This window comes from Phyllostomus discolor, chromosome 2 (assembly GCF_004126475.2).
Source record: "Phyllostomus discolor isolate MPI-MPIP mPhyDis1 chromosome 2, mPhyDis1.pri.v3, whole genome shotgun sequence".
NCBI classification, from domain to species: Eukaryota; Metazoa; Chordata; class Mammalia; order Chiroptera; family Phyllostomidae; genus Phyllostomus; species Phyllostomus discolor.
The window spans coordinates 47,427,602-48,314,544 of record NC_040904.2 but is presented as its reverse complement, the minus strand read 5'-3'; the positions used below and the strand labels follow the sequence as shown (position 1 = coordinate 48,314,544).

Here is an 886,943-nt window from a genome sequence, read left to right as displayed (position 1 = left end):
TTCAACTAAACTTAAACTCTACTTACCATTCCCAAAACATGGTTTTGACTTTCCTCTGTCCATGGTTTTATCCACATGGCATGGAAAACCCTCCCCAAATTCAAGGTTGATATAAACCTGACCTGCTTTCCATAGTGCAAAAATCACATGCTCTCTTTATCTCCCCAAAATTTATATATTGAAGCCCTAATTCCCATCACTGTATTTGGAGATAGGGCTTTTAAGGAGGTAATTAAAAGTTAAATGAGGTCATAAGGGCGACTTAATACAATGTAACAGATGCGCCTGTCAGGGGAGGAAGAGACATCAAGAAGCATAAACAGAGGAGAATACATGTGGAGATACAGCAGTGTGAAAATTAATGACAAAACCTCATTTAAAATGGGATCAGAAGGCTAGTAGAGGAAACTTTCACACACACATGTGTCACTCAGTGTACACTACTGACCCCAAAGGAAGAGATGGGACTTATCTGACAGGAAGTAATGTTACAGTACTACCATAGCTGGAAGAAGGAAAGGTTTCTTCTGTCTCAGAAATAGTTCAACCAATGGGAGACCATAACCCAATCAATGCAAAGTCACTATACTTCAAACTTTCAGTTTCCTCCAACAGAACCTTCCATTTCAACAGCTTCTCTTAAATCTACAAAAAAAGTGTCCCTCTCTTTTGTTGCTCTAGCCTTGCATGTGGTTTGCCATTAGACTCATGTCCAAAATTGCAATTCTTTGTTGTTCACAAAAAAAACACATTTTGCTGGAGAAATACCTGGCTGATTATTTGGTTAAGGTCAATAGTTAGAAGGCAGCCAGTTGCAAGCCAGGAAGAGAGTTCTCAGCAGAAACTGCCCTTGCTGGCACCTTAATCTTGGACCTCTGGCCTCCACAACTATGAGAAAATATGTCTGTTGGTTAGGCCACATACTCTGTAGTTTTTTTGTGGCAACCCAAACTGACTAATATGCTTTCTCTCTTATTCCTTGGAGTGAGGATTCTCAATCTTGGGTTCAATGACTGTTTCTGAGCCCTCTAAATTTTGATAATGTGCTAGGAAGGGACTAAAAAATCAAAAGAAAAACCTCTAAAAATTACTTGTAATGACAAAACAATTACTTCTGTGGAATAACAATGTCTCTTACTGTTTAAAATTTACCCATAGCTATTGCAATTTTCTGGGTCATTGACCAGCACTGTGTTATTATATTTTTATTATAGACATGCTGATGATCTGGTAGTGCCTTCTTAAATATTTGAAAGGCAACAATCTCAAGTATTCTAGAGAATATTTGAGAAAGCAAACTAGCTTGATCATGGTATTTCTCTTCCCTGCCAGTAAGTTACTCATTGTTCTCCCCCTTATTTCAGGAGAAATGTCAATCATCAAAGTGTGTTCACTCAGTTATTCTACAATTTAGATAACATATCCTTCACATTTCATCAGCAACCCTGACAGGACACATCAGCAAACCAGTTGAGAATTATTGTACTTGAGTGTTAACTTTTTGAGAGTAATAGGATAATACTATAGCTAAACATTAGAAATAAAGATGAAATTTATTTCTGTTGGCAAAGATTTTTGCATTAATGAATGAATAGAAACAGGGACTAGAAAGTGTTGTTAGGAGGAAAGATTACAGAATGACTTCAGTTTTATTTTTTAAATTTTTCTCTGCATCTCCTTTTTTTTTCTGATGATCAGCTATTACTTTTAGAATCAGGGGAGAAAAGGAAGAAATTATCACTGAATACACTCCCTAGCTATCCAGTTTCATAGGTCCCTCCTTGAAGGGTAGAGCTGCCTTCTCCATTTAGCACCATTCTTACCCTGATCCTTAGTCTAGCATCCACCCTCTTCTTAAACATCATTTACATTCACCAAGCTTATGTACTTCCTTCAGGTCAGTCAAATAAATTAACCACATTAATGGGAGGTAATGAGTTAATAGAGTTCTGTGCTTCACAATCCTAATTAATAGATTTGAATTTTGACCATGCTTTCAGAAAATATCTTTGAAACTTGGATTCTCTAATCCTAGCATTAGACAGTGGTCCATAAAAGTGTGGGTGAAGCTAGACTAGCTCTCCAGCCATGAACTAGAATGTGGTCACTGATTCAGTAGCCCTACTCTGTGCTAGAGAAAATAATTAGTCCCATATTGTCAAACAAACATCCATAGTACCATGCCAAATTGTGAAGGCCTGATTTACTTCCACATGTCTCTCAACCACCTTTACTGACTCACTCTCAATCTGAAAGAGTAAAGAGACTATAGAAAGAAAAAAAGAACATAAATATGGAGAAGCCCATGTCTTACTCAGCTGGGAGTAAATACGAGTACAGAGTAATGCTTAAGAACCCTATTCAAACACACAGACTTTTATTTTGTTTTGTTTTTCTTAGCCTATCTTAAATTCAAAATGGACTTGCTCCATGACCATTTCCTTTTCCATACCCATTTGGTGCTTTCCAGAGTCCATAAACTCTGCAACCCATTGTGCATGGAACAAGAACAGTCTGAAAGCAAACAGCAAACCTCAAATAAGAATGTCATTACTTTAGAGCCTCCCAGGCATTCTCCCAGCCCAAGAAAGACTGTAAAAATTCCTGTTTTAGAAAGAAGAAATCATAGAGTACCAATTTCTTTCTCATTGAAACATTCCACTATTTAATTAAAATAATGTCAGAGCTTGGGTTAAAACTACATTTTAGAAGCACAGGCCAAGGTTATTTCCACTGCATTAATGGCTCTCAGTCTTGACTGAACATTGGAATCACCTATAAAACTTCAATAACCAATGTCCAGTCATACCCCAAGAGATTCTGATTTAATTGCTCTGGAGCATGGCTTGAGCATCAAGAGTTTTTAAAGATCCCCAGGTGATTCTAACATGCAGCCAAGCTTTCAAACCACAGATCACAGTATGCTACCTCTCCTAGTGACTAACAGTCAACCAGCTGGGACCCATGGATAGTGAACAAAAAAATAGATGGCACCCACATTGTTCAACCCTCTCTGCCCCTCTCCCTACTAACATAACACAGATGCATAGTTAGCAAATAAGTTGTTTATTGAACCAATGACTGCTGTCTTCTTTTAGAGCAGGATTCTCTGAACATTTTCTTAAAGGGCCAGTCTGTATGTGTGTGTGTACAAACAACTTAACTGTGCCATTGTAGCAAGAAAGGAGCCATAAAAAATATGTAAGTAATGGGAATGGCCAAAGTCCAATAAAACTTTATTTATAAAAACAGGTACTCCAACCCACAGGCTGTGGTTTGCTGACTTTCAATTCAGTCTCTCAAGTGTATAAAACAATCATTATATATTTTTTGAATTGGGATTGCAATGATTCTGAGCCAGTGGTGTTTAGAATTCCATTACAATTGTTAGACATTTGTCTTTCAGAAGGAAAAGATTTGGTTCAGAATAGTTTATCTCAGCTTATTTCTGCTGTTGAAGAGAGCCATTTTTTAGAGCAGAGGCCATTGCAACTCCCTGAGAACCCACACCCACATATATTCAGTACCTCCCTGATGCCCCAACAGGGAGATCTCTCCCTTGGTACACCTCCAGCTCCTCCTCTGTACCTGTATTGCATCACTTGTCATTTTCCACACTATTATTTTACATGTGCTATTTACCATTCTAGATCATAAGCAAATAGAAATAGTTACTACTACCACCATTAAGTGTATTTATTGTTATTTGCAGTACCACTATTAATTATATTTATTGTTATTTATTAATCATATTCATCATGCTTTACATCTCTCATTTATTCTCATATCTACTGGTCCCTTAGATTGGGATATCCCCCTGGAAGAAAGGTAGAGCAATGATCATCACCTAGATGTTAAGATGAGAAAACTGAGTCTCAACAAGATTATTAAGCATTAAGAGGCAGAATCTAAACTTGAATCCAGATCTTGTGATTATAAGAAAGTGTATTTAGTCGGGGCAGGGAAACTGTGTGTGGATTCTGAGAGGGCTCTATTCAAATTTACTTGGCATGGGACATGAAGAGGATAGAGGACAACATCCTTGCATTCACTGTGGATGTCAAAACCAATGAACGCCATATTGGACAGGCTGTGAAGAAACTCAATGGCATGGACATGGACAAAATCATCACCCCCCAGATTAGGCCTGATAGAGGAAAAGGCATATATATGACTGATTCCTGACTATGTTGCTTTGGATATTACCAACAAAGTTCAGGTCATTTAAACTGAATCCAGATGGCTAATTATAAATATAAATATTTTTATCATAAAACAAGAAACACAATTGATAGTGTCATAATCTTGAGAAAATCATTCAAATTTGGAATTTTTGTTCCTTCAACTGTAAAAATACAAATACCAGTTAATACCTTTCAAGATTTTGAGAATTATAGACAATCTGATTAATGTTTGTCATATTAAGAAATGCTCAATAGTAGCAGCTACCATTACTAGTATAATTACACTGTTGCTGTGCTGATTAACTAGGGTTCTTTTCATTTTGGGTATGTTTCCATTTGCTGTTACATGCTTCATTGTTTTTGGTGCAGTGCCTTTAATTTAATAGGTGTTCAATTAATGCTAAATGAACTCATTAATTAGTTACTTTACTAATGACTTGGTTCTATAGGCCTATATTTAAAAGTTTCTTCAAGCATAAGCCTTTTAAAAGTAATGAAAATATCCCCAAAGGTAGAAGAAATTAGATGATTCCTTTTTAAAAAGACAACACATAAAGTGAGTTCCCTTCCCATATCAAAGTAAATCTCTTTAGCCAAGTGCACGTGCCTGACAACACTTTTGTTAACCACTTAAAATAAGGAAACATAGGCCCCAACTGATTTTCTATTCCTTATGGAATCATTAATGCTTAACAGTCAACGAAAGCAAAGCTGTCAGCAGGATTTTCTGGATTAGTAAATGCTTAAATTTAGCTGAGTAATCAGTAATAATGATAAATTCCTCTTGATTTAGAATTTTTCTTGGAAGATACTCCAAAATACCCCCAGAGAGCTCTGAAGAGAGTCAAAAGTTCAGCCTGAGAGCTTGATTTAGAGATACCTCATTCAAGCTTTCCAAGTACCTCTAATTCGATCCACTGGGAAGTCAATGAATTGATTGCTTAAGACATACTAGCACCCACTATGTATCGAACACTTTTCCTGGGCACTGAGGTGATGAAAGAAGCAAAAGATGTGGTCTGTGAGTTCAAGCAGTTTATGATCTGCTGAGTAAGAACAGATGTAAAATTCTGAAACAGACTAAAGTACACTGTGGGGTGTTGACCTCAAATCCAGAGGGGGAGTGGAGAGAGAGAGGGAGAACAGTATTGGCCAGGGTAAGTGAAGAAAGGTTCTAAGGGCAAATTCCCAGCTTCAGACTTGCAGTGGTGTATGCATTAGTATTGAATACTGACATCTGGGCAGGCATTCACAGAAGTAAAGTCTAGAAAAAGATGAAGACACTTTACCAGTTAGCTCAAAAGGAGGTCTGGAAAGCAAGTTCATGAAGAGTTCTGCTCCATGTAGCTATTGAGGGTTCACACTGTGTTGTGACTCTCCCCTTTTCTAAGTCAGGGTTCTTACCATTCAGTCAGAGGGCCAGTTCTAAGAGAGAAAGAATCACATGAGGAAGGTTTTTATGAACTCACCTTGAAAGTGGGCACATCACTTTTCTTATTCTATTGGTCAGAACTCAGTCATGTGGTCACCATGAACCATAAGGAAGATGAGAAAAATTTATCTGCATGCTCAAGAAGAAGAGAATCAAATAATACTAAAGAGCACCAGCACCTTCCAGCACAGTGTGCTGTTCTGGTCACCAAACTTCTGGTTGACTCTCTTTTCAATATATCGATCACACTTACTTCCTCCCCAAAATACACAAGAAAAAGTCCCATCTGGTCACTGAAACAAACTCAAGGTCCAGTATGTCTGAATGCTTTCCCTCTGTCTAATTGGGATATGTCTCTTTTATGATTCAGTGGCCTATAACCTACACGAAATATGTAATGGTGGAATAAAGAAGAATTAGCAAAATAGAAACACTTATTCAGAAAAGAGAAGAACAAGAGACGCACAGAAGTGACTAGATGTTGATGCTGCCCTTGAGAGGAGCTTCCTCTCCATTTGTTCCTGTGGCCAATGGCCATCTTTCTGGAAAGTTTGTTCTCATCTACTATCTTCTGGCCACATCTAAAGTGAATATCCGTGCCCTTTTTTGAGCACACAACATCTCACAGCCCATTTCCTGCTGGTAAAAATATGAGGAGCTGAAAAAAATAGAGCAGCATACCCAAACCTGGATCATAGTATTTTGACATTACAGCGCACTAGAAAATTTGGTAGGTTTATGATCTACTTACTTCTTGTCAGTCCCATCAAATATACACACTTAAAGTCTTTCCCAGATAGAAGAGAACATAAATATTAGTGAACATTACTGGTTCCTGCTATAACTACCCACTGTGTAATAAGGGGGAGAATTAAGAATATGTATTTGTGTTTGCTTCTCATTTTTAAAAATAAACAGTAGAATGATAAATACAGTGAAAAAGGAAGAACAGTGAATAGAGACAAGGTGGGAGGCATATTTTCAATTTGTATCTGTTAACAATATTTAGATTTTTAAACCACATAACTGTATTATTACCACTTCCAAAAATGTATGACCATTTCCAAAAATGTATGACCATTTCCAAAAATAGCAACTTTTAAAATGAACATAAAGAAAACCTAGTGCTGTCTTCCTTCGGCTCTTCTGCAGCATCAGTTTTCTGTGTGGGCTTCACATAATGCCTATTTCACCAAATTTTACTTTGGACAAAATTGTGAGTAGATCAAATCAGGGGCAAGAGCCACATGGTAAGATTAACTCTTAAATCTTCAGTTCAATAATGTAACTCCTTCCTGCTCCCTTAAGGAGGGATGACAAGAACTAGGCATATAGTCACATGTGTGTTACATGCCATTGAGTTGGCTCCAACTCCTGGTGATTCTATGAGACATGTCTTCAAAGTCTCATCCTCAACAGTCCTGCTCATACACTATAAATTCATATCAATGTAGGTTTTTTTAGTAAAATCATTCCATTTCATATTTGGTCTTCCTCTTCTCCTGCTCCCTTCTATTTTTCTTATCATTATTGTCTTTTTCAAAAAACTCTGTTTTCTCATGATGTGCCCCAAGGAGGACAGCTTCAGTTTTGTAACTTTTGCCTTCAGCAATGTTTCAGGCTTAATTTGCTCTAGGGCCTACTTGTCTGTCCATCTGGAAATCCAGGTGATCTTTAGAACTCTCTTCTAATACCATATTTCAAATGAATCAATTTTTCCCCATCATCCTCCTTCACTAACATTCACATCCACACTATAGTATTTGGGAATACAAGAGTGTAGATGATCTTAGCCTTGGTCTTAATGACACCTCTTTGGTTTTGGTGATCTCTAACTCTACCATTGCTGCCCTTCTGAGTCTCAGCCTTCTCTTGATTTCTTGGTTGCACTCTCCATTTGAAGTGATGAGTAAACCAAGATAAGCAAAATCTTTATCAATTTCAATGTCTTTATTGTCTATGTCAAATCTGTGTATTTTTTCTATAGTCATGGTTTTATAGATACCCCTAAAAGAAGATTTACAGCAAAGACAACTCAAGAAAAAAATAAATATAAATATTAAGCCAGTGCATCCATTAGCATTCAAGAAGGATCTTTTAAAAGAGTCACATTGGGATATGTAGAAGGATGAACAAGGACTTCCCAGGCCAGTCTGCAAGAGGCAAAAGAGAGCTGTGTGTTGGGGGTAGGGGATGAGTGAGAAATGTTTAACCAACCATGCAAGGACCAAACAATCTCTAGTTAATACCCAGCCACCAAAATTTAAGCAGAGGACAAATTGGCTTTTGATGTCAGCCATTATAGAGGGTACAGCATTATAACTGAATGCTTAAAGAAAAAAGAAGATGCTTGGTCTGTAAGGTACAACAGGAGAGACCAAAGAACCTGGATGAAAGTTTCAGTGTTAAATTTTGTCTCCAATTAAGAAAAATTATAAACAGTTCAGAGATGGAATGAACTGCTCTGTCATTTTGAGGAAGGAGTAGTGCAGAGGTGGGGGACAGGGTGCACTGGTTAGAGGAGTTGGAGGAGCTAGACAGCCTCCCCATCCATTCCAGCTCTGAAGTCCTGTGACTCAATGTGTTAAGGATAGCTTTGACACTCTCTCTCTCTCTGTCATTTTTTCCTTCTCTGTTTCCTTCTCCGTGCCACTGTTTGAACAATATGCATGGGACACATGTGGAGAAAATAGTAAGTAGTACACAAACACAATCATTGTCTCTGAAACCACAACTTCAGGTGAAAATGGCATGTGGGAAAAATGGGCTTGTTTTGACCTTAACACCCAAGGTGTAAGCTGTAGGGTGCAAATTATAAAACTTCATTTGGAAAATTCAAAAGCCATTCAAAATATAATAATAATAATAATAGCTAATATTTATTGAATTTTAACACATACCTACTAGCTGAGGTTAAGTTTTTTTCATGTATTGAGTGATTTAATCCTCTTGGAGGAGGTGGCCTTTGAGCAATTAAAAAATAAACAAGATATGGACATGTTAATATAGTGGGCAAGTAGAATGTAATAATTGAGTTCAAGTTCTGGGTAAAGATTGTTGGTTCAGATAAATGTCCCAATAATGTCCTCAAATCCTCTAAATACTAAAAAATTCTAGTTCAATATCCATTAGATGAAGGGTGATGTCTGTAGATACAAATGATAGTGATTCTGAAAATTCATTAGGGTAATCATTTATCAACATGTACCTTCAGGGAAAATAAAGTAATCATATTTTTTGAAGTTATGAAGTTTGGAGAGACATTTAGAGAACTTAGTATTAAGTATTCTGTTCTATAGCTGCAGCTGTTAAATCTTCAGGGATAGACAAGTAATATTGTTGTGTTAGTTGAGCGTGAAGATAAATAGATTGAGCCAACCAAATTGGCAAGACTCTTCACATTTTAATAGCTCATCTCTGAGAACCAGAGATACTACAACTCACAAACTCCTAAGGGTTTGAATTCTGAGAGAAAATAAGATTGGTAAATACAGGGGGCTAGAAGCAAGAAAATCCTAATTTCAAGTCCATGTTTCACTGCAAGTGTCACTAGACACAGAGACACAGACACAGTCTCCAGAACACTGGACACAGTCTCCATGGATCGCATTCTTCAAGGCTGTTGCAATGGACATGAAAAGGCACAGCATTCATCCCCCTCAAGGAAGGTCTTCTTGCCCAAAGTCTGGGATTTCTGTCGCAGACACCCATCAGCTGTCACCCCTTCAGAAACTGCCTCATGCAGAGCTGCCTTGGCCAAGGTGACTCCCTTCCTGCTGTGGCATATATCCAAGAAGTGATGGAGGTTGGCCGGTAAAGGCCTGGCCAATACAGTCAAAGCAGGACAGCTCTAATAGGCTGTTTTAGCTTCAGAGCTCTTTGTGGTGCTGGTTGAAGAAGCTGCCAGGCAGCTGAGTTCCTCGATGGCAGGTCCACTTCTCCCCACTCCTGCACTTGACCCCTGCTTCCCACAGGCATGGATCCCAACGACAATTTCTAGTAAACATCCTACACACTAATCTCTTTATCTGCATCTGCTTCCCAGAGAACTGAATCTTTCACAGATTGCTAGTTACTGAGCTAGAGGTTACTTACCTTTCAATAAAACAAAGGTCAACTACATGGAATGGCCTTGAAAAATGAGTTTACCTCTTTGTGTCTCAGTTCCCCACTTATAAAATGGGGGTACTGCACGTAAGTGTTCCTTTACATTATATGCAATCTGCCCAGTAGCAGGCAGGACAGGAAAGCCCTACTTATACAATGTGAATCCAGAAACTAAAAAATTCATCCTAATTAAAATGTTACATTTCCAACTTAGTTCTCTAGTGCCTACAGTGTTTCTGCTCCATGATTTACACTTCGGACCTGCCCATACCTGAAACACAAGGAAGTACCTGGAAAATTTACACATATATCTGTTCTTTTCACAAGAATGGGATATGGAAGAGGCAAGTAACAAGGGGGAAAAAACATAAGAACTCTGGCACTGGCAGGCAAGAAAAAGGTTTAAAATGTGAAAAACAAATTTCCCTGAAATAAGGAGATGCATAAGAGGATCTGAGAACATGAGGCAGGGTACTGCATGTTTAATTCTTTTTGATCTAAATCCATCCTTTTCTTCATAACCAGAACCCGCTAGACTGAGGAACACTGTGGAGCAAGCACTAGAATTCAAATGATCTACTTTTGAGCTGAGAGTTGCATGAGCTAGCTGTGCCACCCAGGCCAACCTGGGCTCTCTGAGGTAAGTTTCTCTATATGAACATTTCAGCAATTACACTGCCTTTTTAAGGGATACTGAGAGGACAAAGTGATGCATGGCTGTAAAAAAACACTTTAATAAGTAAAATAGCAACACGTTCATGTAACAGACTTTTGTTCATTCATGTATGTCCAATCCTCACAGTCAGAAAGGATCTCTATAGTCATCCAGCTTATCTTATCTTCAACAACTTTCAGTGAAACAAAGGTCTAATTTCCTAAGGAAAGAGAGGATTTGGGAAGTTTTTCTCCCAACTTAGACAACAATTGCATTGACAGAATCTGCTTGATATAACCCTTTTGGAACTCTGCAGGCTTGTGGCTTCCAAGGGAAATCTTAGAAGATAAAGTAAGTCAATTGCAGTCAATTTTGACTGTTAGCATAGCAGCAGCCACCACCCTGCCCCCTCAGCCTTGTGGCATGCAGCTATAGCTCTGTTCCTAGAGCAGCTTGCTCACAACTTAACTCCACTGGAAGCCAGCACAGGCAAAAAGGGCTCTATCCTTTGGAATAGAGAATAGATATGGAATCTGTGCTCTGATCACGTATTACTATTTCTGTCACAGCTGCACAGGGAAAGAGGTGAGTGACCATTGCTGCGGCATCTCCTCCCATTGTTGCATGCTCCTCCAGTTGAAGTGACTTTCAGAAGATTTAATGGACCAGTGCCTTTTTTCGTTCCCTTATTTTTCCTCTTGCCTTTTGGGGTGGAGGTGGAGAGCAAACATAAAGCCTAGGACATTTAAAAACAACTGAATATACTGGGAAAATTAAAAAATGACTGTGCATGCCCAAGGAAAGACATAGACTAAGATTCAGAAAAGACCTGAGAAGACCTTAAATTTACAGTTCAGGCTGATCCTTCCCATAGAGACAATTTGCAGCAATCAGAAAACAATAATAAAAAAAAAATAATGGCAAATATAAAACAAAGCCAGGGGAAGGATATAATCTGATTTTCAGAGTTATCACATTCTTAGATTTGAATGTCTAGTTAACAAAAAAATCCTAGAAAACAGGAAAGTATGGCAACTTAAAGAATAAATAAATAAAAGAAGCTGTCCCTGACAAATAGTTGATGGCAGATATACTAGACAAAGACTTATTTAAAACAATTATTTAAAAATGATCAAAGAACTAAATGATGATGTGGAGAAATCAAGAAAATGATGTATAAATACCATAAAAATATCAATAAAGAGAAAAAACTTTAAAAGAAACAAAAATATTCTGGAGCTGAAAAGTATAGTAATTCAAAAAAATTCACTGAAGGGATTAACAGGAGATTTAAGCAGGCAGGAGGAAGACTCAGCAAACTTGAAGATAAAACAATGGAAATTACTGAATCTAAGGACTGAAAGAAACAAGATTAAAGAAAAATGAAAAGAGCCTTGGCTGGTGTGGCTCAGTGGATTGAGTGCTGTCCTGTGAACCAAAAGGTCGCTGGTTCTATTCCCAGTCAGGGCACATGCCTGGGTTGCAGGCCAGGTCCCCAGTAGGGGGCGTGTGAGAAGCAACCACACATTGATGTTTCTCTCCCACTCGTTCTCCCTCCCTTCCCCTCTCTCTAAAAATAAATAAATAAAAATGTTAAAAAAATAAAAATGAAAAGAGCCCAAGGGATGCACATGTCAGACACCACCAAGTGAACAATATACACGTGGTGGAACTCTAAGAATGAGAAAAGGCAAAGGGAGTATTTGAAAAATAATGATTAAAAACATTCCAAATTTGATGAAAATATGAATATAAACATCCAAGAAGTTCAACAAACTCAGAGTAAGATGAACTTAAAGAGATCCACATGGAAAACATTATAATTAAAATCTTGAAGGACAAAGACAAAAAGAATTTTCAAAGCAGCAACAGAAAAGAGAGTTGTCAGATACCAAAGATTCTCAATAAGGTAATACAAACTTCTCAGAAACTCTGGAGGCCAGAAGGCAATGGGCAGCCTATATACAGCCCATCCCCAACTTCTAATGGTTCAACTTAAGATTCTTCAACTTTACAATGCTGCAAAATTGATACACATTCATAATGAAATATAATTTTTCCTGAGCCATCAATATACAATATGACACTTTTCCTGTGATACTAGGCATTATAAAATAGGCTTTCTGTTAGATGATTTTGCCCAACTGTAGGATAATATAAGTGTCCTGAGTATATGTTTAAGGTAGGCTAGGATAAGCTATAATATTCAGTTAATTTTATGCACTAAATCCAATTTTTACTTATAATATTTTGAACTTATGATGATTTTATCTGGACATATCCCCACTGTAAGTCAAGAAACATGTATTCAAACTGTTAAAAGAAAAATGTATAAGTGAAAATCCCATATCTGGCAAAACGCCTTCAAAAGTAAGGGAGAAATTAAGCCATTCCCATGTAAACAAGAGCTTAGGGAGTTCATTACCACTTGACCTGCACTGCAAAATATTTTCATGGAAGCCCTGCATGGTGTAATAAAAGGACACTAGACAGAAACTCTAAGCCATCTGAAGAAATAAAGATCTCAATAAAGGTAAATATAGTGGGTAATTATAAAATTAGCATTATTGTAGAGATAGCTTATAACTTCTATTTTTGTTTTCTACATAATTCATGAAACTAACACATGAAAAATCATTAGTTTCAAAGGTAATGTTATTGTAACTTTGGGGTTTATTTCCATACTTTGCTTTCTACACAATTTAGAAGTCTAATACATTTTTAGAAGAGATTATTTTATGTTTTGGGCCATATAATGTATAAGGATGTAAGTTTGCAACATAAGGAGCCAAGAGGTAGAAACAGAGCTATATAGGAGCAGAATTTTTTGGGTTTTTTTTGTTTTTTTAATTACTGAAGTTAAACTGGATAAACTCAAATAAGAATATTATAACTTTAGGATGCTGCATGTAATTTCCATGGTAACAACAAATAAAATAGCTACAGAATATACACAAAAGAAATGAGAAATTTAAATATTTTGTTACCAAAAAAAACCCCCAAAACATAATGCAAAAACTGAGGGACAAAAATGCAGAAGGCATATAGAAAACAAATAGCAGTGTTATAGAAGCAAGTTCTTACTTACCAATGATTAAATAAAAATACATTGAATTCTCCAAGTGAAAGGATGAAAAATGTTATTCCATGCAAATACTAACCAAAAGAGATCAGGGGTGATTACATTATATAAGACATAATAAACTTAAAATCAATAAAATTTACAAGAGACAAAGAAGAACTTCCTATATTAATAGAAAGTTTAATATAGCAAGAAGATTTAACAATGGTAAACATTTGTGTATTGACATGACCACCGGCCTGCAGTGACTACAAAATGCTGCAGATGGCTCATCGAAACATGAGAAAAACATACACAGGGACAACCGAGTCCTATGGGGAAATAGGGATGAAATGGCCACTCTCTCTAATGGAGAGTGGCATGGTCACCCTCTCTAGTGGAGAAAACCCTGAGCCCCCACCTAAGTAGGCTTTTATTAAGAATACGGACACAGTTTGTGGATTCCAGTCTGGCAGGGAAGATCAAAAGGGATAGGTGATTTTCAAAGGTGCTAACAGAACTCCCGCTGGGGTTCTAGGCAGAGTTTGTGTTTTATCACTTAAATAGACTATAGGACCTAAAAGGCTAGTCTCATTTCCTGCCCGTGCCTTCATATTCTAGTTCAACAGCATCCTCCAGCAAGCAGATCTCACAGGATCTTGCATATTCTATGGCCCAGGCCTGATTACCCTGGGGGTCCGCCGATTCTGGTCTGGGCTGCACCACCCCTGTTATTTCTGCAGGCCTGAGTTGGGCAGAGGAGACAAAGGCAGCCAGGAGACTTGGATTTCTCACAACTAAGAACAAGGACTCAGGCTTTGACAAAGCCGAGGGGGCAGGGGTCGATGTCCATTACCCCTTCATTCCCACAGCCCTGAATCTCTTCCCTGAGACCTCTTCATAATCATGCCTGTCTTAGGCGATTCCCCTCATGGGAAATCTTACCTGTCATTGGCTAACTGATCAAGCATAGGAGGCCAAGCACAGAACAGGCAGTGTTCAAGCCAGGGAAATAAGTTTTGTCTCCTTAGTGGCTCCTGGTTCAGAGGTCTCTCACTCAGCCTAAGTCACGGGGGGTTACAGCTTCCTGAGACCAGGCATGGCAGGCCCCAACAGTGTACCTATGACAGACCATAAAAAATACAAATCATGACAGATAGAATTGAAGGGAGAAATAGACGGTTACAGTTGGAGGTTTCAATTGCCTGCTTTCTATAATATATAGAACAATCTGAAGATAAGAAATAGAGGACTCAATAAAATAAACCAACTAAATCAAACAGATATATACAGGACACTCAATGACAATAGTCTATATATTCTTATCAAGGACACAAAGAACATTTTCCAGATAGACTATATGTTAACACAAATTGTTTTAATAGATTTTAAAAGATAAACATCATAAAAATTACCCACTTACACCATAGCAGGATGAAGATAAAATTAGAAATCAATAGCAGAAGTAAAATGGAAAATTTTACAAATTTGTGGACATGAAACAACAAACTCTAAAAAGAATCAAAGGAGAAATAACAAGGAAATACTTTAGAAAATACTTTAAAATAAATTACAAACACATTAAAATAAATGAAACACAACATATGGAAATGTATAGGACACAGTGAGAGTAATGCTGAAGGGAAATTTTATAGTTTTACCACTTACATTAGAAAATAAGGAAATCTCAAATCAACAATCTAACTTTACAACTTGAGGAACAAGAAAATAAGAATAAACTAAACCAAAAACTATCAGAAGAAAGGAGATAATGAAGATTAGGATGAAGAAAAGAAATAATGAAGATTAGAATGAAGATAAATGAAATAGAAAATTTTTTAAAAATTAAAATCAATGTAACCAAAAGTTGATTTTTTAGTAAGGCCAAAATAATTGACAAACCTTTAGCTAGCTGAACTAAAATAAAAACAACAAGAACAAAAAAAAAAAAACCCAGAAGAATCAAATGACTAAAAACATGAAAGTGGGGACATCACTGTCTACGGAAATAAAGAGATTATAAAAGAGTACTATGAACAATTGTACACTAATAAATTTGTTAACCTAGATGAAATGGAGAAATTCTAGACACAAAATCTATCAAGATTAAATCATGAAAACAATAGAAAATCTGAATAGATCTTCTGTTTTAGACAAGTGATGAGAATTAATGAAATTGAATTTAAAAATCACTGTACAAATGAAAGCCCCAGATTGAGAGTTTCACTAATAAATTCTGTCAAACATTTAAACAACTAATACTAATTCTTCTCAAAATTTTCAAATAAAAATGAGGAGAGAACACTTTCTGATTTTATGAGTCCAGTGTTATCATGATACCAAAACAAAACAAAGACAATACAAGAAAATAAAATTACAGATTAATAACTCTTAATAACACTGACACAAAATCTTCAACAAAATACTAGCAAGTCATATTCATCAACATATTGAAAGGATTATATACCACAACTAGATGGAGTTTATTATTAGAATTCAAGGATGGCTCAATAGGTGAAAATTGATTAATATAATACAGTATATTTAAAATGAAGGAAGAAGTGTGATTATTTCACTTGATGCAGGAAAAGTATTTACAAAATTTAGCACCATTTTAATAGTAAAAATAGCAAAAAAAAAAAAAAGCTAGGAATAGAAGGATACTGTCTCAACATAATAAAGCCATAAATAAAAAAAAACAAAAGTGAACATCATACTCAATGATGAAACATTGAAAGCTTTTCCTGTAAGATCAGAAACAAAGCAAAATCTCTATTTTTACCACTTCTATTTAACACAGAACTGGAAGTTCTAGCAAGAGCAATGAGACAAGAGAGAGAAATCAAATGCAATCAAATTGGAAGAGAAGTAAAATTATTACTGAGAAGTAAAATTCTCAGATCATATAATCTTATATGCAGAAAACCCTAAAGATTACACACACACACACACACACACACACACAATAAAACTATTAGGACTAATAAATGAAATTAATGGTTTTGGGATACAAAGTCAACTACAAAAAGCATTACATTTTTCACACCAGCAATGACAAGTCCATTTACAATAGCATAATAAAAATAATAACCAAGGAAGTAGAAGACTTGTACAATGGAAACTACAAACCATTGCTAAAAGGAAGGGACTATATCTTTAACAGGAAACAAAATTTCCCCCAAATTCCCAATAGGCATCTATTTATATCTCCTTGGGCAGACTGTTTGTGGACAATATTTGTTTCAAGAAAGACTAGTAAATAAAATTTTAAAGCTACATGTTACTGCCCTGAATAAATACCAGGCTTCCATTAAAAAAAGAGAAAGGAAGAAAGGATTATGGCTACAGAACTAAAAATGCTGGGTATTAAATCATTACATTTGCACTTTATGGGTGACCTAGTACGTTTGACTATGTATAAAATAATAATGCAGATTATTTTATAAAACTCTTAGGGCACCTGGGGACTATATGTACTTAAAAATAAAGAAAATTAATAAACATGGCAATCATTTACTCCAGGTAAAACAAAAAAGTTTACAAAAACTCTAGCAATCATGATTTACTATTTATCTCAATAAAAAAACTTACTTTTATAAAAATCATAATAATGTAAACTCTGATTTCAAAAAGACTTCAGTGTTTTTAGAGTTCCCATTTTTCTTTTTTTTTTCTTTTTTACCCTTACTTTTGTCCAGTGGGTGATTATTTTTTAATATATTTTATTGATTATGCTATTACAGTTGTGCCATCCCCCCCTTCACTCCCCTCCCCCTGCACACACCCTCCCACCCACATTCCCTCCATTTAGTTCATGTCCATGTATCATAAGTTCTTTAGCTTCTACATTTCCCATACTATTCTTACCCTCCCCCTGTCTATTTTCTACCTACTGTCTATGGTACTTATTCTCTGTACCTTTTCCCCCTCTCTCCTCCTCCCACTCCCCTGTTGCTATCCCTCCATGTGATCTCCATATCTGTGGTTCTGTTCCTGTTCTAGTTGTTTGCTTAGTTTGATTTTGTTTTAGATGTGGTTGTTAATAATTGTGAGTTTGCTGCCTTTTTACTGTTCATATTTTTATCTTCTTTTTCTTAGATAAGTCCTTTTAACATTTCATATAATAAGGTAATGATGAACTCCTTTAACTTGACCTTATCTGGGAAGCACTTTATCTGACCTTCCATTCTAAATGAAAGCTTTGCTGTATAGAGCAATCTTGGATGTAGGTCCTTGCCTTTCATGACTTGGAATACTTCTTTCCAGCTCCTTCTTGCCTGCAAGGTCTCTTTTGAGAAATCAGCTGACAGTCTGATGGGAACTCCTCTGTAGGTAACTACCTCCTTTTCTCTGGCTGATTCTAGGATTCTCTCCTTCATTTTAATCTTGGGTAATGTAATTATGATGTGCCTTGGTGTGTTCCTTCATGGGTCCAACTTCTTTGGGACTTTCTGAGCTTCCTGGACTTCCTGGAAGTCGATTTCCTTTGCCAGATTAGGGAAGTTCTCCTTTATTATTTGTTCAAATAAGTTTTCCACTTGTTTCTCTTCCTCTTCTCCTTCTGGTACCCCTATAATTCAGATGTTGGAACGTTTAAAGATGTCCTGGAGGTTCCTAAGCCTCTCCTCATTTTTTTTTTGAATTCTTATTTCTTCATTCTTTTCTGATTGTATGTTTTTTTCTTCCTTCTGGTACACTCCATTGATTTGAGACCCAGTTTCCTTTCCATCACTATTGGTTCCCTGTGCATTTTTCTTCATTCTACTTAGTGTAGCCTTCATTTTTTTCATCAAATTTGGGACCAAAATCAACCAATTCTGTGGGCATCCTGATCACCAGTGCTTTGAACTGTGCATCTGATAGGTTGGCTATCTCTTGGTCACTTAAAAGTATTGGCTCTGGAGCTTTGATTTGTTCTTCCATGTGAGACTTTTTTTTTTGTCTGGTTGTGCCTGCTATGTATGAGGGGCAGAGCCTTAGGTGTTCACCTGGGCGGGGCAACCCAGTCACTGGGTTGTGACTCTGTATATGGGGGCGGGGTCAGAGAGGGAACAATGGTGTTTGCTTTGCTCTCTGTCAGATTTTAGTCCCCTCTGCCACTTCCCACAAGCAAATTGGGCCCTTCTGGTGCTAGTTCCTGGGTGGGTGGGCTTCTCTACCTTCTATGACCCTGTGGGTCTCTCTAACGAACTCTCCTGTGAGGTTGGGCGTCTCTCTTAGCACCTCAACCTCCACAAGTGTTTTCAATCAGTGTTTCTAGGCTTTATTTCCTGGCATTGGGACCCTGGGTTGCACAGTCTGCCCATTTTCACCTGGTTTATCTGCGTGCAAATGTGTGATTGTGGACAGCCAGCTGCCCTGTGAGCCTCACTGGGTCTGCTCGTTGCCTCCCCACTCCTGGGATCTGCCACCAGGATCTGCTAGCCACCACCTGTGCCCTGCATGCCCAGGTCTTCCAGCCCCACTTTTTCCTGCCATGACCCTTCTCCGCAGCCGCCAACTCCGCCCCTCTTACCAGTCTGGATGAATGGTTGTCGGGACTTCTGTACAGTTCAATTTTCTGTCTGTTCTGGTTGCTTTTTTGTTTCTAAATTTTTGTTGTCCTCATTTTCGGTTGTGGGAGGAGGCACAGTGTGTCCACCTACACCTCCATCTTGGCCAGAAGTAGAGTTCCCATTTTTCTACTCTTGCTCACTTTCTGGGATCCAGATTACAGTGTATAAAGAACTTCCCTGAAGAAAATAATAACAAGAGTAAGATCACAGACCCTCTGGGTTCAAATGGACTTCACATCAGTCAGACAGCTTTCCAGTTCAACCTTCTCTACATTATCCCCTTACAAGTGGTTACTTGGCTTCTGCTTAAATATATCCACTAACAGGGAGCTCACTACTCCTCCACACAGTCCATTCTATTCCTGGACATCTATAATCATTGCCAAATCATTCCTTAAAGTAAGGTTAAGGTCAACCTACTATAACATTACTCTGTTCATTCTTTCCTACTCCCTAAAGTCCTGAAGATCACATCCAATTCCTCTTTCACTAGAAAGTAATCCATTATTTGAATACTGTTGTCAAACTAACCATTCAAAATTCTCCCCATTTCAAATTCTTCTTCAGGCCCTCCAACCACTTGTAAATAATATTGTTGCACATTTCAGTGACATTTTTGACACCTCCTTTTGGATGTACTTCATCTGGTCAATGTCCCTTTTAAAATGTGGCACCTGAACAGAACATAGGATTAGCAGATGGAGTAGAAAAAATACCAAAAACAAATTTCTGAATTTTACATTACATTAGGAGGTATCTTGTAATATATTTCTTTTTTAGATTTTTTGGGGATGTTATAAGAAAAAATAAAATAATTATTTTTATAAAACCTATGGAAAATTATGTATCCAATCCCCCAGATCTTTACAAAACACATGTGTCCCTGTTCACTGTGCATGATGACAAACATGAGCCAAATTTGGGGCATGGAGTAAGAAAGGATGAGGTCTGGGTGAGCCATCCTCTCTTTTGGGAATTAAAGAAGAATTGTAAACTAAGATTCTTTTAATATCCTGAATATCAGATAACTCCAGGATGAGGTCTATTTCCAATACCCTGCTAGACCCACAAGGAAAGAATGTCCCATTTTGCTGGATTCAAACAGCCAGTCTGTGTTTCTGATCTGCAGTCCCCGTCAGATTCTTTTACTTCATATCTATCTGCTTATTCCTCTTCTTTATACTCATTTAGAATACACTAATGGAAGTAGTCTGCCACATGGCTTTCCTTTGCCACTTTTTCTCAGGAAATGTAATTAAAGAACTTGGAGTGGGCTGTTTTATGCACAAATATTCAGACAGTCTCTTAGCAATAAATGGCTGTCGCTTCTATTATCTGTCTGGCTTTCAATTCTATTATCTCTTGTGAATTGGTACAGGGCTCTATGAAACAGTTTTTAGGCAGCCTCATTACTCCCTTCCACACCTTCTGCTCCATCTGAGAGTGTTGCTGCTGTGATTGCTGGATAATGTTTGCCATTAGACAAGGCATATAAAAGAATCAAGCTATGACTAATTCACTTGATGGCTGTGTGCCCTGTGTCATGCTCATTAACACTGCTCGACTCCGTTATTAGAGAATCACAGAGCAGACCTCAGCAGGCTCACATTTATACTATGGGATGCTTTATTTTCCCATCTGAGCCACATTCGGCTCACCAGCTTGTCCTACTCACCCTCACCTTCTACCCCAGGCCCATTCCACCCTGCCTCACCTAACTAGGCCTTTCAGTGAATAAATAAGGGCTTATTAGAGTTTGTTGCCAAGATAGGCCTTCAGACTATCTGGAAATGGGGGTTTATACCTTCTGAAGAGTTAAATATTCATACTGTTTTCAGTTGAAAAGTCATCTAGAGATGATCCTGGTGGAAGTCCAAAGAAAACAGTAATAACACCTTTTGTAACCATTATTTCACCTAAGATTTACAACAACCCTGTGTGGTAGGCTGCAGAAATAGTACTCTAGCATTACTTTGAACACTAGATTTCCAACTCAGAAGAGATACACAAAAGACAAGTTGGTTATCTCCAATGTTGGGCAAAAAGAGAGAAAGAGAGAGAATATTCCTTAGTACTGGTTCACAATGTTCTTTTTTTTATTACAGTTGTCCCAATTTTTCCCCTGTTGCTCTCCTCTGCTCCACCCCCACCCCCACTCCCACTCCCTCAGTCAGTCCCCACCCTGTTTCCTGATTCAGAGTGTTCTGACATGAGACTATAGTGGCATCATAGTTAGCTATCTATAGCCTTAATCATTAACTCACACTGATCAGCGATAAATCCACATGATAACCATTACTATTGTTCCCCAATATCTAGGTTTCCTCTACTTCTGAGTACATGGATGATTGCACTAATCTAACTCTTGAAGGTGGTCATGGCCATGTGATTTGATTTGACCATTAAATGTGAGTGATAGCGATGTGTAGATTCCATGTGGAAGCATTTAATTGTAGCTACTTAAAACTATATCTTGGTTCTTTTCTTGTCACAGGAATTGTCAAAGCATGTATTTATATAGATGTATCTTAAGATCTAAGTAGCCTAAGATACCAAGTTACTACATGGAAGACAGTTGCCATGGAGAAATGCCCAAACTTCGAGTACAATTTCAATGAGCACTCAATAAAATTTGATTACACTAAATTACTAAAATTTTGGAGTTGTTTGTTGTCATAGCACAACCCAATCTATACTGACTGATGTAGTCTTCACTTTATGATATATCTCACTAGATATATCATAAAATTAAGCCATTAGTGGAAATCAAAAACATGCAGAATGGCTGAATGAGAAAATAAATAACTGAACTTGAAGTAAAAAGTTCAAATCCAATCTAAGACATGAACTCTGCCAGGTACTATGTGATGGTTGCCAAGGTAGGTTTTTCACTGCATCTGGTAAAGACAAGGGAATTCTGAAATGTATTCCATATTCTGTACTCCGCACTATGCATCCTAGTTGAGAGATGTACCAAACTGCATTCTTTAATTCACACAGATGTCCTTTATGTGAGAGAGAAATCCCTGAGCTCAAATCTTACTTACTTTTTGGATGACCCATGAAACATCACTTACCTTGTCTAAAACTGCCATTTTTATTTCTAAAATTTTTTTACCACTTTGGTTGTTAAAAGATTTAAATTGAATAAAGTACATAAAAGTGCATATATAGTATCTACAACATAGACAAATAGCACTTAAACCTGAAGCATCAACTTTGATTGTTGAAAGACATCAGCAAATGTACAGGTAATATTTGTGAGTAGGACAAATGAACACTTTCCAAAACAAGTGGTTTGGGAAGCTTCACAAATGTGAGTCACATTGCACTTGTTCCCATCTTATGAGAATACATGTTTTGAAGTGACAGAAATCTGGTATGAACTAGTTTAGTGAAAGAGAGAGCTGTTATTGTGTCACATAAATAAAACAATATTGAGTAAACAAGCCATGATAAAATAAAGCACCTTTTGGAACAATTAGAATCAGAGACTTACACATGACCACACCCCTCTCTCTTTCTTTGCCTTTTTCTTTTTCTCTCTCTATATCATTTCCCTTTTATCTCACTGCAAATGTTTTGTTCCCAGATAATAGGAAACATAGCATCCAATAGTTTCTTAAATTTCCACCAAAAGACAAAGACTACCTCTTTTTCTCAATTACATTTCAAGAAATTCTGGAGATAATTTTTATTAACTAGTCTGATCAGGGAGCCATCTTTAGACCAATAAACTGTTTACAGGGAACAAAACACACCGACTGGTCCAACTTGAGTAATATGCCACCCATAGACCAACCAACTCTGGCCAAAGATGAGTCAGGGTCATGGGAAATCATGGTAGCCCCAAATGAACCCAATTGCTTGGAGTAGGAGAACAGTTTCCAAAAGAAATGAATGATATAGGTTAGACAATACTATAGATGTCTTCTTTAGATAGTAACTTAGGATGCATCAGTTGAAAAGTGATGGTAACAAAAATAAATTCATCATTCTTTTAAGAAAGAGAAACCAATTATCTCTATCATGGGTCCTGTGGCCAAATTTAGTAATATATTTCTATTTGAGTAACTTTCCAGAAAGACCAATTGCCTGGGCCAGATGGATGTTTTCCCATTCACTCTCTCCTACCATAGGACACAATCCACTCATCAGGGAGACTTAGATAAGCCATCTAACAACATTTCCTTGAATCCCCTTTGTCTAGGTTAGAGTTTGCCAAAAAGAAGAACTCACATGAGATTGTGAAAGGCAGAAGTGATTTGGGAGATTAAAGTGGCCACATGGGTGGCCAGAGGCAAATCACATAGGTGACCAGAGGAGTTGATTGGCACTTTCCCTAAAACTAAAGAGATGCAGTAGTTTCCTGGTGAAATTTTTGTAACTACTCACTATAGGGTTTCAAGCCATCTGTCTGATATTTGTACTGTACCCCTCTTGGCCTTCCTTCCCAGATGACCCTTAATTTTTCTAAATATTAAAATATTATTCTATATTTTATATAAAAATATTGTTCCTACATTAGAATGACTCTGTTTTCATATTCTAACAAAGGCTGATACAGGTAGAGATCTAGTTAGGCACAAATAAAAAGATTCCAGGCTTGTTGACTATAAAGCACCTACAATCAATTTGGTAAAGAAAAAGAACAAGAGAGAAAAAGAATCAAGAGGTTCATTGCCTGGTAAAATAATACAACCAATCTCTGAATCCAACATGAGAGGACATACTTTTCTATAAAATGTTTCTTTCTTTCTCTTGTGCTATGAAGGATCTAAGTGGAACAGATGGTTACTATAAGATTAAGTAATATACAATGTCAGTTTCCTAATTTTGATAATTGTACTATGGTTATTAAAAGAATTGTCTTGTTTTTAGGAGATATACACTGAAGTTGTTGGATTTTGCAACTTATTCTCAAATGGTTCAAATAAATTGTATGGAAATAAAGAGAAGAAAAGAAAATTGGAACTTCAACTTTATCCTATAGTAATCAGTAGACCACCCCATTTTGTGTCGATAAAGGCCAAGTTTATACTCCTACCTGGTAGTAATAATGCAGTGCCCCCCTCTCCCTGTGCCCCAGTGAAGTCAGAAAAAGCTAGCTAAAACAGAGATTGGAATAAGATTTTGTGTCTCATAACACAGAACCCAAAATGTTCAGTTTCAATTAAAAAAACACTTATGCCAATTACCTGAAATATCTTAAACTGAACAAAGAAGACATCAGTAAATGCTAACACTGAGATAACAGTGATGTTGGAATTATCTGACACATATTGTAAAGAAGTCACCATAAAATGTTTGAATCAACAATTATGAACACAGTTGAGGCAAATTAAAAAATAGAAAATTTCAACAAAGAAACAGAAGATCTCAGCAAAAAATAGAAAGTATAAAAAAATTGAGATTTTAGAAGTTAAAAATATAATACCTAAAATAAAAAAACTCAATGGTAGGTTCAACAGTGAAATGAGAGGGAAAGACCATTTAATATACTTCTAGAGCAATAGAAATTACCCAATGTACACAACAAAGGAGACTGAGCAAAGCCTCAAAAACCTTTGGGAACATAACAAAATAACTAAAATTTGTGTCATTGGAGTAATAGAAAAAAATGGGATGAGGTTGAAGAAGTTCTTGAAGAAATAATAACTAAAAACTCCCCAGATTTCAAAAAACAAACAAAAAAGCAAAACAACATGTAAACTTAAAAACTCAAAAAGCTGAGAAAATCCAAACAAGGAAAAACCAAAAGAAATTTACACCAAGATGTACTGCAGTCAAAGTTCTAAAAATTGAAGACAAATTAAAAAAAATTTTGAAAGAAGCAAAAGGAAAATAAAACCATATTTATATGAAAAACTCCACTCAAATTAGAGTAAATTTTGCTTCAGAAATTACAGAGGGTAGAGCAAAGTGGCACTATACACCTATCACTATACACCTATCAGAATGGCTAGAATACAAAACATTCACAACACCAAATGCTGGTGAGGCTGCAGGGAAACTGAATCACTCATATGTGGCTGGTGAGAATGTAAAATGGAATAGCCACCCTAAAAAACAGTTGGTTATTTCTTTAAAAACTAAACATGCAATTACCTTAAGAACCAGTGATTGTACATGTGGGCATTTATTCCAAAGAAATGAAGACCTGCATTCATTTGAAAACTTACACAAGAATGTTGATGTCACTCTATTAGTTCTCTAGTGCTGCTACCACAGTACCACAGACTGGGTAGTTTAAGCAACAAAATTTAATGTCTCACAGTTTTGGAGCCTTGAAGTCCAAGATCAAAGTTAGCAGGGCTGTTTTCTTCTGTAGGTTGAGAGACAGACTCAGCCCCATGCCTCTTGCCTAGTTTTCTGACGGTTCGCTGGCAATTTTTGGTGTTCTTCTTGAAGCATCACCCCAATCTGATTTCATTTTCATATAGTGTTTTCCCTGTGTGCATGTCTGTCTCCAAAATTTACCCATTTTATAAGAACACCAGTCATTTTGGGCCAGGGCCCATCCTAATGACCTCATGTTAACTTGATTACCTTTGTAAAGACCTTCTCTACATATACAGTCATATTTTGTGTATCAGAAGTTAGACTTCAACATAAGAATTCTGGGGGGAGGGACACAATTCAATTCATAACAAGAACCTTTAATTGTAATATCCCAAAACTGGAAACAACCCAGAGGTCTTTTAATAGGTACATATTTCATCAAACTGTGGTATATACATACCATAGAACATTACTCAGCAATAAAAAGGAAAAAACTTTTGATATACACAACTACCTGGATGATGCCACATGAAATTATGCTAAGTGAAAAAAGCCAACCCAAAAATGTTACATGTTGTATAATTCCATTCATACAATGTTCTCAAAATGACAAATTATAGAAATAGAGAACAGACTGATGACTGCCAAGGTTAAGGGGGCATGGGTCAAGAGGGAAGTAGGTATAGCTAAAAGGGCAACAAAAGGGATCCTTAGGATGATGGAATGTGCTGAATCTTGATGTGTAAAACTCAATATCCTGACTGTGATATTGTACTATAGTTTTGTAAGTTGTTAACATAGGCAGAAACTCGGTAAAGGATAACTGGATCTCTCCATATTTTTTCTACAACTGCATGCCAATTTAAAATTATCTCAAAATAAACTTTTAAAATAAATAAATAAAATGCTTTTAAAAGTGTTTGCTAGTTTCCCAGATTAAAATAATCATATATGATAAAAACATTTTAAAATCATTCATAATCCAAAATTTGATTTGACTGTCGTTTCCAAAGAGGTAATGATGTTATCATACATAAGCAACCTAGATGACATCTGGGATCACCCTACCTCTTAAAATATAGATAAGGTTGAATTAAGCTCATCCTTACTCTCATTTCCTTTTTTTGGTTTTCTATAAAAAATAGTCAAGAGGATATAAAGTACAGTATAAGGAATATAGTCAATGATACTGTAATAACTGTCAGCCTGTTCTCAATTTCAGTGTCTTTGGTTATATTTTGCTTGTTTGCTTGTTTTGTTGATGGGAGGGCTGGTGGGGGTAGGCAGGGATGGAGAGTAAAGGCAGAAAACTGTACTTGAACAACAATTAAAATATAAAATAATACTGTAACAATTATGCATGGCATCAGATGGGTACTAGACTCATTTCATAAGTTATATAAATATCTAATCACTATACTGTACTAATATAATATTGTTTCTCAACTGCAATTTAAAAACAAATATTTTTTTAATGGAAACAGTCTCCGCAGATTTTTGTTTTTGCCTAAAGATAGAAATAGGAAGTAATTACAGGTACCTATATTTCTGAAATCCTGCTTTGGTTAAATCAGTTTCATGTCTAAATTATCTGCCAATTCTGCTCATGACATATCCAGTGCTCTTTCAGCCCAGTTCCTTCCCTAAAACTCCATTCTCCTGAGATAAGTACATGCTTAGTACGTCTTACTGATCATCACAGGAAGGTAGCTGAGGAGAAGATGACATCGTACTAACAAAAATATATTTAAACTGAACACAGGACTCCTTTGTTCTAGGAAGCCATTGATTTACCTGCAACTAGGTGATCACTGTCCACTTTTCACCCAAGGTCTTCAGCCTTGTGTTACCTTGTAATATCTCATATCTCATCTTTTCCCTCTTATCCCCTTCACTCTTCTTCCCAATTTCTACTTCCAAATTCCTGTTTATCATTCATTCAAAGAAGTTTAGCCTTCTTTGTATTAACTTGACTCCTGGTAGACCATGACCTTTGAGTGCCACTTTCCTACTTAGCAGCTTGTCAAGCATTTTTCCAAACCAAGATATTGTCTTCCTTAGGGGAATTTTTGTGCCATTTGTTAAGCAAATCTACTTATTTTTCTTACCACAGAGTTGCTAAAGAATATGATCCCAGTGGATACAAGCTGGCCATATACTGAAGAACATAGCTAAAGGCAAAGGTGATCAAGTAATCCTGATCTTTTCTCTGAATCATTTCTAACATTGGTCTCTTCAAAACTGATGACACTTAGGGAAGCAAAGGCATTTCAACAATCATTACATTAAAGATAATAATGCTAATGAGTAAAAATATCTGTGCATTCCTCCTTCTTTCTTGTTTACCAAACTCCAATGTTGCCTGAGCAGTAATATGCTCAGTAATATCCTAGAGGACCAATAAGATGGCTATTATGGGCTGAATTGTGTCTCCCCAGAACATATCTGATAAAGTCCTAAGCCCCAGTACCTCAGAATGTGACTGTATTTGGAGATACAGTCTTTAAAGAAGTAGTCAAATAAAATGAGGTCATTAAAGTGAGACTTAATCCATATAGCCAGTGTCTGACAAGAAGCGGAGACCAAGGTACAGACATAAATAGAGAAATGATCATGTGGAGACACAGGTAGAAGACAATCATCTACAAGCCAAGAAGAGAGGCTTCAGAAAAGAAAAACACATTCTAATAACACCTTGATCTTTTATGTCTAGCCTCCAGAATCAGGAGAAAATAAATTTCTATCATTTGAGCCACCCAGGGTGGTATTTTGTAATAACAGCCTTAGGAAACTAATACAATGGGTCTAAGTCAATCACGAAAATTTGTTTTTACTTTATATTTGGCATAGTTATAAAAAATTAGATATAATGGGAAGTCTTTTAGGTCTTTCAAAAATGTCTCTTACATTGTACTTTGGACATTACTCTATGAAGAGATGATGCTTGATAATGTAACAGCCTTCCTGAAAGCATGAAAGAAAGAAAAATTCAGGGACATTGATCTTAACCTTTGAAATTGGTGAGTTGCTGATCCAACTTGAGACTGCTAATCTCTGGACATCTTGTTTTGTAAGTTTTATTAATAAATTTGAATTGTTTGAATTAGTTTCATAAACACTTTCTTATTCCCAGGCAAAAACATCAAAACTCTTACATTTACAAGCATTTCGTTAACTGTTTTCATATGAAGTCAATCCAATTTGTCTGAAATCTAGAAGACTCACTGTTAGAGGTGATATTAGTATGGCAATCACAAGAATGGATTTCATTGCATAAGGAAGTGGAAGAAAGTAAATGGAGAGACACTAGGAGGTTATTAAAATATATCTAACATCACTTGGTAGAAATTAGTGTCTCTCTAACATTGGCATATTAATTTCTTCATTCAAGAAACTTACTGAGCATCGCCCATTTTTACTGGGTTTTGTGCCATCTCCATTGCGAGCGATATTGGGCTTATTTATACTTTTTCCTGACTCCCATTCAAAAGTGTTTATTGTGTATATGGAGATGAAATGTTTTCGTAAGACCCATTTAGCTGACAGAACCAAATGAGTGAAGTAAAACTTGACCTGTTGCCTTTGGCTCCAAAACCAGCTGGACCCTGTCTTTTCCACTTTCTGCTCCACGCCGTGAGAGAGAGTCCACCTATAATAGGAAAACCACGGCTCATAGTAGACAATACCTAAGGCAACAACATCAAATGGCACAGATAGTTGTTCGCCACAGGGGGACAGTGCAGCTGCAAGTCCCTGCCCCGGAAAGCAGCCTGCTGGCACAGGCCGCGGTCCGAGGGGCAGTGCAGCTTGTGGAAGCACGCTGGCGCCACGAAGACACGCTCAACTGCCACGCTCCCTCAAGCCTCGCTGCTCCAGAGGTGAGAGAACAGCTAGCACAATTGGTGGCAAGTTAAGTCATCTTTCTGAACCAAGCAATTCATAACTGGGGTGAGGAGGGAAAGGTTTTTTTTAAGCCTTGGGTTTTTGTTTTTGTGTGGCTGTGTGTGATGACAGCCAAGGGCTCATTACTCTCCTGCCAGGTGCCCAATAACTGAAAAGCCACTTGTGAGGCGCCAACGCTGCCATCTCAGTATTGTTGTTGCCCCACTGCAGGGTGGGTAGGGGCTGGCAGTGAGATGGGCTGTGTTTTCATTGGACTCCTTCTAGAAGGGAAAGAGCCAAAAGTTTGCGGGATGCTTATTGGAGCCAGTTTCAGAGTAATAAAAGTGCATCTTTGATACACAGAGAGTTTATGTTCTTCATAAAAATGCTAATTGCAATCTTTGCAGAAAGGAGTGGTGAGAATGCTTTCCCCTTTGGGCTTTTAATATGAATATGGTTGTACTATGTGCATGACCTTGTGTACACTAAAGGGGGGCAAAGCTTACGTCCTCTCTACAGCCTTTCAAAACCCACTTTAAGGATTCTACCACCGTGAATCTGAGAGCATTCAAGCTCTTTTCATGGAAAACTGGAAAGCAGTCTATTTGTTTCTTTTTAAAAAATCTCTTAATACAAATACACAGGGGGAGCTTAGAATATTTTTTCCTTCAGTGAGTATGTTTTTCCAAGGTCAACTTGGAGGTTCTTCCTATTTGGCTGAGAAAAACTGGAGCCCTGGTAAGTGCGTTCACAGCCCTCTCTGTGGCTTGGAAACCTTCCCCACCTACAGATGCTACAAGAAGTTGCTGATGTTTTTCCAAGGCCCCACTGTTTGCTTCTCTAGCTACAGAGAAGGAAGACAGGGTGATGAGTGAGGTTTTATTTGTCCTGCGGGATGACTCATTTAGCAAGAGTTTCCGACCCAGAATTCTTGTGTTGCTTTGCTCTACTCATTCCACTCCCTCATCCCTATGCCCCAGCCCCTTTTATTTTTTGGTCCTTGGGCAGGTTTTCATTCACCATCTCCTATAGTCCCCTCCCTCAAATCTCAAAAAAAAGAGACTTTTTAAAAGATAAATTTCTGACAATTGCTCTCAGTTGACTCTAGGAACTTGTTTAAAGCACAGGGGTTTTGAAACATGATCAACAAAGTAATCAGTTCTGGGCTACATTAAACAGCATCCTTCCAGACTGAGCCAGGCCTTAAGAAGGAAAACAGCTCCTTTCAATCCCTCCCACCATGAATGAGACTCTGTCTCAAACACTTTTTATTAAATATTTCCCAAAACGATGTCTGTCTTTCCAATAGGGAGAATTTGCAGCCTTTCTCAGAACCCAGTCCCATCTTTGGTCCAGTGGCAGCAGGTGCCACTCACAACGTGCTTGCAATGTCTCCGTGGCAGATGCTTTGTGTTCTCAGAAAGGCACATCATTATTTGAAAAGGAATGGGGTGAGGGGGCGCTAAATATGAAGAATTCAAAACATAGTAGACTAACTTGACAAAACATCATACCGTTGAACCATTTATCATTGTAGCCATCCAAATCCAGGAGAACAAATACTGAAGTTTGTGTTCATAAAATCTGTTTTCTAACCTCTCTATCATTTCTTCTAATTCATTATAACACTACACCATACCACTCTTTAAACCTTGTCTTTCCCCATCTGCAAATCAAACAAAGAGAAAGAAGAAACACAGAAAAGTAACATTTTTTTCACAAAGATGCTGCTGCCCAGCTATGTAATGCATTGCAATTTTATTCTATTTCACATAATAGTCACATGGAAACAATCTCTTCTGCATGCACTAAATCTGGCACAGTCCAATAGTAACAAGGAGCCCAAGGTAACAGTAGCTTCGGTGGACTTCAGATTACAAGAGGCAGGCTCTACCCCAGGCTACAGTGACCAAGATTGGGAGGGACCAGCCAGATCAAAAACTATGTGTTAGTGAAACAGGGTTTTGACTCATAGAAGACTTGCTACAAACACAGAGTTTAGGTCAAAGGTAGTGTCACAGAATTAAGAGTTCACAACCAGATTAATCAGCGTGAAATGTTATGATGCTCTCCTAAATGTATAAAGAGTGAACAAGAGTGAATGGGTGGGATGAAGGAACGGGGAAGAAGCTGGTAAGTGTGTCACACTTCTGGGAGAAGTGGAGACGTCTTCCTAGAAGTGTTCGTATCTGCATCAATAATGGTATCTCTTCAATGAACCAAGTGAAGAATGGCTGGGTGTAGTGAGGTGAAAAGAAAGTACCACAAGAAGGAGGAACAACATTAGTGAGGGCCTGGAGACAATAAACAGCAAGGTGTGCCAAAGAAGCACAAGAAAATGTGAATGATGAATGAATGAATACATGGCATGAAATTAGTGGGTAACAGTGAAGGCTACTGATGACATTTGAGAAGGCAAGTGACACAATCAGATAAGTGAACATGGCAACAGTATGTTGCAGGATCTCGGGAGAGTCAGAAGACTGAGAGATGTGTGACCTCCTCTCTTTTCCCCCTAGGTCACACTAAAAATTGCCATTTAATAATTAAATTTTTAATGTGTATTTTCCCTACAGGAGCAGGCACAGATTCTTTTTTTTTTTTTTGTCTTGCCCATATCTGTATCCCCAGAATCAGCTAGATGTCTAACATATAAAAAGTATCCATCAGTTTCCATCAGTATGGTGTTGATGAATGAGCATATGGATAAATGAATATATAAAGTATAAGGAAGCCTAGGGCATTGATCACTGGGATAGAAACAGAGATAGACCCATGCAAGTGTTTATGAGATTTAAATATCAATAGAAGTTGGTAATTGATTATATTTGGGCCAAGAGAAAAGAGGAGTCAAAAGTGGCATATTTAGGACATAAGAGTCTGAGAGAATGATGCTGGTTTGGGTCTGGAGTGGGAGGCTACATTCATAGGAGCCAGAGTAGGACCAAATTCAAATGAAGATGAGGTTGGCTTTGGTCCTGCAGAATTAGGGCAGTGATGGTTATCTTGCTGAAATGTCTGGAAAAGCAGAAAATCCAGAGCTGGGACACAGAAAAGAGGTCAAAGCTAAAGACAGGTTTGATTTTACCTGCTGAGACATGTCAGTTAAAGCTGCAGGCAAAGATGAACTTGTCCAGAAGAGAGGACAGAGAAGAGAAAGCAAACAAGGGCAGAGCCTTAGGGATGGTGACAAGATGGTATCTGAAGTTTGGGAACCACTTCTCTATCTCCTGATCCAGTTGTCTGATCTCTTATCCATGCAGCAACCCAGGAAACACTGCAGATCCCTGTCCCACCCAGAGAGATGAGGGCTTTAAATACATGCTGCATTCCAGTCATTAACTACAATCACCAGTTCTTTCCTCGAACATTAAGAGCTACAGTGCAGCTCAGAGATTGCTTCTAGAGGCTGTACATAGCAAACTTATTTTTCCCTCTGATACTATTTAGTTTTTGATGGTGTTATTAAAATAAAAGAATTTTTTCTAAGGAGCTGGGAGGGAATCCACTTAACCAAATTGTTCATAAAAAAAGTAAAAACCCATCAAGACTCTTTGCTTTGCGTTAATCCACAAATACAGGATCCTATATAGAGAACCTTCTTATGTAAATATTTACAAGGAGAATAAAAAGGGAAAGTGGTCTGGGGAACCACCAGATAAAATAATACAAGAACAAGCTTAAATACAGTCAAAATAGGCTCCACCTACTACAGGGCACCCTCTCAGAAATCTATTATTGCCTGGGGTGAGGAAAGAAGCATATAGAGTAAAGGAAAAAGAAGCTTCTGGCAGAGTGTCTCTGGAGCCCCATTTCAGCTCTGAAAACTGAGTTTTTTGTTTTCATTAAAATCGTGAAAAACTAATTATAATAAACTCCTTAATAATGATTATGGATTAATTCATCATTCATCATTCCTCTATAATCAACCTCTACTCTTTCCCAAAGTCTTTCAGAAAAATGCCATCTGGGTGCCTGGGAGTCTGTAAGCGCAGCAGAACTTGTTCCTGGGTTGTTCTCCCGAAGTCCCCAGGCGGGCCCCTCTGCATTCACTTCTGGGATTGCAGGCTCATTCCTGCTGCTACGCATGGGTCTATGATGCTTTCTCAGATTCCTTCTCTCCATCTGCCTTGGGTAGCTTGACTACAGAGAAATGATCATTGACAGACACATCAATTACAGAATGTTTTTGTAACTGCTCGCCTGCCTTCCCCTCCCCTATCTCTGGGCTCTCCTATGCAATCCTCTTCCAACTCAGCCCATTCAAAGCAAACTTGGCTCACAATGCATTTTACAACTAAACCACAAAATAACATGATTGTAAAAATGTTAGCTGCAAAAGTAATAAATAAGGAAATAAATAAGTATGTAACCACAGAGGCTCGTCTGGCTCCTTGACCCTATGACCACAGGGGCCCTCTGCTCTCTGTCCTCACCAGTGGGAAGGTCAGGAAAATGGAAAGACACCTTGTCTTTGCCGAAGCATCTCATAGGTAAAAGTCACACAGAAGTAGACTTTTAAAAAAAATCTCATTGTGACATAGACAGTTCTATGTCAGAGTTGTCCAACGATGAAAACCCGTTCAGAGGGTGGGAGAAGTGGGCTGCTTGTCACACCATCTTAAGAGTACATAATAAGGGTCCAACTCTGTGCCAAGATGCATGCATGTGGCTACTCTTTAGTAGCCCTGGGAAGTTGATGTGATTAGTTTTAAAATGCCTGAGGAAACTGAAGCCCATCAAGAAACACATAGAGCTTAGACTACAAGCTCTCACAGATGCTATGAAGTCTCCTTAACAACTGAAGTGCTATGGATAGGGGTGGGCATGGAAGAGATATATGTGATTTTTTTCCCACTTACTCTCAAGCCTGGCTGTTGAGATGTCCCCATTTTCAAAGATTTGCAGATTAAAGCACCAAAGTCTGAACAGCAGGCTTGTCAAGTTTTTTACTTACCATCATTCACTTTGAAATCCTGACAGCCCCAAATCTCTATCAGAAACCTCTGTGGCTGATGAATGCTGCTAAGGGTATGACCAGTTACAATTCAATCCAAGATGAAATGAGATGCTGAAAGCTAGGCCTGGAGCTGAATAATCAAGTTCAAAAATTTTTAGTTCTGGGCCCAGAATCTAGTATTCAACGATATTTTGTGCCCCAGGAGAGGGTTTAAATGTTAAGAATAGAAGAGAGAACCCCTGATGATCAATATCTGTAGAAACAGCAGCATGGTGAGCACCTTGGTCACGGCCCCTGCCTCACACAGGTTTCAAGGACCCTGTTCTCACCACAGCCATGTGAACAGTGCCCCTCCCCAGTGTGTGCACAGGAGCTGCAGAGCCAAGGAATACAGCCTTTTCCAGGGAGGTACAAGAAAGACCCAAACAAGACAAAACAAAAGCAGAAAAAAAATACCATGGGAAATACATAGCCTTAAATCAAAGTTAACAGTCAAATGGAGACAGATGAGCATGCAAGTGATTACCCCTTGGGGGCGGGACTAGTTCAACGCACAGTGTATAGACTGGTAACAAAACCGCTGGTCAGTGTGCCAGCCTCACATCCTTTAGCATCTTTGGTTTTCCCCACTCCCTAAATAAGAGTTAGTATTCCCATTTTTCCAAGGAGGGAACCAGAGGTTCAAATAAGGAGAATGATTTTTTCCTAAAATCTCCAGCTCTTAAGTAGGAAGCCCACAGTGTGGGGACCCGCCTCAAGGCTTCTGCTCTTGACCTCCACCACCACATTGGAAAAGCTGCAGAAGACAGTCGGCAGCAGCTAGGTGAGCCCTCCTCAGAAGGAGAGCTGCTAAAAGACACGGTCAGGGAAGAAAAAGAGAAAAAAACACCTTAGGAATGAGGCATAGAAATGATAAGAAGAAAACTAGAAAAGGGGTGTATGACATAAAATGACCCACAGCACTTTTGGACTGATTAAAAGTCAAACCAAAACATTCCTTCTCTAAGATGTAGCATTCCAAATGCTGAGGATCTGTGATTTTTTAAAATATTTTATTTATTTACTTTTAGAGAGGGAAGGGAGGGAGATAGAGAGAAACATCAATATGCAGTTGCTGGGGGTTATAGCCTGCAACCCAGGCATGTACCCTGACTGGGAATCGAACCTGCGACACTTTGGTTCGCAGCCTGTGCTCAATCCACTGAGCTACGCCAGCCAGGGCCTGGGTCTATGATTTTAATACAATTTTTTGTAACTCATTCAAGATGGAGCTATTTCTAAAATCAATTATGCATTTGTTTATATTCTAAAACAAAGCATGTGCAATATAATCTAGCCTTTGGGGGTGGGGAGCAATAATCTGCCACTGTCTTCATGAATAATAATGTACAGTAACATCCTAGAGGACGCTCTAAATTTAACAGACTGTTTGAATTCCATACTCAACCCAGACAGCTGTGATTTTTTTTTTGTTCTTGAGGATTTGTGGTAGGGTTTAGTTTTATTTTTCCATCCCCTCTCTTTTTACCACACCATCAACTTTGTACTTTGCTCCATTTTCAATAGCCTGCCTATGGCAGCCCCTTCTCCACCTCAGATTTTCTGGTTCTGGTCTCATATAGATTTGTAGGTAACCAAGTTTATTGGCAGTTTGTGTAAACTAAGAATAATCATGCTCTGAGTGAAGGACTATAGTCCATCAGCAAACTGTGTAATGTTGGGCACTAAGCATGACCCTTTCCTGTGGCCGTGCTCATTTCCTTTCCTTATTTTCTAGATTGACTTGTGTTTTTTCAGTGAGTGGTCTTCAAAATCTAATGCAAGTAAAACATCCTTCAGAAAATAATTCATGAATTCCCCAGCACAAATTACATCTGCTTCTAAACTCCAAAACTACTGGATGTGCCTTTCAGGGAGGGGAGTGGGATACAACTGTCTTCCTTGGGTTTGTTGTCAGTGGGGGTGCTCCCCCTATTACAAAGAAGGACAAGATTTGCATTCTATTTGTCTCCATATCTCTCCCCAACAAGAACTTTGTCCAGAATTCAAACATAAAGGTTGTCCTAGAGGGGATTTCATCCTTGCAGATGGGGTAGATGTAAGGAAGGAGACGGAAGAAAAAGCTGGCAGGAAAAGACGATAGAGAGGGTGGTAGGGAAGGGGAGCAGAAGGAGACGTGGAAGAACTTTAGTCCCATAGCTTCCAGCATTTCCCGAGTCTCTTGCTGGCTTCCATCTAGTGACTGCCAGCAAATCTAAACAACTATCTCCAGAGCTAAGACTGAGGAACCCAGGCACCCAAATGAGGCCCCAACCATGCTCACCAGAAAGGACACCAAAGTCCGGGAGGCCCTGCTGCGTGGAGGCTGTGGGAGGAGGGAGCAGCCCAGCTGGCAGGGGACAATGCACTGCTGTGGCTGTGGGCTCTGCCCTTTCCTGCCTCCCGGCAGCCTGGCTCCACGGCTGAGCTTGTCCTGGGCTGAACTCTGCAGAGGCCCTCCTCCTCTCAGACAGGTATTCAAATGAGCAAATGTTTTATTTTAAAAGATTTTGTTTAAAAAAATAATCTCAGAACTTCCTCTGTTCCTCTTGCTCTCATGCTCACCAATGCCAGTGTAAGAAAACCAGGCAAGCTCGAAATCAACAATATCACAGCAATTAAGCATTGGTTAGACTCCCAATATATGCCCTGTGAATATCCCAGCTTTGGGACTTTCCACAACCTGTCTTCCTTTAGATTTGCTGTTGAGTGAGTTGATATACCTAATGTAACATGGATTCTGATTCATCATAGTGTTGTCCCAAGGTGTCCAGCATGGTGCAGCCACAGAGGCAGTTGCCCTTTTAAGATCTCAGAGCTTGTGTCCCTTTTATTGAGTTTATTGGGGTAGCACTGGTTAACAAATTATACAGGTTCAGGTGCACAATTTCACAACACATCACCTGTACATTGTATTGTGAGCTCACCACCCCAAGTCAAGTTTCCTTCCAGCTCCCTCTACCCACCTCCCCCCCGCAATCACCACACTGTAGTCTATGTCTATGATTTTTCTGTCTCTCTCTCTCTCTTTTTTTGCTCAACCCTGCAACCTTCCATTTCCCCCAGCACAGCAACCCCAACAACCTGGCTATTATAAATAATGCTGTAATGAACATAAGGGTCCATACATTCTTTCAAATTAGTGTGTCAGGTTTCTTTGGATAAATTCCCAGGAGTGGAATTGCTAGGTCATAAAGCAATTCCATTTTTATTTATTTAAGGAAACTCCATATTGCTTTCCACAGTGGCTGCACCAATACTCATTCCCACCAACAATGCATAAAGATTCCCCTTTCTCCACATCCTCACCAGCACTTGTAGCTTATTGATTTATTGATGATAGTCATTCTGACAGGAGTGAGGTGATACTCATTGTGATTTTGGTTTGCACTTCCCTGATGGTTAGTGACATTGGACATCTGTATGTCCTCTTTGGAGAAGTGTCTATTCAGGTCATTTGCCCATTTTTAAATTGGATTATTTGGAAGCAACTCAAATGCCCATCAGTAGATGAGTGGATAAAAAAAGCTGTGGTACATTTCCACAATGGAATACTATTTGGCCATAAAAAAGGAAGAAATCTTACCCTTTGCAACAGCATGGATGGCCCTGGAGAATATTATGCTAAGTGAAATAAGCCGGTCAGAGAAAGACAAGTATCACATGATCTCACTCCTGTGTGGAACCTAATGAAGAAAATGAATAAGCAAGCAGGATGAGGATCACACAGCTTTGGCTGATGAGGCTGCTGTGGTCGGTACTGCTGAGCATCTCTGTCATCTTGGCCTTCCCAGCACCTACTTCCTCCTATTCTGGCAGTAGCACTTCCCTTTTCCTTTAGAGGATCACCCCTTTCACCTTCCATCTGTGTAGTTTATGAAGAACTGACCTTACTCCTCTAGGCTCACTTGTAGAACAAATCAGTGCAGCTAACCTCCCTGAGTTAGAGATGGGCACATTCTTGTGTAGTCCACTGAATCTGTTGTGGAATTTCCACCAGAATTATTTGGGGGAAAGAAAAAACTTTTGGTTAACATTTTTAAACTAATATTAACATACGGTGGCTGAAAAACACAAAGAAAAAGAAATGTCTGATAGAGAAACCAACAGAGAAAAGCATAGCTGATAGAAGAGAAGCATAGTTCTGACTTTCTTGCTTGATATTTGTTGTAATTATTCAGTTACGCACCCAAAGTGTGATTTTTTTAAACCTACTTTGAATTGGGTTTTGTTACTTGCAACCAAAAGAGTCCTGGTTAATACAGGTGCAGAGACAAATGTAATATAAAATTCCTATCTTAAAATGCTTAATAGTTTACAAAGAACCATCATATACATTATCTCATGTAACTATCATAAAAATTCCAAACATTGGTCCTTACCATGCTCCCTATTTAATACATGAGAACATGGTGGCTAATTTACCCAAGCTCTGGTGGCCAGAACTGGACTCTTTTATTTCTGTTCTAAATCCAGTGGTACCCACCCTTGTTTCAAGGAGTTTACAATCAAGTTCAGGAGACAAGCTGAGCCCATGTGTAAAGCTAAACAATGCAAAACCAGACAGTCCATGCAGTGGTGAAATAAACTTAATGAGGCAGCCTTTGCTTGTCAGTAAGCCTGATGACGCTTAGAGTAAATGATCTGTGTGTTCAGAGAGGACGTAGTGCTGAGGTCCAGCCAGCATTAAGAGCATCTATGAAGGAAAAGAGATCGTTCTGTTTTTTAAATTTCCCTAGAGAATTTTAAGGCATCTTGGAGTATCAGATCCAGAAAGGCCTTTACGAATTTTCTAGTCTGATACCATCTTTGAGAAGGAAAGAGAAAAAGAACGGTAAAAAAAAAATGTCTTATTATTATTGACTGTTCACTGACTTTTAAGTTCCAGGCTCTACTTTATGTTCATTACTGTCAATGTTCACATAAATATTGCAAGATAAATATTATTTAGATGTTTCAGATTTGGAAAACAAAAGGCAAAGTTTCTTCCTTTGGTTTCTTTGTACAAACTGAGCACTTATCTCAAAGGCCCCTCTTTGCCTTATCCAAAAGCAAAGCACTTACTTGTCCTCTAAGACATCTCTGAAGACCTCGTCCATAGAGACTTTCCTTCCCCTTCACTGTACTTTTCCTCCATTCAAGCTACAACCAGCCCTATCAAAGCACAAATAGTTCATTAGACTTAGAAGCCTTTGTTCCCATACCCAGCTAGCTCCCCTCTACCCAACTGGGGGTTTCTTGAGGTCAGATACCATGTTTTATTTGTCTTTCTATACCCAGCGCTTACCATAGGAGCTGGCATCAGAGCTGATGAGAGGAGATAAAGAAAACAGAAGACACAGGCTTAGACTTAGGGAAATGTCTAAAGTTAGGAGGCTGAGAAAGAACTGGAGAAGGCCAAGATAGGAGGTGTCAAGGAACCAGAGTAATACTGGGTCTCAAGAAACATGAGAGAAAAGATTGTTGAAAGTATGCAATGGTGTAGAGAGAGGTAGAAGGATGGGACTGGAGAAAAGGTCAGGACGTGAGTAGCTACGCTGGTTTTGCAATTTACTGGTAATTCCTTGGAGAAAATTATCAGGGGGTTCAGATTTATCAAGAGAACTGTTTTTCTCTGCCAGCAATCTAGAGGATCTATGAGGTTGAGCAATAGTGTAATTACACTTTTATGTCTGGCTTGCCTAAATGACCTAGGTTGAAAGACCTCCAGGGCATAAGGTTTAAATCTTTTGAGCAAGGACAGGTTGTATCAGCTTAGCTCTCATGGGGAAAACCCAGCACAAACATGGTGAAGCACACTGTGCCAAGGAAATTAGGTTTTAAAACTAAAGTTCAAACAGAACAGATAGTAAGCTTCACTGGGTTTAATTAAACTCATAAGTGAGAGATTCTTATTGGATTACTATAAGAAATCTAGAAATCTAGGAATCTAGGGACTGCTCTCTTAATTTGGGTTGTTGTAGTCAAGAAGGCAAACCAGGCTCCTCTCCAGAATGGTCTCTGCAGCCACTACCTTGGGTCCATTCCCAGGAGGAGGGAAAAACGATGAGCCAGAAAATATCTAACTAATGTTTCTACATACAGATGTGTGATGGGTAGGCAAGACATTTCCCCTCTCTAAATTTCAGTGGTTCTAACTGTAAAGTAGGTAGTATATGATACCTTCCCCACAAGGCTGGTGTAGAAATCCAATAAGATACTGGCCTTAAAAATTATTCGTAAACTCAAAAGGGCTATACCAATATTACAAATTTCCAACATGATAGAAATGCTTTTGTTATCAGTAGAAATAAAGATAGAAATAGCCCCAATGTTTGAAAACTCAGCCCACACAAAGCAATCTCTTTCCATTTTTTCCTAATTATTAAGATTCATTAATCTTCATAGAAGTATCTGCTGATAGGGGTTTTCTTTTGTGTCCTGTCATTAACCTATTCACTGACTAACTGTTATATGCTAAACATTGTTGTAGGCACTGAAGATATGAAAGAGAGAACAACAGCAATAATGATAATAAATACCCAGTTTTCCTCGAGCACTTTCTATGTTTCAGAGTTTATATTAAGCATTTCACTTGTACAGCCACCCACCACTTTTATCCACAAGAGATACATTCTAAGACTCCCCATGAATGCCTGAAACTGCAGATAGATAATACTGAACCTTATATACGAGGTCTGTCCAGAAGGTATCCAGCCATGTAATAGGAAAAATAGAGACTTCTACTGAAAAAGATAAAAGATACAAGAAACTTTGTACATAGGACAATGATGCCTCAGTCTGCTTCAAAGGAGGCACCTTGGGACTTCACACAGCTCTCCCCATCACCATTAGTTGCCCTGTTGTATTTTCCTGAATCTTATTGACACTCTGAGCTCTCTTCCCTTTCATAGGTGATCTTAGTTTTGGGAAAAGGCAGAAGTCACAGGGCACCAAATCTGGGCTGTAAGACAGCTAAGTCACCTGTGTGATTTGATGTTTTCCCCAAAAATTCTTCATGAGACGTGATACATGAATGGGTGAGTTGTCATGATGAAGCTGCCAATTGCCAGTGTCCCATAGGTGCAGCCTTCTGATTCAGTCAAATTGTTTCCATGAAGGAATGTTTAAGCTTAACATAAACTTTGATGCAGATTAGTTTCTCTGCTCATTCAGTCACTTTGAATGCAATGGCCACATAGTACACAGGCTCATTCAACAGCATCTACTGCCCCCACTAACTAGTACAGTGAAATCATTGTTCGCACATGCTCACTCCAGTCCATTTTCCTTGTCTACCTGGTTACATCGATGTCAAATGAACCATTCTCATTGTATTAACAATGGCTGAGCTTTTTTTTGGACAAACCTTATATACCATTTTGTCCTATACATACATACTTTTTCACTTAAAGGAAGAACTTTGTGGCTATTTTCAGGCATATTCAAATTTCCAGTATCACTGCTCTTGTGCTTTGGGTCCATTATTAAGTAAAATAAGAGTTACCTGAACACAAGTACTGTGGCACCTCGACAGTCAATCTAATCACCAAGAGGACTACTAAGTGGCAGGCAAGCAACATATATAGCATGGACGCACTGGATAAAGTGATGATTCATGTCCCAGGTGGGACAGAGAGAGATTTCACCACACCACTCAGAATGACACACGATTTGAAACATGAAATATTTATTTCTGAAATCTTCCACTTAATATTTTCAGACAGTGGTTGACCCTAGGTAACTTAAACCACAGGAAAAAAAACTGCGGATAAATGGAGACTATTATACTGACTCATTTCATCTTTTTAAGGTCACTATGATGCAGGCATATTTATTTACTTCATATTATAGAAGAGAAAACTAAGACTTGAAGAGGTTCAGTAATTTGCCCTAAGTCACATAGTAAGTGGCAAAACCAGGACTAGAACTAGGACTGGCCCTGGTTGCCTATCCCTAAAGCCTGTACATTTACTATCATGCTAGACTGTCCCAAAGGGCAGGGTCCTTACTCTCACAGAACTTACAGACACACCAGACAGGTCAACAGACAAGTAGAGAAACCACATCCACGGGAGAGCTCCTTGGAAGAATAATTAATTCCTCTCAGAGAATGAGAATACGTAAGCCTTTTCATCAGAGCCTGGGAGCCAGGTCTGATACATAATGCAGCACCTAAGTTTAACCATATCCTTTGAACACTGAATATTTTCCTCTGAAATATTTACAACCTTTTAGATTTACTTATAATACTACTCCTCACATTTTTGAAGGGTTTTATGACCTGCTCCCAAGGTTGTAAGTACAAGGTTACTTATGATCTCATTTGGTCTTTCCAACAGTGATGTGAGATGGAAGGGTCTAGGGCAATTATCCATGTTTTTTCGAACCATAAGACACACCTAGGATTTAGAGGAAGAAAATAGGGAAAAATTTTTGAAGCAAAAAATCTGGTAAAATATTTAATAACACAAATAACATAACATTCCACCAATGTAAATGTAAACAGAACTCAACAGCAGCATTAACAACCATTATTCCTCCCAAATAGGGAGGAATAAATTGATCCAAAAAATACAGTATCTCCATTTTACATATGAGGAAACTGAGTCCTGAGAGAGAAGGCTACTGGTCTCAAGTCATCTACTTACTAAGTGGCAGAACAGAGACTTTAAAGCAGATCACCAGACTCCAGTCCAGGCCTCTCTGACATCTAGCTTCAAGAAAACATCACCCAGCATCTTGATCCAGAAGATTTGACAAACTGAATTACCTCTCTGGTCAAACCTGCAAATGCACTAAAAGAGATTTCAGAGTAGGGTTTTAAAGTTCTACTTTCCATAAACATATAATTTTTCTTTTTAAGTAAAGCTACTTTATAGTTATGATAAAGCGGCTATATCAGTGAATTCTGTCACTTACTTCTAAACACTCTCAGGCTCAGAGTTCAGAGAATTTTGTACCCTCAGGATTACTTAGCCATTGACTTTGATTGCTCCTGACCTTGTCAAATGTTAGCGTCTAATGTAATCATTTTTGGTCACATTTAAAACATTGCTGGTACAGCACATATCACATAGGAAGGCCTGGCATACAGAGCAAATTGGTATCAGAAATGAACCATACTTCCCTGGAGTAAGGAGAGCCCTCCAAGGGCCAGAGCTTAAAGATAGTATTAGAATATGAATTGATTTCCAAACATCATGAAAAAGGGAATTCAGAGGTTTTGAACATGTGTTCTACCTGCTGAGTATAGCCTATATAGTTTTAAATGCCAGAATAAGTTTTTGTAAACTAATTTTTGTGGTTGTTACTCTTTTAATGGAGATATGCACAAAATGCATCAATGCAAAAGTCTGTTTTACATACTCATTAGCATAGTGATGAATGTAAATTGAGGAGTAAACTGTGTTAAACCTCAAAAACTATAAAGTTTTCTGAAATGTAAGATAATGGAAAGGCTCCTTAAGTTTTTGCCCACCACCTTTATTGAAGTTCTAAATGGTGTCTGAGGCGGGGGAACTAAATATAGTGGAAGGCTTTTCTCAGCTGTGGTCCAAGAATTCCAACGAAGCTCTAGGGCAAACGACACTGTTGGACTGTGAAATTTCCCCACAAGGGCTTTCAAAATGACAACATCACAAACTTTAAAAGTATTTCCAATACCATATACCAAGGCAAGTTGAGTAGCTTAATGGTTTATAGGCCTGGAAAGCAGCTATATCAGAGAATTTATAGCCATTATAAATCCCATTTCTCTCCTACAGAGAAACTTTTTAAAGAATAGACATGATTTTAAGGATATTGAGAAAACATCAGTTTTCATAAAGCTTTAATAAACACCCCAAGGCACAAGTGTTCAAAATGGCCCGTTCACTAAAATGTCACTGCATTATACTCTTCAGGGGATCAGTATACTGTGCTCATGGTAAGAGGACATTTGATTTATCCCCAGTTAAAAGCACCAGGTGTCAAGCTGAACAGAATGAGTTTGTTCTCTCTCTCTCTTCCCCTGTTTTCCTTCTTCACCAAAATGTACCTAGCCATATAGCCAGTAGAAAGTTCACATAGGCAGTTAATTTGGTAGTAATTAACACTTGGTAAGGGACCAAAACTATTAAAACTGACTCTTGTGTGTTATTTCAGTGGTTATGAAGGATAAGAAGGTTATGAAAGGGTTCTAAGGAAATAATAGAACTTAACACTTATAATTTAAATTGTAAGTTTATAATTTAAATTTAATAACTTTAAAAAGTATCAACTTAAATTTAAGGCCCATCTCCTTCTACATTTTATCATTGAGTTTGATCTCTGTTGTTCCTGGGTATGTAGGCAAGTTTCTGGAAATAACCTCAGTGAACTATGAATTCCTTGCTTTAAGGAGTCCAGGCTGAAATATATTGTGATCTTACTTATCAAGCTCAACATTTGGCTATGTGATCTAAAAAGTATGAATATCTTTACAGTGACAACAGAGCAGAAATCCAATGCAACCTGTAAAACCCTAGCATATGAAGATCCCTAGGAGGAGAGGGTGTGAAAGGGAAGGACCAGCCAGACTGCAATTTTAATGCTTATTGTGAGGACTCAAGGATATCGAGGCAAGCCACCAAATGTACCTGTGTAAAGGAGAGCTATTGAAATCCCTACCCTAACCTCCAACATTATCCTTTGAAAAACACAGCTCTGACCATGAAACTCAACAGTTTAAAATTAGATCTTTTCCGTCTAACTCCTGAGTGGCATATGTTCCTCCCTGTCTCCAAGTCATTGTACATGCTCTTCTGTCTAGCTGACTTTTTCCTCCCTGAAAAACTCCCTACATCCTGATCCCTGGTAAGCTCAAATGTTACCTTTTCTGAGAAATTTTCCCTATCAGTACAGTTAGTTTCTCCCTCCGTGTCCCCTTAACACTGGGTACATACCTCTACGATAGCATTAAACATGTTGTATTGCAATTTTTTACAGATCTTGCTCCTTTACTACATTAGATTAGAAAGCAAATTTTATATATTCTTACTGTCTCACATAAGGACTGGTACATAGCAGGCACTTAAATGTTTGATGCAAAGAGAAACAAGGAAGAGAGAGAAGGAGGAGGGAGGGAGGGAGAAGGAAGGAAGGAAGGAAGGAAGGAAGGAAGGAAGGAAGGAAGGAAGGAAGGAAGAAAGGAAGGAGAAAGGAAGATAGAAGGAAAAGGGAAGGTAGAAGGGAGGGAAAGAAAGAAGGATGTAGGAGGAAATGAAAGAAGGAATGAAAAGGGCTTTCGTTTCCCAACTGATAATCCTACAATGAAATAATAATTTCTCCCGCTCCCCAGATATGGAGAATCTGTATTTATTTCACAGTCTCTCAATTAAGTTGCTCTTCTGGATTTAATAAGACATTTATTAACTCTTGATTTTCTATTGATACTGAAGAGGCCCCTAGGAAGATTTAATAAGTGTAGAAAAGATAAATAAGTGTACAGGTAATAAACTCTAGATTACATAAGCAAAACGTTACTTAATTACATTCCTATTAATATACTGACTCTGTAATGAATTTTTGAGACATTTAATTATCAATTTGACAAGATAATCTAGGGGTAGTTAATGATTATACCAGTAAATTGTTTTTAAAAATCACTGACAATTATTAAGTTTCGTAACAGACATCAAATTGACTTGCTAAACTGTCTGGTTAAATAGACAGCAGTTAATTATGAGGTACTTACACATGCCTCAAATTTTAATACTCAAGTCTTTTCATAGGGGGTAATGTCAACAGTGTTGTGTAAGGTAACAGCTTGCCCATGGGGAATGTTTGTAGTTATGTAGTGTGACCCCCCCGGACAAGCAGGAACATGATCAGTGATGCTTAGCCTGGTTTGTCTCACTTTTTATCTTGGGCCGGAAAAGATGGAACCCCCCAAAAGAGACCAGTAACGCTCACATACATTCGGACCTGTGGGGCTATTCAAGCTCTCTCTCAGAGGGGACTGTGGAAAAATGGTCAGATTACAAAGGTTTAGGATGATGATGGTAATATTGCTACCATACAAGCACCAGCTATGGACCACACACTGTGCAAAGTGCTTTCTATAGGCTATTTCTTGTGATGGTCAAAAGATAGAAAATTCCATCAAGATGCAGGCTTCCCAACCAAGATGCCCATCACTAAATGAATGGATCAAAAAACTATGGTAATGGAATTCTATGCAGCAGAAAGAAAGAAGGAGCTCCTACCCTATGCAACAGCGTGGATGGAGCTGGAAAACATTATGCTAAGCGAAACAAGCCAGGCAGTGAAAGACAAATACCATATGATCTCACCTTTAACAGGAACCTAAATAACAAAACAAAGAAACAAGCAAAATGTAACCAAAGACACTGAAATAGACGCCAGGCTGACAGTGCCCACAGAAGAGAGTAGAGGGAATTTAAGGGGACAGTGAGAAGGGTTCACAGGAACAAACTTAAAGGACACATGGTCATAAACTAAGGGGAGGGTGGTAATGGGAGGGAAGTGGGGAGGGGTGGGAAGGGGGACTGGATTGGGAGTAAAAAGGAGAAAACTGTATTTGAACAATGATTAAAAAAATAAAAAATATTTTAAAAAAAGATGCAGGCTTCCCTTGGAATGCTTAGTGGCAGAGTATGAATAAGAAAGCACACAAAACAGACAACTGAAATGGCTTTATCATAGCTTCAGATGGCAGCCCAAGGCTTCTGGCCACATGAACTGAAACCAGACAGAGGCAATGGCCCTGGTGTTGACGACATAAACCCAGTCAAAGACCATTTATTTATCAGGAGTCTAGAGTACCTGTTTTTCTTCTTCTTTCTTTTCTTTATTTTTTGCTTTTATTTTAGTTTTTTAATTTTCATTGAATTTATTGGGCTGACATTGATTAATAAAATTATATAGGTTTCAGGTTTACAATTCTACAATACATCATCTGTATATTATATTGTGTGTTCACCACTCAAAGTCAAGTCTTCATTTATCACCATATATCCCCCCTTTACCCTCTTCTATCTCCCCTGACCCCTCTTTCCCTCCAGTAATCACTATACTATTGCCTGTGTCTATGAGTTGTTTTCTTTGCTGAATCTTTTCACCTTTTTCAGCCAGCCCCCTAACCCCCTCCCCTCTGACTGCTTTTCAATTCTCTCCCCACCCAAACTCGGTGGTTCCAGAAGACCTCTACAAGAAAACATTTCTTGGGTCTAACTCCCCTCTGTTAGCTCTCACAGTGCTCAGTGCAGTGCCCATTGGCACAAACTACACATTGAAAAGAATATTTCTTGAGTTGAACTGAATTAAACTGAATAGGGTTGGATGGGAAGGGATTGGATAATGGCATGGCATGAGATGGGATGTGAGGGAATGGGATGGGATTCCATTGGATTCCATTGTGGTGGATTGAACTATACTGAATCAAACTTTGTACAGAAGGAAAACAGAATCCAGAACTTCATGTTAGTTTACTTTTAGGTCAAGGCACATTCGGTAATAATAAAGTAGCATGAGAGTGATACAGAGCCCTATGTTCAAACTTCAGCCCCATCACTTAGCAGTTCTATGATGCAGAGTAAATTCCTTAACCTCCTTGTGCCTCCCAACTAAAGCTAAGATAATAGGAATAACTGCTTCAGAGAATGACTATCAAAATTAAATTGCTTCATTTGTATAAAGTCCTTGGAATAATGCCTGGCACATACAACTCACTATATAAGTTTTTTAATAAAAATAATTTTAAAAAACACTATCACCACTGAGTTGTATTCCACTTTAGGTTTTACCCAGCCCTCTCATATATGCCAAATCACAACACATATACACAGGAAGGATTATTCCAACTAATCCCCATCTGGCCAATAAGAAAACTGAAGCTCACAAAGGCAAGGGCAAATCAAGAAGTCAAGCAGGACATAAATGGTCAGAGAACTTGAGCCTAGTTCTGTCTTACTTAAGGCTATTTTCAGTTTGGTCGATACCATCTTAGGAAGCCCCAATATGTATGCCATTGGTCACCCAATAGGCAAGAGTTAGGAGAAATCACAGTAACCTCAGTATTGTTGGAATAGCCTTTTTGTTGCCCAGTGTTCAGCAAGGGAAAGGACTCCCGCCTGGATTGCGGTAAAAGGTCTGTGATGTGGTACGATAGAAGCAGCCCCAGTGAGGAAGTCAGGAAATCTGAATTGTGGCCCTGGCTCAGCTAGTCAATTTTGTGATGTTAATAACAAACATTTGTTGAGAGTTTACTATGTACCATGTCCTGCATTTATATAATTTAAACCTCACAACAAACTGTGGGCATAGATACTTTTATTATTTCATTTTGCAGATGAAGAAACTGAGGTATAGCATACATAAGTAACTTGCTCAGGTCAAGTTGCTGGTAAGAGTCATAATAAATGTTATTTGTAGAATGAGGAGACTGGGCCAGTGTGACCTCAAAGGTACTTTTCAACCCATTCCACTTATAATTGAGTGAGCTCTTACCTAATCCTCACTCCTCTGGGGGGTAATTCTGTGGTTCTGGGAAGCTCTAAATCAAAACACAGACATCGCAAGGCCTCCCAGGATACCAAGGTTGAAAGACTAGTGAATCGTTGCACAATGTGGGATTTTCTAATCATTGAGAGACTGAGACATAAGAGAAATTGGCAAAAGATGAAAACATCAAATCTTCCCCAGCCTACCAATTCCATGTATACATTTATTGTGCTTGTAATCATGAGGTTCATTCCATTTTGTATTTTTCTTCACTTAATATACTATCATAAACATTTTTCCAATAATTGTTGCTGAAATTCTTCATAATTATCACTTCATGACTATGTAAATAGCCAGCCACAACTGCCAAATGATAATGGGTCAAAATAACATAATGAAATGACCCTGTTACTAAATATTTACATAGCTGTTGGTGTATTTACTATTACATATAATGCTGCATGAACATCTTTGCCCAGCTCATTCTTTTATCAGTCAGATTGTTTCTACAACATGAACTCCCCAGTAAAAGCTAAGGCAAGGAGCTTGTCCATGTTCATGGCTCATGCACTCTGAAAAGGGAGCATATAATATTGATAGACCACAAATGACCCAGCACGGTTGAAATCTTAAGGCATTGAACAATGAATCTTGTTCCAGATTTTGAGTGAATGTGACTGATTTGCTAAGGTGAACAAACATTAATTTAACTAAGGTTTTGGATACTGAATTCTCGGCACATGGATCTAAGGCAAAGCTTGCTTACTGTCAAAGAGAAAAGTGTTTGTGAGAAGTGCCTGTAAGAAACAGACTTCCAGCAATTAAATGAGATGTTAGGAGAATTTTTAAAAGATCAAACCCTCAAGAAATTAGTGCTCAGGAGACACAAGTAATCCAGTTTTCTTGGACCTCACTTTGATAGTTTAATCTTTTTAAGATTTTTTCATTGTTATTCTATCACAGTTGTCCCAATTTTTCCCCCTTTGCCCTCCTCTGCCCATCCCACCCCCCACTCCCACAGTCAATTCCCACACTGTTGTTCATGTCCATGGCTCATTCATATACATGTTTTAATCTTAACCCTAAAGAAATGCTGTGACCAGTGTCAGCTAATCAGAACAGTTGGTTCAAGCTGGGAACCATATGAATGTATATTATTAACTTATGACATTCATTTGCCAGTCAGCAGGTTTTTTTCTTAAGCCCACATTTTTCAATTCCAGGGTTCTTTCTTATTTTTCTCAATGAAACCACTCCTATAATGTGTCCTCCATTATTTACAGTTTCAGGTATTTTTGCTTTTATCTGTCTGCTTTTGTTTTGTTTGTCTTCATGGAGGAAACTTTGAAAAAGTGCAAATTTTTCTAGATTTTAACTTTTTGCAAATTTTTTTACAGATACCTCACCAACAAACTAATTTTAGAGTATTTTTTAGCAACTCATCCTTTTTGAGCCTTTCCAAAGCAAATAACTTAGTTTTCATTGAAGCAACTCTTTATTTTTATATTCATAATTTATCTGTTTGCATAATAAATTATATGATTATATTAAGCAATACAAGTGACTTAAATAAGTTTTGGGGAGACATCAAATGACCCCTGGTAAGTATTCAGTTCAACTGGTGGGAGGGATAGGCACCAGGACACTAGGGAGCAGCCTATCATCCATGAGTATTTACTTTGCTAAGGTCATCTGTCAGAATATTCCTCAAAGAGCATGGAGGGTTTCTGTCAGCTAAGTGAAAGCTATGTCTACTGAGTATCTGTATTCCTGAACACAAAAGAGGAGAGAATGAGAATTGGGTATATGTCTGCTGTCTCTATGTCAACAAGAGGCTAAAGATACTTAGTCTAGCTCTATGGAATTGGAGCTAAGTGTCAGAGCTTGTGTCCTTCATTTTTTGAAAATCTGGTTTCACTGCCTATTTTAACGCAGTGATTTTATAAATTCTGATGTGGTACTAGACCCTTCTAATGAAATCTATAGAGGTTTCCCTCCAAGAAAAACACTCAGATGCATTAGCAACTACGTGCCAATTCAGAGAGCTCATACCTTTCCTCATGGATCCTGATCCTGCAGGATTCCAGGGATCCCAAGTTCAGGATCCCTATTCTAAAAGGGAGGAGTGCTTTGTAATGGTAACAGTTTCATCATTTGCTATGAATTCTGAGCCAAGATACAATGTGTGCTTGAAAGCCTTAACATTTGAGCTAGACAAGCCCTTAGAGGTCTTGCCATTTCCCTCTAGTTTACTGAGGCTCTTAGAGGCCAGCAGTTTGTTTGAGGTGGTCTGTCCAAGACACAATGCTCAAAGTGGAACAGATTATTTTCCCATGTTCCATTAGCTTAAGAAAATAACTTCTTTGTAATGGCTAGTGAACTGATCTATAGGTATATTTGAAGTCTGAATATCTGACCAAGCTCCAGCTTCCCATGCACTGAAGGGGAGAGACTCTGGGAGATGTTGGATCTTGAAACTAGAGCACCAGCAAAAGGTTCTGGGTTCCAATTCAAGTTTTACTACAAAGTCACTGATACTGGGACATTATTTCTATTCATTTGGTGTGTGTCCTCTTGTTTGTGAAATTAAATCCTATGACTAGGAAATTTCTAAGGTTCATTTCCAATTCCAGAAACAAAGTTTAGTTGTCCTCATTTTCTTGGCCTTTTTTCCCTTCAGCATGAACCCAGAGATGGTGACCACTAGGGGTCAGACTTGCCAGAAGAAACCTAAGTCAGATTTTTTTTTTTTTTTTTTTTTTTTACTGGGAGAAAACAAATCTTCTAGCCTGGCGAGTAGTGCCACATTTAAACTCTTGCAACATGTGAAGTTATTATGTTTTTAACTATTTCTAAGAAATGGATGTTTCACAACATTCTTTTCTAAGAAAATCTTCCTTGTGTTTAACCTAGATTGCTCAAATATAATATTAATCTATGTCTTATTGTGGTATCTCAGTGGAGACTGATAATCAGTGGCTATTATCCCCTGGGTAAGGTAGGCCTTCTTCTGAGCAAGAGTCAGTTCTTGTCTTAGTTTTCAAACAGTAAAATGCCGGGCCGGGATTAGATTTACTCTTTCAATACTAGCATCTTACTTCTTGCCACTGCTCACAGGAAACAGACAGGGGCCAGCCTTCAAGGAGCTTTGATGATCTCTGACACCTCTGGTGTCAGTTCCAAAACTCAATTGTCAAGTGAGATTATTTGTCATTTTCTTAAGTAGGGTCTCATTTTGCAGTTTTCAAAATAAGGGTGTCACAATAAATGTCTCTTAAAATGTCTTACAGACCTATGGCTGTAGGAATCTATGACTCTACCTTTTGAGCTATTCTAACTCTATTAGTTTTATTTCAGAATTCTTTCTTTTATCCATTTTAATTATCCTTTATACTTTTTCCCCCTTAAAACCTGCCCATATTTTAAACCTCTGATGGACTTTTAATCTGAGTATTCCTCTCATCCGGAGCCACTCATTTTTCAGGCTTTGTTTATCCGGTGGCAGGGAGGGTGCTGGGGCACAGGGGGCCCCAGGAGACACGTGTCTGCCCTTGGCCCAGGCAGCACAAGACCCTCGGCCCTCTTTTTGTCCTACAAAGAGTTTAGTTTTGTTGTTTTGTTTTGAAAATATTTTTATTTGTTTTCTATGTTTTTATATTTTTATATATGTATAATACTTCAAACAATATAAAAGTGTATATTCAAGAATAATCCCCCATTTCTTCCTCTTGCCTTCATTGCAGATTTCAGAGGTAAAGGTCATAGACATTTTGGTAACTGTCCTTCAAGATTTTTTTTTCTGTTTGTACTCACACACAAGTTTTTTGTTTTTACCAATTCAGTACTTTCTGTGGGGTATGTGCAGCACTCACTAAAGACAGCTTTCTAGTGGGGACAAACAAACTGTCAGGACATACAGTTACAAGAATGAGTATCAAAAACGTGTGAGTAAAAGAGACTAATACAGACAGCACATACTACGTTATTCCATTCATATGATGCTCTAAAATAGGTCAAACTAATCTATGGTGGAAAAAAAATAAAAACAGGGTTTTCCTCTAGTTGGGGAAGACAGGAATTGACTGGAAGGAGATGTAAAAGAACTTTACAAGGTGATAGCAATATGCTACTATATATACCCTAATAGAGTTTTGGGATACACAGATATATACATTTGTCCAAACTCAGTGAATATATAATTAAGGCTATGCATTTCAGTGTATACAAATGTATATTAAAAGAAAAAAACAGTAAACAGTGTTGAACTCTAGCTAATGGTATTCATGCTGAAGAATTTAAAGGAAAGTACACTGATGGCTGCAAATTACTTGGAAATACATACAAATATGGATTGATAAATGAACAAAGGAATGGATTAATTGGTATATATAAATGATAATGCATGTTCAGTAAATGTTAATGGCAGAATCTAAAAAGTGGGTAAATGGGTATTATAAAATTATCTTTGTAGTTTTCACAACAAAATAAGAAAAAAAGTGCTTTGAAACATTTTAAATACATATAAATAGAATAGATTATTGTTGACCGTAAAAATAAAAGCTCACATTTCTGAGCCCTTAAACAGTGTGAGGACAAGAGACCTAATGTTTTCTCTTATAACTTCACAAATTTGTAGCTACATCATCTATATAGGCTCCGGGAAAAAGAAAAGGCCCTTAAGAAATAATAATAATAGCTACAATTTATTGGACACTCATGCATACTATAAACTTCAAATACATTATGGCATTAAATCCTTTTTGTTTGAAAAAATAAGTATTCCCCTGGCTGGCGTAGCTCAGTGGATGGAGCACGGGCTGGGAACCAAAGTGTCCCAGGTTCGATTCCCAGCCAGGGTACATGCCTGGGTTGCAGGCCATAACCCGCAGCAACCACACATTGATGTTTCTCTCTCTCTCTATCTCCCTTCCCTCTCTAAAAATAAATAAATAAATAAAATCTTTAAAAAAAAAAAAAAAAGATCATTCTCCAAAAAAAAAAAAAAAGAAAGAAAGAAAAAATAAGTATTCCCATCCCTAATTTTTTTTAAAGGAAGGATAAGAAGGCTCAGAGTTAAGCAACTAATTAAAAAATCACATGACCAGTGAGTAGCTGGGCCAGGATTAAAACTGGGTCTTACAAAACCCATGTTCTACTCACTAGGATACACTGACTGTCACATCATGCCCTTCTTGGCCTCTGCCAGCTAGGGAGAACCCTGGACCCTGCATCCAGGAACACAGGGGATGAGGAGAGAGGAGCCCCTAAAATTATAATGGAGCAGTCTGTGGAGCAGGTACCTTGGTTACCTTCACCACTGTGGCGATCAGTCTTAGCTCCAGACGCCCTTGGCTTCTCTCAGTGCAGGCTTCAATGTGAAGTGACAAATGTCAGGTTTTGCAGAGGGAGCTACAGCAGTCAGAGTCAAATGTGTTCTGATGTGTTGGATCAAAACCTGGGAACATCATCATGAGCTCTACCCTACAACCCCCCCACCCCCATCATAACAGCTGCAACTGTTTATTTCTCTAACATCTGGCCAGCCCATGTGTAAACAGAGTGAAGGGTCAGCATGCGGAAAGCATCTGAATGCCCCATTTCTCAGCCTCTTAAGGATTACTGAAATGGGACAGAGCCTGCTTTAGGAAACTCTTTTTAATTTCATTGGGATTTAGGCCACAGTTCTGAAGCCACTTTAGAATCTCTTCTTACCCTTGAGTCCTTTTCCGTGCCATTGCAGAGGGGCAATGCTGGGAGTGGTGAGAACTCTGGACAGAGAATAGATGACCCAGATTCCAGTTCAAGCTCCTCCAATAACTGCCCATGAACTTTTGGGAAAATATTTCTTTCTGGGTGTCAGTTTACCATTCGGGTTATATGAGGGTAAAGTCCTCTCTAAGGTTGCATCCAGCTTTAATCTTCAATTTTTGGCATAATTTTAGCAGCTACCAGATTACTGTCCCATTTATCCAATCAGCATATTCCCAGCCACTGCCCCTCTTGGTGTTCACATGACACTTCAAAGACTATCAGCACCCCACCTTTTCATGTCAAGCATCTCACCATGTTTCCCTCCTAAAGAGCATGTTCGAACCAGCCTTAGTGCTGAAGATAGGATTTGATTAACCAGTTATTGCTTCTGTTTCAAAAGCTAATTATTTAAGCAGAGTCTGCTGCCTTCTTCAACATTGTAAGCAGATTAAATATTTGCTGAGTCTAATTTTTAATATGAAATGTATGACTTGATATTCAAACATACTTAAACATTTTAATACATTTGTATTTCTTGAAAACTAAATCGAAGTAAAAATCTTGCTTAAAATAAACATTCCATTAGCTTTGATAAATGAAATGCAAACAAAATAACGTACTATGAATTTATAAATATACCTTGAATGCTAAGGTAAAGAATGTTGACACAATTTAGTAAGCAATGCATAGCTGCTGAAAGTTTCTAACCTAAGGAGTAATACAATCTGAGTTATTCCAAAAAATTGCTCTTTGTGACCCAGCCATGAGGTCTCAAGAAGAAAGTAGAATTCAGAATTTTGTGCCCATTTCACTAGATCCCATTTCTCTTCTGTCAATCCTAATTTTTATCTCAAAATGATCTTCTAGGTCGGATTACCACAGTGAAATCTTTCCCCCAACTATTAATCAGCAAGATGAGACCAAAGAAAGAAACTGAAATGGAGGGGATGGTAAATGGAGAGGCAACAGGACCTGGTGGAATGGATCCATCTTATTTTGTGTTTGTGCTTAAGTAGAAGCAGCTTGGCGCTCCCCTGAGTGGGAACCCATCTCTCCAGGAAAGCCTGTCTTCCTTTCCATCCTTTCAGATTTCCTGCTGGCCCCACTTCCAGTATGTTCGAGCCGGCTGGGTCAGGCTCCATTCCAGCAGAGGGCGCACTTGGAGCAGAATTGAGGACAGTGGTAGGAACTTGGGAGGATCATCTCAACCTCCTTCACCAGAGGGCTGGCTGGCTTGGTGTTCTCTGAGGCTTCCTGCTGAACTGAAAGACAGATCATTGGTTCTTCTTGACTTGTCATATAGAATTCTGCTCATTAGTCCAGTTAAACTCTGCTGAAGACCCTGTTTTCCAGCTCTACTTTTCTTCCCACTACCAAAAGAAAAAAAAAAAAGACTAACTGGTCTTCAAGAAATAGGAAATGAGTTTCAGAAAGGCAACATCCAGGCAATTGCACAGAAGTGCTGCTGCAAACTGAGAAATCAGGATAAGGTTAATCAGAATAGGTGTGTGTGTGAGAAATAGTCAAATCAGTTTAAGCAAGATCACCTGTCTACCTCTCTCTACGTCACCATCTAAAAAGGAATTCATAAATTATTCTTTTAAAGTGGTAGCAGATATCATAGCCTGAGCCCAAATAATGGCATAAAATGAACCTTGAACTAGGAATGGGTAGCAGAGATCCACAAAGGTTTTTGAGACCAAGAATGATGTAATCAAAGCTTAGCAACTGGGTCTCCTAGCAAAAGCTTTATCCATTGCAACCCAGAGACTGAGCTCCAGCTAGTAGCAAAAAATGAGCATCAAGAAACCATGCAGGTCTGGCCTCTAGCCCTGACTCTGAGACTTGGCTTTGTATCTTGGGCCAATTCCCTTGGGAAAGTCTCTTTAAGCCTCAGTTTCCTCATCTATCAAGTGAGGGAGTTTAACCACACAATCTGTTAGATTCATTTAACATTTTATATTGAGTGTATAGGTTTCTAGTATCTCAGAATTACAACTTAAATTTTCTTTAAGAAATCCACGTAAAACACTTTAAGGATGGCTGTACATTCTTTCAGTCACCATTTAGTGTGTGCACATGTCCTTCAGGGGGTGGAAGAGCTTGTATCAGAAACCTCCAGCCACATCCCCTTGCCCCTCCAGGCCCGCCCTTCAGCCATCAGCAGTGAGGGTGTGGTACGGGGGCCGCAGGAGAGGGAGAGCGCATTAGGGTCTGAGCTGGTTCATGGACTCAAAAGCAGATTGGTGGAGTTTAATCAGTCAACTCAGGTAGATTCTGACTTTTAGACAAATAGAATACAGGCTCTAAAAGTTTTCAGAGCTCAACTGCTCTCCCCTATCATTTAGTAAATGCTGAGACACAGATCTTGAGGCCACTCAACAACTAGTCAAGTAAACTGGATGACGGTGTCCTTATAGACTAAATGTAACTTCCACCATATAACCTCCTCAATTACCAAGCCCATAACCCTACCAAGACTACTTAGATTTTCTTCTGCCAATTATCATTGGGTCCTTGCACTGCTTAGAGATGATCACAATCCCTTCAAACCTTCTCACACGAAACCACAGCTCAGATGTAGGAGCACAGAGTGAGCAGTTTGAGTGAAAGCTGCTTTTACCAGCGGCTATCTAAAATTTGGATCTTTCCCTTCAACTGAAGTTAGGAGGGCTTCAGTCAGTTCACTATTCATTAAGGACTTGTTTCTCCACTTCACACACTAATTCGGCCCAACATAACCCTTATTCATTTATTTAATTATGTAAACCTATTTGAAAAAATATTTGAGGAAGCTTACAGGAGCATAAATGCAATTATCCCTGAACCTAAGGGAAAAATTGCCAACACCAAAATAACCAAAAAATATTTTAATTATATATAATTAAAAAATTATTATATATAACAATATATATTTTAATTATATATATGAGAGATATATATATGAGTTCACTGGGGAATTTTCTGTGTGAGTCTTTGCATAAGAGCCATTCAATAACTTAACAGATAGGATCCCAATAGCAACTTCATAATAAAGAAACTTCTACATGTCTATCTTACAGCAGACCTTGGTAAATGTCTTCTAAGGCAGAGTCCTGAAGCCCCAAGTCATACAGTCCTGGCTGGTAGAAGACTCCCTGAGAACTTAATAGAGGATAGTAGAGATCTGAAGTATCTTGAGGAACAGCTGGTTAGCATGAAGCTCAATGCAGTCTCCTCAAATATCAGCTGTCTCAGCCAGGCTAGGAAGTAGAGAGCAGACCAGTCTAGACAGAGATGGCTGAGCAGGCCTCAAAGGTCAGATGTACTGTTTTGGGATCTGTAGAAAGCTTTTTGGTCTCTGGATACACAGCTTGTCCTTCCGACCTGGCTGAGATCATGAGACTAGTCAGGATTCCTCCCTAAAAAACAAAGCTTTGTGTCTAACGAACCAGTTTCTTTATTCCCACCTCTTCCCCTCACCCAAACACACACACACACACACACACACACACACACACGATGCAAGCTGTTTCCTCAAAGTCTTTACTATCCAATCACAGCACATTGAAACTTTGAAGGTCATCTTACCCATTTATTTCAGAGATGGAAACTGAGGCTCAGATGATGGTGAGCCACCACTTACTTAAGGCCAAACCGGGAGGTGACAGACGCCAGCTCCAGAGTCTGCCTCTCCCTCTCATAGCCGTGTCTCACTGAAACACTGCCGATGACACTGTGAAGCCACCTCCTTTAACATCCCATGGCCCCCAGGAGAGAATCAAACGCCCCAGGCTGGGATGGAAGCCCTCCATAGAATAGCCCATTTGCTCTTTATTCCTGTCTTCCTCTTCCTTCCCTGATTGCTTCTAGGACCCTTGCTCCCACTCAAACAGGCCAGACTCATTCCTACTTGTCTTAAGACTGATTCTCCTGCCCATTTCCAGTTTCTGAGAGGCTGTTCTCAGTGAATTGAGGTATCTCAGAAACTAAGGCAACCACATAAAACGGTTTCACATACCCTCTGTGTGTGCCTCTCCAGAGAGTGAAAAACACACAACACATTTTGACTTTTAATGATATTATTTTGTGTAATTCCCAAGGCCTCTTTAAAGTCTCAGCCCCCTCCTGTGTGGTAGAAATGGCAAATACACCCATTTTATAGGGGAGATGAAGGAAGTGAGACCCAATGCCGAGAAAGGGCGTATGATTCATCCTCCAGAAAGCAGTGAGTCAGAGGAGGAGAAAGAAGACCTAGGCTTCCTGACACTTTGCTCTGTTCACAAGGCCAGGCATCTTGCCTGCTGTTATTTCCAAATGCTTGATATCTTCAAAAATAAGTCAACAAACACTCACCCCAAATGGCTTACTTTGGGGAAAACTTTTTATTATGATGCAAACGGGCAAAGGATGTTGTCTTACAACTGCTGAGCTGTACCTAAAATGTTAACATAATTTATTATAAACTAGCTCTTAGCTTTCCAAGCTGTGACCTTCTCTTGAGGCTACTCTATAAATGAAGGTAATTCTGAAGAGTTAGGCTGTCAAAGAAATTAGGCAAAGCCAGAAAATCCCGCTGAGGTTGGACACATGGGCTTTATCCCACAGACCAGGTGGCCTTCTCTGGTGTTTGATACCTATTTCCAACATCTAGCTGCTGTCCTGCTGGGCAGGGACTGAGAAGGATGGAAAGAGTTGCGGTAAGCAGCTTCATGCTGGCTCAGAGCATTTTGAAATCCTGGAAAGGCCTGTCAAAAAGAAAGTGGTCATAGGTCCTGCTGTTCTTCCCCAGGGAAGAGGAAGAGGAACAAAGGGTAGCATGCCCCCAGGATGATGAAAAGGGAAGGGGAAAAGAGCCCTAGGGGCCCCAGGGAACTGGATAAGGAACAGTTCTGACCTGTTTTTCAAAACAGACCATCACGTTTACCAAGTCCCTACCAGTGTACTTATATAGAGAACCTCAGTAAAGTAACCATGTATGTTATCATCCAAGCCAGAACACTTCAGGGTGAGAGAGAGCTACTAATGATGATGCCAGGACAACGGGCATAAACTGGGAAGGCAAAACAAGATGTGCAGTTGCCTTACTTTCAGGATTGACATCAGTAACAAAGGGTCCCCTATCCACAGAGGAACCTCCAATCCACAAGGACATAAGAAGCATAAAGGTGGCATAATCCAAGGCTGGCTGGTTATACTGAGACATTATAAAAAACCCAAGGAAGGGTTGAAGGAGACGTGGCATCCAGAAAGAGGAGTTGGCATTTGAACTGAGTTTTGAGGATTTCAATATGTGGCGATGAGATTTTTTTTTTAATCCATGTGATATTTCTTTAAGGCCTCAGCCAAGGCCCGATGGCAGGGGGCATCTGTGGGGCATGATGAGGAGGCAGAGTAGATCTGATGCGGCTGCAGTAGAAGGTGTAGCGAGACCAGGAAGGGAGGGTACAGGAAGGGTACCGATATCCCAGTTGGACTTGGCTCTGATTTAGTGAACACCACGAGGGATGAGCTGTCCTTTCATAAGCAGGGTTGCACAAATCAGCTTTCCCTGTCTTGCAGTTCAGCTGAGACTCCTGAGATGTCTAGACTCATGTTGCACAGGCTGCTGCTGGTCAAACCAGGCAACCAGCTTCCCTCTAACAAGTAAAGGAGTCTCATTATTTGAGGAACCAACTACATGACATCTTCTGGTTTTAGTATGAAGCACTTTCTCTCTCCATCTAGCCACTGGAGAAGGAGGAAGTGTCTGTGTAGCAATCCAGCATGGCTAGACAGCTTGAGGGAGGTGGATTTTAGGGGCTATCCCTTTTGAATAATCAAACTTTGGAGACTTCATGGGAAGATGACCACTTGTATTCTTATTTTCCAGGAGTACAAAGCTCTAAGCAGAGTTTTGTAGTTCGTAAGTGACTTTCGTATGTGGGCCTCACAATTTTTTGTAGTGTAGATCAGGAAAGTGTTATTACTGCAAACAATTGACATATAAGAGAAATAAAGAGCCGACAAATGGGTGACGCATCCAAGGTCACACAGCAAGTGACAGAGCTCAAGTGTCCTGAAGCCAGGACATGTCCTCATGTAACAGCCATGCAGCCAGCTCTCAGAAAGAAGGAAACCAGGGAGAGGAAGAGAAAGAGGAGGAAGAGCAGGCAGAGCCAGCGGAGGGCAAGAAGAAGGGGAGAAGGGTCCAGGATGGACCTAGAAACTGCTCCCTCAATCCTTTCTCCCCGGCTCCCGGTTTTCCTTCAGGACACAAGCAAATGGGCCCTAGGCTGTGCAGGAGGGAACGGCTGCCTGGTAATCTCTCCCCAGAGGTACGAGCGTGGCCCTGAGGGGTTGCTGGGCTTTCAAAGGCCACTTGTACTTTGGGACACAGAGCAGGGGTGGAAGAGGGCCCGTCCGGGAGGAGGGGCCGGGCCTGCCTTTGGTGCCTAGAAATCAAAGCAGCCAACCTTGGGCTTTTTCTTCCTCTCACACTGAGGCACTTTTATTGGCGAGATGAAGGGAGGCAGAGCGGGCCTACAGTCCTCGCTTTGCTTTTGGAGGTTAATGACCCAGTTAGCAGCTCTTGGCTGCGTTTCCGACATTTTGCAGACATCAAGCTCCGCGTCTCTGCCAAGTACATTCTGTTCCCTGGAGCTCGTCCAATGCATCTCAGATTACTATGTAATGCGACAAAGAGAGAGAGAGGTGGCTGGGAGGGGTGGTGGGGAGCGGGCGGAGCGAGCCAGCGGGGGAAGGAAGAGGGCGGGATGCCGGAGCTGTGGGGCGGGGTTAGGGGGGACGCCACTCTTAATACAGCTGCCTCCTGGAAACGCCTCCACCAGGTTCTTATTTACTGCGCTGCAGTGATCCCAAAGTGAGGATGCAGAGGGCTCTGGCGTCCTGGCAATATTACTTGCAGAAATCCTTCGGCCGAGGGCCAAGCCCCGTGTCCCGGGCCAGGCCACCGCTGACTCTGAGCAAGGTGGGCGGGGAAGCGGAATGACAAGGAGGAGGGGCTAGGGAACTAGGCCCCGCCCGAGGGCCCTACCCTTGAACCGCCAGAGGCTGCTGCAGCCTACGCGCTAATTATAGACGTGAATGGAAAGCCGCAGCTTTTGAATGATCGTGTTGCTCGCACTGCCTTTGGAGGCTGAGGAGCAGGTGCTGCCCTGCTAGATGCGAAGTGATTCATTTAAAAGCCCTCTGACAAGCACACACACTCGGGGATGTATAGGATTGCTCTAGCTCACCCCTAGCACCGTCTGTTGGTGGATTCCAGAATTGGTTCAAGACGCCAGGGCCAGGGGACCCAGGACAGAGAGTGGGGCAGGTGGTGGTCCTTTTCCTATCTTTTTCACACCACCCTTAGAAAATTCTCCGTGAATGAGAAGAGCACCATGCCTTTTTAAACTGTTGGGAAATATGTAGTATCATGTTTTACAAATGGAGAAACTGAGGCTAAGGAGGAAAGCTGGGATGTGCCCTGGGGGTACATGGTAAACCCATGCACAACTGAGAGAGCCTGGTGTCCTGGCAGCCTGTTTGCCTTACCAGATTGGCACCCAAAGCAAGTTTTACTTCAATGACATTAATTCACAGGAGTGGATCCTCTGAATAGGAGCAGCGCCCTTATTCCCTGGTTCAGCTCCTCCCATATCCTACCTTGCACCTAACTGCTACGAGAATGGAAAGCCACGGCTTTTGAATGATCCCACACAGTAAACTTGCCAACGCCAGCTGATTCTCATTGGTCGGTAGTTCCAGGCCCAGAACTAGGTAACATGAAAACTATGCCCATTTCTCTGACAGTTATGTGTGAGTCAACCTCATATGTCCTCGTAAGCATAATATGGTGAGGAGGCAGAAGCCAGACTTTTCTTCTTCCTCAGCATCTTACATGCACCAAGCACTCGCAGCCAGCCAAGTGTTCTAATCAATGTCATGACTACTCTAGACCACACAAGCACAGTAAAGAGTTTTATACTCATTTTGACAAATCCCTACAGGAAATGGAGGGGGGAGAGGTGACTTGCTCACAATCATCTGATGATGAGTGGCCAAGTCGGAAGCCAAACCATGAACTCCCACCTCATCCTGGTCTGTGTCCAATACTCACACTGCGGTCTGCAAGGTGGGAAGGGGACAGGGGTGTGTAAGGATCCACCTCACCATAGAGAGGGGTTGCTGTAAGTGGCCAGGACTCCCTCTCTTTTTGGGATTTGGGTCACCACTCTGACACCTCCATCCATCCCAGTCCACAGTATGGAACTGCGCATGAACAGCTGCTATCTTCCCCAAGGCCAGAAAGAAGTCTCCAGTCACTGCCCCTGACTCCAAGTAACTGGGCCAGTGCCACTCACCTCCTGGACCTAGCCACATGCCCCGGCCTTTGGTGACCACTCAGGACCTAATTCTCCCATTCCCTTACCCTGGAAGATGGAGAAAGAAGCAACATCAAGTACAATGCTGAAAAAAGAAGAGAGAGAAAAGAATAATAGATGGGAAGAATATTTTAATTGTTTTTGTTTGCCTCTTGGAAGTAAGGGTTGTATCTCAGTCTTTGTAAGTCCCCACTCTACCTAACACATATACTAAGCATAGCAGACACACAGAAATGTTAAGGAATCATAAAACTTTTATGTGGCTGAGGAAGTGTGTATATACCCAGGCTGGCCATGGTCAGATCTCTCTGATAACATGGATGAGTGGTTCAGAACATGGGCTTTGCAGGTGTAAGTCCAGGCTCTGCCCTCAGTTGTACAAGATTGGTGAATTGCTTAATCTCACTAGGTTTTAGTTTTCTCGTCTGTAAAATGGGCATAAGTGTACCTCACAGAGGCAATACTGAGCAATGCTGGCAGTGCTGAGCCAGGAAAGGAGGAAAATGCTCATATGTGAGTGGTTGTCTCTATAGTCACAACCTAGTCTGGGAGCCAGATCCAGCTATGGGACTTAGGAAAGTTTTTTAACTTCCACATGCCTTAATTTCCTCAGGTATAAGCTGAGGGTAATAAGGGTACCTCCCTTATAGAGTTGTGTGAGTTAATTGAGTTAATAGATGTAGAGGGCTAGAAATAGTGCCTGGCACAGAGTAAGTACAGATGACTCTTGTTTTTAATTGGAAGTGGATAAAGCTGGAATGATGTAACATGCAAAAAGTTCTAAGAATAATGCCTACTAGAGAGTCAGCACTCAGTAAATAAGTATTACTTTTTTTCTCATCTGTAAAATGGGATTATAATAGTTTTTCTCACACAGGTTTGTTCTGAGGATTAATTTAGATGATGTATGTGAATATTCTTTGTAAATGTATAGAGGACTGTTCAGATTTTTTTTGTTAACTTTATTATTGGGGCACTGATTCCACAAGCATTGTGTGTTAACTGTGCCTGGTCCTATTTGAGATACAATAATAAATAATATCCGTGTTTTCAAGGTGGGGATAAGTAGGTAAGGTCTAGGGTGGCTACACAAATAACTATGACACCAGGCAGAGCATGGCGAGCACTCTGAATAGCACAATAAACCAAATGTTATGAGACATCAAGGAAGGGCAAGCTGATATCCATAGGCAGGGAGAGGAGTTCAGAAGTGGCTGCAGCGAGGGTAAAGGAACTTGAACAGAGCATGAGAAAAGGAGCAGGATTTGAACACATGGGGATCGAGGTGAGAGAAAGACATTCCCTGGTAAAGGGAGGTAAGCTAGGATGCCAGGCAGCAGAGTCCCGGGGGCCTTCACTGATGACATGAAGGTCAGATGAGCTGGCGGTAGTCTTGAGATGGTGATTCATGGTCCAACTGTAGAATCTCATGTAGCAGAAGTGGAAACGGAGTGGAGGAATGTTGCTCCAGAGCCAGACCCGAAGTGGCGGAAACTGGGGTGTTTTTATAACTCCTTCATAGCACCTCTCAGATTTCATAATTGCGTGTTTACTTTTGTGTTTCTTTCTTTACATTGACATGTAAGATCATGACAGATGGGAATGGGAGTCTTTTCCTTCTTATTTATCCCTAGGGCCTGCCAGAGAATTGGCACATAGTAGGAACTTGATAAAAACTTGTGCAGTAAATGAATGCTTCCTCGATCCCAGGCCTAAAGGACCACCCAAGTGGCCAAAGGTGGTCAAACAAATCTCCAAGAAAGTTTTTTCTGCCTTTAACTTCAGAAACACATGTGGTCTCAAGGTGATGGAAAAGAGTTTAAAATTCACTAAACAGGAGTACAAACTTATTTTTATGATTCCTCAAATATATCTATTTTTAGAAAATAAAGTCAGAAAGAACTGAGAAGAAAGGGAAAAGGAGAAACCTACAGCAGAAATAAAATGCTTTTCTAACTTGCCATCTCTTATTTAATTAATTTAATCAGCCACCTTCTATTTCTAGTCTACTTTTTCTTTTAAAAGAAAAAGAAAAGAAGAAAGGAAAGGAAAAATAAGAGAAGAAAAGAAATTACCCAAGAAAGCTATGCGTGGGGACAACTGGTTTTATTGTTTTCTAAAACTCGCTGTGACCTGGATGCCTCCTCAGCTCAAGCTGGAAAGTAGAAAAGAAATCCGACTCGTTTAGGTTGTTAAGGATTTGAGACAGGAGGCTCAGCCTCAGCCTCAGACAACAGGCACGGAAGAGGGGTTCCAGAACCCTGCAGGATGCTAGAGCCCTGTTTCTGCCCCCTTTGCTAGATACTGGACAGCAGAGGCACACCCTGCTCACCACTGTGGTTGGCAGAAACGTAGGCATTGCATTTAGATACCTGAAAATTGCCGTTCTGCAATTTGAAGGTCCTTGAATTTGGAGGTCCAATTTGGAGGTCCTTGAAGACCTCCTTGACTCTCTCTCGTGCTGTGCACTTCTAACTGGTGCATGTAGCCTGCCCAACCCTCTCCCATCCCGCACTCCTCCAAGCAGCCACGGCTAAAACCCCCCTGGGCCAGGCCATGTAGGAAACCCTGTGTCCTCATCCAGAAAATGATGAACTTGGGAGAAAAAAGATTCCACACAGAGCTAGATAAAATTCTCTTCATAGTAGAAAGTTAGCTTTGACTGACAGAAAGATTACACTCCTAAGTGTTTCCAAACTCAAATAATAAAGAAACCCAGCCAAGTGCCAGCCCGGTGTGAAGAAATTTCCCAAAATGAGGGGTAGCACACAGTTATGTAGTTGGTCATGACAATGGACAGCATTGTTCCTCACCAGTCATCCAGGGTCAGGCCCGGGGAAGGGTGCAGGCATGCGTAGCTCTCAAGGAGTTTTTCCTTGAAAGAGAAAAAACAAAGGCAGGATGAGAACTCAACCAGCTGCTTCCTTCAGGAGACCTGCTGAGGCAGAATAGCCCCTCACAGGTCTGCCAAGAACAAAGCTTTTAAATTACTATTGAGAAGGACACAGGGTCAGAAGTTCCTAGAATTACTTCCTGCTTGAGTCAAAGAAGCAAGGGGGAGGAGGGAGGTCTGCTGTCAGTCAGGTGGGCATGATTTTGAATCCTGACTCACACTCTGACCCTTCAAGAACTTGACTGGGTGGGTTGGGATGAGAGTAAATGATAGAAAATTGTACTGCAACAACAATTAAAATAAAAAATAAAAAATAAAATAAATAAAAAGAACTAGACTGCCTCTGGAGGGAAAGGGGGATACTGCCTTTCATGATGACTGTCAATCAACATGAGTCATTTGTTCTTTTTAATGCCCCACAGTATTTAGCTTGAGCTTTTCCATGGAAGCAAGAATGTCCCTGTAAGGTCAACAGCCCCGGGACTGGACCACAGTACCCTCCTCTGCTTCTTTTGAGGATGCCCATCATTTTTGTCTTAGTTTCCAAACTCTTTCACCTTAGATGTTGATGCTCTTCCTCCTATCATGGGAGACAGCAAAAGTGGTAGGAAACAGACCAAGTTCAAAACCCACTCTGCCACTTTCAGGCCTCTTGGTTTCCCTGGGCTTCAGTTTCATTAGTCCAAAACGAGGGGAAAGCCTTGCCTGAGGGGTCTCAGGTTGTTATGCGGAATAGATAATACACGTATATAGGGAAGGGCTGCATACTCCTAAGCTCTCCGCACACCAGAGGTTGTAATCCGGCAATGACTACACCTGTCAGGTGAATTTTCTTCTGCCCCAATTGCTTCTCCATTTTCCCTGAGGGCCCCTTGCCTTTTGCGGCTGCTCTCTGTTTCTTTCCACAGCAGAACTGACGCGTCTATGGCACACAAGGCTGCTTGACTCCTCAGTCTGTGAGGGCTGCTTGCACGGCTTCTGCTGGAGCATGTAAGACTGGAAAAGAATGCTAACTTATTCCCACCATTAATAATCCATAACAACACGTAGCCAACCTGATCAGAGAACACCGATGAACCAACCCTGCCTAGAACATTCTCAAAATAAGGGAGTTCCTTCTGATGGGTGGGAACTTGGGGTCAGTTTGTCCTGGGTTCTAGTCTCAGTGGACCACTTCCTGGCTGGGAGACCTCAAGAAGTTCACCTAACTCCTCGAAAATTCTTTATTGATATAATGCAGCTAATTATAACAACCTATGAAAAGAGTTACCAATATTAAACTAAATGAGGTAATAACTACAAAAGGGTCTGTCACACAGCAAGGCCCCCAACAAATGGATTCCCTTCCCTCCTCATAGGAACAGAGAGAAGAAGTTATAATAATAACAATAGCAGTAGCTAGCGTTTATATAGCACTTATGAGGAAGAAGGCACTGTTCTAGGAGCTTCACTTATATTGACTCAGCCCTCTCAACAACTGTTTTCACGTTCAGGTCATAGGTGGGTGAGCTGAAGCTCAGTGAGATTAAGTACTTATGTGAGGTCACGTAGGTCACGGGGGCAGAACTGCCATTTAATCCAGACTGTCTGACACTCAAAGCATCGCACTTCCATCCATGCTCTAGTGCTTCGCATGATCATGGATATTAACCCATGAGGATTGTATCTTCAGCTTTATTACGAGATCTGATACTCAGGGGTTTTTTTCCTCTTATTTATATGAAATGGCTTTCTAGAAAATGCATACATTAATTCATTTCTAATATTGCAAATGTGCTTTCCTGTCATTTATAATGACTCAGCTTCTGACAAGCTGGTTAATTGAATGTTATTTTTTCCCTGCCTAAACTACCTTTGCAAAGTTCACACACATCATGCAGTTATTTATGGTCTGCAGAAGAACATCATATATGTAAAACCAAAGAATGTTTATGAAAGATGGAATTAACAGTGATTGATTGGATTTCACTGATGAGATAATTGGGGAAATGAACAGGTAATTGCGTATTTACAGAAGAAGGTCAGGAGCAGTTTCTGGGAGGGGCCAGTTAGATTCATTCCAGAAACCTTAGCTCAGCCTTTTCCTCCCCCAGAACTACCCCACTGTGAAGCAGGAAGGAAATCACCTTGTCTCATTTTCTTATGGCTGATTCACTTTTCTCACAAAAGCTGTGCTCTGATCTGATTTACTCTGGCCCCTCCAAAGGCTCAGAATAAACCAAACCTCAGCTGAGCCTCAAGGGTACTGCACCCTTGCCAGGCTCCAGACCACTTCTCCAATACCCTTTCAGACCCTGCTCTTCCCCCAATCACTTTCTGAGCTCTTCCTCCCCTGGGACTTTGCATAGACAAGCCCCACCCCTGTTCACTCTGCCAATGTTCTAGTATGTTTTCAGGACTGTTTAAACTGTGTTTCCTCACATGTATGCTCCGGGTACCTCCAATTCAGAATTAACCTTTCTTTGCTCTAGTTTCCCACTGCATAGAATTATATCTCTATTTTAGTGTTAATCACCGATCAGCTTGCATTAAATTTTGTGCATATGTCTGCTTCTTCCACCAGAGTAAGCCCTTAATGGTCAGGGTGAAAGTCACATTTATCTCTGAACACCACACAGTCCTTGAAAAACACAATTTCTGGTAGGAGGAAGCTTTCAGTAAATTTCAGTTCACTCAAGTTGAGCTTCTCATGCAGCAGAGTGGAATCACTCCGTGACAGCCCATCCCCGAAAGCTAAACCAGCCAATAACCAGCTCCCACAGTGATTCTAGGACATCACACGCTACCAGTCTGAGAGCCAGAGGGAAAACTCAGCTTTAAGTATCTAGAGATTGACTTAACCGCAGGAGTCATACCAGCAGAAAGTGTGATTGTGATTTCTCTTATTATCCAGAGTATATATAACAATCATTACAGTGATAAATTAGTGGCAGGAGCCATTGATTTTTAGAGAGGAAAATTGATAATGTACAATGAAATTTTATGTATAGACTCTTATCCAGGTATTCTTTGCATGTGCTTCTTAATAATAAAAATTCACTCTATAGCAATTTATAGTTGGTACAACAACATATGATTTCATCTTCATACCAACAAAAAGAAGCTCCACGCATCACCAATTCATAGATAAGAAAACAGAGGACCAGGCAGACAAAGAGACAAAGAATTGCTTCGTGCTGAAATTGGATCTCAAACCCATGACCCCTGTCTATATCCTGGGTCTCTTCTCCCAGGCATTGTGCTCTAGACTGAATGTTTGTGTCCCCCCAAATTCCTATGTTGAAATCTAATCTACAATTTCATGGTATTGGGAGGGGGGCCTTTGGGAGGCAAATAGGTCATGAGGGTGGCACCCTCATGAATGGGACTAGTACCTCAGAAAAGAGACCCCAGAGAGCTCCCTCACCCCTTCTACGTGTGAGGTCAGAGCTCTCTGAACCAGGAAGCAAGCCTCACCAGACAGTGGATCTGTCAATGCCTGGCCTTGGACTTCCCAGCCTCTAGAACTGGGAGGAACAAATGTTTGTTGTTTAAGCCACCCATACCCCCTGTCTATGGCATGTTTGTTATAGCAGCTTAAACAGACTAACACATTGACAGGGATCCCAGGACCCTCCTTGGGGCAAGGTTTTCAGGTGAGCAGCTCTCTCTCCAGGCCTGGGGGTTCTTGTCGAAGGTCTGTGTGTGGGTTTATGCCACCTCAGCCATGCTGGTCGAGCACGCTTTAGGTGTGTCGGTGCTCTGGAACTGTTTGTTCTGGTGCTGTTTAGTATCCATAGTTCTCTGACAACATTTCAGGGACTTGCGTGTTTTTATCCAAGTCCCCTGTTTTCAAGAAATAACCTGTGACCTCACTCTCTACCTTAACCCCACATGAAAAATACCTTCTTACTCTCTCAGATCTTCTTGCAAAGTGAAATTGGTGACATAATTGTAGTCAAAGGAGGAGCTGTTCTAAGTGAGCTAAATATTTGTCTATTCTAGTAAGACATTAAATCCCAGTACAGGCTGTGGTTGCCTAAAGCAGAGCTTGGCGCTCACACAGAAGGTGTTCAATGCCTATTTATTGTTGGATAAAGTGAATAAAACAAAAATAATATTAATGAGCATATCACTTAGAGTTGTGGAGGTAATCGCAGTAAAAACTAGAGTAAATATGGTTAGATGTTATTGCCTGTGAGTAAAATGATAGCTGGTGAGAAGGGTATGTATCAGGGGACTGTTGCTTCTATTATATGCCTTTTGGAGTGTTTGAATTATGGGAGGAGTCTGCTTCATCCAAATGGAAGCCTCTTCTTGGCCTTTTTACCTGCAAACTGCACTCCGCCACACACCCCTGAAAACTGAAATGTGCCCACCGGGGAACACAGAAGCCTGGGGGCTGCACATGTTTTAACCATGTGGCTTTATGATGTTAATAAAAATTCAAATATTATATGTTTCACAAATCAGGCAATTTAGATTCTTTGTGACTTGTGGTTTCTGAGTTGCATAAACAGAGGATCTAAAGCCTCCAGTGAGAGTCCTGTGTCCCATTCTCCTTCCTGCAGCCTGGAGCAACAAGGCCAAATGGAAGAAATAAACAAATGCCAGCAGGGGACCACACAGCCCTTTCTACATGTGTCACGCCCTTTCTTTCAGTATGGTTTGCTGAATGCTGTCCCATCAATTCTCTCAATGAGCCTATCCCCTACCCCCCACCCCTCAGCCCCTGCTGTCCATGTTGAGTCTCAGGCCTCCTTAACCCAGGGCAGCACAGCTCAGTAGAGGGCAGCGGGAGAATCCCCCTGCTGGTCTAACAGAAAGGGCCTGGGACATGGCCACCTGTGTCTGATTAGCTGGACATTGAGACTGAGTGAGGATGGCATCCCATACTGGAAATGACACAACTGAAGCCAAAGTTCAAAATAAATGTTTAAGCCTGAAATTACAGAAGAGGGACAAAGGGAGGAGATTTGCGCGCTGGGAGGGCATCTGCTGCCAGGTGGCAGTGGGTCCCTGAACAAGTCACTTCTCTGAACTACAGGCGGCTTCCACAGAGATGAGGACACAATCCAAACCTCATGGGGTGGATGTGATAGTCGGAGGAGATCCTGGGCTTTAAAAAGCTGCAATACAACGCCCTGTATATTTTGAAAGATTTTTGTTGTACATTGAGCTGGAAGGTGGAAGAGAAATTGGTTTTTTCCCTGGTCTAAAACTTTGAGTCACAGAGCAGCTAACTCAGCGGCTTTGGGGCAGACATCGGGGGAGGGATTCTGGCCTGCTGCCTCCTGTCCCAGTTGTTAAATCCCAGCACATTGTACCAGAATAGAAGATATCCTATAGATGTAATCTCTAAAGCAAACTCAGAGGAGTCTGCATGCTGCTCTCCAAGCCCTCCCGAGGACCCAGGGGAGTCGTGCTGATTTTCTCAACTGTGCTTTCTCCCCAAGGCTTAACCTTACAGAACCAAATTTACAAAATATGCATCAAGGGTCTATTGTTTCTGGGAAAGATCCCTGGCATTTAGCTGAATCCCAACAACCCTGTGAGGCAAATGCTATCATCACCCCATTTTCAAGATGAGGACTGAGGTTGAGAAAGATAAAGTGAGTTACTCAAGCCTACACTGATTTCAAGGCCAGATCTCCTCTGTCTGAGCTCCTTGCTGTGCTGATCAGATGTGGGGCCAGAATGCCAGCCTGTCTGGCGTCAGAAGCCAAGCCTCAGGCTAGGTTAGGCCAAAGGTAGGCAGACACAACACCATCCTCCCTCCCTTCCTGTAAATTATGACCTCTCTTAGGGAGGTTCTAGAGGCTTCCAGGGGCCTTCTCTAACCCTGCTGCCAGCTAGGAGGAAAAAATGACAGGCTTTGCCTTCTCAAGTCTGTTCCTGGCTTCTCTGCTCCAATGGGACTTTGCAAGGTGCTTTCATAACCACAGTAAATCTTTAAGGGTGTGGCAGGGCACCCTATTCAGGTGGCATACCCACCTCAGACTTACTCAGGGCTGAGTAGGCACAGCCTGTGCAGTTTCCCAGTCAGCATGGCTGATTTGAGAGCATCCTGGTTCCCCTACAGGTGACTGGGGACACCTACTATAGGTTCCAAAAAGGGTTGGCTCTTGCTCTCTGGTCAGGGCAGGACTCAGAACATGCGGCTGTCATCCTGGAGGTGGGGTAATCATCATATCCTCTCAGGATCTCGGGAGGTCCTGTGATCTTAGCCTCAGGGTATATCCTATCTACCTCATCCCTTGACGATATAGAGTTTATTTCAAGATTAGAGGACACCTGTAAGGCAGAAATGTCACTGACTCATTGGATCAGGAGAAAGCTGTGGAGCCAAGGTTGCATGGAACACATTCCTCCATTGGTGGTGGGCATGGGAGCCCCCAGAGGCCTACCAGGTAGTTCTGCCCCTTATTTCCCAAGGCAGCTTCACCTGTTATGGTTATACTTCAGGGCAGCATAGGTGTCTCTAGTTCCCACTCTGAGCCACGAGGAGAAATATAGGCCTCAGGGGACTTCCCAGCCATAGCCTCATCCTGCCTCTGTGCCCATGCCCTGGAGCTTCCCAGTCTGGGTTTGGGAGAGTGAGGGGCCTGGGTCTATTGCTGTAGGGGCCTTAGGCCCACAGGCCAGGCTGAATCTGTGTCTGGTCATGGGCTGCAGAAAAGGACCTGATCATTGCCTGGGGCCAAGCACAGATGGGAAGGAGCTTCTGGAAGGGCTGAGGGCATGAGTTAGCCAGCTCAGGGCTGCTGTGGGGGAAGATGGGCAGAAACCACAGCTTAGGCTCCTCTGACCTCAGCCTCTTATCATTCAGATAAGAAGCAGGTTGGCTTTTGCAGCCCCGGGCAGTGAGTTGGTAGGGATCTAATTCTGAAAGGGCAGTTAAATGCAGCTGAGGCAGACAGGGATCCTCGCTGGGCCTGTGTATGCAGCCAGGAAAGGGATTTCTGGGGCTGGAAATGGGCAGGATCTCCCCCTCAGCAGAGTGAAGGCTTCAGGGTTCGTGCAGTCACAGAACTTTTAGATGCTCCAAAATCTGAGGGTTCTCACCACCAAACTGAACTGGAGGTAGTTCAGAATGTGCAAATCTTCCAGCACTCAATGGAAGGAAAAGGACTTGGTATTGCATAGAACATGGTTGGGCTTGGTTGGGGGCTGCAGGAGCCATTTCCTTCCCTTGAAGCCTCTGGACTCTTGTCCCGGGCTCACCTGGGTCAAGCAGGAGAGGCCACTGATGGGTTTCTATTTTACAGGTGGAAGGACTAAGTTGTGAGAGTGTGGTTTAGTGTAGCTGTCCTGGCCAGACTGACAGGGAATGAACATTTGAGTTCAGTCAACCCCTTCCTCCTCCACATCTCTAACCCGAAGACTACAAAAATCCCAGACCTGTGGACACAAGAAACTTGTCAGGAGAACATAAGTGTAGGCAAAGGGAGAACATTACCTGCTAGGTGCTAAGTTGGGAAGGTCTCAGCAGGCTCCTTGGTGGCAAGAAGGGCAAGGGAGCATGGTTGTAGATAAGCAGTGATCAGAGATTCAGGCAGTTATTGAGGTTGGGGGACCCAGGAGCAGCTATACATTCCCTCACCTGGGCCAAGCTCAGGGCTAGGCTAGGTCCTTTTAGGGTAGGGAACAGGAAGAGAAAGGATGTTGGCAAAAGATAGGATCCATTTCAAGAGTTTCTAATGGCAGGGCCTCAGGCAGAGGAGGAAGAGGATTGAACTCAGGATCTAAGCGCCTGCAGAGGATGGCAGCCCCAGGGCCCAGCAGGACAAGCAGCCAGGCTGACATGGTGCTAATTTCCCAGAGCTACTGACCCACGGCTTCTTAAATTCTAACTTACTTTTTTCTTAGTAAAAATAACATTTACCCAACACAGAACCTAGTGCCAGGCTGAGACTTTCCCAGGCCTGCGTGGAATCTGGTACAGGTTACTGAAAGGAGCCTAGGAAGCCAGGAGAGGCTCTGTAGAGCTCAACTCCACTGTAAAATCCATGTTTGACTCCGAAATCCCATCATCTCCTTGGGTCTTAGGACCCCCAGTGAGAAATGAGGGTGTGGGGTTATGGCAGAAGCTTCCACACTGCTTCTGGGAAGCCCAGTGATCTGAGGAGGGGCCTCACTGGCCTCTAAGGGGTCAGATGAGGGAAGCTCAGAAAGCGAGACAAGCAACCCTATACTCCAATTGCCTAGAGCAGTTCCATTTTTAAATTGAGTATGTTGAATGTTTATATAAGATTTTAGGTGGAAGGCACAACAAGAGGAGTAAAAACGGAAGGACAGGGTAAAGAAAGAACAAAAAGAAAGAAAAAAGACAAATGAGAGTGCTGAGCTAGATGATCTCTGAGCTGTCTCAGTCCTGTGGTTCTCTGAATCACCACAGCGTTCTTCTGCTCACATTTCAAGGACCACTTCTATTCCTTTCTGCACTCCTCGCTTGGAAGGATTCATACATATGCCTAGAAAAAGCCCCTGGTTAGATCTCATTGCCCAGCCCGGAGGAGCGCTGGCTCACAGAAAAGGAAACTGGGGTGGGTAGATGTGGGCTGGGAGAAAGGAGATCTGAGGCCTCAGCTGTAAATCAGGCTCGGAGGTTTGGGCTCCCTGCTGTGTGGCTGCAGATGCCCCTCTCCACTCCAGAAACCTGCACGCTCACACCCAGGCCAAGGAAGCGTGCCCAGCTCCCTGGCTGCCCCTGGACACTGGGCCCACTCTGAGGAGTTGTTTTGATTTTCCAGGAAAAAGTATTCAAAGCCAAACTTTCCCTCCCCAAGAACAACATAGGCAGGGATTTTCGATGTGCCTGGGAGATGATGGTTCTGGGAGGCTCTTTGCCATCGCCTGGCCACGGAGACCTACAGATGACATCCACACTCGAATCAGTATGTGAGGTTCATAAATGCTCTTTCTTTTTATTCTAAATACTCCCCACTCTTGCCAAGTCCCCGGGCTTACTGATTTATTTTTAATGGTTTCATTCTACCATTTCCCATTCTGACTGTGTTGTGTACCTGTCAGTAACCAGTTCACATGTCCAGGAATTCCACAGGGTCTTGGAGATGTGGCAAATCCAGACTGAAGTAAGGATTCCCTTTATGTGCGCACACACCATCCCTTGAGAGCTTTCTGCTGCTCTCCCACGCAAGAGGAGGATTACTTGAAACCAGCTGAGAGTGAAGGAGAGTGGAACGAGCAGTAGTCTGGGAGTGCAGAGAGGAATTCCCTAGAGCCAGCACTGTTGACCCTCCCTCTGGGTGAGCAAGTGAGTCACTTCTTCTTTCCAGGCCTGCCTCCTTCTCTGTGAAATGAAGGGGATCCTTCACTCACTCAGCTGACATTTACCACATGCCCGTTCTCTGGTGAAGTGGTTCTCCTTGACCAAGGTCACAGCTAAAGTAATGGCACGGAAAAAAGGCATATCAGACAAATTAACTCTGGAGATCACTAGGGTGCAGGATGTCAAAGCCACTTTTGCCTCTGGAAAGGAAATGGATTGGACATATTCTCATCCCTCTGAAAGCTTGCAGTGCAATGAAGGAGAGTGTCGTGTTGAAGGACAGTCACTTAGTGAGGTAAATGTTTCCATAGCCGTTACCCAGCTATTGTGGTGATACAGAGGGGCGGTCCTACAGTGTGTCCCAGAAGAGGTGACAGCTAAGTAGAATTTTAAAGACTGAGCCCCAGACAAAAAAAGGGAAGGAAGGCAGATGGAAGAATATGGAAAGGAGAGAGTTGGGTAGGTTGGAGAATTTCAAGTAATTGCCTGATGAGGAACCCTTGTGGGGAGAAGGGAGGATGGGAAGAGGAAGTAAGACATTAAGTAAATCACACCTCCAGAATCCTGTGTATGTCCAGTTATGGGGCCTAGATTTTGTTTTTGTTTTGTTATTCCCCTCCTCAAATTCCATAAGAAAACACTGAAATGCAGGAAAATAGCCTATGACGTCTGTCTTTTAGCCATCTCACACTGGCTGTCTGGAAGGGGATGATGAGGACAGGAAAAGAAATGGAAGGAAGGGAGATCACTCAAGAAGCGAAGGCAGAGGCGATGGTGACGCAAGCAGGGTCGGGCACCATGGAAATGAAGAAGAGGAAGTGAAATCAAAGTGTATTTATTGTAAGGTCCGTGACTAGATGAGCATGTTCCATTTCTAACTTTCTAGGACTCCACAGCTAAAGAAATCTCCGGGCGCGTATTTCACCTCCCATTTTACCCACCCCTCCTGCCACCTCCCACACGCTCCAGTCTGGCTGGCCCCTCCCCCTCAGAGGCTTGATAATAGGTGTGGCAGCGGGCCCAGGCGGTCCCACCATCTTCTCCACCAGCATGTTCTGCTGCCTGAGCAGTTGGCCGCCAACGTGAGTGTTAATTGGGGAGACATCTGAAGTGACCAGACTGGTTACGCCGCCGCCATGATAGACACGCTCCATCTGCTCCAACAAGTCGCATCCCACTGCACACATGAGGCCAGCCTGGTTCGCTGCGCCCAGGGCTTGTTAGAAGTGAGACTCAGAGAAGTTGGATTCACAGGCTTTTAAACTGAAAACTGCCTCAGAGAGTGTTGAGTCCACACCCTTTGGTTTGATGAGGAGAAAAATAAGGCCCAGTCTTGCCCAGGGTTACACTCAGAGCTCATGGCCAAGTTTCAGGACCTGTCTGTCCTCTGCCCTATGTAGGTGGGTAAGGAACAAAGCTGGGAATTGAGCTTCTAAAATCATAAGCTGGCAAATATAGTTCCCTGCAGAGATCTGCTCAAACTATCTAGTAACTAGTAAGTGGCAGAACAATTTCATGATGGAGTTTTGTATGGAATCAATCAATTTCTTAGAAATTTTTAATTCAAACAATTCTATTATTTAGCTAGAGGAGACTTTACAAATAGTATGTTCAGTGGTTTTCTCACTGGTATTTGCTTATTTGTTTTTGTTTTGTTTTAGTAGCTGAGCCTTTCTCAGGTGATGAAATTGAGTCTTAGAAAAGGGAGCACTTGGGCAAGATGACATAATAAATAAGTGACAGAGTATAATTAGAACCAAGCTCTTGGAACCCCAAGCACACATTTCATGCCCATTATTTTATTTCGTCTTCACAACCACCTCATGGCCACCCACGCCCCATCCAGTCTTGGTAGGATCAGGGAGGAGGAGCGTTCCATGATGGATAAGTATCTGTCTTATTTCAAGCCCTACAGTCAGTCTTCCAAGATAGATTCCGTTCATGTGACCTGATTATTGTATGGCATTTTCTGATTATTTATTCACATTCACATGTATATAATCCCATGTTCACTGAGAAGAAGGTTGTATATGCTCACTTCACAGAAGACAGAGAGAAATGAACTGCCACACAATCAGTAAGTGAGAGGGCCAAGATCTAGCTGTCTCTGTTTCTACCCCATCCAGGGACCCCCGCGTCCTGTGCAGTTACCGCTTGTCTGGAGACTACTCACACTAGTCAGTTGCCTTTGTGGACTGAATTCCAGTGGTGAACAAACAGAGAGCCCTGTTGCTAAGCTGCCGGATTACAAACAACACTGCAACTTCCTGAATTGTAGTTCATCAACAAGGGAGACGGAAGTCATTAAAGAGACCAATCTGGGACTTGTAATTAACTAGGAGCAAAAGCATGTTGAGGAGCCAGCAACAATTGGAGGTCTCAATAAAGAAAAGAGGGAACTCTCCCTTCTGAAAGTCCCCCACCATGCAGCCCCATCTTGGCCTTCTCTGCTGCCTGGTGTGCTGAGAAGCTATACATGTCTGAACCAGCCCTGCCAGAAGGACAAAGGGAAATCTATATCCTTTGTCCAAAGGTGTTAATGTCAGCTCCTGGAAGACCCTGGTCATCTGTGGGCCCAAAGCACAGCCTCCATCTGGATGGGAGGGAGAGGACAGGCCTATAGGAAGCTCAGAACTGGGTCAACCCTACCCCCACAAGCACTTTCATAAGAGGTAAAATCTGGCTGGAGTGATCCTGAGAGGGAAAGAAAAGCAGTGGAAAATGCAGTGGTAGCAGGGCCATGGCTTTTTATGGAAGGGGGTTTCGAGTGCATTCTCATTTAGCCTATTTTTGATTGTATAGTGATTGAGTCCCTTGGTAATGACAGCTGCCTGATTCTTGGAAGCTGTCCCATGATAATAATAGTGATAAAAATAAAAAGAATAGTAGCAATAATAATTAGTATAAATATTATATTAAAATAACTACTGTTACTTTAAGGACAGCTAACAGACACAACCAGTTTTTAGTCTGCCATAGTCTTTACTTCATATGGCATTAGCTTTTCACAAAACCCGTAGGAGCTAAGTAAGGCAGGAATGGCAACCACACTCATTTTACAGAAGAAGAAACTGAGGCCCAAGACTAGGGGTGGGCTGCCCAAATTACAGGGTAAATTAGTGGCAGAGTAGCCAGGATTTGGAGGTGAGAGAATGGAGGAAGAAAGGACTTTGCACCTGCTAAGTCCCAGTAAAGCAGGTCCTGATTTCTCTTGGGAAAGTATGCATGTTGCTCATCCCTCTAGGCAGGTGACATTGAAAGGCTGCCCTGTTGAATGGGGGAGTCAAGACTCCCAGGGATCCAGCTGTGGATGTGGAGTGTAACTTAAGAGAGATACTTTAAAAGGGGAGATTCTGGTCCCTGCGCCCAGCAGAGTGGACAACATCCACTGATGCCTTGGCCCCCCTTACACGACAGAAGCCACAGAGTTGATGGAAAGAATTAATAAGTAGTTGCATATACACACATCTCTAAGCATTGCTCTTAAAGGTCACACTTACATCTTACCCTGTTCATACCTGCCCTGTGCCCATGTGAGCTCCTCATTGTCTAGGGCTTATCTTTTTCTTCTCTGGATCACTGGTGCCCATTCCATTGCTGGGCACATAGTTCACTGCATGTTGAGTTCATGAACCCATAAAGGAATAAACAAATGTGGCAAGAGCCAACTGACTTCGGGGTGGAGACATGTTGAGCACAACTTTTAACTGAAATAACCCGCTCCTTCCTGCCGAGAACTTGGTCTCCGTGTGTTTTCACCTGTTAGACCACTAATATTTACTCCACTGGCAAGTTCAGTAAGAACAAAACCATGTAGAGTCTGAATGACAAAAGGTTGAGTAGCAGCAAAAGCACCAGTGCCACTGAAAGGGGCTGCTCAATAAATGCCACACAGATTTACCTGTCACATTCAGCCTGGCAGCATCACTAACCTGGAAAAACCAAACGCCTAAAGCGATGCCCAGGTATTAATTCCAGCCCACCTAGATTCACATATACAACAATTCCAGTCTGGTCCTGGGATTTCACCCAGAAGACCATTTGATTTAAATTCAAATACCCCAAAGAAGGCTTTTGATTTCAATGAAAAAGGCTTATTATCCACTGACATGTGCAAAGAAAGCCCTGTGTTAGGCACCCAGGGGATAAGACAATCTGATTCTTTTCAAGGTCTTTATGACAGTGTGCAAGACAAGATAGTACCAGGCAAAAACAAATAAATGCTAAGTTGAGAGCATTAGTTTCCTATTGCAACTTTAACAAATTTAGTGGCTTAAAATGTCACAAACTTGTTATACAGTTCTGGAGGACAAAAGTTTAAAATGAGTTCACAGGATTCCTTCTGAAGGCTCCAGGGGAGAATCTCTTTCCTCACCTTCCCCAGCTTCCAGAGGCCTCCTGCAGCACTTGGGTCCTGCCCCACCCTGCCTTCAAACCAGCAGCATAGCATCCTCTCTCCTCTCCAACCTCCCGCCTCCCTTTTAAGGGACCCTTGAGATTAGACTGGGCCCACCTGGATAGTCCAGGAAAATTTTCACATTTCAAGATCCTTAAATTAACCACATCTGCAAAGTTTCTTTTGTCGTGTTAGATAACATAGGTCACAGGTTCTGGGGATTAAGACATGAGCGTTATTGGCACCACTATTTTTTTGACCACATGAAGCATTAATCAGATGCTTCAGAGGACAAAGAAAGCCATGGTGAATTTCAAGAGGATTAGGAAAGATGTGACAAGGGAAGTGACATTTGGATAGCTCTTAGAGAATAGTTAGGATTCTCCAGGACAAGAAGTCAGAGAAAAGGATGACAAATAATGCGGTGAGAGTGGAATATTATATATATGTAGGAGGGAAGCTAATGATATCGTCCAGGCCAAAGTGAACTGGACTATGAATGCCACCTGAAACCATGTGTGTTCCTTATGCAGAGAGAGACCTCAGACATTTTTGAGAAATGCTCTGTCCTTCTGAAAATGATCCTAGCAATAGCGTGGAGGGTGTACAGGAGAGACAGGAGGCTAAAGGCAAGGTAACCAATTTGAATTTGTTTCAATAGCCAAACCAAGTGACCATTAGTCATAGGGCTGGAAAGGGGGAAGATTTAGAGACACTGAAGAAGCAAATTTGTCAGGATTTGGTAACTAATTATATATAAAAAGTAAGAAACCTGGAAGAGACAGAGCTATAAATACAATAACTTGAATTGATACCCTTGTGTTGATCGTTAGTTAGATGATCCATTAGCCAAAGCGTGCATGGGAAAAGGAGCAGGTCTGGGAAAGAAGGGGGATGAGCTCAGTTCAGGACAGGCTGTTGAGTCCAAGGTGCCTGTGGGGCTCCCAGGTAGAGGTGGCAGCAGAAGTTTCACAACTGGACCTTAACTGAGAAATCAGGGCCCCGTTACATCTGTTTGTCTGGTATAAGGTCATAGCCGACATAAGTTTTTAAAATGACTCACTGGAAATTGTCATCAATCACATGGCAGAAATTTCAGTTCTTTAAATTGCAGAAAGCATGACAAGAAGACATACCACTACCCCCAAGCTAGCGTTTCCAGACATGACATTTTGACATGACACAATGAAAGAGCTATTATGGGTGCTTTTTTTCTGAGAAACAAGAGTAGTGCCCTCTGTGCTTGTGATCATAGGCAGCCTGTGTGGGGCTCAGGCCTGTGAGCAGAGGCAGAAAAGAGTGGGTAAGAAGACAGAATTCTTTAGGGGGTGGACTTACCCCCATCCATACATATATGTACGTGTTCTAACCAAACCCTCCTTCTGCTTTTCTGCCTCCATTACTTATTACCACTCCTTCTACTTAGATTGCTCTTTCCTCTTTTCCATTAAGGCTCACCTCAAACGCCACCTCCTCTGGGAAGCCTTCCATGGTTCACATTAAAGGAATAATGCTCTCTCCCTACTATTGGTTACATTTCTGTTATGATTCTCTGCCCATAGTATCTATTACTTTGTATTATAATCTTCTGGATATTTAAGACTGTCTTCCTCACCCAACTCAGAATTTCTTGAAAGTGCAGATTCTGCCTGATCTATTTCTGTGAGCATGTTAGCACCTTACATAATGCCTTGCACTCTGTCAGTGGTCCACAAATGCAGGACGAATGGATAAAATGGTCACTTGTGCACTTATATTATCCCCCCCCACTCTCTCCCACTCTTTAATAAATAGACTTTGTGTGGACTTGTATGCAAGGGTCAGTTCTTATTAAACATCCAAACTACTTCCCATGAATACCTTTCATTTGACTGGAGCTCAGTCAATCATTGTTGAACTCATTTGTCATGATGGTATGTGATTTACAGCAGAGAGACTTAGATATGATTGAGTAGGAGACTATTCTCCGTGGCGTGGGCCCAGCTCCCACTGGGAGATGCACAGGACCCATGCCCACGGATAGGTTCTCCCATGGGGAATCAGGCCTGCAATGTGCCTAGGCTGCTTTGAGTCTTGCTTTTTGCTAAAAACTCCCTCACCCTGAATTGAGGACATTTACTGCAAAGTAACTTCCTAAAATCCATGCTAAACCTTCCAAGGATGAGTGTAACTGGTTCAACCACTTTTGCCTTTTCATTTGCAAATATCCCTCTTCTGTGATGTGATCATCGGCATTGGCTCCTTTGTTTTTCTGTAAGAGGTAACCACCTAAAGCGAACTGGTGCATAGTAAATGGGGACCGTCATGTAATGTGCAGAGAGATAGAAATAAAGGCCTGTCATGGTGGAGGCTGTGGCTTTTGCTCCCCTCAAGAGAAAAGCCATGCTGTCCCTTTGCCTCCGCTGGACTCAGTAGTCCATGTGAATGTCTCATTTCACCCATAATGACGTGGACACTGTGGGTCAGTGTCTGCATCATGATTGTGTTGAACCAGTGTGCTATGAAAACTTCAGAATGGTCCAATCTTAACCTAGGCTTGGGGGAAGCAAGGCATCTGGGACCCTGGATAGAAGATCTGGGCAAGAAGCAGGTAGATCTTGGTTGACTGGGCAGACATATGGACTAAGGAGGAAAACCAGCACGCATCAGTGAGTACAGCAAAGGAAGGCTCAAGTCCCAGCTTCTAGGCCAGGATTGATTTCTGATTAACCCTGTGAGCTTGAGCAAACTTTTCCCTGACTAACTTCTTCCCATTACTCAAGTTGCTACCTACATGTTGTTTTCTCATAGAGGCGTTCACTGATCATTCAAGCTATCAAAGCACTGCCCCCACACACATTACCTTATTTTTGATTTGTTATAATACCAGAACAGTACAAGATATCATTGTATTTATTTGTTTATGTGCCTACTTCCTGCTTTCCCTACTAGAATACAAACAGATTGAAGGTAGGAATTCTGCCGGTCTAGTTCATATCTGTGGCCTCATATTTGTGTTTGCCATATTCTAGGTACTCAATATTTGTTGAGCATTTGACTATTCTATAAGATAGAGGTTGGAGAGCCAAAAGAAATAATTTCTTTAGAAGTTCTGTCTCTCCTAATTGTACAACTATACATATCATTCTGTATACCTCTCATGCCCTTAGAAATTCTGAAATATAATGCAAAATTAAGTCCCCATCATTACCATAATGGCTTTTTGTTTGCTATATAGTTGGTGGCCTTTCTCTAATCCTTTTGCAAGCCTCTTAACCAATGTGTCAATAATATCCCTTGTTTTTGTTGAGGACTGTACTTTAAAATGCATTCTCTTACTTGATCTTATAACCGTCTATGGGGGAAGATATTGTTATCTTATTTTACAAGTAAGAAAACTCAAAGCTCAGGGGGGGTAAAGTGATGTGCCCAGGATCACACAGCTGGACTGTGCCAGAGACTCCAGGTGTCTTGATCTCAGGTCCTCTGCTTTCCTACTAGACCTCACAGCATCTTACCCAACCTGTAAAGTAAATTTCTGTACTGTATGAACAACAGTTGTTTGTAAACAGTTGAAAAACAGTTGCTGACTCCTCTGTGCTGGCCATATGCAGGTGGGTTCACTGAGCCAGTTAATCCTTTTCGCCAATGAAAGACAGGTTCAACTGCCGAAACACTGGGCAGCAAGGCCCAGGGGGAAAGGGACTGTTACAGTGGAGGGTGCAACAGTACCTAGGTAATCACCCACTTTTTAGCTTTTTTGCGAAGAAATGGAGAAACTGAGGCCCAGAGCAGCAAGTGACTTCCCAGTTCTCTTGAATTTGGGTCTTTAACTCATTGTGCCTTAAATACTCAGTGTTTCACGAAGACACAGAGTCAGTCAAAACTGGAGTTTGTGCTTTAGAAAGGGGTGGTCCTGGTCTGCATTTTCCCGGACATTGTGGGGAAAGTCTGAGTTGAAGAGGCAACAAGAAACAGGAGCCTCTTCTCTCAGGAAGTTGAACAGAGGGCAAACCTAGGCCCCTCGGAGAAAATCCCACAGCAAAGATGCTCTCGGGAGTTCTGGGGGACCTGAAACCGCTGTCCCTTGAGGAGTGAGTGTAATGGGAGCCAGAGGGTCTCTGATCCTAGCTATACTGCTGCCTTTACCTGCACAGGAGGGCGGGATACTGGCCAGGCCCAGGTAAACCGAAGTGGTGCCCTCAGTGGGGTGAGGACCCACCCCAACAGTCCCAGACCTAGACGGCCTCCAGAGACACAGGTGCAGGATTGGATTCTCCCTACACTCACTGAAAAAGACGAGCTCAAGCCCACCATTTTCTCCTCAGTAGACTCAGTAGTGGCAGGACAGCCAGGCGAATTAAAGGGATTTCTTCTGGGATAGGTGCAGAGCACAGTGGAACATTATCATGGTAGTTTACTGTTAAAGAAATGGACCACTTTACCAAAAAACAAGGCAAGAAAAAGATGTTCTCTGATTTTTGGTGATGAACCGTATTTTCTCAGTGCTTAAAGCACAGTATATACAATCAGCATTTTGCACTTTATTAAATGTTTTCATATTATCATATTGCTTCATCCTGAGAATTACCCTGTGAGGGAGTCAAACCAGTACACATTCATTCACCAGGTGGGTTACCAGGTAATTATGAAGACTTTATTCTGTGCCAGGAGCTGCACCAGATGTAGGGAACACATGTGCAAAAATGTGACAGAAGGGGAAACTGAGGCTCAAGAAGATAAGGTGATTTTGCCAGAGAGCACAGAGCTATTCATTGGAGGAACTGGAACTCACACCCAGATCCGCCATGTGGCTCGGGGCTGTCCCTTGTCGACACAACCCCACTGCCCATTTCTGCAGGCGGCAAGAATTCAAAGTGATGATCATCCCTCTCCTGCCACTCTCTCCCTGTTCCTTTCTTCTCCTGATTTACATATTGCAAAATGATGAAATTATACAGTACATAATTCCAAAGCAACTCTGCTGCTTAAAAAAAATGGGGAATGGAGTAATTAGGCAGAAAGGATTCTCAATTAGGCAGCGGATTCTGTTTCTAAAGCAGTAAATGGGGAAGAGATATTTTTTTAACTGTCTCTTGAATATATTGCCACAAAATGACTGCTGCCTCCGAGAGCTGCAGAGTGGCTCTGAACTGTAACCTTCTGAGATGTCTTCAAAGCGATATTTCGTGCCTGTGTTTCCTGCCTAGTTCTAGATTTTCAGATTTCAGAGATAACCTCACACTTTAGGATCTCTGGCACCATGCTAGGTAGTCAAGACCACCACCTAGTTCCAGGTGTCTTCTCTAGTTTTCTTTGTTTTAAGGTGGGAAATGTGAGCACGAACATCCAGAGGTTTTGCCAGGACCCTTTGAGCTGGGCAATAGCAGAAAATGATGGAAAGTACTGGGCTCTCCAGGGCTGGCCCTGAATACCTGATAAGCCATCTTCATGTTGGGGGGCTCTGCAGAATTCCACACCTTGAGCTTTATAGAGCTAATGAACATTGCGTAATCCAGCACATACAATAAAAGTGAGGATGATGGGAGGTAATGAAGGGTGCTAGCATAAGGTACAAGCTAAGGGAATGTTCACTATGTTCAAATCAAGGAAGGGTTACCATTGGGAAAAGAGGCAGATTGTTAAACTGACTTCTCTGTGGCATCAGAGAATGTAATAGGAATCGGTAGGTAGAAATTCAAGTCAATTAGAGCTCAGCATAAAAAATGATGAATTTTTGTAGAGTTGTTCAACAGTAGAGCTCATTAGAAGGCGAGTTTCTCATCACTGGAGATAATCAAGAAATGGTTCAACAATTATTTCAAAGAGATGCTTCAAAAAGAATTCCAGTTGCCAGTAAAAATTGAATAATTTGACCTCTTCGGTCTTCTCCAAAGCTGAGTTGCATAATTCTGACTGTGGTCACTTGCCTTTTGTAGCATGAGGGAAAGACCAACACTTTTCATTTGCAAGGGCTTGTCTCTGCCCCCAGGAGGATCAACCCAGATGTACAAACTTTCTGGCCTCGCTCCTTTAGCATTACTGCTCTGCATTGGGTTATCATCAATGGCATCGCATCCTGTCCCTAGGCCGTAATTTCCAGGAGACTGTTAAAGGAACCGAATCTAGACTGAAGGCAAAGGAGTGGGCCTTATGGCCTCCTGTGTCTTCACATGCAATATAAAGTCTGAAGGGCCCCTATAACTATGCACAATGGGGCACTGGCTCTGCTGATATTTTATTTACTTGGTTATTTTCTGGAAGCCAAGTCATTTCTTGGGTGTGGACACCGACATAGAGGCCACTACTCATGATCACAAACACTGCTGTTCTGGGTCGGATGGTGTCTTTGCCATGGAGCCCAGAAAAATCTTCCAAGTGTCTTTAATGGGTAAGCCTCACGAAGCAAAATGGGTTTGATGCCAGACTTTGAGTGAAACAGAAAGCTTCACCAACCCTCTGAAATCGACACATCTTAATATTTGCATGAAAAGCAGAACTTTTCCTATGAGTTTCTTGGCAAGGTTCAGTCAGACTTAAGCACATGATGGGAGAACCACTGACAAGAATAATCCCTCATGTGGGCCGTTATTTCAAAACTACGTTAATTAAAAATGTATGAGTACCCCGATTTTATGGTTGTTTACAAGACTTCCTCAGGAAGGGATTATGGAATTCACATACGTAAGAACCAAGAGAATCAGAGGTTATCTGTGGTATTAGTCCAAATGGTTTAGAGAAATTAGCAATGCGTCTGTTTTTGGTGAAGTCTTATGTAAAGCCATCTCTGTGTAAAAAGAGGAAGAGGTGGAGCTGCTCTGTTGCGTAGGTAGAAGGCCCTGTATTTGTACTGGAGGAAACTGAGTTAGGAAGTGACTCATTTAGGGTCATACAATAGCAGGATTGAAACTGAGACCTTTGCCTCCTGAGAAAGCATGAAGGAACTGGGGGAAATGAAAGCCAAGAAGAAAAACCTAGTGTTTAGACTCCCTAGACACACTGGGCTCTCCAAGTGTGTGAGAATGTATCGCACATTACAAAACAGCGGGACCAGATTTAAAATATCTGCCTTTGCAGAGAATGTAGAAATGGATCCTCCATCTCTAGATGTTAAATGTTGACTTGGCCACACTAATGAGAAGATCTAGACAACCAGGAAAGAGCACCTCCCACAGGGAAGGAAGACGCAGTCCCCTTAAAGCCAGACAATCAACACATGTTCTTTAAGTATCTTCTATAACAGCAGTAATGATACCTTACTTTTGCATTGATTTGCAGTTTTCAAAGGACTTTCACATTTGCTGTTTGGTTTGATCTTCACAACAATCCTGTAAATTAGTCTGTAAATTAGTGGGGGCTAGAGTCATTATCCTCGTTTTACAGGAGAAGAAACTGAAGCTTGGAGAGACTAAGTGACGAGACTCTGGCCAAAGTTAGTAAACAGTGGTTCTTGAGTGATAACTCAGCTTTTAAGCTCCCTGTGTAGTTCTCTTTCGCCATAGTCTCCTGCTGTTTTGGCGATATGTGGGAAAGAGTAGGAAGATGTTAGGATGCTAAACATGACCAGAGGCTATCTCGGGTGCACTGGGCAGGTCTACACCTCTCTTTGTTCCTCCACACCAGATGCCAGAGTTGTTCGAACCGAGTGGTAGCAAACATGGCTGTCATGAAAACTTTTTTTGTTTTTTTGCTTTTCCCCCTAAATATTATTAAGGAGAGACAAGTAGAAGGATGTATGGCAGGCATCCTGGCAGGTATTTGGGAGCAAGGTTTCTGTGAGGCTCATCAGTTTTTAAAGTTTATGAGCTTCAGTCACATTCTTCCAAAGGGAATACAAGGCGACATGTCTCATCTTCCCACGAGATATCCACAGAGCCATGATTCTTGCTTTAGTTGGAGGATACACAGTATGCAATCCAGAAGCAATTAGAGAACAGATATATGGAAAAATGTGTACGTGAATATAGATGTTAAAAAATACATATGAAAATATCACATGGAAACAAAGCAAATTGTTCTTAAATGAAGGTAATATCCTAACTTTTGAGCAAAGTAATTAATTTACAGTGTTTATGTGTCAGTGTTATAAATTTTGTAATGTTATATAACATTTATGACTAATTATTATACACTAGGCACTGTACTGAAGGTTTGAAGATATTTATAATAATCATAACAAATCCCACATTTTCCACATACCACACTAGGCATATCTGGGAGAGAAAAGACTAGAATTCAGATGTCAGAGGAGCACAAGTCAGCTCCAGCAGGAGCTGAAATACAGAGGGAAGTGCCCAAACAGGAACTTGGATGCAATATGGACAAATAAGGGCCCGAAAACTGAGTGGAGAAGTAGATGGCTAAGTAGGACCACACATTAGGCAAGATCACCAAATGATGTGTATTTGGGTGGAAATTGAACCAACTCAGGAGGAAAGAGTGTACACAGGCATCTGAAAATCTGCAGCACAGATAGGCACGTGGAGAAAGTTGCGCACTGACATAGCCAATAAAGCAGAATGGGCAGCTCAGACCACTTGCTGTGCCTGACAACCCTGCAGGGCCCTTTGCTGACTGGGATTTGTTGTGTGATTTAAGTGTCATGATGCTCCAATTTGGGGGGCATCTGTGAGTAACTTGATCAAGGTCATATTAAAGAAGATTTAGGGCTATAAATAGAGCCCTAGACTCCACAGATTGTTCCTGTCATCTGAGGACTCCCAACTCTGCAGAAGACAAGGCACAGAGAGCTCCACTCAGATCCACAGACGTGGTGGGGAAGTGGAAACCAAGCCATTCGGTGTGTTGTAGCATTCCCAGCTCTGGTTTAACACAGGGGATGTGTTTCCGCTCACAAACTGGCACCGAGAGCTCATTTACATTTAAATAAGAGGCTTGTTAATGCCAGCAGGAGGACGCTGTCAATGCCAAGCCTGGCTCAGGATTCCTGCCAAGGAGTTTCTAAGAGCATTGCTCTAGGAAACTCCCCCAGAAGAGAAGCAAGCATGCCTTCTCATTAAGACAACTCCACCACAGTGACATTTGCTCAGAGCGGTAAGCCTTTGGCTGGGCTGGAAGCAAGTTGTGGAGTCTTAGAAAGTTATCTGTTGCCAAGACAGTTGTTTAGTTTGATTTGGCTCCACACACACTCAGAGTCCACCTGGCACATGTCTGGTGGCCTGGTCAGGAGGACAGCAGGCTCATTCTTGACCTCTGGGCTCTCCAGTCATTTGTGGAGGAATGAGTGTGACTTAGAAGCACGTGCAGAAGACCATCTTACAATGTAAAGAAAGAAAGGCCTTACTCCATTGTCAGACACCTCTTAATATTAGAAGACTCTCCCTGGCATTAACAAGAAATTTATTTGTCGGTTGCAAGGATGGTGTACTCAAATGCCTACAGATGCCAAGTAGTGCACTTAGAGGAGTGAGGCAGGTGGTTTATAAACCCTCAAAAGTTGTTGGCATTCTGGTAACATAGAGTGTACCTGTCCAGTCTAATGAGGAATGTGCTCTTTAGCAAGAACTGATCTCCAGTTTTATAGACATGGGTCTAGTCCTATGTAGCTTAAAGACTAGTGTGGGGAAGTTAAACAATTAGATGAAAAGTTATAACACAGTTAATAGGCACTATCACAGGAAATAAAAAGTGTTGTAAGAGCACATGGGAATGATAGGGGTATATAACACAGAATTTAAAAGTCACAAAAGAGTTTAAGTTTAAGTTTAAAGTGAAGGTTGAGAAGAAGTTACCCAGGCAAAGGTGGGTGGGAGAGAGGAAAGAGCAGGTGCAAAGGTCTTGAGAAGAGAGACAGAGAGAGAGAGCGACCACAAAGGGTCCTTGAGGATGCAAAGAAATTTTACACGGTGAGAGCTAAAAACTCAGGATAGGGAAAGGATGGAGAGGTGAGTAGAGACTAGATTATGAAGGGCTTTCCAGGTCACTGAAAGAGTTTGGATTTTAACTTAAAAGCAAGAAGAGTTAAAGGATCAGGTTTCATGTTGGCTGCATCTTCTAAAGGTTAAATACCCCCAGTTCTGATGAAGGAGGAATCATGGTGGATAGAGAAGAGCTTGGGACTTGGAGCCAGAAAGCTGTGGGTTCTAGTTTTAGCTTTATTATTCTGTGAACACTGGCAAATCTCATTAATCTCTTCCATAAAATGGAAAGGACATAAAGCAATATTGGTGAAATAATGGAGAAACGGGTACTGTCATATTCTGTTGGGTGGTATGGTAAAATCACAAATTATTATTAAAACCTTGTCAGAGCTGTTTGACAATATGTATCAGAAGCCTTAAGAACATGCATTCTTGCCCTGACTGGTGTGGCTAAGTGGATTGAGTGCCAGCCTGGGAACCAAAGTGTCACTGGTTTGGTTCCCTGTTGGGGCACATGGCTGGGTGGTGTGCCAGGCCACCGGTAGGGGGCGCTTAAGAGGCAACCACACATTGATGTTTCCCTCTCTTTCTCTTTCCCTCCCCTCTCTGAAAATAAACAAATAAAATCTTTTAAAAAGAAAAAGAATGTGCATTCTTTTGGACGCAGCAATTCCATTTCTAACATTTAGCCTTAAGAAAAATTAAACATTGTTTGCAAATGTTAAACCACAATGATAGTCTATATAGTGGTGTTTGTGAGAGCCAAAAAAAAAAAAAGTGTAATTTAAGTCTCTGACGACTGGATTTGTCTTAGATCCTTTATCCTGCTGAGGTCCTTTTAGCCTGTAATATTTCAACAAGATTGGCTCAGGTGCTCATCTCATGTGCAGGGAAACCCTGTGGCCCCAACCCCAGTATCTCTGGTGGTCCTTCTTTGACCTAATTGCCTCTGCCTCCCAAATCTGTTTCATTCTCCATCTTCACTTTGTGTTTTGCACCTGCCCTGCTGTCCCTTTTCTGCAATGGACCACTCTGCATAACACAGTTCTTTACTCCCCTAGTGTCTTGGTCACAGGCAGGGATTGTGGTAGAACTTTGTTAAGGATTTAACAGTAAATGGTTTGACATTTGGCAGACAACTACTTCTCTCAACCCATTCTCCCCCCCACTCTAAGCCTCTTTCCATCTACTCTGTTCTTTGTTTTTCAGGATTCCTCATTCTTGGCCTCCTTGGCTAGGCACCCATAAGCTATTTCCTTTTCCTTATATTTCTCAAATTCATTTGACGCACTACCCATCAATTCCTGTGTCATCCTAACCGGAGACACAAGAATGGATTCCACTTGGTATTTTCCCCATGAACAGCCCAGAAGCATCCTAAGATTTCTCTTCTTTTCTTGCTCTCCCAACAGTCCCCTTAAGTGAAAGGAGGCAGCATGAGGACTCATTTTCACATGTATGCATTATACCAACCTCTTTCCATTTAGAAGGCGAAAGAGGCACAATCATTTTGTTTGAACATGCTGTCTGTGCTTGGAAATAATCTCTGTGTCACCAAATTGAAGATGAAATAAGCCATGGTACAACTGTGCTTTGGAGCACAATGGAGAGGTTAAGATGACATATAATAGGTAGCACATAGGAAAATGTTCAGGATCTATGGTTAAGCAAAAATGGAAAATAAGAAAAAACAGTAAACTACAACTCATTTAAAAATATGTGTTTACTTGTATGTATGTAGGAATGAAGACTGGAAAATGGCATCACTGGTAACCTCTAGAGCAGCAGTTCTCACTGGGGCACATGGCAGTGTCTAGTCACACTTTGTGTTGCTCCAGGTGCAGGGACAGTGTGCTAAAGGTATCTGGTGTGTAGAGGCCAGAGGTGATGCTAAACATTCTACAATGCACAGGACAGTCCTCACAACAAAAGATTTTCCAGCTCAAAGTATCAGTAGTGCTGAAGTTGAGAAATTCCTCTCTAGATACTAAACTTTTCTTTTGCTTGTTTGTATTTTCTACTTTTTCTACAATAAGCATACAGTTCATGTGTAGTTATTTTTTAAAAAACACATTAAGTGAAGATTTCTGAAAATGATCTGGAGCAAATGCCTGCATCTTTGCTATGAGTTAATATATGTGCCCATACTTAGCACTGTACCTCAGGTTTCCTCACCACCACAGTGCCTTTCCCTAACATCATCTCCTTAAATTGGGATGAGGAGCAGGGGATCCAAAATCCCAGAAGTAGTAGATGACTCTCTCCAAATGGCTGTGCTTCTAATCATTCTCTCTACTTGGCCCCCGAGCCTTTGGCCAGTGTCATCTCATAGTTGTTCTAGTGAACTTGCTCTATAACTTCGTCACATACGTGGTCCTCCAAGGTGTCTTGACAGAACCAGAGGTGGAGTAGGGGTCTGGCCAAAAGAGACAGGGTGCCTGTGCACACCCAGAGTTCCAGGTGCTCATCCTTCACTCACGGCTTGGGGATGCTATTGCCCTGCAGACCCTCTGCCAGGGAATGGTTTCTGTGGTAATCGAAGTGTGTTCTCTTGGAAGTTTAATCGCTTGAAGAAGTGTTTTATTGCCCCCACAGACTCCAGTGCTGTGAACATTACACCTAATTAGTAACTGAAATAGTGATGATTTAGCACAGCCTCTGCATTTGATGGCTGTGGTTTCTGGGCTGCGATTCACCATTCCCAGTTGAAAAGGAAAAGGCAATCATCTCTGCCAGGTAATGAAGCCTTCCTCCCGATTCCCAGGGAGCTGAAAGGCCCTGTGGGGGCTGCCTTTTCCTTTGACCCTAAAACTGGTGGAAACTCAGGTTATAGAAATGACTCACACCCTAAGAAAAGTGAATTCTGCAGTTGCAAGAGGCTTTCCTTGGTGTTTGGAGAAACACTGTGCCTTCCTATGAACTCATCTAGTATCATGCAATGAGAGAAGCAAAATCTCAGGGAAGGCAGATTCTCCTGTTTGTCCAAGGATAGCAGGTTTTGTCTGAATGTAGCCTGAGACAATAAAACCTCTGTCACCCGATTGGTTAGAGAAGAGGAGAAGCTGAGGCTGCTAACTCTCCGGAACAAAGTCTAAAGGTGAAAACTAACTAGGACTACAGTAGGGAGGACTTGGGTGAAGCAGGGGCTGACATATCCCCAGGTTTAGAAGGAGGGGAAAAAAGTGGAGGAAATATTGGTACCAAAAGGTTTGAATTAGACAATTTCATCTCTCTATCACCTGTCACTGATGTGGGAGAAGGGACCCTCCTGACCTTCCAAAGGCACATTTGATAGGTGTCTTTCCTCTCTGTTTCTGCTCTTTGAAGACATTCCTAGAGCTTTGGTTCCACTCATTTCTTTATTTGCTCTCTGAAAGAAGTCATTACCAATCTGTCTCTAGAGATCTAGTCCACATGGAACAGCCTCTGAATCTCTTGACATCTCTGCAAACAGCACTTGTTTCCCAGACAGCAGAACTGCAAGAAATAGTCTACAGGGAGGCAGTAGAAACTGCTGGCAGCCCAAAGGTGTGAGGGCTTGTTTTGGAGGAAACAGAGTTCCCTAAGAAAGAGTGTTTACATCTAGCCTGCCTGGCTTGGTGGGGATGTCATTGTGACATAGCGAATCTCAGGATGAGCAGGGGAAGTGTTGGCTCCTCATTAGGCAACCTGGGCAAGGTCCTTCCCAACCTGGAGGTCGATGTTCTTTGTTACTTTAGTGACCAACCCAGGACAAAAAAAAAAAGAGAAATCAATCAAGTGCATGACCAAAAAGCATTGCTAAACTTAAGGGAACTCTTGGGAGCTTTTTTCTCCCCTTTCATTTTTTTCCCCTCTCTCAAGTGGTTATGATATGCAGGAAGTCATTCTGTCCAGACAGCAAAGTGTAACAACAGCCTGGAATTTTTCCATTCTACTGAGTCAAAAAAAAAAAAAAAAAGCGCCAGAGGAAGTAATATTAGTCAGTACTTAGTCACATTTGAAAACAATGGGATAGTTTAGGTTGGCTTGACATCACACATTTGCATCTGGTTAGGGCCAAGACGAAGCCCTTTCAGTCGGCAAATTTTTGTCCTGCGTTTGAAGGGGTTTGGGTCCTCCTTCACTCTCTCATTACACTACAGAATACAAAATGGTTCTTCACAGCCCTTGAAGGGAAAAGGTATTGAATACAAACTTAGAAAGACTTGGGAAGGGAAAAAGTGGAGTGGAAAATATCTCAGTGGTGAGAAAGGACAAGTCTGTACTGGTCAATCTCCCTCCCCTGGAGGAATGTAATTGCCTCCCTCCTACTCTGCAACCACACCTCTTGGGCTCCATTTCCTTTGGGGGACAACTCTAGAAAGAGAGCACATCTTAACCCTTACCCTCCCACACAGGGGCTCTAACTCCTTCATTTCATCCTCCATCTATCACACACTTATTCAAGGCCTGGCTCAGTGCATACAGAAGCGAGGAAAACACAATTTCCAACCTTGTCAGAGTTTGATACAGGTGGAAGTTAAGCTAGAAGAATGGTACATTTTAGTTTAATATAATAAATATCTTACTATATATCTGTTCAAAGTTGTACGAGCTTACATATAAGAGCAACAAATGCCATCTTGGGAGTCAAGGAAGAAAATTTCCTGGAGGAGGTAACAGGGAGGTTGGGCACTGGAATGTGAATAGTGTCAAAGGTAAACAAAACCAGACATTAGTTAAAGCGGCTAAACATTTTATTCTGTGACTATGGACAGAGCAAGAGCTGAGCTCTCTTCCCATTTGTGCAAGGCCAATTGGGGATTTTAAAAGGAGAATGAGGTAATAAGGAGGGGGAGTAGACAGGGGCTCAACTAGGGTTAGGGAAGTGAAAACTAACAAAGATCGAGGAAGAAGTTGGCCAGTGAGTGGGAATAGGCCAGATGTGTCTGTCAGTCATGAAGATAGGGCTCTGTCCTCCCACAGAGACCAGGCAACAGAGGCCCCATCCTTTCAGATGATTACATTGCAAAGGAATGGATTTCAGGTCCTTAAGAAAGACTCTCCTGGGCTGCGGGAGAGGCATGCGTACATAGCTCAAAGGGACAGAGGCAAGCTTTAAAATTCTAAGACCTTAGTAAATGCTCTAAGAAAGGGAGTCAGGGGCCTATCATCAAGGCTTGGTCAGAAGAAACAGTAAATTCTTTTGACAGTTTGAGCTTTTTCAGACAGAAACTCAAAGGGGGCCTGGGTCCCAAGGATGTGACCTTAGGCTGCCAGCAGCCATGCTCGGGTTAGTCAAACCTCTTCTTAATGCATGGGTTTGCATGGAGTTAACTGCCAGGGTTCTTTTGCAGGGCTCAGTGGGTGCCAGACAGGAAGGAGAAGGGACAGACTAAACACAAGGAAGTGAGGACAAAGGCAGGAGAAGTGAGAAGGCATGGTGTGTTTGGGAGTGTTGCTGGTTTAATGGCAGGATGTTGGGGGAAGAGTGGGAGTACATAAGTCCGGAAAGATAACCTAGAAACTTGAAGGTCATGCTAAGAAATTTGAATACAATTTAGGAGGAGGTGGAGAGATAGTCAAATTTAGGATCAGGGAGCAGTGTGGTTCAATTTGTGCCTTGGAAATAGGTGGCTACAGTGAAGGTTTAGAGGTAATGTTGAGGTGGTGAGTTTAGAAAGACTGAGATGGGAAGGTAAGTGTGGCTTCTGTAGAAAGCTTCTCTGAAGAAATGAAAGCCTAGGCTATGGCAGGATAGACAAAGTGAGGGAGAGGTGGATTAAAGACATGGAAAAGACAGAATATGGGGAGCCATTTGTTGAGAAAATGAGAGGGAAGAATTTGGAACAAAATTGAGGTTTGGACCCTGGGTGACCCAAAGGGCATGGTAGACTTTGTTGACAGGACTGTCTGGTGTTTTCATCCTCTTTCTCCCTATCTACCTGGATCATCCCCTTTATAGGAGAGCTGGGAGGGAGATGGTTCTCTGACCTGAACTTAGGGATCTTGATTGTGGTTATTTCATGCAAAATTCTCTATCATTGCTAGTTTCACATTGTCATGGGTAAGTAAAGTGTGTCATTTAACTTCTGTGCATAATAGCCAAGGCAGAAAGGTAAAATGCTTTGTTTTAAACTAGAATCTAGGGTGAAGTTGAAAGTATTGATTTAATTTCATGGGATAAAGATGTTTTAATAGGTTTAAAGTTTTGCCCACATGACATAGACACTGGATGTCATTTTATCCACATGAAAATCCGATTGTCTCATCATCTACCCTTCCACAGTGAGCTGCACTAGCATCCATATCCAATGTTAAGTTACCATCAATTAATGAGTTTTTCCTTTGTCTTATTTATAAAAATACTAATCTGTCTTAATTACTATAGCTTTATAGAAGCCTCACCTAGTAAATTATCTTTCCTTGTTCTTCAAAAATGTCTTGGGTATTTTAGCATTTGCTTTTCCAAGTAAATTTTCAAATCGGCTTGTCAAAATCCATAAAAAATTCTAGTGGGATTTAGGTTATAATTCTATTAAATTTACGGATCAACTTAGGGAGAATTTACATTTTAATCATATTATTTCCCTACTTTAGAATATGGTATATCTTCCTACTTATTCAGATGTACTTTAATGTTCAGTAAAGTTTTATAATTTTCTTTACTAAGATCTTTTACATTTTAAAAAAGACATTCTTAGGTACTTTCCATTTTTATTAATATTATATATGGTTTATTCAAAAATTTATTATAAAAGCTTTTGTGGCTCTTACACAGAAATAAAATGGATTTTTGGTATGTTAATGTTATAGCTTACATACTTGCTAAACTTTTTAAATATTAATTATTTGCTTATTGTCTCAGGTTTCTATGTAAAGTTTTCAATAGTTATAGCATCTATCATTAATGGCAGAGTGGTTACTTATATCCATTCTTTTTCTGTTATAACTACTGGTTAGGGAGTCTTCAATACAAAGTTGAACAGAAGTGATAATATTGAGAATCATTGTTGTTTATGATTTAAAATAATTACTTCTGATGTTTTGCCATTTGCGGTGATTTTTGCAGTCTTTACTCAATGAAGCAAGTTTCTTTCTATTCCTAGTCTTTTAAGGAGTTACTTTTTTACTATGTTTTTATTCATTATTCTTTTTCTGCACCTTTGAGGTAAGACTTTTGTATTTTGATCTGTGAAAGTGGTGAATTACATTAACAGACTTTTTAATGTCCAGCTACTCTCACATTCCTGAGATAAACCCACGCTACTTGAGGTTGAACTATATCGTTGCCATTTTCTTTGCTCATTATCCCTTACTGCATCATTTATATTTCTTCTTGGTCTATTTTCATTCTTCCTGAAATATATCTTCTAGAATTTCTTCATTAGGGTCTATGGACATTAAGACCTCTCAGTTCCTGTTCATTTTGAATCTCTTTGTTTTTCCTAGAAATGGAAATTATTGATGGAACTCTATTCCACTTTCTTCTATGTTATTGTAGTCATCACTGTGGTGATGCTGGACTGAGATCAGGACACCTGGACTCAAGATCCATCTTTTTGTTTGTTTGTTTTTGTTTTAATTTTATTTTAATCATTGTTCAAGTACAGTTTTCTCCCTTTTACTCCCAATCCAGCCCACCCACGATCCTTCTTTTTATTCAGTTATTGTGTGGCCTTGGGTAAATCCCTTCCTATCTCTAGTACCTACTATTCCCCCACAAAATCAGGTGAATGTTGTCTAAGTCTTTTGTAGGTCACACATTCTATGAATAAGAACAAATGAATGAGTAGTTAGAATACAGAAAGCAGAGGGCCAAAGGACATAAAGTGAGTAATCTGAGAAAAATGGGAAAAGAGAAGGCAAGGTTACATGTTATATGCCCTTCTTTGTGTACAACTTTCTGTCAAGAAGCTATGAATACTCCGAGTCCCAGTGATTTATCCATCATTGGTGTATTCATAGATGTATCTTGTATCTGGCACTTTTTAAAATGGGGGCTTCTCCCAGAGTTCTCATGTCTGTAGTTCTCAGATCCCTCAGCATTAGTAGGCTGAAATTGATGCCGGAGAGCTAAAACCCAAGGCTTAAGTAGAGAAGAGAAGAGATAGTCTTTTCTGAATTTCATGGAAGGAGTTTCATGTACCCTGTAGCTCGTTTCCTGTAAGGTTTAGTGGATAGACCACTGGACTGGGTGTCAGAAGTGCTGGGTTCTACTGCACACATTACTTTGAACAAGTGTTTAATGAATGGTGATCTTGGATTAACTTTAGTTCTCACATTCTCCGAATTTTAATCTATGAGGGTAAAATAATTCCAGATCACAGGGCTATTAAAAATAATATAATGAACGGTGATAGCATTGAAAATGCCAAGTCACTCTCCCATACGTTTGAGTCTTTCTTTCCTTTTCCCAGTTATTTGTGTCCATATTTACCTGCTCTCTTGGACTATAGGAAGCAGGAACTGTATGTCTGATTTATACCTGTATCTGTTAAGGTACCTAGTACAGAGCAGATTCTCAATGTTTGAAAAGTATGTACAGTATTGTTGGAATAAAAGTGTAAAAAATGTCAGCCAGATGTTGGTGATGAGAGTAGAGAACCAACTGTGACCCCTGCCTACCTCCATCCCTAGGGACCCATTTACTTAGATCCAGCTTTAAAAGAGAAACATGCTTTACCTGTAAGATTAAGACACAGAGTCATCGGGTAATTTCAGAACACATCCAACCTTACGATCTTCTGTGCCAACAGTAGATAGAGGTGAGTGGGTACCTTCCTACTCTTGTTGGCTTCATACTTGCTCTGAGAGACATTGTTTCTCAGAGGACTGCACAGAAAGCAAATGATACAAAGGCAAGTAGATGTAATAAGAAGTTTATTGAATTTCTAAATATAATAAAGTAGTAGTTCTTTTACAGAAAAAAGAATGATTTTCATAATTATTCTTACAGAGCATTGGAAAATATAATTGAAGGAAAAAACTGATAGAAGGCACATAGAAACATTTTAATATAATTTGATAATACATAAATACAAAAGAATACCCAAATCATTTGCTTATAACAGGTTTGATTCTCTTATTTTCATAAGGAACCACATGGGTTATTTGGGATATGTCAGTGGTGGTTCACGACGTAGTAGAGAAATGCAATTTGCTAAGAGTAAAATTACAAATGGAAACCTACATTTTGGGAATACCTTGTCTCTGTCAGTGTCACATGTGTGAAACTAGGCATAACCCCTATACGTTTTTGGTGTGGTTTCCCCTAAGGCAGGGAACATCATTTTGACTAGCAGCCAATCATAGTGGAGTTATGACTGTACCTAGTGTGAAGTTCTTGCTCTTGGTAGACACACTCAGCACAGAGAAAACCCAGCTTCTCCCTGTCTCCCTTTTGCCTAGATCTGTTAAATTGTAAATGCCATTTACCATTTACATAAAATTCTCTCTCACAGTCAGTATCATCAGACTGAAACCTGGAGTAAAGTCATGCTCCTTTCCAGTCCATCTTGTTTCCAGGTGGAACACCTCTCTATCCCAATACCCCCTCTGACATTGCACAGAGATTTGGGAACTCTTAGCTAGCACTAAAATAGGGTTCTCTAGAATAGGCAAAATGACTAGTGTTCAAATTGGGTAAGGTAAAACAAGAAAAAGAACATTACCGGGAAAGGTAGACATTTTTAGTGAAAAAGCAGCACTCTTTCTCCAAGAAGTCAACTGGTTTCATAAGAGAATGACGACTACAGCAGGTGAACCAGTAACCTCTTTCCCCCTCATCCCCAGTTTTTATAGTGGGCTCCTTGGATGGGAAGCAGAATGTGACTGCAATGGCATGGAAGGCATCTTGCAGAGCTTGGGCCCCTTTACTACGATTGGGTGAGACCAGGTAGTGTAGGAGATGATTTTGTGATTAAGATGTCAGGAGTTCCTTGGAGAAAGGCTAACTGGAGGTGTCTCACTTTCCCAAAGCAGAGACATATTTGAGTGAACCTGGAGCCAACTGACTTAGAAGGAAAGAGAGCGACTTGGCAAGTGCAATTTGCCAGCTGGTTGAGTCAGACGACACATTGAGAAAGATCTTTTTTGGAAGCACGTCCTCCCTTCAACCCTTTTCCAAATATCATGCACTGTCTACCTTGTCCTATGTACCTGGACCCTGGCCTATTGCCACACCTGGGCAAGAACCCATCTTTCCGGGCTATGCTGCTGCTCCCTCAGAAATGTCTGTGGTTACAATGTCAGTGACAGAATGAGGAAAACAAAAGCCATTAAGTAACACATGCTAGTATTTTTAGGAGTCAAAGTAAAGATGCTCTAAAGATCTGGCAAGGACATTTGGCACCCTGAGCCTCCAGTCCTCACAGCCAACACATTTTCTTTCGTTTTTACTGATGTTAGCCTGAGAGATAGAAGGAGAAGAAATGTGCTGACATTCTAAACCCACCAATGCTTAGTTTATAAAACATGCAGATGACACATATCCTAATACGGGCCCTAGCTCTATTCTCTTGAACAAGTTTTTTCCTGACTAATTGTTCCAATTGCATAAAGCATATATTCCCTTGAAGCAGAGTACAAGAAACCTCAGCAATATGCCGCCATCCAGTAGGATATAAATATAAAGTGGCTGTATCAGCAAGGAATGCTCAGGGAATGTGTTTGTAGCCCATTTCACGGTGCCTCTTGAGAGGGGATATTGGAAATGAGTGACTTTCTTCCATTTGGCAAGGTTTCCTTATCTCAGCACCTACTCCTGTAGACAGTATGTTTTTGAAGGCTGCACCGCAGGGCTCTGGGTACTGTGTGTACATACATAAGGGGGAATAACGTTTGTGTTTCTCAGAATAGGCACTTTTTGAAGGCAGTAAATCTAAAAGTAAAGTTAATAGAGCCTATTTTTAGGGCTCATCTTCTCACTTTGCTGATGTGTACGCTGAGCAGAAGATCACAGATTCAAGTCAGTCTCGCAGAGGCCAGAGTCGGCAAATGGCTATATTCAGAGCTGGGGACATCTTGCCAACTCAACTGAAGCTGTTAAAAAGGCAGATTTGGAGAAGGTGCAATCGTTTTTCTCAAAGGTGACGGCACAGAAGGAGAAAAGCCTGCAACAAAGCCGTGAAATAAAAGCGTGCATGTGTGGCTCTGAGAAAATGACTATCCTCAGGCTTGGCATCTCCATGTCACAGCCGCTTCATGGCGCAGCTTTGCTACAAAGCAAGTTCTTTCCTTCCTTTTTTTTTGGGTGCATCTCATAAGTGTACATATTCCCACCAGAGAGAGAGCCCCAAATCTGTTACACTAATGATAAAGATGAACTTGGAAAACCAAAACGAAACAAAAAGCCAGAGTAAATCATTGCATAGATGGCATGGTAAACGTTCAATGCTACACACTCAGCTGTAAAGTTTTGCATCTGAGTTTACAGTTTCATTTAAGGCACGTTAAATCACATGATAATCTCATACATGCTAAGGAATCAGACAAGCCCATGTCATCTTTAATTCTATTTGCTCTCTGATATGTTTCCTGAAAAAGAAGGAGGGCGTAATTCAGATTCTAGGTAGGAAATATTGACTTCATTTAATAAGAAAATAATTCTTGGATAATTTGTCCATCAGCTTTCCCAAGAGAATAAGTGGGTAGTAAAAGAAAGCAGTTTAAAACTGATTTTGTAACCACTTCATTATAAACTGCCGGTGACAAGATCTAGTTTCCAGGCATCTAAATCTCTTTCATCAAGGATACACTTCAGCCAAGCTAGATGGCTGGCACTGTCTACATCAGTTCCAAATTGCTGCCTGGTGAGGGAGGTGTTAAGGCATTGTAACTCTTTTTGGCAATTTCACCTCATATGCTGATGTACTTTATATTCACATAAAAACTAAGCAGAAGGTATATGGAATTAATGTAAAATGCAGCCACTGCCCACATATCAAGTCACCTTTTACTATCTGAAAGTTAAAATATGAGGCCATTCCTATTGCTGGTACTTCAATGATAAAAATCTCTTTTCCTCTCAGTCTGTGTTTGAAGGAATGAAACACATTGGCAGACTCACCATCGTCTGGCTAGGCTATTCTCCTACTCCTGGCTTATCGTTATTACTAAAGGATCATCAACTACACCAAAAGAGAAAAAGAAATAAGAAAAAACTGGATATTTTCTCCTTTATACATAAGTCTTCCAAGGGGGGAGGAAAAAAAAAAAAAGAAGAATGTATCCAAGAAAATCTAGCTCTCCTTACTTTACATTTTCTAAACTAGTTCAAAGTGGAGTTAAATAATTTCATGAGGAAAGACATTCAGGCCCAATATTTGCTCTCTCTTGCTGAGGAAATGGAGTTGAGAAAGAGACTATTAATCCTACGCCTCAGTGTGAACAAAAGTGGCAACACAATACATCAACAACGGCCTAAGAATAGTTCTTTACCCTTCTCCCAACAGATAAAAATATAAAAAGGGAATCAAGCAGGAGAAAACTACCTTAGTTTCCAACTCCATCTCAAATAGCTTTGGAATATTTTAAGAGATAATTGGATCCATACAAAATTTAAATAACTTTTCCTTTTTGGCAGCCACAAAAAATGGGTCAGGTCTAGGAATTATTAATTTTCTGGCCTGAAAACCCCTGTGTTTGAAAAATAAGATTTCTTCTTTGAAGGATAAGGTTTCTTGGAAGATGTTTGTGTGTGCATGTGGATGAGTGTGGGTGTGTGTGCATACACACACAAGGGTGTGTGTTTTAAAGACAACACAATTATATTTCCCCTAAATATGGGGGATTGTATTGTGTAGAATGAAAGGACAGTTGTTTTAATAGTTTTCTTTATATTATGTAAAGATAAACCAGGGTGTGTGGCTCCTTTTATTTATTTTTTTGAAGGGCTGCTTTTTTTGTGTTTACTGCCTCATTGCCCTGCTACACCCTCCACTAAGATGTCACAGGTTCCACCCAAGTGAGTCTCTGCTCGGGTGTACTCACTTAGATAATTTTGCAAAGTCCTTAAAATGCTTCTTCTATTAATCCACTCCTGGGTGGGGGTACCCCACCTGCTCTGCAAGAACTGTTTTCTAATCCATCAGCCATAACATTTATCAAACCTCACAGAAAATGAGGCACCTTTCCAGACTTTTACTGTTGCCATCTTGGCCAAGGTTACTACTCTCCTGGCTGGGCCGGCCCCTCCTGCATTTCCCAGGTGTGAAGATTGGACAGAGGTGAGAGGCTGTTTGTTATTTAGTTTGGCCCTTACTAATCCCTGGGAATATAAGCAAATAGATGATGAGACTGGCTTGATGGATAATAAACTCTAGGGAGGAAAAATGCCTAGAAAGCATATTAGAGAAGATAATTTTAAAGGTTTCCTGCAGTAGATTTAACTCAGATGAAGAAAGAATTATTTTTCAATCAGAGTCACAGATTTTTACCAGAAACCAAACAACTGTAAGAAAGAAATGGGATGAAATAAAAAGCCAAGAGCACACACCAAAAGGCAGAGCTTCCTGAGGGATGCAGGTCAAGAGAAAGAATGGCCAGTTGTTGATTTGCTGTGTAGAGCAGCTTCTAGAGTAACAGAGAGGCTTCCCAGTGAGTGTCCTTGAAACGCACAGTACCAAAGTCCTGTGGTAGGTACAAATCATAAAGTTACAACAGCTCAGGGAGCCCAGTCTATCCAATGGCAAAGGCCAAATCTCAGAATGGTAATCAGTCCCACAGTATTTGTTCATGGACATTCAAAGGTCATGGGTTGTTTGGCTGGTTGTGAAATGCCTGATGCAGTGACACACACTTGGTGAGCCTCAATCAATGAGAACTGAGAGAGGCAGTAATATGCATTGTTTACCTACAGCAGTTTCTCCCTCTGTGGGGCTTACACTGCAGTCCACAGAAGAGACACCTGTCATAAGGATAAAGTCACCCATGCACTCCACTGAATTCTAAATGATAGGATCTCCATTGATATTCTGAAACTCACAGTTCCAGAGAGTTTTTCAGTTGATGTAAAGTAAACCAACGGTCTCTGGGGAAATTTGCTGCAGTGTGCCTCAGTGACACAGTTGTTTGCTCCTCACTGTGACCCTTCTTTGCTGACTTCATCACAGCACTGATCAGACAGAATACCTAGTCCTTTCCCACAAGCTGTCACATTGTGCATTCCAGCTCTGTGGTCTCCAACAGTGCACATGTGGGTTTGCCCCCTGACAGCTAAATGGCCTATGTGATTTCCTTGGATGCCATAGAATGGGGGGTACTTCAGTCTGTGAGAAGCGTACATTGTGCTCTGGTATTTTGTGCCGAGAGTGACCACAGAAGGGACCACTGGACTTGCAAGACCGAGTATGTCCCCAAATATGCCACTTACCAGCTTCTCGCTCTTGGCAAGTCACTTAATAATTCTGAGCCTCAGCTTTTTCTTCTAGGATACAGCTATTAATAACCATTCTCCCAGGGCTGCTTTATGTGTGAAAGAAGTTTGTAAGTCTCTTAGGAATTATTATTTTAGACCTCAGAAAGCCACCCCCAGGTCCTGCCCAGGAGACTGATGACACGTTCTGCCAATAGGGCTCTCTGATTCGAGACTGGGCTGGAAGAAGCCGCAAGCCTTGTCCTCCCAGAGGCCAGACAGTACTATGGAAACTAAATAGTAACTCAGGGCAGTAAGAAAAGAATTTATACCTTTCTGCATAAAACCATAACATATTATGTCTTCTTTCTCCAAGAATGATTTCCTTTTGCACAACCAGAAGTAATGAGTTGTAACAGAACCACTGTCTTTTGCTTTTGACTTTTGCCTTGTTAGAAATGGAGATCACACACTGACATTTACCAGTATTTTAAGATCACTATCAGCAGGCCAGATAACTAGGTGTACGGTTCCTGGGATAGTTACTGGGGAAAGGCATACAGCTATATAACAACTGACAGAACCATTTGTCTTTTGAATAAAGAAGGAAAGAAAACAACAAAAAAACTCATAAACTCTAAAGCCGACCTTCATAAGAGACTTCACTAGTTTTAGGAATTTTTAAAGAAGATTTTTTATAATTTTTAGCTAAAATTCAAAGATATCATTTTAAAAGCAACATGCTGCCAAAAGCAAAAGATATATTTTAAGTAACAATGGAGGGATGAAGCAACATTTAATTTTGTACTAAAGACGAGTTTTGTGTGGCATCAAGGAGAACATCAGCCACAAAGGCAGGTGCTGTGATGGTCTGGGGGGAACTCAGAACCAAGTGTCACAGCGGAAATGGAAGACCTTAAGAAGTAATGAGCTCATTGGTGCAGGTGATGCTTAAGCAGAGTCTGTATTATCACTTAGCCATTGATCTGTAAGGGAGTTTCAACACAATGGAATAGGTGACTGAGGAGTCCTTTCTAATTGTAGACCTAGAAGCAACAGGAAAATAGAGGTGCCTTGCTCATTCTCTTGTGGGACTCCAAAAGACAAAGTGTTTTTGCTGCAAGAGTGAAGTATGTAGCTATGAGCCATTCAGACTGTACATTGAGAATGTTATAAATAAGGCTTCCTTTTCATACTGTATGCATTGCATTCCATTTTGGCCATTCATCCCATTTTTCAATTATGAAGAAAGGAAAAAGCAAATAAAAATTGAATTAGGCTTCCTCTATGCCTTTTCCTTCCCACCAAACATGCCTGTCTGGAAGATCTTTCTCCTGGTAAGGAAGGTCCAGAATCTGTGGTACTTAAAGCAAAGGGTCTTATCTAAACACAGCCTCTGCTTTTCTGTTGTTTCTGGTGCCCTGACTAGTCTTCCCTCAATTCTAAGTCAGTCAGTGCATCAATTCAAGATTTCTTACCAGATTTTACTACTTCATGAAGCTTTACTGATGTCACTGGGAAGAATCATTCTTTCTTACACTATAATCCTTCCTATGGAGCACCAGTGGAACCTGTTTGACCTTATTGCAGTTGGCCTGAATCAAAGTTACTTAGGGGCTGATTCTCTTACAGTGATTATTAAAATAAAGAAATGAGAAAGGTATAAAGATGTTAGAAAGACAAATGTAAAGAGAAAATATGGACCTCTAAGGATAGTTCCTAATCGATCATGTACAAAAGCTGTTCACTTGGTCTAAATTGCAACATCTCTGCATATAAACATTTGAACAGAGAAGAATGAAAGTGAATCTCAAAACGAATCAGCCAGTAAATGTTTATGTTGAATCTATAAAGAATCCAGGAAAAAAAGGGTTGAAGAGACTTTATGAACATTTACCAGAAGTGGGAGTGTCATGCATAGCATATGTATTGACTCACTTCTTTTCAGAATGACTTTGATGTTGGCAACATCAAAACAAGTATGAGACATAAAGTTGTGTACACATCTGTCCTCATCTAGCATTCTCTCTCCTGGGTTTGAGTCCCTGAGGGAAATTTCTACATTTAATATCAGTTTCCTTTGGGTGATTCAAATTCAATTTACTTTCAACCCTGAAAAAAAATATTTTAACCTAGCTTGAACCAAAGCTATTGCTACATTTCACCGAGTAGACTGAAATAATATTAGAAAATATTTTGGGGTCCATCAGTTCAAAGAAAAAGCAGAAAGTTAGTTGGCCTTGACATCCTGTCAATAAATGAAGGAAAATTGAAAGAATGATTGATATCTGACCAACAGGCAAATATTTAGATGTTAGACTTGTTTTGCCTAGCTCTAGAGCCAGATTTATTAGTGTTGTCAGAGACTTCTGTACATTAATCAGAAACAAAGAACAAAGATTTTAGTAATTTTTGATAACATCAAGGGGGAAATGTCACTGAGTTTAGTAAAAATGCGTGTTCCACACAATTTCCCCCAAAATAAGCCACTTGCATGTTGGATAACTAAAATAAAGTCACAACTTTTTGGAACAAGAGCTAGGAAAGTAAAATAGAGAAAGGAATAAGTGTCTGTCCTTTTAGTATTGAAGGGAAAATATGCCATTTCATATTTAATTTTCTGTGTTTGCAACTAAAAAGAGAAAAGAGATACAAATCCTTGATAGCGTAGTTATTAGGCATGACACAGAAAAGAGATTTGAACGGAAGAACCACAGATCAAAGAACTACTACTTGCGCTCACCAGGTAAGTACATTGGAAAGGAATAAAACACTGTATGAATAGAGAAATCTCTAACCTGCAGAGATGCTTAGGGTGTAGTGTAATTTATCTAAAACTATGTCAGAATATGCATCATCATCTCTCAGAAAGAGGCGAGCTATGCCCTGCTCTCTGAGCAGATAAGAGGTCAGGCATCATCAAATTTCTAGTGTAGTTGTGGCCAGGCACGGAACCCGGCAGCAGCTGTCATTGCACTCTTTTCTGACTGAGGAAAAATAGATTGTTAGCCATAGTGCCTTTTAAATAGCTCATCAACTTGGAAATACATATATATATATATTATCCCCTTAAATAACTGTGATTGCTGCTCCCTAAAGCCCTTACGAAAATTCTCAGTCACACTATACAAGAACTGTGTGTTGCCATAGTTTTAGTTGTAGACTGTCTCTCCTCCAAAATTTCTCATTCTGCTCCTGAATCCCACACTTCTTGGAGACAGGTTAACAAACAAACAAACAAAAAATACTCTGCCTATATATCAAAATGAAATAGTCACTGGGACTTTTCATTAATTCTTGGCAATTTCATTTATGTATTGAATTAAGTATTATATATTGTTATTATGTTTTATTGTCCACCTATGTGATCCCTCTCCAAAAGGAAAATCAGTGTCACCCTGTGAAAACGTGTAGAAGATGAAAATGAGGATAAAGAACAAAAATGGAAATGTAGTCCTAGAATTATAAGCTTAATTCCAACAAACAAACAAAAGGACACAGAGGGCACATGCATATTTTCATCAGTATTAGCCAGAGTTCAAAAGAATCTCAGACCCAAGTTTTAACAAAATACTTCAATGAAAGACCCAGAATTGTTCTTAGGTTGCTTTTTATAAAATATTAAGATTTAATATCACTGTCATGGCCAAAATGTTGATATGTATAAAAGTTCCAGATAGGCAATAGTTTTTCCTTGCCATAATAAAAATTATCAAGTTTCAGTGGAGTAAAATAACATGCCAACACTAAAAAATATCATTGTTTTGTTAGTCAAAACTGCTTTGGATTAAAAAAAAACAACAACAAAACCCTGAGTCTCAGAAAGATCATTTGCTATTTAGCTGAGAAAACGAGGGCAGTCATAAATGAATTTACCAAGAACTCTATGATCTGAATCCCTGGTGAACTGTCATTAAAACAAAACCCAAAGACTCTATTATCTCATATCATTTTAGAAATAAACACAATCTGGGAAATATACCCTGGAAAGGAAGGCTTTATGGATGCCACATATACATTGTTGTAGCCTTCTTCCCTTATTATGATCATAATACCCTAAGGACCATAATGCATTGATTTGCTTATGAAAAGCTGAAGCAGGATAGCATTAATAGGTATGATGGAAAGGAGGGAGGAAAGAAAGCAAGAAAGAAGGAAGGAGAAAAGAGGAGGGAGAAAAAGAGGAAGAGAGAGAGATTAAGAATTCTCACCAAGTTGCCTAGCTTTAATCAGATAATCTTTTAAAGGTTTGAAATTGTATGCTAAACCAAACAATAGCCTTATGAGAAAAAATTCAGTCTAGTTATCTGTTGAGTAGATAACTTGACCTCAAATGTTCATGGTTGCCCTGTAACAACTCAGAACTAGGATTCTGAACTTGTTCTGTCCACTATTAAATTAAAAAACAACAACAACAGCACACAAACCAAAAAACTATGGCAATTTTAAAAAGTAGATATGATGAATGGCTGTTATAGGTTCAAGGTGAAGTCCTGTCTTCATTATCTGACTAAAAACAGAGTAAGATGAAACATAATCACTAACAACATCCAATACATCACTTTGTGGCCATTAAGAATGTTTCCTCAATTTAAGAATTCATAAGGTACTTCCAAGACATAATGGAGAAAAGAAATACTATTAGAATAGCTTAAGATGAAGAGTTCAGACCTCCCTGGATTTTGCTGGTGAGTATACCTTTGAGCTTTGGGGATTAGTATTTAGGCTTTAGCTGCTTCAGTGAGGACTCCTAGTAGTGTAAAGATTCTTTGAAAATAAGGCACACATGTATATTGCTCTCTGATTGTCTCCCATGAAAGTGCACTAAAAGAGCAATCTCAGGAAAGGGACTCGAGGAACATTTCACAGAGGTATATCTTTTTCAGTCTCCTGGTTTTCTACAGATGGCTAAAGCAGGGTATGGAACATGCTGTCATATTTCATAACACACATGTACTGTAGCTTGAGGCAACAGATGGACAATCGCTTGTTTAAACTACAAATGTGAAATCCTAAGGTAGTATAGCAATATTTCTAGAAATGTATATGGAAAAAAAGCCTTTCCAAACCAAGAGGAATGGTGAGAGGCTGTGAGGTTACATCAGTTCTTCCCTGATCTCTCTAGTAGCTGCCGGAATTTCCCCAACACCCTTCAAAACTTGATAATGGAGGCATCAAGGGGCAGCTGACACAGATTTGACAAGAGACACCCAAACCGTATCAAATAGAAATAACACTGTTATTCCTGGCTGGTTCACATTAATAGGATTTTTACTAACTAGGAAAACTGTTAGAAGATGTGTTTTCAGAGTCCTTTCTGTATTCCATAAAACCCTCTACAACAGCCCCACAGAAGTGTTCTCTTCCTTCCTCTGAACCCAGATAAAAATACTTGTTTAAATGTAGAGTTGTATAGACTTTAAACGTCACCACAAGCATCTCTAAAGGATCTTTCACAGTGAGAAAACAATTACAGTGTTGGGAATTCCACTACATCAATCAGCATATGCCCAATGAGGGAATTTTGATCAGGGAAGTTGCTCCTATAGAAATAATTTGTCAACAGGAAGAAAAAGAACCCACATGTTTGAGCTGCAGAGATTTCCAGCATCTCAAAGCCCTTGATGCCTTATGCTGGAACGCAGGATTTATTTTTAAATTTTAAAGGCAATTTTGTTTGCACATTAGACTCCACATTGAGTCAGCAGGAGCTGGGGATCCAGGCAACAACAGCCCTGGTATCGACATGATGTGCAGAGCCCATGGCAGAGTGGGTTACTTCCCCTTTCCTGTGTCTCTCATGTTACACAGAATTACCAAGTATTCGTGTTCTTGACAATTTTTAAAACCAGTATATTTTTACTAACTTTCTCTAATAGACTGTATGATTTTTTCTGTGATTTATGAATTTAAATGTCATCAATTAAGACAATATATCAAAAGATAATAGAATTATAAACCATTAAGGCAATATGATCTTTAAATCTCTATGATAGGCAACATTTCATGTAAATAAAACAGCAAAGAGTGATTTGGCATTGTTTAAACCAAATGATTAATAGAAAAGACAAGAAAGCAATATAAATCATATACTTAAGAAATCCTGAAATAAAATATTGTAGGATCCTTTCCTTATTATACCTTGTGAAAGAAAAAAAATCTAAATCTAAATATTTCTGCATATGTATGTGTGCACATTCATTATTATATAAAAGTATAGTAAGTCTATATTTAAAAAGATTTACTTTAAAAATCTTTGGTAAAGATACTCTGAGGTTGTGATAAAAATGCACTATAAAGACTGTAAGCAAGTAGTATTCTGGCAATGCCACAGTGATGGGCCTGTGACAGTATTTTCTTATAACTTGCTTTTTTCTGGCTTGTAAACATTCAGTTACATAAGGACTTAAATGTAACAAACAAGTAGAATGTCATTGCATTTCATAGTATAAATATTTCATAAATTCTTCCTTTTTCAGCAAAATTTATAATAATATGACTGCTATTCACGAGATAAAATTCACTTCTCAATAAATTGGGCTCTTTGCTTTTGGCCTAAAAACAGTTTTTCCCAAGCATTTCATACAGAACAAAGTTACTGAAACAATTCAAACAGATTATATTCTCTCCCCTATTGTCTCACAGTCAGTGCTTTCTGAGGTGATCGGCATGGTCTGGCCTTTAATTTAGAAGACAGAAATTCAGAGACACGATCGCCCTTGTACCCTATGATCCACATGCTGCCCGAAGTGAATCCCATTGTGTTTCACATTATGAGAAACTTAAGATTGAAGATAAGAGTACTAAGGTAAGAAGAGGACAGCGGTAAAAACAGCAACAACAACCCTTTAAAAACTACAACTTTGCTGGTTCTAAAACAAAACTGTTTGGTGACCAAAGCAAATGAGCCACAGATTAACTCAGATGAGCAATAGTGACCACAGACTTAAGAATTTCTTATTGAAAAAATAGAACCATTTTTGTGATTATTTTTACTAAAGTGAAATAAATTTAATTGGAATTCCTGAGGCAAGGGTTGCAATTCAAAACATGCCCAAATATTTTTCTCATTTCTGTTCTGGGTGTTAAAAAAAATAAAAATAATTAGTCTAAAAAACTGACTTTATCATTTTATAATGATGAAAAATATATTTGTGGAACCAAGGAAAGGTATGTAGAGGAATGTAACTATATTTGTTATATTGGATTTTTTTAAACTAGGTGTTACATAGATAGGAATTCATTATATTATCATTTATACTTTTGTGCATATTTAAAATATTTCATAATTTAAAAGCATATATGTGTGGAAGATTTGAAGAAAGGTTTAAGAAATCTCAATCCAAAATAATTAATTAGTTTAAAAAAAACGCCATTATTAAGGCAGGTGTCTCTCCTTAAAAGAAAGATGTTAGAACCTAATGAATTATGGTTCTGCAGTTGGCAAACATTCATTTCACTGCCCAACACAGTTTGAATAAAGACTCCAGGCAGAAACTCTGTATATTTTTAACTCAGAAAAAGGATGTTCTCCCATGATTGTCTTTGAAAGTGTGGCATAAATGTCACATCAATGACATGACAATGTCTCCTGTAATATGTATTTTAAGTTGCAGAAAGAGTAAGAGACTAATGAAACTGTGGTTTCACAATCTTTTCAAGATTTTTTGTCTTTTTAAAGTAAACTAAACAAAACTCTACAATTCTACTTTATGTGCCCTGATTTGCAATTATCAAGCGAAAAAGACCTGGGCCAGGGGCAGGGGAATTTGCTGTTCTTTAAGGCTACCCCTCACCAGAGAAAAAGTCAGTTTTGGTACTCATGTTTGAATATTAGAAAAAAAATCAATATTTCTGATATGAAAGCTGGGCAATATAGAACAATTTTATGTTCTAGGGACAACCAAGTTTGTACTGTGTCCAGTAGTGTGGAAAAGGGAAATCTTAAGGTAATATTGTGGGATAATAATGGGCTTTTCAAACACACCCCAATGCTTTCTCAGCACATCCCACCTGTCATTTCTTTTAAAAAAATGATTGAAGTTTGGATCTCTCTCACTGACATCTGTTTTCAAAATGAGCCCTTTTCCACTGGTCACTATAGATTTTGCATTTGGGTGTTACAAATTTGGGCTTGTTTTAAACTATGTAATTTACAGCTTAAATTCTTTATAGCCTAACATATAAATTGTGCATTTTTCCAAGGAACATGACCAGTTTAGAAGCACAGAAAGATATACTTTTTAATACACAAAGAAAGAATGGCTATCCTGTGTGATCATAGGCAATGTGGACGTGATAGGATAGAGGGTCGTCAAGCCTAAAAGCACCTGTGAATTGGCTGATTCACTCAGGAAAATCTGCGTGACAGCAAATACCACACTGAACAAGCCATTCAACCAGATGAAAAGTGAGACAAACAGGGATTAAAAGTTACAGGAATGCAGAAGTGAATGGGATGGAGCATAATCCGTGCAAAAATGTGGAAGTCCTTGGGAACAAAGGACCATCGACGTCCTACATAATTAAATGTGAAATGTGTAGTTGGTTAAGAACTTAAAAAGAAATCTCATAATCTATGTGTTTCTACAGAAAGGTTACTACTACATGAAGAATAGAGATCATTCCATAGCTTGATTGCCTTTCTTCTATTTTTCTATTGCTTTTCTTCTTCTTTTGTGTGTGTGTTTCATTCTTCTCAGCACCATCCACTAACCAGCTGAACGGGCCACTGACCTCAAAGGTCAGTGCTAGCCTTGGCGGTCAACACTCGGATGCGGGCGGAGTTGCAGGTCTTGCAGAGGATGTGCCCATCCAAAGGGTAGCAGCCTTGGTTGTCTCCTTCAGACAGGAGACCGCCACAATCCTAGCAAAATAAAGACAGATGGAGACGATGTAAGTGAAAATGGAAACTACATATGTAAAGATTAAAGTCTTTAGCTTTCCATTCAAGGCCTCCAAAATGTGGCCACTTACCTTTTTACTTCATATAGCATCGGGTCCCTCCAATCCATCCCCAGTGTTTAACATAGTAAGTGTTGAATAAAATTGAACCCAGAGTGCTGGGCTGGGAGGTAGCCCCCGTTGTGCTGGCACTGCCATGTCCCTGCAGGTAAGGCAGGTTCCCACTCTGAAAATACTTCCTGCATTTCCTGCCTTACCAAGCTGTTGGGAGGATCAAAGAGGGTAACGGATGTGAAATGTACTTTTAAAAAAATGTGAAGAGGATATAACTGTAAGGAATTATATTGTTGTTGGTAGCACCTCTGTGAGTTCATTTTGGAAAATATTAAATAATTCAATGTTGGCCCTTACTTTCAGAGAAAACAGAAGTTTCTTTAGGAAAAAATGTAGTGCTTCCTCTAAGTGTGTGTACACTTGCTAATTTTCAGTAGACACTCTTTTAAAAGGCCGCGATTGCTGCATACCTCACCTCTGCCGTCTAGCATGACAGAACTGTCATTGGGGCTCATGTCTGAATTTGACAAAGAATGAAATTTAAATTCAAAAAGGATGTTGCCTGAGATGCAATGGCAACCGCAACAGAAGCCCAAGTTGGACTTTCCGGCAAGGTTGGCTTCACCAAAATGAATGAGCAGATATTTTGTAGCTCTGGAAGCACTCAAGAAACTGAGTAGTGAAACCAAACTAAGTCTTTTAACCACAACAGAAAGGAAGAACAATTCATAAATGACATGGTTTTAAGGATTTAATGAGGTAACTTCTACTGCTGCTCGGGCATGCTGAAGAGCCCAGAGTCGACCACAGTGTTGGGACCACGAAGGCCTTGAATCTTAGAGCCCAAATGAGCCGTATGGAGCGTCCTGTATGATCTCACTTTAGAGAGGGGGAGTGAGGAGCAGAGAGGGAAGTGATATTTCCAGTGTGATGCAGCGACTAGAACAATGGCCTCCCCTCTTCTAATTCAGTGTTTTCTCCATTCTACAGTATTGTTTCTACAGAAATTCTCAGCATTTTAAAGCAAACTAATTTGTACAGCTATCATTTAATCTGGAAGGAGAAAAGGTATTAGCAAGAAAACAAAACCATTTAAAACACAAAGCCTACTGGTATGTGTGTGAAGAATGTCAGGAAGCCTTTCTTCTTTGAGCCTCGGTTTCTCCATCTGTAAAATGATCTCTAAAGTATCCATGAGCTCTTATAGACGTATGATTCAGGTCAATTTTAAACATGATGACTGGCCATTATTGTTCCTTTTTAGTCATAAAACCTCGTATAAAACTTAGTAGTTTTTATTATCTTTTCTCACGTTAAGGCAACTTAGGCTCTAGGGAAAAATGAAGCTCAGTGCATAAAACAGGTGGCTGGTTATGGCCAAGGCAGCAAATGGGATGAATGTAGTTGCAGGGAGCTAGTCTGGGTCTTGGGGAGATCTTCCTGGTGGGACTAGGTGAGCCAGTCTCATGAAGGTGCGGTAATGAGGAAGTCCATAGTATCCCTCAGATGTGAGAGGGGGCTGACACTGCTGCACTCAGGAGACCTGACAGAAAATATAACAACTGCTTCGATAGAGAAGGTCTGGGTAACTTACAGAACCAGGATGAGAAAGCATTTTAAAGTCGCTTTCTGAAAGCGATGCCCTTTTAGGACCCGGACTATAGGGGAAAGCCTTGCTGACCTTTGCTGTATAAATGACTACATGTTCCTTGGGCAAGAAGCATTCCTTGTCACTTCCAGCTGGGATTACAGCATGTATATATATATATTCCCACGGCATCTCATGCATAACTCTCCTATAGCTCTTAGTTACCTGACCTCTTGTGAGAAGTGCTCAGTCAGTGCTGGCAAACTTAATGAATCTCCATGACTTTGAACATAAAGTTGCAATCCCTTGGAAAGGAATAAATTCTCATCCTTCTAAATGCGAGACAATGGTACCTTTGCCCTACAGGAATATCAGAGCCAAAGTTGAAGATTCAGTACAGTAATAACAATAACAAAATGTTAACAGCAATAACTTTCCTCACTAACTTAGTTCTTTACGATTTACAATGTCCTTTAATATGCAATTCTGCATTTTGGTCATACAGCCATATTTGGAAAAGATAAGAATGACTTCTTGTTGGAAATCGGGAGTGACAGAGGTAAAGTGACATCCAAGATCACTAGCATTAAATGCCCATGTCAGATCTAAAACCTAAGACCCATGAATGCAGGCACCAGGGGCTATCCCAAATTTAGTAATTGCTGCGTTTATGAAAACTGGGCTCTAATGGGCTATTCAATGCCTGCCATGTAGCGTTTAGGGGTGCAGACCACTGACCTCACAGCGGTAGCAGTGAACATGGAAATCACGATCCAGAGCCACAATCCGGACAGTCTCCTCCTGGCCTGGGGCTGGCATGATGGGCTCCTTGCACACAGAACACCGGGGGGCAAATTTCCTGAAGACAAAGAGATAGTTTTGGTTCAATACTGAGCATAGACAATGACAAAGAGGTGAGACACAAAGATTAAAATAAAAGGATAACAGGTATAAACCGAGAGGACATCTGATCTACCATTCTGTGACCTTGAGCCAGTCATTTTCCTTCTCTGGGTCTGCTTCCTCAACCCTAAAATAAGAAACAGACTCAATGATTGTTGAGGTCCCTGTAGATCATAAATGATGTTGAGAGAGGCAGGGCAGTGTGTGAACTGCTTGTGCATGAGAGCACCTTGGAACTACTGGCCATGCGATACTTCGTGTGGAATTCACCTGTGCATAGATTTCAAACCCAAACTGTGGGATCACCAGAAGGGAGAACAAAAGTCCCGGAGGCCCCTGCTTGTCTCTGCCATTTCTTTCTAGACTTTTGTATGCGTTCCCCAGGCCTGACCTCACTGTTCTGAGCCTGGTAACTTTGCCTCATTTCTACTTATGAAGAGTGTCTTTCTTTGAAATGTGTCTCAGATTCTGGGAAATAGGCCTCAAACGACTATTTTTTCGAAACAGCAGAAGATAGTGAATTTAAATATCCTTTACACCAAACTTACCATGTCCAAACCTGAACTTCTTACATTTTGGTTGTGTTAAACTTTTGTTTGAAAAAAAGGTCAAAAAGTTGTCAAGTTCTTTATTCTTTAAAGGATTACAACATGTCTGAACACGTATATACTTACATCTATACACAGATATATGTATCATTTTGAGGTTAACTGTTGGTGAGGAATTTTAATATTTATTAATATCTTCATATTCTTTATTGTGACTGTTAGTCCTAACCTTTTTTCCTCATAACAAATTAATAGGATGCAAAAATAGGCCATGTATCCATCTACATATTCTGGAGGTTAGGGGTGGTAATTGTGAAGTGTGAAATGAGACATGATTTGAAATGGACTTAGATAAGAAATGAAAAAATTCAAAAAAAGAAAAATGAACTGTGCAACTCCATTTATCCACAGTAATTTTTTTAAGGTTGATGATATTAAAATTTATTTATTTGTGAGACTTAAAAAGAAATAATGATAGTAATCTAATGCTTTACAGAGTACTTTATGGTTGTCAAAGCATTTTTACATATATTATGCTCTATAAGTAATACATATTAATTTTCCTGGCAGCACCCAAAAGGCATCTGTATGGCTGCAACCTAAATAAATATGAATTAAGCAGCAGATCAATTGATTGCTATGAAAGAAAAATTAAAAGGACCATGGTACAACTACAGCAGTAATCAGAGTTATTATAATTGGTATTTTGTGCAAGAAGTTTATACTCAGTGACGAAAAAATTGCTTTGAACTATCTGATTATTTTTGAATCTGGGTCACCAGTAGTGAAATGAGCAGACTTCTAGAATCAACTGCAAAATCTCCTTTCCCCATTGTGACTGTACATTCTGTAAGGTCAGAAGTATGTCTTGCCTATCCCTGTATCCATGAGCCTTACCTAATTTCCCCAGGTAGGATTACTTACTGTAGGAGATGTCATTGCATATGCTTATTATAGTAGGAATTATTTGCATATCTTTGGGGACTACCAAACTGTAACCTTCCAGAATACAGGATTTGCTCCATCTCTGAGTCTCCCCAAACAATCTCTGTGACTCGGCATAGAGCAGAAATTCAGGTTATATCTAATGAAATGAAGCATCTGCCACATTTCTCTCTCTAAAAAAAAGCTACTTGGGCCTTTATGTTCAATCTCAAGGTTCTCCCTCTTTGGAAAGCTATAAACTGTGTTCTTGCTGAGTAAGGATTTCTTCCTTCCTAACAATTGGCCTCATTTCCATGATGAAAAGAAGACACAGGAAGCGGTTTCTGCAGTCCCACAGCATTCTTTGGTCGGCATTTCAAGGATTGTTCCAGATCTCAGGTGGTCTATTTCAAGGCTCAGTTTACTGAGCAGATGATGATAATAATAATAATAATAATAATAATAATAATAAATTGAATAACACTTTTGATAGCTAAAATAGCTACCATTTATTGAGTGCTTATTATGTGCCAAGCCCTGTTAAGCACCTGACCTTATTTTCTACTGACAGCATTGTTATGAGGAACTACTTTTATCATTTCTACTTTACAGCCACAGGAGCCAAGGCTCAGAGAGGGATGGTCTTAATCATCTTGTGTCCTGGTACATTCCTGGCAATCAACAAATGGATGCTTACGAAACAAATAAATGGATGAGTGTAACATGCCTGATAAGAAAGCATAAGATAGAGGAGTAAAAGCTCCATACAATGAGAGGGTCAGTTAAATAAGCCTGCTTTTCTGGGCTCACTGTGCTGGCACTAGGAATACAGACATAAACTATGACTTAGCAATCAGACCAGTGAGGGAGTGTTATCTATTTCTGTATTTGTTCTATTGATTTATATATACATACATATCTTATTACCTTGCAAAAATGATTTAAGGTGGTTACTGTAAAGTTTTATGGGTGTGTGTGTGTGCATGCGTATTTTTTATTAATAGTGAGACTATGTGAGTGCTATCTATAGTCAATTTACAAAACTGCAGAACAAAGGGATGTAAATTGAAACATGGGGATAGGGAGGGACTGAAATCAGAGAACGCTTCTTGGGGGGATGGCAGTTGGGTTGCACCTTGAAAGATGGTCATTTAGGGGAAATGGGAAAGCATGCATGTGTGTGGGTCTGCCTGGGACTGAGTTTGAGCAGTCCTCTGAAATGATATACGGGAAAGTGTTCGTGCCTTACAGGCTGGAGGGCTAGAGCCAGCTTTGATGGAAGGTAGTTATGCAAGGAGCGACCCATTCACAAGGCTTCAGAAATAGTATTTCAGAAGCTCATTACTCAAAGTGCAACTCAAGACCACCTGGGGGCTTGTCAGAAATGCAGAACTTTAGGGCCCACCGCAGACCTATGCAATTAGAATCTGAAGTTTAATAAGTTCCCCAAGTGACTTGCAAGCACACTGAAGTCTGGGAAGCACTGGTTTAAAAGACAGGATTGTAAGCAGGTGAGAGAGAATCCTTTCGTGGTTCTCCTCTATCTCATGGTAGCTTCCACTCCCAGGATGCTCTGGTAACAGCCAAGCAAATCATCCTTGAATGTGGAGAAGCATTTCCTAACTCTACACCCTTATTTATTGCCCGAGTTATTCTTCCTGTTAGGAATCTCCTTGTTTCCAACTTAAAACACTGGAAATTCTACTTCCAGGAGCCTGCTCAGAGCCCAGGGCCAAGTAATCTCCTCTGACTCTGGCACGAGCCTTTGCAGGTGCCCACCTCTTGGCTTTGAGCCCTTCTTGCCTGATGGCGCACATACTCTGCACCCTCCTCCCTACAAGCTCCTTGCTGACAGGCTTCTCTCTACAAATCAGTGCAATTTCAGCCCTACGTGATTTCTCTCCTCATCTCTCTCTCCATTAGTAGTTAGTGTGGTAATGGGTACACAGAAACCTCTTTGTAGAGAGGTTGAATTGAATTAAAATACATTTCTTAAAAGCTCACAAAGGAGACCTATTCAGAATGGCCAAGAACAAGTAACTCCCCAAAACTGCAGGAGATTGTACTCCTCTTATACTCCTCTCTCCTTAGCCTTGTAGCGTCACTGTGGGTTGGACTTTTTAGCTACTTTTTGTTCTAGTACTTTCTAGGCTTAAAAACAGGGTTCTGTAAAATGTTCTCATATTTTTCTTTAAAAAGTGGGGAAAAGGTAAAAAGAAGCTTTTCCCCCCAATACTTGCTAATCATACAGACAATGTTATTTTTAAAAAACAATTTGTGTTTTAACATGCCACTGAATTAGTGGTGGTGGTGGGGAGACAGTTGAAGGCTAGAGATTATTTTCCTCTTCAATTGCTCAAGTCTGCTTTTCTGGGGCATTCAGAATCACACATTATGTCACCAGCCGCAAGTCTCTAATTATGCTCCCCACTTTTAGAAATGGAAGATAAATGCATAGATATAAGTTTACATTTGTCAGAATTGAGTTCCTGTTTTAATTGAGGGTGCAATATATCATTCTTTATCAGCAACAGAAACATGTGTGCTCTGATTATATCTGTCAATCTTTCTTGGATTAGGGTGAGTCTAAGAAAGGAGAGACGCAGTGACAGAAACATTCTCCCCGTTGGTATCTTTTCAGTTCTCTTAAATAGATGCAGGTTTTCTTTCTTCATGTGTAATTACAAGCTAAAAATATCGATAACGTGAAGTACAATTTATGCTGTGACTGCCCTTTCAAAGTGAGCCGTTCCTTGTCTAATTCAGGTGGAGAATTTCCGCCTCTGGGGCTTTTTAATTCATTCAGCCTCACGTCTTTTGGTGAAGTTTTCACTTTCTTTGCTACTTGGAAAGTGGTCAGGAAATTCGTTTTTAAACCATGAGTCTCAGGTCCCCAAACTGCTTGTGGCAAGTACCTCCTGGTTGTTGACAGTCAACAGAGCGGTGAAAACTAACCCACAAGACCGCACGCCTGGAGGCCCCAGAATGGGTGCCACACTGGTGAGCCATGCAAGCTTCATGTCCTTGAGGGCCTCGGTCTGTCTGGAAGGGCACTGCCCAGCAAACAGTCTAGAAAGCCTCTATGTTTCTTGTTTGCAAATCATACCTAAGCTTTCATATAGTTCCTAAAAATGTTTAAAAATGTGACCAACCAATTAACCAACTAAGTGGCCAAATAAAAGTAAGCAAAACATAAAACCATACAATTTTCATGAAAAACCCATGATAGAGGGACCAGCAAGTGAAAGAATTGAGGAAGTGGGGACATATTTTTCCAGGCCCATGAGTAAGTGGTCTTGACCTTGAGGCTGTATTTTCTAATCCTCCTCAAAAGACTGCACAGTACTGGATTCACTAAGTTCATTAGAAAATATCCTGTGAAAGAGAAGACCTGGGTGGGAGAAGAGTTGAGGGGAGGGTATGAATGTGATGACAATGGCATTAAGCTGCCTCTGAGCATGTGAGAGGCTTGCATTAGTAAGGACTGAATCATTCCCTGGGTCTGTCTTCCCATAACTTCCTATCTGTAGAGTGGCAGGATGGAGAGAGAATCCTGGGCTGTTATAGCTTGAGCACTTTAAAACAGGTCTGGTCTAAGGACCAAACTGAAGAGCTCAGAGAAATTGAGCAACTTGTTCAAAGTCACACATCTTGTTCACGTTTAGGCCAGGGAGGGCTGGCCCAGGATCCTGCCTCTTTCCAGTATAAATACTCTGTGGCTGAGTGAATTTTCTTACAATTAAAGCCACCCAAAGATGCCAGGAACTAGCCCCAGGGAAGCTGTGCAGCAGAGGCCAGCCTGGCAAGGCCACATGGACAACCTGATAGCAATTCCCACATTGCATGGTGGGGAATCAATCAATTCTTTTTAAGGCCCCATCAAATTCTGAGATTCCATGCCTCTGAGAAAGGAGACCAAGTAGCCCAGGTGCCAGGCAGTGAGAACAGGCTGCAACAGACTGGCAGGCTGGAGGCAGGAGAGTAGATTGCCTACTTGTGGAAGTCCTCGATGCAGTGGATGAGGCCGCCAGCATCCACGGTGAATGGGATCCCATCCAGGCTGCGGTGGCACATCACACAGGTAAAGCAGTGAGGATGATAGGCCTTGCCGGTGGCTCGGAGAATCCGCTCCATAATGGGCTTGGAGCACACACTGCACTGCTCCAGGGTATTCTAGAGAGGAAAAGAAAAATGCCAATGATGGGCTGAAACTAGAGATGCTCCACTTCCACAGCAGCTTATAGCACGACAAGCACTGTCACAGAACACACTGGCTCAGGTGCTTGTCACAGTCAGTACTTTTACAATCTTTATTGTAGGGAGAAGAAAATGCAATCAGATGGATCAAGTGGTTTTTCTTAGGTTACCCAGGTAATAGGCAGCGAATGTTGAATTTAAAACATGTCTTCTGACTCTTACCCTTGTCCCTTTCCACTACAGCAGGGGTGATGGCAAACTTTTCTGTAAAGGCTCATAGAGTAAATATTTCTGGCTTTCTTGCAACCATGCAATTATACCACTGTAGCGTGAAGGCAGCTATGGACAGTACATAAGCAAATGGGCATGGTTGCATTTTAATGAAACTTTATATACAAAAACAGGTGGCCCACTGGATTTGGTCTATCCAACCCAGGTTCTCTGCTAGAAGAACGCTTCACTACTACTTCTAAAATGTGCTTCATCATCAAAGACCTGGTGGGGTCATCAAGGACCCTAGCATTTTAGAGAGTTGTCTGATAACTGAGACTCACAGAGCATGCTAGCTGTAGATCCCCATCAGAGCCCAGCACAATCAGTGAGGCTTTTGATCACATAAGGCCTTGAAATCAAATGCTATCTCCAAGTTTAGTGTTATAAACTCTTAATGGAAACGTTGAGCCCAAAGGAGGGGTTCTGGTTTGAGATGTCAATTAAGAAAGTTAATTTATCTGGCTTTAAAGGTATGCTCAGTTTTAAAAAGGGCATATCCCCCTTAAAGAGGATACCATTTGTTGAGTCAGGACTCAGAAATATTGATGAAATTAGTTAATTTTTCATTCTTTCCTAGAATCTCATGCTGTCTTACCAAACAACCGTGTTTCACATGTAATATGCTATGTTCCTACTGAGATGTTTGGACTGACTCACTGAGTTTACAACCTAGAATAAACCTGAAATGAGGACCTGGTTAGAAAGATGGAGAACTGGAATAGATGTGGAAATTGAAGGTTAATTGCTCTCTTATCACAAGAACCTTAGTTTAAATGGTCATGAGGCAAGAAGTACCTGTGGGTAGGTAACAAGGGTGTTAGCGTCTCTACTACAGCAATGGTCTCTGCTGGGCTCCCTTATTTGCATCTCTCTTCTGTAATACTTCCCCATCACCAAAGTGACTTCCAGTTTCCTTTCCAAACCACAAATGTGGCCAAATAATTTTCCTGTTAGCAAAAACTTATACAGTTCCACAATGTAAAAAAGAGCTGGTTCCATATCTGGCATTCAACCTCCCTTTCTAGGCTGATGATTCCCTTCGGACCTCAGACTGCCCACACACGTTCAAACCATGAGGAGCTTCCACAGTCCTGTGCATTGGCTAATGCCTGCAGTGAATTGCAATGTGCCATTTTGACCTTTTGAGGTATAGGTCAGAAGGCAACCTCACAGTGAATCTTTCCTTGATGTCCTCATTTGGAATACACGGCTTCTTTCTCTCCCCTTCCCGAGCGCTTTATGTTGCTTATGAAACTTAACAGCATTCACTGTATTAACATTATTTGTACATACATCTATTTCCTCTATCAGACTGCATTTTCTTTAAGGGCTGGGACTATGTCTTTAAGGACGTATTTCTTTGTCCCATAGTAAACCTAGTATACTACCTGGAATATCATAAGCCCGGGATGAGTGCGTGCTGAAAGAATGAATGAAGGAATATTGTTCACATCCCATCCCAGCAGTACACAGCTGGCCTGCCTCCCCTGACTTGGGAAACGATGCCAAGATGAATTGGTAAATCCATCACCATCCTCTCCTCAAAGCTGTGGTTGCTGCGGGTTCTGAAATTGCTTAGTACGCCTCTGGTCACAGTCTAAACTCATGGAAACTATTAACCGATTTTCACTCTATTTTGAAGTGGTGAAATTAAAATAGCAGAAAAACCTAAGATGACAGTCCGGAGACTACAACGGTCCGGACCATGAGGACCCTGCTACTTTTCTCCTCTGGTGACCTGAGCTAATGTGGCTGGAAACTGTCTCCTCAGGGCTGGTGTTTTGTTCCTCTGTGGGTTTTAACTTTTCTTCCTTTAAGGCAGCCCTGTAATAGAGTTGAACAAACCAGAAAATGCTTGACCAGAAAATGTTTTTTGTTTGCACTGAGGCTTGGCTGCAAGCTTCAGCCCATTTACTTGAAACCATCAGCAGCATATAAGGTTGAGTCAGTTTCTAAGGAAATTCTTCATGGTCTGTGGAAGCACTGTTTAAAGAACAGGTAATCTGAACATTTCTTTTACAAAGACAAAAGAGTGTAAAATATGTTTAAAGTGAGACTACTGTGAAATGCCCACAAATCAGAAAATAAAGGTTCCAAGAATGCAGCTGACTGTTAGCTTGGTCTAGCAAATGATGGAGGGAAACACCTTGTCTAGCTGACTCTCTTAACTGTACTCGTCTTCTTTCAACCTTTGACTCGTCCACTAGGACCCTTAGACTTCTCTTCTATTTGAGAAAGGATAAAGACTCTTACAATGCCAGAGAGGAGGGAACTGAGCATTCCTCTAGCCCAAGCCTCTGATTTCACAGGGTGAGAAAACAGACCTAGAGCACTGATACAGTTGGCCCTGGGTCATAGAGTTCAACAAGGGCAGAAGTGTGACTGTATCATAATTTTCTGACTCCCAATAATTCAGAAAGGGATCTGATGAATTCATTACATAGCCATAGAGAGGGGAAGTTGCTAGTTAAAAAAAAGAAAAAAAATATCCTGGCTTTGTCAACCTGTAGTGTATGATCCTGGGTAAGTCATTTCTTCTCTCTAGACCCCAGTTTTCTTGCCTGTAAAGCACTAACTCTAACTCTGCAATTTCATGACTCTTTGGTACAGCAGCACTAAAAACAATAGACAATGGCCAATGGTGCCATTACTAGATATACTCATACACTACAGACAACTGGATAACCTCTCATCTGAGGTTTTAAAGGAGGCTTCATGTGTTAGAAACCTAAACTAAGTAAACTTTACTATGTCTTTTCACTTGGAATTCCAGAAATTGCTATTGGTAGAATTTTAAGCACCACAGATAATCTTTATGTCTCCTTATAGAAGGTTACTTTAAAGCCAGATGAAAATATGCAGTTTTTGTATTTTCTAAAGTAGGTTAAAATTTTAAGAATATGAAGCAAAAAAAAAGTCCTCAAGCAAAAGAGTTGAAGAAAGATGTCTCTAAGTGTATCTACTCAAATCACACTTGTATGTGGAGTAGGGGTACCATGAGTGATCAGTGGGAGGTGGGAGGGAAGAGCACACTCCAGCATAAGAACATTCAAACTCTCGAGAGTAACTCACAAGCTGGCTCTGGATCAACCTCTACTGAGCTTTCTGCTACCACTGTAATAAGATATGTTCTTCCACAAGCCCAGACTACTTCACATCCTTTTTTTGCCTAGAGAGTAAGTAGTCATTCTTCAAAGTTAAGCTCAGATATTACCTCTTCTGCAAAACCTTTTCTAATTTTCCCTTTGCTATACTCCAAGCAAAATAAGTCACCTCTTTCACTCCCATAAGACTGTATTATGCTTCTCCTATGACACTGAATATAATGTATTTGACTTAATGGTTTATGTCAACATCCACTGATCAAACCAAGTCCATACCTCTCTCCCCCCATTGGAGCCACAGTCTTAGGTTAACTTTCCTAGGAAACAGATTCTTAGACAGAAATTTTCACATGGGAAGTTACCGGAGAGTGTCTTTGAGATCAAGACCTATGGGAAAGTACAGAAGTTCCTGAGTAGAGGAATTCAACTGTGATGTAGTCAAAACAAAAGCTTCTGATGGTTCTGTGGATTAGTCGGTCTGGAGCTGGAATGGCCTTGCCCAGTTGTTTTTCTTTGAAACCAGGGCATAAGGCCTTTACATCCCTGCATCTACTAGTCAATGGATACGCACGGCTCGCAAAAGCAGGAGTGATATTGGGCGAAGAGTTTCCCCTCAGTTGAGGGTGATTACCAGAGAGGGACTCGGCTATGCACCCTCAGTAGCCAACAGTCCCTGCAGCTGGAGGAATGAGAGCCTTGCTCCTGAAGAGGGAGCTGGGCAGCGTCCACAATAGTAACCATCCTTGCCCAGGGCCTGATAGTCCATGGCACACAGCAGGCAACTGGTAACCAGCTGTGAAATACCTGATAGTTTACCCTGAATAAAGAGTCTACATTTTATACTTTTTTTAAAAATACAGGCATTATTTGAAAAATTTTACAGGATTTTCAAAATTGTTTTGGGTAGCTATACTAATGAACATACAGTTAAAAGGAAGAGATGTCACAGATAAGCAGAAAAAAGCCAAAAAAGAAACTAGCTGCTAAAAGGCACAATTTACAAACTTTTCTGAAATGATGATAATACAATTGTAATTAAAAACAGAAAAAGTTAAGCAAAAATAAAAATAAAATCACATACAAAAAACCAATCTTGTACACAAAACTCCCCAAGGCAACTGTTTTTAGATATACAATCTGCTTGTATTTTTTCTATCCTCAGATATTGTATAAATAACTTCTCTAATTCACAGTCAGAAGAACTAGAAAAATCATCTGAATATAAATGATTATAAGCATAAGCAATAACTACTAGTTAGATTATAAAGAAAATAACATCTCTATAATTGGTATATTGCATAGGTTATATGTGTTCAATGTTAAGTATTTTATATAAAAAGACATAAGTGTTTGAAGATTCAGAAAACTATAAAGTGTTGCCATTTAGAAATGTTAAAATTTTCATTTCATAAAATTAAAATGTAATCTTATATATTTCATCTTTACTTTTTTAAGGTATGAAAGCAACATTGAAACAGGAAAGAGTCTTGGAAAGATAAGGGTGACATCTCATGTTCTAGGTAAGTAAAGTTGTTTTTGGGGGGATAAGAATAAAAAGGAAAAAAGCAGAGTCAGAATATATTTAAACCTTTAAAAGTCTTCAGTGCACTGTTGGTGGGAATACAGACTGGTGTAGCCACTGTGGAAAACAGCATGGAATTTCCTAAAAATACTAAAAATGGAAATGTCTTTTGACCCAATGATTCCACTGCTGGGAATATACACTAAGAATCCCAAATCACCAATTTAAAACAACTTCTGCACCCCCATGTTTCTAGCAGCACTATTTACAATAGCCAAGTGCTGGAAACAGCCTAAGTGCCCATCAGTAAATGAGTAGATCAAAAAACTGTAGTACATTTATGCAATGGAATATTATGCAGCAGAAAGAAAAAAGGAATTCCTAACTTTTGGGACAGGATGGATGGAACTGGAAAATATTATGCTAAGTGAAATAAGTCAGTGAAAGACAAATATCATATGATCTCACCTATAATCTGATGAACAAAATAAACTAATGAGCACATTAGAACCAGAGGCATGGATACATGGAACAGACTGACAGTGACCAGAGGGGACAAGGGAGGGGGATAATGGTGGAAAGAAGGGGAAGGCACTAGTCAAAGAACATGTATGAATGACCCATGGACATAGACAACGGTGTGGGGATGGACAGTGGGAGTGGAGCTGGGCTGGGCAGAGGAGGGCAAAGGGGGAAAACTGGGACAACTGTAATAGAGTAACAATAATTTAAAAAATGTCTTTAGTGATTATTCTACTCCAGGAATTTTCAACTTCCCTCACTTGCTTCTTTTTTCTGTAATCCTTTGTTCAAGGAAATAATTTGTCAAGACAACAAACACATCCAAAAGAGCCTCAAATCACTTCTGGATGAAGAATGTGAAAGGATGGAGTCTACATGGGATCCATATTTTATAGTTTATAAACCATGATTCTAGTCTAACCATAAGATTTAAGAAACAAAGAGACAGAGAGGGAAAAGAACTAGTGATAGAGTTTGAGTTAGAATATAGATCTCCTCACAGATAGAAAGGAATATGGTGGTTACCAGAGGGAAGGGGGTGTGGGATTGTAGAGGGTAAAGGGAGCAAAATGTATGGTGACAAAGGATTACCTGACTACGGGGTGGTGGGTACACAATGCAATATATATAGATCATGTATCATAGTAAGGTACACTTGAAACTTATATGACCTTCTTAACCAATGTTACCTCAGTACATTTAATAATAATAATAATAATAATGAAAGAATATAGGTCTCCTAATTCTTCATACAGTGGAAAATCCCTCTCCTACATCATGCTATACAGAATTCATATTTCAGTAGATATACTCCATATTGTAAATATAAGGCATTCAAATTGACTACCTGCAAGTTACATGCACATAAAGGAAGGAAATGTGTACAGATTTCAAGACAGTTTGTCTACTGTCAATTTCAATGGTTCTTACAGGATGACGCAGAAAACTCATCATTGGATCCCCAGCATCTACAACAGTATCCTCACAAAAACAGATGTTCCACACATATGGGTTTGACAGTGAATTAATAAACTCTGGTTAAGTACTTTATATAAAGTAAAGTTAATCTATTTCCCCATGCAAAACAATTCTCTAATCCAGATCTGGGCTCTCAACCGATAGGCTAAGAAACAGTGACTCAAGTGGGTTGTAGGCGTGCCACATTTAGGAGGGTTAAAGCAGAGCTTTCCATAGCTCCTGGGTGGTCACCTGGGGCCAGGTGAAGCCTCATTCACCTACTCCAGTGTGCTGAATGAACGCCAACGCTTTCCACATGAACTACGATGTAAAAAGGGTTGGGAAGCACAGCTTACACGCAAGTGTTCCCAACAGAACAGCAGTGTGGTACAACAAAAGGAGAACAAGGCTGTGTATGACTCAACACACCTCCACTGAATTGCCAGTGCCATTATTCAAACTCAAATAATTATATCAACTAACTTAATTTTGGAAGACAAATTTATTCCTCATTCTGGTCACCAAGAAGGCTTCCCCAATGATGAAAGTATTTGGGGGTTTTCTTTTCAGATGAAGATATTATTTTACTTTGATAGTTCTTCTGATGAGCTACGGTACAAAACCTCCCAACAGCTCTGTCCCTCAGAGAGTCATGCATTTCTTATTAGAAGTTTTCTTGTACTTTCTAAGTGTCCTTCACCTAAATCTAAACCCTAACCTTAATCTACATCTTTATGTGTCTCTGCGTTTTAAAGCAGACAGAAAATAATAATGGTAATCGCAGTGTCACCCGTCCCTCTGACTGTTACGTTCAAAATTTTTTAGTCAATTTATTAGATGGCATCAAACCCTTAAAATGTATTTTTTTTGATGTCACGAACCCCACAAAAAAATGACAGTTATGAAACATGGGACTAAAAGTTCAGTAAAAATTCAACTTTGTTTTTTGTTCATTTCCACTGTTTTTGAACACATCTCTTTGCATCCAATGCCTATATTGCCTCAGCTTTTTCTTGAATCCCCTTGAAAGAAACTTTTTACAGGGTTTTCTGCTGAGCAGAGCTGCCTCCCCACTATATTTAGCCTTGCAGAAAGCCTAAGGAGTGGAACAAAGTGTTCGACATCCTGGCAGGTATCGGGGAAGAAAGAAAAGACAAAGACACTGTCCTGGCCCTTAGAGGTTCCCGGTGTAGTGGGAGAAGTAGACACTGCTAGAAATAGCTGATCAGAGGCAAAGGGCACAACAAATTGCTGTTGGAGAGGCATGAGTAATGTGTGATGGGAACAGAGAGGAGAGAGTAATTACTTTTGAACGGTGAGGAGCAGACAATGTGCTGGTGGCGTATGATTCTGGGAACCTCTTCTAGGTGGGATTACAATTAGCTCTTGAAAAAAAAATACATAACACTCTTTGGAATTAATGTTGTGTTATAAGAAGAGTCCTCATTACCTAAGTCCCAGAAACGCCTACATTGAAACAAAATTCATTTCACAGGAAGAAGAATGTTTTAACAAAATTAGTATATTGGATCACACTGGTGAAGGGCAACTCAGTATTGCCAGAGATAAATATCTATGTGTCAAAGTAACACAAACAAAAACACACGTATGACTACTAAGATGGAATTTAGAAAAAAATCCTTACAAAATTGTGCTTATATTTGGATTAAATAAACTGAAATTAAAATTAAGAAGTATGTCCTAAAACCACAAGGAAAAAAGCCAACAAAAAGGACAAGAACATCAGGACAATTAGGTCATTTTATTTAATTTTGCCATGAACTGCAAATTACGTTCTTCACAAAGTAAATAATGCCCTGTTGTTTATTCTGAAACACTTGGGCCGGGATTATGAGCTGTGCTTTAGTAAATTTAAAAAAAATACTCATTACAGAACATTTAGTTTATGTTCTAAAGGCCCAGAGAGATGCTCTTTTACCTTAAAAAATGTAGTACTTGTAGTATGCTAATTCTTCCAACACATCTCTTGAATGTCTCCTAACCCTGAGAAATATGATGGGAATAGGAGGCTGGGACTTGATGAGTGTGTCAGACCTTCATGCCAGGAGCAAAATCACAAGATCACAGCACTCCACTGAGACTATTGTGAGAGGAAAAAGAAGAATAAAATTCCTTTCCTATAAGCCAAGTCAAATCATAGATTTGGCTTTACAATAACTTCAATGTATGGTCTGTTGGGACTTGTTAAGTCAGGAACCAGAGCAGAGTCTATCAGATATGGTAAAAGAATTAGTGATAGATTCAAAAGACCTGGGTTTGAAAGCCTAGGCAATTTTCTTGACTTCTCTGGCCTTTATTTTCTTCATCTACTAAAACAAGATTGAAAATGTCTACACTGCAGTGTCATGAAGACTAAATAAGATCACAAACATAAAATCAAAAACCCAGTGTTTGGCTGTATAATAAATGTTAGTTTTGGGTAATTCTTCTTACAGATTCTAAGGGGGCTAAAACATACATTTAATTGTCATTTTGATCATTGAATGAATTACCATATTTAAGCATTATTTTTCTATTTTTTTCATTCACCATGTATTTCCCTATATTTTACATCTCTACTTTTTAAGATATAGATTATTTAAGGAATGTTGTTATGATACTCTGGGACAACTGGATAATGTCATAACATAAAATGAGCTAATGAATTCCTAAGAGATTCCCTCCTGTTTCCCTGGGAATTCTGTGGGAAAGCTATTCTTACTTCTGTGTAAACATTATTATACCTCAGACCCTTAACGTTTTTAGCCCTTCATGAAAGTAATTTACATTATTTTATACTCTCAAAACAAAAATTGACAGCTTGCTCTGTTAGAGTCTAAAGTACAAACAGGAGCTCATTTAATCTCCACAATGATGTTATGGTAGGTAGAAAGGTAGAATTCTTATATGCCACATGACTACAGACATGGTCAGGATTTAAACCTGTACACTTTAACTCCAAAGACTCGTCCTTGGGCTTAGAAGATGTAGGTTAATTCTACTTCACACTGTCCTTCAATTAATACGTTTCTCCTATATCTTTCTATACAGTTCTATATAATGGTGATGACAATGGACATAGTTCTTGACCTTTAGCAAATTGCTGTGCCATAACTTTTCACAAATGCATAGTTTGCTTGAACTTGAAAAAAATTATTAAAATCATCTTGTCTGACTCTCTCACCTTATATTCTGGGATATTGCACTCAGGGAAGCTGATTACCTAATGTTAGACATAGTCTAAGAGCTGAGTTTGGGATTCAGATGCTCTGGTTTCTGTATAGTGCTTTTTTCCAAATTCCACACTAGATTCTTTCTGGAATACCAAAACATCTCTGATATTTTGTCCATTGTTAGTAATAGGAACAAGACAACTAAGGTTGATTAGTTATTAATATAATTATTTATGTCACCAGTGAGAAATCATTGGTCTGAGTATATTATATTAGTTGGGTTTTTACTACTGTTGAAACAAGACTGTCACAAACTGGTAAGTGTGGAGGCCCTCTAGCCAATAATTCAGTGGAGCTAATCCTATTCTAAGCTTCATGGCCTGATGTCTTTGGGCCCAGCTTCAATAATTCCTGCCACTAGCAACTTGTATAGAAAACATAGACACTCATACCAGTGCACTGAGGGTCACTTTCTGGAGTAGCTGTATCCTCATCTACTGAATGGGATACTAATGATTCTGCTTTGTCTATCTCTCAGAATTGCGAAAATTACATAAAATAAATATAAAATGTAATCTTTAAAAATGTAAAGAGATTAAAGATATTGTTATAAAGCCTTTTTCTCTGGGAAAATTTGATGTTCCTTCCATATGAGGACTGACCTTAAGTCTTGGTTCTTGAGTCTCTTACTAATCAGCTGAGCCTACTTTCCATTACTCTTGTTATTGGAGAGAAACAGACAATATGAGATGTCCACACAGACATCCACAAGCCAATGCATAGTGAGTTTGGGAACATTGTTTTTTTCCTTTCATTTTGGATGTTTTCAACTCTTTTTCTTATTATATTTTTCTTTAGTTTATGTACTTGGAACATCTAATAAGTGATAGAGTGGCCACAGATCATTCACTTAGCGTGTACAGAGAAATCTCATGGAATATATAACTTGTTGCAGAAATATTTGGCACAATCCATTTTCTTGACTTATCTATAAATAAGGCTCAACTAAGCTCCTGATGCCAGTGCCTGTGACGCACCATCTTGACAGTGTTCAATCACGTTATCCTCAATTTGGAGTATACAAGAAGCTCCAGTGTGAAAACAGCTTACCTTTGGGTCACAATGCTAACCCAAGTACTATTTTAAACTAAGATTGTTGAAGCAGATGTTTATGGAGACCCTGCATGATATAGTGACAAGCAGAAACAACCTTAAGCCAAGAGGTATTCTCTTGTCTTGTGAGGACAAGCCACTGGCAATGATGCCTGTTCAAAGACTTTCTTTTCCGGACCTAAATTCATTCACCTATACAATAAGAGACTTAGGTTAATAGACTTCTCTGTCCCTTGAAGCTCTGTGATTGACTTGAGGATTGAAGAGAAGTTTCAACAGGGTGAGGCTCTTGGTCTTGTTCACTATTTCACCCCCCCAGAGTATACTCAACAATGTCTGGTACATAGAAGGAGCTCAGTGAAAATTTTATTAAGCAAATAAATGAATGACTGAAAATGAATGGTCCAAAGAGTCACTCATTAGCACCTACTCCCATACACATATCCTAAATTTCATCACCATCCTCAGATGGCCTTCTGTCACCACCCTATTTAAGCAGTGCCCTCTTCTGAGCCAGACTCTATCTCATTACCGTGTTATTTTCTTCATATTCCTTATCATTATTTGATATCACTTCACACACTCAGTTGTTGACATGCTTATTGCTTATCTCCCCACCAGTCTGTTTGAGACACCACTGCAGTCGCAACCTCTAGAAGCAGTGCTTAACACAAAACAGGTATTTAATAAGTATTTGTTGAATGAAAAATGTAAATTCCATTCAATTACCTAACATCTAAATTCTCTTCCAACTCTTCAATTCTATCTTAGCAAGAGAATATTTGTCAAAAAAATTAGTGCTGCAGATTTTGCTAAGGATATAAATGAAGTTAATCACATAGCAAAGGTAGGGCAACACTTTTTTTTTTTACTTATAGTATTTGTCTACTATGGGTAACTGACCCATTCACGAGCAAAATCTAAAACCAGGGTTTAAGCAGTGATGTTCTCTGCTATGTGTATACTGCCTGCTTATACATTTCAGATCACAATTAAATCCACTGTGAATCATCCATTAGAATAAAGATCTGCAAGCAGAGACTAGAAATGTTCCCAATACTATTTTGCTCACATGTCAGTTCCCTTCAGAGTTGCCTGAAACTCAGGCTCTGCCAAGATGTTTATTTCTACCTGGCTTTATGAATTGCAATAATTTCCTAAATTATAGCAAGCCACAAGTGGTCTGAGCCAAACAACTAGGGTCACAGAAGGTCTTTCTTTGTACTCCTAGGGATGACAGAAAAGCTTGTTTGAACCAGACTTGATCCTCTTTCAAAAGAAAAGGGAAAACTTTAAGCCTCTAACTCTTGGGAGTGGCAAAGTGAACAGCCAGAGGGCCATGAGCTAACTTCAATTTTCTACAGATCAGTTGAACAGATTTGGCAATGATTTGGCTTCTGTTGAAAACAAGCCCTTCTAATTATACTTATGCCAGAAGAAGACAAAAGACAGCACCAAAGCTTAGAAAGGCCATAAAGACATGCCAGCATCATGAATGCAACTGTGGGGCTTCCTCCTAAGCACAGTGCTGCTGATGTGTACAAACACCTGGCTCTGGATCCCACTCACAAGACCGTAACCTTCTGAAGAGCACGAAGAGAAGTTGGAGATATGATTTGTTTCCCTTAAACTGTGTCTTGGCTGTAAAATAATTTCTGACACTAGAAATAAAATAATTCCATATTTTAGTTTCTCTCACTACCCCCACCACACCAAAGTGGTTTACATTAAATAGGTTTGAAAGGCATAGACAACCAGTACAGAGTTTTCCATCCTGTAGCTGCTGAAAGACAAAGGGGACAGAAAATCCAGATGTTTTCTCTTTGCTGCTGCAAAAGGGTGGTTGGACTCCCTCTTTCAGTGTATCTGGAATACAAATTTTCTGTCACAGTTTAGCAGTCTTTTTTGGATTTCAGCACAGTGAACTAACACTTTCCTGGATTCCAACATCTCCAGAGAACCAGATGGATGAGAGAAATTGGGAAAAAAGAACCCACACTACTTGAAAAAGGTATGAATTTCTCACTCTGCATCTAGCCAAAAGCTCTGAAAATGATTAGAGTAAAATCACTTTTGGTTTGTTCAAATGCATGCCATCGTAGTGTTGTTTGTGGTGGGTAAAAAAGAAAAAAAATCTAAAGTGATTTGATGCGTTAGAGTGTGCATTCAGTTTAAGCTAGGAAGCAAACTTTCACAGAGCTGATATGTTTACTATCAAAGGCAGAAAGGAATGTAGATGGAATGGATTACTCCAGAAGAGCATTCTATCTACTACGTGCCTGTGCTCTAAAGCCAGTGACTGCTCCCCAATGCCAGACTTTTTAACTTGACCCTCAAGGCTCTGCAGGATATCACCTTACTTCTCATTTCCAGGCACCTATCCCATCATTCCCCCAACAGAGTCTTCATTCCTGTCAACCCAAACTATTTAGCACTTCATGCTTGTTCTTGCAGGCCTTTACTTCCACTGTTGTCTTGGCTTGGAACATTTTTCTAAACACTGCGATGGCTCAGCTTTTTCAGGGCCTAGGGCAAGTGAATGTTACCTCCTTTATTAATCATTCCCTACTCTTCTGTCCTTTGTCAGCACTGTTCATACCTTCCTTGTAGCAGGGAGCCTGTTTGTAGTGTTACCTGTTTATATACCATGGGGAATGCTATAACGAAGTATACTTTCCAAGATGATGATATCATTGCATATCCTGTCCCACATTTTCTTCTTTCAACATGGATCCTGATGGTCCACCAGGGAGTAGTGGGGGCTAAAAGGACATGTGGAACTGCTGGCCAATGGAATATGGTAGAGGTGATATTATATAACTCCTAATGTTATTCATACAATATGATAGGGTTTTCGTGAGACACGTACCTTTGAAACTCTGAGTTGCCATGTTTGAAGTTGGGTTACCCTGAAGCTGCCATGATAGAGGAAAATGCTTGAAGAACCCCATTCAGTTCAGAACAGCTGCTCAAGTGTGCCCAGCCCTAGTACCAGATTTGTAGGTGAAGAAGTGTTTGAGAGACCTTAGACACAGAAATCTCACAATAGACCCTAAGCCAGGATTGTTCAATTAGATGCTATCAAATTCCTGACCTACCAAATTGTAATAAATAGTAAATGATGATCTTTTCAGTCACCAAATTCTGGAGTAGTTAGGCATATAGCTAAGTAAATGAAACACAGATACATCTTCTATACTTGATACCTTCAAAGACATGGAATTAAAAAAATATATTTTAGAATGGAACTGGATACATAAAATCTGAAAGAGATTGTTGAATTAATACTTGCAAAAATAAATACTAACTTTTGGACACAAGACACATAAAATTAATGCATTCTAACTTCATGGAACTAGTTAGGTTAATGCACCTAGGGTATTTTGAGCAACATTAATACCCAAACTGTATGGTTGCAAAATCCATCTTCTTCCTTCATATAGATGACAATGTTTTCAAACTCCAAAAGCTACTGTTTATGCCCGTAACAGCATGAGAATACATTGGTATAGGAATATATGTATAGAATTCCTTTTTTCTTCAAAAGTATCCAGCATTATTTTTAATAACTAAGACAATAGCTTTCTTTTAGTGTGGGCATCAAGTAATAAAGGCAAATTATCTATTTAATTGTATAGTCAAAGAAATTAAGGAGCTAGAATTGTGTGTAGAATCTTGGAGTGACATCAGAGTGAAGATGCCCTTAGTGGTCTTCTGACCCCATCCACCTGACCCATAAATTCCCTCCATGGCAACCCGAGTCAGTCATCAGCACCTGGACAGCCCCTGGAACTGCGTGCATCATGTCTAGTCAGAGCAGACTTTTTGGAAGGTCTGTATTTTCTCAACAGGTCTAATTGTAGAACTCTATTATATTGATTTAAATGCCTTCTACCTCATTAGCCCTACTTCTACCCTCTAAGGACAAGTCTGTTGCTTTTTTTTTATGTAACAACCCCAGAGAGTATTGAAAATATTGCCCCTCCTTCTCTTTTTTGGGAAAAACAGCCAGATTCCTTCAGCAATTTTGTATGGGACATGATTTCTGTCCTCTTACCTCCTGATCAGCTTTCTTTGCAGAAGTGCAGGTTTGCCAGGCTCCCTTCCATATGTGGTGCTCACGAAGGAACACATCATTTTCAGAACTACTGCTTCCCTTGTTATGCACACTTCTCTTCCTAATGCAGCCAAAGAGTGAATTTACTTTTCCAGGGTCCTATATATTATTATTGATCTTGAGGTCAAATTGTCTCCCCTACAGGTATCTTTTATTTTTATTTTTTAACATAAACACCTGTCCAATGGCCCTCGTATGTACTTGTGTAGTTAATTTTTGTCTCTCTTAGATTTTTTCTTGTTGGATTTGGGTCACTGTTTCAGGTAATTGAGACTTTTCATAACAATCACGACCATATTTTATAAATTATAATTCCTCACACCCTTTACCTCAAACCAGCAAGTTCCAGTTAGACAAACTTCTAGAACTATAGTCTTGCTTCTGTTGAAAAATATTTGACATCAGATTCAGCATCAACTTCCCTCCTTATATTCTCTATAAGTGAATGAGGCATGCCATAAAGAAAAGATTCTGAATTGAAATTAGGATCTTGAAGAGATGTCTGCACTACCATATTCATTGTAGCACTGGCCACAATAGCGAAGATATGGAAACAACTTGAGTGTCCATAGACAGATGAATGAATAAAAAAATGTGTTTATCTACAACGGAATATAATTTAGTCTTAAAAAAAGAAGGAAATCCTGCCATTCATAAAAACATGGATGAACTTAGAGGACATTATGCTAAATGAAATATGAGTGTATCAGTCAGAGGACAACTCTGTGATTCCACTTGCATGAGATATGTAAGATAGTCAAACTCATATAAGTAGAGACTATAAGAGCAGTTGCCAGGAGCACAGGGAACAGGGAAGTGGGGAGCTGCTACTCAATGGATGTAGAGCTTTGGTTATGCTCAATGAGTAAGTTCTAGAGAACTGCTATGCAATAAAACAACTATAGTTAACAATATGGTATTGTGCACTTTGAGATTTCTTAATGGGTGGATCTCATGTTGTATTCTTACCACAGAAAAATATATAAAATAAAACACAAATCAAAGGACACAAGGAAACTCTGGGAGTTGTGGGATATGTTTAGTACCTTGGGGGTGGTAATGGTATCATGGGTGTTTGCATAGGTCCAAATTCATCAAATTATACACATTAAATATATGTAGTTCCTTGTTTATCAATTATATCTCAATAAAACTGTTAAAGTAAATAAATAAATAATCCAGCACTAACATTAAAAAAATAAAAATGAAAACAAAAACTCCCCCCCTTCATCCATTTGGCATGCTGATGTGCTAGTGATTGTCCCTTTAAAATCCAAGTGCTACATCAATACCAATGGGTGCTACTCCAGAGAGGGATACCTCGATGCATAATGCCAGTGTAAATAGTTATCAATCAACTGCCTATCATTGGATATTTCAGTGATATTCCAGGTAGCTCAGCCCCACCTGGAAACTCATGAGACAAGCTTGAGGCTTTGATAGTCTCAATGGAGAGCTTGTTCTACCTGTATTACCCCACAGTAGGGATCTACATAAGAATGAGATAAGATTATACACCACAGATAATTAGTTATAATCACGTCCATGGAATTTCATGGGATGGAGGATACATTTTATGATGTATGATCACAAACATTTATGATTTGTTGATTTGCAAAAACTCCACGTTAGACTCAGGACTAGGGTAAGGCAAGTGAGGCCCCTAGAAAGCAAAATGTAAGGAGGTGCCCATGTTCAGAGTCCTGGAAGAGCCTGAGGATATCTTTCAATTTGGTTCTTTGAAGCCTCACTTATCTTAGTCCTGGCTCTGCATCTCGTTTTGTATTGACTTTTTTTTCCTCCTAACAGATTCTACCAAATGGCTATAGCTCGTTTAAAACCTACATTTGAACATGACCCATTCATTCACATCAGCTGAACTAAGGACTGCTTCTACAGTTTCCACTGTAAAATATCACTCAGAGTTATGAGCCCACTCTAGGCATTTTATGCATCCCCTTTTCCTTACATGTTTTCTTGGTTTCAAGAACTGGTATTTGCCTGATAACTTGTCAGAGTTCAAGATAAAGTGTATAAGACACACAATGGCAAAAAAAGTATATGAATGAGCTTTCATTCCTTAGCACAGTACTTTCTAACCAACTAGGCTATTAGCCTACCAGTATATTTTCAACAGTCTTATCAATATTTTCCAGATCCTTGAACTACAAAGGGCCACACTGAATACACTGACATCTTCCAAAGCCTTTTCTTCCTCCTGTGTTTCTGACTGTATGGGAATCTGACTCACTTATTAAGCAAAATAAAAACACCAAAGTCTTCTTTGACTTTCCATCTCATTCTTTACACATATAAGCAATCAGCCAGCCCATCCTTACCCTTCTGTCTATCCCTGTGGCTCGCAGCCTGGTTCAAGTTTTCATCATTTCTGGGAGTACAACTGCAACACCATTCATCAATGATCTTTCTTTTCTTTTTTTTTTTTAAGATTTTATTTATTTATTTTTAGAGAGGGAAGGGAGGGAAAAAGAGAGAGAGAGAGAGAGAAAGAAACATCAATGCGTGGTTGCTGGGCGTCATGGCCTGCAACCCAGGCATATACCCTGACTGGGAATCGAACCTATGACACTTTGGTTTGCAGCCCATACTCAATCCACTGAGCTACGCCAGCCAGGGCTCATCAATGATCCTTCTGATACCGTGTTCCACGTTTGCTTTACTCCAGAGGTCACTCTTGTATACAAGGTCTGGAAAGGCAAGATGAATTAGTGGCATGCTTTTTGTGCATAAGCACAAACAGTCAGGGGCACTGTGGCAAGTTGTAGAATACATGACTGACTGAAGTGGAAGGTACTTCTCATTTCTAGCTGCTTCTTTTCAGGCAGAATTTGTGAACTCCATTTTTTTTAGCAGAAACTGAAAATCTAGGGTTTTATATGCATTCTCTGAAATTTAAAAAGTTTGTAGCCAGTTTAAATTTTTTTAAAAAATCTTTTGAATATAAAACAAAATGTATATGCAGGTATCTGGTCTGAGAGCAGCCCATGTGTGACCTCTTCCTTCATTTACTTTATCACCTATGCCACACTGTCAGACCATATTTCTAAAGCACAGCCAGCACCGTATCTTCTTGCCTAGAAGCCATAGAAAACACCCCCTACGCCTGTGAGAGAAATACAACTCCTTGGCAGCATGATAAGAACTTCTGTAACTTTGATCCACTGAACACTCAGCCATTCCTGTTATGTACAGTGTACGTTCCAGCCAAATCAGATTGATTGCCTGAACATATCCTACTCCTCTCCCCCTTGGAACCTCTTTTCATATTACTCTTCTCACTTTATCTCTGACTGGACTGCTCAGACTCTAGTCACACGTGCCCTCTGACCCCTTACTGAGTTGGTTCCTCTCCAGCAAAATTGGTTGCTACCTCTTTCTTCATCCATACAATATTGTAGGTATACTCTTGTGGCACTTTTACATTATATTCTGGTTTCATGTACATGTTTGTCTCTCCTGCCCTACTTTGAGCAGCTTGAGGTGGGACCAAGTTTCACCCACCCTTTGCTTCCCTTAGTACAGTGTCTGGTGCAGAATGTAGGTGTGCAGTAAGTATTCCTTGACTAATGAACAACTAAATAAAAGCATGGATGCAAGAAAGCCTTTAAGAAGACTTTGTTGAGGTGAACAGCAGGAGTCCTCACTGACTTTGGCTAAGACTAGAATTCACAAAGCAAAACTGGCTTTAGAAGACAAAGGGAATAGCTTGGAAGTTTTGGCAACAGTTATAACCACTCTCCTTATCTGAGGTGAGCAATAATAACAAATACTTAGTTGTGCAGCATCTCTTTTAGAGGAGCCCTCCACTCATTGCAGATCTCCATCACCTTGTGAGTGAGTCAACTTGCTTCAGAGGGGAGAGAGAGTCAGTCTTTGGCCCAAACAACAGATGTAGAACTCCCAATTCCCATGTCAGAGCTCTGAGTTCCAGAGCCTGTCCCCTGCATGAGCTGTCTTTTCCATGTCAAGGGTACATGGCGCATTCGCCAGAGGAAATTTTTGAAGGAAGTTAGCTGTGAGACCTGGTTAACTGTGCTTCTCATTCATGTTCCATCAGGAGAGCAAATCACAGACACTCCAAACAACTACCTGAAGAGAGGACTAGTCCAAAATTCTGGATAGTATATCTTGCAGGTGAAAATGCACTTTATGGTAGCTCATCATAGTGGTAGCTCACCAATTTTCCCTCAAACCCATTGATTGAATTTTAAATCTCTGTTAAGCTTTTTACCATGTTCCCCCATACTTTCTAGTTATGGGGGATGGTTTCCAGATTCTGGGGCTGTCTGAGCTTTGGCTGCAGACTCAGGAGACATGCCCCCTGTACAGAGAGGCCTTATCTCTGCAATGCAGCACAGAGTACAACCACTTCATAAAATCCTGATTATGCCCCTCTGGGTCTTTCACTGGAAAACAGCATGCACCAGGGCTTTCTAATACAATTTTCTGGATCTAATCACAATTTGGGAAGATATAAGGTAATAGTGAAAGTTCTCAGATGCTGTGAGTGTGAAAATGAAGTTTTATACTTCATTTAGAAGTACTAAAGTTAGAGTTTGAAACTTGGTGCTTTACTTTTGATGTTATGAGACCTAACAGAAATGATGTCTCCAAACTAATTGCATTACCACCATTATTGTGTTTATACTTTATGTGTCATAAATCTTTTTTATTCCTTTTTAAAACCTTTATTGTTATTCTATTAAAGTTATCCCAGTTTTCCCCCTTTGCCCTCCTTTGCCCATCCCACCCCTGCTCCCACAGTCCATCCCCACACTGTTGTCCATATCTGTGGGTCATTCATACATGTTCTTTGACTAGTCCTATAAGTTTTATATGTATTATCTAAAATCTTCAAAACAGTCTTGAAAAATAGACCTTATTATTCCTAAGTTACAAAGATCTCTAAGACAGGTTATGTGATTTTCCCAAGTTGTTCAATTGGAGCATAGCTGGGACAAGATAAAAAAATTAGTCTTTCTGATTCTCTAAGTCCATGCTCTTTCCTATTCACAGTGCTGCAAAGAATATATCCAAGAAGATGGGTAATAAAAATGATAGATATTCCCCAAATCTATTTTTGTTTAGAGTTAGAATTTGCCACTATATATGGGCAAATATATTAAGCTCTAAATTCCCCCGGTATCCAAAATAATTCTACCATTGTCTTAGAGAAGCTGAAAAAATACCCTCCTTCACTGTTCAACTCCTCCTAGTTTATTTCATGCTAAGGACAGATACCATTTCGTATAGTGAAGCAAAGTTTGTCTTTAAAATAAAAAATTCATAGAAAGAATTTCCCGCAGAGAGAGGGATCATATTTCAAAAGCTTTTTCTTCTAAGAACTGTGAGGAAAAGGAAAGGAGGCATTAATGAGTTGAATGCTAAGGTAAAATAGACATTGTGAACGAACAATGTTAGCCTAGGACTACCTGAAATACAAATCGGCCAGCACTTTGACCATCTGGTGCTTAAACTCAGATCGCACAAGTACAATGACCAAGTTCTTTCAGGAGGAAAGAATTCAAGTCAATAGTTTAGAAGCTACTACAGAGACAATGATTAAAGATGGGAGGGAGACAGAACAAATCCATAACATACTTTGAAGCATAATAAAAAGTATGATAAAGTGAGATACCCCTAATTAACTTTGAAATTTAATAATATTCTAAGAATTTCACAAATAGGTGAAAATTTAAGACCCAGTGCTTTTTAGGGAAATCCTTCTTGCAGCAAGCTCACTGGACAACATTTCTTCTCAATGCTCCAAGTCTATAAAAGGGAAGTGTGGGGCTTGGGAGAGGAAGAGGGACCAGATATATTTTCTTGAATAACCTGATGCTTTGGATACTTTACCACAAAGATGAAGAAGAGAGAAATTCCAGGACTGACTGAGAAGAATGGGGTGCCCAGGGGCTATGGGAGGGATTTTCAAAGGACCCTAGGATGTCTGCAATAAAAGAGCAGAGGGATTCTCTAGTCCAACCAGACCATTGCACTGATGGAGAAATTGAAGCCTGGTGCTAAAGTGGCCACATACACTGCTGAGTGGGGGCAGAGCTGCCCTTGGGACCCAGGTCCCTTGACTCTCAGGCTAGTGTTCCTCCCACATCCACTTGACACTCATGGAAAGGACAGGATTCATGGTGACTAGAATAAGCAAAGGTATATGTCTAATGCTTCAGATTGGTGTCAGGGTCCCAGTGGCAAATAGCTGAGGCTCTCAAGACTGAACAGAAGAGGGATTTTACCCAAAGATTCAATACTTATATCCTCATGTTTCCACTTATATAAATTCATGATACAATTTAAAAAAAGAGGAGAATGAATAAACTACTTGGGGGTATATTCATGCAATAGTACACTGCTCGATAACAAAAAGGAACAGATCTGTGATACAAGAGCTTGCGTGAATGGACGGATATCAAAAACCTGCATGTTGAAATTCAAAAGAAGTCAGATACAAAAAATAAATATGGTATGGTTCCACTGATCTGAATGAAAAGAACAGACAGAAAGAATCTATAGTGACAGAAGTCAGGAAGGAGTTTCCTTTAAGGGTGGCCAGTGGGAATGGGTAGGAAAGAGTCATGAGGGACCTTTCTGGAGTGACATACACAATTGTCAGATCTCATCGATAGTTCAGAGGCCACCACCAGAGAGGCTCATGGTCTGAGTATTTCCTTGCATGCAAATTGTGCCTCCGTTAAATGAGAAAAAGGCAAGAAGGAAATAATTTTAACAAAGTGATATTATAAATAAACATATTATTGTAATATATAAAATACAGGTAAATAAATAAAAGTAGGAAAAGATGAGTTTTTAGCCTATGTAATGGAGTGAATGTCCTAGATAGGCCAGGGTTTAACTGTCGAAGTGCAAACAAACTAAAATTCTGCTTTTCCTTTTCTTAAAGAAGGACATCATTGAAAGTGATGCTATTTTTTTTTTGCTGCCTTAAATAGCCCCTATTCATAACTTAACCTTTTTTCATAATAAGATCTGTAGCTCCTTCCATCAGCTCTTTCAATCAACTCCTTACATAGAAAAAGTTAAGGAACAATTTCAGAGGAGGAAGGGATATTTAAAACCATGTGGTCCAAACACATCGCTTAGTGGAGAAAACATTCAGAAAGGGCAGGTGACTTTACCAGAAGAGGCAGGACTACAGCTGGTTTTCTAAGTTTTCAGGATGATCTCTTTTCATTATATTACAGGTCACATGGCCTTGAGAGATGTCTTAAAGGTAGCCTGCCTTCAGCCATCAACTTTATAAAGCACTATCCTCAAGTATACTAAAAGCATAAAGGTACAAATTACAGAGGTTGTTTTTCTAATGTGTCTTCTATGTGGCTGACAAAAAGGAGTTCACAGAGGTTGTGACTTATCAACACATTATTGGTAGGCCAGTCTTAATGCAGCATCTACAATATAAACACAGACCTATGCTCTTCTAATTCTCCTGACAGGTTAGGGACAGTCTGATGACCCCACAGCCCACAGCAACCCCTGTGTTGAGACCTGAGAGGAAGAAAAGCAACTCAAACAGAGGACCATTTTCCCAAATGTGGATGTTTGCCACACCAGATTGTTTCACTGTTGCTAGAGACTGGGCCCAAAGCTGCTCTGGGGGCCTCAAGAAGTCAGAAACAAGGCTGGAGGTGAAAAAGAATGATACTGAATTTTGGATCAGGCCAGAATACTGGCTCATGAAATTCATATCATCAAGTAACTTCACTGTAGTTTCCTCATCTGTAAAAGGAGGAGAGTAATGTTCTTTTATGAAGTTGAGAGAACTAAAGGGCATCATGGAAGTCAAAATCCAGACCTCTACAAATGCAGGGATATACCTCAAGCTGTACCTGTTCAAGGAGCTGAGTTAAAAGGGGTGACATTAATTTTTTTTAAAGATTTTACTTATTTATTTTTAGAGAAAGGGGAAAGGAGGGAGAAAGAGAGGGAGAGAAATATCAATGTGTGGTTGCCCCTCTCGTGCCCCCTACTGGGGACCTGGCCCACAACCCAGGCTTGTGCCCTGACTGGGAATGGAACTGGAGACCCTGTGCTTCTCAGGTCAGTAATCAATCCCCTGAGTCACACCAGCCAGGGCATAATTTCTTTTCCTAGCCTTGAGAAAAGCAATAGTGCTTCCTTCCCTATTTTCAATATCTGATCCTCTAGGTCAGAGAGGAAGATGTGGTTATATGTGGGTAAAACACAGTGTCCACTGACCCCCAAGCCCCCTTGAATTCACAGGTACTGGTTCTCAAATACACAAGAGGTACAACAAAGATTTGAACATAATACTCCCTGTCCCCACCAACAGCTAGAAAGAGTTTGAAGAGAATCTTGAGTTGTCTACAATATGAGAAACTAGGAAAACACAGGGCTGGACAAAAGTGCCTCCATCTAGAGATAAATCTTTATGTCTCTGGTATTCTAAGAACTGGGACTGGAATAACACCAAGTGCCCTCAATTAACTTGATTGGTGAATTTTTCTCATATCTTACATGTAAAGCTACAATTTATAATTTACTATTTGTGAGTGGTAAAACTGAAGTTCAGAAAAGTTAAGTACTCATCCTTGATGGGTGTATATCATTTAAGTGGTAAAGCTGGGGTTTGTTATTCAGGCCTGCCTGATTCAGTGCTGTGGCTTTCTGCCACAATCCTCCTCCCCCTTTGCTGTTTTCTCAAACAACCCTTTCGGAAGATGTGTTAGCCCAGTCTTGGTAATAATTACCAAATTTATTGCTAGTCCTAGAAATGATGTGTAAAATGTTTGTTGGAGCCTTGGGGGCTCTAACCATACAATAAACATGACTTATTCCATTGACCTCATAAGGGAGCTGCGGACCTTGAAATCTAACCTAGAGTAACAACTGACACTTGCAGAGAGCATTTAGATATTTAGATAAGACTCTATTAAAAGCACCAATAAAACTGTTTCTCTATTTATACACCAGACTGTCAGCCCATGTCAGAGCTTAACGCAGCTTTGTGTAGCCCAAATGTATTTCCCTACTTGTCGGTGCCATCAGGGTTCTTTCCATGAGAATTTTAGGTAAAGAGAGAAACCCTCTTTGGTGATTCTTATTGAATTGTGAGAAGAAAGAAGTATGGAAGATACCACTGCTGATTGTGACTCCTCTCCTCAGTTTCAATGTCCTATATCTTATAAGACATAGCATTTCAGATTTTCAAATGGAGAGTGAAAACCGCTCATGTGAAATACACCTGCTTCTAACCTCAAGCTGTACCTGTTCAAGGAGCCAAGTACTTTCTTGAGAGAAAGAGGATACAGTGAGGGGATCAGGTAGCACAGGCCAGGCTTTCCTCTTGATTACATCCGATGTTTATGATCACTATAACCTTAGGGAAGGCCAATGGGTTTAGGAGTTTCAAAATGTGGGTTGGAATCTCCCCCATTATTTAGAAGTAAACTTATGTCACAAGGCTCTCAATCCTCCTAAAATCTCTCTTTTTTCATCTATCAAATACAGATCACAATGCAAAAAGAATACTAAAATAAAACAGAACATTTATTTTAATACTAGACCAATATTATATAATATTAGCAAAAAGAGAATAATAAAATAATTAAGTACAGGATATGCCATAAACTGCCAAATAAATACTGGCCATCATTTGAGATACTTATTTATTTATCTATCAGAAGCTACATGATTAGATAAGACTCAGAATAGGAACCAATAAAGATAACAGTTTTTAATAATAAGAATTTGTACATATTAATCTCTGGGCCAAAGCTGTTCCACACTCTCCTATACAAGACAGATAAAAAAGCAAGGTCTCCAGAGTTCCTGGAAATCAGAAAGTTTACTAAAATCAGAAAGTTAAAAGGATGCAGTGCTCAGGCCTGGATCTTATAAAACCAAGGCAAGGCTCTCCTTATTTCATTGTCATTCTACCTCCCTTTCTTGACACTTGAGCAACGATCCCTTTATGTTTCCAACTCATTTGTGCTAAGTATATTTTTTCTCAAAGTAATGACAGTATTTAGAATGACTTCAAAGGTGTATTAGATTCCAAAACACAGGGTTTCTGGCATAGAAAAAGCAAAGAATGGCTTTGATACTCAGTCCCTGGCCATCAAAGTTGGAATAGGGGCAATTTCAAGATTTATCACAAAATACAAATATGGAAAACAGAATAGACTCAATTTCTGAATTAGTTATGTGGGTGACTGCTTACTGCCCTTCCTTTGACCAAATGCAACATATTCAGCTGTGAATATAATGGTTTTCCTATCAGTAAGAGTAGCACAGCTGGTAATTAAGCAGGTAGTCCACAGTCCTTCTCAGCACTTCTCTACCTCTAGTGAGACAACAGTCACAAAACAGAGTGATAATACATTTTTACTGAAAAAATACTTTAAATCATGCAAACTTCCAATTCATTCACTAACCATGAAGAATGTAAATATGTCAGCTCCCTCATCTGTAAGTGATGAGGATATAGGAAGCTTGAGCAGCTCTGAGAGTTTAGGTTTTTATGCCACACAAACACACAGTTAGGCAACCAAGCTGACTGTCAAACCCAGGGATTGAGTCTTATGGACCCAGCACCATGTTGTGGAAAGGTATTAAACAGATTAACTGTGTAACTGGAAGTATTTCATTTTCTATTCATTTGGGCTCTACTAAAAGTAACATGAACCACTCATTGAGTATTAAAAAGTAATGAGAAATATGTACCAATAAAATATCTTATGAAAACCTAGGTGGTGCATGTAATAGAATTAAGCAGCTCATGGAATCTAACTGGAAAAACCATCCATGCATTCATTCATGCATTGAGTCTCTGTTGTGTGCAAAGCTTAATTATAAACCCTACAGGGACAGAGCAAGGACTCAGATCATGGATGCCCCCCTCATCAAGTTGTTCACGCAGACACAAAAGGGACTCCATACAGGATCAGAAAGTTGGTAAAACTGAAGACTCATGGAACACCAGATGCTTACTGTATGAGGCTGGGGCAAACAGGACAGCGCTAAGACCAGCATCAATTATTGCTATGGAAATATGAACACACAGGAATGTTTTGTGTTTGCCCTCCTCCAAGCCTATAGACCAAAGAGAATAATCTTTTATTTTATGCTTAAAGAGGCAACATCAAAGGGTTTAGGGCTCAAGATGTGGGAAAGCCAAAACTCACACAAAGAGAAATCATAACAGTAGTTCTGCACAAAAAGCTTTTGATACATTTTTCTTTATTCTCCCCTTTCTTTAAAGAAAATTAAAATAAATATTTCCTGGAGTTTTGGAAAACTGAACATGATCCTACAGTGGTGGACAGAAGTAATATAGGAAATTTTACTGAAATAAAAGGTATATTGCCTGAAAGCATTTGTTCTAAATCCTGGCAGACAGGTCTTCACATGATATGTAACAAAGCCCTTGTTTTCTTATCAAAGAGGCAAAGACATACACAGGATAAGATGCACACATGAGACAATTATTATGTTTTCCCTACAACATAAACTATTGTCCTTGCCTGTGAAGACAGAGTGAAGGCTGGACCTCGATTCAAGAACTGCTACCTACTCTAACGAGAACATTTCTGAAAAAGAAATAAATTGGTCCTATTTACAATAACATCAACAGCAATATAATAGGCAAAAATTTAACTGAGGAGGTTAAAACCTCTACATGGAAAAGTATAAGACTGTTTGAAGAAGATACAAATAAATCAAAAAGTATCCACATTCATGTATTAGAAGAAATAATATTGTTAAAATCTAAGTACTACCAACATCATGTATAGATTCAATGCAATCCTTATCAAGATTCCAATGGCATTTTTTACAGAAGTAGAAAAAAATACTCCTAAAATTTATATGGAATCAATAAAGGTTTGAATAGCCAAAGAAATCCTGGGAAAGAAGAACAAAATAGGTGACATTACAATTCCTGATTTCAAGCTATACTGTAGAGTTATATTCATCAAAACATTATGCATATGGGATCAGAAACAGACAAATAGACCAATGGGATAGCATGAAGATCCCAGAAATAAGCTCAACTAATATTTGACAAGGCAAGCAACACTACTCAATGCAGAAAAGAAAGTTTCTTCAATAAATGATGCTAGGATAATTGGATATTCACATGTAAAAGAAGGAAACAAGACCCCTTACACCACTCAGAAAAGTTAATTCAAAATGGATTAAATATTAAATGTAAGATCTGAAACCTTGAACCTCCTAGAAGAAAAAATAGAAACAAAGCTCCTTGACACAGGAATTGGTAGTGATTTTTTAGATATAATGCCTACAGCACAAACCACAAAATAAAAAACAAACAAGTGGAGCTCCATCCAATCAAAAAGTTTCTGCACAGCTAAAGAAAGCATCAACAAAATGAAAAGACAACTTATGAAATGGGCAAAAATATTTGCAAACCATACATCTTATAAAGAGTTAATATTACAAATATAAAAATTCATACAACTCAATAGCAAAACAAGTAACCCAATTTAAAAGCTAGATAGAGGACCTGAATGGACATTTCTTCAAAGAAAATATACAAAAGACCAACAGGTACATGAAAAGATGCTCACCATCACTAGTCATTAGAAAGATGCAAATTTGAACCACAATGAGCTATCACCACACACCCATCAGAACAACTACCATCAAAGAGTTAAGAGGCAAAAAATGCTTGCAGAGATGTGGAGGAAAGGGAACCCTTGTGCACTATTGGTGGGAATGTAAATGAGTGCAATCACTATGGAAAACAGTACGGAGGTTCCTCAAAAAATCAGAAATGGAACTACCATGTGATCCAGCAATCCTATTTCTGGGTATACATCCAAAGGACAGAAAGACAGAATGTCAAAGAGATATATCTGCACTTCCATGTCCATTGCAGCATTATTTACAATAGCCAAGACATGAAAACAACCTAAGTTTTCATCAATGGATGAATAAAGAAGTTCCATTGTATATATACAACACAGTATTATTCAGCCATATACAATGAGGAAATCCTACCATTTGCGACAACATGGATGGACTTGGATGGTATTATGCCATGTGAGATGAGTCAGACAGAGAAAGACAAATATTGTACGGTCTCACTTACAGGTGGACTCTCAAAACAAAAGAAAAGCCAAACTCACAGAAAAAGAGATTAGATTTATGATAACCAGCGATGGAGGGTGGGGGAAAGAGGGAATTGAAAAAAGATCATCCAAAGGTACAAACTTCCACTAATATGACAAATAAATAGTAGGGATGTAACATACAATATTATGACTATAGCTAATACCACTGTATGGTATATAGGAAAGGTGCCAAAAGGGTGAATCCTAAGAGTTTTCATCAACAGAATTTTTTCCTTCTTTCTTTTCTTTTTTCTGTATTAGACAAAAAGATGGATATTGGCTGAAGCTATTGTAGTATCATTTCACAATATACGTAAATTAAACCACCATGCCGTATGCCTTAAACTTGCATAGTGATCTGTTGATTATTTATTAATAAACTGGAAAAAATGAAAAAAAAAAAACCCCACCAAAAACCAACAACCCCTGCTACCTTCTTACCAACACCTCTCCCTTTAGGTAAGACTGGCCACAGCTAGTCTGCCGACACAACACCTCTGTTGACAGCCCGGTAGATACAGGTTTTCTTTATAGAGGTGGATGGCCCTTCTTGCTGCCACTCCTGATAGCTGTTGGAGCTATGTCTCATTTGCCTTTAGATTACCCTCTAGTAGTACCAGGACCCCACAAATAATTATTTTATCAAATGCTGGATTAAATATATCTTCTTGTGGGCTAAAGGAGGCAACTACTTGGTGTGATGTGTCTGTGATGAAATGAGAACAGGCAGTAAGGAAAACACACTGAACTAGATAGGAGTTCATTCTTCCACAAACTCTACTCAGGACTTCAATAAGACAGTGCCCCTCTCAGGGCTAAATGGCCTCCTCCATAAAATGGGAAAGCTAAAATGAATTCTGTTCAGCTTTATGAATGGTGATACTCATTCATCTCTGAACTGGTGGGATATAATTGATCTGGAATTTGGGAGCTCCCACATGAATTTTCACTCATCATTGAAAACCTCTCAAGTGGTATCCTAGGGTGATATGGCAAGATCTAAAATTGTGTTCTCTGGTCCATGGGAAAAATGTAACAGTAATATTCATTCATTTAATAAATAAGGAGCTATGAAATATCAGCTTCCTGCAAGCCTCATGCTAGACATGGGGGTTATAATAAACAAAACAAAACAAACAGTCCTCTGCACTGTGAAAACTCACCACCTGGTGGGGGAAACTGAGGAATTAAACAGGTGGATTAAAATTTCAATGGTAGCTTTTATAGTTGGCTGATAAAAAGTCTCTAAGATTAGAGATGAGGGAGCAGGTAACTTTCCTCATACAGAAGGCTGGTAGCATGACATCAAAACCACTGAGACAATTGGTCAGAGGAACTCCAAGGAACCAGGCTCAACTATTTAAAACTAGCATTGAAATTAGCAGTAGACCAGCCCTGGGTGGCGTAGCTCAGTGGATTGAGCGCGGGCCGCAAACCAAAGCATCGCAGGTTCAATTCCCAGTCAGGGTACATGCCTGGGTTGCAGGCCATTACCCCCAGCAACCGCACATTGATGTTTCTCTCTCTCTCTCTCTATCTCCCTCCATTCCTGCTCTAAAAATAAATAAATAAAATCTTAAAAAAGAAATTAGCAGTAGACCTCAGGCCTAGACTGGAAATCAAACACAGGAAAAAAATTCAAGAACCCCCAAACAAACAAGAAAAGCTAACCCCAAAATTTAAAACAGAAATACTGGACAGAAACTAGACTTGCTGAAGGACGAAGGTACAGAATGCAGCCCTGGCAGCACATTTCTCCAGGTCCCTGCCCCTTGAACATGGCATGTATCGTCACGCTGACAGACAGCAGGGCGTGTACAGGCATCACAATTCAGACCACAGGTAAGGAACATTTTGGTGGGACTGAAGATAAAAGACATTTGGTTGGCGGAACTATTTTTAATCTAAGTTTTTAAAAGGAGGGGATTGTGGAGGACTTTCGGTTTGGGTAATGATATCTTGGTCTTGTTCTTCTTTATGTGGGCAAAACAAAGATACAATAAAATAGCAATAATTTTTAAGTCATGTGAACAGTGTAGCAGAATCATAGACATAAACTATGACATGAAAAATACATATATAAACATGTTTTTCTCTCCCAAATGAGGCAAATCCCAATACGTCAGATGTCTCTACAAAAGGAATTAACAGAGTTTGCTGGGACATCCTTGAACAGACAGATTAAAACATCCTCATAATTCCTTGAGCCCTTGAGGATTAATTTATTTCTTTGTGGCTTTTGGCTGTAGGAAGATCTCTAACAAAAATAAATGAATTGGGGGCTGCCCAAGAGTGTAACGTGGCTGGATTCGTAAGTGAAGACATTTTGTTTAGTGAAATCTTTCATCAGATAAACTGCCAAGGCTCCAACAGCCCTTTAAGAACACAAAAACATGTTCAAGCTAGTTTTGCCTGCAGACAGAGGGACGCTTATTTCTTTACCCAGATTCTCTTGAACCTTCTTGCATGCAAGCAGCATAAAAATAGCCAAGCTGTACACAATGCCTGCAGGATCCAGCGCCCACCGCCCCCACCTGTGGAAAGGAATTCAAGTTTCAACTGTGTCTTGCTGCCACAGGTTTGCTTTGGAGCCTAATTACCAACTAAGTTTGATGACAAGGTAACTGGCTCCAGGGGCTTCTTGTTCTTCCCAAGCAAAACAAAAACAAATTCCTGAAGCAAGACCTGAAACGTACTAGAGTGAGTGATGCAATTCCAAACAGGCTAGTTTCCTCCTTATCTTCCCATCCGCAGCTTCCCTGGAGAGCCCGTCTCTGTCAGTGTGGCCCAGCTTTGACAATATTTACTGACAAGTGACAATTACTTTAATAATCATCATTTGCAATCATTTCCTGATTTACAGCCAACAACACTCTCCTAGACGAGATCTCATTCATGACCAGGAAGAACTCTATGAGGAAAGTATGCGGAGCAGGGCTTCTCAACTTACTGAACTGAGTGTACACTGCTTCAGAGTAGTAAAACCAGAAACAAAAGGTACAGTGTCACCCACCTGTGACACAAGTTCCTCTCCAGTGCCATTTTGTATGAAGGAGGAAGATTCTGGACTGCTCACCACTTGGGGACAGTCCATGGCTGAGAGATCCAGGACCTGTCACACCTACTTGGGAATCCACAGCACATTCCAGGCTGCTTCTGCAGGGCGTATTACCTGCAGATGTCACTGACGATGTTTAAGCAGAAACTTGATCATCACCAACTTGGAAACTGTAGAGGAGATTCCTTCATTGGGTGAGGTTTTTCTAAACAGATCTGTTTAGAAAGTGGTGAAGAGTCTTGTTATGAACTTCCAGTTGCTGCCTAACAATCACAGTGGCTTAACATAACACATATTTATTATCTTATATTTCAGAGGTCCACACATAGCTTTGCCTGGCCTTCTGCTCAGAGCTCACAGGTCACAATCAGGGTGCTAGCTAAGATGCATTCTCATCTGGAGGTGCTGGGGAGGAAGCTCTTTCTGAACGTACTCCAGTTCTTGGCAGAATTTGTTTCCTTTCAGCTGTATGACCTAGGATGCTGGCTGGCTTTTTGTTGGCTGTTAGCTGGGGGCCACCATTAGGTCCTAGAAGTAGCCCACAGTTCCTAGGGGCCTTGTTTTGTGGGCTTCTCCAACACCATCTCATACTTCCTCAGGCCTAAAAGAAGAGTTTCTCATTCCAGTCTGCTTAAATGAACTCTGATGTAACGTACTATTGTTAAGGAAGTTATATCTCAATGCCTTTGCTGTCTTCTATTAATTACAAGCAAGGTACAGGCCCCACCCATACTTGAGAAGAGGGAATTACACACATAAACAAACCCCAGAGGTGTCACACTGGAGGCCATCTCCATAGGTACCTATGTAGGAAATCCAAGATTCTTTGTAACGTGCCTTCTAGTGTCTCAGAATAAATACGACACCTTTCCATCCACTGCAACCTCATCGCAACCTAAGAGACACAGAATTTAACACCATCTTTAGGAGACCCTCCTGTGCTCATCCGAGGGGTGGCAGTCGTAGCACATACCTAGTATGTCTCAGCAGCTCTCTGATGGAGACTGAGCAGAAGACCCAGCACAGCCACGCATGGACCTTCTGAAACTATAAGATAATAAGTGGATGCTGGTTTAAGCTACTGCTTGTTAGGCAGCAAGTGAAGGGCTTACACACATGGCCTGTGAGAAGAATGCTTCATGAAGAATATTAAGGGCCATATAGCTTGATACATTATCATAATACAGGGAGGGGCTGCTTTACCACAGAGAGTGAGAGAGATTGAGAGTCAAGGCTTGGGTTCTCATAGGTCTCCCATGGACTCACTGTGTGATCGTGGGCAAGCCACGTCCAAAATGTCAAGATGCCAAAATGAAGTTGATGAAAAACCAGTAAGTGCTGATAGATCTCTCTGACCTGGGTGCCCATTCAGTCTGTGCAGTGAATACCTAATCCCATGAAGGAGGAGGTTGGGGTGGGCCAGGTCCACAGGGTTCCCTGCCTGCTCTCCAGGCTTCCTGCTTAGAAAGCTTATTCTCGTCAGATGGTACAGACAGGGAATGTGCCTGGCTAAAGACCAAATATATTTTAAATCCAGGCAGGTGGAACTGGGATGAGGTCTGCCTGCTCAGTCCTAAAAGAATCAGGAATCTTTAGCAGCTGTTGGGACAACAGCTCCCCCCTGATGTTGGGCCTGAACCCCTTGAGCTCTCATCCCTAATTTTGCTTTCCAGATAGATGTCTAGATGACCTTATCCATTGTTCTCCAGGACCCTTTTAGTCTTTTCCCTGTCTCTGGTTTCAAAGCTGTAGGGGTGTTGCCATGTCTGTGAAGATACACTGTGCATTTCACCTCCTCTCCATCTTTGCCAACTTTGATGATTTGGACAAAAATCCACTGAAATATGGTGCTTTCCCCAGCACCATCTTTTAGTAGTCCCTGGTGCATTATGGGGAGCACAACAGAATGATAATAGAGAAATCTAAGCATTCACACACAGGTTCTTTTCACATCCATACCACAGATACTTGCTGTAAATACTACTCAGTTTATTTTTACATAAATCTATTGAGCATCTATTATAAAATAAAAACAGTATGGGTTTGAAATTGTACAAAAATCTCTATACAACTTCAGTACTTCCAAGTCCCAAAGCATAGCTGATTTGTGACACAACTGTCAGTCGGTTCACAACAATATAGAATAACCACAGAATTTGAACAGTTTCCTGGACTCTGTAATGAACTTGGCCCACGATATTGAGCCTTTTACTATACCAGGAGAGATCAACCTGTCACTTAGTATCAATGAATTTTATAGGGTGACATAGAGACCTCTGAGGTTTGCTCAATGCAGTGAAAGAAACAACCTACTTCACTGCTTATCAAGTGTGTGTGTTCCTTGGGAGGGGACTTATTTTAAAATAATATTTAGACTCTGGGGGTTGTGCATGCTTTAAAAAAGTTTTCATGAATTCTATATATTTTTTGCAGATGATGTAATCTTATGTAGTAGTTTATATTTTATTGCAGTTTTTGTCCAGTACCATTTATCCCTGTTATACCCTCTTCCACCTCCACCCACCCCAGCCCTCTTGCTGTTGTCTGTGTCAATGAGTCCTTTTTCTTGTTTACGCGATCCCTCAACCCTCCAGAATTCCACACTCTCTACCAGCAGTGCCAATGCTTAGATATGCGCCAAAATTCTGAAGAGCTCTTGTTTTTCTGGTGTGTGTGGAAATTGCAAGAAGTGCTCATTTCTTTCCTTTGCATACATCAATCATTATATTTTTACAGAGCTTATTCATACCTGACATTTACGCATGACAATTTATACTTTCTGAAATTTCTTAACATATCTTTTAATCTTCAAAATATTGTGAGTCAGGGAGTGCAAGAGTTACTTTTATCTTACAGAAGTGAAAACTGAGGCTTCAAGGCATTTTCCAGGGTCACGTGGCAAGTAAATAGCAAGCTGAAGTGAGAATTCAGGTCATCCAAGGGTCAAGCATGAATTTTTTCAGCTCAGTATTTTTTCAACTCAGAATTTTTTCAACTCAGATAACAGGAATTCAGGTGTTGTCTCTGCCATTTTTAGCCACGAGTACTTGGGGTTTCACTTCACCTATCTGAGCTTCTGTTTCCTTATTAGAAACATGCAGCTGATAATATCTGAAGTGTGTACCCCACACAGTTCTTCTAAAGACCAAATGAGAAAATGCATAAAATTGGGTTTCCTGCTAGAAAATGTTACATATTTGTTGAAGAGCATTATTACTGGAAGGTTAGGGCACATATACAGGATTTGGGAGGGCAATGGGTGACTCCCACTGGACAGACAATGTTCAGATTCCATGAAGGTGGAATGAGGCTACAGAAATTGGCTGGATCCACACAGTAAGATCACGCTCCTTTTGTGAAGGAGCAGAGGGGTGGGTGAATCGGTGAGACAAGAACCATGAGTCCCGAGTTCCATCAGGGGTGGGAAAGAGTGGTGGTTAGTAGGTATGTACAGGAGGTAGATAGAATACAGCTATTGTTCAGATGCGACACAAAATAATGAGGGTTAGAGAAGGGTTCTAAAAGCAAGCTTCAACAGAAGATTACCCCTGTGCCTAGCAAGGGGGTGTCCTAGTTGTTACTGATGTAGCATGCAGACAGAATCCCCCATGTGCCAGGTGCTCTGGAGAATATAGAGATTAACAAGATATGGTTCTTGCCTTCAAAAGTTCACAGTCTAATGGGAAAAGAGTCACGGATGAAAATACAGGTATTTTGAAAAAAATGGAATATTGCATGTAGATAATAATATTATACACATAACATATACACACATACAAAAATATATATGTAATATATACAATACTATATATAACATCATATAAATAATAATACAAACTAACAAGTGTTTGTAGGAAACAAAACCCTGTTTTAAGCACTTTACATGTATCAGATAAATTAATCCCCACAACCCCCCAAGAAGATACCAGTTTTTCTTATGATTCTTGATACACAGATAAGGGCACTGAGGCCCAGTAAGGTCTATTAACCTGCTCGAATCACATGGCTGAGAAGGATGGATTTAGGATTCCAACCTCAGCTCACGCTGTCTGACTGCACTGAGACTGATGCCCCTTCTGCTCAGCATCCCCTCTTTCCTCCCAGCTCTTACTACCTTTCAACAGTCCATATAACTTATCAGTTCTTTACTGTCTCCTCGTTCAAATGGAAGCTCCACAAAGGCAGGGATTTTTGTCTGTTTACTGTTTTGCCTACTCTTGTATCTTCAACAACTAGGATGGCACCTGGAGCATAGTGTGTGCTCAATAATATTTGTTGAAGAGACATGAATAAATATTATCCTATTCTGCATCTCATACCTAGAGGAAAATGGGGTCAGATGGGAATATTTTAAAGGGGAATGGGATGCATCACAAAAAGGTAGATAGAAAAACTGATAAGATAATGGAAAAAATATGTTGACAAAGAAAGGCTGAAAAGCAGGTGGTAGGGAAGCAGATGCGAGGGACAGGGGTTATTTGCAGGTCAGCAAGGAGAAGGTTGACGAGAGAGATTTACAGTCCACATTCCAGCAGGCACTCAGCTCAGAACACATTCAAAGATCTGAATTCACTCACGTAATGCTCTGTTACATAGTTGGAGAAAGGAATCTTTCCCCCGACCTAACATTTGGCTCCTGCCCTCATTTCTGGCTGAAGTGTAGAACTCCCAATATTTTCTTCCTCTCCTTTCTTCCTACTCCTCTCCCTGCTATGGGAATGTCAGCCAGCTAAACTCCCACTTCCTGTTGTGCTGTCAATGACCTGACAGCCTGAACTTCAGTCATTAAGTTTTTTACCAAGTTCAACATTGAGTAAGACTTACCTCCTTACCGGGGTTTCTGATTCAGCTGTGTAGAACCACCACAGATAATAGAAGTAGTTATGTTTTCCTCTTAAGTTGTTGCCATTTTGTTTTACTTATATCGGCAAAGAAATAAATGTCCAGACAATAGTATGTTTGTGTCACTATTATTTTAGTTTTGTTTCAAAAAACCACGCTGGGTTGGATGCCAGATCTGTGTTACAAGTCCTAGCTCTATTATTCTCTTACTGTGTGATCTGGACCAATCACATATAAATCTTAGTTTCCTCATTTGAAAATGAAGATGGTATGAGAGGGGAGGTAGTGGCTAGACTTAAAGTTCCTGCGAACTCTAGTATTCTATCTCATTAAACTTTCTCAAATCTCCTATATAATCAATCTCTTCAATAGCCTCTTTCAATGGAACCGGGTGCACTGGCATCTATATGTGTTTTTTTTTTCTTTCTATTCGTTCAATAAGAATTGTTTACATAGCTACAGTATATGAGTACATACAGAATATAAGAAAGCCTATCCTCAACCCAATCAGGGAGGGGGCAGAATGAGATGAAATAGAACCTGACCCTCATCACGAAATTTCTTACCTAGTAATAGAGATAAAGCATATTCAACTAAAAAACACAGGTAAAATGTGATTGAGACTATCATAAGAGAAAAATATAGATATGACGACAGCAGTTCAAAGGATAGAACTGTCACTTCTAGGACAATTAGGAAAATATCTTTTCAGAGGAAGAAGTGTTTCAATTGAGTGTTAAAAGATAGAAAACACTGGTGGTGGTGGAGGTGGTAGTGTGAGTGGAGCTGGTAGTGGAGGTGGTAGTGTTGGTGGAGGTGATGGTGATGGTGGAGGTAATGGTGGTGATGGAGCTGGTGGTGGTGGAGGTAGAGGTGGTGGTGGTGGAGGTGATGGTGGTGGTGGAGCTGGTGGTGGTGGAGGTAGAGGTGGTGGTGGTGGAGGTGATGGTGGTGGTGGAGGTGGAGGAGATAGTGGTGGTGGAGGTAGTGGTGGAGGTGATGGTGGTGGTAGAGGTGATGGTGGTGGTAAAAGTGATGATGGAAGTAGTGGTGGAGTTGGTAGTGTTGGTAGAGGTGAGTGTTGATGGAGGTAGTGTTGGTGGAGGTGGTAGTATTGGTGGAAGTGATGATGGAGGTGGTGGAGATGGTAGTGGAGGTGGTAGTGTTGGTAGAGGTGACAGTGTTGGTGGAAGTGATGATGGAGGTGGTGGAGATGATGGTGGAGGTGGTAGTGTTGGTGGAAGTGATGATGGGGGTGGTGGAGGTGGTGGTGGAGGTGGTAGTGGTGGTGGAGGTAGTGTTGGTGGAAGTTTGTTGGTGGAGGTAGTGGTGGCAGTGGTGTAGGTAGAGGTGTTGGTGATGGGAAAACCTATTTCTAATGTGAAGAGATTACAAATGAGTTAGGGTAAATGGAGTTATAAATCATATCATGGAGAACCTAGAATAAAAGATCACATCATGGAGAACTTAGAATACCAGGTGAAGACATCTACATAGTACAAAATAGATACTATCACACTGCACATTAAGCCACACTCCTGTTTGTATTCAGTCTTTGGCCTATTAAAATATCTATCCTTGGACACACTGATCATAGACTAATAGGGCAGAACTTTCCAAATGCGACCTTGAACTAATTACTGATGTAAGTTAATAGGGCAAGAATCTACACTGAGGACTGTAGGATGTCTCCAATAAGTAAATCTGCAGAAACCAGGGAATATTTTGTTAGCCCCTCTTACCCAAACCTAACAACGATTGGATGTATTCACAAATGGCAAAAAAAACACTTAGTGTATAAGAAAGCTGCACTCTCTCAGGGGTAGCCTGTCCACTGGAGAGTCTGTAAGTGCTTGTGAGTGTACTTGTTCTCTCTAGTCAGACCCCTGGCAGCTTCTCTTGAACCAAAATAAATGACAGACTATAGAGTATGAGCTGTACCCCATGTAGAGTGGCCCATAAAGACCCAGGGGAGGGGGGAGGGGGAGGGCAGAGGCTACAGGGGCTGGAGAAAGAAATGAAAGGCTAAGTATGATTATATCACCAAGTATCCTTGGTAACCACAAAACATCTTGTACATTTATTTAGCTTGAGATTTCAGTGGCACATGGAGAAAAAAAACGTGCCCTACTCATTTTAACATCAACAGCATGGGAACAGGACCACCCTGTGCACCAGTAAGGGTGAGAACAGAGATTTCCAAGGCCCTTAAATCTCAAGCATCTGGCAAAAAATAAATACAAAGAGCTGAATGGAGTGTGTGTGCACGCACATGTTTGTGGGATGGGGGGTGGTGGTGGTTTGGAGTATGAGGTTCAGCGGGAGATGCTGCGAAGGTCCCAGAGCATTGGGCTTAATTAGTTCTGAGGGAAGCACCCATCATCTTAGTTGGTAGATATCCTGCAAGGCAAGAGCCCGACCTAAGGGTCTTCTTACACTCTCTACACACAGGACATGAAGACACCTGCCATCATCCTCAGTTTGGTAGACCGCAGGGTTCGGGGGGAGAGAGAGAATAGTAGACGTTTTATGTCCACCAGTGAGCATATTAGTGTTCTAGTTATTACAGCTCACTCATAGCTAATACTTAAATAGCAGTCACATACACACATATATACTCATATATGTATGTATATGCATGCATATGTATGAATGTACACACATGTATATGTATACACACACATTCTTACTTAATCCTTGTACACATCCTGTTATAGGAACTCTTACTATCCTCATTTTAGACAAGAAAACTAAAACACAAATAAAATAACTTTGCAAAGACCACCTGAGTCAGTGTCTGGTAAAACTGGAATTTGAACATAGCTTCAGTCCATGGTGGAAAACAACAGTTGAAATTGCTGTCCATAAACAATGGAAAATGTACTTTCACATGCAGGTGAGCTCCAGTGTGAGTGTGCACACCCACAGATACACATGCTCGAAAAAAGCCAGGCAGCTCTGCGCTGGTAAAGAAATGAACCCCGGACTATAAAAGGAGCATAGACGGTCACCCTCTATGACTTTATCACAATGTAGTAAAAAAGTCATTGATGATATGAATAATCAATCTAATTTTGGTATTTGGTTTTATAGTTCCTAAAGAACTTTCAAAATCAGACTTTACATAGAATGTGGTGGGGCAGCAAACCATGAACAGAAGAGGCACATGTTTTCTGCTTATTATGCAGCTGCTTCTGGTCACTTAAGATGACTTTCCGCCAATCCATAATAGCAACATGATTCTCAGATGTCCCCCCCACTCCTCATTCCCAGCACCACTAGCTCACTCCACTTCAGGCTGCTAAAGCCCAGGATGGCATCATCACCTTGGCCTTTGATGGCTAAATTTATGAAGGAGCCTGGGAGTTTCATTTTGGAACTCATCTGAAGCCAGAGAAATGTACCAAAGACGACACAGGACACATGGTGCTTAAAAATGATTCTGATGGAATCTGGAGTAAGCATGCCCACTGATTCCACTTCTGCGGTGATGCAGCTGACATGCCATTCAGCACGAAGTAACCACTCCCTCGTGCATGCCAGGTTCGTGATCTTGCATGTGGTTCAAGGAGAGGGTGTTCATTGAGGATTATATTCCTCCTAGCAGCTCAGAGAGCAGCTTAAAGAGACACCATTAAAACCCAAACAGCAGCCCCCATCACTCTGGAAGGGACTGCCATTCTAGGTCAGTGCTCTTCCTACAGACTCTCTATGATGAAGAAATAGTCCTTCTGCGTTGTTCAGTATGGTAGCCACTGGCTACATGGGACTATTGAGCATTTGCAATATGGCCATTGGGCCTGAGAAGTTGCACTTTTAATTTAAAAAATTAAATTTTAAATTCCATTTAAATTAATTTGAATAAGCCCCATGTGGCTCCCATATTAGTGCCACTGTGAATTACATAGACCAGCACATTTATTTTACTCCTACCACGAATCACTGCGTATCCCTAAATGAATGCACTTTTCGGAGGACAACACTGAGGATACAGAGTGTAAATTACTTGTTCAAAATCATCTAGCCATCCCATAGCAGAGCCAGGATTGCAAGATAAACCTCCTGATTCCTCTGATTCTCCTCCTACTTAGACACATATTTCTGAGATGAGATTTTGATACACATAAATGGATTACTGTGAGGCAAACTGCAACAGTTAACCTCCTGTTCTTCTCTCTAAAATTAATGACTTTGGTAGTGGTGTGTACTTAAGATCTAATGGTTTTAAAAACCAGCAACAGCAACAACAATACAAAAAGCCAGTCACCAAGACTGGGTAGAAAGACATAGGATAGAATATGAGTTATGACTAACAAATAACAAAACCGGGAACTTGAAGACATAATTTGAGGATGCTACATTAAAAATTCTTATTAATAGCAGAATCTTTTTGGAAATAAAAACCCCCCACTAGAATCTTTGCCAACCAACTACTATAATTCCATATCCTACCTCTGTAAAGTCTAAATACTGACTTTATTTAAGTTTATTTGTTCTTTGTCTTTCTATACTAAAGCAATTATAGATTGTCATCAAATCCAAAAGTATTTTGGAGTCATGGGAATGCAAAAAAGCCTCGTCAAAATAAACTTTTTTAATTTGTTTTACTTGTTCTTTTTTTTATTAACATTTACAACATAGAAATTGTGTTTGTTTTTTCCTCCCCCCACCCAAATCTGTACCCAATAAAAAATGTTTCCAAACTGGGACGCCAAGTTTCCATTCAAATCCCATTTTATTTTATATCCCTGGGTGAACCCTCCTTAAAAAAAAAAAAAAAAAAAAGATTTGCACTGAAGCTTGGATGGGACTTACTGTGTGACACACCCTGTGGCCATCAGAGCCCTCCAGGCCTGGGGGCCACTGGGAGGGGCTCTTCAGGGGACTCGGGCCAGCCTCAGCAAGGGCAGTGATTTTTCTCTCTCTGGCTACTAGGGAAAGCTGTTAGGGCCCTGAAGACATTTATTCTCACGCAACTCTTCCAGAAAGACTTAAAAATTTCACACCTCTTTGCTACATTATCTTAATTATTATCTTGGCTTGCTCCTCTCTGAGCTCACAGATTGGCTGAGATTCCAAACAGGACTCTGGGAAGGAAGTAATTAAATCATAGAAGGTCCAAGTAAGACCTTTACAGAGAAAGATGGGCCATCTAACTTGTGCCCGGGCCTTGTGCAGGACTGTTCTTCTCCAGAAAAGTTATCGTAGCTTCAGGTTTATAGTTTTCTGTATATATATATATATATATATATATATATATATATATATATGGAGGGGGATTTGATTTACTTTGGAGGGATTTCACATTGACATAAGAAAGAATTTCCTGTACATATGGTTCCCAATTTTAGACACAATACATTCCTGGAGATTTTATCATAGAGCAGATCACCAGAAGGGAAAGCTGTGATTGTGCCTGCTTCTTTCATTCAACAAACATGTACTGAATGCCCACTATGTCCCAGGCATAATGACAAACTCTACCCCATTCACATGACCTAAAAAATGATTCATGCATCAGAATGGGTAAGAACAAAAATAAGTGTTAGAACTGAGCATCAGAACTTTAAAATATATGGTTTATTTCAACCATATATTTATTTTAAATATACATGTTCAAAAAAGAATTTAACTTTTACTACAATTAAAAGTCAAATTCATTGGGATTGCTGCAAGTAAAATCTGAAAAAGGGGGAAAAAGAACAACAACAAAGACTACACAGAGGAATTAAGGGGAGACTTGTACCAGAAACCTAAAAAAAAAAAAAAAAGAAAGAAAGAAAGAAAAGAAAAGTTACTATAGCACAGCATTAAATTGAGCCTTGAGTTTTCTGGCAGTCAGGACAAAGGACACTTCAGATGAAATGAAAATAATTAATTTTATTATAAAAGCCTGGAACTAAATTCTAGGAGGAAATTATCTTGTACATGTTAAAAAAGACATTGCCAAAGTGAAAAACATCTGTAACAACAGTTTCACAAAAAGAAAATATAGAAGACACTTTTTCATATAGAAGTTTGTTACACTGACACCTTATAATGACCAGAGGTTAAAAAAATAAAAGAAAAATACGAAGTATTGGATTTTAACTTGGTAAGAACATTTCAGTGGCTATGAGCTAAATGGTTATTCAGATAACACTGAATAAAAAGGATTATTCAAAAACATTGAAAACTAAAATATGTATCTTTTTTCATTGAACTTTATATCTCAGATTTGCATGTTCTGATATGTAAATTGACCAAATTTAGAAAGTTTAAGTTGGAACACGATGTTGTGTGTGTGAAGTGTACTGGGAAGAAGTAAACACAAAAAATGTAATAATTCACATTGGCAAACATAAAAGTAAGTTTTTTGGGGAAGATCATTCAATGTGAACTTTTGCAAACTGCTTTCCAAATTTTACACCCATTGGTGCACACAAATTCACAGAAATGTGAATAAAAAGACACACATTCATACCTTTTGTTGTTTTAGTGATCATTTCCAAAGTATATTTATGAACGTGTAGCTCAAAATAACTTGACACTTTCAACTTGGGTCTATTCTAGTCTTTACTCAACTGAACACACACATGTGCACACTCATATACACAAGTTGGCAGGACGGCAGAGCCACACCAGGGGGGATGGTAAAGGAGTTCTAAGGAGGAAACGTTTTGACCTTTAACACAGAAGCAATGATTTATTTCCAACAGTACTTAATAGGATGACTTCAGAAATGTGCTTACCACACTTCCTTGGGAGAATCTTCTAAAAACAAAACTGCCTATTACACAACAGTGAAAATAACTAAAGTCTTGTGGGAGGATGCATGAGTAGAAGTCACAGATACTATGTAACCTTTTGAAATCTCTAATCTGCTTCAAGTTAGGGCAAAAGCTTCCTTTTCAGATAATATGGCCATATATATTTACAGTTTAAACTCTTTAAGCATCTAAATGGATAATTGGCAGAGTTAGTTGCTTAAAAGACAGGTTTGATCATGCTGCTCCAGGGCTCACAAACCATCCTGGTGACCGCCAGAGGTGAGTTCACCTTTCAGGACCCTTCGAGAATCAGCTCTAGATGATCTTCTATCTTTACCCCACTTCTGTCCCCTACTTCACCGCTACTTTATGTTACCCCTACTGTAAGGTCCCTGCCCACTCCCCATGTATTGATTTATTCCACCTCTAATCTCTGCCTCAGGTTCTTCGACCTTTCTCCTCCTTCCCACCCAACATTATCTGTCCAACATGCTATTCAGTTTTTAAGGCCCAGCTCCTACCTCCTCTACAAAGTATTCCCTGATGGTCTTGTTCGGATATATTCTTTTTTTACCCAATTTTATATTTCTATTATAAAATCCTTCAAATTCGGCCTTTATTTTCTACTTAAGTTTTTTCATTCCTGTTACAAAGTTCCAAAGGGCAGAGCATTGCTGTCTGGATTCCTGCAATCCCTGCAATAGGTAGTTGATGCATATTTTTAAAAATGTATTCGGGTTTTTAAGACCAGACCAATTAAATGGAGTCATACAGAAATAATGGCAATGGCAAAAAAATTCCATAAGTTATACACATACACAAATAACATATGTGTTGCAACTCTTTGGAGATGAGGGAAAACAAGACTTTAAATTATTGTCAACTGAATTCTCAACAATTATCAGGACAATTATCATCACAATAGATTATCTTCTTTTCTTCTTATAATCCAATCTGGGTTGAAAACAGATGCTGATCAAAAAAGGCTGGGAAGGAAGCTGGCACATACTATGTATTTACAAAGGGTCACATGCCTCACCTTTGTAATCCAATAGCAAAACTACAAGGAACAGATTTAACCCCCACCCCCTCCCCCTTTTTAAACTTGAAGACACTGAGCCTCAGAAAAGTCAAAAATTTGTCCAGGGCCACATTGCTAGAAAACAGTATACACCATGATCTGTAGGACTATAAGGTATATACTCTTTCCACCTCACCTTGCTGCCTCTTGCATGTACATAGTTAAGAACTTAGCTGAAGATTAAAAAGAGTGATTCTCATATAACCTTATTTTTGCAAGACTTCGGAGGAACACATGTCCAAATGACTTGGAGCTACAAAACATTGGCAATTGCTTGGACACAAGGGAAGAAATAGCTCAAGAGACTAAACAGCAATAGAAACTATCGTAGCACTCAGAAGAGTTTGAAAATCATACTTTATACAAACAAGCATGCATATTTCTACCACCTATTAGTTAGATTACACATGTTGTATGTCATTATTCACAAAAAGGATAAGTAGATATACTAAAAAAATTAAAAAAGCATTGATTACAAGTCATGAAATTTGGTAATAGCTGGTGTGGCTCAGTGGCTTGAGTGCCAGCCTGAGAACCAAAGGGTCGCTGGTTTGATTCCCAGTCAGGGCACATGCCTGGGTTGCAGGTCAGGTCCCCAGTAGGGGGTGCATGAGAGGCAACCACACGTTGATGTTTCTCTCCCTCTCTTTCTCCCTCCCTCCCCCTCTCTCTAGAAATAAATAAAATTTAAAAGAAACAGAAGCCGTGAAATTTGGAATTCAGTACAGAAAACTGTGGACTTGCTCTGGTATCCTGAGCAAGTCATTTCCTTCACTGGGTGGTTGCTTCTGTCCATTTGTTAAATAAAAAGAATTAATTACATGATTTACAATACACCCTTTAGTTGTGGCATTCTATCGGCCCAGGACTACTAACTGATAGACCTACAAGATCTCACTGACAATGAAGAGGGACTTGCTTATGTCTGCATGCTGAATATTATGTGGTGGGCATTAATTTATGATCCATACCACTTGTCTAAAAATATTTATAGCTCATTGAAGATACTAAGTTAAGAATCAGAAGGAAGAACAAAAATGTAAACGCTTAAAATAGGTGTGTAAGTCAGGTGATTCCCTCCCTGCTTTCCTCTGAAGTGAGCCCAGGCATCTCGCTGCGCTGTAGCATCTGTTTCTTCACTTTTAGTTAAGATTTGGAATTTCAGTTTTGAGACAAACACAGGATCTGGTTTTCCATTTTTGTTCTATGTACAAAGCGAAGTTACAACCTTTTCAAAAGCAAGAACTCCTTTCCATCCCGCAGCCCACAAGAATTCTAACAGGGCTGGGTTTTGTTCTGGGCTGGGGAGTAGCAGTCGCAGCAAAAATACTTGTAAAATCAAGAAGGTGTGATATGCTGCAGAAAAGGGAAGAACTGCCAGAAGCAGCAAGGATGGGAAAACCTGGCATCCTAATTGAGACAGCTGCCGAAGAGGAATCCAGTTTGTTATACTCATTTGTGTATCTCTATACTACAAAGATAAGTGCTTTAGCAGCGCCTTTGAAATCTGAAAATGGGTTTCCCATTCATTCAGAGCTGTATATTGGCTCAAACTAGCTCTTGTTCAGGAAGGTCATCCGGCAGGTCACTGCCCATTGTTCACTGGAGTTTGCATCCAAATTTGATAAAGCTCTGTGGAAACAGGATAAGTGCTGCTGGGAGGATCTGTAGAACTTCCACATCTACTGCAACTGCAACCCAGCCAGTCCGGTAGCCAGTGGCCAGAACACACGCATTCTTACAAACAGTTATAAATAATGAAGAGATGACAGAGAATGGACCTACTTCCCCTAAGTCTATACGTGGGCTTCTGTATTATCTTATTTCAAACTTATTTTAAAACAGTCTTGCCTTTTCAAGGAGCCAAATTTTCCCCTCAATTATTTACAAGCGTCCATTTCCCTGCAAGAATAAAAAAGGCAAAGGAAGAGCAGGGTACTGTTTTCCTCTCATTGCTTAGTATTGAAGGAGGAGAAAGGAGCAAAAGTAGCTTTTCCTATATCAGTGAAGTGGTCATTATCAACGTTTTATAAATAATTCAGATTATTGCAATATTCTGTACTCTGTAATGAATACTAAGCACTATGCTAAGTGTTGGAGATTACATAAGATTTTTACAGTATTTAGGAACACGGGATTACTTGTTTCATATAACTTGATATTAGCTTCCCAAATACATTCAAGTTTTGTTCACTGCCCAGCAAGTAAATACAAAACATTAATTTGCTTGGCACTGATTCCAAATGGCATAGGATTGCAGAGAAGAGTGAACACGGAGGTAGATCTCAGAAAAGGTTTCATTACTGTTGATTGTAATCCATATGGAATGAAGTACTCATATAAGCTCTGCCTGATTTAGGAGGTAGAACTGGGAAAGCTAGTCAGAGAAACTTCCAAGTGGAATAGGAAGCAACCTTTGAGTTCTGGCTTAGAAAAAGAGGAGTAAGAGCATGGACTGAGAGGCACCAAGGAGCTATGGAGCATTTTATAGTTTGTCCGTTATAGTTTCTGATTTCATGTCAATTGTCTCATTTGAAGACAAGGTCAAAAGTGGGCAGGACTTTACTCAGTTTAAAGAAAAAATCTCAATAAACTAAAATTATATGGGTACTGCGTATTTTTTTTCTTGTAAAATTTATTTTTGGATTGTCTGGACAGAATGAAAATGACAAGTACTCTGTTGCTGTAAAGGCCTTTGGTAATGGTGTATGTTTCCCCATAGCCTGTGAGAACCTGCCTGTAGCCCACCACTGGACTGAGGCAGAGAAAGCAGCTCGTCTATCTTGAACAGTTGCTAAGGGAACAGCCAGCATTTTATGACATTATGGTCAGATGAGGAAGAAACAGACTGACCTGTAATAATGCCAGGAGAAGACCAGCTGTTTGGAAAATCACAATGATTACCCAAAGTCTTCTTTCAATATATGCATACAACAACAGAACATTCAAACCAATGCATACGACCGTGAAAACAATTTCTCTAGCAATAAATCCATTGTGGAGTCCTGGCCTAAACATAAAAAGCCAATTACTACTTACTTTTCTTCTTTTATTTTTTTTAAGTAGTTAGAATCCCATTATTTTGTCTTATGCAGAGACATAATCTTAAGCCCAGACTTACATTATTTTAACCAACATCAGCCAGAGAGGAAACAAGTCTGTCAAAGTATTTTAAGAGCAAACCTATGCCCAGCTCTATAGTCCTGGAACATCTTGACTCTCATCACCAAATACTCTTGGGAATAGATGTGAAGTCTAATTATGTCTGCATCACATCAGTGCGTTCATGGCAATACCAGAAATGTTATATGGGTGGCCCCAGACTGGCTTGAGTACAGGGGATGGGCTTGAGTTTAGCACTAAATCTAAATGGCATAATAAAGCTTTGTTATCCATATGGTAGATGTCAGCATGGAGCATTAGGGGCACTAAATTCTAGTCCATTGAAAAAGTATTTATTTAGAGCCTGGATCTTTGTAGATGTTTAACACATGTTGGCTGAGGATAATAATAACTAGTGTTTATTAAGGCTCTTACTATGTGTGAGGCACTGAGTTGGCTGCTTGGCATGTGTTTTCTCATTTAATTATTGCAAATATCCAAAGGAAGGGAGACTCATTATTATTGTCCCTGTTTGACAGATGTGAGCACCAGATCTTGGAGAAGGGTAGAATAACTTGCCCAACACTCCACAGCTTTTCTGAGCCTTGCTTGTCGCCACTTTGTGGGAGACTGGAACAATGCAAGGCCTAGCTGCCCATAGTGGGTGACAGATGGCTGACATGTTCTTTCTGTCACGTAAGGGCTTACAAAATAGTCTGCATTTAAGTGTATACATGTTTTTGCATGACAGCAAAAGAGAGGTCAAAAATACACACAAGTACAGACAACGCTCATCCAAGCCAGGTGAATCTGATACTACAATACAGGAAAGAATAATTTGGGGAACAACACGGAGGAATTCTAATCCCACTTGACCTGGAGGGAGCCATTTAATTTATTCCAAGGGATGTGGAATCCAGGTGAGGAGGCAGCTGAATGGAACTTCAATTACTAGAAATGAGTAGAAAAGCTGAATCTTTTAACCCAGAGTCATTTCCATGAGCGTGGACTTGAATGCTGAGAAGGCATAAAAAGAAAGGGGCAGCGGAAATCATTCGTTTACTCCTGGGGTACTAATGATCCTCACCTCTACTTCTGAAGGGAATCAGTGCCATGTAAAGGATACCGGGGAGCTAAGGTTGTCGAATTGCTCCCAAGCTGACTCCTTATTGTGGCTGGTCTTCTCAGTTCTGTCTCAGTGCATAGTTTTGAGCAGCCTTCTCACCTATTCATGGAGAGAGCTAGACCAGACGATTTCTCAGCTGAAGAACCCTTAGCATTTCCTAAGGTGACACTGGGGTGAAATGCTCACTATGCAGACTCAATGAGTGTTTTTTTAAACAAATTCCCTTGGTTGCCTAATTTATTTAAAATACACTAGATTGTTATGTGTGTGTGAAGCCTGGCGGCTCCAAGGGCTAGAGTGCAGCCGTCAGGTCATATCTAGTGTTATATGGCTGGGAGCTTAAACATGCAGACATAGCTGCTCATTTTTCCATGAACTTGGGAGTCTTCCCTCCATAATGTACACGATGCTGGCCAAGTCTGTGGATGCAGCACTTTGGCCATGGTGTTTTATCAGTTACTTTTGAGAGTTGCTCTCATTGATATTAACTTGTAGCTTTTGAATAGAATAATATTTTAAGTGGTCATAATTCTAGTTAATATAAATACTTAAATGTCTAGATTCACGGAACTTTGCAAAGTATATTCAAATTTAAATTGAAAAGATTCTCTTACGTTTTTTAGACATTAATTTTTAAAAGATTTTATTTATTTATGTGTAGAGAGAGTGAAAGGGAGAGAGAGAGAGAGAAACATAGATAGTTCTCGGTCATATGTACCCGGTCATATGTGCCCGGGCCAGGACCCAAACCTGCAACTCCAGCATGTGCCCTGACAGGCAAGCTTTTACTTTGCAGGATGAGGGCCAACCAACTGAGCCACACCCATCAGCACTAAAATTTAATTTAAAAAAATTCTTTCATTAATTTCTTGAGGAATAAAATGCTGATGTTGGTTCAAAAAAACAAAACAAAACAAAACATGCCACTAGACGAGGGCCTAGAAGTCTGCCTCACACATAGAATTCAAATGCATTCACAAATGAGTGCTGATTAAGAACCCGTGTTCTGGAGGCATTCGTTAGAATTAAATTTTAGCCCTGCCTACTAGCCTTTTAACTCACCAGTAACCTACTTTTTACTTTCACTGTCAGGTAAACAATCGTAATGATACTGATTTAATAGATCACAGGTACAATGAACTAAGATCAAATATGCAAAATGCTCAGCGCTAAAACTAGCGCAGAACAAAGCACACATTGAGTGACACGACCGAAGAACTCAGAAGGACATGCATGATGGAATAAATGAGTGTTGTCATTACTGCAATTAAATTATCAAGGGATTTGTTAATATCACTAAAGGCTAATAAATCTGTGCATGTGAGGCTATATGTAACATATAATTTTTATTATTCAATTTTTAAATCCACTTCATGAATTTTATATATATATATATTGGTGTAGCACAAGTCTGTATGCTCTAAATGTGACATCTGTTACTAGGACTGGCTCTACAAATTGGAGGGAACAATAGAAAACTTTACACTGACTTAAAAGCTGTGTTTTGTACATGATTACCCATTGATTCCCCTCTGTGTTTGGGTTCATTCTCCTCCCCTTATCTTACCCTCACTGATTGGTACTTTAATTTAATAGGAAGAACATAAAGGACATTGAGAGGAGTATAATTTTTTCTCTTGATTCAAACCTGTGCCTTAAACATTAGATGTAGAAAAATTTGATGTAGGTGGAGTAAAATTTATTAGATATAATACATAAAATAGTAAAATATAAATACCTACTGGGGTGAAGGGAATATAGAAAATTACTTATGAATGAGGGAAAAAATGTCACTCTGGGATCAGGCCCCTGAATTACTTAATAATCATATCTACAAAGAACACACTACCCCGTCAATGAACATTTTGGAAACTATTTACTTGGTTTTTAAAACATAATCTTAAAAATTCTTCAATATGCACAAGAGAAAAAGAAAATAAACACAGATGTGAAAGAAACAAACTGAAATGTGCTTTTTAAGGTCCTCCTAGTCATCTTCACAAATTCCTTCAAAGTTTGCATTTAGATCTTTTTATGTTCTGATTACATTCCCCATTAAAAACATTGGGCAAAGTCTCCCACTACCACCATTGTGGAATTGAAAGTTTATGCTAACTGCAAGAAATAAGCTTTCAGAATTCTCTGGTTGCATGAAGATTGCTGTTTGCTCACTGGCGGTGCACACACTGTTAAAAGGAATAGAGAAGCATTATAATGAAGTGTTTCATAATTGAAACACACAGAGGAAAAAGAGTAGCCACTGTTCTCCAGACTTAAATTTATTTCCTGTGGCATATCATCATCTGTCTGAACTACTTTTGATTTTTGCAAACAAGTATTTATAAAAATATTTACAAACATGCTCACCTTTGCCCTTGAAAGGGCTGGGAAGAATGTAAAGGAATAGGAGGAATTCTTTCCTTATTTCCAGAGGGATTCACAAAGGATAATACACAAGGTTTTGTGAAGAATAAAGAGATGAGTAAGACAATGTTCAGCCACTCAGAGCTTTGAAAATAGCAGGAGATTCTGATAGTGCATATCTCAGCAGAGTGCAACCTGAGCATATCCTTGTATCCCTCTGGGCCTCAGTCTTCTCATAGGTGAGAGTCTGGACCCAGTTATCCCCAAGGCTTTGCCGCTCCTTAGTGAAGACATCTACAGTTATTTCTTCCAAGGTAAAAGACCCAGGTATCCTCAGTAAATCCTGAAACAGGCTGTATGTTTCTTTCCTGACACGATGACTCTAAGCTCTGTGAAATCTCAGAAGATGACTCTAAGAAAAAACTGATGTAGGATGTTGATGATGATGGTGGTAGATAACATTCCTTGAGCACTTAAAATGTTCATGGGGGTACATTATTTATGTTAATATTGGTTGGCCAAAAAGTCCGTATGACTTTTTCTGTAAAATAAGAGACATATTTTTCGTTTTCACCAATAGCTGTATGATTTGGCTATTTTGAGTACATTGGCTATTTCCTGCATGGTTTAACATTCATTGTTGTCAGTTATTATTTTGATTTGATCACTATCAACTTCAACTGGTCTACCTGACCTTGGAACATTGTCTGGTGAGAATCTCCAGCATGAAACTTCGAAACCACTTTGACAGACTTGTTCAGTCACAGCACTTTTTCCATACACTGCACAAATCTTTTTTTGTTTTTCAGTAGCATTTTTACCTTTCTTGAAATAATAAAGCATAAAATGCTGAAAATGTTGCATATTTTCTTCCATCTTTTATATTAAGATGGCTCCACAAAAATTCAACAATTTTGATAAGATTTTTTTTAATACATGCTGATATGACAGGTGTCACCATACCATCTAACACAATTATTTCAAATGAAGTTAAAGACAACTAAGCACTACTAGAGCCATCTTACGGAAAAAAAAAACAAATGAACTAATGGGTAACCCAATATTACAATTATTCCCATTTTAGAGAAAGGAAAACTGAGTTTTACAAGCTAGGATGTGCAGAACTGCAATTCAGGCCCAAATCTCAGATTCTAGTCTTTAGCTAATATTTACACTACTATATTTCAAAATGAAAGAGAATTCACTATTTCAGGCAAACAAAAGTTCAGGAGGAATTTGTTTCCAGTAGACATACACTACAAGAAACATTACGGGAAGTTCTTTAGCCAGAAGAAATATACCAGACAGAAACCTGGATTTATGCACACAGAAAATACTCTAGAGGAGCCTAAATAAATAAGTTTTTCTTATTTTTAAGTGCTCTAAATGGTTTAAAGTGAAGTCAGCAGTATGTTTATAGGATATCTACAAGTAAAAAGAACAAGGAGCACAAAGGATGGCCAGGAGACTGAGCATACTCCTGCACAGTCCCGACACTGCACATATAGTGATAACATGGTATTTGAAGGTCGACTCTGGCTAGTTAAAGATGTATATTTCAAACAAAATGTGAACACTAACATTAAAATTGAGTATATATTGTAAACTAATAAAGATAAAATTGTGAAAAATATACAATCTAAAGAAAGGCAGAAAAAATGAAACAAAAAAATTTTAAAGCTAACAAGATAATGAATTTTAATCCAACTATATCAATAAGGTACAGTTATAGTCAGGGGATTTAGGACCCCTCTGTCAGTAACTGAGTAAGTAGATAGAAAAACAGTAAAAATAGACCAAACTGAATACTATTATCAGTGAACTTAACCTAATTGCCACTTATACAACACTCAACAACAGAATACAAATACTTTTGAAATGCATGAAACATTCATTGAGATAGACCACATTCTGGAACATAAAATAGACCTTTACAAACTTAAAGGAACTGGAGTAACACAAAGTATGTTCACAGACCATAAGAAGATAAACTAGAAGCCATTAATAGAAAGGCATAGGAAAATAATCCAAGTAATTGGAAATTAAACAATAAACTTCCAAACAACCCATGGGTCCAAAGGAAACCACAAGGGAAATTAGAAAATACCTGGGATGAAAATCAAAGCATAACATATCAAAATTTGTAGGATGCAGCTGAAGTAGGGCTTATTAATTAAATGCTTATACTAGAAAAGACACAAGACCTCAACTCTATGATTGGAGCTTGAACTTTAAGGAAATAGAGCAAAGCAAAACTCAAGGCAAGAAAGAGGAATAAAATAATAGAGTGGAAATCAATAAAATTGAGAGCAGAAAAACAATAGAGAAATCCGTAGAACCAAAAACTGATTCTTTTGAGAAAACATTGATAAGCCATATCCAGATTGGTCAAGGAAAAAACAGATGAGCCATAAATTATAAATGCAACTGAGAGAGGGGATAAACCCGCAGCATCTACAGACATGATGTAAGAGAATACTGTAAACCACCATTGGGCCTACAAAAGCAGCCACTTACATTTTAAATAGACCAATTTCTTGAGAGATGTAAACTGTTAAAGTTCACTTAAGAATAAATTAAATTTGTAGATTAAAACCCTTCTGACAAAGAAAATTCCAGGTCCAGATGGCTTCTCTAGCAAAGTCTGCCAAATATTTAAAGAATAATACCAATTTCCACAATTTTTCCAGGATATAAGAAAGGAAGGAACAGTTGTCAACACCTTTTATGAGGCTACCATCACCCTGATGCCAAATCCAAACAAAGACATTCCAAAAAAAAACCCTACAGTTGAAAATAGGGACCAGGGGGTCACTGACCCGCTCCTTTCTCTGTGCATTTGAAAATCTGTACATAACTTTTTTTTTAACATAAAAAATTTTAATGAATACGGTAGTCTGGATGCAAGTGGAATACCCCTAGGGAAGCACTGCATTTACCTCAGAAGTCTATGGTAGTATGGACTCAGATAACCAAAGCTGAAGATAGCCACTTCTCTATTCACCTTTTTCATCAGCTTTCCTGCCTTGCCATGTGAAGAATGGGGGCCCACACCTAAGGCAGACCAGCTGAGGACAGCGCATTTATCTGCCTGACGGATGAGAATGAGAATCAGCTCCTCCACTAACAAGACTGTTGACCAGGAGGTTACCACCACTGTGATCAAGATAAGTAATAAGGAGCATTAAAGTTATGTGTTGATTGTATGGTTCATTTTTATATTTATTTAACATCATGTAATGCAAATAGTTTTTAAAAATTTTTATTTATTTACTTTAGGGAGAGAGAGAGGAAGAGAGGGAGGGAGGGAGAGAGAGAGAAAGAGAGAATTTGTTTTCCCACTTATTTATGCTTCCACTCGTTTATTCTTGCATGTGCCCTGACTGCTAAGATCAAACCTGTATGCAACCTTGGAGTATCTGGATGATGCTCTAACCACCTGAGCTATGTGGTCAGGGCCAAAATGATTTTTCAATGTGTATAGAGTTGCAGGCAAAGAAAAAAAAACCCTCACCATAAAACTTGTTAATTTTAGTTGCCAATGGTGTAAAGCAAAACTTTGGACTTAGAGTATGCTAGAATACCTTAAAACTGATGGTCATCTTTAAAATTAAAGGTTTTTCTCCTGAAATGTGTATGCATGGAAGAATTGTCCTATTTTTTTTTACCCCATTGCCATGTATGATCATTCCCTGTGAGATTACTTAGTTACTTGGATTGAAGACTTGCCTAGGAGATTGAAGCTGCTGCCAGGCAACACCACTCACAGTAACTGAAAGAAATTATTTCTGATTAGAGGATCCTCCTCAAAATGGAAGGGATGGCGAGAAACTGTTCTTGTCTATTCAGATTCCTAGCAGAAAATGACTGTGCTTATTTCAGACTATTCTTTACTTGCACATAACTTTTGACTCCCCCGAAACTTCAGCCCCCCTTCAGTATCCATAGGGAGTAGCTCCAGGGCTGTCTCCATACCCAAAGCCTCTTAGGCACAAGTCCTTACGTAAAATGATGAAGGACAATGCATACAGTTGGCTTTCTAAATCTGTGAATTCTCAGTTGCGAATCAAAAAGCCTGTTTTCCACCTGCAATTGGTTGAATATGTAGATGTGAAACCCAGGGATGAAGAGGGCTGACCGTACACTTATTGAAAAAAAATCTGTCTTTAAGTGGTCCTGCGAAGTTCAAAACCATGTTGTTCAAGGGTTAACTGTACACACCTCATGAATCATAGATACAGAAATCCTGAACTACTAGCAAATTAAATATAATAACACAGAGAATGATTAGTACACCATGACCGAGGGGGCTTTATCTTGGGAATGCAAGGCTAATACAACACTATACAAATTAATCAATGTCATTCACCATATTAGTAGCCTATAGAAGAAACAGATCATTGTCATATCAACTGATGCAGAAAGTCATTTGAAAAAATTCAATATACTTTCATGACTAAAACCCTCAGACAACTAGGGGTAGAAAAAGACTTCCTCAACTTTATAAAAAACATCTAAAACAACTCCGCATCTCACATTGTCCTTTAATGGCACAATACTCGATGCTTTCCCCTAAGACCTGGAGCTAGGCAGGAATGTCCATGTTCACTACTTCTATTCAACATCTCACTGAAGTCCGAACCAGTACAATAGGGCAAGAAACAAAAAAGGCATGGATTTAACAGAAATAAATGAAACTGTCTCCATTCACAGAGAATATGACTTTTTCCATGAACCACCCCTTTACATTAAAAAACAAAACAAAAGGCTTCTGGAATTAATAAACTAGTTTAACAAGGCCACAGGCTAGAGGGTCAATATGCAAAAAGCTTATTGGGTTGCTCTATGCATGTCAGTTACACATAGTTAATTCCCTTTTCTGTGATTCAGTTCTTCATATGCAAAATGAAGTTTGACTAGACTATTTTTGTTCCTTGCTTAAAACAATGTGGAAGTTTGATATTTCTTAGGCTGATTTTAGTTGGTTTAATATTTGATAGTTGAGGTTGAGAGAATAAATAATTTGAATTTCCATCACTGATTCTGTAAACTGGAATAAAGAGTTAAACCTCACATAATATAAGTAATATGCTCCTTAAATGGATCCAAAAAGGGCCTCGAAGGGTTTTAAATATCAGTGCTCTTTGCTATAGGTCCTCCTGATATTACCTACTACAACTAACTCCTCAGCTTGCTCCCTTCCTCGAGGTTACTCTGGGCCCTCTGGCGTTCCTCCAACACTGATGGCACTCTCCTTATTTACAGTCTCTAGTACATGACACCTGCCTCACTGTTTTCAACTCAGTGCTCAAAGGTCATCTTCTGGAAAAAGTCTACCCCAGCCCCATCCAATTAAAAATTGCAACCTGTCTGTGCACTGCAGTCTTGCTCCATGTACGGCTTACTCTTCTTTCCACTGTATACATCACCATCAAATATGTTACATGATTTACTTTCATTTAGGTTTATTGTTTGCTGTATGTCTTTTCCTGCTAGAGTATAAGCACCAGAAGGCAGGAATTTCTGCTGTTTTATTTTCAAATGCATCCAAAGACCATAGAATATCTGCTGAAAGAATTGAATGAATAATTGAAATGCCTATAGATACATAGAATTTTTTAAGAATGGAATAAAGGAGATTTTTGAGTGTGTAGGAGTAAATGGTCTTATAGATATCCACCACTTTTCTAATTAAAAAATCTGTTTTAGCCCTGGCTGGCATAGCTCAGTGTATTGAGCACAGGCTGCGAATCAAAGCATTGCAGGTTTGATTCCCAGTCAGGACACATGCCTGGGTTGCAGGCCATGGCCCCCAGCAATTGGACATTGATGTTTCTTTCTCTCTCTCTCTTTCTCCCTCCCTTCCCTCTCTAAACATAAATAAATAAAATCTTTTAAAAAATCTGTTTTGGATAGTTCTTTAATAAATCTGTTAAAGTAAGTCTTTTCAATGATTAAACTGGTACAAAAACATAACTCTTGTAGATTACTGAAGGAATTAGGTCCTTCCTAAAAGAACAAACATGGAAAGAAGCATTTGAAAGAATGGCTCAGGCTGCTACCTTGGTATTTAGAATTATTACTCCATTCTCATTTCAAGGAGAATGAAAGAATGAAAGACGTTGCTACATTTTTTTTTCTTTCAAATCTAAAAAAAAATAATACTGGGGAAAAAAATCAAGCCCATTTTAGACAAGACCAGAGCTAAAATATCAATGCTGGTCTACATGATTGGGAATGTGCTAAAAACAATGTGTTTAATTACCATAGTGACTGTTCAAACTAGCAATTCTACTTTTAACATCAGAATAAAAACAACAGATACTTGGATTGTTCCTCACATTTTTATAAGGTACTATGCCATTCACAAAAGGTAAGAACATTCATTATCCTACCAGCTCTTCCCTCGGGGTGACAAGGCATGCATTAGTGCTCTCATTGAAAGAAAAAAGAAAGAACAGAGGTTCAAAAATGTTAAGATCTGCTCAAGAATAACCAAGAAAGAGCCTTGGCTGGTGTGGCTTAGTGGGTTGAGCACCAGCCTGCAAACCAAAGGGCCACTGGTTTGATTCCTAGTCGAGGCACATGCCTGGGTTGCAGGCCGGGTCCCCAGTAGGGGGCATGTGAGAGGCAACCACACATTGATGTTTCTCTCCCTCTCTTTCTCCCTTTCCTACTCTAAAAATAAATGAATAAAATCTTTAAAAAATTAAACATGTTAACATATATTGAGTATAGTTGACATGATATACATATTTGTAATAAAACAGAAACTTAATATTTCATTTCTCAGTGCTCTTCCTCCTGTAGCAGTGTTGTGGTGACATGTTTTTATCCCCAGGGATCTATATTTGATGAAGCCCAAAGCTCAACATGAAATGCACTTGAAAACTGAGCTACATTGTTGAGTAAGGGTGTGTGTGTGGTTGGAGTAAGGAATAGAGGGTAGTAGGCCGGAGAGTCCTGGCCCTCAGGTCTCTTCCTCACCCTCCCTGGCCCCGGCTCAGGGCCTTCTTCAAGGAACTCACGGGTCTCTGCAGTGCAGCTTCAAAATAACCACTGAGAAAGTGTTAACAATCATATAAAACATGACTAACCCCACCAATGAAATGCACAAAGGATGTAAATAGACAAGTAGCTACTAAGCATATGAAATGAGGCTAAACCCACTAAGAATTATAAATATGTAAAAGAAAACAATGGGATCCTATTTTTAGGTAATCTTTTCATAGAAATTTAAAAGATAAACATGTTTAAGATTAGTGAGAGTAAAAGGAATCTGGTTTCTTACACACCTTTGAGAACAATGAACAGGTACTCCCTCTTGAATGGCTATTTCAGCAGGTATCAAAATGGCTAAGCATATATACTTTTGATTCAGCAAGCTCATTCTAAAAACAGTCTATCCTGCAGAAGTTCTCAAATGGCAAAAATAGAAAAAATGTAAATACCTATTAGTAGAGAAATGCCTACTTAAGGTATGGTCCATGAATACTATGGCATGGATAAACAGACAAAGATAAACTGACACATACTATCATTTTCAGAAAGATGGCAAGCATACCCTGTTATGTGGAAAAAATAGTGAGATATAGAACAATATGTATACTATTGTCTGTGTGCATACATATACACATATACATGCTTATATTGCATAAAAATATTCTAGATTCTGAAAGTAGATACACAGAACTGTTATAATCACCTCCTCTAGGGAGAGCAGTTTTTATTTTAGATATTTTTGTATAATTTGAATTTTTACTAGAAGATAATTACTTTTAGATTAAAAATAAGAACTCTGTATTGTAAAGCATGCTGGCTTTTTTATATATAAGTTGCTTAACTGAGGAAACTTAAGCCTAGGTTAAACCTAAATGCAGGAGAGCATTCTGAACCACACTTACATACCCTTTTGCATAGGAAGCCTATAATATGAAGGTGGAATGCACACTTAAGGAAAGTTCAGCACTTACGCATTCTGAAGACAGAAAACATTAAATATTTCTAATGAGAAGAAAAAGGATTTCAACAACAATAAAAAAGGAGTTAGTGGCATTAATAAAGAACTTCCTTAAAGCAGCAAGTCACTGTTAAAACAATTAATAGAGCGAAGAGGACATGAAAATGGAAAGCATTAAATATTGAAGCTTGGAGGTTTGCAGTGACCGCATATCATGCTTCACAACTCTTGAGAAAATTATCTCTGAGAAAAACTGGATCAGGATACAAGCCCATAAAAAGGGAGGTTTAAATTTTAAGTGGTTTCGTATCTGTCGCAAATATATAAAGGTTAAATGGGTATTAAAAAAACACTGATTCTTTCTGATTAAATTTTTTGTCCAGAGATAAAGTAAAAGGTTCACTATGAAGTAAAGACTTTATTAATAGGAAATGTCGTGAGCGTTAAAAATCTGACTGAGTGGGAGCTTTCATTTTTTACTTCTTTTTAAGCTAAAGGTGACGTAAAATTGGAAACTTCTCGTGTGCCAGACTGAATGAAAACCTGTTAAAAGGCATTTGACTAATTCTGGATTATTTTTATTATTGAGAAGACTTGGCTTACACTGAAGGGAATGGAAGCAAAACAACTACACACATGTAGCTGAACTGGCAATTAAATAATTATTCATCACAAACAGTTAATCACCCTTTTAAGTAAGGAGGGCGGGCCCCAAACTGCAGCTGTATTTTAGGATACTGAGCAAGGAAATTCACCACCAAGTGACAGAGTTCATAAAATCTAAACACGTAGAGGCTCCACAGAGGGGGAAATCTCCCTTCTCTTAGGCATCATTCCCTTATTTCTATTCAGCATCTTCCCAGCCTGGGATTCCCAAGTTATTCTAAGGGCTTGACCTATGTTAACAAATTGGCTTAATATTAAGGTCTCATTGAGGTGTTCCTTGACACTGGGAACTCTATCCTCTCTTTCTACCACTTGGCCGAGTAACATTTCAAAGCAACTGTCTTATACTTTCGGAGGCACATAACAGAACTGGAGCCTGTCTGGGGCAGGGAGACCAAGAGAAACTGAGGGACACAGCTGAAAACCTGAATGGCAAGGAAAGATAGAATGAACTTGGGATATTTACCTTGCAGAGAAGGCAGCTTATTAGGTGAAAACAGATTTATCTTCGAATGTCTTGGAGACTAAACAGATTTTAATATGCCACTGGACAGGGCTAGATTTATGAGTTGTATTGTCTATTAGTGATAATTCAATATGGAGAAAGTATTAAGAAAGCCAGGTCAAGAGTACAGACTTTGGAGTCTGATTGCCTGAGTTCACCTTCCATTTCCCCTGATATCCATGCCACCCTGGACAAATTACTCAACTTCTCTAAGTCTCAGGTTTGTTTGTTTGTTTGTTTTTTTGTATGAAATAGGATGGGTCAGAGTACTCATCTCATGGGATGAACTATATATACCTGTATTCACTGAATATTTAACTGATAATTATTACTGATAGGATATTTTTTGTATTTCAAATAAACATTACATATCAAACAGACAGAAATGTATGCAGGATATAAAGTTCCTTTTCTGATTATGTACTATAAGTAAGGCCCCAGACCAGGAGTTCTAAAATTTTTCTCATTTATTCCTTAGCCATCAGATTTCCCCATTCTCCTAGTGAAGAAATTTGTCCAATGTCATAAATAAATGTTTTACCCTCAAAAGCTCAATTTAAACTTATTTCTTCTTGACCTCAAAACCTGTTTTCCCACTAGAATGAGCTCTAGGACACAAATACAAAAATAAGCTACAGGCTCTTCTCTCAAAAACTGCCCTTTTTAGAGAACATGAGATATATACATATAAATGAATAATACATAAATAAAGATAATCTACATTGTAAAGTGAGCAGAAGAGGGAGTGATCACTTCCAGATGATGAGACAAAGGGAAGCCTCAGGGATGAGATGGTATTGGAGTCTGGACATAAAGATGTGGGGAAAGCCATTTCAATGCATGGCACAGGGAGGCACAGCAGAGGGTCAGAAAGAGTGGGACTGTGGGGGAATACAAAGCAGGTCAGGACAGCTGCTGTGAGAATGTGTGAGATCAGATGAGACTGGATAAACTGGTCACATGCAAGGCTTTGATCTCTCCAACCCTTCTATATCTAGAAGTCTAGAAGGTTCCGTGATTTTAATCTATAAGAATGAATGTTATTAGGCAGCCTGTACTGGATCAACTGGATTAACTGCAAAATGCCTTAGCACAGTTTTAGTCATTACGAACCTCGACTCTCCTGCATGGGATGTATTACTACATATGCATCAATAACACATGGGATGTAGTCAGCCTGTGTATGAACGAATGGAGGATAAGCGCTGAATAGTCTGACCATGGTTTTCTAGCAAATATGCGTCAAAGACAGACTGCATGTCCCATCAGTTTCTGCCTTCCCTTGGTGTGCTAAGTCATCAAGGCCCACAATCAAGAGTCTGAAGCCCAGTGTCACGTTTCCAAGGAAATTAGCCCAAGACAGTTCCTATAAGAAGCTTTTCTATTCAGTGAGAAAAAATTAAAATCAATCCATTTGTTGTCAGGGCAGAGTCTATGGAAATGGAAGCCTTGATTTTCAATTCTGAAGTTAGTTCAAGTTTCAGAAGGGAAAGAGATCATCTCAGTGGGGAGAAAAAGGGATGAAGAATGAGAGACCTAGTTTGGTCAGAGGAGATGTTTTTAAGATTATGGAGAAGGGAGAATGACAAATGGGTCTGTGGGGGAAGTGTACTGAATAAGGAATCAGAAGTCTGTAATCTAGACCCATTGCTGAAAATAACTGCTGGAAAGTTGCTGATAAGATGGAATTGGCCAGCAGAAGAAAGGCCTAGAAATGTGACTCCAAACCCAACGTGTTTTCCTACTGAATCGTGTAGTAGAAAACGCAGACAGAGCCCACATTAACAGGAAAAACCGCTGGCTTTTCAGTTTCTACTCTTCATTAAGCCATGGTTCCTTCAAGTCTGTCTTTCCTGTAGCTTGAGAAAACAACGAGGAGAGCTGGAAAGATGGAGAATACATGGTGTGTGGCTAAAAACCACAATACGCAAGGAAAAGGTTCCACCCCTTGCTTACTCACAATGCTGCTTCCGTATCTTCCCTCTTGTCAGAGACCTTTCGGGAAAAGCCTGTGATGGATGAGTGGGGTGGGAAGTAATGAAATGGCTGGGCCTTCCTTTCCCTCTAGGAGGAAGGCCAACATCCTTAGCATGAGCTAGGTCCTTCATGGTCTATCTCTGAAAACTCGTGTTGCCTCATGCTTCTCCCTCAACCTCTGAGCTCTAATCACACAAGCCTTCTTTCAGTTCCTCAAATCAGCAGGCTCCACCGCCTGAGATGTCTGAACTCCTACTCGCTCCTCACAGCTCAGTGAATTAGCACTTCCTCAGGAATGCTTTCTCCAACCCTCTGTCTAGGCCAGGTTCCTGTGTTTTAATGCCTTTAAGACAATACTCTTCTTTAAAAACACTCTGTCCATCTCCCTTAATAGAACACAAACTTCCTGAGAGCAGGCTGCTTGGCTGACTTTGGTCCCCTCCACTGAATGTCTGGTCACTGATTGTGGTAGGCTCCCAACTGATAATATTTATTGAATAACTGAGTAAACATTTCCTTCTACAAAAAGAAGGTTCATCCCCCAATTGTGGACACAGAGGAGTCAGAGTTTAAATTATCTAGTTGGGGCAAATTGAACATTGTTATTCATTATTTTAAAGCAGATCAAGACAGAAAACACATATAGAAATAAAAAATACATATTGTAGAAAACATATCTTTTATATACTTTGTTAAGCTAAATAACCCAAGAAGTTTGATTCCAAATTCCAGGAAAGTGTACTGATTCAAATTGAGCTGTGATGACAGTGATGGCAATGACGATGAGGATGAGATGATTAAAGCATGACGGAGACTAGCTAGACACCCATAAAAGCATGTCCTTTTTTTTGGAGTGTAGTTCCATTTTCAAGCATTCTCTGAAACTACAGCCAAGTCCACAGAATATGAGTACAGACGGAAAACAATGCCACATATGCCAGTTTGGCCCATAACCTCTCCCTTCCACCTCACGAGATCCTTGATGCTGTTTCCTCATCTGCCAGACAAAGAGAGTCTAGCACAGACTCTGAGGAGTGGTGGAGCCAGTGGATGAAATAAACCAAGGCCCCTGATTCCGCAAGTGGAATGCACTTGTCATATATCCATTTAGATTTTGTCAGACAGAAATAAACTATCGTGTTAAGTCACTGAGATCTGAGGGGGCTGTTTGCTACAGCAGTCAGTATTAAGTGCCCAAGCTATTATACAAGGCAAAACATTAAGAAAATTATATATATATTTTTTACAATATCTTTCTTGATAATACGTGAGGTGAGAATGTCATGTTAGATTTGATGAATCAAATCTACCATGGCTTTTCTACCTAGTTAATGGCTCCTTTGTTTCAGCAGTTGTAGATTCTCAGGGCTAGACATGATCTTAGGGCCACTGCACCTAGTTCCTAGCCAAGGCAGAGGGCTTCTGTCATTGCAGGCCACCGACAGCCTCAGCCCAAGACCTTCTAAGGGAGGTCAGAGGACCCCTTGAAACAGCTCTTCTCAGCCTGTTTCAATTGTTTAAAAAGTTTCCCATCTGCTGACCCCCAAATCTTCTCTATGGCTTTTTCCATGAATTTTCTAACACTAAAAGAAATGAGTTTTAAAAAGGTTACATTCTTCTATTTGCCCTTCCCTGCTTTTGAATGAGTCCTGCTAAATATAAATTGGGAGCACGATATGAATGGTGGGGGACAATCACAGAGCCACAGTTAGAGCTATAATTATAGAACACGCCAGAAAGTTTGAGAAAAAACCTAAATTCACTTGTTATGCAGGTAGAACTTGGGGATTGGGAAATTATACTCCCTACAAATGAGCCATTAAGTGTCAGACTTTTATATGATATTTGATTATTAAATGATTTAAAGTAATATATTGCCAATATCTGGGCCTTACTTTTAAGGATCTTGATTTTATTTTTCTGGAGTGAGACCCTGACCAAAAAATGTTTTTTAAAAATGTCCTGGTGATTCTAATGTGCAGCCAGAATCGAAAAACCATGAACTACTTCTCTACCTAGCAACTATTAATGTAATTATCCATATAGGAAAACTATAGGGAATAAAATGTAATATTGATTATAAAGACATCTGTCTAAAACATCCTCTAAAGTCAAGCTGAATCCATTTCTTTAAGAAACAAAAATTACTTTTCTTGTCATGCATTTCACTCGTTATTATCCTCTTTTGGAGGCTGGTGAGAAATGCAGGCCTGGAGGTCTGCTAGAACAAGGACTTATGTCCTGCACAACACCCCCAAAGAAAACTGCACCATGAAGTCACTTTACTACACAGGAGAAGCCCAAAGCCCCTTTCAGACATGGGAAATGGGAACTTCACGAGGGCAGGGACCAGTGTCCCGTGTTGCAGGTTCTTTCCTAACATCCACAATACTGGACCCAGCCCCTAAGGGTCCAAGTTCTCCTTAAAGGTTCTTTGAAAGAATATGGAAACCAGCTGGGTGGGAGATGGGAAACGCTGCCCACCCACCCATATGGGGAAGGGGACAGCTTCCGAGAGTCCCTGGCTATCCTTTGCTAATTAAGAAGCTCATATGTAGCCCTGGCTTGCGTAGCTCAGTGGATTGAGTACGGCCTGCGAACCAAAGTTTCGCAGGTTTGATTCCCAGTCAGGGACTGGGAAGCAACCATGCCTGGGTTGCGGGCCATGGCCCCCAGCAACCACACATTGATCTCTCTCTCTCTCTCTCTCTCTCTATCTCTATCTCTATCTCTATCTATCTCTTCCCCTTCCCTCTCTAAAAATAAATGAATAAAATCTTAAAAAAAAAAAGAAGCAGCTCATATGTCCCCATAGGAACAGGCTGCAAGGGTTGGGCGGTGATTACTCTGGCTTCATTACGTCAGTGAAATGATTGTGTGGAGCCGTCCACTGGGCGTCCGTTTCAGTCGGCACAATGGGAAAAGGAGACGTGACTCTGTTATCCTTACGATCTTCCTTCTAGATCTCCAAATTAAACAACACCAACACCAACACCAACACTTCTCTGTGCTTCTGACTGCTGCCTGCCAGCCCTGTGAAGCTAACAGCCACCACAGCTGGGCTCCCTGTGATGTGGGCCAGTGCCCACCAGAGGGACTAGAAGCACGCTTGCTTGCCATCCACAGCATTGACTTTTCCCCTCTACGAAGCTTCAAGACGCTGCTACTCTATAAAAATATTCCCTCATGCCAAAAAGTGAGGAAGTTTTAGACTAAATGAGGTCTCTTCCCTATCTCATACTGTCCCGGCAGCTGATGCTTGAATACAGTTGCCTCATGTGTCCCAAAGGTCCTATTAGTAGAATGGAGTGACTGAGCAGAGAAACTTGCTTTGATTTTACTGTATTTCTGATCGTACCACAGGCTATGAGTGTGAAAAGGAGGGACAAATTAATCTAATCTCTTCTCACTTGCCCTTTGCTATTTTTCCTCTGCCTTAGAGTTGGCCGGGTGGGTTGTGGACTCCTAGAAGAAACCTTAAGACTTTTAGATGGTTTCCACAGCCCTGTACTGTGTCAGAAAAGGTGGACCTGCTGGAGGAACAGAAGCTCCTCTGAAGAAGAGGGAAAGAGCAATTCTCAAATTCTGCCAGTGCAAAGAGGAATTCTTGTCTCAAGACTGAGTGAGAGGTTTACCAAAACCCTACACAAAAAAAGTAGGACTCACAGCCCTGCTTCTCCTCAGCGGCAGAACTAGGAATGCCTTGCACAATCTGAGATGGAGGCAGTAAGCCTGTGGTAGGAGGGAGGAAGAAGCTCTACTATATGGTGTGCTCCCAAAAGCCATAAATGTTAAACCCTCCTGACTGGAGATGAAACTAGAAAAGCAATTCCCGAAGTGTGAACCATTCCGGGTATTCTATCCTTTCCCTGTGAAACAACATCTTTAAGGGTGTTAAATTGATAACTCCTTTCTACCTTGTCCTAAAAACTCCAAGAATAGGATATACATGATTAGGCTGCACACAGAGTTTGGCTAAGGGAACAGAGCACAGGAAGGTGATGGGAAGAGAGCCTGGCAAAGAGACAGAAGCAGGGTGCTTGGGCTACGCAGACGTCGGGTCGGGTCTGTCTCATCCACAGCTCATTCGTTCAGTACACACTAACACGACATCCACCATGTGGGAGGCACCAGGTTATGGCTGGGGATATACTAGTGTCTTCAATATAATAAAGGGCAGAAACTTTCAAAAAATGGGATCTAGACAAATGAAACCCAAATCCATACTCAAAAGTAATGGGAGCTATGAAGGGAAACACACAGAGTGCTGTGAGCGGCACGTAAGAGCAGGACAGACAGTGTGGAGAAGCGGGGGGGTTGGGGGGGGTGGGGCGGGCTCCATGGAGCATGAGCAGAATCACCTGAGACCTGAAGCGGGGGAAGGTGTTGGCCAGCTAAAGTCCAACAGAGAGTGTTCTAGGCAGAGAAAGATTATGCATAAAAGGCTGTGGGTAGACCACCCCTGGTGTAACTGGAAAACTGAAAGTAACCCAATGTGATTACTGTGTGGAGTGAAGAGATGAAGCTGCAAAGACCCCAAAGGTCTGTCTTTTCCTTACCACTTAGCTGCAGGAGCTCATGCATTCAGTACATCCATCACTTGCTCAAGGCCAATGACAAAAGGTCATGTAAGCAGGTCATACTAAAATATGTTAAGAAGTTTTGCTTTTATAGATGGATTAATGAGGGACAGGGTGCATTGGGAAGAACACTTTGAAGGGTTTTTAAGTGGGAGAGCAACACAGTGAGTTTTGAACTTCGGAAAGGTGATTCATTCTCCATTTAATCCTGTGTTAAAAGGAGAATAATGTTTGTTATATGAAACCGGGAAGGCATTTTGGCAAGTACCTGACCGTAGGTGGCAAAGAGGCCTGAGGGACGGACATGCACTTCTCCCAGATGTAGGACCCTGGTGTGCAGACTGAGGTCATTGGTGAGAGGCGACCGGTGGCCCCTCAGGGGTCCTCCCACTCTGAGGTCTGCACTCCATGCCTGTGGACAGATCATGAGGTGCAGCAAAGGCCAGTGATTAGTTTACCTGCTACCTGTTAGGTTTGGGGGTTGATGGTGGTAATTCTGAATTATTGAGTGGGATTGTTAAATACTTCGGACTTTAGAAGTCATAGAGATCTAAAGCTGAAATTTTTTTCTTTACAGTTTCTCTATTTGGGTCAATTAAGTTGGGCAAACCAATGAAAAGCACTGTAGGTCACTAGAATAAGAACAACTGTCCATGGTAGATGCTAACTTTTCAAATATATACATCGACTCATTTAAAAATCAAATTGGCGGAGAAGGATATAAAGTGAAAAGTAAAACTCTTCCTCAGAAGTAATCACCCAAAAGTTAGCTTTTCCTACAATTTTTCTCTGCCTATGCACATGTTTCCCTGTGTTTGTGTGTGTGGAGGATGCATGCACATGTATACATACATTCACACGTAAGCACTCATTTTCAAAGTTTACCTTCATGTGCACATGAAATTTTTTATGTACTGTTATGTACCTTGTTTTTTCCTAAACTAATTTTTCTTGGGTAGCTTTTATAACACATATAAATTTACCTTATTTTTCTAGTAGCCTCTATATTAATGGATGAATATGCCACATCTTATTTATTTTGTCATTTTATTTAACTAGTCTCTTTACACTATTCAAACAATGCCACAGTGTGGATTCTTTTTTTTTAAAGATTTTATTTATTTATTTTTAGAGAGAGAAGGGGGGAGAGAGAGAGAGAGAGACATCAATGTGTGGTTGCTGGGGTCCATGGCCTGCAACCTAGGCATGTGCCCTGACTGGGAATCGAACCTGAGATACCTGGTTCACAGCCTGCGCTCAGTCCACTGAGCTACGCCAGCCAGGGCACAGTGTGGATTCTTGAACAGGCATTGTTGTGCCGTTGTATAATTTATCAAAAGGAACATTACTGTTTGAAATTAAATTAGTGTCAAAACATGTGTACAATTAAATTTTTAAAAGATAGTACTAAATTGTGTTTCCAAAGGTTGTGTCAATTTGTACCCCAATCAAAGGCACATGAGAATACTCCATGTCCCCCACACTTCTGTCCAAACCAGGTGTCACAGCCGGCCTGATAAGGGAGAACTGGTATTTTAAACTGCATTTCTTTCAATAAAATTAAGTTGAACATCTTTTCATAGGTTTATTAGCTATTTTCATTGCCTCTTCTAGGAATTCCAGGTTGATGTCTTAACTCTTTTTGTCTAATTGGTTAGCATTTAAAAATTAATTTTCGTGAGATCTTTGTATGTAATGAGAATTTTGGCTCTACTGTTTATTGTTTCTGTTCATGTGAACAAGCCACCAAGCCTGTTTGGGATGTGTAAGGAGTAGGTGCACTGATGGCTCAGAAAGCGCGTTGAAAACTGTGAAGCACCGCATAGACATAAGTCTTATACTTCAAGGAAATGCTACACTGGAGTGTTTCCAATCACCGCACAGGCAAAATCTAGCCACACAGTGGGGCAGGAGAGGTGTTTACTGCTATATAAAAAAAGACCCTTTGAAGGGATCCTGGGTAGCTCTTTGTGAATTAAATGGGCAGGAGCAGCCCCCTAGTCACTGGGGTCAAGTGAACCCTGCTTTCATAATTTCCAGTTCAACGTGTTTTCCACTAAGCCAGACATGTTATAATAACGGTTAAAAAACAAAACAAAAAAAACTCCGACTCACGACAGATGAGGTAACATATTAGGTTGAAATAACAACTGAGGTTACAGGGACCACAGACTGGGAGGATCGGGAAGGTCCTCCTGCCACGAGCCAGCCAGCAGAGGAGCAGCCACACACACTGAGAAGGACTCGCAAGATTGGTGATGCAACACTTACAGTCTGCAAGGGCTAGACCCTGATTCATTCTGGTCTATACAATGCAGCAGACAGTACAAGAAAGCAAGCGAAAAGAGTACTGGCAAGGTTCAGAGGAAATGACTAAAAGGTTGGAAATCAGGGGCTGTGCAGCAGGGTCATAAAAACTGGGATCATTTATCCAGTACATGAGCATTTACCCCAGAGCCACCCCTTCAGTACTTATGCATATGGCTCTGCAGCCAGTGATCTCATCTTGGTTCGATTCAGCATAATCCATCAGTCAAGAAACATTTATTGAGTGCTTTCTATGGCACGCAGTGAGGAACAAGATATCATCCTTGCCCTTAGGGAGAGTTTACAGCTAATGGGGTACATGAGAAATAAATAGGTAATTTAAAAGCAATCTCCTAAGTGGTATGATAGGGGAGAAGCAGAAGATGCTATCACAGAACCCTGGGAGGATAGGTGCAAGACTCACACTCACTCTTGAGGGAAGTGCTGTCTAAATTGAGGCTGGAGGAGGAGAGTTCTTGGCTGCATGAAGGCGGTGGGAGTGAGCAAGTCTCACATCCCAAGAAGGGAAAGTATTTTCCCAGCCCCAGAGGTAAGCGACAACCTCCCCATTTTGGAAGCAGGTGTGTATATATGTGCGCACATGGGCACACACATGTGTGAGTGTGGGCAGAGGCTTTTTATATGTCAGTCTGAGGGCAATATGGTCACCGAGGGATTTCCAAGGACTTGCTATATAAATACAGGTAGATACAAAGGAGGCAAAGGATTACATCAGAGTTTGGTGAGTGAGTGGTAGGAGAAGAGAGGGAAAGAAGGTCAGCACTCCAGGACAACTCCCATGCCTTTGCTCAGGAGGTGCCATTCACTGAGCGGGAACACGGGCAGGAGAAGGTCTGAAAGGAAGAACTGTGGGCTCGGTTTTGGAAGTGTGGAATCTGTGGGCCAATGAGCCCATTTATGAAGACTGGCTGGTAAACAGATAGAGACACAGCCTGAAGCTCAGAGAGAAACCTCAGCCGCAGGTCTCTGCCATGGAGCTTCAGCACACAGATGGTATCTGCAGTCACGGGAGTAGACGAAATCATTCGGGAGAGTGTATGCAGAGTGAGGCCACAAAAGGGATTAGGGTAGAGCTCAGAAAAATACAGGGTGTAAGGAATAAAGAGAAAAAAGGGATTCTGTTTAAGAAAATAAAACAAAACAGTCGGAGTTGTGAGTAAAGAGGCAGGAGGAAAGCCCAGGAGTGCATGGTGTCACAGGAGCCAAATGAAGACACCATTTCGAGAAGACAGTGTCAACAGCTTTAAATGTTGCAGAGGCCTCAAGGAAGATATGGGCTGAAAAGCCCGCAGTGCATTTAGCACCAAAGAGGCCAGAGGTGGTGCTGAGGAGTGCATGTAAGTGGAGAGGCGAGGACAGAAGCAGGACCGCAGGGAGCGAGTTGTGAGCAGGAGGTGAGAGAGCAGAGAGAACAAAGCATATGAGTGTATGCACATGTGTACATGCATGTACAAGCAGGCACACACATACTTAGATCCAGGCAATTTTATTACATGCATAGATCACGTGTCCACTACTATGGCCAAGATACAGAAGAGTTTAAGGGCATCCCTCCTGATGCCCTTTAATAACCACATCCACTCCCACCTGTTCTCAGCCCCTGCCCCCTCCCCTCTGCCCTAACCCCGACAACTACTCATCTGCTCTCCATTTCTATAATGTCATTTCAAGAATGTTATATAAATGGAATGATACCATATGTAAGCTCTTGGGAATGGCTTTTGCCACACAGCATAATTCTTGAGATTCATCCAACTTGTTGTGTGTATCAAACATTCATTCCTTTTTATTGCTGAATACTAGCTGAGGGGAAGAACATACCACAATCTAGTCAGTCACCTGTTTAAGGACATCTGGGTCACTTCTAATTTGGGGCTATATACAAATATACAAGCTATGAACAGATTTTTGAGTGAACGTGTCTTCATTTCTCTGGGATAAATGCCCAGGAGTTAATCGCTGGGTCATATGGTAGCTGCAGGTTGAGTTTTTAAAGACCCTCCCAAACTGCTTTCCAGTCTAGCTGTACCATTTTACATTTCCTCCACCAAAGTACGATCCCGTTTCTCCATACCGTTTCCAGCACTGAGATTCAACATCATTAGCCATTAGGGAGATAAACAATAAAAATATAAAATATCTCTATATGTCTGTCAGAATGGCTAAAATAATAAATAGTAACAACACCTTCAAAGTCCCTATGAGAGACATGTTAGCACATTGATGGTACTTAAATGCTTGGGAGGAAATGAGAGTGAGTAAAGAGAGAACCGAAGGAAAAAAAGTAGCTTAGAAAAACCCAGAAAGTTTCGGGGTCATCAAAGACGGCACAAAACAACAAATGGAAGTGAGAATTAGATTAAATAGAAAATCAGAAGGCTGAAGAGCCCAAGAAATTTGGGGGGGAGCTTTGTAGGATGACATGACCATCCCATGCTGAGATATCAGGTCAAACGAACACTGATATTGACCAAGGGTTTCGGCCACATCGGCGTCACAGGTCGCAGATGCCCTCAGCCAGGGTAGCTGGGGCAGGGGTGGCGTGAGCGGGGCCAGGCAGACGGGACGACAGACAGAATGTGAGGTGAGGAAATGGAGGCAGCACGTGTAATAAACAACTTTCTAGAGTCTAGCAGGACAGAGAAGAGAAAACAACAGCTCGAGAGCTGTGCAGTCCATGGGAGGCAAACGCAGGTCATGCTAGGACACAACGGCTGAGAAGCGGCTAGTCAAGAGGGGAAGTGGGGGAAGGTGCGGGATGAAGAACAATGGGGTCAGCACGCAGCACTCAGGGTTCCCCCTGAGAGGGTGGAGGGATGGGGTCAGCACACAGGTATAGATCAATCAGCATTTGATAATCTGACAAACTTTGCTGCTACTGGAACAGAAGGATCAGAGGGGACAGACAGATTTGATGGCAGAAGCTGGAGAAGTATCTTTTAGTGGCTTCCATTTTTACTATGAAGAATGAGGCAGGCGTCCCTTGAGGAGAAAGGAGGGGGGTTGGGGGACAGTCTGAAATCAGGATAGAGTGGAGAATGGAGGTAACAGTTGAGAGCAGAGTGTAAGAATAGAGGCCATGAGGGGGGTCAGGGCTGGTTACAGTTTATAACGATATTAATATGCTTGGCTGGGTCTTTTCTCCTGCAACATTCAGCTGTTTTGATGAGCAAAAGGCAAATGGTTGGGTTTATTCAGATTGCCATATTGCCAGGAGAGAAAGGGAAAGGACTGAGGGGAGGAATTATAATATAAATTCTCATATTTATAGCTTATTTGTCAGAAAAGGTATGACAGTAAGAGACTTCAGGGTGAATCTCAGTAATATGAGGCAGGCACTGCGATTGGCATTTAACCTACATGAACTCGTCCGATCTTCCCAGTAGTTGCACAAGACAAGTACTATCAACCTCCTTTTATAGAGCACAAACTCTTGTTTTGGAGGACTGAAGAACCTTGACCCCTGTCACAAAGTATAAAGTGGTTCACATCAGTGTTTCTTTGAGTCAAAGCCTCAGTTCTATGCAATGCCTTGCATCCTTCAGGTACACGGAAATGGAGCCAAGTGGCCAGTTTCCTGAATGTCATGAGACACAGTTTAGATTTTTGCATCTTGATATTTCTGGATATGAATTTGCAATTGCAGGTAAAGCTATGTACCCTTTCATTGCAAAATGCATTGACTAGTATTACCGTTATTTCCACCTAGGGCACATGAATAACTACGTTACTCGCGAGGAGATAGTATATAGCATGTGGGCTGTCCATGCAAGCTTGCCAGGGGTTCATGTACAGACTTCAGGTCCTTCTCTTGTGTTCCTCTTCTGGGTTAGAAAGACTAATGGAGGTACTTTCTCCACTCCCTTACCCTTGACAAGAGTCCTGTCCATCACATCTCTGTTGAGTGGTCAGTCTAGCATCTGTCCACTTCCTTTCTCTGGCCGGATGTTCTTGTTTCCCATGATGCATCCAATCTGTTTATATATCTTGTAAGTGTCCACCTTCCCTTTAATGCTGAGAGCTGAGTATGTTTCACAAATGGCACTAGCCACTGTCCCAAAAAGTTTTATTTCCTATTCATAAAACACTTATAAATATTGTTATAGACATTTTACATAATGAAAAAAAAAACTGGAAACCTTGTTTACCTCTCCCAGTGGGTTCTGCCCAATAAATGAATACACACAGGGCCAGTCTGACTGCCCTTTCATCCAAAAGTTACTCAGTGCTGTCATTCTGGGTCCAAGAGGCATGCTTTAAACACTACGTGAAAAGGGGATTGCTCAACTCCTTTGAAAGTGGAACCCATTGCCTAACAGCTGAAAGTGTCTCCTCCATTACTGGAATTGGCTGCCCAGTCCTGGGATTACTGGAAAGGAATGTTTTGACTGAGACATTTAAATAAAATGCAAATTTTTAGGAGCATTCTGAAAGGAACTGTGGGCTTCACTGGGTAAGGACGTAGGTGCAGGAAAAAAAAAGGTGTGATGAGAAAGTGGGGGAGCAATACTGGGGTGGGATGGGTGTGGAGGGATGGTGGTGAGGTCAGAGAGGCAGTGAGGAGGAGGTTTTTTCACTAGAAGGGAGAAACAAATAGAAGCCTTGGACTTTTACTGAAAGTCCAAACTGAGCAGAAGCTTGGGTTTTTGTAGGACTGTTTCCAATTGGCTAGAGAACCTCACTGGAGCCTTGGAGCCCCAAGTCTGAGCCCTTTCCCTGACTCCATAGCTGATTTCACTGGGGAATGTCACTCTGTTCACTGAACATCATTTCTATCACTTGTGTTTATGGGTTTGGATACAAAACAACCCTCCTGCTGGGAACCCTTCAAAAGGTCTTACTTGTTGCCTCAGTCCTGGCCCTCAGCAACCACTCTTTCTCACAATTACTGCAGATTTATTCCGATAGAGAACCTGCCACACTCTAAAGAAAAGCTGCTCTAACAGCTCTAGAAAACCCATAGGATTACTTTCAAATTTACCAGGAGCCCTTGAATTCGAATAACACCTCTGACAAGGGTACAAAACTCAAAGCACTCTCTCCCCCCCGAAAACCATTCACAAACGTACCCTATTCAGGCAGAAACCAAAGAGGCGACAGGAAACTGAGTTACAGATGCTTTAGTCTAAATGACAGGTTAGAACCACAACGCCTTGCTTTCAAAGTCTCTGACCAGCCCTGTGTTCTTGGGCAACTCCCTTAAGCCCTCCTAGCCTTGCTTTCTTCATATTAAAAGCAAAAACAAACAAAAACAAAAACCCTGCACACCAAGCTCAAATTTAGGCTGGAAATGTTTTACAAACTTACAAACTAGAGAGTATTAAAGTTATCATTATTATTATTCCTTAATTCAACAATTAGTGGACATGACCTATACAAAGACAGTGCTAAGAACTAAAGGTACAAAGAAATGAGTAAGTTATTTCTGGATGGCAATGAAATATATAGTTTAATATAAGTGAGAAAATGATAAATGTCATAAATCTCATTTCACTGCTGCTTACAATAGATTGAAGAGAGCTAGATCTAATATGCAAACTTACTAGAATTAGGGATTGTGTTATAAAATTTTCCTTCAACTTTAAAACATGCAACATAATTCAGAATCTTCTTGGGTTTTATTTGTTTGTAATTTGTCTTTTAAATGAAGTTCTACATGTTCCAGAAGGTCAATTTTTTCATTTAAGGCAATCAAAATGCTAAGCGTTACACCAGAAGAATGACAGTAACACACGGGACAGATCCAGAAGAAAGTGGTCAAGAGGGCAGGAGGCCTTGGTGTCAGGACAGGACAAAGGAACTACAGCCAGGACAAGGGAAGATTCAGGTGGGCTGGAGAATTTTCTTTAAGTAACTAGAAGGCTTCGAAGTGGAAGACGTAGTTGCTGTCTTCTCAGTGGACCCTGCTGAGTAGATATTGTAAGGAAACAGACTTCTGTCCAAAATCAGAAGTGACTTTATAACCTTTAGAGAATTCAACAAAGAAAAAAGGCTTCCTTGAGAGCTAGTCAATTTCCCGTCACTAGAACTACCTCACTTAAAAGAATATAATGGCAAATCCATTGTAAAATGATCTTGCAAACCCCATTGCAATAAGACTCCTTTTGAAGTGAGTAAGCACCCCTCTGTTTGTTTCTTTTATAAAGTGGTCACTTGGCTAACTCGCCCAAAATGAAAGTAGATCTCCATATGCCAAGTCCCGCCCATAGACAGAGCACCAAAGGGCACACTTGATGAGTTTGAAGGGGCCTTTCCTGTGACCAGCGAGCCTCTGCCATCACCAGATCGCTGCGCTCCAGCCCACGTCTGATCCACGAGCCTTCCCGATCCTCTGCTGTCAGTCGTGCAAAATGAAGTAATTCACTATCCATCATAAAGTCAGCTTTACAATCCAGTTTCACTTGCCAAGGGACTACGTCTACAATATACATACACTTTCTCCAACATCCTTATTTCTTGAAGACGTTATCACTGGGTACTTTTTCAGAAGGGGAGGTGGCAAATTACTTCAAACTGCATGAATTTCTATTAAGTGCAATAACATTCTTCAGTTTCTAAAGGGCATCTTTTTTTTTTAAGTTGTCATTTGAATTCAAACTCTTTAGAAAACATGCATAATAATCTTAATGATCCCTTTGAGCAGTTTAAATTCAAATTGTGGAGCATTTGAAATGCCATGCTGGCAGCACTTTCCATAAATTGCTCCCAAATTCAATACACCCCTACACACACACACACTCTCTCACACACACATTCATACACACAGCAGCACCACACTCAAAAATCTTTAAATTACTGTTTCTTTTTTTCTTGTTCCACTTAAATTGTTATTTGATTGATAAATTAGTACCAGAGTGTCTACTTATACACTTCCATACTGTTTGTCAAGAGCATAAACTCGTGGTAGACACAGATTATTTTGTGGTACGGATCCTGGCTCTGGCTGTGGGATGAGCCTGTGTTTGAACGCACATGTGGGTGTGTCTTTTGGTGTTTGGTAAGTCAAGTCTGATTTACTCACTTACCTCGCAATTCACTGTGTACACAAGTGTTTTTAGGAAGTTTACTCATTTATGTCCTGACGTGCTCTGCATCCTAGCGTCTCCCGGAGACACTGGGGGCGGAATCCAAAGGGCACTTGGGCTAGAGCAGGGGTGTCGAACTCATTTTCACCGGTGGCCACATCAGCCTCTCAGTTGCCTTCAAAGGGCCGAATGTAATTTTAGTACTGTATACATGTAACTCCTCAACTGTTAAGGAGTTGAAATTACATTCAGCCCTTTGAAGGCAACTGCAAGACTGATGTGGCCCCCGGGGAAAATGAGCTTGACACCCCTGATCTAGAGGGGCTGCTCACCCGAGTCTATCTCTGCAGCTCCTATCTACAGCAGAGCTGGGCTACTTGCATTTGGGGAGTTTCATGATTAGGAAGCTCTCTTACATATATGAGAAAAAAGATCTCATTTTCACTTTATGTGTAGTGTCCTTGAAAATTAAAATTTGTTCACAAAGCTTGTCAATAAGAGCTTGGAAACATTGTAAAAAAATGACCAGATGAAGCAATGCAGAATTCGGGTATTGTGCAGCAGAGTTTCGAGCTTGTGTAATTCACAAATTTAATCTCAACTTTGCTCTGAGGAAAAATTTCCCCATAATTTTGAACATGTGGGTGTTCTTGCCACTGAACTGCACTGAAATCTATCCCCTTCCAATGGAAAACAGTTCGAAAGTTTCATATCACTTACAACATCAATGAAAGAGTAATGATTAGTCACTTGGGGATAATTAGAAAATTTTGTACTGATTAAAGGCTGTTTTGATGTGTTAACAGGCCTTAATGAAAGTTATAATTCAGAGATTTAAGAAGAGAACAGTCAATACCACAAACATTGGGCATCAACTGGTTAAAATACAGTATCATTACTGCGTTGAGTATGGATTTAAAAGCTATCTCACAAAGCTTTATTTTTTCTGGCAGTGATTTTTAAAAAGCTAACTAAAATTTGTGAATTAAACTCTATTATACTCAAGGGACAACAGAATGCCTCTCCAGTGTTCCAGGGATCAGAGGATGAAACATCAGTATTGTTACCAACAAACATTGACTCAATGCTCTAGGAGCGAGAGGGCTGTGTGAGGAGCTTCACGGGAGGCAGGGAGACATGTGACATGGTAGGACACACTGTCTACTTGGAGGCACAGGACTGTGAGATGCTTAGATAATCAGGTACAACATTTGCTCCTCAATCTTGAATGTCTTGCCCTGTCTGACCCTTAAAGACAGTTCCCACATCCACTCTGCATTTTAATATTCTACATGCTGGTCTGTTTGCATGCATATGCCTCTCCAGTGGTGAGCCCCTCAAGGACTGGGGACTGTGCCTCTTCAACCATATACCCCCAGTGCCCACTACACTATTTGAGATGGACAGGTGCTCAGTAAATACTCACTGGATGGATGAATGACTGAAGACCATTGAGGCAGACAACTGAAAAGCAGAGGTAAGAACGCTAGACTCACAGTCAGAAAAGGGATGCCAGAGCCCTGTTTCACTTTGTCGGCTCTATGGGCTACCTTCTCTGTGCCTCCGTTCTCTCATGTTTATCTAGAACAACACCTGCCTGGTGGGATTGTTGGGAACACCAAATGAAAAACAACTATAAAAAAGTACTTTGGGCACATGAATTTAAGTATAAGGTATTATTATGCTAAGTGATTGCTACAGGTGGTAAATGCTGAAGAGATATATAATTAACATAGTTGGAAAACAGGTAGATTATTAAGTGAAGTTGCCTAATACCAATCAACGGTAACTTGGAATTGGGATTCGCTATCCTTTTCTGGAAAGGCCTAATTAATCATTTGCTTCCATGTGAAGGTAATATAAGTATCATAAAACAAAGAGGTTGTTATATGATTTAGGAAATTCACATGACACTCTTTTACCTGGAAAAATCGCATGTTACCAGGCTTCTGTTTACTTGTCTGCAAAAAGAGGGGCCTGGGTTAGAGCATCTCAAGGCCCTTTCCAGATTCAATGGCATCAATATTGACTTCCACTCAACTCTACCAGCAAAAAGGATTTAATCTGTCTAGAAGTAAAGTACTGCTTTTTTTTGTGTGTGTAGCTTTTAAATATCCACCTTCTTCGTAAAGGAAGGACAGCAGTCAGCATGGCTTTTCCTCTGCTTGTTATTTCTTGTGGTCCCCAGACAAAGGAATTTGGCGTTTGTAATAAATTCCATTAAGTTGCCAGAGGAAGGTGATGAGTCCAAGACTATCTGTTGCATGTGCAGGATAACCTATGAACCTCATATTTTTAACCTCTTCCACCCCCAAATTTTCTGCAGAATAATACACACATATAAGAATGCTCAATAAATCCTTCACTACCAGCAGGCTGATTTCTTTTTTTTAATCCTAGAAATTTGTAAAAGAGTTCAACATGGACAATAAATGTTTTTCCTTCTCCTAGCCATGCCCCCAATTCCCCTGTCAAATCCTGCTTCACTTTCAAGGCCTGGCTCAAAGGCTGCATCATCACCCGGGAGTCCTCTGAGGTTGCTGGTCCCTTCCTCTCCCTGGCCTTTCCTCAGTGCTCTCGCCACTGCTGCCTAATCTCTCTCAGGGACAGATTTTGCCTTGTATTACAGTGGTTTGCAATGTGTGGTGCTTCTCATTCATCTAAGGGCTTTGTAAAACCATGGGCTGAGTTTCAATCTGCTCTGTGTCTCTCATAGCCTTGAATTCAGTCCCTTGTACACAGAAGTTACTCACTCAATCACTCTTACACTCAGCAAATGGTTTACTCTCCAGTGAAAAATATTCAAGAGATACAAGTTTAAATGGTCACTTTTCCCAAGGCAATGGAGACAGTAATCACCTCTGCTTCCTGGATCCTCCTCTTTAAGAATTCAGAAACACCCTTGAGCAAAATCTGACAGTGCGTTTCACAAAAACAACCTTCTTCCTTTTATTTTACTTTGAACTTAATTAATTGTACTGCTTAACCTGCCACCTCTTAATTACATTGGCAAGTTGATGAGGCTTATTGATCCGTGCATGAGGAGTTAATTCCAAAAGAGACTTTTGAAAACAAGCACTTTATGGGAGAACACATCGTTATTCCAGCTTTGCTGGAATGACCTGCAGACGCTGCCCGGCCAGACTCAGACCAGTCTGGCTTCCTGCCACTTGTGCCAATTTCCTGATGATCTAATAGGAATGCACAACAACCCTCTAAAGAACCAAGCCGTTCTCTTTTCTCTGGTCTTAAAAATGAGGCAAGACCTAGTGGGTAAACATGTATCCTTAAAGGAAAATGTAGTAGGGCCGTACAATGGTTTTAAACATGAATAGGGCTTTACTGATGAGCAAACTTCTTTAAAACCCACAGGATGATCAATACACACGTGTTAAATACTTAAATGCATAGCTTCTATACCTAGAAACATAGAATATTCTGATCACTGCTTTATCGATCAATGCCAATGATACGTTCACAGACCTATGGCCAAAAGGTGTAATTCATTGCTATGGACTAAATTGTGCTCTCACCTCCCAGATTCATGTCAAAACCCTAAGCCCCAATGTGATGGTATTTGCAGATGGGGTCTTTGGGAGGCAATTAAGTGTATGTGAGTTTGTGATGGTGGGACCCTTGTGATGGGATTAGTGCTCTCATAAGAGAACTACTAAAGAGCCCGCTATCTCCCTTTTCCCCCGTCATGTGAAGACACAGTGAGAAGGTGACCTCTGCAAGTCAGAAAGGGAGCTCTCATCAGAAATCCAGCATGTTGACATCTATATTTTAGACTTTCAGACTCCAGAACTATGAGGAATATTTTTTATTGTTTCAGTCGCTCAACCTATGGTATTTTGCTATAGCAGCTTGAGCTGATGAATACATTCATTTTTAAAAAACAAGGTACTACATACTCTCCAGGGTGAGAGGTATTGCTCTGGGTACTACTTTAAGAGATATGCAGCAAGGTCTGTGGTTGAATAGGGAAAAGACTCACAAAGACCAACAGAAAAAGCGAGCTTGTGCCTAAGGAGCTCCATAGTCCATGTACACAAGGGTGACTGCTTGCCAGTGTAAGGTGGAGAGACTACTGGGTAAAAACAAAGGTGAAAGATGAAACAAAGGTATAGACTAAAGCTCTGGGGACACACAGGATGGCGTGCTTGTTTTCGGTGAGAAGAGTATCCTGAAGGATTCTCAAGAGTGGAAAGGTCTTGCTGATTAAAAAAAAGTCCTATCAGATGACAGGCCATCTGTTAGTTTGAATCTATTTAAGAGAAAGGTAGAGGCTAAGATTTAGAGTGCAAGAGCTCAACATTCTGCTCTAATACTGCACTAATTCCTCATTTTCCAAAGTCCTTGCTTTTCTAAAGCTTGATTTTATTACTCTGTAAAAGGGATAGTGAGAGTTCCCACTCATCTGTCAGGAGTGGGGAAATAATTAATGTGTGGCCTTAGGAGAAAAAAAGACTTACCACGTGACCCACTGGTGCAGGTCACTTCCTCTATGGTGACATTGCTTGTGAAGTTCTCCCTTTCTGCCCAATACCCCTGTTCCTTTCCTCCAGTTCTGTCCTCTGAGGCCCCGACATTTTTAGCAATACCATGTGAAAAACCGTCTGCATATTTATTGTGATTTATAACAAAATTCAAAGTCTTTGCCTAAACTAGATTAAAAATATAAATTTTCACTTTTTATGTATGAAATTTTTAGCTTTATTTTAACTAATGTATCCCAATGGTTTTATTAATATAAATTGCCTGAAATATCTTTTAACATTATTAAAGAGTTCATAAAATAAAAATAACTTCTGTGGAAGGTATTTACTATCTTTTCAAAAATATATTTGATATGACCTAAAACCTCACTACATACGTGTGTTTGTGATTTTCAGATTGCTTAAAGAGTTCTCAGCGCACCCGTTCAACTGTGCATCCCCCTGCCCCACAAGTCTTTTCCCCTCTCTTGGCATCCTATTTACCCATATTGTAAATATAGAAGACTGAATTATCAAATAATATTTTAGTTGAAAACTAAAGAAATATTTTTGAAGACCTACGATGTACCTTGCTTGCCACTATGAAGTGTTCAGAAAGAGCACCACCTCTCTGCGTGATAACGCCAATGCCTGCTGGCCTCCCCAGACTCTGCAGGCAGGTGAGCAAAAGACAGACCCAGGAAGCCTATTTTCTCTTGAAGCCTGGCTGTGGAAGGGAATTACCATGTCCCATTCAAACTCATCAGAACATCAGAGAACTCCTACTCAAACTCCCCAGCAATTTTCATCTCTAAGTCAGATCTCTGTGTTTGACCTTGAATGTTACAGCTCTAAGGATAATTCTACAGCTGGAAGCTAGACAGCTGGCTTCAACCTTTTATATTTACATCTTAGCAATGACTGCTCTTAGCCTCCTGGAGCCAAGTTTTATTTGCTTCCTGTACACACGTAAGAGTCCCAGATCCAAGGTACATCTAAGGGCAAAGAGTCAAAGACTGTTTTAGGAGACACTGGAATCTACAGAGAAATGGGGTTTCCCTCCAACCTTCCCTGCCTCACTCCCCATAAATATCAAAGCAGCAGAGGCTCACCTATTGTGATAAGAACTACAGAAAAATAAAAATGAATAAAATGTGCCACCCTCCTATCCCAACCCAAACCACACACTTTCTAAGAGTTTCAAATTAGTAAGAATAACTCAAACTATAATGCTAGTCGTAGAGGGTTGCATCCTATGAGAGGAGAAACAAAAACTTTGCGTGCTCGAGAAAGGCTACATCTATTTGCTGAAGTTCCAGGAAAGCTTTAGGACTGGCTGATCCATCAAAAGATGGAGAAGGGAAGAAGCACAAAAGATCAAGACGGGGAGGCAGTAACCTAGGGCACAGACAGAGATACCTGAAGGTATTAATGTCTAGGACAAGAGAGTGCCGTCTGGCCAAGTTTGGCAAAATGAATGTGCAGGAGAGAGATGGGAAATAAAAGTGAAGTATTTGGAAACTTCTTCCATAAGCTGAGTTGGAAGGAGAGAGACGTGGATATCAAGCCTGAGCGCGCACAAGAAACCTCCCCAAGAATCTCATGAAAGATATAAATTTCCTGGCTCCTTGTGCCTAAGTTCTGGGAGTGGCCCAGAATTCCACTTTTTAAATGAGGACTTCAGGACCATTCCAAAGCAGGTGACCTCCTATTGGTTTTGGGGAAAGCAAGCCTCCGGAGTCTCATGAATTGCTGCTGCCCCTCAGACTCCAAGCTCTGAAACCAATGTGCAGGTAACATTCCGGAGATGGAAACAATGACTAATAACTACCCTTTGGTGATTCAAGTTCAGCAAAATTCTCCTTTGCAGATTTTGTATGTATGTCCCTGGGGCATGACCCTGTGCAGCTACTTACTGCTTAAAGCCCACGCACTTTGATGTTTTGCTCAGCCCTGTCAGTCTCTTGGAACCCTCATTTAGCCACAAAGGTATGAAATACTACTTTCATTCTATTTGTGGAGAAATTTAAGCTAAAAGAACAGAGATGAATGCGGAATAGTAGCTGGTCAAGCTGGGAGACAACCAGGTCTAATTTTAAGTTCCACATTCTTTTAAAAAAATCATCTGCTGCCTCATAGCAGGCCCTAAATTGAATACCTTAATTAGTACTCTTCAACTTATTTTCAGGTTTATTTTAAAGATCAATTTTAAAGCACAATCATTGACACACACACTCTCTTTCTCTCTCACATACACACACACACACACACATACTCCTCTCTGCTGCCCCAAATCTTTAAATGATGTAAAGCTACAGATGTTTTTTCTTTCTGAGGGTCCAGAGCAGTTCAGAAGACCCCACTAACACAGATTCCATGCTGTAGCTGGAAAATTATCATTCCTTTATCCTTAAAGAGATATAAGATAAATATGAAAGAAAATGAAGAACAGACGTCTTCCCTATTTTCTTTCCGTCCTTTTATCTCCGGAGTAGGAAGTTTACTGAACCACTGCCAACAATTCACTCAGCCTAATGAAGTGTATAAGTGAAGGATTAAATAATCTTAAACCATTATTCCTGTGGCCTGATGCTGACATTCATCCAAACTCTGGCAAACACTGAGTGGTGAGTTCATGCTTGATTTAAAAATAAACAAACTAGGGCAGTGGGAAGGTTCTAGCATAAAGTTTCAGAGGCATTATTAACCTGGAAATCTGAGACTCTCCATCTTGGTTGGGGTTGAAGCAAACACCGTCCTGTTTCTACACTCTCCAAGCAAAAATGTATGAAATCCGACATTTGCTAAGGATGTTTTTCTGGAGCCTGGAGCCACACATGGTTAAACCTCTTCATGTCAATCCCCAAGAAAGCAGTTTGAAGGTATCATCAAGGTTTATGGTTTCTATTCCTGCCTCTGCCATCAATAAACCATAGAACCTCAGGCTAATCAGGCTGCCTTCTTGGGCTTTGGGTTTTCTCAGCTGTGAATGACATTTCTGAATTTCTCAGGTTTCTCTTATACCTTAAAAAAATTCTAATTCTGTGACAACAGAAATTAATGCAGTTTGGGATTGGAACTGGAGGAAAAGATTGTGTTTAGTCAGGTCTCTCTCTTGTTCTGTGTGTGAGTCACCGTCTTCACCGAGGGCCACCTTGGAGCCTGCAGGGGCGGGGTGAGCAGTAACTCAGATCGGCTGGGGGCTATTTGCGGAAAAGGGCGAAATAAAAAACATTAGCCAAGGACAGTGCAGTAGCTATTCTTCCCCCACAGAAAGCCTTGCTGTTGGATAATTATAGGGTGCTAATGTGAATGCCTGTGGAAGTGAAAGGTGCCTTCCAAAGCACATTCAATCCCCAAATCGTTTTGCTCATGAGTTAATCATCCCTGTAAAATTTTATAGCAGTCTTCACTTAGATCACTTACGCTCTTGAAGATTTACCTAAGTATTTTCTACTTTTTGCTAATTCTGCGTGAGGTTTTTTCTCATGTTACATCTTCTAAACCTAAATTTGTATTTTGTCAGCTCACTAAACTTTTGTTATTCTACTACTCTAGAGTTTTTTCCTCAGATATTCAACAGGGATAATTATATCATCTGTATATATTTATATACCTTAATCTTACAGTATTGAGTGAAAATTTTCAGGAAAAAAAGGTATATGCCATTTAAAATAAAAAATTATATGTAAACAGCACTATATATTTTTAGAGATTAGTAGTAAAAATATAATAAAATACATAGATAAAATTTAAACTGTCATAATGGCTACCCCTATACAGAAATTTTGAGAATGATGTTAAGAATAAGAACTTAGAGGATTTCATCTGCATTGTTAATGTTTTATTTCTTAAATAATGGATACATGAATTTAATCCTATTATGTTTTATATTAGGATCTGTGTTAGAAATATTATATAATAAATTACAATGTACATATCAAAGGAAAAGTTTATTATAAAATATATATGACTTTTGTTTCCCAATTTCCAGTAGAAAGGTTAGAATGTTAAGAACAATATTAATATAATTGCAGTGATTCTGTGTATAACTAGGGAGATTTAGGAAGAAGGTTGGCCATTAGTTTATTTTACCCTATTAAACATATATATGTTACCCTCTATTTTACTTACATTTTTTTTTTGCATTATTGCAAATTTTTAAACAAGAATCTGTGATAAATTTCAAATACCCTGTTGGCATCTATCTACCTAGTACTATCTAGTTAAAGATAACTATGTAGTTTTTAAAAGTTTGATAAATCATTACAATCGACTATGTTACAAATTCCTAATATTGTCCTAACATCACATCATGGAATAACCTGGGATGTTTCATTACATGATATGTGATTTGCTAACACTTCCTCTAGATTTCCTGCTTTGGTGAAAGGTTAGCATAGTTATCTTTTGTGGCGACCTTAGATCAGACTACTTTTATGAAATGATTTGGGAAGCTTATCTTTTCTTGGCTAGACCTTGAAAGTGGAAACCACACAGGAATTAGTTCTTTAAAATATGAAAAATCTTGTTAATGAAATTTCTGGGCTCTCTCTCAGTTAGTAGCTCTACATTTCATTCATGCTTTGGAGGTTATTAAAGTTTTCTTCTCCTGTATTTTAGATTTGTACATAAAATACCCTCTGTTATATTAAACTGTAAGTGTAATAATTTTAAAATGTCTTCTATACCTATGCTAAGAACTTACTTTTCATTCCTAATTTTCTCTAATTTCTGTTCCTTTCTTCCTTAACTTCACTGGATGTTTACTTCATTGCTCTTTGCAAAAAATCATCTCCTGTACCTAAAAATTCTAGTGTTTTCCAATTTATCAATAACTGCCTTTATTTAACTACTTCCTATTTCCTTTAAGTTGATTTTGTTGTCCTTTTCATTTTGTGAAATTCATTATGTTTGCACCCTTTATTGTTGTAAGTAACGATCCTAACTTTGCTCAGAATTTGACTTGGGCGGCATTTCCTTCTCACAGTCATTTGGTGTTATCATCATCACTGCTTCTAAGAATTTTTCACCCCAAGAGTGTGTTTACTTGTTTATCCTCTTATAGATTTCTTGTCTTCCTATACTGACTATAATGAGCAATTCTGTTAGCCAAAGGAGCCACTGCCTGTCTACTTTCCCCTTTTAAACTGTGATATGATGTTTTTTCTAAATCATCTGTAGAGATTTAGAAGGAAGATTTAATCTTTTTGGTCATGTAGATCAAATCAATCATATTATTCAACTTCTATAATTGGTTTGTCAAGGACTACAAGAAATATGTTAAAATTTTATAAAGAATCTGGTTTTACCATTTTCATCTCATACTTCATCAGTTTTTTGTATTATAAATTTCAGTGCAATGATATTTAATAAAGAAAAACTCAAGACTGTTCTTCAGGAACTGTGACACTTATAATAAAATAATGTTCCCTGGCCTATTTGATAGTTTTGTCTTGAATTGTACTTGATCTGCTGTTAATACTGTGGTTAGGAGACAGTATTTTCTTTTGGTCTGAATTTACTATTACATCTTTCCCTATCTCTTTATTTTAACTATTAGTTTTATTGGTTCATTGCTTATCACCATTGTATTTGCCCTGGATTCCTTACCCTCAACGCTTATTTTGATGAACTTATTTGTCTGCTGGAATATTTGAGTCACATTTTTCAGAAAGGTAATATACATTCTTTTTGAATCTCTATGGAATATTTAAAAGGCAAAGTTTGACACACTGTTATGTAATAAAAACAAGTTATTGTACTAATTAGTACTGATGGTATGATTCCATTGTGTGTGTATAACCACATCTGCAGACACGTGTGGTTAGAGCTATCAACATATACCCATACACAGACACACTGAAATAGAAAAGGCACATGTGGTAAAGTAGAAACTATTATAATACTGAGATGGGAGAGTTATGAATCTTTCTATATATTTTCTAATTTTTCTCTCCTGGGGGTTTGATATTTAACATTTAAAAAAATCACTACCATATGAAAGAATATTCTGAACTCAGTATTTCTCTAAAAATAAGGCAAAAGCCACATCTATAAAATTCAGAGTCTGAGTTAACTGTGAATATTTTTAACTTAAAATTATAAAAAATGGTAATAGAAAAAATTAATTAGGAAAGAGAAAACTAGTAACAACAAATGAGATTTCCAATGAATGTTGGCATAGGTGGAGAAGCTGGACTTGAAAATCAAAGACCAGGGCCAAGTCTTGGATCTGACACTCAAGCTCTGTAGAACTGAGGGGGCTGACCTCTAAAATTCTCACTACTGGAAATGAAGGCAATTATAATTGTGCCTATTTTTTAGGGTCATTTGAGGATGGCATGAGATAAAAGAAATGTACTTTGTAAGCGTTACAGCATTAAACAAATGTTAGTTGTTATTATGATTATTTTTAACCCTCTTGCCCCATTAAAAAAGAAAATACTTATGCCTTCAAAGCAGAGGCATTTTAGGGAAAGCCACATGTAAATGCTCAAGAAAAGATAGGGGCTTATTGGTTTTCACCGGTGTAAGCTCAGCATTTCAGATTCTGTAATACAGTGAGGCATAATTTGTGAGCTTATGGACTAAAAGTTTGGAAAAAGATGATAATCACAGGGAGCTCTCAGTATGTGCTTGTTTTTAGGAAGCTGAATATTAGTTTCTGGGTGGTACTATGAACCCAGCAATACGTGCAAGTTAGACGATCTGTTCCAAATCTTCATGTCGTCTTTTACTTTGAAAGTATCAGCCCTGGTTGGTGTCGCTCGGTGGATTGAGAGCCAGCCTGTGAACCAAAGTGTTGCGGTTTCAATTCTCAGATCAGGGCACATACCTGGGTTGTGGGCCAGGTCTCCCTGGGCACGTGAGAGACAACCACACATTGATGTTTCCCTCCCTCTTTCTCCCTTGCCTTCCCCTCTGTCTAAAAATAAATAAAATCTTAAAAAAAAGAAAATATCAAAGCTGCGTGTACAATAATAGATGCTGAGAAGTGTTATACAATGTAAGGGTCTATATAAATGGAAGAGAAAACTATTTGTAGTTGTTAGCATAATTAAATCTCTTAAAAATATTTGACATTTTCATCTTTCTTAAACCAGTCTTTTTTTCCTGGGAGAGTACTAGTGGAGTGATAAAGTAATATAAGGAAGAAAATGCCTTTGCACGTGTGCATGTGCATATGTGTGCGAGTGTGTGCTGTGAAAGAGAAATACTCCTTGGAGATGAGAGAGAAGTGGTGTGCTATTTAAGAAAAGAAAAGGAGGGAAGTTCATGAGGGTTTTTCAGATTTAGTCTGAACTCGCAGTTCATTTCCCAATACCCACAGAAAGCCCTGGCCATAACTTCCTTTAAAACATTTTATTAGAAAGAATTGAGCATAGAAAAGAACAACTTTCCTGAAGACGTAGGACACCTACTGCTTAATGGTGGTTGAAAAGTTAGACTGTTTTAACCGTAGCCATTTAGTGACACAAGGTAGCAAAAAACCACGCGCATGTTGGCCACTAATGTGTCAAATTCAGGAGCATCAAAATGTTCAGTCTCCTGTGGAGTTGGCTTCCTACTTCCTGAGGCATTTTAATCACTTGGAACTTAACTCTAATAAAAATGTCTGTACCAACTTCCACCGCTGGAGAGTTAGGAGTAGGATTCCCTCCCTCTGAGTAAGAGCCCTGGTTGAGGGGAAGATCCTTGGCTGCCATTCTGTAAACAGAGTTGCTGAGACTCACTAATGCGCAGTGTTTGTAGACCCAGACTCTTGAGTGATGCTAAGAACACAGAAATTCTTTTGTAAATCGGCACTTATGGGTAAACCTGTCTCATTAAGGGCAGAAGGACACATAAGTAGGAGGCTCTGTGGCTGCTCTTCGTACTCATACCAACATAAAAATCTTCTTAAGCAAAACACAGCAGTGACATCTATTGACATCTATTTATTAGGCATTCCCATAGAAACGCAGCTGTGAATTACCCCAAACTTAAGAGTATTTCTAAATTGTATCAGATTATGCCAAGGGAAAAAGCAATGCCAATAATCTCATTAATCAAAGTAAACCCTAATATTAGTAAACAATTTCATAATATACAAAATATCATACTTGTTCATTCCTTCTCTTCGAAGACAGGAAAGAAGTTAGTGTCTCCCTTTAATAATGTGTATCCTGGTACAAGAAATTAAATGACTTACCCAAAGTCACATGAGGAGAGCAAGTACTAGAGCCAATATATTCTACTTTTATCAATTTACTTCCCAAGGAAGGAAGCTTAGTGTTTTCCACTTTAAGCTGTTCATTTATACAGATCCACAAGGACAATAAAAGTGAAGCTTTTCAGAGGTCTATCACCCAAGTAGAAAAGCATCTCATTGATTTTGCTAATAATTATACAAATTCAAACTAAAATAACTATTATATAATATACTTATTAAATTGATTCCAAATAAATATAAACTTTTCAATAGTGGATAGGTCATAGTTTAACATACTGCTTCATTACTGTGATGGTTCTGTAAACTAAAAAATCTTTCTAAACTGTGTAATATAAATTAAAAAATTTATGCTAATAAAGTAAACCAAAATAAAATTATATGGAAATTTTAGTTACTTATAGGCAAGTTATCTACAATACTGAAAGATTAGAACATGCACAATACCTTTCTAGTGCAAGTGGCTTTAAAACTTAGTGTGTAAACATAATGTAGAAATAAATATATAAAAAGCTAAAAATAATAATTATTAACCATGGAAAACCATATACATATTTATATGAAGTCAATTGATAGGAAAAATAAAAGTATATATAAAATTATTAAAGAGAATTGTAATGCTGTACAGCACCGAATTTGTTTAATTATAGCTATGTGTGTGCAATGATTAAGGATTTAAGAGACTATAAAAATATGACTAATCATTGAAACAAATATGAAGACATTATTGGTACAGTTTCCCTCAAAATTAGGTTCATATTTAACTTAACTATAATTTAAAGTTGGTCAATTTAGGCAAGAATAAATTAAATTTATATTAGATTAGTTTACTTCTTGGCCTCAAACCATCAAACACGGGTGGTCTGTACAGAGAAATAAGTAAATCAACCACTATCTTCAATATACTGATTTAGTGATTAAACTAAAAACCCACTGACGGAAGCCTAGGGCCTGGGTTTTCTCCGCTTTGTACAGGATGCCGTTCAGACATCGGTTTCCACCGGTGGAACACGAGGCAATTTGGATGACACTGCATGTCTGTTCTAAGTGCTTTGGTTCCAGGAGGGACACACACAGCTCTCCCAGTACCCACAAAAGAAAAATCCACATTTCTAATGTGGCGGCTTATTGGACTTAGAAAAATTCAGAAGAAATTAAAATGCTAACACATCCATCTAGGGGCTTGAGGGCTGGGCCAAACTCTAAAATCAATATTGAACAAGGGTCTTTGAGTAAAGCTTAACTGAATTCTGATAAGAATTAAATTACATTTTAGAGTCGCCATGGATAGAGCTCATTAAAGAAAAATCACGATTAAAGGTTCTTCTGAGGGAGAGCATTCGAAAGGATGGTGAGAATTTCCATTACTGGAATTCACCCAGGTCTTCCAAGGGATGTGACCACCTCTCAGATAGTGCTCCTTATCATAATCACAGCATAGTTATTGGACAACCGGAGCGAACAGCTGCAGCCTGGAGAATCACGAGCTCCTGTGCCTGGAATGGAGATAGAAACCTGAGCCCGCACACCACAGAAACACACAATTTAGCAAGATTAGGCCCTCTTTGGTCTCATGACACACTCAGGAGAGGAAGCAAAGCATTTAAAATGGGAGAGCGCTACATTTGACAGGTTAAAACAATCTCCTAAAGTCCAATGAATCTCACTGAACATGCAAGGTCCTTATATTCAGAAATCCTAAATAGGCCAGAAATCTCATCAAAATTAATCTCAGGACAGCATTCATTTCAGTATTCCTCAAGTTAAAAAAAGTGTGCTTTATAAGGATATCCTCATTTCTTTTCTTTATCTTCTACAATTTAGCTATCCATCTATCCATCCATCCTCACCTGAGGACATACTCACTGATTTTAGAGAGAGGGAAGGAAAGAAAAGAGAGAGGGAGAAAAACATTGATATGAGAGAGAAACATGGAGCAGCTGCCTGTCACATGTGCCCCCACCAGAGATCAAACATGCAACCTAGGCATGTACCCTGACCAGGAATCGAACCTGTGACCTTTCGGTTCACAGGACGGGACGAGACTCCAATCAACTGGACCACACTGGCCAGGGCAGGATTGCCCCATTTCTCATTCACAAACCTTTGGAGAAAATCCTGAAAGCACCCCATATAGAAATGGGGCAACTGAGGCTTAGAAAGATCAAGTTAAGTCTCCCAGGGAGACAAGGCATTAAGTGACAGAACCAAATTCAGACCCGTGCTCTTCACATCACATTATATTGTTTCCTCACATTGTTCGTATGATTTCTCATTCATAAAGGATAAAAAAAAAAACTGAAGGAGGTTGCCACAGGAGCTTCATTATAGTAGCAAGAATCAACAGGCAGTCCTAAAAGGGACGGGAAATAGACACAGGAGCTACAAAACACAGCAGTCTGTGGTCAGTATAAGGGCACACAGCCATACATACTTGCTTCTACAGGCTCTGCTGACCCCACTGCCACAGAGCTCACTGCAAGAGCATAACGACTTCACAGTGGTGGTCTGATGTGAATGTCGTTGCTGTGTATGACAGTCTGCACAATCTGTTGACAAAGGCTGGGACTTGGTGATTTTCTCTTTCTGACAAAGACTTCAAAGGGTGATATTTGAAATAGTCTTATTTACTATAGAGGTAAGCTTTTGTTCACTCGATTTCCCCCGATATGCAATTGCTCCTTCCAAATCTGTGTTTATGTTCTGGACAAACTAAAACTACGTGATGTTTGCAAAAAACACTGGACTACAAGTGCCAACAAGTGAATAGAGCCCTGGCTTGGACAGTAATGATAGAAGATAAGCAGTCACTTTCTTCCTCTCTGTCTCTGTGTTCTCACTTCTTAAAGAGAAGAGTTTAGACACATGATCTTAAAAAGTTTTTTTCCAGCTGTAACATTGTGTGGTACTATAATGATACTATGTATGTGTTTAAGTTGCCTTTGGGGAGAAAAAGGAAATAAAATTGAACTCAAGAAATGCAAAGCATCAAATCCTGCAAGATCTTAATCTTAAAGAACTTTCAGATCTGTGCTCACAGATCTCCAGGGCTGCAATGAGTTAGAGCTGTCAGGTTATTGGAAAATGCCAATGAGGCCAGAAACTTCTGCAACAAACTTGAAACTTGGGGATCTACAAAGTTATGTATAACTCCCAATGTCTTACAACGAAAGCTTCTTTTATGTTGAAACACCTGGGCACTGAGGGCCAAACCACAGCTCTTTTGCGGGTTTGCAAAAGAGTACCGCTTTCTCCACTAACAAGTGTTAAACAGGCACATTAATATCACACAGAAGGATAAAGAAATTTACATTAAAAAACATTTCTGTTCATCCATTAAATTGCTCTGTCATACAATAGCTTAATGCATAGACTTAAATAGCTTGGCAAAAACCTAAGATAATGTGACTATGAGCTTTCTTAGGCACCCAGTGACGTTATTAAAGTATAGTTGTTGTGTTCTTAAAAAGAAAACAATTATTAGCTCAGTCAGCATCCCATTTAAGGTGTTTATAATACAGGTTTCCCCATTTGCATCATTGAAAACCTTCTGGGCATGATAAATAAGAAAATTTCTGGATAGAAAAGAGGTGACTGAAAGGGCCCAGGAGTCTGAAAGCACACCGAACACCGAAAGTCCAGAAGCCCTGTAACATTCCTTAACAAGTACTGACGACTTCAAGTACAGGCTGAGACTGATCATGAAGAGGTGTGATGTTGACACTTGGGAAACTCTCTGATGCTTCAGAGGGTAACATGCTCGCTTGTACACTTATGCTTGAAACCCACAGGGCGATGGTCTTCCCCGCAGACTGCTAACTCACCTTGGCAGTCCCATCCCAACACACCTTCCTGACTTCATAGGAACACATGGGAAAAATTAAGCTATGCCAATTGACACGCACACATATTTTGAAGTCTGGAGCAAAGTAAAGAGCTGATGGCTATGTGCTCTGTGGAATGATTGGCCCTTTGCCAAAGAAAATATCTTTGCCAAGCACCTGAGGACCAAATCTGAACTTACAATGTAGCAGGGCTCGCAGTAGGCTTTCTTCTCCACAGCATAGAAGGGCTGCCCTCGGAGCTTGTTGCTGCAGATTATGCACGTGAAACAGTCCACGTGGAAGACCTGGTCCATGGCAGTGCATCCTGTGCCTTCCCCGACCACATTTTCCCCACAGCGAGCACAGCGGCCTGAAAGAAAAAAGGGATTGACTGTTAAGAACACACCAAGGAACACTTTTGGTTCTGCTGTGGAAGACAACATGGGGCAGAGAGCAGATTTGCAATGTCAGCAGCAGCAGCAATAGAACCACTGCTGTCGCCATCACTGCCATGAGCAAGACCACCGGGAGAGTCACCATTATCCCCTGGATGGCCAGCAGATGGGAATTTTATATGACTTGGTTGAGGAGTGGGCCGTCACAGCCCAAGATCCCACAGAAAATGACAGAGCAGGACTCAAGTCTCCTGACATCGCAGCCAGGGCCCTGACTCTGCTCTCACGTGGACATCTAAGGAAGATGGCTCAGCATGGTAGGAGCAGAGGGCCTTGTCTGTGAAAGCCTTTCTCCTTTTTGGAGAGTCTACATGCCCAGTTAGACTGTAAGGGAACAGGGTCCAAACTCAAACTTGAACTCCTTTGACAAAAGCTCTGGTCGTGAAACCTTTGCATCCAGCTCTCTATGACAGGCAGGTCAAAAGGCCGTCCCTTTCATTTCCAGACAGCTCTGACTGCTAGAAGTTCTTTCTCACACTGAGCTGGAATGCTTTCTCACTCTAACTGCTACCCAGTAGTTCTAATTCTGTCTTCCAGGGATGCATAGCACAGCTCTTCTCTCTCATACTCGGCAATCTTTAAATCATTGCAGTTCAGTTGGTGTTGCCTCCATGTCTGTTCTTAGTTTGAACATCCTTACACCCTGCAACAGTTCCACATATTGCAGGGTTTGAGCCCCCCAAGGCCCTGGGTTCTGCAAACTTTCTGTATTCTTACATTGATTCGTGGGGCATGAAGCCCACATATGGATATCAGGTTTTGCTTTTAAAAATTCACATGAAGTTTTAAACAGCAATACAACAGAATTTAAGAAAAAAATTATGTCAGTGAGGGGCATTGTGCTGGTTGCAATCTGTATCTATGCGTGGCTCTGTCATGGGGATGTTGAGTCAGAGGTCAGATCCACGTTCAGTTTCCCTTCCTACGCTTTATTTCTACTATGTAACTACAGGCTGCTGGGAATGGCAGCAAGAATCTGTAGGCTTTTCCACATAAACTAGAGCAAACCTAGTGCTCCACATGTGTCAGACATTTTCTAGGTGCTTTTTATATATTAACTCATTTCATATTCACAACGACTTATATGATAGGTGCTGTTATTATTCCTATTTTACAGATGAGGAAACTGAGTCACAAGAATGGTTAACTAACTTCAAACTCAAACTGTCTTGTTTCAGTGTCTCTAGGCTTAGCCACTATGCAGTCTTGCTTCTGCCTGGCCATGGGCATCAGGATTGAACACAGACCTGGAATTATGGAGAAATTTCTCACGGAAGACTGCTCTCAGTCCTCTGTCACATTGGATTGACAACCATTTCACACGTAAAAATAGGAGGGCTAAACGTTTCAACTTGGGAGAAAAAAGGCAATATATTTCCAGTTCTCTGTAGTTGTATTTGGCCCTGAAAAGTATGTCTTTATATTCTGTTGCAGGATTTGAGTATCTTTATAGTATAGCCCATCATCACCACCCTAAGGAATAAGAAATATCAGGTGTTAGAAAAAGAGCCATTTCCACTATAACTGATATATTGTGAAGTAAATATGTTCTTGACATTTGAACAAAACAGTGTGGCTTAATTTGCAAACATTTATCCAAGAGTTTACTTGTACCTGTTTTTATTATAAGATGTATAACCTTAGAAAGGTATGTTTAACATTTTGGATGTTCATTGTTTTTAGTAACCAAAGTAGATTATTTCATATGGCACTGTTTTTGTGCTTGTTCAGAAACAACAACAACAACAACAACAACAACAACAACACTTAACTAGTTCGCTAGAAAGTTCACTGAGCTATGTTTGAACATGATGTGAAAATTCTGAGAGCTTCATGGTACTATTTAACAACACTCCATTACAAAAAACATACTGGGGACTACAGGCAATCCATGGAGTCTAATTTTTAAAGAGTCGTCATCGTACTTAGTACTTAAACTTTTCTTTTTCAACTGCTTGGGCACAATCATCACACTCATCCCAACATAAACAGATTCATTTTCTATATATAGGAGCCTGTTCATTAAAATTTACATGTGTAATATTAATAGAAGTAGCATTTGTTACTATTTTTCCATTTTCTATGAGTCATATTCAAATCACTGATCTTTTTTGCTTGATATGAATAAATAATGCAACAAAATAGTAATAATGAAAACTGTAGGTTTAAGAACAGAAAAAAAACATACAAACTGCACGGCCATTCTCTGAGCTGAATGGCACTGTTACTGCACATCAAGTAAACACCACTCAACAGAGGTGATGTGGTACATGTGAAATTTTTAAGAATGTGGTGATTATTAAGAGTAAGCTGGATTCCTGAGAAGGTTATACTTCAAATTCAACAAATTTTAAATTTGTTAAGTCCAGATCAACCAAATTATTTTTAATTATTCCTCTTTCCCTTTCCAGATGCCATATGGATTCCTTGATAGTCCACTAGGGACTACCAGTGACCTGTGCACCATACTTTGGGGGGAAAAGTTTTTTTTTAAAAGATTTTATTTATTTATTTTTAGAGAGGGAATGGAGGGAGAAAGAGAGAGAGAGAGAAACATCAATGTGTGGTTGCTGGGGGTCATGGCCTGCAACCCAGGCATGTACCCTGACTGGGAATTGAACCTGCGACACTTTGGTTCGCAGCCCGTGCTCAATCCACTGAGCTACACCAGCCAGGGCTGGGAAAAAAGTTTTGACCAATGTTACCGATTGTTGGTCATGATGGTCTATGAGGCACACAGAGGTGGTAGCAATTATGATCCAGACGACAGCTGCCCAAAGTGTAACATCTGGAATCCAAGGGTCTGAGCGTACATGGCAGAAGGAGAGTTTGAGGACCTGGGGGGATATTTCAATCACTGATTAGATGGAAAGATCAGAGTAGAGCCCTAAAGGTCAAGATGAAAAGACAAACCTTGAATTCATATTCTCTTCAAGACATTCCCAGGTATCTACTCTTTGTCCAGTACTGTATTTGGCTTCTGTGACACACATAAATGATCAGATAAATCAGTACCTTGTACAGTCATTATGAGACCACAACCACATGAGAAAGTGTCACATGACAATATGCAATGGAAATGTGGAAGGAAAATCACATCTAAGGCTCCGGAAAGTTTCTGTGGAGAAAGAGGCATTTGAGCCCAACCTTAAAGGATGGAATTTTGACGGATGGGAATGAAAAACAAACAAACAAACAAACAAATAAACAAAACTAATTTTTCTGAGGCTCACTGAATCCAAAAACACTGCAGTGATTTGGTGCTGGCACAACAAGATTTTGTCTTCTCAGCCATGAAAACAGATAAACTATGTTCATAAGGAACAATCTTCCTTTATATTTTGGAGAATATTCTTCCAGAGTGGGTCAGATTAATATGCTGGACCCAGACATGACCAGCTCTTCTGCCTCCTGTATTTTTCCTATTCTTGGGAGAAATCAGGGACACTGGGCTCGAGGGCAGTCTGGCACCTTCAAAATCACAAGCACAGGAAAAGAGCGAAGAACAAAAATTAAAAATAGCCCTGCACATCAACAGGACAGTAAAGGTGCCCGAATGTTCCCTGTTTTACATTAACAAAAACTTACAAACTATATGCCTTTTAGGTAGGCATTCATAATGGAAAGAAAATTACTCAACCATAGTGCATCTTGCCCTTACAGGGGCTTACACGACACACCACTGAAAGCACACTACATTCTTAATGCTCTTCTTTTAGACAAGTATCACAGCACTTTTAAACGAAGAAAATAAGCGGAATTGTACAGACTCGCAGGCGTCAAAGCATGAGGAAATATAGTTGATTAGGGGCCAGTAGGAATCCTGGGGTCAAGTTCAAATGCAAGGCTGGAATGAGGAGCTTGTTGGCAAGGCTTAGCACAGTAACTTAAAAAATGCAAGGAAAGAGGATCATACAACCTGGGGAGAACTTTGTCAGTGAATTAACACACCTGAACAACAACAACAGCAAAAGAGCTAGTTTATATATGTTCCTGCTTGTTATATATGTTGCTCTTTGTCAACTGTGGAGACAGTCATGAGTCTTTCTCACTCCTTCCTCCCTCTTTTCCTCTCAACTATAGCAACCTCTGCAAGGCCTCTGAAATACTTCCTTCCCACCACATGCCTGCCACCTACATTGGGCTTCATTATCTTTCATGGGTCCTTGCAATGACTTCCCGATTGTTCCATTATCTCCGACCTACTTCCTCTTACAAATGGAAAGGCTTCATGGAAGTCTTAGTACTTGAGCAAGTCTGGGCAGTTACACAGTTTTTGAACAAGTCATTTTTACCAATGGCATATGTAGGGGGTGACATTACAGGCCAATCAACATGTTGAGCCAGGGAGGTGGAGCAGCGGGATACAAGTTGTAAACTTTAATGGCTCCAGCTTTCTTTTTTCATAATGTGAATTTATATATTTCCGTTATAATTGGAAAATAAAACGTTACTTAAAGGTATTTTTCCTAGAATCAGTACACTGATAGGTCATAGACTGTCTTTTGCACAGAATGCTTGTTTTGGAGGTGGGACCAAAAATGCCCATAGCTGTTTGGAGAGCTGGCACCACGGTGATCAGCGGTGATGTACTCCCGAACTTGTACGTTATTCCAAAAGACCTGTTCCAAAAGTTGAGTCACTAAGTTTATAACAGGGTAGTGAAATGATGGTCAAGTATACCTAGAGACAGACAAAGCTTGCCCCAATTTATTGTGTGTGCGCACATATGTGTATGTGTGTGCATCCGTATGTGAGCGTGCGCGTGTGTGTATGTGTGTGTGTATATATATACACGTGCTATATATATATATATATATATATATATATATATAGTCTGTCCAGAAAGTATTCAGCCATGTACTACAAAAAAGAGAGACATTTATTAAAGAAGATACAAAATACAAGAAACATTGTACAAAGCACAATGATACCTCAGTCCCCTTCAAAGTAGGCACCTTGGGACCTCATGCAGTTCTCCCAATCGCCATCGGCTGCTCTGTTGTATTTTTTCTGAATCTCATTAACGTTCTGAAATCTCTTCCCTTTCAAAGGTGATTTTAGTTTTGGGGAATGGCAGAAGTCACAGGGTACCGAATCTTGGCTGTAGCGGGGCTGAATCACCTGGATCCTTGGTCTTTGTTGATTGCAGCCCATACACATTTAACATTCTCAGGTATTCTGCTTGTTGTAGGTCTTCCAGAAGGTAGACTACTATCAACAGATTCTCAACCATCTTTGAAGCAGTTGTGCCACATTTTTATTTGTGCTGCACTCACTGCATCACCCCTGAAAGCCTCCTGAATCATCCGAATAGTCTCCATGAAGGAATGTTTAAGCTTAATTCAAAATTTGATGCAGATTCATTGTTCTAATCACTGAGTCATTTTGAATGCTCATGCAAACCTTTCTCATTATATTAACAATAGTTGGACGTTTTCCAGACAGACCTTGTATATAGCAACTGGAGATATTGTCCTAAAGTACAGCCTCCATTAAGCTGATTCAGAAATTATTTTCCACTGAAGGTCCAAAAATATACTAGAACAAGTTTGTACTCTTTTTCTGACAGGCTCATATAACATTCATTGAAGGTTCTAGTCTGATGGCATTTTCTAATCGCCAGAGCTTTTATTTTATGGAACCCTGCAGCATCAATGCGTATAATGAGGAGGTTTTTAAACTGCTTAAGTTCTGGGACAGTGATTCTCAATCTCACCTGTATGTTGGAATTATCTGGAAAACTATTTAAAAATAATTACTGATCTCCAGGTCCCTGATCCAGAGATTCTGAATTTGTTGGTCCAAACGAGATGTCCTAAGATGGAATTTTTAAAGCTTACAGGTGATTCTACTGTTCAGCCAAGTTGAGCCACTTTCCAAGGGTGCCTATTTCTGTACCGCTTATCAGGAAAACAGCTGACAAGTATCGCCCAAGCAGGTTTCATCTGCATGCAAAACAGTTCTGAGGCAGACGGGTAACAATGGGTTGGCTGGAAAAAAAACAAATTCTGTGGCATTTTAACATATGTTGCTTTTCACCAACAAGAGTACTTTCCCTTATGTCTTAGTCTGAAGAGTTTTCAATGCCTTTCCACCCATTGATAACTACATGAACAGAATCTGCTAAGTTTTCTCAGAAACTGTTTTGCCAGCACCAAACCAGAGAAAGCAGTTCCCTTAATTAGAAGCACTCCTATGGCACAGACTTCTTTTGTGTCACCAATGGCCATAGACAATACGGAATCTATAGAGAAATGTCAATTGACAGCAATTTAAGTAAAGGTGTGGTGTCACAAATTATATCATGCATCAAATTTAGTCATTATTTTCTTGGACTCTGTCTTTAAATAATGTAGCAATATTTAGTCTCTCATGGTTAGTGCTACTGAGCTTTGTGAATATTTGAATCCTTATCAGATTTTAAAAGCTGGGCACTAGGACATATCGAGTTCTGTCACTCTGCTTGTATATACAAGGGGAGACCCCCCAAAACTGGAATTTACTTATAAAAATTGTGTATTTATTCTCATGTGTTTAAACTTCCATTACCTACAAAGTGTTCTCCATTTGATGCAATATACCCATCAAGATGTTTTTTTCACTGCTTAAAACAGTTTTTGAACTTATCGATATTGATGCCTTTTAGTGCTTCTGCTGTTTTTTGTTTCACATCTTTCACATCAGTAAATCGTTTCCCTTTGAGGACATTTTTCATCCGAGGAAACAAAGAAAAAGTTGCTCGGGGCAAGATCAGGTGAATAGGGAGGCTGGGGAATGAGGGTCAGGCCATATTTTTTTGGTCAAAAACTGCTGAACACTCACTGAGGTGTGGGGAGGTGTGTTCATAAATCACATTATCAAATGGGCAAATATGTTGAAAGAGTCTTCAAAAAAAAATCATTGATGCCAAACACAGCCTCTCACAACAATGCCAGCTGGTACACTGATACAGATGGGTTCCGAGAACACTCACCTAGCAGGGCAAGTCTGTAGTACAATACAAGTGGCCCACCCTTCAGATGATAATTCCATTTTGGGGGGGGTTCACCCTCCAGATGATAATTCCATTTTTGGGGGATCCACCCTTGTATATACCTGCATTGTATTATATTACTTCACTATGCTATTGCTTAGGTGGTCCTTGCAGAAATGCTCGCAGAGTCAATGGGCACTTGGATAGCAGGGAGAAGGATGGGACGGATAGCCATTCGCCTCTCCTCTTCCCTATACAGCGCGCGCGCACACACACACACACACACACACACACAACAGGAAAAGGAGCAATGGCAGTTACCTTACTAGAAGCAGTGGTAGACATGAGAAACAGGGTGAATGAGAATTTATCATCTCTTGTTCATTGACAAATGAGAGACAAAAATAAGAAACATTTAAAGTACAAAATAAGAAATCGTGTAAGTACAAAATAAAAAATTGAGCTAGGGTAACATCCAAACAAGAAAAAAAATCCAGATTATCAGAGAGAACAGGTGGACAAGGCCTGGGCAACAAACCAGATGTGAAGGAGTGAAGGCTGAGTGGCCTGTTGGTAAAAGGAAGTCAGTATGAGGTGATTCATTTATAGATATGTGCTTGCTTAGGTTGGACCTTCAGGTAAAGGGGTAAATTGGAGGGGGAGTCCCACATAGGGTTGCCAAAGAAGCATGCTTCACTGACTGAAATATACTGCATTGTGAAGAAGAGTTGCAAATATATAAAAGAAAACCACTGCTTTGTTTCCTGTGCCAGGCAGTGCCCTACACATTCCACATGAATTCTTCCATTTAGCCCCCTCAACACTTATGCACCCTTATTTGATGGATAAGAAACATGAAGTTAACTGACTTGGCCCAAGTCTCTAAGGTAGAATGAAGTGAAGCTGGGATTAGAATCAGGTCAGGCTTCCAAAGCCCATCTTAATCAGCACACATTTTCCTATGAATATATTTATTATTCAATCGTTACTCTGATGCTTTTAGCATTGCCTAGGAGGGGGTCCCATTCCTACTTCCAGGGGAAGAAGAAGAGCCAGTTCAGCACAGGAGGCAAACACAAGGCCTGTGGGCCAAATCTAGCCCTCCACCTTGTTTCTACCCAGCAGCAGCACTAAGCTCTTGCTTAACTGTTAAGGAGTAGTTGCATTTATACAGTCCTAAAATTACACTCAGCCCTTTGAAGGCAACCGCTAGGCTCATGTGGCCGCTGGTGAAATTGAGTTTGAACTCCTGCAGTACAGCATCACTTCTCCCCCCACTTCCCACCCCCAAGTCTCAGGAGCACTCAGTGAGCATCAGGATCTGCTTGAAAGGAGAAATTGTTACAGGTAAAGAAGGTCCTTCAGAGAAAACCTTGAGGTGTTGAACCTCAAACTCTGACTTTCCACTAGGAAAGCTTTTAAAAAATACTGATAGCTATGTTCCACTTGCAGAGATTCCAACTTATTTGGTTTGGGGTAGAGCTCTGAAATGGCGATGTTAACATGCAGTGGGTTTGAGAACAATTGCTCTGAAGGGAACTGTGTGTTTATGTGTTCCACAAAGCCTCATTTGTCCTGGGGTATTCTTAGAAAGCAATGATGGCTATGACCAGAAGCCCTGGCCCTATGAGCTACATTCTAGCAAACTGCACTAGAAAAACCCATGGACCATGACCCTTGTCCCAACCTTCACTAAACAAATTAACACACACACACACACACACACACACACACAGCAGCCAGGACAATAATCTTCTGACAACTTCTGTTCTCAGGAGAAGCAGCATGAACCAAGCCCCAAACCTGACAACAAGTGCAAAATGAAAAATAACATTGCCTTATGGTTTTGGATAATGATACCCTTTAACAAAATTTTATATAACACAGTGTAAACGCAATCAGACAGAACTATGGGTGTTAAGTCATTAGTTATGGGGGCCTGAACAAGTTCCCTAATTTCTGAACCTGAGGTTCCTTGTTTTCAAAACAAGCAACTAAGTAGGTGCCCTTGAGGGACAGGTGGTCTTAATGCCATTCTGTCAACCCTTTAACAAACAGACTGAATATCTATTCTGTACAAAGTGCCCTGTACAGCGGTCACCCTTTCTCAGCTTCTGCAACAAGAAGAGGTGATGATGACTGTCTTGAAGTTCAATTAAGGTAGCAGCTACAAAGTGCCTAGTACAGGCCCTATTTCTTTCTGCCCCTACTGCAGCAGGTGCAGGACAACTTCAAAAGGAAGAGTTCATTATGACTAGGACCAGAGGGGCACACTCTGGACCCTTCTCTACAGATGACGGTCAATGTGGGAGCATAGGGGCAGCTGCATCTGCAAGACAGCAATGCAAGATTTGTATTTACCAATATGGCACTCATAGAATTTAGTGCCAGAAATTCAACCGCAAACCTGAAAAACTTTGTGGATGCCACAGAGATGATAATTATAGATGATAATTATCAATATTTATTCAGCACATATTATTAGCCAAGCATTAAGTATTTCAATGTACTATTTCATGTAATCTTCCTAACAACCCCATGATGTTGGTCCTATTATTATCTCTACTGTAGTTGAAGAAATATCAGCCTTGAGAGATTAAGTAACTTGCTCCAAGGCCACAGAGTTAAATACTGAAGCTGGAATCGGGGCCCAGACAGTCTGCTTCTCCAGCCCTGCCCTCTAACCTGCTTATTGCTTTAGAACTCCCAAATTCCTAAAAACTCCTGTCTGGCAGGAAGCTTGTCTAAACCTTCCAACATCCCTGACAGGAATATCAGTATCCATTTGGGCTAAAGCAAGGTTTCTTTCAAATTCATTTTTATGCATGGGCATTTTCTGATTTCCATTCTTAATTTTTAATCTTTTCTTTTAGATTTAAAATTTATTTCATGATTGATCTGCTGACAGAAAAAAATCAATACCTACAAGTAAAGTTAGAACTGCTGCTGCTGCAATGATTGCTTTTGACTTCTGATGCGAATCTCGTGTGTGGTGTCCCACGTGGGATTTTGTGTTTCCCTCAAGCTCCACTCAAAGATGAGACAATCTTTAAATTTGTGTGGACGCTGTTAGTTTAGTTTAGTTTTCTTTTTGGTGGGGAATTTGCAAACATGTTCTGGTCATTTAAGAGCAAACCCAAAACTTAGGTAACTCAAGGGGGTGTTTCTAAAGCCACTGAATTTCAGTGTCTCACATTAGCCGTGATCTCTCTATGATGTTAACAAACACTCCTCACACTGGCACAGTGCTTTACAATGTTAAATGTACGTTCTCACCGGACACCATCGAAAACAGAAAAATAAAGGTCATAACTAACAACATAACTTCTTTTAAATTTTGCATACAAGTTCACTTAAAACATAATTTCCATGTTCTTATCTGAATCTTACAATAACTAAAAGCTAAAAAAGATAATTACCCTCTTTTGACAAATGAGTTAACCTCAGAATAACCTTGTGTATGACTTGGGAGGTAGGCAGCAGAGCTGGAATTCGAGCTCAGTTCACCTGGCCCCAGATCTAGTGGTCTTTGACCTGTGTGCCTGGCTTTGGACCAAGACATGGCTGATGTTCTCACCTGAGAGCACGTCCCACAGAAGCTAATTAGTCTTACTTGGGTTTTGGTTTTGTACTTCATGCCGATATGCCTATTATACATTGTTAAAAGTATTTAAAAGTCTTAGCATGTAAGAGCAGGTGAAAAACAGCATCCAGCCTAACTTCCTTTACAGACACAAAAACAAAGACTCAGAGGAAGGCAGCGCCTTGGGTTAGATCTTATAGCAAGCGAGAGCAGAGATGAAGCCTGGACTCAAGATTGCAGGCTCTCAGTGTGGTGCTCTTTCAATGGCACAAAACCGTCTCCCAGGCGTGCCACCTAAAGTAGTCATTTCTTCCCACTAGCAGGCGCTGTTGCTTGAGCATGAGGAATTTCTCCTCTCACCTAAAGTAAAATTTCATTGTAAGTGGGGTATTTTGTGGGACACTGTAGTCCACAAGATTAACTCCCACGTGACTCCAGAACAAAATTAACTCCATTACTTTCAGGACCAGCATAACCATTTGATCTCAGTCTGAAACACCCAGCATGTGCTGCATTTGTACATTGTGTGTTCTGAAAATCGCAGGAATAGACACAGAATGCAGGGTGAAGGGTTTTGCAAAAGTTACCTCAGGGCCAGAGAAGGCCGGGCTCTGGTCCCTATTTGACCAAAGGTGGTCTGAACTTATTTGTTTTGTACATTGGAGTTACATATACTATTTTCTTGATAGAAGGTTTCTAATTTTGTTATTTTTTTAAAGAATAAAAACCACTTGAGTAAGTAGTAGATTTGTAGTTAAAAGAACTGGGTTCCAATCCTAGCCCTATTATATATAACCTTTGACTTTGGGCAAGCTACTTAATCTATCTAAGCCAGGTCTAGGTACCTCAATAATAATCCCAGCCCCAAGGGGACTCAAGGTGCTACTGGGATAATAAAATTACATATATACGTAATTGTAAATGTCAATAAAATGCCAGAAATTACTTCAATATGTATCATTGTCAATAAATTTTATTATGTGTATTGTTATAAATCACATGCACAATAGAGCAAAAAAGGTACTTATGAATCTGGTGCTTCCACCCAGAGATCACATTCTAAGCAATGCCTAAGCAAAATCCACAAAGTGGAATGCAGTACTGAAGGTGAGTAGACAGATTTTGAGGACCTAAGCTTCTTGAGAATACTGGCAGTGCCCTTTATCCTCTCAGGAGAGCAGGCAGTTGGATATCATCAATGTTTGACACATGACGCTGCATCAGACCTCAGAGGGAGACCCAGGCATGGAGCCTGAGAGATCAGGCCGTCCCCATCCTTGCATGTCTGTAAAATCCTCCTTGCTAAACTGCAGTCTGCATCGATTCCATTTCTGGCACTTGCATAGCAACACTGAGCTCTCTGAGCGCTGAAGTGACGTCTTGGGAACAGTTATTAATACACGTATGTATGCACACAGTATGTGAAAATAGGCAAGATTGAAAGCGATTAGTGTATTACTTTTAGGCAATGCTTCCCACTGGGAGTATGCTCCTGGAAAATTTTCTCTCTCTCTCAAGAAGCTTACGCAGTCATCTGCTATCACTTACCAGCATGTTTGGGATAAAAATGGTGTCAATTTTAAGGAAACACACTTCTCAATTTTCTTTGTTAACATCTGAATAAAACATGAGAAGCTTCCTACTTTTCCCTTCTCCCCTTTCATTCAGAGAATAAGTCCCTTCACAATCTTGCTTTGTGTGGAGAGGAAATAAATAGTCCCCCTTGTTTGCCACCTCCAAATTAGTAGAATTCACTGGGTTTGAAAGCAGAAAAATTTAATTCAGTTCTAGTAAGCTCCACTAGCTACCATTATTTCTGAGGTGCAGCCCAATGTTTTATAATAAGAGCACAACTAGAAATCATATTTTACCTTGCCAGAGCTTATAGCCTTGTGTGATCATAACAGAGCAGCAAAGGCAGGCACCAGAATGTTCTACAGGCAGGATTTGGTTGAGACTGAAGGAACACTTTCTGGACCATATAAAAGAGTGTGGGAAAATGAAGCATTTCTTTAAGAAGCCACGTGCCCAGGCTGGACATATACTTTCTATCTCCTTCTATTAAAATGAATACACTGAATCAAGGTGTTTTTCTAAGCACCTTCAATCTTTTATTCTAAGATAAGTTTTATAAGATGAGTAGGCAACTTGAAGTTAGATAAAGCCTGCTTGAAGGTAAGGAGAATCTGCTCCATGGTGATCTTTGGACAGCCCTTCAAGACCCAATTCTCTGAAACACTATAAAAGTTAAGAAATAAAAGCCACAAGAAAACCAGGCAATAGGCATGTTCTATTTATGTCAGCAAAGTATTTCTGGGAGATTCCTCTTGTACTGATGTAGTTTCCATGTTTAGATTGTCATATTCAGTAAACACATTTAATTTTTACAGTATGACTAATACCTGAGTGCCTAATGACTTGTGAGATAAGTTAAGGGCTCTCCCTTCCCAAGGCTCACAAGGAGCTCCCAGAAACCATGTAAATCCACAGAAACTACACAAAAACAGGTAAGCTCAGTAATGGGCTCTTGCATCAGCTCCTGCTACGTGCTTATTTGTAGTTTGTCTTGGGCAAGAGATAGCACATAGAGGGATGCAAAGTTGAAGGTCTTTAACAAAAATTTGGACTGTAAACACAGCTTGGCATTATCAGCATTCTGTTAAGTTCAAAGAAGAGATCGTTACAACAAATACAGCTTGCTTTATTTCTGAAACAAAACTGTGCACATATTTGTGGCCATACTACTAATTAACCTGTAGACTGTTCCTTTCATCTATTCAGTGTTTTTCTGTTCCCTGTTCCAACATGTTGGGGTTATTTCTTCCCATCTGGAACGTAATCAAACTATTCTCTTATAGGTACTAGAGAGTAAAACTGTACAAATGGTGAAGAGACGATGGAGACTGACTTGTACAAAAAGATTAAAGAAGCAATCTGTGTCCATAAAATGAGGCTGAAGGATGACTAAGGAGTGCCATGATGATGGTCTATAAATATTCGCAAGGTGTAAATGCCGAGGAATAATTTAGCTCGGTGCAGGTGGTACAACTGGGAGCTATGGTGTATATTCAAGAAAAGGGAGGAAGATTGCTATTAAAGACAAATCTTTGAATGTGTAAGATGTTATTCATGGCCTAAAACAAAATTGGAACAAGAAGGGTAGTTGAGAAAGCAATAGAATGAGAGCCAGAAGTCATGGATTTAGGGGTTGGCTTTACAATAGATATGTGGCTTTGCCTGGCTGGCGTAGCTCAGTGGATTGAGCACGGGCTGGGAACCAAAGTGTCCCAGGTTCGATTCCCAGCCAGGGTACATTCCTGGGTTGCAGACCATAACCCCCAGCAACCACACATTGATGTCTCTCTCTCTCTCTCTCTCTCTCTCTCTCTCTCTCTCTCTGTCTCTCTCTGTCTCTCTCTCCCTCTCTCTCCCTCCCTCCCTTCCCTCTCTAAAAATAAATAAATAAAATATTAAAAAAAAAAAAAAACAATAGATATGTGGCTTTGGAAAGGTCATTTAACCAGCATGGGCCTCAGATCCCTCTTTTGTAAATTAAGAGTGTGAACCAGAATTAAACCTTAAGAGTTCTGAGTATTCAGCTATATTGTATTCTCAAAATAAGAAGAAGAGTGGAGGGGAGTGGTGATGGACAAAAGCCCCTTTATCAGTTTCATTTCTGTACCATTAATTTCCTCAGAATAATTTTTCAGGAACTTACTGTTTTAGAAATGGTTGCACGAGAAATTTGCCACCTTCGAAAGTTTGGAAAAAGTATTGGAGATTAAGTTTAGACCCATTCCTGTTCAAAAGACTCCTGAGAAGGCAGAAGACATTTAAGTTATGCTTTTATGAAATGTTTATTGAGTACATACTATAGGCCAACATAGCAGAAAGAGCAGTAAGACAGATTTGCCCTTTGGAACTCACATTTCAAATACAATGCCAACTATAGAATTGCCAACTTCTATAATGAGTTCACAAATGAACAGAAGAACAACACAAGTAATCCCCTGTAAGATTAAAAATAATTAATTATACCTAACATTTATTGAGAGCACCAAACTACCCATCTTTAAGGTCATGATAAATAATGTAGAAAATCCATATTCAAACAGATATGGAATGCTTACTGTATGTCAGACAGTGTGTGCCAAACTAGGAACCCCAGTGTATGCCCAGAAGCTCCTCAGTCACCTGTCTGTGCATACCCAACCGACGCTGCTGTGAGCCCAGCCTGGCCCTGCTCTGACCTGCTACCACAGCGAGTCTCACTGGACCCCAAACCTACTCATACCGTTCGAACATATTATTGTGATTGTGCTATTTAAAGAACTATTATATAAATTAATAAAAAGGAGCAAAAATGTTTTAATTTTTTAAAAAATAATACATAAATAGAATGCTTTGGGAAAGATCCATAAATATACTTCGCATAGAAAAAAAAGTAAGTTGTTCAATTAGGTGTGGATAAGCAACTTTAAAATATTAGGGGAAAAAGTTTAAAAATTGCAAAGAGTTCTGCATTCACCTTATTTTCCAGGTGTCTTTAAGTTCTTACTCTCCTTTAAAGAAACCCAAACTGGAAATGGCAGAGGTCCCATTATCACATGCAGTGTAACTCAAGTCAGACACAAGGCCAACAGCCCTTACTCAAATGTGCCCTGGACATTTTTTGTAAGTGGTGAAATACGTATTTTATTGTTTATTTATAAATAAACTTTATTAAGGTATAATTTATGTGTAATTAATTAACCCATTTTAAGTATAAATTTTGATAAACTGAGAAATTCATAGGCCCTTGGAACTACCACTGTGATCAAGTTCTACAATGTCTCTTTACTATCTCTGCTCCCCACCCCCAAATTCCCTTATGTCCCTTTAGAGTCAAATCTTGGAGAGTATTATGCAAAGTGAGGTAAGCCAGGCAGTGAAAGACAAATACCATATGATCTCACCTATAAGTGGAATAAGCAACCAAAATATAACCAGAGACATTGAAATAAAGAACAAACTGACAGTAACCAGAGGGGAGGGGGGTGGGGATAATGGAGGAGGGAAGGGCGAAGGGTTCTCAGGAACATCTATAAAGAACACGTGAAGAAAACCAAGGGGGAGTGGCGGGGAGAAAATGGAGACAACTGTATCTGAACGACATAAAAAAAATATGGGGGGAAAAAAAAAAAGAAAAAAATATCTTTCCCCTAGCCTTAGCAATCCACTCATTTCTGTCAACTATAGATTGTTTGCCTTTTCTAAGATTTTATAAGATGTAATTATATAGTGCATAGTATATTTCTTAGGTTGGGAGACTGGTCTGGCTCCTCTTATTCAGCAAAATGTTTGTGAGGGTTTCCAATGTTGCTGTACTTGCTAGCAGTTCATTTCCTTATTGCTGATGGGTAGTATTCCACTGTAAAAGCTCATAGAAGAATAAGCTTTTATTCCATAGTAAGGATTCTGATATTAATTTGTAAGTGATTAGATATTAGAGGAGAATGAAATCATTACATTATTTTTTCTATAGGTGCTCCAATGTTTATTATATATTAATAAACCATATATCTTTCATGTAGCTAGACATATTTTATACTGTTTCTCCCAATTGAATCTATAAGCGTGGTGTCAGTTTTGGAATACCCTTCCTCCACTTTTTCATCTGTCTTGTTAATCATAGATAACCCTAAAGGTGGGATAGAATAAAGAAATATTTTTTTAAAAAGAGCATAGTTTGTCCTTTCATTTGTTGATGGACATTTGAGTTGTTTCCAGTTTTTGGCTATTGCAAATAAAACCGCTACGAACTTGTGGGTATAGATTTTAGTACGAAAAGTGTGTTCATTTCTTTTGGGTCAATATATGAGAGGAGAAATGCTGAGTCATATAATAAATATATGTTTTACTTTTGAAGACACCACCAAACTGTTTTCCAAAGTGGCTGTCCAACTTTACATTTTTACCAGCAGTGTATGAGGATTCCATTTAAACCTTCCTCTAGTTTACAGTAGGTAATGGCATTCTTTTAACTCTTAGCCATTGTAATCAATGTGTATGAGTGCCTCATGGAGTTTTAACTTGTATTTTTCTTAAAACTAAAGATTTAGCGTATTTTTCATTTGCTTACTTGGTCACTTGTGTATTTTATTTCATGAAGTGTCCATTCAATATTTTGCCCATTTTTAAATTGAATTGTTTGCCTTCTTTTTGTGTTCTAAAAGTTCTTTTTGTATTCTGGACACAAGTCCTTTGTCAGATACACATATATTACACTGTTTTCCCCCCAGTATATGTCATTTAATTTTTAAAATGGTGTCTTTTTGAAAAGCAGAAGTTTTAAAATTTTTATGTGATCCAATTTATCATTTTTTTCCTTTTCTTTTTCTTTTCTTTAATCTTCCCTAGGAAATATTTGCTTCTGCCAATGTCATGAGGATTTCCCAGGAAAAATTTTAGTTTAGTTTTTATGTTCATATCTATGATCCAAAATAGATGCAAGACCTTTATAATGAGAACTGCAAAACATAACTGAGACAAATTAAATGAGATCTAAATAAAAGGAGAGATACACCATGTTCATGTATTGGAAGACAACATGTTAAATTGTCATTTCTCCCCAATTTGATTTATTAAGACAGTGAGGGAGTGGCACAAGGGTAGCCATAAACAGAAAAGTATTAAAATTAAATTATGCAATTTTTCTCTCCCTCTAAATTGGGATTCCCCAATTCCAAGTCCATTCTGATGAGTTCATTAGGCCCAAATGCATTAAAGTTCTACTTTGTCATAAAATTTTGACATAAAATTTCAAGGCTTTAGTTTAATTATGTTCGAGAAAACACTATACTTCCTTTACTCATTTTGTCTATTACAGTATTAAAAACTAGTGTTTTTTTATGGTGCATCTTAGTAAAACATACTAATGCCTTTTTATCTACTTTCTCCTCCAGAAGGGCATTTGTATATATCACATCAAATAAATTGATATTTTGTCTGAAATTTGTTTGTTAAAATCTGTAATTGTGCATGGTCATGGAAACTAGGAAGATGCAGAGGATAAGCCAAGAGATTATACATTTTACCAAGAGATCAGAATTAGTACCTGCTTTTTGATGTTAAACAAACAAGAAAACCCACACACTTTTTTCCCCCCTGGTGGGGGGAAGATGACAATCATTTTGCAACTCACAAGAATCGAATTTAAAAGTGTTTCGTTATGATGAAGTCATCCCTCATGGATCACCACAGAAAGACACAAATTTTACAACCTGCTGAGTACATCAGGTAAGTTTAACTGTGCAATCACAATCTGCAAAAAAAAAAAAAAAAAAAAACACCCCACCACTTTTAAATGGTTCTTACCATGTGAATTCAGGCTTCTATTTCATTTCTTAGCATTTATTGTGCCTGGAACATTTAAAGTAAGTTGTGACGTCCTAAAGTATAAAGCACTATAAAGGAGTGTTCTTTACTAATAAGTAAGAGTAATTTTTCTAACTGTGGGATAAAATATTTAAAATAGATTAATATGAAAGGTTGATACACAGTTAAATGTAATTTATCTTATTAAAATTGATGTCAGACATTGAGCTTAGATAGGTATCTTAATAGAAAACATGAATGTAGCAAAGCAGAAAACATACATTTTTCTTGCAGATATAAACTGAAAGAGTATAATCTGAAGTCACAGGTGGATCCATTTACTCATTGTTATTATCACAAGTGAATTAAACTGCAGAGCCCATGAGGCAACATAGTCCCTATTGCAAAAACAACATTTAGTGAACTATAGCAACAGGGTGGTTGGCTTGATGATGCCTCTATTAATGTCCACATCAGCTCTGTATGGGCAACTTGGATAAAATTGCCTTACAGAGTCTGTCAGTACATATGTGGATACATTTTGGGCTTAGGTCAACATGGATACAGCTGCTAATTTCTGTGGACATTCTGCCTGAGAAGCAAGAGGCACATTTTTAATAACATTTTTATATTAACAAACAAGCCAATGATGGACTTTGAAAGATAGCCATTAATCATTTACCTTCATGAAATGTGAGATACAGAAGACCTAAGAAGAAGCTTTCAGATATGATTGTACAAAATGGCAGTGCTGTATTACTATCAAGCAGGCATAGGGATTACTCCAAATTCTGGCCTTTTAGCAAGGGATAAAGATAGGATGACTACCACTCAAAGGGCTATTGCAAATTCTGGTCTTTAGCAGGCTCACAGATAACACTGTTACATCCATGCAGACTGGTTTATCTAGGGTATTTGGTGACTCTAAAATAACTAACTCCCATCTTTAGTTAGAAGATAGCCCATTCTCCTGGATAGTAACTAATTTTCAAGAACTTCTAGATTTGTCTTAACAGCTTCCCCTCCTGAGTTTCCCTAGAATTTCATCTCCTATGGAATCATGCATTGACATGCCATTCAAGATTTAAAGTCCTCCATTATAGGGCCATGAAGTTATATATATCTATATAGACACAGATACAGACATAGATATAGGTATCTATATATCTATCATCTATATATCTCCTAAGAACCAGTACAGATCTTCCAGTCCTAAGGGAATTATATGTTTCCTTTATGACATCTGTTTCTCAAGTACTTCATGTTTTCCAATCTCTTTGTCTTTGCTTATGTTATTCCTACTTTCTTCATTTCAGGCATCCTCTTTTCACCGATTGAAATCATACATTACTATCCAATGCCTATCTCAAATGCTGCCTTCTCCAAAAAACCTGATAAGCAATCAGTCATTTTCTTTCCTGCCCCTTCTCCATCCCTCCCTCCCACCCTCCCTCCCACCCTCCCTCCCCTCCCTCCCTCTCCTTCCTTCCTTCCTTCCTTCCTTCTCTCACTGTTACTAATGAATACTGAAATGTTTCCCCTTTTGTGAATTCTTTGGCCCATTTTTCTATTAAGTTCTTCATGAAGCCCGTCTTTATACCTTCAAAGTATGCATACTGTCTTCTCTTTTCAAATTATTGTAGAGATTTTTAACTCTCTTTAAGCAAACATATGAATTCATTTCGTGCTACATAGGCATGTATATACTTGCCTCATCTTCCTTGCAAGACCTTGAGGAACTTTCATGGCAAAAACTGTGCTCACTTTTTGTGTGCTCCATGTGGATTCCAACTAATGCTAGGTATCTGGCATTACATGCAGTGGCAAGGCATTTTTTTGAAATAACTTTTTAAAACTTAGAGCAGCAGTCTTCACAAAAAAGTCTGATATTTATGCTGGCTAATATTATCATAGTAAGAGTTGAAAGGCACATCACTAATTGGTCTATAGGAATTATGTCTTGCTGATGTCAAATGAAAGAATAAAATGAATGTAACTTTCACAACAGAAGTCAAATATATATGATCAGGGTTCCAATTAAATGTTCAAAATTGGGTTAGGGGACACCAGAAATCTTGGTGCAGCAACTAAGACAGTATCTTCATAATTAAAAGCAACCCACATTCTATTAAGTGACTATTTGGAAATTGTGATTCTTGTATCCCTATACAAGTATTAACACAGTAAAATAAACAGTTTTAAACTTACCACTAGGGTAGACAAAAATTGCCCAGATGGTCTAAGCCCTATTACTGTATTAAAAAGAACAGTTAGAAGCATGATTTTTGAAGTAATTCTTTGACTTGTCCTTGGCTGAGTCACCTAAACTACCTGGACCTAAGTCTTCTCACTGTACAACATGGACATAATTATACCTACTTAATCAGAGTGGCTGTGGGAATTACATAAATTAGTGCATAAGAAGAATTCGCATAGCACCTAGCATATCAATAAATGCCACTTTGATGCTTATTGTTGTTTTATTTTTTTACACAACCAACATAGGACATCTAATATTATTTTGCTTTTGTTTTATCCCTTGGTCACAACCCCACCTTCTTCCCAAAGGCAAACATTACCCTAAATCATTGTTTAGCTTCACATATTTTGAATCTCATATAACTAATGTCACACTGATTTTCACTTAACATTGTGTTTGTAAGATTCCTTCAAGGTGATTTTTTTCAATGCCAATAGTATATATCACAAAAATTGGGATTATTGTTCTTGGTCAAAGATCTGCAGATTCACTGTAGATCTTTATCATTTGGAAATAACACTACTGAGAACTTGTTTGCTATAAAATTTTATTTCCTTATAACAACAGATCAAAATAGTGGACTAAGAGCACAACGACATTCCAAGACTCAGTTGAAATACAAGTACACAAGTACCAAAAGCAGTAACAGCAAAAAGTAGGGAGAGGAAGAGAAAGAGAATGTATATGCAGGAGGGAGGTTACAACAGACAAAACATTTCACTTTATGTCTGGAATGAAAGAAGCAAATGAGAACAGGGTGAGTGAGTAGAACAGGCCACACCTTAGAATAAGGTAGGTAGGGGCTGAGAAAGAGGTAAAAGGAAGGTTAATCTGTAGATCACTCAAATAGAACAAATTTTTCTCAAGGGGTTCCCACACATGCTGACTACAATTTCAGTCAGAATCATAGGGTTGGAAAAGGTGAATAAAGCCTTCCTCAGCCCTGTACCTAGAGGGCACTACCACATTTCCTGAGGCTACTAAACATTTCAAAAGTCCATGATGGGGACATGCAGCAACAAACCCCAGCCAGAACTGGCAAAAATCACTCTTGGTGCTCAAGTAGTATGTGGCTCTAAGACCAAAAACACTGTTGAATATTTGCTTCGCCATTCATAGGGGAGGCCAAGTGGGAAGGAGAGAAATGACATCTCACATCTCTTCCAGAAAAGTAAAAAAAAAGGTGATTAATGGGGAGGAGTTCTGAAATTCGACTACCCGAAATTTAATCTAGGCTGCTTACCTGTCTATTACGGTTGGCAGACTCATGAGTACAGTCCGAAGAGCTCTTTTGTAAAACATTGGCTCATAAAATCTTTGAGCCAGAAAAGATGACTTCACAAGTCTCTCTGGATGCTAGAATCCTGGTTCCCAACCCTCAATCCAGTGATCTCTTCACTCGTTTTAAGTATTTCATGATTATGAAAATAGTACATGTTCATCGTAGATAACTTGAAGATTAAGGAAAAGTATGGAAAAATAATAATCATATAATGATTACTGAAAAAGTCTATATTTTAAACAGTCTTCTTAAAGACTTCCTATGTATATTTTTATATAATTTTGATCACACTGAATGTACAAGTTTAACCTTTCTCCCACAGAAGAGCACTTTCATAAATACATTAAATTCTTCATGTTTTATAGTATTTTAATAATGTCTCATCATTTGAGAGCTATAATATATAATATTGTATAACACAAGTACTTGTATTTGGTCACTTAGACCATGTAGTTGTCATTATAAATTATTTCTCAGTGAGCATTTTTTGCAAATGGATGTTCAAATTTCTATTTCGTTATAATATATCTCTTTATGCATCTATCGGTCTGTTTTCCTGTCTATCAGATTGAAAAACATGAAATATTGAAAGTTCTTACAGAATATTTCCAAATAATTTTCCAAAGGGGTGGGACCAATTTACATTCCCACCAGCTGCAAATAAGTGCAGTTTCTTTTTCTAAATCTTTGCTAATTCCATAGACAAAAATAAATTAGAATTCAGTTGTTTTAATTTCCATTCACTCTTAGTAAGAATAACATTTAAGTTAATTATCCATTTGTATTTACTTGTTTAAGAATTGGTAACATCCACTATATATCCCTATTGGGATTTCTGCAATTGCACAAATTTTTTTTCATATCATATTTACCATACTCATTGCAACTATTTATCATATTAATTAAAAATATAATTCCCATTTATTTTTCTTAATTTTATCTTTAACATTTATATATTTACATCTAAAATTTTTGTTGTGAAATCTATTGATAATTTCTTTTATAATTTGTTCCTTCTTTCTCTATAAGCACAAAGAAAATCCTTCCTCAGTACTAGATCAGAACAAAATTTATATTTTACCCTAGGTTTTAAAAAAGTAGTTTTTAAAGATTAGTCCTTTAACACATCTGGATTGGGTAGATAGTGTGAGTTAAGGAACATATTTCTTTTTTGTTTTCTGAAAGCACTATTCTTTTGATCAGGCATAACCATTCTTTTTAAAGTAGTATAAAATTCCAAGAGAGGTTTGTGGCAGGTCCTGCCTCTTCTCCTAATTAGAGAAGTAATTCCCATTCTGCTCATCCAAACCACCTATTCCATGCAGGGCTACCCTAAATCATAATCCCTCTAACTCTGCTAGGATAACAAAGTGAATCAGTTGCCTATCTCATGTTTACTTTTGCTCTCTGGCCATTTTGACACCTGTGTAGACACACAATAATTTTCCTACTGTTGGTTTGTAACTCCAGTCCTTATATCTGACGTATCATCCTGAAAACCTTTCGGGGCATTTTTCTTTCTCCACGACTTTAGAATAGGTTAGTACATTACAATAGTGTGGGGAGCAGGACCAATAAAATGCCATTGTTCTGGTCAATATAAAATAAAGTATATAAAACAAAATGGAGTCACTCATGTCAACTAAGATGACTGCTGGCCAGCTGTGACAGTTTGGTTCAAGAAGGAAACTACCTAAATCAGGCCAGGCACCCAGCCAAATGCCTGCCAGGGTGGCGTATCCAAGATACCAGTATATAGATAGATGTGTCTGCAGAGAGGGCACACCTACCAAAAGAGTGCTTGGGGCTCTTGGCCCTGAGCCACAGCTCAATCACGTGCCAAGAATTTGGGTATAACTGAGGTCAACTTCAGAGCCACAACCGAGACAGCTAAACTACCACCACAAGCTGCTGCTCCACACTACCCCAGGTCACGTGTTGCTGGAGGGCCTGCCCAACTGAACTTGAACTTCCACACCATCTGAGGCATCACTCCTATCGGACTGAGACACCTGCTTGCTGATGCTGTTTCCTGGGCCTAGGACTGAGACTCGGGTTTGTTAATCCCCCGTTGACTGTTGTGTGTTAACTGTGTGTGATATTATAGAGGAGAGGATATTAATGTAATATTGGTGTTCTATCTCCCGTGAATCCGCACTTAATAAAAGCTGAGTTTGAGCAACAGCTCTTGTGGCTCTCTGCCTCATGCCTTGCCGCTGCTGAGCATAGATTCAGCTGGGCAATCTACTTCCCTTGAGCTGAGGGTGCACTCTGACTTGCAGGAAAGACTATAATGAGACCCTCCGCAAGAGATACGGTCTATAGAGATCATATGGAGGGTACTCGTGTCAAATAAAAATTGGATCACAATAAAAGTGATTTAATTTGGTTAATTCATTTAAGCATTTTGTCTTGTACCTAAAGTACATTTATTGTTGATATGCTTTCTACAACTCCACTGAAAAATTAATCAGGCCATTTAATTGCCTGAAACAAACACAAGATAACCTCTCAAGAACAAGATTAGAAAAGTGAAGGTCAATGGGTCAGGGCATGATGATCTGGCTTAACCAAAAGAATCAGACTCAACAGTATATTTAAATTTCTATGTATAAATCAGATGAGCTATCTTTGAAAAAAGAATTCTGCTTATAATCATATATTTGAACTACATATGCATAAAACTTTCAAGGATGGCAGAACTAATGGCTGGGTCCACATGTGGAAGATGACATTCTTGAATTCAGGGCACAGGGTGACATTGAGTAGCTCCAATTTCAAGAAGGGCTAAAAATCTTCAGGCCCTTGACCATATGCTCCCCAAACCTATCCGTGATCCTCCTGGACTCTTTTCAAATTCAGCAAATGCATCCTTTCCATTGAAGTCATTGGGATGGATAACAATCTTCACAGGTCATCTAATCCGTGCACCTGCCTTTAGGCAAGGCTGGTCATAAAACCACCCCAGACAGATGCTTCTTTGCTGTTCTCAAAATTCCCGGAGGAAGGAGGTTTCACAGGCTGTCACAATAATCCACCCCCATGTTTCCCAGTCACCCCTAGGACACTGAATCCTAAGCATTTAGTTAATAGCAGGTGGCAATGAGACAACTCGTTTTCTCTCCCTGAGGAATTGGAAATTGGCCAAATTAGCCATGGGGCAATTGCCAAAGTGTACAGGAACCCCAATGCTGCTCTGAGCTTTACAAATATCAAGTTAAGTGGAGGTATTTAGTGTTCCCAGCTGACAAAATACCAAATTCAGTAATGAGCTGGGTAAGTTTTATAATGCTCAGTCAGGAATTTATATGTCAGTAATAAAGTTCAATGTTTATTTCTATTTTAAAAAATTGAAAAAATTAAAACCTTGGAAGTAAATTTTTAATAATTCTTGGATTAAAACTGAATTATAAAACATTTATAATACATTTTAAAAGACATATCAAAACCCTTGGGATACAGATGAAGTTAGAGAAACATTTATTATCTAAATGTTTTCATTATTTATAAAAATAGCAAATAAGTAAACTAATATACAGATTAAGCTACTACAAAAATGAATAATTAAGTAAACTAAAACAAAGTAGGAAGTTTAGGTTTAATAAAGCTAAACACTAATAGTAATAAGTTAAAAAAACAATCAAATTCTACACACACACATAAACATACAATAAAACTCCTAGGAAAGTTTAGCTAAAGGAAAAACAGGAAAAACAGCTGAAAAGAGATATAAATGCAGACAAAGATATTTAAAAATTATAAGTGAATAATATGCCTTCATCATGTTAACATAGTTAAAACTCTTGAGAAACTGAGTGATTTTCTAGCAAAATACATAAACTACTAAATGGATTCCAACAGAAATAAAATAAATAGATACATGAATATACTTCAGTATAGCCAAATAATCACAAAGAAATTTATAAGGTTTTTATATGTAAATGTAGGGGCTAGTCTTTACCTAAAATTTTTTATTGTTATTCTATTACGGTTATACCAATTTTTCCCCCTTTGTCCTCCTTTGCCCAGCCCATGCTCTGTTCCACAGCCAATCCCCACTCTGTTGTCCACGTCCATGGGTCATTCATACATGTTCTTTGACTAGTCCCTTCCCCTTCTTTCCACCATTATCCCCCAACCCCCTCCCTTTTGTCTGCTGTCAGTCTGTTCCATGCTTCCACGTTTCTGGTTCTATTTTGCTCATTAGTTTATATTGTTCATTAGATTCCTCTTAACAGTGAGATCACATGGTATTTGTCTTTTACCACCTGGCTTATTTTACTTAGCATAATAGTCTGTAGTTCCATCGATGATGTCATAAAAGGTAGGATTTTCTTCTTTCTTTCTGCTGTGTAGTATTTCATTGTGTAAATGTATCACAGTTTTTCATCCACTCATCTACTGATGGGCACTTAGGCTGTTTCCAGCACTTGGCTATTGTAAATAGTGCTGCTATGAACATAGGGCTGACGAAGTTCTTTTGAACTGGAGTTTTGAGATTCTTAGTATATATTCACAGCAGTAGAATTGTTAGGTCAAAAGGCAGTTCCATTTTTAATTTTTAAATATTCCATATTGTTTTCCACAGTGGCTGTACCAGTCTGTATTTCCAACAGTGTACTAGGGTTCCCTTTTCTCTACATCCTTGTCAACACTTGTTTGTTGATTTGTTTATGATGGCCATTCTGACTGGTGTGAGGTGATATCTCATTGTGTTTTTAATTTGCATCTCTCTGATGGCTAGGGATGCTGAGCATCTTTTCATACACCTATGGGGTATTTTTCTATTACCGTATAATCCCCTTTATATCCTCCTACCCCTGTAATCACCATACTGTTGTCCATGTCCCTGAGTCCTTTTCAAAATTTATAAGTTTGCTAAAGATTTATTAATAAAAAAGACATGTGACTTTAAACCCAGCTTACCCTAATGCTTAAGGAAGACATAATTTCTAAACAAGTCAAACTATTCCAGACCTTATAAAAATAAGATTTCAAACTGCAAGGATGGCCTATGCTTAACATGAAAACATGATATTCTGCCAAAAGTATGGACCAATCCTGACTTATGAATATAGGCATAAGGATTCTAAATAACTAGCATTAACAGCTGGAAGCCATCAGATTATCAAGTAGTATATACTATACAGTTTTATAGGTTTTATACGAATAATGGAAGGATGAATCCTCATTAGTAATTCTATAAACATAACTCACACAAACAAAAGAAAAATATAACTTTAATATTGAGTAAATATACAAATTTAATAAAATTTAATGGCAATTTCTAATTAAAAATCCAAGCAAGAGAGATATGGAATGAAATCTCCCATAAGAAAAAAGTATTTGGCTGATATTGGTAGTAAAGACTATATGAAAATATGAAATACTAAAGGCACTGCTACAAAAAGAAGAGATGTCCAATATCTCTTTCATTCAATAATATATTTCTAAATGTAGGAAAGCCATAAGAAAATTAGATAACTAATACAAAAACTGGGAAAGAAAAGACAAAATTAGTAAATAATAATGCATGCTTGAAAGAATCCAGGTAACTGCAGCAAAAGGGTTACACAACTAATAACATAAATCAGTAAGTTGTCTGGCAAAGTCAAGAGCTTCCTTACATGCAAGCAATAACCACTTAGAAATAAAAACAAACAAAAATATGGCACAGTAGCAAAAAAGTGACTAATCTTGAAGTAAAGTTATTGAGAAAAGGATTATAATTTATATAAAAATTATTTAAGTATATTGAAGGGTATAAAATGCAATTAAAAAATTGAGTTTAGTATAGCTTTATGGGGCAACATGCAAACAGTGAATTATTTTTTAGAAGTATTACAGAATTCCTCAGTTTTCTACAGAGGTTCTGTATCTTAATGGTAGCATATTACCATGCATATCTGTATACACTCACACATTTTTGGTGAAGGAAGACAAAATTTCTAAGATAGACTGAGAACTCTTTTCTGTGAACATAGTTACTCTGCAGCACAGAAACACAGGACTGTTCCCTTTAGACAACTCCTATACACAATCACATGAGACTTGGATTAGAATTAGGACTGTCGCCAAGGTAAGCATCTGTAAAGTAACAGAGTTCAAATCATCGGTGGCCATTAACTATGGCTGAAGCAGCTCAACAACAGCCAATTCGAACTCTTTTTCACCTAGTTTCACTTTCACTTGGGATTTGCCCACTTTGCCATCCATGGCCAAGGTACCAGCAAGTCCAACTTTCCTCTCTGGGCCAACTAAGAGACAATGCATTCCCTCTAAGGGAGATAATAGAATGAAGAGGAGCAGAAAGAAGAGCTTTTTCTTCTCCAATAGTCCAAAAGGCATTTCCACTGACATTTGGTTTGACTGAAATACCATAGAAGATGCATATTTTACCTTCATTTTATGATGAAGAAATATGAATCAGATAACTTAGAAATGTTTACCTTTTCTCTTTTCAGTGGGATACTCCTTTATGATCCATACCGATTAATCTAACTGTCATAATCAGCATTAATATTGCAAGTTATAGTATGCATGGGAGACACCAAAAAAACCCATAATAGTCTTCTGGATGGTGGGCCCCTTATAGCACAGGCTTCACCCGCTAGGTGAGTGTCATAAGAACCCATCTGTATCAGTGTGCCAGATGGTGTTGTTGTGAGAAGCTACATTTGGCTTTAGTTATTTTTTTTAAGATTCTTTCAATGCATTTGCCTATTTTGTGATGGGTGAATTATGAGTGCACCTACCTGCCCGCACCACACTGAGCATTCAGCAGTTTTTCACCCAAAACGGCATGACCCCTGAGCCCCATCCTTCCTATTTTCCTGCTATTGCCACAAGTGGCTTTTTTTTTGTTTCTCCACATGAAAAAAGTTCTCAAAGGGAAACATTTTGCAAATGTGGAAGAGGTAAAACAAACAAAAATGGCAGAAACACTAAAAGGCATCAAAATCGATGAGTTCAAAAACTGTTTTGAGCAGTGGAAGTCTCCATTAGGTGTATTGCATCAAATGGAGAGTAATTTAAGGTTGACTGAAGTTTAAATATGTAAGAATAAATACATACTTTTTATTGTAAACAAATTCTTTTTTGGGGGGTGTCCCCCTTTGTACAGTGGTTCCTAGAAGAGGGGATTTTTGAAATGTAAATGTAAGTGTATCCCTAGGATGACTAGAGCACGTTCCCTCCTGTCCAGATCTTAAAATAACTTTTCTCATTTCTGAATTGTGTCTAACCTGGTTCTTACTGTTGGAAATTAATGTTCCACTTGGGAGCCTGTTGTTGTCTAATTCAGAAAAACCTATGATTTTGTGAACACATTCTTCACCATAGTACGAATCACAAGCTTTCTTAATTCCCCTTCGTGTTTTCTACAGATTTTGCTACTACAACAAATTCTGGAACTCCTGTATTAATTATTTTCAGAAAACAAACTTTCATGATACTGACTGGCATGGGGTTAGGAATGTAAAACCTCTCTTCCTGACCTCTTCTCTTCACCCATATACTCTTTAACACGTATATTCCCCCCTCATCTTTTTTCCCTCACTCTCCTTTCTTCCACTACTTTTCTGTAAATAAAAGGAAGGAAACAAAGGGAGACAGGGAGAAAGGAAGGATAAAATGATGAAGGATACAATGAATGAAGAAAAGAATAAAGAAATAAAGGAGGGAGCCTGTATGCATTAAGTAAAGGATTGGACAAGGACAACTTACATTGAGAAAAACCCAAGCTGGGTTTCTAATAACTTAAGAGCTTAGATGTTCCATCAAAAGGATCAAGCTTACTTGGGAATCAACAAATTTGTTCTAGATACTCCAGGATCTTCATGTGGTTGTTAAGTCAAAATGACCTTTCCCACTGTGTAGCTTTCAGCACCATTAAAGTTTTAGGCAAATCTCAAGCTTTCCTTTACTCCAAGGGTCAAACCAACAGGAAGAGTTGCCTTGCTATCAATCAGGTTTTTGGAGCGCACCTCCACGTGTGTCCCAAGGGCCAGCCTGCCATTGTTATTTCTAGAGAGCCATTGGAAATTTACCAGAAGGGCATTCTGGTAGGCAGCAAAAGGATCTCCCAGAGACCACCATGTCCTAATCTCTGGAGTCTGGAAATACGTATAAGACAAAAGGGCCTTTTCTGATGTGTCTAAATTAAGACTTTTGAGATAGGGTTATTATCTAAGATTAACCAGTTGGGTCTAATCTAATCACTTGGGTGTTTAAAATCAGAGAACATTTCCCAGCTGTGATCAAAGGGAGGCTTGACTAATGAGAAATGGTCACTGATGCTATGCTGTAGGCTTTGAAGTTGAAAGGAGGGGGCCACAAGGTACAAGTGTGGGCAGTGTCTACAAGCTGGAAAAGGAAATGAATTGGGTTCCCTCTTGGTCAATTCAAAAAGAACTGTAGCCCTACTAACACCTTGATTTTAGCCCTCTGAGGCCCATGTTCAATTTCTGACCTACAGAACTATAAAATTATGAATTTGTGTTGTTTCAAGTGACTACCATATTTTTAGGACTATAAGATACACCTAGGTATTAGAGAGGAAAACAAGGAAAAAAATTTTGAAGAAAAAACATGGTAAAATATTTAATAACCTGTGACCCCGCTCCACCACTGCCCCCCACACAGAAAGCCAGGTAAGCTACATTCGAACTATAAGATGCACCTCCCCCTTCCCTCCCAAATTTGGTGAGGAGTGCATCTTATGGTCTGAAAATATGGTAAGTTTTTGGTGATCTGTTACAGCTGCAATGGAAAACTAATACAGGTACCATGCAATTAATAATGACACAATCTTTTATAGCTGACAAAATACCCTCATATCATATCAAACCCATTGGAGAATGAAGAAGAAGGGAAGAGAAGCTTTAAGGTGTTCTCATTTTTTTGCCCACCCATGTCCTACCCTTCTTACCCTTTGAAAAAGGATTTGAAGTAGGGTTACATATGCTAAATCCAATCATACTTCCTTACCAAATTCCCCCAACACACTTTTCTTACTATTTCTACATTTATAAGTAAGTACCAAGATACTTGTTACCTTGGACAATTCATTTAGTTCATAACTACCATATACCTTGCAAATAAATGATGCAAAAAGGAAGTAAGTTTTCCAAGTATTAGCCTGGGCACTACCTGTTGGTAGTTTTGCCTTAGACTTCTGTTTTTCTCCAAATGTCATTTTCTTCATTAAAAACAACAACAACAACAGAATTAGGAAATGACCCAATGGTAATTTCTACTCTAGACACATATAAATTCTTAAATGGGTATTAAGCGCTTGAAAAGTTTTCTCCTTGATGGTGGGACCAGAATAAACTACACACACATACAGTGATTTTCTGAGGAACTAATCTTTAAATGTGTATGCTAGCTTTTAAAATGTGATAGTTCTCCTTCAATTAAAACAGGTGGATTATTCACATAATAGCATTCAGTAGTAGGACTGCTGATGTGCAAAAATTAAAATACATACACAAAAAAACATACCAGAAAGTTCCTTGACTTAACTTGCATTTCTGCATACCCAGGCACTTCCTGTTTTGAACAGTGATAAAAATGACAGCAATACCTTTTTTCTCACCTCATAAGTCCCTCAAATCTGTTCTCATGAAATTTCCAATTCCATTATCCTCTGTGAAGTGGCTTTATAAAATTATCTAGGACTAGGACATTAGTGATGTTATATGACAATAAAAGTGGTTATCTCCTCTATTTTTTATGTCCCTAATCTGAGGCTACCCTCTGCCTAATGATAGCCACCTATTTCTCATTTTTCACAGAAACAAATACCCCTTCTATGATCTCTCACCAGAGCTTTCATCCCTGAACCCCAGGCTCTCCAGCCTCCCATGTGCCGCCACATTTTCTTCAACTCAAGTCTGCTTCTGTCCAAGAGAACTTTTTTATAAAGTCAGCAACATCTTACAAGTTCTCAAATTCACCATATTCTCCTACCTCTGTTCTTTTGCACATGATATTTCTTCTCTATGTAACATTTTCTCCCTTTTTCTCTACTGGGAAAAATTTTCTCCTTTCTTGAAGACTTCACTCAGATATCACCCCTTAAGATTCTCCCTCACCTCAGGGCCCCAAATATTCTTTCTCATAGTCACATGCACAATGCTACTTTATAACATTTATCACATAGTAAAAGAATTATTATGTATTTTTTAAATTTTATTTTAATTGTTGTTGAAGTACAATTTTCTATCTTTTACTCCCATCCCAGCCTACCCATCCAGCCCTCCCTTCCTCCCTCCCATTTCCACCTGCCCCTAGCTTTTGTCCATGTGTCCTTTATACTTGTTCCTGTAAACCCTTTCCCTTTTCCCCTGAAATTATGTATTTTTCAATCATTAACCTTAAGCAGTCTATGAGTTTCTTGGGAATAGAGACATCTGAATTTAATTATTTATAGCACATTTTTTCCCAGAAAGGATTTATAACAACTCTTAATTCATCCCACCTAGAACAGTGACAGAAATACAGTAGGCTGTCAATAAATATTTACTTACCAACAGAACCAAATAACCTTGTCATGTACTGTGTCATTACTAGACATACTGACTCACTAAAAGAGAGAGATCACAGAAAATTTAGGAGATAATTCTCCTGCTGAGTTTTGCCATTTCTGCTATTTGTTATCAAAGAAACAGAAATTGAAAACAGACAAAAAAAGCCATGCAACCCACAAATCTACTATTATGAAAATGTGTATTCCATATCGATGAGCTGTGACTTAACTAGGACCAAGTGAATATGTGTAGAACAGCATAATCTAATGAACTTATCATCTCTTTACCAACTGACTTGTTACGGGATTTCAGGTAAATCAATCACTACCCCTGGAAACTCCCTGTTTTGTTTTGTTGTTGTTTTTTTTTTTTGCCTTCTGTTCTTCTAGAACCACTGAGGAGAACACAGTGTGTTTGCAAAGGCAATTTTGGGAAATAAACAAGAAAATTGCTTAACACTGAAAGTCAGAAGATGCAGATTCTACATGTAGGTATGTCATAAATGAGGCGTGATCTTGGGGAAGTTATTGCTACCCTCTGGTTCTCAGTTTTCATAAAAATTAATTACTAATTCTCAAACTTTCCGACACCCTCAACCACCACTTAGCACCTGGGGAATATGGCACATTCCATCAGCTAAATTTTCTCGTATTGATAGCATTTTCTCAGTGGAGGTGGGTCTGGGTTGTGTCAGAATCACAGTCTACGTATAAACAAGGTAGGTGTACAAGGGTATGTAGGTACAGTGATAAAACTCCCTCCTGTGGTTCTTAGTATTCTAGGTGAGAAACAGGAAATTCCCCCTCTGTACCTCCAGCTCCAAAACACTCATGATTTTATAATTTGATGACTGAGTGTGAGGAATGGCACAAAAAGGACAATAGTATAAAATGCAGACTAATGGCAGAATAAAGTTATTAGTTAAGAATAGTTTCTTCATTAAAAACAGACATATATGCTCAGAAACATGAACTTAGACTTGATTTATAAGAATTAGGCTTTTCCTTTTACTGTTCTATCTATGTGACCTTGAACAAGGCCCTGGACTGCCTTTGGACTAAATTTTCTCATCTATAAAATGCAGACACGAATGCCTCCCCGCAGTGGGGATTAGGTGTGATCAGCTGTACAAAGCATTCAGTGTGGTGCTGAGCATGGAGTCAGTGCTCAGTAATGGCTGTCAACAATTGTGAGGACAAACTACATAAAATGTACTTAAATGAGTAAGACATGCCTCCCCATCTTTATAGGTTAGGGTTCCTCTGCTCATTTAGAATCTCGCATAACTCAGCTCAAAATTGGACTATCAAAAATTTCTGACAATGAAATGAGAATCAAAATTCTGTTAATGTATTTTATATTTATTCATTAACCCCCAAAGAACTATTTAATATTTTAGCATCTTAATTGGAAATTCCAGAAGATCTTATGTGCGACCATCACTAGTGATGGGTTTCAGGGTTTTATTTAAACACACGAAGCCCAAGGAACCTGCATCACGATGCTCTAGTACTCCTGGTATCGTAATCACGAAGTGAACATCTTCCGAAAACTAACTGTGTGTCAGTTAGTTTTACTCACTGTTGTGAGTAATTTATGTGTATTACTATTAACTTATTTAAACCTCAAAAACACTATCATAAATACTGTTGTAATCATCTCTATTTTTCAAAGGAGGTTATTGGTACAAAGAGAAGTGAAACTTGCTCAAGATCACTGTGGCCATGTGGAAATTCGAACCCAGGAATCAGGTCCCAGATCCCAAACTTTGGGCCTCTCTGGTGTGGTGGGGGTAATAACAAGATCCCTGAATGGGCTGTGAGAAAATATGAACTCTAGACCTATCTGAGTGACCTTAAATACATTACTTCCTTGTAGGTCCAAGGTTTCTCTGTCTAAACTGAGGGATTTGAATTAAATCTAAGGTTCCCCAGCATTAAGAATATCAGAATTATCATCCTGGTTCAAATATTGATTATTTCTCTCCTTTCTAGGATTTCCTAACTCAAACCACCCTCCAATTTGAAGGACAAGGATTAGTGTCTGCAGAAACCTCCATCCCCCCCTTTTAAGATTTACTTTTTAGCTGCTTTTTTGTTTGTTTTGTTTTCCTGGCATGTGTTATGTTGGCAACACAAACCACTGTGTATACATCTATGTGTTTGTAAATGTTTATGCTGTTATTGCTGTTTATTTCCTTTGTTTAGAAGAAAAATAATTTGTAAAACAAACACAAATGGAAAGGAAACAAAATTAGGCAGACCAGATCCCACTAACAATAGGAACCACACAGTTGCATTTGTCATCGTATTTGCAGTGCTATTTCTATCCCCACCACCAGTGAAGCACCCACTAGCCCTTCTCCTGCTTAGTTTTCTCTGTAGGACATACCACCATCTGACATACTATATTATTTGACGTATTTATGTGTTATCTCTCCTAGGAGAATGGAAGCCATTAAATAACAGAGGCTTTTTGTCTCTCCTTTTCAAGGCTGTTAGGCCAAGGTCAGTAACAGTGCCTGTGCACAGTAGGTGCTCAAAAAGCATTGATGAAGGGAATTGAATTGCTTCCTGATATGGAGGATCTCTGGGGACTGATGGCACATCACTATTAAAGTTCATCTGTTTTCTCTCCTCACTTAATATCATCACCCACCCATAACAGAGGCCCAGAAATGCATTTAAACTCATCCTTTCTACTCTTGCCTGAAATTTCACAACATAATTGTCTTGGTTCAGGCTCTATTAGCTCCCCTTAAACTAATGCAAATGACACCCCAACTGACTTTCAGTCTCCTAAATTCTCTCCTATTTAACATCCAGCCCCCCAACAGTACCTAGAGTATGTGATCTTTAATCAATACCTATCAGATCATGCTGTTCCCTTGTCTAAATCCTTCATGGATCTTCAGGGCCTTCAAAACAGACTCTAGACTATTCAGCAGGAAACCAAAAACCCTTTTGAACTGACCACTGATCATCCTTTTAGTCTCATTCCCCTCCTATACACTATTCTCTAGTCATATTGCACATTTTGCAATTCCCTCTTTGATCTCTTTGTACCCACTGGATTGTTTGTCTGAAATGCCCTTAAATTCACATGTACCTGGAAAATTCCATTAACATTCAGCCCCAGCATCAGTTATATTTGAAAACCTTTCCCCAATTTGCCAATTATGGAAGCCACCCTCAACTTCTTTCTCCCTCTAATACTTTTCACCTAACTCCGGTAGTACATTTGTCATATTGAAATTGAGATATTTGTAGACACTGCCTCTATTTGGTAGACTAATGTTTAATGGCAATGCCTAGTGCAGTACTTGGTACATAGCAGACCTTTAATAACTACTGAATAAATAAGTGGAGCAAACAAATACATACATGTTTTAATTTAGAGATCCTTATCCTTCTCATTTAAAACATGTTTATAAGTAAAATTGGATTCTAAATATGTCCCAACAAACACAAAATTTAGAATTTTTCTAGTCTTACCAAGAAAAATCTTGTGGCCTGTCTAGGGTATCTCTTGACTTCGCAAGTGACTGTAATGCTGAGGCCATTCCTTCCACAGGTATCTTCTTCTGTGATCTCCAAGAATCCACCTTGGGCCTAAAGTCTCAGTGAGAATGCTGCCATTACCTACAAAGTTGGGATGGCCACTGGATGCACACACCTGGATGGCCACTGGATACAAACACCTATTTCCTCGATCTGCCGGAAGAGAACCGGAAGCGGTAGTATCCCCACGTGCCTGGGACCAGAGACGTAGAGCATGGGAGGTTCCAGGAGAGTAGGATGTGGGGTAGGCTGTTCCCAGGATTGCTTTAGAAGCACAAGAAAAGTTTTCTTTAAAATCAGGGTGTTACAGCAGCTATCTGAAGACACCACATATCCAAAATTAGGAGTGGGAACAAAGTCAAAGGAGCAGTTAATCAGTGTGTGGCTTCCTGAACCACCTTAGTGAAATAAAATGCCAAAATTCACAGATACATTGACACTCCTGCTGATGGCCTAAAATAGCATCAACTTCCGACTTGGCGAGCCAATTGCTAGCTATTGCATTTAACTCTTCTGCATGATGACATGTCAATAGGGTGACCTTATTTGCAAGATGAGTTCTCTTCTCCCTCTCTCATTTCCACTTTGGCACTGAGACTGGACTTTGCTTTCTCCAAGGCTCATTAGACTAGAAGATGCCACTGTGGAAGGATTTGTTTAAATTAAAAGTAACTATTTCCAAGTGTGAAAGAAGGCAGCACTAGATTGGGATGAAGCATTGGGAAAAAGGAATTTCTGGATATAGATATGCTAAAATACCCAGAAACAGGTTTGAAATTCAAGAGGAAACAGGGACAGAGATGTATCTTAAGTGCTGTTAACAAAAGGAGTATTATATTCAGCACTTGTCTTATATCACCTAGACTAAGTGGCTCTGCTGGGCACCATTACCCTTATAGGGGGAGTCAAGAGAATGTTCCTGCAGGCATCTGGTGTAATGCAAATGCAATGATGGATTTCTACCAGCTGCCTGGCCAGTGATGGGACCCTTCTATTAGAGAAAATAAAATTGTATTTTAAAAAATACCTAAGAGAAGCAGAGGAGAAACAGAATGGGATTTGGCAGAAAAGTCAGATGATGAGCACAGGCTCCCTGGGTCCAGTCTTCTGCCAGGCCTAGTTAGCCAACCTGCAACCTGTAATCACAGGCACAGTATATGCAGGGGTTAAGAGCCAGGCTTTGGGTTAAGAGCCAGGCTTTGGGTTCAGATAGCACCTGAAATAATTACTAAACTCTGGGAAAATTATTTGACTTTTCTTTGCTTAAATTCTTCATCTGTAGAAGAATAGTGCTGTCTTCATGAGATTATAGTCAAGAAATATGAGTAATGCCTATCAAACTTGTAACAATATGCTATGTGTTCCATATATGTGAATCTAAAAATAAACCCATGAGTGGAAATAGTTAGGAGTAAGTCAGACTAGATAACCTCTACTGCAAGCAAAAGTTCTAGTGGAGTTTCATAGAGAGACCTAAGACCTCTTCTAGCTCTATCTCTTCATTTGGGGAACAGTAAGATAAGAAAGATATGACCTTTCTTCTCAGTTGACCTTACAGTAAAGTAGGAGGTATAGACATATAGACATATATATTATATAGTGTATATATGTGTATATACCTATATACACATATATAATATATACATATGTTATATGTATAGGTAAGAAATAAAAACCATGTAAGTCATGAATAAAGTATTACAACAACAAGAATTAGAAAGAATCAATTCTGACTTAATTGGAGACCATGTTCTAGGGGTGGCTATAGTGTTTTTCCGTTTGTACAAAATTCTTTTTTTTTTCCAGGTACACCTGCAAGTGAAGTAGATTATACATCATCTGGATCCTGGACCCCAGCAGGACAACATCTTCATTTTTCTTTATCATTCACATGAATAACCCAAATAAGTTCAGTTCCAGGAAGCAGGAGTTCACCCAGCCAGGGTTCTGATGCTTTGCTATCTCCCTGCTTCTTACTGCCTGACAAAGCACACTGGAATCAGATGTAGTCCCAGCTAGTTCTGTCTCTGATTGGTTTCTATAGAGGTCACAGGTACATGTCTGAATAATGTGGGCAACAATTGCTTGATGGGTCCCAAACTTTGCACTGGAATTTTTAATCAAGGCAAAAAAAAAAAAAAAGACAATTCAGCAGACTACAGACAAAGAAAAAATTAACTAGATTTTCTACTACCTACAATTTTCTGCCTAGTAGTGATGTGTTCTTTGTTCCACTGAAAAACCCTCTACGCTGATGGTGCGGACACTGACAGTGAAGCTGTGTGGTGGTTGGCTGTCTCTAATTTTTTTCTTCACTTTTCAGATGAGAAAGTAGGTTATGATTCATTTTGTACAATCTGAGTCAAAATTCATTTTTGTCTTTTTTTTTCAATTAGTTCTCCTGCATTCCACATGAAAAAGCAAGAGTAGTTTGCTCAGCAAATGAGAACACTGTGGTATGTCTTTGTGTGCTGCTTTCTCACACACAATGACTGAAAAACATTTTTGTATTAGCTAATTATATTCCAATAATAAGAAAACATAAAAAAGAGTTAATTCAAATAGAAGCAAACACTAACATCAAAAATTCAGAGGGGTTGGTTGTTATAAGCTATAAATGACGTAAATCAAACAAGATGCTGCTCTAGGAACTGATACTAACATCTCTTAAATTTTTGATCTATTACAGTTTAGAATGCATTATAACTGTTATTTATTTGAAATTGATCATCACAATAAACACATGTAATAAATATGGATGATAATGCTCTTTTTAAATAGATGAAAAACAGAAACTCAGGAAGTTTAAGAGGTTATATATAATTGCTAGAAGAACAGGCAACATAATCCAGAAAACCTAAATTGAGACTTTGGTTTCGTCTCTTAATCTGTCCTTAGATAAAACAATTTCTCTGGCGAAATGCTCCCATTTTACAACTGGTAAAAGAATGTTTTTAAATAATGTATCATATGTTCTAAAGGATATTACAAATGACAACTGTCACAGATGCTACACAAAAAAGATATGAGACTTAGACTTGGATTTCCTGACTCCAAGTCCAGTGCTCTTTCGCCATGCTATGTAACAAAAGACGAAATATTCATTTTATGGTGGTGCTGTATTATCTACACTGAAGACCATGGTCACATTAATGTTTTCCAATATTAATATCACTATACATGCCAAGTGCCAGTAGCAAACATTATTGACTCAAGTAAATCCTTAAGTAGTGATGCAAAGGTATCCAAATAAGGACACAATATTCCTTATATTCTGCAAACCTATTTTATTTTTATTAACTGACACTTAAAGCTACTTTACATGCTGTGAACCTTCTCATAAACACTGAGGAATAAAAAACAGTACTGAGCAGAGTATAAAATGGATTAGAAAACATAATTCTTGAGTTTCTTTTTCAGTTTTTCTGTGGAACTCTGAAACAAGTACTATTGTAATTCTACATGGGGCAGTTATTTTCCTACCCATCTACATCTTAATGGTGAATAGAGGACAATGTATAATAAGTATTTGAGGTAAATAAATTAAGAGGCCAGAGGATCCAAGTAGATCATTAAGTCTAATCTGTTAAGATGAGAGATGAGGACCATGGAAAAAGGGATAGGCTAAGATGTCACAGCAAGTCAGTGGGACAGGGTCAGGCCCTAAATCTGGCCTCTGAATGAATGGTTGCTGCTGGGCTCTTTCCTCTACCACCCTGTCTCATGATAACATGACAACTCTGTGTAAATAATGTTTATTTCAATGGGTAGCTCTGAAGACGTCATTTCACTGAGGAGTTCATCAATTTGTCTTTGTTGAATTACATCCACATTCTTCAATATTTTGAATATTAGAGGGTTCATGGAGGATGACTTTTTAAAGATTTTATTTTTATTTATTTTTAGAGGGAGGGGAGGGAGAAAGAGGAGAGAAATATCAATGTGTGGTTACCTCTCAAGTGCCCCCTACTGGGGACCTGGCTCACAACCCAGGCATGTGCCCTGACTGGGAATCAAACCAGCAACCCTTTGGTTCACAGGCTGCACTCAATCCACTGAGCCACACCAGCCAGGGCAGGATTTTTAAAATTTAAATGATATTTAGTTTAATGTTTTTTAGGGAAAAAAGCAACAAGTACTTCAACCTATAAAATTAAGTTATGGATATCACTGACATGGATGAAGATAAAGTAGGTTAAAAATTGATTGAAACAAAAATGTTAGGCAGATTAGAGTATAGATACTTTATGTATAGGGTGAAATTATGAAGGTGTTCTCCAAAGACCAGAAAGTGGGAAGCTCTCAAACAAGAACATTTCTAAGTGCCCCTTTAACTTTGCCACAATCTTAAAGCTGAATAGGACAGAGAAAGAGAGGCAGTGGAAGTTAATAAATGTTTCCCATTACCTCCTGCCTACTGCATGACCTTTGTCTCCTTCTACAAGTTATGCTTACACAGTGTTTCTGTTCTTTCTTGTTGAATTTTGACAACTGATCTCACTTCCACACAGAAGTGGAGCTGAGCCTAGTGCTCATATATTGAAGGCTTGTTACAGAACCAAATGAGCACAGAGGTCGGAGCTGTGCAGTGCTGTAATGAATCTGGGAGAATTTAACGCAACATGACTGACATCAGAGCCACACTTAGGAAGAGGATCAGGATAAGATTGTTAATTTGGACCCGCTTCTGGGACTTCCCAGTTTATTGGCATTCTATGTATTCAGCTTGTTTTTATTTAAGAGCACTCAACTGTCTTTGCTGAAAATTCAAACCATAGATAGTTCATTGCCAATTGATCTCTACTCTCCAGCAATAGTGTCCCTTCACATGGACCCCTCTGGCATTGTATGTCACACAGGTTAGCTGGTAATAGTGCCAAAAGCCCCTGAACCTGGATGAAAAAGAATGTCTTTTCCAATGCCAGTCATGAAATCTATTTTCCTTTAAAATCTTTGGTTCCAGAGAACTTAACAAATGCTTTCTCTTCTAAGCCATGATGTTAGCTTATTTCTATTTCTCCCATAGTGTACATTATAATGATTGGTGTATAGTAGGCACTCGATAAATATTTGTAGACAAATGAGTCCATTCAATTAAAAATACAACAGATGCCTACCAAGTAGAACTCCACAGATGTTCAAACAATGGCTTTGCTGACAGTCAATTAACTATGCCTTCTGACAATTCTAATGTCACTTCAAAGTCTGGAAGGAGATGATTAGTTGACTGTTTTAGAGAAAGGTATGGGGAAAGTGCTGGTGGGGGTGAAAAAAGTGGTTTGGAAGGGAAAGGGAGTTGAGGTCATGGTTATCTGGATTTGTATGTTTAAGATCAGAACATGCATAATTAGCACTTGTGGGCTCAGGCCGCAGTTCTCACTGCGTCTCGGTGCACGACCATAGATAATCTATGAAATGAGACCTGTTTGGCATACACTATGTGTGCCCCCACCCGCTCTCCTTCTTCTGGAACGTTAAATTTGCTTTCACATTTGTTAGGCAACACAATTTTGATTATAAAGTAGGACTCTCTTTTCTACTTTTCCTTTCATCCTTTGATAAAGAGAATGGTGATCCCAACATAACTGAATGAGTGGATGTCTGCTATTTGTATTAAGTACGAAACACCAATCCCAGGTGGAGTTTCACATCCTTGCAGGAGCCTAGTGATCTTTCAGAACAGGTTGCTATGGAAAACACATTTAACCAGGGAGAAAGGATGTTTCTTTCAATGTGATTCTCTACCAATCTGACCTGATTAGATTAGACCAGAAGAAAACTGAGGAGGTAAGAGATGGTACTAGGAACCGATAAATACAAAGGAAGTCCAGAGTGGGGAAAAGTGGGATCCAGAACTTTAAAATGAAAACTTTAATCAGGTAACTTATCCATTGACCAAATTCAAGCCTGAGTTTTTACAGTAAACACATGCAAAAGAGATCAAGTCCAAAGGTGTCAATCTGATTTTGATTGAAGTTCAATGAATGTATCAAGTATGTATTTACTCTATATATTGTCCAGTACCTTTAAGTAATTAAACAAAGAAATGAGAAAGCTTGACTTATAATTCATGGTTCTGTCATGAACTAGTTTGTGAACCTAAGAATCTCACTCATTTTCACATCTCTAAGAATGAGGTTTTCCCAGATAGTCTCTCAGACTCGCTCCAAATCTTAACACTTTATGATTCCATAAAATGCTACATAAATATTTTAAATCAATGAAATATTTTCCTTGTGTAGTTTACTGTACACCATGGCATTACCCAGAGAATATGGAATGTGTGCTCATAATTTCACTTATAGGTTCATTAATTAATTAAATAAATATTAAACCTCTCCTATAAGCCAGGCATTGTTCTAGGGCCAAAGACATAACAGTGAACTAAACAAAATTATTGCCTTCAATCAAATTTACATCCTAGTGGGGAACACATGGAATAAATATTATAAGTTAGTAACTGGATAAAAATAAGAAGAAAAGATATTGGGAATCTCTTCAGTTATTTTGTATTTGAAAAATAAAAGAACTCAGGACAGTATGTACATGTAGGTCCTAAGAAGCTATTGATTTTGTTCTTTACCTTTATTCTTTGAATAAGGTGTATACAGATCTGGGTTCACCAAAATAGCTGGCCCTCACTTACTTTCTCACCTTTGTGACCTTGAATGAGTCATTTGGACTTCGGTTTCCTGAAAATGAAAGGTTGTTCTTGATAGTTTCTATGATTAAATCTTCTTTATGGTTTTATAAATCTAGGTTCCCAAATCAATGCTTAAAAGCACACTATATAGTCAAATTAATTAAAAATTAACATGTGTTAAGGTAGAACACATTAAAATGCTTAAGATTATTTATTTAGTGCTGTAAACATATATTTCCTTGAGCACACACTTTACCAGAAATCACTACCACAAAAAGAAATATATCTAATATGTCTCATTAACTAGAAAACATTCTATCCCCATGACCCACAGATACCTTAAACGGAGAGCTTGAGATAGACAAAACCAAGAAATCCATTTTTTCCCCAAATCAATACAACCTTTTTTCTAACCACTTCTTTCTAATTTTTCTTCTAGTGTGGTTTTGGGGTTTTTAATTAATTAGGTCATTTTTCTGTAGACAAACAAAAGATTCTTAAGGCCTCAGGTTCCATCTCTACTAAAGGAAGCGCTGTACTTGGAGCCATTTCCCAGTTTGTAATTGGTAGGAGCACTCTGAAAACCATGTTCCCAATACATCATAATAATAACAACAATGACAATGACGATGACAATAATAACACAAATTACCTAGCACCTCTCAGTTGAGACCCTCTAAGCACTTTTCAAAGCAATCACTTTGTTCCTAGTGCTGATAAAAAAGCTTCAGCACAGGCATGTTGACTGATCTTACAGTCCACGGCCATCCAGCAAGATGGTGCTAAGAGAGTGTGACAGGGTGGAAAGAGAACAGGATCTAGAGTCAGTAGACCGGGGTCCCAGAAAGTGGGGAGTCTCTTAATCACTCAGGCTCTTGGTCTTCATATATGAAATGGAAATAAATGTACTGTGTATTTTGCAGACTAAGTACAAAAGCATACGTAAATGTTAATTATAATCATGTAAGAACAATAATAATATTGGAATAGAACTGAAAATTAGATGCTAGAGGGAGTTTCCCAGGCAAGTTTTGTGGCCTAAGTCACTGAATAACAACAATTGGGCAGAACTTCCAAAACTGAATCTTATTGTCCATGGGATGCCTGGATAACCACCATCCCCATCAAGGGGTCATTAGACTTTGGCCTAGAGTCTTCCATGAACTTGCTCCTGTCTGTTAAAAAAAGTTAACTCCTTATACTGAATGAGAATTTGTCAGCTTCCCCTCACTTGCCTTTGGAGCCAACTTTGGATGTACCATTCATTCCTTTTCCACATGCAGTTCTCCAGTAGTGATCAGGGTCCCAGGTTTCCTTTTGTCTATACCTTCAACTGTACCTCAAATGAGTGGTTTTCAAGTTTCCTTTAGCATCTTAGTCTAAGTCCTCTAGACCTCACGTATTGATTGGTCTTTCTATAAAGGAATTATCATCCCTGTTGTCTGGGGCACCCTGCTTCTTATTCACAGACATTCACTGGATGGAGATTCACTGGATCTCCGTTTTGCTCTCAGTTGAGAAGATACATAGTGCCAAATATAGTGAGTTGATTTTATCAATAAAGTAATCATAGCACATACCATTCCATGCCTTTCTTCTTCTGAGGCTTACCACATGCCAGGCCCCTGATGCCTGTATCTTCCACTTCTATCCAATTGTCCTTTTTGAGACAATAAAGCCTAATTTCTCCTGGAACAATCTTCTGGATATATGCAAATTTTCTCAATATACCTCAGTAACAATAATCAGAAACAAACAAAAAAAATTCTTAGATAAATGCCAAGTTCTGTGAAGAGAATCTACCTAGTGCTTCCTGAAGGCATAAGAATTCTTCAAATAGCTTACTGAACAATTTTAGGACTCACATACTTCAGTTTTCTTTCTTAAAAAGGAATAAGACAACACATTGTAAACAATGCCAAGATAATTACAGCTTTCTGCTTAAAAATAAGCTAGTAGATATTTTCATTCCATCCTCAGATGTATTATACTATCTATTCCCAGAGATACAGTTTTCCAATAGTGCTGTTTTTAGTCTTAGGATCTGAATAACCAGAACACCATTATTTCGGAGCAAATCATGTCATGGTCACAGACATAGACTTGTGGAGTCTCTCACATACAAACGTGTTTTCTCTTTCAAAATGTAGGAAAGCACAACATTTAAAGGCTCTAGGTGTATCTATCAATCAACATGGCAAAATCTTGGGTAAACTCAAAGAGATGTGTCAAGAATACCTATGTAACAAATTCACTTTAGTTTACATTTCCTCTTCAAAACAGTCTAAAAACATAAACTCCAATGCTGGCAACTGGCTCTGTAAGCTCCCTAATTTTCTAGACATGATTATTTTTCTCCTATATTCATTTTGATAGCTAATTTAAAAATTCCTTCTCCTATCTTATGTTCTGAAATTTACCCTAACGTATAATAATTCATAGTTCACCATCTTTTGTTCTTTCTGTGACTTATCCCTGGAGCTAAGAGTGTCCTCTTGTATTAACACACTTTTCTAGTTGTCCAGGGAAACAGGCTGCTGCGGGATGCAAGCACTTGAACCAAAGGCAAGCAGTCTTGCTGCAAACGATGTGGCCTAAAGACTGGCTGCCTGGTTAATTGGATTTCGTGAGAATTTTTCTCCTATCTGCACCCTTTTTTTGTTTGCTTTCTTCCTCTTAGAGGGTAGTGTTCTGAGACCCACTCAAGGACCCCATCACCAATGGGAAACTGCTACAGCCAAAACTTAGTGTTGTGCGTGGGTCACCGGCCAGCAGTGACCACGGAACGCTGTGGATGGCTCGCCGAAAAACACGCGAGAAACAAACACACACATGCACAGAGACAAGACTAGTTTCTGTGGGGAAGTAGGGACAGAATGGCCACCCCCCCTAGTGGGGAGGGCCTCGATTTACCGTCCATACATGCTTTTATTGGGCTCATTTTGCATAATAATTCAGGTAAAGTACAGTACTTATCAGGGGGAAGGAAGTAAGGAACTATAGAAAACAAGGAACTCTGCTGGTCTATTGAGTCGGGGTCAAAGAGCTGTAAGACTTTGAGGAACAAACTTCCTCCTTGGACCCCTCTCATTCAACTGAGAGCATCTAAACAAAGGTTTCACAGTAATTTACATGTTCTTTCTTAGGCCTGATCACCCAGGGAATCTGCCCTTTCAGCACAGAGCTGCACCACCCTGTCATTGTTTCAGGCTTAGCACGGGAACTAAGGCAATAAGGAGATTTTCTCCCAGACGATGAGAACTCAGGCTATGTCAAAGCCGAGGAGTGAGGGTCCATCACCCTCTTACGCTGCAGCCCCCAAAGTCCTTCTTTTGGGGGGCCTCCCAAAGTGATCGTGCCTGCCTTAGGTCGTTCCCCCCGTGGGGAATCTTACCTGTCTTTGGCTAACCGACCAAGCTTTTTGGGGTTCAGCAGCAAAAGCAGCATTTCTGCCAGGGAGACAGGCCCTTGTCTCCTTGCTGGCTTACGGTTCCAAGGGTGTTCCCTTAGCCTTAGCCTAGGCGGGGGTTTCAGCTTCTGATACCAGTCAGGGCGGTTCCCAACAATTTAGCAAAAGTAAGTGGGAAATGTTCACAGCACGAGAGACTTTTTCTTCCCTCCAAAGATGCGGGACTTCCCTAGGTGCTGTATTAGGGCCCATTCTTTGTGGCATTAATGTAAGTCTGTAATGGAAGTCAAAATTTTTGATGAAGATAGAAGAGGGAGACCATGGAAACACTAAAACTTGTACCTTTTCAGAAGGAATTATTTAAACAAATGCCTAGCCAAGACTTAGTTAAAGTTTCCTGCTTGTAATATTTTATCAAGTGCTGACTGAGAAAACAGTGATTTGCCTTCTCCCAAGGTCAACAGTGGGGCTACAGCTGGCTGATGTGGTGCACAAGGAGCTATCGGGTGTGCTATTTCCCTAAAGTGTATACTGGGCTGTGGTAAAAAGCCCATGCCTAGGGTCACATCAGTTAATTCGGGAATTATAAGGAGTTAAACTATAATGTCAGTGACATTGAAACCCAGGCTACAAAACTTACAGCCCTGGGCAGAGATGGTTATGACTTTGGGAGGGAAAGGACAACCTGGGGCAAGGACAGCCAATTACTGACCAGCTGCAAGGAAAACACATGCCTTCTATAGTGGTCAAAAATCAGAATGGACTATAAGGTTCAAAAAAAAGTAAGTCCGAATCCTGAAACTTATCAGCTGTGTGCCCATGACAACTCACTGAACCTCTCTGAATCTCTGTTACCTCATGTGAAAAAGTGTCACCAGATCTGTCAGTCAGACCATGGTTGTGAACAGGCCTTTTAAACTTGTAGAGGTTTAGGTAAATATCAGCTTTTGTCATCGTCACCATAATTGTTATCATGTCACCAACAATAGCACAATTACGTGGTCTATAGAGAATAAAAGAAAAAAAAATACACAGGAAAGGGAAATTCCAAAGACCTGCTATACTCATTAAAACAGTCAGGTTTAGAAAGTACAAGAATATGTCTTTCTCTAGTTCTACCACCCAAGAAAGCCGCCTAGGATAATTCATTTGTGACAGACGTCAGTACACTTTTGGGGAAAATAGGGTATCCCGTGAAGCTAAGTACTAATAGCATCTCTAGCTGGTTTAATGTGAAGTGCTTTTCCTGCCCATCCCCAAAATCAGTCTCTCTCTGTCTCTCTCTCTCTCTCCTCTATCTGGACAGTTTCAAAGTTATTTCAGATATCATGACATTTTATCCTAAAACCTTGTATAAGTTGCTTCTAAAAATGATATTATTGTCCTCTCTACTCACAATGTCATTACCATAGTCAAGAAATTGACACATATGCACAATATTATCTAGCATGTAATTCATATTCAAATTTCTCTAACCTTGACTCAAACACTTTATAGTTTTTTTAAAATCCAGAATCCAATAAAAACTCATGGCTTGCATTTGAATGACATGGTACTTCAACTTCCTTTAATCTAGCACAGTCTCTTCTAACATTGACTTTTTTTCAAGAATTCGGGACAACTGTCTTGCAGAATGTTACATCATCTGGATTTGTCTATTTCCTAATGATTGGATAGGTAGGCTGTGTACTTCTTACTATTTTATATCAACTGGCACATGTCAATTTGTTCCATTGTTGGTAATGTAAACTTCATTATTCAAATTCAGAAGGTTCTCTCCAGACCTCTACTTGGTCAAGGAAACTTTTTCGTACTTAAATTACCAGTAAGGTGATTTTTTGTTATCCCTCCTTATACTTTTAAGCATACCATAATAATAGTTATTTAATTATGAAGCAAAACTGTTAAGAGTTTTGAGAATATCCACAAAGAAAACAAACAACCAAACAAAAACCCAAAATATATTCATGAATCATTTCACTTAAGTTAAGAAAAGGGGGAACTTCATGGAAACAAAGCAACATAACTACAGAGGAAACTACTGCATTTACATGATTCATTTATACTTCATTCCCTTTCTCTCCCAGGTGCAGCCTGTAATTTAGTAGAAGATCTTTGACAAGCAAGCACTTAATGACTTTCAGCAAATAGGCTATAGTGTCAATGAAAATATCAGCATTAAACAGGCAGTGATGGAAAAAGAGTAGGTGAAGGGGTTAGGTGCAACTGGGGATGATAATGCATGAACTTTAAGTTCTTTTAGGATGGAGCCTCTGTATCTACATGTCCCTAACACCCAGGACAATGGCACATAGGGACAATGTTCTTCAGAAATGTTTAATGTTTAGAGTGGAGCAATAAATGATAGTTCTTTTAGAGGCAGAGCTGACATTCAAACCAAGGCGTTCTGGCTTTGGAACCCACATTCTTAACCACTACTGATGGAACAGTTTCCATAGCATTTGATCTCAACGTGCAAAGGCTCATTATGTGAGATAAAATCTCTAGCCTTTAGTCAGGCATTAAAAGTCCTCTCCACAGTAAAGAGGTTGCTCAGAAAATTAAAAAAACAAAAAACTACCTCACGGTGTAGCAATTTCACTTCTGGGTGGGTATATATTGGACAAAATCCAAAACATAAATTCAAAATGATATATATACCCCTATGTTCAGTGCAGCGTTATTTAAAATAACCAAGATATGGAAGCAACAACCCAAGTGCCCATCAATGGAAAAATGAATAAAGAAGACATGGTATATATATACACAATGCAATATTACTTGGCCATAAACTATGAGACCTTACCATTTTTGCAACAGCACAGATAAGCCTAGAGGGTTTTATGCTAAGTGAAATAAATCAGACAAAGACAAATACCATATAATTTCACCTACATGTGGAATATAAAGACCAAAATAAACAAACAAAACAGCAATAGAGGCATAAATACAGAGAACAAACTGAGGGTTACCAGATGGGGGTTGGGGGGTGGTGAAAAAAGGTTAAGGGGTTAGAAGTACAAATCTGTAGTTACAAGACAGTCATGGGAATGTAAAGTACAGCACAGGGAATAGAGTCAATAATAATGTAATAATTATATATGGTACCAGGTGGGTATTACAATTATAGGAGGGGATCACTTTGTAAACTATATAATTGCCTAACCCCTAAGCTATACATCTGAAACTACTATAAAATAATATTGAATGTCCACTGTAATTAAAAATAAAACAACAACAACAATATAAATGTCCTCCCTATATTGCTCCCAACCTACTTCTCCAATCTTATTTCCCATTATTTGTTTCTTCCAACATAGGTGATTCTCTCCAATGGTTTTACTCCCTATATGTTAAAAATTCCCCTCATCATTTCTATAATATTGTCCTACTTACAAATTTCTATTAGCATAATTTTAAAGACTTGACTCAAAGGCTAACTATTCCATAAATACTTTCCCGTTCTTGCCTTGGGATGTCTGTTCTCCTTTTCCAAAATTCTCAAAGAAGGATTTGCTGAACTTTAAGTCACTTGTTGCTTTCTATCTTGAGTTATGATTAAACACTATAACTCTGTACACACCCCCTATTAGATAAAGATAAGCATCTTTAAAGTTAAGTCTCATGCTTGCTTGTTTTCATATGCCCCCACGACCTAGAAGACTAACCTGCATGCCATAGGTACTTAATGTTTGTTTTCCACATAAAATACATTTTCCTTGAATAATTCTGGCCTCAACTCATAGTTTGTTCATTCTATATACTTAGAAGAGAATGCCCTTCTGTCATTCCCCATCTGTCCAAAGCTGATCTTCTCCATAAAATCTTTCCAAACACCCATCCCAAACCTTTGCAGGTGCTGGGTGTATTTATAACTTGAGTTGTGGTGATGGTAACAGGAATGTATACATATGTCCAAACCCACCAAATTTCATACATTAATTATGTGCAGTTTTTTTGTATACCTCAATAAAGCTGGGGAAACATCTTTTAAAAGAAAAAAATGTGTAGACCTGGAGTATGCATTCTGATTCAGTTCTGAGATTCATTAGCTGTTAATATTGGCAAATTACTTAACATTTCTGTGCCTCAATTTCTTAATCTGGAAATGATAATAGCATTTACTCCACAGGGATTTTTTTTCAGTAAAGATTAAATGAATTAATGCCAAAATAGTACACAAAATAGTGCTGCCATATCGCAAGTACTCAATAAAAGTTAATCATTATTCTGCATTTTTCTCATGGTTTGTGAATATCATTTGTCAATGATTACTTATTAGTTGGTGATATATGTTCTACTTTTTATAGGAACTTAAAATTAAATCAAGTGCAATATTATTAATTAATTTTAAGGGGCATATCTTATTTTCTTAAAGTATGGGATAACTCTGACTACTGAGCATATGGTATATTGGCTGAGCATTGGCTGAGTACTTTCCAGAAATATTTCATTCAATACTCACAATCACAGTAAAAGATAGCTGCTATTTCCATATTAAAGATAAACCAAAACAAAAACAAATATTTAGAGAGAAAAAGCAATCTGTTAAAGTTGTCTAAGCTAGTGAGTAGTAAAACTAGGACAGTTCTTAAAGGCAAATATAATAGTTAATTTATATCCGTTCCCCAAAGTTCCCCAAGTATATTAAGTAGTTAATATACTTAGGTTCATTAACACAATCTTTCTTATTGCAAAGTATTTTTTGCTTGATATGTCAAGCATATATACTTGGTATATTTACTTTTTATTTTTAATAGACCTTAATACAAAGAACATATTTTTCACTTTTAAGATGATTTTCAAAAAACTTTACCTTAGACTCCAATATAAACCCTTTTCTCACATCAATGATAAGAACATAATACACTTAGAGTATATTTTAATATAACTAAAGACTTTTTTTACTATTCTCCGTGTCTTTGTGCTAATCTCTATCAACTTATATTTAGCTTTTAGCTCTGCTATATCTTTTTGGATTGATGCTATTTCCATACGGTCTTACTAGTGTTGAAAGAAATACTACAGAACATTTGCTCTACACCTTTGATTTATCAAAGTGGGAAATGGGGCTCAGGCAGATGGCGAATATAGCAATACTGCTGAGTCAGTGAGGGCAAGAGAGGGACAGAACCAGCATTCTTTATTCTCACTATTGTGCTCTTTTAGCTAAGCTATGCTGCCTCGTGAATACAAATAAATGCCATGATTTTCACACCCTAATCCACTGCATCTACAATGTGGCTTTGTACCAGTGCTTTTGGCTTACCTTTCAATATAAATTCCCAAGTAAGAAGTAGGTAGGAAGACATGCAAAGAGGAAATACTTGGATAAGTAAAAGCCCTGTGCAATTTCTCATCTCTGTACCTTTCTACCCCAATGCTTCCCAAATATAATATCCTTTCTCTACATGTCCTTAAAGCAGCACTACTCAAAATGAGGTCAACAGATGGGTGTCTGACGAAGAGGTGTTTATCACCCTGTGATGAGACAAGTAGAGAGAGTGAGTATTTAGAAAATATTACAGCAATTTAATAGAGCAATTTATCCTTATTAAATCTAATAATGATAAAAGTTAGTCTTCCACTTTGTGTTTTTAAATTTCATTTTCTTAGTAACTGATTTTAATTGCACTCTATAAAAATATTAACCTCTAACTGATTGGGGAGGAGTATTTCATAACAACAAAAAAGAAACAAACAAACAATGAACTTGAGAGGCACTGCTTTGAGTGCAGATTCAAGTGCCACCAATTCTTGTATACAGCATTCCTGATGTTCTTGATGAACCGGCTATTAAATTTTATAACATTGGATCTAAACAGTCCTCTATCATGCCTCTTGTAACTTTCTACCTAGATTAGTAATTATTTGTATTTTTATCTCTCCTGAATAATTATAACTACCCAGAGGACAAGTTATGTATTCATAACACTTCATGGTTGGCATAGAATTCATAAATTCACATTACACTAATGGACTAGATGGATTAATTGTTCATAATTACTCACAGGTTTGGAGAGGGAAGAAGTTTTAAAAAAGATGTAAATGGAGTACATTTTCTTGAACTTGGATAGGGAAAGAAATGAGAACAAAGGTTTCAGACACTACCCAATTCTACATCTTGTATATTACTACTGAGACCTGAACACACACAAAAGTCCTATTTCTGCCTAAGAAGAAGCTAATAAATTATCAAAAATTAAGTTTTAAATCAAACTTGTGTTTCATGAAATTCTGCTGTACCTCTGAGAATTTAGTCAAAGCCACACAAATATCACACTTACAGTAGACTCTCAAAAAGCAATTTCCAGAACACTTAATTGTGTGCATATGAATTACCAACTCCAATAAATCCATACTGAAATCCTTTATCATTGGAGCTGATAATAATCATACTTACTAATTAAGGAAAATATTAATAGAACAAGGCATTTGCTTCAGAAGACAGCTCTAGAACCCACTCACCAAAGTATTCATCAGCAGGTGGGTTTTCCATGTCATACAGCATCTTCTTGGTCAGGTGCTCCAGCTCATCTTCTGGGCGGAATGAGGGAGGAGCAGCTGGAGGTCCCTTTGACCCTGTTTGTCCACCCTGTAAGGCAAAAACCACGTAGTCCTTTAGATACAATCTAGACATCAACTAAGACAATCAGGAAGTATTTACATTGTAGAGGAAAAAGCACTGGACATGGCTATTAGGAGTCCTGAGTTTTAGAAATGGTTTTATTGGCTATTCAGGGCCTGACCTTGGACACAACACTTGCCTTTTCTATTGAAATCATCTGTCAGGCTTTAGAAATCTATGTTTACAACAGTACGACTCAATTTCATTCAATAATTGCTAGAAGTCATGGTGCACCAGTTGAATATTTATTAAAAAGATAAATAGATTGAGTCTCCCTCTTAAGGAATTCATAGAGAAATGAGAGATAAAGGCACATCAATAATTAAGGATAAAGCAACTATAGAAAGTACACAGTCAAGGTACAAAGGTGACCTCTCCTGTAGCCTGAGAGGAAGAATCCAGAGGACAGGTGGTGACAGAGACCAGGATTTATTCAGCTAAAAGAAGAGTCTCATATTAAGGTGGCATAAGGAGCTCCTAGCAGTTGTATATTTATGGACTATTTATACTGTTTCAGATAGAAACTAAAACACATCTATTGAATATAGGTGTCCAGAAAGTGAAGGGCCTTCCCTGTGCTCTAGCCAAGGTTGAGTAATACTTTTCTAGCACTGGGACCAGCTAGATCTCAGATGGGGAGGGTAAATTGGTAGCACTGACACTGGGCTGGTATTTTAACCAGTGGGTGAGCCAGAATTCCAGCAACGTAAGGGAATCAAGTGACCAGAGAAAGAGCACTTCAGGTGACCAACCAAGAATCCAAAGTAGAGAAAGAAGGAAGTCCAGATGCCCGATGTAAAATCACTCTGTGCTGCATAAATAAAAGGGAATTCACTATATTTTCCTTTGCAAGATTATGACACTGACCACTTCCCATGTCACACCTCAACATCTTTGATCAAAGTGTTAAAAACAGAAAGAATGTTACAAAAGGTTTAGAAATAATGATGATGTCCATCATCACTACTAGGCAGAGATGAGGGTGGGGATGCTTTTCCTTTATGGTTATGCATTACAAGAATTAGTTCAACAAAACTTGCATATTCATTCACCAGTTATCTTCATTGTACTAAATGAGGGTTTGGATGTGAAAATCCAGCAAAGAACAAATCCCTGTATAAATGTTTCACTCTTACTACCAACATTTATTTCAACAACTTCAAGATGGATATTGACTATTTGTGTGATATCTAAGGCATGAAAGGTGTTCTAAATATATGTAAAATTATTGATTGCTACCTATTTGGCCTTTTCTCTAGAACTGTTATCCATTTTTAGGTTTTTAAAATGTACAGAAGGTTGGAGTACAAGTGGTTCGGTGGTTAAGACAGAGGGCTGAAAATGCCAAGAATTTTTTTGTTTGCCACTAACCTCACCTCCAGGATTTGATTTCACTGTTGGATAATTTGGGTTGGAGTTTCAAAGCAGTGAAAATCTATGATATGTGGCAGGAGGCAGAGGCAAAAATTAGAGCTGCCTGCCAGGATCTGAAGAATCATTACCTCCATGTACTCATTGTGAGATAAGAAACCTGACACCCAGAAAATTCAGGGCAGGGCTAATTGTGATGAAGCCAGGATAAGAGCCCATCTTAGACTCACTCAGTAGTGCACTCATTCAATAAACATCATGTTAAATTCAGGGCCTCATCTAAGCTGCAAATAATGCCTGCCTATAGAATTGGTGTGAGAGTTAAAGAAACTATTGGGTCATTCATTTCTTTCACTTAATAGGTATCCACTCCTTCTTACTGTCTGTTTTGTGTACCCTCTGCAAGCATCAAAGCATGGGGAAGGGACACAAAGATATGTTAGACAGCCTTTGTCTTTGAGGGGATTGGAGTCTAGTGGGGGTGAGAAATGTGTACAAATTATTGATTATAAAAAAGCACAGTATACTGGTAGGACTGTATATAGACATGAACAATGGAGGAATGATTTGCTAGTGTTATTAAACTTTACATTGCACACATGCTGCCTACTTCTAGGAAAATTTTATAGAAATACTCATACAAAAACATAGAATTATATGACCAAGGCTGGTCCCAGGAACTATATTTGAGAGAATAAAGAATAATGTAATTGTGTATCTACTGGTAAGAGACCACCTAAATAGACAATGGCAGATACATACAGTGAAACATGAACAAGCTTTAAAAGAAACTTTACAAACTTACACATACAAGTGTGAAAAGATAATCTCAGTATCTTATCAATTAAACAGATCCAATAACAGAATATCTAAATGGAGGTCTCACTTTTGTAAAGGAAGACCAGCTTAATTATCTGCAGATCTATACCCAGGAAATGAAAAGGGCCTGAAAAGACCTATACTCAAGTGTTAAAGAGGATTATCTCGGGTTGGAATACTGGTGGGCTTTCACTTTTTAAGTTTGTTTATTTTATAGTGTGGAACTGTGCTTCTGCAATTCATGAACTGTAACTTTTTAAATGTGATGAATCAAACAATCAAGATATGCTGGATATTAATGAACCTTTTGAACTGGCTTCTAAGTGGGATCAAATGGGGAATTCTGAGAGGAGCGAAAGGTCAGATGTCAGAGGTCAGGAGCAGATTGGTGGGAGAGGGGACAGCGGTGTGGTGTTTAAGACAGAAGAATCAGTTAAGAGCTGCCGTGCCTCACTGAGGGGCTTAGGGCTCCCCGTGGGCTCGGGCTATAGGCCTATGTGAGACCAGGGACAGCTCTGAAATCTGATGAGCTAACCTGTCTTTGGGCAGAGAATGGCATCCATAAAGATACACCTAAAATTCCAATTTACAATTATATACTGTAATTTTTAGTACAATTACTTACAATGTCAGAAATTTCATAGACCACTGGGAATATATCTAAAGACCCACCGGTAGGAGCACCCAGACCTTAGAGACTGCAGTAGGGATTCTCAACAGGGGAGGGAGCTAACCAGATTATAAAGTTCTCTCTGGAGAGGAGGATGACGGAAGCTCGAGGAGACTGGAGTGAGGTGTGAGTCTCCCATGATACATTTGTGGCCAGTGGTAGTGAAGGGATATACTATGTATGCCACACTGCCAATATGGTTAGAGACAGAGACTGAACTATTACTGAGACTAGGTGAGCTTCTGAACCTTTCATAGCTTCAGATTCCCTTCTGGAGAATGGGCTTGATAAAGTTATCTTACAGTCTGCGAGTATTAAAATGAAACAGCTTGCCTTTTACGCTGTATAGAGAATTTAACTGCTCTCAGCCCAGGGTAACAAAGGGACTCTCTTTGGATTCCCCAAACTGCCTTTGAGGGAGGGGATTATCTTAGTTCAGGTGATCAATGAAGATAAGGATGAGAAAATAACCTACATTCTGTTTTCCAGACTTGCAAAAAGAAAGAGCTTGAGCCCAAATATGGTGACACCTGACTCCAAATTCCATGCATTTTTTCCAACCAAATATTGCATCCCATAGAAAAATTGCTAGAAAATATGAAATATTACCTCTAATATTAATGGTGCTGGCTGTTCTAATTTAAATCAACAACTATTAAAGAAAACCTGATAATCTGTGTCTCTAGTCTTAGGGGGGGACTCTCCAGTAACAGACACATTTTGTCATTGTTTGAGCCTAATATCTGCTTCCCTTTCAACCTAAGTAAAGGCAACAAGAAGGCGAAGTCTGTGCTCCACAAATCTAAGCAATTCAAATTCTACGATTAGCACTTGCATTTCAAATACAGCTCTATAATTTCAGAGTACTTTCCTTGTCAGTACTTCACAGATTTTAAGAAAAATATACCATTCATTTTATTCATCAAAAACATCTTCCTATTTGTGTGTGTTACTGTTTCTGAAATAACACATTTGGGAAGACTCTTTTCTTTTAGATTCTAATCTCATATAATGCTGACCTGGGATTTCTGGTATTTTTCATGAGGAGAAATACCAAGAGATCATCTGTTCCAATGTTTCTGAAACTTATTTGGCTAGACAAACCCCAACTCCCACCAAACGCACACACATACACACACGCACACTTCAATGCATAATACATAACATCCATGGAATAATATAGATAAAACACAGGCTCCTCAGTTTCCACTTGTTTCTCACACCGAAGAAGACATAGCCTAGCACTTTCCTCAGGATTCAAGTTTCATTAAGTAGTAGTGCAGCGCTTTTTTCACTGGGATGAAGAGACCCCTTCCTTTTCATTTCTCTCTCTCAGTAGTACTCAGGACTCAACATGTCCTAAAAAAATTAGTAACTGTGTACAACTTATTTTTACCAAGTAGCTTCTAGCATCACAGCTGGTAATAGAACATACATAAAAATTCATGTGGTGAAAGGGGTTGCATTATTTTATTTTTTCAAAAGTAGAAAGGTAAATAGTATCAGCAGTCTATTCACTGCGGTATAACAATTCCTCATACTTATATGCCCCGTTGCAAGGTGCCTGCCTTCACATCCATGTAATCTCAAGTGTTTATAAAACAGCCCCATACGATCTGTGGTCCTATCTTATGAAGAACTGAGGTTTGGAGAAGAGAAGTGAGCGACCCTGTGTGAAGGAGCAGCCCTGAGAAACAGCGAGCCCCGACTGAAACCAGGTGCGCCACGCGGGGCTTGCTCTGCTACACCGCAGGGCCTCTCGGGGCCCCCGACATCACCCTCTCCGGGCCCGTGTAGCTTTGTTACTCTGTAATAACTTGGAGTTTTATCTACCGACCCCTATTCTCTAAGCAAGGATATTTTCAGAGCGGAGGTTTACTGCTAAATAGTGACAGAATGGCACTTTAAAACAAATATAAACAAAGCCTCCAACCTTTTCTAAGAAAAAAATGTTCTTGTAAGTATCAATATTAATCACCAGTATGTGTGTTCTTTGAAATGCTTACAGGCAAGATATGTTGTGTGACCCCCAGGTGAGTTACTGAGAAATAGATTTTAGTGAACTCCTTTAAAATTCTTTTAACATGCCTTTTCTAAGAAATTGCCAAGTGCCAGGCACTATCATTATAAAGTCAAATTATTCAGGATTCCTGCCTCTGACAAGTCACAGTTTAAGAAGGAAGAGACACGAAAATAGATAATTACAATAAAGTGCATGTACTAAAACACAGGTATGAATTCAGTGTTCTGAGGTGGAAGAAAGCTGCCAGAAATCTCATGTCCTCTTAGTTTGATCTTGAAGGATACATTGGATTTCACCAGATGTAAGGGGGGTGAGAGAGGGAGGGAGGGAGGGCAGGAAGGAGGGATGAAGGGAGGGAGAGAAAGAGGAGAGAAGGGGGGGGGAGGGGAGGGGAGGACATTCCAAGAACAGTATATATTAAAAGAATATTTTAGCAAAAAATGTTAAGAAATAGAGGAGGGACAGAGAAATGGGCTATGGTCAATGTCAAGACTGACTTTATTAAAGCCATGCTTCCAAAATACGCATATTAGGAAACATCTCAAACACCAAGGCCAATGATGCCTTAAAAAAGTGCAAACAGACATCATGGTATTTATGGGTAATTTAATGGCTAGTATGTTTTAAAAGGATTGTGATATTTACAAAGTGAGGCAAAGACTGCTAACTGCTCACAAAAAACTGTTGCCTCTTCTTTCTGAGTGCACAACCAGACTACATTAGATGTGGACATATGAAGTACAGGAAGGAAGGTGATGACTCGGTGGAGGAGAGCCATCCACACTGTCCAGGCAGGCCTGTCTCAAGCTGTCACTTACAGAAGGGAGCTTGGACAGAAGTGTGCTCAAAGGTTAATGGTTGAAAGTGATGGGCAGTGGTTTAATACCCTTTTCATATTTTTCTATATTTTCCTTTCTCTACAATGAAGATCTTTTTGCTTAGATATTAAGATCATATAATTTCTTTTTCCTGACACAAAGTTATCAGGAATCAGAAAATGTTCAGGTATCTGCACCTGGTTTTTCTCTGCCAAGGTTCTTTCTTTGGTAGGCACCTAGCGGATGATCATTCCAGGGAAGGCTTAATATGAATACTGCAGCCAAATTTGGATCTAGGTCCCTGGCAAATGTCATGGGTGAGACTGTGCAAAAATGAGGACTGTTTCTGTGAGCAAAGTACACATGGACAGAGTCATCTGTGAACAAGAGAATCACCAGATTAAGAATAATACAAACAACAATATCTATCATATTTATGTAACACTTCAAGGCATTCTTACACAGGGACCCACAAGTGCAGGATACTTATTTATCTCTCTGATCTTAACTCTGCCTTTAATTTGTCCCATAATTTTGATAAAATCATTTCTATTCCCTGAGCCTTAGTTTACTTGTATGGAAAATGATGTTTTCAAAGATTCCTTTGATTCTATCGTATTTTTGTGTCTATAATACTCAGGGCACATGTCATTACAGATTTATATAGTGAAATCACAGATATTCATATTATGTACACTTTATAATCTATAAAAGTGGTCACAATTAGTAAGTGGAAACCTCATTATTACAGAGATTTCCATTTAGAAGAGAATTTGAATCACTTGTCAGCATCCCGTGAAACAATCTAAAACTTCATTCAGCATTCTGAATCTTAGTAAGCAGCCAGCAGGTTACAGGGTTTCTGCAGCCCACTGAACTTTCACTGCACGCAGGACATGAGATCAGAAACATACCAAGGTTAACCGCACTCTCCTACCACCATGCTCCTTGGGTGGAGAGAGAAGAATTCCACCGTCCCACCGAAAGAGAAAAGGAAGCATGGTATATAGCCAGCACTAAGGTACAAACAGGGGATGACACCCCTGAAAGAACAACCATCACCCTGAGTCACTGTTACCAGCAATTTAACTATTTTAATATATGTGGTAAGGATCCATTTAAAAAAATGGCTACCCAATATCTCTTGTGTTACTCTGATATTGACCTCGAAGTGGGTCATTTTTTTTCTCTTGTGAGTCCTTACCTGCTATTGATTTCCTCGTTACATAGTGCTAGATTACTTGAACTCATTGCAAATCTCAGCCTCACCAGAAAAGCATGGCCCAGGCAGATAAAATACTGGGAAAAGGTAGCCAAGATATTCAGAGACATTACATGATAATGAATACTCTATCACTCTGGGTACCAGAGCTGCTCATTTTTCTTGTCCGTTGGTAATGATGTACAAGAGGTTTCTTCTCTCAGAGGGAAAATAACTTCAATTATATGTTCTTGAAAAAGAAACATGGAAATTATCTTCTTTCAAAAGGTAGAATTAGCCCCATTTTGGAGCTGAAAGCCTGCCAGAAAAAAATATATTTCTGATATTTTCATTGTTTTTTCCCCTCCCATTTAACTGTGTCAAGTTTGCAATTTGCAATTTCCTGAGGCTGCTTCTACTTTCTGATTTTCACTGAATTACCCTACTCTGTCCTCAATGTCTCACTGTTTAATGGAAGGAGCAGCTCTTCAAACCAAGGGCAGACAATTTGCTGGACATCCTCTCTGCTTCAGGTTAATAGCAGAGGGCCACAGAGAAGGAGTAGAAAAACAGTTTCATGGGAGTAGAAAAGCATGCTCTTAGTTCTTCTTATCATAACTTCCATTTTCTTGGAGAATAAAATTGTAAATGCCCAATGAAAAAGACCCAGCAACACTTGACTTTAAAACTTCAATTCTAGCTTTGAAATCTATTCCAAATAGTCTCCAACTTTCACAAACCTGGTTTTCTTACAGCCTCTTTTTCATATTCCTTTTCCCATGCTATGCATTGATGCCACTAAATCAACTTTCCTAAGCCAAATTTGGAATCATAGCCAATAAGCACTAATTCTGAATCACAGCGTGGTGAAATTGCTGCATGTTACCAGCAGCCAAGGGAAAGCGCTGGTGTCCATGAAAGGTTCTATGGGGTTTGCACACAAGGGTGATATGATGACAGAGGCTGAGATGAGAGAAAGTGGCCTCTCTCCACACCCGTCACTCTCAGTTTCCATGCATCAAGGCAGCCTCAGGAGTGCTTGGGCCTGGAACATGCATATTTCTAGGTCTAATATCTAGGGAACAATTTTAGGTCCCCCAAGGTTTGATTCTCATTGTTGATTTTCTTATCGCTAAACTAGAAGATAATGACATCCAACTCACGTGAAGAAGCTTTGTAAAACACTAACTATCAAGTAAATGGCAGTTATTATTACCGTGATGAACAACTTACAAACCACTAGCAAAGATTTTCTTCTTGGTAGTGGAATGTTTGCAGAGTGATAACATCTTTTCAATAACATTCCACTTTCTTATTTGTTAATAAAGTACTTCAGTGTAGTATATCTGAATTTCACATTTTTTAGCAAGAGAATTACTCTGCTTTTAACTATAAGCCTTGAAATGCATGGCATTTGGTGACTGTATGCTTTGCTGCCTCTCCAAATTGTCAACCTTTCTACACCCTAGCCTTTGATGACCCACGGTGAATAGTAAAGCAGGGCTCGTGTTTGACTATTCAGAGCAAACCAGCCTCCCCTGATGGTTTTCCAGATGAGCTCCAGGCAGAAAAGGCCCAGTCACGGATGGTCTGGTAGGTAAGAAGTAGGGAAGACGAGTAGCAGTAACCCCAGAATCCCAGTTGCCATTCAACAGTTACTTTATATTAGCTTCATGTTTATAGCTATTGAGACTGTCTCACAATGTTTGTCATTATATTAAAAAAGGCTGTTATTAAAATCTGCTCATTACAAATGCATAGTTATATACAGTGTGGGGCAAAAGTAGGTTTACAGTTGTGAATATGTGAAACACAGTTCATACTTGTATTATTTATTAATTTTTGTGTTATTTGTCCATGTGAATAACTGTAAACCCACTTCCACCCCATGCTGTATGGGCAATAGTGGCAGTGTGTGTTGTCTATATGTGTGTATAAAAACAGATACTAGAAGGAAATATACCAAAAAATAACAGATGAGGTGAACTAATGGGATTATGAGTCATTTAAATTTTTCTTTATAATTTTTATTTTTTAAGATTTTATTTATTTATTTATTTTTCAGAGAGAGAGGGGAAGAAAAGGAGAAAGACAGGGAGAAAAACATCAATGTGCCTGAGAAACACCCATCAGTTGCCTCTCTCAGACCACCAACCAAGCACCTGGCCTACAACCCAGGCATGTACCCTGACCGGGACCTGAACCTGCGACCTTTCGGTTTGTGGGATGATGTCCAATCCACTGAGTAACTCTCTAGTCAGGGCTTTTCTTTATAATTTTTAAATGAAATAAATAAAATATAGTAAACAACAGATGACCCTTAGGAAATAATAAATATTCATCATAAAACATGGGTTTTCAGTCTTTTCATTGGTATTTTCAGGTATGAAGCTGGGAGAAAATGGAGAGCCTGAAGTGAGGAAAAAAAAAATTGTTGAAAAAAATAAAGACACCTAGATTTTCAATCTGATATGCACAGAAACACTTTCCTACTATATAAGCTGTTTCTATCTAGTGGGCTTGGCAGATGCCTGAACGTGACACCAGACACCGAAATAACATGCAAATCAGTTTTCGGTTTTAATATGCAAATATGACGCTTGGTACATCACTTTCCATGGCTGAGGTAAATTTCTGTTTTTGAGTTTTTCGTGGGAAATGCACACCAGCAAACAAATGGTTAACTCCCTGTATTTCACCTGACACAAGGTAGTTTTCATTTGAGTCAGAAAGTTTTTGCTCAGAGATCCAAGTAACTCTGGATACAAAGAAAGGGCATGCTTTTTGTTCAATAGTAATGCCACCTGTGGCAAACAAGTCCCCACTTTGACATGCACACTGATCACATTGGATTTCTGGGCCTTGGAAGGTGGGCAGGCAAAGTGTCTCCATGAGAATAACAGAGGGTTTTTTGCTTGATCTGTGAAAATCAAATCAAAGTGATAACATGGTAGGAAATGATAACAAAGTGATAACTTGGGTCTAACCCAAGAAGAAGAAGAGGAAGGAAGTAAATGTCCTCGCTTCCAGAGTATTCCAACAGTGTAGAAAACTGTGTCCTCTGGTGAACATGAAATTTTCCACCAGTACTAGTAATTAGGCATTAAGCCAGACATCAAGATAAGTGAGATATACCGAATTCAAGGAATACATTGGGTTGGCCATAAAGTTTTTTTTTCCCCCCATAAGATAGCTCTAGTAGCTCTTAGTTGTCTTTAACTTCATTCAAAACAACTTTGTTAGGCTGTATTGTGACAGCTGTCTTATCAATGTGTATTTAAAAAAATACTTATCAAAATTAGTGAACTTTTGTGTAGTCATTTTAATATTGAAGATGGAAGAAAATAAGCAAGATTTTTGGCATATTATGCTTCATTATTTCAAGAAAGGTAAAAACGGAACTGAAATGCAAATAAAAAGATTTGTATAGTATATGGAGAAGGTGCTGCGACTGATCAAACATGTCAAAAGTGGTTTACGAAGTTTTGTGTTAGAGATTTCTTGCTGGATGATGCTCCATGGTCGGGTAGACCAGGTGAAACTGATAGCGGTCAAATCTAGACATTAATTGAGAACAATCAACATTATGCCACGTGGGAGACACCCAACATACTCAAATATCCAAATCAAGACAGTTATCAGAGAAGATGAAAAAACGTGTCTTTCATATTACTAAAAAAACTAAGTGTACTTTTTGGCCAACCTAATATATTTCAGTCAGGAAATCAAGGCACATGAGGGAGAAATAAAGAGCAAAGCAAAACATTGACTTTTCATCAGTATGATGACAACCAGTACTGCTTAGACACTTAAGAGAATAAGCCCCAAGAGCTACCTGCTTGGGTTTAAATCCCACATCCACTACTTACCAATTATGTGACCCAGGGCAAGATGCTTCATTTACTAAATATTAATTGCTTAATCTATAAAATGATCATATAACCCATTTACTGCCTGCACTGATTAACAAATTATTATCTTTAAAGATGTGTATAAAAATACACTGTGTTGTATAAATATCATGTGAACAAATCAATAGATGATATGGATACAGAGGAACAAGGGAATCCAATAGCCTGAAGCTTACCAGAAACATAACAAAATGATAAGGGCCTTGAGTTAGAATTTGAAGGGAAGAGAAAACCTTTCACATTCTGTGTTCCCTTACAGGCAACAAGGAACCCTGGTGCAAGACACACACATACCAGGTGAAATTGAATACTTTCTGCAGTGTAAGAGCATTTTTTTAAAATAAAGAAATAAATCAAGTTACTGGTTTTGTTAAGGGACTGTGTTAAGTGACTTAGCCAAAATCACACCCATAGTAAGTGAGAGCCAGGAGTTGAACATGAGTCTTCTGATCCAAGCTCAGTGTTTTTCCACTAATTTACAGCTGCCTCTATATACTCATTTAGAAATATGAAACTTACATGATCTATCATAAAGGTTAATCAAGACAGTCAACCTCACTGATTAAAGCATGATGCTAATTATACCAGAGGCTGGAGATCAATGTGGCCCCTCTTACTTTCAGAAACATTGATTGTGGTGTAATGGAGAAAGTGTGGGCTTTGGAAGCAGAAAATGCTGGTTCAAGCACCAAGTTATAGCACTTATTTTGCATAAAATTTCACAAGTTTGTAAAAATTTCTCTTAGCAATAGTTTTTTTTTCATCTGTAAAAGGGGTTGGAAGGGGAGAGGGAATGCCTCCATGTCAGGGCCACTGTGAGTAATACCTAAGATGATACATGAAATGTGCTAATATTTTAGAGGGGCTCATAGCTTGTACCGAATGCTCACAGGCTGTCAAAACTAGCTATGACTTCTTTCAAATGTGGCAGGAAGGTAGATGAGGGAATGGGAATGACTCAGTGTCATTCCTTAGCACCGCATCAGAGGGGAAAAGGGTCATGCTCTGAAAGCAAATCTAAAGACCAGCAGCATTTAGTATTTCACACTGATCATCAACCATGACTCAGACAACAGTAATTCTATTGAGGAAACATCCTTTTCCATAAACTCTGAAAGGTAGAAATATGTGTGTTAATTTTGTACATTAATTGATTTATAATTTATGAGACTGAAAATAATTCATGTATATACTGAGTATACAGAGGGGCCAGACAATGGTCGATATAGTTTAACTCATGTAATCACCACAGCAGCCCCACAAGGTGGTTATTACTTTGATTTTACACATGAGAAAACTGAGGCGCAGGATCACCTTGACAGTAAGCAGAGACCTGGGGTTTGAATCCAGTTGCCAACTCCAAAAAGTGCATGCTTAACCACCACACCAACAGCCTCAGCCTCTTAATCCATTTGTATTTTTTTCAGAGGGATTTTATTACCTATCTACTTCTAGGTCATAATATTTAGGGGGGTTTAGTCATATATCACAAAGTCCTGAACTATCAAAGGACCTTTTCTTAGGGACAAGTACGGCTTTTTATGACATTATATCTCCTTTGTGCAGAAAAATGGCAGCTAATAAAGATGTAACTTGCTTTCTGGGTAATTCTGATGGAGGGGGGCTGAGAACAAGACCTTGAGAGACATGGCTGTTTTTGATGTCTTCACTAATGATGCAAAGAGAGGAGAAGAAATGCTGTTCTGAAGGCTACTTCCCTTTATCAATCTCTGATATGAACTGGAGGGTTAATGCTAAATCTCCAAATACTCAAAGGAAATGATAAATAGCACTGTACTTCAAGGTGGGAAAAGGGAAAAATCATGTAAAAGACACCAATATGCTTTCATGTGAAAAGCTAAAAGATAATGCCATTTCCTAGTGACCAACATAATATTTTTTTTCAGCTGGATTATGGTCTACTCAAGCATAAAAGGCTATGAAAATATTCTATTCTGCAAGAACTTGGGCCTCTCCAAAATGTGTCAAGCAGTAGTCTATTGGGGAGTAACTCTAGATCCCCTGTACTAACTGTGAGTTTCAGAAACAGAAGAAACACTGGAGATCATTTAGTGGTAGATTAAATCCCTTCACTAATGAAAAAGAAACAAGCAAACAATCTGAGAGTCAAGGAGGGGAACTGAGTAGTCCAAGGTCAAGGAGAAAATGAGTATAACATCAAGAAAAAAGCTCAAATCAGGAAAGCAGATCTAATTTTGAACAAGTTTAGCCTTTTTCCACATAAAAGATCCTCTCAAAACAGTGATGTATTCTTGATGCCTTATAAAGTATGCCCATTTTTGGCAACAAATTTTGGGAGCCCTAATCTACATTTATGCAGCATTCTGAGATCCCAAGATGGAAGCTGCTGTAAAGTGAAAATCATTGCTGTTATTCTTGGCGAGCCTACACAGACTGACAACAGCTGGCACAAACAGATGTGGTCCACAGAGGATTCTGCCAGGCTGTGCTGGTGCCATCCCTGTGCAAGTTCCTTTTCCCTGACTGACAAAGGGCGTTTTTTCTGTTTCTGCAGCCCCCCTGAGCTTTTTGTAACAGGTGAGTCCACAGTCCTAATCAAGCTGGCCTCAATTTCTCTTTGCTCCTTTTGTATTAGCCACTATTTTCTTTGAAAAAACAAAAAAAATCCAATTAAAAATGGGCGAAGGACCTGAGTAGATACTTCTCCAAAGAGGACTTACAGGTGGCCAAGAGACATAAAAAAGATGCTCAATGTCGCTAATCACCAGAGAATGCAAATCAAAACCACAATGAGATGTCATCTCACACCTGTCAGAATGGCTATCATCAATAAATGAACCAACAACAAGTACTGGTGAGGATGTGGAGAAAGGGAAACCTTCACACACTGTTGGTGGGAATGCAGACTGGTGGAGCCACTGTGGAAAGCAGTATGGAGTACCTAGGAAAATTAAATATGGAACTGCCTTATGACCCAGTGATTCCACTTCTGGGAATTTATCTGAAGAGACCTGAAACACTAATCTGAAAGAATATATGCACCCCTATGTTCACTGCAGCATTATTGACAATTGACAATTGCCAAGATCTGGAAGCAGTCCAAATGTCCATCAGTAGATGAGTGGATAAAAAAGGTGTGGTACATTTACACAATGGTATACTACTCAGCTATAAAAAAGGATGAAAACTTTACCCTTTGTGACAGCATAGACGAATCTGGGGAGCATGATGCTAAGTGAAATAAGCCAGTCAGAGAAAGACAAATGCAGAATCTAATGAACAAACTAAACTAATAGGCAAGAGAGTGACAGACTCATTCATAGATAGAGAGCAGGCTGACAGCTATTGAGGTAGGGAAGATGGGGTGAGGGGAAGGAAAGATAGAGCAAAAAGAAAAAAAAGAGAAAAAACTCATGGACACAGACGATGGTGTGGTGATTGCTGGGGACAGATAGAGGAAGACATACGGGGGATAAAAGGAGATGGATGGAGACTTGACTTAAGGTGGTAAACATAGAATACAGTGTACAGAAGATGTGTTGTAGAATTATGCACCTGAAACTGGCAAAATCTTGTTAACCAGTGTCACCACAGTAAATTCAATAAAAAGGGGAAAAAACATGTAATATAGTGATCAACCTGGGTCATTCAGCAATTCCTCATCCTCTTGACAATGCTTAATGGACAATGCATATGGACACAGCCTCCAACATTTACTCAATATAAAGAGAGTACTTTTGGACAAGAATGAGTAACTAGATGTGAGAGTACATAGAAAATATTAGGATCACCTCGTTTCACTTATGAGATGCAACCTAGCAACTTTGTAATCAACAAAAATCTAAACAACCGAGATGACAGAAAAATAATACATTTATCGAGTATACTTGCTGAGTGTCTACTATTAGTAATAAAGAAATTATTGAGATAAGATCCTGCCCTATAGAAGATGTAGTAGAAAACATTAAGACATCTGGAAATATACAAAAGAAAAATATACAAAAATCCCCTAAGTGAAATCTTTTAATCGCTGCCAGAAGAACAGAGAAAGAAGAAATGGCTCAAGTTAGGGAAATGGACACTCACAAGAAAAAGTGGCCTTTTAATTAGGTCTTGAGGAAAGTGGATTTAGACATCCAGAGATGTGGTAAGAATGACATTCTAGGTGAAGACCCCAAGAAGCACAAAGAGAGTCAAATTGGTAAGCTCTCATATTTCATTTCAGGTAAAAATATTTGTAACTGACCTCCAGCCCTTATGTGTCCCTCTGTGTTTCTGTGTCTGTTTCATTGTCTACACTATGCATGAAAGTGTCAGCAGAGCCAGCCCATACGTGTGGCTGCATGGGGAAGATGCCTGCAGATCAGCTCAGGACCCAGGCATGGCAGGTCAGCTAGTCCAGTGTAGGGCAAACACTCACTGGAATGTGTGTCTTTTGCTGATCTTACAAAATGCTTGTTTTAATGACAGGCTGAAGACATGGAGCACCAAAATGGCTACGATGAATGCTGGTGCTAAAAACTCAATGCTGAGAAGAGGCAAGGGCAGAGAAATCTGAGTGCCCAAAGATTTTGTTTCGAGGGCTATGCTGATACTCAGGCTTGAGGACCATGATGGAAGCCATTTGGGTCTGCTTGTCTGTTCATTTGTTTGTCTTTGCAGGTTCTGCAGAGTCATGTGCCGTCTTTACATAAAATCACGGCGGTAGGTTTCCAGGAGTCCTCTCCATTTGCTCCTCAGGCATCTGGGTCCAGCAGCCATGAGGCTCTGTGACAAAGTCTGCACTGTCATAAAAGCCACATTGAAAAACTCAATGTGTTTACTGTCACTGTCACTTCATCCACCATCTCTGAGGGTCAGTAGGAGGCAAGAATTTCTGTTTCCAGCTTTTATATATGTTTATATACCGTATTTTTCAGACTACAAGACACACTCTCCAAATTTGGGGGGAATGGGGGTGCATCTTATAGTCTGCATGTAGCTTACCTGGCTAGTAAATGTAGTTTACATTTACACTGGTGAAATATTATGTTATTTATGTCATTAAATATTGTACCACCTTTTTTGCTCCAAATTTTTTTTCCCTATTTTCCTCCTCTAAAACCTAGGTGCACATTATGGTCCGAAAAATACGGTATATAATATTATATATATGTATGCATATACCATTTCCTCTCTATGGAAAAAAAACATGGATAGAAATATCTTGAAGTGTAAAAGAAAGGGTCTTAGATGAAGACAAAAACAGTGATAAGAAGTAACCGTAATTACCAACTAAAAATATATAGGCATTTCTTGAATGGATGTTTTACAAATTGCATGTAGTATCACTAAGCCTCCTTCTGCAAATGAATAAACAGAGGCGTAGGAAAAGTAAATAGGTTCCACAATATCTTGCAGGTATATATATATACATATATGTTATATAAAATAAGGTCAGGGAAGCCTGGTTGTTCTGAGTTCTAGGTTCTTCTTTGTCATAAACTTGCTGGATGCCATTTAGTCAGTCATTTCATATCTCACAGCTTGGTTGCCTTAAATGGACATATCTTTAATCTCTTAATATATATGTCTGTAGTGATAGATAAAGGGAGCAGGAGAAGTAAAATTACTCAAGCAATTTGTGAACAGCAACATGCATCTGGAGGACACAAAAATCATCATCATCATCCTTGTCATCATCATCCTCATCCTCATCACAGCTAAAATTTAGTAAGCCAGGCACCTATTTTAAATGCTTCAAATGTACCATATCCTCCCAATGTCCTGTGAGGTAGTTAGTCTTATTGTCCTCATTCAATGATGAAGAGATTACAACAGAGTTGTAAGTAAAGTGCTCAGAGCACTGCAACCAAAATTCAAACACAAATGTATTCCACGGCCTTAACTGCCACATCGTGTAGTGTTGTATGTTGCATTGTGGGCATTTGCTTTTTCTTCTCTCCTCTCTATACTTTTGGGCTGTGTTGGCATGTACTCTCATACCTGAAAATCAAAATGTGTTAATTCAAATTTTATATATTGAGTAGGCACAAGGTGGCAGACACTGCATTAGTCAGCACTTTGATTATAAAGGTAAGGGTAAAATTAGAAATGCCCATGACACAGTAGCTTATATTGACATTAACTATGGCTGATACCATTTCCTCTCTATGGAAAAGATGTAGACAGAAGTATCCTGAAAGGTAAAAGAAAGTTTTAGATGAAGCTAAAAACAGTGATAAGAAGTAACCATAATCACTAACTAAAATGTATAGGCATTGTCCTGAATGGATGTTTTACAAATTGCATGTAGTATCACTAAGCCTCCTTCTACAAATGAGTACAGAGGCCTAGGAAAGTTAAATAGGTTCCCCAAAGGCTCACAGGTAGTACAGGAAGAGCCAAGACTCAAATCCAGGTCCGTTTGGCTCTAGTGTTTGCGTTCTTAACTACCAAACTACCTTTAGAAGAGGGAGAATGACATGAAAGGAGAGAAGAATGCTTTGCCTATTCTCTTATTCCACCTGGGGAATTTGGTGAGTATTAATAGAGCCCATCTATATTTTACTCTGCTATTTATCATTCTTTAAAATGTGTTATCATCACTTGTGCTCAAAGGGAACATAAAAATTAGGCCAACCTCTCACTTCCAATTTGTAGATTAAAGAAAATTCAATAAAGTAAAAAGAAATAAATTTAAAAAATAAGAAATGCTATACACTTACAAAAAAATCTTGGAAAAAATTTTGGAGATTACAAAAATTAAAGGTAAAACTAAGAAATAAATTTCTCTTCAAACAAGTGAAGCAATCCCTTTGGATAAACATATTATTTTTCACTTTAAAGGACAGTCCATACTAGCATTATTATGGCAAACTTAGAAGCTTATAGGTTTAGGTTTACCAAGCTCTAACTTCCAAAGGGAAAGCCTGACCCACCACAAACAGCAAGGAGGTCAGATTGAGACTAGGATATCATATACTGTAATAAATACTGGATTCAGAAGGCAGAAGAGTAGGATTTAAGCCCCAATCTGCCACAGACTAGTCACATGACCTGGTATATGTCATATAATTTCTCTAGACCTCACTTGCTCATTCTGGACCAGATGGGTTCTGTCTTCACGTCACAAGGTAGATTTGAAGATGACTGCTGAGTTTGTCAAATGTAAAAGTTTTGAATAGAAAACATGACCTATGATGGAACAGATTTACCTGTGATCAAACTCAGGGGAAGAGACACAGTGATTTCACAGGTTAGAGAAGCACATCAGTCTTAGAAATCCCAATCTAAATTTCCTCAGCTCACTTACTGAGCCAAAACATGAGCTCAGATCTCCTGATATACCATCATATGCTAACAGGACAGAAAGTACTAATGTCTTTCTTGCAGCTTTTCTCATGTAACAGCAAACCTCTTACAAACAAATGACACAAGAATCTCTATTGCCTTTGGTCAAGTCACTTTATTCTATGGGACTCAATCTCCCCAGTGATTGAATAAATAGAGTGAAGGGTACTAATTCCTACTATGTGGATTTCAGAGAGACTTTACTGGGAAGGAGGGAGACAAAATACTGTGAAAACAGTATTTTCTCTGAAACAATAAAAAGTCCAACAAAGGCCAGAGACACAGCCAACACCACCTCTTCAGGCCCCTGTGAGGGCTCAGTCACTTGCAAATACAATTGATTACACAAGCAAAGGCAAATTAACCTCTCCTGCCAAAAAAGATTTGTTGCCCTTGTTGAAATAATAGCATTTTGGCCAGAGCAGAAATTTTGTCATTTTCTTTTGACTTTGGTTCTGACTTTTGCAAGATGCATGCCTGGCATTCGGGAACTGAGCCTCTAGAACCCAACACAGGCCTGACTCTGATTCATAGCCTAGAGTGAGCAACGTGATCACTAGTCAGCTGAGAAGGGATCTGCTAGCTACAGACCCCAGGCTGAAATCCTCCCAACCCTGAGGCACCAGAGTACACAGGCTCTCTAGCCAACCAGGCAGCAGAAGACTGAATGCCTACTACGTGCCAGGCACTATGATAGAGGAGGCAGGTGCTATGCAGCCTAAGCTACAGATCAGTACCTGAGGTGAATATAGTAAAAATAACAAAGCTAGGACTACAATTCAGTTTTAACTTTGAAATGTACACTGGTTGTCAGTTGAACAAAAGTGCCTGCCCTCCAGGAGCTCACAATCTAGTGGGAAAGTCAGAAAGGCAACTCAATAGACTGTGAGCTCCTTGAGGGCAAGGACCACGTTTTATTCTTTCTCGTATCTTCAGAGCCATGCATGGTGTCTACCATGTAGATGGAGCAAAATTAGTATGTGTTGAATGAGTAAACCATAATCTGATGTTTTCCCACGTAAAATACTAATCTTATCATATTACTCCTCTGTGCTCACAAACCACTGCTCGCTGCCCTGTGCCAGTAACGTCAGCATTGCTTAAAGGATCCTTTGTAGTCCTACCTTTATAAACTCTACTACGATTCATTCCCTTCCATATCCCCTGGGCACCAACTCCAGATCCACCAAATACCATGTCATGCTGTTCAACAGATGTTTACTGAATAAACAAACAGCTATGAGGAGGGAGAGTTCTGCACCATATAAAGCACTATAGATGCCTTGAATATAAGGATGTCGTGTGAATGCCAAGGTTAGATCCATAAGGGAGCTTTACAGAAGATAAGAAAGTAGATTTGGGCCATCTAAATCTAACATCTCAAAGACCAGATGCACTGTGTAAGAAAAATTCAATCACTCTTTTTTTCCCTATTAATTAGACAAATGACATCAGAACAAAACATTTTTCTTTAAATCAGAATAAGAGCTGTGCCAGATTCTATCTTCTCCTACAGGATATGGGTGTAGGCCAAAAGCCCATCATATACATTATTGTTTTTCTTCCCCTAAGTACTTAGGGAAAATTAGGTCTCATTTGGCTTGCATGGCACCCAGCAAGGACATGATTCTTCTGCAGCGGTGCTTGGGGCAGATGAGGTAAGAGCTATGTTTTCAAAAGGAAGAAACTTCAGCTGTCTTTGAAACATAAGACAACTGGTTAGCCAGGACAGCATGGGAACATTCAGGGTTTTGGTGAAGAAGTCAAAAAGTCAGTAAGAAAGTTGGAGACACTGCAGCTCAGTATTGAGTGGACCAAGGTTTCCTTCATGAGGAGGCGAGGAGCTCTGCCTCAGCTGCACGTACTGAGAGACATCGAGCATCACTCAGTTTGCTCATCTGCAAAATGAGGCAGCTGGAATTGAACTAGATAATCTCCTGTAATTTGGGAACTGAAAATGAGAAAGCGTGGAGAAAAGAGATAAGCTGTAACAAAGCATATAAATTCTAAAGAGTGCCACAGAGTTCCTTTACTATCTTGACAGCAAGCAAAGCCAAGAAAATCTCTGTCCTTTCAGAGAGCCTGACATTGACGCTCCTGCATCAGTACGGATATTTCATCTCAGCACACAGACACCAGGTGCTTTTGCTATTGCCCCAGCTCAAGCCTTAAAGCCCCTGCCCAATATCTATTTGAAGATTAGAAGCGCCTTTCACATCTTTGATACCGAGGTCCTCTTTCTTTTTCTGTTCTGCCCGTAAATGCCGCACCGAGATAAGAGCTCGAGCAGAAGCAAAGCTTCCGCTAGATCAGCGATTTCCAACCTTTTTCATCTGATGGCACACATAAACTAATTACTAAAATTCTGCAGCACACCAAAAAATATATGTTTAATGATCTGACAAACAAAAATAGGTATAATTAGATTCTTCCACATGGGACGGCTATTGTTGCGTTACCTGTTGTCATTTTTTTATTTGATATTCTGATGCACAGGTGACCAACACAAGGCCTGCAGGCTGAATCCGGCCCTCCGCCTTGTTTTATCCAGTCTGGTACCTTGTTTCTACCCTGCAGCAGTGCTGAGCTCCTTGTCCCTAGTTAGGGAGTAGTTACGTTTATACAGTCCTAAAGTTACACTCGGCCCTTTGAAGGCACTGTGAGGCTGATGTGGCCCCCAGTGAAAATGAGTTTGACGCCCTTGTAAGGGAAAAGAGGCCAGTGCCCCTGACTAAATGGTCAGGTATTGTATGTTTTAAAATTTTTTGCTGCACATCAGTTGAAAATTGCTGTGCTAGATGGACACTTGCTGAGTCTGTTTTGCACTGATTCTTCCAATGGTGAGAACATTTCCACTTCCTCCCTCAGCAAGCCCGTCTTCTAAGTCTAGGGTTCCTTATCCTCTCTGCCGATGAGGATCACTAGGGGAGCTTAAAAGTTAATAATGCCCACCCTCCCAATCCCAACCCAAGAACAACTCGTCAGTACCTCTGGGGCTGAAGCTCAGAAATTGGTGTGGTTAAATGGCACCCCGGCTAATTCTGATGAGCAGATGGGACAAGAAGAACAAGTGCTAGTTTAAATACTGGAAGTTATATACTATCTTAACTTCTCTATCTTTTTTAACTGGCATATAGCTGGGGAATTGTCTATTTACCCTATATCCATGATGCCAATTAGGTTTCTCCCCAGAGACAGCTCTCAGGGTCAGAGTTGCAAGAGAGGCTGTAGGGACAAGTTGGAGCCACTCACCTTAGTTTAAAGCAGCCTAGAACTTTCTATAACTTCTCTTTGTCATCTCTGCCTTCGGTATAGGCCTATGGCTACATAAAATAAAGTAACTCAGAGGAAAAGTCATGTACCTTCACTAACATGATTCATCCTCAAAGCTTTATGTTATCAATAATAATGCCTGCATTTATTAGACCCTTACTATGTGCAGTGCACCATGCTAAGTAGTTTACATAGACTGTTGCATTTAATAATCCAAAAATCCCTGTGAGGCAAGTACCTTTAATATAAGCATGATACAGATGAGCAAACTGAGGACAATGCATAATATGCTGTGGCCAAGGCTGCCCGACACCAAAGCCTGTAAGACACCTTGACCTCATTGCTACCTTCACAGAGATGGGGGGAGAATGAAGCTCTCTGTATGTGAACATTTGACTCCAAGGGTAAGAAGTCATCCTTTGGTCCGTTTAGGTACCTGATAATACCCCTAACACTGGCCCAAGTAAAAGTCACATTGTGTGGGGGAAAGCAGTGTGGTGGTTGGTGGAGGCAAGAGACTTTGAAAGTCTTTAGAGGAAAATCAGGTGGTAACTTAAGAAACATTTTAAGCATAGGTGACAGGGCTGGCTGCTAAACTCAACACAGGAGGTGAGACCAAACGTTTTCCCAAGAGTTCAAATGGGACCTGAAAAAGTGCATCCTGCAGCTCCCTGACAGTGGGTCTGTCTCGTTGTTGACCAGGCCAGCTCCCTGGAGGAGCAGCCGCTGTGTGAGCGATTTGAAACGGTGCCCAGGAGTGCACGGAGCTTTCCTCAGCAGCTTGCCCTTCGATGGGCTTTTTCTTCCTGGCTCTCTCTTCTCAGTGGAGACTTATCCTCACCCAGGACGAGGCAAACCAGAAATCATTTTCTTTAAGAAGAATAGAGAAGGTTGAGCAAGAGAGCAAGAAACCTGTATATAAGGAAGAAATCCTTCATTCTAACGGGACACAAGTTTGTACCAAAGCAAATCCGTCGAATGTGAAAAGCTTTCACCAACAAAGAGGTGAATACATCTTAGGAAATGGTCCAGCTTGCTTCATGGGGTTTATGTACCTGTGGGGGTTCTCTCTCAAGTTTGCAGGTTTTAGCCAGTTAGCTCCTGGACTTCACACAAAGGCTGCTGTGGACATAAGGCACACTTTTCTTGCCATGCTGGTCTCATACCTATAACTGCCTAGTGGTCCCACTTAGACACGTAAGGTAAGATAGATGGGCTCTTTGTTTGACCTTCAAAGCCCCTCATATTCTGGCACTAAGCTTTGCTTTCCATCTTATCTTCCACTTAGCTATACTTCCTATTCCAGAGAAGTCTACTATATTCCCAACACAACCACAGATGCCCTTCTCCACTCCAAGGCCACTGCCCATATGGTGCCCACTGTTATGAATGCCAAGAGCCAGACATTCCTGACCATCCTCTGAAGGGTCAGTGCAAATCCTGGTTCACATGCCTGGTTCCTTGATCCAGTGAGTCCATAGCAATGTCTTCCTCTTCTTGCCCCTTAGAGCACACCATAGCAGTTAAGAGCACACACACCAGAGCCCATTGCCTAGACCCACTGCTACTGACTGTGTGATCTTGGGCAGATTACTTGGCTTCCCTGTGCCTCAGCTTCCTCGGTGCAAAAGGGAGATAGTCACAGTGCCTGTATTTCCAAGGGCTCTTCTGAAGATGACATGGGTTATAAAGTACATGAAACAGTGCTTGACATATAATAAGTGCAATATAAGTACTTCAAAAAAATAAGCACCTCTTCTGAGGCACCAGTTCCTGTCTAGCCAGTAGTGTAAGTATATACTGTCAGAACATCATGGGGACTCTTAAGTGTGTACTCCATTAACAGCACCCATACTTTCCACAGCGTGGTCCCAGTACCTGACCTAGAGAAGGCACACAGTGGTATTCATTGAACTGAACTGTGCTGAACTACTGGATAACAATATTGCATTTCTGATTCTGCAAGCTGAATACCAAAAAAGGAGGCTTTGGCTAAGTTTGAGCACCCTCATTTTTCTATAGCATGTTCCCAATAGCACACAGAGATAGAGAACTAGCCAAAGAAAATTTTGTTTTCCTTTCAGTGTTGTATAATTTTGGTCTCATATTAACATGCCTCAGGGAATAAAATGTGTATTTACATAAAATTTTCTGGTCATAGCATCTTGTGAAGTAATTAAATGAAACAATAGCTTCGATCTGCCGAGGGGTTTTATTTCCAACAGTAGGTATATGATGATGTCCTGAAGTGAGACAGGCAGCTGCTCCCCCAACAGCCATTGGCCATGAGCCACAGTGAAGGACCTGGCTCACCTGTGACTCTGGGAACACAAATATCTTAGGAATGCGGAAGAATTTAGCAGGCATTAGATTCACGGACATAACAACATGGGCGAGTTAAACATGGGCGTTTCATAATGTAAGAAAGCATACTTCCTTCTGCGCCAGCTTTCTCTCCCCCCAAAAATCTCAGGAGAGATTTTAGCAACTAAGAACCTGGAGAAGATTTTAGAAATTGTTTAGGTTAATGGTTCTAAATGCAGTTGGCCCTGGAGCCTGACATGTCCATAATACACGTCTATTGGAGCTTCAGGGGTTGATTTCTAATTTTAACGAGCCTAAAAATATGCGAGCATTTACTGGGATTGGGTTCTGTACTGTTAGATTAATGTCTCAGTGCAGTGACAGTGGTTATGTCACTCAGCACAGTTCTGATTGGTCCATGTGAATGTGCCTTGGAGTATAAACACTGGGAAAAATGCATATTTAGTTAATAAGTACAGGTTGTTTTGTGGGATCTTTAGCACAAAAGGTCCAAATTCCAAAAACAAAATTAGACCTTCTCGTTGATGAGAAGATCCAGGAAGAGATTCAAATGATGCAGCAACTCAGATTTCCTGACTGCAAGTCTTGTGTTGCTTTAACCACGTCACAGCTAATACTTCTGACAGGAAGGCTTTGCGGGGATGTTACTGTGTCACTGGGTCGTCTTTGTGTTTTACGTGCAGTGTCTTTGCATCTATAGAACACAATTTCTTGACCCTCCCACTTTCACTTACACTGTCTTTCTTATTAGAGTAGACCTAACATATAGCCAATACTAAACGCACAAACACAAACAAAAACCACCCTCCTAACCTCCTCACACAACTATAATTTCCTAACTGACCATTCATTTTCATACACTTATTTTTAACAAATTTCAAGGGGCTTTCCCTCATTTTGGGCTTTTTGCCTTCCTGTCAGATTAAGAAATAATCAGGGTATACACTCAAAAACCCAGACGGGCAAAGCAGATGGACAGAAAGCAGCAGCTTTTACAAACTGTTTCCCTAGGAAACCAGGCAAAAAGCAGAAATAGAACTGGCAGTCAAAATGTGGAAATAGAAACTTTGAGCCGTGGACGGTGGGAAACCCCAACAGCCCATCTCTGCAAACCACACGCAGGAGGTGAAATCAAAGTAGGGTGTGTTTCACTGGGTGAATCCAGTAAGCTTAGAGGGTGTGCACCTCCACAGCGATAATTCCGGGAAGAGAAGCACACACAGTTCTCCAGTGAGTCTCCTGAGTCACTGATGAGAAAGGAATAGGGAAAGAAATGAGCTCTGCTACCACCGAGAAGCCTGAGTCCATGGACTACAGTCTGACTCATGGTCAAATGCAGAATCAGACTCGGGAGTTTGGATACACATCCCTTTTACCTCATTAAGATTTGTCTGAGTGAATATGAAAAGAGGCCTGGGAGAGTTTCTGGGCTACTCACTGCCATTGCCACAGAGTCTGTGACAACACATGACTTAAAATCTTTGTGCAGTTTTTCACTGACTCATCCCCCTACCCACACGGGCTTTAGATAAAAATGAATGCTTGTACTTTAATGTAGGATCCTGTATCACTGGATACCTTATTCCCCTTTGGAGTCATCCTGTTTTAAGATAAAAGAAAACAGAGAGGAGCCTGAGAATAGAAAGTGACTGTTGCTACACCTGAATTTCACTACCACGTATGATATGCATGTCGCAGTTCCTTCCATGCATTAGGTGCTCTTTCCTGGCTGATGTGTATGCAGCCGATCTGTGAGCAATAACAGGGAGAGACTGAATGTGGGGTCTGGCTTCTGTTTCAGTACAAAATGGTATTTCATTTGGATTTCAAGGTCAGTACTGGCACCCTTGGGTCTTCAGTACAACTTAGCAATCTGCATGGGTGTTTACTCTGATTGTCAATGTTAGCTACAATTGGGGTGAATATAAACTTTTTGCAGCAACAACCCAGCCTACTCCTGCTCCTGAAATGCCTGCTGTTTGGCTTCCCTCAAGCCCTTTGCACTTGCCAAAGTAACCATAACAAACCCTGCTGCATGTCTCTTGGCCTTGGCCTGACCAAACAAAAGCCCTGAAAGGCACTGGGCATGGTTGGGGTAGGGAAAGCCTACAAGAGGAATTAACCAGAGACTGGAAAAGTACAAACTAAGAGCTGCATAGTGTGTGTGTGTGTGTGTGCCCTGACACATATGATAATAAAGGCAAGAGGGTTGAAAAGAAAGGCGTTTTCTCCTAAAAGTCACACAGTCTGTGTTTCCATTGGATTGAAAAGTCAACTTCTTGTGAGCACATGACAAATTTAAATTTGGAAACGAATTTTCTTTGTGTGACATTTCTAGCTTTGCTATTAATATAGCAAATTCCCAGAAGACAAAAGAATATAAAAATAGAAAACGTCGCTCTAGGTCTTGGTTTGGCCAATAACTAGAAATGTGACCTTCAGCAGGTTTCAAGGCCTCAGTTTTGCTACCTTTCAGGAGGATGTAGTATGCATACTATTTTCACTTCACAAGGTCATGGTGAAGATCAAATGATGTAACCTTCATTCATTCATCTAAGAACATTTATTTAGGTTTCCCTCCTTGTCAGGCACTGCTCAAGTTGCTCAGGATATAGTTGAACACAACAATGTCCTTGCCCTCACAGAGTGTACATTCATGTATATTTGTGTGCGTGTGTGTGTGTAGAGGGGGATGACAGGGAGAGAAAGCAATGCACACACGCAATGAAAGATACACACGCATACACACACTGCACACCCATACACACAATATCAACAGAGTGATGAATGTTATGGACATAAATGTAAAAAACTGTAAACAGTAAACTGGTCTAAAAGTTAAAAGTATCATTTAATATTGCTGCATTAAGACCTTAGATATAGGTTTTCCATAGTTGGAATCTTTCCTTCTTTCCCTCCCTCCCTCCGTCCTTCCATCTTTTTCTTTCCTTTCCCTTCCTTCGTCCTCCCTTCCCCCTGCCTCCATCACATTGGTTAAGACTACACTTTGAGAAGTGCATTAGGATACAATTAAGAAATGCACTGGTGTGCACATCCATAACGAAGCAAATACATTAGAAGCAGATCCTGCCCTCAGGAGGCTTACAGATGGCACAAATATAGGCCATTATATAAACAACTATGGTCCTAGGTACATCATGATAAAAGCAATAGAGAAGGATAGTCTAAGCCATGGAAATGCCTCTACAGAGAGATCATTTTCCACTTGGGACAGGGAAGGTTCAGGAGGTGCCTCCGGGAGGTAAGTGGAATCGAGAGTCTGGGGTGGGGAGGGCTGTCCCAAGCACGAAGGGAGGAGTGAGCAAGAGGAGAGGGTCCTGACATGGCCTGGTGACACTGAATGGCTCCCAGTGCACAAAAGGGAAATTGACTTGGGAAAATTGAGCAGGGGATCCATCAGCTCCCCCACAGTGGGGAATCAGTCTAATTCATGTTCTCAGCTCTATTTACTCAGTTAATAGAAAGTCCACACTTGTGCTGGGAAACTCAGCTTTTGAGACTCCAAGTTCTGGTCTTATTCAGAGCAAAATAAGATCTGTGTTTCATAATGAGATTTTCCCTAATTTTGAAGTTCCTGGTAACTATACAGGGTAATAATGGCACAATGATCTTTTCAAAATAATTTCTAAGTACAATGATAAGTAAAGGCACCTTTTCTACTGGGTTTGCAGTTCTGCTTACTTCCTAAAGATAGGTGTTCAGGAAATGGAAGGTCTTTTTTACAAATATAAGCAAGTGATTTTTTTTCTTTTTTGCTGTTCAAGTCCAAATGCATCACTGTTATTTTTTGCTGCTGATTTGGGAATAAGGTCGGGTAGTAAGAAAATGTTCTTCTGTTACTGCAGGCATCTGTAATATGAAGTTAGAGAAGTAAGTTATGCTTTTTGGCTTTATTTCAAACACCCTTCTTATTATGAAGGGTGTGAACTGGAAATAAAGATGTCTTCTTTCAATAGAAAGATTGTGAGCATTCTTGCTTGATAGTCCAAATAAATGGATGAGAGCTGCCAAGAGTATGTGGCTTCAGATCAGCTTGTTCTTAAAGCTATAGAGAACTGAGGCAAACTGAAATGATCCAACTTAGAAATACTCCTCTAATTGTTAGGACTTAAGAACAAAATCTGAGCAAAAGGTAAGAAAGCATGTAGTCATAGTCCAATTTACCAACTTCCCTGAGAGTTGAAAAAGGAAAGAAAAAAATGTTGATGATAAAGGAGGAGGAGCCTCAGGTCTGTGTTTGTAAAATAGTGATTTAAAAAAGCTGGATAACATAATTCTTTTCTCTGATGGATGCCCCTGTAATAGTAATAAGCACTCAGTGCTACTGACTCGCATTCACCAGCAATTCTAATGACCATTTTGCTGCTTCCTCCTCATACCAGAGGAGCTTAAAACCAATAAACATTAGAAGATGGTGGGAAAGACTCTGAGAAGGAGTGCAGTGACAGCAGAAATGGCAGCTGACAGCCTGAGGGGACAGCAGAGGACAATTACTGAATTTCAGCAGAGCACAATCATACAAGATCATGATGATGACCTTGAGTCATCAAGAGGTTTTCAATGGCTTCTATGGAAGGAAAGAAGTATGAATTGCATTTTAATAAGGTATTCTTCCAAAGCCATTAAAATTGTTTAATTATTTTATTAATTTTGTCTTTGCTAGAGGAGAAAACTTAAACTTTGTGTAAAAGTCACATGTAAAATACAAAGTGACTATACAGAGCATCATATATAACACATTTTTTAAAGATTTTATTTATTTTGGAGAAAGGGAGGGAGAGAAACATCAATGTCTGGTTGCTTCTCACCTGGCTCCCACTGGGGACTTGGCCCACAACCCAGGCATGTGCCCTGACTGGGAATCGAACTGGTGACCCTTTGGTTTGCAGCCCATGCTCAATCCACTGAGCCACACCAGCCAGGGCCATATATAACACATTTATGTGCACAAAACAATGCACCAGTTCCCCACAGAGGCGAAATGCATACACACACACACACACATACAATTAGAGTATGCAAAGTCTTGGCTAACTAAAGCAAGATAATGACAAAGACTAAAATGCTATTTGCTTAACTAATGTAGACACAGCAATGGCAAAAGGAATTCCATGGTCTTAAAAATAGGTGAAAGGACATAATCTTCAAGAAAGTGGCGCCTATTATACAAGATGGGGCAAATTTTGGTTTACAGTTGCTCATATGGAAAATAATACAATAATTAATAAGTAATAATATAAGAATAAACTCATTGACATACTCCCAACTATAAACCTACTTTTGCCCCACCTTTTATTCTTGACAGTAAAAAAAAAAAAAAGAGTGAAATTTTCCATAGATTTTCAAAATATACACCCATGTCTGTGCAATTATCTGCAGTTTTCCTAACTGCCTTCTAAGGTGGGTCTTCTGTCGATCGCTATTTAACACCAGACCAGTCCGAGGTGTCTTTGCAGTCAGTAATTGGCCCCCAGTCACAGGGTCACTGGGTGATGAATCCAGCTCCACTGATTTGTACCCCTACACACCTTGTGCCCAGCTCTCTCCTTACTCCCTTTGCCAGGGGTTGCTCTGTCCAGAGACACCCAAAAGCTCATGCTGTTTCTCCTTTTTATGAGCTGCCTGTTAAATGTCAGCCACTTTCCATGTTTTCTCATTCAAGCTTCCCAACCAATGTGTAAAGAACAGATGATTAACCCCCATTCTTCACACGAGGAAACAAAGGAAACAATTCCCGGAAACATCAAGTTACCTGTCTACATCAGACTTATAATCTCTTTGTACTCATCTAGTCTGGCCTTAACATTTGTCCATCTTCTTTCTTCCCACAAAACTCACGATTTAGACTAATTATGTTTTTCCTCCTAAGAGTTCATGCTAGGCCTTATTCATTTGCATATCCCTCATCATATCTAACATGGTACGTGGGACAGTAGTGGTACACAGAACATGTTAGCTGAATACGTGTACGTGAATAATGGGAAGGGTATGTATAAAGTTTAAAATTAAAAAGACCAGGATTTCCATCTCTGCCCTGCCATTTCTGAGCTTTGTGTTCTTAAGCAATTCCTCATGCCCTTCAGGTGTTCTCTCTCACCCGTGATGCAGAACTATGACATATTCTCTCCAGAAAATATCCAGTACTTTCCTTGTTAAGATCCAATTGATGTCCCCACATTCTTTTGAGTGACCCAGTCAGAAACATTTTAAGAATAGGTTCACAAAATGCCTGAACTATAAAACGAAACTGAGCTACATATAGCTCAAAGCTAACATCCTTCAAGGAAAAAAGAAATTTGTTTGTTACACTAAAACTTAGGCATCTCGTCTGCTCCTTCATTCACACAGAACTGAGGGGCACCTGCTGTAAGACAGCACTGTCATGGAAACTGAGGCTCCAAAAAGGACAAGCTCTGCTGCCATTGGAATGGAAGCTAGAAAAAGGTGATGGGATGTTGTGCGTGGGTCACCGGCCAGCAGTGACCATGGAACGCTGTGGATGGCTCGCCGAAAAACACGCGAGAAACAAACAAACATGCACAGAGACAAGACTAGTTTCTGTGGGGAAGTAGGGACAGAATGGCCACCCCCCCTAGTGGGGAGGGCCTTGATTTACCGTCATACATGCTTTTATTGGGCTCATTTTGCATAATAATTCAGGTAAAGTACAGTACTTATCAGGGGGAAGTAAGGAACTATAGAAAACAAGGAACTCTGTCAGTCTATTTTGAGTCGGGGTCAAAGAGCTTTGAGACTTTGAGGAACATAACTTCCTCCTTGGACCCCTCTCATTCAACTGAGAGCATTCTAAACAAAGAAGGTTTCACAGTAATTTACATATTCTTTCTTAGGCCTGATCACCTGGGGAATCCGCTCTTTTCAGCACAGAGCTATACCACCCTGTCATTGTTTCAGGCTTAGCACGGGAACTAAGGCAATAAGATTTTCTCCCTGACGAGGAGAATTCAGGCTATGTCAAAGCCAAGGAGCAAGGGTCCGTCACCCTCTTTTGCTGCAGCCCCCCAAGTCCTTCTTTTGGGGGGCCTCCCAAAGTGATTGTGCCTGGCTTAGGTTGTTCCCCCCATGGGGAATCTTACCCGTCTTTGGCTAACCGACCAAGCTTTTTGGGGTTCAGTTATGAATAAAGCAGCAGAAGCAGCATTCCTGCCAGGGAGACAAGCCCTTGTCTCCTTGCTGGCTTATGGTTCCAAGGGCATTCCCTTAGCCTAGGCGGGGGTTTCAGCCTCTGATACCAGTCAGGGCGGTTCCCAACAATGGGAGTTATAAACAGGACGTAGGAAGTGCTTTTTCTGGGAACTTTCCCAATAGCTCTTTAATCGCCAGTTGATTGAGTGAGTAGAGAAATGCTAGAGAGCACAGCAGAGGGATTGGCAAGTTCCCACAGAAGTGGCGTGACTACATGGGGAGTCACATGGGCCACCCCAGGACCAAAACTTGTTTTAGGATATCGGGACTCTGTATCACTGCCAAATGGTCAAGTCTGTGTCTTCCAGCAACTACACCAGGGTCACCCAGGTGAAAGAGACAATCTTAATATAGACAGCTCTAGTATTTAATGATTTTAAAGTTCCTTGTGTGTCTACTGCCCATTGTATTACATAGACAGGCATTAGCTACTTGAACATGGCCAGTTTGGGTCCCTGCTGTGACATTCTTCAGGCTGAAGATTGACCTTGTAAAATGGCTGCTTTATTGTAAGTCTCCTCTGAATGTAATTTGTAACTTAATTTCACTAGTATGCAAATAAGAAAAGCCTGAAAGATGATGTCTCCACCCCATTTCCCAGCAGGGGAAGTTCTGATATACCATTTATGGCAGAGCTACAGGAAGATTTATAATAGCTCTCACAGAAATTCATCTTCATATAATTCACTGGATTCAACAAGTATTTATGAACACTTTTCAAGCTTATCCACCTTCCTTCTAAAGTAGAGTCAAGGGGCATCTCCATCTAGAAGGTACCAGAAACTAGAGGCAAATTTATATCCTACACAAAGGCACAGATAAATCAACTTTTAAAGTACCCATAACAATTTTGAGAAAGGTTAATAAGTTGCAACTACTCTAATAACTAGTATGTAGAGAGTAAAAGATGAAGAAAATGGTGGGTTCTAAAAATAACCTGAGTGTATTAACTATCTATTGCTGCATAACAATGAAAACTTTGTGGCATAAAACAAAATACATTTATTATCTCACAGATTCTGTGGGTTCTAATTATAGTCATGGCTTAACTGGTGCCTCAGCCTCAGGGTCTCACAGGCTGCAAGCAAGGTGTCAGCCTGGGTTGGGGTCACCGTTAGGCTCGACTGGGGAAGGATCTGCTTTCAAGTTTACACGGCTGTCGGCAACACTCAGTCTCTGCAGGCTGCTGGACCGAATGGCTCCAGTTTCTTTCTAGCTGCTGGCTTCCCTGAGCTCCTTGTCACATGGCCATCTCCACGGGGCAGCTCACAACATGCAGGGTGTTTCTTCAAAGCCACTGTGGGAGAGAGGCTCCGCACAGGATATTGTTGTGACTTGAGGTAATGGAATTATGTACAAGAGACCATGTATATCCCTTCATTGTTGCTTTATTCTACTGACTAGAAGGAAGTCATAGATCCTGCCCATACTCAAAGGGAGTTCCATACACAAAGGCATGAATACCAGGAGGTGGGAATGGCCACCTCAGAGTCTGTCTTCATGACACTTTCTGCCTTCTGCCTAAGCATCTTCTATGAGGTCACATCGGTCTCAAATGCAAGAGAGGGGCTTTCATTCTCTGATTGAGAAAGGACTTTGGGTGTTGATGTATATTTTACCCTGTCATAACTTGTTTGAAACAGAATGTGCATTTTCCCCTTTGTCAAGCACAAAGACAAAAAATGAAGAAAATACTTTTGTTGTTGATGTGATTTAAATCTTTTACAATAGAAGTCCTCCACAGTTAGATAACTGTTGTTGTTGTTGTTGTTTTTGTTGTTGTTTGAGATGCCTTAATCCTCTTTTGAAGTTCAACCCTGTACTAAACTTTAGTGCTAATGGCCTGCTGTATACCTACCTTAAATCACCTAAGATGTGGAGATACACAGGGTAGGCAATTGAAAACACTTGAGAGTTGATACAGCCTGTCTTTGCATTAAAGTGTAGCTGTTTCGGCAGTGTGACACATCCTCTCAGAAAGTCTAAGGCCAAGTTTTACCTAAACCATTCCATAAATAGACAAATAGACAAGGATTGGTTCCCACCAGAATATGACAGTGACTGCTACCTACTTTCTCTTCAACAGGTAACCTTTTCTAATACATTCCTCTGAAAAAATGTTATACTTTTATATAATATATTTCAAATTTTTAATTAAAGTGAGAAATTTTTCACTTCTAGTATTCTTTCTCTTAATAAAAAGAGGGATTTCAATCATCAAAATTTAAAACTGGCTTCCAATTTAAAAGGAAGGAACACCACAGCAGAGCTGTTAAAGTGAAAGCAGGAAAACTGCATATTAAGAATTCTGAATACAATGAAGAATTCTGAATATATTCTAGAGTGTTTGCTATAACAAGGTCAACCTTTAGCAATTTTGAGGAGAAACAGCATACCTCTCTTGCTGCATATTACAGTAGTTAATATATGTTCATGCAATGCATTGGGCAATTAGAACACACTAAAAACTTCAAAATCATTACATTTGAGAGTTAAAATAGAACTTTATGATCATCCAGCCCAATCCCTACAATTCTAGGAGGGCCCTGGGGGACCTAAGAGGTTATATGTTATATGACTTGCCTAAGTCTAGATAATAATTCAAGGTAGACCTAGAACTAGAATTATAGTACACTGGCTTCTAAACTTGGCTCGTTTTACCACCATCTCTTTTTGATGTATTGTCTTTCATATGCAAAGATACACACATGATCCAGGATACACAGACTTGAGGCTATTTCTCCAATTTTCCCGAGCAGTCTCTTTTTCTCTCCTCTTCCTAGCCATATCCCCTAACCCCACCACTCTTCTGCCCTTGCTCCTTCCTTCCTGTGATTTTCTACCTAAATTTTGAACAGGTAAGGAAGTACATTAATGAAAATGGAAATTCAGGATACCTGTTCATGTCTTACCCTGATTCAGGACTGGTTAAAACCACCTCACTCCTTCTGACAGGGCTTCTCAGCATGGCTCAGCCCACTCTGACTTGACACACGGCCTCACTTCGATTGGTAAATGCAACCATTACCATAGCCTGAACACTTTACTCATTTTATTGTTTCGATCCTTCCCTCTTTTTATTTACCATCTGGTAGGACTAGCCTTTGCTTTCATGTTATACAAATAACTAAGCCTAATGTTCAGTATGAAGCAATTGCTTAAAATTATTTCTAGATTACTCTTATGAGCTCATAATCACCATTATTCTAAATAACCCAGTATCATTTCTTGGTCTTTTGGCTAAGATCAAGTATACATAACCCAGAATCAGCACGGCACCAAAAGGTCATTTTGCCAATGACTTACACGATTCTAAAGTTTCATCCACATACCTCTAGTTGCTAAAGCAGCATACATGCTCTGGGACTGTAAACTTTGAAGTAATAAATATGTTATAGCCTCTGAAGTTTCCATCTCCTGCTCCACGAGATGGAAAAAGCACAGACTTTGAAGTCAAAGATGCCTAGGTTCAAAGCTCAGCTTCGTCACCTATCCTCAGGCAAGGTATTTCATATCTCTGGGCTTCAGATCCCATATTGCAAAGTGGAATTGTAATCCACACTTAGCAGAGCTATCATGAAAATTAAATGAGAAGTTGTATAAAAAGTAGCCTAGTCCAATGTCTGTTGCAAACTAGATACACATTATGTATTAGTTTTCCTTCCTTCCTGTCACTATGTGCAGTTAACTGAGTTTGGGAACCACAGTGTCAACAAAACAAAGTGAGCTTTCTAAGTGAAAAGTTTCCCTACCTAAATTACACTGCGGTATGCTAAAAGATTTATTAAATACGCTACTGCATACCCAAAGTGGGATGGAAAACAGGGAGGAAAGTTAAGCCATTTCTGCTATGAATAAAAAGTGAGAAGGGAGAAGGGAAAGAAATCAAGCATAAAGTAATGAAAAATTACCCTAAGTGTTCACAGAAAAGAAGTTGAGAAATAAGGAGTTTAAGAATAGTAGGAAGAAAGATTATTCAAAGTTGGGAGCTCCTTTGTCCAAAGTTGAGAATTTGAAAGTTTCTAACTACATTTTTAGAAAACTGTTTTAACCCTAGTGTCCCAGAATACACTATGTGAACACTCATCCAAATATAACTGGTTCACAATAGGGCAGTTCAAGAAGTAGGAGGCCTTTTAGGTAAATTCTGTCAGCTAAGAGTCAATGTATTCCAGGAAGCTGTTGTGTTTGTTATGGCATGCTCATGGCTATAATGGATTGGGAATGTTCTTCCCTACAATATACAGGAATGAGATGCAAATACATCTTACTCAATCTTCTCTGAGGACAAGGAAAACAACAATTACCAAAAACAAAAGCAAAAAAAGTCTCTATTTCTCCTTAAGAGGTTGGCTGTTGGTCCTGACCATATTTCAACTTGCCTCTTTTCAATCACTCAATCAATAGAACTCCCCCTCCAGTTCCAACAGGACATGCTAAACTTTCACTTCCTGTCCTCAATATGGAGAAGCAGCAACTTGGTCCTTCTCCTCTTCTTCAGGAGGGGTAAGGCGGTTAAGAAGGTGTACAGAATCCAGGACCATAGCTTTAGGAACAGAAAGAATGGTCAAGATCAGCAGGATAAAGTAATTCTGCGAAATGGCTCACCTGTGATGTTTCAAAAGACTAAGAAAAACAGAAAGCATGAGTTTAATTATCATTGAAATTGTTGACACTAACTTAAAATGGGGAAATATAATAGAGAAAATACTATGCCCATTAATTATGGAGGCCGTATATTGTCAAGCCATTTTACAAATATTTAATCATTTATACCAATGTTGATGTGGGTGAAACATCTTTGTTTCTTTACTCTGTTCTAAGTTGGGCTTTTTTGCTTGCTTTTTTACATGTAGGGACCTCAGTCATGCAAGATATATTGTAAGCTGACCAAGTTCAGAGGAGCCCTTAGAGTAAAAGTAAGAAAAGAAAGCATGCTTTATTCTGAATTTGCCCAACACAAACTGAACTTCCCCTGACTGGAAATAAGCTTTGTCTCACTTGAACCTTCCACAGGTACTTGTATTTGTACCTTCCTAAGTGAACACATCACCTGTAAAAATATTATTTATATTTTATCTATTTCCTCTACTTAACAGATAAACTATGTTGCATCCATACTAGTGTCCCAAAAGATACTTTCTTTTTTTTTTCTTTTTTTTTGCCAATGGAAGAAGAAAAGTGATTGTCATTTTACCAAACAGAACTTAAGACAGTTTGGGATTCTCAATAAATGAGTGTCAAATACAAGCAAAGCAAAGCAAAGCAAAGCAATAAAATAAAAATTAGCTTTATCCTTGGATATACAAGTGAAAAGTTAAATTTGACATAGTGAAATACACAGTGATCAACTGTATCAACTCATTCCCACCACTTGCTCTTCTTCCAAGGTCTGGACACTAAGAAGTGAAATCATGCTATTTATTTAACAGCTGCTCCAGAAGTATCCCTAAAAATGTTGTCAAAGCAGTAGAGAGAAGGGGACAAACTTTCTCGAGGAAAGAACAAGTAATTCAAGAGCAGTGTAGATGCAAAACTTCAAAGGTGGCGGGGGGTGGGGGTGGGGGTGGGTAGGTGGGAGGGCAGGGGAAGCAAACTGGCTACACCAAACACAAAGAAAATGGTGCATGCAATATCACTCTCGGCACAGACACTACATGTAAGCAAGCAGCAAAGACCAACACCTTTTATACTTTTAACACTGTCTATCTCCATACAATAAAAACAACAACAACACAATTAATCAAAAGAGTTGCATTATGTTAAAACAAAACTAAACAAGAGCCTAGAAGAGAATGTAGCCATATTGAACAGAGTACCCATACTGGGGAGTGCATGGAGATATGGGCGCCCTTCCATTTTTCCTTCATACGCTTTTACATTGGGTTTATTTAACAAGAAAAAGAAACTTGTAACAGTTAAAAAATTTAAGAAAAATAGCCTACTCTAAACAGCATTTGGAAAATGGACTGCCTTTTATTAGTACCATGAAAGATTCTAATAAACCTGAGTTCTGCCTTCCAGGAATGCAAATAGCTTCCTCATTTCTACTCCTTACAGTTCTTACTTAAATTCTTGTACAGTCAGTTCAGACTTGTTCAGTCCCTTGATACCTAATGTGCGAGCAGTCAAAATGCAAAAATGAAGATTAATGGAGGATTTCTAGGCACTTCTGCTTAAACAATGTTTTGCACAGAACATATTCTTGCTCTTTTGTGGCAAGAGACCACTGATGATTATGTATTTTTTTCATAATTAAATGTCCCACAAATGCAGTGAATGGTACAAAGGAGCACAATGTTCAGAACCGTAATTTATGATTAAGTAATGGCAATATTGCATTCGAATGCTACCTCCAATACTACAGCCATTCTGGACCTGAGGAGCTCTGTACTTCCATCGAATGTTGGGGGCAATCACAATTGGTCTAAAACAGACGCTTTGCTTTCAGGAGAGAATGGGTCAACCCCTCCACACCAGTTAAATTTAAAAATGAAAATAAGGAACAGCATGGAATTGTTTTTTTAAATTATATATACACCTGCCTCTTGATTGCTTTTCAATAAGGTACCATTTTTATTTACCCCCCCACACAAGCATATATACACACATTTGTGCACACACATGCTAAATACAAGTGTTACCAGATTATCTCCACTTGAGAAGAACAATGATGTTTGGTATGGGGAAGATCATCAAGCAATTCTTTTGAAAAAGAGCTGATATATGGGTATTGAAATTAATCCACTCATTCATGAAATATTCATTGTACCTGTACATGAAAATCAAACATGCTACTATATATACTGTGTGGGGAATCAAAAGATAGAAGTGACCCAGCACAGGCAGAAGTGTACAAGTACAGGGACAAGACTAGTATATAAGCTTTAACACAGGGTGTCTCTATATCATGGTTACTATTCACTTTCTGGGTTTTCCCAAAACTGCATTACTACTGGTAATACTAGATGTAAAATAGTAACTAGTCTGAAACATCCATAAAAATAGTACAGTCTCAGAATAAGAAGGCACTCTGCCAGTTGCACATAGAAAATGTGACATCTCCCATTCCCCTCTATATATTTTTGAAATAGACCCACTACCTAAGCACTTTAGCTGATACCACTTTAGTCAGAGACACCATCAACTCTTGCTAATTAACCTATTGTAAAAACCTCTAACATTTTCTCCTGCTTCCGATCTATACCTCTACAGTCTATTTTCTACACTATAGCCAGAGTTATCCCTTTACTTAACACTAATTTGAAAAAAAATGCACCCCTATGTTCATTGCAGCATTATTTAAAATAGCCAAGATATGGAAGCAACCAAGGTGTCCATCCAGAGACAGGCGAATGGATATAGATGATGTGAAATATACAGAATAGGGAAAAAGTAGCTTTCTTTTATAATTATTGTATTATGAAAAGTATACACAGTAAACAATAAGTGGTAATACAAGAATAAACTCTGTGTTTTGTGTACTCACAAATGTAAACCTTTTACTTCATCCTGACACACACACTCACACACACACAGGAATATTACTCAGTAATGATAAATAATGAAAACTTGCCATTTACAACATGGATGGACCTAGAGGGTATTATGCTAAGTGAAATACGCCAGACTGAGAAAGACAAATACCATATGGTTTCACTTATATGTGGAATCTAAAAACAAAGCAAAACAAACAAATAAAACAAAATAAAAACAGACTCATAAAAATAGAAATTGAAGTGATGGCTGCCAGAGTGGAGGGAGTAGGGGATGTGTAAACATGATGAAGGGGGTTATAGTCTGGAATGTTCTGATAAGTTTGTATGTGACAGTTGATTACTAGGCTTAGTGAGGTGATCACATGGTAAGGTATACAAGTGTCCAGTCACTATATTGTATACTTGAAACTAATATAATATCGTGTACCAACTGTACTTAAATAAAAATATTAAAAAGAAAATAGTTCTGCTATTAATAAAAGTCAGTCAGCACACGTCATGCCTCAACTTAAAACCTGCCCATGTCTTCTCAACTCATTCAGCATAAAATCAAAGTCCTCAGCATGGCTCATAAAATCCTATAGCATCTGGTTCTTGGCTGTCTCTGATTTCACTGCCTGCCACTCTTCTCCATCACCCTACTCCAGGCACCTGGGCTTTCTGTTCCCGAATATTTCAAATATCTCTGAGCCTTGCACTTCTGTTCCCTTGGCCTGGCATGCTCTTCCACAGATCCTTCACACATGCTACAGTTGGTTCAAGTCTCAATACAAATGGCACCTAATTAAAAACGGCCCTTCCACAATCTAACTCACTATATTCCTACTCCATCTTTTTATTCTTTATTTTCCTTTTTTAGTATTTATAATCATTGAACCTAGTGTGCACATCACTACTTTTTAAACTTACTTTTTAAATTTTATTGTCCTTCTCTACTTTAGAATTTTACATCCATAAAGCAGGGGCTTCGTTCTGCTCTCTGTTGGGGCGAATACCTTGGCACCTAGGATGATGCCTACCACACGGCTGGAGCTGAACAGTTAAAGGATGGAAGGATCCAGAAATGTAAGTTGGAGATGGAATCAGCATCCAAGTCATTCAAACAAGGGACATAAATCGATTTCCAGCACTCTGAGGCCATTCATTCATTCAAACTGTATATTAAATGGCAACAATGTGTGAGGCACCATGATACTCTGTGCATAAAGAGTCCAAAATGGAAAATAAGTCCAAGAGGCTGGGAGCTGTTTGGACATCCCTGAAGGAAGCTGGAATCTAACTAAGCACTGAGGTCTAGAATGTCAGTTTCAGCTAAAAGGAGAAGGCTAGTAGCACCTGATTTATTAATTGATAGTGACAGCAGCCCAAAAACTTCACTATTCTATATCCTTATGACACTTGAGCTGTATAGTGTCTCATTAACCCTCTTGACCAACCTTCATTTCAGCTGGCATGAAAGTTTTCAGAACACATTGCTTTACTTCCACTGCCTAATCCGGCCATTCTAAAGGAGAAGCTGTGAGGTCCACCCAGGTTTTACCTTCACCCAGTTATGAAGAGTATAATCTAGGCCAGATTCTTAGGTTCATGAATTTGTGGGGGAAGGGGACAATGAGACAAACTAGTAACAAAATTGTTTTCTTTTATCATCTCAAGGTGTAATTCTTCCTTTTATTGTGAGGAAAAAAAGAAGGGGAAGACAATAATCAACCTGGTGCTTTTTGTAGAGAAAATGGCTGTTTTTCTTGTACATTTTAATCCAGTAAATACTGAAATGTGATACAGTGAAGGAAATGCTGACAGCTCTGCCAACACATCTAGATGTTGACTTTTATAGTTTTTAACTTTTTGCAAGTAAGTCATGTGAAATTTTTAGGAATAAGGGATATTATGCCAAAATAATTTATTCCTCATATACCTAATTAAGCAAATGAGGCAATGCTAGGTCTTACAGGGTAGTAACTATGAATGCAAACTATTTCTCTTTTCAAGCTTTCCATATCTAGTGTCAATTAAATGAGTATAATTCGAAGTAGACTTTAATCGATGCTGTGAAAGAGGCAGAGCAATTCTAGGCTGGGTGGTACTTGATCTGAGACTTAAACATCAGATGTATTTTAAAAGGCTGAGAGAAAAATCCAGGAAGCACTAAACTGCATAAACTCACATGTGGGGAAGACACAACTTAGATGAAATATGTGGGGGGAATTGAAATTGGTCTACTAGGTTAGAAATCTGTAACTGTTAAGAAGTAGCAACAGGAGCCAAGTCTAAAACGTCAACAAGGGACAATTATGGCAATGAGGATGGCGTGAGTCATGGAACTGACTAAAATAAAAAGCCCGAGGCCTTGAGATGTGACAGGTCAGAATCTCTTGTCTTCATTTGTCTCCCCACCCCTACCCCTTCTAACTACCCAGTTTGGAGGCAAAGGAGGCTGCATCCAAATATAAGTATAATCTGCAAGTATGTTTGTGGTCAAAGTTTTTGCACCAACCACATGTGTTAAATTCAATAGCAAAATTATAAAGGGGATGAGGAAGGAATGCGCGTGCCAACATGGACGTGAGTTTAGTTCAACAGGAGATCCCTGTTTCAAAAAATGCCCTCATCTGGAAACGGTTCAAACCCCACTGGTTGGCCTGAAGTAGCCTCGGGTAACAGTGGACACAAATACAAAACTAAAAATGGAAAGACTATTGGCTTGAATGACAAGAAACCTGGGTTCTCATCCTGCGTTTTTCTATTAAATAATGTTTAAACATCTACGTGACCATTGACAAATCCTTTCCTCACCCAGACTTTCTTTTCTCATCTGTACATGAAGAGCTTCGGCTAGAAGGGTTAGGGCATGTCTTCCAACCCAAATAATCTGAGGGCACATGCCGCGTGCTCGGAGTGGGTGAGACTTGGGGTGGCACAGAATGGGAAATGGCTTCTGCTGAGTCATGACCGCATGGTTTCTGCCCAGTATCAAAAGGCTCCCTCCTACCCTTCTCTAAAAGTATAACTTCACATTCTCCTTCTCTGCTAGTCTGTATTCCCCTTTAATGCTCTGCTGGACTCATGTTTGCATGTGAGAGCTCCTAGTGCTGAGTCTTACAAACAATGACCATTCATTAAATATATATGGAGAAAAGGGATGAATAAAATGAGAGTTTTTGAGTAATGGAGCTGGTTATATTCATTCCAAAGAATTTCCAGAAAAATCTTAAAAGAAGTAGTAACATTAATATCAAGGAACATCACATATTGCTATTCTTCTTCTTTTTATTATTATTTTTACTTTTGGATATGTCTTAGAAAATTCTCACAAAAAGAAAAAGTTACGTCCCACAGAAAAACAGCAAATCGCTCAGTGATGTTTCACTTCTGCCAGGCTGAGATTCCTGGCTAATGGCTTTACCCACAGATTCACGCATCAGAGCGACAACTATGAGCCCTGAGGATTTAACTTCCAGTCTCCCCTCTTATACTCAATGCCTAGTAAGGAGGCTGATTGCGTCGTGTCGTGGCTGTTTCAGTGCAGCAGTGATTCTGGAATTAAGAGTTGTGCAGCACTAAAAATTACTTGTTTGTAAGTGATTACATATACTGCACTTTCTAAGTCACCTAACAACTCTTCCATATCTGAGAAGTGACACAGTCCACAGAGAAACCGCACCACTGAGGGCAGCATGGAACCTAGTGACTGTGTGTGCAGTAAACACCTCCCAACACCCACTCTGAGTATCACATGGTAGGTGCAAACTAAATGACTTCCCATTGTACATTGTTCATGTCACAGGCATAAAATTATAAGAGTTTCCATCTTCAGAGTCAAAAAAAGAGGAAATAGAAAAAAAAACTAATTTAACACATCATCTTTGAAAATAAATGAGGTTACAAATCTACATTTGGAAGAACAGAATCTAGTCCATATGTACAAGATACCATTTTTTTTTTTCAAACTCAAACTCCGGATTCCAAAATGTACACTCCCTCTCTATACCAAGGCAACAGCTTGTCAGAGAAATGTGGCACACAGTAGCAGGACTAGCGCAGCAGATGGGTAGTATTTTTACACTGGTTTTTAAGTGATAATGTGAGTTTACATAGGGTCATCCCAAATATTGTTTAAGTGCAGGGAATGACTCGAGTCACTGTCTAACCTCGAGAAGGCTGTTTTGCTTTCAGATCTTGTCTAAATGTGCTGCTGTCAAGGCTTCATCGAGAGAAGTCTATCTTTTCTTTGAAGTAGGAACTGCACAAATTTCTCCGGAACTCTTTTCAGATTTTTCTCTATATTTTAAATTGACATTGAAAACATGGGCAGAAAGCAGCTAGGAAAACTTCTCTGGTTAACACAGCTGAGTAAACTCAGTCTCTGTTAATAGGCCACAAATGACGCGCGCACCAGGGGAAAAAAAAATACAATGGGTGGTGGTTGGGAGCCCTGCTTTAATTTCAGCTCCCCTCCTAATTGGCCCCATAGCATCCTGGGACTCGATTTCCATATCTGAAAGATGTGCTTATCCGATACCCTGTGTTGTCAGGGTGGGAGGTGTCAAATAAAGAGCCTATCAAGGCTCTCGAGGTTCACACTCTTCCTTTGTGTCAGAGCCTAGTTCACTTCCTGATAAAATGGATGGGACAGTCTTGCTGACCTTCAATTTCAATTTCAGAAGATTTTCTGGATTTTAAAAGAATCCTTATATAACCAAAACAAAATGTTCATTTGGTCCATTCACCAATAATGCACATCAACGTTGAGACAAATCTTCAGAGCACCCAGGGATAATGTTGCTGGTGCTTTTCCTGTGCGGGCATACCTGAGGACATAACATGCAACCACTAGAAACAGTAGCTTCCTTTAAAGCGGGATTCTCAGTTGGGGGTGGGTAGATTGGAAAAGAGTAGAGCGGAAGTTTTACCAAGTTATTAGGCACTATTTCTTTTGAAAAGCTGGGGCCCCAATATAACACAGTCAGAATGTCAGTACCAGGAAGCAGGTGTTTTTGAATACTGTGTTCAACACTGTATCTGGGCAAGTCAGTGCCCAGAAGAGTGACTGGTACATAGTAGGCACTCAAAATGTTAACAGAGTGACTGATGAATAAATGACAGGCCCCTTCAAGCACATCCCTTTTGCTCTTCCCTTAGAAAAATCGTTGTCCTGAAAAAACCTGTGAGGTACGGTCTTCCTCCATCCACTCCCATCCCCTCACCAAACAAAACCAACAGCAAAACACTGTGCTCAGAATCAAGCATCTTATCTAAGTTTACGTATCCAGAGAGTACCTGAGTCAGATGGCACCCTATTCTTTCTACTGAGCCATACTCCCTTCATGGTGAGAGGCTGAGAGGCCTGGATCAATTGATCTGACCATGAACAAGGCTGTGAATCCTCTGACCTTTCAAGTTCCACACCTGTAAGGGCTGATAATGTAATACTTCAGAGATTTGTTGGATCGAAAGAGATCAAGTCACACGGGAGTAAATGGTGACTAAGAATGTGTTCTCAGGTCTCTTGGGTACAAACAGGAATATGTGATTTTGCTTTGTGAGTTTTAAAGCACTGCAGAAACATGGCTAGTTACTAGCATTATGATCCTTAGTTTATAAGTTTTGAGTCAGGGCACTTATTCACCTAGTTATAAATAAATTGACCATCACTTGATAAATCGTGTCTGGGAAAGCAGGTATTTTGAAGGTGAATAACTGGAGAAATGAATAAGAATGACTGAATCTTAGAACGATAAATACAAATGACAGAATTTCTGATAAAACATTAATTGTAGAATTATAAAATGAGTCAGATACTGGCAAATAAGGCAGAGGCTAAGTTAAAATTAATGCATTAAGGACAAAATTCATAATTTCCCATTTACTTCTTTAACTAAACTGATTCACATTACAAGGAAAAGACAACCTGATCTCAAAACATCTATTTTTTAAAATTGTTTTTAGGAACAAAATAATATGTTAGCTATGTTTAGAGAAGAAATCACAATTTTGCAATAGAACAGTAAGTATTCAAACACGAACTGTAGAAACTATGATGAAATAAATTGATTTGTCGACATTTGTTCCCTTTGTCCTAAAATTCTACCCTTTACATTATCTGGAAAGTTTACTTTTTCTAGAAATTAATGACATTCAGTACAGATAAAGGATTGTGTACTATTTGCAACAATCAGACACATTCAGTTCCATGTCAATTAGATTTACATAGGCCACCTAAGGCACAGAGTGGGAAAATTTGAGGTTGAGAGGGGAAAGATAAAAACAGCACAAGATCCTCACGCAACGCTGAATCACAATTAGCCTTAGTGGACCACCAATCTAGACAGTGGCTCTCAAAGGACGTGGGAGGGAGAGGAATCCACTCCTCCAGGGAGCTCGCTGCCCCGGAGGCACCGTTGGTCAGTCCAGTGGGTGTGTGTGCGGTGAGGTCCTGCTGGTATTTAGTGGGTAGGGACCAGGGATGCCAAGTTTGGTCATTGCCAAAAACTGAAGAATTCTCTTACCCTAATTGTGAAGAGAACCAGTTTAAAAACACCAGACTATACTCTAACTTACTGCCCCCTCTCCCCCTCCAGTTTTCCATAACGTTGACCCCTGGTAATTGTTCTATGGCTGCTGTAATTGTTATTTTTGTGTCAATTTGAGCAGGCTAAGGAATGCCCAGATAGCTGGTAAAACATTACTTCAGGGTGTGTCTGTGAGGGCCAAGGCACAGACTAGCAATTGATCAGTAGACTCAGTGAAGACGATCTGCCTCCGCCATGTGGGTGGGCCTGACCCACCCACTGAGGGCTTGTCTGGGACAAAGTGGTGGAGGGAAGGTGAACGTGCTCTCCGCTTAAACGGCGATGCCCATGTTTCCTGCCCTCTGGCATCAGTGCTTCTGGTCCTCAGGCCTCTCAGCTCTGAATCCTACTCCCAGTTGCTTCTCCAGCTTGTACACAGCGGCTGGTAGGACTTCTCACAATCTCTCAGTCTCCACAATCACTCAGATCAATTCCTATTATCTAGCTACCTAGCTAGCTATCAGTTTCCTGGAAAACCCTTATATTCTTCACATGGAAAATTAATCTTGGATAAAAAAATTAATTAATATAGAATGTAAAACAGAAGATATTAACAGTCTCAAAATTATTTAAATATTTCATTGTTTTCTATAAATAGAAGGCTGAGCCAATGGATTAATCAATCTTATTCTCTTATATGTAAGAATCCTCTCTCTTTCTCAAATGATAAGGGTAAACTTTTAGATATGTTTTGATCAGACCACTGAGTAAAAGAAAGTGTTAGAATATATAAAACTTGAACTTCACAGTTATTTTAACAAAGCAGAAGTCTTTCGATAGTCAAAGAAACAGGTCAACTTGAAACACCGTGTGCGAATTTGTTTGTTCATTCATTCAAGCAAGGTTATGAGACACCTTCTAGGTTTTAGGCACATTGCAACATACCAAAATGAGTCAGTAAAAAAACTCGGTTTCACAGAGCTTTACATCTAAGAAGGGTGCTAAGACATTCAATTCAGTATAAAGCAGAAGATTAAAACTCCCACTACAGGTGAATGGTTAAAGGAAATTCAGAGAATGGACATTCATTTTCAGTTCAAGGATATAAAAAGGCTCACGGAGAAGATGCCAACTACAAACAAATTGTTTCAGCTCTGCCCTCCCTGCCTCTCTGAGTGTGGCATGTGGCAACAGGTGGCTTGTAATGGATTTAGTGTGCATAGCAGGTAATATTTAACGGTAAAATTTCTACAGTCAATTCATTACAATACCTTACAGGATCATTTTCCCCAAATGCAGTCTTCAAATAAATCATCGTGAAGATACAAATGACAACTTTTTGATTTTTCCCACTCAGGAGAGCTCTTTTTCTAACATCAGAAAACTGTCATAACCTCGTGTTTGGGATATATGTGTAATATTTCTCCTGTGAACACATACCGCATACAATAGCACTCTACTATCTCCAGTTTTAAGCAGCAATGTGCTTGATATTTAACATGACAAAACAGGGCAAAGAAAGAATAAACTTGTTAGAAAGGGTTTATCTTTAATTTATTGGGTGCACAGAGTTTTAGAAAGCAAAATAATATAACCTCTCTCCCCATGGAAACATTTCATTTACCTAACAGCTTGAAATCTTCACTGAGGATTATCTTGTATATGAAGCTGCCCCAGGCCGTTCTGAATTTGTATATTGCATTTAAGGGAAATATAAGCTTAACTGTCAGAGACACCAGGGCCCCTCCATCATCCAGGCCCGAGATGCATGCACATGGCGCAAGGGCAAGACGTCCACGCACACACAAGTGACTGCACAGCTTCACCAGGCCAGGATGCCTTCCAGTGATTTTCATCCCCCCACCCCTATTCTCCTCCAAAACATGCACAGTCTGCTGTGGTTTTTTTTTTCTCTACTGTTGCTTCTCCTTTACTTTGGCTTTTCAGGGGACTTAAACTGTTTTCTGTTCTGTTTGATGACATCTTGTCATGTAGATGCATTCTGTTCAGTTCAGAAGTTCATTAAATTCAGATAACACATCATTCTTGCAAGGTGACTGATGTTTATTAATGTAACATGTGAAATGGCTAATTCAGCAGGGGATTTGAGCCTTTCTTTGCATTACTCAAGACACCTAGAATAATGCAGTGTGTCTGGAATTCATCAGGGGGCTATAATATTATTTACATATTTAAAGAATTCTTGAAAGTCACATGCCTTTGAGAAATTCAGGAATGTGTGCATTGCGCAAAAATAAATCAGATATAGGCAACATGCTGATTCATACATCCCTAAATAGCTTTGTTTTTTGTGCCTGCATTGTGGGGGATGGAGGAGGAAAGGGACAGGGGAGAGGCAATAAGAAGCTCTTTATGTGATTAAGCTTTGAGTTCTTAACAGCTATATTAACAGCTACACTAATATTAATCTTTAAATTTAAGTAGTAAGTGCAATTTCTAAAGGTTTTCCTCCCCTGTTTGTTATCTCATCAAGTTTGGGTTTTCCACTATGCTTTTCTGTAGAATGAAAACAAAACATGAGTAAAACAAGTGATAATTGACCCATCAGCCTTTAGTCACTTACACGGTGTCATCAGCCAGAAGGACTTCCAAGTGCATGTGGTATGGAAACTCATAGAAATGCACATGGTACCACCACTTACAGGGCTCCCACAGCTCTTTCTATCTTTTGTGCCAGTTGAGCCCATTGAGAAAAAGACACAGACAGGAAGCCCCATGGTGCCATAACAGTTTAGAATAAAAGAATCTGGTCAGTTTAACTCAAGAAACACTGTTTAAATGCCTGCAGGGCACTCTTACATGCTATGAGATGAATCCTTTCCTCTTAGGGAGTTCATACTTTAGGAAGAAATAAACAGGAGAGCCATGTCTGCATAACTGACAGAAATTATTTAAATATTGTTACTGTTTCTGATGAGTAGAGGATTGAGCCAACACTTCTTCCTTCTTTTCCTTTTCCTCACTGTCCCCCCGAGCCTGCCCCGTGCCTCCCCGCTCTCCAGCAACACCAAGAGTAGGTGTTGAAATGTCAACAAGTGTGTATAAGCACGTTGCAACAGTACTGAAAAGTTTTACTTAAGAGTTAAGAAGAAGATGAAGCATTCACTGAGCATCAGAATATTCTTCTATCTCCCAAGTCTGCCTTCTGTTACTTGAAAGAAAAAAAAATGAATGTAATGCTCCCTAAGAGGAACCAGCTACTATCAAATTAATCTTTTAAGCCTATTGCAGGATATGTTATAGATGAAGGAGGGCATATTGGAGCAGATACAGTTGGTCAAAAATATCTTTGTCAAAAGAATGAGAAGACAAGCAACTAATGGAAATAAAATATTTGCAAAATATGCATCTATACAGGACCATTATCCAAAATATGCAAAGAACTTACAAAACTCAACAATCAGAAAATGAACAACTTGATTAAACAATGGGAAAAGATCTGAACAGACAGATACCTCACCAAAGAAGACATATACCATATTTTCGGACCATAAGACGCACCTAGGTTTTATAGGAGGAATATAGGAAAAAAAATTTTGAAGCAAAAAGTGTGGTAAAATATTTAATAACATAAATAACATATTATTTCACCAATGTAAATGTAAACAGCAGCATTAACAACCATTATTCCTCCCAAATGAGGGGGGTGGTGCAACATATAGTCCAAAAAATACAGTAGATCGCCAATAGGCATATGAAAAGTTGATAAACATCTAAGGTTATTAGGGAAATACAATTAAAATAACAAGGAGATACTATCAGGATGACCAAAATCCAAACACTGACAACCCAAATGCTAGCAAGGATGTGGAACAACAGGGACTTTTATTCGCTGCTGTGAAATGTGAAATGGGATGGCCACTGCAGAAAACAGTTTGAGATTTTCTGACAAAAATAAACATACTCCTAGCCTAAGATCCAATGGCCACATTCCTTGGTATTTACCCAAATGACTTGAAAACTTATGTCTACACAAAAACCTGCATGTGGATTTTGTAGCAGATTTATTCATAATTGCCAAAGCTTGTAAGCAACCAAGATTCCCTTCGGTGGGTGGATGGATAAACAAACTGAGATACATACAGATAGTGGAATGCTATTCAATACCAAAAGAAATGAGCTATTAACCCATGAAAAGACATGGAAGAAATTTAAATGCATATCACTAAATGAAAGAAGCCAGTCAGAAGTGACTATGATAATGTACAATTCCAAATACATGACATTGTGGAAAAGACAAAACTATAAACACTAAAAAGACAAGTGCTTGCAAGAGGCTTGTGGGAAGAAGGGATAACTAGGCAGAGTAGAGAAGATATTCAGTGAAGACTTTTACCAGTGAACCTATTCTGCATAACAGTATAATGGTGGGTACATGTCATTCACTATACCTATATCCAGAACTGTGGAATGTGTACCACCACCAAGCATGGACCTTACATGGACTTGGGTGATCGTGATGTGTAACTGTAGGTTCATTGCTTGTAACAAATGTACCACTCTGGTGCAGAGAGGTTGACATTGAGGGAGGCTGTGTGTGTGGAGGCAGAGGGTACATGGGAACTCTCTGAAAGCTTCACGCTCAACTGTGTTGTGAGCTAATACTCTAAAAAGTAATCTTAAAACACATGCACACAGACACACACACACACACACACACACCCTTTGGAAATCTACTTCATGCTGGTAAAAAACAATCTTGTAATGCTTAGTATTGGAGTCTAAAATAATTGAAAGAAAGAGGGATTTAAGACAGAATGAATTTAACATGTAGTTCAAATCTTTATTAGCTGTTGGGCAACTACTACTATATATGTCTACGCATCTGTAAAACGGAAACAAATACCTACCCGTGCAGAGTTTTGTGAGCATGAGAATGAGATAATGAACACACAAATGCTCCACACACTTTGAAGCATGCACACATTATCGAATGGTTTTGCTTGGGGCGGGGGGGGGGCGGGGGGGGGGCGGCAGCAGTAACTTCCTTGAAGCCTCAGCTACCAAGAACTTCTGCTTGTGCCTGCACACAGAAAACAAGCGTCATGCTGTTGTATCCATTGTGGGGCAATAAAATGGGAGTAGTGGTGACAGCCTTGTAATTGTTGGTCTTAGAACAATTTTCACACATCCTGAGGACAGTTGGGACTATAAAATAAAAAACACGCACACAAAAGCAAGAACTACTAGTTGTGTCATTCCAAACTTCCATCTATTCTCACATCTTTGTGCCATAAGAGGCCTAACCAGTGTAGTCCCGAATAAACTCATCTCTTATATGTGAAGTGAAAACATTTCTATAAAAGATAAAGAATGAGGGGGGACAGATTAAGACAATAGAATTTTTGGATTGAAAAGGTTCAATAGATAACAAAATCCTTGCCAGCTCTCAAGTTGTGTGCTGTGTGAGTGTGACTGTGTGGAGTATATGGGTGTAGGATCCAATCCATAAGCAGAACCATAATATAAAATTAAAACTGCATAAACTAATCAGATATTTAGCTCTGCAATGGGTTCCATGCAAGAACCTGATGGTGAGAACCATTGCCAAGCAATGAGAGGGAGCAAAGGTCTGGAGCTATCCGCCGGGAGGGAGGAGCAAGACTGACTGTACTTCTAGGCTCTAGTGGGGCCTAAACTGAAGCTCTCAACTACCTGCCAGCCTACCAGGCTCTTTCTAAGTGTAAATTAAACTTTGCAAAACAGTAAAGAAAACATTTGTTGCATGAATGAATAAATCAACAACAACAAAAGGATGTTATTAAAGGCCACACCAGTGTCCTTCCTTAATGACTTGTGAGCTACACAGATAGCCAAATACACTAGCTCACTTAACTGTTACACAAAAATGATTCCAGGGCAAGGATCCCTAATCTTATTTTATAGATGTGAAACAGAAGCATTGAGAGAAGGTGCAACATATGAAAACTGCCTTGCTAGAAAGCAGCTGAGTCTAGGTCTCTGGACTTTGATATAACATTTTGTCCACAGTCTCATATTGCAGTCAGCTCTTCACAACAGTCAATGAGCCAGAGAAATAAATAAAAACAACCAGCCTAGTGCTGAAGGAAATTATTCTTGATAACTAGGGGGTTATTTTATACCACAAAAATCCATGAAGGTACATTATTATATTTATTAAGCATCTAAACTATATTTGTTAACAAACTTGAGATGTGGATAGGCTACCGTTAGTTGTGTGGTCACTAGGAGCACCTTGTAGTTCCTGAAAGGACAAAAATGTCCAAGTCATTCTATCATTATGTCTATAAATCCAATTTTGCAACTTTCAGGCCTAAGTGTTGTGTGGAAATGGGCTCTAAAGAATCTTCCAGTGACCCTTGGCTCGAAGGCAAACACAGTCAACCTAAAACAGCGGGGTAGCTGTCCAGCGATGAAACCAGCAGCAAGAAAGGGCCTGACATGAACAGTTTCCTGATCTGGGAGAGAGGAGGGCTAATGCCCCCCAAAATAGGAGGCTCTGAAATGTCAAACACACATATGAATAGTATATCCATACCTTTTGTATTGTTAATCCATGAATAATATCTAAAATGCATAGATCCACACACAGAAAACATGCCTTTTTTTTTTGAAATATGGGGCAGTGCAAATGCCAGGGAGAAGCATCTAAGAGTATCTTCTTAAGTAGGACTGGGAGAGTGGAGAGGGGTGGGGCAGAGAAGGGATGTAGTTTGCTCTATATTTATTAGTCCTATTAGACTTGTTAAGCTAAGAGTATGTGCTACTTAAATTGAAAAAAAAAAAACAACTTGAGAAACATGGAACATTTATTCACATGTTTGAAGGACAAGAACATTGGCTGCTTATTCGACATCATTGTCTCAGTTCTGATTAATAAACAAATATATCAGATAATGCCAAGGAAGTCAAGGAGAGCAGAACTTAGCAGAGATATTAAGACTGCAGTCATGGAAGCTGAAGCATTATATATTTTATATGCTACTGTTCACTGTGCATTCATAGGGCTATAAGAGAGGTTCAATAATGTGCTGTGACTATGCAGAGGAAGAAATTATTTGCATCTGAAGTAAGCTTTGATGGTGTCACAGAGGTGGAATCTTTGAGCTTAACTATCTTAGATTTTAGAAAAGGGCCTTCTTCACAGAGGGCCAATGTGATTAAAAGTAGAGGAATGAATGACAGGGGTTGTAGGCACAGGGTTCCACTCTTTGGTCTGAGTAAACTGTGGGGACTGTGAAGGAATACAGGAAGAAGATTGGAGAGGTCAGAAAGAAGCACATAGATATCAGTTGTACAGATTCCATAGTAATAGAAACCTGTTTGATAATAGCAAATTAATGATAGCAAAGTGACTAAAGTAAACTTAAAAGTATATGAAATATAAGGAAAGTAGTATGTAGTGATCAATGATATAAAACATTGAGGAGGGCCAGGTGTAGCAAATAATATAAGGGCAAAAATGTTGTGATGATAGCCACACAATTTTCTTGCTTTCTTATATAGTTTCTTACCCAAATCAAAGTAAGTAACTGTCATGAGTGTCTCATACTCTCTGTTTTGAGTACACGTGTATGTTCCTTGAGAGCTTTGAGAAACTAATGCATTGCTGCAGGATTAAAGAGAATGTGCACCCTGGAGGGGAAGGAGTAAAGAACTGAATTCAGAGATGATGCCCGGGAACAACTTAAACCCCTCACACAATTAGACAATTGATAAAATACCTAAGAACTTGCAACCCACCCCACGGAAATGGGCCAATGTGGACTCTATTTGGAAAGCCCTGTGAGAAAGTAGGGATCTGGTATTACCTTCAAAGGATGTAACAGAATCTCTTTTTCAAGAGCTATTGAATGGGTGGTTAGTTAGAAGCAGGATCATATGGTACTGAGAACAAATGGTATGATATTAGAAAACCTAGGCTTGAATTCTCACTTCATATATTACTGATCCTGTGATCTTGAGCAAGTCTCTTCTCTAATCCTCAGTTTCCTCACCTATTTCATAGGGCTGTAGCAACCCCCCAGTGACATGCTTCCAGTGAATGTACAAGTGCCAGTGTGAGTTCTAATTTGCTGATGTTTCCTCAAGTGGAGAGCTTTCATGGAAGCTTCATTCCAAATGGAGAACATGAGCTTCATTTGCTCTGTATCACAATGTTAACCAGTGAGAAACCCCTCCAGATTTAACTGCTAGAAATAGTTCACCTGTCAGTGGGACATGGTCTGATGTCATCTGGTCTAATCTGGCATAAACAGAAGCTTAGCTGCAGCCCTTGGCAGGTGAGCAAAAAGATTGTAACTGTTTTTTCCCCGACACTTTGTTTTTAAATGTAATTGTTTGTTTGCTTTTTTTATTTGAGTCTACACAATCTGTTCTTTGATTTGGGATCTTAAACAGTTTGCTATTGCTTCATGGCTTTGAAGATCAGTTTTAAGAAATGAAACCAACGAGCTGTCACAGACTGAGTGTGAAAGTAGCTGATGTTTGCAGACATTGCAAGTGGAAGGAGCGCTCAGGTTTGTCTTCAGGACCCTCACCTAGAGGCCTGGCAGTGCCTGTGTACTCCGTGGCATGGGCCCTCTTCTTAAAATCAAAGTGTTTTCTAAATGTGAGATTGTCACTGCTTACTATTTGAACAAGGAAGTATCAACATGGCAGGTTGATGTTTTCCAAAGTTCCAGTTTAAAGCTACCTAGAGTAGGCATTGCCTGAAAAGTTCAGAGCAATGTCAGCATTATCTCATTAAAATCAACTGGCAGATGGACCAATTCTCTCTAACCTCTAGTAGACATGCTTCTCTCTCCTTTGAGAAGAACTCACTTGAAATATTAGAATTTTAGAATCTTTAGGTTCGAAACAACCTCCCCGATGACCCCCTGAGCTCTGCCTCATTCAATGGCTGAAAGCCCTTGCAATCTTCCAGAGTTTCCAGGGATGGCAATCCCACTACTTTCTAAAACAATGGAGTCTTCTTTCAGATAGCTGTATGTTGGTTCTCCAGTCATGGAGCAAATTTACATTTCTTCCATGCACCTCCCACCCATCACTATTATATTGTGACATTTATTAAGCAATTTCCCTAATTCTGTCTACAATTTTGTCTTATTTAATTCTAATACATACCTTAAGCTTTATTCTTCCCTAGAGCTCAGCAAGACTAGTCTGCCCTTTCTCATGTCTCTTCTCTCTTCTTGAACTTCTTAGCACTGAGAACCAAACTCTGGGATTTGTTTCTAAGTGCTTCTGGGGAACTACACCTTCTCTTCTGGGTACCTTATGACCTCGTAGTTAAGAGAGAAATGGGGGTATATTTTAGACCCACACTAATATTAGGTGAATGGACTGTGTAGATGTGTTAAGACTGCAGGAATAGTACATTAGACCCTTTACTACAAAACAAACAAAACAAAACAAAACAAAACATGTGCCTAAGAAAAGTTCATTTCACATCTTCTGTTTATAGTTAGCTTCCCAATGGTATACCTACCTTCCCCCAATTAATAACTACCATTTTATTTTATACATGTCTATGTTTTCCATAAAATTATTTGCACACCCCACTCCAGGGGAATTTTCTCCTTCTTCAGGGTGTGGCCCGACTCCATGAAATGCTTGGATTGAAACTCTTCTGTGGTTCTGTTCTGTGAGTACCTTTAGGATTGTTTCCTCATTGCTGGTGTAACCTACCTTCCTAATTTCTGGCTGACTACAGGGTACAATAGGTTGAAGTGGTCTGGAATGATCCTTGTACTTGTAAGGACAGAATCTCCTATCCCCAAACACTTATGTAGGAAGGCCTGGCTGAGCTATTAGAGACCACACAGAAAATCAGCAGGATGGAGAAATATTGATGGACTACAGCATTTTGCTGAGTGCAGTGCTGAAGCATACAGTTATTTGCAGAAAATTGTAGAAAATTGCTCCATTTAGTATTGTCACTGATTTGCGGAAATATGGAGTTTGTGTGTGTGCATGTGTGTATACACACACAATTCAGAAAGATTTGACTGTCTTCATTTTAAGGGTGTTATTGATTTTCACCCTAATGTATGGAGGAATCTTGAAGTGAAATGTGGCTACATTAATAAAATGCACCATTTTTAAGGCATACTAACAAGCACAAACCGATATAACCTCCCGAATTTCTTACCTGCCTGTTTCCTCATATTATTTCCTCTATCTGGAATGTCACACTCCTAACACTCCCAACCTCAGCTGACAAGACCTGATCAACACCACTTTTCTCCTGAACCTTCTCTCAAGTACCTAAGGTCATTATTCCTTACAGCACTTAATACATTGTGCTTTTTATACTCAGTGTATTGGTGCAAATCAGTTGGATTTATTTTCACATAAGCCATAATACTTTTACTTGTTCAAATATGGGAGGTTCACCAGAATCACTTTTATGACTTTTATTTCCAAAGTATAAGACTGGGGTCTTTGACATTTCACAAAGCAAGCAACGGGATACCGTCACTGAGTCTGAGCTCTCAAGGACAGGGGATGTTGGTATGGTAATCTCTCACCCCACTCTACACCTAGCAATGATTATGACTGAAGCAAATCACTAACTGAACTCAGTTCACAAGTTTGAGAAGAGGTGCGATAGGATGACCAATTACAGATTTGTGAGTTTTACATCTAGACTCATAAGCAGATGCCACCCAACTACTGACTCTCATTTCATACTTAATAAAGAAATAGACAAAGACAAAATGTAAAGAAGCAAAAATCAATGAGGAAAAACTTACTTCGTAAACCCAATGACTGAGGATAATATATATAACCCTGATTGGTTGCATTGGGGGCAGATGGATTAGAAATGCCATGAATACAAATTCAAAAGTGTGATACATTGCCTCAGCCGGTGTGGCATCAGCCTGCAAATCAAAGCGTCACTGTTTTGATTCCCAGTCGGGGCACATGCCTGGGTTGCAGGCCAGGTCCCTAGTAGGGGGTACACAAGAAGCAACCACACATTGATATTTTTCTTCCTCTCTTTCTCCCTCCTTTCCCCTCTCTAAAATAAATAAAAGAAAATCTTTTTAAAAAGTGCCATACATTTAGCAAAAATATTTTTGGAGACTTTCAATTATCTTTTACTATCATGCTACTTCAGGTTGGGCCATCTCTTATAGATGAGTTATTTCATTCCAACAGTTTCTTTGTAAGTCCTCTGTTTGGAATACAGGAATACATCCTCTCATAGTAACAATGTTATAATTAAATATTAGGTTCTACATCTAATCCAAAAATTCCACTAAATACATAATTATGTTAACCATATTTTCTGAACCCAAAATGGAGACATGGTCTGAAAAGCTCAAGTGTGAAAGAAAAATAATGATGATAATGATAACAATAAAGTTTGCATAGTAAGGAACTGTTCTAGAAACTTAACATGTACTCATTTAATCCTTACCACATCCCAATACAGAGTTCAAGTCTAGAGACATTAGGAGAGGTGCTCAAGGTCCAGGGCTCTTAAGTTGAAGAGCAAGACTGGAATAGTGATAGTCTGACCCCAGAGCCCATGCTCTATAATCTATTACTTCTGGCTAAGAGAAAAAAAATGCACTGAGAGCTCCAACTTATTTTTTCAAGACCATTCTTGTTGGGGTAAGAATTGGAAGAAGAATCTGTTCCTCCTCTAGCCATAGAGGGGCAAGTGGGAAAAGAGATATTTCCAACAGACATTTCCAACACAGTGTTAAAGGTTTCCATGGCTTAGTACAAAGAGCTAAGGAGGAAACAGAAGTTTCGAGGGGTGAAGAGCTTGACTATTTGGAGCTAGAAATCTGGAGAGAAGGCTGAGAACATAAATGTAGAAGAGGCTTCTGGAAGTGAACTTGGTTAGAGGGAATGAGCCTCAGGAAGCAGGCCTACGGTTGCCAGTACTGTGAATAATGAAACTTGGGGACTGGCGGAACTTGAGGTTTCTCCCTCTTCTCACACATATTCTCCCTGCTCTGTCCAAATCTCTGTTAATGAAGGAGGAAACTGTGATGAGGGGGCACAACTGGTATAGTCTATGAGATGATATCCACAACAAGAAAGGGTGGGGGGTGGGAAAGAAAATAGAGAAATTTCCAAGGAAAGTTAAGAGTAAAAACGAATCCTATGACAACCTAATTGAGGGCACCCATACGTTTATAAGATGGAAGCACACAGAACCCAGAACACTATTATTTCAATGAGCAGCATGTGTGAGGTCAGGTGCGGAAAACATTTCCTGGCAATGTCTGAGGTAAAGCAGGTTACTCTAGTGCAAGAAAAGTAAAAGGCCATTTTTCTCTTGTCTTTCAGACTAATTACAAGTTCCAGGGAATATTTGTAGACGTAAGCCAGGGAAGTTTGACTCAGGGAGACAGTACTGTGTCTTTGGAGTGAAAAAAATAATAAAGGGTCAAATGAGTTTTATTGTTTATATGCAATGGAACATTTAGCAACTAACTTAACTGTCCTTGGTTCTTAATAAAATGTAGAAAATTATTATAACCAACCTCCATTGTAAAGACCAAAGAGTTTATGGATGAGAGAGTATTTTGTAAACTGTGGTGTGGCTATTAACATACCAAATATTTCAAGGTAAAGTTGAGGCTTCTAGAAATAAAACATTTGTTTCTACCTTTGCTCATCTATGGAGGCTCATCCTTTCAGACATAGGTCAAATTTCAACAAGCCTGTGCTATATCTCTCCCAGAATTCCAAGAAGACAGGCAACTCCTCCTCCATGCCTCCTCTCCGCATCTGAAGTCTGTCTGCTGCATAGCATGTATCACTAGGAGGAGTGTTTGCTGATTTGCATGACCATCTCCACTAACAGACTGAAAGCTCAGATTGTGTTGTATTTGCCTGAATACTCAGCATCTGGCAGAAATTCTTGAAACACACAGTATCCTCCAAATAAGTTGGCTGAAGAATAGTGGGTAGTATATCCTATAGATTTCTTGTCCATCATCTCTTAACTCAGGTTTTTTTTTCTCTCTTTTTAATTGTTCTGAGTTTTATGGATGAAGTTTCAGAGTAAAATGATGAATAGATGAAAACATGATTGGGGATATGAGAGTTTTTTGTTTCTTTTCTTTCAGAGATACATACATTTTCTTCGACTGGCAAACTTCTTCTACAAAAAGCTAAACAGACAAACAGTGAACATTGTAGGGTTCATGGGCCATTTGATCTTTGTTGCAGCTACTCAACTCTGCTGTGCATAGAGAAATCAGCTATAGACAACACATAAACAAGCAAGCATGATGAGTTCTGATAAAGTTTACTTACAAACACAGGTAGAAGACTGGATTTGGTCCATGGACCATAGTTTGCCGACCCCTGTCCTTAATATATAACTCAAACCCCTTTCCTCCTATTTCCAACAGTTCAGATAATGTGAAATACTATGCATCAAATGCCCCATTGCTCTGGAAACCAATTCTAAGTTACACCCAAGTGATTAACACTTGGTTAATCAAGTGAAATGCTTGTGCTTCTGCTGTTTAGTCTCTCACCTCCTTGAAGCATCTGGTATATATTCATTGACATTCAACCACAAGGACAGAAGATAATAGGAAGGACAAACAGTGGAGCTGATATGTACACCTCTTGACTATGATGGGCAGAAGCAGAGGTCCAATCACAATAAGAAGCATGAGCGTTAGAAACAATGTCTACCAAAAGATCACATCCCCTCACTTTATGCTAGTGTGGTGTCTGACATGCAGTGAATGTGCAGTAAACACTCGTGTGATAGACTAGATGGTGAGAAAACATAATGCCAACCCACAGGCCTCATTCTCAGCAGGGACAGTTTATGATTATAATGGAACCACCTTCAAAATACTCTCCATGCCTTATTCTTTAACTTTTATGGATCCATAACATTTCTCAGTTGTTTTTGTTTCCTTACTAAACTGCATATTACTGCCTAACTAAATTGTGACTCTTCTTTAAGATACAACAACACATCTGTCATATAGATAGCATGAGATTTTGTAGAATGGATGGATGGATGGATGCAAGTACCAATCAGTCTGTGTTACTAAGTGAGGAATTTTTCCTAATTTGAAACATGCCATTAGGTGGGAACTTGACAGATGGATTGATAGATAGATAGATAAATAGATATTGAGTGTCAAAAGAGATTCAGAAATGGGACAAGATGGAAGCCAAATTAATAATTATTACCTATGGCTGTGGCAAATTCCTTCAGGAAAAACTCATCAAAGCCTCCCACTTGGTTCCTTGATGACCTCGATCATTACACTTGAAATTAGCTCTTTACATATTTGTCTCCACTTCTCAATTAAGAGCCCCTTGAGGACAGGAATCATAGCTGACTCAGGAACCAGATAATTCATCTCTCTATCTCTCTGTCTCAGGCCCCCTTGTTGCAAGGCCTTATAGAGTGAAGGCCTTCATACTATTTGAGGACTAAAAGATTTTGGATGCCTGACAGAGGAATGTAGGGATTTTGCTATCACCTCAGTACTAATGAGATGGTCTTAATTAGCTCACAATTGCACCTGTGGATATCACTTCTGACAGTGGCTAGATTTTACTGCAAGAGCTCTGTCTTCTCTTAGGTCAAGGCCAGTTTCCTTTGGGGACACTGAGATGAGGGCTGGTTTGTCTGTAACTGCTGAAAGTAGAGAATTAAATGAAAGTGCCTCAACTGTCATCTAAAACCTGGAGACCACTTTGGCAAATAGCACTATCTCTTGCCTGCAAGGATACTTTTTTTTTTTTGCACAAGCAATACAATGTAACAATAGTCTGAGTTAAGCATTATCTTTTACCTATAAATGGTTCTGTCAGAGAGAGCATGGTGCAACTGAATTTTGAGAAATGTAAAACTCATTAGCTTCTGTCATTTTTTCTTTTACATTTGAAAATTTTTGTTGAATTTACTTAAACTATGGAATACCCTCAGTACCAATAAAACATTCCTGCTATTAAGCTTAAAATTACAATGGCGATAGCACTCTGACAATGCAACAGAAAGATAAAGACATTTTGCAGCAAACATTTCATATGCCCAAATTAGAATCAAACCAGTACTCTTTTTCTATACGGAAGCATTTTGGAAAAGAGGAAAGACCTTTTCAAAGAGAAAGAAAACATAATTTTTGACCTGTGCATCTTAGGTTGGTTACAAGAGCTAAGAAACCAACACAACCTAGCAACATGCTGGCCCAAACTGGAAAACAATAAAATGGAAAAGGGAAAAGATAAACCTCCAGTGCCAGATCCACCTCAAGCAGAAATTTTCTTGGTGCTTGAGCACCAGAATCATCAGTAAATTCTGGAGCCATCTGCCAACCTCAGGATTAGTGGAAATAAATACCCAAATAAGGGTATCATTTATTTAAAATTAGGGTACCGTGTAGAAAATTGTTTCAAGAAGTGTAGGGGCTGGAGGGAACAGCAGAAAGAATGGAGAAATGAGAATGAAGCTTTTATTACAACGCACCAAAGCTGATGTTCTCATGAGAACTAAGGCCTTCAAACAATCAACTCACGGTTCCTTCCCAAACTTCCTTTGTGAGTATTCATTACCTGAGAATAAAGACACCAGAATCCGCTCATGAGCAGTAATCAGGATCTAAATTCCCATCCTAATTTGGCATTATGTAAACCCCTGTGAGCTCAATGGATTCTCAAGGGCCTGAGTTTGTCATCTATAGAGTGGAAGTAGGCACAGTCCTTTGGGAGCTTATGCCAGAGATGGAAAGAACTCAACATCCTTTGTGCAGCCTACGAAGTTCACAAAACCACACCGATAGCTCATTTCCTCCAAGTAATTCTGAGGTAAAATTGAATCTGAAGTCAACTACATCAAGTGCTTAGTTCAACTACCACTGTAATGCAGAGTGCTAATTTATTAATGGAACATGAGGGAAGTCCAATAAAATTTTTCCTGCTTACATAATACTCTACACTATAGTCTATAAAGGACTTTCTCATTAAGTCTCATATTTAAACCTCACAAAGGAAGAGTGAAATAGACAAATATAATTAGCCCAGATTTCCCAATCAAAACACCAAGGCCCAGTAAGACCAAATGACTTAATAGAGTCCTATCTTCTGACCACGGGTCCTGCGTGCTGGCCACCAAACCACACAGCTTCCTTCACTGGCGCTGTCTGGTCTTTAATTATCACAAGTAACACGTTTTGAGAAGGGAACACTACGCTAAGGTAGCCAAGGTTGAGCAGAGGCGGATCAGGTCAGGACAGCAGGGAAACACTGGGGAAATGACCGGCAGTAACCCTCCTGTTGAATGAATGTGCTTGAGGTAAGCTCAGGCGTTCATGCGGCCTCTCTTAGGCGCTTTGTGGACAGAGTGGAGGTGGTGCTTGTTCTGAAGCCCCATAATAACCAGGACTCATGTGAACACATGCTGTGCCTCACACCCACACCTCTTTCATTGTTGCTTAGAGATGGCCAAGAGGAAACAGGCAGGATGGCCCAGAAAGGTTTCTCTTAACCTTGGAAGGGCCTCAGTACCTGCTGTGTCTTAAGGTGTAAACACACTAAATTAAACAAAAACTAAGAGAGGGCAAGAGAAAAGGAGTAAGTGAATCAAGTCTCTCTTCTGTTTACAGTTCTTCCAGGCAAATATTTTGTTGCTAATGAAAGACCCATTCATGACGCCCTATCTCCCAATTAGGCAGGCACTTTCGATCACGCTCTGCGGCGGTAGCCCCTTCGTGGGATCAGGCCAGGTCTCCTGTTCCAAGCCGCACTGCACGCTGGCATCCCAAGATAGGCCGTGTCCTGCACAGTACAGGCCCAGAGCCATCATGATAGGGCTTGGGAAGGTGACATAGGAAAATCCAGGGGAGAAATGAAGCATTCAAAATAGCAGTCCTGACAGCATATCAGGAGGAATGAGTGAAAAAAAGGAAACTCATATGGATCTTTCATTATGGACCAGGCATGAGGCCACACACTGATTTATTGTCTTGTTTATAACAGCCAACACCCTGCTTGGCACATATTATTCACACTGAGGCTCAGAGAAGGGAAGCAACCTAGCTAGACAGAAGTAACGAGGTAGTGGTGATGAAACTGGCACTAAAGTCAGTGCTTCCAAAGACTATGTTTGGTCTTTTTATTGTTTCCTGATGATTCCCTGGGTTTTGCGTCCAACGTTCAGCACAAGGTGATGTGAAGAGAATGTGTGTTTGTTTCCAGTTTTTGGACCTTTTCTGCCAAATGGGCACATCTGATGAGATGATATCTAAGGAGCATTTCAGATCTGGAAATGCTCCAATTCTATGGAACTCCAGGGACTTTCTGCACCTAAATGCAGCAAGATAGCAGTGGTTTTAGGTTGTGCACAGAGCACACCAGATTACCCTGAGAAGCCGTATTTGGATTCCTTGCTGTTATGAGCAACCTTGCTTCTATAGGCTTTAGCTGCCTCGTGTGAAAAAAAAAAAAAGACAATAATAACTCTGCCTTGATTAGCTCACAAATTTGCAGAAAGGATCAAATGAGTTTTAGTACTTTGTATACAGAGACTTGTTTTGCAAACAATATCAGCACTCCTGCTTCTCCAGGGGCTAGCTTGTGGGCTTCTTAATCATTTACTGGTAGCCAGAATTGTGTCAATAAGCAGAATGCTGGGTATGGTTTGGTCTGAGGTATTGTTGTTCCAGGTGACCAACTGAGGCTCTGACAGCCATCCTTGGCCACTCCCCTGGGTAAGTCCTGAAGGAAAGTGGAGGGCACGTTGACCCCCGGACAGCAGAGTTAATGACTGAAGCTCTCAGAGCGTATTTCCCCAGTGCGAGGCCTTCTCATCTTGACAGTATCATTCCTTTCTGACAACAGCCCTCTGACATAGGGAAAGAATATTTTCTCCACTTCACAGAGGGGAGAATATCTACAGTACCAAAATCAGAAGACACACAGGGAATAATTAATTTGACTTTTCTGCTTAAATTTAAGAAAATTAAAACCAAAGTTTTGGAAGCTATAGACAGACAGATAAGATATAAAGAGAAGTTCGATACTCAACATTTACCAAATGGCTAGAAGTTTTATTTTCTCTGAAAATTCTGTTTAAATCCACATTCATTCTTCTGATCTAAATTATTTAAAATTTTTTTCAGGAATTTCCTTTTATGTTGTTCAAGGAATGGTATTTGGCATTCAGGGAAAAGTGGACTATAGGATCCTCTCAGGGTAAAGGAAGCATACAACAGATTTCTTCTAAATGTAAGCAATATAAGAAGGGCTTAGCCTATTTCTCCAAAGCTACCCTCAGTGACAAAGGACCACATGACAAGACTGAGGTCAGAGAGAAGGGATTCAGGTGTCTACACAGTAGAACCTATCATTGGGCACCTCTCCTAATAAAAAGTAACTGACAACCTACTCCATGGGTGAGCTCACACTGCAAAGTCAACATCGGGTTTTGAGCCATGTATTTCTTAACAGGGATGAGGGCAATAACCTAAACACAGATGGTGCTCAAAATCATATTAATGAATAATTGTTTAAGGATTAGTGATGGCCGTCTAGAAGAAGAAGGTATTGAAGGCATCTGCAAGTAGTACTGTCTTCAATATACTGATGGAAAGCCAAGTGCACAGGGATGTCTGTTCCTTTCCTCCTCTGTATTATACACCAAGCCACAGCCATGTAGAAATCGATCTTTAAAACAAATACAGGGGTCAGAAGAACTGGTTGCCTTTTGTCGAGTTAATTAATCTAAGTTATAATTAGTTTTATGCCATCCATCGCCCATATGCATGGCATTTCCTCCCAGCTGTTAATTGCTTGAGTTAGAGACACTTACATAAAGCCATATAACGAGTCCCACACACCAAGCCAATAGATCCCGAATCCTTAATGTTAAAAGGCAACCTCCTAAACAGAGACCTTAGCAAACACTGCATGAGGGCATTTATTCCATTTCTTATTCTGGCACTGTGTGTGGCTGTAGGAAAGTTGTTGACTACTAAACGTTAACCAAACATCCCATTTTTAGAAGAATATTTAGCTCCATCTTTATAGTGTCTGGACTTGTAACTACCCATTTCTCGAACATTAAGCCGAGCCACATAAGAAAATTACTACAGTGATAGTATTTCCAGGGCACACTGAGTCACTGTCCAACGTCTAAAATGGGAAATAAGTAACTTGTGCGGATTTGCTGGCACAACGAGAAGGAGGGTACTCTACCGTTGGTGTTCTGAAGCAAGCCTCAGGGTCTAACCTTGGGGGAATGCTCTATTCCCCCCAAAGTGGGCTGTTCTCACACACTCACACACACACACACACACACACTCTCTCTCTCTCTCTCTCTCTCTCTCTCTCTCTCTCTCTCTCTCTCCCCCTCTCTCTCTCTCCAGGCTTGGGAATAAGAACATAAGAGTGGGCTGAGGCCAGTATCACCAGTAATTATCAAGCTCAACTGCTGTAAAAGCAAGGAAGCCATTTCCTTCTGATGGCAATTGGCCTTCTTGGAAGAATGAGCGATCAGAGCCACTCCACCCAGCAGCCCGCCAGGAGAGAGGCCAAGGACCAAAGACCTCTAGATTCAGATCCTAGACCACACAGAAAGAAAGGGGTTTCTATCAGAACAGGCCAAGTGTCACAGTTATTGTGGGAAGTTGTCTAGTGCCCATTTGAATTACCAGAAAACTTGTGTTTGTACTTCATGCCCATCTGAAACCTTCTTTTGCTGCCAATTTTACCTCAGAAAAAAGAGAAGAAAAACAAAACAACCCAAAGTGATTAGAAGCCATGGTAGTGTAACCTGTCTTCACTGTAGCCAACACCATTTTGATCAAGCCTAAGCTTCTTTTAAGATCATTCTCCAATAAATATGTCTCTACAATTTTGATCTTTTCAGAGGTGAAAAGAAAGAAAAGGATAAAAGAAACAAACAGAATTCAAAATAGTATTTATTCTCCCAGCAGAGCAGCATGGTGTAAACAAAAATAATAGTTACACTCCTAGGTTCTGAGCCCTCATAGAATTGCTGCAGAAAATAATTTTAGTGGTGAACCAGAGTCTTGCAAAACGCATCCAAAGCCATAATAAAATGAGATACTTATCCTGCTGCTCTGATTAGTCCGTTTCCATTCAATAGTTGTAACTAATGACTTGTTTTTCCTCTCGTGTTAGGGGCCCTATTACTGTGCTAAACATAACGTGCCTCATTTTGTTTTCCTAGCCATGCTCGTCTCTTTCACTGATGACTGAAATTTGATATTTATGAAATCACATAAAAACAATGTGTAATCCTCTCAATGAACCCCTCCCAAATTGTAGAAAATGATTTGGAGGACAATAGACTAATGTATACTCTATGCATGTGTCCTTCTCTCTAAGCACTTCTAAGTCACAGTCTCTCGCTCTCTCCTGTGTATGCTCTCTCTCTCTCTCTCTCTCTCTCTCTCTCTCTCTCCCTCTCTCTCTCTCTCTCTGGCTAGAGAACACACTGTACTTTGGAGATAATTGACTGTGGAATATGATGATGTTTATTCAAAAACAGGTCACACAGACTGCAATTTGAGAGTCTTCCTTTATCCTCCTTATTTAGTTTCATCCAAAGGAAAAGCATACAAAAACCCTGTTTCCTGTAAATCAGAAATGCGGAGCCTTAATTACTTCTTTAGATTTAACCTACTGAGAAAAACCACTGCAAATGCACCCTCCCCTCCTTGAGATCAGCGACATTTAGAAAAACTAACTTCAGCTTACTCACTGAAAACAAACGGGGACGAGATAGAGTGTGCATTCATATCATCTTAACAGTGTGTTCTCTAGTTGCTAAAAGAACATTAGACTCTGTTTTCCCAGGAGTAATACAAATGGACAGTAATTACTGGGTGAAAAGGTGTGGCTGAAAAAGTAGTCTCTGGCTATCAATAATCTCTGCCGTTCTGTACACATGAGATCTGCTCTCTGATTTGAGCTGGAGCTTTTCCTCCAGACTGTTGCCAGTTACTGTCAGGCTGACTGTTTCTCATTGAGAAAGCGTTGCCCAAAAGAGATACATGGTAAGGCAAAGAGAATCCTGCCACTGGAGTGTGTCCTTGTAAATCATTTATGCTATAAAAGAGATACCATATTGAATGCATTGGATTTTCACCCTTTAAGGTGCCTTATGTGAGACATCTTTAGGGATCTAGGTCAAGTAATACCATTCAACACTCATTTCAAAGATCTGGGCCAGACATCAAAACACTGGATGAAGCACATGACTAGTACATGTTATCTCAGAAAAAAAAAAGCCACTTCTGAACATAGTTTAATATACACCTACGTTTTCAAAATGGGGAATAATTACACTCAGAATGACTTCATTCCATTGTAGTCATTTAATAAATGTTTATTTTATACTAGCTAGGTCCTTGGAAATATGTTAGCTAATGAGATATAAACCTAAGTTTGGCTAAAAGAGGTTAAGACCTGCCTACTAATTTATATTTAACATATCGCTATTGATATTTCTTTCCACGGTATCGTATTTAGAGTAGTTCTTGATTAATATTAAGTGTGTAGATTTCATAGGCTCTTTAGAGCCATTATGAGGAAGAAAGTAGTCCAATTTCCTGTCTTACAAAGCTGAGGGAAAAGAGAGTAGATGACTTGTCTAAAGTCACTTACGGGTTATTAACTGGAACTAGCGCCCAGCACTCCTGACCTGGCAGGTTCTCATTCCTCATCCCACACCACTTCGTTTTTTTCTCAGTGGGGTCACTTAATCTCTCCAACAGTGGACACAAACCAAGTATTAAAACTCACCTGACAAATACCTGTTTAAATGTTTATTGGGCCATTTGACAGATTCTAAGTTATATAATAAATTTTCTTTATTCCAGCTCAGATACATATCATCCTTCCACCCTCCGGGGCATCTTCTCATTCCTCATTGTATCACATTATAAGAAGGAGGACTTCTAGATTCTGCTACATCAGGAATAGTACACAGGATACTGATTTACTGAGGTACTTCCCCTACCCATGGGCCCATGTAAAGTGGCACTCCTTAGATTCAACAGTGTTGTCTGTATTTCCCTCTTAAGCAAATGTTCCGGTCTCACATGATTCAGAACGCCCCTCTGAGCATGCCATAATAATATGATAATGCCCATTCTCACAGTATTTCTGGGGGACTAGAATAAAACATACTGATAACCTCTTGAGAGAAAGCTGTTTTGTAAGATTTATGCTCCACGATTCAAATGAAAGGGCTTTAGAAATACATCCAAACCCAGTGTTTGCCTAGGTAAAACTGCAAATCCCAAAAAGCATGGTCACAAAACAGGACCTTCCCAGCAACCCAGAAAGTGTGATCAGAGGCTTTGAGAGCTTAGAGAATTCTGAAATCTACATTTTCTCCTTCCAGATGTTTATGAAATTAATATGGGACATAAATTGTACAGCTTAAGCACAGGGATTCAACATGAGTCTGTGAAGTTTGTAACAAGGAAGTTGCCCAATCCAGCTGTACATTCCTTGCCTATGTCCTGGGCTAGGGAGATGTAGTTAGCGATCAAGGAGAACCAGAACTGAGTGGTGGGCCAGGAGACATTTTACTTGCCCCTATTCTATCTTTTATGCCTACAGAAACTTCAGCAAATCCCCCTAGTTCTTAGTTTCCTCACCTATTTTTCCCCCACTGAAATCCTGTGAGTAGGAATGATTTTCCATCTCAGTATGTGGAATACCTAGTGCAGGGCCTGGCACATAAGTGCCTAAAAAATATCTGTGGAACAAATGAAAATAATAGGGCTTGAACTAGATGTTATATAAACCCCTCTCATTGCTAATGTTTAGCTTAGCCCAAAAAAATTGGATGAAAGGAAGAAATCCTTGGTTCTAGTGTCCGAGGCACTAAGTACTTCCTGGTACTTTCTTTTTATTTAGATTTATATAACTATACTCAACATGGAACATTTTCATTCGGCCTTTTGTAGATTCCCCTGAACTATATACTATGTGCTGAACTGCCACACTGATGAGGCAGGTAGTGCAATTTTGGTCTAATCAAGCTATGCTGTGTACCTGATAGTTCTATGGCAGACAGAATAAGCCATGTCTGAAACAAAACAAAAATTGAGATCACAAGTTAAAAGCCTCCAAATTAATTTTCATGACCAAAAGCAAAAGAGTAAAAAGGAAGAGCACACTATTATATTACATAATATATTGATGAGGCATCAATGATACACCTGTGATCATTTGAAGAATCACTGTATAAATGATATATAAATATATTTTTCAATTATATACTTGACATTTTACTTCTAAATATTGTTACTGTATTAACTGCCATTTGTCAGAAAAGTGATTGATTCTTGTCATTGGCAGGCTCTCCTCACCTCACCTGATTTTATTTTAATATGCTCGTGCCATTTGAAAAAGTTACCTGGAAAAATCACCATGGGGAACAAAATTATGTAAGATCTAAATGTGATTGAGATAAGTTTATTCACTATATATGGAAGGATAGTCTTTGTATAGCCTTTCCTATTATTATTATTCTTAAAAACTCAGTAAACAGATGGCCATTCCCACCAGAGAGTGGTATTAATAGTACTCACAGGGCTGAGATCTGCTGCCATTGAAACAAAAAACCAGTTATGTCAGTAACTGATTCACCATTACCTTTACTGGTCAAATTACAGTAACAACAGTCATGCAATCCATGGCAAAATCAACACAATGTTTACTAAAAACACGCACTATGCAAAGAATTGCTTTTCAACAGTGAAGTGGGAGGCACTGGGTTCTGTTTGGATTAGTTGATGCCTGTTTACAACCAATCATCTCCATGTTCTGTATTTTACTACACAGTTCCCTGCCCTCAAGTATCTCAAAAAGCAGGATATTGCAGACTAAACACCTCTTTCACAAAGATTAAACTAACCAACAAATCTATGACTTGGTAGAATTATGCAAACATTGACCATTCAAATATCTCTAGTGGTTCTACCACCAGGTCATGCTGAGAGGTGCTGGGCCAACCACTTGCCTCAGACTGCATATGAGAGAGACACTTTGCTGGACTCTTCCCACTCTGGGCCAGGGAAAGTTCAGAAGGGAGGTCACACCCAGGCTGTTCTCTAGGGTAGAAAGAAGAATCACTGGAATAAACAAAACAAAAAAGCATATAGAGGATAGTGGAAAAAGAAGGCAAAAATAAATATTAAATTTCAGAGACAGTTCAGGACTAGGGAGAGAGCAAAGGAGCAAGTCAAAAGTGGAACATCAACTTTGCTACCAACCATCACTGAAGTAGACACACCATTAGTCCCGGGGTGCACATAGTGAAATGTAGGGTATTAGTGAAAGGGTTGTCTGAAGTCGATTTCTGGAGCAGTGGATAAAGCTACTAATAAAAATCCATCAAATGTTGCCACAGAAACTACTTATGTGATTCCCAGAAAAAAGATGTGATCAGATGTCCTGACCATTCAAACTCTGAAGGACATTCCTCAAAAGCAATGACGTAGCCAGCAAATCAGGGATTTCCTTTAGTTAATTTGCTTTGGCCATGTAACCAAAAAAACCTTCAAATGTTATAGGTAAAAAAAAAAATGCCCTGTACAGGTGAAACCATATGCAGTGCCAGCTCTCTGGAACGCCTGTCTCTCTGCCCAGCATCACTGATGCCAATCCTAGCCATCCTGTAGGCCAGATGAAATGACACTCCCTCATAAAGCTTTCCCTGATTGCTAAGATGAATGTGATCCTAAATCATCTGGATATCCAGTAGACTGTATCTTTAACAGAGTTAGTTACTGAAAACTTTATACCCATGCTGTAGATATCACACGTGTCTTAACCCTCCCAATGTAGGTTCTGAAATATGGTATGCATCAAATAAAATATGGTATGATGGGTTTAAGAAAGAGAGAGGGAAGGAGGGGTAGAGAGAAAAAGGAAGGGAATAACTCTTTTCAAGCAAGGACCCAGCACAGTGGAAATACTCCAACATGGATTAACAAGGAAGGGAATGAAGCTTCAGGGATCCTCGCTTGCGTCGACCCCTTTTCTAAGCTCCTGGGAGGGCCCCAAGATGTGTGCTACTGCTCTGTCTTTGCACTCTGACTGACCTCCGTCACACACCCATGGAGCAGTGTTGGAATGGTTGTGGGAATTTTGGGGTTTGGTTACGGGAATGTCAGTAGACAACACAGTTAGCTGAGTATAGAAGGATGCTAAATTTACATGGTTTGCAATCACTATGGCTAGTGCTTAATTAAGCCATCTACAGTTATCATTATGTGAGAAAGACTTTCTGGAAATGCCCCGGGCCCATTACCGTCCTAGCTGTGGGACTCAGAGGTAGGGAGTCAGAAGTCCTGTAACCTGAATATGTCCTCTAACACCCAGAATACAAATTATACTGGTAGAGAAGAGAAGCAGAGCATGAAATGGATGGAGTCAGAGGCTAAGCCGGTTAAATAATCTACTGATTATCAGATGTGTAGAAGTATACGCACAAGGGGGAGGAGTACTCAGTATTCAATAATGCAAAAGGAGATGTTTTCTCTTAGCAGGAATGTGCTCAACAATGTACTAGAAGCAATTAAAAATGCACCACTGGCTTGATTTTGTTTTTGAAGCAAATTTCACAGAATAGAATTTACAAAGAGTAAAAGCATTCTTTTAACAGCTTACAAATGAAAGAAAGTTAACAACAGTTTCCCTAAGTTTGACAATCATCTTGGTTTCACAAAGTTACCTATAAAGTGTTGCACAGATTCAAGAAAGTTTTCCAAACTTAATAATGACAATTTTACAGTGTATCATATTTGCTTTTTCTCATTTGAAATAAATACTTATTTTCTTACAAAATTGTTATGGGATGAATGATGCCACCTCCCAAGATTTGTACATTGAAGTACTAACACCCAGTACCTTAGAAGGTGACTGGGTTTGAAGATGGGTCCTTCAATGAGACAATTAGGCTAAAATGAAATCATTAGGTTGGGCCTAATCCAATATGGCTGATGTTCACAGAAGACGAGGAGAGATTAGGAGACAGTGATGACATAAGAGAAGGTGACCATCTAACAGCTTGGAATGACACCAACCCTGCCAACATCTTGATCTCAGACTTCTAGCCTCCAGAAACATCCCCCCGAAAATTTTCTGATGTTTGAACTACCCTGTCTGTGTCACTTAGTTATGACAGCCCTAGCAAATTAATGCAGTATGTCTTAGGTCATCCTTTTGTATTTTTAAAGAGGTCTCCCCAAAGTTGTACACCTCAAAGCTTTAGGTCTCACAGCCTCTGAACATCTCTCCACACACAAACACACAATATTCTCACTATTGCCTGTTGAGTGTATTAACTATGGTAGCTAAGGGTAATGCATTTTTGCCAGAGACCCTTACTTTTTATACATACTTTTTAAATAACACTTCCCATTGTGAAGTCATTTATATTGTAGTAACTACCAAAACAGATAATAGAATCAAGCCATTCAATCAAAAGGTTTATTTGGCTCCTGAGGTTTTGTAACCTTGTCATCTATAGAGTCATAATCTACAGACTCTTCTCAGATGGACCACTGAGGAACACCTAGATATCACTAGGCATCAGCCCAGGCCTTTTATGCCCTGTCCTGTTTAAGGAACTATCTATTTTTCAATTTAAATATATTGCAACTGCAAGGGGTATTCCACAAACAGAAAAGCTAAGCATTGTGGTATTTTTTAGTTCACATGCTTCATCCTATGTCTGTTATAGACAAGGGATAAAGATTTTAATATTTACATAGTAAGAGAAATTGGGGAAATGCTTGACTTCTCTGAAACTGCGTCATCATCTATAAAAGAGAATAATTATCTATTCCCTGTCCATCTCAATAAACAAAGGTAACGCATTTCTTTCATCTCTGACAGCCTAAAAGTTTATGGCCTCCCCATCACTGAGCAAATTTCTTATGGTGATTATCATATTCCAGAAGGCTCCTGGGAACATTAGTTTTGTTTTTTTTTTTTTTAGATTTTATTTATTTATTTTTAGAGAGAAGGGTGGGAAGGAAAAAGAGAGGGAGAGAAACATCAGTGTGTGTTTGCCTCTTGCACGCTCCCCGCCCTCTCCACTGGGGACCTGGCCCACAACCCAGGCATGTGCCCTGATGGAGAATCAAATCAGCGACACTTTGGTTTGCAGGCTGGCACTCAATCCACTGAGCCACACCATTCAGGGAGAAAAGTTTGTTTTAATTTCTAGGATTTCTTTTTGACTCTATAAGTGGTTAACACTTAAAATAGAAAACCAAGTGTCTGTTAGTGATAGGGAAGGTTAACAGTAAGCATAGATATAAGTATTGAAAAAGAGGATATAAATTGGAAACCCATTACTTCCTCACCTGATAACCTCTTATTAAAAGAGTCTTTATAAATATGATCCATGTAGTGAAGACACACACACACACACACACACACACACACACAAGGCAAGCAGCAACAGTGCATTCCCGCTTGACTCCCTATTAATAGCCTGGTACTAGAACTCATAGAACTGCCACAGAAGGCTGAACACTCTTGGGCTTTTCATGTGAACAAGTTCACACTTCCATGGTTCTCCAAATAAGGCTTTCCAAACACACTTGGCCTAGGCTCACTCATTTGGCATTTCTCCTGAGGGAACGCAACTCAATGTTCTACCCACAGGTTCTAAGAATGACAGTTTTAGACATTTATTAATTTATATAATTTTCTCTCAGTACAGGCTCATTTTGGATCAGTGGCAAATATGATTAGGAATGGAACATTCACTTTGTCTGACTGTAAACTTCGGATATAAATGAGCTGGATTTTACAATATATTTTAAAATTTTCTTCTCCCTTCCCCTTTTCTGACTAGGTCTTCAATGATGCAAATTATTCATGCAAATGTATGAAATAATGTTACACCAGGCATTTGACAAGCAGTTCACATTTTGGGTGAAATTACGTCACTTAAAAAGCCAGTCATCATCGGTTGTGCTACAAATCCTTCCTTTTCACGTAGAGACACTGCACTGACACTGTACTTGGAGAAGGTCTTCAGCTTGTCTTGCATCTCTCAAAGCTCAGTAGTACTTTCCCCTCTGAGGTTCAAGGTTATTGGCTAGACCACATCTCTTCGACATTCTGCTGAGCTCCATTCCACAGCCCACTAATTATACCCCTCACGCTGCCAGTTGTTTCATTAGTGCCTGGCAGGACAGAGTGATAGATGACAAATGAAGAGATGGATGTAAGTCTTCTATTAGAAAAATAATTAGGAAGCTTCTAGTAAATAACCTCCCAATAGCCTCATACCAAGAAGAGGAATACTCAGTAGCTTGGCATATGAAACCTACTCAAGATCAGAAGAGAGTGTGGTTTAAGGTTTAAAGCTGGGTTGTTGCACATCAGTGAGGATTTTGTTAATATCCTTCCATAAAGAGGCAGAGTAGTCCAATGGCTAAGAGCTTGGGCCCTTTCATCTTTGGGAAAGGAACCTCATTCCCCTCTATCTCAGTTTCCCACTCAGTAAATATTGAGGACATTAGTAGTATTTTCTTTGTATGCTTTTTGCGAGGCCTAAAGAAGCCAGAAGGCATCAAAGAGAAATAATAACTTATCTTGGGTGATTTCTAGCATTCATAAATGAGATCAGGTTTTAAAACTTCTGAACACATGGACATTTAACCACCATATATAGCATTTTAAGCATGAAGTTCCCTGAGTGCTTTGAATATGCTTCCTAAAGGACATGGGCTCCCAGTAGTTAAGAATCACTATTACAGAAAACACAGTATTGGGTTAGGTATTACATACCTGCTAACTCTGGCAAGTAACCAAAAGGTTTGGTAAGAACTTCATATGCATACTTGTTTATGCTATCACATGCAGAATTATAAGTGGTGAGCCAGCCTTAAAATGATCTTGTTTTTGGAGGTAGATGGCCAGATGTGTGAAAAATCAGACAGGCAGTCAATTCATATTGAGGTAAGTGTAAGTTAAGAAAGATCTTTAGACTTCCAGCCAAGATGGAGGCATAGGTAGACACACTGTGCCTCCTCACACCACCAAAAAAAGGACAACAACAAATTTAAAAACAAACAACAACCAGAACTGACAGAAAATAGAACTGTATGGAAGTCTGACAACTAAGGAGTTAAAGAAAAAACATTCACCCAGACCAGTAGGAGGGGTGGAGATGGCAGCTGGGTGGAGAGGACTCATAACAAGGCAGTGGCTGGAGGACTAGGGAGGCAGTAGATTGTGGACTAGGCAGTCCCACATTTGCGTGCAGATAAACCGGGGGGAACAACTGGAGAGCAAGACAGACTGCACAACCCAGGGTCCCAGCACAGGGAAATAAAGCCTCAAACCTCTGACTGAAAACACCTGTGGGGGTTGAGGCGGCAGCGGAAGAAACTCCCAGCCACACAGGGGAGTTCATTGGAGAGACTCACAGGGTCCTAGAACGTACACAAACCCACCCACCCAGCAATCAGTACCAGAAAGACCCAATTTGATTGTGGGTAGCAGGGGAAGTGACTGAAAATTGGCTGAGATTGGAGCAAGCAGCATTATTCCCTCTCAGACCCCTTCGCCACATACAGCATCACAATGCAGCCACGTGGGTTGCCCCACCCTGGTGAACACCTAAGGCTCTGCTCCTTATATGTAACAGGGGCACGGAGACAAAAAAAATGGCCCAAATGAAAGAACAGATCAATGCTGCAGAAAAAATACAACTAAGTGATGGAGAGATAGCCAACTTATCAGATGCACAGTTCAAAACACTGGTAATCAGGATGCTCACAGAATTGGTTGAATATGGTGGCAAATTAGAGGAAAAAATGAAGGCTATGTTAAGTGAAATAAAGGAAAATGTACAGGGAACCAACAGTGACGGAAAGGAAACGACTCAAATCAATGGTGTGGACCAGAAGGACAAAATAAACATTCAACCAGAACAGAATGAAGAAACAAGAATTCAAACAAATGAGGAGAGGCTTAGGAACCTCCAGGACCTCTTTAAACGTCCCAATATCCAAATCATAAGGGTACCAGAAGGAGAAGAGGAAGAGCAAGAAATTGAAAACTTATTTGAAAACATAATGAAAGAGAACTTCCCCAATTGGCAAAGGAAATAGACTTCCAGGAAGTCCAGGAAGCTCAGAGAGTCCCAAAGAACTTGGACCCAAGGAAGCACACACCAAGGCACATCATAATTACATTAGCCAAGATTAGAGATAAGGAGAGAATCTTAAAAGCAGCAAGAGAAAAGGAGACAGTTACCTACAAAGGAGTTCCCATCAGACTGTCAGCTGATTTCTCAAAAGAAACCCTGCAGGCAAGAAGGGGCTGGAAAGAAGTATTCCAAAGTCATGAAAGGCAAGGACCTACATTCAAGATTACTCTATCCAGCAAAACTTTCATTTAGAATGGAAAGGCATATAAAGTGCTTCCCAGGTAAGGTCAAGTTAAAGGAGTTTATCATCACCAAGTCCTTATTATATGAAATATTAGAGGGACTTATCTAAGAAAAAGAAGATAAAATAATATGAACAGTAAAATGACAACAAACTCACAGTTATTAACAACCACACCTATAACAAAACAAAAACAAACTCAGCAAACAACTAGAACAGGACCAGAACCACAGAGATGGAGATCACATGGAGGGTTATCAGTGGGAGAGTGGGAGGGGGAGAAAGGGGGAAAAGGTACAGAGAATAAGGAGCATAAATGGTAGATAGAATATAAACAGGGGGAGGTTAAGAATAGTATAGGAAATGTAGAAGCCAAAGAACTTATATATACGACCCACAGACATGAACTAAAGGGGGGGGGGATATGGGTGGGAGGGGGTGTCTAGGGAGGAGGGAAATAAGGGCAGGAAAATGGGACAACTCTAATAGTATAATCAATAAAATATATTTAAAAAATGGAAAAGATCTTTAGATTCCCCAGCCATTAGATGTTCCGGATCATTATACAATCTCATCTTATCTACTTTCCCACCTCCCCCTTTCCACTGGTCGAAGACTAGTGCTGGCTACATCCTACATAAAGCCTTGCAAAATTAATTCACGCTACCTCTTCTGAAGACAACTAGGACTTTTTGGGGGCCTTTCATTTAGCGCTCTTGCAATTCTTGTTCTGTGTGAATAAATTTGTCCTTATTATGTATCTGATCATGGGAAAATGATTTATTGTCTAATATAGTGGGGATGTTAGTTCTATATATTTTTATAATACATCACATTGATGAATAAAAAGGCAGGAGTGGTCAGAGGCCAGTGGCACCAGTAATACATATCTGATCTTCCCTATTGGATTTTAAGCTTTTTGAGAATGAGCTAAGTTCTAGTTGATTTTTGCATATTCTTTTCAATTCTGCAGATAAACTAGAACAAACATCATATTATACGCTAACCCTATATCTAAAAGTTGGGTTCTCCATGTCACAGAAAATCAAAGAGCTAAAATAACAAGTAAAAGTTCATTTCTGGGACAGTGGCACTTTTGGAAAGTCAAGTATTTGACTTTTACTCTGAGACATCTCCTAATACTCTGTGTACAATCTTTCAAAACGTTTATATTGGCCACTGTTCCTGACACATCAACAACGATCAAGCTTCTTCATTTGCTGGGAAAGAGAACAACTCTAGTCTCTCCTTCGAAATAGCAGAGTCTGAGTGTCTGCAGTTGGCTAAGTAGAAATGAGGTTCCTAGAGGGACACACAAATGAGGTGGGTGGTTGTTTTGTTATAGAACTAAGATAAAACAAAAAGCAAAGCACCAATAAATTGATGTTGAGTTCTCTCACTCGGTAAACACAAAAAAATTACATTTTGTTAGAATCATTTGCTAAAATGATTCATTTATTTTTCCAGGAAGGTTAGGGACCTGGGATATTTTTAAACATCAAAATCTATTAAAATGATGAGTAAAATAACTATTCAGAGACCTCTGAGCATCCTAGGACATCCATCTCGATAGTGACCCTTGAAATCACAGGAAGAAGAAATTATGATTTAAGTCAAAATCATACAAACTCTAAGAACTAGTCACAGGAGCAATTGTGAGACAGAACAAGGATCCTTAGAATGTTGGCCATTTTCTGTTATTAAGAGGCCTTAATAAAGCTAAGAGATAAGCTCTTTGTGAGAATAGTTATTATGCCTTGAAAGGTCTAGTATTTCCGATGTCACTGGTCTTAAAGCAATGTAGAGAGGAACTGTGGTATGCAAAGCAGTGTTAGTTTTCTCATCTAATCTGCCGCTTACTAACTGTAACTCTCTAGGCCTCAGTTTTCTTACCTGTAAATCTGAGGGGTTATAACCTAATGATTTTGAAGGTCACTTCTATGTCTGACAGTTTCAATACGCTGGTCTAGAGAAATGAAGAGTAAAGGCTTATTATTTTTCTAATTTACATCCTTCAAATTTGTAGGAAACTGTTTCTTCTTCATTCAAGAAGTAAATCTTCCAAACACAGAAAGTTCATAGACAGACGTTTATCCATGGAGAAATTAAGCAACTAAATCAACAAATTTTTTCAGATGAAATGATCAGGTAGAAAAGTACAAGGAGTCTTAAAAAATATTTAGTAAAACTACTAAGTTTACTAAGTCATAAGATACAAAGTCAAAATAAAAAAATCCACTGTACTTCTACATACTGATGACAAAAAATTGCAAACTGAACTTAGAAACATCATTTACAATGGCACCCAAAACATAAAATGCTTAGGGATAATTTAACAACCTCTATGCAAAGCTACAATACATTTTGAAAGAAATTAATGAAGCCATAAATAAAATGAGAGATATACCATGTTCGTGCTTTGAAAGACTCAATGTTCAGATATCAGTTATTTCAAATTGATTCATAGACTCAACAAAATCTCAGTCAAAATCATAGCAGGTTATTTTGTGGAAACTGGCAAGCTGATGCTAACTAAAATTTATATGGAAATGGAAAGGACTTAGAATAATTAAAATACCTTGGAAGGAACAAATATGGAAAACAAACACTGTCTGATTTCAAAACCTGCTATTGAAGTGAGTGATCAAGATAACAGCATTGGCCTAGGGATGGATACACAAAGTAAGAGAAGAGAACAGAGAGAGTACAGATAGACCGACACACATGTGGTCAATTGCTTTTTGTCAAAGGTGTTTAGGTAATTCATTGGGAACGAAGAGTCTTTTGAACAAATTGTTATGCTGGAAAAACTAGATATCCTAATGAGAAAAAATAAACTTTAACCTTAAACTGAGGTGAATCATAACCCTAGTTTATACCATTAAACATCTAAAAGAAAACACAGAGTAAAATATTTGTGACCATTAGGAGATAAGCATAGTGAAAGAAACAAAAAGCACAAATTATAGATGATAAGACTGATACACTGAACTTCATCAAAATTAAAAACTTATGCTCTTTATAAAACAACATGAAGAAAATGAAAAGTCAAGTCCCAGACAGGAAAAAATACCAGCAATACATAAATCTAAGAAATCTTATTTGGAACATATACCCTTACAACTCAATAAAAAGAGACAATCCAATTAAAAAAATGGCTCACATATTTGATGACACTTCACCAAAAAAGATATACAAATGGCCAATAAGTGGATAAATAAATGCTCCGGATCATTAGTAAGAGAAAAAATGTAAATGCAAGCCACAGCGAGATGTAGCTGCACAGCAAGAAAGAGCTGAAATGGAGAAGAGTGACAACAGCAGGACGGAGGTGCCACTGCGGCTCTCACACACAGTGGGGGACAATGTAAAGGATACATTTAGGCAGTTTCTTACAAAGTTAAATAGTTCCTACCTGACCTAGCAACTTCCCTCCGAGCTATTTATCCCAGAGAAGTAAAAACTCTCTGTATGTACAAAGACATGTACCCGAGTGTTCATGGCAGCTTCATTCCTAACTCAAAATGTAAAAATGAACAAATGCCTCAAAACAAGTGAATGGATAAACAAAGTATAATATATATTCATGTAATGCAACACTGCTTAGCAATAAAATGAATGAACTACTGATACACACAATAACATAAATGAACCTAAAAAACTATAGCTACTCTGAGTAAAAGAAGCCCAGGGATGAGAGTGCATGCTGTATGATTCCATGCATATGAAATCCAAGAAGGGATCACGATGATGGATGTTACAAAGCAGACTGGGGCTAAGAGTAAAGGGCAGTTAGTGCAACAGGGCATGGGGCAGCCCTGTGGCAGGTGCAGTGTTTTCCATCTTCATTGTGGTGGTGATTTCACAGGTAAATACACTTGTCAAAAGTTTCCTGCCTCACACGCTTAAAATGGACACATGTTATTGCATGTAAAGTGAACCTAAAAAAGTTTACTAAAAATATGAATCAACAAATTCCTCAGACATTTGGAAGGTGCACAATATAAAAAAGACTGTGTACATAACGACACGCACATAAACACATGTATGCCCGACGGAAAGTAAAATGTTAGAGCAACAGTGAACTGAGAAACTACCTAGCTGCTCTGCATACTGAGTTGCCGATGTGACAATGCTTTTGTTATTTAGGTCACCTAGACTGATCTGGTAAAGGAGCTTTGGTTTTGGCATTTTGCTGAACAGCCTGCTAAGTTCTAAAGCAGGGCTTTCTCCGTATTTTAGGACATAGGAAGTTTCTTCAAGCACCTTCATTAAACAAGAATGCATTATGTAATGTATTAGTTACTGTGGGGCAAACAAGGTTGTTCAGATACCATCTCTACCCCATAATTCTCCGGGCCTAACAGACACTGGGGCAGAGGCTGGTGGAAGACAGGTATATAACTCATTTTAGTATAGTTCAGAGTGTGAAAACTTCCACAACAGAGGGTGAAATAAGGTACAACTGAATTTTAGGAGAAGGAAAGGATTTCACAAGGGATAACAATTTTAGTTCATTCTTGTTGGATCACATTTGATTGTGAAATATTTTATTTATTTCAGGGAGGCATGAGAAGGCATTCCAGAAAGGGGAAAAAAAACCCTCCATAACCAAAATTAGAGAGATGAGAAATAACTAGGAATATAAGTTCTTAGCTGTGAGCCCAGATGCTTAAAAAAGTAAGATAAGAGTGGAAATCCAGGCAGGAGTTTCAATCCACTCCACAAGTGCCTAAAAACTTCAGAAGGTTTTTTGTTTTGTTTTTTAAAGACAATTAATGACAAGGGTGGAACTGTACGGCAGAAAGATTAATCTGGTAGCCTGTGTAGAAGGAACAGGTGTAGAAAGAGATTAGAGGTGGAGACATCCATTAAGAGGACATTCCAATGGTGCAGATGAGAAATGAGGACAACTGAATTAGGGCCACCTCAAGGGGGATTGAGATAAGAAAGTAGATTTCAGATATTGTGAAATTAGAAAGAAACTTGGGACAAATTATGCATGGGTAATGAGGAAGAGGAAGTATAGCTCCAAGACCTCAGGCCTGGGTGCCAGGGAGGGATTTAATGGGTGCTTCCCCTCCAACTGTTGATCTCATGACACTGCACCACAACTGCCCAAGACCACTCAGACATCTGCTTGTGACGTGGGCCACAGCCAGTGGCTGGTGATGCCAAGATCCACCGTTTCCCATGGGAAAAGCATGAGGACAATCTTCAGAAGACCTGGCTTGGAGCTGTGGCTCTCCCATAAATTTGACATATGCCTGTGAGTAAATGACTCTCATTACTGAGCTTCTGAGCCTCAACATTATGAGAGAGAGAAACGTCTGTGCTTAATCACATGGATTTGGTGAGGTCCACAAAGGACTATGGAAATGGGAAAAGTCCTGCACAAAAAGAATAACTAATCTTACTGTCACCAGCTCTCTCAAGCATTCCTATCTTCACGCACATCTGGGTATTGTCAACAGCCCTGAGGCATATGTCCACATCCATCTTTCTCCTCATCCTAGCATCTCTTCCTCGGTTTCTCTAATCCTGGAATTGAGAGAGCTTTAGCACAGGGATTACATAAAGATAGTTCTCTCCAAAATACCACCAATTCTTTGCAATGCACCCAAAATCAAAATCTATGTCCTTCTGTTTTCCACAATAAAAAAGGAACATTTTGATATTTCTTGAATGTTTGAAATGCTACTATATCAATACTCTCAAATATTTTCTTAATCTTAACAAATTACAGGTTTTAGGGACCCTTCAACACTGGCTCCCAGCATTTCATTACCTTGGCTCTCTTCTCAGCCTACTAAATATCCCTAGTTTCAAAAACTAAATGAAGAGCAGTGATCTGTTCTAACTCTGAAAGAGATAACAACTTTTCTAGGTTTATTGAAAGGTAGTTTGTTGTTCTCCAAGGACTCGTCTTCCTGAAGGATTTTTCAAGGACATTTTTTAATCATAGAAGATTTTAGAATTTAATCTAACCCCCACACTAGGTGGACCTTCATACCTTTCCTGGGATGCAGAGCTTCAGTGCCTTTCACACAGTATGGGGCAAACAGCTGTCTCTTTCCCTGCCCAGAGGCTGACACAGACAGGGTTGACGACAAAGAAGTGAATGCCAGAGCTGCCCTGCCACTCTGGACCTGAGGGTGATGACTGGCTTTATCTGAATATGAGAGAAAACACACATCCCACTGCACGGGGGTATGAAGATAGTGCATAGGACGAGAGTTCAGTGAACTACACAGCAACACGCAGATGTTAGCTTTTGTAAAATAGCAAAGAGGAAAGATCCCACTCTTTCTTTAAGAGGATTTTCAGTAGAAAGGGAACATTTCTCCTTTACAAAGACTTGCTTATAACAATATTTTTCAGGGAACTCAGCTCAGATGGTACAGGAAACACATTATGGCCCACTGTGGCATGCAAATTCACTGCTCAGCACGTTATAGGAACACAAATACAACCACGATCTCCCAGACTTGCAGGGTCTGATTTTATCTCCTTCCTTTCTTCATTCTCTCCTTCTCTTTTTTTCTTTTCCTTCTTTCTTTTCTTTTTCTGCTGCTTCCCTCCTTTTTCATCTTCTTTTAAATTGTACTATGATGTGGGAAAATTGAAGCAATTCATCTCAAATACAGGGGAGATTTACTTCTTTCATTTAAAAACTTTTTTTCCTTAATGGGTTAAATGTCAAATTCCTCAGAATGTCTCAAGGTAACAAAAGATCATTGTTTTAAGGTATGAAGGTAAGTTTTCCATCAGGGACTAAAGTTTGGAAATAAAGGAAAGCCAGTAAAAACAGCCCTCACTTGGCAATTATTCCACCTTTGGAAATTTCCAAGCCATTTGCAATCATTCATTAATTAGAGAAGATGATGTTCCACCTTGCTGAGGCCAGAAGCGTGACATAAAGAGGTCTAGAGTCTTTCCTCAAGTTTTAAGTGAAATGCCACGGGAGGAAGTGGGATTCGACGTAGGAGCTCATTTCTCAAGCCACTAGTCACATCACTAAGCAAAGCAGAGTCAATACTGGGACAATAAGGTCCTCTGTGCACAGGTGCAGTTGAGTACAGCAGTGTTCTGCTGAAAGACTAACTGTGAAAAAGCCAGTCCCTTCATTCGCCAGTGCCCGCGCCACACAGATCATATCTGTAGCTTCATCGGCCACTCTCCCCTTTCCCCAAACACTGACAGATGGCTAAATACCACCCTCGAACCACTCTCCTTAATAATCGCAGAGAGATGTACTGGCTTGATTTTCATTTTTAAAATGTACAATGTGATTTTCAAACACATGATACTGTTGAAGAACAAATATTTCAAAAAAATTTTTTAAATGACATCAAATTCACTGATACCCAGAATCCATAATAATGTAATGGATCATCATGAATAATTACAAAAAGAAGAGAAATGAAGTCTCATGCTTTCTGGAAAGTGGTTAATAAAAGTTTCTTCCATTATACCGAGTAAGGTGGTGAACACCAAATGCTAGTGATGCGGCTGAACCCAGCATGTTAGATTCAGGTCTTGCACTGGGCGCTAACTGTTTTCCTATACCACTGGGTCAGTTCAGTGTTAAATGAGGAGGGATTTTCAATGTGCCCAGTGACACTTGGGAAAAAAAGAAACCCAGTGCCTGGCTCAGTAATTCTCACAAGATTATTCCCTCCACCTAGACATTCTGCTCTGTCTCATGTCTGTTTCCCCAGGTGGGCTGATACAGGGTCCTCACACAGCTCAGGGCCCCTCTTTCCATTAGGATCACCATGCAGCCATTCTAACAGGAGGCTTTGGATGGAGCAAAACTGCACACCTATTTGAGCTAGGTGTTAATGTCAGTTATCCTAACCAAAGCTTGTAACCATCCATGAGGGAAGTTACTGCACTTACACCAAAGTGAAGTAAAGTTGAACAATCCAATTTTTTTTCTGGATTGCTTCTTTGGGGACTGGAAGGACTAATGCAAAAACACTGTAATGTTAACAAAAGGTGAGCATATACAGACTGGGTATTTTGGACAAATGTTATTTAAAACAAGCAAACAAACCTAACATTTATTTTCATAAAGATATTGTCAAAAGAAAGGCTTTCTAAGAGCAATGTTTCAAAAACACAACGTTTAAACCTGGAAACTTTATGTTGGAAAATGATCATGGTTGGCCCAGTTTCCCGTAATGGGTATTCATAAGTGTCCCCACTTTCTGGAAGGCTTTTCCTCTAAAGAGCCCAAAATTCATTTTGGAGCACCGTTAATAGACCAGACACTTTCATCTGAAAATAATGGTTTAATAAACACACTGCCCGCAGAGCAAGGACCTGACAGATTTCTGTTACATTTTGAAAATGTGATTGATTATCTGTACACTGACAATGTCAAACGTGTTAATATATATAGACCTTTTATATATTAAAAATATATACAGTATTAAAAATATATATAGACCTTCAATTCATCTCTCAAAAATACCATATTCTAACTATTTTTGATGTCTGATTCTCACAGCTTTAAATGAAAGGAAGGGAGAGCTTCGTTCCAACCCAAGGGCTGGAAACCAGCGTGGTGTATCTATCTCACCCCTTCCAAATAATTCTCTTTGGTTCCTCTTGTCCTGGTAAAAGGAAACATCGTGCTGGTTCAAATACTCATGGAAAATCAAGTTGTAACTGAGTAGGCATGTGATGTGTAATATCATTAGCCATTGAAAGGGAAGTAATTGAACGCATTGACTTAAAAGACATACATGCTTGCAAGTAAATCAAACAATGAAAAAAACCTCAAAAAACTTTAAAAAATTGTCTAATAGGTTTAAAGACTAGAGAGTAAGATTCTTCTTAGAGGATCAATAATGTGGATTGACAAGGGCAATAAACAAGTTTCATTATACTGCAGCAGCCTCTTCCAAAGGAAACTAGACAAGGTGTTTGCATTACCTTACAGCCCTTTGCCTCACCTGTCTCCTGGACTGTTGGCCACTCATGTCCTGGCAGCCACTGTGGTACCAACTTGGCTTGAGTTCTAACCACCGTCACATACACCCTACCTGACAGCAGCTCGACTCATGGCTGCCCTGTGTTCCTCTCACCTCCAGATGTGATGATGTCCTGTCCCTGTGAGGCATGAGAAGCTACAGATCTATTTAGTGCCCAAGTAAATGCAAAGCCTAGGCGTGAGGAAGTCTCTGACTCACAGAGAACCTTGGTCCAAGAAGAGAAAGAGCTAGAAGATAAATTATCTTCCCTTTTCCCACCACAAAAAGATTATCCTGAGCTGCTACAGTTCATATGCTCTTTTGGAAGACGATCTTTCAAGATTGAACACATAGATGCACTTGGTAATAAACAATAACCATATCCATAGCATGACTCCATATCCCCTGTAGGATCTCCCTCTTTTTCTATGGCACTCAGGCTTCCTCAGGATTCTACTTTCTAATGCAATAAAAGCAGCATATACACTTTTGCCTTAGGCTCTGCTTTCTGGGAAAGGCAAGCTGAACAGGCAGTCCTTTATTCCCACCATTGTATTAATGAGTTTCTTACCTTTGGTTGCAGTGGTGGTGCAGAGGGGGCTGGAACAGGATCTGTGATATATGTCTTCTTGGGACCAGCAACCGGATACATGCCAGCAGGGTGCTGGTTTCCTGACCCAGAGGGAGTGTACCCTTGTTCCCGCTTCCAGGCATTGGGGTGACCTTGTTGACCAAAGGCAGGATCAGAATCATTTTTGCCCCCATATGCAGGCCCCGCTGGGCAATAGGTTTCATAATAGCGCCCTTGGTTAGGACCATACCCATACCCAGGCTCAGGCCGAAGTCCTGGTGGTGGAATATATGTGTAATCCATGGCTCCCCGTGTTGAAGGAGGTGGACACTGCCCAGACACAGGCACTGGTTGAGTGTTATAGCTCTGGTGCCCTGGCCCCGGGCCATAAAACTGTCCTGGTGAAGGGGCAGCCATGTAATGTGAGCTGGGCTGGGCTGACTTCACTTGTACATTGAAGGTAGGCCTCGATGGGGTGGATGCCGTAGTGTAGGAGGCTGGGACAGGCTGAGGCTGGGGTTTCAGTGTTCCGATTGGAGTCACGGGAATGGGCCCAGCCTGAGGGGCAGGCTGTGGTTTCAGGGTCGACTTTTTGGTTGCTGTTAGTGGGGGCTGGTTTGGTATGACCATTCTCTTGTGCCCTGTGACAGGGGTGGAGACTGGAGGAGAGGCTGTAATACCAGTAGAGCCCTAAAATGGAAGAGAGACGGAAAAAAGAAAAGGGACAGAGATTAGTGCTAATGAAATTTTTTTAAATTAAAAATTGCCAACTATTATTTTTGTATTAACTCTACAAAATACAAATGCAGCATGGTTTCTGCCTTCTGAGACTTCAGAGACTAACACGAAGATCAGTAATGTTTGTGTACTACCAATGAACAATCCGTAAAAGAAATCAAGGAAACAATTCCATTTATAATAACATTAGGATAAAAATACTTAGGAATAAATTTAACTGAAGAAGTGAAAGACGTGTACACTGGAAAGTACAAAACGTGGCTGAAATAAATTAAAGAAGACATATAAATAGAAAGATACTTGTGTTTATGGGTTGGAAGACTTCAATACAGTTAAGATGCTAATAATACCTAGAGTGGTCTACAGATTTAATACTATTCTTTTCAAAGTCACTACAGCATCTTTTTTGCAAAAACAGAAAAATCCACCCTAAAATTCATATGCAATTTCAAGAGACTCTGAATAGCAAAAAAAAAAAAAAACCATTGAAAAAGAAAAGGAAAATTGGAGATTTCAAAATGCCCAATCTCAAAACTTATACAACTATAATAATCAAAATAGTGTGATAGTGGCATAAAGACAGAAAAGTAAACCAATGGAATAGAATACAGAATCCAGACATAAACCCTCGAATGCATGTTAAATTAATTTTGACAAAGGTGCCAAGACCATTCAAAGGAGGAAAAACAGCTTAAATATAATAGTGCAAACTACAATAGTGTTAACAAGCATAGGGAGGAAGATTCGTGACATTAGATTTGGCAATTTTTTTTAATGTAAAAAGAAAATAAATGGAATGCCATGCTCTCGGTCAAACTAGCCAAAGGCTTAGCCACCTAGTGCTAAAAGGAGGTGCTAGAGAAAGAAAAATGGAGGACCCGTCAAAGGGAATAAAAAAAGAAAAGAGGGGGGTTGAGAGAAACAAACACAACAGCACAACCAATAGATGCTAAATTTTAGACCAAAGATTCTTGTCAATGAGCAATTTACCAAAAATAACTCAAGTGCAGCCTCCTCCTCCTTTAATATCTTCCTGAGGTTGGTTGCATTCATCAACTCAGAATTACTTACTACACAATGGAATATTACTCGGCCATGAAAAATAATGAAATCTTACCATATGCAAAAACATGAACAGACCTAGTTGGTATACGCTAAGCGAAACAAATCAGAGAAACAAACACAGTCTGTTTCCACTTATAGGTGGAATCTAAAGAACAAAACAGAAATGGACTCATAATACAGAGAGCAGATTGATGGATAGCAGATGGGAGGGAAATTGGGGGTGTCCGTAAAGAAGGTGAAGTACAAATTTTTACTTACAAAAATAGACATGGAGATGTAAAGTACAGCATAAAGAATATATGGGTACTAGACTTATTGGGGGGTCACTTGTAAGTTATATAAATGTTTAACCACTGTGACCACTGTGCTATACACCAATATTGAATGTAAAATGTAATTGAACAAATAAAATGAAATATAACCTTATCTTGGTATCACACACAAAAATATACTTCCTGAATGTCATAGGAATATCTTAATGACACATAGGTGAAAATGCCTTACTTGTGAAGTACAGGAGGCTATAATTATGATGGAAGACAAGTAAGTGCTTAGGGAAAACTTGGAGATCTAAAACTTTGTCCTCAAGCATTAGTCTGTTAGGAATGGGCAAATATGCAAATGGTACAAAATTTTAACCCTGATAAGATTTGTTAATATAACAAATAAGTGACCACAGTCTAATTCTGTTGTTTGATAACTTCCAGGCAAATTATAGTAATGTATAGGAAGATAGGATGTAACACTTTATATTACTCTATTTCATTTACCCACACCAAGCCACAAGTAGACACGTAGAGCTGATGCTAATTGCTTCCTCATCATAACACTCCCCCTTTTTCATTACTCAAAGAACTTCAATTTTGTTTAGGGGAGCAATGTGCCCACTTAAAATACTTCCCAAGACTACTTTGTAAGTAGAAGCTGCTGTGTGGCATGGTTCTGGCCAATGAGATGTGCACTAAACATTTTTGTGAAAAACAGGGCTCGCCTGACATAAGCACCATCCCTTCCTATTTTTCTCTTTTCCCCATCCTGCCTGCTAGGTGGACGTGGGGCTGTGAATGTTGCAGCTCTCTTGCCCCCACCATCACAGATATTTAGCCTTGGTAGCCTTGGCTGGGCTTTCTGGAGATCTAGGTTGATCCAGAGATAAAGATGAAAACATCCCCAGGGACATTAGGTTAACATTTCATTTCCAGTGGTTGTTGCCTAGATAGGAAATCACCACCAACCAGGGAAAACTTAGAAATGAGAAATATATTTTATTGTCACAGTGACTAGGTTATGCTTTTATCATTGAATGGGTGGATGGCCAAATGCATCACTGTCAAAACCAAGATAACAATAATGCCCCTGTTGACACTGAATAGAGCCTTGGGACACATGTTTGCTGGCAAGCTGACTGTGAAGTTTCCAGTTGCCAAGGAGGGTTAGTACTGGTCCTCTCTAGGACTTCCCCACTAGAACACCTTTCCTGGTTCAAATAGCTGCTCTTTCTCCTGGTCCCCTTCAGCCTAGAAGAGATGACAATTCTGACTCTGCCAGTCCCAGATTACTGTTCTGTTCCTAAGGCTTCTCTGTACTCAAATGGGCCTATGTACAGAATTCCTTTATAAATTAACTCCAAGAGAGGAGATAGTTTCAGTGTGCCGTAATTTTCTTATGGGATTTGGACTGTGATAGCTATCTTTCCCATGTGTCATTGGTCACAACTGCAGTTTCCTAGGGACTTTGCAATTCTAGATTCAGTTCTGTTAAGTTATAGGATGCTGTTGAAAAGAATTTCTTTACCCTCCCATTAAAAAAAAGATTTTATTTATTTATTTTTGGAGAGAGGGGAAAGAAAAGAGAAGGAGAGGGAGAGACACATCAATGTGTGGTTGCCTCTCATGTGCCCCTTTCTGGGGACCTGGCCTGCAACCCAGATAGGTGCCCTGACTGGGAATCGAACTGGTGACCCTTTGGTTTACAGGTTGGCACTCAATTCACTGAGGCACACCAGCCAGGGCTCTTTTTCCCCCTTTTTAAATACAAGTCTTTCAGGGGGAAGATTTGCAATTTACTTTTGTAATTTAAGCAACCTGAATATTCTTGTCTTGGTAGGGTGAACTTCTTGTTATACCATAAGGTGGTCCCAATAGCGCCGAATAGGAAGAGATGCAGTGCTCTTATTAATAAACTAATTAAGAAATTGTAAAATAAATACTCAGTTAAGAGGGTCATATTTTTCTAATAAATCATATCAACCTTAAAAAATGTGAGCATAGATGGAACTGAATGAGAGAGAAAGAATAAAGCTTTTATTTGATGACTCAGGATCAGCAGAAGCTCAGAGTTCCTACTTGGAACACTTAAAAAACCCAACTATAAATGGAGACAGTGACTGAGCAACTGGCTAACGGCAAGCATGCTCTCTGCTGCAGCTGTAAAGAAGTCTGCCCCCAAAACAGATGCCTCAAAAGTCACATATTTTGAAAATGAAAATCAATCACCTCCATAAGGTGAAAAACAAGGATTTATGAAGCTCTCACACTTTAGAAGCAACTTTTTCACAAATCTCTTTCTCTTTCTTAGTGAACACATACACACTCACTCACACTGGACTGCATGCACGTGGGCGCGCACACACACAGAGCAAACGTCCCTGTCTTTGAAGGAAGGCATCAGGCACAATTCCAGGAGCCACTGCTTTCTTCTAGGAAATAACTTGCAAGTAGAATCCTCTTCTGGGAATAAGAAGGTTTCTCACAACTTTATTATGAATTCTGCTGTGTATGTGCCGGCATGTTTATACATATTTTCTATATCATAACTATGTGTGTGAAAATAGCACATTTAGCTATATTTTTTCCTTTCAATTTTACATTCTTTATCTCATTGGAGGTGGAAGTGGTAAAGAACAGGAATCATTTTAAAGCATATTTATTTTTGTTCCTCATGGTTAAAGAAAGCTATGGCAACGTTTTCCTGGGCCACATTTTCAAGTAAATGCATAGTGATTTTTTTCTACTTACTGGATTAGTTGGCACTTCCAAGTATGTATTTTTGGTATTTCACTTCTTCTTTTTTTTTTTTTTGCAGGAATCCTTAATGTTTTTATCATGATTTAACATTTTCACTTTGAAAATCAAGTACATTTAAAAGTTAAACTCATACAGCTATGTGTTGTGTGTGTATATATATTTTTTCTGATATTTGAATCTACGTAGCAGTATTTTTATGTGGTTATTTTTTCTATTAATTACTTTTAAACATGTTCAATGTGTAAAGCTCTATGGAGTTAATCAGAGGAGGATAGTGCTATAGGATCAATGGCACATGTCTTCATGTCCCGGCTTTGCATGGCAGAGGGGCCAAAGCATAATTAGTGACAGTTGAATGGCTGTCTCCATTCCTGGGCAGAACTGGTGTGGCCATGAAAGAAAAACATGAAAGGGGCTACGTGAGCACCTCACACTCACTTCTTACAGCAGATCCTCAACTCCCTTTTGGCGAAAGCCTGGAAAACATCTTACATTCATCTGTTTCTCTTACCCCTGCCCACCCATCCCTTGAGTACACTTGCACGTACAAACACAAGCAAACACACACGCCCCTAACCTAATCTATATATAACCCTTGATTACTTCTCACATTCCTGCATTTTATTCCAGTTTTGCTTTCCCTTCCCCGAATAAGGTCCTCTTTACCACTTCCCCAAGCTATTTATTACTATAATCCAACCTCACTTCTCTCTCAATTCTCCTCTTATTAAACACCATGATGATCTCTCTAACATGAACATCTGATTGCGGCTCACTGATGATACAAATTTGGCAATGACTCTGCCTTGAATTGAGCCCCCTGTGTTTTATTTTCCATGTACTTTCTAAAGACTTTTACTATCTAGCCCTTGCCTCACTCATCAGCTCACTTTTCCTTCATCACTCAGAGCTGCACTCCAGCAGTATTAACCTTGTGTAGTGACTGTACACTGATGTCTCTGCTCCTCTTTGTCAGCCAGGATCTCCTTCTAAAGTCTGGGGTCCATTCTACACAAATCCACCCCGTTTCTCCCATGCTGCTCAAGCATAGCCATCTTCTTCCTGACAGCTGCCTGCACATTCATCAAGTCTCATATCAAATGGTGCTTCTTCTGCAGTGTGGTTCTTCGCTCCCCTGGAAGGATGTTGAAGTTCTTTCCATGGTTCTTCACTTATCCTCCCGATGGGTTTTGTGCACACCTCCATTAAAATAATCATATGGTGTTTTAATAATTGACTTGCATGTTTTATAAGCTTGGAAGAAGTCAAACTATAAGCAATAAAAAATCAAATTATCATGCTCTTGAACAGAGATCTTTATATTCTGTAATAGAAAACCCAGGGGGTAGACAGAAAAGAACTACTATGTCTGCTCAAGAGTGGTAGCAGGGACTTAGGCTCTTTATGCTAAAAAGTACTTTTCTAATCTTTCAGTAAAATTGCTATTGATGAAATTAGTCATTATTTTTGCCCAATGGCCACTGAATAATTATCCTCTTCATCTGTCCCAGGACCTCTTCTCTTCTCTCTATTCACTCTTTCCAGAACCATGCCCACAACTAAAAAGCCCTTCGATGACAAGGACTCTGTTGAATTTCTATCTCCAGAATTCATCTGCATTCCAAATGCAAAGCCCAAATATTCAACTGTCTTTCATGTGTCTACTGAATGTCTTATACACTCTTCAGGCTCAATATGTTTAAAACTGTTCATCACCTTACTTGAATCTACTTTTCATGTTTTTGTTCTGGTTTTCTCAGGCAGGTATTGCTCAGATGAGAACACTAGGAGTCCTTCTTGAGCCTCTCCCCCACATCCCTTTCAAATACTAAAACCCTGTTGACCTTATTCTGCAGTCAGAAAATTCTATAACTCTCAAATATGCCCACAGTTCACTATTTTCACTGCTACCACCTTACTCCAAGATACTACCACGTCTTACCAGGAATGCTCCGACATCATCCAAACTAGTGTCCCAGTATCTACTCTTGTTCCCCTTAGTGAATCCTTCATTCTGTAGCTAGAATGAATCTCAAATGAAAATTTGATCACATTACTTTCCTGCTTAAAAGCCTATGCAGGCATAGTGGAATGACTTGGACTCAATCTGTCTCTTCCGCATCTCCTCAAGGGTGACATGACAGGTCACTCTCTGACACTGACTTTCTTTCATACTCAGTGTGTCAGGCTCTCTCCCATCTCAGGGATTATATCCAGATGCTTCCCTGCTTCTCTCTGATTTCTATGTTGAGCTAATACATAAGAATCCCTTAGGTCTCAACATGGGTATCAGGTTCCTCAGTGAACTTTTGCCTGAATCCTCTGGAAGAGTGACCATTCTTTACTCCTCCCCTTCCATACACATCACATTTGTACATATCTGTTTTCATTGGGTTACAGACTGCCCTTTACATTCTGTTTCCTCAGTGAATTTTTCATATCATAGCACATAGTAGGTGTTTAATAAATATTTGAATCAATTAATAAATGATTAATGGTATCCCAAGAAAAATGCATTTCTATGTTCACATTATAATGTACAAAATATAAACGGCCTCACTTCCCTTATTACTTGATAATCAAGAGACTCTGTGAGACATTTAATGCATGCTAAATAAGAGTAATCTCATTAGTCTCTCCCTTTAAGTAGTTTAATGACTTTCCTTTTTGAATTTATTAGTAATACTATATTTCAAAGAAGCATTTGAGACATTTATTTTCCTTTTAATAGTCACATTACATGTATAACTACTACTTGGTGTTGGCTCTAATCTCCTGCAGAAATAGTAAAAAAAAAGACACCTAATGTATTTTAAAAATGTTGACATTTACTGAAAGAAAATACATTTTAAGTTAATTATTAAGTAATCACAATATCCCAATCCTTAAAAATTAAATTAATCCAAATTATTTATCCAATATAAATAAAATTGAAATTCCTCTAGGCAATGAACTAGAGGTTAAAGCCACAATAAGACAAAGGAAGTCAGAGTCACTGCATTCAGAGTCATCTTAGTTTATTCAATTTTTATACAAAATTTGGTTTATTGAGCAAAAATGAATTCTACTTGAAAAGGAAACTGTCTACAGTAACAAAGGGAAAACCATAAAAAAAATAGAACCCTATGTATAAACAGCAATGTAAAACTCTAAGTCCCTTCATCCCATTTGATGTTAGCTATGCAATGATATGGAAAAATGCTTAAGATGTTAAATGTAAATGTTAAATACAGAATGTTAAATGCAAAGTACCGAATGTAAAATCAATCATATGTGTGATACAGATGAAGCTACATAAAATGATATTTCCATATGGACAAGGAATAAACAAAATATGGAAAGGGAGATGGTGATTTGTTAGAAAAAAGGATTATGAGTATTTCATCTTCAATTTTATTTTCATGACCATTGTTTAAAATTATTTAAACAAAACCTGATAAGCTTTTTCCACTTGTAGTTATTCACTCTAGTCTTTGTACCCTTGTGGCAGAAACACAAACTAAAATACCTATTAGTGATGAAAATGTATAAAAATACATATGTAGCATTTACTTTGTGTAAACATTTTGGGTCAAACACAGTTTGCACTTCATGTTCACAAACACCGCTGAGACAGGAATGATAATTATTCCTATTTTCCAGAAGGAGATACTGAAGCATAGAAAATCAACTAAGGTCATATCACTGGCAGTTGGCAAATCCAGGATTCAAATCCAAATAGCTTGGCTCCAACCATTTGGGGTTTTGAAAACCAGCCTATCTCTCTCAGGTAAAGAAAGAGTGAAACAGATCACATTAAAATAAAGAGAGATTTTCTCAGTTTATTTCTGGTTTCCTATGTTTAGGTGACGTGTGGTCAAGATATGGGTATAAAAAATAATTCTCTCCTAGAAGAAATAAAATGAATTTCACAGGATGACAGTACTTCATGTCCCTATGCGGGGAGTAACAGAGTGACATGGAATGTGTAGAACTGAAGAGATCATATACTACCTAAAGGCAGCCCGTACATGGTGCCAGCTGATTGCACCGAAGGAGTATGAACCCAATGTTCCTCTCCTGACTTTTTGTGTGTTTGCAAACACAGGGAAGCTAAATGAAGGATTTCTACAAGCCAAATATAGTGCATGTGGTGCATTTTGCAACTTCCAGCCTAAGTTAAGAACACCAGCAAACAGAAGTATCACAAGGGAGGATGATCAATGAAATTGAAGTGTTGTGCACTAGAAGACAGGAGGAAAAAAAAATTCCGGGTTTGCCACTGTTCAGAGTTATGTGGCATTGAAAAGTCACATTAATTTTCTAGATTGACTCCTCATCTGAGCAACAAAGAAGACTTAAAAATACTGTTATTTTTTTTCCCTGCTTTTGTAATGAGGAGTCTTTTTTTTTCCAAGTCAAAGTGTTTCCATAACCCAGATAAAAGATGAGCTTACTGGATGATGCACAGTGTTGAAAGGAGACCACCCACACATTTTTTGTTCACCTAATGCTATTTCTTTGTAAAAGAAGACATAATGGCATTCAAATTCCAGTGATTTCAAGAGGAAATCCTTAAAATTTGCAATGAGTTTCAATGGCCAATAAGAACTCTGTCTCATCTCTAATGATTCACACCAAGCGGGCACTTAATAATCACTGGAGAAATGAATGGATAGACAGGGATTCTCAGTTTGTACACACTAAGAAAAAATGCAAACACAGCTATCTACTTTAGTTGTAACACCAGGCGCTCCTTTATTTGATACTTGTTCCTTGCTTAATAAAAGATTACTTCATCATTTTCTCCAAGCCTTTAACTGAAAAATAATTTTGTCTTCTTGAGTCCCCTCACTAATTATCTTCCATAATTCAGGGTTTAATACTAATAGCTCCATTCCTCACTTATTCAGGCAACTCACATTATCCACTTGATAGATGACCCGATGTGCTAGAAAACAACCTAACAGATTGCGAGTACAATATATGAACATACTGCTATACGTTTAGAGAAGTACTCATCAAATCTGGCTGTATGACAGAATCATTTAGGGCTTTTTAAAATACAAATTATCTTTCATTTAGGGCATTTAAAATACAAATTATCTTAGACCGATCCACTCAGAGAGTAAAATCTGCAAATCAAAAGAGAAAAGGATAAAGGATTCTTTGTTGGAACCAGAGTTCAGCCCTGACTGGCGTGGCTTCAGTGGGTTGGGCATCATCCCAGAAACCGAAAGGTCGCTGGGCAACCAAATGGTGTTTCTCTGGGACATCAATATTTCGCTCCCTTTCTCCCTCCCTTCCCCTCTGTCTAAAATTAAATAAAATAAATAAAATCTTTAAAAAAACACCAAGTTCAGATATATCTTTGTAGGCTCTATTGTTAAAGCAGAATAAATAATCCTACCTGGACAGCAGCTATGAGTACTAGGAGAGGGTTGCCTCAATTATCTTCAAAGGACAATGTTTAGATGATTTAGACATAGGAACCAAGGTAATGTTTGTGTGTTTCTATAAACTCCTTATGGACAATCTGTCTGTGGGTTATTTCAGTGATATGTACATCAGCACTGAAAAATCCATACATTTTAGTTCTAGAAATTTGGCCAGAGTAAATAACTACAGATGGCATAAATCTTTAGCTTTAAGAAATGTTCATGCCAATGTCATTTGTAAAAATGAAAGGCTATAAGGCATTTAAGTAATCACACAGAAATTGGTTAAATAAATCATGGTATATTCATATAATGGAATACTATACAACAATTAAAAGCTATATAATTAAGCCCTGGCTGGCATAGCTCAGTGGATTGAGCGCGGGCTGCAAACCAAAGTGTCGCAGGTTTGATTCCCAGTCAGGGTACATGCCTGGGTTGCAGGTCATGACCCCCAGTAACTGCACATTGATGTTTCTCTCTCTCTTCCTCCCTTCCCTCTCTAAAAATAAATAAATAAAATCTTTTAAAAAACTATATAATTACATGCTTTAAAACCTATGAACAATCCAGCAATTCCACTACCCAGTATATGCTTTAAAACAAAACTCTGAAAGCAGGAACTTAAGCAAATGTCTGTATATTCATGCTTATAGCAGCATTTTTCACAATAGCCAAAAAAGATAGAAGTGCCCCCAGTGTCCCTTGACAGATGAATGAATAAACAAAATGTGGTGTACTTGTACAACGCTGCATTAATTAGCCTAAAACAAGAAGGAAATTCTGACATATGCTAAAACATGAGTGAACCTTGAAACACTGTGCTAACATGAAACAAGTCGGTTAAAAAAGAAAAGATACTATTCGATTCCAATCATATAAGGTACCTGGCTTAGTCAAACTCATGAGACAGTAGAATGCAGTTCCCAGAAGGGCAGGGAGAGGGAGAAATGGGGAGTGATTATTTGATGGGTATGGAGTTGCAGTTTCAGAAGATAAAAAAGGTTCTGGAGGTAAATGGTGGTGGTTGCTACACACACACCAATGTGAATGTGAGTGTGCCTTAATTCCACTGAACTGCATACTAAGAAATTGGTTAAGATGGTGGATTTTGTTATGTATATTTTACCACGGTAAAGGAAGGCAGAAAATAATTTTAAAATTAAGAATTTTATATATTTTAAAATTGGTTTAGGAAACACTGTTTTATATCTGTTAATATATGCATCTCTCTATATCTTTCATATGCACATATATAAATATATAGCTAGAAGGATTTATTCTCACACTCATAACAGGTTATTTTAAGGAGGTGATTTTTGGATGTTCTGTGTACTTTTCCTATTTTCCAAAGTTTCTAACACAACCACATATTGCTTTTTTAATCAAAGGAAGATAATCTCTTTATATATCTATATTTAGATATATTGATATGCATAGATATAAATATATATTTAAAATAACATATATGAAATATATAATTTTTAAACTAGCACAACACTAAAAATAGCATTATAGTATCCCAACTTGTATATGTGTATATATAGACAAAAAAGAAGAAATATACTAACACATTAAAAATAATTTTAAAATATTTTAAAAAGTTAAAAATTTTATCAGCTGATACAAAAAGAATTTTTGTTTTCATCTTTATATTTTTCCATATTTTCCACATTAAAATATCACCACATAAATGGTAGCAGAAACCTGGTGAATGGTTAAAATGACCTCACAGATTACCCTTAAAATGAAAATCACGGGGTTTTAATTTGTGCCACTGCATTTAAAACACTGTTGTCAATACATGGACCCTGTACTAACACACTAATTTCCCATCACTGGTGGACACCTAAACCACACACACACACAAGCCCCACAAACGCTTCTTGTGAAAGAGATGGAGGCACACATATCTTATACCTGTGCTTTGGATCAGCACCTGCTCACTTCACAGTACGGTGCCCTGCAAACATGTAGTACCTGTACGACAGCTAGCGAGGGGCCATTCTTAACAGCTTTAGAGGCAGAAATAGCAAAGACCACATGGCCTGGAGTGGCACTCCAGAGCAGAGCTGGTCTCAGAAGCTTTTCCATTTTATTAATTTTCACAAGACTTCTGAGCAGGTATAAAATACTTGGAAGACAAGCAGCTCCCATGACTACTGAACACACTCATGCCATTATGTCAAGTTTCAGACAGCCCCCCCCCCCAAATAAAATGAAGTCATCTGGGAGCACCAAGATGTTATCTTGAAAGTCCTTATTTCTTGATCCCTAGCTATTGAACACAGAGGCAATGGTCCAGGTGAGGTCCTGTACTTACATGTCCATAAAACTAGCCTGTCAGCATGTTAAAGCCAAGAACACCAGTATTTTAAAGAGTGTTCCTCCCCACAAAATAACTATTAAATGAGAATGATATGTCAGCAGTCTTGAACTTGAGAGGTCTCTGAGGCTCTGGATTATACGAATACCCATACAGCACAGCACACTTGGTCCCTAGCATGCATGCAGCCAGCACTGGATAAAATGCCATTGTGATGACGGTTCATTCAATCTGAGTATGTTCTATAATCTAGGAATGTAGTGAGTAAAGAGCCTATTTCTACAGCAAGTGACTTCATACACTGAATCATCCCCTCAAGGGCCTTATGCACTTTTGTCCACTCAGGCCAGGGATTTAGTGAAAAACACTGAGAGTTAAACAAAGTAGCCAAGAAATAATAAAACACACAAATCTTGGTGAGACTATGATAGATACTATAGTACATGTGCATTTTACAAGACTGGTAGCACTGATAATTGAAATAATAATTTTGGTGGAAAAACTGGCAAAGAAGAGCCGATAAAATGCCTATAACTTATTATTTTTTTTAAATTAGAGGGTGGTTGAGGAAATCATGGCTCATTGATCTGATGAATGTTACATAGTCAGTAAGCAAAGGAGGATGCATTCAAAATAATAGTCAATTAGGAAAAGTAAAGTAAGAGTACATATGCACATTAACAAAAATTTTGTAAACTAGTAATATTTTAAAGGTTAGTAGGTTTCTTAAAAAGTTACTGTAATGTGACTGAATGTTATAAATCTGGCTATACTATTTTTTCTCTTTGTATTGTAAAGGTTGTTGATCTACATCCTAATTACCTTCAATTTCTTCAGTTTTCACTATCAGCGTATGGATATCTTAGCTCAGTCCACCATCTCAGGTGCTCCAGTTTATTGCAATACATACAAGGTCTGTCTGGAAAAAACTCCAGCCATTATTAATACAACTAGAGCAGTTTGAGTGACATCGATGTAACCTGGCAGCCAGGGAGAGTGAACTGGAATGCACATGCGTGAACCATGACAACTTCAGTGTGGCTGTCCCATTCAAAATGACTGAGCAAATACAGTAACAAATCTGCATCAAATTTTGCATTAAGCTCCAACATTCCTCCACAGAAACTATCTGGATGATCCAGAAGGCCACAGCTATGGGCAACTGGTGATTGGCAGCTTCATCATGACAATGTACCTACTCATGCATCACATCTCACACAGAGTATTTTGGTGAAACATCAAATCACCCAGGTGACTCAGGCTCCTACAGCCCAGATTTGGCACCCTGCAACTCCTGGCTTCCCAAAACTAAAATCACCTTTGAAAGGGAAAAAAATTTCAGACAGTCAATGAGATTCAGGAAAAAAATCAACAAGGCAATTCATGGTGATTGGGAGAACTGTATGAGGCCCCAAGATGCCTCCTTTGAAGGGGACTCAGGTGTCACTGTCCTATGTACAACGCTTCTTGTATCTTGTGTCTTATTCAATAAATGTCTCTATTTTTCCATATTACATTGCTGGATACCTCCTGGACAGACCTCGTATATTGTATACATATACACATATGCCTATGTATGTATTTTTTAAATGGATTTCTTATTGTCCTCTTGCATTTTATCTATGTTGCCACCAGACTGTTTCTAAAAAATCGTTGTCTTTCTTTATTAAATCCTCCCAAAGAACATTGCTCTTAGAGTGAAGTCCAAATTCCTTCCTGACAGAGCTACTGCTTTGCTTTCTAGTCTCCTCTCCTACCTCCTTCCCCTCTGCCCTGGATATTCCAGGTCTCCTGTGGTTACCTCACCAGAATGCTTTCCAACCTGCTCCACCTCCAGCTCCTAAATATCATTCATCCTTCAGGTTTTGACTGAACTGGCACTTCTGCAAAGCCAGTCTTGATTCTGTAAGCCAAGGTGAAGTGTCCATTACTGGTGTCCCTTCAACAGACTGCACTGGGCTTATGATAGCCCTTGTCCATTTTGCAATTCATCCTCTGAAGTTTTCTTTCCCTCTAGCTTCATATGTATGAGGATTTTTGTCTTTCTCGTTCAATGATACCCTTAGTATCTAGCAAACAGATATGCCATTAAGTATTTGTTTAGTGAAATAAAGTTATTTCAATAATGCACTACTGACAAGTCCTATGGGAGATATTTAATAAAACAATAGCAGCAGTAGCTGGCTAAATTATAACTGCCCCATACTCTTCTCCTTCTCACGCCAGTTTGTAAAGCCAAACCCTTAGTCGTCTAAGAAGTATGTAAGTTGAATAGAGGTTTTCGTAACTCAATCTAATTTAACAAAATAGTCTGATTTAGTTTATGCATTTTGGGTTTCTTAGCTGTAGGTAAAAGGAAATGTGGTGAGTGCGGTTCAGTAGTTTTGGGTTGAAATCAACTACTATAGTGAAACCAACCACTGGAGCCTATCACTTATTCAGAGACCATTAATAAAGGGGTGGGATTCTTTCAGGAAAATCCTAAATCCCGTAGGGACTTCTCATTGCTGAAATTTGCTTGTTACTGGGCAAAGTTAAAATGGGTCTGTATCTGAGGTGGCAGACAGAGGTAGACACAAAGGCATATTTGTAAAAGAAGAAATCAAGTTGACTTATTTGTGCACATCTAAAATACACAATATTTTTACGGAATCATGGAGCATGAGAGCTTGAAGGAATCTGAAGGTCAAACTTCCACCTTCTCCTCAAGGAAATGAGGCTTAGGAAAGATTTGCCCAAAGTCGTAAGGTTTTGACAGGGTCAGAATTAGAACCCAGTCTTCCAGACTGTAAGATCAGCACTTCTGCCATTACAGACTTGCTAATAAGCCTCCCCAAAGGCAGCAGAGCAGTTCTGTTTTTTCGGACAAAAGCAAACCTCGTGTACAGACACGAGGCAGCGCTGCATGGAAATCACCAACAAGGCTCAATGGGGACACGTTTGGTTGCTGTGTTTTCATACAGGAGTTTCCAAAATAGTAGTGGAATCCAGCAAGGGAAGCCACCAGTGTGAGCGGGTGGCTATATTTGCTTCAGTGGAAACAAACCGACCTTCGTTCACATATTTCCGAAGGAATTTGGGTGACCGAAAACAAAGTAAAAAAAGGATAGGTGGCATGCTACAGTCCTTAGAGAATTCCATGAACAACATTTGCTAAGACTTATCAAATATCCCAAATAAAACATTGAAAGAACACCATATTTACAGGACAGTAAGCTCGCAGCAAAGTCATTAGATGTTTGCTCAGCGTTTTTTTCTTTTTGCAGAAAGCATGCTCATTTGTTCACATAATCAATGTATTAAGATTTAGATGTATATCACCCACATTATGTATTAGGGGAAAATAAAGTTTCACTTCTCCTTACATATTTGTTCTCAGAAATGGAGGCTGTTTGTCCACTTACTGCAGACAGATAAAGGGGCTAAATCACAGAAGGGTATAATTTCTAAGGACAGTGCACTTTTGCTACAGAGTAGGAGAAGGGTAGAAAATGTTTTCATAAAAAGCGACTATTAGGGACAAATAAGAGCTCTATTCACCAAACCTGTACATATCCCTTTATCCTTGTAAAACAAGCTATGAAAGCACATAATGACTAACTGTAGCAAAATTACTCACATTCTAACTTTGCATAATCGCTAAAATGGTTCTGTTTTTTTAACCCTCCCCCTTCAACAATTCTACGCTCTTGAAATTTTTTTTTCAACCACAGCACAAATGGTTATAGCAAACGAGTGTACCAGGCACATCTGCTGTTCCAGAAAGAATTCACTCTCCTGTGCCAAATCCACGTCTATCGGAAGAAATAAAAATAAATTGTGAGCAGGTTCAGCAAACGCCCAGATAAATCCTGCAATGACCACAGGGGATATATTCATTTCTGGTAGTTGGTGTGCTTTGAAAACAGTGAGGGGATGAAGTCGATCTAAAAGCAAAGGTTTCTCCCACGCCTGTCGTTGTCACTCAATCACAGATTACTGTTTCGATAGCTCCCTTCTCAGTCTCTCTGAGCCACTATTTAGATAATAGGATCGAGATAACCTTAGAGGTGAAGGGAAATTGGCAAAGTGTTTTGCAGTATATGAATAGTATTCTTAAAAACAACAATGGCAAGAACAACAATAGTTCTGGTGTGAATGATCCCCCAAACCACCCCTTGCTATTTTGCCTGGTTTGTGTGTTTGAAAGCTTTGAGGGTATGGTCTATTTGATATCGTAGATCATACAGAGCATTATTTACTGCTAAAATTCAGAGTAGTAAATGGTTTGTTTTCTCTTTGCTAGATAACTACTGTCAGCTGGAAATTTCAGGGTGGCTTGTGAGAGAGACCACCACTATTTTGGCCATGGCACATGCAAGAACAAAGGAATGGTGGGTAGGCAAAAGCTAGGTATCAAGCACCGTTACTATAGCTGAGAGGTACAAATGGCTGACAGAGTTTGGTCATTTGGGGCTCATCTCTCCAGTGGAACTTCCTTCTGAAGGTAAAATGCAGAGTTATTTTACCCTATGTTCTTTTATTTTAAAATTACAACATAGCGAATAATAACAAATTCAAAGGGGCACAATTTAAAATTGGGACAACAAGGTCTGAAAGTCCTGGGTCAAAACAGACCTACTTATGTTGTTTTCTGGCTCTCAATTTCCTCTTGGTAAGATTAGGGGATTCAATTGGAAAAATTCAAAGATCCTTGGTAACTTAAGGTGTCTAAGGAACGCCTTTGATCTCACATACATTCTGATACCTGACGTCCTTTGAATACAATGTGACCCTTCTAATGCTGACACGACTTTCAAGACTACTTTCAAGACTGACTTTGAGAAATCATAAGATTTATATATTATGGAATGCTCAATCCCTTATTCTATTATGTTACATGAACATAACAGGATATAAACTTAAATATGTATTATTAAAGTCCAGTATCTGAATAAGATTAAACACACACACACACACACACACACACACACACACACACCCTGAGCAGTCACGGTTAGGAATAGAGGTATTTTGATAATTTTTCTTCCTTTATTTTTTTAATAAAATGAGTGTGTATATTTATATTTCAAATAAAATAACTTATTTACAGAGAAAAACAATATCCCCACATATCATCTCCTTTCAGAGAACACACTGCATTTTCCAAAACCATTTAAGAGCAAAGAAATATGATATTAGTTGCCTCTAAATATATGACTTTCTTTTTGAAAAATGGTGTCATTCATACAGTCATTGACCATTAACTGACCACCTTCTAAATACCAGGAATTTTGTCAGCTGCTGGGTAACAAGTTACCGTTCCTGGTCTCAATGAATTAACTATAGTTGGGGAAACAAGCAAAAAACCAGTGGAAACTTCTCAGATTCCCAGAAGTCTGACAAATTCTACTTGCAATACAATGCTGTACTGCAACCCATTCATTTTTTAAACACTGAGCTGAGTTCCAGCCAGCCAAAAATTATTGGCTCAAAAGGCCAAGGACCAGGGCCCTTCATTGTGCTCTGTAAGTACTCAGTAAAAGTAGGCAAGTTCCTGTCTCCTCTGTTACTCAGCTCCATTTCCTTTAAAAAGGGTAAAAACGCTTCTTTATACCTAATATGGGTAACCAAACTCAAACATCTTCCCCTAGCCTGTTCTTCGCCTGATAGCCCATGCATCTCAGACAAATGCCATCACCTGGGCAATTTTCATGCACTCTCAAGTTTGAGAATGGTTGTTCTAAACTGTGTAACTCTGGAGTAGGATGGTATTCTAATATTCACCTATTCATTCTTTTACAATACTTAGAATAGGATAAAGATTAAGCCACAGTAAGCAACAAAATATCAGTGAGGAATGAATGCATTACTGAATGAATATATTCAAGTATGAAGTTGTCCCCCATTTTCTTGAAATGAGTGTGTGTGTGTGTGTGTGTGTGTGTGCACACCCTGGTGTGTTTCAGATAAACAGCAGCATCTGTAGCTAGTGAGAAAAGGGAAAATCACAGGGGGGAGAAAAGAGGAAAAATTACCACAAAATAGCCCAGGCATGAGAGATCCAATCTGAGAAGCTACTCACTTCATTGCTAGATTTCTTCACTCCATACCTAGGGATATCATCCAGAAAGGACAGGCGACAAAACTATTCAAGAAGATATTTTGCTATTATAAAAAGAGAATTCAACTTTGACTGTATTTATTCCTGTGCCACTCATGATCTTTTAATGATGTTTGAACCAAATGATATCATTCCCTCTTTCTTAGTGTTGTGAATGAAAGTGCCAGGTGAGCCCTGATGTAAGATACCGTTTTTCTCATTAAAACAGTAATGCTCACTGTAGAAAATATTGGAAATACTAACAAAAGTAACCAAGAAAATGGAAAATACCCACAATTCAAAATCTTAGGGATAATAAGTGTTAAATTTTGGTTAATTTCCAAGTTTTTTTCTATGCCTTTATGTACGTGTACTTTTGTGCACATACTTGTGTGTGATTGGTATGGGTGCTGATGTTTAAATGTTAACTCTTCTGTATGCACTTTTGTATCTTTTTTCTTTTAATGTATCAATTCAAAAAAGCTGTTTTACAGTGTGACAACCAAGTAGCCAATGTGCTTTAACAGTTATATGAACACTCCAACACAGTCACCTACTATTTATCAGACATACTTAATTGCAAGGGCAGGATGCAAAACACTAAGATTTTCCCACTGTCCTGAATTATACTCTGCTCTCCTCACCAAGCAGTTTGCTTCTGATAACAAGATTTGAGGAGGTGCAACGGTATATCAAATGATCAGGCATGCACTTTTAACAAAATGTCAACCCTCCACCTACTCACTTCTCATGTATATCAGATGATCTTTCTATCATAAACATGCAATCCAGACCTGCGCCAAATGCCTCAATGTGAAACCTCTGATACTGGATTCTAAACACCTTGTTGTCTCAAGACATTTGATATCTGAGATGGAGTATCTGAGAGCATTCATTCATTATCACTGTTATTACCAGTATTACCACGATTATTTTCACATTCCTTCTATCTCTGTAACATGTAGGTTGTTAGGAAGCCAAATGTAGAACGAAATGATCAGAACCGTGTGGAAGAAATATTAATGAGCACAACATATGTTTATAAAGGGTCCAAGGGGAGCCAAATAAAGAGCTCTGCAGCAAGCAGGCAAAAAGTGCTAAGGCCCTAACAAGGGACAGAGTTTGAAGGAAAAAGGACCCTAGAGCATTAGCTAGAGAATTTATACCCATACAAATGCCGTCCCAGTCTATTTTTCCCTAGAACCTTTTACTTTGCACAATGATATTTCCAAATATGCATAGGAATGGAGCAAATGCAATCCTCTGGTGTGGCTGATTTACAGGATACAAAGAGAATATGCTAGAAATAATCGCTGTTAAGACAGATACTAAACCAGAGTGTCAAAACAAAGAGAAATGGAATTGAGGAACAAGGCAATGTTAAAGTTAAAGGCTTCAAATTTGGTAGTTAAAATTAAGTGGCATTATTCACATTTGGGAAACTGTGGTTCCTATAAAAGAGAGAGTGATGTGTTTCTTTTGGGAAATCCGAGCAGCACAGTAACCATGCACGTGACTCAGCAGAGGGCTCACAACATACGTGTCCAAGTGACTTAAATAATTTGACTTCTGGCCACAGTTCTAAGATAAAATCTTGCCTCTGGTTCAAAAAGTTATCATCTGGCTGTGGAGATTCCTGTGTGAAACCTCAGGATGAGGGGAAAATAACAACAACAGAACCCCCAAGTTATATAGTATTTATTTTACATGCTTCTTAGCCTTTTTCTAAATACTTTAACTAAAATTGGAATTTGGGCTTAGAAAAGAACTACCAATTTGGCATTATTAAATAAAACACTAAACTGTTTTTTCAGGGTTGCCAAATCTCACAAATTGAAGGACTTAGAGGTCATGGGCCATTTAATAGAACACAGCCCCAGCAACACCGAGTCTGCATTTCCGCATGCATGCTGGGCTAAAGCCACCACTTTCCTCGCCACACCCTCGCCTTCCCCAAGCAGAGGCCAGGTGTCTGTCAACCACTGTCTCCTTGCTTGCACTGAGGCCTGTCTCTAATACAGGGTAGTGTTGAATGTTTCTTTTGTAGTAACTTGTCTGTTTAAAAAGTGAAAAGAATATGCAGCACAATGTAAATTACATTTAGGTGTTCTCTAGGTAAAAAAGAAGCATTTATCAAAGAGAGAACATAACTGAAAATACCATAATGAAACAAACCATACTTTTGGCCTGCCTTGATCACTTACCTACATCTGTGATGTTGTGATGACCACTCTAGGATAAATAAACTGTCGTTCTGCACTAAAGGACCAGAGAGGTTTTCTAAGTCTCCGCACAGAGTGTTGTGCAGAGCAACAGAAACAATTGCAGACATGCCAACAATGATGTGAAAACAAACTGAACACTGAGAACGGAAAGCAAAAACAAAAATGTAATCAAGCAAAAATGCTGCAGACAATAGCAAAACCTTTGCATTTCAGATGGAGTTATACATTTCATGTCTTCAGTTAAAAATCTGTTGTTCTTTTTAAAATAAAGTCTTCAGTCTTTAAAAAGTCCAGTAATAAACTATCCCCAATAGAATTTGTGAAACTATCATATTTTATGATTTCATTATTTCTTTTTAAAATGTGATCAAGTAAGTAAATTCAATGTATAAAAACCATTTAGGGCCTCACACATATTTCAGCCATAAAAAAAAATACTGCAAAATAACTTCTATTGTGGAATCTAGATAGTTAAACTATTTCAGAGTATAATAGTTTTAAAGACACAACAGCATTGCAGTTTCCAGAATATAATGCTGGTTTATAATCCACATAAACTTGACACACAAAAGAATCAAACAGGTACAGAGAGTTTCCTGCACAGTTTTCATAAATACAGTATATGTGTAAATAAAATGTATTTCAATGCCATTCATATGATGGAAGTAACAGATCTGCTTTCATTTTCCTTTACATAAGGAATTTGTCATTCTTTTGCAAAACTACAGAGAGCTGAATGAGGGAAGGAAACACAAGAGGAACTCCCATATTGCTTAAATGGGCCAAATGTATTTATTCTTGTTCCTCTTAACTTTCTGACCTTTGCCAATGATGAGGAGTGATAAGGATTAGTGCAAAAATGAAAGACCACATCATGTGCATTCAAAAATGTGTAAAATAATACATACATAAGGAAAAGCACTCCCCACCAATTAAATGAGCAGCACATCATAAGGAATGCGGGGTGTTTGGTGCAGGGAGAAATGCATCACATAAGTTCCCTGGACCCAAGGACTTCACACAGCAGCAAAAGAGACCCAATAACACTAGTGACTGCTTGCAACACAACGAGTGAGAATACTAAGCAACATGAGATGTGTATTAAGGTTTCATATGGCATATCCCTAGACTGGCAGGCCAAGAGCACTTCTCTGGGCTGTCCTGTGGGATGGACAGAATTAGAACACATGTCCACATTACAGGAGAAGAAGGATGGATTCTGTTTCAAGTACATGGTGCAAGAAGAGGCACTGAAAAAGGGTAGAGCACATAGGGAGCAGAACCAAATTTGGTAGGAATTTAATAATAGCTGAGGACATACTGTGTGCCAGTCCTTACCCACATGCATTCCGCATAACTGAGGAAGGGCCTGTCATTATTCCCATTTCAGAGACACAGAAACTGAGGTAGCTTGAACTGACTGAGCTTCAGCAGCTTGCCCAAGGTCATGGAATAGTCTAATGCTAGTATCTGAATCTAGACTTTGTGCTTTTAAAGCTGTTTCTCAGCTACTTCTACACTGAAAGCCAGCACCCAAACCAAGGCTGTACAATTAGATCAGGACAGATTGTGAACGGTCACATCTGCCTTTAATTTTAGTTGACAACTAATCTGATAGGATTAAAGGACACACATTAGGGCACAAGAAGGGCAGGAGAGGACTCAGTGCTGAGAAAGAAATACATTGCAAGGGAAACAATTACTCTCTGAAGAGAAAGATTGTTCATTATGGGTAAGGACACACACACCCTCCTGATGCAAATTGCTTCTGTTTAGTGGAAGATGACATTTCAGTCCTGAGAAAGGCAGCTTACAAAACATTATTTGATTAAAGCTCTATCGTCATGGTTGTGTCCACTATTCTGTATCAACATATGACTGAAGTTTAAAATACAGTATTATTTTTAAATATTAATTTTTTTTCTCTATGTGTGGTAGCACTTAATGTTTTTTTTTTCCTTATAGGACAACCGAGGGAATTAAATCATCATGTTGACACACTGAGAAAACTCAAAGGACATCAGGGATGGCCACAGAACCAGAAGCATACCCTCCCATTCATCAGGCACCACTACCGTCCAATGCACTACCACATTTGGCTGTGTATAATGTGATCCTGTGCATAGTGCACACCCACATTCGTGGCCCAAACCTTCAGGAGAATACCCTTTTAATTTTTTAATTCAATTATTTATGTCTTTGTATTTAAAACAAAACTGATTATCATATTCCAGGGTATTATTTTGCATACAGATATTGCTATTGTTTTCCAGAGTTATACATTTAATGCATAAGCATAAGCAAAAGACTTAAAAACATTTCTATAGATATGGAATTAGTACTACCCATGTATAATGTGCATCCTTATTTTTCCTTCAAAAATTCAGGCAAAAAAGTGCACATTATACATGGAAAAATATGGTATTTATTTGAAATTGACAATCTTGTAGTACTTGGTGTTTTTAGAAGGAGTTAGAGGAGGCAGGGAGCACAAAGCAAACAGGTGAGTTACTTTCTACACCTGTTCAATAGAAGGTCGTGAAAAAGGAAGAAATCTGTTTTTATTGTAAAGGAAGCAAAATAATACCAGATCCTACAAGATTCCTTGCTAATTTAAACTCCTGAGAACATTTCATCAGATAATTCTGGCCATTGATCTCTTAATCTAAATTCAAATTTAACAGACACAAAGGACATAATCATTTTAGGAAAGGCTGTTTCAAAACACACTGCCTTTTTATTACCCTATTATACCAAAATTATGGTAATTTGTTAATAAAGTTATGGAAACAGGCCACATTATTAATTGTATTGCAAATATAATATTTAATTAAAGATACATTATGTTGATAGCATTTAACATCTGGTGCTGGGGCTTGGCAGACCGTATAGAGTAACCGCATGAAAATAATCACTACAAATGCCCTCTGTGTTCCAGTGCTCGGTAGAGTCAACATTCCTTAGAACAACATTTAAAGTCCGTTATATTTTGGGAAAATATCTAGGATGAGGGGAGAAACTCATCAGCATCTGTCACCTGTTTCGTCACCCAGCATTCTGTGGGTCCATGTCCCCAAGGGTGCATAAATGGCTTTTCTGTGATCACGTTAGTGAAATGAGTGCTGCTTTGCAGACCCCCACATACAACCAGCTATTTTTCATTTTTAAAACAGACTCTCTAATGGCTTATTAGTTTCACACCAAGTTTTTTTACATATACGTTCCAAAGTTTTCCAGCTCCTTTCTAATGTCAATTAAACACAGTCAATGGTGAACTAATGAGACTTATTTAGGAGCAATTCATCATTACTGCACTTGTACTGCTCCCCGCAGGGTTTTTTTTCCCCCACTAAACTACAGTCATATCTCATTACTGGTGCTTCATGACTGCTTTCTGGTCTAAATTTTGTCACTGGCATTTAGTTAAGAAAAAAAAAGGCTTTTCCATAGTATCTATAGAACCGTTTCCTTTCAAAAATGTCAAATCAAAGCATTTCTAACTTCAAAATACCACAGTCAAATTAAGACAGCTAATCTCAACAACAATAGTAAAAACAACAACAACACAAGAGGGTTTTTTCTTCTGGTGTAAGTGGTGTCCCATGTTGCTGTGACAGACCTGTATACAGCCACTTCTGTAAGTACCAGTGGCCTTGTTTTTCTACTTCAAAGAGCAGTGCAAAGGATCGCCATACCTCGTCCTGTCCCAAAGAGACTCCTCAAAAACTGTAATATTTTATTACAAGATGCAGTGCATGACAGCATCTTGCAGATAGATGAAGAACCTATATAATAGTGTTAGCTATTAAGGTGGCACTTTACATAGCTTTACACATGTACAAGGATTTTTGTGTATATGTACATACAGTTCACACACATTTCATTAAGGGACAGAAATGATCTTGGTGAATTAGAAATAGAACAAGTACATTGACATGTTCTCAACTTTTGCCCCATGAAATAGACATATAAATATACAGTAATAGCAGGCTTTTAATTATTTCTGACATTTTTAACTTCAGAATTTTAAAATCTGGATTTTGTGGCCAAGGAACAAAAGTGGTGTGTATCTCTAAACCTGAGGACTCAAAGAAGAATGACAAGTCCCCTAGGCTGGTCTATTCAGCAAGGAGGTATTTCTCTTTTCTCTTCCCTTCCACTCTGGGGGGCAGCACCAGCAGAGCTGTGAGAACCCCCTCTCCACCATAGTCCCATGAATCCCCTAGTTGCCAAGGGAAAGGCTCATGCTCAGAAGTCAGTCCTCAAAAATTAGGAGAGGAAGGAAAACAACAGTCTCGTATCCCAACATACTCTAATGTAAAATGGTAAAGCTAAGAAGTAGAAAATTGGGAATGGAAGAGGGTTACACCAGACATTAGAATGCTAAAGGCAACAAGTTGAGAAACTTCTAACATGTTATTCTACCTTTTAGGGGACTTGGAATTCTCTACGTGAGTCACTGGTCCTCTGTGGAATTATAAAAAAGTTAAGTCATGCCACGTGACCTGTTTATTTATTTGTTCCTTTAGGTTGCCAGCTGAAATGTGAGGTCCCTAGAGAAAAGTTCAAATGACATGTTTATTTGCCACAACTCAGAGGAAAAGCTTTACATCTCAGTCACTTTTAAAATAAAACAAAAGAATTATTTTTCTAAACTGCTTTTTTAAAGCAATGATGTTTCATTTCAAAGTTTTTTAAACTGTTAGAAAATGTTACACGGGTGCAATTTTTCAAAGAAAGAGGAATTTGTATCACAGAAGGAATTAGACCATCTTTGTCAGTTTTAATGATAAAAAAGGAGCTGGTGTTGAGAAATAAGATGACGTGGAAAGTATTAAAAAGTAAGACCCAAGTACAGAAATATGAAAGGGAAAAAAGCAAGAGAATGGGAGGTAAAAGTGAATAATTTAGATACAAAACCTGAGGAATGAACTTTGCCAATAAACAGACATAGTGTAAACAGAAAATGTCCCATGATTGCTTTAAGTCATGACAAAATTCACACAGAGAGAGAGACCAAAAGTAAAAAGCACATAAACCTATTTTTCTCTCCTCTTAACTGGAAATAGAAGCCTTACTTTTTAAAGAAAAAAAAAATCCCTTATTTAATTCTTGCTCTTATCAGAGAACCTCTGTCAGTTTTTCACAGCAGATTAATCACTTTCGCAACCTACGGAAAAAGTTTTCTGGAAAGCATAACAGCCTGCAAGTGTAGATGACAGCATTACTTTTCCTGCAGCTCAGCCGCCTACAAATTCTCTCTCATCCATGACTCAGCATGAGGTAAAAGGAGCTAATGAAAAGGGCCACATTTCCTTTTGAAATTTGTGAACTTTTTTTCAGCGTGCAGAACTGTTAAAAAAAAATCCCCCAAAAGCTCCACAGAAAAGTAAAGCAGCTCTCCATAAATGTTTGTCAGTTATGTACCTAGAAGCTTCCAAGTAATACTAGAATAGGTTTGCTGTTTGTCTCCACATCTGAGGCCTAACGTTACAATCTCTTGGGGATTTAGTGTGTACACATTTCTGTATTCCATTTCTAAGGATTATGGAGGGGGAAACGATAAAAATGCTGCTTTGCTGAAACCAAGATTTCAAAAGGAAAAATAGAAAACATAGAGCTTTGTGGTCAAGAGAAGGGACTTGTCCTGGGGCTTTCCCTCCTCACAAAACACCGCTTGATTTGGTTGTGTGAACTGCTCTCTAGAAGCAGTCAGGTTCCTAGGGAGCCACTGGAGAGGGGGAAGAATTACATGGTGTGGTCTATTTTCTCCTATGGAAGGAAATATGTGCTCACTTTGTTGGAAATGTATGTGAACTAATGAGACAGTCTCATTTTTAAACACTCATCAAATATTCACCTAGTGTCTGGTCTTTGCTAGGCAATGTGCTAAGCACTGGGCAGCAGGGACAGGAAGCTTAATAAGATGGCCAAGGTCAATAGTCAGCATTCCCACGGCACGCTGGTGGCAAGTAGGTGATCAAGTGGGGAAGGAAGCTCTGAGTAAATGAGCATCTGCAGGACAGGGTGGAAAGTGTGGTGATTAGGAAGTTCAAGAAGAAAGATACAGGACCATATAGCAAGGACAGCTAAATAAATAAGGGCAGAGGAGGTTGCTGATCACTTCTCAAGGGAAACTCTGAATAAGTCTACTGGAAGAAAGTCAGTAGTGGGAAAAGGGATCTGAATCATTGAACCATAGAATGTAAGTTGAATAAGAAACAACAGGCAGGGACTGATGGGGAAATAGAAAGGTAACGAAAGGCAAAGATGCTGGAGAACAATGAGAGCTGGAGGATAGGAGGTTAAGTTCAGAAGGAGTTTTTATATTGTTTTGCTTTTTAATTTTATGATTAATGAGCCAAGCAATGATAAGATCCAGGGTATAACCCTGGGAGGGGCAGCTCCAGCTGAGTTATGAGTCACAGAAGGTAAGAGGTTCAGAGACTGAGAGACTAGGGAGTTAAACCCTGAAATCTTGCAACAAGACTGAAAGCTTGGGCAGAGGGGAGGGAGACAGTGAGCCATTGCCAAGGGGTCAATGAGAGACACCCAGAACCAACAGATGAGGGAGTGATAGCAATGAGAGGAGAGGTATTTTAGTCAAACGCTTTTAACCTTATGGGAGCATATGTACGTAATACTAAATTGCAACTTCAGTTAAGAATACAAAAGAAGCCACCATCACCTCTGCTCTTGGTAATTTAGACCCAATATAAAGGAGCTGTCTGACCAAAAATAGTTCTATTCCCAAGCCAACAAGCAAGCCTCTTTCGGTCTCCATATACACCTGAGGTAGAATACCGGTCCATCCACATTTACTGTTCCCTACGGCTGTCATCACTTCCAGCCACCATCCCCAGTGATGACACTGGCATCCTCCTGGTTCCTCCTGCATAGTTTCTCCTTTTCCTGTTTCTTACCTGCAAGTGCCCATGGCTTCTCTGCCACAGATGGATCTTTGAAATATGGCTAGCTGACTATGACGGTCAGCTTTTTATGTCAGTTTTGCTAGGCTACCGTTCCGTTATTCAAACACTAATCCAGTCTTGGCTCTGAAGGTATTTTGAGGATGGGATTAAAGTCCATAATCAATTGATTTCAAGCAAGGGTAATTATATAAATCTTAGTAGGTCTGACTGAACGTTGAAAGTTGAGGTTTCTTCAAAAGAGAAGAGATCCTGCCTGTAGGCAGCAGTGTTAGCTCCTGCAGCAAAGTTCCAGCCTGCCCTTCCTAACAGACCACCTTGTGGACGCTGGGTTGCCTTGCCAGCCCACACAAACACAGAAGCTAATTTCTTATAAGTCTCTTAATATTTATCTCCTACTTTTTCTGGTAAAACACTGACTAATAATACACCTTTGCTGAACACCATCAGTCACACTGGCTGCTCTTTGCTTTTGGTAGAAAACGAGCCATTCATAAGGACTGCCAATACTGTGGCAAGGCTACATGGAGCCCGTGCGTGCTGCATTATGATCCCCCACTAAACAAAACTGTACCGTTCTTCTGAAGAAACATGCCTTCTCACTATACATCAAGAACACTAGGCGTGTATCTCCTCAAGGGCCTTTCAACAGTGTGGGGACTTCCAGGATCCCTTGGAAGGTTTCAGCGGTCCCAAAAGAAGAGGGGAAGCAATGACACTACATAGGAGCCTACCCCCAAATCTTAATGCCCTACATAGAAAATAAAGTAATTAAAACCATGAAGAGGTAGTTGTAGCAAAAGGTAGTAAATAACCGTAGGGGGTAAACATATGATTGAAGAGGTAGAAGTCCTAGATGTTACTGATTCATCAATTCTTTGTGGGTTATATCTGCCTACAACTATAACTAAATATTAAATGCTTTGGGTCCTATTTTTTTAAATTGGGAATAAAAATATCTGTTAAGAGAAACAATTTTAGTAGTATTACTCCCATGGCAAAGATGGCAAAATGATGTTACCTTTCGGTAAATTAGCTCTTAGTGCCATGTCAATTGTATTGCATATAGTATTATAGTTTGCATAAGCCATAGTTCGAACTTGAGCTCTCAACTCAATAATGTCTTTAAAAATATCTTTAAATGCAGAATTGTAAATAAAATTAAGTCTTAACTAACTAGATGTACTATATATATATTTTCATTTTTTTCAAACTGTGATTGCTTTTGTTCTTTACTAGTTCAGTCTGGTTTACTGTTAACACAGACATGATAAGCATGCATGACCTTTCTGTGTTGGAATAATTGGGAATCACAGAATGTCAGTGATGAAAGGTCTTAGTCTATCATCCTTAGTTTACACATGATAACTGAAGTTGCAAGGGAGGTAGATAACTTTCCCAGTGTCACAGAGACCAGCTGGAATTGGGTCTAGAAGGCAGGCTTTCCAGCTTTTTGCCAGTGTTCTTCCCACTACACACTGCTGGATAAGAAAGCTGGAAAACACATTCGCGTGCACACCTCCATACTCCTTGCTTTCCCTAACCCTCTGCAAAACCCAGGGGATGCTTCTGGCAGGATTCAGAGATTGCTTTGGCAACTCTCACCACGTTCCTGGAATCCATTTGCATATGCTGGTCAGCAGAGCCTGCTTCATTCCCTTTTTGGTATTACTCACTCTGTAAAGGTTAAGTGTATGTGAATTATTATAAGTTTATTTTTATTCCCCCACCACCCCCATTTTTTTGGTAAGTGATCACTGACTACCAGGCATAGGAAATACATTTCACTGAATGATTTTCTAAAATCAAAACTTCATCTGGGCTGCAACTGAGACAGACTTAGGGATGATCATTTATAACATTAATGCCCACTTATACCACTTATACTCTGGCATTCAAAGACAATCAGGGTGGGAAAAAGGTCTCTACGTCTTTCTGAAAGTGATTCCTGGGCCGAGCCTTGGCTACCCCACCGTGGACTGTGCTGTGTGCAGCGGCAGCACAGGCAGCTGGTGGTCGCATTGTGACTCAGTGCACCGTGGGGAGGGGGCCAGATGAGGAACTAACTCAGAATTGTAGAACATAAGTCTCAACTAGCAAGTACTAAATGTGGTCTCCTTAGGTGGACAGATCAAATTGAAAAAAGAAAAAAAGTGAGGGGATAGACGGCTCAAGTCAGTCTCCTGTGAAACAGTGAAATAAAAAAGCATTTGGAGAGATACACAAACACTTGCTTCCTTCACTTTGGATTAAAGTAATGTCTAATAGTTAAAATGAGGAGCATCTTATGGACTGATGAGGTACAAGAAGATCAGGGGTGGTCCCAGGAACAGGGAATGCAGTTTACACCTGGAGCAGACATCTGGAGAGAGAAATGAAGCACACAAGCTTGAGCTATTAGGGCCCAAACTCCTGGCTGCTACGAAGCTGACCAAGATCTAACAAACAACTTAGAAAGAAATGACAAGGAATCATAATGGCCACTGGGAACCAGAAAGGCCATTCAAACTGCAAGTGGGTTACTATAACCACCAGACTTGTGTTTAGGTGTTCCATTCTCTCTCTCATCAGGGCGGTTGGGAAGGAGGGTCCCTCTATTAATTAAATGCTGAAATTAGTGTCAGCAATCATAGTTATACTTTTGTTTTGAGACAGGTTCAAGTATCATGCCAATGTGTGAATACAAGAACAAGCCATCTCTTCTTAGTAAATGCAACCTAATTTTCTACATTTTCTGTATTGAAGATGAAGGTTGTTTCTCTTTCTATTCCAAAAGATGTTTTGGGGGGGCAGGGGAGAACAAGGTAGGAAACAAAAGAGGGAAAAAATGTTTTAAAATTTGCCCTTGTAAATATTTATTGCTAAAAGGTACTTTGTTTTTCCAAATACTGTGTGTATATACATACAAACATACATTAATATAAATTTATTAAAAATACACATAATATATAAACATTTATGAAATTTTATATATAAATTACAATATGAATAAAACAAAAGCAAAGTAGGCTCATTATAGAATCTTTAAAAATATGTAGAAAAATATAAGAAAGAAATCTTATGTCCCAAAACCCTAGAAATAATTCATTATCACTGAACAGCCTTGGAAGTGTACCTCTACCTCCTCTATAAAATGGAGCCAATAATAGAGCTGATTAAAATGACAGAGGTTAATAGGTAATGCCTCTGGCACAGTGTGTGATATATGGAAGGAACTAATACAACTACCTACCAGCCCACCAGTTATTGCCTAGGGGAGCGAGCTGACAACCAACTAGAAAAAAGGTCATTTCTTCCAAGCTGGTGCCACTGAACTGAGCACTACCTATATTCTCTCAGTTCTATTTAAATTATATGTATTCAATGAAAACTTTCTCACTGGTTTGAGCCAAAGCTCATTAGAAGTCTATAAAAGGGATGGAGAACATCAAAGAGTTATGAGTTTTCCTGAAGCAAGTCTGAATACAAACCAGTGGCCTGGAGTAGAATGAGAACCAGTCAGACAGAAGAGCATGAGCCTCAGCCATCCAGATCAGGGCCCTAAGTGAAGAGACCACTGCAGGGTGGAGATGCCTTCTCAGAAGCAGGCAGGATTCAGTCTAGCTTCTATCCATCCACTTCACTCATCTCCAGCAACTGCTGGATTCCCGTGGTCCAAAAAGACAATCCCAGTTTAATCCCAAATCCAATCAGCCAGCCCCAGAAGCATTTTTGTTTGGTTGTGTTTGGTAGAGTAGGAGAGCATGATCCCAAATGGTTCTAAGAGGCAAGAATAACAGATGAGAACCCATTTCTCATCATCCTGCAGTCAAGAAGTCCACACCATCAGCAATGCTAATTTAATAAAATTGGAGTTGTGTGCTATAATTGGATTGCCATTCTAGCTAGTGGGTTTCCAGGGTAACTGTATTCTTGCCAGGGATAAAATACACCTAGTAACACAAAGATTAAGGGTTTGGGAAGAGTCAGCATGGAAGCAGAGGTCAAGAATCCAGGCTGAAGACAGCTACACCAAAAGCAACATCGTTACAGTGGGATGGATTCAAAGCCCCAGCCCTGCCAGGTACTAGCTGCATGATTTCAGAAAAACCATTGCATTTCTCTAGGCCTTGTTGCCTCACCTGTAAAATGACAACAACCATGGCATCTTGTCTCAGTGTTATCACCAGAATAAAACAGGGAATTTAAAAGTAATTGGTACATTTTAAAACCCAACTAAACATTAAAAAAAAAAAAAGAAAGAAAAAGCTTTGACAGACGTCCCTACACTTAGATATTCAGAGGTCTGGAAAACTAGAAAAATAATTTTTGTTTTCTTTTTAATTTACTATTTTAGAGGGAAAACACCCTGAAAGTTTCTGAAAGCAGCCAGAAACAGCTGACACAACCACGCTGTCTTGGGGCTGTGCTCGTTATTCCTGCCCGCACAGTCCTGACTTCTGGGAACACACTGCCCTGTTGGAGGTAGTTCGTAAGTCTTCACTGAGCAGGGACCCAGCGTTTCAGGCCGCAAATTCAGGATCGGGAAATCGCCCTTGCTTAGGGTGTAACAGCTAACTGGAATGCTTCATAGCCATGAATACAGCAGGCCTGTTTAGCATGCTTCCCCTCAGGGAAAAGACTCAGCTGCTGCAAAAGTAGCAGTTACGAAGAAAAAGGGGAATTTTCCTTTTCAATGAAAAAAGGGCGGGGGGTTGGGGGGGGAAACAAGCACTTTGGAAGATTCTTTAATGTATGAATTTCAGGGGGGAAGGGGATACCTTTCGTTGTGTCTCTTACTATTAGAACTCATATATAAAGGCGAATACCGAGAATTACCTTCAGCTGTAAAACCCATCAGCCCGCCCCCCCCCCATGGGAAACTGAGCCAGCAACAGAGAAAGAGAACTATACTAATATATGCCTGTGCTCACACTTGCAAAACAACTTCCAGGCAGCAAACAGCAAAGCAGCGAGAAAGATGAAGTTTGAGAAAAAGAACATGCACACACACAAAAAGTTTCTGTCGTCCTAAGATTAAATGCTGAGGCAGGAAGAGATACTATTCTTGAATCAAGTGAGAAAAGATGGTAAAGTGCGATATTAAAATGCAGCACACTGGAATAAGTTTGCCTTTATAAAAACTGTTATGTTCTGTATGTGATTTAAATTAATGCCTATATTTGTTGGAGATAAAATTAAAATGAAGACAAACGGTGCCAACCTATAACGTGTTCGCTGGAGTGATAAATAAGGCAGTGAAAGGTACTTTACATTTCAGTCACATCTATGCAAAAGGGGAGCTTGAAGCATTTGAGGAACATTTGTTAATTAAATGCCATAATAGCTTTGTGAGGCACCCAGACTGTGAGAATACATGTCTGTAAAAAAGAAACAGGGAGGTTAAATAACCTTTGGCCTTCTGCATGCTGCTGATGTGGATGCCAGGGATGAAGGCAGCAAGCCCTCTGCTTCTCTGCCTGGTGCCAGAGCTCGGATCATACAGGTCTCTTTGTGTCCGTCCCATAACAGACCTTAGATGTCTCACTCTCTGTTTATTAACTACCTCAGCGGTGGGCAAGATTCATTTTAGCTGGAGATAAAGGCCACAGTTCCGATATACATTAACAACAAATCTCTCCCCCTTTACCTTGAAAGAATGACCCATGAATGATTAAATACTGTCACATCATTTATCCTGCACTTGAAAACTTGTCTGAAGTATTGATCTCTTCAATCCTGCCCTTCACGTGTCCCCTCTCACCCTCCCCAGCACAAGGCCACCGCTGGTCAGGAGCTTTCTGTTTCGTGAGTCCTGTTCTCTGAACACTGCAAACCAGAGGAACACAGTCTGTGTTCCAAGCTATGTGTGACAGGCAGCCAGGTTAACTTGCAAAAGTGAAATCAGGCAAGACTAGGTGTGCATGGATAATTGTGTACTGACAACTGATAATTTGGTTCCATTCTCCTTTTACATATGCTTGCAATTTCCCAAAACAGCAAGTTCAAATAAGTGAGGAGGAGAGCATTCGTGAAAACCTGGGCAGCACACCTACTGGGACAATAATCCTGTCCAGAGCTTCTAGGGAAGGCGCTGGCTAGGGGAGGGCCCTGGCTTCTGAAGAGGAGGCTGCAAAAGAAAAATAGGAGCTGCCTTTTCTGTGGGGCATTTTTGGTTAATCCAGGTGAAATTTTAAGGAGCCTCTGGGATCACCTAGTCCACTCCCATTTTTTTCTTTCCAGAATTAGAATTCTCAATTACACTCCATCTTCTTTTACAATTTAAAAAAAGCATTCAATTCCATTTGAGTTTGATACATATATCAATGCAATAGATGTAAAATCCCACCTTGCCCCCCCCGGCACCACTCTGTGCACCTCTTTCTTAGTCCATCACTCTGTGCTTTGATTTCCCACTGAATGAATGCAGGCAAGTCATGCTGATACAGCTGCAAGTCAGTTTCTCTAGACTTTTGGTAAATGCAAGGTATTCTTTCAAAGCACTCAGACTCAGTGCACCTGTGACAATGTACCTTACCCACACTAACCCTAATCCAAATGCTAGTTAGAATTGCTAACATTTACTGATTGCTTAATACCTAATATCTAATGAAAAAAGATGCCAAATTATACAATGTATCATCAGTTGCACTACTAAAAACAGAAAATACTGCTATTTAAACAATGACAGTTTTGTTATTACTTATAGCTGTTATTACACACTTATTGAAAGAAATGTTTTTAAATTATTTAGACATAGTTTTATTAATCATACTACCCTACTACATGTGTGCGTGCACACACACACACGCACACGCACAAAACAATAAATGAAACAAATTTAAGCATTGCTAAGGCTTCCTCATAGTTAGAGTTCAACACTTAAACTGATTATCAATGGAAAATCATGGAAGTTCAATATTTTCCTTATAATGCTGTCCTCATGAGTAATCATAAAAGAGGGTTTCACTACATCCTCCATGATTTTCTTCCAAGCAAGATTTAATGTACATTTGCAGCAATGACAACCATGTCATAATCACCATCTCAGTAGCAATAATTAGACAGAAATGTTCCAATGTGAAATATGGGTCTTAAAGCTGACAAAGTATAAGTATGTGAGAGACAGAGCACTTTACTGCCTGAGTATTCCGTATAACAACTGAATGAGGATATGCATTGTATTTTTAAACCATTTTGAAATCAGGACCTGAGGCCTGGAGTGATTTCCCTGCTTATCGTAGGCCACACAGCTAGTAAATGAAGGATCTAGGGTTTTCCAGCCAAGGTGGCTGACATCTGTAGTGTGACTGCCCTCAGCAGCCATGCAGCCCAGCTTCTCACACTAGGGATTAGATCGGCTTTGTTATCCATGTGTTTTGAGAGTGGAGGCACAAGAATTACAAACTCTAAGCAAAGTGCTCACACGCTTAAATCTCTTAAAATTGATATATATTTATTTTGTTAGAAGCAAACCAAAGGGAAATTGACCATGGTGTTATAGCTGACTCCTTTTTGATACAAATGAACAAGTTAGCAGATATCTGGGCCTCTATCTTAAAAAAATAATTGTGAAGCTCTGCACAGAGGCTAACTAACTATTGAAAGTACTGGGATATATGAGTGGTGAACACAGGTAGCATACTGTCTATACTACATGTACATACATGCAATAGATTTTAAAACACAGTTTTATCACATTTAGTTTTATTGGTGTCTATGTTTGTACAAGGACATTATTTTTGGAAAGGCAAAGAAATCATTGCTATTAAATGCTGCAGACCAGTGTGTGCTTGATCATCATGGAGCTTGAAATTGGACTTGATCTATGTCCAGAGCGGAAAGGGGAAAGCCCTATGGAACTAGTAAAGGAATTGCTTTTTTAAATTTTTATCAGCGCTTTATCTCTTCTCCTTTTTTAAGGGAGGTTAGCACAACTGAACAATTACTTAGGAGGAACAATGCAAAGCTTTGAGTACTTCTCCTTATGTACTTATCAAATGAGTATTATAATTTGCTAATTCTCCTACCTGATTACATGCAGTAGCTATTTCATTCTAGAAATAATATCTTATACTTTTTTTAGAAGTTGGTTAAATTGCTTAGGAGGAGAATAGTAGGCTCGGTTTCTTTGAAGGGTGACACAGTGGGCGCGACTGTGTAATTATTTCCACTGGGCCCTCACCCACCACACAGTGTCGTCTACTGTACCTACTGCTTTCCTGTTGAGAGCTCCAGTTAGTCCTACTGACTAGCACACAGGAAAATGAGGCGGGCAGATTTTATTTTTATCTTGGGACTGAGAGAATAAGAGAAAGAAATACGAAGATTGGTCAAATCTGGTGCATTTGTAATTTTTATTTTAAGCTGTTTTAGATATATGTGTTACCAAGTAGGTGGAGTAATTCTGACATTATGGTTACTATATGGTGTTCTCTGCCTGAGACCACTTGTCCTTTAAGCTACTCCATAGCTGGGCTATTTTATGCTTGGCAATTACTAGTCGATTCTAAATGGAGAATTTTATTTCATTTAAAATTGATGTGAATCTTATTTTCAAAATGCCAAGCATTGCAAATGCTTCATATATACTAGATTTAAAAAAAAAAAATCAGTGGTTTCCAACAGAAAGAAGTTTAACACAAGACCTTCAACAAATACATCAAGATTTCTAGAAGAATTTCATTCTCTAAAGTTGTTCAGTAACGTATCTATTTATGTGTCTGCCTCTCCCAAAACCAATGGAGAACTGAAGGGGAGGGGGGTGGGGGCGGGCACAGTTTAGATGAGTTCTCTACTTCAGGGTCTCACCAAGCTGCAGTCAAGGCTTTGGTGGGACTGTGGTTTCAACTGAGACTTAGGAAAGGATCTGCTTCCAAGCTCCCATTATTGTTGGTGGAATTCAATTCTTTGAGGGCTGCCAAACTGAGGGTCTCAGTTTCTTAGTGCTTATGGGCAAAGAGGTCCTTTCTCCTTCTTGATGCCTGACCCTTTATATGTGGCAGCTTACAACATGACTACTGCCTTTTTCAAAACCAGGGGGCAGGGGGGTCCTGGGGCAGTCTTACTAATGTGCATATGACCAGGGACTGACACAGCTCCTGGCACTTTTACCCCCTCTGCCAAAATTATGACTAGAGAATACTAATTGCATGTAGATATTCCAAATTGGAAGTTCAAATTTATCTTTAAAGACTGATTACCACTAAAGTATATTTGAGGTTACCCAAGCTTGGAGGTGAGACTAGAGCAGCTATAAATGAGTTTGAGATTCCTCTCTGGAATTGAAGATATATTCTAAAATTATATTGGGGTAGGGCAGTGGTTGCAAAATCATTGAATCATTCTGGTGTAAAAACAAAACAAAAAACTCTCTGCCCCTATTCCCTCTTCGCTCACACAATTAGTATGTCGTGCTGTGTCATCAGATGTCAATTCATTATTTAGAGTTTGGAGCTAGTCTGTCGTGACTCACATGCCAGCTCTGCTCAGCTCCGAGTTATACCTCTCTGAGCCACAATCTCTTCACCTGCAAAATGGGGAGAAATGGCAGGTGACACCACTGGGTTGCTGTGAGGGTTGCCTGAATTAATACATGAAAGTGATATAGCATGCAATGCATGTCAGATATCATCCCATATATTTTATTTCATTTCTTACTATTGAAAAAGATAGACCATTGTTATAAAGGGTAACTGGCAGGTAGAATTTCATACAAAATATTGGCTAGATAAACATTATCCTAAGCAATATAGATGACAAATCCCTAAGTTTGATTCACCACTCAGGATTCCTCCAATTAAAGTATATCCAGAATTATCTTTTCTAAAACTTCCAATGCTCTAGTCTTCTCCCAAAGTGTGGCCCCTACCACCCCCAGCTGCCTACAGGATAAAGAGTATAATGTATAAAACCATTGCATTGGACAGAATCCACTTGTAAACTGCTCTTCCAACCTTCACCCATGTATCCTTTTAGCTATATTCCTGCTCTGTTTTCACTTATCTCATCCTTCAAAGTCCATACTTAGTTGAAAGCACCATTTTTAAGCACAGTAATTTCTGCAGTTGCAGTTTCTTCTACCTGAACAAACTGTAGTCTGACTCAGAATAACTCCTAGATATCCTTTGTGACCAACTCAAATGTCACTTCTTTAGCTGGTCTCATCCTTCTTTGTGATCTCAGAGTAAGACATACACAGTGCTCGAAATGGACACACTGGCAGACTCTGTCTTCAAGCCAAGGAGAGACTGCCCTTCCCACATTAGCCACCATGCTCTAACCTCATGTGTGGTTTCCTTATATCTCACCTCTGTGCCTCAGCACATTTTCTCTATTCTTCCCCAAAACCTCTTTCCTCTCTATTTTTCCCATGCCAACAACCTAGCAAACTTCCAACAGGTTTCAAAGACCTCTGAGTAGAGCGAGCCACCTTTCACATCTCCGAAAACTGGGTTTTCTTTGTTCCTCCGATGTGTTCCCAGAGTACCCACCCTTCATTGACCTTGAATCTTAACCCACATTTTATAAGAGCCTAGATTTTATAGACCTGTTGTCAATCCCTCTAACCCCAGCACTGAGAAAGTTCCTGGCACATGGTAAATGCTCATAAAATATTTGTTGAATAAAACTATTAATTATCCCTTTAAAAATAATTTGAGTCAATAAATGGTATGGTAAGTGAATTTTATTTTTTAAAAATATCTGAGTTACCAATCCATGTCTCTTTCCTGTAGGTTAACCTCTCAGTTGCTAGACAGAGGTCTTATATGTTTGCATCCTATTATGGAAATATGATTGGGTTGGCCAAAAAGTTCATTTAGTTTTTTCCATACAATGGCTCTAGTAGTGCTTAGTTGTCTTTAACTTCACTCAGAACAATTTAGTTAGATTGTATAGTGACAGCTGTCATATCAGCATGCATTTAAAAAAATTGGTGAATTTTTTGGTACAGCCATTTTAATGTTCGAGATAGAAGAAAATAACATTTTCATCCCATTATACTTTATTATCTCAAGAAAGGTTAAAACATAACTGAAACACACACACATAAAAGATTTGTGCAGTGTAAGGAGAAGGTGCTGTGACTGACCAAAAGTATCAAAAGTAATTTGTGAAATTTCTTGGTCCTATCGATATTTTGGCCAAATAATTCTTTGCTGTGGAGCTGTCTTATGCATTGGAATAAGTTTAGCAGCACCTCTGGCCTCTACCCACTAGAAGCCAATAGGAGCAGGTAACTGATATACTTAAAATGTCTAAATCAATAAAGTTATTGCTGAAAATGAAAAACATTTCTTTTATTTTATGGAAAAACACTAAATAGACTTTTGGCCAACCCAATATGTATAAGATGCTCAGTTACATTAGCTGAGATTTAATAAAAATAGAACATTATGCCAGATTCTAAGCCACTGAACTACTGTCTACAAATGTCCAATGCATATGATGCTCCTCAGTGGGTAAACTGACAGTGATATCACAAAGCTAAGCCAGAAAATTCATTTATTTCAACATCCACATTTTATTAATAAGGTATTGGGCTCAGTAAAAAAAAAAAAAATGTGAACCACTGAAGGCCATGTGACAGATCCCAAAAGAGCGGCTCCTCCCAGATCAGCATCCTTCATGGTTTGCATCCTGTTGTGGATGCCTGAAGAGAGATTCGTGTCATCACTAAAGTGAGGGTTAGTGGATGTAAGCACAGGCTACGCAAGCACCAAATACTGGTGCTGAATGCTGTATTTGGAAATAAATAGATCATCAGTTTGTTTTTTTTTCCAATATGACCAGACTAAGCAGGTGTTGATAATCATGAAAAGAGAAATAAATAAACTCTTAGCTTGACATGAGTCATTATTTGATGGGCTATTTCAAAACAGAATTGATATTTCTAAATAGCTGATACCTAGCAAGACAATACCAAAGGACCACAGAGGGGGAAAAAATCACTACTGATTTCTTTTAAGGAACAATTCCATAGATTATGACAAGTTACCACTTAAGGATTCATAGTATTGGAAATTGGAAGACTTTAAGCTTTTAAGAACCCTCCAAACTTGACCCCTAAAAGTAAGTATATGACTCAACTAGATTATCACTAGCACTGTACAACATTAGAAAAATAAATAGGGAAAATGATTTCATGTCCTTGTTCTCCAAAGTGCTCATCTAGAAAAAAAGGATAAAACCATTCATGTGCTCACATCTTTCTCCAGAGGCACCAGAGAACACAGGCTTATAAGGTGTGGTAAAGAATGCAGAAATCCTTTGCTCCTGAGAGACAAAACTCGCCATCTGTTATCTGAAATTGAAAATCACAGCTATCTATCTCCCTCTCCCAAGACTACAGGCATCTGTTCACCTTGCCCACCCTGGCTCATCCCAGTACTTTAAAAGATCTAAGCTCATTCCTGCCACCAGGCACATGCATTGTTCTGTAAGTACAAATTATGAACTTGACATTGAGGTGTCACTTCTCAGCAAACATCATTCCAGATATTCCCACCTGCACTTTTTGGGGGCTGCTTAACTACATGGATTTGTTTACTGGCTTATTGTTTATATAGTTACATTCCCCTATCCTTTCTTCAGCATTTGAGGGCAATCAAAGAAAGAACCTCACCTGCCTTAGTTATTATCCCTCATCCCCAGTACTCAGAGTTCATACAACATTGTAGGACTCAATAAAAGTGTGATGAATGATGTATAAATAACATAACCTGGGTTCATGACCTAGGTCTCTCATTTACCAGTTGTGTGATCTCTGGCAAGTCTTCCAGGCTATTTCTACTCAAATAAGATCAGAAACCATAAGTATATCTGCAGAACTGTAGAATTCAATGAGATTAGGTGCAAAAGTCTTACAAACTATGTAGAATGACTGTGTACCAGGTGCTGTTCTAACAAGCACCTTACACATGCAATATGATGCCTTTGACTATAAGTGTATTAATTTTTTTACCACTAACAAACATACGGTGTCAGTTAATTTATAACACAATGACTTTTGATCATACCAATTATAGGGTGTACTTCAATATCAAATAAATTAAACCCTGAAGAAAAGGTGCTTCATAAAATAGAAGAAATACAGGGTTATACATTTAATACTCCTAATAATCCTAAAATAGGTCCTATTACCACCTACATTTTACAGATGTGAAAATTGAGGCACAAAGAAGTTAAATAACTTGTTCAAAATTACTCAAGTTTTAGTGATGATGGAAAAAGGTTAAGAGTAACACATGAAGCTGTAGCTTCAACTCTCCATAAAAATATCAAGAGTTAGGTTCGCTCCTTCCTAACCATTACCTCCCCTTTACCCTCTTCTAATCCCCTCACCCCTCCTTTTCCTCTGGTAATCATCATACCATTGTCTGTGTCTATGAGAGTTGTTGTTTTTTGTTTGTTTGTTTGTTTGTTTTGCTTAATCCCTTCATCTTTTTTACCTAGCTCCCCTGAACCCCCTCCTGTCGGAGAGTAGCCAGTCTGTTCTCTATGAGTCTGTTTCTAACATTTTGTTTATTTTATTCATTAGATTCTATATATAAGTTATACCATATGGTATGTATCTTCCTTTGATTGGTTTATTTCACTTAGCATAATACTCTCCAGGTCCAGCCATGCTGTTGCAAAAGGTAAGGTTTTCTTTTTTTTCTTTCTTTCTTTTTTTTTTTGTTAATGACCAAGTAGTACTGTAATGTGTAAATGTACTACAGTTTGTTTATCCACTCCTCTACTCATAGGCACTTGGGCTGCTTCTAAATCGTGACTATTGTAAATAACACTGCAATCAACACAGGGGTGCATATATTCTTTCAAATTTGGGTTTCAGGTTTCTTTAGATGAATTCCCAGAAGTGGAATCACTGGGTGATGAACACAAAAATACAATGTACATATGATGTACTGTAGAACTGTGCACCCCAAATCTATATAATTATATTAACCCCAATAAACTTAATAAAAATACAAAAAAATAAAAAGTAAACAGAAAGTCAGGTTTGCTTATCTAAATGATACGATTAAACCAGGAAACTTCCCTCACTGAAGTGTATAGTGTTCTGAGTTCTAACAATTCACATGGCAAAGTATTATGAAAATAAAAATAGACAGTAGTTTTAAATACTGAACTTCATTTTCTTAATTTGTGTCTTCTTTGCATTTACATACTAAGTTTTTACCCTACCAATTTGCACTCATTTAGACTTTGCTTTTAAGTTTTCTAATCCTTTCATTTATCTGTCTTCTGTATATATAAAGGTATTGGAAGCTATTCTGAGAAAGACAGTCTATCTGTGTTTAGATCTACTTTCTGCCCCTCCCCATTCTCCACTCTCCCTGGTCTGAGCTTAGTAGGCATTAAATGAATGTTCTTGGTTAATTAAAATCACAAAAGAAATCCAATTTGACATCATATCCCACAGCATGACATTAAAAAAATATACAGTATGGTTAGCTTCTCAAATATGATTAGTGGCAATCTTGGTGTGATTTACATAAAGAGAGAGCATGGCTTTTGAGCTAAGCAGAAAAAATCCAGGGGTGTGGTATGTACGCTTAAGTAGGGAGGGGGGGAGTGGTACTCCATAAGCGACACACACATAATTTTCAGAGATGTAGCTGTGATATCAACAAGGCCTGCTCATTGAATAGCATGCGGAGACTGACCATAGTTGGAAACAAAACCAACAAACAAATATCTGTGTTATTTGGTGAGCTTATAAGAAACTGTTAAGGAAGTTACATATGAAATGTGGCACAGATTAAAAAGAGCACAGTCCTCACTGATGCTCATTTTCAAAACAATATCCCTTTACCTATAAAATACGCTGAAGCATGGAAGAGTTATTTGTACAGTCCTGCTTCCACCTCTGAAAGTCAAGACGAGATATTCAAAATCAGCTGTGAAACTCTAACACACTCAACAGAAAAGGTAATCAAGGTATAACTCCTTTTATGTTATCTGATAATATTTTAAGGGAGGATCGAAAGAAATCTAATTGTATCATTTTCTAATTGTTCCTCATCAAAGACCTTAGCTAGTTGAGATGTTATTGTGAATATAAAATTAAATTTTATTTGTCCATTTTATATCGTATGAAAAGTTCTATTAATTGTACTATAAATCTTCCATCCTCACATATAGGTTAAGAGTTAGAGGATGTTCCAAAATCCCTTTGTCTTCGAACCCTAAGCGACAGTATCCAATCCCCCACTCACATCATCTCTCATGGCGGGTAGAGATGACTAGCATACTCTGGCAGAGATATGACGGAGGTCCATATCTGCAAAAGTTTGAAAGTTTATGAGTAAAGGAACTTCTATACACTTTCCAATAATACATGTGTATAAAAATAGCCTCAAAGCATAGTGAAAGTCCCTCTGGGTCATCAAATGTTGAATGCTTTCAATAATTTTAATATTAAGGATGTTTTATTCTATTTGATTTTTTAAAAGACTTTCCTCACAATTTATAAGACGTGATATTCACAGGACAACATATTTATGAACAAATAAAAATCCTATTCAGGATTTTAAAAAACTACTATAAATACTGGCTTTGAAAAGATAGAAATAGAACAAAATATTTTAAAATTTATCAAAATCTTAACTAACATCTTACAATTGCCATTCAATGAACTCATTGCTGTGTTAATTTTGCTTATCAGAATGTTGTAAAGCATGTACATGTGTATCGTTAATTTTTCCTTTTCAAGGTCTGTTCGCACTTTGGAGGAATGTTTACTGGGACAGGCATTCACCTGCCTCATCCTCATAGGTGCATTTGAGTATGAAGGGGCATGCTCTGTGAGGAGCTCAGCATTAGACATGATGCAATTAACAGTGTAGGAGTGTCAACAGAGCCAGTCTCTCCTGCAAGGATTTTACTCTCTGAGCTTTGACTAAACCTTGTTGGCTGCTTGTTTTATCATCTGTAAAAAGGCAAATGCAAAAAGTTGTTCTTGTACATACACCTTAAAGAGTCATTAACAGGTGAACATTACTTGCAACATAAACCGTTAGTAATGACAGTAATTTCCTTTATTATTCTTACTCTTATGGGAGGATTTCCATTTTAGATGTTAACTACACTTCACCAGGACTATACATCAAAAACCTAAGCATTCTTTTTAGTGTCCAGGTCAGCTAAAATAATTATTTTACAAACTCGTTTTAAAAATCTGTCAAAGTAGGTACATCTTGTTACAGAAAAGAGAACTAGGCTATGAAGTGACATGACCATTGGAGACAAGCCCACACGAGCATCTGTATAAATCTGACATTAGGAACAGTCATATGGTCCACACTGCCTTTCAGGGAACATAAAACTGGGGAGAGGACCACCCAACCTAGTTATAGATTAGCAGTTTTGAAACCAGAGTGTGAACGAAGGCCTAGTAGAATGTGGACCCAGAGTCCAAGGTAGAGCCAGTAGAAAAACGAGAGAAGCAGAATTCTACATCACAGAACTTAACTCACAAGCACAGGGGGAGAAACCCCACCTCAGGTACTCAGTTCACCCGGGCTTTAGAACTCCTCACTCTGACCCATCCCAGGAACCGCTCATTTCAGGCCTCACTTCGTGTATCACCACACTGCCTCTGGGACACGTTCCCTTGTTAATCATATCTGCCTTAGCCATGCGGAGTCTCTTCCCCTTCACAGGACATCAAATCACACCATCTTCTTCTGGTCCCTAGAAGCCTGTTTGGTTACAGCAGGCTGGAGGCTACCCTCCTACATCAACACCTGGGATAGCGCCATTAGTAAATGAAAGGGGAAAGTCCATTCTCTACATCTTGAGTTTTCCCTGTGGAAGGACCTTCCTTGGAGAAGTATTCCTGGCATGTCTGTGCCTCACTCATTCTTCTCCTGAGGAGGAGCAGTGATTAATGATTGGTGACTTTGAGGAAAGAACAGGGCAGGTATGGCTCAGCCCCCTTTAGAGTTTCACTCATAACCTCCTGCCTGCAGGATCATGCTTTTCTCTGCTTTTTTCAGAATCTAGTTTGTTTATGGGCAATCCCTAGTTCAGGAAAAGCCTACAGGTGACCAGGGTGCACCACTATCAGGTGAGAAATCTGTCTATTCAAAGGTAAAGCAGTAGTAATTTTCCTTGACCTGAAGCTAATGCCAGTCAACCAAGTGCTTTTTCCAGTCACAAGGCTGACACTGTGGACTCTATCTGTGGGACTCCCCTATTTCTCAGTGGCTTCTGATGTCAGTTGAGAAGACAGGTACTATTTTGTGCCCTTCAAAGTCATGACAATTAATACTCAATTAGCCTTGTTCCCTGTCTTGGTTTTTCTTCAAGCCTTTTCACTAACTTTTAACCAGCAGTCATTCACCATTTTTTTTTTTTTTGGTAGCTGTGGGGTTGTACAGATTCTTCAGAAAGCCAAAAACCAGTACAGACCTGATCATCAGATTTCAAGTGGGCCTCCGTGCTACCCCATGACCTTTCCACAAATTGAATGATGTTTATGCCACACCCCAAAGGGTCCATCTAAATGCCCTTGGCTTCACATACTTCCATGCTTCCTTCACCACTCATAACGTTCCTTCCTACTTTTGAGAAGAGTGACACTACATAGCATAAATGTTCTCCTTTAGATATTCTCTTCTCATCAACCCATTTCTGTTTCTATAAATGTACTCTTCTCTCCTTACAAGGACAAAGGAAGAGGTGTTCATTCTCTGTGCTAAACAAATCTCTGTAATCATGTTCTTGAATCTCGACCCTGCTGTCTTCTCCAGAACCTCGCTCCCTCATCCATTCCCTTCTCACACTGACTAGTGCCATCCACGGCTCCCACTCAGCAAGTGCCTTCACTACAGCATTGGAACACAGGCCTCACTTTTGCTTGGGGGTAGAGAGGATAGGGGGCACTTAACTTCAGTCTTCCGCTTCTCATGAGTCACGTTTTTCCTTTCATATAACAAACTTTCTAAAAAGACAGTAGAACTGAGATGAAATCTGAACTCAAAGAAATTCTACTGCTGGTTAGATAATGGCAGGACTAAGTCTCCTGAATGTTTCTTGAGCACATGGACTTGAATGCTGTATCTTCAGAACCTCCCATTTGGCTGAGTTAAATATGGTAGAGAACCTCCTCACTATGACAGAGGAGTGCATAAACTGTTGAGTCTCTACCACATCCACAGCTCTGTTTCAGGAAAGGGCCTCACAAGAGTCATTTGTTTATTTGTTTGTTTTAATAAATACATTACCCCAGCTTTGTAACAGGTAATTCTGAATTCTGGCCACAACTAATTAGATCAGCAATCGAACAAAAACCAGATCCATGAGAAGTGTTAGAAGAAGAATTGCTTCCCAATTTGTACCAGAGTGGAACTGGCTAAAATAATGGGTCCTATCGCTTTGAGCATTTATGGGCCAGGCATACAGAGAAAGAACTGCTAGCAGCAGAAAAAGAATAGAGCAAAAAAACAAGAGATATACAGAGTAGTGTAAAGAAGCCCTGGAGCAGGAGAGGAGATTTTATAGTGGAAATCTTGTTGTCCAGAAGAGAACTAAATAAAATCATAAAATCACCAGCAGGAGTAGCAATAGGAAGCGGAAAGAAAAGCCGAGAGCAGCTAAGTCACAGGAATGCAGACCCACTGGATGAGGAAACACTGGGTGTTTACTTTTCAGGGGATGACAAAATCAGCTACTGTTGTGTCCCCAATGATATTCCAACTTTCCATGAGGCCGCGTTGTCTGGCTGCTGACATGGTTTCTTGGACTTCTTTCCTTCTCTTTGTGTCCTCACCATAAATTCTCACCATCTCAAGTCACCCCAGGTAACCTGAAGCACATCTTGGCTTCCTGCAACCTGAAAGGGCCTAACTACAACAGACTGGAGAAACAATTTCTTTATCCGAAAAGAAGACAGACACATATACCCATACTGACCCACACTGGTATACCATGGTTTAAAAAATAACTAAGCCTCTTGACAGAATGAAAAAGAAAATAGTAGGATGGGGGAGAGAGTTTATTCTGTGTCTCTCCGCTTGCAACACGTTAGCTGTCATTTGGGCAATAGCTGTGAGAATGCTCTTCTGCAATCTAAATGCCATACAAGCCATTCCAATTAGCTCCATTCTCTTTCATACCCCTATTTTCAGATTTCAGTCCCTAGTAATTACCTTTATATAAATACAAAGCAGCTGGGAAATGTGGAAAGAGGCAAGATGGCTTGGGAGATAGAATTGACCCCCTGGGCCTTCCTATCACATAATCAGTGTGGGAGGTATAATGATCTTTTTTTAAAAGCCTGACTATGTGAAAACACTTACTTTTTAACAGAGAATAAGCTAAAGATATTTTCAGTGCATTGAATCATTTGCATTTTTAATTATGGTAGGCATTTTTATTGCATTAAGTACCTTTTTCTAGCTAAGTGAAGAGCATGGTTATTTCAGGTAAACAAAACTGTCATAAGAATGCTCTACTCTTCTTCCCTGGTGAGTGCCTGTATCCAAGCCACAGAGCCATGGAAAAAACCTCCCCAACATTTACTCTCCTGGCCCCAGTGTCTGTTTAAAAAGGTGTCTGGATTTGTCTGAACAACACATCCCCAAGCAACTCAGTGGACGTTCAGGTCGATAACATGAGCTAATACGAGAATTCTAATATTTGGAATGGCAGTTGAAACTGTCTTCCACAAACCTCAAAAACAAAACAAAAGAAAAACGAAACAAAACAAAAACAAGCTATTTCAATTCCAGACGTTTAATTTTGGATTCACACAGACACAAAGATGCACATGCATGAAGCTCATCTTAACATTGTAATAACAAAAACCTGGAGCACTCTTCTGATACCCATCAGTGTGGAAAAGGCTACGCGGTGATGCACTCACTCTATGGAGTGCTGGACAAGTCATAGAAACAACATGGCATGTTATCCATACTACTGTGATAACTATGGACACTGTATAAATGTTTAATCACTATGTTGTACACATGCAACTAATATAATATTGTAGATCAATTGGAACTGGAAAAAAATTAAAAATTTTAAAAACCATTATGGCAAACCCCTGTTTAGTGACATGAAAAGGTCTACAACAAATTGGAGATAACGGATAATATTTTACCATTTATAGGTACAATAAATATTACCTGTGTGGTCATAGCCTTATATATCTAAGCATTGGTAAAAGATTGGAATGATGCACAACAGAGACAATAGTAATAACTTTATGAAAAATATGGAGTTGGAGTTTGGGGGTGGAGTGAATATAGTGGGTACTGAGGGAGCACTTTTAAGTTCTATTCTATATACTTCTGATACTGGGATATGTTGTGATAAGAATTTATTCACACCCCCATTCTCTCCATATATATATATATATATATATGGAGAGAGAGAGAGTATATAGAGGGTATATAGTATATAGAAGTCTGTCCAGAAAAAGTCAAGCTATTGTTAATATAATAAAAAATGTTTGTGTAACACTGATGTAAGCTGGCAGTCAAGGAGAGTGGACTGGAATGCACATGGGTGAACAATGACGACTTCACCGTACTAGTCAGTAGGGGCAGTGGATGATGAGTGAGCATGTGTACTGCGTGGCTGTCCAATTCAAAATGATAGAGTGAATGGAGCAAAGGATCTGCATTAGATTTTGTGTGAAGTTTGAATATTCCTCCATGGAAACTATTCAAATGATTCAGAAGGCCACAGCTATGGGCAACTGGTGATTAGCAGCTTCATCATAACAATGTGCCTGCTTATGCATCACATCTTGTGCAGGGTTTTTTGGTGAAACATCAAATCACCCAGGTGACTCAGCCCCCTTACAGCCCAGATTTGATGCCCTGGCTTCTCCCAACACTAAAATCACCTTTGAAAGGAAAGAGATTTCAGACTATTGATAAGATTAAGGAAAATATGAAGAGGGAGCTGTTGGAGATTGGGAAAAATGTGTGAGGTCCCAAAGTGCCTACTTTGAAGGGGACTGAGGTGTTATTGTCCTATGTATAATGTCTCTTGTATCTTGTATCTTCTTCAATAAGTGTCTCTATTTTTCTTATTACATGGCTGGTTACTTTCTGGATAGAGTGTGTGTGTGTGTGTGTGTGTGTGTGTGTGTGTGTGTGTGTAAAGTTAAGAAACAGGATACCTCCAATATACTGCACATATATTTGACTGGTGGACCAGCACAGAACAGTGGAAGAACAATGGGATTCAAAATGAATAGGACTGAGCACGAGGCCCAGTGTTGCCACTTTGGAAGTAGGATTTGGGTAAACTCATTCAACGTGCTGTATAATACTGAGATAATAGTTTCTGGCCAGACAACCTCACAGACTTGATGTGATGAGGGTGGAAGGAAATACGGACATCAAATCACTCTGTAAGTCAGCCATCGCTGTTATTATTGTTTGTATTATTTGACCTCCCAAATACCCCTACAGAAAAACAGATGTTGATGATAACAGATAATATGTTTTAAACACCTCCATTTCAGCTGCATTGTTTTATCCTCTCTGCCTCTCTTCACTAAGGCCTGAAATTTACACAAACATCAAATGAGGCCGTAGGATTTTATTTTATCTGTCACATACTGCTGTCATTAAACACTCTTGAAATGAGTGGGTTTAGTTCAAACAAAACTGCTTGTTTCCCAAACTCAACAAACACGAAGTGGGGAAAAGGAAGCCTGCACTTGAATTGTGTTCAGAAGCACCACACGTTACATTTCAAGAAGCCCCATCTGGCAGGCTGACACAGTAATAAGTTCTTTTTAATTGTTAGGTCAGTCAGATTACAGATACAGGCTCTCAATTATTTCACTGTAGTTTTATTTTGTTATTGCTAGCTCATTTAAAAAATCCTCCTTGTTATTCTGTATAAGAAAACCTTCCTTCCTTCCTCCTTCCTTCCCTCCTTCCCTCCCTCCCCCCCCCTCCCTCCCTCCCTCCCTCCCTCCCTCCCTCCCTCCCTTCCTCCTTCCTTCCTTCCTTCCTTCCTTCCTTCCTTCCAAATGTAAGCAGGCAGCAACTCAGTGCAGCCAACATTTGCCCCTGGGCACCAGCTACGATAAAACTATGCTGTTGGAAATTCAAGAAAGAATGTATGAAAAATGCTGTCCTGCAGGAAGTCACAGACAACAGAGGAGGTCAACTCTCACTAACCCAAAATAATACTCATATTGATCAAAGAGACTAGTGTACTTTTTAAAGAAGTTCCTTCTCAAGTGTGCAAATCTACTCCATCTGGACAGTTTATTTGGGTGCTAAAGTAAAAACAGCAACCATCAGGAGACCTTGAAAAGGTGTGTGTGTGTCGTGTGAAGAGTATGTGGACGTCCTCCAAACTCAGGCCGAACCACCCTTCCTTGCAACCATATCTATAACGCTCTCTCCCGTGCCCTATAGATTCTGGGTGATGCCCTAATTTCATCGGAGCCTACGCTTGCAAACTGCCACATCTTGGCTCATGCAGTTTCCACTTCTGGATATCTCCCTCCTCCAAACTTCCACTGCATTTTAAGTATATTTCACCTAGTCAGTGCTCAATAAATAGCTGTGGATTAAGTAAAGACTCCTAATTTTGTATGCAGCAAGCATTTTCTCACACACAAAAAATATGAAGGATATTATTTCATTAAATTACAAAGGAGAAGAACATGCTGGAGAATTTACCAAACATTAGAGTAGAAAAGAACTTTAGAAAGGGCCTAGTTCAATTCTTTATAAAAGATGGACTAGGAACTCAGAGAAGTGAAGTGATTTTCCAAAGTCAAATAATTAGTGGAAGATGAGGGGGTGGAATCTGCTCTTCTGACTAAAATGCCCAGTGCTCTTTCTACACTATGCTCTTCACTTACATTTTTGAATAATGACAGGGCGTGTGCTGACAAGTTCAGTGGATTACTAAGCAGGGGATAGCATTCCACTACAGACAGGAAGGAAAAATCAAGGGTGCTTATTAAAACAAGTGTGCTTTCTCTTACAATGACTGCCACTAAAGATAATACCCAAGATGATATGCATTCAAGTATCAAGTGGACCTGTCTTATGATCACGAAGAAGTGTGTGTGACCAAGCTCTGCAGAACCCAATGGGACAGTGGATTTCAACACTGGAGCACAATGTTCTTTGACATTAACAAGGAATTTAAGGTTAGGAATATATTAGCAAAGGAAGGGAGCCTAAGATACATAGACTTAAGAAAATGCTTAAGAGTTTCATTTTTTTCTCAGTCAGGAAAAGGCAGATTTGGGGGGGGGGGGGGCTAATGAGCACACAGCCTTCCTGCCTTGGGTTGGGAATCCCATTCACACTTGGAACAGAGGCCAGTACAATGGTGTGGGAGGAGAAGGAGGTTGCTTAAAATCTAGCACCACAGGACTTCAGAGCAAATAAATCATCTCATCTCTCAGCCCACTTTCTCATTTCTAAAATCTGGAAAAGACTTCTCATTTTCAGGAGTTATCGTGAAACTGCAATACTAACAAACAAATAAAAATACTTTGTAAACTCTAAGACACCAAGTTGAAAGTGTTGAATTATCATTATCAAGAAGAATGACCAGTCCTTAAGGGACTCTAGATCAGCCAGGCTGAGAAATGGTAGCTGGTGACTATTCCAGAGGTAACTGGGAACATAAAAACTTTGAACCTAAGGAAAGGAAGGAGACACTGAAGACGATGGCTCTCAGTCCTTCAAAATCCAGTACATTAAAGCATAAATGAATGAACCCCCAAAATTTATGTACCTCTAGAGCGACCTAAGAGGCAGGACTGTCATTTAAATATGTAGAAGGAAAGGATTTGGCACAGGCCAAAGAGAAGGTTCACCTGAGGGTTAGGACTACAGTCCAGGTCCTCTGAATCCTATGTGATATTATGTAGGAGACTATGAAGCAAGAGAAACATGAGAAACACATAAGAAAATCTACATCACAGCACTGCAGAGATTGTTGAGGAGTGACGTGAGGCCCCATTAAATGGGATGGGAATCTTGAGGGATGACTGCAGGCCTTTCCCCTCCTTATTAGGGCAGTGGAAGACCCCACAAGAGCAGCATAATGCAAAGGAAAACCAGGTGAAACAATAGAGACCCAGGCCATCTGCAGGAGAGAAAAGTGTCAGATTCTGGCTTGGATGCTCTCTATGCATTGTCTCTTATAATTCTCGCCATGTCAAAAAGGAAATACAATTTATCCTCTCTTCTTGATGAGGAAATTAGGGTTCAGAGTAGTTGAATGCCCTCACAGCACTCACAGAGCTGCTGGGTGCTAAATACAAAGTCTAGGTCTGAAACACCAGGGCTCTCTCTGCTTTGCCAGGTGAACAGTCCTGTCCACGCACATGGCAGCCCAGCAGGTGGGAGGTGCTGCAAGTAGGAGGTCAGGAGAGTTGCCGTGTTGACAGTTGGCATTCAAAGGAGAAAGTGGTTTTGGGAATAGTGTTACATTCACATTTTTCTGCAGTGAGGTTATGTGAAGTGTTTTTATTTTCTCTAATGAGAGATTAAGGGATTCTGGGTACCTTTCTCTCGGTTTCTCTTTGTGGCACTGGCATGGTGAGAAAATAACAAAAGGTGCATAAACATGAATGGAGCTGGTATGGGTGAGGAGTCAGAATGACTCAGGCAAAGGGGTTAATAGAAAACTTTGTGAGTTTTGAGTGAACTGTTGCCTCTGGAAACACAGACATACAAGAGTGAAAACAGCACATCCTCATTGGTTTTCCTTACTACACACAGTACTCCATACTCCAGCTCCAGGCTCTACATAACTGGAACTCTTATTATACCATCACTCCTAACTCATAAAAATCAAATTGTATTACTCCCTTTCCATAATGTTCTAAGTCTTCCTTGCTTGGTACATATTTCATATGTCATTTTACACTCCAATGAAACCCTGAATAGGATACATCACATATACATCTGATAGAATATTTAGGACTCAATTTTCACCATCATTGAACAGCTTTATGCAATTCATATATTCCCACATGTGTGAATAATCAAGTACTTGTGATCATAATGGTGGGCCAGTTACAATCTGAAGGTTGGGCCATATGTCATTGGAAAGAATTACTCCACAACCCCAAGCAGGAGTTCCAGGCTAGTGCACTATGGCTGAAAGAGACACTGACAATCAACTACTTCAGCTGCGTCACATTCCACCTGGGGAGACCAAGGCAGGACAAATTGAAGGCACATAGCTAGATGGAGGCAGAAGTAGAGCATGTACTATTGTAGAATCTCTATTCTATCATACCATCTTGTCTCCCCCTTGAGACAAAAAGCCGAGACCTTTGTTTTCTTAATAACACCCCTCAGCCCCCAGGATCTCAGGCCAGAACAAAAGCACTGCTGCTCTGAGAAAAGCAGAGTCACACACAAGCGCGTGCCTCTCAGAAAGTTAAGCAAATACAATTGGTGTAACCCATCGTCCTTTAAATCGCTTCATTCACTTGTGACCTTCAGAAAACCTGTGGTTTTACTTTGCTTTTATTTAGAACAGCAAGTGGGAGGTAAGAATGGCAAAATAACCATGGCTTGGCAGTCATGGTAACTCCACTCACTGAATTGTTTTCAAGAATGTTGACGGTTTGATTTTTTTCCCCTGTCTTCATCCGTTCAGCAAACATCCTCTGAGTGCCTAACCAGTCCCAAGTACTAATGTGTTGGATGCAGTGGAAAACCCAGAAATGGAAGCACACACAAACACCTTTCATAAGTTTCCAGTCTAGTCAGAGAAGCAGCATGCATAGAGCTCAACAAAACTATGATACAGTACAGAGTGTAACATATTCCCGAAGAAATGTGTACCTCAGGTCAAATGGGACAGAAGGCAAGTCCAAGGTAAAGGGTGAAGAGGAGAGTGACAGGAAGATACTGATTAGTGGCACTACTGGTAGAAAACACTAATAAAGGGGGAAAAGAGCTGGAAAAGAATAGAGCCCATAGGAGAGGTAAGAAGAGGCAAGGAGAAAGAGTATGAACTAAATAAATGACACCACTGTGAGGTCAGAGGATAAGGTATGAGGATACGGAGATTTGCCCTAGTGTGTTCAGTGTATAATAGTTTACTCCAAATTAATTTCAATTTAAAGGAAAGGCTTGCATTTCTGCAGAAGCACAAAAGGACTGAGTGACAAACAAGAGACTTATTGACCAGGACTGGAGATATTTTGTCTTGGTATTTATATGTGGCAATAAACAAACATGTACACACACATGCTGCTCTCCGCTCAAGACTATTGATAATGCCTGTTTTATATTGATTGGTAGGGTCTTACACAAGTCAGGCACTTCTCTGCACCTGTTTGATTTATGACATGAAGTGCTAAAACTGGGCCCCTCCCAACTCCCGTTTCCTCTGATGTTTCACTTATTGTGTAACTGCACAAACAGAAAAGGGAACAACAGGACATGCATAAGCATATTCTAGGGACTCAATAATATATCAAAATTATAGCATTATCAACAATAGAATGTGACATCTACAGCCCATGGCTTTTCTCAAGTGGTCTTGACTCTTGCCCTGACTCGGGAAAACACCTTGCGAGCTGACGGACTGTGGTTGTGCCACAGGCTGCACGGTGTTCGGAGAAAGAATAGGCCAGTAGGAAGAGTGAATACAGAGTCTTCACTAGAAACTTATTGTTCTCACAAAGCAAGCTGAGGCGCTAAAGGTATCACTTTTACCACCTAGATGGCATCTATGTGAGAAAGGCAAGGAACAGCTGTTGCAGGTTTTTGAACTGGTAAATGAAGGCACAGGAATTGGAGCAGATGTGCGCTCACGGTATCTCATTCTACGCACAGGCACCGCTCTTAAAATACAGCACGCACTGCGGGAGTTGGGCCTTAATGTATACCTCCTGTCCTAGTGTGGGTTTAAACTTTGAAACCTGCTTTAAGAACCCAATAAACACAGTTTTCCTATATTTCACAGTTGCCTTTATTCATATCTTTTAAAGAAGAGAAAGGAAATAAATATCAACTCCTCCTTTTTTTTCTAATTCATAAAGATACTTCAAAAACTATTAAAGGTATCATTATCTGAGCTTCTGGAACTATGAATGGAAATAATTCAAAATGAGGGTCTCTTTTAAGTTCCAGGTACAAAAAATTAAAAATATATTCTCCATAGAAATACCCACCATGGGGCAAGACCATTAACCCCCAAGGTCATCTATCTTGGACAATAGCTCAGAACCCCTTAGAAAGGTGGGAAAGTCACCAGGGCTTATTTGTAAAATAATCTGTAGGAGGAGGGGATGGTTGATTTCAAAGATACTAAAGAATTATTTCAGAAATTAAAATCAATGCATAAGAAATGTCAGTAATTAACCATCTTTCCCAGCATTACTACACTGACCCTGCAGATGACACCCTCATCAACCATTAGTGCATTCATGTCATTTTCATTTCAAGCCCAAAGTGCCAGAAGTGTGGAGCCCAGTGTTAAGTTGTGAGATATGAGCATGACGTGACTTCTCGGGAAGTTCACAATGTAAAGGGGAGAGCTATGTGGAAGTAACTAGATTATAATGTGGTTAATTGATGTCATAATGAGAAAACACACACACACAAACAGATATAAAACACAACAGTCAATTCAGGGTCAACTCTAGGGAGGCGCTATGTGATTTTTAGGATAAGAACAAACCATAAGGCAGCCTTTTTTTTTTTTAATTTTACCAATTGCTTTTTATTCTTGATCATTAGAGCTAACGTTTCTTGGCCATTTTCTATGTGACAGTTACTGTGCTGAGTGCCCATCTCATTCATTCTTTCCATTAACCGTAAAATGTGAGTAATATTTCCCTCCAGGCAGTGCAACACTAGGGCCCTCGCATTTAACCATTGTTTGATGTGGGCTCCACCTGGACAGAGGGAAAGTAAAGCAAATGTGAGCCAAAAGCTCAGAAGAATGGTTAGAGCTATTTTTGTCAAGGTATCTTCCACCAAAGATCTAAATCCAGGGGTCTGTTTTTTATCCTCGTGGCATTTGATCCAGCTGTATAGATAACTTGCTCACTCATTCACTCTTGAAGCAGTTTTTTCATTTTACTTCTGGAAAGCACCATCACTTGATTCTCTTCTGGTCCCTGTTCATGACATCCCTACATGGTTCCCCTGTGTTTCTCTAAGACATCAAAATATTGGCTCCAGGGCTTAATTCATTCAGGGGTATCCAACCTCCTGGCATTTCTGTGCCACACTGGAAGAAGAGCTGTCTTGGGCCACACATGAAATATACTGTATGTGTAATCACAAAAAAAAAAATCTCTTAACATTTTAAGTAAATTTACAATTTTCTGTTGGACCACATTCACAGCCATCCTGAGGCACATGTGGCCTCCAGGCAGCAAGTTAGGCACCCCTGCATCATGTCACTCAATCTTCAGATTTTAAATTTATATCTACTGACTCCTAAATCCCTCTCAAGCCAAGACTTTACCATCAAACCCCATACTCAAATATACACCTGTTCATTCAACCACTACTTGGAAATCTAACAGATAGCACAGATTTATCATAATCAAAACCAGGTTCTTGATATTGTTTTTCTCTTTCCCCTCAAAAAAACAAAGAGATAACTCTTTTGTTGTCCTGCTAACATCTCTATGTCCACCATTATCATTCCTCAGGTAAAAAAACCTAGCAGTCATTCTTGGTTTTTCTTTTACTCTCATATTTTATATCTAACTTGTCTAAAAACTTGTTGATGCTACCATTGAAATATATCCAGAAACCTCCTACTTCTTAGCATCTGCCCTACACCTACCAAGCATCATTTCTAGTTTGGATTTTCACTGTAACCCACATTCTATTCTCCACAAAGAATCCAGGTGCTCCTTAACCCAAGTCTGATCACATGACTTCAATTGTTCCCCATCTCCCCCAGAGTAAACACCAAAGGCTTTATAACGGCCTATAAGACCCTATCAGGGTCTCTGTTACTGCCTGACATTGTCTTTTCTCATGCCCCTTTTGATCACTTAGCTCCAGCTACCCTCAGCTGTTTGAGATTTCTGCTCAAATATCACCTTCTTTATACAACTTCCTTATGTAAAGTAGCAACTAGTACTCCACACTATTCAAAGGGCTCTCTCACCTCTTTATCATGCTTTATTTTTTCATAACTATAATTTACCCTCTACAAGAAAGCTTGCCATCCAACAAGTGTTCAATAAACAATTGTCATAATAATGAAAAAATGGCTCCTCTGGTTACTCTCATTTTAGTTCTAGAAATAAAACTGAACTTGGAGAATTGGATAGTGTGGAAAGTAATGCAATAATGTAAGCACTTCTAAAAGTGGTCTGTTGATTTGGAATCAAAGTAAACTATACCACCATAGATTTGGACTATGAGTCATAGCCTATTAAACTCAAGAGGTAGCTGTGCTGGGCTAGAAAGACAGTAACTGGGAGTCAGGTGACGACGGCTTCAGGCCTGGCAGCACCACTGACCTAGTGCATGACCTCAGACAAGCAGCTTCATCCTTATGGGCTCTCCTAGTTCATCTAAACAAAGATCGATTCACCTCAAATCCCTCATGTTCTATGGTTTGGTATGAATATCACCACCACTCATTCAAAAGACACTCTTTCCAAGTTTGTTTAGAAGAAATCATTTCCTATATCAACTCTACTTGCAAGTTAGGAAAGCAATCGCATTTGAAGTTGTATGCCTTTTAAGAAAAATATGTCACCTCCTTAACATCTGAATTGGGAAATAGAAGGCTCTTCTTCCCATAGAACCACTGTGGGTGTTAGATATTATCATCTACAACACAAAAGAAACAAGTATTCAGGATGCTAAACTCTTCCAGGAAAAATTAAAAAATAATAATAATAAATTTCACAATTGAAAACAACTTGCAGTTTCCCCATAAACGTTCTCAGTGCCTGCTCACGATACACAGTCTCATAGATAGATGCATGAGATGTGTTTTCTCATAAGTAGTAGAGGTGACCTTTAAAAGTACATCCCCTCTCTTTATTCCCCAGGTGGCAATCCCATGAAAATCAAAACCAGTTTGCTATTCTGCACTAACATTTCTGTGATCAGATATAGTGTGGGCGCCTTGATTCTACCTGTGTCAAGACATCTTCACACAAGTGACTCACTCTGTAGAAGCTCGGGCGTTCGGGCACTGATCGCTGCTCTGACACCATCTCCTTTGAAGCTGATTCCACCTTGGTGGTGTTACAAGCCAACATCCTGTTTAGCTGCTTTCCCTTGTAACACAACAATGTAATTGGAACTGACTGAAAAATAAATCTCAGTTTCCCTGTTCCGTCGGGAGTATCTTTCAATTTCCAAGGCTCCTTCTATTCACAGCTCTCCTCTGCACTGGGAATCACTCTTGAACAAGCACACCAGTTAACTTCCCACTCTTACATTAAAGGTACGGGGAAACAGTGTCGATTCTTTCATCAGACTGCCTAGATCTGTTCCTTAGGGACCCAGAGAAAATTGGGTGTTGCTCCTGGATTGAATATACGAAGAGGCCATCCACCTCCTCACCCTGGCTATGTCAGCTCCAAGAAGCATGAATTCAATGTGCTGTTGTTTCAAGGAACAGGCATCTCTTTGTCCTCCTAAGTACTCCTTGCTGCTACAAAGTTCCAGTTCCCAAAATCTGAGGCAACTTTGCCCAGCCAAAGCCTTCCTGAACTTTTACCCAACAAGTCATAGGCCCTAAATGTCATTCCCTCAGGCTCCAGGAAAACCAAGTAGGGGGAGAGGGTAGAAAAGAATATGCGTGGTAAAAAGGAACATTCACGATACCCAACATGGCACTGTGATGTACCCCAAGTATACTGAGTCAAAAAGTAAATTTAAAAAATATCCTTAATTTCCTATAGAAAAAAATGTGAAGGGATGTTGGGCGTAGTGCTATTTATTTCAACAGTTGAACTTCATTATAGATTCAATATCCCCCATGCTAAAAAGAATGGCATAGCACCCTAGTGCTATCAGGATAACTTCGGAAGTCTTTTGTTAAAACCTAAAACTCATCCTTTATGATATGGCTACTTCATCTCTCCTCACTTATACCTCAGTCTCTATGAAAAACAACGTGAAATTATTTATATTCCCATAAACAAACTGTAGCAGGGGAATTAATGCCCCTCCAGATAAACTGTGAATATGTTAGTTTACTTAGCAAAAGGGACTTTGCAGGTGTGATTAAGGTTAAATCTTGAAAGCAGAGATTATTCTGGATTATCTAGGTGGAGCTAATGTAATCACAGGACTTCTTAACAGCAGAGAACCTTTGCTAGCTGTGATAACAGGATGGCATGACCATAGAAGAGTGGTCAGAAAGAGGCTATGGTGCTGTCTTTGAATTAAGAGGAAGAGACCACAACCCAAGGAATATGAGTGACCTCTAGAAGTTGGAAAAGACAAGGAAACTGATTCTCACCTAGAGCATCCAGAAAAAAATGCAGCTCTAGTGACACCTTCATTGTAGCTGATAAAACTTGTGCTGGACTTCTCATCAATAGAACCGTAAGATAATAAATTAATGGGTTGTTTTTAAGTCACCAAGGTTGTGGCATTGTGTTACAGCAATACCAAAAACTAATATGTACACCAAGCTCCTACTTACTAGACTTTGCTCATTATGCTTCAGGAGCAGGTAATGGTCCCCACAGCCTCCTCTCTTATCTCTCATACAATTTCCCACATCATATTGAAATCAGCAACACATGGTTGTTTTCCCAACCCGAGTACCCACTGAACTTCACATTCCTTGAGTTTATTCGAAGTCTGTCTCTGATATCTAGCACATAATACTGTATATTTACTGTACAATCCACTGCCATTCTTCTATAAATATGTATTGAATAAATAACTCTCAATAGGAGCTTAATATGTATTAATTCAAGGAATTATAAAGCATCAGAGACCAAAGTCACAACTCTAGAGATTAGAGACTAAAAGCCCTCATTTGACAGATGGAGAAATTGAAGCTCAGAGATGAAAAAGTCTCATGGGCACAATGTAATTTGCCTTCAGTTAATCAATTAATGTTCAAACTTTTTGTGTCAGCTCCTCCACCTGACTTGCAAGGCCCTCCACCATGGTATCACGTCTCTAATTTGGACTTTTTGCCGTGCTTCCCTTATTGCACCCTACTGCCAAGACAACACTCAATTGCACAGGGTTTCCTGAAATGGTTCATGGTAGAGATCTATGCTCTTTCAGTATCACTCCAACCAGTGTTAATCAGCACGCAAAGCTAAACAGTAGAGAAAGCCAGGCTCAGACTTTTTTCAATGGAGAGCAATCTTTGGGTCAGAAAGTGACTGTTCCGCAGCCTCCCCTCCCCCTCCCATTTCCCAACACACATGAAGTGATATATTCCTCTCTTATGGGTCAGAATTCCTCCTCTATTTTCTCTATTAGGGTATATGTTATAGTTTCCCTACTGAAAGGTAAGTTCCTAAAGGGAAGATTTACTTTTTTATAGCCTGGTGACTGACTAACACAGTATCTGCAAATATATACCTATTAGTTTGATGAGAGGACAAATATGAAAAAATGGAAAAATTAGATGCTTTATAGGTAACTAGGTTTATTATTAAGTTTAACAACAGAATATGAATTCTGTCCAAGAATTCAAAGTTTGGATATGACTTGTCTATGTAGAAACTTATGCAATTCTTACTAAAAATATCCTATAACCCAGTTTTTGTTTTTGTAGATACAAAAGCTCCCTGAAGTTCATAAGGACACACTTTGCCAAAAGAGACATGAACACCAACTAAAGTCTGGAGACATGATAAAGCACTTTTCACTGATATCATCTCATTTAAAATGCAAGTTAGGCACGAGCTGGGTAGTACTGCTCACACGGTCTCCCTCCTAGAAATGAGGGCAATCTGTTCATACAATACTTCTCACCATGAACTATATGCTCCATCACCTCAAACCAACAACCTATCCAGTCAACTCACCAGCAGCCTGAAGCTTGTAAATACAATATCAGCAGGTCTGTGCTTTTCCAGGATCTCAAACACCGAAAATAAATGAGTGCTTGTTTTATTTTTCAAAAATTGTTGTGTTGCTAGCTGTTGCTTTATTTATTACTCTGCTCTATCATAAATTACATCTTTTAAAATTTTATATAAATTGCTATTTATAACACAAAGGTTCTTATTCAATTAAAAATTGTAGGAAGTGTTGCTGTTAAGGGGGTTTCTGTTAAGATTTTGATAAGGTAAGATTGCCTATGAAATACCTCAGTCACATTAAAACCAAAACAGCATCCTTTTTCTCTTAAAAGGAAACTAGAAAAGTTTCCTATCAAAATACTGTATCATTTGACACATGAATTTTGGAAAAACTTTATGACCAGTGTACAAACTGATGATATAAATATGGTAACACAGGCCACCAAACAATACTTTCTACAAAGCAGAAATTAATGTTTAGCACTAATGCTTTAATGTACACCAACCCTGAAGCTCTACGTGCCCATAAACTTTCAAGATAGAAATGATGAACTACTGAAAAGAGATCCTGATTAGTAATTATAAGTCCATTTCTGCATTCTCAATCTTCTAAGCATTTACCTGTACTTCTGTAACTATAAGTCAGTCGTATGTCTCAGTGTTCTCATCTACAGTAAGCACAACGTACATGTGACAATGCTTTGGGAAAGGTGATGCTGAGTAAGCCTAAGATACTAGTTCTGGCAGTGAGAGGAATAATACACTTCAACTAGGAGTCGTGGCTTGGTTCTGACTATCCCTGCAGTGAGGTAAGTGTGAAGCCATTCCAACTGTTTGCTATAATAAACAGGAGGCCTCCGATGAGACAGACCTTCAATGGCTTCTGGTGCCTCAGCAAGTGACATAGTAAATGTGTCAAGAGTAGAACATGGCATGAGAGGTAATGGGGCAACAGTAACTGTACCACACATACAGGTCATTCTGCATGTTTTCTAACAGGCCTTTTTTTCAGTATCATCTCAAGAGAGCTTCATTAGAACTCTATGAGGATATGAATTGAATTATTTTCTCCATTTTATGCACCTGTCCTAAAGATCCGGAAAGAAACAGGGAAAGTGATAAGGACCTAGATGCTCTGATTTCTGGTCCAGATCTATATCCAGTGTAACAGGCCATCTTCCTATCCAGAAAAGTCACTCAATATGCATCTTACTGTGCCAAGAATTCTGATTTGGAAGGTTCCTTCTTGTAGGGCCCACATCTTTTCTGAGTGCTATTTCAAAGTACCATGGTGTAGCAGATAGGAACATGGGTATTAGGATCAGACAGCCACAGTTGTAATTCCCATTTAAACAGTTACAAGCTGTGTGCCTTAGGGATACTTACTCCCTTCCCCATGCCTCAGTTTACTAATCTGCTCTATAGGGACATAACTAGTACCACATTTACCAGAGATCCTGACCAAAAGCAGGAACTTAAGCAGTAACAACTATGACTATTAGGTCTTCATACACTAAAGACTGTACCTCTGTCTATTGCTCAGAATGTATGGGTAGCTGCATATATACACATATATATGTATGTACATATATACACACACACACATATAATATAGGTGTAGGAGTGTGTACATGTGTGTGGAATGTGCATTGCACATGAGTGTGTATATATGTGACTATATGTACACAAGCATGTGCGCATAAATGAATTTGTGCAAGTGTGTGAGTATTGAGGATAGGGTGTATGAGTATCCTGGTGTGCAGGTGTGGTCAGGGAGAGTTAGAAAAGGGAAGAAGGAAAATTAGAGAATTCAGGGTCAGGTAGATGGGAAGAAGCTAGTTTATAAATAAAAATAAAAATATTACCCTGGCTGGAGTAGCTCAGTGGATTGAGCTCAGGCTGCGAACCAAAGTGTCTCAGGTTCGATTCCCAGCCAGGGTACATGCCTGGGTTGCAGGCCATGACCCCCAGCAACCGCACATTGATGTTTCTCTCTCTCTTTCTCCCTCCCTTCCCTCTCTAAAAATAAATAAATAAAATCTTTTAAAAAAAAGAAAAAAGATATTAACAGATAACAGCTTTATAAACATGCATCCTGATAAGCAGAAGGGCAATTAGATATCTTGTATCGCAGTAATGACACATCTTCTGAATAAGTTTCCCAATCTAGTCTCCCCGCCTAAGGCCTTCTCTTTCCAAACATTGCTGAACAGGGATCAGGGGCAGACACGTGAGCCTGTGCGTGTTTACTGTTTCTTACCAACTTCAAGGGAGGAAGTGAGGTGGTCATAAGAATGTAAACTCTGTCTTTAAAGAAAAACCTCATTGGGTTTATCAGTCTTTTCTGCATCTCTGTTGTTACACTCTGAAGATAAGGAGATAAAGCACAATGCTGTGGCCTTCAATGGTAAAGTCGGAGTATTATTATAAAGCATTATTTCCTGGTAATCAGGTTCTGAGCTACCAAAAATACACAAACTACATAAAAGTATTCAGAAAAAACATCACTGTTTGCAGATCTCTCAGCTGTCATTCAAGCCAATGCCCTCGGTGTCCACAGCACCAGGAAAAAAAAATTCTGAAAGTAAAAGCACTGTATGAGGCTCCATCGATTTATATATTTATATCTTTCCTGGATTTTTAAAAAAATAATTGGCACCTTTAATAGGTGCCTTTAATAGGGGGGTAATATTTTCTATTTCAGCATTGTAATTATACCTCAATATGTCTCAGGCCAAAAAAAAAAAAAAAAAGAAAGAAAGAAAGGAAAGAAAAGAAATCAATGTGTAAAACAAAGAAAAACAAAGTCAACATCCAACTTACAAGAGCAACTGCTTTGTATTGGAAAACCTCATAATTTATTTTCATAAGTTCAAGGTCTCTAAACTCATTAAGTATATTCCAGGAATGACAGTGGAGCCCATTGATATCAAAATGGCACACCCATGGTTTTCTTTTCCTGTCATTCCTGTGGGAGTCTTGGTTTCTTCTCAACGAGGTCTGACCCTTAGTGCCAACTGACTGCTGAGGACTATTTAAGTGGACCCAGAAAGAAGGCCAAGCCAGTACTGGGGCACCTTAGGACAGCCTGAACCCTGCACTCACTTCTTCCTAACAGAGTCTATTCTCTCTGAAATACCCTGTGAGAGGGAAGGACGGCAACAACGTGAGTCAGTCCCTTGCCCGGGCCTCACTGCCCACCTCTGTAAGATGAGGGACTTGAACCAGAAGACCTCCAAGGGTACTTCTCACACTGAAGTGCTGGAGAAAGGAATATGGAGTCCTGCAGCCTTCCACAAAGGGCTCCACCGTCCCTATCATCTATGCCCCTCCTGCTTTCTGCCTGTCCTTCGTCCTACTTTTCACATTTGAATCAAATCTATCCTGATTCTTCTAAAACTAAAGGCACAGTGGCTGGTAATTTTTATACCACTAGCCTTTCTTTTCTTTCTTTCCCTTTTCTCTTCTTCAACCTAAGACATTCCTCTTTTATTATCCTCATATTCAAGGCAGCAAAATGAAGCAGACATCAGGTCTAATAAAATGTTTGAACCCAGTGAATTCCTGCATGATGATAACTGCCCAACTCACCACACAATCTCCCTCTATCCTTTGATTATAACATTTTCAAAACATCTACCAGAAGAGTTCATGAAAGAGAGTGTGAAACACTAGGGTCAATCCCTTTTTTGAGGTATGAGGTGGGAGAAACTATGCATTTTCCTCAAGGAATGAAGGCCTCATGGAATATTTTGTATCAGTGCCTGAGAGAAACTGAAGTCCAAATTCTTAATTTGTAAGTTGAAATGCAGCACAAGAAAAGGGCAGCAGTTTGCCTGACAAAAATCACATAGCAATTTGGGGGCAGAATTAGGAAAAGCGTTCAAGTGCTCTGTCTGCTGTACCACATTGATTTCATTGTCTTCTGGTTCTTTTATTTTCCCCATTATTCTCTCATGGGTTAGGCTTTGAGCTGCAGAGACTCATAGTAGAACCACTGGGGAATTGGGTGGCTGACACCACACGGGCAGTGGTTTGCTTCCCACACTAGTCCCACCCTGCACAGCAAATGATTATTAAACCATTCCTAAGAGCTTCAAGGTAGGACACAAATAATCAGCACAATGTAACAAGGCTGGTCTTCAGACTAGAAAGGAAGATAACTCAGAGTGGCCTCTGGAGTGAGCAGGATGATGCTCAGCAAGTGTCCAGGGCCCCAGCACCATTTTTCAAGCAAATCTGTTCCACATTAGCCATTTTATATATCAAACTTACAATTAAGAGTTCATGTGACCAGAGTTCCCACCTGTGTAGGTCAACTGATGTACTAGAAATATGCAGACAGAGGATATAAACTTAAGCACCAAATTACTAAGTTTTCTTTTTGTGAACATTAAGGTAAGTCATTTCACATTTCTGGTCCTCAATTTTGTTGTATATCAGGTTGGTTGGAAACTAATTCGTATGTACTAAGTAGTACAAGAGATCAAGTATTGTAAATGTGTTTTGTGTGCAGTAAAGCACTTCCAAATCATGAATGTTAGCACATGATACTGCTATCAGTAGGCCCAGAAGGTTTATACGAATGCTGGAAAAAAGAAGGCTGGCCCTAATGAGTTACTGGCATTGAAGTATCTGTACTGAGGACAGATAGATAGAGAGATCACAGAGAAGTGGAATACCATGTATGTTTGTTGTTTGTTGTCTGAGATTCCTGCTCTGAGTCTTCAGTGTGTTGATAAAGCAGACAGAAAGACAGAAGGAGAGAATGCATTTGCAGAAATGTATCTACCTGACTTCTTTATAGGCTTATTTTACAATGTTTGCCCTACATACACAGAGATCCAACCAGGTGGAATTATTTCAGTCCCTTAATATATCTACTTAAATACCAGCACTAGAAAGTCTCCTTTGACTTCCCCAGAAGGAGAATGAAGCATCTTACTCTCTGAATCCATAACACCTTGTTCAGACATTCATCATTGTGTTTATCATATATTCCTGTCATCTGTTTACACATCTGTACACACAAATTTGTTGTATGATGGAGAAAGTTAGAAACTTCACTCCCCTTCATTTTAATCTACCATGCCTGCATTTGATAGGGTTTAAACAATTGTTGACTGAATAAAGTATATGGTTCAATGAATGAATCAATTTAAAAAATTTGTACAAAACAGCACATAATTAACTGTGATTTGCTTAATGTGTGGGATGAACTCTGATAAAAATTCTCATATAAAACCAGGAAAAGTTAATTCACTGAACAAATCATAAAGTAGCATTCCAGATAGCTGAACTTGTATGGAATGAGAATAGGTGCCCCTCAATTTCTTTAGTTTTCATATATTGGCCCTAATTTCCCATTTTCTCTCTTTGGTCTATCTCTTCTTACTCAGCTCCTCTCCTTGGTTACCCCATATTCCCATATGTCTTTTTAATTTAAAAGCAAAAGCATTATGGCCACCACAGACTCTGCCTGGAGCACTGAGGGATAGGCTCATACCCACCACTTTCAAAGGTAGTACTGTTCCTACCTGTAATTCCTTCCTATTCAGTCTCCTTCTCCATCTATTCACTCTTTCTAAAATAAACAGGTGGGGGTGGGGATGGGAAAGATAGGGGTAAGATCATTATACAGCCCATATTTGAGACAGAGATAAAAATAAAAAACATAGAAGCAATACAGCAAGTGGAGATAAAATTATGGTTTGTAGAAACTGATCATTGCCTGGACTTGAACCTGAACATTGCCACTTATAAGCTGGATTGACCTTAGGCAACTTAACTTAATATTCCTGTGCCTCGGTTTTCTCATGTGTGAGAATGAGAGTAATGTCTACTTCCCAGGGTTGTTGTGTGAAGTGACCTCTAAGAGAATCATAAAACTTATGACATATCTGGCACATAGGAAATACACAACAGTGTAAACCAATATAATATAACATAAACCATTAACATATGATAGACTATGACATAATATAATACAATACAACAAAATACAATGGAAGATTATATTTTTCAAAGACGGCCACAACACACACTCTTCTAGAACCTTGTGACAATCCCATCAAAAAGTAGAGTCTATGTCCCCTGACCTTGAATTTAGGCAAGTCTTTGTTAACTACCTCAACCAACAGTGTGCAGTGAAAATGACACTATACATAACTACTAAAATTAAGTCATAAAAATGCATGTATCTTCATCATATTTGTTTGGGATATTTGCTCTTGGAACTTAGCCACCATATTATAAGAAAGCACAAATAGTCTTTGGAAAAATCCACTTGGAGAGAAACCACAGTCCCTGAGGCACAGATCCAGTCAAGCTCCCGGCACCAACTTCTTGGCCATTAGTTATATATCTCAACAGTGAGCCCTCCAACCCAAGTAAAGCCACTCAGCAGAGATAAGCCATACTCATGGACCACTCCCAAAATTGTCAATTTATGAGCAAAATAATTCTATAATTTGGGCTTGTTTGCCATGTAAAGATGACTAATATATGAAGCTCATTATCAATAGATGACTGATACAGATGTCAATATAGATAAAAATCATCTGTTTTTTTAATGAACTTGAAACTCATCCATTCAGGCAAAAAAGAATGCTTGAAATCCCTCAAAATATGCTTTGTTCAAGTGGATGTTATAGTTTATAAAGAATGTTCACAAACAAGAGCTCATGTGTACATCAGACATGATTATACATGTGTGCATGATAGCTCCATATCATAGACCATTTCTCAGGGAAGTAACTTGATCAAGGTCACACTAGGGGCAAATCCAAAGTTTCAAAGTCAGATCTTTATACTGTGAGTCCAGAGCTGTTTTCATTATATCAAAAAATAAAAACAAAGGAATGTGAGGATTTTGACCCAACTCTTGGCTCAGCTACCATCTCTGTGGCTTGAGAAGGCCCACTATAAGCCTTGGACTTCTTGGGAAAATGAAGCAGTTAGTTAGATCAAAAGACCTCTAAAATCCCATTCGGCCCTACCATTCTCAGCGTGTGCAATTACTCCCACATCTGTTAGAGCCTTTCATCGCTTCTCATTCCTTCCAGTTGTATTCTTATCATGATATCCCACCGCCTCCTCTGCTCCTTGACTTGACACAGCCACCAGATTCCACAGGCAAATTTAGATTTGTGCTAAATCCCTGTGGATGACACATCTAATTTCACTTTCTTCTGTGGTAGGAAGGTTTCTAGGATGGCCCCCAATGACGTCCACCTCCTGGTATTCTTACCCTCGCATACCCCCTCTCCTTGCCCACAATCTGATCCCAGTCAGTTACTTCTAACCAACAGAATCTGGTAAACATGATGGGATGTCACTTCCACAATTAGGTGGCAAATAATTATGACTTACATCTAGTTAGCAGCCTCTCCCTATTGCCTTCTAAGCTTCCATGGTTTTGATGGAATGAGCTGCCATTTTAGAGAGGTCACATGACTGAGAGCTAAGGGCAGTCACGTGCTAATAGCTAACTAGAAACAAAGGCTCTCAGTCCAACAACCCCAGAGAAACTGAACCCCAACAACAACAAACACCTGAGCTTGGAAGCAGATCATTCCCCAATCACGTCTTCAGGTGAGATGATAGATTCTGGACCTGTATCCAGATTGCAGACTTGTGAGAAACTATAAAGTTGATGGTCCAGCTAAGCTCTGCCCAGATTTCTGGCCCACAAAAAAAATATGAGAAAGTGCATTTTTGTACCATACTTTAAAGCTGCTAGGTTTTTAAGGAATATGCTTAGAGCAATAAAGAACTAATATTTCTTACTATGCATCAATAAGGGAGAGTCTCTGAATACCACTAAGGGAGAAACTCACTATAAACAGGAAAGCCTTGCCACTACCTAACATCTCTACCCCAGTGGATCAGAAACAGGACATAGACTTCTTATAGTTCATTCATACCAGCAGAAACACAAGCCCAAAAGAATCCAGAAAGGCCCTGATAGGGGTCAACCATACCCTGCAGAAAAAATGTAGAGGAGTTTTACTGAATCAACATGAAATGCAAACAACAATTATGTCTCAGGCACAAAAGGAAAAATATCTCACTAGAATAGGCCCAGGTCAATGTGGAGTTGCTCAAGAGCATAAGGAACTCTATTTTACAGCTGCCTTGTAACTCCAGTATCATCAACATTGAGGGTGAAGGAAATGAGCAAGAACTAGCCTCCTTTACAAATGGGGACCTGAGGCTTAGAGACAGGAACTGACTGACTTTACACAACCTGTTAATTGCATAACTGGGAGGAAAATCCATTTCTCTCAGCTCAGCTCAGATCTTTCCAATGTAAATGCCAAAAAAAAAAAAATCATTCCAAGCAAAATAGGAAATCACTTATTTCATTCTTAATAAATGTGACTTGCAAGGTCACACTTAAGGATACTATGAATAAATCCTAAAATGCACATACTCATATGTATGACCACATCTAACATATATGTATGCATTTGGGTACATAAATAGCTAAAAGGACACGTTCTAATTGCTTATTTTTAAAAGCAGATTATGAGAGAAATCAATGCAGGAAGGAAATAAAAGGATTCTATGCAAAAGGTGACAAGCTTATAATGCCCTACTTCCTCCTGAAAATAGTTATGAAAGTCAATATTTATCTTAGATGAATGGAGAAAGGATGTACTTATCACAAAACATATTATGTTTTACATGATATGACACTTGATAACTGGGATGAGATTGAAAAAAACTGTACAGTGTTTCAGAATTTACAAAGCAATTTAATGCACAATATGTCACTTACTTTTCATAAAACCATATATGATAAGCAGAGGAGGTAATCATATGACTGAAGAAAATGAGGTATGGAGAAATAAAACAACTAAATTCTACACTTCTGAACATGGCAGAGATGAAGTGAAAGTCTAGTTTTCAACGTCTAAAGGCTCAGTCCAAGTTTTGCAGATGCAAATAATTCTCAATTAAACAAAAATTTTCCAGATTCTGTCAATTACTATGAAACCAGGGGAAGACACTTCTCTAAGTTAAGATTTCCTCCTCCCAAAAATGGAGACATTAGACATATTTGTTGTTGACACTGGCTTGAGCCTTGAGAGATAAGAGGAGGAAGAGGGTGCTGCTGACAAAACAGTTGACAAGAAGCTTTGAAGGATTTTTAAAGTGTGGTCCCAACATCAGAACCATCTGGGAACTTCTTAGAAATACAAGTTCTTGAGGCCCGCTGCAGGCCTACTGAATCAGAAACTCAGGAGGTGGAGTCCACCATTCTCTGCATAATAAGCTGTCCAGGGCATTTTGAACAGTCACTTGAACCAGTTGTGACAAGTTCATAACCTAGGAGTCATCATTTTTTTGTTTTAAAGCCAAGCTAATTCAGTTATCAGAGTGATCGTCTTGTAATCCACAGAAATAGATGTTGATGACTCATGCGTGTGTCAAGACTGGTTATCACTCTAGCTTTGGTTTTAGAGTCCATGCATCAGAAGCCACAGAAAGGACCCAAAGGGTTAGACAAAGGCTGGGGAACAGCTAGACCCACACACATTTGGGTATGGTAAGAATGATGTCCAGTTTATGTGAGATACATCATCTGTTTCGGAGATTTGCAGTGGTGTCATGGACCAAATTTACATTTCAATCTTATTACAAAAAAACAATAACTCTGACAATTTAAGAATAAGCATTCGCCTCCCAATAACAAGATCTGATAGTGCTAACAATATGCCAAACCCTGTTCTAAGTGCTTTACTTTTGGAAACTCATTTACTCACCATTAACAATCTTATGAGGCAGACAGCACAATCATCTTTATTATAAAGATGAAATAACACAAGTATAAAAAGTTTAAGTGACTGATCCCAAGTTACACAACTAGAAAGTAGAATAACTAAAATTTAAATCCAAAGCAATCTGGTTGTAGGATCCATCATTTTAATCACTAATGGTAGTGATTAAAAGGTATATTTCCTTTCAAATAATCTTAAACTTCCTGAGATTGCTTCCAAATCATCCTGAATACCATGAATTTAGGTGAAAATTTTCTTAAAGAACATGGATTTGGTCCTTTAGTGTGCAGATATTTCCCTCTGGTTGCACATCATGACTCCCATCAACTTCAATCCAATCTTAAAGAAAAATCTTCTATGGTGAAATAATAGAAGCACAGAAGGAAAAATCAATGCAGTTTTTCTTTCATACAGGGCCAAAGCCATACCAACTCAACACTCGAATCACCATGAGAGGTCATCTTATTCCTCAAGTTCAATTTGCAGACACTGAAACGGTCCTTGAGAGGTAGTGGCTACCCACTAGATATCTGGGCCAATCATGGAAATTCTGGACTCTTTAAGACATCTTAAACCATTGTCCTCAAAATTCCAATCAAGTTATTTCAGTTGCTTGTTTTTAGGAGCTAACACGTTCTCTGCAAGGCTGAGGAGGCGAAGTGTCCTCCTGCCTGACCCTCACACTGTTTCATGTACAACACAACTCAGTGGTCACCCAGAGGTGTACTAATAGTCATAAAGACCATGTTCTAAAGTCATTAGGGGTTGTCAATAGCAATTTTAATAAATAAAACATTTATATCAGCTATTATGGCAAACGGCACTGAATGGTTCAAGGCTGAGTGGTTTGCCTTAGGAACAGGAATAGTTAATTTGGGGACTTGGAATGGAATTAAGGTCTTTTGTCTTTTTTCCCAAGTTTTATATCAGGGAACAGGAAACTTCAAGCCCTGTAACCAAGAATGAGAGTATCATAAAATCTAGCATCATATTCAAATTGATTTTCCCATCTGTTGCCCAAATTCCTTCCCCAGCATTATTGCCAAAATTCATTTGATAATGATGGTGGCGAAAGCAATAGTAGTAATAATGTTATTCTGTGCAAGATAGTGTATTCACCCATAATACACACACCCATTATTTCATGTGGTACTCATGTCAACTCTGAGATGTGTTACTAACTCAGGTTAATAATTGAGGTTTGGAGAGTTTCAATCCCTCACATGGTAAATGCCAGAGTATAATTTCAAAGGCCTATAATAAAGGCATACTTGCCATCTTCCAAAGCAGCGTACTTTGAACTTCAACTGCCCTTACTGTTAGAAAGATGTTGTTTTTATATTATATTGCTGTCTTTCTCAGCTTCCAAATAGAAGCTTCTAAATAGAAGCTGAGAAAGACTGTATTTTTTCTGCTTTCTGGAGCTGCATAGAAGTCTGATCCTACCTGCAGAGGTTCCTATTGAAGTAAGGATAGGAGGCATAAATGGCCCCTATGGCATCCAAGCAAAGTTCCACCTCTTTCTCTTCAAACAACCTCTTATATGTGCTTCTTCCCTGTGATGTATATTCTGTGCGGTAACTATCAGTTTGTATTCTCCCAGTAGACCGTAAACTTCTATAAGGCAGGAACCATGACAAATTTTTGTGTGTATTTCAGGCACACTTGTCAATAAAAGTGTTTAATTTTCCTGAGATATAACTCACATGCCATAAAATCCACCCTTTAAAAACATATAACCAGTGGTGCTCAGTATACTCAAAAAATTGTGCAATCCATATTTCTAATTCCAGAATATTTTAATTATTTCCAAAGTAACTCCTGTACCCAATGGTAGTCACTCCTTATTCTCCCCTACATCCAGCCACTGGAAACTACTAATCTTCCTGCACCTATGGTTTTGCTTATTCATACAAATGAAATTACACAATATGAAGTCTTCTGTCTAGTTTCTTTCATATGGCATAATGTTTTGAAGGTTCATCCATGTTATAGCATATATTAATATTTCACTCCATTTTATGTCTAAATAATATTCAGTCTTATGGATACATTATACTCTGTCATGCATTCATCAAGTAATATTTATGATGTTTTCACTTTTTGACTACTATGAATAATACTCATATACACATTCATGTACAGGTTTTTGTTTGAACATAATGTTTTAATTCTCTTGGGAATAATAGAAATAGAATTGCTTGGCCATATATTAAATCTATGTCTAATCTTTTGAGGAACTGCTAGAGTTTTTCCAAAGTGGCCACACCATTTTACATCAACCAGCAGTGCATGGCAGTTCCGATTTTACTACATCTTTACCAAGATATTTTTTGTCTTTTTTAGTAAACCATCTTAGTGTGTATGAATTGATACCTCATTGCAGTTTTGATTTGACCATTTTCTAGATGACAAATAGTGCCAAGCATGTTTTCCTATACACATTATTCTCTTGGAAAAATCCACATATAACTTTGGACTCCCCCCAAACTTAACTAGTAATAGCCTACTGTTGACCAGAAGCCTTACTGATAACAGTCAATTAATAGATATTTTGTATATATTAAACTAAAGAAATGCTATTAAAAATCATAAGGAAGAAAAAATACATTTACAGTATTTGTTTAAAAATTTGCATGTAAGTGAACCTGTACAGATCAAACCTGTATTATTCAAGAGTCAACTGTATTATGTCTTCTAAGCAATGAATACAGATTATTTTTCCACTTATTTAAGTTTAATCTTTCCCAAATTCCACAAAGATTTTAATTTCAACTAAGAAAAAATAAAAGAAAATAATAGATATGTGAACAAACCAATCAAAGAATAAGAGAGAGAATCCAACCAGCTCTTGGAAAAACAGACATAATGACCACCTTCTTGAATCCAATGCCCTTCTCAGAAAGCCATCCTTTACCAGTGTTCAAGATACATTTCAGTTTACTTCTCACATCTTCAGCCATAAATTATATCGTTCTTTCTCTTTTGCCCATCTGAGATGATGGACAGTGGTAGAGAGGTCATGCCAGAATGACAATTTCCATTCATACCCTTTCTCCTCCAGGAAATGTGTCCTAACACAACCACAAACAGACCACCCTGATTCTGCCTTTTTTTCCTCTGCTTGCTGGCTGTAAGTTATGATTTACAAGTCACTATAAAAGTAGGCTTCACCATGAACAGAGTTAAACATCATAACTTTTAGCTATAATAGGCTGATGATGAGAAAAGGAGCTCTAAACTTAGAATATATAGAATATTAAGTCATCCAGGATGCTGTTTGTAAGAAGTGTTTCCTGGCTTTGACTGTCTTTGTAAGAATCAATTTAACATGTTGGCCATTTGGGAAATAAAACATTGCTTTGTGTAGGTTGGTAGCTGAGAAAGCCAAGAAGATTCCATATTGCTAAAAAGCTTAGCATCTCTAGCAATACCTGAGCAGTATCATCTTCCAGTATTTTCATGTAAGTGGTACAACATCAAGATGGAATTAGAAAAAAAATCAACATATCAAGTAAGGGCTAATGAGCCTCACCACTCACACTTCAAACTCTCTGAAATACCACATTTCTTAAAAGTAACAAATAAGTATTCTACCTCTTCAGCCACTTTAAATGTTATATTTTATTTATATCACTTAATATGTTACTTTAATGGATCCACTGTTTACCAACAATATAAGCTACGAATCCATTTAGAGTTAAATTTTATTTTTCAAATAGTCTTAAGTTTACATATTTCAAGATGCTCACAGGTAACATATAAAATATATTTCCATTTAAAGAAGCATGAGTTAGAATGAAACAATTAGTTTTGAAATGGCTTATAATTGGCATATCCTTATGATATATCAAATATCAGCTTGGGGGGCATCAGAAACGATGTGGTAGAGGAAGGAGGACATGAATCATAAAAACTCAAGCAGAGGCATACAATAATTCTGCAGATACTTTTTTTCTGAAAAAAGGAAGCATACATCAATTCATCAGTCAGTAAGTACTTGTCTCCTATCATTGAATCTAATAACTTATCACATTGATCTTTGTATTAGAAAACACTGCGTAACATAATGGCCCTCTCTTTTCAGTAGTACTGCAGAGGATACAGAAAAGAACTTGATGTTTATTTTTATATTATCATAATAATGAGAGACTAGATATAGTATTGAATTATAATCCAAGATAACATCTCAACCAAGTGCACTGCTTTCAAGTAATATAAGGCAATGAAGCACAAAGATGAAGCCAGACATTTTAGCTGCCGAATCAGTGGCTCCCATTAAGTTGCCCTTACAAAATTCATTTGCCTCAGCTCCGCTTCTTTTTTATTGGTGCCTATACATGTTAATTATGGAAAAATAAGAAAATAGATATACTTTGTCATTCACTAACTCAATGTCAATGCAGACTGGATTCTCTAGCAGATTTTAAGGTGTGGATACTTATGTCATTACTGGGTTTAATGACAGCAATTATTTATTTATTTAGCAAGTATAAATTTGCATGCTTCTCATATGTCAGGAAACAAAAGATAATCTTGCCTTAAGAACCTCAGTCTGGTATTTATCACAATTATTTCTTCGCTGTTCAAGCTTAAGGCACTATACGCTTTTATATTGTCTCTATGAGGTACGTACTGTGAGGTAAAATAATCAGAATTTTTATATTTGAGTTCTTTGCGACTCAGGACAACAAAACATAATCCAATTCCCTTTGTCCTGAACCCCAGTACGACAGCACAATTTAGGCGCATACTGAAGTTAGAGACCTGGAACCAAAGGGAGACAAGAGCTAAAACACCCCAGTGTCCCTGTCTTCACGTGCCCCTGAGAGCAGCACCTGCTGGGTCAACAGCAGCTCGTGCCCGACGTGTGTCTTTCATTTCAGTAAAACTCCAGTGCACAGTTTTATAAGGAATGTGTAGGCTCAAGTCATGAAACGTGACTACTTAAAGTTTCATATTTGTAATTAATATATTCACTGAAAGGCAACCTATAACCTTCCATGGCGTGAAAAGTACCTTAGCAGTTATACGCCAATGTGATACTTTGTGTGGAGGGCAGACCAGTTACTCACTGTGACAACTGGTGAAATCTAGGATTGGTTATGAACCACCTATGGTGTTCTGTCCACGGAGATCTCTGTCATTCTCATTATGCTTTAATCTAGCTACACGGCATTTACAAGAAGTGGGTGTCAAAACGGACAAAACAACGACATCTTATCTGAGATATGGCTTTTTCTCTTAAAACCTAATACTCATGTGTGCTTGCCATAGCAAAGTCTAATCATCTTGAGTAAACAATATATAGCTGGATTTGTATTTTACTGTTTATTTTCTTCTTAAATTTAAAACAAAAGAAATGTAGAACCATGGGGTTTCAGATGAAGGCTACTACCGAAATAGATAATTAAACAGTGGGAGAGGAAGAAAGAATAGGGAAACCAGTCCTGACAAGAAAACTCTCTAATTTTGCATATGCGATTTGGGTTTCTGCATGGACATAGAACTAATTATTTCCCCTAAGATGTTGTTATAAAATGAAGAAGCTCAACAGGCAGCTTTGCGCGTTTCTTTTAAACCCATGCCTGAATTGAGTGATTCAATGGAATATAACCGAGTCATCTCTGACTCGAGGTCTTGCAAATAAATCAGAGCTAAAGGCTACCACAGGGACCATGACCAGAGTACCAAAGAAGATGTCCCCACCTCTCCCCAGGCTCCAGTAGAGCTGGTTTCTCCAAGGTAGTCAACAGCAGCTGCCTGCTCAGCTCCCTCCCACATTACTGCTGGGAGCTAACCTACACCATATACACTGAGCACACTCTTATGAGTGGAGCACATGATATGGATATTTTTGTAGAAAACTTTTGTAAAGGTGCAATCCAAGGTAGATTTGCAGCATAAATTCCATTCTGGAAATGCTACATTCAAAACAAAGATTTAGTTAATTTTATTATGCTCATCATATATGACAAACACAATCATCATCTTCTAAAAAAGGAGGGGGTATAAATGTTGTGATGCAATTATATATAATCTAAAAATTAATCACCCTTCACCAAACTCATGGCTTGCAACTGAGTCAGCTCACCAGTCCTCCACCTCTACCTCATTGTTATTTAACTGCTGAAGTTTTCTGGCAGGTCCAGACCAATTCAAAATCACCGAGATCTTCTATACATGAGCATTGAAAGAATTAGGTCCTTTTTTCTTAAAACATTACCTTTGCACATTTCATTTTGCTGTTCTTCAGTTGGTCTCCTATATATGAGCTTTCTGCAAGGTGCCAGCTTTTACCATGGCTCTCAGAGAAAGCTATCAGTAAGCAGACGATACAGGTATATTAACAAGCCCATCTTTTCCCAACAAATCACGGTGTGCCCTAAATTTTTCCCAGAAGCATACAAGAAGAGGAAGAAGATGACACTATCCACACCTATTTTCAACAGCGTAAGACCCAGTTCCCATCTCATTGACCAAGAAGCAGACAGAGAACCAGCAAGGTCCCAATCTGCGGGGATAGTTCGCCTCCATCTCACTGCGCAGTGCCAGCATGTCGCAGCTTCCCCTCCCATCAGCCTACATGTTTGGGTTGCACTAAATAATATGAAATATTAAAAATTTAATTACTAATTAATCTCCCCTGCAGCTGCTCGGGACTTTTGCAAGCTAGAACAGGTAGCACAAGGGAACAGAAGATCCACGGCACCACAGACTCCACCCTGATTATGCTGCCTGCGAGCCCTCGGGCCACGCACATTCCTAATGAAAAGCCTCCCATACAACACACACACACACCTGACACAATTTCTCAGGTTGCCTCAGAGGTCGTTTTCCTATGAAAGGAACTCAGTGTGGGAACGTTTGAGATTGTAGTTAAAGACACTGTACATGGTGCCCAAATAGAACTCATGTGCTCAGCTTCCAAAACAGACTAAAAAATCACAATACTTTTTAAATGCTTCAAGTGAGGAAGACAATTTCAGCATTTATAGGGTAACTAGCATTCAGAAAAGATAAGCCCCAAGCTTTCAAAGGCCTGAAGCTTTAAAGCAAGCTCCTGACTCAAGCTAATAATCCCAAAACAAAATGGGAAGTATTGAGTGACCTACCGCTTAAAGCCAACATCTTATTTCTTGTAACACTAGAGCAATATGGTTTTTCTGCAAAGGGGAATAATTGTAGTTACCATGCCCATTTTAGAAATAAATGAAGCTCAGACTGGTGATGTGGACAGGCTACACAAATGGAGCTCTTTATACCTTATTTAAAATTTCCTAAAGTAGTTAGCCCTGAACCCATTGTAACCAGAACACTATCACCTCTAAATTCCTCCTCTTGCTATGATAGTTCTTGGGTATCCAGAGAGCTACATAAGTACTACGTGCACATGATTGCATCTGCCTATCCCCTTTGCATTCCATATACCCTGTATGGCATTTGAACTAACACGTCCTTCAAACAAGATATTCACTTTTGGCCACGACTGGTGCGGCTCAGTGGATTAGGTGTCATCCTGCAAACCTAAAGGTCACAGGTTCAATCCCTGGTCAGAGCACATGCCCAGGCTGCAGGCCAGGCCCTTGGTTGGGGGCATTCAACAGGCAATCAATCTATGTTTCTTTCATACACCGATGTTTCTTTGCCTCTCTTTCCCCCTCCTTTCCCATTTCTCTAAAAATAAGTAAATAAAATCTTTAAAAAAAAAGTAGTTTGCTTTCAATATTTCTTGCCTTTCCCATGACATAGCCAAGTATACTCACAGGCTCTCTGCTCCGTGCGGTCCTCCCTGATACTTTCCTAGAAAAGTATAAAGTGTAATGTCGACATTCCTATTTTTTCCCTACAATTTCGACATCTGGAGAGTCACACGATAACCTAAAGTAGCACAATGAAGCCCTTCTTTTGTGGCCTTTTGAACTGCCTGTGTTTGTCTCCTCTGTCAGAGTAAAAATTACTCTACTGGGATGTCCACACTTTGGTGCCTCTGTGCCACGCTGGAAGAAGAAGAATTGCCTTGGGCCACATGTTAAATGCATTGTGACATATAATCACAAAAAAGTCCCATAATACTCTAAGTAAATTTATAAATTTGTGTTGGGCCACATTCACAGCCATCCTGAGGCCCACAGGCCAGGTTGGACACCCTGCTATAGAGACAGGACATGTTGATACTATTATGTTTCTAATGACTGATCTACAGTGGGATCTCAATAAATGTTAGGTGAATGAATGAAAATGTGAAATTAAGCCACATTTCCCAAGTAAAAAATGTGAATAAGTAAGTGAACAGAACTAAAGTTGGGAAATCTTAAAGTAGAAAAATGCTCCTTTAGAAAAGAGAAGAAAAATGCCCTATAAAATCTATTTTCAAGTACTCAGACATTTTTCAAAGTTGTTACATGAATAAAGCTCCTTTAGACCTCTAGCTGTACAAACATTCCACATATGTTATTATTTTCCCCTAGATCCATTAGTCAAAGCAGCCTTACAAAGGTGATTCAGAGGTAGCTTTGGGAAAGCACACACTTGAATAATGAGAAGTCATAGACCTACTAGCCTACTTGAAGTAGCCAGGTGATTCAAAGGGTTTTGTAATTTGCTTTGGATCAAAAATAAAAACATCAAAGTCAGACATTAACAGTCTACATTTCTAGGACTTTTCAAGTACCTTTTAATTACAACACAACACAATCTACTGCAGACATCATCTTTTTTTGGCACATATTTTTAATATTTTAGGTGTGTGATTATCATTCTCACAGCATATAATTATGTTAACCAATAAATACTAACACATCTAATTCAGTCTACCAGACTGAAGATATGCAGAAGAATGAGTAGCTCCCAATTAACTCTTACTTTTCTAAATTAGAATAAGAAAAAGAACTAGAAAGGCTCACTCTTTCATTTCTGAATGGAACAAGCTCATCAAAAATACATTTTTATCTTAATTCTCAACTTCCTCTATTTAAGGGTTATCATTATTAGTGTTTTAAACATTCTGAATGTTTTTCTTTTTATGTGAAAACCTCAAGGGACACTGTTACTCATTTGACTTTTTCATAGATTTTTGTCATTGGTAAAAACATTTTTAAAATACTGACATCCTCAATATGGTCCTGGAACTTAAAATTAAACACAGGTGTAAATTCAGGGTCCAGCTGTGCTCACATTGCAGTCATATGTCCTAAAACTAATCACTTATCTGCTAAGTTTTAGTTTCCTTATCTACAAAATAAACACATCATTAGTATCTCAGAGTTGAGACAACTATGTCTTACTCAAGTGAGAATATGTGTGAAAGTGCTTTACAATCACTAAAGCACTGTACAGATAGATATCAGTGATTATGAGTTTGTGTGCACAGTAAGATTGTGTAAACAAAAATACAGCTACTAAATAAATGCATTAAAATGCAGAGGTCTGAGCCCTGGCTGGCATAGCTCAGTGGATTAAGCACGGGCTGCGAACCCACGTGTCGCAGGTTCGATTCCCAGTCAGGGCACATGCCTGGGTTGCAGGCCATGGCCCCCAGCAACCGCACACTGATGTTTCTTTCTTTCTATCTCTTTCTCTCTCTCTCTCTCTCTCTCTCTCTCTCTCTCTCTATCTCCCTCTATTCCCTCTCTAAAAATAAAAAAATAAATAAAATCTTAAAAAATAAATAAATAAAATGCAGAGGTTTATGGGAGGTGTATGTAGACATAGCATTAAGGAATGAAGGTTATATTAATCAAAATCCTCTAAGCAAAAGCTTCCCAGTATATATCAAGGTATAAAAATTGAGAAAAAAGATTAATCAAAAACCCTATTTTCCCCATTTTTAAAAAGGCAGAGTCATAGACAAATGATTTCAGTAGTAAACTCCATGGCCTTGCTGTCTGAGAAACTGAGCTTGAGGCACATGCTGGAGTGGAACAGAAAAAATGCCTAACATCACACCGTGGTCAGAAGCTGTGAAGCAACCAAGGCTTGCTGGAGAATTTCTGACCTGGGCCCATCCTCCAGCATCTTTCCAGAGTTCATCTTGCTTACCATTTTCCTTTTTTGGAATGAAATTTAGCTTTCCCCTGCTTGAGAACCTCCCACTATTCCCTATTATCTATCAAAGACAAGCCAAAATCTGAATCTGGCATTCAACTTTCCACCAGCTGTCCATAGGAAACCTCACTCCTATAGCCACTTCACGCCTTCAGTGGCCTCGCCCACAGCCACCTGGCCGCCTGCACATTTCTCCTCTATGGCTCAGGCCATTCTCCATCATTGCATCCATCATAATCCCCATCCTGCAATCTGAATACACAAGTCTTCTGATAAATCCTCTCAAATTCTGTCACCTTCAAAAGCATCCATTATTGTCTTTCTTATGTTTCTGCACTATCTGCCATAGTTGAACTTAAAATATTCTGGGCTCCTAGAAGATGACAATGGGGCCCTATATATTTCCCATTCAACCATCCACTTTTATTCTCCTATCAGTTACCCCAAAAGACCACAGTGCCTGCTACATACCTGCAGCTCAGCATGTTTACCAAAATTAAGTGCATTTGCACTGCCAACAGGTCTGGCTGGGTCAAGGGCAAAGACAGTTAAGGAAGAGCTAAGCTCTCATGTGTTTTGCTTGTGCCCTCACATAGCAGACAGTCAGTCTCATTATATGTCTAGGAAAGGCAGTGGGGATGTGTCTAAAGAGGAAAGCACTGCCACCCTATGTGCAGTTCAGTGTTGAAATGACTGACAGCGGAGAAGCAGAGCTGGTTTTTAATTCATGAAAGAAACCATTGTGAATACAGGAACTGCTGTTCAAGAACTGAGTGAAACTCAGCATGCCTTATGCACTGCCACTTTGTCAAGCAAGCATCACACAAGTCTAACAACACGGTGACAATAGTGCCAGGCCAATGTTTGCATCTAGAGTTCTGCTGAATGCCTTCTGAGGACCTGGAGTCCTGAAAATCCACTTGCCATTACTGTGTGAAGATCAGAGAGAGACAGGAAGTGGCCACTAGCAATGGAATCTCAGCTTCTGAATGTAGATAGTATATGCCAACGCAGAAAAATAGCCAAGCAGCAAAGTAAGTTTATAAAAATGCATATATAAACTGGTAATGTGGCACCATCTGCACTGAAAAAATATAGATTAATGGTTATCACAAAATTCTGGTGAGACTGAGAAGAAACTAGTATATTCAAATTGCCAATGTAAGCTATTCACAACCTTTGGAAAGAAAAATAAAGCAAGTGGTCATATTCCTCGATGTAGAAATCTCAGTCTTTGGAATCTGAGACAGGGAAGTAGTTCCAAGGAAAATACCCATGAATATATCTTTCGTAGCATTACATACAACCACAACCAAAAAATGGAAGCCCACCTCACATGTCCAACATAAAGAATTTCTTTACACAAGACCTGAACCTCGCCTTGCCTTACCTTTAACGTACTCATGCTAAAGTCTATTTGTGAAAACTGTAACAACATGCAACAAAATATCCACATACTGGAAGCCAGAAAAAGAGCCAGGCAATAAAAGAAGTTTAATTTTCATTCATATGCTTTTCTATGTTGTTGTAGTAATTTAAAGAGAAATTAATAAAATTAATTTTAAAAATTTCTGTTAACCTATGTAGATGATAAATAAAAAGACAAATAGACTATTGACTCTGAGAAGATAAAAAACAATGGAAGGGTTAGAAGCAGCAGCTTGTCCTTTCAGCTCAGTGTCAGCTCTTTGCAGCTGGCAACGTGGAGACCTTGCTGGGTAGCTCTTACCTGGGGAGGCCGAGGCTTGTAGGGCGAGCTGCTCTCAAGGTCAGCCAAGATGCTAGTCAGTGAGTCAATCTCCGCATCCAGGCTGGAGCGTCTCTCCTCGAGGGTCTTGCCTCCAGGATTTCCCTGCCAGAAGCAACACAGACATGTTCAAAAAGGAAATTGGCAGTATCTACTGCATTCAGTCTGACTTCAAATTTTTCAAGTTCTAGTGTGGACTTGTCCAAGGTTTTCTGCATCTTTTTTTCCACTTCTTATAAAGTTTCAGTGAGGTAGTCTGAGGTAGAATTATCCCTTTTTGACAAATAAGAAAACTCAGAAGTACAAGGTGATTTTCCTAAGACCACATGCTTATTTTTTGATGAGTATAAATATAAAAGTAAATGTCTCTATCCTGTACTCAAGGATCAGGGCCACCTGGAAAGGTATTACAAGTTCTTTGTGTTCAAAATCATTGCTTATAATGATGACATTTTAGCTGGAACAGAAGGGCAAAGGTGGGAGAGAGGAATCGGTGGGGGATCAGTGGACATTAGTTGTCTCTGTGACGGAGATGGCAAGTCCTGATCAACGAGTCTACAATAAACTGAACGTGACTGCTCAGGGTTCTGGCCGAGGAACTGGCAGAGGAAACATGTGGTGGTGGTCCCTGACCTGGAAGCTAGGGCTTAGTGGATTTCATATTTCAATACCCCATGTTATCAGAAGCACCGACTTCTACCTGCACTCAGAATCGATAAGAGATGAGTAGAAGACAATACAAGGGCATCATGGGCACTGTGAGACAGTTCAGGAAAAACAAGCAGTTTTCCTATAGCATAAGGCAAGAGAATAATAAAGTGAGGTGGCCCTTTTACAAAGTAATAATGATCATGGATTTTAATGGGAGTGTCTCTTAAGACTCCAATAAGAAACCAAAATGCATCAGCAACAAGATCCAACAGAGGTCATGGGAAATGAGTATAAACTAATCAATGCTATTGAATTTGTCTAAAGAAATCAGATATCACGATACTATCTGGAAAAAGGTTAGAAAAAGCATTTGCCAAGAAACCAGAATATCCTCAGCTAAAACAAAAAATAGGATACCATGACAAGCTAGCATCAAACCTTATAGTCCTCTAAGTATATTTATCTTTCTCATATATAGGCTGTATCAGGCAATGATAACATAATAGAATTGTCTATTAAGACCGGTAGTTCCTCTCCTCTCCAAACCACCTTCCTAGCATCTTAGAACTTATTTATATCTCTATCAGACAGCACTAAGGGGATTTGGTACATCAGCCTCTTATGAATTTAGCCAGCATGAGTTAATCCCTGTGGATTTGATCAAACCCAGGCACACTGAACACCAAAGTCTATGAAGCTGTGGCCCAGGGGTACTTTGACCTTTGCAGCCAAACCTGATGACTGTTGCCTGGCCCAGGGGCAGCTGGAATCCCTCTTTTTGAGCCTTCTTGAACAATGGGTATCTTTTATCACACCATCTAAAGCAGGCTTCTCATCATTTTCTCCTTCAGAATGTATTTCCATGACCTCTTTACGGCACTTGATCCCTTCATCTGTTTTTTCTTATAATATCCATCATGATCTAACATTACCATTTATGTATATTTGTCTATCACCATTCTCTCCTAGTGGAATGTAAGCTTCATGAGGGTAAGGACTTTGTCAGTTCTGCTCTCGCTGATTCCCCAGAATCTTGCTGAGAACCTGACCCATGGAAATGTTCAGTAAATATGTTCAAATACATAAATGAATGGATAATGACAGACACTGCCATAGGTCCAGGCAGTAACCTTTTCATATCAATATCCTTTGAGTACAAACAGCCAAAGATACAATAAGATGAGTGGATGCTCTAGTTAAGAAGGTACATATTATGTTAGGTTATAGAAGAGGAACCAAAAGGCCCAGTGTGCATTTGCATGCACACGTGTGTGCGTTTATGTATTTCACATTGTGTGGCCCAGATTTGAAGGTTGCCTTTATCAAAAATAAGAGATTTTCCTCAGGTCTGTTACCATAGCCAAAAATGAAAATACATACATACATACATACATACATACATATGTACATGTTGATTGTGTTTTCTCAGAGCCTGAAGGGACAGTGGGTCTCATGAGTAAAGACAGTGGGAGGGAAGTTGGAATGTGGAAGAGGAGGAGTGGGAAGGGCTGGGGAGAGAAATGGGGGGAAATGGGGACAACTGTAATTAAACAACAATAAAAAAAACTAAAAAAAAGAACAGTGGGGCTTTGCCCTAGAAGCAGATGTTTTGAAAATGCTAATCCATCTATCAAAAGCAATCTCATCTTTACCCTATTGAATGTTAATAACTATGAGATACTGTGGTAATACTAAGAAGAAAATCTTTTACACATTCAGAATCCTTGTGAATACTGACACTGGGTCCTGGTACAAAAAAAGGAAAGGGAGGACATCGCTGTTATGGAAGGTAACTGAGCAATGTGGGAACCTGTTCTTTTACACACAGATATAAAACATTACAATAACTATGCGTTCGGTAAATGTGTTTCCATTTACTCACAGAATGCACAATATATTGGTAAGAGAGGTGGGTTGCAATCTGGTTAAATTATTTCCTGGGCCATACTTTCCTCATATATAAAACAAGGAGAGTGTCACCTGCTATATCTAAGTCAGAGGGATATTAAAAGATTCAGAAAAAAAATGGATGGGAAAATACTTTGTAAATTATAAAGTGCTATAATTATGATAATTTTCATAAATAGCATTAATTATAGCAACCAGTAACTATAAATTAATATGAATAATACAACTATTGTTAATTATTCTTCTTCTTAAGGGGAGCATCATTCATTAAGTGTTCTCTGTGGTATCAGTAAAGAGACAGGATTTAATAAGGACTACCACATCTCTACTCTAGCAGAAAGTACATCAGCTGCCCATGCCCTAAGTCACTGGGATATCTAACCACAAAGATTCAAAATCACAGAATTACCCTGAGCTATACAATGAAACAAGTAATTAAACAGCACGCAACTAGCCTGTGCACGCCAAACTTCAATTGGTATCAAGTCGCTTTATTCTCCCATCCCTCTAAGTTGCAGCTCCTCCTCATTGTTAGTTTCTCATATTAGGTGGATGCAATTGAACATGTTCCAGCCTAATGCTGTGGGATTTTGCACCAAGACCGCCTTTGTTGCCTTACCTGAGCTTCTGATAAAAACTTTGCTCCTACATTTATTTCAATCCTCACTATGGATTACAATAGGCCTCCTTAACACTATAGAGTCTCTATTTTGTTTTATGTCTCAGTTCAAATAATTGAAGTCCTCCCAAGGCCACTAGCAACCTTTCTCTGAAATGCTCATCTAACTCTCTCAGTGCCTCTAGATTCAAGGACTGTCTTGTTACTCTCAACATTTTATACTAGATACCAGTGGCCGTAGTCTCATAACCAGCTAACAGAATCCTACACAGATACCACTGTGTCTTCTTAACTCCTCATTACTGTAGCTTTACCAGTCGCCTGAAGACTAAATGACCTGCCTGACACCAAATAACAATAAGGAAGTTTCTGCTGACACTTTGCCTAATGCTTTTTCTAAACACCATATAATCTCTTATATATTGGCAATTGTAATGACAACAATTCTCATATTCTTCAACCATAACTAGAGAGATGCCATTGTCTGGTTGAGGTTCTGCAAAAAAACTCAAAGCCTATTACAAAGACTTGCATGCAGATCCCATGAAGCAGTAGTGAAGGACTGGAAGAGATAAGCAGGGGAAGAGGGAAAGCCAATTCAAAGGTGCTGTATTGAGCTGATAGCAGTGTAGGCAAGTATGTCTCCATTCTCCTGAAAGCCCTCTGAGAAGTCCTATAAAATGTGGGATGTAGAACAGATTACCTATCCCCAGGCTCCAGTTCTCCATGGGCTCACAGTTGCCTGTGGGGCTGTAAACTCCCTCATACTCATCCCAAGAAATGGAGTGGTGACAAAGAAGTTCCAGGACAGAAACTGAGAGAAAGGTATGGAGACCGAGGCAAGGTGCTGCTGGGTCATACCCATGCAGAAGTGGTGGCTGTAGCGATGGCTGGTGCTTGGAGATGCAACTAGAGGATAAGAGGTGAGGTACAAAAGATATCCTTTTACTAATGCATATGAGTAAGTCATTCATAAGATATTTTCTAGAAGATAGTATTATTCACTGAATAAATATGTATATGATAAGAGCTTACCAAACCACCATTGGGCTTCTTATAACTTGGAAAGTCAAAAATTTTAGTTCCATTAGAAGAATTATAGGGTGATGACACCCTGATTGTAAATTAATAGGGACAGACTTTAAGCCAGAGTGCAGAACCAAAACATATAGCTTACCAGGCCATTTCCAAGAGTCTGACTTTAGGTGGGCCATGTTTTAGCCAACATATTGCAAATCTATTAACTACTGGTGACAGTCACAGAGAACCAGCCATGATTTATGAGAGTGTCCATTTGTATTTATTTATTCATTGTATATCCAAATACCTTATTTAAAAAGGAATGAAACTCAGAGAAAAGTTGAACAGGTAGTAAAATGAACTTCACCCAAAAACTCTGTACCCAGATACATCAATGGTCAACACTTGGTTCTCTCTCTTTTCCCCTCCCGCCTTCTCCCTTTCTCTCACAAGTAACAAACAGAAGATAGGTGTGACCACTCAGAGGAGTTTGATCATTTTTAAGGCTATGGGCAAATTTTACATTTTATATGTAAACGATTCACTGAATGCAGTGAGGTTAATCATTAGAAATAATTACCTTCCAATAAAAAATCAAAAGCAAATGGATTGGAGTTAAGCAGCAAGAGAGGACTCTAAGAGCTTCTCCAACTTGACTCTGATGCAAATTTCCAGAAACATGGCAGATGGAGGCGGATGGAGGCGGATGGTGCACGGGGTTGTGGGGGGGTGTGGTGTTCAAAATAGCAAAATCTACCTTTTGTCAATATATGTAAAAGTATATGTTCTGTTTGTTAAAGCACTTAAAGCATTTGAAAAAAGTTGCAGACACTTCCCTTCCATATACTTCAGCTTGCATTCCTAAGAACACTTAATGTCTTGATATCATTCTCACATCCAAGATATTTAACGTGGTGCAGTGCTATCTAATAGGCATGCATGCTCACATTTCACCAGCCGTCTAGCAATGTCCTTTATCTACTGTTAATTCCCATAATCTAATCAAAGATCACACACTGAGATGACAGGTTTTTTCAGCCTCTTTTAATGTTTGTTTTTAATGAACCTAACTTTTAAAAGAAATTTAAGCCAAGTGTCTTATAAATAGTTCAATAAGCTGGCTTTGTCTAAGGATGGGATTCAGGTTAAACAAGTGTGGCAGGGCCCCCACAGCACGTGGTGCTGTGACCTTCTCACTGCATCACATCATGAAGCTGATGAGGTCAGTTTGGCCCAGTTAAGTGACGTCAGGTATGATAACTTGATTAAGGAAGAGTCCATCAGAATCCTCCATTGTCCAAGTGTCCTCCACCTTTTAAATCAATAAATTATCTGTGAGACTCTGCTAATATTCCGCTTATCAAGAACCTTTCAGCCAATGGTTTTTGTATCTGTAGATAATCTTCCCCTGAACTGATCATTGCATTGGTGGATGAAAAATTGTGACAGTACTCACCATTAATGACGGAAATGAATGGATCTTATTTAGCATAACAATTTATTCATTAAGAATTTATTCCACCCTGGCTGGTGTGGCTCAGTGGATTGAGTGCCGGCCTGTGAACTAAAGGGTCACCGGTTTGATTACCAGTCAGAGCACATGCCTGGGTTGCAGGCCAGGTCCCCAGTTGGGGGCATGTGAGGGGCAACCACACATCGATGTTTCTCTCCCTTTCCCTCTCCCTACTCCTCTGTCTAAAAATAAACAAATAAAATCTTTAAAAAGAGAGAATTCATTCCCATTTTGAGGTAGGGGGATAGGACTAACTGCAAAATCTTCTGCTATGAAAGACTTTGAAGGCAGGCTTTCAAATGACCTAATGATCTAATGATCAAATCAACCTTGTTAAAAAGTGAGCTCTTAATTCAGGCTATTAAGAGAAACAGTCAAGGGGAATGGTCTACTTAATGAAGAACTAATCTCTGCCTGAGGAAACTCACATCCCAGAATTAGAGCCAATAACCTGCTTAACACTCAAAATATGCATGAGCCTGACCACCTACCTCATTAACAACCCTCGGAAACTTGGGTGGGGCTGAGCGGTGGCAATCACAGTGACCCAGCACAGAGGGGATCTGAGAGCCAAGGTCTGTATGGCCTGGCTCAAATCACCCCTGAGAAAGAGACCAAATAACTAGAAGGAACACTTGATATGAGAAGGATTTTTAAATTGTGTTCCACAAAACTCAAAAATTTCCTCTAGACCCCACGTGTGACACCAAGGAACTGCCAGCTCCTGCCCAATCACAGGCTTCCTCTTGTGATTCATTAGAAGAGAAGCTTTCACTGATAGCTCACCTTGGGGAAACCTAGAAGGTTACTACCCCAAACAGTACATTCATTTTGTACATCTACCCCAAACAGTACATTCACTTAGTACATCTAAGTTTGATTTCCTTTTCCATGGTATTATTTAAGCATTAATAATGCAACACGAATTTCATTTCATTTTTACTTTTCTTTTATGGTAAATAAAGTTCATTAATCCATTTGTTCTAATATTAGTTAAAAAAAAAAACAGAAAGAACTTGGTGATAACAAAAAGGATACCAAAAATCTATATTATTTATAAGCAACAAAAAACTAAGTATACATCTATTTATCATTTATCTATCATCCTTCTACCCTTAAAGAAGCTAGGGTAATAATCAATACATTTCTTTGTTTGTGATCTTTTTATTATGTTTTCCACCCAAAGCACAGTTCACACAAAAATAGTAGAGGTAAAGGTTCTGAAGTCAGACTCATAGAAATTTAAAACCTGGACCTGCCAGTCACTAGTTCTGTGACCTTAAGCAACTCACCTAAGCTCTCTGGGTCTCAGTTCTTCATGATCTTGTTGTAAGGATTAAGCAAATCCATACATGTCAAATACTGGTCACATAATAAGTATTCAATAAATGTTAGCTAGTCAATTATTGAGTATCAAAAGAAATGGCTTGGCTGACACAGTAACTCAATTGAATACATAACTTTTAAAAATATTTTGATTCCAAGTTAAAATCTGAAGTTGGAGGCTTCAGTTAAATGGGACTCCTATGCTCCTTAACACATGCAAGGATGCTAAGAATTAACTGTGAAGGACATAATTCTTATCAGCAGTTCTTAAACTTTAGCCTTCTTGTAACCACCTAGAAAGAATGTTAAAACACAGATTACAGGATCCCACCTAGAGTTTCTGATTATCTAGATCTTATATTTCTAACAACTTCCCACAAAATGCTGAGAGTGCTGGTCTGAGGATTATACACAGAGAAACACTGTTCTAAGTTCACAATGAACATTTAAAAGGGTAAGTGTGTTTGAACATGTGTATGTTTGTGTGTATGAGTGAACAGAAGTGAATTTATCTTATAAACAACCTATGTTGTGTTACATGGTTAATGAAGTCATAAAAATACCAACAGACAATCCAAATAGTGGGGTAAGAGAGATTTGGATAAAAAAAAAGTGAAAACAGTAGCATTGCTGCTTAATATGACCCCCCATGCTATTGTAATAATAATATGAGAACCCTCATCACACTGATTCAGGAAATGTCAAGTTGAGACAGGCAGCATTTGGCAGTGAGAGTTATAGAAATGATGACCTATAGATTCTAGTAGAAATGTGACTTTTCTGAATGAGACTCAATATGTTAAAGAGAAAAAAATGTTTTAGTTCATGCTGACTTATGAATTCCCCTTCCCACTCATTCGGTTGTAGGACTTACCTTTCTAAATCCCATTTATCTGTCTTACTCTCCTCCATGAGACATTACTAATAACCCAACTGATTGCTAGCTCAGTCCTCTTTGTCTAATTCTTTAGAATAGCAAGGTTCATAGGGAACTCTCTTGTGAGTGTGTGTGAATAGCTCTCCTCCCATGCTTCTCTGTGAAATTGTGGAAGTAGTATGCAGTCTAAAGTAAGCATGATTCACACCTCAAGAAATGTAGTATACTGGATAATGCCACTTTCACATCTGCCTAGTGATATCAAATACACCATGTTCTTTGAGATTCTTTGTAAAACCATGCAGAGGATACAGAGATTTAAATATTGGGTTGGCTAAAAAGTTTGTTTGTTTATTTGTCTGTTTTTTTTCCATAAGATGGCTATAGTAGTGCTTAGTTGAATTTAATTTAATTCAAAACAACTTTGTTAGATTGTATTGTGACAGCTGTCATATCAACGTGCATTAAAAAAAAACTTACCAACATGGGTGAATTTTTATGTAGTCATTTTAATATTAAAGATGGAAAAAATATGCAACATCTTTGGCATATCATGCTTTATTATTTTGAAAAGTAGAAATGTAATTGAAATGCAAAACAAAGATTTGTGCAGTGTATGGAGAAGGTTCTGTGACTGATCGAATCTGTCAAAAGTGGTTTGCAAAGTTTCATGCCGGAGATTTCTCACTGGGCGATACTCCACAGTCAAGTACACCAGCTGAAGCTGATAGCGATCAAATTGAGAAATTGATTGAGAATAAAATATACCAAGCAGGAGATAGCCAACATACTTAAAATATCCAAATCAATAAAGTAATGGATAAAAATAAATAATGTGTTTTTTATTTTATGGAAAAAACCATATGGATTTTTTGGTCAAGCCAATACAAAAACTATTCCCTTCCCTATGAAACTTATAATCTAATGGCTGACAGAAATATAATCACACATTTCCAATGTGCAAAAATGAGCAAAACCTTGAGGCTCATTGTTAAATGAGAAGATTCATTTACCCCACAGGTTAAGGGCAGTGGGATAGGTGCCTCAAAATGCCACCTTTGGAACAAACACTCCTGATAGAGATAACGTGCTCACAATTTGAAGTGGAATAATAGCTTGACAACTGGGAACAAAACATTGAATAAAAAGAAAATGAGGTAAACAACAGGAGACAAAGAGAGTTTTCCATGGTACGAGTATAACTGCAAGAAAGAAAACATCAAGATAAAACCTAAACACTTGAGTTGATATGTACCTCAATTTTTTTTCCTTCATGCTCCCTATCATTCATCCTTTTCGGCCTTAACACACTCTCCCAAAGCTGGAAATGTTCGGCAAACCCACATCTCTTTAAAGGAAATGGTCTTACCCCCAGCCCTTGTTGCCAAAAGAGTCATGTTTTGAACCACGTGATGCTACTTCAAAACACTGTAACCCGCAGAAGAAAGACTGGACATGTATGTGACCAAAGGTGCATAAAGAGGTTGGTGAACCTAGATGCCAGCCTGTGACCCCCCCAAAAAACCCAAACAAACAAACAAAACAAAACACTAGGCAAATAAACCTTCCTTTTTAAATCTGAACTAAGGAGCATGTAACAATACCATCACAAGGGTGAACAGCAATCAATGATAACAAAAAAAGATCATGGTCATGGCTAATTATTAATAATCAAAACATATAAGGAGATGAGAACCCAATTATCAGAGAGAGGAGAAAAGGGGACATGCAAATAATAAAGAAGCAGAAGATCAGAGAGGAGAGAGAAGGAAGGGAGAAAAAGGGAATAAGAAGGAGAGAGAGATGGCCCCATCCTTGAGCCTTCAGATGCCAGATCACATCCACATGGGTCCTTAGGATAAACTCGTCCCATGGAGATAGTGAGAGGGGCCTTTGTTCCACAGTCTCCTCACTGACACAGGCAGTGCGAGACCCACTCATCCCCAGAGATGTCAGCACAGAGCCAGCTCCACACGTGGCACCATCAGGCCCTCATTTGCATTTCTGAATCTCAAGTTTTACTTGTACAAAATGAGGGATGTGAACCTGCCAAGTCTCCCGTTATTTTTTTTTGTCTTCATATTGTGTGAGTCTAAAACAGCATTTAACAACTGGCTTGTCACCATCTTTGCTGCCCATTTGCAACCAGATCCAAACTCACTAAAACTGGAAAAATTCAGAATTTAAGACAACTCAGTTGCAAGTAAGGTCAAGGTCATAGCTCAGGTGGTGCTAGATTACACACAAGCAGCCTCACTGTTCACTGTCCTAGTCATACAAGAAAGCAAAAAATACCTCCAAAAAACAAACAAAAACAAACAAACAAACAAAGGTAACCTTCACTTTTCATTGTGTTTACCTACTCACTAAATTATTTCTACTAAAGTATAATCTTTATAAAATAAAAATTACATTGATAATATACTACTAAAGTAATCCCTTGCAATTAAAACCAAGGTCAATTTGCATAAAAACAACTAAATAATAATGTGGAAAAATACATATATTATCTACCTATCATAATATAAGAACCTTAAGATTAACCACACTAAGATTAATGATTTCAAAGTAAAGTAGACATTTTGAAAGCAACATAACCACCTGGCAAAAAAAAAAAAAACAATCATACATTAAACCCCATGGTTTAAAACATAAAAACAGCCACTCTGGCTCAAGTACAAGCAATGGGGAAGACCAAGGAAGCCTAGGAGTCCACCTACTTGGTCTTCCCCATTGCCTCCAATAACGTCCCCTGGACATTTCTATAAAAGAGAGTTCGAACATCACTGCTGCAGATTATTTAGACAAGCTATGGATGAAGAAACAGGATCCTAAAGAACACGTTGTCGGTCAGTCTACACACACAGTTTAGCAAACACTGTATCAAGCTGAAAGTACATCCAATTGAAATGTCTATAAGGACGTACATAAAACCATCTGTATCACAAAAACATCTGCAGGAATGCTTTGCATAAGGCAACTAACACAAAATAATTCTAGCAGAAGTTTTAAAAGGTAGAGAGCAGAAACAGTTTGGTTTTCCATTAAGGAAACATTAATGGAGGAGGGTAGAAAAATAGCAGTTTGAACCTACAAATTAAATACACTGACTAAACTATTTTTGGTCCACCCTTTAGGATGCATCATAAAATAGATCATGCCAGAGATTTTTGTACTGATTTTGTTTTAAAATCTCAAGGAAAACAGTTTTCTTATTTTGCATTTTGATAATGCAGGGCCAGTGAGCTGGGGCATGATGAATTTCAGAAGCCACTTTCTCACATTCCTCATCAACATAATAGAAATAGCCAGAAGCAAATGCTTGAAAACTTAGAAATTTGAGGTTAATTTGATATATCAGCTCGTCATCCTCAAACTGTTTTTGCTTGAATACCTTCATGACTTCTCGGAATGTCACCAAGACTGAAAAACAAAGAGAGCGTTCAGCTCCCTTGTCCAGCATTCCACAAGCAGCAGCCAGCACTATAAAGCAGGCATGCCCTCATAGTGGAGAAGGGGTGAGAAATTTCTTCTTTACATTATTTATGTATTTATTTTTAGAGAGAGGAGAAGAGAAGGAGAAAGAAAGGGAGAGAAACATCGATTGGTTGCCTCTCACACACCCCCCACCCAGGGACCTGGCCCACAACCCAGTCATGTGCCCTGACCTGGAATCGAACTGGTGAGTTTCCTGGTTGCAGGATGGTGCCTAACCTAATGAGCCACACCAGCAAGGGCAGGGGTGAGAAATTTCTTTAACATTTGTGGTTCTGAGTCTATGCGCTAAGCATCATCAGTCAGGACTTGTATATAATGTTTGGGAAAGTGTGAATAGGTTATAGATGATTAGCATGGAAGAGGTAACTCAGACTCAAGAAATATTAGAACTGGAAGAAGAATTTAAGCAATTATTCCAACACTTCCATTTCAAGACAATAAAAATATTCCCCCAAAGATGTCTAGGACAATAATTCAGTAAAGGGACTGAAATAGGACTGAAACCTAAATAACCTACACTGTGAAACATCTTCTCCAAAGCAATACGTCGCGCATTATTTCAAATGTTCTTCTTAAGAACCTGTGAATAAGCAAGAAGTTTCTCTCCTCCTATCTTCCACATGAGGCAACTTTATGGAGGAGAGCACAAGCACTGCCCTGGAATTTCCAGTCCCACTTGCAGGACAAGGCCAGAGCAATTTGGGAAGGAGTCGAGTCCATCCTCCAGCCAGTTCAGAAGTCTGTGCTGACACAGGGGTGCAAACAAGTGATACAGAACTGTCAGAACGGGTGGAGACACTTAGATGTGTAGACAGGCATGGTGGAGATGGGAAGAATCCCATGACTGAACCAAAAGGAAACAAAGGACCAGAAAGCTTAAGTGATTTTCTAATAGTCAAACAGCCAAGGCATCAGGCTGGGACAGGAACACATGAATCAGTGCTTCTTAATCCCAGCCCTTCCACTCAAAACTCAGTCTCAAGTGGGGGGAAAAAAAAACAAACAAACAAACAGTATTTCGATTTTCTCCTAAAAAACTTACAGGTAAGCTAATGTCAGAAGATGACTCTGAATATTTAGAAATGTTGACCCAGGAAAGTGATACTTATTACCTATCCAGGGTAACCACAGGATTGTCTCTAGTGAACAGGGGAGCAGGTGTGTAGGCGAGGAGTGTAAGCAGCAGTAATCTAGGCACTCATCCCACTTCTGCCATAACTCGGTGGGGTGACCCTGGGCAAATCACTCTCTTTCCAAGCTTGTGTTTTCTCAACAGCAAAATGAGGGGTTTAGACGTGATTTACATGTTTTCTTCTAGATTAAAAGGCCTGTTTTTCCAACACATTCACATAAATGCAACCTACCTAAAGTTTCCAAAGCTTAAAAGTTGTTTCTTTGATTATTTGTTAATGTGAATGATTTTTTTTTCCACTTATAGCCACTTACTGGAACCAAATCACTCTGTTTCTATTTAGTTTAAGTATTACTTTGATAGTTGAAAATACAAAAAAATATACAGCAGATACTAACAACAATACACAATTTGAAATATCCATTTCAAATACAGTCACTGACAACTTTATGGAGGAAGTTGCATTCAGTTATATTGTTTTGAGAGTCATGAGTTGATTAATGGAAATAGAAAAAAAGACAGGTGAGAGTAGCAAATCTTAGCAAGAAAGCAAATCTTAGCAGCAGGCAGGAAGGGAAAAGATAAAATGTAGATTCCGTCTTATCTCAAAGTATAAGAAAGGTTGAGATATGGAGAAACAATCTACAATGGCAGAAATCACATTTTCTAACAATAAAATATGCATTAGCTCCCCAATAATTATCCTAAATCTGTCCATCACCTTCTCTTGGTGAAGATTTCTGTTCCGAGAGAGCACTGGGAATACCCTATGAGCCAGATACCCGCTCCACTGGACACAGCCTAGACACAGTTACCTCTGGGAACATGGGGAAAGAAAAGCACAGCTTTCTCTGCACTGCTCTCATCCACAGAGAAGGGCCTAAGTTCAGAGAAGCGCTTTCTTAAATATGACCTCACTGGATTCTCTCAGCAGCCCTAGAGACTATTAGGTATTATTATTCATATTTTACAAAAGAGGATAGCAAGGATCAAAGAAAAAGAGACTCTTCTAAGTCCCTCAGGTAATACACAGAAGGATTGGAATTTGGGTCTCAAATGTTTTGCTGCAACACTCTAGCTCTGACACTTTTCCGGACACAAAAATGGGAATGCAAAGAGGGAGACGTTTTGCCTTCAAGCATCAAATGAGATTATACAGGCCAATTAGGTGAACATGAATTAGGCCATGGATGGAACTACAGTTAAAGTCAAGTTCTAATCATCTCTTTGCCTTCTATCACTACATTTAGCAGTTTTTATTCAGTTTTTCATAAATATTTATCAAATATTCAGGATACATTGATACAAAAGACAGGAATTATTAAAAGGCAGGCAGGCAGGTAGGCAGGTAGGCAAGATGGAAGGAAGGAAGGAAGGAAGGAAGGAAGGAAGGAAGGAAGGAAGGAAGGAAGGAAAGGAGGGAAGGAGGGAAGGAAGGAGGAAGGAAGAAAAAAAATCAGTGATTTTCTGCCCTGCAAGTTCTTGTACTTGCATTACAGAGGTTAGTTTCCCCACAAATAACCATAGTATAGGGCTGAATAAGGCACATTAAGTATCAAAGTATATGAAACACAAGATGCTAGAGTAAACACACACACAAATGAGAGAGACAGAGAGAGAGAGACAGAGAGAGAGAGACAGAGAGAGAGACAGAGAGAGAGAGAGAGAGACAGAGAGAGAGAAAGAGAGAAAGAGAAAGAGAGAGAGATGGAAGAAAGAGGAGGAAGAGGGGAAAAGAGAAGAGGGGGGAAAGAGAGGAGAGAAGCTAAATAGAAAAATCAGAGAGAACTGCATGGATGCAGTGAGAATTGAGAAAATTTTACTTGGAGAAAAATGTTTAAGTATTTAGCACTTGAGCATAAAGATATAGGAGGAACACTGCATCAGGCACTGACTCTTGGAAAGTAACACATGTTCCTTTAGGTAAAGATAAAGGAAGACCAGTCTCAAACAGTCAGCTGTGCTCAGATTATGCAGGTGTACAAACCCTAGGCACAGAAAGAACCTGGCTAGTGTCCAGGGTACAGATATCTAACAGATAAACACGGCCCCTATGACGAAGGAGAGAGTGGGCAGGGGTAATTGTACCTTAGGATTCAGTGTTGAATGTGGGAACAAACACATGGTATGAATCACATATATTTTAGGCAGTGCACAGAAAATTTACATTAATAACACTCCCAGCAGGAATTCCTGTTTTTACGAAAAATGTTGCCATTGATAAAAAGTGAATAAGGACCATATCAGAAAACTATTGACCTCACCTTAATTAGGAATGCATGTGAATCCACAAGACAACAAACTTTCCTGCCTTCAATCTAGGGAATACAAATTAAAAGACAGCTTTGAAAGGGTTGTTCTTTCCACAGGTAAAGGCTGAAAGAAATTTAAAGGAGGCAAGAAATAATACTGTCTCGAGTCTCATTATTCTTACCTCAATTTAAAAAGCCTTTCTCAATTCCAGAATTCTATCCATGCCTCAGTTCAAGCTTTCCTGAGAAATGTTTATCTTTTCAAAGAATATTCAGAGTCAAGTGACAAATCAAATGACTACTACTTACTTGCCATAGTTTAGTACCTACTCTATATTGAAGAGTCAAGACAAATAACAGAAGAATAAAAACCTGAATTGGTCATTTCTAGCTTTCCTTCCTTCGTCTCCCCTATTGCAATGTGAACTTTTTCTCTATGATGAATTCCACTTAAAACACATCTATCAGCTCTGTCCCCATCTGGTTCATACTTGAAGGAGAATCTGGGTCCCTACCTGAATTTAAGTCAAAAGGATTTAACATGGTGAGATGTTTGACCAAGTCAGACCCCCCTCAGTTTTAGCACCCTCACATGATATAGCAGAGTGAAAATACAAACCCACAGGGGCACCCTGAAAACCACGGGGCGTCGGGTCCTTGGAACCAAATGTCCAGTAGAATGCTAAGTGTACAATATGCCTCCTGTAAATGTACAGTAAATGAGGGCAGTATAGGATCATACGAGGTGAGTTCCAGGAGACCTCGGAAGAGGCTATTAAACAAAACTCTTGGTCTCAGAGAGAGGCTACACTTTGGTGGCTAAAGGCAGATTCTATAAGAAAAAGAAGAGGGTGGGCTTTCAAAGGGAAGCTGAGCCTCCTCTGAGGACAGAAGGATTTCAGATGCCCATTCGAAGGGAAAATTCTTAGGACCACTCCCAGATTTACCAAATCTGAACCTTTTGGAGTAGAGCCTAATAACAGGCATTTAACAAGCCCTTCATCTATCTCCCAGTTCTTTTCTACACTCATCTTGAAATCTGCTGGTCTGGAATTCAGTTGCCTGATGTGTACGCAAGTGTTAACAATAATCGGAGCAATTTAATTAAAAACCCCAAAACTCCAAAAACATTTGAAGATAATTCTTTACTAATGTATTCTTACCCAATTCCTGGGGACAGGGAAAATACTTTTCTCTCGTTTGACAGTTCTGCGTTCTCACCCACAGTGCCAACAGGGAAAACACAATCTACTTCACTTCTCGTTTGTAGAAATGGCAACATTTACCACCTCGAAAGAGTGCTGTGAGTTTCATTTATTGGTGTTTATAAATTCTTCTGAGTGTTCTGAAAAATCAGCTACGAGTTGGCATTATGCATAGCACCCTGTTGGAGCTTAATACATATTCAATTAAAAAACAATGACAACAATAGAGCAATATCCACAAATTAGCATTAATTATAGCAATGTATTATTCTCATCCTACTGCCACAATTTTATCTAGGCAGAAGTGTTTATATCTGAAGACTGTATAGTCCTGCCTCCAAAACAGGGGTGATCTTTGCTCAGTGGTATCAACATCTCCTCTAGTAAAATTCACCTCACCCTTGCCTCAGAGTTCTGATTTTTTAGAGGATCTTCCTATTTGGCAAATGCTAGGAGAGAAAGAAAATAGCTCTCCCCTAGATAAAGTCAGGTTCCATTGTGGAAAGCAGTATGGAATTTCCTCAGAAAACTAAAAATGGAACTTCCTTTTGACCCAGCAATTCCACTGCTGGGGTTATTTCCTAAGAACCCTGAATCACCAATCCAAAAGAACCTATGCACCCCAATGTTCAAAGCAGCACAATTTACAATAGCCAAGTGCTGGAAGCAACCTAGGTGCCCATCAGTAAATGAGTGGTTCAGAAAACTGTGGTACATTTACACAATGGAATACTACACAGCAGAAAGAAAGAAGGCGCTCCTACCCTTCGCAACAGCATGGATGGATCCAGAGAGCACTGTGCTAAGTGAAATAAGCCAGGCGGCAGTAAAAGACAAATACCACATCATCTCACCTGTAAGTGGAACCTAATCAACAAAACAAACAAGCAAGTAAAACATAACCAGAGACATTGAAATAAAGAACAAACTGACAGTAACCAGAGGAGAGTGGGAGGCAATAATGGGGAAAAGTGGGAAAGGTAATTAAGGAACATGTATAAAGGACACATGGACAAAGTCAGAAGGGGATAGGATCGAGGATAGGAGGTAGGGGTGTAGGGTGGGAGATAGTTTTTTGGGGGGAAATAGAGATAACTGTACCTGAACAATAATACAAATAAAGAAAGAAAGTCAGGATCCTGCACAGCATCCCAGACTGCTCAATTTCCAATAGATGCCCCCCATTCCAAACTGCTCTGGACTTTAGCTCCCTTTCACCATAGCCATGGTCAATTGCCCTGGTTCAGGCCCTCATCTGCTGCACTAGACCCCTGCAGTCGGCCCCAAGCCATTCTGTCACTGCCGTTTCTGGACAATCCAGTCCTGCTATGTTACTGAAATCCATCTAAATAGAGATCAGGAAATTTTATTCTCTTTTATTGTCCCCCGATGATAGCGAATATAGTCTCAGATTGAGAAAATCCCAAAACTGCCATCAAAACTACTAAAGAGAAGTAATTCATTTGTTTGAATTGGGGGAGTGGTTGTAAGACACTCAGAAATACTTTTACCAAAGACGGCAGAGAGAGACACTCGGGCAGAAGAAACAGTTTAAGCAAAGGACTGCAATACCATGTGTCTATCTATGGAGTTCAGGTTCACTTTCCTCCGGGGGCAAGAATATAATGGCTGGTGAAGCCATCCATTGATCAAGGAGTGTCACCATTCCCAACCCTCGCCGTCCCTGCCCTCACTCTCGCAGCCTCCAGAACACATCTTGCTGTATTGGGTTTTGCTGACTCTGCATGAGCCTTTGACATGCATAGTTGAGGTTGAGGAATCTGTGCCTAGTGGGTTTGAGGTTTCATCAAGAGAAAAAGAAGGAACTTGTGTGATTTCACTGAGTAACTATTTTCACTACAAAAAATTCCCATATTTATTTTTCCTTTTTTTGAAATGGCACTAAGGAAACACATGCCAGACTGCCATGAACAGAGCTGTACTTTCCAAACAGTAGCAAGCACTAAATATAGAAAAGCTTGAGTTGCTCACGATGTATATAACTTCCTTTCCCATTTCCTTTCCCTACCGCCCTAAGCCAGTGCACAGACTGGTACATGTGAAACCCTTCCACATCACAATGGCATCAGACGACTGGCAAGCCCATGTATAATACATATTCCACAGATTTTGTAGAGGACTCCTATTGCCAAGACAAAGACTCAATCAATAAATCAATCCAAAAATACCAGCCCAATATCCCTCAATGAGATAAAGACTATAGGTGATAAAGGAACATAACTGGTGATCCAGCTTTTAGGCAGTTTCTAAAAGGGGAAGAACAAAAAGATAATAAAATGAGTTGAGACCTATAAGTCCTAAAACTTCCAGTTGGGGTTGGGGCCAGCTCTCCTCTAAGTGTGCTACCTTGGGTAGCTCCCTAAAGAAATCTGCCCCCCGCCTCATTTCCTCATTGCAGGAAAGACGGCCTGGAATAGGGCCTTTGCAGATATGAACCACTATGATTTGTGCTGTTTAATGGTTTCTACAGGCCTCCCCATGTCACATTATGATTCTGGCTTTATGATATATAGTTTGGAGGCAATGTTAATGTACATGATATAATTATATCAGTCCACAAAAAAGACATCTATTAAAGTGGCAAGAAAATGAAACATCATTAACTGATCTATCCATTAACTGATTCATGGTAGCTTTACTATGAACCAGATACTACTAGATACTCTATACTCTTCTATCTTAATTAATCCTCAAGATAACTTCCTAAAGTATTCCAAATGTTGCATGTGAAGACGAGCAATGCAACTGGCAAGCAACAGAGCAGTCTGCCTGGCACTGAACCTTGGCTTCCCATCACTACACCACACTACCCCGTCAACAGAATCGGGATGCAGAGAAGGGAGAGTTGGGATGAACTGGTGGTATCAGAAGTCATGAGGAAGAAAGTGAAATCTTTCTTTTAAAAATGGGAAGGATTTCTGATCAGTTGAGAGATAAGGATACTCTAGGCAGCAAAAAGAGACGCAAGAAAAATTAACTCGACACAGGAAACTAACAGTGAGAACATCAGCCTCCCTAGAGCAAAGACTACAGAGAGCACAGTGGGAGATAAGGTATACTTGACAGGGTGCCACAGGTCACGAAGTATCATGAAAATCAGCCAAGAAAGGAAACTTAACGAGGTAAGCAATAAGAACCCATAGGAAGAAAGTAACATCTTTTGAAGACCAATTGCTTAGAAATATGCAACTGGAATGGGGACAGGGAGACACAACCAAAGCTGTGGGTCTATTGTGATATGGAGAAGAAATGAGCTAGGACAATGAATGGGAAAATGAGACTACAGCAAACCTAAGAGTCATTTTTGCACTAAAAAAAAGTCAGATCTTGCTGACAGACATACTAAAATTACGAGACAATGACCCCAGAGTTTAGAGTCTGGGAGACTAGAAAATATAGCGGTACCTCTAACAGGATGAAAGCCTTGGGAGAATGTGATGAGTAGAATTTGGAACAAGTTAAATGTGAAGAAACAGGTTTTTCCCTGTGGAAAGATCCTATGGATAAATGCAACATAAATTGTCGAAGGAAAACATAGGGCCAAAAGTCATAACTAGTTCATGTCATTAAATAAAGAGATCAAAGTTGAGAAGATAGAAGGTCAAAAAGAAGAACACTAAGTGGACACCTAAATTTGTGGCCAGAAAAAAAAGGAGAGTGGGGGTCTGGCAAAAAAGAGAGAGAAGAAATAGCTGCAGATATAGCACAGCAACCAAGGAAGTTCCGTTGAGTGAACACTGAAGGAGGAAGCAAGCAGGGAGGAGTGTTACCTTCCTGCAAGACACAGAGGAACACGGCTGCAAAGAACAGTCCTTAGGGAATCAGAAGACATGGTAAACTGGTGCAAGGGCCACCTCAGTCGAGTTGCAATGAGTTACGTTCATGTTAGGATTGTGGCTTAAACCCCAGTTTACAGAGAGAAATGTGGTGGGGTGGAGGGGCTTCCTCACTTCATGAATCTGTAACTCTATGAAAATTCTTCATTGTAATTGCCATGGCCCACTATTGGTTTTTATCCCCACAGGGTCAGAAGAGAATGTCAATGAGCTAAAAGGAAATGAAAATAATCACAATCATCTTAGGCACATTTCAACTTAGAAAATGGCCTGATGTGAAATGATGATAAAAGACCCTGACCAGGTCGCCAGGTTGCTCAGTTGGTTAGAGCATTATCCCGATACACCAAGGTTTCAGGTTTGATACCAGGTCAGGGCACATATAAGAATTAACCAATGAATGTATAAGTGGAATAATAAATGAATCTCTCTCTCTCTCTCTCCCACCCACCTTCCGCTTCCTCTCCCCTCATAAGCAATTGGAAACAATAATAAAAATGATGAAGTCTCCTGAATGTGCACAGTAGTTAGCCTTTTTTTTATTCAATTGTTTGATCACCCCTTCATGGAATACCTAAATCTGAACCTATCAGGTACTCTATGAAGTTTTGAGACAGGTCTTCAGAAATTAAGACCCTCACTCAGCAGTGCACACAATGTAGAATGTATGGCTTGAAACAATACATCCCTGATCAGAGGATAGCTTGCCATTCTCCTTCTAATACATACAATACCAGCAAATATAGCATCTAATGATCATAAAAGTATTCATTGTTCTACAAATGGGGGTGAGATAATTTTTAATAGAAAGAATTAAAGCTCAGTGATGCCGCAATAATATTACAAAAATTATTGGTAAGGTAAATCCTTTACTTACTGATTTAGAAAGTGGTAGCAAATGGGTTATTTTCATTTGATCATTTGAAAAAAAACAGAAGAGAAGAATTTGGATCATCATACTAGCTCTATGACTAAAATAACTGAGATTTGGTTCATGGGATGATCTGACTGAGATCACATATCATCTCAGTGTGTCAGCTACAGGTCAGAACAGAATGTGGTTGTAAGACAGGCTCAGACTGATTTAAGCAATAAAGGGAATGAGACAAGTGATGGGGAAAGAAGGGAATTTCTGAGCTCTTGCCATGTTGGTCTCTTTCTTTCTCATTTTTAAGGGGTTGGGGGGACCCAAAAACTAAATCCTTTACCTTCAAAAATGGGGATTTTTCTCTTTCCTGTGTCATGCAGTCCATCATTTTAAAAAACTGCATAGAAACATTTTTTCCACCATCTACCACCTATTTTACTCTTTTCTACAATAATAAAAACTGACATCTTTACTAAAGATTATCGGTAAAATGCATATAAAAACAATCTAAAATTATAGAAAAAATTCCAGTTTAAAGGTCAATATATAACTTTCTTATATTTTCAAGCCAAAGCATATCCATCCATTCCATAATGGTATAGACAATTCAAAACAAAAAGTAGAAGATAATATTGCAATAGAGGGTTCTACAACATAACCCATAGGGTCCACATACTAATAAAGAAAAAATTGAAGAGGAAAGTAACATTTGGTAGTTTATGTTCTTCATTGAAACAGAATATAAAGGTAGAGTAACAATAAAGCTGTGATGGCAAAAGAAAAAGAAATTGACTGGCTCAACTGAGAAAAATGCAGGGTTCTATTCCCACCAAGGATGCTTAATACCATGGAAACCTAGAATATTACTTAGCCTCTCTGAGCCTTAGTCCCTTCACTGGGACAAGAGGAAGAATTATCACTATACTTCTCTTTTCATAAGTTATTTAAAAGCTCCTTGAAATAAAGCATATGAAAGTCTTTTATTTTAAAACAATGTCAATTTTGGAATTAATGGAATTATAGGGTAAGAGTCTTAGACAGGTCAAACTCACAAAAGCTAATGATAAAAATAATACCTTAACATTTTAAAGATGGGTATACATACCACATATAAGAATACTATATTTTTTATCTGTTAGAGGTGCAAAAGTACTTGACTTTTGAGTGGATCAAGTAAATTCAACTTTGCACAGAAAATTTCCCTAAAACTTAGAGGTTCAAAAATAACATATGAGTTAAATTCTTAGGTTTTTGGTCTTAGCACCCTCTACTCCCTCTTTTACCCCTCTCTTTCAGATCAAGTCTTTCTGTGTTGAGTGGATTACATAAATTACATAGGAACTCCAGGTTCATGAACCCAAAGAGGCTTCCATACCATGGGGATTGGCAAAGAATATACTGGAGAATGAGATGGAAGATTAGCTTCTTTCCATTAAAGAATCACAACGAAATCTATTGCAATGACCCTTGGCCATTAACTATGAACACATATTGTTGATGACTTTGGCTACTTTTTGAGAATTTAAAGTCATCTGCCTTCTCTCATTTCTAAGGGGATTGATATTATGCCAAGAGGCTTAAAAATCCCCAAAATGCATTTTGGCTTTATTCTGACCCATTTAAAAGTAAATTGCTGCTTCCCTGACATTTGCTGTGAGATCTAAACAAGTTGCCTTGACTCTTTGAGCTTTAACTTTTGTATTTGCTAAATCATATATTTGTACTTTTCTTATTTGTGAAAGTCAAACATAATATAAAGTATTTTTTAATTTATAAATTACTATAAAATTATAAAGAGGTAATATTTCATTACCAAGGCATTGTATTTTGAGGCTATAAGAGATCTAAAAGATTAGTTAAGTCAATTGTTTATTTTGTAGAGAAAGTTAGTGGGAGTATTTCTTTAGCAAAAAGACTTAAAGTCCCCAAGTGTTTAAGAACAAGGAATGGGGTCACTGGCATACTATGGGAAGGCATGGTGCAAACCAAATGACACCAATATCTGCACCAGAACTCAGCAAAGAGACGAGTCACTCCAGAATAACCCAACAGTAATAGCATCAACAGTAAATACTTACTAAGCTTTAGAAAATGTCAGGGACATACACTAATCATGTGTATTATCTCTTTGAAACCTTCACCAACTCAGAAAGAGCCAACTGCAGTTTCACTTAACTTTGAGCAAAGGTAATTTTCTGAAATATATAATACTACTAATTATTCCCTATTAACAAATTCAAGTGCTAAAGCAAAGCTGACCTTATTGGTTATCTCTACATACAGGAGAACTGACCACAACCAGTTTTCCCATGAGACTTTTATTGTCCGGGGATTAACCAATTTTTCACTGTAGAGAGCAGGGCTGTGCCCTAGGTTAGGTAGCAGTGTCAATGGTAATTGAGTTGATAAGGGTGAGTGTGTGTGTACACACTCCACTATCAATCCCAGAGAAAAGGTTTACCTCTTTAAATTTTTAAAAAATAAGGAAGAGAAGCTATGGCATTCCATGAAAATGTTTCAAGTTGCTTAACGAAACATTGGAATAGCCCCTGTCAGCTCTAGGCCTGCTACTTTCAAAGAAGTTTTTACAAGTCTAGACACCAAAAATACCTTTCTCTTCTCAACTGAGTACCCAATCAGACAATGATTCAGACTGAAAGACAAACAGGAAAGCTTTGACGTTCACTTCTAGAAAGTCACATTGACCAGAACCAGCTACATGCCTAAGAGCCCACCAGCCTTGCTAAACATACTCTGACGACCTACATAAGGGAGCTGCAAAAGGAGGAGATAGTGGCAAACAAGCTACTGCTGCTACTGCTGTTGCCAGGGTCACAAACAACCCCACAAAGCAACTAGGGCTCGCTAACCTAATGCCCATGGGAACAAGGCGAAGGGCCAGGAAGAAACAAGCATCTCAGTCACTCCTTTGGTATGTTTCCATGTGTTGAGATATTCTTACATTCTCACTGAACAGAAAGGCAAGCATTTTACAGTGGAATCAAGCTTTCACTGACCACTTTGGTTTTGCTCTGAAAAATTGCACACTACCTCTGTTCTTAGCCTTTAGAGCCTGGACATGGTCTTTTTTTACCCAGCCTCCTCCTTCCTCACTCCACTACCAGATACAGAAGGGATGACCTCTATAACAGGGTATGTCTACACCATATATGTAAGTCCCAGTGCGCCTTTTTGGGAGTTCCTCGATGAACATGGCCACAGCTGTGGGCATGAGTTTTCTATGCCTAAAAGTAAAATTCTGCCATTCAATACCTACTAGACTAGGATTACATGTCACGCGACATGGATTTCAGTGCCACTTCTAATAAAACTTCAATCAATTTTTAAGTTATCATTGATAAATGAAATACATTAAATGCCTAAGTGGATAAATGATTATAACCCACCATTTACCCTATACATACATGACCTTTGAAATTGTTTTTATAAGAATAGGAATGAGTTGGCCTACAGATTTTGGAGACAGACTTTATTGTAACAACACTATAAATGATTTCAGAATTTTCTCTTCTCTCTTTCCCTTTCAACTAACTCCAGGCATTTCCCCAAATTCAGTGTGCAGGGCCATTACACTGTTCTCACTTTCTGCTGAAAAGAGTCACCTCTTTCAGTAGCTTTATCGATCAACTCCTTGGGGCAGACATGATACCTCACTCCTGGACTAGTGGATCCTTTGAATGTGCATCATTTTCTAAAAGGATGGGAAGAAAATCCATGCAAAGAAATCATAAAGGGACAAATTTCAGTTGAAAAAAAAGAAAAAATAACATTAACATTTGGAGTAAGGAGCAATGGACAAAACAGTGTGTTTTCGGAGGTGAAGAGATTGGAGTCAGGAGTAGCAAACATGGCCATCCTGACCAAACGAAGAGAAGAGGAGACATGAAAACTGAAAGTGTAAAACCACTGGATAGTAGGCAAGTGAAAGCAAGCCACAGGACTGAGTCACAATGAGAGAGGTAAAATTAAAAGTTGTCAACTGGAGGTCATGGGAAAAAAACTCAAGCAAAGATACAAAAAGAGGAAGTTAAATACAAAGCACCTGAACTCAGAGCCATCAGGGATCAGCAAATAAGTCCCTGAGGAGCTCCAGGAAGTCAACCAGACAATCGGAGCTGTCTGCATGGGGTTTCCCGTGGGCACAACCTGTTTAGTCTCATGGTGTGTGAAAAGCACCACTTGGCAGCCAACACAGACCTGGGGATGTCCTCCTTATATTTAAAGTACTGACAAAGACCTGCAATAAACTGCCTGTGATTCCAGAATGAAGGGTAAATTCCACAGCCAGAAATGAGATGTCACAGTTCCTTGGTGCTTCTCTTCCTCTGTATTCTCATTATCACTTCACTGCTGACAAATCCATTCACCCATCTGAAAATTAAGGTCCTACCCAGTCATCAAAGTGCAGTTCAAATGACACTGTTTCCAAAAATCTTCCCAGCATATCTCTAGTCAGTTTTTAAGCCCCTGACCCTCCACCACAACACAGGACTTAGAGTGTACTTCTCATCGAAGCATGGTAACTAAGGCATAATTTACCACAAAACACCTTAATTTAGGAAAACACACACACACACACACACACACACACACACACACACTGTATTTTTCGAACTATAAGAAAGACCCCCCTCCAAATTTGGGAGTAAAATGGGGTGTGCGTCTTATAGTCCAAATGTAGCTTACCTGGCTCGCTGTGGGGAGCAGCGATGGCAGCCAATGTTATTTATGTTATTAAATACTTTGCCACATTTTTTGCTTCAAAAATTTTTTCCCTATTGTCCTCCTCTAAAACCTAGGTGTATCTTATGGTCTGGTGTGTCTTATAGTCCTAAAAATACAGGGTGTGTATATATATGAAGCTTCCAAGCTTGATTCAGAGCTGGTAGCTGATAAACCTCATCCTTCAACATTGTCTTACCCATTGTCTTACCTCATCCATAAATATTTTACAAAGTTGAAAAAAATATTGGAAGTTCAAATAACAGAAGGGGGACTTAAGTTATGACCTCTTATTCCCTTGCAAATTTGAAAGTTTATAATACATTCTCCCCCTTTGAACCTATGCTAAACAATGCTAAATATTTGCCTGCCTCTGCTAAAATAGAAAAAAATTACCAACTGTGGAATTAGCTCAGAAAACTAACAGTCCCAAGATTCAGACTCAGGGCACTAGATCCACAATGCCAAATTCTAAGGCTATAATCCCCAGCGTGTGTGCCTGAGTTAGAGAAGGTATACAATTTACAGCAAACAAATGCGGAACAAGTGAAGGAAGGAAGTGACTGCTAAATGCACTCCAAACCTCACAGGCACTGAGGTCAAACTGATCCTGATAGAACAGAAAATATCTCATTTGTTTTCCAAGAGTCATCTTCTCCTATAAAAATGAGAATTCTCAAAACAAGAATTCTTGACACTAAATATCTATTTGCCTTTTGCAAAGATAAAGTCTACAGCAAACATCGAAAGTTCAGTGAGTCAAGCAAAACTCTAGCACCACCTGGTTGTTCCAAACAGGAGCAAGTAACCCATTCATCTGAACCTCAGAGCCTTAAAACCATGTGCCCAAGCCGTCTGGTACAGTGCGATAAAGGGCAAAGCCAGGCATCAATAATTCTCAAATTCAGTAAGAGTTCAGTCAGAAACTACATAATCTACCCTTCTTGGGTCTCAGTTTCCCCACTGGTAAAGAGAGGGAGTGAAGTCATTTAGCAAGTGCTCAAGAAGGCCATAACCCAATGCTTGGCGCAGGGTTAGACTATATTATCTCTTAGGTCCCTCCTAGCTCTGGAAATCTTATTATTCTTGTAGTCACACTTAGTAGACATTCTTTTGGCTCGAACCTGAAAATTTGGCTGGAAACATAAACAGACTTCTACATAAAAACACACATTCACCAGCTATAATTTGGACTTGGCAACAGGAGGCTTCACCATGGCTGAGCGGAAAAAGTATAAAATCTTCTCCAGTGAGTATATTACCTTGAGATACATTATAGCTCCTCTCCAAAAGGTGATGCGGATACAGCCAGAGCAGGGCCAAGTCCTTATCACATGGTGTCACCCCCACGCCAGGGAGGGGCCTGCCCCTTCTCTTTCGAACTCGCCTACAGGCCTTCCGTATGATCAAGAATGCCAGGCCTCTCCCTCCCAGATTTGTCCTTTTCCACTTGGCAAACTCTATTTTATTTTTTATCCTTCTTCCTTCTGTTTTGCAGAGAACATAAGCCAACATGGCAACAGGCTTTTTGTTTATTTCCTTCTTTTTCAAAAACAAAGTTGTGGTTTCAGAACAGTTACCAGGACAGGGTCCGCACAGAACAAGACTTTTCGTAATTTTAGAAAAGCCCCATGTCTGAATTTCCCTTAATGAAACACTTTGGCAAAGTCTTATTATTATTCTTGCTGGTGTTATTTTATATCCAGTAATAATTATAACATCAAAAAACCTGTATAGCCATTATAGCTTAGCAATTTTAAATCCATCTGTATTTCATTTAATTATTAGATGTTGATACTGTTACTTTATTTTTAATTATAAAGAAACTGGGACTTATTCTGAATGGCTCAAAATAATAAAACTAGAATAAGCTGCTGAACTACTTAAACACAAGTCTGTTGTCACAAAGTTAAAGAAACTTTTTAGAAATAAAGATTTTAAACCCAACAAAATAGTTTCTATAATGATCCAAGAGAGAAGATTGAGTAAGTGAAGCTTTTAATTGAGTAAACTAAATATGCAAAGAACCAACACCATTAAAATAAGAGCAAAACTATACAAAAGACAAACTTGAAAGGTCTTCTTTTTTAAAATAAAAAATGACTAAAAATAAGGAAAATTAATCATATTGTTTTTATTAACATGGGATCTCTCTGGTGCATTAAATAAATATAAACTTTGTAAGACTCCTGTCCATTAATGGCATCTGATCTGTTTTTGCTAGCTTACAGCAAGATGAAATGAAGGGAGTTTGTGACATCTGTGAGAAGACAGAAAATGTGTAAGAGCCTTTATAAGGCCTAACCTCCAAACTGAATTGGAACTTACTGGTTATAACTGGAACTTAATAAACTGAATAATTTCAACTGATCAATTATAAAACAAGCTTATTCTATTTCCTAAGATCTGCTATATAAAAATATACTCCCAAGAAATGCACATGGCCCTTTCTCCCCTCTCTGGCCTCCAGTCTTTGTGTAGGGGCCACCTGATGAGGGAGGTCTTCTTGACCATGCGCACTCCAGGTTGGCTATACCCCTAACCCTGTCCTCAGCCTGTGGCCCTGATCCCATGCTAATGTCACCAGAGCCCCTCCACACTCACAGGCTGAGAACCACTGCTCATGGTGCTTCTGACTCCAGCCCAGTGCTTTGCCATCACCCCTCTCTGGAGTACGACAGTTGTACATAATCAACACATACTGTAATGTGCCTCCTTAACCTCACTCAGAAGAGAAAATCTGAAAGATGTTTGTTGCTGTTTTGGCTAGAAAGATGCTACTGACCAATTAGGACCCACTGTGACCAACCAGAGACTTAAAATATCAATGGTACTCATGTAGAATACCATGCCTGTGGATAGAGAAAAAAAATAAGGAAAGTATGGTTGTGTGCTCCAGGATAACAAAAACATGTGAACTTCTCAAATGGCATTCCTAAAAAAATGGCTTTCAGTTTTGAAACAAAATTAGCAGGGGAAAGGATTCTAAGGCTTTGGAGTACAAGCTGGCAGAACTCTGAAAAGCTTTGAGTTGGGAATTTTGCCTTAAGGTGACAGCTTTTTGTGAGTTGCAAAGCTCTTTGTAGGCTCTGGATAAATGTGTATCCGGTACAGAAAGCATCACTGAATTCGTGAGCTTCCTAGCATGGCTTATAAATATGACTTCAACCACAGATCTTACCTGTGCCCTGAAAGCACCTTCATCAAGCGGTGGTGGAGGAGGGAAGTTTCCAGGGCTAGATGGAAGAACACCAGGATCATCCAGAGGTGGGGGTGGGGGTGGAAGGAAATCACCTGCAGAAAGGAAACATACACATCCAGTTACTACGGATGCAAACTTATAAGCACTCTTCAAAACACATATTGGCTGGCATTCTGCAGCTTTGTAATTGACACTGACACATAATTTTTGCCTTGCATGACAATTATTCCCTATCTTTCTTCTCCTCACTTTACTGAGAAGCCTTAACTTTCTGAAGATTGAGAGCCAGGTTTGATCATTCAAAGTGACATAAAAGCTAGTCTACAGGGGTCAGGAACATTTAGCCAGAACAGGGAAGGTGGTTGGGGTGGTGGATTACTGAAATATGTGAGACTTGGTCCTTACCCTCAATCAATTTTCAGTAAATTAGAGAAGGCAAAAAATGAGTATACAGTAAGGATACTATAAGAGGCAATGTATAAAGATGTACAAACAAAGCGGAAACTAAGATGAAGAACAGCTTATGCCCAGGTAAAGAAACAAGGAAGGCTTTACTGAGCATTTAAATTCTCCCTGAACGTTATGATGTAGAGAGTAAGTCCACTCTAGGCAGAAAGAGACAGGAATAAAGGCACAGAGATTAAAAAAAAAAAGAGCCTAAGGAATAAAGAGTAAGCGACAACTACCATAAATATAGAAATATAAAATAAACCATAGCTTATAAAATAAACCAGTGACAAAATAAGCTTTTAAGTGTTTTGTAAAACTAGCAAATAGCTTGAATTCTATGTGTGCAGTGAGGATCCATTGAGGATTTCTGAGAAAGGAACACTTGCTTGCAATATGACTCACTAAACACTAATCTAAAACTGCATGTAGGGCAGATTATGAAAAACTGGAATGAGAAGTGTGGATTTGGAAATCTATATGCAATCCATGGAGAGAACAATGAGGCTTTAGGACACTAGGAAAGCCCAACACTGCTGACCCACAAGAACAGCACACTGAAGTTAGAGCTGTTGAAGAATGTGCCTGATCTCTAAGATCTGAGTATTAACGTATATCCAAGAGCTCTATGGACTCATAATGTAGAATCTTTTTTAAATATTCTACAAGAAATCCTACTGGGAAAAGAAAGACCCCATTTACTTAAAACTTTTCATTTGTCCCTTTCCTGTTAAAAATAATACTTTACATATGTTGGGAAAATTCTCTCCTCTATTTATGGATAAGTAGCTTTTCCTTGCATTTCAGCTGTTCGACATTTAGTGGTAGGGCAGCAGACTCTATCACTCAGTGACCTGCTTTTAGACCATACCAAAGCATCGCAACTTAAATCTTCAGAAAAAGGATGGTCAAAATTGAGCAGCGGAAGGATGGTGACTTGAACTGGTTGATCTGCTACACCTTTCGGATGTTCACACGGGCTCCATGTGCCTTACAAAAAACAGTTCAGAGCTGGGAGAGGAGCTCGCAGCTGTAAGTCTGGTTCCCCACCATAATCAGACGACTAAGCAAACACCACCTTTAAAGCGCTCTGTTTTTTGGACTTCACGATGTACCAGGCACTGTGCTAAGATTTTCATGCACAGCCTCTTACTCCTGCAAAACTCTCTATGCTGGTGGTTCTAAAACTTTGGAGTTCATCAGATCTCTGGAAGGTCTTGTTCAAGCATAGGTCGCTGGATCCCAACCCCAGATTTTCTAATTCAGTAGATGAGGGGTAGGGCTCAATAATTTGCATTTCTAATAAATTCCCAGGTGATGCTGATTCTTTTGGTCTTAGGACCACTACAAGAAACCCTGCATTGGGCAAAGTATTACATTACTATTCCTACCTTAGACCCCACAGGAGTAGTAATTATGATTTGTGTCATAAAGAAACATTTCTACTTCTCTTACCCTTCTGAGTGAACTCATCCCAAGGCATACTTTGCCCATATTTCTATTAGGGTTATAAGCCTTAAAAACTTTTATTAACTCCACCCAGTAGTCACAAATATTGCCTATAAACTAGAGTCAACAAGGAAGATTTTCTACAGACATTGACGCCAAAACTCCATCTCACACCAATTCAATTAGGATCTTGGGGATGGGCAAAGGCAGTGAAGAGGAAGAGTCAGAGGCCAGGATTGCTCTTAAATTCAGCTAATTCTAATGTACAGCCAGGACCGAGAAATTCCTTTGGCTTTCTTTTGGCTAGACACTGCACTAAAAAAAATTATAATAACTGTTAAATACAAAGAATTGTCACCAAGTCATAATATATTAGAAGAATGCACACAATGATATCTTAAGTGATCAGCAAAGGATATCAAGGTTGTTGGACCCTTGACTACCAAATTCTAGCTCACAGCCTAATTTTCAGGTTCAAATGTCCTATCCAGAGCTATGTCTACTTCATACCACATGTAACAGAAAATTTCTGAGCATCATATTCTGTTTTAACAGATCCTATCATGTTATGAGAATTGTCAGCATTAAATATGATCAGACCTGAATGAATCTCAGAGGTCATATTATAAAGGCAGAAACAAAGGCTCACAAAAAAAGAAATTATTTGAAAACAACATAAATCTAAACTATCCTAGGAAAAATTCAGAAGATTTTTTTTAAATTTATATATTTTTACACAGAGCGGAAGGGTAGGAGAAAGTAAAGGAGTGAAACTTCAATGTGTGGTTTCCTCTAACACACCCCCTACTGGGGACCTGGCCTGCAACCCCGGCATTGGCCCTGACTGGGAATCAAACCAGCAACTCTTTGGTTAGCAGGCCCACGCTCAATCCACTGAGCCATAGCAGCCAAGGCTGAAATTAAGCAGATTTTTTAAAGCCCTAACGATAACCTCATAATAACAATCTGCCTTATTTTGATTAGTTACAAAGTTATACCAAAGTGTTCAGTTCTTCAAGCTCAACTATCTCAGGCCTCTTACTGCATTATTCAGAGTGGAGCCTGCACTTTAAAATGTGGACAAATGGTAAATGTCTTGAACACAGATACACACGTGATAAAGAGATGTTGTAGAACAGACAATGGGTCTTTTTGAGGAAAGCAAAACTAGGTGAGATAGTTAGAATAAAAAATGCTGGACTTCCGGCAAGATGGAGGCATAGGTGGACGTACCATACCTCCACGCACAACCAAGATTAGGACAACAACAATTTAGAGCCAGAATAACACCCAGAACTGACAGTGAATTTATCTGAATGTAAGTTGGACAGCCAAGAAGTTGAAATAGACCCGTTCATCCAGGCCGGTAGGAGGAGCGGAGCCGGGCGGGCGGGCGCAGGTCGGCAGCAGCATGCCCGAGGTGATCGGGGAGAACTCAGCGCGAACTCGGCGCGTAAGCCATCCAGGGCCCGCAAGATCGCAGCGGTGGACCCTGAGTACGCAAACAGCAGCTGGCAGACCCAGTGAAGCGGCGACTGTGGACCAGGGCAGAGCTTGCAACCCAGGATCCCAGAGAAGGGACAGTGACCCCAGGAGAATGGAACTACCGCCATTGTTCCCTCCCGCCCCCACCCCCACCCCCACCCCCACCCCCACATACAACATCGTAATTTGCGACTGGGGTGCCCAGCCCAGGTAAACACCTAAGGCTCCGCCCCTCACCGTAACAAGAGCAACCAGACAGAAGAAAAAAAAAAAAAAAGAAGAGAGAGAGAAAGACATGTCTCGAATAGACGAACAGATCAGTCCCCCAGGACTCATCCTTTTGAGCAACCAAGAAATAGCCAATCTATCAGATGCACAGTTCAAAACACTGGTGATCAGGAAGCTCACGGAATTGGTTGATTTTGGGCACAAATTAGATAAAAAAAAAAATACAGGTTACCATAAAAGAAATGAAGAAAAATGCACAGGGAACCAACAGTGATGGGAAGGAAACTGGGACTCATAACAATAGAGTGGACCAGAAGGAAGCAAAAAACAACCAAGCAGGAAAACATGAAGAAATAAGAATTCAAAAAAATGAGGAGAAGCTTAGGAACCTCCAGGATATCTTTAAACGTTCCAACATCCGAATTATAGGGGTACCAGAAGGGGAAGATGAAAAGCAATAAGTGGAAAAGTTATTTGAACAAATAATAAAGGAGAATTTCCCCAATCTTGCAAAGGGAATAGACTTCAAGGAAATCCAGGAAGCACAGAGAGCCTGAAAGAAGTTGGACCCAAGAAGAAACACACCAAGGCACATCATAATTACATTAGCCAAGGTAAAAATGAAGGAGAGAATCCTAGAAGCAGCAAGAGATAAGGGGACAGTAACCTACAAAGGAGTTCCCATCAGACTGTCAGCTGATTTCTCAAAAGAGACCTTATAGGCAAGAAGGGGCTGGAAAGAAATATTCCAAGTCATGAAAGACAAGGACCTACATCCCAGATTGCTCTATCCAGCAAAGCTCTCATTTAGAATGGAAGGGCAGATAAAGTGCTTCTCAGATAAGGTCAAGTTAAAGGAGTTAGTTCATCACCACCAAGCCCTTATTTTATGAAATGTTAAAGGGACTTATCTAAGAAAAGAAGATAAAGAAAAGACATGTATAGTAAAAGGACAGCAAACTCACAAATATTAACAACCACACCTAAAGCAAAACCAATAGAAACTAAGCAAACAACTAGAACAGGAACAGAACCACAGAAATGGAGATCACATGGAGGGTTAGCAACAGGAGAATGGGAGTAGCAGAGAGGGGGAAAAGGTATAGAGAATAAGTAGCATAGAATGTAGGTTGAAAATAGATAGGGGGAGGGTAAGAATAGTATGGGAAATGTAGAAGCTAAAGAACTCATAAGTATGAAACATGGTCATGAACTAAAGGGGGGGATATGGGTGGGAGAGGGTGTACAGGGTGGAGGGGAGTGAAGGGGGAAAATGGGACAACTGTAATAGCATAATCAATAAAATATATTTTTAAAAAATGCTTAATAACTATCTTTAATCAGACTAAGAACTATTATGGTAATTCTGACTACAGTTCAGCAATTTTAATAGGCAAGTAAACAAAAGAACATGCCACTAAGTTACAGTAGAAGTAAGTTCAGCTTAAGAGAGAAGGTGAACTTTCCCTGTTGAAAGCAGACGGTAAAATGAAAAGAGCAGAGTGTGGGTCTGTGTCTGTCCATGTGCGCACATGTATGTCTGTCTGTGTGGCGAAGAAAGGGGGAATCCTTTCCATTGTGTTTTTTAAACAATCAAAGAATATCTGTCCTAGATGCTTGGGTGGTAATCCTCCTAGAGTAAAGCAGCTGAATAGAAGCACCAGCAGTGTAACAGGGTGCAGCCAAGATGGGGGCCACAGATAGGGATATGGAATGGGGTCCAGAACTCAAGGTGTTCAGTTAAAATTAGGATGTCCTCACCCTTTCCCCCACAGGTGTGATCTGGGGGAAGGGACAAATGGAGCAGGGCCTTTGAGAGCTGTTTTGCATAGCAACAACTTTGCAGCTAACCTCTGGTGTGGTCATTTAACATATCTATAACCTTTAACTGGTTGCATAGATATGTTAAATAGCTGTAGCCATGCTTTGAGCAAGGGGAATGGAAGTAACTTCCCCACCAAGACCTAAATGGGGAGCAGGTCCCCCGAGTTACAGAACCTGTGTGGGAGCTTGGAGAAGACTGGCTCCATGACATGGGGCCATGCCTGCCCAGACTCACGATGGCATCCCAGTAAAGGTGGAAGGATATGAGTGCTGGCAGGTGTAACTGATTGTAGGAGGAGTCAGAAATGGGGATTCAGAGGAAGATTGGCAGGGGGATTTAAACCCAGACATGGCAGCCATTGGATGGGAGAACCATGGGGCTGTGGCAGTGCAGAGAGGACCACAGCCATTGAGGAGAGAAACACTTGGTCTTTAGCAGAGTGGGGACTCACACAGCCCTGTGAGAGAGTCACCATGTGGCTTTAGCAGAGAACCGCCACTGGGCTTTGGCAGAGTGTCGACCTCCCTCCTTGCAGCCACTGAGGAGGGAGAACCACATGGATTTGGCTGAGTGGGGATTCCCTCAGCCCTGGGAAGAGAACCATGTGGCTTTGCCAGAGTGGAGACTCCCGGAGCCATTGTGCAGAGAAGGACCACTCGGCTGGGGCAGTGGAGAGAGAACCTCGCAGCTTTGCCAGAGTGGGGACCCCCACAGCTTTAGAAGGGGGAACCACCACCCAGCTTTAGCAGAGATCCCAGCAATACAGCTGATGGTGCAAGGAACCGAGGGAGGCCTACCAGCTGAGATAGATTACTAGGAAGAACTGGGGGCTGCCTGAGCCACAGACTTCTATTTCTTTTCCTAAGATATGGTACCCCAGACTGGGCAAAGGGGGGAAGGAAGGACTGTGTGTGTCTGTGGGTGTTTTAAGAGACTTTGGGATTGTGACGAAGACATTAGGCTACTACTTTAAGTCTATATAGCATTAAATAAACATTTCCTTTCCTTTTCACGAATCTCTGGCATTAAGAGATGTCTTTCCTCTGGCGGCAGACATAACAAACCTGGGGGGTTCCTTTCAGGTAATAGTATGTTGTCCTTCAGCTGCTCGTAGGCCCCCCCTTGTTCTGTAACAGCAGTACCTTCCAACTAACCAAGCTAAAGCTGTAGACCTTCCCATTAGTGCACACCCTGTCCTCTTTGCAGGCCGGGGAAACCCAGCTAGAACTCCCAGCCCTGTGCCTTACAGAAGCTCTGAACAAACAAGCAGGCAAGGCAAAAAAAAAAAAGAACACCGCATCTGGGGCAGGGAAGTGATACATGAACTCTAAGACAGAAGCATTTGCTTTTAGAAGAAGCAAAGTAGTCACAGACAGATGTCTACAAACCTGGCTTCCTCTTTACCCCTTCCCTTACCACCCAAAGCCTACCACATGGGAAAGCACTTTTATTCATCAATTACCAGGTGAAATGTTTCACTCAAAATTACAAGCTGGTGAAGTACAGAGCCGAAAGTGGACCCTCCCTCTGCCTTGGTGAGAAGCCAGAAAGGATCTTGATTAATTTCCTCCAAATCATCCCACATCATTCAGCTAATGTTCAAAGATTTTTTTCTTTGTGCCAGAGGTAGCGCCATGAGGCAGTTAAAGGATAAGCTGGGCAAATAAAGTATTATATCCCTGATTCCCAAATGCTACTTTATGCCAATTAAACTTCAGAAAATAGTCTGTTATGCATGCCCCTAACTTGAAAAGCGAGTGAAGAAAAACTGCGAAGAACCCAGTCAGCTATGCATATTTTTTCAGGCTGTCCTCACTAGTGTAGAGGTTACAAGGCAGTGACAATGAGAAGCAATGTGGCTCACTGGTGGAAGCTGAGCTGTCACCCACTGTAGTAACATGGGATGAGCAATATGAAGGGCACCTGAATACAGAGCTTGCTATCCCCCCGTGAAGTGCCCCAGTTAGAGGGAAAAAGTGACAAGACTTTACCAGCAAAGAAGGTGATAAGGTACCAGTTATGTATGATAGTAGTGGAAAAACACTAGGGAGTAATTAAGCTCAGATCATCAACTAAAGTCTGGGTTCATTTTATACATATATATATATATATATTTCTTCTTCATCCAAACATCCATGTAAACCTACACACCTACCCGGGAATTTAGATAGCAGCCCCTGTTGGGCCCCCTTACACAGTTCTGTCACAGCATCTCTAAACTAGACCACTCATGGGCTTATGGGCACAGTCTCCTAGTTAGAACCAAAGCTTCTCACAAGTAGAGCCCACTCATAGTTTATCTTGATATCCCCACCACTTGGCATGAGAGGGGCCATTGCACACTCAGAAAGTGCAGGATGAATGATGAAATAAATAAAAAGCCATTTAATCACTCCACTGATAGACACTTTTAAATGACCTGGTGCCTTTTCAAACGTCCATGTCAAATGACCAAGGGGCTCCGAATAAAGTGCAGAGTCTTATTCAGCAGCTGCGGGGTGAGACCTGAGGATGTGGATGCAGACGTGTGGACGCCTCACGCAGCAGCACGCCTCACGGGCTCTTCCGCTAGCGTCTGCTGGCTTTACGGCTTTCTTCCAGGGAGAATTTTTGAATGTTTAAGGAAAATCTAAATGTTAAGGTATGTGTAAGTGAAGCCACTTAGGGACTTCTGAAATTAAGAATTTAAATTATGAGTGCATAAGAGAGTGGACTGAAACACATATGCAAGTAAAAAAATGAATTATGGTGAGCAAATAAGCTTTAGATAAAGACAGTCATTCATTCCCATTAACAATAACTAATAGAGAAAGGAAGTATGTTGTAAAGAAAAGAGTACAAAGAAAAGAGTTTCAAGCTCAAAACCTAAAATACAAGCCCTACTTCAACCCTTTACCTTAAAAAAGGCAACACCACCATTTCAGCTTCAGTTTTCCTCACCTATTAAATGAGGGTAACAATATTCACTTCCCTGTGTCACTCTGTGGATCCAAGTAGTTGAAACAGTGACTTTGCACTTTTTAGACCCAAAACCAAAGTGAAAAAGTAACCTTTTATGTCATGATGCACTTCTACCTGGACTTATGTAATTGTACATGAATCTGAAACAGGGATATCCTGAAACCACATTTACTACATATAATGTAATATAACGAAAATGCCTATGTTACATTTACTTATTTAAAAAGTGTTAGTTGTGACTCACAAAGTGATAATGACCCATAAGTGGGTCCAAGCCCACAGTTTGAACATCACTAAGCTCAACTGTGTGTAAGTGACTTGTACAGCGTCTACATAATGAGCACTTAGCACTACTCATTAATACGCTGCTAGCAGCACTACTTGTGATAACTGCATTTTGACTCCCTCAAACAAATGGCTATATAGAAAAATCAAGTCCAAACAATGACAAGTATTCTTTCTTTTCACTTATACTCAAAAGAGCAATTGACTCTAAACTTGCCTGCTAGGGAAAAGAGGCCAAATGTGAGAAGACGAAACTCCCGGAACAAGGCTGAGTAAAGAAAACACATGAAAAAAATGAAACAAATACAAAAAAAGTGACAATCTCCATGAGGTGAATGATTTATTCACAGCTATAGCATTCTCCTCATAGATTACAGGCTACTGATTAAAAACCAAGCAACTTTTAAGACAATTTACAATTTCACCCTCAACTGCATCCTCAGTTAGCATTAAGGCATGTATATCACCAAGAAAATGACACCAGAAAGCACACTGAGCGAAATGTTTTAAAAATGAAGCATTCAAAGTTTAGAGTGACATATATAATAACGCTATCATTTGTGTGATAACATATATCCATATATCTTGTATCATAGGGGAGTATCTTTTAAATGGATTCCCAAGAAACTCCTGACAGCAACTTGCCTCAAAAAAGAAGCAGAAAGAATTAAGCAATTGGGAAACAAGAGTAGAAGAAAAACTTGCTTTTCATAACTGATACCAATTTTTAACCTGTTGCTATTTTATAATTTTAAAATAACACATACACACAAAAGAGAAATTTTTAGTACCTAGGACTGTGTCACCTGAAAATGTCAAACTTCATAAGGTTTTAAAAACTAACACTGGGAGATGACAGAGGACAAGCGACACTTGGGGACAAGCCCCAATTAATGTATAACCTCCCAGTCTTTGCAAACTATTTATGAACCATTGGTTATCACTGAAAATAGGAAAGGAATTTCCCTGATTTACTCAATATACTCTTCCTATTAGAGATAGGATGAAATGTTTGCTTAGTCAGAGAGCCAAAGCCTCCACACCATCTCAGTGTGAGCACAGAGCTCTGTCCTGGAGAGAGACTAAACACGATTAAAAAAGCAGCTCCAGGATTCCTGATCTCTTCTGTGTCTTGAGTGCTCAGCCCCTCTACAAGCACTCCAGAAGCAGCGATGGTCATGAGGGCAAGGCTCTGCACGTCTGGCCTCCTGGCCTCACTGATCTCAAAACAGCAACAGCTCAGCCTCCCTCCAAGGACACTTCCTCATCTGTAAATAAGCAGAGATGTAGCTCTGACTGAGTAACTTCAATCCTTTAGTTCTCACACTAGACACATGTGAAGTTCAGGCTTTTGTTATACATAATTATATGTAAGAAAAGTAACCTTTCTATTTTTCTTTTATTTTCTGCTGCGTAACTAAAAAATAATTTGTTGATTCTGATATAATATTGTAAACAATTACATTTAAACAGGAAGAATAATGTTACAGAACAACAAGGGGGGGCCTAAGAGCAGCTGAAGGACAACATACTATTACCCGAAAGGAACCCCCCAGGTTCCTTATGTCTGCCACCAGAGAAGAGAACGTCTCTCAATGCCAGAGATTCGTGAAAAGGAAAGGAAATGTTTATTTAATGCTATACAGACTTAAAGTAGTGACCTAATGTCTTCATTAAAATCCTAAAGTCCCTTAAAACACCCGCAAACACACACAGTCCTTCCTTCCCCCCTTTGCCTCCCTTCCTTCCCCCCTTTACAGTCTGGGGTACTGTATCTCAGGAAAACAAATAGAAGTCCGTGGCTCAGGCAGCCCCTGGTTCTTCTCAGTAATCCGTCTCAGCTGGTAGGCCTCCCTCAGTTCCTGGCACCATCAGCTGTGTCGCCGGGATCTCTGCTAAAGCCGGGTGGTGATGTAGGAGGGTGCAGCCAGGGGGTCCCCAAAAGAAGGATTTGTAATGGGGTCCAGAACACAAGGTGTTCAGGAAATATTAGAAAGATATATAGGATGTTCTCACCCTCCACTACAGGTGTGAGTTGGGGGAAGGGACAAATGGAGTAGGGCCTTTGAGAGCTGTTTTGCATAGCAACAGCTTTGCAGCTAACCTCTGGTGTGGTCATTTAACATATCTATAACCTTTAACTGGTTGCATGGATATGTTAAATAGCCGTGGCCCTGCTCTGAGCCAGGGGGATGGAAGGAACTTCCCCCCAAGATGTAAACAGGAGGTAACTCCCTCTAGTTACAGCGCCTGTGTGAGAGCTTGGAGATGACTGGCTCCATGACATGGGGCCACCCCTGCGCAGACTCATGATGGCATCCCAGTAAAGCTGGAAGGATATTTAAACCCAGACTCAAAGCCATTGAAGAGGGAGCCATGCGGCTGTGGCAGTGAGGAGAACCAGGCACTTTTGGCAGAGCGGGGAACCCCCCTCCCTTGCAGCCATGAGAAGAATCACCATGCAGCTTTAGCAGAGGAGCACCACGCGGCTTTAACTGGAGATCCCGGCAACGCAACTGATGGTGCTGGGAGCCGAGGAAGGCCTACCAGCTGAGCACGGATTACTGGGAAGAACCAGGAGCTGCCTGAGCCATGGACTTCTATTTCTTTCCCTGAGATATGGTACCCCAGACTGGGCAAAGGGGGGAAGGAAGGAATATATGTGTTTGTGGGTGTTTCACGGGACTTTGGGATTTTGATGAAGACATTAAGTCATTACTCTTAAGTCTGTATAACTTGAATAAATAATTCCTTTCCTTTTCACCAATCTCTAACATGGAGAGCTATAATTCTCTCGTGAAGGGGAAGGTGAACCTAGTACAGGGGGACCCCAGGAGAAACGGGGGTCAATTTGGTAGCATTGTGGAACCCTCTTCCCTGGTCAATCAGGGAAAATCATGTGCAGTAGCTTTAAAGTAATACAACTACTTGTTCATGCTCAGTAAAAGCCCACCAAAACTAGCCAGGAAGGATCTGCCCTATAAGAATAGAGTCCCTCCGGCCCATCTGGTCAATCTCTGCTTGAAGTTGGCCTGCTCCCATGTTCCCTGCTATAAATTCTGGGTGTTCGGTTCAATTCTTTGTCCCAATCACCAAGAACCTGGTTACCTGTGCCCACCTGTGACAGTGGTTCCCCCTTCGAAAGCTGCGGGGATCCCCACTCTGGAAAAGCCTAGTGGTTCTCCCCTCCTCAATGGCTGCAAGGTGTAGGGTCACCACTCTGCCAAAGCCAAGTGGTGGTTCTCTGCTAAAGCCACATGGTGATTCTCACAGGGCTTTGGGAGTGCCCAGTCTGCTAAAGACTGAGTGGTTCTCTAATGGCTGCCGCATCTCTCTGCTCTCACGTAGGCACTGTAACTCAGGGGACCTGCCTCCCAGTTACATCTTGCAGGGAAGTTACTTCCATTACCCTGGCTCAGAGCATGGCCACAGTTATTTAACATATCTGTGCAACCAGTTAAAGGTTATAGATATGTTAAATGACCACACCAGAGGTTAGCTGCAAAGCTGTTGCTATGCAAAACAGCTCTCAAAGGCCCTACTCCATTTGTCCCTTCCCCCAACCCACACCTGGGGTGGGGAGCAGTGAGGACGTCCTAATTTTTCCTGAACATCTTGAGTTCTGGACCCCATTCCAAATCCCTATTTGTGATCCCCCTCTTGGCCGCACCCTGTTACAATAAGACTAAAAATAGTGCTGAAACACAATATTGTTAATGGCACAGCAAAATCAACACTCTTACATGGTACTTTTATATGTATGAGTGCTAAAGACAAACTTTTCTCAAGAAAGAATTAACTGGTATCAAAAGTCATAAAAATACTTATATACTTTGATACAGCAATACCACTTTTAGTAAATTACCCTATTATACTAAAGAAGTAATGGAAAAGTATACAGAGAATCATGTTAAAGAATCTTCATCACAGTAAAATATAATCAAGATAATCAGAATGTTCTGATAAAATATTGATAAAAATCAACTGTAGTCAGTCAAATGCTAGAAAATCATGCAGCCATAAAAGTGATGATGTTGAGCCCTAGATGGTGTGGCTCCGTGGATTGAGCACCAGCCTGTGAACCAAAGGGTCACTGGTTTGATTCCCAGTCAGGGAACATGCCTGGGTTGCAGGCCAGGTCCCCGGTGTGGGGCGTGTGAGAGGGAACCACACACTGATGTTTCTCTCCCTCTCTTTCTCTCTGCCTCCCCGGTCTCTAACCATAAATAAATAAAATCTTAATTTTTTTAAATGATAATGTTAATTTAGACCTGACATCTATTTCTTCACTAATTAAGCACTTTCTATATGCCAGGCATTATTCCAGACACTAGAGAGAAACCAAACTAATTAACTAACTAGTAAAGCAAACACATTTAAAAAAAGTGCTATGCTCATGGACTTTATACCCTATCAGGAGGAGTAGAATACTCAAAAATGATTTAAATAAAAGATATTTAATATACATGATACATACTACATAGAAATATAGAGCAAGTAAGGAAGAAGAGACTGCCAGGTTGGTGAAGGGATGTTGCAATTTTAAAGAGAAAGGCTGGGGAACGCCTCACCAAGGTGGTATTTGAGCAAAGACGTCAATCCAGTGAGGGAGTGGTCATGGAGCACGTGGAAGAAGAGCATGAGCAATTTTCTGATGCATTACCATGTGAGGAAAAAAGTGTGCTACTGAACAGTGTTTATAACATGGTCCCTCTTTTTGTATAAGCCCGTATACTAACAACGGTTGCCTATGGCTTGAAAAAATGACGAGTTGATTTTTTTATTCTTTCTCTTTTGAGTTTAACAGTTATGTAACAAATGTGAATTATAGGCATGTATTTTTTAAAAATCAAAATAAAGATACTTTGAAATGAATTATAGAATCTACTCAAAACCCAGTGTTTAATTTTAATGCACCACTATATTTACCCAAACCAAAATGCAATGTCTTCGTCATCTTTCTAAATAACTTAGCTTGAAATACCCTTTGAAATTCTCAAATTAAAAGCAAAAAGAATTATTATCCTAAAGTAGACGCAGTCTCCCTGGTGTTCCATTGGACAGTTTCACTCTACAGTTAGCTCACACTGAACCCCTGGGTCTTCGCTGAGTTCAACAGTCCTCACCCATAACCATGAGTTAACAGTACCCGGGCGAAACACTGTTGCACGTCCCATCTAACCAAACTCCATTCCTCTGTCTCACAGTGGCTTCTGCAAGCTTGCTGAAAAGCAAATTCAATTCCTTAGTCAAAAAACGTTGAATGCTTTTTCAAATAATAGGAATTTAGAAGGACGGTCTGGTTCTACAAATGGACTAGAACCAAATAGCCTTTTTGAGTCTACCAAGTGTCATTTGTCTTACAAAAACATGGCAATTGCTACCCACACAACCAACCACATCACTGAATACCGAACATGGTCATTCAAAACAAACAAGGCAATGAGTTCAGCCTAAGCATCAGTCTTCTACTAGACACTGAGATATCTTCAGTCCCAATACCAAAAAGTATATTCCCTCAGTTTAAAAATGAAATAATTTTTTTGAATACCCATGATGTGGACAGAGAATGAGGCAACAATCCAGGGTATTAAAAAAATCTTAAATCTATCACTGAAAAGAGAAGCTGGCAAACAAGTATCAATGTGATGAGACTATTCCAAAAATATCCCTTTCTTTTGGAGATGGAACATCAGCCCGGGATGGCCATTGAAAACAGAAGCTTACCTTCCTTCCAAAAATGGTGATGAAGCTGGAGGGTGAGTGGTTCTACAATAAAAACACTCTGAGTAGCTCATTTAAATTATTCACCACTGCTACATAGGGAGGGAGTGAACCATCCTCACTTTCAATGACCACATATTGCTTCATCTTGATTTAGCTCTTTTATTAGTGCCCATAGCCTGCTCTTTGTTAGTTTAATTGCAAATCAATTGGTTTCTCCTATTAGACTATAAGTTCCTTGAAGGAAAACGCTCTGTTTTACTCATCTCTATATAGAGGATATAGAGCACACAGTAGATGCTTAATCAATGGTCATACTATCATTATTGTAAATTATCACCATTCCAAATCTCTATTCCATTCAATTGAATTGAACTCCAAAAGAATGAACAAATATATTTTACCATGGAAAAATGTGTCCTGGTGGGTAACAGGTCCTGCATGATGCTTATAATTTCACCATTAATAACATTAGTCCTAAAGTAGCCACCCATCTCCCGTTGTTGTTGTTGTCATTATACATAGTCTTACTCAGATCATGTCTTCAAACACAGGCACCAGGTGTTCATCCCTGGTTCATCCCAGTTATGGGGGCGCCCTAGCCTCCAGAAACATTGCAGTCATATGTATCACACTTGATATTTCTTCCACAATGAAAGATCTGTAGAGGTCTTAATCTTATTTATATCCGAAGTCATTTTAGAAGCTCCTTCATAGCCCCAGGAATTTTGGACAGTCAGATCTTCTCCCATCAAGGAGAGGTAGGAGTGGAGGAGGAGCAGGGCAGTGAAGAAAGAGGAAGAAGACATGTCGCATGGACAAAATCCCAAATTGTTCGTGTTTGCAGGGCCAAAACCTATCCCACTTTTGATGGAGGGTGTGCATCGAACTCTCCCGGGGGCACTTCCTTCCCCTGCATACAGTGGGGCCTCACTCAGAATTCTTAAATCGGAATCTTCGGGGTTGAGACACAGGCACTAGCATTCTGACCGGCTTCCTGGGTGACTCTGAAGAGCAGCCCTGGTTGAGCGTCACTGACCTCCGTGGAACACAAACCCAGTCTGAGGAACTATTCCAGATTAAAGAAGACTATGGAGACACGGTAACTAAAAGCAACTTGTGATTCAGGACAGGATCCTAGACCAGGACATGGATAGGAATAGGGAAATTGATAAAAATCTGGATAAAGTCTGCATTCAGCAAGCAGTATTGTATCAGTGTTGATTTCCTGGTGTTGGTCACTGTACTGTGATTATGTAAGACATCACCATTTAGTAAACTAGACAATGGCTAAAAGAGAATTCTTGAAATGGTTTTTGCAACATTTGTATAAATCTGAAATTATTTCAGAATGGAAGTCATTTTTTTTATTTTAAGGGAAAAAGCCACTGACCTAGCCTAATAATTTTATTTTATAGGTGGAGAAACTCTCAACCACTGTGGGAAAGTGAGACACCCAAACGATGCAGAAGCACACCAAGAAACCCGCTGTGGCCCCAAATCCCCTAACTTCCAGGTGAGGACATATTTCCCACAGTATGTGGTGGGTCCAGTGCAGCCAACTGAGACCTCTGGGGAAAGAGGAGCAAGCTCTCTCTGTTTCTACAACCTCAGAAGACAATGAAGAACAGAAGAGGTGCTTCCTATGTAGGAAACTTGAACTAGACGATCAGGAGCCCATGACACATCCTAACAACAGCCAAGCTGAACGCAGCATGGATTGACCAGTAATCTTAGGCTGATGGGCAGCAGCAGTGAGGTCCCACGAAGCCTCCTTTTCCCACTGCTGGAGCCTGTTCCCCCACCGCAGGAGACTCCTTGAAGATAAAAGACGGCTCTAGGAGACCAGGGCCCTTCTGTGATTTCTCCAGCCTTCATGTTTTATACGCAAATGCCTTCAACTTCTTCTCACTGAAAAATTCTTGTTACTATTTATACAAAATGATGCCAAGCATTACTCACTCTCCTTCAACCTTGCCATTTCATCGAGTCTGAGACTTAGCAAATGCACAAATGCTTTAAAAATAATCAGACACTCATTTCATTTCAAGGTGGTTGTTTTTTGGCATGTATTTTTTTTTTTTCAAAGGAATACTGGAGCTGACAGGTACTTGCTCTAAAAATTTACTTCACCACCTGCTAGCTGAAATATTGCTTTCATGGATTTATATTGTATTAAAAGGTCACTGGCTGTTTAAATCTTAAACAGTTTTAATCATTCTAAAAGTCTCTTAATGGTAAGAAAAGGAAGCTCAGAACAAACAGCAGCAGGGACTCTAATTAAAAGGGCCAATTCATCTAATTTTATTTGGGGTTAATTATTCAGGATTCACTCTTTCATGTGTAAGGAATAGCAATTAGTAATTTTAGTGATTTGAGAATCATTGGAGGTGTAATCAGTTAAAATGAGTGAGTGTTTACAACACAAGATGGTGAATTAGTCTCTCTCAGCTGGAGAACAGGAACATTAGGCTCCAAGAGATCAAGGCTAAGGATTTCAGACCCTAGTAATAACAGCCACTTCAGAATAAAACACATGTCAACAGCATCCAGCATTCTGTTTACTTTTAGCTTAGGCAAGGCACAGAAGCTTCATGAAATTACCTTTAACCAGATTTCCACCTTTGCCGCTGTTACCAATCATTTGCATCTATTTGGCGCTTGCCACCATGGTAACCATAAATGCATTACATTAAAAAAGCAATTCTAAATGAATATATCATTTATAAGCAACTCAAGACACAGAATAATCACGACATTCATTTATTCCGTGTCTGCACTTCTGACTGATGGCAAGGCATCTCCACCTGCACCTGTAGCTCGCTTTATGCTCAAAACTGAATTCACTCACACACCCGCTTACCTCTTGTGCATGCCTCTGTCGTTACTATTTACTTCATGACAATTCTCCCAGTCAGGGTGAAAGAAAACCTTTTCTCCGTTTCTGTCCCACCCATCCACACAGTAGAGTGAGCTATATGAAATTACACCAAATTTCTCAAATCCATTTACCACTCCCCAGTTCCTCTTCACTGACTCCAAAACACTTAATGCCTAGTTCCCTCATATCAACACATAAGAAACAGCCTAAACTGCTTCCATTCTTACTAATCTAACTCTTTCCAACTAATCTTATATACTGTTGCCAGACTGAATACTTCCATTGGCCCCCAAACAGCTAAAATAATCTTAAAAATGGACAAAGCTGGAAGACTCTCCTTTCCTGATTTCAAAACCCACCACAAATCCAAACAGTGTGGTGCTACCAGAAGAACAGATATATAGACCAATGAAATAAAATAGAGAGCCCAGAAATAAAATCTCATGTAGACGGTCCATTGATGCTATGGTAACTAAGCTGGAGTTGTAGAGAAGGAGGTAGAGACTACTAGACCCATGATGAAACCTCTGCTCCAGGCTTCCTAAGACATAATAGGAACTCATCCTGCAAAGGCAGTATCCTGAGAAAGGATGGCCTCCTATGAGGACGTGGAGAGCAATTTGACAAGCTCAGTTCACGCTCCTAGAATGCTCTGGTGACTGAATTGTTTGAGATTGCTGCTGCAAACAGTAGCTCTGGAAGCTTTGCACTTCTGATGGCTTGCTTTTGCTAAGCCACCTACCCAGTAATCAGCCTTGACTCCAACAATTTGCTCCTTGACTCTCTGCTTTTCTGACTCTCAGAATTTGCTGTCAAGACTTCACTCTCTACCATTTCTTCATACTGGAACCCAAGCTATTCTTGGAGACCCAGGTCACCTGCCAACCCTACACAGCCTTCCTTGGCTGCTGCTTTGACAAAGGCATCTCCCTGCCTCTCACCCTCTGTCGCATTTCTAGAGTGCATTCACAGTGTATCTGGTTGAGAATAAAAGCCATTTGCTTCTGTTTCCTGGGTTTCTAGAGGGCACCTATCATGGATGATTCATGGCTCTAGCCCATCAGGGCTGAGACAGAAAAGAGCTAAGAAAGTACTTGCCAAGTGGGCATGTGCACAAATTCTTGACAATTACAAGTTCAGTCCTTGCCCAATAAATTATTCTTTGGAGGCAGAACATGAGAAATTGAGTGACTATAAATTTCAGACTATGTGCATGTGTATGGGTGTGTGTGTGTGTGTGTGTGTGGGAGAGAGGGGGGGGGGGGGGAGAGAACCAAAAACAATGAAAGATTGAAAAAGGGAGACTCAATTAAATTGAAGGAGCATCCCATGGAGATAATTTCTGCAGACAAAAAATACTCTTGTCTTGATCAGTAACTCAGGTGACTTCAATGTATAAAAGAAATAGCACTCTGGTATTCAAATGTATCATTTCCACTAACACCTGGACCATTTACTAGCTGTGTGAACTTGGGAAAATCATGAAACTTCTGAGCCTCATTTTTTCCCTTTGTAAAATGAGAGTAACAGCACTTGTCTTTACAATGCCCAGGGTAAATGTAAGAATACTTTTACAAACACAACGTCCTGCACAATATAAAATATTTTTATTGTTAAGTGATTCTCTATGCAACTTAACCACAGATGCTTTCTCACATTTAGAAAAGCTAACACAAAGTATAATCATTTACTGAGTGAGTATATGCTATACACTTAACATGCCTCTTCAGATACAGTGGTTCTGAAGACTTGGGGTAAAGACAGAGAAACAAGAGGAATAAGGGTACAAATAACAATAGCAAAATGAAGTTCTAGCCAAATAAATAAATATTCTGCTCTCCCCAGAATGTTTAGAAGTCTTGGAAAGGAACCACAGAAGACGCCCCAAGGTGGCACTAACTGGGCATATCAAGTGCTTCTGCAACTGATGAACCCCACATTTCCTCGGATCTGGGAGTATTACTGGGTCACTTTATTTTTTTAATGGACAAACTGTTCTTGAACAATTTGCAAGACATAAACAAGCTATTGTGATGAATCAATCAAAGAAGACGGTTTTGTCCTCAAAATCCAGTGAAATTGCCAAGTCCAAACAACCAGCACAACCAAGCAGTCAGACACACAAAAACATCCCCAAACCCCAATGTCCTGGCTTAGCCCTGGATAGGCTTTTCTTTACCCGTTTTGGTCTGTAACTCTGCACCCCCACATCTACAATGGGCAAGTCCCACTCATCAGCAACTTTCAAAAGGCCTCCAAAGTCTACTGGATGCTTATCTTCCATCAACTTATGTTTTCTGAATTAGAATAGAATGCAACAAGTAATCTCTTGAAAATCAAGTGTTGTCTCTGGGGAAGCACTCCAAGAAAAACCTCATTCCTTGTATTTCATTCACTCTGCTTTCTTCACTCCCTCAGATTAGGAAGTCATGTGATGGAAGACAGTCCCGAATGCAAAGTCTGTGACATGTTCTGGGCAGAAGTTCAGGCACCTTGTTATTTTAGCAGACCTGATCTGGCTGCCCAACGACATAATTTAGCTGAGTGAGGAACCCGTCCCCTCCTCCCGCTTCATTTGGCCAGCTGCCTAGGAAGGTCTTTCATTCTGAGGGCAATGGATTTATTGCTCCCTTTTATTTCTCCAACAGTAGTTCCAGTTCTCTGAGTTTCAAGTTCAGTGAGCTCAGCCTTGGCATCCAAGGATCTCCTTATGTCTCATCCTTAAGAGCATTTGTCCCAGGTCTGTTTGCCAAGGACATGGTGGCAATTCCCTTCCTGGCACTTGAGTCTGCAATATTATGCTTCTGCTTATAAACAGACCCATCGCAACACTTGAGTTACCTCTCCAAGTCCTTCTGGCACTATCATAGCTTAACTGGAACTAATGATATAACTTTATAAACTCACAAAATTATCAGATTAGAGGGAAATCAGAAAGGAATAAGGAGGTGTGTTAGTCTTCAGGTCAGCAAACAATGGGAAAATTGCCAAATCCAGCCCATTTCCTGTTTTGGTAAATAAAGTTTTATTGAAACACAGCTACAGTCATTAATTTACTCATAATCCATGGCTGCTTTTGTGTTCTGTTGGCAGAACTGAACAGCTAAATTTCTGATCAGCAAAACCTACAATATTTTCTGTGTGGACTTACCAAAGTTGGCCAAACCTGATCTAGTCCTTGAACTCATTTTACAGATAGAAATTCAGATTTAGTCAGGTTAAGCAGAGTTCCTAGGGAATAAGTGCAATTTCTGAAGCACTATAACTAGGGCAGTGCTGGGCATATGGTACTATACATTCAATAAATACTGGTTATCACCAGTGTCTGAAAAGAAACTTTATGCTCCTTCAATGTGGAACAGTGCTAAAATGATTTTTAAGACATTGTTGCCCTTAAGAAATTCACTAGATGAGAGGAAAGACATCAACAGATAATTTCAACATAATGTTGTATGTTTTAGTTTTCTGTTGTTGCTATAACAAATTACCACAGACAATTATTTAAAGCAACACAAATTCATTATCTTACAGTTCTATAAATAATAAGGCTCTCACAGTTATCACTGGGCTAAGATCAAGGTGGGGGCCGGGCTGCATTCCTTGCTGGAATCTCTAAGGAGAATGAATTTTCTTGCCTCTCCAACTTCTAAAGACTGCCCTCATTCCTTGGCTTGTAGCCACCTTGTTCTGCATTCAAGGCCAGCAAAGGCTATTGAGTTCTTTTCATACCACATTATCCCAAAGTCTTCTTCTGTCTCCATCTAAGGACCCTTGTGGTAACACTGGGCCCACTCACATACTCCAGCATAAATTCCCTACCTTAAGGTAAGCTGACTTAACAACTTTAATTCCATCTGCAACTTTAATTCCCCCTCACCATGATACCCAACATATTCACAAGTTCTGGAGACTAGGGCCTGGGTACCTTGGAGGTGGGGAGCAGGGAGTGCTGTGTGTGCACAGTGCTATAAGCCTGAAAGGGCAATTCACCAGCACAGGGCTACAGCACGGACAAGAAAGAGCAAGAGCTCTTTCATGGCACACATTTTTTAATTCCCCATAATTTTCTAAAAATCCCACCATATTTCAGCATATTTCTAAATTTAAATGTATTTTAAAGTTCCACTTCTGCCCCATAGACATTAGTCTTTTCTCTTTGTAACTATCATCTTGATAGTACATTTAAGAAAAAAAGAAACCTATTAGATATTAGGTCGAAAATTTTTAGGAAGTTTGAGTTAGAATTTCACTAAAACCAGTAACAGACTCTCCCCGTGGAATTAGTTTTCTTGGGTTCATTTTATAGATAAGAAAACTCAGAAAGACTAGGCACCTGCCCACACAGACCACAGCTGAGGCCTAGAGAAAGTTATTTCATCTCTCTGAAGTTCATAATCAGAATGAAATATGTTAGTGTAGCATTTTTGTGATGGTGAATGTGGCAATGCCTTAAAAGGGTGGAAGGAGTATTAAAACTCATTTGAGAAAAATAAATTCTATGAGTTTGCAAAAAGCTGGAGCGATATACAGCATATGCCTGAGATAGTGGAAACATTTTATTACAAGTATATTTAACTCTTCAGACAAAAATATAACTGACACTAAAAGATATAAAACTGTGATCTTTCACTGCTTTCATGACATAGAAAAATTATGTTTGTTTAGAAAAATATGAAGCTTTTCATGAAACTATTAACAAATACAGAGAGAGAGTGTAATTGCATGTGCGAATCCCGAGGCACAGCAGCGAGAAGTGAATTGCCTGCTTGGAGAATGTGTGAGTGCCCATAACTGGAAGTATGCAAGCAGAGGCAAGAAGACTACTTGACATGAATGTCATAACGGACATACAAGATTTATAAATTCAAGAAACCCAGACAATGGCCTGTAAAGGCCCTTTCAACACTGACACTTTATGATTCCATGATTCAAAGTACAAGGGCCAGTTACTGGCAATAAGAGACTCAGGTTTCTTTTTATAGGTATAGTCAGAAACCCCCACCTCATGCCATGCCAGGACACTTATCCTAACTGCAAGTAGGTGCTTCCTAAGGGTAGGATATAAAAATAACCCTCTAGGCAAGATCAGGCAAAAAAACACAACTTGCAATGTGGACAACACCTGTGTATGACCCTAACACCCATGTCTCATTATCCCATTGACAGTGAAGCTTCTTAGCTCCCGAGTGTCCCCAAAAGCTCCACTCTACCCACTCTCGGGCCAGGATTCTTCAGAGGCCAAATATGGTCTCACCTAGAAGTATGAAGGGGCGCACCTACAATGTCAATGCTTGCAAATCCTACTCTCTCCCATATCTATAAACTTGCTTAATGGAACTAGTCTCTTCCCTTTGATTTAATGGGTGTGAAGATCTGGTATAAAGAGTTCAAAACATGTGAGAACTTTCCAATCTGGCCCTTGTTAACTGAGGCAGAGGTGATGCAACAGTATTTCTTAAACTAAGGTGTACACATTTCCACCCTTTACAATAAAAAAAATTTTTAATTAAAAAAAAAACAAGTAAAATACCAAATTACCAAGACGGAAAATTCCCACCGTAAACAACTAGAGCTACGCAGGAGAGAAAAACAAGACGTCCAGTCACAAGAGCTAAATGCCCTCCTGTTAAGAGAAACTATACACACATTCCCACGCAGAACCCTTTCCTTGTGAATAGGGCTAAAGGTGCAGGAAATAGTTTGATAGAGACATTATACTACTGAGACAAAACTGAACCAGATTATCTGTTTGTTTATTAGATTGTGGATTTAGGCACATTGTTCTTCGCTAAGAGCTCTTGACATGAGCAGACACACACATTCTCTGGAATGAAGGCTTTTGTGAGAGTATTTTATGGTACTTAGGCCCTTGAAAAGACTTACAAAAGCTGTCACACCAGAGGATTAAACCCAATCTTTGGGGCCACCCCATTAGGAGGGTCCAGTTCACTGCACACAGCCTTAACTAGGACATGTGAGCTTTCTTGGACATAATACCAAACGGTTCCGACTCATTCGGTGTGGAATTTCTCATGTTACCCCCACCCACAAAGCAAACACAAAATCCTGAGTGCCGGGGGATGAAAATAAAAGTAGAGTACTCTAGAAATGGAATTCGGCTACAGTTCATTTCTGTCACTAAAAGAAAAAAGATTCTCTTGGCTTTATTTTTATTTAAATTTCAGTCAGGAACATTCGTAAAATGATAAATAAATTCCCATTCTAATTCCATATTTTACCAACTGAATACAAGATCACACAGCACCCATTCGGGTTCTAGTTTGTTTTCGTTTCCTTGTTTTCAGAGTAAGGCTTTTAAAGCCTCGAACGGGATCTAAAATTAGGCCAGCATGTAGAATTCAGGGTCTCATCTTAAGCTTTCTCAATATTTAAGAAACACGCAATGGCAATTCATCCCCAAACAATAGATGTATACATGTGAGAAGACCGCATATTCCTAGAAACAGGGGGACTTCCCACAGTTCATTCAAACACCCGCACCCTTTGTTTCTCCACAAGTTCAAGTGCTGGTCTACAAAGTGCCTATTTATCCCATCGATTGTAAAATAGGTATAATAAGTATTGCTCTATCTTTGTAGTCAATGACTTATCCATCTTTCTCTTCCTTGACATCTTGCTCTTCCTTTTTCTTAAATATTTCATTTGTAGAATCGAGTACACCAATGTTGTACAATGGAACTTTTTACAATTTTGGAAATGTTTTCTATGGTGTAATATTTGCCATGCATAGCTATTGAATGCCTGGATTTCTTTAGTTAAGTTTAATTAATTTAGATTCAAAGTCAAATTTGTAGCTACAACAATTGGACCTCACAGATTTAGTCATATTATACTTAAAATGGTTCATTCTACTCTTCAATCCCCCCCAAAGAAACATCTACTACAAAAGAAGTCCAATTTTTCTGTCTAACTCAAGCCCTTGACAACAAATAACTTAAACTATATTAAAGATTTTAGAGTAAGAGTTGAAAACATGAACACACGCCTGCATTGCCATTTATCTGAATAGAGTAATACCTTTGGGAAAAAGAATCATGTCTTACTTTCTCTCAAATCTCCAAATCCAATCAATACTGTGTCAAGCACATGTACAAATCAGCAACTGTGAATAGGAACGGTTGTTTAGCATGTACCGCTAGAGTGTAAAGTAAATGCAACACAGTGAAAAGCTCCAGGTGCCAGTGCTAGTGTCATCGTGGGCTTTGTGTAAACCTGGGACATTCATTCCACAAGAAAGTTCTCATGCTTCACAAGGATGTTATGAGACCCATGTTACTGAGAGGATGCAAAGTTTCTTACAAAAGCCTAGCACAGAATAGGCAAAGCACAGAAGCTGGTTAAAGTCTCCTATCCATCTCGCCAACGAGCAAGTGTGTTGCACAGCTATAAAGTTTCTTCCCAGGCCCCATCCTAGCCATGAACAGCTAGCACAATGCTCATGTCCTGTGAAGAGAGGAGTGTATGTAATAACACTAACTTTAGCAAAACTAGATTCTTGTGAGTCCTCTTTCTTTGTAAAGATACTATAAAAGCAGCTAAAAATATGTAAAGTGAAATTGGAGAGGTTTTTATGCAAGAATAGGCAGACGTTAATGGAACACAAAGTGCATGCATATACACTATATACTAAAAGAGAGCAAAATTAATGAGCAAAGGTAAGATTATTCATTAAACAGAATTGGAAAAACATATAAGCCATTTTTAAAAATTAATTTATATCTTTACCTTAAACGAAAAGTAGTTTCAGTTTGATTAAAAGCTGAATATTAAAAAAAATTTGAAACCAACTTGTACATGCTTCCAAATTGAAACAAAATTGAAAGACCCAAAAATGTAATACACACTGCACACATTTACATATATAGAAAGCTTACATAATTGTCAATACACACTAATACAGCAACAATAATATATAAATTATTTTTTAAAAAAAAACAGTTCAATGAAAGTGACATATATGGGAGAGGCAGTGTAGTATCAGCCTGAAGACTCCACCGTTAGAAACCATGAAAGTGCTTTTCTTGAGGATCCCTGACCACTGTCTTCTTGAAGCTGCTTTATAGCATCTTTCAACAGTTCTTCAGAAGCTATGGTGTCAAGTAGTCTCTCCCTAGTATGGCTAATTTTCTCTGGATGACATTATCTGTATTATAGCGTAGAGTGCTCAGAATTAAATACCTAGTTTCCAAGTTGAAGTCTGTCTGAGGGAAAGTAAACTTAGACATGAAGGGAACTCCACTCCACTAGAGGATACTCCTTGCTCTATACTGCTAATTCCTACAGAGGCTGCCCAGAGGCACACTCCTAACCACTCAATCTCAGGCATCACCAAGTGGCTTTCTATCATCCTAACCTTGCTCGTTTCATGTTCTCAACACTTTACCAATATTCTTCCAAAATGAATGCTTGTAAGTAAAATTTGCATGTATGGTTTTAGAAACTAAAACATGGTTTCCTAAAATTTTGCCACGCTTTGTAAGCCATAAATGAAGAAGCAGAAACAGTCCATTCCTCCACACTAGAAATGAAATCAGTGTAGATACTGGGACAAAGGATTAAGTAGAACACTGCTCCAAACACAACAGGCCCTGGAACATGTCAAATGTTCTGGAATGATCAAGGCCTGGTTTTCAAGTCCTACTCTTTCCAAGAGGAAATAATTAATCTGGAGATCAGTCATTTGAAGTCTTCAAAGGCCAAAGCAGAGAGAATACTTAAAAGAGTTGTCTTGACCCATATCTTGGTATAGGATGGATGATACTGAATCTAACGTGGAGGTGTCATTCTGAAGGGCACATGGATGACTTGTGAGGAGAGTGCTGCTAAGGAGCCTTGATCCCTGCACTCCAATCGCAGCCAAGTTTAAGAACTATGTACCCTTTATGAACCTTGTTAAGGAACAAAAATAGGAAAGGCAGACATATCCTAGAATGTTGATGTTAGCATTAATGAACATAAAAATGTCTTCAAATGAATGAAACTATTTATCTTCCAATAATTTTCATGATAAGGCAGACAAAACCAAAGCCAGAATTTTTACATAATTGGCTAATATCCTCAATGTGCAGTAGTGATTTCACCAAATTGTTACTAAGAAATTGTCCACCATCTCCCTAACCATCTTTCCTTGAATGTAGACATTCCAATTTCAAGCAAAAGATTCATAGATATAAAAAAAGGTAAAAACTTGTCTTTCTCTAACTGGCTTATTTCACTTAACATAATGTTCTCCAGATCCATCCATGCTGTCTGAGAAAGGCAAACAGCATATGACTTCACTCATATGTGGAATCTAATGAACAAACTGAACTAACAAGAAAAATAGAGACAGACTCATAGATAGACAGCAGGACGATAGCTGGGGGGCAGTGAAGGTTAGGGGGTGGAAGGATGAAGCAAAAAGGAAAAAGGGACTCATGGACATGGACAGCAATGTGGTGATTGTGGGGGGAGAGAAGGATATAAGGGGGCTATATGGTAATGGAAAAATACAATATTTTTTTAAAAGGTAAAAACTGTTAACAAAGACAAAACATGGACATGTAACCGGGCATTCTTTTGATCTCAAAATGAAGGATCAAAAATAAATAATCAACATTTATTACTAAGAGAAAAATAAGATTGCATGTACCCTAATTTCTATTGATAATAATCAAATATTAAAGTTCAGAACTAGGTATGGTGGGAAATATGAAACCCTGTCTCGCTTGAGGTCACATTAGAATAGAAAGGGCCCCATGACAATGGACTCCCAAACTTTTCTTTTCCATGGTTTTTATTTTAAAAAGTAAAACCATACTTATAAGAACTGTTTTGGAAAACAGCTAATGAATCAAGTTTTTAGAAAAGTCAACAATGGACAGAAAACACAGACATTGAAGAATGGGAATGAAAAACCAGTACATAAATTCTTCTCCCTTCCTCCTATTAATGGACTATCCTGTGACATACTAGTGTGTGAGGACTTTGTGAAAATGTGTTGTGAAACCAAGCATCAGGTGCACTTGTTAGGAAGTTGTGGCCAGTGTGGTTAAGTGCCATCTTGTATTTGCCATCTCTCCTTCTACATCCCATTCTTATTTTTCCTTCATTCCTGTGTACCCTGGGTATGTTTCTCCTTCCAATCAAGGGCATAGGTTTCTGCATCAGGCACTGTTTTCTCAGGAATCTAGTCTAAGACAAACACCTACATTGTACCATGCTTGGTGAACAAACACCCACTTCCTTGACTCAGGGAATGGGAGAAACCACAATAATAAAAGTATGAGAGAGTGCGCTTAACCTGGGCTGATTTCAGAATCTATACTTGCAGAAATTTGTAAAATAAGACCACAACTCTGCTATAAATCAAATACTAAATGATATTCTAAATAATTTAAAAATGTTACTTGTTTGGGCTTGGTGCAAAAGTGTCGCTAAAATTAATCTACTTGCGATAATTCTCTGATAAACTCAGACCAATCTGAGATGTCTTCCAACCAAATATGCCCCTTAGAGTTTAAACCTTGAACTGCTAACAGTCCTGCATGCAGTCCCCAAAGCTAAGCCTACCTCCAGAAAACAGTGAAATAGGCAAAATGAAAGAGTGCATTTTATGAATCCCTCTTCCACAAAACAGCAGCCATGCCCATGCTCATGCAAAAGCTACATGATCAATACCTTCAAAAGAAGCTTCTAGCACGTTCTTCATGGTTGAGAGAAGTCTTTTAGCCACACCCACTAAAGATTAAAGTTTACAATAGCAATTAAATGATATGATATCTAGGGTTAGCTTCAAAATAATCTTGGGTGAGGGAAAGGAACAGGTGTAAAGATAAATCAAGAATGGCTATGAGTCAAATCATTGCTGAAGTTGGATAATATGTTCATGGAGGTTCATTATAGTATTCTTGTCACTTCTGTATATGTTTAAATTCTTCTATAATAAAATGTTTTAAAATTAAAAGCATATATTTTTAAAGTTAGAATAATAACCCTCACTATCCTAAGGCTAAAAAAGGTTATGCAGCTCATCATTGTTCACTTCATTTCTTAGTTAAATGTACCACCCTCATCTTGTTTTACAAAATAAAAAGGTAGACAACTCTTCAAAATCAAGAAAAAGACCATCTTGAAGTGAGTCTCAGCCAGTATGTTTAATGTTTCATGTGGATTGGAAGTGTCTTGAATTTCTGCTGAATTTTTTATACATGTACACAATTTAACCCATATCTGAGTTCTCCTTCAATTATCTCTTCAAAAACTTAAAAAGGTGGCTAGTGGATGCAAAATTAAGTACCACTTGATTCGAATTTACTGGAAACTGTTTACACTGGAAATCTGACTTGTGAATGCCTGAGGTAACTGCACAAGTACAATATTTGCATTTGCCTAAGGAAATGAACTAAAAATACAATATCTGCTGCCCTGAATATCAGCTCATAGCTAAATAACGATATGCTGCACATCACTAATACCATTATGATTGGTATAGCACTAATTGAGTGACCTCCAAGGACAAAGAGAACACTACCAGATTTTAATTCTCAAACCATTCCCCTGAGGAGTGCTGAGTGTTGGGAGAACTGACACTTAAACAGTATGATTCCAAACCTGGGAGTATTTCAAATGTTCAGACTCATGTAGTGAAGAGCCAGGATTTAACTCTCACTGGGGAAACTATATTCAGGAGAATTCTATCATGTTAATGCATTAATGTATGTTTTGTTCTTCAAAAAACAAGATGCAATTGAAATTAGATCGGCACCCAAATGCCCAGTACCCCAGTACATTTGTCCTGTGCACTGGAAACCTTTGAGAACTATATTATTTAACTATACAACAAGATGGCAAGTTTGTGGGACAGGGCACACTGTGAAGTAGGAAAAGATCTTAATGTCACCAACTTATTACTGTACTGGAATATCTTTGCCCCCAGATCTCTCAGGAACAGTATTGTCCAGACTCAGTTCCAAGTCTTCAGCACTTTCTGAGGAACCCTGACCACTGTTTAACAGGACTGAATTCTGGGGAAGACTCCACTGTTCTAAATCTACCACCCATGTGCACTCTGAATATACACAGAGAAATCTGAGCACCTCTTTCTAATGGTTTTCAGATGACTCTTGTCCAGACATTAAATTCTGTGACTCTAGTAAATGTCTACTTTGGATACCAAAAGGAAGTGCTAGAGCTTCTAAAGAGTTAATGCAAATACTAGAACTGCCTAATTATCTGCAAGGAGGAACTCCAGCTCTGGCTAGTTACCTCTTGCCCTTTCCCTCAAAGGATTCAGTAACTAAGTGACTGCTGCATCCTCCATATAAGCAATCTTATATGAGTAATTATAGACTATTATCACGTCATTCCATGCACTTTTCTACCTTGAAATTAGCTCCCTTTCTTCTAAATCAACAGGCATTTCCTACATCCTGGCTCCATTTCTTTAGCTTACTTATTTGCTCAGTGTGCTCACATCCTTCTTCAACCAGAAGCCAAGGTTGGCTCTACCATCAGTGGTCAGAGGACATGTATTGCTTCTTTGAAATATGGAATATTTTCATGCCTATGAGCATATTGATGCACACCAATCTCCATCCTGATTCCCACATACCAAACCCCATTCAGAATTAAACTCTTCAAGTCCAGCACCAAAGTCCTCAGCACAATTAAGCTTTTGCTGACTTCTTCATTCTAATTATTTTCTATTTTCATTGCTTTCTCCTAGTAGATACCTGTGTCTCCCTTATGGCGTGACAACTTTCTACCTTATAACTATATCTATACCTACCTGTCAGATCCCTGCTCAAGAAAACTATGATTAATTTATATGCCTCCTACAGCAGCTTTTCAGATATTTTTGATCATGGCCCAGAATAAGAAATATAGTTTACACTAAGATTGAGCATGTATGGAAGTACATGAACACACACACATGCACAACTGAAACTAAAGTTTCCCAAAACAATACCGACCCTAATACATGTGAAGTACTTAGTTTTGCTGGTCATATCACAACTCATTGATTTAATTTATGACCTACTATGTGACCCACTTCTCAGAGTACATGGTGCAGGGTGTCTTACATAGTATCAATAAGCCAAAAAAAATTAATAAATGAACCAGCCTACAAAAAGACATCTGTTTTTTCACAATCATGTTTGTCCACTGAAGTTCTCTTTATTCCCTTAATAAAAAGATTCCCTATAAAATCCTGGACAAAATGAATATCTTCTACAAAGTTTAAGCAATGAGAGCAATCAGAGCAGGTCACATTCATTTTTTGCCCCCCCCAAATTCACCAACATGGCCCATCTCATTCTCCAGTCAGTACATGATGATAAAAATTTCACTTTAGCCCTGGCTGGTATAGCTCAGTGGATTCAGCACAAGCCTGTGAAGCAAAGGGGCACCAGTTCGATTCCCAGTCAGGGCACATGCCTGGGTTGTGGGCCAGGTCCCCAGTAGGGGGTGCTGGAGAGGCAAAAATGCATTGATGTTTTTCTCCTCTCTTTCTTCTTCCCTTCCTCTCTCTAAAAATAAATAAATAAAATTTTCACTTTAATCCTTATTTTTAGATCAAGTACACAAATCTACCATTTTCAACCACAGTTTACGTCTTACACAGAGTAGGTGATTGATAAAATTACACTAACTTAAGTCTTATACATGACATTAATTATTTCACCAATCAAGGAAACCAAGGATTTGAGCACTCATCCTCTGAGTGTGTTTTATTTATCTCAAACATTAAATGAGCCCTATTATCAGGAATGTATAAAGCACAGACTTCAGCTTCTCCTGGGTGAGAGTAGATTCAATTTTATACAAACTGTTTTAAGAATTTCTGTAGAACTGGAAGGCCAACCATGTCCAGTCAATACAGCCCTTTTCCCTCCTTATATGTCCATATGATGGTAGCATGTGGCTCTTCCCCCAGTGTCATTATTAACATTCCCTTGAGATTTTATCAGGTTCTCAAGTAAAAATTCAGTCTCTATAAACTGCTCTGAAACCATAAAGTTGGATGAACTTGATGAATTAAACCTATGCTTTCTATTAAACTGCCATCCACTCATTCTGCCCCAGAATTCTCATTCTATTTTAGCTCAGGTCTTATAAAGACAAATTCAAAACCAGCGGGTCCACAATTTGTGTCACTGGGATTGTATAAAGGATACATCTCCAAATGCTTACTGCTTGAGTTGCTTTTCCAATAACATATTGTGAAGACCTTCTAAAACATAAGATAAGCAATTAGTGCATCTTTGTGAGTAATATCTAAACCTGGAGTTGTTTTTGAAGAATACAAATACAGTTGTATAGCTGAATTATTTCTAGATAGAAAAGTTTTAACAATTAGTTTATCCCAAATTATAAATTTTAGATGTCTACCACTGAGTAATCTTTGAAAAGATTAAAGTCTTGAAAAACAAATCAAAGAGCTACATTGGTTTTCCATTGAGAAAAATTACTGAAAATTATCAAAGCCCATGATTCTCAAATATTGTTAACTGGGAATGTCAGTGGCTTTAGGCTTTAATCACAACACTGAATAGCCTGAGACCTGAATATCTCCAGCCCACTGTCCTGTGTGGTACAGGCTCAGGAATTCTCCCCACCACCCAGGACCACACTAAACAACCTGACACACCAAAGGAGAGTAAGTGCAGTAGACACTGCATTGTTTCTACTGCATTGTGCCACCTGGAAATCAGAAGACATGTGGTCTTGTCCCGACAGACGCTTTGACCATACGGCTATGAGAACCTAGACAAAGTCACTTTTCCTTTGAACCTTATTTTTCTCCCTGTAAAATCAGGTGCTGAGATGAGCTCAGTGATTTTTAAATGTAGTTTCACAGAATGATATGGGAAACTTTTGTAAAGTACTGATGTGCAGGTCCACTACAGAAAAATTAGATAAGATCTTCTGGAGGTTGAAGCTCTGACATTTGCATTTTATAAAATCTCTACTGCTGATTCTACAGCACAGCCAGGGCTGATGGCCTAGATGATCTCTGAGGTTTTTCTCAACACTATCTAAGGTTCTCTATCCAAGAGGATCAAAGAGTTAGACCACTCAGGCCACAAGTCTCACATGCTCCCACGTTTCAGAAATCCTCTTTAATGGCAACAATGGAAGAAGAGTCACCATCCCCTCTTCCAGTAGTCACATGGTCACCAGCACCTGAAGTCTGAAAGCAACTGTGAAATAGCAGTTGAGTGGTTTCATGGTCAGCATATCATCTCTAGAAAGCCTAGAAGTGATAATTAGGGCTGAAAACATAAAAGAAAAGTAAAAGGAACAATAAAAATGGTCCAATCCTACTCTATAGATGGCTCTACCTCATTGCCATTTTAAAAACATACATTTTGGCAGGCACAAAGTTTTCGAAGAAGGGAGACAGTGGGGCTTGGAGAATAGCAAGAAATGCAATGCACCAAAGAGAAGCTGATACATTCTGGAATAAGCAAAGTATTTCAGTCAGTCAGAGAAAAATTAAGGAAACTCGGGAAAACACAGTTAGACAAGTAGAGAAGGGCTCAATTATTTTTTTTAGATTTTATTTATTTATTTTTAGAGAGGGAAGGGAGGGAGAAAGAGAGAAAGAGAGAAACATCAATGTGTGGTTGCTGAGGGTCATGGCCTGCAACCCAGGCATGTGCCCTTGCTGGGAATTGAACCTGCGACACTTTGGTTCACAGCCCGCGCTCAATCCACTGAGCTATGCCAGCCAGGGCTAGGGCTCAATTATTTTTAAAAATGAAAAGAGAAAAAAAAGAATACCAAAAAACCCACTCAAGTTTTCAGGAGGCATTGAAACAGCAGCGGCCTCAGGCGTTAAAGACAGAGAAGTTAAGTGTTGTCCACGTGAACCAACAGGTTACAAAGAAGCTTTTACACAGAGCTGAAATGATCTATGGTCCATTTTCATGAAGTGCTGACCCTGACAGCCCACTGGCACAGAGCCTGGAGGGTGGCAGAAAGAGACATGTTTAAGGAAAACTAAAAGTGAAACGCCACCTGCTACTTTCACTGGTTCACAAAGGCCATGTGAGATTTGAGTGGCAAAAGGAAGCTGAACCTGCAGGCTCACTTCAAATCATGAGACAATTCCAGCATGCTTACTAAAGAAAGCTGTTTCCAGTCATTTCAGTGGTGCCCTGCATGCTTTTTTAAGGTAAGTACTGTGGACAGGACTCTCCTGAGATTATTAAGCACAGAACACATGTTTAAGCCCACTACCTTCAAGCAGAGTATGAGAAAGTTGTTTTTCACTGAAAAATGAAAGCATTAGGTGCAGAAGTGGCAGACAACTCCCACTCCCCACCAGATGGGACATGAAAGAAGCAAATGAAATAATTCATTAGGAAAAGAGAGCACTGTAAGGATGATGGAACTGACAGCAAATCGTTGCAGCTGTTCTGTATCACAAATGACAGGGGAGTGCTTTATCCTCTTACCCTGACGTATGTTCACGCATGTGCACGCGCACGTGTTTGAGCACCATTTGAGCCATTATTTATTTATTTCTAGCTGGTCTATTTTCCTCCTTTTTACAATGTAAAATTCAGGAGGACAAGGGCTTTGGTAGGCTGATTCTCAGTCCTAAAACAGGATCCTACACATGATGGGTTCTCAAACACTGCGTGACTGCCTGAGTGAATGAATGAACAAACAAATTGCCATCGTTTTTCTTTTCTATCATGAACTTATGTGTCCATATTTTGTTTCACAAAATCCTGAGAAAAATCTAGTTCAGGTATAACAATACATGTTTTCTGGTTAGTATGTAATCAGAGAAGCAAACACAACATATTGATGTCAAGTGTAGGATTTAGATGCATAGCTAATGTTATAAGACTATTTTGTCCATAATTGTGTTCTAATTTCTCAAAATTTACCTCCATACCTCAGTTTTTCAAAATATACATACATAAATATAAAGCCAAACACATATGGACATAAGCTGATTATTTGCATTAGAAAAAGAATAAATAGGGGAACCATATCAGTGTTGTACAGGTTGAAAATGCCATCGTTGTGGGTTAAAGTATTGAAATAATTTAGTTGTTCTATTTGCAAGAAATAAAAAGTGTCTGAATTTCCTAAGATGAAATTTCCAGGTTCGCATATTTTAATGAAGAGAGGAAAAACACAGATTCTGAAGAGGCTTGAGGTAGATTTAAAGGTGTATTTTTAAATTATGCACTGTATTTTCAAAGTGAAGAAGAATCTCTAGGAAAAGGGGATAGGGGAGGTGGAGGTGCATATAGGGGGATAAATGGTGATGGAAGAAGACTTGGGGTGGTGAACCCACAATACAATATACAGATGATGTACCATAGAATTGTACACCTGAAGCCTATATAATTTTATTAAATGTTGTCACTGCAATAAATTCAATAAAAAAGAATCTCTCCTTAAAGGTCACTCTTTATATACATGCTGACAAAATTAGGGGCACATCATCCTTTGCTGAATGAGAGCTTATTAGAAGTGTTGGTGTGTGAGCCACTTCCTTTTGTTTTCTGGGGAAAAGCTAAGGCTCGAAAAAAACTCTGTTAATGAATCATCTTAGGCTTGCAACTTTAAAATTTAAGTCAGTAAGATTGATAAATTAAGGTTCTGATGGCAACACGATTCTTGCCTGTCATGCACATCGTAGAGCTATAACAGGAACACTTGTTTCCCTCTTAAGGATTGGGGAGGATTGATACAAGGCTGAGACTCGGCATTGCTAATGAGGAATGTCAGCAAAAGAAGTTCTGAAGCTCTCCGTGCTGCTGGAGCCAGCATAGCAGAGAAAGGTACATAAGACTCAGGCTACCATTTTCTCCTCAGCCGGGAGGTAAAGGAGTAACAGCCCTTCATATCTCTTCAGCTATTACAACTTACAATGCACTTTTGCCCACAATAGGTCATGTGAAGGAGAAGTACTGCCCAACACTGTTTATCCCCATCTGATAAATGGAGAAGCTGAGTTCAATAGGGTAAGCGACCTCTCTACGTCACAGCCTGCAGGTGACGAAGGCAGGCCTCAGAGACCAGGCCAGTACTTTGTTTCTGCACACAGTGCAGCGTTAAACTGCAGCTACATAGGCAAGAACTGGCCTTCTACTTCCACTTTGTTTATATTGTTTCAAAAACAGAGGTTGCCATTTTTATTGTTGGGATAATGGTTAACAAAGGAAACATTAAGTGGAGCCCACATATGGAAATGCTTTTTTTTTCCCCTCCTCTTAGCAAGTACTACGTGTTCCTTTGCGTATGGGTGGTTGGTCATAAAAGCACGGAAAATGAAGTTCACCTAGTGAAAATCAAGTTCTGAGAGGACAGATCACAAACATGTCTCCATTGCCTTGTCCACCTGCCTTTGTCTCGCCTTTGAAACAGATGAAAAATGTGTATTTCTTAGGATGTTTTGTGTCATCTCCAAAATGGTTTTACAAATAGACACATAAACCCATTCTATGTGTTCTTAATTAAGCAAGGAGGCCCTAGAAGCCCATCAGTCCCCTCTGAGTTACTGGGATGCTCTGCTGCTTTGTAAAGAAAATTCACACTCTCAGGATAAAACACCCCAGTATGACATACAACAGCCAAAAATGAGGAGGCAGCTTGGCAAAGCAGTTTCCATAAAAGGGGGATTGTATTAAAAAAATGCATACACACTGCTTGATTCTTAAGTTTAGAAAATTCCCCACAGTGAAAGTATGAACTGAAGCCACAGCTACATAACTATCTGAGCAAGAAACGCAAAAAGAAGTGGATATCGGGACATGTCTCCCTTGGCCTCATGCAACAAATCACAGAAAGTATGGTGTTGCCCAGGCTGCCCATCTGTCACATTAACATATGGACAATGTCAGGTTTTGCAACAAGCTATTCACTATCTAAGCATCAGCTTCTGGCAAGAAAGACAGAGGGAGAGAAGAGTAAGGGAGAAGGGCGGCACTGATGATTGAGAGGGGTGTTAAAGAAACACAATAATTAGTGGAAAAGGAGAAGAAACAAGGGACACATTTAACTTTGCACAGTCATCCTGAGCCCTGACATCAGTGCTCACAACTCCCACCATCCTCCATTATGACCCAGTGATTCTGCCCACAATCTATTCACTAAATATACTGTTCTTTCCTAACACCATCCCCATTCACAAAAATTCTATTTTCCAAGATTCAGATGCAAGACATCTCCAGGAAGCTTTGTCTAATGTCCCTGATCCGAAGTAATATCTTATCTCTCTTCTGCTCCATCAGGCTTTGCCTAGTGCTCTCTTGTAATTCACTTCACATATCTTAAATGCCCTCCCACTAAATTATTAAGTTTTGATGATAGAAATAATGTCTTGTTTCTCAATAAACTCCAACGCAACATCTGATTGGAATAGAAGAAGTTTTTAGTAATATTTCATTAAGTTAAATTCAGATACTAAAAGACTCCTTCTAGCACTAACATGCTGGATTTAGAAGTCTGTCTCTATCTCACTTAATCATGTATTCATTCATTCATTAAGCAGTTACTTACTAAATACGTATTGCCTGTCACACATCTTGCGTAGATCCTAAGATACCATTGTGCCCTGGAGTTAGCAGTTGAGTCTGGGAGGAAGGAAGACACTGATCAAATAAGCACACACATATGAAATTAGAAACTGTGATAACTATTGCAATAGATAAATTTAGGAGAATTTGAGAGCATCCATTAAATGCTAACACTGCACCTTTCAGGGATCAGTTATCAGAACACAGAGGCAACTGTGGTAAAAATAAAAAGATGAGTGTGAAGTCCCCTGAATGATGACAAATACAGCTCCATGGTAGTTTTATTTTTATTAGGAACTTAAGCAACATTACAAAAGAAGAAGTGAGTGTTCAGCTTTAACCTCCACCCATGCTCCTAAATTATCATCTAATATATCCTGATATATATCATGGCAAAAGACTATGATTGCCTTAGGACTCAGTCCTTGCTCTAGAACACACTACAAAGTTGCATCCTCTGAAGTCCCCCATGCATACAACAGAGGCCATAACCTCTGCTGCAACAACAAGGTTGATGTGTAAGAATTCAATGAGAGTGGCACAGAAAGGGGTATATATTGTTCATACAGTATATATATAGTTGCCATAAAAGTATGGCAACTTAAATGCCTGATATACATAAATATATATGTATATATTCCTATCTGTGCACACATATATTCATACATGTATGTAATATATATGTACATAGTTCAGTTTCCCATTATGTGACAATTTCTTTCATTGCAGTAATTTTTCCGTCACTCTATTGTCCCTGAGTGACTGAAAAATTAGCACAATGTTTTCTCTGCCAGCAAAGGATGGGATAGGGAGGTAAGAGGATGCCTAAGTGTTTCTGCCTGTCATGTCTGCTCACAGCCAGGATAAAGGAATAACAAATGGCCAAGGACCTGATAATGAAGGCAGTGATTAACATGACCTCTGGTGAAACTGGTGTCAGCAATAAGGGTCAGGAAAAATTCTGAGACTTAACGATACCATGACTTGACATCAAGGGGGAGATGGTAGCATAGTTTTACCTAATGTTTTGTCAGCAACCACACAAGACGATGAGATGTATACAACTGAAACAGCACATTTACATCTAGTTTCCTATATAAAGAAGGCTGAAGTGAAATCCTAGACTGCATGTCTCTTCTCTTTCAAGCATAAAGAACTATAAGAAAATCCTAGAAGGAAATGCTACTGCTCCATAAGCATCAATAAAATCATTTATTAATAATAGCCTGCAGTAAATGCTTACTAAGTGCCAGACACTTAAAAGAACTTGCAGTACAATTCCTAACCTTCACAACAACCTAGGAAGAAGGAGGTAGCATCCTCTTTTTTCCAGAAGTGAACACTGAGACTCAGAGTTCACTCAGTTGTCTCAGATTTCACAGCTAGCATTGAGTGAACATACTGAACAGCTACCATTTATCTGGCAATACGCTAGGAGGCCAGAAGAGGTAGGCGAATGAAAAGTCAAAAGGGAGACATCCCTGATCCAGAAATAAGTCATATACTCGTTCGATCCAACTTGCAGAGAAGCTAAAACATGGACACAAATGACTATAATCCAAGGCAGAAAAATTTAAGGACCACAAGGAATGCGCATGTGTATATGGGCATGGGGTGGGGACAGATGAGATTAATTCCACACAAAATAAATAACTAAATTAACATGAATGACCTTATTCTTCACAACTTTACAAATGTCAGGTGGGCTTGATTCCTTTAGGATAAGCCTATGGGCTATGTATTCTCTCGGGCTGTTTTCCTTCTGGGTGGGTAATTCAGTAATATGGTTCACAGTAAACAGACTAGAAACTTCCAGAGAGCAAGTACTCTGTGCTGTATCTCCAGTGCCTAGGACAGTGTTTAGTACACAGAGGTGCTCAAGAAATATCAAATCAGGCATTGAAGAAATTAATGCATAAATTAATTTAAAAAGCGAGCAAATGAATGAATTCAGATATAAAGCCAAGTGTACACCAGTAAGAAGTAGAGACTACAATGGAGTTCATGAACTCTAGTTTCCTGACTGCTAAAGCCCATCCCTGAAGTATTTTTGCACAGGCGAGTGCCAAGGTACTTTTGCTAGACAGCAGGTGGGAGTTTTCGTAACAGAGCGCCCACGCTAGTGACCTAAGTGGTCAGTGATTTCAAGAATACCGAGAAGCAAAACATGAACTTTTGTTTTATTCACCATGGTGGCAGGAAGCACAGAGAGAACCACAAAAGCTGTATTATCTAGAACTTTCTTGAGAGCTACAAAGTAACTCATTTGCAGAAGTTGTTGATTTTGTACATCGGGACTGTTTGGTGAGATTGAGGAAGCAAATGATGGTTGACTTCCTGGAGTGAGTCACGGCTGTAACCCCCTTTGACAGTATTAATAGAATGGGGAAAATTTCCAGGAAACATCAATTACCACAACTACCAAAATAGAAAAGGCAGCCAGTGATTTAATCACTAAACTTTAGGGGAGACTACTCCCTTTCTTTATCAGAAAAAGACAACAATAAATCAAACTAATACATTTTGAAACTAGTTACCAACATCCTTTTACAGAGTTATCTTTTAATCCTACACTAAGATTTTGCTTTAGCAAAATGGCCATATATACTCAGGGTTAATTATAGTTGAACCAAGGTTCTGAGGTCAAGATTAGACCTTCAAGAAACAGACATATGCATTAAGTGATTTATTCATCCATTCATTACTTCCTTTAAACCCTAAATTTATAGGCTTGTAATGGGTACCTACATTATGCCCCAGATTCATACTTACTAAGAATCAAAGAACTAAATAATAAAGGTAATACTACAATAAATGTCTTCATCTCTTCTATTGTTGTGGCTACATTTCTTCACACTGTTTTTGTAGGTTATACTGACATTAGAGTTAAGAGATGAGTTCTGCTCTGTAGTCTCAGAAAGTTCTAGGAACCTTGGGTCAATCCAGCAGGTATAAAAGCCTAAGGAATTTTAACACCACTGTACAAGTAAGCCACATCTACCTTCACAGCTTCATTACCTCACAGCCTGACAGCATGGGGCAGTGGCTATGCATTCAGGTTCTGGGACCAGACTGCCTGGGTTCAAAGCCTAATTATACTATTTAATAACTATTTGACTTAAAGCAAGTTATTTCACCTCTCTCTGCCTCAATTTCCTCATCCATCAGATGGAAATGAATAGCACAATTTCACAAGATTATTGAGAATTAATTAAATTAGCATGTATACTAATTAAATTAGAAGATATATACATACAATGCTTAAATTAGTATGCATATTAATTTAAATTGGTATGCATGCTAATTTAATTAAGAGGTAGCCATATATAATGTTTGAAACAGTATCTGGGGAATAATTAACACTTGAGAAAATTTTACTGTTATTCATACCACTGTTGTTAGTAGCACAGGTAGTCTGGGATTAGAGAGTTTCATTACCCTACGAAGGAACAGTCAGTTCTCCCCAGCTGCACAGCTATGACTCTGCCCGTGCGTGCCCACTGGTCTCCGTCTGCTCGCTCAGGCACGATCCATCACCCTGCTCTGCCATCCTTGCTGGAACAAAACTACATAATCCAGCCCGAAAGAATATTTTAAGATTCTAGTTAGACCATCTCTTCCTCACCATAGTTGCTTTGCTTCCGTCACCTATTTAAATTCAGTACGTGGGGATAAAGCAATAGCCGGCCCATCCCTTCGCCATTCACCTCCAACACATACAAATCTACCCCAGCCAGTTCCAAATATCTTTTCTGGCCCCCAAGTACTTTACCACAGCTGTTGAAATTAGTGCAGAATGAAATTTAATTAAAAGGATATTTTGGCAAGTACTAGTAATTAGCTGGTAATAAACATCCCAATTTCTTCAACATGCTATCTCCTCAAAAAGCTATATCCATGAAGACCTTCTACGAGAAACGGCACCCTCTACGAGAAACACCCTGGAAGTAACACATCCGACCAACAACACGACGACAGTTAAATAAGTTCTGGAACATCTATTCCATGGGCTATGCCATCACTAAATATAATGGGGGCAAATCTCATCTGATAACATTATGTCTCTCCCTGATTACATACAAAAACTATAGATTCATATTGCTCAAGGCTAAATTGGTACATAGAAAACTGGGTGGATGTACCAGGATGACAAGATTGTGGGTATGCCTTCTAAGTGAATTTGTTTTCTTGTTCTTGTCAAATAGATTGTGCACATTTTTAAAGGTACGGAAAATCTTCATATTTACCTAAGTGCCCAAAGAAAACATATCCAAGCAGAACTTACATATATAACTGAAATATATTAGAAAATTTCAAGTGTATAACAAATCATCCTAAGAGCAGGAACTTTTCCTTCTGAATGATATACAAGCACTCTTCAGATGATACCCAGGCATTACTTAGCATGTCACTCAAATTCAGACACTTGAAAAGAAAGCTCTCATATCCTCCCAGATCCATTTAGGCCTAAAGTCTACAGAAGAAGCAACATGCCTAAGTCTCCTTCATCAGCTCCATCAAGTGCTATTTTGGGAGGTTGCTCACATCAAAGAGTACCATCTTAATTTCTAATCATTACCATGTGAACAGTTATATAAATGGCTGAGTGAGATGTGGTCCCTAATTCCAAGGAGATTACATCCTTAACTCACAGGATGGTTCTAGGCCCCAGTCTTCAGAAGGCCTGGCAGAGTCCTTACCTTTCCTCCCTTCGATCCTCCCTCCTACAGCCAGGAGACCTGGAGCTCCTGGTGGCCTCTGCTCCTCATCTCATGCTGCCATCACAGTCACATGGCTATAGTCCTGCGGACCACCCCGCCCCAACACTGCCTGCTTTCCATTCACCGACCCACTGCCCACTGCTCACCCCTTCATGAACCTGTCTCTGTACTATACTTAGAATCCAGGTACTTTTGACTATCTAAACCTAGAAATTAGCATTCTTTATCAAAAATCCTACTGAACTTAAGGTCTGGATTATTTTCTAATTGGTTTAATATTTTTTAAATCTAAAAACAAACTACACTTTTGAATCTTTAAAATGTAGGTTCCAGATCTTAACTTTTTGTTCTTTTTCCCAAGGCAATTAATAGTCCCAGGCACACACTGGATCCTTAAAAGAACATTAACTATACTCAGAAGATGTCAGTAGCCAACAGGAGTTATTTATGAAATGCACCCATACTTCTCAAGTAATACCTGAGCTGAACCCTGCCGTGATCAGAACAGGGGACCTGGGGAGTGTTGAACCTGTGGGATGCTATGTTAACCACCTGAGACAGAATAAAAAACCTTCTTCTGTGTACTGATCCCCAAAATACTCATAACTCCATGCCTCTCAGCCTCAGTTTCATCATCTAAAATATAAAGTATTCAGACAGATCATCTGAACTGTACATGAGCAGTGACCTTCCACCATCCACCTAAGCTCCCTTGGGTCAGGAATCAGGAAGCCTATTATTCAGGTCTTGGCACCCAGGCTTCACAGGTGAGGGACACTAGTCGACACCACCTCTGGATACTTCAGCTTTGTCATCTACAAAATGGGGATAGTAACCCTGCCATTGAGCTATCAGAGAAGAGTTTTGAGGGTCAATTACAATAATAGTGAATGTGTACCGTGAACATAAAATGCCATGTAACATTAAGGAATTTTAATTATTTCTGTCACTGCTAATATTAGCTTTGACACAGAGGAAGTACTGGGAGTACAGTCTGTGGGAACGTGGCTCTAGCAGAGGCCTGTGGGGAGGAAGCAGGTCAGTAAATGAACTCATACACGGCACTACGCCTTTCTGTCTCGTGACGTCGAAAGGAAAGCTTCAGAGAATGGAATGGCTGATTAAGAAATGTGAGAGCCTGGAGGCTGCTCAAGGAAAGGCACAAAATGGAAGCAAAATTACAAACACAAAGCTCTCAACACATTCTGGATTTGGCAGTAATTTCCCTTAACTGACTTAATAACCAAATCAGTCTTGTTCGGAAAGTGACATCACTGAGGACAGTATTTCCAATAACCCAATAATTCAGGATATTTCCATGGTTTATAAACTACTAAAAGATCAAATTAAAGTAGTCCTGCCTAAAGAAAAAAAAAATCCAAGCACTTTTCGTTCTGAAAATATCACAGGTATTAATTTGTATTTCCTTATTTACCTTTTTTCTGACTTGGAATAATGCCTTGTATTTATAAAAGCATGTGTCTCCTAGCAGCAGCAGTGCCGTAGATATTATTTAGTCAAACTACAGGTAAGCACTAAGCAGTGGGCAATAAATAGATTATTATTAAGGGCTCATATTAGTTGGGAAGAAAAGAATCAAAATATATAAAAATTTTCAAGAGGGAAAAAAATCAAGCTCGTGAATTCATGGAAGTCAGAAAACAAGATTCAAAGGAGACTATTAAGACTCCATGTCTATTATTGACAATGTTTAGTCTACCTGGAATGTCCTTCCATCATCAACATCTCCAGGTATGAACCATTTGCTTGCCTCAAAGTCCAGGCCAAAAGCTTCCTCCTCCTGTACAAGCATAGTCTTCAGTCTTTATCTTCCCAGCCAGACTATATTAACTTTCTTCTGAGTTTTTAAGTTTTAATTCTGCCCTGACCATAGTGTTTAACAAACAGTACCTTTCCTTGACCTAAGTTTGTGCGTACATGTCTTGACTCCTATTCCAAAGTGAGATATCTGAAGTGAGGAACTAGGAGTCAATTTTCTGTGTCCATTTTTATCTAACTATTTTATCGAATTCATTGTGGTGACATTGGTTAATAAAATTATACAGGTTTCAGGTATACAATTCTATGATACATCATCTGTACATTGTCTTGTGTGTTCACCACCCTAAGTCAAGTCTCCTATCACCATTCTTCCTCATGCTGAGCCTTAGAGGAAATAGGGATGTTCTTTTTCTAGAACTGAATCTTACAAATAAAGAGACTAGACTGGGTGATTTCTTGGGCCCCTTCCAGCTACAAAAGCCAAGATATTACAGTCCAAAGGAAGTTATGACATTATCTAATTTAATCCCATCATTAAGCAAGGGGCTCAAAGTGAGAAAAGGATGTGTCCAAGTGGAAGCCAGTCTCCCGAGTTCAGCCCAGTGCTTCTTGGCCACATCATGGCACCTTTTTCAGCTGCTGACAGGCCAAGAGGGATTGCCTCAGGATTTTTCCCTAAATTCCAAGCCAGGATCTTAGAATATATCTACTTGACAGATGACAAGAAAATATTTAGTTTAAATAACCATTACTCTGAACATCACAACATTGGCCAAGAGCTCTTCACCACGACTGAATTTGCTGCCTGGCATCATTTTAATAATATTAAAGTGGAACACAAATACTGACCCTAGAGTAGTGATTTTCAAACTATAGAAGGAAACTCATTAATGTGTAATAAAATCCATGTACTAGATCTCCAAGATTAATTTCTAAAATTGAACAGAATATAAAACATCATTGTACATCATGTAAAATAAGAGTATATACAGTTAAACAAAATACTCTTTCATATCATATATATGTGACTGTGTCTGCATGTGCATGCAATCATCAATGTAAAATTTATTTCTTACTGCAATGTGGGTCAAAAAATTTTTAAAGCCACTAAACTGGACAAATGTCTCTAAGTGATAACTATTAATAGCTAACTGCTACACAGTTAGCAAGCAAGATGGGCAAAAGCAAGTTTATAAAACCAGTAACACCAGCTCTAGGCCTCCCGTTCCTGTTCCTTGGGAGAACAAACCAGACCTCAGTTAGAAACAATGGGCACGATGAAGTGGCACTGCCTCTCTCCTCCCACATCCTCTCTTGCTTCGGACTACCAAGTTCCTGTTTCAGGAAACGAGGGTTCTTTGGGCCCTGGCCACCCTCCCTCCCTCTCTTCCCTCCCTCAAGGGAGACTCGAATCAGCCTGTAGGACCTACAACAAAAAAGTCACGTCCCTGAGCACTTTCATCAGATTTTCAGAAGATCTGGCTGGATGGCTGGGTTTGAGTAATTTTCTCTTTCTCTTGGGGTTGGTTGCCAGAAGATACTCGACTACTACTCTGCTTTCTCCTATGACCCGATAACCGTGCTCAGCAGACGGACGGTGTGCACATAACATCCTGACATGGCTTGGACAAGACCATTGTGCCTGGTTACAAAATGATGCCTTGCTTAACTCTCTCAAAACCGTTAGACCAAGATTTCCAAATTTTTTTTTTATTTTACAAGGGTCTAAGGATTTTTCTGTCTTCCTTTAAATGGTGATCATGATGGATCAACTGTATCTATCCTTACAGCAGCCAACATTTACATTAAAATATATATCAAGGCCCCAAGTCACCTCATTGTTTTTAATATTATTTACTTTTTTATCACAGGTAAATAAAGTAACCAAAAATTTTTCTGAGTTCATCTCTAGCATGAATAAAAATAAGAATGCAAGGGAACCCTTACAAATAATAGCTTCTTAGCCAGAGTCCTCCAGTCCCTCCTCTTTTTCCTAAAGTGCACAACCAAAATAAAGTTCACATCTTGTTTATCTCTAACTCTACACAGCTCTTGGCTGAACACCTTAAATGTTCTAGATGCTCAGTGGATGTTTGCTGAGTGAATAAAAGAGTGAATGTTCAGATTAAGCTTTTCTTCCCATCCCTTGAGACTTCCATCCATGCCCCCAACACAAATACTTCATTAAAAAAAAAAAGGTCACAGGTTACTTTTTAAAGATTTGATGCCCTCAAAACAGACTAGGAAGTTTTTGTAAAAAGTAGTTGGAAAAAAGCAACAAAGGTTCTGTATCTCTAACCAGTTTATCATCCCTTACACTACCCAGAAGATTCAAGTGGCCAGCCTCCCATTCATTCATGTATTTATTTGACTCTCTTCCTCACTACGAGGTTAACTTTGAAGAACTTTTGTTGTAACACCCTTCTTATCACAAAACCAAGTGCATATCGCATCTTCAGAATATAACCAAGACATCATGACCCCCAGATTCTTCCTCTAATTAATATCTAAATGTTATCATTAGAATTTTACAACTTTACATCAAGACTCTGGTTTCTATTAAAAATAGAAGTCCTCCGGCCAGGTTCCACTTTGACATACTCTCAAAGATGTAGACATCTCTCTATAGATAGATAGATAGATAGATATAGATAGGTAGAAATAGATATACATCTATATCTCAGCATGAGCACATATAACAAATATGTCTTGTATAGATTTTGGGAGTCAGGATACAAAATACAATAGAAAGATCGTGAAATTTGGATTTAGAGATAGCTGGACTCAAATCAATGATTCATTATTTATTAACCTTGAAATGTCACATAACTCATTATCTTTCCGAGCCTATTTTCATTATTTGAACACTGAAAATATTAGTGCCAAATTCCAACTAAAGAAGCTATATCAGATATCTGGCATATAATAGGAACAAATAAAATGTGAGGTCCCTCGTGAAGCATATGTAGTTAAGAACAGGAATGTGTGTTTTGCTCTGGTATAGGGATCATATTAGCCTAGAATGGAAGAGTCGAGAGGACTTGGGAGCAGCAGAGGAACATGCAGAAGGCATACAGAATGAGCATCTATGGCCCATGTCACAGCCTAACCAAATCCATGATATTTCATGGGAAAAATGTTACTCCCATGCCTTTCAGGCTTAATAAATTTCATGCAGTTTCTGTAGCTGAATCACATTTTCATACAATTTTAAAGTAAGAAGGAAATGAAAAGATAATATTGTTCAGTGGCATTATTTTACAATTGGAGAAACCAGCCCAGGGTGGTTTAGTGATGTTCATGTGCCCATTAAGTATGTAAGAAAGGATTCCTTTCTGCTGGACCATGTCCCTTGGTTAGCTCATGCCATGTGCAAGGTTGCCTTCTTGATTGGTTGCTACCACCTTTACAGTGTGGCTAAGGTAAAATTTCCTTTATTCCAGCAGACCCTTTTGTTCTCCCCATTTAGTTGAGTCTCCACACACACTTCTGAAATCATACTCAAAACAAAGTCAAGCTTTGCAATAGATGATTGACTAGGAATCATACCTTTATTCTCTGGGGAAGAAATAACAGGTGCCACTAGGGTTGGGTTTGTTTCTGAAAACAGGATGTTTGAGGAGCACTTCAAGCATGATGCCCAGATCCTAACTACACGCCTTGTGCCCTGAGATTCCCTCTGTGGCTCTAGCTTTGTCCTTCCTCCACTTCCAGTAATGACTGTTCTGTTACCAACAAGTGTCCTGGCAGCTGCTCCAGAGAAGGAAAATTCCCTGGTAGTCCCCAAGAGGGGCACAGGTCCTAAAATGACTCCGTCCTCAACCACAAACTGACACTGTTTTCTAGAATAAGAAGCAATATATTTCCAGTGACAAGCTCAGTCTAGAACTGACAATATTTTCATACAGGTTGATTTTTATCTGGGCAATATCCAGTATAAAGTAAACTGCATGAGACAGATTGGCTAGAAATGCTACAAATTCACAACTAGCAAAACATGCCTCAAAAAAAAAAGCAACCCATTTTTTAAAGGAAATGTGGCTGTAGCTGTTTGAAACAAGAAAGCTATTAAAAATCCAGAAACCCTGAAAAGAAAAAAAACTTCATTATGGCATGGCTGAAGGAATTGAAAGGGAAAATAAGAACAAATAAAATTTATGTAACCAAAAAATATCAAAATATTTGGGAAGGGCAGAGTCAGAGAGCTCAAACTTATCAGTCAGTGATAGTATAAAAGAACTGTTTTCAGCTTTACTGAACTTGGCCATACCCATGGGGCTTTGATTTATGCCTATGTCTTCTCCAACTGTCACAGAGAGATTTTTTTAGAAGTTCCAGGAGATGATCTTGCCAGTGCTTCCTCTCCAGGTGGCTCTGGGTGTTGAATCACCTATCTTTACTACTCTATGTGTTCTTTACATTCCAAACAAGCTCATGCAATAGTAACTCACAGGGGTAAGTATAACTGTGGGACAACTGCTGCCACTGCATCACATTTATTGGATATATTACATTCTAAGATGTTTGTTCATTTTTCCAATTAACTCATGCTCTTGGCAAACTACAGTCAGGTAGTGGTGGCATGGGAGCAAAATATCCACATCACGAATCATTGGTATCATCAGAGGGAAAGCAGCACATTATCGTTCTTACTTAAATACAACATAAAGTTAAAAGTAAATAGCTATAAAATGACTTAGACTCATGAACAGGATAAGTCAGGAAAAGCTATTGCAAAAAAAAATCACATAAATCACATATAAGTAATTCTGACTTTTTAATCATGTAAGTTTTGCCTTTATTATTACTCATCCTGAACTCTAGTGTTTCAAGTTTGTTTCCTCAAAATTTAGACCTGTTTGGGTTCCAAGAAGTCTAACTTATTGATTCAAGTATAAATCCTATTTGTCTTAATTAAGCTATTTAATCTGATCACAGGAAAAGTGTAACTTCATTTGTTGACGTTACAACCCTCCACGACTATTTTTTTTCCATTTATAGTGGGGGAAAAACTACATTCATTTTCAAAACTATGTGCATATTTTTTAATGTGGTGTATCACAGTTATTGATCTGCATATCTTGTATCACCCTTGCATCCCTGGAATAAATCCTGCTCGATCATAGTGTTTTCTCTTTTTAATGTATTGCTGGATCTAGTATGCTAATATTTTGTTGAGGGTTTTAGCATCTGTATTCATCAGGGATTTTAACCTATAATTTTCTGTTTTTATGTATCTTTATTCGGTTTTGAAATTAGGATAATGGTTGGCCTCATAAAATGAGCTTGGAAGACTTCTCTTGAATATTTTTTGGAATAGTTCAAGAAGGATAGATGTTAGTTCTTCATCAAATGTTTGGTAAAATTCACCTATGAAGTGATCTGGTCCAAGGCTTTTGTTTGTGCAGTGTTTTGATTACTGCTTCAATTTCATTAGTTGTAATCTGCCTATTCAGATTCTTTGATCCTTCCCGACTTAGTTTTTGAAGATTGTATGTTTCTGGGATTTTCCAGTTTGTTGGCATATAGTTGTCTGTAGTATTTTCTTACAATCCTTTGTATTTCTTTAGTGTCAGGTGTAACTTCTCTATTTTCATTTCTGATTTTGTTTATTTGGGTAACCTCCCTTTTTCTCTTGATGAGTCTAGTTAAAAGTTCATCAGTCTTGTTTATCTTTTCAAAGAACCAATTCTTGGTTTCACTGATCTTTGGTATTGATTTTTTTCAGACTCTGTTTTGTTTATTTCTGCTCTGATATTTATTATTCCCTCCTTCTACTCACTTTGGGCTTTGTGTGTTGTGCTATACATGATTTTTTTTTGAAAGTCAACCATTATAATACCATCTAGAGCAGTCCTGTAATTGAATCTGACAAACTGTGCTAAAATTGGAAAGGCAGTTCTTGGTGCTTACACCTTTGTTCAGGAAAAAAGAATTCTCCTGGAGAATTTTGCCATTCTCTATGTGTACTCAATAATGGCATTATGTTCAATTCTAGGCCCTGACAAATGAGGCTTTCTAAGACAGGCTGAATAAAATAATTAAACGCTTTAGAAAACCTGCAATGGAACAGATCAGCTAGAAGCAGGCAAGGAGAGATGGGTGAGGAACTTCTTGGAAGCTTGAAGGCCTCATACAGGGAAAAGGACTTGTTCTTTGCAATCTCCAAGGGCAGAGCGAGGACCAAAGGGACATTTGGGAAACAGCCAGTTTTTCCTAAAAATGGGGAAATTACCTTTTAATCCAAAAGGAACATGAGTAACCCTATAAATAAAATATACTCCCACCTCCACCATATATTCAAATGAAAGTAAACTTATGATTGTCTAAGGGGGGTATATCTGTACCAAAGGGATTGCTACTAAGCTCTATGTCCCACCAGAAAGCTTGAGGACTTCTATTTTGGTGGTCATGTTGTTGTTAAGTTACAGAAGCCCCATCTTTATTATTAAAGTTATACCTAGGTATTTTAAGCTTTATTCCCTCTGCAAAAGGGACCTTCTCCCACTATATTTTCTTAAATAGTATTACATTTAAAACTATCAGTTTTGAATATTAAGTTTGCACTAAGAAACCTTTATATAATTATAACTTATTATTATATTTATTCCATAAATATTTACTGAATGGTTCCTCCATACCTCAACCATATTAGGCAATGTGAATTTAACCATGACCAGCACAGAGTTGCTGCTCTCAAAGCCAAATTAGCTAGTTGACAAGGTAACTCTGACATTGCCTCACTAGACTAAGTACCTGTTTTACTTATCTGTTTGCTCTTCACCATTCCCTTCCCAGAGTTTATAACTCAAAAGTGGTGAAGGAAGAGCTCTCATTTAATGAGGACTGGGTCACAATTGTGGAAGTATGATCACACTGCTATAGTTTGTTCTTGTTTTTGTTGCATTCTGTTATTGTTTGTCTTCTTCTTTTCCTTTTCCCTTTTTTTTTTTTTTTTGGAGGCCAGATGCTTACAGCTAAACTCCAAGGCTAGAGATTGTAAATTTATCAGACTAGAGACATGTCCATATTTTATGAAGATTTCAAATCAAAATAAAGACAATTTTTCAAAAACATCAGAGCTATTCAAAGACAGAAAGGGCAGCTTCAGCTGCCTACACTAGAAACAGTGAAGACAAGTCTAACAAAACCTTGTGTGAGATGGTATAAGCTCAAGTACCAGGTGAGAGACTGACCTGCGTCAGTGGCTCCAAAATTTGGTAAGTGTTAAAAAATAAAAAAGGCACCCATCGCAGACCAATTATATTAGGATACCTGAGGGTGAGGCCCAAGTTTTGATATTTTTTGAAGCTCCCAGGTGATGATGTATAATGAGGAAAAAGAACCACTGAGAGATAGTTAAGGCCCCCTGAAATATAGTACTGGGTATAGTCTAGAAAGCTTTAGAAAGATTTTAAATCCTAAAGTTAAAGGAAAATGTGGTAAGAGGCATTGGCTTAACCTTTTCCATTTTAGCAGGTCATCAAGGAAATAAGCAGCTGGGCTAGAACAGTGGCTCTAATAAATGAGTCCAAGTTCTAAGATGTGCTCGTGAGGGAGAAGGAAAACTATCAATAATGCATTGGATGACGACAGAGAAGAGGGGGAACACACTTTGGAAATCTCAAAAAACCGTTACTCTATCTGGCTTTGCTCTATTGAGTAAGATACGCATTTTAGGTTTTAGGACCTCTTGTTCTTTTCCTTTCCTTCCGTTCCCTTCCTTCCTTCTTTTCTCTCCATCTCTATCTCTATCTCTGTCTCTGTCTCTGTCTCTGTCTCTATCTCTGTCTCTGTCTCTGTCTCCAGAAAACTCCTAGTCACAATCTCACCTCTCCTAAAGCTTCACTTACTTTAATGACATGCTTGCAAAATTCACTGGGATTTTGGGAATACTTGCAGGAGAGAATGCTTAGTGAAAATATTACATCAAGGGAAAAGCTATGGCTTTGGTATTGAACACACTTCTACCAAAAGCAAGAGAGCAAAAAAAAAGGAACTGTCATTGAATTTCTATGATATCCAAGTACCATAACATGAAAACAGCCTATTTTTAGTACTTAAGATTGTTTTTGAAAATCACCATGCCACTGAACCATATTTTTTTTTCCTTTCTACTACATCTTTCCCATTCCTTCCTAGCTACTGATAATTATTGACCAAGACCTTATAGCAAAAGGCAACAGTGGTTGCAGGTTGGCAGAACCTGGGAAAGCAAACATCCATGTCTACCCATCAGCTGTCTAGGGGAAGAGAAAGGTAAATGGGGAATAGAAAGGTAAAGGCATTGGTCAAGGCCAGAGTGAAAGCTGGCATCAGCCCCAAGAGAAAAATGCAGAAGTTCTGACTCTCAGCCCTTATTGCAAACCACCAGCCATTCTCACTTCCCCTGCCATCAGACTTGACTTTTGCCAGTGAGGGAAGAACCAGTTTCACAAACAATTATCACAATAAGAAACAAGGGTGGGGTACTAAGGGATCATAACCACGGTGGATTGCCTGCTGACTACAAGACCATAGTTAAGCTTTAAGAAATTGATTTGTTCCTTCAACGGTTTACTAGACCAGTTTATAATAAAATCAAAATCAAATTTGATTATAATATAATCAAATCAAGTTTATAATTGTTGATGATATTGATGTAGCTGACCCTTTTTTCCAGGAATACCAAAAGCTTCATAGGATGGAGAGAGGCAAACTTGACCTGAACAGTTAACTTTCACAATGTTAAAGCTGCCATAAAGCCACCACATATGAGCCAGTGCAGAAAAAGCAAAAGGGAGTTTTTCTATAGCCATTGATTGCCATATCATCACTATTATCATTATGTAACACAGTAGCATATGGGGAGCATTAAATGGTATACTTTCCAAAGATACTCTAGCCAACTGGGTTAAGCAATGGCCTCCTTGAATCAAAACCTATTGCTCCTTGAGGCTTGCATAGCTGCCTTGATTAAACACAGCGGCAGGCTCCAGTTGAAGAGATGATTCTTCTTTTTTGAAGGGAGGTAGAATAGAGTAATTGCCAGATGTTTGCAATTTTAGCTATAAAAAGATGGCTGCTTTCCATTCCTGAGTATGTTGAATCTTTTTTTCTTTCTACCCAAGCTATTGTGGTTCACTAAAATAGGCCACTGCACTGATGAATCATCATTCAAAACTGCAATAATGGAAGCAGAACAAATATGACATTTTAAATTCACAAAAAAAGAAATAAATTTAAAAATTATATGTAGGGGGTAGGTATATGCTAAGCAAAGGAAGCAAGGTACAGTATAAAGTACCTGAGAACCTCCTCTTGACTGCTTTCTACCTGTTGGACTGATACAAGCAGTCTCATCACCAACTGCTCAACTTTCGAATGGGAATGAGATCGTGCATGGCCTCTCTCTTAAAGGAGAAAACTCATGCCTTATCTACCTTGCCTAGAGGAGGCAAGGTAGATAGGCACTGCCTAGAGGAGATGTGCAAATATATATGGTGTATTGAAACCACATATAATGATATAACTGTCTACACACAATATATGTTATATAGTACATGCATCATATTTTCTTATGTAGTTATTACAACCCCAATGACCATCACCACCTAATGTTCAGTTCTCTCTTCAGACATTGATTGCCTCCTAAGTGTGATAACAGGAAAATGGAGACCTAGCTTTTATTTAAGTAGCACTAATATAACTGACTTGGGAGATTTGTGACCTCTTACGGAGTGGACGTTATCTTTCTTAATGAGTTAAGTATCTCTTTAAGGGTTTGATGACACATGGCTCCTTTCCCTGTAAAAGATATACACATGGACCAAGTTTAAACAGAATTTCAGGAGACTGGCTAAATCCCAAGTATGAATCACAGAAAGGAATGGGATACAAGATGAAATTCCTTAAATTAATTATTTTTCTGTGATGATATAATTAGTAACATTTTTAAATCTGCTCTGCCTCATTTGATACTTTGGAAAACAAAATATTTTTAAAAGTAATAAAAAAATCACCAGTTTACTTTATGATCAGTTGCATTATCTGTAGTAGTTCAATAACAAAATAAAATGCTTCTCCTTAGACAGGTACTATGAATATGAATGTTCTGTTTTTTCCATGTTGACATAGTTCATGTAAAGTCTCTCTCTAAGGAAGGCACAGTTATGCCAAGTCAAAAAGGACATATCAACATATTATAATTCTAGCAGAGACAAATGAAAGAAAAATCGATCCTAAAATGTCAATTAGTAAAATGCTACTATACAGCAAAAAAGGATAAAATGAAGGATCATTTCAAAAATGACCAGCATAAGTCATATTTGAACAATTATGATTTAAAATACATGGATTAAAAAAACCTGAATTTTAGCCCCCTTAACTAATGTCAACTCTTCAATTTTAATAATGGCAATAAGTACAATGGCAGCTCCCATTGGTTTAACCATTATTTTGTGCAAAATGTTGTGCCAATTTATTTACTCAATTTTGAAAGCAACTCTTTGAGGTACATATATCTCTATTTAATAAGAACAAGTTGAGTGAGTTTAAGTAGCTACTTCACCGAGTTAGTCCAAGCTCCCGAAGAATAAGAGAGAGAATCCAAATGCGAACCCAGATCTATCTCACGCTGGAGTGTACATGCTGAACCCCTGACTCGCCCCAGTCTTCCTTCTGTCATCCTCTCCACCCTGCCTGGGCCGCAAGTAAACTCTTGTTTCTGAATCTTCCGAGAAGTTAACCATAGAGCCGCTACACAAAAAACTGATAGCTTTATATTGTTAGTTAACTGGTCATTTTCACATGTCAACTTTCTAAATAAAATAAAAGCTGTTTAAGGGCTAGGATGTGTTTTTATTCTTGTCCTCTCTACTATAGAGCCCTAGTCAATAAAAAGGGCATGGCAAGCATCTGAACTGGTCCTAGTAGAGGAAGTGAAGTAAACGCAGAGGGTGAGATATAAAAAAGTAAAATCTATCTACTGAGGACCACAGTGGGTGGGCACATATGACATTTCAAGGACACTTCAAATGCTAATATTTCTAAACAGACTTTATATAACTTGGAGACTTCAGTCCCAGTAAAAAATTTTCATGAAAGAAGCACTTAATAAAACTAAGTCATTATGACATATATGAACAGATCAATAACAAAATTATCAGTTAATTTAAGTGTCATTTTAATTTCATCTTAGTGTCAATAAATCTACCAATAATACCTAACAAGTTTAAGCAAGATGGAGTGATTCACCTGAATTAATGACTATTTCAAATGGTTATTCCAAAAGCTTCCTGAAATAATGTCTTCTTCGTAATGACTTCTAGAGATTACTTTGGCTGTTTTATACTTCAGTCCATCATCTCATACACACCCACACACAGGTGAATTCTAAGCAATTTTTGCATGTCACTTGGAGAAATTTAATTTCAAACACTTCTGAATAGTAATGATGGAAGAAAATAACAGTGAGAATTTTTCTTTTAATAAAAAATAATAATAGTATTAATATGAGATGAAGTATAGTGCTGAGGAAAAGCACTAGACTTGGAGTTAGGAGGCCAAGGTTCAAATCCCAGCTTTGCCCTAAGCTAGTGTTTTCATTTTGCATTATAGTCTCTGCAGAACAAGGGTGAGGATGCCTATCTTTCCCAGTGTTGCTGAAAAGACTGGGTTAACAGGAAAGCAAAGTGGACTACAGATGAAAAAAACTAATAAATCCACTAAAAAGTTTTTCATATCCTTACAATTTTCTGCCAGAGAAATTGTTTTAGTAATAGTAATATCAGTGATTATTATACAGTGATTATTCTATAGTTCTGATACTTCATTTACAGGAAAACAATAAAATTTGGTGAAACTTGGCTTCTACATTCATAAGCCTCACTGCAGGTCACCTGAATGTCAGGTTTTTCATTTGTCTGTAGGAACCACACTAATGTGGGAACCACAATAATATTACAGGATATCGTGGCGTTTAAATTAGATATTATGTGGGAAAGTGCTTCGAAACTATTCTCACGCACACGCATCTTTATTTCATAATAAAGTCCTTCTTTCATTGCTTCCTGTTTCTCAGGATCACCCCAAACTGGAGAGAAGTTTAAAAAGTAAAACAGAACCAAACAGCCAACAAACAAAAAATTTCCAGTTGGCTCACATCTCACATTCTTAAGGGTGTGTGTTTGATTAGGTGAAAAGGCTGCTTTGACCTAGTTTCAGGACAATTGCCTTTTTGCGCTTCTTTTTTTGTCTTAACATCTACATATACAGCAACACTGCACTCTGCAGCATGGTAGATACTTGGGGAGGAAAGGTGTGATCTTTCTGGCCAAGACCACCATCAGGAAGGTGCTTCTTGCCCACAGAGTGATGAGATTGGTATGCACTTGTTTCTCAGTGCTGCCTCCCTGGAGCTACCCCATATCCTGGAGCTATTCCTAAAGCTATCTTTCAGAGCATACTAGATGTTTGAGTCCACTCAGGGTGAAGTTACTCTGCTCATATTGCAAAGCTGCTCCCAGGAGTCTGGATGTACTGCCTAGGGACATGAGCAAAGAGCAGCCAACATTACAAGGGTCAGAACAGGCACCTTTCTGTGCTTTCGCACACACTGTTCCCTTTGCTTGGTTATCCACCGCCCTCTTCTGCATGGCTAACAACTAACTCATTCTCCAAGCTCAGCTCTGATGTACCCTCCTCTGTGCAGCTTTTCCCAATTCCTTCCACAACACTGCCTTCATTTTCTTTTATGGCATTTAACTTACAGAATGCAACTTGATGGGTTATGGTGGCTAGTATATGTCTATCTTGATTAGCAGGCTGTCTATTCTGTTTGGAAATAGCAACATACAGAACAATGTAAAGAGTGGATAATAAGGAAGAATGTTGAATGTCAAAGTGCTAAAAGGGAAGAAATGTCACATCCCAGGAACCTGTCCCTGGTGCTGTGGTTAGCTGTCCAGCTTCTGACTATAGGAAATCTAAGGAAGGATGATAAAAATATAATACCCTAAGTTATTTTTTTCTTTTACAGCTTCTAGGGTTAATCATTGTTCCAGGATACAATTTCTTTATATGGTATATTTGCCCAAAGGCTCAGGTGTCAGGTTTATTTTTATAATATCTATAATGAATCCATTTATAGATGATTTGCATAAACCTGTCGTGACCCAAAATCAGCTGAGATTTTAGGCATTCCTACCTGATGTTACACAATAGCAAGTACTCTATAATGCAGGCACTTGGACATTACTGAGGCATTCTAGAAGAACCCACTTCTGTTTTTGGGTCCCAATTAAAATTCCTTGGGACAATATATTCAGAAAACTGGTATTTATGATGAAAGCACAGAGGGAAAGCTTAGCAATATGCAGGAGGATTTCAGTCCCTAAATCTCTACATTGTTTACATGATAGAAGAGGTATAAACACTCCAAAGCCACCGTTATTAACTAAGCAGAGAGTGTGTAACCCCAAGACTTGGAGAAGGTTCACAAGGCATTAAAACACTGGATGCTGGCATTATTGAAATAAGCAAATGGCTTCCAAACTTTGGGTTAGCATCAATCAGAATTATTTGAGGAGTTTTGTTTTATTTCTTTTTGTTTTAATGTAGATTCCTAGGCTCCGGCCCCGATTCTGATTCTGTATGATAAACATGAGCCCTAGAAACTGTTTCTTTTTTTTGTTTGTTTTTTAAAAGTGTTTCCTAAATTGTTTGATGTATGGCCAGCTTTGAAAAACACCAGGATAAACTATGCATTATGATAGTGACCTTCAAGGTGTGATGTAGGCAGTTCCACATGCATGCAAGATGGCACCTAGGGAAGGAGAAGAAATCATTAAGAAATCTATGTGTATGCACTTCTCTTACCATTACTGAACATTTTGTTTTAAAATAAAGACTAATAGAAAGTTGTAAAGATAGAATGAAGAGTCCCACGTACTGCTCACACAGAGTCTCCCAGTAGCAACATCTGATATAGATATAATATCAAAGCCAGAAAACTGACATTATTACATTACTGTTAACTAGCCCTTATTTGGTTTTCATCATTTTTTACTCTGCATTCATTTGTGTGTGTTTATAGCTCTTTGCAATTTTATTTCATGTATAGATTCATGTAGCACCAGTACACCCAAGATAGAAAACCATCCCACCACCACAACAAGGCTCCCTGTTGCTTTTTCTTGGTTTGAACACCTACTCCCTGCCCCACTCCATCCCCGATTTCTGTCCCCTAGCAACCACTAATCTGTTCTCCCTGTCTACAGTTTTGTCATCTCAATAATGTCTCATAAATGAGATCCCACAGAATACACCACCTTTTGAGAATGACCTTTTTTTATTAAAGATAATGCCCATGAAGTCAACACAGGCTGTTGCATGTGTTAATAGTTCATTCCTTTGTATTGGTGAATAGTATTATTCCATTGTATGAACACACCAGAGGCTGTTTGAGCATTTACCCATCGAATGTCATTTGAATCTTTTTCAGCAGTTTGTCATTATGAAAAGTTGTCATGAACATTTATGTACAGGTTCATGTATAAACATAACTTTTCATGTCTCTGGATTAAATGTCCAGAAGTACAACTGCTAAGTCAATGCAGTTGTTTAGTTGCATGTTTACTTTGGTAAAAAATTGGCAATATGGTTTCCAGAATGGTTATACATCCATTATACATACCCCTGCCAGAAATGTATGAGAGATCCAGTTTCTCCACATCCTCCATAGCATGTAATTTTTTTTTGCTATTCTAATAGATGTGTGGAAATATCTTATTGTCATTCTGTATGTATTTTATTCTTGAAAAACATTTAAGTGTATTCAGATGTAAAATATTAGATGACACAGTGTCACACATTTATATAATTTAAAAATAAAGGAGATTAAAGAACACCTTACCACACAACATTGCATTATTCAGTTTCTAAAGTCAGACAAAGATAAGGAATCCATCACCTTATTAAGGAATTCACTTCAGTAGTTAATTAAGTTGACATTACAAAATGACAGCGATTTTGTCAACAATACATAAACTTCTTTTTGTTCTAAAACATTTAATCTCCTCTGTTCACATATGCTAATTCTATCATTGTAGCTTCGACACAAGTCACCCACACACATCAGTGGCACAGAACTGTGGCAAGCACGGAAGGACCCACAGACCAAGGCTCACCGGTCCCACCTACTGTTCTGTGATACTGAACAAGGCACCTGGCCTCCCTGCGCCTCTAAAGTCAGGGCAATAAGCCCTGCCTGTATTCAACAATTTCCACTCATTATCTATGGCACTCCTCGGGCAAAGGCACTACGACTCCCACAAATATATTAGTGAATTAGCTCATCTCATCTAGGAATTGAAGGGGTTGTATTAGAAAATTTTTACAGTTTGGTTCTAGAATTTTACAATTTGGATAGTGATAGTAAAACTACCACTGTTATTAGTCTTACCAGCATTAATCAGTGCTATATTTATATCACTGTTTACCAGTATTCATTAGTAATAATTATTATTATATTACTACACATTCGTTAGTCTTATAGTAGTAGTATTATAATTTAGAATCATTATTAGTAAAAGTATGTATAGATTGTGAAATGCATCTAGTAAGTAAATACTATTTTATAATTATATCAATATTACTCATTATTAATAAAAAGCTGTTTTTATTACAGCAAGACGTGTGTTCCATGAGGCAGAGATTAATATATATGTGGCTCATTGTAATTACATTAGCACCTGGAAGAGTGCCTGGCGCAAAAATCTATTTTAAGTGAATGATGGTTGAAAAACTATATAATAGTAATTCCTTAGTGTTGTAAGGTATTGCATGGTTTATAAAACATTTTCACACTCATTGTTGCATTTGATCCTCAAAACAATCTAGACAGATAATATTACCAGCTAATTTCATAAATGAAGGAAGGGCATGTGAAACAGTGAAGTGTCATGCCCAAGGTCAATGTGTAACGGAGGCTTGAATGTGAATGCCCTAACCATCAAATCAGTGCTGGATCATGTCCCTTTTAAGAGTCAGTATGGCCTATGCATTTGGTAAGCTCTAATGTCACCCAAAGAATCACAAGTTCTTTGTGGGAATAAGCAACATAAAGATCAAACTAATACAATTAATATCTAACCCTTTAATGAATGAGCAGCTTGACCTCTCTCCCTCTTGAGGCTCTGAAAGGGAAAGCTCACGTGCTACACGCCGCAATGGCAGATGAGGCTCAAGATGCTGCCCCCTAACCCGAAAAGGGGCATGCCAGTCAAGCCTGAGTCTCACTGGAGCTCCGGACATTTCAGTGACTTTGCGCCTGTCCTCATGACAGACCATGCATAATTAAAACAAACATCTGAGAAGCTGTAATTGCTCTTCTGTGATTGCTGGCAACCTAACAGAACTGTCAGGACTACATAAAGAAGCTATTTCCCATTTGTTACCTCCAAAGCCACAGTCCAGAGTCACCTTTCCTGGCAGGGAACACAGACTCTAGGGCTCCAGGGACAGCAGAACACACTGCAAGTCTAAATATTTAGATATCGCTGTTCAGAGTTCACAGTCCTCCTATATTTTCTTCCAGGTTTGAAAAAGAAAAAGGTTTTACTGACTGTAAGAAGAGAAGCGGCACAAAATTGGCCTGCATGCTCCACATAAAAATGATAGGGGAAACCCATTCTAAAGTACATTGTTAATTATATTGCCATAGGTGGCTATCCAGTTCCCTTGCATTTTAGCTGTGCGTTGAGAAAACATACCTCCTGCCTAACCAGGCTACATGACTTCACAGCAATAATGGCTTAGTTCTCCCCCAAATATCAATAATCCAGGACACATCAATTCCTAGGAGCCACGCCACAGCCTTGCCTCACCCAGAGTGAGACATTAGAGATACAGTGGATGAGCACATTCAGGAAAGTGGGATTCTAGACCCAATTCAGTCCAAAATTCTTGGGTAATTTTGGAAGTCATTCTCTTCCCTTTCCACTGAGTTTCCATATCTGACAAGTGAGAGAACTGGAATAGATAACCTTTAAATTCTTTTCTCGTTCTGCTACTCAAAGACTTTGTGATTAAGACATGGAGAATGGCTCGGGAATGAATGCAAACAGGGAACAAGCCTGGAGGGAGACTCAGGTGTTCACAATGGTATTTTGTTCTAGTCTACACTAAATTAGCAATCACCTATAACAGATACCTCCCCCTCCATGGAATGGATTAATCCCTCAGGGTAGCAAAAACCACAAAGAGAGCTAGTAAAAAAAAAAAAAAACTCTTTCACTGAATAGAGTTTATTCCACCTATTCTGATCTAACTTTGCAGACCTAGTGGAAGCAATATAGGCAAAGATTGAAAACAGAGGCCTAATTTATATTACATAATTCCTACATAGTATAAGGAAATATATGTAGGAATACTATGTGAAGAGAGCAACCATTTTAAAATTAACGTCAAAAAAGGATGATGAAATAATAAAATAATGGAATTAAAATCAATGAGGCTGTCTAGCCTAATCACCAATAAATAGAAGCCTTTAAAATCAGCAGGAGTCCTGCATATGGAGAGCAGAGCCTACCTCTGCTATTTCATTAGCTACATGACTATTGAATAAGTTATTTCACTTTTGGTAGATTACCACTCAGTACAATGGCAGTAACATCTGTTCCACCTAACTCAGACAGCTAGATAGAGTAAGTTCACTTTCGAGAACTGAATGACCGTGAATACGGAAGTGCCGTATGAACTATAAAAAACTGTACAAATATAAAGGTATTATACTGAGAGGGTCACCTTGAATATGCACCATATGGATTTATGGATTTATTTTATCAAAAATTGTAAATTAATAAAATCTTTTTTTAAATTAGAGACTGGAGAAAGTCCACTTTAGGCCACAACAACTCTGACTTTATGAACTTGAAAACTTTACAAATCATTCTGTATGATAATTTATTATAATAATGGATTAACAATGAAAGGTAATTTCAAAATCATGTCAAGAAAATAATGTGTAAGTGAAGTAGAAAATACTACATAGCTTCGTCTCTACTGAGAGAACAGAAAAAGAAAGATCTATATCTTTTTCTGCCATCAAAGTCTAAGGTTTTGTTTTGTTTTTATTTTTCTGTTTATTTTTTTCTTCAAATTTGAAGCAGGGGCAGTGGGGCCCAGACTATGGGATAAAGAACACTGCTGGCTAGAACCTTCAAGACCAAAAGAAAAATCACATCATCCCATTGTCCCCATTAGTCTAGAATAGAAGGTGATGAGACAAAGCCACACATACATACATACTAAAATTTTCCACAAAAATGAATAGACATTTAACATGGTAAAGTTTATATGAAGACAAAACTTTATATATGTGTATATATATATATATATATGCTCATAAGAACATAGTACAGGCACAAAAGGGTTTTTGGGAACCCAGGGGCATTCCAAACAGGTGAGGAAACACAAGTTGTTAAAAAAAAATCAGAGGAAAGTATGAGGAAAGTATGAGGACAATGGTAGTAAAATGAAAAGACCCTACGGCCTAAAGAGCTACTAACTGAGGAAGAAAAAGCACACCCTACTTTTAAGTGTGCCTAAGCCCTTTAGAGAAAGATTATTAGCAGAATACCTTATAAAAGAAAATTATAACATATGGTATCACATAAATATAAGTTGATGTGGAAAACATGTGGGTACTTTTCCACTTTCACAGTCAGAATTAAAAAATGAGAAAACAAACCCCAGAAATGACAGATATAATAACTGAGGTGAGAAATGTAATCGGTAACTTCAGGGTAGCAATGATTTAAGCAACTCCTGAGCTGAAAATCTCAAGGGCTGGGTAGAGGAGACTGAAAGCAATTCAAAGACCAAGGTTGAACTGCACAACCATTAAGCCTCTTAAGTGTTTGAGAAGCTAGAACCTGTGCCCAGATGAGCAGGTTCGTGTTGCTCAGGCTTAACTATTATCTCAAACATAATTGAGTACCTGCTATGGGTCAGGTCCCTTGCTGGGTGCTGTTGGGAGGAGAGGCCTGAGTCAGACAGTCCTGCCTCCGAACATCCTGAGGCTCCTGAAGGAGACAGGTTTGTACACAAGTACGTCAAATAGAAGACATGTGGTGAGAACTGTATGAGATGCATAAAGAGGTTATAATGTGATGAAAAAGAGACCTCATTCGAATATAACACGAGATCCTGGGTAACTCTGGATACAGAGGGCACCTGAGGTCTATTGCCAGCTCGGCCCTGAGCGGGCTGGGCATTTCTGAGCCAATCACTTACATTCCGCACTACAGCTCTCACATTTATACCAGGAAAAAAAAAGTGGGCTATGTGATTTCCATTGCTACTAACTTTCTGTCTCTCTGATTGGGTTATAGGAGACCAGTCTCTCAATGATCCTAGGAATGAAAAGTCTTGATGGGACACAAATTTGGGAGAGTGTATACTAAAAGCAAAAGATGGCATAAGCTGAGGCACAAGACTCCAGCATTACCAATTCACCCTGTAAATAAAAACCGTTACCTGCTCCTAGGGATTTCACTAATGAGACAAAGAAGAAAAATAAAATGGATATAAATTTTTAAATGTATAAAAATTTAAACAAAACAGTATGAATTACAAAAATGGTTAGAGTAACAGAGATGCACTAACATTTAGATTAAATATAAAGCAGAGCATATCTTATACTTCTAACAAATATCATATCATAATGTATAGCAGATGAAAAGATGTAGCTTCATTTTAAAAAGTCTGAATATCCATAAACCTTTCCCCATATTTGTCTTTAAAATGTATTTATGCAAGGGGAATGTTTTTCCTTCACGTATTCAAAAAAAGGTTATATTAAAAAGAGAGATTGGCAGAATTGCAAGAAAGAATCTAGACTTCAGAAATTAAATGAGACTGAGTTGCTTCAAATGAGGGTGCCATATTCCAAACTGTTTACTGTAAGAAAAGAATTCCTGAGTGCTGCATTCACCCATCCAGCCATCCGCCATCCATCCAAATATATACATACATAAGAACATACAGACATACATTTGACCATACACAATCATTCCTACTAAAAACACAGTAGCATAATAAGAGCCAAGAGGAACATAAGGACGAGTGAGAAACCATGTCTTGTTGCTTAAATGGGGAGACAAAGCTTACATTCTTACAAGGAAGTAAGGAAGTATCTATCATATGGGGCCCAAGCACCACATATGCCATGAATAGGACAAGCACATTGGGTAAGGACAACAGCCTCGTTTCAAAGGCTTAGTAGCCACAAAACCATAGAGAATAACATCTCTCCTCTCTAAGCTTACATTTCTTTATGTAAAAAGACACTTACTTCATAGGGTTATCGGAGAAGGCAATAAAATGATAATGAAAAATCATTTCAAGTAGACTACATGTTCAAGGTCTGACAGAGCAAAAGCAGGAGAAATACAAAAGTAAAAATTAGAGAGTCAGAGTAAGATGTATGTGGGAACCCAGAGAAGGAAGTGATGACTTCTGATCGAGGCCATAGCCAGACATTTTGGAGAAGGTGACATAAATAGGATTTTGATAGATGACAAAAGGGTGTAAATAATGTATTAAAAGAAACGAGTTGAGCAAAGAGACACAGAGTATCAGAGATTGCACCAGTGTCCCTAGAGAACAGGACAGACAATAAGGGAACCTCCCATAGTATAGTATAGTAAAGGTAGGGCATCTCAAGGTAAGGAGAGTCACCCACAATCCAACTCACCCTTTTTCATAGCACTCAGCGTGAAGGAGTCTAGAGGAGCCATGACATGCTTCTCTCCTCCCGCTCCTGCATGCTATTTTATAGCTGACTTAATAGAGGATATGTCCCCACCTGAACCTGGCATGTGCATCAACTACTAAGACTCCCTCACATGTTTGCCTCCTATTCCATAAGGGATGCTATGCTGTCTTTATTCCTTTCATTTTAGAGGGAAGTCCATTTTAGCTCTCCCCAAAAGTTAGGAGACAAAATAACAATCCCCCTGGGGAGTAGACCAGGGGAAATATTGAGAAAACAAATGAGAAAGCCAACATATGGCTCTTCTTGTCCTCATGAAGAGGGATTCTCTTCCAGATCCCATTCCCAAGTCCTGCTATCACTAAAGAACAATAAGCCAAAGGAAAGCAGTTCCACGAAATTCTGTTTAACCGCAAGATGCATCCTCCTTCAGGACCAATATAACTTCAGGCCTGCCATGGACAGCAGTAGGGCACCACGGGCATCACTTACGGTTTTTCCACAGCAGCTCTCTAACAGTCTTGCCATTGCCCTCCCTGGACAAATGATGCCAAAAGACCCACAGCCACAGCTCACCATGCCCGCTGGTGCCTGACCTCCCCACCTGTCTCCAGTCACTTTACCCAGCTCCACGTCTGGGCTAGGCTTCTGACTTCAGTCCTCCAACACTGGTAGACTAGTAAAGTGTTGACTGGGGGCAGGGTGAGGACTAGAATGAAAAGAGAGAGGCTGAACTATGTCCCACAGAGTGAAACAGTCTCACACAAAATTGCTAGCGGGGAGGGGGGTGGCGGCATGGAAACGCTAATGTAAGAACAAAGCAGAAACATCTTAGAGAGAATACAGTAATTTTTTCTTTTAAAAAAGCAGGATGAGGGAGAAAAAAATAGAGAAGGGGGGTCTGAATCTCTTTTCACTGCCTCTTCTCTCTCAGCAACCAGAAGTCTAACTAACATTCTTCTCTTTGTTAGTACGAGTTATTGTTGAATGAGTAGGGATGAACTGCCATCATTGACTTGCAAAAATGTGGAACCTCTTCAACCACACACATGCCAGTCTTTATGCTCCCTATGGGGTTGAGTGTGTAAAAGTGCACATATGTATACACATGACACGCTGAGCTCATGTAGATCTTCAGATTCCACTTGATATAAATATTGAATGTACTGCTATTAAAACCCCTAAAACTAGGCTTCACTCACACTTGTCTGTGCGCTTCAAAAAAATGCAGATGTCACAGAGTTCTCCAGACAACTCTAACCTACAGCAGCTTAGAGGAGTAACCTACAACAGCCAGAGAAGGCAAACCAATCCCAGGTGCCTTATCAGGTTCACTTCATATGGGCTTTCCTTTAAACCACTACACGGCAGGATTTTCAGACATCCAATGGCAAGAGGGAGAGTCGACTGCAGGGTAGATGCACATCTACAGGACAAGGGAGGGGGTAGAAGATAGTTCAGCAGGACAGTGAGTTATAAACGAAGCGACCGAGGTTCTAGTTTTGGCTCTTGCCCTAATTCACTGTGTACCCCTAGCCACACAACCCCTCAGAGTTCTCAATCTCTTCATCCCTAAAGGAAGAGTTAACTTAGATAGCTCCTAGGGAATTTTTATCCTGTGATAGTCAGTGAACTCTGAGAAACACACTACAGATTCTGAAGCTGCCTCTTTCTGACACACATCATGCTGTAAATCACTTTTATTACATTGAACTCTCCCACTTAGGGCACCCAACCCTGAAATCCCTACACTTACCTTCCCCTCCAGGTTGCTTGTATGGGTTGTACTTCGGCTTCGGAGCAACCACTGGTGCAAATTTTTTGGGTGGCTGTTGTGTAGACACTGAAATGCTGGGGGTCCCAAAGGAATGGGTGGTCTCCATTCGCGCAGGCACATGGCCAAGGGGCTCCCCGGTACTTTTGGGTGGCAGCCAAGAGGGGTGAGACATGGTTGGAATCTAGAATTTAAAAAAAAAATACAGTGTTTTTTATGGAAACATGGAAATGGAGGCAACATATCTCAATTCATTACTATTTTATCTTAATCCATACTTGATGGAATCTTGAAAATTCTCTCTGAGAAGAAGAAAGAAGATGAATGGAGGAGGAGGCAGGGAAGAGGAAAAGAAAAAGTGAACGCTGCCACTAACTAATCTTAAATAACTCTCTTCTAACATTGACCTATGTTAGTGCCTGACACTGCTCAGGAAGTAGATACAAATAAGAAATAATCCCTAACCTGAAGGAGTTTCTATAGTAGGAGAATTGTGATGCCAGTAAGGTTGAAAAAAGCTTCAACTGTATTAATAATCTATTAAAATAATGATCACACCAGTTACATAAACGACAGTATGTGCCTAACCGAGGCGATAAGTCACCTAAGTGAGCATTTAAAAAGTGTTGCTGCAGAAAAGGATAAGATCACTTCTTGCCAGCAACAGAAGACCTCACTGATGCAGTGACCTTCAGACAGACCTTGAGTACAGAATAGAGGTTGGGCCTGAACAATGTTAGCATAGTTACGTGGACAGAAAAGCACACAGTCCCTTGCACTTACTGTGGCTGCAGGGGGGATAAGAAAAAGTAGCTAGCAACAGAACTGAAATGTGGAACAGAACAGGCAAGCTCTGCGTCACGCCAAAACTTATTTAGGCATTAAGGGACTCCCAAAAGTTTACTCTTGAAACAGGACAAGATACTTTAAAATGGTCCCTCTGGCAGAGGCGGTACTGCTCGCCACCAAGGAGCACTTGTAATCTGGAGGATGAGAATATTGTTTGCCACTATGCCTAGGTAATTACTGGCACTTAGTGGCCAGAGGCCAGAATGTTCAATACCTGTAATGCATTGGTCAGCCCCACATGACAAAGAAATAGCCCATCAAGAGCTATGCTGACTTGATATCATACTGGACCTTTATGAAAAACTTAACTAGGAGGGGGACAAACAAGCCTAGCAAAGGTGCTGTTCTAATTAGATTAAAATACACTATATGAGGAAAGAAAAAATGATGCCTTGCATGTCAGAGTGAGCCAATCACCCCTGCAGGCAGCCTGCGGGCTGGGGCTGAGCCTCAGCAACTGCTGCTGAGGAGGGCTCTCCAGGCCTGATTGCAAGAGCTCTCCAGCGGAGGGAGGCCCGGAAGGCACCCTGTACCACTCCAACCCCAAATCCACCCAGTAATTTATTAATTGAACTGAATTAATTGAGAGGGCTACATGATTACCTCCAGATGTCTGTAAAGACAAAGAGCACTGGAAATACCAGAAAAAAGTAAAAGCCTCAGCATGTGACATGGCAATGAACAAATGGGGCGAAGGGGAAAGTAGGGGTACAGTGTTGTTTGAGTGTTAGCATCAGGTCACACCGGATGAGTGACATGACCTTGAGCAGCCTCCCAGTCCCCATCACGTGCCTCAGGTACTTCCACTCCCTCAAAATTAAGATAAAAACCCTGTCCTCCTCAACTCCCCCTCAGAGTGCTTATGGCAACCAATGAGATAACAATATTAAAGTGCTTTACAGATTGCAAAGTACTATTCAAAAGGAGAAGAGAAAAACCGTTGGAAATGTAGTTTTCTCAATCAAGAAGATAACATTATCAATGAGAAGAACTCTAAACTGACAATCAGGGGGCTTTTGTTACTGAAGCCAGTAACACTGCTTTTTCAGTCTGATTGCAGTCTTTCCTTCTCTCTTCCTCCCTGGTATCTCGTGCACAAGCCGTGTACAGATACATTTACTAAATTGTTTCCCTGAAAGGGCAGCGAGAGTATTTCACGCATCCCTAAGTCATCATTACAAGGCCTATCACAAAAACAAATACGGAAAGACAACCATGAAGGTAAACCTAGGTGCATATTTAGAATCATTTGAGAAGACTAAAATATATATATATATATCTAGATATATATATCAAAACCAAGCCCATCTCTCAGGTTGAGAAGCACTAATTTTCATTATGCTTGTTTTTTTTTTTAATTGATTCTCGCTCTTCTACTAAAAGGGGATAAAAGTGTCTGTTCTGCTTTCAACATGACTAAAGTGAGCATAAGTGGGAACCAGGAGGATACAATAAAGGTTTGAACAGTTTAATGCACTAGGCACTTTTGTAGTACACATTTTATTTGTACATTTTAAAAATGGGTTAATGTGATCATTGCCACTTCTCTGTAACTCTAAAGTTATTCCACTATAGAAACTTTAGAAAATAGGTTAGTATAGGATGCAGTGATTTCAAAAGCAAAGATGCACATTTCCCAAGAAATCCCATATTGCCAAATGACTGTGGAATCCTTCTGGGAGAGTATGAAAGACGAAAGAAAACTTAAGCATGTAGATGTAAATCATTGACTCCACCATCTTTTCATCAACCCCAGCACCATCTATTACCCTCACATCACTCTCCCCAGGAAGGCACCTCCAGCTCCACCTCCGCAGAAGGCCAGGGTCTGGCCAAGTATCTGTTTGCAGATGACCTTCACAGAATCTTTTGATATCATTCCTCAGTATGTCAACAGTGACCCAGTGACACCATTCCCAGGATTTATGATGAATGTTCATGACCCTGAACTTTTGCTCACTCCCTTCACTTTTTACCGAGCCCTTTTTTAAAATTTTGAACTAGCTCTAATATCTCTGATGTTGTAAATATTTCCCTCTAAAATGAGTAGCTTAATTCTAGCCTCTTCTAGGACTTATTTCACATTGATAACAGTTCACACAGAAGCTATTCTTCCACCTGCCGACCTGCTCCAATCAGCTGGAAGCCCCTGAGTGGTCTCACTGTACCAGCATAGTGCCTGGTTAGGAAGCCCTTAGAAATGATGCTATGCATGAATGGGTGAGTGAATAAATGCTTATCTCCTTGATTACTCCTCCCTTTCTAGAATCTCTATATCTCTCTCCTTAACATCCCCTGATACAATCATCACTTTTCCTCTCCCTTTATTTAGTGATGTAATGAATCATGCTGCTATATTTCCAGATATTGAGCCAGCTTTGCCCTTCTACAAAAAGTCCTACTCCATCACAGTTGTGGTGTTTTAATATATGAATAAGCTAAATATGCTATTTTATGTAGAATTTTTGTACATATATTTGTAAGATCATTCCATAGTGTTTTCTTCTCTACTTATTTCACTTATCATTATGAGGTTTGTATATGACGCTTCTGCATCCTTTTCTATTCTTTGTATTAGTTTAATAGTGAGGATGACATTATGTGATCTTTAAAGGTTCATCAGAATTCAATGTACAGTCATCTATACATTGTAATTTCTTAAATAATAGATCTTAATAATTATTTCCAATAACTTCTATAATTGTAGTAGTTTTATGCTTCCTCTGAGGCCATTTTTCAGCATTTACATTCTGCTAAAAATTTTACTGCATCTTTGGGTTTCATCACTGTTCCATTTTGACCAAGCTAACTCACAATTAAAAGTGATGTCTATCCACCGTGCATCATTTAGAGCCTGAGCATCACTTCCTACTAGCCCTTGAAGACATAGTGCATGTTCTCTATCCTCCAGTTCAAGTTGAATACACTCTCACTGCACTTCTATGGTCCCTGGAATACTGCCGACACCACACTCATCACATGTTGCTCTGCCTCTGTGCTTGCTTGTATCTCAAACTAAACTCTTGAATCCTTGAGAGGAGAAGTAATTATCATTGTCCAACCCCAGGGCCTAATACATGCTAGGTACTCAATAAAAATGTCTGTTAATTTAATGAATGAATAAATTTATTTGTCTGGTACTGGAACTCCAGATGAATAAGATTCTCATCCTGTACTCAAGAAGCTTAGGGCCTACCTGAGGGAGATATATTTATATATGTGAAATGAGAAAGAGAAAAACACAAAGCATACAAAATAACTGGGGTGTGTCACAGAAGCTAACACAGGCTTAGCAAGGGGAAACCCTTAACAAGGACGCTGAAAGGTGGTTGCCTCTAAAAGGTAAATGGAGCAACGAGGGTAATGCCTGGAAGAACTGTGAGCTCAAGAAAGAAACAAGGCATTTCTTTGGGACAAGGAGCAGAGCACTCACACTAAAAAATGAGGCGCTAAGGGAGAACAATTAAGGAAAAGGTTTGGAAGATAAAGTGAGTTTGTATAGTAAATGTCTTACGTGGAGAAATAAGGAGCTAGAGCTTTTATCTTTGACTAAGAATCTAATAAGAGTGAAAACTGTAGGTAAGGAAAATTAATCCATGCAGGATGGGTCCAAGGAAGGCAATAAACATGACAGAGTCCCTATGGCCCCAGTTCCAGTCTCACCTTTGCCAGTGTGACCTTCAACAAGAAAGAATACCCTTTTGCAAAATGAATGTCTGTAAAGTCCCAATCTGCTCTAATATTCTATAGCATTTTCCTTCTCTGAAATCTTAATTGCAGACCTTTGTTTTGATAAATGGGTTTAAGGAGACCTCACAAGTTTTGTGAAGGAATAAACTCGAATGTGTCGGTTAGGGTTTCCTGGCTTCTCAGAGACGTCCAGCACAAACACAGAAAAGCCGTGGTGAGAGCTGGTTTTGCTGGACCAAAACTCACCCTGCTCTTACTTCCTCTGGTTCCAGATCGGTTTCACTCTAAACTTATAATCATCATGAAAGCAAGAAGTGAAAGGGAACATCTCTACAGAGGCTCTGAAAATACACAAACACAATGAGAAGAGAGGAAAACAAGAGAAATGGCCCTCCTCTGAGCAAGGTGCCTACTGTTGAAGGGAGTCAGAGAGCTGGGGTTGCTCAAGCACTGGTCTTTCAGGAACTGTAGTCAAATGCAAAGAAATTAAGAAGAACCTAAGAATTTTCTATTATTACCCTCTCTGTTGCTCTTCTGTCCCCTCTTAGCTGTTCAGCAGGTACAAGAACACCACCGACTGACAATAAATCACAAGTGTTTACTAAGAACTTACTGTAGGCTAAGCAATTTTTGAATGGTGACATAATCTTCCTAGCCATTATACGAGGTAGCATTACAATGATCAAATATGGAAACTAAGGCTTCAAGAATTAATGTGCTCAAATAGCAAAGCTTAAGCTTAGGCATAGGTCTTCAACTACAAATCCATGGTCTTCATCATGGTACCAATCTTTCTGTTTTAAGGATAAAGGAAAACACCACAATCCAAAAGAAGGCATTACTTACAAACAGTAGATTTTGCTCCTATCTCCACATGGATCTTATTTGCCATATGCCTTCTCTATTCTATTCCTTCAGACTTAAAACATTATGAGCCATGGGATCACAGACTAATGAAGCCAATAGTCTGACCACACAAATCAAGGCACAGCAGAACACAAAAGACCACAAAAGACCATATGGTGACCAAGACCCTTCCTCTACAAGTGCGAAACCTTGGGGCCACAGGTAAAGTTACAAAAAAGACTAACAAAGCTTCTAAGCTTCTCTAAAGACACCATGGGTCTGCCATCACGGCCATCCTCGTAAGTAAAATTAACTCATGTTTGATCAAATTTTCCTGCTTCCCCAAAATCAATATTGAACTCATCTTTAAACATTTACATGGATCATCAAAATTTAAAAACAACCAACCATTACACGGTATCATCTAACATCAAGTGCAATAAGCTCAAAATAGTGTTTTACAAAGCGTATATCTGTGGATCATTATGTATACATTTTGATTCAAGGGTTGAGAATAATCGGCTTTGAGCATTTACATTAATCTTTAAATCATGTTGTGTTAGACCTAAATCTCTGTTGGCAATTAAACCAAGACGTGGCTCCTGGTCATGTTTGCCAAATAAGTGAATGATACTAAAGAAAGACACAGGTATTAATATCCTTATCAGTAGTACAAAAATTGAGAGACTAAGGTATTACGTGACTTAAACATCAGAAATAGTTGATGGCAGACTAAAGTTTAGAAGTCACGTCCCTTAGCAACAGTTTCACCATTTAAGCAAGAAATTAAGATATAAATAACACTTTCCTATAACTGAAGGTTTTTCACTATCCTTCCTCTTTATATCAAAACTAGTACCTTTTTAGAATTTCAAAAATGCCCTCTTAATGATCTATTAAAATGGTACAATGTCTTTCCCTATGTATGCTACAGTTATCCGTCCTTGGTATTCAGATAAAGGACACCTGATCTTCTGAATTCAGCCTCACTTTACAGTCTTAGATATGCAAGGAGGTCAGAGTGCAACCTTGGCACTCTCTGGGATGACAGAGTCCTCCTCTGAAGAGGACACTGAAAACGAGGTGATGGGATTAGATGAGTGCTAATGACCTGTCTACACACAAACTCTTGTGACTCTATAACAGATCCTGACTGTAAAACAAGCCCCCCAAAGCAAGATTATCCATGGAGATGCCAAATCATCTCTAATTTGCTTAATCATTGAGGAACCACAGACTTCTTTTCTTTTCTTTCTTTTCTGCTATTTTTCCTTTTTTTTGTCACCCATTTCCCTGACTCTCCAATCCTCCCCATTGTGGGAGGGAATTACAGACTCATCTAGGAGATTACCAAGGTATCAATCAAGATTTATTATGCACAAGTAAATAAGTACTTTAGGCAAACCTTTTCCAAATGATGTAGGTAAGTCCCTACCAGTGTAATTGCCCTGGAATGTGATGGCAGTGTGGGAAGGTAATGTTAACGAATAAGGCAGGCTGAAAATTATATACAATTGTTAGTTGAACTGCACATGTAATCACTTTTCCACTGAAGCATCAGGTCAGATGAGAGCCAGAAAGACAAAGCAGAATCTGCCATGGGCTGAAAATGTCAACGTATTCACTCAACTTCTCTTTGCAGGCAGCTTTGGCCCAGCACTGGCTAAGTGCCCCACTCTCTGCGTGGACAGCTGGCATTACTCAGAAGGGGTGCCTAGAGAACAACTCTACAGAAATGCCAAACCTTTATATAGACTATCTGAGAAACAGTTGGAAATACTGGAAAAAGCCCTGGACTCAGATGCAGGGGACTTTGGTACAATTTCTAGCTCAGCCACTAATTGGATCTCTGATTTGTGTCCCCAGACCTCTGTGAACCTCAGTATCTCTCCCTATCTGTAAAATAAAGATTTGATGCCTGTTACCATTCCTTCTAACTCTCATGCTCCATGATTCCTCCTACAAGTCCACAAGCTGAGTGAGGTGAGGTTTCCTACAAAACTATCTTAACTCCCAAAAGTCCCACTGACCACGAAGCATAGGGTGAAGGGAGGCAGCATAGGAGTCAACATATTCAATGCCAATCCGCCTTACACAAAGTTAATATGGACACAAGCTAATGCTAAAGGCACAATCCTCAATACTGATGATGCAGTTGGTTGCCAACTGCATTTGAAGATCCCAGGTAAACTAAGAAGCAGCAAGGGATAGAAGCATCAATCCAGACAAGAAAACACTTGCCTCTGATAAAGAAGTGAGGAATAAAGACATCTCCACATTGCACTTTCACATCACATTCAGAATGTCACATGAAAAGGGAACAATCAGCTAGGACAGGGAAACAATATCAGAAAGAACAGGTCTCTCAGAAGGAGGAAAAGGAGGGAATGGAACTAAACCAATCACTAACTAGATGGTCTTTGTGGTCACAACTCCAATCAGTCAAGGAAAAAGAGAGACATGATGCCAACAGCCAAGACAAGATACTCAATAGCCAGGAGGTGATAGAGTCTCTGCTGGGAGAAATCTTAAGAATGAATTTGTTCCTTCTAACTTGAATATTCAAAAACCAAGATTTAGGGAAGCTGAAGCGGTTTGCCCAAGTTACCACAGCAACTAGTACATATCAGAGGCTGTATTCAGACCCCGTTGTTCTTTCAAAAAGTGTTTGCAAGTGGAACAGTTTCATTAAACAAGCTAGTAATTCTGTTGATTGTTAGGATGACAATTTAAAAAAGTGGGTGAATGTCATCAAAATGAATGAGGAGTAAAGAGCTTCTCTCTCAAAAGAGCCAACACCCATGCCATTGAAAATGAGCACCGAAGTCATGTGACCCCAAGCTTGTACTCTAGGGTCATTTAACAGCAATGGTTCTACTTGGCTAAGTTACCACAACAATGCTTACCCTCTCTGGACCACCATTTCTTCAGCTCTACAATAATAAGCATTAAGAAGATGATCTGCAAAATGCCTCTTGGAACAACATTTTATGCTCTGCAGTGGTATGGCTAGTCTGTACAATGTGCTGTGCTTTCAAAATATGTATTATTAAAAGGTTTCTTCTATGTCTCCGATTCAGACTGTTTTTGTGTATGAAGCTGAGGGAAAGGTGCAAACAATACTGTGAGCCCTTTGAGCTCTGTGCATCTACTTCAAAAAGTGAAAATCTAGATTTCTAAAGACAAGGTTCTGAGTGCCTGATTCATAAGGGTTTTAAACTCCTGGTTTATATCTTGCCCCTCCACTAGGTTCAAAACTTGACAGTGGGAAAAATCATTGATACAATCTCTTGGGAAGCCTGGTAATTGTTTTGGTGATAACTGGAAACTTCTCATTCCAAACCCACCGTTAAGTGGGTAAGTCCACAAGTTAATTACTGCTCACTTGTCTGCATTCCCCTGAGCTTGTTCAAGCTTGTATTGACACACACAAACATTGAATCTGAGTTGTCTGTTGACTAGTCTGTTGTACCCATTAGACAGGCCATAAAATTTTACTGGCACTCGAGGGATGTTTTAATAGATTTTAATGTTTAATAATTTTGTTTGTATTTTCCTTTATTACAAATTCATTTTGCTACCACATAAGAGTAAACAGAATAAAATAAAAGAATTCCATTTTAGATATAACTTGCAAAATATAAATATTTAATTTTCCTTCAATGAATGAGTTCACTTTTCACAATATATCCCAAGACATATTTACACCTGACAATATTACACATGACTCTGTGAAGCAATGTTCTTTCAGGCAACATAACATGCTAAGAGAAATCATAGTAACAAAAAATAGAGTGAACAACTATACTTCAGCCTTCTAAACATCATATTGCTCATAAAACCGTCACCTGTCAGCTGTGCTGTTTGTACCCTATTGTCACAGCTACTGTCATAAACTAGCTTAGAGCCTTTGCATAGGGTGTGAATGCTGTAATCTGAATTAATGTTATTAAATTTATGTGATAATATTATTATAAATAAAAGTTTCCAGTTTAATCTTTGTTTCTCTAATACTTCATTTTTAATTAAATGTTAAATTATTAAATTTTTGTTAACCCAAAATCTACTTCATTATAAAGTATAATGATTCTGCTAAATTAAATCAAAATGTCCAGATTTGGGAAAAATAAAAAGGGAAAGAGGAAAGATACACATTTTCAACCTTCATGGACCATGAGAATACAGTTTTGGAAAACAAAGAAATTCAACTTCATGCATTATATGCTCTGAAATAAAAATTTTCGTTTAACGCCAATTGAAAAGCCTGAAGAAATTTCTCAGTATTTGAAATGGTTTCAGAAACAGACAAGCTTCTCATTAGAATGTGTTATAAATTCAAATTATGTAAGAGAAGATAGTTTTGCAATTTCACATTTAACAGCAAAACAGCTGAAACCATTTTCAACTGGTGACCTTTTTCTTAAGTCATGTTAAAGGTTGTTCCACTTTTATTTCAAGATTTTGAAACAGAGACAAAAACCTTACACGCATTGACCAATGGCAGCTGAGTGAAAATGAGCCAGGCTGTTTCGGATCAGTTTCAGAATGACATCAGTGAATGTTATTCCCTTTTAAATTTCTCTCGATGAGAGTATGGGTGTTGTGCCTTCTGCTTTTTTTATCAATTACTGACCACCATGAAAAAAAGGACAACGCAATGTGTAATGAATGTAATGAATTGGCTAATAGTCTTGGGAAGTTAAACACACACACACTTACTGTTGACATTTTTAAGGTAGTAGCTAAAGACACAACAGTCACCAATGGAGAAGTTTAGCATTCAAATTAACAAAGATATTTCTTCTAATGAGAGTGGAGCTCAGGTTGAAAATTAACTACCATTTGTAAGTTTACTTGTACATGTCTGATGACCAGGAGCTCATTACCTCACAAGACAGCCCCTCTGTGGCAGAACACTCGGAACTGCGGGAAGGTGATGTGCAGTTGAAACCTGCACCCCCATAAGAACCCCCTACCTGTCCCTCTGGAATCACAAGCCCACTTACATATGGCAGTCCCACAGAAATCTAAAGGAACTTTTTAGTTTCCTATTCAGTTTATTTTCCTGTGTTCCAAGTTTCAAAAGTCCAATTCCTCCTTCTGTTGAACTAGTTAACTGTAGAGCTTAAAAACAATAACATAAAATTTAAAATCTCAAACCAATAGTTTTCAAACATTTCTTCAGTGAAAAATTGTTTTTTCATACCAAATCTTTAAGAAAACCCCAAGAATAGAATAGACAAATTGATAAAACAGTTCCTCGCCTTTATTTAAATCTTCATCCTTTGGCAGAATACATGTCACTCATAGGGGAAGTATAAAATGCACTACTGTCATCCCTAGAGGGATTGGCTCAGGGTGCCCCTCAGAACCAAAACCTACAGATGCCCAAGCCCCTTGTATAAAAAGACATCCTATTTGAATATAACCTATGAACATTCTCCTGCATACTTTTAAATCACCTCTATATTACTTATAATACTTTATACAATGTAATTGACATGTAAATACTTGTTACACTATAATGTTTAGAGAATAATGACCAAAAAAAAGTATCTGTGCATTTTAGGCCTAACTACATGAGTACACATAAGCAACAATAAAACATTTAAAAATATATTTTTGTCCCACTGTTGCTTGAATCAGTGGAAGCACACCTGTGGATACGAAGGGCTGCTTGTACTCCCCTTGCCCTCCTATGTGGGCTCTGCCATAAGCCAGGTTGAAAATCCACTGCTCTAAAGTATTACAACAGCAATTTTCAGTAAAGAACAAAGGTGATATCTTCCTGTATTTTCCTAGTGCCTAATACAGAGTCTGCCCTATTATCAGAGCTTAGCAAGTGATTACTAGAAAAAAGAGAAGGTAAACTTAAGAATTTGGGAATATAAAGAGGTAACTTCTGCTTCTGAATCATTTTAGTTCACATTTCAAATACTGTTCCCTACTGTTCCTTATAATTAGGGTGACCATACATCCAATTTATGCCTGCTGTTTCAGTGTGATTACGACCGGTGCCCCTTTTCACTCTCAAAAGTGTCCCAGTTTAGATGACTACAGTCACTTTACTTACAACACTGTGATAATAGGGTTTTGGTCATTGAATGCAAGAGAATCTTGAATATGTTCAGGTCCTTTCCCAAAGCCTCCATATGGCCAAAGACCTCCCACACTGTAAGTTTACTACCGCGGTGGCTGAGAAGGCGGCGCAGTCTGCAGTGGGAAGCGGAGAGGCTTTGGAGGCTTCCCTGCTGCAGAAGCTTGTGCTTCCCGGTAAGCAGGGACGAATGCACCCAATTGCCTCTGCACAAGGAGGATGCAAGACACAGCAGAAATCCAGCAGAAGCTAGCATCAACTACCCTACACACTCAGCCTCCTTCTCCTGAACCAAAGAATATCACTTTTTCTAAGAAAATCAGGGTTTTTTTACTTCAATTATGTCTTTGCCATCTGCCTACTCCTGTCCCTACCCCCATCAATATTACCAACGATTTTATCACGTCAATTGGTTCCAAGTATTAATAGAAGGATGGTGGGTTTGTTTGATTCTTAATTTGGAACAGAAAAATAAGGGAGTAGACAAGAAGCTGAAATAAAATGTGTCCAAATTTATTTACTAGGGCACAGAAGTAAAGGTGGAGGGGATTTACTTAGAATGATTTACTTTTCCAAATAGAATTCAAAGAAGAGTTAAGGGAGATGAAGTCAAAATAACTCAATGCAGGCTCCCAGGCTATGTGTCTATTTAATTTATTTTAAATAAACTATTTTATATTGATTTCCATTGCAAATTCTAAATATATATTCCACAGGGGTAAAGGGAGGGGTGGGGAGAACACACAAGATGGAAAGCTGACAATGCATTCCAAAGATGGAACTCCCCGCAGACATAGTAAGCACTGTTATATCACAATACTGCATGTCTCCTTGTAGTACTTTCCAAGATGCTTGAAACCAAAACAATCTAGAATACTCTCCCAGCTCAGGATCTTCCCTCCTTATGGCATTTTTTCTGATAAATAGAAATTCCCCTTAGGGAATCCCTAAAGTAAAGCTGTTGCATTCCCTTCTGTTACATAGTTAATTGCACTGCCAAATAGAGATCTAATAGAACGTAATTGTAAATCCACTCTCAGTGTAGTATCTCCTATACCCAGAGCCTTATGGAAGACATGCCCAACATGTGACAGCCAAAACCCTTACTATGTTGGACATGGTGGATCAGCACTCACACTTGCCACGCCATAGAGGCTGCCTTGTAGGTAGCATTTGATTGCAAAAGAGAGTCTCTCAAAATAAGTGATCTGGCTTGAGATCTGGAAGACAAAAGTAAGATGGAGGCAATGTTCCCACTACTTCTGCTGTTTTCTGCTGGAAGAATGACCTTGGACATGGAAGCCAGGGATTGTTCTGTATCCACAGTCCCACATTCAGTCTTCAGCCTTGTGGTTGTCAAGAAGTAGCTGCAGCAAAGGGAGTAGCTGTACTCCATGTCTCAGGGTCCAGTTAACACTTTCCCAAACATGGCTTCTTCATCTCTGGTTCACCAGTACAATGATGTATTCAGTTGTGTCTCAGTCTCATGATTCCTTGCTGTGTTGATTGTTGAAAAGTTAATAACTTTGTGTGGTTCTGAGATTCGTTACTGAAAGCTCAACCTTGAATCTTCTCTGTACAATCTTTCCAGTTTTTTGGAAACACCTAACACCCTGAATTAAATTCCTTCTGCTGAAAATATCTAGAATGGATTGTTTCCCATAGTAAAACCTTGTCGACATCCTTAAAATATAATTTGCCAAATTATCAACAGGACACAGATTCAAATTATTCATTGTGCAAGCAAATCCTGAGTGCCTATGCAATGTGCTCTGATCATCAGTAGGGAACAGAGCCTTGCACAGAGAGGATGCAGTGCCACCCTCTCTGAGCCCCAAGTCCAGTGGGAAGAGGCATCCTACAAGAGGGGAAGCAATAGTGTTCTGGACCAAGCTAGTAGGAAACCTAATCTGATCTCAGCATTCTCACCTCAGCTCTATCCCTCACTGACCATGTTTTCTAATCAAGAGGGCTAGATGGATGAAAGTCCCTTTAAACTCTAACATTCCACAACACTCTGAGAATTTGTACTCATAAGGGAATTTACTTGGATTCAAATCCTACCAAAACTTCCTAAAGTTCCAGTTCCCTAAATCTGAAGGTCAGAACCCAAAGGTCACAAAACACACAAACCTCACATAGTTAAAATGGGAACAGGAATCAGTGACCCCCAAATGTTATGCACTGCAGCAGCCAACAGCTGGAAAACTCAGGGAGAGAAATCCAAAATCATGGTTGCTGAGGCTGTTACAAATACCAGAGAACAAACACAGTTTCTTGGGGATGTCTCTCTTCCCTGAAAATGTCCATCTCACACTGAAGGAAAAAGGAATATTTACATGTACTGTTGTCTCTGAAAGTGCTCGGACCAACCATAGAGTGAAAGAAATAGTAGGCAATGCAGCAATGCTGAGATCTCTCAGGAAAAAAATCACTAATTTATTCATGTCATAAACAAAAACATCCCTGATACTCATAAAACAGAAGCAGTTTCATGGACAAGAAGAAAAATTTCAGGAGAGATGAGGTCATACATCTAATGGCAGCTTTGGTACAAGCTCCAAAGGTGACCTGGCCAGGGCCTTCCAGACCTGTTGGGGCCTTAATTTCCTCATCTGTAAAATGGAGACAACAATGTCTGCTCTGCTTACCTCATAGGTGCTTATTAGGATCAAGGGGAATACTGAACACAAGGGCATTCTGTAGACAGCAGACTATGTGTGTGTGCGTGTGCAAGGACAATTATTAATAAAGGAATTTCAAAGAAGAGCTAAGAATGGTGCTTCTCAAGACCTGACAGCAAAAGGAAATATAAATATAGCAGTGATTTTACAATTTCATAATCTGGGAGGAAGAAATGGTGATCAGAGCTGTGACAAACAATGATGCCCAAAAGAGAAGAGAAACCAGCTCAGCTCTGTCATAATTGTCTCAGTTCCTGTAGCACACACAACAATGGAAAGACCGCAGGGAGGGGCAGGAGCAGCCTTTGTGACTGTGGCACCCCGGGAACCTGGAGACACTGGACCAAAACAAGGACATTTCCACCTCCATAATTAAAATAATCTCACAGTGTGGTTCTCTAAGAATTTTTGTGTGACTTCACCAGTTTCTCAGCCGTATCTCTTGGAAAACAGAAACAATGATCATAACTCAGAAGTGAAATATAACGCTGCTAGTTCTTTCAAGTTGTACAACTGGAGGGCATGAAGCCAGCTCTAGGTTTGCTCACCTGATGGACAGAAATACAAAGGCAGATTCTGCCCACATCTGGACTGCAGGGCCCGAAGAGCAAGACAGGACCTAAAGTGCATAGACAGGAGGTGGAGGCAACCTAAGAGGTAGGTCATTGTAGCCGAAACCACTCGACACTGAGGCAAAGCGGTCCCCCATCCTCACTCTACTGGCAAGGAGCCAGGCTAGGACACGGGTAAGACATAAGCTGAAAATCAAGTCCCCCACCGCTGGGCACAAAGTCACAGGAGGAGTTACGATTCAGGAAGCAAGATGATGCCCTCTTGTCGGCATTGGGCAGGAGTTATCACAGAGGCCTCCAGGGCCTTGAGATATCAGGTGGCAAAGAGAAGAAATAAGCAAAATAAATCAAGCCTACCTGTAATTCACTGAAGAGAAGACCTCAGTGGCAAACAAATACAGCCAAAAATAAATAAACAAAAACAAAGTACATGCCCATACACAACTTCAATAGCAGTCGGGAAAATGCAGATTAAAGCAGCAACTACATACTACTTGTCACACACAGACTGGAAAGAAGTTAAAAGATTCATCAAATTCACTTTGGGATTAGATGTGTGGGAAGCTAACATTCACAATAATATGTGTTTTCTCATAAACAGATGTGTTCTGTATTTGTGTGTTGGGCATATGACTTGTCTATGGCTACTTGGGTGCTACAGTGGCAGACCTGAGTGGCTGTGACAGAGACTGCGGCCTTCAGAGCCTAAAATACTCACTACCTGGCCTTTTACTGAAAAATTCTGCAGTCCCCAGTCCTAAATGAAAAAGTGTTATTGCTTTCGATTGCTACAGATATAATGAATCTGTTATTTTTTTCTTAAACCTTTTACTATTTTTTAACATGACCTTTCATGCGTAGCAGGGTCTGTTTTGATACATATTCCTGTAAAACTCTTTTTCATTAGTGTCTACCAATTATCCCAGAGCCATTTGAATAATCCTTCCTTTCTAGGATGTTTCGAGGTGGTCCCTTGAGGCATAGTCCACTCCACATGCAACTGCTCTGTTTCTGGGTATGTTATGTGACACAGTGGTCCCACCTAGTCCATCCCAGTACGTCACCATTTCAATTAGGGTAGCTTTACAATGTGCTATAGCATCTCACCAGCTGGTCCCTGTTCCCCATTACTCTGCTTTTCACATTTCTCTTAGCTATTCCACCTGCTTTTTATCAAAATAATTTTGTGTTCTTTTGTTAATATTCAAGAACAATTAACTTGAAAGTTGTCTTGAGATTACATGAAATCTCAAGGAAAACAACTACTTAATAACCTTTCTATTTTTGTTTAGGAATAAGATACACCTTTCAATTAATTCAAGGGGTCCTTCATATGACTCAAAAACTGCTAGAACCTCTTTATACAAGCCATGCACAATTCTCATTAAAATATTTACTCTTTGTTTTGTTGTGAATAGCTTCCCAAAGATTGCAAAGTATTCATATTCCAATGCCATATACAAAATATACCTAGAAATGAGATGTGAAGAGACATGTTTAACCTTACAATAACCAAAGAAATGCTAATACCAAAAAAATCAATGTATTTAGTGCTGGCACAATTGGGAGATACTGACTCACACATTCCTGCTGCAGAGTTAAAGAAACATCTTGTTTAGAACATGTCATCAGTAGGTTTGAATGACCATAAAATGTTAACCTCTGGCCCTAATATTTAAAACCCCCAACATCATGTTCAAGACTTTGATGGACTAAGTTATATTTATGCATAAAATCGTTAATCATAGCAATATATGGAAACAATGAAATAATTAAGACATGGTATAACCACTCAATGAAATATTAAACTGATATGAAAATTTTAATCATTCAAGAATATGCAGCAGTATAGAAAATGCTTAATGTACCAAGCCAAGTGATACATAGCACCATGGTAATTTATGCTAATAGCTAAAGATTGGAAGGAAACACACACACACAAAAAATAACTGCCCCTGTAACAAGATGGTGGAATTATGGGTAACGCTTTTTTCTACTAAATGCTCTGAGTTGGACAGAAAGTTGCAAGATTATTTGTACAATTTTTTTAAGAAGTGGAGACCAATTTTTAAGTGCCTTCCAGATCTAGGATTTGCAATTCTTTTTCTGTTAAAGGGGGGAAAATGAGGCTCAGGCATGTGAGGTATGTGAACTGATTTTATGAGGTCCTACAGAGGAGTCCCAGGCAGTGCTGGGACTAGAACCCAGGACTCCAGGCTCGAGAAGTAGTATTCCTTCCTGTACAATATTTGTGTTGTCATTTTTCTAAGGGCTAACAGACTCTGGGGTCATTTTAATATCTTCATATGTATGTTATAAATAAATACATGAAAATAACAATGTTCAATTACTGCTCTAAGATAGCAATGGCTATAAAAATCCTACAAAACGCTTTGATGTGCTGGAGCTTGAATTAAACTTCTTTTCTAAATAAGTCTATTCAATGGAGTAGAGGACATCAAAGTGTCTCTTCTACAAAATAGTCATTTCCTCATCAAGTCATAAAGCAATTTTAGTGCTAAGTTAAGAATTAAGTTAATATAAGGTAAATTTTGGCACTGCACATCCACTTTAGAACCTACAAAGTTTCAACTTGCAGTATTATCACTCCAGGGGAAAAAAATCCTTCAAAATTAAAAGCTAATGAGAAGCTATTTCCTTGACTTTTCTCACTGCAGCCTGACAACACATTTGGCAGAAGAGATGTTTAGATACCTAAATACACAATGGATAACCATAATTAGTGTCTAGTATTCTATTGTGCCTAAAGATAACATTTGGAGCCCATATATATTCACTGTGTTTTGAATTTTGAGGGGTTCTAATTAGATCCCAGTGGAAGTAATATTTTGAAAGGAACAACGTAAAAGAAACCATCGGATAAAAGATAGTCAGGAATAAATGGTTAATAAGGCAAAGAGACTGTGTATGCTTGTGTGCATGTGTGTGTTTGTGATTTCAGCACTATCTATTGAAAGCATACTTTCTAGGAGTCCAATCAACCACCTCTAGTGATGGGTGGTTGGTGATGGGTGAGAGAGTTTCCTATTTCCTGATTGCAACAGGCCTTTCTCTTAATGTCTGTGGTTGACGACACAGTAACATCATCAAGTATCAATCATCAATTATCCCTCATAATATTTTTTTGTTCACCTTCTGAAAAAAAACATACATCCTTCATTCCTCTTTGCTATTATTCAAATCATGATAAAATAAAAACTGCAGGGCTGGGACAAAAGCTGGGATGAGGCAGAAGCCAGGTAAGATAGTGGGGGGCAGGATAGTGAAGGATAAAGGGGAGTCAAATATATGGTGACAGAAGAAGATTTGACCTTGGGTGGTAAGCATACAACACAATATACAGATGATGTACTAAACACTTGAAACCTATAAAACTTTATTAATAGCACCCCAATAAATTTTAAAAATGTAATGCAAAAGAATCATCTTGGCAGAAAGTTAGAACTTGAGGGTTACAGATACAGTGAAAAATGAGTATACTGGCAATTTCCTGAGCATCTCTACTTAAGTTTAATCTTTTCTTCTCACAAACTTCTAATACATGCTTTTGTACCTTTAATGTTGAAAGTATCCTGGCCCAGCAAGTGTTAGACCTCCCACTGAAGATGTCTGTCTCCTCAACCAGAGGCAAAGCTTCCCTGGAAATGGGAAACACTCCTTAATCATCTTTTTAAGACACAAAACATCTTACACAGTGCCTGGTACAAAAAATCAATTTTATTAAATAAACTGTATATCTATTTATACCAAACCATGATAATGAGGTGAGAATAAAATAGAAAATATTGAGAATAATATTTACCTACAAAATTAATTAAAATGCATTCTATGTGTTCATGAAGCCTATATTCAACATAATAAAATAAACTTACTCAATATTCTAATAATACATGGCAAAATATTTTCTATGTCTGGTATCATTCCTGATTATGTCTAGGAACCAATGTGCCACAACAGGATAAAAAAGAGGGTGCAATTTGAGCTGGAATAAAATAGAATTAGATTCAAAAGTAGAATACTCATCAAATTTTAATGGCACAAAAGTCAGTAATTTCATCCTAAAAAAAAAATTAAACAGCAAGAAGATGCTAAACAGCAGTGAGCATCATTGGAAAGCACAGAATGGGCATGTTTCATGAACCAGCAACCATACTGACTTGAGTCAAATATACAGGAACCCTTTTGAGGCCTTCGTGTTCTCTGTTATACTTCCACACAACTACAGAGAATGGTGCAAACAATTTCAGGAAGCTCCTGAACCACTAACCCTTAATTTAATAGCCCTTTACCAGATGGTCATTAAAATGTCTCCTCTTGCAAAGTCCTGTAACATGAGCAGTTCAGAAACAGGCAATGAGTGATTCCTCCAGGTTTCAAGGAATGCAAACATAGGTCAACCACACTCGAGATACTGATGACTTCCATTTGATTGTCAGGAATCTGACAAATGAATATAAGGAACACATCCAAGGCCCTGAGTCCAAAGGAAACCTGAGCATACCAAGACTCTGCTGTGCATTGAATGCGCCCCCCTTACATTCATACATTGAAGCCTTAACTTCAAATGTGATGAGGTCTTTGGGAAGTAATTAGGTTATGATGAGTTCATAAGGATAGGGCCCTGATGATGAAATTAGTACCCTTATACGAAAAGATATCAGAGAGCTGGTTCTCTTTCCTCTCACCATATGAGCACATAGTGACATGGTGGCCTTCTCCAAGCCAAGAGGAGGTGTCGCCAGAACCTGACTATACTGGCACCCTGATTTCAGATGTCCAGCCTCCAAAACTGTGGAAAAAATAAATAAATTTCTGTTGTTTAAGCCACTCAGTCTTTGGTATTTTGTTATGGCAGCCTGCACTGACTAATACATACTCTGCACCCAAAATAGCACATTACAGGGTCCTGCAGAGACAATCAAATGGGACAAAGGGGCCTATTTCTTCATGGTGTAATAATACACACACACAGTGGACTTTACTATGAAAAGTCTGCTTCATCTCAAGTGCTTAAGGAACAGCATTTTTAACTATAACCTATAAAGGTTTATTTTTTTACATGCTTCTAATAGTTTAAAAATAACTGCTTGGAAAAAGTCATCTGTGCTTTTTCTACCTGCTCCACCAAACAAGTATATAAAGTAAGAGGCTGTGAAATATGAAGAAATAGTCCTTGCAAGTTAGAAGTTCTCGATTTCACGTGTGGCTCTCCACTAACAACCTGGGCGACCTTACTGTTTAATTATCTTTTTTTTTCCAAATTATACACATTGAGTTATATTACTCTCCTTTTGAAGACACCTGTATCCTGAAAAAGTACAAATTATTCCTATTTCCATAATCTGCTACCAAACTATATTTCCAACTACTTCACCTATAATGTCCCCCAAAGGTCCTACTCTGCAGATCCAATATTCTATGTTCAACCTAAAACTACAGCCCATATTTTTTCATGAAGGTTATTCTCTTGGCTCGCTATCCTGCATCATTTTGGGGTAAACTTCCTTCATTATCCACCAATCAAAATCTAGCCCTGGTCAGGTAGCTCAGGTGGTTAGAATATCGTCCCCACATGGCAAGGTTGTAGGTTTGATCCCCAGTGAGGCCACACACAAGAATCAACCAATGAATGCATACATAAGTGGAGCAACAAGTTGATGACTCTCTCTCTCTCTCTCTCTCTCTCTCTCTCCCCCCCCCACCCCCCCCTACTCCCAAAAATCAATCAATAAAAAATTTAAAAACAAATCATACCAGAGCATGGATTAAACTGGAAAATATTATAGGAAGTGGAAGTAACCAGTATGATTCCACTTAAATGAAATGTCCAGAATAGGCAACTCTAAAGAGCAGAAAGTGGATCAGTGCCTACTTAGAGCAGGTGAAAGGAGGTTTGGGGAAATGAGGAGTGAATGCCAATGGGTATGGGGTTTCTTTCTGAGATGACAAAAATGTCCCAAAGTTGATTTTGGTGATGGTTGTACAACACTGTAAATATAATAAATCCCATAGACTTGTACACTTTAAAAGAGTTAATTGTACAATATATGAATTAGAGCTCAATAAAGCTATTGTTTAAAAATAGAAAAGAAGACTTATCCATCCATCAACGTTCCTCAAATGTTATATAAATGTCTTCTCCCAACTCTATCAGTTAAAATCCTTCTTTGGAGCCCCCTCAGAATGTTATTTATACCTTTATACCTCTGGTTATCATATTTCATTCTTGTTGGCAACATAATTGGGTTTCGTTATTCCCTGTCTGCCTCCCACACTGTAGTATGAGTGCTTTCATAGAAAAACAAACCTGTGTCAGACACTTCCACTCCAGGCCTCTCTAACCATTAGGTTCTTTTGTGTACATTAGGAAAATCCACCCAGTCTCATCCTGGTGACTGGGGGGAGGACACGGTTTGAATCCTACCCACCCTCTGGCCCTGGAGCAGGACATCATCTGAATGGCGGGGAACAACAGCTCTGCCAACACCCTTCTGCTGCTCTCCTCCCCCCACAGTCCAGTAAAGCAATCCATGGGAGGCACTCTCAATGGAACATGTAAAAACATATAAAAACATATGGAACAAAAAGAGTATGTCTGATACCATTTCCTACAACCAGACACTCCAACACTCTAGCAGAAAGCTCAAGGCATTCATATTTGGGTTTTCCTATACCAGTTGTTTATTTTTGCATTACTTACTGACATGAAGTGTTTTTCTTACTAACTGGACTCAAAGGCTTCAGGTGTACAAATGAAATATAGTGAGTTATTTTAACACATTTAAGTAGTAAGGAAAAACAGAAGGGTTTTTTTTGAGTCAATTTACATTACTAAAATAGGTTATGATACTATGCAAGTCCACCGTTTATAGAGGGGACAGGAAGAAAATATACTGAAAGTAGTTTTATCATTAACTCAGCTTCTGAAAGTTCTCTCTCAGCTGCCACAAGGGCGGAGCACTGATCACCTTCCCCCGTGTGTGAGAGGTGCCTGTGTCCCAGCCCGCTCCACTGTGCCCGTTGTCACCTGGCTACCTCCACTTCGTTCAGGAAATGTACCTGGCCCCACAAACTAGGCCAGAAAAAAAGAAGAAAAATAACGTGGTTTAATATTCCCAAAATACCTTGTGGCACCTACACAACCATAATTACATAATTACCTGTGAAATTATGAAGGTGGTGGTTGCCACTCCTAGGCCAGGAGCCCTGTGATGGGAGGGTCCGTACCTGGCTGGCAGCCACGGTTCTGGTTAGGGGCAGAACCTGGCCATGGTGGGCACTCAAGAACTACTTGTTGATTGAATTAACAAATTCTCCCCACCATACTATACTGCCTTAGAGTATGAGTATTATTAGGTCCTTGAAAGCAAGGATTATGCCTAATTTATTTTGGTATTTCTATTACGCCTGGCTCAGTGTCTGATAGATTATATCAAAGAATTTATATGTAGATGAGTAAATAAATGAACTTCATAGTGGATCAATTATGGGATTAGCGAGGCTATTCATGGCGCAATAATAGTAAAATAAGCACATTGAGTGGATTAGGAGTTAAAGTCAACCCTCCAAGAAAGCTGGTCCCAATAATAGATCTTGGAACAGCACCACACAAAGAAGGAAGACAGAGTCAGAGATGAAAGATGTCCATGGACTTATGTCAATTTCCTTGGGCTCCAAGAGTCAATTTTCACCCTATTTCAATGGGTGTGACTCTTTCCCAGATGCAACTGGGCTACAAATCTCATGTTGTATCCAAGCAGAGCCGAAGAAAACCAAGCCTTTAGAAAAATAAAATAACGGCAAAGTGAAAAGCAGCTGCAACAGCCAGAAGACTCGTAAAACTCAGCAGCCCTAGGGAAGTCGGAGTGAACACGCCATGCAGAAAACAAAGGGCTGCAACTTGAAACTCGTCTCCCCTGTGGAGACTTGTCCAGAGTTGCACCTCGGCAGCCTCCTCCAGGGGTTTTTGATGTGAAAAGGTCATTTTGCCAAACACAGTTTTGGTAGACGCCAACAGCCAACCTCCTGAGGCATTCAAAGAATCTAAAGTTTGGGCAGAAAACAAACTGTGCACTTATAGGAGGACACTAGCAAGTGCTAAGACATGAGGAATACACACTCCAGTACTGAAAACCTGCAGTCCAGGCACAGAAAATCTAACTGTGGAGTTAAATGTCAACAACACCAAAACCTTACAAGCTAAATGACAATCATTGATGATGATTAGATGGGGAGCCTGACAATGTGCCCCATCTGGGATCGCTGACGAGTTCTCCAAATCTATCTACCTGCCTCATTCTAGGGCACTGGAGCAAGGTTTGAATCCTGGCTCCACCACCATTCCCTGGCTGTGCAGCCTTGGGAAACTTACATGAGCTCTCTGTGATTTTGCGTGAACTCATCTGTAAAAAGAAAATTATGATAGTCCTCAATGAAATGTGATCTCTAGTTAATAATCAGTGGCTAAGCCTGTGAGGGCCAAAACTGCCCTGTACAAATGCCAGAACAGAGGGCCCTTACATTCATCTGGAGTCCAGTGCTGCTTTTACAAAGAGTACCACTCAGGCCCAGGGAAGCAAAGGGACCATGGAGTAAATCACTGGCCGATCCAGGAGGGCAGCCAGGCCTGGTAATTGACGATGACCGGTGCTATTCACTAACACATGGAGCTGCTGTCAGAATCCAGTGAGCTAATGGATGGGCTGTGCTTCAAATGGTACCCGGCTCAGACAGCAGTGTATATCTGTCTGCTATGATCATTGATAATAATAATGCCTGACACATATTTATAGGGTGTTTCATAGTTTATAAAGCCTTTTTGTATCAATTATCTCATTTATTCCACACAACAACTTAAAGTTAAAATCTAGGTTCACGACTCTGCAAGCCCAAAGGAAGAGACCGGATCAAACGAAACTCAGTAAGTCCCTTCATTTTCCCAGGATCCCATAGCTAGTTGGTGGAAAAGTGCAGCTTAGAACCTGTATTTTCATTACTGAGTTTAATGCACTTCCCTTCACAGGGTATTATACCACAGATAGAGCTAGCACCAGACTACAGATTCCCCAGTATCTTTTTAATGGGTAATTTCCCATGACCCTTAACCTTAAAAAATTAAAAAAAAAACCCTCAGAGGCATAAGAATTTTATTTTGCTTTTGTTACAACTGGGTTAAACCTAGCAGAAGGAATATCTGCCTTGGATCTGAGCTTTCTTTCCGTCTATGGAGAGATAGGAAACACCCCTGCTGAAGACAAGGCAACGGAGAAAAAGAGAGAGACTGGAAGAAAGGAGGAGGGAAAGAGGGAGAAGTAACCACACACTGATGAATAAATAAGCCATATCCCTCAAGCTCTTGGTGATAAGCCAGATCTTCTGATGTAGAAAACTTGAACACCACCTTGCTGTAGTCATCTCTCAGCCTGTTGAAACAAGACAGACGTGCCCCGGTCGTGGGGCACGACCCTCTTTTTCACACAAATCTCTTAAGTGAATAAGTTTCTCAAGTGAACAGTATCAAAGGACTAGCCTGAGGTGGGTAAAGCCCTCCTGGAGAAGAGATATAGCCAAGGGCCTATAGAGGGTCTTCTTACCCTGAGGATGAAAGAGTTTGTAATTATGGGCTTTTCCCTCTACGTATGTATCACCTATGTATGTATCATCTATGTATGTATATATGTATGAGTGCATGTATAAGTGCATGTATAGATGTTTCTATCTTACCTATGATCTAATCAGGGGAGACAAGTAGCCCCTTTCTTTTTAACAGCATGTACAATAAGAAAAAAAAGGTACTGACCAGGTAACTGGGAGGCCTTGATTTTCGTTCTGGTTTTGTCACTAGTGGGGAGACTTGGAAAGGTTACTAAAGCATTCTGGGCTTCTGTTTCCTCATCTGTCAAGTATGGGCTTGGAAAAGATCAACAAGGACCCTTCCAGCTTAAAAGAAAAAAAGCTAATATCCTAAATAAACAGAAAAAAATGACAGTCAAGCCAACTATTTCAGAAAAGTTAAAGTAAGTGTTTGTTTCCTCCATAAGCCCTGGTTTTGAATGCAAGAAACACATCACAGTTAAAATCACCCATATTCATGGCTTCGATGATAAAAAAAAGTCTATGCCCAGAAGCCAACAAAGTTTTGCTTAAAAACAAGCTATTTTCAGGAACAACTCTCTGAGTTAAAGCTCTAATTCAGAAAATTGGGTTTGGCAGGTAAAACACTGTCTTCTTTCTGAAATTATTAGGCTCTAAACTTTGTGTGTGTGTGTGTGTGTGTGTGTGTGTGTGTGTGTGTGCATATGTATCTTTTTTTTCTCCCAATAGCACTTCATATCAAAAGTGTTTGATCCTGAAATAAACCTGCAAGTTTTCCTGTGGAGAAGAGGGCAGATGAAGGTCTGCAGTTTAGCCCAAATGGCTTTACATCTCACACACGACTATTATAAGATGACAGATGTGAACCTTAAGAATTTTAACAATAAAGTCCTGCTATCCAAAGAATGTTCTGTAGAACACAGTCTGGGAAATCATCCATAAAATGGTTCCATTATAAAATAAATTTGATGAAACCTGAATTTAACAGAACAGAAAGGAATGCCACGGTTATTGTTTTTACCTATAGGACTGCTCAGAGTTAATCTTGCTCAAGATACATGGAAAGAATCTTCCAAATGGGTGCTATGGTAGCAACCAGTTCCCAAACTGACTTGACCATTCGTGGAATGAGTATTCCATGAGCACGCTTTCGTAGGTGCTGTCATGCAAATGACAGCAAATCATGACAAGGACATACATAGCTTTATCCATGACGGCATCCCTGACCCTGTAAACTAAATTCTACCATCCAATTAGGAACTTGCATGTTTAACTCTATTTTTATCTATACCAGATTTTATAATAGCTACAACGATATTCAACTAAAAACTTGGACGGTCAAAGTGATTTCTATTTCTTGAGACTTTGTTGTAATCCAGAAGGAGCCCTACCCCAGAAGGGATGGCTGCCATTTCCCTCTGCTACAGACATTGTGATATCAGGCAACACTAAGGGAACTGCCCCTCACCATCCTTACCTCTCTGTTGATTTCCAATTATTTAGAATCAATTAAATTTAAGTCAGAGAGACAATGAAAGATATCAGGCAGAGCTGAGCTGACAAGAAAATTGAGCACTAATGTTGCCCCTATTCAAAGGAATGCCAGCTATACACATCAATACTTGTCCCGGCCTCTGTTTTCTCACAGTCGGAATGAAGTAAGTGGATTTCACAGTCTCACATTGCATGATGATTCTAGGACTTTTGGGGGTGGCTCGTCATTATCTCCAAGACAGTTCCAAGGATGTTTAGAGCAAAGGCAGCAACTTCGGAGCAACTTCGGAGTGTTCCCTGTGCCAGGATGGCACCCCACAAAGAGCACTGCCTGGATAACCCTACTGCTTGCAAGTCCATGTTCCAAGGCATTGGCTAGGACTCCAGTCTCATTCCTCTGCAGCTATGCCATGTGATGTTTGGCCAGCAACATGCACATTACTATACCTCATCAAGCCACTTGCTAAAAGTGACAGTAAATTTAAAAACACCCTGACATGGCAGAGAGCTGAGGCAGGACACCAAGAGTGGGGAAACATACTCAACAAACCACCACAGGGTTTCTGGTGGCATGTGACTTATAATGTCCCCCCTCCAGAGGAAAAGTGTTTAAACATCCAGATCTATTACCCAGAATACAATGTATTCCAGGAAATACTCTCTTACCTAACTCCACTCAGATACACATTTTAGGACAGAGGACAAGAGTGATTTTAGTACTGGCTCTTAAGAAAAAGAATTAATAAGAAAAGTAATGTTTTCATTATAACTTTAGAAAGCAAAATCACTTCTATCGCCCTTAAAAGTGATCTGAGGGAAAAAATAAAGAGCATTCTATAGCTTTCATTATAATCCCTCTACAAACATCTAACATTTTCTACCTTTGTCTCTCCTATTCTCTCTCTTTCATACCCCCACATACAATAAAAACAAACCCTCGTCCCAAGCATTTATTAGAGGGCCCCTCTCTCCATTTTTTACACATGGACCTGGAGAATATGAAAGCCTTACTCACACACTCCCTGGCTTTCCAGCTGAGGTACCACCTGCAATAACAGTTTTCCAAAGGGTCTGGATGGCGGCCAGAGGGCAGCATGAGGGATATGTGAAAAAATGAAGCGTAGCTCACACTCTTCCCTCAGCCTGGGAAGTCATTTCTCCTTTTCTACCAGGTTCAATTCTACCCTGTGTTCAGGTTCAAGACCAAGTCCCTCCTCCTCCAGGAAGATTTCCTTCATTTGCTCCACACTTGCCTCTAATCCCAACCAAAACTAATGTGTCTCTCCTTTAGTGACCACAAATCCCTTAACTACACCTCTGAGTATTTAGAAATACTACCTAAATTTATTGACTCTTATAGAGATATCTCTAGTGTATGAACATTCACCAATCTCACTCTCCCGCCACCCCCTCCTCAAAAAAAAAAATCCCTAGGGTCAGTGACTGGGTCTGGCTGAATTCAATGAATAGAAAGATAAAATCTGTCTAAAGAAAGAATTAAGATAAGTATATAAGTAATTATCATTTCAGGAAAGATTCTACTAAAGACAAGGAGACAGGAATAGATTAAGGATTCCCGGCTGGAATCTGAACAAGTCCATGTCAGAAATGTAACAAAGATCTTCACCCATAGAACAATACATTGCCTTAAAAAAATGAGGGCAGTTAAGACTAAATGAGCATAAACTATGAGTCAGACAGAGCCTTAATCAGTCCCCAGGTATGAACTCTTAAAATCCTCAAAGTAACCTTGGAGGTGGGTACTGTTGTTCTTTCCGTTAGATAAGGGAATACGGCAAGGGAGTCGCAGAGATCTCCTGTAACCTGCTGAGGCAAACAGAAGTACTGTCTTCAAACTTCAGCCAGGAGACTCTAGCTAATGTGCCTGCCCATCACGCCCTACTGCTTCTACGGACGACTACTGACATCCTGCAAAAACAAAGAGGAGTGTGGTACTCTCTAGAACCCACCCAAAGGAGGGTATTTACAAAATGACTCAAGAAGTGACATAACATAGGTTAAGCAAAATTTAAGGATAAACATCACATTCTATAGGTCTGCACCTGCATTAAGGAAAGGTGAAACTCTTGGAGTTTCAAAGGGGAAGACTAAAGCTGCAGCCTTTTCTAGTTTACCTGACTTCCTCAAACTAGAACTTACTCTTTGCTGTGAGCAGTGAGGCTGATCTTCCAGCTGCACTGTTATTTTATGAGTGACAGAAATGTGGTTGTTACCTTGACTATTCACTTCAGAAATGCTTCGTGATGACTTGGCCAGCGCTTTCCTTCCAGAAATGGTTAAAGACCTTTTAGCAAAGAACTGGATGTGAAAAATCAAACTTAAATGGCCGAAGAGAGCACCTTGTGGCCAATCTTAATGACACTTAATTCTCAATTGAGAAATTTTATAGTAAACAAATCCTTGATTCTGTGCAAAACATCTTTAATCTCATACCCTGCTAATCACACAGCTGTTTAATTTCCCTTCCCATCAGTTGTGAAAAAATAAATAGATAATAACTATAATAATTATTTAAGAAACAGTTGGGTCTCAAACAGAAATTGAGCTCAAATGAATTTTCCCATCTGGAATTACTAATGGAGTGGATGGAGAACTGACTGGATACAGTTGATGTGAACTTGTATTACATTATTATAAGTATCAGAATGTGAGGCTTTGAACATCAAAAGCAGCTCACATCCTGCCACAGAATGTAAAGTCTACACTGCATTCTCAGACAAGCCTGGCACCTGATGTTTTATTCCAGCAGATTTTAACAACCTGTTTCCTTTCACTGTGACCTTATCTCTTCTTGGACACAATAGCCACCACATGCACGTAAGTACTGACTAGACTTGCCATTTTGGGTTTGGTGATCTGGAGCTGGGAGAAGGGAAGATCAGTGTCTTCATATTGAAAACATGTTACTCTAATCAAAGCAGGGAAATAGAAAAGAAGCTATTGTTAAGGCTAGGAGTCAAAACAAGAATCGAGGAGTAAAGGATGGAGGAGAATTTTAAATATTTAGAGGCAAGAGAAAGAGGAGGTCTAAAGGAGTATGGTAGTGAGGGTATACCAACTTTGCAGAGGAGAGAAGCTAATGGCCAGGAAAGAAAACTCAAAGGGGGAGTGGCAAAAAGAAACATTCTGTAAAAGAGGGGACAAATGTACTAAAGGAAATAAAATAAGCAAGCAGAGTCAGAGGTACCAGAATATTAGTAGGGAAGCTTCAAAGGAGATATCCTCATATTATGTATATTGATATTTTTCCCATAACTGCAACTAGAAAACACTAGCCAGGTATGTCCAACCTTTTGGTGTCTCTGGGCCACACTGAAAGAAGAAGAGTTGTCTTGGGCCACACATTAGATACATTGCTATATATAATCACAAAAAATTCATAATATTTTAAGTAAATTTATGATTTTGTGTCAGGCCACATCTGGACTGCATGTGGCCCGTGGGCCATGGGTTGGACACCCCTGCATAAAAAATGCCTGGAGTAGTAACATACTGTATCTTCCTGTAACATGTTCCTATCTGAAGTTCATTTGTTGAAATCCTTTCCACTCTTCAATGTGCATTCAAACGCCACCTACTTGAGAGAACCCTCCTCCAGTGCCCACGACATGCTGTCTGCATCTCTCCTTTGTCACCTATGTAATTTTGCTTTTTAAATCAGGTAGGTATTTCTTATTTATTTTTAATGAATTTATTGGGGTTGACATTAGTTAATAAAAGTACATAGGTTTCAAGCATACAATTCTATAATATAACATCTGTATATTGTATTATGTGTTCACCACCCCAATTCAAGCCTCCTTCCATCACCATTTGTCCTCCCTTTCCACTCTCCTACCTCCCCCTCCCCCTCCGGAAGGATTCCCTCAGGTAATCACCACACTGCTGTCTGTCTATGAAATGAAAAACTTCTAGTCATTTCTGTTTGTGTCTCTCACTGAATTGTAAACCCCATGAAAGAAGAAATTATAGTTAACCACATTTTTATCACTTAATACCAGAGCTAGGTTCTGCATAGTAGGCACTTAAGTAGATGTTTTCTTAAGAAAATCTAGAAGAGGACACTTCCTTCTGTAGGCATTCTTGTTATAGGAAACAGAATTTTAAGGATTTACAAATTTATCCACTAGCAAACACCCTACAAACTCCTGCAAATGACAACCACTGTTAATACTTCATCGTTCTCAAGCTTACATCAGTTCAGAATATGATCACAGTTTGCATACTCATATCACAGTCTACTTGAAGAAAGAGTACGATATAAATACAACATCGCTACCCTGACCTGAGCACAGGCTCACAACTGCTGGTGTGAAAATCATTTCCAGGGATCTAAAAAAGCTTTCCCAAAATGGCAGCCTCCCCTCAGCCCCACCTTCCACTCCACATCTCATTGAAAACCAACGGCATTTCTTTCATGCCTCGTCATTAATGATAAAGTGAATGAGTCAACTATACAAAAAATAAAATAATAAAAAATAATGTATGAGGAACATTATTGCATTTATATACCCACGATTTCATTTGATATTTTTCATGAGCTTCTGCAATAAGAACAAGTAGAATGGTTATCTTAGAGATGAGGAAACAACTCCACAAGATGTGATTTGCCCCCACACAGCTCATGAGAAGATCTAGTCGGATATAAAATCTAGTAGGATATAAATTTTTTTGCGATTCCACATCCAGACATTTGTTCATTTTCACCAAGCTGTCTCCCATATTCTCAAGTGTTAACCAGGCACAAGAAGTTGATGATGGAGCCCCTGAGACTTACATGAATGGTAAGATATCTAATTTGCATAGGGTTCCATGAGAATACAATAGAGGAAGGAAGGGGAGGGAGGCAAAGAAGGAAGAAAGGAAAGAAGAGGCAAAGAAAGAAAGGAAGAAAGAAAAAAGAAAAGGAACCTGCGGGCTAAGTTACTTAAATTTCCTGAAAAACAGGAATCCTGAACTATAAAGTTGTACTCATCAAAGTGAGCCCACAAACTGACAGTTTCAGAATCATCTAAGAGTTTGTTAGAAGTACAAATTCTCCCACACTATGTTTTCAGACCTAGTGGACCATAATTTCTGAGGGTGGGATTCCCCAGGTGATTCCAAAGCAGGTCAAGTACGAAAAGTGCTGTTGGGAAGTTAAGGGAAGACCTAGCCAAAAACTAAGAAGGTAACCGGTATATTCCAGGAGGTGGGAGATGACGTTAAAAATAAGGAGGCTCTGAATCCAGAAAACTAAAAATATGTCAGCAAAGAAGGTCTAGAGCCATGGACTGGACAGAAGGTACCTTTGTCAGGTAAAGGTCTGGCTCCAGCAGAGTTGTCCAACTCTGGGACCACGGGCCGAATAAGGCCCAAGATGGCTATGAATGTGGCCCAACACGAAATCATAAATTTACTTAAAATCTTTTTTTTCTCATCAGTTTTCATTAGTGTTTGTGTACTTAATGTGTGGCCTGAGACAGCTCTTCATCTCCCCGTGTAGCCAGGAGACGCCTACACATTGGACACCCCTGCAAGGTTACCATGAAGTCCTACGCAGAGAATGCTGAATGCAGGCAGAGAAGTGCAACATAAGCACATGGACTCCAGAGTCACTCAGAGTTCTGAATCTGAAGGAGAGAGAGCATACAGACCTAAAGAGCCAGATCATCGTGTCACTCAGGACTAGAAGCCACATGGGGTTGAGGGGAGAGTCTCTTTTACAACCTGAAAGAACATGAGTTCACCAGACAGACAGTTGGGGAAAGGCACATGGGACAGGTCCAAGAAGTAAAACATGACCTACTCAGTGAGGTACCCTGGGAGTCAGCATCTTCATTTATAAAAGAAAAGATTAATAATCCTGACCCATTTGGACTGTTGAGGGGATTAAGTGATGGCTTCCAACACAGTACTCAGCATGGAGCACACATTCAATACAGTCCACTGCCTTTCTTTTCTACTCAGGCCAGTGCAGGGTAAAGAAGGAAACAGGCATTATGCCATCCCTGGGGCTAGTGAGTAAGCTGCTGACTTTAACAATGTTTTCTCTTAAAATGTTCACAGGGCAGCCTGCTAAAGGAGTTCCTGTGGTTGGTAACTATCACACTTCGACACATTCCATTTCAAGACCTAAGCCTCCTTCACTTCCTGCTTCTCACTCTTACTTTTTTCAGAGGGGCTGCAGGTTCTCAAGTTTATCTTGAGCGTAGCTTTCTTTCTAAATGACACATAACAATTTCCACAGGCAAAAGTGCTGTAACTTCTTCTTTCAGAATGGGGCTTTTGGCTGCCTTGAGAATGGATCCAGTTCTACTCTTAGGTGATCGGTTGGAAAGTGGAAAGAAATCAGTCCAGCCGGTTAGCTGGAGGCCCACTGAAGTATGTCTTCTAGAACATGTTAACTACGCTTGCTCAAGGGAAAACAAAGTCCCAGAGTCAAATGAAAGCAAGCTGGTGGCTGTCCCACAGGGTTTCCTAAAAGATTCATCATGCTAATGGACACTGTCAATACCTAAGACGGTGCCAGATTACACAGCACTTTTCAGGCTTAGGTGACCACTCCTTTCAAGTGATATCTCCTTAGACTAGTATTTAAGGACCATGCACGGAAAATGATGAGTCAGAGCATAATATAGGTAAGGCAGGGATCATCTATTGCCCAGAGTCAACTCCCAGAAAGACTACAAACATGGTAAAGTATTTTTGCCATGCTTTTTCATCTTCCCATTCACTGCCCTACTCACTGTTTTCTCCCCTTCCTCCACAAGCCCCTTTTCCTCCCCACTCCTCAATGCACGCTGTTTTGGAAAGTCTCTGCTTGACTAATCAGCATTTAATGAACTAACACCTTCTTTTTCACAACCCTGCACATTGATACCTCTAGTCCATCATCAGTCCATTTGCTTAGAAAGCATCTCCTTTTATCTTAACCCCACTCATTCAAGGCCAATTCAAATGTACTTCCTCTACAAAGCCTTCCTTGATCCCCTACCCTCTACTCCAGTCAGAAACAATCATTCTTTTTTCTTCTCTGAACTTTCCCAGCATTGAATTTCTACTTTCCACTTTATAGTTAGTTGTGTGCTGTCTCATCTTCACGAGTTGGTCCACCCCTTCCCTAATGCTTGCACACCTATTGTCTTGTTTCAGCCTTACAACACACTGGGAGGTAGAGCAGGCATGTATAAATATACTCATTGTCCAGAGACAATGTGTCTTAGTGGTTAGAACCAGACTACCTGAGTCCAAGTCCTGGCTTTACTTTTTATGAGCCAAGTGATCTCGAGTAAGTTGTATAATGTCCCTGGCTCTGAATTTTCCATCTGTGAAATAGTGGTAATAATAGCACTATCCTCAGAGGGTGGTAGTGAGGACTGAGTGAGTTAATGATGCAAAATGCTCAGAATAATGACTAATTCAATAAGCATTTAGTGAAAGTCCCAGGAAGTTTAGAAGTGGCCAGGTCAGAATTTTCCAGATTTATGCCATGTCTCTTCCCTCAATAATGCTGTATTTCCATATAAGTCATCTATTCAGTAAATATTTATTGAGATCATAAATAAGCCAGGTGTGACTCTGGGCAACTGGGAAACAAATAAGACAGACAAGGTTCTGAACTCAAGGGTCTCACACACCAGCAAGGAGGAAACGAAGGCAGAAGGCAGTCCATGCAAAAGTGACATAACTGAACATACAAGATAGCAAAGTGTTTTTTGCTGTGGTTTGTCCTTGTGTCATCCTTTCTGTCCCCACAATCCTATTATCCCGTTCTACTTGAAGCAAAACTATACACAGAATGCTTCCCGTTTGATTTAAAGTGTACATCTAGCGCTCAACATTTGTTTAAAACATTTTGCCTCATGTCACTAATTTCTTCAGGAAATGAGGTAAAAATCACTCCTGGATTTTTTTCTAATTATCCTATATGTGCCTTTGGGACCATTCCTCCCCTACCCCAACAAACACAGGTGTACCCTAGTGGCTGATCTGTTGTCTCAATAAAAGGATATTCTGCCTTGGCATTCAGCAGCTGCTTCTGGATTTACATTGTTTTTATGAGATCTATTAGCAGAGGGATGCTTCCCTACAAGAAAGTGTCATGCACAAAACTGTTGACTTGACTATTCTCTCCCTTCAGAACTTCAGCTATTAAAGGAGTGAAATCAAACTAATCCCATAATTTAATTCCTGAGGAACTTTGAAAATGATGCTTCTGAATCTAGCAAAATAGTCATTCATCTTCTCTCCTGTGTTTAATACATACTTTTTTTTTCTATTAGAAACATTTTCTCCAATTTATTATGTTCCAACTTAAAGGCTTTTCATGTTTCTTGATCATTTATCATTCATACAGTCTCTACCTGGATTCGTAATTCACAACGTTTTTATTTTCCTGCCCTGCCAATCGGCGGGATGCACCCCGAGCTGTGCCCTGCATAGTGGATAAAGGTGGTGATGGTTGTGTGTGTCTGAGATGGAGGGAAGTACAAAGTGTTGGATTAGTTAAAATTTCAAGACGTGGGCGTCCACCCTCTGCCCCAAACTGGCTGAAACTCTCTAGCATAAGGAGTAGCATTCATATCCTTAACCAGAAGCTGATGAAATATCTGTCAAAGCCTCTATACCTTCCTATATCTATATTTGTGCTAAACAATGGTCTTTGCTGACCTGAAACCTGTTCATTTGGAAAGCTTAGCATTAAAAAGATGTAAGGATTAAAATCAGACATAGATGTGATCTCAGTTAGTGGTCCTTCCCACAGATCTCAGTCTGGAGAATCCTCTGCCACTGAAAGAAGTTCCATGGAGACCTCACGAACACACAGGTGGAGCCTGAGGCCAAATTAGCCAAGATCTGTTGCCATGGTTGCCCACTGGAAACTCTCAGGAAATGAGCCACAGAGTCGGAGAATGCTGGCTCTAAATCATCTTGCAGAGGGGCTGCCTAGGTAGGCAAGTTGGTCATTTAAGCAGTCGAATCAGGTATTTAAATTAAATAGTACATACGACTAAATTAAATCAAATATGAAAGTGGAATTATCAGTAGAAGACCCCAGAGTTCTCACAGCCTACTCTGTAGCCCATCATCTGAGATCATACATTTACCCACAACCCTGGGGCTCCTGGAAGCTAAGTTTAAAAACCACTGATCCAATCTCATTTCAATATTAACAATTCTTCAGAGGAAAGTAAGGCCAGAAGATCAAGTGTTGTCCATAGACATAAGGACAGTAAGCTGCAAAGCCATATTCTCCTGCAAGAAATCATGTTGCCTTTTCCAAATTATAAAATATTTGTATTCTATAATTCTGCCCTTTCAGTAGGATGAAGAAGTTGGTAGAATTAATGTGCTCACCAAAATTTAGAAATGTGCCCAAGGTGAAGGAGTGGGCAATAGGTCACCTAAATTATACCTAAGGAAACCCAACTTGGAGAAACACAAACATCCATTCCACACATGGAAGTTCCATGGGATGGTTCTGCAGTGAAAGGAACAGAACTACACAGGAGAAATTTGTTTTACCTGCTATAATAAATGTGTCAGGCACAAAATCAAACCACTCTAAAATGATGTGAAATCCATTCAATTCTAAGTACAGAAAAACACAGCAGCATTTATGTAAGGTGTGGGAGACACGTAACCTAAATGTGTTCCTTGGGTTAGTAACTTGAACTACAAATTCTCTAAAAAAGTGTGAGAAGCCTACAAGAAAGAGCATTGAGCAAAAAAACATTGTGAGACACATTTGATATAATAGTCATATGATTAACAAACTGTCACATCAAACTTTCCCACAACGTGGGAACACTTTGACACTTCGTATTTTTAAAACTGACATTTTGATTCATTACTGTAAATAGCACGTCGGGTAAAATATTATGACAAGGAACATATCATATATATGTACATATATATGCACTCTATATATTACATCTGTATATTTTTCCTAGCTCTGTAACATTTTAGAATATACGAAACTTTTTCTTACAGCAACAGTTTTGGCCAGTATGTAAACAGGCCACTGCACTGCTAAACTACTCACTTCTCTTGTAGTAGGCAGAGGGACAATGTTTCCTCATCCCCCAGAAAGTCTACGAAGCAGAGGGATTTCAAAAGCAATAGGATGACTTCTAACGAGATTCTGAATAAGCCTGCCAACTACAAGCAAAAGATGTCATCAAAGTTGTTTTAATTTACTGCTCCTGAGTTCACAAAATTCACTGTCACAAACTTACATAAAACATTTCTCTTGTCTTCAGGCTGCTCCTAATCTACTTAGAGAAACTGAGACACACATATGCAATTCTAAAATAAGGCAGACTGCTTCAAACATGCAAAAAAGGTGCAAAGTGCTGCTTTTTCTTTCCTTTTTCTTTTTTTCCTTTTCATTATTTAGTGTGTATATGCATTGCTTATAATAAGTAACATAGTATCTAAATCATTGTTCAGAGTAAACTGATTCAATTGAATTAAACAAAGTGTGGCCATCAAAGGGGTCTGAAGAAATTCAGAAAGCTTGTGAGAATAGTCTGATTCCCAAGACAAACTTTCTTCTCAAAGAATATAAAGACAGTGCTAGATCCCCACCTAATACCAAACAATACCATTGTCTAGATTTCCATTTTACCTACAACTCTAAAACAAAAGATAAATTATCCATCCCCCTGAACATCCAAGTGTCTGTTTCAATTTTTTTAGTAACTCAAGTTATTATGTACTTTCAAACTATAGACAACTTTATCAAAAGACACACACAAACATACACACATAAGAAATAGATCCACAGCATATTTGTCTTATGCATTTTCTCTCTGGGAATTAAATCATTGTTATTCAACTCATCCTCCTCCTTAAACACCTGGAAAATTAAATAGTAAAAGGAAACAGGAGATATAAATATAGATATAGATATAGATATCAAGATATTATATGCAATACAAATAAGCCTTACCTCTCTACTAAAATTTAAATTAGGTAATGATGTTTTTCCTTAGCATATAATTTTTTTTAAAAAAAAGACTGTTCCACATTTATGATTTTTCAGAAAAAAATGCAGAAATGTTATCAAACTTTTCCAAACCACATAAAAATTAGAAAAGCATAATAGATATTATTTAATGAATATGGCAAATATTGAGGGAAAACCTACAAAATATCAGTATCAACCAAAATCTAGACTTTAGCTTCAGCACTCAAAAATTCTCACATCCTTCTTTTATAATCAAAACAGGGGTCTCATTTTGTTCTTAGCAAGATTAGTCCATTCATTTAGGGCAGAAGACCTTTTTTCCTCATATTCTGAAGGCATCCAGATTTATTTAAAGTTATTCTGAAGTCCATTTCCAACTAAGTGATATAGCAAATAAGCAAATTAAAGTATATAGTACTGTTTTTCCCTTGGCCTATTGAAAAAAAAATAGAGTGCTGTCCAAAGCATCATAATTAGTCACTGTTTGAACCTCAGTCCTCGTAATTATTTTCCAGACTCTGAAGGGGAGAGGTTATAACCTTAAAAGGCTGGAGATTCCTTAACAGAAGCTGAAACCATTGTCCATGGAATGACATGGCTTCCAGAAGTACTAGGAAAGAGTCAAAGTAACATCGTAACACTTGAAGACAGAAGACCCAGAGGCAAATAAATCACCACCACATATTCCTTCAAGTGAATTTCAGCAACTCACATGACTTTAGTTTCTTTGTTGTAAAATGAGGATAATATTAGACAACATATTGAGTTTTATGAAAATTAACTAAGCATTCATAAGAAATCTTAAGGAATCCAAATTGGTGAGAACACTGTTCCCCAAAATCATAATTTACCAACTTCTACTGTCAGTAAAAATTTGAAGAGATCACTTGAATTCAACTCAGTTGAACTCAATAAAAAAACCTACTCGATGATCCTCGTGTGTGATGTAAGACTATGCCAGGTGCCATGTTTAAAGGCGGGGAGGGGCACATGGACAGCGAGTGAAGGAAGGAGGAAGGTCCACTCATGTCACAGTTTCTGCCCTCAGACACTGTGATCTCGGGGAGGAGACAGTGTTTCACATGGGAACTACCTGAAGAATACTTAACACTATAAAGTCACAAAAAAAAAGAAAAAGAAAAAGAAAAGTGGTGCTGACAATGGCTTTATGGTAGTTTAATGCCAGGTCTTGCACAAGATCAAAAAAGGGAGCAACAGAGAACATGACATTGTTTTCCCCTGCCCCCTAAGCATCTACTTCTCAGTGACCAAGTCGTGGAATCTGATAGGAAAGGGTCTCTGCAGATGGGCACTGGTCATTGGCTCCTCAGGCATCTACTCTGGGCACCATCTATCATGCCCACACTAACCATCATTCCCCTCAATTCCTCATTCCCTCCTCTGCACCCAGCTCCTCTCCGTCTCCTTACCTCCTATGCCCATTCCCAGGGATAGTGAGGTCCCCAGGCCTGGCTCACCTCCACCCACAGCCTTCTGGGCTGAAAAGATGGCTCAAGCAGCGCTAAGTGTGACAGAGCTCTAACATTAGAGGACTGTGAATCAGGAGACCTGAGTTCCTATCACAGCCTTGTCCCTACTTCAACCTGTGACCTTGAGTAAGTCACTTCCACTCCATGAACTTCAGTAGTTTCACCCACCAAGCAAGAGTAGAGGATATTTAAAAGTACTTCTTGCTCCTAACGTTCAACATCTCTGTCCTGACTACAACTTCTGTCCTGAATACAACTTCTAACAGTTTCCGAGTGACAACTGGGGGCTCACCAGTCACACAGCTCCCCAAGAGGCACTGACATGACCACCTCAATGGTTCTATTGTGGAGAAGGTCAGGGGCTCCTTCAGAAAATAGCTGATCTAAACAGAGCCCAGGAGCACCATGGTAACACCGCTCTAAGTTGCCAGAGGTAGGGAGGAAAAGCAGCCAATATGCGTGTGCAGCTGCCACATTCCAGAAGAGCACTCAAACCTCGTTAATATCATCTTGCTTAATACTGAGACCCATAGATCATAAGCTATTTTTGCTGTGTATTTAACAGATTTGTGTATCGCCTTCCCTGCCAGCGTTTTCGCAGTCCAGCACAGAGGCCTCTGCCATCACACAGCCTTCAGGCCCTTAGGCCACCCAGGTTAACTCAGGAGAAGGAAGGAGGAGGAGAAGAAAGATGAATAGGAGGAAGAAAATACACTCAGTGGGGTTGGAGGCTAGGAGGAGGAGGGAGTAAGATGTAATAAGAGCAAGTACAAGCCATCAGTACACTCAAGTGTGAGGCACTCAAGTCCCAGCTCTCCAAAAACTCTGAGCTGGGTGTGTGGGGACAGAATGGGAGAGCTGAGTCCTCTCTTATTATACCTGAGTCAACACACGTCCTGCCATGTCAATTTCGACCTCCACCTCTACTTGCTTTCACTGGTCTTCACAATCTTAGAATCATCACGTGTGCCCCTCTGCAGAGCCCTACGCCCGTGTCTTAGGAGGTAAGCACACAGCCACTACAGTGTACTCTTCAGAGCTTTTAGGGAGGGGTTTCTGTTATATGTCCTGTGTTACAACAATTGCCCAAGCTAATCTATGTGAAAACACCTATCACATAGTAGATACCCAGTACTCATCTGCTTGTTTCCATCTGTTTCACACAGCAGTGAAGCCACGTGCACCACCCTTAGATCCCTTATCCCCAACAGTCTTCACAGAAAGGACGAACCCTGTCAAGACTGCTGAGTGGCGAGCAGGGGCCTGGGCCCCAACCAACCCTCTACTGCTTGGTCAGATGGGGGCACCCATCTTAGACCTGCTGCTAACTGGGCAGGTAAAGTAGGGTAAGTCCCTTCTTCCCTGGGAGGAAGCTCAGCTAGACAGATAGTTTTTAAGTTCCTTTCAAGTTCTGAAAGTCTGTAAGCTTCTAAGTTTCATATCCATCTTAAAAACAAGCAACAAGGAGAGGGAAAAAACCACTGAAGAGCACAGTATGTGCTTCATTATTGAGCATGATGTCTATCTAGGGCACCGTGCCAGGAGCTGAAGAAAGTTCAGAGAAGCAGAGTAGTACTAGGATTCAGAAACCTTACAATGTGTGTGCGCAGGGGAGCCAGGGGGAGAGAAGGAGAGAGCAAACATGGGAAGACGGCAATACAAAGAAAAGTTTAATCATGAAACAAAGTCCAATGCTAAGATTGTCTTTCAGAGCCAAGAGGCAGAGTGAGAAGGTGTCTTTAGGAGGAAGGACAGGTGCCCGTCCTGCAGGCAGAAAAGCAAGGCCCACACAGGCCAAGTGGAGAAAGGTGACATTTTATCAGAGCTAGCCTCTCCAGTGGAAGGGTCATCGGTATCTAAGATGATTAAATGTCTTACTTGTTTTACGTCTTAGAACATTTTAAAATTCGATTCCATACATTAAAGGCTATAATAATAACAATCACCCCAGCCAGCCATCATCCTAATGCTATGTGGGGTAGTGGGAAGAGCACCGGGCTAGGGAACAGGACACTGGGTTCTGGGCCCTGCGCCACTGCCACCATCAGCTGCCAGGGTTCGGCTAAATGGCTTATCTGGCTGTGGGATAGGAGATCTTGTAGAATTCCAGCTGGATTCTTAAGGCTTCTTAAGAATCTAACTGTAAAAAGCTCATGTTTTCCAGAGAAAGAGAATGAGGCCCACCAGAAAATAAGTGATTTCTCTCAAATAAAACATTTCTGTCATCTCTGTCCAGCTCTCTGGATATAGCTGGTATGCACCTGCTTCTGGGTCTTGCCTCAAGCTCATTCTTGCCTGCCAGAGATGTCTGCTTAAGTCCCTAAAATATCCCATCAAAGTCTATGTAATCACATTTCAAAGTCAACTCCAGTCCCCAGTTTGATAATATATTCCCAGGTAGAAAGTGTCTCCACCCAATTCCCTCACACACAAAGTATAATTACTCAGCTCACACATCGCACTGAGTTTTGGCTGGTCCTGAATCAAACTCACCTTGCTCACCTGCCACTCCTTCTTTTAATTTCTTAGCAAGCCACCTAGTTTGGGAGGTCCTAAGTAAATGCTTATTAAGTCAGCTTGGTCTGGAACCTCAGTTTTCTGATACCTAACCAAGTACCTTCTCCAACAGCATGCTGCCTCTGATCATCACAAGCCAAGGTGTGCGCAATCCTCAGAGCAGCCAAACTAGTTTCAACTACTTCCAAATCCATCATGCTATTTATCAAACCAACTAAATATGTAGCAAGAGAGAAGACACACAAAGGAAAGGAGACAAGGAGCCAAAGGTATGTGCTGCAAATCGAATAAACAGCCAAGCCTGTGAACAGAGGAGAACTGGTATTATCATCCCAACTTTAAAAGAAAGAAATGTGCAGGGCAGAGTCAATGGCTGTCCTACATGGAGCCCCAAGTGGAGCAAGGAGGTCCAGTTCTGCAGTCCACTAGGATGCTGCTTTTCCCAACTGCAGTAAACGGTCAGATGGAGAATCTCAACACATAACCCTCAGCTGGGCAGACCCATTCAGTCTATTGCAGAGGGTGAGAGGCTTCCAGAAAGGAAAAGGATGGCAGCCACTTAGCAAGCAAAGATTTCATATGCAGACCCACTAGGCCCGTACTGCTGGAGTGAAAGCATGGCAGAAAGATGTATGAGGCAGAGCTGTGTGACTCCAGAGGCCACCCAAGGCACACATCAGATGGGAATTCAAAAAAATCCCTTTCAACCCGTGAGGACTCAGATGGCAGCACACACAGTGATGGCCCCAGCCAGACAGCAAAGGCATATTGGCACCACTGTAATTTGTCCATTCACCAATATGCTTCCTGAAAAACACCCATATGCTTTCTTTTAGCTTCCATATGCTTTTTAGCAAGGAAACGAAAATATTTCATTAGTTTTCAGTAATTAATAATTACTTATTTCACAATAGTCACCCTCATTAAAAAACGAAAATAACTGATTAAGCTGCAGGATCCTGGCTTTCAACTGAAGCTTTTAATTTTTTTTTTTAAATTCTTTCCCTCTAGAAACTGAGTAACAGAGTAAAACAGCTAGTGTGGAAATATTCACACTGCAGGGAATGAAGAGTTATCATCCACACCGCCCGGCATTCCTCGTGACTGAGACATCGTGGTTTAATGAAAAGAACATGGACTCAGAGCAGAAAGACTTGGGATCCAATCCCAATTTGACCCCTGGTGAATAGTACTTATGAGGAAATGCAGAGCGTTGAAAAGATAAAGCCTGCTGGATGCCTTCAGCCAGCCTCCCATTATGCCCAGGGAGCAACTTCACAAGGTCTCCTCCAGCTATCTCAAAGCATGGATGAGGCATGCCCCAAATGCTGGCAGTCTGCCAGTCATTGTCAGCAAGTCATGGCCAATAGCCTTGAAATTGGTCTGGGGCCTAAAACAATTCTTCTCAAACTCTAACAGGCAAACAAACTACCTAGGGATCTTGTTAAAATGCAGATCCGCATTCAGGAGATCCTGGAGTGGGGCCTGAGGTGTGCATTTCTAACAAGCTCCCAGGTGATGCTGATGTCCTGGTCTTCAGACCAAATGTGGAGAGGTGAGGATCTAAAAAGTATCAAGATGAAGTTAGGAAACAGAATCTGTAAGAACAAAACAGCTGTGACTACCTCATTGGGCTATGACAAGGGTTATTAATTAGAGTGACCGTAATGCTTCTGAGTATTACACAGCACAAAGGTATTTTGATTATCATCACAAATGTCCCAAGTCAAGTATGATTTTCATTTTGCAGACAAGAAAACTGAGACCCAAAGAAATCAAGTAACACATGCAAGGTCACACAGCTAGTACAATGTTTTCCCAGTTCAGGTACAGCTGCCTGTCAGTGTGAGTATAAGTCAAAGGAAGACAGTCTAAAAAGCAAGTATTACTATAGAGTGCCAGAATGAAGTCTGGTTCTTGTTCTGCCTCCGGGTCCCCGTCCGTAAGGTGAAGGTGCAGTCCCTGACCATCTCTCAGGCCTCTTCCATCTCTGACACCAGCCCGCACTCTCACGGTTCCCACACATTCTCACAGTGGGTCATTAAGCACTGAGCATCAGCTTCACACATGTGGCAGTCATTACATCTTGGCACGATCCAAGTCCTAGCTGCTCACATCTGCATTTGTGCTGATCCACGCATGGTCAGAAGTCTGTCTCTGTTAAAAATCCCACGCTCAAGAGAACAGAGAGAAAACAACACATGGATTTCCCAAAGCATTAAAATTCCAATTCAGTTGATAACTCACAGTATGATCAGGGCACTATGACCCCAGTCACTCTGTCTCCTCTTCATCTCACTTACAAAAATGAAGAAATTGAGACCACTAACTTGATAGAAATGTTTTAAAAAAGAAAAATGTAACTCACTCATAATACATTTTATCCAATTGTCCAACAGTTCTTATTCTGCCTTAAGGTGCCAGATAACCATTTAATTAATTAACTATCATATAATTGATTCCTAAGGTTTATAGAATTGTTTCATTGTCCCTCTTCATATTCAATATGAAGATACACTGCAGGTACTCAGATATCTTGGGGCAGATCTAGATTTAAATCCAGGCTGTGCTATTTATTACTCAAAATCTCTGATCTCAATTACTACATATGAAAAATGGGAAAAACAATTTTTATTTCATGAGAATAAATGAAATAATATATTAAAATGGCTAACATCCAAAAGTAATTTGATTGATGAATGAATGAATGAATGAATGAACAAAGCAAGCAAGCAAGCAAGCAAGCAGAACAGGAGTTTCAATGTGAAAATATCATTCAAGAGTTTGAAACAAGTAAAAATCCAGAGTCATGCTCATAAGTAAGGTGGATGCCGAGAGCAGAAAAATAGGTGAACTGTGGGAAAAATCCCACAGCAACAGATGTATGCTCCCCAAATGTCACCTCCAAGTTCCCATATTAAAATTACTTTTGGCTTAACTTAGAACCTATGTCTGGCCTTCAAACGGTCTACAAAACTAAAATTTTAACCAATATCCTATGTACATGTGCATTTTCTAACTATTTCATAGATTTATATCTGAGTCTCCAAATATTCCATAATCCTCTCCTCTACTCCCAAGCATACACATTCACACATGTGTGCACACTTACATGCAAATTAAGAACAACAGTATTGGGTAAGTCCCCTGACAGAAAGGGACCTGTCAACTGAGAGAAAAAGTTTATTTAATAAAACAAGGCTGAGAGATGCAAGTACACAGTTTAGAAAATATGAGCAGTGGAAGTTATCACAATAATAACTTCCAAACCAGAGTAAGGGGATCTGAATTCAAGACCAAGCTCAGTTGCAAACCTGCTATATGACCTTGGGCAAATCAGAGACTCGTGAAAATAAGGGTGGGAGACCTTTACTCTCCGCTATTCCACACTCCTCTTTCTCCTATCTCATACCTGGAGAAACTGAGGTTCAAAGGAAGATCATCCCTTCACCAAAATCATAGCAAATTAATTAGAGGCAGAATTTGAACCTCAGACTCAGTAAAATTATTTCCAGGCTCTGTATCTCAGTATTAGGAAGACTGTGACTAGTGTTTACATCCAGTGGCCCCTAAGTTATCTTCTCTTTTGGGGGGGTTCACCCCTTCTTTTTTAATGATGCTATAAACTTTTTTTAATCATTGTTCAAGTACAGTTCCTAAGTTATCTTCTAACTAATGGATAATTACAACTCTCTTGTCTGGACTTGGAAATGTCATGAAAACATGAGTTTGGTTTTGGCAAAGATCATTCCAGGTGCTTCTCTGTCCCTGCCCAGCCCCACAAGAATAAGGCAAAAAAGTCCAAAAGAATGAGAGATGCTGCTAGCAACTCAGAATTGCAGGCCTTGAACTAGATTTCACTGGATTGGCTCTTATTTTCCTGTCCTCTTGCTTATCAATCCTTCAACTGTCTTCCCTTTATTGATGTTCCCAACTATGCACACAGCCAGCTAGGAGCTCATCCTCAGCTTCCTATCATTCATTGGATTAGAAAAGGGCAGAAGACCAAAAGATGGATGGAGGAAACAGTGGTGATGTCAGGGTCAAATGATCTCTTACAGAAAAGACTGCAGGGGAATTCATATTCTCCTAGTAAACACAGAGAGCAGAAGCCAGCCAGAACCCTCTGTTTCACTGTCCCCAAGGGATTAATGAAGTTGCCTAGAATCCATTTATGTTTTAAGGGCATCTCACATCCTGCCTTGACACTGCTTTAGCCTAAAAGACAATGGCCCTTTATTTATTGGATTGTGAAAGAACAGTTTATAGAAAGGATTCCCTTCTAAAATAGACATATAATTATAAAGTCAGAAGAAAGAATTCTAGTTAGGATTTGCTACTAACACCTTAGACAAATTGGATCCCCCACCCTCGACCCCAATATCTGTATCTCTGAAATTACAGAATTGGGCTAGATTGATTCCTAAAGTCCCCCCTGGCTCTGATGTTCTCACCTCTTCTTACAGTTCAATGATTCAACCTAGAAAAGTCAAACAACAGAACAAAGAACAAATTGATGCTACCAGTGGATAAGTTCACTGGATTCGCTAACAATAAGACAAGATCATGAAGTTGAGAAACATGGAGAAAGATTTTTTTACCTTTCTAACCAGAAACTAGATGTCACTGGAGGTACTGAAGAGCCATAGCATAAATGCCCAATCATAGTGTATAATTCAAATCCCTAATTGCTCTTCTAGTATATAAAAGAATCAAAAGCTAAATATAAGAATAACTGTTTTCATACCAGCTCTCTAGTAGAGTCCCAGGATTTTCCTATGACCTTGGACAAGTGGCAGCAAGAGAGAGAAAGGACAGGGGTATGAAAGAAAATCACAGATAAGAACACATTTGACTAGAAGTAGTTGATCAATGCCATGATCGACTGGTCTGACTCCATCTGTTATGAGATGCTGAAGTGAACCTTGGAGACAGAAGGTGACTTGCTCAAGGTGGCACAGCCTGAGACGAGATTAGAATTAGATTCTCATGACTTCTGGTTGACATATCCTAACATAAAATATACTGCTTCACTCCGCCAAACAATGATAGCCTATCCAGGTAGCTAAAATAATAATAATACTACTTTAATTTAAAACTACTACCTCTACCTCTACCTCAGAAAACAATAACTGATTAATTGGCAGTCTGATTTAAGGCAGTCTAGGGTTATTCCATCAACTTGTAATAAACAAGTCACTCTAGCAATATAGACAAGTTCATGAGAATTAATTGGGTATTATTCATCCCTGCTAATGAATCACACTGTTGAAAACAGGAATAATCAACAGTCTACAGAAGGCCAGAAGCCTGTTCCTGTTCAAGTACAGAGCTTGCCTATTAAAGAACATTGGGTATCAGCTCTAAATAGTAAACAGGGTATACCGTTTCAGATTCCATGAAGTGCAGCTTTAAATAGACTTGGTTTGGAAATGGGACAGAGAACACACCACAGTCAGTGGATCAACGTTAAGAGCAGAGAAAAACAATGATTATACTCATTAAGTGGGTGCCTGTTGACACATCTACTGTGAAGTCTAATTATTTATTTAAACTGTTATTTTTCTTCATTACTGCCACTGATACCAATTATTACCACAAGATTATTTTAAATTCTGCAGCATGTCCCCAGAATATTTACTTCTCCACCTTCCAAAGGTTATTTGAGAAATCTTTATCCTTCTCTCTCCACCAGCTCCCACCTCCAAAATATAGAGGGCATGCAGAGATGATAGGGATAGATAGATGATAGACAGATAGATAGATAGATAGATAGATGATAGATAGATAGAAAATTCCTCTTTCTCATGAACAATTTTTCATGATTTTACCAAGCTTGATTCAACCTCTCTTTGTAGTTTCAAGATGGGTTTCAGTGCAAAAGGAAGGAAAGAGCACAGTTAACCACTTTTCAAAGCTTATTCTATTAATACATAATAATTTAAGCATTTAGAGAAAAGTTAATATAATAATTAGATTTCTAAATGAACAAGTCAGATCTCTGCCTAACAAAGCTATCAAAAACTGATATTACATGTCTATAGTACATTCTTTTCTGATATATTTATCTATGAAAGTACATGAAATACATAAGGGAGATTTTTTTCAAGGGCACTTTATGGACAAGACAGGGACCAAATGATGCGCAGGATCCATTCCTGTACTTTTGGTGACATTTCTTGTAATCTCTTTTTGTAGTCGTGAGAACAAACTCTAACCAACACAAGTGCTGCTACAACTAATCTAATTATGGAGGAGATTCGCTGTCCATATATCACCCACCTCATTCGCACATGATGTGTTTTTTAGTCAATGCATACAGTGAATATCAGCTTTGAGAACCATTATTAACATAACAGCATAATTTCCACTTAATTCTAAATCATTAATTCCTACAAATACAGGGCAGTACCAACAAACTTCAATTGTTTTCAAGGTCTACGTAACTAAAGTCATGTTTACAAGCTCAAGATGATGAAAATAACATACCAAACTCATTATCAAAATATTCAGCAGACCAAATTTTACAGTATTTTTATGATGATATCAGATCTTCCACAAAGATGCTTTTCTACAAATCCTGTACCAAAGACTTCTAAACGATAACAAAGAATATGGCAGAGCAAACTTGGAAATGCAGATCCCAACTGGTTAGCGGTAGGAGAAAACTCACATTTTGTAAATTTTACAGCTATCATGCTTTTTTTCATTTTTTTTTTTGGGCCTCCATTTTCTTGACAAACTCGAGAAGAGGGCATTCCTCTGTGAAAGGCCGATCTTCCTCACACAGATCCCCCTGGATAGTATGTAAGGGCCCTGGGTTTCAAAAGTCTCAAACTCATTTGCTTATTCTTTGGACTTTGTTGTTGTTGTTGAAGCATTGGATTACGTTTTTGTTTTTTTGGTTTGTTTTTTTTTGTTTGTTTGTTTTTTCAGATTTTGGGGGGGCAGCTAAGAGATGGTGATGGATCTAACTAGGAAAGTTCGGCTCAGTCAGAGCCAGGAAACACTGGCAGCACAATGGAGTGAAAAACACACTCAAAAAGGTGTCAGGAAACTAGAGAGAAAGTCATCCTGCCACATGCCATCAGTGCATACAAGCAGATAATACATAAGAACATTCTAGTACATGGCATGTTATAGACAAATACCTATTAAATCTGAATCTGTTGCATAGCTGATGTTTTTGAACTTCTGGTGTTTAACCTTAAGGGCTAAAAATTGAAAGAGACAATTAAATCAAGAAAACATAAAAGAAAGGGAATTCATTTCTTGGCTATTTTTCAGTTTTGGTGCTCATGAAAGACCTTTGTGTTTCTTCTGGTGGGAGTGAAATCAACCTTAAACACTATTGGCTAAGATTCCTATTAGCATTTCCTAAGTATGAAGACAGTCCTCTCTTACCTCAGATAATAGCTCTGGGAGTGGTCAGAGGACACAAGGTTCAGCAAACTGCAACAGTAGTGTCTGAAAACAAAAATTAGGTAAAAGTTACTCTTAGATACTAAGCTGTGTTTATTTATAAATCATCATAAACACATAACTACATAGTGGTTTCTTATTTTGCAAAACATTTTCACATTCATTACCTCATATCACCCCACACCAACCTGATGAAGAAGCAGGAAAAGATTATTTTACTGACTTCATAGGTGAGGAAACAGAAACTTACAGAGGAACAGAGACGATGAGAAGGGAACAAACATCTGTCTCATAATGACCTTCACAAATACCATGTGAAACGGGCATCACTGTCCTCATCTTACAGATGTGGAAGCTGAAGTTCAAAAAAGGCAGGTAACTTGCCAAGACCACATAGTGCAGCACATGGCAGTGAGTTGGGACCCTCTGGGCTAGACTCTTTCCTTTTTACCTCAGTTTCTCCTAAGACACTAGGTTGGGAAAACACAAACAGCTCATTGACTTGATCCACTTGGGTTGGTGGAAGAAAGAATAATAAAGTAAAACTAGCTATTGACTGACATGAAGAAATAGGCACACACAGGATTTAGAGCTGGTTGGACTTGTCTTCCTCTTACAGATAACCTTAGGCAAGATACTTAAACTATCTGAGTGTCAATGTCCTTATATGTAAATGAAGATTATAATATCTACTTCATAGCCAAAGTTCACATAAACATTATTTGTAAGATTTTCCTCCATTATTTCATACCAATAGATGTAAACAGTGGTGGTACACCCAACTATATTTCTTCCTATGAGCCTATGTTTATATGATCAAAAAATGATATCATAAGCACACAGTGCTAGAGAATATCTCTGGACTGGGTAGTCTGTGCCTCTAGCTTTAAAGTACAACAATATTTGCCTATGTCAGTCTCAGATGGCCTCACCTAATACATCACAAAGAACTTTTGTTCCAAAAGGCAAAGCCTCAAAATGAAAAATCAAGTGACTTCTCAACCCGCCAAAGTAAGAGCTGCTGCTTTAAGGAGAAGATCGGATGTATCTGAAGTCCTTTAAAAGTGTGTGATTGTATCGTTTCTCAGGTTCAGGAAGATGGTGCTTCCAACAGGACTGCGACAAAAGCATTTGTTTTAAACAACAGATAGATTTACTGAGAAGTATAAGACCTTGGGAAGTTGTTGCAATATATCTCATTTTCATAGAAGACTCAAATCAGATTAACAAGAGAACATGGTTGACATGATGCCCTATAAGTAGTTCTCGTCACATGACACCAAAATTAAAACATTAATCATCTTTTGGCCTCATACTTTATACTGTGGGAAATTATTACATGACCATTTTATGTCAAATCATCCCCATTATAACCCCAATGAGACCTTTTTGCCCTAATTTAGCCAATAAGAAAACCAAACTTCAAAGTGCATGCAGTTAATCCCAAACACACAAAAATTCAACCTGGTACCTTGACACCAAAACCAGAGAGGACCCTCCTACTCATAATGCAGCCCCTAATTTGAGAATGCTCTATTTGGAGGGAAAGGAAAAATGAGTGTATACCATACAAAATTCAATTGTCAAGGCACCAAAACATTAATATTCAGTACTGTTCATTGGCAAGTGAAAGGAGAAAGAGAAGACTTCATATCTGTGGTCTAACCAGAAGGTAACACATTACTAAGCTGGCTGATGCAGAAGCAGTGTTTGATGCAGGCTTGCCATAAACACTTTCTCAGTTCTCCCCATTGAAGTTTCAAAGATGCAACATCCTTGTGCAAGCCCTCAAAACATTAGCCACAGAAACAACAGAAGTTGACACCATTCAATTTTTGTGAAGGGGCCTTCACTAGTAATTCTCATTTTATGCAGTAGAAAACCTGAAGCCTTCCAGCTAAGCTCACCAGCCCTCGTCACTTGATTTTAATGTCATGTGTTCTCAGGAACTCCAGAGTATTTCCTAATGGAATGGAGAAGACCTTTCTAGTCTTTTCTAGGCCTAGAAAGACACCTGGGACAATGGACAAATCCTACTCTAGCGTCTTGGTAATGAAGCCAGTTATTCTAGGCCACCTCTGTGTATTTTACAGCTGCTGGACCAGAACCCGGCATGTTTGCACCCTTTCTCAAACCAGCCATCCTCTCCCAGGAAAAATGTTCTCATCTCCAGAAGCAACTTCAACCAAAACTTAAAACAAACAAACAAACAAAAAAAAACCTCTACAATCAACCTCTAACTTACAAAACTTCAACTTATTAATTGGAATCTAAGCAAAAGCAAGACTTACCAAACTTAGTTGGTACTAATATAGAATAACAGACGATTTCTACTACATTTGGGGGAAAACAGGAGGAAAAAATTAAATCAGGAAAAAATGAGAGTGGAAAAATGAGGGAGAATAAAGGAAAAAAGAAGAAAAGAACAGAAGGACATGAGAAATGAAAAACACAGAAAGACCTGTTTCAACAAGTTTTAGACAAACCGTGGTATCTTCTGAATCAATCACTGTACCCTAGGTTAATTTTTAAGCAATAATCCACTAGAATGATGATTCTAACATTATGAACAAAAAGTCCAACCGTCTGGCATTAGATTTGCTGAGACCAATGTAAACATGCCTCTTAATACTTAATATGAGTGCTATATTTTATTAAGAAATGTGATAGAACTTGTTAAAACTCCCATTAATCCCATAAACGGGTAGCTCTTCAGCCCTGTGGTCCCCAATGCTCTTTCTGAATAGAAGGTGTTATCTTGAAAAGAGCACCTGTATGTGGATTGAGGACCTGGGTTCTCTTCTTAGCACTCTAATTCCCAAATCTTCTGAAACAAAACTTGCATGAAATATGCATTTTTCTGTTTCTTTTTTTCACAGGTTGTGACCATGATTATCTCTAACTCACTCTTACAAAGCCAGAAATTATTTTGTCTATACTTTGTTCATTTTGATAAGTTTTATGTGGTGGTAAATGTGGTAGGGAAAGGATTACTTATACTAAGGTTTTTAAAAATTAAACAATGTCATAATCTAAAGCATGATTATTAGGACATCTGTCCAAAAAGCAATTGAAATGTTAGATTATGCCAAAGGCATTAGATGACAGACATGAAAAGGTCCTCATTGCCATCATCAAATCCTTTATGAAGAACATTTTTAAATGCACTCTTTCACCTGCCACCCTAAGACACTTATCATGAATACAACATATTCCATGGCTTGTGAATGATTTGGTTGTCTCATTAAAGTAATGTTTGCCAGTATTTAATTGCTTCCCTCCCTGATTTTAATTTCCTCACCTGTCAGCATCTATCAGAGACACTGAGATCTCCTGACATCCTGGCTGATTGTGTTGAAATTAATCAGATTTTTGAAAAGTAAATTGCTTTGGCCTAAAAGTAATGCTCAACTTCTTCATGTGGTATTTATAAGAGTTCTATCAAAAGAACTTATAATCTAGGAATTAAAGATGTTTCAGGAATCCTAAGCAAAAATATCAGTAGTACTTTAAAAAAATAAATCAACAAGTGCTTATTGAATGTACAGCACTTGTCGGCAATCACTCTGGGACAAACAGAAGAGAGGAAACAGGAAGCTAAGTCAGAAAGTTTGGAGAAACAGATAAAAATAATTAATTAAGCTGATTCACCTTGGCTTAAGTAACTGACAATCTGGTCACTCAAAAGTGCATTAGGTATTCACAACTGTGACCAGTTGTACACATTATGCTCGCACGCAGATTAATGGTTTTACTCTTCACCTCAATCCAGTAGGGTAAAATTGGTGCTGTTGTTAGTAGTAGCAGCAATATTCTCATTTGGCAAGTGACAGAGGTGACCCACAGAGTGGAAAAAACTGTTTCCTCAACACCTGCTTTTGGACAGACCTGGTCTTGTAATCTAAATAAAATCATAAAATGCAGCATGATTACTTTGGAATAAAGACAAAAAATTCTTTGCTAATCCTCCATACACCATTATTTAGTGCCAATTCTTGTGCTAATGTCTGTCAGTAAGAGTGCTTCAGACACTCGGGAAACCTGCAAGCATCACCTTGTTCTATAAGCAGTAACTAAAATGGTAGATGAAAAAGGACTCTGTAGACTGTCCTACCATCAAGAGATCATTTGTGTGTATATATGTTATTGTTCCTACTTTGGAAATACAGATGTATGCGTTCATACAGTAATTATGTCCCAAAAGTGAGTCTGTAACATCATCACATCTATTTTTCAGTTATTCTGAGGATATAAGGCCCCTGAATGAAACAGAAAAACATTGAAAACAATGTATTCATGAAACTGCAGGCTAATGAGGGGATGCTCAAAGTAACACATGGAACTTAGAGGTTGGTTTTCACAAAGATGGGTTTATAAATGTAACCTAACCCTAGTATGGGTCTTATTTTTCTAGTGGACTTGAGACCCTATTTAAACAGTAAGCACCTCCCTTGCTATGAAGGTTTTCCTGCTCTAGAAAGGTTTGGTAAAGCTGTCTTTCTGCTTTACCAAAGCACAATGCCTGGCACAATGCCTGTTTTCACATCTAGATCACTAAAATTACCACACGGTCTCACACTTTTGTTTGTGCATGTTGAAGAGAGAAAGAATCTAAATCAGTCTCTTATATCCAAACACCCAATCCAGGATATGGTCATTAGTAGATGCTCAAGAAAAAGTCAACTGAATGAATGCACGAACAAATGAAAAAAAGCATTCTCTGCAACTCCTATACCATCTAGATAAATGTGTCAGCAGCAGCAAAATGAAAACGGCATCAGGTATTAGACCAGTGGAGTCAGACCATACTTTGGTTCAGCAACCGTGGTACTTGAGTTCTGGCTAAGAAAGAATTCAGAACCAAAACTCAAATTATAACAGAAAGTTTATTTGGAAAGTTGAAGAGGCAGAAGAAGTGAGCTATACAAGAAATTGGGCTTAGGAACACAAGTTATATAAGCAAAGAAAGGGCCCTAGGAGTTTAGGTGAGAGAGGCAAGGAAAATGTGCCTGGGGGAAAGAGATGCAAAAAGGCTTGAGGGTGTTCCAGAGTTAGGAGGAGAAAGGGGGAGGGAAAGTGGGAGAGGGGATGAGGGAGACAGGGGAAGATCATGGAGAGGGAGAGGGGTAGAGAGGGAGAGAGAGAATCTGAGAGGAGCACCGTTTTGGGGTCCTCTGTTTCGGGGGTATTTATCTGGTGTTTTCAGGGGAGGATCCCAATAGAATATTCACAAGCTTTCCAGGTATGTCCCTGGTCCCCATCGATTGGTAAGGCCCAGGGCAGTGAGTCATTATTCAGTGCAGCTGGTCCTAATGTCAACCATGGCATGACTTGTCTGGTTTTGCTGCTTTTCTTGGCCAGAAGCTAAAACACAACTGAGACCTAGATGTATTTGATATAGGTCAGAACCTCATTGCCCTTCAAGCTTAATGCTTAAGGGCTATTCTCTGGCCCTGTTGTTCGTTCCTCCTCTAAGGGAATATTAACTCACATGACTAGAGACATGCTGGGGGAGGAAAGGTTACCCTAGTGGCAAGATCCTTAACTTCCCAGATGTGCCCATGCTGGGCACTGGGAGTTTCTGCACTGGTGGCCTTCTGTACCTGACCCATTTTCCTTGCTCTGCTCATGGCTGTCTAACTGCCCACTACAAGAAGTGCTTGAAAAATGTTAGTTGGGTTGAAATTAACTGAATATTTAATTTAAAAAATACTGTTCAACTAAATAATTCTAAAAGCTACTGAGTGAGGGGTTCATTGAGGAGTTAAGTAATTTGCAATGACTAGTCATCTTAAACCCATTTAAGGGTAAAACAAATGTTTTTCACAGAAATAATAACAAAGGTTGAACTCATGAGTAAAAATGTAGGCAGGAGTTGAGAAAATTTATATAGAGAAAAACATTACTTGCCAAGAAAACCATGTTAAGTTTGCATCTGAGTAAACCAAGGCTTATAAAGATTAAGTAATCTGATCTAGTTCACACACCTCGTAAGTTATGCTACTAGTATTTATATCACACCTTTAAGACCCACAAACTCATACTGTTCTCAGTATCGAACAGAAAAAAGCAGTCTTGAATGAGGACTTATAGCTCGATGGCATAATGGCAATCTAGAGAGTGATGTGGAAATAGGGAAGGCATAAAAATATAAGCATATAAACCTTTTTAAATCTTGGGATGTAGACAGCGAGAAAAACACCAAAGGAGCAAGTGAATGGAGGAATTACAGCTATCTTCAAGTGTGTCACAAATAAGCTATGTTATACTTTTGCAAAATATGCAATCTAGACTATGAGGGTTGAGATCATGGAAACCCTAGTTTCAGAGCAATGTTAAGAATATCTCTAAACCAAAAGCTGACCAGCAACAGAACAAATGCCTCACAAAGAATTGGAAGTGTTCAAATAGAGGCTACATGGCCATCTGTCCTGGCAGTGGGAAGGAGTCCGCAGTAAAAGACGGACCGATGCAGTTGTGTGTTTCAGAGATTTAGCTGTCCGATATTGAGAGATAAACAACATCTCAGATCTCAAGACAAAAATTTGAAGAATGCCTTTTGAAGAAGAGACCCTGGATAAGCACAACATTCACTCACTACATCCACGGAACACCTACAATGTACCAAACACAGGACAGTCGCCATGCTCCAGAAGTTTAGATGAGGACACAGAAAACACATCTTGAAGAGTTAAAACAGAACTGCTGCTGGGCAATTTGTGGGCCTAATAAGCAGTGAGGAAAAACCATCACTAGAAGTCTAAGGAAGAAAGAAAAAACTATTAAATGGTTTGAGGGTAACAAAAGGCAGGAAACATCAGTTCTGTAGAAAGAAAAGGAAGTCACCAAAGGCCTAGGTTTGAGGAAGAGCTGATGCACAACACAGCAGAACCAAAGGTCAAGTCATATCTCACTTTTGGGTGACAAGGACAGGCATGGAGGAAGAATCAGAAGAGTGTTAGAAAACAGGGTTTAACACAAAAAACACACAGGTGAGGGAAAGCAAACAAATGGTTGATGAAAAATAAGAACAATGAGATGTTACAAAAGAACATCCAATTTATTGGAAGATAAAACAATACATTTTAGGTCCTGTAAACCTACTTTCATAGTTTGTCAGATTTACTCCTTTCTACCCACTGCAACCTCTCTCTGAACCCAGCCCCTGCCCCAAACCCACTCTGAAACAGGTGATAGGTATTAAAGAGAAAATGGAATATCTGGGCCTGATTCTATTGCTTTTCTCAGCATTCTTCATTATGATTCCACAGTCAGACCAGTTCTTATTGAAAAAAGCAGATCACTTAAAATATTAACATAAGCAAAAAGCAAAATTGAGAGCATTTTTTTAATTGGACAATCTCCCTCCCTCCCACAAGGAAGAAAAAAAAAGAGAGAGAGAAACTTTAATAGCGAATTGGAGGGCAGTTGGTTAGTTGTCCAGTAACGTGCAGTGAGATAAAGGTAATGGTTGTGTGCATAATTTCCCTCCTGTGACTTTTAACTAATCTGGGTGAAGAAGGTAATGGCTGCTTCAATCCAAACTCTTTTATTTTTTTCACCCACAAAGCTGGAATTCTAAACCAAAAAATGAACAAGCAGTTAACTCTACTTTCAACTTCTCAGCCTTGGCTGAGACAAAGCATTTTATGTTTAAAGAGGCAACGCTGGTTACTACTAAAAAACAGAAGAGAGAGCAGTGGTACAGTGTGGTGAGTGCAGAGTAGGGAAACTATTCAAAGGCTTCAACTTGCCAAAAGTAGGAACCCTTTCCAAATAAGTTCCATTTTCACACACACACACACACACACACACACACACACACACACACATTCAGAAATATCTACCTTAAAGCAGGAAATCAAAAAGGAAACAAAAAAAAAGAGGAATGCAGTAACAAGTGGATTCTCAACCGAGCTCCTGCACTGACTAGCGTTGCTGTCTTGTATAGGCCTCTTCCAGCTCTTTCCTTCTATAACCCTTTTCTAGGGTCTGCAAGTTCATAATACTACTGATGTGTGATGAGCCTGCTTCAACGTGTTGACATTTACAAGAATGACACGAAGGCAATAGTGGGGAAAATGGAGTTTTAAAATGGATCAAGACAGCAGCACCAAAATGTATCAGTAGTCACTGAACTTTTCACTGCCAGGCACCCACAGTAAAGGTGGGTGCAAAACCTAGTTTCATTTTAGACTGTTCTTCATGCATTAAATATTAATTTTATAAAATCTCAGTCCCTGAGAACACATCTTTCTAATATTCCATGTGATGAAATAGGAAATATGCATGAAGTACTTCTGCTGAATCCCAAACTGCACGGTCATCTCCAAGAGAAAACGCACTTGGAAGACTGTTTGAATTAAGAGCTGAACTACCAGCTCTTTGCATGCAGCACCATTTTCATGTGAAAGAATGACGGACAAACCACAGTCATTCAGACTTGGGTTTTGCGGGGTATTTTCTCAAAAATAAAGCAAGAGAGCCTATCATTTAAAGGAAAACAACTAACAGGTTTTTGTTGCCAATGATAAAGTTCAAGTTTTAAAGTGAAAATTAAAATTTTATAAATTTTGCATCTATTATTACACACTTGACATCTTCCTAATATTTAAAATACTTCCTTGATGAAATTAGTAACAGTATCACTAAATATGATTTTTTTATGGTAGAGAATAAAACATGGGAACATTTGGAAGATCTGTATAACTCAATATTTTCCCAACGGACAATGCATGATGTGACAAAATCATAGGTGGAGACCCATTCAAAGTAATAATTAGGTCATTCGGTCTTAATATAATGGAGTATAAAATGTTTATTGATTGCTAATTTCACATTTTAACCAAACTTTAGAAAACTACGACTTGTTAACTTTTGGTGTAGTATCAAAGAATAAAACCCACAATTACCTCTTTTTTCCTTCCTTTTCCAATCTTTTGGAAATCCTTTCTGGATGTTCTTTCTTCACAAACTTTAATCAAAACACGTATCACAACTAATTCAAAGCAGAAGTGAGAACTAGTTGCCACTTTTCTTGATAATGTTTTTTGGTTTGTTTTGGAAAAGGTACTATTTTTATAGATATATTTTGCATTTAATAATATCTTTAAAATTTACGTTATAATTTCTACCATATTAATATCAGTAACTACAACTTACATAAATAAAAATCATGTTTAAGAGACCCTGAGGCTGATACACTGGCCTGGATGGGATTATGCATGTTCCCTGCCTGTCGAGCACTAATGTCCTCTGGTGGTTCTAAACCATTAGGAAAGACAGAGGCTCTGCTCTACTGTCAGATCCTGCTACCTCTTCACCTTTATGTGGCTGCCACTCAGCGAGCCTTTGGAAACACTGAAACATCTCTGTGACTTCACCATGGAGTAGGCCATTAGTTAGTTAACAGATATTGTGGGCCTTCTATGGGGCAGGCGCTGACTCTGAAGGCACCTGGAACAGAAGCCAGACTCTGCTATTACTCGAGGTATACTTAGGAAAGATACAAAATCTCTCTAACCCAGTTTCTTCAATGTAAAATGAGAATGACAGTAGGACCTACTTTCCAAGCTTTCTAAGTGTGCAGCTCTAGTGAAATGATCCATTAAAGAGCCTACTATATACACAGTGCCTAGCAAGTAATAAAAACTCAGTAAATCATACTCATTATTACTGTAACTAGGATGCTTCTTATCATTGTTTGCAATGTGCATGAAATAAATAGTTTAACCATATTATCAAGTGCTCAAAATCCATCCCAGGTACCAAAGCACCCAGCTCCATGAAATCAAGAGAAGCAAAAGTATCCAGGAGTATTTCTTTCTCATCTCAAGAGAAGAGAATCTGTCTTAACCAGCCACTGCATAAGGTCCTAAACTTTCTGTGGTCTAATAAGCAAGCAGTGCAGAGGCAACATCATTCTCAGCACTATGGTGACAGGACAAAGGGCCACAGAAAGTGAAAATTCTAACCAATTTCCTGATTAGACAAGAGAAAAGACTTTTACTTTTCCTTTGTCTGGGCCAAGAGTCATGTTCGTTTTATCTCTTTACCCCCCTTCACTTAAAACCCAGAAGGAATGGGGATAGAGAAAAATAAGGATACTTGTTCATCCAAAGTCTGAACCCCCCTCCCTGCAAAAAAAGGGTCCTCATACTGTAATAGTTGCAATTAGGAGAGACGAGGTCCTTGATCAATTCTATGAATTAACAGAATATAATCTAGAGGAACAGATCCATGCACACTTACCTATAACTTCTTTATGAATATATACAGGAATTAATCATCAAACTAGTTATATTGGTAAGGCCCAATTTCATTTTTAAAAGAAAAAACCTGCCACCTTTATTTCACATTATTTTGTCAACTATAAGTGTAACTACTTCAAGTGCCAATATCTCACTATCCTGATGGGACTTTTACTGGTGATTTAATAGAATGATGTAAGTTGTGCTTCCAGAATAATGTATAGCAGTGATCATGCCCCCTTAGCAGCACTTGGATCTTCAATCAGGAAATTCAATTTTAGCTGCAAAACTATGTTTTGGCAAAAGTGCAATTGAACTCAGTGTACTTGTCACATTTCTAAATATACTCCGGTCACCATGACAACAAGGGAGACTGATGGATCACTTAAAAGAGTACGGTATATTTAATTGTCAGCATTTTAAACTGACTCAAAAAAAATGCTGTGTGATAGGTCTACTCACCATGGTTACTGTTGGTTACGTCCATAATGATAACAGGTTCACATACACACACTGACAACGTGTGCAAGAGAACATCCAGTCAGAGGCCTTGTATTTTCAAACACACCAAAGGTCAAACTGAAGGCTTTAGACAGGACTTGTTCTCATTAAGGTGCCACTCAAGAACCTCTGCCCCAGACCATCAGGATCTGCATCTGCATGCAAGGTCTATATAGCAGACCATGAATCCGATTCCAAAGCCTGCTCCCTTTCTTAGACTAAAGATAACGGTGACTGTAAGACTGTGTTCTCCCGGAACATATCTGGAATAGAGGATGAGAAAGACTGTTTTTTCCTTCCATGTAGACCTGTTCTCAAATGATAATCTTCTAGGATCTGTTCATTCCCTAAACAGTCATTTCCTGAGCAAGCACTTCTGTGCTGAGCAACTTTCTACACACTGGGATCTAATACCCAACAACAAGACTTGGTCCCCACCTTTAGGAATCCAAGATCCTAAGACAAGAGGAAGACAAAGACACAAATAAATAAACCATTAAAGAAAATGAAATAATCCAAATGAACTGATGCATTAGTTTACTATATACAGGGCCTAGCATAGAGGAGACATCCAGCAAATCTTCATCATTATTGTTATACTTATGATATCTCTCAGCAAAAGCATTTGCAATGTACACAAAGAAAAACAAAGACATACTAACCATTCTCTTTCAGAGAACCATAAATATGATGTAGAATATAAAACAAGATAATGGGAAAGAGAGATAGGGAGGTAAGAGGTGTGTGCTACTGTAGCTAGAGATTTCTGGATCCCTCCGAAATGCCATCTTTAATGAGCCTTGGATGTTGACTCCAAGCCAGCCGTATACAGAATCAAAGGAAAGTCAGAGAAACAAACTTGGCTCATATACAGTACAAGATAGACCGGCGTGTCTGTAGCCAGTGTAGTGGTTAAGGGTGGGAGATAAAGGAAAAGACATGGCCCATCTGAAAGAGCCTTACAGTTCATGAAAAGGTCTTTCAAAAGTTCCTAGATACCATGAAAACCCCTGTATGGTGGAAGCTTGATATGATCCAATTAACAGCTTAGGTCTTTCAATGTGTTATGGAGAAGGGCCACAAGAAAAAGCATTATAGAGATCATTTCAGATACTCTATTACCAAGTCAAAGTGATGAAAGGTGACTTGTACCAAGTCACTCTTACTCCAGTGCTCTTCCCCGGCCCCTCGCTTACCCTTTCAACTGCCCCTCGAAAAGGGCAATCAGAACCAGGAAGTACTCTGGAGGCAGAACACACACACACAATGGCCAAGCATGGACTGTGAGCAAGGGTGGGAGCCTCACACATAGGCCCACAGCATGACAGGAAACATGCCCCCTGATTCAGCAAGTCTGGGTGGGACTTGAGATCCTACATTTCTAACCAGCTGTGAGACTTAATGGTGATGCTGCTGCTCTGTGAACCACACTTTGAGAACCAAGTCTCTAGGGGGTTCTGCAGGCAGAAACACTAGTAGAGCAGGAGGCAATGAGAGCTTGGCTTAGCGTAATAATAGGTGAAATAGAAAAAAATGCAGAAAAATTCTAAAAGATATAGCAAGACTTAAAGACAAATAATCCACAGGTAAAAATTTTAAAGAAGAAAATGGAGTTGATTTTAAGCTTTCTTTAATGACATTCACTATGTCATTAAATAACTATGTAACTATTTATTGTATAGTTTCTTTCTATCTAGAGCAAAGCATTTCAAAACTAATGTTTCCTGTAGCCACAGTCTATCCCTACAAGAAAGGGCAAAGGAAAAGTACTGTGGTTATAGGTAATAACAACAATAAAGTCAATCCTTTATTAAGAGCTTATTCTGTACCAGGCACATAACAACACACACTCTCCACAGTTCTGGTGACAATTCTATGCTATTTCACAGACTACAACTACAGATGATAAAACTGATATCCAGAGACATTACACAGTTCGCCCAAACACTCCTGCTTCAGTTGCATGCAAACCCAGGAACGGACCCTCAAGTGCATGACCCTCACCTCCACCCCACCCAAGAAGTGAAATCTATAGGAGAATTAGATGCCCACATGGGACATTCATCCTCAAAGTCAGAGTCCCTTAGAATCTGACTAAGCTTTATGAATGCAAGTGGCAAAACTTGATCCATGGATTCCAGAAGCATAAGAGTGAAGTCCCCAAGGTCATGTGGTCAGTCTGTAGCAGAACTGTGACTTATTCCATATCCTCATGCAACAAACAAGGCGAGTATTTCTACGCTCCCATTCAGAGCCATGTCTACTCCAGCATTCTTCAATGGCCCCATGCTTACCCTCTTAACTTTATTCTGCTGTTTTTTCACAACTTTTTCTGCCCAGAAAGTAACTGGCTTTCTACATTTAAAGTGAGGATGTGAGAAAGAGGCCCTGGTTTGTGAAGATGCATGGTGAACGGTAGTGGATATTGACAAGGCATCAGTAGATAAGAAAGATGAGCTTAGACATTTCCCCTACACAGGAAGTGGGTAAGAAATAAGCCACAAGATCTTCCTTCTAGTCACCCACACTGTGTTTTCCCAGGATGATTCACAGGTATGGCTCCACGGACCTGACAAAAAGGACCATCATCAGAAAGATAAAAGGATGTTTTTATGCCTGCTCTCTTTTTTTTTATTTGTTCCTTCTTGAGTAATAACTATTAATTGTGCTATGTGGGCAGTACAGAGATGAGTCTACCGGGAAGCCAGCACAAATCCATCAAGTGCTTTTAGCCTAAGCTTTTTAGAAGCAATTGCTTACCACATTTTCCCTGCTCTTTTTCTCAAAGCTAGAATTAAAGTGGATTTTACCACACAGTCACCCCATTGTCTTCCTCCTCCGCCTCCAAAATGAAGACAGAAGATGGCTATTGGGCTATAACCAGCAAAATCACAGGACGTGTGAGAAAACCAGTTCATTCAGTGTTTACAAAGCCAAAGTATCAGTCCCTAAAATAGGCACTCAATTTACATTAACAAATGACAACCCTGTGAAGTAGACATTGGCAAGTTTAGGAAGATAAAGCAATGAGTGCTCAGAGATGCTATGTTTCTTGACAAGAAACCAACAGCTAGAAAATACGAGAGCCAAGAAGTAAACACAGGTCTTCTGACTCGAAAGCCAATCCTTTTTCCACTTATTACCGCTGCCTACTTCCAAGAGCTTCCATGATCTTCGATTCTGTTCTGAAGAAAGAACCAAAGCTTCAAATATTTCTTAGAAATAAGGATACATATATAATCTTGCAAGAGGTCTTTTCTAGAAATAGTGACAAAGCCATCATAGATTTTATAAGACTCCCTTCTAACCAAGACAACGTGTTCTTGACCACAGCCGGATTCAAGGATTAGTTCTAGTCTAAACCTGGAATCATAAAGGCTCTTGTTTTTTCCAGCACAGGGCTCTGAGCAAATAATGTCATCACACAAGGCCTGCTCCCTCAAGCAGCCCCGGTCTTGTACTGAAGAAGGAAGGAAGAATCAGGGGAGTAGAAGTAATACAAGACTGCAGGCCTGCAAGGCATGTGTTCACAGAGGCTCTTGCTCATTAGGAAGTACATAAAATTAAAATCCCAAATGGAAAGGCAATAAAACTAAGCCTCAACTCATCTTTCATTATGATTCCCATACTCTCCATAGTACAGATAGATGCTGGGAAGGATCAAACAAGAGGAAAAGTTAAGAATAATCCAGTCGTCAGGTTTTTAAATGTAATCTATAAACAAGGTGAGAATTAATATGTGTAAGCAGCAGCATCCTTTTTGCTCCCCCCTTAGCCAGAGGGGTGGTGAGGTTAAGAATTTTGAAAAGATTCTTTATCATAAGCAGAGCTGACAGGGACACCTGATGAGAATGGTAATTAAATCAAGAAGTAAATAAACACCCTTGGATCAATGTTCTTCACTTTTGGTGGCTGACTTAAGAAAAAAGGGTGCCTTATAAAGGTGGATATTTCTCTCTCCCAACCATAAATATAGGGTAGCTTCACAAGCTTCCTCTTTTTTTAAAGTTATTTTGTTTCTCAACAAATGCCAGTTAACCACCTTCTATGTGCTAGTTAGTGTGTGGTTTGGGGAAAAAGGATGGTAGAAAGAGAGAAGGACACAACCCCTACTTTCAAAGAGCTCAGAGTCTGGTACCTAAGGCCAAGCACAAAATGTTGTGATTTTTTTTTAAGTCAGCAAGTTATGTTCTCAATTATGAAAATACCAAATGTCAGATTCTTCTCCCGTCCAAGCAATAATGTAAAATGAGCCAATCCTTCTGAATCAGACATTTTTTAATGAAAATTATGACTGTTGAAGCTTTTCCCCTTAATGCCAACATTATTAGAACTCAAAGGAAAACACAAGGTCAATTTAGTGTGCTCTATAATCTTCCCAGGCGCTAACCACTGCCCCGTAGAAATGTAATGTGTGCCACATATGCAAGTTTAAACATTACAGTCACCACATCGAAAAAAGAATAGTAAAAGGAATTTACTTTACAAATATATGCAAAGTACCACCCTTCCACCATGTCACACTGGCCGCACTGCAAACGCCCCGTGGCCACATGTGGTGAGTGGCTGCCATACTGGGGCAGCACATCTCCAGACTCCTCGCTTCACCTCCCAGTCAGTGAACAGGGTGAAACATTTGCTGGAGAAGGAAGACAAGCTTTATAATAGTTAGCAAAATAAACAAACACCCACAGGTATTTCTCTCAACCCTATAGCGCAAGACAAAGACTGCAGGGCACTGGGAGGGCAAATGCCAGAGGGGGGAATGGAACCATCCCATATTGCGGATCAGGAAAACCAAACAGAATCGAGGATTACTACCAACAAAATGGCAGCTCAGACACTCTGCCTGACAGGATACTGATATAATAATCACATACAGGACCTGAGCCTCTTCCTCCCCTCACCTCTTTTGTGGCCTGAATCAAGGTTCGTTCTCCAGTTCTAGTCATCAGTGCTTCTTTTCCCCACCCGCATTGGTGATCCTCTGAGTAAAATATGGTGTAGGTATAAACTCAGTAACTGTGTAATTCGTCAATGCATGAAGCTACCAAAAAAAAAAGAGGTGAGAAACTTTTCACCTTTTCATACCCTCTGGCATTGGTCTATAGATATGGAAAATTCTGTTTGCTTGTCAAACAATAAAGAGCTAGCTCTCCCTCCATCATTCTCCCTCACTTCTTCCTCCAGGACAGGTGGGGATGAAAACAGCTGACATTCATTAAGCCGTATTAATCCAGGGGAAACATTATCTCCTGGAGTCATCTGGAAGGATGGGCGGGGTCCACCTCTCCCTGCTTCCTACTTGCCCTAGTGTTCCTGTTTCTGTTGGAGATTTGGTTTCTAAGGTGAGCCCCAATCCCTGGGGTTTTCAGTGGGTAAAAATACACAAACTTAGCACTGTCACTCAACTCCTTCTGTCCAGCCGACCCAGGGTTAGGACTGGAGGGCAGATCGTAGCAAACCTCCGTGTGGCCTGCAGGTCCAGAGAACATTTTCTAACTGAGCTTTGGGAGCCACCTGCTCTGGGGGCTCTGGCCTTCCATTAGCATGAGACCGGCGGCTTGAAGTCTGCTCCGTGATTGTCATTACCAGTTTGCAAAGGTGTTGGAGCATTAATCCCAGACAACTGGTCTTCAGACAAACATAATAAAACGGATCAGTAGCAACATCAATGCCCCTGTAACAGGTCAGAGTGAGACCATGTGCTCCCTGATATGAAGCCCTGAGAAGGGTTTCACATCTGCGATGATCTTCCCTGAAATCCACAACCCCAGTCCAGCCATGAGAAAATATCGGATAAATTCAGATTCAGGGATCACAGATAGACTTCAAAATTCGATACTTTTAAAAAGTGGCAGGACCATAAAGCAAGGAGAGGCTGCAAACAGTTACTGACAGCCGGAGACTAAGCAGAAATGATGTGTGGATGCAGAGTAGTATCCCCAGCCAGACTGTGGAACAGAAAAAAGGCATTAGTGGAAAACTGAGGAAACCCAAATAAAATCTGTATTTTAGTTCGTCATGTTGTGCTGTTGAGAATTTCTTAGCATTGGTAAGTATTAACATCATAAGAGAAAGCTGGGTGAAAGGTACTCTCCACTTTTTTGTAATCCACCAGCGGCAACAGGTGAAGATGACTGGGAACCGAACTCCCTCAGGCTGCTTCCAGCCCAACCAAAGCTCATCGGTACAAGGGCTGCCAACACTGAACTACAGGAAAAGACGTTATAGTGACTTCTCACTTTTCATTGTTCTTACAATAAATTAAAAAGCGTTGCCATGCATTTGATTAGTTAAAAGATTCACCGGAAGCTAGAAATCAGCTGGAATTCAGCTGGAAAGCTAGAAATTTAACGGACTTACTTTTTAAAATTAAAGTAAATAAGTAAAGGAACAGAATGAGAAAGGCCAATTTTGGCAAAAAAAGAAATCAGTAATTGAAAAATTTACATTTTTGCTAATTATTGAAAATGTTTATTTTATAGTTGGGCTCCCATTAGATAGATAATCATCTTCCCAAACCACATCTGAAGATTTCAAAGATTAAACTGGCTCAGTTTTACAGGAGACAAAAAGTCTATCTCCATCTGTGCTAGGAAGGAAAAAAGCTTCACCAGCACATTAGCAGGGTTTTCAGAGATTCCGTATGTCCAGACCTGTTAGGCCCCATGTCTATGAAACTATGTAAATGAGCCTGAAAAAAATCCTTTTCAAACAATCACATTACTTTTCTTTCAGATTTTTCTTTCAGAAGCCAGTTTTCCTTCAAATCAGTTTACCTGATTCACCGAATCAATCAAAGACTAAAAAATAAAAGAAATTAAATTCTACCACTTTCCATAGATAGGTGGGTGGGTGGATGGATGATGGATGGATGGACAGATCAATCAATCGACCGGTAAGTGTAAAGGCTAAAACTATCTGAGCCAATGCGCCAGCGGAAGCCCTATGCTAAAGGAAAAGGACTTTTGGAAACAGTTTACTTCTTCTCGAACCCTCACCACGGCAACAAAAATATCAAAATATTTGCTGAGTACATTTTTTAATCATAGTTTTAGAATAATGTTTTTCCTTCAACAACAGTAGTGAATGTTATAGAACAGCATCCAACACACTTTCTGGGTGAGGAAACTGAATCCAAAAGAGAAACAGTTACCCAACTCAGCTCTTTCCTATCAGAACCCCTCCTAAACACTCCTCCAGACCGTCAAAACGTCAAATAAAAGAGTTCCAAAACCATGTTAAAAAAAAAACAAAGAAAGGCAAGTGCTGAAAACAAAGTACCACGTAAACAGCAGGATGCAGAGGCAAGAAGTCCCGGCTTTGCCTGGCCCTCAAGAGCTTGCTCTGGAGCCGCTCCTGCCCTCCTTGGAGGGTATTTGAAGAGAATTTGGAGGGATTTCTTGGAGATGGCTCTTCTCTGAAGATGCTGTTTTCCCTGCAGCCTCTCTATTTGTGTCTGCCTGTCCTCCTACACTCCAGATACACAGGGTCCAAAGCCAGTGCCAGCGTTTTTCTAACTGCCTCTTGTGGCCTCCCCATCACTACTCCACTATCACATGCCCTGACTCTAGCCTCCTATTCCCTCACCTGTGTTTATTTTTACTTCTTGAATGAGACTCTCAGATCCTGAGATCCTCTCTTTTCTTCCTGTATGACATCTCTTTGTGGCAGCATTTTCTTCGCAGTTCAAGGAAATGATGCCTTGAACTGGGCAACATTTCAGGAATCATTTTGATCATCTCTCTGTCCTGACCCTCCTCAATGTTTGATTAATACAACAATCTGCCTTCCCAGCTCACAAACCTACAGTGTTTGACTATACTACTACACTAAACATGTTGAACTGTAATCAGCTATGATATCAACAATGCAAAAATAACTTCAATAATAACCCTCTCAATTTATAGTGGAGAGTTAATGAAGTATTTTCTTACTCATTAGCTTATTTGAGTACCACCACCCTAGTAAATTAAGGACAACAGAATCGGATGCCCCTTAAAGGGGAAGCAGAGTTTCAGAGATGGGAAATAACCTCTTCTAAGAGCTCACAGGAAAGAAACTTTTAGCACTGCTGGAACCTGTACCCAAATCTCCTCATATCTGGCCCAGAGTATTGTCCATTACCCTGTGTACTTAAGGTTCTATGGTCCCCTGCACAAAAAAAAAAAAAAAATTACATACCAGAAATGACAAGGACAAATCCTTAATCTACACCAGGATAAGACCAGCATTTTTTAGCTGACTTAAAGAGGGGATTCAAAAAAAAACTATAACAAAAAAGTTATTCATCTGATTCTGGTAGAGACAATTAGCAGAAATATCTTGCAAAGAATGTGGGTGTCCTGGAAGATTCATTGTCGTCATCATTATAATTTCTAATCATGCTGTGTGGGCAGGTGTCCGTGTAGCAGAAACACCACTGGCACCCAGATTAGCAGTTTCATCAGGAGGCTAGAAACTAAATCTGCAATTCTTAGACCTGAGAGCCTGAATTGCAACTTTCCCCTCAGGGATCAGCAAGTACGCAGTGTGTGCCTGGGCCAGGATTGTGGGGCCTACCGAGGAAGGTCATCAAATATCAGGTCCACCAAAAAGTGCTCATGGAAACTAGGTACAGGAGGCTTTCTGGGAGCCTGGAGATGCCATTAGATGCAGACAGAAGGCCACAGTCGCAGGCCCACATTATGCCTCTAATTTGCTGAGTAACTTTGAATGAATCATTTGCCTCCTTTGCATTTTGTTTTCATTCGCATTTAAAAATTGAGAGTTCTTAAACTAAAACTATTGGTTTTCAAATGAGAGATGGGAGGAGGCCTGGAAGGAAGGAGGCCAGCAGCCAGCGGGGCTGTGGGCTTCCCCTGGCTCTGCGCCCTCCGCCCAGGACAGCAGGTCTGTTTTTATCATTTTACATTCTGGACTGGAGCCACCCTGCACGATTTCGCTTGACCCAAGTGTCCGAGTCCACACAAATCACGGAAGCGATCTCTGCTAACCCATCAGTTCTGACGTTCTGATCCTACTCGGATGATTTTTACAAAGATCCTTTTCCCAAGGGATCTTGGAGAAAATATTATTGGCAGAATTTTAAAATAAACCTATTAGTAACATTGTCTGCGAAAGTAACGTGAAGCATGTCGATGTTTTCTCATGCCTCCACATTGGTAGATACCCAGAGGGCATGCCCCAACACAACAGAAGGGAACCACAGCAATGGGAAAAACCCACCACAAACCCCATAATCACTTCACAGGGATTTATTTATTCATATAAAAAATATTTACTAAGCACCTATGCTGTGATAAGCACTATGGTAAAATTGAAATGAAAGAACAAAGTTCTTGTCCCCATGAGGCTTACATTAAATCAGGTCTTAGTATTTTTAAAAATTGTACACACTCAAATAACTAAATCAAAATCACTACTTCACAAAATATGTGGCATAGAGCTAAAACAATCCTTAAAGGAAAATTTATACCTTATTAATATTAATAAAAGCAGAAATGAAAATAATGTGAATTGAGTCATATTCCAACAATTAGAAAAACAACAAAATAAACCTAGGCAAAACACAAGGATGCATTACTGGAGTTTTAAAGAGAACTTTGCTTTTTTAATAAATACTAAATTTTTTGCTAAACTAATCAGAAAAAGGAACAGTAATAAAGCACAAAACTTTCAATAATAATGTGGAAATAACCATAAACACAGAGGACATAAAAATAATTACAAGACATTCAACTCCTTGCAAATCAATTTGGAATAAGTGACTTTCCTAAAATGCAACTAACAAAAGTATCCACAGAAGAGATATAAAAGCAAATAAATCCAATCACAATAGAAATAATATGTTGTTAAAGAGCAAATATCTCCACCCCTCCAAAAAAGACATCAGGTCAAAGCAGTTTCATAGGAAAATTCCTTCACATTTTTTAGGAATAAATCATTTAAATGCTATTCAAACTATTTCTAACAAGAAACACTTCCAAATTATTTTTTAATTATTTAAGCAAACACTAATACTAAAACCTGACAATGCTAATCCACTCACATACAATTTTTTTTAAAATCTCACTTATGAAAACTGATTAAAAATTGTGAATGACTGACCTCTAGAATCCAATGACTCTAAAATCTAATTCATAAACTATGATCAAGTGGCTAAAATTCCAGAAGCAGTAGGATGATTTCCTGTTTGAAAAATGTAGTTGTATATTTCACCAAATTTTTAGAACAAAAGAAAAAAAAACTAAGATACTTTCTAAAAAACAGACAAGGTATAATCATTTCCACAGTTTAGAAAAAAGACATTAAAGATTCAACAACCAGTGTCTATTTAAAATAATAAAAATAAGAAAACAGTCTCAGAATAGGAATGGATAGTTTTAACACTGCATATTTCTCAAACCAAAACCCAACATCACAATTAATAAGGAACATTAGCATTCCCATTAAAATCAGGAAAAAGAGCACACTCACCCTAACACTGCTACTTAATATTTACTCTTCTAGAGGTAGAACAAAATATAATTAAAGGAAAGGTGTTAAGGGTTATAAGAATTAGAAAGAAAAGGGCAAATTATAGTTATAGATGAAAGGATTACTTAACTAGAGGCTCAAAGAAATTCATCCTAAACTTATTCAAATAATGAGAGAATCCAGTAAAGTAGCTGGGTAGAAAATCAATAATCTGAAATCAATAACACACACGTACAATTAGTTAGATGTAATGTCAGGTGAATGGAACATAAGGTCCCCAAAATGATGCAAATTCCTAAGTATTAAATCATTAAGTAGGTAAGCATTAAGGTTTTAATATATAATAAAGGTGGCTTTTCAAAACAGTGTAGAAAAGATGGACTATTCAATAAATAGTGTTTGAACAGGAAGATTTGGAAAATATCAAAATAGACCCTACCTCACATCATTTGCCAAAATAGAATCTCAGTGAATCAGTGCTGAGAAAGGAGGGGAGGGGGGAATGGGACAGAAGAGCCAGATGAAATAATTAGAAGAAAAATTGGAGAATCAAAGGTTTTTAAATAATTACAAAGTAGAGAAGGCATTTCTAAGTGTTACATAACCCCCCAAAAAACATGAAGCCAAATATTGAATTGATTAGATAAACTTTACCTTAATCTGAAAGTTTAAAGGACAAATGCAAAATAGGAGGGGTTTGCACCTATTATCACCGACTAAGGGTTACCTTGTTTGACTGTAATAAAACAATTAAGAAAAAGTCCAACTATCCAAAAGGGTGAAAAAAGGCAAAGGGCAATTCACAGAAAAGAAATACAAATGAGTATAGCCTACTTAAAATGATGTTCAAAGTCACTGGTGACAACAGATGTGAAAATTAAAACTACTAGATACTACATGTAAGATTCTGATACAAAAATGATCATCTAGATATGTAATTACATGAGAAGAGCAAAATGCAAAATACTGTGTTTAGTATGCCACCTTTTGTGTAAATATTTTACATACACTGGAATATAAAGGAATATAATATATACATACTCTTTATACCCAGTTTATTTCTAGAAGGGGATATAAGGAACTAATACCTTCTGAGTGTGGAAAGTAGAGAGATAAGACATTGATAAGAGAAAGATTTATTTTTCATTACACATCTTTTTTGACTTTTTAATTTTGTGCTATATTTTTGTGTGGCTTATTCTAATTACTTTCACTTTTCTTTAAACAAAAGGCTGGCCCACACTGCATCAAGAACATCAAGCGCAGGGGAGGGGAGCCTGCTAGAAGGTCAGGAGCTTTCCAGCTCTTCAATTTACTATGGCATAGCAGACTGAGAATGCCTGAGGCATCAGGGTTTGAAGCCTAATGCAGCCACTTACTAGCCTTGACTTTTGGGAAACTCTTTATTCTTGAAATGTCTCAGTTTCCACAGCTGTGAAACAGAAAGCTAAAATTTACACCTCAACAGATTGCCACAGAAATTAAATACGATAACATATATAAAGCACCTAGCCCAAGGTCTGGCAAGGAACATGCAGGGTTGGGCAAAAGTAGATTTAAAGTTGTTTATATGGGAAATAATATAATAATTAATAAATAATAATACCAGAATTAACTTTGCATTTTGCGTAATGAGAAGCGCAAACCTACTTTTGCCCACCCCTGTATTTTCAGTAGACATTAGTTCCCACTAGTATATGGACTCTTCCTAATAATAGTTTTTATCATTATTATTATTATTATTATTACTATAATTATTATTATAGTGCTGTTCTGCTTAACCACATACGTTGAACCCAACACTCACCCCCAACCGCTCTGGTTTCAATGTGCTGTACCACTGCCACAACATCCTAAGTCCACATGAAGCAAAATTGGATAAATAATTACCAATTCTAAACACCAGTCAGGAGAATAACTGGAAAACATCTATTTCAACTCCCACATCTCACTGAGAAATGAGCAGAGGCCAGCTGTAGCTAACTGGCCAGCCAACGGGATGGAAACTCAACAGTACCACCTCCACTCCACAGCCCTGACCACAATATCTCTTGTGTTGGTAAGGAATGGGCCTCTTTCCCCCAACTTCACTGGGCCCTCATTTTATTTTATTTTTTTTTTCAGAAAGAGGGGAAGGGAGAGAGAAAGAGAAGGAGAAAAATATCAGTGTAAGAAAGCTTTGTAAGCTTACCAACTAGGGACCAAACCCATAACAAAGGGATGTTCCCTGACCAGGAATTGAACTGGCAACCTTTTGCTTTGTGAGCCAACACCCAACTAACTGAGCTACACCAGTCAGGGCATGGCCCCTTATTGCAAAGCCCACCTTGTTTTCTCCCAGAGAGCTTCATTTTTACTCTGAAGCACTTCACCCCCCTTGTGAACAAGAACAGCCCTGGTACACACAAACTCATTGCTTCAGGTTCCCACACACATCAGATGACAGAATTACCCTTCTTGCAGTATGACAAAAGGACACCTTTGTCAATCCTCCAAAAGAGGAGAGAAAAAAGAAAAAAATTTAATGAAGATTCTACCCTGATAGACAAAAACATGGACCACTCTGTCTAGAGCTTGATGACTTAACAACGAACAGTAAGAGACCATGCATCCTCAGTGCAGTGGGCTTTGTTAGTGGTGATGATGGTGGTGAGGTTTGTGTGTGTTTGTTTTATTTTTCTTTCTTTCTGTTTGGTCTTTGAGAAAGATTCTATTATGGTTGCTGTCAATTCTCATTTAAAGAAATAAGGACAATGGTATTAATAATGAAACAGAAGCACTCCTTTTTTACTCTCTGTGGTCTGTGAGGAGTTTCACATTTCATTCAGATCAGAACTCCATGTTTTACTGATGTGAAAGTGTGTGGTTTTTGCGATAGCTAAGTTCTTCTAATATTCAACTTTCTGTTGTTTCTTACTTGCAATTTACAGTAAACGTATCCCAATTTTTTCCCTTTGTCAAAATCAGCCCATCTTCAAAACAAGCAGGCCCCCTCCGACACGGCACTTTTCATGAATACCACGCAAGCATGAGCCTACTTAGAGCCAGTGTACTGTGTTCAACAATCTCGACCACGAAGCAGATTGCCCAAATTGTTGTCTTTAGACTCCACAGGATATAACTCTTCTGGGGAGCACAGAAGAAAGCCACATTCAATCTTTGCTTATCTCCCCTCACCCCCCATGTCCTCTCAGCCTTCATTTTTGGTTAAATTTGAACAGAGAAATCAGGGAGAAAATCCATCACTTATTATCGTTCCCTTAATCAAGCATTATCCTTATGTGAGATGATGATTCATTTTGAAAAGTACTTCATAGGTGCTTAGCCATCCTATCAAACCTTGGCAATAGAGGGTGCCAAAATTATTCTTCCCAACCACGTATTAGCAGAAACTTAGGCTCAGAAAAGGCAATGGATTGCCTGGGAGCCACCAGCAATAAGTGGCAAGACAAGGTCCTCAACCCAACTTTTATCATTGTAGAAGAAGGCATTTTTCATTCCCTGCTCTGTCTGAGAGCCCCGGAGCTTGTCTGGATCCTCTGTAAGTCATGGACTCTTAGCCATTTCGTGACAATGCCCTACAGCTCCATCAGCAAGGCTCCCCATCTGCTTGTACCCGTTGGGGTGCATTTTGATTGTTCAATGCTGCGGCCCAGCAGGGGTTAAGCATTTTCACAACCACCAGGGTCCGTCAATTGTCAGATTTGTCACAAGCAATTTGTTACTCATCATTGTTACTGTCCTAAAGTTCCAAATGATTTGTTATTTAGAGGCGAGCGCTCTTTCAAGGTTATCCCTGTGATACTGTCACTCACACTCTCATTTACTTTAAGTGGGAGAACAAGAGGCAGAGTTATGGGTCTCCAGTCACTCCCCTTAACCTCAGCCTGCTTTCCCTCAGTCACAGCCCACCACGTGTTGTTATTTGAACATTATCCATCATAAAAGTCTTGGATGAATAAAGGCTGAGAGACGTACTGTGCAGATGGAGGGGCAGAGAGACCCACAGAAGCTGGCTTTCCTAGGAATAAAAGAAAATATCTGGATTCTCTGTAGCCTGGTTAAACCTCTACCACCAGTCCGGTAGTTGTTCTACGGTCTAATGTTTGCATAACAAAACTCTGAATGCCCTGCTTATAATCCCGAGCTGTCTCACCAAAAATTATGCCCAAATAGAGGTAACATGAATGTGCCACCTATTATTCAATTTATACAAACACACACACACACACACACACACACCAGAACACAGAATGGACCCAGTCTAAGTCTGGTGCTACAGATGACCAAAAACACCCCACAGTCCATTCTGTACACGGCAAGACAACTTCCCCTAATGCCTAAGACATAAATAGAAGTCTTCTAAGTTTTAATGAAGCCAGCTGGACTATCACTGCTACCAGCTTATCTCATAGGACCAAATATGTATCATCTGTCTCCCTCTCTGGACTGGGAGTTCCCTGCAGTGAGGGATCAATTATTCATTCAAATAAATATTTACTGAGCAAATATGTGTCGGACAATAATCTAGGTGGTAGGAATACAGGAAAGAACCAAAAAAAAAAAGACTAAATTCCTACACTCATGGAGTATATAAACCTGTGGTGAAGGCAGAAAATTCACATACAGGTAAATGAACAGTTTTCAAAGAGCAATTAATATGTTTAAAAAATAAAATAGGGTACAGGAGCTAGGGAGTGCTCGGTGTACAGCAAGGGGTTGTTATCTATATTACTTCTACTCCTAACCATTGAGTCAGAGCTATCAAAAAAAAATACTCATGCCTGGCTCCCATTCCAGATATTCTGATTTGTTTAGTTCAGAGTTATACTAGAGCAACAGTACTTTTAAGTGTATTCCAGTGTTTCCAACATACCATTAGGGTTGAGAACTGCTGGCATGCTTGGTTTTAAAAGTGAATAGACCTGGGTTGGAAACCCACCTGTTACATATAATCTGTGTGATCTCAGGAAAGAGTTAATCTCTCTGAGCCTCAGTGCACTTACCTGTAAAGTGGAATAATAGCAGTAATGTGTAGCTTTTGGGATTATTGCTAAGAATTCAATCACATATGTAACACCCATAGCAGAGTGCCTAGCACATGGAAAGGATTCAGTGAGTGCTGGCCATCATGTTCTGTTACCTTTATCAGGTAAAAATATGCACAGGAGATATGAACCAGAGAGCTGAAGGCCAAATCTGGTCCTTAGATGGGTTCTATTTTCCACATACGGTGTGAACATTTTAATTGCTTTGACGTTACTTTGAGCCAAAGTTGATGTTACTGAGATCATAAGTTGAATTTTTCTCCTTCCATAAGGAAATATATAAGGACAATGGCATTAATAATGAAACAAAAGCATTTTTGAAATATTTTAATGAACCAAGGTTTAAAAACTAAAGACTTCACATGAAAATCTGACAAAGCATTCCTATGTGGCAATAACTGATTGGCTGCAGGCAGCTGCCACCTTTTTCAGAGAGAGAGAAAGAGCCCTCTGAAGCTTCCCCTCTTCCTCACCACGCCTTGCAGCTCCCTCCCCAAAACACGCGCTGAGACCCTCGCCCAGGAGCAGTCGCATTTCATTGGCACAACTGCCCTGTTATCTTCCCTGCAGTAAAGAGGAAACAAAGTATTTCTTGTACCCAAGACTCTGAAGTGGAAAAAGGATAGCCAGATAAATGGGCTTTGTGTTTCCAGACAAAGGACTGGAAGAATTTCTTTGTGGAAGTCAAGGATATCTCTGTGTATTAACTTAGCGAACACAGTGTGTCTGTGTCAAAAGCGTACAACTTACACGTCACCTGCTCCCTCTTTTACATAGCTCACATGGCCCTGGAGACAGATGACGCATCACGTCCTAGGCATGGAAATAGGAGCTCGGTAAACATTAGCTCCTTTAATCCCACAACTCTGCGAGGTACTTTCCATTATCACCATTCTCAAGGATGAGGAAACTGGACCTTGAAAAGGATAAGCAATGGTTTGGGGTCACATAAATAATAAATGGCAAAGTTAGGTATGGAACAAGAGCTGTCTGACCTCAAATTCCAAACTTCTTCCACCATCCTATGCTCCTTCCACCCAGGGACCTATTTAGTGTAGTTTAACTACTGAGAACTAGATGGGAAAATTCTTGGAAAGGACACCATTAGTTTAGAACAGTACAGGGAAGACAGGTCCTCAAATAACACCATTTCTTTCCTTCAAGGTCATTTCCTTAGGACATTGATGAGATGTTTAACTCTTGTTTATATCGAATGGCCTATCATAAAATTGGTTTCATTATACATCATTTTGCTTGAAATCACAGAACCTATCAATAAGTAAGTGTGGACCCACTGTGCATCTCTCTCTGGCCAATGTACCTGCTATCCATGTCACTAATAAGGAAGACCACCTCAATAATTTCTGGTGGCTGTGTCTCTCAAACTTAGAGAAACTTGCGGATTCCAATGAAACCTGCTCCTCTCTTTTGTCCCATGTAAAATACAGCTCTACTTTTAAATCTATAGTCAAACAGGTTGGGAAAAGACAAAAATACTACTTTGTATGTGTGTTGTATTATGTTGTGCTGTGCTGTGTTGTGTTGTGTTGTGTCGTGTTGACAAGGATCAAAACCATTCACTGAAATGAAACTCCAATACACATTCAGGTTCATCACAAATACTGTCTCTTTGCTGGAGCCCCCCTTGATTCATCCTGTCAGAATTAACCGGCCTCCAGATTCTAATACAGGTCATTTGTATCTATTGTAGATTTCTCACAGTATATTTAGGTGTTACGTGTCAACAACCTCACTAAAGTAGAATTCCTTGCAAGAACTATTTTTTATTCATTCGTATGCCTACCGAAGTCCAGTCTCACCACCAATGCTAAGCACAAAACATGGCACAAAGTCAGATGAAAAATAAGAGTACATTAAGTAAATAAGTGAGGATAAAATTAACCATTTTCTAACCATGTTTCTTTAAGTAAATGTATATTTAGTATTAGTACCAACAGCATTGGGCTTTGGCAGGTGCAGGGATTAATTTTTTTTAAAGCTTTGATTCAAGATGCTCACCATCTACTGAAAAGAACAAATGTACACATATAACCATACACAGGAGAAATAAAAATTAAGCCTCCTAAGAGACACAAACAAAAAATTTCTGGCAGTTGAGAGAAATGTGCAATATATGAAATTTCTCAGGATTTTGCTATAATCTTTATTTGAAGTGGTCAATTAAAATATATCTGTACAAATAAATATGCAATTTCTTTCTCTGATAATTTACTGACATTTCTTTTTTGAAGATGCTGACATTTAACTATCAAAAAGAGCTGTTAAGAAAGGTCTCAGCCACAATGGGGAATTCAACTTTTTTTTTTATTTAAGGAAGCTTAAGAGAAAGTATCTTCTTCTTTCAGCAATTCTGGAAGAGCTTGACTTTTCTGACAACATAACTGTAAAGAAACCTGAGTCAAAACACATGAGAAAGGACAAGATGCTCGGGATATTTTAAGTCTACAATTATTTGCTGAAAACATGCTAACTGCCAGGAAATATGTTAAGGCTCTCCAGGGAAGCAGAGCTCAGCCTTTCTCTGGGGTAACAGTGGGGTGCTGGTCCAAAAGACATTAGGACACAACTTTATGATAAGCAGCATAGAGAAGGTATGGCCAAAAGACTATGAGATTCAAGGAAGAAAGAAATTACGTAAATTAGAAAATTTATGGATAAATGAAGCATGGCACTATAAAACAAAAGCTAAAAACTAAATTGAGTACCTTGACGTTTGCATTATACTCATAGTTCTGCCAATAATTTGGTGACAGACTTAGGCAAATCACTGCCTACATTTTAGACTTGTTTTCCCCATCACTAAAAAGGAGACATATGGCCCTCCCAGTGGTCACTCTACAAACCTACAGTACTCTCTTCTGAACTGAATTACATCAAGAGAAAGCAAGTTTTCTTCTGTGTCATTTGAATCCATTTGCCCTCTTAGATGTTTGTCAACCAAGAGATTCAAAAGCAATAAATTTAGTAGCTACACACGACATGATATTTTCATCGTAATTTACACAACTGACTAAATCATACACCATTTCATCACAAAGGCTGCAGTACTCCCACAGGGGACACAGAACACAGGCTGGTACGCAGGGTGGATTTCCGCCAGGGCTTCCTGCCTGTTCCATGGCAAAGAACACACAAGGCAATTCTAGGTTCCCCTGCCATAGCTAGAACTGGTTCTGTTAGGTACGCACTTTATCTTCCGTCAGAAATGAGCCCAGTATATTTTTCCAGTGTCTTCTCCCACTACAACTGTTTTCATATCTTTATTTTATAAACTAGTATCGGCCAAACTTTCCTTTCCAAACCAGAAATTCCAAGGAGGGTGCTGGGGACCTATATTACCAATTATAAGTGTTTTCAATAATCAGACAAGTCAGGGAAATCCTACCACAGAACAAGAGAACTACGCATCACTGGCCACAAATATCCTGCTTCTAATCTCTTTTGTGTGGGTCTTCTGCTGATTTATGCATCTTTCATCTCTGGCTGGTGACATACGCTTACCTATCTTTCAGGAGCCAGTTAAAATACCACCTGATTTCACTGCCCTCCACACTCTCATATTATATTTTGTATTTATCTCCTCTCTTGAACTATGAGATCTTAGAGATCAGAGAAGGAGCCTGATTCATTAATTCATTCGTTTAGCAAACACCTATGGAGAATCCACCATATTCCAGGCATTGCTGTAGGCATTGGAAACTAAGTTCACTATTTTCATGGACATTCTAGCACAGGTGTTGACAAATCGGAGCTTACAGACCAAATCTGGCTCACTGCATGTTTTTGTAAATAACTTTACTAAAACATAGCCACAATCAACTGTTTACATATTGTCTATGGCAAAGTTGAGTATTTTACATTGTCTCAAAGGGTGAAGCGCTGCAACAGAGACCATGTAGACTCCAAAGGCAAAATATTTACCATTTGTCCCTTTACAGAAAAATCCGCTGACCCCTAATTCTTATATAGTCTTTCCACAGTGCCTAGTAGACAGTAGGCAGTTAATATATTCTTAAAGAATAAAATAAGATAGGAAGTGAAAATATGATCACATAAGGCAGGTCCAATGGCAGAGTCTCTTTCACTCCATCTCTGGCATCTAATTATGCCAAAACTAATTTTGACCCAGGATGCAACATTATTGGGTACAGTGTATCCACTGTATCCACTAATTATGCTATAACGTAGCATAATAAAAAGGGATGCCCGTGGCAAACTTTCAAACCTATGGAAAAGTTAAGAACTAAATGAATTTGCTGTGTGTTCAGAAGTCATTACTACTGCAGGCTCGTCTGTGATCGCAGCAGCTGGCTCGGCAAAGCATATTACAATAGCTGTCTTTTCTGGCTTTCAGAGCTTACAAAAGTTTGAAGACCATTGTTATTGTATTTCATTGGTTTGTTTGCCACATAAGATGCATCTAGTGGAGTGGACCTATACATCATTTGGATCAACCTGACTGATGAGACTCAGTTTAAGTCCTACACAAACACACAGCTGCACATTAGGAACACCTCATTCTGTCAAAGACCAAAGTCAAGTTTATAGATCCAAACAAATATCCATACCTTAAGAACTGTCTTCTTTATCATGCCCACATGCAAACCCTCTCCTCTTTCGATAAAAGAACTGAAAATTGTGCTCCTTGCAGGACCCCTTTCAGAAGCTCAGTAAAAATAAAAAGTAAAGTGTAGACATGATAAACAGTTGAGGTTTTACAAGTCTTCTGCACAGCATCAGTATGGGTTACTGCAAAGAGTAACCGTTTTCAGTTAAACAAGTCGTGATTCCACAAATGCTGCACCACTTGTTAACCACAAAACATAGGCAAACCATTTAGCTTCTTTGTGCCTCTGCCTCTTATCTGCAGAGTGGGAATAACATGAGATACATCACAGGGCTGAGAGAAGAATTAAATAAGATTGGTAATTGCAAAGCAGCTTTCTCAGAATCAGAAGAGGTTTTCAGTAACAGTTGGTGTTTTTCTTTCCATGTTATCCAATAACAAGTGCAACACAGGTCCCCACGCCTCAAAATGCCTCTGGGTGATACAGTTCAACTCCCTGAAAATGTGACAGTAGACTTTTAAGTCAATACATTTAGAAAGATATCATGTGTACAAGTCCAAACTGAAAAAATTATTTGCCTTCTCAATTTATTACTCAGAAGGTATATAATAGGTCTTGTTTATTCCATCTCTGGGTAGTTGATTTCTAAGAAAATATTAGTTGAAACAACAGTCCCCAAAATGCATTATAGGAAGAACATCCTGAAGAGCATCACAGGGTAGATAATCAGGTTGGTTCTAAATACCCCATCTGATTTCAAAGTGAAACAAAAATGGTCAAGTGCTGGTCAATTTCACTTCCTGGTTCCTGTGCTCTTGGCTGCTGTGGTCACCTTTGTCAAAAACAAACCAATACACTCCCATTAAAATGGTCTTCATTCACTGTGCGGGTAAACATGGATAGGTGAGCAGATGGACATGGATGACGGATGAGATGCAGAGAGATGGCCAGAGGATAGACAACTAGAAGGGTGACTGGACAGATGGGCAGAAGGCGAGGTGGGCTGGAGTACAGAAAATACAGGGACAGAACTCGGGCAAATGCAGGTGACAAGATGTTAAGCATACACACGGAAATGCATAAAGAGAAGCTAAAAAGATAAATCCATGACAAAAAGATCAATCCTAGGACTGAAATATGAGCCCAATTCCCTCCCTAACCTACTGCTCCTTAAATCTCCATTAAAATAAAACAAACCCAAAGGTTTCCCTTCATCATTATGTCAACACATCCAAATATGTGGTAACTACGGTATTATGCACATCCTCGGCAATGAAAAAGACCCTCTGGATAAAACAAATTGACCACATCCTCCTAATAAGACACAATTAAAAGCCTTCCAGAAGGCATACAGCAACTTATCTAACGCAGTACATTCATGAGAGTAACAATGATACTATTTTTCAGTGTTTCCCTAATTAACGTTATATTAATTAAGAGAACTTGGCCTAATAGACTTTTTGTCAGAATTTTCTATAAATTAACCATTCTATAGGTCTAACTTTATCCTAGAACTGAGACCCTAACTAAAAGTAATATTGAAATTCCAGTCCAATACATACTAATTCTGAATGAAATGGAATAGCAAATTCCTCTACTGCAAGTCCCCTGTTTTGTGTTGAAGCGAGTCCTCTTCTTGGTAAGCAGCACTGAATAATGGGAACAATGATGACATGCATCACAATACAAGCAAATACATCACTCACATGATGAAACATCATGCAGTGATTATAATGTATACTTCTAAATAATGCTTAATGACATGGGGAAATCGTTACAGTATAATACTATGTAAAGAAAACATGTAAACTAAAGACATATAATATGACCACACACACCCCTTTAAAAAAAGAATACAGTGGTTATGTGTGTAAATTGCAACAGCAGTTATCTCTGTATAATGCGTTGCGGGTATTTTAATCTGCTGCTTCTTATTTTTGTGTATTTTAACTTTCTGAAATAGGCACCCATAAGTTTTATCATTGAAAAAGAAATGTCTATTTTGTTTTAGGAAAAAGGCCAGCACCTGTGCTAAAATAACAACTAGGAAGGTCCCTCTCCCCATTTACAAAGTATTTTCATCAGGGGAGATACAGTAACTCATCTGATCTCTCCAACAACTCAGAGAGATGGGGTCAAGGATCCCCACAGACAGCCAGGCAGTCAGGTTCACGCAGTAAAATATGACACAGCAGACGTGACTCAAGGTTTCCTGGTGCTCTACAGCCTTCTTGACCATGTCCATTCATTTATCTCAGCAAAAGAGTTTTGTTTTTAGTTTCTTTTTCCTAAAAGAGGTTCCAAAACCCTTTTGCTTTCCTTCCACCACGAAGTACTAACACCCCACTTGGAAAAAAAAAAAACCCTCGCATATATAAGCCTATCTGGGCCCCTTAACACCTTGCCCACAGTGGGAGGGGAAGACTGCTCAAGAATAACATTTCCTACTGCTGCTATTTTCATAAACGTATAAAGCCAATTATCCTAACGGGACCTGTCCACCCTATTAAGAGGATGTCCAGGCACGATTTAAAAAAAGATGCAGTCTGACCTAAGATAAGGAAATCAGAGACAAAGATTCGAAAGCTGCTGAAGACGGCAGAACACAGAGGGCGGTCTGGAGTCAGCACGAAGAAGGACCGCAGCGCACACGTACCGGTCTCGGTATGACTCACCGCGCTGCAGGGCTGCGTCCTGCCCCATTCATCAGACAGGTTTTTCCATCAAACTCTACTGACGACAAGGTGCTAAGATCAATTCTGCAGTTTTAAAATAGGAAAGATATGACTGAAAAGTAATAACACTGATTCCACATGGCACACTCAAAAAAGCCCAGGGAGAGTTATAATGACGACCGACCATGGGAACATCGGCCTCCATTTCACCTCTGCCGGCAAGCTAACCTGCCACAGCCTGTATGGTCTGCAATTTTTACAGAAGTTACCTGACAAAATGTGGTTCTTTGCTAAAGGTCCAAGACAGGTTAACTACGTAGGGAATGTATATCAGAAAAGGGTGGACCTCCTTAGGGTCTGGGGGCAAGATGTTAAGTCAGATCTCTGTGGAAAAGTTGGAACCCACAGAATAAGATAGAACCTGAGAAGGGGCCTAACCCTTAGTGGGCTGAGCTAAAAGCTCCTGCCCTTAGTCCCCCTCCTGTGGAAACTTCTAGAACAGAACCATAGCACATACATGTAGGAACAATAAAAGTATTGCTGGGCAGAATAAACACTCATAGGAATGAGCCTGAGGTATAAAAAAAGCAGGTGGTGAGAACGCTGAGACTTTGTTCCCTTGAAGCATCATCCAGCTTCCTCTCCAGCTGAGACTATACGCTTTTGGAGACCTACTCACTCTCTTTTCAAGCCTTGAGTGTGTCTTTTGCATCCAGAAAACAATGGATTAAATACCTTTTTAAAAAAGCCTTTACTCGAAGCATGGCACACCGTAAGTAAACTGGTAACAGTACATGCCCATCAGAATTACCTATGAAGTTTTTTAAGATGCAAATGCCAAGGCCCATGACCAAAGATTTAGGATGCAGGCTAAAAATCTGAATGGGAGGGAAAAGAGGGAAAGGATGTCAGGAACGTGTATAAAGGACAAATGGACAAAGCCAAAGTGGGGTAGGATGGAGGGTGGGAGGTGGGGATGGCTGGGGTGGGGGGAGCGGTAGGGGGAAAATGGAGACAACTATACTTGAACAACAACAAAAAAATGCCCTGGCTGGCGTAGCTCAGTGGATTGAGTGTGGGCTGCGAACCAAAGTGTCGCAGGTTCAATTCCCAGTCAGGGCACATGCCTGGGTTGCAGGCCATGACCCCCAGCAACTGCACATTGATGTTTCTCTCTCTCTCTCCCTCCCTTCCCTCTCTAAAAATAAATAAATAAATAAAAATCTTTAAAAAAAAAAACTCTGTAAAAAAATCTGAATTTGAGCGAAACTTCCCCAAGTGAAGGTGACCCACAAACGCAGGTGAGAACTGCTGCTGACTGCAGCCAGCAGCCATCATCAACAGGGGTGCTCAGGAGAGTCAGAGATAAGGAAAGCCACGAGCTAACTGGGCTGGAGGCTCCAGGAGGACCAGGAGGGAAGTAGGTAACGTGTGCTCAGGGTAGACAGTGGGAACGGAGGGCCAGAGAATGACCAGGGCAACAGAGAACTGTCCCCAAGGCAAAAAAGAAAGGTTAGCCCCAAGAGAAATACAGTGGGATCTGTGAAAGGTCTCCAGAAAACAAAGGAACTACTCAGGGACCCTGGCGTGGGGCAGAGGAAGAATTTCCGCCAGGATATAGGTTTGCAGAGATGGGTTTGCAAGAAGTATTCACCTGAGGGAAGCTAATTCATCAATCTACACAATAAATTCAGTTTATTATCTTGAGAAAAATGACACTAAGTGGAAGTAGATGAGCATACCCTGTGCATAGTGCTTTCAAGGTCATACCCTCTGTGTATTGCTTTCAATGTTGTTGAAAGAAAAACAGGCTCTGGAGAAACCCTGGAGTGGAAGGAATTTGGTACAGACCCCAAATAAGAAGATGGATAGCCTATCATGGCTACTAAATGTCTATGACAAATCTCTCAGCCAAAACAAGGTAGAGAGTTGAGCTAATTACACCTCCCTGATTCCTTTGAATGTCCAAATCAAGTCCAATCCAGTTTTCTGGTGAAAACCTACACACAAATCCCACAGTTGCACTTCAAAATTAAATCCCCCACTATAAAATAAAGTTCCCAGCTGGCTAGTGAACCTAGTCCAAGTATCCTTGGACAATGATCTTTAAGTTTGCCTACTGTTTCTTCTTCTATAAAATGGAAATAATAGACTTTTCTCAGCCGTATGTAACAAGAAATAATATCCTAGGTAGTTGTTAAATAATGAAATACCTAGTTCTAATTGCTAAATAAACTATCGACTTAAATTTTTTAAATCTAATATCCACTCCTTTGTTTTCTATAAGCAATATATAGTTCCTAATTTGCATCGTTAGTCTAGTCGATTTCTGATTTGCAAGAATCCATTCTGATTTATCCAAAATTCTAAAAATGGAATTTATCTATTCGACTGGACTCCCCCACCTCTACTATCACTGTGGAATTTATGCCTTTCACTATGGGTTTCTTTATCTTATAGCATTCTCTAAACAGAAGTCTGGAAGAGAAGCAAAGGATCTGATCAATTCACACAAGACGTCTCAAGTTTTGCACTAAGGGGTGGTTGTTATTTCTGAAATGGAGCCCAATTCTTGCACCACAGTCCTTGAGGGCATTACACAGGCCCTATTTACTCCAGTTTGGGTTATTTTAGTGTGTCCCTCACGTGCATTTCCTAAGTAGATTAACCAGCCTCAGTTACCTCATCCCCTATTCAGCAAGCTGTCCCTCACCTTCACAACATGGCCCTGTCCTACCTTCCAGTCTCCCATTTTTTTCCCCAAAGGACTCCAATTAGGATCTAAGTGAGAAATGGAGGCAAGGCTCCTAGTGGTGGCAGAAAACATCCTTTCTACCTTGCTTTCTGCCTTTTCATGTTATTCTTCCCCCTCCACCCACCTTGGCAGCAGGGAGGAGGAGGTGAGTTACCCAAGTATGCGCTTTGGAGAAGGAACTAGGCCTGGGCAACTCCGCCCTCCCTCCCAGCCTTGGGACTTACCTGACAGCTGAAAGCACGCATGCCCTGCTGTTCAAGGTGAGGGGTTTCCCAGGCCCAGGTTCCTGTGGGGCAATAGTCACAAGCAGGAGTTGTCCAAGGGAAGGTAACTGATTACAGGAATGCCGCGTCAGTAAGCCCAGTGAGCTAGCAGATTTAAAGTCCATCCTACAACCTAGTCTCCATTTCCACTAACAGGACTGCAGTGTTAACTGATTTCTAGATGGATACTAAAGAATGGACAGCAGAACAGCAAATAGAGCTGAGATTGTGGCTTGCGGGCCAAGGCGGAAGTTAAGTACAGTCTCAATTAGTCCATCAAGCCCAGACTATTTTCGACTCTGACCACACTGAACGTGCCCCACCTTTTACCTGGGTACATCTGGGCCTCTGCCTTCACTCACGTCCTTTGTTCATCCTCAGATTATCTTTCCAAACCCTTAGCTCCTTCACCTTACCCAGACCCACCAGCCAAGATCATCCAGCCTTCTCAGGTGCCTCCAACCACAGGGATCTATCTCTACATTCCCTGAATCCCCACAGCTCCTTCCAAGCTTTTGGTCTTTATCACTCTGCAATTACAAATACTTTAAGTGTAAGGCACATATCTAGGAGAGTCTAAGCTCCTTTATCGTCCAGGACTAAGCCCCATTCATCTCCATCCTCTCCTCCCCAGCCCTCCTCCATTGACACAAGTTAACTAACATTGACGGAGGACTTCTAAGCACCAGGCAAGAAACTAAGAGCATTACATTCACGATCTTGTTTAATCCTCCCTAGGAAGTAGGTACCGTTACCGCTCTCTGAAAGGAACAGGGTCTGTCTTCAGAAAGGCTCTCCATTCCGGGAAGATTTTGCTGTCTCTGGTGTAACTACGGGGATGCTGTAGGCTTAAGGCAGAAGAGCAGATGGAGATGGGAAACGAAGGTCAGGAGAGCTAGTTTAGTTCAAAACTGAGGTTCTACCTTCACTGCCTTGACCTTCAGCTACACTGCCTCTGGATTTAAGGAGAAAAAGAATTCTCACTTAAAAAAAAAAAGAAAAAGAAGATGGAGTAAATAAAATTTCATATGGACACAGCTCTGTGAAAGACCTAATTACTCAATGTGAACAAGTCTCCCCAATCCCAATCTCTGCCCTGAAAACAAGAGATCTGGATAATGGTGGTTTTGTCACTAGATGAATAATAAGCCCTGAGGATCGCTAGAATTACAAGGCCCAGACCAGATCCACTCAAATATAGCTGGAAGCTTTCTAGTAACTCTAACCGTGCATGGGGAATGAGCTGCTCAGAGAAGTGAGTCACTTACTGGAATCTGGGCTGCCTGCATTACTCAGCTGATATTAATACACCCACTTGTTCATTAAAGTTTAATTGGAGTTCATGTGAATTGGTTTCACTGGGTACTTAATCAAAGAGAAGTGTTTGTGTATGAACAGTTCACATACAAAGCTAGAAAGCACAACATTCCTTCAGCCTCTACACACATCCAGATAGTAAGTTAGTCAGAGGGTGGGACAATGATCATAAAGGAGGAATGGAAAAAGCTGTGCAGACAAACACAAAACAAGAGTAAATGAAAAATCCTCTGTGAAGCACTAGCCACAATTCCTACTCCATCAACATGGCCTAAAATCACCCAGGACTCAAAGGTCAACTCCTACATAGCAACTTCCTCCTTTCTGGGGTTCACTAACAAAGCTGCAGGCTCCCTTTCTTCCCTATCTGGGCACCTGTCTCCCAGCCATACATCTTTATTTTTAAAGTGGGTAGATAAAGAAATCAACCATCATTCAATATAATCACACATTTCTCTTGTATTGACAAGCAAACCAGGAACACAACCCCCGCCGCCTTTTTATACAATCAGGGCTGCCAGTACCCTGCTATTTCTTATCGAGTGTCTCACTAATCAACATTTCTGGAGGTATAAATTTTAAAGCTCTGGGAAATATTGTGCATCCAGTTGGGAGGACACAGATTTCAAGCTCGGTAGCACTGGTTGCAGTGTCAGTCCTTCCTCAGGTGTGGTCAAACAGTGTTAAGCGTGCATGATTTCTCAGCCCCAAACAAGCCAAATGAGTTTAAAAACTTGATGCTATGCTGTATGTGACCCCTCAGAGCTTGTAGATTAAAAGGCATCTACTTATTTCTTAACTAACTTTATTGAGATAAAAATCACACACCACGCAGTTCACCCAGCTAAAGTCTACAATTTAGTTTTAATATATCCACAGGACTATGCAAACATTTGCACAATCTAATTTAAGAAAATTTTCACTGCCCCCCAAAAGAAAATCATTCCCATGAGCAGTCAGTCTCTATCCCTCACCCCCACCCTTGCCAGCAACTACTAATCTATTGTACTTTCTATCTCTACAGACTTTATGGGTTTGCCTGTTTTGGCCATTTCATATAAATGGGATTATATAATATGTTGTCTTTTCTGATGGGCTTCTTTCACTTAGATAATGTGCTCAAGATTCATTCAGGTTGCAGTATATATCAGTACCTTATTCCTTTTTTTGCTGAATAATCTTCTTGGTGGGGTGTCACCTTTTGCTTATCCATTCAGCAATCTACCTTTTAAAAAAATAAATAGACCCCCATCTTCCAAAGAAGAGCAAATTACCTAGCACTCAGCTTGACAAATAATGGGCTTATCCCCTCCAAGGTCCATTCATGACCATCTCATTACACATGGGAAGGAAGTGGGGCTATGGTAGGGGATTCTGAAATGGGAGAGGAGGCAGCAGAGCCTGTCACCGAAGCCACTGCGAAGTTAAATCTCATTGGGATGACCCGCATGTGCGCTGCTTCACAATTTACAAGGTGCTCTCACTGGCATGACACGGCCAGACTGCAGCTCCCTCGGGAAGGAGCCGGGGCGTCTGCATCTCGGACTTCCCCAAGGTGCTGAGAAGAGCTCGGATTGCCCCACAGGAGCAACCTTCACAATCATCTCTCCCTAGAGGAAAACGACCTTTTCCAGCTATGATCCAGCTCTTAGTAACAAGCACCTACTAAGTGCCAGGCACCAACATGGTGATGGGTAAGATAAGACACCTGCCCTACAGGGGTGCAGAACCTAGCAGAAGGCCCCAAACCAACACACACAGGACAGACACATCAATGCCAGACTAAACACAATGACGCATGTGACAGAAACTCAGAGGAGAGGCTCTTCAACTTGTTCTAGCTCACTTGCCATGCTAGTGATTTCATTGCTCACCTTGTTTGTAGAGTGGGTGCTAATTCTTACATGACAAACATAGATGGGACATGGACACTCATGGAGATAAAGAATTCATGGCCATCTGTGTCCTGAAAAGGTACAAGCTGATTTGTATCTGAGGCATAAATCAGGGCCCATTTCTGTCCCCACATCATTAACATCACCAGATGATGTTGAGCAAAATGAAGCCATCAAAGATGGAAAGTCAAAGCGTCACCTGTCCAAACTGAAACACTGTCTGCATCCCTCTAAAGCAGGCTTTCCAAGACACTGGCAGGAAGTTGTCAATTCACTCAAAAGTTGTCACCTAAGAAACCATGTGGTACAAAGTAAAGAAACAGGCTTCCAAAATGCATGTGATCTAACCCACACTCCAGTACACAAAGGTAATAATACAGCATTGGGTTTATTTGGTGCCCTGTGTTCTAAGAGACTCAAAGACATTTGCCAAAGAGAACTCAGTCCTTCCCACCTCCAGCAAGCATTGCCTTGACTCTTAGTCTTAAGGAGCTCAAAAGTATCTTCCATCCCTCGGTTCTGTATTTGGAGGACACACCCCCAATTCCAGATAAGGGCACCTTGCAATCAAAACTAGAAGTCCAATTCATGCTTCTGGTTTTGGGGGTGTACCCCACCTAGGATCCAACTCGTGGAACAGATTAGGTTCTTTATGCAAACCAAAAACAACTGACACATTTCATGAGAACTTCTTTCACTTAAAATTTTTACCAGCACGAAACCCTCTGTGATATACTCATCCAGTCTGTGCATCAGTGCAAGGGTTCCTCTTTAAATTTCTATAGCAAGTTCGCACATCCTGTTTCCTAATGACCTCATGCAAAAAAGGAATATTATGTTCACCTCTCTTATGCATTAAAGCAAGTTTCAGGAAATACTTTGACATTTGATTTTTGAAAAACACATGCTGGTTTAACAGAAAGTCCTAGACATTCATTGCTGTTTATACTGGGGAAAAAACAAGTTAGTATCAAATCATGGTTAATTTTTTAACCAATAGAAAACAAAGGTGAGGATTTTTTAGATTTATTACAACTCCACATAACCTGGATAGTATGTGGTAAGAATAAGCTCATTATACTCAAATCAGATGGTGAAGCAGAAAGCAGCCCAGAGTTAGAGGTTCTGGGTTTGCATCCATCACTGCTTTAAGAAAACTCACTCTATCTCTCTGCATCTCAGTTACATCTTCTTTAAAAGGGAAATGATAAGCTCTGCATGTCTACCTCATAGGGATACCATAAAAAATGTGTATTGAAGTGCTTTGAAAACCACAAAGTCCCATACACAATGTAAGGTATTATCATAATGTCCTTTCCTATAAAGACATGTTCAAATGACATGAACAATTTTGCCTTTCTGTTTCTATTTTGAATAAGCCAAAGAAACACTCCCAAAATCAATTCCAGGAAGCTACCCCCACCACACACACACACACACACACTTTGTAAAGATAATTATTGTCAATTATCGTTGACAATAAGCCCAAGACCCTGAAGAATCTTCCATCTTACAGCTTATCCTCAGCAGCACAACTTTAAAAGTAAATGTCTTTGAGTGTATTCTTATTTTTTGAAAATGTATGAAATATATATATTTGAGTATATCACCTTTCAAATAGTGGTATGCCAAAATTTCCACCCACTTCCTTCTGTGCAGGAGAAACAGTCGCAGGCAGAGATGGCCCCGGTATATTGACGCCCTCTAGAGAGGAAGAAAATGGGAGACAGCTCTAAGGACTGGACCCAGGTATATGAGCACTATGGGAAGACAGAATGTGACCGACAGAAAAAATTACACCCTACAGGGCCAGCAAACTCATCCTCAGTAGCTACCGGGCAACTCTCTATGAATGAGCTATCAAGGATGCGGGTGCATTCCACTCCCTAGGAACACCCATCCTCTGAAGTTTATTCTCTCAACTATCACTTGCAGGTAAGCAAGGATCCCAGGATAGAAAAGTGAGAAACCCAGAACTTTTCCAAGGTCGATAGTGGCTGTGCAGATGCAACTCCTATATCCCAGGCTACACTGGTTCACTGTTCCTGAATGGACAGTCCAGAGTCCTAACCTGTTTGCGTTCTACCTATTGTTCTGCATCATTGTAGCTATACAACAGAACAATGAGAGCTAACGTGTATATAGGGCCTGCTCTTTCAGGCACTGATGAACATGCTTTACATACACCTTTAACTTATTTTTAACTTATCTTTTGACTTATTTAACCCTTGTAATGACCCTTTGTGGTAAACCCATTTTATTGATCTGGAAATTAAAGCACAAAAAGTGAAGTTTGCCCAGGGTCAGACAGTATAATGTGGTAAAGCAGATTTAAAGAGCAATCCACCTTCAGTGGCTGTTTCTAACCAGCACACAAAACTGCCTGTTCATGTGTCACTTCTGACACTGGCTGAACACCCACGATGAACCAGGCACCTTTGGGGAGTCTCACATACATTTTCTAATCCATTCTTACAATGAGAGAGATTTTATTAACCCTGATTCAAAGAAAGTCACTGAGATTATAGGAGATCATTTAACCCAGGTATTATAAACACCAAGAAACATCCTAGGATTTGAACTGCTGTTGAGTTTTAAGTTTAGTGCTCTTCATAAACTTCTACCAACTCTCACATCAAGAAATTACACAGCCCTCTACTCATCATTAGCATTGTCCATCTACCTAGCCATATATTCATTCATTTTTCTGCCTAGCAGTGCAGTGGAAAGAACAGGAGACCAGGAGACCAGAGAGGTTCCATCACTTACTAGCTGTGAGACTTGGGCAAGTTACTTACCCTCTTTCTATGCTTCAGTTTCCCCAGCTAACCACTGAGACCAGTGATCCCGATACCTGCCACAATCTCATCTTATAAAAATTAAGATGATACATGTAAAACACTAACAGTGACTCACACATAAGTACTCAATAAAAATTAGTTCCATGAATAATTGAAACATTTAGATTAAATGGCACAATCTAAGAAAAATCACTACTAGTATTTCTGTCAAAGAATAGCTGCTGGAAAGCAAAAATGATATTCCTTTGTTGTTAACACCCTCTCCAATAGTCTAAACAAGTCTTGAGCCGCAGCCCTGTTCGATCCAGTCTGTAAACCTCACAGTGGCCTGCACAGTACCTTGCATATCAGAGGTGCTCAGCGTCAGTGGTTATATACCTTTTTCTGAATTTGCCAAGGGAAAAAAAAATCTAAGGTGCTAAGATAACTTCTCTGAAAGTTTGGGAACTTCAGTTGTCCATTTTCATCCCAAATTTTATCTTTAATTTGGAAATTATTACCCACGATTGAAGCCTAATATACACTGAAAAGCTTCAATTTAATGTTCTTATTTATTTCTAATAATTTCTCAAAAAAAATTAGGAAAGTGGTTTCCCAATTTCCTCCCACAGTTTCCAATCTCTCTGTCTCATCAAATGACTGCCGCCTCATTCATGAAATCATGTATTTTGCAGTAGGTCCTTCACAGATGGTAATCACAAGTGCTTTCCTGAGTCAGTCAATAAAGAGTGAGAGAGAGAATTGGGACAACTTCAATAAAATAACACAATTTTTTTTTAAATAAAGGGAGTTGTAAGTGCAAGAAATGGAGGACATTTCCTATTAAGAAAAAATTCTTATGGCAGAATTACTTCAACTAGGACATCTAAGGAAAATGGCTGCAAGAGTACATCATTACATTCGAGGGGGAAAAATAGGAGTCTTGGACTCTAGACGCATGTAAGTGTATTCATGTGCTTATGTACACATGGTATCCAGCCACGTAATGTGAAAAACAGAGACATTTACTCAAGTGGATACAAGATACAAGAAACATTGTACATAGGACAATGATGCCTCAGTCCCCTTCAAAGTCAGCACCTTGGGACCTCTGGGTTCTCCCAATCACCCCATAGTATTTTCCTGAATCTCATCGACGGTCAGAAATTTCTTCCCTTTCAAAGGTCATTTTAGTTTTGGGGAAAAGCCAGAAGTCACGGGGCACCAAATATGAGCTGTAGAGGGGCTGAGTCACCTGGGTGATTTGATGCTTTGCCAAAAACCTCTGCACAAGATGTGATATATGAGCAGGCATATTGTTGCGATGAAGCTGCCAATCACCAGTTGCCCATAGCTGCAGCCTTCTGAATCATCCAAATAGTTTCCATAGAGGACTGTTGAAGCTTAACACAAAACCGATGCAGATCCATTGCTCTGCTCGCTCAGTCATTTTGAATGTGATGGCCACACAGTACACATGCTCACAGTGGCATCTATAACCACCCCTGACTACTAGAGTGAAGTTGTCATGGTTCACGCATGTGCATTCCGGTCCACTCTCCTTGGCTACCAGGTTACATCAATGTCGCACAAACCATTCTTGTTGTATTAACAGTGGCTGGACTTTTTCCGGACAGGCCTCACATATGGGAAAGAGCTAAGTTGAAAACCATACACCACAGGGCAGGAGAAAGAGTACCCATCCCAGGACTTGGGGGCGACCGTGCGAAGGGTCACAACATTGCCACAGGCCTGGGGGCTGGAAGATTAGATTTCGAAGCTCCACTCTGCTGTTCAACAGCCTCATCTGGGAAAAGTCACATCAACTCAGCCTTCCATTCTTAGAACGAAGCTCTCACAGGACTGGTGTGAGACTTACCCGAAAAATGTGAAAGTGTTTTTGGAAACATCTGTACAAACATAAATGGGCATTACTACTCTTTTATTCCAATGCCACAGGGAGCAGCTTTCGTCTCAGCCAACGTGCCTCACAAGTGGAATCTATTCTGATCACTGGCTGCTTTCGGCAAAGAAAGAAGGGATGCGAACAATTTTCCAGAGAGGCAGTGCTTTTTAATTCCTTTATTATTTTCAAAACAAAAAAAGCAAAATTTTGCCCTCTTTTGTTTTTCCAAATAAAAATAAATTATAACCCTAACTTGCTAATAAATGCAGGATGGAGCTGTCCTTAAGTAAAAGCTTTTGATAACAAATTGCCTGCACTAACTGCTATTTTACTGCTGAATTTTTTATTGTTGCTTAAGCACAGCAATTATGCTAATAAGCCTGGGAGGATGGTACATTGAGTATTGAATCTGACAGATAAAATACTCAATAAAATGCTAATCTCACCTGAAAATTGGAATCAGACAGCCTTATTAGTATTTATGGATATGGCATCTTAAACATGTTTTTTTACGATGAATATATGAAATCAATGTTGCCTCTTAATGCAACCTGCCATTTCTAGGCCTCTCTGTGCTTTAAATTCAAGGTGACGACTGTTCATTGACTTAGCTTTGCTTCTTGACACAGAAATGAGAGCTTATTGGTCGTCTCTGCCACATAAAGAATCAGGCAATGAAATATTTTTCTCCCTTCATTCACCTCCCTCCCTCTCTGCCCACCCCACCTAATCTCCCCAAAAAGGGAAGGTAAGAACTGCCTGTCTGAACAGAAAGGGAAGGCAGATTTGACAGCAACAAGAACCATTTGTCAAACCATCTGGCTTCTCTCTTCACCTGACAGGAGGGAAGAGTGATGATGTGTCAGAAAGAGCGGGGAATTGAGGATGCAAGGAGCTAGCTTCTCGTCTTGATTTTTGCTGTTTCCTCAATGTGTGGCCTGATCAGCCTCCGCTTTCTAAATAAGGACCTTCTAGAGCCCAGTGATCAAGTCTTTATGAGGAGCAAGTCCCTACAGGTTGCATGAAAAAACAGGGCCAAAACCTCAGTGTCGGTGAAGAATTGAATATTATCAGTCAGGACAGATATGCCCAGTGGGAACCTAAGATTCCGGAACTTGTGCTTTATGTACATGGTCCCTTCTTCCCATGCATCCCCAATATATATTTGAAATGGTCCAGGCTAAAATTCAAAGGCACCAAATCAGAAGAGACTGGACTGTTCACCAGCTGTCCTCAGGAATTTAACTGGTTTTCTTTTCTTTCTTTCTCTTTCTTTCTTTTTCTTTCTTTTTTTTTTTTTTTTTTTTTTTTGCATCAATACATTTACTCTGAGAGGGAGCAAAAAAGAAAAGTTAGCTGCCTGTTGTAAGTAGCAGAAACTAAAGGCATCTAAAGAGTGCAATGTTATTTACCAAAGAAACAAACAACAAAACCCTCTCTTCTGATTTCCATATGAACCCCATGAAGTAGAAAGAGAAAAAAATCCTATTCTTCAGAAGTTGTCGTAGGTAGGGCAACTGCTGATCAGAGAGGACTTTCTCTTCCATCCAGAGTACATGGATTCTGGGGTCAAGACAAGCAGTTTTGCCGCTGACTAATCCCAGCCTGCCGCCAAGCACGCCACAGGTCCTCTGGGTCACGGGCCTGTTGACTCACCCAAAACCTGAATACCCAAGAAACTAGTCACTGCTAAACCCGAGAGGCAGTGCACAGGAATCTCAACACCCGAGGCAGCAGCCGCACCTCTCCCTTTCAACACTTCAAAGACCTGACGCCCTTCCAGAAGTTTCTATCTGCCCCTGGGTAGGTCTTAGGCATGGACAAATCGGGCTTGCACTGAATGGTGGAGTTTGACATGTTGTGACAAAACTGGGCATGGATCCCAGAACTCTAATCCACTTGGGGGCCTTGGAAAGTCACTTTCTTCTATAAGCCCCTGTTTCTTCCTCTGTACCAGTCAATCTTTTCAAGACCAAAGAAGTCCGTTGGGCATTAGCAAAAGAGAGAAGAGACAGAAAAGTTTCAGCAAAACTACAAAAAATCATCTCTCTTCCTTTCAGCCAGTTCTCACAATGCAGGCAAAGCTGAGCTGACGATTATCCCCATCTTGCAGATGAAAAAATGAAGGGCTAGAAGTTCAGAGATTTCCCGAAATAATACAGGAGCTACAAGCTCTGATACTGGGAGTCATCGAAGAACCAGGGAGAACCAAGCAGTCAGTAGATTCTAGTCATTAACCACATGTTCCAAGACCCCTCCGCACCAAAAGCAGATACTGGTGTTACCAGGATATTAGAGATCTGCACCACCCACAGGTGCGGACTGACTCATACCTCCTTCTAGTGCTTCACACACTTGGAAACGACCCAGTTCAGAGCCCTTTGTCTTTATTATACTATGACCAACATTGTAATTTGCAAAACACTGTCATGAGTGTACCAAACAGGAATCACTGTCCTGCAGTTTGCAGGGGAAAAACTGGAGGGACTAAGTAGATTCTCTTGCCCAATTCTCATAAGTCTCTAAGGGCAGGGACAGCACTCAGATCAGGTGCCCTAACACGAAAAGCCCTGTTCTTTCCACTGTGTTAGGCCATCTCTGAATTGCCAGTGCCTGCATTTCTTTAGTAAACAACCAGAGCAGAAAGTCAGCTCTGAACTGAGACATCTCCCAACAGAGTAACGATTCGAGTCATACTTCGAGGAATAATTTCTGGGAAAGCAGAGGAGGTGATGCTATCAAACAGTGAAACCTAAAACTCCTACTCACTACCTGCCTGGGAGGGGAGCAGGAAACAGGGCCGAGGCCCTTTCCCTGCATGCTCCCCCTGCCCATTTCTGTCACTCACAGTCATTACTAAACTCACTACTTCAAGCAAATGAAAGATGTTTCTTAGGTCTTTGGCCTTGGGTAAGTCCCCGACTTCTTTGGCCCTATTACTAATAAATGTTCATACACACATGCACGTACACACCTAGGATCATCCCTTCGTTTACTGAGCGGGATTCTGACCACAGAAAGCCTCTGTCTTCCCTGTCCTGAAAAGCACTGCCCTAGTCCTACAAAGCTGCACCCTTGTTATTCATGTAGTATCTCCAGCCTCTGCACCCAGTTCTCAAACCAGAACCCTCCATGTCTGCCTAGGGCCTCCTACTTCCTATCCCCCTCCTTCTGCTCAGCCCCTCCTGCCGTACCCACTTCTGTATCCTCATCTGCCACTGTCCTGAGTTAGGCCTGCTCCTTTCCAGCCATGACAGGCACTACCTCATCTCTGCATCACCAATTATGACCTTTCCCCTCCTACCCCAAATCCGTCTTTCCCTGGGTAAAACACCGCCAACTCTTCAACAGCTCTTCATACAAAAGCGGTAAAAACACCCTTCACCATGCTGGCTGCACTTCTCCATGCATGCCATGAATCGTCTGTACCTTCCAAAAGCAGCATCTCCTTAACTAGGTCCGTTCTACGCGTCTGGTTTCTAGAGAGAAAGGTTTGTGGCCGTGATACAGGAAGAAAGTGTGGTCATAGAGGGGAGCTTCAGTCAGCACCTCCGAGGCACATCACCCCAGAGAAGCCAGGTAGTGGTGAGTGTCAATTCCTAGACCGGATGCTCAGAATCACCACCGTGCTAGGCCTATTACAAGAATACTCTAATCTTTACAACTTAGCATGCAGGCTATATTTAATCCCAAATAAAATCCATTTAAACTGCGACTCAGGTTTAATAACTCAGGCTCACTGAAGTTATCTAAATCATTCCTAATAGCTATTGGAACTGGGCTCGTAACCAAGTCTCTGCAATGTCAGTGGGATGTACCAGTGTTGATAAGTGTCAGGGGTTCTGCCACATGCTTTACCGAGATAACCTCAGTGAATTTATATACAGGTAGCTTACAACCCTTCCTTATAATTATTAGTGTCCCCTTGTTACAGATCTGGAAACTAAGGCTCCATGTCACCCAATATGTCTCTGGCAGATGAAGTACCAAAATCAGGTGTCCTGGGCTTGCTCTTTTTCTCTTTCCTTTGCAAAATGTATCCCCTCTCCACTTAAATTCTCGTCTGTGGCATGGTAAACATATAGGGTGTTTCTGTGCGTGAGTCACTGGAAGCAACATTCAGCTGTGCATGTAGAAGCTGAACTGCAAGTCAGGAGAAGGTGTTTCACAAGCAGCAATTGAGTTAAGATTCCCAACAAGACAGTGGAAAGTGGATTTATTGAGCACAACATGGGGGCACAGCCTGACCCTGAACTATTCCCAAAGGGCAGAGTCACAAAACGAGCTGGAATTTCACTCAGTTTCACAAATGTAGCACCTTGGCATGTACTCATTCCTTGCAACAGGGAAAACTGCAAGAAGGTTAATAATCAGAGTCAGATATTCAGAGGTCATCATGTAAACCACTTCCTCCTCTTCAAAACCTAAGCTCTCCTGATAGAAATAAGGTGGATGCTCTGAAAGCTCGGGAGCTAGAAGAGATGGTACATGCTGAACTAATCCCATCAGGAATGTCACCAGAACTGTACACAGACACCCTGTTTCCCTCTGTCTCTAGAGACGCAGGATTAAGAGGCCCAGGGGAAAGCAGAGAGCTGCTCATAAAAGCCTTACGCTACGAAGCCACTTCCCAGGGGCCCTTCTAGTTCCTTTGGTTAACTGTAGTTACCCTCCCAACCCCTCAGGCCTCCTGAGTAATTCAATGTAACACACTTTCACAGGGTACCTATAAATGTGAGCCACTGAGCTAGGCTTCAGAGGCTGAAGATGCCCACTCTCTGGAGATCAGAGGTCAGAAAGAGATACCACTCCTTAAAATACAAGGTGGTCTGTGAACAAGTTTCTGAAAATACAGACCCTGGAGCAGTGAATGTAGAAGGCAAGAGACTGATTTCAAATGGGGAGCTGATGTTTCTGAGAAGATAGACTTCCAGATGCATAGGGAAGGATGTTGCCTGCCAGAGCTGGCCATGAGGGATGACTCTCCACGTGGGACGGAGAGTAGGAGGATGCGGTGAACAGGAGGAGTCAGGGAGCAGACAGAAAGGTGGCCTGAAGTCAGATCACGCACGGCCCCAAACAAGGCTATCACTTACAACAGTGATACCAGGAGGCCAAGAAAACATACCACAAGTCCCACAACAGAGGCTCAAAGCTCACTGCTCTCCCAGCACCCCACCAAAATTAAAGGCACCCCTCCACAAGCCCAAGGAACACACATGTGTATACAAGCCAACCTCCTATCACCCGGCACACAGGGCAGGCAGCTATAGAGGATATGTATCACTCAGACCCCACCCAGTGTGGCCTCCAGAGGCTGGACAATGGCATCACTATGTCCAGTGTTAAAGACAAGGAAACAGAAGACCAAGAAAGTAAACTGGTGAAGACCTGACGATTCAGTGCTAGAACTAAGTGGCCAAAGCCTGCCTCACCAAGGGCCCATAATGTCATTGTAAATGCCCAGTCACTAAGGCCTTTTTTAAACCAAGGACAAGAGATTTAAAAAATAATAAAGAAAGGAATAAATGTAGGGAGGTCAACAGTGAGAGGGAAAGAGGAGAGGGGAGGGGAGGGGAGGGAAGGTATGAAGGAAACAAGAAAGAAATGTCTCCCAAAGGCCACAGTGACAAGAAGGGAGAACAGTAAAGGCACTGCTCTTCCGATGAATGTAAGGACAGTCAGATACAAGTCAATCATGGTCTGCAGTTCCAAGTGACAGCTTCCATTTTGACAGTCCTGGTATTTTCTGAACAAAGAATGTAAATTTTGGACAAATAAGTTTTGAGTTTTCATTAACCAACAAAATAAATATATTGAATATAAATGTGTGGGGTAAAACTAGACACATAACACACTGTTAATGATTATTAGTTCTTGAGAGAAAAATGGACGGGGGAGTAGCAGGGGGTTTGGTAAGTTGCAGAAATGGCCACAAACTCTCCCTGTTCCTGAATCCTTGCCCTTGCAATGTAATTTCGAAGTTTCTCCTATCAAGAGGGACTCTTTCTCTACCCACATTACTAACAAGTGTGTATTTCATTCTTGGGCCCATAAATTCATCCACCGCTTATTCCACAATCTTGTTTACATTGTCTCCCTCTTATCCACAAACATGTGCAGGTTTTCAAATGCTTTAGTAAATCCAATGTCTTCCTAAGAGTTATGACAGCAACATTTATTGAATGCTTTATATTTGCAAGGTGTTCTTTTAAGCACTTCCTATGCATTATTTCATTTAGTCTTCACAGCATCCTTCTCAATCTCCCAATTAACCCTGTTTTATAGAAGAGGAAGCTGAGTCACAGAAATTAAGTAATTTGCCTAAGGTCATGGGCCTACTAAGCAAGAGAAGCTGGATTTAAACCCAGACCTTCGAACTCCAAAGCCTGCACTGTCTATGCTGTGTCCTGATGTCACCCTAAGCCACCAGCTGGTTAACACAAACAAAAAGGGAAATAGCTAAGTGACCCTTTTCTGGCTCCTGGTGAACACAGCTTCCTTTCAAAGACTCATAAACCACCTACAATCTGGTCTAGAATTATATATACCAGGAATCACAACAAAGTCAGCAGATTCTAAACCCCAGATACCTGGTTTTTTGATAACCAATATCTATTTCCTCATCTCTCACTTCTGGCATTTCTGCTGATTTCCAGGTTTCCTCAAAATTATTGGCAGCAGTTCCATGGTCACCATCAGAGGTACTCCTCTGTGTCCTCAGGTGCAGTATGCATGGCCCACAAACTTTGCAATCATTTAGCAGAGCTAACTACTCTACTCTCTCATAACCCCTCATCTGTTGTGGGCATCAATTTCTTCTCAATGATGTCAATTCCACCCTTCCTAGTTCAAAGGTCCTCCCCCTCCCATGACAAAGATGACTGACAGAGTCAGAAAACAGACATGCAGCTCCATTTCTTCTCTGTCATCTGGGACATTACATCACCATCCTCTGCTTACAGAAATGCTAGGTATTCCTGCAAAAGACCTCCCTGTCCTGAGGCCCATTCTAATCCCATGTCTTCCCAGGAGGTAAATGAAGGTGAAAAGCCGTGATTGGCTGCCAGTGACGTCATTGCACTACAGGCCTGATTAAATTCTTAATTAATTGAATGCCACTTTACTTGTACACCTGACTCCATGGGCAAATAAATAACCACAAAGAAAACAACACAGGGTGAAGGCAGTAATAAACTATAGCTTCTGACTCAGGCAGGAAAGAGAATCATTTGCAGGGGTTACCTGTCATCAAGAACGATTTGGTCACCAGGTAGGGACATACAGTTCTCTATATTAAATTAGAGGAATGATTCAAAGGGGACCAGTTTCAGCTGACAAGAGCAAAAAGAAAATCAATTTCAGGTTGCCAGGACAACTAGACTTTTCCTGCAAGAATAAATTTGATACAGCCCTAAAATCTGACAACTAAATGTTTCCTCGCATTACATCACATCTCTAAAACGTGTGTTGAACCAGTGAGATAATCAAGCCTGCTAATTACTTTCTACAACACCCATAAGATACAGGATTGATGGTCTTGGCTTCCACCTGACTTTTCTCTAGCAGCTCCACTCACTTTCTCAGTTTTATAGCGATCAAGGATTATGTGCTTTTAAAATGAATCCAAGAGCATATCATCCTCAGTCAGTCCTTGGATCCTGGGAAAAGGAAGGTGAGCATCTTTTTAATACATATCCCCTAATGGTTTAGAAGACCCATATCCATGTTCTCTGTCCCATAGTTCATTGGCTACCCCTTCCAGTGAAGGGGCCCAAAATCAAAGAGTTATATGTAACCAAACATTGGGCCTAAAGGGACTTGGGAGAGAAGCTTTGTTTTACCAGAAGGTAAATCCAAGACACTGATAGGCAAAGCATTTGCTCAAGATTAATACACCTGGTGAAATGCAGAGTCAGGACAGGAATCCGGGTCTTTTGATAATGTCTTCTATGCAATTTCCTTAAATAGCTGCCATCATTCCACCTCTGCCTTACAGACTCTGGAAGCTGAAGCTAAGTCCACTTGATCTCCTATTAATCCTCATGAGGCAATGACCCCAAATGGCCTTATCCCAGGAGTTCAGAGTCCTGACCCCAGATCCAATAATATCTGATGAGATGAGCCTTCTCTATGCATTTATGTTCTCAGAAGGCTGAATATCAACTTACCTCCAGGGCCTATTAAAACAAGGACAGCTAATAAATCACTGGAAAGCACTTTGCAAATGTAAAGTAAAACAAAAATGCTAAGCACCAATAATATAAGTGCCCGAGGCCAAGGTAGTCCCCTGCAGAGTGCAATGCTTTCAGTGGCTATGTGGTGCCCACTGTTCCCCACCAGCAGAGGCGAAGGCCATGCCTCTCCCCGAGCCTCACTCTCCTCTCTTAGACTGCTCCCAAATTCAAGTATGCCTCTAGATCTTACTATAACATTTTGTATTAGGATGAACATGCAGAAACATATTTGTCAATTCACGTGGTCATAGGGTCTTTGCTAAGTGTGGAGAAACACTGAGAGGAGCTCTGAATCCAACAGACAAAAAAGTAAATGTCAAGCTGTCCCTAGCTGGTGATAAACCAAGTAAACCATGAAATACAATGAACCCATTAGAAGGTGCTTGTCAGCGAATTCAGCCTTGAAAGCCAATTTAAAATCTGGTGAGAGGTCAGAAGAGTATAGCACACACTTAAGATCTTGCTGCAGGTGCCAACAGGAGAAAGAGGTAAGGACAGAGCACTCCTTCCAGCCACCTGCATGATCCTTGGTTCTCACACAAAGACGCAGCAAGGTAAAAAGAGGACAGGAGAGGAAACCAGGGGTGAGGAGGGAAATTCAGAAATCAAAACCGCTGTCAAAGATACTCGGCTGCTACCCTGACCCTGCCATTACTATTGCATGATGCTGGGCGAGTTCTTTAAATCTCCCTAAGCTTCAGTTTCCTTTTCCATATAGGATGAATAACATGCAGATGTACTACACAGGCTGGCTTTGAAGATTAAATGAAATGAGGTATGGAAAGTAATTTACTCAGTGTCTGACATTTAGTATGTGTGCAATAAATGTGAGTTATCATGGTAACCATGCATGATCTAAAGAGAGGCTGGGGGCTGGAATCCAAGCACAGAAACAAAAAGAAAGAAGTAAACCCAGAAGTCAGAGGCTTAAATCATAGGGACAGAAAAGAAAAGAAAACATCTATCCCACAAGTTCTACTGAAGATCCATCCCACAAGTTCTTCTGCTGAAGAATTATCACTGTTCCTATTCCTAAATGTCTAGTTTAGGGGTAGATGACAACAGCCCAAGAATGGTCTGTCACCTACAAATCTCAGTCTTGAGTGGAAATCCATGGCACTTAGAAATTCAACCACGTGATCACTATAGAGGTCAGCTCGTGGCATTTGAGCCACTAAAATCTAGAACTGAGTATTAAATGTGGCTCCAAGATCCTCATCCCAAAACAAGGAACTAGTTTTCATAGGAGGAAAATGCTCACCAAATTTGAATCATACTGACCCACACCTAGGACTAAAAAAGACAAAAAAAAAAAAAAAAAGACAAGCCATTCCTTGGATAAAACCCCAGGAGGAAAAGCAGGGCCTTTCTGTGAAAACAGAAGGTATCTGGAGAAATGTGGTCTAAGAGGCCAAATGATGTTCTACTCTAAAACTGATGGTTCAAAGCTAAGAAGGGCCCTAGCCATTCTACTGTCTCCTTTGGAGAAAGGGCCACTTTCCAAGGCTTGAGAATACCATGTGCTCTGGAACTAAAATAAAGATGACTGCAGACTCTTTAGAAGAAATAGCAGTTGAGGAAGAGGCCAGGATCTAGAAAGGACCTGATTTAAGCACCAAATAAAAGGACTGAGTTAAAAATCTTGCCTAGAAGAGTTGCCTATCAGTTTTCATGGTGTTCATTCAGTCCCTCTCCTAGTGAAATTTGGAAGGATTAATTCCTAGGTAATTCAGAAAGCAAAATGTGTCCATAATGAGGAATGCACAGTGACTTGGAGATGAAAGTGCTAATTACAAAATGACGAAAGGAGTCAATGTCAACCATTTCATTCTTCCACAGTAAGGTCTACCAGAAGTTTCTACGCGGTGCAAGGTCAGCACTTCTTTCTTTGGCGGTGCCTAAGCTTAAGAGACCATTATTGTTTGTGACACATGAGGCACTTACCATCTGCAAAGTGCTTTGGAATCGCTTTTTATTAGTTACTCAGCATTCTTAAAGCTAAACACAGCTAAAACCCTAGTGGAGGGCAGCAAACCCCATGATCTACATAGTCATCACACTCACCCAGTCCATACATCTCCTCCCAATGACTGGACGGACTGAGTAAAGGGCAAAGAAAGCACTAAAAATGAGAAATCCAATTGAATCCAACATTCGTTTATCGAGGGCACCTGGCACTGAGCTAGGTGTTTGGAGTTGCAGCAAGAGGAGGTACAGAAATAAATCTGACACAGCTCTTGACCTCAAGGAATTTTTAGTGTAGGGCTATTTGAGAGACTGTTACGATCCCTTCCAACTTGAAGATTTTGTGGTTCCATGAAAGGATAAATCGGTTTCAAGTATTATGTACAGGAACATGTTCTTACATGACTCAAAATTTGAACAATTATATAGATAGAATTCTAGTCCCAAAAACAGAATCGAAGGAAAAAATACAACATGGGCTTATTTCCCCAACTTTCAATTTTCAGAATCATGATAGGCCACCCCACATCAAGTAAGAAGACACTTTAGTACAAATGAGAGTTAATAATGAATCTGGAGAGCAGACAGACAACCCAAGAAACTTACTCTCAGAAGAAAACATAAATTTAACAGAAGGGTTTAGTTTTCATAAAAACACTTAATGGATGCATAAACAACCATGGATAGAAGTCAAAATTAATTTGTGTGTACCTCTAAACATTAAAGATTACAGCCTTTGAAGCAACTACCCTCTACTATAAGATGTCACATAAAATAATCAAGTACAGTTGGATTTACCACCTGGTCAGAGAAATGACTGAAGGACGAGAGGGAATATGGGGTATTCTACATAAATTTTAAAGTCCTTTACAACCCTTGATTTATGGTTCACTTCTGTTGATCAGCACCTAGTACAACACCTGGCACATATTAAATGTTCAATAATTATTAGTTCTCTGTTACCTTAAATAAATGAAAACAAACATGCAAGAATGAACAGTCAGAAACTAGAAATCCTCAATTCTGTTCTCCATCATGTTGCCCTTGCTGATAATTCAGCTGTGAAAGTGAACTGACTGACACATCACCCCATTGATCACCAGGACTGAATCACCGAATATTATGGCTCTCATGATTCACTAATTAAATAACATCTGCTGGTGGAGAGGTGGGGGGCACGTTTGTGTGTCTACCCTGTTTTGCTGGCTAGGCTAAAGCTTCAAAAGGCAGGAAATACAGTGCAGCCATAAGAGCACTAGACAAGTCTTCCTATGCCATCTCTTTCCCACGTGGCACTGGGCAGCTTCTTCACACAATTTGAGCATCACTTTGTTCTTTAGTAAAATAAGGATAATATTCCATAACCTACCACCTTCACACACCTGCTATAAGGTTCTGATGACTTCATGGGTGTGAAAGGGGTGAGCCCACTGCAAGCCCTGTATAAACCTACATCATATAATCATACTACCCAAAGATCAGCCATCATCAATAAATTATTACTATTTACATGACTGGTCTTCCCTGTGGTTTTTTCATAATAGCACCAAGCATTTGTAACCATTAAAATCTATGTATTTTACTAAAGCATAAGATATATTGTGTCAGTTTCCCTAAATCTCCCCTCAACTACTGGTAGAGTCTATCACAAAACCCCAAAACCCCGATTCATTTCTTCTCACTTGTACTCCTGACCCAGTAGCACTGCCAGTTCTCATGTGCAGTCTCCTCTTTGTAGAACCATACCTATCTACCTCCATTGCACCAAAGAGCCCACACTCAAGATGAGTGCAACACATGAAACATAAGGCTTCTGCGCACCCACTCCCCAAAACTAGAACCACTAGTGAGAACTAGACTAGGGAACAGTTGACTTCTATTCCAAAGAACTTGGTTGCAATATTATGGTGAGCAGGAGCTCAGAGGGGGCATCCTGTTTTTGTTCTGTTTTACATTAGAGAGGATATGGATGTTCAAGTTAACAAGCTCACTGTTACTGAGGATAGGAGACATGTAAGACGTGAAGAGACAATCTGGAAATATATTGAATTCATGCTTTAAGAGCTAGAAGATACCTTCAAGGCCCACTACCACTTCACTTGCCACATGGAAAAATGAGATCCAGACACACGAAACATCTTTACTATCACAGGGAGAGCTCATGGCACAGCTGCCACCAGAACATTCACCTTTTAGCTCCTTCTCTCTCTGGAGCAGTCATGCTCTATTTTATTACTACTTGCCTGCTTCCTTCTCCTCCTCCCAGAACTTGGAGGCTATGTAGTAGCCAGCTCTCAGCAAGGGGCATTGAAGCCAGGCAAGGCAGAGTCGTGCCTGGTTCTTCAGCCTCCTAGGGAAGAAGAGGAACCCCTCTGGGCACCCACTGAACCACGGTGGCTTCCGCAGAGCAATATCTTCCACCGTTGCTCAGTTGATGGCAGGTACAAGCTGCCATCAAGACATTAAATCCCAAGGGCTGGAATATTTTGTTGAGGAACAAAGAAACCCCCTGTCTCTCAGCTAAGAAACTAAAGCCATTCTTTTAGAAAGGAGAAAGGGGTCAACTTTTAAAAGGAGCAGAAAATTATCAGCTTCTGCAACAAGACTCTAAGTCTGTTAGCAATAGACTACAGGACCCATACAAAGAGGACCATCATGCCTGGTCTCATAAAGTAGAAATAACTACAGTCCTCTCTAAGGCCAGAATTTTGCATTTCAGTTTCTTCTTAACCTTCTTAATATCTGTGACAGGCAAGTGACTCATCCAATTACCAACTGGAAAGCCAACACTTCAGTTTCACATCCCTAGTTCCATTTCTTAAGGTGTGAGGAAGCTGTGGGATCTGCCTCCTGCTGGTCCCACTTCTCCTACAGTGAAGGTGGAATTTTTAAAAGAATCAGGCAATTAACATGGCCTTCATAAGGCTGCTTTTGCTAAGTGCACACCTGTTCCTACAACTCTGTTCGGCGCTGCCCCGTTCATTCTCCAACCACAGAAGGGACACGCAGAGAGGGAAGAGCATGAAGAGGCGGTAAAAGCACTCATCTCCACCCTGAGCACAAAGCTATCTGCCAAGTGAAGGCTGACAATGTGTCCAAAACATATTTAAGGAAATCACAAAGAAAAATTCAGGACCACGGTTTTATTTCATCTTTTTAAGTTCAAACCACAGAAAGTATTTGAAAGAATTAGAAACTACTTTCTGTGGGGAATTCCACAAGAACTGGAAAATCTAAGGCACAATTAGAACCAAAGAAAACAGAAATAGTAGAGATCTTGGAGATCATCAAATCCGGCCCTGCCTTTTTGACATTGAAAAACGTAGGCCAGAAAGAGAGTTTCACAGCTGGATGGCGGTTGAATTGGGCTGAGAACCCACATATGCTGACTCCAAGAATAATTTCTTAGTCTTCGCTCCATGCTAGCACTGACTTGTACACTGTCTGCAAATTAAACCTACATGAAACTGAAAAGAGAAAATAAACTGTTCTCTGTGGCAGATGCTGGGAACACGGGCTTCCTTCTCACAACTTCACAGTTCATGTTCTGCAGAAGACGGAAAGCAATGAGAGTCCTGTTTTGTCAGTAACAAATGCACATTTCTCAGGAATGCATTCTATGTCTGGTATTCTCCCTCAGCTCCCTCTCCCTGTCTCTCTTTTTGCCATATATGGAACTAAGCTCCAATGTCTGGGTCACAGAACTCAGGCCAGGGGTATGAATACAATCTGGTTTCTGAGCTGTTTGTCTTTACTGGAAATTTGATGAATCCATCTAGGAAACATTTACTAAAATGCAAAAGGCAGGGAGAATTGATTCACACCCTGAACTTGGCACAGAGAAAAAGATTTCTCTTTCACTCACCCAAAGGTATGCTAACCAGATTCTGTGGAGAAAGTGACAAGTTTAACAAATGTAGGAGGCTTTCTTTCTCAAGAATTTTGTATGTGCGTGCACACACACTTGCACGTGTTGAGAGGTGATGGGGAAAAGAGTTGTTGTAACATAAGAGTTACAGAGACAAAATTGACACGGAAAAAGCAAGACACAACCAGCTAGCCAATTAGAACATATACTAGGCATCCAATTTCCATGATACAATTTAGTTATCTCTTTATGTGGTGTCTGACTTTCAAACTTTTGCAAATTGCACTTCAGAAGCAGAAAATCTCTTTGAGAACAGGAGTAACCTGTGATTGTCATTCCCATTTAAAACAAGAGTTAAGTATCTATAACCCCATACAATATAGTCAAAGGAATGACAGAAAAATAATTCAATAGACGCATTCCCTAGATTGGTGCAACTTAGGATAGGGTAGAAGAATGACAGAGGGGAAAACCGAAGACCCAGGAATAGAAATGACTTGCCCAGTGGCACACAGTTCAGTAGGCTGGAGAACTCATCATTTCAGTAAGGAACACATAAAATCTAAAAAAGAAAGTAGGAGGAGCTTAGAAAGACCTTATAGCTTCCAAGAACAAAGAAAGAAAACAGCCACCTGTTTAACCCTTAGCAGTATGCTGTTGTCAACATAGCATGTGGTCGCCCACACATTGGCTTTGTCATTTTCGAAAGTAAGTTTTTGTCTCCTCTCCTTAGGGAGGGCTGAGGACAGACAGTATCCTGTGCTTGAAAAGCCTCCAGAAGCACAACGTCCTGGTTGGAAGTTAGGGTTCAACAATTCTGTGAAGTAGAACTGGAGCAAGTTAGCCATCCTCTTATTATCTCTAGTGATTCACCTGCAAACTGGACATAATCACGTCTACCTTGTAAGGTAGCTGTAGTTGAAAAGATTAAATTGGGTTTTTATGAAGTGTCTACCTAGCAGTGTTTGACATATAAGTAAGCACTTAATAACAGCATCTTCATTCATAGTTCCTGCCACAAGGAGAATGGAGGATTTGGTGCAATGGCATGAGTCTGGGAGCCTAAGGGTCAAATGCCTGTAATTCTTCTCAGCCTGTGAACTGTGAGCCTACCTTTGAGTTACATGTATAATCTTACTGAGTCTCCTTTGCCTCAGAGTTGCTGGGAGGCTCAAATGAGATCTTAGCTGGAAATAGCTCTTTAGAAACTGTCTTACCATGTGAAAATGTATGATGATCATCAAGGTCAGAACCTTCTTTGGGAACAGAAGAGTGTCATATAAATGAAGATGCTGTGTACATATAAGTGGAAGAAAGAGAGATGACCCAGGCTTTACTTTTACTACTTGCTTTACTTAAAAAGCAAACTCAGCACTTTATAGAAAAAATAAGGTTTCCTTAAAAATAGCTTCAATGCCATGTTACTCCTCTTTTAAATGTTCCTGAGACAGAGACTATAGGCCCAGAGCACCAACCATGGTGGCAAGAATTTACTGAAACTACCACTCAGAACACTATAATGAGCAATAATGAAGTGCTGGCAGAGGGGTGCAAAGACTCTGGGAGGGCCTGGGGCTGACAAGGCCCCTAAGAGGAATCACCTGAAGTGAGCAAGCTGCAAAACCTTCATCAAGTCCAATTTCAAAGCCACTGTGAAGAAACCAGCAAGGGTCATGTCTCTCACTGGGGCAAATTATCCCCAACTGTACCTTGAGAGATGTACAGAGAGGCAGAAGGTTTAAAAAAGGCAGAAACATGGTCACTGGGGCTGCCAGGTGTTTGAAGGGCTTCCAGTACAGTGGTTTTCAAAGAGGGTTCCAGAGTCCTGGAAAGATAAGTAGGTCCTGAACGGAAGCCCAAGGGACCTTCCACTATTTAATGACAGCATCACCCTATAACTATACTTTGGTTATTTTACATGTTGGGATTTCACATCACATTTCATGAGGGTATAAAAGGATTCCACAAAGGAGCCCTGGCTGGTGTGGCTCAGTGGATTGAGCACGGGCCTGCAGACCAAAGGGTTACTGCTTTGATTCCAAGTCAGGGCACACGCCTGAGTTGCAGGCCAGATCCCCAGTTGTGGGTGCATGAGAGGCAACCACACATTGATGTTTCTCTCCCCCCCTTTCTCTCTCCCTTCCCCTCTCTCTAAAAATAAATAATAAAACCTTAAACAATAAAATAAATGAAAGGATTCCACGAAGGAAAAAGATCTGAAAACACCAAGGCCCAAAGAGTCTACCGTCAAAGGTCATATAGCCAACTAATGGCTGAAGTGCACAGAGGTCTCCTAGAGGAAGGCCTGGGAATGAGGGGCTAATGAAGAGCAATCAATGAAGGTTAAGAAAGCTCGGAGAGCACATGCTGCAATTAGAGAGGTCAGCTAAGGCCCTCAAAAGGCTGGAAATCTCTGGAAAGATTTGAGAAGCAAGAAGTGAAGGATCATGGGAAACAAAAGGAGCAGATGTTCTAGGTACGGGACTGCTTTAGCTTCTCTCCAGGCTCACCTCTGGTCTTCACATCCAAGTGAACTGCTCGCAAGGGAGGATCTCCTGCATGGTGGTAGGAGCCTCAAAGGCAAAGCTGGAAAGAGCAGAGCACACACTCTCATTCTTTTTCTGACTCCTGAGGTGGTACACTGGCACCTCAGGTAAAATCCCTCCTGGGCAACAATGGACTTGAGCTTTTCATTTCCCCCTTCTTTCCATGCCAAATAGGGACAAGGAGATCCACATCAACCCTTGAGTATTCTGGTGAACGCACAGGGAGGACTCTTCAATCTGCTTAGTAACAGCAGCAGAAAGTGCCAAATAAGTGAGTCAAGAAATATTTCTGGAAGAGCTATTCAACTGGAATGCTTGGAGAGCCACCCGCATTGCAATAACTCGATCTGTCCTCATCTTTTAGAACATACATAAGCCCAGGTTTAAAAAGGGACTTCACAGCTCCAGAGGCAGCCCAATACATAAATAAACACATAGAAATCTCTCAATGGTTTATGGAAGTTATTAGTGAGAAAGTTATGTGTGCGATAAGGATGCAGTTTCACCTCTCTCTGTCTCTGTCTGTCTCTGTCTCTCTCTCTCTCTCTGTCTCTCTCTCTCATTTCACATCTTTTCCCCAACCACTTTTGGTAGTGAGCAGTTTGTCATGTTTCCAAGAGAAGAGATGCAGGCTCCTGCGTGGCCGATCCATCTAAAAAACATATCATCTGTCTGTGCGGCAGAAAGCCCAGTTGGAATAAGCAAGTTCTGTGCGTTCAACTAGAAAACACTTCTTGTTCTCGCTGTCAAAATAATTCTGTATTAAACTTCTGGGATATGTGACTAATGTGCTTAGAACCTTTTGGAGCGACTGGTTTATTTATTTTAGGGAGGGGAGTGCTGCTGCTGCTGGTGGGGGTGGTGAGAGAGAAAGAGGAGGAGGAAGAGAAAAGAAGGAGGGAAGGATGAAAAACAGGGAAGAACAGGCCAAGAGCTGCTCAGAGACCTCACATCAGCTCCAAGGAGCCAGCACTGCCACACTTCATTATCAGAAGCCTGAGAAGGAACAGAGCCAGGCCGGAAGCAAAAAGAAAAGACATATAAAGACAGACAGTACACATTTTCCAGAGTTAAGGTTGCCTAACAGTTCCTAAAAAGACTAGGAAAATTAAAAGTAAAAGCAAAACAACACACACACATACCAGAGTCATCTTATCACAGCTGTTTCTGAAACCCATAACAGCTCCCCACTGCCTGCAGACTGAAACTCCTGAACATGATTCGGGGCACTTCACACTCCTCTGATGTACTACAGATGCCTCATCTCCTTGCACCTTCCTGACACAGCCTGCCACTCCACCTTCGCCACACACTCTCGTGCCTCTGCTGTTACCTTGGTCTTGAAGACTCATCTTCCTCTCCCTCGTTGACTAAAATCCTAGCTGTATTTCAAAGCCTAGAACACCACCGCCACCACCCACCCACCCATCCCATGAAGCCTTCCTCACTGGCTGCAAAGAATGCTCAAAGCATGCTCAAAACTCTGGCACTGATCACTTTACAGCCTGCCTTCAGGTGCATCTCTGCCTATTTCCTGGCCTGCCTTCTCGCCCTAGAAACTAGTCTCCCATTGCCCCTGCAGTGTACACACAGGTGTGTGCATGCACACACACCATACACACAGGCAGAAGTTCCCTTTTTCTCTCTGGGCATCTCCCAAAGAGATGCAAGGCCTGCATACACTAAGCATTCAGTAGATGCACACCCATCATTGAGCCTTAGTGCCTGTCACAGTAGTAAACTCAAGACACATAAGAAAAATCAGCTGAAAAACCCTCAGAAAAAAAAGGCCAGGAATTGGCTTCTGCTAAACATCTAGAGTCAGCACTTACCAGCTGCCCTTGGCCCTTTTCAATCCAATTGTTCAAGTCCCCTCTCCCACTTTCAGTCACGAAGTGGGTAAAGGTTGGGAGACTAAATGAGGAGAGGTGGCAGGAGGGAAGCCTCCAGGGGAAAACGGATGAAGTGACCACATAAAAAATCTCAAACACATCATTTTATAGTCCAGCAAATAATTGTAAGTTGAAATCATCTGTGTACTTCATATTTTATGTTATTTTTTCACAAAATAACACAAAAACTTCTTATTTGTAGTACTTACATGAAGAAAGAAAGAGAGAGGAAGAGGAAGAGGAAGGAAGGGGGGAGAGAGAAAGGAAGGCACAACCCGACAGAAGTGTTTGCAGGGGAGAACCGTGATGGGGCAGTGACAAAGAACGTGCGCGCTGCTGGCGAGCCTTGGCAGGCTCTTTGTCTAAACGTCTCTCCGGAGAGTTATTTGGCAAAGAGAGCTTTAGAAAACAATTTTCTCTTTTCTTCTCCAAACCCCACCTCCCTCCCCCACCTCAGTTTAAAAATCAGCTCCAACCTCCTAAAGAGGAAAAGGAAAAGCGAGACCCAACTCACTTCACAATTTATACCACTTAAGGAAAACCACTTCTTGGAGCAAATTCTTTATGGTTCAGAGGATAACCTATGCTCTCGTCCCATTTCTCTCTACTTCCACAGCTCTCCTCTCATCTCGGTCTTCTTTCCTTTCTTCAACTTGGAAGTGGTCCTTTGCCCTCAGAACCGCTCGTCTTTCCATTCAGAGTGATGAACACCCACAACGGCTAACTCTTCATTCACTCATTTATTCATTTTAAATGAAGCTTACGAAGCACCTACTAGTAAGCACCTATTCTCAGAGAACTAATATTCTAGAGGAGGAGCTCAAACAAATGCATCAGAACTGGGAGCGAGACCGGTGGCAGTATGTCACAAGAGAGGCCCACGTGGTAGCAGTAGACGTTCCTTAACCCGGGAAACTGTGGAAGCCTTTCTAGACAATGCAGCTCACACCTGGAGCCTCTATAAAAAATTGTTAAAAGAATAAGTGAGTGGGAGAATGAAGAAAGAAAGAAATAGATGAAGACACATTTGAGCCCAGCCTTAAAAGAATGAGTAAGATTTGGACGGGCAGAAATGAGACAGTGAACATTCTAAAGGTGAGTGTCACAGCTGTACAGAGGTAGGAAAGTTAGGGAACTGTCTCCAAAATGACCAGAAGTCAGTGTAAAAGGGAAATGCTCTCAGAAGAGGAGCTAGAAAGGTATCCATTTAATAACCTAACAGTTCTTCCTAAGTAATAGATTATGGATTACTTAATCCATTACTAAGTAATGCATTACCTAGTCACTGGTAAACCTTTACAGACCCTAATTCACTGAATCCCTATAACAACCCTCTTCCCATTTCACACACGGGGAAACAGAGGCACAGGAGAGATTCAGTAACCTGTCTAGGTAAGAGTATTAGTTGGTGGTGGAGCAGCCTGGCCACAGTCTGTCTCTTAACCACAACACGATTACGTCTCCACATTATACCCGTATCTGAGAGACAGATCATAGAGGGCTTTCAATACCAGACAGAGCAGTCCAATGTTTGTTCTATATGCAAAAAGAAACTGAAGGTTATGAGAACTAGAATAACAAGGTCCTATTTAAGGAGAATGAATAGTTTCCATTTGTGTATAAGACTTATCAGAGCTCATGGATGGGTCAGAGACTAACAGATGGATCAACCCCAGCGTCACCCCCATCCCCTCCCAAGCAGTCACACACTCATTAATCACTGGTTCATTGTTGTGTGCTTGGTCCAACAGGATGCACAGTAATGTTTTTCTCTGTACACTAAGACCATGAATTTGATTTTGATATTAGAATAATCTGTTCCCATCTGGCTTCCGGGCCGAGGATTCCATGGAGCCAGCCACAGAGGGACAGCATGCCTGCAGTCGGCGATGAATGGCCTCTCAGTCCAGCCGGAATGCTCTGAGAGGCGGCTTTGCACATGTACTGAATAGTCACAAAAATAGCTCAGCTAGAGGACACAGGGGGAAAAATGCACTCCTTAGAACTGACGTGTTTTTCCTTTTCTCTCTCTACCACTGCTTCTATGACCTAGTAAGGAGGTTTCACTGCAGAGCACTAAAAGCGATGAACCAGGATTCAGGAGACCTGGGTTTGAGTGTTAATTGCCACTTTTTTTTACATGACCTTGGACAAGTTCTAGGCCTCAGTTTTTCCGTCTGTGAAACAAGAACTGAGTGCTCAACTCGAGTGACCGATCCCCTTTGCGTGTGTTTGTGTGTGCACGAGATGCAAGTGCGTTCTGGTTGAAAGGGGATTTTTTTTTAGATCTTGAATCTTTTAAAAATGTTAAGTAAAGGAGAATTGAGAGCCAGGTTGGGGGGGAGAGTCCAGATAAAATACCTGGGGTCAAAGAGCAAGACCTCCACACATAAAATGTTGCAGTTACCTGTACAGGGTGGGATTACAGATGATTTTCTTTTTTATATACTTCCCTGTACATTCTAAATTTATAACATGAGTAGTATGTACTGCTTTTACCATTAAAAAAGAAATACTATTTTTGATATTAACTTTATTATCAATTAATCTTAATAACACTCAGAATCATGCTTGTGGGAAATATCAGGAGAGTCGAGCAACTCACCTGCGAGGTGAGAAGCGGCTCTCTCTTTACCGTCGATGAACAGAGTGGGAACTGTCATCACCGCCTCTGCACTCCCGAGCCAGCCCCGCAGCACGAGTGGCTTCCTCAGGCCGCACTTCCCAGCAGGCTGAGTCCCAGAGGGCAGGAGCAGCATCTTGTGCGCTTGTAAATGCCAGCACCTAGCCCAGGGTCTGCCCGATCTAAATGCGACAGTTCCTAATGTATAAACAACTTTGCTAAGAACTACCACAGGAGCAAATGCAGATAATATCTAATTACGTCTAAAGAATTGATTTTTTTAGTCATGAAGCCACACACACACACACACACACACACACACTAAGTTTACATATACATATATAGCTACAAAGATTTTCAGTTCTACCACCAGTTTTTTAAGAAAATTGCAGTTTATGAGTCTGAAAGACCTATATTTATTAATACAAATTTGTAAGCCAGGTTGTTGAATAAAAAGTCACATTATAGGAAAGCCTGCAAGTTTTTGTGTGACAGTAAATGTAGTCACTCATGTCAATGTTGTGTGTGTGCATGCATCTACACACACACACACGAATATACACATGTATACAGTATGTACACACAGAGAGAGAGGGAACTTTACAAGGTGTTTTCCACAGCTTTACCAATGATTATCACTGAGTGGATTTGCAGAGATTTCTTATTCTCTTTTTAGCACTTTTCTGAAGTGTTCACATTCTCTTCAGTGCTGGGAAATGTTTTTAAAAATAATAATACAATTTAAAAATAAAAGGCAACAAGATAAAAAACCTAAAAAGAAGAAGAAAAAGTAAACTGAAAACGCACCCACCACCCCCATACATTCGCCCAATGTTTTCTAAACACAGATCTCACTGCCTGCCCCACCCACATCCCGTGCACGCAGGACACACTGTGGGAGCGGTCCCTCAGTCCTTAAAATCACCTCTTCCTTTTCTCTTCATTAGCTGAAACCCACAGCTACACGAGGAAAAGTCCTGTGAGGGCAATGGATGCTGCTGCTCAGGGCCTCCTCCCACAGGACGAAGAGCCCTGGGAGCCCTCGTGGGCCCCACCGGGCCCCTCCCAGCCCCCACCCAGAACACCACCACCGTCCTCCAGAAACGCTGTCTTTTTCAGCACTGGCTCCATCGACTGCATCTGCGATGTGGCTTCTTCCCTCACACAGCTGTTGTTGAGGCGCAGTAGCTAAAAAAAGACTACAAGCACTTAGTAAATACAAAGTGCTTAATCATAGTGCATCCCATGAAGTCCTTCTGGAGGCGACAGCAATGGTGACAATGTCTATTTTGGTTTAGCTTCAGTGACGATATTGATGATGATAATTACAACAACAATAATAAAAACAGCCCACCCACTGGACATACTGGCCTTGCTACCAGCTATTAAAAATACAAAGAAGTAAACTTCTCTCTCCAAGCACAGGACACCCTACACCATTATGCATGGCTAACATGGGGCAGGTTTTATTAATGATGGATAAATGGAGGCATTAGAGGTCCTGTTTATTTTCTTCTTTAGCCCTCTGAAATGTCCTCAGTTTTCTACATGAGAACGCATGGTTTTTATACTTCAAAAAGGAAAAAAAGGGAGGATAAGTTTAAAAGACATGGAAACAACCACCAGGATAAAGAAGCCAGGTTCGACTGTCACAGATTTCAACCAGGAGACTTCCTCATCAGTGAGCCCGCAGGGGATCTGCCCTAAGTAGGTCACCGATTTCTCTCCATCACCGTGGACCTCTCCCAGTGCTCACCAAAGCTACCAATATCTCAGGAGGTTAATGTGGACAACTGCTGAGTTGAACCAAAAGTAACACACTTATTCAAAAAACAGTTAGGGAATGTCTCCAACATTCTTGGGTCAGCAGGAGACACCAAAATTAAGAGGCTGCCCCACACTCCAGAAGCCAACAGAAAGGGAGCACTTAGACATACTCATAAATAAGAACAGCTCCAGCTCAAGGTACAATGGGATAGGTCTTAAAAGTGTTCCCATCCAAAGCAGTGTAGGGCGGCAGGAAAGGAAAGGTTATTTCTAGCTGCTGGGATGCAGGACAGAGGTAATGTTTTGACAGGATGAGACCAGGAACAAAGGCAGGAATGGGGTGGACCTTGGTCCATGGCACAGGTTAGCTGGCCGAAGCAGACCGAGGGACACTGAAGAGTGGCCTTAATGCTAGAGAGAAAGACTGGCATCAGATGGAGGAGAGACACTGAATGCCAGACCGGAAGCCCCAGTGGATTTCCCCCGGAGGAAGTAGTGTGTCTGGATGCAAACCCTGTGCCATCATGATTATTTCAATTGAAGCCATTTTTTATAGGTAGTCGTAAATTTTAAATCAGTAAACAAAAAGTAAGAGGCTACCAACAAACATCCTAATGTAAGTAAGCCACAAAATGTTCTGAAGTAAAACCACGGAAAGTGATTATGAATATCCCACCAAACTAAACAACACTCCCCTGCAGTGCTAAAAATTGGGTGGGGATGGGGAGGATGAATTACGAGAGAGGATGGCAGAGGTCATGGCTCTGTCTCTTAGTTGTTCCCAGTGATCTAAAGCAAAGTATACATTCCCCTCCTCTGGGGCCACCAAAGTCAGCACCTCCACAGCCTAAGCTGCCTCAAAAAGCATGAATGCTCCTGGCCAGCAAACTCTACCCTTCCTGGAACGATGACATCAAAATACTGAGGGCTCAGTGGAGTCTGAAAAAAGCATACCACATCAACAACAAAGGGAAGAGAGAGCTTTTCTCCCCCTGAAGCACTGGTTCTCATCCGTGGCTGGACAGTAGGGTCCCCTAGAGTATTTATTTTTTTTAAATGCTGATACCCAAGGCACTAACCTGGCCATTCCAATGAGAATGAGTCCAGAGGGAGCACGCAGACGTAGTTATTATTTAAAAGCTCCCTGGGTGATTTTAACATGCACCCAGGATTGAGAGTCACTGCTGGAATACTGAACGACATGCTCAATGGAAAGTGGAATGTCAAATAAATGAGAAGAACTGACTTGCTGTAGAGCTCCAGCATCACACTAACACCTAACCACACACAGGTTTCTTTTCAAGGCCTCTCTCCCTCTGGTTGGAGAGTTCAGGGTGAGCTCTTTCTATGGGGTTGTCAGGTTCCCCAGGGCCTGTGGGCAGATGCCATGGGAGGGTCATTGGCATCACAAAATCAGTGAAGGCGTGTCCCTGCATCAGAACACAAGTCAGGAACACCTCAGGAGTAGGAGCCAGCACTGGCCCATGCAAGGTACTACCCACCACTGTAGTCAGACACAGGGGAAAAGGAGAATGTAGACCTCAACTTCCAGCCTTCTATGCCACGGCAGGGTGGGGTTGTGAGTGGGGTACAGCAATTGGGCAAATGCTGGCTCTGCCAATTTCTGAGTGAATTTCAACAAGGCCTTTCATCTCTCTAAAGCTAAATTTCTTGGTTTGCTAAGTAGGAATTAGAATATATGCCTTGCATGTTGTTTTTCTCTTAAGATTAGGAATGATGTGTGTACATAGGCTGGTACACACCAGATGTCCAATAAATGACAGTGAACACATTACTATTACTGCTGAGCAAATAAACCAAACTAAAATCATCTCCATAATTGCATTCCATGACCAAGCTGCAAACCGAAGACAGAAATGAGAAATACATATGGTAGACAATGAATTTCATATCTCATAAACTAGAAGTATTATTTACACTTCCAGTGTCAACTAAAAACCAGTCTGTTCAAACCAAGTTGTCAACGCTATTTCCCTCTGTCATGCCTCTCTGCAAATATATACTGGTGTGGGCTTCAACAGTTGTTAGGCCTCGCCTTTCCTCTATGCAGCCCTTATCACAGGACAGGATAGCAAAGCTAAACGGGCTCTGGAGGCGGCACGACCACCATCATCACGGTGCAGGTAAGACAGGAAACCTGGGATGGCTTGGGCTGCCCGGTGCATCAGGAGCATGGTCATCTTCAAGAAGATGGGCAATTTTAATTAAACTCAGAAGTCATTAGAAGTCAGAATAAAACTATAATAAACACAGCCCTAATTAATGAGCTTACCAACAATTCTTCTCCTGTGACAGTCAGGCTGAAAATTACAGACCTCACTCTCTCTGTGCCAGGAACAGCTCTAGACCTAGGCTGAAAAGCCGGTGATGGAGATAGGGTGAGATGCCCAGGCTCCACCATTACCTGGTAACTTCAGACAACTAACGCCCTTCACTTTTCCAAGCCACATACTCCCTCTATCGAATAACATAATTCTCGCTGACATCTTTCAGATTACAGGAGAATTGCTGGATGGTGACAGTGGAAAATATTTGTAAACAAATTAATGGTAGATAAATGTGAGGGATTTGCCCCAGTCTGACCTTGACACATCCACATGTTGGCTCCTGGTGAAAACACATAAAAATCCCCTGACAGATTTGTACCTATTACCCTTTTTGGCTAAATGCCAAATAGCTGAGTGTTAAAATCAATATTAAGCCAAAGCCGAGGCTGAAATCTATTGCCATCATCATCTAAACTTCCTTGACACAAGAATAAATATGAAATTTCTCTGTGTTGAAGATCATTTATCACCCATGTTACTGTACAGGGTTTTGGAGATTTTCTTGATCGTGCAATGTTGAGGGGACAAAGCTGGCATTCTATTTTTAATTTATCTTCAAAAAATGTGAAAAATTCTTAAACAGTTATTTTCTGGAAAGATCACAGCCTTATGTACAATAAAATAACATAACTGAGGCTTAAAAATAGTTCTTAGTGATTGTTCTTGTCAAGGTTATAAATGCATTCACTGACCTATCTTATAATAATTAGGATCATGATAAAACCGAACCTCATAATAATGCCTCTATTGCAATTTATATCTTTATAAACACTTGTTAGCGAAGAACAAATATGATGTTCTTCCCAAAGTTACATAGCTAATGTGCTCTACTAAGATTAAACTAACCTGATACTAGTATTAACTATCAATGTATTTCCCTAGTTTTTTAGTTATTCAAAAGTACTTAGTAATTGCTTTACCACATAACATAAACAGCTTTCGCAATCACCATGAAATAGCGTTGCATTTTACTCTTATAATATATACCTTTACATTTCAATTAATTTATAGAATCTCAGGGTATACAGCACTTTACGAAGTCTTCACTACAAGTCACATGTAAAAGATTCACCCATGTTTTAAAGTAAATATCTGGAAATTAACTTAATTTTCCAGATATTAACTGGAAAATAATATCTAGATATATACAACAAATCTGAAATACATGGGTTTTTTCATACTAATGGTTTTATGCTGATATGACAGTAACTTACATTCATTGATCATGCCCTCAATCACTTCCTGCACAAACTTGGAGATGCCCAAATGTTAATGAAGTAGGCACCTGGCTCTCTTGCCCTTGCAAAGGCTGCAGCAGAGATCTAAGCCGAAGAGCAGCTGTAGGGCAAATATTACAGCAAAAGGCGAAGCCAGTGCATCCTTAAAGGTAACTGAGTTGCCTAATTCTAAGATGGCACTTCTAGCTCTGTAGTGCCTTAGCATGGATGCACAACAAGGGGCAGAAAACAGAAACCTTAATACACGGGTATCAAAGCCCTCCAGAATAAGACACTGTACTAGGTGAGACATCTAGAAGAACTCACAGTCCAGCACTGGAGACAAATGTGTACACAGCTAATCATTTCAGTGCACATAGAGGTCTGCGGGTTTGGAGGGGGGTTGGGGGGGGGTCATGCGTCAGGAAAGGCTTCACAGAATAGGACATTCAAACCCCACATGATGGCTGCATGCCCAGAATCTAGGAACAAGATAAAAGAGAGTAATGCTCCGAAATGACGTGTCAGGCAGCACAGTGTACAGGAACCACAGATGTCACTGCCTTCCAGAGTCCTGTGACTACTACCTCTGTAACCTGGGAGAGTAACATAAATGCTCTGAGCCTCTCTGTTTGCTCATCTGTAAAATGAGGAGCATCTATATTTTGAGTGGGTATTGGAAAGACTGTATGAGATATCTAATGAAAACACTTGGCATGACCCAGCTGTGGATGTGGCATTCCATAACTCTTTGCTCCTTTCCCAGTGTGAATCCACACACTCAGTGGGTACATTCAGCCAACCAGAGAAAATCACTGTCCTATGAAAAGGCTCATAACCTCTTTGCTGAAGCAACCAAGAGACTGTCCACATCTCCCTCAACAGAGAGAACTTTCCCAAGAAACTATGACAGGAATAATAAGTAAGCCACACAAACATTGTGCAACTTCACGGTAAGAGTGAGTCAGCATGTAGAGCTTTCACCTGGATTTACCCCGCATGACACAGAGAAGGCAGGCACTGTGCTGCGACTGGTGAGCATGGCTGAGAAAGACAAGGCCTTCAGGGTTCTAAGCATATAGGTATCAGTTTCTGTTAGGAGTTCTGTTGGGAGGTTACACCGCAGGAAGGGCACGCTCCTTCCATATCTGTTGCCCTGGGCAATTTTTGATCATTCAGTTACACATCCCACATCTTTCATCTGAGGAAAGGTGTTGAAGGAAATCCACCCACTCTGGCTGGTGGGCATGATTTTTTTTTTGGTTCCCCCAAAGAGGAAAATGTCTGTGGAACAGGGAATAATCCTTTAGCTCCTGTAAACTCTGCTCTCATTATTGCATCACCATGCAATGCCTCTAACAACCAATTCCATTTCGACAGCATCCAAGGCACGGTACAGACACGGATGGGACAGAGAAAACACCAGCACCTCCAGTACGAGTCCTAAGCTGAGAAAGGAGGGCAGAGCTCCTGACTGCAGGCATGGGCTTGTGCACTAACTGCTTCTCCCAGGGGCAACTCCATGTGCCTGTCCCTGGGCGACACTCCGCGATGACTGGCTCATGTGTTCATCATGATTCATGGTTAAGCCTCACACCCCTAGAGAGGCCAGAAAGGTATATTCATAATTCTTGGCAAACATGTTTATCTGATTGTTTAGACTAAAAAGGAAGATAATGCTGCTAAAAACACACAGTTGTAAGGGGAACCCAACCAAAAATACTGCAAAAAGCTAAATGAGAGCTGACAACTTCCAGCTAAGAAATACTCCATGAACACCTACTATATGCCAGGCACTGTAGTGCCTGTGCTACAGCAATGAATATAACAGGCATAGTCCTTGCCTTCACAGAGCTTAACTTTAGAAGTATTTAGGAGGACACACTAAAACCAAAAGCAGGTGTGGAATCCTGATGCTATGCAATACAATACTGTAGCTCTACAAACCTGATGGTGCAGGTCAAAGTACTAAAGCTACTGATGGGAACAGGGGTGAGGAGGCCGGATTTTTGTTCCTGATCAAGTAAATTTGACAAACTCATGCCAAGAGCTCTGAAGTCCCACAGAAATGAAACATGTCCACATTTCCTTAAGCTGACATTTCCCAAACATGTCTGACTGCAAAAATTCCCCTTTTTAAGGAAGACCTACCTTTCAACAGATCAGACAAGACTAATATTTGGCAAAACTCAGCTTGCAAAGTGCACAATAATGGCTGTGCCATCAATAATAAATTATCATGGGTTGAGTTCTTTTTTAAAATGAGAGGAAAGTTTATTATACTTCCTATAAGAATTTTCAACTTGATTCTTACTGGTATGAAAATTTACTTATTTGGATTTCTTCATTGCCCCAAAACACAGGAGAAAGAGACTTTGGTATATTTCCCATCTGGCAGAGGATCATGGACCTGTAAAGCCACCCCCCAACCCAAAAACCCCAGGAGTCCCCTTCTCACCCAGTGCAGGGATGGGCTACAAGTACAGGCACCTCTGCAACAAGGGCATTTGGCAGAAGAGGGCACAGGTGAGTAATCAGCATGTGACCAGGTGCTAGAGGCAAGAGACACAGTCACAGGTGTTCACAAAAAAGTATGCAGCCAAGCTCTCACAATGCATTTTAGGGTGAAGGAGTGGTTACAGACATCACTAAGAAGAGGAAAAGCACAGATAATGCCTAAACCCTTCCTTTGTTTTAAATGCCTTTCCTGCTAAACATGTTAATCAAGTTGACAGGAGAAATGGGTCAGAGAGGTTGACTTATAAAAGGGAAAGAGTTCTGCATTGAAAGTTAGGAGATTTAGGTTCTAATTTGTTCTAAGTCATTATCTCGTCAGAACCTCATATTCCTCTAATCACCCTGTTCCGCTGTTCACCACCATCCATTTGCATGCACACCTAGTCATGGTATAGGTTAAAACATCACCAACAATCTCAAACCACTGAGACAAAGATTTTTGTACTATATACTTGGTGTTGGGACACTAGATAACCATTGGAAAAAAAAGACACAATGAGATCCATTCATCACAGCAAACACAATAGTAAACTGCAAATAAGTCAGAGACCTAAGTGAAACTGTGCAGGTAGCAAAGATGACAAGAGTGAACATGGTATTGGGAAATACCTTCCAACTATGACCAACGTCTAGAACCAATAAAACAAAAGATTGTTAAATTTCAATATATGTATGAAAACTTGAATGCAACTGACTCTCAAAAACTTTAGAAAAAATTACATATAGTTGTCATGTGTTTATTTGAAATTATATACATTAAATATATAATATACAGAGACAGAAGGAGGGGGAGAATACAAATAAGATAAAATGTTAGTAGTAGATGAATCTGGATAAAAGCATATGGATATTATTTGGACTATTCTTATTCTCGCAACATTTTTATGCTTGAAATCACTTACAATAAAAAAAAATTAAAGGAACAAATGAGAAAAAGGAAGAAAAAACATAGTAACTAAGATTTAGTGCTATATTTTAATAGTATTTTAAGATGACAAGACCAAGCTACTTCATTCCCTATAACATTACGGGTATATACATTTCATAGCTACACAAAGAATTTTGTATATTTTAATTTCTTAACATGGAGAAATATTCTATGAACAACACCTAAGATGTCCAAGACCACAGTGGATCTGTAACCAGGGCTACAGTTACAAGATCTCTTGGTCAATTCAAGCCTCTGAAATTCCAGTGCACTACGTGTGCAATCCGAGTACCACTCCCCTTCTAGAAAGAGCAAGTTTAAAGCCAGATGATGAACTATATCTAACAAGGTTATAGCTGGCATCAATTTTCAAAACTCTATCTTGAGTGGCCTTCGAAGTTAAGTTTCACCAAATGGAGGGGTGAGAGGCAGACAGCATTCGTTTTGTCAGAACAGGGACAGGTCTTCCGTGCTGCCGTCCACTGCACACCTGACCTTCCCAGCAGAGGGGAAAATCGGTGAATCAGTGAATCAGTCAGGCCCTGAAGTTTCCTTTCTGGGTAAGTTTGGAGAGGGGAGAAAAAAGATATGAAAGTTAGACATTATGAGGTCAAGAGTCATCAACCCAATGGAACTTGATGTTTAAACTGAAACAGGCAAAATATCTGGGGAGGCAGCAAAACTCTCAGTCCTCTGATTCCAAAACAGGCTCTGCTGACCGAAAAAAATATATATACAGCAGCTGAATACTAGGCATTGTTCCCTTCCAAAAAGCATTAAAATATAAAGGTCAGTTAGCTTAAATGGTATTTTATTGCACATACGTTTAAAAGGCCTTGAACAATTAAAGCAGTGAAATATATTCCTTGCTGTCATTTTTAAACATTCTTAGAAGCATAAAAAGATGGCACGTCCCAATGTAAAAATGTTAACTCCTTCACTTCCTTTACACATGTATTACATGGGCCCCACAAAACTCAGGAGCCCTTTCAGTAGAGTTTCCAGCGCATTCACACCTTCTGAGTGAAATTCTTAGTTGACCAGCAGTTTTTACTCTGGTATCAAGGAGGTAACAGTCCAGAAGTGCAGCCCCTGGAGTAAAATGTTAACTGAGATTCCATCAAAGACACAGATCTAAGAGCCAAACTAGATAGTGGTTCTCACAGGAGCTTCAAAATAAAACTCAAACTCTGGCCTCACCCAAACACATCGTGACTCAGGTGAGCCGCTTTGGGACAGCGCACATCTCCCTAGTTCCTCTAGGAATTTTAACAAGTGGCCAAGATTGCAAACCACTAGACTAGAAGATGCAAAACTCCTTTGCAGTTTCCTAATTTCTAGAAAAAGCCTCAGCCATCTGCTGTTTTACAGTGTCCTTATACTGATGCTGATAACATCATTTTATTTCTCTCCCTGGTTCAATTTTCACACCAACAACAAAAAAATGGCAAATCAATTTCACTAGTCTATAAAATTTTTTTAAGTACTCTACATATGTGAACATCAGTTTTTATCACCTTCCTTCTATAATATATAAAATTATTCCCTAGCTTTACAAAGATATTTCTCTCTTACCAACTAGTCTATAAATAGTTTAAGGCTCTAAAAATGGCCTCAAACTTTATTCCCCACCAGAGTACCTGACAATTAGTACCTTGGCTGTAGGTTTTAATTGTTCAAAAACTTATAGGTCCCAGGGTAGGAAGAACCCTCCAGAGGTTGTCTGGACAGCCTTTATGAAGAAAAAAGTCACTACCCCATTTCACAGATGGATCAAGTGAGGCTCCTTCTGTTCAAGCGATTTGAGCTTAGTCACACTGAGGTCTCGACACTTCACACTGACATGCCTCTCTGATTTCTGATGGTCAGAAGCTTTCCTGTTGGGCCTTCAAATACAGTCTGAGTATGGTTCCCATTCTAGTTCATCTGGGTGACTTGTGACAGCCAGAGTCCCCACCCCAAGGCTTAGTCCACTAATCCCTAGCACAGGAGACTGAGACACCATAACCTCACATCTGAGACTGTAAAAAATGAAAGAAAAGCTTTAGATGTCAGTAAACTGTTATGACACTTAATGAGTTAAGAACCTGGAGCAAGATATTGAATGCAAGAGGGAAAGAATTCCCTATAATAAAATTTCAAAACCTGAGCTTGGGAAATGAGTAGGGGCAGAGGATATTAATCACAAACAAATTAGTGCAATGCAGTGCAGGGTCTCTGCTTCCTAGAGGGGTCTGAAAGTTACTGAGGCTTATGATTATAGAGATTTATGGGTCACCATTCCCACTCAAAGGGCAGAAAAATGAAGTAGATGTTTAGAAATATATGCCTGTTCCCAAAGCCCTCAGGTACCATGGATTTAATGTTAATAATTAAAAGAAAAAGTTGTGGAGATCACCTTGTCCTGTAATCTCATTCTGAAGATAATGAAATAATGGGCGACAAAAAAAACTTGCTCAAGATGATAAAACAATTAAGAAGCATGTAGCTCATCCAAGGGCCATTCTAAAAAAAATGTGCCACACTGTTTTGGTATCAGCCAAAAACTAAAATGGAAAAACTTTGAAAGCATTTCAACGATCATAATCAATAAACAGTGATTTTTTTATTTTCCTAATATAAAAGTCTGTCCAGAAAGTATCCACCCATGTACTATAAAAAATAGAGACATTTATTGAAGAAGATACAAGAAACTCCGTACACAGGACAATGATGCCTCAGTCTCCTCCAAAGTAGAAACCTTGGGACCTCACATAGTTCTCCCAATTACCATCAGCTGCCCCACTGTATTTCCCTGGATCTCATCAAGAGTCTGAAATCTCTTCCCTTTCAAAGGTCATTTTAGTTTTGGGAAAAGCCAGAAGTCACAGGGCACCAAATCTGGGCTGTAGTAGGTCTGAGTCACCTGGTGATTTGATGTTTCGCCAAAAGACTCTGCACGAGATGTGATGCATGAGCGGGCATGTTGTGATGAAGCTGCCAATCACCAGTTGCCCATAGCTGCAGCCTTCTGAATCATCCAAATACTTTCCATAGAGGAATGTTCAAGCTTAATGCAAAATTTGATGCAGATTTGTTGCTCTATTTGCTCAGTCATTTTGAATGTGGCAGCCACACAGGTGACACTCTCACTCAACTTCATCTACCACCCCCACTGACTAGTACAGTGAAGTCGTCATTGTTCACGCATGCACATTCCAGTCCTTGCTCCTTGGCTTCGAAGTTACATTGATGTCATGCAAACCATTCTCTCTTTATTAACAACGGTTGGACTTTTTCCAGACAGTCCTCATATTAAGAAGCTTTCATGAACAATGAAGAATAATAAGAGTAGCAAGATATATTTACCATTATATGATTTAAATGGTATGATTGTGTTTAAAAAGCAGACACACCCCAAAAAAGTTATTTTGATACACACACACAAAATGTGGAGTTCAGAGAAGGAAGCATGCTTTTTTAATTTGATTATTAAGTTTACTTTGCAGCCTTCATTGTATGGGTGGCATTATTACACAAGCTGAAATTCTTCTAAGTTCACTTTAGAAGAGGTGAAAGGCAGCAGGAGACACAAGGCAGTGGAATGAAATTCAAGTCCACAGACATTTACTGAGTATTTTCTATGTAGATGGCTCTGTCAGAATCCATGTAGAGGAGTGGTCCCAACCTTTTTGGCACCAAGGACTGGTTTCATGGAAGACAATTTTTCCATGGACTGGGGTGGAGGGGGATGGAGTTCAGGCGGTAATGAGAACAATGGGGAGTGGGGTGAAGTTTCACTCCCTCACTCGCTGCTCATCTCCCGCTGTGTGGCACACACGGTTCAGGGTTGGGGACTCCTGATGTAGAGCACAATAATTATGAGAAAACACTAGCCCTGCCCACAAACTGTTTAAAATCAAATGAGACAGCACTATGCAAATAGTTTACTCTAATTCAAGCCTTAAATGAGAAGCTCAAAGGATTGGGGGGGGGGGGGGCGGGGGATGACACTTGCCACAGACTAAGGATGAAAGACAAACAATCACTAGCACAGCCAACCAAACCACAGGGGCCTGTATGTGACAGACAAGGAGGCATTCAGGAGGAGCAATCACCCCCACACCCCCACAGCGCTCAGTCACAGACCCACAAGTGCTCTATGACCTCTGTCAGCTGGGTTTTCCGAAGACACCCAGTGCAACCAAGCTGAACGATTTATATTTAAATGTGCTGTCTCTGCTCCAGATCCATCTCCACTTCTCTTCAAAGCAATTCAACAAACAACAGTTGATTCCACACTGCATTCAAAGCCTTGGGCTGGATGCTTGGTGAAAGAAAGAAACTCATTAGACATGGTCCATGCCTCCAAGGAGCTCATGACCTGGTGAGGAAAACAGAACCATCCATCCACCATGCGTTCATTCAACTGACATTTATTGAATATTTACTATATATCAGTTACCGATGAACATGCTGAGGCTTTAGAAATGGGCAGACACAGCTGAGTCCACAGTCCAGGGCATGAGACAAGCATAATACTCAGCAGGTGCTGTGCAGTGTGGTCAGGCCAGAGGAAAGGTGTGTGCACCTGCAGCTTCAAGAGAAGGGGGTGGGTTGCCAGGAATGACATGGAAAGGGTCACCTCTACAACTAATCATTATTTTTCTAACTTAAATATAAGGTAGAAGGAATTAGGCGTCTAACCAAATGCCTCCCTGTCTGTCACATACAGACCCCCTTGGTTGACTACACACATGTAGCACACTGTGAGAGGTCCCCTAGGAATATTCTGGGCAAAGACTTGACCTTGAGGACAGAGTAGAATGTCTTCTCATTGCTTTGATGTCTCGCAGACCAACTAGATCTCACAGAATCAGATCTGGAGAAACCTTTAAGAAGGCCCCACATGGTGAGGAACAGAAAGTAGGACTAGGATCCAGGACTCCAGACCCTATAGGTGTGTCCCCCCAGTCTCAGCCTGCTGCCAATAGGGCTGTGAAGGAGCCACCCCCAGCTATGCCACACTGCCATCCGGGGCTGCCCGAGGGCTGAGGGACAGTTTCAACACCTGGCTGAGAGAATGGTTAAGAGGTTCCCGCCTCAGCAATGTGGACTTACTGTTATTATTGTCTTGAGGAGGCTTGTTTGTTTTTAAACACTCCCCAGGGAAAAGCTATGACCAGCCTTCCTATAGCCCTATATAAGATGTGGACCTGAAGCCAGATTAGTGCCAGAATGAACATTCTGGGTGAGCTCCTTTCTCCACAATGGAAAAAAAGCAAAACAAAACAAAACGAGGCCCAGAGAGACTGAGGGAGGTCACGCTGCCCAGTCACACCACAAGTGCGACAGCACCTGAGTGGAGAGTCAGCTTGGCGGCGTCTGACTCACTCTAATAGCCCACGAGTTCGGCGACTCAAGAGTGACAGGAACCAGAGGGAAAGCATCACGCCCAAAGGATACAGTAATTAACTGTGTAGTGCGGAGACGGGTCACAAGAAACAATTAAGACATAAAGGAAGAGAGACAGAAACTATTTCACAACTCTTTTCTCGAAAGCTTGTCAAAGGTCCTTCCCTTATCCTGCCTTCTGCAACATCCCCCAGGTCCTTCGATGTCTGTGCTCCAATTAAACTTTCCCACTTGCACCGTTTTTCTATCAGCATCCAACAGCAAAGGCGGGAGAGGACTGCCAATTTCTTATGAATCCTTAAGATTTCCTTTATTAGTCATAGAAAACTGAAGTCACTTGGGAGATGGGGATGACTTCAGAAAAAAACATAGTTTTAAATTAGTTCCCACTAATTCATTCCTCTGTGTGGTAATACGTTCTGAAGACAGGAAAAATTAAGTTTCTAAAGTTGACGCAAAAATGGAAGTTCTTGTTAGGTTGTGTCAGTTGTCACTGTAGCATTTCTTATTAGGATTTTTCTTACTGTCATTTTTTTGTTATATTAATTATAGTTTGATCAGTGGAAGAGCTATTTTGAATCCATGGGACTTTCCTAACCAGATTGTTTTGGCATTTTAAAGTCACTCAAATGCAGGGCCTAAACAATATGGCAAGTATCTCTTTTTCTCTCTCCTTTATACTCAAATTCCAAACAAAGGAGCCATCTGTTCTCTCTCTGAAAACATCGGCCCTTGTTTTCATTTTTCTGTTAATAATAATGCCTCAAACTTATATCACGTCTTTCTCCAACTTGCTTATTAAAGCATTTTGTAGATATTGCCTCATTCATCTTTAACATCACCCCCTATAAACTGGTAGAAAAGGGAAATGTTTGCCAATTTTCAGTCAGATAAGTGATTATATTGGATGTTTAACAAATTATGAACAAATGAGCACATCATGCTGGAGGGACCCTGGGATCCTCTAGCCCAGTCTCACATACCTCTATCGCAGGGAGAACCACAAGGGAGAAGTCACTCACATTCTATTTGTGAAGTCAGCTCTCTACCCCCCACTGTAAACAGTGAAGTTAAGAACCGAGTCTTATACATTTTTGTATCTCCGGGACCTGATGTGTAAAAAGGGCTCATTTAAATATTTGTTGAATAAATTAAGATGTTTGTGATAGTTCTACAGGTGGTTATTGCAGAGCTGGGGTCGAAGCTCAGCTCTCCTGCCCCCTTATTTCTTGCGTCATTTTTCAGAATACCATATAGACCCAAATGTGAGAAGAATAGAGACATCCCAAAAGTGGGGTAGGGAGTGTCTCTAAGTAAGAAATGTGCTGAACACACCCAGTAGGAATCCCTGAGGTCAGCTACTGGCCATGCTAAAACTTAACCCAGGTTAAGGCTAATTTTCTGAAAGCTCTGCATTCCATATGTGCTCCATGTATTTGGGAATCAGGGCAGTTGTTCCAGAACAGTATTACCCAACTTGAAGAAATGATGTGTCTTAATGCCAAAGGACAGCATGTCTCTGTGACACCCCTGAGCCCAGAAAGAGAGCATCCTCTTTCCTGCGATTTACCTTCCTCACTCTGGTAACTCGAGAGTGCTCATGGTCTCAGGGCCATGAAATCCACCAGCCCAGAGTTTTCCAATGAGCAGAGAGGTCACTGAAATAAAAACCTTTTTTCCATGTGCCTAGCTGGAAATCAGCAAGTCATTTGGCACATTTTTCTTCTTTTCAGAATACCCTATCCCCCACTGCTACTCCTTGAAGCTAAAGGAAAAATAAATTGTTGCTAGAAAAGCAAGTTCAATGTGGGATTCTGTCATCTGAATTGCTTCTGGAACAGTAGCAGTTCCAACAAATTCAATAACTCCCTAAAGATTCTTCAAAAATAGATTGTGTAGACTAGAAAGCTAGAGGTCCGAGGGGAGAAAGATAGTACTTTTTTTTAAGTAAATTAATTACTTACATGAACAGGAAACAAATTCATGACAAAATACAAAAAAAAAAACTACAGAAATCAACCTTCAGAGCATTTTGATGAATTTGTTCTTTCAGAGGGGAGGTGGGTGAAGATGGCAGGAAAGGAGGAGAAAATATGGGGAACTCGTTAGGAGACACATAACAGGCTATGTCTGACAGGGACACAGAGGCTGCCCCTGGTGTCTGGGATTGTCAGACACACAGTGTGGGGGCACTTACACCCAGCCTCGCAGCATCAGCAGGAGGAACAGACAGTGTGCACTCCAGGGCACCCATCTACAGCAAGGCCCCTGCACAGAGAGGAGGCACAGCCGGTCGAATTCATGCTATATTGATACTCCTTTCCTCCCTCTGCACTCCCTGCTCTGAGAGGCCTCGGAAATCAAGGCTAGGCTGCCCCAAGGTCATTTGTTATTCTTATGGCCATGACCCAGAACCGTAACCCTCTCCCAATATGATCCTGATGAAAGTTTGCCCTTTTTGTATATACAGACCTTCCTGTCCTCAGGCTACCCCCAAAATATCATCTTGGGCTTGGTATACATAGCCCATCATCCAGCATCTTAACATATGACACTTAAAAGTGAAAGGGTCCTACATTTAAGGATACATAAAAGATACACAAAATGTTACTTAACTGGTTTTGATCTCCAAACCTAACTTTCAGAGGATCATTTGTAAGTTAGCCATTGGGGTCACTGGCTAAGTGTTCATTTGATGTCTGATGACATGTCTGTCAAGTCTGCATGGACAGAAAAGCCGTCACCGTGCTCCTCTGGCCAAACCCAGGTCTGAGGAAGGCACTCCAATGAAGGCAGACACATCCTCTCCCCTGAGCAGCCCTGCGGGCTAACCAGTGCATACCATCTGATAGTGATGACTGGTATTTTCCAAGTACATGTTTCTTTCCAAGGATGTTGCTGGCCTAAAATTCTAACTACTCAAAGTTGAATGATTTGGGGCTAGGCTTTCAATCACTTTGGACAGCAATTTCTCTTTCTACAAAATAAAGCAGTTAATTCAGTAAGTTGTAGACTTCCTACTGGCTCAGAAATTCTCTAATTATGAAGTTCCTGCTGCCAAGTGGTCTGCCCAAATCCCTCTTAGTTTGTTCATCTCTCCTCTCGCTCTCTCTCTCTCTCTCTCCCCCCATCCTCTCCCCACCCCCCACACACACACAAATATGCACACTTGCCCTTTCCAGTCCACCACCTCGGAAGGCAAGCTGCAAGCAATCCCTGCCCACATTCCCCATCACTGCTTCTCTACTTGAGATTTGACACAGAAAGATTTTTAAATCAGTTTATGAGATAAAAATGAAATACATAGACACCACTTACACGCAGACCTCACCTTGGAACAGGATCCTCTGTGCATGCCAGCAGCCTCCACATCACTCCAGGCCTGGGGGATCATCTGCCAGGGTCCCCGTTGCTCAAGTCCCATGGCTACCTCATATGCTCTGAGACCTTGAACCAGTCATTTTACATCTCTGGGCCTCAATTTCCCTAACTATAAAGTACAGTGTTTGGCACAGAGTAAATGCCAAGGTATCTGCCAATTCTGACAGCCCACTCTAAAGCTCTGAAATCTCATCAGAAATCAAAAAACAAGCAGTCCCTAAAGCCCTCATCTCGTACTGGTGTTTACCTACAGGGTCCCAGATAAATGGAAGTGACTTTTTGCATGACCTTCTACAATAAATAATAATAGCACATTAATAGGAGCAAATGGTTCTAATTTGTGTTTGTTTGTTTATTTCCAGGCTAAAGAAGTTGCAGGCACCACCTGCCAATGGCCTTTGGAGATTCCATGATGCCACCCCCCCCCTTTCGTTTTTACAATGGACCAGAAGTTCAGAAACTAAAAAGGTTAAAATGGAAACCACACAGTAAAAATATGGAGCCTGAAATATTGAGAAAATGATTTCGGAAAATATTAAGTAATACCGCATCCTTCTTTAAAACCGTTAAGATGTTAAGGAGGGCTAACACAAAGTAAAAATACAACTGACAACAGAAAAGACTGATTTGCCTAGGATCCCTTTCAGCCGTGTCATCAGCAGGAATAGCAAATACTCATGTTTCTATTTGTTGCCCTCAACTGACATGCTTGGTCGTGGTCGTGTGTTTTGTTTTAAATAAAATGGGGAAGCAACAAATATATTAAATCCATCTGCAAAAAACCCACATTTGCATGTGGAAAACAAATAAGTGGGTGCCTGAATGGGTGATTAGGCGTGCAATTGCCCATCTGCACACAGGGCCCCAGGCCTCTCTGCAGGTGTGTGGATCTCAGGAGCAGAGAATCAGAGACTTCTTCACCAAGGGAGGTGACACATAGGGGAACCAGCACCTTCCACAACTGGACCTGTTCTGAGCTGCCCACCACTACTGCCCCAGCTCCCTGTCCACTGTCCCTGTATCTTAAAGCTGAAAACCAGAAATACCTTATGTCATCCCTTTGTTAGATTTCTGGGAATTCTTTAAATCACAAAGGCAATGTTTTTTTCTAAGTACCTTCAATGTGTGCTAAACAAACATTGGCTGCTCCAACTATTTGCATGAGCATGGGTAATCTTCTCTCCCAAACTCTTCACCTTCTTTTGGTTAGAGTGTCACTATGGCCCCCAGAAAAGTGGCCCTTCACTTTTCTGGAAGGGACAAGGCATGCCTCTGCCTCAGGGCCTCTGCAATAGCTTGCTCTCCGCCTAAAACATTTATTTCCCCCTCTCTTATCTCAGGGGCACTGCCTCATGCACACTCTTACCAGCAAGACCTTCTCAGACCAATGAATTTAAATCTGTGTCCTCCCTACCCTCTGTGCCCTTAACCTGCTTCATGGTTCTTCTGAAAATAGATTACAACCTAAATTATATATTTACTCCTTAGTTTGTAGGTTAACTGTCAAATAGGTTTATTTAATTTTGTTCATGGTTCTATTCCCAGGGCCCGGAAGAGTGTCTAGCACAGAGTAGATACTCAATAAACAGTTGTTAAGTTAATGAGTCACCACTATCATTTGTAAATCACTACACTAAGCACCAAGGGTCCTCTTATGAAATAAGACAGGATTCATGCTCTTATGAAGCTCCTACAATCTAGTGGAAGAGGAAGCTTGAGAATCTGCTTCTAGAGCAGAGCAGTGACATGAATATTCTCCGGTGTATACACAAAGCACCCTGATAGTATGAAAAAGCAAGCTATTGACAGTACAATGGGAAAGGATGGACAAGGGGAGACCAACAAAACAGAATTCTCCAGAAGTATCTTTTTTAAAAGCACAGAAATCATCCTCAAAAATACATGCAGTACAAAAAATTACTAAGACATACTTAGCTAGCCTCCTTCCCTTCATCAATAATGCTAAATGGGACAAAAGATTGCCCAAGATAAGTCAGCATTTATGTGTGCCAGCACCATGGAGAAACGAAGAGTCACTTTCATCACAAAGCCTTCATTTCAAAAAAGAAATTATTTAAATGCACACAAAATGTGCCTTCTGAAAATTCCAGACTGTCCAGACAGGAATGACCTTAAAGGACAAGTGGCCCAACTTCTTATCACCTCTACAAAGGGCCCATCAGCATCAGCCTCTACCTAAACACCTGCAAAGACAGAGTCTGTGCCCCCTCCCATGGCAGAGTCCTGCCCTGCTCCTGCCTTTTCCCTCCACTTTCTCTCTTCTCTACTCTAACCACTTCCAGTTTCTTTTTTTATCACTCAGAGGCTCTGGGTTCCAGTGCTATCAGCCATCCCAAACCACCCTATTCCTCTCTCTCCTCTGTCTCTCCTGTTGTTCCAGACTTTTTTTTTTTTTTGGCAGCTGACCTAGCAATTTAAGTTGCTCAAGCAATTTAGCACTCCTGCTGAGAACTAAGCACTTTGGGGTTGGAGGAGGGGCACAGAGAATCCAAAGGATTCATGGGTTAACTCCATGAGCCTTAACCCAATAAAACCCTGGCAAAATCAAATAACTTTGTGACCTTGACCTTAAAATGCCATCTTTGACATAAATTAAAACAGTGCAAACATTGTAACTCTTTGGAAGCAAAGAAGACAAAGCGGTGAAAGGCATCTCCTGACCCCACTCTACCTCAAAAACATACAGAATTTGGGGAGCCTTGTTCATTCAAAAAAACAATGATCCCGCTGGTACTGTTTATCCCAGCTTCTCAACTCCCCAGCCATCCTGTACAGATAAATGTGATCTTAGAATATGGAGTTTTTAACCATCTCTGTACCTGAGAATAGGTTCTAGTCACTACTGCTGTGTGACCTTGGCCAAGAAAGTTCAAGTTGGCAAACCAAAGAATCCCAAAAAGTAAAACAAAAAATGATCACTAAATATCTAATCCAAAAATAGCCAAGAGACCTCTTGTATGCCTCCACCCCTTCCCTCCTCCCCCTTCCCCACCTACAGCCATTACAGATATTGCTGCCTGACCCTGGGCTCTTTCCTGCTCAGTCAGGAGACAGCTTCAGGATCCTTCTCAACACAGACCCTCAAGGAGCCACTCTCAATACACTGTATGGCCACATGAAATGAAATCCAAGCCACTCATTCTTCAGATAAAGAAATCTGAAGCTCAAAGATGGGCCATATCCTCCTCACATGTCAGGATTAGGAGCAAAACCAGACCTACAAAGGCCCTTGCCTCTATTCTCCAGAGCCACTTCTTTTCCTCTAATGCTGATGTTCTGTGACTATTTCTCAGAGTGGGGAAGGGGAGCTTGCTGTTGTATTAAGTTGTAAGAAGTACAGATAAAGGGTTTCTCTGTAGAGGCAGAAGTTTGTCAGAGAGGCTTGCAGGAAGAGGAGCATTTGGGCTGGCCTGAAGAAGTCTGCTATCTGTAAGAAGGAGTGCTCTGTACCTACCTTTAGCAGAAGAAAACCCAGGATCAGGGGAGCATTTCCAACAGAAGGAACAGCACAAGCGAAGGAATGGTGAGGACTGCCGTGTGCTGCAAGGACCCTGTGCATTGTTGAGCGGAGCGGTAGCCATAACAGAGGCCACAGATGAAGGCAGGGAAAGGGGGAACGAAGATGATAGCAAGACAAGATTAGAAGCGTCACCCCAAGAGTCACAACCAGAGTCTGCATTGTGTTTTAAATGTTGATTTTTTAAAATGATATAAAGGCCTTAAGACTCATAAATGGGAAAAGCAAAGAAAAGAAAAGTGGAGGAAAAATAAAGACTGTATTTCCATTCTCAATGGAGAAAAAAAGTCTGGCTATAAACTGTATTACAGGAACACTTTCATTATGTAAAAGCCTATTTTGTTTTCATGTCATTCTTAGATTACATCATTGAGTGGCTACAGCCATCTTGTACCGTATTATAAATAAATCACTAGCTTAATCATAGAATGAGCCAGGACCCTAGATTTAAGAGGAAAATATTAGATCATTTTAAATAACTGATATAACTCAAGCCAGTTGTCACTGAAGGAGGGTGAGGTGATGTCATCCTAGAGAAGAGCCAAAGAAGAGCCAAAGAGGGTCAGTGCTGGGCAGGTCCCAGAGAAGCTTCCATTTACCAAAAAGGAGGAGGCTGATGGCAACTGGGTGAGGCTCATCAGCCGACCAGATAGACAACTTTGTCATGAAAGCCAACGCTGACTTTTCAAGTAGAGATCCCCCAGAGGCTTTCCTCATGAAATATCGTATATGGATATCTTGTTCCCAGAACACGTATATTTCCAAATACCAGAAAATGTGAGCATATTATCATGCCTGTATTCACATGTGGGAAGTAAAACTATAAAAGTTAAGGCTCTTTGTTTTTCAGGAAAACAGGAAATCAGGGTGACATATGCAAATGACACAGGTCTGGTCCTAGCCAAGGGGCCAGTACAAAGCAGAGGCTTTGAGATAATGGCCTGAGGACAGACAGAGGGTGATTTTTAGCAGGTGCAGACCACGAAGGACATCGGAAACTAACGTTTCATGGGCGCTGACTGTGTACTGAGTACCAGACTCAGAAACTTTATGAACATCATGCTGCTTTGTGAGCATAAAAGAAACTGTCAGGTAATTGCTACTTGTCCTTTTTTTTTCAGGTATGAAAACCAGTTTAAAAAGTAAGTAAGTGACTTCAGTAAAATTATGCAGTTAATGCACGATAGTCTCCCTACTCCAAATTGTGCTTTACCTTGTTGCCTTCACCCAAAGAAAACCATTTCCTGCTAGGGACTTTTCATAAACACAAATAATTAATAAGAAACACCTTGAAAGCACTAAAAGTATAAAAAACATTGAGAGTTGAAAGGGGCCATGAATGGGGAATAGCAGGAACATTCTGGCCAGCGACAGTCTCAATAACCAAAGCTGGTTTGCCTTATTTTGGCAGTAGGGCTACTAATGAGCTTGACCATTATTTTCAGTCTTCCATTTCCATTGATTTTTTTTCTGTAGGAATGTTAAGGTGGACTCTAAGGGAACCTGTCATCTTCTATCAAATGTACTGCCAAGCTTGGTTTTATAAAAAGCCTGTTTTGGTCGGGGGAAGAGATGGATGTTCTGGAAAAGAACTTTCTGCCAGACAGAAGGTATTGGCTGAAGTTTTCTGTCTGATCCTGTCAGTCTCACAGTAATGTTGTATATTGGCTCACTGTTCTTAATACAAATGTTATTCATAACTACAGAGACATGCTGTCTGAGCCAAGGAATACTGATTTATGCAACTTTTTAGGACACACGAGAACCAACTGGAGATGTGGACCCTGAAATTTACCTAAAGGGACAACGTGAAGGCTCAAGACTGCAAAGTCTAACTTAACCTTCTCCAGTGAGTGTCTGGCACAGAAGAGAGGTTGCAGAAAGCAGGAAAACATGCCTAGAAGTTATATGGGCTGATTATGACACACAGACTGTGCGGAGAGGGAGGAGGGAAGCAATGAGCCAGAGTCAGGGGAGGCTTAGATGGTCGTTCCCTTGGCTGCCAATGCTCTGTGGCCCTGGAAGAGTCTGTCCCCTCTCTGGGTCTCGGTGTCCCACCTGAACAGTTAAAAGCTCAAGCAAGAACATTCAGACATTACCACCCAAAACTAAAGAGGGTAAAAATGCAGAGGTGTGGCAACATAGCATTAATTGAAAACTTGTATTTTTCCTCTGAGAAAACATGCCAATTTTGTACTCTATACTATTATATATCAATGTTTATATTGAGATTTTAAATGGAGTTTAACCCCCGAAAGTCTTCAAGTGAAACTGATTCACAGAAGTGCTGAGTTTATTCTGTGGCCCCATGTACCTTCTACACTGTAGTGCATGACACGTAACCTAGGCAGCTCCTAAGCTGGCCCCGTACAAATCCACCCCTGGCTTTCATGCTCCTGTGCAATCCCTCTCTCTGAGTGTGGGCTAGATTTAGAGACTTGCTTCTAGCAAATAGAATGAGGCAGAGGGAACAATGTGTCACTTCCAGGATTAGGTCGCAAAAGGCTTTGGCTTGCATCCCTTGCTCCCCACTCCAAGGGAAGCCAGGGCCATGTTGTAAGCTGCCCTATGGAGAGGCCCACATGGCAAGAAACTGAAGGTGGCCCTCAGCCAACAGTCAGCAACTGAGGCCCTAAGCCCAACAACCAGTGAGTAACTGAATCTCGCCCACAGTCCTATGAGTGAGTTTGGTATAAGTCCCCCCACCCCCTTCCTCACAGACCCTTCTAAGGAGACAGCAGGTCCAGCAGACACGCAGACTGCAACCTCGAAAGACACTGTCAGGCACCCGTCTAAGCTGCTCCTGATTCCTGGCTCACAGAAACTGTGAGATAATAAATGTTTTTTTTTTGTCTTAAGGTGCTAAATTTAGGGTAATTTGTTATGCAGCAGCAGATAATGAAGATAGCATCTAAGTCTGAGACCATTCTAATGGCCCCTACCAACCCCACCGCTTTTCTACTCCCCAGGCCTGGGGAGTCATCTTCTCCCAGAATGCAGAGTCATCTTCTAGTTTGGTGACATACTCAGGCGTGCTCTGGCCACACAGAGATGACCATGGAAATGCCAGTGCAGTTCAAAGTCAACATGACACTTCCCACTACAGTTACACTGATCAGAATGAATATGCAAGATGACAGACTCCTTACTTGCCCAGCTGTATTCGGCTATCAGCTAAATCCACCCTTAGAAACTGTCCAGTCCTCGTGAGCCAAACTCTGGCCAGAGGTCCAACCTACTAACCCCGTAGGCTTCTGTCACAAGACTGCAGGGCTCACTGAGAAGTTGTGAGATCAAATCTCCTCCTGGAAACCTTTCCCAATGTTCCCAATTCTTTCCACTCGCCAACCTTTCATCTAAGCCCCATGAGATATGAGGCTATAAATTACTTACCTTGATTTCCCAAGCACCTAACGTGAGGCCTGAAACATTCGTGGGGATTAATGTAGGTGCATTGTAAACAATACTTTTCTAAGGTATATTTCATTTTCATGTATAAGTCTTTCTTTCTAACTAGACTGTAAGCTTCTCAAAGTCAGGGACTATGCCTAATTCACCATGGTGTCCTAAAGATCTGGAAGTTCACTGATTTTCAGAAAAAAAACTGAGATCAGGGCAGAGATCAAGCTCACTGCTGTGAACCAGGATTAGATGCTTGGCAGCAATCTACAAAGGACTCAGAGGCTCCCCACTCATTCAGCCTCAGACCCCTTCTACTGCACAGCAATCCAATGAGGAAGAACCTGAGAATTCCTCTGACCTCCCCAGGCCCTCCCCAAGATCAAGGTATCTCCACTGTGCTCAGGTCAGGAAATAGAAGAAAGTGGAATTAGGAGGCAGAATGCAAGAGAGGGAAAGAGGGAGATAGCTCTTCTTTTTACTGTCATGGAAAGCAAACACCTCATATAAGACATGCCCAGGTGGCAGAAGAACAACAGAGCCTCAGGAGGCTGATGGGTCCTTGCTCAGACCCAGCAAGTCCTTTTGTAATTTTTGAAGCAATAACATAGAGGCAGCAAAAGCTGACTAAGCAGATGGTCACACATGCCCCAAAACCACCTGACCAAGTAATCATAGGGAGCCAAGACATTCACCTGTGAAAGTCAAGTGGAAGTGACCCATGCTTTGCTTCCGGCACAGACTAATAACTGATCCTTCTGAGAAGCAAAGAGGAAATATTAAAACTGAAAGCCCTTGGCTACCGTCAACAATTGTACACTAGTATCAACAGAGGGAAATAATTTCCTTCCTGACTCCTGCTGGGCCAGCCATGCCTGGAGCAAAAGGTGTGATTAGCTAATCAAACAAAGCAAGAGCCAAGGGGCCAGACTGCAGCTTGTAGGGGATTTCTCAAGCACTGACACTCTGTCTCCCATCTACATCTCTCCACCTCCTCCTGTCTAGGGCAGTGATTTTCAACTGGCGGCTGCAGCGCACAGATGCGCTGCAAGAATTTATAAAACATGCAATAGCTGACTATTTAGTCAGGAGCACTGGCCTCTTTTCCCTTAGATTTTCAAATTAAAAAATGGCAACAGCCAAAACAAAGGTAACCATCCTGTGTGAATGAATCAAAATCATACATTTTTTTTGTCAGATGGGCAAAATATACATTTTTGATGTACCACAGAATTTCAGTTGTTAGTTTATGTGTGCCATGAGATGAAAAAGGTTGGGAATCACTAGTCCAGAGCAAAAACAAATATGAAAAGTAATAATAATACTCTGTTTCACATCTATTTCAATCACCATTATTAAGCAAGATTCTTTCTAGATCCTTTCCCAGACTGAGAACAAATCAGCACCCACCCAATCCTGGGGGTGACGGGGGTGCGGAGTTAGGAGAAACGATGTACGCTGAGCCCTGCATCAGGCAGGGTGCTGAGGACTGCTCGTGAGATCATAGTTTTCTCTATATTCAGGCTGAGTCTTGACAGTAAAGAATGAAACAACTATAATAACCTACCGCGTATGGGCCACACTTCACAGTTTGCAAAACAGGTTGTCATCTACCGACCTGTTGGCTCCAAACCAACATGAGAGGTAGACAGGGCAATGGCTGGGAAGGCAGAGGGATCTGGTTCTTTTAGGGATGCATGCCTATTGTAATAACTATAAAACCTTCTGACACCCATCCCGCCATACTCGCTGCCTTTTTATGAACTCACAAACTTCATAAGCCACACTGGTCCCAAAAGTTTCTTTCTCTGTCCAATCATTTCTTTACTCATCTGTGCTGGAATTCCTAAAATGCAGCAACAGAGAACTGGCCGGTGCCCAGTAAACACCCTCAGGGAAAGGGACATGTGCTACCTCTGGATTTTTTCTTTTTCTCCATGAAAATGCACTGTGCACCTATCACATGCCAGGGAGTCTGCTAGACTCAGGAGAAACATTCATGAACATCAGATGCTGTCCCTCTTCTGACTGGGTTTTATCATCTCAAAGGCCATAATCACATGTGCCCTGCCTCCTGTCTCCTCTAGGATCCCATTCCTGTTATAGTTCCTGGTGGGAAGTCATTTCCGGTCCTCTTAGCATCTTTGTATGGAGAGTCCAGCTGGCTCAAGTGCCTTTTAGAGGATAAGGTGAGGACTAAAATCTGACACGTAGGGGAGCTCTGACAGGACAGTTAAAAGCCTTATGGTCACCACACCTTTTAGGTTTAGTTCTCTCCATCCTCACAGTACCCAGATATTCTTCTGAGGGACCACCACTTCTCCACTGTGTAGATGCCATGAAGCAGGGGTAGGGAGGTTTCAAAATCCATCAGAGCCCCAGTTCATTTGCACAAGTTAGCACAGTGTCTTCCTTGTGGCCTCAGTGACTGGTACAGAAGTACCCAGTTACCCGAGTCTACGGGGATATGGCAAACAGGACTCTCTTTCCCCAAATGGCAAGGAGGCGGCCTGCAGCCCAGGTGGCAGCAAACTGCCATCTCATGACCACAAAGTGAGATACCCCAACAATGAAATCACCACACAGAAGAGGGAGGGCAAGGAGCCCAGGAGAGACACAGCCCAGCCGTGCTCATACTGGGCCTGATGCCCACATTACCTCTGACCCACTGGTTTCCAATGGGTCCCCCACCCACTTTGTCATTGGTAACATCTCTGTTTAATGTGCCTGAGGCTGCCTAGGTGTTTCAGCAGACAAAATCCACTGTTGGCTCCTGATTAGCTTACAGAAAACAAAGAGTCCAGGTCTACCCCAGCTCACTCCTGTGTAGGTACTCTCTTCCTTTCTGTCACTGCACACTAGGCTTTTTTTAAACATAAATGTAAACCTTTATATTCATCACAATTTAATTGCAAACACTGAAAAAAATTGAGGAGGTAGAACAGGTAACAAAGATGCACATGTGATGCTTAAAGTGTATGCCTAGGGCAAAGCTTTCAAGACCACATTTGAAATTTTAACCAGCTGCCCATATTCTTTTAAGATGCATTGATGAAGAAAAGAAAGGGTGACAAAATGTAACTGTAAACTGAGCCACACTTTTAAATGAAGTTAGGTCTTATCAATCACAACAATATCTGCTTTGTTTTGGAAATCTGCATCGTAAACAAGCCAAGACATATCCGTTATTCAGTATAAAGCCAGTGCTTGGGGCACCGATAGTTTGGCCCTCAGGATGGAGGCCACAGATCCAGAATTCTAAATAGGAGCCTTTCCCAGAATCCTCCAGCCATTTTCCTCAAGTCTCCTCCCAGCCCAGGGTAGCCCACACCATTGATTCGCTTTACTACCCCTCTTTTCTAGACCATGATGTTCCGTTCTACCCTCTACACACAGAGGAATTCCCAAACACGAGGTGAAGCTCACCTTATCTGGTCACCATTCCCCTTTCTGAATGTGCAACAGGGTTCAAATTCAGATCCTGCTGAAGCTCTAGTGGGCCCTTTAAGACACGGGTTCAGCCCTGGCTGGCATAGCTCAGTGGATTGAGCGCCAGCTGTGAACCAAAGCATCGCAGGTTCAATTCCCAGTCAGGGAACATGCCTGGGTTGTAGGCCACGGCCCCCAGGCCCCCAGCAACCGCACACTGATGTTTCTCTCTCTCTCTTTCTCCCTCCCTTCCCTCTTGAAAAAAATAAATAACTAAAATCTTAAAAAAAAAAAGACACGTGTTCAACCCTTTGCCTAAGCAAAGTTAGTCTCCCCTACCTCAATTGTTGTGAAAATAAAATGACATAAGAGAAGCATCTCATACAGGGGTAAACAAGAGCCACTCAATAATATTACTTTCCTTCCTCACAAATGTCCATAAGACTGCTCATTGACATTTTCATTTTGGTCTTCAGTTTCAAGAACACTTCCCTCCACACCAAAGGAGAAAGATGGAAGGAACACCATTACTGGCAACCAGAAATCATCATTACTCCAAATTTTCTTCCAATCTCTCTTCATGCCAACTTCCAAGAGCTGAGTCCTGCCTTTTCTTTGCCACACATTTTATTAGCATTATTATATTTTGTCCACTGCCAATGAAATTAACTTAAGAAAAAAAGAAAGAACATTTTGGTCTGTCTCTACTTCTCAGTCCAAGCTTGTTATTAGTGCCATGCTTTCCTTCATTGAAAACCACTGGTTTTTAAAACTCATTAAAACATGAATGTTGACTATAAAAAAATGCTTTCTTTTCTGCATAGGACTCACCAATTGAGGAAACAGTATCTTCCCCTCCAATGAGTGCCCAGTGGAACAACGAAAACAGCCCTAACCCGAGAATCAGGTGAGTGGTCTCCGTCCTCAGTTCTGTTTCTGAGCCTCAATGGTCCAGCCTGTGGGTGGGAAACAGGAGAAGGAGGTTGTTCATGAATCTCCAGGGTCTCGCCAGCTCTAGAACTCCCCAGGTTTATGAACTCGCTGAATAGACTATACTGAGAATGATGCCAAGCTTGAAACTCACAAATCTTGTGGCTCACCTCTATTCCTCCTAAGCCCCCAGTCAGCTCCTGGCACATTTCTTGCACTAATTTGTCTCAGAATGGTGGGGAAAGAGAATGCCAGTACCCGTGTTCATCCTCAGCTCTCCCGGGAGGCAGCTCCATGGTAATATCGGAGATGAAAGAGGTAGATCAGTTAGTTAGATACATTTTAGGCAAAAAAAAAAAAATATTAACAGCAAAATCTGAGCTAAAACAAGTAAAAAGGTACAAGGAATATGAGTTCAGAGACAGATTTCAAATGTAGGAACTAGCAGGCCCTCTGAACCTTGATTCCCTTGCCTGAAAAGTAAGAGCCAATGAGAGCAGAGAGCTAGACAATCTTGACACTTCCCAGTAAGTCCTCATTACAGGTTTCATTTAATTAAGAGCTATTACTAATTTACTAAAGATGATGCAATATATATTCCAACATACACAGATGCCAAAGCAGCTGGCTGTTTTGAATGTGTCTTGTTTTATATTCAGGAGAAATCCACATAAGAGGAAAAATGACTACTCCTATTTTCACTGTTGTCATTTTAAATATTATTAAATCAATCATACAATTGTTTCACGGATATTTCTCATTTCAGTCTTCAAATATCCATATAAGATCAAAGTTGGGAAGGACCTTAAAAACAGCCCACCTCAACTCTTCCAATTGACAGGAGCAGAAGCTGGGGCCAGAGTAGGGAGGCGGCCTCTCCAGAAGCCCACCCCGAGTGGCAGGCAATCCAGAGCTCCAGTCAAGTGCTTGCTCCTCTGGACACAGTTGTAGCCACTTTGACAGAGCATAAGGGGACTTGTTGGGCAGAGAGACTTTTCTTTGGTCACACAACTGGCTTTGGAGCAAAACACCAAGTTCCACACCCAGGTTTCTGAACACTTGCTTCAAAGTTCTCAGCGTCCCGCCAGACAGCAAAAGGAAATTACGTTAGAAAAATGGAGCATAATCAAGATGAACACAGCAAAGCAGTGAGTTCCCTGAGAACTCATGGTTCCCTGAGAACCTAGTGATTTTTCAAGGACATTAGAATTCTCAAAGCTGCCCTGGCCAGTGTGGCTCAGTCGGTTGAGCATCGTCCTGCAAAGCAAAAGGTTGCTGGTTCAATTCCTGGTCAGGGCAAAAGCCTGGGTTGCAGGCTAGGTCCCAGGTTGGGGGCCTGTGGGAGAAGCAACAGATCAATGTTCCTCTCTCATGTTGATATTTCTCTCCCTCTCTTTCTCCCTCCTTTCCCCCCCCTCTCTAAAAATAAATAAACGAAATCTTTTAAAAAATGATTTTTCAAGTCACTCCACTGAAATGAGAGAAAAGCATAATTTCAAATTAGGAATAAGGTATTCACAGCATTGGACCTGTGGACAGTGCAATCACACAGAAAACAAATGGCAGCCCCCTCCCTCAAGGCCCAGGGAACCTGAGCTTCTCCTTGCAGAGAGAGATACAGATCAGAACAGTTTCTCCAACAGCCACCAGGGATATTGGTGAAGGGCAAGGCTCTCCACCTTGGCCCTAGGGCAACCTCTCACTTGCCAGCCTCCCTCCCAGCACAAAGGAGAGTGGTCTCCCTTTTCCATAGTCAGCTTCTCTTTTAATATTTTTCTTCTTTTCCATAAAGAGAACAAGCAGCTTTGCTAAAGAACCGCTGTGAAATGATTGAAGTTCCCATGCAAACAAACCATTAGCATAGTTCAAATGCAATTTAAATTACCAGTTGTTAAAGTGCTCCTCAATTTCTCAGTAAGTTTCCAAGGAGAATTAAATGCTATATACTATTTAATTGGTTGTTTTCTATTTTTTAACATCCATTTATCCCCCCTACCACTCTTATATTTCAGAAGTGTCTATAAAAGCTTCCCTTCAAAAAATTATACATTGTTGAATAGATTAAATCTAAAGATTGAAAAGTATCAGAGAAACAGCTGCATAATTATGCACCTCAGCAACATTGATGGTTTTGACACCATAAAACATGCAAAATTTTTAAATCTTAGGAGTCATCTCGTAGCGCTGTCATTTTTCACAGATGAAGACACTGAGACCCCAACGGGGAAAGGAAGGGTTGACTCCACATCCTCTCATTGGTCAGTGGCAAAACCATGAACTCCTAGCCCTGTGCCTCCTCTTCCCACCACCACATGGTTGGAGCACATGACTGGAAATACTCAATGCATTTTCCACCCGTAATTTTTTAAAAGAAAATACGAAGTCTTCTTCAAACACACTCCTGACCTCAAAAGCAGAGATGGGCAAAGGCAAATATGTCCCCAAAGGGAGAAAAAGGAAGTAAAGGCTGATGAATGAGTACAAAGAAGTCTGAAAGGAGCAGATTCTTGGCAAGAGAAGTCCAGACACTCATCTAGGTTCATTAATCAAGTTCTGAGGCTTTAAGACTGCAGAGTCCCACTGCCTTATCTGGCCTGGAAAGAGGGCCGGCCCCTGGAACCAGAGGATAAAGGATCAACAAAGTAAAGGAAGGTCTTGTCACTTCTGTAAACAGAAAGGATTCCTGGAGGCCATCGTGGGTACAGGATGAAGTTCATGGCTTGATATTGGACTTGTATAAGTTATTTACCCTCTCTGAGCTCCAGCTTCCCTGTCTGCAAGATGGGGTTAATCCCACCTACCCATCAGGGGAGTACATAATCATGCCCTGGGATTCCATGCCCAGCATGCACAGCACAAAGCCAGCATGAAGTCTGCGTTAATTAAGGTTCACCCCTTGACTGCCAAGGTTTCTATAATGTCTCAAAGCTAATTATAGGGACTATACCTGAGTCTTACAAGCCATGAATATTCCCTAAGTCTGTTAGATGATATAAGTTCCCTGACTATAAGTTCACTAATTTTGTCATTCAAGAAAACAAAATAAAACATGTGCATGAAAACTTAAAACATCCAAGCATTTTCCTTCAAAGGCAAACATTTTTGGACCTCCTGTTTAAAAATGGCCTTCAAACCCAATATATGAACCACACAGTAGTAGAAATCCCAATTTAATGTGCAAAACCTCATTTCACATTTCCATTAACTCTATGAGAAAGATTTCCCAATTATCCATTAAGGAAACTGAGGGTCAGGGAAGTTAGGCAAGGTTTCAGGGCTAGGAAGTGGTAAAGCCAGGACTTGAACCCTGGTCTCCTAACTCAAGCTCCAAGACACAGGTTTTCTTACTCTGCACTTATAACTATACTGTGGACAGCTATTCCGCTAGAGGCAGAGATATATCCATTAAAAAACTCTTCTGCTATTTTCACATTTCAAGGGGCTTTGCGATAAAAAAGTAAAGGCTGAACGTTCAAATGTAAAAAAAAATGTTCACATTAGAAGCAAATAGATACTTCTTGAATTCCACTTTCCTGTTATGTTCTTAAGAGAAATAAGCTCAGAGTCCTGGCTCGAAGCAGACATCTGCTGGGTATATGGGAAACAGACTTGAGAAAATTTAGCAATGAGATGATATCAGACCAATTCAAAGAAAGAATTCAAATGGCTGAGCTCAGGATCAAACAAATCATTGAAAACCCTAATGTGAGCTTCTGAACACCCTTCAGATGCAACTGTTAGCTAACAGGATGTCAGAGGTGCACAAAACAGACACTTGTTAGCACCTCCTGTCCTAGGAGAGTATAGTGTCTGGACCTAGCGGGTGTAGGTACTTACTTAGACGTGCCTTGAGCTCTCAAAAAGCTCATAACCTCACTGGAGACATGCTCGAATACACAAAACAAAGAAAAGAGTTCAAATCACAACAAATGCATGCCATATTGCTCCCAGGGTCTGGAAGAGCCCTGCAGATGACTTCTAAACTGAGCCTGAACACCCAAGAGGATTCCACATACAAGCGGGAGGAAATAGGCCCAGGGAACACGATGTGCTAGGGCCTTAAGAAGGATGAGTTCAGGGTACTCTGGGGGAAAGTGACTAACTCAGTGAGGCCAGCGGCAGAGCACGTGGGGGGACGCAGTAGGATGTGAGGGGGGAAAGGAACTCTGTGGCCAGGACGTGGAGACCCTGTGTGCCAGGCTAAAACACTGGGATCCTAAGACTCGTGGGTGCTGCACTTTGAGAAATCACTCAAGGGAAAGTGAAATGGTAGCACTATCCTTGTAAGACTTGAATTGCCTTTCCACAGTCAGGTTTCAAGCATAGCAATTGGTAGGAGTGTCTAAAGGACAGCTTCCTCTGAAGGGTCCCACCCACAGAGAAGTCAGAAGACTAGGTAGCTCTCCGAGTTATCCCAAACCCACAACTCCACGGATACCCTTTCCTCCAGTCTGGAGGTCTCACCCGTGGATGACCCAGGAAAGAAACTAGGTGTCATGTTCCAAGCAGGATTTCCGCTCCACTTGAGAGAAATGCCAGCAGTGCCCAACTTGGTAAATCAGAAGAACAGACTGCACCCAGGCTCTAGCCTCTTTTCCGTCCCTGAAGAAGCAGGAGCCAGAGGCCTGTCCAGCACGTACTGCGTGTGCCCAACACTCCACAACTCAGGCCTGGCACTGTGGGACTAGAACCTTCGACTAGCAATGGGCCTGCCCTGATGTCACCAGTTAAGTTGTACGGAATCCCTTCCCTTAAAGGAACCTTGGTAGCAGGTCCCCTATGTCAAAGACACTGGCAAGATGTCTTTGACATAGGGGACCTTCCTGCCCTGAGGCAGCTTCCCATCTGGAAGGAGATAAGACACCAACATAGTAGGAGATGGCAAGTGCCTTACAAGAAGAGCAGGTGACAATACAAATCCTCTTCACACCCCTATGACTTGGTGTGATCACTTATACCCATTTGACAGATGAGGAAACTTGGGCTCAATTAGGTTAACTACCCTGACAGACTGCACAACTAGGAAGTATTACAGCCAAAATTTGAATCCAGATCCTATGCTCATAAGCACAATAGATTCTCCATTTCCTCATAGCCCACTGTGAAGTGAGTTGGCAGAAGAGAGAACAGAGAGATCACTTCTGGTGTGGGGGAGTGTAAGTGGTGGGGTTCATAGATGGTGGGGCGAATGAGTGGTGCAGAGCACATGATCAGGGAATACTTTTTCAGAAAGTGTCATCTGTGCAGAGGTTTATAGGGCAGCAGGAGGATGACGTGGGACAGTTCTTCTCAGGCTAAAGGAACAGCATGAGCTAAAGCACGAAGGTGAGAAAATGCAGGGTATTGTGAGGAACCACTGGGAATGGGGCTGACTTAGGGATGAAGGAGCAGGAACTTCAAGGAAGTTCATAAGCAGGCACAGATTGCCGTCCGGTTATGATGGTCATGGGCCCTAGATTCCAGGGGAAATATATTCCAAAAATATTTGGCATATTTTTATTTAATGCCAAAAATACTAGAAAAATATTATAAATGAAAAAATAAATAAACTTATAGTCAGGGACATACAGCTGAATATACCAGGAAAATAATGAATATTTCCAAGCAGAACTGTGGCACGTTTTCAGCTTCACTTGGGATTCCAGGCTCCAGTGCTAAGGCTATGTATTGACCTTTCAGAACTCTGGCCAAAATCAAGAATAGTAGGCCTTCAGGTCCTTTCAGGTCAAAGTACAGGGGGACGTTGTTCTCTGGCAATGACTTTGGGAGTTAGGACTTCTACACCTAGTTCATACATCCTGATCTTCTTGAGAAGAGTCCCTATAGGTCATTATGTGAATTTCAGACCCTAGCTGGAGCAGACGTGTCCCTAGTTGGTGACCAGAGCATAAAGAACAGGGTGGGAGTCACAGTATCAAAAGACCTGCACTTGATTCTTGAATTCCCCACAAATTCACTCTTCAATCCTGAGCAAGCCATTTCCTGTTAACAAAGGCACAGTTTCCTCATTTGTAAAGTGGAAACAATCATACTTACATAGCTAGGTCCTTGTGGGAATTAACAATTTACTTGTGAGATCAAATATAAGGATATGTGTTTCTACACGCAGGCTGACGTGTGTAGAATAGGCGCTCCCCTGAAAGCCGCCGTGTTAATAGGGGTAGCAGAAAAACTGCCTAATCCTCCTGGTGAAGTAGCTAAATCTGGAGTTGTCAACAATTTTTCCCCCTGTTGAAAATTGAGCTGTATTCCCCAGGCAAGTCATTACATCTTTTTGTGCCAAATTGTTTTCATCTTTTAAACGACCCAGTAATCCCACTTTGGGCAATATACAACAGGGAATAATCCAAAAGGAAAAAAAGAAGGCAATTTGTTCGTAGATGTTATTCGTAGTGCTATTTCTAGCTCTTTATATATCCCTCTATTATAGCACTTATCTCACTGTGCTGTAATTATCCACTCCCCTTCCAAACGCCTCCAAATTATCTTTGAATCAATCCCCAGCACCTAGCACAATGCCTGGAATACAGTAAGAACTCAATAAATGTTTGTTGACTAAATGAATGAAAGAAAAATTTTAGAGAAAATCCAATGAGCAAAAAACAAAACACTGTTTTTAAGTGATGATATTAAAGAATCTTAAAAAAGAAACCACTGGTATCTACAGACTGCTAACTTTTGAACAGGAATGTGTGAAGAAGCCTCAGGAGTAAATCTCAGATGATTTCATTTCTGATCTCTGAGCAATGCCAGGCTTGAGCCGAGTGTAGTACAAGATCACGAGACCCCCCAGGGGCGTGAGGTTACCTTAGAGCACTACCTTACATGGACTAAATCGCCTAACTTCTCTGAAACCATTTTATCCCCTGAAAGGTGGAGCATTTACTGGAAAGCCTAGCACATTAAAAGGAACTGCAGGAAGCCGGCAAGGGCCAGCAAGTGTAAATTCACATGTAAATGAAAGAAGAGGGCTAGGAGGTGCCCTTGGATCAGAGTCTTTCAGCGGAGGTGAGGCTTTGAAGCCCCAGCTCTCTCTGGGCTCCCACTAAGCCTTCCAGACCCACCTTGCAGGGAAGGATGGTTAAATGAAGCCTCCTCACCAGGGAGCTTACTGGAGGCAAGCATCTCTACAAGAACAGACAACACATCAAGGAAAAACACTAAGTTAAATATGGCCCATAAAGTCAACATCGCTCTGAATGTTCTGTATTCTTGGTGGGAAAGAATGCTTTATACAAATACCCAGGGAAAGCAAAGGAAGCAGCTTGTTCTACAGGGCTTATTTGGGGGCATTCCAGCAGCTCTTAGCCAGGAAGTCAGAGGCAGGAAGCCACTGCCTTCCATTCATTGGTCAGAAGCTCAAGGTTAGAAACCAAAGCGGGGAACACACAGACTCCTTAGTCCAGATCAGCTGCAATCTGTGCCCCCCACCCACTGTACATGTTTTCACCTGTGTCAGGCTCTCCCAGTGTCCTGCCCATTGAGCTTGACAACTCTCTGAAGGATACTGCACTTGGCATTCGGTAGCATACACAACCCCTCCAATACATGTCATGAACCCATTCACTGCTCTCTGGCCCCACTCATACTGCCCTAATCAAAATAACCGTCACCTCCCACCTGGATGATTGCAAGAGTCTCCTCCTAACCTTCTTGCTTCTACTCTTGTCCCTTCCTTGCAATCTATCTACCCCGCCCACTGGAAGACAGAACGATGCTGGTGAAACACAACTCAGATGCTTCCCATCACACTTAGACTCAGGGCCCCACCTCCGCTGTAGCTTAGGAACACCGCCCTGCCCTCCCAGCTCTGGTCTCAGGCTCTCCCCCCTGGAGTCCATGACCTTCCAGCACACTGGGCTCATTCTGTTCCCCAAACACAAACCTATTTTCACTCCACGCCCTTGCATGGACCGTGCCCTCTGCGTGCAATGCTCTTCTCCTGACTTTTACATGACTGGCTTCTTGTCATTCAGATTTCAGCTTAAACAATCACCTCCCAGAGCCCTTCCTCCATTCACTCAGTCAGAGAGAATCCTCCGAAGTGTTACTTAATCATTCTCTCCTGTTTATGTGTTCATTTAATATCTGCCTCCTCCACATACCCTGACTGGAATGCAAGCTCCAAGGGATCATTGTTGCCTGTGTCTTTTTCTTCATTCTAAACCCAGTGCTGGATCAGCGCCCAGAACGGTACAAGGCACATGAGTGGGAACCCAATAAAGATTTAATAAAATTAGACGAATGCATGCCTTTGATGAAAGAAACCTTACAGACTGCTGAAGAGTAAGTAGCCCAGAACTGTGTGGCTAACCCCCTGGGCTCCAGAGTAAGACATGGATCACTAATGCTGGTATTCAGGAGCTGTAAGAGTTTGGGCAAGTTTCCCCCCTTTCTCTAGGCCTTGCTTTTCTCAGGTAAAATGGGGATAACAGCACCTGGCTGGTGGGAGTGCCAGGAGATTTAAAAGTGGTAAATCATGTATTGTGCCTAGCATAGGATTCAGCAAAGAAGGGTTCACCTCCATCACCAACAACCCCATCTTCCAGGTGGGAAAACCAAGACTCAGAAAGGAGCAGGCATCATCACCAGAGTTAAACACTAAGTGAGCCCTGGCTGGGGTGGCCCAGCTGGTTGGGCATTGTCCCATAACCACAAGATCGCAGGTTTGATTCCCCGTCAGGGCACATGCCTACGCTGAGGGTTCAATCCCTGTCCGGGCGTGTACCATCCTGGTCTGGGCACACACGGGGCATAATCAATCAATGTTTCTTACATTGATGTTTCTCTCTTTCCCTTTCTCTCTTCCTTCCTCTCGCTAAAAAGCAATGAAAAAATGTCATCAGGTGAGAATTTTAAAAAATAAAATAAAATAAACACTGACTGAGCAGCAGAGCCAGGTCAGCAACTCACACGTTCAATCTCTGTCCACAGACCAGCTGTTCCTTAGACATAACAAGAATACCTGATACCATGTCACTGATTTATATATGCTGCCTTGTTCCAAAAGGATCTGAAGTAACTGACAAAAGATGCGCATTTTTCATGACCTTTTTTTAAAGTGAAACAAACTGGAGAAGATGGAAAAATAAGGTGAAGAAAAGGATTACAAAAAATAGGAGCCATAAGTCCTATATTCTTTGTTACAAACGGGCTTCACATTTGGCCCTGAGATCCCCAGAAGTAAAAACAAAATGGAGGAAAATACCTACGGACATTCCTTTAAAATACTTGGCCATTGAAATGTTGCCGCAACTTGTGAAAAGAGGTGCCACTACCCACTTGAGAAATGCATTGGTTTTTCACACTCTTGTCAGCTACAACCCAGGATCTGCTTACTCCCGGTCACGTGCACTCTGAAGTCACACTACTACTGGGTTCAAATCCCAGCTCCACTACTGATGGTGCAACTCTGGGCAATTTACTTATGGCCTCAAAGCCCCAAGTTCTTCCTCTATAAAATGGAGGTTAAAAAATAACACCTAAAATAGTAAAAAAAAAAAAATGAGGTATATATGCACAAGAGAATATTACCCTTGCTTAAAAAGGAAGGGAATTCCAACACAGGCTACAACAAGAGAAGCCTTGAGGACGTTATTCTAAGTGAGACAAGCCAGTCATGGAAGGCCCAGCACTGTGTGATCACACTTACATGAGATCCCCAGAGCAGTCAAACTCAGGGAGGGAGAAGGTGGATTAGTGGACGTCAGGGGTCAGAGAAAGGAGAGAGCAAGGAGTTAATGCTTAAATGCATATAGAGTCTCAGTTTTGCAAGATGAAAAGCGTTCTGGAGATTAGTTGTACATGAGACAGTACTAAACCCTACTGAGCTTTACACGGTACTGAGATGGTAAGTGCTACCTGATGTGTATTTTACCAACAGTAAAAATCAAATTTTTAAAAAATAGTATGTACTTATGGGTAGCTGTAGTAGTGACTCTGTGATTCAGGCCTAGTGCCTAGCACCATGCTTGGTACCAAGCAGTAATCAATTTACATCAGTTCTGCTTATTAACAGGAATAGTGTTCACACTGGTACCACCAACCCTAAACTCTTAGTGCCCCTGTCCATCAGCACCACAGCAGAAAAAAATGTCCCAAGCCTTCATGCTTCCAGGCAGCCTCCTCCCATGCATGAGCAGGGCCTCCAAGCCCTACCCAGCCACAGGCCCCATGCAAGAGAAGACAGGTGGCATACAGCCTCTCCCCAGGGCTTCAGAGCAGCTTAGAAAGCTGTATCCCTTCTCTTCAACAATGACCAGAACAAGCACAGGTCTCAGAGCACTTTCCCTACTCTACTAAAGTCTGCCACCCAATGCCACTGGCATCAAAGTGCTTTATCAAAACGCAGCCTCATCATCTTCCCTGTATTGGAGTAAGTGACCCCCCAAGTTGATCAGAAACTGAACTGACCACAAAGAGTTACTCATTATGGCATCTGGTGGACTGTACAAGAGTGGTGCCCTCTTGCTCTGTGTCAGATGCTGGCACTGCATCAAAAAGGCTAAAAAAGAAGTGTGTGTGTGTGTGTGTGTGTGTGTGTGTGTAAAATCTACTCAGAATCAGAGCTCACCTTTGAATGGGAGGGAGAAATACTCCAGAATTCTTACAGCTTCAAGAAGAGCGGCAGAGGCTTAAATGGACAGACCTGCTCAATTTCTTTCAAGGCCCGTTCACAGTTTCCACTGCCTGAGGTAGAACTGAAATACAGGGCGCCACTCTTCAGTCCTGCCTTTCGGACAAGCTATCATCCCTTTCAGAAAAGGAAAAGACACAGGCAGCAAAGCAGACCAGAAGGTAGCAGCTCACATTCAAACGACACTCACATGATCAAAAACAGGAAAAGATAAGTAGAAACCAAAGAAAGGGGAAAAGTAAAATTTTAAGAAACAAATTCAGGCAGCTAAGCCCATGTAACATGGCTGAATGAGGTCTGAACTGGGAGGATGTGGTTCTATTCTCAATTTCTCACCAAGAAGATCAGTAAATGCGGGCAACTCTGGCATCTCTGAGTCCCAATTTCCTTGTCCACAAAATGGGCATGTTTTCTGCCTTTGCCTGAAGGAACAGCTTTTCTGCAGTGGAAGGAAGAATGAACACAGATGAGAAGATCTGTGTGCTGATCCCACCTAATTAGCCATGTACCTGCAAGGCAAGTTAGCTGGGCTCTCGGGGCCTCCACTGCCCACTGTCATGCTGTAAAATGAGACAGGTCAACTGAATAATGTCTAAGTGTCCTTCCACCTCTAACAGTCCATCAAAAAGACACAGATGTCCTGCCTACCAGCTGTTTTCCCAAACTGTGGATGGTATGCTAATGCTATATAGCAACATTCTGCATACTCTTAAGTCCAACCATAGCTAAAACTATCCCTAGTCTTTCAAGCTAAAACTATCCCTACCCAAGCAACCCCAAACATCCCTTCTGTCTTGTTGCTTTAGCCCTAGCAATCAGACAGACAGAGCTCCCAAATTATCTTTCCACCCAGTTCAAGTTAGGCCTCAGGTGGGAGAAAATCTCTCTCTAATTTTTCTACACACAAATAGCATGTTTCCTCACAGACCCTGGCTCTAAATTCCCCTATGAGGAGTAATCCCCATGGGAAAGCAGCTGTCCACACCCCGAGTTAAAGCACCAGTGCTCCCAGCAAGGAGCCCCATCACCGGCAAGCTAGCCAGCTGTCAGGGCTGCAAACTCAGGGTCTGGGAGCAGAAATGCCATTCGCTCTGGCAATAATGAGGTACTCACGCAACGTCAGGCCCCACAGGCAGCTGGCCCTCCGCTGGCTCTCGCTCCCTCTCACACACCCTGAGTCCCACTGCAAGGAGGTGATCCCAAGGCCAGAGGGAAAGAGCACTGAGACATTCTCTCCTCAGCTTCCAGAGCTAGGGGCAAAGGAATGGAGGGGAGGGATGCAGGCAGAGGGGGGAGGGGCACGACTTTGTTTCTGGAAACAAGAATTCAAATCCTGCTTCTCCTAAACCCTGAGTCACCTCCTTCTCTTCCAATAGATCAGTGTGGTGGGTAAACATTTCCATATATGGGGAAGCAGGCTGGAGGATGTCAGAAAAATCACCCTTCTGTCCTCTGGCACTTGAAGAAATGCCCCACTTAAGACAGAATTCCTTACAGGGAGTAAATGATTAACCCCCAAAGAAGTGGAGTCTGAACTGTTCCACAGGCTGCCCCGCCCAAACAAGGAAGGGACTGGTTTGAAAGTATGTAAGTTCACCTTAGGAATGGGGTCATCCGGAATGTAACTACATTTATGAAGTCAACCTAGTAATTCAGGGTAAGGAGAGCTATTTGGGGGGATTCACCTATAGAGGTCACCCAGAATCCAGTGTGCACTTATTTTAATGACAGATAAGTCCTACAACAATCCCCACTCTTGGACCTCAGTTCCCAACTCCCTTGGGCAGAAACTCCTCCTAAAAACTTAGTTTTGCATGAGTTCTTCATAGGACAGACACCAGGCAGGAAGACCCAGAATAAAACCAGACTCTCAGAGAACACTGGGTGGGGGTGGGAGCGGGGGGAACAGGAGGGTGGAATGCCCAATTTAATTTGTAAGATTAATTTCAATCTTAAGTTCCTGAGTAGTGCTCAATGACTAAATTGGACCGGTGAAGTCAGTCAGGAATGAATCTGGTCTAAAATAACTCCAGACTAATTTAGAAAAGGAGAAAGGAGAGGGAGAGATGAAATGCTGGGGGAAATGGCGGTATGGGTAAAGAGGGGTTGGCTCAGAGAAGGGGAGCCATATCTTGGCTTCCCTGTGGCTCTATTTCTTAGTGTGATCTTGTTCTACTATCGGCTGTAAAGGCTTTCGTAGGTCAGATGAGCCAGTTTAGAATTATCGCCCACTTCCTGGCTCTTGGGCCCACACCAGGAGGTTGCTTGTTCTCATCCACAGAGAATCTTCTAGCAATAAATAGCACTGGTCAGAGAGTAAGGGGACCCAAGCTCTAAGCCCTGATGAATCACTCCTTAAAATCTGGGACAAATGAGTTCTCCTCTTGTAGCTTACATTGTCTTACCTACAAATTGGGTAGCTATCCCAAAACCATCCAACTTTGTGCTCTAAAAGCAGCCCCCACTTGGTCTGGACAAATAGTCATGACACATTTATTTGGATTATTCATTGTTGCAAGCATGTCACAAGTACCTAAAAAGCTGCAAACACTGCTTATTTATGTCATGCTTCATCAATGAACACAAATACAAGTGACTTATATAAGACAAGGAAACAGGATCAGAGAACCTACCCCCACATGCCAGAACCAGAGCTCAGTACAGAATTCTCAGCACTGCAGTATTCTAGGGGGTCCCACAGGAGAGCCTGAAGAGGGTAAAGAGAGGGTCCTCACACATAACTCGGAGACTAGACCAGCCATCAGACTCAGTGGTGCTATAGAAAGATTGTCATCTTGTCAGGAGCTTAAAGTCCCTTCCAATATTGCAACAGGTACATTTTAGCAGATGCAAGTGATAGTCCATGAAAAACAGCTGCCCATGGATGGCCTAGGAATTCTGGAAAACCAAGGACCAAGGAGGGAGCTACAGGGATAGTTATGAAAAGCAGAATGACAGTCTTTATCTACCCACCATTTTGTAAGTAGCATTTAGAGATCAGTTTTCAAATCCACAAAGGGGCTCTTCATTCCTTAATGTACGTGTGCCTCTCTCCCTCTTGACCACCAAGAACCACTGGATCAGGGATCTCAAGAGGAGACAAACCACAAAGGCCACTGAGCCGATGCCCACCCCCCTACCTCACCCCCGTCAGTGAATCCCTCCACGGTAGCCCTGAGGTCTCCAGTGAGGTGAGGATCATCTCCTGAAGCTGCAAATTCCATCTTTCCAACAGAAAGTTCTTCCTTATATGGAAACAAAATCTGGCTCCCTATGCAGCTCTCCAAGATCTCATCCCTCAGTTACTCTGGCTGTTTCCTGACCACATCACATTGCTTGCTCCTAATGCATTTGTTGCCAACTTGAAATCCATCCTTTTTCGGTTTTCCAGTAAGTGTTACTGCTAAGCATCCTGTTCTACATACACACTTTTGGCCTTGTGGATTCACGAGATGTGTCCTATGAAATCTCAGTCACTGAGAAATGGGAGAAATTAGGCCTTCCGGACCAGGTCCTCACCTACCTCTACCTCATCACCATGCCACATCCCCATCCTTTGTGGACAAAGCTCAGGAACACACATCCCATTCCCAGCTCCCCACTCCTGCTCTCCAGTCCTGCCAGACCTAAAGCTGTCTCCAGGATACAAGGCTGCTCCAAGGCACATGAAGACAGAGCTCTGTGGAACAAGAGGGCCTTTCCAACGCAAGTGCTCTCAGTGGCCTGCAGGCAGGACCGCAGGTATTCTAGCCTTGGTAGCTTTACAAAAAGGGGGGAAATGTTCTTTTCTGCCACAGTTCTGATGTCACCATTTGGATATAAGATACAAGTAACAATGATGCCTCACATTAGAGACATGCTTTACTAGTTGGTAAATGCTTTCTCAGATAGTCTCATTTAATCCCTGTGGCAATTACCCCTGGAGGTAGCCTCACACCTAACTTAGTGAGAGGAATACTGTGGCTCAGAGAGGTTAAGGATACTCTCGAGGTCACAGCAAGAGTAAGTAGTAAAAAGAACACTGGTTTAGAAGTTAGACTGCTTGAGATTCCAGGTGCAATTCTGCTAGCTGTATGACCTCCAAACAAATGTTTAACTTTCCAAACCTTGGTTTCTACACCTGAAAATTAGAGATTAAAGGAGACACTCTGTCTGACTCTCAGAGCAGTTACGAGGATCAAATGAGATAATGTGAGTGAAAGCCCTCTGAAAGACCCGGAAGGCGTACAAACGTGCAGGGGATCATGGTGTGATTACTTGTAAATGACTGTGCATTCCATTACAAACTCAGAGAGCAGTGAGGTCATCCTCAAGACAAGGAAACATGAAGGCTCTGGGAATTAAAGAGTAATAATCTGACACTCTACAGGGTTATTTCTATATGCTACTCACTCTTGAAGTTGAAGGTCAGCAGGAACTGTCGAATTTTTAACTGCAAAGTCACATCTGTCTACAGGAATGCTCAAGGCAGACTCTCCCTTTTCAGCCTCAAGCAAATGCCAGGCCAAAAGGAGGTAATAGAGATGGACGTTTGGAAGCACCCCCCCCCCCCACCCCCGCCACCATCCCCCACCCCCCCACCCCGCGTGCCACCCCACCCCGCGTGCCGCCCCGCCCCGCCCCAGAGTCTTAGTTGCAGAAATGTGACCTGCAATGTTTTCCTTGGAGAAGCTGTTAGAAACACAGGCTCCAGCCTCTCTGCAATATGCCCGTGGGGAAATACGCAAACAGTAAGAAGCTATTTACCAGAGAGCACTAAGGAAGCTCCCAAGCATGAATTATCAAGGGCACAGGATATTTCAAGTCTCAGATAGCAAAAAGACAGAAATTCCAATCCATTAAAAACCTCCTGGCTATTCCTTATGATTTGAGACAAAAATCTTAAGGCAGCAAAGAGGCCCATTTACATACCAGAGGTCCTGCTGCAGGTCACCTGGGAGCCAGAGAACCCCCAAGAAGCTCTGAGAGTGAGGAATCAGTCTGGCTTCCTTCAGTCCTCTCCCAACACGACAGTAATCAGGATTCTCTTCAATTTCTGCAAAGATCCAAGTCATCGATGTCATTATGGAGGGGCTGGATTTTCCCCAGAAATCCATTCCCAAGGCAGATGAACGCTCAGCTCAGTGATGATTGTTTGCCACTTTGCATTTTATCATTAGTTTCCTTGTGCTTAACGCTGGAGGAAAGCACTAAATTAATTTGTGACATGGGTGTGTGAGTGCTAGTGGGAGAGGTGGACCACCGATGGGTGGAAACAAACAGATAACTTAGAAGAGTGAACTGAAGCCACAGACCATGACTGTTGCGGACCCAGGTGGTGAAAGTAGAGTGCTTTGTTGAGAAGCAAAGCTCTAATCACACCATTGATCAGTTTAAAAAATAGTCTCATTGGCGCCTCACTGCCAAATAATAACAATAACAACTATAATTTAATGAGTGTTTACTCTGTGCTGAGCATTATACTGGCAGCAGTTTGCACACATTATGCCATTTAATCCCATCAACAACCCGGTGAGCTGGCCAGCCTCGCTCCCAAGTTACAGATGAGGAGAGGAAGACTTAAAGGAAAAGTAGGCTGTGCCAGTCCCAGAGACAGTAAGTGGAAAGTCACAGGGCAAGCAACGCCTTACAATTCTGTCCAATGTGTAACCTTTTCCGCTGCCTAGCCCCTCCCTATTCCATGTCTTTGAGAAGAAATCATCCTCGAGAAACTACCACACATGACAATCATGTATAACAAACATAACTATCTCCAAAACTACTTAACAAAAGTCCTTACTTGTTTCTGTCTCCTCACCAGTCCCCTGACGTCAGGGACCTTGCCCGTGCTCTCGCCACTGTGTACACAGGGAACACTCAACACTCACAAGTACTCTGCGAGACAATGTGTTTGAAGGCCAGGCCAGGGAACTAATCTCAGAGAGGTTCCCAAGGTCCACAGCCAAGCTGAAAGGCACTGGTCAAGTATCCTGTATATGGGGCAGCCGGAAGTTTCTGACAGAAGCTTCTCAGAGGCTGCCCAACCTTTGAACCTGCAGCCAGGTGCTCCAGAGACCTTGGAGTGAGGTGGACAGAAAGCATGTCTCCTTGAAAAAGAGGAAAAAGTCCAAGACACCTCGCAATGGTGACTTTTGCCTAGCCACCTTTTCTCTCAGACTTAGTAAAGAGCTAACTAGGATAGCACAGTGGGTTTCAAACTTTCCTTTCTCTAACAACAGCGCTTTTCAGTTTGCAAAGTCAGTAACAGCAGAACTGCTCAGCCTGACTCCAGAACTTCCCTTTCCTCCCCTTCTCTCACCATTTGTCACCTCCAATCCCCCTACCTGCCACCCATGCTAACACCAAGCCCACTCCTGCAGTCTCTCAGGCTCAGGGGAGCCCAGTTTGAAAACCAGCTGCCTGGGCTCTTCATAGTACCTTCTGGCTCTGATCCCCATAACCTCCAAGGTCTAAGACATACATCCTTCATAAGCAGTTCTGCATTTTTACCAGCGAGACAGGCCCTAAGTAGTGTAACAGGGAAGAAAGAATTTCCAAAGTGGGAAACTGGGATTATAGTCTATTTAGGATCTGTGTTCCCAAGTAAGTTATTAAACCTGGCTAAGCCTCAGTTTTTCTCACCTGTGAACTGGGGAATAATATTGTTATCAACCAGATTAGGTGTTTATGAGAACTAACTAATATGTATATACGATAAGCTGCTTAGCAGAATGCTACAGTAAATACTGTGGTACGATCAGGTCATCTATAAATTTACGTAAGTGCGCAGATGGAGAAACATGAGGCCATGTCCAGGGCAAAGAATATGTGAACTAAATTCCCTCCTTGTTCTCATGGACATTTTCAACCCGAACAAAGCCCAGCAGCTATGAAGAGCCAGAGGGAGGAACACATTTTGTGTCCTAAATTCCCTAGTGCTCATGTTTGAAAAATCGGACAGCTTGTCTCTGGGACGTTTGAAATCCACAGCCATCTTAGTCTTCCAAGGATGTAAACCAACACACTCAAGGGTGGAAAGTGAGTTGGAGAGAACCACTGAGCCAGAGAACTGGCACAGGAGGGAGCATTAGACGTGGCATCCCACCTTCCAGCTGCCACAACGACCAGCCGAGTAGCCTGAGAAATCGCATCTGCTCGCTGAGTCCCGATTTCCTTATTTGGGAAATAGGGGTAAGAAACCCATCTTCTACCTCCTCGTGATGCTGAGTAGAACTAAGGAGCTGATGGGTGTGAAAACTCTCAAAAACTTCACAGCTCTACCCCTATATAAAATAACAACATTTTTATTATAATCTCACATAAAAAGTTGAACCACTGCAAAAAATAGCTGAGAAGGTGCCCAGAACTTGGGAAGCACCACATCTGGAGGCCCCTGCTCCAACTGCAGGACTCCCTGTCTCTCGCCTGACTTTTGCCCCAAGTTCCCTGAACACCCTGAAGGTGCTGCCAGGTTAAGCCCCTTTTCGTCACCAGCTGACTCCTCACCAGTGCTCCGAACTGCACAGAAAACCATGTGCAACTGCCCTCAGACCAGCCCTCCAGGGCTCCATCGGGGGTCCCAACCCATCTTTCGAGCCACATCTCCCATTATATTGCTACCTGAGTCCTGGCTCCAAGCAAGAGTGAGTGAACCCCAATTCCTCAAAACTCCAAGATTTGATCGTGCTTCCCCTCTAGTGCTGCGCCTCCAAATCTGAGTTCAAAATCTCCCTGCTGGGCAGTGGGGAAGTGAACCCCTTGGGAGGGTTCTGTGACTGGGGTATAGTCAGCAGTTTCTTCAGTGCCCCATCCTTTTTCTAAAGATGGTCCCAACAACTAGTGCCCCACCTTTTTTAATGCTTAATGCCACATATGGCCATGACATCCATTCTAGTGATGGGAAACCAGAGGTTGCAGAATACAGTAAGAAGCTGAGCCAGTAGCCAAGTGCAGGCCTTTGGCTCCAGAACCTGAGCACACTGCACTGTCCCTCAGCAACAGAGTGCCATGAACACCCTGCCACAGAAGGTGCTGGTCTCAGGGCCAGCTCGCTGCATGACCCTGGGCAAGTCACTGTCCTTCTCTGAGACATACAATGAGGGCTCTGTGGTCATCCCGAGTACCTACACACCCCTTTCTCTCTCCTCCTGGAAGATTTCAGAAATGAAGTGTTAGAGAGGAAACTAACGAGGTAATGAATGCTTACATACTCATATGTGTTTGTATGTGTTTGGTCAATTCCACCCTGAGCTTTCCTTCCTGACCTCCAAAGCCCATCTGGTAAGAAGAAAGAGGGACTAACCAGAATGCCAAAAAGCCACCACTGTGCGACAGGACAGCACAGGGGATGCTGTGTGATAGCATCGCCATGCAGACCAGCAAACCACTCCCTGAGAACAACTGCAGTCATGGTCACAGGGCATGAACCTTGTCAGCAAATTACTGGTTTGACTGGCAATTTTTAATGCACTCAAGATGCAAGGGCATTAATGCAGGCGGCACAGAGTGCACCTGATATACCTCGTGGCCTGTGGGCTCCATGAGGGAGGGCAATGAAAGAAACCCTCTTTTCTTCAAGATTCTTAAGACAGTAGCTTCTCTCTTTATAGTGCAGGCAACTAGGACCGCTGTCTGACCACAGCACTCTCATCTGGATGTGGAGACATGGTCTGCCTAGCAGGCTGCCAAGCCCCCTCCTGATACTCTCCTACAGTCTAAATGTTGACTGCTAGGTTATCCCAGGACCACAGGATCCCAGATCCAGCAAAATGCAGGTACTAATTCCTGTGAACAACTTCTCTGGGGCATTCAGTTATTCAGAAAGCATCCTGATTTCCACCAGTACACAGCAAGAAGCAAAGGCTGGATTTCTGCTTTCAAGGACCCTGCACCAATATCTTCCGTAGCTTCCCAGTGGCAATAGAATAAGTCCACATGCTTTATCTAATAGCTCAAGTGTCTGAATGAGGCACACTCAATCTTCTATTCCCACTATACACTCCCTTCCACTGCCACTCAGCATACATTCTTTGCTTATTCAGACGGAACTCTTAACTCCCATTATTCCCTCACTTGACCTACTTCCCCTGCCTACCCTGAGATCCAATACAGATATCCTATACAACCTTCAAGGCCCATGGTAGTTCTCAATAGGAACAGGATTGCTCTTTGAAGAAAGGCAGCTATTTCTTCAGTGTCTCGTGTATTATAGGACATCTAGTATCTCTGGTTCTGAGCACTACCTGGCAGAGTGGTCTGGTCTCCAGCACTGAGATGACAACAACAACGACAACACACTCCACCACTCTTGCAAATACCCCTTACAGAGATGGTACTGCCTCCAGTGGAGAATCACCTGACGGCTGTCACTCGACATGAAGACTCCCTCATTTCTCAGTCCAGCCAGAATCATCTCCTTTCTCTGAGTTTGCTTAGCTTGCTGTCTAGGACACCGATCATAACCTTTCTTGTACTATTCTTACGATGAACTTGACTTATTTCCTCTCCAGTGAGGGCTCCCAGCGGAAGAACCCATGACTGACCTCTACCCAAAGTGCTAAATCTAGCCCGGGGCCGGGCTCATCCTAAGTGTTTAAGAAATGTTTGTGAGCAAATTACGTAAATGGGACAGCTGTTCAGGGCACGACTGCCCAGAGGAGATTAAACCGAACTAAAAAATTACAAGTCAACCACTGTTGTGAAAATGAAACAAAACAAAACAAAAACCCAATTCAGAAACTGAGTTTGGACAAAAAGCCTGCATTTGGGAGATACCAAGTATATTACTGTTATATATTTTATGTAAATAAACAAATATTAAGTAGGCTCTTATACCTAATTATATGATAGTATTATAATTAATTGTACATATTAAATATTGTGGAATAATAACCTCTGGGTGCTTTAAAATGAATGTGTTGGTGGCCGACATATCCTCTCTACGGGCTCAATCAGGGCTCCTTCCCACCCTCTCCAGAATCTTCCTGTCCTGCAGAAGCAGACTGCTGAACACTACATCTCCCACACTCCCTTGAAACTAGTAAATTACATTGCAGCAATAAGATTTACTTGTGTTAGACTTAGAAGGTGAACATGGAGCTAGAATCACCCCATTGCTATTTCTACTGGCCAGCAGTATTGTGGGATCCTGAGTCAAAACGCCATTCCATGGGGCAATAAAATGTCCTGCCACCAACTCTGAGGATGTGGAGAAAGGTTCTAGAGGTTCAGCAACAGTTTCCTCATATCATCTTCTTTATCCCTGGGTTCTAGCTAGGAAATAAATTCTTCAATCAGTAGTTCCAGATGTGGCCTCCTGGCTCTGTCTACTCCATCCTTTCCAACAATTTTGGAAAGGATCCAGCATCTTTTCTTCTGAATTAATCCATTTCCATTAAATTGTGTGAAATGTCTCTCCTGCACTTAAGCTTGGTAGATGCAAGAGGGAAAATAAAAACCGATAGATCAATTAACTGATCATCTATTCCTCTGTTGCTTGATCTGCTTGAGGAAGACCTATGTCTGTCTATACCTGGGACCCTCCCTTGCCTGTGAAAAGAAAATATCTCACTTTACTGTAATGAGCCAAACAGACCTTAGGGATTTAAGTGGCAGGAGCCATAAGCTAAATAGAACTACACAAACTGGCTTATGGTCAATGTAAACTCTAATTTATGTAACAGGAAGCATAGTTGTAGCACAAGTACTAACTCTTTCCTGAGAATTCTTGGCTTGACCTCCTTCTTTTCCAGATTTGCCCCTGAATGCTTCAGTACCTGCAAGGCATGCCGGCTGCACCCCTCGCCCATCTGCTCTGTGCAGCCCCACAGAGTCATCAGCCTCCAGAACTGTCTGGCCCTGTTCTTGCTCCCTTGTTTGTAAAATAAGGTTAGCAACAGTACCTTCTTCATGGGTGTTTAAAGGACTGGATGAATCACTATGAATAAAGCAGTGACAGCAGTGACTGGCACAGAGCAATTGCTTTCTAAGTGTCACCTCATATGTAACCAAGGAATGATCTTAGGACACAGGTATATGTTCTAATGTACAAATGAGGAAACTGAGTCTCAGAGAGTTTATGTAACTTGCCCAAGGTCAGATAGCTAGCAAGCAAGGGGTGTAGGCAGGCTCCAAATCCAGCTCCATGGCCTTCCTTCCACAAAATCCACAGCTCTTTGCTCTTTAGCTTCCTGCTTGCTGATATGCACACCTAATGGAAAAATGTATTAAACTGTAGGAGGAAAACAGCCAGACATAACGGGGCTGTGTCTTGGGAGCTCTCTGGGCATCACAGGATGATAAGGCCAATGTCATAAGCCCTACCCTTCAGCGTAGTCAGCTCCTGTGGGTAAAATTAGCTCAGCGCTGCTCCAGTGCCGCCTGGAGCCCCAAGGCAAAACTCACCCTGGGCAGAGCATAACCTCACCTGACCCTCAGTCCCAGGAAGGGTCCCTCATGAACCTCATTAGGGCCTGAGATGACTCAGTTTGCTCCTTCTTGGCTCTGGCTGCTGAGGTCACCTCTCTGCTATCCAGAAAGGCAGCTCTGAAGGAGACATTAAAAAGAAAATGCAAGAAACTGTTCGGCCTTCCTTTCTTCCAACACCGCTCCTGAGTAGGACAGGGTGCCTGCTGCCATGCCAGCTATGTGTGAGGGAATCAGGCTCTGCCGAGACAGACAGCCCAGCTCAGGACCAAAGACAGACACTACTAGTCCAGATGGACTCCTGAGATTTCCCTCCTTATTTCACTCTGAGAATGATGGTACTGACCAGGAGAAGGGCCCATTCTACACTCCATGTCCCACAGAACACAGCACACTGATGACGACCACCCATCACCACCACTTTACACAAGTGTAAAGGCAGAGAAGGAACGAAGAGGGGCGGCCTGTGGTCAGAGAGCACACCCGGTGCCTGCCACGCTTCCTCTGCCAGACAACAAGCTTCCAGAGCATGAGCCCCATGGAACTATCATTCAAGCCACAATTGTGTCATTTTCTAGCAACCACATTTTTAAAAAACAAGAAGAAGCAGGAAAAAATTCATTTTTATAATCTTTTGTAGCCCAATATATCTAAAATATGATCACTTCGTAAGTACTGAACATAGAATTTATTAATAAGAATTTACATTATGTTTTGTACTGACCTTTGAAATGGAATGAATAGTTTACAGCACATCTCAATTCGAACTGGCCACATGTTATGTCCTCAACAGCCACATGTTCTTATGATTTAACTTGGACAGAACAGGGCTCAGCATGAAGTTAGCACACTGTATGTAATTTTTAATATGATGAAATGAATGCTCACATAATGGATGGAAGGATGGACAGATGGAGCGTCCTTCCACTGAGAAAATTAGTGAACTTCCATGATTCCTTTCCCGGTATCAACCACACTTTAAATTTCCCATCTTGGGTCAGATCGGGACTGTAGACTTGATATCGCTTGGCAATTTCCAACCCTCCACATTTCGTGGCACACATAAACTAATCACTTAAATTCTGCGGCACACCAAAATCTATATATATTTTTGCCGAACTGACAAAAATAAATCGGTATGACTTTGAGTCATTGACACTGAATGACTATTGTGTTGATCATTGTCATTTTTTTTAATTTGACAATGTAAGGGAAAAGAGGTCAGTGTCCCCAACTAAACAGTCAGGTATGCATGTTTAAAAAAATTTTGTGGCACACCAGTGTGCCGTGGCACACCAGAGCTGAAAATCACTGATACAAGCTTCAGATAAATAGCATAACATCCATGCCTTCTAAACTTACTCCTTCAAGAATCACAAACTACATACATTGTCAGTCTTTCTAATTTTCTTAGATCAAAAACTAGTCAAAAGACCTACCTACTACTCATATGGGTCTCAAGGAGGCCACTGTACCTCCCTGAGCCTCTACTCTCCCTACCTTAAAATATAAGCCCGACTCTATACGTCTCATAGACTCATTGTAAAACACAAAGTAGTGAAAACGCCAAAGTATTATACAGAAGTAAGGAATCACCCAAAAGTTTTCCTCATTATAAATACATTCCATATGAGCTTAAAATATTATAAACTTTAATCATGCCTGCACACCCACATGCACAAACAAATATAACTGTGTGGCTACATGAACATCAGTATTTTAATTTCCAAATCACTATTCTTTTTTTAAAGATTTTATTTATTTATTTTTAGAGAGAGAAGGGAGGGAGAAAGAGAGAGAGAGAGAAACATAAATGTGCGGTTGCTGGGGGTCATGACCTGCAACCCAGGCATGTACCCTGACTGGGCATCCAACCTGCGACAATTTGGTTCACAGCCCATGCTCAATCCACTGAGCTATGCCAGCCAGGGCTCCAAATCACTATTCTTCCTTTTGCCCTTCAAAAGCCACAGAAGATAGGGTCACTCTGATTTTTCTAGGGAAAATAATTAGGTTTTCCCTGAGTCAGTACACTCCATGGTTTGCAGAACTGGGTAAAGCTTGCCTACAAAGCACAGACTAAAAAATGCTGGGGCAGGACATGAGCAAGCCTGGGAGAGGGCATGGCTGAGGCTCAAATGCCTTGTTCCAGATGGGCCCCAAAAAATGTCCTGTACAAACAGACATCACTTAAAACGTAATTGCTAAAATCTCCTCCACCCCACACAATTTGCAAGAGCTGAATGGTAATGACTAGTTTCATTCCAGTTTTTGGGCACAATACACAGAAATGTTAGGGGGATTAGAAAGGTGTGAGGCTGAAATGGGGGCTTTGTAGGGGCACCATTGCCAAGAGGAGAGAAGAAAAAAAAAGATGATCAATGTGTTTCTAGCTGGTGTGGCCCTGGCTGGTGTGGCTCAGTTGACTGGAGCATCCTGTACACCAAAAGGCTGCAGGTTTGATTCCCAGTCAGGGCACATGCCTGCACTGTGGTTCAGTCCCAAGTCAGGGCCCGAGCACGTGGCAACCGATCGATGTTTCTCTCTTAAGTTGATGTTTCGCTCCCTCCCTCTCTCCCTCCCTTCCCATCTCTCTAAAATCAATAAGCATGTTCTTGGGTGAGGATTAAAAGCAAAAACAAAACAAAAACAAAAAATACCTCTTTCAAAACTGCTGCTAACATACCGAGAAGGACAGCCACTCACAGACCCCAGAGATAAAGGAGCTCCTGTGGCCGTTCAGCACCCTAGTTTTAGCAAGGGAAAAACAAACAGCACAGGAAGAGTCCGTGGATGCCCAGAGACTGGGGGGCGGAGGCCTTGCACACAGGGACACAGTACTTGAGTGGAATGCCACGGCCTTAAACCCTGTAGGTCAGAATCCAAATCTTTGGTTGTTTCTGTCTATGTGAGCCCTGATTTTTTTAAAACCTAAATTAAAAAGTACCCACTGACTGACCCAACCAGATAAAACTATTGGCGCACAGGCTACAGACGACAATGCCAGGAAAAATTTAAAAATAGATAAACTCAGCTGCAAATTTTCTTTAATCCAAACTCTGTTCTACCAGCGAAAGATAAATTATTGTTCCCTTTGGTATTTCTCAGCCGCACATTCTCCTCAGCCAATGAAGTTCTCGTGGCAAAGTGGCCATCACAATGGGCCTCCTCCAGACCACGCACATGAACATGTCATCCTTCGGCACCTAACCACACACAGCAGAAGCCAGCCCTGTGCCCCCACCAGCCAGGTCTTAAAGAAAAACCAGAATGCTCTAACTACCGTGGCATGTGCTGTCCTAAACACAGGAGAAAGCAGGGCCAGCACAGAAAATTTTGTGGCTGTTGTTTTACAAACACTCCTAGGGCACTTGTTATATACCTGGAAATTCTCTAAGTGCTTCACAAACATTCATTTACTTAACCTTCCCAACAGCCCCTATGAAATAGGTACCATTGTCATTATTGCCATGTTGCAGTTGAGGGAACTGAGGCACAAAGAGACACAGAGCTAGACAGCGGCAGAGCTGGGCACTGAATCTGGGCAATCAGGCTCAAGGTCTGTGCTCTTGACTGCCATACTCTGCTGCCACTCAGCGGGTTCTGTTTGCCTTCCCTGCATTATTGTTGGGGGCAGAACACCAAAACACAAACATTCACATCTAGGAGGAAATATGATATGGGCACTCAGACTGACATGACTGACCCAGACTCTCTCTGAAGTCAGGTTACAGGAGAGGCCAAATCATAACCAGGAGCCCTGTTACTGATTTACTCTGAGAAAGCCCTGTCACGAGACCAGAAATATGCAGCATCCATGTGGTCGGCATATTCTCCATGCCTCCATCAGGAGATGGTCTCACAAGAGTGAAGTCGAGTCAAAGGCACAGGCACAGCAGGGCAGACAGACCGAAGCAGCCATCCCCCGATGCATGGTCTTGCTGAGGGGCCTGGAAGGCAGCTGAGCCTTCCTGAGTCCTGCCAAAACTGGGAGCAAGGGCTCTGGTCCCCATTTTGCAGAAGAGGACATGGAGTCTTCCAGTTTTTGTCACGAGCTACACTTCTAGGCAAGAAAAGCACCCTGTCCCTCATGGCTGTCATTATAAGTATACAGGACAGAGAGGAGACATAGTGCAGGAGTAGCACGTTCAGGCTTTGCAGCCAGACAACGGAGAGTTCAAATCCTGTCCCTGCCATTGTGTGACACTGCAAGTCACATTCTGCACTCTGATTTCTTCGTCTGTGAGATGAGGGAAGAATAAAAATCTCTACCTTGTGGGGTTACTGGGAGATCAGAGATGATACTAACAAACTGCCTCACACCTGGCACATGGCAGTTATCATTTAAAATAAAAGTAAAAACAACAATTGCCTGCTTCCCCCACTTGGGACCTTTCCTCTTGCCTCGTGGGATGGATAAAAGGGACGTGCAGCTCTTCCTTTCTTCCCCACTCTTTCGATGGTATCACTGTGCTCACAGTCACCTGAGCACGAAACCCCTTGACCCCCAACCCTTCAACCATCCAGTCAGGTTTGGTGTTCTTTCATAATTTGATGCTCTCTCCCAGGTTCCCCATTTTCCCTAGAAAGTTCTACAAAACCCAATGCAAGCATCACTGATCCCACAAAGCCTTTCTGATCATTCCCACCTCTGTGTCTCACACGTACTCAGTTATAACACTAACAACCCTGAAAGATAAATGAATAACCACGTGCAAGGCTGATGTTCACCAGTACACGGAGACACAGCAACAAGGATGGCTACAATATTTAAATGTCTCCATTCCCCTTGATAAGCAGCTTCTCCTCCAAGGCCCTCAAGTGTCTTCACATCACCCCAATTTTCCCAATCCCTCCCTTAGGACCCCCTAAACCTCCCCACAATCCAACAATGAAAAGGTTTTGCTCAGCAAGGCCGGTTCCCCTTCAGTACAAGGTATTATACATGTTTCAATATCATCTCCGTCTGCGTGGACAACTCAATTACTAAACTACATGTTGATATACACACATCTGTCCTGGAACAGGGCAGATATTCATCTCTGGGTAGGATGCTTCTCAAGGGCCAGAAGAACACAGCTCCTCAGCATCCAGGTCTCCCCACCCAGGGCAAGCCCATGGCCAATGCTGAATTGATTCACAATGTCTCCTTTGCTTCCCCCTTCTCCATAGTGGCCTGACACACATCTGCCCCGCTGTATGCAAATCTGAAGTCAAACCCAGTTTGACTCCCACCCCCCAGCTACCCAATCATCTCCCTGCCCTCTGGCTCCCCTCCAGTCCATCCTCACGCCCTTCTGATGATAGGACCTAGAGGCTCCACACCTCCAACGGCCCTCTGATACAGACAATTTCAATCCACACTGGCACAGGGCTGTGGCCAATGTGGTGGGAGCGAGGTGGGGCATGGGGGGCCTGAGGCTCATTCTGACCTCATCCTAGGAATATAGAAACATATTTCCTCAAAGCACACAAAAGGTAGTAAAGAAACCTAAGAAGATACCCCTTTAAAAGTTAACCAAAGCTGTTAAAAAAAAAAACTCCTTGTATTTTTATAACCTACTGAGGTTTTAAAAACAGCTGTACATCAAAATGATTCACTCCTTCTTCCCTCCTCATCCAGTGAAGTAGGAAGGGCAGGGTTCACTTTCCCCAGTATTAATGATGGGGAGGTGACTGCTCCAGTAACACAGGTGGTTCACATCATGACTGAGGCTAAGTTCTAACCTCCAGCACCACAATCCAGCCAGAGCTGTTCGCTGTCCCTGAGTCCGTATGTCTCCTTTGTACACCAGCTAACGGACTAGGCTGTAAACACACACCACAGAAGTCTGTCACTCGCTATGTCCTCATGCTGCTGTCTTCTCCTGAGTAGCATTTTCCACCTCTGAAAGTATGGATTTGTGTACTTTGTTCTGTCTTGCTTCATAGACTGCAAGCAATATGACGTCATGATTTAGCTTGTCTCCTTCACCACTACATCCCTAGCACACAGAACTCAGCACCCACACTTGACTGTGAAAACAAAGGGGGATTTGGCATCAGACCCAACACTGACGCCCTCCACCCTCAGTTACCAGCGGCCTAACCATGGACAAATAATGCCTCAATCTCTTCATCCTTAAAATCCAAATAATGACACCTACTTCTCAGTGTGTTTCAGAGGAATTAAAAATATATATATTCACCAACAGTCCACACAAAATAAGCAGTTAATACATGCCTGCTTCTCCCTTTTTCTACCAGTCCACAGCTGTGCTTCTTTCACCAGCCACCCACCCCAAATGGCTTCTTCTCCTATCAATCACCCCTCCTTGCCTGCACCACTCAGGACCACAAGTATGCCTTCTCCACCTCTGAGTGTCAACCCCTCCCACAAAGCCCTCTGAGGCAGGTGTCCAAAACTGGGACCTACGCAGAGCTCACAGCTGAAGCCCACCACATTTTCGTGTCTGCCAAGCTCTGACCTACTTCCCAGCCAGAACAAAGCAGGTGATGTTGGTAGTGATTCAGCAAGGTCGTGTGTTTGTTTTTAACCCTAGTCATCTTAAACGTGGGACATAACCCCAAATCATGAGCTCACAAAGCTCAGGGCTGAATGGTCTATAAAGCTCAGGCCATCAAGCCCAGCTCTCTTATTCGATAGATACAGAATCTGTGTTCTAGAGAATGGCAGTGTCTTAGCCAAAAACAAACTCCCAAATTCCCCAAAGATCAGAAACAACAGCACGGCTCCAATTACATCCTAAGAAAAGGCCCTGGCTCGCCTATCACTTTCCCTCATCTCAGAAATGACTCCTTATGTCTCCGAGCTTAAATTCTTTCTGATTCCATTCCAGGCAAATGTATTCCCTCCATTATTAAATATTCTGCCTCATTCTATATGAGGGAACATTTTTGTAATTTCCAGTTCAATGAAGTACAATTTACACACCTAGAAACAAAATCACAAGTGTTTCAAAGTCTAAGAGATGGAGTAAGAAAAGAACACAGGACCAGAAGTGAGGAGATACGGGGTCTAGACTTGGTTCTGCACTAACTACTCACATGACCTTGGGTGAGTCCTTCTCCCCTCCAGGTCCCCTTTTTCTCAGAGTAAAAAATGTGGCTGTTGGGCCATAGCCTCTCCAAGTTGCAATATGCTGTGTCTCCTCATCTCCTCCAATACAGTATTATCACCCACTATCCAAAATAATTAAACTGCAACTCATTAAGTTCAGATTTTTTTCCCATAGTGCAACTGGGTACGTACGCTTTAGCATTGATCCGTGTTCATCAGTGAATTGTAATAAAGCTTTGCAAAGACAAGGGTCCCATTTATGTAATAATGTCACCCACACTTTGTAGATTCCATAGAGTAAATGTTGCCAGACTGATGAAGTTTTATACTAATGCGACGCTGCAGGGTGACGGTAGGACAGTCTTCATTACATGAAAGTCTGGGCTTCCTGACTGTGGATTTCTTCACAGTGGTCCTTTTGTTCCAATAACCCTGCAGTGCCTCAGATCCCTGTCTTACAAACTATGTGTAGAAGCAGCTATAGATCTTACAGAATATTCATAATGGGAGTACCTCCTTGATTATGTTAGAATCATTCTGATTTTCCCAACAGTCCCTGAGAGATGATTTCAGTGAATAAGAGAGGTAATCCAGTTGGAGGTAATCATGTTGAAAATATTTGGCAAAAAAATTATCACATAAAACTTTGGGTCAATAAAGAACATTGTGAGCTTAAGTCACAGAGCCTCAGCTGAACCCAGAGGACTCATTCAAAAAGAGTGGTACTCAGTAGATTTCTAGACAGTACCAGGGTTTGCAGTAAGTCACACTATCACTTCTAAAGCTGCTAGAAAACTCAAGGTACTGATTCAGAAATGGTACCTCTCTTCTGTTTCCTATTGCTCCTTCCCCCCACAAAAAAGTAATAATAAATGCCAGGTGATCCAAGCATAGTCTTTGAAACATGTCCTCAAAGAAGATAGCATAGGTTTCCCAGTTTTCTTTTCCTACTAAGCACTCATAAAATAAATTAATGGAAAAGGCCTTGTGCATTGAAGTACTCATAACAGTGTTATTTATAAGAGCAGATCATGGGCAACAATCCATATTCAAAAACATGTGGATGGCTGAATTTTAGAAACAGTATTCGACACAATGGAATATGAGAATGAGCATTAAAAATATGAGAATTATAAATAATTTAGAAATGTGTATGAATATTCAATGGGGAAAAAAGGCAGACAAAACTGCCTAGTAAGAATGTGTGTGAGAAAACATTGGTGGACAATATCTTAATAACATATATCCTTTTGAACAATGATGATAAACCAACAGCTAATGGCATGACTCAGGACTCTTCCGTGAGAGTAGGGAAATATCTGAAGCTATGATATTGATACAGTGGTTAAAACAGAATAAGACAATCAGAAACTCCAAGAAAAAAAAAGATTGCATGAGAAATCATGAGCAAAATTTAAAACCAGTGCAAAAGAAAAGGTTAATGGAACTTCAAGAAGAAACCCAGAATAGATTACAAGCAGGTAAGACAGAAATTAGAAAGACAGAAAATACAGATATCATAGAAAACATTTAATTTTCTTCTCTCAACCAAAAAAAAATTACAGCCTTAAACTCCAAAATATACAGAACTGTGCACTTGCATATATATACACACATATATATGCCAGATGATCATTACAGAACTAAAACAAACAAACCTGTGATAATTCTGAACAATTAGAAGGATCTGTTAGATTTTGATGCTGTGGGAAAATTCAGTCCCCTGTAAGTAGCTTAAAGGTGGTGACCTCAGAGCCTTAGAAAAGGAAATGAAACCACAGCGCATAAATATTGAGCAATAGTTACCTAGAAATCATAATGTAAATGTTGATTGTTTTCAGCTTTTGAAATCAACCCACAGACACAGCAGAGGACTCAGTTGTGATTACAAAACTTTATACAGCTGCTTGTACACGTGTATCCATTATAAACACTGAGATGCGAAGTGTATAAACATAACTGGCAAATTGCAAGAGTAGAAGTCGGAGAGGAAAAGCGGAGAGAAACCCCGACACGTGTTCTCACAAAAAGGTGAGAAAATAAGTACGGCCAAAAGTTGAAGTAACAAAAAAATGGAGATTTATACATACAATATTAACTTATAAAGGAAACTAAAAGAGAGGTAAATCAATCAAAAACTAGGAAAAGGGTTGGGAAGTACCAGTGGGTATAAAAAGCCAGTCCTTGCCTATCATAAAAATTAATGAATGTACATAAAACTAATAACTCAAAAACTAAAGATACAAGGCTGTTATTAGAGATACATCAATAACCACCAGAAGAATTAGAAATTAAAAACAGTTACAAGTAGACAATGGAACTGGGATGGAGAGATATGGGACAAGAAATTCTTGGTTATTTTATAAATGCTTTTTTGTCTTATTTGATTTTATTTTAATTATGAGCGTTTATTTTAAAATTCTTCAAAATTTAAAGGAACATAATATTCAAAGGAAAATGGACTAGCTGCAAAGAACATGACCAAGAGGTCACAAAAGTCAAATGCGAAGGGGCTTTCTTGGGAAAACCATCACAAAATGTCACTCTTACGGAGATTACTAAACGGCAACGAGGTCCTCTTTTAAGTCACTTTGCCCCTTTGAAAAACTCCCCTCTTCTGCTTTTCTCCCTAAGCTCTTTAACTCTCCCTAACATCTTCCTAGGAAACCTTGAACATTCTATGCCCCTCAACTCTCTTCTCTGGCTTCCAAATGAAAAGCAGTCCCTAATGAAAACTTGAAAATGTAAAGAATCCCTGAGGAAACCCTGAAATCAACAGACAGCTCAGGCGGCAGTCTGTGGCCTAGAAGCGCACCACGGCAGGAGGCTGGAGCTATAATTAGCTGCTTCTGGGCAGACAACAAGGACTCCTGTTCCCTGGAAAGGAGGTAATTAAAGGAGGCAGTTTCAGGCCTGAGGTGGTAAGTCTCAAGGAACTGTGGCTCCGGGCAATCCCAACCTGCACCCTGAATGAGGAAATAGGAGCCCACAGGCCTGACACTCCATTCCTGAACCATTTTTAATTCTCCTCTCTGGTTTCTAAAGCCAGGGGAATGCCAGCCATCAGCCCAGTCACTTCTCTCTCTCTCTCACTCTTTTTTTTTCTGGTCACCTAGAACCTATTTACTGGGCACCCATGATGTGCCAGGCATTGTGCTCAGTGCCAGAAGGAGGACAAAGGTGAATGAGACCAAAAGCCTGCCTGCCCTCAGGAAGCTGGCAGGTGAGGTGGACCTAAACAGAAGTCATAGCTCCCCGTGCAATGTAGGGGATGACCCACATCAGGAAAGAAGGAAAGAAGGAAAGAAAGAGGCGGCTGCCTGCTGGGATGCCTGAGGGGGACCCCCAGAAACCATGCAGAGGTTCAACCTGAACAAATGGAAATCACAGGGGCATGTGAAGGTGAGGTGGCTTTCTAGAAGGTAGAAACTACATGTGCAAATGCACCAAGTCTGCAAATGGGGTTGCCTATGGGAGGAAAGGAGTGTTATCCGCTGTAAAGAAGGATACAAGGACTGGTAAAGATTAATGTGCATGGCTCCCCTTTACGGGATGCCTCCCCCATGCCAGCACAGGCTCTTGGTAGACAGTCTCTCCAATCCTGGCAACCACCCTGCAGGGTAAAAATATTCCCCCACTATTTTACAGAGGAAGGAGCTCAGTGGGGGAAGACAATGTTCCCAAGATCACGGAGCCATAATGTATTGGCACAAACTCAAAGCCAGGCCTTTTGGGGTCTAAAACCCAACCCTTTTCTCCGGGTGCCACCAACAGAGGAGAAAAGGTGTCTCTGCAGTCGTGGCTGGAGCTGGGTCGGCCAGGGACCATGTGCAAATGTGTCTTAGTGCTCGGAGCAGCGTGCTCATGAGCTCCCATTGTCAGGATTTCCAAATGCCACGGTGCTCCTGTGTCTGTGCCTAATGACTCCCTCCCAGAATGTCCGACAACTTAGCTGTCACACCATCTCAGCACTTAGGGCCTTTCAAAACCTGGGCCTGACAGGACACTTATCTCCCAGAATTTCATCACACAGCATGACCCAACAAAACCCACAGCTCTGAGCTCCATCGCCAAGAGCCTAGGAAGTCAGGAACCCCAGCTTCACACCCATGTCTCACACCTCAGCACCCACCCACCTGAGACGCTCCAAATGCAGCCAGGCTTTTGTAGGTGATGGCACAGGACAGCAGCTCTGCCTGACACGTATCTCAAAACACAGGTGGGGAGGTCTGCCTCCTGCCGTTCTGTACCCATCTGCTTTTCCCCCTGCTTAGCCACGAAACACTATCCCCATAAACTTGACAGGAGTGACACCAATTTTCCTGTTTGGGAAGAAGAGGTCCAGGGGAGGGGAGGCTTCAAATAGGACGGAATCATGACCTTGTCATGAAGAAAAGATCTGAGATCCAACTCAGCTACAAGATATTCCCCATTTTCCCATTACAAGTGTCCCCATGATTTAGGAACACTGCTTTGCTATCCTTTCATACAAACAAAAAGACAAAAAGCCTGGAATTTAACTAAAAAAACAGACTGAAAATTGATCTCCCTACACCACATCCACTGACCCTTTTTCTCTTGCCTCAACCCTTCTTGTAGACACGTGAACGCCCTTGGCCTTTGCTTGGATGTCATGACGTCTGAACCAAGATTGGTACTGGGACTCACTACTTAAATATAGCTGTGCACTGCATGCCTTGGCCTGTGTTTGTAAGTTTGCAACACACTGGCAAGTGTTCACCTGGCCACCAACTATTCAGATACTCCCATGTGAATTTTCCATGAATTCTTCAAAACTTTCCAGCTTATGAATGTAAAGGTACTTTCCAGGCATTCTCTCAACCACTGTTAACAGCCTTACACTGTCATAGGAGGTAAGAAGTAACTTATACTGGGGATGAGCATATGAAGGCAGATGAGACAAGTCCTTTCCTCATACATCAAATACTGTATTGAGCAATTAGTTGGCGTAGGCACTATGCTGTGTTAAGTGCCTGGACAGAGAATTGAGTAACACCTGGAGGTTGCCCTCAAAATATTCAGCCTATGGCTGAGTAATATTCCATTGTGTAAATGTACCACAGAGTTTCTATCCACTCATCTATGGATGGGCTCTTGGGCTGCTTCCATAGCTTGGCTATTGTAAATAATGCATCAGTAAACATAGGGGTACATTTTTCTTTCAGATTAGTGTTTTGGGTTTCTCCGAATATACACCCAGAAGTAGAATCACTGGGTCAGAAGGCCACATCATAACATTTGTGACAGCATGGATGGACCTAGAAGGTATTATGCTAAGTGAAATAAATTACTCAAAGAAAGAAAAATACTACATGATTTCACTTATATGTGGACTCTAATGAACAAAATAAACAAACAAACAAAACAGAAACAGGCTCCCAGAGAAACAAACAAACAGAGAACAGACTGATGGTTGCCAGAGGGGAGGGGCGTTAGGGGTCTGGGTGAAAAAGGTAAAGGGGTTGAGAAGTACAGATTGACACAAAATAATGAAACAGTCATGGGGGTGTGAAGCACAGCACAGGGAACATCGTCAGTAATATTGTAGTAACTGTGTATGGTGCCAGTTAGACACCGGAAATACCACGGGAACCACTTTGTAAAGTGATTGTCTAACCACTATGCTGTGTACCTGAAACTAACACAAAATAATGTTAATATTAATAACATTTCTGCCTCTCTCTAAAAATAAATAAAATATTTTTTAAAAAAAAAACAAGAGTTAATACAGCAAAAACCAGGCCACCCAGCCCTGATTCACAGGCTCCACAGCAGCAGCAATGTGTATTTCCCATAAGCCAGCATTCCCGGACCGTTCTAACAAAAACCGAAAATGAACTCTCCAATTATCTCAGCACTGCAACCAGCTGCAAGTGGTGGGAGGAAGATAAAGTACCTGATAGGTTAGTAATACACAGTGGAATCATTTCATGCAGAAGGAGGGGGGAGGAGGATAGAGATAAAAGAAAACTTTTTCCAAGAGCTTCCAGTCACTCCCTTCCTGGGCTTCCAGTTACTAGAAGGCACCAGACAGAGCAACAGAAACTAATGAACTGGGAATTTCCCAGCTCCTTCTGGCTCCACACACCAAGGCTCTGAATCCAGGTCCACCCACTTCATCAAGATCAAGGACAGCAAAGATTCAGGCGACCCTTCCACACCTCAAGCCCACTGAAATAACCAAATCTCATCCACCCTATTATCTACTCAGCTTTCTCTTCCTAGTAGACCCCTTGCCCAACCCTTCCAGCTCACTCCTGCTCATCCTTACAGGTCAGCTCTGCTAGCTCCAACCACAGTAGCCACACAACAAATTCTTATGGAATTAGAGAAGGCATATCTGCTTTCCTCGCAACCCTGCAAAAAAAATGGTTTAACAGCACCTCTCAACTTTAAGAAGGAGCCCAAGAGACTCACTCTTCAACTCCGTATCATCCCAGGTCCTGCACTCTAGGGTCCCACCTGCCTTCCCAGCACACAGCTTAGCAGGCTCAACCTGAAGGACTCTGTATCCTTCAAAGCTCAGTTTAAGTCCAGTATTTCAAAAACATAATTTCCTGCTCATAGAACCTACCCCTTCTTCTAAGTTTCCAAGGCACAGTCTCATTACTTCCCCTACACTGTCTAGTCTTGGAGAGTTTATTTTTTCATGGGCACATGTCTTCCCACCCCCGTCGGATGAGGAGCTCCTTCTGGGTAAGTCCTCACGCCCAGAACACCTCCAGAGCCATGAGTCATGGCACACCGCAGACATTCAGAAACTATCGAAGCACAGTTCTCATGGCTGGAGGCAGCCATACAAGATGGAAAACCAGCGTCTCACCAGTGCCCCATCTCTACATTTTCACCTAATGTGCTTTTTACTGTCTTCAGACTGGTTCCTCCAGTTAGAGTCACATCTGGGCCAGTCAAATCCCCAACTGAGAGTCTCCCACCAAGAGGCACAAATCTCTTTGAACACCTGCAACAACCAGAAATCTCCCACACTTGATGCGTTCTACCCAATTGTTGGGTATATGCTCTTAAATACTGAGTTCGACCTATCTCTATGGTCTTCTTGATTAAATCCCTATGAGCAGCAGGGGAGAGGGGATGAGCACAGGGCCAGTGGGGAAAGCAAGGCAACACGACAGCTAAGGTGTCGACTTTAAAATCACACAGACCTGGGTTCACATACAGCCTGCCATCAGGGAAAGGCACTGAACCTCCTTGAGGCTCTCGTGGATATTAGAGGTGGAACAGAAACATAACTCAGGCAGAGTGTTTGGTACTTTAAGCATGCAATAAAATGGCAGCTATCATGGTAATTAGTTCTATTCCTGTCTCTTATTCCAGTTTGCCATATAACCAGAGTGCTGATCACACCCCTGGACTCTCCACAATGTCTGCACACCCATCCACAGGGTGTTTGCAAAGCCTCAGCCACCACCCTGTTCCGTTTGCTGCTGGTTGGCATGACTGGAAGCATGGACTCACCAGGCTTCCCATCCAAAATGCTGACACTAAGGGGACAGTGCAAAAACAGAGAAATGCAGATTCTTGGGCTACTGCCTGGAAAGGTGCTGTCCACAACTCTGCAAAGGTGACAAAGGACACCAGATGCCACAGCAGCTGCCTCAGTCGCCTGGAGCTGTCGACATCGCTCAAGCCTCTACCATCATAGCCCCAGAAACAGACAACAGGAAGCAGGGCAAAGGTGGAAAAGGAGAGAATGAAAGAGCACATGACTCGGTGTGTGTTCTTCACAGCCAAGCTTCCAAGTCACTCGCTGCATTGTGACTTGCCAGCCATGAGCACCAAGGACAAGGGCACATCCTCTGCCCACTTCCACTTCCTACCTGTCAATGAAGGTTGCAAGCAGCTCAGGATGCTGAGAAAGTATATCCTCAGGCAAAAAAGGCCTGGGATCCAGTCCTGCCTGTGCACTAACATTTTTGTGACCTTGGGAGGCTGAGTGACCTCTTTCAGCCTCGCTTTCTTCATCTCTACAAGTGGAGGTTGGCCTGGACTGCTGGATCTTTAAATAACTGCAGATGCCTGACAGAAACACCCAGGCAACTTTGTTCTAATCACTTGTGTGCAGGCCTATCTCTCAGGGATTCGAATGAGAACTAGGGAGGGAAGTATGTTTATATTTTTTAAATTCTCCAGTTAGTTCTGAAGGTTATGAGTCATCGATCAGTCTTAAAGACCCCTACACCCCCTTCACCTGAGACCATTATGACTCACCTTAGAACCTGGCACATGACAGGCACAAAATAAATGCTCACTCCTTCTGCCATCACATCCACCCCCGGCCCAAAGCAATGGGAGCCACACAGGCTCCACTAGGCAAGATGGCAGCTGGTGCCACACGGGAAACTGTGCTGGCCTACCAGACCCACTCCTGCATTTAAAAATACCCAAGGTCCATCACTGGGAGGTTCCCACCAATGGAAAGAACAGGAAGAGGATGCCTGCAAAAACACACATGCCCAAAAGGACAGAGCTGAGTTCTAGAATAGTGCTCCCCAAAACTTACTGTGTACACACATCACTCGAGGGACTTGTTTAATGTAGATTCTGGGGTGGGGCTAAGATTATTCGTGTTTAAAAGATCCCATGCTATACTGATGCTACTGGCCCAAGAAACAGACCCTGCACAGAAACGTTCTGAGCACAGTCACAGCAAAGAGTAAATTTGCACATGCATGCTGGGCGGGCATCTAGTGTGTGCCACTTGGCACTGTGCTGGGGCTGGAAAGACAGAAATGAGTATGACATGAAAAAAAGGCATCTCAGGGTATAGTCACAATAAAACATGCTTTAAATTCTGTATCAGAGGCATAGCTAAGGTTCCATGAGCATTCCAGCAAAAAGCCATTTATAATATTGGGACAGCATGAAACAGAAAACCACAAGGAACAATAAGGAGGTAGCTACCTTGCAGAGGAGAAAAATTACAAAATAGTATGTACAGCATAGTCTTACTTGGAAGCTCTAACCAGGTCACCAAGCTGTATTTGTATGACACACTACCCGGGGTAGTTTAAATATGTTTAAGTTGAAAAAAAACAAGAAGAAGAAGGACATATGATAGAAATTGTATGAGACCAGGAAAGCCAAAGTTACTATCTGGCCCTTTACAAAAAATGTTTGCTGATCCCTGGGCTAGAAAAATAGAGAGAAACACAGATACAATTATACACCAAATTTCGTGTTGGTTATCACAAGCAGCTACAAGTGGATTATTTTCTTCTCTGTGCTTTTCTACATATTCCTAATTTTCTTCAGTGACCATAAGTTATTTACAAATCAAGGTTGCAAAAAAGTTCTTGCCCTTTGAGCAATTCCAAATAGTCTTAGAAAATAATCAGAGATGCAGATAAAGAATTTGCTGAAAAGAAAGTCCATCGAGACTTCCAGCAAGATGGAGGAATAGGTGGACGCACCGTACCTCCTCACACAACCAAGATTAGAACAACAATAATTTACAACAATAATTTACAGTCAAAATAACGCCCAGATCCGGCAGAGGATTTATCTGAATGGAAGTCGGGCAGCCAAGAAGTTGAAATAGACCCGTACATCCGGACTGGTAGGAGAAGACGAGCTGGGCGGGCGCGGGGCTGGCTCGGGTCGGCGGTGCGTGGAGGTCGGGGAAAGTTTGGCGCGAAATCGGCTCGACAGCCACCCGGGGCGCAAGAACACAGCGGTGATCCCTGAGTACGCAAGCTGCGGCTGGCAGACCCAGAGGGGTAGCGATTGTGGACCAGGACAGAACTCGCAGCCTGGGAGCCCAGAGAAGGGTCTGTGTCCAGGAGAACGGAACTACCGCCATTGTTTCCTCCCGTCCCAGCTCCCGCTCCCGCCCCGCCCCCCACATAAACGTCACAATCTAGCGACTGGGGTACCCAGCCCCGTTGAGCACCTAAGGCTCCGCCCCCCACCATAACAAGAGCAACTAGACCGGGGGGGGAAAAAAAAAAGGAGAAATAGGGGAAAAATATGTTTTCAACAGAGCAGATCAGTCCCCCAGGACTCATCCTTTTGAGTGACCAAGAAATAGCCAATCTATCATCTGATAGATTGCACAGTTCAAAACACTGGTGATCAGAAAGCTCATGGAATTGGTTGATTTTGGGCCCAATTTAGATGAAAGGATGCAGGTTACCATAAAAGAGATGCAGAAAGATATACGGAGGAGAGCCAATAGTGAAAGGAAGGAATATGAGTCTCAAAACAATACAGTGGACCAGAAGAAAGATAGAATCAACCAAGCAGGAAAGCATGATGAAATAAGAATTCAAAAAATCAAGGAAAAGATTAAGAGCATCCAGGACATCTTTAAACATTCCAATATCTGAATTATAGGGGTACCAGAATCGGAAGGGGAAAAGCAACAAATTGAGCACATATTTGAACAAATAATAAAGGAGAACTTCCCCAATCTGGCAAAGGGAACAGTCTTCCAAGAAATCCAAGAAGCTCAGAGAGCCCCAAAGAAGTTGGACCCAAGAAGAAACACACCAAGGCACGTCATAATTACATTAGCCAAGGTAAAAACGAAGGAGAGACTCCTAGAAACAGCAAGAGGTAAGGGGACAGTAACCTACAAAGGAGTTCCCATCAGACTGTCAGCTGATTTCTCCAAAGAGACCTTACAGGCAAGAAGGGGCTGGAAAGAAATATTCCAAGTCATGAAAGACAAGGACCTACATCCCAGATTGCTCTATCCAGCAGAGCTCTCATTTAGAATGGAAGGGAAGATAAAGTGCTTCTCAGATAAGGTCAAGTTAAAGGAGTTCATCATCACCAAGCCCTTATTTTATGAAATGCTAAAGGGACTTACCTAAGAAAAGAAGATAAAGAAAAGACATGTATAGTAAAAGGACAGCAAACTCACAAATATTAACAACCACACCTAAAGCAAAACCAAAAGAAACTAAGTAAACAATTAGAACAGGAACAGAACCACAGAAATGGAGGGCACATGGAGGGTTAGCAGCAGGGGGGTGGGAGGAGGAGAGAGGGGGAAAAGCTATAGAGAATAAGTAGCATAGAATGTAGGTTGAAAATAGATAGGGGGAGGGCAAGAATAGTATGGGAAATGCAGAAGCTAAAAAACTCATAAGTATGACACATGGACATGAACTAAAGGGGGGAAATGTGGGTGGGAGGGGGGTACAGGGGGGAGGGGAGAGAAGGGGGAAATGGGACAACTGTAATAGCATAATCAATAAAATATATTTTAAAAAAAAGTCCATCACAGTGCAATTTACAATAATGAAAAATTAGAAGCTCAAATGCCAGCTACCAAAACCAGATGATTAAAAATTCTGTTAAAAAAAAAATTCTGGTATATTCTTAAGATGGGATAATATACAGTCATCAAAAACTACATGTATGAAGAATTCCTAATGCCATGAGAAAGTGCTCATTTCTGCTGTTTGGTGAAATGACAACAAACAAAAAACTGTGTATACTGCAAGCCATCAAGTCAGTAAAATGTAAATGCACCCAAAAGTAATGAAAGGAACTACTCAAGAATATTAAAATTATAAATGGTGTTTGTACCTAAATAGTGGATTTCTGAGTGATTCTCATTTCCTTCTTTATTTGGTTCTGTATATTTGAAATACTTTATTATGAGCATGTACTACTCTCCAATACCACACATGCTATAATAAAATTTGGGTTTGTTTTTGCTTTCGATTCTTCCCGAGGGATTGAGAGGAAGTTCAAGAGGAAGACATCTGTGCAGCATTTTGAGGAATGAGCAGGCTTTAACCAGAGAGAAACAAAGGGCCCTCCAGCCAACAGGAAAGCACGTGCAAAGAGTCACAGGCGTGCAAGATGGTGTGACCAGTAGCACACACTCAGGGTAACTGAAGAATGCAGTGCAATGGCAGGGCATGGCAGGAGACAGTCCTGACACTGAGGCAAGGTCAGATGATGGCAGCGGGGAGGTGCTCACAGGAAAGGATTTTTCCCACAGGCCGTGGGAGCTGGAGAGTGAGAAGGCAGGAGGCCAGCTGGGATGCTGGAGGAGGGATACCTTCCCTAAAGCAGAGTCAGGGATCGCCACAGAGGCCCATGCAGAGCAAGAGAAGGGAAAAAGAAGTGTCTTCCACTCAGTTCCAAGCCCCAGTTGGTTCTCTTTAATTTTCTCTTAATGGGGTTGTACCTATATTTGTACCTAGAAATAAAATTAATTGGGAAATGAAACCACCACATTTTTATTGACTCGGGCATTGCTAGAGGGCCTCCTCCAAAAACTAGACACAACCTATCCTTGACGTTGATTCATAAGTTACTTCTGATCATCGGGCCCAGGAGCCAGACAGACAAAGGAGAGCAAGGCCTGAAGTGGCCATCGCTGGCCCAATGGACCCAAGGCAGAGTGAGGCTGAACATAAGAGGAAGAAAAGGAAGAAGGCCTCACACATGAGGGATGAGGAGGACAAGGTAAGACAGGGCCAGGACGGTTACTTCTGCAGCCGGGGGTCATGATCCTGGAGGACAGAAGAGGCTGCAGAAAGGCTGTGCTGAAGTCCCCTTCTCGCCAGAATCCTGGCAGGATGAGAAATGGCATTCCTGTAAATCAGAGGACTGTTGCTGGCAGCAGACACTCAGGCCTGCTCAAGAGGACTTTACATGGAAGTATGAGAACGAGAGAGGAACCTATAAGTGCTGAACAATGCACTGGGCAAACAAGTGTGTCCCAGATACAGGCACTACAGAAGGGCGGGGGCTCTGGAATCTCAGGAGAAACCAAGGGAGAGAGAGACCAGCAGGGATAGGCCTCCAAGTGCCCAGAGGCACTGGGGCCAAAACAGGAAATGAGTTGGAGAGCCGAGGCAGGGACCTGGGAGGATATCTCAGTGCAACGATGCAGGACTGCCTGTCAGGGATGCACACACAAGCCAGAGAGGAAAGCTCCACTCTGAAGATAGAAGCAACCTAAAGGAAGGTTGCCATGGAAGATTCAGCACAGGCTTCAGTGATGGCAAAGTCAAGGCCATGGGGTCAGCACACTTCAACAGGGAATGATCAACAGGGAATGGGGAGACTTAAAGCTACATAGGGCCCACATCAAGGATTTCAAAATTACTCTGTTTCTTTCTCAGTGGCCAAATATGCCTGAATGTCCACAAAGCCACCAAGCTGCAGTCCTGCCAGTGGGACATTTCCTCTGCATACTGTGCATGCACATGCGTATAACAACACTTCGCCGTTTCCTGTGCAGACCGCAACCTCCTAGACACAGACATGGTACCTCATTCACCCTATATCCATTCTCTGGTCCCTGGAATGACAAGCAATGAGCATGGAGACAACAAATGTCCTTCGTGATGCACAAGCCAGTTATGACTCTTATAGCAAAAGGCAAACTGTCCAATAAACTCTCACTGGCTGACCAACAGTGTGACCCACAGTTCAGGGAACCATAGAGATGAAGTGATTACAGGAGGTTTAATTCCAGCCAAAGAAGAGCAGTTGGATGCAGTGGGCAGAGGACAAACATCGGAAGAATGACACTATATTGTCTTGAGTTATGATCCGAAGAAAGGGAGATTCTGGGACCTTGGAAAAGCAAACAGTAGCCAGTAACCAGCAAGATGATCAGAGTAGACCCTGAACAACAGAGAAAAGAGACCAATGAAAGTGTGTGGGAAAAGGCACAACATGAATGATCAGCCTAATGGGCAGGGCATGAGTAAGGGAGCTAGGAACACCAAAGAGAGGGGAGAAGGAGCTAAAGGGAAGAGGCTGTGGTGCACTCACTGGGGACAGACTTCTCAATGTACTTTGTTCTCCCCATCTGTGAAACGAGCTGAATCCATGAGTCCCTCCACGCACATGCAGGCCAGGAAGCAAGGAGAGAGCCTGGACACCCTGGGAGCTCAACCCACCACCCTGCCACCCCTGTCTAAGTGAGACCACAAGAGCCTCACTTTTCACACACTTGTGAACTGGGAGCGCTGCAGGTCCACCTGTGCCAAAAGGACATGAAAGCAAAAGGCTGTATACTGAATTGACCCCAGCTCAGCAACATTCTCAGGAACTCTTATACTCTATGCACTTGCCACATAGTCCATCCTGCCAGCATCCCTGACCCTCCTTGGGCGGCAGCCATCACAGTTCTCCCCAGATGGCTTTCCTGGCTCCTGCAGGCAGCTCCACCTATCTCCTGTTCTTCTCCAGCTCTTTGATGCTTCCCCATAATATGAACTCCATGCCCTTCTCTGGTATTTGGTAACCATGAAGTGCCTTCCCAGCGACCAGCAAGGTGTACTGGTACTTGAATCCTTAATAGATAACATCAGCATTCCCATTGTACAGATGAGGAAACTGAGGCTTATACAAGAGCTTATCTCCATCTTTTCCAGGACCACCCCAACTTCTAGCTGGGTGTCTCTAGCTCCTGAACCACTCAAGAAAGATACAGCAACCATATCCAGTCTTTTCTAATCTAATTTCTTTGCTGCTGAATAAACCCAGTAAGCAAGGTGCCCAGGACAATCCTGGGTTTTCATCACATCACTATCTTTCAGTCTCCTGTGCAGTCCAGGTTGCAGAATCATGAATGTGGCTCAAGGCTCCAGTCCAAAGCAGATGCCATCACCCTGGCCAGACTCCCTAGCCAGCTCCAATGCTACCACCCACCTCATTACAACTGGTCCTCCCTCCCAGTCCTGGAGACTCCACACTGGCAGATACCCTGACATGGGAGTGAGGACTTCTCTCCTGCACTGCAAACAAACCCCTCTCTGAGCTAGCTGACCTATCCAACCATCACTGGATCATCCCCAGGTCTGCTGCCCGTTCCAACACCAAGCCTTGGGCCACCCAGCTCCTTCTGCTGGTCTCCTCCTCGGATCCATGCCCCACCAACCCCAAACTGGTACCTGGTAAACAGTTTTGCACCTTTTCCCAATTTCCATCCTTCCATTTATTCATTATGGTCTCTATGACTAGACTTAATTGACCTGCTTCAAATTACAGCTCAGAGAGGTCAGGTGACTTGCCCAAGACCACACAGCTAGTAAGTGCCAGAGCTGGGACTTGAACCCAGCTCTCCTAATTCTAAGGCATGTGTTTGTTCCACTAATTCCCAGTTTCTCTCCATTGCAGCACTCAGGAAGCCACCTACACATGAGAAGGTGGGTACCACATCTTATTTATTCTCTTTACAAATAATGATTGCAACAGGAGCCGACAATCACAAAGTGTGCACTGAAGGCCGGGTACACACTCAGCACTTTACCCACAGCCTTAGGAAGTGTCACTGTTCTCATTTTCAGGCGAGAAAACTGAAAGAGTAACTTATGCAAGCTCTGACCAGCTGGAGCCCATGCTTTCAGACTAGCGCAGTGCTACATCTCCTGTAGTTCAAATGCAATTCCTAGTGCACAGCAGTGGTCAAAGGTTAAAACTATGGGTCAACTGAATGAGAAAATGCAGTTGAAGACAACCAAATGGAAGGTGCTCTTAAATAAGTTTGTTTTCCTTTTTCAAAGCTGATGAATGCTAGCTGTCACTCTGCAGTAGAACTGAAAGTAATATTGTTCTTAGTTTCCAGTGACAGTGAGGGACAGACTGCCAGTCAGAATTCCAGCTTTGCCTCTAGCTTTGCTCCTGACAGCTGTGTGACTCTGGGCAAGTCCTTCCCACCTATCTCTGATCTCCTTTCCCCATCCATAAAAAGCAAGCAAACCAGCAGTTGGACTAGGTCAGTAGTTCTCATCAGCATTGGCACCACCCATGAGCTTGTCAGAAATTCAAGTTCATGATCGACTGCATCAGAATCTCTGGGCTGCAGCTCAGAACACCCTCCAGAATGACTCTGACACTCTGACATTCCTTCTAGTTTGAGAACCACTAGAGCGGATGATCTCTATGATCCTCCCAGCTCTACCCTTCTGAGAACCTCGAGTGTCCACAATGTAGGATCATCAAACTCCTCCCAATTCTGCCACTTTGATTTTGATCTAGCATGAGTTAAGTCAGCTGGCTTTCTCACCTGGCCATGTCCGAACTTCCTCCTGTGATTGACACCGAAGGCCCCAAGAAACAAACAATTACTCTACTGCACTTCTTTTATCCATTTACCACCTCAGCAGAATGCATTCTGCCACTATGTTAAAAAATAAAAGTAAAGAAATTAGCAAGGAAGCCACATGAGGAGCACTGTATTATCCTGGCACCATCTTTTTTAAAACACTGAAAAGGGGGTTTATCCTGGAGGCAAGTTAATAAGGAGCTGCCATATAATCTGAGAAGGTGCCTTTCTAAGCCCAGCACTCTCTTTGGTACGAACAAGCTAAAAGGACGAGAGAGCATTTGCTTTGTACTCCAATGACACGTGTACATGAAACAAATCATTTTGTCCTTAGTCCTTCTATGTCAAAAGAAAAAAAAATCCAGATAAACCTTACAAGTATGAAAACACATCCCAAAGAATACTACCTTCTCTGTGCAGACTATCAACAAATAGACTGCTCATTGCTGCAATCCTGAAATAGTTCCTAAAAGTCTATTGTAGAACACGAATGCATGAGTAAGTAAATGAATGGCTGAGTAAGTAAATGAATGAATGAAGGAGAGGGCACCTTCTCAGTGCTGGTACTAGGGTGTGCAGAGATGAACAAGCTAAAATGCTATTATGAAAGAACTAAGTTCGAGTGTAGTGTGGGCGATACCAAACCTGCCCACCAACCCACCCACTCATCCATGCAACTCCCCACCCATTCAGCAAGTGTTCCTGCTACACTGGCCAGATTCCAGGTGAGAAGGAGTGTCTTAAAGAAGTGAGAAGCCCACAATGAGATAGGCACGTAGATAACTATAACAGAAGGTGTGGAAAGTGCTCAATGCCATGCAAGCGGTACACATAAAGGGCCATGAGACGTCACAAGCAGAATTACTTCCTGTTTAGGGGCAAAGTATGGAAATCAAGGTCAGCTTCAAGGAGGAGGTGTGGGACCCTGAAAATCAATTCGGATTCAAACAGGTGATGGTGGCAGGCAGGGAACGGCAATCCAGAGTGAGGAAATGTGACGAAGGCAAGAATGAGGGAAGACAATGAAAACAAGGTTCCAAAAGTCTGCAGGTCCCCTGAATGGCAGGATAAAAATGACAAATGAGGAGACAGTGAACAGATCTGTGGTCACCAGGGGCGGGGTGGAGGAGGGAAGGGTGAACAGCTGGATGACAGAGGGCAGATTTGAGGGCAGTGGAAATACTCTGTATGACACAATGATAAACAACATGCCATTACACACTTGTCCGAACCCACAGACTGCACCACACTGAAAGTGAGCCCTAATGTAAACTACGGACTTCAGGTGACGATCATCATGACAAACGCTCCACTCCAGTGGGGGATGTTGATAATGGAGAAGGCCACGCATGTGTAGCGTCAGGAAGGATATGAGAAATCTCTATACCTGTCTCTCAATTTTGCTGTGAACTGAAAATTGGTCTTAAAAAATAAAGTCTTTAAAAGAAAAAAATAAGAATACACAGAGGATTTATTTCTCTGGGGTCCCGCCACTGCCTTCACTGCCCTCAGCTTCTTCCTCCCAAATGCAGAGGGAGGGGCTCCACCTGTCCCTGCTGGCCCTGCGCACCATGCAGTGCACCTGTCCGCCCCTCCCAGCTCCCCAGCTCCCACGCCTCCCCAGCTGCCTCATCCCCATCGTCCTCCTGGTATCAGTGCCTGCCACAGGCTTAACTGTACTTACTATGCCACGGCTTCACACTACTGTTTTCTATAATTTATAAGACACATACTGCCCACGAGTGTGTATTTTTAATTCCAGTAAGAAGTTTAGGGATCCAATCTGTGTGGAAGTCAGACTGCAACATAACGTGGTGTTGTGTGATAAAGCCTTGGAGAGTGAGAACCGGCAATGTATCCTGCTTATCGGACACCGGCTCCCTTCCTGGGTGTCACACGTTTCCTTATAAATGACTGTTCTCGGCTGTGCATCAATCTGTCCCAGAGTTTTGTCTAGAAATGAAGTTTCCTAATACTCAAGGCTTCTTTCTGGAAATATTTACTGAGCACTCACGCCATGCTAAAAGTAAGCACCTTGGCTCACTTAACTTTTACAAAGTGAAACTGTGGTGCTTTGTGAGCGTCAAGCACTGTGAGGCAGCGCTGACCACTGAACCCACTTTAGAGATAAGGAAAACTGATAAGGAGTATAGCAGAAGAGCCTGAATCCGAACCCAGCTCCTCAGAGTCCCTGACTGTCACTCAGGCATCCACTCAACAACAGGAACAGGAGCAGGGAACTTCCCCCGTCCTTTTTTTTTCCTTACCTTCTCTGGCCTTCCAGTTTCACCCCAAACTGTCACTCCCCATTTGGGGGCCTCAGCCTCCTCCCTGGGGTACAAAGAGGCTGGAGTGTGGTGATCCTCAAGCCCTACTCTACCAGAGCCCCTTCCAAAAACAGAAAAAGCAGGGGGAGTGCAAGAAAAGTGGGTCCCGTCCTCTCCAACTTCATCCACAGTCACGTCATTTATTCATGCAACATTACAGATCGATCATAACAGGCTTCTCTATAAAGAATCCTTTCCAGCTGTTTTTTTTTAATGGAAGTTTTGAAGTCACAGAGATATGACAACTAAATATTATTCTCATTTAACAAATATTTATAGAAACCTACTCCATACCAGGTGCTGTGCTGGGGATGAGCATACAATGAGAACAAGCATGCCTGGTCCCTGAGTTCATGGAGCTCCTGTTCCTGCAAGGGAGACAGACTACAGAACTGTACTGGTGGTAGTAAAACTTAGAGTACTAGAGAGACACAATGGGGAGGAAACAAACCAGCTTTGGGATGGGGATGGGGGGGGAGGAGGGAGTGGCTGCCAAGTTTTACACTGACTATAAATCAGTCAGTCAGAAGGACCAATGTGGAACCCTGGACTAGATCCTGGAAAAGAAAGAGCACGTTAATGGAAAAACTGATTAAACCCAAACAGAGCCTAGAATTTAGTTGACAGTAATATACCAATGTCAGTTTCTTAGTTTTCCCAAATGCACCCTGGTAACGTAAGATGTCAAAAATGAGGGAAACTGTGTGAGAGGTATATGAAAATTCTCCACACAATCTTCACAACCCTCCTATAAACCCAAAATTATTCCAAAGTTCAAAGTTTCTTCCAAAAGATGGCAAAAAGAACACACTCATCTCTAGTACCTTTTTCAAATCACAACCTTCTGACTTTGTAAGGACAGCATGTGATAACAGTAGCTAACACTGAATGGAGCTTACCAGGTGCCAGGCTTGGTTCTAAGGGCTTGGTATGTATCAACTCATTTAATCCTCACAAGGAGATAGGTCATTTTGTTATTCCCATTTCATGGATGAGACAACAGGAGCCCAAAGACACTGAGTAACAAGCTGAGGTTAAGTGGTAGAGCCAGGATGCAATCTAGCTCCAGAGCCCAGGTTCTTAAGAACTACACATTACATCTAGGCTTTCAAAACATTTCTGAATTTTTCAAGTAGGTATACATGTAACTGGGAAAATCCAAAGGATTAATCACAAAAGTTGAAAGGTGAGTATGACGTTTAACACAAAGAAGCAGAAGAACTTTCAAGGTGAATTCCTAACTTTTGAAAATCTTCACTGGAATGGAACCAACCCTCACTGCCACTACCGATGGCCTCTCCGCATGTAAACAGGATCTCTGGGCTGTGCTGTGTTCTGTGCTCTCTGCCACACCATTCTTAAAGATTTGCACGACCAGCCCATGATATGTCCACCACTTGCCAGGCCACCTGCTGACACCTTCGCCCCTGAATTGTCTGCCCAGGTATATGGTGAAAAGAAAACATGCAGGCTGCCAGTCTTCAAAACTGGCTTAAACTTTCCAGGTAACTAATTTCTTAGATGCTCAAGAATCCATGCAGAGAACCTAGCAGTTCTTTGCTCATTTCTGGAAAGCAAAAATCCTTGTCTCTGATGTACAGTGTTCCTCACTGACTGAGCTTCCCACCGTGTCAAAGAGAAGTCAAAGAGCTTCTCACCTCCAGGGTGGGGGTCTGGGGGGCAAGACTGGCTCTTGCCCATTGAACAATATTTATTCAATAAAGAAATGGTCCTGAAGAACAGACTGTCCGCTGGAAAGATGTGCAGCTAAGCAGAACTGCCACTCCCCAGTCTTCCCCACCATTGTAGTCATTTGTCTTTAGGAGGTTCTGGAGCAGACACCCTGTGTAGTCAGAGCCAGAAGAAAAAAATAAAACAAGGAATCCTCAAGAGATAGGAAGCAAGAGAGCTAGCCATATCCAGCTGGGGAATGGAAAGAGTGTAGGCAAAGAGATAAGCTTGAGTAGCAGAGCAGATGGTAAAGTGACTAAAAAATAGCAAACGATAGAAAGAAAATGAGTCCAAAAGGAGGCTGAGGGTAGAAGAACCAGTTTTCATTGAATGCCTACGATGCATGGATAGAAAGCTTGCTCACTGCACACTTCCTCATATTCTTGGACTCAAAGATATGTGTCTGATCAAACAGTCCAGATTAACGTCAGCTTAGGTTGACTTAGCAAATGCTAACACTCAACATTTTTCATTGAAAGGTCTCTAAGAATACACCTAGCCTACACCTAACATTTCACAGACTCGGGCTCAGACAGGGGAAGACTCATGTCCAAACAGAACCTAGATCTCCCCATTCCTCGCCTGTGCTCTTTTCTGCACAGGTATGGATAACAAGGTGAATACTGAAAGAACACAGCCACAGGAATATGGTGGACCAGATATGTAAATTATCCTCCATTTCACCTACTATGTTCCATCTGCTAATGACTACCGGGGAGGAGAAAACCAGTAGCACTCTTTTAAATACAGTAAATGACTTCTCAGGAAGCATATAAAGGGTAGCATGCCTTAGATGAAAAGCATGATACAGATGGATGAGAATGATTTATCAGAATATGGACAGTTAGGGAGGAAGGAAAGGTGCTGAAAAATGGTATGTCCTGGAGTAAATGAAAACTAGACCCACTAGAGTTAAGCTCTTCCCCAAGAAACCAAGACCCACCCTTAAAAGAGACTGTGGTTCACAAGGCAGAGGCTCTGCCCCAAACACAGTGTCAGGATGCCCTACAGAAGTGACGGCTTCTGCAGATTGGCAGTCACTCAGTAGGAACAAGGCCGAAAGCAGAGTTCTGCACCAAAAAGCCTGCTCGTCTCTTCTGCCCCAGATTGAGGCTATGAGGAAAATTGGTCTAAGTTGTATCCATGTGTTAGGGTGTCTCAACCAAATCAGTCATGTCAGAATTTCACAGTGGTTCTGTTCCCAGTGACTCTGGCAATCCTCCAGGCCTCTGTCCTCATACACTCACTCGCTTGCTCTCTCTCTCTCTCTCTCTCTCTCTCTCTCTCTCTCACACACACACACACACACACACACACACACAAGCTCAGCTCTCATGAGGAAAGCCTGCCCTGACTTTACACCCTCAACCCCAGCCTGAAGTCCCTGTGTCTGCAATCACCCATTTCACTTGCTCACCTTTCATACAAATTAGAACCTGCAAACCCTGTAATAGTTGGTGAGGTGCACGCCAGAGTACCCCTCCTCAGCTGAGATGCTGGTAGCCAGGATCCAGGGCTCACAGAAGCTTTTCCCAAAGCACACTGGAACACTAAGTCCAATCAATGTCCTGGGGGGAATGTAAGTCTGTGAGCAAATAACTTGGGAAATAAACCTCTTAGAATGCCATAATGTGCGTTAGTCTACTAAAGGCTCAGAGAAGTCCAATGATAAACATACCCATGTAATTTTGTTTAACTTGGACTTTTCCAAACTTACTTGGTTATAGGAACTTTTTGCCATAGGACACCCTTAACACTTTGGGAAACACTGTCTTAAGAATCCCAACATTTAAGGAACTTCAATGTTTCTGCAGCAGCACCTTATCCAACATTTCTACTGCTGCACTTCTCGTACTAGAGCACATGTCTTCCATAAGAGCAAGGACTCCCAGCAAAGTAGCTTACAAACCTTAGGCCAATGAATATATATTAAATGAATGAACTAAATCCAATCCTCTCATATTTTAAGATGAGAAAGAAAAACTAAATATGTCAGTATGACCTCCTCCACATGTTCCTAACTGTTTAAAAGAATGTCTTCCACGACAAATGGAATCGATAATTCTTGAAGAATGGGATGGAAGTGAACGGAACAGAAGCTTCTCAGCTGTGCCCAAAGCCAGAAGTTCCCATAACCCTGTGAACTCCTGCCTCTCCAACTCCTTCACCCAAGCTGGGTGTCAACCAGAAGAGAGTGAAGATGACAAGTCAGAAGAGAAAGCCAAGGTAAAACCAAAGGCCCTTGGGGTGGGACATGGGGAAACGGTGCTTGCAGGCTGATGGGGACAAACAAAACACGTCTGCATCTTATTTAGATTTAATAAGATAGTTTGCTGAATGTTAATTAAATACGCAGTGGTTGTTACCAACTGTGGTGATTAACTTAATTTTGAATTAGATAAGCAATAAATGCTTAACTGAAGTTCTATTAAATTCTACCCAGCGAGTGAGGAATATGAGGCTCATAATTGACTTTAAACAAGATAGTTATGGCAAGTTAGTTGAATTTTTATTACCTGAAGATAACTGCCTTATTAAATCTAAATTGACTATTTTATTTGCTAGAGAAATGTGTCATCTGTTCTTCCCACTTACCAAAAATGTGTCCAAGAAAGTTCCCCCGTTGGTCCAAACTGTTTGGATCAGAATCATTTTGTTTTCTAGCTCTGTTTTTAAAATAAGTGTAATTATTTAAGAATGAAGAAATGTAAGAGGGAGACAGGTCTAGGAAGGAATTCTATATGAGGCTGAAGAACCAGGTAATCACATTTTCTAAACCAAAAATCAGGACTCTGCTTTCTCAGTACAGATATGGGGTGGAGATGTTGTTTGTACATCACTATTCAGAACTTTTCAGGGTGTTTCCATAATTTAAAAAGCTACTGATACTAAACATTTCCAGTCACAGCTACTATTCAAATAAATGGTTGGCTGTGCTACAAAACAAGCCGTATGACCCTAGGTAATTAACCTAACTTTTCCGGGTCTCAGCTACCACCATGTTAAAGGAGGAGATTGAACTGAAGATCACTGACTTTTTACTCATGTATTTATTTTGTGGTATGTATAGCCTCTGGAACAGTGCCTGGCACACATAATAGGTGCTCAGTAAACACTGACTGAACAAACAAATTAATACATAAATAAAGGTTAGGCAACTCCAAACACTAAACATTTTCAGTCCTTTCATAGCACGCTTCTCCAGCCCAGACCACTGTTCAGTACTGCCATTTGACAACTCACACAGGACAAACAACCTACGCCCCTTCCTGAGACATTTTTTATCTTTGAAACAACAATGGAATATCATTCCTTACATATTAATTTAGCACAGTCATGAACTTGAAGACACAGTCCCGGTGAAGACACAGAGGAAAGGAGACAGCCACACTGGTGAATGACTGCAGATCGGGGCGGTCTTTCTGGGGGGTGCATGGCACCCGGTATGAACAGTAATGGGAACATGTAGTTTTTTTGTTCCTTATGTTCTCCTTTGAAAGAACTTACAACTTATTTAGCCAGATGGTAAACATCTATTTAAGGTTCACAATTTGTCATACTTTACAGTGAAATACAAAAGATGTGGCTGTCCACCTTTGTTCAGTGTGGACCCTAATATTAAATGTGGGTCCTACAGCCTCTCTTGGGGATCATTCCAGGCTGCCATTGTGCCGATAGAAAACTGAAGTTAAAGTCCTGCGTCAGCATCTCATTAGCGTAAGCCCTGGGCAAGTCACTTAACTTTTCTCAGTCTCACATTCCTGACCAGTAAAACTTGGACAATAACAATAAGTACTCACAGGACTATTGTGGGGACTTGCCTGTAGTCTTCAGGAAAACACATGATTCATTTTAAACCACTACAAAACTGGCAACTGGCAGAAAGTGACAAGACTACATTGCTGGATTCCACTGTGGTAAGATCCATGCAGGCTGGCCTAGGTCACAGGATCTCCCGGTAAGTGGGTGTAAACCTACTGACACCAAAACAGTGGTTCCTCACCATTCCACACGAACAGTAACCCACCATTCTTAGTGCCTAATCACCCATTTTTAACACTCTCTGCCTGTTTATCCCGTTTTGCTAAAATGATCCCAAGGAGCCAAATGGGTACAGGACCTCCAGGCAGGACTGGCGTAAGTATCTTTTCCAAAGAAGGAAGGAAGAGAGGAAGGGAGGGAGAAAAGAAAGGGAGGAAAAAAAATCAGGATCGATAGACCTCGAAGACATTCTAGATCACATCTTTAACTGATGCCTGAGTTTTCACTGTAGCATTTCGGCCAAACACAACTTAGAGATCTCCAGTGATCAGAGATTTCATAACTCTGAAAAGAGCTAATCCATTAAGAATCGAGAGGTTTCATGGAATTCTTGGAAGAGAAGACTGGATGGAGTCTCCTAGACAGATCACTAACTCACAGCCATGAGCTCTGTCACCCTTCTAGACACTGGGATCTAAAGACACCCTTCTAACGAGGGTGGGATCACCTCAGGGTTCTGCTGGCACCAGGGTTCTGCAGGGCTGTGGACTCTGCATGTGTCACCTGTTCAGAGTCTGGGGTTACTCTTGCTTAAATGAGAATGGGTGACCTCTATTCTACCTCTAAACTGTCCCTCGCATCCATTTCCTCAGCTCTAATTCAGCTTTGCTTTATCTCTTGCCTGAGTTACAGCACATCTCACCATCTCCAGTACCCTCCCTCCAATCCATCCGGCATATTAAAACCAATTATTTTCCTAAAGCACAGATCCGATCACCCCACTTCCTTACTTGATGCTTTTTTCACAGTGCAATCTCAACTTCTCAATGAAGCGATCAAGACCTTTGTCATTCTTAGTCCCACCCTCATCTCCAAGGCCTCTGCTCAGCAGCCATCCCCATTGACTCCAACTTCCCAAAGCACTGTGCACTTTCTCTCCTCTGTCTCTGTCCATGGTATTTCCCTTGCTTAACTACCTTCTCCTCCTCTGGCCCACCAAACGAATTCCCATTCATCCTTCAAGGCCCAATCAAATAACAGTGTTTTCATTTGTGAAGTTTCTCCCAGGTCCCTAGAGTTAGTTACTATTCAATTAAAACCACCAGGTACTTTTGCATATAGTTTTACATACTATGTTGATTTAAATGACCTCCCTAAGGTAGGGATCACATCTCCTATACCCAGACTAGATTTACAGTTCAGTCCATCCACAAGTACCCATGGCACAGTGTTGTACAAATAAACACAGGATTGTGTCAAATAGATGGACAAATGTATCTTTAGGGTTCTATACAGCTGCTGTTGCTGGAAACCTATTGTCAAGTAAAGCTGCTAGGCTGTGGCCAAGAAGAAAGATTTTGAGGTTGGAAACAACCAGACTACTGGAAAGTTGACCTAACTTTCACCTTGTTCTAAGAAAAGGTGCTGCTTGCCCTCTGGGTCACAGCAGAGTTTGCCTTTCCCATGAGTCAGGGTAAACCCTACCCTCAGGGTGGCGACTCCCTTCTGCAGTTCCTAAAAATGTTTCCTTTTCATACCAAACAAGACAAAGGCTCCAGGTGCCATGTAAATATTTTTTTTTTCTTCCTGGGAACTAAACAAGAATCATATTCAGTAGAAATTCATTAAGAGTAAATACAGATTATTCTGTGACCTCTTGGCACAGAATTTAGTACCACATTGGGCTATCACAGTTCAGTTATAGTTAGAGATCTTTAGCAAGATGGGCCACTGGATGTAACATAATAAATTCAAAAACCCTGCTAAAGTACATACATGACAGAGATGCAATCTTATTTCTTACTCTTAATAGCCAGAGCACTTTTAGCTGCCCCAGTGCATCTCCAACTAAGCTTTCCTATCCTTCGATGCCTAACCCAAGGCCCAGCATTTCCAACAAGCTTCTGAGCATGGAGTGGACTTGCCCACTCCGTGAGCCCTTCATTTATACCACTCTCACAGCACTTTCTTATATTTTAAAAAGGTATTAACATGCTTTAATCAAATCTAATAAACTCTAAGTGCCTATAATCTACAATCCCCTTCAAACATGCTCAGTTTACCTTCATGAATGCAGTTCACTGAACAAACATTTCGTGAGCACCTACCATCTCCTCTAACACAGTACATGGGTCTGGAGTCCTTACCTTAGGCCTGGCCTTATGTATATTGCTTACACTACCTCACTCAGTACTCACCTACAAGTAGGATGACCACATCATTTATCCTCCAAATCAGAACATCTCTGGGAGTAAAAGGGGACACTATTAATACTACAGCAGGACCCAGGCATAGACCAGGGCTGTCCTGGAAAAACCAGAAAGAACAGTCCCTCTACCTCTTACACAAGTACTTTTGCTAGAGCCATTTTTACAGACAAGGAAGCAGAGGCTAATATTGAGGACAGGAATCTCCTAACATCTACAATGTGGTCTCCTTAAAATGCCACGGAAATCACATGACATTTGCCCACAGCCATCTTCTCCCAATGGGGAAGGTTCTCGGCCTCCTGAAGCCCTCTGTCACTTGGCAGCTGAACTGCTGGTCGATGGCCTGAGTGGCTAAGGAATGTCAACAATGGCTATGGTAGAAAAGGTGCCCCCGGGGAGGAGGAAAGAGGCCAACGCACATTTCTTGAAGGTCACCAAAACAGCCCTGCCCTGTCCTGATCCTTGCTTAGGTGCCCACACGAGTCTTTCAAGACGGCCTGATACCACCCCTCAGCACCTGTTTTCCACTTGACGTACACGGGGCTTGCTTTGATGTGAGGCTACAACACAAGCAATTGCTCCAGTAGAAGCAAATCCTGCAGGACTGAAAAACACAACACAAACAAAATCCAAGGGATTTTGGATTCTGACTAGGTGGTCACAGTGGAGGAAGGGATACCACACATCCACTCACTGGTGATGAGAAATGCCTGTGATGTTGGTGGCACTTGCCTCACTTTGCAGAGCATACTGTTCTCAACTGCAGTGGCCCATTAACAAGACGACTAAAAATTACTATGTTGATAAACCAAATCGTGCCTGTGACTAACCCAGGGAGCACAGCTGGGATTTGAAACTTGGTCCTGTCTGGGTCTAAATCCCACAATACCCACCAGAAGGGTAAGGTGCCATCCCTGTGTGCCAGGCCAGGCTAGGCACCAGGAATTGGCACATGACACACTACATTGCCTTTTTATAAAGCACTGTCATGCATATTTCTCTGGTTTTCACAAATGCTCTGTGATATATCACATGACCTTTATTTGAAGGTAACTGAGGCCTGGAGTATTCCGAAATTTCCTTAAGATCAGAGGGCTAGTGTGTGGCTCAGAAACAGGTCTTTGTTTTTCCTATACCCAAAACCACTGGCCATGGTACTGCCGAAATGATGGCACAGTAAAGTCCCGACCCTCGGGGATCTGGAGTCCTCAAACTTATTCTCAGCTGTCTTCCAAAGTCACAGACACAGGCAGTTAATGCTACTAATTAGCACACAGTGAAATAGTAACTATGATTTCCTACCTATGTTTAGGGTTTGCTGAGGACTTTCCCATCAATTTCTCATGCTCACTTACAGAAGTTAAGGAGCAGGGCAGGAGCTTTTGGGACAGGATCTGATTCTCACTCTGCCACTCAAGGCCAAGCAGTGTGTGGGAAAGCTCCTTCACCCCTGAATTCTTGCCCACACTCTGACAGACAAGACTGATCCTGCTGACCCATCTCTTGGATTGCAGGTGGAAGCTGAATCATAAAAACCGTTGTAAAATGTATTTGCCACATAAAAAGTACTATGAAGGCTATGAAATACTAATGGGTTCGGTGAGATGGGTTGTGATTGGCAGGTTTAAGAGGGAAGGAAAAAAAAACAGGAGGAGCAGATCAAATATTGGCAGCCTGAAAACCTTCAGGTGAGCAGAAATAAGTTGAAATAAAAGGGGAATGCGTGGGTGGGGGAGGGGCTGTCGCAAGTAAGAAACCTGGGGGATGCCAAAGAGTCAGAAGCTTGGTTCCTGCAAACAAGCCATAGGCATGAATGTCAGTAAAAGAAATAAATCCACAAACCACACACAAACTCAAACTGAACCATCTTAATCACTTTGTTTTCCAAGTGCAAAGTACAAGGTTCAATCCTAGTAACAATGATCTCTAAGTTATATCCCCTCCCGAATTCTCTTAAGCAAAGCCTCTGGGGGTGAGGCGGGTGGGGAAGGAATGTGTTAGGCCGGGCTCAGCAGAAACAGAATCAAAAACACCTTTGAAGGAGAGCTGGCCACAGCCCAATTCCAGTTCAGCTGACAAGGGTGTGACAGAGCAAGTCTGCCCCTTTCCAGGGGGGCTCAGTTTCCAGTCCAGCACAAGGAGAAAGCAGGTCGCTCTAGCCACCAGGGCCCCAGCCAGTGCTTCTAACACCACTGGCTACCAGCTTGCTGGTTCTCCTACTGCCTACAAGCTATGGTCACATAAAACAGTTTTTCCAGCCAAGGCTAATAAGCCAGCAAATAATTAGAAGGACAAGAGTAAGAACTAAGCTGCCTAATGTGATTCTAACAGCAAACAGCTTCCAGAATCCACTTTTCCCTCTCTGCTGTGCTGGCCTGGTACATGATCTCCTGTCCTGGAACATTTCAGCAGACTCCTAAGCAGGACCCTGCCTGTGGCTCTGACCCACTGTCATTCTGCCACCAGAGCTCTCTGAAGCACAGATGCAACAAGGCCCTCCTTTGCTAGGAAAGTCACCGTAGGCCTCCTTCCCTCCCCAGGAGCCTTCCCTCATCCTTAGCTCTCCTAGCAGCCTTTACCATCCAGCCCTCAGGGCCATCTTTCCCAGTGATCACCAAGCACACCCTTCTATTCCGCAAGCACCCTTAGGCCTCAGGCTTACCCATACATATCAAGGTCTCTATGCCTGGAAAGCTCTTCTACCCCACCCACCATATGAAGCCCTCCTCTCTCTTCAAAACCCAAGGCATACTTTTCCAGGAGTATCTGTCTGTTCTTCCAGGCGCTTGTCACTCCATTAGCCCTTTGTTTATCGCTCTAACAAGGCATTACCATGTTCTATTTTAATCTCTCTCTTATACTAGAATCAAAATCCTTGAAAACAGACCCTTGTCTTCATAAGCCAGTACCCAGCATTTCTGTCTGGCGTATGGTGATCACTCAGTACACATGTGCTGAACAAACTGAGAGGGAGTGCGGGGTGGGGGGCGGCTGTCACAGGCAAGGAAGCTGGGAGATATAAAGGAGTCAGAAGCTTGGTTCTTGCAAACAAGACACAGGCATAAATGACAGTAAAAAAAGCATCCACATTTAAACTCAAACTCAACCATTTTAATCACTTTGTTTTCAAAGTGCAAAGCACCAAGTTCAAACCTAGTAATAAGGATCTCTAAGTTAGTATCTCCTCCCAAATTCTTCTAAGCAAAGCCCCTGAGGCAGGGGGCAAGTGGAGAAGAGGTTGAGCTAGATGCAATCACACACATGTGGACTAGCAGGGCACAAGGAGTCCGGAATGGCTTCATGGAACAAAACAGGTTTGGGCTTTGAACTTGAAGGATCATAGGTTTACAGCAGGCAGAGACAGTGGACAGGCCAGAAACTGCAGGCAGAGAGGACAGCATAGGCAAAGGCACGGATAAAAAAACAGAGGAACGTTCAAAGACAACAGAATGACCTGTGTGACAGAAAAGTCAAAGAGCAGTTTCAATGCCGACTACTCACAGAATGGCCAGCTGGACCCTGACAGTAGGACTGCCCAATGCCTTCTGTGGCAGCTACAGTGTAAGTTATTCTCCGTGGAGTCCTTTGCCCACAGGCCCCAGCTTCTGGACCACTAAAGAGAGTCCCTTCCACCAACACTGTCATCTGTAGTTGCAGTGAACTTAATCCCTTTCTACATCCAGAGTGCCTACCATGTGCCAGGCCCTCCTCTGGGCACTGGGAACATGACCATTAACAAAGGTATCCTTGCGATCCTCCTGAAGCTTATTTTAAAGTGGAGGGGATACAAAGACAAGCAAACATATGAGGGGGGGACCCAAAAAAGCAGAATTATCTTCTGGAGGGCAAGCCCCTTGTAATACAGACTTCCCCCGCTAGGTGAGGGTTCTAGGAACCCATTCGTATCAGTGTAGCAGCTGGCATTGTTGTGAGAGGCTGCGTTCAACTTCAGTGAATTTTTTTAATATTCTTTCAACGCATTTGCCCACTTCATGATGGGTGGTAATTTACCCGTGCACCTGTCCACACCACGCTGAGTGTTCAAAAGTTTCTGACCAAAAACAGTATGACCCCCACACCCCACCTCTCTACCCAATCTCTCCCGGAGTGACTTTTTTTTTCTTTTTTTTTTTGTTTCCCCACATGAAAAAAGTCCTCAAAGGGAAAAGCTTTGCCGCTATAGAGCAGGGAAACAAAAACATGGCCGATGCTCTAAAAAGCATCAAAATCAACAAGTTCAAAACTGTTTTGAGCAGGGAAAAAGTCTCAATAGGTGCATTGCATCAAACACTGAGTACTTTAAGAGGACTGACATTTACACATGTTAGAATAAATGCACAATTTTTTATGAGTAAATTCCAGGGTTTTCTGGGTCCCCTGTCATTTAGGGTGGTCAAGTGGTGATTTGTGCTTATACTGTTTCAGTTCATTCATTTCATAAAAAGTTACTGAACATCTTCAGGGGCACCACAGATGATAGGGATTCAAAGATGAAAAAGCCAAGGTCTTATTTACTTTGCTGGATGCCATTCCTGAGGTGTCTCCCAAGAAAAATGCCTGCATCAGTGAGTCATCAAAATGCAAATGACCCACCTGAGGCAGGTAGGCCACAGGAAGCTCTTGCATCCTGAGACTGTACGCCTTCACTCACGGAAGGAGTCTGCATGTCCAGAAGTTCTGCTTGTCCGTTGAGGGCAAGATCCAATAACAGCTATTTGGCTCAACTCCAGAGGTCATCTAGCATTTTCGCAGGAACCATATTGCAAGTGCAATGACTAAGGTCAAGGCCTTCCACCGAATCCTCACCACCTAAGTGGCCTTCCACCGAATCCTCACCACCTAAGTACTAGGGAGGTCATGTACAACATGGTGCCTGCAGCTAACACTCTTCTATGACACGTATGAAAGTCAGAGTAAATCCCTAATTCTCATTACAGAGAAAATTTTTGTTCTTTTTTGCTTTTTATTTTATTCTGTATATGAGACAACAAATGTTCGCTAAACTTACGGTGGTAATCATTTCACAATATATGTGAATCAAACCATTCCGCTGTACCTTAGACTTATACAGTAATGTATATAAATTACATCTCAATAAAACTGGGAGGAAATCCTCATCACTACAGAGGACTAGAAAGAGGTAATACAGGGGGTGGGGAGAGTACAGATAGATGGTTTGCTAGAGAGGCTCTGGCTTCTCCATTGGGGTTTGGGGAGAGAAAACACCCACAGGGTCGAGGGGATGGTAGTATCTTGAGAGAGGGAATGGTGTGGAGCTGAGGAGACTGCTCACCCACATGAACCCTCAGCCAGTCATGCTCCTGCCAGGCCCAATGAACATGCACAGAATTAAATGCCAAGGAGGGACACTGATATCAGTGTTGGTTTGAACGTTTCATTCCGTGGGCACGTAAGAAAGTGGCGACAATGCCATCGACAGGCAAAGGTTGGAAACTGGGCTGTGTCACTTAGTAGAGTGGTAAAATATTTAACCAAATGCATCATCTCATCTAGAAATTAAACCGATAATCACAAAACCAACTCTAATAAATCAGAATGAGAATTACGTAAGCACGTGTCAAGCACTCAAAAATTTTCAAAGCTATATTATTATTACTATTATGATTAAGAAAGAACACTAGGAATATTAACATGTTCTAGCCTCAATTCTGTGGCTCAGCTGCTTCTAAGCATGAATCCCATTAACCCTCTAGCCACCCACTCACCCTATTTGTGGAAAGTCAGAAGAGATGAAGGCCTCAAGGATACAGCTGTCTCCTTTTTGTGACCTGCAATAGGGACGCACTGGCCATTTCCGCCAAGCCTCCAGGCAACCTAGAGCCGGGACCCACAACTTATTCCCATTCTATTTCATACACACCTTCAAACTTCAAGCCTTGGATTTCCAGCCAGACAAATAGGAACTTCCTGCATACAGCACGATTTTACCTCCCCTTCCTCACCTCGGTTTCTTCCAGCAAGGCACAGCTTTCCAAGCCCTGTTCCAGGAAAAGTCCCCACCCACCAATGCACACAGAGAGCTAAGACTCCTAATTACCTGCCAAGGTCAAAGTCTCAGGTTCATTCAACCAATTACTTAAGTGTGTTACTATGCTTCCTGCATTACTATCCAAATACCTATTCCCAGAGATGATTTCAGAGCTCCTGCCCAGGCTTGTTCTGTGAATCTCTAGAGAGCCATTTAATGGCCCCTATAGCCTACAAGATAAATTTAAATCTACTTAGCAAAAAATAAAAGTCCTCCCCTTTCTTCAATTCCCACAGCACCTTTCATGCTACCCATTCCAAACACAGCTTCAAGAATAAACGTTCAAATGTTCCCTGTCTCCATTTGCCTCACTGATTGACTCTTGCTTGCCCTTCTTCCACTTGGGCAACTCCTACTTAGCCCAAAGAGTCTCTTCCAACACCCCTCCCTCTGCGCTGGCTTCCCTGAAATCAACCCTGCTCAGGGCAGAGCAGCCAAAACACACCTGGAGAACAGCATGTGCACACACAGATTAGCACTCCTCAAGGAAAGGGACCCTGTCCTCATGTTTGTACTCCCAAGGCCAGCCAGCTCTTGGTTCACAGTAGGTGGGCTCCAGAACTTATGTGCTTCCTACACTGCTCTTCTTTCTGTGCAAAAAGAGCCATGTGTTCCATCCTCTGGATTTACCCTATCACCTGGTATCTTCAATACCCCTGTCCATTTTCCATTAAATGCAGCAAAGTTCTGGGCTAAGGGGGCTTCCCAGTCCCTGTGAGGTACTGCGCCCTTGGCCAAAAACCCACCATCATTCCAGCATCTTAAACTGTAGTTCTGAAACCAAATCCAACCTGACTCTTTCCTCGTTCCCCATTAACCCATGTAAGTTCCAGACCAGGATAAAGTCACATATTAACACCAACAGTCAAAGTTCTGGGTTGTAATTTTGAGCACATTTCTAATTAGCCGAGTGACCTTGGGCAAGAGTTACAATGGAGATGAAAGTATCACGAGGCCCAATTCTCAGGGGATTTTTGAGATTCAAATGGAAAATACGATGAGAAAGTGTTTTCTAAAGTGCAAAGCATTGTATATTCACACAGGGTATGATTAACAAATTTCATCAAATCTAAACCATTGACTGTAAGATGTACCATCATCAACTTAGAATGAAAAATTGCTCAACTATGACACATCTGTGATTATAAGACAACCCAATTTCAGTGATATTAAATCTGAAACAGTGTGTCTTAGAACTGATGAAATGAACTTATTTGTCTCCAAAATATAGGAGCATGCTGTAAAATCTTCATATTTGCCAATGGCGCATAATAGGTAGTCATACATGTCAAGTTAATGAGTGAACACCCAATGATATTATTTATACACCAAATTATTGCCTCTCTCACTAGAAATGAGCAGAAGGCTTCCCCTCTCAATCATGCCCCAGTCTGCCCCACACACTCAGATGAAGACTTTAAGTCATACACAAACTCCCAAGCCTGGCATTTTTAAGACCCTTCATAATCAAGCCTCTTTTCCCACCAACCACTGGCTGAAACTGTCTCCCTCTCCCAGAACAATGACCTCTCCACCAGAATGCCACCTCAGGGGTCTCTTATCAGTCCTAGCCACATTAACCAGCTCGGCTTCTCCTGCCTTGGCCCATCCCCAAAGCCAGCTCTAGGCTAGCCAGGTGCTTACATGGAGCATGACCCTGGGGAACTGCCTGACCCAAAGGTCCCAGGTCTGGAAGACCACTCAGACAGCTAGTCCCAACTACTTATCTCCCATCTAGAGTCTACATTCCAGAAGGTAAAGACCTGGGGTTGGAGTTAAGGGACTGTTTTGCAAAGATTAAATGCAAGACACACACTCATCCTTTTAATAGTCCCCAATGCTGGCAAGAATGCTGGAGAAGAAATACTGGTCATGGGGTAGAGTGAACCCTATTGGAAATTCTGGCCCCCTACCATCCACCAGTATTCACTGTAGCACCCACCTTCTCTGGCCTTTGTTTTTGTTTCCCTGAACATTAGAGTGAGGGAGTGCAAGGATTGCTGGGGGGGGGGGGGGGGGGGGGGGGGGGGGGGGGGGGGAGTTACTTGCTTCCCTTCCTTCCACTTAAAGGTTTTGTTAAAAAGCACAAGATCTGGGAGAGGTAAGCCATTAAGTCACTAACACCTTAGTGAGAATAAGTTTTATTGGGAGGCAGGCGATTTAGAAAAGGGGGTGGAGGTGGAAAGAGAAAGCTAATTAGGGGGAAAAAATGAGTCCAGTATTAGGAAAGTAATTCAGAGATGACCCTAAATGTTTGCATTGTGTGTTGAGGGCTGAGTGGGTCCCTGGGAGGGGCAGGGAAGCCAGAAAGATCTTTCTGGTCCCCCTAGCACCAAAAAGTTCCAAAGACACTGCTCTGTCAGTGTACCTAGGGACATTCCACTGATTATCTCATCTCATATACGCCCTCCCTCCAACCCCATGCTCCCAACGCAGGAACACTTACAGTTTCATCTCCACTCTCCACATTTTATTTAGTATTCTCTGGTCTATAGCCCCACCCCACCCCAACCGCCCTCACCCCCGCACAGATGGCTTCCGTCAATGTCCCTGGCTGGCTTCAGAAAACCCCCATCCTTCAAAAAGCGCTGATCAAGTGCGGACCCTGCCCCCATCTCTGTGTCCTGTCCAGAGACCAGGAAATCAAACTCCTTTTCCTGATCCCATTAAAACGTTATCCATGCCTTTTCCTCAGCACCCAGCACTTTCTATCTTGGGTCAGGTTTGGCTCCTCGGTGGTCTGAGCGCTCCCTGAGGGCAGGAACTAGGCCTTACCTGCCTGTCTGAACCAACAACCCTGCACAGGGCCTGGCACACAGTGGGCGCTGGAGAAATACTTGGAGAAAGGAAATTAGAAATCGGGAGCCATTTATTTTAATTGCAGCTAGACTGACTTCCAGGGAAGCCCTCCTTTTCTCTGGACCTCAGTTTGTCCCAACTGTAAAATGGGGGTTTGGGATGACTGGGTTCCTAGGCCCCTTCCACAGTGACAACTAGGATTCCGCGAAAGCTCTAAGCAGCTGGGCGTGGCCCCGCCCCCTGGGGGACCCAGAAAAGCCCAGGCAGGGGGCACGCAAAGAAGGGCTCCAACCCCGCCCAGCCCTCGGTCTGGGCTTCCCGAAAAACTCGGGGTCTCCCTTCCAAGGCGTGCACCCCGTGATTGCGCCGCGGCAGGCACTTCCGCACCGCGGGCCGTTCGGCCCGGGCAGGGCGCGCACTCCACACCCTGCGCTCGCGCTCCTGCAACCCCAGAGGCGCTCGCGCCGGGGAGGCTGGGGGTTACCGAAGCACCCGCGGGCGGAGGGTGGGGGGAAGGAAGGAGGATTTGCAACAATACCTCTGGGAGGAGGCAGCCGGGGCAGCGGCGGCAGCGGCAGCGGCTGGAGGCGGAGGCAAAAGCGTAGGAGGAGGTACCCGGGCACTCCCCCTCCCATTGTCCCCAGCCCTGGACAGGCCCGGCCCCGCGCCCCGCACTGTGCCCCGTGCCCCGGGCGTGCAACCAGCCCTTACCTTGCAGCACCCGGCTGTCCCCCTGCTCGCTAAAGCTACTTATCCCGGGAAAGCTCGCGAGGGGCCCGGGAGCGAACCCACAGACAAAAAGTGAAACTTCGGCAAGGCTGGAGCGGCAGCTGGTTGGTGCCTTTCCCCCTCCTTCCTCCCCACCGTCCCCACCCCCTCCCCTTGGTCTCCCGTGCGGTGCCCTGAGAGCTGGAGGCTGACGTCAGGGGCCTGAATTCCTGACTTTGCCTGCACGCATTTGTCCATGTAAGGTATGGGAAGGCGGGTGCCCGTGGAGCCTCCGCGCAGTGCTCGCCTGGTGGGGGAGGGGGCGCCTGCCGCGGGCAGTGGCTTTGCCAAAAGGTGGGCGCACAGCGGACATTTTATTTCCCGGGAAGAAGAGAAGGGGATGCAGGGATGCAAGGAGCTTTCAAAGGAGGAAGAGAAAGAAGGAGGTGTGGAGGCTTTGCCTGCCCTGGAGGAAGAGGAAGGAGGCGTAGGAGGAGGAAGCGGTTGAGTCCAGGAGCTGTTTAAGAAATGGGAGAACCTACATCTGCCCTTAAAGGCGCCAACTTAGTCCTCTATGTCTGAGCTCCAGAGATACTGCCCGGAAAACAACTCGCTCCTGAGCCTCTCTCTGTATTCCCAGCAGGACACAAAATGTACTGGATGTCGGAGCTGGCAAAGACAAACTTCCCATCCGCCCACTTCACATAGGCGAAAAGTGAAGAAGGTCTCGGATGAGAAATGACTTGTACAGGGTCGTACACGACACGATCCGGACATTGGACCTGGGTGCTCAGATTCCCAATCCTAGTTCCCCTGGCCAGTAAGGGCCCTGACTCCCTCCTTCCAAAGCAGTGAACCAGGTTAGATGTCAGCGGGCCAAGGCCACGAAGACCACCCAGTGAAGAGAGTCATTTCCTGGAAGGTCTGTCTGATAACCCTGAATAGCAGACTCCTCGATTGCTTGAGGGTTACGTCCTCTAACCTGTCCCCAAATAAAGGAACCCCTGGAATTTAACGTTTATTTCACAGCGGGGTCCAGAAGTCCAGAAACCTTATGCTGTGCTTATAGCTGCAAAAAAAAAAAAATCAGCGAACTGGGTGAACTGGTTTAAATAAAGGCAAGCCCATTCTTGGAAAGTTAGAGTTGGATTTTTTTCCTCTGCCATTTGTAAATGTGAGCAATCATGAAAACCACCACTGTTTACTATGTCGAGGCAATATAATGTGCGGCAGCCATTGCCTGGAAGGTGCTCCAAGGGTGGGGACTTTGTTTCCTCGTATTCTACTGATACCTACAATAATAATCCCTCACTTAGGCACATCATCAAAGCCCTTCCTCAGTGTTAGACTGGACAAAATATAGTCCCTCTTTTGCACCTGAGAATTCGCATTTGAGAAAAAAGGCAAAGTGACTTGCCCAACACAAAAGCATGTGAACTCACTTCCCCACACCCAAGTCACCTGACTAATCCCATGAAGTTTCCACCCAACCAGGAAGCCCTGACCTCCAACAGGACTCATGGTATTTGGCTATGTATAATGCACACCCACATTTTTGGCCCAAACTATCAGGAAAACAACATTTTTTAATTCTTAATTCAATTTTTATTTATATATAAAACCGATTATCATATTCCAGGGTATTATTTTGCATGCTGATATCCTTATTGCTTTCTAGAGTTACACTTTTAACGCATAACCATAAGTAAAAGAATTAAAAACATTTGTATAGATACGGAATTACTACTACCCATGTATAATGTGCATCCTCATTTTACACTCAAAACATTTGGGCAAAAAGAGTGCATAATACATGGCAAAAAAATGGTAATTCCCATTCATGAATGTTGAGAGTACACTGTGAGTTGCCTATTCGTGAAACTTCCAAAGCCTAGTTCTTCTGGGGTTTGGTGGGATATTTTGACCAATAATTAAATAAATGTAGAAACATACATTATTGTACTTAACATTTATTTAATACCTTCCTTATATGAGGTCTTTAAATTTCTGTGTTCAAATTGCTTACTCCCTCTTCCTTTCAAATTCTCATTTACACATAGAAAAATATGAAGAAAGTAGCAGAGAAATACAATCAAGAGTACCAATTCCATGCAATAATGAAATATTTTTCTCTTTCCAACTAACAGTTTGAAATAGGAAAAAATGAACTCATAAAAGAGATTTTTGTTGTGGGGCTTTAAAAAGATCAGATCCTATTCCAACACAATTCATTACTCTACCTTCAACATTTCAGCAAACCCATATTCTGAGGGCTACTGTTTAACATAAAAAACACCTGATATCACACAAAGTAAGAATGGATTCACCCAATCCTCATCAGATATAAAAGGACTTGACCAGCATTTCTTTTTCTTTCTCCCATTAACCCACTTATAAAGAATAATGGGGTTCTAATGAGGATTAATAAGATTTAATAAGGTATAATTAGAATCATTTGTTTCCTCCATCATATGCATTATAAGAGCGCTGTGTTGGATTCAGAAATACTACTAATTATGTTGAAACTGTTATATGGCTGTGTTGGGGAAGATCACTGTGTTTCTCCTCCTAAAATATTTATGAAATGTTCAGGTTAGCATAAGCATTATATAAAGTTAATCACAAAAGATGATTTCCACTCATGGGGCACTCACCAGGAGTATAAGAGGTAAAGTAAATTGGATGCTTGGCAAACTGCATGCAGTGTTGTCATCAGTGCAAACTTAAATCAAAGGCCTCATTGTCATTTGCTGGTCTGGTTTCTTTTGTATTCTCACTTTTCTCAACATCCCTATTAAAACTCGCTGTGTGCAGGGGGTTGGGAAAGAGGAGAAGGGTGTATAAATTTGCAGATTCGGTGCTAGAGAAATATGGATTTATAAGTTTAGAGACTAAAAGAAGCACAGAATTTCAGGTGGGGCAGAGGTGGTGTGATCCAAGATTTGTACCCTGGCGGTCTACAGAAGCATTCCGATTGGTCCAGTTATGGCACACAGAACTTGGAGGAAGACCTGGCTGTGGTCCTGCCATTTCCTTGTATCCAGTATGGTCCCCTGCCCAGAGGCCTTTGTATCTCTCACCTCAGTCTTTCCTTTGTGCTTATGAATACCAAGCTACATTCTAATGATTCCTCGTATACTTTTCATTGAACCCTCAGAAAGCCCTTCTGAGGATGGCATTATCATTTCCTCTATTTTGCCCATGAGTAAAGTAAAGCCCAGACAGGTTAAGTAGCTTGCTCTTAAGACAGCCAGTACGGGGGTAAGCTGACATTCCTCCTGAACCCAGGCAGCCTGGCACTTGGCTCTCTCGCTGCTGAGTGACCACCTGGTCTCAGCTGGAATACTCCCATGTGCAGAACTCATAACATCCGAACAGCCGACCAAGAGGAAGAATTATGAAGAGGCCACCAGAGAAATACTAAGGACAGGAGGGGCATAGAGATAAACACCAACCTGATGTTGCCTTTCCACAGCCTCACACCCATCAGGCCAAACTCCTTATTGTGGTTTGCACAGCTTTTCAGACATTTCTGCTGGTCCTTCACATGCACTCATCCTCCAGCCAATTGAAGTTCTAGTGGTTTCCTAAACACATCTCACCTGTTCATGCTTATTTGCCTTTACACAGGTTCTTTCTTCTAGGAACTCTCTTCCTTCCCCTTCCACCTAGCAACTCTTACCTAATCTCTTCAGACTCCCCTTAAATATTGCCTCCTTTGCAGGGACTTCTAGCCCTTACCACCACCTCCAGTGGACACATTACCCCTACAGAGTGCTCCTGTTCCTCTTCTCACCTTAATCCATATGACTCTAAATACTGCCATTGGCCATCTTTTCTTTTTCTGCTACTGAACTGAGAATCTAATTCATCTCTGAGTTCTAAACACATTGAGTGTTTGCCTTTGTCATTGTAAGCATTCAACTGTTTCCCCTTCTCTTTCTTTTTCTTCTTCTTCCTCCTCTTCCTTCTCCTCCTCCTACTCCTCCTCTTTCTTCTTCAATTCTACCACTACTTCTCCTCCTTCTTTGCATTAAAGGCAGAGGAAGATGCACAAGATATAGGGCCTGGGTATTTAAATAAAATCACATAACTTCTTTAAGAGATGAGGCCTGGATGTAAGAAGACCAGTGGGAAGAGAGAAGAAGAATCAGAGGAGCCCAACCATTTGGAATTAGAACCAGGACTGGTATGAGGAGGCAAAGCAGAGGAAGGTTTGTAATCCTTTCCTTCCCCTAAAGCTGCTGTGCGACTGCATGGCACGTCACCTCCTCTCTGGTCTCAGTTTCTTTACCCATACAATTAGGTTTTCAGATCTGATGTTCTCCAACACTCCTCCAGCTCTTCGATTTGGCGCTACTTTCAACCCATTAACCAACTTTATCTTCCCAAATGTTAGCATGCCACATTGTGCTCTATTCTAGGCCTTCTCACATTTATATTTTAGGAATTAAGGATATAATTCTGCTTTATGAGTAAATATGGAGTTAAAGCACTGATTGTTTTCAGCTTTAATTAAATTATTTTTAAAAATACCCAAGGTCATTTTTCCAGGAAGAACTAAACACAAGTGGCAGTTCTAATATTTGATATACCCAGCTCTATAGCTGAACTTATTTCTCTTCCCAAGACTATTATACTAGCATGTGATGCAAACATGACCTTTTGTAAGCATCAGCCTTTTGTAAAGAAATGAGAACTTGATATGGTAAACAGTAGTGGTAGACTTTCAGTAAATGCCTCATTAAAGATAAGCAGTTTACAAAAGGTTTGTTTACTCTCTGTTCTGTACACCTCATTGTACCATGGGAAAAAGAATGATCTCAATGTATAAAAGACAATACATCTTCATAGTTCCCAAATGAATATGTTCTCCCTTTTTTGAGTATTAAGTTTTTTTTCTTGAGGGGAAAAGGGTGTCATAAGCTACTTTATTGGTTTAGAGAACTCAGGCCAATGTGAGCAGATGATGACTTGTACATGCTTTGGGGGTTCTGCACAATTTTACACAGTTTTCAAACCCAGTTTTCAGCCAGTGGCTCTAGAGTAAATCACTCTGCATTTTGCCACATCACAGAATCTGACTATCTGAATGTATTTAGGCCTATCCCAACTCAGCCACCTGTACAAATCTGCTGAGTTTTGACCTCAGGTAAGCCCAGAACATGAAACAGCCAATGAACTTTCAGAGTTCAGGAAGTCCGGTCCAACTGGGGGCCAATCTTCAGTACAAGAAATGTCGATGGATGGAGATTTAACCTTTCTTGGGTTCACAAGAAATGAAAAGTTTCATGGCCTGGCTGGTGTAGCTCAATGGATTGAATGCTGGCCTGCAAACCAAAGGGTCGCTGGTTCGATTCCCAGTCAGAGCACATGCCTGGGTTGCAGGCCAGGTCCCCAGTAGGGTGCATGAGAAAGGCAACCACACAGTCATGTTTCTCTCCCTCTCTTCCTCCTTCCCTTCCCTTCTGTCTAAAAATAAATAAGTAAAATCTTAAAAAAAAAAAGAAAAAAGTTTCAGAGAAGCTCAAACAGAAGAGGAAACAATTTTATAGCACATTTTTATTCTAACAACAAGTATCTACGATGCACCTATTAACTGTATTACAGCTTGGAATACAGTGTTGAGAAAAGTAGACCCAGTGCCTATTCTACCTGCTAACACAAAGATGACAGTACAGTTGACATTTGAACAACATAGGGGTTAGGGGTGCTGACTCTTGCATGGTAGGAAACCCATGTATGACTTTTGACTGCCCACAAACTTTACAAATAGCCTGCTGGAACCATTACCAATAACATAAAGAGTCAATTAACACATATGTTGTTTGTTGTATGCATTATATACTATATTGTTACAAAAAGGAAGCTAGAGGAAAAATGTTATTAAAGAAAATTATAAGGAAGAGAAAATATTTTTACAGTACTATGCCGACTTATTGAAAACAATTCCCGTATAAGTGGACCCACACAGCTCAAACCCATGTTGTTTAAGGTTCAACTGTACAATACGTTCTTAAAAAGAAACAACAGACCCAAAATGGAGTCACTTGTGGTAAGCCTCACTGATACTCAATTCCTAACTTAATTTCAGTTTCAGTCTCTCTCAGGAGTGGAATTTTAAACCACTTAGTCTGAAATTTCCTGATCCACTTGAGTGAGGTAATCTGCCTATTAGGACCTCCTATCTTCCCTTAAGAGAAGGTGGCATTGTCTGAAATGATCCATTCCTTTAACCTCCTTGTCCACACCTTCCTTCTGCCCAAAATAACCTTCCATTTTGTATTGTACATTGGAGCTCCCGTCTGCTTAGTAGATGGGATGCTGCCTGATTCATGAATTGTTTAATAAAGCGAATTAGATCTTTATATTTACTTGCTTAAATTTTTGTTTTTTAACAGTATCAGACTAACTCCAAGGGAAAGAGTTGGTAAGATTGTTTGAGGCCTCCCAAGGGACCCCGGGCTAGACTAGACCGACTGCTTCAGCTGCCAGGCTCCTTTGACACGGATGGAGCAGGCCGTGATGAGCCTGGAGACACATTCTGAGGCCTGACAGGCAAACACAAATTTGGAACTCAGCTTTTGTCTTCACACAACAGCAGCAGGTGGGAAAGGATGGCGAGCAAGGGATCCATGTCTGCCTGGGTCATGGTGGCCTCCCTGGCTCCTCTGGAAGCTGTGCAGAGTTGTGTGGCTGCTGAAGAAAATCTGCTGGTTCTTGGTAGTCTCGGCGCCTGGGGACAGGCTTTAGGAAGTGCTTTGCCTCACTTCTGGCTGCAATGCACAGCCTCATCCCCTCCTGGAGAGTGACAGCAGACATCAGGAAAAGGAGAGCATCTCTGCCCAACTGTCAGGAATTGATTAGATTGACACAGGTGGAGCAAATGTAGGTTTACAGTTGTGCACACATGAAACACAGAGGTTATTTTTGTATTATTATTTATTATTATATTCTTTTCCATACAGACAACTGTAATACTACTTTTGCCCCACCCTGTATTTCCAACTATAGTTTTAGGCTCATGAAAAAGGTCCATGATATGTATTTTGAATTTAATTAAAATATAATTTATATGCCATAAAATTTATTGATTTTAAACATCTGTGATTTTTAATAAATTTATAAAATTGTATAGCCATCACAGCATTCTGATATTAGAAATGTTCCATGATCCCCAAAAGAAACTTTATGTCCTTTTACATTTAGTCATTCCCCATTCCTAGCTGCAGCTCCAAGAAACTACTGATTAACTTTCTGTCTCTATGATCTGCATATTCTGGACATTTGATATAAATGGAATCCTACCATGTGTAAACTTTTATATCTGGCTTCCTTCACTTCACATAATGTCTTCAGGGTTCATCCATGCTACAGTATGTATTAATATTTTACTCTTTTTGTGGCCAAATAATATTCCATTGTATGGATATACCATTTTCTGTTTATCCATTCATCAGTTAATGGGTATTTGATTATTTCAACTTTGGGGCTAGACAATTTATGGTAGGATATATTTTTAAATATTTAATGAGATTTTTACCTATATTTTTAACCTGTGGCCCTTTACTCACACTGTTAGGTTAAGACATTCTACATGAATGCATTCTCAAAGAAAGGACAAGGTAGATGTCAAATTGGTTTGGAGAGACGTGGTTTCTCCTACTTGACCGATTAAATTTAATATTAATTGGAAGTTCCCCATTATAGACAATTTTCAAATCTTTACTTCTTGCTTTCGAGTTATGGATTGAAATTAGTATCCTCTGTAGGTTATCCAGCCATTATGTGAGAGCCCTTACAGTCAACATGACTCTGAATTAAACATGCCCCAGTCCTCCATTCTCCACACCTTCCTGTTTCCTCCAGCTTCCCGATCACAACCCATTCTTGACTTCTCTCTCTCCCCAACTCCTCTCTCCAATCAGTTGGCAAGTCTGGACAATGTTGCCCTAAATGTTCTTTCCAATTGTCCCCTCTGAGGCTAAGGTCTCATTAAAGTGCAGTGCCATCATTTTGTGCATTTAACCTTCACAAATTCAGAATGAGCACAGGGAAGAGAGAGGTGACCATGTAAATGCTGCCAGCATTCCTCTTTGCCAGGGCCCTCATGAGTAGGACATGGCAGGTGTGAGCCTGCTGTCCTGCAGTGGGTCTCCCAATCTGTGCCCACTGTCTACAGTGTGCTCTCTCACCTCACTGATTCTGTCATTTAAAGATACCCATTTTCTTTATTTGGCATGGCCCCCAGTTAAAAGATAGCTGCTTCTCCTGGTGCTCAAGCAATAAACATCAATTAGTCCCAAGCTGGAGGAAAAATGGGCTGTGCTGGGCTCCCACATGACACCTTCCTAGGTATTTTTCAAAGATAATTTCAAGTGAAAATGTCACTATATGCTTTGATTTTATTCACTAACACTAACATTAGATGGGGCTCCACTGGTCACCAGGAAAACTCAAACGCATTTCAAACACAATATTAGCAACAATTCTACAAAAAAAAAACACACACCTTGAATAAAAATAGATACACATGGAGAACAGTAGGTCAGCAGTTCATTTGAACCTTACAGAGTCCCAGTCAGGCACATGGTATTATCTCATCTGTCAAGCTGACTTATGCAGCACCACACAACCTTAATATCTCACCTAAAATTCTGATCCCTTTTAGTTCCAGATCCCCCATGTGGATGCACCTGTGTAACTTGATGCTCAGACACATGCAGGGCATAGAGAAGCCTCTGGCTAAATATTTAGCTTCCTTTGAGCAGGCTAGTTTATTATAAGCTTTCTCTGTGTCTAAGACACATGATGTAACAGACAGTCAATGAAAGAACCAGAACCCTTCAGGATATCCTGAGCAGAAATAAAAGCACTGAGAATGACTTTGGTGGCATTTGCAGATTCCAAGTAGGACAGGTCACATTTCTTTAGGTCCCCAGTACAATGTACAGATAAAGTACAGGGGAGGATGCTTAGGCTAGGAGTCAAAAGATTTGGGGCCTCGTACTGACTCTGCCAATAAAGGAATGACCTTGAGCAAGTCCTTTCCTCTGCCAGGGCCTCAGTCATTCAGTCATTCTTCTAATAGATGGGGAATCACTGTCCCACATTCCTCTGTATCTTTATGGTATGGACCTAATAAAATGATGAGCATAAAGCACATTGCAAACTGTAAACACTATGGAACTATTGTTATTGGAGTTTATAATTCTAACACTGCCTTCCCTATCTCCTCTCAACCTTTCCAACACAGCTGTCAAATTTAGCCTCCAGTGTTCTCTCATTGTCTATCTGGCCCTTAATTTGTCAATACTGATAACAGTGGAAGTACTAAACTACAAACTGACATAAATGTAATATATATTGAGGCTTGATTTGCCCAAATAGAGAGTGGATAAGAGGACCTTTGAGGATTATGCTCTTAAGTAGTTGGTTACTCAACTGATGTCTAAATTTTTTAAGTGTTTTTCTTTAAAGAAAAAAAAAGTGGATGCTGCATTGGGATGATGGCTAAATTTCCAATCTAATTCTTTAAAGCACATGATTTTGTCATTTTATTCCTACCTCTGATTACAATTAAAGGATTATGCTTGATCACCATGGCAGGGGTAGAAAGAAGAAGCAGATTTGATTTCGTTGCCTTCTATTGTATAATGACTAGCTATTATAATAAAAAAATCATCTAAATGGCAATGTCTCTTATTCCATGTGTTCCACTTAATCAAAAAGCAAGTAGCATTCACTGGGGTAAAAAATAACGAAAATCCCAACTTCTGGGCAGTTTGGCTGTCCCTGTCACCAATTCGCTGCTTACTGTTTGACTAAGAGATGATAATCCTTCATGCTCAGTGTGTCCTGCTAGAAAGTGGGTGTGATGACAGAAACTCTCCCTGACTTACCACTTCCTATCTTAAAGTCTACAAGGCAACCATTAATGGTCTGGCACAGGGGTGTTAGAGAAATAGCGTGCTTGTATGTTCTACTTGTCCAGGACGATCCTAACTTATGCCTGTTGTCTCAAGGTAATTATTAATAGTATTACTTTGTACTAGCAAAAGTAGCCCAATTTGGACAATTGATTTTTTCTGTTTTCTGTATAGCACAGGACATCTTCAAATAAACATTTCTTGAGTATTTACTAATGTGGAAGCATCTGAGCATGACATTTACTCAAAATAGTCATGTAACAAAGTCCAATAATATGATTATGAATACTTTACACAAAGTTGGAACTTGTAGTTTAAGGTGCTATTCATGTTCAGGATTGGGAAGAAATTATATTTAACTATTTTTGTATTCTTTAATAAATATTTCCAAGTAACTCCTACAAGGCAGGCACTTGACTAAATATTAGGGATACAACAGAGAAAAAGACATAGCTAAGGGGGTACTTAGAGGCTAGTTGGGGTTATAGTCAAGAAAGAGCATAGGATGAGCAAATAGGTCTTGGGGAAGAGAAGGATGAGGAAGATTTGCCGAGAGAAACAATAGGTAAGATGAGATCTGAGAGCAGAGTAGACATTAGTTATGTGAAGAAATGTAGAGCAAGGAGGGGTGCTCCAGGGAAAGGATCCAGCACAAGCAAAGACTGAGAATTGTGAGATCATGGTAGGATCAGGGAATTACAAATAGTTCATTATGGCTTGAGAACAGAATGTGGGGAGAATAATAAAAGATGAGCTTATAAGGGAAGAGGTGATAGAACTTGCAAAATTTGGACCAAGTGGGGAAGGAACATAATTCAGAGAAAAGAACAGGAAAACACATAAGGATGTAGCAGAGCAGTAGGCCATCTATCCTAGACATTGATGACTTTATCCAAAGTCCATACAGGAATTTTGAGCAAGGGATGGGCTAACCAGAACTGTGCTCAGGATGGTTGTTCTAAGCAGTAGAACTGGGAGTGTGCAAGTTCACTTCCTGTCTCTGGTCCCTCCGAGCCTGCCTCGTAGCCTGTGGGTCAACCTGCATATGTACACAAGTATGTACCTTTAGAAATCACTGAATCCCATCCTCTAATTTAATATGTGAAGGAAACAGCCTCTGGGCAAGGTTTGTACCCTACAGAGTACTGTGTAGCTATCCCTTTTCCCATCAGACCTCAATTTCTACTTTCTCAGAGCCAGGAAATCCTGACCCCAACCAACAGACCTGCACAGAATGAAAGCCTGAAGACACCAGAAATTAGGCCAAAAATGGAGTATGACATCCAGCTCTCCTCTGGGAAAGGGTTTGGCCAGGACCCAGGAAGACAGAGTAGAATCAAGGGTCTACCATAAAGAATAGCATATGACCACTCATTTGAAAAATGGTATGTAGGCATTAAGACCAAAAGGCAGCTATTTAAAATCTACTGGTTGTATCATACAGCCTTCTTAGCTGTAAGAAGTAAATTAGACTCTGACCATGTAAACCAAAGATTCAGTTTATTGAACAGATGTTGAGGAGCTTCTAAAGTCTTTCAGATTAAAGAACAGTTTCCAAAACTATACAACCAGGAACAAAGCTTTCTAATCTATCTTGTGGTGACACTGCCAATACTAGCAGTGGCCTGTACCACTAGCATCCCCAACACTAGGGACTGGCTTCAGAACTGCCACCATGCTGCCTCTGGGAACCAGCACTGGCCAGTCTGCTCGGCTTCCTTGAACCACCTGTATAGTCAATGCCAGGAGCAAATGTGTCGAACTGCCAAAGCCTAGTGTCGTGTGTCTTAATGGTAAGGGAGCATGAGAGACTGAGTCTCTGTCACTTTCAGCTTTTATATGAAAGACAAGCTTTGTTTCATAACATGGGAGATTCTCCAAACACAGGAAGGAAGAAGGAGGGGATTCAGATGCTGAGATGCAACAGGAATGACAAATGTTCAGGACACTACAAAGTGAGGGAAATAAGAACATTGTCCTAGAAAGACAAAGGAAGAACAACCTTCTGGCTGTGATTCATCCGAGGAAACAGAAGAAAAAGATAAAGAAGCTCCTGGCATTCTCTAAAAGTTTCAGGGCAATACCTTTTGAACCAAGAACATAAGTCATAAAGAGAGAGTCCAATATGAAAAGGCAACAGAATAACTACATAGGAAATAGGAAAAGTGGAAAAATATTTTAGGAAACTTAAAAAGTGCAGTAGTAGAATTAATATCCACATTGCGAGGCAAGAACTGAAAGCAGAAGTGACCTGGAAAAAATCTAGTCTATGATACAGAGGATAAACTTTAATCTCTTCTAGATTGCAGAGAAAAGCCTGAAGAGATTAAAATAAAAAGTGAAAATTATCTATATAAGACAGGGATCAGAGATCCAACCTGAGAATTATTGAAGATCCTTAGGGAAAAAGTAGAACCTCGGGTAGAAACGATCATTGGTGAGAGACCATGAGTAAGGGCACAATTAGAGGGAATTTTCCTGAGCTACAAATGGTTTACCTGAGCATTTCGACCAAAAGGTCCATTGCATTTAAGACAAAGTCAGAAACAAGAGATTCATACTTAGACAAATCAGGGAGTAATTTTTGAAGCTCAGGAGCAAAACACAGCAACAAATCCTTTACACATCCACATGAAAGAAGAGTTTACCTAGTAAGGAATAAAAATCACATTGGCCTCAGTTTTTTCAGCCACAAAAAAATGACACAAGTAAATAAAACAATATTTACATAGATATCTGGGAGAAGGGTTTTGACCAAGTGAATTTATTTTACTTGTGTGAAAGCAACAAGAAGACATCTGAGGTATGAAAAAGAAAATATTTAGACCTTGCTTCTCAAAGTGTGTTCTGCGGAACGGCAGCATCTTCTTCAACTAGTGCTTTGTTACAAATGCAGAATCTCCAGCCCACCCTCAACCCACTAATCAGAATCCGTACTTTACCCAGATTCCCAGATAATTCCTGCGCATGTTTTCATCTGAAAAATACTGATTTAACACATGCTCTACAGACCAAAAACAGAACCAATGTAAGAACTAAGCAAGGAAAGTAGAGTGATGGCTTGAATGATTGACAAACTGCTCAGTGAACTGTCCACAGAGCCCCGGGCTCCCAGGAGGTCCCTGGGGAGCGTGGTCAGCGTCGCCAGGACTGATCAGGTGGGCCGTGCCTCTGCGAGAACACGGAGGGCACTGCAGCGTCTTGATCAAAGCTTCCCTTTTACTCCTTTCACTGTGGCTTTTTCTCTTATGAGACTGACCCTATACTTGACCATGAGAAATTTCTTTTGAATGACTGATTCCTCACGTGAGGTTTCACATTATTGAGATAACTAATTAAGTGTGATTAAAACAATTTAAAAAAATCAAAACAGCTATGTCTGTTAACAGTATTGGAAGAGCACATCATGACATTATAAAATTTATTCCTTTTTAAGTCTTCATATTAAGTTTTCTTGAATGAGCTGATAAGCATAGATTTATAAAAATAAACTTAAACAAAATATTTTCTCTCATCATGAAGATATTCAAACAGGAAAGCAAATCATGATTCGTATGTGATATTTTCCCTATGCCTTCCTCTCCAGCATTATCCCTCACTGTTCCCCTGCCTACACTCTGTGTTCTAACAAACCGACCTCGTGCTTTTATGCCTTCGTGTCTTTGCTTACTAAAATATCCACCTCTCCCAGCCTACCAGGAATCTCTGTGGGTATAGGCTCAACGGTCCTTCCAAACCAGATCAGGAGATACTTGCTCCAGGAAGACTTCCCTGAGAAACCACTGGTATTCTAAACCTCTTTCAACTCTCTAGATATCCCTTTGAGTTTTTAACACACTTTATATCTCCTATCATTATACTGTTAGTAGTAATAGTAGTAGCAGTAGCAGTAATATTCTAATGCCTTGATTAGTGTGAGCATCAATAGGTGATTGTTAAGTAAATGATTAATAATTTGCCCCAAGAGTTGAAGCGGATGCAAGAGGTTGTGGAAACATCACGCCATTTCTTATCTTTTACCGGCTGTTGAGCATTGCCTTGAATTTGGTTAACGGAGTAACCCAGTTTAACTATCAATAGCTTTTTAGGCTTGACAAATAAAAAATGCTCATGTGTGAGGTTTTTTTTAAACACCAAAAGAGCATGTTGTATCTTTCTTTATTTAGAATAACTTACTATCTTACTGTGGGCCACTTGCTTCCTGGGCTCCAGGGAAACTGTTTCCTCTAAAGCAGAAGAAATGAATTGGGTTGAGAGCTCTCTAAAGCCCCTTCCAAATCTAGCTTTCCATAATCCTAATATGATTGGGACTTAGGGACTTTATTTGCTGTGCCCTAAAATATCCTAATGCCAAAATATCATAAATATTAATAATGGTTAGTATTTACCCAATGCTCAATGTGATGAATTCATTTTTAAAAAGATTGTATTTCTTTATTTTTAGAGAGAGGAGAGAGAAAGAGAAGGAGAAAAGTATCAGTGTGTGGTTGCCTCTCATGTGCCCCCTACTGGGGACCTGGCCCGCAACCCAGGCATGTGCCCTGACTGGGAATTGAACCAGCAACCCTTTGGTTTGTAGGCTGATACTCAATCCACTGAGCCACATCAGCCAAAGCAATGATGCATTCTTAATTTTCACATTATCTAGTCTCTGCTGCAGTATTATTGTTTTATTATTGTTTAGTATTTATTGTTTTATTGTATTATTATTATTGTGCAGTATTATTGCTGAAGTATTATTGTTTCTAGAGGAACCTAAAGCCAAAGGCTTCCCCCTGAGGGTTCGCTTTCTCAAATGGAAGCATGCCTTCTGCAAGCTGTCTCCAATTAATCTTTCCCCTAGCTACCAGTGCCTGGGCCCCGTGACTCGGCAATGCAACCTCCAAAGGAGCCTGTCGTCTTGACGATCAACAATGACATTTTTCCCACACCAGTTCTAAGTTAGGCAAGCACCATTTTCTTTACAATGTGTATATCCAAGTCCAATTAAATAACCAGATTTTAATACATTCGACAGAATTTTAATTGATAATCTCTAATGTACACTGTTATACCTCGTAAACTGGGGATAATATGTAACATTTAGTCTACCATAACCCAAAGAACTGACATTTATCTTCAATTTTGTATTCGTAGGTGGTTTCCACATATATGCACAACATATTATCTCCTAGTACTCATAACAGTGATTGATAAATTGAATTTCACGTGTGTGTTGTACTTAAGGAGAATCAAGAGAGGCCTGCTTTGGTGCGGCCAACCACAGCAGAATCCAATAGGCTTCAGGGCTGATGGCATAGACAGAGAGGGAGGCTTTCTATTTTGCTCTTCAATCATAAGTAATCACTCAATATATCCAAATAGCATCTCAACAACCCAAGTTCTAGTCAAATCATTTCTCTGTAAAGCCTTTCTAGATCTCTACCTCTCCAGCCAGAAATATCTTTCTCCCTCTGAATACACATCGAACTTTTTCTATACATCATCTATTATATTTTTATTTTTATTATATTTTAAAATTTTCCATTATATTTTTTCTTTCCATTCATATTTTACATTCTATACTACTATAAGAATACCTACCCTAGACTCATTGAGTCTATAATTTTAAAAAGCCTCACGGTTCATATGTGGAGCCAGGGACATCTGTGTGAAGGACAGAAACTATATACATATGTCATATGTCCTTTGAGACACAGTAGAACATAGTGGTTAAGGGCCCAGGTGCTCCCATGTCAGACTGGCCAGGTTCACTTTCCAGCTTGGCCACCTTCAAGTTAGGCCTCTGGCAAGTTACTCAACCATGTGAACTTAATGGATAAATGGGTATAGAATAGTACCTGTCTCCTGGGCTAATTTTGAGCTTATATGAGTCAACCTTTGTAAGTACTAAGAGTGCCTGGCACTTAGTATGTGCCATCTGAGTCAGTTGTTATGGTCCCTTCTGGTAGTCTCTGCCCAGAAACTGCCTTGTATAAAACCATAACACATAATCCTATTGGCGTGAAGCACAACCACATGCATATTCTAGCCCATATTTCTCAGGGGACTTAGGAGAACTAATTGATTTAGTTTGATAAATCAGAGCCCTCTGTGGTCTGTACAGATCATACCTTCTATCAATAGTACATGCATTGTTTCATTTTTATGTTTTTACAGCGATTGACCACTGTCTTCTCTCTGGGACAAAGTTCATTCATGGACCATGTCATTGTTGTCAGCTGGCAACAAGCACAGGACATTTCTGAAGGCTTCACGGCCCAACTATGTCATGGGCTGAGACTCCCAGAGGAACTTTCACGGGTCATTTCCCAGTGACATGAGACAAATTGGAATCCTAACAGATGCCTCGGATGAGTAAGGCAAGTGAGTGCACAGGCCAGACATGAGGAAGCTGTGGGCAGGAGATTAAGTTTTACAGTAATATAGACAACTGTATGGCTTAGATTAATTTTCACTTTCTCTGCAACTTGTATATATTTTGGTTCCCAAACTGCATTTTTCATATACCATACCTCGTTTAAATATCAGGGAGTAAGAAATCCAAATGAAATAGCTTTAAGCAAAAACTGGTATTGGTTAGCACTGTAGCATGTTTGCAAAGTGGCCACAATAATCTTACCTATCCCTGTATGCACACATACCTTTGTACTTCCTCCCATAGAGAGTTAGAGTCTGCTTATCCACCCTTTGAATCTAGGCTAGCCTTGTGACTTTGACCAATGAAAGAATACAGAAGAAATAATATTTTGCACCTTCTGAGCCTAGGCTTCAAGATGTGCAGCATCAGCTCTTACCCTCTCTTTCTGGGTTTACAGCTCAACTACATGTGAAAAAAGCCTTGAGCTAGCCTGCTAGATACTGGAGACACACAGCTTGGCTAATAGCCAGCACCTATCAGCTGCAGGCAGACCTGCCAATTGTCTGTAGCTGCATGAGTATATCAAGGCAAGTTCATCAGAATGACCACCCAGTTGAGCCCAGCCCAAATTACTGACCACAAAAATTGTGAGCTAACAAATGACTATTTTCGGCCATTAAATTGTGGACTGGTTAGTTCCACAGCAAAGACTAACTGATACATAATAACACATATCACTGAAAGAAAAATCTGTCCTTTAGTTCAGTGAAGATATTTAGACTTTTGAGAAGCCTCCTAGGTCTTTTAAAAGGGGTCTGAAATCAAAGTGACCATTACAAGAGAATAAGCACATGCTCATTACAGAGAAAAATAAATATGTGATGGGTGGTTCCAAGGGACAGAGTTTTCACTGCAGGGGCTCTGTTTTTTTGGTTTGCTTGTTTGTTTTGGTTTTGTGGTGTGTGTGTGTGTGTGTGTGTGTGTGTGTAGGAAGGGGGCTAGGGTAAGTACATACTCAGGATTTACAAAGAATTGGCTTTTCAAAAGGATTCATAATCATCATTACATTTAGAGTCCAGTTTATAGGTTACCAAATACTTTCAACTATAATATTTCTTATGATTTGGAATAAAAAGTTGTTAGAGCTGACTAGGGCCATAAATTCAGGGGGTTTCAAACTTGGCATCACAGAGTTAGAAATGACCTGGGGGCTATCGCCTCAACATTCCCTGTTATCGATTTTTAAATATTAAGATTTCATTTGAAGAAAGAGTTCAGTGACTACAAAGACCAGTCTCATAGCTCAAACAGCTCATTCACACACAGAAACTAAAGTAAGTTTACAAGCAGCACCCCCCCTCCAACCCACATGAACTCAGATTCCCCGACTTCTCCACCACAGACTCTACAGCTGTACTGTATGGTGATCTCCATCTTCCCCCGATGAGGGCCCTGAGCTCAGATACTTGCTTGAGATCATTCAGACTGGGCGAGCCTCTCACACAACTGTACTGATTCTAAATCCAGATCTTTCACCCTTGCCAACGATTTTTGGGAACTGGTAACTCTACTGAGCTCAAAGCTCAACAAACAGGAAAATTATACACTGTGTAGTATATATAATTGCCCACTTGTTGTGGTCACCATAAACCAAGTTCATGATTAATTTTTACAGAGTGGAATGGCCTATGTTTTAACATTCTGTAGAAACCCTTTTCCCTAATGTTAGAAAAGCGATGGCACTCTTCCTTCAGCAACCCGCAGAAGAGGAACAAACTTGCCCTTGTGACCCCAGGGGCATAGAAGTAGAATCAAAAGTTGGAAGTAGCAAGAGGCAGGTTGTAGTTTACATTTTTAAAAAGTGCTTTAACAAAAAACAACTTAGTGGCTACCATAGAATTGGCATTACCCCACCCTAAGGTGTCTCGAATGGGTGCAGATGGGACTCCAGGGCTAGTTCAGAGGCTGAACAACCTGACATCTACAATTCCTATGAGGAAGTTTATGAGAGCTCCTCTCCTTGCTCTTAAGTAATGAGGATTACCACATTACTGACTCTGAGAAATCTTGTCCCCAAAGCAGAGGCTTATTGCATCTCTCTCCCCAAACATTGAGGAACCTCTTTTAGAAGATAAACAATATTTGTTCTGACTAGTTTGCCTGGTACCTGATATTCCCAGCCCTTCAAATGGGCATACTGCTTTCCCAAAAATATTTATGACAGCGTCTGCAGGGGTCTCAAATATTCCTGGCCAAATGCCTTCTGTGTTGGGGAGACAGCCTCCTGCAAGAGGAAAAGCCTCCTCAGGGTTTTGTCTATGTCACTTTCCTCAGGCATGCTGGTGTAGGAAGAAGTGAGGGGGGCAGGGCAGAAAAGAAGGAAACTTCTACTGATCCTTTCTTAAGCGTATGCCAGGCCCTGGGCTAGTGGCTTTGTAAAAGTTAGCGCCTTTCATCTTCCAACAACCATAGACACAGTGAGTTTTACTCTGTCTATTTTGCAAGCAGGCAGATGGAAGCTCTGAGAGGTTAACTTGTCCAAGGTGACAATGCTAAAAGGAATAAGCTGGCTCTGAAGCACTGGCCTTTCGTCCCAGCAGCCCCATAGGAAGGTCTTGGTGAGAGGAACTTGATTCCTTTACTGGAGTTCAAAAGAAAGACGCATTAGTAATCTTTTAGCCACTTAATCTGTGTCAGAAACACCAACCCTCACCACCTCAGGAAGCCCCCACAAAAGGGAAAACTGTTCTAATTCAGCAGAAAGCCTGCGGGGCTGACCAAGTGCCCTTCTCCACTCTGTTTGCTCACTTGTGAATAAAGGGATTTTGACTATTTGCTTTCTATAAGGTCCTATTGCTAGCTCTAAAAAATTTCCATGGAATCAGTCAAAGAAAGTATTACCTGAGTAATAAGTGTTAAGGAATTTCTTTCAACAGCAGAGAATCTCTACCTTTAAGTTTTAATTTTAAACTTCTTTTTCACATGCTCATTTGGTACCAGTAGAAGGTGTTACAGTGGAGACATTTATTTATTCCCAGGGTGTTTTTGGCATAAGCAGGGATGGCAGTGAGAGCTTCCTCCACACAGGAACCTCGCAGACACCTCTCCGAGGGGGCGCAAGCAGAGCCCCACTCAGCCTGTGCTGAGAAGGTAGCAGCCTGCCAGGTAGGACCGGAGGTGACAGGGAACGTGGGGGAAGACAGCTGGGAAAAGCACAATATTAGATGTCAGGAGATGCCGTTCTAGCATGGATCCAACTGTGGCCAAGACATGGCTCCTACAGACCTCCAGTTTCTCAGGGCTAGAAGGAGGCACTTGGGCTGACAGAGGGCCAAGGAACCTAATAAGATGGTCTATGCATGATCATGTAACTTAATTCAGTGGCTTGAGACTTCAGTCCCTTAGAGTTGGGTATGAAAATGTGCCTTTTGGACCTTCTTTCTGTTTCACAGTTCATCTTGGGCTAGTCTAGTCCCCCTATGAGTTAGCTACCTTGTGGATTATCTGATTCAAGATTCGAACCCCAGGAACTGAATCAGATTTTGTTCTTCACAGAGCAAAAAGGCATTACTGGAAGTGTGCAAACAACTGGAAAGCACCTAGAATTAGACAAAATAGTTCTGGGGAGATTACCCTTTCATCACTGAGAATGAGGCTCACTGCCACTCACAAACAAACCTAGATGCATCTCGGTTTAACTGAGTCTTAAAGAGATCAGAGAAAGCTGCTAACCTCAGCCTTTCCCACTGGTGCTCAGCCTGAGTCCTTAGTTTTCCAGCCTGAGAACCTTCAGTGGGTCACAGACAGCTGAGAGGCATAGCTGGATGAAACCATAGGTCTCTAGCACTTGGAAAGCATTCCCATTAAACCTGCTGACGAGGTTCTAGGCCATTCTCCTGCCAAGTCCAAGAATCCTTCAAGACATTTGTACCTGACAAATGGTTACTCCCTCCTTGTTTCCAGCAATTGGAAACTTTACTTTAAATGTGGCAGCCAGACCCATTCCTGTGCAGCTATTAGTTGGAAAGATATGCCATGATAGCAGTCTCTCCATAACTGAATAAAGGGTGTCATTCTATATCATTCACTTGTATCAAGCTTCCTAAGGAAAGAATTAATTAAGAACCTCAGAGCTAATTAAGATTGTTGGCTGCAAGTAACAGAAACAAACTGTGGCTATCTCATGTGAAAAGGTACGATACTGGAGTGATACTGAGGATCACAAAATAAGTGAGTGACTAAAAGAATGAACCTGGGCAATACTCAGCTGTACAGTCAGGGTCATATGTCAGAACAGTTTGGTCCATGTGTAGGTGCTCTCATCTGCCTGATTTCCTCCATCTGCTCCTCATTCCCTAAAGATTCCAAGTCCTGGGTGAAAAGTCGGTGATTGGCTAACTTTAAGTAATGTGGTTCAGACTTAGTGAATTTATAAGTTGGTCCTTCTTCTAAAGGAGTAACCATAGAGCCTTTGTCACTGAACTCTCTGAGCACATTCATGTATATGGCTTACTTTTTTGTGCCCTGCTTGTGCCTTGCACAGATGAAGTGCCCGCCACCTGTCACCATAGAGGCACATAGTTCTCCTCCAGAAGACTATTTTGGAAAGGCAAAGAAATGAACTTGGCCACCAAATCCAGTTGTACTTGTCAGCTTATTAATGCCACATGCAACCTTTCCATTACCTGCACTAAAACACACCAGTGTCGCTTAATGAACTTTTAAATTGGCTCTTTAAAATAGTAATGCAATCAGGCTCCTCGTTTGATTCATGCACAAAAATCTGTAGACAGGATGAAAGGAAAAATGTGAATCACAGTTTAAATAGATGCTTGTCAACTGCTCTGTAAGACAAACAGATGTATTAATTAGCACATACTTTAAGTCATGTTTTATGCTGAAATGGAGGAAGGAGAACAGAATATCATCTCACCCATAGCAATAAGAAAGATTTGAGCTCTGACCTCAAAAACAAAATGACATCTTGTTTTCAGCAATGCCTAGTTCTGAGAACAATGAATCGGGGGCTTGGAGTAGGGCTCTGAGGGCCTGAACAGTCCAGAGAGATGATCTCTGGGTTTCTGTAACAAGGAGGCTGTTGTCTAAGAGGCATACAAGAAGCAGACCACAGGTTTAGTAATGTGGGGAAAAGCCTCGTAACATAGAAGTGTATGAAGAAATCCAGTAGTCATAGAGCTAAGCCATTTTAAAAGGTCTTTAGAAACACAATTGTGCTCTCATATGCCCAGAACCTAAGTATAATAAGATTTAGACTGAGGGCAGAGTTGAAATTCTGGGTGTACGTGATAGGCTGAATGTTGTTGAGATAATAAACATGAAGAGTCGCTACCTTGCAGATTTGAAGGGATCACATAGACACAGACATGATTTTTATGTAGTATGTTTTCTTAATATGATAAATTCGTGTATTTTTTTACTTTTTTAAAATTTTTACTTATTTATTTTTAGAGAGAGGGGAAGGGAGGGAGAAAGAGAAGGCGAGAAACATCCATGTGTGGTTGCCTCTCACACACCCCCAACTGGGTAACCGCCTGCAACCCAGGCATGTGCCCTGACTGGGAATTGAACCAGCAATGCTTGGGTTCGCAGGATGACACTCAATACACTGAGCCACACCAGCCAGGGCTTAGTGTGCTTATTTTAATGAAAGGATGAGAAGAACTCTCTTTATTAGAGTGATGATCATGTGATTCTTTCTTCTAGTACTTCTCAGGCATCTGTCCCTGCCTCCCTGAGGTTATTATTTGTGGGTAGGTCTTTCCATACTGGACTTCAGACATGAGAAAAGGACTATATCCTATTCCTTTCCTTTTTATTTCTGTCCCCACTCCCTACAACAATGCTTGCCTAGCATGTATAGGATTCTCAGAATGTGCATACTGAATGAGTAAAGAAGACATAGGGCTCCTTGTAAGTCCAGGTCAAATCCTCCCAGATCATTTTAAAGAAGCTGTCTGAACTTGGCAAGTAAATTAATTTCTCCATGGCTTCCCTATAAAATGAAGGGGGACATTGTCGGGTCTACTGGGGTTTTAAATAGTTTTCACTTTACATGCCTGTAAGACTGGTAGAGGATGAACCGAGCTCTAGTTTGAGAAGAATTTGCAGGCCACCTCTATCTAGGCTTTGCCAGGAAGAGGACTGTGATTGATCAGCTAAGCCTGTCATGGGCATTGGAGTAGCAAGTGGATCTTTTAACTGTTACTCAAACTGAGGACTTCAATGTGAAAATAAGATAGAGATGAACCAAGGAGACAGTCAACTTCTCTGGACTCTTAGATTGGACACTCTCTTTGGCCAGACTGCACACCGCTAGCATAGACAGACAGGTTCTTGCATGATGAAGAAAGAGGATATTTCAAGGTTTCTATGCATCTGATAACTCATATGCTCTGCTCACCTCTTTCTTGCTGTATCTGCAATATTTTATAGAATGAGAAAGTTAATGATTGGTAAAAGAATAACATTAACAGAATGCAGAAGTTATGAGAGAGTTACTGCTTGCCCATCCTGGTAGATATCTTCTTAGCCTTCAGGCAGTTCCCTCGGAAACTCGTGTTTATCAAGTCTGCAAGTTGATAGTATGCAAGGAGCAGGGGAGAGTGAATGAGAGCCTGGATTGCCAAATGCAGGCTAAGGAATCCTGCTGTGCTGACAGACAGCCACTTAAGATGCTGGTTTTAGATACAGCTTCCCAGATCCTACCTAGAACAAATGAGTCAAAATCTTGATTCAGGAGAAATATTAACGCTAAAAAATTTCCATGATGATTCTCACATGAATCCAGGGTTGGAAAACACTGTCTTCGATGGTTGAATCATAGTGCAAAAGCCTCTGTAAAAGGCGAACAAACAAGATAAAATGTCAGAGGCAAATGTAAATCCCTCAACTTTACAGTAACTAGAACTGGAAAAACCTAAGCTGACAACAGCACGTATAACAAATCTGCAGCATTCATGTGTCTGAGAGCTCAGGATGAACTGACTCTGAGACAGCCTGCCGCAGTTCAGGAAGTGTGGGGCTGAATGTGAACAAACGCAGGATCCAGAGCAGGGGAGGAGATCCCCCTTTTCTAGTTAGCACTCTCAGAAGACTACTGCATTATGTCCTGGGTTTAATAGTAGCAATTATTATTTTTAGTGGTAGTACCTAGTAGCAGCAGTAATTTTTATGTAGCACTTCATCATTTACAAGCTTTCTGTGTCCAACATTTATTTACTCTAAATAACAATTTTAATCCAGCTGTGTTGATGGAATATGGCCCATTGGTGGGTGAACAACTCAAACCTAGGTCTTTTATCCCCCAAGTGCCATGTCATGCTTGACAATCCGAAGAATTTACAGACCAGGAGAGTAAGATAGCTGAAAACCATTCTCATCAGAAGAAACAGAGACCCTTATGCAGGGAAGACTTAAGGCCTTTCCTGTTGTCTCCAAAATCTGGTGGGTTTCCATAGGGAAAGAGGACAGACTTGCCATAGGAAACCTCAGAGAGCAGACCTGGCCAGTCATAGAAGTTACAGAGAGACAGGCCGTGACCCACAGCTTGACCCAAGATATTTCTTATAGTCAAAGCTCTCTAAGATGCAACAGGAAATCTTCAGGTGGAGACTGGAAAACTATTTATCAGGAATGTTCAGGCAAGAGCTTCAGACTTGGTGATTTCAGAGGTTCTGAAAGGGACTTAGGTTTGTTGTGAAACCCAAGACCATCCAATCTTCTGGGTGATTAGGGTTACAAGAATAGTTGATCGGGGGGCAGGGGTTGTGAGGGAGAATGGTGATCTCATACCTGGAAGTTCCCACTGTGTGCCCAAGTGGCCCAGAGCCTCCCCCTTTGCCCTCTTACCTGTATTGGCAAACCTCGTGCCTTAGGCTGAGCTAAAACACTGGGAACAGCCTGGTTTTCCTTATGCTTTGGGCAACCATCTGTTTAGTGACCCTGATTTAGTCACTCTCAGAGCTAGAGGGTACCTAGAAGGCCATTTGGTCCAACTTGGTCTCTGTATAGGTAAGAAAACAGAAAGTGAAGTATGTGACTTGAATCATAAACACCAGTAAATATTAGGGTTCCAAGAGAATCTTAGGAACCCTCTGGCCATGCCCCTTTATTTACCTGATACCTGAAAAGGGGAGTGATTGACACAAGGTAAGTTAAGACATGGTTGTGGCAGTCCTTTGTCTCCCAAAGTGGTGTTGTTGTTGGTTACATATCTCACCTCCCGTTTTTTACTGAGGATCTGCTCTTTCTACCTGTCTCACCAGAGACAGTGCCTTCTGCCACGGGATGGAGAGTGGCTAAAGCTGAGCTCACAGCGAGCCAGCCCTGCTGTGCACGGTGCCACTTCACTCCTTGCTGGGCCTTGGGATGGTGAGCAACACCACCCTGACTCCTGGCAGAGTTCTCTAAACACGCAGAAAAATGTGTTTTATAAGCTGCCACATCTCTGAGGTTTTCAAATAAACAGATTACATACTAATTTGACATACTAATCTTTCCATGATTAACTTTCCTGTGTATTCTTTGGGTGTTGGAGACCAGAGTTAGTATTATGAGTGGGAAATAGAATTTAGAATATAATAGAATTTATCTTTATAATAGTTGAGAATTAGTTAATGGCATAAATAGAGAAATAGCATTTGACAATTTTCTCCCCTTTCTCTCCCTTCCTCCTTCTCCCCCTTCCCTTTCTCCTTTTCTTTCTTCCAGGCTGCAGGTGTTTATCAATTGGACAATGACTGTCTTCACTCTAAGAACAAGTATGTATTGTATGTCTCTATTGTATGGATGCTCTATGCTGCCTTCCAGCCCCTGTGCCCATCCAAGAACACAACCTAGAGACACATCCTAGAGACACACCGCAGGCAGGTTTCCTTATGAAAGTCTATACCCAAGGCCAGTGCAAAATCCCTCTTAGGTCTGAAAAACGCACTAATTTGCTCTGAAGTTATTATCTCTGCAAGGCCTAGCACTTGTAGTAACAAATACCAGAGGTTAACAAATGCCTGTTCTGTCTGTTTCAAAATTCCTCTTTGCAATTGTTCACTGCTCTTTGAGAAATTTTCCTTTCTCCGCTGGAATTTTCCATTGAGGACTCTACCTAAAGGTGAATTTTTCTAGTGAGGAAATGTGAATATCCCATTTACAGAATTTCCCCCCCCCTTTTTAATCATGCCTATGTTTGTCATTTTTGGCTGGAAAAAAATTCCCAAACCAGAAGACCCAACTCTCTTACTTAATTGCTCTAGGAAATGACCCATCTAATTGCTCTAGGAAATGACTCTCTAGGGTAAAAACAGGTTTCCCCAAATGTACTGAAGAAACAAGAGTTTGTAAACTAGTCATGTCATCTCCTGAGAGAATGGAATAAATGTGAAAGAGCAGGGGCCCCTTGGAAGACCTGGGCTCATCTCCTGTTTCTACTCTTCATAACCTAGACTTCCCAGGTCTACCATTTAGAAGGTGTGTGGCCTTGAGTAAATGCTATAAGCTCTCTGTAATGCACATAAGGATAAGACTTCTACAAACTGCATAAGCCTGATGTGAAGAATGAATGAGTTGCTGGATTGAAAGCACAGTGAAAGGGCTTCCCCAGTAACAGAAGAGCAAATCAGAGGACTGGAGACTGGAGTGAGGTGCGTGTGTGGGTGACAGGACAATGAGAAGGGAGGGCATCTGATCTGGGCAAGGCTATTGTACAAAGAACAGTTGGACAGCAGGAAGTTAGGCCTGGCCAACCCTGCTTGGGACTATTAAGCTTAACAGAGGTGGCACCTAAAAGATGGACTCCCTCTTCTCGAAGGAAGAAATGGAATTCACAACTAGGAGTAGGGAGTGGGGTCAATGAAAATTTTAGAAATTAAACCCTATAACACATTTCCAGAATTTGAAAGAGCATTGCCTAGACAATAGACAATCCCAACCTTGTCTCAGCATACTAGGAACTTACTATTTAACTGTGAGCAGGTAACTTACTTTTTGTGAGGCTTAGTTTCCCTGATGCTGAATATGAGAAGAGAGGCTAGATTACTAGAATATCTCTGGCTCTGATATTTAGTAGTTTCTGACTTGTGAGCACTCTCCTTAGTGCTTAACAGGGAGAGAAAAGAATTACGCTGAATTCTAATGAAAGAAAGAAAGAAAGAAAAGAAAGAAAGAAAGAAGAACAAACTTAAGATTTAATGGAACTAATGAATTGTGCACTATTTCTAGCAATTCCTGGCAAATGTTTCATAACAGTAGCAGCTTGCTTACCCCTTATGAAATATTTGTAGAAAAGGAGGTACAGATTGTAAGCAGGAAGACACTCAAGATGTTGAATATCTTTGAATGTCTGATAAGAAAAGGGAAAAGGGGAAATTGCATTTGATGTTAATTTTATTCTCTCGATAAGCGTATGTCAAGTGCACACTGGGAGCCTGCGCACCCAACCCACGGAATCCCACTTGCTCTGGGTCCTCAAGAAGTTACAATTTAGAGTAGGAGACATATAATTTTTTAAAAATCCACTCTATAGGCTTAGTGAAATAAGAACCGAAGAAAGGACTTATTCCAATTGGGGGAATTAGGAAAGCCTTCATACCAGGTGACATTGAACTAGCCTTTAAACAATGAGTAGACTTTGATAGACTGAGAATGAGGAAAAGGGGGCAATCCAGATCGAAATAATTACATGAATAAAGGATTGTAAATGGGAAAGTCTGGGTGTTTTTAGGGTGTGGAGGTAGGCAACATTGCTGAAACACAGAAGCCTAGGAGATCTGAGGGCAGGGACCAGGACAGTCAAATTTATCAGCTTTTATTTTGTTTTTTTTTTTTTAAGTTATTTTCATTGTAATTGACTTTCCTATGGTTCTTATTAGAGAATTTTACCCAATATTCTTTTGAGCGACAAAGAACCATTAATGTGATGCTTGGGGAGATGTCAATATTTAAAAATCCAGCCAATGTGTGATCTGCAAGTTTGGAGTACAGAGGCACGTGAAAATTGCTGATAACTTAAGGATGGATCTTGGTTTTCATTCTTTGTCTTGTTATTAATAGTAAGAATTCTATAGTGCTCTGAGTGATAGACTGGGGACTCAGTGATTGTGGTTTGGGCATTTGGAGAAGTCAATTTATATCTCTAGGCCTAGCTAGATGAATGACCTGGAGTGAGTTAAGGGTGATTTTTAAAACTAAAGATTCTGTGGCCTATGCTAAGATTCTTAGTACATATCCAGAGCTAATCTGGCCCTGTTACACACAAACTCTGTGACCTGAGGCCCAATCAACTGACCTTTGCTGTCTTAGCTTCTTCCTCAGAAAACTGTGGCAATGCTGCAGTGCCCTGCATCACTGTGGGAGGCCCAGGCTGGGGGTTGTGAGGAGCAATAGAGCAGAAGCCAGGAAATTGGGCTGAAGGGAGGTGCTTCAGGTCACGCAGGTAGACCCCAGGCTTGCATAGACCTGCGTGTAGAGCTGCTCTCCTCATTCTAAGAGTGGTGATAGAACAGTCTGTGGCAGGGCCTTCCATGGAAGTTAAATAAGATGATAAGTATGTAACTGAAACTGTAACAAGACCACAACAATGTCTGTATATGTGATTATTTCACAGCCCAGCTCCTTGGCCTGGGGGTCTCCTGGCCTCTACCAGATTATTTTCCTGATGGGTCTCTCAGCACTCCAAGAGAAACCCATGAGATCAATGAGCAGGTCTAAGTGTTCAAAGAGACCTGAATCTTTCTTGGTCATGGTCCTGGTCCTCTGAGACCATTATTGAGTTTTGATGTTAGCATTATAGAACAGGTCTTTCTAGCCTTTGATTTGTTTATCCTTTAGGCAAATGGAACCCCAGAATTATCTGGGGAGGGGGGGTCCAGCTAATTATGCCTAGCCGTTTCAGGCATTCTTCATTTTATTTTCCCCCCTAAATCCTTCCTTGTGTCGGGGCCCCTCTCTTACCTTCTGATTCAACCACCTCTCCCCTAACTTCTTCCCGAGTCCTCCCATTCATGGAAGCCTGAACCCTTTCTCCAAGACACTTTTCCTGATCGCTGCCCCCTACTTAAAAACAATCGCTCCTTCATTCAGGCTCCAGTCTTGCTCTGCTGCCTACCATCTTCACTTTCTGCCTTGGCTACATTTCTCTGACTACATGTTGGAAGGAAAGATCATACTCACTTCTCATTGACCTACATTTTGGGGAGTGTTGAGTTTATCATTCACCTTTAACTTGACCTGTATACAAAATTCTCTATGGATAAGCCTTGGCTAATTGTGCTACTTAATGTTTGCATCCATGGTGGGGTTTTCAGAAAGAAAGCATCTTCCCTGAATTACTGTTATAAGAAATGTATATGCTGTTGTGAGCACAAACCAGAAAACATAGGTATCCCCAGATGGACAATCTTGGATCTGCTGCTTAACCTTTCTGTGCCTCATTTTCACTTCATTTCTAAGATATGGATAATATTATTCTCAGGATAAAACCGTTTTAAGGTACTATGTGATGGTGCCTGGCTTGTAAAAACTGTTCCATAAATGTTAGGTAAAGTCAAATGAATTAGAGTTGAAATTCAGTGTGACCCTTTAAATTAGAGAAGTTGACATGAATGTGCAGGATTATGCCTAATTGAGGGAAAATGAGTTCTCTGACAGAAGAAGAGTAAACAACTGTTATACTAGATGGGGGAATGACTGCTTATGCTCAAAATAAATATCAGAGTACCATACAAATATCAGGAGGTTTTATGTGAAGAATGCAAAACTTAGAAATTAGCATAAGTGAAATATTTTTTAAATATTTTTTTTATTTTTAGAGGAAGGGGAAGGGAGGGAGAAAGAGGGGAGAGAAACATCACTGTGTGGTTGCTTCTCACTCACCCACTACTGGAGACCCAGCCCACAACCCAGGCATGTGTCATGACTGGGAATCAAACTGGTTACTCTTTGGTTTGTAGGGTGGCACTTAATCGAGTGAGTCGCAACAGCCAGGGCTGCTTAAATTAAATATTATTTAGTGATTTGTTATTATCAAAATTCTTTAGGCCTTGTTTACAATTCTTTGTCTCAACCCTATAACTGTATAACTTTAAGCAAGATCATATACTCAGAGCTTCAGTCTTCCAGTGTACAAAATCTAGATGTTTGGAAGAAGTTATCTCTAAGATTCCATCCAGCTCTAAAATTCTCAGACATTAGCCTTTGTAACTCAGTGTAAAAACTCTTGGATTTTTTTTAAAGCCAACCAAAACCCCACTACATTTATGTGCAATGAGTATTGGGAAACGTTACGGAAGAGCTCTCTCAATATGGGTCACCAGGCATCAAAAAGGATATTACTGTAAGGGTGGGTGTGAGGGTGTGTATGAATAGCTTTTTTCCATTCCCATTGAAGACAAAGCCAAAGCAAGTGCACTGAAATTGCATAAGGGAGGTCTTTCCAACTACTTAGAGTGTGTAACCCAGAAACAGTTACCAAAGAGAGCTTGGGAAATCAGATCCTTAGAACACAGGCGAGCAAAGGGTTTCAGCAAATGGCTCTGTGCAGGTCTTTCCAGCCCTTTGCTCTCAGGCACACCTCTGTGCTAGGTGGGCTGTCAGGCCCCTCCTGGCTCTGGATCCTGGCCTTGTTCTGATTCCCCTCATTTTTACTGGACTCAGAGCCAAAGGGGTGTGCTAGATTTCTAGTTGCTCAATGTTTTATTACTAGCAGTTAGGTGACATTGTGTGTGGTGCTAGCGTGCTTTGCAATGAGTTTTATTAGCTGCTGCTTGCAATTATGTTGAAGCTCATTCGCTGTCTCCCCATTCTTTAAGATGGGAATGCTGACACCCAGAGTGCTGGGACAAAATCAGAGATGGTACTGAAATGTGTAACCTCCCTTATCTTTGTCCATGTTACCTAGTAAGTCCTCTTAAGTCCTAATAGTTTGCCATTTAACAGCCATGAGGAATGGAGCATGAGGGTATGAGTGGCAGGAAATGGATAATCTGCACACCGGAGGACGTCCCCACGCTCATCCCAGAAATAGGAGGAGGACACAGACAGTCCAGCTGAATGCGGTAAACATTCAGTATCACCAGAATTGTTGTGCTAGAGGTAAACATGGTCTTTGGCCTGTGCTAAGCTTTTTGAGCTGAGTACCTGGGACTATAGAACTGTGGGAGTGTGTTCAACACATTCTTCCTTAAAAAAAATCCAGAGTGACTTATGGAAAAGATGTGATGCAGGAATGGTGCTCAGAGACCTGGGTTCTAGTCCTGACAATGCTGTGAAACTTGCTGTGGGAATTTGGGCAAGTCCCTCCCTGGCTCTGGGCTTCATTTCTTTTCTCTGTGCTGAGACAAAGTGTACAGGAGTTGTGGTCAGCTCATATATGAACAGTCTCTTTTGCTTCCATGGCAGTGAGTGATGTGTGGATGTGTGGATGCTTCTGGGGTCAGATGCTGTTGCAAGCTGGGCCTCACAGCCTCTGGAGAGTCATGAGCATCAGCATCATTCAGGATGGACAGAGTGCACCTGGCACCCCAGGCATGGCACTGCCATGTGCAGAGCAGGTATCCAGCAAATGTCTGTCACAGGGATGCATTAGGCTCAGCTGTGGCCAACAGAGACCTGAGAAATAATGATTTGGACAGGATAGAAGTTTATTTCTCTACCACTGAGGCAAAGCAGAATAATGGTCTCACAATGATGGTCATGTCCTACTTCATTCCTAAAGCTGGGAATGTTTTCAGTTGCACGGAAAAGGGGAATTCAGGAGGTAGGTGGATTTAAGCTTGCTAATGAACTGACTTTAAAATATGAAGATAATCCTGTATTATGTAGGTGGGCCCAATGTAATCTCAAGGATCCTTAAAAGTGGAAGAGGGAATCTGAAGAGAGAACCAGAGTGATGGCAGCATGAGAAAGATGGGCCGACTTTGCTGACTTTGAAGACAGAAGAAGAGGACCATGACCCAAGGAATGTGAGCAGCTTCTAGAAACTGGAAAAGACAAGAACACACATTCTCCCCTAAGCCTCCAGAAAGGAATCCACACTGCTGACACTTTGATCTTAGACCAGTGAGATACCTGTCAGAATTCTGATCTATAGAACTGTAAGATTTTTTAAAAAATTGTATTTCTTTAAGCCATTAAGTTTGTGGTAATTTCTTAAAGCAGCAATTAGAAACTAATACAATCACCTAAACAACATTTGAGGTAGGCAGCCTGAGATAGAGGGTTCCAGTCCCATGCATCAGAGACATAAGCCCCCTTCTCTAAAGTCGCTCTGTTGGGTAACTTTCACTTACAAGGATGCCTCAAGGTCAGGGATGGCTGCTGCAGAAGCTCCAACTATTCTGAGTAGGAGCAAGGATGAAAAGAGGAAAAGTGTTCCTCTCGAGGAGAGTTTCTGGAAGTCACACATACATCTGCTGACTTCTCACTGACTGGAACTTAGTCATCTGAGCACACCACACTGCAGGAGAGGCTGGGGAATTCAGCTGCCTGATTTGGTGCCTAGTCACAAACCAGGGTGGTTACTGATCAGGAGGCACTGGATGCTGGGAGGCGACTCAAAGACTCTGACACAGAGAGAGGGAGAAACAATGGCAGTTTGTCCCTCTCTCTAAAACAGGTGTTAAAGAATCTGAGTTCTACTGTCAAAACCTGCCTCTGGTGCACAGGGGAAAAGCACATGGTGCTCAGAGTGCCACTAACATGTCCTCCAGCCCTTAACTTCTTAGCCCACCACAGACTCTCAGCATTCCTTTCCACTTAGCTGCCTTTAAAAAATAATTCTCGTGTATTCTATTACAGTTGTCCCAAGTTGCCCCCCTTTGCCCTCCTCTATTTTGCCCCCCGCCCCCACCGCTCCCTTAATCCTGGCATTGTCCAGTCCAAGTGTCATTTGTATATGTACTAATCCCTTCCCCTTCTTTCCACCAGTCCCCCTCCCCCGCTTTCCTCTGGCAGCTGTTAGTCTGTTCCCTGTTTCCATGCATCTACTTCTGTTTTGCTCATTAGTTTATTTTGGAGCTTATCATTCTCTACCTTGATTGCCTCTGTCCCAGTCTGGGCAGAAACTCATCACCTCCTGTCTGGATTCCTCCTGAAGCATAAAGCATACTGTTGAAGTTGACAAAGGAGTTGTAATTATCCCCAACAAAGAACTAACCCAAATCACTCTGAGTAAGAAGTTCAAGTGGGGAGAAATTCAACATATTTTAAAAAGGCTCCTAAAATGATTCTAATAGGAATGCCTTCTTCCCTCTCCTCTTCTGCCCCTGCCCTGATGAGGGGCTATAGCATTCACTTCTATCTGTGTTCAAGTTATTTGTGTGTGTGCGCCTTTGTGTGTGGGCTATAGCATTCACTTCTATCTGTGTTCAAGTTATTTGTGTGTGTGCGCCTTTCTCTGCCCCCGCCTAGACTAAACCATTAAAGTACTGGATTGTGTCTAACTCCTCTCTGCACCTCTACCCTCCAGCACCTTGGATGCATCTCGGTGCAGGAAGAGAAACACAATGAGGCGCTAGGGAGGACTGTGTGCTGTAACTTAGGAAACGTGGTTTTCTTTTTGAGTCCAGAGCCAAGGAATATTTAGAAAGCCCTACCTCTTACCTCTGCCAGAGACAGCACTTTTGATAAAGAGAATGCTTGTTAATATATATATTTTAAAAAAACCAGTTTCAAAGCAAAGGCCAAACATTTTTAAAAAGTGAGCAGACGGGCCCTGCAGGTAGTGCTCACGGACTAACCTGGATGAGTTCAACTGCTCGTGCTCAAGTTGGTGCTAGGGGCTAATGTCTTGCCTCATTAGAGATTCTTTCTCTTTCTAAGATGTGTTTCAGGAAAAGAAGGAAGAGAAATGAAGGGAAGAAAAAAAAAAGACAGCTGCTAAGTTGCCACCAGAGGGAAAAAGGTCTAAAGTTGAAGAATGTCATTGAAGAACTGACTGATCCATCTGACCTTTTATCTCTTTTTATTACTACTCCGCACTCCCGTGTCAAGCTTCATTTCCTGTTAGGATCCTTCCAAAGAAAGGAGCTTGCCTTCCCTTTTGCCTCTGCTAAGCTTGCAAAGGCACTTCTGATCTTTTTAGCTAAATCTAGCTGAGCAGGGCCATGGCCTCTCTCTTTCCTGCTGCTCTGAGGAGGAACAGAAAGCAAAGAAGGTGACAGGCAGGTGACCTACCTTATAGAGGGAGTAGGAAGTGCTTTGTCCATATTAGCATCACAGAGAGTTCAAGGCTCTCCTCCCTGTTTCTGGCGTCAGGCTGGCTCACAGTGGCAGCCTGGAGCCCTGGAGCGAATGCTGTGGGGGTGTGGGAAACAGAGGTAGGAATAGTATTGCAGTGAATTCACCATTCCACACACAGAGTGAAGGCAGAGGGAGGGTGGCAACACTATAATAAGTAACAACAAATAATGGATAACCCTAAATCCAAATACAAAAACATCTAGTGAAGCTGGGGGCAGAACTGGCTGGGGGTCTGAAAGAAATTGGTTTGGGAGAAAACATTGTGACTGATCTTCCCCAAAGTGGATGAGTGAGAATTTACCCAGCTGTTTGGACAAAATACATTGTGTTAATTGTAACATTCTTTCTACTTCCTACCACTGAAAAAACACAATTTGGGGTTGCTTGGCTATTGGTGCATTGATCTGAAACTCAGTGCCCCCTTTCCACTCAGGGAATAACAGGGGACAGAAAGGCAGTTCAAAGCATGCCAAGAGGAATTGCAAGTACCTGTTCTAGATAGAGGCACTGGTTACATCATGCATTTTTAGGCACCCTGGACCTTACTCTTTTGAGTCATTGGCAAGCAGACTGGCAAACAGAGGAGACATCGAATTTTTAAAACTGTGGCTTGAAATTTAGCCAGAGCGAATGAGTAGACCATGTCAAATTCACAACAGAATCATCCGCCTTTTCATGGGGATATGATGAGGTGGTAGAAGCAGGAGTTTCCACCTCAACATACCAGTGTCCATCCATCCTAGAAAAGAGACTCAACAGGGGCATTGGGCCAGGGAGAGATACACGCACCACACAGGCACGCCACTCCTGCAGTGAAAGTTACTAGAGAAGCTCTCTGACCAAAACCCAGGACGATCGAAGAATCTGCCAGGAACCCTCTGTCCTGCTACGGACACATACTACTCCTGGAATGCCTTCTCCTCATTAGGAGATGGGGGAAGAGAAAGAGTCCCAATATGGGTTCTTTAAAAAAATTCTATTCTGAGAGAAGGCACACATTTGCAAAGACTTGTGGTCGGACCTCAGGTCTGCAGTCATTCCTCATATGCATGCTTCTTGTATGAAGCTATGACACCTGGAGCCAGCCCCTGCAGAGAAGCAAATACAGTCATGTGAGCTGGAATGCAGGCTGCTCTCACTTGACAAAGCCTTGCTCTTGAAGCGTGGTGCCCTTCATCTTCGGTCTTGCCTCTCTACCATTTCTGGAGTGTGGACCCTGAACTCATGGTCCAAGATAGTGACTAGAGTTCCAACTATCACATTAACATTCCAGGCAATGAAAGAATGGTTACTGAGCTGGTGGTCACCACAAAGTGATACTGACTGCTGAATAAGTGGGACCACACTTCTGAGCAGACTTAGAGAATACCCATTCGTGGGGGGAGTAAAAAGAAGGAGTTTATCTTCTGGGTTATGTTTCCCATTGGTTACAAGTTTACTCCACAGGATGTTAAATTCCCTTTGCTTCTAGTTTTTGCATGCTTATTTCAGGTTACTGACCTGGTCCTACAGCAATGTTAATAAGAAAGCCCTGTGACAGGAGATAAGCAGTGTTCAGTGTGAACAAGAGACTGTCCATTTGTACCTATACAGTTCACCAGAATCCACACAACACTGAGATGAGAAACATGTGTGTCCAAGAGGATCTGCCCCGGTACAAGCTGTGGACTACATTAGGCATCTATTATACACCCCCTGCGTAACTGTTCATTCTCTTTATATCCAGTTCCCTGCTTCAGCAGGGAATAATCTTTGTAGCAACAAGATGTCCTCACTTTTTTCTTTTTATGAAAGTAGATAAAAGTTCAGTCAGGTCTTCATCAGGATGGTCTTGAAGTCATAACTGAGGTTTGTTGTATCTCTCTGTAACCTCTCCTTCTGAATGTTCCTCTCCTTAGCTCGCTCTGCAGCTGGTTCGGTCTGCATGCCTGGTGGAGCAGCAGCTACATACCCCACTTCACCGTCACAGCATTCCCTCCACTCACACTCATGCTACCACTGCCTTAGTTCACACCTGCTTCCTCTCTCGCCTCAGTTATTGCAATAAACATTTTTAACAGATTTTATTTATTTATTCTTAGAGAGATGGGAAGGGAGGGAGAACAAGAGAGGGAGAAACATCGACATGTGAGTGAAACAGCAATTGGTTGTCTCTTGCACACACCCTGACCAGGCACTGGGCCTACCACCCAGGCATGTGCCCTGACGGGGAATTGAACTGGGACCTTTTGCCTTGCAGGATGATGCCCAACCAATTGAGCCACACTGCTCACGGCTACAGTAAGCTTTTAAGTGATCTCCCTAGCTTTGATCTCTTTAGCTCTTCATTTTGAACACACGACTATTACCAGACGAAAATCTATAAAGCTATAATCTGGTGTATGTGATTCCGTAGACATATACCTGGACCCTGTAGCTGCATATTTAAAACCCTTGTTAGTTATGATCCAACCCCTACCCAATCCCCCAGCATTATCTCCTTCTTCGGCACGCCATCTACTCCCATGTACTCTAACCCCAGATAACCACTCCGATCCTGTGCTTTCCTGTCGTCATGCCCTTTCTCAAGCTGCTCTTATCACACATGTGCGTGTCCAAACCCTGCTTACCTTCCAAAACCCAACACCATGAAGATACTTACTCAAGTGGGGATGAGGGATAGAGTCAGTGTGAAATTGAGAAGGCATCGGGGGTTCTGCCAAGACAAGCAGGAGGCTCAGTCAGTAGCTGGTGTAGGCACCCCTTGGTCTATCTCTGGGTGCTCTACCCTCTCCAACACCCCTTCCACAGTGTTCTTCTTATGAATTTTTGTTTTTAACACGCTTCTCTGGTTTTTATACATCATTCAGTGTTTAGGTCAAAGTCTTCACAAGGAGGAACAGATTTAATGCTGCAATTTAATACTCAGTATTTTAGACTAACAGAATAAAAATAACTTCCGTGAATTCTTTGATTTACAAGGGAAATCACACAATTATACGCTCAGGTTTAATTGACTATGTCACCTAAACAACTTGGTTCTATTTCTTTAGATAGACCAACCCAATGGAGAGATTTGAAAGACTTTACATATATGTGTGCTAGAATTTTTCATGAGTGAATATTTGACAAAATAACAATGGTTGTTTCTAGGTTAGCTGGTACATTGCAAGCACCGTGATAGTGGCTAACACAACACACACTCTGCCGCTGAGGGGCATACACAGTCGTCAGTAAAATAGACCAGTGAGCAGGGAACTAAATATAAGAAAAATGGTACTATAGGACTCTCTGGGAGGCTAGCAAGGGGATGGGAATGTGTGACACCTGGATAGGGAATTAGAAAAAATGACAGGTGAGCCGTGTCAGTCTAAAAGTAGGTCTTTGTGTCAACCATTTACTCCTTTCTTTCCATAGTCATTATCCAGTCATTCACTTTTGTTTCTTCATGCCGCAGAGCTAGGGCAGGACGGGAGCTGGGGCAAATACTCTTCATTGGTTCAACTTTCAGCTCCTGCCCTTTTATTCCTCATCATCTTTCAAACAAGGGTGGCCATTTGGACCAATTGTAGCCAATAAGGTAAAAGGATAAAATTGCTGCAGGAATCCTACAAATATTTTGACTCCTTCACATAAATGCCAATATTTTCCTTTCCTCATTTTTTTCACTGGATTGCATGGATGGTGGCTGTAGCTTCAGCAGTCAGAATGTAACCATGAGGGAAAAGCCCAGATAATTTAACTTAACGGAAATGGTGACTTTTCATGGAGCCTCTAAAACAAACACCAGCAACAATGTATCTCTGTGTATTTTAAATGCGAAAAATAAACTTCTGTTTGTTTAGTCATTGTAGTTATGTTTTCTGTTTTCTGTCACTGAAAGCATTCCTATCCAAGTTGGGAGTGTGCTTTGGGCCGGGCCTTCTGTTTGGTGAGATCTTAATAAAGTTGTCTGTTGCAAACACCTTCAAAACAAGAGCCCACCACAAAGGAGCAGGTGATAACATCTCTTCAGTTGCTCCTCTTTGGTGAATGAGGCAGTGAGATTTATAACTGGGAGACTGGGACAAGAGTTATAGGTGTCGGCCCCGCCTGTCTCAGCACCACCATATATTTCTTTAATGAAGTGTGAGACCAGAACTCCATAAATTCACATAGTAACAGAAGTGGGCAGCAGCTCGTCAGAGGAGCTATTCAGAGAGCCCAGCATCACTGTTCGCGTATTGGAGAAGTTCACAGCTGGTTAAAAATAGGCTTGGAGAGAAGTCGCTTTTAGACCACAGCTCGTTTTGGATTTCTCTGGAGTCCCATTCTGGGCCACAATGTGTTTCCTTTTTCTTTTCGTTCGAGTAAAAGCACCCAGGTGGTTCAGAGACAATACGTGTATGGTTATCTTTAGGTCTGTTGTGCACTGAAAGCAGAACTAGGGAGAAACAACAGGACCCCCTGGGTGCATGGAGCGTTACTGCTTCAAGTGCCAACACTGATTAAGCCTTTACTAAAGGCCAGGCTTTGGGCTCTAAATCCTCAAAACAACCCTATGAGAAAAATGCTATTAATCATCTCCTTTCTCTGATGAGGAGCAGGAGGTTCAGAGCAGAGAAGCATTTTGTTTCTGGTCACACAGCTAGGACGTAGCAGGACCAGGACTGAAACCAAGGTCTGTTGGATTTCACTCAGAGCCTGTGCTCTCAGCCTCCTCCCCCCGCGCTGGTCAGGCAGGCGTTCTGCATCACTTCTCTGATCCTCAGAGAAGCCTTGGGAACCAGGCAGGGCGGGGAGATGGCCCAGTTTATGGAGGAGAAAACCAAGGACCAGTGAAAGGATTTGCCAGGGTCAAGCAGTCCATGCACAGTAAAAGCAGGACTTGAACTACACCTTCTGACTTTGAGTTCTCTGTTCTTCCAATACAAGCTGCAGGCTCAAGCCCCTCAGTTCTGAAAGAGCATGCTGAATTTTGGAGGGGGTTGATTTTTGAGATTCAGTAGGAGACCCTGTATCAAGGAATCAAATATCCTAGGGCTAAGCTGAATCTTCAGTGTCTCTTATTGATGAGTTCCTCTGTACAATGGTATTTGGTACTGACATTTAATATAACCAATATAATATTGTTTTCATTGCTAATTTAACAGTCCTTCAAGTACTGGGAGGAGAGTGAGCTGGAAGGGCTAGATGTCTTTAATAGGGGACTATAATTTAGCTGATAGAGCTAGCAAAATATCTCTTTGAACATTGAATTATTCAGTGACATAATTCTCATAAGGAAGCTGAGAATTAGTTTATAAGGGGAAGTGCTCGGTATTGTACATGTGAATATTTTTTTAAACACCTGAATTTTGAAATATAAAAGTAGTCTGCCTACCTTTATAAGCACAGCGGTAATCAAAGGAGAGCTCCATGGAGGTAATAATACCTTGCATTTAAACACAGCTCGTCTCTGAAGAGCTGGAAGCACTCTATAATCATTTCCTTATTATGGTTCTCAAAACTTCCTGGGTCAAAAAGTCACCAAGTTTATATCTTAGCAGTCTGGCCTCAGTTTCCTCAGGGAATGTGACATGGAAAAGCAGGTTCTCCTCTAAGAACTCCGTCAGTGTCAAAATTTTCCCCACTCTGTCCGCCCACCCACTCCCGTCTCCCCAGGACCCTGTCCTTGTCATCCCACTACCCTGCTTAGCCTATCTGGGTGTTTTTCTGGACCTAACTGGTTACTCTCATGACATAGAACCATACAGTATTCTAATTAGAAGAGTTTCACTCCAGTGAGCTGAAAGCAGAGCAAATAGTTCCAAGGTGGTGATGGGGGAGGGTCCCTTTAGTCAGAGTGGTCCCATTTTTATCTCTTTTTCTACATTGGAGATCTGCATGAGATTTCATCTTTAGAAAGCATTTTTGCTGTTTAAAGAAAAATTGAATCAGCTAGTCCAGTCTAACACCTTCATTCTGAAGATGGAAAAACTAAGGCCCTGAGCAGGTGAGTAACTTATGCAAAGTTCCACTCCAGCTGTTCAGGGGCCCATCTGTCCTTGAGCCCTGGTCTCTGGGTGCCTGTCTGGGGCACTTGGCGGGACACCAGGTTGCTTGGCCCCCAGCTGTTGTTTTCTCTGACATAACCCCAGTCCCAAGTGCAGACCTGCAGCTGTGGGCTCGTACCTAGTGTGATCTGAATGCTCCTGACAGAACAGAATCCATTCCTTTTTTAGAGTTAAAAGGACTCGTTCTACGTGGGAACATTAGACCGGACCACGCAGGAAGAAACAGGTAGAATTAGTGTGTGCCATTTTCACCTAGTCCCAAAATGGTTCTCCACCTCAACTAGGTCATGAAGAAAAAAAGTGTAAGTACAAACATACACATATATTTATATAACTACTGCCTTCCAGTGAGCACAAAGCACACGTGCATGTGGATGCGCGTGCACGCGCGCGCACACACACACACACACACACGCTTTATTCTACATTAGTTCTCCTCAGGTGAAAAGAAGAGCAGGTATTACAATTCTGCAGTCTCATTTTGCAGTAAGAAAATCAAGGCACAGAATAAATTGACCTTGACTCAGATCAGGGCCTGGCTTGGAAGTGTGGCAGAGGAGTGTGTAAACATTTGTTCTATCATATTGTGCTTGAGGAAGAAAGTCTCAGAAGTTGAGGACCCAAGTTTAGACCTGTACTGGGCTGAGACCTTGGGCAAGTGCTTCACCCTCTGAGCTTCAGTTTCCCCATATGGTAAAGGGACAGAGGAGGGGGTGTTGGCTATTTTCTCACTATGGCTCCTTTCATTGTACTGGAAGTGATTTGTGTGTGGATAGGTTCAAAAGAGCAGGGCTGAGCCTGGAGCAGCTCACCTGGATGGGATGTGGCTGCCTCTTGCTTCCCTGACACTGGGTATTCTGCCTTCGGGGAGTGTGCAGTGTGCATCCTATGGCACAGCTTTGTTGGGGCCCTGGTCCAGAACACATACTAAGAGTTGGGGATGGTCCCTAAGAAGAATCCCATCTCAGATGCTGCTACGTAAACCTGGGGCTGAAAATGAGAATCAGGTGTGTTTAGTGTGTTGGGGAAGGACTGGGCTGGGGAGGAGTGTTCGGTGGGTGGTGTTTTCTAGGTTCTAATCTGAAGGCATGAAGTTCCTGAGTGATTCTGCTGGAGTGGGGCTTGACACACTGTCTTCAAGGAGGAAAGCAGGAGTAAGACAGGAGGACCCCAGAAGTATCCCTGGAGTTAGTCATTTTGAGCTATTCTCAGTTTGTTTCTCTTTCATTATCCCTGGAATATTAGCTACCTCATTAGAAGTTATCCCTGACCCCACTTCAAAGAAGATACACAAATAACCAACAAGCACAAGAGAAGTTGTTCAATATTATTTGTCAATAGGGAAATGCAAATCCAGACTACAAGGTGATTCTGTTTCCAATTCACCAGAATGGCTATAATTTAAAAAAATGGAAAATAACAAGTGTTGGCGAGGATGTGGAGAAACGGACCCTCATATGTAGCTGGTGGATATGGAAAATGTTGCAGGCATTGTAAAAACCAGTCTGGAAGTTCCTCAGCAGGTTAAACAGGGAATTCATATAATCCAGCAATTCCACTCATGTATATATACCCATGAAAGTTGAATACAGGGACTCAAGTAGATAATAGTGCATGAATGTTCATAGCTGCATTATTTACAGCAGTCAAAAGGTAGAAACATGAAATATCCATCAAAAGACAAATAAATACACAAATTGTAGTATACATCTATAGTGGAGTATTATTCAGCCATACAAAAGAACTACTGTAGCTTTAGAACTGTGCATTAAGTAAGATTAGATTAGATTAGATGATTAGAATTAGAAGTAAGGAAGAGCGAGGGAAAAGTATTTGCCCCTATCACTTGTCAAGTCCAAAGTGAGTGTACAAATGATGTCCCTGGCTTGTAGCTTGCCTTTCTCTTTTCCCTTTCCTGCTTGCTGATGTCTTTTTAAGTGCCTGCCACACAGCCACATGGGCTCCAGTCTCATGACAAAAATCCAACCACAACCCAATCCCCACCCGACCACATCCTTGCACACTGTACGCAGCTGGCCCTTGGCCTAGGGACACACACACCAGAATCACGTTTTGTCCTTCACAGGACAGACCTGGGGAAGCAAGGTCCTGGCAGTAGGTTTAGAGCCATGTGAGCAGGGAATGCCGGAGTTCTAGGTTTAGGGCAGGTGATCTAGAAGCTGAATGTGTCTGGCGGACTCCTCACCCAGTGGAGAAGAGAACACCTGGAGAAGGGTGAGTCTAGGGCCTCAATAATGCAAGGTCCTGCTAGTCAGGGGCCTGGTTGCTCTAGTCTAAAGCAAGACTAAAAGGAACTATAATTATTGGACCAGGCCATGGAAGGCACTTTTGATTGTCATTTGATTCTTATTACAGTCTGAGAAAGTATTACTTGCCCATATTAAAGATGGGACTCATGAAAGTAAAGTAAGTTATTTAGGGCCACACAGTGAGTAAGTGGCAGTGATTCTGACATCTGTGATCTTTCCAAGAACTGTGTTTTTCAAAAGGCATGTTTTCTACAGGACAACTGAAGAAGGCGCTATAAAACTCTAAGTGTACAGAGAAGGTATTTTTTGCTGTCAGGAGTCAGTCAGGTCATACCACATGCTAGGGAAGCTTTTGTGCTCATAGTTGCTTGGAGTGTCTTTCACAGGCTTCCTTTGCTGCTCTGCTCAGGCCACCCAGGTCATGTTTTATGGTCCCAACAGTCCAGGTTGACAGTCTGACTGTGAGTCGCAGTGCAGCCACGTCAGTCCGGGACCACACAGCCTTCTGTCTAAACACTTCCACTCGGCACAGCTGTGCAAAAGGCACCCCTGAGTCCTCTGGTAAACAATGCAGGGTGGTTGCCGTGGTGTCTTTCCATCCTTCCCAGTCTCTTAGGAGATTATTCACATCACAGTCCAGAAGCTGGGAAGCCTCCGAGCAGCACAGTGAGGTGCATTAAATTGGAACTTTCCTTGCTCCTTATGAAGAAGTTCCCTATTCTCTTATGGTGCCTTGGTTTCCTTGTTTGGAAATGAGACATGTAGGTACTAACTTCATATGATGAAGTGCTTTAAAATGTGTTCTGGTTGTCACTTTTTAAATAATCAGAGATGTTCAAGTTGGGGGGTGGATAGAATGAGTTACCTGGGAGGTAGCGAGTTCCCTGAAATTGTAGATTTTTAAACAGATGACGGAAGATTTGGCAATAGTGTGTGGAAGATTTAAGAACTAAATGATCTCTGAAGCCTCTTTTAGCCTTATGACTAAATTTTAAGATTTTTCATTATAAAAGAAGAGAAATTGGGTTAAGTACCACAAAGAAGCATGACTGGGCCCTTACAAAGATATCATGTGGAGAAGCAGTTGTTTCTGGCTTGAGGAGTTGTAGGAGGCTTAGAGGAAGAGATGGCGTTTGAGTTTGGCCTGGGGAAATGGCTGCCTCCTGATGAAAAAAATAGCAGGACCAACAGTGTAGTATGGGGCAGTGATGCGTGGGGATTATTTGTATAGTTAAATGGGACTAGTTTATTCTCTTTGAAATGTGATGTAGAAAGTGGAAGATATTGCTGGTTTAGTAACTTGAGGTTAGATGTTACGGGGTGTCCAACCTACCACCTGCAAGCCCAGGATGGCTATGAATGTGGCCCAACACAAAATCATAAATTTACTTAAAACGTTTTCTTTGCTCGTCAGTTTTCGTTAGTGGTTGTGTATTTAGTGTGCGGCATCAGACAATTCTTCTTCCAGTGTGGCCCAGAGATGACAAAAGTTTGGGCACCCTAAGACATTTTTACTTTATTCTAAAAAACATGGGAAGGTATCAGAGTGTTTGCTTGCTTGCTTGCTTTTTAAGCAAAATGGTAATATATTAGTCCTTAATGCTGTTCACTATTTCTGGGTCCACTCCTTCTGGATATATGATGGGATTGTACAACTTGACTACCTGTGGGTGGGGTCATGGGGTCAGTTCTGCCTAATGAGCTGTGAGCTTTTGCCACCTCCAGGCAAACATTTAATTATCAGTGAGACCTTCTAGGATCTCTTTTCTTCCACAGCTTTAGCAGTGTTTTTCATTATGGACAGTTCATCAGCCTGAGTCTCAGAGTGGAGAAAATAATGATGTACAGCTGAATCCTCAGCTGCCCAGGATAGACAAGTAATGAGAGTGAGAGATAAGTCTTTGCTGTTAAGTCACAGGAATGTTGGTTTTGTCTGTTGCTGCAGAGTAGCCTAACCTAGCCTGACTGATATAAGTAACAAGGTAGGGGGTGCAGTTTAGGAGTATGAAGCTTGCTATAGTATGCAAGATAGGTTGTGTTAGGAGAGATTGGAGGCAGGAAGAGTTAGGAGAGAGTGCAATAGGCCAAATAAGAGACTGTGAACATATGAGGGAGGCCAGTGGGGAGTGGCCAGGAACATGGAAGAGAAGGTATAGACATGAAGACTTTCAAAGCTGACTTTGAAAACAGAGCAGTCACAGGACCTGGCACACAGTTAGATTTATCTGCAGACAGATTTTTGACTACATTCAGCATCCCACTCTGGTGTAATAAGTAGGATTGCCTAAAAATGTCCCTGGGAATCCATTCTAGGATTAATTGCCTGGACAATTAATTCTTTGGGACCAGAGGCTCCCACTTCTCCCAGCAGGAGGAGCTGCACCCAAATTCAGCTTCCGATGGGACCTGACAGTAAGTTTCCTCTCTCCTGTAGGAGGGTCTGCTGCTGCACCCAACTTCCTATGATCCCTAGGATTTGCAGGCATGTTAGTCAGTTTTCATAGGTAAACGTCCAAACAGCGGGATATAAAAGCCAGACAGCCTAGCAACCATGCGATCACAGTGCCCCACTTTGCTGGTCCCCACCCGCCTGTATGCTCTCAAGTGTAACCTTTAAAAGGCAACAGGCAACTATGTCAGATCTAGCATGCATTTAAAAGTAAGAGATTGTCCCATATGCCTTCTACTGATGACCTTGGCTTTGTAAGTTTTCCTAATAAACACTGTTCTGTCACCCATAACGGGTCCTGAACCCTGTTGCATGTTGCATGGCAGGTGTGACAACAAAAGGACCCATCATGCACAACCACTATGAAGCAGGTTTTCTGTGCTGCTCCTCAGCCCAGGGAGATGGGAGAACAGACATGCAGAAGGCCTGGTAGATGTGCCCTGGGCCCCAAGTCAAACAGGAAGACTGCGAAACTCCAGATGAGAGGGGAACACAGCGTTACCCAACCGTCCTCTGGGACATATACTCCTTTGCCCCCTGGTAAAAATTGGTTTGTTTGAATTTAATGAATCACCATTTTTTCTTTGAAAAGTGGTTCGATATTGTTTAAAATGATTAGCCTGCACATTTATTTCCACGTTCAACTCCATCCCAGAGCTCCTGGAGGAATTCCCTGAGGAACACAAAGCGTGAACCACTTACCTGTGAGTTGGTCTTTGGGGCCTAGGGCATGCATATTGGATTATGCTTGAAATAGCCAGTGCAGCCCCAGCCCATATTTCTAAAGTCTCTAGGCCCTGTAGTATAATTGAAGCACAGTATATATATGTTAAAAATAGTAAAACACACTCGAGTAATTTAAAATATAAGGTGGTATTTTTGTTTAAGTTTTTAAATGGCACATGGGTTCTCGAAGAAAACAGAAGGTGAAGGTATTGATAGGGACTTTTGAGGAATTTCTCAAGGTAACTTACAGACATTTTCAGGGACTTCGAGGGTCTGATGAAACAGGTTCTTTGTAATGTCTTTCACTGGGGGTATCATTAGCACTACACTTAGGGCTGTCAGTTTGAGAGAGTATTGGGCCTCATGCCAGAGCTGATGAAGGAGAAACAAGGAAGAAGAGAGATCTTTCTGTAGTAAAATGGGAGAAAGCTGGAGAAGAGACAGCAGGAATGGGCTGGAGAGGCTGTGTTTGCAGAAGTAAAAGAGAAATGGCTTGAGGGTTGTTACCTCAGTGGAAAGTGATGAAAGAGAAAAAAGGGAAGGTCTGATAAATGCAAGATCCCCTGTGGGGGAGAAGTTCTGTGGGAAAGACAGTCCCATTTAGCCCTTTTAGATTCTACAAGATGGGGAGATGGGCCAGAAGCCTTGCGTGTGGGAATGTGCCACAGGTGGCATGTATGCGGCATTTGACAGGCTAGAGTGTGTATCTTGGTGACCACAGCAACAGCATGGTGTAAGAGATTGAAACTCGAGACATCTAAGTTCTTATCCTGACTTTTTCTTTAATTCCCTAAGTGTACAGTGAGTGCCTGCTATGTGGCAGGCCCGGTGATAGGAACTGGAGGATCCAGAGTGATGCTAGCATCTTGAGGAGCTCAGGTCTGATGAGGAAACCAGCCACCCCCACCTGCTGTGTTCCGTGGTTGTGTCACTTAACCTCTCTGGAGAGTGTGGCTCATGTCTCTAGGCAAGTGGACTTCCAACTTCCGAAGACCAGACCCAGGATTATGTTGGCTTACTCATCCTGCTACCGGTGGTGCTGGACCATCAGAGGCCTCTCATGCGTCCAAGGCCTCGATTGCTACATTTACACTGGGACAAGAGTAACAGAGAACATATATTTTCTGAGGGCAGGCTGAAAAGGAGAGAAAGTGGGCAAGTGTCCAGGGCACGGCCCCATTTCCAAAATGGCCCACGGGAGAAGTCACTTTGGTTCTCTCTACTCAGCGAGGGGTACAGAGAGGCCAGGGGTGTTCCACCTTTGTAGCTCCCTACACCGAAAAAACCATCAAAATGGAAAGAAGGGAAAAGGTCTTCCCCTCCCAACAGACATGTGGTGAGGGCATTTATTCTAGCCTACCACTGCCTTATCAATTCCCACTGGGGACCATAGTCCTCTAAATTAGACAGGAAATGAGAGCAAAATGGGCCCATAAAACACATGTAGTGATGTACGCACCTCACTTTCAACACATTCTTCTGGGAAAGAGAAAATTAAATGCTGACCAAAAGATTGCTCCAGTATCTACCTGGCTTCAGATTATTATAACAGATAGAAATAATATTTACTAATTTCATATAAAGTGTAATAGCTTATCTGTTTGCATGCCCAGTTCTAATTATTTTTGCATATTATAAAACTGAGCAACAAAGTTCCTCTAAACTGAAATAGATTGGAGCCTTGACATGATCAACAAAAGAAACTTGGCCACAAAATGTCCTCAAGCTGTTGGAGCATAAATCTCAACTGATATCGTGTGTCAGTTACAATTTGCCTTTATTTGTCCATCAGCATCCTCTCCAACTAAATATGTATGTATGAAGAATAGTCGCAGGTACAGATGGGCATTGGGGTCTCTAGAATTATTAAGAATCACTGGCCTGTGAAATATCTGTTCAAAAGTTCTGATTTCCCCCATGGGGTACTGTTCATTTTATTTTGATAACTGGATGCAAATGAACCTCCTTAAATCCTTCCTCACCTGTGTTCTTTGCATGGTGCTGTCACTGTGTCTGTTTATTACAGACTATTAACAAATACACGGCCCAGTTTAGATTTATACAAATCAACTGCATTGGGGCAGTTACCCCTCAAGAATATTGAAGGTTAAAAACAAGCCTGTCTTTAACTGTAGCTCTGTTAACTTTTGGCTTTCTATAATTATTACGATTGTAACAGTGTGTGGTTCCGACGCAAGAACTCCAAACCAAGAAGGGAACGTTTGTGTCCAGGCTCTAGCTCTTCTGAACTCCTCAATCTGGGGCAGTCGCTTCCTTTGTATGACCTTGGGGAAATTTGGATAAGCATCTTTCTGTGCATGTCTTGCTGGCTTACTGATGAGCTTAGAGAACAGGATAGATGTGACAGTTCTTGGTGAGACTTGTCCAAACATGAAAGGAGGAGCATTAATTTGCTTAGAAGGGACCAGGAGGACAAGGGGAGTCCATCTAGCTTGTCCTGGGAGATGAACAGACGCTGAGAGTTCTTAGAAAAAATTACCTTGGCTGTGTTTCCAGGTCATTCTCATCATTTGGCTACCGAATGATCATGTGTAATAGTAATCCCACCTCTCCCTATTAGGTGCCTCATACATCTTGAATATACTTAATTCAGTGAGCACTGATTAAGTGTCTACCACCAGTGCCACCATTAAGTACCACCCAGTACTCTTTCAGGGGACACAGAGTCAGGTAAGAAGTGTTCTTACAGCACACAAGTAATTCTGATGACAGGCAGAGCACTGATAGGCTCCTGTAGCAGCAGAGTCTCGTTGAAGGACAGCTTCATTCCCTGGTGGCGGCTGGAAGGGTGCTCGTGGAAGAGGTGGGGTTTCAGCAGTCCTTAAAAGGCCTGACACAAGTGTCTACTAGATACTTCCCAGGTGAATTGACAAAAATAATCACTTTCAGCAGCATGGTAAGCTCAGTCGGCCCTGAATGGTAAACTTGCTGTGGTTTTCTTTCTTCTTCACGTCCTGACTGCCTGGGGTTTAGCAAAGGACCAGCAGACATGGGCACTGAGCAAATATGTCATGAAGGGAATTACTGAACAAAGTCACATTGTGTTTGGAGTGTAGCTGAGAGGGTCAGATGCTAGAGAGAGGGAGTTTACCTTACTCTAAGACCTTGCCCAGGTCATTCTTCTTCTTTGCTCATCAGGATACTGGAGAGCCACATCTGATCTGTCGTAAGGGTTTGTGAATAGTTTCCTGCCTGCGACGTCTTGGAACTGACTGCCAATAAGCAACCAAGAATAAAGCAACTTTCTGGAAGCATGTTGGAGGGGGATGCTAATGACTATCATAAGAAAGCTAGATGGGGAGCAGCATCATAAGGAGCAGCCATCACTGTCCTGCCAGGAGGCTAACCTGAACACTGATACTAGAATAAAAGAAAAAGGTGATTAACAAAGGTAATTGTCTATTGTGTTGAGGAAAGCTTCCTAGGGCACTTTTCTTTAACAAGGTTAATTAACTTCATAGATAGCTAGAATATTAGGGTTATTAAAGGGGGAAAAACTGCTGATGTTTAATTGGTAATTATTGATGGCATGCTAACGAGTTGATTGGCCTGAAGGCTTAGCATAGGAAGCTTTTTGTGGAATAACAAAAGGGGGTTGGCCAACCCTTGAGTTAATGTCCTGCAGTTATCAGGTAGTCCACACTTCTTGTTTTAGCAGAGGTAGCATCTGAGATGTAGGCCGAGGTTTGCAGGCACAGTGATTGTCCTTTTGGGGGAGTCTCTGAAAGGTGCAGATAACATTATGAAAAGTAGCCTATGCTTACATCCTCACCCACCTGCAGTACTAATTTAGTCTTTGTTTTGGCTGCTAGTGGAGTCTTTCAGCTGCAAGTCTTCCTTGCATAAAGTGTGATGTTTTATAAGTATGTAAAACACTTCTGTATTTTTGGATTAGTTTTGTCCAGTTTGCAAAAGCCAGAGAAATGCTATTTACCTAAGGTTATGGGAATTGAATGGAATGCAGAAATTGAGTCAAGCGTCTTTGTGGCCATGAGGCCAGCCCTCAAGCTGGTAGGAAAAGTTTGTTGCCATTCTAGAAACAGCCATCATGATTTCTGGCCATGCCCTCATCTGTGGAAGCTCATTACTGCTCCTCAAGTCACCCTGGTTCTTATGCTTCAGTTTGTCCTTGCCCCTAGTCCTTCCTCCTGCAGTAGCCACTGACCTCTTTGCTCTACTCTTCTCCTCTGTCATGGCTTCTCCTGCCTGGCATTTCTGAGAGTCTCCATGTGTGTACGAATTTGTTGTCCCCACTTGTTTTTGTGCTTCTATGCAACTCAGAGGATCTCGGTTGGCAGCACTGGCTTCATGCCTGTGCACACTGTGTAGTCCCACAGTGCCCTGCGCTCAGAAGAGTCCAGCACTTGGTGTAGTTTTCTCCTCTGCAAAGACTCTGAACAGTGTAACGTCTTTATAAAACATGTATTACATTGCAGTTTGTTATCTGCTTGTTTGTTTGTCTTGTCTAATACACTGTTAGCTGCTGGAGAACAAGGGACAAATCTTTTTCATTTCTGTGTTCCTAGCACCTAGCACAATATTCAGCATATAGTAGGTGCCAATAAAATATCTGTGGAATGAAAACAAAAACCCACAGTTGGTTGGTGGCACTGCAACTATAAAGTCTCCCATCTCTTTATCTTGGGCTTCAACAACTGCACCAAAATGTGCAAATGGATTATTTTCAATTTACAGCTCTTAGAGAGTCTACCTTCTTTTATGTCATTTTGGAAGTGGGCTTCTAAATTAGCAAAACTACCTGCTACTCAGCTGTTTCTTGAAAGTCAAATCACATTCAGGCGAGCTCTGGATTCCATTTGGACAGACACTGCCCACAGGGTGATGAGTGGGGCTCAAAAGGACCCAAAGTGGTTTAGCATGGGCCCTGCTGGGGCATAAATGGAAAGCAAATCAGAAAGTACCAAGAAAATTCCAGTTTGGGAAGGCTGGAAAGGGAAAGGAAGTTGTGGAATACAAAGAGTGGCCATTCTTCTTTCTCTCCAGGTTTCTGGATTTCTGTCATAGCTCTGTTATTTAATCATTGTGTGACTAGAGCAGGTCACTTAACCACAATGGAATTTATTAATAAAATAATAAAATTCACCAGAAAAATCCCCTATTGTCCACCTCATGCTATCTCAATAGGCACAACTTTGAAAGTGCTTATTAAAATGTTTTGTGAAATTTGTAAAGACTTGATGTTCAGTAAAGGTTGATTATTACCAAGTATACTCAGCACACACATGGCTTTTCACTGAAATTCCTTCACTGAGTTTTAGCCAGTGTGACTATCCCAACTGAACATTGGTTCCTATGGTAAAAGTAAAGATTTTGGTAGCCACAAAAATCCAGAAGTGCCTTTATTCATATGAAAATATAGATTGTAGGCAGGACTTGTTATCTCTGAGAGGACAAATGTTATCAATTTTGTTCTTGCAAAACCTTGTAGAAGTTGTCTGTTACTCTGACTTTTTCCCACCAACCCCACTTCAAATAAAATTAAAAGGTATTTACATGTGACCTTGTACTACATATCCAGCATAAGGGATAATATAAGCCATCTTTGTCTGAAGTCTTAAGAGAAAACTAGATGCTAACATAAAGAATTATAACCAGAGGTAGACCACAAAACAAGCAACAACAATGGTCCACCACAGCTTTGAAGAGAAGAAATGACATCCCATCGGAAGGCTGAGGAATGACTCCTGCAGTCTGTCTCCAAGTCCTATGGTTCTTGGATTTAGTCACTTAAGCCTTCGAAGGTTCTTAGGGAGCGTGTGGACCAGTGTGGGGCATGTATCTTCAGGACTCTCTTTCTCAGAGCCTGGGAACAGCACTGTCAGATTGTCCCAGTCACACTCTCCCTGTGAGGTCCAGAGCTCCGCACAGCTGAAGTTTGAAATGCTTGGCCTTCTAGCATCTTGGTGGGGAGCCCTAGGCAAGTCCCTTAGACTCTAAGTTTTCTCACTTGGAAAATGGACGTAATCATACTTGCTTCAAAGGAATGTTGCAACATTTAATTGTTATTTGCAAAACTTTCTGAGATCTGCAGATGAAAGACTTTGGAAAAGACCACAACATAATTATTATACAAGAATTAATCCCTTCATCAGCCTTTGGGAGTTCTTTCTTTGTTCAATCGGTACCCTCTTCGGGTGGGGCTGTCACTGTATTATACTTCCAGATGCAAAACATTCTTATAGGAAGCAATGAGTGGTTCTCGATTTCCTGGTCACCCTCTGGGACTTTCTCTGTTCAACAGCATCCCTGACCACCACCTTTTCTTGTTTTTTTTTTTTGTTTTTTTTTTTTGTTTTTGGGGGTTTTTTACCACTCTTATGGCAAAGGTCTTGCTTCCTTGCCCCTTGGTCTGCAGTCAGCGTGCTGTGAGTGAGAAGTTAACTTAGTACCAGTAAGTTTGCTAACTTAGTAAGTTACTACTCAGCATTTTCTGCTTTTCGATCCATGGAGAAAATGTCATGCCCAGTCTTGGATAACAATGACAGCTTCTTAGCTCCTAGGAAAACAAATCTCCCTTGTTTGGCGTCTGATACTCTTCACCTCTCCATTCTGAAAATAAGATGAATGTTCTTGGCTTTCGTAGTGGGGAGAACCCACTGAAGTATGAGGCCTTCCTTTGATTTTTTCATTGAGTTGCTTCTTTCAGCCTTTCCTTTCTTTAAATTCCTCAATTATAAAATGACAATAATAATTTTTATTAGTATTCTTAAAAATTCGTCCTGAGGAGTCAATGAGGTCATGTAATTCAAAGCATTTTGAGAACGCTAAAGGATGTGTAAGTAAACAGAAATGAGACACAGTATCATATGATCTGTAATACAGAAATCAGTGGGTACAGCCAACGCTCATAGGAACAGATTTGGAATGAGAAGTGAAGTCATTGACATCAGTCCCCACTGCTCCACGTGTGCTGAAAGCATCTCCTGTACAAACGCTCTGTCTCTTGGTCACTTGGCCTCTGAACACCTTCAGTAGTGGGGAGCTTGCTACCTATCTATGGGTTCTGTTTCATACTTGGAAGCTTCTTACTGCTAGAATGTCCTTTCTCTAGTTGAGATGACAGAAGTTTACCTATCATTTTTAGAACTGGTTTACAGTTCTGGTTCCTGGCTTCATACCAAAACACAAAACAAAACAGAAAGAAAAACAAAACACAAAAAATTTCCTCCCCTATAATGATCCTTCAGATATGTGAAATCAAGGATCATGTAGCTCCTAGGGTTCTTTCTTCGCCAGTTAAAAATCTCCAGTTTCTTTGATTTCTCTCATGACACTGTTTCTTGGCCTTTTACTTTTCCAGAAGTTAGGGTTGGTGATATGCCCCACAAAGTTGGGGAGCAGACCTCCTGGACCAGCAGTAGAGCAGGGTGGGAATGGTTGGATACCTTTGTACTCAATATTATAAGGAACAACATGGAAAGGGCATTTTTATCACAGACTACAGCTAGATAGCTCAGTATCCAATATCCTCAGTGCCTTGCATACAGTTGGAGCTGAATGAATACTGTGATTGAATAAAGGCAGTGAAAGCTTTGTTGTAAAGCATGTAAATTGCATATTTATTCCTCCAGAACATTGTGAGTCTTTTAATAATTTTTCTGCTGCTATATCACTATGGAGGGACAGGACAACTTTGAGTTCCTTTTCCAACCCTGAGCTATACTGAACCTCTCATACACCAGATCTCATATTTTAGGTGCACATGCCAAAATGAGGTGTGAAGGCAAATTGGAGAGTGGTTCAGACAGGGTGTCATCCCCAGATCTCTCCTACTGCTGTTTGTAGCTGTTTCCATCCCCGGTCTTATAGTGACAAAACTTGGGGCTGGAACAGAAATGAGGTACCATAACATGAATGATGAGGTGGGGCCTGAGTCACAAATCCAAGTGGAAAAGACATCAGATGCCAGCCAATCCAATCCAGCACTTGATGATTGATCTCCTTGATAACACTGGATTCCAATTTGGTTACTATTTACTGAGCAACTGCAATGTGCTAGGCACTGTGTTAGATGCTTTTACACATAATCTATTATTTAATCTTGCCTTCTATGCAATGAGAAAAGTGTTACAGTCTCCCAGAGCTGAGAGAGATTTAACACCAACAACCCTGACCTGCAGTGAGATTTCTCCTCATCTTCTAAAGTAACATACATCATTCATTCATCAAGAAATGTCTATGAAACCCTCAGCAATGGCTCCCCAAACCTGGATTCTTCTAAGCCTAGGGAGTTACTACAAGAGCATCTCTGACTCCATATGTGTGCTCAATATTGTCTGGAGAGTGGAAAGTACAGGCATGTTTTACTCATATGTACTTGCATTTATTAAGTGTATGTGGGCACGGTCGTGATTAATACAATATCATTTTTAAAAACCATGCTACTAAAACCATGGTGTCTTTGTCATATAGTTTATCAGTCATTAGAAATTTTTTATTTGTATACATTTTTTTCTGAGCAGTTTTAGGTTTACAGGAAAGTTGAGGGGAAAGTACAGCAAATTCCCATACACCCTTTCGCCTCTCCCTACCAAGTTTCCCTATTATTAACTTCTTGCATTAATGTGGTATGTTTGTTCTAGTTAGTGAGCCAATGCTGATACATTGTTATTAACTAAAGTCTATAGTTTACACTAGGGTTTAGTTTTTGTGTTGTACATTTTATAGGTTTTGACAAATGTATGATGACATCTATCCATCATTATAGTGTCATATAGCACAGTTTCACTGTCCTAAAAGTCCCCTGTGCTCACCATTTGATCCCTGTTTTCCTCTCTGTGAACCACTGATCTTTTTGTTGTCTCTATAGTTTTGCCTTTTCCAAAATGTCGTGGAGTTGGATCATGTAATGTGCAGCTTTTTCAGACTGACTTCTTTCACTTAGCAATATGCATTTAACGTTCCGCTGTGTTTTTCATGGCTTGATAGCTCATGACTTTTTATTACTGAAAAATATTTCATTGTATGGATATACCACAGTTTGTTTATCCATTATCCTATCAAAGGACGTTTTGGTTGCTTCCAAGTTTTAGCAGTTATGAAAAGGTTGCAATAAACATCCTTATACAGATGTTTGTGTGGGCATGCGTTCCACTCCTCTGAGGAAATACCAAGAAATGTGATTGCTTGATTGTGTGGTAAAAGCATGTCTGTTTCTGCCAGAAATTGTCAGACTCTCTCCCACAGTGGCTGTACCATTTTGCATTCCCTCCACAGTGAACTTTGTGGTTCCTTTTGTGGTGTTCTCAGTGTTCTGGATTTTGGCCATTCTAATAGGTGTATTTTTTTAAATTTGAAATTCTCTATTGACATATGTGGTTGAGTCCGTTTTCATGTGCTTATTTGCTATATATATAGCTTTTCTGATGAGGTGTTTGTTCAGATCTTTTGCCCATTTTAAAGTTTATTTTTCTGTTTTCTAATTGTTGAGTTTTAAGAGTTCTTTATATATTTTGGATAAGAGTCCTTCATCAGATATACATTTTGCACATATTTTCTCCCGGTGTGTGGTTTATTTTTTTATTCCCTTAACAGTGTTCTTCACAAGGTATAAGTTTTTAATTTTAATGAAGTCTGACTTACCAATTTTTTTCTTCATGGATTGTGTTTTTTGCTATTTTCAGTCATCACCAAGCCCAAGGTCACAAAGATTTTCTCCTATGTTATCTTCTAGTAACTTTTGGTTATATTTAGACTGATAGTCAATTCTGAGTTAATTTTTGTGAAAGATATAAATTCTGTATCTAGGTTCACTTTTTTGCATGTGACTTCAGTTGCACCAGCACCTTTTGTTGAAGACTATCCTTCCTCTGTTGAATTGTCTTTGCTCCTTTGTCAAAGATCAGTTGACTCTGTTTGTGTGAATCTGTTTCTGGGCTCTCTCTTCTATTCCCTTGGTCTTTTCTTTTGCCATCACCACACTGTCCTAATTAATGTAAGTTCATAGTACGTCTTACAGCTGGGTAGTGTCAGTCTTCCAACTCGGTTCTGCTTTCTATTGTGTTGGTTATCGTGGGTCTTCTGCCTTCCCATACAAACTTTAGAATCACTTTGTTGATATCTGTGGAGTAACTTGCTGAGAGGAATAATCCTCTACTTGAGATTGCATTGACTTGATAGATCAAGTTGGGAAGAACTGATATCTTGACAATACTGAGTTTTTCTGTTCATGTGCATGAAATATCTCTCCATTTATTTAGATCTTCTTTCATTTCTCTCATCAGAATTCTGTGGTTTTCCTCATATAGAGCTCAAATACACTTTGTGAAATTTAGACCTAAATATTTCAGTTTTTTGGCCGTTAATGTAAATGACATCATTACATTTTGGAAGTGTAACTAGTATTAAGTGGTAGGTCTGTTATATTTTTCGGGTTAAAATGTGGTCTGCACAATGAACCTCACATTCCCTCCTTCCTGAAAAATTTCCTTGTGCCCCTTTTGTAATCTCTCCCTCTTGCTCCTCCCCACCCCCCATCCCCCGGTAACCACTGATCTCCTGCCTTTCATTAGAGATTAGTTTGCCTCTTCTGGAAATTTATATGAGTGTGTACTTTTCATACAGTATTTTACAGTACAGAAATTTCATATAGTATGTACATTTTATTGCCTGGCTTCTTTCACTCAGTGAAACTGAGTTTCATCTGTGTTGCTGCGTGCTCATTCCTTTTCACTGATGGGTAGTCTTTTATATTGTATGGATGTACTGTATATTGTTTATGGACTAGTGGACCTACCTTCGGGTTGTTTTCAGTTATGACAAATAAAACTGCTACGAATATTGGTAAAAATGCTGTCTGCATAAAAGATAAGAGACTGCTGGCAAACGTGACATTGGCATGAAGAAACTGACACCAGGGCTCTCAGCTCCTGCTGTTAGAAGGGTGTCTAATGGTGTTATGTGGCGATGTCACTGGACACTGGAAAAATAAATCTCCTTTGCCACAGAGACTTGAGGAATGAAATAACTCTTTCTACTCAGAAAAGTTTAAAACTCTCAGGACCTCTCCACAGACCCATGGGAGACAATGGATAACAAATAGCCTGTACAGAGGGTGCAGGTTAGGGAACGGAGTGTTGTGGCATCACCCAATATGTACGTTTTTAAACTAGCAGAGTAAATAACTCACATTGCTTGTAGGACAAAGATAAAAATTCTTACCATAGCCTATAAGCCTATAATGACCCCAACTCTTTCAGCACCTTAAACCAGATGATCCTTCCTCTACTCGGCCACTCTGACCTTACACGTCCTTTCCTTTGCCTCACTTCTTCCACGGGGCCTCGGCACATGCTTCTTCTCCCCTCTTTAGCAAGGTCATGTATCAGCAAGGTCATGATCCTCCCAGGCCAGGCTCTGAAAGCACTGTATACTTCTGAGCTCTTGCCACATTATGATTTTACACCTATTTATGTGATTAGGTAATTACAAGAATTTAAGATCCATGAGGAAAGGCACTATGTCCATTTTACTCACAATTATGGTCTGTTGTCGAGTGAATGGATGATTGCTTGGATAGTTACAGAACCATGATATGCATAAATATCTCATTCAAAAGTAAGGGGGTCACTCAGTGAATTATTTTATTTTCCTACAGGGCTTTTCTAGGTATTATGGTGCATATAGATACCTTGAGCCCCCTGCTCCCAAACACTGTAACCCACATTCTGGCTCCTAGAGCACTGGAAACTGAGTCAATAGCTTCCTATACAGAGTGTTGACTTAGTAAGCTTGGGTAAAAATTAATTTGATTTTTGAAGAAAGTTGATTTAGCAAACATTTACTAAGTATTCACTGTCTGCCATATACTATGTTAAATGAGAAGGGTGTATATAACTGCTCAGCCATGGTCTCCATCCTGGAAGACTTGAGTTACAGTGCGGGGAGAATGCTCACCAATTCCATGCCTCGCTGAATGGTGGGGCAGAGTCATATTAGGGGCTGCCAACTGTTGGCTCTGGTGCCCCATCCGCACGGGATTTTTTTTGGCTGTGTATTCTTTCTGAATCTTTTGGACCTGAAGGCCTTAGGCAGGTCCTGTGCATTTTGTCCCCTATTGTCTTATATCTGGCTTGGAATTTCTTGGGTTTCCACTACCTGCCTTGTCCCTAGGTGCATATGTTTGTGATCCTTGGTTGAATTCATTTCTCCCCTGGGGTCAGTGGTTGGCCAGTGAGAAGGACTGCTTCTCACATTCCTTCATGTATGTATGTATGTATGTATGTATGTATGTATGTATTTTTAGAAAGGGCAAGGAGGGAGAAAGAGAGGGAGAGAAACATTGAGAGAGAGAGTGCTAGTGGGGACCTGGCCAGCAACCCAGGCTTGTGGTCTGACTGGGAATTGAACTAGTGACCCTTCGGCTTGCAGGTCGGCACTCAATCCACTGAGCCACACCAGATAGGGCTCACATTCCTATTTTGTACAAGGACTGTGGAAGCCACAGAACTGGATTACACAGGTCCCAATGAAGAGCTCATAGTCCCAGTTAAAGGAAGTGACATAAAATCCCAGAGTGTTTACAAAAACAGCTGTGAGAAGAGCAGCGACTGAAACACATGCTTCTGACCTGTGAGTTTATGGTCCTGTGCACAGCACAGTGAAGGGTGGGAGAAAGTCAGCAAAAAGCAGCTGTGAACAACCTTATCTTGTCCTCAGTCAGTGAAATCAGGTTCTCTTGCTGTGGGACCCTGGCCACATTACTTGAACTTCACCTCTTTGAGTCTCAGTTGCTATAACTATAAACTGAAAGTGATATTAGGATGCAGTAGGGTTGTTGTGAGGTTTAAAACACAATGTGCATGGAAATTCTTAGCATAAGGCTTCGTGTAAAAGAGACAGTCAATGATTGTTGCATCTGAAACCTGTTTTATAGGAAACTCTAAACAGACTATTGCAGAATATGTTTTGGCAGCTCTTGGGCCCACTTTTCAACAGAAGCCTCAGTAGGAGATCAGACAACCCTCTTCCTTGCCCAGTCATCGGCTGCATAGAATATCCTGTGCCAACAGCAGGCCTGGCCATGTGACTTCTTCTCCTTCTTGGCTGTTCTCACTGGCAAGACCTGAATAAGGAGAGAGACACCCTCCATGGTGCTGAGAGCTTTCCCAAGGAGCTCAGAGGGAAGAATGTTCCGTGTTTTTGCAAAGCCTGACCTTCTTCTAGAGCCAATTTTGGTGGACATAGAGAGAACCTAATTGTTTTATGTTCTTCAGGTCCCCGCCATTGGTGGCCAGTTAAACCCTCCTTTAACACAATGAATGAAATGCTTCAAAGAGTCAGTATCTGACAATCTCAGCTTTGAATGGTCACAGGTGTGCAAAGAATTACAGGTTAACACATTGAGAGTGTCAGAGCAGGAAGGTGTCCCAAGCTTATTTGTCTAACTCTCTCATTTTATAGCTATAGAAAGTAAGGCTCCAAAAGACAAAGCCAGTAATAAACCTAGCTCTCCTGCCTCCCAGGCCTAGGCTTCTGCTATGACACCACTCTGCCTTCCATGCCTGAAAGGAACATGGATCATGAATGTGAGTGTGAGGTTCCACGGGTGCCGGCTATCACAAAAGAGAGAACAGCAAATTCAGCAAACCCTGCTCCCCCCACCCCCCACAATGTTTACGTGTGTGGGAGAAAATTTTCAGTTTATGTAACAGACTTCCAGGAGGACATCTGGTTCGGCAGTATTCTTGTGATCTGGTTTTGTTTTCTCTGTCTTGTAGATCCTCTTCCTTCATGTTGTACCTCCATTGCAAGGCTCTCTTTTTCCTCAAGAAGTCTGTCTGAAGTATCCAGGGCTGAATCCTTTCAGGACCATGTGCTATGGTCCTGCTTTGGACCAGTTTTCTCTGCAAAAATGCTAAGGATCACTCTGATCAGGTTTCATGTACGTAATGTGCCCTGCTGTATGCCAGTCACTGGGCTGGGGTCTGCAACGTGCTAACTGACATAGGCCTGGGCCACATGCTCTACCCTGGGGCTGGGAATGGGGCCCGCTCAGACCCTGTGAAAAATAAGCTCCAATGGAAATAAGCTCATTTGCCCCGAAGTGAAAAATGTCCTCTGTGCCCCAACAGTGTTTTCATGACTGACATTAAATTTAGTGGTTTCTTAGATTTATCAGATTTTCCATCTCCTCAAATTAGGGCTTGCTTTCTTTGCTCTCTAGCAAACAGTGCAGTTGTATCAGTAGAAGTTAACTCAGAAGATTCTGCAGCACTTCCCTGAGTGAAGTCCAGGTCCAGGGCTTAGGTAATACAACATCCTCTTGTTGATCAGCTAACCCAGGTCTTGTTCTGTTTGTACTTTTATTACATAAAAAATGAGACAAGCAAATGAATCAAAACCAAAACCAACCAACACACAAATAAACAAAAACTCAAAGCCTAATCTTTCATATTGCTAAGAGAGTCTGACTAAGCATATTCCAACATAAGGAGCACTTTTATAACAACTACTTCATAACCTGGACAAAGGCCAACTCTTGCCTCTCCCCATTGCGCAGAAAGGAAAGTGCACCTCGAGAGGTGGAGCAACTTGCCAGGAGCTAGTCAGCAGGTGGGTCTAGGTGCCAAACCAGGTCCTCTGACCACAGAGAACGTCGTCCCTCAGTTTGTCAGGTTTTCTTGGAGGAAGTTTAATACATTTTAAGTGTTAACACTTGTTATCATTTCCCATTTAAAGGGACATATATTTGAAATGCAAATTAACATCAACAATGCATATTATTTTTATTATCAAATTGGCAAAAACAATGGAAAGGATTGGGGACATCAAGTTTTAGCACCAGTGTAAGAAAGAGGCCCTTTAATAAACTGTTGGTTGGTATGAAAATCAACATGATACCTTTGGGGTCAAATCTGGCAGTTATCTTTTAGAATGCAGTATACAGCATTGTGCCCGTGTGTGTGTTTGTAAGGTGACGCAAACAAAAATGTTCATTGTAGCATTCTTTGTAATAGAGAAAAAGTAGAGACCACTGACGGTCCATTCGCAGGGGCATGGCTTAACCATGGTGTAGTGATGTGATGAAATACAGAGAAAGCAGTGCATCTGAGAAGCTAACGTGGCTAGATCTGCACCATGTGTTAAGTTAGAGAAAACTGTAGAACAATATATACAGCATTAACCATTTATATAAGACACAGACTACAGAACAAATCAAGGCATTTCTATATGCACATATAATTAGTTGCATAGAGTAAAGGGTTAATGTGATACTGTTAAGTGCTAACAGTGGGAATGGGGTGTGGACAAGGAAGAGCAGGGTTGAGAGTTAGCAGGGAGTAGGAACTGGGATCAGGAGGAATCCAGTGGATATTTGTTCTTAGATACTTGAAATTTTTGCAGTAAAAATATATTTACATTCTACTTGTGTAATATATAGCATTCCAATATAAAATAACATGGAGTTCTTACTAAACCACACCAAATCATTTAAATTAAGAAATATTTAATTGATAGCTGTGTTTAGAGGGGAAATTGCTGACTCCTTGCACAGTTTTCTGGTCATAACAAATATTTATCAAAAGTCTCCTCAGCACCAGGGAGCCTTCAATGCTTCGACAAATCTGCAGATCTATGGAAGCCTAATACGAAAAAGAACATACAGATCATTGTTGTTCACCTACAGAGAGGCAGGACATTGGGGCCTAGAACCCAGTTACTTTGCTACTTCTTTTCCAGAAGGCCCATCGGGTAGTCAGGTCAGGGCTAAGTGAGTGTGACTGCCTCTCCCAAAGCCTCAGGTTTCCTGTCTATAGAGAGGAAAGAACATCATACACTTCCTTCCTCTGCTTTCTTATAAGGATTAAATCAGCCAGTGGTTCTAAAATTATTAGGGAGCTGTCACACATAATAAAAATATTAGAGAGTGATGTCATTGCACTTGTCTCCATTTTTCTGAGCCTCAAAGTTAAAATGATTTACCCAAGGACATGCAACTGCAGGACTTCAGCTCCGCCGTCGTCACAGTACTGGTCGTGCTTTGCAATAATGCTCATAGCACCTTGTCCACAGTGTCTATTGATTATCTAATGTCTAGCAGGAATGTGAGTTATGTACAGTGCTTTCTGGACTCAGCTTCTCTTTCTCTAAATGAAGAGTGTGGACTAAATTGCTAAGATCCTTTTCAGCTGGGAGGGTCTGTGACTTGAAGTCTTCACTTCAACAAGCATTCCTCATCTTTAACTAGATGGCCAACTGCTCCAACATCCTCCAAAGCTTGAGAATTTCAGCGGGATGAGATGATGAAAGATTGGCCAGTCCTTCCATGTGCAGGGAGGTTCCTGCAGAAGCTTAACTGTGATATCCTTGGCTGATGTGGGCTTGGAAGTAATAACACGTTATGTTTATGTAGTCTCTTGCTTCTGAGGAGCTCAAAGGGCTTCCCAGACATTATCTCACTGTTTCTAATTATCACTCCCTGGCACACCTGGCACCAATGGGTTAAGTGGTTTTTCCCACAACCCTCTGGTGGAAGAGTCAGGACCAGGACTCAGGTCTCCAGACTTTTGGCCTTCCAGCCCCCTCACTGTATCATGCAGCTTTCAGGATCGGTGACCTCCCTCATGGGGAAGGGTCAATTTACCATCACTATTGTAAGGGTTAGAGACACCTACTGAGGAGACCTCAGAAAAAAGACTCCTCTCTCCTGTTCCAGGCTTATGAAGTTGATGACCTATAAACTGCTTATAGAGAAAAATTTGATCATGGAGTGACTCGTTCTCTGGAACAATCTGGCACTCCATTAAGAGACATTCATCATTGCCAGAGTGAAATATTTGGGGACATTGGAAGCCTGGTGCTGTGGCATTATAGGCTTAGTGTGTATTGTGTTTCAGTAATGTACCATCAGGAACCTTAGGTGGACCATCCAGTCCACTCCTTGACTATTTCCTAAATGGCACAATCAACATATGGAAGCAGGGAAAAAGAACTGGCCTTATAGTCAGGAGATTAGGCTTTCATTCAAGTATTACGTATTCTGATGCCATGCGCTTCTGGGAAAATGACAGAATCTCTCTGTTTTTCACTTTCCCATTCATGAAAATGGGTAACACCTGCTTCATCAGTTTGTTAAAAAGAGCAAATAAGAGACAATATAAGCCAGTCATTATCTTCCAAACATTTGGGGTACTTGATAGCAGCAGGAAATATTCAAAGCCATAGTGATATCAACTTTACCAAAGTTTTGGGGGAAATTACTTTTATATTTAAATATGCATGAATGTATTATTAAATGGTGAAGTAAAATGGAATGAATTAGACAAATGAATTTTACCTTGCCCCAGAAGTGGAGGAGGGCATGATTAATCCTGTACCTCCAAATCCCGCAGAGTAGAATATCACTTTTCTCTGACATTGGGAGCTATCAGGAATACTACATGGAGAAGTTTGAGAATTGTTGGTCTAAATGGCCCATCTCTTTGATTTTTTCTGAGTTATAGTTTTACACCAGTTTTGGTCGCTTAGATATTATTAGGTTAGGTTCTTATAGCAATAACTTCACAACCTTTTAAAAATATTGTGTTCTCAGATTTTATCAAATGTCAATATAATAAACAGTTTTATGAAGAATAATTCTGTATTGCCTGCAAAACCACTGTTGAAGATCTGGTTCGTTGTGTTACTTAGTGCCTCCTATATAATAAGGGTGTGGGTAATAAAACCTCTTCAAATTTTCAGCCAAGTAGAAGGTTGTCTCCTCTGAAGAATGGGTATTTGTACTTTCGATCACATACTAAATGGCAGGTAACTCATCACTTTTCTATTTTAGCTTTGGCAGTCAGGAGGCTTGGTGCTGCTTTATTCTTATATTTAGTAAAACTTGCATCTGAGATTCCTGGCATGATTGTCTCCTTTCTTTCATACAGTGGCACGTCTGTGTATTTAGCCATCTGGCATTTTTACTATAAGCCTTCTCCAGTTTCTTTTTTATTATTTTTTATTAGAAATAGCTAGGGTATCAATGACAAGGAAACCAATTCTGAGATAGCTTTATTTCAAACAAGTGGATTCACATTTGCAATATAAAATCACATTCCTCCAGAGGTGAGGCCTGAGGCAAGTTTGGAAATGAGCCTGGATTTGCCTGTAGGCTCTCGCAGTGACCACTAGACAGCTCCTTCTTAGGAAGAGAGTATCACCACTTAGTGGCCCACTCTTCTTCTCCAGTATTCCTGAGGGCAGGGAAGAGTGGGATGTGGAGATAGAACATCAATCACACCTCCCATCCCTGGACCACACCCATCCTAAAGGTGTCCCTGTTCTGCATCCCGTTTGGTCATGGGATCCTGAGTATCAAAGATGGAAGTGATTATGAAAGCCAGCTGTCCAACTCCTCATTTTAAAGGAGAAGTTAGTAAGGGCTAGGAGGTAATGAGCTGGCTCAAGTTCTTTCAATTGTGTTCTAAATATTTGTACCGAGTCCTCCAAGGATGGGGGTAGAGTAAGGGGAATGAGAGAGATTTGTAACATGTAATAGTGATCACATAGCCAGATCTACTGGGTTTAATACATCTCAGATTAAAAATTCCTAGAGGTTAGGGCAAATAAGGTGTGAGAAATGCAAGGTGGGAGGAGGAAAAAATTGTATCCAACTTTCAACATCAGAAAAAGTATTTTTCCCCCTTGGGCATATTGTATTTACTCAAATGTGCTATTGCACGACAGAGATAAGAATTAATAGCTTCGTTTCCTGTGATCTCTTTATCAGCCAAAGTACAGGACTATGGGTCTCAGTTATTTTAATGGAAAACCAGAGGTTGTCTTATCAGGTGGTAAGGCTGTGTCAGGCATTATTTATTCTTTTATCTCCCTTGTTCAAAGGGAAGTGTTCTAGCCCTGATGGATGAGCGGGGTTACCAGGACTGTGATGCTCGCTGTGCCTGATCTTACTCCACCTTTGAAGATAACTGTGGCAGGTGAGAGTGGGACCAGATGATACAGAGCACAGGTCCCAGGGAAGGCCATCATGCCTTGGGTCCTTGTTCCAGCACAGGTGGCTTGAGGGCTTTGCAGACTCCCTCACATGGCCCAGGTAACTGGACACTGCAGAATCGTTCACAACTCCTTGAGGAGAATTTACCCAGCAAGCACAAACGGGTGATTTCTGATGTTCCCAGTGCAGTGTCTGATAGGAAGGGAAAGATGAGTCATGCGGGTTCCTGCTGTCCGAGGGAAGTTCATGCTGACAGAGGTTTGCGAGTCTGATCACACGGAAAGGACACTTAGTCACATCCTCCTGCTCTGGGCTTCCAGAGCACCTCTACCTATCTGCATCTGGGCTTCTGTCACGGTATGTGGTCATTTATTTGTCAGAGTATCTGTTTCTTCCTCTATTAGACTGTGTGCTCCTCTGGGGCAGAGACCAGATCTTAGACATGGTCTCAGGTCCATTTTCAATGTCCAGTGGAAACAATCAATGTTTGTGTAGTAAACTAATGTGTCAGAAAATTCATTCATCCATTCATTTGTTCATTCTCCAATGTCTGGTGTTAATTTCCATTCTCTAATACTTCCTTTGGTCAGGCCCGTTACTGATACCAGGGATTTCAAAAGGGAGTAGCTTTGCTATGAGTGCCAAGTATCTCTCATCAGACAGGACAAAGAAACCTCCTGCCTCAGCTCCCTTGTCACTCTTGCAAAGAGCCCTGGCTTCTCATCCTCTGCAATCCCTAGCAGTGATTCAGCACTGGATGTGGACAAGGGAGACCCCTCAGATATTGTGAGATGAGTGCTTACCCCCAGTGGGACAGGCTGGGCTCTGACTACTCCAGTTCTGCCACTTCTTAGATGGGTAACTGGGGACAGGTTGCTTCCCTTCTGTGAGTCTGTTACTTCATCTGAGAAGTGGGGATCATATAACACTGTTTTCATTTTCTTCATACAGTTTTTGCAAAAGTCTTATGAAAATGAGTGTGAATGGTAAAATGACACCAGGGAAAGCAAAACTTCTCAGAAAGTAAAGCAGCCCCCTCTTTACCTACCCTAGGGCCCATCCTGTGGTTTGGGAAAAAGCCTTTGCTTCGGCATACACCCTGCCTTCCTGTGCATTTAGAATAAGTATTTCTCTCATTTATTATGTTACAGAGACTCTGGAGGAGTGGTCTGGCGGATAACGGAACCACTTCTCCAAACTGCCATCATATCAGGCACCCGCATTCCGCTAGGAGCTCACCTGGAGCTCAAGGAAGAATGCACCCCCAGCAAGGGCTTTCTTTGGGGATTTTACAGTTATTGACTAAAAATCCAATAAAACGATGGACATTTGGATAAAAAGCCGATTAAAACCCTCCAGGCAGCCCTGGCTGGCATAGCTCAGTGGATTGAGCGCGGGCTGGGAACCAAAGTGTCCCAGGTTCGATTCCCAGCCAGGGTACATTCCTGGGTTGCAGGCCATAACCCCCAGCAACCGCACATTGATCTCTCTCTCTCTCTCTCTCCCCCCCTTCCTTCCCTCCCTAAAAATAAATAAATAAAATCTTTAAAAAAAAAAAAAAAACCCTCCAGGCATGCATGACTCTGCTCCAGGAGAGGCTGAGTCTAAGTTAAAATCAAGGGATGTGCTGAAGCGAGGCAAGGCACAAGAAGCTGTCAGATATAAAGGACAGCATCCATCACAGTAATATTGTAGATTCTTCCTCTCACTCCTGTGGGGTAGAATTGAAGTAATGATGATATTTCCTTTCAGCTGGTCAGAGACCTGGAGTCCTGAGTCCCAGGAATGACTCTGCAGGAGTGATCTTGGACAAGTCCTTGGTGTGTTCAGTTTTTGAGGCTCTTACCTTTCAAACGAGTAGGCTGATTGATTAATTCCTAAGGTCCCAGCGCACTTTGACATTTTGTGGTTCTGTGATCTCCAACTGTTTTGTGATTTCTGAGGATACTCAGAACTGAATTTATATGCATGTAGTCCTTGTCTTATGATTCTCCCAATGGATCTCTGGCTGGCATGAGCCCGTCTCCACATGAGGCCACACCTACCTATGAGCAGGGCCTCGAGCACTGACAGCAGCAGCCCTGCTGCTCCAGGCCCTGACCCCGCATCAGCACTGACCTCTGGTGGGTTTAAGCTGAATATTGGACCAGGAGGCAGAGCATGAGTTCTAGTCCAGATCAACTATGACTTAATCCCTTCAAGACCCGTCTCCGGGAACTTTCTTTTATGAAGCTTTCTCTTTTGTCAAGTTTTCTCAGAAGACTCTGTCCCTCCCCTTCTCCTTTTCATGGCATTACCAGTCTGTGACAGTGGTGGATGTCAGCAAAGCCACTTGGCTTTCCATAGATCCCGGGAGAGTTTTGTACATGGTAGGTGGTCAATAAACATGAATCAGTGACCTGAGGAATTTGAAACTGAGGTTTGAGTTAGATATGGATTTGGATGATACAGATGCAACACATACTAATCTCCCTGGAGCCCAGAGATCTGTTTAGGTAGCAATGAGGGTATAGGTGGAGTAGATAGAATTATTTGGTTGCAAGGGACAAAAGCCCAACTCAAACTGACTGAAGCAAAAAAGGGGTATTTCTGGGTGGGGCTGGTTTGTGATTTGACAGCCAAGGCACCTGAGCTGTTGTTAGCTTCTGCTATCTCTTGTCTTTTCTTCCTTCTGTGTTGGTTCTATGTTCAGGTACGCCCCTTGTAGTAGCAACCAATGTGTGTGCTAGCAATCCCAGGGAAAATGAAAACTCATTTACCCCACAACATTTTCAGAAGAGTGCTGGGCTAACAGCACTTGGAACCAAAGGAGAAGTGCACTCTGACTGACTTTGGTCCAAGCCCATCCCTGGAGCTGGGGAAGGGTATAGCTAGAGGACAAATAAGCAGAGCTGTGAACAGAAGAGGGAAAATTGATGCTTGGGAGAACACCAACCAAGTGCATCTTCAAAAATTTGCAGTGTTTCAAAAAGCCTCACAGAAATAGCCCATTTACTAATATTAAAGCCACAGAAGGTAATGAACATGTCAAGTTTTTTTGCTTTTGTCTGAAATTATGTCAGTTCAGTTTGGAACACTGGATATCTCTTGGTGACCAGAAGCTTTCTGCCTCATAAAGAATAGAAAGGGAAATTAATTTCTAGTATACTCCATTTAATAGTGCTGATTCATTTTCTTTTATTTTATTTTTTATCGTTTTTCAGTTACAATTGTCCTCATTTTCCCCCCATTACTCTCCCCTTCTCTACCCACCTTCCACATTCAACCCTCCCCCTGTTTTCTTTGTCCATGGGTTCTTTATACTCGTTCCTAGACTTGACTCTTCCTTTTCTTTCCCCCATTACCCTGCTCCCCCAGCCTGTCACTGTCAGTTTGTTCTTTATTTCCACGTCTCTGGTTCTCTTTTGCTCACTTGTTTGTTTTGTTGATTAGATTCCACTTATGGGTGAGATCATATGATATTTTCGTTTTAATCCCAATTTCTGTGAAAATTTTTCCTTAAAATTACCATTTCATACATATCAAATCATAAATATTTCCACTTGGGATTGGAGGGCTAGTGTATGCTCTCAGCCAATAAGACCTGAATAAGCTTGAATGTGCTCTTTCAGCCAGTAACCGTCACTGCCCTACACCACAAGTGGCCCTCAGCCACTGGGCACACCAACTCTGTTTTGAAAAATGAGGAAACTAAGAGCCTTTGATGACCTCTGTTCCTCTGCCCCTGGGACCTCTTTTTCTGCCATGTGTGTTGTTGTGCCTGGTCAACAGCTTCACCATCTACACCTGCAAGGGTGTGGGGGGTATAATTACTGGAGGGGGAATGAGAAACAAAGTTGAGTAACTCACTGAAGCTTAAAATGCAAGACTCAAGAGGCCTTCAAAGAAAGGTCTGGAGTCAAGATGTGGAATAATTAGGCCGATGAGGAAGTCTTTTGACTTTAGGGAGGGTGGGCCTGGTGAGCACACCTAAGCTGAATGAGGAAGAAATCATAATTATAGGTAAGAGAAGCCAGGGCCAGGACAAGTCATAGCTTCAGGGCATTAGAAGGAACCAGAAAATCCATTGCCCGGGGGAACCACAGGCTGGGATCAAGCTCTTTCTTGGGTCATCCTTCAGCAGTTGGCTCCCCAATTTTGAGGGTTTACAAATGTTAAAGAAAAAGTTTGTAATTGCTTTATGTAATTGTTAGACTATATTCAAGAGAGAAAAAAGAATATCTCTCTGCCTAGCATCCCTTATCTTTAAGGAACCCACTCTCTTTTTAGATTTTGCTTTTTCTGTGGCAATCAATTCGAGTAATCTGCAGCATCATCCTATGTAGTGGGCTTAAGGGGGTGCAAGTAATGGGCTCTAGATCTGGGGCATGACCAGGTACTTCCTTGGCATTCCTGTCCAGCGACAGACAGTGGATTGAGGCAGCACCATGGAATGACCTGCAGTTGTGAAGAGGAAAGCAAGTCCCAGAGAGCACACTGTGGATGTGGAGGGGAACTGTCTGGGACCCCCTGAACCCCTCCATGGTTCACACCGAGCTCTGTGTGAATGAGTTCTTGTATTTCAGTTAAATGTTTCTGTAAGCACATGGCTTATTTGGGTTATCGAGGTAACCCAGAGCAAGGCAGGGACCCGGGCTGTACCAAAATGATAAGCTCTCCATTGTGTGAATCAGGAGGAGATTCTGGAGGTGATCCTTGTCAAATGTCCTCATTCCACACATAGGGAAACTGAGGCTCAGAGAAAAGAGAACTATTTGCCTACAGCTGTCAGGGTTTTGGTATGTTCGTTCCACCATCAGGACCAACCAGGATTGTTGGTTAAAATACTAATTCTTAGATGCTCTGAAAGTGGCCTTTGAGTCTGTAATTTTAGAGTGTACACCAGGTGATTCCTGCACACTGCATGCACATTTTCCAAGCACTGGTCTAAGGTGATAAAATTGGGTTGTGATTCACAGTGCAGAAGGGCTCTGTCTGTGACACCAGAGGCCTGTATGAGGTGGTGACTGTGGAGAAAGTCAGATCCAGGAGGGCCAATAGAGTTACAAAGAGTGAGGTTTTGTTTCTAATGCTTTCTGCAATTTGAGAAGGCCTGGTAGCATCTTTTCAGACTAGATGTTAAGAAATCAAACACATTATTTTTGTTTGCTGGTCAGCACCATGATTTTTAAATGTGTATGTCTTGAAACTGTTACTCTCTAAACTCAACTGATCACTTGATAGGTGAAACATCTCACACAAATGCCTCTCTCTCTTTTTTAAAGTTGATAGCCTCTCTCCAGTCTCCAGTCCTTTGCAGTTGAGCAGGTTGGCATGCACCCTTCTATGGCTTTCATAGCTCCAACCAACTTGAGGTGCTAAAAACCACAAGAGATGATCTCTAAATCTTAGGTACAACAAATAAAATTAAAAGAATCAGTTCTTTTTGTTGGTGTTAAAATTACAAAACTCCTCACTTAGAGTTAAAATAACATTTACCTTACTATAAATCGGTGTGTATTGTCTTACATTTCATTATGTGAAGACTTCTTTCAGCATTTTAAGCTGGATTCCTTTGGGGTGTCTTAGGACCCCAATATAACTAGAGGTTAGTTACTAAAATGGTATTCAATTATAAGAAGTCAATAAATAGTTCATCAAGTTATAATAAAGATTAAACAAAAGAATAAAATAGGTTTTCTCTTAAAAAACTCAGCTTGTACATAGTATATGTTTGTATAGAACATTTGACTGGGCTTTAAGACAGGGATCTGATGCTGGCTTTGTTCTAAATATGCTGTGTGAACTTCAACAAAGCACCACCCTTCTCTGGGCCTCAGTTTCCCCCTCCATAGAACAAGAGGGTCATACAGGTGATTTCTGAAGACCTCTTCAGCTCTGAAAGTTTCAGGGTAAAGTACCAAGGGGTTATGAAATGTCCCACAGTGTGGGAGGGAACAAATATGTCATGATTTCGTTCCAATATAATCTGTTTCACATTTAGTATAGTCCAACCTGTGATAGGTCCTCTGTGGAACACAGATGACTCACTTCCTGTCCTAAGTGGGTCTTTTCTGAGGTATGGAACAGATCCTTCCTTCAGATATCAAGCTAGCCAAGGGGGTCACATCTATGGGCCTCTGGTCAAATTCTGCATGTTCTTTATTATATCAAATTAGCCCTGGCTGGTGTAGCTCAGTGGGTTGAGTGTTGGCCTGTGAGCCAAAGAATCACCAGTTCGAATCCCAGTTAGGGCACATGCCTGGGTTTCAGGCCAGGTCCCCAGTTAGGGGTGCGCAAGAGGCAACCACACATTGATGTTTCTCTCCTTCTTTCTTCCTCCCTTCCCCTCTCTCTGAAAATGAATAAATAAAATCTTTACAAAAAATTAAACTGGGTACATGCATGTGTGTGCTCACATGTGCACACACATGCAGTTAAGAACACAGCAGTTTAGAAGCTAGATGTTCCTGAAAAGTGCGCTCATTAAGTTTTCATGAACACAATCACCTTTGAAATGAAGTAGAATAGTTGGTGATTGAGTGAAGATTAGAGTGAAACTTTTTATAAGGTGACAGATATCCCTTGTGTATGTAATTATAAAGGCCTGAGAGGCACAGTGTATTTCTATTTCTTTCACACAGTCATCTCTGACTACTGCTGCCTGTTGGTGCCTTCATTTATCTGCCTTCCCACTGAATTCTTCTCTACTTGAAGAGCTGGATCCACATCAGAAGGTGTAAAAAGACACCATTAATGCCACAGGCTCCTAAAATGTTAGAACCAAAAGGGAACTTTGAAACGTCAAATCTCCTCATCTTATCTTTACCATTTGCTCATTCATTTAACAAATATTTATTTAATGTTTACTATGTGTTAAGCGCTGTGCTAGGCTGAAGATGTATAGCGAAAACAAGGCATAAAAGGTTCCTACTCTCATGAAATTTATATTTTGTTTGTGGGAGAGAAGCAAGCCATCAATAAGTAAACACGGTATGTGATAATTGGTAGGTTGATGGAGTAGGGAATTATGGGTCAGGTAGGGAGAGCTACTTTAGACAGTATAGGTACAGAAGATTTCCATAAGGAGGTGACATTCAAAAAAGTATCTGAAGAGTGACAAGATGCTAATCATGGCAAGTGTTTAGGGATAGAGAGAAGAAATAGCTGGTAGAGACTGATGGTGAGGAAGAGCTGAGATAATTTAGAAACTTGGAGAGGGAAAGGGTAAAAAGGGGGTTGGGTTAGGGTTATTGCAGAGGGATGCGGGAATGTGGATGGTTTAAGATAAATTTTGAGGGTGGATACACAAGACTTGTTTCTGGATTAAATAAGGAGGTTGAGAAATAGGAAGGAATTGGGGTGACTCCTTATCTTTTAGCATGAGAACAGGGTAAAATGTTATTTACTGAGATGGGAAGATTGAGGAAATGCAATACAGTTTTGGGAGGAAATCCAGGAAACCTATTTTGGATATAGTGAATTTGATAGTCTTATTGGACATTCAATCAGAGGTTTTGAATAAGGTACTGATTCTTCTTGAAAGGTCCTATAATTATTTCAAAGGTGTTATCTTTATCTCCTGACCTAGACCAAAATGCCCCTGAAGGGAGGCATGGCTTTTATTTTATATTTATTCTGTCTTCTCCATACAGTTCAAAGTGAGAGGAAAGTAATAAATTTTTTATATCCCCACGTACTGGAATTAGGTAGACCCGATGTCTTAGGTCTGCTTGTACTGGCTCACAAGAGCCAATTGCTAAAATTTCAGAAATGTCGTGAGTCATTAAATCATCCTTGCATTTAGCTATGGTTGGGGTACTTCCACCTGGAATTTGGCAAACTGTGCAAATCAAGATTTCTTTCTTCAGAGAGTCAGATTACCAGTGTATCATGGTAAGACCCTGAATCACCAACTCAAATGCCCTTTGGGGAAATGAAGATAACATTTATAAGTGATTTGTTTAGGTCTAGAAACAATAAAATATCAAAGCATGCTGGGCCCTGGCTAGGCTAAAATTAATAATTAATACATAATTAAATCCAGAAACTTAAATTTCTTAATCTGATATATATAATATATATATTCAGGTTATTAGAAAACATTCAGCTCCCCTCACCGTCTCTCATAAACATTTTGGAATTTGCATGATAAAAAAACCATAATGCACATTCCCTTTGAATTTATACAGTCTGTGTCAAGATGAAGCCAAATGTTCACCTCTAATTAGAAAAACATGCACCTCCCCAAAAGAGTCAAGTTCTAAGATGTCAGCTGTCATTATAAAATTCCAGCCCAGTATTGCTAGTTCTTATGCTTTTTCAAGAGAAGCCAGGAATCTGGGTTTTAATAAGAAACTTCCCGGCTGTTGAAAGCTGAGTTAAAGATTTTTGAAACAGCACTGTGGGCCAAACAAAACACTTTCACAGAGTTTCATTGGGCCCAAGGGCCACCAGTGTGCAGTGTGCAGCTCAATGTGAAGTTCTTGTACATGATCATTCATCTGGGGGTGGGGAGAGGACTCTCGGAATATGCCAGAAGTCAACTTTCCTGTCAGCCCTGGCATGTGGGAGCCACATCACATTTATTTGATTGAGAAACATTGTCAAAGTGGCATATGCTGTACTCCAGCATGGCAGAGCAAAGCCACCACAGGTATATTTGTTTTTCCATAATAGTTACAGGCTTCTCTAGGGAAGCACCAAAGCTGCATCTTTTTATCCTCTACGAATGCACCACTAAAGACAGCAAATAGGAGCTTGCTATGGAAGAAACGTGAGAGGTATTTTGCCCAGTCTGGTAAAGAAACAGACCTTGACCTCATCCTCAGTAGTGAATTAGTAAGAGTTGGGACCAGAACCCAGGTATTTAAATGATAGATCCTACAGCTTAAAGGATGTATGGTTCCCAGGAAACATTCACCGAACTAATGAGTATTCACAATAATGGTAGAATCAGTGAATCTGTGAATGAGTGAACATAATCTGAAATAGTCAACTGGTTTATGAAACACAGTTTAAAGGAAGAATCATTTGAGTTGGGACTTGCTTTTAGTTCTTCCACTAACTACCATGTTACCTTAGGCATGTCCTTTATCTTCTTTGATCCTTGACTCTCTTATCTATAAGCTGTCTTGTCTCTCAGTGTTGTTTCAAAAATCATAAACTAGCAGTAATAGTAAAAATAATTGAGTGCTCCATGCCAGCCATTGGGCTAAATACATGGAGTTTGTTAATACTTATAGTTCTATGAAGTGAACACTATTTTTATCACCTCCATTTCATTGATGAAGAAACTGATGCACAATTCTATAACTAACCTGTCCAAATTCACACAGTTTGCAAGTACACGGTGGATGGGCGTTTGAATCCAGGCATTTTATTCTGGAATTGTAATAGCAATAAAAATGCTACCAAAAATAAACAGATGGAACAAATGCATGAACACAACTCTTTGGGGAGGCTCGGGGCTGTGGCACCCGTCAGGCTCTTAGAAAGAATGGTGCTCAAAGTTGAGACGGGTTTTCTCTGTTTTACACTATAGAATTATTATTAGAATCCCCCCGAGCCCTGGATTAAATGACCTCTGAGGGACATTTTAGACTAACTTAGAAATCTGGCTTCTAGTCCTGTAACTTGTTTGGGTAACCTTGACATATCCTCTCAGTCTCTATAGGTGTACAATGGACTCAGACACATGAAAAGTTCTTTCAGCTCTGATATCGAAGACTCTAAGGGGAATTTAATAAGAAGCTAAAAAAAGCCAGGATTCTTTTAGCTTGCAAATGACAAAAAACTACCTCAAAATAACCTATACCAAAGAGGGGATACATTAGCTCTGTAATAGAGAAGCTGAATTGTAGCCTTGTTTTATGCTTGGCTTTATCCAGGTGATCAGAAAATATAGACTTCCTTCTCTCCAGCTTTTGCCATATTTGGGCAGGATAGTCGCCTGAAAGGCTTGCATTCTTTCAAATAAATAAATGCAATGGGGAAAAATTACGATCTTTTCTGAAAGCAGAAAAGTCATGGTGAGGAATTGGATTGACTTGCTTTGGTCTCATATTCACCTTCATTGTGGCCTTCATCTTCATATGGGGACCAGGCCCAAGACACAGTTTTGCCTCTTGGGCTATGTGGGAAGAGTTGTCTCATGCATAATACATGGGATGGGTTTTCCACTGAATAAGAACTTTCTGTATGAGAAGAAAGAGAAGAGGGTGTGAGAAAGTAGAAACACAGAAGTTGACTCCAACCAGCTTCACCTCCCACTTAAAAGGAAGGCTGACAGAATGGGTATCCAGGGTCTGAATATTCAGCTCAGAATCACATTTGTGTTGTTGGTCCTCGGTATTAAGAACAAGTCAGTGCTATATGTGTCTTTTCCTCCATCTTCACGGCTATTTGGGCTCAAACAATGACATCAATGAATATCATGGAGTTGTTATTTTTGTCTTATAGTTACAGTTCCTTAGAGAAATATATGCAATGATGGTCTCAGCACAGGCAATAAATTAAGAAATAACTGATTAGGCTTTGAGCAATGTTTGCCAGAACTGTATTAAGTTATGAAGAATCAGTCAATTAGGCAACTTGGCTAATGACTCTAATTTAACTTAACACCCTGGTGTGTATTGGAGAGGGACCAGCCCCTTGCTTCTTTTGGCTGGCACAAGTAGTTACTTGTGCTAATCAGCAGTAGGGAAAGAGGACAAGGGCAAAGGGATAGGAAATACCCACCAGCAAGATGTGATGACAAAACCTCTCCTGGGCAGTGACTCCTGTGAGACTAATGAACAGAAAAGAATTGGATCAGCCCTCCACTAAAAAATATCTATACTTACAGTTTGGATGTTCATAGCTTGTTAGAACTAGAAGAATGTTTAGACATGACCTAATCCAACTCTTTTATTTTATAAAGAAACGGAGGCCCAGATTGAGGAAATAACTAGGTCAAGGTAGTGCTGCAAAGGAGTAGCTGAACCTGAAGTTAAACCCAAGGCTCTCCACTCATTGTCCAATACTCATTCCTACATGACACTCTCCCTCTGGTTTTGCCCTCTGTACTCTGTTAGACATTTTGAATTACAGAAACTTTGTTCATGAAGAAACTGAATTTAATTTAATCTTCACTGGAAGTGCAGGGCAGAGAGATAAGAAGTGGCCATTACAATGCCTTAGACTCAAATATTTTCAACCCTCACTTCCCCAAATTAAAGAAAGGAAGTAATATCTTGAGACTCCTCAACAATAGAAAATCAAAAATATGAGTCTTTGAAAGATGGTGAGGGGATATATCATGTATATATGTGTTTAGTTAATATTCAAAGAGTATTAAAGGAAGAAGTTGGATATCTAAATTTTACTTGATGTGGGTCTTAATGAGTAATCTTGGAAAATGCATTCTTTCTGGGATTTGGTTCCCCCATTGATTTTTAAGATGCTAGTTATCCTCAAGCTTTAGGGGGTCTAAAAAAACTTCTATGCTTTGAATATTGTTGTTATGGGTAGAGAAGGAACTTTTTGGATGGAAGGCAGCTAGCCTAAAACCACCAGTCTGTGACTGCAAGGTGCCTCCTTACTAATGTGGCCCAATGAAATAAATGCAAGGCGAAGCGTCTAAGACATTTGCTCCACGGCCTTGGGTAAGTCTTTGACTTTTCTGGGCCTTTAAAAAAAGTCTCTAAAATGGATTTAACAGTTTTGCATGATCATTTCACAGGGCTGTTGCATGGAGATAAAGGATGTGCAAATGTTTTATGATATACAAGCTCTTTATATACAAGGGGTAAGCAAAAGTAGGCTTACAGTTACATTGCAACATTCTTTTAAGTTAATAAAGGTACTGTAATAATCACAATGCACATGTCTTTTTCCATGCAAACAGCTGTAAACCTACTGTTGCCAACCTCTGTATGTGACTTAATACTGAGTTTGCCCTTGGTGAATGAAAATAATATAATAATAACCTGTAGAATCAGTAACAAATTCAGTGTGGCCAGGATAACACTGAGGGAGGAATTAGAAATTTCTTGGTCAGGAGGTCATTTTGTTTTCCGACTAATAGTGCAGGTTGAAATAGGGCTTAATAAAATGTCCATACTTCAGTTTGCCCAGGACAGTCTTACGGACTATGGTCATTCTGGTGCAATTATTAATAATATATTTTTTCACTTTCAAAAGTTTTTTGGAGGTAAATTAAATTGTTGCCCCTAAACTTTAATATTATCCTATTCAACCTCTTTGCTTTATATACTGAGAAACAGAGGCTCAGAGAAGAGAAATGACTTCCCAAGAGTCTTTCCAAATTCACCCAGAGCTTGTCCAGAGCCTGGACTTGGCAAACACCTTCTCCTTCTACCTGGAAAGAGAGGGAGGGGGAATATAGGGTGAGAGAGAATGACTCCCTTTGTCTGTTGTCCAGCTTCTTGAAACAACTCCTTAGCATGAACAGCCCCACCCCTCCCTTGATTTCATGGAATGTGGTCAGCAATAGTGTGACTGCCAGTGGCCATGAAGTAGCTAGTAGAAGGAGCAAACATTATAGGATCCTGGAAAAGAAAGCTTTTTTCCTCTTCTGTACCCAGAAGGACAACCCCAATGGAAGAACCTTTGCCTATTAATAATTAGCTCTTATTTAGATCATTTTTTATCACTCACAGATCACTTTCGTAGCCATAATCTTCATTGATCTAATTCTTAACTGCCTTTGGGAATAATCTTGGGAGCACTGTTTTCTCCATTTTGTAGCTGAGAAAATCAAGACCTACAAAGGCAGTTTATTTACTTTCGGTTTCATGGTTAGGTGTCAGAGTAAGGAGCAAGGCTTGATCTCAGGTCCCCTGGCCCAGCATTCTTTCTATTTATTATCTAAGCTTCCTGCAGGGTCTGCTCTTAGGCATCTTCTAGGAGAAACAGCATTATCATAAGGTCTCTTCAGTATTTAAGTAACTAAATCGTCTTGGATGGAGCCCAAGAAAGACCCACTTTATATCCTCAGTTTGGCCCTATGGCAGATAGTGTTAGAACCAGTCCATAGTCAACTGTAAGCTCTGTTCTACAGCTGTCATTTCTCAGGAAATGAGTATGTAAAGAGAGAACAGTGTATTTCATTCTGGAATAAGGTTTTTCTCTTTATAATGGTTGCTAGGATCATGAAGAATCGAGTTTCACAACAGTTCCTAATTATGCTGTGCTTGCAAATCACTGACCTGGTAATTTGCAGAATCCTTTTTTTTCAGAAACACTTGTTCTAGCGAAGACTGAAATTCTTTATTTGGAATTTGACATGTCTCAGGCCCATAAGAAGTCAGCTTGATAATACATGCAGGCATATCCATCATCACTCTACCCTTGATAGGCAACTCTGGGGGTGCTAGGGCTTTGGTGGACAAGGGTCAGGGACCTCAGGCATGGCCCTGATTTTGTGCATGACTCATGTGATGTTAAGAAACCAACTTTTTTTTTTTTAATTTTAATCATTGTTCAAGTACAGTTGAAACCAACTTTTTTTTAAGGGAGATCAGTTTCTTCAACTGTTAGATGTTGAGACTAGATTAATCAGCATGCTTCTAACTTCTAAAGCTACTGGAGAGTTTTTTCTAAAAATGTTGTGGGAACCTAGAATGTATAAATGGTCAAAAAGGTGAGGATGAGGGCTCAGAGCCCATTCATGCAATCCACTTGTATGGCCATGTGACATGTGCACAGAAGAGGTCAGTGTGGAAATGATTAAATAATTTCTAAAGATCCTTTTAGCCCCCATCACTGGCATTCTAAGGACAAGTAATATCTTTTTTCCTAAGACAGGAACATGGACATTTATTTTGAGAATACAACAAAATGTAAAAAGCTGATAAAATCACAAATGTCACAAAATCTTAAAAAAAATTGCATGTGTATTAATTAAATACTTGCTATACTTCTCCAATCTTTACATTTAAGTGTGAAGTTTGGACATTGTTGATATTAAAAGAGTTACACTTAAAATTTTTTATTAAATTTATTGGGGTGACATTGGTTAATAAAATTATATAGGTTTCAGGTGTACAATTCTATATACACCCTCTATGTATTGTACTATATGTTCTCCAAATCAAGTTATGTCTCCTTCCATCATCATTTATCTCCACTTTACCTTCCTTACTTCTCTTCACCCCACTTTCCCTCTGGTAATCACCATGCACTTATTTCTGTTTATGAGTTTCTAACTTTATACTTAAAGGAACTAGAAAAAGAACAACAAACAAAGCTCAAAGTGAGTAGAAGAAAGGACGTAATAAAGATCAGAGCAGAAATAAACAAATTAGAGTATAAAAATACAAAATATCAAAAAAATATGAAAGAGCTGGTTCTTTGGAAAGAAACAAGATTGACAAACTTTAAACAGACTCATTAGGAAAAAAGGAGAGAGGACCCAAATAAATAAAATCAGAATGAAAGAGAGGTGACAACAGATACCACAGAAACACAAGGAATTGTAAGAGAACATTACAAATAACTATATGACAACAAATTAGACAATCTGGATGAAATGGGTAAATTCTTGGAAGCATACAGTCTTCCAAAATGGAATGAAGAAGAATTGGAAAATCTGAATAGACAGATTATAATTAATAAAATTGAAGCTGTGATAAAAAAAAAAACTTTTAAAAAACAAAAGTCCTGGACCAGATGGCTTCACAGGTGAATTTTACCAAACATTCAAAGAACTAACACCTATCATTCTCAAACTATTCCAAAAAGTTCAAGAGGAGGGAAGACTCCCAACATCATTTTACAAGGCCAGCGTTACCCTAATTTCAAAACCAGATACACACTACAAAGAAAGAAAATTATAGGCCAAAATCCCTGATGAACATAGACTAAAACCCTCAACAAAGTATTAGCAAACCAGATCCAGCAATATATTAAAAAGATCATATACCATGATCCAGTGGGATTTATTATAGGGATGCAAGGTTGATACAATATATGCAAATCAATAACTGTGATGTACCACATAACCAAATGAAGATAAAAATCACATGTGATCATATCAATAGATAGAGAAAAGACATTTGATAAAATCCAGCACCCATTTATAGTAAAAATTTTTAGCAAAGTGAGAATAGAGGGAACATAACTCAATGTAATAAAGGCCATGGATGACACACCCACAGCCAACATCATACCAATGGGCAAAAACTACAAGCATTTCCCTTACAATTGGGAACAAGACAGAGATGTCTGTTCTCACCACTCTTATTCAACATAGTACTAGAATTCCTAGCTATTGCAATTAGACAAGAAAAAGAAATAAAAAGTGTCTAAATTGGAAAGAAAGAAGTAAAGCTGTCATTAGATGACATGAGAATGTATATAGAGAACCCAAAAGATTCCACCAAAAACCCACTAGAACTGATAAATGAGTTCAGTAAAGTAACAAGATTCAAAATAAATATCCATAAATCAGTTGCATTGGTATATATTAATAATGAACTATCAGAAAGTGAAACAAAGAAAACAATCCCATTTACAATTTCATTAAAAAAACACCTAGGAATAAATTTAACCAAGGATGTAAAATACCTGTATTCAGAAAATTATAAGATACTGAAGAAAGAAATTGATGAAGAAACAAATAAATGGAAGCATACACTGTGTTCATGGACAGGAAGGATTAACATCATTAAAATGCCCATGCTAACCAAAGCAATCTATAAATTTCATGTAATTCCTATCAAAATACAAATAGTGTATTTCATAGAACTGGTCAAATATTCCAAAAATTTATATGAAACTGCAAAATAGCCCAGATATTCACAGCAATCTTAAGAAAGAAGAACAAAGTTGGAGAAATCATGCTACCTCATATTAAACTATACTACATGGCCATAGTAATCAAAACAGCATGAAACTGGCATAAAAACAGACATATAGATCAATAGAACAGAATAGAGAGCCCCCAAATAAACTCAAACCTTTATGGTCAATTAACACTTGACAAAGGAAGCAAGAACATACAACGGGATAAAGATAATCTATTCAATAAATGGTGTTAGGAAAATTGGAAATACACATGCAAAAAAAATGACACAACCACCTTCTTACACCACACAAAAATAAACTCAAAATGGATTAACGACTTAAATTTTAAACTTGAAACCATAAAAATCTTAGAAGGAACATAGGCAGTAAAATCTTGGACATTTCTCATACCAATATTTTTTCTGACATAGTTCCTCAGGCAAGGGAAACAAAATAAACAAATGAGACGACATTGAACTAAACAGTGTTTGCACAGGAAAGGAAACCACCAACAAAGTGAAAAGGCCACACAATGAATGGGAGAATGTATTTGTCAATGACACATCTGATAAGGGATTAATACCCAAAATTCATAGAGAATTTATAAAGCTCAACACCAACAAAACAAGCAATCCAATTAAAAAATGAGCAAAGGAGTCGGGAGGGGCTGGGTGGAGTTTGGCAAAGGAAGGGAAAATGGGAGGCATCTCTAACAGTGTCAACAATACAAAAAATGAACAAAGGACCTTAGTAGACACATATCCAAAAAGGACACACAGATGGCCAACATAGGAAAAGATGCTCAGTCGCTAATCAATAGAGAAGTGCAAGTTAAAACCACAGTGAGAGATCACCTCACACCTGTTAGAATGGCTATCATCAGTAAATCCACAAACAACAAGTATTATCAAAAATATGGAGAAGAGGGAACCCTCAGGCACTGTTGGTGGGAAGGTAGATTAATACAGCCATTGTAGAAAGCAGTATGGCATTACCTCAAAAAATTAAACATGGAACTGCCTTATGATCCAGTGATTCCACTTCTTGGAATATATTTGAAGAAACCCAAAACACTAATTTGAAAGAATATATGTACCCCTATGCTCACTGCAGCATTAACAATAGCCAAGATTTGGAAGCAGCTCAAGTGCCCATCCGTAGATGAGTGGATAAACCAGCTGTGGTACATTTACAAAATGGAATGTTACTCAGCCATAAAAAATAGAAGGAAATCTTATCTTTTGTGGTAGCATGGATGGGCCTGGCGAGTATTACATTAAGTGAAATAAACCAGACAGCAAAAAACAAGTACTGTATAATTTCACTTGTATGTGAAATCTAATAAACAAAATAAACTAATAAACCAAATAGAAACAGATTTAGACACAGAGAGCGGACTGACAGCTGTCAAAGTGGAGGGAGACTGGGGGGCTGGGTGAAAATGGCAAGGGATTAGGGAAAAAAAAAGACCAGTAATATCTTAGTGAGAGATGTTAAGGCATTAGATGTGACCAATGTTAAGATGATAGGTAAGTGAGGGTTTGCAGTGAGCCGGGCATCCAGGATACTGAAGTTGGCAGACAGAAAAAGGGGTATGATAGCATAACAAAGGGTAGAATTGGGGATGGAGGGCAGCCTGATATGGTGGTTGCCCTTCACATGGGCACAGCATTTTATAGTTTACAAAGTGTTGGCACATCAGTTGTCTCTTTTGAGCTTGCCCAACACTGAACATTCGGCATTTACACCACGATCTTTCATGAAGCTCTAATTGCGTGCAGCTTCTGTGGTAGAGCTCAGGAATATAAAAAGGAAGAGAGCATTTGATCCTCAAGAAGATCACTCATCATCTGATAAAGGAAAAGGCTTGTAAACAAATCACTGCAATTGCAAAACAGAAAGCTTATACGAGATGTGCATACAAATGATGAGGAGAGAAGAGAAAGGGGATTTATTTTTCCCGGGGCAGGAAGAAGGCATATTTGGGTTGGGGTCCTGCAGGTTGAGTACTCTGGGCATTTACTGGGGTCATTCCATAGGCACAAAAACCTGGCAGCCTGAGAAAGAGACATGGTGCCCACCGCTCCTGGGAGAGAGGGGAAGGGTTTGGGGAACCTGACTGTGGGGTAGCAAATAAAAGCGAATCTGTGCAGGGAGCCTGACTGGCAAGGGCTTTGAATGCAATGCAAAGCATTTGGACCCCGTGGCAATTAGGTCTCTTTTTTCTAGGTGAGGAAACAGACTCACAGAAGCCGGGAACTTTGGGAACTTCGCTGAAGCCTCACGCACAGGTAAAGCAACTGCAGGGCTGCTGAACCCTGTGTCCTGCTGCTCTTTCTGCTACCCTGTGCTGCCTCCAGCAGGCTTGAGCTGAGGCAGGCCCTGCATGGGAGAGGCCTTTGGCCTGTTTATCCTGCTCCGTGGGGCTGGCTCTGGCAGGGAATGGAAGTGGGTGGGGTGGGGGCTGTGGAAGAGAGGAGGGGCCTGACAACAAGGGCTACATTCAAGGCCTGCACTGGAGCTGGGCTAGGAGAATGGAAAGCTACAGTCCTTCAGAGCGTCCAGCCTTGGCAAGGCGGTCGGGGCCTTATAAGGAAATGTTGTTCTCTCCCAGCCAGTGGGGCTGGGACAGAGCCCTGTGCCCACAGGACAGAGCTGCCCTTGTGGTGGTAGGCTGGGTGCCCCCCCGCCCCTCCGCTGTGAGCAGGAGCTCTCAATGGGCCACTTCTGCAGGCTCAGCACTCCCTCTCAGCCCTAGTGTGCATGCAGCCCCCACCCCCTGGATGCCCTCCCACTCCCCAATGGCTTGGGATGATTGGAGGAAAAGGAAAAAACAAAACAAAACAAAGATTTGGCAAGATCCCAGGCCTCATTGCTGTCTGATGCCGAATTACTCAGAAAACAGGCTCAAGACGAATTCTCTATTTTCGCTGAAGGGTACATGAGTAAAGGGGGACCACTCTTTGCCCTCCTTTCCTACCCTGCACCCTTTTTGTCTCCTCCTTGTGACCACAGAACTCTTAGCCTGAGCCCTGTCTGCTGCAGACAGGCAGGACCTGAGACAGGGTGGGAGGGACAAGCCTGCAGCTGGTGTTCCAGGGAGGATGTGAGCCACTGGAGCACTCCCAGGAGAAGGAGGATTGTCTTCAGACTCCTCACCTGTGCCAGGCAGGCCAGAGAAACTGAGAGACTTCGGGAGGGTGCAGAGGAAAAACACAGCTGCCCAGAGGGCAACAGACAGCACTCCCTGGGAACGGCCGGACAGCATTAGTCAGCACCTGGAAGGAGTGCCTTTCCACAGCGTGCCATAAGGGTGATTTAAAGCTTCAGTCCCCTAGGGATCTCCCTGAAACTGATATTGGGGGTAGGAGCAGAAAAGATGCTTAGTGTGGCCTTTTGCTTTGCCTATTCATAGACTCATAGACGCATAAAACCCTGGAGCTACAAGAAAACAGGTCAGCCAGCCCAGCTCTCCACCTAAAGCAAATCTGGCAGACATCAGCTAGCCTGTGCTCTCCCAGTGACCATGAACTCCATCCCTCAAGTCAGTCCCTCCAGCATCCACAGATGATCAACTGTACTCTGAGGGTACCTTCCAGAGCAAAGCTATGAGCAGCACACAATGAACAAAATGTTAAGTAGAAAGTTATAAGCCCTCCCTGCCAAAACACAGAGGAAGCACCCTTAAAAATAAGATGAGAAATTCCTCTCAACTAGGTGTGCAGAGCCATGGACAAGTCAAGGTGTTGATGACACTGGGGTGAAGAAAAGCCAAGAGGTCAAAAATTACATTTTGAGAGCTTGGAAAGTGGGGAAACGTTTTCCGAGGGAGGGGCTGGCATGAACAGGGGTGGAAAATCTCGGGGCTGGCTTGATCCCATGGCATGGCTAGGTATAGGCAGCGGAGGAGGCAGGAGCTGTGCTATGATGTAGGCAGATTGATCTGGTAGCAGGTGCAGGAAGAATTAAAGGGAGAGGCATCTTTTTTTCCAGTTCACCGACCTCAGGGAAGCGCTCCTTCCCCATGCAGCTCTGGTGGGTCCTATTACCCCTCCTTGGGGTCTGCAGTCCTAGCTCTCCACCTGGCCACCTCGACCTCACCTTTCAAGTGCCACTGGATCTTGGAGATGCTTTTTGAACAACCAGCGACATTTCCATTAGGAAAAGATCAGATGGGGCCACTTTGGTTCATTTCTCTTTTCACCTCGAGGCTTTTTGTACACAATTCATTCTGTGCAGATGGGGTTAAGAAACTTAACCCTCAGAGGCACCTGGGGTGGAAAGGCAAAGACACGGGATGCCATCTCAGCTCAGGGAGCCTGTCCTTTGCTAGGCAGCCACTGTCCCCACACCTGCATTGTCCCACACTGATAACAGACCTGTGGCCTCCTCCTTTTCCCCCTCTATTGCTTCCTTTGCCTTTTTTCTCCGGGCCTGCCCCCATCAAGGTACCACCCTGCCAGCATTGTGGGGCCTTCGCAGAGAGCCCTGGGAGGACAACAGAACACCTAAGGCATTCTCCAGCATAGCAATGAGGTTCTGGCCCCATTTCCGGTCAGTCAGGCTAAACTTGGTCCACTGCCCAGCATGGTTGGCTCTGCAGCAAGATCCTGAAGGATTTGAGCTTCATCTTCATACCAGTTCCTACCTCATGGCCCTGGGGGCCGGACCTGAGGAGCTGATGCCGTGAATCTTGTTAATAAACCTTGCTTCTCACCAACTTTTTCTTCCTCCATAATGCTGGTTCTGACCCTCCAAGCCACACAAATACTCATACAATCCCAGTCATGGAGGAACTGGCTGCTCCCTTGCCCCTCCACTAGGTAGGATTCATTTTGGATTTGTATTAGATAAAAACAAATGTCTTTCTGTACCAAGGTGCAGCCAAAGGGGGCCCCAAATAGGGATCCAGAACTTGGTGTTCAAGAAATATTAAAAAATATATATATATAAATATCATATATATGTGTGTATATATATATACACATATACATAAACACACACACACACACACACACACACACACATATATATATATATATATATATATATATAATGTCCTCACCCCCACAAGTCTGAGTTAAGGGGTTGGGATGCATGGAGCAGGGCCATTGAGAGCTGTTTTGAATAGCAATGGTTTTGCAGATGACTTCCAGAATGGTCATTTAACACATCTATAACCTTTAACTGGTTTCATAGATATGTTAAATACCTGAGGCTGTGCTTTGAGCCAGGGGGATAGGAGTGACTTCAACCCATGATGTAATTGGGAGGCAACTCTCTCTGGTTACAGAGCCTGTGTAAGAGCTTGGAGATGATTGGCTCCACACGACAGGGCCACACCTGCCCAGACTTACTATGGTAGCCCAGTAAAGCTGGAAAAATACGGGGATGCTGGCATCTGTGGCCAATTGTGGGAGGAGTCGGAAATGGTGCTGCAGAGGAAGATTGGCGCTGGGATTTAAATTCAAGCATGGCAGCCATGTGGGGTCTTTTTGGGACCATATGGCTTGGGCAGAGAAGAACCACCGACTTCTATTTCTTTTTCTAAGATATGGTACCCCAGACTGGGCAGAGAGGGAAGGAAGGACTGTGCATTTGTGGGTATTCTAAAGGACTTTGGGATCTCAGTGAAGACATTAAGTCATTACTCTTAAGTTTGTATAACTCTTTAAATAAATAATCCCTTTCCTTTTCACCAATCTCTGGCATTGAGAGACGTCTTTCCCTGGCAATGGGCAAGGAGAACCTAGTACGGGGTGGGCGACCCCCAGAGCACAAGGGTGGGTCCATTCGGCAGTAGTATGTCATTTGCACTGCCCCCCTCCACCCCCGCCCCGCCGGGTCTATTCTGTAACATTTCCTTTTAAGGCATGTGTAAGCTTTTTTACAGTGAGATATTATCTTCACTCTAGAGCATGAACTTCAAATAGCAAACTCACAATGGCTAGGGTCCTATTTGAAGCAGGAGTCTTTTGGGGGCCCCTTAATTTTTAGTACCATCTCAATTGTCTATGAGCCTCAGTTTCCAATTCAGGGAAATGTCATTAGTGAATCCCTGTAGACTTTCATTTTATTTAATTTTACATAACTGTGCAGTCATTATTCACCCACTTATTTGGTTTGTTAATGAGTGGCTCAGAAAATAGAAAAGCAGAAAGGGAATGCAGTAAGTCTTCCTCTTCCTCTTTCCTCATTTATCCTCTTGTCCTCCCCCAAAGTAGCCTGTGCTGCCATTTTCTCATGGATCCTTCTCCTCCGTGATGTTTTTATGGCAATAATTCCTAAAGGCTTTCCTCAGCTAGTAGATATAGCTCATTCAGAAAGATGCAAATGTGTTCAAAGGCAATTCTCGAAGCCAGTTGCTCTCCCAAATTTGCCCTCTTAGGATACTGAAGGCTGATTTTAGACATCAGGTAGCTTCCACCTGATCCAGATGTGTAGGGAGCCGCTTCCTTATGTCCTTTAGCCTGGTCCTTTGTGATGATGTGCTGAGGATGCCTGAGCACACTCTTTAGAATGAGATTATCCCTGGCATGGTCTTACAGAAAATGAATCGTACAGAGACTTGACTGTGAGTTCTAGTACCAAATTAGGAAGGATCTGGGGGGATCTGGCATCATGTAGGTAGGGTAGGGGAAGAGTCCCTGTGGACCACATTCTTTTCTCTGGGCCCACCGCTTTTTCTAGACCTCTATCTACTGATCACAGAGAAATCTTAGTCTATGCTTGCTCACCCTGGGGCTGGCGGCTCCACCAACTCTGCAGCTCACTGATCGGGCTGGAGCACTGTCTTGTTCACTGAGGTTGCTGTAGCTGCATTTTCTCAGTGAAGATCAGGATTCATCAGTCCTGGCAGCTCTGGTCTCTGCATGCTGATTGCTGGGAACGGTTTTAAAGCCTTTTGGTGGGAAGAGTCTCTTCCTGATCAGAGTCCAAACTGAAAATGGATCCTCCATTTGCAAGCACAGTGATACTTCCAGTGCAGTGTCATTAAACATCTCCCACATAGCAGCAGTCTGGAACTTCGAGCTACTTCTTGCCCCGAATCATGTGAGTTTTACTTACAGAAGGATCTACACAGCAAGTAAGGTAGGAACAAGTCAGCACAAACAGAACTATAAATATCTTAGTAGCGACAGATGCATGAAATCTAACTGGGTGGGGAAAACAGATGTAGATAAACAGCTAGATAAGAATACAGGTTTGAACCTATTGAAATGCTAAGAAGATGATATGAAAGGTAACATTAAAGAAAAAGTTACCTATGGTACTCTTATTTTTTGGAGCAATTTTTATTTTTTGTAGTCCTTTTAATCTTCTTGTTCACATACAATGCACATTTCTATGCAGCTGCACTCCTGTTGCAAATGCAATTCACAGTTTCCACTTTATTATAAGCACTTGCCATATTGCTCCAATCTTTGTTTTATGGCTGCAGAAACACCATTGTGGTGATTCACAAGACAATCGCAACCTATTGTTGCAATTTTCTTTGTCTCCAGCTGCTTAGTGTTACTGGATAATTTTGTAAAGAACATCTTTGGATATTTAGCTTTGTGATTTTGTTGATTTCCTTAGGATGAAATTTAAGAAGGGAGATCATTTGGCCAAAGGGTACAGAACCCCTTATAAAGAGCAGCATTCCCTCTGGTACAAAGCTAAGTGTGTCAGGCAGAGTTCTGAGCCTTATGCTGATCTTACTGGCTTGGTGCTCTAAGTCTGTTAATAGCATGTCACCTGGCAACTGAACAGAAGAGCAGAGGTTTACTGGGCCCTGAGGGAGACCTGTTACTGTACAAGTTTTCTACTTTTGACAGCAGAATATACACAGATGTCATTCTAGGTGTCTTCCTTACATGCAAAGGTTGTTCATGTATGGCTGCCATATAAAGGCCTCTGAACCAACAGTTGAAGGGAGCCAAGGCAAACCAGTGTTAAGATCCAGCTCTTCTAGTGTGGCTGTAGGGGTGAGGGCCCCATAGGGTGCAGGGGTGCAAGTCATTGTACTCTTGCAGCAAGGACACTGCAAGCCCTTGTGGCAGATGTCCAGTTATATGCAACACAGATGTCAGTTGAGGTCCTTGGGGATCTGATTAAAGTTGACCCAAACCTCATTGCCAAGCCTCCTGAGAGCCTTGAATCCACAGCCCAGTTTCCATGAATGTGTGTGTCATCACGCCTCCTGCAGTCTTCATGCCCTTCCGCCTGAGAGTGCTGCCCGGTTCTGGCCCACATCAACTCCAGGAGCAAAACTCAGTTCCTGCCCTGGGCTTCAGGAGAACCCACTTGCACCCAGGCTTTAGCGAGTTTGTTAACTTGACTGAAGATGGAGGGTCTTGAGGAGGTATCTCATCATAGACTGTGCAGGCTTTGGTTTGTTTTCACTTTAAAATGGTTCATGTTTTGTGACTCGACTTGTACTTTAATTTTTTAAAAAGGAAAACTAAACCAACAACAAAAACCAGGTGTGAACGTACTCTCCTGCCCTCTGCTCTATACCTCCTTGCCCGGCTGCGGTCACGATGTTCCCTCAGTGCACACGGAAGGAGAACGTGCAGACCCAGTTCTCAGTTCTGTCACTCACGAGCTCTGTGGCCTGGAGTAGTTTATGCCTCTCCCTGGCCCTCCTCAGCTTCCCACTCTGCGAGATGAGGCGATTGTCCCAGATTTTATCCCAAGTCCCTCCCAGGTAGGCCTCCTGGGATCCTGACGGCAGAAAGGGGGTAAAATTCAGTGAGGGGAGGGAGGCGCCCACTGTTTCCTTTGAACCTTTCTCTTCTGGGTTAGTGGAGAGCTGTGACTTCTAATTTCATCTGTCCCCAGGCATGAGGGAAACAGTCACCCAGAAAACAGCTTTGGCTCTTGACCTGGTTGGAACCCCTGGGCTCCCACCGTGCTTCACTGAGCAACGGGAACCCCTCAGTAGTTCTGTTCAGCAGCTGGGGCAGTGAGTCATTCAATGCCTCCCAACACCTTCCTGTCGTGTCCTGGCAAGGAGTGAGTCCGAACACTGAGACCTGACCTACAGCAGCATTCTCAACACGAACTGCAGCTTTTCACTGGGCTGTGACTTGGAGACCCAACATGCCTAAGTCAGAGTCCTGTAGAGCCCAACCTGTGCTCATTTGTTCACCTGTTACCCCTTTTCTGAATCCCTGTGGCATCCCGGGCACTGTTGCTGAGCTTTGGGGACACATGGATATATCATAGCCCTGTCTTCAAGGAATTTGACGTCCTCTGGGACAGATTTGTAAACAGAAGGGAAGCATAGTGAAAGAAAGGTGAAAAGCAGGACAATAATCTGTCTGAGCAGAGAAGCATTACTTTTGTGATGGAGAGTGGAGGGCTGGCGTGGAGGGTCAAGGAAGACCTTGACTGATGAAGTGACACCTAGGCTAGGTTTTTAGGATAATGGGGCCTCTGTGTTCCACCAGTGCTGCAAGACAGTGTGATGTTCAAAGCGCTATGCCTGAGTGGGAAGAAGCGTTTATTATTGTCTGTGTTTAGAATTGCCAGAGCAAAGTGGCAATAAAAAGAAAGCTCCATAATAGTTTTATTACTAATTTAAAATTCCTACAAACAATACATTCCCTTATTGCTGAGACTGGGCTAGAGGGGCCCCTCCCCACTACCGCCAAGCGCACAAGGTGGGAAACGGCATTCGAAGCAGCAGGAGCAGCGTGTGCCCAAGCACAGCCGTGTAACACTTCAGGGTGTATTAGTGGAATGGCAAGCAATTTGGTGTGATGGGGTGTGGGACGTTTGGGGAAAGAGAGCTAGGGAAGAGTTGAAAATGGAGTCTCATTCCTGAGGGTCTATTTTTTGAGTGTGAAGTCTGGATATGTTCTAGAAGGCAGTGGGGAGCCACACAGGGTGGTAAGCAGAAGTATGATGTGATCAACTCTGTTGTTGATGGAGCACTGGGCCAACTGAGGTAGGGTAGGACAGGGCAGAGTGAGGAGAGAGGAGACCAGGAGACAGAGGATGGGGATCATACCAAAGCTGATCATGAAAGTGGAAAGCAGAGGTTGGGGTCTAGGGGTATGAAGAAGTTAAACTCCAAAGGCTAGAGTCTGATTGGAGGAAGAGAAGGGAGAAGGAGGGTCTAAAGGTTGACTCCTACTTCCTGTCTCCTGCAAGTGTCCGCAGTACAGGGATGTTTAGGACCACCTGCTCGACTGTGTGGCCCAGAGAAGTGCAAGGCACTCACTGCCCAAGATTGGGAGTTGGTGGCAAAATCAGCACAGAGTCAGTTTTTAAAATCCCTAGCCAGCTACAGCTTTCTCTTCTGCTGTGGCCACCCTTCTTTTGCCTCCCCCCTGCCCTTCCATCTGCCTCAGCTGGCTGAGCATTGCACTGTGCAGAGAAAGCCTGCTCTCCTGCCGTAACACTGCCTGATGCTGCCTCCAAAACAGAGCTGCTTTTACAGGCAGCTCTCAGAGAGAGTGGTTCAGGGGGGCTTCCCCATCAAACCCTCTTCCCTCGTCCTCCTGTTTCCCCTTCCCAAGTGATAGGAGATCACAGAGACTCAGAATTGTGGGGAGAGGTAGGGTCATCCTCCAGCCAATGCAGAATCCCCCCTGTGTCTTTCCTCTCCATTAGTCTCCCAGCCTTCGTGCGAACACTTCATATGCTTCACATTCCACCGTGCAGGGCAGCTTGCCCCATCCCCATTACAGCTGTCTTCCGGAGAGAGATGAGAACTGTCTTCCTTGAGACAAGACAGAGGGACCCAGGGGGTACAGTGCTAAGTGAAATAAGCCAGTCAGAGAAAAACAAATACCATATCATTTTACTTCTATGTGGAATCAATGAACAAACAAAATAGGGACAGACCCATAGACACAGAGAATAAACTTATGGTTGCCAGAGTGGAGGAGGTTGAGGGGCTGGGTGAAAAAAGATTAAGAAGTACAAATTGGCAGTTACAAAATAGTCATGGGGATGTAAAGTACAGCATAGGGAATATAGTCAGTAACATTGTAATAACTATGTATGGTGTCAGGTGGGTAATGAAACTATTGCAGGGAACACTTTGTAAAGAATATGATTGTCTAGCTAATATGTTGAAACTAATACAAAATGATTTTGAATGTAAACTGTAATGGAGAAAAACAAAACTGCCTTCTTGTGACTCTTGATGATTGGTCCCCTCAGAACATACCAAACCCCTCTCTGGCAAGACCGTCTTCCTGAGCGTTTGAGGGAAGGTCATATATTCTGCCCCCACTCAACTTCTTTCAGTTCTGCAGGTTATTACAACTCTATGTCATATAGTTGCCATATTCTCAGGATATGGTGCCTCTGAAATGCAAAGATATCAGATATGGGTTGACTAACTTCTGCAACAGACAAGCCAGAAATGCCAGTGGCTTAACACAAAGGAAGTTAATTTATTCCTTATATGAGTATAACCAGTTCCAGGTTCCTCCTAACTTGGATCTCTACCATGCACTAGGAGGGGAGCCCTCTCCATCCTGCTGGCCAATGGAGCAGAGAGGGTGGAGGAGACACAGAGGGCTCTGCCCAGAAGAGACACGCACCTTCTATTCTCATTCCACTGGTGAGAACCAGAGGTGTGGTCTCATCTCACACTGCCATAGACTGGGTAATACGGTTCCTAGCTGGGCTGCTGACCTTTGGAGACACCGTGCAGTGGGAGCAGCTGGAGGGCAGCAGGCCATCTCTGCTGTACCAGAAAACTCTTCCATCTCTCACTTCTGAGCTGCCAGTGTGGGGGACATGGCAGAGGCTGAGGCTGCCCCCCCCCCCCATACCTGCTCTTTCTAACTGGTAAGTAGTGTTTTCCTAAACTTCAGTTCTGTAAACACCACTTTTGAGATTTTGGCTCTGTTTGTGTAACACCTGTACTTAAAATTTTTCTTTAAATTGATTCACTTTTTAATGTAGTTTCAACTGAATAAATAATATCTGGGAAGTCATCATTTTAGTGTGCTAATTATATTTTCCTAATATACTCCAAAATAAATTGGCAATTATTCCAATAAAAATACTGGCACACACAGCACCCCAAATATTTGCATACCCAGGGGTGGTATGCAGCGCATACTTTAGGAAGCTCGATGACGGGGTCGGCATCCAGTGCTCCGTGCTCTGGCCCCTGCTTCCCTCTGCACGCACGTCCGGTCCCTTTCCTGCTCATGTTCATGGACCTTTCTGTTTCTCAAACCTGCCAAGCTCATTCCCACCTCAGGGCGTTTGCGCTGGCTGCCAGAAACACCTCCCCCACATCTTGACATGTCTGGCTCTTTATAGATACTAACGTCTCAGCTCAGATGGCTCCTCCACAGGGAACCTCCTCATCTAGTTGTCCCCAGGACACCCTACTACACTGCGCCCGGTGCCACCACTCCTCATCTCTGCCCCTTCGAAGAACTCTTCAAGACCTGGCATGGTCCGCTTGTTTGCTGATTTGTTTATTCTCTGTGCCTGGGAAAATGTAAAGGGAAGAAAGTATCTTATCTATTCTTTTTAGTCCACTGTCCCAGCACTTTGCACAGGGCCTGGCATATAATATATGCTCCATAAGTATTTGTTAAATAAATAAAAGCTGTAGAAAATAGACATATAAGGTCACTTAGTCAGATGGAGATTAAAATGAAGCTTTACCAGCTGCTTGGTAATCCCTCATAAGCCTCTGGTCAACTGCTGGAGAAGGCACCTTGGAGGTGAGGCCTCTGTGGGGCCTGCAACTCCATCTCTGTAATTCACAGGTACACGGGCCCCCTGACTTACCCACTCAGCCAGGTAAAGAAGCTGGACAAGGGAGAGCTGGAGGGCAAGGCCAGCTTCCAAAAGACACTTGCAGCAGGGAGGCAAGAGGTGAGGGGAGAACAGGCCAAGGACCAATCGTCGGCGCTTGGGCCCACAAGCAGCTGTGGTGAGAGCCTACCCTCAGGGAGCTCTTGGGGAGCACGTGGTCCAGAGGCTGCCTTCCATGACCAGATTGGCTCCTGCCCCTCCTCACCGGGGGTCCTGGGGCTGGAGACGGGGTGGAGTGTCCAATTCACACCTTGAAATGGGAAATGGAAACTGGGAAGGAGGGCGAAGACCCCTTAGTTATGAAGAAGATGGACATGGTTTTCCTAGCAAAAAGAATCTCTCCAGAAAAGAAACCCAAGATGAGAGCAAAGACCAACGTTCTCCATCTCCCCTTCTCTCCAGAAATAAATTTGTCACGGATGCTGTTTTGCATCTTCCTGACTCCCCTTCAGGATTGAGACACTCGTCTTTGCCCCTCAGTGCCATGGGGATCACAGCTGAGTCTCTTCCCTGGAACTGTCCTGGGCTAGAGGGATCTGCCTTACTCAAGGTGACAGCCCCATCCCGGGGACGGTTCCCCTTCAGCGTCTAGACTGTGTGGCACACAAGGCCTGACCCTGCTTCCATCGAGGACAGCTCTGAAGGGCCATGTGTGCTCAAGACCAACCTCGCCTGCTCACAGTCGTTTCCTTCACGTTCCCAATCAACTCCCTGCTCACAAAGTCCTGTCTCGGAGTCTCTTTCCCAGGGAACCTCAGGTCAACATGTATAAAACCGTAATTGGCTGTACACTCCACAATCAGTTGCCATATTGCCTAGGTGAGAACCACTTTCTCATCAAAGCCTTTTATTAGATTTGTTTCCTGTACTTGAAGTTGAGACTAGCCATATTCAAATAAATGACATGTTGGTGTATTTCAAAGAATTATGTGTCATGCCTTTAGAACTACTTAAGACAATAGTGGTTAAAATTAAAGAAAGGCAATAAAAATAGATAAAGTTGTATTTGTACAGCACTAACATTTTTCAAATCTGTTTCACATGAAGCATTGGACTCTGTTTATGTGCTGCTCCATTGGCTTGGCCCCACCTGTCCCCTTGGGTCCTCAACATGCTCAGCGGAGACTCTCTTACCACCAACAGCTTTTTCAGATACCACCAACCCCCCTCGTGTCAGGGTTTGGTTTGAGCATGGCCTCCACCACACTCAACGCATGGGAACCCACTGTAGCAGCTCCAGCATCTAGGACCAATCAGACTGGACCATGCAAGCTGGTCTCCTCTCCTTGTTTCTAGACTCAGATGTTGAGTCAGATCTTGGATCCCCAGGAGCTGCTCCAAAGAGCAGGGTGTTACCACCTGGAAGTTCAGGGAAGTTCATTCCCCAGAGGGTAAAGTTGCACCACTGAGAGACTGGAAGTGGAGGGGAAGTGAGGTGACTATTATGTCTTCACTCTTCCTTTGTCTCTTCCCCGCACCACCAATGAACATGGTCTATCAGGTTTATCTAAAAGCACCCCACAAAGCAGAGCATTGGTTGCATTTCCTGGCCATGCTGTGGCCAGTATGGTGCTCACTTTTTGGACTCCCCCCACTTTCTGCCTCCCTCCCCTTTCCCCCTCAGTCTTGCTACCCTGGGACTACAATCACCCAAGAAAGCATCAGCGTGTAAGCTTTATGTAAGGTTTACTTCACATGTTGTTTTTTTCTAGACAATCCAGGTAAAGACACAGGCATTAACTTATTCGATAGATTTTCATAAAAAGTCATTTTATGGGGGTAGGTATTATTACTGCCATTTTTCAGTTGGGTGAAGTTGAGAGAAAATGAGCTACCAGGGCCAAAGCTACACCAAAGGTCACAGATCATGGCTCAGTCTACCTGTTCTGGCTTAAATTTGGGGAGTTTTTATTTTTATTTTATTTTTTTTTACATTTTCATATAAATTTCCACCAAGAGTTGTAAGAAGAACTAATTAACTATTTTTTTTCCTGGTACCTAGGGTGAGGGTGGGGGTAGCACTTGCTAGAAAAGAGGTTGAAACCTGTCCCGAAAGGAGGCGGATGAACTGAGGTGACAGACCCATCGACTCCCGCAAGCTTCCACATTCACAGTCAAATGTGCACTGCTGGGACTGAGGAGAGCAGAGAACATGGTTGCCGGGTACATGAGTTCCCTATGGCTGCCTGAACACATTACCACATGTTGGGTGGCTGAAAAACAAACAAACAGAAATATGCTCTCGCAGGTCCGAAGGCTGAATTCTCTACTGAAGATCCTGGCTGGGCCACATTCCTTCTGGAGGCTCTAAGGGAGAATCTGTTCCTTGGGTGCTCTGGCTCCTGATGGTCGGTTGCCAGCAGTCTTCGACTTCATGGTCATATCTCTCTCTCTCCCGCATCTTCCTATAGCCTTTCTTCTGTGTGTCTGCATTATCTTCCTTTGCCTTTCTCTTGCACGGGTGGCATTAGGGTCCTCTTGGAAAATCCAGAGTAATCTCCTCATCTCAATGCACTTAATTTAATTACATCAGCAAAGACTTTTTCTCCCCCCCCCCAAAAGGAACCATTAATAAATTCCAGGCATTAGGACTTGATACATTTAGTTGCCATTATTCAATTTGCTGCACTGTGTAATAAGCCGCTTTTTCTGGGGACATTTGGAGTGTCCTTAAACAGGCTTAAAAAACAGTCCTGAGTGTTTCTTTACATTGCATTATCTGTCTTATCAGCTGGTGCTGAGGAGTTGTCTGGGTTGTACAGGTGGCTGCAGCCAAGCTTTCTGCTTATCCAGAAGTAAGCTAGAAAGGGCACCAGGGCAGGATTTGCTCTGCCCCACCCACCTGGCCTCAGGTCTGGGAGAAGCTCTCTTACACGTTGCTGGGATGAAGACATGATGCCCCCTGCAGCCCCCACCCCCACCCCCACCAGCTGGAACAACAGAGGACACTGGGCTGCATTGCCTATGTTTGAATTTGCAGCTGCTATCAATCACCCTGATCCAATATTTATACTCTGCAGAACTATCTCATGGCAAGTTTGGGGGGAAAGATTCCTCCTAATTACAAATATTTGCAGTACTTGACCTTGCTGCACTTTGGCCAGTGATGTTGAAAAACAGGTCATGTACAGCCCTCTGGTACCCAACAGACATGCTTGTGTGAACAGTTTATGGACAGCGCTGTCTTCTGAGGCCTCCTGTGGAGATGACAGAGGTGCTGAAGGGAAAAACAGAACAAGCCGTGGCTGAATGCAGAGAAAGCCTTAGCAAATACCAGCTTATGTCTTTTCTTTATTCTTAGGCAGCTTCCTCTCTCCCTTTTCCTCAGGGGCTTCATCTAATTGTATTATCTTTTCCTAAGTTTCCTACCCAGTTCCTGAGTCTTTGCTTCCTGCAGTCAATATCACTTCCAGTTTCCACAAAATTGAATTGCCTCAATTTCCCCTCCATGCCATCTGCAAACCTGCTTGCACACCCATTCTTTCTGCCTTCTCTCACTCTCTGAGCCATTCCAAGTGAGGTCTTCTAGTGACATGAGACCTTGCTTACGTCTTCCAGGCCTTCTTTCTATCAGTTTGTCCCCTGCCTCTTTTAATAACAGTTTTATTAAGATATAATTTACATACTATAAAGCTTCCCCCTTTAAAGTATAAAATTTGTGTTTTTAGTATACTGATAAACTTTGCATTAATCACCACTGTCTAATTTTAGACTGTTGTCATCATAATAAAAGAAACCTCTCATTCATTAACAATCTAGCCTGGTTCCCTTCTCATTATTTCTGCATTCTCAACTTTACTCAGTTTATGTACATGTCTAGTTTATGTCAGTGCACACTATCTTAGTTACTGTAGCCTTATAGTGAGTTTTGAAATCAGGACATGTGAGTTCTCCAATTTTGTTCTTTTTTAAGCTTGTTTTGGTTTTCCTGGGTCTTTTACATTTCTGTAAGATCAACTGCTAACTTCTGTAAAAAATATAGCTGAAATTTTGGTCGGGGTTATACTGAATCTGTAGGTCAGTTTGGAGTGTGTTGCCATCTTAATGTTCAGTCTTTTGATCCATGAACATGGAACGTCCTTCCATTTATTTAGATTTTTTTATTATTGTTCAAGTACAGTTGTGTCCATTTCCCCCCAGTACTACCCCCACCCCTCCCATCCCCCACCTCCCACCCTTGATCCTACCCCTCTTTGGCTTTGTCCATGGGTCCTTTACATATGTTCCTTGACTTAATTTCTTTTAACAATGTTTTGTAGTTTTTAAAAAATGAAACAAGCCTTTGCTTCTTTGTTAAATTTATGCCTAAATATTTTATTCTTTTAAATATTTTAGTAAATGGAATTATTTTCTTAATTTCATTTTTAGATTTTTTTGTTATTAGTGTATAAAATATATCATTGATTTTTGTATATTGATTTTTTTTATACTGCAACTTTGCTGAACTTGTTGTTAGTTCTAACAGTATTTTTGTGGATTACTTAGGAGTTTCCATTTACAAGATCATATCACCTCTGACCAGAGGTGGTATTACAGCTTCTTCTTCACTGTGAATGTGTTTTATTTCTTTTTCTTGCATGATTGTTCTGGCTAAAACTTCTAGTATAACACTGAATAAAAATGGTTGGTGGGCACTCTTATCTTATTCCTTATCTTAGGGAGGAAGCTTTCTGTCTTTGACCATTTAGGTAAAATGCTAGCTGTGGGTTTCCACAGATGTCCTTTATGAGGTTGAGAATGTTCCTTTTATTTCTTGTTTGTTGAGTGTGGTTTTTTGTTGTTGTTGTTATCATGAAATGGTGTTAGATTTTGTCAAGTGCTTTTTCTGTATATATTGAAATTTTCATTTTTTCTTTAGTCTATTAATATGGTGCTTTGATTTCCATATGTCAAACCAACCTTCCATACCTGGAATAAATCCCACTTGATCATGCTGTATAATTCTCATAATGTGTTGCTAGAGTCTCTCTTTCTCTTATATCCTTTACATTTTTCTCTGTTGATTTCTTTAGCTCATGAACATGATCAAATTTTTTTCACAATAACAGAGAACCAAACAAACCTACTCCATGGACCCTATGCCCCCATGCTACTGCCCAATCTCTCTGCTTCTAACATTCAAGCTTTAGAAGGGCTTGTTCTCTGTTTAATACCAATGCATAACTTAACCAAAATGGAAACTGCTTTAATTGAGATCATGAAAGGCTTTCCAATTATGAAGTATGTGAACAGTTTTTAGTCCTTACTTTTTAAAAAGATTCTATTTATTTTTGTTTAGAGAGAAGGAAAGGGAGGGAGAAAGAGAGAGAAAGATCAATCAGGTGCCTCTCACATGCCCCCATCCAGGCACTTGGCCTGCAACCCAGGCATGTGCCCTGACTGGGAATTGAATCAGACACCCTTCGCTTTATGGGACCACACCCAACCCACTGAACCACACAGGTCAGAGCTTTTAGTCCTTACTTTATGGGACTTAAATAGCGTTCTACTTTCCCGCCTCCTTCCTCTTTGAAACTTTCAAATCCCTGGTTTTCTTTTTGATTATGGCTTCTTGCTCTCCTTTGTGGGCACTTTTCCCCTGTCTATAAAGTATGGATATTCTTGAAGTTTCTGTCTTCAGTGCATTTGCTTTCTCACTTTATACCTTGTCTGGGAAATCTCATGGACTCAGCATTTTCGCTACCATATGTATGCCAATGAGTACTTGCTTAATTGTTACCTTTTCTCAGATCCAGTCAGGTACATGCGAACACCTCCTGGACATGGTCACTTGAAAGTCCTACAGACTTGTCAAATATAAGAAATCCAAACAAACCTGGAAGCCTTCTTATTCTACCTAATCCTGTTCTTCTTTCAGCTTGAAGGAAATCTCTGGAGTAGAGAGAAATTTCAACAGCATTCTTGATGAGGTGAGAATTACCTCAGTTTATCAAGAGAAGGTATCAGTCCTGCCTTTTCATTCACGTGAAATCCTGTGTAGCAGAAAAAAAAATCAACATTTTACCCTACCCTCAGAGAGCTTTTGGTCTTAAGTAAGAGGCAGGAACAAGAAAAGACACAGCTGGCTGCATTTCAAGGCTGGTTGAAGAAAGTGTGTCAGCAATAAAATGAATGCTAATACAATCTCAAAGGACAATGACCTTGATTCTGCCAGGGAAGGTGGCAGATGGGAGTGGGGACACCTCCCAGAGATAGTGACTTCTGAACTGGGACAGGAAGGTGAGTGGAACTTGGACGGGGCAGGGTGAGAGAGAATTGGCTGAACTGCCACGGGGGATAAAGCCAGTATAAGCAGGGAAGAGCATGCAATTTGGCATGTCTGGTAGGAGACAGGAGGAAAGTAGCAGCTGTCCAGGGGGAGGCCAGAATTTAAAGTGTCTTCAATGCCATCATGGAGAATTTGAGATTTTATTATGTAGACAGGAGAAACTCACTGAAACTGTCAAGCAGAGAAGTGACAGGGTTCATGTCACAATTTAGAAACACTCAAAGAGTCCTAAGCATCAAATGTTGACATACATTAAAAAAAATAATCCTGGGCACCTCTGAGTTAGTGAAGTGGAAAAGGTCTTGAGAGGTCACCTGTCCTTGTTCCTGCTCTGGTAGGTGTGGTCCTTACATTTAAAAATAAGAAGACAGTGAAACGGCATCGAACATTAGCCTGCCAAAGCTTAGCCATCTCTGCCCAGGGCTCTTTCTCTCCACACTCCTCTGGCATTGTCCCTTGACTGAACTGCTATGTGTGTCACTGTGTTCTGAAGGCAGGAAGAAAAAAATAAACATTAAACAAACAGGAAAAAAAGAGGCATAAAGAAAAACCCACCAACAGCCATACATGGCAGGTGTACAGACTCTTCCTCGTTCAGCAGCCCTCCCCCACCCTGCCATCCTGTAACGACGCAGAGGCTGAAGTAGATCTCGGGCCAGCAGGAACCTCCTCGGGGTATAGAACACAAAAGACTTAGAGTACATGACCTGGCTTCCAGGGTTCCCTCTTCTGTGAAGACTGTTCTCTTCCCCGGGACAAAGAAGTCTCTCTCCACCTCTGCTTTGAAAAGACACTCTGATGTCTGTGAAGTTCTCATGGCATTTGTTCTGCAACTGAATGTGAAACCCAAGGGGAGAACTGTTATCCATTGCAGTATCCCTAATGGTGCCCAGCACAGAGCTCTGGGTGCCCAGGTCCCTTTCAGCAGCGATCTGCAAACTGTGCAGCCTGGGTGTATAAAGACCAATCTTTTGGGGAGTGAGAAGAAAGTATTAGAATTTCATGCATGCTTATTTCTCACCCCAGCTAAGAAAGAACTTTATTATTCTTTAATGTGCAGATTGATAGGAGTATGCACATATGAAATGTAAATAAATTTATCAGGAACAATACTCAGTATTTCTTGCTGGTAAGATTTGATTAAAAAATGTTTAAGACCACTTGTTTATGTGCTGAATTAGTGATTGCTCCATAAAATAACTCCAAATTGTATGACAATAAATAGGAAAATTTATTGCCAAAGAAGAAAATGGGTCATTAATTTATTCATTTATTCTGGCCAACAAACAAGTACAAACATTAAATAGTGACTTCTTTATGCCAAGCAATGTACTAGGCCCTGTGGATTGTTGTGTTGTTCACAGATGAATACAACAAGTGTGGGAAGACTGTGAAGTTTTGACTACACATAATGTAGTGGCAGGCTGTGAGCAAAGTCACAGGGGAACACTTTGGGAAACAAGAACCCTCATTGCTGCTGTGTGTGTGGGATGTCTGGCAACCACTCTTCTAGGGGATCTTTGGACCAACAGGTCAAAGACCTTTAAAAAGTTCATACGCTGATCCAGCATATCCTCTTCTAAAAACTGATCTAAAGTATAAGTAAGGATTTATGCAAATATTTAGCTCTAAGAATGATTATTACAGCATAGTTTCTGATGTCAAAAAGTCAGAAACAATCCAAATTTCCAACAACATGGTGTTGCTTGTCTAATGTGCATTCTGTCCATTCAGTGGAATGCAACCCAACCATTAAACAATGATGTGTGGATACATATTTAATTATAGTGAAAATGTTTTAAAATTAAATTGGGTTATACAGCATCATGTAGTACATGCCTATAGAAAAAAGTCTCAGGTGGAGTCATGCTAAGACTTTTTTATTTTAGTTTTTAAATAGACACACTGTAAAGTACAGTCCTACGAGTTCTAACTACATACAAGTTTGTGTGACCACTACAACAATCAGGACGGACCACTGTGTAGTCACTTCTGAAAGAATAACCCTTGTGCTGCTGTTTGTAGTTAAATCTGAATTTCTGGCAACCAACTAATGTATTCTCTGTTGCCATGATTTGGCCTTTCCAGAATGTCATATAAATGAGATAATATAGTATACACGATAATTTAAAAACTGACTTCTTTCACTCAGTGTAATGTCTTTGAGATATGGCACAAATAGTACCCTTTTTATTGCTGAAAAGTATTCTACTGTATGGCTGTACCACAGTTGTTTATTATGCACCCATTGAAGAACATCGGGTTATTTCTGTGTTGGGGGTCCAATAAATAGAGCTGCTATAAATATTTTTGTACAGGTTTTCCTATAATCCCATGTTTTGCTGGCTCATGTGGTAAGTGTGTATTTTACTTTATGAGACCCTAACAAACCATTTTATGGAGTGTTTTGTATTTGTGCTTTCTGACCAGCAATGTAGAGCACTGTATTCTTGCTATCACTTGATATTGGCAGGTTGTATTCTTTCTATCTTAGCTGTTGTAATAGGTACATAGTAGTGGTACCTCACTCTGGCTTTCATTTTTATTTCCTAATAGCTAATGATATTGAACATTTCCTTATCTGCTTATTGTCACTTATATATACTCTATGATGATGAAGTATCTATTCAAGTCTCTGGTTCATACTGAAAAACTGGAATGTGTGTTTTCTTATGGTTGGGCTTTGAAAGTTCCTTATATATTCTAAATATAAGCCCTTTGTCAGATATGTGATTTGCAACAATATTCTCCAAGTCTTTACCTTATCTTTTCATTTTCTTAATAGTATCTTCTGTAGAGAAAAGTTTTCAGTCTTTTATGGATGGTGTTTTTAGTGTTGTGACTGAGAACTCTTTGCTGAAACCTAGGTTATGAAAATATTTTCCTATTTCACTTCTAAAAGTTTTATAGCTTTGCATTTTATATTTATATCTTTGGTTCATTTTAAATAAACTGTTTTCTATAAGGTGAATGGCTTAGGTTGAAGTTGTCCATATATTTACATATAGATATTCAATGATTTCAACATAATTTTTTGAAAATAAACTAAATTGCATTTGAGTGTCTATAAAAAAAATCAATTGACCATACATGTATGAGTCTATGTACAGACTCTATTCTGTTCCAATGGTCGCTCTGTCTACTCTTTTGCCAACACTACACTGAATACTTTATGGTCTGAAAATCTGGAAGAACAAGGCTAAATCCTTCAACTTTATTCTCCTTTTTAAAGTTTTTTTTGCTTATTGTAATTTTTTTATCTTTCCATGTAAACATCAGTATCAGCTTCTTTCTAGCTACCAAAAAAAACCATTGATGGGATTTTGATCGGAATTTTATTATTCGTATATGTAAATTCATAACGAATTGACATCTTAACTATATTGCACCTTCTAGTACATGAGCATGGTATATATCTTTATTTGCACTAAGTCTTTAATAGACTTTTATGGTTGCATTATGATTGATTTCTTTTTGCTTATTTGTTTACTTTGAAAGTGCCATGCTTTTAAAATTTGTGGTTATCTTTAATTCTAAAATGGGAAAGGCCTTTCAGCAGGCAATGAACAGAGCAGATCAAGAGTGAAACTAAAGATTAAAGATGCCCATCATGGTGAGCTGGGGGCAGACTCAACTGCCAGTGGGTAAGGAATTGCAGTAGACAGACATGGAATCTGGAGAGTGTGGTGAGAAGTGGCTATTATTGTTCAGGATTAAGGAGTTACCAGGGAGAGGTGGAGGTTCCAGCAAAAAATCAGCTAGTGAAGAGCAATTCCACATGCACCAGGGTCTTAGCATCATAAAAGGTCAGAGAGGAAGGTCCTAATTACTGGAATTTATGAGGGGGACATCCAGTCTCTAGTGGGAGTGGAGGTAGTTATTTAGGGTCCTGAGATGGGTAGCAAGTGCTCCAGATACTAATATTGAAGTGCACACAGGGATGTGAAGAAAAACAAGGTGTGATCCAAATATGGACACAGCACCTCTGTGAGAAGATTGGCTAGGTACATTAATTCCAAGTCTTTTGAGAATTTGGACTAAGTTCCCTGAACTTCTACTTGACTAAGTCTTAAATTGATCTTAGGTATGATGCAGTGTTGAGCCTGAAGGTGAAATTCAAGTGGTCTCACTGTGAGAAGAGGAGGAATGTTGGGTTAAGAAGCCAGGGAAAGCATTGCTCATTTGTTCACTTATTCACCCAACATGCACGACATGAAAGGCATTCTTACTGCTCTTGCTACAGTCCATGGTAATGCTGCTTGTGGAATGAACAGATAGTATGCCTACACACGCTCGAACATACCCGCCCATTCACACTTGCACGTGCTCATGTACATATGCATGGGTAGTTGCACAGGAGGAATGGTGAACACTGGCCAAATGCCAGCTGGGAAACCCATGGTAATACTGAGCCTCAGGCACTGGGAGCCCCATGGATCAGTTCACAAGGTAGCCGCTAACATCAAAGAGTGCTGGGATGGTTCCAGAACTGGGACAGAGGGTAGCTGTAACCCTGAGGTCTAATTGTAACGCCAGTAAGTTCATGCATTTCCTTGGGATTTTAAAACAGTTTAGGAGGCATTTGAACAGCTAAGTCTAAGAACACAATGAGTTTGCCAAAGAAAGGAAGATGACATAAAAATATATTAAATAGTTATTGATTTAGAGAGCAATATGAGTGGAGTTAATTTTTTTTTCAACAGGACTGAGGATCAGCACCCTCTTTTCAGCATCTAAGAGAAAAAGACAGCCAGTTTCTTGGACTTGAACTTGTTTATTATAAGCCCTTATCATAAACCATCGCTCTCTGTGTATTGATTTCTAGCCAACGATTAACCAGACATGACCTTAAAGCCTTGATAATAGCTAGGGAACTCACTCAACAGAGGGAAGCCTACTAATTTATGAACAAAGCAGGTATTTACAGACCCCTCCAACATCAGGTGAGTACTTTTCCATCCAGGTGGCATAAGAAGTCACAAAAATAGAGCTCTGATGGGCCCGTGAACGTGAGGCTGTGCTGACCATCTGGAAGGGTGAGGAGGTCTAGACCTGATGGGGGATGACTCACTGCCAAAACTGTGAGACCAGCCACCTGCTTTGGACGGTTGCATGTCTAGGTCCCAGCATAATAGGATTACTGATAATGTTGCCATTCACTGATGTACACATTACACTTTCCGATTTTTTACGTCTATTATGACAAATTTTTTTCTGCATGATTCTATTTATATAACATTCAAATATAAACTAAAGAAAACTATATGGTTCAGAGATGCATGCTTAAGTGGTAAAACTCTACAACAAATGAAGGAAATAATAACAATGATGATAGGAAACTTGAGGCTTTGTGGGGAAGAGAAGCATGTGTGATTGGAAAGGGCATGTGCAGGCCTTCTGGGGGACTGGCCATGTTCTATTTCTTTGCTTGGGTGGTGCTGTCCAGAGGCTCATTTTGCAATAATTTATGACTTACGCACTTTGTGCATGCATGGACATTTTATCATACACACATGAAACAAAAACAACAACAAAAAAACAAAAATGAAAAGAAAATCAGTATCTTCTTTTGTGTCATTCCAACCATGATTGGTTGTTAGTCGTGGAATTCTAGGCGAGAGATGGCTTAAAGCTATGCCTTGGTGGTATTTTAAATAAATTGACCTTTCGTATCCTTTATTTTTAAAATATCTATCTATCTATCTATCTATCTATCTATCTATCTATCTATCTTCCCAGTCTGAGAGTCCCATGGAAGGACTGAGGAACTTGCTCAAGGTCACCAGCTAAAGTCATAGTTAGAACTTGATCAGGTGTTCTGACTCCACATCTAATGCTCTTGACGGATGACACTAATTTTCTATTCCCAGCTTTACAAATTTTACAAATCTCTAAATTTCAAATACAACTGAGTTCAGTATCTTGGCTAATTGTGGAATTGTCCATTGGTTTTCAACCTTGCTTTAAAGGATGGAAAATATTTGATTTTGAACTAGTTAAAATACCAATGAAAATTTTCACTTAGCATTGTGAAATAAGCCAGTAGGAATGATACAGTCGATTTTCTAGTAACTGCAGCATCTTAAAAAATTAAGATATTTTACCTAAAAAAATTTAATAAATAAATAAAATATTTTACCTATAAAATCCAATTTTATTATAACATTTTTGTTCACCAAGTATATTATGTGTTCATTGCTAAACATTTAGAAAAATTCAGGAGATATGAAGAAAAAATAAAAACACCCACAATTTCAGCCTTTAGAGATGTTAAATTTTGTTATATCTTTAATCTATGTTTGTTTGTTTATATAAGAATTCGCACAACTGGCATCTTAAAAATACTGACTTAGTTTGAAACTTGCTTTTTAAAAATGTTAACATTATATTTTGAATATTTTTGTATTACTAATTCTTCTGTAACATAATTGTTAAGGCCTTGTGTATTATAACATTGAATAAATGAATATATCATTAAAAAAATAATTTCTTTTTGCTGGCTATTTGTTTTTTCCCAATTGCTGTTATTGTAAATAATGTCATAATAAGCATTTTTGTAAGTAAATCTTTACGTACACCCAGTGTTATTTCCTTGGAATAAATTCCTAGGAGTGAAGTCACTGGGTCTGGGTTGAAGGGTACACATACTTAAGGCTTTTGATATATTTGCCAACTTGTCTTTCAGATAGATTGTCTCAATTTGTGCTCCCCTAGGAGTACATAAAAGTGTTTCCCCAAGCCCTGCCAATATTAGATATTCTAACTTGAAATGTAATTAAAAAAACATTCTGTTTACTAGTAAGTTTCCATTTTTATGCTTTTTTAGCTCTCATATTGATTTGATTGCTTTAGTCCTTTGAATAAAATTGTATGTTAGCTCTCCTGTAGGAGTCCTGATGATCAAGCATAAATGACAGAACTGAGATATCTCTCATGTACGTACACATTTAAAATTTTCTGCTTAAAACAGGAAAAGAATCAGTTGTTAAGGAAAAGGGGAACTGCATCACTTATTTACCTAACTAATGCCCCATTAAGTGTTCTGAGCACATTCATATATTGTTAAGTAGCTAACGATCATCCATAGAAATGGGAAGTCAAACAAGCCCAGGGTATCAATTTGCCAAATTCAACAAACTTCTTGGCAATGTGCTTACAAGACCCTATGGGGGACAGCAATCATGAATAGGTTAGACAGCCCATTAGCTTATGAAAAGAGTTGTCGATGCAATCATAATCTGTTTGCCTGCATTTTACTGACATTTTTTTCTGAGCTTATTGTGAGAGAAAGCTATTTCCCACATTCCTACACAGGCACTCAGCAGAGCAATGGATAGGTTAAATCCTAATAAAACAAATATTGCTATGATGCAAATCTTTCTTTAACTGAAAGAATGTTGGGCCCCAGGTGGAATTCCATTTATTTGAAATGTTTTTTGATATGATAAAATCCAAACACAACAAAAAGAATAGGGACAATGTATTGGCTTACATTCTTCAGGAATTTGACTTATTAGTGATAGCTTGATTAACAAGGCTTCTGGAAAGAAATCTTTGATTAAAACATCATCCTGGGGGAGAGCAGTAAGGGAGAAGTATGGACCTGTCCTTTGTTATCCCAGAACTCTAGATGGTAGAGCTAAGGTCAATGGGTGGAGAAACAGGGAATCAGATTATAAATATAACAGGGAATAAATTTCTAACAATCAAAATTGTGCCAAGAATGGCTGCTTTTTCAAGCAGAAAATGCCTTTTTTTTTCCTTTAAGGGTCCACCCCACTCAGTGGAAGAGTGGTCAAGGATGTTGAAGAGATGTTTGCTTAATGTGGGGCCCAGGGCCTGGGCTGTCGGAGAGGATCACATGTACATAGTTGGGGTGGCTTGCTCTGCCAGTGACTGTTTACCAAGCAACAAGAAACCCGAGACATTCCAAGTTAATATTTTTCAAGTGGCTTATTATTTTGAAAGTATATTAGCCAAAAAACAAATTGCAAGGGTGAGGGCCATCATCAGTTGAGTTAAACCAAAGTGTCAGGTAATCAGTGGTCCCCAATGTTTTTGGCACCAGGGACTGGTTTCATGGAAGACAAGCTTTCTGCAGACTGGGGTGGGTAGGACAGGGAGAGAGGGGCAAACAGGAGGTGGAGCTCAGGTGGTAATGTGAGCTGCATCCATGGTCGGGGCTGCATCCATGGTAGGGGGAAGGCTAGGGACCCTTGGGTTAGATGATTTTCCCTAACTCTCTCAAAAGTACCTATTTGACTCATAGAAACTTCATTGAGGGCCAGATGGTTCTCTAAGGCAGCTCCCTTTCCATCAGTGACTTAAGAATTGTGTACTTTAATTATGTGCCATCTCAATCTCAATATATGACTTCTGGAGTCTATTGGAAGGAAAGAGAATATGAAAGACTCGCATACATTTTTCTGTGCAACTACTGAAATCACTTCTACATGTTGTCCATTGTTCAGAACTAGTCACATGGTCCATTTTAGTTGCAAAGGAGGGTGGGAAATATTATTCCGGTGTCCTTAGGAAGAAATAAGTGAAATATGTCTTAGGAACCTATTGCATAATCTTTTGTGAGGGTATTAATGGGTTTTCCTTACTTTTATATTCTACCTTGAAAAATATGTGAAATTTGCTCCATCATAGAACAAACTGTACATGACTGATGCCTTACTACATAAACAACAGATTTCATGCAGTTTTAGCAGTTATTTTACTTCCTTCACAGTTGCAAAAAGGTTTGTCTTGTTGAAATATTGGGTATAGGTATTCCCAATGTGATGCATATCCTCCTCTCTCCTGATACTGTATTTATTTGGAGTAGGATTAATAAAGATGGTTTCTGAGACTCTAGTATAGTTCTAACACTTGTCTGACTTGGAAACTCTGGATTCCTTGATGCTGGACCTGCTACACACTCACTGTTGAACAAGAGGAATATATCAGTTTTCTAGGGCTGTTGTAACAAAACACCACAAACTAGGAGGCTTCAACAGCAAAAACATATTGTCTCACAGTTCTGGAGGCTAGACACCCAAGATTAAGGTGTTCCTTTTGAGGGCTACAGAGAGGAGTTGGTTGCATGCCTCTCTCCTAGCTTCTGGTGATTTGCCGGTAGTCTTTGGTGTTCCTTGGCTTGAAGAAGCATCTCCCTGATCTCTCGGTTCATCGTCACATAGAGCTCTGCTTGTTTGTGTGTCCTTTTCAGTGTTCAGACTTCTCTCTTCCTATGAGGACATGAGTTGTATTGGGCTAAGGGCCACTCTAATGCTCTCATTTTGACTTCATGACCTTTGAGAAGATCCTATTTCCAAATAAGGTCAGATTTTGAAGCAAGAGACCTGAATTTAGACCCACTTTTCTTTTTTGAGCCTTTGTGCTTTAATCTGTAAGAAGAGGGGGTGGGCTAATGGATTTTGAAGTTCTAGCCTGCTCTGAGCCACTGTTACTCCTCTGGCAACACTGTAAAATATAAAGGCATCACGATGTAAGTACTCATGAGTAGAAGGGTCTACGTGCCTTCCTGGGCCCATAATCTCCTACTAGAGCATGATTTAGGTATAGGGAAAAGAGGCCCCAAATTGTGGTTTATGTGCTGAGGGTCTCATCCTGGCAGGCAGGCTTGAATGTAGGCTTTCTCTCTATATCTCTCCCACACGTATACATATATGGATACAGCTTTGTTTCTGGCTAGGGGACAGAGATACTTTTAATAGCAGAGTTCTTTATCTCCTCTTTTTGTTTTCCTGGAAAAAGATGAAATCATCCATTTATTCTGGACCAATTACAAGCACTAGAAAGCACAGGAGGAACAGAAAGCTTGATCACAAATAAATATACGCTGGGGGCAGAGGGTATGGAGGAAACTACTATTGATTGGCCTTGTAAAATCTGCTGTTGAATCGATAGCAATTTCTGGAAATGCCAGACATTTATTTTGTGTGGCTTGAGCAGCGGAGATAATAATAAGCGTACTTATGAAGTGGGTCTCTTGACACTATTTTCTTGAGCCCCTTATAATAATAACACACATACATACTGGGTATGATAGGTATACAAACCACAGTAAATAGACTTCAGATTTAAACCCCAGGGTGAGTTGCCCACCACCAACCTCTCTTCTGAGTTGGACATAGCATTTGAATAAGTCTCTATCAAAGAAACAGAGATAATCCATCTACATGAAGAGATGGAAGAGGTATCCTCACAACTGTGGGGAAATAGGCCTGGGCTTGTTCTGCTGTTCAGGGAAGAAAATCAGATGCCGAAACTGTTGGATCCTGCCTAGTCATTCTGAATTTCTGGACCTACTGTCTCACCTGTACTTCACTCAACCTCTCTCAGAGCACTGTTCATTGTTTTCTATCTAGCAAGGGGTATCTTAACTTATATGGATGCTCCCTCATCCCTCCTCTTCATTGGTTAGTTCCTTCTCCTTGTGCAAGGGTATTTGACAATCTTACCTAGGCTGTTAGGCCTGAGAAAAGACTCAGGAGTGTTTCAGGAATGTGGAAGTTGCTCAGTGTGCTTCAGCCTAGTAAGAACAGCTCTCGTTTACTGAGTACCTATTATGTGCTGTGCATTTTACACTCACAACCTCATTTATTTTTCACAAAGCACTTTGAGTTATTATTATTCTTTAAACATTTTTGGGGGGTAAAAAACTGAAGTTCATCAACATTAGATGAATTACCCAAGATTGTGAAACCATTACCAGTGAGCTAGATTTGAACTCAGATTTAATTCTAGATTCTATATTCTCTCTATTCTGGTTTTGCCAGCTTAGTGTATAACTGGGATGGTGGAAGGTGAAATTATAATATGCAGAGGGCCTGTATGCCTGCTGTAGGCATGTCAACATTATTCCTGTGCAATGGGGAATGTATAGAGGTTTCTTTGCAAATACAGATGGTATGATCAGAGTTACATTTTAGGGAGACCATTGGGTGCTTGGGTTTAAGATGGGTTAGTGCAGGGAAACACACAGGCTGGGAGCCCATATAAAAGGATACTGCAGCACATATGGTTGGAGGCAAAGAGGCTCAGACTAGGAGGGGAACAACTGCATCACCAAAAGATGGCTGTTGACAGTCACAAGAGTCAAGAATGCTTCTCCTTCCCCCCAGTTTGTTTCATCTCCATCTCTGCCTCCCTCTCTAGCCACTTCACCTTCTACTATTTTGAGATAGTAGGAGGACTCCCTGGAGAATATTTATTCCCAGCCTGGGCCTCAAAGTCAACCTCAAAGATATTGTTGGATACAGATGCCTGCTGAGCTTGAAATAGATGGAAATCACTTTTGCATCCCACTTCCTTAATATGTCTCCATTTAGGATGGTGCTGCTAAGGAGAATTTGAATGACTAATTTAGATGGCAGGAGAAGGTGAGAAGGTGTTCTTTCTGTAAATTGGTAAATTTCCGGAACCCTGGCTGTGTCCCATCTCTTCCTAATGAACCTGTGGTTTTGTGAGGCAGTCTTTATGGCTCTGAAAGCCACAGGATGTTTTTCCCTTGAGATCTGGCTTGGTGCTAGAGTGACTCTTTTCCTCCATCTACTCAAGGAAGCAGCTGTCTTCAGAGGCCAGGTCAATTCCTGTTTTAAGAGCAGGTCTTGAAAAAATAACTTCCTAAATACCTGAAGATAGGAGGTCAAGGGACCTCTCGGATGGAATACTACACGAGGAACCCTGTGAGTTCATTCTTCAACTTTCCTTTGTGCATGTATTTTGTGCCATACCCTGTGCCAGGGCCTAGAAAGGAAGCTGAAAAAAATCATACAGGGTTTAATCCCTCAAAAAGCTTACAGTGTAATTGGGCCATAAGTTCATGCTCAAAAATACCCTCTACACAAGGCAATATCCAGTCCACACAACAGAACTGCCACAGAAAATGTAGGCCAGAGGAGTTCAAAGGGAAATGAGAAAGACAGCTTGCAGTTTTGGAGTGGCCCTTGAATGAAAAATAAAACATTTTTGAGACTTTGGGATATTCAGGTGTAGAGAGTAAAAATAGCAAGGTGAGGCAGTGCGAAAGCACCGAGTATGCAAGGAATCCCAGAAGCAAATCCAGTTCACTGAGATTCCAATTCACTGAGCTTCACTGAGCCTGTTGAAGGGAGAAGAAAGAGACTGAAGAGGTGGCTTAGCATTAGAGGAAACCTTAAATACCGGGCCAAGTGAAAACTCTACACACAAAAATTCGACAACCTGATTGAAATAAACCAACTCCTTAAAAAACAACCACAATTTACCCAATATGATACAGATAATTTGAATGGCCCTAAAATTACTAAGAAAGTTGAATTCACAATTTTTTAAAATTATAGAAAGAAAATCTTCAGTCCCAGGTGGTTTCACTGAAGAAAACTTTTAAACGTTTAAGGAAGAGTTAACACCAATTTTACACACCTAGAAAGTGGAAGAGGGAACAATACTCACTTCATTTTATGAAGATAGTATTATACTGATAATGAAACTAGACAAAGTACAAATAGGGAACACTATAAACTCAACTAACATCTTTTTTAAAAAATAGAATGGAACAAAATAGAACAAAATATAAACTAGAATTCAGTAATTACAAAAAGAATTATGCACCATGGCCAAGCAGAATTTATTACAGAGATGAAGGCTGGTTCAATGCTAAAAACATAATTAATGTTAATTCACCATATTCAATGTCTAAAGAAGAAAAACCACATAATCATATCAGTCAATGAAGAAAAAGCACTTGAAAAAATTCAACATTCAATCATAATGAAAGTGCTCAGAATTCTAGGATTACAGAAAAATGTCTTCACCTTGGTAAAGGGTATCTACAAACCCTATAGCTCCTATTATACCTAGTGGTGAAAGACTGAATCCTTTCCCCTCTGGATCAAGAATGAGGCAGGTATGTGTATGCTCAAGTCTTTTGTTATTATTGTTGGGACTTCTAGTCAATACAATAAGTCAAGAAAAGGAATAGAAAGAAAAAAACCCAGAAATTAAGAAATAAAATTGTCCTTATTTATAAATAATGATTATCTACATAGAAAATTACAAGAAATTTTTAAAAACCCACAAAAACAAACAAACAAACAAAAACCCTCTGCCCTGACCATTGTTAGAGCATCATCCCGACACACCAAGGTTGTGGGTTTGATCTCTGGTCAGGGCACATTCAAGAAGCAACCAATGAATGCATAAATAAGTGGAATAAGAAACCAATGTTTCTCTCTCTTGCAAATCAATAAATAAAAATTTCAAAAGGAAGTAATTTAAAAAACTCTTAGAACTAATAAGTGAGTTCAGCACTGTTGCACAATACAAAGTAAACACACAAAAATGTACTGTATTTCTGTATACTATCAATGAACACATAGACATTGAACTTTAACAAAAATCACATTGCTCAAAAAAGTAAATGCTTAAATGTAACAAAAACATGTGCAGGCCTTGCCACTAAAAAGTGTAAAATGCTAAGGAAAGAAATTGAAGGAGAGCTAAACAAATGGAGGAGACACACCTTTCTGTTCATTAATCTAAAGACTCAGCATAGTTGTATTAGTTTCTCATTTCTACTGTAAAAAATTACACAGACTTAGTGGCTTAAACCAGTGAAAATTATTTTTTTACAGTACTGTATTTCTAAAGTCTAATATGGAATTTTAAGGGGCTAAAATCCAAGTATTTTCAAGGCTTGTTCTTTCTGGGGACTCTGAGGGGAAAATTGATTGGGTTGGCCAAAAAGTTCATTTTTTTCCCCTGAAAGATGGCTATAGTAGCACTTAGTTGTCTTTAACTTCATTGGAAACAATTTTGTTTGATTGTATTGTGACAGCTGTCATATCAGTGTGCATTTAAAAAAACTTACTAAAATTGGTTAATTTTTGTACAGCCATTTTAATATTGAAGATGGAAGAAAATAGGCAACATTTTTCAGCATATTATGCTTTATTATTTCAAGAAAGGTAAAAATGCAACTGAAACACAAAAAGATTTGTACAGTGTGTGGAGAAGGTGCTATGACTTATGAAACGTGTCAAAAGTGGTTTGCAAAGTTTCGCGCTGGCAATTTTTCACTGGATGATGCTCCATGGTTGGTTATACCAGTTGAAGTTTATAGCGATTAAATCGAGACATTAATTGAGAACAATCAATGTTATACCATGTGGGACAGAGCCAACATATTCAAAATATTGAAATCAATAAAGTTATTGGTGAAAATGAAAAATGTATCTTTTTATTTTACAGAAAAAAACTAAATGGACTTTTTGGCCAGCCCAGCACTTCCTAGCCTTTTCAGCTTCTAGTGGCCGCCTGCGTTTCTTGATTTATGGCCCCCTCTCTATTTCAAAGTCAGCAGCATAGTCCCTTTCAGTCTCTCTCTGACCTCTGCTCGCAGAGCCACGTGTCCCTTCCTCTGGCTCTCACCCTCCTACCTCCTTTGTATAAAGACTTTGTCATTTCATCAGATCCACCTGCGTAATTCACACGAACCTTCCCCTCTCCAGGTCTTTGCCTTAATCACATCGGTAAAGTCAACCTTTGTCATATAAAGTAACATTTTCCCAGATTCCAGGAAGTAGGATGCAGAAATCTTTGAGTGTCCATTATTCTCTCTACCACATTAGGAAAGCTGTCAATTTTCCCCAAACTGATATAAATATTTATCACAATTCCTCTCAAAATCACAGTAAGATTTTTGGTAGGCAACAAGAAGATTATTCTAAAATTTGTATGGAAGGGCAGAGGAACTTGGATAGCTAAAACAATTTTGACAAAGAAGAATAAAACTAGGAGGAGCCTGTCCATCTGATTCGGAGACATATTATACAGCTACAGTAAGCAAGACTGTGTGGTATTTGCAGAGAGGTACACACACAGATCAAGAGAACAGAACAGGCAGCTTAGAAATGGACTCGCACAAATATGCCCATCTGTTTTTGAAAAAGGTGAAAGAGAAATTCAGTGGAGGAAGTATAGCCTTTTCAACAAATTGTGCTGAATAATTGGACATCTGTAGACAGAAACAAATAAAGGAACAAACCTTAGCCCAAGTCTTACACTTTATATAAAAATTAACTCAAAGTAGATAATGGACCTAAAAGTAAAACAAGAAAACTACACAATTTTTAGGAAAAAACAAGTCTCCAGGATCTCAAACTAGGCGAAGAGTTTTTAAACTTGACACAAAAAGTATAATCCATAAAGGAGAAAATTGACAAATAAGACTTCACCACAGTTTTTTAAAGTGGCTCCACAAAAAGCCCAGCTAACAGGATGAAAAGACCAACTACTGACTGGGAAGAAAATAGCAAAATCACCTGTCTGATAATTAACATATGGAATATACACAAGATTCTCAAAACTCAACAGTCAAAAAACAAACAATTCAATCTGAAATCAACAAAACATGTGAAGAGACATCCTACCAAAGAATATGGACAGATGGCAAGTAAACACATAGAGAGATAGTTAACGCAATTAGTGATCAGGAAAATGTAAATTAAAAACACATTAGTCATAACCATACACCTATCAGAGTGGCTAAAATGACAAAAAAGTAGTGACAACACCAAGTGCTAGCAAGTATGCAGAAAAATGAATATACTCATACATCACTAACTGGTGGGAATATAAAATGATATACGGAGTCTCTCTAGAAAATATTTTGGCAGTGTCTTTAAGAGAAAAAGTAAAGATGCAATGGTGTACACCTGAGTAGTTGCACTGGTGAGCATTTATTCCCAAAGAAATGAAGATCTATGCTCACATAAAATCCTATATACATTGCTTATAGCAAACTCATTCAAAACAGCCCCAAAGTAGAGACCACTCAAGTGCCTTTTAGTGGGTGAATAAACTGTGGTACATTCATAATGTGGAATAGTACTCAGTAATTAAAAAAAAACCTAACTTGATAAACACATGACCTGGGTGAATCTCGTAATAGCAATTGCCCTGATATGAAAAGCCAAATATAAAAGATTACATATGGTATGATTCCATTTCCATTACATTTAAAATTTTTTTCCATTACAGTTGACATGCAATATTATTTAATATTAGTCTCAGGTGTGCTGCCTAGTGGTTAGACATTTATATAACTTAGGAAGTGATATGTCGGATAATTCTAGTATCTTCCTGGCACCATAGATAGTTATTATATTATTGACTATTATAATATAAAGTACAATACATTCTTGAATTGACAAGATTTTAGAAGTGGAGAACAAAGTGTTGGTTGCCAGGAATTAGGGAGGAGATGGGAGTGGGAGGGAAGAAGGTCTGTCTATAAAAGTGTAGCATGAGAGACCCTTGGGATGATGAAAATACTCTCTATCTTGACTGTATTAATATCAATGTACTGATTATATATTGTGCTATCATTTTATAAGAGGTTAACATTGGATAAAGGGTACACAGTCTTTCTCTGTATTATTTCTTACGACTACACATAAATCTATAAGTACCTCAGCACAAAAAGTTTAATTAAAATAGTGCAGAGGAGACTCAGACTAGAATGGCGATGGTGGTAGGGGCAGTTTTGGGGGGGAGGTGGTGCAGGAAGCTATAAAAGCATCTTTGCTGGTGAGAGAAACAACATGCAGAGCTATTTTAGCTGCTTTTTTTCCCCCAACCCCTGATCATATTGTCTGGTTTGACTACTATCTGCTTTTTCATATGTTGCTGAGTGACAGAGCAACTTTCTTGTTTGCTCACTTACTTGATGAAAAGAATGGTGAGGGAGTTCTCCGCCTCGAGTCCACTGTTGACTTGGAGTATGTCCTGCTCTGATCTATGTCAGTGACTCCTGGAGGCAAATCAAAGAGACAGCCATTAAAGGCTTTGAAGGGCTGAACTACCTCTCATTGGTCCCAGTGTCCATGTTTGCAGAAAACACACAAAGACATTTTCTAAAACTCTCCAAGGCAGTGGGGAAGTTGTAGTGAAGACAGTATGGGCATAAATTGAATACGAGCTTACCCATTAAGCCCACAAGCTTAACAAAGAGAAAGAACAAAAATGAAGGGACATGACTTCTGGAATGAGTGTGAGGTTATTCTGTTCACTCTCCTTTACATCATTTCCATGTCCACATGCACCCTTCATCCTCTGGGATGAGTCAGTGTCAAAACAAGTGTATCACAGACTCCTGAGTCAGAGAGGGAACTTTTGTAGGGCTGAGCCGATAGCTTGGATATTCTGCACTAGGGAAAGCTTTGGGAGGAGAAGGTTGTGGAGGTTTTGTTCTGCCTTCACCCTATAGCCTAAACAAGAGGAGGCCTGACAGACCCTAGTGGCCCAACTCACAGGAACCTAGCTGATGCCTGGGACCTAGGCCCAGGCTTGTTGTCGTAAGTGGCCCCTCTGCCTGACTTTGCTGCTCCATGCCTCTCAGAAAGCAGACAGGGTGGCTGGCTTGAGGGTTTGGATTCTGAATCCGGATTCCAGATGAGGAAGGAGGGTTACCAACCTTAACTACCTTTCCATGCTTCTGTTGTTGTTTTGTTTTCTTTTGAATTTTACCCCTTTATCTTATTTTATTTCAGTTTTGCCTTTGTTTGGTTGGTTGGTTTGGTTCTGATTTTGAGTAAATTAGAGCAGATTCTCCGAAGTCAATTCCAAGTCTTCACAATGTTCTACACAATCTATCCCCAACCTCTACCCCCTACTTTTCCTCTTTCCCCCCTTTTCCCATCCAGTCCAGCCACTGTACTCTTCCTTGCACATACAGGGGAACACTACCTCAGAGCTTCAGGATTGGCTGCTTCTTTTGCTGACTCCCCCCACCCCATATATCCATGTGGCTTGCTTGCCTACCTCTTCAGGTCTTGGCTTAAACTTTACATTTTCAGGGAGATTGTTGCTGAACACTCTACGTAAAATTACATCACCCTCCCCACCCTCCAACACTTCTTACTCTCTTCTGTATTCTCTGTTCTTCCAAGCACATGTAACCACATAACTCTAAGACATGCTGTGTTTTAGTTTTGCCTCATGTACTGAATTCTTCAGTGAAAATGTAGCCTGTCTAAGGCAGGGCTCTTTGTCTGTTTTGTTCACTATTAAAAGTGTCTACAACAGAGCCTGGCACAGAGTAACTACTCAATAAATAGTTAATGAATAAATGAGTGGAATGAGGGAGTAAATGAAAGTCTCCGCGTAAGTAGGACATATGTATATATGATACATACTTTTAATATTTTAAATTAAATATACTAATAATTTAATAGTTATTAAGTATACTAAAATAAATACAGCAATATTTATTTGTTCGTTTGTTTTTTATTTATTAAAAGCCAGTGACCTTGAAATGAACCTTGGCCTGGCACCTGAAGAGTTGGGGTCACTCTGCGTCTCCAAAGCAGATCCAATGGAGAAGAAGCATTTCATCTCCTTGCCTTGGTATCGGCGCTTGTGAAATAGGTGTAATATTTCCTGTGTGCCTCACAGGATTATCATGGGAATCTAATAAAATATTGGACAAGGATGTGTAAAAACTAAAAGCAAGTCACACATACACTCAAACCCCTGCAAGGTTAAAACCCTGTTATATTAATGTTTAGTTATCCATGTAATGAAAGAATCCAGAAAGTGATCTTACTTATCTGAATGGTGATAGAAACATTTAATATGACCAGAGTATTCCGTAGGACTTAATCTTCACGAGACACTGTGAGGTTCTCTGAGAAACTTATCTTCTGAAACCCGAGTGTTATTTGGGAGCTTATCAGGAGTGTTTCATGAGGGAAAAGGAGAGCAGAGCCCAGCCGTGTCATGGAATATTCCTCTCTTTCTTCCATTTCCCCCAAGCCCTGTGCTGTTGCATTTCTTGCTGTGTATTATTGACAGAGGAAATGCTGATTCATGGGTCTGAGTTACAGGAAACCTTGTTTCCTGGTGAAGAAACAAGCTGGGGGGTGCTGCCAGCATGCTCCTCGGCCAGTTTCTGCCACATGCCCTTCTCCCGGGCCTGTGCCCAGACTGACTGAGAAGGGGTAGGGCCAATGTGGGCTTAACCAATGAGGTCACTTTTCCTTGGAACTGAATTAGGCACAGGCTCCTCACTGTGCCTTTCTAGGCCCTTCAGCTGTGACCCCATGATACCTTTCCAGCCCATTTCCCAACACTCCCTTCTTGCACCCTGTGCTGCAGCCACACATGACTACTCCCAGTTCTTTGCGAACACCTTATATTTTCCAGTCACTAGGCCTTGGCTCATGACGTGCTCTGCCTGGAATGACCCCTGACCCAGTGTCGGCTCATTGAAATCCTACCCATGCTTCAATTCTGCTCAGCTGCTACCTGCTCTGTGTAGCCCAAATTCCTTCCATTTATTTTTATTCTTTCTAGTAGGAGCATTTTCAAACATGTACAAAATAGATAAGAGTTGTATGATAAACTTCTATGTACCCATCTCCCAGCTTCAACAATTGGCTGAGTTCTCTTAAATAGCACTTAATACCTACTTCTTAGAGCCTGCCTAGTAGCTCTTATGTTGTTACTTAACCCATATTTACTGAATTAAATGGGAAGAAGGTGAATCAGTGGATTTAGAATGCTCTATGTAATTCACCTCCCACAATGGGGAAACTGAGGCCTAGAGAAGTGAAGTGGATTGCTGAATGTCAAAAGACAGGCAGTGGCAAGCTGAGACCAGACACTTTGGAAGAGCCTGAGAGTCTAATTGGAAGGGGTGGATAGTATGCTCATAACAAATACGTACTACTAGGTCTTGAGTATTATAAGAGTTCAGGTTAAGTGATTAATAAGTGTGTGTTAAGTGAATAAATTAATCTTCTCTCCAATTGATTAATAAGATGACCTCTTAAGCTTGGCACTGAGCAGCTCCCTGGTCCTCTCCATTTTACAATCTGATGTCAACATGCTAAAGATATTGGAGATAACTGGCTTATATATAGAGAGAAAAGCCATCTAACTAATTATAGAGGCCAGTAAGAGTTAGTGAAAAAGTTTAAACTGATAAATATTTTAAAATAAATTTTGTGTTATTACTACATGAAATAGAGAGTATATAATCTGTATCTGAAGATCCTAAATGCTCCTTGAGTTAATTTGAATTAGAAAGCAAGAAGAGAAATCAAAGGAGTCTTCAGTTGGGTGGTTTGGAGTACTTGTGCATTAGATAATTTTGGAGGAAGGTACAAAAAGGAAATGTGGAAAGATAAAGCAAAAAATAAAAGCCAGCAGGGGAATAATGACCATTTTTCAGGTTGATCTAGATCCAACTCAAACCCAGATTTTGGAAGTACAGCAAGAGGTCATCTAGATGTCCAATCTGAGGTGCTCTGAATTTACTATGTCAAAATAAAAGGAGGGTCTGGTCATGAGTGAGGTGGAAAATAGAAAGTGTGTGTGGATGATCCTCATAGAATGGAGTGGCAATACAATTCAAGATCCTTTCCTTGAAAAACAAAAACAAAAATATAGTGCCTGATCACTATATTTCCTTGGTAAGGAAATGTGGGTGGGGTGAAGAGAGGTGCAGACGGCTCCAATCAGGTGTCTCCCAGCCACTGTGTCGGCACCGTCTCGTTGGCCCAGTAAGATGTTGGCAGTCACACCAACAAGGAGGTCACAGAAGGATCTGAGGTTCACCAAAGTGATGGGCAGAAAGTGATTTGTAACCTGCAAAGTTTCCCATTAAGGTCATAACATCTACCATGGCTAGAGGGATAGTAGCAGTGGTCAGACGTCAGGAGTTGTTACCCTGGGGGCAAGAGGAGAGAATAAGGAGACAGAGAAGGGTTATTAGAATGGTGGGCTCACATTTTACATATTAGTGTGGCCACACCAGAGACCTGAGTAAGGAGAATATAGAAGAGAATTCTGGAACTTTAGCCCCTTCCCCACATTTGTCATTCTGTTGATATCCCTGTGAAGACTACCTTAAAGGTGTCAAAATGAGAAATGTGGCCTGTTCATTTTAGAAGCAGCAAGTCAAGGGGTGGGTATATGGAAGGAAGTGGGGTAGTGAGAAATGTATTACATTCTGTAGGTAGTCTAGAATGGTGAAGAGAGGAAAATGAATAGAATTTATCAATCCTTGGGGAGAAAAGAGGATTTAAGGTTTAGTGGGCCAACGGTTGGGCTATATTCGCATTTGGGTTATGGGGGTTATTTCAAATACAGGCAGGAACAAAATACTGCTAAAAGGTAACCCACGATGGGCAAAACCTATAGATAGGATTCCACTATAACAACTGTTGACTTGTCCTCTAAAATCCGTGAGAACACATTTCCTTATAAGAAAAAATATCCCTCCCTTCATCCAGCCACACACAGGCTCATCCACCTGTTCAGTTGCTTGATGATTCTTTCTTCAAGGGGATGTAAAGCTACGTGTGGCTCAGCACTAAGTCAACATTACAAACTTCAAATGTGGTCCTAGTTACAGCCAATCTGAATGTAACATCACCAAGGGGCAGGCCACTTACTTGCTCAGGCCTCTGAGGGACACAAATTGGAACAGGATTTGAGCCCTCAAAATGCATATACCTTACCAAAATCATGTGGTTTAGAGCCTACACAAAAAAATAAGGAAAGGAACGGCTTCCTTTTTCACCTGGAAAGGAGTCGTCTTCTCCCACACTTTCTTTGCTGCTGGACCACAGTATTTCCAAGCCAGAAGCAGGAGGGTTGTGGAGGGCATAGTCATTTAGGGCCTGGAAGACTTCCATCGGAGAGCTCAAGGGAAGGAAGGACTCAAACCCGGGAGCCTGCATCACTAGGAGGGAGCCAGGCAGGAAGAAAAGGTTTTGGCTGGGCTGAGCAGATCTCATTAGTGGTGGGGTTAATCCTGAGGTTAATGTATATTCATTAGACTGTTTTGTTTCCTGGTGTCATGTTTCCATTCCTGAGAGGAGAGTTGCTCTGTAGACTTTGGCATGGATTTAGCTGCCTTCTCACTGAAATGCAAAGCTAGTCTGTGTACATAAGAAAACTTCTGAGGTCTTCCCTTTAAAGGGCTACACACTTGAGTGTTCCAGCCAGATGATCAAGCCCAGAGAAGTTATAGAAAGAATGGATGGTCTGCACTGGTATGCCGTAAATGTTTTAACAAGCAACTTTCTGGGGGAAAGGGCCCTCTTGGAGGGTTTGCTAATTTCTGTGATGTAAATTGTCCCCCTGTGACCCATTTCAGGCTACCAACATGATGGTCACTGAGTGTGGAGGTGGGAAGAGATGCCAAGGGTCAGCCTGTCTGAGCTCTTAGGAGCTGCTCCAGCATACCACCAGCCAGCAATCGGAACAGACACAGCTGAACTTCTCCCGAGAAGTAGGAAGAATTGGAACTCAGAGACCAGATGAGTCCATTAGGTAGGTGTCAGTGTGAGCAGTGACAGCAGCACAGGAGGGCAAGCAGGAGGTAACAGGCCAGGTGAAAATCAGCATCAAGCCAGCCATAATAGATGATTGTACAAAGAAAAAGAGCTAGTGTTCAGTGAACAATACTACGTGTCAAACTGCTTTGTTACTCATTCTTATAGCATCTCTATCAGGGGATTTGTATTCCTATTTTACAGATGAGGAAATGGGGGCTCAGAGGGATAAATGGCTGGCCATGAAAGCAGTGGTAGTGTATTCAAATCTGGAGTCTGCTTCTACTACACCAGAGGGAGTCTGGGAGAAAGTCCTGTTCCTGGACATGCCAGATAGTCTACGTGGCTGCTGGTGGCCAACTCTAATTCCTGGGCGGGCTGAAAGCTTTGTAGGAATGAGGGCAACAGTAGATTATGAAACCAGGAATTGAGTGTCAGGGACAAGATGAGTCACTGGACTTAGTGTGCAAGGTCAGAAAAGGCCCTGATGGTGGGTCACAGAAAAGGCCCTCAGTCCTGGAGTGGAATTGAACATTAAATTAGGAACTCTCTGCATGTCAACCAGTGAGGGCACCAACTACCAAGTCCTTTTCTGAACTTCTGAGGAAGGACCCTATGGAGGGTGACTATGCATATCTCTTTGATACCAATATGGCATCTATAGTACTTCAAATTATAATACAGTCTATGGAGTCTACTTTTTAACAACCATCTTACGAGGTACGTTCTATTCTTCTTTTTATTTTTAGACACAGATAGGAAATGTCACCTTGCTAATAAATGTCAGAAGGAAGATTTGAACCTCAGACACTCTTCAGAGCTGAAACTGATGTTTTTAGAGCAAACTATTTAAAATGGTCTTTCTTTTAGATCTTTTAGATTGATACTGGTCATTCCATATCTTGTTATTTTGATCCTCTGGGTACTGAGAGTGTCCTGGAAATAAACAGAACTTGCTGTTCCAGGGAGCAGACCCGGTAATCAGTCTTGACTGCATTGTGGTGTCTTGTCTATTTTCTCATCTGTGATACCAGCAGTGACTTTTTCACAAGCAAAAACAGTGGTGAATGTGTGAGATTTTCAACTCTGAAGGAGTTACGCGGTTCCCCTTCAGGTAACAGACGCTGGAGTGAGACCCAGAAAGGGCTCGCCCACACTGGTGAGCTGCCTGCAGAGAACCAGCGTGGTTTTTGGCACATGGCGTCGAATAAATGGCAAACAAAGAACTGGTGCTTCTGAAAGATATCACGTTGACATTATATCATAATCCGGCTCTCCGCTGGCAAGTATACCACTCACCAGTTCAACCTTTTGGCCCAGGATTAAAATTTTGGGTCAGAGCAAATTTTAGCTGAGCAAAAGGTGCTGGGGTGGAAGAGTGAGCATTTGCCCAAATTGTTCCTCCACTGGCTGAGCCAGGTGACTCCAGGAACACTGTTTGTGCTTCCACCGGCCTTTGTTAAGCAAGAGGGCTTCTTCTTTCCAGGTTTCTCTCTAGATAGTTGGAAGGATCTTAATAGCTCACAGAAAGTTAAGTCTTTGTGAGCTGAGATTAGAAAGAAAAAATGAAGACACTGTTTGAGGTAGGAAACAAAAGGTTTACTCTTGTAAGAAAAAGAGGGACACAACATGGTGACTAGCTTGGAGGTCTGGAAAGTTCACCGCAAGTGAGATAATGAATGGGTCAAAGGGGAGAGTGACAAAGAACTCCTGACACTTTGCCCAAACCTGGCCCAGTGCCTGAATTTCTTCTAAAGCCACATCCCCAGGGCCTCTGCTCTCTGACTCAGTGCCTTCACCTGCTGCAGAGGGTGATTAGCACCAATGACCACCATCACAGCTGTGGGCTTCCTGCCCCTGCCTGTCCTCCGGTCTCTCCCAGACTCATTCTTCCTGCCCTCCTCCCCTTTTCCCTTTCTGGAACAACTGCGTATAATCCCCTCTCCCTTTACTTCCCCCTTCCCCAACACACCCACCTGCCCCTTCTGATTCTGTGCCAGCAGCTGGTCAGTGCACAGTGACAAATCAAACACATGTGGATGGCATTGGCTGGCACGTGTTAGCAGGCTCTCTGTCAGCCCCGACCCTGACCAGGACTCTCCCTCAACTGATCGAAGGCCGGGCAAGGTCTATTTACAGAAGTGGTCAAATGCCATTGCTTTTGATGTGCTGTGTTCCTTTCTCTCCCTCCAGATATTCTCTTTATTTCTCTCCATTCAGCACCTATTTCCCTTCCTTGTTGCTTTTTTGTATTGTTTTCTTTTAACGCTTCCTCATTAAAAAAAGCTCATGACCCTTTTTCAGGATTACACTGAAAAAGGAGACAAAAACATGGTCTTTTAAAACAGGTTTTAAAGTTCGAGTTCTCCCAGATTTATAAAAGACATCACAATAGGCCAAAAACCAGCCAGAAAAAGAATAACAGCTGGTCCCCTTCACCGCAGCACAAGCCCAGGATCTTAAAGATGTCACTTCCTTCCTTCCTTTCTTAGTCAGTGGCATGCAAAATTCACGGTAATTCTCAGAAGTAGGTGCCCTTGCAAGCAAGTGTCTTTGATTTTTCTGTACAATTGGCTGATTCTGCGCCCTCCCACCTACCTGTCTAAGTGGGGATGACTTGAGAACAACAGCGATTAAGCTGTGGAGCACTGAAATTGAATTGAAAATGAAATTAGCAGGGCTAACACCATGATACAAAGATCGCACAGCATTTTAAAGTATCTATATCTTTCTTATAAGAAGTACAACAGCTTGCATTCTGCATATCTTCTAGCTGAGAAACAGTCTCAACACAAATTTTAAAAGAACAGAAAAATTGTTTAATAACCATACAAAATTTTTCACTCAAAATAATGGTCTTAAATGCCGATAACAGTTATCACCTGCCTGAATATCTCAAAATGCCACAGATGTTCATGCCTTTTAGATTTTTCAATTGAATAGAAAATGCAAGATTACTGAATCAGGCCTTGCTTAGGTTTCTGTGTATGACTTAAGAGTGTCAGCATTTAAGAAATATTAAATTATAATAATGTGTTTCTCATTTTGCCCAGACTTCCAGGAAGCATCGAGATGAATCCAATGCTTAACCCGACAATTATATTAGCTTTTGCCATTTCTCTTGCTTAAGTGTAAATTTCTGGTTCTATCTTTTTATACTTCAGTGTATATCTTCTTTTATGTGATAAGTCACACAAAATTCTTTTTGAAAAAAGGATGGTATAGTAAATAAGGGGAACTCCATAGAAATGACCTCTAGTAAGCATGACGATGATTCATGACACTTTACTTTCTACCTTGAATTAGTTACTTATGTGCTTGGTGTGAGGTCCTCATTAGACTGCAAATTCCCCGAGGGCAGAGCCCAGCCTCCTGTGGCCCTGTTGCCTCCCCTGGGTTGGGTGTTTAGTGAGATTCTATTGGATAAATACAGCCTTATGATTAATTTTAGAGGCAACAGAATGTGGTTTTTCCCCTTTTCTTCTCCATTACTTTCCTTTCCCTTATGAGTTCTGCAGAGAGGACTCTATTGATGTAACTTTTGCATTCATGCAGCTCTGAGCTAATATATGAGGCTGCTTCTTTGGTGCTGGTGAGAAGTTATTTTCTCCTCTTTGCTCTTTGAAGACCATCATAATTTTTTTCCTTTCTCCACGTTGTTCTCTCCCTCTTCCTGCAAAATACCCAGTAGTGTTCTCCTGCATAAATAATGGCCTCTATTTACATGAACACTGGTAACATTGGCACATTCCCTCCAAAAAGAGTTTAAGATAGACATCTTAGAGGATTTTTAAATGTCACAGCACACTTTCAGATGCTGCTGCTGTTATTATGTAATATTTATTGTGTACTTACCATGTGCCGGCTCTAGGTAAAGGCTTTTCGTATACTATCTCATTTAGTCCTCGCAGTAATCCTATGGAAGGACTACTGAGAGTCTTCCCACTTTTCAGCGAGGAAACTGTGAGGCTCTGGAATTTGCCTAAGGTGGCCCAGGCACTAAGGTGGGGGGAGCGGGACTGAGATTTGAACCCTGACCTCCAACTACAAAACCCAGACTCCTAGCCTCTAACTACAGATAATCCCTTTCGGTCATGACTTTGTCCCAGTGAAACAGGCAATGTGGGAGTAATTAACTCTTCTGTACAGATGACAGGAAAGAGAAAGCACAGTGTTTGTGGAAAGCCGTGATGTCCAGGGCAGCATGCTGTACTCAAAATTGCTCATTTGGTCCCTCCAGTCATCCGTCATCCTACAAGGGGGCAGCAATATCTGTAGCACAAATGAGGGGACAGGAGATGTGAGTACTCAGTTAACTTGCATAGCCACTGGGAGAAGAAGTCAGGATTTCACCCTGGGTCTGCTTGGCTCTAAAGTCCTTGTTTTTCCATTGTACATGTGGAGAAAGCAGTGTGAGTTCACACAATGGGTTACTGAGAAACAATATCGAGTTTGGTTGAACTTGAGTTCTTTCAACTGCCCTTTTGTAGGTTCTGATGTTCTTCTGGGGTCCAAGAGTGCAGTGCCGGTCTAGCTCCTGAGTGTCCTTCCCCATTCGATCTTGGGAGGGGGCCATATTATTAATGACTTGACAAGGTGAATACAATTGAATTTCCATCTCATTCAGAGCAGAGAAAGAATAGCTTTGGGAATGAGGCTAGTTTGAAACAAGGGTTCCTGAAGCTAATTAAAAACTAGGCTGGAGCTGTGCTTTTCATTCCTTAAGAATGTTTGACCTCATTAAATGGGAAAAAGCAAGTGGCATTTTCTGATTTTTTTTTTTCAGGTTCTGCCCAGGGTGGGGACTCTGAAAGACTGAGACATATATCTAGAGCTTCCAGTCTGCACAGTGCTGTAAACAACACCACTGCGGCGATGAAGATCTATACTTCTTAAGTGCTCATCGCCCTGGGAGGATCGTAAGTTGGTGAAGGAGACACAGAAGGAAATTGTGTCCCCTGCTTCAGGCTCCCAGCTCCCTGCACAACCTCCTCCTGTCATTGCAGGGTGTGGAGACTGAGTAAGAAATGGCTAGTCTTTGTAAAGTCCTCCCTTGGGCTCTTTCACAGACACCTGAAGTTAACTGGGCACAAGGTTCCAGCCAAATGAAACGGAAAACTTCATAGACTTTCCCTGTGGCCTCTGGATGAAAGAGAAGAGTCTAAAACATTATTCCAGTGTCCAGACTTAGAGCTCATAGTGGCCAGCAGTATGTCAGGGGTAATGTGCTCAAGCCACAAAGGCGCCTAGGACTGTGAAGACAAAAGAACAAGCTGGCAGAGGCTTAGACTGGACATTCTCAGGTTTTTGTCTAAAAACCTCCATTTATGGGGTGCCTCCTGGATGTCAGGCACTATGCTAGCAGCTTTGCATATATTATATCTAATCTTTCCAGCCACCCTTGAAACTAGGCTATTATCCTCATTCTAGAGGTGAAGAAGCACAGACTCCGGCTATGATCTTCCTCTTCATGGTTCTTGGTTCTGGCTCAGTTAATTAAGCACAATCAAAGGAATCCTAGTTTTGCTAAGTATCAGAGCTGCAAGGGGTGTTAGAGGTCATGTCTACCTTCTGGGGATAATGATGAAAAAATCCAAAGCCAGAAAGGCAGATTAATTTGCTCAAGGACACACAGCAGAGTGGATGCACCTCTGCCTGGGTCTCTGGGCTTGCAGTGTGGACCTGTACTTTCTTCTCCATGTTACAGTAGGAGAACACAGAGATGTCATCGCCACCTGGGATGAGTGGAGCAAATGTCAAGGCCTCTTTTGCCTCTGTCCCTAAGCAATGATCATTGTAGATGTGGCAATTTTCAAAGGGCTTTTCACTTGATCTCCTCAATGTCCCTTAAAAACAAGGGAAGGGCAAGGTTTGCAGTTCCAGAAGATAAAGTCACTTGCCAATGATGAGAATAGACATCTGAGTCTAAAATGGTTTTAGCCCCTCAGAAGAAAGGTGCAGTAGGAGAGTAAACTGCTTTGTGTTTTCTCATTTTCATCATCTGTGATCCTGCATGTCACATACTGTTAAATCTTCCCTTCAGCATAGTGACAGCTTTGCTTCTCTCACTCCTTGGTTTTCTCCAAATTGTCTGGAGTTCCAGTGGAAAGCTCTTCTAGAAATGTCCCCGTCTTATCTCACTAAGTCTCTAGGGAGCGTGTAGGCTACATTCACCTCCATAACCTAACACCACTCTCTTTGATTCACACACAGATTTGCCCAGACTCCAGCATCTCGGAACTCAGAAAGGGTTCTAAGGGCTAGGGTCTGGTTGCAGCACCATGTACTAGAGAGTTAAGAAGCAGTAGGGCTGAAAGAGATCTCAGAGGCTCTTTTAGATTCCTATTGTCTAAATCAAATCACACCTGTTCTTCATTTGACCAATGACCTTCAGAAATTCTCAGACGGTAAACTTGCTGGTAGAGGGATGGGGTTATTTGCAAGGCCACAGAATAAGCAGTTTAGATGCTTTGTTTTATTCTTTACTTTGAATGTTCTTTATAAGCCAGTTTCTTAAAAAAAGATTTTATTTATTTTTAGAGAGAGAAGAAGGCATGGGGAAAGACAGCAAGGGAAACACCGATTGGTTGCCTCTCTTGTGCTCTGGGACTGGGAAGTATGTGGCCCAACCAGGGATGGAACCCACAACCCAGGCACACACCCCAGCTGGGAAACAAACCAGCAACCTTTCACTTTATGGAATGATGCCCAAGCAACTGAGCCACACTGGTCAGGGCTATGAGTCAGGCTTACTTACCTGTTAGGTGCATAAAATAATGGATAAACACAAGCTTTTAAACTGAATGAAATATAAAATTTACACACATTTGAGGGTCTTTCTAAGCTGGTCTTAGTCATTCTCCCTGTATGTCAGTCAGCCACTGGATGGCTTGCTGGGCCCTGAATATGTCATGATATTGCCCACTTAAAATAATACTAACTCTTTCAATTTGCCATCAATGTTTTACACTCTTATCAAAAAAGATTAGAAACCTTGAAGTTAAACTTTCACGCATATTTTCCCACTTAGCATTCAAAATCACCTTAAATGGGAAAGGGATCTTTATTCCCGTTTTGCAAGTAACCAAACATGCAAATGCAGGTGGAATAACCAGCCCAAGGGGACATAGACTGTTAGACAAGGGAACAATGGGTCTCCTTAACTCCAATCCGGAACTCCTTCCTCGATTATCTATGGGATAAGTGCTTAACTCTCCCAGATTTGGAGTATATGTTTGGCCACTAACACTTTCTCCCAAGGTGGAAAAATCACCTGGCTGTTGCTTGCCATGTGACACCACGTGACACCACGGTCACGACCACATCCCTCAGATGCACCCAAGCTTCCCTGCCCTGACTCATTCTGTTCCCTGTGCTTGGAATGCCTTTCCTTCCCTGCTCCCAATGACCAATTCCCCCTAACTCAGTTTAAGGTCAACTCAAATCATACCTACTCTAGACATGTTCCCCAATTAATTTCCTTTCCTGTGTCTACACAGTGCTTTGCAGGTCTTTGCTACAGCATGTCAGTGGGCACTACACCATAGCCAGGTGTCTCATGGAGTCATAGAGGGAAGAGAACAGTGACCAACTGGAGGTGAAGCTTGTTGAGATCCAGAATCAGGTCTTTGTTTTTATATTTTCATCACTTAACATAGTACATGAATATAGTAGATATTTAACTAAAAGTTGCACGGGAGCTGAAAATTAGGCTAGTCTTAAAGAGAAACAATGTGGCAGGCAGGGAGTGGTGTAGTGAAAATGAAAACCAGGGTCCCAGCCTTCAGATTTCCAAGTGGGTTTTCTGGGGCTATGGATGCTTCCTGCAATGCCGTATATCTGGTTATGAATGCTTCTGAGGCTGAGGGACTCACGGAATCCCTTTTGAGATGGGTTCCAGACCAGCAGTTCCTGTTCTGAGTGAGCATGACCTCCCTTAACAAATGCCTTGAGAGCTGAATGCTGATGTCCCACATACTGTCGCCTTAGCCCAGAGCTTTCCTTCTAAGTGTCAAAAACAACTGTAGATGAAAAAAATGAACTGAGAAGGGAGTGGGGGGTGGAAATCCATGAGTACCAGTTTGGTCATTATTTATCTTATTTCATTGTTAATTTTGCAATTAAGCAAGAGTACTTCATATGCCTGAATGGCCCATGGATTGTATCCTAATTACATGAATGTGTCTGTAACATAAGACTGATTCAGTGTGCAACTATTAGAATGACAAATGATACATAGCCCAAGTTTTCAGTCTCCTTCCTCTCTCTTCTCCCCACAAAACCCTCCAACACGAAAGGTCAACGGACTGAAAGCCTGTTGTTTTGATGACTGCCATGAGATTCTATTGGTTTGAAATGTGAGAAGGCTGGCTACCTCCTCTCAACCCACTTCAAACCAACTGTATGTATGTGTGACACTGTGTGTGTAAGTTTGGATGAAAAAAAAATGTGGTTAATTTTTCTTGTTGTGTACTTCCTGCCATTGACATTTGTTGCTGCTGCTGTGTAATAAGGTTGAGGCTGGGTAGGAGAATCAGATGCAAATGACCTATATATTTATTCCTCAGTTATGACTACCCTTCTCAACTACTGTTCTTGGAAAACCTGGAAAGTAGGAAAAGGTCAGGGAAGCCAGCTAAACAATGCATTTCCCTGAAGCCTCCCCCAGGACATTAGGCAACCTTCGTGGATAAGAAATTTGAAAACGTGTGATTCTGTTTCATGAAGAAACATGCATTTTTAGTTTATAAATCATAAATAATGGTGTTTAAAAAAAGACTTTGTGGTTTGAGTCAAAGATTAGGACTTAGGTTTTTTTGACCTCTATTCACCAACTTCTATAGGGACTTAAGCAATAGTTTCCCAATCTTATCCAACTCATTTTTCATAACAAGTGGGGTATTTGTAAAAAATGTTAATCAGATCACATGTCTTTCATATTCAAAACCCTACAATGGCTTCCTATTGCACTTAGCACTTAGAATAAAATTCAAAGTTCTTGCTATGATTTAGAAAACCCTACATAATATGCCACACTGCCATGCCCTTTGAACTGCTTTTTACCCTGCCCTCCTTGCTACATTGGCCACTCACTTTCCTGCCTCAGGGCCTTTGCACAGGCTACTTCTGCTGCCTGATTGACCCTCTGCTCCTCTTCTGGCTCACAGCATAATGTCATCTCTTTCAGACAGGACTTTACTGACACACCTATATAAATTATGGCACTCCAGGTACATTTCCTCACACTTCCCCATGATTTTCCTCTCTGTTGTATCATAACTTATAACTTTATATTTACTGCTGTACACAATTTTTATTTAATGCCTGTTTTCTCACTAGCCTGTAGGCTTTATGTCTGCTTTGTTTGACACTGTATCTAGTTCTGGGCATATAGTGAAGCCTGTATGTAGTTATTAATAATTATTGAAAGAAAGAATGGGCAACCAATTAACTTTCATAATGTTTAAAATTCCTTAGCCACAAAATGGCAGTGGTCATCTTTATTCATAGCTGGCTGTGGAATTCATTTTCATAATTGTTTTACACTGAACTTACAGATGTGAGGATATTGGTTGGACATGGAAGAAATATGAGAGCAAGGGTTTTATTTTTTGTTTTCTTCCACCATTCAAAGTTCACCAGCTCTTGTAGCAAGGATTAGACAGAGCCCTGATTCTTCAACCCGTACCAGGCATGAGTAACCACACCATTGCCTCATCTCCTTCCCACAAGCCCCTTCATTCATCGTCTCTGCCTTTAATAAGCCAGGTAAATCAGAGGGAACAAGTAAGTCAACTGTTCAAGCTTCACTTCTCACCACTCACCCTTTCTTAAGAGTTTGTCATTGTCTCATTAACCACGGAGATGCTCAAAAACTGCTGGAGAAGACACGACATGCAAAATGCCACTGTTCTCCCAACCCCTTCTCAGAAGGCTCCAGATCCAGCCCCTCTACTCTCCGTTTGGCCTCCCCTTCTCTTCGTCCCTCCCAGTCTTGAGATGCTGGACCCTAGGGTATCTCCAGTGTGTTCCTGCAGAACCCATGGCTGGAGTTTCTTTCTAGCCCCTAAACTTCCTCCAAGCTGGATATAGGAAGAAAAGGTGAGATTAAAAAGAATAAAAAGGAGCTGCTTGTCTTCAGGAAAGCCAGTGAATTGTTCTGAACTTCAATTTGTCTATAAAATGCAGTTTCAAAATAGCAACCTGCCAGGATTTAAAACTAAATTAAATCACATATGTAATAGCATTTTTACAATGTCCAATACTCTATGCTCAACTGATCATTAATCTATCACTTTCAGTTCTTCCTGTTCTTTTGTGGCCACTCCAGAAACCATGTGATTCCTTTAGCCCAGGGTGGGAGAACAGTATCTTTATAGTTGGTTCACCTGCTTGTCAAGAGAGTGGGAAAGTGGGTTGAGTACAGAAAATCGATCAGTTCGGAACACTGATCTCACATTGGATTTTTTGTCTCAGCTCAGCCTCTAGAATTGCAGCATGTAGAGAGATTTAAATGGTAAGCAAATGCAGTCTCCCCCACTCATTCACAACTACCAGTTTAGTGAACAAAGCAGTCTCTAGTAGAACTACACCACCATCTGATTTTGCAAGCATGCTCTATTTCCACTTCTCGTGGGAGAAAATCAATCCTAGAAAGAATGCGAGATAATCAGAAGAGGAGCAAAGGAGATGCTGCTCAACTACTGGCAAATCCCACCTTCAAAATAAAACTCTGAGCTTATTATGTTGGCTTAGAGAAAAATGGTTGAGTTCTCAATCAGGGAGGGGTTTTTTTATTTTTATTTTTTTTTAAATCAATTTCCATAAAACAAGTGGTGTCTTTGACCCCTGCCCCCAAAGACAAGTAAATGGGGGATTTGGAAAAATGCTTATAGAGGATCATGGATCCACCTTGGCCAATATGATGCCCGTCTGGAAGACATGACTAGGGTGGCAATGTTTGGAAGGGGGTTCCAGGTGTTTCTCTCCAGGCTGTGCGCCTTCTAATAGAACTGGTTTGGGCTCTGTTGTCTTTTTTTCCCCCCTATGTCTGCCCTGCATAATTCTGCTAAGGTTGTCCGGCTAGGAGAGCACTTCAGGTTCTCGGCCAGACTCCTCTTCTGGGATTTCTACTCCTTGAAATGTGCCAGCCTGGAATCGATGAGTTGGCCAGTTTGAGTTGATAGACCTGAGTTCATATGCCAGCTCTACCATTTACAGTGTTTATGACCACCACTAGGTACTTTGGTTGTCCATGCCACAGTTTCATATTGGTAAGTGGAGAAAAATGTCATCTGCTTCAGAGTTATTAGGAGAAACTGTGTAAGACATTGAAGAGTACCTGGTGTTTGGTCAACAATCAAAGCTACTTGGCTCCCTTCCTTACACTGGCTCCCCGTACTACCAAGGCCTGTGCCATCGAAGGAACCTAGCAAACATCGGGGACTGTGAAGAAGGTGAAGGAGAAACATTTCAGGGGGAAATGGTCTCATGCTTTAAGAGGGAGGTACAAAGCTCTCTTTATCAGGTTAATTTTAAAGATTTTATTTATTTATTTTTAGAGAGGGAAGGGAGGGAGATAGAGATAGAGAGAGAAACATCAATGTGCGGTCGCTGGGGGTTATGGCCTGCAACCCAGGTACGTGCCCTGGCTGGGAATCGAACCTGTGACACTAGGTTAATTTTATACATGAAGGAATTTCATCTTTAAAACTTGTACCAAGGTTTGGTTGTATGGAATTGGGGCCTAGAAATAAAATTGAAGCTATAGACAGCTTTCCTAGTCTGGATTTACAGTGTTATTTCAAATACACCTGTGTTCTCAAAGGAAAAATTCCAAAAATATATAATTTTTTTGCCTTTTGCTAAAAGTGGTCTTTTCAGCAAAGGAACAGAAGCATTGAGGTTTATTAGTTAAAGAACACATGCCATGGTAATATTAGAGCAAATAAGAGATATATCCACTCTATTGCTGCTGACAGAGCTGGCAGAGCATTAAATACATAATATCAATAACTTGAGCAAGTGCCCTGAGAACACATAGCAGGGACACCGAACCTAGATTGGTCATGGGGGGTGGGGGGAAGCTGTGGTCAGGGAAGGCTTGCTGGAGGAGTGCCATTTAAATTGAGACCTGAAGTGTGAATAGAGGAAATTCACATGCAGAGAGTCAGAAGAGTTCTGGGGAGAGAAACCAGCATATGCAAGGTCCCAGGGGAAGGAGCATGAGACAAGGTAGAGGACTTCAGGAAGTTTGGCTGAGCTGGAGTAGAGAGAGGGTAGTAGATGTGGATTAGTGAGAGAAGCAGCCAAGGTCAGCTCATGAACACCCCGGAAAGCCCAGCTAAGGGATTTATTTATTCTAAAATCACAAAGTGTTTTGCTCAGAGTGATCATGACCAGCAATGCTGGCTGCTGAGTGAGGAATGTCTAGACACATATCCAGCAAGAGCTGAAGGTGGCCTGGACTTAAGCAGTGATAATGGAGAAGGAGAGAAGAGGAAGGATCAAGAGATATTCAGGGGAAACATTCGCAGGACTTCGCAATGGGTTGGAAATGGGGATCTCAAAGACACAGAAGATGTCAGGGATGATATCCAGGGATTCAGCTGTGGGTGAGGTTCAGTGAGGAGGTAACTCAGAGCAAGTAGCAAGTGTTGGCAGAGAAGGGGTGAATTCCATGTGTGAGCTAGGTTGGGAATTTAGTTTGTAGACAAGAGCTAAGATGGAGATCAAGATTTGCATGCTATCTGCATGTAGATCATTGTTTCTCAAATTATATTCCAGGTACCACCTGCATTAGATACCTGTGGTATTGCATGAACAGCGATTACTAGAGTAGCCTGTGATAATGGTTAAATATATAGTGTGGACAAAAGTAAGTTTACAGTTGTGAGTATGTGAAACAGAGTTTATTCTTGTATTATTATTTATTAAATATTGTATTACTTTCCATACAAACAACTGTAAACTACTTTTGTCTATCCTTGTATTTTGTACATAAGTAGAGAACAGAGAATGAAGGTTTGAACATTCTTTTAAAACAAGTGGCGCTTGAATAATGGCGTCTGTATATTCTTGGTGTTGGGGTGATGGCAAAACTGCTGGAGAAATGGGAAGGGCTCTTTTTATTTTTTCCTTTTCTCTGGTTCTTGACATCCATTCCCCACCCTTTTGCCCCCAGCACACACTAATTTTGTTTTGTTTTCTCGTGGGGGAGGAACGGTACAAATGAAGCCCAGCCCCACTCTTTTTTCCCCCTTTTTTCTTTTTTTAGTCTAATTCAGGACAAAAAAAGCTTTCATCAAAAGAACAGATGTCATCTGCTTTGGTCTTTTGTGGTGGCTTTATTTTATTATATTAAAAAAATTCTCCTGCAGATGAGGCTCATTTAAACATAATGACGCGGCAACAAAAGAGCTTGCACAGAGGCGCTTCACATTGGGTTAGACTCAGGGGAGGGAGGCCAAACAAGGAGAAGTCCTGTCCATTTGGCTCCCCCCTGTAGGGCCCCAGCAGCTGCATTTCAGATGCAAGTAGGAGATGAGGGTGGAGGCAGGGGGGAGGGGAGTGGAAATGCCCAGGAAGCTGACATGCAGGTGTTGAGGATTCCAGAAATCGCTGCCACAACAGGCTCTGAAAACACAGAGCTCAAAGACAGAGTGGGCTTGAGAGCGCTTGCTCGGAGGGCTCAAGTGGACCCGCAGCTGCACTGGACAATCCTTTTCATAGCCATCAATGGGCCCTGTATTGAAAATATGAGAGCCGGCAAATGGCACGTTCAGGGAAAGGAAACGCTTTGGAAATGGAACAAACACCAGGCTAAAGGGGCTTCCCCCTGGCCGCGCTCATTATTTAAACCCATGTACATGCATAAAATAGATATTCGATACCTGACCCAAGCATGAGGCTGGAAGGAATCCATGGAATTATCAAGGCCATCCCTTTCATTCAATAGTTGAGAAAATGAGTGCAGGGGGCTCAGTGACTTGCCCTGGGTCCCATAGCACGTGAGTGGAAGTTAGAACACAGAATGGAAGCAGTGACATCTATTGAGCCCTCTCTGGGCTAGAGACTTCAATGTTTTGTGTGCTTGATTTTATTTAATTTTCACTACAGACCTAGGAGTTTTTATTATTTGCCTTTTTAATATGGGGAAATTGGGGCTTCAGTAAATTCAAAACTTGTCCGATATCAAAAAGCTAGTCAGTCAGTCCAGATTCGAATCTATGTATGTAAGTCTTATTCTAAAACTCATGCTTTTTTCATTATATTTTTTACACTAAACATGCACACACATATACACACATGTGCATGTATGCAAACACTACTTTTATTCCCATATACTATATAAAATGCATAACTATGCATATATATTAAAACCTCAAAACATGAAACATTTTATTTCAGACATATAAATATTAAGCTACCTTGTTACTGAATTTGGTGATGAAATAGTTATGGATAAGGTTGCACTGTGTCTGGCCCAGAATACTAGGTACTCAATAAATATATGGATTTGAAATGTCCCTTTATATTTGAAAATATATTGTCTCTTTTCCTTAGGGACAGAATCTAACGTCTACCAATATTATCACTTGTGTGAATCCTACACGTTTGCACTGTGCCTGTGTTTAACAAGGCACATTCACATGCATTATTAGTTTCATTGCATCTTGGTAAAGAAGGTAAGCAAGGCCACTGGTCCCATTTAGTAGATGAAAAAACTGAGGCTCATGGAGATCAAATAATTTTCCCAGAGAGAGCAGGAAGGTGAATTCAGGTCTGCTCATGCTGGCAGAAGCTGTTCGGTGAGAGGCAGGATGACGCTGAAGAGTGGAGGGCGACAGCCATCCGCATAGAGGTGCACCTGTCTCCACTGCTGAAGGATGCTGTGGTCTGCTGCATAAAACTCCAGATTTGCAGACCAACAACCCAGCACTCTGTGGGTGTGTGAGTGTGTGGGTGATACTGGGAGGTGTGGGGATCATGGAGACAGTGACATGGGGGAGGTGAGACTGTGTGGGTGGCTTCCTTTGCACATATGTGTCACCATCTCTGCCTGCCTGGGGACTGGGACAATGTCTGTGTGAGTACTCACAAATAAGTATCCATGTGGGTGGGCAATACCCGTGACTGTGCCGGGGACATGGTCAGAGTCCTGGCCTGTCATGGCATGGATCCTGGGTTTCTACATCCCTATGCAGAACACCATTTTGGAGCAGTTCTGTGACTTTAATTGGAGCTATTGAGACCAGCCATTCTGCAGCGTGGGTGAATCCACCATCCAGCTCCTTCCTTGGGAAAAATAACTCAGCAATATCTCCTGCTAATGAGTGGGCCAGGAGTGTGGGCTATATATTTGAAGGGTAATCTCCTATAAAATCTGAGGCTGGTAGAGCTGTAATGTACCTGGGTCGGATACCTTTTTATGGATGAAAACACTGCGGATCAGGAACAAAACACCACTTTATGCCTGTCTTTGATATCTCATTTATTCAGAACACATTTGTTGAGTGGGCATTCTGTGGAAGGACTTGCCTTCAAGGGTCTCCCAGTCTAGTGAAGAGAGGTATCTATAAACAGGAAGTCACAACGCCAATGGGTGTTTAGTAAGAGTGACCATGTTTTGAGAGAACTCAGAAAAGGAGCTACCAATGCATTTTTTGGGTGGCTGGAGGGCCACACATCAGAGATGATGTCTGAACTGAATCTGGGAAGATAAACAATTTTGACAAAGTCATAGAAGTGTTTACCTGTGTGAAGGCAAAACATGTTCACAGACCCAGAAGTGAAAAGTATGAGGGCTCACGGAAATCCAGGGTGTGTCTCTGTACATATGAGTTTGTGGGGTAGGGTTATAAGCAACCAGGTGCTGGATCATGAAGGGGTCTGGACTATTTCCTGGAGGAATTGGGAAAGCATTGAAGGATGTTAAGCAAAGTGATAACAAGATTAGAAATGAGGTCTGAATATATCATTCTGCAGACAGTGGACTGGAAAATGCACTGGAGAGAGACTAGAGGCAGGGAGGCCAATTAGAAGATGCCAGAAAGTCATAGTGAGCAATGATGAGGCTTGGTCAGAGCCAGCTGCAGTGGGGAAGGAGAAGAGAAAATAAATGTGAGTAACTCAGGAACTAGAATTGCCATGGATATTGGAGTGATGGGGAATATAGGTGAAGCAGGGGCCCTGATGTTTCAGGGCCTAGGTTGAGTGAGTAGACGGTAGTACAGTCAACTAAAACAGGAGTTGAGGGAGGCAGGTCGGGAGGGCACTATGTGTTCCATTTTAAACTTGTTGCATGTGCAGTGGTAAGGGGTGGTGTCAGTGGAGGAGATAGTCTGGAACCCAGGAGAGAGGTAAAGGTTGAAAAACAGGTGGCTGTCAGGCTTAGAACTCATGCTCACAGATTTCAGTGATAAGGGACACTTTTTAGAACAAGTTCATCCATCATGGTATTCAAATATGTTTTAGTACTTGGGCTGAAAGCCTGCAGAAGGCAGAAGGATAGCCAGCAATTACTCTGAAAGGCCCCCCAGGGCTGGCAGAGGGTTCACCATGAAGCAAGGCTGAGGCCCCTGCTAGTCTGCACCATGTCAGGGCCAGGAACCAACCAGGGCCAAAGCCTTTTATCTTGGAGCCATCCTTTATCAGATACAGTGTTCACTCATTTCCTCTCCAGCCCCCAAGCCCTTCCCACCACCACCTCCTCACCTTAGTCATTGTAGCTGAATCATCTTTTGAGTATATTTCTGCCACCTCCCCTTCATCAGAATGGCAAGGCTTTGGGCAGAAGCCACTGGGCATAGATATTACCTTCTGCTGGCCAGTTGGAAACAAGGGGAAGGGGTCCAGGCTCTGGGTTCCAATCCTTCTACCATTGTTTCCTTCCCAAGGGGTGGAGGAGTGAGGTGAGCCAATCTCTGTGACTCCTGGAAGGAAGAGAAAGAAAAGGAGCTGACATAGATGGAACACCTCCAGAGTGCCAGGCAAAAGCCAGATGTGTTGACAATTACTCCCCATCACAATGGCCTTGGGGCAGTGGTGTTTTTGTCAGATGGAACATGAGGCTCATGAGTTGAAGCCAATTTACCGGAGGTCACATAGCAGATATGTCTGAATGATTTCAAAGCTCACACTATTTCCACTACATTGCTCTGTCACCCTACATCATCTTTGGGGAAGGACACCATTCAGTCAACGCATGGTTGGGTACCTACTATATGCAAAACACTATACCAGAAGTACTTAACAGAGGTGTCCTGCTCTGGAGAGGCTCAACATTTTATGTTGGAAACCTTTGATCCTTTGATTCATTCACTCAATATTATCTGAGCATCATCTGTGAGCTGAGCCTACCCGAGGACTATGGGGGGAGATGATCCAGGGTCTCAGTCCTAGCATGTGGTAACACTGCCCAGAGGATGTGGGAGTAACACAGGAGAAGGGAAGATTTCTCAGAGTACTTTTAGACTGACACTCACTGTAGGCTGAGGCTTTCATAGACAACCTGGGGAAAGGCAGCCAGGTTGTAGGAACTATAAACACAGGGCTCTGAGGACTTAAGTGAAACATAGGTGTTGAGAGTAGTCTAGGTTGGCAGATGGCAGGTAGTCTTGGGGTTGTGGAGACAAGCTTTTAAAAGACCTACTGACAAGAGATTTGAGAGTCTTTATGTGTTCTCCTGCTGACCCATCAGCTCTTAATTGCATTTACTCCCTTCATTGCTTCCTTGGTACCAGATTCTGGGCTGGGGAGTTGGGGATTCAACAGAGTAAAAAGCAGAAACAGTGTTTATCAGATGGTCACAATTCAGTGAATGTTTGCAAACTTGGAGAATGTTACAAAGAAAAGGAAGATGGTGTGAGGGACCATGGAAGAGGGGTACATGTTTTGGGGGATGGTTGTGGTAAAGAAGGGCCTCTTTGAAGAAATAACGATTAAGATGAATCTGAAAAATGAGAAAAAATGAATAGGAGTAATTAGATTATTCGCATACGTGTGTGTGTGTGTGTGTGTGTTGAGGGAGTGATAAAGATAGGGGGCAAAAATGTTGTTGCAGAAGGATGTCATTAACCAAGAGGAGAGAGGTGATAATGACAAGCGTTCTAGCAAACAGCAACAGCAACAATGCAGGATGGACTGGAAGCTCAATGCACCTTGTTGGGTGACTGAAACTGTGTCCTTGTGTGCACGCTGGAAAACAGCAGCTGAGTCCTGGTCTTGGATCTGTCAGTGACTTCCACTCCTGGGTTTTACTCTGTGGTAACAGGACCTTTGTGTCTCAGTGTGTTCATCTGTAGAACAGAATATAACACATCTATGTACCTTTCAGAATACTGATACTAATAAGAAATGACAAAATACAAGTCGTCTATAGACATTTGCTCAAGGATGAACACTTTGGAGTTGATGCAGAAAATCAGAAGAGACCTTCAGGTTGTTAATTAAATACACATGCATGCACAGCCCATGACTTACTCTTGTCAGCCTCTAGTAGACAGGCGTGGTTTTCGCTTCCATATTTACTTATCTTTAAGTGAAGAGGAGAGCTTTGAAGAGATGCAGGTACTAAGGCCTCCACTGTGCTTGTCGGGATGCTCCTGCAAAGAGAAAGCTGCTCTCATTTTCCTTAATTTCTAGCACTCTTTTTCCCTTCCTGGGCATATGAGGGGCTTCATTTTAGAGTCAGAGCACGTAAGACACAAGAATTTGTGCCTGAGCTGGAAGTACAATCCAGATTTTTATAGCACTGAACTACAACTTTCCAAGAGCTGAAGCCCTGGCATAGTTTTCTGGTTTGTTGTACAGGAGCCTAAGAATGCTTGGACTTTGCAACCTTCAGAGACAAATCAGACAATACGTGCATGTTATTCAATATGTTCCCATTCCTGAGAGCTTGAAGGGCTGTGACAGTCCTCAAAATGCCAGTGGGCATTTGGCCTCTAGCCTCAGTTCCGACACATATTGGCTGTGTGACCTTGGACACAGTCACTTCCCCAAGCTGAGGCCCTGTTTCCCTATCTCCAAAACAAGGTAGTCAGTCCAGGATTTCTGAGTCTTTGTAGCCCCTGACATGCTGTGTTTCTAGGATGCGAAGCCCTCACAGGAAGATGCTGGGTCGTATTTAGCCTGTTTTGGGACCACTGTTTGCCTACGCTTGTTGTCTAGAAGAGCACTCTTTTTTGATGCTGTCTGATGAACCTAATCCCAAGCTGCGAATAAGTTTTCTCCACAACACCTTCAGTACTAGCATTGCATTGATGGCTTCTACATAATTTCAAGATATCCTGTTGATGAGGGCCCGGTGAGTCTGAGATGATGCCAAATTAAATTTGATTTATAACACAGGCAGTGTGGTGATCAATCAGAGCAGGCCAAGGGAAATGTGATGGATGGCATGATCAGAAATAGCTGGAGTAGGGATGGGCACTGCAGTTTGCTCCAAACAACCAGAATTAAAGCTTTTCCCTTCACCCCCACTATTCAGTGCTCTCCTTCCTGGCTCCTAACTGAGAATGAACTTCTCTGAAAGCTAACAGTTTGCTTGTTAAACTTAATAACCTAAAAAAACATTTATAATTATATATGTGTCTATACATATATACATGCATGCATAAATTCATAGTCTATCATTTGATTCTTATATATCTCCTGATTTTGGTACATTTTTGATTCCTGGGGAAGGTGCAGACCATAAAAAGAAAGTGACAAGAGCCTTAATATCATTTAAAAAACGTTATTATTATGGAGCTTTTTCATCTCCCCTACACTAAGGACTTTTACAAAATAAGAAAATAGCCCTGGCTGGTGTGGCTCAGTGGATTGAGTGATGGCCTGCAAACCAGAGAGTTGCTGGTTCAAGTCTCAATCTGGGGTGCATGTGTGGGTTGTGGGCCAGGTCCCCAGCTGGGGGCGTGTAAGAGGCAACCACACATTGACGTTTCTCTCCCTTTCTTTTCCTTCCTTTCCCCTCTCTAAACAAATAAATAAATAAAATCTTTAAAAAATAAGGAGATTTTATTCTCCCATTTTGATCAGAGAAACCCCCAACTCATATCTTTCTTTGGATGCTCACAATAACCGTGGGAGGTGGGTAAGCCTAGATGAGGAACAAGAGGCTCAGAAGTTCACCCGGCTAGCAAGTTTCAGCACTAGAACTCAACTGCTACCTTAAAAAAAAAGGAATGTGTAATTGTGTAGGTCTCTCGTTATGCACATGTCAACCTGATTTTGTAGATGAGGAAATGGCGGCTGCATAGCTAAACTCCAAAGTGTCCTCTAGTCCGTGATTTGCACTGGCTATTTGGAGGACTTGGACAGCTTCCCATCACGTGGTGGTGCTTCTTTTTGCTTCATTATGAGGGTTACCACTCTGGTGAGACAGTTTTGGTCACGGTTTGCATGTCTGTCATTCTCTGTCCCTTTGAAAACCCATTTCATGGTCCAGTAGAGCACGGTTTCATCCAATAGCACTTTGACTCGGTGGCTTCAAAGTGTAGTGCCCACCACTGCTCCCTGCTCCTAGGCCAGGTTGGGGCAGTAATGCTTAACAGTCGGGTAGCTAAATTAGAAACAACAATAACAGAACAAGTTTTCCCAATATGCTAACCATTCCCCAGCCTCATGCTGTGAGAGAAACAGGTGGAAGGAAATGGTTGGGTTTGTGATTCCTCCATGGAATTCTTGCCTTGGTCTTTGGCTGTAGCCAAACAGGGCAAGAAAACCCATTTATCCATGGACCAAAATGCCATCCTATGATTAACAAAAACTTGTGCTTTGTAGACCATCTCGCAAAGCTCAGCACTGTCAGGCTGGAAATAAACTAGAATAATTAATTCTAAAATTATCCCCAAAGACCAACCTTTTTTCCCCAAAGGTCTGGGTTGGCCTAATGTCAGAGTGGGTGCTATTGGAGATTTTCTTCCAAACAGTAATGAAGTTATACATCTAGCTCTAACGTCCAGAGTTCCAGTCTCTTCAGAAATGGAGTGTGCTAACTTGTGCCTGTCCTTTTTCCAGGGTGGCTCTTGCATGCATGCCCCACTGTGATGAGGCAGTGGACTTTTAGAGTTCAGTACCCTCAGATGCTCCAACCAGAGCAGCTTGGTTTGCGGTTCACCTCAGGACAATGCAAACTGAGCTATGCATTTACTGTAATTCTAATCAGATGACTCTAAAATTGGAAGAACACCAGTGGCATTCTGTCTTTGGAGTCTTCTCCATTAAGCAACTGAACAAGGGCCAGGGGAACTTTGCTTGCTCCAAATGCAGGTCCTGATAGAGACTTTGAGACCTGGGTTCTATGTTCCGTTCTGTAATAGGATCAACTACTTTCTTCTCAGTAAGATTCTAAATTAGGCTGGAATTGGCACATCATGTGTACAGCAGTCATTTCTCCTCTATTCTCAATAAATTTTGGCCAATTTCTCCTCTAACAATGAAGAACAAATGAAAAGAATAAAGTGTGTATTCCTGTATGTATGTGAAGAGGGTACCTGTAAATATGCTTGGTAACAGTTATTGAATATTTTACGTAAACATTTCCAAGTCTAGATCATAATCTTATATAGTAATGGTTGTCTAAAATAACAAGAATAATAGTTTAAATTTCTTCATCTCTCTGGATATCTCAATTAGCAACAGAAAGAAACATTAAAAGTGAATGTGTTGAGAAACCAGTTTGTGGTAGGAACTTTGGGAAATATAGAAATGAATCAGACCTAGACCTTGACCTTGAAAAGCTCATAATTTATGGAGGGAGGTAAATCATGCTCATATAAATTATAATCCAAGGCAGAAAATACAGGGCCTGCGGCACTAGGATTTAGAGGAAGGAAAGATCACGCTTTGGTAGGAAAATCTGGTTTGGCTTCCTGGAGGATGTGAATTCTGAGCCAAATTTTGAGTAATGGGAGGGATTCCATTCAACAAAAAACCAGGGGAAGAGATCACATGCAGGAACAAAGGTGAGAGTGGAAGTGTCAGGATGTGGGGACTGGTGAGCGTTGTCTTCAGGTAGCCAGCATAAGGACTCTACTACCAGGGTCAGGAATCTGGGTCATAGTCTTTACATCATTGTTTCTCAAAATTGATGTGCAGGATTCTGGGGAGCTTATTAACATACAATTTCTGATGCAGTATGTCTGGGGTAGGGGCTTAAAATTCTGCCTTTCTAATAAACTCCCGGGTGACGATGGTGCTGCTGGTCTGTGGACCACTCTGAGCAACCAGGACTCACTGAGGATTTTAAACAGTGGGGAGGAAGTTTCAGCTATAATCAGCCTTCCACGTGTCTTTGATATTCTGAGCTTGCACAGACACACACACATACATGTGCGCACATGACTGGCATAGCAAGTGGAGTTCATGTGAGCATTTGCTTTGCATCTTCCTTTCCTCAGTTGTAGTGACTCAAATTTTTTTTAAAAAAAATCTGGTTAGAGGGTGAAACTGGACAAGGGGCAAAAAGATACTAAAGACCTGGATTCTAGAAACCAAATACAATACAAACCACAATCTAAATGCTGTTTTGGTTTCAGAAATGTTTTCTCATCTTAAAGTATTTATTGAAGGGTAGAAGTGAGCTGAGGAGGGCCTTTATATTTGAAAACAATTTCAATACTGTCCCTCTGGCTTTGTCATTAACATAATTTTATAATAAGGTCATAATACTTTAACTGTATTATAGAAAAAGAACCAGAATTGGAGTCAGAAGATCTGACTGTAAGTCCTTCAGCCTGTCTGGGCCTCACATGAACTCCCTTATCTAGAACATGAGAGAATAATCCTTTCACTGTCTAACTCTCAGTTCTTCATAAAAATCAAATGAGCTAAATGGAAAGTGCTTTGTAGCCTGCGAAGTGCAACACAGGTGAAGTGCCTTGCAGGTGTAATGGCCACCTCTTGTTACTACAGACATTGGCCTTTTTTCTGCTCCTGGAAATTGCTGGTGGAATGACTTAGCAACTATGGAGAGAAGCCTGTAACAGCCTCAGGGACACGGCCCCAGGTAATGTAGTGTGAGAGATCCTCCAGTGGATTTTACTTCCTCCGCAGCAGGATGCACCTGGGGCCGGTGGGTCAGACTTACCCTTGCATCTGGCTGTGCAGCTTCCTGTGATCTCTGGGGAAGTATTACAGCAGCAACGCTGTCGTGCAAAGCGCCCTCTGTTAGTGACTTGTGGGGCCAGCCTCAGGTGCCCTCGAACTGTTGCCTGAGTTATGTCCTGTGTTCTCTGCTGCCCTATCCCCAGAGTGGATAATCATGGCAGGCAGGGATAGTTGACAGGTAAGGAAAGAGTCCAGAGCATTAGGGCACTAGGAAAAGACAGGACCCCCAAACAGTCTTTTGGCAAGACAGAGAGGAAGGCAAACAGGTGGCAGTCAGTGTGTGTGGGAGACAAGGAGGTAACTCCTGAGACCCAAATCTGCAAAGTCAAAAATGTGGACCAGAAAGCACACGTTTAGGAGGAGTCTACTGCATTTCATACTTGATAGCACTGGGTGTTTTTAAAACAACAAGCATTAGAGATAACCAGATATGAGCCCTTCTCTTTGCACATGAGGACACTGAGGAATTTGGTGGTAAGGAGCTTGCCCTGGTTACTCTGAGTGAGCAGGTAAATAGAAGACCCCAGGGTGAGTGCCAGGTCTCCTCATTCCTTCTCCTTGGCCCTTGCAGAAAGGCCATCCTTTTTGCTTTTCCTGGCCTCAGGTTCTTCATCTGGAAGATGAGGAACTGGAAGAGTTATTCTCTCCCTCCCATACTCATCCAGACCAAATGTGTGATGAGTCCAAGGATCCAGGTTTCCATCTGGGCCCAGAGTGTCTCCCCATCCTGGCCACACACCTGGGCATCTGCGGTAATGCTCAGTTAGTGCTCTCAGACTCACTTTCACAAGAGGAAACCAATAGATTCATCAAGTGGCGGGGCCGCCACAGGATGATGCCTGGGCCCATTCTGTCAAACAGGTGGCTCTGCTGAGGGAAGTTGTATGAGTCATTATTGGCCAGAAATGTAAATTTGGCCTGAGGCTTCCCTTGCAGCAAAATTTAGGTCATTAATAATAGTGAACGTCTGTCCAGCACGTTACAGTTACAAAGCACTTTACATACCTCATTTGTTTGTCACGACTATTAAGAGATGTGTTATTGTTATCCCGTTTCATAGATGAGGAAAATAGGCCCTGGAAGTATGCTAACTTGCCCACGGTGACAGGAAATGTGAATGGCAGACCTGGGACTTAGCTCAGTCTAATCCAAGCTCTATGTACCACATCTCTGTATCAAGCTTCCTACTGACGATTTAGCTTCTGGGAAGAAAGAACAGCAGGGAAGTTCAGCTTGCTCAGAGTCATTTACTTGGAGGTCTGGTTCTAAAGAAGGGATGATGGCAGCATCAGCAGTAGTGTGGCAATCATGGTGATGGGTCCTGGAAAAGACTTGTGGGGCTGACCACCTCTGCCAACCCACCTTACCTCTTCCACCTTCTGTTCCTTAGACGGAAGCCGCCTGGTTCCCAAACCACACAAATGTAATCGCAAATGAGATCCTTTTTTTTCTGTTTTGTAAATTATAAAACATAATTCGAATAAAAAAAAAACATTGGGAGGACTATAACAAACACCTGTTGTGTTAAACTACCTTGTTGTTAGCCAAATATTTCCAATTCTTCCCACTTCTGGACTTGTGGTAAGAATATACTTGTTAGCCTCCTGAGAGGAGGTGACTGTGTCACTTCTAGGCTGGAGCATGCAATTCCTCTTTCTTTCCCTCTGGTATGCCCAACAGCATAGAAGTGGTGGCTGCTGTCTCAGCCTTGGTCTCTGAGTGACAGAACCAAGCAGAGCTTCTTCGCTGACCTACCGTGCTTGAACCAAAAATAAACCTTGGTTGTTTAAAATCACTGAGATTCGGGGTTTTTGTTACTAGAGCAAAACCTAACCTATCCTGATCTTTACATTCATATTCCTTCCACTCTGACTTTTAAGAATGTTAATATTTCCTTATGGTGTTCACCTTTTTAAAGAAACACCCATTACCAAAAACAATGGAGTCCCTTTGTAGCTCCCTCTTCCCAGCCCTTTTCCTTTGTCCCCAGAACAGCTACTACCCAGAGATGGTATGCCCGTGTCCTGTCCGTATTTCATTATGTGTCCAGAACAATACATAATGTTGTTCATGTTTATAAAATTTGCATGGATAATACTGATTTATTCTGCAAATTACTTTTTTCATCAGTGTTACTGTTTTAGATGTTATTTTCTCGGTACATTAGTTTTCGTTTATTTACTTTAACTTCTACATTATATCCTTTTTAGTAAAGATGCCAGAATTTATTAAGTGTTTCCTTACCACTGGGCTTTTAAATTTCTTTTTCTTCTTATAGACAAGGTTGCAATGAATTTTTTTGTGGAAAGCTGCTTGTATACATATGCAAGGATTTCTCTTAGTTGTATACCTGTGAGTGGAATTGCTGCAATTTAAGATATATGTAGCTCAAATTTGATAGGTACTGCCAAATTTTTCTCCAAAGAGGTTGAACCCATCTGCAGTCCTATCATCAATGTGTTTTTGCCTTGCTGTTGCTCTATATCTTCACATTAACATTTTATATTATCAGACTAAAAATTTTGGCCAATCTGATAGGTGTACAATGGCATACCTTAATTTTAAAATTTGTATCTCTTTGATTGTTAGTGAAGTTGGGTATCTTTCCATATGCTAAGGGTCATTTCTTTTTCTGCAACTGGAATGCTCATGTAGTCTGCCAACTTGTTTCTACTGCTTTTTCTTCTTATGGAGGTGTAGGACTCCCCCCCCCCTCCCGCCCCGCCGCCATTCTGGGCATTAATCCTTCGTCAGTTATATAACTTGTAAATGCCTCTGTGACTCACTTTTGACTTTGTTCACTGCCTTGCTCTCACTCACTTGTAAGCCACTGACTGCCAGCTTTGGCACACACTCGATTTTCAGATCACAGCAACTACATGGTGAAAAGAACTTGAAGATATATTTTGAAAAGCCAATGTGAGTGAACGTTCCCTGACTCTATCTGTAGTAGGCTGAGGAATGTGTTCTTACAAGAGAATCTGTGAAGGACCTATTTTGCTTACTCAAGGATCTCATTTGGTAGTACAATTGTGAAAGCAAAAGAACCAGGTGTAAGTGGAAAAAAACCTTAGTCATTAAGGGTTGTTTGGGCTGCTCCATGCTGAACATCAAGGGTGACTGGTTCCCCTTTGCCACGATGAATCCTGGCATGATTTGTCTGGCTGTTTTGACATTTTGTAGACACAGCATATGTGGAAAGACACCTGAAAGCAATTTCATACTCAAGCGGTCTCTCCTCTCCTTATACACACCTCAGAAGTCTTCTCAAGGGCGCAGTGACGGGAAGGCGGGGACACATTCATCAGAAGTACGGGGGAAAAAAGGTGTCTTGGAAATTCTTTTAGGTTTCCAATGGGGAGAGTCACTTTAAAGCTTTGTTTACCTCTCAGTGCCTCAGCTAACCCCAAGAGAAAACCTTAGCTCAGGACAGGAAGCGCAGAGCACCCAAAAGGATGACTACACAACTCGGGACTATTTATGTCTGCCTCTTCCATTTCCCTCTGAGTTATCCCCCAGAGGGCCAGCTGCATGGATGCTCCCTCAGAGCCTGAATCTACCGTTACTCCCTAAGAAACCCACAGGTATGGCGAAAACTGAGCTCTGGGATCAATTATGCTGGTAAAACTACAAAGGAAAAGGGTGAGTCAGAAGTGTCATGGCTTAGGAACTACTTGCTGAAAAAAGACTTGATGTTCCCAAGTGGAACCCAGTGGCCTCAGGGGAGGTGACCCTGGATGTCTGGTCGACCACCCAGAGCTGGGCCTGAGGAGGCAGGGCACACCTTCTGTTCCAGTTGAATTACTTGAATGACAAATTCTTTTCTCCCGCACAATCCTCTTCTCTTCAAAGAGAAGTCATTAACCTCCACAATGCATCAGCGCTTGGGCAGGTGTTGTACTGGCCCTTTAGGTGGACACAGGCCACAGCCCCAGTGAGCATGCTAAATGAGGTGGAGAATGGCAGCTGAGACCTGTTAACAACTCCCACAATCATTCTGAAGCACTTCTATAAACCATTCAGCCATTTCAAACTATTTGTGTGTGGCTCCAGCACACATCCCGTTGCTTTAGCTCACTCTATTCCCTTTGCCTGGAATGTTTTTCTACTGCGTCTGCCCAATACACTAAAATTCAAGCCCAGGAAGAACTCACCACTCTGAATCCTGTGTGGCCCCATAGAGCTTTTTATCAATGTTAATGCTGATAAATGCCACCGGCGTGCCACTTTACACCAGAACCATCTGCTTACGTTTTTATCTCCCCTAAGGTGCTCTGAATTTCCTGAAGATGGATTCTCTGGCCTATTCACCTTTCGTGCCCCAGCAAGAACTTAGCAGGTGCACAGTACATATGTGCTGGACTAAATGCAGTGAGGGACACAGCTCATGCTTTCACCTGAGCCTGCCTTGTGGTACGACTAGAAGCATGTCATGTCTCTACAAGTCTTTAGTTTCCTTCTTTGTGAAATGGGTGGTGAGAAGATACATGAGAAAAATGGCCTCTAAGAGGTTTTCTGGCTGTCCCTACTGTCCATGAGTTTTAAATGATGGTCTCCTACTAAAGAGCTGAGAGTTCCTCATAACTTTTTAAAAACCAGGGTGATATTTTCATTTACACGTATTACAGTGTTTCCTTCCCACCTCTAGTTAGTCATCTTTAAAAAATGTGTATTATTTAGCATTTTGCAAACTCACTGACTAAAATTTCAAGAAGTTCATGGAATTCATTGATTATGAGAAGTGTACAAATTTTATCTTCCCTAGGGAATAAAATTGTTGACTTAATTGATTCATTGATTTTCTGGTGCTTTTTGTCAGCCTGGGTGGGTTGGGAGGGGCATCCTTGGGTAGCTGTATGTGTTGCCCAGCCTCTCACTTCTCCCTGATGTGAGACATCCTGCTCATGTTGTGCCCAGTGGCACCTGCCCCATGGGACCTGTGCTTTTCCTCTGCTGTATCTCTGCCCCTTGAGTTATCAGTTTGCAATTTCCTGCATGGATAGAACTGAGTACCCCTCATATCCTGAGACCACATTTACAAGATGCTAATAATGCACAGCTGTGATCTCCATAACCAGCCTGTGAGCTGAGTGAGGAACAGCAGAGGCTACTAATGACCCAGATTGCAGATTGGACTAAGACTCAGAGAGGTGAAGTGACTTGCACTAGGCCACGTGGCTAATATCTTCTAAGCTTAGTGAGAACTATTTATTCTCCACTCTTCTAAATTTCATTGATGCCTTTGAAAATTGTTTAGATTGCTGTGGTATTGACTGGCTGCTCTGAGGTCTATTATCTGGTAACACCAGAGGCAGGTGAATTCTGTAAGGAAAGATGGGGTCCTAACCCATTACTAATTTTGTGGGACCAAGTGGCTGCATTCATTAGTAAAGAGGGAAGTCAGATTAGTTACAACTGTCCACATGGTGGTTTTTATCATTAGCATCTCACTATGCCAGTAAGTGCATTTTTGAAGCCTGAAGCAGGGCTTCCCTCTGAAAGCTTAAAAGAGTCCAAGCTGCAGGGCACAGTGTGTGTGTGTGTGTGTGTGTGTGTGTGTGTGTGTGTGTGTAGGACAGGGCCTTTATGCCCTCCCTTTAATTCTTTAAAATCCCATGAAGAGGGAGCACACCTTACTGGTGCACCTCTCTGAGAATCAGTTTCTGTATCTATGACAGGAAGATGATAAATCTTCCCCAGCTTGCCTCAGGGAGTCCTTCTGAGGGTCACATATTGATTGTGATGGACGAATCAGTGCTCTGGAAACTGAAAGTGCTGGTGAAAATCAGGCAGTCTCATTCTTACTCTTGTTATTACACTTCCTTAGCAATGAATGGTCTAAGTGAAGGGAAGAAAGCCCAGCATGGTGTTCTTTTCCTAAAAGTGGCTCCCAGAAACATTATGCAAGAGAACACTGAGCTGTAAAGAGTGAATAACCACAGTTCCTGCCCCACCTACATGTCAGAACACTGATGAGGATTAAGTTGGATAATGATGTAAGGGCTTTCAGAATTATAACAATGCTATTATTATGACATATTCTTTTCCCTCAGAGGTTAAAGGTATCCCTTAATAACCTGAAAGGAATTTACCCAAACCCTCTATGATGCTATTTATGTTGGGGCCCTGTCTCATCTTGTGAGTGAAGCATTTTCCTTGGCTGTGAAGCAGGACAGGGGCTGGGTTGGATCTCATCTGCTCAGATTGTGTCCCTTATGCCTTTTGGATGCTCTTTTTGAGTCAATGGCTCTAGCCTTCCATGGCAATCTGTAAGCTTCTAGTCTCCTAGGCTCTAACTGATCCCTGAGGATAAATTCCCTTTCCAAAGAGGGATTTGTTTTGTTTTGTTTTGTTTTTTCTTTTGTACCTGGAGAAAAATAGTTACTCTCATAGATTGTAAAGAAAAACTCCTATTTAGGAGCCTAAAATGTTTAAGCAGATGTGGCCCAATCTTAATAATGTCAAGTGAAAAACATATATTTTTTATTTCCAAAGAGACATAGTGGCAGCTTATAATATGGGACATACACTGAGGAACTTTGATTATAAATCAACCATTAAAGTCATTAAAATTGCAAGAAAGAAATATTTTAGTTAAAAGGTTTAGTATAATTATTGTAATAATTATAATATAATTAAACATAACTGTGAGCTTCCTGGCAGACAGGGCAAAAAAGTAACTATGGTGACTTATACATTTATTTTTTTCTGATTGAAGGGAGTGTCCTGATTGCTTGAATTTTTTTCTGGTACTAATTTTGAAAAGGAATTTAATATTGAGTAATCTCAAAGGTAATGTACATGTCTTTAGCAAGAGTTTTATATTTAATGAAGGGAATTTCTAGTATTTCCATCTTGTTCCCCCTTTTGAATTCCAGGCCCCTACTAACTACTGACTACATTTCATCATCCAGATATTTCAGACTCACTTCAAACTGAACAGCTTCCAAACTGAACTAGCTAACTTCTTTCTGAAATTACTTCATCCCCCTGTGTTCATTATCTCAGTTAAAGCACCACATAAACAAACCTCCAGAAATCTCCCAGGTTTTTAGATGACTCCTCCCCTAACTTTCTTCCCACACACAATCAATTTGGAAGACTCTGTCTCCTTGCTTTTGTTTAAACCCCTTTGTCCTCTCCACTTCTGTCACCACTACCTTCGGTCAAGGATTCACCATCCCTAACCTGGGCTATTGCAATGGCTTCTTAACTTGTCTTCTTCTTATTTCAACCTGTTCTCCACACTGCCTCTCTGATCTGGGGTGGGGTGGGGGGAAGCAAACCTATTCTTTATGGAAAAACTTCCAAAGCCTACTCCTCACCTTCATGTTGAAATCTAAACTGACCTGGCAAGTGAGGGGTTTCATCTGCTACTGTTTATTGTCTAGCCCTGTCTGCTGCCACACCTCTTACAGATTTCCTAACACAAGCACACATGCTTCTATGCTTTGTACAGGCTATTCCTTCTGCTTAAACATTCCTTTTCCCTTGAAAACTTGGGCCCTTCATTCTGGGAAGTTTTTATCATCTTCTTTTAAACCCAACAGAGTTAGGTTCTCTTCTCCTGTGTCCTTAGCACCTGGTTATGTCTCAGTTATACTTCCTACATGGTGCTATAACTGTTTGCTTAGTTTCTGAATTCTCCAAGAATATTAACTCTTTAGAAACAGAAATGGAATTTTACTCATTCTAGATATCCAACTCTATACATGTGCCTGACATAGTTGGAGTCTGATAAGTGTTTGTTGACTAAATGAGGGGATGAAAAGACAGAATACTGTTTACACAGCCCACTGAGGTTGAAAGTAGGATGTTCTGACTAGTGGGATAGGAATTGAATGAACTTCCCCTTTAAGATATCTAGAGGAGTGGGTGGTGGATAGAGAGGGCTTTAGAGAAACCTCTCTGAAATTGTCATTCTGTCCTAGCCATTGGGAGCTCCTGACAGCAGACAGTGAACAGTTTTTAAAAATATATATATATTATTGATTATGCTATTACAGTTGTCCCTTCCCCTCCTCTTTTGTCCCCCTCCACCCGGCACCCCCTTCCCTCTAGTAATACCCCTCCTTAGTTCATGTCCATGGGTTGTGCATATAAGTTCTCTGGCTACTCCGTTTCTTATACTATTCTTGACAGCTCCCTGTCTGTTTTGCACCTACC

The 886,943-nt window shown here is 40.5% G+C and overlaps 1 protein-coding gene and 2 long non-coding RNA genes across 7 annotated transcripts; 2 read left to right on the top strand and 1 right to left on the bottom strand.

The window, feature by feature from the left end:
- Positions 1–97,969: 97,969 nt before the first annotated feature.
- Positions 97,970–734,626, bottom strand: LOC114490441 (LIM domain containing preferred translocation partner in lipoma). 5 transcript variants are annotated; one of them, XM_036017288.1, is made up of 13 exons: positions 734,353–734,443; positions 685,100–685,223; positions 669,454–669,578; positions 575,095–575,157; positions 545,174–545,258; positions 526,844–527,045; positions 432,306–432,428; positions 349,993–350,682; positions 264,908–265,034; positions 212,584–212,753; positions 120,372–120,550; positions 114,741–114,861; positions 97,970–112,322 (listed from the first exon to the last, which is right to left on the bottom strand). In XM_036017288.1, exons 6-13 carry the CDS (start codon positions 526,982–526,984, stop codon positions 112,194–112,196), a joined length of 1,680 nt encoding a protein of 559 aa, XP_035873181.1. In that variant the 5' UTR covers positions 526,985–527,045; positions 545,174–545,258; positions 575,095–575,157; positions 669,454–669,578; positions 685,100–685,223; positions 734,353–734,443; the 3' UTR covers positions 97,970–112,193. The 5 variants fall into 5 exon arrangements, with proteins under 5 accessions (XP_035873181.1, XP_028360216.1, XP_035873180.1 ...); XM_028504415.2 differs by lacking the exon at positions 545,174–545,258 and adding an exon at positions 460,974–461,086; XM_036017287.1 differs by lacking the exons at positions 545,174–545,258; positions 734,353–734,443 and adding an exon at positions 734,526–734,626.
- Positions 705,040–709,969, top strand: LOC118498666. The gene is made up of 2 exons (XR_004901136.1): positions 705,040–708,059; positions 709,914–709,969. It is a non-coding gene; the product is annotated as an uncharacterized LOC118498666 (long non-coding RNA).
- LOC118498665 lies at positions 734,450–735,646 on the top strand. The gene is made up of 2 exons (XR_004901135.1): positions 734,450–734,647; positions 735,166–735,646. It is a non-coding gene; the product is annotated as an uncharacterized LOC118498665 (long non-coding RNA).
- Positions 735,647–886,943: the final 151,297 nt, after the last annotated feature.

Bases quoted from the DNA above. Each gene is read 5' to 3' on its own strand.
- LOC114490441 (XM_028504415.2), bottom strand. From the start codon at position 527,036: ATGTCTCACCCCTCTTGGCTGCCACCCAAAAGTACCGGGGAGCCCCTT. The intron at 120,551-212,583 runs GTAAGTTCAGAT...TTTCCTCTCTAG, and splicing joins ACTGCGAGCCCTGCTACATT to AATACCCTGGAGCAGTGCAG. The intron at 112,323-114,740 runs GTCAGTGGTCTG...TTATTTTGCTAG, and splicing joins TTCACTGCTACCGCTGTGAG to GATTGTGGCGGTCTCCTGTC.